We start from the raw sequence: 1,153,433 nt of genomic DNA on the forward strand, positions 1-1,153,433 counted from the left end.
CCAGAAGAGGTTTGTATTGGATATGTCAAGCACTGGAACAGGCTGCTCAGGTCAGTGGTTGAGCCACCATCTTTGGAGGCAATTAAGATATGTGTAGCTGAGACAATTAAAGACAGGATCTAGTGGTGAACCTCACAGTGTTAGGCTAATGTTTGGACTCAGTGATCTTAAAGGTCTTTTCCAAGCTAAATGATGCTATGGTTCTGTGTTTCTATGTGGCTCATTCTTGCAACATTAAGCCTCTAAGTATGAAATTACGGCACCTAAGTGATATAGCCCAAAAATAATGTTGAAGTACTTATATATTTGGAGGCTCTTGATTCAGGATCCCTTAAGTATATTACCAGAATTCCAAGTGAAATCTTTAAGAAACAAAGCTTTTAATTGGCTGCTAAATTGTATGCATTGCTATGCATGGATTTTAAATGTTGTTACTCTGTAGGAGGGTGGATTGTAGGAGAATAGAGATAGTGCTGAAGGCAATCTCACCCCTGAGGAGCTGCAGCTGTACTAATTACCAAAGAGTAGGAACAGCCCTGCCCTTAATAGGCACAGCTGTGTCCGATAAGGATGGGTGCTATAAAAGAGTGGGTTAACTGATTGAGAGGAGAGCTGGGGTTGTGGGCTGTGCTGTGAGGAGGGAGGGCTAGTGGTCGTGTGAGGACTGGGTGGTCATGCAAGGGACAGGAAGGAGTCAGCTGGCCATGTAGAAGAAAGAGAAAAGGAGTCAGTGGTGAGAAGCTGCCTTTGGGAAGTGATAGAGAGAAGATATGAAAGTTTTACAGTAAGATAACAAGCTGGCAATGATAGTCAGTTTCCATCTGCTGTTGATTGGTGCCAGGCACCAATGCCATCAATTGGTGACCTGCATACGTGGTGAGTCCTGACATTAATCAGTATAGAATCTAAATTTTGTGTTATCTGTACATCACGAACAGAATAAAAGAAGAATAATATGGTTGGAGCAGGAAGCCCAGAGAATTTGTGGCTTCTCCCTTCCTGGAGATATTTAAAAGCTGTCTGGACACTGTCCTGGAGATCCTGCTTTAGATGATACTGTTTGTTGAGGGGGCTGGAAGAGATTACCTTCAGAGGTCTCTTCCTATCATTCTGTGATTTTGAGATTCTCTATGCAAAAATCTGGAGACAAGTATAGGAAACACTTATGACAGGATTTTTGAACACTACTGGCATGTGGGTGGTGTAAATATATATACTTGTGTGCCCTTTGTTTGGATATCCAATTTCAAGACTGTGTGATGTGTGAGTAGCTAGCTTCTGTCAGGTGTGGTAGGTATGCCATGGGGTAGAGTGCGCTAGGAGAACAAGGGAAGAAAGTCTCAATTTTGTGTCAGTCAGGATCTTGCCTGTCAGGCAAGGCACAGTCTAGTCACCTGTAACAGATAGGACCTAATTGTGCTTTATCTATCTGCTCTATACAGTTTAATATTAAGCTTTGTTCAATAAAATAAATAAGTGGAACAGTAGAGGAGAAGGCTATAGAAGGCCATTCTCCTGTGGATGTGAATGACATTAATTCTCTCCTGAGAGATTTAAGTATTAAAGATTACCTGGGAAAAACCTCTGGCCTTGATATGGAACCAGCAGCTCCTTGTGCTAGAGTGTGACCATGGAAATGAGGTGTCTCAGGATTGGGGAGCATTACTGTGGCATCAGAAATCTAAATTAAAGACTTTAGAAGTTATTCTGTGGTTGCAGTGTGACCATGGTGAGCAACTCTGTGCCACACTGCCACTTGCTCACTCACCCCTGGCGGGCTGGGGGAGCGAGCAAGTGGCAGTGTGGCACAGAAAGGTAAAAGTGAGAAAACTCAAGGATTGATATGAAGACAGTGTAATATGCAAAACAAAAGCAAGAAAAACCAAGGAATTCACTGACAAATAGCTTCAGAAAAGCAAAGCTCCAACTTGCATAATAGTGCCTTGGGGAGGCAAACTCTTTAATTCTGGACGTCTCCATTTCCTCTTTTTCCCCAGAACTGTGTCGCCTCCCAAATTCTAGTGCACTCCTAGCCTACTCACTGGTGGGGTGATTTGAGAAATAGGAAGGGCTATGATGCTCTGTAAGCACTGTTAGGCAAAATTAAAACATTGGTGTGTTATCAACATTGTTTCCATCACATCTCTAGAACATAACCCCATCCTACATATATAGAAAGAAATTTACCTCTATCACAGTGAAAACCAGTACGTTTACACAATGTATTCCTATTATTTCTATTGCTATTTTTAAAGTCACTGAAAGTTACTGATTTGAGTAAAGTCTTGTAAGATGCTGCAGGAAAGAGAAAATGCAATATTTGGTTCCAAGGGTTTGTTATTATTTTTAATTGTTTGATCTCAATTTATCTGACTACTGGACATATGTTTCTTTCTGTGTCTCTGTGTAAAACTCACTTCCAGTTCATATTGTAATTAAACATCTCTGCTAGAAGATTTAAAATAAATTTTATTTTTTTTATATTTGCCTCAAGTGAGTTATATAGTTAGTCATTGTTCAGAGCACTGACAGAGTCCTATCGTTTGTGATAACCATAAGAACAAGAGGATCACCAACACAGTGATGAGATTGCACAAGTTAGACAAGGATTCAGATAAGTGGGAATGTAACAGGATCACTTTTTATGCTTTTGTGCATCTGCAGCTCAAGGCAGACAGACTTGAAGCAGTAAATATCATAAACCCTTTAGAAACAATAACAACAACAAAAAAAACAAAAGAGAAAAAAAGCCTTCCTGTTTGAGGCTGTGACTTGAGGCCTTTGGTCTAATTAACACTTTTCATTTGTATTTGTTTTTGGTTTTCCCCACCAAAATATGATATACTTATTTTTAAAATAATCCTAGGTTAATTTTTGTTAAATTGTTTTGAAGGGATTTTCTTAGGGGCCACGTTACTCATTTTTTTAAGTCTAACTTACAAATTCTGTTAGGATGCAAACTTGGCATGTTTTGGAGTATTTATTTTGGCTGAAATAGTATTATCATTAAAATATTTACACTGTTTCTTTGTGGCTGCAAAACATTGTAGGGAAACACAGCAGAGAATGCACCAGGATAATGTCACTTTAGACCTTAATATTTGCTCTAACAATTGCTTCTACTTTGAAAGAGAGTTTTGGCATGATTTCTCCCCAGCAAATAAACCAGATTTTACTTTGGTTTAACATCACATTTATTTAGAACTTTTGTCTGTAAAGAGAAATAGAGATAGTAGAATGCAAGAGAGGAATTCTTGACTTTTCTATTTTTTTCTTCATAGGATATTGGTAGTGAGTGTAGTAGCTTAGGTGAAAATAATACAAATAATTAACAAATTATCTTCATAAATTCGAAAAAGACCTTAAAAAGCAAACAATGAAAAATAAACTGTGGGGGAGATTTTATTGTTTGTAACTTTTTGGAAAAAAAGAAAAGAAAATTGTGATATTTAGTATTTTTGACAGTTTAAGAGGTCCACAAGTTCTCCATAAACAGCTACATATATTTCTTCATATACAGTTTCAGTTTTTCATAAATGCATTACTTCTTTAGTATAAGAGATAATGTCACTCTCTAATGCACCTTTTTTACATATTGGGTTCACTAATTGCATATAACCTGCATACCTTTTCTTGCTTTTTTTTCTTCTTTTTCTAACCAGTGGACAAAGAGGAGTCCTCTATCTTATCAAACCTCTTTGCATTTGGCTGTGTGTGAAAGTTTCATGCATGTAGCAGTCTGCTGACTTATCTTAAAAACCAGACAAACTGTCATTTTCCTTCACCCAAAAGGTCAGAAATAAAAGCAAGCAAACTCTGAAGAATATCTATAGACCACTTTATTCCCTGTGACGGTGTTCACAGGGATTCATGGATGAGGTAAGAGATGAGGATCTGACTCCATGTTTCAGAAGGATTGATTTATTATTTTATGATATATATTACATTAAAACTATACTAAAAGAATAGAAGAAAAGGATCTCATCAGAAGGCTAGCTAAGAATAGAAAGGAATGAATGAATAACAAAAACTTCTGTCTTGGACAGAGAGTCCAAGCCAGCTGACTGTGATTGGCCATTAATTAGAAACAACCACATGAGACCAATCACAGGTGCACCTGTTGCATTCCACAGCAGCAGATATTGCTTATATTTTGTATATTGCTTATATTTTGTTCCTGAGGCCTCTCAGCTTCTCAGGAGCAAAAATCCTAAGGAAAGAATTTTTCATAAAAGTTGCCTGTGACAATTCCCTACTCCTTTTCAGTATTGAGATATATTTGGTTTCCAGTCACCAGGCAAGGGGAGATTTTCTAAGTACTGAGCAAGTAAAATACTGAAAATATTTTTTGGTGGTTGTGCATTGCTTAGTCGGTATCACTCCCCTGCCCTTCTGATAAGCCTCAGGGCAGAACATGTCTGTGTCCTGTTCCCCAGCTATCTCTACAAATTACTTGGCAGCTTGTGATCACCTAACTGTGAAGTAATATTGTACCAGTGTAGGTCTCTGTCAGGTACATGTTCAGCGTGTTGCTCCCAACTGGAAAAGCTTTTGGCAATCAGTTCATAATAGTACATCATGGATTAGAACATTTTCATTTAATACCAGTTTGAGTCATTGCTTCAGCCATTTCTTTAGGTTTATTTTGAAGACTGTTCTCAAGAATTTCTTATTGCAGCTATCCTTTCATGTTTTTTTATGGTAATTAAAATCAATATATGTCTTTTAGCAGACAAAATACATTGCATAAAGCTATTCAATACGTCTTCAGAAAAAAAAATTTGAAATTATTTTCATGCAAGTAATTCCTTATTTAAAGTTGATGGCTAGGTATTTTAAAGCAGATCAATTAAAAAAAAATAAAGTATTGTTGAAGAATACTGCAGAGGACCATTTTCCTTATGTTGTCATGTAGACAAAGAGTAGAGATGATCTACCAAATTCTCCCATAACAGTCCTGGAAATAGTAACTTATCTGAAAAAATAAACAGGGATTTTAATTTTTATTTTAATATAATTTCTTTGGTTTTTATACTGTCATACACTTTTTTTAAAAGTAAGTATTTGAAAAGGGTAGGGAAGAATGTGTACAGGGATGGAGATAAACACAAAAGCAGAAATTAAAATTGCCAGGAAAGATTCAGGTGCTCAGGAAATGGATTTACACAATGTCATGCTTTTCAGTACAATATGAATTAATTGTATCAGTCTTTATTCTCCTGTTTACATATGCCAAATTAAGTTGCCGATTTCCTGCAAGTTAATTGAAAAGAAGGATTTGTTTTATACATCTAACAAAAAGTAAGAAGAAAGAGTATTTCCTGTATTAAAACCTACATTGTGTATTTTATTATCAGAAGGAAAACTGGGAACCAGAACATTGAAATTATCTTCATATATAATATTTCTTTTCATTTTTATGTATGGAATATTTTTTAATTGTTTACTTACTTTTAAGACATTTCTGCCATTTCCAAGTTATGCATTCCATGCTTGACCTTTCTTCATTGAAATTTAGAAAAAAATCCACTTTTAAAGTATTTACCACACTTTCTTACAATTATATGTAGAGTTTTTAAATCTGATATATTAAAATTGATGTGATGCAGTTTTTCCAGTGATCCACCTAGTTGTGAAAATAACAATTTTCAGAAAAGACCTGTAAATGAGATGTTTCATTTGAGCTGTGTTGATTTATTGAGTCATGAACTGTATTATTATAATACTGTACAGAGCCATACACTTTTGAAATTTTTATTCTTGCAAAGAAAAATTCTGCATTCTTGAGTATCCTATTTCCTTTGCCTCATATGCTGAATTATAGATTTTTGAGTAAAATGGTCTTGGAATTTGAAAGAAAGGGAAGTTCTATCACAAGGTTGGCTGGAGCTTTTACCCAGTTATTTTAAGGTTCCTGAAAGTCTTCAAATCAGTAACCTTTACAGAAAACAGGCCTGTGTCTTGTAATAGATGTGTGTTTGCTATAGACACCTCTGACTTTTGTTCCTGCAGTTTTTGATTCAGTGATTTGCAAGAGCACCTTGTAAATGCTAAGATCATCCTCTTTCAGTCATTGGTCATATTAGATATAGTGCCTATACACATATTTAAATCCTAATCAGTTCTTTCTATTCAGCGGGTTTTAGGAACTTTAGATCACATTTGCCTGTCTCAAACATTGCCAGGGCCACAGAAACAACTTGTCATAAGATAAGCCACTGCAGCAGGTAATTAAGCACAGAAGGGAGGCATTTGTCAAAACATGTATTAACCTTCCTTGTTTTGGCTCAGAACTCTTTAGATTTATGGTTATTTGGCTAAATTTTTCAGAGATATTAATGAGTAAACTTAATAGTCTTAACAAAACAAAAAAAAATGTGGTTGAGTCACCTTTCTTAGACCAGAAAGGAGGACAGTCAAGGATCAAAATGGGACATGGACAGAATACAAGGAAGCCTTTTACTAGCTTCCATGCAACTCTACATGGAACCATTTATGAAACAAAACATGTATCAATCATTAGACATTATATCACAAACTGCAACTTCTTTTCCATGGTGGGATTCTCCTGCCAGGAATGGGGTTTTTCAAAGTAAATTGGAGACTTGTATTCCCATTTGAATTCCCATATCCAGTATATTTCCTAAGATGTGCTCTAAGGGCTTTTAACTTTACCTGTGTTAGCAATTTTGTTTATATTAAGGGCTGTGATTTTAGCTATTCAGATCCTGGTTTATACCATCAATTGTTAGAATATAATCATACCCTCTACTTATTCTTTTGATACTTACTCTCTTATTTTTTTTTCACAGAATCACAGAATGACTAGGTTGGAAGAGTCCTTAAAGATCATCGAGTCCAACCCAGCCCTAACACCTCAACTAATCCTCAGCACTGAGTGCCACATCCAGGCACGGTGACTGCACCACCTCTCTGGGCAGACCATTCCACTACTTTGTCACTGTTTCTGTAAAAAACTTTTTCCTAATATCCAACCTATATTTCCTTTGATGCAGCTTGAGACTGTGTCTTCTTGTTCTGTCAGTTGCTGCCTGGGGAAAGAGACCAACCCCCACCTGACTACAGCCACCTTTCAGGGAGTTGGAGAGAGTGATAAGGTCACCCCTGAGTCTCCTTTAATCCAGGCTAAACACGCCCAGCTCCCTCAGTCGTTCCTCACAGGGCTTGTATTCCAAGCCCCTCATCAGCCTCATTGCTCTTCTCTGGATGTGCTCAAGTCTCCATGTCCTTCCTAAACTGGGGGGCCAGAACTGGACACAGCACTCAAGGTGCAGCCTCACCAGTGCCGAGTATGGGGGAACAAAATAAGGAGGAATTTCATTTTTATTGATTATCATGGTTTAGGAATGGTATTCTCTTACTAAAACCATGTGCCACTCACCCTTCCCTCTCCAGCTAGAGACACAAAAGGCAAAGATCACAGGTTAAGAACAATTTACTAGAAACAGTAACAAGAGAAGAAAACTAACAGTAACAGCAACACTATTAACAACAAAAGTTATAAGAAACAATTCATGTGGAAAAATAAACTCAACAACAGAAAATACTGAATGGCTCTCTACACCATGTTTTCTCAACTGGACAGATTCCCTTGTCCCCAGAAGAGAATCCTTTTCCCCATCCCTTGACAATGATGTGAGATGGTGTAGAATAACTTCTGAGTCCTAGCTAGGACCCCTTCTGACTACTGCAAAACATTAACACTGTAGTGGCTGGAACCAGGACATAAAGTTTTAAGAATGTTCTTCCTGGAAAATCTAAATTACTAGATTATTATCAGGTAATTGCTATTAAAGTATCATCATTTTATTACAAAATAAGATTAGATGCTGGTTTTTAAAAGCTACATTAATATGAAAAGTTATCAACATGATCTCTGAAAAGAGTGTTTTCCCTTTAACATTTGTTTCTGTGGTACACATTTGTTTCATATTCTGAAACAAACAAAACTGTTATTCTGACATTTTTTAAAGTAAGAAGACTGAATATTGAAATCATCAGTCTTAGTGCTCCTGAATCCACTTATTTTCAAGTCAGAGCTACTCCTATTTGTCCTGCTAAATGGATTCATAAATCTATTTCTACTAACTGTAAAAATTATTTCACAGAGTAACATTCTGCAGCTGCTGTCTTGTTACCCATTTGTATATTGCTGTAGCCCATCAGCACCTTATATTACCATGCTACTATTATTTTTTTCTGTAATAATTCAAAATGACATAATGGAAAAAGTAATTATAGGCATGAGAGCTGTTTTATTCTACTTTTTCTAACACAGACACCTTCCCCTGTGTGCACAACTGTAATAATTAGTTCTGTTTTTTCTCTCTCATCTGGGAGTTAGCAGGAATTTGACCATAACTAATAAGTACATGATTATTTTAGAACCTTTTAAACCATACACTCCTTTCTACTGACAATCCTAATAATATTTCTAGAGTCTCCACTGGGATTCTGAGAGCTGTAATCATGTTAATATCATCACAAATTACATTCTAGTAATCCAGCGTTTATTAAAGAGGATTCCCATTAGAAGAACAAATGCAATGGTCTCATACTTGGCAGATTTCAAGAAAAAGTAAGTTACTTACTTGAAGTCTCCAACTCTTTCCAGTGACTCACAAGCATTTTCATACAAATCTGAGATTTATTTGATACAGGCAACACCAGGTATTCAAATGTAATTCCTGTTTCCATGATCATATATAACACATTGATAAAGATTTAGGGATTTGAGGAAATAGTTAAATAAAGGTCTGATTTGATGAGGTCATTCTCAGATCTCTTTCAAGTCAGAAGGAAAGCTTTCATGTATCATTGGTGCCATAAGTCTGCATTCAGACTATGTAGCTTAGACCAGGAACCTCCATGCCCTTAGATGTAGAAAAATACTATGAACAAATGCCCTTGCACTTAAAGGAATGTAGAATGAAATTATGCATGCTGGTCACTTTACAGACTGGACATGAAGAAAAAAAAAAGCTAAGTGACTTATACAATGTCAAGAAATAAGACTAGAGCAGGAATAGAAGACCACTTAGCCACAAAATCATTGAATGTGTTTATGTGTTTTCTAAGAGCAAAACCAATTTTAATATAAGGTATATTGTTAGATACTCCTATTGTGCAAATAAAAAAAAATGCCACTTAGATATTATTATTAGCTTGGGTACTAGTGACTTGTATTATATAGCTCATATCAAGTGGGCAATTGATGGTTTTGATTAACCAATAAGTAAATAAAATATTTTGAATAAATATAAAAAAAAAAACCAGCTGAGAGAACTGGGGTTGTTTATCCTGGAGAAAATTTTGCTCATGGGAGACCTTATTGCTCTTGACAACTACCTGAAAGGAGATTATGATGAGCAGAGAGTTGGTCTCTTATCCCAAGTAACAAGTGACAGGACTAGAGGGAATAGCCTCAAGTTGCACCAGGGGAGGTTTAGATTGATATTAGGGAAGATTTCTCCACCAAAATTGTTGTCAAGCATTGAAACAGGGAAGTGATTGAATTACGATTCCTGAAGGCATTGAAAAGACATGTAGATGGGGCACTTAGGGACATGGTTCAGTGGTGGACTTGATAGCTACACAGTTGGACTGAATGGTCTTAGAGGTCTTTTCCAACCTTTATGAAAATGATTCTAAATGAAATGAGGATGGTGCCAAGTAAAAGGGGGAATAACTTACAATAGTTTAACAATATTTTTACAGAAAATATTTTCAGTCTAAATGTAGGAAAGTTTTGAAATTATCTTGATTAGATATGAACAGTAATACTGATTTCCTTTTGTTCTACCATAGTGCATTGCTATTACACTATACACCACACTTAATGAGCTATTTGATCAGTCGTATTGAAGAGGCTAATCTCATCATAATTGGTCTTTCATGTTACTATGCCTTTTTTGGCACATGATCTAAGAAAGCTTGACTTCAATTGTAGAATATATTGCTTTTTTGTTCCAGGAATTCTTTCAACCCTTTCTTCTATTTTTTTTTCTAAATTCTTCCAGCACAGTGGAAGAGCAAATAATCAAGAGTATGAGCCCAGGAACATGATCTCAGGGGGACATGTTCCATGAGCTAAGCTTGGCAACCAGTGAAAAGGAGATGTGTCCTCCAGAGTTCAAGCAGAGCCAAGACATTCCTGAGTCCTGCCCTGGCAGATGATTTTACCATGGGAGAGTACTGTGCCTTTAGATAATAGGGTACTGGGAAATCATTCTGATTAAAATGAAATTACCTTTTCTTTCTCTCTCCTCATAATTGATCCAATTACTGGGTTTAGAGTGTTGAAAAGAGCTCTGAATATTTAAGGCAGACATAAACTAATTAGGAAAATGTGCTTATCTGGAAAGAACTAGTATTGCCTCATCAGTTCAGAATGTTGGTATCAGTTCTTCTTCAACTACTGCACCACAAAGGGAAAGAAAATCATATAATTAGTCCTCCTTAAACAGGCTCAAACAAATCACATAATTAGTCCTCCTTAAACAAAGTTTAAAAACTGCTGAAATTCATCCCCTTATTACCATATCTTCTGTGAGAATGGAGGAATAATGACATGGGAGATATGAAAGCAACTTTTTTTCCTGAGAAAGGATAAGCTGGGTCAGTACTACAAAACAGCAAATTATTTGGCCCAGCAATTTTTTTTCCCAGTAATGACTTTTTTCCCCGACAGTTACAGAACTACTCAAATACTCATACAAGAATTCCTTTAATCATTCCCAAGAAGAAACTTCCAGCAAAGCAGGGAGGGAAATCATGCTAATGCACAAAAAAATTAACAGGAGGACACAATTCCTGTTCTCCACTCCATCATGTTTATTTATACACAAAATATTCCTGCTGCCTCAAATTAGGGAAAGAAAAAAATCACTTCCTCATTTTTGTAACATTGATCATCAGGAGAGATGGACTTGGTGCTAAGCAGTGAGCTTAGCAGTGAGATTTCCCTGCTAGTTATTTTTCAGCTCCTTAGGAAGTTACTTAGAGGAGAGAATATTACGTACTCTTCCAGGACTGGGCTGTGCCTAACTGATATCATCAAGTCACATTTAACCAGTTAGACAATGATTTGCCTTTAGGCTTTGTCAGTTCTCTGAGAGTGGATTTTCTACCTGTTAAAACACTTGCAGTTTAGCTGTAGGTCTGGTTTCCACTCTTCAGTGATATTTCCAGATTTCACAGACCTATTTGATACATATGAACCGCAAGATTTCACTGAGTCATCTGTAAGGCTATTTCATACACATTTCCTCCAGAACTTCTCATAAACAGTGTGGTAAATTGCTCAGCATTAATATTGTCTGTCCATTACAGATAAAGATCTCAGGAAATTAGATACAAAATACAGATGAGCAGAACCAATGCTTCTGAATGGACACTAGTTTGGTTTCTTCAGAATAATTCTTGAAGAGCCTTGTTTGTTTCAAGTAATCACAGAAATGGTGCTGCAAAATTTCATTCATAAATATTAATTTCTTACTATTCCTCCAGAAGGTGTTTTTACCTCACTTCCTGTTTTCCAGTCTTCAGTAATGCCTTTAGAATTATTGAGGGTATAGGTACCCACTCTGCACCACAAATTTGAAATAGCATTGCTATTATTTACTTGCTTGAAATTAGAAATTTGTGGAAGGAGAAAATATCAATGAAAATATTTTTTTATGCAATATTGATTATTCTAAAATACTCCAAGCGTATAAGGAACTGTTCACTACTGTGACTTTATTTCACAGCATTGAACTTCCAAACTCTTTGAGTTGCCCAGTTTTTCCTCCCTATAGTTTTACAAATTTTTGGAAAGCAATGGACAATAAAACAGCTATATATATGTATTTGTTTTAAAAATAGGCTATTAACTGCTTTTAGTTAGAAAAATAAACCCTCATGTCTCCTGCATAAAATATTCTTGTCTGTTCATTGCAAATAAAAATGGAAAGCCTCCATTCTGAGAATCCTAAAAACACCTCAAAACTTGCCCATAAACAAAGAAACATACAGGAAAAAAAACTACAACCCATTGAAAAAATCCTTTTAGGAACAATTATTTCAGCTGAAATCAGAATTTAAAAGCTACACTTTGGTGCTATTTACAGTTTTATGTCTATCCATTAGATATAAGGGGATGGTACAAAAATCATCTAATTCTGAACATCTGATTTTGAAATAAACTTTTTTATTCTAGTTAGAATTAGAATAAACATAATAATTTGCTTCATATCCACACTAACTTCACTTGCTCATTTTGCCTCAATGAATGTCAGATTTTTCAGTCCAGATATATAGACAAGAAATATCTAGCAAATGCATTCTAAAGAGCTGCAGCAACCATGAGCTTTCTGATCCTTCTTTGTAAGGAAACACCTAAAAAAAATAAATTAGTCAAACCAAAAAACTAAAACCTTAAACACTAAAATGCTATGATCTTTCCTGGAGAATGATTTGTAGTCTGCATACATCATTTGTAGTTTCTGAGCTTTTCAGTGTACATAATGAAGCATTTGTTTCTCAAGCAGCTACACAGCAGAGACAGACAGAATGCACAAAGCCACTCTCCCTATAGTTGCTGGTTAGCTTCAACTTCATTTCCTTTGTTTACAGTGTTTCACAGAGCAGTGTGTTTTTCTAATGAATGGCAGTGCCAGCAAAACCAGAAAGATTATTTCCAGCATTTTGCCAAGGTATGTCAAAGATGTTCTGTAAGATCTCTCCCCTATATTTTAAATATGGGACACATTGGGGTGAACTGTGTATTTTGGTGTTATGGCAGTGACAAATTTGTGTCTGTTCTGGGAAGCTGAGATAATGCTGTGCACTAGACTAAAGTAAAAAAATTGCATTTCACACATCTCATCTGATTGATATTCAAGTCTGCTTGAAGCAATGAAGACAACATTAAATCTTGTATCTCTCAGTTTTAAAATGAGTATAATCATATATGGTTTTTAGAAAAACAATTTTTAGAGAAGACAATAATTCAGTCTTCATATTTGGCACTTGATTTTAAAAGAAAATATGCAAAAATACACTTCAATTTTTCTGTTCAATCTAATTAAATCTGATGAAAGACACATATGTAAACTGTCTGTGAGATCTTGTCAGATACCCAGGCACCTTTTTTTTTTCTTGTGGAGTAAAATTATAATCTCAAAATACAACTCTTTTTCTGGGTAATTGGACCCATCACTGTGCAATATCTGAAATTTTACATGTGTAAGTAGAATGCTGGGAAACTCGTGATTGTCTAAAAAGGAAGTCAAGCCCAAAAAATGGATTTATTTAAATGCTCAATAATATTCTCAGTACAAGTTGAGCATATGATTTAATTAAATAAGCCAAATTTTGCAGCACTGGGATCACCTGACAATGAGATAAAACAAGACTATCTATAAAATCTAATTCTTGCAATACTGTATGAATCATAAATGACAAAGTAAATACCTAATTCTCTCCTTTGACAACAAAAGTATATTGAACAAATACTCTCCATCCATTGCTAATCAAAAATCTAGCTTGTGCAGAGACTGGTTCATGTCATTGATTGAATACAGCAGACACAAACACAAAGACCCATTCCACTGACTTTAATTAAACTGAAACCTTAGAATTAATACCTCAGGAATCTGTTGCAGAGTTCTGATGGGAAAAAGTTTTACAGATGACAAGCCCACTTCACCTCTAAATATAAATGCTGACAATTAATTGCTATGGCAATGACTTCTTCAAGTACTGCTTTCTGTGATGATAAACACTAATGCTTGATGAATTATGTATCAAATACATCTTATAGACTACTCTGGACCTGTTATTATGGATGAAGTTACAACACTTACAGCTTGGTGATACCTAAAGGAGGAAGGAACCTCTACTTGAAGAACTGATAGGGAAGTCATATAAAGGAAATGCTTGAGTGAATATATTCAAGAGTTGGCATATGACTATTATTGAATTAGTATGTTCTCATACCTTCTATTGACACGTCTATCTGAGGAAATACCTCAGGTTTCTACTGCTTTCTCTGCTGCAGAAACTCCTTACAATTCCCTGTAATAAACACTGAAATTATGTTTCTGAGTGTGTTTTTTGTTATTTATGCTACTTTTTCAGCTCAACTATACACTGGGTTAGTGCTAGCTTGTAGAAAGCTTTTTGCTTGTTATGAATGGAAACATTTTATTATTAGTTTTAATACCTTTGAATTTTCTTCTCAAAATCTCTAAAAGGTTCTTTTCTGTTCTACTAATTTTTCTACTCATGTTTCTACTTTTGAAGGGTACCTTTTATCCACTAATAGTCTCTTGTCGGCTTCTCTCTAATCATATTGAGGAATTAATTCCTTCTTTATGTGTTTTTTTCTTTTAAAAGGCCATTCTGAATGGCAGTCTATATTTACCCTGAGCTTTTAATATTGTATCCTTCTGCAAGCTTGCAATGAATAGGAATTTTATTCTTTCAGGTGAAAACTTGAATTGCTTTCTAATACACCTCTTCATCTTCAAAGTACCAAAGTAGAAATTTTGGCCTTTCCAGCTACAAAACAGCTGGGTTTGTGTACTTCTCTTTTTTTCTAATATGAAGTGGCTTTTATAGTCTAACATCTTGAACTAGAACTTTTCAGGATTACCTTAGATATTTTTTCCTGTATGAGTTTTCCAAGTAACTAGTCCAAGAAACCATGGGTGTAGCTTTAAAATCCTTAATCTTCATCATGTCCTGATGTGTAGTTTTTCTGACATGTATATTACCAGTTTAGAGTTTTTACTTTGTTTTTAGTGTTGGCAGGTTTTCTGATCTCCTGTACTACTTCATGGTCCTTGTTCTAATCATAATCTGGAACTAGGTCAGACATATGCAGAGTGGAACAGTGCATTTACTGTCCTGTTCCAAACTGCTGTATTCAGATACAGAGCTTCTTTAAAAGGACCCTCAAAGAGTTCACATCACATGATTTTCTACTCATTATATTCCCTATTTCCTGTGTTTCTTTTCTCTGGTTCTTCCTCCTTTACCACTCTCATCCACTACCAAATAAATTCTTTCAATTACTTTTTTTTTTCCCCATTAGTTCCAGCTTTGTACCCAAATATGCACCTAAATATTATATTTCTGATACTTCTAAATGAGTGACCATGGCAATGCATACCAATACTGTTGTGAAAGCAAAACTCACAAGTACAGGGATACTGCTTCCCACAGAATTAAATTCTACAAATGATCAAGTAGACCCTAAAGTTTTCAGGAGGAATGGAAAAGGCTGTTTGTGTAAGACTCTTTAATCACAGGTGTCATCAGAGAGTTGTAAGAGGTTTTAGTGGCAGCATTCTGTCCCAAGGACTGATGAATTATTTTCTTTATTATTTTTACTCTTCCAGTTTTCTGTTAATCCGTCCTCATCTCTAATATATTGCCTCTCAGAGGATTTTAAAGGAGATTAGTTCTACTTCTTGGATGTATTTGATATGTGCATTTGATTTACTTTGGTCCTATAGCTCCTTGTATTCCCTTCATTTAAACAGTGATGTGCAAAAAGGTAAACACTTCACTTGTAAGTGAAGCCAAGAACTTATTACTTGTTTTTAAGAATGATTTACCAATGTAACCAAAATACCATAGTTGTTACTATTAACCCAGTTAAAGTGATGCAAACACTTGTTATCTAGATTATTAATTCAAAAAAATGTCATTATCAGTGCTGAAATTGCAAGTTCTCATACAAAAAAATATAATATCCAATATCTTAACTTTTTTTCTTACCATTGTGCTTTGAGCTTTTCATTGTTCTTCAGGATCTTAGCATCAAGAGTTCTGCAGGGAGGAGACAATCATAACAAGTTGTCAGTATCCCAAGCATGATGTATTCAGAGGTAAGTTCCTTCCCCTTTGGTAGTAGGAAGAAGACATTAATGTTCAAGTTTTTTCTCTTCCTCACCTTTGGGATTGCTTAGGATCATTTATATTGTTCAATTTGCATGTTTCACACCTTCTTTCTTAGAATCAAAATGATAGAATAATTTGACTTGGAAGGGACCTTTAATTATAGTCAAGTGCAAACTTCCTGCGAGGAGCAGGGACATCTTCAACCAGATCAGGTTGCTCAGAGCCCTGACCCAACCTTGAATGTTTCCCAGCATGGGATATCTATCACCTTTCTGGGTAATCTTTTCACCATCTTAATCTATTCATCATCTTTCTTCCTTATACCTAGTCTGAAGCTACTCTCTTAGTTTAAAACCAGCCTGTCACCATCTTTCTTACTAGCCCCTTTAAGTATTGAAAGACTGCAGTAAGGTCAGCAGAATTTTATAGGCTTTTCTTCTCCACACTGAAAACCTTCAGCTCTCTCAGCCTATCCTCATGGGAGAGATGTTTCAGTCCTCTGATTGTTTTTGCGGTCTTCTTCATTGAAACACCCAGTTATATCTCACTTTGTTGCCTTTGGAGTGTTTTACATGTATTACGTAGAGGTTGGGTTTCACTTTTACTGCACCTAAAACTACTTTTGTCCAGCTTCTATCTTTGCATTTCTGTCAATATGTGGCTACTGTTGACTTTGATAGAGTGGTTCTCCAGTGTCATCCCCTGCTAAGAGTTTCCATTGTCACTGTATGCCAGCATTCCTTTAGCTGTGTCTTTGTCCTAGGGCCCAGCACAAAGGACAGCTACTTGCTATTACTGTCTACATAAAAATTTGTAACAATGCTTGTTAAAATTTAAAAATATTATACAAAAAATTAAACACTGCCCCTCAAATATAAAAATATCATACTCCAAGTTAAGCAAAACTAAAGCAAGCTAAGTAACAGCAATATGGTTATTGCACAAATGACTTTATAGATAAATATGCTAAAAGAAAGCTATAACGAAGACAAGTTCAGAGAAAATTCTTATGATAGTCCCAGGCCTGATGAATGTGATGTTAGCTGAATACAAGGAATAGTCTGTTACTGTGAATATCAGTACTTTATTGTATAACTACAGGGCTAAAAGGGTTTTCATAAAAGAAAGCTCCTTCTGTCTTCTAAATATTTCTATGAGAATCCAGTTTTGTTCTTGCCTGAGCTACAGTGCTACCATAGAAAGACAGACACAGAAAAGATGGCTCTTGATAACAGAAGTCTTACTCCAAATGGGATGGCCTTTTGGAATATTGTTACAAAGCAATTACAGAAGATGAGGGGACATCTGACTCTGGGGATAAATTTATTGTAAATTATTCAGGGAAAATATGCTGACTTATCCTACTGTATTACATACGCTTCAGTACATGATATGAGAATATCATAAAAATTAAAGCATATAAATTAAGAGTTCAAGCTGAAGCCTCTAATATAACAATAACTAAACAATAGCAAAAAAAAAAAAAAAAAACCCGACCAAATAAATCACAAGCAAAAAAAAACCAACAAAAACAGTAAAGAAAATAGCTTGCTATAAAGATTGAACAATCTTAATGCCACATAGTCAATGTGTTCTTCAGTTAGTTTTGAACAGAATGAGCAGGGAAAGTTTGAGCAGGGGCTGTCACACTTCAAATATGAGTTCTTAAACTTCTGAATGGTAGTTATTGCTCCTAAAAATAAATTATTAAAAATACAAGCCTCAGAAAATATCATATGATGCAATCAAAATACATTAATATATCTATTAGAATTCATTTCAAGTTTAAATTTGTCCTTTTCATAATTGCCTAATTCCATTGATCTATAGTCCTTTTCTGATCAATTAATACATTCTTGTCCTCCTTATATTTAAGAATGTGACATTTTATTTGATAAATTCTTGCTAGTCCTTAAAATTGAGAGACTTGCACCTAATATATTGATTCTATTTCCTTTATCTCTTAAAATCAAGCCCATTTTTAAATACAGTATTTTTGTTGATTTTTTAAAGGTATTGATTTTTATTCTTTTGTGTCATATCAGGAATGGAAATATTACACTAAATCAGTCCCCAGAGATGGTATTTGAGGGATACCATCTTCCTAGTTGTTCCAAATTTTGTGGTCAGACATCAAGAGAGGAATTTAATGGATACCTGTCAACAGATTATGCAATCAGTTCTTTGACCTTCCTTTGTCAGGCTACATATCTTTAACAGCATATTAAATTCCTTTCTATTACTTCTGATTGTTTTTCTTTTCAGTGAACAACTGTTGTGTCACTGTTCTTATAGTATTTTGAAATGCTGGTTAACGATACTCTCAGTTTATAGGGTAGTTCTGCAAACAAAGATTATCATCAAGGGAGAAACTGCCTCTCATATCCAACTTCCACTAATGTCACAAAAAGCTAAAAAAATATATGAGCATCATGTGGTTTGTAAATCTGTCTTCAAGCTTGTTGTTCCAAAAAACCATGTTCCTGATATGTAAATACAGTCAGCAGATAAATATCTGTCATGTTTGCCATCTGTGCTAAACCCATCCATACCCCTCTTTAAGGAAACAAAAGCACTCCTCTCCAAAGCATTTTTACCAAGGGAGAAGCTTCATTTCCTGAAATATCTATGTGAAAAGAAATAGACAGCATTTCTATTGAGGACTTGCTTGGTTTTATTTTGTGTTGTTTTGTTGAGAGCTTTGTGAGTTTAGGGATTTAGGTTTTTGTTTGGTTTCTGCGTTTTTGGGGGTTTGGGGTTTTTTATGAATTATGAATTCAGCATTCAGTCTTGTTGGTAGGTAACCTACTTTTTTTGCTGTACAACTTACTTTCATCAAGTCTATCATTGGCTTTGTTAAATTATACACATCAAAACATTGTTTTCAGAGTTGTGGTATAAAAAATTAGTTTCTTTACAGACACCAAAATACTGCCGAACATCTTTCCTTCATTTTCTACATGGGAAGTCTTGTAATAGTTTCTTAGTCTAACATGCACACTGGGTAATAAAGGATGTGACATTGGAGAAATAGTTGGATGACTAATCTCACAGCAGTGAAAAAAATGGGCATTTAGAGTAGGAAGCCATGCCTATAATGGTATGATGGACATCTATTTCGTGAGGGAAGAAGCAAGTTTATGTGCTAACAAGCTAGATAGTAGGTAATGGAGAGGAAAGAACTCCTGACAAAATAATGGAGCTAAAATATCTAGATTATGCCAGGTAACAAATGGACTGGAAACAGAAAAAACTCTATCAGTGAAGTGCACAAAATGGCCCCTATAAAAAATGGACTGTGAAATAATGAACTCTGAACACTTTTTTAGCTTTATAGTGAAATCAAAATATAAGAATGTCTATAGCTATAAAATGCTACTGACATATTTATAAAATAATTCTATATTTTTTGTAACAGAGGGTTGCCTACAAATTTCATTTCTTGTAGTAAACTTTCTTTTATTCCTTGAGTGTTTGCTTTGGTGTGGGTTTTGTTTTTTGTTTTTTTTTTCTCTTTTGAGGTTGAAGGCAGTAATTGAGCAGCATGATATGAATACTGTCATAGAAGAGGGATTGAAGGGATGAGATAATTGTGCTTGGATAGTCTTCCAAAAAATATAATCCTCCTTTGGTATAAAAGCCATCTCTTCCCTAGTTATAACAGAAGTCCAACCTTTACCCAAGCAAAAGAACTGTCCTTTTAGTTGAGCCCATCCATCATCTTTCTTAAGAAAAGTAATTTAAAATATGCATCTTTTTCCCTGCCTAGCTGCACTCAAAGATCCACTACCACATATCTTTGAATACTGATCCATCAATCAGTGCTAACCATGATCTCTCTTTTCCATACTTCTTTCTTAAACATATTTCTTCATTGTTAGCTCTATTCCAGAAGATGTGACACTGAAGAACTGAATAAGTCGCTGCATAAAAATAAAATAGGGAAGGGAAACAGAGAAATAAACAAACAAAACCACAATAAACTTTCCAGAGTAGTTCAACCATTGCATCAAAATTAGAACCAAGTCTGTCAGACCAAAAACCACCTGACACTTACATAGGATAAAGGAAAATATCTGTCCTGGGTTGACTATATGATGCTTTTATCCCCAAATCGTCTCATTGGTTTATGCTGAATAATAATAAGTTTTGCACCTTTAAGACTTGTTGCAGAAAGTGAAAAGGGGGAGAGAAGAATCGCACAGTTCTTTTTTTTTCTTCGCTCAGACATTGCACGTACTCCCCCGCATTCCTCCTCCAAGACTGTGTTGTCTGCGGACAGACAGACGGCAGGACAGAGAGCTCTCCTTTTGCTTTTAGTTAGTTTTAGCTGGCTAAAGCAAAGAAGAGTCCCTAGACTGTAGTTTTTCTTTTCCTTTTCTTTAGACCTCTTAGAACCTGCTCTAGACTGAACACCCAGGGAAGCACCGGCAGCTCACACCTGTGGCCACCGGGCCAGGCCGGGCCTGGCCTGTGAGAATTCCAGCACCAGAAGGACTGATAAGAGACTGAGTGAGCTGGGCTACAACCGGGGGGTTTTCTCAATTAGTCATCTCTTTTAGAGCGGCAAAGAGTTTTATTGTTTTAATATTGTTAAGTTCTATTGTTTAATAAACAGCTTTTTTCCACTTTTCTTCAAAGAAGTATTTTCTCCCGGACTGGTTGTGGGGGGGAGGGGCCGATTGAATTTATCCTCCTACTAGAGCCCCTCTGGAGACTCTCTCTCTCTCTCTCTCCCAAAATTTTGCTCTAAACCAAGACAGATACACTTCTTGGCGCCCAACGTGGGGCCAGAAAAAGTAGAAAAAAGCTTATTGTGTGCGTTAGTTGTGCTCACTAGCTAGTGAGTTAAAGCAGTCAATAGCCATGCTGCTAGAATTCGTAACATCTCTCGCGGTAGAGACCTTCATGTAGTTCTAGTCTCTAGACCTTTCTGAAGTTTCGATACCATTCTAGTCACTCAGATTATTGTCCATAATACGTAATTCTTACAGTAGACGGGCACGGATTAGAGTAGCTCTTGTGCTAGCCTTAGTGATAATGATTTATAAAGCATTTATAAAGATGCTAGCGTCTGTTTACGATATGTTTCGTCCTACCCTGCTTCCCAGTTCCAGTAGTATGTTTTAAGAATTTATTAGTAATTGCACCGAGTTTGTTAGAAGAAGAGCTGAGAATAAGGCTTTCCAGCCTTTCTTTTCCTTCTTCTCCTTTGAAGCTGTTATGTCACTGTTTGAGAATGTTCAGTTTCCCCTGAATGTTAAAGAGACCATCTTTCTAGTATTTAATCTAGTAAGCTTCCTCTATATAGTCTAGAGCTTCTCTAAAATGAAAGCTGAGATATCCAGAAGAATTAGTGAGACCCCTGACCCAGAAGCAAATGCAAGTGTAGAAAATCCTGAGTAGTGTAGAGAATAAGAAAATATAAGCCAAACCCTGAAAAAATTTTCTGATCCTCTAGGCTGGGATTTTCCACGAGAACAAATTCAGAACCCAGCTGAGGTGGGGAAATACCTAAAAGAGAAGTGCCATGACGATTCAAACGAAAAAAAGCTAATTGCAATAAGCTGAGCCCTGGCCTATGCTTATCGCACTCTGTTAGATACTGTAAAGCAGCAGACAGAAGCAGGGGGGCAGGGAGATAAATCAGCTATCCCAGTCAGTCAGGCTGCAGCCAGCACGCCAGGCTCAAAGCCAGCTGCCAAACCAGATAGTGAGCCAAAGCCAGCAGCCAAACCAATAGCTGTTGCTACCAGTACTAGAAGTGAGAAATGCACAGACAAAACCAACCGACCAGCAAATGATGAAGATGATAATACAAGAAAAAGAACCTCAACACCTCCCGACATAAAATCAAAAGTCAAAGCAGCAAGTGCAAGATCTAATGCAAATATTGAGTCCTTTTCCCTGAAAGACCTTCGTAGACTACAGAAAGATTACACCCGACGACCTGATAAATCCATAATTAGTTAGTTAGTCCGTCTCTGAGATGCTGCAAGTGAAGCCACAATTCTAGACAGCACTGAAGCGAAGCATTTAAGATCCCTGTCACAAGACCCTGTCATCGACCAAAGAATGATGAAAAAAGCTAATCCACAGAGCCTCTGAGCACAAGTCTTAGAAAGTGTTGCACAAAGATACCTGTGTGCAGATGATCTTTATATGCAACAAACACAGTAGAAGACCATAGAGCAAGAGATCCAACACCTAAGAGAAATGGCAGTAGCAGAAATTATCTTCTCAAATGATGTAACAACTAAGAACCCAGACTTAGTACCATGCACGTCTGTGATGTAGCGAAAACTTGTGCGACTTAAGCCACATAAATATGCTTCTGCCTTAACCATAATAAAAAGAGATGAGAAAAATGAGACTGTACTAGATATGGCAAAGAAGCTCCGAGCATATGCAGACGCTGTGCATGGCCCAACACATGCCAAAATCTCAGCAGTAAAATCACGTCTGCAGAAATTAGAAGACAAGATAGAAGAGAACTACAAAAAGCTCAGAGAAGAGATTAAAAAAGACCTTCTCCAAATCTCAGCAGTACAGATCAGAAGTTCTAGTATCCAAAGCAGACGTTTCCCAGATAGCAAAAGAAAGTACACCCCACGAGCTGAGTTGTAGTTCTACCTGCGTGATTGTAGAGAAAACATGAAGAAGTGAGATAAACAACCTACTGCTGTTCTGGCACGACGAGTGCGTGAATTGAAAGAAGACAAAGCTGAAAGAAAGAATTCCACCAAAAGAAAAGCAACTCCAGTTGCCCGTAGCCAAACTGCCAAGTATGATGATGATGACATGTCCGATCCCCTTGAAAGAACCTCCAAGGCATATGCCCAGAGAAAGAAAGATAACCAAGCTTAGAGGGGCCCTGCCTCTAGCCAAGTAGAAGCTAAAGAAAATCGTGTTTTCTAGTCTGTGTAGATTCGTTAGCCTAGCACATCAGAACCACAAAAGTATAAAGCTTTAGTTGATACTAGTGCACAATGTACATTAATTCCATCAAGACATGTAGAGATAGAGTCTGTTTCTATTGTTAGCGTGACAGGGGGATCCCAAGATTTCACTTTAGTAGAAGCTGAAGTGAGCCTGACTAGAAATGAGTAGAAAAAACACCCTATTGTGACTGGCCCAGAGGCCCCATGCATTTTAAGCATAAACTTCCTCAGAAGTGAGTATTTCAAAGACCCAAAAAGACTCAAGTAAGCATTTAGAATAACTGCTGTAAAAAGAGAGAGTGTCAAGCAGTTGAACAGTTTGCCTAGACTGTCAAAAAACCCATCTGCAGTAAGACTCCTAAAAGTAGAAAAGCAACGAGTACCGATTGCCACCTCAACAGTGCACCGCCGACAGTACCGAACGAATCGAGATGCTGTGATCCCCATCCACAAAATGATCCGTGAGCTAGAGAGCCAAGGGGTAGTTAGCAAAACCCACTCACCCTTCAACAGCCCCATTTAGCCTGTGCGTAAATCTGAAAGAAAATAGAGATTGACTGTAGACTACCGTGCATTAAATGAAGTGACTCCACCACTAAGCGCTGCTGTGCCAGACATGCTAAAACTCCAGTACGAGCTAGAGTCCAAGGCAGAGAAGTAGTATGCCACTATTAACATTGCCAATGCATTTTTCTCCATTCCTCTAGCAACAGAATGCAAGCCCCAGTTTGCTTTTACCTGGAGGGGCGTGCAGTACACCTAAAACCGACTGCCCCAAGACAATATCTCACTCATCAATTCAGAAATTTACTAATACTTTCATTAGATTGCTAATAGTCTATTGAAAATTTATTGCTATTCAAATTACAGTGAGGGTAGTATTTTTACCTGGAAGTACTTTTAAATAGTCTCTCTCTGAGAAAGGATGTCTTGGTCATCATTCACTCATCAAAACTCCCTTTGACAGATTATATAAAAAATTTCAATAGTATATTTGTCACTGTCACTTGTTACAAGAGAATGTAGTTGCAATAAAGCAATTATGTTTAAATTACATGAGACTTGGAAGTCAATAAAAACAGTAACATTGAATGAAGCATTGTGGGAACAAACAGGGCTTCCTACGCATACCAAGAAATTATGATATACCTTCTTCTCAGCTTATAGTTAATGCTTCATCCTGGAAATGTCAAGTTAGTTTCAAATCTTACAGTGTTCTCATATGGCAGCACTGTGCCAGAACTCCTGCTCTGTGTCCAGTTTACAATTTCACCATCTGTTAAAACATGAAATCTGCTTCAAACATTATGACAGCCACCAAAAGTAGAAACACTTGTTAAACCAAATAGATCTGAATAGATTTGTTCATCAAGCCTATTATTAGCTTCCAGCATCATGCTAACTCAGAGCCTTATCCTGATTTAAAGTCCAAATTTCCCTCTGTGTTTTTATGGCAAAACTCCAAATGGTGCTCTTTCCTACCACTAATGGAAAGGAACAAATTCAAAAATAATTATTTCTTTCAGGATTTTGTACAGCTGCAGGACCAGTAGCCAAAAGAAGCCTAAAGGAAGATAGCTGTTAAAAACTGACCATAATCAATTCTACTGATAGAATATTATCACCTATTTATCTTCAAAAAACCTCTCTTTGAGCAGGATCTAAGCTGGTAAAAATTTAAATTGGGAGTCTCTTCCAGCTGCACAAAAATTAAGAGGAGAGGGAAAAAAAAAGGAGTGAGCAGTGTGTTCTATAACTCAATATACATATCTTCAAAATACTGAAATTCTGATTTTCAGAAAGTGTTTAAAGAAGCCTTGTGAAAAGTAAACCTTTTACAGAAGTCTGAGGGTAATCAGATTTCTGAGGGTAATCACTTCTGTGTGACTGAAACTCTCTCTACGTGAGAGTCAAGATGCCTGAACTGACTAGGTAAGTCCCTGTTTCTCCAAGCCCTCGTAGTCTTTGGAACTTATGTTTTATTTAGAGTTTTCTGTTGTTTTCGTCTCTTAACCTTAAATTCTGATCAAGAAGACACAGTCTGGTTTTGCTCCATCAGAAAATATAAAAAATTGCCTATCTATATCTATGGCTCCTGAAAAGCATGGGATGTGGTACCCTGCATTTAGACTTTCAACATTTACAGTCTTTTGTCTGACACTTTACATCTTCAGGCAAGTGCACAGCTTGTTTTATGGACTCTGTCAACTTCAGTTTATTTCATAGCACATTTGTCTGTCACAGATTGCTTGCAAACAGACTGCCTTGGGAATGTATATTTGTGTCACATACGTTTAAACATCATAAGTGGTCTTTCTCATGTATTAAATTTTGCTGAGGGGAAATCATAAGTGACCAACAAATTTATCTCTTTTCTTTCTCATTGTCAAATATCCTTTATTTGTAAATAAGAAAGATAAAATGTCTGCATCCAACTTTTCATAACAAAATACCTGACTATATGTTATGATGGCATCCTGACAATCCTAATAAATATTTATGTGCTATATTTATTGCAGAAAATTTTTTTCCACTCACCAAATATACTTAGAATAATTAAACTTCTCTTTCAGATCTTTTTATAAGAAGAACAAAGTTGTCACAGCTGTTTATTTGTTATGTATTCCTTCTATTCATCATAAAGCTTCCTCTTTCATATTTTGCAGAAGTTTTTCTAAAAATAAAAATGGTGTTCAATGGCTGGGTTGTGACACTGTACTTAAAATTTTCAGTAAAATCTAGCACATTTGTAAACAGTTCCTGCTAGTCATAGTAGCATAACACTTGTAGATAAACTCTAAAAAAATAAATTATACAAGTGGGTTTAGGTTTGTAGTCAAATTTCCCTTAATTTTCACAGCCTGTATATTTTAACTGTATGCTTTCAGATCAATGAGTGAAATAATAAAACTAATATTTACCTTTTCAGTGTCTTTCTTTATTCAATTCACTTTATATGACTCTTGTGATTACTGGTTTTGGTTTGTGTTAGAATTTGATTTGGGTTTTGTTGGTTTGGTATTTTTATTTTTGAGGGTTTTATAATTTTACTTTCCGCAAATTTGTAATTTTTATCAGATTTAATGAGCTACTAAAGCAAATTTGATAGGTGACAATAACCAGAATAATCGCGTCAAGAAAAATCTTTCTGTCAGAAATATAGCTGTATGAGGCATACCTAGAAACATCTGGTTTGCAGTAGCTATTTATTGTTACATCATGCAAACTGAAAAATAAATTCCTATATTTCTCCATGTTTACTTGGTCACCATGTTTTTGACTTTTCCTGGAGCTAGAAATTATCTAGTGTATAGCCTAGTGTACATTATAACTGTGAAGATGAGCTGTTTAATTCCATGTGTATTATCTGTATAGAGATGAGAATAAACCAGGTTCCTCTCCAGCAGCTTGAAGAGCGTATTTATCAATGAAGTCACACAGTGCCATTCCTATTGCAAGAATGGTTATTAACTATATTACATATAGTTTAAGTATGTATCAGAAAATTTCTATTTGAAGTTTATCATAAAATCAGTTCATTATAAATATTGTACAGTAAACACACACAGAGAAAAATTATTAAGTTATTTAACTTAGACTTTTTTTTAGATTGTTAATGACAATATCACTCCATTTTTCTGTGATGTCTATCTTGATTTATACAATATTGGCTATGTGCAGCTTACAAGGGTTTCTAAGGAATACAAGACTTTCCAATAAATAAAACTGGTATTTATCCACCAATCTCTCGTGGCTTCAATGCTAGGAATATAGAGAGGAGTGAAATATAATCCACTTAGGCAAACATAATAGGAAAAAAATCAAAAGCGGACATGGTAATGTGACCTGCATCTTAATATTTAGCACAACTTCTGTAACCTGCTGAAGGAACCAAAGTAATCACAGAATATTCTAAAATACAAAAGTCTGTGACCTTTCCATTTTTCATCCCACATTTTGCCTGAAGCCCATGTGGATGTGAGGTATAAAGAGAAGATGCATCACAAGTAATAAACCACCTTTTAACTAAAAGTAAACAAATATATTTTAGTATCAGCTACCAGAAAATAGAAACTCCACATAAACATTAGTCCTTTTATGCTTACACATTTCTCCAATATTTTCCTCAAGCCAAAGTAAATGAAAAATAAAATGAAAATGAAAGCATTATTAAATTGGAGGATTTTTAGTTTTGGGGGGTTTTAAAATACTTGTTAGAAACATGTATTTATCATCTGGGTAGCTACTATAATAGACTAAAATAGGGTATATGTTAACCAAATCTATAAAGCCATATGGCAAATATAGCTTCTTAAAATTATGTAATCATAGTGAAGGTTGCCATGCTGAACTCATTCTTGCCTGGCACTGGTGGTGTCAGCTGGAAATATGGGTCAAATTCTGTTACTGACACACAAAGGACAACAATTTTTTGATGTTCAGAGGAGACTTTATTCTTTTCAGTTTGTGCTCATTGCTGCTGGTCCTATCACTACCCAGCACTGAGATAATCTGGGTCCATTCCCTCTACACCTTCCTTCTAAGTAATGATATATATGAATAAGATCCCCCTGCAAGCCTTCTCTTCTATCGGCTGAACAATTCCAAATGTTTCGTCCAGTTATGAAGTTTTGTCTTTTATCTGGCTTCACATTTTTTTCTTTGTTAGTATGATTAATTGGGACAAAAGGAGGAAGGCAGAGAAGAGCAACATGAGTGGTGATGGGGCTGCAAGGCATGTCCTGTGACAGCCAGCTGAGGACTGTCTCTGGTTTGGAGGAAAGGAGGCTGAAGATAGATCTTACAGCTTCAGGATAGATCTCTACAGCTTCCTGAAGAGGGGTCAGAGAGACAGAGGTGCTGAACTTTTCTTCTTGGGATGGATTACGGTTCAAAGCTACACCAGATGAGATTTAGACTGGATATTTGGAATCATTTATTTACTGAAAGGATCATCAAACAGTGGAACAGACTTCCTGAAAGAGGTGTTTGATGCCCCAAATCTGTCAGTGTTCAAAAGGCATTTGGAAAACATGCTTTAACTTTTGTGTAGCCCTGAATTACTCAAGTAGTTGGATAGGATGATTACTGCACACCCCTCACAACTGAAAACATCTTTTATCTTCTTCTTTTTTTTCTTCTTTTTCCCTTTCCTTCCCTTTTCCTATTTTTATTTCTTTCTTTTTTTATCTTTATTTCCTTTTTTTTCCTTTACATTAGTTATAAACTTGGTCTCAGTTCTTCACTTGGTCTCAGTTCTTCAATACCTGTGTGTGTACTAACAACTATATCAAGTACCTTCAGTATCTGTTTTACTTCTTAGGAATTTCAGTTGAGTCAATTGAGTAGTTGAGTTCTAATTTTAATTCTGTATATTTCCAAATTAAATTGTGCTTGTCTCAGTAGATGTAAAATTAGCCAGTGTCTGGCCTGCTCTCCTTATGGAAAATGCCATTAATTAACGTGACCTTTGTTCAATATAACTTCACAATTATAAACTGTTTCTACACTTGTGTACCAGTGCTCATCTAATTGTTGTCTTAATTTTTGTGAAATCTTAAGTAGTTATAAGGGATTTTGTTTTAGTCCAGAATTAGGTGGTGCTGTCAGCCCTGGCTGAACTGTAAATTCAGGATCCTTGAGGCAGATAAAGTTAATTTTTGCTCCTTCTCTTGGGAAAAGGAACGGGAACACAACATTATTGAATTATTGGATGTTTTAATTTGATTGTCTCAAATTGATTTTTATTTCCACAGAAGAAAGTATCCGTTCTCAGGCTACATAACTAACATATTCTTAAAAGTGTTTATAAGATCAGCATGATATCTGAATATTCTGGGGGGTCTTAATGCCTGTCACACCATTCGTCTTAAGATTTCATTGGAATTTTAACTGCAAACTAGAAGGTCTGACATATACATGATGTAACGAGCCTTCTCAAAAGTTTTGCGTCCAGCCCAAAAATATAATTGTGTATTTTCAATTCAGAATAACTAAATTAATCCCCTTTAAAAATGTCTGAGAGTTTCTGAAATGAAAAATATTCTACATGAATTAAAGATTGCCATCATATATTTTGGGAAAAAGGTTCCCAGAAATACATGAAAAACATAAAAACCTATGTGACAGAAATATGATATACTGCTTCTTTAGATTAAGAAAAACTTTTATTGATGTTATTGTGCTCATGAGGAATCCTGCACATGAATGAATTACTCTGTTTCCTGTTCTTTAAAACCTTAAAAAAAAAGTGCTACAAGAGATCATTCCAGACCAATCATCAACCAGCATTACCTCTGTAACTTAAATGACTAAAACAGATCAAGCAGTGATAGATTCAAAAACCTCTTAAACACCTCCAGAGATGGTGACTCTGCCACCCTCCTGGGCAACCCACTCCAGGGCCTGACAACCCAGCATGTAAATTATCATCATGCCTGTAAACACTTCTTATGGAAAAAAATTAACAAAACAAACCTCCACCACAAAATAAAGAGCAAATCTAAGCCACAACAATATCTCGCACCACAAGTCAAAATAACAAGTCATACACCGTGCGCTTGGTGAGTCTTGTTCTTCATTAACACTCAGCATTTCCCAGATGATTGTACAGAGATTTGGTAGGTATTCTTCTTTTATCACCAGATATCACCAGATATGTACAGACCCTCTACTCTCAGCCTTTTCAATTCTTTTTGCAGAAAAGATAAATTATTTTTAAAAAAATATTTCATGGTTTTATCTGTCTCAATTGTAATCTTTCCAATGGAGGTAGAATAAAGTAGGTCTAAGTGCAAGAGCTAAGTTTCAGTAAAGTTTTAAATGCAAACCATTAAAATTCATTGAGTGAGGACAGTATAAAGTAGGAAATTATTTATTACCATGTGGATAGAAGAATTAAACTATTCCTCCTACCTCTTCTCTACACTGCTTTTTGAGAATACATGTATTTGACTTAAAATATTCCACTTTATGATGTACAAAAGGAAATCTGTCAAGTAAATGGCAAAAAATGGGTCTGAGAAATGCACTGTGCAATGCACATCAGCAAATAGAAAGTAAAATAAACCACCTCAATAATGTAGATTAAATGATCAACTGAAAAAAGGAAGGCAATCATTCACTTAGTTTCATTTGTCTGTCATATTTGTGATATTCAGCTATACTCTAGAAATGTGTCTAAGTCTTCCTTCTCAAAGCTAAATAAAAAATTATTAGATTTTGCAAATGTACTTAAGTAACCTGATTAAAAGTTAGCTGGCATAAGACTATGCATGAAAAAAAACTAGTAAATTAAAAGAATGTTTTTGTTGTGATTTCCAGCATTTGTCAGCTGCTAAAAAGCCTGGAAGAAACAACAGAGAAACTACTTCCTCAATTTTGCTGTGTGCCTTTTTGAAAAACTGAATGAATCTCAAACATTGTTATTGACTTAGGCACATTGCTTGCTATTTTAATCTGAAAAGAGTGGTTTGCATAATAGCATAAATGGGTTGTTATTGCTGCTTGTCAGGCCTCTGGCACTTTGTTGTTTTATGCAACTGACTACCATATGTGTGCTTTGAAGCTGACCTTGTAATAACAATGAAAAGTAGTTTAAATCTTTCCCACTGATGCTGGGTCATTACAAAAACAGGTGGTGAATTTCACAGAGACCAAAGGTGACTAGAAAATAGCACTACTTACCAAAGAAGGGGTTTAATGTAAAATAATAAGGAACAAATTGCAACGCTGAAAATTTTTGCTAGATATAAGGAAAAAGTAAATAGTACAAATAGCAGTGCAACAGGATGGCCTGTGTATATGGTATCTCTACCCTGGTAAATATATACAGTTCAGCTAGATAAGACCCTAAGCAGCCTTAAATAACTTCAAAGACAGCCTTAGTCTAAGAAAACAGACTAGAGGATTTCCAGTTGTCCCTTTCACCCCATATTATAGCATAAGTCTTACTAGACTTTCCAAAAAAAGAGGTTTTTAATCCTGGATTATCTTTTCTGGAGGTGTTCTGTATGGCTTGGTAAGAATTAGATGCATGCTCAGCCATAGCTTTGTCCATGAGTGCCTATCAAACCTTTAGACCCCTAAGCAAAAGAAGTCACACTTTAACTAATTTGCAGTTTATTTCATCTAAGGGTCCTTTTAAACCCTGGACTGGACTGGTCTTTAAGGTCTATAATAACTAAAAAACCCCCAAAACCAAAGCCAACTAACCAATCAAAAGCCCCAAAACAACAAAACCAAAACAAACATATAGACCCCTGCGCCGGCTAGCTATATATAGACACGAACAGGACGGGACAACTGATGGATGCATCGGGAACCGTTTATTTTCCAGAATCTGTATAATACATAGTTTTGTCTATGCAAAGATCCTGACAGTTTGCATCCAGGAGCAAGCCAAAGAAACTCACTTGTCACAAGTCACCAAATACTCATCTTAGCCAATTACACAGAGAGAAAGCATATTGAGAGTGATTCTATCCAATCAACATAAGCACACGTAGCTTGGGTTAAAACAATGCTTGCTTGTTCATTCATAAGAAGACAAAGCATAAAACTTTATTCATAAAATTCAACTTTGCATCTAGAAACTTTTTGCAACTAAGAAAGCTATTTCAAAACACTAGACATAAGTCTATTGTTCTATTCTTCTCATCTTCTTGCAGCTTAACAAGATGCATCAGCAATATTAACAATTCTGTCATAACTGAAGCCTGTCTGTTTTCCCACAGACCTGAAACCCTCTAACTTTATAGATTCCTACAGACCCCAAACAAACAAAATAATCCAGCCAAAAAATTGGTGGTGTTTGCAATAGCCATACAGCTGTATAGAAATACACCATAGCCAAGCAACCACAAGAAGAAGAAACATGCACACCATCCTTCCTTAGACACATACCACTGATTTAGAATGGGGTAGCTATTTCAGCTATTTTTTGTAAAAGTAATTTTAAAAAGAGAAATCACTATCATTTCTAAAACACAGGAAAGTAAAACGTTAAAATAATTTCTAGGGTGTGGAAGATTTGAAATAATTGTTCTCTGCTTAAAGGATTGAAATAATTTTTTATTTCTTAGACTATTTCTTTGACCTTTTAGCACTGGATTTGTGATTCATTATGATAGAGAGAAAAGCAATACGAATGTGTAGCCTTAAGGAAACTCTTTTGGAGTACTTACATATCTGATTCCTCAGATGTTGTAGATACCTGGCAGATACTCTAATATAAGTATATATAAATACATACATATGGGAATAACTCGTGCAGACTCCATTTTCTTCATGGTGGAAAAAGCCCATTCTTTATTCATGTAACTTGTTTTATACAGTTTTACAGACCTCCTGTGTAACTCCAATTGGTCAGGAGCTTTTTTGCCATTTACTTTATTGGTTAGAAACAAGTTGTTATCCTGTATCTATTGGTCACTCAAACCCCCTATGTGTACATGCAGGAAAGCTGTTTGTGAGAGAGTTTTCATTTTTCTATCTAATGGTATAAAACCAGTTTATACAGGCACTAGTCGTTTTTCACCCAGGAATAGATTGTTATGTCAACAAACTGCTCACACCAGGATTGCTTTCACATGGGAACTTGACAAGGCCAGCCCTAATTTTAGACAGCAGCTTTGATTTTATAAGGCTTTTCTTTATAATTTTTCTACCTCATTGCAATACACACACACACACACACACACACACACACACACACACATATATATATATATATATGTATATGTATTTATCTTCAAAAAATACAAAGATCAGGAAGATTGTTGTAGAAAAGCAAATTTTATTGGTGCAACTCAGTATCATTTTTCCTGGGCTTGAAAAATTTGTGTATCACTTGTTTGCTCATGCATGATACTCTAACTATATAAAAGAAAGGATAATCCTATGTCAGGAAAGCAGTTGTAGCAATGTTTTTAGTCAATTATTAGAAAGGAATAGAAAGTATGTTAAGGATTATGTTAAAAAATTATTGTTTTTGAAAAGCAGCATTATGGCATGAATGCTTCTCTTGCATACAAAACATTTCTTGAATCCTCTGGCAATACAGAAGATTATCAGATTATGTCTGTTGGGAATAAACATTTTTAAATCAGCAGTTCTGGATGTCTTGAATCTGTGTATCTTAAAAGGCACATGCATCTTAGGATCCTGATTTCTCACATATATCTTAATGTGGAGAAACACACACCAAAACACCACAAAATCAATAGATATATCATTTGCAGGATATTTTTGTTATCTAGCTCATTTTCAAATACGTCCAGGGACTACAGGTCACTTCGCAAGGTGATTTTTCCTTCACTTTCAGAGTTCCATGTATCACACTGCTGTTACTCAGGACTCTACTAAAGAAATCCAAGAGATTAAAAATCCAACAGCTATTTATTAATTTATATCTGTCAAATGCATCTTCTGATCTGATTCATATCCAGTACGAAGATCCTGAGGGAACCCACCAGCTAAGATTTGTGTCACTTCCTTTTATTTCTGATACTAACACTCATGCAGTTTTAACTCTGAAGGAAGGTTTACAACCTATTTTAAAAGGTTCGTCCTGGAAAATGAGCTTTCATGTCATCTAATATTAGTTAATACCTCTCAGATTTTTCAAAGTCTACTAATAATCTGTAAAAATTACTTTAACCACTATTCAAGGCCTTAACAAGCATCAGTTTTCAGATAAACCTGCTAGTCTCAGCCTTTCATCTAGTTATGTACACTTAGTATTTTCTTTCATGAATAGATAATATCCACTACAAATAGGTTTTCTAGCTTGAGATAAACATTTTATAGATCTGAACAATATATACTAACTGATCTAAGCCATGTATACTATACTTATTCATGCATCCGAAAAATGCACACTAGTGACATATTAAAACCAAAACCAAATATCTCCAAATCCAAAGGTTTTAGAGGATGTTGATTATGCTACTTCTGCAGGCTGGTCGTGTCCCAAAGTTAAGCTCATTATTCATCCACAGTTCTCTGTCAGGCAAGTCAGGACAATGTGGGATGGAGATGCTCATGTCTTAAAAAATGACTGGTTCTGTGGTGAATTAATAGATGTTAGGAAATCAGCTTGTATCTCCACACCTCTTTTGCCTACACAGTTTGCACATAGGTAGCAGAAGATCCGTGTCTACTTGTCATTGCCAATAAAAATCGTTGCTAAATGAAATATTGTTCCATCTTGGGAAGAGTGGAAGGACAATTCTCTGTAGTGGCACCTCTGACCATAATTCCATGTGTCTTCTTTTGTGAGATGGGCGTGTCAAATGAACAAAAGATTGTTTCAATTATTATTTTGTTATGATTACCCAGCCTTAGATGCATGTTATTGTCTCCTTGACGTCTTGCAAATATCCATCTGCAACACTAATGCTGCACACTTTAAATTCTTTTTACAAAATTATGCACTCAGGAAAAACGTAGTATAAAAAATTGAGCTACTTAGTACAAAATACCAGTGGATTTGGAAATGTCAACTTTCTTATCCAGAGTGGCAAAAGCTCATTTAGTTCTACCTGATGAAGGACTTTGTACAAATAAGATCATCTGACACTTTGATTGCAAAAACAATATACTATCCTATACTGAGTTAATACATTTTCACAGCAACACGTGTGCCTACAGTAATTTTTTAATCGTCACTCAAATAGCCTGGGGCTATTTGAACACTTTTTCTGAAGATATGCTATACAGTATCGGTTTAACAAGCTCTTTACTTATCACATTTTTATTCTTGAAATTTGAAATTCAAGGAGTCAATTTTTCGTCATACTGAATTACTATCTCCTCCTATATTCTGTGCTGCTGACTTAGAATTTAATAGCATGCAGAAATTACCTTCTACTTAAAACTATGAAATGCTAACACACTAGGTAAAATACGTATAAAGTGAAGTAAATTTTCATTTGGAAAAGGAAGCCCTCTTGAAACATTTCAACTGATAATAAATTTGTTTTAATCACTTTCCTTTTCACGGATCTTTGCTTGTTATTTGCTGTTTTACACTGTAGTTCAACATTTTTAAAAATTCTTTTCCTGACATACAGAAATCTTTTCTGACATGCAAAACAATCCTTTGAAATAATGGCTCCATTTATGTCTCTGTCAGACTCAGACTATTGCATCTGCAAATGCTGGAGTTGAAACAAATCAACTTTTTTAAAATACATTTTTCTTTGGTTGCTTCAACTGCAACAGAAATTATAATAGTGGGAAAGAGGTGAGATGGAGAAGAGTAGGGGACATTGCTTCCTACTGCTGCCCTTGTGTGCTAGTTTTATATTTATTTATATTTTTTAATTTCTATTTTATCTTTACTTATCTTTTAGTTTTATTCTCCCTAAAGAAAATGGGTTCTCTCTCAGGCCGAAAGTTCATGAGAGATCAATAAGAAATGCAAGATGGGACTTTGCATAATCACAGACTTATGGCAAAATGAGGGAAATTTCTTTACCTTTTTAAGCAGCTGTTGGAAGCCAGAGATTGTGGCTTATAATCAGATGGAAAATTAATAATAACAGTTATCATTATAATAATAGCAATAACAATAGCATTAATAACAATAAACAACCAAAAAAAAGGAAGTGAAAGGAGCAGGGTTTTTAATTAATTTCAAATGCTTCTAGATTGAGCTCTTATTTTGGCACTAATCAATTCAATATATGTATCTGACACTGGGAAAATTATACATTTTGCCTTAGCTGACAGGTAAGATTTTTATTAAGTGTGCTTGGTAACATTTTTAATAAATTTAAACTTGATAAAATCTGACTTTCATTGGAATAGCTACAGCCATTTCAAAATGAAACATACTTTTGACAGCACAGAACCTATTGATTAACAAAATCATCAGAAATTATGAAAACTCATCTTTCAGACTGTTACCAAAGAGAGAAGTGCTCAAAATCTTTAACTATAGTGAATTTTTCTGTGATTTAGGTTGAGTTATTTTTTTCTTTGGAAATACCTTCAAGCTCAAGTCAAGAGCACAAGAACATACTGGTATGAGCTGAGGAGAAGGCAGCCCAGGGCTGGTCAAAATTAATGGTTTCTGGGGTAGGAAACTGTCTAAAATCCTCAGTGAGGAACTGCTCAGTTATTTGAATTCTCATTTCTAGCAACTTGTTTTCCTAACTGTTGCTGGGCATTTATTTGTTTCTGGTTTTGTTTGGTTTTTTTTTTGGTTGGTTGGTTTTTGGTTTTTTGTTGTTGTTGCTGTTGTTGTTGTTGAATTACTCGGCCTATAATAAACTATCCTTTTTTTTCTGCTGCTGAATAATTTACCTGATACCATATACAAAATTGTTCTACATGGAAGCAGTTTGGAAAAAAGAGTCAGGCATGTATCACTAGGTAGTCGGATCATTAATTTGAACTTCATGATGTTCTAACTATATCCTTAAACAATATCGTTATGCTACCCTTAAATCTCTATAGAAATTATATTACCCTTGGCTCCTGGAAAAGAGACCAGATGATCATGGGAATTTAAGCATAGAAATCCAAAAAGACCAGATAGCAGGACTATTCCTTGCTCTAACAGATAACTGTGGAGCAACTGCAGCAAACATCCTTACAAATTAAATATGTAGTCCAAGGTTCTCTCATTTATGTAACTTCAAGCAATACTGCTTTATATTTTTATGAGAAAGTGTTTTAATTTACATTCATGTTACTGATGCTCTTTTATTGTGCATTTTACTGCCATTTTGTCAACGCTGGGCTTTATAAAATGACAGAATGTTAAACTAAATGCTCATAAATAGATTATATAGAATATGCTGTTAAGATACATGTTTTAAGAGGTAGTATTAGAGTGTCAAGTTCTCTGCAAAAGTTATTGTTAAAATGCAATAGGAAAAGATTCATAGAAAACTTGCTTTTTTCCCCATATCATATTTATGGCAGAAACAATGAACATTTTAAATTCTGTGAATGGGGAATACATCTAGTTATTTCACACCTGCATAAAGTGAATGTTCATTTCTGAAATTATAGTTTCCTTTTACTAGTGTCAATATTAAAATGCAATTTTAGAACTGCACAAATGCTGGAAAGTTGCAGCCAAAGGTTATGGATGAAATATGAATTCAAATTTTTCATCAGGCATTTAAATAAGGTATTTTATATAATGAATTAATAGTAGTGGCATTTTTAGTTAATCATAAATTTTATGATAATGAGGATAAATCCCATGAGAAATTTTAAAAGGTGCTTTTGTTATGCTTCTTAATAATTGTGGCATTAGTATTTTATTTACAGCTATTTGAAGTTCACTCCTGTCATTGATAGCAATTATTAAAGATTTTCACCTATATAATTGAATGGAAACATTAACTCATCAGTTACTATAAAAATAGTCTCAGCATGAAAACAGCTTGTGTGGCATTTCATGATTTACTTAATAATACTGTAATACCAGCATAGCATCATAAATTATGTTCTCAATGTTCTTGACTTATTACCATTTGAAATGTCTTCTATTGCTCATTGCTGAGTTTTTTTGATACTTTTCTTTTTTTATTATGACAACATAAAGTTATTGCAATTTTTCATTCTATATATTACTTAGCTATTGCAATTTTTCATTCCATATAAACTTTTCTTTAAATATTTGTTTAGTTTTAATTCTTCACTGCATTTCTACGTCAGAGTAAGTTACATTTACTTCTAAAAATTTAGAACTAATCTATGAGCATAGATAATTTTTTAGGAGACTTATAGGGATGTTGGGGTTTGGTGGTTTTGTGTTGGGCTGTTAGGTTTTTTTTTATTTCTTCTTTGTGGTTTTTTAATAAATTGCAACAATACTGAATTTCAAAGTTGCAATTTGACATTTGAAAGAAGTTTTTTTTACCTGATATCTCTCCCTATAAAAATCTTAACTGAAATGGGAAAAGTTGCACTTTACCTGTTTTAAGGTAGTTCTTGACAGAACAGATAAATTGGCCATGATGCCATGCAGATTAAGCAGCCTCTGCCCTGGAAATGAGCAGTATTTTTTATTTTTAAATTCAGAGAATGAAAGTTTTGCACAAGAAGAGGCGGAAGGAGTTTTGTCTTCACTACACTGTTAATATGTTAGAATGGGAATCAGATTTCTGAGATGGGCTGAGCTGGGTACAGGCTGTGGATGAAGGTAGAAGACTGTCAGAAGTCCTGAGTTAAGGCAGACTGGAGAAGCACACGTTGAACTACCCAAGGTTGGAACAAAAATGATGATCTGAAGGGATTGCTGTTACTGACAGAGACCCATCTGAAAATCCACAGTACTCTCTTAACTGAATGAAAATAAATCGTGAACAAGTTTTTTCACTCTTTCCTCAGTGAATTCTTTTTATATGTTAATCTCTCTGCCTCTGTTCACCATCTGTGGAATTAGGATAATAAGTTATAATGATGTATAATTATACTTATTACATTTATGAATTAGAATAATTTGTCATAATTTCTTTAACAATGAACACTGTAGACTTCAAATATACACCTTGGTACTGCAGGATTTACCAGAATTGTTGGGGAACAGTTGAACTCATGTGCTCTTCTATGCTCACAGTTTTTCAGCATGCCCAGTAATTCAGAAGTAGTGGATATGGAAGGTCCCATTATTTTAAGATCATTCTATTGAAGCCAATACTGTAGAAGCTGTCACTTCGATCCCTTAGTGCTTTTTGGTCAGGGAGATCTCTGCAGCAACACCAACTGCCTACCAGATAAGCTCTAGAATAACATGTAAAATAAGATCTAGTATAATATATCAGATGATGGAAATCTGTTGAACAGCACACTGAACATTACATGGAAGAGCAGAGGCTCTGAAAGGGATTTAGGTGACATGCTGGACGATAAAGAAACCTTAAGGGCTCTGTTTAATGCTATAGTAGACTGGTAATTCATATCTTGGTTTGTTGAATCAATACAAGAATAGTGAGCAGGTTGATAAATGTGAAGACCAATATTAAGCTTTTAGTTTTAATATCTCCAGCAAAAACACTGAAGATTTGAGGACAATAAAAGTAATGGTACAATAACAAATATGGTTCTACTGCTATATATAAATATGGTATAACTAATAAATAACAGTTCAAGACAGGAACTGTAAAAATGTCCTTAATATAACCTTACTATGTTTAATTTATTAAAGAGATTATGTTACAGTATAAAACAGTTTATATCCCAGGCATGATGGTCTCTGGTATGGAATATCACTTTGATCAGTTTGAATCAGTTGTCCTTGCTATGCTTGGTCCCAATTTCTTGTGCAGTTCCTCACTGGAAGAGTGTACAACACTGAGAAGTCTTCAGGGTAAGCACTGCTTAATAACAATCAAAACTTTGGTGTGCTTATCAATATTATTCTCATTCTAAACAAAAACATAGCACAGTAGCAGCTACCGAGAAGAAAATGAGCTCTATCTCAGCTGAAAATAAGCAGTACACAATACTGAGATACTGGAAAAAATGATATTGGAAGTGTTGCACTGAGGTCTCAGTTTCTTAATAATGTCAGTATATGATGAAACTGATTTTCTGAAGCTTAAGCTTTACTGTGTCACAGTTTGTAATAGTAATACGGGATTCATAAAGTAAATTATTGTAAATTGTGTTATTCAGAAGGTCAAACTGCATTACATAAAGGTCTTTATACTGTGGAAACTAATTTATGAATAAAGTGAAGTAAATTTCAACTGACTAGATATTTTGTATTATATCTTTCCTAGAATAGTAGTTCATAATCACACTGGCTTTTAAGACATGGGACTTACTTTATTTCTTCTTCTTATTGGAAAGTACTTGAAGATTTTTCTGGTCTGATTAGCAATATTTCATCTTATACTTGAAAATATTTCTGTGGTTTCAGAAGGATCACAGTATTTGCATACAAAATAAATTTCTATAAAAAGTAGAAAGTTTCTTGATTTTACAAGTTATCCTAAGTCAATGCACAGAGTATAAGTCAAGCATCTAAGTCTGTTTATGCCATTTCCTGTGTATCTTCTTGCTTTATATTTTGCTCAGTAGTATGGGTATGGAACACATGATCATATATTTGTGTGAGACTACAATCAGGAAATTATCTCATTACCAAAACATGGGTATTTCACCCTTCCTTGTGTCTTTTCTTTAGAGAAGTTCAACATTCTTTAAAAACAAAAAGCAAACAAAGCAAAAGAAAAACAAACAAAACAAAAAATCAACTTTAGACTTCATTTGTTTTTCAGTTTTTCAGTTAAGCCAGAGACAGTATGTTTTTTTCAACATGATTTTTCTGTTGAGTTCTACAGAAATCTGTCTTATTTATCACAAGATGTTTGAACCTGTGCTATTTCTTTTGAGAAATTTTTGTTTATGTCTTAAAATCTTTTATTTCTGTTATTAAAATGTGCTCACTAAACTCTAGTCACAAATCTCCTCTTAACTGTTTTTTCCTTATTATTCTATTTATTCTTTTAAAAATCAGCCTCCTTTTCTGCAGTTCTGCCCAGGATATCGTGTGACCCCTATAGCATAGGGGTATAGTCACAGCTTTTCATGATACTGTTTCCTAATCTAGTTATAATTTCCCTATGTTACTAGAACATTTTATTTTTTGTTCTTCAAATGAGGTGAGTTCATGTTTCCATACAAATTTTTTATATGATTACTCTGTCCTCATGATTGATTATCATTCTGTCAATCTTTGCACCATCTGGAAATGTAATCAACATTGAACTGACACTTACTTCAAGAGGATATAATAAGGTCTGTACAGGTTTGGTTTTAATATCAATCAGTTTGGACTTTCCCTAGAAAAAAATTTATTCAAACATGACTTTCCTCTGAAAATTCTGCTTTTAAATATGTCAGTCCAATAAGGCTTATTTCAAGTAATATCTTTTAGTATTTACAGAATCCCAGTATGGATGATATTTGAAAACACTTTCAGAGACTGTGTAGTCCAAACTCTCCTGCTTAAAAGTGAAAGGAGACTTCATAACTTGCACAACCTGTTGTCAACCTCTCCAAGGTTTCATTCTCACAACTTCCCTTGTCCAATGCCTTGATCATCTTCACAACGCTACTTTTCTTAAAACATGATAGGTCTTTAAAATCAAAATGTCAAAACTATGACACTGAATTGTGATCTGACCAATATTCCAACCAATTCTGTCTTTTTCAGAAAAAAGAGACAAATTTTAAAGGAAAAAAATATCTAGAAAGCCATTCTAATTATTATTAATTCTTTTCCTTTAATAACTTATTTGATTCTATATCAGGATTTCTATTAATATACCCAAAATAAAGTATTAAGCTAATTAGTTTTAGAATTACTTAAATAATCTTATCTATCCTTTCTGAATATTTGCATAATTTTAGTTTCTTTTTAATTTTCCACTTAGTCCCAGATTACCAATCTTTGCATCCACCCTCTGAATGCCTCCTTTTTGTCTTTAAATAGATAATACTTTTTCAGCCACACAGATCTGGCCTTTTTTGATTGATTTCTTCCTTGCTGTGATGGACTGCTCTTGAACTTGGAGCAGGTTATTCCTGAATATTAACCAGCTTTCTCAAGCGCCTCTTCCCTCCAGGACCTTATTCCCTGTGACTATGCTCAAAAGAGCCTTGAAGTGATCAGTCTGCCTTCCCAAAGTCAGACACTGCGATCCTGCTTTCTGCTGTGCTTTCTCCTCTCAGGAACCTTAATTCCATCATCTCATGGCTGCTGCAGCCAAGTCTACCTTCCACCTTTATGAGCCAATAAGCGTCTTCTTGTTTGTGAGTACAAGGTCCAGCAAAATACTTCTCTTTTGGCTCCTTTCTCACTTGAGTCAAGAAGTTGTCAATAAAGCCTTCCAGGAACCTCCTGGAGATTTTCTTATGCCCTGCTTGCTTTCCCTCCAGCAGGTATCAGGTTGGCTGGAGTCCCCAGTGAGGGCAGGGTCCTGTGGGTGTGAGGCTGCTGCCGACTCTGCAGAGTGCCCGGTCTGTTATAGGTCACCTTCCTGCGCAGATGACCCACAGGAGACACCTGCTACAATCTCACCCAAACCAACCTTGTCTGTCCTCACCCATAACACATGGAAAGAGGATGGAGTTTGGAGTTCTTAAGGTATCATTACATTCTGGATTGAGAAATGGTTGCATCTTTCATTAAAATCAAACTAGGAATGAAGAGCAATTAGAGATCTCTGGGGAAAAGAGTTTTTATATTTTTGCATATAAAAACTGTTCCTTCATTTAGAAAATTAATAATTTCCTTGAATAGAATGATTTTATAATGCTAATTCTGTCCTAATCAGCAAATGACTGATATAGTGTTTTGTTAGTCTTCAGTAGGCTTTTCCCCTGTGTGCTGGGTTGTTTTTTTGGGGCTTTTTCCCCCCCCCCCCCCCCCCTGGTTTGGGTTTTGTTAAATAATGTTTGGCCCTTTTTCCTTTGGGGGTGGGGGGGGGTTTTTTTGGAGAGAAGAATCGCACAGTTCTTTTTTTCCTCGCTCAGACATTGCACGTACTCCCCGCATTCCTGCTCCAGGACTGTGTTGTCTGGCGGACAGACAGACGGCAGGACAGAGAGCTCTCCTTTTGCTTTTGGTTAGTTTTAGCTGGCTGAGGCAAAGAAGAGTCCCTGGACTGTGGTTTTTCTTTTCCTTTTCTTTGGACCTCTTGGAACCTGCTCTGGACTGAACACCCAGGGAAGCACCGGCAGCTCACACCTGTGGCCACCGGGCCGGGGCCGGGCCTGGCCTGTGAGAATTCCAGCACCAGAAGGACTGATAAGAGACTGAGTGAGCTGGGCTGCAACCGGGGGGTTTTCTCAATTGGTCATCTCTTTTAGAGCGGCAAGGGGTTTTATTGTTTTAATATTGTTAGGTTCTATTGTTTAATAAACAGCTTTTTTCCACTTTTCTTCAAGGAGGTATTTTCTCCCGGGCTGGTTGTGGGGGGAGGGGCCGATTGAATTTATCTTCCTACTAGAGCCCCTCTGGGGACTCTCTCTCTCTCTCTCCCAAAATTTTGCTCTAAACCAAGACAGATACACTTCTTGGCGCCCAACTCGTGGCCAGAGAAAGTGGAAAAAAGCTTATTGTGTGCGTTGGTTGTGCTCACTAGCTAGTGAGTTAAAGCAGTCAATAGCCATGCTGCTGGAATTCGTAATATCTCTTGCGGTGGAGACCTTCATGTGGTTCTGGTCTCTAGACCTTTCTGAGGTTTCGATACCATTCTGGTCACTCGGATTATTGTCCATAATACGTAATTCTTACGGTAGACGGGCACGGATTGGAGTAGCTCTTGTGCTGGCCTTGGTGATAATGATTTATAGGGCATTTATAAAGATGCTGGCGTCTGTTTTACGATATGTTTCGTCCTACCCTGCCTCCCAGTTCCAGTAGTATGTTTTGGGAATTTATTAGTAATTGCACCGAGTTTGTTAGAGGAGGAGCTGAGAATAAGGCTTTCCAGCCTTTCTTTTCCTTCTTCTCCTTTGAAGCTGTTATGTCACTGTTTGAGAATGTTCAGTTTCCCCTGAATGTTAAAGAGACCATCTTTCTGGTATTTAATCTGGTAGGCTTCCTCTATATAGTCTGGAGCTTCTCTAAAATGAAAGCTGAGATATCCAGAAGAGTTGGTGAGACCCCTGACCCAGAAGCAGATGCAGGCGTGGAAAATCCTGAGTGGTGTGGAGAATGGGAAAATATAGGCCAAACCCTGAAGGAATTTTCTGATCCTCTAGGCTGGGATTTTCCACGGGAACAAATTCAGAACCCAGCTGAGGTGGGGAAATACCTAAAGGAGAAGTGCCATGACGATTCGAACGAGAAAAGGCTAATTGCAATAAGCTGGGCCCTGGCCTATGCTTATCGCACTCTGTTAGATACTGTAGGGCAGCAGACAGAAGCAGGGGGGCAGGGAGATAAATCAGCTATCCCAGTCAGTCAGGCTGCAGCCAGCACGCCAGGCTCGAAGCCAGCTGCCAAACCAGATAGTGAGCCAAAGCCAGCAGCCAAACCAATGGCTGTTGCTACCAGTACTAGAAGTGGGAAATGCACGGACAAAACCAACCGACCAGCAGATGATGAGGATGATGATACAGGAGAAGGAACCTCAACACCTCCCGACATAAAATCAGGAGTCAAAGCAGCAGGTGCAAGATCTGATGCAAATATTGAGTCCTTTTCCCTGAAGGACCTTCGTGGACTACGGAAGGATTACACCCGACGACCTGATGAATCCATAATTAGTTGGTTAGTCCGTCTCTGGGATGCTGCAGGTGAGGCCACAATTCTAGACGGCACTGAAGCGAGGCATTTGGGATCCCTGTCACAGGACCCTGTCATCGACCAAGGAATGATGAGGGGGGCTAATCCACAGAGCCTCTGGGCACGGGTCTTGGAAAGTGTTGCACAAAGATACCTGTGTGCAGATGATCTTTATATGCAACAAACACAGTGGAAGACCATAGAGCAAGGGATCCAACGCCTAAGAGAAATGGCAGTGGCAGAGATTATCTTCTCAGATGATGTAACAACTAGGAACCCAGACTTGGTACCATGCACGTCTGTGATGTGGCGAAAACTTGTGCGACTTGGGCCACATGAATATGCTTCTGCCTTAGCCATAATGAAGAGGGATGAGAGGGATGAGACTGTGCTGGATATGGCAAGGAAGCTCCGAGCATATGCAGACGCTGTGCATGGCCCAACACATGCCAGAATCTCAGCAGTAGAATCACGTCTGCAGAAATTAGAGGACAAGATAGAGGAGAACCACAAGAAGCTCAGAGAGGAGATTAAAGAAGACCTTCTCCAGATCTCGGCGGTACAGATCAGAGGTTCTGGTATCCAAGGCAGACGTTTCCCAGATGGCGAGAGAAGGTACACCCCACGAGCTGAGTTGTGGTTCTACCTGCGTGATTGTGGAGAAAACATGAGGAAGTGGGATGGACAACCTACTGCTGTTCTGGCACGACGGGTGCGTGAATTGAAGGAAGACAGGGCTGAGAGAGGGAATTCCACCAAAAGAAAAGCAGCTCCAGTTGCCCGTGGCCGAACTGCCAGGTATGATGATGATGACATGTCCGATCCCCTTGAAGGAACATCCAAGTCATATGCCCAGGGAAAGAAGGATAACCAGGCTTAGAGGGGCCCTGCCTCTAGCCAGGTAGAGGCTAGGGAAAATCGTGTTTTCTGGTCTGTGTGGATTCGTTGGCCTGGCACATCGGAACCACAAGAGTATAAAGCTTTGGTTGATACTGGTGCACAATGTACATTAATTCCATCAAGACATGTGGGGACAGAGTCTGTTTCTATTGTTGGCGTGACAGGGGGATCCCAGGATTTCACTTTGGTGGAAGCTGAGGTGAGCCTGACTGGAAATGAGTGGAAGAAACACCCTATTGTGACTGGCCCAGAGGCCCCATGCATTTTAGGCATAGACTTCCTCAGAAGTGGGTATTTCAAAGACCCAAAGGGACTCAGGTGGGCATTTGGAATAGCTGCTGTAGAGAGAGAGGGTGTCAAGCAGTTGAACAGTTTGCCTGGACTGTCAGAAAACCCATCTGCAGTAGGACTCCTGAAGGTGGAAGAGCAACGAGTACCGATTGCCACCTCAACAGTGCACCGCCGACAGTACCGAACGAATCGAGATGCTGTGATCCCCATCCACAAAATGATCCGTGAGCTGGAGAGCCAAGGGGTGGTTAGCAAGACCCACTCGCCCTTCAACAGCCCCATTTGGCCTGTGCGTAAATCTGAAGGAGAATGGAGATTGACTGTGGACTACCGTGCATTGAATGAAGTGACTCCACCGCTGAGCGCTGCTGTGCCGGACATGCTGGAACTCCAGTACGAGCTGGAGTCCAAGGCAGCAAGGTGGTACGCCACTATTGACATTGCCAATGCATTTTTCTCCATTCCTCTGGCAGCAGAATGCAGGCCCCAGTTTGCTTTCACCTGGAGGGGCGTGCAGTACACCTGGAACCGACTGCCCCAGGGGTGGAAGCACAGTCCCACCATCTGCCATGGACTGATCCAGACTGCACTGGAAAAGGGTGAGGCTCCAGAACATCTGCAATATATTGATGACATCATTGTGTGGGGAAGACAGCAGCAGAAGTGTTTGAGAAAGGGGAGAAAATCATCCAGATTCTCCTAAAAGCCGGCTTCGCCATCAAGAAGAGCAAAGTCAAGGGACCTGCTCAAGAGATCCAGTTTCTGGGAGTGAAGTGGCAAGACGGACGGCGTCAGATTCCCACTGATGTCATCAACAAGATCACAGCAATGTCTCCACCATCCAGCAAGAAAGAAACGCAAGCTTTCCTAGGTGCCATAGGTTTTTGGAGGATGCATATTCCCGAGTACAGTCAGATCGTGAGCCCTCTCTACCTGGTCACCCGCAAGAAGAACCCTTTCCACTGGGGCCCAGAGCAGCAACAAGCCTTTGCACAAATCAAGCAGGAGATTGCCCATGCAGTAGCCCTTGGCCCAGTCAGGACGGGACCAGAGGTGAAGAACGTGCTCTACTCTGCAGCCGGGAACCATGGCTTGTCCTGGAGCCTTTGGCAGAAGGTGCCTGGTGAGACTCGAGGCCGACCGCTAGGATTCTGGAGTCGAAGCTACAGAGGGTCTGAAGCCAACTATACTCCAACAGAGAAAGAAATCTTGGCTGCCTATGAAGGAGTCCAGGCTGCCTCAGAGGTAATAGGCACAGAAGCACAACTCCTCCTGGCACCCCGACTACCAGTGCTGGGGTGGATGTTCAAAGCAAAGGTCCCTCTACGCACCATGCCACCAGCACCACATGGAGCAAATGGATTGCTGTTATCACACAGCGCGCCCGTATTGGAAACCTGAATCGCCCTGGGATTCTGGAAATAATTACAAACTGGCCGGAAGGTGAAAATTTTGGTCTCACTGATGAAGAGGAACAAGAAGTGACACGGGCTGAAGAAGCTCCACCATATAACCAGCTGCCAGCAGAAGATACACGATACGCTCTTTTTACTGATGGTTCTTGCCGCATTGTGGGAATGAACCGGAAGTGGAAAGCAGCTGTATGGAGCCCCACACGACAAGTTGCACAAGCTACCGAAGGAGAAGGTGGATCAAGCCAGCTTGCTGAACTCAAAGCTGTTCAGCTGGCCCTGGACATTGCTGAGAGAGAGAAGTGGCCAAAGCTCTACCTTTACACTGATTCATGGATGGTAGCCAACGCACTGTGGGGATGGCTGGAAAGGTGGAAAAAGGCCAACTGGCAGCGTAGGGGAAAACCGATCTGGGCTGCTGATGAATGGAAAGACATTGCCGCTCGGTTAGAGAAGCTACCTGTGAAAGTCCGTCATGTTGATGCCCATGTCCCCAAGAGTCGGGCTAATGAGGAACACCAAAATAATGAGCAGGTAGACCAGGCTGCAAAGATAGAGGTGTCAAAGATAGACTTAGATTGGCAACATAAGGGGGAGTTATTCCTAGCTCGATGGGCCCATGATGCCTCAGGCCATCAGGGTAGAGATGCCACCTATAAGTGGGCACGAGACCGAGGGGTGGATTTAACCATGGACAGTATTTCTCAGGTTATCCATGACTGTGAGACATGTGCTGCCATCAAACAGGCCCAGCGATTGAAGCCCCTGTGGTATGGTGGGCGGTGGTCTAAGTACAAGTATGGGGAGGCCTGGCAGATTGACTACATCACACTGCCCCAGACACGCCAGGGCAAGCGCTACGTGCTGACCATGGTGGAAGCCACCACTGGATGGTTGGAAACCTACCCTGTGCCTCATGCCACTGCCCGTAACACTATCCTGGGCCTGGAAAAGCAAATTCTGTGGAGACATGGTACCCCTGAGAGGATTGAGTCAGACAACGGGACTCATTTTAGGAACAGCCTTATCAGCACTTGGGCTAGGGAACATGGTATTGAGTGGGTGTACCACATCCCCTACCACGCACCAGCTGCAGGCAAAGTGGAGAGGTACAACGGACTGTTAAAAACCACATTGAAAGCATTAGGTGGGGGATCTTTCAAAAACTGGGAGCAGCATCTGGCAAAGGCCACCTGGTTAGTTAATACCCGAGGCTCTACTAACCGAGTGGGCCCTGCCCAATCTGAGTCTTTGCATAGAGTAGATGGAGACAAAGTCCCAGTGGTACATGTCAGAGGTTTGTTAGGGGAAGACAGTTTGGATTAATTCTGCCTCGAATACAGACAAACCCATTCGTGGGGTTGTTTTTGCTCAGGGACCAGGTTACACATGGTGGATAATGCAAAGAGATGGGAGAACACGATGTGTACCTCAGGGAGATCTGATTGTTGGGTGAGACCTATGTGTAAATATCACTGTTTGCTGAATGCTGTTACCATTGTCTGTGTATAGCTGTATAATGGATGTATAATGTATGTGTTTGTAGAGTTAAATTTATATTAGTTTTAGTAGTAAGCAGACGATATGGGGATAAGGGGTGGAATGTCCTGGGTTGACTATATGATGCTTTTATCCCCAAATCGTCTCATTGGTTTATGCTGAATAATAATAAGTTTTGCACCTTTAAGACTTGTTGCAGAGAGTGAAAGGGGGAGAGAAGAATCGCACAGTTTTTTTTTTTTTTTCTTCGCTCAGACATTGCACGTACTCCCCCGCATTCCTGCTCCAGGACTGTGTTGTCTGCGGACAGACAGACGGCAGGACAGAGAGCTCTCCTTTTGCTTTTGGTTAGTTTTTAGCTGGCTGAGGCAAAGAAGAGTCCCTGGACTGTGGTTTTTCTTTTCCTTTTCTTTGGACCTCTTGGAACCTGCTCTGGACTGAACACCCAGGGAAGCACCGGCAGCTCACACCTGTGGCCACCGGGCCGGGCCGGGCCTGGCCTGTGAGAATTCCAGCACCAGAAGGACTGATAAGAGACTGAGTGAGCTGGGCTGCAACCGGGGGGGTTTTCTCAATTGGTCATCTCTTTTAGAGCGGCAAGGGGTTTTATTGTTTTAATATTGTTAGGTTCTATTGTTTAATAAACAGCTTTTTTCCACTTTTCTTCAAGGAGGTATTTTCTCCCCGGACTGGTTGTGGGGGGAGGGGCCGATTGAATTTATCCTCCTACTAGAGCCCCTCTGGGGATCTCTCTCTCTCTCCCAAAATTTTGCTCTAAAACAAGACAATCTTTTTTTAAAAAAAATAAAAAGAGTTGATTAAAAAAAAAAAAAAATATTTTTTTAAAATTAAATATTTAAATAATTAATAACTTTACTAATTAATTAAATTTAAATAAATTAAAATAATTAATGTAAAAAAAAAAAAAAAACAAAATAATAAAACCATTTTTTCTTTTTATTTATTTTATTTTTTACACATGATATTTTATAATAAAATTTAAATAAAAATAATTTAGATCAAAACAAATAAAATAAATTTAATTAAATTAAATCATTACTATTTAATCAATTATTATATTTAAATACTAAATAAATAAAATATATAAAAAAAAAAAAAATAATTTATTTTTATTTATTTAATTTTTAAATTATATTAAAAATAAAATATTATAATTTTTTAATTTAAAAATTTAAATTAAAAAAAAAAAAAATTAATAAAAAATAAAATATAAAAAAATAATAATTTAAAATATAAAATTTTTTTTTTTTCTTTTTTATTTTTATAAAAATAATAAAAAATAATAATAATTAATTATTTATATAATAAAAAAATAATAAAAATTTATAAATATTTTTATAATTATATTTTCTAATTTTTTTAACATTTATAATAACTAATTATAAATATTTATTATATATTTATTTTATTTAATTAATTTATATTTTTTAAAAAATTATAAATTAATACATTACAAATATATAAAACACAAACAAAAAACAACATCAAATTAAAAATTATTTTTTTTTTTTTTTATTAATAATAAAAAAAAAATTATAAAAATTAAAAAAATTTAAATTATTTTTTTAATAATATTTAATTTTTTTTTTAATTTTATTTTTTTTATTAAATTTTCATTCACAAAAATCTTTAAAATATATTTTTATTAAAAATATTAAAAATTTATTTTTAATTTTTATACTAAATTATAATTAAAATTATGATTTATTATTAAATTTAAAGAAGAAGAGAGAATCAAGCTGTTATGAATAAAAACTAGCTTTTTTGCACAGTTTCTAGGAACCCTGCAATCAAGATCTTTATGATCATGAACACAGTTGGAGTAAATTAATTACTTCCAAAGGCAGACTGAATACATCCTCAATTTTTCATCAGCTATGATTTATATAGAAAATAATTTTATATTTTATGATCTGAAATTTCTTCCCAGTGTTATTGGTTGCTAAATCAACCATCAAACTGTTGATCTATAGATTACTATGAACTGTCTTGGACTGCATAGTTAAATAGTTTAGGACACAGCTTCAAAGTATCCTCCTCTCTTCTCTTCTCTTCTCTTCTCTTCTCTTCTCTTCTCTTCTCTTCTCTTCTCTTCTCTTCTCTTCTCTTCTCTTCTCTTCTCTTCTCTTCTCTTCTCTTCTCTTCTCTTCTCTTCTCTTCTCTTCTCTTCTCTTCTCTTCTCTTCTCTTCTCTTCTCTTCTCTTCTCTTCTCTTCTCTTCTCTTCTCTTCTCTTCTCTTCTCTTTTTTTTTTTTTTCCTTTCTTTTCTTGTTTTCCTTTTCTTCTTGCCTTCTTCTTCCCCTTTTTATTGCCCTTCCCCTTTCACTTTATTCTTTTCCATAGGTTTGGTTTTTTTTTTTTTTTGCTTAAAGACTAAAAAGCTAGAATGCTTTATGAACAATATTGTGCACAAGACACTGCAAGATGGCAGTGGTGACAGTAAGTGCCAGTACTTTGTGTTTTGGTTTTGTTTGGTTGGTTTCTTGGTGGGAGGTTAAGGTTCTTTTGTAGTTGTTCTAGCAAAAAAGCTAGGGGAAAAAAACAAAAAACCCTGAGTGTTTCTTGTGAAAATGTATACTTGAATTAAAAGAACACTTTAATAGTACACACTGTTTGAGTTAGGAAGGTGGTTCTGGAATATATTGTCAGAATAAGCATGGTTTGACTGACCATGTCAGAATAGAGAACATCTGAAGAAAACAGGTAGTTGTGGCAGCAAGATAAATTGGCTGGCATATAAAAATTATTCAGATTTCTCTTTTAATGGGATTTAGTAAATCATGAAATGCTGGTACATAGAGACTAATGTATTAGGCTGTCAACATAACCAGGACAATTACCCTTTGGAAGGAATTTTCTTGCTCTCTAATATAAGTTAAATATTAATGTTTGAATATTCAAATACAATCTCAACTACTGCACTGTACTTAGAAAAGCACAAAATCATAGAATCACAGAATATGCTGAGATGGAAGGGATCCACAGGAATCACTGAGTCCAATTCCTGGTCCTTCACAGGACCATCCTCAAGAGTTACAGGACATGCCTGAGAGAATTTTCCAAACACTTCTTGAGCTCTGTCAGGCTGGTGCTGTGACCACTTGCCTGGGAAGCCTGTTCCAGTGCCCAACCACCTTCTGGGTAAAGAACCTTTTTCTGATATCCAACCTAACACAACACAACTTCAGGCCATTCCCTTGGCTCCTGTCACTGGTCACCACAAAGAGAGATCAGCGTCTGCCTCTCGTCTTCCCCTCAAGAGGAAGTTGTAGACTGCAAAGACATCTTTCCTCAGTCTCCTCCAGGATCAACAGACTGTTTGACCTGAGCCACTACTCATACAGCTTCCCCTCAAGGCCCTTCACCATCTTCATTGCCCTCCTTCGGACCATCTCCAATAGTTAAATGTCTTTCTTAAATTGTGGCGCCCAAAATTGCACACAATATTCAAGGTGAGGCTGCCCCAGTGCAGAGCAGAGCAGGACAATCCCCTCCCTTGCTCAGCTGGTGATGCTGTGCCTGATTCCCCCTGGGACAATGTTGGCCCTCCTGGCTGCCAAGGCACTGCTGGCTCATGTTGAACTTGCCATCAACCAAGATCCCCAGGTCCCTTTGCACGGCGCTGCTTTGCAGCGTCTCATTCCCCAGTCTGGACTTACATCCAAGGTTGACCCATCCCAGGTGTAGAATCCAGCACTTTCTCTCTTGAACTCTATATTTTTTTGGGATTACCCAGTCCTCTGATTTGTTGAGGTTTCTCTGCAGGGACTCCCAGTTTTGTATCATCTGTGATCATATAGTTTGGAGTAACAGATTTTATACAGGTATCAGCATCTCCCAGTTTTGTATCATCTGTGAACTTGCTCAGTATCCCTTTCAGCACTGTGTTCAAGTAATTGATGGGAATGTTGAAGAGCACAGGACCCAATACAGAGCCCTGTGGAACCCCACTAGTGACAGGTCACCAGTTGGATGTTAACTGCTTAAACAAAGATTTAAAAGTTGATACTATAAACCAAATGTTCATCACCTTGGAAGAAAACCTGTTTCCATGATATTACAATGGGCAATGTAACATTTCCTTCTAGTTACAAGCTTATATTAGCTTGAAATAAAATAAAATAAAAAATAAAATAAAATAAAATAAAATAAAATAAAATAAAATAAAATAAATAAAATAAAATAAAATAAAATAAAATAAAATAAAATAAAATATGTTAGCAATGATACATTCTAGCACCTACATTTTTTTCATCTCAGTCTGGTGCTGTGGTTCTCACCAGTGGTCTCATTCCCTCTTCAGATGACATGGAGTCATCTGAACCTTTCTTTGAGATCCCATGGCTGTGCCTGAACTAGCACAGATTCATTTCTGTACAGAAAACCTCTGAAACATAATTTATTTCACTTCCGAGTACATTTCACTATTTACTCGTCTGCTGGATATTTTGACTGAAATGCTCACACAAGAAGAATCCTCATATCCTGTGAAGAAAGAGAAACCAGATTGTTTCTTTCATGATGAAAAACCCTCAAGGAACAGGGAGTCAGAAATATGTATGGCAATAAGAAATGGCACAAGCAAAATAAGAATCAGCTTGGACAGGTAATGTGTTGCTTCTGTTCTGGTAATTTAGAACTTGGACCTGTCAAGTGTTAGCTTTGTGGCTGCTGTAATAGAGAATTGACTAGTGTCTCTACTATCAGAAAGGTGTTTTTGCTTATGCAAATAGATGGAAAGAAGAACTTCGTAAGTAATAGAAAATTAAGAATTTAATCTAGCCTGCCCAAAATTAAGGTTTCTCTGATAAAGGAGTTTAAAATATAAAAGGTATACTTTTTCAGAAATATTAAAGTAGTTTTAAAAATATTTTAGCATATTTTAAACATTATTGAGAAAATAAGCTATTTATGTTATTTGAGTAATTAATGCTGAAAGAATTGTAGATGTTGTTGTTTTGTTCTAAACTAAATGAAAGAGATTAGAAATCTGATAGTTGAGCTGAAGTCTGTTGGGAAATTGGAGGAATGGGGGTAATTATGTGGGTTTTCTTCCATTTGTTTTATAAGGTGTGCAGATAGAAAATAATTCAAAGTACTACTAATATTTGGGATTAGGAGTGCACCTATCTTACCCATTAAGAAATAACTTTAAGAAATTCTATTAACTAGTCTATGAGGGAGAGGAATTTCAGTTTATGTTTACCAATATATAAAAAGTAAAGAAGTTCCTTGTCCTAACATCCTGGATTGTACAGGATATTTTAGAAATACTGCAACAACTTGTATTGAAAGTCATTCAACTGAGATGTCAAGTTAATTCTAGCAGTTCAGAATCTGATTTTACAGTACTATTTCACCTAGGTGAGCCTTTCTAGATGACTATTGGACAATATAAGCATGAAAAAATTCTGAAGGGAGACTGAAATTTAAATAGCTCAAGTATAAATAAGAAAAAGTATAGACAGATAATGGCCTAGGATGAAACCAGTAATATATGTATATATGTATAACATAATATAGATGTTATACATATATATGTGTGTGTATGTGTATATATGCACACACACACATATATATAACATACATACATATATATATATATGTATGCATATGTATACATGTGTATATATATATATATACACATACACATATAACCAGTAATATATGAATATATATATTTTATATATATATATAAAATATATGGCCATTTGTACATTGACAAATAAAATGCATTACTTTCTTTAGCAAAAAAGTATTAATATTTTAGTTTAGTACAAAAAGGAATTATTAAGTGCATAAGAAAATAACATTAAATATTTGATAGAAATAGGGAGAAATATGCATTTTTTATTTAAAATATTAAATGAAGAAAACTGCTTCCATATTTTTCAGACAACACCTTGACAGCTGTTGAAGAGCATGTGTACCTTCAACTTCTGAGCCAGAGGCATCACCTCAAGATGACCTCAAGGTGAGTCACTTTTCTGGTATAGACAGGAGGAAAAAAAAAAAAAACCCAAAACAAACAGAACCTTTAAAGAGCTAGTGACCTATAATAATACAGTCTTTTACGTGTGCTATTTTTTGCCAGCATTATATATGTTTCCATCTGATTTTGAATGGAGAGGGAGAATGTATGTTCCTCTAAAGAAGTAATTAAAATTTTGCTTCATCCATCTGCCCTGGATTTACTTTCCTTATAATATGTTTCAAAAATGCTTATACAGTACAGAAACCAATTACTGAGGTTATCTCAAGTGATCTTTTTGCAATTCTTTAAACTACAGAGGGTTAGATCTAGTGTAGATTGTTTGACATTTGAAATTGCCTTTTAGTAATAGATTAAGAGGTGTCAATACAGACAATATTTTTTTACTTGTATGGAATTTAAAGAAAATGTCATTACTAGAATACCAAGTTCAATTCTAACTTCTGTCAGGGAAAATTCATAACTAGAGATTATCTTTGTTATAAAAAGTATTTTATTTCAGTCCAACTTGTGATTGAATATGTGGTCTTTCTTGGACAGATGGATTTAAACTAACATAAAATACAGAATGTAGGATCCTTCCTTTATTTGTAATCCAAATCTGGTGAAACAGATGTCAGAAAAAAAAATTGTGTGAGGACTTTATAACCTATTCATACCAAAAGAAATCTTTGGAAATACAGGCTACCATTTTGGAACTAATCATTGGAAAGTACTTGCCAGACTGGAAAATGTAACAAATGTAGACATCAGGATCAAAATGAAAATTTATTTTCTCCTTTTGCTTTTCTGATTTTGTGGGAATATGGTTCAGTGCATATGTTTTGCTGTAGTGCAGTATATTGTTACTAATTTGATGAGTTTGAAGTATTTCATTGCATCAGAACCCTGTATTCATTACCCACAGAGATGCTATCCACTGTTAATCATTCATGTAATAGCAAACAGGAAGAGCTAAGTCTACCACTCATCTATCTAGGCTTAATTTATTGGAGGTTGGAGTAGATGACCTTTAGAGATCCCATCCAATGAAACCATGCTATGACTAGTTTCATCACCTTTATTTTATGGAAACTATCTTTTCAAGTAAGGATAGAAATTTTTAATTAATGCAGAGATGCTATACACAGTACATTTTTAAAAAATAATCTACCTTCTCTGGGTGTCAAGATGATTTTTTCAAAAGGCATTATTTGCTTCTGAAGAGCAGAAAACCTAGTAAATTCACAGAGGAACTTCTAACATACAGCAGCTACTGGGGGGAAGAATACTCCAAAATGTGTGTTATGTACAAAAGTTCAGAGTCTAACTTATCCCCAGAGTAAGGCAATACTTACATAATGAAAAATTACCATTGGGGTAAGCCATCACAACTGTTACATAAAATAGAGAAATATAGCCTATTATTTCCTTCTTCCTTCTTAAACATGATCTGGTTTGCATTAATGAACATGAGATTTAAAAAAGTTTCACACGGTACTTCATTGCATTTATACATTTGGAGTGAGAAATCCAACTTAAAAGCTTTCTCCCTTTTAATTTTTGCTGCGTAAATATCGGGAAAATGGTCGCTTGCAATTATTGCAATAAAGGTTTCAAGCGTACAATGCAATAACATTTGAAAGATAAACTTGGAATAAAGAAATACGCTTTATAGTAAATGGTGTTCATAATAGATGAATATTTGCAGGAAACAGCATGTTTTTCTTCAGGTAGGTTTCATTCTGATAACGACTACATGAAGAGTTAGAATCAAATATGTGCAGGTCACCAACATGGCCAAAATCCACGGATGAAGTGCTTAAAGAATAGATTTATTCCCTCATCACACTGGCAAATGGGGACACATACACTGCTAAGTCCATTCCCTCTTAGAAGGGCAAAAAGTGCATGTTTATCCCCTACTTTAACATATCATAGGGGCTCCCACACATGTATTCCTTCACAAGACTGTGCTTCTACAATCTCCAAGCTTTGTATCTCTCTTCCCCCTCCCCACTGGGAGGCCTAGGCCTGTGAAAAATGTTTTTCAGATCGTTTTACAACATCCTGTTATCTTCTGCAGAAATTCCACTCCCTGAGGTAGACAGAAAAACACAAGGTAACCACAACGTGTAAAATTCCCACACAGAATATTCTTAGTGTCTTCCAGCTGTAAGGTCATCTTTGAGTGAAAACAACTCTTATTCCTCTGCTTCTCAGTCAATTTTCTATTTTCAATCCCTTTCTCCCTGCATTACCCTATGTGATAATATATCTTGCACCACGCTTTAGAAGACAGATTGCAGAGATAATTAATTTATTTTGTAAGAAAATTTTGAGAAAGGGAAATTTTGAATCAGGTTATACAGTAAAAAAGTAGTCAGGGACAAATAAATGAAGGTCAAGATACTCAGAAGTGATGAATAAAGGAAGTATGGCACAATCCTTCTCAGAATATTAGCCCCTTGTTAAATTGTCTCTTGAATGATGCATATAGATTGAGACACTAAAGAATCCTAGTTACTTTGAAATGTTTTTAATTATTCTAACCTGTTACCCTAGGATGCTCCTCTAAGAGGCACAGCAGACACATGGGAAAAACTTAATGTGCATGATATGGTCTCAAAGCTAATGTATTATGGCAATTTAATGTGATAGGCTTAAGGGCTTTTTTTTAGAAGGATATGTTACATTTTTAGTAAAAAACCCACATAATATAAATTCCTTAAAATTTTCAATATCTACCTACAGAATAAAGACACAAGCAAGGAACTTAACCAAAGTGAATTTTGCACGTCTTTATTTTTTGTTTGCAATATGAACGCAGACTGTCTCATTCAGGCTAGTTATCACATTTTTAACTAAAGGCAATTTTTCAAATAGACAACATTACCATGAAAAATAGATCTCTTCAGGTTTCACTACAATATAAATTAAACTAAGCATGAAAATATTTATGCTTAGCAGGAAGTAAAAAACCTAAAAACACATAAATTACTACATTTATGTTTAAATGACTGTTGTTTTTACTAATGAATCAGTTTTATTTTACTGTCCATCTACAGCATTCCTAGTGCACATGTATAACATTGCCAAATGCTAAGGTTATAATTTGTCAAACTCTCTGAATAAGCAATTTATTCGCTTTTTAAGACACATTTAATTATTATAATAGACAATAAAATAATCATAATAGGTATTTGTGTATTTGATTCCGGTAGAAGAATTTTTGAAATAGCACAATTGCCTCAACATTTACACTCTCAAGGATACTACAAAAATTTCAATGTTATATATTTTAAAGAATTCACAGTTTCAGACAAAGAAACAACATAAGCAACCACCTCTAGGTAGCATCTGGAATAGTACTTACAAGCTTCACTTCTTGAAACAGGGGTGCCTTACCTAGTGAGATTAAAAATTCCTCTAATTCAGCTAATATTGTTGAATATTGTTGTATATTGGTGTCTCTATTGGCCAGAGGACACAATCAACTCTATTTCTGTCAACTCTTCAGAACAGTTGCTATTTTCAAGGTGCACACATATGCAAGCCTTATTACAAGAGAAAAATGTGATACCAGACCAGTTCACAAAGGCAAAAAGAATAATAACCTGTTATTTATGAAACTTTGAACCATCGTTGACATACTGTCATGGTTTAACCCCTGCCAGCATCCAAGCACCACACAGCTGCTAGCTCACTCCTCCACCAGCAGTACTGGGGACAAAATTAGAAGGATAAAAGCCAGAAAATCATGAGTTGAGCTAAAGACAACTATTACAAAAAGCAAAATCTGTGGACACAAGCAAGACAAAACAATAAATTAATTCACCTCTTTCCATGGGCAGGCGGGTGCTCAACTATCTGCAGGAGAGCAGGGCTCCATCATGCATTATGGTGATTTAGGAAGACAAACAGCATCACTCCAAATATCCCGCTCTTCTTCCTTCTTGCCCCCACTTTATATACTGAGCATGATCTTGTTGCTGTGCATTCTATTTTCTGTTTTAATTAGTTGGTATGTTCCATTCCCCCTATGAGTTTGTTGTTATGGTTCTGCCTAGGGTTCTTTTCCCGCCACAGTCTCTGTCAATCCTCAGTCCCCTCCCCGGGTGTCTAGGCAACTCCCGCCTCCCATGTATCAGTGTTTATGTCAGTCTGTTAACCCCTCCTTTGTTACCATAGTTTCTCCCAAACCCTTCCTTTGTTTCCCTAGCAACTGCCTTGTCCGTCACTCTCTACCCCTGCCCTTTCCCTAGAACCTTCCACTTTGGGCAGGGAGTGATTGGGCCAAAAGTTGGGTCTCCTCCCCAACCGACTCCCCATTTGCTATTCTGTTATGTCAATCTTTGTTCTCTGTATGATGATTTGCCCAGGGGTGGGTGACTCCGCCCTTCTGGGGCCCTTTAAAACCTCATTTCTCCCCGCCCCCTCGGTGCAGTTGTCTGCAGCCTCCCTACTCCTCAGTAAATTCTTTCCCTGCTGCGGACAACTGCCGACTTTCTGTGTTTTTCTTTGGTGCCTCACTGGAGCTACTCCTTGCCTCTGGCCAAGGGCAAAGCCTCCTCACCTTCGACGTGGGGAGGTCGCTCTAGGCAGCAGCACGCCGGAGCCAGTCTCCCTCCTGGAGCTGCTGCTTTGCTGACAACGCTGCTGTCACGCGAGGCTGCTAGTGTGTGCTGAGCTAGCCGGAGCTTGAAGATACGCACGCCAGCATGATCTCATATGGTCTGGAATATCCCTTTGTTCACTTTGGGTCACCTGTTATGGTTGTGCCTCCTCTCAATTTCTCATGAATCCCCTAGTCTTCCGACAAGTGTGATGGTTCAAAAAGTAAAGTCCTTGGCTCTTAGAGGCACTGCTCAGCAATAACAAAAACATCTCTATATTATCAACCCTGTGTTCAGCACAAATCCATAGCACAGCCCCATACCAGCCACTGTGAAGAAAATTAACTCTTCCCAAGCCAAAATCAGCACGTTATCAAATAGTGAACATTATTAATTATTTTATAACTGAAACAATTTCTGAAAGTAACAGAAATAATGATTGTTTCTTTCATTGTGCATAACCTCACATTACAGGAACCTGGTTCTCAGCAGCACTATGTTGGTATGACAGCAAATAATAAGAATGTGATCATATTTCTTGAAGTGACAGACATGGTCCACCCATTTCTGCTCCACTGACAGATTCCAGATAAAACTGAACCACATAAAGATGTGAACTCTCAAGATGTTTTATTCTACAAAGATAGTTATTATACTTTGGAATTTACCACTTCATATTTCTGAAATATAGTCCATTCTGAATACTGTAAATTACAGTGAATAAAGACGCGATAAAATAAAATTGATGAATGTAAACAAGATAAAATATGAATGCATTTAACACTGTATGTCTATCTGTCTTGAGTTTTGTTACTATCTGTTATTTCCTTTCTTCAAAACATCTCTGTTTAAAGATGTTAAAGCTCATTAAAAACTATTGAAAATGTGCCTCATTCCTGAAGAGTCTCAGAATTTATTAGAATTTACTTATGCTCTTTTTGGCAAGAACATGACATTTTTTTTCTTTTCCTTTTCTTTTTTTTTTTTCTAACTGCAAACAAGCTGTAAGTGTTTGTTGTGTAGCATGAAATATAAAATTTTATTCATAGCAATAGTACTACCCTTTTCTAGAATCTCTTACATTCAGTCAGGCAATAAGGATTAAAATATCAAATTGTGGACTCATTAAAGCAACAAATTTCCTGGGTAATATATTAAGCAATGTCCTCAGTAGTGCTTAATTAACACAATCTTAAAAAAAACCCCAGATGTATAAACAGCATGTGAAGATGATTTAGAATGAATGAAAGATGTCAAATCTTGTGTATAATTTTGGGCCTCTCAATACCAGTGAGACACTGACTGGAACATGACCAAAGAAGGGCAACAATAATGATTAAAGGTCTGGAGCACAAGATTTATGGGGAACAGCTGAAGGATCTTGGGTTGTTTAGCTCGGAAAAAGGAGGCTCAGGGGAGCCCACATCATGACCTGTAAGTACCTGAAAGGAGCTTGTAACCAGGTGGAGGTCAGCCTCTTCTCCCATGTTACGAGTGACAGGACAAGAAGAAATGGCCTCAAGCTACCCTAGAGATGGCTTAGACTACACACTAGGAAAAATTCTTTCACCAAAAAGCTTTTGAGGTATTGGAATAAGACACCCAGGGAAGTGGTTAAGTCACCATTCCTGGAGGTATTGAAAAGATATGTAAATGTGGCACTTAGGGACATGTTTTAGTAGTGACTTCACAGTGTTAGATTTATGTTAGACTCACTGATTTTCAGATCTTTTCCCATCTAAATCATTCTATAATTGTGAAAAAAAAAAGTATTCCAAACAGTATTTTGTAGACTAATGAGTGCAGGGTCAAATCACTTTTTCAACAAAATATCTTCAGATCTTAAGGATACTGATAAATATTTATTTTAAAAGTTGTTGTCTTGTCAATTCTTGACAAGAAATTCCACATTTCCAATAATATTTCACTTGAATGAATTTCATAGATTTGAAAAATCTTGAACATCTCTCAACTGGTTCAAATCACTATTTCAAAAATGCATGTAATAGTTGTAAACATTTTTTCTCATAGAAATGGAAAAACAACACAACTTACTAGTTATTACTGAACCAAAGCTATTCCTAAGACATCTAATAAAATAAAATTTAAAAAAAAAAGAAAAAGACAAAATATTTTATTAAAATGAATCAATGGTAGATTTTATGGCAAAATGTTAAAATTTTTATCAGGAAAGTTCAGAAGATCCTTATAACAATTGTGATATGTCACAATATGTTATTGTGATTATCATGGCATTATTAAATGCATTTAAACAATATAGTCATTCCACAAGCATTTAGTTTAACTAGACTGATGTGAACAAAATCTGTCAAAAGTAGATATGACAGAGGTATAATACCTAGCATGGCTGTGATGCAATAGAAGGTTAGGTAAAGCTCTACTGTCCCAAGATTTGTAGCTCAGATTTGGGAAAAGAAAAAACTGTAAGTGAGCTTCTGATAACAGAGCTACGTTCAGTTGGGTCAGGTATTTCTTTAGCCACATTCACTACAAATGCTTCCTGTGCTGTAGCACCGACTCAGAGGCAAGTACTCAGTTATATGCTGGGGTTCCTGCCCTAAATCCCGGCTAGAAAAATGGGCAGCACACTTCCAGCAGTCCAAGGGGTGACCAGCGACAGCGGCAGGCAATAGCTCCGGTATGGAGTCGAGCCTGGCAGGCAAGCCACCTGAGGATGTGCCCCCTGCATCAGGGCGGTAGGCTTCACACCTCGACCCTCGGACGAGGGATAGAGAAGGCCGCCAACGAAGCCAGTGAGCGAGTAGAAAGGAGGCAGCAAACCACCTCAGCAGAACAGGGTAGGTTTATTAACCAAGGAACAGGGAGGCAAACGGGGGAGCGGCTGAGGAAGTTTGCCAGTGGAGATACAGTGCACAGAGTTTAAATACAGAGTAGGATGACCCAAGCTAGGCGAAGATGATTGGGCACACCGGGAGAGTGGCAGAGCATGAGGCAAATAAAACAGGCCGAGAGGAGGTACAAGGGTGTGGCCAGGGATCATGGACCAACCACGACTCAGTCAGGGAAGAAGCTTCTGGACCCTGGGCCGGGTTGGGAGATGACAGGCACACATGGGGAGGGGCGGGCCCTCGAGACAGGCAGGTGAACTAAAAGCACAGATTGGACAATACGGGGGAGAGAGAGCATGAGTGACAGGAGGTAGCTTGCTCAACCATGAGGGGGCTGGCGGGGCTGAACCAACTTTGAAACAGTATTAACAACAGGGGGGAAGAGAGAGGGGGGAAGGGGAGTGGCAAAGACCATTGAATAATACATAAAACTGAACCCGTACAACAATCAAAACTAAGAAAAACGCACGCACCGCAACATCTCCCCCTTCTTTACATAAAAAGGAAGGGGAAGGGGGGATGTGGGTGCATATGAAAAACAATCAAAAAAGAGTCTCTTGAAAGTCTCTTAAATCTCACTCTAGTTCGGCTTGCAGTTGATTTTCTGGGGTAGCAAAGAATGGTGGTGGTGGAAGCCCCTGAAATGGTAAATCCACAGGGAACAGCAAGTCCGCATTCGGCGGTGGAAGCAGTTCCATCTCAACATATTCGGCGGCTTCCGTGCTTGGGTCTGCGGCAGTGGGGACTACGTCTACTGGATTCGCAGACGGGGCTGAAGCTGAAGCTAGAGACTTAGAAATCATATTTTTAACTAAAGACCATAAGGCACAAAGAGCAGCAAATATAAGTACGAACACAAAAACATCTTTGAGAAGGGAACTCGCCCACCCTGAAAGGCCCAGATACTTCATGGCCCCCCCGAACCAATCTTCTGTGTCGACCTTCACACCATGCACCATATCAGACAACTTACGTATGGAGATTCTCGCGTCTTCGGCTCTAGATGTCAGATTAAAGCAGCATAGCCCTTCAAATTCCTCACATGTGTGATGGTGCAATAAGAGGAGGAAATCAATCGCTGCTCTATTTTGCAGCGTGGCGCGCCTTGTTGTTTCCTCGTCTGCGAGGAGGTCCGCTAGGGTAGCTGATGTAAAATTGGCTTGTTTCAGCACCCAGCACTCGAGCTGGCCCAATTCCCCGGGCGCTTTGGCTATGCCTGCCCAAGGGAGCAGGATCGTAGTAGCCAGAGAGTGGGAAGATCCCCAATGGGTGATGTCCGAATTGCAATCTGGGCCCAGCTCCTCTAGGCCTCTCCTTTGGCGAGCCAATCCAGTGCTATCATTCTTTTTGATCCAATCTAAAATTTGGGGTTTGGTGGGTGAGAACAGGCTCAGCTGCCCAAAATTACAGGGCCCTCCTACGAAACGAGGGGGGATGCCTACCCACGCTCGGTCCCCACAAATGAAAAAGATACCACGAGGGAGCTGGAAAGCGGTCTGGTCAAGGGAGGTAGGGGAGGTAATAAGGATTGTGGCAAGGCACCACTGCCTAGCCATGAATTGTGTCTTATGCTGTCGAAAGACGTTAAAAGAGCCATTGGCTGGGTCAACCTGCCACGGAGGGGAAAACTGAAAACAAAGTGAAGCTGGATGGGAACCGAGCAGGCCAAGCTCTTGAGGGTCGTCTTTTAGTTGTGGAAGACTGGCGACCCCCGATGTCCAAGCACTCCTGGGATACTGGCCGTGACTTACCCTGCCGTGAGGCGGAAGGAGGGGTACGAAAGCAGATCCCAGGGGCTCGGGCAGCTTTTCTGGCAACAAAGGGATCCCCACAAGGCACGCCGAAAGGGGGCTATCTGCTGAATTGCCATCGAGGCAAATGTGATCTTGGCCCATTGAAGACGCGAGAATCTGCCACACATTCGCCCCCGGCTGGGAAATGACCCACTGCTGGCTTTGTGGGACGAGGACTCCTATGCTGATGGCAAGAGTCCAAATCCAGAGGGCTGGTGCTGGAGGTCCGGGTTTCAGGGTGGTCATAACTGAAAAACGTAAATTCAAAATAAGACAGAAAACTTCAACGGTTCTGTTCCTTAGGACAGGTCTAAATCGAGGTCAAGGGAAAAGGGTCCCTTTTTCCGCCGCCGCCAGCTTGCTACTGCTACTTGGGGGGAGCGCTTGATGTTTTGCGCCTCTCGGGAGGAAGGGGCGCACAAACTTTGCTGGAACCCACTTGAGACCTGAAGGAGTGGACACGCAAGCGTATCCCCTCCCCCAGGTCACAAGTTCGTATGGGCCCTCAATCCTCCATGTTTCGGGATCCCGGATCAGGACGGGGGGTTTCTTTTCTCAACTTTAAGTCTTCGTGATAACCAAAGTGCCGAATAATGGGGGGATCTAAATACTCAAAGGAACAGTTTAGAAAATTTAACGTAAAAAGTGCTCGCGCCAACCTGGACTGCGGAGACTCCACCTTCATTGCCGATTTCTGGTGTTCGAGGATTCTTTTCAGGCTCTGGTGGGTCCGCTCCACGATTGCCTGCCCCGTGGGGGAGTGGGGGATGCCGGTGGTGTGTTCCACTCCCCATTGCTGCAGGAACTCCCTGAGCTCCTTGGAGCGGTACGCCGGCCCATTGTCGGTTTTGATTGCCTTGGGGATGCCCAACACCGAGAAGGCCTGGATGAGGTGTTTTTTGACATCTGAGGCCCTCTCGCCTATGTGGGCTGAGGCATAGGCAGCACTGGAGAAAGTGTCGACGGACACATGCACATACTTGAGACGACCAAATTGCATGACATGTGTCACGTCGACTTGCCACAACTCACAGCTGGCGAGTCCCCTTGGGTTGACTCCTGCAGGTAGGGAGGGCAATTGGTCCCGTTGACATTGGGGACATGTCGCCACAATCGCCCTGGCTTGCTCCCTAGTGATGGAAAACTGGCGAACAAGACCTGGGGCGTTCTGATGGTGAAGTTGATGGCTGATCTTAGCCTGGCGGAACACATCTGGGAGCGGCACTACCTGTACTGGGGCCGCAAGGGCATCTGCCCGGCGATTCCCCTCGGCAATAAAACCGGGCAGGTCGGTGTGGGACCTCACGTGCATTACGTAGAATGGTTGCTCCCGGTGGGAGATCAGCTGGACTAATTTTGAGAGCAACCTGAACAAGGCCAAATTACGAACTTCTTGGAGAACTGCATGTTCGGCTCTCGACACTATTCCCGCTACATATGCCGAATCTGTGATCAAATTAAAAGGTGCATCACTGAACCTCTCAAAGGCTCTAACGACTGCATCTAACTCTGCAATTTGAGGCGAACCTTCAACTTCACTAACGTCTGACTCCCACTGCAGAGTCTGAGGATCTTTCCAAGTCACTACGGACTTGTGAGATCCCCCAGATGCGTCAGTAAAAACTGTTAGAGCCTTTAGAGGGGTCATGCTTTGGATTCTTTTTAGTGATAATTTAAACTGGACGGTCTTGTTGAACAGAGGATGGGGTGGATGTCCCACCTCTACCTGTCCAGTGTAGCTGTCGAGAGCGAACTGAAGACTCTCGTTGGTTCTCAGAAGTTCGTTGAATACTTTAATTTGGAATTTCCCGTCGACAGTGTCGACAGGAATGTGAATGCACGTAAAGTCCACACCCGCTAGCTCCCTGATCCGGGATCGAGCTTTCCGGATCAGTTCCGCTATCAACTCTTGTGGCGAAGTGATTCTTTTGGACCTGTGATGGCTGAGGAACACCCACTCTATTATTAAGAGGGGGTCACTCGAGCCTCGGTCCTTTTTCCCTCTACTTCCTGGTACCTTAGGGGCTGTCGACCTGTCCCATTGGAAGATCAGGCCGTGGAGATGTGGCAACTTGCCCAAGATAATAAATCGAAAGGGCAGGTCAGGGCGGCAACGGTGGGCCTGCCGTGATGTCAACAAGCCCTGAATTTTCTCCAGTGCGGTCTCGGCCTCGGGGGTGAGCACCTTAGGAGAACTAAGCTCCTCTCCCCCTTCCAATAATTTGAAAAGGGGGGCTAGGTCTTCGGTGGAAATACCCAGCCAAGGCCTCACCCAATTCAAAGCCCCACACAGTTGGTGGACATCGGCCAAGGTCTTAATTTGAGGTTTAATAGCCAATTTTTGCGGAACAATGGTCCGCTTATCGATCTCAAGGCCGAGGTACTTCCAAGGCGGCATCCGTTGAATTTTGTCGCCCTGGAGTTCAAATCCTGCTGCAATTAAACAATCTGTTACACGTGCAAGCACGTGGTTCAGGAGGTCATCACTGGGGGCACACACCAGCACGTCATCCATATAGTGATAAATGTACACACTTGGATAACTGTCTCGCACGGGAGACAGCAAGGAAGAGACATACCATTGGCAAATTGTTGGACTATTTTTCATTCCTTGAGGAAGAACTGTCCAATGGTATCTCTTCCTTGGGGCTTCACGGTTTAAGGTGGGCATCGTCGGGGTGCAGAGGAATTTGAAAGAAACAGTCTTTGATGTCCAAGACAGCCAAATTCCAATTTTGGGGGAGCATTGTTGGGGACGGCATCCCTGGTTGAAGAGACCCCATGTCTTCTATAATTTCATTAATTTTTCGGAGGTCGTGAAGGAGCCTCCACTTGTCTTTGTTGGGCTTTTTGATGACAAAAACTGGAGAATTCCAACAAGAAGTGGACTCCACAAGGTGGCCCTTGCGGAGTTGCTCCTCCACGAGCTCGTTGAGTGCCTTCAATTTTTGTTTATTGAGCGGCCACTGCTCCACCCATACTGGTTTATTTGAACGCCAATTCAGTTTCTGGGTGGGGCGCTCTTCAGTGGCCGCTATTGAAAAACCTGAGGGGCCGGGAAGTCAATTTTGGCCCCCCACTGTTCTAGGGTGTCTCTTCCCCACAGGGGCTCCGTGTAGTCTAAAACGAATGGGCGTACTTGCGCTAATTGCCCATTCGGCCCCATAATTTGTACAACGCTCCTTGATTGCTGTGCCAATTGAACGCCCCCTACACCTCGTACGTGTCCAGGCGCGCTTTGCAACTCCCAATGTGACGGCCATTCCCGAGTGGGAATGATCGTCACATCTGCTCCCGTGTCCAGAAGGCCCCTGACTCGCACTCGATCGCTACCTTTTTTCATTAAGCATGTTAACTTTGGTTTGGTCTTTCCTATATTCTCAACCCAGTTAATAGAGCGTAGATCGTTTTCGCCACTCAAGCTGGCCCTCCTGCGGAAGGAAGGGAGCCCTGAACGCTCTTCAGGATCGTCCGGGTCCCATTCCCCCATTTTGATGTAATCTATGAGATCAACTGGGATAGCTTGAGCAACAATTGTCCCCTCTGGGAGGACCATGGGTGGGTTGATACAGCGGATCTCCATGTAAAAGTGCTGTGGGTCAGAGGCTGAAAGTGCTGGCCAGACGTGTATATCGAGTGGTGTGTACTTGGTGTCCCCAATGATGAGGTACCTGTTGTCCAGGAGGTCCCAGGTGTTCGGAGCCTCAGGCGAGAGCGATAAACAAACAGGCTCTGCATCTCGCAGGTGCAACTCTAGCAATAGCTGGAGCCTAAAAGGTGAACATAGAGAAAATGTCAGCAAAATCGGTAAATGAGGTCTAGCAATGATAAATGTCCTGTCCGGGAAAGTGTCGTAATCGGTAGCAGTAGCAATGGAAACAATTTCAGCTACAGATGGGGCTGGCTGTACTGGCGGCGGGTCCCCTATTTCCCCCTCCCTGCTCTTTGGTGTCGTATTTTTGTCCCCGCCACATTTCTGTCGTCGCGCAGGAAGGGGCCTGCGCTGGCGATCTAGTTTTTTTGTGGCTCGGGCTTAGCCCGACTCTCTCCCTGCCTCTTGCCCCTTTTAAATTCCTGGAATTCCGCCCGCCAGGGACAATCGGGCATCCAGTGTCCAGTCTTCCCGCAAAGGTGGCATGGCGGGATGTCTCTCCTTCCTGGCCCGGGTGTTGCTGGGTAGACGGCGGCCTCGCTTAGTTCTTCTTCATCGTGAGACTGCTGCTCTAAGGCTGCAACTTTTTGACAGTGGGTCTCACTGCAGGTCCTGCTCCAGCAGCGATAAGAGGCGCCTTGACTTCACACGCGTCTAGCATGTCTTGGAGGGATGGTGGTGGATGAACAGGCAAGCTAAGAAGCACAGACTTACAAATGGTGTTAGCTTTGGTCAAGGCTATTTCTAAAGGGGCCCTAGCTGGTTCTTCGAGAACCTGCTGCTCCACCGCTCTGCGCACACGCTCTACAAACAACGAGAAAGGCTCGTTGTCATGTTGGAACATCTGCGTGTACGAGGCTAGCGGAACAGCAGGCCTCAGGCCCAAAAACGCTGCTTCTGCCGCCCGCGCGGATCTCTTAAGGTTTTCAAAAGAGATCTCGGTGGCGGCAACGTGCCCATCTGCCCACCGGCCCCTTCCCATGAGGTGGTCTTTGGAGATGGTTTCCCCCTCGCTATCAGTAGCGAGCATGGGGTCAGACCAAATAGATGGCAGCAAGTCCGTTACTCTTTTCTCCCACCCCCTCTCCCACACAGAAAAATCGGTGGGGTTGAGGAGGCAGGAAAAAAGGGAACGAAGGTCCGTAGGAGTTACAACGGACTCAACTACCGTAGCTCGCAGCAACCCCCGAAAATATTCATTTTCCCGTCCAAACTCTTTTTGTGCTTTGCACAGTTCGCGGACTACATTGTGCGGGATGGGATTCCACTGGGTAGTTGTGCCGCCATCTAAACTGGGATAATAGGAAACAGGCGCAGCCGTGATGGTGATGGCCCGCTTGCGTTCCTGTTCCCCTTCGCTCCCACTCCGGGCTCCCTTGCTGTTCAGGGGGAGCCGCTTCACCACTGATTCCCGATGAGGGACCGTGGGAAAACATGGCGGCTCCGTGGGAACCGGATGTGGGAGCGTGGGAAACAGGAACTTCAGGGGCGGGGCTTCTGGTGGCCTGGGCAACGGGGGCAGGACTTTCTGAAAAACACTGTTCCGCCTCTTTAGGCGGATCAGGGGGCGGGCACGGGCAGGAAGGCGGGTTCGGAGGAGGGGTTGAGTAGGAGGGAGGAGCTGTAGGTGGTGCCAGAGGGGAGGGGACAGAAGCAATGGGAGGGGCCGGACAACTAGGGGCTGGGTCAGGGGACCGAAAAGGATTAGTGACAGGGAGGAAGGGGTTCTGGGACGAAGAAACTGGGGGAGGCCGAGGAATTTGGCGCCACTCCGCCACGCGGTCCCCACCATCTTGGCTCTGAGAGCCATTTTGCGATGTAAAGCGGGCGCCATTTTGAATGGTGGGGGACTGAACTTGCCAACTGGGACTTACAACTGGGAAAGAGGGTGACAGGGGAAAGGGGCTCAGGGAAGAGCTCGCAGCAGTCCGGGCCCATGGACTGTTGCGGGTAGGGGGTCCCATACTCTGAGAGGAGCCGGGGGACGGATGGACTCCCCGCCCGGTGCTGACGGGGGCTGCTGCTCTCAGAGGCTGGGAGACTGAAGGGACAGCGGGAAAGGGTTTGAGCTTGGGATCTCGGGGGACGGGATAACCGGGAAAGCACTGTCTAGCGGGCGGACCTTTTAGTTTCTCTTTCTCTTCTTTTTTCTCTAACGCGAGTCTAATTTGAGTAGCCCAAAACAACATTTTTGCGCTCGAGGCTTCTCCTGCCTTTACTGCACTCTCCAATTTTGCTATCACTCCCTGCCAAAACTTAAGGCTTTGGAAGCTTTCTGGAGAAACCTCGGAGAAATGCGAAAAGATCCACCGCACTAGCAGCTTTAATTCCTTCTTGGTGAAGGACAAGTCGGCACCAACTAAATAACTGATAACTTTATAAACAGCCTCCTTTTGGGCCGTGGAGAGACGTGCACCCATCTTGATAACGCAACACAGCCCACTCCACAAAAACCGACTGCAACCGTAAAGAAAAACTCAAAAGCACAACGCCAAAGCTCAGAAAAACCTCGTCAAAGAGGAGTGCCGCGGACACCCGAAGGAGAAGCCACTCCGGGGCTGGAACACCGCACACCGGAGAGCTGGGAGATCTCACAGAGGAGCTAAAAACCGACGGGGGGGGTAAAGGAACCACCGCCACCGACCGCAACTGCCCAACCCACCGGGAGGAGGGGGGGAGCACGGGAGGAAGGGGGAAGCGGGTACTTCACCAATTCCGGAGCTCTGGAACACAAAGACGGCTGGAGATCGGTTTCACTGGCAGAAATCCACTCCTGGGTGCGAGGAGCTGGAAATCCAAGTCCCCGGAGCGAAATCTCGACAATCCGAGATCCGCTACCACGGGGTGGGCGAGCGGCCAGTGGGCTCCTTCGAGCCCGTCCGGGGTCCGAAACAGTCCAAAGCACCAAGTCTTCGGGCTCTTCAGGCCTCACGTTGGGCGCCACGCCCTGCTGGGGTTCCTGCCCTAAATCCCGGCTAGAAAAATGGGCAGCACACTTCCAGCAGTCCAAGGGGTGACCAGCGACAGCGGCAGGCAATAGCTCCGGGACGGAGTCGAGCCTGGCAGGCAAGCCACCTGAGGATGTGACCCCCGCGTCAGGGCGGTAGGCTTCACACCTCGACCCTCGGACGAGGGATAGAGAAGGCCGCCAACGAAGCCAGTGAGCGAGTAGAAAGGAGGCAGCAAACCACCTCAGCAGAACAGGGTAGGTTTATTAACCAAGGAACAGGGAGGCGAACGGGGGAGCAGCTGAGGAAGTTTGCCAGTGGAGATACAGTGCACAGAGTTTAAATACAGAGTAGGATGACCCAAGCTAGGCGAAGATGATTGGGCACACCGGGAGAGTGGCAGAGCATGAGGCAAATAAAACAGGCCGAGAGGAGGTACAAGGGTGTGGCCAGGGATCATGGACCAACCACGACTCAGTCAGGGAAGAAGCTTCTGGACCCTGGGCCGGGTTGGGAGATGACAGGCACACATGGGGAGGGGCGGGCCCTCGAGACGGGCAGGTGAACTAAAGCACAGATTGGACGATACGGGGGAGAGAGAGCATGAGTGACAGGAGGTAGCTTGCTCAACCATGAGGGGGCTGGCGGGGCTGAACCAACTTTGAAACAGTATTAACAACAGGGGGGAAGAGAGAGGGGGGGAAGGGGAGTGGCACAGACCATTGAATAATACATAAAACTGAACCCGTACAACAATCAAAACTAAGAAAAACGCACGCACCGCAACAGTTATATTTTCATTTTATATTTGGTTTGCTTTCCCTGCCCCAATTTGTTTATTCTCCTTCTCACAGTTCCTTATTACTGTTATTAAAGTTATTAAAATTGAATAAACCTGACAAGTGCTGCTGATGTTTTTATGTGCCGCGTCCGTGATCACAGATTAACTATGACTCCAAACTGCAAATCCCAAGTTTAGTACATATACAGATGAAATTTATGAAATTTCAAATTATAAACTTTGGATGGCAAATTACAATATGTTTCAGTCATCCTAAGGATATTTTTTGTACCTCTTGGATCATTAATTTGTATGGTTTAAAGAAAAAATTAACTGGATCCTATTAAAAGGTTACATTTCACAAACTCACATCTCTCCATGAATTCTTGTGATTCTGATATTGCAGAGCAAAGAATTGAGATCACAATCACAATAGATTTTGGATAATGCAATTTTTATGCTAGCCCTTATATATAAAATCCATAAAAAAGGAATATGTTTCAATCAAATTATAAGGTTGCTGGTATTTCCATATCAGGAAAATTATATATTTTTCTTTTGATAAGAGCTGTCTCTGTTATGCTTTTTTTTATTGTTGCACTTACCTCAACCATGATCTGTAGGTCTGAATGGATACTGCCATGTGGATACTGCACTTGAGGACATGGTTTAATGGTGAACAGTGGTGGTGCTAACTTGATGGTTTGACTTGGTGATCTTAGAAGTGTTTTCCAACATTAATGATTCTATGCTTCTATGCTTCTATAGATAGATAGATATTCTGTACTTCTATGATTCCTTTGCAGTTTTTTAAATTTGAGTTCTTAACTTGATCACTGTCATATTATGAATGAAAAATTTCTCATCTTCCTTCCTTCCTTCCTTCCTTCCTTCCTTCCTTCCTTCCTTCCTTCCTTCCTTCCTTCCTTCCTTCCTTCCTTCCTTCCTTCCTTCCTTCCTTCCTTCCTTTCTTCTAAGTGCATGAGTGGGAAAATGAGAAAGGGTGAATATCCTGCTTTAAGATGAGGAGTAAAAACCCAACTAAAACCAGTTGCTACCACCTTATTAATTTATCTTGTGTTAATAGTGAGAACTGGTTAATAAGGATGGGCTTCTGTATCTGTTCTGAATTTTACATTAAGGTAAATATCAACATTCTCTACAAAAACTGTTCTCGTTTTGCTTCTTGTATTTCACAGTTTTAAAAACATGGACAAAATTTCCTTGTTTATATTCTTATAACAATTAGAAAGTGAATTTTAAATTTTTCCTTCCAGAAGCATAGTGTATGATAAAGTTTTCTAGATTCTTCTAAAATATTGGTATCACACTTACTCAAATTTGATTTTGTTATCTATTAAATGTTTTACTTCCCTATTACCACAGTTGCTTCTATTTTCATATTAGTCTCTGGTATAGTAACAGCAGTACTAAATTTAGCAGTTTATATCTTCTTATCACAGAGAGAAAGAAAAAAAAAACTTTGAATGTTAAACATGTAATTATTTCCATTTTAGCCATAGTAAACCTGACTTTATTATGGTTGGGTTTTTTAGTGGGTAAACAGCCAAGGGAATTGTGTTAAAACAGAGAGGGCAGCTACGGAAATTTATTTTATGACTGAGACATTTTAGTAATTATGCAATTTATTTTTAATGGAATAAGCACACATGAATTAAACTTCATAATGCTTTTTGTCTGGACCTATGCCATTAAATGAGACATATACAAAAAAAAGCAAAATATTTATGTGCTGCTTGAAAGCAATCGAAATATTCAAATTTATGATACTTAAAATAGATAAAACACTTAATAGAAATAATGCCCCCACTGAAATGCCTGAAGGCATCTGCTAACTTAATTGTAAAATTTCATTATATAAGACAAAAGAACTGTACCTAGCCATGATACATTTGAAACGTTGGTTTATTTCTTTCCTTAGGTCCCAAGATAATGATTTTCCAGTTATGGAGAATGCTTCTGTGTAAATAGACTCTTCCTTCAGGAAAATAAGAAATGGCTAATAAACAAGCTTGGCATTTTCAAAGGCAATTAGTACAGCTTGAAATTAGTTATGCAAATTAGCAATGCTCCAATAAATTGGTGGTTGGTACACAGATTTCTCTCTTTATATCTACAAAAATGCACAATCCAAACCACAAAAGGAATGAATTTATGCTTCATTTTACTTTAAACCAGTGTAGAGATTTTAGCATTCTACTCATGGTAAGTAGCAGAGTTGATTATGGTAATTTGAGGGGTTTTTCTTGTTTATGAGGCAATAACCATAGTCCTGAACATAAATTTTTAGGCCAAATGTGTTTATTAGTCTCTATACAACTTTTAATGTACTAAGTATTACTCTCAAATTACAGTCACACTATAATGCTGGTTAGTATATATGTTATTTTTTCTGTTGCTGTTATCATTGTTAATGGTTTTAGTGTTATTAAGATGTATAGCACTTTTTTAGACATGCTAGTAACTTAATTAAGAATCAGAACATTTCCAAATAGGAAGGAAAGTTGAGGGACTCTTTTCTGTTACATTATTCTGGAAAAGAATTGGGCTGATCAGGCCTCCAACCAGATTCAGGCTTTTGTTCGCTGGTCAGAGAACAAGAATTTTAAGTAAGAATATTACTGAAAATTAGGCTTGACAAAATGTCTTGGAATTGTGCATTTTTCTCCTCCCCTATAACTTAAAATACTATTATAAAAGTTAGGTTATGAACTGAGTTATTAAAGACTTCACTGGAAAACTCTGACCCACACAATTTTAGTCTAAAAGTTGTATCTAAATTCTACACTGACTGATTCATTTTAGAAAGGAACTATTAAAGTTCCTTATTAAAGATTTATAGATGATCCTGAAACTTCAAATATCTTACCTATGTTTGCTGAAAAAAACTTGGAAATAAAAAGATCATACAGAGATGTAGTGATACAAATATAGCAAATATTGCATGGTTACCAGCTCTCACAAAACCAGAGGGAATTTTCTGATAAACCCTCTTACTCATAGATAAAAGATAGTGTTGAAAATTTTTGAAAACTGCATTTTTTTTCAGCCATAGAATCATATTTTCTGGCAGTGATACTACTGAATGTCTCTCAACAGGATACCAACTAGGTGTCCTATTTGGTAACTTTAGTTCCCCACCCATTACAGAAGCATGTACATCTCTTCATCCCTTTCAGCTTATTCCATAGTTTTCTTTCTTTCCTTGTTATTTTTTTTTCTTTAAGATTCTTCTACCTCCTACACTTTCTTTGCTTTGCTTCTTTTGATGTCATTTAAGTTTGATAGTGTTCAAGTTCTGGTTCTCATATTCATGCAAATTTTGAAAAATTGCAAGTAGACTTTAACTAACAACTCTGTAGAATGCATAAAATTATGATTTGTCTTCTTGTCCAGAAACTCTGTTGATATTCTTACAGATTTTTTCTTTATAAAGTCCATTTTTACTAGATCTCATCAAGCTCACTGGAGAGTTTTATCATTCTCTAAACACAAGGAAGCTTCAATCAGTGTTATGTCTTGTAAAACCCTTGAGTATAGTTCTCAGTTGATATTTCTCTCCCATATCTATGAATTGGTATTTGTCACTTATGTGGATGTTTCAATTATGAAAAATACTTTGTGCTTAATTAATCACAAAGATCTTGTCATTTATTGTGCACTGTGCACAATAACTGTCCAGCTTAAAAATATCAAAGGTAAATGACATGGATATCATTATTAGATTATATCATTATTATGACCAAGGGGGAATCAAATCTCAGAACTGAAGATCATTTTAAAAACAAGTAATGATTCCTGAGTGAAATTCTGCCACTTCTAGCATTAGAGAAAAAATCATTCAGATTGACTTGAAAAAGTTTGTTTGTGACCATTTCTATAAAATTCAGGTAGAAGATGGGTGTCACTATACAGAGTAGCTGTACATACATTAGAAAACATTAGATTGTCTAAATGCCCTGTAGTCTTCAACCGAAACAAGAATTTACAAACTCAGTAGTTGATACACTAAAGAAAACTAAACTGCTTTCCTATTTTTCCAGAAAGTTTTCCCCTCTTCAGGTGACTAATATAAAAATTTCACTCTAGTGTAAGCATGTGCTCTAGCATAAGATATATAAGTACTTAGTGATTTTGTAAGTTAGAAAATTATTTTTTTAGACTGCAGCAAATGTTTATCTTTGTGCAGTAAATTCAAAGTCTCTTTCTGGGAAACAAATAAGATAAATCTCTTAACAGATTGTTAGCCTATGAGATTTTTCTGTATGATTTTCACTGTCTGCGGTCCTTTCTTTCTTGTACAATTACCAACAAGGACAAGATGCCCAAAACCTCCTGGTGAAACTTATATTTTAATTATTTTGTGATGCTTTTAAATTGGATCTCTTGCAATCAGATGTTGAGGAGGTTTACTTTTTTTAAAACAAGTCATGACTTTAGCCAAACCTCAGACATACAGAAAATTATCCTCTCTAGTAGCCATTTAGATTCCAAGTTTCTGTTTCTACCTTTTTTATTCAGCAGATAAAACCTTGTCACTGCATCCTGAGTGTTTTATGTAGCATTGCTCTCTAAAGTCATCCTGAAACTTATTTCATTATGATGAGGACTTTCAAGACAAAATATGTACCCATCAATATATCTGTAAGGGTAGGGTTTATAAGGATATCTTATTCACAGTAAAGGTAAACTCAATAAACTTAAAAAGCCCTGATATATAAACCATGATGTAAAGTGCATTTTAAAGAAAGTAGCAAACCCTAGAGCTTAGGTCACCAACAGTTGAGACTTTAAAGAAATGGTGCAGCGCTGACATGAAAAGTTCAACAAGCTCTGTTCTGTGTGAGTGTATGTATTTGCATATGTGGATTCTGTTTGTGTATTGGATTCTCTTTTTTCCTGAACTGCACAGCAAGTCAATGCTATCCAGAATCTGAAAGAGCTAGTGTCAGAAGTGAAGGCTGGACAAACAGAGCCCAAGACATGGGCTGGGACTCTGGGAAGATATGATTGGCAAAGGCTTTTCAGGCTTTGAGAGACATCAGCAGATGTGCATGTAGCGGTTGCTCAAGGGAGAGCTGGGAATGGGGGAAGTGATAAAGGAGGAACTCTTGTATTGATAAAGTGAAGAAAAGAAAGAGCTGCCTGAGTTGTTCACACCTGGGAGTGCTGATGGGGTTTAAGTGAGTGCTAGGAGGATCATTGCTCTATGTCCATCCATACAGATGTACCTCTGCACTGTGTGCATGTGAATCTGTATTTTTGGACCTGTTTAGTCTTGTTGCAATGAGGTCACCTAAAGAGGAACAACAGCAAACAGACTGGGGATAAGAGCTCCCCTAAGTCCCAGATTTGGCCTGAGGTTAGCAACATTAATAAGCACATTATTTATAAAAAAAATAATTCTTTAACTGAAATGTAGTCTGCAATTTAAAAAATGGCAAAAAAATAAGTAAAATATTAATGGAATGAGACTTTCCATTCCTGAAAACATAAAGAAATTTAATCCCATTTTTAGGAGTTATTGAAAATTTTAAGTCAGTGCTATACCACTAATTAGACAGTAATGTCTAGTGAAAAAATTTACTCGTAACCACTGACTGCCCTTGGTTTTGATTTTGGTCTGGCTAGCTTTAGAAAAGCTTTATTTCATCCCATGTCTTTTAAACAATGAACAATGAAACTTTAAAGCTTCAAATGTAGAAGATTTGCACCTGAATAACTAATTTTGATGTGTCAAAGCAGATAAGACTTTTAACCATGTTTATTTTCTCATAATGCTGGTCTTAGACCATCAGTTACAGCAAATCATAAATAATATCCTCAAGCTTGGATTCAGATAATTTTACCTCTTTGTATTTTACAAACAAGATTGTAAAAATGGCTTATGAGACAGAAAATATATAGATACAATATATTTTAGCAACATTACTATCACATATGGCATTATAGTCAGCTATGCAGAATAGAAAAGTAAGTGTAGAATATGTAAGCTATGATCACAGGCAGACAATGTTTGAAATAGAGGATTTTGTAAATCACTCCCTAAGAATTCTAATATGGATTTTAAGCTATAAAATTTGTTCCTACCTTAACTGGGTAATGACTGATTATATATAATATATATTCTGTGCCTTTTTAGACTATTTTTGGCAGTGTAATCTCATAATGAATGGGTTTTTCTTTTTCCAAGTCATCCTGCCTGTCTTTCTCCTCACTTGTTCCAGTTCAGCTCATCTTCATTACAACAAAGAACCAGAGCCTTATACAGAATTTCAAATGAATTCTCAGAGGTGCCATTTACAAGAAAGGTAGCACTTGTCAGTTCCTGATGTATCTGTCTTGGAGTATTCTGGCTGGGTAACTCCCTTTCATCACAAAGCTTACCCACAATTCAGTTATTTCCAAATAATGAACACAATAGCTTATAGCATTTTTAATAGAACCTAGGACTATAAATTTTCATTTCTAATACAATTTTTTCCTGTTCCTATCCTCTCATTTTCCAGTTTTTCCTCTTCTGTGATATCCTGTTTCTCTGTATTGATAATGTCTCAACTTAGTGCTGTCAGCAGACTTCATTACTCACTACGAGCTTTTGTGCCATGGTGACTAATTGGACAACAATAAAAACAACCTTAGCAACACCTTTATCTAAAATACAAATGGCTATTTATATTACAATAACAAAATTCAGAATAAAACAGCAACATGTGGAAGGGTGTTAAATGTTGATTATTCCTATAGAACTGATAGTAACTATATCTTAGATGGTTTTCTTGAATTAATATTAATTAAACAAGTATAAATTTCAAGTAAATACACCTGGATTTTAAACTAAATAGATTACTTAAAATTAAAATATAAACATGAGATTGACCTTATTTCTTGCCTTTATGCTTAAAAAAGCCTACAACAAACCTTAAAATTAATAAAGCTTCAGGATAATTCCGTGAGAAGACTGAGACTACAGATAGCTCCTTTAGATGGTAGTGGAAGCTAACCAGATCCTATCTGATGCATCTTTCACAGAAGATGGCAGGTTTTTTTTTGTTAGTTAAAAATTTATGCTGAAGATTATCCTAAACCAGAAAATACTAAAAGCATATTTCAATTTTCAAAATAAAGCTGCTTAAAATTTAGTTAAGCAAGCTGGAATTATGTAAAAAAAATAACAAAGTCTTGAAAAAATATTCAACAGAGAACAGACCTGCTAACAGAAATGGAAATAAAAAATCAAATTCATCAAGACTGTAATTTTTGTATTGTACATCAGTTACATGACTGATCAGAACTGAATGTTTATTTCATTTTCATAATCTTCATTATTGTTTCAAAAAATGTAACTGTACTTTTTACAACTAATTGCAATGCACACAACTCTTGGGAGAAATGCATTTTAGGAAGGAAACAGTAATAGGAATAAGCTGTATAAATAGAGTTCTAATTCTAAACTACGTCATTGCTGAAGTGTTATCTTGCCAGTGTCCAGATTATTAATGGTTGTAAATTGTCTTAACATCCAGTGCTGACAAACAATGTGCATGTATTGAAACAGTATTTTATAAAATACAAATAGTATTTGTACCTTCTTCCCTCCTCACACAGTTAGATGCTAAGGGCGTGCTCTATCTACACAAAGGTTTTATAAATGGGCAGAGAAAAATCTAGAAATAGGCTCTTTTCAAACTTGCATGCTTGTTTCTTCTTCCCCACAGCTCCACCAAGGAGCAGCAGAGCAATGTGGCTCTGCAAACCCAGGAGACTGAGGAGTGGGATTCACTGCAGGACAGAGGGAAGGCTCGAGGCCAGCCAGGCACTGTCCTGGGCAGGTGAACCAGTTGAGCAGGGCAGCCCTGGAGGCAGCAGCTGGGGCAGACAAGACTCCAGTTTCACCTACACAGCCTCTGTTCATGGCAGGGTCAGCCTCAAGACAGAAAGGAATGTCTGGTGGGCAGATTAGAGATATCAAACCACTCTCAAGGCAAGGCTGCCAAGTTGGTTAGAGATCCTGAATTTTAAAGTAAGTCCCAAGCAGAAGAGGTGCTGAACTCTGCTGAGCATCACAAAGATGCTTCTTGCAGTCCCGATGTGGCCATCAGCCCAGACCACCAAAGTCTCTCCTGAGGAGAAACACAGACCAAAAAATTATTAGTTTTCCAAAGGAAAAGTCTTCAAAACTTGTGAACCATATTTTAACAACTTAAATCCTTTTGTAAAGTTAATCCTTTATTCTAATATCATAAGAAATCTCGATACATTTAAATGCATTTCTAAGTAAAATACATTAATTTTAAATAAATTAAGACCTCCTAATATACATCACTACAAAAACACAATATACCAAAAATTAGGAAAGAATATATCTATATCTTTCTAGAGATTTATTCTGAGTTCCTTTGTGGCTTCAACATTTATATAGGTATTGAGAGAAATGACTAGTTTTTATTTTTGGTGGCATTATCAAAAGAAAAAACATGAAAGTTTACACAGAAGCTGTTACACAGGCTTTAAAAGGGCTCTGAATCTCCTCTATTTCTTTGAGAAAACCTAAACACTACATTGCTGTAGGAAAGTGATTAAATAAGTAACAAGAAATTTGGTGTTTCTTCTGTTACAAAGGAAAAGGCCATTCCTGTTCCACATCATTCTGCATCAATGCTTAGTATGCTTCTGTAAGATAATTAGCATCCATACACAAATCAGTAGCATGAAGCAGAAAATAAAGATTTTTTTAAAATGTTACTTTCCCCATAAACAACTTCATCACTGATATGTCATACTGTAATGGCTTCTGGACTATTTCTTGTTATCTTATTTTCTGGATGCAAAAAAAGAAACCTGGAAAACTCAAGGATGGAAAAAGTCTCATTAGTAAAAATAAAAAGGAAAACTTTTATAAGATTTCAAAATAGATGTAAGAAAGGTGTGACAAAACATGAATAAGAATCTACAGTATAATCTAAACTAGAAAAAGACTCTCTGCTTACAAAGTGTGTACAGTACTCACAAAGAAAGCAACATGAAAAAAGAAGCCTTTAGTTTACAGAACTTTTGTTATTGTATTTAATATATCAGTCTAGTCTTCTTTAAGAAGCCAATTCAACTTCATTGAAACTTCAAAATTAAAGACAATGAAGGATGTTAAGTGAATGCTATCATGCTCAATATACTGACTCCTAGAAAATAATTACTTGTCTTACAGAGAAGACAGATGCAGGCAATGCAGCACTTCAGTGTTTAAAGAGACTGTCTTTCACAGACTACATAAAAATGTAAATGCCAGTTTCTTGCTCTATAGTTGACAATACCCAGTTCTACATCATAGCTTCTTGCTTCAAATTATAAACTAGTGTCAGTGAAAATAGCATGTACAACATCATACTGCATAGATACTATTCATTGTCCCATGCATTCAGTGGTACTGGAAAGAAAAATGATATAATGTGCAGGCAAACTGACAGCCAGATTCCTATCTAACCTCGCTGCAAAGCACTTATTGTGTTTGTATGAATGTAAAGCATATCACAGAGTATTATAATAAAGGAATGTTATATCTGACTTTCTAGCAATATAGATTTTTATTCAATTACTGTTGAATAGACTGTGATTGTGGTTTCTAGATATATTAGCAAAATGTATTTCAAAATTTGTTGAACTATCTAAATCCAAAGTTATTTGAGTACCTACTTGAAGTCACAAAAAAATGTATCAACAAATTAAAAAATACAGGAAAATAATATGTGATAGTACTCATTTTTTATTATTTATTTTCTTGTTGTTTTTGTTCTAAGTATTAATTACCAAAAGAAACAGAATAAATAATAATAATTTATACAAAGATTTTGCAAAGTCAATAATTCCAGGGAATGATATGCAATGTACATATTCAACTGTATCACACTCAGGGAGGAGGCTGGGGGTACACAATGAATTGGGAGGAGGCACAGCCAGGACAGCTGACCCCAACTGACCTAAGGGGCAATCCAGACTATATGATGCTGTGCTTAGCATATAAAGCTGGAAGAAGAAGGAGAGGGGAGACAGAGTGATGGTGTTTGTCTTCTCAAGTCATCATTCGGCATGATGGAACCTTGCTTTCCTGGGGGTGGATGAGCACCTGCTTACCCATGGGAAGTGGTGAATTAATTATTGGTTTCCTTGGCTTGTATGCTCGTATTTTCCTTTACCTATTAGCTGTCTTTATCTTAACCACCCATCCAGTGACTAAACCACTGCAGCCACTTGCCCACTTCCCCCCCTACATCCCTGGTGAGACAGAGAGGAGAATTAGATAGAGGTAAAAAACTATGAACATTAAGAAAAGTTTAGGAAGAAGAGGAAGAACAAGCAGGATAAAAATAATACCTTATTTGTAATGGAAAAAAAAAAAAGAAAGAAAAAGAGAGTGAGAGAAACAAAACACAAAACGCAGGAAAAACATGTGATACACATACATAATACAATTGCTCACCACCTGCTGGCCAATCCCAGCCTTTCCCCAAACACTGATAAGGTCCTCCTGGCCAGGGCCTACTAATTTATAGATTGAGCATGGTGTTATGGTATGGAATGTCATTTTGCCCAGTTTGGGTCAGCAGTTCTGGCCATACTCTACCCCAGCTTCTGGTGCAACTCCCCACTGGTGAAGAACGGGAGACTGAAAATTCTTGGACTCAGTGCAAGCGCTGCCCAGCAACAACTAAAACATTGGTGTATTATCAGCATCATTCTTTTACTAAACCCAAAATACAGCGCTGTAGCTGCTACTAGAAAAAAACACAGTTATTGCAGAGAAAACCAGAACATCAACCCGCAAGTTTTTTCACATTTATTCTTCCAATTTTTTCCCCTATCCTGTCCAGAGAAAAGTGAATGAGTAGCTGTTTTGTGCTTAGATACTAACGGGAGTTAATCCGCAGCACTGCCCTCCAATAGTGGTATATGACTAAGGTTATTAGACTAAATTTATCACTGGATTTATTCAGAATTTTTATGAGGCATTACATCGTGTTCCTTAAGTTAAAAGACATCAGAAATAAATACAATTATTTTTCAAAATATTTATCTCTACATTCTTGTCTAAAATGTCATTTGCAGTAAGGAGAAAAAAATCCATTTGCTATGATCCAATTAGTGAGAGGTGCTTCTGACTGAATTAAGCTAAAATTTAAGTGTTCCTTAGTGAAGTTGCCTGTGAATAATATTGTTATATGTTCAGTCACTTTTGCAGGCTTTTTTTACACTTAAAATACTAAAAGGCAATCAGCATTTTCCTCAAACTACATGATTTGAATGCTTCCAAGATGACCTGCAAAAGGATACTCGAGTGGCACAACTTAGATTGCTAAGGATTATGAAAGACCTTTTATCATAAGATGAAGTCAATAGTGTGGATTCTATTTAAAAGTAAATGTGAGGCAGAAAGATAAAAGAAATGGAAAAGAGAGGGGTCAAGAATATGTGAGAGAGAATGAGAGATAGAGAGAGAGACAAGCAGATGATAATCAGCACCCAGGGATCCAATGGCATCCCTCTGGTCTTCCTTCACGTTGGGCTTCTAGGTGGTGAGGGTCCCAGAGTTCTTCTTCTGAGGGTACCACTTTTATACAGTCCAAGTTCCAGGCATCCATAGAGGCTGTTCCCAGGCTATTCCAGTTACCAATAGAGGCTGTGCCCATAACTTGGGATGATCTCTGTGTGACTGGTGATATATGTATAAGCAGTCACCTGCTTTCTCACAGTTTGCCAAGTGGGAATTTTTGCCTGGATTCTTTAACTATGATGTTCTAACCAGATATGCCTTACCAGGCTTGAAATTAGTACCTTCCTGTTGTAAATTTCTCCTGTCTGTGTTTATCTCAAGTTCCTGCTGTGGTGGTTTATCTCATGCAATTTCCTTCTGTGGCCTTGACAGTGTTCTGAGAGAGGCAACAATATTCTTTAAGTACTTACAGCTGTAAAAATTTCCAAATATCATGTTGTCATGTCAAGAGTTACCATTGAGAAAGGAGGGAGAGAATGATTGTGAGTCACAGGAAATGGATTAACATCTTGGACAATTAGATAATTTATTAAAATACAGTCAGAGCTATGAAATTGGTGGAGGTCCCAAAGTTCTGAGTTATAGTCTCCTAGGCAGAATATCAGTAATCAATCAACTTCTCTATGGTCATTTTATTTAAAATTTAAAATCTATTTAAGATTTTTCAGACATTTGCTCATTTGAGTGAGTATATTTACATGTGGGTAACACCCTGAAGACTTTTAAACAAAAATCTAGTTTAGAATGTAAATTTCACTTTTCAATAGGCTAAAAATATATAATTCAAGTGGTTTTTTTTAATTTGAATTCCTTCATATTCAGTTCAGTCTTGCTTGTTTGGAAGAGATAAAATTATGTTAAAACTAATACACATTTTTCCAGCAATTAATTTTATGCTCTTAGTTTATGATGAGTCCAGACTACTGACTCCAGGCAAGGAGAAATAAATGTGTATAGTGTGAGAGTGGCTATGAAATAAGTATTTATTCAGATCCTTGACCATATTGCAGGACTATAAAATACTGCAGTTACTAAATGTGACAGTGGTCACTAGGGTTGTCAGGTGAGGGAAGAGACAAGAATGTTGACTCCATGTTTCAGAAGGCTTGATTTATTATTTTATGATATATATATATATTACAATTTCCTCAGAAGGCTAAGCTAAGAATAGAATAGGAAAGAATGATAACAACAGCAGCTGGCTCGGACAGAGACCGAGAGCCTGCTCTGCTGTGACTGGTCACTGAATCAAAACGTCCACACGAGACCAATCACAGATCCACCTGTTGCATTCCACAGCAGCAGATAACCATTGTTTACATTCTGTTTCTGAGGCCTCAGCTTCTCAGAAGGGAAAATCCTAAAGAAAAGGATTTTCACAAAAAGATGTCTGCGACAATCCTTAACAATCAAAGTTATGTCACTTGAGTGTCCTTTGCAGATCATTCTGAATAGCATTCAAATCATGTAATTTCAGGAAAATAATGCTGAATGTCTTTTCGCACCTTGAAGGCACATGCTCACATCTTCACCTAGTGAAATTACCTGTAAAATTTCAGTTTTCCTAAAGAAGTTGTCTGTGAAAGTGATTGTTTTATGATCAGTCACTTTTTCATTTTTTTAAAATGCCAAAAGACATTCAGCATTATTTTCCTGAAAAATATCAAAAGCAGTGTGGAGGAGCCTACATGCAATATGCGATACAAAAGGACTATTAGTCCTCAACAATTTTATGATGTACATTGTTAAAAAAAAAATTTAATATTGTGCTATGAGAAAATTTGGATGATAGTATCTATTATATAAACATCAGTTCACCTATAGACAAAAAAAAAATTATTATAAACTAATTTTTAGCAGACATACTACACAAAAAAAAAAAAAAATTATGTACATTTTAACTACCTTATTGTGCTATGAAATGTGATAATCTTTAAACAACCTAAAAAAAGAGAAAAAGAATTAAAAAAAAAAAAAAAAAAAAAACCTGGGAATCTATTGCCTTTCAATGGCTCAGTTTCTTTTTGTTGAGCAACTTCAGCTTAATAACAAGCAAGTTATCAACAGAAAAACAAGATAGGGAGAAATGTCTGCAATGAGCTCAAGAGGCCAAGGTCCTGGAAAGCAACAGCATAAAAATACAAGTAAATAAATTACTTCATAAGCTTCAAGGGAGATACTACTTGTTAACTAGATATTCACTGAGACAAAGTTAGACTAAAGCTATGTCTTTTGGGGAATTCTGGCTGAATCATTGTTAGCTGGAAACTGGTAAGGCCATTCTAATATGGCCTTTAGGCAAATGCTTTATCTGTCGAGATATTTATGATCAAAGAAGTCTACAGTCTAGATTTCAGAGTATGATTGCAGGGCACAGACAATACCTGTGTAGTTTAACAGATATAAATTTTCCATACTAGATGATGACTGGGAAGGTTGTTATGTGTTTATATTTTCCATATTGTGTAGAAAGAAACAGATACTGAAGTGAATAATAGGAACACTAAAATTACTGTCAGAAAAAAAATGGACTAATGATTTTACAGAGGGCTTAGTCTTTGGGTTATAATATAGCTAGAGAATAAAAGAGCAACAAAATCCAGAGACCCACTGGCATCCACTAATTCATCTTGTAAAAGGGCACTGGGGTTAAACCATCTAGAAGCTGTCTCTTCAATTACTTTAAAAGGCTAAAAGAATGATGATCTTTTTCTAAGTCCTTGTTACACTGGATAGTCCCTGCAGGTAAAAAAAGATAATCAGACAGACAAAATTCAGTGAATGGACAGTTAGTGCTTTCTACTGCACAAGCCAACAGCCTGGAGACAGGAGAGGAATGTCAAGTCCCAGTTTATTATTGCTTCACTGGGCCTGTTAACTGTTGCTTTTTCCAGTTGCATGACATAGATATTTTGGATGTCACTTGAATATTTTCCTGCATGATCAGCTCCTCTTGAATGTTTGTTTCAAGCAATGGAGCAAATTGTAATCACAGTTACCACAGTGTAACTCAAGAGTAACTCCAGTCCAGGCACTGGTGCGTCATATTATGAGGCTAAACTCAGTTCAGAAAGAAACTCACTGAATAAATGCTGTGAACCCATTAAAGAGTCTTTTTCTGGCACAGAGATGTGTGTCAAATTATCCCTTATATAGCTATCCAAGATCTCTGCAACATGTGTGTTTGTTTTTTCCTCTGTAAACAACAAAGCTAATCTTTCCTGTCTTCCTGACTCATTCAGTCATTCTCCCACCTCTGGAGTTTCTGCTATGTCTGTGTGTCTTTTAAGGAATAGGCATGACAAAAAAGTTCTCTAAAAATATCCCCAAGAATTTTAACACCAGGATGAGAAATGCACAGGTTATTAAAATTGTTTCACGGTCAAAGAAAAAGATCACTTTTTGTTCATTTAACAAATATTTTTGTTATAACTTAAATCTAGTAATTGTTGGCCAGATAATTCTTGCAGAATGAGAAAAACGTTAATCCACGTAAAGCTGTTAAATACATATTTCTCAGCTATTAGTACTTCTGCTGGTGTTATGTTTGCCCTCCCCCTGCTCCTATGTCCTAAATTTCTTTCTAGTGTTGGTGTGTGTGATGGAGTGTTATTGGGAATTTTTAATATCTGAGCTACATTGCCCAGACAGAAAGATATGATATTCATGCTGATAGCTTCTTCTACACAGTTTATCTCTACATTTCTCAAGGAGTCATTTTCATGTTTAGTGACATGATCTTTCTCCAGTGATTTTGCACCTCCAAATTGACTATATGTGATGGTATGCTAGTAAATGTTGCCTGTTTTCTTTTTTGCACTCAGAATCAGTTTCTGTTACTGCTCATGGACAAGTTGGTTTTAGCCAAGGGGTGTCTAGTGAAAAGCCTATGTCCTATGCCTATACTCCTCTATGCTGCATCCCATTTCCACACTTTTCAAGGACTCTGCTTTCCTATCAGACCTGCATTACTCCACCCTACTTCACTTCTACAATGGAATGAACAGAATCAGAAGACAAGGGAAGAGCAACTGGTGTCTTCTGTCTTGATAATGCTGGTCCACAACATTCTTACACCTACAGTGGAGAGATATATATTCGAAAAACAAATTATTTGATGAAGGAGTTGGCTGTATGGATGCATTCAAAGTTGCAGTCAATGGCTCAATGCCTAAATAGAAAACTACTGGTGTTCCGTAAGTGTCCACATTGGGTTTAATACTAGTTAATATCTTAGTTCATTACACACATGATGGGATGGAGTGTGTACGAACAAGTTTGCAGACAACAGCAAGCTGAGTGGTTCTGTCAGCATTCTTGAGCAAATGGATAGTATCCAGATGGACCTGAACAAGCTTGAGGAGTGGGAAATGTGGACTTCATGAAGTTCAACAAGGTCAAGTACAAGATCATACACCTGGGTCAGGGAAACCAATCCCCACTATCAATATAGACTGGGCAGTAAATATGTAGAGAGTAGCCCTGTGAAGCCCTTTGTAGATACTGGTGGCTTCGCTTAGAGCAAGCCTGGCCAACCACAGTCTTTATTCTTGTAATCTTGGTATACAGTTCATAGACTGCTTCTAGCAATACTGTACTGTATGATTAGGCTATAGACTAACACAGAACTTGCAGTTATTCCAGTGGCTTATATTTTGTTTTATTGGAATGACATCAGCAGCTGATATATTATGTAATTTGATGTGTTTGTATCACCTTACAAAAGAAGCTACTCATCTTTTTATTCTATTGTTTGCTTTTTGTTAAAGCTTACCTTTTTAATATTTATTTTTAAGTTGGAAGAGTATAGTTTCACTGCTTCTCAGACAGAGAAATAGAGAATCCATATGTTATTGTCTACATTCACCCTCATGTAAAGAACACAAAAACATTACACAGAAGAAAGATTATTTGCCTTAGCCCAAAACACAGGAGAGGAACTGTAAATAACAAATTGAAAGAAATACAGCTTCTAAAATATCTGTAGGTAATGAAAATTCTTTATAAAGGGCTAAGATATGATATCTGTTTTTCTGCTGTATCGGTTCTTCTAATTGATGCTATTTCTCCTACTGTGATCTTTGCTGACTGCCTACTACATTAAGAGGAATTATCAGGTGACAAAAGGTAGGAATGGAAATCAACTAACTCTTTGGCTTCTTAGATTTGTCATAGTATAAATTTCAAGTTCACTCTTTTAGTCCTGAAAAAAGCTTCATCAATTCATGCTATGAAATATGAATATTCATAAAAATTATCAATCAGCATTATTAATACTCTTTATCATATAATTACATACGTGTGCTGGTATATTAAACAACTTTTCAAGTATGATATTAAGTAATTGCAACTAAATCTTTCTGCCTCATGGAGAAAGAAATGAATTATTTACCTGATATTTTCAATAGTTTGATAGTGGATAAGTTCTCTTGTATCTTTTGGATATGCAATGCAATCATGATGATTTTAATTTTTTACAACAGCTTCTATAAACAAAGTCTTATGAAGATGATTTTTAAAAGTAAAAGAAAACTAAGTTGAACTTGTAAAAATGTGATTTTGCTAGAAACCAATGTCCTCATTTGACTTAAAAACTATGAAGTAGCTACCTAAGCAATGTAGAAGGAAGAGTTAAATACATCAGCATCCTAGCCATATACTCCCATGTTCATATTTCAGTCCTTCTAATTGCATACACCTGCACCAAATTTTTGAAATAATTACTCTCTTTTTCTTCAAGGGACTGCAAAATGCATTTTACAGAGCAGTTCCCCTGCAGGAACTCTAAACCAGTTTTAATATATCCTCATAGATTCTTTACTCATTGTAATGTTATAAAGAACTCTTCTATCATCTCGTTAACATGGAAGCAGTTGCATTTCCATGTCATAATTAAAGACAGAGAGGCAGAGAATATCTGGTGTTCCATTAGGTTGTCCAGAGAGCCACAGGAGTAGGAGGCAGAGACTTCATCTTGCTTCAGGTAGTTTAGTCTTACACCACTTTACAACTACTTTTTAGTGTTAGAATATATGAGATGACTTTCATGCATAGAAATAGAATTTAAACAGGGGAAAGGGTCTGTGATGTGCTTCAAGCAGTGCTACAGAAGATGGAATTTTTCTTGCCTAGATTTGAAACTAAAGAAATTGCATCCTCTGTAAGTACGCTGCAAAATTTCAGAGCAGCCACATTCACTTTTTTTTTCAGCATCCAGTGCCACCACTGTTCTCTGGTGGGTTGGGCAGAGGACCATCTCAGTTGCTGATGCCAATGCACCCTACTTAATATCAAAGCATGATGTTGCTTAGAATTAACAATAAAGAGAATTTTATGTTCCAACTAAGTTTAGATAAATAACATTTTACATTATATTGCATTCTACATGCTTCGTTGGTTTATGGCTCTGATCAACAACTCAATGTCCAGGTAGAAACCAGTGATGGTTGATGTTTCTCAGGGGTTGGCACTGGGACTGGATCTGCTTCCCACCTTTGTCAGCAAGATGGACAGTGGACTTGAGTGCACCCCTAGCAAATCTCATGATGGCATGGAGACACTGTGGTGCTGTCAACATGCTGAAGTGAAGGGATTCCTTCCAGAGAGACCTGGACAGGCTGAGAGGTAGACCTGTGTGAAGCTTATGAATCATAGAATTATAGAATTTTAAGTGTTGGAAGGGCCATTAAAATACCATCTAATCCCAACCCCTCTGCCATGGGTGGGGATGCCACCCACTAGATCAGGTTGCTCAGAGCCTTGTTTAGCCTGGCCTTGAACACGGCTAGGGTTGGGACATCCACAACTTTCCTGGGCAACTTGTTCTGGTGTCTCACCACTTTCACAGTAAAGAATTTCTTCCTAATATCTGATTTAAACCTATCCTCTTGCAGTTCACAACCGCTAACCCTTGTCCTGTCACTACATGCCCTCATAAAAAGTCGTTCTCCAGTTCTCTTGTAGGGCTTTATGCAATGATAAGTTCTCCCTCAAACCTTCTCTTCTCCAGGCTGAATAATCCAAGTTTTCTCAATTCATCTTCATAGAAGAGGTGCTACAACCCTCTGATCATCTTTGTTGTTTTTGTCAGGACCTGCTCGAACAGGTCCATGCCCTTCTTATGTAGGTGGTCTCAGAACAGACTGCATTCCTCCAGGTGAGGTTTCAGAAGAGCAGCGCAGAGGGGAGAAATCACCTCCTTCAACTTGCTGGTCACAGTTCTGATGTAACAAATATTGGCCAATGAGGAATGAATAAATGTTCCAACCCTTCAGGTAGAAATGGCCATGAACAGGCTTTTCCCATATCCTGAGATGTCTGTGACTTCTGGTCCAAAATTAGCATTAGTAAATTTTGCAGGGGTTATTTTTTCAGTTTAATATATGAAAAAAAATTAAATTTATTAAATTAAAAATAAAAAGCTCTGCTGTCAAAATACCTTATTTCCTCAATTCATATTTTTAAATATTTTCAGATGCCTAAGATGGAAACTTGTGAAATTTTACCTACTGTTCACTACTTTTTTAGGAGTTTCACCATTGTGTTCCATCCAAGTCCTGCTGAAGTACTTATACAGAAGTTAGGAATACTTTGCATTCTACTAAAAAGCCCATGTTCAAGTCAATGTCCTGAGAGATCTAAAGCAGCATTTAAAAATGAGACACTGTCTCAGTGGTTTCAACAATGAGGCTAATTCTGGTAGGCCTGCTCAGGCACAAAGGTAATTAGAAAGGAAAGAAAATAGAAATGAATAGTCAAACCAATATTTATTAGCTCTGTCAGTAACTATTTTGATGGATTTAAAACAGAGATCTGAAACAATATCCTATGATAAATGATTATTTACATTTTTGAAGCTGTTGGGTATATAGAATTGACCTTCTGATGCTGGACAAACATGAACCACCTAAAATAAGAACCACCTAAAGCATGAACCACCATAATATGAATAGAGAAGCAGGTCCAAGTTTAAAGGCAGATATGAAAAACTTTATCATGGACTGAAATTGCCACATTATAAATAAATAAAGCTGTAGGATGTACTCTCATTACCTGAGATTGTGGATCAAATTCTAACAAAATAAAAGTAAATATCTCTAGTAGAGAAAAGTAGTAAATATTCCTCAGTCAACATTAATGGATAGGCATAGAAAAACAGCAGTATGCAGTATAGAAGGACTGAAACAGTAGAATTAAATCTCAGGAATAGGAGGAAATTTCATGAGAACTTGAGACTAAGCTGCATAAAAATTAGATATTCAATGAGATTTATGTAATCACAATGTCAAAGTAATTGAAGAACATAAATTCTCATTGATTTAAACAGGATCTAAGAGTATAAATGCCTTTAGAAATTGGATAATAGGCATATATATTTATTTTTTGATTCCCAAAGAGATTTAAAGATCATCAGAAAATATTTATAGAAAGACAAATTAATGAGGTTTTCACAAATTTAATTTTTTAAGTATATAATTTTTTAAGAGTCAGTTTGTGGCATTTCAGCTTTATGAATCAGCTGAGTTCACCACTCACTGTCTCTTAAAATGTTTACAATGTGACCCAAGAAAAGAGATTCTTTTTTTCTTTTTCTTTTTCTTTGTCTTTCTCTTTTTCTTTTTTTTTTTTTCTTTTTTCTCTTTCTCTTTCTCTTTCTCTTTCTCTTTCTCTTTTTCTTTTTCTCTTTCTCTTGAATTCTATACAGACAGTTTTGCAAATCAGGCAAAATATGATAGATGAAATTTGAGTCACTGGATCATATGTCTAAGCACTTGCCTTCTAGTCTCACACACTCTGCTATATGATTTTTTCTATCTTCATTGAAAGTTACTGTAAATATCACCTCAAACTCCAGCAATTGTCTAAGTTTCTCATGCAATATACATGGCTCTATGTTTAAAATAAGAAAAAGAAAATTCATAGAATTCTGATTTTGATACTTCAAAATATTTTAAATTAAGAAGAACACCAAAACAGGAGTTAAAATTTTTGTTTATGAGAAAACAAACAAACAAACTAACTAACAAACAAACTAAACCCAGTCTGATCATATTAAATATAAAATGTATCTGGAGAGAGGAAGAATTAAGTACTGAGATTTAGGAATGTAAAAGTAGCTATTGTAAGACACCTGGTGTTCCTGAAAAGAAAGGACAAGAAATATTTTATGTGCATGAGGAAGGCCTTTACAGGACCTGAAACATGAATCATTAGAAATTTCTACTAATGTGCCACTGACTAATCTGGAGCTTCTCCTCTCTATTTGCCCTCTGCAAAATACTCCACCTATACTGCATTGCCTAGAGAGTATTTGACAACTCTGACAGTGCTGGTGTCCTAAGATCAGCATGCAGACTTCTCTTCCCCTTGCCTATCTTTTTGCATCATCTACTGTCTCTTTATTCATATCAGAATTGTAAGGCCATTATAAGATATGTTCCGATTTCATGTATATACAGCACAGTAATTACCATGTGCTTGTGGGGATGTCTCCAGGGTACCAAAAATGCAGACATGAAATGATAATTTACTGATTTAATGTAGTCTGAAGCAAGTTCTCTAAGCAGTTTAGATGGAAAAATTATAGTGCAACACTATACATAAACTTGCATTCTTTTTTTCTTTTCTTTAATGAACAGATTTAGTTTTAATTTTGGATTGCCAGTTCAGAAAAATGTTATGTACAAAAGTCATTGTTAATTTTAAAATTATTTTGTGTTAGTTATTTAAAAAAATATTTCATGTTATTTATTAAAAATTATTTTGTGCTTCATTGATTTAAATATCCTAAAAACAAATTTAAAACTGCTATACTACTGTTCTCCCCATCAGGGGATTGGATTTTACTTATTTTTATTCAGTTATTTACTTCCAGGTGTATGTGCAATATTCATTATGGCTATATTTATTAGTGTATTTTTGATATCAAATTATTTATAGAATCCCACATATTGACTGTGGTGTTAACAGCATTACATAATGCCGAGGGAAATTGAAATTTTCCATTGAAAGATCTCATTTTCAATTGGTTGCTACTTTTCCAGAAGTTAAATTTTCAAACTGAGATGCTATATTATGTGTGACAATCAAACCATTGGGATTGGGATTTTTTAGTTTAGGAGACAGACTTTCAAAATTTTCTAGGGTATCCCATTCAAAAGCTAGAAGAAGAGAGATGAGTAGACTAAGTTTAAGCCTCTACTGAGACAGGGACTACCTTTCAGATAATTCTAAGTGTTCTCAAAACTTTAAGGAAATCTAGGTAATCTTGGGGTTCAGTTCTGTAGATTTTAAAACAGTTCATTTATTGCACAAATATTTAGTTGTTTCGCTTATTGTTCAAATAAAACAGATGCAGGAGCTATGGATGGCTTCTGTCTCATATCTAGCAACTTAGAAGATGGAGATTCATCCATGACAAAATGGTTTTAAAATATCTGCTAGATGAGGTAAAATTAATCAAGCAGTTCCCAGGAGACATACTTTAAATATTTGCCTGTTTTTGTTAGGCACCACCTGATTTTTCTTCCATACCTTTAAAATGCTATGCTATTCCCTGCTATTGCCCAGGAAAAACAAAAAAAAAATAAAACAATGCAAAGCAAAACAAAAAAGCCCAAACAAAAAGAATAATCCAAACCAGAAAATGTTCATGGGCTGAAATATTAACAAGCAAAAACATGACTCTTTAATGTAAGAGGAGTCAGAGTATTCAAATGTTCAGAGAAGACAAATATTAACAGCTTCCAATGCCCTGGTTGCTCTTGATTTTGAATTAAAAGGCTTTAAAGTTAGAAATACAACAAGCATGGAACCATAGAATCGTAGGATATGCTAGGTTGGAAGGGACCTATCAGGATCATCAAGTCAAACTCCTAGTCTGGTGCAGGAAAATCCAAAAATCACATCATGTGCCCAAGAGCATTGTCCAAATGCTTCTTGAACTCAGACAGGCTTGGTGCTATGACTACTTCCTTGAGGAGCCCAATCCAGTACTCAACAACTCTTTGGGTGAAAAACATCTTCCTGATATCTAATATAAATCTCCCCTGATTCAGCTTCACAGCATTTACTCAAATCCAATCGACTGGTCTCAAGAGTGAAGAGGTCAGTACCCTCTGCTTCTCCTCATGAGCATGTTGAAGATCTCAATGAATTCTTCCCTCAGCTTCCTCCAGGCTGAACATACCAAGTGACCTGAGCTGGTCCTCACACACCTTCCTCTCCAGACCCTTCACCATCTCCCTTGTTCTCCTTTGGGTACCCTCTAATAGCTTCATTTCTTACATTGTGGCACCCAAAACTGCCCCCAGCACCTGAGGTGAGGCTGCCCCAGTGCAGAGCATACCAGGGCAACCCCCTCCCTTGTCCAGCTGGTGATGCTGTGCCTGATTCCCCCAGCTGGCCCTCCTGGCTGCTAACTCATGTTAAATGTGCCATTGACAAGGACCCCTGGGTGCCCTTCTGTAGCACTGCTCTTCAGCTTCCCCAGTCTATACACAGAACTAGGGTTGTCCTATCCCAGGTGCAGAATTCAGCACTTGCCCTTGTAAAAGTGCTTTAAAATGCTTTAAGAAGATGGACATGTCTGAAACCAGGAAAACCACTGAATTTTCTGTTCTCCTAATTCTTGAACAGAAGGTCTAAACATTGGGTCACTGGGACATCATAAAAAGTATCTCTTTTTCCTCCTCTACAATGAGCTGCATTTACAAGCAAATACAGTATGGTATTCATCTCTGAAATGTTTTGAATCTTCTGGCATGCTGTATATTTCTTTTAATCACATCTTAAAAAATTGGGCACCTGAGAGTATGCCATTTTCCTCTGCTTAGCTGTTTAATATTTTTTTGAAACTCAGACTGAATGCTGATAGCCTGCATCTGTTGAAATATATATTCTCTGAAGAAGACCAGATTGCTAGAAGTGGAGAACAATAGCATGTTGAGGTAATTTCAGGGCATGGACCTGCTGAGCAGAGGGGATGCTCAGCTTTTATTTTATTTGAGGTCTGAACAAGTCCTTTTCTGTATCTGTGCACTTAGGGATTAACACTAAAATTATCTTTTATTTTATTTTTTTAATAAAAATATTTTATTTTATTTTATTTTATTTTATTTTATTTTATTTTATTTTATTTTATTTTATTTTATTTTATTTTATTTTATTTTATTTGTCTGAAGGCTTGAAGACCCAGAGTTAAGGAAAAGTATTTTGCCTTAGAAGCAGCATATACCTATATTCATATTTGTAAATTCAATGTACCTGGCATTAGTTTCTGAGTATGAGACTGGCTATTCTGGAATGGTTTTCTTTTCCATTGTACTGTCATATTCTTAACTTTTCTATGAGCCTCTCATCTTTTTACTCTTGGGCATAAGGGAGATAAAAACAGCAGGACAATATTGATACTGATAATGAGCATTCTGTCAAGCAGCTGGACCAGACCATGAAAACTGAATCTTTTTTAGGAGGTCTTTCAGTAGAGGATTTTATTTTATTCTTATTATACCCAGAAGAAAGAAAAAAGTAATTCCAGTCTAGATTAAAAAAAAAAAAAGTATTCTGTGACTATGACGATTCATTTTCTTTCATGGCCAAAAATATCTTTCAACTGGAAGTGTTCTTTGGACTGCTTCTTATATAACAAGAAATGGTAAATATAAAGGCCTTAAATGCTGTATCTACACAGAAAATTGTATTCACCTTCCACTATTCTCTTTCACTGCGAACATCCATTGTCTAAATTACCTCATCTTATTTCTCTGAATAGCATTTTATCATGTCAAAACTGCCTTTTGGAAATTATCTCTAAGCAGTAGTAACCTATGAGCCTCGCTTGGGATTTATCTAGGAAAAGTTTTGCTAATCCATATCAAAGAGAAAGTGCAAGTTTCTAGTCTGTATTATAAGTGGGAAAATTCTCCCAGTTTAGACACCAAACTTGTGTGTCTGGAAATATTTCTTATGTTCATTATTTTATTACCTTTGGAAGAACAGGCAACTCAGGAGGACTATCTTGAGTCAGAACTCAGAAGGGTGTCATGAGATTATGCAGGGAAAAAATTAGAAGGGCAAAACCTTAAAACGGCTAAAGCTGTGAAAAAGAAAATGTTTTTATATATATATCAGCAAAAAAAAAGAGTGCTAAGGAGAATCTCCATGCTTTGCAGGTTGGGGGGTGGAATCATAATAACACAGGATGAGGAAAAGTCTGAGATACTTAGCACCTTCTTTGCCTCAGTCTTTAATAGCACAACAAGTTGTGTTCAGGTTGCCCAGCCCCGTGAGCTGAAATACCAGGAAGAGAATGAAACCTCCATAGAGCAAGGAAGAAACAATCCGAGATCTGCTACACCTCTTAGATACACAAAAGCCTATGGGGCCATCTGAGATGCACCCAAGCGTACTGAAAGATCTGATGGAAGTCCTCACTGGGCCACTTTCAATCATTTACCAGCAGTCCTGGCTTACTGAGGAGGTCCCAGCTGACTGTATATTAGTAAATATGATATCCATCTGCAAGACAGTCAGGCAGAAGGATCTGGGGAACTACAGGCCTGTCAGCCTGACCTCAGTACCAGGGAAAATCATGGAGCAGATCATCCTGAGTGCCATCACATAAGATGTACAAGACAACCAGGGATCAGGACCAGAGAGTATAGGTTTATGAATGACAGGTCTGGCTCAACCCGCCTCATCTACTTCTATGAAAAAGTGATCCACTAGGTTGATGACAGAAAGGCTGTGGGTGTTGGCTGCCTAGATTTTATTAAAGTCTTTGACACTGTCTCCCACAGCATTCTTCTGGAGAGCATGGCTGCTCATGGCTAGGACAGGCACAACATGCGTTGTGTAAAAAGCTATCTGGATGATGGAGCCCAGAAAGTGGTGGTGAATGGAGTTAAATCCAGTTAGTGGCCGGTCATAAGCTCCCCAGGACTCGGTACTGGGGCAAGTCCTGTTTAATATCTCTATTCCTGGATGAGAGGATTAAATGTATCTCCAGTAAGTTTGGGAATTACACCAAGTTGAGTGGGAGTCTTGACCTGCTGGAGAGTACAAAGGTTCTAACCTGGAGAAGCTGGATTTATAGGCCAAGGCCTAATGTCTAAAGGCAGTTTTCTAAAGTTCAACAAAGCAAAGTGCTGGATCCTGGACTGGGACAGGCTGAGGGAAGAATGTCTGGAAAGCTGCCATCAGAGAAGGACCTTGGTGTGCTGGTCAACAGTGGCTCAGCCTGAGCCAATGTGGGCCCAAGTGGCCAAGAAGGCCAATGCTATCCCGGCTTTCAGTGTGGCCAGCAGTAAGAAGGCAGAGATCAACTCCCTGTACCTCAAATGCAGTGTTTGGTTTTGAGCTCCTCAATATAAACAAGATATTGAGGGGCTGGAGAGTGTCCAGAGAATGTCAGTGAAGCTGGTGAAGGGACTGGAGCACAGATCTCATAAAGAGCACCTGAGAGAGCTGGATTTGTCTAGCCTGGAGTAAAGCAGGGTTGGGACAACCTTCACTGTCTCTACAAGTACCTGAAAGGTAGTTAAATCTTGGTGGGTTTCAGTCTCTTCTCCGAAGTAACAAGCAACAGGATGAGAAGAAATCACCCCAAGTTCTTCCAGGGGAAATTCAGATTAGATATTAGGGAAAATTTCTTCACCAAAACGGTGGTCAGTCATTGGAGAAAGCTGCTGAGGTATATGGTAAAATCACCATCACTGGAAGTGTTCAAAATATATCTAGGTGTGGCACTTGGGGATGTGGTTTATTGGTGAAGGTGGCAGTGGTATTTTACTGGTAGGACTCGATGGTCTGTGATCTTGGGGATCTTTTCCAGCTATAACAATTTTATGTTTCTATGTTTAATTTAGCATATTTCCAGAAATGTTGGTGGTTCTCTAGACTTCAGAGAAAGCTGTGAATATAGCATTTCAACATCTTAGCTGTCTTCTCCTATAGGGTTTCATAAACTTATTCACAAAATTCCAAACACAAAGTCTTTTATGGCTGTATGTCCAGTATTATGTGCTAAATGTGTCTCAAACTCAAGTTTAATATAGAGTTTCAAAATAATATTCTGCTAACTATAAAAGTTAGTTTATAGTACCATAATTTCCTAGCTCTAACCACTCAATTTAAGATTCAGTAACAAAAGGATGCTGTATTCTTCCAAAGAATAAGTACTATCAAGATTCGCAAACTGAACAATTCTATTTTTGCAGGCAAAAAGACAGAGATCTTGTAGAAAACATGACATTTATAGTCTCATTAAAATGGCATTGCAAAGAATATATGTAAGTAAATTAAAGAAATAAATGACAAAATGAAAACAATAACAACACTTTTTTCACTTTCTAAGTTTTGAGGGCTTAATGTGTAAAGTTAGGAAAGAAAAGAATGGAATTTTGATGTTTAAGTCATCATAGTTATATGTGCATTGGCTGATGTTATATTTTCAGATTTAAGTGAAAAATATATTTTGATTAAAGGAAATTATGTATATACTTAGATAAAAAAGTCACATCATTAAATCAAAATACCAAGGTATACAGTAAACAAGTTCTAGTTTAATACATTATCTGCTGCAAAAAATTCTCAGTTTAAATGCCAGGAACTGACAAATGAGGTCAGCAAACGATAATTGAGTTGATTAATGTACTGTGACAAGTTGGAGAAAATGAAGCATTTTCGAGCTATATCAATGAAAGTGCTACCTCTTGTAAAGCTAAAACATAGACATTTGTAGAACATGCCAATATAAAGCTTTTATCATGTACCTCATCCATGTTTTGGAGCCAGTGCACAAGACCTGCTTTGCATTCTGTTTAACGTTGTCTTTTTCTATTGCAGTTTGTTAAGACATCTGTGATGAGGGATTAGGACACACACTTAACTGAGAGAGTAATTTTTTTCTCTAGGAAAAAAAAAGTTATAAAACCAATTAGCAGAAAAAATAATAAAAATAATGAAAGCCATAAAAACTGAGATAGTTCCCATTTTTCAAATATAGTAACCTATATTTGTTTAAAAATATTGCTATGGGAGAATAGTTATTCATAAAAGGCAGACCTTTGTCTTGGGTTTTTTTGTGAGTAATTTGTGAAAATGCATTCAAAATGTTGAATTTAAATTAGAGAATGAGATCTTCAGAGAACACCTAGTAAGCTTTTGTCAAAAGATCCTTGAGAGCACAGCTTAAATCATGATTTAAGATAGCTTTAACACCTTCAGTTTTAGCTTGGAAATAAAAGAATTATGCTTAAAGTAAGAAAAATTCTCGTGTCTGACTTTTCCATTTAAATTAACACCTCTGAAAGCTTCTAACAAGAACGTATATTAATGTCATAAGCGGGATCAAACAAAACTTCAACTTTTACCGTGAAGTGAATCATTGCCTCAGTATTGAGGCTTATTTCTCAATAATTGTGCATTAGTTTCCTGAAACCACCCTTCGTTTTATTTCAAAGGTGCATGAAAATATTGGATTAATAAATTAGCCTTTCATTTGTAGCATTTGACAGTAAATAGGTTTATGGGAAAAGTAATGTGAATTTCTAATTCATTCTTAGTCTTTTCACTGTCAAAAAGAGGCATAGTGTAGCTTGTTCATGAAATCCAAATTTTAAGTAAAAGAAAGAATGAATAAGACATTAAATTTTTGAAAAAACAAGAAAAAAAAAGCCAAGGAACGCCAAAAAGCATGTGTGTATGTATGCATGTTTGAATTATATATATATATATATATATTGTGTGTGTGTATATTTGCACACATATAAAAATATTAAATAATATTATATATATGAAATGATAAAATACTTTAAGCTTTATGTGTTCATGCATATATGTTAAACAAAAAGTAAGAAATGCAGCCAGGTACTAATGCATTCAGTCATTACATTTTTAAACCTTTTGGCTTTACAAAATCTAAGAAAGCTAGAAGAAGAAAGCTGAGATGAAATGGACTTTAGAATGAGGAAATACAATACAGAAGAAATGAAATTATGGTGGAGATGACAAATATAATCACTCATATGAGAGGAGAAGGAGGCAGAAAATCAGCATTCCTATGAAAGAATGATGGAAGCACAGAGTAGAATTATACTTTTTCTTATATGTAAGAGGGAAAATAATGTTAGCAAAAGCCTAAGGAAATGCAACAAAAAAAAAAAAAAAAAAAAATTCACCAAAATAGTGGAGATGAAGAGTTCCGTTACTGCGCCATGCATGGACCTTGATGACTTCATAAACAACCATTGTTGCCTTGTGTGTTGAGGGCAAATACAAGTGATCCATAATGTAAAATATAGAACAATAGATATTTGAGAAGAAAATAAATTACTGTCTAGCAACATTTCACTGGCAATTCTAGAAGTGTGGGGAGGCGCAGCTTCATTTGATAAACTGTCACAATCTTGTGAAGGGTTGGTATTATAGGTGTTGGGATACTTTTTAGTAGGGTATGGTACTGTGAGACGTAGGACAGCATGATATGTAGGGTAGGATTTTGCCTTACCAATTCTGAGTGCGTGAGTGGTTATTGCTTATCAGCTGAACTGGCTCTGGGGGAAAAAACCCCAGATTTAATCACAAAATTCACAACATTAAAATTGTCTTTTTCATCTCTTTACAGACCATGAATATAAGCTAGATGACTGGTGAAACTGAAGCAGCTATTGACAAAGAGGAAATGCTTTGTAAACTGAATCCCAGCAAAATTCTTTGAATATATAGTTATACATAACACCTGCAGGGCAGGTTGTCCTACATATCATTCAAAAACTTGGAATATTGAGTATATGTTCATAATTCTTGTGTTAAGAAGTAAAATAAAATAAAAAAATGTAGGGTATGAAAGACTTAAATATTTTTGTTTCCATTGCATTATTTTATAAGAACTATGGAAATATAAATATTTTGTACTTTAATGTTACATCATTCTTCAAGCTGAACTCAAACCCTGAAAGACTGTAAAACATCCTAAGAAATAGGTCAGAAAGTACTAAGGAAGTTTTACAATACTGCTTTTTTTAAAAGATTGGATTGAAAATACACATATAAACAGTCCTACTGGAAGACAGCTTGAGCATATTTTTTTTTAAATTAGGTTGGCTGCATATGGATATTTCTTCATGAACCTCAAACACAGAAGAGATTATGTAGAAAAACTGAAGTCTAGGACAAGGTACTAAGCATAAACTGACCTGAGCAAAATCAGGAAAGCCTTCACAAATTAAATATACTAAGGTACAAAGTTACACAAGCATTTATTCTGCAAGTAGGTTAACAGCAACATGGAAACTTTGAAATTCATACTAATGCCACAAAAATGAAGTAAATCACATTATACTAACTTGATGAACACAGAACAGATGGCAATTACAATGAAAAAGATAAAATCTTAGTCAGGAATAAGCAAGAAAACTTTCAAAGTGCTTTAAAAATTCACACATTTTCCTTTTATAGGTTAATTTCATATAAAAACACTTGGACTTTGGATAATGAAGTCTCAGAGATTAAGTAACTTATCTATGTAGAATTCAGGGATACTTGAGATTTTGAAAGCCCTATGGTCCCTATTTTTATAATATCAGAAAAGAAGTATTACTAGATATAGATACACCTATAGTTTTCAATGTTCCTTGAAAACTATTAGGAACACGTAATCAAACCAACTATATTTTCCAGTTTTCCTTCTTTCAGTGTTTGCATATGAAACATCAATAATAATTGTAGCTAAGAAATTAAACAGATGAGACATCTGGTGGTATGGATAGAACAGATCTGAACTACATTGTTGAGGCTTTGGAGTCTCCACCACCACTATTTAAAACAGAACAAAAAGAATATCTGTCAAAAATGACTCATACTTAACCAATAGACACAGAAATATTCCTAGTAGCATTAAAGAACTGTTCAGAACCAAGCTTCTTTATGATCATAACAGTAGTGTCTATTTAAAAAATGAATTAAACAAATTTATTTATTTATTTTATGTAACTTTTTAAATTGAGTAGTAGCTGACAAAAATAACATGAAATCTTCTCATTCAAAAATATTAAATTCAAATGGGATAGAAAAGTCTTCCTTTAATTGCTTACAGTATTTTAAGCTACTCATGTTACTCTCTAACTTAAAACTGAATGAAATTCTATAAATAATCACAATTTAAACTTTAGACTTTATAATGGGTACCACATTATTTCAACCTACTTGAAAATCTCTTTATCTTGATTTCTTGGCTTTAAAAACCATTATGTCTCTTACAGGATCTCAAATATAGCATCCTTTTGTCCAAAATTTCAGATTGCCCTCACATTTTTTTTCACTAAAAAGACAACAACTTTTGTATCTTGGTAAACTTCAAGATAGCAAACAGGGACGGCAGGGGGCACACAAGTATCTAAGCATGATAGAAATTGCATTTTTGCACAGACTTAATACAATCAATGGGAAAAAACTTAAAACCACTTTTATGCCTTTTCAGTTGTTCAGTAGTATATTAATAATGCTTAAGCAGAAAGAAGAAATAGTAAAATAATAAGTCATAGATGCATTGAATTAAATACCAGAAGGAAACATTGGGTTTTGTGGCCTGAACTACTTTTTTTTTTTTTTTTCTTGTTTACCTGTATAAAGCCCAATTAGTTGTAAAGTGTCAGAGTTTTTGCCACTTTTTTTTTTTCCAATAAGAAGTCATATAAGGAAACTTCAAAGATGCTAGCTTGATCTGATGAAGGTCAATTTAGCTTCCTTGCTTGAAAGAAAATCGAACTCTCAAAAGGCACTCTGAGGGAATACAGAGACATTAGATTTCCTACATTAAAAAGGCATTTACCAAAGCAATGAACAGTTTTCATTGAAGAAGGGAGAGGGACAAGGAGGACAATGACACCTTCCAAGTTTCCTTCCTCAATGACAACCAGATATATATAAAACCCAGTTGTATGCTCATGCATGTGAACTATCTCTCTGAAACCTGCAAAAGGTTGGGCATTAGAATTGCAATGCAGTGGTGAGAGAACATTTATATTCTCGGCCTCACAAAGAAGTCATAGAAATTGGAAACTATCCAGAAATTACTAGAGGAGAATGCAAAACTGCCACTGATGTACAGAACAAGCTAGGAATAGTTCAAGGATGCCATATTTTAAAAAGTAAATAAAACTGTGAGGTAATTTAGAAAAAAAGATCTCCTTGTTTGCTGAGAAATAAGGAACTTTTCACTTTTCATGCAAAGGAACAACTCAAGAGGGAGAACACTGATGTAGAATAAACAAAGTACTCAAGCAACATAAAAGCTAAAGGCCCATTAGGAAGAAAGGTTTTTTTTAATCAACTTAGTTTTGAAATGCCTTAAAAAACTGATGATATTGCCTATCTATAGCTTTGTCTCGTAGCAACTGTTTGCTATATCTTCCTCTAGCATTGCTTGGTCTTCTTGTTTTATTCTTCTAAGGCTTTGGTTTTTTTCCTTGTATTTTCATTTCTTCGTTCTGTGCCACATTGTATCACATACCAAAAGGTGTATTCTGCCTGATGTCTTTAGCTTTGAGTTCCTTCAATTTCCTTATGATCACAATCTTTTTAATTTATTTGATGTGAATTTACTTTATTGTATTGTCTGTAATTAATTTATTATTCGTGTTCCTATGTATGTCTTAAAATACTGTGTAGTATAGATTTTCTGAAGTGTGTGTTAATCCACATTTGTTTTCTCTTGTGTTTGTATATTGCCTGTCACAATGACTGACTCCTGAGTCATAGCATAACATAAAAATTATATATTAATAATACATTGTTAGTAAATAATACAGTTAAAACATAGAGAATATATTATTATTTAATTAACAATATATTTTAATAAAATGCTTATGTATACCCGAACATATGGAAAGAGACAGAGAAATGTGTGGTTGCATCTTCATTTTTCACCTAAAAAAAAAGAGCAGACCTGGAAGGGCCTTTAAATCTGCCTTTTTCCTTGTATCAGAAGGAATATGCAAGAAATAAGTTGTGAAATCTATTACTTGTACTCATACACCAGATATAAGCAGGTCTAACTGACACCATTATTTTGCACCTTTTATAGTGTTATCATTTAACCAAATATGAGAGTTTAGAGAGTAAATTAGTTTCAGTTCCACCAATCTTTTCATTAAAAAAAAATCTTTTCATCTTTCAAAATCACATGAATAGGAAATTGCTGACATAACTGTCTCATAGATCAGATCTTATTTGTGGAACTTTTCTGACATTACACTGACAAGGATCCCCTTCACTAAAATTTACTTATTTTCACAGGTTTTTAAGTAGCTTATGCCACATCCCAAAACTTTTAATTCTTACTAAATCTTTACTTCCACAATCTTTATTTCTGTGACATGAGTGTTTAAGCTGGGTTTATCTGACTATTGCTGAAGGATGTGTGCAGACACACACACAATCCGTGCTGAAGATGTGTTCATTTCCTAGCAAAATTATTGTTTGAGAAATGGAGAAGCTCTCTCTCCACTCATTCTACTGCGAACTTTTGTCTCTTCCAGATGCATTGGAAAAGGCAGCTAGCTTCCATGAGGAGCAGAACACTTCCCAGTCTTCCATTTTGGCATCCTGAAACAGATCTGTGCGGAATCAAGTCCACTGGGGGAAATTAGAGCATAAACTACGTTTGCCTCAGACTTTTAACAAATTCCCCAAAGTCTGAAAAAAGAGAATTATTTGTCATCACACCTGTATTATATATGTAAACATATATGGATATATGAAAAATATACCTAGTATATATTTAGTGTGCATGGGATTATACATATGTAATTTGCAATAAATCAATCTTAAAATTCATAAATCGTGTGTTCACTGTGAATTTTTCTAGGCTATTACAAGTGCAGCCATATTGAAGACTAAGGAGAAGGTTCATCTATACTTTTCCTTTTGTCAGCTTTTAATAGATCTAATTGCCTAATTATCTGCTTCAATGCAGTGGTGGAGTGCTGTAACATTTCTCCTCTCCCCCGGGGAATGTGCACATTCTCCTGGAATTTGCCATCTGCTTCCATTTAGAATACTGGTAAAACACTCATTTAAGCACTGAGGGTTGCCAACTTCATCTGTCAGTAAGCTTCATTCAGATAGGATAGACTGTTTTATTATTCTGATTCTTGTTCAAGTTGTAAACATCCTGGTAGGAAGAACAGTTTATCATCAGAAGTGAAAAGTTGTATTTGTTACTAAAAGTGACCATAATACCAAACAAATGAAACAAAAAAAAACCAGCTCAAATCAGCTATTTCAGAATTATAATTTTCACTTTCTTGGTCCTGGTTTGATCAGCTGATGAAACACATGTTCTAAAATGTGCCCATGACCATGTACAGCGGACGTTAAAACCACGCTAAAACGCTACCCCCTGGAAAGGAAGCATTTCTTGTTTATTTACAGTGTGCAGTTAAGCTCCATTCAGCAGTTCACCTCAATTTCTGCTTGTAAAATGTAAAGGAACTCAAGTGCCCTAAAAAACCATACGATCTGATGGTTATTATCTGGTACAACAGAAACCAGTGCTGGTGTAACCTTCTTGTACTTTTTCCAAGCAGTTTCACTCCATCTTCTTTGCCTGGGTAAGTTACAAACACAAAACATATAAAATATTTTATAAGATTGTCAGTAGAAATTATGAGAATTTTTTTTTTTTCTGAAGACCCCTCTGGGTCTTCTATGCAATCAGTTAAACAGAAAAATCACATGTAATGGTTGGAATTTTTCCAGTGTTCTGCACAGTGCGGTTAGAAACTGGTCCTATATCAAGTTGTACACCATCTAGAATTTCTGCAGCAAAAACCCCCCCAAAACAAACAACTACTAATATTTAGAGAAAAATCAAGTAATTTTTGTCTGGGTAGGTAGATGTAGTAAAGAAAAATTTGTCAGAATTTATATAATATTTATAAGCTAAAGATCTGTAAGGTTAATTTCTGACTTTCTAGACAATATTGTGGGTGGTTTAATCATCTTTTCCAAGACAAATTCCTACTGACATTTTACAGTCCCATTTTTAATACTTTGAAGCAGTTCTAATCCTAACCTTTCTAGTTTACTGTGACACTTCCCCTTCCAACGTCTGGTCAGAACTCCAAACTTTTTCTTTCTTAAGACATGCCTTCTTTAGTACACATTCTACACAGCAAAACCATCTACCCATGACTAGTATGTAAGAACTGAAGTAAATTTGAGAAGTGCCACTTTGTTTAGCTAAGGATGTGTTTTTAAAGTAAGCTGTAAAATATTGACAAAAATATTTCCTTATTTTTGTATATGCTTAGACAGCAAGGTAATGGGCATGAGAGATCCTACATTTATGAAAAGTTGACCACCGTGGTATATCATATGTTCTTTCAAATAGCTTCACTGCAAGTGAAATTAAAAACTGCTAAAAAGAAAACAAATTTAATGCCTGAGGGCATGGTCATATACTAACTTATCATATGAATTCCACTTCAGCAGATTTTTTTTCCCCAATACTTACATGAAAGTGATTAATTGTATAATCAAGTTACTGCAGCACCAAATTCTTCTAATAGGATGTAATTTTAAGTTGTTAAATTTTCTCCACAAGTTAAAATAATATAATTGTTGAAACCACAGAGTCTGTATCTTTATCACACCACTGCGTGTCTCTCTTGGTTAACAGTAAAAGTGTGAAATAATGGCTAATTTTAATCATTTTGGTATCGGTATCCCACTGCTATTATGCAGTGTTCACATAATGAAAGTCAAATAGGGAGTTAAGGAATCTCTTTTCAACATTATATTCTGAAAGCAGTAGAGAATCCTCATCAAAGGTAGAGAAGCTTCCATCATGAAGCAGGAGTTGATGTTGATTGCACTGTGATTGTCTGTTATCATTCTGTAAACCCTGATCACAACTTTCTGTATAATTAAAGACCATTGAGATAAAAAGATAGAAGGGGAAATAAAGCAAAACAAAACAAACAAAAACAATTAATTGAAGGTGGTGATAAATTAGGAAGAAAAAAATTGTTCCTAAATGCTTTGAAATCAAACTACATTGTGAAACAATTATATCCTTATTTCATCTTCTACACCCGAAACAGCTGAACCAAAACTATCAAAATATAAAGCAAGTCTAATTTAATGTTTATACATTTTTATAGCATCTTTTTTCAGACACTTGTGTTCCATAATTGCTAATGAACATACTCAAAGAGAAAAGAATATAGTAAACCTTTGTACTACCCTAAAATGAAACTGTGATTATATTTATATTAATTTCTAGACATCCCAATCCTTGTCTTCTTTTTTTCACATCTTGATTTCTTTGCGGAACAATTATTTATACCCTTCATTTTCTGGCTTGTAATTTACATGCAATGGTTTACCAGAGCAACCACTAGGCTGTGTGGATCCACCCATTATAGCTGCACCTACTTCATACACATATATACATGCACATATGTAACATACTTTATGAGATTAACTGCATTAATTGAACCTTCTCAATTTTGACAATATCACGCATAGTATTTATCATTAAAGTATTGTTCAGTTATTGTTGTTTCCCTGTAAGAGATTTCTGTTCAGAATGTGCATTTTAAATTTTATTCTAGAGAATATATACGTTTGTGCATTTGGTCGTTATTTCTACTTTATGTTGCATCCAACTCAATCTCTTCACATTATGTATTTTTCATAGAAGAATCATGATTTCAAAAACTGTACTAGTACATCAATAAAGCAAAAACTAAAAGGACAGCTGACACCTATTCATAATATTCCAAAGCCTAAAAGACATCTTCCAGTTTGACTTAGAAATCCTCAATGGTTTTTTCTCTGCATTTTCAATCACTTTCACATCCTCAGGAGCTTGATCTCTGACTTCTATCTAATTCACTTAGGCTTCAGAAGATTAACACAATAGTGCTTAAGAACCCTCAGAACCCAAATTCAGTAGTGTATCACTAAATTATCTACCATAATTATCTACAGGATCAGCTCTTTCCACCTTGAGTCTGGCCATCTACATTTTGAATTTACAAACATTGTGATGACCCTTTTGCTGTAAGAGTTAATGGATCAGATTCAGAAATATCTTTCAGGTCAGAGTCAAGCCATTCACCTTCCCAAACAAATTTCTTTACAAAGTCAATAAAGTCATTGTCTGTCACATCTTGAATCCATGAATAGGTATTTCTTTCCTAACAATGTCAGAAGGTAAACAAGAGGGTTTTAGAGTTTCCAGCCCAGTCTGTGCTATGACCTGAGGGTTAAAGTACCTCTCATGGGAGAGAAGAAACATGGCTTGCATCCAAGTGTCCTATTTGCAGGGGAAGCGTGCTATCTGCTGAGAGTTCGGAGTTCCTCAAAGGGATTAATGTCATCTTATAGCAGTGTGGCTAAGGTGATAACTGCTGCAGCAGGGTGGGAGTTGAGTCGATTTTAATGACTTCATAGCTGAATGCACAAGTCTAAGTGTAATTATTTTTAGCTGCACACTTGGCAACACCACTAATTTCATGAATTACTCTGGTGTTGCTGCTATTTTTTGATGCTTCTTTCACTTTATATCTTTCTTTTGCAAATACATGCTGTGTTTTTATCTGTGTTCAAAATTCTATTACCACCAATCGGTTTTTAAGAATTGGTCAGTTCATTAAAATGAAATAATTATTCTTGAAGGGCTTTCTTTTGGATCATCATTTTTCTATTTTAATCTTTCTGATATATTTCTGAGAATTGCATATAGTCAGTACTCATGAAAATTATTTTCTGGTCAGTGTTTCATACCATCATATTTTTTGGCGGACTATATACATGTGAGTGTTTGTATTTCTTTAGATTCTGAATGCCCAAGATATGTTCCTTAGCATCAAGTCTTTTGTTACAAATTTGGCTGTTTTTCATTTTATGGTGAGATTTGAGGCCATGCAGGGTCTGTGTCACAACAGGATTAGAGCTACCATTTTAGCTCACTAAGTTCAAAGAAGATAACCAGCAAAAAGAGTCAGATAAATCATTAAACAGTTCATCTCTTCCAGAGTGTTGTACTTGTCTGGTAACCACAGTTCACAGTCATGACATGTAAAATAGCTATGGAATTTAATGTATCTCTAATGGTTGCATTTGGAGGACATAGCAATGTAAAAAGTATCTATTTAACTTGTTTCAATTATTTTGACTTGGGTAGCTGTTACATAATAGGCACAAATTTATTATAAAGAAAAAATTTCTCTTTAGGATACCAGAAAAAAATTAGGACTGGTATTGTTATGAGTTTTGATGATCACATTATTGACATTGTATTTTCTAAAAGCTTTTTAGTAATTTAAAAAGTCACCCAACATGGCAAAAAAAACCTAAAATCAATATTTAGTAGTAAGATTGCATATTTTAGTTCAAATGTCTATTGAGTTTTAATATTCCATAATTCTTTTGCCTCAGTCTGCACCAGCAAGTGCTCCAGCCAGACTGCCCAATTCACAAATTTAAAAGGCAGGGACTGGGAGTATAAAGTACCAGAAACAGCACAAGTCCATGGGATCTGGTAAGATGTATCCAGGGGTCACGAGGAAACAGTCAAATGCTAAGCCTCTGTCTGTCATGTTCGGACAGTTATGACAGACTAGTGAAGTTTCCACTGGCTGGAAAAAGGGATGACACCAAGTTTTGTGCTGTGTTTATACTCTAGAGGGAAGGGATGCCTTCCTGAGTGACTTTGACAGGCTTGAGAGGTGGGCGTGTGTAAACCTCAGATAGTTTCTGAAGGCAAGAAGGCCAAGTCCTGCACTTGACTCTTGACAATCCCAAATGTGGATTCACACTGGGCAAAAATTAGATTGAGAGTAACCTTGAGCAGAACTTCTTGAGGATATTGGTGAATGAAAAACTGAATGAGCCTGCAATCTGCACTCCCAGCCCAGAAAGCCAACCACATCCTGGGTTGCATCAAAAGCAGCTTGGCCAACAGGCTGGAGGGATTTAATGCTCCCTCTCTGCTCCTCTCATGAGATCTGCACCTGGAGTTCTTTACCCAGCTCTAGAACCCCCAACACAAGAAGTATGTGGACCTGTTGAAGTATGTCCATAGGAGGGCCATGATATGATCAGAGGCTGGAGCAAGCAGATCTTCTCTGAAAAGGGGCTGAGAGAGATGGAGCTCTTCAGCATGGAGAAGAGTGCAGAGACCTTAGAGCAGCTTTCCAATACCTGAAAAGGATTAGAGTAAATGGACCCTTTTTCATGGAGTACAATGATAGGACAAGAGGGAATGGCTTTAAACTGAAAGGGACTAGGTTTAGATTAGATATTAGGGAGAAAACCCTTTAGGGGTGGTGTGACACAGAAACACGGCCGGAAGTGCATCCCTCGAAGTATTCAAGGTCAGGCTGGATGAGGCTCTGACCAATCTGGTCCTGTGGAAGCTGTACCTTCCAACTGTTCTATTATTCTAAAGTGATACATTTTCCTGGGAAGTGACTTATACAGCCATTACCGGAAACAGGATGCAAGGCTAGATATAAAAGTTGTATGGAAAAACTCAAGATGTTTTTATACGTTTTAGTTTTTATTCTTCTCTAAATGAGAACTGTCTGTAAACTTACCAATGCACTGTACATAAATGCTATATTTAGAGACTATGACAGAACAAGACCCTTAGTAATCAAAAAACTCTTTACACAGCATGCCCAAGAAATATTTCCCCTTTTATTTTCAATTTTATATGTTTTTTATTCTTTTCATTTTAAGTAATTTTTTTCCCAATTTTGTTGTGTTTTACGTTGTTTTAATTTCAGAGATAGCACACACAGAGAGGGGATAATATGACATGAATCCCCCAGAAGGTGCCCCTGCCATTTGCTAAAATATTACTATGACTAACAGGAATGGCTTTATCAGAGCAATTGCAACAGAAAGTATCCTGAAATCAATTCCAGAGTTGTAAGATTCAAGTCATTATGCATGCTACATGATTTTTTTTTATTCTCATTGACACAGAATTTATCTGTGTCAATGATTTGATGGAATTTGAAACATGCAAATTATTTAGTCCTTCTCACATACCCTTGGTCACAGCACAGTATTCCCTTTTATTTGAACCACGACTATCTTTTACAGATCAATATACCATGCTGATAAAATGGTGTCACACAGTCTGCAGAGAGGTCTGGTTTGTTTCACACCTCTGATAGACCTATAGAGTTACCAATCTGTTCTCCCTCTATGGGGTACACAAACAGATCCCCAGGACATTCTCAGTTCTCTCATTCCAGACTGTAATCTAGATTACTCCATGTCTAGAAATAACTAGACTTAGTTATTCTGTTTGATGTTAGCATTCTGTTTGATGCAGAAACAACACTGCATCAAACCTGAATATTGCAGATAGATAGCAATTATTGTGTGATTAGAAGCCCTAATACTCCTGAGAGCTTTTGGACTTAAAAAAATCTGCCTTAACAGAAACTAAGCAACATCTCCTTGGCATCTAAAGATTTAAAGCAAAGATTTGCAGATAGTAGACTTGCTCATGGGAAATTATAGGTTGAGTCACAGAAAAAAAGTTAAGCTAAAGTGAAAAAAAGTTAAGCTAAAGTAAAAAAAAGTTAAGTAGACTAATTATGATGTGATCAAGAAGACAAGTCAGATTTCTGCATTTCAGGAAAGGTTATTTTCTGTCTTTGTTATTAAAATATAACTCTAAAATTATGTCACCTGTTCTACATGTTTAGATTTTAGTACAATTATATTTGCATAAAGTTTTCATCTAAATTTTCCTTTTCACCCATAATGCTGGACAAAATTTACCTATTAATTTTAATTTTTGTTCCAGAAATACGTGAAAAAGTACTTTAAAGGTATGTTTTTTCTAAACATATAATTACAAAATAATAAAACTCTCAATATAGAATCCAATCAACTGATAGATTTACTAGACAGAGGGCATACATTTACACCAGATTCTGAGCTGTTTTTAATGAGTTCCACTAAAGCAACTTAGGGTGACGTGCCCTAGGTATCCTAGGGTGACGTTAGGATGCTTGTATCCGCATTCGTGTGTGCTGTTTATGCTGGATATTATGTTCTGTGCCTTCAAGACTGGATCTGAAGAGCGAATGTTTTGTTTTGGTTTCTTATCAAACACTCCCCTATGGCTGGCGGGACATACAGACGGGACAGTACATAGTGCTGCTTTTTGCTTTTTGCCTGGCTTTTTGCTTTCCTCCCACTCTTGCTTCTGCTTTGCTTCTGCTTGCTCTTGCTTCTACTCATTAGTTAGTTTAGCTAAACAGTCCAAATTCCTTCCTGGACTGTTTCTCCTTTCCTTTTTGGACCTACTTGAACCTGCTCCGGACTGGGACCTGGGAACACGGAGAGTTTGTACCTCATGGCTGCAGCAGCTGCCCCAGCACCGGAGGGACTGATAACAGAGTGACCACCCCTAAGAGAGACTTTCTGAATTTGTCATCTTTTTCAGAGCGGTGAAAAAGGGGTGTCATCCGGTATTGTTCATTTTGTGTGCTGGGGGGTGCTGTGCCTGTTAAATGAACAGGTTCTTCCCACTTCTCTCTGAGGAATTCTTCTCGAAGCAGTGGCGGGGGGGGAAGGGGCCGTGTGGGTTTGCTTTCTGGAGGGTCCCTCCTTTGGAGATTCTCTCCCAAATTTGCCCTAAACCAGGACAATATACAACTTCCATTCTTTAAAGACTGCTATGAAAATCTTGATGTTTAGCCTAAAATTGATGGTTTTCCATCCTATTCTTTCACAGAAAACTTTGCAACTTTTTCTGCAGCACTGAACAATCTGTCTTCACTCGTGTCTCTATAGAAATCTTTTCAATAGTTATCTTCTCCACTTAATCTAAATTTATCCCTGTTTACCACTGTCCTTCTTCTAATGTAATGCCAGCCTTGCATGCCCACAGAATTTATTTAACCATGGCAACATAGAAACCATTGTCTGGTTTGATCCTGAACATAATTCCTCAAGACATCCACTTGTATGCATCAATAAATAGCAGTTTCTCCTCCCTCAGGTATCTTTCGGCCTCTTTGGAATTTTAAAAGTTAAAAAAAAAATAGAAATAGGATCAGAGTCATTAAGTCCTGGACACAAAATTCTACCAGAAGATTCCAGGTCCTAAAGCCAGCAGGGTTTGGAAAACAGAGCAAAAAAAACAGTAATCATCTTTGCGTTTCCAAGAAACCATAGCAAACTGTAAGGAATTATTCCCTTGAGGTCAATGTAAGTTGAAGACATCCCTTTGCAGGACTTGGTTTATAATATGCAAAGCAAATGCAATTGCAAAATTAACTGTCACTCAGATCAAAAACTGTGACATGAAAGAAATGTAAGTTACAATGCCACATACACAGTGGGTGTTTTATGAAGTTTTCATGGTCTATTTTGAATCTTATTGGATTGAGCATGGATATTTTCTTGACTTTCATTAGAATAATAAACAAAATATAGTGAGAATTGTTCCAATATAATGTCTTCCCAATGCTTCTGAGGCTGAACTGAGATGTTCACTGGTGCAATACTGTTCAAACTCTATTGCTAAGTGTCAATTTGTATACAACTGAAAGAACTTTTATACACTAAGAATGCAAATAATCTGCAATATTACAGCAGTTATTATTGTGACTGCTAGTTCTCCATAGTTGACAAATGTCTATGGTGTTCTCGTATGGCAGATTTTACAGATCACAAGAATTAGAATGAGACCTAAGGATCCTCTTAAGGCATTATAGGAGTATCTCCCATCTTTGTTTATTTTCAGAATGAGTTAATTACCAGCAGCTGCCCTCCTGATAGTAATAAGCTATCAGACATTAATAGCAATTTTTAAAAAGAGATAACAGTATCTTATTTCTGTGTTTGTGTGAGAGTATGCATACTTAATCCTCTGAATTTTGTGCTATATTTAAAGGGAATGCAAGAAATTAAGATTTTTAAAGACTAATATGAAGAAATGTCGCTGTGTTAAGAAATAATGTCTGAAGAAAATAGTCTCTTAGAAGCACAGTTTATAGTACAGTGTGGTTTTTTTTTTTTGTCTTCTGGAAACCAGTTTACCGATACTGGTATGGTAATAACCAATTAAATTTTTTCTAAGAAGCAGAATATCCAGGTATAGTGAAAATAAGGAAGATTTTGATTTTAAAACTGAGCTTTGAAAATTAACTTTTTTTTCCATGTAAAAGTAGTTATTTATTTTGCTTTAAATTCTATAGTACTCCTACTGTTAAAGCATTTATTTTTCATTTATCACAATGCAGACTATTTTAATCTGATTCATAGAAGAGTTTTCAAAATAGGAACTATTTTGAAAGAACCCAAAACCACAAGAGATAGGCAGAAGCATACACATTCAGATGTGCAGCTCTTAGTGATAGATAAATAGAGAGAGAAAAAACCCCATCAACTATTTAGCGATTTATTGTGTTCTTCAAAGTCTTGGATTTCACCAAACCTTATAATAAATAGAAGACCAGATCCAGCACAAGACTTAGACAACTAAATGTATTTCAGAGAAAAATGAAAAATAAAAACAAAACAAAAAACTAACCAAAAACCAACTTAAAAAATCCCCAACACAACACAAACCACACCAAACAAACAACATCCCCCAAGACCCCCTCAAAGAAAACAAAAACCAAGCCAAAACAGCCAAAACCCAACCAACCAACCAACCAACCAACCAACCAAAATAATTAGTGATTCTTCTTATTCCTCAATTTGGTTTTAATTTATTTATTTTAAATATAGAAACCTTGAAGACAGAGACTATCAAAGTAAATGTGGGTTTTTTAAATCTTCAGGTAAACATTCCAGAAAATTTTCAAAACCTTAAACCAAATTGAGCAATAATTGAAGGAACTATTTATATTGTTTTGGTTAAAGTCCCAGCATCTACCTTTTGCAAAAACTTAAGGTGGGCAGGTATATGAACTAAAATAGGCAAGTTCAGCTTGTAAAAGTCTTGAATCTCAACAGCAAAAAATGGAAATCTAAGGCTGCTTTATAAATTTTGTAAACTCTTGAGTCTAGTACTTCATACTACTAAAGAAAGACACTTTGACACCACCTGTGAAAACTAGCCTGCAGTCCCATTCCTTAAGATAGATGCTCACAACTCATCCTTCCACGTAGGAAATGAAGTGTGACGATAAACCTAATGCTTGTAGGACTGCAAGATAATGATATGATGGGCTCCTGATGATCAATTTAAGGAATTCCCTAAAGGTATATGAGCCAACAGTGTGTGCTGTGCACAGCTTATCAAGAATGGTGCAGCCAGCAGGACGAGTAAGGGATCATTTCCCTGTACTCAGCAGTGGTGAGGCCACACCTGGAGTCCTGCATTCAGTTCTGGGCCTCTCACTTTGAAAAGGACATTGAGGTGCTGGAGTATGTCCAGAAAAGAACAAGGGCACATCATGAAGGGTCTAGCAAATGCATTGTATGAGGAATGACTGAGGGAGTTGGGTTTCTTTGGTCTCGAGAAGAGGAGGCTAAGGGGGGATTCACTGCTCTCTCCAAGTACCTGAAAGGAGATTGTAGCAAGGATTGTAGCTGGTTTCCTCTGCTGTGCCTGCCGTGAGAGGACCAGGAAAAATTACCTTAAGGTGAGAAAAGGAAAGTTCAGTTTAGATATTGGGAAAAAGTTTTTTCACTATAAGGCTGGTCAGGCATTGGAATAGGCTGCTCTGGGAGGTTGTCATGTCTCTGGAGTCATCCTGCCTGGAGATGTTTAAGAGATGTTTGGATCTGGTGCTGGGTGTTGTGGTTTAGTGGTTTAGGGATTACTGTGGTAGTGCTGAGTAGATGGTTGTAATTGGTGATCCTAAATGTCTCTTCCAGCCCTGAAGATTTGATGATCCTATAATATTAGTACATGCTAAGTAGTCCAGGCTAAAGGAGAAAGGTGACATGTAGGATTTAATGGCAGAAAGAGATAAAATCTTACCCAGATCTTGATACCCACAATCTATGCAGACTTTGAGATGTCCTATTAATATTTCCATTTCAACTGGACTTTAAAAATAATGCAGCATAAATACCCAAGACTGGTATTCCCTGATCATTTGTTCCAGTCAGAGAATCAAGACATCAATTGTTCATAATTCCACACTTTTACCAGTGAGAATTTATGGTGACAGATATTGTTACTGGGCTTAGAAAACATTCAGACTTTTGTGGAATAATGCCATGCTTTTAATTTACTAATGTTTGTCATATTTTGCAATGCTAAGTGTTAGCACTGGAGAAAAGGATGAAAAAAAATCCAGACAAGCTCTTCCAAATAGATCAAGACTGATTAGAAATAGAGATTTAGATATTTATTGCACCCTGGCCAAAGCAGGCAAAGCCTTTAAAGTCTTCACTTCATAAAAGTAATGTTATGAAGTGTTCATGTTTCTGACACTGGGCATATGTGCCATGGGGAATGTTTCAGAAACATAATTTATATTTGCAGTCTTTCCTACAATAGAGATTTCATGTATTATCATTTCTTTGGCTTTCAGTTTGAGCAGAAAGTTCCTTGTAAAAAAAAGAATTAGTAATCATGATAAAATCATGATTAGTAATCAGTGCAAAATTATGGTATAGATAAATATTATTTTTAGGTTCTTACCTCCAAATCCTAATAAAATCATAGGTAGATTAATATAAGTATAAAATCTAAAGGAAACAATGCAGTCAGATCCATAACTACAGTTGTTGCAGGGAGATGAGAAGAGAGAATTATAAAAACCTAGCTCTTTCAAATTCTCATACATTTTTAAGGGTGTTTTAAACTGGATTTATTTCCATTTTATTTCATCACATGTGACAGAACCTGCTAAAAAGATGGCATGCTAAGACTAAGAAGCCAGTTTCTGGTTGGGATACATTATGTGATCAGACTGAACTGCAGGGCACTGATGGATGGCTAATCTGAACCCCCTGCTGTAAAAGAAAATCAGTCAACAAAGGCCACAGAGGCCAAATTTATCTGGTAATTAGTTGTGTACCCAGAAACTACAGCGGACATTTAAGATCTTACAAAGGATACTCTTCGGCCTGTGAACTTCTCTCTTTTCAGACCTTTTATCTGTATGAAGCTTATTTTGCAGCTTTTTGACTGTATGAATATTGTGGAAAATGGTTTAGTGTCATGAAGGGTTGCTATAGCTTATTCCTAGTGCTCTGCTTAGATAATAATGAATTTCCATTCTAATCTGTGAGCATCTGGAAGCCATCATGATCTCTTCCATACAAGAACAAATTCCTGTCTTGTTCTATAAAATGCAACAAAATAGGCTGTTATTTTATATCTCAGCCCCTGCTCTCAAAGCATCAATTCATGCAGAGGTCCAGAGAAGCTGACTTTATTCATGGGGTCATTTATGGTGGTGTATTCCCTCTGCCAGGCCTCTTTACTAAGCCCCTCTTGAACTTAACTGAACCATTTTCTGTGTGTGATCCAGAAGAGCTGCTTTTTAATGAACAGCCTTGAAAACTTAAATTTCTTGCCTGAATAAAAACCCAAGTGGAATAACACTTTTGTTATTGAAACTTCAAAGAAAGTTACTGAGTCAAATGGAGGCCAGGATGGAAAATTATTAAAGACTAAAGTCCACTCCTGGGATGTTATAAACAGTGGTCCAAAGTGAGACCCTTTGAGCTCTCAATTCCCAGAAGATTATGGGCTAAAATGTATATCTCGAGCACTGATAACTGGATGGCTGTGGAGTCAACCAAGGACAGTTGGTATTAAGATGTCCTAAGAAAGAACAAGATTTGGCTGGAAAGGGGGATCTAAGTGGACAGAGAGGCCAAGCAGCACTTCTCTGGGAAAAACATCCTTCCTGGCAGTATACAGCACAAGCACAAGAATTAGGCCAAGAAGTGGGCATGGACTGTAGGGGTGGATAGAGAATACCAAGGACCCTTCTACCCCATTTCAAAAGTGGCCTGAGAAACAGACTGCACATGACAGCTGATTTGCATAAAACCCAAGAAACCTATCTTCCAACTGGAGAAATCTGTCCATAAAAAGACGCCCTGCCCAAGTCCAAGTGGGGCCTCCAAGACCTGGAAGCAGCTAGATCTTCCCTTCCCTTCCCTTCCCTTCCCTTCCCTTCCCTTCCCTTCCCTTCCCTTCCCTTCCTTCCTTCCCTTCCCTTCCCTTCCCTTCCCTTCCCTTCCCTTCCCTTCCCTTCCCCTTCCCTTCCCTTCCTTCCCTTCCCTTCCCTTCCCTTCCCTTCCCTTCCCTTTCCCTTCCCTTCCCTTCCCTTCCCTTCCCTTCCCTTCCCTTCCCTTCCCTTCCCTTCCCTTCCCTTCCCTTTTCCTCTTTTCTTCTCTCTTCCTTTTTACTCTTTTCTTTCTCTTCTTTTTTTCTTTCTCTTTCTCTTTCTCTTTCTCTTTCTCTTTCTCTTTCTCTTTCTCTTTCTCTTTCTCTTTCTCTTTCTCTTTCTCTTTCTCTTTCTCTTTCTCTTTCTCTTTCTCTTTCTCTTTCTCTTTCTCTTTCTCTTTCTCTTTTTTTTTTTCTTTTTTTTTTTTTTTCCTTCTCTGTCACTGTTTGTGGGTGTGTGTGTGTCTACCTCCCCTCTTCCTTCCCCCACTTTGAATTAATTTCTTCCTTTCTCTCTTCCCTTTCACCCTAGTGCTTTATCCAAAAATCTTCTGCCATGTACTTATATAATACATCAGGGACTAACACACCAATCGCACCAATTTACATGCCAAGTGTATAATTTACTAAGAAAATTTTCTGATTGTTTTGTGGGCCTTCTGAATTTTGTCATTCATTTCAACCATGAGCATTTACAAGTCTTGAGCGTTACCATCCCTGTAAGGGTGGGACATCACACATGATTCCTCCAAACCAGTGGTTTTAGTTTGGTATCTCACATAGATTTATAAAAGCAAGTCCAACCATGCTGATGCATTACCAAACTGTACAAAATGTCCCTCACCCCTGAGTCTCACACAACGTTGTTTGGGAAAATACTGAATTTTTTCAAAAAATACCAAGCTGAGAGATCATGTGTCTGAACACTTCTGAAGCATTTTATTTGCCAAAGAATATTGGTGTGCAGCCAGTAGGGTCCTTAATAAGCAAAAATAATTTTTGAGTAGACTAAGCTTTTCTTAATTTCAGCCATAGATAGTCAAAAGCAGAATATCAATGAAATTCTTTAGAGGGACTTTTATGTGTTTGTTTCACTGTCTAATTACCTTCCCTGTCAACACTGCTCAACAAATTCCAGTCTGTATCTGACCTTTATTACCCAGAGAATGTTTTGTATACATTAAAGTCTTGCTCCTTGCTGTTATCCCTGAGAACAGGTATGTCCCAGGGTTGTATTCTTTTAGTGATCACAATTGACCATAGGTATTTTTGGACTCTCTGTTATTGTCTCATAGTACTTTCAAAAAAGTTGCTATCATATCGTGCTTTTACTTTTAGGTGTTTTTATTTTACAATCTAGCACTCTGCAACATGTCAGAAAAACTGTCAATAGATCTTGAAGTGAATCACACATTTTAGTTACTATTGTGAGTGACTTGAGACAGAAAGAGTAAAAAACCAAACCCTCAGGGTTCTTACAAATTCATCAAATAAGGCAAAACCTCTCCCAGACTTAGTGAAAAAGCTGGGGGCAGTGGAAAGTAGATGCAGTATGTGACACAACCAAATTATATTCTAGTGTTATTCGATCTAAATCAGCCAATGATATTCCTTGAATTTCAGATTTTTTGAAATTTACTGAAATTTTTGAAACTTAAAAATTAAGTCTTTATTATACCTTTATGAACGCATACCTACTTTAAAAGAAAGAAGTGTGAATTTGGTGTAAGAGAACTAGCAGTAAAAGAGAAATTTTGGCTCTCTTCTGTCATTTACTGAATTGTTCAAGCATCTTTTTCTATATAACATGTAACACTTTGGCCTGAAGAAATTCACAGACACAGAAAACCTGGTGCTATATTTTGAAAGAGATAGGGTAACAACCATGTTAAAAGAAAAAAGCTTTATCAATTAGGCCCAGCCTAGCTTTGGACAAAATTTTTTGGATATTTGGATATTATAATATTGAAATATTTCAAAACACAGTTCTTCCTAGAATCAAGAGCAGCTGCCTCTTTGCTTCAGAGCTAGATGAGTCCACAGATACTGCAGTTCTCAGTGGATTATTGATAAATAAAAACCAAAAACTAAATCAAAGCTGTTGGAATTTGTTTCGCTTTGTCACCCCCCCTACCAAACTGAATGCACACAGAAGAGATATTCAGGCACAGTTTATGTGTTTTCTTGAAGGAAAATGGCGCAGTCATGGAGTAAAGGCAAACAAGCGTATGCTCAGGGATATGAGCGTGCTAGTTGCTGTACGTGTGGCACCTGCTGCAGTGATGAAAGGAATCTCTTCTCCCAGCCAAATGCCTACTGCTTCCCAAGGCCATTGGGCTCCATTCACATGGTCCTGTGCAATCTAACATGCAGATCACATTTCCTAATAAATAAGAGCTGGCGTGGATAGGGGATAATTAAGCACCCTTTTATTTAATTAATTGTAAAAATATATCTGATTTTTTTTACATACCAGGTAATCTGCTACAGAAGCAATTGGTAATAAAGGGACTCTTCAAGCATATATTAAATCAATTAAAAAAAATCCATGAACCATATTTAGTCTTAGATATTTTATTGAATATTGTTTGACAAAATTTTCTTATATGTGAAAGAGACAAAAGACTAAGCTGAAAGGGAACAAGCAGAAGCAAAGACATTAAAGACACAAAATAAATAAGAGAAATGTAACTAAAACAATATGGGATAATTTTGGAACTTTGTTTCCAAAATGGAAGAGGAGCAGTGTACATAGACATAAGCACTATCTCCTCCTGAAATTCCAGAAAACAGATATTCTCAATTCCTCTTTAAATGAATGAGTATGGACTTTACAATAACAAAACTGATTGCATTATAAATTTATCTCTTATCTCAAATGTCTAATATGGCAGATCAGCACCAAGTGGAAGGTCAAAAGGTAGCCCTTGAAACTTGGTTTGCATCTTAAGTGCAATAAGCAAGGGTGTGACATTCCCAGACTCATATCTAAATTATTTTCAAATTTCTATCTCCGTTTTCAGCCAAAGCACTATTATAAACGCTCTATAAAACTAAAAAGAAATATTCCTGTTCAAATATTAAATTTAATAATAATTTTACTTACCTTTGTCAAATATAAGACTATATTGCTATAAAAATGAGGTAATAAATGCAAAGAATTATTTCATGGAAGTATTTCTTAGATTAAGGATAAGAATTGTTCAAGCTGTTCTGCTTATTAAATGTGTGGAGACCTTATTTAACATTTCCTTTTAGTGAAAGTACAAGCTAATTAACATATCAATATCCTACTGCAGACTGGGATTTTCTTTGGTATTTACCACAAATCTCATACTTGAACTTTTCTAATTATTTTAATTATCTTTACCTTTTGTCCCACGTCTTCTTACAGAGAGTGGAGGATGTTAAAAAGAGTCTAACACCTGGACTTCATAGTATGAATGTAAATCACAGAGAATATGCTGATATACTATTATTACCAGTAGCAATAACAATTGTGAGACTGAAACAACATGGTGGATTTAAAACTGCAGCAGTACCTAAAGATTTTTTTTGTAATTTGTGCTCAACATTAGTAGGAGCAAGCAATGGATTGCAAGATGCAAGTTCTACAGGATGCCAGACATAATTTTGGAAAGTAAAAGGAGCTCTCATACTATTCTACCATATCATGACCATTAAAATATTGGACCTGTAGGCCAATATCCCAAGGAATGGAAATGTTCCAGAAAGCAGTCAACAAAGAAGTAGATGAAATGAACAGTCTGTTGAAATGGGGATGGAAAGGCAATGAATAATGTCCATTATGAAAATTAGGAAAATATAAAAAAACAAGTATTCTTATAAGTATTCTGTTTGCACAGCTGCTGCATCAGTGTGTTAGTTAAGACAACTAATTGAGGTTATATGAAACTACCATCATGAAGTCTAAGCTGTCCTTTCTGCAGTGAGGGAATTTTTGGTCTTTCTTCAAAAGTCTCCTGATTTAGCTGGAGATACTACTGCTCATTGCAGATGTTTGAGCTAGATGATGTTCAAAGATACCTTCCAACCAAACTATTCTTTAGTTTTGAGAAGGAAAACAAAAAGAAAATAATATTAAAGAAGTACAAGAAAATGGTGACAGTATATTTTAGAATGCAACTGTTGGTCATCCTGTCTTCTGACATAATCACAGATAAAATAAAAGCAAGAAGGAGGAAGGAACTAAATTTTGGCTAGTTCATTTAAAATCTTATAAATGTTTTTAACTGTTATAACAGCAGTTATAACAGTTTTTAACTATAACAGCAGTTGTTTAACAGTATTTTGCATTTAGTGCCACTTTTTTAGACCCTCACACACTGAGGGATGGCAGATATAGCCATCACCCACTCTATGTAGAGAGAAAAGGTTATGACAACCCTGTTATCATAATAAATGGTTATTTTTTATTCTCTAGACTTGAACTATAGTCTTCTTATGCCTTTCTTGATACTATTTGTTTTACCCTAGTTTATACATTTTTGCTTATTTATAATTTTCCATAGACATTAGGAAATCCACACAGTGTAAAATAAACAACAAAAGAAAGGAGTGAGTGCATTCCGTGTCAACTCACAGTACTTAATGCAAGTGTCAAAGGAATTAAAGTATTTGCTAATGGTAAATGAAATTTAAAATATTAAACTTTTTCACATGAAAAGTTTATATTTGAGAATATGACTTCAAGAAAATATATAAAAAAAAGACATTATTAAAAGTACTTGGTAACAAACACATATATTTGTAAAGGAATATAGGACTAAACAACCTAAACCCTGAAGCATGCAATAACAGCACTACCTGCCCTTCTTTATAAAGAAAAAATCATCTCTGAAGATGTCTGTTCTGTTAGTCTTAGAATTAAATTGATTCATCTATTTCTAATAAACAAAGCATTTCTAAGATGGGACTTTAACCTAATTATTCCTAAATTGATGAATTTTATATAAATTTTATATATCTTTATGTCAAATGGCTTACTGACAGCTCTACAAATAAACTTCATCCAAAGTTCAGCTAAGTTCAGAGAAATATTGGCCTACATTTAGGAGGCCTGCAGATGATCTACAATGACTTTTGAAATGTCAACATTTTGTTCTCTTGGTTTTGTTTCCTTGTTTAGTCATTTTCCGAATTATGGAAAATTAAATTTTATATGGTTGCAGGTAAATTGTTCAAATAAGAGGGAATTAAGTTTTGTTTGTGTGTTTGCATTTTTTTGGTTGGTCTCTTGTGCTTTTTTTTTTTGTTTTTGTATTTGTACATATGCTGTGAACCCTCACTCCATGATCAGTAGCGAGAAAGGAACCAACATTTTATTCTTTATCAATACTTGACTACTCAAGCCTGGGGAAAAGTCAGTAATTTGATCCTATGAAAGACAGCTACAAACTATTTTACTTGCAATTACACTGGACAAAAGACTGAAGCATTTTTCTTTTCTTGGACTACAACTTGGTGACCCTGTGCTTAGGTGAAAATTTAGCCTATAGCTTCACATTTTAACTGATTTTACTTTTAAACAACCCTCAAACACTGAAAATTTCAGATATAATACACTCTGTCTCAGACAGTCATTTTTTAAAAATTACTACAAATCTGTAATCAGTCAGTAACCTTTATCTTTCTATCTCTTTTAGAAAACACAAATACTACTGGTACATCTGTTCATGTAGGAAAAGGTTTGCAATAAACAGGTTTGTTAGAAAACACAAAATGGATTCTGTCATTTGCTTAAAATGTACAGTGACAACAGAAACCATAATTTCTTGCCTTAAATCATATATTTAGGATGTCCCTAACACAAACTTTAGGACAACAGGAGTTATGTCTCTATTAAAAATTTCTAAGGAGACAAAAGGAGCTGATCCTATCCACCTGGTGCTAATGAATGTCTTCCAAGTCCCAGAAGAGGATCTTATTAGTCAAGATTTTATTTTAAAATTTTGTCAAGGTGATGTCATCTTTTATTGCCCATGCTGACTCTGTCTTGCAGACCAGACACAAGCACCTGTTCTGAAGAATGCTAACTTTATAGAATATCTCATAGCTGATGTCATTAGGACATACATTTTCAAAAGGGAAGGTGGAACTTTTACTTCAGATTTGGATTCTGAACAAGAATATTGTCATGCATACATAGTTAAAACTAAAATTTAAAATTTATTTTGTCTAGTAATTTTAAAATCTGTTTCAAACTGCTCATTTTTCCTGCTCAAGATTTCCAAGCAAATTATATGGAGGATTCTAGCAATAGGTAGAACAATATATCAAAAAATATAAACATTTTAATAGTTTAACATTTCTGTTCTCTCTACAAGAGGCATAAGTACAATGTCGATAGCAGAAAGGAAAAAGGGAAAAAAGCATCTCCTGAAATGGAATTACTTTTTTTCACAAGACTTATTAATACATGAGGGGCAAAAAAGGATGCTGTCTCTTCCAGATCTCCCTGTAACACTATGCCTTAAATGGAGAGATGCCAAAAGTCCTCAGAGTTTTTTTCACTGAAGATGCTGTTGCTCAAGATCTTTGGTATTATATCTATACTGTGACTGCAGGTGATTAAGGTGTCTTGTGTCCAGCAGGTTGCTCTGAGGTGTGGGTGTAGGAGAACACACACCAAGGTTAAACTACTCGCTCTGTCGCTGATGCTGCTGTGGTTACCTGTTTTCATGCCTTGTATGAAGATGAACATCATGGCAAGGTTATAATTGGATACAGCTATCTTTTCCAAAATACAAATATATACAAGCAACACTGTAACCACTGTATTTTAGATCAGTTCTTTCATGCTGAACAAACAATGTTTAAAAGCACCTGAAAGCTCACTGCTGCTTTTCCTCACTGTAACAACACACAGCACAATAGACTCTAAATTATGCAGGGTTCTGAGTCATTGTACAGCTAGCACAAACTGCATTTAATTCTGTAACAGATGAATCACACCTGAAGGAAGCATGAATAAACTATGGAGAGCAGTCTTCTCCTTGTGCCAGAAAAATCTTATTAAAAAAAAGAAGCCACTCACCTTCACAAATTTGAATTTTTGAAAAGAGTTTTCTAAGTGTTTCAGATGAATAAAATGTTGTCCAGAAGGAATAAAAGAAAAAAACACAAGTGCAGCATGCATGCTTATACTAACTGATACTAAATGATGTCCAACAATTCTAGTAAATATGAAGTTAGACAAGAATAGCAGGTGGCATGTGGGGATGATCAAACTCAATCAGGTAAAGAGAGTCGTATAGGGGTAGGAAGCAAGTAGGGTGTGATAACATGGGAGGAATCCAGAAACATTGTTAGAACACCCAGAGATGAAATTAGGAAATCTAAATGCCAAATGGAATTGCATCTGGCCAGAGATGTCAAAGTAAACAAGAATTTGTGTGAGCACATAGGTGACTAACGATAGACTAGGGCAAGTGTGAGCCCATTCCAACAAGATGGGGACCCGGAAAAGGCTCTGATATAAAAGGTTTTCTTTGCCTCAGCCTTTGCTTGCAAGACTGTCCTTCAAGAAACCAAGATCCCAGAGACAAAGGGAAAAGGCTGGAGCAAAGATATACACTGGATGAAGAGCACCAGATCAGGCAACACTTATGTGAAATGGATGTACATTTAGTCCACAGTCCCTGATGGGATGCACACAGTAAAAGGATCCCTGCCCACAGCAGGAGGGTAAGAACTACATGACCTTTAAGGTCCCTTAACCCTTCTGCGGTTCTGTGGACTAATCTGTTTAAAAAAAATACTGCAACACTTAAACCCCACTGAATTCTCTGTGTATGTTGGAATAAGTAAATACATGTTAAATATATTTATATGATTTGGAACAGTTTGGGAGGCAATCTTATCTCATATATAATATTTAAGAGTTGCACTGACAGTTTGCTCATATATTCAAACAAATTATTATACATAAGTGGGGGAAAAAATAAAAATACACACAATTTGTCAAATTACTTTTCTTTTTTGTAAGAATAATATATAATGGAAGAATAGAATGGAACTTGTACTCAGAGAAAATTTTGTATTAGCTACCTCTATTGGTCTATTAGGCTTCACTAACAACATAACTGCATGAATTATGACTACCCTGTGAAAAAAATTAACTTTACCAAAAGCACAAAGTGGGGCTCAGTCATAACAATCCTTCTAAACTGCTTTCTCCTTTTTTGCTTTTGTGCACTGGAAGTTTTTTATCTGTTGTGAAGGAGTAGGCAAAAGAAAGCATAGTTTTTCCATATTGTTTTGGGCTTCCCAGAAACTCTTTTTTTTCCCTGGAGTAATTAATATTTAATTTTTGAAGCCATGATGTTGTCTCTTTACTTTATGCAGGTGTTCTAAATACTTTGAAATAATTTTGCCCAGCACTACAAGGAACATTTCATAACTTCTGTCAAGATTTTGACCTACTGATTCAGTAATTTTGACTTTTCTTTTAGGACTGCAGGATTAATTTCACAATTAATTAATTACAGGTCAATTTTCTCTTGCCTCATAATCTAAAATTTGGGTATGTGTAATTTCACTTCAGAGCAATGATTTATGTCCTGGCTGTGCATATTTTTTCCTTCCTGCTTTTCTGTACGTATGCTTCCTTTTCTATCTTTAGGAAAATTTCAGTAAAATCTTTTGCAGAATCATTGTATATTTGCTTGATGTCAACACCTGTTCGCTGAAATAGCTGCCCTTAGTTCCATCCCAAGATTCTTATTGCTTGTCACACACCAGAAGGTGAGCTGAGACATCTCGTTTTGACCTTTAATGGATTGTGGCTGAGGGTCAGTCACTGCAGCATCTGAACAAACAGTAAGAAGAGAAAAGGTGAGGATATGCAGGATCTGTCTGGGTAGGAAGTAGTATCCCAAATATCCAAAATTCCAAGAACTCCAAAGATGACCTTAGGATTAAACCCCATTAATTTTTGGACTTCAGCGCAGGTGTAAGATGATATGTTGTTTTTGATCAGATGTTTTTAAATAACTAGGCCTCTGATGAGAGTTCTACCTCTGTGTGAAAATGATAGATATGTTAGTATGACAGACTGACTGAATTCAAAGTTTAAGTGTAGAAGTGGAGACTATAGCACTGAAACCTCAGATGAATGGTTAGAAAAAAAGAATGGGTTGCTTAGAGGTAGAAGGTTCATCAATTTCTATTCTTGTTATCACATATGGCTGCAACTGTTTTTAGCTGTAGCACTTATGGTCTCAATTTTCTGGCACTAGTGGTGATGACTTTATTAGCCTCTGTCTGACTTTCTCTTTTCTTGTTATTATATCTTTCAAAGCTAGTCCCATCTTTTTAAGTTCTTTAAATGATACCAGATCTGTGACAGCAGACAAGTTGGATCTTTTAATTTTTATTTATTTAATTAATTAATTTCTATTTGAGTCTTCTCCATTTCTTTTTTGGCCAATTAACATTGCTTATTTTATCACATCTCTGCTTTATACTTTGCCAGGATTCATCAATCTGCAGCACTTGAAAAAGAACTGTTTTTCAACAATCTGTTTTGATGCAAGTCCAGCATTAAAGCATGAAAGGTTTTATAAGAATTTATGTTCCTGCTCATAATTTTTGTCTTCCATAAAAACACAGGAGGGAGGGATTCGTTTATGATTTGGAGGAGGAGGGATGTTCTTTTTTTTTTTCATACTACAGGTCAGATTTTAAAGAGTAAACACAAGGCACAAGTTATTTTACACGCATGACATTTTTTCAGACTTTTTGACAATTTAAACAGTCTTTTTGATGCTATTTTATTAATAACAGTAGCTATCCTCTTGCAGTCAGTTGTAGTCTCATAGCCCTCAAGTGCCATCTAAAGTCTATTTACAATTCTTGTGAATTTTCCCTGGTGACATGTCTTATGCATTTCCTGACTCCCCTACGTATTCTTTCCTCTTTGTTTTGCTTTTGACTGTTCTTCATCTGTTTAGTCTCTCCTAGCAGATAAATCTAGCATCGTCCTTTTTTAAAATCTGAAATCTAGTTCAGGTTCATTACTAGAATGTATAGTCTTGTGATATGTGTTTATTTAATTTTAGCCTTATGTTTACCATGTTGAACACAAGGAGCTTTTATTTTCCTTTCCATTTTTTGTTAATTTGATTCCAAGGCAGCCAAGCATTTTGAGTGTGATACTGATTGCACATTCAGTGCTTTTCAAAATTTTCAGTTGTCTCATATACTGAGCATAGTTACAGTTTGGTTCTCTATTTTTCTTTGAAGTTCATAAATTGAGTTCTTTCAAATTAAAGATATAATTGAACTTATATTTCCAAATTAATTTAAAAGAAAAAAGTTTTAAGCATGAAAAAACCCTACAAATATGATAGTATTTGATAATATTTTGCAAAAATAAAGTCAAACTAATATTTCCAGCTGCAGAATTTCTGTTCAACAGTGAACAATGCTAGTATACTAGTCCATATTTTTAATAGCAATCATATATATATATTTACAATTGAAACATTACCCCTTTAAAGTAATTTATAAGAAATATTTAAAATTTTCTAAAACTTGTACTTAAAAGCTTCTAAGAAAGTAATATATTATTTCTGTCTTTAGAATTGTTGCTTTTAAATTTTAGAAATAGATTCACTGGAAGCCCTCATTCTCCAGAATCAGATTGGGAGTTCATTTCCTGAATGAAAGTGCCCTTATTCCATGAGTTGTCCATCATCTTGACATTGCCTTTGACTCCTCTGATGTTCATGGTCTTAGCTTTGAATAGTTCCACTATTTTTACAGTTGGATGGATATTGAAACTTTCCTAAGCCTCAAAGGAAAACAAATACCTTCCTACACTCACATGTGGCCCACCAAATATTCAGTAATCAAGTTTCTCTCCATTTGCTCACATTCTTATGGAGTTTATTAAGATTTTCACTTCCTAAATTTTTTGGGGGGAAAAATCATTCTTTTATAATGAAAAATCAATAAAGAGTATAATGGAAATTAATTTGCTTTCACAAATACTTCTCTGCAAGGTTCATTATATAGCACCAGATGTCCTTAATTTACCTTGTAATTTCCTCCAGTCAGAATTTCAATGAGCACCACCAGACACATCATTATTTATCAGTTTCCCACACCTGTATAACTTTTAATTACAGTGGAATTTAATTTATACAAGTGGATCCTCTATACATGCAATTGTAGTCCGTGTAACTGTAACCATAGCTGCACAAACAATACCTAAGGTATTTCTGGTACCTGTTGAATTTATCAAAATTTCCTTCAAAATTTCCTAAAAGCTAGGACATGGTATATTCCATATTGTTATATGTATGTGATTCACTGGCATTACAGCTATAGTATGTTAAAAATGAAGCAATATGAAAGGTGTGTCAGGTTTTGGATTTATGTCTTGCTTATATTGGAAATGTACTGATTTTCAAAGGTACTATGGCACTTAAGGCGCTTGATATTGACTTAAAACAAAGAAAAGAAATATCAGGTCAGAGGCTGGATCTACATATATGTGCTGTGTCTAATGCATAAACACAGGCCTGTTAGGGTGACATAATAAAAAGGAATGGATTGAAATTCCCTTGTTATACTAAAAGAAGAAAAAAGGCAAAGTTAAATCTTTGTGGTGAAAGTAAGAGACCTAAAAAGCTTTAGCTTTGCTATAACTGCTAAAAGCCCTCAAGTAAGCCGTTACAGTCTGTTGGTACAAGGAAGAATACTCAACCTCACTAATCATTTCAAAAAAGAAAATATATAAACTTACCTTTATTAATGATTTAGTTAGTAGTCCTCTGTCATAAACTGAAACAAAGCTTTTTTTCTTCAAACACCAGGCAAAATTACATTTGTTAAGAAATATTTGGAAGCAACTTACTTCAGCTAGCTAAGTCATAAAAGTGCTCTTAACTACATGTTGCTTCTGCCATCTTTGAAGTTTTGACTTTTTCTGTGATAAATGAAAAGGGCATCAGTCTTTTGGAAAATCTGATTTTGAGCTCGAATGCAGCATTTGTTTCACATGGGACCTGCTAGAGGATTGGGAATTGAACTTCTAGCAGTATCTTGGGAGTTTCTATCACAAAGGACTGAAAAGAAAAAAACTTTTCCTAAACACATCTAAATGGCTTATAGTTTGCCACAATATTGATTCTGAAATGCATTAAATTTTTATTTATCTACTTTAGGGAGTGAAATTCCACAGGGTTTAAGATTTGTGCTGATTCAGATGGCTTTTCTCCAGATTAGAGGCTTTTTGGAAGTACAGTAATACAGAAATGAAAGATTTTCTGGCTAGATTGACACCCACATGAGATACTGAAGTCAGTGAAAAATGCTTACACATTGATTTCTCCAGTGAAAAGCTGTAGGTCTTACACTCTTATATTAAACTTCCTTTGCAGTTCAGTTACGTGAAAATTAAAGGCCTTTTTTTTCCCTTTTTGTCCAGTTAATTTTTATATAAATGTGAGCACCCAAGTGATTAAATGTATAAAAAAATATGTGTATATCCTATCTGTTTAGAGGTACAACTGACAAACAAGTTGAAAAGATAATTTTGTCTTCATGTTTACTCATACTGCTACAACCACAGTTTCCCCTTCAACATGAAGCGAATTTTCTAAAAAAGAAAGTGCAGGTAAGAATCATCAACTGCCTGGGGGAAATAAAGAATCTCAATTAATGTTTTTGAAGTATATTGAAGTACATTTTATTAGTGTGGGAAAGAAAGTTAACACAGTGCCAATAGCTGACTATTTGTTCTACGTTCTTTTTTATAGGTATTCATCTTTTAAAAGGAAAGGTGTTGTTTGAATATATATAACTTCTTCAGACATCTAAAAGATTCCTCTAGGATAATATTAATGTTTGTAATTATTTTGTGTAATAGGAAGAGTCAGTGCAGACCTTTTGGAATTGGTAGAGTAGAAGTAATCAAGATTATTAACTTGAAAGACTACAAAGGAACATGGAAGCAGCAAAACCTATTTGACAGTGAGATTAAATGAGCTTCTGCACTTTTCCATGTGCTGCTAATGACAGTGAGGTCTTGTCTGTAAGATTAAATTTGTGCATAGCTTCATCTCATACCGACACCTAAAATATGCCACATAAGGGAAGACTTGTCATAATTGTCATTTCCTCTTGGGATGTCTGTTTCAAGTTTACTGATGAAGGTTTCATATTACATTCTAGTTACTTCTTCTGATCAGACCCTGACAAAAGAAATATCCCAATATACCTTTTATTTAAATTTTATAGATGATGTGACATTATTTTTTTCCTGTACTTCCTTATAATAAATGTCTTCATGTTCCTGAACTAATCTAATTTCCTGACAGAATGCTTAATATAGACAGTAAATTTTAAGCCAAAGTTGCGAATATCTCTGCAGGTGAAAAGAATAATCCTTGTACATCTGTACATTATGATTTGAACAAGGTAGTAAATAAGTCATCAAAGCATATTTAGTAGAAAACTGGTAAGCAGCTTAAACTGCAAATGCCAGATGAATGTTAGCATTATTAGTAGGAAATTGACTATTTTTTCAATTATTGGAATTGTTGAAACAGAGTGAAAGAGTATTTCCATTGTGATGTAAATTACTGTCATTTTCACTATTTTAAGTAGGGTGACAGACCATATTTTGCATTTCCAAGTGCTGGTGCAGACTAACAACTCAAAGGGTCTAAATACCTTGAAGATGAGATACTTAATTTTGTGATTTACTGTGAGACATGCTGCATTTCATAGTAAGGAATGATTTTTTTTTTGTTTTATTGGTGAAAAAAGCAACAAGTAAAACTATAAAAATTTCTGCCTGCCTTTCTCTCCAAATGATCAGAAGAAAAGTAAAAAGAAAAAAAAATTTCTTAAGGAACAAATTCAAATTGTGTCAAAACCAAATACAACTTCAATAATTGTAATCTTAAAGAAAAATGAATAATCTTCTAAAAGTTTCTGGGTTCCTCTTTTTCTCAAGAAATGCCAAAATATATTTGAAGCCATTAAGCACGATAGTAATTTACTTTGAAAGAAAATTACGTTAATTTTGCTGAGAGCAGGATTCAGAAACTTAACAAGAATCAAAAAACACACATTAGGAAGAAGCTTATAAAACATTAACTTTTTTTTGTGTATGTAGAACATCAAAATCTTGGCTTTTCTTCTTTTCTGTATCTTAAGATGGCAGTGTTTCAGAACACTTCCTATTTCTCCATTCTACATAATCTTAACATTTGTTTGAATAGTGTCCTAAGCTTAATGACTACATCTCAAGGTTCAAACCAGGTATGGGCAATGTGTCAGATACTGGAGAGATCAACAGTTTCTATTAGCTCTACAAAATCTGTTATAGGAAGGTTATGTAAATTATGGATCTTGCTTTCAAAGGCCACTGGTACATCCTTTCTTACATTGCTTCAATATGTTTCTAAATGGAAACAATTTTTACCTTCAGCAATGGAATCATGACTGAGTTTGTTAAGGCAAGCTCCCTGCTTGTGCCCAGGAAATCCACTGACACAGAAACTGTGTCTGAAATAGGTTCAGATCTGAAACTGTGTTAAAAAGCAAGGTTGTTCCATACATGCTCAAGGATGAGTTGCATGGGAGATATTAGTAACAAAAAAGAAATGGGTTTAATTGGCAGTAAATCTCAAATGCTTCTGAATCAATTGGGCAGTCTCCTCAGCTAGTTCAGTATTCACAATAGTTTTGATGGACATAGCATGGGAATGCACTATCAAGCAGTTTTCTGTTCAGCCATGATAAGACAGTTTCCTTGTGTGGACAGCTCCCTGTGCCTAGACAGAGTTAGGAACAGCTGTCAGCTCATAAGGAGCTGCTAGCTTCTGTTAATCCTGGTATGGATGAGATTTTCAAAGTAGTAATTCTCTGGAAATCCTTCTTTGTTCTCAGGAAAAGAAACTGTTTGCCACTCCCTTTACTAAGGCCAGGATTGACACTGATTTTTAATTTTCTGTTAATTTTCTGTGTCTACATTAAGGGCATATTTTACTTAATGTGTAAATATAAGTATGGGATTTTCATTTTCATAAAAGTATGGGATTGACACTTGAAGAATGAGGGGGGAGAGAGATAAGTCAAGGAGGAGAAAGAGAAAGAGAGAGAGGGGAATTTTTCCCACTCAACACTAAAGGACAGATACAATTCTCATCACATCAGAAAGTGAAGTGCTCTTTCCGTCTCTTTTCCTTATAATTTCAGACTTATAGTCAATCATCTTTGCTACAAATTTCTTTAAATTGTAATTGGATTATCTTCCACATTCTAGGAGGCCCACTTGTCAGTGAAATTTTGGGATTATTTCTGCTCTGATGAAATTAATAGTTGCCAGGTTTACAAAGGACTAACAAAATATATGGTTTTTTTTTTGTTTTTGTGGGGCTTTTTTTTGTTTTGTTTTGTTGTTGTTGTTGTTATTTCTGAAACACCAGCTTATTAGCAGTATTTCAAGAAACTCTATAACAAAATATATATTCCTGTATATCCATGTTCCTGAATTTGGTCTTTGTCAAACATGTCTCTGAGTTCATGAATATGTTATCTGCATATGTGTGTTTTATTGAGTAGTTGCACCTTAAATTTCTTGTTTACTACCCTTGAACATAGAGATCTTAAATGCAGGCACATTTTAAACTAATTGTCCTAAATAAGCTTCATTTTTGGACTCTGTGTGTACATTTACCTCTCAGTCACCTGCAAAATTCTACACTTAGAAAGCTGTTTGCTTAGGTTATCATTGCTTCGCAAAAAGAACTTTGTTCATCTGACCAAGCTGGGATATGATAGGACTTTGAGAAGAAGCACAAGAGTGAAGAATCTAATTTTCCATCCTCGTTGATAGTGCTTTTGACATTCATATTCATGTCACAAATGTCCCTGTAGTCCATTTTTCCTTGTCCTTATTTTCTTGTGTGATTTTTAATCATACTCTTCTATTCCACTCTTCTATTCCACTCTTCAACATTTCATCCTCAGGTTTTCCTATTAAGGTTATTCGTTTTCACCAGCAGCTCATTCTCTTTATATATTCCTGCCAGTTTCCTTCTTATTAATACTCTAACCATGACTTTTTAACTATTCTGTCCATCATATTATACATTAATTATTGTACCACCCATTATTTTATCAGCTTTTTTTTTTAGTTTTCCAGTTCTTTTTCCATCATCAGAGTTACATTATCCTGCACATTTTCTCCACTTGCTCTGGTGTGGGGCTGCTCCACAGGGCGCAGGTGGATCTCCGTGGTCCTCCATGGGCTGCAAGGGCACAGTTGCCTCACCATGGTCTGTACCACAGGCTGCAGGGAAATCTCAGCTCCAGCACATGGAGCACCTCCTGCCCCTCCTTCTGCACTGACCTTGGTGTCTGCTGACCTGTTCTTCTCATATCATCTTACTCTGATCTATGGCTGAAATTAAAACTGTGCCACCACTTTTTGTTTTGATTTCTTTTAAAATCTGTTATCACAGAGGTATTGTTATCATTTCAAATTGGCCCAGCCTTGGCCAGCAGCACATCCATCTCCAGTGTCACCAGGGATTGTCTCCCCTGTACACTAAGAAGGTTTCTAGCAGATTCTAACAAGAGCAACCCCTGTAGCCCCCCATGCCACCAAAAAACAGGCAACCCAAACCCAATTCACATATCTTCTTTGTCATTAACAGATTTTACAATAAATGTCCTTACCACAAAATAGCTGAAAACATTAACTAGTAAAGAAAATTAATAGCTTAATTTCATTAAAAGTTTCAGGGATAACTGCTTAAGTGCTGGAATATTTTAAGAACATACAGAAGTAGCAGTTTCTCTGCAACTCAGCCTGGCACAAAGCTGATTATCACCTTAAGTGATCAGAAAAGAGTGAGGAAAGCATGTCTTTTTTTTTTTTTTTTTTTTTTAGGAAAGATTGGATATGTAGACAGTAAAATAGTTTAGCACTATTCAATTACTGTGAGAGAGGACTTAAAAAAATGGAAATATTTATTTTTTGAAGCAGAATGAAAATTATGAATGACATTGATCTAATTAAACTCTGTAGGTGGAAGAACTATGTTATTATGAAAGTAATATTAGAAGATCCTTCCTTCATAGAGAAAATTTGGAATAAAAGTTGCTGATTCTAAGCTATGATGGGCAGGTTTGGTGTCAATACAGAGAAAATAAATATACACAGAATAGAAAGAAATAAAGGAATGATGCCTGTAGGATTATTTTTCACAAGACATCTTGCCTGATTTCTTTCTCCAGACTTCCTGTATGGTGTATTTCAAGACAGTTTCTTGTACTGATTTATATCTGTCTTCTACTTTCCCATTTCTAGTAAAATGATATAATTTTTTTCTCTTTGAATCTAAACCATGTTCAGATATTTTTGAGTGCTTATCTCTGTTGGATTCAAAATAGGCAAGCCCTCAAAAATATCTGAACATATTAAAAGTTTCTTAGGTCAGTTTTAAAAAAGACTTGCTGTTAACTTGCATTGCAGACAAAAAGTTTTGACTTAACTGGACACACATGATGTGCAAAATAGTGAAATAATTGCACTGTGGGGTGTTTTCTTTTGTGGGTTTTTTAGTATTTTAATTTCTTGTTATTTACACAAGGTCAGCCAAAAACAATCAGAGAGAGTCAAATTGTCCTGTAATGTATTCTGCTGCAAATCTTTGAGGTCAAACAGGGTATTAATGAGCCTTCATTTCTTTCCGATGGCTGTACTGACGAGTTAATTTTGCAATGCAGTTGGTGAAAAATGCCTTAGTATTGTGATTGATGGGAAAAGAAAAAAATTGAAGATAATTACAAAAGGTCAAGAATTTCAACAGGGGCTCAAGTCTTCATTTTTTGATGACAGCAGTGGGTTTTATACCTTTCTGTAATTGTTTATTTTATGTCTTTTTTAAAATCTGTGATATACATAACAATTGGCTACACTATGTAAGTTGAAAGAACTGTCTAAGATCCTAGAGTAACAGAATTATAGGGTCATAGAATCATTAACATATGAAAAGACTCAACATCAGAGTACAGCTATTAACCTAACACTGCCAAGTCAACCACTAAACCCCATCCCATGGGCCACATCTGCATTTGCTTTAAATATGTCCAAGGATGGAGACTCGTCCCTTTCCTGAGCAGCTCATTCTAATGAGCTTGACAACTCTTTCTGTAAAGAATTTTTTTTCTAATATCCAACCTAAACCTCCCCTGGTGAAACTTTAGGCCATTTCCTCCTGTCCTATCACCTGTTGATTTGGGGAAGAGACAAACACTCACCTCACTGCAACCTTCTTTCAGGCAGTTATAGATAGAGGAAATCTCTCCTGAGCCTCCTTTTCTCCAGGCTAAACAAACCCAGTTCCCTCTGCTGCTTAAGACTTGTGTTTCAGACCATTCTCTCAGCTTCTTTGCTATTCTCTGGACCTGCTCCAGCACCTCCATATGTTTTTTGAAGAGAAGGTCCCAAAATCAAACACAGTATTTGAGATGCTGCCTCGCCAGCGGTGAGTACAGGGGAAAAATCACTACCCTGGTCCTGCTGGCCACACTTTTTGTGACACAGGCCAGGATGTCATTGGCCTTCTTGGCCACTGGGCACAGGCTGGCTCATGTTCAGCCAGCTGTCCAATACTCACAGGTCTTTTCCTGTTGGGCCACTTTCCATCTCCTCTGACCCCAGCCTGTAGCACCGCATGGGTTTGCTGTGATGGGAGTGCAGGATCTTGCTCAACTTGGTCTCGTTGAGAGTTTTACAGCTGGCCTCTGGCCATCAGTGCTGCCTCTTCATATTCTTCTGTAGAGCCCTCCTACCCTCCAGCACATGAGCACTCCTACACAACTTCCTTTGATCTTTGAATATGCTGAGGGTGTGCTCAATTCCCTCATGCAGATCATTGATAAAGTATTGAAGAGGACTGGCCACAGTAAAAAGACCTCAAGAACTCATCCTTGTTCACCAGCCAATGGAATTTAAGCCCATTCTCTGCCGCTGTCTGTGTTTGGCCATTCAGCCAGTTGTTTGCCCAGCAAACAATAAACCTATGTAAACCATGAGCAGCCAGTTTTTCCAGGATAATGTTGTGGGAAGCAGTGTCAAAGACTTAACTGAAGTTCAGGCGAACAACATCCACAGCCTTTCTGCTATCCTCTACACAGGTTATGATGTGTGTGAAGGAATGCAAGACTGGCTTGGCAACAGAGACTTTAAAGCTATGGACCAGATGATACCAGGGATGAAAAAAAGCTCTGGAATTATCAAGAGCTCATGCATGGTAAGTTACTGGTAACAATGTAAATGCAGAAGGTGAGAAAACTTCATTTTTAGGGGCAATAAAAAGATAAGTATCTAACACATATTAAAAGCCACGTATACAGTAAAGCTGAAAATAACAGAGAGCTGCAAACTACTGGAGAAAAAACAATATTTATGAAGAGAGGTTAAAAATTGACTTAAGCAGGAAAAGAAAAAATTATAATCATTGACATCATGGCCATCTAAAGAAAGCAGAAATTCTCACCATGACAATGTATTCTGGGAAAGACATCAGGAGGCTCACAATTTATTATAGCCATGCTCTACAATCTTTTGTCAGCACACAGGAGCAGTCCAACAGTGAATGCAGCAGAAAGGAAACATAAGAGATACTAGGACAGTAAACCTTTCACGGCAACTGTTTAAGAGAGGCATTTCATAGTAATTAAGTAATTTAGACTGTGAGTGTTAGCACCATCATAACTCCTTAGAGTTTTGATTAAACAAACCTTGTGTTTTGTTTTATGCACACAGAATTTCATATTCAGTTTCTGATCTCAGAATTTTTTTTTTCTTGACCTTCTGTAGTCTTTGCAGTTAGCACTACTTAACCATGAAGAAATTACAGTAAAGATTGATTAATTATAGCATGTCTCAAATATAGCCAAAGAAAAGAGAGGGAACAAGTAGTTAATTTTTTTAAAAGCTAAATTTTAAAATCAATGTCTCTGGAAGTTGGTATTACAGATAATTATTGTCAGAATAAAAGATAGTACTATTCAGAAGATGATCAGGATATTATTTTCATTATAATGTCAATAACAACTCTGTAGTTGTTCTTGTGAATATGAAAGGACTTAACATGAATGATTCTTTTCAAAAATCTCTAATGATTGAGAGAGATGACAGGTCATATCTTAAATGTTTAACAGGCGAGATTATCAACATAAAAATTAGTGTAGAATCATGAGAAATAAGTACACACTGTATATTCAAGTCTCCATACAAGCTCTTTCAGTTTACATAAGGTATGAACAATAGTAAAAACAGCTTTAGAAAAAACAAGAAATTATTCACCTGAGAAAATATTGGTCTGTTTCAGAGCATCTGTATGACTACAGGAATTTTCTGGAATTTAATATGTTAGGAACTATGAAAACTTCTGATGGGGAGAAAATCAGAAGGACAGAATTGAGTAAACATGAACTGAGATGAAGACAGTTAAATAAGTAATGTAAGAGATGTCCACATAAGCAAAACAAAGCAAGGAGTTAATTCACTGCTTCCCTGCTGTGGGGAAGGCAGGTATTCAGCCATTTCCAGAAAAGCTCTCATCACACAGAGCAGTTACTTGGGAAGACAAATGCCACCACTCCAAAGGTCCCTCCTTTTCTGCCTTCTTCCCCCAGATATATGAACTGAGCATGATGCCAAATGCTACGGGATATCCCTTTGGCCAGCTGGGGTCAGCTCTCCTGGCTGTGTCCCCTCACAACTTCTTGTACATCCCCAGTCCCCTCACTGGTGGGCTGGGGAGAGAAGCAGAAAAGGCCTTGATGATGTGCAAATATCACTCGGTAATAATTAGCAATACTGTCTTCAGCCCAAATCCAAACCATAGCCCATAGCCCCATACTGTGAAGAACATGAGACACCAACATGTCTATTTTTTACTATCTCAGATTAGTAGAAAATATTTCTTTTGAAACCCAGTTAAAAAACATAGACATAAATACATCAAACTGCTACAAATACTTATAATTAAATTAGAATATGTGGAATAGTAACTTTAAGCAATATTTTACTTAACAATCTTAATGAAGTATCTGATTTTAAAATAGCTGGCCTGTTTGCTGTTGTATGTGCAGCCTGATAACACTTGTGTGCCCCTGGTGTTGATAGTTCCATTAAGCATTAAAATAGAACACATCAAAGATTTCCTCCTGCTCTAATAAACTATTTAAGAATTTCTCAGAATAAGCCCTAGAAATATGCTTCTCAAGAAATGCAGGGAAGAACAATCCTCTATTTGCTTTAAGTTAAATTTAAGTTAAATTTACTTTTCTATTTTAACTGAAATAACTTTTTGTTCTTAGAGGACTTAGTGTCACATGTCTGTGCTTTAAAGACTGAATAAGTTTGCTACATTCATAGGACAAGAGAAGGATCTTGCTCATATTTCACAGCAATTTCAGGTAATATCCATGCCCAGGTGCTGGGCTTCCTTACCCAGTACACAGGTCTTCTACTATCTGGAGAGTCCAGCTTGATGCTGCACAGTCATCTCAGAAGCACTTCTGTAATCATATATTTATACAGACTCTTGGTCTGCCTAATATCCATTCTCAGAGACTGAGCTCAGGTACTGCTCTTCTCCCACTCTTCAGTTAGTCCTTCTTCATGTTTGGGAGTGGATTAAACACACTGACATACTTACAGGATTTAATACACCAAGGAAACACACATCGGTCCAGACAATCCTAGCTCTTGGCATTTAGACCTCTCATACTTGCACACACACCCTGGCCTCTTCAGTGTTGGCATACAAGCCTGTGAGGTCTGGGGTTCATAGTGTCTCCAGCTGCCTGCACTCATACCTTTTAACACATTTTTTATTGCATATATATTGACATCCCAATCCCTCCATTTGTTAACACCAAGGCTGTTTTACACTGGGGAAGTGCTGATTCTTTTTGGATATCAATAAAAAAGGCATAGTATCTTGCAAACCAAATAACCATTTAGAGATAAGTATCTACAGATACTATTTACAGATAAATACTGATATTTATCAGTAGCCCAGAAAGGATGACAGGTAGGTATAAAATCTTACATCACTTCTGCTGCTGGGAGCATAAATGATAAAGCTGTGACTGTAGATTCTGATGCTTGGAACCCCAAGATGATAAAATCTTGACCTCTGGTCAGGGCACAACATGCTGCACAGATTCTATCTGTGACATGGTTTGTTCATTAAACTCACTCGTATTCTGATGGGTCCTTGCTCACAAAACAGATCCATCCATCACAGACATCAGACAAATCTGCAATGTGGGCACAATTTTGAACATTCCTTTGGACAATACACTTGGACTTTCTTATACAGTATTAGCTCATTAACAAATCCTTTCAATATTTCAAGAGGAAAATACAATACTCTATGCATACAGTTATGTTAACTGCACATTGTATATACATTGATTAATTATGTAGTGATGATGCATACAAAAGTTACTTATACTATTGATTGAATACACATTGATTAAGTAGTGGTCAGGTGCTATCCATCACCCAGATGATCCTGGATCAGCCATTGTATGGATCACTAACTCCTGCCTTCTAAACTCAATACTAGACAGGTAACAAGACACCTAACTTGAGGCCTCTCTTCCAGTTCCTACCATTAACACACTTTGCAGCTCTTACATGTAGAGTAGAATCGGATTACAAAGAAAAAAAATAAAATTAGTTCATAAGATAGGACAGACTGCTGCCCTCAGGTGTAGAGCTCTGTCAGACAGTTTGATTGACTGACTGCAGGCTTACAAAACATTAACCCTTTTAGGGCCATTGTCCCCCTTTTACTATACTTGTTCTTCTCCTGAATATTCCACAATTTCCCTCAAATATCCAAGAGTAAGTTTTATGCAGTTCCAGAAGTAACAGCAAATATACTAAAATACTCATGTAACTCTTGTTTCCCCCTTTGTATGAGTGATGAATTTAGGTTAACCCTCTTCAAGACAGTGCCTGACCTTCTCCCGTCAGTGGCTGATAGGTCCTGATCTTCTCTGATGTCCCTGTTGTCACACAATATTAATGCTTTTGTGACTCTGAGTCTGTGGGCCTGTGGCCTAATTAAGCAGTTTCCTTTTTATTTGCTTTTGTATTGTACCTTAAGCAGACAACAGAAAAAAACAGATTATTTTGACATTTCTTAGATCCTTACGCTCTGGTCAACAGCAAGTGCGCAAGCAGTTGTTGACCTGCAGAACTCTGTGGCGTCTCAAGATATTTTCCTAGGGCAACAGGATTGAGAAGAAAAACACCTGATCCCTCTACACTCTGCTGTCACCTCTAGAGACATGCAAGCAAGCTTGATACTCTCCAGGTTTTGCCGTGGCAGTGTCAGCACCTAGATGGAAGATGAGCAGAGCATGATGGTTTGAGGTCTGGATAAAGACTGGCAGAGTAGACTGCCCTTAATCTGAGCCCTGGCAAACAGGAAACCTTTCTAGATCAGGTCAGACAGTGCGGCCTTATACCTGATATGGGGAGGAATTTCATTTGGTTTTCATTCCTGCCACACTCATTAAGGGTTGTGTAAACAAAAATCACACTTAGCATGTTCAGTCTGTTAGGTTTATGTACAAGGGATTCAGATTTAATCTTTTCCTGTCAGGCAGTATGTTTTGGTATTTTCTAAAAAAAAAATGCATTTTAATAAAAAGTTGTCTGTCCTTGCAGTCAAAATCCTTGCTCCTCAGTCTATGGGATATTTATGGACAGATATTTTCTTAATTGCACATTAAGAACCATAGCAGCATTGTAAAACCCCCAAAGCAGACTGTACTCTTGATCCTGCTGGTAGAAAAATGGAGTTAGTATAGATCTGTAGCAATGTTACTGTCTCTGGAACGTTGAGCTTATTTTTATCATCATGTTGAGCTTATTTCTATCATCTCAACAAATTGTGTAGGAGAGTTGAGGTTTTACTGAGGATGCACAACACTACATTTTAATATTTAAATTGCTCTGTTTGAAGTGTTTTGAAGCAGCAAATGATTAACTGCATGAATAAGGGACAGTGTTAATGAGATGAAGCCAAAATACTGAACTATTAAACAAGAATGGTAAAAGAAATACCCTCAAGTAGTTGTGATGAATAGTCACAAGAGGCAGATCCAGTCCTGCTCTCATTTATAAGAATGAAATAATATCTTCTCAGGATTGGTTAATTGATGTCATATTTCATGTACAATAATTGCAAAAGTATCTTTCCTGTACCATAATAACTAATAATCTGCAGTATTTTCCTCTCAATATATAGCAAATATATTGAAAATTTTTTCACTCATTTAATACATTCAATTATAGTTTATGTCTCCTTATATTTTAGTGATTCCATTGCTTATGGTATCATTTGAAGAGTTTGGGATTTTTTTGGAGAAAGTCCTAACCAATCTCTGCATGTAGCTATAACCTCAGGCAAAATTAACACTGCAGAAATATGTGAACCTTTTGGTCCTTTTAGTATGTTACACAACAAGATTTGAAGCTCATGGGGCAGTCTTGGGTAGATTTGTGCCTGTTATATATTTTTCTCCTAAATTTCTGCTGTTTCTTGGTAGTACCTAGAAATTTTGGTTGTTTAAATCTTTCATTTCAATCTTTTAAGATGCTGATATATTTTCTTTAGGTGATTTCTTTAGTCACCTTTTCTATCTTCTGTGAGTTTCCTTTACTTATGTGTTTGTTTGCTACAAGGCATGTTGGGATTTTAGAAATGTTGAAAAGCTCCCACTGAAGCCTGCAGATGATATTAGCTGGTCTCCAAACAGCCTCATTTAATTGTTTCTATAGAAAAGGCTGCTTCAAGAGTCTTGCAGGCTAACTGCAGAAGCTGTTTGACCAGTTGTACTTACTGTCAGCAGCAGATGGGTGGAAGGAAAGAGAAGCCAGTCTTATTTTCCATGTTTCCCAGCTGGGGCAGGAGGAATCACAGTAAAATATATAGTGCTACACAAAATAGACTAAATTGTCTATATTCATTTTGGTGAATTTGCCCATAGCCTGTTAAGTATCACGGTTAATTTCATGTTAGTTTCTTTGTTTATCATAAAAGAAGACACTGTATCATCTAGTCCAGTCCCTGATTCCTCAGCACTGTTGGAAATTTCATATTTCAATCTCTTTGACATTTCTTTCAATGTTTTTAATTTTTTTTCTGTCTTACACATTTAAATCAACCCTTCATAGGCAGTATTAGACTGCTAAACAAATAAATACCAGAAATGCAGATTTCAGCAGCATTATTCCGGAGTACTTAAAAAAATAGAACAAATTGAAGAAATATTATTTATGCTAGGACATTAGAATTTTAAGAATGTGTATTAACAAGAATAAAGTCTGAAAAAGTCCTTCGGTCTCCAACGATAGTTTTCTTTTCCACTAATACCTGTAATTCCCTGAATGGCATCCAGAATCTAAAATTTTATGTCATGACTGAATAAAGTAAAATTAAAGCAAAATAGTGCATTCTCATTGCAAAATGCCCATCTTGAATACCCCAGCTGTCGTGTCTCACATTATAGGTGTCTTGAGTCCAAAATTTTGTCTCTTATAACAAGGGGTGTTTTCACAGTCATCTCCATAAGGATTAGGCACGGCAAAAGAAATAATATCCTGCAGGTAAAGTTACTTATTTTACAGTCCCAATTAAATGATGTGAAATTTAAGTTCTCATGTTAGAACCATCAAAAATACTAATTCAGAATTCAATTTGCTAAAACTCTTATAGGTTGAAGAGTTACTGAAAAACTTGTAAAGGTGATTAAACAGAAAAATACCAAAGCCTTTGCTTATGCTTAATCAATATGAAAGGTCTGGATCCTATGGATAAATTATTAATTCTGTGTTTTCCATTAAGTGTTAGCAGAAATTTTGTAACTTGGTTTTTGGCTAATAAAACATTAGACAATATTCCAGGAAAATTCTGAGGAGAAGTAGAATTTTTGATACATATTGTAATCTAGTACAAATAGAAGTTACTACCAAGGTGATGATATCCTTCAAGAATATTTAAGAGGCAGAAGTGGTGTCTAGAATATGATGAATCAAAGGAAAATTATTGATTGTTGTGCATATTTAATTCTAAATATTCTATCAATTTTATATTGCAGATATCTATCACTGGGAAAATGCTATTATCTATTTAATTACTTCAAGACCAGAGAAGTGGCAGTACATCAAAATCTAGAATTGAGTGAAAGTAGCAAGGGCAACTTTGATGAAAAGCTCAAATCATAAACACTGCCTGACAGAACCAAAGATGAATTCCTAATCACTAGCACAGCAGAAGGAATATAACCAAATGAGTACTGAAGGAACAATGTGCAGGCAAATATATCTGGTCTTGGTAATGAAAAAGAAAACACAGTGGTCCAAATCCAGCTTGCTTTCTTACATGGTTAATTCTAGTGCAGTTCATTTTCCTTTCAGGTATTTTTTTCCTCAATATCCCCATCAAATTACTAGGTTAGAATATTTCTTACAAATGCCTGAAAAATCTTAGGTCCATTTGAATATTGAGAAAATTATATTTTCTGTAAGTAAGTAGAATAACATTAAGGGATCTCATTAAGAGCCTATGACTATGGGTGTGACAATTAGCTCTTAATATCAAAAATACCTTTATTAAGATCCTAGTTTTCATTCATCTGAAGTCAGTATAAAGAGTTTTCCTTTACTTCAATCATTTAAAGAAAGAAAGACTTATGTGTCCTAAAATTCCAGATAAAGGATACAATCTGATTACATTGTTCAAGAAGCAATCATAAATTCAAATCAAAAAACATAAAGACAATTATTAATGCTTCATATTACTGGTGTTCTTGCTAGCATACTTCTGTACATGGTTTTATCTTTCTTTGTATAGTCTGAATTATAATTTTTATATACATTTATGATGTGTATAACTGTTGTGAATTATTATAACATAAATAACCATGATGAAAGCAACTATACAAAGTATGTGTAACGGAGGGACATTTTTTGGTATGAAGACTCTGACATTAATATCTCATTAAGGTCATGAGCTATATTAATGAATGACACATACATGTATTTGTACATACACACCAAAACCTGGGGAAAAATAATTACTATTTTTTGGGAGGTTAGGGTTTCTCTCTTTTTTCCCTATGCAAAAACAGTATTGGCAAAGCAGGACAGGGTCAATCTGTGTTGCAGAGGTGAGAAATAATAACACAGGAAGTAGAAACATAGGAATTTCCTAAATTAATGCTTCTATAAAAGAAAAAAACTGCCCGGAAAGATCCAGTGTAGTTTTTTGTGCTTTCATCTAGCTGCAGATTGCGATATTTGGTATTCTGTTGAGGGGTATTTGTTACTCAGTTTATGTGTTTTCATCCAAGATTCATATAAAAAGGCAGCCTACACAGCTCAGTAAATCTCCAAGTAATCTCCTGCCACCAATTCCACAGTAAGATTTTCATTAGTTGAAATTTCCAGCCAAATGACAAGGAGTTTTGAAGATTCTCTGCAACTTTTATAAGAAATTATTGACCCAGAACAACAAAGATTAGGATTCCAATTAGTTCAGGTTTATACTTAAGTCTTTCATCCTGTCAATCCCATTCTTAATAGAATACCTTACACATTACTGCCAAATTTGGACATACTACAGGATGCAACTCACAATGCAACTCATGCATAAAAAAAGTTTTCTGGTAAATTAGACAGTAGACAGTGAATCTTTAGGTTATTAAAAAGTATAAAATAAGCATATAGGTATCTTGGCCATCAAAAGTGAAAGTATGAATCTCTAGATAAACAGATGAAGACTGTGAAGACTTACCTGTGGCCAAAGACTAAAAACCCTTGGAGAGAAGACAGACATTGGCAGTTGCTGTAGAATTATTTATGTGTTTTCCCTCTGTATTAGCAGGGTTGACATTTTGCATGACTAGCTCATAGGATTAAATCAAAAGCAAAGACGAGATGATCTGAACAGGTATTGATAAAGGATGTTGAACAGCAGTCATGAGGAGGACAATGAGATAAATTCTTATGTTGGTGATGAAAAGAATGATCAACCTACAATACCCAAAAACTAAAATTTTAAGTGACACCCAAAAACCTTGTGCCTCGGTGTTATTCCATTTTCAGAGAGCAGTTGTGAAACAGATAGACAAAATAACATTTTTATATATTTCAGCTTAAAGAGGAAAATTGGATCTCATTTACTGCATTAAATGAAGTGGCAGATGTCTAGTGTACCAAAATATTTCAAAATTTCTCCTGAGAAGGTCATTGAGATATGAATATAACATAGCCAGTAGGACTCTCTACTTTTCTAATTCACTCAAAAACTCATCAGATGTAGCCTAGTGTTTTTTGCTAGTTCAGGGCCAGTTCAGATTTTATACTGACAATACAGGGCATAAGATTCTTGTGAATTCAAGCCAATCTGGTTTTGTTTTATCTGTGTTAAAAACTGTGTTGCAAATAGGAAATTTCTGCCTTAATTGTTTTTAGTTTGGTGGAGTTTATAGGAAGAGTAGTTATTCTCTGTAGAATGAACTAGCTATCCCCCTATAACAAAAAAGCAGAGAAAGGAGATGATACCACAGGTCTTAGATGGTTCCACATACTATGCTCAGTTTCTGGTCACTGCAGCAGTGCAATTTTGTGAAACAGATAAAAACAGTTTCGTTGATAGCCAACAGAGCAGAAAAAATTCAATATTTAGGAAACAAAGAAAAGAGAGATGACTCAGACTGCATTCAGCAAGGATAAAAATGGACCCAAGTGGCCCAAGTCTGATGAGGAAGAAAGACACAAAATAAATGTCATGCTCTCCATGGTTGAGGACACACGACTTTGAATACTTTACTGTTGTGTTTCTAAAAAAAGCATTGTCTCCAAGACTTCTCCTAGCTTAGTGAAATATGCAGTGAAATATGTAGGAAGAAGGCAATTACAAGCAAACGAGAAGGAGTAGTCATGTACTTAAGCTAGCTAAAGAGGACAAGGAAGTTTAAATCATTATAAAGGGGTGTTTAGCCCAATTTGGAATATGAAAACTAATTCAAAAGCCTTCAGTAGATAACCAACAAGGCTTCAGGTTCTGTGTATCTTTGACTACCTTTCTGGAGAACTGAAAGAAATGTGTGAAATCCCTTCCTTGGTATTTCTAGTTGAATGCTACATAATGCTCTATAACTAATATTTTAAAATTATACTACAGTCAAGCATAAAAGAAACCACATACATACATAAGAAAGCCCTTTTGCTTCAAGTATTTGAGAGTGTTTCAGATAGCAGTATCTAGATTACAAAGCAGTACTGCTGGATAATTAACAACATATATGATATAGAAATTTCATCAAGATGGACTAAAAAGTTAGATTATTTTCATATCTAATATCTATGTGTTTCATGGGTTTTAAATGTTTGAGACTTTAAAAAAATCCATAATATACTATTTTCTTAAAATATTCATCAATATATAATCTGTTAGAATATAGTAAGATTAAATAAATAGTCCCATGTCTTCTTTTTTTGCTGGGGAATTTAATTTTGGTCAATCATCTGTATTTATTTAATCTACAGGAAAAGATTTTCTCATTTCAAGTTTAAATCACACACTTCATGTGTAGGGTTCAGTTGTTTGTTTGTATACATTGCTATTTACTAACATTTTAGGTAAATTAAACATACTAATGGCATAGCCTAATTAAGAAATCCTTATTCTGTTCAACTCCATGCTAAAAATGGAATTAACTTTTATTTTTTTTCAAAGCAGCAAAAATACCAGAGTGTATATTATTAAAATATTCTGGTATATCTTGTGTCACTGCTAGTAGAATCAGGCTGCTGTCTGATTCAAAATGAGCCATCAATCACACATGGAGACAATAACAAGCACTTTGCTGACAGTTTTCTGACCCAGATAACCTCAAAATGAAATATTAGAATACAGAGTGGAAAAAATTAGTAAGATCTGATAATTTTATACATTACCATGACAATTAATTTACTGGCTAATGTATAATAATAACACTAAGCAATTTTTTATTCTTTGTATAACTAATGAAATGCTGGAGGTTTGAGTTTTGTCTGTTTGTTTTCCCTAAAAGGTTCATTTCATTTTACTCATTTCTTATGGGTTTAGACTAATTTTTTAAAATATAGTCAGATATGAGCTAATTAATGGAGATTAGGAGTTGTACTTAAATTGCATGTTTAACACTGTATTTTGGTTGATCCTATATGAGAATGACTAGAAAAGCTGTTTATGATCTGTAAAAATTGTGGAACATTATTTTTAATGCCTTGAATTGAGGAAACTAATCTGTTTGTAATAGAATTTAACATATCCCATCTAAAATGCCAAACTACCAGACAGAGGACACAACACTTCTGTGTTCTACAGCTCAATTAATTCTTTTTCATATTCACATCCATAGAAGGCATACAGGGGTCTTCCAATATGTATGTGACAAACAAGAATCAAGGAAGCAGACATAGCAGAGTCCGCTAGAGCCTGATATAGCATTTCACTGTGAGGTTTAAATCTGGATGAGTTTCTTTACTTACAAAAATTATTGACTTCACATTTTAACGAACAATGTAGAAACTGAGACTCATTTAAGAGATTTTATGAAGTCTTTTAACATATGTATTACAAAGTTTAATTAAAGCAAGAGGAATATGATTTATCATACCTTAAATGCAATGAGATAATATGTCATTTTTTCACAGAGACAGCACTGAGATTTCAGATAATCTAGGTATTGCCTAAAAACTACATAAATTCTTCATTCAGGAATCAGAAAAGAAGATCATTTTGATCACTGAGCAAAAGTAGAAAAGCTAATGGAAATGGAAGCATACTTATGGAATTGTGCTATGTTGGACTGTGTTCTAGAGAGAGAGTAGCATAACCTCTCTCCCATAACAGTAAAATAAATGTATTACAGAGCTAATGAGACTTTTAGAAGGAGATCACAATAAATCTATTTATTTAGTCATGGTGTTATAACCCTGGGGAATTACCAATGTGGTGAACTCCTAAAGAATCTGTCTTGACACTACTCATATTAATATAAAATTTTTTGTTAGCATTATTAATGGAAGAAGAATGATAATGTACTTAATTTATAGCATAAAATTAAAAGGAATGAAGAAGATCTGAGAGAATTACAATAATATTCATGAAGGGATGGATAATCTTTAGGGATGGAAAAAGAAGAATGAAATTCAGTGGAACAATGCCTGGTTCTTTATTGATGTTAACAAGAACAGGGAACTTTTTGGGTTGAAGCAGAGGAGAAATAGGACCAGGATTTATGAACTGATAATAAGGTGGTTGAAAATTACCAAAATGATGAAGCTATGACAGTAAACAAATGTAATGTCTGGATATAGTAAACACAATTTAGATATGAGGTAATATTACTGTCAATGTACAAAGCATTAATTGCAACTCATCTATGTAGTATGGTCTGCTGTTTAATCAATATTTAAGAAACATATATTTGAGCTAGAAAAATGCAGGAAAAGCTTGTTAAAAGTGAAGAGTAAAGAAAAGTTTTTTTAGAAAAAGAAAAATAAGTCTTAAAACTGCTCCTTATGTAAAGTTGAAGTGAAATGTAGGTTTCTTTCTATAATTAAACTAGGGATGCAAACAGAAAGAGCTGAAGGAAAATGAAGACAACAAAATAATACAAACTGACAGTGGATAAACTCAAGGTTATTTCTAAAAGAATAAAAATAAGAAATGAAGCGCAGAATTAGGAAAAACAGCATCAAATATAACTAGTGTAGCAAGACAGGGGAATTTGTCACACCGCTTGCCAGAATTTACATCTGTTGCACAAGACCAGAAATTCCACAGGAGACTAGACATGCATAGATGCTCTCTGTCTCAAATTGGACACATTTGTGTTGTAAGTGGGGTTGGACTTCTTAAAACTGACAGCATTTTCCTTTTAACTAAACCCCTAAAATTATGACTGATAGCTATCTCCTGACCCACACAAAATGAGTTGATTCATCATAGCCAAGTTCCTGGAGTAGAGTTGTTTAACAGATTTGAAAATAAAACCATGAACTTAATCCCACTTTTCCCCCTTTACTGCCAACATACACAAACATTAAAGGACTCAGTATCATGCAGTTAGGAAAACTCTTTTATCCTAGCAGTAGCAGATCGCTGCAGTCTGGGTTTGAAATGTATTTGCAATAATAATCTTCCACGTATTCTCGCTTTGCTATTTTGGTTCATGTATTAAAATAAATAAATAAAATAATCAGGCTTTAAGTCAGCTACTCAGACACTTTCACTCAGGAACTGAAAATAAGTCATGACTTGTGAGAGACAGACAAGCACTGAAAATGTCACAGAAAATCCCAGAAGGCTCCTGTATCACCAAAGGAAATTCTAATACAATAACTTGCTTTTTATTTATTCATTTTCTGTTTCACGGACAAAAAAGAAAGGACAAACAAGACCCCACCCGTTAGTCATATTATGAAACTAAACTTAAAGGGATTTACTGTAACAAATGGATAAAATACTGTTATATAAAGCATACTGTAAAAAGTTCAACATCCTGCATATCATCTTTATATATGGATATGTAAGATGCCATAAGTAAATTGTTCATCTCTTTTTCTTTTTCTTTTTAAGTTGAACATTTAAATAACTTAGAAATACCTAAACTGATGAAATATGTCTGGAAGCATTTTGAATTTCTGGCTACTTTAAATTCTTAAAAAGTTTTGATAACATAAACAACTATCACATTTGTGTCTTAGCTAGAATCACTGAACAGTAATCACAAGAAGAGTTTTTCCTGTTCATTTTTCACATACTCCATAACACAATGTTGTGTATTCTTGCCAAATGAGATATCATAATTAATGGCAAAAAAATGGGGAAAACTCATTGGTAAAAAGAACATTTTTCACATTTCCTTGCAATTTTTACAAGGAAACCAAGGCAAGAAGAACTTTTTCTTTAAAAGTTTTCAGACCTTTAAGCTGTCTATGCTTTTCAGTTACCTGAGAACTTATTGCACCATCTCTTTTTCATCCATCGTTATCATCAATCATGCATGAGAAATCCAATGACCCATGCAACCACAAATGTAGCATTGATTATTTAGCTTTTTCTGTTATAATGTTCAGCATGGGTATTAGCAAAATCTATCTCCAATTCCACTTCCAAAAAAATTATTTATTTTTGAGATTGTAGATGCTTTTCTTTCAATCATAAAAGTGAAGTAAAAGTAAGACTAGCACTTTTTTCCCCACTAATTTCTCAGTGAAATATCTTACAGAAGAAATAAAGATAGACCTTTTCTCAATGTGAAATAAACTTCAATGAATGAAATTTATCTTTATTTGAGATGTAGAAGTGCCCTGCACTGTTGTGCTTAAATGTCAATGACCTACAAAAGATTTTTTAAATATGGAGTGTATGGGGCTATCGCTAAAGACAAACAACTGAAATGCCATTGGCAGATATGTCAAAGAACATTTCCATCCATACTTTGATATGAAGTTTTCTACAGTAGGAATTGTATCACTGTCTCTGCACTCCATAAAATTTTCATATTTGGTATTTTACCACCATGAAAATGTTCAAATCAATTCTAATATATTATTATCTGTCTTTGACATGAAAAAAATCTGTATTTCTTTTTTCAATGAAAGTCTCTCACATTCTTTGAAAATGAACAATGTCTTAAAAGAAAACAAAACAAAATGAAAATCTGTTGAGAGGATAGTGAATTTTCAGGCAAAAAGAGGATTCAAGACACAAACACATCCTGCTCTATATTCAAAGATGGAACAAGATCTTCAGAATACAGCTTCAGAAATCACCTTAATGAACTCTTTCCTGAAATACAATTATTAAAACAGTTGAGAAAGTGTTTGAAAATTCTTTATATGTCAAGCAATTTGCTGCATGATCCCAGAAAAAGAAGTCAAAAAACGTAGCTTAAAATGATGTTTCTCCTCACTTTTCTGAATCACTCAGAAAGACAATAAAAATTATAGGATTCTATATAATAGTATTTCTATTTTTTCTGCAATAATATCATTAATAACCCTTTTAGAATCTCCAAATAGTTTGTTATTTGCTAAACATGTTTTATTCCATATAAATAATTCAGTCTTGACAATTAGTCTTGACAAAGAAGAGTCTCTAGGATACAGATAATTTACTTTAATTCTTAATTTAGGGTGCTGTATATATGCCATGTTTGATAAATGAAGGAGGAACTGTAGACTGTACAGGGACTAATGAAGGTTAGTAAATTTAAATGAAATGATACATGATGGAACCCACAAGAACTTGTCTGATTTACCAAGATTCTATTGTTTATGAGTAAGCTGATAAAGACAGCAGGATTTACTTTGTCTGTGGTCCTGGGTATTTAATTCATTTTGTCTGTTGATGCACTTTAATGTGAAATCTGTACATAAAAGCTTGAAACTAATTTGAAAAGGATTAATTTTGACAATTTACTTTAAGGTGGACTAATTAGGTGCAAATAAATTTTCCTCTCTCCCTTCAAAAGACATTGTTTGTGTGTAAATTAAATTCAGGTTCAACTGGGAACTGCTAAATTTTATCTGGATTTATTTTTTCCATGTCATTTAGCATATTTCACCTTTAGGGAAAAAAGGTAATTATGTTTTCTCAGTTATAGGCTTGGGTTTTTTTTAAAGTAAATTATTATTATATAAATAAAGGTTATGTGTGTTTAAGGTAGTGAATTTTCACATGACAGGAAAAGGAAATAATTTTCTGTAGTATTTAAAATGGAGTTCTGCTAGAAGATTCTATGAAGTTTGAAATTTTAGAAAACTTCCACATAGTTCCACAAAGTGAGGGACAATGCAAAAAAAATAAAAACCAACAAAAAAACACAACAAGTACCAACCCACTGAAAAGCCCCAAACCAACAACAAAACACAACAAAAAACCCCCAGACAATCTCCAAGCCAACCCTGAAAAGAAATTTTGGTTATTCCTACCATTCTCTATGTAATCCATCCCTTCTTGGAAATTCCCACCTGCTATAACCCCTGGTGTCTGATATGCCCTGATGTGTCAAGGCTTTCAGCTGTCTTAAGCCTTGATAAGCCACCAAGCAATGGCCAAGGGCTGGGCACAGGAAGGCACGTGCAAACTCCACTGCTCCACTGAGACCCTCCAGGCTTCCTGCAGTGCTGCTGCAGTCCTTGGGCTGTCCCTACACATCTTCTGTGCGTAGGTGCCTTACCAGCAGGGTGTATGACACTGGACAGCAGAGGGGAGTGTTTGATGGTCATGGTCCCAGCATTGTTTCAATGGCTTTATCAGCTAATTGCACACAATAAGTATTTGGAGACAAATTGAAAGAAGTCTAACTGTCTTCAGGTATGCTTTGAATATGATTTGTGGATTAGCCACATTTCAGAAATAAGAAAAAAGTAATTAGACATACCTAGAACTGAGTTCAGGTCATAATACAGCATACCAAGTGCAATGTATCTATTTTTCTGCAGACATTCAGATTCTTAGAAAACCCTCAGATTAAATAAGAAAGACATGAGTGGGCATTCTGCTTCTGAGGCAAGTAAAAACTTAACTTACTGTCCTTTCTAGTTCAACTTCTAAGAGAACACATTAGAGCTAAATCTCAAACATTTTGATAAGCAAATAACTACTTTAAAACCTAACATGTTACATCAATTAGTTTCTTTGTGCCACAGTTTGGATCTGTCCTAAAGGAAAACCCAGAATCTTTTTTCAGATTCTGAAGTGTGCTAAAATGATGATCCCGAAGTAGGTCTGTAATAAAAACTATATCTAATAGAGTTTCAGAAACTTTGGATATATAGACATGAAAAGGACTGTCTGTAGTCAGAATGTTCTATTATCTCATCAAAAACAGTTTTTCATATTTAAAGGGTATATTCCTCTGGTATTTTGGGCAATATATTTTCTTCATATTTCAAAATGTTGCAACAAATTTCTTAAACTTCTACACCACTGACTGCTTGTAAGCCTGGATATCTGTAACTTAAGCTGTTTCCTTTGATGTTTGGCATCTGAAAGCCCTGAAAATTCATGTTCTGTTTGGAGCTTAGCTCATCTCTAAATCTCTGAGGAAAACCCTGCTAGATCTACCACTGCCAAATATACTAAGCCTCTCATTTCAGATCAAACTCTGTGGCTTCCTTTAAATGTACAGAATTAGCCATCCATATTAGAACTTTCTAAAAAGCTAAATAACATCAGCATTCTTTTTGGATCCCCAAATACTTCTAGCAGCAAATACATTGACAATAAAGTCAGTTTTACTAAGCATCTTCAGGAAATGTCTTGCCCACAGAAATGTTTTGTAATGAATTTTATCTAATTTTGATCAAAAGCATATTGTGAAAAATGAAATTTTACATAAAATTAACATCTTATGTTTCTCTACAATCCTAAATGATGAAGGCTTCATGACATGACCTTTAGATCTTGACATGAAAATTTCCCCCCTCTCACCACTAACATATCAAACACACACACATCTAATGAAAAAAGAAGCTTAATAAAGTTTCCAGTCATCTGTTTAGCACCATGCTTAATATAATGCAAAAAAATTAAAAATTGAAATGGAGCACAGCAGCTTATTAAACAGAGACCTCTAAACACACTGAAACAAATGGCTAAGATGAATTTAATACAACTATTTTTCTTCTTAGTCAAAAAATGCTTTTTCTTTCATTCTTTCTTCATCAGCTTTCAGTACCTTTTCAAATCACATCCTGGGGAAATGTCTTTGTTCTTCCAAAACTGAACTGTGAGTATGCCATTTACCACATGATCTTTCTCTGCTCACACTGATATGTTGTTCCTGCAAATTGTGCAACTATCCTTGATTAACTACACTTTGACAATAAGCTGTTTTGTGACAGAGATTGTCGTTAGTTGAATTTTTCATTTGCTTATCTTTAACTCCTCAAGCTGGATAAGGAAATCACAGATAGAAGAAGTTTCTAATTTTTTATAATTTTATAATATTATTTTATAATCTGCACTGGAAGGAGTTATTAATCTCAAGGAACTCCGTAGCTGTTTATATCACATTAAGGTAAAATCTCCTACATGACAGCTTTACATCGCAGCATATAACCTGACTCAGAAACAAGCGTGTCTTGACAGAGCCAGAAGTACTGCGTGTAACACTGGTGACATTTTTTTATTTTTATTTAAAAATAAATACAGTGTATTCAGAAGATTTATTGGACATAGCATATTGTCCTTCATAAAAGTAAAATCCTCGGGGTGGACAGTGAAGATCTGGCAAGATTGTCCTACCCTTAGAAAACCTACAGTACACTTGTAGTTCATCTTTGGTTTATTCACAGTTTTGTCCATCTTTCCAGAGGCACAGGGCCTGTAACAGATTTTTTTTTTAATTTCAGTTCAAGATATCTGCCAAGACAATGTGTATGTAGATGGTTAGTATGAAAATTATTTGAAAACCTTCCCCCTTTCCTGAGGAAGCTCCCTCCTTTGAGACTTCATTTCTTCATTATTTCAGGTGCATCATTTCTGGACAATAGTTGATTTGCATAGGCCAAAAAAATTTTCCTGAATAGATAAAATGCAAAAAAATAGATTCTACATATGCATGCAGCTGTCATTGAGGCATATATTCTACTGGGCACATGGAAAACCCATTAAGAAGTCGTGATGTCAAAACTCATTCAGATCAAGACTGTGGTCATCTTAGGTTTGCAACTGGCAAACAGTGATATCAATACCAGTTGCTACATCAAGGACAAGAATATACATATGCACACACAGACATTTACCTGGAAAATGTGATATCAATTCAAACTCATAAAAATATATTATACTTTCCAGAAGCACTTTTACACTTTTGTGAAAGATGTAGATCTTGACACTCAAGTTATGAAGATAACATGTACGAATGAATGATTTGGAGCTTGCGTAAAGATGCACATTTGGCCAGTCCTGACTAAAATTGTATAGAAGAGTAAAATGAAGCCAAGACTAAATTTATATTTATATTTTAACCGAATTGTGAAATAACTACTGGTATGCCACATTCCTACTCAAAGACTAATATGTTGCATATAGGTCATACCTGACAAAAGAAAAGCCTTATAAAATACAGAGGTAAGTCTGTTACTTTAGCTGAATGCAGCTACCAATTAACTTGTAACTTTCCATGTGAAAAAATCATAAGAATGAAAGCCAGTTAGCACAAGAATCTATTCTGGTAAGAGAACCATTCACACCTACAAAAACCAAGAAACCTGTCCCATGAGAATCAGTGAAGAAAATATGTAAACTAAGTAAAAATCGAGAGGTTTAATGGATATGCAAAATGCCATTTACTGACCAATGAATTGAGTGTCAGTGTATTGTTAGCCAATTAAATCTAACACAGTGCCTTTCTGATAATCCTATAAAAATACGAACTATGCAATAAAGATTGGGCTCTTCTGCATGAAGAAACTGAGTCCCGTCTGCTTATCATTGTGACACTACTACACTTCCTTGATCCCTCTTTGAATCTCATCTGAAATCTCACTTTATCAGTTTAGTTCATTATGTTGAGAAGAAATGTAGCCACTAAATGTGATTTTTTGTCCCACCCCTAAGAAAAGGCTGCAGACGTACTAACCCGCCCATACTGGGTTGCAGGAACTCTCTGGATTTGTCTTGTTCTGAGATATTTTAACCTGGTTTTAACTGCTCATGTTTGGTTTTTTTTTTGAAAACATGTTGACATGGGCATTCAGGAGGACACTGGATAAGAGAAAGTAATACAAAGAAAAAGGGGATTAAACTAAATAGATTTTTCCCTTTATTTGTGTTTGTTTTTTAGTGTTTTTCTATTTTTTTGAAAGCTTTAATTCTGTTATTGAAAAGGTGTTCCCTAAGTTCATTCAAACTGAGTGTTGTAGCTGGAAATTAACTGTATTTTTCTTACTATTAGCTTTTTTTCTTTTGATTAAACTCTCTAGACTTTAAGTAGACCAATAATATATATTATTATCTCCACAGCTAAGTTGTCACTCCTTTCACCTAGAAATAAATTGACACTTTGAATATTCTTTATGATAATTTGGCCAAAATAACACATACAAGGTTTCCCATTTTTGTTATGGACTCTTGACAGGCGCGATAACCTGGATTTTAATAGCAAAAGGACTGTAATGCCATACAGTATTAATGTATAGGAAAGTGCTCCAAAATTATATTAGAAATAGACCCCATAGCATGTTGAAAACTCAGTATAACTGCAAAGCAAAATATTGAATCAACTGAGTCTATTTATAGACTCTTTGTATCTTCTTCTCAAAACTGAGCCAACTGCCACAACTGGTAGAGGCCAGTAAATTAATTGCTAGATTTATCTTCTTGCACAAAATCCTCCCCTGACTGAGGAACTATGTTTATTAGTACCACATGGAATTATTAATACACACCTAAATTTCAAACATACATTCATTTTAAATCAGGCTGATACTGTGCTCAATCCTAATGTATCATTAGAGTTATGTTTTGGTTAGTTATCTCCCACTGGAAACAATACAGTCACATAGCTCAATGCAGAATCATTTTCATATCCCATTTTGGTAATTCAGGATTGCTTTGGACAGGCCACATCCTATTCTAAGTTGTTTTTTTTTTTTTTCCTAATTATATAATAGCTGCGCAACTCTGCCAGTTTATCCATGACAAATTAACCACAGATGTCATTAGATCAGATATTAGTTTCATTTTCATCTGTGTATTACCTGCAGGTATATTAAAAATTACTTGAATCTATGCCAGATTCAAATAATAACTCTAAGGAACCAAGGTGATATGAAAATATTCAGAACCATGGGTTTAATTGTAAAGATATATTTTTAATAATAAAGCCTGTCCTCTAGCCACTGAATTGGTCATTCAGGAAAACCTCTGTTAAGTGCTAACTTCAGTTTCAAGAATTAGTAGGAAAATTTAATTTCCCATTCCATTATGCAAGTAGAAATTTACAGCAGTCACTTTCTAAAGCAAAAAGGTGCAAGGTGGAAAGATTATTTTGAATCACATTTCATCTTCCATTGAAAGCTGCATAGTCTGCATAACCAAAGTCTAGAAACTCACTTTTTTGCTGACTGTGTGCTCAGTTATTCAGCAGACTCAGAGCTTAAGTTTTCCATAATTTCTAGGGAATTCTACCCTAGGAAGGGTGAAAGGAAAGAAAAAAAAATGCACAATTGCATCACCTTAAAATATAATTTGCAAGGAAAAAAGTTGTGTGGGTTTTTTTTTAAATGAGAAAAAATGTGGAAGTAGTGTAAGTATTTTGCAATGGGAGGGACACAATGAGTTTACAACTTCTAGAATAGTAAAAAGTAATTAGTGAATTTTGACCTGGCTGAACTACCAGAATTTTAAAGATCCTCATTCATTTTTATGAATCCGCATTTCGTATAAAACGGCACATCTGGTTTCGAAGGCAAATTTAGTTTGTAGCAAATACACTATATAATACACTATATGCACAAACCTTATTTCTCCTAATATTCCCAATGCAGACCTCAGAAAAACAAGTGAAACAAGAACTCAGGCTGATTTACAGCCTGTATGAAAGAAGAAAACTTTTTGGTTTTAATAACATGGATATGCAACCCCCCCAAAAAATTATATCAAAATTACATGTCATCAACAGTTGAGAAAAACGTTGTTGATTCTTTTAATTTAATTAAGAGTATATTTTCTCCATTTATTTAATAATAATTTAATGCTATTAAATTCCTCATTGACATCTAGACTCTTCTATTAAAATCTAGCATCAAATCAGATGAAGAATGTTGAACAGGATAAAAGCATGAAGGCAATTTTTCTTAAAAAGAATACTGTATATTTAAATTTTGTAAAGTGGGGATCCTGAACTTTAAGGAAACCTACTAAAGTCGTGTCTCAAATGTCATCTTTGATTGAAAAGGCAAAGAACATATTGCAAAATTATATCCCAAGACATGTTTACTTTTCTTGTTATTGTTGTCATTATTATTAACAGTAAAGTAGTGCCAATATGTTTTTGTTCACAGAATAGCTCCATTACAAAACATATGGAAGCTTATATATTTTTGTTGCTTGACTCAGGAAAAGCTGCCAAGAAAATTTTGCCTAATCTACTCCAAAAACTTATTTATTGTGTTTCAAAATTAAATAATAACTTGTGGTATCATTCTACTCTGGAAAATAAATATTTTACAAAACTGTATTTTAGAGCTTGCTAGTTTCTGTTCTACATTAAAGTAGCCATATCTTGAAAATAATATTTGGCTTCTACCTTGTAGATTTATATTTTAATTTATAAAAATATACAAATTTAACCTTATTACATGCATACTCTAATAGCTGAACTGGTCTAGATGGCTTCATCAGCAACTGAGGGCAGGTAGCTGTTGACAAGACTGCTGGAATGCTGACAGTAATGTTTTCCAGAGTGGTTCTGCACAGGATGTGAAGACAAGTCAGTTGCTATGAAGTTATTTTTAAGATCTGAATATGCAAGCAATGTTTCCGGGAGGAGAAAAAACAGATTAAGAAATCAGCCCTATGGGAAAAAAATACATAAAAACATGTCTTATATGTTTTCAAATGCAAACTTTATTTTGAAGTCATGCATTATGATATATATTACATGAAGCCTGGGTAGTGTATAAGAAGAACATTAGCAAGCTATTGAATAATTTTTGTTTTAAAAATAATTCTCCATAATACAAAACATCTTTAGAAGTACCAAAACCATTTTCTATGTAGGTTATTTCTGTTTTTCTTTTCTTCTTGACAGGAAAAACTTATAGTTTGAAAGGCAGCAGGGAACTACTGTTGCATGCTTATAATTGCCCTGAGGTTTGATTCCTTTTTAACACATTCTGAAAAATCAGAATGTTGATCTGCGCTTCAATAAACCAATCCCATCCAAGTGTATGTCATGTCAAGGGAGCACAGCGGCTTCTTTTTCTTTTTTCAGCCTTCAAATCAACATAGAGTCTTCAAACTTTAGGTTTCTTCATTGATAAAGGCTGACAGATCAGAAACCTTAAGCAGACTAACACCTATTTGAAAAGTCCAACAAATAATATTCCAAAGAACAGCTAGAATTATGATTATTGACAAATGCCATTTCCCTCACCAGTTTAAATGTACAAACAAGGAAATCTTGTTCAATCTTGTTCAGATTTTTGTACACTGAAAACTATAGTCAGAATAGATGTTTTTTACCAGTTTCAACAAAAACTGCTCATGACTGTCTCATGCCATATTTCCAAAGAGCACTGCTTTTGTAGAGGAATAGCCCACACCATCCCTGTGCATGGTTGAAGGTAGCTGGGTGCTGCTTGCGTGCATTGAGCAGTGCTAAGCAGAAGAACAATGTCTTGCAAGAGAGCAGCAGATGGCAAATGCACTCCTTGAAAGGGCTCATGCAGAATCCCCCCATGCTGCTATAGCTAACTTGATAAGAAGATAATTATGTGTCCTGATTTTGGCATCTGTTTTGCTGATCTTTTTCTGTTAGGTCACTCTAATCCAGGTCACAGCATGACTGGACTTGGGCAATGCCTCAGGCATTAGAAGGAACATTTAGTACTTGTTTAGCAAAGCTTTAGAAAGTGGAAGGCACTTGTCACCAGCCTGGTGCAGTAGGTGGAGGGCTTTGCCTTCCACAGCTTATGTCATGCCAGGGCCCTGGGCAGGATTCCAGGTGCATGGAACTGAAATGCAGCTCCTGCCATGCTGCAGTCTGACCCCACCCAGCCATGGTGGACAGCCCAGACAGTCTGATCCTGATCCTCACCCACACGCTGCCATCCTGGCCTCGTTTCAGCCCATCCCTTCAGCTGCCCAGTTGTCCCAGGTTTTGTCTGACTCCAATTCCACTCTCACTGGGCCTGATCTGTACCCCAGCATTACCTCAACCTGCCTTGTCTCCAGGCAGGTGCCTTATGCCTTGTATGGGGCTGCCTTAGGAAGCCTGCCCTGCTCCCTGCAATTGTTCTGACCCCATTAGTCCTGTTTCCAAAAAATCAATTTATGTGTATCTGTTGTGTCAGAAATTGAGAACATGTTTCTCAGAATAAGGATGTAAAAATTCACCTGATCTACTTTTGAAAATCTAATTTATTATACCATCTTCATGAATAACTATGTTGGGAAGGATTATGTGAAATTATATAAACATGAAGTACAAGAAAATTCCAGATAAAAATTTCTGAATATTCTGATTTTATTACTTATGCCTGAGAAAACCTAAAAATAAAATAAAAATTCAGTCTTTATTGTTGTCCTCTTTTTTTAAGGGCAAACAAGAGAAAAAACATATCACTGTTTGAAGACAGATATTCAGAGTTAAACAAAGTAATAGAAACAGAAAGATGTTTATTAATGCAGAGCAAAAGACAGCAGGCTCTCTATGAGGACCTGGCTAATAGGTGCTAGGTTACAGCTGTGTAAAAAGCCAGTTTTCCAAAACCAGAGATTCTACAATGCTTTCTTTCTGCCAATTTTTTTTTATTGTTCTGCATGTTTCAAAAAAATAACAGCCTGGAGCAATATGTTTTACATTTTGCTGATTACCTAGAAAAAGTTGGGTTTGTTTTACTGGGGTTTTCTTCGCTGTTGTATAGGTTGTCCTGAAATAGAAATAATTTTAAATTTAAAAATCCAGCATCGTATTCCCAAGAGGCAGTGAGAAACATGTAACTGAAACTCAGAGCAAACTGATTATTTCTTCTGCCAGAGACAGTGTTGTGTTACAACTGTGTGTTATCTCTGGCTTTTATGAGAAGCATGAGATAGAAAAAAATAACACATCATACAGTGCTGAAACATAGGACATACACGAATGTATGGAAGTACAGAAGTATCATACACATGAAAATATTTTTATATAATTCTTTATTTCACAGAAATGCTTTTCCAAAGTTTTTCTTTTCCTCAAACAAGATTCATTTATTTTCTGATTCTTTAACATATAAACCACACACCCCACAAACCAAGAAACCAACCCAAAGCAGAACATGCAATTCTAAATAATGCAATGTGACAATAAAGTTAAGACCTATGAATCCTATATTATATCTGAGCACCTCCTGGGTGATAATGCATCTTTGCTCATCGTATAATTTAAATAACATGTGACATCTTTGCACTTTGCCAAAGATGCCCATCCTTTCATTTCTCATGGAAGAACATGCACATCCTTGGAGGTGCCTTACAGGCCTGATTATTTCCCGTGTAGAAAGAAATCATGACTTCTTTTGGATATGTTTGTATGCCTCATTTAATTCTGTGATAAATATCTGTAGATTCTTAGTCACAGTGAAAATAATGTACCAAACCTGAGAGAGGAAAGGATTCTACCTTGTACTTTACAGCAGAGAAATGTTAACTGACATTTTTGAGGTGCATGACTACATCTCTTGTTTTGGTGGCCAAATAGAGTTTCTACCAAATATTAGACTCCTTTAAAAAGGAGTAAATGAGAATTAAAATAATTTGGCATAAATATGGTAAAATAACACTTGAGAAAATAATTTTAATTACTATTTAATATAATTTTAATTACTATATAAACAGAAATGTTTACATAGTAATTAAAATCACTATTCGTGATTTTTAGGTTAAATGTATGATACACAAGAGTATGTCAGGGTAGATAATGCATTAATAGTAAAAAAGTAACAGTAAAAGTGCTGGCAGGAACACTTTTGATTTGAAAATGCAGCCTATAACCTACAGGCTATAGGCAGCCTATAGGCTTGCTGCTGTTGTCATTATGACATATAATTGCCAGGCCTCAGAGAAATTCATTAGAAGTATCATCAGGAGAAAGGTTGCTTGCACGTTTGAAGTAGGGTGTCTCAACCCTATTAAAGATTATTTACTGAGCTTTTTGAAGATCCATAAACTAGTCTGTGCTCAAATCTGTTCTGGCTCCTGAAATTTTATTGTTTCAACCATGCTATGGTTAAATAGCCTCATGCTGATTATTGATTATGACATAAAGGGCATTCCAAATTTGGGATTGAATTTTTAAGGCACTGTATGATTGTTTATGGTTTAATGGCCAATGATGACATTGCACTGTTTAAATGAAAAAACAGTACTCACACTGAATTTATGTTAAATATATCTATGAGATTATGTTTTTCATTCAATAACTCAGTACAGTTGGTGTTTGAACTATATTTTGACTACAGCTTTTGATACTTTAAATCTCCTTTGCATGCTAAAGCTTCATTTTCAATATTCTGTATTGGTCATACATACATTCAAAACCTGGAATTTTCTTGGAAGCTTTACAGACCCACTTGATCTTTTAACAACTTAATATTTTTCAGGACAGAGCTTAGCATCACTTTTGCTTGAGGTCTTCTGACCTTTTCAAATATATTTCTTTCTCTCTGCCTGCCTTCCTATTATTTCATGTGAACCAAATACAACCAGATATGAGCAAATACTTGAAACTAGTCTGGGTGAATATTTCCATTGAAAATGTATACATGAGACTTCTTTCAGAGTTGTGCCTAGACTTTTAAAACTATGGGGAGTTTTTTAAACAAGTGCAAAATTAATCCAGGCAAAAATCCTTCAGACTAAGTGAAGGAGCCATGCCACAATTAGCTTTTTTTTTTCTGTGCTCCTGCTATACTCCCTGAGTCACACTGAAGTGACTGGATTATGAACTTTACTGTTTCTAAATTGTCTCCATTTTCTCAATTGGCTTTGTCTCTAGCAGCAATAAATGTCTTCTTTCTTTTTTGGTCAAAAGGAAGGTAGGGAAGTATTTTATTTGTGGACTTCATCCATACTGTCAATGCAGGGGGTTTGCTTTCATTCTTTTTTTTTCTTTTCTTTTCTTTTTTTTTCTTTTTCTTTTTCTTTTTCTTTTTTTTTTCTTTTTCTTTTTCTTTTTCTTTTTCTCTTGCTTCCTCTTCCTCTTACCCGTACCTCCTGCATATACAAAACATGTTGAGAATGCATTGCTAATTCTTCTCCTGCTTTTTAATGTCTGCTTTTCTGCTAACTGAGTAGTTTTTATTGTCTTCCGAGGACTATAGCAAGAACCAAACAATAACCATTCTAGAAATGCAGAAAAATCCTCAAAAATGTCTAAAGAATGCATTTTAACACTGAATTGTCCAAGAATATAAACTCAAAAGTATTTCTAGATTAGTTTGTAGTTCATCTGTAGTCCATAAAAACTGGTTAAGGCCAAAAGGTTATATATGTTAAGATAATCAGACTTTTTCCAATTATTAAGAAAACTTTCAGAAAATATTAATCTGTGTCCTTCTTCTTCTTCTTCTTCTTCTTATTATTATTATTATTATCATTATATTTCAGTTTTAAATACCTTGAAAAATCTTTTACTTGAACTTCAAACCTTGCTTTCATTTGATGCTTATCAAAGTTATGACATTAGTAAGACATGTGCTGACTTCTGGGATCTCACATCATAAGATTTTAATGGCAGCTTGGCATATAAATCCTACTGCCAAACATTGTAAATCATAGTTATGTCCAAGTCAGCCATGGTGAAGGACAGTTCTTGTCCATAGTTAATTCAGATTTCTTCTTCCAATATTTTCAAACTGAGACTCATTATGTAGTAATTGAGTGTTATGCGTATAGTGTTTGAGGAAAAACACTTTGGTAAAGTATCTCAATTAGCCAATGAATTCTATCAGTGAGACAAAAAATAAATAGAAGAAATGGAAAGGAAGGCAAGTAGAGCCCACCATGGAATATGCAGTATGTCACCTTTCCAATATATTAGAGGAAGTAAAGCACTCAGGGATCAGTCTTTCCCATATGATGATAAGGAATGTTCTGTTCTTGATGACATAGGGCATTTATCAGATCATTTTTACAGAAAGCAAAAGTACATGTCTGAGAGAAAGACAAATTTCTCTCAAAGTAATCTAATTTTCAGTCTTACCCCATTGTTCAATACAGAACCATTGTACAGCTTCAGGCTAATGTCTGTGCTACTGCTACAAAGTCACTTGGACCTGTTTTAGCCAAACAACAATTTAACAATTTTATTTTATTTGGTATTGCCAGCTCACCCTGTGACACTCATTTCCACTACTTACTCTCTAGGTATTGTATCTTCCCAACCCGAAGAGTCAAAGCATACCTCGTGATATGATTTCAAAAGAACTTACCAGGCATGAAAGTGCCCCACTATGGCTACAAGTTTTGGATCCCTCCATGGTCCCCTCTATTTTCTATTTCCTCTCAAGTCTTGAAATTTTAGAAAAACTTACTCTTCCTGAGAGACTTGAGTTCATTGGAATACTTACTGATGGATTGAAAAAGTAGAACTGGTGAGATCAAATGGAACTGTCAGAAAGGTTAAGGTCAGGAGGACATACATTTTGAAACATAGTTTGTTTCATCTCTCTAAGCTGAGACAGAAATTTCAATATTCTGTTTTATATCATGGAAAACCAAATCCAGTGAAATTATGAGAGGTATTGCAAGTGTTTCTGTATACCCTTATACAAACACACACAAATGGACATATTGCTTTTTTTCCTATCCAATTTTTAACATTCTTGATGTTCTCTCTATTGGCTATTTTTTTTCTTCTGAGAGAATCTGTGATTTTCAATTACAGGCTGTCTACTCCCTCCTTCCAGATCGTTATTCTGTGAAGCACAATAGTGGTGCAATATGGCCATCATTAACCATAAAATTCTTATTGTTATTTCTCTTCCTTAGTGTCTGTTTCCTCATCAGATCAAATAAACAATCATTTGCAGTATTCAGAGGGGTTTTTTTCTCCCATATCTTCCAGTGTTATAACAAATATTATTAAAATTTAAACATATTAGCTATAACTGATTTTTTGAAACTTAGAGAAAAAAAATGGATTTAAAAAAATTCTGTAAATTTAAGCATCATGTTTAAGCTTTTTTTTAAAAAAATTCAGGCTTTCTTTCCCCTTTCAATATTTTGTTTTACTAGAGCCAGAACACACAGAATGATGTGCAGGTCATTGAGTTTTCATGAGTTCCTGACACCTCAAATTTGGTTTTCTATTTTAGTAAAATTAAGTACCATAATTTCTAATCATATGCCAATTGTTTTCTCAAGAGTTCAGGACTTTCTTATGAATATGACCTATTGATTATTTTGTAGCTACACATGTTATTCATGTAAACTACTTGTGACCTCCAGTTTCACAACTTTTATTCTAGCTCTTTATAGCACTTACAGATAAATTTTTAGTCATATGTATGTTTGTTTTAAAATTTTATTAAATTAAAATAAATTATTTTACAAGCGGTTTCTTAGCAAAACCAAATAAGTATACATATAATAGTATAGTTATATAAAAGTATCATATGAACAGAGGACATCTCAAATATGCTTAAGGATCATTGAGTCCAAGTTCCTGCTCCTAGCAGGATAATGATAATTTTCAGAATAAATAGTATATATTGATGTAATATTGGAATTAAGTTGTGTTAGTTTGGTTAGCAAGAAATGTGAATGCCATGAAGGTGATCTGGGTGTAGAAGCCAACAGTTAACACTTGTGAAGAACTGAAGTATCTAATTTTTAAATGGTCATTGTGGTGGGTTCGACCTTGCCTGGACACCAGGTACCCACAAGCGCTCCATCACTTCTTCTCAGCTGGACAGGGGAAGAAAAATACAATGAAATGCTTATGGATCAAGACAGGACAGAGACATCTCCCTCACCAATTACCATCACAGACAGAACAGACTTAAGGAAACTAATTTAATCTACTGAAAATCAAACCAAAGTAAGGCAATGAGAAATAAAATAAATCATCCCATCCTTCCCTTCTTTTCTAGATCCACTTCACACTCAATTTTCTATATCTCCTCCCCCATAGTGGCAGATGGGAACAGAAAATGTGGGTTGTGGTCTCATTTTGTTTCTGCTGGTCCACCCTTCTGAGGGGGAAGTCTCCTCCCACTCTTACCTTGTTCCATTTTGGGGTTTGTCCATAACAGAGCTCTCCATCAACTTCTCCAGTGTGAATCCTTCATGTGTGCTGCAGTTTGTCACAGAGTGCAGATGTGCAGCTCTTCAGCAACAGAGTGCTCCAATGTAGGGCTCTTCCATGGGTCTGCAAGTCCTGCCAGCACTCTGCTCCAGCACAGGCTTCCCATGTTTTCACAGGCCTCTTTTGGTGCATCCACCTGTTCCAGTGGGGGTTTCTCCAGGAGTTACAGGTGGATCTCTGAACACCCCTGAACCTTCATGGGCTGAAGGGGCACAGCTGCTTCACCATGGTCTTCACCACAGGCTGCAAAGGAAGCTCTTCTCTGGTACCTACAGCATCTTCGGTCCCTTCTTTCTCATTAACCTTGGAATCTGCAGAGCTGTGTCTATCATATAATCAAACTCTTCTCTTCAGCTGTGTTTGCTATTGCACAGGTTCTTTTCTGCTTCCTAAAAAAAATCATGCCAGAGGTTTATCCATCCTCTCTGATGGGCACATCCTTGGCCTGCAGTGCATCCATCTCAGAGTCAGCTGGCATTGGATCTGTTAGACATAAGGGAAGCTTCCAGCAGCTTCTCCCCTGCCAATCTGACCAATTACCAAAAATTGACCATGAAAACTCACCACAGCCATGTACACAGAATAGTTGATACTTTTCATCACACTGAAGGTATGAAAGTGAGATTTCTCTCTACTCTTACTGAGCTGATATGACTGCTTTGCATTGTTTTATTCTGCTTACCTGAAGAATGCAAAGCAGAAGGATGAGTATCTCACGCAAAAAATTAGGCAAATATAAAGTATGTTGAAATAGAGCACGAGAGTCTAATGATTGTTTCAGAGAGGTAAAACAAGGAACAATGACAGAAATACAAAGAAAAAAATAAAGCCATGCCTGGAATATACATCTTAACTATGTGTCAATATTGGGTACCAATCACTCAGCCAATTTAAAATTGGACTGCTCAAAATGCTTGACAGTACAAAACATCCAGCAATTCTTCCTTGGTGAGTGAGGGAGTAAATAACCTACCAGAATTTTATGTTTTCCTCATCACTGGTTTACACTGAAGAGTAATCTCTTATTGAAGTTGTCACCAGTGTCATTAACAGATTGAGTTTTTAACCAAACATGCATGCTAGATAAAGCAAATTCTTTTCATTCACAATAAATAATTCAGATAACTCCACATATAAATAAATCAATCCTAGATTTTGTGTAATAATATTTTCTGGATGAGAAAAATTTTAATTAAAAAAAGAGCAGAATTTGAACATAACACTACGTTTCAATGTATTTCACTGTCAAAATATTATTACATTACTCACATTAAGTGAAAATCAAAAACATAGAAGAGTTACAAAGCATAATAAATCTGTTCTATATTTTAGAGGAAGACAAATCATTCAACCTAAACTCCATATCTGTTTTGTTTTGTTTTCTGTGTGTATGGAAAGAAAGACGTCATTTTTTTCTTCTGGATTCAGAGAGATAAATACAGAATAAGATAAGATGTACACAGACTGCAGTACACCTGATGAATTTTCTAGCTGTGGGGAAGGGAAGAAAGGAAAAACAAAGTTGTCTAGTTGGGTGAATCCAGCAAGGAAATAAGAAAGTTTAGCATATCTGAGAAGGAAGCATTAAATATTCTTTTAATTTCTTCCCACTTGAGGATATTCCCAGACTAAATCTTGATTGCAAAACATTAAAGCCTGGGAAAAGGCTTATTTTTATCGGAGGCATTTTTGGATAGATCATGTAAGTTATGCTACAGTATTTTATTTCATTTCATTTATTGAAATCCTTTGAATTCAGACTTGTCTTTGAATCCAGCTGAGAAAAGTCCTGTTACTATTTCTCTGTTAGTTGCCCAAAACACATGAAAATAATGCTTAGAAAGAAATCTCAGAGGATCAGAAAACAAAGGGCACTTTCCAAAATCCTTTGCTCTTATTTCTGCTGACTTTCCAGCTACCATTCTACACATAACTGGGAAAGAAACGATAAATTGCCATGGAACTGGAGCAAAAGTTATAAACTCAACGTTTTTGTGGGAAGAGATATCATTGTATACTTGACTGTAAAACTACATCTTTCTGTATGAAGGCGAGACTTTTAAAAGGTCAAAAAATAGGATAGTATTCAGTGATGAAGAAGGGTAATATCTGCTTGGTATTGACAAGTACTTGAAAAGTGGGCAGTTAGGTATTTAAAAATACAGTGAAAAACCAGGGTCACTGAGGCAAGGGTTTTGTAATTCAATTTGCTGTGTAACTGAAATTTAGAGAAGACAGAATATCACAGTTAAACTACATTCACACAGTATGAAATATAAAATACTCTCCAGTCCTTTATCACAATGCTTAGAAATTTTCTACTTGTGACATTATAAAGTACTGGAGAGAGGGAGCAGCAGAGATGAAAAGCAACATTACAACAGGGATAAGAAAATGCTTAATAAGTATCTGAAAACTGTCTCTAGAGTATTTTGTGGTCTGATTAGTGTGTCTCTTAAAAAGAAATGTAAGGAAATCACTATATAATTTGTTGCAATTAAGACAGAAGCAACTTCATCCCAATCCTATGACATCTATTGAATAATTGAGTTACTCCATTTAGTAGACAAAAGCAAAACAAAATCCAATTACTAGGAATTAGAAAATCATGACTTGATATAAGCTTCAGCTTCTTAACACTGTGTTAATCACGAATAGCTAAATCAAAAATTACATTCCCACCTCCCAAACAAGCCAAAACCCTTAGTGTAATCCACATTTCATTTTATTGTTGAAATTACCAAAACAACTATACAACAGAGTTCATATAACAGCTCAGTAAGACCAGTATGATTCTTTTGACCTTTAAATGCCTGAGGTTACAACAACCCCACTGCACAGTGACCTAATCACTTCTAATCACTAGTGCATAATCTGTTCTCTCTGAATTTACCACTAAACTTCCAATCCCTTTCATATGCTGATTTGCAAATGTAAATCAATCTGTAATTCTATCTTTACCAGGTCTACCAGATGATGTGATAATTCAACGAATTAAATTAGGCAAAATTTTTGGTTTTGCACTACATGCCTTTCTTGGGTATATATGTAAACAACATTTTCTTAACAAAAAATAAGCTATGAAATAATGAGAACTTAAAGAACAGAGAACATGCAACATCTTTGGAGATGAAAAAACTGTGATAATAACTATTTTTAGAGAAAATAAAAAGAAAACATTCACATCCATTTCACACATGTTAGGAAAATATCCATGTAAACTTCATTTCTCCCTTCCTCTTATCTGAATACAATGTTCATATTCAAGGCCTAGGGAGGATGCAGTGCACATAACCCAAGTTCTTTTCATATCAAAGCCAAGAATAGGGATGGGTAATTCTAGGATGAAGACATACAGATAAGGCATTACCATTGTCTGCATGTTTCCAAAGACAGTGGTATTTATTAACTTTCTAAATTACTGTGTATTAAGGTAGCCATTTTAGAATGTTTTGATAGCTTAAGAGTAACTACTGATATAAAATGCAATTTCAATCAAAACATATAATTAACTACCCCATGAACTGCCTGGCTGATAAGGCTGATTCATCTAAGTCACTCAAAGTCATAACTATTTGTTCATGCACCTCAGCTGAGCTTAGCCTGACTGAGCTCTAAACTGACAAAATAGAACTAGCTCTGATCCAAATGCCCAATAGCCTTCTGAGCATGGTGTTGCATCTAGGTTAACATTCCCTTCTGAGAATTCCATTTTAGGAGTCTGTAAACTGTGATAAAAAATTGACCTAACAACTGAGATATGCTCTTAAACACACATCTGTCATGTCTCTGGTACTTTCTAATTATTTTCTTGATATCTCTGTATTCATCTTCTTCTTGTTCTTTTCTCAAACCCCTATCCTTACAGATGTCCAAAATAAAAATATTACTTTTTTATCCATGTGAAGTTTACAGTGACCATATGATGATACCACCTTCTCTTAACCAAAGCATTCCTCAAAGCAGCTCCTTAATTGCTGAGGTTTCAGGACAGACTATTATGTGTAACTGTCATTCAAGTGAAAAAAATGCTTGGAATTTCATTCTTGTGGAACTGTGTTTCGAAAGATACTGTGTGAACAACTTCAACTCATAAATAGAAAAGCAGCTACCTAAACAAAATATTAACCAGAGCCCATTCAAAACGAGGGAGATATTTCTGTGGTATTTTTAAAATATTAAACCTTATGTCATGTAACTCAGATTAGTCTTTATGAAGACATACACACTGTCTTACAAAACTGTTGTCCTGATGACTGTTTGTCAGTAGGAAAATCGTCAAAGAACTTTAGACTTTACTTAAGAAGTAAAAAAAAAAAAAAAAACCAACAAAAACCAAACCGAACCAAACAAAAAAACATAAAAAAAAAAACACAACAAAAAAAAAAAAAAAAAAAAAAAAAAAACCAACCAAACAAAAAACCACCTGAAAAAAACCCCCAACCAACAAACTAACAAACCAAAAACAAAACCAAAAGCAGAGACCTGCTGGAAGATGCTAGTGGTTTTATAAATATCCATTTTATGGTCCACTATAAAAATATCTGGACATATACTTCAATGTCAGACTAGCAGAGATATTTTAGCCTCATGGTGCAATCCCAGCTCACTACTGGACAATGGGTGGAACTTTATTCCACGCCAGGTCAAAGGTGAACATGAGAGCTCAGTGAAGCAGTTAAAGATGAAAAGAAGAGATGACAAGGATAAAAGGGGAAAGAAACGAAATAATTTGGAGCAGAGGAATAAAACGGGATAGCGATTAAAACCAGAATGGAGACACACTGAGTCTTTGCTGTGAATAGTGAGGGAGGAGAGTTGTTATCAGAGGGCAGAATAGACAGTACTGGATGGCAAAATATCTTCTACAGTATATTCAGGAGAAAAGCACTGTTAGAAGAGTAGAAGAGAAACACAGTGGATTCCCACTGAGTGCGGACAGAGTCACCTAATAGCCCAGATGAAGCATGGCTAAAAACCAGTAGAGATGGGGATAGCCATCCACCCTCAAAAGATGATATTCAAGGACAAAATGTCTTAAAGTCTCAGAACAGTAGAGAGCTGTGGAAGACTGCAAAACTTGATCTCTTGAAGTTAAAACAAGAGTTTACGAAGAAAGACCATGATCTTTGGCTTTGTCAAATTTGAGATACAGGTGGCCTACTAAAATGTTTCAACAGACTGTGGTTTGATACTTAAGAGTTCAATGTAACTTTTGTGTGCACACAAAGTAATTTCCTAATTAAATGCTTTCCAAAAGAAGAGATCACAGCTTTATCAGAAATTTTAATTTTTTTCTTCTTTTTTTGATTCATCCTCTACCTCACAAGAACTGAATCTTACCTTGTAGTTGGAAATTCTCAATGAGGAAATATACATTAAATGAGGTTTGAAGTGATTATACAATATGTTATTGATGTGCATTACTTCTTTTTAATTGTTTCTCTTCTACATGGGTTCTAAATACTATGCAAAAAGTTACTCCTCAGCCATATATTTTTGTATTAAAAAAAAGGGTATCATTCTTGACCACTGCGGTCACCCTACAAATGTTTATTAATGTTCTTTACAGAAATAACTAATTTGCAACTATTTAAATATTATTGGTCGGTCACCTACAAATGTTTATTAATGTCTTTAGCAGAAATAACTAATTTGCAACTATTTAAATATTGGTATGACTAAAATAAAGGAATATACACTAGTGTATATTTCTTAACATGTTGTACCCAATTGTGGGTTAATTTCTTCCATACAAGTAGAAAAGTGACAGTAGAGTCTTGCTTGATCTTCTGAATAAGTGCCATGGCACTTTGTGTTTGCAGTAACAAGGTCCATGGACTCATAGCATTGTGAATTTCTTGCTTCTCTTTCCAGGAAGATGCTTCTTTTAACTTCAGAGTGAGGCATGCTGTAGTAGAAGAGTCTAATTAACCACAGTTAGCCACAGAACCCTTTTCCTTGGTGTTTCCTCTTGACTAGGAATGTTCAATTAAGCAGTGCTCCATTTAATGTCTGGCTTTTATGGGTCCATCCTCAGTTTATGCTGTATAAAGGGTCTATTTCTAAATTAATAGACAGGCATACGTGTTTTAAACACCACTTCAAAATGCTTCCAGAAATGTTTTTGGCCTTTATCAACAAGTGCTCTTCCAGATGATGTTTGGGGACTTTGTACTGCAGGCCTTGTTCTTCTGAGGCAGGATGAGTGACAGATCCCTGGCTGAAACAGAGTGAGAGTTTAGCTAAATGACTACAAGGCTCCTACCCTCAGTTCAGTGAATGATTCAAAGCCCACTTTATTTCATAGCAAACACCATCATATCTATCTAGGGATTTTGGATTTCAACATGTTACATTCCTGAGCACCATGTTCTTTGCCTTTTTTTCAGTGCTATACCTCAGTGACTTTCAAGAGGTTGTGAATATTTTCCAGGCCAAATATATGCCCTTTGAAGAATTCTGGGCTAGACTCCAGGAACAGTAGAGAAAAAAACAAAACAAAACCAAAGCTTACTCCGATATCCCCTGAATTTATATAAACACTTGAAATTTTATAGCCATCAAATTCACCTGATAATACAGTCCTCTAAGACATGTCTATAATCAGAGATGGATAGACCAAACAGAGCAAATTGAAGTAAAGAGGTGAATGTTGAAATAAGCAAAATTTCAGGCAGAGAAACAGATGTTCCTCTTTATCAGACAATTCAGAAAAACAGTAATAATATGGGTATATTTCAGTTTCCTCAGAATGTGTTGACTTATGCATACATTAAAATTAGATTTATAAAGATGCATCTATAGATTGATTCGGACTGTGTGAGTTCAAGCATTATCATTACAGGTGACATTAACCAGATGCATTGGATCTATGAAATACCCAAAAGACAACAAACACTGTGTGTATTTATTAAAAGTGTTGCATATTTTTTTCCAGAAAAATAAACCAATAATATATATCCTTGTGAGACAAAGCAAAAGAGTAGCCTAGCTTTTTAGTGTAGCTGATAACTAAACTGGATTTTCAACAACAGTATATATTTGTATGCATATATATATTTAGTATTTCTGAAATTAGCTCACTAACTAATTCTTCATGATAATAATGCGTTTTTTTTAATGAAGTACAATGTAAATTCTTTTCCTCCTCTATATTTTCTTGATTTCACTCTTTTCAATAGCTTGTTTTTTCTCTTTCAACATTCATTACAAATATTTCAAAAATATTTGCTAAATACATAATTTGTATAGTTTTGAAAATATAACCTTGTTTGTTTACCTGGAGATCAGAACTCAGGACATCTCTCTGGCTGTCCTGGATGGATCAAGCCCCTGCCAGGGGGCTCAGAGACCTTGGCACAGAGCGCAAGACATCTGTGACTTTGATTTTGACCCATGGAGCAAATTACCACCTTTATATGAAGAATTACAAGTAAAGAGAGTTTAAGTAGAATAATAGTTATTTTGTCACAGGATGAAAAGTAAATTTTTGGGGTTTCAGAATGGGGGCTCAGGGTCCCAAGATGGAGGAATTTGGACATACCCTGTCTTTCTTCCTTCTTCTTCCTAGCCTCCATCTTCTGGGTGATGTTGGCACTTTAGGATTGGTTTAAGGTAGAAACTCACTGTCTATGAGTGATAAGCTATAGGTATTGGGAAGTTATTGTAAATAATGCACACTTAGTTTTTGTACAAAAAACAACACCCCCCCAAGGATGGGTGGTGTGCCTCAACCCGACCTGCCAGACAGACCTCAGCGGGTCAGAGAAAGAATGTTATAGATAAGAAATAATAAACAATCTTGAGAATGAGAACAGAAGAATCCTGACTCCTTCTTTGACTGCTGGGCTGGGAAAAGAGACTTATACGTATCGGGCTCACCCAGACCAGCAGAAATCCCGAGACCCAGATAGCTCAGAAATCAAAAGATAAAACACAAACACTAACAAAAAAAGCAATTAACTGAAACTCCACACTTTAAAAATAATGAAAAATTATGTTATATTTTGTTATCTTCAAAACTCAAGAGTTAAACAGGCAGAACTGATTAATTAATTTTAACCCTTTAGAATAAAAATTTCAATGTTTATCTTAAAATTACTGTTATCACTTTAAAATTAGTTTGAAACATCAAAAATAAGACAAGAAATTTTGAAAAATTTTTGATATGATTGAGGAAAAAAACCCCACTAAATACAAATGGAAATTGCACATTCTCTGCATTTTAACTGCATAATCTAGTAGTTGGTTCTACTCTTTCAATAATACTTGAAGAAGCAGGATTAGAAATTCCCATTAGAAATTTCCCATTCCAGAATGTTGCTAACATATATGATCATAAGCCTTTCCTTAAGGCCGTATAATGATGCTGTTTCTGTTGTAATGTGTTCAATGACTCATGAATTATTCTGGTGACTCCAGGAGGGGAGTTTGGTCCTAAAGTGTTATTAAAATGCTAAAACTTTCATTCATTTCATACAAAAACCTAAACACCTAAATTTGGAGTATTTGTGTGTGCATTGTGGCATGCTATGTTAATCTTGCTTGTACTCACTTTAATAGTAGGTTTGCCTAGATGCTGCATTCAATCAGAGTGAAGATTAACAACAGATGGTTTTTTCTGTTTGTACCAAGCTGGGGGAAAGGAAAAAAGCAAAACAAAACAAATACCACCCCAAAAAAAAAAAGAAAAAAAAGTGTTGGTAAATGTTAATATATGTGTGTTTTCCCATTTCAGAAGTAGAAGAGCATATCATGACAATGAAATTATACACCACTGGTGTGTAAGAATAGAGCTATGACTACTTAAAGATTGTGATAGACATCTGGAATCTTTAGATAATCATAGGGCATGTACCACAGCTTCACTCATGCACTGCTATAATCTCCACTTCCAAATACTTCACTTACATATTAATCTTCTCTCATCAGGTTGAGACTGAAGATGAAAAATCATTGAGGATATATCTGATCACTAGCAAATACAGATCTTCATTTCTGAAACCTTGTTATCCTTAAAAATTGCAATTATTAACATTTTATAGATACAAACATGGTAGAAAATGCTTTCAAAATCTAAAAATACTCTGCATTAAAATAGAGAGAAATTGAACAATATTTTTGGAAAACTTTTGTGAAGTAGTTAGGATAAATAGTGCCCAAGAGTTAAATCCAAAATTGCATACCATAATATGTCAAAACCTTGGGGCAAGTAAAATCAGCCCATGTTGCTAATATGAAACTTTTCTCTGACATTATCTGTTTAAAGGATTATTACAGAGTTTACTACTTTATTTTGCTTTGAGGTAGATGAAATATAGTTAGTAAAGATAGGACACCATACTATTTCATTTCTATGTGATTCTCATAGAGAGAAACAAATATGCCCTCTGCACTTATTTCATTATTCCCTTTTTAATTAAAAAAAAAGTGTAATAATGTAGTAATTCATATCAACCTAATTATATTATTTTTAAATTGACATTTTACAGATGTATTTCCAAAGCAGTTGAATAGGACCCATTAACTACCTTCAGAAATCGTGCATAACTCACGTAATTGTTCTCCAGGACACCCCATCTCATAAAAAAAAAAAAAAGGTCTTTTGAAGAGGTGAGTAGGAAGCTGCTTGAAGATAGAAAAGCTGAACTTAAGCTCTCAAAGTATATAAAAACTAAGTATAAGAAGAAGAAAGCTGAGATTATCTATTAAGAAATCCATACTATTTTCCAAAAATGTCTCATTTTACCCTTCAGATGACATGACATCAGAGATGTTGAGTTTCACACGTAAAAGGAATAGCATCTGCTTTTATTTTTCTTCATCTGATGAAAACCCTATAGGCAATTTCTCCTACTATCTGTGTAATGTATTTTCATCTTCAGTATCTTCATTTACCCCACATATTCCACCTGAATTCACTAAACCTGGATATAGTTGAATGTCAGGAGCACAGAGTTACATCAGAGGAAAATCTTTGAAAAGGGCAGCCCCTGTCATTCAATGTATTAGGGCTATTTCTACACTACCAAATGAAAGAGTACTAGAAAACACCCCACTGTACTGCTTAATTTACATATACAGTTGTTTCCTAAATTTTATGAATCTTGGTTTCCCCCCAAGAAAATCACCCTTTCCCCTTAAGGGTGGGACACCACATCATTCAGTACACTGTTTTATTTAAAACAGCTTAATGATAGTTAACCTTTAATACTTTTTTTCAGTGTTTCAATCAATTTAATTTCAAATTGATGACTACATCTTTAGAACTCTGGAATAAATTAAGAAATTAGGTGGAATTTTTTCAGAAATTGTTGTACCCATCTTTACTTCATGATACCAGTAGATTATTTATTCTCATACACTTTAAACAAAATAATAAACAAATAAAAAAATATAAAATAAGTATACTATAAAAATAAACAAAATAGGTTAAATATTTAAGAATTATAATCTAAATTAACATGCATAGTAGAGGCCGAGGATGAAACATTATGTGTCACTCCAGTGGTGTGGCTTTTAGCCATATCATTCATATATTTTTAATGAAAATGGTGTGAAAAAGGTTAGAAGTCATGGTTTATTACTGCATCCTTTTGCTTTTTGCGTGGCCATTCATTGCAGTGGACTGCTGGAAGCCAGAGATTTCTTGCTGGACAGAAGAGAGTTTCTGGGTCATGGAAAAGATTCAATTGACTTCATGCCAGTTAATACACATTAAAAGGAAAAGTGCTGAGTACAAAATTAACAGGTAGAAGCTGATATTGGAATAAGCAGAAAAAACCTGTCTGGTGTTTCAGAATATTGCTTTTAACTTATACAGCAATTAAAGATAGCATAGGTAGAATAATTTAGGCTGGAAGAGAAATCAGGAGGTCTCCAGTTCATCAAGGTCAGGTGTAAAATCACTTAAACTCAGAGGTTTATCCAGCTGGCCTAATCAGATCTGAAAAAACCTCCAGAGGTGGGGACTACACAGACTGTCTCAGCAGCCTCTTCCTGTAGTGGGGAAAAAATTCAGCTTATGATCATTGCTCATCCACCCACCAAGCACTGTTCTTATCAAGGCCCATCTTCAACCAGCCCTCCACCCACTCAAAACTGGTCCTCCTGCAGGCTGATCAAGTCCACTCGATTCTGCTCTCAGGACAAGTGCTCCAGTCTCAGCCAGCCTGGTGGCCTCACAAAGAGTTCACTATAGTTTACACTCTATACTCTCTTCTATACTGGAAGACCAAATCTGGACATAGTGTTCCAGATGTGGTCTAATGAGTGCTGAATAATGGAGGAAAATCACTTCTGTCAGTCTATGGGCTGCGCTTCAATCTGTAATTCTGTGAAACCTCGCTACGTACTGATATCAGGCTCCTTGATTTCAGGATTTTAATAGGTAATGTCAAAGAGAGATATAAAATGCAATATTGAAAAAACAAAAAGGAAGCTTGAATTTTCATGCTGGAAATATATAGAGTTCATAGTTATTATTTAATTTATTCCTATAACAATGCATGAGGTTTTCCATTAAACTACTGATTTACTTTAATACTTTAAATTGCTTGGTACCTTCAGCTATTTTCTTTCTTTCTACTTTTTTTTTCCCCGGGAATTTCCTGTTCCTATTTTTTACATCACATCTTTACTTCTTTTAATATCCTGATGATATAATAAATATCATCAGCATGATATTTTTAGCATATTATTATTTGCATATTATAGTATTTCACCCCTGAATATTTGGAAGAAAAACCCCTAAGATAAACACTGAAATGAACATTTAATGTATTTTTGATCAGCATTAATTTCTTTTTTTTTTTTGTGGGAGTGCACAGATATACAGAAATACATATTGATTAAAATAACAAGTAAGCAAAAAAAAAAAAATTTAGCTAGGGTGAAAAAAAATAGAAATTTTGTTTAGCTTAGAGTGAATGCTTGCAGACTTTCAGAGGCTAACCTCTGTTATATGAGTTTTATATCCAGGGCTGCCAGGGGGAGCTCTTCTACAGCAGCTGTACAGGTGGAGCCTCTTCTAAATCTGACTTTCCCACCACCAGGGAGCAGATGGATCTCTGAGGAAAAGGTCGCTTCAAATATGTTACATTTTTTTTAATCCTGACCCATCTTAATCGCTTGCCTAGAGGGTGCTTGTTTGAAATGTTGTCAGCTCTCAACATGCAATTGTCTTTTTTTCAGATATTTTGAATTTTCTGTTTGTTTTTGTCTTTTTTTTTTCTCTTCAGAGGCCAGCTTCTGAAAATAAGTGTTTACAGAAGAGAGAAAGATCTTTTGCCTATATTTGCAATATTTTTTATTTGCCATAAATCATTTGAAGAAAGAGTCACTCTTTCCTGCAAGAAAAAAAGCATGTAAAAATATGTATGTAAAAGAAAAGGATCATGACTAATAGTCAGGTTCTAACACAAATTTTAGTTCGTAGATTTTGGAATTTCCACAGATCTTTTTAAATTTTTTTTGCGTGGAAAATGTTTATTTTAAACAAAGAAGGTAAAATTAATTTGCAAAATTATTAAACCTTTGAATAAGATTGAAATATAAAAAAATCCTGCAAGCATGAGAGAACACAGGAAAGAGGAGAAAAATGTAGATGCTTTTTTGTTGGTGTAACTGCTCTATTTCCATTCAATAAAAGGATGTAAGTAAGTACCTGACACAGGCATTTTATATCATCCTTATATCCTCATTCAGCTGGACATAACTCTCAACATTAGTGTTATTAGGCTTAAAATGTCGTATCCCCACAGTATCAGGTGCTCAAATACTGATAATAAAATTAAAACAGATTTCCTCAGCTAGGGAGCCAAAAGCAAGCTAACAGATAATGTGATACTAATACATAGTAAAAGCTGTGTTAAGAAACGTGGATGGTCCTCCTAAAATGCCTGTTAGTAACTTGGAATATGAATAGCAGAAATGAAACAGAGTTGCACCATCTCATTGCACAGGTGGATAATGCTAAAATGGATGCATACTTGTTTGTTAGTATCAAATTGTATTCCTATGAAGCCAGATTGAAAATATGAGAAAAAAAAATGTTATCCTCTTAAGAGGAACAAGGAGAAAAATTAATCCAGCATAGGTAAAAGCCACTATAATTAGTAAGTTTGAACATAATATAGAAATGCAGACCAACAAAAAAAGGAGTGTAAATGTAAAACTGTGTTAGAAAATATACAAAAAAGTATTATTTCAAGTTGATCCTACAGTGAGGAAGAAGAAACCATCAACTTGCACATTATATTCCACTTAGTGGTGAAGGTGTCCAGGAGCTGACCACCCACTGTAATACCCAACACCACTATGATCAGAATGAAACCACCAATCTTAGAATCCAGAGAAGGGCAAGGGTGAACAGAGTAAAAGAAAAGGGGTAGAAAGGTCTATGTAATAATTTGAACCATGTTATTATTCTTTCTTTTTCTGTAATAATTTGGTATGAACTAGTAGGGTAAAACTCTTAAGATTTCAACTGTAAAGATTATAACAATTATTTAATGGCTTTTTTAAGCTACTGAGTATCTACAAATTGTCTGGTCATGTGTTTGAGGAATCCCTTATAGACAAATGCCTCTGAGGTATCCACCATAAATTAAAACAGTCAAGGCTTACCAACAGAGAAAAGTCTAATTTTTTTTTTAATTTTTGTTTTTTTAATGCTCAGGTACCTTAACTTCACCTTTTCTCGTCTCCATCATCCATCCAAAGTGCATATCCTGAGAAGTCTCTACTTCTCTCTGAGAAGAAAAACTCGTCTCCCTCAAGGTCAGGACATAGGGACCTTATTTTTTTAGGACTATACCTATGTAGGACTGAGGTGCAAATTTTTTAGTATCTAGTGAAAGAGATGAGAAAAACATCCACAATTAGGTCATGTTTCTCATTTTTTGCTCTTGTGAGGTTACAGGAACTCCTACAGTTGCTTTTAGCTGAGTTTCCAGCTTCCCTGTCTGATCCCTGTCCCTATGTCTTATCACATTCTTGGTGGACGGACACTTTTGAAGGAGCTGTGTGATGCTGGAACAAGGAATGGTATTTATAGAACTTTGGGGAGCAGAACAATTCTAAGAATGCTTAAAAACAGCAGCAAAAGCCTGAGACATTCTTGTGAGGAAAAAATTACATTTCTAAACTGCTGGTGAGTTCCATAAGACGATAGCAGGTTCCAAGAAGACCTCAAAAAGTGTACTTCTGATAAAGGCATTTCAAATTTCTACCCCAACTCTGCAGCTATGCTGCTGCAATTCAAACATAAAAAAGGTAATATTTTCTACAACTACAAGCAACAGAATTGCTTGACATAAAAGCTTCATAATTTTTCAGGCACAGATCCTGGATAAAAAAATTTTAGTTTGAATGTTTAGACATGGATGTAAAATCTTCAAAACAAGAAGTCAGGTATATGAAAAATATATCAAATTATTGAAGGACACAAAAAGTATTTTAGGAGTAGAAAATTGAAAATTACAAAACCATTTCAGATGCATTTACAATATCTGCAGTCAGAAGTAGGGGGTTTGTGTTTCTCACTGAAATGACAAAAATCACCATAGAAAACATGTGCAGCAGTCAACTATAAAATGATCTTTTGAATTTCAAGTGCAATTTAAATTGTAACCCATCTTCCTATCTTTCTATAAAGGCACAACTATTTTTAATAAATGTCTAGAAGCAGCTGAATCTTAGTCAAGGCTGTCTGTATTTAATGGATAAGATTCATTTTTATGAAGAATTCCAGATGAGATTCTGTTGCCCTAATTATTATCTCTATTCTGTAAAAGGAATAGAGAAATTTACTTGGCCTGACTATTGCACTACTTTTTGGAAAATTTGATCACAAATTTAGTAGATACCCACCCCACTTGATTAAAAAAGGCACATAAATCTCCAACGACTTAATCAATCTTCAATTTAACATTGCAGGGTTTCTCAAATGTCTGGCACATTCATTGTTTCATGCATTCCAGAAAACTGACACTACTTAACATTTTATGGTTAATTTAAAAAATGTAATACATCTGTAATACATGTTCCTGATGAATTCTGAAATGTTCAGATTTTTTCTCTTATCTACTACAGAATCACAGAATGATTTGCATACCACATTCATAATATTTGTAAATCCATTTGTAAAAATTATTTTTGCATTTATTTTGCAATATATGAGATTACACCATCATTTTTGATAAAACAGTGTTAGGAATCTGGAACAACCTTATACTGAGGTTTTCAGAAACTCAGTTTATTTAAAAAAAATAAGGGATCCAAGATATCAGATTGATGTTTCCTGTAAATTTGTACTACATTTTAAAATTATCTGTTTGCTTACTTTGTCTTATTCAAATACTGATTCATTTGAATTTCAGATTAGTGGACATACTAAAGCTAGTTATTCAGCTGGAAGATTGGCATATGAAAATCCACTTTGCATATGAATAAATGTAATTACCAATTTTCATCCAAATCTAAATTTATTATCTCAATTCTCACCAGCTTTTATACATATGCATTACTTTTCAGTTTTTGATATCATTATAATTTAATTTCTTCTCTTTTCTAACCAAAAATAGTCTATAGTCATTCTAAGAGTTGGAAGTAAGTATTTTGGAGTTGCAATGCATACGCACCAGTACAGGCTGTGGGCTGACCTGCTGGGAAGCAGCTCTGTGGAGAGGAACTTGGGAGTCCTTGTAGAAAACAGACCACGAGCCCAGCATTGTGCCTTTGCGGCCAAGAAGGCCAGTGGTGTTCTGAGTGCATTAGGAAAAGCATTGCCACCAGATCAGCAGAGGTGATCCTGCCCCTTTACTCAGCCCTAGGGAGGCACATCTGGAGTGCTGTGTCCAGTTCTGGGCTCCTCAGCACAGAAGAAACCTGGAGATTCTAGAGAGGGTCCAGACGAGGGTGACAAAGATGGTTAAAGGACTGGAGCACCTCCCTTACAAGGACAGGCTGAGGGAGCTGGGCCTTTTCAGCCTAGAGGAGATGATTGAGAGGGGAACTCCTCAATGTCTATAAGTATCTGAAGGAAAGGTGTCAAGAGAACGGAGTCAGGCTCCTCTTGGTGGTGCCAAGCAATAGGACAAGAGGCAATGAGCAGAAACTGATACACAGGAAATTCCACCTGAACATAAGGAAAAAAATCTTTAATGTGCAGTGACCATGCACTGGAAAAGATTAGCCAGAGAAGGTGTGGAGTCTCCCTCACTGGAAATATTCGAGAACCATCTACGTGCAATTCTGTGCCATGTGCTCTGGGAAGGGAGGTTGGACCAGATGATCCACTGTGGATATTTCGCACTTTACCTATTCTGTAATTCTGTGCTTCTGTGGTATGACCTCATAACAACAGTCCCACAAAATAAAAGCCATGTATTATCATTTGGAGACTGATAGCTTAGAGCTTGCTATCTCTGGGACATTCAACAACTCAAAGCAGACAGAGTGCTGTTGAACATAATAGTGAGATTTTTTTTCTTACGAGGGAGATATAACCAGGTGGCTTCTGCTTTCAGGCCTTCAATTTGATACAATATGTTCAATTGATACAATATGCCCATGATGCAAACTGATCAAGCTTTTAGAAAGTCAGACAAGTTTATTGTCAGCTGTAGGTCATAGGGGTAAATGTATCAATACTTTGTCCTCGTCCTTCATAGCCCTAAGCCAAGAACAATTTGGCTGCACTGGTGAAAATGACCAATTGCAATTGTGATAAAAAGAAATGATTATTTTTAAATAAAATATATACACATTTAATTTAGGGTTTAGTGATTTATTTCAAGATGTTAATATAAGCCCTCCCAGCAACTGGCAATCTGGGTTGCTTTTATCTGTTTTAATTAAAAAGTAGTTCTACAATAACTTTACTGAGAAACTAGGGAAGGAATAGTAATCCATTTTAATTTGATTTCAAGACCCTAAATAATACAAGTGTTAAATGGGACAATATGCATTCATTGTGGGCAGCAGGCTGACATATAGAATACATTATTATACCTTGGAGAGATGGTTTCTGTGTGCTAATGATATTTCAATTTCTTTGATGCAAGATAGACTAAGTTGCACTCCAGAACCTGTACCTCTCTTGAGACCCATTTTAAATTACAAACTTTGCCATCAATATGTGAAAAATGAGGACAAGATTCAAGGTTTTTATGGTACATTATGTTTGGACTTCTCCTGCTCTAGAGCTATTCTTGTCACAAATACCTATATGTAACTTCCAAAAATATTTAATGTTCATTGTTTTTGAAGATCTCATATTTTTACTTGAAGATGTAGCAAAATTACATCTTTTCTGGGTCACAGTTATAAGGTAATTTTTTTATTGTTAATAAATATTTTACTATTGAGGCATTCTTTGGAAAGCAACGGGAAAGCCCTAATGCACTCAAGTCATTGCTATGAAAAAAATTACATTATTTCTAACCCAGCTGAGTCCTATGCTAAACTGATTCCTTATATCTGCTTGTATTAGCATCAGTCCTGTGAATGCTGATGTGGGGCACCTAGTCCAGCCTTTAGCCCAAGCTCCAAGTTGCTGCTCCAGGTTGCTCTGCTGCCCAAACGTAGCTCCTGTGTGCTCACATTGCAGGATGGCTACAGGACCGGTAAATGCTGTCTGTTCCTTGTCTCTTCAACAGAGTCCATCCCTCTGGCTATGAAATTCCTGCTTCCAGCCAATTCAAACCCTTCTGTAGGTGGGCCTTCTCACCCTGCATTCCAGATTACTTTAGTGTCACATATTACCACTGCTGAGAACTTACAATTTGAATTTTCCCATCAAGCAGTGAACAACCAGTCTAGCTTAAGTAAATCATAAATCAGTCGATCTGTTGTCACAGGGTATCATATTGCCAATTTTGTCTATACCTAGAGACAAAACTGTCAATCTATTTAAAGAAAAAACCTTGCCAAATTTAAAACATTAAAGCGCTGTTTCCAGCATCTAAATTCCAAGAAGATAGCTCTATTACATCACCACACTCTTTTATGTGATGACAGGAGGTCAGCAAATTAGTAGAACCTATGCAGTGCATATGCCATATGCCCTTTACATCTATAAAGGGTCGAGGAGAGGTTTTCTGATTCCACAATTTAGGCATTGACCAGAAAGGGAGAAATAACAAACTGCCTAATGCTAGGACACCATTGCAAAAGAAGAAAGAAATTCTGAGAGTCTGGGCATTCCTGTTGGTATGTTCCAATCCTGTTAAGATAATGTCCAGATTTCACTTCTGTGGTTAATTAATAACATTATGACATAAATTAAGCAAATAAATTACGGATAGATTCTAGTACATCAGCAAAATAGTTTGAATTTTTTCCTTAAAAGCAGTGCAAGCTACCCTGAGGTTAAATCCTAACCAAGAGGTATCTTTTGACTTGACTTTGATTTTATATCCCCTTGACTTTTTACACTTATTCTCTATTTTTCTGCCTATTCTCTATTCAGGCTGATGCACACTATGTCATTTTTGACTCTGCTATCCTCCTCCCTGCAATCATTGAGATCCCCTGTGATACTGTTCCTGCCCTCTAGCCCTGCATCTCATTCCCTGACAGCTCATTGAAACTGCAGGTCTTCACAATTAAAAGGGATTTTTCGTTAAAGTAGTGAAGGAACTGCTACATTAAGCACAACATCATCATCCTACTGTCAGTACCTAATAATACAATACATAAATGGTATGCACATAGAATCCAAATAATATTTTAATATATATTTCTAGTAAAAGAAAGCTACTTCTGAAAAATTAGTAATTTTTGTTCTGGTGTCAAGCATATCTTTCTGAATTTTCAGGAACTTTCTCTTCTGTTTTTTTGAGAACAAGTCTAAAATACAAAACAACCAACCAAAAAAATAAAACACACCAAAAATACACTACAGGAACATTTTGTCAGCTTATTTTAATGAATTGAATTCTAATAGTCAGTGCAAAGTATAAAGTGCAAACTCCCAGACTTGAGTTTTTTTTCTTTTCCTATCCTGGTGTGGTTGAGTATCTAAATAACCTGTCAAGAATTCCAAATAGATTGGAAGTTACAATTTAAAGGGGCTGAATTAATCAAAACTTTTTTTGGAAATTATGTAAAATAGTCAATGAAATATATATACAATTCTGGTGACTGTGAAAAGACTCCATGAGTTAGCTCTCCACTCCAGATCTCAGGGAAGCTTTTTATATATCAGAGGTAATTGCTGTATAACACATAGAACTTACTGCCAAGAGAGACCAGGTGTTGTAGCTGTTGGGGGAAAAACAAACCCAAACCAGTGTCTCTGATGAAGGCTTAGTGGATCATAAGCTAATGATAGTAAATAAAGACCTAACTGACATTTTATACTCCTCCAAATGTCTGGATTCTCATATGTTCTGTATAAGTTTATCACTATTCACAGATTAAAAAATCCAAAAGATGATAGCACCATTCAGTTCATGTCTGAAGTGCTACAGAAGCACACATGAAAAAAATTTCTCTCTTTCTCGCTTAAGGAGGAGCTGATTCTTGAAGGGTCTGCTGTGTGGCATGTCAAACAAGAATTGTATAAAATATATTTTAAAAAAACTGTAATTATGCTTGTATACAAATGTCAGCACATTTCCTACATGTAGCTATTTAACCATGGTTTGCAGATTTAATGACTGACAAATTAGGATATTTGAACAGTTCTCCTGATACATTTCATAATCTGATTTTAATAGGAAAGAACCCAGGGTACTTACTCTTCTCCTCTTATCTTCATATTTTATTTTAGTATCTGGTGTGAAAGATGGAAGGTAGACTTGTAAACTGTAGGAAGTAGCGATACTTTCCTAGCTGCCTTCTGTTTTAACCTTCCAATATAACTGGACTTGAAAAATTTCTTCTTTAGGTATTGATTTATTGAAACTTCTTCAATGTGTCTTAATTCCTCATTCCTCCATGCCTCAGTATTGTTTTGAAATATGAATATAGTTAAAATGTATTAGTATTCATAGCTATCATATTTTTCATGAGAACTTGATCTTTAGATTGTTAAATGCTATTGGAATTTCACTACTGCTACCAAAAGGCTTGCAGTATCTTGAAAGATTACATCCTAAATGTACACTCATATGACAAACTCCTTTGTAATAACTATCATTCTCATAAGACTGCATTTTCTGTCATGTAGAAAAGCCAAGGCTAGACAGAAGCATATGAACAGTTGTGCTTTCCTTTGGCTGAGTTTTAAGAAGTATCCAGCACCTTTTCCCGCATGCTAGAAAGTGCAAAGGATGTTTCTTGCTTACTTTCTCTATCTTTGGTGAAGGTAATCCAATCTAGTAAGCCATTTAGGTAAATGCACATAAGGGATTCGCAAGGACGTATCTCTCTTCTGAAGGAACACTGTGTGTGATCATGTGATTTTTGTAGAAAGACACCCTGTGGCCAACATATCAACACAAAGAGAGCAGGCCAGGTAATAACAGGGCCTGTCGGAACGCAAAATTCCATGAATAATATAATCTCAGCAGTAGCTCAGCAGGTGTAGCATATAATCCCAAACTCCAATTACTGAAGCAGAATAAAAAAACCCTGCAAATGCAGGCATCTGCAGGGCACAGGAAATAGGAGCTGAGCAGAACTCATGCACAGAAATGAAGATTGTTCAAGTTCACAAAGGATTGCAACCCAGAGTGTACCAGAAATCAAACTAAAACTTAATGGTTTTTACCTGTGGAATGTTTATAATTCAAGCTTCCCTAAAGCTTAAAATTGCACTCTTATGGTCTCAAAATACATGCAACTATTCACTATGTTGTCATATTTAAATCTGTTCATAGAGATAGCAGTTTTGATACTGGAAATGTTTTATTTCAGGGTCTGGATGATCAATAATGATAGATAATAGATAATAAGATAATTAGATAATTTAAAACGATGCATACATGTAGCGTGCATCAATAGCTTTCTACGGAAATGTAGAAACATGAAAAACAAACAAAAACCACCTTCATAGAAAGTCTGAGAATATGCAGAGCTCACTGTGAGCTTGGCTCCTGTCCCTGCCACTGCTGTGACTGGCGTTATTGCCTTGCATTGTATGAGACCCCTCTGCCTTCCATAATATGCAGCTTTTGGACTGAGTTCATGATCTTGCTATGTGATTATCACACCATTTCCACCGTGTGCAACCTGCAAGTATTACAGAACATAGAGCCAGACTAGGAGTGCATGTCACAGCTTCAGATTCTCCTGGCACCTCCTGCCTGCCAGTCTCACCTCCATAGTGCACCAACTCTGCCCACGTATTGAGAACATAACACAACGGATGACTAAGCTTGCACTAGGCTGAAGAAGTGAAACAAAGCCTGGGATGGCAAAATTTTTCATCCCGAGCTTCAAAGGAAGCTAACACACAGGAAAGTCACATAGGCTCTGTTCTTAAAAGAATTTACTGAAGTAATGCAAGAAATGCCTATCTCATCAGCAAGTTGTAATTCCATGATGAATGAGCTTTCCAGGCCAACCATATGAGAAGGACTACTGACAAATGTGTGTGTGTAAGGGCAAGTGCAAGACTAGAAATGATCAAGCTGTTAAAATTTTAATGATAGTAATAATAAATTCCTGTGTTTATGTATAAGGTGCTTCTTTTTTTTACATAAAATTTTTTAGCAAAAGAAAACTGCTTTTTGATAATGGATCCTCGCCAAAATATGTCTGGAAAATTGAAAACTGCTTGGAAAGGCCAAGGATGATGATGGTCCTCTACTCCTAAGCTGTTATTACACAGCTTTTAGGTTTCTATCTGTCATATCTTTGAAAGAACATTCAACACCTTATCCCTGAATACTCATTATCTTGAGATAGCATCCTCCCAAAGGGATATGAAGGGCCATTTTAACAAAAAATACAAACAATTCCTTTATTATCAAAATTCCTTTAGTCCTTTGAATACAGAGCAGAACATATCTGCCAGAGACATATGCCAAGATATCTCAGAACAGATATCTGACAGCCTAATAATCATCCTGGAAATCTCTGTTAGGCTTCAGCTCACAGAGAAATGTAGATTTTTAATATCTCCTCAAGCGGCCAAACATGTGCTATATAGTTGTAGATGGAAGGATCTTTTCTGAGGTTAATGCCTGGGGACCACTTAAGATTTTCTCTCCAGAGAGGTCTCAGAAGAAATTTCTATCATTTTGTTACCTTAAATAATTTGGTTCACATCCACCAAACAGGTGAGTACCTATTGAGTTAGTGATAACTAACATATAACTTGAAAGATGTCACAGATGCCAAAGTAGTAGATTTAGGCACCTAATGAAGCAGAAAGAGTAATTATTTTGCATAATCTGGGATGAAGGGACAAGTTTAATGCTGCTGTCTTTCAACGTCTGTCAAATATCAGCCATTTGACTACAGTACTGTGCTGAATAACAAAAATCACTTAGCACTAAGTCACTTTGCATTTGCAAGCCTGGGGTGACAAGATTAAGTAAATATGATATATTTTCATTGACTTTTTCTCACATAAATGATTACAATATTGTAATTTTTATTCATGCTCTGGGGTTATTCTACTTGCTTGCCAAAACTATAAACATAGCCCCTTTTTTTTTTTCCTGTGTTGTAGCAAACAGCCCCGGCACAGACAGCTGCTCAGTCAGACTGTATTGATGCTATTGGCCCACTATTGATCCCAGTTAAATGTATTTTCCCCACAAAGAATTTCTTGCTTAAGTAATTTTCCCTATTTTTGTAAACAGCAGATAGGAGGAACTAGGATTCAAAGCATCATATCAAGGATTTTTCGGTTATAATTTAAATGTTTTCCTTGTGATTTATATCTAAACACATGCTTTAAATAAATGAAATTCAATCTATATCTAAACAATGTTACTCGTTATCTTTATCTTTTCTTTGAAAATCCTTGATTTTCTACCAAATCAAACCACTTATGCTTGAGTAAAAAAAAAGTTATTAATAAATTTCATTCTAATAAATATAATCCTTTGAGAAATAAGCTACAAAAGGCTTTCTGATGGCACTTTTACCTTCCAGTTTTGTCCTACATACCACTGGGGGGAACAAGCAAGTGTGTGCATGATGCTGAGTTACCTGCTTAGCTTAAACCATGCCAGTTTTTGGTTTGGTTTGGTTTTTAATTTTTCACAACTCTAAGATTTCACTGGTTTATGCATTATTGCAATGAACTTCTATTCAGAACAAATATAATTTGCAAGGCAATAACTTTTGAAAAGAGATCCATAGTTTTAATTCTGTTTCTTGCAGAAAATCATGTTTTACTTAAAGGCATGTGAACAGTTTCTTTAAAATCACCCATGGGTATACATACATTATGGAAAATGTCCTGGCACAGCTGTTGCAAAATGCTACTAGATAATCTGAGCTGATTTTTTTCTGCAAGAACCTAGTCATGTAGATTTTTCTTTCCACTGGCTCAGTTTGAAAATTTATCTGGATTATTTCCTTACAGGAAATTAAAGAATCAAAGAACAAGAAATACCTGAAAACAGACCTCAAAGTGATCTTTCAGTTCTCCATCCCATAAACATAGTCAGTATTTGCAAATGTGCTTTAAGCATTCTTGTGTCTTTGGGAACATGAAGCGCAGATGATGAGGCAGACAAATCGCAACCTGGTGTAGCCAATAGCACAGAAAGTCACAGAAGGCAATTTCTACCAATGGCTCAAGTCATTAGACTGATAAAGGTTTGCTTTTGTTGTTGCATTGCATTCTTGGCCAGAGAGCAGCCAGCAGTCCTGCTTCTGCTCACTGTCATTCCTGACACATCATTTCCCCTTGCTTATGACAGAAGGTGGCCACACACCTCCATCCACACCACTGCTTCATCCAGATTTCACTTATTTTTACAGTGCCCAGGGCAGTAGAGCATCACTCTCAATCACATGTAAATAAATAAATAAAGTCATATTCTCTCATATTCATCACTGTGTCAAGTACTCCTAGCAACCGAATAGAATTTTAAAATCATTATTTCCTGTTTGTGTTATGGCAGCAGCAAAAAGTATCCCTCATGCAACATGAGGTGTCGAGCATTCTGAAAATATCATGCATTGCTGGAACTTATAAAGTTTTTGGAGAATTCAGAATAAGTGGAAGAAAAATACGTAAAGCTAAAGGATAACGAAGTTGTGCAGTGAGAAAATATTGTTATTGGTGACAGATTTTGATGTACTAGACATAGCAGCCATTACTGGAAGGAGTGTTCATGGACATTTTAAATTCTTGTGCCCTGTATTTGCGGAAAGCAATTTCGACTGTTGTATTTTGATTATGATAATCAAATTTCCCACTGAGTTCATTAGTTACAAAGTCAGCTCTTCAGAACACAGAAGAAACAGGCAGGCATTTCAGAGTCTGCATTACAACTACTTTGTGAAATAATGGTTTTTCAGAAATAAGCACCCCAAATTTTTGAGATTTTACCACCGTCTTTTAAAGGAAAACTGGAGAAAAGGGAGATATTTAATCAATATTTTTCTCATTTTCATTTGTTTTCTCAAGAGTTTAATAAATAAAATTGAAAAGATAAGGGTGAATTGGATTTTACATATCAGATATTCTGTCAGGTTCATTTGTATATTCATTTTTCCTTAAAAAAACACCCATTAATTTAATGCTTGTTTTAAATTTTTAATGATTCCCTATGGACCTGAAAGAGATGGTTATGGCTGCTGCAGAAGAGCCTCCACACAAATTGATAGTTCACTACTCATTCAAAAACTTTTTTACCTGCATCTGTTTTACATACCCACCATCTCCCAATTTTTTAAACAAATTAATTTGTTTGGCTTTATTTTTCTCTGATTATGCATTTTCATTTTATGCAAACAAGGAAATTTATCATTAGTCATTTCAATTTTTGGGATTTATATTTCATTTAGAATAATGTAAACATTTAATTGATTTTAGGTCTCTAGAGATAATTTTAAAAGCAGATTTTAGAGGCAAATTAGTGGATTCCTGATGCAAACCAGTTGGAAGACTGTATTATACTTCATGACTGAAGTATAATTATTTATATTATTTAATTTATATTGCATGAACAATTAGTTATTATTCTTAAATTATTTACAAGATAAACTATTTATGGGCTTCCATTATTCTGAGCAGTCTCATCTGGAAATTTCTGGTGTGTTTTTTGATAACACACTAGACCAATCAAATGTTCTAATGGAACTGATCTATATAGAGTATTTTTTTTTTAAAGTAGAATCCTTGTCAGTTGGAAAGTTCACAATGAACCCATATTTTATCAGGCCCTGAACACAGCTGAGAAATTCCTTTTCAAGTTACTAACTTCACAAAGCAGTGTTCTAAGTGGAGCTCTGCCCTCATCAAACTTGAAAAACACAAGTTCACTGAAATTGTTTTATCTTTATTAAATTATTCCAGGTGGTTAAACTGAGATTACCCTCTTTTATCCTTGAAATCTCCTGGTACCTGTGGAAACAGTTATGCTACACAGTCATTTAATTTACCAGAAAATGTTGTAACACAAGCATTGCCAACACTTGTAACTGTTGTAAAAAAATATAATTTTTGATTTTCATATTACAGTATAAGTGGGAAGAAGTTTTCTAATATGCAGACAAAATTCTTGCTTATGAAAAGCTGATGCTTTGCAAGAATGGATTAACACAGTAAAACAATGAAAGAATTCATCTTTTTTATATAGCAAATGAAATAATGGGTGAAATACATAGCCTTGGAAAAGTTTTATCCCTGATGAATATAAAAATTCACTCTCTAAATCAGAATTATTGATTTTATCTTTTTATTTCCCATCTATTGTAAGTTAGATAATTTGCAAAAATAATGCAAAAATAAGTTAGCTGTATGAGGGACAAGACACACGGCAAAACACATAAAAGGTAAATGACAATATTATTTTTCTTGAAACAGTAATTGGCTCCTGTATTTTGGTTTTCCTTAAATTTTAACATAAAATCCTATGTTTGCAAATGACTTTGAGATCCCCATAAGAAAATATTCTATCAGGACATTATTTACAGCCCATTATTTAGAGCCATACAAGTGCTATTCCATGGATGGTTTCTTCTCAACCGATTGAAACCAACAGACCAAATAATTTCAGAATATATCACAGCATCAGCTTTTAAGTAGAAATCCTCACTGGAGTAAATTTCTGATATAAAAATGATTATACTATATGGATTTTGTCAGTAAGCCAAAAGAATTTTTTCTAAGACTTTAAAGAATAGATCTGGATCCTGATGTAATTATAAAATGGAGACTAGCGTGAGTATAAAGGTTAACAGGGCTGCTGGAAACCTTCAAATGGTGCAGTTCCAATTACTTCAACAAACTTATGCTAATCTGTTACAGCTGACTGTTATTTGGATAGGACAAGTGGCAATGACTGCAAGTTGTACTGCACAGTTTCATAGTGATAAAAGAATGATTTTTTACAGTGAGAACAATTAGTCACTGGAAGAACTTCCCCAGGGATGGCGTGAAGTCACCACGAGTAGAAGTCACCACTGCCCATGCGGTGGCTGAACAGGGTGTTGGGTACTCTCATCTAGACTCCTTCCTCTTGACATGTTGGACCAGTTGAACATTCAAGGACTATTCTATTATTCTATGACCTAGTACAAAAGTAATTGTGCTTCATACCTACTGCATGTAATTCTGGAAGGTAATTTTTTTATTACACTTACTATTAGCATGGTAAAACATAGATCTACTTTGATGAATCTGTCAGATGGTAAAATTAGTGTCTATAAGTTTTGAAATGGGAAGAAAATATTTTATGACAGTTACCTTAAGGAATTTAGATTTGGCCTTCTATGTTTGTTGGTTTGGTTCTATCCTGTAGTCATTTTTCAAGATCAGAAAATCCCTAAAACCACTACAAGATTGTCTAAATAATGGGCAGTCCCAGTTCAGTTCAGTCTGACATGTCTCCCACTTTTTTCTCTGTTTCTATATCTAACATAAATGGTCTTGCTCTGACCAATGCCATTTGGTCAAGTTATTGGCACTGTCAAATTCCAGACCCTCTGTTGCTAAACAGAATACTCTAGTTTTCTCAGGACTCCACAGAAACTCAGTATTAGGGAAATACAAATGTATGTTCACTTAAAATACAGCTAAAACATACAAAAATACTCACATAGAGGTGATGCAACTTGGCTAAGGATGTGAGATGTTGCAAACAAACAAGCCCATGGTCAATTCTGCACTATGCGGTGAATTTCATAAAACTTCTCAGCTGTATAAAAGCATTAGTATTTTCTAAAATTAAGTCTATGCTGAACATTCACTTGTCACACTTAATCCAGCTGGAAAAAGAGCTATTTCACTTTGTCCATTTCATTTTTCTTTTGGCTTGTATTTATCATAGAATCTCTTTACAGTGAAGGAGCACTGAGTGACACCTTAAATTTGCCTGTGATATTAAAACATATAATTCTTATAGAAATTTTCTTTATCATTAAGACACACTTTTGGCCTTTTTATGTTCATAATTCCTTGCCAAGCTGCGAAGACTCTGCTATAGCCCAAAGAATTCCAGATCTGTCATAATTTCAGAAGTAGAGTGCTACTTGGTCATTGATAATTCCGTTTTGAAAGCTTTTTAGTGGGAGAAAGGTTGAAAGATGAAGTCTGATTTTTCTTTCATACAGAGTAAGAAGGGAGTTAGGATTCTCTGTATTTTTATATAAATCCATGTATCTGTATTTGTATTTGTCTAGATCTAGATAGATACATACAGAGAAAAAAAAAAAAACAACAACCCAAACACTTGTGAAGTTTCTGCTTCTGAATTTTTCAACTAGGAAAAATGGCCCTGAATCTCAATGTCATTGACACCACTTTAACTTCATCTTTGTCCTGTCTTAAGAGTAAGAATATTAATTATTACTCTCATAGAGTCTGAAAAAATATTCATTGAAATGCAAAGAGTAGAGTCCAGTTTTTCCTAAGAATAAAATAGAAAATGCATTTCTCTATGCTATCATTTACCATTTATCATTTGATTAATTCAATCAAATACTTTTCCCATGATTACTTACATGAGGTACTCCTGCCACTAGTGAAATATGAAATGTAAAATCCACATACAGAATGGATTTCCAAAGACACTTAATAAAGATGACTGTATGGTGATGGAATAGATGCTATTTGCCCTATCACATTACAAACATAAGTCATTTTCACTTTCAGATGACAAACACTAGCCCAATGCCATCTGAGAAATATATTTTCTCCACAGCAGCATCTGGCTCATTGGCAGACTCTTCAGGCAGTGGCACTGAAGTCGTCTGCACTGCCTGTACATCTCTCAAATCATTATGTTTATAATTTGTCTGGGTTACTGTGCCCTTCTGTTAAAACCTTCATTTGTTCAAGATATTAATTTGTTAATTAGCTAATTGTTTTACACAGGATGACATCTTTATAATCACTCATGGTAAAAAATCAGTGATTACACATTTCTGCAAGGTGTAAAGTTTAAATCTTGTGTGAATCATCATAAGAATGGAAGTCTCCATAAACTCTTTAAGAGGGATGAATTTTAAGAGAAGTTAAAACACCACTTTTTCTGGTATGTGTACTTTTTTAATGATAGTCTTAATAATTCCATTACTAACAGAGACCCATGCTTTTTCATCTTTAATATAGAACTCAAATGTAAGTACAAATTATAGGAAAATGATCTCCTTAAATGGATTATAGTTGAAGGATAAGATTACAACAAAATATAGTTATCACTATGGGTGTTTGTGATTATAGCACTGAATGCCTCTAGTACTGACAGCAACCAATAAATGAAAACAAACAAAAACAAAAAACAAAAAACAAACAAAAACACACAAGAAAAAACAAACAAACACCCCCCCTCAAAAAAAAAATACTAGAAGGAATCAGAAATAAGTAACACTATCATAAAGAAAACTTACGGATTTAAATCAAATACCCACCATACTTTGTATCCTGTCTCTAAAAGTAGCAAAAAAGTATAAATATATGCCTGGAGTATAAGTATAGGCCTGGAGTATATGAACAATGCAAGCACTCTGAGTATCTCCCCTAGGCACCCTAGGCACATCCTAAGTCACTCAATTAATTTGAAATTTAATGGTATTTCTAAGTCGTCAACAATTCTCAACAAATTTTTCCTTCAGAGATAATTTGAACTCTTTTGTACTTGAACATCAATGATTTGCTAATATGATCTGATTCATAACATTTATAGTAGCTACAGCAAAGACTCTGTAACATATTTTCTGATGTGATTCTATAATTAAGGTACACAAAAAGGGAAAAAAAGGGCAATAAGATAATAGCTTCTCAAATGTGTGGGCATTTGAGAAGTATGAGATGCGATGAAAATAACATGTAATCTAACTGTAGTAATCTGTTGATACAGTAATCCACTACAAATTCATAATCATAATCATAATCTTAGTCCAAAAGCCACTGATACTACAAATATTTGCACACTTGAAGTTTATTCCTATCTGTATAAGAAAAAGTTGAGTAAAAGCATACTTTGGAATTCATGATTAATCATAGAACTATAGAATCATGGATTATTCTTGAGCTGGAAGGTACCATGAGAATCACCAAAATCCATCTTCTGGCCCTGCACAGTACCACCCCCAAGAATCACACCATGTACCCAAGAGCATTGTTCAAACCCTTCCTGAGCTCTGTCAGGCTGGTGCTGTGACCACTTCCCTGGGAATCCTGTTCCAGTGCCCAACCACCCTCTGGGGGAAGAACCTTTTTCTAAAATCCAACCTAAAGTTCCCCTGACACAGCTTCTTGCAATTCCCTTGTGTCCTACCCGAGGTCACCAGGCAGAAGGGGTCAGTGCCTGCCCCTCCACTCCCCCTTACAAGGAAGCTGCAGACCCCAATGAGGTCTTCCCTCTGTCTCCTTTTCTTCCAGAGGAAAAAAACAAGTGATTCTTTGCAAATCTGAAAAAACTCAGTCATTCTTTATGCAGCTTCCCCTCAAGGCCCTTCACCATCTTCACAGGCCCCACCTTGTGGTGCTCTTTAATAGCTTTATATCCATCTTACACTGTGGTGCCCAAAACTGCTCTCAGGACTGAAGGTGAGGCTGCACCAATGCAGAGTGGAGGAGGAAATATGAAATATGGAAATATTTCAGTTTAAGAAATAATGAAAAGCAGCCTAAACTGGAAGCTACCTATCTTCCTTAGGTTTTTTGGTTGTTTTTTTTTTTTTTTTTTTTTTAAACATCTCAGTGTGTTTGATGTGACACTCTTGCCTAATCAACTCTTGAAGAGAAACAGGTTCCACTTTATTTTTTATTTAATAAATAATAAAATAACATTTAAAAATACTTTTGATTATTACTTTGTGCCTGCTCTGTATATTTCTTTTAAAATGCATAATTCTGCTTTGAGAGACACATCTCTTTTGCCTATAAATACACATATTTTGGAGGCAGACATCAAGGATTTATGACATGATATGACGTAATAAGTAGTATTATATAATAGTATAATAAATGAATTTTCAACAGTAGATATTGGTCCATATGTGCAAAAAATGGATCATTAAACATTTCTGAAATATGCTGATTATATTACTTTGAATTTAAGTAATTGGACAAGATAAATAAGTGAATTTAGTAAAGTTTGTTTACAGTAAAATAATTTCTTTTCTTCTTCTCTACTGTTGCCACTGTTCAATTGTTTTTTTTTTTCCCACAAGCTTGTCTTATCCACCAACTGTTCCTTTGTAACTTCTACTGTCTTTCTCATAATTTTAATTATTAATATTTCTTAAAAATTTATTCCAACCCCCAACTAAACCTGAAGTAAATGTTTTAATCTGTAAGTTATTATGTCTATATTTTATAAACAGCAAACGTTATTCACTGATAATTCCCTTAAATATGTTTTTTCTACTATTTCTGAGTGTACTCATCTTCATTTACATAAATCTAGAAAGCCATACATGAACTTGTAATTCCTAGAGATGCAAAATTCCCATAAAAATAATTAATGTTATGAACAACTAACATTTTTAAGTTAGTTTAAAATGTTTATATAAGAACAATTTAATGTAATTTACTATCACTTTTCCTCATTATTTTTGCAAATTGTTTGCCACTGATTACCTATTAGAGATAACATATCAAACTCTTCTTTATTCGCTCTCTGTTCCCTGTCCTGTGGCTAATATGGAGAACATTACACTTAGGCTGATATTTGAATGGTAGTAGCACTTCTGAATTGATGTATTTAAGAAGCAATTACAGGAATGTTAGTAACAGTAGCTTGTTCAGAAAATGGTACAATAGACACACAGATAGTCAGCAGCTGAATTTTTGAAAGAAAACAGCAATTTTATAAAAGGGGACTAATCATACCTAATGTTAAAATAAAATGGAAAATTTCCATTTAAAAGGAAACTTTTTTATCCTCTCTTTACTTTTCTGCTGAACTACTTTATACCAGCTGCAAAGAATCAAACCCAAAACTCTTCACTTGTTAAAACTTTATTTTTGTGATGTATTCTTTTTTCCAACACCTATCATTGCTACTATCTGTCCTTACACTAGAATCATAGAACAGTTTGGGTTGGAAGGGACATTAAAGATCATATAGTTCCAAGGCCTGCACCGTGGACAGTGATTCCACTACTAGATGAGTTTACTCAGGGCGCCATCCAACCTGGGCTTTACCAATTCCTGTGATGGAGCGGCCACAAGCTTTCTGGGCAGCTTGTGTCAGTGTCAACAACAGCAACAACAGCAGCAGTTACAACAACAATAAATAAGTAGTTGTTGAAAATCGTTTTAATAAAACAACATCCGAAACCAAATTAATTAGGAAGCTAGTTGGTCTCTCAAGTCTAGTGTTCTTTCAGCTGGGAAAAATGCAAACCTTTAATGATCTACCTACTGTGAACCCTGTCTTACAAAGTGATGTCCTGAAATTTGTTTGTGCTAATGTTATAGAAGGAGAATAGAACTTAAACTCTCCTTACTAGCAATTGCAGGAGGTCATTTGTTGGACTCCATAATCTCAAGGATCTTTTCCAATCTGTAATTCTGTGATTCTTAATTAAGAAATTACAACAACAGAGAGATTAAGCAAAAACATGAAGGGAAAGGATATTGAAAGGAGGAAATAAAATTATCTTGCGCTTTTTTGCACAACCCTTTAAATCATACACTTTTACTACAAATGGCTGGGGAGCTGTTAATAATGGCGTAAATAGACAATTTAATAAAGCAGGTTTTCTTTTCCCTTGTAGAAAAGCTATATAGAGGAAAAAATATTTAAGAACTTGATGATAACATGTTTATAGCTTTGGTGCCTTGCTCTTGAGGTTATAAAAATCTTACATGCAAGAATATTCTATTTTTCTATATCTTTTTTCAAGGATTTATATTACATTGCACATTTATCCATCTTGGAAAGAACATTGAAATCATAAGCTTTTCATATAAGCATTTTTTCTTCAAAAGTGTTAAAAAACTGGTAATTTCTTTCCTCTTGAGACATCACATTAATAGAGCATCAAATATACCTCCAATAACACTGAATTCAATTTATTACTGCTATCTATGGACATTTCAATAACTCGATCAATATTTTTTTCCTAAGGAAAGAAATAATGGAAAGACACAGTATTGCATGCCATTAATTTCACTCTACTATTACTAAAAATAAATGCTGGTGGCACACAGTTATCCTAAGGTGTATGGCACTATAATTGTAGCAGAAGAATTAACTTACAGTGGTTACTGAAAAATTTCCATTTACACTCACCACAGAATTATTATAAAGCTGTGAATGAGGTTGATTTTCACTAAATTAGAATATATTTCTAGCCTAACACGTAGATTACTTGAAAAAAAAAAAAGGGAGAGAAAATATGCTTCTTACAATCACAAAAAACCTGAACAAGATTGTGGTAGAAATGTAAAGAATTATCCACTGATTTTTAATTTGCATTGACAAAATGGAGTGTTACATATACTTTATTATCATATGAGTGAAAGCTATTTAATTTCAATGGTTTAATGAATTATCGTGCATCAGCTAAGCACTAATAGCTGCTTGCCTCAATTACACCACTTTGGTTCTGAAGTAATCTTCTTTATCAAAAAACACCATTACGTTGAGTCAGTGAGCAACAGTACTAGAATGTGCAAAGAAATCACGTTTTGCCACATGACCAAAGAGTTAATAAGTTGTAAATGGCACAAGAAATAATTCTTGAGTCTTAATAGTCATAAGACAGATATAAGAAAATTTATGCAACTAAATATCTAGTAAATCTATAGAAAAAGATTCATAGTTTACTATATTTACAAAATAACAGGACAGAAATTTGCTGAGAGAAAATTTTGAGTGCATCCACTCATGTACTTCCCATTTGAGCGAACATGCTTTTAAAATTACCAGAACTGGTAAAGTGAAAAGCGATCACTGAAGTGATCATTAAATCAAGATATGCATTATATATTTTTTTTATCAGAAGAAATAACAACTGAAAATTTTTACAGTGGAGTAACTTTGTCTAATCATCATGAAATAGGTCCATTACTTTCAACATTCTTTTAAATGCATATTCTTTAAAAGGGGGTATGGTTTACAGCCCTTCTGTCCCCCTCTTCCCTCTGAAAGAAAAGCTGCAATTATATGATGTGTACCCACCATCCGCTTCTTCATGCATGGAGAAAATCTTTTGCTGAGCAATGATTTATTAAGTGTAGGCTTTCCAAAACCACAATGACATTTTACTTCAAGTATGATTTATGAGCACCAACACTTTTGGAAACCTTCCTAAGTTATATTAGTTTGTACATTTTTACAACATCTGCGTAATGCCCCCAATTTTTAAAGTTAATATGCCAGTAGGGCATTACAGAAAACTTAGAGTAAACCTGTTTCACTTTAAAATTATTAAAAGTATTTTTTTTAAGTTTTGTTGAGAGTTTGATACTTTGCCAAAAACCCAAAATGTCAAAGGAAGCATTTTCTAGACTGTATTGGAGGAATAGATTAAAACTGGGGACAGATGAGACTGAGGTACTGAATGTGTTCTTTGGCTCAGCAAGAGTGGCCAAAGGAAAAACTTCCTTCTACAAGGTGTCCTTGGCCCTTATGTTAAAAAGGAGGATTCAAAGAGATCTGTTAGCAGTGAATGAGGTATGAGTCAAAGATCTCTTCAGAGAACTTGAGCCATGTAAGTCTATGAGATGGACACCTTATATCCAAGGGCGAACCTCATATCCAAGGGCGATGAGAGCTGGCCTGTGTCATTGCAAGGCAACTAGCATTTTGAAAAGTTATTTTTAATCAGGGAATTTCCAATTAGTGGGAGAATGCAAATGTTTCACCCATTTCATCCAAAAGCCTTGGAGACAACTTAGCAATTTAGAAATCTACAGGCTGGTCAGCCTCACCACAGTCCCCGAGAAAATCAAGGAATGGATCCTTTTGAAATTTCTGGAGACTTGGAAAAGAAAAATCTGGTTAGGAATAGCCATCATGAACTTATCAAGAAAAAATCACTCCTGACCAACCCAATTGCTTTATTTTAGTCTTTAGGATGTCTATTGTCACCCTGTCCTAACAGTACTCTTTGTGTCCAGGTAAGGATTTTGTTTGGATGCGTGGACAATCAGTTAGGAAAAGGAAAAAGGGAAAAAAGAAAAAAAAAGTATTTGAACTATTGGGCTCAGAGTAATGGGTGATACTCTACCTAGATGCTGGTAACAAGACAGTGTCAAGAGGTCTGTCCTGGGACTGATCCCATTTAATGTCTTTATAAAAGACTGAGAGGAGTGTCAGCGTGCCCTTATTAAGCTTGCAGATGGCACCAAACTGGTAGGAGGACTCATGACTGCACTTCAGGACAGGACAGCCACCAAGGAGATCTAGGCATGCTGGATGAGGGGACAGAAGCCATGGGTTGTCCACAGTGGGACATCTCGTGCCTGGCAAGAAAGAATCCCTGACAGCATTACAGGGTAGGGTCTGATGTCATGGAAAGAAGCTCCTTTCAAAAGGCCCTGGGCAAGCCGCCAGACAGCAAGCTGATCATCACCCAGCAGTGTGCACTGGCAGCAAAGAGAGCCAAAAGCCTCCTGCACTGTGCTAACAGACGTGCAGCCAGTACATCAAGGGAAATTACTGTTTTTCGTTAGTCGGCTCTCATTAGACTGCATCTAGAATCCCACGTCAAATTTTTCATTGCAAACAGAAAGAAATCAATAATCTAGGGAGTGCATAGTGGAAAGCCACTATGCTGGCCAAGGCACTTTCCTTGTGAGGAGAGGCTGACTCAGTGTGGAAAAGGGATGACTATGGAGAAACGTCATAGCAGCCATTAAACGTCTATAGTGAGGTCAATAAGACAAGAAAGTTTCTCTTCAGGGGTTCCTAATGGTACCGGGACAATAGGCATAAGTTAAAAGTGCAAAGGTTCAGACTATATAAAAACTTCTAAGTACTGATCACAGGCCAGTAATGAGCACAGTCATGAATTAGTACAGCTAGTCTAGAGAGTCTGTGCAGTCTCCAACCCAGAGCATCCTTGTTTGACTTTATGGCTGATCCTGCTTTGAGCTAGAGGTGGAATTAACAGCCTCCCATGGTCCATGTCACTCCAAATTATTGCAAGATTCTCTATATTTCCATAGATATAGAAATGCATATATTTCTATGGTAGCCTTATGTAGTCTTATTACTACATAAAAGTACTCTCAAAGCAGTGAAGTATGAAACCTTAACTGCCCTGAAATAGCTTCACACAGAACTCCCTTGTGTAAACCCAGACCAGGGCCTTCAATCCCAGCCCAAGTTATTTTGTAGGTAAAATGTACAGTTTCCTTGTTTATTGCCTTTTAACATGATTTCCATGGGCTAAAGAACAGCAGTAGCAAAGTATAATTCCAAATACTTTACCAGTGATTTCTACCTTCAATGGATATGACTTCAAATTCAGAGAAGCTTCAGAAGTAGTGCAGAACAGAGATAAGGTTTAGCTAATTCAAATAGCCTATGTTATATGAATAGCTACCTTCACTTCTTTTCTCATAATCAGATATACAAGGAAAAAGGCAGAATTAATGAAATTGCTCTTTTGCACATTTAAAAATCTTCCATCAAATATGCACTATAATTTTCTAATGACCGAGCAAGAAATCCAGTGTTTAAGCTCTACTATCTTTCTTTAGTTATCCTATCCAGCTGATAATGCTTTGATTAAAAGATTCTTGATGAATTTGAAGCATATTTTGCTTTGAATATAGAATGGCTTATATTTCAGTCAGAAGACAACCAAAAGACAAGAATTGAAATAAATAACTCAAAATTCTATGGCAGTAAGGAAACCAGTATACAGTACTCACATGGGGGTCCAAACGGTGGATAGAATGTAAGAAAAAAACACATTAAGCATGGCTTGCTTGTGCTATGCCTGTGACATCATGGTTCTGCTCTACACCTGCTACACATGTGTCAAAGACAGTAATTTGAGATTGGCTTTGAGCACATGATATTAAAGAATTAAGCTCTCAGTCAAATATATTTGAAGTTTTTAAATAGGGTTCAATAGTATAAATAAGGATAGCAAATTTAGAATTTATTCACCCATTTATATAGATTTTTTTAATAAAATGAAGGGGTTTTTTTTTTAGCTCTCCATGAGGTTTGGAATGACACTAAAGAGGACCAAACCTTTTCAGGAAAATGGGTGTTTCATTTCCTAGTGTAAGAAAGGAGTCACTGAACTCTCTGACATTTAGCCTGGTATATATGCAAAGAGAAACAAAGGATGACATTTGAATTTATTATCTTAATCTCTCTTCACTAAAATTTGCTCTCTTCAAGGAAAAATGCTTAAAGCAAAGGAGAAAAATCCAGCAACTTTTATGCTTATAGTCCAGGATCCATAATGTTAAAGAATTCAAAATTCTTTTAAATCTGACCAATAATATCCTCAGCATCCAGAGGTTGTCTCTTCACATGGAAAAGAAAAATCATCAAGTTTTTTCAGAACTTTGGAGAAATGTTACTTTCTTTTGACAAGTGATGTTACTACCAGAAATGCCTCAAATAGGAGCATCCTCAAAGTCTAAATAAAGATGTAGGGATAGTCTGTTGACCTTTTTGGAGGCAGAGTAAAGAGGACTTTGACTGGAGAAAAAAAATTTTCTGAAAATTTATATAAAGTCACACAGGACTCTCCTTCAGTACTTCTATTACAAGTATGATAGTAGACAAAGACAGAAAAATGTTACTCTCTGTTAATGTCACATCAATTGGCAGGAGGAAATTATAAAGTTGCATGGAAAATACTTTACAATTGTATTATGTGCATTTAAATCCAGCTGTTTGAAGTTATTGGTATGGTAGTTGTCATCTGATACAAAGACCACCAAATGCAATGTAAGTGAAGTACAAAACATTGAGTTATATCTGAAAAGGCTAGGTACATTTCCCACTGTGCTTAAAGCCAGCAAGGCACCCTTTTTTAGCTGGCTTTGTAGTGTTTCTGCTCAGGGAGGATTGGCATCCTGATCAAGTGCGAGCAACATCTTCAGTCCTTGATCACAAATGCAGGGATTATTTCAGTCTGGTCAACACATGACGTTTTAACAATCTGAATCCTGTTGTACCTGTTTCCAAGTTAGCATCACAGATGCTTTTTGTTAAAATCAGTGATTAGTTTTTGGATTTTCCCCCTTTCCTTTATCTTCTTTGCATGCAAATCTTCTTTACATGTACATCACACAGTATCTTAAAGAAAAAGGAATGATCCTGACACTTCTATACACTGTTTACTGGGTTTTTTTTGTCTGCTTAAACCTTTTTTTCTCAATAATACTTAAAGTTGCTATCAAAAAAATCTTATGTCATCTGTTTTCATTTTTGAAGTTTGCTCGGTTTAAATATCCAAAATCTACTAGTTACTATCCCTTACTCTGTGAGACTAACTAGTCAAGGCTTGAGAGTAAACTACTCAGCGGAGAAAGAAGAGACATTCATGTCTCACAGATGTTGCAATGATAACCTCCCTCTGCTCTTTCAAAGTGATGAAGCTTTAAAGGATATTTTTAGACAAGATGACTATTTTGTTTGAAGTAGATTAAGTTCTTGTACTTTTCATATGGCAGAATCAAGAACTGGGGAGCTTCCAGTACAGAGCAGTAGCCAAGCAGATAAAGAAGTTTTATTTTTGATCTCTCCAAGTGGAACCATAAGAGCCAAGGACTAAAATATGTCACATAGGAAATAAATGGTTGTTAACTTGAGGTGGAAATGCTATGTAATATCTGGGCTGCACAGCAACTTTCCAAGATGGACAAGACCTTAGTCAGTGTCTTAAAAAAGACCATTTACCTGAATTCCCAGAGTAGGAATACTATTACAAAAAAAAGATTTATTGCTAATAAATGCATTCAGATTTTCTGTAAGAAGTTAATTTAATTATTTAAATTAATTTAAGATAATTTAATTTAACTTAATTATTTTGAAATATGTAATTATATTGTGATTTGATAGACCATGACATACCACCTAGTAAAAATATAAAAAGGCACAGAATTATTTTAAATGGAAAGTTAAAACCATTATTGGTTTAATGCAGGAGATGTTCTGACAGAGCTGTATATTTGAAGTGGTGGCCAACTTCTAGCTTATAATTCCCCCTTGTTTGGATATCAAATACATATATATACAGTGACAGGTCAGCCCACCTTTGCTGGCACCAGGCTGTTCTTTTTTATATTTGCACATTCAGCTGTACAGATAAAAGAGCAAAATTTTGTAAACCAGAGTGATATAATCAAAGTAGTATCATTTTGTTCCTCTCAATTTCATTAAAAAATCTATAAAATCCTCAATCCTTTTTTTTTCACATAGGGAAAAAAAAGTAACAAAGTCTATAGTAATGAAAACAGAAAGTAAGTTATTGTGACTCCAGTTACTTAAGTAGATAGGTACTTCTTTATGTTTCTTTCACTGTCTTGGCTTCATGCCATAATCTCCTCAGACATTTAATGTTCTCCATTTCTTTCTTCCCAGTCTGAAGGTCATTCTGCTGCTGAAACACATCCTGCCTCTTTGCTTATACAGCCTCATCCCACAGCCACCTGTTTTGAGGAATTCTAAACCAAACACAAAATAAGACAATTGTGAGCCCTATGTGATGTTTTCTTCATTGGGAAGTAGACAAGGTGGAAGGGACAAGAGTGTTTGTGTTCCTGATTCTATAATGGAGAATATAATCCTCTGTTTTGTCAGAATGCAGTTTATTATTATTTGAAGACTGCCTAAGTATTTAAAGTAATCTCAAGAAAATGCCAAATGTACAGCCAATTCTATAAAGTTTTTAAGCAAAAATAAATTGGTACCTCAAGCCAATCTACAAAAATACATCTATGTGTCTTGTCTTAGAAAATATAGCTTTTTCCTCATCAAGGCAAAGGTTTGCCTTTAGCATCAGAGTAGGGCAGGATCCCACACTTTTTTTGCCAAGAGGTGTGCAGTGGAGCTATAATACCACTTTTTCATAGAATTAAAGAATGGTTGAGTTTGGAAGACACTTCAAGAAGGCATCCTGTTCAGTCTCTCTGCTCAAGCAGACACATCTAGAGGAGGTCGCCCATTAAAATGGCTTTGGAGTATCTTCAAGGAGATACCACAGGCTGTCTGAGCAATCCGCTCAGTCACTCTCAAAATCTTTCAATTTTCATGATCAGAGGGAACCTCTTCTGTTTCAATTTGTGACTCTTGCCTCTTACTGGACGGCATAGAGAAAAGCCTTGCTCTGTTGTCGTCACAGAATCCCTGAAGGGGTTTATATACATTGATAAGACCTCCAGAGACTTCTCCAGGCTGAACAGTCCCAGTTCTCTCAGCCTTTCAACATATGAGACATCCTCTAGTCCCTTCATCATCTTAGGATGATGAAGTGCTTAGGATTTTTGCTTCCTTCTCTTTTTAACCCATGAGAAGGATATACACACAAAGACATCCAAATGAATAGAAATCTTAGTTTGCCTCTGACTCTCAGAAAAGTCTATGAAACCCCAGCTTGTTATATTAGATACAACTTAAAATTTTCAAGGGTAATTAAAACTGCTGATAAAGATTTGACTGTGCAGTCAAGAAAGAATGCATATGATTATGATTAGTATGTACAAGTGAGGCAGCAGACTGTAATTTTTCAGTGTTTCTAGGCGCTTCTATCTCTGTGTTTGCAAATTATTTACAGCACTTCCATTATAAAAACTGTGTAGGCTATAATTTTGTTCACTAGAAAAGTTGCCACAGGTGTGAAGTTTTATTTGTGAGCTTCTAGAGAGAGTGCTATCTTATTGAAATTCACACCCATAACATGTAAATAAACAAGCTCCAAAATACCATTAATAATTGATTTACTCTTAAATAAATGCATCATTGATCTATTATCCCTCTTATTGGAGAAGTCCTGGCAGTTTGGTGAAGTTTCAGCTCTCTGGAGGAGAAATATAACACTTGTTTTTAAAAAGGGGAAAAGGATGATACAGGGAGCTACAGGTCAGCCAGCCTTGCTTCTATGCCCAGCAAGATCATAAAGCAGATCCTCCATGTAAAGATACATAGAAAACTAGGAGGTGATTAGTGACCACCATCTTGGCTTCAATGAGAAAATCATGCCTGACAAATTTAGCAACCTCCTATGATTGTAGCAGTGTGAATTGCTGCTAGCATAGTCCAGGGTAAGGAAGGAGAAAGGACCTTTGCGTTATATGCACAGAGGTTTTATTCAGCCGCCTGCTGAGATGTTAGGTCCCAGCACCCACACACAGAAGCAAACACTCTCTACAGGGGCCTGGGGGCTTGCCCTGGTTTTGGGGCAGTACAAAGGTGAGGGCCAATCAGGGAATAGGGAATAGGTGTGACTCAGGAACATAGGAACAGACATAGGAACAGGGGAAGGAGCCAATGGGTCTAACAGAGCTTTTTGAGGGAAACTTCTTGTGTCTCTCTAGACCAGGGAACGCAGGGTTTCCACATATGATGGGTAGATCCTTACAGTGATGGTAGATAAGCGAAGAGCAACAGATGTACTCTACCCAGTCTTGTGAAGGGCATTTGAGGCTTTTGCACATGACATTCTTGTCTCTAAGCTGGAGACACATGGATTTGACAAACAGATCACTTGGTGGTAAAAGGAATTATCTGGATGGTGTCACTCAGTGGCTTAATGTCTGTCCAAGTGGAGACCAGTGGCATTCCTTAGGACCTGGTGCTGTTTAAAATCTTTGTTGGTGATATGGACAGTGGAATTGACTGCACCCCCAGCAAAAACAGTGTGGCCAGCAGGTAAGCAGAGGTGACTGCTCTTGTGAGGCTCTCTCTGGAATTCTGTGTCCAGCTCTGGAACCCCCTAACATATGAAGAAATTGGACATGTTGGAGCAAGTCCTGAGGAGAAATGTGAAGATGATCAAAGAGCTGGAATACCTCTCCTATAAAAATATGCTGAAAAAGTTGGGATTGTTTAATCTGAAGTAAAGGAAGACTTTATAACATCTTTCCAGTACATAAAAGGGGCCCACATGAGAGCTGGAGAGGGTCTTTTACAAGGACAATGATAGAACAAGGGGTAGTGGCTTCAAACAGAGGGTAGGTTTAGGTTAAATGTTAGAAAAAAATCTTTACTGTGAGGCTGGGGCACTGGAACAGGTTGCCCAGAGAAGTTGTAGATGCCGCACCCCTGAACGTGTCATGGCCAGTTTGGATGGGCGTCTGAACAATCTGGTCTAGTGGAAGGCCAAGGGCACAGGGAGTGGAATGAATGTCCCTTCCAAACCCAAACATTCTATGATGCTACCTAGGATTATCTATCCTCTTTTTCTTTATAGCGTTTGGTTTAATAAATGGTGTTTAAATGAAAACAGAGTCTGAATGCTTTTCTTACTGAGGTCATGATGAACACTGACACTGGTACATTGCAATAATTTTAAGCCTGATCTCCAGATTTGGTCAGCTGCATTCTTGATTGGTCTGCAGCAATGTACGTCCATTGTAATGTGGTAGTAAGATGCAACAGAACAGAAAAAGTTAATGCATAATGTACAGTTTGATGGCTCCACATCAAATATGTATTTCTGTCTGTTTTCATATTTTTTCTGTTGCATGTCAAAAGAAAGTACTTCATACTAAATTCTTCATATTTTTTCGTCATTGTTCTGCAGTAAAATGACAATTTGACCAACTATATTATGGTTATTTATAGATGTGAATGGCTATTAAGGACTCATTTATAAGCTGTGAATAACAGCCCTGTGAGAATTAGCCTACAATATTGCCTATGAATATGTATGCAAAATTGTAATATTCATCCTTCACTAGGCTTGAGAGGGGGAATGGTACAAATAAAGAACACAGCTTTGCTAAATTATGCTAAGTTCATAAAAAGGTTTTTTTGCAATGTCTGTGTAAATAAACTGCTCTCTGTGGAGAAAATGTGTGGAACAAGGATGGACAAGCAAATGCACCTGTACATGACTACTATGCTGGGGTCAAAGGCTTTTAAAAGTAATTACCTTCAGAGTTTCAGGGCAGCAGTCTGCTCTTGGCTATGTTAATGGAAATATTCCCACAAAGTGGAAATTTGGGTAGTGGGATCTGCTCAAAATTGAGTAGATTGGATTTTACATTGGCAAGTCTGCATTTCAATAAATTTCACAGATTCAATTTGGATTTTTATTTCTTGTCACTTTTTTTTTGAAGAATAGGGTGGATGATGCATAAACAAGTTCAAATTCATGTATTAGTAGAAGGCCCTGAATGTGTTTGTGTATGTGTGAATAAGGGGAGTGTAACTCTACAAGAGAAAAGTTGTCCCTGAAGGACAACTGATTTTTTGTATTAGCCATCTCTAGTTTATATGATCGCTAGAGACTCTTATCTTAAATTTAAATTATTGAAAGTGGCCCATGTAAATTAAAGTATTGCATTTAGGAACTAAATATTGCTTATATTCTTCCCTGTCTGTCATTCAACACTAAAGCTTTAAGGATCCTGATATTTATCAGAAATGCTATTGCTTTCAATTTCTACATGCTGAATCTCTTGGAATTACAGGTTCTCCCATTTTGACTCTGACATTGTAGTTTGAATTAGCTCTCCTCATTTTCGAAAGTAGAATGCAACTCTATGTTATTTGTGTTTAAATAATCCATTGGTAGTCTGTTTGTTCTTTTTAAATCCTGTTGGTCCTTGGAAGTCTCAATTCTTCCATAGGGCAGCCCTATCTAACTTTTCTCTTCACAAAAGCCAGTTCCTGGTCTATATGACTTCAGTCAATCCTTCCTGGATTTCTTCCACTTAGCTGTGTTCTGAAAATATCTGGCTTTAAAGGGATGCACTAAGCTGTGCCATTGCTGTGGAATAATCTATTTAAGACTATTTTATAAATGTGGCTGTATCCCAGTACCATATAAGACTATTATGATAGACAAAACTGAGATTAGGAATAAACTACCAAATTACAGCATGTCTAAATCTACCCAAATGTTAAAGGGTTGTTCAGATGTATTGCTGAAAGATGGAGCTATCTGCTAACTACTTCTATTCTGTATTAAGATGGAAGCAGGTCTATGTCTACATGCCTTTGAGAGACTTTTCTAGTTTCAGAAAGTAAAGAGTATGTTTCATGAATACAGGAGAAATATTTACAGTCTGCAGGGTTGGAAGAGCTGTATTCAGTATTTTAAGAACTTTCTGGCAATATCTTTTATTCACAGGAAATTATCTTTAAGAATGTATCAAAGTACCAGATTACTGAAAAATTAAGATTATATTCAAAAAGAGTTGAGGGAATGAACCTGGTAACTGTATGGTGAGTATGTCATCAGTGATCATAGACTAGTAGACGAGAAAGCCATAAATTTGTCAAAAGAAGTCACATAAATATATAAGAACCAGAGATTTAAGATGCCTAAAACATTACCCATAAAGTCTGACTAACACCTTTTTATTGTAAAGGACATGAGAGTTAGAGTATTTGATTTGAACTAGAAAAGAGGAGGAAGAATATTAATCAAAGTGATTGCTTTCACTGCATCACTATGATATGTTTATGATAGTGGGTCCAGAGTAGAATTGATGTCAGAAATATCTATGTAAAAATTCTTAGCAAAATCTGAAAGGATAGTCAAGAGCTTTGAAGAATTTACTAAAACTTCTGGTATGGTGTTACAAATAGGCATGGGGGTTAAATGAGTTCTTGCCTTTTGCCCAGGCCTCTGGCAGCAGGCAGTAGCTTTATTGAGGTGGCCAGCACCCCAAAATCCACTCTTGTTCACAAGTTCTTTAATAATGGCTGATTCAGTCTGTTATAGAATGTATTATTTATTTAATAGAAATAAAACTAAAAGACCTAGACTTAAACTAATACTGCACAGGAATAAAGACAAAAATAAAACTACTAGTAGGTATTTACACCATGAAGTTAAAGGCACCTATTAATTTTACAGCTAGAGAAGAAATAATATAACTTAGGATTCAATGTATCTTACCATCCAATAGTTGGTGGGGCACATATCAAGATCCTTTCCCTCAGTCCCCAGGAAGGTAACCATGGAATCTGCACCCAAACTCCAGGGAAAAGTCTTGAACGTTTCAGGGTGTAAGAGGCTTCTGCTTCTGAGATAATTCTTGTGTCTTTTATAGTTTGTAAAACAGTATCTCAGTCAAGAATAATACTTTTATCTCTTCTCACATCTTCTCTCCAGACTAAGGTGTTGATTCCTAGCTGAGGCCTGAGCTCTTTTGGCACCAGTGATGACCCCTTGCTGGGCCTTTCAGCCCAGGTTATCTCTTATGCAGCAACTATCTGTGGTAGAGAGGAGTGGGGCAAGGGGGGGTAGACATCCTGCCACATACAGACAGTGATAGATAAAATTCCCAGCTAAAAATGGCAAGGCCAGTCATATTTTTTCCTAGGAAAAAAAACTTGCAAAATACAAAGCTGTGTCTGGAAAAAAAAATCTGTTTATTGTAAGCTCATATTTTTTTTATTTTATTTTAATATAGGGATTATTGAGAAGTTATTCCAGTAAAAAATTCCATTGCCCATCAATAGAATGGAGATGAAATTAAGACCACATTGAGAGAATGTCACTGTTTTTCCTCTACCTTAATCTGAAAATCAATGGTGCTGTATACTGTCATGTATAAGAGGCCTAACCTGACAAGCCATTGGTTTAAATCAAAGTAAGCCTCCATTCTCATATTCATATAATAATCTTTTCTCTACCTTTTACCAATGTTTTGGCTACCTACTTCTCCTTTATTACCTCCTGCTGCTTTCTTCACTGTCAGTCCAGTAAATTGGAAAAGGGAAAACAATTGATAAATACACAAAAAAAGTAAGAATACATAATACTTTTTCTTTTTACTAGTAACCTTGCCATTCCAAATTATCACAGTTGACATATTAATTCAAGGGAACAAAACCAAATACAAGGCACTTCCCTTTACCAGTTTTACAGGATACTTATGGAATGCATCTGTGAGACCATATGGATTTTCTTTCTTCACTAGTAACATGCCATGAACTCAAAAACCTGTAAATATGTCTGAAAAAATTTTGGATAATATACACAGATAAAATAGCAGGTGTCACCCAAGACGCAGCTAATAGCTGTAAAACTACAAGTGTATTAAAATGGCGCTCAGTATAGATAAATATGAATTATATTGAAAATAAAGCCATAAAATATCAGAGCAAAAAGCAGAAGAAGATACTTTGTTAATTTAAGGTCACTTAATAGTTCGGGTTTCTTCCTAGGAAGAAACAGATTGCACTAATACAGTGAACAAAAGTACTATTACTAACCTTGTCATCACCATTTATCATTTTCAACCATCTGCAAACCACTTAGCCATCTGCCTCTTTGGGTCCATGAATTTAAAAAATGGAAACATAATAATACAAACATTTACAAAGTTAAATATCTTGAGGAAAAAAATATTCACTACATATAGGATGTCTGGTTTAATTTTTCTTAATTTTTTTTTAATCTTTAAATATTATTTCTAGAAGACATATAGTACAACTACTGAAAAAATTCTGTTACACCTAGCCCAACAGAAGCAGTGCCTTGGGCTCTACTGGAACATGGGGCTAGGGTCTGGGTTCAGGGAAAAACAGAGCTACTTTGGCAAAACAGAGCTGGCATAGCACAATGAATGTGAGCAGCAGGCTTCCAAAGTGCCCTGGCTGTGTGAGGTTCTTCCCTGGAACCATCGCTGGGGCTTTGGCTAAAGCGCCAGGGACCGATCAGGGTTCAAGTTAGGGCTTAGAGAAAGAGAAATCTTCTCTTTATCCTGTGATATTGTGACTTTGTTTTTCATTTGGATAGCATTTTCAGCACTGCAAAACTTTTGCTTTGGAGTGCCTGGACTGTTAGTCTCATATGCTTTTCCTCATTCTCATGCACCAACCCATTTAAATGTTGTCGTTTAATGTGATGCATGGGAAGTACATAACTGCTGTCTTTGAGTCACCTTGTCCCTGTTTCCTTTACATGTCTTGTTTGTGTTCTTTGGCTTATTTAAAAGAAACTAAAACACAATTCTCAACTAAGAAAATAATAGTAATTTCAATACTCGATAAATGTTATCTAATAATATTGTGAACAGAAGCTTAAGAACTAATCACTGTTAATTCTGATTAGCATAATTCAATCAATGTTAACAAAATCATTGTCGCAACCAACAGTACATTTATGCTGTTCTATATGGAAAGTCTGTTGAACCTGAGGTAAAGCACAACATCTACAAAAGATCATAATCTTCATAATCTTTTTCATTGTCACTTGCTGCACTGGTGAGAGCTTGTAGTGGGGAATGCTCACGTGGGACTATGTTTCTCCTATCCCTAAGAAGGGTGCCTGGGAAGAGTTATCCCTTTTCTGTTTCCTCTGTCTCCCTGTCTCTCCCCCCTTCTCTCTGTTAATTTTGTGGGCCTTGGAGTTTTTTTTGGCGTTGGAGTTGATGTATGCTGTTGCTATAGTGTCCATTAACAGACTTCTGCACATGGGACTCCTGCAGTCACCTTTGTGTAGCAGAAGAGAAATTTTCTTCAACTGCATTTTCCTCTGGGCAATAGTTAGGTGTTTTCTAAAGGTTAGCAGAAAAGTTAGTGTTAGGTTTGACAAAAAGAATAGAGTGGTTGGGGGTGGAGGTGAAATTGTGTTATTAAAGGAAAGCTTTGAAAGCTTTCCTAAACATTTTAGTATTATTTCTCATTTATATAGAGCTTCATTCATTTTTGCCAACTTTCAGCCAACTAAAGGGTTTAATGTTTTTTTCAAGTTTTGTGTAATTTTTCATGCTCTTTAGGTGACTGCATTTTAAACTCAGTGTCTGTTGTCTGGGAAATAAAGTCTTACATTTACTGCAGTGTCTCCTAAAATCTTCATCTTTCTGAACTACAGTGGCCTAATCAAATATCTATTAAAAGTTATTTGAAATAACTAAGCGTTGGTTTTATAAGTGCACATATAATTTTCTATGCAAACTATTAATACAGAATCACAGAATCATAGAATGAGATCTTTAGGATCATCCTTCCAATGGATAGGGACACCTGTCACTATCCAAGGGTGCCCACAGCTCCATCCAGCCTGATCCACTTCCAGGGATGGGGCATTCACAGCTTCTCTGGAAAACCAGTTCCAGTGCTTCAATACTCTCAACAGTAAAGAATTTTTTCCTAATATCTATTGTAAACTTACCCTCTTTTAGTTTTAAGCCATTGCCTTTTGTCGTACATGTCCTTATAAATAGTCTCCATCTTTGTTGCAGGCTCCCTTAAGGAACTGAAAGGCTCCAATTAGATCAACCCTGAAGTATTTTCTTTTCCAGAGACTGAACAAACCCAATTCTCTCAGCCTTTCCTTGTATGAGAGTTTCTCCAGCCTTCTAATCATCCTGGTGGCCCCCTCTGGACTTTTTCCAACAGAACCATGTCTTTCTTGTGCTGAGGACCCCAGAGCTAGACATGGCACTTGAGGTGGAGACCACACCAGAATGGACTAGAGGGGCAGATTCACCTTCCACCACCTCCTGCCCACGCTGCTTTTGATGCAGCCCAGGACATGTTTGGCTTTCTAGGCGGCAAGTGCACATTGCTATCTCGTGTCCAGGCTCTCATCCAGCAGCACTCCCAAATCCTTCTCGTCAGGGCTGTTGTTGATCTGTTCATTCCTCAGTCTGCATGGGTACTCAGGATTTCCCCAGCTCACACAGAGCACCTTGTACTTGGTTTTCTTAAACTTCATGAGATTCATGGACCCACTTCTTGAGCTTGTCCAGGTCCCTCTGGATGGATTCCATTCTCCAGGCGTGTTAATGGCACCACTCAGCTTTGTGTCTTCTGCAAATTTGCTGAGGGTGCACTTGATCCCTTTGTCCATGTAAGTAATGAATATATTAAATAACACTGGTCCCAGTACAGATCCCTGAGGGACACCAGCTGTCGCTGATGTCCATTGGGACTCAGAGCTATTGACCACTACCCTCTGGCTGCAACTGTCCAATCAATTTCTTATCCATCTAACAGTCCCCTCATTGAATCCATCTTTCCCAGTTTAGAGAGAGGAACGTTGTGGGGGTTCATGGTAAAGGCTTGACAGAAGTCCAGAAAACTGACATCTGCAGGGCTTCCCTTGTCCACTGATGCAGCCATTCCATCATAGAAAGCCATTAGGTTGGTCAGTCAGGACTTGCCCTTGTTGAACACCTGCTGGCTGTCTCAAATCACCTCCCTGTCTAGCATTGCCTTAGCATAGCTTGTAGCTAAACAACAGGAAATTGTTATTAAAATGCCACCTCTCAGGATTTTTTATCCATATTTACAGAAACGCTGATTTTCAATAGTGATGACAAGTTCTATTTTCTCATTTCTTTCTCTGTTATAAGGTTGAAATTAGAGAACACTTTCTTAAATACCTTGATAAATGCTAGCATGATATATTTCTGAAGTTTCTCGATAATGTATTCACACCTAAAAAGGTTTTATTACATTTATATGCAGACCTTTGAAAAAAGGACAATGTTGGAGAATATCAGCATAGAGTATGAACCTAAGTGTAAGGCTCTTATTGCTTATCTTCATGGACAGCAAGTTTTACCTTTTCCTTCTGGAATTAGAATCTTACAGGAATGCTCTAAAATGAAACAGCTGTAAATCAAAGGTTGTAATAATGGAAACTTGTAACATCCTGCTCTTTTCTGTGTATATCAACAATGACTCAAGCTGTTGAATTATATTTAGGGACAAGGTCACCTCTTTCACACAGCAGTGTAGATCCCCATTGAAAAAACTTAACTGAAGTCAAGACAATTACACCTTTTTAAATCAAAAGGTATTTATAATCAAAATCAAGTTCTCCTGCATACAAAATAAAGATTAACAAATGTAACGACTGTAAGGCAGCATGCAGAATAGTGCCATGATGAGAAATTTATCAGACCTTTATCAGAAATTTATCATGGCTTTTGAGATTTGAATAACAAAATCTAGTACAGGGTGAGAAATCTTGATTCTACAAATACTCTATGGAAAAGTTTCATCAAAGGTAATTTGGGTTATGGAAATGAGTATGAGAAGTCTGAATAAAGAATTCTCAGTATTTTGAGTGCCAGTTTTGAATTTAGATCCATTACAGGAGAATGAATATACAACTGGTCTTGTGGTACAGCATAAAATAATCTATACAGTCTTTACATTAATCCTCTTCATTAATCATCTTCAAAAGTTGATGAGAATCTACTCTTCAGAAAGAGCTGTATCATCTTACTTATCTAACAGTATCCAGGATAACTGTATTCCTAGAAATACAGTTTCCAGGAACTGGAAACTTAGAAAAATGAGGCATTTCACATGTAGTGTAATAACTGTATACAGTTTTCCTAAAAATTTTTTGAAATTGACATCCACGTGGGATTTTTAAATTGCCTTTTTTTTTGTCTTTTTTTTTTTTCATTTCACTTTTTTGTACCAACATTTTATAATAAATTTAATTAGCTATTTTGTTAAATGCTAAATTGTTTTAGAAGTAGTTTGCTTTATTTAGTTGTTAATAAATTTTTTGTCTCACATATCTCTGTTTTTATTGAAGTAGGTAGTAATTAGAAGAGCTATTACTAGTTGATTTATTCATTATGTGAGTAGAGAAGAGTAAGATTCCAAGGCCATTGTACATTACTACACAAAGCAAGACAAGACCAATTACTGGTGAGGTTGCTGCAAGGTAAATTATTGTTCCTTTTAATTTATTTACTAAAATACTCAGGATATGCTTTCCCATAAAATATGCAGTACAAAGTGTACTTAAAGAATGATATTTATCTGCTTTCAAAAAGTGCAGAATCATTTTGTTATGGTAGAGAAATTTATTTTGGTTAGTTTAGTGACATGACAATTTGAAACAAGTTTCTGATGTACTGGTTTGACAACTGCAGTCATACAGATCCATTCACTTACTGACCAAGTTGTACTGAGATTATTTATAAAGAACAATGCTATTTAATAGATTTTTATGCCTTAGTCATACATGAAGCTTTTGTGAGCTTTGAGGCTTTTACACTCATGAAGTCATTTGTTCAAACAAGACTTGAGTAGTTGTAGTACATCAAAAAATCACTTTTACTTGTTCAGTCTAAGTCACTAGAAAGCTGCATATTACTGTTTCATCTCATTCCAACTCACCACTGTGCACAATAAGGTTTTCCACTCTCCAGAGATAACCTTTATTTTAATAATAAGTAAATAATAAGTTTTTATAACCATGCTAGCAACCTGTCACATTTATTACCAAAGCAATTTTTGTGACATGTGGGGCCTTTGTTGGATATTTAACATATTGATGTCTAACATATTTAATTAGCAAATTAAATATTACACAGTGCTTGATCAAAATCAATTTTTGTTTGGATTATTAATTCTCTACTTCTGCAGATTATTTCAGCAAAGCACAGGATCCTATGGATAAATCTCAAGAATTGCAGAGGGAACATTAATTCTTTATAATATTAAGAGATTGTTTATGATGAAAGACAAATGTATTCCTATGAAATTGTCATCTCTATTGTGTAACACAAAATTGTTACTTCAGATTATGTACAGCTAGGGTCTCTCTCCTTCTGAATTCACCAGTAAAGAGTAAAATTAACAGAAATTAACTCACTGAACTTTTTTTTTGGTATGATCAGTGATTTCGTAACTTGCTTATGAAGGCCAGAAAAAAACCCAGAAATTATATTAGAAGAAATAACCCTAAAATTATAATAGAAATTTAAAAAGGTTGTGTTTTTAAGATATGTTCTTTTAAAAAACTTAAAATGTCTCATTAGACACTGGATAATTTGGCCTTATGATGTCTTAATAGCTATTCCATATGAAATTGTGTGCTTTGCTTTACACACTTACCCATTCTAAGCTTCCATTTACATAAAACTGATTGGTGACCTCCCCACCTGTTAAGAAAATGCAGAGATAATAATAGTAATAACAGAAACAATAATAATGAGATAACATTGCAGGGATTTATCATTAAAACTGAGAATTCTAAAATTCTTCAGACAAAATTATCCCAAATATTCTACTAACTATTTTTTTAATTAGCACTCTAACCATTCCTGACTACAGTCAGTCAGTTTGGTGTGAAAAATAAAGGAGGAAAAAAAGGAATGTTACTCTTTTCCTGACCTGCTGCTCAAATTTTGGGGGAATGGAAGAAGGAGGAAGGGAAATTTCCAAAGATTTATTTCTGACAAGAAATTTTTCTTTTAATGTGGCACCATAGGCATTCTAATACCTACGGAACAGCAAAAAATAAAAATTTCACATTTCCTTGAAGAAACAAGTATTTGGGTCCTTTGTTGCAGAAAGAATGCTTAGAACCATACTACTTTCTAATCAACATAAGTGATAATTAATGAAGAAATATTGCCTAGATATCTTTGCAAATCTTTACTGTATTTAAAGGACTTGCTTAATACTTTCCTGGATTTCACCAATGTTCAAAAATTTTGCAGTAAACCTTCTAATCACTTTCTTTTCTTTCAATATTCTCATTCAAAAGGATGAAGTTAATCTGAAATGATGCACTCCTTTTTCACGGTCACAGAAAGCAAAGATTTTCCTGATATCTTAAATTATGAAACTGTGTAGATACCTCTCTGCAAGGGATTTGATCAGAAAAGTCACCAGCTGCTTGTAAGTAATTAATTTTTCTCTGATTATCTTTTTCTCTGATATTTTTTTTCCTCCAGATCAATGCTAAACTTTGTTTTAAATGTGCATATTTATTGAAATAAAATATATTTCTTGATATATTCAGTACAAATGAATTCTCTATGTGCAATTTAATTCACCATTTTGTATAGCAACTGTTTTGCTATGAAGACATGAATTAAATTATAAAGTTTCATATTCCGTAGTTTAAAAAAAATAATATCTATATCTCTGTCAAGACAGATATTTTTCTATCGTACTTTTTACTATAATAAGTAAATTAATCTTGCTCTTGGACAGAATTTAGTGGACATCTTTTGTTATCCCATAATGCCCAACTTTTTGCCTGAAGTACCTTCCCTGTTGAATGAATTCCCTTCATTGCTTTTCCCTCTGTCGTCTGTAGTGGGCTAGTTTTCCAGATGTGATACAAAAATGAATGCAGAATGTGCTAAATCAATGAGGAAGCACAGTTCTGTTAACTAGGGTGGGACATTTGTTCATGCAACTAGAGATTTTTTTAATTCTTGATTTTCCTTAGCAGACATTTCTTTTGTTTATTTTCTTTCTTAGCACAGGCCAAAAAAAAAGCATCTGCCTATGGTCTCTGTACTTTTAATTTTTCCTCTAATCTTATAAAACAATGTGGGTGGTGAGCATCATTCTTTAGTTGTCACTACGGAAGTCAAGAGGAATGGAGATACTGTCATGAAAGTTCAGAACTTGCAGAGTCATACCTACATTAAGCAAAACAAAAGATCTGTCTTCTCAGAAAAGGTTACTCAGTGAAAGAAGATTAAAAAAAAACAACAAAGCAAAACAAAACTCACAAAAACTCCACAGCCTGCTGTCTCATAAGCTAAAGCTGTGATGCTAAAGCTGTAAATGGTTTACATGAATCTTTTGATCTTTTCTAAGCAAAAAAAAACCTATACTTTCACTACAGTTTTGCTTTTCGGGAAGCAGAGTTTGTTGCTTTTAAAATGTTGGAATCCTCCTGGTGTTAAATAAAAATCTTAAAGTAGAATATTGGACAAAAGTCAATATATTCCTGCCCTGTGTGTCCTTTGGTCAGTTCACTACTTAGAGACCATTAGCAAACAGCAGTGCAGACACTTCCATAATTTTGTGCACCGCATCAGCCTTTGCTGTACATTTATGGAATCTTTCCAGGAAAGGCTTTGTCATCGTGCCATCTGCTGAGTGGGCCATGGGATTTAACTGCCAGGGCTGATAGATGTATTCCATACACACTGTGAGCATGGCACGCGTGGGATTTCCCCACGGGGGAATGCCAGTGACTCATGGTTTCTACCTTATGACTCTTCAGCTGTTCTTCAGTGATGACATCTGCCAGGAGGTGCATTTGGCTTGGGGAAAATCAAACACTGACACTGCCATGCAAACCAGCCTGTGTGTTTTCTACAGTGGTGTATATGCAGGCTGCTAGTTTAAGAGCAATTGGTATAATGTCTTTTTTTTTTATTTTTATTTATTTCAGGGAGACAAGGAACTCAGTTGCAAGATAATCCAAATAGAAAACAGGAAAAAGGAACATCTCCACTCAATAATATGTGGGGGATTTTGACTCTTAGACCTTTAAATGCTTCATGAGATAGTTTAACTCTGTTTATTTTGTTTCTAATTTGATGAGATGTAATTACTTCTGGTAAAAATCTTACCATTTGAATATATTTTATCAACACTCTTTGCTAATTTATATGGTGTAAAATGTAGTAAAGTAATTGTGGATGGTTTATCTTCTTGATGACAGCAGCAAGAAAATTTATTTTCCTGGCACTCACATCAAACATACAATTCTGTGTGTCTCTAAATGTAATCCCCCAGTTAAATAACATGTTATAATAAGACATGGCTTACATATAGTGCCGAGGTTAAATAAGACAACATCTTCTTCAGTCTTCTTTTACTGTGTCAGCTGAACCCTAATACTTCCTGTATTAAGAGAATTATAGAGACAAAGACTTATAGAATAGTTATGATTAGAAAAAACTTTGAATATCATCTAGTTCCATCTTCTCTGTCTAGCTTATGTACTTGATTTTTTATAATGTTATCCAGTTTTCACATGCTACCAACTCAAGAGCAAAATAAGAACATGAGTGATGGAAATAGACAGAGGTACACTAGCCACAACAGTAAAATTATGGGGAAAAAATGCCAGTCTGCCATGGTTTGGTTTTGTCTCCTTTTTTTGTTGTTTTTTTTTTCTTTTTTCCTTGTGGTTTTTGTTTGTTTGTTTGTTTGTTTGTTTTTGTTTGATTGGTTTGGTTCAGTTTGGTTTGGTTTATTTTTTTTTGTTCAGATTTTTTCTCTTACTTACTTCTGCAGATTTTCCTAAAGCCTAATATTGCATGCCTCAAATAAACAAGCAAGTATGCTGCCTAGATTATGTAGCACTAAAGGCTATTATTTTGCCTGGCTGAAAAAACAAAAATGAATATTTTTATAATTTCCAAGTATATTTACTAGTGACAGTATGAAATACAAGGTGGGAAGGTAGAAGGAATCAAATGTTTAAGCTTTATGATTTAGTTTTTTTTTCTCACTATTCAACTCTTAATAATTCTTAATACACTAAATTAATTTTCTCTGAGTCAAGTCTGTTTTCTTTGTTTGTTGTTCTTGGTATTTGGGCGATGATCTCCCCCTGTCCTTATCTCAACCCACAAGCTTTTACTTATATTTTCTCTCCCCTGCACATGTGAGGAGTGGAACAACACAGCGGCTTTGGTGGGAGCCTGACATCATCCAAGCTCTACCCAGCACATGAGATTTCCTTGTATGTGCCACGTGATGGTGCACCCTGGTCTCAGCAGCAACAAAGATAGTACACTGTGGTGATGACCTCTGCAGTGCTTTTTAAAGTAACCCTAGCTTTTTCTAACTTTTCTCTACTTTTTCTTTCTCTTTCCCTCTTTTACTATTAAATAAAAATATATCAATTTTTGGCATCAATATTTAATCTCATTTGGTTTTTATCTTGATATTTGGCAATATTTTGTACCTTCAAAGTTTTACATTTTGTTCACAGAGACTTCGTTTTCTTTGTTCTTCTGTTTAAACTGGTTTGTAACAGATGGCTGCCACATTTGCTAACCTTCAGTCAACTGGAACCTCCCCAGCTAGATAGGACTGCTGGCAAATTATTGATAGTGGCTCACTGAGCACTTCAGCTCAGTACCAGCTCTCTGGGTACTCTCTCAGTACCAGCACCTCTGGGTGAATTTCATTCAGCCCCACAGTCTTGTGTGTGTCTAAGTGGTGTAGCAGAGTAGTGACCATTTCCCCTTGGATTATGGGGGCTTCATTCTGCTCTCCATCTCTACCTTCCAGGTCAGGAAGCCAGGTACTCCAAGAATAGCTAGTCTTACTGTAAGAGACTGAGTCAAAGATGACATCAAATACCTCAGCATTTTCCTCAGCTTTTGTTACTGGGTTTCCCTGTACATCTCATAAAGCATAGAAATTCTCCTTAGCTCTCTTTTTCTTGTTAATTTATTTACAGAAATATTTTTTTAATTTTTGAAATAGTAGTCAGATTAAAATCTAATTCTTTGGCCTTTCTAATTTTCTCCCTGCATAGTCTTATGACATCTTTCCATTCCTGCTCAGTTGCCTTTCCTTGGGTTCTTCACAGGAAATGGTCAAACAAAGTAGATAGCAATTTAAATGCATTAGGCCTTAATTTACTCTTTTCCTTACCACATTGCTCCACTTTTCAAGGTAGAAAGAGAGGGGCACATTTACAGATGAAAAAGTAGCTTAAAAAGGCATGGCAAGGAGACAACTATTAACTTGTCATATTAATAATGAAATGTGAATGAGAAAGTATGATCAGAGCTCATCTAATCCAGTACAAAAGATTTGTTTCCTCATTTCTAGTAAACAAACTATGTGACTGCACTCAGCAACATTTTCTCTGACTTCTTCTCTACCTGAATGCCCTATCATTCCCCTGTGACTTCTACTGAAACATCAAAACAAATAGTTGATAGGAACATTTGGAAGTCACCTAGACTAACACATATAAACTAGGGCCAGTTAAACCAAGCTGCTTATGGATGTGCCTATTTGATTTCTGAATTATCTCCAGAGATGGAAAGAGATTCTACAACCTCTGTGGGCAGCCTTTAAGTGTATTTGACCACTGCTGTAGTAAATATATTGCCCTAATAAATGGATTGTCTTTTTTAAATAAAAATTGATTATATTTGTAGTGGATGAGGGAAGAGTACTAATGTCATTTATCTTAACTTTAATAAATCTTTAGAGTGATCCAAAATATTCCTGTATCTGAGTTAAGATTATGATTTGAATGGGTGGATAACTATCTGAATAAAAAAATTCTTTAAGAGGTCAGGATCAAAGGAGAGTGTTTGCCCTAATCATGGAGTCTGGTGCTGTTCCTTGTAGGTCTACTCAGGAATCTGTCCTGTTTAAGATCCATATCAGTGATCCAGAGGAGCTAACAGGCTGAATTCTCAGCAAATATGCAAATGACAATGTATGAGTAAAAGAACAGCCAATACTGCTGAGGGCAGTGCTGCTGTCCAAAAGGACCTGATACACAGTTACAGGAACTTTATGAAATTCGACAAGAGCAAAGAGGATACCTTGCACCTGGAAAAGGCATTCCTCTGGCTACAGTACAAGCTGGAGCTAGCAGCAGGGGAAGAAAGTTCTCCTGAAAAACCTCAGGCAGTTGCAGCAAGCAGCAAGCTGATTCTGAGCCATCAGTGTGCCCCACAACAGAAGGCCAAAGGAATCCTGGCCTGAGTTAATGGTAGGACAGGCAGTGGAATGAGGGATTTCCTTTTTACTCAACATCTATTAGACATCATCTAGATTGCTGCAGCTAGTTTAGAGACTTCCAATGCAAGAAAGATGTTGATAAATTGGCTTGGCCACCAAGGAATTTGGGGGCTGCATATTTGTTTTGTGGGGCTTTAGAAACCTGAGTTCATTTAGCCTAGAAAAAAGAAAACTTTGCAGGGAGGACCTAATGCTAGTCATCCAAAAATCTGCAAAAATGGCCTCAAGAAGACAGAGTCAAAATTTTTGCAGCAATACATGTCAGGAAGACAAGAAAAACAAGCAAAATTCATGAGCGATGCCACCTTTACCAACAAATAAACTTTCCTCCAATGAGGACAGTTAGGAGGTAAAAAAGGTTAAAAGAAAAGTCGTGCAGTCTCCAATTATTGAGGTTTATAAGACCCAACTCGATGGTTACCTGAGAAACTTTATCTAAAGCTTCTGAGGTTCCTTCCACCTCCAATTACTCTATGATAATATGATCCTGTGATTCTGTGATGGAGAACGAACTATTTCAACAGTCTGAAATTTTTTCCTACCCAATTGTAATATTTCTGGCTATTATAACTGCAGCTTTCCATTATTGCAACAATAGTTAGGAAAATACTTAACTTGAAGTTTTAAAAATTGACTAGAAAGAAATACTGAGCTTTATATGTATGTTTTAGTTCTGAGAACTTAGAATTTTGTTTCTATAGCTAACATGAGTTATATAAGCTCATCTTCTCAAGAGAGGTCATTTTCACAAAACCATTTTCTTCCTCTCCAGCGTTTGTTGCTCTGTCCAAACACAAATATTTTACAAAAGAAGTTTTCTAATATGAAGCTACTAATTATTTCTGGTATACAGATTTCTGTAGATGTCTATTAATGTTATGGCAGTTGTTACAGTACTTTTTTCTGTTATTTTAACATGAAACATTCATTACTTCAGACATTGGATACTCTTATTACTGGTATGGATCAATATTATGCAAATATACTATAATTTGAAGCAATAAATGTTTTATGAGGATCCTCCAGTTGCAAAATTAACTTAGCCACATAACTAAAAAATATGAGTATGTATTAAAATGTACATTTTGTGTATATATTAGGCTATATGCAATATATATATATATAACCTATATATTACATATGCTTCCTATGCTGTGTAGAGTAGTATACTAGTTATGAATGATATATTTATGTAGTGCATAATCTATATTGTATATATTTTGTCTTTCCATTAAAAAGAATAAAGATAATCTCACCACAGCCAGCTTGATTACAAATTAGATGTGTGCATAGACATATCTAGTTTATTATTTATTGTATAATATCTATACTCGGTGGACACATAAATATACATCCAGCATATATAAATATATACTCGTCAGTGTCTTCTGGATCCTTATATGAGACATTCACCCTAACTGGCTCAACTATCAGCTCTTTATTTTCTTTAATTGCTTTTGTCACTTTACATGATTCTCTGGATCCCATGGCTGTGGTGAGGACAGTTGCCTGTTCTCATGAATTTTACTTGTGCTATTCAATCTCTTTCTCAGAGAGAAACTGACAATTTATCTTAGCTCATTCACATGTGGTGCCAATTTTTTTACTGAAGAAAGCTCTGGAAAGCTCTGTACACTAGGCCAATTATACTAATTTTTCTTTTTACTAATGACAAAATCCACCATCATTTAATGTTAAATTACGGGCATGACTGATGGGGCACAACTAGCCTTTTTTAGATACGGTTAGAGATAATCTGTACAGAGAAGATATATAATTCTATACTTAGAAATGTGAACATGCAACTAAAGCATAAAATTCTGGGCACTAGTTAATGTGTTTTTTTCCTTAAAATGCACGTTTAGCTCCTTTGTTGGAAGTTACCTTCTCTTCAGCCTGTTTTGCCACTAGGGCATTTTCTACAAGTGTGTTCTCAATATAGTTTAGACAAAATGTGTTTTGATCTGATCAGCTTAAGCTGGCTGCTTTAGCATTAATTGATATGCAGCAAAGTATGGAGCACTGAAAAATAATCACTGGAAAATTACTGTGATATATGTCTTCAACAACAGTTTTTCATAAAATGATGGAACTTACATTTCAGAATGATTACTACACTTAGTCCTAGTTCAGTAAATAAGGATATTATGTTGTCTTTGTTTCAGAAACAAGAAGATAATTAATGGGAACACAGCTACTTCACTGAAATAATTTTTGTGTAATCAAAAGCTAATTTAATATAGGTTCTGCATAATATATGAATTAAAATTATTCAAAATTATTTTAGTGACCTATTAATTATTTCACTTATTTACTACATAATGAAATTAAAGATTAATCATTTTTCATTGTCCTAACATTGTCCTTTTTTTCATTTTCCTAACTCACTTAAGACATCAGTACATAGGTGATGAACAAAATGGTCAGGCAATGGGAGAAAGTGTGAAACTAAATGCAGAAATGACAGGCCTTCATTTGTTTAACATCTGGGATCACAAAAAGATTACGGAAAATAAATATACAGAACAGGAATCTTAAATCCTAATTTCATTCCTAAAATTGTGTCATGCTTGCCTCATGTGAACAATCTGCTCTGTAAGAATAGATTGTTTCATAAGGCAAGATAGAAAAAGAGGTGAATATGTTTATTTGCTAACCAGTAATACAGTTTACCAGGAAACCAACCTAGTGCATCTTTATTCGTCATGTTGAACTAAACTTTTGACAACCAAATCAAAATTAAATCACAGAAACACATAGAAATGAAAGGAAAGTTAGGGATTTCGAGGGATGCCATGTAGATTTTCTGATGTACCATGAAAGGCTATTAAGACTACAAGCAACATGTGTAACAGGAGCTCTGGAACTTGGTGGCTGAATTTAACATTGCTTAAGTAGCCATCCAGAGTCTTCATGTGCCTATATCAACCCCCACTGAAAATCTGAAATTATAAAATATTTTCATAAATTAACCTAAGACTGTGGAGCTTTAATATATTACAGCAAATGATATAAGGCATATTTTTCTCCAACTCTGATCATCCTATAAATAAAGATGCTGCAACACATATGGACTTAATATCTTAATGGCTTGGCCACAGGCTCACTTTATTTTCCATTAGCTCTCCATAGGAAGCTATAAGATTCGTGGCCATTAAACCATTTCCTTGACAACAGCTTGTTCTACTTTTGTCAAAGAATTCCTTCACATTAAGACGTATCAATGGCAATTCAATTTTACAAACCAAAGTAAAATATGGAAATTTAAGCTCAATTTTATGATGCTTCTGAAAAATTCTACTAGAACTGCTATTTTGGTGAGTATAGTTGAAATTGTGTGGTTTCTAGATTCCTGTAACAATCCAGATCATGATGAGATTTAATGGCACGTACTGGACAGATGGGCCTTGACATGCAGATGATGTAGAAATTAAAGGGCTCAATATTATAGAATCTTAAAGAAAACTTTAAACCTCAGTCCATAATATTGCACAAGATGTCTTAATCTTGAAAAGACTCACAGAGTTGCATGACAATTTCTATTCATGCACATTTTCTCTGTGTACTCACTTTGCTTGAATAAGGCCGTCAAAGTGGTATCTTCTATTCACCTACCTTCCCAAGAAAACGAAAGACAGTGAGTAGACTGTGCTAACAACCTCCAATGAAGCATCCAAAACTTGGAATTCCATCTGTCAGAGTGAAAACTGACCACTCCACTACTAGAAAACCAAACACTTCAGACATAATTTATAAGTCAAACATGTCAGGAACTACAGGAACAAAAACCCATCCCAAAAAACAATCTCCCTCCCCACCAACACCACCCCCCCCCCCCAAAAAAAAAAACAAAAGGAAAGATCGACAAACAAACAACAAACAAATCCAAAACAAAAGCAAACAAACCAACCAAGCCCCAAATTCACTCTATTATGCATAGGGCATTTTCTATAACAATGAAGTCAGTATAACTCTTGAAAAGTACAAACTGGGTTTATTAGCTAAGCTAATTAACATAATTGTGGAACTAATTTGGTATAAGTTTATTTACTTTTATATGTTGAAACACATAATGCATAAACAAAAATCGAAGACCTTAACTTCATATTCTCATTTGGTTACTGTGAAACAGGATTTTTTTTGTTTTGCAGAGTGAACCAATTTGCTCTAGAACACCACCTCCTTCCCCTCAAAAACATAATCCTCATGCTTTTTACACGGAATCCATAATTTTCTAATGTACTTAACAACACAATTTTCAGCAATTTCAATATGGACCTGAACCAGCATTTTTAATTTATATAGAGCATCAAATTCACAAAAGAATTTTAGACTATTTCCCCATGCCCCCATTCTACAACTAGCATTTCAGATCAGGATTCACCATCCACTTTCTGTGCTTGTAAGTAAAAAGGGTCATTAAAAGACAGTTCCAAAATTATATTAATATAATTAACATCCCTCCTTCCAGTCCAAAGTCACTAAAAGAATTACTGGGGGATTTTAATGCCAGAAAGTATGGTATGCACTGGTACTGTCCTGCACACTTCTGAGAAAAGGCAGCAAAATAATATGCAAAGGCTGTCTACAATCTTGAGAAATGCTAAAGTTTTCTATATTGCTTTTTTCTTTTAACTTTTTTCCTGCGCTTTCCACTGGGTTGACAATGGTAGGCCTATTTTTCTGTAAAACTGCTTCTTCAAGTAAAACCGAGAACATTTTTAGAAAATAAAGAGCTTCAAACATTGTGCTCATCAATTATTTTTTAAAGCACTCTGAATCTTACAACTTTACTTAAAATTTGCAGAAATATTCAGAAAAATTAACAGGATTTTAAGACCCACAAGAATACCAAATTTGAATTCTTAATTTGGTTATTTTCTCATCTTCCCAACTTAAATAAGTTTAAAGCTCATCTTCCAAAGAAGAGACGTGATTAAAAAAAGCAATTGTCCGGTTTTATTTTGTTTACATTGCACTGAAAATTTACATCATACTTTTACAAATCCTTTTTCATAAAAATATACTTCTTTACAAAAGTGTATGCATTAATATAAGAGGAGTAGCCAGTTGCAGAAGAAACATTTTAAACGATCTCAAATGTATTAACCTTAACATTAATGAATGAATAATAGTTATTGCAGTCATTTGAATAAACAAGAATAAATAACAACCAATGGTATAAAATATAAAACAGCATCCTTTTAGTAGAATACAGTTTGACAGAGTTGTATGAATATTCAAAACAAAGTGTTGTAAAATGATTTATAAGAAATTCATCAAACATTATAGAAATCCAAGCAGCAATCCTGGGTACAATGATTTTTGGTAGGCACTCTCTATTACGGTAATAAAAAGGTTATTTTCACAGAATTATTAATGTCTGAAAGGGACAATAACAGATAATTCACACTGGCTAACACACAGCATTTGAGAGTCATGCTATGAATGGAAGACAATGACCTACACCAAATAAATTACTGAGTTCCTGTTGAATAATTCTGATATGAAATAACTGCAAAACTAAAAACTGCATTTCCTTAAAAGTGATTCTGGAATGTTTAAAACTCGTATTTGAGGGCTGTGGAATCTGAATTGTCCCTAAAATGAATGGATTGTCCCTAATAAAATCATGGCTTTATATATATATATATATATATATATCCATTTTTTTTTCATTGCACTATGGTAATAGATTTAATTTTAAATGAGCTGTAAGGACTTGCTTCCATAGAGTATGGAATATATAGATAAAATAGATGTGAAAACACAGTATTTCCAAATTATAACTTCCTGTTGCCTTGTAGATAGGATTCAAAGTTCATTGAAGTCTCTTAGAATCCATCAGTTTCAAAGGGATCGCATCATGCTTTGTGCATATATTTTGTCAAAATGCTGAAGGAACAAACAGGTGGGATATAGCCTAGTTTTACGTAACATGGAGTGAAAAATGGACTCCTTTTTTGATATAGGGATTTCATTATTATTATTACTGTAAACTGCATTTTTTAACAGGAAATATTAAATTATGTTTTAACTTATGAAAGAAATGTAAGATGGTCACTCCTGAACATTCTTCAACATTAAAGGAACATAGTCACATACAAAACTCAATTCATATTAGATTATTCATTGTAAAATTGGTCTAGATATGTGATTGACAAAAGAAATAGAAAAACATTACAATTTGTGGATATTGTTAATAGAAACAGAGAAAATAAGTTTGACTTGGAACATGAAAATGAAGCAAGATGTAAAGCAGGGAAGAAAATTCATTTTATAAGGACATGAAATTTTAATTTTTTTCTGTGATATGGAAAGAGTAAGTTATACTTGCTGATTTCTAAATACTACATCCTGGACTCAGAAATTCAACTGTTCTGAAAAAAAAATAAAATACTTAAAGGGCTGAAAAAGGAAAATAGATACAAACTCACGAGAAAGATGTAGCATATGACTGTTAAAGAGAAATCAGTGACCTATTGTCTCCTGTAAGTATAGCTCTTATTTGCTACCTATATCTTTTTTTTTTAACCCAGTCCTTCTATTATAGTTTTTATAAAGCACAGAATACTGATAGTGGATGCTCCTCCAATATATGCAAATATGTTTTATGTTTTAGAATAACCTCCTTTTTAAAAAAGCAAATAAACTGTGAGTAGCACTCATGGAGTGCAGCAAAATTTTTTAAAACTCTCCGTGGCATACACAAAGAAGAATTCTGATCCAGTTTATGAAAAACAAAATCAAAACAAAATAACTACAACCCAGACTTGCCTATCATCCTCAGGAAAAGGTGACCCACTAGATCCTGAAAAGTGTGCTTTAATTTTTTTTTTTCATTTCTTTTTTTTCTTTTCTTTTTAAGCAGTGAACTGTGTGTGCACTGTGTTGTGTGTCAATTCCCAGACTTTGAAGACAAATCATTACCACATTATACCATTGTGCAAACAGTGTTCAAGTTGGGGTCAAATCGTACTGCTTTCCCTTCCACTGACTTTGCATTTGTGTCATACATGGGGTTTTCAAAAGCAGCTTGTCCATTATTATTTTCATGTACAGAGCATCCTGTGTACTGTGTTTTAGGTGCAGTCCTGTAGAAGAAAGACAGAACATTTGAAACCACAGTTTTCCTTAATATGGTTTAAGAATCAGAACAGAGTTCAACTCCCAATTACAATTACAGGAGCTAAATATGACATCTTGACTTTTTTACAATATTTACATTAAGAATTAGTACTGTCTTTATTGAAATTTAAGGGATTTATGATTCCTTGGAAATAGCGTTCAGTTAGAACTTAGTTAACAACCTTAGAAGAGGCTATCCATTGTTATTGTATCCATTATCCAAGCTGTTATCCATTCCACTTGGATAATCAGATTATAAAGAGTACAACAAAATCTTGTAAAGACACAATAATTCCCCAGTCAGATGAGCTTTCCTTTTTCCTTTTGGAGACTCAGCAATTTTACCAAGAATAAGTTTATAGCTGAAATGCTCTCTTTTGCACTAAATAGCTCAAAGTACCAGAGTTCAAACCCTTAAAAGTGTTCTATACTGCTATACAAAATGCATACTATATTGTAAGTCATCAATATAAAAAGCCAAGACAAGTGCTTACAGCATACAGCTAATAGCAAATACATAAAAAATTACATGGGCAATATATCATATGCTGGAGCAGTTGAAAACAAGTAGTGCTAATTAAAAATGGTTTAAATTAATGTTATCTGTAACATATATTACTAGTAGTATTGTCAGACTATTAGATGTAAATCACCATTTTAGCAGTTATTATGCAATGAATTGTCTGGGCATTAGAGGAATTAAGATTTCTTTAGCCATCAAATGCTTTAAAGCTACAGGAAAAGTTTACTGCATCCAAAAAATTAGTACTGGTCTAGGTAACATGAAAAAAACTGATGAATTTAGACTGAAAATGAAAAGGCTGGTGGCTATTTAACGTAATTGCATATGAACTAATGATTTCAGATGCAGAAAGATTCACAATGAAATCTCTTAATGACATAATGTTTGCATATACAGTTGTATGCAATCTTGTATGCAGGCATTAAGATAAATTACTCAGGATATGTCTCAATTCTGTCACATGAAGAAAATAATAAAGGCAATTTATTCCTTTCTTCATGTGACAGAATCTTAGTCAAAAAATCTACCAATTATATTATTCAGCATATGCTAATAGCTTACAGCATCCATTTTATCATGAAGAGATAAATTTATAAGATTTTAAATAAGTAGAAATGAAAGTACAGCACCGTATAATAAACTCATCTCTTAGTTATTATACCAGATATTAATAGACATAGGAAGACCTGTCTACATGCATATTTTGCAAAGCCTTTGTTGTTTACAGAAAACTTTATTTACACTAGCAAAAACTGAAGACAAAAAAACCACCAACACTTAGAGAATAGAGCAATTCTGTATATATAATTTGTACTTACCTTTGTTTATAAAGATAAAAGCCAAAACCAGCAAATATAAGGGCAAAGAAAGGCACAAGGATAGCAATGGCCACTGAACTACTATTTGTACCATGTGGTTGATTAGAAGAATTTGAACCCTCAGACATGTTAAGACCTAAACAAAAAGAAGAAAAACAAGTAATATTGTATACATGTCTGTTATCTGCAGCACATACTACTCCATAATCCTTGGAATTCAATAACACCTTGTTACTAGGTCATCATCATGTGTTCTGCTCCATACATACAGCTGTATGCTGAGGCCACCTGGAATTTGAGTATATACCATATTGTGATTGATATGTGGATGCCACATGTTGGCAGAACAGTACATCTACTCTGGTACAGTAAATATCTTACAGCATAATTCTGCATGGGATTCAACCTCTGCATGTAATGAAAACACATTACTGTGACATGAAAAGTCAAATTTATAATAATGCATATGTTAGATTGACTATATTACTGGTTTCATTTGTATATTTCATTAATTAATAAATACTGCATATACAAAACCCAAACACACTATCAAGGAAAAGGTCAATCACCTGAAAAGACAAATTGAAAACTCATTACTTCCTTAGGTGCTGCTGTTGATACACAGAGGGAAAGAGATAGGGACAATTTTCAATAGTTAAAGCCAGATATTGATTAAAAAATAGAAACATGACCTCCTGCATGGCTGAAGAATACATTATCCACATAGACAAGTAATACCTCTTTTAAATGTGAAGAAAGGTTATAACAATAACACAGTCATTATAAAAAAAAATTCTTTACAGAAAAAGTGGGCATTGGAATGCGCTGGCCAAGAAGTGGGGGAGTCATCGACCCTGGAGGTATTCAAAGACAGATGGGATGTGCACTCAGTGTCATGGCTTAGTCAATAAGGTGATCTTAGGTCATAGGTTGGACTTGATGGTCTCCAAGGTCTTTTCCAAAGTAGTTGATTCTGTGACCCTCTAATGCATCTTCAAAGTTAATTTTCAAGATTTTAACTGGATCATTTATGAATTGCTTAGGTCATAATGTTCTCTGAATTTCTTGACCATATAAGACAATATACAGAAATTAAAAAAAAAAAAACAACAAAGCACAAAAAAGCCCCAAACAACCATCCAGGGCTGAGACCTCAAACAACCAACAACAATGTGAGAAAACTGTGTGAGAATAACAGTAAAAAAATTTTATTTCAGAGAAGCTAATTTTGAGTTTGTGTGCATGAAATAATTAAATGGTAAGCATGTTAAACAAAATCTGTTCAAAGACTGTGAATCTCTTTATAATGATATAATTGATTATATTAGCTACAATTAAATATTGTATAGAATTTGACTCTTAATCATCCTTTTCCTTGAAGTTATACACCAATAAAAATTACCTTCAATATATTGCAGAAAAGAATCTCAAACATATCATCCAAAATCAAATTAATAAATATAATTTTTCTAATAATCTATCAAAACAATTTACCAAGGAAGTCTTGTATTTAATATTTCTTAGATGACTTTAAAATATTTTAAAGTTAATAAAAGGAAATAACTTATTAATTCATCTAAAGAAAACATTTCTTGATAAAGATATTTCTAAAAATACTGGCAAAGCAATTTGCATAAGAAATTACAGTGAAAAACAAGATCAGTATATTTTACTGTGAGAACTGTGAAAGATAAATTTGACTTTAGATTTCTTCTTTCCAGCACATTCAAGAATTAAAGAATTTCCTGATTTTACTGAAAAAAAAATAAGAAGGAACAATATTTTGTGGCTGAAAGAACATAATTTTTCATCCACATATAGGAATTTTACCTGAAGGTAAGAACTCTATCTCAACAGACATTATTTAAATAAAAAGCAAGCCCTCTTCTAAGGTATTCCCAACAGTATTTATCATTTAAAATTCAGAATAAACTAAATTCAAATTCTCATGTAAGGAGAAATATCACAGTTCTTAAGACAACATTAGAAAAGAAAATTAAATTATTTTCTTAAATAGCACAACAGAATGTTGACACCTGTGCTTTGTTACTAAAGCTCTCTTAGTATAGAAACAAGAAGTTAATTTTTATGAAATAAACACTTATCAAGTAAGAATTTTTTCTTTGTAAAAGTAATATAAGTATTTATCTGCAAATACTTAACTGTTTCCCTCTTCTAGCAAATGTTTAGGTGAAATGGTGTTTCAGCACCATAAGCAAGAAACCAGTTTATCAAAGCATTCTACAACATGGGTTTTCTAGATAGTTGTTAAGATATGAAACTAAATGCATTTTACACATAATTGGTTATAATAATTGCTTAAAATATTACAAATTAATTTGAATACTAAGCCATAGATTGCAAGTCATCTTACAATTCACTTGTAAGTTGTATCACTTTAATGAGAGTTTAAAGATATTAATATCTCAATGTTCTATGAAACGTCAATTCTGTTAACATCCTGCAGATACCCTCAAACTACTGGATATAAGAAAACTGAATATGGAACAATGAACGAGCAAAGAATTAGAATTTTTTAATACCTATTCTTTGAAGACCAAATTGTCCATAATCTTTACCCTGGATGAATCCTTGAAAAACATATGTTGCTCCATCAGGTTCAGCAGAAACCTGTAAATAAAATTACTTTGAATTAAATGGGGAAAACTTTGTTGCATGTATCTATTTGATAGGGAGCTATTCTATTCTATATACTAATATGCTTGACTGGTAGCTGTTATTTCCCATTATAAACACTCTATTTTTATAGGAAATTTATATCAAGAGTTCAAAAGAAAAGACAGGACTGTTATAGGCACGACTTAGGCATGGTGGTTTATGGTCACATATGACACCTTATACTACATTTAACTGTACTTTTTAAAAACGAGTAAGACCTAAAGTTTCTGGTAGTTCAAATGTCAGTATTATACTTTATAGTTTTCTGGATTGTTTGGGAAGTTAATAGAAGAAGTTATATTGCATATAATCCTAAGGATGAGAGTATTGAGGTTTTAATAGCTAGTTTTAAACTTAATAAAAAAACCTCAAATTAATTGAAAGTTATTTTGATTTTTCTCAGTACCTGTCCCAAAGAGCACTTAATTATATGGCCATGGACCAGAAGAATATTGAATAAGGCTTTGGTACAAGGGTAAAATATGCTAGTATAAACTAAAAGTCTTGTGGGAGAGAGGGGATGGTTGTGATCCCATGATTATCTCTCTTATTACAGTAAGTACAGTCTAAAGTAGTGTACTGCATACAACTCGACATATACTTGCTTCTAAGAATAATTATGTTTAAAGTCAATGTTTTCTAGGTAGGTTCCTTTACCCTTTTCCCTTAAGTTTCCATTTCTCAAGACACAGTATGTCTTTAGCAGTGACCTGAAGCTGTGTTTTCACTGAAGACCGGGTGCTTTTTAGGTGACTTTTTTACTTTGGGCTAAAGCAGCCTCTTTGTGCTACTCCAAGACTCAATGAAAAAAAAAGGTCAAATAGGAGCAGTATGTAAATAGCATATGGAATATAGGGAGTATACTGTCTAATTTTGTATATTTAGAAGTCTGAAAGTAAATTCATTGCTTTTGCTACCTCAGGAGCATGTTCGTGAAGCCTTAAGTTTGTACAAGACAAGAGAGTTAAGCCTTTTTACTAGTTCATTTCTTGCTTAATGAGTTTAGTTTAAGGTTTTCATTCTGAAGCTTTGAAAAAAAAATTGTTCAACCAGTGCCACTTGTTATATAAATAAAAATTTGTGTGTACAATTCAATGTACACATGGCATGTACAAACATAGTGGTGTCCCTCTAGTGCTTAACCAACAGTTGAAACATAAGAAAACAGACAAGCACCTTAAAAAATCACATGGTGTAGTAAGGATATAGGAGTGTTTATCCTCATCCAAATAATTTTAGGCTCGTTGTTTTCTAAAAATTCTACTTTTGTCTCTTTATTCTTGGAAGGCATTTCCTTTTCATGGTTTAATCACATCCCAGAAACCTGGGCTATTTAACCCTCTCCTTTACCTCTCCTCAGTTATGTGTTCTCTTTCCCCCTGTTTTAAAGAATAAACTTGTATCCAGAACCCCAAGGGGCCTAATGCTAAATTGGAGTAGTCTAGTTTGTTTTCCATACACATGTGACAGTTCATCTTTTTCAAGGTATTTTTTAAAAATCACCAAAAAGTAAAATGTATCCTAATATAAGGATCATAATTGTTATTGTATTAATAGAATATATTATCATAAATGGGTTTATGTTTAATTATTATAAAATTTCTAAATATATTGGAATAAAGAGACATACAAGAAAGGTTTCTGTTCTAACACACATTATAATTTTGCCTACACTCTATGGCTCTTCCCATATTTTCCCTTGGACTGGTCTCCTGCATTTTACAAGAAAATTTTCATGTAATTTAATGAATCAGCCTTAATGAAAAGATTCTGTTTGATATGTCTGAGGATTTTTTGGATGTGAAAACCAGCATGACATCAATCATACAAAAAAAAATCCCTCTCTTTTGTAGCAGAAATATACTCACAAAACCATCCATAGCCCATTTTTCCTCTTTCAACTTGCTTGCAGATGTATGGGAGGGTGCTTTAATGAGATATATGTGGAGCATTAGCCGAGCTTCCTGGCTTTTATACACTCCTGTAGAATATAGTTTTAAAAATTCATATTTGTGTTGACTAGAAAAACAATGTCATCTTTGAGAATAAACACATCATCTCTTATCCTTAAGAGGAAAAGCAGGAAGAACAGGTACCAATTTTCAATATTGTTTGTTTAAAAAGATGCACTCTATTTTGAAATTATTTCAATAATCGTAAGATTTCAATAGAAACAGATTTAGCTTAGCCTGTAGAGAGGAGAGAAGGGAAACTCCATACACACAGCTGTTACTTCAAGCCTTAGGCAGAACATTGACAGCAATCTGATTTGAAATTGAAAATATTTTTCTGAATCAGGAAGAGTGTATTTAAACCTCACATCCCTACTTTCAGTATATATAATTTAGTCATTACATAGAAAACATGATAATAGGAACACCCACACACAAATTCGATTGCAAAAGCTGCTGCTAAATTAAAAAAAAAATTCAAAATATTTTTTTACAATTGGATTGTTCTTCATGAGTTAGTACTGTCAGTTACAAACTAGTTTCTTCCATATAATGAGAAGACTTGTATGCCAGTTTATTTACTATGTAGACATAATTATTGACACATTCTTGTTCTTGCAGAGTAATTATTTAGAACCCAAATATCATTACTTGTTAATTTGGAAATTAAAATAAAATACCACAATATGTTTAGTGACTTTGTCTTCCATTCCTAATTCATGTCTCTTGTGTACATGCCTAAATTGAAAAAACAAAAGTCTTCTCCACATTAAGGATTGGTGACTGCCCTATAGGAGGTATCATTATATACAAATAATCTCTCAGCTAATGAGAAGGTTTACTGTCATGTAAACACTGCACTGAGCTCAGATGAATGAGCCTTGGCAAGATGCATTTATTCTATGTACAATTACAGGAAGCACAGGTGTCAAAATAAAAAGAAATAAAGATGGATGCATCAAATGATGGAATGCAAAACAGTGAATTATGCAGGAAGAGTGAACTACTTTTCATTTGAGAAAAATACAAACTGAATATTGGTGAATTCAGCTTCCTAGCATGTAAATGTATTTTTTGATCCATCCCTACTTCCTGGTCCTAAGATACCCTTTCAGTATGCAAGATCTCAGTGTTCTATTTTTAGAGCAGGGAAATAAAAAAGTATTAATTACCTGATGACACCTGATGTGTAATGCCTGTACATGGAGTGGAAAAGGGCATTTGGAATCACATTTGTGTCTAGTTGAAGGAAACTTTTATTTGGCGGACGAGTGTTTTGAGTGAGAAAACACAGTGGTTTACTTTCCTAATTCTAAAAATACAAAATACTACATCTGTTGTTCCTAATATCATCACAGAAACGACATGAATGAAATTAATATAACAGAAAAAATTTACACACAGCCAAGACAAACATGGTTATCAGTCAGAAAACATTACGTCCACTCTCAAGCATGATTCTTCAAAGGAAACCTACAAAATAATTTAAAAGACAAACCTAGTAATAAAAATTCACTATTCTACTCAGCTCAGAAGAAACATAGATTCTGTGGCTTATTAGATCCTTCCTGTAGACCATCCCTCTCAGCAACCAGGAGATCAGGCCCAGCCAAATAGGCATATGAAAGGCAGATCTTACTTGACTGCTCTGGGCTCCTTCTATGATAAGGTGACTCAGTGGATGAAAGAAAGGCTGAGGATGTCATCTCTTTGAACTTTAGTAAAGCCTTTGACACCATTTCCAACAGAATCCTCCTGGAGAAATTTACTGTTCATGGGTTGGACGGGTGAACTCTTCACTGAGTAACAAGCTGACAGGGGAATGAGCTCAGAGATTTGTGTTGATTAGTGCTACATTCAGTTGGTGGCCAGTCACAACTGCTGCTCCCCTGAGCTCAATGCTGTGGCCAGTCCTGTCTAATATCTTTAACAACAATCTGGATAAGGTGTCCTCAGTCAGTTTGCAAATTACACCAAGCTGGGCAGGAATGTTGGTGTGCTGGAGGGTAGGAAGGCTCTGCAGAAGGCTCTGGACAGTTTGGATCAATGGGCCTGCACCAGAGTCACAAAAACCTCAGGCAACTCTACAGGCTTCAGAGGCCCTGGGGGCGCTAGTCATGGCTGAACATGATCCTTCAGTATGCTCAGGTGGCCAAGAAGGCCAATGGCATCCTGGCTTGTATAATAAATAGGGTGATCAGCAGCACCAGGACAGTGATCATCCCCCCGTATTTGGCACTGGTGAGGCCACACCTTAAATGCTGCATTCAGTTTTGGGCCCCTCATTACAAGAGAGACATGGAAGTGCTGGAGCATGTCCAGAGAAGAGCAATGGAGCTGGAAAAGGGTCTGGAGCACAATTCTTATGAAGAGACTCTGAGGAAATTTGGGTTATTTAGTCTGGAAAAAAAGGAGTTTGAAGGGAGACTACATCCTCTCTTCAACTACCTGACAAGTTGAGGCAAGGTGCGTTCCGGCGCTTTTCTCAAGCAGCAAGTGGTTGGATGAAAGGAAATGGATTCAAGTTGTGCCAGCAGAAGTTTAGATTGGATCTTATGAAAAAATTCATCACTGAAAAGGTTGTCTGCATTGAAACAGGCTGTCCTGGGAAGTGGTGGAATCACCGTCCCTGGAGGTACTTAAAGATGTGCACATGGCATTTCCAGAGACATGATTCAGTGGTGGATTTGGCAGTATTAGATTAACTTGGTTGTCTTACAAGTCTTTTTATACCTAAACAATTCTAGGATTCTAACTTTTTTTTTTCTTTCTTAGAAAATCTAACAAGAGTCAACTCTAGTTTCTTTCCATGTTCATTAGGTATCTCTGACTTTCTAGGTCAACATATATCAATCTCATCATATTTATTATTAGCCAGTAGGCTACTGTGGGGAAATTTTATAATTAAGAAATAAGAAAATCGCACAAACAGTACTTGAATCTTATTTAAAATGTTTAAAAGAGAAACATGGTAATTAATGTGATTCTTTCACTCCTTATTGACTATTAACTCCAGATAAAGTAAAATCTCGAAAAGTAAAAAAAAAACCAAAACAAACAAACAAGGGGAAGGAGAGAAATGGAAAAATCCCTGCCTTTGGAAAGGAACTGAAATGAAATGAAAATTTCTTTGATAAGATAATAAAATTAAAGTTATGCAGAAAGGAAAACAATGTGTGTAAGAGAGAAAAATAAAATAAAAAAAAAAGGAAATTAGTTTTCCTTAGCTCATACCTGATAGCAGCAATTCCATATTGCTGTTTGTAAGTGTTGCATTTACTCTTCCTGAAGTTGCATTGAAACTGGTAACTGTCAAAGTCATGGGTTGCTTCTTGCTTTTGTAATTGTAAGATCCTTTCCATATATAATTTTGGGCAAATACATCATCAGGAACTATACAGATGAAAGCATGTGTCAACACATTTTGTGATATTTAGTACTTAGAAAGTCAAATAACCAACAAAATATATGATAAATATTAGCATTTTCTTTCCTTTACTCTTTATAAATCTACTAGGTATAATTTTCAGATATAAAACATAGAAACCCGGCATAAACTTTTATGAAAGAAATGTATTTGCACTGAAGAACACAACCAGAACTACATCTTCATTTGCCTTTTCCCTAAAATATGGACTTGTCCCAGAGTTAACTAGTTTCACAAATTCTAAAAGCTTTAGCCAGAAGAGCATATTCCACTCACTGTAGAATTTTTTCTATGCCAGCACAGACAGCTAAGGACATATGGCCAGCATGAAATTTTGCAGAAATTAGTGTCTATTTAGATATCAAAAATTTTCATAAGCAATTTTTTAAAATGACATTAAATATTATAATTTTCTTTATTAACTAGTCAACTTTTCTAATAAAAAATATATAAGTTTTGTCTTGTCTTTAAATGCTTAAAAACATTAGGAGTTCCACCAGGAGAAAAAAATTAATTCTCTAATTTAAATTTAAAACAGACATAGTCTGCTGGGGAAATAATACGGTAGATTTATACCCTCACATTTACTACTTATCATCAGTGAACTGAAAAATTATTATTTTAAGTAATGCTATTTCAGCAAGAAAATAACCCCATGAAAAGAACAAAAATCTACCTGTGATGTAAAAACTGATACATGCAAATCTTTAAAATCTTAACATGAGATACCTTTCAAACAATTAAATTAAAAGTTATTTAGGATGGGCTTACTACAATTTCCAAAGTAATGTAACAGAGTTATCCCTTTAAGAATCACTATTGAAAATCAGCACTTTCACATTATTTGAAGTACTTCACATCAAACTTAAAGCTCTGTGTTCACATATGCACTGGTATCTCATGTCAGATAAGCAGAGAAGAATATTTGCCCTTTTCTCTCTCAGGCTGCCCCTAAATCCAAGACTGGGGCACACTGGGATACCCACAGTTTTCCTTCATCATTTATTTTGTGTAATACAAGGACAGGTCTTCTGTCTTGAAGGGCAAAGGAGCTTTCCTAGTTTTTTTGTCTCTGTACATGTATGTATATTTGCTTGAAAAAAACATGTAGATACTGAACCTGTAAGCAAGGAAATTGCATGGTGGAAATGCTTTGATGTTATTGATTTGCAGTCTGCCTGAAATATATTTTCCTACTTTTAGGAAAACTGACCTTTATGTGCTATATTGGCAGTGAACTGGGATTGCACAAAATTAATGAAAATTTTCTGAATTAAAAACTTGATGCCTACCATTCAGCAGAACATCATTGAAAAACACTGTTTTGAATTAGTACACAAAATATTAAAAAAAAAAAATCCCCCAAATCCCAATATGCTAAAGTACTACTTTTGAATCTTATTCATTATCGGCAGAAATTCAATTGGTTTATTATAGCCAAAGGTAAATTTTACTTAAGGAGACTGCTCTTTTCAAAAAAACTCTTCAGTGGACAGAGAGCTTCTCTTGTCAGGATATCAAAATATGGTCTTCAGCAAATCTGTTAAAACTGGAGACTTGAGCCAGAATTGGAGAGATTACCCTGTCTCAGCTAAAATTAGCTTTTTTTTCTAAAGGTTAGGTTCAAAGCTAATATGAGGTATTTAGGTAAAGCAATTTGAATTAGAAGTATGTTAAAAAGTGCAGGATGGAAGAAAACTGCAAAACATCTTTAAATTATTTCAAGGTGAGTAGTACAGCTTCTAAATAGGTAAATTACATAGGATCTTACACAGAACACAGTGATTTCAGTGAAACCAATAAAACTCTTCGTTATTACATAACAGAAATTGTATACAGATATAAATTACACCATATGATAGATGAACTTCAAAATTAGGGAATAATTTAATTATCTTTTCCCCCTTGTTATTCCAGTGCCCCATCTAATAATCCTTTACACATTCTAAACCACTCAGTGCAATCTAACTAAACCCATCCTCATTGTTTTTTCTACAGAAATGGTTTATAACTATAGAAGCCTTGGAGTACTTACCACTTAATTTGGGACTTGGTGTTCCCAATGCTGGTCTGGGATCCTTCACTAATATTTTAGAACCAGCTGTTAGAAAGAATAAAAGATATAAAGAGAAATCACTAGTAAGATGTTACTCAGAAACGATAAAAAAAATTCCATCATGGAATTTATTTGTTTAAAAGCATATAGGATGATGTTTAAAACTCAAATATGAGTGATATTTCAGTTGGTATCAAACCTTAGTATCACAGGAGCACTGGCACATACATTTCTTCTGTTCCCTCATATCCTCCTAAATCAGGCACCTGTATGCTATTAAATACTTTTCAGCTGTCAAAACAGTGCAGGGTTTCACTTCAGAATCCATGTTTCAGAATTTACAGTCCTGGATCATGCACCTAATATGTGAGATGCCTTCTAATATAGCATCTAATCCTGGCTATGTCACTTGGATTAGGAACAGTGAACAGTGCATTGACTGCAATGTAGGACCAAACAGGGAAGACACACATAACGAAGGGAGCTTGAAATAATTTCTCTCCAGGACTTAACTATCTTCAACAGTACTGAGTGAGACATCTTGCGTTCAAGACTGAAAACCCATAGGTATTGCTTTAATCTCTTAATATTGAAGGATAAAGTTCCTGATTCTTTAAAGGATAAAAACAGAAAGAAACAAACAAAAGAGGCTGCCCAGAGGATCTCCTACTGCTCAGGTGATAGGAGAACTGGAAGTTGGAGAATATAATTTCTTCTCTGCTTAGAGCAAAAAACTCTCCCACCACTGAAGATGATTAACTAAATGCATTAGGACTTTATAATTTCCTGGAGATTAAACTATATTTTTTTTATACTCATTTGGATTCATTGGAAAATAAAGAAGACAAATAATTCTGTCTCCTAATGTAAAATATTCTCAGGTAGCAGTAGACTCAATTCCTTGTTCCAGCTATGATTTCAATGTTTTGTATTTTGGGTCTTGGCCTTGAACCCAGGCCTTTTCTCTCCAATCCATGTTCTAAAAAAATACACAAGAAAAGAAACTACCTTGCTCCTAAGCTGAGTATTTTTCTGCATAAAAAGGAAAATTTTGCAAGAAGTACTGAGAATATTTTTATTGAGAATAAATTTTAGCTTTTTTAAAAGGTGTTTTCTTGTCATGTATGTTAAAACTGTGAAGAAGCAAGGGCGGGGTTGAAATGCAACCTAAGTTTCTCATGGACTATTACTACTGATTGATTAACTTTTATTTCCTCACTGTTTTGAAAGAAACTTACTGAGCTTCACTGTACATTGTCGACCTGGAGGGCATGGTTCAACAGCGTATGCTTTCTGACTACATTAAATTCACATTAGAAATATCTGGATCACACTTCCCAGCTGAGTTTTAGCATAAAAAGATGATGAGTCAATTTGCCTTGTCAAGTTGAAAATTTTCTAGTCTAGTCAAGTCCACAACTGAAATTTGATACACAAAATAAAACCGAAATAGAAATGTTAGATACAAATTCAAAACTAAAACTAGTTAACTATGACGTTTAAGTTTCTAAGTCCATATCCTTGCAATCTCAAGATTTCAATTTTGTATTTAAAGCATCAAATTCTAGTTTAATTCCCCTACATATCCCTTTAGAGTTCTTAGCTCATTTTATTCCTTTTCAACTAATTCCAAGTAATTTTTGTGAAATTCACAATAAGAGCTGAACAACTTCTTCCAGCAGCAGCAGCAGAAAATTCTTGAAACAAAATACAATCTATGAATCACATTTGGCCTGCCATAATACTTTCCAACTACTGAACAAATCCTAAGCTTCCTGGCTGCTAGCTTTCTAGCACTTTCCCAAAGCTCTGCTTTATTTTCCCCCAGCACTCGCCTGGCATGCAATTCCAGGACACCTGTGTTTTAGTAATACAAACTATTCATTTCCTATTTCCCGTCCAAGTAGCAGTGTTTGGCTAAAAAGTCTTTGAATGCCTCTGCAAGAGCCCTGGGGATAACCACATCTGAAACATTAGGTAACAGTAATCTGAAAAGGCCTTTAATTATTCAGGAAATAAAATTCAAAACAGTTCTTACACTTGAGTATATTCCTTATTTCACATGAAAACCACCTTGCTCACCATGACATGGCTATGATGTTTTCCATGTCCTACCTTGAAAAGGTGGGTAGTAAAAACTAGAAACAAAGGTGGGATCAGCAAGGACAAAGTAGATACATTTTATTTTCTAGTAGTATACAGTTCCTTACATAAAAATATAAAATAATAAGTAACTCTTTGTATTAATTTCACACAGTGATTCAGACATCTTGGACTTTAAGCATCTTTCTCAAAAATTGCTACAAAATCATTCAATCATTTGGTTGGAAAAGACCTCTACAATCTTAGAGTCTAATAGCTAACCTAACACTACCAAGTCCTCCACTTCATTATGGCTCTAAATGCCGCATCTACACATCTACCTCCACCATTTTCCTCAGCAGCCTGTTCCAATGCTTGTCAACTCTTCCTAATTTTCCCTAAAAATTTCTCATAATGTCCAACCTAAGCCTCATCTGGCAGAGCTTTAGGCCATTTCCTCTCATCACTTGTTAATTTGAAGAAGAGACCAACATTCTCCTTGCTACAACCTGTTTTCAGGTACTTGTAGAGAGCAACTTGTTTTCAGGTACTCCCCTCAGCATCCTTTTCTCCAGGATAAAGACCCTCAGATTCCCCAGCCTCTCCTCATAAGCCTTCTGCTGCAAACCTTTCAGCAGCTTCATTCCTCTTCTTTGGGAACAGTCCAATACCTCAATATCTTTGTCAGAGTGAGGGGTCCAAAACTGCACGCACTATTCAAGGTGTGGTCTCACCAGTGCCAGGTACTGAGTGACCACTAAGCAGGTCAGTTTGTTACAGAAAAAGATTTGGTTCATCAAGCTGGATCTGCCTTTCATTGAAACGTGCTGACTGGGCCCAGTCAAATTGCTGGTATGCATGTGCCAACTGCAAGTAAAGAAAAGCTCTGAAACATGACAGATGGCAGATGCAGTGGGAAACAGAGGAGCTTACCTTCACAAACTGGAACCTTCCCAGTCCATGTGCCATCAGACCTACAGGCTCTGTGCTCTGATCCTCCTGCCAAGAAGAAGCCTGGCTGACAAGTGTAAATCAATGTATAACCAAGTGAGGGAAGATCCATTCCTGCAACATTAGCATGACTTGGTGTTTCTGGTTGTTTACAGCTGTGAGCTACAAAGAAAATATAAAATATCCTCCTGTCAAAATGGTGAAAATATTTCTGAAAAGATAATATATGCCCATTCTGACAGTTAATTAGCAAAGTAAAAAATCAATAGAAATTACATATTAATATATTTTAATTCATATTCCAAATTACTATATAGTCTATAAAATATCACCACAAGTCAGTAAATACACCCTTAAACATGGAGCTTTTAATTCCAAGGGACCACGAACAGACTGAAATGCACTTGCATGAACAAAATTAATTGTCTGCATACGAGAACAAAAACAGCACACACCACACCAGACTTAAAAGCAATCATAGCTTGTGACTTACACCACTTATGATATCTATGTAGCACTGTATAACAGTTAAGTAAATGGTCAGTTGGAAAACACTATAAAAGGTCAAGGAGAAATTTAAGGTGAGTTGTAAATATCAGAAAAATTAACTTACCATTTCTAATGTCATATGAAGAGTCTTATATATTTAACAATCACCAGAATATGGGATTTATGTGTTATCTCAAAGACAGCATACCTCTAAGAGAGGAGTTAACCCTCCACACTGAGCTACTGATTTGCTGTTTGCTTAAGATTAATGCTAGCACCAGCTGAAATAATAGTAATGCTGTTTCCTTCTGTGGATATGTTCTCCATTCACTGAGTCATTCTATAGGATCAGACCTTACAAAGTAAGACTATCTCCAGAAAATACAGCTGACTAGCTGAACTAGAAGGATTAACCATGATCTTATATCTTCAGTAAATTATCATTATTTACCAAAGCGTAAAATATCTATGAATTGAAGTGCTGCTGTCTATATTCAAAGAAGATTGTCTCTATTTCAGATTCAAAAATTTCCAATTGCAAACACTTTTTTCCCCATCTTAAAATACTGTGACTCCTTGGCTGGGAAACAGTTCAAACTCTTTAATATAATTGATTTTAATTATATGCTTTCCTGTGTATTTTAGAATAGGGCCATCTGATATGTCCTATTCTCCCCACCTCCTCTCTGAGTTGGAAGGGTTGCACTGTCTTAGATAGAAATTGCCTTTGGATGAAGATGATAAAGATCTGCCTATTTTATATCTTTTTTTTTTTTAGTTATATTTTATTACACAAAAAATCACTCAATCATATTTCTAGCTGCTGTAAGCTAGTAATGCAGATTTCTGTTAACTTTCAGTTAATAAATACATATAGATTAACTTTATGACAATGTTTCTGCAGCTAAATAATCTAGATTAAAAAACTGAGGAAAGAAGAAAATTAATAATTTCTTACGTATACATTCTGGCTGGATGCCACTCCATGTAAGATCAGGAAGGCAAGTTCGTGTTGTTGAACCATGGAGCAGGTGTCCTTTTTTACACTGAAATTGAACAACATTTCCCACCTGTTGAAAAGTAGAAAACACAATAATATTGTTATGAGTAACTATGAAGCTGTGACTTTTTCCTAAATTTGATAACTCCTTCACATAATACAGACTTGATAAGTTGTGATTCCCTTTCTCTGGAAAGTAAATTAATTTCGCAGAACAATTCAATATGAAATAAAAAACTGCTTCATTCTCAGTAGAATTACTCTCCCCCCAAAATTAGATCCACCATGGAAGAAAATCGAATCCTCATCATCTGTGGTCTCTCTAGTGTGTTGCTTTGGGCCTGGAACAGTTGATGAACTGTGAGTTTGGAAACAAAGATTATGGTGCCTTCCCCACTTTGGGCCAAAGGAGAGCCAGTTGGGCAAAATTGCCACAAACAAGAGAAGTCACAGAACTGAAATGGGTATTAGATTCTGCTGGACTTTTTCTGAACTAGATCCCCCTTTGGGGAATGCTGGATATATTCACAGATTATAATGAGAAATATATAGGGGCTGGTCAACAACACTGTCTCATGCTTCAGAATATTCCTATGATATTTTAATTTTGTTTTTTGATGACAGGAGCTCTTCATACCACTTTGATAATAGAAACTGGAACACAAGTACATTACAATTTACAATAGCAATTCATCTGAGATTAGCTTTTAATTATTATCCTTATTATGGGTATGTGTTGCATAAAAAGGAAAATAGAATTCTTACAGTTTCTGCACAAACATAAAATGGAATAACTTGTTCAGCATGTCCAGTCATGGTGAAATTGATGAAAATGCAAATAACTCTTAGTTTCCATCAAAAGCAAGGAAATTAGATTAGAAGTACATAATTCAGAGAATATTGTATTACATAGTGTGAGCACTTAAATATTAAGGTGCATAGACCATATCTACTGTTCTGCAGTGACCTGTATTAATATATTTATCAACTCATGTTTAAACAAGAAGTTGAAAATGTTAAACTATCTGTGACAGCACATTTATAGTTCTGGTTTGGCTATGATTTTTTAATTATTTTGCTTAAATGCATAACACTTGATTCAGGCTGATGCTCAAAGGTAAAATGTGGATTATTTCCTGATAGTTTAGTACTGGGAAACAGCATTTCACTGCTACAAGTATTCATTTGAAACTTTATAGTACTATTCCATTTCAGCTCAAGTTTCTCATCAGAATGAAATTTAATAATAACCCATGAACTAGAGATAGTAGCTTATCAACACAGGATGTTATTTAAAATTCATCTCCCTTTATTTTGCTCTTTTCTGTGTTCACTGGACTATGTAATTACTTGTAAAAGATTTTGAAGGAAATACACTAAATCACTTGCATGATTAAGCACAAAGTAGTAAAGTACTACAAGTTTTAGAAATTGCATCAAGTAGCTATAGAACCCTTTTTTTTTTTTATTTTATTTCATGGTAAAGATCTTAGTTAAAACAATCACCACCAATATATTACTTTTAAAAAGTATTAGCCTTAAGAAAGATGTGTTCATATGCCCACATCAGTGGACAAGGGAAGCACTGCAGATATCATTTTTCTGGACTTCTGTAAAGTCTTTCTCAAGAATCCCCCAAAACATCCTTCTCTCTAAATTGGACAAAGATTGATTAGATCAGTGGACTGTTAGATGGATAAGAAAGTGATGGGACAGTCACATCCAGAGGGTAGTGGTCAATGTCTCAGAATCCCAGTGGACATCAATGACACATGGCATCACTCAGGGCTCAGTATTGGAACCAGTGTTATTTAATATCTCCCTTAACAAAACAGGTGAAGGGATTGAGTGCACCCTCAGAAAATTCACAAATGACACTAAGCTGAGTGGTGTGTGTGACACATCTGAAGGATGAGATCCATCCAGAGGGACTTGGAAAAGCTTGAGAAGTGGCCCATGAGACCATCCTGAGGTTTAGTAAGACCAAGTTCAAGGTGCTGCACTACACCTTATAGTGGGGGTGTGCTGGGATATGAAGAGATCGAGAGCAGCCCTGCTGAGAAGGACTTGGAGGAGCTGGTGGATGAGAGGCTGGACATGAGAGAGCCATCTGCCCTTGCAGCCCAGAAAGCCAGTTCCATCCAGGGAGGCACCAAAAGCAGCATGGGGCAGCAGGTTGAGGGAAGTGATTTTGTCCTCTACTCTGTTCTGATGAGACCTCAGCCAGAGCCCTGTGTCCCACTTTGAGTGTCTCAGCACAAAACCACGGACTTGTTGGAGGAAATCCACAGGAGGGCCACCAGAATGTTCTGAGGGATTCTCCTCTGAGAAAAGGCTGAGAGAGCTGTGTTTGTTTAGCCTGGAAAAAAGAAGGCTTCATTCTGACCTAATTGTGGCCTTCCAGTAACTGAAGTGAGCCTACAAGAAACCTGGAGAGGGACTGTTTACGGACACTTGTAGTGATAGGACAAGAGGGAACAGATTCAGAAGAGAGTAGGTTTAGACTAGATACTAGGAGGAAGTTCTTTGTTGTGAGGGTGGTGAGAGACTAGGACAAGTTGCCTGGAGAAACTGCTGATGCCTCATACCTGGCTGTGTTCAAGGCCAGGCTGGATGGGGCTCTAAGCAACCTGGTCTACTGGAAGGTGTCCCTATCAATGGCAGCGGGGGTGAAACTAGATTATCTTGAAGGTCCCTTTCAACCCAAACCAGGCCATGATTTTATGGTTTCACAAGAAACACAACCTTTATATACGTAAGCACCAAAGCAGCATCAAAAATGCAGCAGGTGCCCAAGGGATGAAGATGTTTAAGTGCCGCCATGCTGTTCAAAATTACAAATAAATGAAAATAATATTAAAATTAACGTGTAATAAATATCCTATAAAATATATAGGATATGTATAGTAATTATTAAACAAATAAAAGTAATTTTTAAAAGTGTTATGGTTTGCTTTGCAATATTCTTGCGTCAGAGGCACCAGATGGCGCTACAATACAGTATTCTATGCTGAAAAAATTCCCAGTCCGGAGATGTTCAGGTTTGTTTTAAGTTTGATTCTGTAGCTCAAGTAGAAGCATTAGTACCCTGGACAACGGTGCTTGCATCAAAAAAAAAAATATAGTGCTTGATGTCTGTTCTACAGCTGCCTTTTCTATAGTGTCAGTTATAGCTTGGATAGTCCCAAAATTAACATAATAATTTACTTTTTTTTTTTTTTTTTTTGTTAAACCCCAAAGAGTGAATATTTGTTATTCTCTAACAGGAGAATCTGAGAAGAAAATTCATAAATCTGAGAAGAAAATGAACAAACATCAACCTCATTCCATTTATAAAGTACTCTGGATAATTTTTTTTCACCAAATAAAATGAAAATAATGTATAACAATTATCAAAAGAATAAGTTATTATCCTTCATATTTCTTATATTTTTGTAAGATTGGAAGATACTCCTAACTCTCATGAGCTACTCTACAGTCAAGTTTTTTCTTAGATTTCAGTCCACCAAAGAACATGAAGATACTCCAATAAATTTCTTTATGCCTGTAATTTGTGCTGAAGAATTGAGAAGCTAAGGGAATGCCAGTTATTTATCTTCAGTAACTTTTAGCATCACATTTTAAGTGAATGAAAACATGCCTCATTAATTCTTCACTAAATCTGTAGTTTGGTAACCCACTAATATATTATTGCCCTTATAACGGGGTTTGAGTTTGCAAGATTGCTGGGCAGAAGCTTGACAGGCTTCCTTTGTCTGAAAGAGTTTTGAGCTGCCTGGAGTTTTGTGTTTGTTTGAGTTTTGTTTTGTTTCTAAACTTGTTTTAGTGTTAAAATTTAAATTTCCTATGATCTGGTAGCTATGATCAGGTTTTATGCCTTTCTCTATCTTTGTATGGCCCAACCACAGATTATATCCATAGTAGAAAAAAAAAGAATCTAGTATGTGCAGAATGAGCTATTTCCCACTAATGTGGTGCAATACAGAGAAATATAGGCCTGGTACTGGAACAACAGCAAAGCCCTTGAGAAATGCAGACAGCAGGATACTCTGAGGATGACTACAGTGTGACTAGGATAAAAGATGCAACACAGTCTTAGCACTGGTGATCCTGTTGCTGTGAAAAACTCACCCTTAAAAACATACAGGCCTAGACAGTATCAGATTTCAGAGGTAAAAAAGAACTACTATATTACATAGCTGAAATGTATCTTATAGTATAGATTGAAATATATGTGTATAATAATGAGCTGTAGTGTGAGTGGTGTAAAAGTGTGTTAGAAACATTACAAATAACCTCAGGTGAAACATGAATGACAGAGACTAAAAAAATAAAAGAAAAAGAAAAATCATATTCGTGCCAGTGAAGCGCTCCAGGTTGTGACACTAACACTCTGACAGCAGAGACCTCAGGACTATGAGAAGCAGGAAAATACATGGTGCCTGATATGGCTTAAATTACATTTTCATTGATGCAGTGGTGGTGCCAACTGTGCTAATGGAGAGAGCTATATTGTGGTAGTAGAGCGCTTCTCTTGGAACTTCATCTTACAATTTAATCAACACTGAAGTTTTTATAAGCATTACATTCACAGAATGAGAATATTTGTAAGGCTGCTCAACATCTGCAGATCAAGTTTCATATAGAATTTCATAAAATAGAACCCAAGAGCTAGCAGAGGGCTATCATTGTGTCCATTTTCCTTTTTAAATTAAGACTGCTCTTTGGCTCAGTTTAGGCCTCAATATAAGGGAAGATAGCTGAGTTTCTACAAAACATGTTGGAAAAGTATGAGAAGTAGTAAATCTTATATATATGACTGACTGATCTAAGCAGTTCTAAACTGTTTCTTCAATTGAGTAGTAGCTTGTGTTACAATAGCTTATGGTGAAAGTGCTATAAGCACTTTTCTGTTTCTAGCAATATAGCTGAAGAAGTATTTCAAACCCACAGTTTCTTTCCAAGGAGTGATTTATTTTCCATGTTACAGATGAAGTCAGTATTTACTAAGTTCTAAAGTTATTTTGTCTCCATTGTAACACACTGCTAAGGTAGGTCTGTCGAATAAAAATGTCTCCGATGAAAGGTAAAAATCCTAGACATATGTATTCATAACAATTAAAGCAGATGATGCTACTCATTTCCATGCTATGCCAGATATCCAAGTAGAACTAAACTGGTATTTTGATGTTATTTGAACACATAAGAAACTGCTTATGCCTGAAGAATTCAGTACTGAACAATAAAGTCCCTGCAAAATTCTCTTGCCTCATTTTCTACAAAGATCTTTTTTAATAATTGAAACATCATTCAAATGTGACGTGGTGATACTGGTGCTTTTGTTTGTGTAGGTTGTAGGTACCAGGAGGTCAGGTTTAGACACGCCTTTTAGTCAAGCCTAGAATTATCTTGTGTTTGCCTGAACTTTCAGTCCAATCAATGAGATAGGAAAACAGATAATCAAGAGTAGGGGAAAAAACAGGAACAAAGCAATGGTGCTGTGGAAGCTCACAACTTGACATCAGCGTTGTGAAAAGCAAGTGTCAGTGAGTGATTTTTGTCAGATAAAAGAAGAAGTAGTGCCATTTGATGAAAAGTGCTTAAAACAGTATTCCACATATGAGAACTTGAATTCTAAGTGTAAGGCTACAGCTTGTTTTTTTAATGAGACAGAAAAATAAATTTAAACTTCGACAATTAACTCAATAAAGTTACCCTGCTAATATTAATTTAAATAGAAAGTATTTAAGAGAGGTAAAACAAAACAAACAAAACCCAAATAAAACAAAACAAAAAATCTACATCTGTATTTTGGAACAATTTATAATTATTCTTTACTTTCCTGGTATGGATAGAAGGAAAAATCCCTATTATCCCATTCACACAGGAAGTTAATTATAGCATAATATACATTAATTAACAATACTTTGTGGTTTTAAAGGAGTCATAACATTATACAATATATGATAATGCAAAATTTATTTCTGGGATCTACAGACAATAACCTGTCTAGAACCAACCATTTTCACAATTGTTTCTACCCAATCAAGAGCTAAGCTCAGCTTCATCTATATGACTAAGACTTCTACCCAGTTACGTGTTAACTAAGCAATCATACTTAGAGTAATCAGAAGTTGCACATTTAGTTACAACATAAAATCAAATTCACTGTGTGAAAATGAGACTAAATCGTGGATTGGGTAAGGAGACTATAGCACATACACCTTAAATACTGGGCACTAATCTTAAATTGTTTACAATTTTTAATTTTTTTTTTTTAGAATTTACAGGGTTGTAAACTCTGCCAGCATTTACACTTATTTTATGAATGATTTCTTAATTGACATTTTGCTTGATATTTTTACAGTTCCATGCTAGCTATGAGTGACATTTTACTCACAACTACAGCACAAATGAGAGACTGCCTTACCTTCTTCAATGAAAGCTCATTAATATGTGAAACTGTGATCATAAAATCATACAAAATGCTTAATAAATTATTTCTTTGATACATAGTTTAATAAAGAGTTGTCCCCTAGGATAATATTGTATTATAACCAAACTAAGTTAGTCTAAGGTCTGCCCCTACTTATCCTATCTTGGCACAAAGCAGCACTTTCAGTTCCTAGAGAAAACTTAGACAATTTTATTATCACTTGCATATGATTGTGATCTAGCACAATCTGAAAACCCAAATATTGCTAAAAACCAAGCCAGAGTAGTACTGCATAAAGGCCACCAAAAGGATAAACCAAAGAAATTTTTGGCCATGAAACTTTCAAAAGCCTTTAGCTACAATTTGCTTTTAAAAACTAATTTAATTTTGTAAATTTGTTCAAATTTCATCCAGCCCTTTCTTGCATTTGCAGCAGACTGCAGTTTTTTATTCTCCTTCGACTAGACAGAGACCTCATACAGCTGTGGAGCTGCTAGGTACTCTTCTGTTCATCTCTCTTCATGTGCCTGGAGCTTTTAGCCCTGACATCAAACACAGATGTCACAGGATAGATTGGGCTCTCTCTTTGTTCACAAGATTCCTAGCAAATCATAAGGTACATTTTTGCATCTCTAAACCATTCACTCATGTAAACATCTCACTGACATAAGTGTTTTGTGTGAATCAGAAAATCAGCAGTTCAAAATAATTTTCAGTTTCTCAATTCTTTTTCCAACAGAAACATATGCAAGCACCATTTGCCACAACACAGCCTTGTATAAAATGCGGCAGTCTCCAGAAAGGCATCAGGCAGAGCAGTGAAAACAGGTCAAGGAAGGTGTTTCTTCCCCTCTAGCCCCAGTGAGTCATGAGTGCTGGGTCCAGTGCTGGGCTCACCAGTGCAAGAGAGACAAGGACAATACTATACTGGGTCCAGTCATGGGCCACAAAATTGATTAAGGGACTACAGCATCTGAAATACAAGGCGTGGCTGAAAGACCTGGGGTTATCCAGCCTGCAAAAAAAAACCCCAAAAAAAACCCAAAAAAAACCCAAACCAAAAAAAAAAAAAAAAAACAAACAAACAAAAAAAAACCCCAACCAAACAAAAAACAAATCCTGGGGGCAGGACAAGCAACAGAAGCAGATTTTCTTCAGTGATGCCCAGAGACACAACAAGAAGAAATAGGTATCAATTGAAACATATGAAATTCTCTTTAAAACTAAGAAAAAAGTGTTCATTTTCACTGTAGAGTTGATGAATTTGGAACAGGATGCTCAGAGGCACTGTTGAGTCTCCATCCCTGCAAATATTCAAAACCACCTGGAGACAGCCCTCATAAACTTGTTCTAGCTGACCCTGTTTTGAGAAGGGGGCGTGGATTAGAAGTTCTCCTAACAAGTCTGGGACTCTGTAATACATTTGTGGTTCCAAACAGATTTTCTCTCAGGAAAAAAGGCCTGTTTTTTAGAGTATGTCTATACTAGCAGTTTGACACACAGTATACACACTTTTGAGGAGAAAAAAGCCTATTTAATAAATTGTAGGAAGCGCTTATATATTGGTGGGAAATACTGAAAGTCTTCAAAGTGAAATCAAGCAGAACTTGATCACAAGTTTTTCATGTAGTGCATTGCTGATATGGACACAGGGTTACTGTAATCCAACAGCTAGAAATAAGGAAACAGAGCAACACAGCAGCAAACAGCTCCTATAGAAGCACTCTCTGAACCTCTAATCAGATGTTTCTAGACTTTGCGGTAGTATAAAATATTGAAATATTTATGCAAGTAAATAAAAATAAGGTATACTCTACCTGATAGCCAAATGTGTTATTCTGTGACCCGTGTCTTGGGACTCCTGGATTTTCACATGCTGTGCGAGTAGGTTCTAAAAAAAGTTGCAATATATTAAAGACAAAACAAATTACAGTATTTTAATTAAATTCATGATTCTATGACAAAATTAAGCTTGTTCAGCAACATGCAATCATAAAGCCAATCATAAAGACAAAAATAAAGTGATTTGATTCTTAGAGTATAGAATAACACCAAGATAATGCAAAATAATGGAAAAATCCTAGATTGACTTAGCAAGAAGAGGAATAATAAGTTTGAAAAGAAATTTAAATTCATGGACATAATCATACCTATGCATCGAGGAGAAGAACCACTCCATGTTCCATCTGCTTGGCAAATCCTGGTGTTAGAGCCAACCAAAATAAAAGGAGGGTTGCAGCTGAAAGAGACTTCTGACTGATAGATGAAGCTTTTGCCTTCTCTTTTCCCTTGAGCAGGTACTCCTGGGTCACCACAAAACTTTGCTGTGAAAAAAGACATGATAGAAATGGAATGTGGCATTTATTAAAAAAACAAAATAACACTTAGCTGAACTAAGTGAAGAAATTATTCAAAATTTTGTATTTATTTTATTAAACACAGGTCAAATATGGAAACATTTAACAGGAATTCAGAGAGACTAGATATATAATATTTAGTCTGCTAGATTGTATTACTTCTGATAGTTGTTCAAAATTACTATATAATCTGCTTGATCAGTACCTCACACTTAACATATCAATTTGACAACTTATTTCATTAAAGTCCAAATAGTCACAATTCCTCCATGCCCCAAACCACTTATGTCTGAAAATCTTTAGAGAGCAATCAAAGAGTGTATCAAACTTCCATGTCAATCTTCCCTCTTCTCCTGCTTTCTTGACACCTACCCAGTGCTCAACATTTTTACATGATTAAAGGATTTAGCAGATAGATTTTAGGAGACATAAAGTCCTACTTCCTCATCCTTCACTGAAAGGCAAGGTTTGGTATGTATGGAAGTACAATACTTGAAAGTTAGAACAGTTAATAATAATGAAACACCAAAAATACTTCATAATAAAGAAACTTCTGTAGCAATTTAAAAGTCAGATACTAATAAACTGTAATTAGACAGGATAAATTTCACTCATAAAAACCTCTTCTTAAATGGATATTTTTACCTTATTCCTATCACCTAAGGATTCCTTATGTCTATAGCATGTCATAATTGAGTAAATGCTCTGTTAGCAAATTTACTGTCCTTCTTCTGGTCCGGGAACTAAATGGACTGACAACTTAAGATGCATATTAAGGTCCTTCTGGAATTGGAGGGCTAAATAACCTACCCCCTGCATCATGACCACCTCTGTCAAATAAAAAAAAAATGGTTTTCATAGGTGAACCCCTCTGAGGGAATCAGAGGACCCAATATGCCAACCAGACCTTACTCAGAGTGGCCTGCTGCCTCTCTGGAGCCTGGGACATTACTTGTAAACTCTGTAGTCTGATTATTATCTGCTGTTCTTTATGGCCACAGCAATGAGGAAGCAGAGTCCAAGGGTAACCAAAAGAGATTTCAGGCTTTAGCACAATTGTTTGAAGGATCAGGAGGACATCTAGTGTTTTCTTCAATCCTTTCAGTATCAGGGAAGAATACTGAAAGGAACAGGCAGACCCAACTGATTAACAGATGGCTCTGAGGATGGTGTCATCAGAGGAACTTTAGGGGTTTTCATCATATTATGGTCTATACAACATCAGATCAACTGCTATTCAATGGCAGTCAGAAGACTCTCTTCTCAGAGGAGAAAAATGGTTTTTGTGCAGGAGTTAGAAGGGCTGACCAGAACAATTTCAAACTACACTGGAAGAGGGAAAGGGACAAAATCAGGTTCATCTGTGAAAAGCAATGGGAAGGCATGCCAGAGTTTTAGTATTAGTGAGATCCTTCAGTCTTCTCCATGAGGACCTAGAGACCTTGACTCAGCCCATGAAATATGACATATCTGGCACAGGTAAAAGCTCGTGGGATCAGGCCTGTGACTGTGTGCCAGTGTGGAGGGTTACACACTCCTCAGGAGAGATAGGCAGGGTAAGTGAGGTGGGGGATGAGGCAGGGGAGAGGGGTGTCAGAGCTTGCTGTTTGTTATGTGTCCTGGTTTAGGAATGGTACTTCCAAATTCAGGGCCCCCCACTGTGATTCCCTAAAAGCATCCTGCTGCTCTCTTTCACTCCTCTTGGTATGTGTCAGACTGGGGTGGAGAATTACAGGGACAAAAGGCAGAGATTATGGGTTGAGATAAGAACAATTTACTGCACTGGGGCAGCCTTGCCTTGAGTGTTGTGTGAAGTTTTGGGTGACACAATATACGGATGTAAAGCTATTAGAGAGTATGCAAATGAGGGCAGCAAAGGCAGTGAAGGGCCTTGAGAGGAAGTCATATGAGAAGTGTCTGAGATCACTTGATTTGCTCAGCCTAGAGGAGGAGACTGTGGCAAGACCTAATTGAGATCTTCAGCTTCTTCATGAGACAAAGCAAAATGACAGGCACTGATCTCTTCTGTGTGGTAACCAGTGACAAGATCCAAGGGAATGATATGAAGGTCAGGGAGGTTTAGGTTGTATATCAAGAAAAGGTTTTTCCCCCAGAGCATGGTTGGACACTGGAATAGGCTCAGGGAAGTGGTCATAGCACCAAGCCTGATAGGTCTTGAGAAATCTTTGGACAGTGCTCTCACGTACATGGGTACAACTTTTTGGGTTGTTCTGTGCTGGGCCAGCAGCTGGACTTCAATGATCTTTATGGGTCTCTTCCAATTCATTATATTCTGTGATAATTCTATGATTTGAAGTTATATCAGCAGTTAGGAATTTTTTGGCATACGTCTACATTTTTCCCATCCATTGCCAAACTTATAAAACCAGCAATACTGAAATTACTGCATGAGTAATTAAGCAAACAAATTTAGCGGGTCATAGATAACAAACACTCAACCAAGGACACGGTCATATTCCATTCTGCATAATTATTCTATGTCATAACTATACCTTGCACATCTTCAGCTACAGGCTGTATGGAACTAAGCTAGGAAATAAATTTCTGATGTCAGGAGCTGCTTATTGAGAATGACTTTCACCAGCTCCCCTTCATTTCTGCCAGATGGCAACTAGCTTAAGCTCTTCGACAAGCACTGGCTGCCAATTGTTTTCTCTTGCAGGCCAATGGATAACCATTGCACATCAACAACATTCAGTTAATGTAATCTGCATGAAATAGCCTTTAATTCTCAGGCAGCTGCATTCTGTGCTAAATATGCCTTTAAAACGTCTAAAGGTAGAGCCCAATTTTTAGAGTATACTGCAATATTGAGTATTCCAACTTTAAAAATAAAAAATAGCTTGTGGTATTCAAAAATGAATGAAGGACACAATTTTTCAATCAAGAACAAATCATGAAAATAATTTTTATAGTCTCTGATATTCACAGTAGAGTGGACTCTAGAAGAGCTCTACATAGAGAATTTAAGCAACAAATTGTGGTCTTGCTCTTTTCTTCCAGAAAAAAAAGCCTTTCATCATACTCCACCTCTGGCACATAGAGTTTCAGCAGTAGTCAGAAACTGATGATATGAAAATATAATTGAAAAAAAAAAGGAAAAGAAAAGATGGTCTATATATGCTTTCATGGTACTGGGATATAGCCAAAGTAGAGAAATTTTTTTACAGGGAGAGATGAAAAAAAAAAAAAAAGTAAAGAAAAGAGAAGTGCATTTTGCAACATTTAGCAAGCTACCTGGCAAGCATAGCTACTTGGCAAGTTCAAATTAAATTTCAGAGACTGTAAAGCCATGAATAAGATATGATCCTCTTCCAGTTGGACTCCTTTTTGAAGACCATTACAGAGTGGTATAATTATTCTGCAAATAACTACAAAACCTTCTTCTTCAGTGTAATCAATTAAATATCTCAGAAAAATCACAATCACTTTTAATGAATAGGATTGGATACTGTAATGAAATTTTTAGCAATACAAGAATCCATCAATGTTATTTATAACTTTCAGATTAATAAAATTTACTGCATAAAATATATTGGTTTATTTATTGCAGGGTGAAAAATAGATAATTGTCACAGAATCACCCAGGGCCTAGTCAACATTACAGCCAGAAAAATTTCTCTGTGACATCACAGGAAGTTTAGGATGAGTATGAGGAAATAAAAGGGATTATAATGAAAGTTACCTTATCACATATGTAGCTGGATCTGAAAACAAGACAGAACCTTTTAATTTTGAATTACTTTGGATTATGTTGTATACATTGCTGTAATATTTTTTTTTGGTGTCTGTGTCTAAAGACTCATATATGGTCACAGAGGGTTTACAGATATTCCCATGACTTTCTCAATCTACTAGTAACACTAAAATTTTGGAAAATTTTAGAAATCTTTGGAAGGATTGTAATTATCCCAGGTTTGAAATTAATTGAGCCACTGGGGGAAGGAGGGTGGGGGGGGGAGGGAGGGAAAAAAAAGTGAGAACTCTAAAGAGGAAAAAACCATAATACAGCAAAATACAGACTATGATGTGAATACATACGTAAGCACTGAGGTACTTCGCCACTCCATGTTCCATTCCCAGCACAAGTCAAAACAGCAGGAAAAGAGAGTTCATATCCTGGAGAGCAGACATAGCTAATGCTAAATCCCCAGTCCAAGTTTGTTCCTTCCAACCTTCCATTAGAGATCTGCGGAGGAGTTGGGCAGGTAACAGCTGCAATAATATTCAAAATAATTAGGGCCAGCTGCTGTAAATATCCCTGGTGTACACAATTACTAGAAGAACCATATGGGCTAATTTCACCTTTTTTTAGAGGACAATACAGTCAGGGCATGCTATCTTTCTCACTGTATTCTTTCCACATTTCCTAAAGTTAGTATGTCTGGTTTCCTTCATTTAGGAGGCAGTGGATGATTGATGAAGTGTCTTAAATAAACCAGGATATTGCATCAAACCAAATAGGAAGACTACCAAAAAATCAGTATGGAAACTATGACGTGTACAACATTTAAGATATGTCTGGTAATCTACTACATTTTTTTTTTCTGTGTTAAGACAACATAAAGTACAACCATATTTTATTAGTGTGGCAATAATAAAATATTTTCTTCCTGTTGACCAGCTTAGGCATTTGCTAGATTTAACGTGTAGGGATGAAATTCCAGGATAACTGTTCCAAAATATTACTTGAAAGCCTAAGTAGCACAGTTTGGTTACTATTTGCTTTGTGAGTAGTTCATCACCAAAAAGCATCTAGTTGCTAGTAATAGGAAGAAAATGTAAGGATTTACAATTCCTTGAAACTGTTAGTATTGCTACTTCTAACAAGACCAACAAGAAGTATTTCAGTATATTTTGTAATTGCCAGGCCTCCTAGGAAAAAATAGAAACATCTTGTACCCGGTTGTAGGCCAGAGGACTGAAAAACAGTACAGGAAGGCAGTAGAAATAAAGAGATACAAGTGTTGTGATGAAGATAAAAATGTTATTCACTGTATAGTGGTATAGTAACAGACAATTGCTAATTGAAAGCTTAAGGGAAAAAAGTATTAAGAAAATTAAATGAAAGAAAACCTGAACCAGAAAGGGAAAGGATGAAATTTAGACCAAGTTGATAGAATGAATGAGGTAGACGAAAGGGCAAACTGTGCTAGCAAAAGAGAAAGAAAGCAAAAAAATCTAATACCATTTAATCTGGTAAAGCCAGTTGGGACAAATGAGAAGATGTGGTGATTAAAAATCGAGCAGAGAACACACAGGTCACAACAACAGAGGAAGTTAAATGCTGCACCCATAATCTTTAAACTAATGTTTAGAACAGCTGTCATCTTGCAGGCATAAAAGAATTCAGAGTTACTAGGTGATGAGTAATATGTATTTGAATGTAACCTGCAGAGGGTTCACTAGGTACCATTTCTACATTTTTATTATTCTCTTCAGTGAGAGAATCTCAGTTATGTAGACCATAAAAATACTTTACAGCAACATTCATGGCTGTTTGAGAATACTAGTAACAAATAACACTTTACCAGCCAGTAAAACAAATCTAGATTTTGGGACCTTAGTTTTGTCCCAGAAAAGGACATGATAGCTTTTGCCACACTTCTATGATGTTTTTAGAAAAGGAATTCAGAAAAAGTGCTCTAAGCAGCAGAATTATGTCTTCATTCTCCAAGAGCTTCACGAATAATCCTTTTAAAAGGGTCTGTATATTTTAAATTCTGAGCTGACTAACAAGGGAGGAAATATTGGTGAATTCTTGGGAAAGGAGAGAAGAAGTAGAAGAAAATAGATGTAACATCAGAATTTTAGGGTGAGAAAAAGAAAACAAAACAATACCTAGCAACAAGCCAGAATGCTTCTCTATTTTGGTCAGAGACTTAGACATAAATATGTACCACGACATTCTCAGTTTAAAAATTACTAGTGTATTACAAATGCAAGTCTGCGAAAAAGACAATGTTAGAATATTTGAATATTTAGCTGCAGATGAACATGCATCCTTTTCCAACTTGGCATAGCAGAGCAGTATTTATATGTTCCCTTTCAATGGCACAGTGACAATTATGCATGTATTTTCTGCCCAGTTCATTTTCCAATTATTTTAACTAAATAGTACCAAAGGACCCTGGCATTTCATTCTGACAGTAAGAACTAACTGTTATACATTTAACACTACTGCATATTATATATTATTTTAATTACACTTTTAACTTGCCTAGTGTACTTACACAAACTAATGTAAAGTAGAATGAAATTCTGCAAACACTAGAGATTCTTCATAGGATTATTAATTAGCATTTATACAAGCCTTAAATATGTAGGATCCAAAACCAGAAAGACTAAAAAACTCAAAGTTAAAATCAATAGTAAAATTATTTCTTTGTATCATTCTGCTTGAGTCAAATCAGAGTTAGATCTCCTGGTCCCAGTTAGGCATCCTGTAGACCATAAGAATTTGAGGCTGAGAGACTTTATAAAAAATATTTGCTCTGTCATATGATCTTCTAGCTGTTGACTGACAGCCACTCTTGGAGACAGACAGACTCTTGGTCAATATGACCACTATGTCCAATCTTCAGTTCTTAAAACAATTTTTTAATTGAAACTGAGGCTATCTATGAGCACAATGCCAACAGGAAAAAAAGAGTGAAATGTCAAGAGGATTTGTGTTTGACATCTTTAAGAATGTGTCAGGAAAGTAACTTAAAAAAGAAACAGAAGGAAGATGGATAAGAAAAAGTAAGTACAAAGGTAGCTAACTAAGTTTTGAAAGAATAGAGATCAGATGTAGTTACTGTGAACCCAGAAAGAATATGCCAAATGGTAATGCTGCTTTTCTACAAATGTAGAGAAAAATTACTCTAGAGAGAACTTGTTTTAGCATTGAGAAAGTAAGTTTCTCAGAGAAAATATTTTTGATGACACAGATAAGTTTGTCTTTCAGTTATGTTTAGATTTTTTTTTGCTGTTAAAATTTTAACAGGGTTAAGTTTTAACATTAAAAACCCCAAACCCAACTACAATTAAAAAAACCCAACAAACAAACAAACCAACCAAAAAAACCCATAAAAATCAAGTATGCAATTTGAAGAAGATGAAGGAATATCTTGAGGTTAACCCTTTCAACTTCCACAGTAGAGAAAAAAAAACATGAAACAGAAAAATCTTTATTGGGAAATTTTTCAGAATGATTTATCTTTTTGCAGCGAGGTGATGCTTAAAGGTACCCATCTAATAAAGGAAGGACCAGGGGAAATTCAGATGAGCAATTCAGATGAACTTGCCTTTGACAAAGTTCAGTTTGTATATATTTAGATCATTCCCAGAGGTGTCTTTTACATGTTTGAGTGTTCTATTTGTAAAAGCAGAGACATATATATGGTCACTTTCTTATGACAGTCTAACTGCAATTAACAAATCTAAACTATCCAGCAAAGTACTAAAGTATTCTGCAGAACTACAAAAAACTGTTCAATTTATTGTGCTTATAGGAATATAAAAGGGATAAAAAGTAAAAGATGAAGTCATTGTTTCTGCAGCTAAATAAATAAATTCAATATATTCATACTAAAAGTAAGTTTTGATTTCTGTGGAAATACACAATAAATTAACAATTTGCAATAAACAGTGTAGGTAAATGTCATAGAAGAAGTAGCTGACAAGCAAAACAAATGTTGTACCTTTGCATGTTGGGATTGCTCCACTCCACGTGCCATTGCTAGTACAAGTGCGAATTAAGGAACTATTTGCTTCCATTGTATAACCAGGTTGGCACATATAAGTAACATTTTGTCCAACAACATAATCATCACCATATCTCATGCCATTGGCTGGAACTCCTGGATCTCCACAACTGATAACTGCAAGTAAATAGTTGAGGAACATATTTTAAAATCTAAGAAATCTAAGTGAGATTTATCTATATGTGAGGAAAAAAAAACCACTACAAAACTAGGCATTGACTGGGAAAAAAAAAGGAGAAAAAGTAACATAAATCTTATCTCCACCAAGAGAAGATAAACATATGTCATTCTAATTACCTGTCAACCATATGTGGAGCTATATAACAGTTATATCTGGAGAGCATAAATACTTTAGTTTAACAGCAGTAGTAAAGGACTGTAAAATTTGTATTGACCAAATTTCACGGTTACAAAAGGAAAAAAAAGAAAAAATATAAGAAATAATACATATGCCACTACCACCCTTGGATATGCTAAAATTTTCCTATCAATTCAGTTTCATTATTAAAAAGTAAATGCCCATTACTTACTTTACTTTTCTATGATATCCTGAAAGGAAACAAAATCTGGAAAATTTAAAATATATGCCTGCAAAAGCCTCCCACTTTATAAGTGCTCACATAGTTGCTATGTACATAAACAGGTGAGAATACTGAGGTGACCCCCAACCATGGTCTCTATGAATTACATAAAAACTAGGTCTATAACACTTTAATGTGTGGGAGTGGTTGTAAAACCTTTTATGACTTCTTGTGTCAGGAGATAATTAAGTTTCCTAATGAAATAAAATACTCATAAGGAATTAATAAAAAGTTTTATATCATTGTAATCTGAAAATAGTGTTAAAACAGGTAAGCTTCCCTCAGATTTGGTCAACTGGATGTATCAATTTCTGGAACAGTCTTTAGAGAGAGAAGACCAGTGTTCACACGAAATATAGCATTCCATGTGTTTTATCGTTTATTTTATAGTAAACATGAAAATCACCCTACAGCATTGCTATTTCTTCTGGGAAAGTGTGAGAAGCACTTTTCTGAGCAGAGTACACGTCCTGGCCACTTCTAACTCAATGCCAAAGCATGGCTCATGTGAATATCACTCTTTCTGGATCTGGATCTCCAAAATCACAAAAAATCCATGACCACATATTTGTGGTGTAGCTCCCTTGACCTAATAACTCAGGGCCTGAGAATCCAAGACATATATAATATACCTTCTCTACAGTTTACCATGATCTGAGTGAGCAGATACTAATTACACAGCATATAAGAAATCTTAAAATGTCCCATGCAATCACTGTATGGATACAGAAGAGACTAGAAAACATACCACAGGGTTATCTGAATTACTGCAAAGGTAGCTAATGTACTGATAAAGAAAATAGGTAGATAATATACTGATAAAGAAAACTGGAGATCAATCTATTTTAGCTTACCTAGTAACACAGTAATTTCATTTTTTTTAAAAACTAAAAAGCCATAGATTTTTCTTGGTCATTTTTCAAATAACATAGAACTGGGAAAGACAGAACTGTTTCTCTTATTTACACATGTACTTTTAAATACTCTGAAATTTTCTTTATTTGAAATATCCTATTTACTGTTCTTAATGCGTAAATTTTACTACAATAATCCACAAAATTTTTACAGATATACTATTGTTTTGATTGAATTAAAATATAAAGCTAATGGCTTTATCCTTTTTCCTCTAATCTTTGTTTCATTTCAGTTGGACCACCTTCACTCAAATCACTGTTTTAGAGAAAAACATCTTAAAATGTTGCAGTGATGCTGACCAGAAGAGCATTTCCTGTTGAGAGACAGTGAATCCCAATGGGGTGGAGGTGGGGAGCCCCAGGCCTGTGCTGCCCAGCCAGGGTGGCCTTCAGAGCTGTGCTGTGCCACACAGCTCTCCTGCCCGGGCACAGCCTCAGCCAGCTCCCAGCAGCAGACCCGCTGCAGGCACTGAGTTATTGCGCCTTGCTGACTGCATGGCCTTGCTTTTTATTGAGCAGTGCAACAAGAAGCTCTCATGAGAATGTTGTTTCTGTTTGGCTGCAGAAATGGTAGTGTTGTTTCTTTCTAAGAAAATCCTACAATAGCTTGCTATGGTCTAGGTCTGCATGGCATTGCACTCGGGTCAGTCCTGTTTGATGGTACACTGCCCAGGCCTCCCAGCCTGTAAAGGAGCATAAAATTATCTATGCTGTTCTCTTCTCACAGTGTCATCTCTAAACCCCCTAAATTTTGATAACACCTTGACTAAACAAAAATGGTATATCCTGAATCTCACTCTCTTTGTTTTACTGTGATACTTCATCTGTCAACATATTTCAAGTTAAAATCTCATGTTTCTGCCTGAGTAATGTGTCCTGAGAAGATTGTTTGGCATGTATTTCAGTAAAATGCTATTCTAAAATACAACAAAAAAATTATAGATGCAGTTGACATCACAAGTCACCTTTATCTTTGGTACAATTAATCTGGTTCTCATTCTAATTTGTAAAATAATAAATAAACAAAACCACTGAGCTCTCTCTCAGGTTTTATGACTGCAAAAATTCATTGAAGATGGATTTAACAAGAAGTTTTATGATCTAGCTTTTGGCTTCTATTTGGGTTGCTCTAAGTGTGTTCAAAATTTAAAAAACAGTTTGCTATACCTCTGATGAAGATATGTTTCTTGAAAATGATAGGCAGTCTCATGCATCACATAAATGTAAAATTTTCATAATTGCTACTAAAAGATGAACTAGGACATGTAATAAAGAAGGAACAGATGGGCTTGAAAATAAAGTGTTGCAAAGTGCTCATTATAAATGTTAGAGATGCTGTAATAGCTTCTGTTAGTTGGGTAGCCAAAGGAGTTTTAAGGTTAATGAAGAGGCCAAACAGAAGATGGTATGTCAAAATGGGACAACAGTTTAAACCTCGGAGTCGCTGTGAAAAGAATCCTCAAGTGCTCATTACAAGGTTTTTATTTTCTACTCCTGGAAGAACAGAATATTATACTGCTAATTTTTCAAGATGAAGTAAAGCAATTAAAAAATATGTCTGGATATGTCATATCACAAAACATAAACAAGATTAAACATATATACTGGTAAACAATTAAAGTAGGTAGATCATGTAACCATACAACTCCCTTAAACTGAAACAGCAGTCTACACATTTTACATACTCTGCCTTTAAAAAAACATATTCTTCACGTTTGCATAGCATTATATTTTAAACAAATATTTAGCATACAAAATTATGTAGGAAGTAGTGCAAGAAAAGGCTGAAAATTTATTGGCATGAGACTTCTATATTTTACTTTATTTATTACTTTCAGAGGAGAGGAAAAACAAAATTAGTCATTGGAAATGTGTCTTACTTGTGCAGTTTGGTAAGGATCCAGACCATGTTCCATTGGCAGTGCATTGTCTTACAGATGATCCAGAAAGTATGTATCCTTCCATACATGAATAAATTACTGAATTGGAGAATGTAGTCCCATCAATACGAAGTACTTTTCCATTAGCAGTTGTTCCTGGATTACCACACTGCACAGCTATAAAGGGAAATGTGTAATATTTTCAAAATGTAGTAAAGATGATTTCTGAAATGGGAAAAATTGGAGGAGGAACAGTCCTCCTTCCAGCAGAGTTACTTGGTAGAAATCCATTATGTTGTCATTAAAAATGTAAGTTTCACCACCTACTGATAAGGCACATTGTACAGTAAAAAACTGTGCATGAATTACTATTTTTCCCCTTTGGTTTGTAGAAAAAAAACCCTACAAATTTAGCTTTATAATCTGCATTATTAAAAAGATCAGCTGCAAACATGCCCTCCTCCCTCCAATTATAAAAAAAAATCTGATTGACAATTATATTTGTAGATTTAATTTGAATCGTGTTTCTAGCATCAATGATATATAATCTTTCTAATTCAAAGCATTGAATGGAGTCAACATCACAGGGAGGTGGAATCCTGCTGTATCCCAGTTCATTAATGTTCAACTTGGGAATTTGAATGTGTCCTTCTTATGTGATTACATATATGTATATCTAATCTATATGACCTAAACTAGAACAATATACCTGTGCATGCACTACCAACACCTACATTTATCTGTGAACTATATTTATCATTTCAAGAAAGAAATATCATCAAAATTATCTTAAAATGTATAAGAGCTGATTTATTTCTGTAATAGATAAGGTCAAAGGAAAATAGCAGATGGTACAGTATAAATATATATATACACACATACACACAAATATATAGATTATATTTTTAATGTAATGTAAATTTAATAATCATTCAGCAGAAAGGATATTACAAGAGCAGTTTATGAAACAAGTTTTTAAAACTAAATTACTTGTTCATACAGTTAACACAGCCAAGAGCAATAAAGTAGAAATTAAGAGTACACGTTCTCAAATTATTTTCTTCTTTTCAAGACACTTTTTTTGCAAAATAATCTGTTGGGAATTATTTTCCTATTCTGAAGCAAGGTAAATTAGGCAATAAATGAGTCTTCAGAAATATCCTCTTATAGCTTTCTTTTATGGAATTTGTCTACCTTGAAATTTTCAGAATGCTATTTTACAAATAAACTTGTTTCAGCATTTTGTTTTCTATTGAAAAAAGGCAATGTCAACAGTATTAATAAATGAAATTTTAAGTCAACCATTTATACATAGATGAATAAAGCTAAAGAAATCCTGACACTGATATTTTCCTAAAACTGGGGTTTTTGTCTGAAATTCAGGTGTTATATGGTTGTTATTAAAGGTCAGGTTATGCTGAGATTTTTAAGTGAAAAAATATTCATCAAAAAATTGAGTTCTAAAGGCTTATTTGTTTCTTCCCTCAAAACCTGTAAACATGCAGTTCAGTAGTTGCCAGGAACTGTTGTGTTGTGTCTGTATAAGTTGGACTGTTCTGTTTCCCCCTATCATGTAATGGTTCTGCCCTGGTTCTCCCCTCTCTCCCTTGTGCCACCAGTAATCCCAACTCCTCCCCAGTTGTCTTGGAGACTAATGTATTAATGTATTCTTTCTCAAATCCCTCCCCAGTGCCCTGTCCATCACTCAGCGCTCCCACCCTTCTCTCTAGAACTCTCTAGAAACTTCCAGCTAGAGTGTCAAGTGATTGGTTCAGGGGCCAGGGCCCCACCCTCAAGTTATCCCCATTGGGGTTTTCCCTAAGTCAATCTTTTGTATCCCACTCCCCTCTGAAACTCCATTTGTCCAAAGACTGACTCCTCCCCTGATTCCCTCTCTCCTTATAAGCTGTTGCACCCTCTGCCTTGTTCTGTTTGGTTGTCGGTTCCCCTGGAACTGAATAAATCTGGATTCACCACAGCTGGAGAGTGCTCTCTTCTTTCTGCTGACTGTAGCCATAAGCCAAGCCGCGTCCTACCACAAAGCAGCGCTGCTGTCATAGCACAGAGCGTTTGCCTTAGGTGCTGTCCCGACCCACGGAGATCGGGATAGTGCCCCCTACTGCTAGTGGTGCTGGATAGCTAGCCGGGACGTCTGAGAAGGACAATCTTTCTCCAGCTCGACCGCTTCAAGGAACTGGTTTCAAATTTTTTCACCTGATGTCAAGCCACTGCTATAGTGCAAAACTTATTTGAAAAAACTTTTCAGTCCAAAATAACTGCACCCTGTTCACAACAGAAAGCTGGCAATGCAAAATTGGTTTTCTGATCAACAGTATTAAAAACACAGCTTAAAACTTAAGTGGATCTTTGACTTACCTTTGCACTCAGGTTGTCTACCTGTCCAGCTTCCATTTGCCAAACATGTTCTTTCTTCTGAGCCATGCAGGATATATCCAATATCACAGCTGAAATGTATCGTGCTTTTAATTTTAAAATTGTTTTCTTCCCTAGACCCATGGCCTGGGATACCTGGATCACCACAAGAACCAGCTGTATCACCTAGATTTTAGAGTACAAAGATTAGAATACTTATGAAATATTATTATGATTCTGCATTTATAAAGCATGTCTCTATGTATTTATAAATAAGTTCATAAAGATATATGATTTTTTAAAATCCCCATATATATATCAGTGGGTGTGAATCCCTATAAATGCAAAATTACTTGATCCGCTACTATTTTTTCTACTTATTTTATACTATTGCAGAAGAAGAATTACAATTTTCTCAAATTCCCCATATACCATGCTGAAATTTTGATAACAGAATTATCAAATAAAATAGAGGGGAGGGAAAGACAAGCACAAAACCTTGGGAATTTTTCATTTTAAAAAAAGGAATTCTGAGGAAAACCAAGGTCCTGATTACAAAGACAATTTTCTTGTGTATAACTAGTATTCATAAAATATTTCTTAGTTTTATGGTATCACTAGAGTTGGAACAGATATGAAGTATTTTCCTGCATCCTAGAAATGTTGGAACATCACGTCAAAACTGCCTGATAGCTAAAATCTCCCTCAGATATAAATGTTTCAGAAAATTCTAAGATAGAGGGTTAATGGTAAACATGTTTGTATTTATATACAAATAAATTAATAATGTTAAATGCAATCTGCTGTGTATAAATTTTAGTATAATCAACACAGTAATAATGATAACAATAAAAAGTAATCATAATATCTAAGATTATAATCTAAGTCCTTATAATAACTTTTAGGAAGTTCTAGGTAACACGATATGAACATCAGCTCATTTGTTTGAATCTTTTAATATTTACTTAGAATCATCTACTTTATTATTTTAGAGAACTTTAAGATAGTTTTCTGCGTAAAAAGAGATTAAGGTGTATTATATTCCTGAGTTTCAATACTGAAGATTTGAATTCTGGAATTCTTGGAGCTCCACTGTTCTGGTTTCTTCCTCATAACCCATCTGTTTTTCTAACAACTTCCAAATAAAATGAAGGTCTTCTAGACAAAAATTATGTCAAACATGTCAATATTTTTGAGAGAAAATCTTCATTACTTTGTAGTTGTTATACTATTTTAAATGAAAATGAAATATTTCAAGAATCAGGTAGAAAGAATTAATCCTACTATATATATAAAATCTGTCATGCAGATTTTCTGGGGTTTGTCTAAGCTTAAATAGAAATAATAAGAGCAAATTTATAAAGAAATAGTAAACAAATTTGCAAACTCTAAATATGCAAAAGACCAAAAGTGCCAAACTCACTGGAGGGGTGTTCTGTGGGAAGTTAGCACCCTAGAGTCTTACATGCAGAGAAAAACAAGTGTTCTGCTGCCTTAGTTGGCACTGTATATGTCTAAAAAATGCTGTTGGACACAACTCTCTACTGACAAAAGTATGTTCAGAACTCAATAGTGAAGGCAGAAGAGTAGATTGAAAACTATGGTGCATGAGCAAATACTTGGTTTAGTCCATTATGTCTAAGAAGTACATGGTACTATGTATTTAAATTATTTCATAAATAACAAATACACTCAAGTAAGTAAAAGGGTTAGCTGTCTGCTTCCAAATCACAGGCTGAGAAGTTAGGCTGTTCTCTGCTTATCCATTTCATTATGTGACACAGATCAGTAAAGCAGATTGCCAGCCCTGTTTAAAAAGAAATTGCAAATAGTCCCAAATTATAGCAAAAACACTTTATAAGCTTTAAAATAATTTATGTCCAAGGTACTTAGGTGACTTAACAACCCTCTAGGTACAAAAAAAGTCTACTTCATATTTTTTGAAATCATTAAAAAAAATTAATTCCTAGATCAAGGGTGGTTTTTTTGGTGGTTTGTTTGTTTGTTTGTTTGTTTGTTTGTTTTGTTTTGGGAATCTGTAGCTTACATTTTCTAGTAGTATTTAGTTAGACTATGACAAAATTGGAACAGGGCCTACTCATCATTCTACACTTGTAAAGTCTCCATAATAACAGTTCAGTTGTTGGCAAGTTATTTAACATTATGCCTAAAAGAATTTTATGATGAAAAAATGAAAATAGGTTATTTGCTATGCCAAACAGAAATCACATATTCTTCTTCTAAGTGAAATCATGTGTTCTTTTCTAATACCTAATTATTACTACGGATTATTAGATTTCTTATTTTAGGAAGGTTAACCACCAGCTCCTTTGATTGAAGGTTACAGAAATAATTTTTCTAAATGACTAATCACATCAGATGTGATGGAATCAAAGAGTCACAGAATAAGCTGAGTTGGAAGTGACCCACAAGGGTCACTGAGTCCAGCTCCCGGCCCTGCACAGCACCATCCCCAAGAGTCACACCAGGTGCCTCAGAGCATTGTCCAAACCCTTCTTGAACTCTGTCAGGCTGGTGCTGTGACCATGTCCCTGGGGAGCCTGTTCCAGTGCCCAGCCACCCTCTGGGTGAAGAACCTTTTTCTAATATCCAACCTAAGCCTCTCCTGACACAGCTTCAGGCCATTCCCTTGGGCTCTGTTACTGCTCACCACAGAGATCAGTGTCTGCCCCTTCTCTTCCCCTCATGAGGTAGTTGTAGGCTGTGATGAAGTTTAAGAGAACATATTTTTATTACCTCATGCAGACTCAACTAAATTGTTTTTACAGTTAGTTATGAGCCATCCTTCTCTCACATGTGTAACAAATTCTCAGTTGACGTTAAGTCTTGATGAAATGGAGGATATTTAGACTATTTACAACCCTTGCTGCACTTATGAGGAATTCTACATTGCAAAAAATTTCTGACTCCATCTGATATGCATATGATGATTGAAAAGTGTTTATAAATGCCAGTGTATATCAATGGGACATGAAAATTCCTTCTAGCTCAATGTCACATGACAAGAAACTGTCATGATGTTACAAAATTTAGAAACCTTATGTTCACTGATCTAGCATTTTCTTTTAAAATTCTTTTTCATATACTAAAAGGACAAGTATGCTGCATCTTTTCTCAGTTAAATATTCTATATTATATAGTATGAAAAATGAAAACAAACATGCAAATTTTAATGTTTTTATATGCATTAAAATGAAGAAACCGATTTAAAGGCTAATAGTAAGCTGATGATTATGAAAACGGATGATTTAACAGATTTTAGATGCAAAATATAGAAATTCTCTGTCATGAACTGCAAATTATTGTATAATGAGAAACTATTTCAGACATAAACTTTGAAAAGAAAATCTCAAAATTTTACTGAGAATTATAGTTGGGTAAAGTCATGTTAAAGAAAACAAGAGTTTTATTCTCTACAACTCAATTCATTATGATTAACATTCAAATGTTCCTATGTCAAGGAATTTTTTTTAAAGTATTAATAAAAATTAATTAGATCTGATTAGAGTTTTCTATGTGTAGGAAGAAAAACAATTTAAAAAAATCATGGACCTCACTCATAATATCCTGAGATATTCCAACGCTTATTTATTTTAATTGGAGAAATACTATAGAATAGTCCTATTTCCAGTAGGGATGCTTTCATATTTTCATGTGCATTTTTAGGCTAAATTCCTTGATATTTTTGTCTATTTCTTAAATCATTTTTGCAATTCACAATTTAGATTTTTAATTTCTTTTTCTTATTAATACTATGAAAAACTACAATAAGTAGCCTTAGATTTTATCTAAAGAGGATATTTCCCCCCAAATAAATATGGATTAATTCTGTCTGTAAAACCACTTTTTATTAAAATAGTTCAAATTTGCAAATACCTAAATATATCATTATTTCATAAATAAGATTATTTTACATTAACGTTTGATTTATAGTGCATACCTTTAAAATTACAGATAATAAGAACTTGATCTTTGCTTCATTGTGCCAAATTTCCTTCTGCTTTATTAACAGAAAGTTTAAGGATTAAATTAGGTGTACATTTTTCTAGGTTTTGTCCCATTCTAGGTTCTTGAGAGTTTGCAGGAGAAGGTTCAGATACTGCAAAATTCTTCCAACACTTTAATGGAATATTTTAACCAAGAAGCTCTATTTTAATATTTCATATTATTTTCAACTAAGTCTGTGCCTTAGGATGTAAAATTTTGTATCCTGAAACTGCAGCTGATAATCAGTTTATAACTGATTACACTGAAGAGATAAGGGCAGGAGAGGAAAAAAACAAACTAAAAAGGTTTAGAATATGTGAGACCTCCACCTGGGCTACTGTATCCATTTCTGAGGTTTCCAATATAACAGACACAAAGAACTCTTAGAGGAGGTCCAGAGGAATTCAATAAATATGATCTGAGGGCTGGGACACCTCTGCTCTGCAACAAGGCTGAGAGAATTTGGGCTGTTCAACCTGAAGAAAGGAAGGCTTTCAGAAGACCCCATTGTGGCCTTTCAATACATAAAATATAGAAGAAAGATGTACTGTGGCTTTTTATCAAGGTCTGTGGTGACAGGAGAAGAGAGTACAATTTTAAACTGAAAGACACTAAGTTTAGTTTGGGCATAAAGCAGACATTTCTTACGATGTGAGTCACTGGAACTGGCTGCCCAGAGAACTTGTGGATGCAACACCCCTGGGAGTGTTCAAGGTCAGGTTGAACAGGACTTTGAGTAACCTGATTTAGTTGAACACATCTCTTCTCATTGCAGTAAGGGAGGATTAGAAGATCTTTGGAGGTCCCTTCTGTCACAAACCATTCTACGATGGCTAGGAAAGACGTCCTTACCTATAACCAGAGCTTGGACTAGATGATTTGTAAAGGTCCTTCTGACTTCCAGTATTCTATGATGATATTATTTACTAATACTGTAAATAATCTTGGATTTCGAATGTGAAACTAGTAGAGCACATCTATTATTTTTCACTTCTATTTTTGGCATGGATCTAATCTTAAAAAAAAAGTCAATTATTTACTTATTATTTTCTGCCATTAAACACGTCTAAGTTCTCTGAATTACATTGGTTCAAATAAGATTCAAAACTCCTCTGATTTCTTCAATTAAATTATGAAACATATGCAGGACAAGAACGAACTTCCACCAGTATTTACTGAGAATTAAAACTGATAACATGGTTAACCTTCATCACAGTATTTGTTTACGTAGTCTGCAATAACAAAAGGGATTTAATCAAATCCCAAATTAGCGTGTGACTTGGATTTCTGTTTTTCACTTAATCACTGCTCTTAAAGTGAATCAAAATGAAGTTTTGAAATACAATATTCCTAAGCAAAAAGTTCTTCAGAAAACATATCTTGACTTCAGTGAGGGCTAAACTATTACAAGGATTAGATAGTGTTCCCTCAAAAACTGAGCACCCTGCCTTGAAATTATGTGGAGCCTACCTGGCCTTATTATACAGATGGATGTATTACACAATCAAGTTATATCTGAGGTGTCATCAAGCCAGTAGACATTTGCAAGTTGAAAGAAAAAAATATAAGAAAATTAACCCATCATCTTGAAGAGACAATGCTGCAAGATTTCACTGCAGAAATTAATGCTCTTGCCAGAAATCACATAATATTTTGAAAAAGATATTTTCAAAGCAAACTGGTTTCGTTAACAGTCAATTGAATGTGAAATTTCTTGTTCATATTAAGTGCCACCAAGAAAGTCTACTTCTTGTGGATTATTTCCTAGCTAATACTTTATGCTTACTTTGTTTTTACTTTTTCTTTTTTACTTCTACTGAGTTGGTAATTCAGCTTTATGCGTGATTTTTCAGATTTTTAAACGGCCTTCTGAAAAAATCAAAATATATTTAAAATCACTTCAGGATACAGTCATTAATGCACAAATATTACCTGAGCAGTGAGGAAGAGATCCACTCCAGTGTCCGTTTAACTGACATGTGCGAGACGCCTGCCCCAACAGCGACCGTCTCCCCGTGCAGGTGTAATGAACAGTAGAGCCAAAGGTGTATTTATCTCCAGACAGGACCGCGTTCGGAGGAACTCCAGGATGTCCACAGTCAATCACTACAATGCATAATTATTGGAGATAAAAGAAGGTTATTATCACTGATCCTACAATTTTTACTTTTCATTTTTACAACTGCACGCATAAACTTTGTGAAGGGGTTAACATTTCTAGGGTTTGTGGGAAGGGGGAAGATCATGGGATTAGAATGCAAAATATGCTTCAGACCAAAAGCTATGAAAGAAATGTTTGGAGGTGTCAAAAAAAGATATTTTAGATACATATATAGATGTTCAAAACCACTCATTCACTAAGTTGATCTTTATGTCATGAACACATGCACACACCTTATACTCTTCAGAGAAAAATTACAGGAACACAGTATTTGCCAGAGTCACTGCTGTGGCAGAGAATATGCAGAACTTAGTCCCTCTTTTAATAATTCAGGGCAAGGAGTTAATTTAAAAGCAAGCTAAATAAATCAAGTTTGGGAAATGCACAAAAATTATAAACCAAAATTTCATAAATCAATTCACTATGTACACAAAATGAATCTAGGCCTGATGTTTGATTTCTTATCTTACATCTGTCCATGGTATGTAGATTATCTTTGCCAGAGATATTTGTATTTATGTACCATGAAGCCCACAAATTAGAGCTGCAAATATCAGTGAAGTAGAATCAGCTGCTAAATCATACAACTGTAATTTTTATGAAAATTTCATCGCATTAAATACTATTTTCAGCAGGACTTTTTATTAAAGAAAAATCCAGATCAGAAGATTGATCAGGGTCAAGGATGTGTTCAATTCCATGGCATTTCAGATGCATGCAACAGTACCATGATTGTACAATACAGAATAAGATCAAATTCATATATGGCAATTTTTCTTTCTTAAATTATTATTATGGTATTAGAGCTTTAATTTATGTATATACTGATTTGCATTTAATGACATGTTCTCCCAAATGTCCAACCTTTCTGGTCCACCAAGGTGCAGAATCTTCCTGACAGGATCACAAAGGATTTAGGAATATGCTAAACTATTGACCAACTTTGATTCCCACCTAGTGTTGCTGACCCCTGTGACTGTTCTGCTTTGAAGACTTTGAGTAAAACAGCCAGAATAGTCAACTTCACATAACAAACCCTTGTTGTCAGCGTGTTATTTTTTAATCAATTGCTTCTAACTAAAATTTACTATCAGTTATGGATAATTTCTGAGAATGAAAACTTAGAACGTCATCAAGAAAAAGGCATGTTGGTCATGCAGGCTTCAACAAAATTAGACCTTTATCCTCTGAAGAACATTCAGTTTTTCAGAATATTTTGTTATCTGTAGTATTCTTGATTGATTCTTTTGCCCTATTCAGATGTCATAAAGGACATAGTTAATTTCATACTGGTACCTTACAGTTTCCAACTTTGGGCTTTCCTGTACATACTTTTCTATTTACATTTATATCTAGAAGTCATGGATCCCTAATAATTGACTTTAAAATTATAGCACCCTTAATATTACCCTTGATATGATTATGCATTCTACAAAATTTAATTTGATATTAATGTTTTCAGGCTGGGATTTCATATGAGAAGTTGATTGAGTTTCTTTTTTTTTCAAATACTAACTAATTTTCTTCTTTTCTATTTACCACTCTCATTAAAACAAAACCAAAAACAAAAAAAACAACTCTATATCTAATCTAAACAAACTCTTTTTATTTTAAACCATTACTCCTTGTGCTATCAACACACACAATTGTAAAGAGTATCATTCCAGCAATAATTTGCAAAACACTCCAGAAGCTCTTAAAAACTTTTGGTATGCTTATGATTACAAAATACCATGAATACCACTTAGGTAGAATTCATTGACCCCTCTATGAAAATGACACAAATAAAGCAGAAAATGCCCTTTCAAAAGTATATATATCCCTTTTATTCCCAAAGCTCTTTTAAAAGAAAAATAAAGGCTGCCTTATTAAATTACTTGTGACAATTCAGATAAAAAATGACTAAGAGATTAAAATACAAATGTAGAAGGAAGAAATCTTTGCAACTTTACCTTTAAATTAATTTCTCTTTCGAGATACTATTAAGGAATATTTCTCTTTTTGAAATGGTAATGTTGCCTTTAAATTTAATTTGTGACCAGCAGACACTTTGTTTTAGGTTTAACTGTGACTTGCAATCAAGCTACTTATCCCATCAAAGAAAGAGACAAGTTCCATAACTGAAATTTTTATCGCTAATAAGAAAAAAAGTTATTTTCTTATTTTTTGAGAGGTGATAGTAGAACTAGTGAAGCCTCCTGAGAACAAATAGCTACAGTATTGCAAATATCAGTCCATGATTCCTGAATACGTAACCTTTGGACTGTTTTCCTTTAATCTCTAGAAAAGAAGCTTTTCTCAGTGAAAGATGTTGATCCTAAACGAAACCCTTTTCACAGACTAGTAGAGAACCAGGTAAATCAATGTCTCATCCAATTAAAAGTCTAAGAAACATCTCTGGCTGTATCTGCATCACAGTTAGAAAGTTGTTCATGGCAAACCAGAATAAAAATAACCTACTTGTGTTGATGCACTTGCCTTAGTGAATAGGTTATGTATGAGTATGATGTTCAGGTACAAATATTAGTGTGGTAAACTGAGGACACTGTCCAGAGGACGTCTTAGGTGTTCTACAGTGCTGTTACTGGTGAAGTCAATGGACAGGTTTTGACCTTGCATCTCTGCTATCAGGGATTATTATGCTGGAGCATCCAGAGATGTTTGTATGGCTATTGCATTTCATAAGTATTCTATGTTATTTGCTACATACAAGAACAACATAACTGCTATTTCAGCAGCTACTGAGACCCTCCATCAGAACCACACACACACAAATGTATATAAATATGATTATTATAATTGTTGTCATGAGACTGATGAAAATGTTGTGTAAAATAATACCTCATCTAGTTCACATTCTTTGTAAAAGCAAACTCATTATCTACTTACTAATGCATTCAGGTAGAGGTTTGTCCCAGTGGCCATTTGGTTGGCATATTAAAACTGAAGAGCCAAACAAAAAATACCCAGGATTGCAGTCATAAAATACCACTGTGCCATACGTGAAATTTCCATGTTCAATTTTACTTTCTCTTATAGAATTTGCAGGAATTCCAGGATCCGAACAATTGACCACTAAAAAGAAAAAGAGCACAGACTTGAGAGCCATAATAATACAGTCTCCTAAAATGGTCTCCTATTCTTTGTATAAGAAGTGTATAAGCTGGTTTTATATACCCTAACTTTTTATATAATGGTAGTGAATTAGGAAGAAGAACAGAAACGACAAGACGCTAAAGCCAGAAGAAGTTAAACCCAGAGCAAATATAAAGAAATGCTTCTTTATAGTGTGATAATACTGTAAAATTATTTGCCACTAAAAGTTACTGAACATACCAATAAAATGAATTTACATTCCTGTCTTGACACACACTGTTGTCCACAAATATAAACATATTTTGGGGCTAGATGTGATTTTGGTCTAACATACACAGAAATGCAAACATACTTATGTTCCTATACCATTTTGATACTGGATCACCTTTAAGACAGATGCTTTGAGCTAAAGGGCACAAGGTCAGTTAGGTAAGACTGTGGTGAATCTGACAGAATAAGAACATATACCAACAAGTGGATAGGATATTTTAAAAATAGAGGTCAGCTTTCATGGTTAAGAATACTGATGAATTTTTTGAGTTCTTAGCACTTCAAAAGATATATTTTTGAAAATTTCTGAATATAGATTTTTCCCTCTCTTTTTTGTGTCTTACAGCTACCTGTGAGTTCAGTATAGTACTTATTTTGGGGGTCATGAAGATTAATTTAACAGTTTTTATATGGTTTCCTCTGGTCAAGGAAACACATTATCACTTATTCAAAGTGAATAATTTTTTTTCTAGAAAACCAAAGTTCCCATAAAAATTGCTATCCCTATATCCTTACAATCAATTGCATGTTTATATATGTGCAAATCTATATATCTGCATGTGTATTCAGGTGGAATTTCCTATGCATCAGTTCCTATCCATTGCGTCTCATCTTTTTACTTGGCACCACCAAGAGGAGCAGGGCTGCATCCTCTTGACACCCTCCCTTCAGTTACTGACAGTGATGAAGACCCCTCTCAGTCACCTTTTCTCAAGATTGAACAGGCCCAGCTCCCTCAGCTTGTCCTTGTAAGAGAGATGCTCCAGTCCCTAATAATCTTTGTAGCGCTCAGCAGGACACACTCCAGGTTCTCCAGATATTCCTCACTAGGGCTCAGTAGCGGGGTGGGATCACCTCCCTCAGCTGCTGGTAATGCTCTTCCTAGTGCACATCAGGACAACACTAGCCTTCATGGCCACAAGGGCACTGCTGGGCTTGTAGACAGTTTGTTGTCCACCAGGACCCCCAAGTCCTTCTCTGCAGAGCTGCTTTCCACCCCCAGCCTGCATTGGTGCATGGGGTTACTGGGGTTACTCTTCCTTCCCCAGGTACAGGACCCTGCATTCACGTTTGTTGGATTTCAGAGATAAATATGCATGGATGTCTGTATATGAAAGTATTAAAATATGCTGAAAAGCTCTGTAATCTGCAAGGAAAAATGGTATTGCTAGATGCAATTCAAGATCCTTTTTCCTACCTAAATCACTTAATGTAGTAATTTTATGGCTCATGTCCTCTCTAGCTCCTATTCTAAATTATTTTGCCTGCTTGTGCGCTTCTTCTAGCAGATCTCAAATATTGATACTAAAAGCCTAGAAAACATACCTTTTCCAAGGACAGAAGTAGATTTCTGTTTGTATTTTACTTCTTTAATAGTAAAGGACAGAACAATTTGTTAGCTACATTGATGGTCGATATTGAATATTTTTCTTTTCCTGGAGGAAAGCCTGAGCTACATTTCTGTCCTTTTCTTTTTACCTCCCTGCAAGGATCATTGAAGTCCAGCTCCTGACCCTGCACAAGACAGCCCTAAGAATCACACCATGGGCCTGAGAATGTTGTCTATGTTCATGTTACTAAGCATGTATTTAAAGTAAAGAAAAGAATTTATTCATTATTCAGGAGTAGTGAGCACTTGAAACAAAATACAAGGAACTTCGACCATTTCAATAGTTTTACACAATTATTATGGTTGGCTAAGAAGCTAGACATTTAATAAAGTTGTTAATAGTATAACAGCAAGTGCACTGAATTTACATGACAAATTTATGGGACAAAAGGAAAGACTTCACAACAGTGTGCAGCCTTTCTATAATATTGCACTTTTGGTAGTTTACAAATATGCAAGGAAACACTATATTATTATTTAACTTCTTAGCAAATAAAATAAAATCATATTAGAATGGATTTCACTGCACATTGTTGACATGATTAATGATGTCCAACACAAGATGAGTACTTATTGTTTTTAAAATCTCTCCTAAAACCAATATACAATTTCAGAACTGTGTAAAGTTTCAAAGAGCAACCTGATCAACTTATTGCACACCAATAAGCTGTCAGCACTTTGGCACATTACTCTGCAATATGAGAATACCAAGGTGACTGATAGCAACTGGATTGAAAATGAGATTAAGTAGGTACCCTAAGCACACAGTACATATTTAGTACTGTAAATTTAGAAAATAATGTCTTCTCATCAATAAAGAGTTCCTTGGAAATTTAAGTTCTGTAAACTATTTGGCAGTATCTCTTAGGGGAAAGTAATCAAATAAAAGTGGAGAACACCTATTGAAAAGAAAATACGGTCAATAAAACTTCTATAAAAATACATTATTTAGTTTATGCACATATAAAAATACAGAGAAGCTGCAGAGAAGTTGCTGAAGAACAATCATTAGAATTTCTGCATATGTACATGCAAGTTACAGGAAAAAGTACATTTTTCTAAAAAACCCAATTATTTAAAAACACATAGAAATTTTAAAAATATAGGGATGACAAAACCTTCTTAAAACTGTTTATGAAAAATTAAATAGGACTAATATAATACTGTTATTTTTCTAAGTGAAAGAATTATTTTTCTAAGTGAAAGAATATCTAGAAGCGTTAAGAACACAAATGGACAAGGTTAATAAATTAGAATAGCAATTGTCAAAGTCAAGATGCTCTGTGAAGTACCAATGGAAATGTAAAAGGAAGAAAAGTAGCTTTTCTTATGTGTCTCCTAGAACTATATTGGCTAAAAATGGAGATAAAAATATTTCAGGATTTAAGCTCTTAATTATCTCTCCATAATTTTGCTTCAGTAATTTGTAGAGACAACTTTTTAAAAAGCAATACAGTCTACAGACACATAAGAAAGTTTCTCTGCAACTGTTATCCTGGCAACCCAACTGTAAAAAATCATAGCATCACAAAAAGTCTTTACTAATAAGATTATTATGTTAGTTAATCAGTCTCTCTGTTGGTGAGAAAGGAATCACTTTATCTTGTGTTCCTTTACCCTCTGTTTATTTTCCAGCCCTAATTTTACAACATCTAGTTGTAAACCTGTAAATGCTGCTTTCTTACCTTTGCATATTGGAGGTGAGTGGCTCCACTGCCTGTTAGCTTGGCACTGAGCTTTGGTTGGTCCTTGCATAACATACCCAGTATTACATGAAAATGTCACAACATCATTGAAGTTGAAACCATTTCCACTTGTTCTTCCATAAATAGGACTACCAGGGTGACCACAGCTGACAGCTAGCATAGCACCAGTCAAAAAAAAAAAAAAACAAACAAAAACAGAACAAGTTGTTATCACTTTTCATTATTTATTATACAATAGATAATAATTATATAATAGTATTTTTAAGTTTGGATATTATAAGATACTTTGCATTTTCCATGATGAATTCATTTTCAGGAACTTAATTAAATTTTTAAATAAACTGAACAGAATTTGACAAGCAGTAATGAAAGCAAATGAAGAAAACTCTTTGAAGAAGCAGGAGAAAAGCAAGCACTAGATTTTCATTATGCATAGTCGGGAATTGAAAGAAAATATTTCACTACCTTAGTTCCTCAAGTATTATTTCTTACAAATTTGTCTTATTATCAACTCAATATTTTATCTTTGTGGCCTAAATACTTAGTGAGGCTATAAATTTATGACTATTTTTTGAAAAAAAACCCCGGAACTATTGGCACAGTGAATTTTTTTTAATGTTTATAAAAAAATCTATCTAAAAAAGGTAAAGTTTATTTTCTATGCCTACAAAAACCAGATGAAAGTAAAGTAAGGAAAATTGGACACAAATTAATATTCACAAAATTATCAAAATCACTTCGGAAATATTTTCTTCTATTTTGTAACAAACTGTTGGTAAAAAAATGGTTAATTGGTAATTAAAAATAAATATTAAAACGTCACAGAATAAATGAATTAACATTGCGTGCTATGACTTGGCATTAAGAGAATTTCTGCTTCAAAGATAGAGCCACAGGATATTTAGAGGCAGATTAATACAGTTTCAATACACTAATATTACCTGTAAAATACTGGTAATCTACTTTAAAGTGCTTAGAGAAATCTAAAATTTTCCTAAATTAAAAAAATCATTTTATGTTATTACTTAAAGGTCTTTCATGTGATGGCTTGGCACACTTATCATGCAAAAGAAACCTCATTAACAAAGCACAATATTCACTCAAAGGAACACCAAAACAACAAATCAAAGTAACACCACCTCTGTGAGGAAGAAGAAGAAGAAAAAAAATTTTGGTAAAGAAAACATTTTAATCTGCAGTGTTGACAGTTTACTTCAACAGTATTTACTTATCTAACTGAAGCAGTGAAAGTAAATACACATTAAATATTTCCAAAAGCCACTGCAGGTCATAAAGCCATTTTCAAATTTGAGTAGTGACATTCATAAATCCTATCACTTTCTGAAGAATTTTCATATCTGAAACAGCAGGTATTCAGTCACCAAAAAGATGCAGTGGACATTTTAGGTGACAACACTTAACTTCGCCTGATAGATGAATCACAGATTTTATGTGTCCCCATACTTTTGAGGACCATTCAATCCTCATCTTGTTTGACACAGATATTCCTGTAACATCAATCAGTATGTGCTGCCATGCTTACTTACGCACACAGGATGGAAGTTGGCCAGACCAGTTGTGATCCTGTTGGCAGATTCTTACAGAAGAGCCAATCAACCGAAAACCAGGACTGCACTGGTAAACAACTGTGTCTCTATAGCCATAATTTTCTCCTATCACTTGTCCATTGACTATAAGGTCTGGGATACCACAGTGACCAGCTAGATTTATTTATAGTAAAGAGAAAAAAAAAAAAAGGAAAAAAAATCAGTAAATATGTCATAGAAACTTTAAATAAACCTCCTTAACTAAAACAAAGAAATGCTGCATATCTTTTAAGGTTTTTTATTGACCTAATTCAAAGCTTTATTTTTATTAGCTTGGTGAAGCTGCAGTCATGCATATGTATGGGTATGATTATACACATATAAAACTTACAAAAAGATTATGTAGAAAAGAGATTAAATGTCATATATATAATCGAATTTCCTTTAAAAATATGAATAATTCCTTTTTATTGTAACATGTAAAAATATGTATTATTTACCTTAGTTTTATTTTGATTATGATTAAATGAATAAGGTAGCATTAAAACATCATGCATTTAACTAAATAGAAAAATTCCACATAAAAAAATACAGATATTATAGATATAACTCCATGTGGACATTATATGTAAATATATCCTTTGTACAATAAAAAAAGAAAGAATTAACTTGAACAATTTATTGCTGAAATTTGACTCTCTGTAATGTTTTCCATTCTTTCTCTCCTTCCCAGTGGAATCCCAAAGAGATTAACACCCTTTGGTTGAAGGCAGTCAGCACAACAGCCGCCAAATCTTACAGCAGCCAAATGGCAACCAAAAATCTGTCTATGCCTAGGCCTAATCTTTTACTCTGTATTATCAAAATATGAGAAATATTGTATTTTCACTATGAAAGTCATAAAGAGACATTTAGCCTACAGAGAGACTGGGAAAAAAAAAACAACTGTGTATTGCTATTTTTCATAATGAATTCTGGAAAATAGGCACTGTGATTCAGCAAAAAATCTGGTAAGGGGAAAGTCTTTTAAGAGTGGACCAAACCACCAGCCACCCAAACTCCTCTGCTCTCCTTTTGTCTTCTAATTTTCCTCAAATAGCCCCCACAAACTAATCTCCAAAGCATGGAATTGCTAATAAGAAAAGACATATAGAACCAATATGGTTTGGACTGTTTTTTCCTTTGAAATTTTAAATGCTTCTAATACCCTGATGTATTTTCTGCATTTTGCCTCATTCGAGGCTAGAAATTAAAAAAAAAATCTTGCATTTTCTTACAGCTTGAGTTTTGTATTTTATTTCACTGTATGAAACATGATAAAACAATCAGAATTTACCAATTCAGTATTAGTAGTATATGAACCTCCATATATATTAGATTGATGACTCCAATTTGACTTCTGTGAACTTATCAGGAGTCCAAGCCTGGTACTGTTCGAAGCTATATTAACCCTTTTTTGTTCCCTCCCTGTTTCCCTCATTCTTATGAAAATCAAGTATATATGAAATTTATGTTTTCTAGGATAAGACGGCATAACATGTTTAAAAAAAATTTGTCAGAGTATTTCTTGATTTTCCAAGAAATTCATAATCCATTCAGCATGTAGTAGACTTTTTTGAACATGCTCCAAAGGAACTAATTTCCCTATCCTCTCATATTTCTGACTATAAACAGGACTAACCAGATGAGGAATAAAAACTGAGTTGTAAAAGATTAGTTTCTATCAAAATCCAACCAGACAGTCTGCAGTGATTCAGATCATGCTCAAGTAAATATTTTTCTAGTTGCATTTAATTAAAATATATGGCTTGGTTCCTAATTAAGAATTTAGTGTTGCTTTATGGCAGAGTGGAAGCAGAATACTACACCAGAAAGGTTAATCTCTATTTCCTGTGCAGAGAGAATAAAACTGAATAATTCAACATGTAAGGCAACTGAGATCACAGTGCAGTTTCTGCAATTTTACAAAACTTTACAAAACCCATACAACTTCAACAGGTGAAAATTCATTACAAATCATCTATATGTCTTGCAGTAATATCCCAGTCTCACTCCAGAAAATTTAAAGTAATTTAAAAATCCCATCCTCTTAGTCTAATTCCTTTAATTGCCATAAACCTCTCAGACCCTAGTTTTGACTTCTTTGACTTTTGAGTTTCTTTTTTTCTCTACTTAGTTCTTTTCCTTTGACTTTCTTTAATATCTGCTATATACAAGGAGAGAGGTGGTGGATGTTGCTTACCTGAAATTCAGCAAAGTATTCAACACAATTTCCCACATTCTTTTCCTGCACAAAAGGGCAAGATACAGATTGGGTGGGTGGTCTTCAGGATGGGTAGGGAATGGGTTAACAGGCTGCACTAAAAGGGTGATGATCAATGGTTTGCACTCAGGCTGGAAATCTATCACAACAGGATTCCCTAACGATCAGTAATGGGCCCCATGACATTGAATATCTTCATAAATTATCTGGATGATGGGATTGAAAGCAGCCTCACCAAGTTTGCTGATGACACCAGACTGAGATGAGGTGAGGCAGACATGTGAGAAGGAAGATCTTACAGAAAGATCTGGGCAGGCTGGCGGAGCAAGCGAGAAAGAACTGTCTGAGGTTTGCAAAAACACCTGCAAGATTCTGCCCCTGGGATGACAGAACCAAAGAGCCCAGAACAGGCCATGATCTGTGTGCTGGCTGGGGAGCAGTGTCACTGAAAGACACCTGAGGGTCTTGGTGGACAAGAAGCTGACTGTGAGTCAGCAGTGTGTGGCTGCAAGCGTGAAAGCAAAATGGATCCCGGGCTGCATCTGCAGAACATTACTAGCAGTGGTAGAGATGTGATCATCCCACTCTATCCAGTGCTTGCCAGGCTGCATATGAAAGATGCAGAAAGATTCAGACAGACTGCAAAGGCAGGTCATGAAAATAATCGAAGGCTGAAAAACCTCTCCTATGAGGAAAGGATGAAGGCATTAACTCCTGGAGAAGGCTCAGGCAGAGCGGGGCTCATCACAGCATTCCAGTACTTAGAGAGTGGCTACGAAAATATCGGAGGCTCTCTCTTCACATGGAGTCACGTGGAGAGGAGGAAGAGCAATGGGTGCAAGCTGCACTGGGAAAGGTTTCATCATGACATAAAAAGAATTCTTTTGGCTGTAAGAACAAGCATTCCCCAGAACAACCTATTCAGAGATGTGATGGGAGTCTACATCACCGGATGTTTTCAAAATGAGACTAAACAGGATGCTAGGTAATCCCATCCCAGCTCCCTTTGCCATGAAATATTGGATCAGATGATTTTTCAAATTCCCTTCCAACTTGGGCTGTTCTATGAGTCTGTTACTTCAAATCCCTCTGTCTTGATTATTTCCTCCCACTCTGTGTCACAGTTATATCTTTGGAGTGCTAACTATATTGCATGACCAATTGTGAACTTCCCACTACTAGTAATGAAACATGATTTTAAAACAGTAGAGACTACTTCCCTCCCTATTTAAGATTTCTTAACTGAGAAATAAAACTGAATTAATTAAGAATGTTATAACGCTGTATTACAAAACTGTAGTTCTGTCATAACAGAATTCTAAATCAATCAGTGAAAATGTTAAGTAAGTAAATATCATTCAAAAACAGGATATACCAGACTTGTGACACATTTTTTATCTCAAATCTAAAAAAGGTATTAAAACAAACAAACAAAAAAACAAAAATGTGGGGATTTGCAGGATTTTTTGCAGTTTTTACTCTGTTTTCCAGAAGCTTAGTGTGACTGAGGGATATACAAAAAAAAAAAAAATTAAAACCAAACCAAACAAACAAAAAGAGGGAAAAAAATCCCAAAAGCAAAACAATCCAACACCCCAAAGTTATGGGTTCAGCATTATTTGTTTTATTAAAAAAAAAATACCTTACAACTGTCATGTACATGCATGTGGTAAGCAGTTCACTATGTTTGCTATGAAAATTCTAAATAACGGTCTGCATAGTTCCTGTCAAGAGAATATTGGAGAACTTTACTAGAATTTCCTCTGATTCATGCAGATAAGTAAATTCCATAAGATCCAAGAAAGTTAGAGAATAATTAATATTTTCCTGAACTTTTATTCTTTGCTTTATTTTCCCACTCTATTTTACACAGCCATAGAAATGTTCTCTGCCAGAGAAAATTAAGACCTCAACTTATAGTAGTTGCTATCATTACTTCTCCAATATTGAGAAAAAAACCCCCAAAAAAATATAGAAGAAGAAAAAACAAAACACCTCTCAAACCATCAAAAAACCTCTATCACTATGAACACCTGTATTTGGAAGAGCAATTATTACTTAACTTCAATTCTATTCTGGGGTTTTTTGCATTTCTTCTAAAAGTAAGGTGTTTATTTATTTTTCTCATGAATTTTAGTAGAATTCTTACCTTTAACAGTTTTTATTAAGCTAATCTATGAAAATAATTCCAAGATGTTCATTATAGATTAAAGATATGCTCATATTTATTGCTATATATTCTGATATTTTTTAATACCAATTTTGATGGTAATTGTTTCTCAGGACTTTCATTTAAACTCCTATTATAAGGGCTTTGTGACAAATAAGTAAATTCTAATGCCCTGGTAGTAAATAGCTGGCTTCCCACTAAGTTAGGATTCTAGACTACATTAGGCTAAGCTATTCTAGACTGTTTTCTTGGCATCTTTGTCCATTGTCAATATCTCTATTTTTCTGCTGTACCATAAGACTAGTTGTAGTTCCATTTTTTGTATGACATAGATGTAAAAGATTTTTGTAGCATTTCTATGAATCCAGATGAGACCCGTGGGTCTTAATATAACCTGTAACTTGTAATACTGAATCAAAATATACCACTTTTGCAAAGACAAGTGAAAATTACAAAAAAAGTATTAAAAGAGACTAAATGTGAAGGTTTTACTGAGTAGCAGATTTGAGAGAAGAAATAAGAAATATACTGTTCTTAATTTCCAGTCTAGCAAAACTTGATAAGAATAATTGCATGAAATATTATTAAAAAACAAAATTAGTCAAAGATTAGGAATGAAGGATATTAATAACCTGTGACCACCAAATAAATTACCTAATTTGACATGAAGTCCTGCTCTAGCAATGAAGAATGAGCATAATAACTCAGTGTCAGAACCTTTGAAACCATAGCTGTAAATGAGATTTCTTTTCTGCAGGTTGTTCTATGAGAACAGGAATAAATGAATACAGAATCTTTACATTAAATGGCAAAAAATATGCCTGTACTTACTTTAGTTGTCAGTAGTGTCAAAAATGAGCACAGTAGTGAAACAAATCTACATACCAATGTATTATTGAAAACAGATATTTATGTTATTTATTATTCAACAGAGTTAATTAACCTGTCAAGATAACCTCAGCTGAAAAGGGAAGAATTATTTCCTGCTTTTTTCTTCTTCTTCTTCTTTACAGGGCTTCCATTTAATAAAAAGATATAAGAAGGCACAGCTCTGAACAAAACAGGGCTTGGGGCATTTGTCTTGCTATTATTCAGAAGAGTCTCATTTTGACAGCTGTTCAAGCTGTACTAAAACTGTTCAGGATGAATGGTAAAGTTATTTTAAATCTTTTTTTAATCCATGGCCCACAGAGGGAAGTTCTCTGCTGAATTCCCTGAAACCGCTGAATAATTCTTTAAAGATGAAACATCATATACCTAATCTGAAAGTCTAGTTATTATTATACAGTGGAACTGAAGAACAAAGAAAAGCATATGGCTAACTCCAGATATATTAATTCAGTAACACTGGAGATGCAGAATCCCCCTTAACTGAAATACTGAGAGTTTAAAAAAGAGATTTAAAAACAGTGAAGACGAAGAAGGTAGTGGCTTATATAGTTTTCTAGAAGTTTCAAGTATGAAAATAGTGGCAGAGAGGTTACACTTCAGAGGTTACATAGGCATGGAAACCTTTCAGTGGTTGAAAGCTGATTGAGAAAATATATAAAATACTACTGATAAATTAATGCACTGAAGATTCTTTGCTGTTAGCTTACATGGTTGCTTTGCCCCAGATGGTATGTCTGCTATTTTTTGACTCCATGGACAGCATTGTTCTTAGAGTTGATGGATAACTGTTTTTTCCTTTACGAGTAACAGGCTGACAACAATGGCTCATTAGCATTTTAAAGCAGCATTTTTGTATGAAAAAAGAGTAGAGTAAAACTGGGATAAATATTCCCCAGCTAACACATCAAAGGTTGTGTTCACATTAGAATTTTGGTTCAAATCTTCCTTCTCTTAAATGTGCTGAGTGATTTTACCATGAACAAATTAGCTTCCTTTCAGAGGAAGCACACTGAGAAGCTCAACTAGGTGCACAAAACATGTTTCATCACCTTTTGGACAAAAAGTAGTCAAAATTAATGACAGATCTTTTTGACAACTTAAAACCATATAAGAAATGATGGCATTTCGCCCAGAGGACTAGAGCAGATATAGTCCAAGGAAAATTCTCTGAATCATATGTAATGCAAATGCAGATAATTCTAAATAAATTACTTGTTTCATGATTTTCTCAGTTTGATGGATTATTTTTTAATTCAGACAAAGACACAGTATGTGAAGTGTAGCCTTTCTCTTAAGAGATGAATGGTATTCTTAATATTATTGTTTGGGAAGTGCAGATGTTGACATTTAATGTACACACTAACCTAAAAAGCTATTTTCTTCTATCCATCTGCCTTTACTGAAAGCTCCTCTAATATTAGCCATGTTTGGGAACCACACTACCTTATGTCTTATTAATCAAATAAACTTCATTCTTCATTTTTGCATTTAATTCACAGGGGTACTTTATAAAGGTGCTCTCCAAATGAACTGAATTAACATCATTTGGTCATATCACAATTAATAGCAAAATATGAAGTCTTACAGACCTTTAAAAATTTAATAATATTTTATCATTTATCTTTATTTGAGATTTAATACTAATATGCAGAACTGAACAAAACTACTGTTCCAGAAGTTGCTGAGTCTATCCCGTATGAAATAATGGCACTGACTTTTGGTAAATAAAGGAGAGAATATCAATATATCTGTTTTATCAGGATGTTTAGATGTCATGAGGTATTGAAAAAGAAGAAGGAATTAAGAAATAAATGTTAGGTGTTGTACAGCTGAGATTAAGAGGATAGGGTCACGACTTCAAGAAATGTGAAAACCTGGAGGTAGCTCACCAATCAACAAAAAGAGAAATGTACATAAGATATCTTTCCTCTGAGTTTAAGTATTGGTTGAAAATCATATTTTTGCTGCCTTTTCATGTAGTTTTCATTGATGAGATGTCTAAACAACTTTTTAAATTACTATCAGTCATGTAACTAGCACAAGTGAGAGAAGCTCAGTTAAATAACCCCCAAAGAGAAGTATGGAATTTTGTACATTACATTTACAATGAGTAAGGTCCTAGCAAAAAATCAGAATTCTTTCTAAGAATTTAAGAAAACTGCTCCATTAGAAGGGCAGTAAGAAGAACTGTATCTAACCGAAAGACTTTTCAAAGCATGCTATACTTTACTTTGTTAGTTTTACTTTAAGTGTTTTTGACTTAGCTGTCTAAAATGTTAACCAAAATAAGACATAAAACATTTAAAAAGGCAAAAAATATGTAAAAAAGAAAAAAGAAAAAATAGTCCTGATCATGATGTGTAAAAGTTATGTTCTGAAAAAAGGGGAGAAAAATAGTGCTAGAGAAGTCTTGGGAAATGTTTTTCACCATTCATATTCTAGTTAACTTCAAAGTTTATCTGAAAGTACTATAGAGTTATTAAAGTATGTCCACTTTACGTCCACTCTAGGAAATGCCCAGTTTACTAAATATCTGATTACATATTAAAATAAATACACTAAAAAAATTAAAGTATGATAATATATGTTTTTATGATCAATGTTATTCCTGGCATTAAATTAAAGCAAACAAAATTAATGCAATGGATAAAGGAAATAATGCAAAATATAAAATTGTAAATATGTCATCAGTAAATACTGTAAATATACAAAGTTTTCATATAAACAGACAAAAGAATAATCAATTTCTTGTTTAATATTTAAGTATTTTTCCAAGAGGAAAGTGTTCAACAAAATCACAGATTTGTCAGTCTCTCTTTATAACTAAGATATTGAGTAAAAATCTATTCCATGTTTCTGAATGTTTCTCAGGATTTATTACATAGACAGTTTCAGTGTTACCAGTACAGAAAAAGATCAAGCATAATAAATAGTAAGTGACTGTTTGTAACCTAGGAGACACAGCTGTCATTATTTTAGTCTTTGCTTGTTTTTTATTCTAAAAGACTAATGTGATTTTTTTCACAATAAAATGTCATGAAACATTTAATTTTTTAACTTTGACAACAGAAGTACTTCAGAAGCTCTATTCTGTTTTGTTTCATTTGTTTTTTTTCAATTTGAACATTGTTTCTTTTCATCAGCTGTGGAAAATAAGGACCAAGAAGCCAATTTCCTACTATTATAATAAAGTGATTACTCATGAAGTACTACTTTGTCACTTAGGTATTATTTAAAGAAAAAAAGTGGGATTGAGAAAGGAAGGCAGTTGTGTTAAGTGTTCTGGCTTTTGCCATAGATTCATTATCCATAAATTATCCATCTTTTAGTAAAAGAAGTCAGAATGAGAAAAGAAAGACAAAAAAGCTGTGAAACTTATCCTTATATTCTCACACTATTATGGCTGTCATCAAAACCATGCAGTAATGTTCACAATGTCATGGAATAACATAACTGGGATTTTAGTCAATATTTTTGGTGATTTAAAGCTTACCTCAGTTCTAATTCTCATCTATATCTGATTAGGTTCACCACAAACTAAAGTTCTACTGCAGATACTTAGATTCTTGTTTGTTCTACCTTTCATATACTTTTAAAATTACACATCCCTGGAATTAAAATCAGGCTATCTAATACAACAATTAAGTGTAATTGTTTCAGTAGCACTTTTGAAAAAAAGAAGCGCATTTTTAAACAAAATACTTGAAAAGGGTATTATTTTTTCCAGTAGGATTTCATGTATGTCATTTAAGTGTATTCCTAAGGGCATGTTCAAAACTTAAAACAGAAATACATTGGTAATCATTTCAGTCCAAGAACAACTACATTTTTCAGAAAGTAAAAGTGGAAAAAATGTTTACAACTGAAAGCATGAAAACATCAGAAGTAGATAGTGAACATTACTGATAAGTTCCACAAAAATTAATTTCTTAAAATACCCACTTTGTAGGTCTTCCTGCTGTATTTGAACTCTTTTCTCCCACATTCTAATAGTTCTTTAATTTCCTCCACTTCCTATACTTTCTGACAACAACCTTTAAAATATTTCTTATTTCTGGTCTGTCATTAGCTGATCTCATCCGTCTTAAGTCTCAAATTTCTTATGGAAGAAACAAGAATTGAACTGAGCTATTCTGAGTCTGCAGGGCACTCATTCCTGTACAGTGATGTAACACAGTAGGCAGCGTTGTTGCAAGAGAAATTACGCAGCCATGACTCTCTCCCTTTTGTAAATTTGCTCTGTCACTAACTTTTATGGGGGTTTTTTTGTTTGTTTGTTGGGGTTTTTTTAAGCAAGGTATACATTTTTTTTTGTGCTGTATATGATGTATATTCTATTTTTTTTGAGTAATACTTGTGTTCATGCTGTCTTCAACAATTTGCCATAATAAATCTTTAAAGATATGCACTATAAGATGTACTGTAGTGCTATTAGCCTGATACAATAGGTTTGGTTTAGATTACTGGTTTTGTCCTCTAGTTATATAATTGTTTTCTTAACTTTTTATTGTTACTGGACATTATAGTGTAGGAACTGAATAATAATGAATCTCTTCCAAGAAGTAGGGGTCCTCTTTTAAGTTACAAGTAAAGATTATGTAATCTGTAACTATTATTAAATTATATTACAATTTTATTTCTACAGGCAAATGCAGGAGAAATTCAGTACATTCTGTGCTGATCTTCATTTGGAATGAAGTTATTTTGGCAAAATTCTTAAATGCAAGTATTTTTCCAAGGTGCTATTCACAAATAGCATCTAATTTATCTGGTTTTATGTTATTATTTTTCTGAAGAAATTTTTTTACATTTCTCCTAACTTTAACAGCTGTAACTTCTGCAGAAAAATCAGTAAAATAAAAACAAACAAACAGGCAAACAAGAAAAAAAGCAGAACATTTTGATTAAACACATAGTATGGTGCTTCAAAAATTTAGATTTAGAATATCTTGCAATTGCTGACAATTTAGAAGATGAAGAATATCAAGAGTTTCCATTGTTAAAGTGAAACATAAACAAAGCCTCTTTCCCTCTCTGTTGTATATCAGGGAACATTCCAGCTGCAGACTTGTAGCTTGATAAGCAACCCTTCTGCTCATTCATTGGTCATTCACTTATGTGAACATTAGAAAATAATGCTGTTTTACAGAAGAAAAATTATTTGACATTAAAAGTAGTTTAAAAAGGGGAATAGAAACCTGTACAAAGATATATTGCAACAAACCTCTATATTTAATGTATATTCTAGTTCAGTTTTCTGAGAGTATCAGTTTATGGATAGTCTGTTATATATTCATGCCTCTACAAATGAGATACAACATGATTATTTGCATATTTCATTCTAATTCAGAATGCTAACATACTTTTGATTTCAGCTGAAATTAAAATTTTGGTTAAATATAGAGTTAAGACCTATGATTTAAACATTTAAAACATAATACGATAACCCATCTCAAGGTACACATGACAATGAATCAGAAAGAAGCCCTGAAATTGTTTCATGTGTTCATTTTATTCATAAATAATTCAGACAAATATGTCTGAGTATATGAAATAAAAGATGCCTAACCTTGTACAAGTAAAGGGTCTCAATTCTGTAAAAAGCATCAGGATAGTGGCTTTCTCTCAGAAATAAGGCTGCACTGGTCCTGCCAAACTTTCCACAATTTTTTTCTTCTTTCTGTGTCTTTTCAAGAATACAGTTTAATTCTATGACACAATCACTTAGTTCAGATCTACTATGCAGATATTTTAGTGAGGATATGTATTAGAGTTGAAATATATGGAATCTATCTGTCTTGCTGCTTATGTATAGTTCTACTTTAAATACATATACAAAAATACAGTAACACAGATTTTGAAAGATAATGAAATTTTTGAAAACATAAACATAGTTCTAATGTGATAAGGAAAACAATGCTGCCCAGCCACACACATGCAGAGCTCTCTTCAATGTGTCTGCTAATAGAAAAGGACAAGCAGGTCACTTTGCTTACTTTTGTCTCCTAGAGAGAAAGAAAATGGACAAGTCATGACAGGAGTATCCATACCTAAACATCTGGTCTCAATTCCTCTCCAGAGTCCAGATGACAGACATTCCCTCACTGCAGAGCCAACTAGCATGTATCCTGAGTCACAAGTAAATATAGCTGTAGATCCATATGTGATTTGAGTTCCAATCTTATTCCCATTTGGAGGTGTAGGAAGTTCTCCACAGGAAATAACTTCATGGCAAAACAAAAACAAAACCAAAGTGTACTGCTGAGAATCACAAACACCCAAACAATAATTCCTATTAACCAACAATACTTATCAACCAGTCAATCAAATAAATAAATTTCACACCTTGAAGCATTTTGGAGAAAACTGTGGAAATCATGGATTAAAAACTTGAAAACAAAAACTATTCCTTCCCCAGAAATTATGATTAAAAGAGGGGGAACAACGATTGAAATAATGTCTGTAAAGTTAAGAAAGGCACTCAGAACACTATTGAATGCTGTTTGATTACCTTGGCTTAATCAAGTACATTTTCCATACTGGAACATCACAATTGCTATCAGATTTAGCTATGCTTCTTTGGGAAGGGGCCATTTTGGTCTTCTAGATCATAATGAAATGTCTTCCCTAGCATTCACACATTACAGTTTTATAGAGTGAATGATATTGATGGAATTTATTGCTATTTTTTTACAATTGAAACATCTTTTCAATCAAAATAATATTTTTCTCTGTCAATTTTCTTTTATTAATTAACAAATCTAATATATTAGTAGTAAATAGGAGGTTGAAATTAGGTAGCACACTTTATGCCTAGAAGAAAGTAAGTCATAATATTTCAAACAAAGCTTCTCAAAACATAGCTAAAAGTTGTTTGCCTTTCAAAGTAAAAAGAAATACAAATACAAATTTAGTATGTAGAGTACATATACAGAGATAGAGATACAGACAAATACACGTATTTTTAACACTAGTAGAGACGAAATATTGCAATTAACTTTTTAAAATTCTCTAAATTCTATATTCAATTTCCAGTTCTAAAGAACTCAAAATCAAGGTTAATTTCCAGTATAATTAATCTGTGTTTGAAAATGCATTTTTAAACCTTTTTTTCATATATATTGTCAATAAATTACAAATATATTTTGAGCCACAGTTATCTGGCTTATTTACAGGCTTTTTTAGATATCTCTGTATTTATATAAAAACATGCAGATACACACATTTTTGATGCAGGAACCAAAAGCACAGTTGTATCCCACTCTGTCAGAGGATATGTCACACCATGTTCCATAAAGAGAAAGAGTTTTGCAGCTTCAAAGCGTAACCAAAACCCCACAGTTTTCAAAAAGAGATGTCTAAATGTAAATCTATAAAGAAATTTGCTTTTCACAGCAGTAGGGGAGGGAAACACAATGATAGCTACATCTTTGGTTGGTTTAAATATCTGAATATTAATTACTTATTTTTTAAAAATTATCTATTGCAGTTTACCAGCAAACCAGCTAATGGTAGGAATGATGTGGATATGTGCAAATGCACACTATGTGGTAACTACCATAAAGGAGAGATTATTTTATTTATCAAGTGTGCAGACAGGATACAAAGGTTTTGCATTTTTTAAGACTTTACAGCATTCCTGACTTAAAATAAACATATAGGAAAATATGTTCTTTGTACCTTTATAAATTTAGGGACCTTTAAACTCCAGAAGTGTGCCTACAGATATGTTATTGTCACCAAATCTAATGTATTATACTTGTAAATAACAACCTTTAGGATACCCTAGAATTCCAGCCAAGAAACACTTTTTCTGATTTACAGTTTTTAATACTAAATTAGTTCATTTCTAGTTCATCCAATAAAATATTTTTTCCTGAAATCTGAAGATAAAAGAGGTACTCACTTTGGCAGTAAGGCCTCTCATTTCTCCAACTCCAGGTGCCATTAGCAAGGCACTCAATAGACGCCGGTCCCAAACCATAATACCCAGGATCACAGCTGAAAACTACTTTTGTTTTATACTCATAGTGTGAACCATTCACTATTCTCCATCTTCCATGTTCCAGGGTAAAAGAATTGATGCTCGGACATGTAACAACTTCCAAAATAACAAAAAGACATAGTTTGGTGGCTTAGCACAGGCAGATTGGGAAAATCTGTACCATTATTAATAAAAAAATATATTTTAAACACAGTGACATAATCTTTGAAAACTAAAGCTGTACTTGAAATCGGCTGTGGTTAGAGGGCATGAGTTGCCTCATTTAATTAATAATTACGCAGAAAGAGAAGGGATTGTGTATGCAGAGTGATGCAGTTGATGTAGATAGGAGCTATACCATGGTTGAATTCACTGTAGATGGACCTTCCATGACATTTTACATAAGGCACCAGAATCTTTATTAAAATTTTAATTACATTTAAATGGAGAAATTATTTTTCTACCCAGGTAAACTTCATGAGATATGAAAGACTTCTTTGAGAGGCTGTACATTGGTACATTGGTGACAGAAAAAAATAATATCCAAATATAGATTGATTTTTTAACAGCTATATATTTTTGTCTCATTTCTTAATTCTAATTCTTCCTTCAGAAATGGAACAATAACATTCTACAACACTAATAGAATAAAAAGTAGTGTAAGAAGCATAACAATTTTTCCCACTTTGTTTTTCTCTATTTTCAGTGGTTCTTTAGAAAGAGAAAAATTCATAACAGAATGAAATTTTGAAGAACAAGGAGAAAAAAAAGGAGAAAGGGGAAATCCTTAAAAAATACTCCAGTCTTAATTTGCTTTCATTTCCAAAATTCATTTGGTGAGATAATCCAAAAACCTAATGTGCATGAGACCCTGACATCCCTGTATCACTCTTGCAATCACCTGGGTTTTCATATCCCATTTCCCATTTGTAATTGCTGATATCCACATGATTTTGGGAGTTAAATGCATTTTCCCTGCAGTGATGTTGGCCCAAATTTAGATGGTGTAGGACTATAATGATGGGATGAATATAAATAATAAGCAGCAGTCTCAAACAATTATCACAGGTTTTGCAATTCTGGATAGTAAAAAGGGTGTGCTAACGGTACATGAATTATGCAGCTATAACTGAAGAGATGACTTTTGTAGAAAACCTCTGAAACCATTAACTTTGATTTAACTGTAAATTAATTATTAGCTTGATTGTGTTCTATAAGCTCTAGCATGTTTATTCTGCTTATGCTGTGAAGTTTCAGCATGTCTTAGTTACATATCCTTCATATGTGTATTTCATAATAATTGAACACCAGCAAATAATTCATAGATTAAAACAACCTGAAGATGAGCGTTTAAGTCATATGAAGATTTGTGCCATGGATAAATAAAAAAATGTACAGACAGGTTTTTACTCACCAGAGATTTCTTACACGTTACTCACCTACACAGCGAGGTGTTTTATTGTGATTGCTCCAGGTACCATCGGGCTGGCAGACTGCAGTAGTAAGCTCTTTGGCTGATAGCCTGTATCCATCATTGCAAAAATAAGTAACACGGGTGCCAACCAAGTAATCTGTCGTTAATATCCCACCATTTAGTGGAGCTTTAGGAATTCCACAAGATATTGCTGAGTAGAGACAAAGTATTTTATGTCCTCAATATAAGTTTCCATTGACCTCGGAGAGCTTATGCATTGTAAAATCACTAATCTTAAATTAATGAAAATTAATTTTTACCTCATTAATGTGAGTTTTAAGCATGGAAATAAATTTTCTTAAAATTTTAGGGAATTGAATCCAATGAAGCTTTTGAATTTTGATGGAGAAAGTAAAAAAATTAGAATAATGGTTCATAACTCTGCAGCTAAGAATTCAAAATGCAGATGATAATAAAGAAAAGGGAATAGAAAATATCTGGAAAAAAATATGACCAGCATGGTTGCATCAGTAAGGCACCAGTCTGGGAAACACACTTGCTGTGTTTCTATGTCATATGATTTATGTTCAGATTTCTTCCATCGGTTGTACTTTGTGACCTCTGGCAAATCACTAAAATTACCTTTCAACATTCTATTTTTTCCACCTGGAAAGCAGAAAGAAAATACCCTTTTGAAAATATTCAATCATAGAATCATAAAATGGCCTAGGGTGAAAGGGGCCTTAAAGATCTAGTTCCAATCCCTCTGCAACAGGCAGGAACATCATTTACTACATCAGATGGCTCAAAGTCCAGTCCAGTCTGGACTTGAACTCTTCCAGGCATGAGGCATCTACAGGTCCTCTGGGCAAACAGTAAGGAATTCTCTCCTGATGTGTAATTTGAATTGATCCCCTTTTATTTTAAAGCCATTCCCCTTATCCTATCACTGCCTACCCTTGAAAAAAGCCCTCTCCATGTTTCCTGTAGGCTTCTTTTAGCCCTCGTCTTTGTAATCTGTGACTTGTGAAGCAAGACTGAAGCACTTGTCAGTGAAGACTTTCAAAACCTCTGCTGAGTACCTCACCTGTCTCCTTGTCCCAGGTAACCAAGTGTCCTGTATCCTTCTGGACAGGGCTCACGATTTGCCTAGTCTTCATTTTATCACCAATATATCTTTAGAAGCTCTTTTTGTTGACAACTGTGGACAGATTTATTTTATCAAGGCTCTAGCTTTCCTAACCTGATCCACAGCTGCTTAGACAACTTTCTGTATTCCTCCCAGGATGGCTGCCTTCATTTCCACCCTCTCCAGGCTTCGTTTTTATATTTTGTTTTGTCCAGGAGCTCTTTGCTCATCCAGGCAGGTGTACTGAAGTTTCTACCTGGTTTTCTCTTTGACAACATCTTTGAGGATGCAACATTTCTGAGCTTGGAAGAAGTGATCCTTTGACTATTAACCAGTTATCTTTGTCTATAAAGCCTTAAATCTAAGGCTTTATTCCATGGTACTCTACAAAGGAAATCCCCGAAGTGGTCAAATTCTGCTCTTCTGAAATCAAGGCTAGCTAGCATTCACCCTGCTCTCTGCTCTAAAGGTTTTGTACCCTAGAATTTCACAGTCATTGCACCCTTCAGCTTTATATTCCTCATCAGCCCCTGCTTGTTGCTGAGAAAAAGATCCAGCATAGCACTTCTCCTTGCTGGCTCCTCTATTTCTTAGAGAAGAAAGTTGAAAACTGCAAATAAAAGTATAAGCTACTATTTTATTTCTTTTCTTTAACAAAAATAATGTACCAAGAGAAGACCTGGTTCTAAATAATTCTCTGTCTGTTTTGGGACTAAAAATAAAAGCTAACCCCTTTCCACATTCTGAAACCATATATCTAATGTAGGTCAGATAAAAAAAAAAGTGGAAAAAAAAGGGCTTAGACATTTAAGTCTGAAGTACATTACTTTGAAGTCACATCTTGAGCCTTAAGAAAGTACCTATCATGCCCACAGAGGAAGCTTAATCCTCTCAGACTATGTATAAATACTTGGGGGAAAAAAAAGAGTGCAATCTATTTTTGCCCCTACTGGGAGCTGATCTGACATAAAACTGATTTGCTTCATAAGCAATATAACAGCTGTGTGGCTCAGTACCAAAGCTAATAATCACAGCTAAGACACAGGTAAAGCACCAATCCTATAACAACTTGCAGAACAGAGGCATAAGAATCAATGTTAAAATATTCTTGCATTGCCATTAAAAAAAAAACCCTTGCATATTACATGGAAATTCAAGAAAAAGAAAAATCAAAAACCACAGTACAGACACACTCTGCTGAAATGATCACAGAAAAATATTTCTAATTTGCTATCACCCTGTCTTGGCAACCATAAGAATATATACCTAATACTGTCACAGTATCTATTGGCAAGGAGAGACAAACACACATTTAGAAAAAAAATAAGAAAACTCTGATTAAGAAATTGAAGATCCCAAGAAACCATAATTGAATTCAAAGCTCTAGAGGGTATGAGGCCATGACCCCAGAGAGATAAAAAGTGACAAGTTAATTAAACGAGAATATTCCCCTTCCATCTATTATTGAATATCTGATAAAACTACTATTTCACTTGCCATCACCAAAGAAACAACTTCTATGGCACTAAAATGAAAATATGTGACCATGTTTATTCTTAAATTCCTCAATAGCTTGGATTGCAGATTAGGCAAATCTATCCATTCCAAGATAATAGCTATATGCTTGTATAACCAAGTAACACTCTTTACTGCATAACTGGCCTAGCTTAACCTCTTCCTTCAGTAGCACACTAATGATAATAAAAGCTTTGAGACAATTACAAGAGTTGTCTGAACAATGTTCATTGTGTCACGTCAGGGCTAGCATTCAGCAGTGCCAAAAATTAATACACACTTGCAAAATAATTGTAACATTTGAACAGCATTGATTACAATCCTAAGCACCAACAAATTCTACAATATTGCTTATTCACGTAATGGACATAATTCACATCCTGTGTCTTTTACCAGTCAGCAAAATATATATCAGATACATTCTAGTTGCAACCTGAGATGTTCTATATCTACCATTGAGATTAATTACTCCTTCAGTATTCAAAAATCTCCATTAGGACTGGATAAATTTTGAGTCATATTATCCACATTAACAATAATTCTTGTCGCACAAAAAAAATATATCTGTCCCTTAACCATAATTTTTAATTTTTTAAGAAACAAGATGCAAGCGAGCAAGGCATGATAACAGACTTTTATGTAAATAACAGATCTCCCAAAGGTCACCCAATGACATTTTAGTTTACAACAGTTTTGAGCTGAATTTCACATTTGTGGAAACTTGCACAGAAAAGTTGTCCAGAGAACTTGTGGATGCCCTATCTCTGGAAGTGCTCGAGGCCAGGTCGGACTGGCTTTAAGCAACCTGGTTGAGTGAACAGTGTTCCTGCTCATCCCAGAGGGATTGGAACTACAACTCTAAGGCCCCTTCCAAGTAAACCCTTGTATGATTTTATGAGAATTACCTTTTAGTTAGGGGAAAATGTAAAAAAAATTCAGGAAAATTTATTGCCACATCAGATACTTTGACAGGAAAAAATGACAAATAGGAAATATCCAAAATTCCCTAAAAATAGAACTATCACAGAAATGTTTGGTCACTATATGTCAGCTTAGGCAACATTGTTAATCAAACTGAAACATTAAAATCTATTCCTTTTTCACAAACTTTGGAACATAGTTCCAGTTCCAAAAATATACATTAAAAATATACCCACTCCTTGGAAAACTATAGTCATATTAGTTCTCAAAGAAGACCAGCATTTTGAAGACTTATGTGAAATTTCAGAAATAGTTATTGGACCAAAATGAAGTTCTTAAATATTCTTCACTGAATATTAAAGCAGTATTTTTTGTATGTCAGTCTTATTAGCTGCTCTTGAAATACTGTTTCTTAAAAGTACATTTGTTTTTACGAGGTTGAAAAATTTTGGCACAGAAGTAGGAGCCCAAAGCATTTCCCTTCTATTCATTTTAAGTCAGAAAAGAAAAAGAAAGTTTCTTAGAGTGTATCTTTTTTTAACAAAAGAATTTACCTTGACAAGCTGGGACTGGAACATCCCAGGAGTAATACCCATAAGGAGACTTCCTGCACACGGCAGTACTTTTCCCAATGAGCCGAAAGCCGCGGTCGCAAGCCCAACGGACCATGCTGTTGAGCTGTCCGCCTGTCTGACTGACAATGAAACCGTGCGGGGGCGACTCTGGGGTGCTGCAGTAGAGAGCTTGAAACATAAATATTAAAGGAATAAAATATGTGTTCAGAATTCATGTAGCAATTCTTGAGAAATTCTTGTTGAACTCAGTGGACATTTGATCGGACACTGAGAAACCATTGCTAAAAGATGTATTTTATGTATAATAATGCATACATTGACCAATTTCACAAAAGATAAAGGTAATAAAAATAGATCTTTATAAGCTTGCAGTTTCAGTAGACTCCCAAAAAATGAAGTGATAGTTCACTTTTATAATTGGCTATAGCTTTGAGGTTTGGGGTTTTTTTACCATCTTCTTTTGAAATCAAACTACTGAACTTTAGTTTATGATGAAATTTATTGCAATTGTATATATTTCAGTAGTATATAAATTTTTGAAAGAGGGAAATAACTAGTACATCCTGAACATAACTCTTTTTAAATAGCCCTTTTTTCTGGTCCTATATAAGTTCTTTCATTTAAGTTCTGTAATACACTGAACTGAAATAAAACATAAAAAATATATTTTAATGATATTAATGACTATCACGATAAATCCATGGCAAAAATACTGCTTTTAGTTTTGTTGATTTATTTAGAACACTTTAAGTTTTACAGGAGTCTTATCTAGAGACTATGAAAAAAAATCATAACTCAATATGAGAGCAAAAAATATCTATGAGTTACAGTTCTTGTAATCTGAAATTATTTATGTACTTAACAACTCTGACATTAAATACTGGTTACTTAGTATGTTTCCTTTATCTCACTTGTTTATTGAGTACCAAGTAATTTAGGTTTGGCTATCTTGTCATAGGAGTGGACCAGAAGTCTCTTATAACCTGGTAACCACTTTAAGATGAATTTTGTGTATGCAAAAGTTTAACTTGGTCTCTGATTAATTTGATTAATAGCTGCATGCCATGAAGAGCCATTTCCTTTTTGTTGGAAAGAAAACTGTGCTGTCAATGTTTTTCTCATGTGAAAGCTTCCTCTGGCCAGAATGTAGTCATATGGCTACTTGTTTACAAAAAATATTTATTAAACATATTAAAGCAAAGAGCAGAATCAGAACTACTGCTGTATCTTTCAGACCACATACTATGAAAGTATTTTCTTCCTTACAGTAAATGTCTCCTGACTTACACTTTTTGAAAGAACCAAATATACAGAGACATACCACTATTTTTCTGTGTGAAACAGACCACTAGAAAATATTTCCTGTTTGCCTCTCAACAGTTCTCTCACTGTCTAAAAGACTTTGAAGAATTTTCTCTTCTTTCTCTTTTAACAGATCCAAAATGGACTACAGGAAATGAAATTCAATAGCATATATTATTTTATGCCTAGTAAACAGTGAATTTTACCTAAGGAACAACAAATATTTTAAGTCTGAGAAAACTGTTCTCTCCTAAAGGGAAAGATGGAACTGATGTATTTGCAGTATATATGATCATAATTATTTTTCTCCAATCGTGAAGGAAAACCAAAAATAAACAGCAGAAAGACTTTTATACTTATTCTTTATTTTTTTATCCACCTTGTGAAATGAAACCACTTTCATGCCAATAACTTCTCTAGAATCTACAGATACTATCCCCAGTACTCTTCCTTGTGTGTATTTCATATTTTTGGTCATCATAAAAAAAATTCAAATATAGATTTTGTGCAATTACTGTAAATCGCAACAAATCTACTTTAGCTTAACTGATTAAAAGATTTTCCAGTAAAATAAATATTATATAATAATTCTGTAAAAGCAATTTCACTAAAATCTAACTTTGTAAGGTACCATTTCCATACACTATTCATAAATATGTTAATTTGAGTTAATAACACATAAAATACTGGCTTTGACATACAAATTTATCTCTTTTAATGTTGACTGCTGCCTCTGTCGAACCTTAAATTAAAAAGTTCAACTCTTCAGGGTATTATATTTTTCCACTTTATAGCTGTTCGCTCCTGCCTTGTTGCAATGCTTTCCCCTGTCCCACCAAAATTCTTAAAGATGAATTGCATAAAGATCTTATTAGAAAAACATCCTAGTATGAAGAGATACTCAAGTGCAAATAAGTGGGAGGGAGAAGGGGAAGCTGCTTCTTTTATCTTTAGTACTGCCTCATGCCATTTTGAAGCCCTGTCTTTTATTAATTCTCTACAGAGCACATGTGTGGGTTTTTTTTTTCCTCACAAGATGAGGGTCATTAGATTCATATATATAGAACAGATTGGATTTTCTCTGAGTTTGGTTAATTAAGGATACAAACATAGCTTATATTACTCTTTTCACATAAACAAATGTTCCACATTGAAATTTTATGCACATTATAAAAAGTCACATTTGCATACCTATATATCTTATCCTGAAACCTTTTTTATTGGTGCCATGATCTGCTGACCACCGGAGAAATACTTCATGGCCATTGCTGGTTATATTTAGAGAAGATGAATAGTCCCCACTGAGAGATATGAGCAATGGGCTATGACTATTTGGTCCTTGGTACAAAGGAAGGAAAAAAGAAGAAGGACAAAAGGAGTTACAAAGTTTAAAATAACATACAATAAAATGTATACACACAATTAACATACATGCAAAACTTCCTTCAAGCAAATGGCAAATTAATTTGAACTAAAAAATTGAAATACGTTATAACTGGAAGTTATATATTTGCTCAAAACAAAAATTATTTCTAAGTATAGCATACAGTACAATTTTAAAATAAAGTAATCCAACAGTTCTTTTTATCATAACAAATCAAAATAATTGCCTAAGATTTTTTTATACTGAAAAATGCATAAATTTATGCATAAATGATAATTATTAGACAGAAGCAATATAAAAAACCCAGTGATATAGACAAGGTATCATCCAAAGTTATGTATTCTATAGTTACCATCAAAAACCTCAAGTATATCAAATTCCTTTTCTGTCTGGAAGAATTCAAAGAACATGCTGATATTATAACCCTTTTCCACAGTAATGGTCCATGCACACATCTGGAGGTTTGGGTAGCTGTCAGGATATCCAGGGCTCAGTATTACGCCTGTTGAATCCAGACGCATTTCATTGGCTGGACAGAGCACTGTGAAACAGAAAAATTGGCAAAAAAATCTAAAGCCCATTATTTGTATTTCATGTGATTGATGAGATTTTCATGAGTTTTAAAGAACAGCATTAGTCATTCTATTTCCTTAAATTGAGAAACATGATGATTTGAAATACGATGAAATTATTTAATTTTGAATTTATCTGGATTCACTAGGTCTACAAGAATATGCATCTCATTAAATAGAAATAGTTGATATTGCCATGTTATTGGAAGTTTTTTCAAAAAATATATTTGCCTCATGATATATGAACAAATGCCTTCATTATATTCAGAACCTAACACTGCTAAACAGAAGCTTTGAAATCTTTTTATACTGACAACTAACTCCTACATGAAAATGAGTTAGTCCTGAGTTACACGAGAAAAATAATAGGATCTAAGTTTTCTCAAGACCATTGGAAATAAAATTGTCTCATTAATTACGAAAATCAGGTTTTATGTTGTAAAAGTTATTGAATTATAAAGAGAGATAAAGAACACAGGAAAGCAGAGAATGGGAGAGAAAAGGAGTATCTTCATAAAAAACAAAACTTTGCAAGAACCATAGAATATTTGGGTTAGAAGTAACCTTTGATGATCATCTAGTCCAACCCTCTTCAAATGCATCCAAACTGAACTTGAAAAACTGTATCTGCCCATATATTTTAAAAACATTTGTATCTTGGTTGCAAATTAGCCTCTAGTTGCTAAACTTCAAGAGTTGTTTCTCATGACCTGTTCGTTTCAATTATTCAAGAAGAGATTGAATACAGCACCTCCAACCCACTTAACAAAACTCTCATGGCTGGAATCTGGCTGTCAAATTACAGTGCTGTGCCACTTGTGACACATATCTCAAAAAAATGAACAAAGTAATCCTCTCAGCTTTATACGTACATATAGTCATATATTTATATAAAAATGTGTGGCAGGGAGAGCATAACAGTAATCTGGCTACACTCATTTATTTGCAGATGATTTTGCCTTACAAACTGCCCTTAATTTCAGGATATTCTTAAATTCAGGATAATTTTCAGCTAAACATCCCCCAGGAATTTTATAGAGAATTTAAAGACTTGTTTCTGTTAAACAGATTCTCTTGGAAATCAGGTAGCTAAGTTTCACATGAATCAGAGAAAATATTATCTGAGATATAGTTAAGAGATACCATTACAGAATTTTCTCAGGTTCCCCTTATTATGATACAAAATACAGTTTGAATCTTCTTACTCTGAAATTTTCATTTTATCCTGAAAGTAGAAGCTAATTTAAAAGAAAATTAAGGGCAAAGTTACATGCTTTGTTTGGACAATATTCTATTTTAACTAAATAAGTTGATAAAAATTGGCTAAACTTGTGGAATTTAGTGACTATTTTCACACCTTAAGGAAATCTTCAAGAATTTTAAGAAATGTTCATCCAACTGACACACATAAGAGATAAAACAGAGAAAAAAAATTGACATAGTTTTAACTAGTACTAAAAGTGATGTAAACTAACCTGAAATAATTTAAATTACCACATAAATATTAAATATAGTTTGCATCAATATTTTTTTAGGAATTCCTCATTTGTCTAGTATATCTTTACTGCAATATATTAGATTCAAGACTAATGTTAGTCTTATGTTACTTAAATTTTGCTCAGCAGCATTCTACAGATTTACTTATGGATTAATTTTGAAAGTAGGTATTGGTTTATTTCAAGCCAAAAATTAAAGAAAAATTCAATCAAATGCCAGTACACTGGCTAAAGCATATAATATATGCACAAGGTTAAAGCATCAGGAATTAACAGTATTAAGTTAAAAAAACCCCATATGCTCTACCCAGTGAAAAGAATTAGTACACTAATACTAATATGAACCAACAGAAGAACTGAGACTTTTCCTTGAAAGTGACTTTTACATAGTGTGTTATACTCTGCACAGTGAAGTGTGCTATCTTATCCATAGACCAATGTGATGTACTAAAATCATGAAAGACAGAAATTTTTTGGCATGTATTTTTGCTGCCTTTAGGTTCCACAAAGCTCTCTCTTCATCTTTTGTTACAGAAATTGAACTTGTATACTGTGATCTTCAAACTTAGACATCAGATAAATAAAGATAAAAGAAAAATACTGCTTTCTTTTCTAGGTTGCCAGTAGGACTGGTCATTTTTAGCACAATTTGACAAATTCTTTTGCAATTTTCTTTTTAATTTTCCAAATCTAATTCTGAAGACCATGTTAATTTCATTCTGCTTTAAACAGAAATTATAAGAGTATAGATTTAAAGTTTAACTTTGGAACCAATGTTTAGCATTCATATCTGACAGATAAAAGATTAGCTACGGTAAATGAAGTAATCATTCCTGAATTTTTGTCTTGGGTCTTGCATTGAATACAAATATGCCTTCAGCAACACACACTGAGAGAATGCTTCAGGATCAACACATATGTCCTATTTACCCTATCAAATATTGCATAGTTTTAACATTTAAAGCAATGCCTGGAGGTTTTTCACCTATTAAATGCTATACGTCTGCCAAGTTAGGATTTAAATTTAAATTGGGGTGTTGGAAGCTATTTCAAGACATATTTGTATCTAACTAAATGTCTAGATTTTCAGAAATTATCAGTGTAAAAGTTCTTATGAAGTTCATATTTCAATTTCACTTTGCGTTTTTAAGAACTACACAGTGCTGTGAATGACTGACTTCTGCATAGTTTTGTACATAAAATCAAAGTAAAACAACTTATTCAGTTATAAGAGTAACTTCCAGCTTTCTAGGAATCGAGGAAAAGAGTATAGAGTAATTTATACACAATTTTTTTTAATTTACAGCTGAAAGCTTAAGTGAATAATATAGTAATAATAAAGTCCTAAAAATTAATATGCTGATGTTTAATTTCTTAACATCTATATTGTGCACCATTTCATAATTTTAGAAAATGCTTAGAAACAGTAAAATAACAAAGTTTTACTTGTAAATTTACTAGATTTATTCATAATTAATTTACTATTGCCCAATGAATTTTTCATAATGAGTGTTTTATGGATTTGTTAATGAATTAAAATTACTGTAGAAGGACACAGCAAAACATCAGATTGGTAGAAAAAAACAGATGGCAGTATTTTTCATATAATACAACTGTAAATCAAATACAGTTATTGTGACTGATTTGAAAAAGTATTTTAATCCTGATGTAGATGTTAGAATATTAAGCTCAAGAACAGATGGATCACAAAAGTATATCACAGAAACTAGCAGAATTCAAAATGGCTTTTGTTTATATAACTTATACTTTTATGAGGCTGTGGTGTTTTGGTTTGGTATTTTTTTCTTGAAAAAGCCTTATCATACATGTTTATAACTCTAGGTCCTTATTTATCTTTCCAGATATAAATGGAAGAATTAGTAGCAAAACATGAACTCATGCCCATTGCTGGAACTGCAAAGAGATTCCATTTTTAATGAAGCATGTGCAAGGCTGATCTTCATTTGTTCCCTAACCAGTTTGGGATGAAAGAAATAGCTCTTTTTTTTTTTTTTTTTTATTACAGAAAATCTATATTCTACCATAATACATCAAATTTCACCTTAATAAATACTAGTTTAAAGTGTGATGTTAGTGCCTGGCAGGACTGTAATCGTTTTGACCTTAACAATGAGATGGCATTATCTCTGTGTTTTCAGTTCTCAATAAGAGAAAAAGTGAACAAACACATGCATGCAGACACACACACACACACATGCAGAAAACCTTTTTTTTGGAATACACTGAATAAAAATGCAAGTAGTTAAAACTGCACTGAAAAATAATTTTGTGTGCTCGTTCATCCAAATCCATGCTATGTTAATTTAGCATCTTTTAGAATTCCCATATAAATTTTCATACTATTATGTTGTAGAGAAATGAGTCTTATTATTTACCAGACTTCCTAAAAAAAATAAAAAGGAATAGTAAAATTATTTTCACAAAGTAGAGTATCAGCCCTTTCAACTTGTGAAGTTCATTGAAAGATTACTAATTATTTTGTATTAATATCTGACATACATGAAACAAACCAAAGATACATTAGGATAAATCATCAAAAGTCTGAAATAGTTTCAGTATGCTGTCTTATATAAAGAGATGCAGAAGTTATTTAAGGAATCACCACTGAACTGGTATGGCAGCAGGAAAATAAAAAGGAAAAAAACCTTGACAGGTAGGTGGTGCTCCATCCATCTGAAGCCTTTCCCCTAGTCGGCATGTCAGAATCTCATTACCAACCAGCGTAAAGCCTGGCTGACACTGGTACCTTATTATGTCTCCTGTTCAGAAAAACAACACAGGGCAAAACACACAAACAAAATAAGCATTAAACAGCAACTAACTGGGACTTTTAGCTTTGAAAACATTATTGATTAATGAAGTTTCTTACCACCATATTATACAATGGGCTAAATGACCTCTGGCATAAACAACTTTCATTAGTCTAAGAAATGTGGTAAATGAGCTTTGTGTTGCACACTGTGCTGCATCTATCATTCCTTTCCACCACATTATTTATTAGATAGTTTGCTAAGTTGTCTGGGTTTGACTGATGCTATGTGAACCAAATGTCCACAGAGCTTTAAGCAATATAATTTATAGGATAAACATTATGGAACTAAATAAAGGTCTAAGATCAAGTCAGTAATTCATACAATCCTGAGGGAAAAAATTAAGTAGTAAATGGATTTGTTGATGTTATCTAGGTCTGGCACTCTGAGAAGAAGAAATTTTCATTTCTTAATTAAGAAACCAAAAATTCATGTAGTTTTATGCACCAATAAAAGTAAAAATCTGCATATTCCAGAAGTTCTCTTTGGCCTATATTACAGGGAGAAAAGGAAAAAAAAAGTGCTTTCTCTTTGTCACCTATATAACTAATCATATATTGGTGCATATACTAAAAAAAATTATTTTCTTTGCCATAACGTAGCAAAACTATCTCACCAGACATCTCAAATCAGATCATAAATCATATTTCTCTGAAATATAAGTGGCTAAGTAATATTATTGACATGTCTCAGAAAGTCAGAATATCACCCCCTTCTCTGATCCTCATAACTTTTACAAATTTGATTTTACCTTTTAAGTCACAGAACCTTAATTCTGGCATTGAATATACCATTGTCTACATGTTTTCTTATGCTTATGGGTTGTTTGTTTGTTTCAATGTAATATAATGTTTTATATTAAATACTATGAAAAATGTATTTTAAAATTAAGTCAATTACAAAGTGTTATTGTATTACTTATATGCTATCTCTGAAACATGAATGATTCAGGATGCATAAGAAAGAGGAATGATTTCTTAAAAAATGTATTTTCAAATAATCTAAAATATTACAAGTATGATTTCCATTCTGAAAAGCATCCTGTGCATAGCAAGTTTATTTCATAGATGAATTTTGTGCTTTTATTTTATTTTATTTTAATATTACCTATTTCAAATTCGTCATCCTCAGCTAGAATTTCAGCATTTGGTACATTTGCTGGAGGCTGGCAGACACGGAGCTGATAGGCTATAAACAGGAACAAAGCACAGTTGACATTGTCAAACATAGTTATCATAGCCATGCAATAACAGATTTAATATCCACATTAGCAGGATAAACATAAAAACTCAATTTATATTGAAACTTTCAAAAGAATCAAAATAAAGGAAATGAAAACATTGGAAGTTGTGTCCGTATTCTCAATTAGTTATTTAGTTTTAGTGGTGAAATCCTCTTCATAAATAACATAAGAAGTTTAGAAGTGGCTGCCAATTTTCTCATTCAAGCAATTCTAGTCAAAAAGCAAATATTTTTGTACTTTTCAATCATTGTTTTGCTTGTTGGTTTTTTGTTTGTTTTTTTTTTCATGATACAATTTTACTTTTGATCTCTTCCACTTTTGAAACCTTGCAATAAATGCAAGTTTTGGAATCCCAAAGAATCTACATGGAGGCAGCATAACTAGACAGAAGCATTTTGAATGTGAAATTTCCTAATAAATAAACAGTTGCGGAGTACACATATGCTGCAGATAGTGTCAGAGAATAATCCTGCTTTCAAAATTCTCATTTGAAGTTTCACACAAAATAATGTTCTCAGATTTAGCACATTATGCAACAGCCAGGCAAGACAACCACATCAAATAAATAAAAAATAAGTAGGAAGTGTGTGCAGAAGTGGTGCAGACTGATTTTTCCCCCAGAGATCCAATGAAAATGGGCCCATGTTTGGAGACAGACAAAATACAATCTGATTTTAATTCAATTAGGACAGAAATCTGGTAAAAGAAATCACTTTGATATATTTTTACCTAAAGTGGAGTCTTTTCTGTGTTAAAGTGTATGTTCAGGATGAAGTATGCTTGGTTTTCATTAATATTACATTTTCATACAGCATTGGTTTATAGCATTTCTCTTCAGCAAAAAATACCATCTATTTATAGCAGATGACAGTTCAGCTTCAGTAATACACATTCTTGGTTGCTTTGTGTGATTAGATCCTTTAGTACTATAATTGGTCAACTTTTGAAGATCATAAAATTTATGCCATAAGCAAGACCTTTTGTTACTAATGAGTCACCCTTATTTGATATCTTCCTATTACAACTTTTCCTCACTCAGGTAATGAAGATCTACTTAAATCAGTGAGTCAGAAAGCCAAACCAATAAAACACACCAATTAAACATGAAACAGCTGTGCTGTTTGCCTCTTAAGAAAAATAATTATAAAAATCATGAACATAATTAAAAATTTATTCAATAAAGAAGTCATACAAATTATCTCAAATGTCTCTCATTTTAGGGTAACATGAGTATCATTAATTTTAATCCTAAAATCATTTATTTTAAATAAATTTGACTCCTTGCATTTCTTTGACTCCTTCACTGCCTTTCCTTCATTACTATAATTTTTGTTCAGCTGATATGAAGGATCACAGACTCCAAGATAGAGAGAGATTTATTTGTCTTGACAACATTAGCACAAAATTAGTTTTAAGTTTCTTTATAAGTAATCTTTGTGCTGCTTGGTTTGCATCTTTATTGCACATTAGAGCCCACACCTGTGGTATGAAAATTTTCACAACAAAAGAAACAAGCAAAAGGAGATCTTTAGAGACAATTTAATACTAGCAAATTAGTGGACCAGAAGAAATAGTCTGAAGTTACTCCACATGAGATTGGATATTAGTAAAAATGTGTTAACCAAAAGGGCTGCCAAGCACTGGAACAGGCTGCCCAGGGAAGAGGAGTCACCATCACTGAAGGTATTTACAAGACATGTAATGTCCTATTTATCAGCATGGTTTAGTGGCAAAATTGGCAGTGTTGGGTTTGTAGTTGGACTTGATGATCTAAAAGGTCTTTTCCAATATGAATAATTCTATGATTCCATGAGCATTTTAGTATATGTTTGGTCATATATTGATATATTAGTAGATATCCATACATATGGACTCATTAATGAATACAAAATGTCATTTTGTCGTTTGCAATTTGATACATGTAATATGGATGCCAAGATTTGGAATGGAAATTCTGATCCCTCTCTGTGTAGCCCTGCTGGAGTCTCTATTCCATAATCAATTGCTGGTGGTTTTTTTCATTGTAGGCTTTATGTATTTTTCTGTTTTGCTTTGCGTAGCTTAAAGTTCCTCTAAGCCCGTCAATTCTGTCTATCTGTACTCACCACTGTCTTTAATAAGTCAAAAAGAAAATCTTCTAGTCACAAAATTTGACCACCATCCAGAAAATAGGATGTAGTGTGTTCAAATTTCCTAGGATGTCCAATCCAATGGGCATTCACAAAGCGCCTCAACCCACCCTTACTTCTTAATCTTTTTCCTTGTAATTATAGCAATGTACAAGACACTTGGTCACAGAGGGTCTGGATGACTACAAAAAGAGGTAGAATTCAGTGAATTAATTCATACACATTTTCATTCCGTCAGCATTCAATTCAAGGGCAGATTAATGTTAACTACACTATGTTGTTCACTATCATTGGACTATACAGTGTAGTAAACAATATATCATAGGTATAGTTCACTATCATTGGTATCGCTACAAAAACAACAGTTCAAAATATCCAAATTTCAAAAAGAAATTTAATGTCCTCCAAAAACATTTAGGTTTCAAAGGAATTTTAGAAGCATTGTAAAAAGTAAAAGAATGTGCACCTTGAACTTTAGGGTCTTGATGCTGCCTTCTTTGTTCATGTCTCATCATAGTGCAGTCTTTTTATTTTGTTTGACTAATAGTAAATTTAATATCTGGTCAAGAAAATAAATGATTTTTCATCATTGACATTAGTCTTTCATATGTTTGCATTACCCTAGCAGTGGTCAGTCATATTAATAATAGCAACTCTTCTTAGAAAAAGCAACTGATTTTTTTATCGCTTGTCCTCCTCCAGTGACCAGTAAAAACAGTGAAAAAGTTTAATTTATCACACTTACCATGATAACTAAGTACAAAGAAGCCACTGGTAGTAAAGTCACTGTGAAACTTTATCAGAATCTGATTGGAAGTGCTATATACTGATTCTAGTGCAGTGTTGCCACTAAATTGTCCAATTTGAGGGGAAGTTTGGTCTGGTCCATCCCTATGAAAAACAAACAGAATAATTTTTTTTCTTTCTTTGGTCCAAAAATTTAATATGATTTCTCCAAATTTCAAGTGAATGCAGTAAATTTTCCCTAGATTACACTAAAAGGCATGAGACAACTAAAATAAGATAAACCAGACAACAAGGGCTGAAGACCTTCTCATATCCTGTATATGGACTGAATACTAATTCAACCACCTTTTGAAAGTCAAATTCTTATTTTTTAATAAAAATTTCAGCCAATTCAAAATTACTGAATTTGTGATTGCACTTCATCTTCTTGCCATAACCTCTTATCACATTTTTGTATCTCTACGTTGAAATGTGGCTATCAGAAAATAAATGAAATTAATAACTGTTCATGTCCACCACTATTTTGAATCTGATAATTTATAGGAAAATTGAGCTAAATAGTGTTGTTATAATTAATTAAAAGAATAAATTAAAAATACAAGAATGAATATCGTCTTTGGCAAAAATAAACCCAAAATGCTTACAGACTGCTGAATACAAGATTCCCCTTGAAAAGAACATGTTGACATTAATAAATGCACATTTTATTTGCAATGTTTATTCTAAGTTACTTTTAGATATGCTATATTGTCGGCAAATTTTAACCTAGCTTTCCCCCCCTAATTAATAGTTTTAATGTTATTATTTATAGTTTATAGTATATATGGATAGATAAGAATTGATTTAACATTTATTTTTATGAGTGATTCAGAGTTTTCTCAATCAATGTGTTGCTCTGTTATGAATTTTATATAAATGGTCATGTTTTTTTGATTCAGGTACTGTCATGGTTTACCACTACAGGTAGGTATTAATATAATTTTTGGTAGCTTAAACCAAAACTCAGTATGATACACAGCTGAATGATTTCTTGAATCCTTCTTCATATGAATGTACTGATATCATTTTGTACTATTTATTATGATTTTGACAATACATGTACTGCTCAAAAGATCATTGCTACCTTATGGAGAAATGAAACACTCATTTCAATAGAAAAATTAAATCAAAGGTAGTACTAAACAACAGTGGAATTGTACAGAGGACAGCATCATGATACAGGAGTATTAAATGCTCATCCTTATTTCCTTCCAGATTAGAATGGTAAAATAGCAAGCAATAGATGTTTAAATTTAAAGTTGCTTTTTTTCAATAATTACTAGCATAATATATTTTTAAAAGCCCAAATAAAACTATGGATATATTTTATTTTGAAAATTTTGTAGTAATATGTTTGTCCAAATTATAGCACATTGGCCCTTTCCCTTCTGTTTTAGCAAGGATGTTGTATGCTTTGAAGCATTTGAATTGTGAATAAAAGGGGTTTTTTTTGTATTGGAAACTGCTATAAAATTTTTAATAAAAAGTATCCCAGAAATTATGGCTACATAATTAAATAGCCATCATGTATACCATACAATTTTTACACATGTACACATGTACAAATGAGGACTAAAACCATTAAATGTCTTCAAATACATGGCGGAGGCATTAATGTGATAGGCTGCTGCTGAGGGTCATCATGCAGGGCCATGACAGACATGGATTCAAGTACACAGAGAATAGAATTCTGTTTACAGTTATTGTAAGCTCAATTCTCTTTGTCACAGCCAAATCAAAAAGAGCCTCTCATTTTATGTACTCATAGGAATAAAAGAAGCCAACTTGGAAGAAATTGATGAAGTGTTGCCCTACTTTAGTTTCAAGTAGCCTTTTCTAAAACACTAATACATACATCTGAAATTCCTTATCACTCCTTTCTTAAGTAGTATTTCTCTTGATTGTTGATGAACTATTATAGCATACCTCTGTATGCTTTTCTTTGTTGGAAAACTGAGAAACACTATTATTGTTTTTGATTTCTTGTCCAGTGCTATCTAGAGAGAATGGTCCATTGGAAACATGGATTGGTGCAACTCAGTCATTTCTCCTAGAGAGAACACCAGTTTCAAGGGGAAAATCACAAACATATTCTTTTAAATTCATTTTTGGTTATATGGTGTCATGTGAAGATTAAATAAATGCCAAAAGTGTTTTCTTACCAGACAGTTATGAAATCATATATTGGCTCTGTTTGGAGAACTGTGAAATTGATGTAGATTCCATTCCCAGGTGGTACTCTTACAAGCCAGAAGCAGTCTTGAAAGTTTGGATACTCATCAGGGTATCCTGGAGAGTATATGGTGCCATTCATTGCAGTTATGTTTCCTCCACACAGAGCTATAAAAAAGACATTTTTTTAAAATAGCCAGTAAATGCTTTTTTGCATTTTACTTAGACTATATAAAAGCTCTGGTTTTGAACAGATTTGGTACACTTAACTTCTTTGCATATGACCATTCCTGTGCAAAGAAAACAGATTTTATTCAGCTTTGTGCAGAGTCATAAGTCTATTTTGACAGTATTTGTCAAATATAAAAGTAAAAAAAAATCATTCTGATACAACAAATACTATCAGAAATGGAACTGAATAAATATATATACATATAGGTGGAAATTCCCTACACAACTGAAAATGACGTTGTTAGGGCTTTGTGTAAATTTCAGCTAGAAATCAGCAACAAATCACACTAATTAATTTTGGTTGCCTATCTTCTAGTGACCATAATTTCATGTATGGTCACGAGAATATAGCCAACTAAAATTAACACATGAAAGAAGGCACATACAAGGTTGAGGCGTGGGTGAAGATTAGAGGAACTTCAAAATTCAAACATTGTGTCCAACTGTATGAATAGTAATTTTGCATTTATGGATATAAATTCTGGTAGATAAAGTAAGAGTCCTCTCTGTAACACATGTGAAAAAGTAATTTTAGACATCATACAGTGCAAGAGTGACCATACAGATTCTGGACTTTTATAACTCTCTATTTCTGGAAAACTATTAGTCCAAACTAGATTATTTTCTCCCTTCAGATTTCAGATGTATGTTGAATATGACACCACCTGGTTATTACAGAAGAGAAATGTTATACAAGCCTAGCTCTAGAAAAGTAAGCAAAGCTTAAAATTGTATAATTTGCTTTATTTTGCATACATTTATTTTGCTTACTCCACCCCACAAGGTGCATTGTATGGCAACACAGATTTTCTAAAATATGTTTACAAATCTTCAATCAGAGCAGTTTTGACATATAGGTTTGACATATAGGAATTATGCATCATTTGTATTTAGCAAAAACATATGTTATGGTTTATGTTTATAAACTTTGGTGCTGAACTGTAGGGTAAGAAGCGATGCACAGTGACATTTCAACCATTCAGACTCAACAGCTTGGGCACTGCTTTTCTTCAGCTTTAACCTTAAACGCTCAAGGAGGTTTGAGCAATACAGACAGAAATGGTTTTGCAGCCAGATCTTAGGGGAGTGAAACATGGTCTGATGACTGTCAGGGAACAAGACTTGGAAAAGGAGAGGAAACAGAATCCGAATAGGTTAAAGCAAGGAAGATGAGTTTAGAAGGGTCAGAGAGTGTTAGATGATGTGGAGCACAGGTTAAAGGAATATTAGGTGCATGGGGATGCAAGAAGAGAATAAAACTGTTCAAACAGAAGTAAGTTTAGTCCTGTTTAATTCAGATTGTCCGCTTCAAGAAATCTGAGGAATTAAAAAAGCCTTGGTATATCTTGTCTTACAATAAAGACATGAAAGCAAATACAAATTCAAGACATGCTGTGTATTTCTCATACTAGGTGTACACGAAAAAGCCAACTTAATTTTAATGCTTTTGAACACAAAGCCTTTATCTTAAATCAAACCAAGTGAAACTAGAAGATAACTCATTATCCTTTTCCTGCAACAATAAAACAAAACAAAACAAAAACCCCAAAAAACAACTCAAAAATATCTGTAGCATATAAAAATGTCACAAACCCTTTACTAAAAATACCACAGTAAGTATTAGCACAAACCCCCATGTAATTTAAGAAATTTGTCTAGTGGTTGAGTAGTGTTGACAGTCTGTAATCATGCAGAAAACATGCATCTTAGATCTCTTTTATCAAGCTGATGGATTTTTTAATCTTTATTTTTCATATCAAATTAAGTAGAAACAAAGAACATTCAGCTACTGTTCAGGAACTTCATCAAAATTGATACTCAGAGAAACAACATGCTTTGGACATCTTACAATTTTCTAATTAAATTATTAGTTCCAGTAAGGTATTTCAAAGAAACAGAATCTCTGCATTCAATAAATTGTTTTGATTGTGAGGCACAGAAAATACAACAAGAACTAACTAACAGGAAAAGCTAAGTGTTTAGCAGTTAAGACATGAACTATGAAGGCATTACCATTCCACAAGGTCCAGAAAATGGGTGGTGAAATTTAATTATAATGAATTAACTTCTTCCCCTTTCAAAAAAATAGACAGTGTAGGTGTCATATGTCTTTTATATTATAAGGCTTCCCCTTCTGAATTCAGTACCAGTTAGGTCCTAAATTTACCTACCAAATCCCCCCCAAAATTCCTAAGGTTCACTTGAGTCCAGCAGGAATTTTGAATAATGAAGCTTTTCATTCAAGTACCTAAATTTGGGTATATGGTGCAAAATATAATGAAAAAATCTAGAAAACAGGGGAGCTTTTTATTTTCCATTTGGGTGGTTGTATTTGGCTTTGGAGATTTTTTGGTGGTGGGGTGCTGTTGTGCTGTTGTTGGGGGTTTTTATTTGGGTATTTCTCTCCTACGTGATACTGAGGACCCCACTCTCAATGCTGTTTCACCATTCCATATAGAGGGAAGCTAGACCTCTAAGTGGAGGACTGACCTTCTTTGGCCTGCTGCTTAGAAACAGTCTCCTTTCAGCATAGCTAGGGAAGAGATAAACACTTCTACAGAACCATCACAGTCATTCTGTCTCCTTAAAATTATAGCTGTGTGCAATTCACAGTTCCTGGAACCTTCTTTTTGTTTCAAGCACAAGTGAATAAAACAAATGTAAAAGGTTAAAAAAATGTAATTAAAAAAAAAAAGAATTCAGAAAAAAACATATGTACAAACGATTTCACAGAGCACTGGCTGGAGGACAATTTCACTCTAGACCACATTTATCATTTCTTACTAACTGATAAGAAAGAACAAAAGTGGCCAGAATTGGTAAACTCAGTTTTTGAAGACTTTTTTCTTAATTTAGTCCACAGTTTTTACTTCATTGTCTCACCTAGATTAAAAGCAGCATGGGTCTCCAAATTCCAGACTTTAAGCTTAACCTTCCAAAACCAAACATAGTATCTCAGATAAGTTTTAAGAGACTGCATATTACAAAACATTTCAGCTTCTCTGCTCAAATTTAATGTGCAAAATTGAATACATCCTTTACAAAGACTACACTGTAAATATACAGGCTTCTGTAAATCAAAAGCTGAAATTACTTCAGTTAATAGTCCTAGGAAGACTTTCAAATGATGAAGGGTCTATAGGTCACCTGGAACATACCTTCACATCTGGGGAGAGGATGATTCCAGTTGCGGCTGATGCCATGAAGACAAGTTAGAGCTGAATTTCCAATCAGCGTGTAGCCAGGAAAACACTCAAATGAAATAGTTTGTCCCACAGTAAAGTCATTTCCAATAACAAAACCATTACGAAATGGTCGAGGATCAGGACAGCTTTGTAGCTGATATGCTGAAATAAATAATAATAAGGGTGGAAAATCAGTAAAATAAAAATTCTGATTATCTCAAAAATAAGATCTTTTAATTAGAATAAAAATAGAAGCCTATGTGACGGGAGCCAAAGTTTCATGATGCTCATAATCAAATCATTGATTTTACACCTGGAGAAGTACAGTGAAACCAGCTACACTTCTGTGCTGTTAAGTAACATTTATTTTTGCTGTTTGAAGATACTATTCTGAGATAGATGTAGTGCTTTTCTGATCCAATAGAAGTTGTCAGGTTTTACATTCTTCTGTTTAAGGAAAAAGAGAAATAAACATGTCTATACTTTTATTTGTTTTTCCCAGAAGAATTAAAAGGCTCTCTAACGAACTGGAATATCAAAGACTATAGTGAACAAGTCCAATTTGAAAACAAGATTTTCTTGGTGATTATTTCCAAGAAGATTTGAAGCATTGTCTTCTTATTACCAATGTGAGAACAAATAAGCCGTGTACAGTCTGAAGTATAAGAATATCACGTCGTATCTATTTGAAAGAATCAATTTTGTCTTACACAAAAAAGAACTTACCAGTTTTTTGACAAATAACAACATCTCCAAAATTATTACTGTTACTATTAATAGTATATGGTCTTAGGTTTTTACTGTCCTTAGCACTTTAGGCCACAAATTGACTTTTTCTTTAAAAGCTAATTCTTTTTACAGTGGCTCACTTCCAGAAAGTTACACCAAGTTCAAATCAATTTGGACTTGTTACTATTAGAAGAGTAATAGGAGACTGCTCTAAAGTAAAATCTCTTTAAATCACTCTAAGGTGTTATTCGTATAATGAAAACAGGTCTACTTTAAAATACACATTTGACCTTTTTTCATGAACAGTGGTGATCTAATCCCTTTTAAATGGAAATGCAATTCTATAAATAGAACTATGATCTCGTGATCTTCACCAGCTCAGCATGACCTACTTGGGTACAAAAGAACAAGAACCTTCAGGAAATGATGAACTAAGAAATGAAATGGATTTGTTGATTTTTGGGTTGGCATTAATTTGCAAAAACCTACATTCATCCAGTAATACAAAACAGTATTTAGATGTATACCTTCTAGAACCCATTACACAAAATTAAAATTCCAGTATGCTTCCAAACATTGAATAGAGATATTTCTTCTGTAAAGGCATGCAATGTAAATTAATATGCCAATCAGCTTCAGATATTGGCAATTATGTGTTTGCCGACATTTGACCTGATTTTAATGAAAAAATATGCAATTAATTGTTTTTTTTCATCTTAACTTTATTCATTCTTCTGTTTTATCTCAATGTTTAAAGCTTGGCACTGAAACACATAGAATCTTTCATATTTATTTTTAGGAATCCCCAAAATTCCATAAAATCTATAATAGCCACCTTGCTCTTTCTCATTAGAATTTCCAAATCTCACCTTGATATACAATATGAAATCCTTGTTTGTTCTGTGAGTAATCACTGTGAAAGTATAGGCTGGTTTCATGAGTTGTACTGAAGAGAGAGGCTGGTAGCTGAGGGCCACTTAGTCTTCCAATAACAGTGCTAGTTTCTGTAGATCCACTCCTAACCTCTAAGTAATCGTGTATGGTCTCCGTAGAGAAATTCAAAAATTGCAAATGGACACCTGAAAAACATTGTCAGTAAATAAACACCATCACTACCAGAACCAGGAGGGAAAATAAAGTGTGTTCATTTTATACTGATAATTGCAGAAAATAACCGGGTGGAAATCTATGTACTACCTGGCAAGCATCTGTGTATTTCACAGTTCTGATGTGTGTGGGGTGCACATCTGCCAGCAATCTTTAAATTGGACTAGATGGTGAGCAGAAAGGCCTCAGGTCCAGCTCAGAGTATCAGGCAGGCCGAGCCTCTGCTGGTACCCCAAGGATTTGTGAAAGCAGAGTGCATGGGAAATACATGTGAGTGTTACACACACACACACACACACACACACTGTGGTATATGATGGTTTTGGTAAAAAAAAATTCTGATTATTTGGTTAAATAAGGAATAGGAGGGCAGATTACTATCTATTAGCAAGTTATCTCTCCTAATCTGGTGATGTTTTACAAAAAATTATGCAGCCTGAGAAGAAAATTCTATGCACTGAATAATTACAGGGCTCTTAAACATTTTCCTGTTTATAACATTTTTCTATATAAGTTACAACCAAGAAAATTTGCAGTTTGTCTGGATCTATTGCAACTATGGCATGATAATGCAGTAGTTTCACTAGAAAGATGATTGAGTCCTACTGGTATTTCTGGCAATGACAATCAACACAATTTCATATAAAACTAAAAGTAAAAGATATAGTGTCAGATAAATTATTGAAAATCATGAATAGTTTTGTAACTCCTGAACTGTAATACCTAAATAGTGTTTCTCACTGTCTTTTAGAACTTTCCCCTCAGATATTATGTAAAGTTTATAAAAGATTTTCTGAAGCATGAAACATTTTATATGCAAGTTATGTGCATAATTCAATTACTGTTACCCTGATAATTTCTGTCTTGCTTTATCTGAAGACAGTCTATAAGTGATAAGAACACATTTTTAAGTGTCATTTTTTTACTTTGTCAGCCTTCCAAATATTTCCTACACAGAGAATCAAGCCATATTCAATCTTTGCTCTTTCTCTATCATGATACTTTGGTCTTTTATTTGATCCTGTGAGCCATACACTTATCCAAAGTTTAGGCTGTCATTAACAGCTGCCAGCTCCTGTGACCTTGCTGTCAGATTTTTCCTCTTTCATGAACTTTCTTTGACACAAAAGTATAAATATATTTTCGCAAATCATCCTGCTCTCTGTATTACACTGTCTTTCTCTTCAAGTTTCTGAACCATATCAATCTTCAAAAGTATTCATCCCTTGCTCTGCCAGTAGCACCTGCCTCTATTTGTCTGAAACATCAGTTTGTTAGACTGATTTTTTTTTTTTTCCCATGTCTTTTTGTAGTTTGGACATCCTGCTTGAAAGAGTAGTTAATATATTTATATATGCAAATAAACACAGTGTCCTTGGTAAAAACATTACACCATTAGCTAATATGCAGTGGAGAAGCTTATGATCTGTAACTTATAATTGGGAGAAAGCCTTTCTAAAAAGAGTTAAACAAGTGAAAGTCTATAGAAGGCTCCCATGATGGTGTTTTTGAGTTTTTCTATTTACTATACAGAAGAGTTGGACGTACCTCCACTAGATCAGAGTCGCAGCATCACTAAACCAGTTTTAGCCATCATTCCTTCAAAAGTAATATTTTTCTTTTTTACACTGAAATTTTATTTTAATATTCAATTTCGTTTCAAACATATCTCACTTAAAAAAGGTAAAAAAACACCAAGCGTGTTTCAATCTGTGCAGCTTTAGTTTTCTTCTAGTAAATGAATCATTTCATTTCCCTATACAGGAACTGGAAAATAGTTCATAAATCCAGTGAATAAACTTCAGTTGGTACAAAGCAGTTCAGAACTATTGATTTCGGTTGTTAAACTTACTTATGCAAGAAACTGTTTCCAAAACTTCAGTAGCTGAATCTCCTGCCTAATGGAAGTCAAACTAAATAGTATGTTAATAATGTAGAGTGTAAATAGCAGTCTGAAGAGTTAAGTTAGAATTACTGGATGCATAAGCCTGGCAGACTGCAAGCAAAGAAAATGGAGTAAGGAGTCAGTAGAAGAGAGACAGGATAGTAGTAAAGTGAGGGAAGAGGCAGATGGCAATTTATTTGGGATAAAAAGACAGCAGGTTCTGGCAGCTGAACATACTGATTTGTTAAATTTGAAATTTAAGCAATATTTCAGATTTTTATTATCTCTTCTTTATTAGCAAATGTCTTTGGAATCATCTGTAAAAATATCGTGTTCCCTTATAGCTCTGAATATTCTTTTCTCCTGTGGATTTGATCCAGAAATAATGTACCTACTACTGCTATAATTTTTTTTGATAACTTAACAAGCAGAAATTGATTTGTGATTCTAGACGGCACTATGACTCATAATGAAGCACTACAAGTTGTCCCATCAGGCTATCTAAAAATTCAGGTAGTGGCAGAGTTAAAGTGTCAATGTTATTTCTATAAAGTGCTAAGACAAAAAAAATCAATTATTGACTGTAATCTTGTGTGTTTGAACAAAATGCAAACAAACAAATTGGGTTCTATATAGAAATCCCCATTTCAATATAAGGTATTTCCCCCAGATAGATTTGGTTAAGTCAGTGTTACAGAACGTTTAATATTTTTCAATATAAACAACCCATGCAGAACAATTTGCTTTCATATAAAAAAGTGAACTAGGCTCGTGGGATTTCTAATAAAAAAACCCACAGAAATTATTTTAAAAAGAGGAGGGAAAGAATCTGAACCTATGCAAAGGAGAATGCTATTTGGGATGTCACGCCCATTCTCTAAGATCCAGAAATTCTGAATCGTCAAGTAAAGAATGTGGCAGAAGATGACAAGTATACATTAGAAAACAATAAGGCCTGTCAAAGAAAACCAGCACACCATTCAACTAGCATACAAAGAAAAAAATCCAAGTGCACATGCTCCTCAAAAAATGCCACATGTTTTAAAAAATTAGATGGGACAACTCTACTGGCTGGCTTCAAATAACCATTTCACAATAAAGTATGCATAGGATCCGCCCAAAGTAGCTCAAGGTGTTAGCCAATGTGATTAAAATGCTCATAGTATCTATACAAAACCATAGTGAAATAAGAGAAGTTCTAGTGACTTGAAAAAGTCTGAATTTAGATGCATCTTTAAGACAACAAAAAGGACCTGGGAAATGGCAACCACAGGTTTGTTGCAGTCCTTGGAAAAATTATGGAACTAGTTTTTTTGGAGGCAATTTCCAAACATATAAGGGACAAAAAGACACTTAGAAGCATTCATCATGGATTTTCTAATATAAAATAACAGTTAATCAACCATCATATCCTTCTATTATTAAATTGACAAAGGGAGAAAAGTGTATATAATATACTTTCACCCTGCTATGGCTTTTGACTCGGTCTATAACATTCTCATCTCAAAGCTGAACATACATGAGCTTGATGAATGGAAAGGAAGTCAGTTAAAAATTAACATAACTTTGAGGCTCTAAGGGTGATAATCAGCCATTCAATGGTTGGCAGCCAGTAACAAGCACAATATTCTGTGGGTTGCTATGGAAGCTTACACTGGTTTATGTCATAAAAAGAGACTTGGAAAATGAGAAGGCATCCTCAACAAATGTGTGGAGGATACTAAACTAGGGGATATGGATGATATATTAAATGACACATTTTTGTCTGAAGAACATTAAAAAACTTAAGGACTGAATAATCAGGCTTCTACATTTCTATGCTGGTCTGAGTTTCATCTAGGATATGCAAAGAAGCTTAATGATAAAATAATTAATTAAAATGTAGCTTTAACTTCTAAGTTGATTTGGTGTGAAATATTCATGATAGCTATTTTTTTGTTGGGTTTGTGATTTCACAAAAAGATAAATCAGTTCTGTAAAGTTAGAAGATTGTGCTGAATTCTTATTAAACAATTTTGTCTTTATCAGAAAATGTTGGCATATATTAAATGAAAAACCAAGAACCTTGTAACTTTTCTATTTTAAATATTTCTTTTAAGATTTTGTTAACTTTTTCAAATGAATTATAATTACCTGTGGGGTTTTGCTGGCATAAAGATTAACAATATTTTAAAATCTATGTTCAGTGTTTTGCACCCATAAAAAAGCAATTTTAAATCCATAAAACAACACATACCAAACCCAATAGGCAGTTTTATTGTCCATGTGCAATCCAAACTGCTAGGATAGTTGCCAGGAAACCCTGGACTGAGAATCACTCCACTGAAGTCTGACATGCCACCACCACATTGCGCTAAAAAAAAATATATATATATTTTTCAGAGGAGTGAAATGAACAAAAAATAATCCATAACATTGGAGATCCTTAGAGCATTAATAATATAATAATACCTAAGGTTATATTTAGACAAATACACAAACATGTCTTTACCACTAAATATCAGTTAGAAATTAATTTACAGGTAGGTACCTTGCAACTTTGTATCAGCTCTGAGTTGCGTAGATTTTAACTTGGGGGATACATGCACCCAAAATAGAACAGATTACAGAACTGCAGAATCATTTAGGTTGGAAAAGACCTCCGATATTATCAAGTCCAACCTTTGACTGATCATCACCTTGCCCATTAGACTATGGCACTAAATTGCACATCCAGCCACTTCCTGAACACCCACAGGGATGCTGACTCCACCATATCCCCGGGCAGCCCATTCAGGAAAGAAATGATCTGAAATTCCTGACCACCTTTCCCATAAAGAAATTCTTCCTGATGTTGAACCTGACCCTTCCCAGGTGCATCTTGAGGCTCTGTCCCCTCATCCTGTCAGTGGCTGCCTGGGAGATCAGCCCCACCTGGCTCCAGCCTCCTTTCAGGGAGCTGTAGAGAGTGATAACATCTCCCTGAACCTGCTTTTTATCCAGGCTAAAGAGCCCCAGCTCACTCAGCCACTCCATAAGAATTGTGCTTCCACCAGGATCATTTCCCTAATGCTTACTCTGCAATTTGTCTACCAGAACTGTCCTTGTGATAGGCAAACAGCACACACCAGCTTATAGCAGGGCTGAGACAATTGTGCTTATTTGTAAAGGAGCATCTGAATAATAAAAGATAATGTATTGTAAAAAGACTTTGTACTATAAGCTATTCAAGAGGCCTTTTAAAAACTGCATTTTTATCCTTTTGTTCTAAAAATGAGATAAACAAACTTAGAAAAGTAAACATACAAATACTTCCAGAAATTAAGCTAAATTAATATCTTAATTTTATTTTTGTTTTCAGGCATGACAACAGTAAATAAAATTACTTAGACATCCATATTACATTTAAAGGTGGTAATTATGATAAACAGAATTTTGTTTAGAAGTTTTGTCCAAGTAAAATTTGCTGCAGTATTTAAAACACAAGTAAAAATCATTACTTGCAAAAAAAAGGAAAAATATATGAAAAAAAGGTCACCAAAATTTTAGCACAGCATCTTTATCTTCAGAATTTACCAAGTGCAGTGCAATTATAACATCAGACTTCCTAACCATATGCTAATGCACAATGACAAAAACTGAAAACTAACTCCTGAAAAAATTCTTACAAATATCTCAACCTTGTTGAATATTTATAAATTCTAAGCTGAGGGAGTTCAGTACCTCACAGGAGGTTTTTAACACCCCAAAGGATTAAGAACAGGATTATGTGAAGCAGCTCAAGAGGGTATACATTAACTGTCTCGAAGAAAAGCAAAGCAAAAAAATCTTTAATGAGATCTACAGCATACTGCTTTCCATACATTCAAGATTACAAATTCAGATAACTTTTATTGTTCGAGAACCCAAACAAAAAGGCATTTATATGCAGTGAAAAAGATTACCACTAGAAGAATTTTTACATTCCTCACATTTATTTATCATATAAAAAGAGAATATTTAAATGCACTTCACAGGTTTCATTTTGGTTTCTGACAGGTTTTCAGCGCTTTTCCCAATAATATTATGGACATATGTATAATTTAACTTGAAAATCATGTATCTTCTGAAATTCAGTAGACATGCTTATGTTGAATTCATTAGAGATGAAAATGTAATGTTATTCCTTTCTTCTGCAATTGCCATTACTCTTATGGGGAAATGAGTCCTAAATAAATTAGCTATGTTGCAAAGGTCTCTGCAGGTGCCATTCCTGAAAATGGATTGATGATATATCTGACTAGAACACACAGAATCATATTATAGAATAGTTTGGGTTGAAAGGGACGATGTGTTGTCCTTTTATTGCTTGGACATTTCAGGAAAGATTTGCCAACATTAATGTTCAGCAGCCTTTGAAAATCTCTAATTTAATTTGACCATTTTCACATTTAATTAAGTTCCTCCAGTTCTCCCGATTCTTTCCACTACATGTGTCTATTATTTTTGAGTTTTCTGGTTTCCTTATTCTGGTTATTTAAGAAAAATTATGTAAGCTGAACATACCTAAACATATTGGAATGGGATAATTCCATCTTCTTACTGGTCCAGGCATACAAGTGATATGTGAATGTCCCTAGAATAACAATATTTGCTAATTCATATTAAAAATATACAATATACAGCACATTAGTATTTCAACAAAAAGAATGTATAATTTAAAACATCATCAAAATGCACAAAACCAAAAAGGTATAATATTTACATTGTACTCTGTGAATTGAATCATACCCTCAACAGAGCAGAGAAGACTTTGACTGTAGCTCACTACATGATGGTGTCTATTAATATTATTTCTTATAGTATTACAGAATCCAGCTGAATCCTATGCTTGTTTCAGTGTAAACCAAGGGTCTGGAAACTACAGGTCTAACTGAAGCAATGTTTGCATAGTATAGATGCCCATCAGGTGTTGAACATGATGAAACTTTACATACTATATAAATTATGTGAGTGCTGACTTTACATTCTAAACTCATCATAGACACACCCTCTGTGTTGTTCATCAGCCTCATGTAATTATAACTGTCTTCCAGAGAAAGCAAACAAAAATGGAAAATCTTAAGAGAAAACTGTACTTGGGATATCTTCCAAAACCATCTAGTCAGACTGCGTAAGTCAGAAAAACTGTATGGTGGGAAGAAGCTTTACATGGGTGTTTGCACAGTCTGTGCTCTTAAATTCTTTATTTTCTATCTTTTTTCTTTTCTTTTTTCAGCCTTTACTGTGGCTTATCTGTTCACACTCACTTGTATTTAAGGTGGGAAGCAAAGCAAAGAAGCAAAAAATATTTCTCAGGCTGTTTCCAAGAGTGGCCAATTAAAACCAGGCAACACAAGAAAAAAACTTCAATAGTCATTCTCAGAGCTGCAAGCACAGAACATGTATTTTATCTGTTCTTGAAATGCTAGAAATCTGCAGGCATGAGTAGGAATTCTATCTTGAAGGACAAATTGGAATACAGGTCCCAAATAGAAACAGCAATTGAAATCTGGAAGCAGACAGGACTACTTTATTTCGACCACTATACATAAACTAGGCTTTTTTATATGTCAAAGAATATAATTCAGTTTCTATTTTTGATGCAGCACATATAAACCCTGTATCTGTGTTTTCACAGAATTATGTAAAATAAATATTTGAAATTATTAGCATTTTTAAGACTTCATTTAGTTAGTCTGACATCAAAACTTTATAGGTGAGACTGATATTAATGGCATTTTGGTCATTCTGTCATATTTTGCTATTTTGCTCCAAAAATTTCCATAACTCCATTAGCAGTTCATAATATGCTCTTATATAGAAATTATTTTCTCCCTATAAGACTTTTCTTTTTTTCAGTGCTTGAGTAATGTAATTATTTTCTGTCCTTTTGGCTCTCAAAGACCTAGATAAAGGAAGACTGTAGAATTTACAAACTCTTTTTGGGGAGTCTCAAGAAGTAAAAAAAAATACTTGGTTTTGGATCTGATTATATGGCATAACTGTACAAGTTTTTGAATTTCTTTCCTATAGGCAGACAGGTTCCTACCGGTGATTTGTAATCACTACATTTCCCTTGGATATACCTTTTGTTAGTGCAAGGACATTGGAAATGTACTTGGCAAAAATACACCCCTATTTGATAAACATTTCGTAGAAAATAAAAAACAAGAAATTGCTGCAAGAAAACAACTGACAGTATCTGATTTACTAAGAAAAGCAATTATTTCTTTCCCTTTTTTAATTCTTAGTTCCCCTCTTTACTTACTTTCTCTTTCCTCCTATGCATAGAGAAATACTGTTAACTGTTCATCAAGTTATTTTAACTTAATTTTGCCATAGTAGTTCAGCTATAATTATCAAAGAAGATATCAATAATAGATAACAACCTATAATGACTAATGCAGAAGAAGCATAAAGCCATACACTTGTGATGGAATATTTGGATAGTTTCTAATCCACTATCTGGTAGAAAAGCAACAGTCCTGTAATCTTATCATGTGTACACAATTCCTGAAGAGCTCAGTCCATTTTGCATTGACAGGCCCAAACATAACCATGTTGAAGAGCTGAAAGGCACCATTTGAAATCGGAAACTTGGCTTACCTGCAGAGAATAACCCTGGTCACACTGGAAAGACACCACATCTCCAACCATGTATCTGTCTCCAATTTTGATCCCATTACTTGGGGTCTGCGGTTCAGGACAAGAGTCCAAACCTATAGCTGAGAAAAATAGAGAAGTTTAGCCATTCTAATGAACATAAAATTGTTTTTTAGATTTGCATAGGACTGTGTACAGTGTACATAAGCACATTGTGTTGATAATCTTTTGGGTACTCTTGGGAATCAGCAGTTATCTGTGGACAAGTAGCATATTATTTCAGAACTACTTTATATACGGAGAAAAAATATTCTTTCCTGAATAAAGGAAAAGGATTGGTGTGGCAACAAACACTTCCCAACCTGCACTCTCAGTTCTAAAATTCCACTATCTCCTGGCACAGACTTATTCATTTCTACCTCCAGCCTCACTTGTAATTACAGCCTTTATCATTCAGACTGGGAACACCTCCACTATGCTTTACCAGCATGTGTTCTAGGGGAGGCTGGCCAACACTACATCAACTGCAAAACACTGGAAGAACAGTGTAAAGTAAAAGTGCTCTCCAGCATTTCATCCTCCACAACTCCTTCATTCGTTTACACACACACAGACACACAGGCACACACACACACACACACACACACACACACACACACACACACACAGAGAATAAATATTTGCATCAGATTTCATCTAATCTGCTGTGTTTAAAGAAGTACCTATAGAGCTAAAACACTGATATTTTGAATTTCTGATTGCAATGGAAGCTTGTCTGCCAAGATGCCACATGGTTTTTTTCATGTTCATCAAAAAGATAATTTTTTTTCCTTGCATCTACCCAGGAAGGTCCAGGAATGTAAGAAAGTATAATCAACTGAGCTGTTTTCTTTGCCTCATGTGGGAATTAAAGCCTAGTTGTGAAGTAAGGACTATTACACAAGTGGTCATCAGTACACAGGATAATAGAGAAATATTATGGATCAATTATGGCCACCTACTACCTCAGAACATTTCAAAATCTGCCTGTTTTAAAACTTACTAAAGTAACTGATTACTTCACATAAGATTCTCACTAAGTGAAATCTACCACCTTAAAAGAGTGCATTTTTATACTATATGAAATATGAAAGCTAACAAAATTTTTAGTTTTCAAATTCTATTTTCTGTTCTCAAACTAGAGAAGAGCAAAGAACCTGTTTTGAAAGTGAATGATGGACCTAGATCCACCTTTTACATTTCAGACATCTAAAATGTGATCCAGTAAATGTACAAAGTACAAATGCAAAATAACAAGTGTGCTTGGCTTACACTGATGATTGCTCATTATCTGTTTTGAACAGTTAAACTAAAAATTAGCAGGTTTTAGTTTCCAATAACTGAACCTTCAGTTGAAGTGCGTAACCTAACTATGCAAATAGTCAGGCCTTGCAAAGGCAAATGACTTCATCTAAATGCCTTTGTCATGCTACCTCAGCAGCCCAAACCACATTCACAGGTATTCATCCTATTGTCTCTCACTTCAATTAACAAAATAATATTTTGTTACTTCAATTAACTTCAATACTTTTCAATTCAATACTTCAAATTAACTTCAATACTTTTGTTACTTCAATTAACAAAATAATATTTTGTTAACAAAATATAGTCTAAATGCCTACAAGACCTTTCAAGATACTCAAACAAATTTTGACATCTTCCCAGCTGAGGACTAGTCTAGAGCTTGTGTCTTTGGAGTGTTGTGATATTTATTCAGGTCATAAAAATGTACTCATAAATATATTAAACTGCAGTCTGTTCATTATTGATTTATTTGTGGTGCATGAATACTTTCTTGAACTACCTTATACTACTCTCACAGTAAAATGTCTTAAATTATTGAACTTTCATAGCCAATGGTAATAAAAAGAGATTTTAACATAAGCATTGGTTGAAAACATATTTTCAGTGTCTTCTACTTTTCAGATAAGAAGAATTGTGTATAAAGAAAAAGAAGCTATTTGATGCTGCCTTGCCCTTCTCCAGCAGCTCCTGTGATGCTCAATACAAAAACCTACCAACGAAATTTTCGATAATACAAAACTTTAGTTGGAGAAAATGAGCAATAAATCAAAATTTTAAAGTGGTGTAAAAATATGTAAATATTATAGAAATGTTTAACAAACCATTCTGTGGCATTCTTTGTTGGAAAAGTTCAGGTGATATAATGTATTTTCAATGCAATATATTTTTGTATTTAAGATGTCCAATGGAATACAGAAAATTAATTTTATGGATAAAATAACAATTTAAGAATTCAAAAGAGAAGTAAAAATATTATAGAAAAAACATTATAGATAAGAACACTATTCAGTTTCAGAACATGAGTACTTAATTCTTTATGTCAAAGTATCATTTACTTGTGTTAAAATCTTTCTTCAACAAATGAAGTTCTTTTTGTTTTCTTTTACTTTTATATTCACATTTGGATTTTTTAGAAGCTCAAAAGATAATCCCTAGCAAACAGGACAACAAACTATTCATGAGGGATGAAAAGAGATATTGGAAATGAAACAGAATGAAACCTTCTTAGAGAAATCTGTTGCTGAAATGAAAAAGTAATCATTTTGGTAAATGGGGCATACTTCCTCTCAGACTTGTGCTCCTAGAATAGGTGAAATAGACTTGGAAGACACACTAAAAATTGGACCAAATCAATCTTTATGGCAAGCTCACTTGAAAAACACTTAATATAAGTCTTCGACTCTGATGTGATTCTGCATGAGAACCATGCCTTAATATTTCAAAGACCGAGACTTTAATTCAGCTGACTCCTCATGATGTCCTTGGCCAGCATGTGCTCCAATGAAATGAAATAAATTTATGAAACACTGGCATTAAAATTTGGCCATTACTTTCCATTTACTATCTTTATAAACACAATCACAGCTTTTAGAGCAGAAATTGCTGTCTGAGAGTAAGACCAGGACAATTGAAGAGAGCAACTCTGTATCTCCTTCTTTCTGGTGAAATTTCTTCATAAATACAGCAGTTTTGTGAGTTCTGGAATTGCAAGCAAATATCCTATTTGTTGTAGAAAAATGCAAGAGACAAAAATCCAAAAGATATACAAGGCATAGTTTCTGTTGTCTTTCTTCCTAGCAATGGTGACAAGTGTTGTCCCTTAGCTTAATCTCCCATACCAAATTCGTGATTCAGCTCAATGCAGAATTTTCAATAATCTCTTATTGAAAAACAATTTAACAACAGATGGAAAAGAAAATCATAAAACTTTCATAGGTAATAGAGACTATGTCTTTCTTAGAGAATAGTGGAGGAGTAAGAGTCATGGATTCAAGCAGTGAAACAGCTGGTGCCTAGGACTTGAAATCCACACTAAGCAACTAACTATAAGGTTTCAGGACAGCTGACCCCAACTGAACAAATTCCATACCATATGACCCCATGCTCAGCATATAAACTAAGGGGAAAACTGGCTGGGGACTGCTGCTTGTGAACTGTCTGGGTATCAGTCAGTGGGTGGTGAACTACTTCATTGTGCATCATCTCTTTTTGTATATTTTACTTCATTATTATTATTTGTTTTATTTGAATATTATTATTATCCCCCTTCCTTTTCAGTTCTATTAAACTGTTTTTATCTCAACTCACAAATTTGACTTTTTTTTTCCAAATCTGTTCCCCATCCTACTTGGGGAGGGAAGCGAGCAAGCAGCTTTATGGTGCTTAGTTGCTGTCTGGATTAAACCACAAGAGACTGAATGATGTTTTAATCACATACCTCTATCACTTACACAGGAAAAGTAAATTAATCATTTATCTTGCAAAGCAGTATATTTCACTGAGCTACTGGTTAATTGGCTATCTACTGAGAGACATCAGTATTATTCCCTGAATCACAGATTTTCAACAAATATTTTGGGTTAATACACTCACCCAGAAAACATTCCTTTTGTTCAGATTCACACATACATCCCTGTATAAATCCATACACACATATTTGGTTATTGTTCTTGACATGGACCAATACTTTAAATAGTGTACTGTTAATCTTTCCTTTTTTTAAAGGTGGAAGTAGTACATGGGCAGTATATTACACATATTATTTGGACATATGGGAATACAAAGATGTATTTTCACTTTCACTGGATTCAGTCTAATTTTATTTCATTTTCATAACCTCCTGATGTTTTTTCTCATCTGAGGTTGTAAGCAGCTGAGAAATGATCTGCATTTCAAGGAAATGGCAGGATAATTCTACCTATAATTAATGTTTAGTTATTGACAAGCGATCAGGCTGTAATTTTGCAAGGCTGTGTTCTCCAACTGCCTAATCAGACAACCAGAGCATGGGATTTGCATATGGTAAAACTGACAAGAAATGACTGTGGCGCAATTATGCAGATCAGACACCAGAACCAATATAAGCAGAGGGAACCACACAGCTGGTGATTGCCAGAATTCCTGTCAGTCATCTGAGACAAAGTCATTCACACAGAAAGCATGTTTATAACTACAGCCTTTTCCACTGGAGATGTACTCAGCAGTAATAAAAACCATTTAAAATAATTCAGTGTTCTCACCAACCCGCAGGCATTTCTCACTTAAGATGCACAACTGCTATTTTCAGGTTATTCCTTCTCTCCTCTTTGCCAAGGGTGACTAGTTGTATCCTACATATACATACTGTATAGTACATATGTTATTGCATTGAGCATACTTTGTAGATTTTGGCAGGGAGTGCTGGGGTGTGGAGCTGCAGGGGTCGCATCTGTGGGAAGAGACCAGGGCTGCACTGGACACAATGGATTAGGATTGCCACATGAGCATATCTGCATTTATTTCTGTCTGTTGTAGGTTCAGAAAGTTTTTCAGAGGGCAAAAGCAATTTAAGGATGAAAGCAATCTAAGGATGAAAGCAAGACACACTAAATTTCACAGTCCTTATAGTACAGTTTTCAGGCCCAAATTTGCTCACTGGGATTTAAATGAGAATTTTACAAATGACTTTGAAGTTACAGTATGTAGCTTATTATGTGTAATAGGACTAAATATTCCTTTATTGTATAGTTTAGGTAGAACTGATGTCTGGAATCAGAAAATACTCTTTATTAATTGAACATTTCTGAATTACCTGTATACTCAAGGTGAAATCCGGCAGCTGAAACACTGATATCAGACTGAAAATTGAGGTACAAATTATTTGATGTGCTGTTTAGAAGTGGAGGTATGGTTGTTCCTGAAAAGAGAATTCAAAATATTATTGAAAAGCACAGAAAGTGACATAAATGTAGACATAAAATTGTGATGTCTGTGTGTGTATATAAACAGAATTAAGGAGAGAAAAAGAGAAAGAGAGAGGGGGGAGAGGATGGGAGCAGGAGATAGGTCATATAACCAATTCCATAATATTCTGTCATCATGGATGCTATCAAATACCTGTCCCTATAAAAGTTTTATTACATTCTCAGAGCACCACAATATCAGAGACATGAACAATAGACAAAGAGACGCTAATATAAATTTATATTACTTGCTTTTATCTACAAAAGGAGAAATATTCATTAGGGTGTTTTTAAAAGCAAGACCAAATCCTGTCCTCAGGATGATTCTAAACATAACAGTTGTGTTATGTTTATTTATTATGTCAAAATAATATATCAAGCAGCTCTGAAAATATGTTGCTGGACTGTTCTTAGAAATGTGATGGACTATTTATTTGTGTTTCAGCACTAGTCAAGATAATATGAATACCTCTGATCTCTTTGATTACACACGTAGTTATTATAATGAAAGAAAACAAAAGAAAACAAGGAAAAGTAAAGCAAAAAGAACTGTCTTTGTCTAAAATAAGGATAAAGAATGCATCATTTTTTCATATACAATATCAAGAGATACTTATTTTTGAGGTCTGTATTTTTGGACCCAGCTACAAGTCTGAGAAAAGAATTGGATTAAGAGAGGTCTAGTTTGGAAGCCTCTGAGTGTTATTTCATTTCTAACACTTTAAAATATACAGGTATATTAAAGTCTGCTAAGTGATGACTGATTAAAACAGAACTAGTATTACCTGTTGCTAATTATAGGAGAAACAAGCACACATACCATGCTCAAGCATGCTTACACACACAGAAAGAGCTGTGCGTTTACAGTAAAGAGTTGAATCTGTGAACCATTTATTGTAAAATCTTCTCAGTCACCTGAATAACTTCCAAGCCTTGGAGCATTGTTGTCAGCACCATCATAAAAGTCTAAGGAATCCCAGTTGTGTTCTGTGGCAAAACTCACCACTTGCACCTATGAAGAAAAATGTGAGGCAAAGAACATAATCTTCTTCCCCTCTTTATTCAAGCTCAAAGATGACTCTAAATTGTAGCCTCTGTTTCTCTCAGTCACGAAAAGTTGTCTTGCTCCTCTTGTCAAAGAGAATGGAAAATCATCATTAAGTGAATAAAATGGCAACTATTTTTTATTTGATTGCCAATTCAAACTATAAATCCTGTAACCTTTAGTGACAACCACATATTACCTCTGTCAAGAGTCACACAGCCATGGAAATCAGATGGGTAAAGAATATGATTCTCTTGTTTGGAGGACACTGAGAGAAGATGAAACATGGTATTTTCAATACATGCAGGTTTTTTCTCTCTATTTTCTCCAGGACTAAACTAGTCCCACAGGGATGCATGATGCTTCATCTATTTTGCCATTTTAAATTCTGCCTCCAGGTAAGAGAAAACCACTGTGTTTGATTGCCTTCATCACCAACTCATCTCCTGAGGAGGGGCAGTCACTAGCATGCTACAAACAAAAGGCAGAATAGTCACTTCCTTTCTTCCAGAGGGGAAAATATTCTTCCACTCATATGGAGATGCAAAGTAGTAAGGAGATAAACTGCAAGCAGGAGGCCATACCTGTTCTCATATAGCGAAATCACACCTTACAAAGTAGAGAAATATCAGATTCTTGTTCCTGATTAGTAGGGGAGAGTTTCTGGTGTTAGCTTTCTCTTTGTTTTAACTGTTTACTGAAAAGTTTTAAAAGAGACAGAGGCATGATGAAATCCCAACCATCCTCAAAAAGGGGTGCCTTAGACATTAAGTTAGAGAATAATGCTGCTTTTGCCTCATTTTTTTCCCCCCAGAATGGAATAATTGCAACAGAAGAAATAAACACTAGTTCCAATAAAACAAAGTCATCATGCCATTTTTCTATGTGAAATAGATGACTTGGACCTTGTTCTACATGAAATAAATGTTCAGTTTGGCTATTTCTTGGATGGGGGCCTCAAATACTGCACCTATTTTTGTAGGAATTGGTCAGATACAATAGCGAACAGATTTCTTTTTCTTAAGTGAAGCAGTGAAGAGGCTCTCACTGTTAGCATGCTTCAGATACTTGGAGACAGTAAACATATCTTTTTGTTTATTACAGCTCTGGGGCAAAAGAATATCATGAAGAGTAAACACCTAAATTGAAATCAAAGCTATTAATTTAATCACCTCATTAATGATTCTGAAAAATGCAGCCTGTGATAAGAGATAAGCACTTTCAAAAAGCAACAGTGATGGCCTAAGTCAGGAGGACAGTTACTGCCCAATTTGAATCCTCTGAACTATCTTCCTAATATAAGAAATGCACAGAACAAAGTACCCTAACTGTCAGCTGTCCTAGTCAACCCTTTAAATCAAGTAGTGTTCCTCAAAATCAATCTCAAAGCTGATTTAGGCTATTAAATATTATTGAAAACTTTGTAATGAAATTTATAAAAACTTTAAAGTCCTGTCAAGATTTTTTCAGGTTTTCTTTATTAAGTCTTTACCTACATAAATTGAGCTCTTTATTAATTTTCTACAGCAGTTATATTTTGAACTAGGATAGACATAGAAAACTTTTTATCATGATTTCTTGATGTGTGTTTTGCTAGGAATTTGTTCAGATGATGCTTAGAAGTTCTAATTTATTAAATTCAACTGCCCGCGCAATAACCAGATTTCTGTCAGTTTCTTTAGTAAACTCTAGAGATATGGCTAAGTTTAATGGATACTTTCCTACTGTGTGTTCTATGAGGTTCTTAATCTGTGTAAGTTAGCAACAACTCTGAAGCTATTTAAAAAAATAAATTCCCATCTTACATTGAAACATAATGAAGCATCTTTACATCACAGTGAACTTCTATAAACATAGAGCAAATAGCAGAGTTTCTAGGAGAACATATATAATTTGTCCTTGAAAGCAACTCACTTAATTTCACTGTGTTAAAGGAGATACATGAATCTGAAGAGTGCAAAAAAGAATTCCTAGGAAGGCTCTCTATTTCCCTTGGCTTATAAGGAGTCACTGATCTATCAAAATACATTTGGAAGTTATGGTGATATTCTTCTAGAGTAAAAGGCTACAAGTACACATTTTAAAATTTCTAAAAATCCTACAACTTTCAATCACTGCATAATTAAAAAGATGTGCAGTAAAGTCAATTTTCATAATCATTAATGAGATAGAAATACTGTACAGATAGATGATATTTTCATCTTTTGCATAAGGAAAAACAGTCCTAAATATGATGGCAGCAAGCAAATAGCAAGTAAACTTACTTGAATCCCAGCTCCCTCTGGTACTGTGATCTTCCACACACAATTCAGATTGTTGTCATAAGGCTCGGGATAACCAGGAGATAAAATGGTCCCTTTGCGCTTTGTTAAAATACCACCACAGGGCACTGAAAGGAAATGCATAAGGGAAGAAAAGAAGTATGAAGCTTCAGAATGAGAAAACTTATTATAAAAGCTTATACTATGGCTGGAAACATTTTAAATTGATGCTACATTAAAAAATACATATATGTCTCAGGAAAATAAAATTTTATATCTCAAAACTCTTCTTTTATCTGACCAAAAAAGGAGTAGAAGAAAATTAGAATTATGTCAGTTTCCTACCTGACAGAATCATGCTAATATTCCCCTTGTTTATTTGACCTTTACAGAGTGAAATCCATTCTATTGTCTCCTGGTAATCTTACAAAAATAAAGCATTTTTTAAGGCTTAGGTTGAAGTATGAAAAGCCCATACTTTGTATTGTATTGTATAACTATAAAGTATTGTATTGTATCTATTGTATAGTATAACTATAAGTATTGTATAACTATAAAAGATAAAAACTGTCACAAAAAAGGTAACATGGTTTCTTTATTCTTTCTAATATTTTTTCATTCATTCTTTCTAATATTGCTCCTCTAAATAATTAATAACACCAGTCTCAACTCCTTGAGTGTTCTGTGCTTGTGTGAGTTATTTCATCACAGTCTATGCATCTACTGCATCAGTAAAGAATTTACAAGATCCTTGCAAGACTACATTCATCACATCTGTTCACGGATTAATAAAAGTGTTATGCATGAAACAGGACAGACACATTAAGTACCATCAAGTTTCTCTTTTGAATGTTCAACTTGAATACATCTTGTCTATATCATTAGAGTCTCTAACAGAGACAAATAATATTACACTTTAATCTGCATATGGATATTCTGTTGGTATTTTTGAAGTTGAAGGAAAAGATTGATGAGGTGGTTTATCAAGTCCATTAAAAGCTAATGCATCACTTCTATGCAACATCACTAAGTTCTGAAGGGACTTCAGGAGCTGCAAATATGAGGATTTAGAAAGTAGATAGAATGCAACTTATCTTAATAATAAATATTGTAGCTACATATTGCATGGCATAAAATTAATAGAATCTGTTTGGAACTACACGGATAAATTAAAAGCTAGTGCCACTTAAAGTGTTTACACAATTACTCATAAAAGAATGACCAAATGGAATGGTTGATGCCAGGCTGCACCTTGAGTGTTGTGTTAATTTTTGGGCCCCATACTACAAGGAAGATCTTGAAGTGCTGCAGTAAGTCCACAGAGGGGCAACAAAGCTGGCAGAGGCTCTAGAGAGTACAACATCAGAGTGGCTGAGGGAGCTGGGGCTGCTCAGCCTGGGGTAAAGAAGGCTCAGGGAGATCTTATCACTCTACAATCTGAAAGGAGGTTGTAGCCAGGTGGGAGTTGGGCTCTCTTCCTATGCAAGTAGGGCAGGAGGACATTGCCTCAGGCTGTGCCAGGGGAGGTTCAAATTGGACATCAGGTGAAATTCTTCACAGGACGGGTGGTTAAGCATTAAAATGTGCTTCCCAGGGAAGTGGTGGAGTCATCACCCCTGTAAGTGTCCAAGAAAAGAGTGGATGTGGCACTTTGTGCTGTGCTGTAGATGACATGGTGAGGTTTGATCAAAGGTTGAACTCGATGATCTTGGATGTCTTTTCTGACCTCAATGATTCTATGATTCAATGATTATATGTCTATTATCTGAATAAGTAATATTAAAATATTCACTAGAATTAAGGCAATTTAATATGGTCACATCTACTACTTCAATTATTAAACTGGTTTAGTTTAATGCAATTTTCATCTCATAGGTGTTTTATCACCTTTATTGACAAAGGAATTTTCACACAGAAGGTGGGCTGTAACCCTTCCTCAATTGAGCTTGTCTAGACACAGAAAGCTTTCTCTTCATAGACTAAATCATGTATTAAAATAGCAATAATACATGGTAATCAATGTCCAAAAGAATGATTTCAACACTTTGTCAAGTTGTTATAACTGAAAAAAAACAAAGGGAATATAATTCAAGGGGAAAAGTAGCACAATTCTACTGATTAAACTGTAATCTATGAGACTAAAGGAGATACAGCTATATACTTCACCTTCTTATTGATATAGAAATTGCAGTTCTATTGCTATGCCTGAAACAGTCTAAAGCAACATTACTTGTTTAAAACTTGATTAATCATATTTTATCAATAGTAACCCAGTGATATCTAGCCTTGATCTCTATCAGGATTTTGATATTTTGGAGATAATCTTATAATTTACTAAAAACCATTCATACTCTATTGGGCACCATCAGCTGGTTAGCATGGCGGATGAAACATCAGCCCAATGCAAACATGTTCTTTGTTTTCTTTTCATTGACTCACCAAAACCTCTGTTTATGTTTTCTGCTGGAGTCAGTAGCATAATGCCATTTTTGCAACAGGTTTGATATTTTTTAAAAAAACTTCTGTTCCCTATCAGTAAAAGTAAAGTGGGGAATTCCATTACAATTACTAGATTTCCAGTTGGTCCAAGTCAGTTTATAAATATCAATGGATGCACATTAATTTATGAATTTAATTTTGAGAATTTAATCTCAAAGTGACTAGAACCAGAAAAAGTATGTTTTCTGATCTGAAAAGCTACTGGTCTTTTCCTGACAAGTAACAAAATATTAATGTAAGTATTTCTAAATCTTTAATATAGTAGTGTTCTTCGTAATAGCTTGCAATATCTTGTTAGACATCTGCAGAGTAAAAGCATCTTAGTCTTGCAAGAAGTCAGGGCACAAAAAAATATTTCTGATTCTTGATTAAAGAGGGATATTCAGGAACTTCCAGGGATGTTAATGTAAGAGAAGCTATCACATTATTTATGGCAGCAGAGCATGTTCATGAAACTTGTGAAAGTTCACAGCAGGGTTAAAATAGAAATAGAATAGAAAGGTTAGAATAGAAAGAAGAATAAAACTTAACCTTGAATAAAAAATTAAATTAAAGTAAGCAAGAATAAAATACTATACCAATGACAAACAATAAACATATTCAACAGGAGAATAGTCCGCACTTTAATCAGTAATTATTTCTATTAAAAAGCCTTAGGAACTCACCAATACATGTAGGGAGTGAATCATTCCATTGTGCCAATGCATTTGGTACTGTATCACATCTAATTGCTGTTGACCCATGGAGGATATAGCCTGGATTGCACTCAAAAAGAACCAGTGAACCAACTGCAAATTCATTTCCAATCCTTTTTCCAAATCTTGGTTCAGGCACAGAGCTACACTGTGTGGCACTTGTTCTTGGAACAGCTGTGAACATACAAACAATTGTGGATTCTTAATTTTCAGTTTGGTGAGAGAATACACATATTGAATCACAAATATTTAAAATGTCTAGAAGAAACTTTCAGCTATTTCCCAGCTGAGAACATTTCCATAATCCCCAAATGAATCTTCACAATAGAGATTGCTCACTTTTGATGTCTGAGTTACTATTTAGGAGAGCATAGCACTGATATCCTTGCCAAGATTGGAAGTAATGCATAAAATCCACATGGAAACCTATCTAAAATGACACTTATAAGAAATACTACCATGAGATACTTAACTAATACAGGGTTTCAAAATAACACTTTGTGTCAGATATTTACATTTATTCATGTGGATTTCTAAATGTGTGTTCTGACTGTCAGATGAGGATTTATATGTAGTGAAAGAGTGAATTGCAGTTGCAAGTGTTGGTATATAAAATTTCCCACTTGACCCATAAAAAGGCAAATAATGTAAACCAAGAAAAATATCTTAATAACAGTAAGATCATTTTTAATCCACAGGTAATAACATTTACAGCTATTCATATTTAAATTTGGAGATAAACCAGTTAGAGCATCCAGATGGATCTAACATTTGTCAATTAGATTAGCAAACAAAACCAGCAGTTTTGTGTAACTGTCTTCTTAAATTTGGAACTCCTCTTATGTTTCTTAAGTATTTGATCTCAGCTTTAAAATACAGATAAAAGAATAGTTTCAAGCATTTTTCAAAACATGTAGAAATAGTGACCATTTTCTATTGTTAAAAGGCTATTAGTTTCCTCTTCATTCTCAGTCTGTTCCTCTCTGATGATTTACAAACTATGATAAACAGAATAAATGTACACATCTCCCTAGGTTGTCTCACCTTGGTAAACAAAATGAAATCCTTTAGCTGTTACTGGTCCAACTGAGGTAAATCTGACTGTGATCTGGTTCCCCGAGCTCAATGGAAGGGATTCGCCTACTCAAACAATGAAATTACAAAGTTATCAGCCACTTTTTATCAAAGAAAACACCTGTCAACATCTTTGCAGATAGAAATAATACTCTCCAAACCCTGTTCTGCTTCAGTAAACTTTACAAGATATATGCAGTTTTAATATTTTATGTTGACAGTATTATGTCATTCTAGGAAAGGGGAGTTAAAACTCAGTTACTAAGAATCTTTGTTGCTTTTTTCCTTTACCAAAACCAAACAAAGAACCCCCCTCAAAAAAAAAATCCAAACCAATGAACCAATGAGAACAAAAACAACAATAAGTACCCACACCACAACAGACCCCCAAAAAATAACACAGAAAACCTAAACCAAAATGGAAACAAACAAACAAGCAAACAAACAAAAAAAAAGAAAAAAACCCCCAAGCCTCCAACCCCTTTAAATAGACTCAACATGTAACTAATCTATTTAATTTTACTTTGGTACGAATATGCCTTGCTTTCCCTTTAAAATATGTACTACCTATTTCAGAGAAAGCCATAAAGGTACAGAGTAAGGAGTCCTAAATACCCAAAATATTAGATAAATATCAAAATTTTTAAAAAGGCAAAAAAGATCAATTTTACTTCATTTCATTCATCAATGCAAAGATTTTGAAGTGTTTAGTTCAAAATGTGGATTTCATATATTTGCTTGAGATGAATTTAAGCAAATTCGACAATCCTTTTTCTCTTTTTTTTTTTTTTGGACTACATTTTCTTTCTAGATTCATTTTAAAAAAGTAAATAACAATATACTGAGAGTTCTATTAAATGATACCTGAATGAGATCCTGAGAGAGAGGATAACAAAGATGACTGAAGAGCTGGGCCATCATATACTTCAACAACATCATGGAGTGATGTCTGGAAAAACACAAACTGGCCAAAAACAACTGGCCAAATAGAAAGCAAAAGAAGGAAGAGGCACCAGTAGCCAAGACAAAAAAAAACAAAAAAAAAAAACCCCAAAAAAAAACCCAAAAAAAAAACCACACACACACAAAAAAAAACCCAAACACACAAAAAAAACCACCAAAACCAAAAAAAAAAACAAAAAAAAAAAAAAAAAAAAAAAAAACAGAGCCAAACACACAGAATAGAATAAGAAAGGGGGAAAAAAAGAGAGAGAACAAAATATATATTAATGTATGGTTTTAAAAACAACTACATCACCTGTCCTGGTGCCGAATGTAGGTTATTTTTCACACCATTAAAAGTACAGTAAAAGGATGAAAGTGCATCTAAAAGAGATAATGAAGGTACAGAAGCCATACATATACATATAATCATTAAAAGATTCTAATAACTATGGAACAAAACAATTTTACTGCTATTGAATTATTTCCTACTTTCAAATTTTGTGCCCTGCACCACACATCTGAGTTCTCAGTGCAATTTTCCCCTTTATAATTCCAAGCATATTATTATAGACTGTACTTTATTAATTCATTTTGTTGATAAACCTTTTATCAACATTACTTGTTGATAAAAGTAACTTTTACTTACCTTGGAATGTTTCCCTTTTTTTAAGAATAGTAACATTCCATATATCTTTACTTTTGTGAAAAATATGAGCAACTGATTGAAGGCAACAAACAATTTTTAGAATACATCTACTGAATAACAAAAATCTTTATTTTCAAAGTCATTCTAGTAGAGCAACTCAACACAAGGTTGCATAGCCCATTTCAATTAAAGGTGTTTTCCCTTTCAATACAAGTAATCAGTGAAAAAAAAAAGAAAAAGAAATTTTTGGGTTAGTTCTGACGCTAGTATTTAGAAAATATTTATATCCAATACTATAAGCAGTGGAGGGGAAAATGGCTTAGGAACTATACATGTATAAAGGCGGAAGCAGCCAGATATTTTTATGTACTGGAACATCTAAAAATAAATTGAAGCATTTCTTGTTCATTATCCAGTTTAGACATTTTGGAATAAATATTCCAATGTGTTCCTACTAGGTTCTATTTGTCTGTCAAAAGTTCTGCAGTACCTTCATTTGGTAGTTTTAGTTATAGAAGATGAAGCTCTCAACTCCATTTCTTTCAATTAATTATACACCCTTAAAGCTTTAAAAATTGTATATTAAAACTGAATTTCTTCAAACTGTTGACTTTTTTTTGACTGATTTTTTTAAGGGAGTTCCATGTTCCTTACACATGATCTTATCATATATTTGTTTCAGTTTTTAAAAGCCTCTTTTTGAAGGGAAAGACTGAATGGTATATTTATAAAAATTTGAAACAGAAGTTTTTCTGAGACACTTCCAAAGATTCTTGTCCATGTTTTAAGAGGAACTATAAGAGAGATGCTGAATTATCTTCATAATTTCTCCTTCAATTTCAAGAAAATTAATCATTGATGTTTTTAATAGTTCTGCTTATTTTCAAAATAATATTTGTCTGGATTCAATTCTTCTCTTGGTGTTGCTAAAGACAACAAACAAGCTTTTAATCCAGTTAATTTTTTTCTGTCACATTTTGACTTTTATCAAATCTTTTTTCATACTCAGTGAATTTCATTTTGCCATTGAGACAAGAAAAGTTCCTTGTGACTTCCACTGTTATTTCCCATTTTGAATTAAGTTTCAAACTATGTATAGAAAGTTCAGGCAAGAGCTAAGGCTCCTGAAACAAGTACACATAGCTGTTATCGAGCTGTATCCTGGGAAAACTATAAAAATTGACTTGTTAAGCTATATTTTTATTTTAATGGGTTACAAAATAAATAAATAAACTATTTATGCACAATTTCACCATATATGAGTAAAATTCCAGGTCTTTTTATATGTTTTGTAAGTATTTCAATATTCGTTTTGCCTCTAGTTTTATCCTGGGAACCCTTCGATCTAAAAGTATAACACTAAAGAAAGTGAACTAATACATGACCTAAAATCAGCCACTTTGGAATGAGAAAGGTCCATATATAATTGTTTGCAACTTTTTTTTTCATTATTATTTGTGCATTTCCTAATAAAATACAAACCAAAATATAGGAATATAACCAAAATTTTTCATTGACTTGAGATAAAATATATTTTAAAGATATTTGACATGGCTGAGACATCAAAAGAAGTGGCAAAGAGGAATTACTGCCAGAAAGGGGTTAACATGGAACAGCAGAAAGCTCAAGTAAGGGGTTTTGAGCCCTTTATGAGCGATTTACATGAGTCAAGCTGCTTTCTCAAATTAAGCAGGAATATGCTGCAGCCACTAGGGAAGAAATAATCTAGATCCTTCTCCTTCCTTTTTGTGTGCCAGAATACTTTTTATTTATTAAACTGTGAAACGTTGAAAGGTATAGTGACCGATACCTGACTACTTGACATAATGTCGTTAGAAAGGAAATTCAGATTATTAGAAAAAAAACCAGTTCATTATTCCTGTGTTTTCTGGTGCTCATTATTGTCTACTTCATTTGGTAGTGGTTTCATTTGGTGTTCATTCTTTTATTTTCTAGTGTTTAAAAAGAATTTTCTTAAAGTTAAATAACAACCAACATATTTGTAGCCAGTGCAAACCACCTTTTAAATTAGCAAATGTTGATAAAATATTATTTAAGTATTCAGTATAGACTGCCTTTGGGAAACAAATAATTGAAAACTATTATCCAGTTCAAATAAAGAACAAATCACTTCAATTGAAGAATTTGGGTATGATTTTTTTTCCCCTAATGATGGATGGATAAGCATTCTCTGAATAATGACTTAATCATCTGCTATCCCCTGTCAACTGAAAATCATCTGTGCAAAGACGTCCTTTTAGACTTTTGACATCTAAAGTTGAGCAAATTATTTCTGAATTTGTCCTCATCTTGGCATTCAATATTTTGTAGCATAACTATTTAAAAATAAAATACAATTTTCCCTGTGTTTTGTGGTTTAATATTTTACTTACACATTTAGTTGTCTTTTATTTTACAAGGTAAACAATGCAAGATTGTCAAAAAAACACTTTCTCTTGACATTTTGATAGTTAATGATTTATGCATTTCTTAAAAAAATAAATAAAATACATTTTAAGGGGTTTTTATACATTTCCATTTGTGTGATTTTTTTAAATTTGAAAATTCCAGGTAAACTGTAATGTTAATACAGCTAATAATTTAGGACAGTGAGGGAACCCATTAATTCAAATTATGTCAGCACAAGAAAACTCCCTTTTAAACAGGCAATAGCTGGATAAGCAGACTTTTCATGCCTCTAAATATCTAGATGTTTTTATGGCCTTCATCACTGTAACATCTGGACACTTTCAAAGAGTTTGGAAGGCATCTAAAAACAGATGGAATTGGCCAAAAATAGTTTGCTAGTTAAAAAATTCATCAAAGAAATTTTAGTTTCATCTTTAGAGTTAGAAATAAATATGTATAGAATTTACATCTGCCTGTTAAAAAAAATACTGGTATAATTTAGATAGTATTAGATTATGAACAGTATCCTCAGTATAATTCCTATCACAAAATTAGAAAACAACTGAGACTAGAAGCCTTTGCCAATGATCTAGTAGAGTCCTTTTGCAGACAGGATGGCCAGATCGCTCTGGTCCATGTATAATCAGGTTTTGAACTTCTATGGGGATGGAGAACCCACAACCTCTTTGAGCAACTTGACCCAGCATCCTGCCTCCCTTACAGTTTTTATCCCTTGCCTTGCCTTGTCTTGCCTTTCTTTCCCTTGGTTGATCAGTGCCAACTCTCTACTTTTAATCATCTTGATCATCTCCAATATTTGCAGAAGGTGACCAGGAATATTTGCTCTATCACCTTTGCAGGTAGAGAGGTGAGACCGACTGGCTTAATCCTTCTCCTTGCTTTTCCTGAAGATAGGAATGTTGTTGTCTTTTCCCAGCCCTTGGGAACCTCCCTCAGCTGTCACAACATGCCAAGGGCAACTGACCTCCCATGCACTCCATCCATGACAATGGAGAAAATCTATGCTTTAAATAAACAGGATTCAGGCATAACTCCAGGAAGCAGGAAACTACTGTGTGGTGTTTTCTCTCAATGAAAGAGACTCAGCAAGTCCTTACAGTTGATCATGTTGGTGTCATCAATCAAATGATCAACTGAGAGGAAAAACCTTGTGCCATTCTCAGAAGAAAGAGAGGAGTTCCTCACAAAATAGACACCTGCATTAAGATTTGACTACCCTAGTACGATGACAATCACTTTCAACCAGTTTTCTTTGTAGAAGTTACAGATTTTTTAAAATTTTTTGGGGGGAAGAGGAGGGGAGGAAAGAGTGAGGTTTTTCTCTTTTTTGGGGGCTTTTTTTGGGTTTTTTTGGTAAGAAATGGGACATTATTTGAATTTTTCACTTCTAGAATTTCCTTTGGATGCCACTTTCAAGACATCTCAAACCAGCCATGGAGTAGCCTTGAAAAAAATAAATGCATAAATTAATATCACAATATCTGCATCTAGAAATATTTTAAAGTTAAGGTGCATACATTGTTCATATGAAGTAGCTCTGCAAGCCAAGAGTTTTGCATAACATAGCTTAATCATGGAAATTATATATAATAAATTCAGAGATGATCTGGTACAAAGGCTTATTATGACCCTTTGCTGTTTTAATCTATGACAAAAGCAGAAAAATTACTTTCACTATAATACTAAAAAAGTCAGTCTACCTTCTGTTGCAATTTATATCTACCTCTCCTACAGGAACATAGCCTTTCTCTTTAAATAGCTCCTTTCATTTAAGTATTTAGCTTTGTAACAAAGAGGAGATAAGAAAAAATGTATAAATTTTTACTTTGTATTTAGGATGAATCAGCAATACACTGTGATGCACTGAACTAGAAATACAAATGACAGACTGACTTGATATTTTAAAAGTAACTTATATTCATGTAGACACCAAATAAACAGACATTTAACCCCTTCTGCTGAGAAAAATATCCAGTAAAGCTGCAAGATAATTTGAGTGCTAGTTGGGCTTTTGGAAGAGAAGCAGTTCAATAATCTCTGAGAAGGTTTTTGGAGGAAAAGAGTGACACCCTAAAGAGATGATCTTAGAGAATTCATGGATAGGAGTACTGCTCTCAGTAAGGAAACCTAAACTGATTCTGACCAGCTCACATAAAAGAATTAGAAGATTTGGTCTTTTGCTGTTCAGTGTAATACTTCAGTTTGACATAACATCGACTACGTCTGAGTTAGCACTGCTACTGTAATTTCTAAATAAAAATAGTAGCAGAGGTTTCATTTTTAAAAAAAGTTTATCCTCTTACATTTCCAAACATTTGGTTGTCTGCCAGATACTGCTAATACATTCAGTCTAGTCTGAGTCTGTAACAGTGATCTTTAGTGACATCCATTGCATTTCTCTGTTATGGTTGGCACTTCTTATCATATGCTGTAACAGGAAAATTATTAATCGTTTGTGAATACAAAGTAGAGTCTCTGCTAATAGAATCTTGTTGTGCAAATCCTGATTCATTTCAAAACAACAGAATAAAACAGTTGTCTGGTGCTCCTTACCTTGGAAGAAGTAAAAATTAATTCCACCTGTATGAGCCTCTTGGGTGCACTACAGACTAGATGTCAAAATGAGGCTAGAGAGGGGTTTATGTGTAAACCATTGAAGGGGATATTCTTACTGGCATGAGTTATGGACAGAGAGGTGCTGAGTAACTGAGCAATGAAACTAAATGGACTTGATATATAATGTTACTAAACATAATCAGATATAAAAATAAAGAGAATAATTATATAACTGAAAAGTTGCTAAAGCTGCCAGCAGGTAAAAGGAAACCCCCCCCCCCCATATATATATATATATATATATATATATATATACACATTTTCTCTAGCAACTGATCTGTAGATAAGCTACAGAAACGTTACACAAGTTTCCCAGTGTAAAGAAGCATGACCATAGAAGACAAACCTACAAAAGTCCTCAAGTCCTCAAATATAACAAAATTCTATTTCAACATCATATGTGTAGCACATATTTACTGTTATTAGCAAATTATTATGAGTGATTAACATAAAAGTCATGGAGGTTTTCCAAACCACACAAAGATGTGCCAGTTAACTGTACTTGAATAGGGTGAATTAATTGGAATATATACTAGTTCTTCCCAATATTTGTGACTTACACTACTGTCTATTCCTTAATCTCTGTAGAGACTCTCCTTAAAGTCTGTGGAAAAAGCGTTTACTGAATTATCTGCTTTTCATTGGGAGTTATTGGTGTTCCTTTGGTAGTCTCAGCTGGAGATGGCAAATGGAATCCTGCATTTCCTGGCATGATATCCAGATTATTAGGAAGGAAAAGGCAGAATAAATAAGTCTCTCTGCAAACAAGGAAGAGGTAAGGAAGAACAAGAAAGAGTTCTGGTTCTTAAAGCTCACATGTGCCATTTTCCTCCCAAGGACTAAGGTGAAGAAAATAGCTGTTCCATTCTGTGATCTCAAAAAACCAGAGCCCACAGATCTAGACTGAGCTGCAAGCCATCCTCTGCTGTTCTTCCTTTGTTTCAATTCTACAAAGGAAGTGTTGAACAGAAGCATGATGATTTGTCCTCTCTCCTCTTACTGTATTCCTGCATTCTCGGACTCGGAGAAGAAGGAGATGGGATCTGCTGATTTCTCATGTTTGAGAAAAGGAAATATTTATCTGAATGTATAAAAAGACAATAAGAATAAATTTGGAGACAGAAAATGGGGTAGTTATTAACACTAGAAGCTCAGCATGATGAATGATAAACTTCACAGAAAAAAGCTTACATGCATATTTCCTCACAAATGAGCACAATTCCACATAAAATGTGAGATTTAGGACTTTTCCTGGAGCAGGAAGAGGACAGAACTCTCCTAATTAACACATTTCCTGCTTTCTTCTAAAATCAGCAGAGCTTATTACACTAAATAAACTATCATTCTCCTCTGGCTTCACACCTCTGCCTCCCTCTCTTCTCCCTTTGTGCAACTCTCATCCCTCTCTCCTGGCCTGAATCATCATGCATATATGTAAAGCACTTTCAGGATCGGCAACAACACAACAATAGAGGGAAAACAGTTTAAACAGTATTTTTAAAATTTATTGCTAGTTATATCGTGTTATTTACATTATTAATTACAGAGTATAGTATTTCCAATAATTTAAAAAATTACTATTGTGTACATCTGCTATCACAGAAACCTGAAGGAAGCATCAAACCACACAACTTTCTTTTCTCTATATTGATTTGTTTTGATTTTACTCAACAGAAATTCAAGCACCTGTTATTATAATTTAGTTAAAAAGGTGACATAGATTTATTTATCCTTGAGGACAAAAAAAAATGTACCTTATAATTTTATCTCCTTTAATACTGTTTGGATTTATTATTTTATATCTAAGATGTCGAATTTATCTCATTTTGCCTTACCTACCTAAAAAATAGATGTTTTTTTGCGCCTTATTATTCAGTATTTTTGCTGAGTGGAAGGAAATGTAACACCACATTTAAAAAGAAAAAGGCCTGTGTTCCTGTGTGTTCTGGTTTCAGCCAGGACAGGGTTACATTTTGCAGTAGCCAGGAGGGGCATAGCCAGGACAGGAGGTTTTTCTTTACTCCCTCATGTGATTGTCAGGGGTTGGGGGAAGGAAGGCTCTTTGAGGAGAAGGGGTTCCTTCAGATCCTGCAAGCCTGACAGAGAGAGCCATCTGGCACTGTCTATTATCATCTGGCTTCTTTTCCATCTGAATTGTTTCTTCTCTTATGCCCTCTGTCATTAATACTGTTTCTGTTACTGATCTTATTCTTCTCTCATTGCTGTTTACAGTAAATTGTTCTTATTTCAAACCATGATCTTTTCAGCCTCCAGTTCTTATCTCCAGCCACCCACAAGAGGAAGGGGGGATGGGGTAGCAAGTGGCAGTATGGTTTTAGTGGGAGCACTAAATTGGAGTAAATTTTCCAAATCACAGACACTGCAAAACTTGCTTGACCTACTATTTTCTTTTTTTTTTGAAAGAATGTCATTCTCAATGTCTTGCATGAAAAATATACCTCTCATATGTTGCCAATGTCATTTCTACACTAGGGAAAGAGGGTTGAAGTGATAATGCAGTTGAAGTAAAACAGTTTGACAAAAAAAAAAATACAGCTGGCCCTAGGCAGTAATTATATTTTATTTAATAGACTGAGAGTGAGTTAACAGACCTGGAGCACTGACTAGAGTGAGAATTAGAAATTTAATTTGAATAAAAGCTGCATAGAGAAAGCCTACTAATAAATAAGGTAGTATATTCTTTGATATAAAAGTACACTAGATTCAAAGTATCCTACTGAAACACTTCAGTGAAGGTGTGTAGACATTTTCCTACATTATGTCAGTCCTATATATAGTCTTTCTTAAAAACTAAAGTAGGTCTTTGGTCACTAGTAATGTTTTTTAATTAGGTATTTTTGTGGTATATAACACAACACACTTTAAATCTATGATAATGCTAATAGATCCATCTGTGATTAATGCTATAAACCTAAATAAAAGCAGAAGAACAAGAGATGTTTCACATCAACTCTACACAGGCTGTGTTTTCTGAGATTATTTTACCAAGGCAGTAGTCAAAGCTGCAGACCTAGCTGCTAATTTGAAACTAACTGTTTTGTACAATTTAAACTTCTGGCTTCAAATCTACTCTGAGTGGAAGAGCAAGGGAGACAAAATTATGTGTTCACTTCTCTGAAAGAATATTCTGTGAGAAATACAGTAGTGAGAAAAAAAAAGTATAATTAATGATATTATTTTTCTTCTTCTAAATAAAACACTGTTATGATGTGCAAGTACTCAGGATTCTCTGAAAGGAACAAGACAATTAGATGGAATGCTTTTCACTTAGGCCCAGTAATTGTAACCCAAAGAGTTTTTCTTGAGTCTCTTACAAAATAGTGCGTGAACAGGAAAAGCATCCAAGACTGTACAGCTAACAATTCTGAGACCAGTTGTGCACGTTGCATGATCCATCACTTCATTGGCCAATTTTATTGAGAAAAATGAGTGGAAGAGTTTAGACTGCAGACAGTAAGTAGGAGGCCATCGCTCTGCTACTACAAAAGTGTTCTGAACCACAGAAATGTGAAGATCTTGGTAATCTTGAACATGGGCAGCATTTTCCAATCCTGCTTCATTGTGTTCTTACACAATTGCCTACATGCTTTGAGAAAACAAACCACAATCACACTTTCATAGCATCTGACCGTCTAAGTAAGATTTTCTGAAAAGAAAAAAACTGGTAGAAGTAAAACATCTGAATTTTGTCTATTGCTAATTTTTCTATTACAGTCTCTGAACTGAAGGAGAAAGGAAACACCTGCAATTTTTTGTTACTTTTCTGTAGATCTTAATAGTAGCCTGTATATACCAGAAGGGATACCCAAAGAGACTACAGATCTAGAAAAATTGGTTTTGCTGATGACTCTTGTGATGGCAAAAACAAATTCATTCATAAAACTATTATCTATATAAACAGAAATTACATGAAGTTCAAATTTATTGTATCTTTCAAAACCCCTCATTATAGTTCTGGGCAGGAGTGACTTTTTAATATAAGAAAATGATAAAAAAATGTAGTAAGGGACCATGAAATGCGCTAATGAGGTATTTAAGTAAGGTGGCCAAATTTGTAGGCTGGTCTTCCTTCGATAAATTTGTTTTTAAGTCTCTCTCTAATACTTAGGGAGACTAACCTCTTAAGTAATATACATAGTAGAAGTAATAAACAATTTAAACTGGAGTAACAATAGTAATAATAAGAAGAATACAAAAATAGAACACTATTATGCCAAAATAAAAAAGAACTTTATTAAGATAGGAGGTTTAATTCAAACAGTACTATTAATTATGCAATAAGGGTTCTAAATTTAATGGCAAAGTCACTTTGAAAAAGCTCTGTTTCTTCAGTCACCTCTCAGCTAATTTAGAGCTACTAATTAAGAGTACAACAGCTTTCTACATAAAATAATTATCTTTTATCATCCTACTGGTAAATGTTAATTTTTAGATCAGATGATTAATCTCTTCATTCATCTGAAACAAATTATCACTTCAGTTTACTGAATCATATGGATGAAATTAATATTTGAGTAATTATTTTTCTTTTCATTTGTAGGCAAACCCCAAAGAAGTCCCAGTGGAACACAAGGAAAAAAAAAAAAACAACCAAAGAGAGAAAACATGGAAATAATCCTTCATAGTCAAAATCATCAAAAATTATATAAAGGAAACCTGTGAAAGGAAAAAGCGAAAATGTTCCATCCATTTGATGGCAGTAAATATGAGAAACAGGACTTCATCAGTATGATCCTTAGAGTAAATAGAACCACTTATCAGTCGCCAGTCTGGCAACAGATGTGTTGCCAGTCTGCCTGCGTCTAACTGAAATGTGAAGTCAGAACCTAGGAAAGGTTTCAAGATCTAAATGAGAAACTTTTTTGTTTTACGAGAAAGCAAATCTTGCATAACAATCAGCTTGTCATTTCAGGATCTACAGTCCTTTATAAAAAATGGGAATGGGAGAAAGGAGGATGAGAAAAGGAGGAACAGATGGCTTGGAGACACAGAAGTTTGACTTGGTGATTCAATAATGAGAAACCTTACAAAACACAGGATTTTTAGAAGCCTGTTTCTTACTGTCTATTACTTCTAAATAGTGCAAGTGGGTGTTTACCATTACACGTATTTTAAGATGGTAGGTCTCTCCAGGCCTCAAGTATTGAAGCAAAAAGCAAAGTATTCCATCCAAAGTTACATTTAATACACACACTGTTAGGATGGAACTTGAAGTGTGATAGTCACAACAAGAGAACCACATTGCTCTGACATCATCCCAAACATTTACAAGACCTGGACAGATGTGGTACAGGTGCTTTATCAGACCAGTGCTCTTGCATGCTCTCACCCCATGTAACTAACAAAGTTGATGTTTGCCTTTTTCTTCTCATGCAACTCTTATATAATCAGTTCAAGCTGAGCAGGTCTCATTAGCCAAGTGTTAGTTTCAGAGAGGCTTTATCCATTCACAAAATATAGGTATATGTACGCGTATATGTATCAATACATACATATATACATATATATACACATATATATGTACACACTACTTTTCCTACTCTTCCCATTCCTTCTTTTGCTATTCATCCCTTGTAATCATCAAATTATCTGTTCCTCCTCCAGTTTCCTGCCTTATTGACATGCCCTAGGTTCTACCTCTCAGAAACAATAGGGCAGTCATTCTTCAGCTGTTTCCATGATGGCCTCCAAAACCAGAAATTCAACATTTTCATTAAGTAACAACTCAAAGTAATTTTGTCTCACCAAATAGCCATATTTTGACAGTGTTTCAATGACTTCCCAAAATGCAATTCAAGTTATAAACTCTTACAAAGAGATGGGATCACATTTGCCTCAAAATATGTGTAACTACCAACTTCCAAATTTGTTTATTTCCCTCTTTGAGAATTTATTCACATTTTGCTGAAATTTACTCATGGTATCAGAGCAGATGCAATTTATCTCTATCTAAAATTCAACTAGAAAATTTCTTATAAAATTGATATAAATAAACAACTGGATACAAACAGCAAGTGGCTAACACCCCCCTCCCCTTTTTTCAGTAAAACAGATTGTTCAGGGATTCTCTTTCTAAGCAAGTGGAATAATCAGCCAGTTCTGCAGTCAGGAATATCTATTGAAGAAACACAAAGGAAAATATAGTGGGGACTGCAAAGACCTTTTTTTTTTAAACAAAGGAAATTAAATAGAAATCACTGAGAGAAATCCAGTATCATTGAAATTTTGTATCTGTGTACCCAGTGGTGAACACAAATGTTTGAGTCAATACAAGTAATCTTGCTTGAGAAAGAATTGGCTTATATCCAAAGGAATATAATGAAGAGGAAGAGTAAGAAATATGGATTACAAGTATGTAAACAGGGCCTAACAGTGAACCACTTTATAAGCAGAAGATGTTTTGTAAAAGAAATTTTTGCAGTTCCTTGATCCTAGTCTGATCCTAATGAGCTCCTTCCCTGAAATATATCAGAATATTGGCCAGGGTCACACTAACTTGTCATGTATCTCTTTCCAGGTGTCTCTGGCTCTTACAGCCAACAAGTGAAAAATGTATCAGGGAGGAGGCATTTCTGCAGTTGTTCTGTTAGTATGATTTTCCTACTGATTTTTGGAGCTACAAAATAGGAAATGCAGTGGAGGGAGAGAAACATAGCAAAAACCCCAAACTGCTAAAACCAAAGAACTACAAAACCCAAGAGAAAGAAAGGCCTGGTCCCTACAACTGGCCAGGGTTGAAGACTGAGAAAACAGCTTTTTTACTCATGAAGAGAATAACAGTAAAAATTATGCCTTCATTATTAGTATAACTTTATGATAAGATGTCCTAACAAATGGAGATTCAAGATTTTGCTTATTGTCCTTCCAAAGTACTGAAATCTTGTCCTAAGAAGTAAACCAAATAGAAAACAGAATTGTTTCAGAATATATGTCACCATTCAGTCTCCTCCTTGGGACAGTAACACATGTTGAAAAGCTTTAAGCAATGATCGTAATGTAGTCTTTCATCCAATATTTGGAAAAACCAGAAACCCAGACTAATTTCAGCTATTTTAAAAACAGCCTTTTCTGTGAACAAGATTTGATGATTAAATATTTGGAGCAGCTGGAGTCATAATGCTTATAAAATAAATTTTAAAAAACTAATAAAAAAAACCAAAACAGAAAAAAAACAAGAAAAAGTCTTAGAAATCTTGCATCAATTCAATCACATTACAGTGAAATTATTTTACTTATTGGGGAACTGTACATTTCTTTGAAGACCACAGATGTAGTCTTATTCGACTTTGGGTTTAGGGCATTAAAAAGGAAGCTCTAGTGGTGCCATATGTTTATAGTCAAACTCAATAGCTTAAGCTATTTTGTCGTCTGTATTTAATTGGTCATTATTATATTCAAACACATCATTAATACTTGTGCCAAAACTAATAATTTTTATTAAAAAAATCTAAAAACAGCACTGAAAAAAGTGACTTCAGATCATATGAAGCAACTAAATTCTTTAAACTTCATTTCAAAAATACATTGAATAGTTTGAGGTCCTTTAAATGTCACCCTATGGTGACTTTTTTATTGGCATCTGCTCACTTGGCAAGCATGTTAAGCACTGAACCAATGAATGAAGTACTCCCCAGCTGTGAGTTTGAGTACATAAAACCATCTAGTTCTTCCTCTCAGAACCTAGGAGATTCATAGTTCAGTGGAAAGTGATGAAAAATTACCTTCTGGTACCTCTGTAATTTATATTGTTAGCATCTCAATGACACAACTTTGTCCTTGAATTAGAAAATCAAACCAGAAGTTAATAGTTATACAACTAATGCTCACCTCTCTTCCTCAAAAAAATCTTAGTCTGCAAGCTCCAGCTGTTCTATGGAAAGCCTGTAGCACATTAATCCATGTATACTTGAAATTATAATAAAAAAAACATATTCACTATCTATCAAGTATGTTTGATAGACAAAATTTTACCACTGGACTATTCCTATATAAAAAAAAAAGTAGTCAGTATTATTGTTCTGTGTTTGAAATACAATGAAAGATAAAAATATTTGGCACAACCTAGTTAAAAATAGCAAAATATTCTTTAAAGGAATAAATTCTTACATTAAAGGATAAATAATTTGAAAGTTCTTATATTTAACTTAAATTCTTGTGCTATAACTATTTTTTTACCAAATTATGAAAACATTCATATTTTAAATAGCAGTTTTAGGTACATATATTGTATATTCTGGAGAAGAGAATACCTAATACTCACTAAAGTTCCTCCCAAAACCTCAAATAAAATTATTTCCAGCATATAATTAATCCTGCCTTTCATTTTCCCTTTTCATAAATCCACTCAGTATTCATTCTGAAGATAGGCTAGAGGGCATGGCTTCCTGGACCTGTAGAAAAACTAACATAATGCAGCGCATCACCTCAAATGCTTCTTGTGTCCAACAACACTCTAAGAAGGAGAGATATTATTGTCAAATATACACTTAATAATAGGACATTATTAGACATTTTGTTCACCTCCACCATTAGGTTTAAAACATTTGAGGGCGAGGAATCACTAAGAATAACTTGAATTTGAATCAACTAATCCCTAGGCACTAAATGATTGCCCACGGAAATGCATCAGAAATTGCCAGCTTTACAACATATGCATAAGATAAAATCATGAAGTTCTGTGTGTGCAATGTGACTGCAGGATGGATGGAGATCACATATGCAATGTTCTCTAATTCATTTAACTCTTCATAGCTGCCAGAACAACATATGATAAAATAAGGCTGTGCTGTTTCTTTTAAATTACAAATAAATGATGTTCTTTCAAAAATTGCAGATAGATGTTTTAGATGGGTTGAATCACACCATGGAAATATGTATCTCTATTTGTTGATTAGAGCAAGGATCTGAATGGCTTAGACAAGACATCTATTTAATTAGGTGTATAACTAAAACTAGAGGAAATGTATTCCAGCATAGGATTCAATTACATGTATACACACCTATTTGCTTTGCCTGCAAGCCTAAATCTGCAGTGTTTAAGGGTAGCACTTGTAGACATTCACAGATTTAGATCATCCCCACTTGGATTATACAGATTAAAACACAAATCCTGTTGCTGTATCCAACTCCAAAAGTCCAGAATTTATATTTATGGATGAAGACTTCTTTTTTATTAAGATTTTCTTGTCCATTTAGCATGTAGAAGATAGACTTCTAAGCTTTTTATTTCTGGCTCAACACCAATACATTCTTTTCTTGCTAAATTGTGCAGAATACAATGAGTCAGATTCTACCAATTTTATTGTATTCATTATATAGCTATACAGTCTTCTTACTTTAAGGAAGAAATGAACCATGACTCCATATGGTTAATTTAATGCATTGTAAATTTCAGAAAAATTGTCCGTTTATCATATTTAATCAAAATAATAGTGGAAAATAAATTCACACTCAGTCATTCAATGCACATTGAATGAACATTGAGAATGTTTAATTTCTATTGTGGTAGGAGGGTGCATTAATTTATTTCAAGCACAAAGAACACAATCTACACATTTTTCTGGCCCTAATCAACCTGACTCCATGCTTAACCCTCTTCAATTCTCTTCATTAACTCTCAAAATTAAATTTGAAAAAAAAAGAGTCAAATTAAAAGACATAGACTATCATGTTAAGTCCACTCAGAGAATTTTCAAATTCAAACAATATTCTGGCAATGAGGTAAATTAACATAGAGCAGAATTTACACCAATGTGAACGCTTCCATACCAAAACACTAATTTTCATTCATTCATTAAAAATAATTACTTCAGCAGTTGTAATTAAATATTACATATAAATATTACCTTTATTAAGCTTATTATCTCTGGGATGAAAAGTACTTCTGTGTCTGCCTGATATCCTTTGCACAATGATCTCTCAGTTCTGGCCAGGGTTTCTAAAGTCTATCATAGATGAAACTCCTGCTCATGTACTTTTGAATGAAGCTTAATTAGCTGACTGAAGAAAACTGAAGAAAAGGACTGCCATAAAATTTTTAAAGCTGAGCTCTTGAAGTTTGGCTTCAAGAATTTACTAAGAACCATTCTAGTCTAACTAGTACAAGATCCTTTAAAAATATTGCAGTATCAGAATGGTGGTAAGAGGAATAACAACATGGCAAGAGAGTTAATAGAATACCAAGTTAAAAGGATGAGGTGTGAATTTTCTATCAACTATTGGTATTACTTATACAGAAGGTACTTCTTCCTATTCCTCACAATAAATATTTGTATGTACACCCTCAGTATTCCATGATGATCACTCTATACTTTAGAAAGCTGACAAAACAAACCCAAAAACTGAATTACTCAACTAAATTTGATTTCATTAAATTTCTGGATTAAGTGATACATGTTTTTAAAATATTTTAGTTTTTATATGAAGTGCCCTGTGATAGTCAGTTTTTATGTTTTAATGCAAAAATTTTGTGAACAAATAGAAAAATATAGATGATTTTTTCTTTAAAAAATAATTTTATGGTTACATAAAAAAAGCATAAATAAATAAATGGTCCCCTTTCTTGGAAGTCATTTTGATTTGAAGTAATTTTGTTTTTGGGAAGGAAAGGTGAGCTGACTTGCTTTTTATAAAATATAGGGTACAAGCTGGATCACTGTCTCTTTCTTCTGAAATTAGGGTCTTGAACCTTTACACAGTTGGACTCTCAAGCTTTTGGAGCAGTCTTTGTGGCTTCGTTCCATCTTGTTGACAAGTAATCATTGTTTGAACAGTGCAGTCTCACAACTTTGAAGTGTTTACTTGTATAAAAAGAGTGTAGGAGCAGAATCAGATTCCTGCCTATGGTGGCATTTTGATATTTTAGAAAATATTCATTCATTTCTATCTCCCTTTCAGCAAAGTATTGCTTAATTCAATAATTGTTTAGTTTATGTTTAAAAATATTGATGCAAGCTATTTAGCCAGACATTTCCATCCATTTTTACCAAAGACGGAGATTTAAACCCTCCACATTTTAAAAATGTCAGTCCATATGCATCTGCCACATTTCTTAAATTATATTAAGATGTACACAGCAGTGATGATGGATTCAAGTTACTAAAATGTTTTTACTGTAGATCTACACCTGTAGATGTACAGATGTTTGACTCTAATTCAGATAAGTATTATCATAAATACAATTTTGGTTCTCATTCCTGCTTGATGTGAGGTTGTCATTTGGCACATTCTGCTCCTTATGATCTGTCCTTGCCTATCTTTTTCTTTCCAAATGTAATCTGAGTTTGTAATCAAATCAAACTACTGAAATAACTTCACTGTGGCATGACTGTTAAGGGGTCTAACAGTTGTAGATGCAGTGAGCTGTCTAACAGAAAACCTATGTCGACACCATTGTTTGATCAGCATGTATTTTCACTGGCAGAATAAAATCTGTAGGTTTACCTTGCAGTAATTGGTAAAAAATTTTTCTTTCAAGGACATTATTAACAATAACAATAATCCCAAAGTTCAGCTGTTTGGTTCTACTTCTTTCTTTCCTTTGTTACTAATATGGAATAACTCATGTCTATCTCTTAGAAATTCAAGACAAGACATAAGCAAACGCTGAAAATGACATAAATGCGTATGCGAATATAAGGCAGTTATTCAGGAATTGAAGAGAATAGTGGAATTAAATTCCCATGTTTACCGTAAGCAAACTTGATCTACCTTCATTGCCAAAATTCTAAGTCTTGTCCCAAAATATCATTCTTATCAATAAAATTCTTGTTATTTTTTATTATATTTTCCTGTAGATGTAAAGCAAATGTTTCCATGGAAACTAGACATTTTCCCTATTAATGTTTTAGCTTCTAGGTGGGAAAAGATAGTTCTGCTTTAAATTTCATAATTTTTGATGGAAACTGAGAAAACGTATTTATTTTGTGGTAGCGTAGCTCAAAGCCACATTTACATACCTTACTGTGTATGTTCAATCTATCTTTTTGCTCTAACAAAAAGGAAAGCCATTTGCTGAGGCCAGCTGATATAAAATCTATTTTACTGTTAAAAATATTAACTTAAAAAGAAGTATAGATGACACCATTATACAGAGCAGAGCATACAGTTTAGATCATGTCCATCAGGGAAAACAACTAAAATCTCAAACATCTGCATTTTAATTGTGACCAAAGCTGTATTTCAAGACTGAACAATTAACAGTCATTACACCACTTTACATATCAGTGGGAGAGTGTCAGATAAGAAGCTGAGTCTTCCATGTTCACAGAAGATTTTGCCTGTGGTGCACTGTGTGCTTTTGTGAATCATTTATCTTGTAGCTTAAACCTGTCATGGTATGAAATATTGCAGCTGTGATTCTGCATGACAGAATAATGAAACACTGGGAAAAAGTCCACATTGAAATTACTTTTCCACAGATTTTTTTACTTGAGAACCCAAGAAGCTGCAGATGAAATAAGTTTTCTTTTCAGTCCATCAAAAACTAATCCAGGCCAATGAGTTCCCTTCTACACACTGAATATATTATTACATTGTTTGTGGGTTTTGTCTCTATTGATCAGGTTTTCACCTTTTTTTTTTCTCTAACTGTTCTTTGTTTTAAGTTCCCATATACTGTATTGGATGCCAAAACCAGTTCTTGAAGAGTTTCCATTCAGCTGTATTTCACATTGAAAGTTGGAGCCACAGAGAAGATGACAGATTTGTTGCTGTTTTCTTTAGGAAAATTAAATTATCATATGTCAGCAGCTTTGCTGGAGCACCCCTTTGTAGCAATGCATCTGAACAACTTAGACTACATTGTGTGCCAGCCATACCACTTGTAGTTCTTCTTAGCAGAGCCCTCTGGAATGCATCAAGATTACAAAGACATTAACTGTTCTAAAATAAGAAAGAAGAGGCTGAGAAACAGAATATCAAGACCACAAGAACTTGATAACAGAGAGCTATGAGGCACCTGGGCTGTAACCAATCACATACTCTGAAGAGTGCGTGCAGAACGCATGGACAGGATAGCGGCAGCAATCAAGAAAGGCGTGATCAGTGTGTACAGTAGTTGTAGAATCTATAAATAAGTGCACAATATAAACAATAAATGGCTTCTGCTCAATCATATTGATAAGTCACACAGGAGTCCTGGTTTCCCACACTCTTTCATTCTCAAAAAGATTATTTTGACTGTTTTTTGTTGCGAGGAATCTCTGTCAAATCTACATGATGTGATGCATATTACCAAGTGAATTAAATATGAAATCTTATGTCTTTTTCCACAAAGGCCAGATTTTTTTTTGTGACCATTTGTCAGTGAATGATCCCTACATGCCAACAATTGCAAGTGAAGCTCTTAACGCAATATCTTCTATCAGGACCCAAAACAACAGAGTTACAGGAAAAAAGATTCTACTTTCTAAAATTGATCTGAAAGACCTCAGCATTGCAATTTTATTGGCTATTCTTCTCTGAACTTAAATATATTTTGGCAAGTGAGAGGTAAAAGCTATTAGATAAAACACATTCATTACTCATACTACAAAATTTCCGACTGAGACAAATAATTACATTGAATGTAAAAAACTTCAGTTAAATCAATTGTCAAAATTACTTTGCTTTTCTTAATGGTTTTTAATGGAATAATCTTAGTAAAGACAGATTGCAGAAAGAGCCCAGGTAAGGAAAAAATCTGTACTAATAACTTACAAAAAAAATTGCACATTACTGTACGATTCAAAGAAAGATTCAGACTTTAAAATGTAAGCTTCTGGTTGTGAGGAATTCTGTTGCCTATTCTGTATGAGTATCATTGGAAAAAAACAGCTAAAACAGAAATATCTGTTTTGGCACTTGTTTCAATGTGTCATGTCATCCTCATTTTGAGTGGTTACTACCAGATACCATTTTACCTTTCTCTTTCAACACACTTTCATGTTCTGCATTCACAAAAGTGGTTTAAATATCATCCATGATATATTCTACAGGTACCTGAACTAATTGTCAAAATACACTATTTAAATACAAGAAAAGAGTAAATGTCTATCTCAAAGCAGGACAGACAAAACATTTAGGTATTCTATAATATTTGTATGCCACAATATGTCAGTGAATCCTTATATGCTAAGGTTAAGCATATTTAATAATTTTTATTTGCATCAGCATTGTTTTGTCTAATCACTGTGAAACAGTTAAACAGAATTCCTTAATACTGTTACTATCATGCTTAGTGTGTAAGAAAACCAGTATTTCTCAAATTATTCCAAATAACTACGCAGAGCAGTGGGATTTTCCCCATTTCCATGTGCTGTTTTGGGAAATCTGGTTTATTTCTGGAAAGCACAAAACTACACATTTTGAATCCATTATTGTAGTAATTTTAAGGCTTTACATGTTGACATCTGTTTCAAAAACTGAGCACCACTATAATGATATTGAATGAGTAACTTCAGATTTGATGAAAATGGGAGGATATAAACTTTGCAGTTTATCTAAAAATGACTAGATGTGTCAAAAATCCATGCTTATAATAGCTAGAAATAAACCAAGAATTGTGCACATCTGTTTAATTTTTTCTTAATATTTTTGGAATAAGGAGAAATCGGCATGACTTAGGAGACAATAGTTTTAAAAACCTATTTATTTTGTAGTAGTCCATGCACCTCTGCACTATACCCAAGAATAAGCTAATTGGATATTAGGGGAGTTCAGATATTATGAGTATGGTAGATGGACACACAGCAGCTGGAGCATTGTCTTTAATTTGGCTAAGATGTTTGCAGAATCAACATGAAGGAAGGTTAAGAAATACCCATCCCTATCCCCAGGCACCTGTTATTTGATAAACTGAAATGTGAGCTGGGAGTCATAATGAAGTCCTGATTTTCTGAGCATAAAACCACAGCATGGATATTTAAAGCTTAAATGATACTCAATATGTGGCATACTGCTTACCAAGAAGTGAAAGTGAACAAAAAACCCATCAGCAGGTATCACAGACATTTAATAATAAAGTGAGATAGAATAATTCATAAATCCAGGGAGGCAAACTGTCTTTGTATGGGACAGAAGACACCATTAAAATATTTGTCTAATCAACAGAAAAAATGTTAGTATGGAAGTGGAGTTTTGATGGAGGATCACAGAATCTACAAAACCTGAGCAGAAACCTGCCACTCTAATTTCCTTTGTCAGTAAAGACTATGCCATTGCCTCATGATGCAGAGAAGCCAAGGGTTAGAAGAGCAATGCTACCAAATATTTAAGATAAGCATTGCTTCCCCTGCCTTAATGGACTTAGTGGAGCTATGCTTCACTTTCTAGAGCATAGGCACAGGACCCTGGGTGAAAAGAAACCTGAAGTGGTACCACAAATATATTTGGTTAGCACCACAGTAGTATTCTAAGTTACATGCTAGTTATCGCAGTGAGACAAAAATACTGAACACTAACTTCAAGAGATAATGGCCAACATAATTGCTTTGAGAAAATAATGCACTATAAGATGATAAAAGTGTTGATAGAAGTATCAGTTTAAACCAGCTTATTCACATTAATAATTTTATGTAAAAACCACCATACAAATCGTCCAGAATTGTTGAAAGTATCCAAGCAACAAAAAGATATTAATGAGACAAGACCTACTTACCAAATTCCTTAGGAACAGTGATAGAGTAAATACAGTTGTGACCAACACTATAATTCTTGGGGTAGTTTGGTGATAATACAGTCCCTTCAGAACCTGTTGATCGGCTTCCACAGGGTGCTAGAAAGCAAAGATAATTGGTTTCAAAAAATGTAATATCATTAAAAAATCAGTTTAAATTGTGTTACACAGCAGAGTGATGCAGAGTCCCCAGGCAGGTGCATTTGTTGTATGTTGGTACATGATATTACAGTAAATTTTATTACACTTCTACACTGGATTAAATTTGTACATCCTGTGACATACTGAGTATGTGCAATTTTCTTATACATCAAATGAGAAGTGATAGCACTCTAAAGATTTCCAGATCAATTGTTTTTTCTTTAAAATTTATAAACCTTCTTTATAAAAGTAATGATGTCATTTATATGCAGTATGCTATTATTTTCAGCATACAAAACTATTATTCTTTCCTGTGATGCTTTATACTATGTTAAGAGCATAGATTATACAGCCCTTCTTCACACTAGTAAATTCTTACTCACGCCAATATACTCATCATGCAAAATAATGTACAACTACAACTACTGATACAAGAAAGTCAGGTTTTCTTGACTGAACATGAAGTACCACTTACTTATATCTCAATTATTTATAACTTTATATATAAAAACTTATGAGCACATACTTTATCACAGAAACATGTTTATGCTGCCACAGCCATAATACTTGATCAAATGGAAGATACAAATGCTTTTTATCACAACAATGTATTTTTCTATGGTTTATAACAAAACTTGGTATTTGGCATTATTCAAAAATGTCAAGTAAGAAACAGCATTATTTTTTTTTTCATAAGATATACAGGTGCATATATATGAAACATTATTCAATATTAGTAGCTTCCTATGTCTATTACCTGCTTGTCACAGAGGCTTCGTAATTTAGGACTTTAATTTAGATTTAACCCTAATCTATTTGCAAGAGTATGGCATCTCTTTAGAATATTTTTTCTCTTTCTTTAAACTCTTTTTAATGAGTTTAATGTTAACTTATCTATTTTAAAAAAAATATTTCCTGTTAAGACATGAATTCATAAATGAAGTAGTACTCAATGTTTCATTTGCTAAATATATCTGTTTGTTTTTTGGTTTTTTTTGTGGTGTTCTCTCAAAATATTAATACTTAATGAATTACATTAAATAAGAAAAAGATGGTTTTCTTACTACTATTACAGAAGACTTTATTTCAGTACTTGTCATACTAAAATCAAGACATTTATTAGTGTCGTTACAAATAACATATTTTAACACTACTTTTAGTTAATTCACACAAAATGTTTGGTGGAGTATACCATGAAAAGAACACATCTTTAAAATGTAGCAAGTTAAGGCCCCAACACTTCGAGAACAGGTTTATGCAATTTGCATTAGCATGGATTCCTTTCATATGGTGTAACTCCAGAGTTTGGTGGGCTGTGTACCTGAAACAGGAGCAGATGGCACCTATGGCTCCAGTTTGCATACAGTTTTGGAAATTATTTAATGGATTGCTGTGAAAGTCATGGTATTTGAAATATGTCAACAGAAGGGTGACTTTTGCTTGAGCATATGTGTATGCATGTGGCAGATGGGGCACATGCACACACATGCTCCAGATATACTGGAGCTAAGCAAATCCATCAGGAGCCAGACCAGGACGAGCTCTTGGCGAGGCTCAGGACAGCGATGGGCACACGCCCTGACACAAGGAGTAAGCGCTGACTTCCACATGTACATGGAATATTGCCCTCTGTGGCTAAGAGAGTAATCTCAGTGCCTTCCATCAATCCACCACCGGGTGAAATATTAGAATTCATGATCTCTTGTGAAAACACATTTAGATAATAGAACTACTGAGACTTTTTCCAAGAAGCAGTAAGTGTTTTGGCTGAGGCTCATTTGCAGACACTTATTTACCATGAGTTACTGGAAAAACACAATGTAAGAAAGATTCACTATTTAAATGTGGCAAATATTTGTGACAAAACCAGATCTGCTTACCTGCTTGTAAGTACTCAAGATTTTCTATTCCAAATTTTGGATTAAACAGAAGTGAATATGGAAGAATATAAGCAACAAAAGCATTAAAATAAGAAAAATAAGATTAAAAAAAAAATTATCCCTAACTCGATTTCCCTCGTTACTGTTTGTGAGTTGAACGATTAAGCTACAATCACCAGTACCACTGTCCCATTCTGGCATTCACATCATTACTACACCTTCCTAATCAGCAGAAATAATGTGCAAATTTAGGGTAAAACTACAATTCCACTAAATTCAATGGTATTGACACAAAAAGGAACATAATTTCACCCTTAATGAAACTTGAAATCCTTGTACATAAAGGCAGTACTTAAAAAAAATAAATTAAGGGCTAAATACAGTCCTCAGCATATTTTGGACCTTTACGTATAAAGAAAAATAAAAATTTTCATATATTCCGTTTCTTTTCTATTCTCATAGGCTATGCAATTAGTAAAGGCATTATCTTAATTGTAAAAAAGGGTTCCTACACTAGTATGCTTAAATCAGAGCAAAATGTATTTACCTATATACAGATCTATACAAAATAAGTCATGATAAGTATCAAGATAGTATTATGACAGCTGATACAAAATATTTGCAAATTTTATTGGAAAAGTCAATATATTTATTGAAAAGTTTTTATAGATATCTAGAAGTCATTAAACCCAACAATTTTTGCAAATTAAGAAAATATATTCCTAGCATCTTCAAAAATCTGAGTTCTCATTAGTGTACTGAACTATGGTCAAAATAACTTCCAAGTCTCTAAAAGGGAAGATAATACCATTTTCTTTTACAGATGATAATTAAAATGTTTATATGACACTTTGTATGAAACATCTAAAAATTTTTCCCACATGCTGAATTCCATGAAAGCAACATACATCTGCCCTGGATTTAAATGGGCATATATATGCTCACACAAGAGAAGCTGGCATATATCTGTTCACACAAGGGGAGAAGAGACACACTACTAGTCTGAAGCAGGATTTCCAGTGAGAATCTTTTAGGTACAAGGTCTTTCAACAAGAGTTGTCTTCAGTCTTTTCTACAATGGACTCAGTACAAACTGGAGCTAGACATGAACTATTTGTTACTCTGCCATATGCAATATACAGTCAGCAGTAAGAACTTGTGTTAAGTATTTCTTTCCCCGAAATTCTTTCCTCAGTCTTCTCATTCTGGATTTTTTTCACTCAGCCCTTTCTGAGTTTACTTTTCCCCTTATTCTATCTCTTATTTTCCAACTGCTTCTGTAATGACTCTTATCTTCACAAGAATTCACATTCCTGGGTCTCAAAAACAACTAGTATAAAGGGAAGTTGGTTCAAGATGTAAGCATCCAGCTGACCTTTACAAGCTGAGAAAATGTTAAATTTTGTAAATCATTAGGTAGTGAACAATTTAACTCTTATAGCAGCTGGACAGTCCTTCAAGACATTTCTGAATGTGTCAGGGAGGAGGAAGAGATTTTCTTGGTATTTTAGTAAGATTAGAGAGCTCACTGACTGTATTTCCTTCCTTGCATTTTGGGAAATGCTTAATTTAAAATGCCAAAAAGTTCCAAGAAGAAGAGATTTTACCCTGACCTACACTAAATATTAATGTTCAGAAATCAAAGATGGGCATGAAACTATAGCTACAGCATAATTGAAAACATTAAGTTGAATTGAAAACATTAAGTTGCTGCAAACATATATTTTTGCCTCCAGAAAACAACTAGCATCAAGTTGTTTGGATAGATGTAAAAGTTCCACTGCTACCATGCTATCCATTCACTTTCACTAATGCCTAATTCAGCTAAGTAGGTCTTACTGTCTTTGTTTCAGTTTTATACTGCAAGGATTTGTTTAGTTTCCTCATGAATAGAAAGTCAAAGACTTATAAATTATGAAAATCAACTTATCTAATTATTATGCTCTGCATTGAAAAATCAATCTATAAAATAATCTAGCAAACCCATCACACCCAAAAATATAAATTGTTAAAATAAACAAAAACCGCAACAAATACTGAGAACCATTCCCCTGAATGTAAAACATCCTACAGAATAAAATAACCCAACCAATCAACCAACCAGCAAAAAAAAAAAACCCTTCAGGAGGCAACTGATATTTTCTAATGTAATTTTCCAATAGTATTTCTTTTTTTTTTAATAATGTTTGCTTAGACTCTGAAATAATGTATTCCTTTATGTATTTATTTATGATCTAGCTTATTCTAGTTTATTCACCAAAATTTTATGCAGTATGCTGTCCTTGTCCTGCTTTCCAGGGTCAGCAATGGAGCACTAGTGGGAGAGCAAGGGATTTGACTCTGTTGAGAATGTGATAAAGATCAGTGTGTTGATGCATTTCTCACTATTTCCTTAAAACATTTTTAGCATTAATGGTAAAAAGTTGCTGTGTGTGCTGAACCTAATGGTATCTTGCCTTGTAAAATAGCATCTCCTGTAGCCCTTGACAAGTCCTATCACAAAAACAATAGACTATCACCCATTCTGTATGTAAATTGGCAAGCATTTTATCTGGAACATTACCCACCTTGATCATTAGTATTCATTTACCTTTGTCAAAGAACTACATTCTACCTCATTATGGCAGTGTATTAGTAAATAGAGAATGCAATATAAAATGCATTACCATCAGAACGACATCTTTTCTCAAATTTCAGTAGTTGTAAAAGAAATGTAGTTGAAAACCACAGAGGGAAAATCACCCAGCTGAACAATAGGTTCTCGTAATCTATGCTTAACTACTGCTATAAAGTCAAATTTTCTGTGCCTCCAGCTACACAGTACAGTGCTAAAAGCCCCAGTCGTGCCTCTTGCTCATGTTTTCATCAGGCCTTTGCAGTTAAACCAAAAGAAAGAATACACAAGGTGAAAGTTGAGTAAGAAAAAAGTGAAGAATGGGCTACCTAGGCATGAGGATCAATTTCAAATCTTGTAATTTTCTTTTAAAATGAATGTTTTGCTATCAAGGTTTTTTTTTAATGCAGCTTGAAGTTTTAAATTCCTACTCTTGCTTTCAGATCACCTACTTTCTAGCTCCTACAGCTAAGATCTAGTATAATTTAATTGCATTTGCGGATTTAAGTGCCGTGTTGCACTATCCATTTTTAAGCAGCAGTTCTCAATGGAATCAATGGGGAACACTGCTTAAAAATGAATGGCACAATATGGCTTTATATCATGCAGATAAATTTGATTACATAGCTACAAATACAATCAAAAAATAAGAGCAACTGTGCATGCAGTCTAGAAAAGGAAGGAAAAATGCCTTGAAGAACTGGTGATGGGATACTGACTTTTAATCTAATGGGTCACTGTATCAAAATCCAGTCGAAGACACCTAGTATCCAGTTCATCTAAATGAGTAGGTTCAGAAAAAATTACTTAGTGACATGATTTATGTTTATAAAATTTAATATATTATTGTGGTTTAACCCCAGCTGGAAAATAAATACCACACAGTCCTGCTTGCTCATCTCTGCTTGGGGGGAGTGAGAGAATTGAAAGGGTAAAACTGGAAATTGTAAAGAAAAGGAAAATAAAATAGGAATGTAACCCACAAAAACCAAGTAACAGAGATGAAAACACTTGTTCACCATCAAGCAACCAATACCTTTCTAGTTACTCATCAGTGACCCCAGGCCAACCTTCCCCCTGTATTATTGCTGAATATATTATTGCTGATCCCATAAGGTACAGAATGTCCCTTTGGTCATTTGGGATCAGCTGTCCCACCTGTGCTGCCTCCCAGCTTCTTGTGCCCCTCCAGGCTGTTCACTGGTGGGATGGTATGAGGAGCACCAAAGGCTTTGACTCTATGTAAACACTGCTCAGCAGTAAGGAAAACCCCCTGGTATTATCAAACCAGCAAAAATCCAGGTCCTACTAGCTACTGTGAAGAAAATGAACTATATACTAGCTCAGACTTCCACATATATTAAATCACTGGATGCTCTTTTTCCTAGTCTTATGTAATAAAATGTCATTCTATTTACCCTTTGTAGTCCAATTACGAGATTTTCAGTTGCAATGATTTCTTGTAGTGGTTATAAGTAAAAAGAAAACAAATACAGTGACTGATATATCACCTTATAGATACAAAATAATTTTAATGCAAAAGACATTGTAACATATAAAAATGGTAGACATTTATTCTAAAGTTCTAAATTACAGATATATTTATTGTGGATATCAGTCTGTAAATGTGAAGCTGATGAAGAACTTAAATCTGCTTTTAAAATATAATGAATATGTAAATGACAATCTGATAAAAAATGTATGTTTTAGTTGTGACTTGGAAAAGCAGAAATACACTAGAAATAAAAAGACACTAAAAAACACAGAGAGAGAGACAGTGCAACATCATAATGCTGAAAAGCAGTATGAAAGAAGAGAACATCATGAAGAATATAGATTTCCGTTCTGTAGTCTCTTCAGTCTTCACAACAGAATTTAACTATGCAATCAAAATTGATGTAAAAAATGAGAAAGAAACTGAGGTTACTATATGTAAAAGTATTTGATTATAATTAGTTAAAACAGGTCAGCAGAAGCTGTCAATTTAGAAATTTACTAAAGCAGGCCCTGAATCATTAACAGAAAATGGGGAAATCACGGCATTATTTAAAAGCAAACAAACAAAACCCCCACAACAAAACAATAACAAAAAAGAAAAACCAAACCCAAACTAAAGACCCCCCAAACAGAGAAATTCTAAATAGCAACTTAAAAAAAGCATCAGCAATTGTAGAAACACAAGATCAAAAGCATCTAGCAACTGTTGCAGAAAAACCTAAAAGATCAAAGACACGTTTTCAGTTTCAATAAAACATTGCTGTAAATAAAGATATGTGTAAGGTAGGCTTCAATACAGACATAGAAGGTAACATTTCTGTTCCATTTAAGAGAACTGAGGTTTCAGTAAGAACATCACATCAATTTTTTGCCATTTAAAACAAAAAAAACCCCTATATTTTCATATTAGCACAAAGTTTTGAAATACTAGGGGGTGTTTAGTCTTTAAAATGAGAATGAGAACATGGGCAGTGTGGTCACTTTTTGAATATGTGGTAAATTGAGATAGAGATTAGAGAAATAATTGCCAGCAATTCTAGTATAATGAAATAATTTTTAGATATTCTCATAAATATTTTTGGGAAGTTATTAAATTTTGGTGTGATTCCTGGAAGAGAGAGAGATATAAATATCTGTCACAATGGGTTAAGGATATAAAAATAGACAAGAGATAGTATTTATTATAATTTCTTATGGATCTGTGCATAATAATTGATTCTAAGATGACAAGGAAGTTTGTCTGATATTTTTGGTGCTGGCAGTGCTAAACCCACAAATCAACTGCTATAGCATGATGGGTTATTCAATATTTTCAAGAAGAGAAACTCATTAAGAAAAAAGATTATCAATAAAAAAGTACAAAATGGGAGAACACCTAATGACAATTCCTAAAAAAAAAAATCCCCGAGAACATACAGCTATTTTTGAAGTTTTCTAAAAGATGTATAATCAGTAAAATGTGTCTTGTAAGGAGAAAATCAAAGAGATTAGAATCTATGTAGCAGATAATTAGCAGAGAAACACAATTAGATACAGTTTAAGAAGTACATTTCAAGAGGAAAGTGCCTCTTTCTTTTAAATAAAGAGAAGCAGCAGAAAATTTAGCAGTGCCTTTGATGTTAATACATAAAGTTTATATAAATACATAAAATGCAACTAAACACACTATCAAATTATTTCTATGAAAATTTATTTAACAGTTCATCAACTTTTACCGCCAAAGCCAAATAAGCCAAATAACTTTGCATATGCAGTTTCTGTTTCTTGAAAGCTTTCAAACAAAACTAGATGTTTTTCTGAAGATACAAAAAGCAGATTTTATACAGCTGATTATAAGATGCACTTCTATATTCAGGGGAAATCTAACTTTAGAAACAATGTTTGCTCTCAATTTAATGATTAAATAAAAATATCAGTTCTATTCAGTTTTTCCTTAAGGAACTGTGGTTCACAGAATTTTAAAAAATTCCATATAGTTTTCTCAAGTGCTGAAATCATGTGTTACTTAAAATTCATTTACTAAATTTACTCATTTTAGCCAAGTGTAAGAAAAGTGTGAAATTATTTTTTTTAAAATAGAAACTGAGATGTAGCAGAAGGTCAAAATCCTACATTGTTTTTTTGTTATAGAATGGGTTCACATCTGATAGCTCTTTCATAATATTGGTTGTTATTCATAAATCTAAATTATTATCAGTTTGCAAAACTATTTTTTCTTTATGTATTTTTTCTACATTTTTCTGAACAAATGCAATTAGCTGGAAATTAGATATATTTCTACTTCTGCCCTATCTGACTAAATTCAAGTTCATTTTCGATGAGCAGTAAAGTGAACAAGCATAAATGAAAAATTGTGTGCTCCTATTTCAATCGTCAAAACCCTAGAGAGAACATTAAAGGAGATTTGAAGAGACAGATTTCCAATTTTATAACCCAAAATGTAATTCTATAAAATTATTCCATTTTTAAATGTCAGGGTATAGCTATACATTATGAATTATTTATTGTCAAGGCCTGTCACATATAAATGTCAAAATATTCCATAGCATAATCAGATACCAAATAGGTAACCAAATAAGTATGGTTAATATACTAATGGTTAATAAATAAAACCAAAAATTACCAGATTAAAACTAATCTTAAATTATAGGAAATTTTAAATCCCTGTTTAACAGATGCATTAGTAAATTTTGAATTTAAAATAGCTAAATTGCAGAAAATTATTATTCTTAATTCTTCATTTTTCTGCTAATACTGCAAGAAATAGCTTCCTGAAAGAAAACTTTCTTCAACAGGGAGCAGTGGATGAAATTAATTTCCAGTGCAGTGTAGTCTTCTAGAATTTCAAGTGATGTTTAATGCATTAATATTTTTGTTCTGAAGGAATTTTGTGCAGATGATGAAAATTTCTTATGTTGCTTGCCTGTAGAACAAGGGGTGGGATCTGACTTCTTCCTGTCTTGCTGTTTACATGGGAGCTGAAGTTCCCCTTGTTCATGTTTCTCACTGCTCCAGTTGATAAAACCAGTAGAATGCCGTGTGATATTTTTCCAGGAGACTCTCACTGCATAAGCACTCACTTAATAATGTTGTGTTCTTTCATTTAATGTTTTGTTTTCTTTTGCCAATAAAATGGAATTAAAGTAGCAGGCTCTGAGAATGAAGCCATCAAATAGGAGAAAACACTTTCTAACAACTTTTGTGCTAAAATAAAGATCTTTGCAGTGAAACACTCTCTGCTTATAATAAACAGAGATGGAATAGGTCTCTGCAGTCAGCCTATGCTGCAGCACAGCTTCATTCCTTTGAAAGAGCTCACCAGTGTTATAGTTTCCACAGCTGAAAAAAAGTAACTAAATAAGAGTTTGAACAAGCTTTTCAAGTCAACTGCCTGCAGGAAACTTGACAGGATATTTAAGGAACTGCTGAGGGAAAACGAACAATGATTTTAAAACAATTTAACTGCCAAAATACTAAATGAATAAAAAAAGAAGAGAAAGGAAAATTGGCAGTCTTCTGGGGAAGACCATTTCAGTCTTTCAAGTATATTAAGATAGCAAGAGGAGAAGAGCATTATATGACAGATGTGTAGAAGTAAAAATAAATCAGAGATGAACAAAGCTTAACATATTTTAGCTACAATAGCAGAATTAAGAGATTGATGCATCAGAAAATATGAATCAAAAATGTGTAAGGATTTATAGTCTCTTCACAAGAAATAATCATCCCTTCCAATGAGAAACTTCCTTTTTTTTCTTTTTGAAGGTCATATAGCCTACTTATTATTTATTTGTTCATCTGTGCACTCTTCATATCTAAATAAGATTTCATTACTTATTTAGTTTAAGAATAATTTCTATTATATGATGAAGAGCATGATGATGGCTTCTAAGCAGAAAAATCATAAAAAATGTGAGGATGAATGTTAAATTATGAGCTTTCTCAGAACTCAGTAACTTTATGAGTTCATTTCAAACTTCACAGAACAAAGAATCTACTCATTACTATAGAGCTCATAAGTGATATCAGCCCCTGAGACTTGTTTTGCTAATAGAACTTTCACCATTTTAGGGCTGGGGAGGCTGTAAATTCAAAGGAATTTAGGAATAAAACGAGGATGTATCATCTTTGGAAGGAGGGTCAGGTTTCTCAGGAAGAATTTAAGGGGGTGCTAGGGTATGTAGGAAAAATATTAGGGAGGCCAGAACTCAGTTTGAACTTAATTTGGCAACTTCTGTAAAGGATAATAAAAAATATTTTTACAAATATTTTAATGGCAGCTCACTGGGATGGGAGCACTCTGCGCTGGGTTAGGAACTGGCTGGATGGCCAGGCCCAGAGAGTGGTGGTGAACAGTGCTGCATCCAGCTGGCGGCCAGTCAGCACTGGTGTTCCCCAGGGGTCTGTGCTGGGGCCAGTTCTGTTCAGTATTTTTATTGACCACATGGATGAGGGGATTGAGTCTTTCATTAGTAATTTGCAGATGAGACTAAACCGGAAGCGTGTGTCATTCTGTTGGAAGGTAGGAGGGCTCTGCAGAGAGACCCGGAATGGTTGGATGAATGGGCAGAGTCCAATAGGATGAAGTTTAATAAATCCAAGTGCCGAGTCCTGCATTTAGGCCACAATAACCCCCTGTAGTGTTATAGGCTGGGGACGCTGTGGCTGGACAGTGCTCAGGCAGAAAGGGACTTGGGGGTGCTGGTCAGCAGTCGACTGAACATGAGCCAGCAGTGTGCTCTGGTGGCCAAGAAGGCCAAGGGCATCCTGGCCTGTGTCAGGAAGAGTGAGGCCAGCAGGAGCAGGGAGGTCATCCTTCCCCTGTACTTGGCACTGGTGAGGCTGCACCTTGAGTGCTGTGTTCAAATTTCGGCCCCTCAGTTTGTGAAGGACGTTGAGACACTTGAGTGTGTCCAGAGGAGGCAACGAGGCTGGTGAGGAGCTTGGAACACAAACCCTGTGAGGAATGACTGAGGGAGCTGAGGTTGTCTAGTCTGGAGAAAAGGACACTCAGAGGTGACCTTATCACTTTCTCCAACTTCTTGAAAGGTGACTGTAGTCAGGTGGGAGTTGGTCTCTTTCTCCAGGCAACAACTGACAGAATCAGAGGACACAGTCTCAAGCTGTGCCAAGGGAAGTTTAGACTGCATATTAGGAAAAAGTTTTTTTTACAGAAAGGGTGAAAAGGTATTGGAATGCATTGCCCAGGGAGGTGATGGAGTCACCATGCCTGGATGTGTTTAAAAAAGACTGGATGGGGCATTTGGTGCCATGGTTTAGTTGAGGTGTTAGGGCTGGGTTGGATGTGATGATCTTGAAGGTCTCTTCCAACCTAGTGATTCTGTGATTCTGTAATGAGTATATTGCCCATCCAAACCCCCTTTATGTTGTTGTATACTGCCTAGTTACACGTCTCTAGAATGTTCTTTTATCCAAAAGAGTTTTTAAGCACTAGCAGTGAATCACAGCTGGAACAAAGAATCAGCTTTTCCTTGAATCATCTGCAAATAATATTACAATACTAGAATGACACTTTAGGTTTCCAAATGATGATCACTTTGTTTCCAAGTGATTTTAAATATTTTGAGTGTGTGTGCATCAGCAGTTTAAAAGGAAACTGCAGGAACAGTTAATGATTGTAATTTTAAATTTGAGATCTGGCAGTTAATGATAAATTCACTGAGGTCATTGTAATCCTCTCAATCTCAGCTTTCTTTTCCATCACTGCTGTTTAGGTTTGTCACACAGACTTTTAAATTAATTTTAAAGAGACAGAAATTCCCAATTTTCAAACTCACTAAAGCAAAATTAAGTAAAGAAAATTAAAAAGAAGGAAGAAAAAAAGACTGAAACAATACACCATCCATAATTAAAGACACATTCAAATTAGAAGTCAATAAAACTAATCAAGAAAGTTAGGAACAGGGACTCCTGAAACACAGGAAGGAAAAGTAGAGTCAGAAAGAACTATAAAATGGAACAATAGTCAAAATAAGTGGTCAATGAACACCTATGAGCAGAAATACCAATTGAAAATATAAAATTAAATAATACAGAATTGACATTTAAAACATGCAGAAGACAAAGAAAGAAAAATACCCATGAAACTTTTGTGTTTGGGAAATTTTCACACATGTCACTGGAATCTCTAAGGATCAGCAACTCAGAGAATCTTATTTACTACATTTCAAATCACCAAGTAGAAGAGTACAGATCTATTTCTCAGTATTGTAATGATTTTTACTTACACTTCTCAAAAATTTAAGATTTTTTTATTTTGTGGTAATGAGGACTAAATATAAAAACTCCAATTCTATTTTTCCTTGAACTATGAGTGCTGAGAAATAGACTCTCCGATATCTGCAGGCAAGAAGTAAATATGACTTTCATGTTATATTTGTTTCTTGTTAACACTGCCTCATCAGAATATATATAATAGGCTAGGATGCTCTGTGAGGAAAGAAAATCCTTAAATAGAATTCTGATAGAATTTTTATAATCTGCAAAAGACTAGTATAAATGACTTCAAGGTAATTTATTTTGGACTGTAGCATCTCTCTTACAAGGACAGGCTGAGGGAACTGGGCTTATTTGGCCTTGAGAAGAGATGACTGAGAGGGGACCATATCAGTGTCTATCAGTACCTGAAGGGAGGGTGATAGAGCATAGATTCAGGCTCTTCTTGGTGGTGCCAAGGAATAAGACAAAAGATGATGAACAGAAACTGATGCACAGGAAGTTCCACCTGGACATGAGGAAGAACTTCTGACTTTTAGGTCACTGCCTAGAGAGCTTGCAGAGTCTTGTTCATTGGAGATGTTCAAGAAATGTCTAGACAATTCTGTGTCACGTGCTCTGAGATGAACCTGCTTGAGCAGGGAGGTTGGACTAGGTGACCCACTGTGGTCCCCTCCAACCTTACCCACTCTGTGATATTGTGATACTTCACAACCAAAATCTAATTATCATCACATGCCTATACTTAGGGTTATTTCTTATACAAGCATTTTATCTGCGCTTCACAGAAGTGAAATTGTTGTACCTTTTACTCTGTGCATTTGACTTTAGATATGATTACACCATATAATTTTGTGATAATGTGAACTTTGTCATCTCAATTTTATGTGAATTTTTATTGGAACAATACAACTATTGCACAATTCATAGGAAAAATATGCATGGGATTGTGGGATTCACATTCTCTGAACCTGAGAGAAGCAGTGAGAGAAGCAAAGAATGATCAAAACAATTCTTATCTCATTTGTTGCTCCTTTGTTGTGCTAAAGTAGAATGCAATATGGAGATTGTTTACCCAAAGTGATGGTGTTTTGTTTCCTTGGCCTATCAGGGCCAAGCACATGGTCAGTCAGTAGACAGTCACGAGATTCTGTGCAGCTGAGTGCAGTTGTGTGCAGAGTTGAGTGCTTGGCAGATTCAGTTTACATGTAATGCAATATAGTATAGAATAATATAGTATAATAATTAATCAGCCTTCTGATATCCATGGAATCCTCCTCATCATTCCCCCCAGACATTGGGCAAAAATATCACCGACATGAGATCTTTGTGATAGCTTTCCTTTATTGATTTTTTCTAGATAACTCAAAACTGGACATCACATCAACAACTTTCAATTCTTACCTTGTAATCAAATATTATCCTAATGCATTCTATTACTTTCCCTTAAAAGGTAATATATTTTTTCATGGAATGCTGCCAAACATCTTTATAAATTCAATTACATGGTAGCAACCATTTTTTAATTTCACCTATATGCTTGGTGAGCTCTAAGACATCCTAAAAAGATCCACATTCCTCTTCAAAAGTTATATTGATTTTTCTTCAGCTTGTTGAACAATGTGTCTCCTAGTTCTACTTTTTTTTTTTAACTAATCTCTACCAATTTTCTAACTGTGGAAATTGGCCAGCTGCTCATCAAGGAAGATTTCTGACAGGTTCATCACCTCCCACTGCTTCGACAGAAAGGCTAACTTAACCTCAAGGTCAACATTTGTACTTCAAACACTTCATATCTGTCTCTTTCACAACTACACAGAAAAGACTGTCTTATCCTAGCAACTTGATATGCTTCTGTTTATTGATTTTCCTTATTTTGACTCAGATCCTTCAAGCCAAAGGAATGGTTCCAATGCACTACTTATCCTGTTACCTCAGTAGGGTAATATAAGAAATACAACATAATAGATAAGGAATTATTTTTTCCTTCCCCTCAATAACATTGTCTTTGAATTCATTTTTGGCCTTGATCTGTTGTTGACTCTTTAGTAAGCTTTTACTTTTTTAATCTTTGCAAAACTGTATTACTGCTGAAATTAGGTTTTTGGGTTTTTTTTATCAAAACCCTGTTGGCCACACTTTCTACTACCTTCTTTTAAACACTTTCTACTACCTTCTTCTTAAAACATTTTGGTTTCCTGAAATGCATATCCTAATATCTACTAGATCCCTTGAATGTGTTATTTCATCACCTCTTTTGGTGATCCATACAAATTTTGATTCTGATTGGCAATATGCTAACATGGTGTTTTTACATGATTTCAGATCAACAATAAATACTTACCTTTTTGCTGTTGTCTTCAAACATATTTCAACAACCTTCCCTAGTTTGATATTATTCCCCATACAAAGTAAAAAAAAATAAATTCCTCTTTCTTTCCTCCTAGGGTGTCCAATTTGAATGCATTATAGACACTTCAGATACATTTAGAGCATACTATTGTCACATTTACTCCCATTGAGAAAATCTGCTCTGCTTTAGACCAGCTGTAGCTCTATCCATTCCATACTTTTATCTTATACTGAAATAGAAGACGTTAACTGAATCACCAGCATTTGAACTGAAAATAATTAAAATATCACTGAAAATAATGTTCTCCGGTCTTCTATTACCTGTATTTACTCTCAATTGTAAATATAAATATAGATTAATGTCTAAAAATATTGTTTTTAAACATATTTAAAAAACCTCAAACTAAAGCAGAGTATTTCCTAGCATGACACCTAACTAAATGTTTAAACTACCATCCAAGTCAGTTATTGAATAACAAAATAATAGAAACATACAAAATGTGCAGTACAACAGGGAAGAAATTGTAATATTTTAAATTTATAGCAACAAAATTATTTCTGCAGTAGATGGAATACACAACTGCATATTGCATGGTGCTGTGATGTTTATATTAACTTCTTAAAACTCAACTACTCTTTATGGCGTAAAACAGAAATATATCATGAAAAGATTCAGGCAAAAAATCTCAAAAGTAAGAGTAAAGTTTTGTTGTAAAAGACACTTTTCCTTCATAAGAGTGTAACATCAGCAAAAGAAAAGCTGTAACACAAGCAGCTCCTGAGTTAAATGTCAAGAGACATGAGATCTGTAAGAGGGAGCTATGCTCTTTATTTTTATGCTGGACAATGTCATTGCCTACATTCCTATAGTATGTTAGCAAAATGCTTTATGTAGCCCAGTCAAGAAGGAAAATAAAATAGAATTAAATTTTAAAACAATGCAGTCTCTTAATTACAGGTTTCTTCTGTTGCCCAGAACCATCCATCCCCCAGTCTCCACTGTGACAGACAAAGTGAAGATGACAAAACTTGTGCAAACAATGAAATATGAGTCTTATGGATGTAACCACCAGCGTATTCCACATAATAAATCTTCTTCCAGTGCACTACTGAGGTCTTACTAAACAAGAGTGAGGGTGTTCTGACTGCTGCCTGAGGTTAGGTTAGAAATATGTATGTCAGCTATAGCCAGTGCAGATGACTGGACCAGTTTCTTTAATTCCAGTTATTAATTAATTAATTTACCATGATTATTAACTGATATCACATAATCCTGTCCTAATTCAGTGTCTTGCAGACTTTGTAAAATAAATATTTGCTTCTCTGTGTGACTAAATGCTAGAGATATACTTTTCCTTCTAAGAACAGAATACTTTGAAGTCACTTTGTCTGTTTGAAAAAATCTTCAAAGAAAAATATGCACCTATGGTTCTAATACTAAATACAGGAAAAGGCATATATTTATGTAGACTACTGCTAAAACCAGTTTTTCTCTGCACCTCAAAATACATTATGAAAGATTTTTTTTAAGGTAATGTTTTTTCAATCTTCTACTAGAAAATTTACATATTCAAAGCACAAAGAAGTGTCAGTTTTTAATATTCTAAAGCTGAAAAAAATCACACAATTTATTATGTATTTTCATTGGTACTTTCTGTATACTTTTATTGCCAAACAAATTAGAAACTCTGTCAATTAATTTACATATTTTATAATTAGCACACTACTTTCAAAAGTATTAAAGTTGCTGCTACATTTTCCCTGCTAATTCATGATGTTGTTTCAAACTAACAGTTGCATACAAAATCATTTAAAATTATGGCTTGAATAGATATGCTTTATTTCAAATCATTTCTTTTATAGCAAAGAAAGTAAAAAATGAAAGCTGAAAAAACCCCAATTTTATATAGCTTAAAATATTTCTCCTTCTTATAACGTTTCCTTCATTAAACTCTGCTCCCAGAATTTGCAGATTTAGTTCAACCGAAGAGGAAGTGACTGGTTTTATGATGCACTCCACTTAACTAATCCTTTAAATTCATTAGGAATTAGGATTCTCTGGCAGTTGATTTTAATAAGATCATTGTAATTAACAACTTTCTTCAGTTTTAATACTTTACTTACCATTATATGATATTATTACTTCTTAAATGAAAGCCTGGAATAATTACACACAACATTTATTATTCAATGGACTTTGTAAAGCCATAATATGAATTCCAAATGTGTATGCAAAAGGTCAAACAAAGTAGTTCTTGCTGTGAATATAAGCATGCGTCTGTATTTATTTTTGTTTTCTGATCTTTCCACAATTGTTAATACTTATAGTTAATTCCAGTAAAATTTTCAAACTTTTTCTGATATGAAGAGAACATCTGTAAGAAAAGCTGAGTTTTTAACTTAAACACACTTTTAAAAAACTTGTGGAGTTTTCAGCAATATACCAGCTGTCTGCATAGCCATAAAAAAAGATATTAGTTTCATTTTCTATTTACAAAACTATTTGTGTATTTTACAGTAAAGAATCAGTCACACATCCTCAGAAGAATGAGACCACTGTCTCCGAGAAGCATATACTGACAACTAAATCCCTAGTCAGTTACTGCAAATCCCACTACGTGCAAGCTAGATTTTCTCATTTTGCCTTTTTGACTTGATAGTTCTTAGTGTACAATGGTATCCTTTGCCTGGATGAGGAATAATGAGTTTGCTTACACAGAAAAGGGTCTGTAGTGTGAGGTTTATAGGTTAAATGTACACTCAGACTTAGATGCCTACTTTCTTTACTTAGAAATCTAGCTGCTAGATTTTAACACATATATCCCTCCAAAATAGAGTTTGTTGTGTGCTTTTAACGCAAACAGTACTGCTTCCACACAGTATATTCAGATATTTCACTAGATCTAGAATTTCCTGTGTTGCTGTTCTAAGCCATATTCTGCTGCGCATGCAAGCAGATTAAATCCTGTTAATGCAGTCCAAATGCAAATGGAAAAATATACCTTCTTAACCAGCTCTTTGAATGCCCCTCAATGACCTTTTAAGAAGCCTGTCTCTCTCCACTGACTATATGGAAGGAAAGCTTGGAATGATAAAGCAATGTACATAAATTTGTAAAAATTTGGAAGTGGAAGCTTGGGAACAAAAATTCAGAAGACAGTTCAATAACAATAAAATGAAATCCTTCATGTTTTTCTCAAAATACCTTCAATTGATTTTTCAAAATTAGAATTAACCTTTCAGAGTATTCAGAATTTAAATAGCATTTTTGTATTCAAAGCAAAATCCTAACTGATTTCCATTCTACTTCTAAGTACTCAGGTCATTGTTTATGTGATTATACAAAACAAACATGATGTTCTGGGCAAAAAGAAAGTGAGAAATGCTTCGTAAAAAGTCAACATATGAAAATTTTAAGTAAAATATGCTGCTTAAGTGGTGAAACTGACCATTACTTTGGAACTATACAACACAGAGACACAGAGCTTGTCATTAACAGTAACATTCAGCTTCATTAACTGCAGGAATATTCTGGCTTGTGCAGTTGCCCAACTCATTCCTCATTCAAAATTTGAAATCAATTTAAATAACAGCTCTTCATATGGTCAGTTTGTAAAAAGTGCATAAAAATATGATCTATAAAGCCTCTGATTCAGTAAACAATGTTGAGTGATTAATGAAAAAGTTGTCAGCATTTCCTATATTACAAAACAATAAGCAGTAACATTATGCTATTTTGTGCTTATCTCTTTTCTACCCTAAAAGTTTTCAGATATAAACCTGATTTGAGCTGCCTCAAATAGCCATCAGATCAAAAGAAACTGATATAATACCCTGAATTGGTTTTGCTACCAAATAAAAAAATGAATAAATCATAAGCATAGGCATATTCTCATAGCCAGTTAAGAAAATATTAGATATTGTTAGATATATCTTACAGATGGAGTTTTTTTTGAAACCTGGATTCAAATATTTCCAAGGATTCAACTGTAATGAAATGTAGTAAAATGTTTTAGTGATCAATAAATTATTTCTTCTGCTAGGAACAAGGTTTTCACATTCAGTTATGAATATGATTTTCCATTAGTTGTCTTTTTGCTATTCTGTAAACAATTATTGTTTGCTACCAAAAATTTAAAATGACCTATAGTTGCTGAAGCTGAAAGAAAACATTAATCATTGTCTCTGTCATACTAATAATGCATCCGCATATGTTCATTACATCCTGTTCTTAACATCCATAGTGAAATACCAAATACCTTAGCACATTAGCCTAGATAATCTTAGCATCTGTTCAATTTTTTTCTTGTAACTAATTAACCAACTAAATAAACCCCCAATATACACTCAGGTGGTATTTTATATCATATTTCATTGTAACTCTATCAGTTTCAAAGCAGCTGCAAAAATACAAACGGAAGAATGGAGGAATCTGATTTCTACTATGCAAATTTTATTGCGTAGTGAGACTGGTTTTCAGGAGCTAAATTCAGCTCTCAAATTGTTTCTTGCCGACTCTGTACCTGAAAGCTAATTAACTGATATGATCTTTCTTATATCTATATAAAAGTTCTGTTTTTCTTAAGATAAATCACAAAGTGGAAAGCATTGATAACGTGGTCAAAATATAACATATCACAGCAACATAACTAAAAAACTCCATTGACTCTTAACTGGAGGAAAAAGCAATTAAAAAAAAGTGAAAACATCTATTCTGTGTCCTCATATCCTAAAGAAGTATGGGGTTTTTCATGTTTGAAATAAGGCCTTTATTTTTCTCCATTTATTACAGTGGCAGTACTTCCAAGCAAAATACTCTCCCTTCACTGGAAGTTACAACAGACAGCACTGGAAGATTCCTAAGTAGATTATAAGTGACACTAATAGACACAACTATTGCATGAATAAAATATTTTTTAACTTCCATTACATATCAAAAAGACCTCCTTTAGAAAAAGGAGAATCTTTCCTCTATTATACGCAACGACCTTCCTCATCATCTCCTCTCTAAAAAACAACATTCATCCCTCATTTTAAAATGAGGAAAAATATTTGACTTCTAATGCAGAGATTTTAGAAGTTTCAACACACTTCCAAACTTTTTCAAGGGCCGATGTCCCAGTTTGATGCCACTGGGTTTTGGAATTCAGCGCTATGATGGTTTTGGTAGGTAATGGAAATACAAAACTTCTTCAAATTATTATAATATTGCATATTATTTAGATTTGAAAATTTTTGTTGGTTTTGCTGGTACTCTATCATCCACTTTGCAATAGAGATTTGAGCACACAACAAAGAAAATCCATATTCTATTTAAAATCTATGTTTGTTCAAATTGGAAATGGATTTAACAGGTATTTTGTCTTCAAAATGTGAAAAGGAATGGTAAATAACATAATAATTGGATTTTATTTTAACTTAAGAAGCAAATGCTAGTTTTCTCATATAATATCTGCATTCATGGGAGAGCTTTTGTGCTGAATCTTACAGAATATGTGATTTTTCACAAAGTTAAAATAGCAAGTGGCTATCACTTCCTGTTAAGACATCAGTAAAATAAAACTTTAACCTTTTCTTAGAGTTTAAGTCTGAAAATGCTGATGCTTGAGATTGTCAATGGTCATACAACTGAAGTCAGAAGAATCTTGAAATGAGCAGGCTTCATATCTGTAAAAGTTTGAGTAACTGGATATTTCCTGCATTTCAAGGCTTTTCCACATGCCCAAGAATTTAAATCTTGTAATGTAGTATATATAAAATATTTCATCTGCATGTTTTTAAAGCCAGTAATAGCAAAAACAAACATATATTATGGCAGCCAATGTATACTTACTGCTGTATTTAAATACATATATATAGTATATATATATAGCATATATCTTTATACTCTGCTGTAAGTTAATTCAAGAACACATGTTGATGTGGAGAATGACATTACTACTAAGACAAAATTCAAAATAATAACACTATTTATTCAATGTTAATAAAAACTGGAATCAATAGTTTCCTGAGTTGTCACATATGTATTTTATTACATATATCATTGGAAAGGTTTTTTTTCTGAAAGAGAATATTATTAAAATCACCTCAAAATTTTCACTTGTTTCTTCCCTATTGCAAAGCAAGAGTAATGAACACAGCAACTAAAATAAATGAAAAACTGCTCTTACCATGACAGCTGGGCAGGGCTCTGTTCCACCCAGGTCTTCCATCATCTCCCATGATACATGTTAGTGTAGAGTATCCCTGAAGAACATATCCTGCGTCACAGTAATATGTAACAGTGGAACCCAGTTTATAATCCATTCCAAGTCTGGTTCCATTCATTATATTTCCAGGATCAAAACAAGACTCACGAAGTTTTGCTGTAGAGGAAACAAGTGTGAATATAATTCTAAATATGATACAAAATGAATAAATAATAAATATAAATTAAAACAAATAAAAACAATTATAATCTAAATATTTACTGGAGTTCTCTTGAGGCCTTCTTTGAGTACCCTGTAGAACCTGTTTTTTTTTTCAAGAAGGCTTTCCATCAAATGTCTTCTCTACTTCATTCTAACTGTACAAATTACTATATCATGTCAGAAACTGTCTTCTGTCCTTTTTTTAAGATAATTGCTATAGTGCTGCATTTTTTCTTTCAGAATTCATTCTGATCAATGATAAAGTTTTGTAGTTAGATTAAGCTGGATATACAGAAATTTTTACAGCAGATAAGACACATGCTAGTTTTAAAATCTATGGTGTGAAACGAAAACTGGTAAATGGAGGAAATCAACATGAACAATTTGTTGTACAATAAGAAGCATGTGAACCAGAATGTCTTCGAAATTAATAAACCTCAGGTGAGTTTTTATATGTATATGATATGATGGTATATATTTTCATATACATATTTATCCCTCAGTGGATGAAAAATATTCAAATATTCCCTAAATGTATCTAATTTTTTTATCATTTATAGCTATTTGTTTTAAATTATTGAAATAAATTCAAACATATGCATAGGCTTTTATCTTTGCTTCCCTTTTACTTCTATAATGTGAATACCAATGTCCAGTAACACCTAAGAAAAATAAATACTCAACACTTCTAATTAACAGCATTATTATGCAGAAGGTGAGAAAAGTAAAACATTTACGAAAAAATGCAATTTACTTTAAGGAAACAAAAGTATTATATAGAAGCTGGAGTAAAACAGATTCTTTTATGCTGTGCAGGATGGAGTATGCAGTAATATATTTTATCAAGCAGAAGATGGAAATTTCAGACTTTCTTTAACATTTAAGGGTGTTTTGGAGAAAATCAATAGGGAACACTTCATTTTCTACAAGAGTGTCAGCTTTCAAATACATCAAAAAAATGTTTATTTACCAGGCATATTTGCACTGTGGAACTTTCTGCTACAGGTGGGTATGGTTGCCAAAAGATTATATGAGCTTTGAACTTCCTGGAAGGCTTTTTAAGAGTTTTATATAAAAAGACACTTTATCTGATCCTGTTAGTACCTAAAATGAAGTTTCTGAGAAATTACAGATAAGCAGGAACAATTATTATTTATTTGACTTTTATATAGTTTGGCCACACATAAACTACTGGTCACTACTAGAGCCAAGTTAATGAACTAAGTACATCCCTTAAGGCCACTTTTATGTTGTAGTATTTCTGAGAGGAGATAAATAAATACATTGTGGTAACATTTGAAGAAGGAAACACAGTGTTTTTTGAATTGAAAATTCTTTTGAATTTTCAATTTCACATCTTTCAAAAACTGTCAAGATCTCCTAATGTGTTTAAAAATTTATTATGATTTGCATATACATTCTACAGAGCATGATTCTGATATGAAAAACAACAGTAACAAATAATAATTACAATACATCTTTAGTCATTAAGAACAGGATTAGGTATTCACATTGATTCATATAGGTAGTAGTACTGGGTAGTCTAAAACTTATTTGACACATTCAAAAATTTGGATGGACAATGAAAAGTCAAAAGATGCAATTTACTAGAAAGTCTATAAGATATCACACAGATATTAATAATTATTGAGTAAGCCATCCATTTACTCAATAATTCATTTGAGAAGTCTGGCAGGTCATAGGGCAAATTTCAAACTCTTTCAAGTCTAAATTATCAAACTTACAGGGGAAAAAAGGAAAAAAAAAAGGATAAATTCATTTAGGATTATAACTAATACTTTAGAAAACCAATACAATAACATTTTTTCCTGTTATTGAACCAATATTTATATAACTGTATTGATTCATAATTCCTATTGTGAGATCATCATTCTTGAGTTTATGACAAAAATAATTCCAAATGTTTCAAAGGTACTCTAGAAGGTACACAGATAAAGTGGATATTAGTCCTAGATGAAAAAAATAAAGAGAAAAAAATAAAGTAATCTATTATGTCTGGCGCATAAATCAAAAATTGAGAAAAGAATGATCTGTCACAGCACAAATTACCTCTAGGGCAAAAAATACAGCCCTGTAATTTTCTTTTCCCCAAAATTATAGTTGTGACAGGCTCCTGAAATTGCTGACTAAACAGTAACAATGTCACTATAGAAATACGGTTTCTTAGTACCAATTCTGAAAAATAAAGCCTGAAATACTAAGTAACTTAAAACTACTTCTGCAAATCTGAAGGAACTGCTAAGTGAACTGGTAGAAAAAGGCAGTAAATATGCTACAGTGTATGAAGAAAAAATCAAATGAGGCAAAAGAATTCTTCAGATCCGGCTGAGAACCGGTGAAAAAAGACCAAGCAGGAAGACTTTCAGCAAATTTATAAGCGTTCCCAGGAGACAGGAGGGAAAGTTCTTCACCACTAACATCATATTGCTCCAGCTGAGGAACACAATTCATTGATTACCCCTGTAGCCCTTTCCCTTTTTTCCTAACAATACAAGTATCATTAAGTTAAAAACATGTAAGGTCAGTGACAGATATAGCAGAACATCAGAAAAAATGCTGTATTATTACAAAGATTTTTTTTTCAGTAGGGGCATTTTAAAAATTATTTTCTGTAATAAGTAGCCACAAAATAATTTTTTTTCATTGGGCAGTTCAGATTTGGGTTACAGTAATATTAAATTCTTGGCTGCTCATACCAGGTGCCAATTCCTTCTGTACATAATAAAATTTTGCAAGTTGCTTCAAAGAAACCAGCATTTACTTCTCTGATGACATTGTCACACCATTGGATCAAGTAAGGCTCTGAAATACAGGCTGAAAACAATGACAAATGCTGGTTCAATCTCAAGTGCAACAAGGAAGTCTCTGTTGAATAACATAGTGGAATGATGCCAAAATCCTCCTGAAAACTAGTATCTCAGTGTGTGGAAAATGGTATTGAAAGGCAAAAGAAGCAAGTGCTTTGTCCAGAATGTGATGACTTACCACTACATCCCTCAGTTTCAAGGAGAATAAAGCCATAATAAACTTCTTGGAGATAATATTACAGACATACCAAAGTATAGCAAGCAATCAGTAATTATTCTCCAGAGTACCTAATAGAACTAATGAGCTTTTCCTCCATTATAATATAGAAATGAAGTGAAGGAGAGAGAATGGGAATAAAACTCAACCACGTGGTTACAGATCAGAACTGGGACATGGGTCACTCTGAGATTTGGATCTGAAAAATAGGGTCCACCAATGAAGTATAATTTGAGTACACTGTCACTTAAAATAGGATTAATGTACATATAAGGCACAACTGCATCAGTTACAATTTGTATGAAAAATTTATGTTCATCAAATAAGAAAAAATTAGGTTGAAAGAGATGTAGTACAACTCCCATGCAAATCAGGGCCAATTTGATTAGGTTACTTAGGCCTTTGCACAGTCCAGTTATGATTTTGAAGGATTCCAATGCCATAATCTAAGGGCAAGCAGTTCCAATGTTTGACTATCAGAGTGATTAATTTTTTTATTAATATGCAATTGAAATTTCTGTTATGTCAATTTGTCAGTCCATTACCTCTCAGCTTATCACTCTGAGCACCTGAGAAGACTTTGGCTCTGCCTTTTCAACATGTCCTAGCAACACTCCCTCCTTAGGCAGTTGGAGCAAACCTAGTTTGGACAGCTGATGCCAAATGACCAAAGCTGGATCCTACCATATGATATGGCAACCATATCATATGATGCCATGCCCTGGATATAAATTTTGGGGAAGAAGAAGGAAGGGAGGGACATTTGAAGTTATGCATTTGTCTTCCCTAGTCATCATTATGTGTGATGGAGATTTGCTTTACTGGAGATGGCTGAACATCTCTCTGTCCATGGGAATGAACTCCTTATTTTGCTCTGCATGTATGCATGGCTCTTGTTTTCTATATTAAACTGCCTTTATTTCAACCCATGAGTTTTCTCACTTTTACTCATTATTTTCCCCCATCCTGCTCGAAACTGGAGTGGCCATTTTCCTGGAAAAACCCCCTTTTGTGATGTTTTCCTTGCAACTCACGTTCCCATGTCTCTAGGACTGAGGTTGATATTCTGTCTCACTTTCTTGTGTTCTCTCCATGTCCAGTGTATCCACTGATTGTCCCTCCCTGTCTTCCCAAGTCTTTACTGCCAATGAGGCGACATTTGATGTGCTCTGTAAAAACTTACAGCATGTGGATCATTTACACAGGACTTCTGGATCTTTGGATAACTATTCAGTATCAAGGTCATCATAAATCACCTGGAGCATAGCTAATTCCTTCCAGTACTGGATCCATCTCCTCATGGGGGCTCATTTGCCTGAATGGATTATAACGTCATCGTAGAAGGGATAGCTTTTCCTCATGCCTGGAAGGAATCATCTTCAGAGGCCAACGGCTTGTACCCCATTTTCAATCATTTTGACAATGTCCCCTTCCCTAGAAAGGGATCCCAGGTGCTGGACTTTTCCTTCTAATTACAGATTACTGACCCTGTTAACCCAGCATTGGCACAGCCAAGGTGTCTCCTCATTGTATGGTCAGTGACTTGTTTATGAGCTCTTTCTCTTCCTCCTCCTCTTGTGATGGCCCTTTGGAGCATCCCTCTTCATCCAGTTCCTCCTCCTTTTCCTTCTTAGGAGGAGTTTCTTTCCTTACCAAACAAGCTGATGTCTGCAATATTTCTGTTTGTGTGTAGGGGTGACTGACACCAGCACACGTTGTTCCTCTGGTTCAGTTGCAAGGCCTATCATGGCAGCTGGAGCAGCCAGAGCTCCTGTTGTTTTGTTGTCAGATCCAGAGGCCTCTTCTGCTTGAGGACAGTCAATTATGTTGAATAGGACTTGGTAGGCCTGGGCCAGGTCCCAGCACATTGCAATGATTTATGTTTCTCTGGAATTGCTAGTGTGACAAGATACTTTCCTCAAATATTTTAATAGTTTTTGAGCATTCTACACTTGTTTGGGGCTGAACTACCAAAACATTGGAGGTGGACACTGTCCTTGGTACTTGCCCACCCTTTCCCATGCACTCTGTAACTTGTAACGATCCAGCTCCAGGGCAGATCTCTGGGCAGTATCCCTAAATAATTGTTTGACCTCAAGCAAAACCTGAAACACATGCAGGAGACATAGCAATATGAATACACTGGTTTGAACATCTCAAGGATATTCAAAATTCTCAAGAGTTATTGAAATTAGCCTGGAGGAGAATGAAAAGGTGAAAGTGAAAGAAAAGGTGGAGGAATGGGGCAAGTGTTCCTCCTCATCTGCCCCATAGATTGGGTCTCTGATGAGAAAAGATAAAAGGTCTGCTTGTTAATAGTTTTTCAAGAGGTGGTTCCCTAAAAGTACATATATGACAATCATACTGAGCAAAAATACAAGTTCAGTCTCACAAACAGGAATTATTTTATCATATCTTGAGCCAGTGTTACACAGTTCATCAAAATTATATCCTTAATCCAGGCCCCAGAGGTAACAAAAGAAGAACACAGAGAGAAAGTAACGCCTAACCCAATTCTCAGAACAAGCACAACAACTCTAACTCCAAATAAATCAACATTGTGACCAGTGACTATTGAATAATGTTAATGGATGATTAAAACAAATTTGCTTAAGCACACTTTGGTCAGACCTGCAGTCAACCCGACAAAAAGGACTGCTGAGTTTTAGCTCATTCAGCAACTAAGAACCATACAAGTGCTCATTCAGTGGGATCCACAGTGGTATGGGGAGAGAATTGGAAAGATTAAATTGAGATGATTTGTAGATTGAAATAAGAATGGTTTAATAGTTTAAATAAAATGTAACAATAACAATCATAGAAACCATAATAAATTGTTATGGAAGGAAAATTGAAACAAAGAGACAGACATAAAACCCCAGAAAAACAAGTTCTGTAAATGCAAAACAATTGCTTATGACCAACTGACTGATGCCCAGCCAGCACCTAAGTAGGCTCTCTCAGGCCAGAATATCATGTTGGAAAGGTGGGGTCATGTGCTATGGCTGTGTTCCCTCCCAGCTTCTTCTGCTTCCCCAGACTCCTCACCAGCAAATAAGCCTGAGAAGAGACTGTCTCCATAATAAATATCCTTCCCACTTGGATTGGTGGAAAGGAGAAATACCTTGATTCCATGACACAAGACTTCATTCAACAGTACAGAAGAAAAATATTGGACTCTTTAAAAATAATTTATTTTCTCATTCTTCAGAAGTTCTGTGATCTCCCTATAGCACTCCCATCTGCATTTATTATTTTTCAATTTAGTAGAAGAAATATATGTAAGTGAACTGAAACATCGTACATCTGGGCTTACCATCAATATGGTTGAGACCTACTTTTAACTTTTCAGGACTAGCTCATACCATGGAGACAACTTTCTTGACATCTCTAGGATCCAATGACTGTAGAAAAGTATAAGGAGGCTTCATGGGCTTTATGAAGCACTAAATACATTATTCTTTCCCTTCTATACCTTTGAAATTACTAACTGCTCTCAGAATAAATGGAGAAGAAAATAAGACCAAGGAAGTCTATATCACCCCTATTTTCTTTCTGATTGTCTTTACAGAATATTTTCATATTCACTTAATAGCAAATATTTCTGTTTCTCAAGTCATGCAGAGGCAGTTATGAAAGTTCATATTGATTATATATTTTGCAAGTCTACATTTTCTTGTTTACTGTGCTATGACCTCAGGCAGATCTTGAGACAGGTGGACACCTCTACTATGGTCTATCATATAAAGGTTTAGCCAAAATAGTGTTTCATTTTCAATATTGGACTCCTAGATTCTAGCATGTCATTACATCTGACAGGACCTTAAATGACCCTAAATCAACATCACCTCCTATGTAAAATAAAAAAGATAAATTAAATTCTAAATTTTATATAAATATATATATATATATATATATGCTGTTAAATTATGCCACTGCAACATTATTTTTGAAACCTGTACACTGCTGTCTCCTATTTATTCATAGAATCACTGACTCATAGAATGATTTATGTTGCAAGAGTCCTTAAAGATCGTCTAGGTCCAAATGCTTCCTGCCATGAGCAAGGAAGACCAGGTTGCTCAGAGCTTCCACTAAACCAGGTTGCTCAGAACCGCATCCATCCTAGTTTTTAAAACCTCCAGGGACTGGGAGCCCACAATCTCTCTGGGCACCTTGTTCCAGTGCGTCACAACCCTCACAATAAAGAATTTCTTCTTAATATCTAATCTATATCTACCCTCTTTCAGCTTAAGGTTATTCCCCCTTGTCTTATCACTACATGCCCTCATGAAAAGCGCCTGCCCAGCCTTCTTGTAAGTCTGCTACAAACACTGAAAAGAATTATGCATTCAACATTACAGGTAAATGAAGTCATACTAGAAACTTTATTTTAAGTTAGCAGTCTTATAACATCATACTTGTATGAATTGAGTATTCACATTATCATATTCTCAGGCAAAACAAAAACATTACCAGGCAGAAAATTATGAGAATTTAAACCAAAATTTGCACTCATGCATTGAATGGTGTAAATATAAAGAAAAATAATTTTATTTACCTTTGTATTCCAGATGGAATCCAGTAAAACTAACAGATCCATCACTCCGAAAAGCCAGATGCATGGTATTTGAACTGCTCTCTATCCTCTCTGGCAGTTTGCTATCTTGAAAGCTCCCAATCAGTGGGCTATTACTGTCTGGCCCATCATAGATATAAAGAAAATCATAATTTGGTTCTATACTGAAGCTAGAAAACAAAAAAGAGAAATATCAGATTGAATATGCTTTGCCTAACATTTTCACTCTTATTAGCTTAAATTTGAAATTTACTATCATTGTTTTAATAAAAGGAAAAAAAAATCCCTCCACCGTGAGAAAAAAAAATGGTTTGTAGAAGTGTTTTATTAGCAACCACAGAAATATTCAATCTTTTGGTTCACACCTTAGAAACAATAATTTACTGCTAGCCAGAAAAAAGGAAAGCTTTTTAAATAGATAAAAAATAATAACATATTCCTAAAGGTTTAGAAAAATAAACCTAGATCTATTGGAACCCTTGGCAAAAATGCTTTATGATATGATGCACTCAGCTTTCAGCCAGGTTAAACACTTTCAGACAGCCAGAGGATGATCTTCCCATATCTCTCAGAGCAAGAAGCATTTTGCATATGATCAGTTTAAATAAAAAAGATCAAGTTTTGAAACCTCCCATTTTCTTCCGAACCACATTATTAACTACATTTGATAACTAACTTAATTAGTTAAATTCAAACTTAATTTTAGTTAAGGGCAGAGAGTTAACCAATTTTACTTGTAAGATTGTCCCCGTACAAAAAGAGTTTTCTAAAAAGGTAGTTAGTAAGACAATGAAAATCCAAACTATTATGCCTCTACTTGACTGTGGCCACTCATTGAAAGAAATGTAGGCATTGAAGACCTGATAGAGCTCCCTTTGTAACTTTTGGATTATTTAAAATATATTTCCTTATAAAAGAAATGTGAAAGTAAAAAGTCACCAGCTTTGATTATTAAAGTGTTGTAGTTCATCTTGATTTTAAAAGTATTAGTTGGAGTAAGTTCCATTCAAAAGACTATTTAACAGTACTTAGTGGTGTGTTCAGTATTTCTCACTCTAGGTTAGTCTGTGTGTCACAAACGAGGCAATTCTCAGTAAAGAGGCAATCTTTGACCAAGATTAAGCTTCTGAGTTTCTATCAAAGATTCATAGCAGCAGACCATATATTGAGATTTTTTTTTAACTTGGTATTTGGGATCTATAAACTGTGCACAGTATCTGGATTCACACTGCAAAACATTTTTTTATTCTAAGATGGAGGATCTAATATCTAAATGTAGAATATAAAAAGCAGAATACTCTTAAATATATTGAGCTCATGATATTAAGCCAAACCAATAAAGTGCTACTACACAGTAGAAAGTTTCCTACCAACTTACAACTTTCTGAAATCACCAACAAAATAATTATACTGTTAATTATGTAAATATAATTATATGATTAATTTCCTTAGGATGGATTCACAAAAACACATACTATGTTATTGACCACCAAGAACAGACAACTATATCTACCTCTCTAAAAATGTCATCACATTAAAACTGTTCAGAAAAATATAGACACTATTATAGAACACCCAGCATAAGAAGAACTTAAATTTGATGTGACATCATAAGTACCATTTTTACCTTTTCTGTGACATATTTCCTAGTTAGGATGCATAATTTTCACACATAATAGATATATGAATTTACATCATGTGTTACAAACAGTGCAGACAGCAGAAGTTCCTTTGTGAATTCTATTAAGCTCAATTTAGTCTTCTATTGTGATAAAAGTCTAGAACAATTCTATCTAATAGCCAGAACATCAGGAAGTATCTTGAGTGTCCTGAAATTATATGGACTAATAAAACTAAATTTAAAGACTACTTTTGAAATTTTGCCTAAATAGCAACTGTGACATACAAATAGATGAATCAATAGTTTTCATCATTAATGACCATCCTGGTTTGCAGACATTTCAGTGAGTTACTCCATGCCACCTTCTCAGAAACTGAATCTTAGTTAAATTAAGCACCATCCACCTCAACATTAGCCAGTGTAAACAGAATGCTTTTAAGGAAACATCAATGAGTTTCTAAGCTCCACTTGTATGTGTATTGATGACTCTGACATATATATTGTAACTTTTAACCAAGTTAATAATTACTAATCCCTTTGATAGCTATATTAAGTACACATATTTTACCCTACGGAGATCTGAACAATAATAAAGTTATAATAATGAAGCCAATAATAAAGTTATAAACATTACTTTAAAAATTTTAAGTAGCAGCTTACCTGATAAATGCTAACGATATAACATAATCACTATTAACATTGATAGTCCAGTCACAATCTCTGCTGTGGGGATAAGGATGAGGGAAGTTTGGTGAAAGTATAAAACCTGATGAGCCAGTCAGGTTCCCTCCACAGGGAGCTGTGAATAAAAATAGACTGAACTTGAGGAAGGAAGGTAAGAGACAAAGAAGCAAGTAGCTGCAATCTGTTCACTGACATTTAGTGTCCTCCAAAATTTAAACAAGTATTTACAAAGGTATTTACAAAGCTTTAATAGAAACAAACAAAAAACATATTCACATCTTGCCTTAGACAAATACTAATACTACTATGTGAAACTCTTGCTTTTGAAATCTGTCCTTTTGCTTGCATAGCATTGTTTCAAGGTTTTTCTGAATATACTGGGAACTTGAAAAATGCTCTGGCTACACACCAAAAAAACGGTATAAGTTTTCCTCTTTCTACTTCTTGTTAAAGACATTCTAAAAGAACCTCCTTAGGCTATGAAACATGATACTTACATTGATAATGCAATTATCTGCTTTTTCACCAGATAACAATGATTAGTTCAGATTAAGATGGATATAATATAAATTAAATTATTCAAAATATTCAAGTAATTGCACTTTTCAAACTCAGAGATAAATAAAATAGCATTAGCACAATCAGAGTAAAAAAATCACATTTTTCTGTGTGTTTTTGAGGTTCACAAATGTTGTGGGGTTTAAGTCCAGCAAAATAAATAGTAAGAAAAGAAGGAACGTTTAATGAAATTTTGTTCTTCGGTATTCCTTATCTGAGACTTCAAGTAGCAACAAGAGAATAATCAGGTTTTCTAAAGATCTTCTTTGAAAGAACTTCTTATAATGTTATTCAAAAGATCCTAGATAAGATTTATAAAGATTTATATTTTTGAGTTTTAATTCTGCTAAGTGATCATCTGGGCCTAGGAAGGTAATTGATTACTCAGGTCTTCTGTAACAGGTCTTCTGTGAGCTCTAAGGCTATTTAAATCTCTTATAGAATCATTGAGTGCAACCACAAACCTAACACTGCCAAGTCCATCTCCAAACCATGTCCCTAAATGCCACATCTACATGTGTTTTAAACACCTTCAGAGTCGGGGACTAAGCCATTTCCCTGGTCAGCCTGTACCAATGCTTGGTAATCCTACTGGTGATGAAGAAATCTGTCCTTATAGCCAATCTAAACCTCCCATTGTGCAAATTGAGGCCATTTCCTCTCATTCTGTCATTCGTTACTTGGGTGAAGAAATGAACAACACCCTCAATATGACTTCATTTCAGGCGCTTGTAGAAAGCAAGAATGTCTTTCCCGAGCCTCCTTTCCTCCAGGCTATGCAATGTCAGCTTCCTCAGGTGATCATAATGCTGTTATCTGGACCCTTCACCAGCTTTGTTGCCCTTCTCTGGACTCACTCTATTACCTCAATATCACCAGCGCCGAGTACAGGAAGATGATCATGCTGGTCATACCTTGCTGATACAAGCCAGGATACCATTGGATTTCTTGTGTGCCTCTGGGCACACAATGGCTCGTGTTTGGCCACCTGTCAACCAATGCTCCCAGGTTCTTTTCCAATGGGCAGCTTCCCAGCCATTCATCCCCCAAGCCTGGAGTGCTACTTGGTGTAGCGCAGGACTCATCACTTCACCTCATTGAACCTTGTAGCAGTGGCCTTGGCCCACTGATCCAGCCTCTCCAGATTCTGCTGCAGATCCTTCCTACCCTCCACAGATCAACACTCCAGCACAACTTAGTGACACCAGAAAACTGAGAGTGTGCTCAGTCACCTCATCCAGATCATCAATAAAGAGATTAAACAGGACTCGCCCCAGTATTGACCGCTGGGGAATACCACAGGTGACTGGCCACCAGCTGGATGTCACTCCATCCACCCTGACTCTCTGGGCCCAGCCATCCAGTCAGTAGCTACCCAGTGAAGAGTTCACCAGTCCAATGAGCAGTCAGTTTCTCCATGAGAATGATGTGGGAAATAGTGTCAAACACTTTACCAAATGCTGGATAGTTAACACTCCCTGAGCAGGTGTCCTTGTCATACAAGGAGATCAAGATGCTCATTCAGAAACTACCTTTCATAAACCAATGTTGTCTGGGCCTGATCCTCTGGTTGTTCTGTATATGCTGTGTGATTGCACTCAATAGGATTTCTACAGATAAAGATGGTATGTACAGGTAACATTCAACCTACTGGGAAATATACAGAGTATTTCCTAATATCATGAGAAATACTGCTTCCAGCTCTGGGGCATCCAACACAAGAAAGACATCAACCCTTTGGAGAGAGTCCAGAGGAGGGGTGATCAGGGAGATGGAACTCCTCTGCTACGAAAACAATCTGAGAGAGTTGGGATTCCTCTGCCTGGAGAAGACAAGGCTCCAGGAGAATTTACGGTGCCTTTCAGTGCCTAAAGAGGGCCTGCAAGAGAGCTGGAGGGCGATTTTTCACAAGGCCATTCAGTAGCAGGACAAGGGACAAGTGTTTTAAACTTAAAGGTAGGTTTAGATCAGGTTTTAGGAGGAAATTCTTTACTGGAAGGGTGGTGAGACTTGGAGCAGGTTGTCCATGGAATTTCTGGATGCCTATACCTACAACTGTTCAAGATAAGGTTGGATGGGGCTTTGAGTAATTTGCTCTAATGGAAAGTGCCCCTGACACAGCAGGAGGATGGGAATTAGGCAGTCTAACCCAAACCACTCTGTGAATCTATGATTCTATTAATTAAATCACTTGAATTCATGAATTAAGGTCATTTATGAATTCAAGTAAAGCAAGTAGAATACTTAAGTAGATTAACATATCCACAGTCACAGTATATATGAGTATAGTCTTTCTACATATTACCTATCTGTTTACATTAAAAGGGAGTAAGGAATAGCAAAGTTAACTCAAAACAAAACAAAACACCAAAAATTTAGAATCTTCATTTACATTTTGGTATTAAAATTGGTGATGAATCATGAAAGCATAATTTTGTGTAAAAACAGAAGTGGAAACAACAGGCACTAGGATAGCTTTAGGAACACAATAATATCACAAATTAATAGTACTAGCAAATGCGTAAAATATATATTCCAGACCTAGCACCATTTGTTTTAATTTTTTTGATAACGGCCAAATACAACTTTTATCACAATAACATTTTCCCAGATGTTTCAGTTGATAGGTAAAGTTGCATTATCTACAAGGGAACAGATGGGAGAAATTTCATTTAGTGTGAAACATTTACTTATTTTTACAATAAAGATAATAATTGCAAATTTTCTATCCTCAAAAAATTAAAATGTGTATTGTTTCTAATTAAAAGCATATGCCATTGAATGTTCCTTTGTCACAATTTCAAAATGAGCAATATTAAATTATTATAAAACAATACACGTCCATTAGTTGTAAAATAGTTCAGTGTAATTTTATGTAACCTTGTTGAAGTAAAAGTTCCTATAAAAAAGGAAGTGTGAGTTTGTATGGAATGTAAAGGCTGCTCATCAGTTGGAACTAATGTTCTTCAGTATAATCCTGTACATTCCTCTTTTTCATGTACTTTAATGGTTTAGGTTGCACTCTCTGCATATCCTAGGAATGAAATTGTGAAGAATACCAAAGAGGATATTTAGGTTATTCACTGTAACCAGGCTTCACTGAAATGACCACTAAATGGTATGAGTCTGATGATATTTTTGAAGTACTCTGAATTGGCATATAATGATACAAGGAAGTTAAATGGTATGTCCTTGTTCCAGACTAAATTCTGCCAATGTCTGCATTCATGCTACTTTCCTGAGCTCTCGATTTAGTTTAGTCCCCTGTTAGTTCATTGATAGAATATTTTCATATGAGTAACTTCTTTCTTATATACCTATTCTTTCTTTACACACATCAGCAGATATCTTTGCTGTTTACAGTGTTTCCATTTAATTCTTCCCAAGGCCTGTTGATAATCAAAAAGAGAATAAATGGAAAGTACACTAAGCTAGACAGACAGACAGAATATATTTTATTTCAAGTCATGCCATTGCCAGCAGTAAAGGATGATTATAAAAAACATAATCTTCAACTTTGCAAAATACTCCCAGACAAAATTTTCTTCCAATAGAATGCTTTCAGATTATTTTAATTGTCAGTTCACAAGATAGTGAGTTGAGAATGTTAACATAATCTAGTGAAAAATGTTATTAGATTAGGTTTCCTTTTCCAGTTTACTATCTTCTCTAAACTTAGCCACAGACTTCTCTCTCTGTGCATTTTAATTAAATTCTTATGTGTTTCAGAATCCATAATTTTCTGAATTTAATGTGTAGAAAATTATTGCCATAACCTTAATTTTAACTGAGGACAGACAAGCTCTGAAAACAAAGTTTAAAGAAAACTTTTTACAGTATTGGACATAAGAGGTGAGACTGAACAAGTATAACAACTCATCTAGAAAGAAAGGCAAATGTCAAAACACTATGAAAAAAATATATTTTTATGTGTTATGCAGTAAAAACTAGATGTAGGTTATGTGAGCCTGTCTTTATAAACCTCTGTGTAGACATAGTGGTAAGCAAGCATTGAGCCTTACTGTCTCTGTGATGATCTCAGCATTCATTATTTCTATATAAGGAAATATAGGTTGAGGTGGTTTTTATTTACAATCTATTTATTTTCGCTAAGAGGCAACAAAATCTTATTCCACAGTTTTCTGGCTTTTATTTATTTATTTAATTAATTACTTCTTAAGAAATGAAACAGAATGTATGGCTTCATTTACTTTTTCTTTCCTTTTTTAAAAAAAACCCAACATACTAAATAAAGAATCATTGCATTATATGTTTTTGAATGGAAAGTACCACTGGAATTAAGTGTTTTTAATAAAATCTTTTTATAAATACGAAAAACGAGACCTTGCCTGAAACAAAACAGCAGCAACAAATGAAATTGAGCCACAAGGAAAAAAAATATTTATCTATGAATTTCTGAAGAAAGTCTGAAACCTTGGGAGACAGTTTATAGTTCCCCTAAATGTATAGTTAACCTGAATCCTAAAATCTGTTTTTGCATATCAGAATTTTTAATGTAATCCCTGAGAAAAATAAGCAAATACAGTCACTTAAGATTCTGGTATCTATGCAGGATTGGATACAGAAAATCTTTGGAATGGAAAACATGGAGATATTTTTTGCAGCACAGACACAAACCAAAGGACTGTCTTTTGGCAGAAACATGCTCTTAAATTTATAGTTTCTCAGAATAACTTTAGTATAGAAGAATTTTTAATTACTATCTTTCATTCAAATACATGAATCATTATTTAATTCTCTGTTATTGTCCCATCGCTAGTACCTTTGAAAGGAAGATGTTAAAATTTTGCGAGGCAAGACTAAGGGAATTAAAAAAAAACAAGGCACTCCCACAGGTAAGAACAATTAAAAAGTACATTTCCCTCATTTTGAGCATTAATAATTAAGAGGTTTGAAAAGACACTTTGGTGTATAAAGAACGAATACAATAGATCTAGAGCATGGTACAACTATACACCTTCAGAATTATTCCTGCCTCTTATTCTTTCATCAAAATTATGTTTGTTTTTTTATAAAGCTTTGATAAACAATGATGATGTTGAAGTTACATGTGGGGTAAGCATTGCACAGTTTGGATTTACAGGAATGAAAGCAACATTAATGAATATATTACAAGTTATGAGAAAAAAATCAATGAACTTCAGGGTGTACTGAGCTACAACACAGTTTTGAAATCACTTAGCTCCAAGACAAGGTTTGCACACTCTAGTCTATTAGCAGTTCATATTCTCCAAGAATGTATCATTATAGGAAATCAATGGAGAATAACTTCATGCTTGACATTTGGACAAATAAATCATCATAATAAGCATTCTTGCTACTCTGTGTACAGTAGGCTTTTTGCATGAAGTGTGGAACTTACCAGTATTAATTAAATGGATGCTTGCAGCTAAAATCAAGTATATGCATATTTAATATATGCTACAGACAGAATGTCAGTTGAGCACCTACACCTACATTTAGTCTATTTTGTAATATAACCAACTCACTATTGATAGTGATTAAAACTGCTAGTACTGCTTTATAATAGGGTAATTATTTTTCAGTTGAGATATGTATTTTAAAAACAGCAATATCAAATAAGGCCAGCATAATAGAAAAATATTTTAACTTTAGGGCCCAGAGCCCTAGGATTCCTTTTACTTGTTCACTTAGATATCTACAGATGTTCAGTCACCATTACTATAAAATGCATATTTTCACATCTAAGAATTATAAGAGATGAGCAATAAAATGTTTCTTTACTGCAGTCTTCCAGAAAATAGTCGAGACAGTTCTTGTCTTCAAGCCCATAAACTCACATGACACAGGAAGGCATAGTAAGGAGAGTAAGAGCAGAGAAAATAACACTTTTAACACATTAAGTAGAATAGCCAAGACACTAAGTCAGTATGGTAGTGTTTGCAAACACCTGTCTGCAGATATGCATGAACAAGGTAGGCAGCATGCATACAGAGGATATGCAAATAGAATGCAGATTTTATTTGTAACAGCTAAGGTCAAGATAAGTTTATTAAATGAAAGAGAGTATTTGAAAGCTTTACAGAGCTCCTTGCAGTTGTAATCTCTGGCGAATTCCTCCCCGCAATCTTTGTCACAGAATACACTACCAAGGATAATAGTCACTGACACTGACTGGTTTTCTCTGTCCCAGATCATCAAGTTATAAATGAGATGGCCCTGAGAGGGAGAGCATGAGAACTATTATACTAACAACTACAGAGGAAAGGTTTTGGTTATGACTATCAGAGGTTGACATTAAATCATTTTTAAGATGTGCAGTACATGTATTTTCTTCAAACAAGTTCCTAGAACAGTGTAATTCATTACATAAAGGTTTCAATTTTTAGGAAAGCATCATTTATTTTTTTCTGCATACCTATACAGACTGGTGGGTTTGGCTGCCAGAAGTACCGGTTTTCTACCTGAATGCAGGTTATTCTCTCATCTCCTTGAAGTTCATAGCCAGGGTCACACTGAAAAATGACAGTGTCTCCAGGTTCTCTTCCATCACCATTTCTAGTTCCATTCATGGGGACGCCAGGATCACGACAGGCAGTTGCTACAGAACCTAGCAACACAGTGAAAAAAAATATAAATACATTTTGGAAAAAAAAAATCCATTTTGTTGCATTTTTCTAATCAGGAAGCTCTGCAAATTCAAAATTTTTTTAATCACTTAAAAATGTTGAGAAATCATCCCACAATCTGCTGGTTTTATACTATTATTCTTTTCTATCTCTTTTAGTTATTAAAAGTGCCTAATTTTTCTTTTAGTTATTTTTTAATTCTTTGAAGCACTGCAGTATGCAAAAAGGAAAGGAGGAGATTTCCTATTACCCTGGACATTTAGTACTTTTAACTTAGAGCAATTTTTAATATGAATAAAATTGAAATCAGATTAAGGTCTTCAGGTTTTCTAATTAAGGTATGCTTGCATACATCTTCAATTCTCCACAATTCTATAGTTCATAAATGTATCTATGGTGCAACATTTAGCTGTGACCTTGGAAGAGAATTTTATTGATCAATCCTATCTATACCCTTGCACATGACCTATCTACAACACTAGGCTTTTGTAGTAATAATAAAGAAATCATTACAAAAAATACACATGGATTTAGTTTCAGACAATGTACAGCTATATATAATACATCAGTATGGATTGTTATTAAGATAAAATACAATCACAATAATTACAAAAGTATAAAAAAATTAAAGATATTTTCCTCTTGATCAACATAATAAAATATGCACTGAAACATGTAAGCTTAAGGAAAAAGTACATCAATATTTATTAAGGTAAATATTATTTCCTACTAACATTATGGAAGAGAAACATGTTATATGTATTACAAATAAATACCAAATGTCAGACTTGCCTGTGGAACTAGTCCCACTGAGCTCAGCAACCTGTGTAACATAAACACAAAGTGGCAGTACTGAGATTTAATTCAGATGCCCTCTTTCTGAGAAGGTAATACCAGCAGGCAGAAATCTATTCATCCAAAATGTGTCTGGGTTTTGTATTTACAATGTTTTTGAAGAGCAAATTTTGGTCTAAACTGTATTTCTCTCAGCAAAAACCAAACACTCCAAGGACGTTCTTTTCTGAGATGCACTTACTAAAAATATAATTGGTGCTATACAGTTATAGCTGTATAAAAATTGGGATTTTTATGGGGTTGTTTTTAAACATAGGAAGTACTGACTAAAGGAAAAAAATATTAAAAAATATAGGCCCACAAATAAATTCTCACATAAAAATAAAGCATGAACAGAAGGGGAAAATTTTCCTTCTTAGTCCTCAAATATTAAATATATATTTCTTTTAAATGTTTCAGAATAAATTAAAGATAGCTATCTTTTTATGTTTTCATGTAATTTTTTAAAACTTCTGTTTTAGACACTACCATGACTTCTGTTTGTATCTTTAAATATGTTGCTGGGTTTAAACTTAGAAAAATATTACTAAAATATTAAATTACTAAATTCACTGTGTTCTGCCCACTTTAATATTATCTGCCTTGAATTTTGCCATAAACAAGAAAAAAAATTCTCTGCTTTATCTAAAACATGCTATTTCAGAATACTGGTGGCTGATTCTTACTCAGAATTTGCAATCAATCTTGAAGGGCCAAAAAGAGAATATTGGCATGAAACTTGTTATTGTCTGTTCATCATATTGCTCTTACATGATTTCATCATTATGTAAAAAAAAATGGATAGGGCTGAAAAAGACATGAAGGGGCCACACAGGAATTTCTGATACAGTTTCTTTGGGTATTTTAATCACTTAATAATATTTATGCAAATTAATTTTTTAAGATGAGATCTGTGTGCCAAACTTATCACCTTACTCTTATTTGCCTTGTATAGCAGTCATCTTGCATGCTTGCACGCTTGCTCAACCCACCTCCTGGTCTTTTGGCTTTGTAGCCAAATTGATGAGGCATGGATTGGATAAGTGGAGTATGAAATGGGTGGAAAACAGGTTGGTGTGCCATGTTCAAAGAGTGTCCATGATCCAAAACCTAGGCAGGAGCTGTTTGGCAGCAGTGTCCCTCAGGGGTGGTTGTTGACTTTAATATTCATTAAAGATGGGGACAATGAGACAAAGTTAGCTTTTGGCAAGTTTACAGACACTGGCTGATCAGTAGATATGCTCTAGTGCAGGGAAGCTATTTAGGGAGGTCTCAGTAGGCTGGAGAATAAGGCTGAGACAAAATTCAGGAGGTTCTAAAAAGGAAATTCATCCAGGACAAATGAATCCCAAGAAACAATTTACCAGAAAGCAGCTTTACGAAAAAGGAATAGAGAAGACAAAAGCCCTTCTAGGAAGCATGTGTGCAGCAAAAGCACAAACATAGCAATCAGAAGATGGAAGAAGCAAAACTCCAGATGTATAAAGGAAAACACTGTTTCACTTCAAGTGTGGTCAAACATTCTATTTTGTTTCTTTTATAGAGGGGTTGTTATCTGTTTGACTGTTTTGTGACCAGGCAATTGGACTAGAGGTCTTCAGAGGTACTTTCCAACTTTAACTATTCCATGAATATTTTTAAACTTTGCAAATTCACATTAAATACACACAGATCTAATTTAAAGATAAAACCACTGCTCTAAGACTGTTTTTTGCATTAGAACTAGAATGCAAAAGAGAGCTTCTCCGCTCCTACTATGTCATCATCTGGGTTTTAGAATTTTAAGTAGATGATTTCTAGAAGTCTAATTCTCATTTTTTTCTGAGTTTGTTCAGCATTTTGAAAGGCTCTATTAAAAGTATGAAATCTAACTGAAGGGTTTATGAGCTGGTTTGGCAGACCAGGTGAGCTTCTCAACGGGCTGATAAAAAATTTATTCTGAATGACCAGGATGTAAGAAAGGAAAAGAATGCAGCATGCCATTAAAAGTACTGAATATACTTTGATTTATCATAAGTAAATAATCATTTATTAGCTTAGATTTGCCTAAAATCTGTGGGAAATTTTGCTTCTCTCTGCTCTTTAAAGTCCTACCTAAAGGAAGAGAGAAAAAAACCTTCATAATACAGCTACTTCATAATACAGCATATCACATGATATGTGATTTATATATTCATGTAGTTGTACGACATTATCCTAAATATCATCATCAGGATAATAAAACAGTGATGAGTTCTTAGTGAAAGCACACTATAGAGCTATAAATGTGCTAACTTGGAGCACTTAGTACAATTTTTCACACAGACTTTGGAGATGTGGTAGGGTAAAAATAGGAAATAGCCTTAGGTATTCATACTGGACAATTATAGAAGTAATGCATTTATGGAGAGTTAACATATATTCCCCATATATTCAAACTGAATTTCTTAATCACAGCTTTCTGTCATGTCTTCTGTAGCTGTAAGGGTTTTTTCATGTGCCTGACTCTAGCCCATCATTACCACTGTTAAAAGCTGTGTATGTTTACTGGTTTTTTATTTCAGAGAGGCTATCTGTGTGTTCTGTCCTCTGTTCTCAACTCTTTTTGCCTCTTTAATCTATTTATTTTTTTAATATTTCTTTTCATTACCTATCTTCAGCCTATTTTTTTTCTCTTTTTAATGTGTCAATACTGTTTATGAACTGTATATTCCAGTACAAGACGTGGGATTTTTTTTCCTGTTATATATTCAGGCACCTCAATCACTGAAGTGATCACATCATTCCCCATGAACATTTGTGGAGTAAGCAAAAATTCTGGGAATAATGCCTTTATATATGCCTGATTACCTGCAATGCAATCTTGAGAGCTTTCTGTAAAATAAAGATTGGGCTATCACAGTTCCCCATAAGTTCATGTATAAGCACTAAAGTTCTTTGTGATGTATTAGAGTTGATAAACAAAGAAAAGAATACCTCATTTTTTATTCTATTACAATAATTGGAAACTCAGAGTAGGAAATATTGTCTTGAATAACAAGCAAGCTGTGATTTGTGAATGTAATCCATTAATTTCCTATAAAAACATTTTTTATGGGAAATGGACAAAACTCAGATGTGTCTATTACCTAATATATGCAGCATAACAGGTGCAAGAGTGACTCTGTGTGTAGCACAAACCTGTGAGTGTTCATCTGAGAGCTTTTTTTCTCTAATGAAGAGAGAAAAATGCAGAAACCTATTTTATTTTTTCTCTTGGCACTGCTAGTTCAGAGTAATCACATGCAATCAGTCAAACAATTTGGGCTAGATAAAGAATTAAGAGACAATTCTTGATCACAAATTCCAGGATGGAGATGAATGCAGCTCATGCTTAAACTGTTCAGTGGGTGAGAGATTAGTGAACATATTAGATAGACAGAGCTTGTGTGTCTCTCTACATGGTCAGAGCGACAGAAAGTGTTTCAACGCAATTATTACACACTTCTGAGCTGAGTATGTTTGTAAAATAAAAGTCCAGATTGGGTTTTGGTTTGCAGTGGGGCATGGTTTTGGAGCAGATGAGTTGTTTTCATTTGGATGAAGCTAAATTTGAAGATACACTACTGAACTACGCTAGAACGACTCTGAACTAAGAATATCTCTAAACAGTGTTGCCAGCAGTGGTTCATTACCAGCTGTTTCAATCCATGTATCAGCTCCTCTCAGTTCTTCTGTGTGATGTGCTAACACAGAAATAACTGAAGGACCCACAAGTGAGACTTAATATCTCAGATTATGGCCATATAACCATATTTTCTAATTTAGACTTTGAATATGAGATCACCAATCCTCCAGAAAACAAATGCCATTGCACAGGCAGAAGTATTTACTCTGGAAAGTTGTTTATCTTACACAGTTCCTGCTAGGTGACTTGAATAAAGTGGGGCAGAATATTGTTTAGAATCTTGGCAACCAAGCCATGCAAAAAATTAATTTCTTTTCCACTCAAAACTTGTTTGAATTTTTCCTAAGAGCATTCATATAAACAGATTCATATGTTTTGAGCAGTAGAGATGAGGGAGATGATCCTAAATCATCTCTTTATGAGCTGTACAATACAGTGCAAAGGTTCCTACAGAGCCACAGAAACCATTAAACCAGAATTCACTCATACCCAGAAAAGATGTAAACACAGATCTTTCTACAAATGTCGTTTATGTGGGGTATAAAAAAGTTTTGATACATCTTTTCAATAATAAGGAAAAAATATATTTCATCCATAAATCAGATAATTAAATATTCTAAATTGATTATTCCTGCTTCAAAAGCCATAAGTTACTACCAGGTTCAAAAAGTTTCTGATAGTTCATAAGCCCAAGAAATTTAACAGGTGACTGAAATGTTCTAAAAGGACAGATCTAATTTCATGGAGGTAAGATACCTTGAAACATAGCAATAAAAGTTGGGCAAGGTTATAAGAGACTCCACTGATGCTGGAAACAATATCATAAATGTCTTGAGATTTCTTGGTGTTAACAGTGATTTCTAAATTTGATGTTGTAATGCATGCCAAGTCAAATATAATTAGAGTCCGAATCTCAAAGCTGAAGAAATAAGGAAAAAATAAATATTTTTTTCTTTTTTTTTTCTTTTTTTCCTCCTTTATTTTTTTTCTTTCCCCAGAGCCCACAGTCATGTCAGCAGCTTCAAGCCTTCCAAATTTCAGGGCCTCATAACACAAATCATGTTTAAAATATTATTATAAGCTTATTTAAACCAACATATTCTTCCAAACTCCTATCACTTTAAATAAAGGCTTTCTAGTATTGCTGGTCTTTCAAACATGCATCAGCCTGAACCAAACCTGACTGCACCTTCAAAATTCAAGCTGTCTCAGGACCCACATAATACCTTTACCTATATGGACACTGCAGTCTCCCTGAATCTCTAATGCTGTTTGAGAACCAGGTAAGCCTGGTATTTGCTATTTTAAATCCAACCTTCTATATAACTTTTCCTGAAAAAGAAAGAATAAATTACTTACAGCATTTTCATGGTCTTCTACCAACAGAAGAACTGCTGATAGCATTTCTTTAATCTATTTTTAACTCTCCTTTCTGCTGTAGATCTAACAGATATTTAGAAGCATGGTCATTGTAATTCTTAAGTAAATTCTAACCACAGACTCCATTTGTTGATTTTGCATGACTTCATGGATCCTATCTAAGTTTGTCAGTTATTGTTTGAAGATTAAAATGGGAAAATATTAGGAATAAATCAAAGAATCAGAATTTCATTTTGGACAACACATCCCTTCAATGAAGAAGTTTAACATCTTGCATAACCAGGTTTTCTAGGTTGCATAAGCAGGTCTCTGTGCTAAGGAAACTTCCCCATCCAGCCATCCTGGACTAACTCTGGCAGTCACACTTGCACAACCAAAGCTTGGGCTAAGGCTCCTTCATAGCCACACGCCCCACACTCATGGTCAGAACAAGTTTACTAACCAGTTTGACCCCATCTCAGACATCAACTGAACTTATTTTAAAACACTTGTTTACACTGTAACCTGGTATAGTCTCTTTTTTGGGGGGGTGAGTGGGGATGGTAAATGGGGGAAGAGGGCAACAGTGGACATGAAGATTTTTCTTAAGGGTGTTTATCTGATTTTACTATCAGATAGGATTAGAGATAGGTTATCAGAAAGGATAGGTTATGGATCGCACTACTAGATACATTGTAGTTCTTAGGGAGATAAATGACATTGGTTTAATGAAATAATTTTACTTTTGCTAATTGTTTTTGTTTTGTCAATTTATACTAGTTGCTAAAACCATCCAAAGCACTACACTTCTCTTAGAATGCAAACCTTAAGAGTTATTTTATCTCCAGTTCATAAGTAATGATCTTTTTTTTTCAATAATATGAACTCTCCAGTTTGGAACAGGTATTATTTCTTAAGTATTTGCTCAGAGCTTTGGCAATGAGTATGAAACTCAGGCCCAAATAAACAAATTGACATATGGCTTCAGATAATTTCTGAAACTCAATAGAAAATGGATACTGTCACAATATCTAATCATGCTGGCAATGCATTCCAGCTGGAAAGAAGGGTTTTGAAAATCCTAATTTCATTTAGATTGCATGTTTATCACTTGGGGTTTTTTGGAATGTTTTGGTTCTTTTAAGATTTTTATACTATATCAGATCTCATATTCCTTTATGCATACATGTGAACAGTGAGATAGAAATAGCTTCTCAAAACGAAGAAATTATGAGAACCTTGGACTACACACAAGGGCTGCTCATGCAGTGAAAAATCTTACTAAGGGTAATTCAGTTCTTAATAACATTTCTATTAAAAAGATTATTCAGATGATTTGAGGTAAAATGTGTGAGTTTCATTTGGAGGTCTGCAGAATAGTGTGCAACCTGCTTTGTTGCAGCTGTTAATGATATGGTTGTACAACAGAGAACTGCACTTCTGGTTTGCCTTGGCCTTTAACTGAAATCTTCTGAAGAGAGGGGGAGATTGTTCCCATGTTAAAACTTAAATTTTTTATTTTGCCTTTTAGTTTCATAAATTTTATATTTGTATAATAGATTTATAGTTTCAAAACACTGAGAATATTTTGATAGCTCCTAAAGATATGGCCAAACCTTTAATCTGTCTGAATTTTTTACTTGTGTACAATTTTTCCAATAATTCTTTTTATTTGTTTGCTTGGGTTGTGTTGGGGGGGTGGGGAGGGTATACTATAATTGATAAGTTTGACATTGATGCAGAATTTGCCTCATCATTTGGTAATATTCTGTCCATACACTTGAATGTAATTACCCTGTTCTTTGCAAAGGCAATAATTTTTTTCTGTTGAAGGAAGTATTATACTATAGTCACTTGAAAAATTTAAAGAACACTGTGAAGGAATAGCTTCTGTTTACTTTAGTACTATACATATTACATTTTATCAAAACAACAATGGAATATTAATAAGAATAAAGATTCTATATTTATATATTTAGCAAGATTTTAAAATTCATCTCTGCAAATGAGTTGTATCTCAGATTGCATGTCTGATTATGTCCAGCTTGTAATTGAAGATACCGGCCCACAAATAATTTTTTCTACATTCATACACATAGGACCAAAAGACAAGCAATCATCAGTCAAGAGTCTTTTCTCTATCCATCAATTATGAGATCAGACAGATTACTGGAATGCTGTTAAGAAAAAATATAATTTCCCTGACAAAAAAATAGCAGCAAAAAACTCTCTTTTATATTACCATGTTACAAAATGGGTATCCCTGGGCAGAAATGGGGTAAGAGGGAAGTAGGAACAGACAATAAGCTGACAAACTTGAAGTCAACTCCATTGTAGTGGAGTGTTTGTGCTACACTGATGGTTGGGCTTGGTGATCTTAGAAGTCTTTTCCAACATTAATGATTTATTTATATATTTATATATACACACATTTCTGTGATGTTCAGTTAATTACAAGCTTGCAATAAAACCTCTAAATCACTTTCCTTTCCTTTGATATGGATTGTATACCATAGAATATGCACTTGTCTTACACTCATGGACTTAAAAAGGAGAGATGTTCAAATGAGAAGAGACTAAGACCTTGGAGAAACAAAAGATAAGTCTCAAAATAGTCATCCCTCTTGTCCCTCCTGTACATTTGTGAACTCTACTGCAATCTGAATGCAGGAAAAAGTAACAGTCCTGAAGATGTACCTGTACTTGCAGGAAAGATCCCATAACATATGTGCACGTATCTATAAAGGGTGGCACATGAATGATAAACAAAGGAAATTAATGATACTGAAAATGATGAACAGAATATCTGTCTCCAAAGTAGCACTAACTAGAATGAATGAAAACCAGAATTTCTCAGTGACAACAGAGAACAGAATAACTATGGCATTCTGATTTATCTCCCATTGGAAAATGGCTTCTCCAGTCATGTGGTTGAATTTCAATTCCACAGTTTTCTTCTGTCTTTTATATCAAATGCTTAGCAAGACACCATTTTGGAGAATTCTGTAAAACAAGCTCAATATACTGTTCTCCTAGGTACAGAATTTATTGTAAGAAAATGAACTCCGCGTACATTTAAAGAAGGGCAACCTGTCACCTGTGTGCGGTTTTGTAAAAATAAATCACATAAGCCTCAAACGATGGACTTGTCAGTCCCACAGTATTTTGCTCGATGTTCTATGTAATACTGCAAACATGGACTGATGAGTAATCAATCTAGCATATGAATGCAGAGACTAATTTTCATAGTGAATTCTTCACAAGACAAGGGGTTTGGGTTATGTTTCTTTGTACGCAGGAGACAAAGATAAGTCTTGGTCCCATGCAGTTTTGTCCACTTATTGGTAGCAAAAGAAATACAAAGGAAGGAAAGCTTAGTTGAGATTATACTCCTTATCCAGCCAATGGGGTTACATAATTTTGGCTTCAATCGAGCATAAAGAGGCAAACTATATTATTAAGCACAAGTTATTTGATCACCAGTCTTCCTCATATCCTATGATATCATATTCTATAATTTGATACTTTGAATAAAATCATACACTTATGTATGTGGATGCAAACCAAAATGTAATGCTTTTCTGTTGATGTCACACCTAAATATTAGGAAATTACCTGGCACACAAAATAGCATAACCTGTATACTTTTGACAAATTTTTAGTGACTAATACAAAACATAAAATAAAATACATGGTATTAATTAAATCTTCAAAGTGTCTTAGTTGAAATAATTTCAAGGATTTGTATTATTACATAAATATTTTGCTGTCTGGTGCTCTATTTTGATCAATAGCTGACTTAGATTTCAATGAAAGAGATTGGATTAACCAAAGGAAAAAAATATATGGAAGTTAGAGAACCTTTTCTGAAACAGAAAAGTAATTTCATTCATAATATTAAGAACCACACAAGTATAGGTTTGCGCTTCCAAATTTACTTTGCTATATACACAATTATAAATATTTGCAATGGACTTCTCCTGCAATTAAAATAACCCATAGGAACTGAAAATTTATCCAAGAAACTTAAAGCGGAGTGTTCAATTTTATTATTCTTTAACAGAAAACATAGCATCAGATTTTTCAGATTCAAAGAATAGCTTTCCCACATATAAAATTGAAATATGAAATTAAAATACTAATCTGAGACACACAACATTTGAAATTTGGAACCCTATCAGCTTGATCTCTCTGAAATGCCATGTCACAAGTCAGACAAAGTCAACTTTACATATGTAAATTTAGGACAGGTAAGTAGACTTTCTATTCATACAAGTCAAAAGAGTTTGGCCAAACTATACTGCATGGAGTTTAAAAATCAGGAATTTAAATCTCAAATATAATTAAAAGAAGTTACTTTTATGGTGACATGGTGGAGAGGAGGATTTCTTTATTTATAATGTTAAAAATACTTGTAATTATAAGTCACCAATTCTTTTTGATATTTCCTTTCAGCTTTCACTTATTAATACTATGACTCCAAGTCTCTCTAGCTACAAGTCATTACCAAGGCATTTCACATGGAAGCATTAACTCATAGTATTTGCCTGCATAAAGTGCACATACCATCTATGCTACTGAAGTGAGAGATGACAGCTACTAAGTTATTGCCATTTACAGACTTGTGACAGGAATGAAATTTTTGTTATTGAAAGACATAAATGGTTGCTCCTTTTACTAATATCTGCTTCTTAAAAGAAAGGTAACAGCCAATAGAAGGAAACAAATCTATTAAATGGTTTCTTTCTCTTTAAGCCTCTTGATGCTAAAAACAAAGCAAACTCACCCCCAAAATAAAACAAAAAAAAATCCCCAAACTAAACAAGAAAACACACACCAATACCACCTCCTACAAACCTAAAACAAAACCACTGAGCTAAATTTAGAAGTGTGGACATCCATAGATATTTCCGATAGGAAAGCAGTGCTCCTGAAATCGATAAATCCAAAGGATTCTGCTCAAAGTTGAAAGATATCAGCAAACCAGAGTGTGAAAATATTTTAGATTAAAATTTCTTTCTGCTATGGAATAGACACAAGGAAAAATAAACCCTATGTTAGTGACTTCAGAAAAATGAAAAAGTTATGTCAGGAAGGGATCCCTATACCAGCTGTGGTAGGAAACAGCACTCTAAGAAACCTGTAAAATTCCCCATATGCATTTGCAAATCACCTTCATGGTAAATATATCAGAAGCAGACATCTTTGTTACTGGAAAAGTGAAGAAAAGAAAAAAAAATAGAAATGCAGGAAGGTGTTCATCATCAAAATGATCTTCCTAAATATAATGTGGCTAATAGGTCTGTCTTTGAACAAAAGAAATCCCATCAAAAACCAACAACAAGACAACAATAAAAACAACAAAAAACAATAAAAGAAAAAAGAAATAAAAGAAAAAAAATTGAACACAAAACATTTAGAAGACATTGTGGCTATAAATCATAAATATAGAAAGTTGACTTGCAAGCATTTAATCATCACAGTAATCAATGTAAGCAATATGATGCATTATAATTCTAGACTGGAAATTAGTATTGTCAGACTTAGCCATGCAAGCAGGTATCTGCCTCAAGGGTTCTAGGCTTTTTCTATAGTATATAGAGGCAAGTAACTCCAAAGGGCTATTCATCCAGTCTTAAAATAAGGAGGAACAACTAGCTGCAGTTTGACAGCATATCCTGTCAAACATTGCATTTTAAGGCATATCCTGTTATATAAGAGATGCTGCTAGAGCATCTATTTACAAAACCTTCCCAATACTAAAAAAATATTTACAGTTTAGTTCAGCCTTATAATGATCAAAAAATGTTCTATCCTGGGTGATTCTTAATCAGTCAGAAATGTGACTGCACTCTGAGATCTGAGCAGAATGTATTCTGTGATGCTGAGTGTTTCAGTAGTGCAGCTATTAGTGGTGAAATAATGGCCTACTAAAGATGAATACAGATCCTTCCTTTCTGCATGAAAGCTAAATGGCACCTGAAATGTTAAAGTTAGCAGAGAGAAAACTTTCCTGTAATACCAGAATCAAAGGCCATTGAAATCTGTGGAAATGATCTGATTAACTTCATTGGGATCTGATCTAATATTACACACTTCAGACATATTAAAGTGATTAAAAATATTACTTTAAACATGCACACAATTTTTATCAGCAAATGTTTTACATTTTAGTGTTCTTACTCAACTACTTTCAGTTCTCTGTCTTTTTTTCACAGCTACTAGTTTCATCTTGGTGACATGAAGTGATATCAGCTGGTGAAAATGTTTCACTGTGCCTAATATTTTGCTCTGACCCTGAGAAATACAGCTCATGTCTCTGGCAAATACATGATTGCTCCCTTCACTTTCTCCTTCACTTTTCTCGAAGGTTTAATTTTCTATTCTGCGCAGAATTTACCGTTAAAAAAAAAATATTGCTGATTTAATTGGTGTTTTCCCAGTATGTACTGGGCTCCTCATGCTCTGTATCTGTCAGCTGAGAGAAAATATAATGTAACAGGTATTTCCTGTTTGCATATTGCTTCTGGCCTGCTGTCAACTTTTCACACTTTAAGGCTAGACCTCTGGCATCTGTTCTATAGCTACATAGTCATCCACATGCCATTTAGACATGTTCCAAAATCCTCATATTTTTGTCTTACTGTTGAATCACCAGAGGTTCTTATTTTCCTTTTACACATATATACAAAGTTTTTGAAATATTCTGCTTTATTATACATCTTTTGCTACTTTGATTTTCAGGATTTATGGGTTCTGTTTTCTATCATGTTGCTTCATTGAAGTTTCAAAGAAGACTGCAGAAACTGAAAAGTTGTCATGTTGAAATTAAGAGATACTGTTGTGGTAATTTGCAGAGGTCTAATACAAAAATGAAAGACATAAAGACACATAAAAGAAATATTAGACCAAAATTCTGCTATGCCTAGTGATGACGTGAAGTCATTAATTTTTTTGTTTACATCAGATGTATAAAAGAAGCTGTATACTTTCACTAGACCTGGATAATTGGTGGAAAGTAGAGAAGAACAATCAGGCTCGGAGCAATGCACAATTTTGTTAAATTTAAAAATTTATCCTTGTCAACCATAAAAAAAATCTCCAGTATTCCTTAGTTCAGCATAAAATAAATAATTTCTTGCCGCTCTACTTGGACCTTATGAAACCCCAGCTGGAGTATTGCATCCAGCTTCATGGTCCCCAGCACAGAAAGGGAATGAGCCTATTGGAATGAGTCCAGAGGAGGCCACCAAGATGATTAGAAAGTTAAGACACCTCCCCTGTGAGGAAAGGCTGAGAGTATTGGGATTGCTCTGTCTGGAAAAGTGAAGGTTACAGGGAGTCCTAGTTGTGGACTTCCAGTACATGAAGGAAGCCTACATGAAACACAGAGAGAGACTTTTGACCAGGGTGTGGAGCAGCAGGACAAGGGTCAAACTGAACCAGAGTAGGTTTACATTACATATTAGGAAGAAATTCTTTACTTTGAGCATGGTGAGGCACTGGAACAGGCTGCCCAGAGAAGTTGGGGGTGACCCATAAATGGCAGTGTTCAAGGCCAGGCTGGATGGAGCTCAGAGAAACCTGTGCTGGGGAAAGGTGTCCCTGCCCAAGGCAAGAGGGTTGGAGCTGGATGGTCTTTAAGGTCCCTTCCAACCCACTATTTCAGATACAAATGACCTTTTGGAGTTTATTTCCTCCACAAAAAAGCAAGCTAACAAAAATAAACAAAATAGATCAATTGACATAATGGGCAAGAAAAATCTCATTGTGGAACTTTTTCCCTTTGGATCCTCTAAATTTTACAAAATTAATAACAAATTCCAGGATTTTAAAGGATTGCTTTGGGCAGCCCTAGAAAGAAACAATTCTAATATTACCTCCTGTAATACATAATACTAATTAAATATAACTTTCTTTCTACTTTTTATATAACAATTCATCTTTAGGTTTTTCCATCCACCTTTTAATTTGGTGAAGGATGCTATCTCCCCTGCCTTTTGTATCTCTAGACAAAAATTATTTTTCTGATTATATTGGATGGCTTATAGAGGAGTCAAATATAAATTATACCACATTATCAGTGGTGAAAATTTTTGCTCATTAAATGACAGATGCAAAACTGTGTAAGAACAATTGATAAAATGAAATAAAAAACTGTGAGAACTAATAGGAAGGTTTAACCCATTTTTGGAAACACATTTTTTAAAGGGTAAGAACATAATAGAGAAGAAAATAAAGCATTCAAAGTCTTAAATGGGTTTGAACATAAAATATCTGTTGTCATTAAATAACATTCCTCTTGAGGTAAAAGGGCCAATAATCCAGTTAAATAGTCTTACTTCATGAAATAGCAAGAGGAAAGTAAAAGCAGATACCTCCCTTGTGTGAGCTTTCTGTTGGTTAATTACAGTGTAGCTAGAGTATAAAGACACCATCTGTTTTACTCAGACAATATTATGTACTCAAAGAAAGTATATGAATACTTGGAACAAAGTTGCAAAGAATTGTCCTTCTCTTTCCTCCACCTCCTCAAATATTTTTCTTTATTGGTTAGTGAAATAATATGTCCGTAGAGCAATAGTGTTATTCAGGTTGTGTAGCAATTGGCACATTACTTTAAAATCTTTACTTAGGGAAAAAAACAAAACAAAACAAAACACCTCTGTTATTCTACTGAGAATATACATCCAAACCGTGTCACATCAACAGTTCGAGAAGGATCACTCTGATTTTGAGAATCTGGACTAAAGACAAAGAGAAATGCTGAGGCTGTAAAACTTCACAGATTTAGTGTCATTAGAACTCAACAGACTGCAACAGCATGGAGAAACAAATAAAAAGCCTATCAGATAAATTTCTAAACCCTCTTTTCACATAAATCAATGCAATTGCATCAGTAGCTGTTTTATAACTTTACTCCCATGTACGATCCATTTTTCCTTGTAACTCCATTCTTATTCTGCATCAATCTATTTTTCCACTCAGCTTTAATGACTGCCTAAATAAGTCCAGTGCATAATGGTCTCCCTCTCTGGCTTCAACATTAAATATAAAAGTATGCCTGAGAATGGAAACACACATGTGAGAATCTCTCAAACAGGGTCTGGAAGAGGGGAAAGTTGTAAAATGGCAAAAATACCTTGGAGCCAAAGGATTAAAACCTCTATTCACAGCTTCAAAAGTAAGCTGATGGAGCAGAAGCACTCTGTCACTACAAATAAAATATCTTTCACTTTGTACTCTCATTTACATAATTCATTCTTCCTTTAAATTACCGTATGCACATACATGTATTTGTCATACACATGGAAAGAATAAGAGTAGGGGAAAACAAGGGCTAATACAACTACCAAGCACAGAAAGCACAATGAGGTAAACAGTGTTAAAACATTGAGTCTCTGTGTCAACCCATGTTAAAAATTTTGCTACCACTACACAAAATTATATTAGACTAGTCTTTGTTAATCTTGAAAAATATATATAAATTTCACTGACCCGAGGAAAAAGAAGGTCAAAATGGACCTGGCTCAATGATTCCTTCTGTTTCAGCAATAAAATGTCTAAAGGGATTTAATAACAGTTGGGCAACTGTTTAGATTTGTCATCCTGCTGCCTATAATAAGATGATATAGGACCAGAAGGCAAAAGGGAGAAGGACATTGCTGTTCCTGTGGAGCTCTTTCCTGTTTCATCCCATACAATCACAAAAGAAATGAAAACTCACCACAGATATCTCTGAAAGCAGAAACTCTTACTGATTAGAAAAGGATGGAGATTTTAACATATCTACTTCAACTCCTTTGTGAAAAACACTAATTATAGTTATAAGAATTCTTGCACTGCCCCAGCTGCCTTGAAAACCAACACTAACAAAGAACATGATATTTTATTTGTTTTGTTTGTTTCTTTAAGATAAAAATATAACTTCACAACAAATCTTTAAGTCTGTGCCAATTTTTTCACTTAAAACATCAGAAGTGTAGTCACTGATTTCAAGTGTTTCCAGCATGATAATTATCTGTGAGTGAATTCATCTTATAATAAATTAAAAATTAAATTAATCAACTTACTTGAAAACTGTATGGCAAATCCAGATTTACTGATATAAAAATCTGTGTCAAACTGGATAGTTACTATGTTGAGTGTACTGTGAATGCCTTCAGGAATAAGGGAGCCACTAATTTCTTTGAGCAACATCTCATTCTCAGGTGGACCATCCCAAACTCGAAGGATGTCATGGGATGCCTCCGTATCAAAAGCAAGAAACTGGAGGCTGTAAGAACATAATGATTTTATTGTCAGCTTTAACATTACTCAAAAATATAACTTTAACAACAAAACTAAACAAGCAACAGAAAAAAAGTAAATAAAATTTAACTCCAAAGGGAATTTTTTTATAACATTTCACACATTTATCTTTGAATGCATTACAGCCCAATACAAAAATGAATTTGAAAGAAAAAAATACTTAGAATATTTGAATTTGTCCACCATAAAGTAATATATTACTTTAGTCATTCAAATAATCTATAAGTATCTACACAATTTTTTCAGAAGAGAGTTTCAGTTTCAGTTTTTCTAAAACAATATTATACATCACATTCCCATCAAAACTAATTAACTAAAAAGAGCTGTGAAAATGCAAGTTGTGTTGTTTTGTTGTTTTGTGTTTTTTTTAAATGTAGTCTTTCACTAAAGAGTTCTCCTGCTTCCAGTATTTCACAAAATTATAACCAATTTTAAAGCTCAGTCTTTTTTGAGGCAATGCTTATTAAAAATCAACAGTTTCAACCCAAACCTAAAATGACAAAACCTGTGATCTGCATCTTAAGTTTTTCACCCATAATCCCTTTTTTTCCTTCACTCTAGAGAGTGATTTGGTTATTATGACTCTAAGATTTGGTTATTATAGTAAAAAAATATATTCAAAATTTTAGGATTCATTTTCAGTACCTGACAATATTTCCTGGGTCTACTTCAATCACCCACATGCAGCGCAGATTGTTGTCATAGGGAAAAGGATAGCCAGGAGACAAGATTCTTCCTGATGACTCTCCTTTAAACCGTCCTCCACATTCAGCTAATAAAAAACATTATGGAATGATCTTAAAGCTAATCATCTGAGCAATCAATTTATACATTTACTCTCTTGTTGAACAGGTTACACAATTACACTGACCATACGCCATAATATTAAAAAAACAACATATAAGCATTTCACCCCTTGCTTCACCTACTTACCAATCCCAATTTCCTCTAAATGAAGATGAAAAAGAAAGCTACAATAATATTTAATTCTTGTCTTCTTATCACTCTCCTATGGGAATAATTGAGCCTGTAGATAGCTGCAAAACTTATGAAGTTATGGTAATATTGTAAAGAAATAGGAATGACAAAAATACAAAATAACTTTATATCTCTTAATATCTTAATTGTTTTATTTAATCTATTTCTTATAAATATAATACATTTTTCTAGTTTATTGATACTTATACATAAGTAAAAAACCACTAGTTTTACAATGTCTTTCTAATTAAACTTTTTATGTTGATTATTTTCTGACATTAACTAGATTTGCATGTATTAGGAGTTTCCATATGCACAAATGTTTAAGAATTGTTATCTATTTTTAACCTAGAAAGACTTAGATGAGATACATGTAGAAAGAACTATAAGTGCCTGTGTAAATAGATCTTTACACATATCAGATCAGATCATACACATCAGATTTTACATAGATATAACAATCCTTACAATATTTTTTCTTTCTTGCATTCAAAAAAAAAAAGTAAAGAAAAAAAAAAAAAAAAAAAAAAAGAGTGTAATACCAATGCATGATGGTAGAGGATAGTCCCATGCCCTTCTTTCCCCAGTCATACACTTTAGAAGGCTACTTCCATGGAGTGTGTAACCTGGATTGCATCCATAAATTATAGTGCTCCCAGCAAAATGACCTTGGTCACTAATTTTATATCCAAACTGTGGCACACCAGGGTCCTCACAATGTGACAGCTCAAAACCTGTGTGGGGAATAAAATGTTGTATTTACAGAATCAAACAGATAAATACATTAAAGAAATTCAGATTTCCTGATTTTCAGTGGAAATCAATAATTTTCAAACTACACATAAAAACATCTTTACGATTTCTTCTCTGTTATTAAGCATTCTAAGTAGGATAACTGCCTATACACCTTTCCCAGAGCATGACCAAGCTGTGTCATAAATTCAATTTTCCTGAGTTCAATTAAAGACAGAAAAAATCCATTATCAAGATCAACCAGTTTTTAAATTTTATGATGAATTATAAACTAGAAGTTAAAGGGACTGTCCACTTACTTGTCAATAGATATTTAAAGGTTCATAAACAAAACAACAGCAGATTTCTCATTATTTTGCATTGTAACAACAGCAGCACAATAGCACCTGTGGCAGCAAAGAAAAACTGCTCTTTTTCATCAATCCCTATGCTATTTTTTTGTTCATCAGTTCATAAATTTAAGAACTACATGCAGGAATCAATGAAAATGATGATAGAGAGTGCTGGGTTTGGTTCTACCTGTAAAAATATGAAAAATTAAATTCCTCGACACTCATAATAAAACAGCACTGAACATCCTATCTTTAATCACTGGGTACAGTCCTATTCCATCACATGCTATTACAGAACATAGTTATGCAACTTTCATCTGAAAAATAATTACATACTTTTTTATTATCTTGAAGTATTTTCCTTTCATACTGCAAGAATTATGCTATCTTTTATTAGAATTACTTTTAAACACATTATGTTGAGCCTTTAAATGAACAATTTTTGAAAAATGAATGATTTGAGCACAAGGACAAAGAAAATATGTTGATAGCTGCATTGCATAATTACCTTATAACACTCTCCTGCTTGGAAAAAAATAGTTCTACATAATAATTCAGTGACAGTAAAAAAATTATACATTAAAAAAGTCATATACTCTACATGTCAATAGTCATGTGCAACAATTTTCAGAAACAGACACTTGGTAAAGTAGATGTATATGGCTTCTTCCGTGTACCCTCTAAGCTGGATATCAGAAATATTTTTTTCCTCTCATCTTCATAGCTGAAGTCCATATATGGGTTTTTGTTAGGAACTTTTCTTTATCATTTTGGTTCTAAACAATAATCCAATCTTAGAAACAAAAGCAAAGTAAATATCAGAGATTAGTCTTAAGAAGGAGAATTTCCTTACTTATGACTTATCTTCATGAAGCAATGCTTTTTGGTTGCATCTTTTAAACTACTCACATACTTCAATATTTTTATGTGCTAAAACAATTAACTTAAACTTACCCTGTTTTTTCTTATGCTCTCCAAAATTGGAATGAAATGAAAAATACCCCTCTAGAAAAACGACAGCAATTTATGTACCAGATAAAATGTCAAAGCCAGGTTTCAGTACGCTATGTGCTTTGGGTTTTTGTGAGGTACAGCAGTGAAAGTATATTATTTGTTGTTAATTTCTTCCATAATTGTAATTTAACTACATTTTCATCTTATGAGTGAAGAATTTACATTCCTTTAAAAGTATAAATCTATTCCTACTTAAATACTTACTCGTATACACAAGCTGAAAACCTTCATCAGTGCCCTCCATGTCTGAGTTAAATTCCAGCCATAAATGATTTGAAGTGCTACTTAGTGTCAGGCCTCTTAATGATGCCCCAGTATATGCTCCCAGCAGGTGAGCAGTGTTGTCTTTGCCATCATAGATCTGTAAAAAATATGAGTTTTACAGTTTTGAAGAAAGAAAAGAAGATATCTTTTACTCACAAAACAATTCTGTACATCTGCATTAAGAGGAAGAACAGCTTTGTCAAGGGAGATGATCTATTGCCAGTCAACCTGAAGTACTATTTAGATATACCATTTGCCTCTCTTGACTTAGGCTGACTTAGGTGTGGTGAATTTTCAAATGTAGTTTATAATATGTCAATTCATTTTTTACACAACAATAGAAGGGGACAGAGGTGCCATATCAGCTCAGGTTGTTTAGATCTCTTTCTCTTTAGATCTCTGTTTTCTCTTTCACTGTCAGTATTGTCATGCTGATCACAACCTATCAGCAAACACTTATAACGTGTATCTGCCTCTAGTCTGAGGTGGCAGAACAGAAAATCTCGCATATTCCCAATTTAGGCCTCTTAAATAAACGTGAGGTGGCTTTTTATCCTGTGAAGACAGGTTAAAATATAACTGTGAAGTAAAAGGAGACTAGGAAATAAATTTAACCACTGCTTCTGTAAGCTGACAGAGTATTGTAATCTATATGTAAATCACAGTACTGCATTTTTATTATTTATTTTTCTTCAAATGTTGTTATTTTCCATCTACCAGGATACTAAATATATAGAAAAATCTTCTAATAATTCTCAGGAAATTTCCCTACAAATCTGGCTGCTTTAAAACAGCACAGGCTGTTGTATTCCTGTAATTCCTAAAAAAACTTCCTATAATATAACTATAATTGCTCATCCAAATATTATTTCCTGTAGGATTTATTTAGTGACTTCTATAATAACTAAAACATTGATTGATGTGCTTTATGAAAAATTTCATTTGCAAATCAGTAAATTGACCAGTGAATAATTTTCCAATTACAATAAGGGGAAATTGTAAATCCTTATTAAAAGATACTGAATTGTCTGCAGTTCTAAATTCTACTTAATTCTATTAAGTTTGCATTTTTAGACAGGAGTCTTCATCAGAATGAAATCATAACAAATACACCAGCAATAGAAGTAAGACAAAAAGAAAATGTGAAGTATTATGATGCCTGTTCCCTATCTGTAAGAATGAGTTACACACCTAATTCCTATTTTCCAGAAATCCTCATGTCTCTAGTAATAAAAAAGACTTTATATTTAATGAAATGCTGAAATAAAACAAATAAGTGACTTCTAGATATGTGTAATGAGTGAATAATTGTACAGTAGTTTAAGATGCATGACATGACATGATTCCTTGGTTTTTAGTGACACAAGCAAATAAATTCCAAGCAAACTTAAATTTAAAAGCCAATTTCCTCATATGGACTAAAAGTAAGAAATCAGAAAAGAAGAAACAATTTTAATTAATGCATATCAACCAAGAAATAATTTCAATATATAAAGCAGTATTAAAATAGATGGTTTGTCTTTCAGAAAAAGAAAAAGCCCCAAAACTAATCCCAAAACAAGAGAACAAAACTAAAACCAACCCAAACCAAAACCAAACAAAAAAACCCCACCCAATCCAGGAAATTAAATCTGAAATGCATTTCGTTTTGTTTTAGCAACTGAAAGGAAAATACCCTTTTCAGGAGAATTACTGCTATCCAGCAGAGATATTAACATCATGACAGACTTAAACAAAACCCAACTTGAACCTTCTTATAATTAATAATAACACAGGATTCAGGATTTATTTTATTTTTAAGAGCTATGTAAGAGTAAACCATTTCCTACTATCTGTGTATCACTAATACTTAACCAAAGGAAGCTGGTAAGAAGTGATACCAACTATTTTCAATGTCTCACACAAACTTTGAATAAGCCATGTCATGAGACCAATTTTCTTCATGTTAGAATTTTCCCACACACACTTTATTGCCAATTTTGTTAGGTGTCCTACCACATTAAATCTTGCACATTAGTCCACTGACATCTCTCATTAATTAATATTCATTCTATTTCATGGGCTAACCAGCTGTCACACTGTATATTTTTAAACCTATATAATTTCTATGAAGGAACAGAATTTAAAGTATCTAACACTTCTGAAATTGATTCATTTGAGTAGGAGAAATGCATTTGGCTAAGGCAGGATTGTGATTCATCTGAACACTAAATTGAATTTTTTTTTCTTGTGTTTGCTGTCTTTCAGACATTAAAAGTGTCCCTCTTCCTAAGACACTGGGGTCTCCCTTAGGACAATAAATGAATGTATGTTTTGTAGTGTAACTCTCAACTTAGGTCACATTTTCATTTCCCTACTACATTTGATGTAATATGGAGAAAAAATGGAAACTTATAGAATAATTTAAATGATACCATTTAGCTTGCCCATAAAATGGTAGCAGACCCTTCTGAGAATTGCAGAACCAACGTTTTCTTCCTAACCTTGTTAAACTAGGTGGGAACTAATTATTTTGAAAGAGCTAGCAATTCAACTTCATCATTCTTTTGGAAGGCAATATTACATGTAAATTAAGGAAGTACAATTAGCTTTTTTTTAAAAATATGAATATACTTATAGGCCTTGCCAGTGCATCTAGATTTAAGTCACTTGGGTGCTAAAGATAAGTCCAAGAATAATCATAACAATATTATTCACTTGGATAAATTTTTCTTAAAGTCATCCTGTAACATTAATTCAAAGATAATTTATTTATGACTGGATAATGTTTGTTATGCCAGTAACAAACTATTCAGAAAACAGAGGTTCATCTTTATTAAGTATTTAATGATCTAATCTTTTAAATTATTAATTCATAAAGGAAAAAAAGGCACAGAAAATTGTCTTAATGTTCTTCATCACACAATAATATGTTCAAATGTTACAGGGAAGGATGCTAATAGTAAACACTCTACCTAAATATTTGAACTAATAGATGTTATATTCAATTTTTGAAGGAAGTGTTATTCACATTTGCAATTAGAGGGAAAATAAAACTTGCTAACCTCTTAAGTGGCTCCATTACCTCAAATTTTAAATGGAAATCAATGCCCTTTTTTCTGCTAATTTATTTAACTATATAAAATTTTAGTAAGGAAGTATCATAAGTGAACGTATAAAATTTGTGCATTTTAATCAAGTTATTTTTGACATTTTCCATTGAAACATAAAAGGCATATGGATATGAAGATCTGTTCCTTTATAGAGAAGAAATACCATAAAATCAGCAGCTCAGAACTGAGGCTGTCAGCGCCCTGTCAAATGTATATCATATGCGAATAGAAGCACTAATATAAAGACAGAAAAGGGTCCATATGTTTCGGGGGGTGAGGGGGTGGGGAGTTTGTCCCCAACATTTATTACCTTTTTCTCAGTCATATTCAGGATGATTTTGCTAAAAGTATAATTATTATAAACATGAAGATTCTTAAGAAACAAATCAACAAAAAGATCCAAATATCACATTCCTTCAAAGCGTTTGCCCAAACCCCTCAAAAACTGGATCATGTGCACACATTTAAAATCTGGCCCACAGAAGAGACAATAAACAAATGCAGTAAAACTGAATCCTCTGTATTTGGCAGGAGCACAGACAGTGCTGTGCCAAGCAGAGCCGAGGAGAGCCGAGTGCCAGTTCTGTTTGCTGACACGCTGTTACCTGCCTGTTGCTGCAGCGAGCGCTTCAGTAAAAGGAAAAAGAAAAAATGCTTTAGAATGTTATTAAAAATAATTCTTAAATCCATTTTTCCACATAGATGCAATATCACCTATCACATCATTTCTCATGCTACATAAAGCCAAGGACATAGTCTGCTCCAAAAGAGAAAAAAGATCATTTTCATAGTCAATGTTCCTGTCTCCTTTGTTTTAGGTTTACTCAATGAAATCTGTCTGCAGAATTTTTGGAGGTGGTTTGTTTTGTGGTATTGTTTTTTATTTAAACATTACCACAAAACTACCTATTAATTAGTACCATGCACAGGTACATTTTTATTTACGCTGAAATCTACTGAAAATATAGAAAACAATTATATTAGCCATGTTCAAGTTTCAATTTTAATAAAGGTACTTTTTTCCCTGTAAATTAAAAAGTATGTTAAAATACCCTTGATATAAAAGAAAATTTTCTACACTCAACAGATTTTCAACACAAATAACATGTTCACTACTATCAATGGACTATTCAGGGAAGCAGAACAATGATAACTCTGTTCTTTCTGTGTATATCTCAAGGACTTGCTTACAGCTAGCAGAGACTAGAGAGTTTACGAGCAAAATTGGGGGATGGAGATAAAAGCAGGGGAAGAAAACCCAGGTGGAAATATTTTCATACTTTGGAAAAAATACATTATTTATCCTTGCCTCCCACATAGGTAATTTACTCTAAAAATATTGAATTATGGAAATATAGTGCACAAACTCAATTATCTGTATAATTTCAAAGAAGGAAGCAAGTGTTACAGAGTTTCTGAGATTAATATTAAAGGGATTGGCATGCAGTGATTGTACAGATCCTAAATTCCTCATATGTCTTCATATAATTTTCATAAATATTAGAGCAATACATGGCACTTTCAAGAGCTGGTTATATCCCTACACACATGTACACACACAAAGAAGGCAGACATATTTATATATTTCTTACAGTTTCTAATCAAACCCAAACAAGAGCTACACCATTAATGTAAGTAGCCAGAGCAGTTACATTGAAAGGAGAACAGGAGAATTGAATACTAAATGAAGCAAATGAAAAACAAATTACATGCTCTGAAACCTCTGTTTTATACCAGTTCAGCACTGATAAATGGGAACTCCTCCTTCTCTGTCCCTGAAGCAATAGTAAGGGTGGTGATTTACTTGTGTTAAATATGCTGTTTCACTCTAAGGCTGCATTCCCAGTACAGATGTTTCATTGTTTCAATCACAGTGCTTGTCAGATATAAACATCATCCATGGTCAGTTAACCCACATGGCAAGCAGCAGATCTCATGGCTTCATTAAAGAACTTGTCAAAATTTTATTAGAATACTCAGTCTATTTAGACTTTGAATGGAATTTTAGCAGCATACCTCTAGTGATCTAAAAATCCTAGCTGCAATAAAAAGTAACACAAAGCACATTACTAACTTCCTTGGCAACATTTTCATCTCTAGCTTCTGATGAAAAGAGATGGATTATCCAAGCAAAGCTTGTCACTAAAAACCTGAGTTTTAACCATGAAATATTATGGAGTTGCTTCATTTGTGTTTAGGGGAAGGAAGACTGCTCTAGAAGCTGGTGTTTTAAGTATCTTGATTTTAAAATGGTGACTACTATAGCCTCCCTCTTTCACAGCTGACATGGATCTCTGTATTCACTATATTTCACTTGGCTGTTTTGAAGACAGGATTTTTTTTTAACTTAAGTTCCTTCCAGTTACAAAGTCATGATACCTATTAAAGGTTATATTTAAAGTAAAAGTAATGATATATATTTAAGGTTAAAAGCATTTGTTGGCTATTAATGATTCATTTAAAACTAAAATAGAACCCTAATGTTCTATTCCTGTAGCCAAAAGGTTATTCTCCACAATCAATCAGCAAAACAGTCAAATATTTCCTTTTTCAGAGTAGAATAGGATCATAGAAAGGGATCAACAGACAACTGCAGAACTGATTCTGGGAGAAAACGTTTGGAATGTGTGACTGGCAATGTGCTCCCTGAAGAATTTTTCTTCATCAAATGAACACATAAAAAAAGAGAGTGATAGAATTAAGACATTTTGTGAGAATTTCATCTAAGAAAGGAGGATGGAAAAGACAAGATGGGTTCTACAGATATTTCTTCCCACAATCGTAAAGGCTGAGTGCCTCTGCCTTGCTATGATGTCAGATAGACTGAAAAAAGTGATATTCATAATCAAGAATAACTCTTAGAGTTTGTTTTTGATTTTTTTAATAAGGAGGAACTTCAGCTCATTATAATTCAAGGCTACTGACTTGAAAAACAAACACTCTAATTACACAACACTAATTTCATTTAAAAAATACACCTGCAATATTTCTGCCACAATATTACACCTGCAAATATTTCTGCCACTGGCATTTACAGCTGAGTGCTGGCCTTCATCTATTTATAATTAATTTTGCATTGCTCTTAATTTCACATTAATTGAGTAGCATCATTAAAGAAGAATTTTCTTCTCTAAGTCTCTGAGTTAAGATTGTCTAGTTAAACTTAAACATCTGAAATACATATGGTTCAAATGGCTCTTGAAAAGTCATAAATTATTAGATCAGAAAAAGAAAAAACTTGAATTATTTTACTTTTAGATTAATTTCTATTTATCTAACTGTACACAACTGTATTTCCATTCCCTCAGTGGTATGTATTTTAAATTAAGATAATAGAGTTGAATGGTTTCAAGCTAAAAATCCTGAGAAAAACCCGTCCATATGCTTTTATTGGCTAACAGTTACTTGAACAACTGGTCTGATTGGTTCATTGGTCGGATTGAGGTATTTTTTTCCATCCTACTTACATTTTAATAAATACTAAACAGCTTTCAAATTAAATCTTTCAAAATTAATTAATGTAACACTTAAAGGGTATCCCACTTGGTTCTCAAATAAACAACAAATTTAATATCAAATAAACACACCTGTACATTCCAAGCATCTAGTACCTTTTGGTTAATTTTTCTTTGCTTCTGTTTTGCTTTGAGCATAGTATTTTTTTAAAACCATTTGATTTGCTTTTCTTTTTTGATGCACAATTTCATTTTACATTAGTGGTTTAGGTCTGCTTGTACTTTAGGTATAATTAGCCCATTTTGGAAATGCTTGTGTCTGACAACTGAAGACAGGAACCCCACCCTAATGCACAGATGGTTACAGTTAGATGAGATAAACCCCAGTATGAATCAGAGTTGTTTCTTAGGAATACACATTTTCATAATCCTTCTTACTTAATAAGTATAGGGTACTTACTACATACGTAATAAGAATATGGCAGAAAAACTTTTTATAATCAAACATGATTGGCATGGTACCTCTTGTTCCTTTGATTTCACAGAGGCAAATTTAATTAAATTGCATATTCTGAACAACTGGAAAGTTATTTAATCACAGATATCTTATTGCGTTGGTGTGCTATTGCAGACGGCATATGTGAAAAGAAACCCTGACCAACATCAGTTTTAAATTTGTAGATAGCTAAGTAATACATGTATCTGGAACTATATTTTTTGGAGTACAATAATAAAATCTATGAAAAAAAAATCACTGTATAAAACTCTGGTAGGTTGTAATATCCTTCTTTCCATGTTGTTGTTTCTTTTTTCCATGCACACCAGATTAAAGTAATTTAAAGTGTAAAATTTATGTACAAAACGCAGTTTTTAGACTGTTAAATTAAAGTTATGGGTGTTGTGTTATGTCTTATTATGTTTAGATCGCAGCTCAAATTATGAAGATACTGTGGAAGAAAACAAATCCAAAGATGTTATTGATGAATATTTAACACTAAAAATACAATACCCATAACCATTAAGGCAACATTTGTTTCATTTTTTCAACCTCTTTTAATTATCTCTGGTCAGAAAAACATGTATTAAGAAACAGACTATGGGGGCACCTGAGGGTGCCTAATTTTTAGCTTCTTAAAAATGGAACCAGTTTAGAAAGTTATTTTGTAAAAGATGCTTTATATTCACTTACCTGGTACTGTACTATTGCAGATAGTGACAGAACCTCAGTGACGGGAGGTACTAGAAGTTGAGAAATAACAAATAAGTTACAGGATTACATACCTTAAGAACATCTCCTTGGGCTAAGTGAAATGTTCTGGCAGATATATTGATTCCTTTCCCTGCTTGCACCTGAATGCTATAAATACATTCATGGTTGTTTTCATAGTTAAGAGGATAATTGGGGGACAGTAAGATTCCTTCATTATTTGTTGTGGAGGCTCCACATTCAGCTGCAAATAAAAAAAATTAAGGTGTGTTTTAATAGAAGACATAAATATTTTAGTAATGGTGATAATGGTAATGTTAATGTAACCTAGATCAACATTAATAATGTTTATTAATATCTAAAATCCAGTTTTAAGTTCATGATCATGATAGTGATTGGAGGCTACAAGAATATTTCTAAATTGCAATACTTTAGTAAAAGTATGTCAAAAAACACTAAGAGTTAAAATCATATAAATTACACATTTCATAATCATATTGTTTTATTGGATCGTCCTTGAATTTTGTTGTATTTGTTTCAATTTCTCCAACACTAAAATTCATAAAGATGTGCAAATTAAGTGAAAGTAGAAGGATTCTATAAATTTATATGTGTATTTATTTATATATACACACATATGAATAAATATATATATGTGTAGGTACATAAATTTTCACATAGATTAATGAAAAAAAGATTTTTTTTTGCTCTGGTATTTTTTTAACCAAGATAACCAACATAGTCAATGATGTAAATTACAGTAGTAAAATATTATGTTATAGCTACCAGATAAATGTAGGAAAAAAAAATCAATAACAAGTAAATAAGATAAACATAAGTCTCAGGGGAAAAAAATTAATTTAATTATTTTCAAGTAATAAAAGTTATTCAAGTTATTATTACAAGTTATTATTACTTGAATTACAAGTAATTCAAGTTATTATTTCAAGAAGTAAACCTTATAATCAAAGATTTTGGCAATTCATTTAATCACCCAAAAAAACCCTAGAAACATAAACACTTGTGGCAATGCTTCATTAGGCATTATAAACTAACTTTCATTTCCTATCATATATTGGACTATATAAATAATTTTAATTAAGTAATTTTTAGCATTTATTTACCACATATTTTAAATAGACACTGAAAAACTATTACAATTCTTTGCTTCCTTTTTTATTTAATATGGATATGTGGCCATTAGAGTGCAAGTACAGGAGTATTTCCTGTCTTTTTAACAGATTTAGATTAATTTTGAATTTAACTGTGACATTAAATTTTCTGGGTTTATGTTTGTTTTCAAGATTATTTCAGTTGTCACTTATTTTACCCTCATGAGAATGCATCTCATTTATTTTAACCTGGGAATTTAACTGATTTAAAATTTCACAGAATAAGTAATGTTCTGTTATAATATTAATTATATTATAACATTAATAATCTTATATTATAACACTATTTATAATCTTAATGTTTTAGAAGATGTTTAGGCAAACTATGGTGTGTATTTTAAAAGCTTTTATTTGTTATTAACATTTTTATAATTTCCACCCCAGACTTGTTTGAGTAACATTCAGGATATTAAATATATATTTTGTACATGAAATTAAAAGACAGCAATGACCAAAAAAACCCCAACTTGATAAACTACCCTTTGTTTATGCAGCTGAAGCAGACATTGCACAGAAATCCAAATCAGGCACAGATCAAAGAACAAATGCTTGATGACTACATCTCATTCAACAATATAGAACAAGTACCCAAATAATTCAGGTGACATTATTTTGTCCTGGAACAGCGGGATACACCCAATCTAGGCAGAAGTGGAAAACCTATTCCACATGATCACAGCTATCCTTTTATTGCACTCTCAAATAAATGGGTATTTCCTATTTCAAAGATGCATAGGTCACTTTGAATTACAACAGAAAGTAGTAAGATGATTGTAATTTCAAGATTGTGAGATCTCTTTTCATAATCTAGAGGGATATAAAAGACAAAAGGCACAAGGTAATTATGGTATTAAGTTGATCCAACAACTCTGGGCTATTTCAGAACTGTAATTCAAAGCAATTTTTTAAAATCTGAACACAGCAGTAAGCTAACCGTTAAGACAATTTCAACTGGTGTTTTACAATCATGCTAAGCTAACTGTTAAGACAATTTCAACTAGTATTTTACAATCATGGTAAGTTTTCTGTTAAGAAGAAGGATGCAATCACGTCATTGTGTTTCATGTCATCGTATTTATCAATACGATTTTCTGAATTTAGAGAGAGAATATTGTGTTCCAAGTTGTGGATGTCCCATCCCTGGAAGTGTCCAAATTCAGGTTGAATGGGGCTTGAGCAACATGACTGATTATAAAATGTTCCTGCCTATGGCAAATGGATGTACCGCATGATCTTCAAAGGTTCCTTCCAACCCAAACCATTCTGTGATTCTTTGTATCTTGTGTTAGCAGACAAGAAAGCTAGTTAATAAACACAGTGCCAAAACCACAGTATAATAGAATTTCTCCCATAGCATCATCACAGTTCCATGGAGGCACACAGTCCTCCAGTTGCTTCTTTTGTACACTTCTCAGCAGAATTCTGACAAAATCAACAGCTAGTTCCTGGCTTCTCTCTTTGCCTCCTGTCAGTGCAAATTATGGCTTAAAAACCACAACAGAACAACTGACCACAAAGCATCAAACACATGCTCAGACAAAAACAGGAGTTAGGACTATATTTTGGAACAAGTGCTAAATCAAACTGGGAAGGTCCACAATTAATATTGCAAGACATTCCAAACTGCATCAAAGAGAGTTCTATGTGAGAATCTCCAGTCCTATCTATAAACATATTATATTGCTTAAAATCACATGGAGTTTCATGGGACTTACAGTTTCTTTCTATTCTCTGATATTAATACTGAAGGAAAGATAAAAAAGACCATAATAATTATATTTGCATTTAAGTGCTGAGTAAAAAAGTCTCCAGAAAAAGTAATGTCAATGGAGTTCTTAAGTTTAAAAAAATCCAAACATTAAACACATGTAATTTTTTCAAAGTGTTTGGAAAATAATTTTAACAGGCATTACAGTGAATGAAAGTTAAAAAGAAACTTAAGAGGCAAACCAGGGTGAAATTAAAGGAATATGTGTAAACAGCGAAACATAGAAAAGAGGTGACAGTATTTCAAAAGTAAAGGAAAAATTACAGTGGATCAGAGAGTCTGTAACTATTCTTTAAATCATACGTAGAGCTGTTATCAGAATTTACAAATCTTTGGTTCCTGCATTTATGTTTCATTTTAGAATACTCCCTGTTCAACAGAGATAAAAATCAGGCTGCTTTATTAATAATGTTTTGTGTTTTTAAAAAAATTCTACTTGTTTCTGCTGAAACTTGGAACCTGCCTTCCACACTTTTCTTGTACGAAGAAAAATAGGAAAAATAGTCCGCATCCAGATATATTTTCACAAAGACTTTAATTCAGCCTAATATAAAGTAGAAGGATGTAACAGTAAGTAAATTACTGAAGTCAATTACTGTTTCCAGACTGTGACAGAAATAATAGATTCATTTAGTATTAGAAAGGAAAATAAACAAAAAAATCAAAAGAAAAGTAATGAAAAATAAAAACTTCTATAACAAGATAATTGCAGTAACAGATTGTGATGCTTTTGGTTATGAATGTGTGTTCATTGCACCTTTCCATAACAAGACAGATGAATTTTATTAGTGCGTTTAAATTTTGTAAGCAGGTGAAATGTCACTGTGATTGTAACCAAGGAATGAAATGCACCTATTTGAGTAACTCAACCATTTGAACTCAATTCTTCAATGAATTGAAGATTAAAATTCTTGCCATAAATAATTATGAATCAAAAACACACTATGTGCTCCTACAGATCAAAATTCAGAGAGAGGGAAATTGTTTTTTCAATACAATCCTTTAGAATCAAAAGATAAGAGCTACATCTAGGAGTCCTGTGTTTTGAAAAGATGGTATCTCTTGGTTAGGAGGCTGCGTATTGCAACAGCTTGACTGGGCAAGTAAGCAGAAGCATTCCAAAAAGGATTTTATCTTTATACAGCTTTGCACTAGATTGTAAATGAACAGTTACTTCAGAAACTGTATCTAAATTCAGTGCTCAACAAAGGGTTTCTTTTGAAGCCGTTTGTCTTCAGACGTTCTATCTCTTCAACTGAAGGCTGGCAGAAACAAGAAAATAATTTCTTGTCAAAACATAGCAGTAAAAGAGATGGTAGCACAAAAATTCTGAAAGGATTAAGTTGTTGCTAAAGTTTTCTTTTTCTGAATAGCATGACTCATAAGGTTATCACAAGTCTTCCAGGCAGTTTTTATATTCTGACAGGTTAAATACAGGTTAAATGCTGATGAAAAAAGTAAAAAGAACATCATCTTCTTCAATCAGTAAGAGTTATGGGGTTTCCTTTTATTTTACATTGTTCCAAAATACAGGACTTCCTTTCATATAGACAAAAATGATTAAGAGAAATTTCTTATTATGGATCTGCAATAGAGGTTATCTACTTCCTATTTGATCTGAACATCAAAAGATTCATGCAGCTGTTTGTGTATTAAACTTATTTTTAATATACTTTGGCTGGTTTATGACTACATTATTTATCTTATAATGAAAGATAGTATTTCCAGATCTGGGAAGATCCTGTATTTATGACCCAAAAATAATTTTACTAAAAGATATTTCTACATCAATGGCCAAATGGCCAATGGCCAAATACAAAACTTTCTTGGAAAGATTTACTTACATTATTAATGTTATTTTTCATAACTGATCCCTCTGGCTGACAAGAATGGGTAGGAGTCCCATATACATGAAATAATATGCTCCTGCATTGCAATCAATCAAAGGAGGATGAAGAAATAGCATGACAGATGAGCTTTTGAATTAATGTTAACAAGGCAAATTGTATTAAAAAACCCACATTATATATTAGAAGAATTTAAACTACCAATGCGCATGATTTTCCTTTAAACTAATTTAATATTCCAATAAAAAACCCCAACACTAACAAAAATATCCCAAAAACATAAACAACCAAACAAAATCCTCCACAAAATAACTCAGGAAGTGCTGGAACTGTTGTAACTTAGTAAAAATTTCCACATGGGGAAGAGGAACAGTTAAAACTTGATACAAAACCTAAAAATACATAAGAAATATTAAAAAATGTCTTGTCACATCATAATGCTATTATACTAACATATGGTGAGACCTCAAGGACTGTGTTTTGCTTTTTACAGGACTCCAATCCCTGAAGAAAATAATAGACATATAACATTTTCACACCCAACAGAAGAAATATTTAAGGGAATAAAATTACTTCTGATGAACAGAAGAAAGTTTAGGATTCATTTGTTCTGAGATGAATCAATGACATTTACAAGTGGATATCACTATCCTTAAACTCAGAATTCATGCTGCCCAAACATTCCATGTATTAAAAGAAATCTCAAAACTAGCAAAAGAACATATTTTTTGAAGCAAAATATATTAAAAGCAATCTTTATCTTGAATGTTTTGTATGCACAGAAATGGATAGAGCTATGCAGATGGCGTAAGATTAATAGAACATAGAATAAGATACACAGAGGGTAACTAATGATTCTCCTGCTAATAAGGGAAATTACTACAGATTTATCTGTGGTAGCACTTTCCCTTCCTTGGTTCCATATTTATGCATATCCAGTCAATGCTGAAGTCATTTTTTCTTTCATACAATACAACCTTCAAACATTTCTGAAATGTCTGTTCTCAGTGTTCTTTGAAAAGCACTTTAACTAAAGCTTGGCAAAGAAGCTGCATCACTGAACACCTTGGCAAAAAAATCTCTGATGGAAAAAAATTCATGTAGGATATTATCTGAAAACTATGCAACATGACAGAAATTACTGAGTTTGCTTGTAGATATTTTATGTCTTTTTGTCTGCTTTTTATAATTTCAAGGGGCATAGTTCCTTGGAAATCTGTAAGTCTAGAATTAGAGACTGTTTAGGACCTACTGAGAAGAATAAACAGAAAAAGTGAAAGTAGCACAGGAGAAAAAAGTTTTAGCATCAATATCTTCCAGTGAAGGTTTAGGAGTATGGAGAGAAACTGTATGGCCTGAAGAAAGCCAAAGTAAAAAACTTGACACAGCTGGGAAGCTATGAAGACACAGATTATTTTACATAGACATAGAAACAATTAGGGTCTATAAATTCAAACATGACAGTTATAATGAAAGGTAGTACAATTTGGGTTTTGACAGCCTTACAAGGAATGAAAAAACAACCTGGAAAAGGCCAGGTGAAAGGGAAAAAAAAGACATAAGAAATCCTGCTATAATAGAAACAACTTTCCATATTTTACTGAGAAGAAAAGCAATTCTAAGAAAGAAATATGTCTGCTGAATTTGAACACTGTATTTGGTTATCACTTGAGTACAGCATAAAAATAAATCATGAAACTAAGAAACAATAGTGTTCTAAAAGATCTTTAATAATCTTCATTCCACTATTGATGATAAGAAAAGTTTAATTTTATCTCTGTCATTATTTTTCCCTTTAAAGCAATAATAATTGCTCTTGTTTGTTCCTATCTTTAACATAGTTACGGGAAAATTCTTGTAAGCTACCTATGGCATTGAAAATTAAAAGAGAACTAGGCAAAAATGTCTGAGTTCCAAATGCATCAGAACATTTCAGAGGCACTACAACCCTATCAAAGCAGCTCCATATTCACAAACTTGAGATGATTTCTCTGCTCTGTATTACAAGCTGGAGACAAACCACTAGCATACTGGAGCAAAATGTTCATTCCTTAGGCCACCCAGAGCTTAGATTTTGCTTCTTACAAAGTCAAAAGTGAACATGCATTGACACTTGCTGTAGGATTTTTTTTTTTTTACAAATATATTACTTAGACTCAAAAGGAGATATCTTTTTCACTGTCCTTGGAAAAGTTCAAAAAAACCAATATAAAGATTATGGATATTTTATCATTAGATCATCCATTTATTAACAGCTTGTTCAGTTGGCTGTGTGGCAGTTGCTTTGTAGCAACTCATACAGAGTGTTTTAGTTTTGTTATCCAAGACAGAGTAGATAACACACCAAAGTTTCAGGTACCATTGAACTATGCTTGCCCCGACTACAGACAGCTACTCCAAGAAGTGCTGCATCATATGGTAAACAGAAAAATGGAGAACCTTTAATCTTCTTTTCAAAAATTCTTATAAAAATTGTTTCAGAGCAACATCAAGCCCTACTGAATTGAGATAATATCATCATTTGAGAAATTCAGCCTTAAAAATTCAGTAAAAATATATTTGTTTGCTATTTCAACATTAATAATAATTAATGTTTAAGTAATAATTCCAAACAATTTAAAAATAATTAAATAATTTAATAATTAATAATTAATTTAATAATTCCTACTTGCAGAATTTCATTTATCAGCAATTCCTAATTTAAAAACAATTAATAATTATTTAATTATTAATACTTTAGCAATAAGAATTCCTAATTTCAAAATTTAATGACTTATTAATAATGAAGAATTCGTAATGTAAGTATTCTTAATTTCAAAATTTCATTTCTTAAGTCTTAAGTCACAATTTTTTTTAAAAGGCTATTTTTACAGATTGAATAATAACATTCATTAATAAATTACAAGCACTTATCTTCTAAATAAGAAAAGGAAAGACAGCTGCTAATTTTATGGCAAATTATTTGAGAATTGATTATGACTGACTACTCTGTTTCAAAACCCGACACATTAGCTTTTGTTGTATCCAGAGAGGGATGCTTAGCCTTCCACCAAAATTCTACCTTATCTGTCTTCCTTGCATTTTATTCTTGAGTTGACAATCTCAAGTTGAACACAAATATTATGAGCAGTGGTTACTCCCAAATGATGTTGCATGCATGTGAAAGTGCACATTGCATCAGAAGCATTCTCTCATTAATCATTTTGACAAAAAATGCCAAACGTGAGCAACAGTACCAATACATAAATTTTGAGTCCAATATAAGTGGTTGACAGGAATTTCTGCTCTTGTCGTGTTTGAATTTCATTATTATGACACATAAATTAAGCACAAGACTGACAAAGACTGGATATTTAAGGAGAGAAAATGGCTAAATAAGCTGTTCTAGTTGAGACTATTTTTTATTTCCAAAAGTAAGGAGAAAACATGTTGACTAGAAAATAATTTATTCCTTCTATTACAGCTTTTCTCTTTTCCTCCAACACGTAGACATAAACATTATTTTTCTCTCATGAAAACTGTATAGAAATTTTTTAAATTTATGCTGCTGTGATTATTTTTGCTGATAATTTACTAATTCATTTTTATTAACCCTTCCTGAAATTTATTACTGAAATTTAACCTATCTTGTTGACTGTGCAAACATTCATTATTATTCTTATTGTAAAAAATTCATCAACCTTAACACAAAAAGAACTTTTTTTCATCCATTGCTCTGACTCAGCATTTAAACCATCTCTTCTATAGGTATATGTATAAATGTTGCTAATGCATAAACTAAATTCATAAATTAAAAAAAAATTATAAACTAAATTCATAATTTTCCTCATACTGAGGTAAAGGAAATGGTATGGGAGTGGTTTGAACCTAAAAATGTTGATACAGTAACTAAAAACAAATAAGAGGAAACACATAATCAATCCATAGTTACTATGCAATCAACATCGGAAAGACATTTATGTTTAACTAACATTTAGTATGAAAAATACTTTAAATGCACACTGATAAAGATGTTTGCATGTATAAACCTTTCCATATAGTACCTAAATTTCAGCAATATATATCCTTAAATAAAAATAATGCAGACACTTAAGCAACTCTCCTACTTTTTAGAGACCTTATTGTTTTAACAGTTCTCAACAGAACTGAAAACTAAATAATTTAGGAAGCATTCAGCTCAATCAACATTCTTTAGCCATTTATAACTAAATTTCTAGTCAAATCTACATATGTAGGCTACCTCTACAGTGAGTGGAGAATGTTAGGTAGGAATCATCAGAAAGTGTTTCTTAATTATCTTAGCTATCATTTAAAAACCAGAATAACTGTTCTAAGGATATTCAGAGGATATGGTTCTTACATAGAATGTCCAGGTTGACTGTACTCCTAAAAATTGACCTAGTTTTGTGAAACAAATCTGGTCTAAGTGATCTAGCTACAATTTTATAATACAGGTATCACTTGGAAGCTTGCATTGACAAAAAAAAATCAATTACCTGACATCTGAACTGGTAAATGCTGATTTAAATTTATACCCAGTTTTCCTAACCTATTAATCCAAATAAGAGGAGTAAGCATTGTGCCCTCAATTTGAATTGCTTTCAAGTATAGACTATGAAGTCTGCTTATAGTTATAATACTAAATATATAAAAAAAAGGTTAAAAAATTGACTAAGGAGATATGGAGAATATGAGAGTACATTAAAAAGAGGTGTATTACCATGCTTTTCCATGCTCTAAATCTGCAAGTCCATGGACAATGACTACACATACAAGCAAATGAAAGCAGCTGACCACGTACCCACACACCTTGGCAGAGGTGCACTCCATACTCGTCGTCCACCACCAAGACAAATAACCTCTGAAGCTCCTTCTAAACGATATCCAGATGAACAGGAGAATGTCAGAATATCTCCAACGCCAAAATTAAATCCTATTCTGCTACCAAATTGTGGGATCCCAGGATCTTCACAAGGTTCAAGATTATACTCTGCAAACAAGAGCAAGTCAGCTTTTATGAGAACATCTTTACAAGTCACATATGTAATCTTGCAGTCTAGTAATTTCTGTATATTTCCACCTGAATATCAATACAGGCATCAGGTTTTAAAACAAAATTATTGTGTGAATGTTAAATTGATAATTAGATTATGTTGAAAGCAAGGCAAATAATACATTCACAATGTTTTAAGGATGCATGACGCAACATGATTTATCATTCTTATAAGAGCCATAAATAACTCCAGTAAATAAAACAAATTTAAAAAATGGCATAACAAAAACTAAATAGTTGACACTTCAGCTCATCTGGAATTTCAGTAACTGAAATTAGACTAGTTCTCTTTCCTCCCCTCACTTGATAATATGTCTTACAGTTTACTGCCGTCTTATTCATCATATAGCACAGAGGTTCACTTGCTTTTAAGTTATTGTGCTTAGGAAAAAAATTATATAATATCATTTTTCAGTATATATATTCATCAAGATAATTTAAATTATTTTTTTCTTTATACAGCATGCAGAAAAAAACACCAAATAACAACTTTTTCAGGAGCCAGATATTACAGGTATTTTCTTACCAGAGAAAGAAATATTAAATCCTTCATATGATATTGAAAAATCTGAAATAAACCGCAACTGAGCTCTGAAATTTCCATAGAGACCAGCATTGATTGGTGAAGGAAGCTCTGAGCCGGTCAGACGTGCCAATGGCTGTGTGAAACTGCCATTCTCTGTTATTAGTAAGTAGTCATGATGATCCTCCAAATGAAATGTGTAGAAGGTGAATTGTACACCTATCAGAAAAAGTAGAATTAGATTTACATGTCACCCTATTAACATCCATGTAACTAAGCCAATGTTAAAATTCATGCATCACATTATGAATAATAATTTGGAAAATTAAGATAATAAAATTTTTCTAAAAATTACTATCTGTCTTGATTTTGGAATTAAAAAATCTTTGCAATAGGTTTTGTTTTGACACCATATTTACCTTTTGCCTCTAGCTGCAAAATATGGATATCTGATTTATAGAACTTAAAGTTAGATGCTTTCATTTTTGTGTAAAATCCAATGACACACTATGATATTCAAAACTACAATTAATTGCAGAATAAAAAAAGTAAACCTTATTTCTTACAATCACCAGTATCCTTGAGTAGCACCAGTGAAAGAAAACATTATAAAATATATGATATTAAATTCTAATGACACATCAGTAGCATCACCAATTCCTCCCAAAAAACGGGAGGTCTCTCAATAAGATGTGACATACGTCAACAGTACAATTTTTTTGCCAATCATCATATATAAATCACACATGTAGAAAGGAAAATATCTCCTGGAACACAGTAGCAATAAAAAGACTTAAAGTTCAAGACAGACAATTAAATCACTTGAGCATTTTTAACTAAGAGTTAGAGCATGATCTTTCGGTAGAATGCACAGAAAAACCAAGAAAAATAAACAGAAGAATCCATTAGCTAGCTTAAGTGATTCGGGATACCACTAATGTAATGTTATTTTCAGTTTTATCATGTAAGTTATAAACCAATGATTCAGGCTCTTCAAACATATCTGATGATGCAATACTTAGGATGATCCACACATATGATTGTAGATTAACATAGCAGATGAATAGTAATGACCTCTGGATACTCTCTGGGCCAACAGATTTTTAATAGTAAACATAATTTAATCAAAAAGCAAAGAAATAGTTCCCCTTCCTACAGACCCAACACTGCACCACTCGCCCTACCCCTGCCACCACCTGCCCCAAATTTCCCAAACAGGGTAATAAAATCCAAGCTAGATATACTCTGCTTGACTAAGCTGTCTAAATAAAGAAATATAATGCCCCTTCAGATATTGTAGGTTACCTTTTCTAGACCTCACAGGCAGCTTTAGAAGCTCCCAGTACAATTGTCTGTTAATGTTTTCTGTTTGGGGTTTTTTTGATACTATTTCTGAGGTTGCCTGAATAGCATTAAACATTTATGTTAATGCAACTCAATCACACCTAAGAAATACAGCTTGTATGGGTATCTAGAATGCAAGGACACTTGGTTTATAAACCCGATAAAGCACTTTTCAGTACAGGAAGCAAAGACAGGAAATGAGAGAAGTAATGAATGGTATACACACACACATAAGCTTTAATGAGCAGGATTAAGTGGAAGTACTAATAAAGACCAAATTTCTTATGTTTCTGTCTCATGGTAAATTAAGCCTATTATTGTAATCTTAAAGCAGTTACATCTTAGTAATTGATGATAATGGGGGAAATAATTTTATCTTGGGTGTCATGAAAAATAGAAATTTATCATGGACTACTTGAGGGAATTTGTGAGATTAAGTAAAACTGAAGACTTTTTTTAAAATGGTAGTTGGAGACCTTAAAACTTTTAGTGAGATGTTTTGGACCAAAGGAAGATAAGAGAAAGGATCATGCTAGGTAAGAGTGAAAAAAGTGCCAGAATAGGGAGATCCTTTTCTCCTAATCCCTGCACCTAACCAGTGCAATTTTTCCTCTATTATTTTAAAACTCTACTCCTTACTAGTGTGCAAATGTCTCTTCTGTCCAGAGAGTGAGCACATGGGTGACCACTAGTGAACATTAGTGTGGACTGTCTTGGGAGCAGGATGAGATCAGGGGACAAATGGAAAAAGAGCCACTGATCACAGACCAAGTGATCAATGAATCTAGTAGGAGTAGAATCTGAACTCCGGCTCCTGGGTCAGAACATGGAAGGCTGGGGGAGCACATGCATGTGCATGTGTGAGTGCCACTTCTAACAGATCCCTCTCTCCCCTGGATGGAGAAATAGGATTTGGTTGTCTGTGGTGTTCATGTCTGTTTCAGTGCTGCTGGTGTTTCTATGTGGGCCAATAAGACATTTGCCTTGATTCTTGTTAAGCTGTGTGACCGGCCATACATACTGGCATCTTTAGAATAATACATGCTTAGTCTTGCCATCTGCTGGACATACAGATAGGAGCAATCAGAAAAAAACCTTGGATCTTGGAGACCTTTGTCTTTTACTTCCCTTTAAAGAGACTGAAGAACCATTCAGGTTTTTCAAGTAGGTAATTCCTTCTGAAAACTCCATACACATCACATACTCCCTCTGAATCCAGAAAAACACATTCTTACTAAGTAGCACCAATATAGAAATTACTGCATGAGATTTTATTTTACGCTTATGGTAAAAATAAATAATCCAAAAGATTTATTCTGGCTTTTAAAAGTTCTTAATTTACTAATTACATGAGCAAAGCCATTCATCTATTTTGATCATTCTATTTATTCTCCCAGCTTGTGTGAAAATAAATTGGCAAAAATGACACGCAGAATTCTGGAATTGAGATGGGGTTGCATATCTTTTGAACTAATGTATATAAATATAGCTTTAGAAGTAATAAATTCTTAAATGTCTGCGGGTTTTTTTTAACTTTGTTCATATAGGATGTAGTGATGATTTCACATGCAAAGAGCTCTTAAAAAAACCCCATGTGATATAGATACAGAATAAGACTGAATTTCAGCTCATATTTTTTTGCATTTACTGCACTCCAAATTAATTTTGGTCCTTTTTATGCATGCATGTATACTGAAACAACAAAATCAGAAATGCCAAAGAAAATTTTATGGTAGTAACCCAAAATAATGAAATTCCTGTGAATCACAGTTGAGCTTCACTGAGTATTGTTCAAACATCACACAAGGTTTAACTCAAGGGAATGTTTCAATCAATTTTGCAGATTGCCATGACATTTCTTAGCAAAACCCCAAGGTGTATTACAGCAGTAGCTGTACAAGTTGGTTTTCTTCAGAAAATATTCTAATCACATTAATAAGTGCTGTGTGACAGACTGTGTCTTCTCCAGGGAAGAATTTTAAAAGATATGTTCAGGCAGATTCCTTCTCATTCTGCCTCACATGTGCCTTTCTTTATAAGGGGAATATTTAAAATCTGAAATGAAGATAGGAAGACGTAATGTGAAATGTCGCTTCTCTATGTTACAATCCAGACTGTTGGAAGATGGGTTAATTAACTGATCTCATAATAGATCTTTAAAAACATACCACTGATACTCCACACATTTCATTTCACCATATATTTAAATTGCATTCTAATCACAGACAAAACACAATAATTATTGTCAATAGGTGTTTCCTTTTCTCTTCATTATAGTCATTAATAGACATATTAACTATATTCAAGATAAATGTTCAATTCTCTAGTTAATACATTTTAAAAAAATGAAAAAAAATTTATCAAGTTTTAATAGACACTCAAGAATCATAATGCTGGTCCACAAGAACACAAATGAAAAATTAATTCTAAAACTTTAGATACACTTGAAGAGTAAAATTAAACCCACATATATTTATATTGCAATATTGTCATTTAAAACAGTATATACAAACACAGAAACTGTATTTCCTAGCAATTCAGCATATACAGACATAAACTATACATAATAACTAAAACTATGCATTTACTTACCTGTTTTTATGTAATAGCAGTATGAAGTTGTAACATAAAGATGTATAAGAAAGTACCTCACAGCATTCTGGAGTTACAAGTTATATACTTTTTTCTTGGCAGTCTGACATGAAACTACAAAACTTTGTAGAAAAAAACTCCAAAATAGTCTAAAGTAAAAATCATCTCACTTGTTAGTAGCTAGTAGAAGATACTCCTTGGGTTTCTGAAGTTGAAATTATACTAACCATGAAATAGAGTAGAAAATGAGATATCCAGAACAAAGTTTATTTCTCCCTCTCATTAAAATAACCCATTTATATGTATGGGATCGATTTTTCTAAAATGGTAACCATGTAAACCTTGGTCACTCAGTCTCCCCATAGACACATCTTCTGGGAAATATATCAACCCACTGGACATTACATGATGGATGGAGATGAACAGGTACCTTCAGAGGATAGTTCATTCCACCTGCTTTTTCAGGGTGCAATGACTCATATCCTAAAGATATATGCATTTTTCCATTAAAATACAGAAGTTTACTATTTGACTAGTTCACTGTGACATAGAACTTAACTGTTAGAAATTTAAATTAAGTAAGCCTCTGACTTCTTATCATAAAAGGACAGCTATCTTCCTCATGCAGTACAACAGGAAGAGCTTAAAGAATTAATAGCCTTTTGCCAACAAGTACAAAATATGAGGATTTCACACAGTCTTTCCTATTCAGAGCAAATACCCACTCTACAATTTTTTCCAGCAGCTCTTTGAGCAGCATGAATCAAAATGTCCAAGTCAAATTTTGACATTGCATACATGCTCAATGTTTTTCCTTAATAACATTTCCATACAACAACATAAAAATTACAGAATCATAGGTCATCTAGTTTGGATAAGACCTCTAAGATCATTGAGTCCAACCACTAATCCAGGACTGCCAAGTCCACCACTAAACCATGTCCTTAAGTGCCACATCAACATGTTTTTTAAATGGCTCCAGAGATGACACTTCCCTGGGCAGCCTGTTTCAATGACTGATAACTCCTTCCATGAAGAAATTTTCTCCTAATGTCCAATCTTTGGACATGCTCCTGCACCTCGATGCCTTTCGCGTACTGAAGGGCCCAGAGCTGGACACAGGACCACCAGTGCTGAGTACAGAGATACAATCACTGCCCTGGTCCTGCTGGCCACACCATTTCTGATCTAGGCCAGGATGCCATTGGTCTTCTTGGCCACCTGAGCTCACTGCTGGATCATGTTCAGCTGCTGTCAACCAGCACCCTCAGATCTTTCTCCACTGAGCAGCTTTTCAGCTACTCTGCCCCAAGACTGTAACATTACATGACATTGAATCAAACAAGACTACGAGTCTATGTGTGCATACGTTTCAGTGCATATGTGCTTATAAATATCCATATTTATACTATTATGTCCTCCCCTCTATATTTTATTTCTGCAAATTTGTTTTCACAGGAATCTCATTATATACGGTGGATTTTCTTAACAGGCTCATGTAAAATATTATAACATTGAGAATTTCAGCTTTTATTTGTCCCAACTATTAAGCATTTCTCTAGCTGAGGTTCTAACAAAAAATGATGGATCACAAAAAAGCTGCTTCATTTTCCAAACAGGAAAAGAAAATTAAAGAAACCCCCAAAACTTCCCAAGTTCTTTTCTTCATAATCCTGTTTTTATTTTAAGAGAAATGAAAGAGTTAATAAAAGGTCTTTCAAGAATCCTGAAAAATGTAGCTTAATCTGACCTCATTTTTACTGTAGGATTCGCATCCTTTTCTGTCATGTATTACTCCATGAAGCTAAACTCTTATCCATCTCTGCTACTTGCCTCCAATTCTCAGATTATAAAGCTTGTGCTGTTATCCAATGACTTCTCAGACAGTGCAAGACAAATGACTACAGGTCTAACAGTTTCTTTACACCTTCTTTTAGTCTTTTTTGCTTATCCAGAAGAACAAAAGATACACAGCCCCTTATATTCCCACAACTCTAAAAGCCATGTATCCTACCAAGAGGTAACAAAGGCAAATGTAGCATGTGATGTAGCATCGCTAAGTTCAGGAGGTTCTTTCACTGTGGATATTTAGAACCAAATTACACTGACACAAAGGCATCACTTGGTAATAAGGGAGACTACTCTTATTACTGGAAGAGCTGGAGCAATAATTTTGAGAGACACTCTTTACCACTTTAATGCTTTAAGGAGTTTTAAATGGGACAACCAGTCAGAATGATTTAACATCTAAGTGAGAAACTATCACACTACTTGTACAAAATAGAATAAGGGGATCACAGATCAGCACAGTTCTCTTTATCTGAAGTCTTATTTTTATGTTATCAATAACTCTTTCTTAGAGGAATACATCATCAGCATACTTCGTCACATTTTTCATGCCCTCACAGAGAACACTGATGAAATTCAGAATTGAACTTGCCTTGCTTCTTCTCCCTTTCATTTATTTTTCTGTATTCTTTCCAGTGTTACAATATAATTGTCCTTTTTTTGTGCTTACCAGCTTACTGTCTTTGTATTAAATTTCTCTTGTGGCATCTATCTCTGTCTCCTTCCCCTAACATTATATCTTATGCTGCTCTAGCTCTTTCCACCCATAGTACAAGTCATTCCCATATTTAATATAGAATACCAACAAAAACCTAAAAGTATGATCCATCTCATCCAGGACCAAAACCTTTCATTTGAAAGCAACTAGGACACATTATTTTTAGGGAACTTTGTTACCTGGAAATACCAGCTTCCATTTGTGTCCTAAGCATTATTTAACCTCTCAGAGAAGAGCTAAAATCACTATTACATTTTTTCCTGAAATCTGAGTTCAAGAAATAACCACCTCTTCCTTAAAAACCATCTGTCTTTCAGCTTCTGTGATCAGCCATTATATAATTCTTACTCACTGATTTTTCATTCTGTGGGAAGTGTAAGGGCCTAGTCCAGTTCTGGAATTCTAGGAATTACTACAAGAAAATTAAACAAACCCCAAAATCAGCAATGAAAATTCAAGTGCTTTGGTGCTAACCTAGGTCTCCTTCTAGAGCAGAGAATACTGGACTTACATACTGAAAAAAAAAAAAAAAGTGGAAAAAAAAAGAAAAAAAAAGTGGAAAAAGAGAAAAGGATTTATTTACCTTTTCCATGGGTAACATCCACAGTCCATGTGCAATTCAGTGAATTTGGATACAGATCAGGATAACCGGGGGATAAAATTGTTCCACTAGGTCCTCTAACATCTCCGCCACATAAAGCTAGAAAATAATAACAATAACAAAAATAATAATAATAATATAAATAACAGAAAACACACAGATAAGAAAAAAATTGAGAGAACAAACCTGAAAATTTCTGCTTTTAAAATTATTTTAAAGTAATTACTCAAATGATTTAGCAATTTAAGATATGACTAAAGACCATTTTTATACAGTAGAAAAATAAATGCAATTAATTATTAATTAATTTATGTTTAATATGCATAAGAAAATCAAAATCAAGTTTCATTAGCTGTTTTTTTCAGGTTTCTGGAGCCTCTGTGAAAATTGTTAAGTTCAGCAGAGCGATGAAGGCTGATGATAGAGAGCCAAACAATATCACTTAAACACAGGCCAAGGCTGGAGAGTCAAAATGGCGGATCTTGGCTATTGAAGAATTATTTACTTAAAATATTTGTGCAGGGAAGGTTGACGTCGTTTTGTGAATATAATTATAATTATTGGTTATGTGTTTATAGCTATGATGTTAGTGCTAATGACAAATTCCAATATAAGAATAAGCATTTTTGTAGTTTCATTAGCAACTTTATAAAAGCAATCGGTAATTGAGCAATACAAAAATTAAATTACAGCTTTAATTAATGCAAAATACAAAAAATTTAGTCATTACAACAATGGCAAAAATGTACAGCTCAATGATCTTCTGTTACAGGGTTTTTGAAATACAACATTAATCAGGTAATTTTTAGTAAAGAAGAATCTTGCATTTTAGAATTATCATATATCAATAACAGCTATTAAAATTCAGTACCAAGTCATTACATCAGAGTTCTCTGAATATAGATTATCTCAGAAGGGCATACATTATAAAACAAATTACTAGTTCCATTTTTTTTTCTCAAGGTTAAAAGCATCTATTCCTTTTATTTTCCTTAGCCTAATGATATGCATTACCAAAATTATTTTGCAGAAATATTTTAGAAAAAAAGCAATGAACTATTGTCACCAGTTTCAGGTCAAATAATTCAGACCATTCCAGCAGTTGATTGCAGCTCTCCCTAAGAGCAGTCCTTCGAAAGTAATTAACACAAATTCTTCTCTTATCTTTAGAAGATGTTAAAGGTCTTCAAAGGCACTTTTGGAGAGATGCAAATGGCAGCTATTTGTCTGTAACTCCAGTTGATACAAATATCAAACTCTCTTCTTGTTCTATAAGTGGTCACTCAAATATTTCTTGCTCATGTCTGTGCTTCCCACCCTGCTGTCACAGCAATGAGGGCGAGGGAAGGAGGAGCCTGTCATAGGTTGGAGGAGCAATGCCTCTTTCTAAGAGATGCTGCCCCACCTGCCCTAGCTGGTTTAAGCTGCTCCTGCCCCTCCTGAAACTTCTGTAGCACCTCTTAAGGCAGCACTCAACAGCATGATTCGTAAAGGGGGGAGAAGTTCGGCCTTTCAGTACGTGCTCAAACATTACATACTTGAGGAGTAAGGCGCTGTGAGAGTAATTTGTTGCATCATGCTGTTTCTTCTCCTATGTCTTGATAGTTATGCTGCTTATGGCAATTTCTTCTACATTTTGATGGAGTAAATGATTGAAGTTATACTCATTATGCTTTTGCTGTTAATGTTATATGTTTGAGAATGAATATACGGACATGTCACAATCTTCTGCTTGTAGATGTAAATTCATAACGGATTTGAGGACACAGCAGAAAGGGAATCAAGAAAATATTCAGAATGTAGCTTCAATCTCACCTTGTACCTAAGCAGACATTTGTGTCAATGAAATACATGCATTTTCCAGACATTTTAGTAGCACTGTGGAATGTTTTCATAAAGATCAATTATTTTTCATAATGAGGCTATGGCACTGCATATCATCATTGTGTTCAGGGCACTAAAAGAAGTATACATTTAATAAGCCTTATTTTATAAATCAGAAATGAAATTTCATCCGATATACTAGGTTGAAGGCTACCCTATCTTGCCTAGCTAAAATTTGTTTGGTCATTCTAACTATATTTCTGTTTTAAACATACTTACTTGTCTGGATAGCCTCATGATTGCTTTGCATGTGCTATTTCTCCTGCCAACTTTCTAGCCTTTGTTGGCCTAATTGTAAGATGGAAATTTGCAAATCCAGTACCACAGGCTGAAATAAGACATTCTAGGCCCACATTTGCCCAATCTCTTCAGTGTTGCCGCAGGCAAATAACCTCCTTCCATATTAATTTTCCTCCTCACTTCTCTAATGAAGAGACAGTGAAGACAAATACCGCCACCTTATAATCTGATCTTGCTATATTTAGACATTAGCAAAATACAGCCAAGGCTGTGACAGCATATTATTGGAGCTCCTGATGGTAACTATCTACTTCATCCATTAAATAATAAATACACCCAGTTTTTATAATCATGGGCTATAGACCAAATAATATATTTTACAGGAGGTGTTTGGAAAACATTTCAGGAATGCAAATAGTGACAAAACATCTATGGCATGCCATCAGGCCTTCAGTGTAACTCTGTGAAGGCTAGCAGATGGCAGAAAAAGGCATCAAGGGAGCAGCCTTTTAGAAAATAAAGCCAAGCTGACAAATCTGAAATCCTAGATGTGCAACTGGCCCTGATAAGATGGCTAACAGCCCAAGCATTTAATATCACTAACTAGTATCTGACTGTTTTTCAGAGTGCAAAGGAAAAGAGGAACACATAAAAATAAGAACAGCAAAGGATAAATACACATATTTCCAAATTCTACCTTTCACTTTATCTGATAATACCAAGATGGAAGCTAGGAAAGAGTAAAAGTAGAATGAACTCTTAAGGAAACAACTGAGATACTACTTTTGATTTATAATGTGGAAAATGGAACATTATGCTAACACACCAATTAATTTTTTTACGCAATCAGAGAAGTTGAATCAAGACATGCCAGCATTACTGTTTTCCAAACAGTAAGAATCAAAATAACAAGAAAATTAAAAAAAATGTAAAACAACAGCAACAACAAGAATAAAAGAACCAAAAAATAAAGAGAACAAAATACAAAAGTGGTTTCATGAAATACAGATCAGCATGTGGAAGTATACACTGTGGTGATCAGAAGTGATGTAACAATTTAAGAAGCAAGTTTTGGATAACTATGAATGAGGATTCCAATTTAATAGTGGAGTTCGGTTCAGATGTTCTGCTGAAATAAATTCTTACAATATTGGGTTGAATACTTACACCCTCTTTTGTTTCAACTGCATTCATTTTGCCCAGTAACATGATCAATCACAAAAAAAAAAGTGACAACAAGCAAGCCTAGCTTAGAAAATGGTTCCGTATATACTTTCAAAATAATTTTTGGCCCAAGTAATTTCAGAACCTTTAGTCAGGTTGCTCGTGTCTCAGTGGGAGACATGCAGGCCATGTTTCATCCCAAAAATACATTAATAATTGTAATAAAAGCACTTGACTTTTGTCATTCATAGCAAAGTTCCACTTCAGACCATATTTCATGCTACTATAAAACTGTTATAGGAAATCAATCTTGCAATACTAGAAATAGCCTTATAATTTTCAGCCTAAATTTATTCATAGTCTATTTTTACCCATTTGATCTTCTGCTAAACTGTCATTATATTGTATTCCCTCTTGGGGTCTCACTTGGGAAGGCTAGCAAACCATGTAAGAATCTATGACTTTGGATCAGTAATGAGACAGGATTTTTTTAATCTACTTCAATAAGATATGTTTTCCATCTCTACGACCCTGCATTAACAATTGCAAGTACTTAGCTGTCTTGTCACAGCATCTATGCTACAGAAAGATATTTCTAGGATACTTCACATTAGATTATGACATGTTTTCTCATATTTGTTTATTTATGTTTCCCATTTTATTCTCACATGCCCTCTGTTCTTATTTTAGTATGTTTATATTTTACTGTAGAAGTCAGTTTGTATATTCTCTTCCTGCACAGGGTCATCCTGTATAGCTAGCTTAACACTTATTCACAGAAAACTCTCTTAAATTTTGCTTTTCATAACCATCAGGAAAACTCAATAACCACTAATTATGTTTGCTGTCACCTGAGATCTACAAATACAACTTATAATCTATTTAAAACTAGTTTGTTTTCATGTGATACAAGTCAGTCTCAGAGTTATGAAGAGTATAGTGATATGAAATGTCTAGAAATCTGGATATGAGAGGAAGGGGGTCCCTGTCAGAGAATGCAATATTATGACTGAAATATTACAGTTTATGATTTAAACATTTTCATGGAGGACTTCTAAAACTGTATTACAAAAGCTTCAGAGAAGATCACCATACCCTGAATGGGGGTCTGAGAGGCCCTACACCATTCGCTGATGGAAACAAGTTGTAGTAACAACTCAGGCTGGCTGGGGACACCCACAAAGCGCAAGCCTGGTAACTTCAGGGCGGAGAGCGCAGCCCCAGGGCTGTCAGCTGCCTGGCTCTCACAGACCCGAACAGCAAAGGGTGGGGGAGAGAGGCTTTGGGCGTGTGTCGGAAAGGCCTCTGCTCAGGGGCAGTGACTCCACCCGCCGCTGTGCAAACGAGCCCGGCTGAGGGGCCCTTCCCTCCGGGAAAAGCTTCTCTCCAGCAGAGGGGGTTCACAGAATTCACAGAAGAGACCTTAAAGATCATCGAGTCCAACCCATGCCCTAACACCTCAACTAAACCATGGCATGGCCCATCAAAGGGCGCCCCAAAGGGGTCCGGAGACCCTGCACCAGACCACCAGAGATGGTGCAACAGACCCTCAGTGTTGGAAGAGACAGTGTCAAACTGGCCTCCTGCAAGGGAGGCACAGGGCGTTCCCACCTGCCCAAGGCTTGGATTAACCCATGGAATTCTTCACTCTTCAGTGTGGCACGGTGTGTGGCAGCCAGAAGGGACCCTGATCCCCAGGAAGACCAGATGGAGGGGAGCAATGAGACATAGTTGGGACCCTCGGGTGGGTGATCTGCTTTCACATAACCCTTGTCCTTCCTTCCTTCCTTCCTCCCTCCCTCCCTCCCTCCCTCCCTCCCTCCCTCCCTCCCTCCCTCCCTCCCTCCCTCCCTCCCTCCCTCCCTTCCTCCCTTCCTCTCTCCCTTCCTCCCTTCCTCTCTCTCTCTCTCTCCCCCCCCTTTTTTCTCTTTGCCTCTTTTACTATTAAACATATCAATTCTTTGCCTCTTTTACTATTAAACATATCAATTCTTTGGCACCAGCCTCTAACCTCATTTGGTTTTAATCTCGTTTTTGGGTATTCAAAGTTCTTTCCGGTTTATACACAGAAACTTCATTTTCTTTGATCCTGTGGGTTTAAATCAGATCATAACAGTCCCCATATCCAAAAAGAACAGAAAATAGATAGATAGATAGATAGATAGATAGATAGATAGATAGATAGATAGATAGATAGATAAAGATATATATAAATGCATTTTTGATGTATTTCAAGAGAGTGTTCACTAGTAATTCACTTTAAAAAAAACACAAACCAAAGTGTTTTACTTTTTTTAGCCTGATTGATGATGGTGATATCTGTGAAATTAGCCTTTTTCACATTTTCAAATGGTATCACCTATTATTTCCTTATGTTAAGATTTTTCAAGGGACTATGCATAGATCACCACCCGCAAGTCAGACACTAGCATAAAATGATGTATCTCAATTTTCTCTGGAAAGATAAAATACTCTTAAGAAGAAGAAAAGCTTTCAGAAAAACAAAGAAAAAAACCCACCAAAAAACCCCACACTTTTTTGCAGAAGTTCAATTTGTTATAAATACACATAATTGGAAACTGTTTGGTTTTCAGAAGTAATGAGAAGAGAAAACACACAATTATAATTGATTCGTAATAACAATTAGCTTTAGATTTGAAGCATCTTCAAAGAAGACTAATAACATATGCTGGTTTAGAAAGGACTGCAGAGAAAAAAAATAAAAAATCTATTTATATGGAAATATCTTTGTGTATATATAAGTCTAAATACAAATATATGTGTGCACAAACACACAGAGGCCTCATTACATTAATTTGTTTAATTGACTCTAACTTCCAACTACAAATGTAATTCTGAGATGATTTTCATTTATTGTGCAATTGGATAAGAAAAGTGGCATATAAAATAGACTTTAAAATTATTGAAACAGTGAATTAGAGTTTGAATCTAATATACTGTGCTTCACAGACCAAGTAACTTCAGCATTTGTTATCCCTAATTATAGAAAATGTAATGTATCTTAAAACAGGATGCAGTTCAGTAGGGGTAAATAAATAAGGATATGGACATCAAATTAACATACTCAGCTTCAAGAAATAAACCTTGGACTTGAGTTATATTATGCAAGAGATTAATTTAATATAAACCAGTGTAGCCTAGATTACTCACAATATAAACTTGCATTTTGACCTTCTCATTTCAATCTAAAATAGACCAGACATGCTCTCCATTTCCAATTCTGGCCTCTACTTTGCTGATATTTGAAGCAGGTTTTTTAACAGCTGTGTTTTAGTGGAATTATTATTTTTATTTTACAGATATCAAGAGAAAGGACATAACACCTCTGCATTATTCCCTGAATGCGTTCCTCATGTACTGCATATGTCATATTTGATAATTCATTTGGGCATCTAGGGGTTTCCAATATAAACATTAAAGGTTTTTTTTATCTTGCTTGAATTATTTTCATTCTATTCATTAATTTTCTTATGTAAATTAAGATCAGGGAAAATGACAATATTTTTAATTAAAATAATGAATAAGAATTATGTATTAGCATTCAATTTAATGTTATGATGAAGGGAATAAACAGCACTTTACACTCTTAAGTAGATATCTAACTTTTGGATTCATTTTCTTGTATTTTTTGAAATGATAATTCATATACTGGGTAGAATAGGGTTCCTCGCATATATTCAAAGCTTAAAAGTAAAATTCTATTATAGTATTCATATAGAAAGGACATTATAAGATATAATTTCATCTTTTTAGTTAAGTACTGGGTGGTGATTACAGTTAAGAAATTCAAGGCTTTCCAGATACATAGGTAAAAAGTGAATCATATCTAGCTGGTACATGGGAATAGTAGAGATGTGATACAAGCAGTGTTTTCTCAGCAAAGCTCGTAACCATCTGTTTTACCTCTTTGTTTATCTGGGCAACATCAAACACATAATTAAAAATTTACATTCCTTCAAATAATAGAATTTCAGTCAACACCATGTTCTTCTTTGAGGAGGAACTTGCTTTAAGAATTCTAAAATTTTTTGTCTTATAGTAATTTCTCCAAATCGCATCCACTCATGAGTTGCCATGACCTATCTTCACAATTACCATGGTCTGTCTCCACACCACTACACAATGTAATTATAAAAAAAGAGATGCAGTTATCAAAAGAACAATCAAAAAAGAACTTGTCTCTTCAGAAACCATGAGAGTAACATTCTGAATGCACAGTAATAGTGACTAATTTGTTTATTAGTGGTATGATTAATACAAACCCAAACTCCTAATTTATGCAAAGAACAGCCCATTTAGCAAATGCCCTTTTTTGCCTGGGGTGCAAGGACTCTGGATTGTTTTAAAGAACATTCCACCAGAGAAGAAATTCAGCAATGAAATGAAAATTACATCAACCATAAACTGATTACAATTAGTAGAATAAATTTACTCAATCCTACCTTTTTAACATATTTATTGAATGGAAAATCACCATTACAATGTACTCTGGAGAAAAAGAAACCTCATTTACCTAATGAATCGCATACTAGTTCAGCATCTTTAGGAAGAAATTGATCATAATATGTAAGTTTATTTCACAACAGAGAACAGTATTCATAGGGAGTGTGCTTATTTGTTTGTTTTACATGGTTAGCATCTAGTGCCTATCACCATTAGAAAACACATACTAGTTTTATGGTCTATTCAGCAAAATATAGTCTCCTTGACTGGAAATTGTGGGAACCCTGCAATTCTTCATTGCAAGAACCTGACTGAGATGTATAATCTTTCAGAAAATGGACTTGGAGAACTACAGAGGGCCGTTGTCAGCAAAGTGATTATTCATGTCCCTTGCTACTACCACAGATTTTAAGTATTATCATATACTGACACCTTCAACTTCCTGAACATAAAATCCCAAAGCATCTCCTAACTAAACAATCTGAAGGCCAAAGAAGTCCCTATCATTTTCTTAAGAAAGTAATGCAGTGGGAATGAGTAGTCTTCCATATGGCAAATCACACATGATTCAATGAGCTTCGGTGTCAGTCTTCATTCAAATCTTTCTTTCAAAATTATTGTCCTGAGACACTAAGAAGTGTATTAGAAAAAATACAGATCGTGTACATTCTGTAGGTCATAAAAGCTCAGGAAATTTCTCTGGTTAAATACTAACTTAGAATTAAATGGTTATATTACTCCTGAAAAAATTTTTAACAACAAAATCATGCACCATGCTGCAAGGAGGGAAACTGCTTTAAGAAGTAAATATCTCAAATAATGTAACTGAATGAACATTACAATCCAATTTCTTAACAGCACATATAAATGGTATGACCCCAACTGGGAAAGCATTAAAATGAACAATTCCAATTGCAAGAGATGACTGAAAATGTTAGATAATTTTTCAGATTTAATGATATAGTGGAGACCAAATTTGTCTGGTTTAACAATCATCAGATATAATGTGGTCCAAATAAATTTCCACAGTGATGGAAGGGTGTGAAGTTCTGTTAACAAGCTATAAACAGAGTGATCATCATGAAACAGGAGAAAATTAAGTTTTTGAGTCAGATGCAAAGTTTGCAATCAGTTAGCTCACAGTTACATAAATTCAGATAGGCATACCTTCAGTAATCTGCAGGATTAAATAACTATATATCATTCTCTGTTTCATATGTCTCAGAGTTATATGGCATTTATTTCCTCTAACTATTCTTTTTCTTTCCTAAAAATATAGGTTTTACAGTCTCTGGCATTTAACTAATTTTGACTAATAATAGTTTGGCAAAACTTATATATCTTAAAGTACTCTGTATTAAATCTGTTCATCCTTACCATCACAAGTTGGGAGTGGGTGACTCCACCAGTGATTTTTTTCACATAGCAAAGGCTCCTCATGACTGAGCCTATAACCTGGATCACAACTAAATGAGACAGTGGAACCTATAGAGAAGTCATGTCCATAACGACGTCCATGCACTGGTATGCCAGGATCCAAGCAAGAGTAAGTATTAACAGTTACACCTAGATTAAAAAAAAATATAAAAAAATAAAAAAAAGGAAAATAAAATAATTAAACAAAGGACCTATAGATTTTTTAAAATTAAGTAATTGGTTGTGATGGTTGTGCGGTGAAGGCTTATCTCCCCTTTACAGTGAATTATCTTTCCACTATTCTTCTCAGTGTTACCATTAAAAGATACTGTGGGGTGTGGATCACTTTTACAAAAAATAAGATTTTATAATGAAATTCAAGAATTTATTTATAAAGAAATTTCAGGTTTCCTTTCCAACTTTATTTAATTGAAACTGTTTATTCTTTGTAATAAGTGCAGATTTTCTTTTTTTGCTGTTCACATTCCCAAAGTATAATTTCTACCATTTAACATTATTCAGTCTTTCTAGGAATTTAGTATCTTCATTGCCAATCTTAATCTAGTGTTCCGGATCTGTTAGGATAGCCTTCTTTCAAACTTCCAAATGGATGAAAACCTAACAAAATCATCACTTTTTCATAATGCAGAAGATTATACAGATTGACATTTGTGGGTGAATGCTAAGTAATAATTTTGGTATAATATTAATTTTTTTTTTCAATAAAAAGCCTGAATTTTACATTCACTGTAGTTCAAATCAATCCAAATTTTATCTGGCAATATCTCCCCTATGCATGTTAGTTTTTGTACCCTTACAGTGGCCAGGAATAGTGAAAATTGCAAAAAATAATGTTAAAAATTAATAACATCTGGAAATTTTTGGTAATAGTTCCAACAAGTAGAAGTACAAGCAACATGCCAATAACCTTTACAAAGCAAATAAGATAGCAATTACAGTAAAATATTATTTCTCATATAAGTAGGAATTATTACAACAGAAGTTATATTTAGAAAGACAAAATGTAAACTGAATTATAGTATTTCAACATAGGAATTTTAATAATTAATGAAGTATGAAATATTACAGATACTTTCTGCAACATAGTTATATGACAATAATAAGGACAAAAGAGTATTTTTATGTCAGAAAAAAATCATATAGGCAAGTTTTTAGAATCCTAAAAATCCATAATCAACCAATTCCATTTCTTGATTTTCAGGTCATTATGAAAACTGCATTTCTATGTTCAGTTAGAGCTGCAGATACATCAACCAGAACAGTCAGGTTTTTTCTTAGTTTTTCATAATCTTCCTGATCTCATGCCATTTTACATGCACAAAAATGCACTGTATAAAATTTAAGAATATTAAGACATAAAAGCAACCTCCAGAAGAAAGGCATTTACTTCTCATTCTCTCTCATCTTTTGAGTCTTAATGCACAGAGCAGTGCATCAGTGACATTAAATATAAATAAAAGAAGTGGTCATCTCTTTTGCACTTTAACATTACTAAATCTTTCTCAGATTGGGAAATAACAGGAATTTAGCCAATATGATGTCTGTACATGACTAGGGTAAGCATTGAGGGGGAGGGGAGATCAAATAATACAACACAGAAGTACTTACTTTCATAGTGAATTTTGAATCCATTGTTAGAACGACTGTTATCAGTTGTAAAGAGAAGATACATGAAATTGCTACTGCTAAACAGAAACTGTGGGACCTGTGTACCATTGTAAGAACCCAGAAGTGGAGATAATAGGTTTGGTCCATCATGAACTTCCAAAACATCATAATTCAGTTCAGTCTGAAATCTGTAATTGTGGAAACACACAGAGGCACAAGTTCAAGAGACAGTTAAAACAAATTCAATAAACCCATATTTTTAAAACTATGCACCTTTCCTGAAAATATTTTTTCTCCACATATCTATTTTTCAATACCATTGCAATAATATTATTTATCCTATATCATTTATGCAATAATAAAATTTCGAGTTAGTTCTTTCAAAAGATGAGAAATAAATTTAAACTCCTTGAGCTGGTTTGTATGGCAGGAAACAAAAGCTAGAAACAGTTTGTTAACAAATATTAGTATTACTTGCATAAGCTATTTTATAATATTATAATTTTTCCTTTGTGAATAATTAATTAAATTATATGGAGGGCATGTTGATGCATTTGGCAAAAGTATCGAGGTACTTTGAGTCACCAATGGCTCATAGTCTTGAGTTCCTACCTTACAATCATCTATAAGCAGGGATAGAATTGTTTGACTCTGACTCCACTGGCTTTCTGCCAGCTGAGACTCAGTCCAAAGTAGTGACAGAAGTTATTTGAAGAAAAACCCACAACTAAAAATCCTTTTTAGAAAGCACTAAATACAGTATGTGTGCTCTCCCTATCAAGGAAAGCTGAGTGTGATAGTGCTGCTAGATATCCCCTTGCTTGTCTTGTTTTAGATGGTATCAGCAATTCTAAACACTTGCTTGGTGTTTCGACAGTGGCTTATCTCTTTCTTGCTATGACAGACTTTAAATCAATCATAATGCTTTTTAATGGACTCTGATGGATTACTGAAAAGCCTTTCCAGAATTAAAAAGCAACAATTAACAGCAGGATCTTACAACGACCCTTAGATAGTCTTAATTCTCTCTTTGATTTACTTAGACGCCAAATTCAGCTTGGTGAAATCCATTCAAAGAATTGTGTGAGTAAAGCCAGTGTACTGAGGAACTCGATATTTCAGTATTTATGTCCCATGAGTCTGAACCTAAAGATCTAAAGGAGTCTGGCAAAAGACAAGAAGACAAATTAAACCTACAAAACATGTATTTTCTTTTATCGATGTTCTGCTCCCACTAAATAACATATAAAAGAGCACAGAACTAAAGTGACAGGGAGTTACAGAAATGAAGTGGGATAATCCTAGAAGCAGGAAAACTGAAAATTTTGGGTTTTGTGAGCTCCCCCAGTAACTCACAATGACATTCTGCTGAAAAGCTACTAGGAAATTACTTGATCTTTCCAATATTTTCTTTTTTTTCCCTTTTTTTTCCACCAATCCGTGCAACACATGAGAAATCTTGGAAACAGTTCATTTAGTCTTGCTCAACTTTCTTAGCACCTATATCAACAGCATACTTGAGACAGAAGGTGTTAAAAGCCATGGATCTGATAAATGTAATGCAACTAAAGTCAAGTTGAAATTAAGTTGAATCTCCAAAGACATAAAGAAAATCCTCTCAAAACTACTTAGACTATAGCACCACAAATATCAGAAAAAAATATGAAGATGAAAAAAATCACCCATGAAAGAAAATATAAGAACTATTTTTAAGTGAGATGAACTGGAACAAATTTGAAGAGGGCATTATGTTCAATGCTTTTGCTTGGTCATTTAGCTCAAAAACTGGTCAATTTAAATTTCATTTATAAATCTCATGCTTATATCAGTTTTTCCTTCAATATCTTTTCCCTTAATGCTCAACATATCTGCTATATTTACATACATTTTTTCCCTCGATGTAAGAAAAGAGTAGGGGCTTTTAGGAAGCTGAATAAGAAATACTCTGTGCTCATGCAAGACCCTTCCAGTGTTCTTTCCTACTTAATTGATCATTATTGTTAAATTAACCTGAATGTCTTAATTGCTATGTCACATCTAATCTTATGAAGGACTCACAAGCAGACCGGAGTGAAAAAAGTTTTAACACAGGAGATCTCACATACACTTTTTTAAGGAGGCCTTATTTGAATAAATAAAGGTGCCTGAATATTTATAACACACATCTTTGTTTCTAAGAGACACCCTTATCACCTCATTGCAGTGTCAGGATTTCCGGCCGCACAGTAAACACTCAATAGACAAACGTGACTAGTACCCCAATCAGTAGTTTGCTATCAGCATCTCTCACATTTAAATACTCATAATTCGGCTTCATGATAAACACTTCATTATAATCAAGAATGGCATTGCCATTTCTCACTTCTGTCATTTCAATTGAGCCTAAAAACATTCTGATTTATAACAAAATATCAACAGATTATCTATCTTAGATAATTCATTGTAAAACAAGAATAAACATTTAAAAAAATACATGCACCATCATATAACAATATATGAAAAAAATTTATTTTCTGCATGCCAAAAGCACAAAAGTTAATAGAAATTTTTATTTGATTTGTCTGTAGATCTTCTTTTCTCATGTCTCTGTCTCCTTGGCACAGGAATGGTTTAGCACATAGTCATGGAATCCAGTACCTCGCTCCTATCCAATGTGGTAAGAGAGAAGATATTGGAAGGTAGGAAGATTAAAAGGAAACTACTCTGCTAGTGGGAAACTTAGAAAATCCAAAAATTATTTAAAGGTATAGATATGTACAATAAATATTTATCCCTGACCAAGAAATTAAAAATCTTTCAAACATCCACAGATATTGTGGAAATTTTGGTATTTGCACCAATAAAGGCTATAAAGAGTATGTGTGGTTCTCAGGACAAAGTTAAAAGGCAAAGAAATAGGAAAAATATGAGAGTTTTTTTAAATCATAGAGGAAAGTCATTTGGCTATAGTTTGAAAACAGTGTATTTCAACAAAATTATAATTTTCTCTTAAGAAAGTGCAGCTGAAAATTTGCAAGCAGAAGCAGCAGAAAAAGGGTAGCCAAGACTAGAAGGAGCCTTTAAAAAGCAAATGCATAAATTACTCAGAAGGCAAATTTAAACTATGTGGAAAATAATAATGTCTAAGTAAATAACGTAACAGTAGTTTACAAAATGTTTTCTTTCATTACACTATAAAGTTTTATTCCATAATTTAATTTTAGAAAAACTTCTTCTTAGCATCCAGACACATAACTATATATATCTAAGTGCATCTGTGTGAACACACAGAGATGTATTTTTAAGTGTACTTCTGCACAGAGATACATAAGAGTACACGTTTAGCTGCAAGTGGGACCTCTCTGGATTGCTGCATCTGAGCAATATGTGTACCAGACCAATTCTGACAAGTGACAAGAGTATCAAAAATGAGCAGCAATGAGAAAAAAAGTGTCATAAAGAGGATAGAAGCTTTCTCTGTGATCCAAAGAGACCACATCTTGTTCTTTTTTGATCTTTCTTACAAGAGTAATAGAGGTTGTGCAATTTTATGACAAGGCATTAATGTATTACAAACAAAAACTGTATGCAAGAGAGTGTCAGATTTAGTAAAACTCAGGTTCAAAGAAAGAAAATGCAGCTGGCATTGTATTTTGCAAATATAAAGGCAAATGCTTTTTACTTTGAAATGACATTCCACGTCAAATATGTAGTTTAAATTAATTACTGAATTAAAAACCAACTACTTGAAATTATGATTTTCTTTTCAAAAACTTAACAGAAGTTTCAGCAGGAGGGAGTTATTCAATTTTTTATTGTAGTCTAACTGGCAAAAATTTGGTAAATCATTATTTTAAGTGATACATTAGTGATTTTGGAAGACTAGCTTTCATGTTATAGTAAGGATAGAAAATAAGTAAAGTGTACATATTACATGTCCTTTGATTGTTTATATTGTTCCATGTATATTTTATTATAGAATAAGCTATAGTAATAAAAAAAGGTTTCAAAAATCTTATCACAATGATGGATTGTACGAAGAGAATATGAATTTCATGCCTTGCTAAAAAAAACCTTTTGAATTATATTAAAATGACGAAATACCTTCTTTTAAGTCAAGTGTGAGCAGGCCTAGTCAAAACATGCTGCATAAATATAAACTAAAAAGTACTTGTATGATATTTGTACACTATAATTTTGATAATCAATGGCACTTTTTTACTGGGTTTTCATCTAATTTTTTTAATATTTACGATCAAAATCATCTAAAATATAAGAAGAATAGCATTCTTTATTGAATTTTTTGTCTTGGTTTCTGATAAAAAGTTCAAATTAAATGCCAACATCTTACTACCATGAGAAATATAAGATGCTTCAGCACATTTCAATCCTTTGAATAAGGAAGGGACCTTAGTGACAGACATCAGTCTAGGAAAGGTGGAATGCTGCAGTAATTTGGGGACACTGGAACTCTATCCTTAGAGCACACAGTCCTTTCACAACAATAGTTCAGCTGATATGATAATTAAATATTCAGAGTGGGGAAAATTATGACTGCATTTAATTTAGTTTTCAGAGCTGATTCAGATTTTCAGAGTTGACGATTATGTGATTTTGTAAGAAAAAAAAAGAACTTAGCAATTATAATTCATCATAGCAATATAGTTAAAAGCAAATGAAACATGCTAATATTTAAAAACAGACAATATTTTTTACTGGGCTAGTCAGGTTTAAATATGGTAGAAATTTCAAAAGCTTTTCAGCACATCAAAGTAGAAATTACACTGAAGATAATATCTGTGCTCTGAAGGAGTTTCCAAAAGTCCTACGTGATAATAAAATAACTTGTTTTTAGAGATAATGGAAATTAATGTCATGATAAAGCTAATAACTCCTGTTTCCTGGTAAAAACTGGAAAACATGAAGAAAGAAAAACATTAGCCAAGACCTTTCGAATGTAATTTTGATAGAGTGTCCAGGTTCAGCTTCTATCACCCACTCACAATTCAAGGAATCTTTATAATACCCTGGCCAGCCTGGAGAGAGGATTACTCCACTTGGAGATGAAAAATGCCCACCACATGGAGCTAAAAATGAAACAAAGAGAAAGGTAAATAGTACAGAGTTATTACGTGCAATTCATATTTACCAATTTCAATATAGGACAATTAGAATGAACAAATATTGAAAATCCAGATGCAGAAAGATGCAGTTGCTTGAAAACTGACAGGCTCTGTGGTGTTCAGAATTAGATGGAGATAACTGAATTAAGACCTTAAAAAGATTAAATAAACTGCTCAATAATCCTGAAAAAGGTTTTTTCCCTCCTGTGTTCTTATGTGTATAATACATTTTCTATGTTAAAGAACATAAAGGAAACACAGTCTACGAAATATCATTATTTTTGCTTTTAATTGTGAACAGAGAGTCTTGAAAAACTTGCTGACGTTTCAGCTGAGTTTAAAGCTAGAAATCAGTGAACTGTTATTTTAAATTTGACATCATGGAATCCACTGTCATACCACATATATTTTGCTTGGCATGTTAGCAGTTCAAATTTGTCATTCATGAAAAAGGCATACTTACCATTCTTACACGATTTGTTGATATTTTTTGATTGGAAAATATACATAAATATTGCAATATATACTTCTACAAGCAGTACTCATGTAGAGGGGAAAGATCACCTGCTTCAGCCTGCTCAATAGTTTGCCTTATCCATCCCAGGATACCACTGACCTTCTTTGCATCAAGGACACATGTTTAACTTGGTGTCCATGAGGACACCCAGGGCCTTTTCCATTTAGACAGGGAGAAGAAGCATGTTACTTTGCAGGAAGAGAAGGCTGCACCATAGAGTTTCATAACACCATGGTTCCAGTGGCCTTTATGAATACAAGGCTACTCAAAACAAATCCCAAAAAACCCCAAAAATCTATGTCACAGTTAGTGTCACAGGTAATGATGCATATCACTGTATATCACAAAGAAGCTGGAAAGGTCTTACTGTACCGTTGACAAACTAGTGTCTCTACTAAAAATAGTGTAAAATATACAGCATTTTCTGACAAAAATAAGGCTATTTATTAAATTTCTGTTTGTGGTTATTTCACCTAGCAGAGCCTGCAAAACATTTTGGTTGCTCATTTTGACAAGGTAGAACAGTACATATCATTGTCTATATTATTCTGAACTTCTCCATTACAAAAAAAATAGATTAATTTTGCTCTCTTTGACACAATTTAAAGTTGAAGAGCATGAATTATTACACATTTGTCTGATCTTTTTTCTCAGGAGAATACCAAGGCCCTATATTAAAATGACAAATTGCTGTAAACAGGTTTGTTTTGGTTTCTTTTTTTTTTTTTTAAGGACAAAACGCTCCATCTTTACAGAGTTCAGAATTCAGTAGGTTGCAAACAATTCTAAATATGCAGATGCATGCCTCTTTCTTTATTCACTGATGGATTTAACATGGGCGTTTCTCACCTTTTATCTTAGAGTCGCTTTTTCATACTACCTTCAGTATAGAGTATCAGTGAAACAATAAGTTATTTAAACTCATATTTACCTCAACAACCAGAAGGTTAACTCTAGAACATTCATAATCTCTACATATTATTGTATAGGCGCTTTGAAATATTCGTAATACATGTAGAGCCTACAAACTACAAAATATATTGACAAGAATAGGAACCAGATGGCCTCATTCTGAGCCAGCACACTCCATCGTTACAATACAGTGTTACTAAACTTGTACAAAGTTCCATATTCTCACCAAATTTTCATGACACAAATTGCATTTAGAATACAAAAAGCTCCAAACCTCTGTTATAAAATATTCCTATGAATAGTGCATTAAAAGTAATGCACACTGTGAGATTGCCTAAATTTGGAATGATTTCTCGATTTTATTAAGGAGAGTTTTGCTGCCAGCTTTCCTTAAAGAAAATGTTTCTTATCTGTCCTCTGATTGTGGCTCTTGCAGATAAATATCAAATGGATTTTTTTTGTTTGACTTTCACCATTACATGCTGATTTCCTAAACCCAGGAGTACTTCCCTTCAGAACAGCTGAGCTACTGAGCTTATCTTAAAAAGCCTTGTATTTTAGAAAATAAAACTGTCCAGTCATCGTGCCAAAGGATTGTTTCCGTAACATTTTTTACACTGATTTTAATCCCCTCTTCATTCTTATATTCCTGTTTGATGGTTGTCTGACAGATTCATACCCAGTGTTCATGTGTTCAAAATGAAACTCTAGAAATAGAGCACAACTAGAAGTGGTCATCAAGCAGAATCTCTTTATCAAACACAGGTCTATGTCAAATAGTAAAGAACAATTTCAGTCTGATCTAAGAATTCTCAAAAGTCATTTGTATTTATTTCTTTGTATAGCAAGGTGCATGGGTCGAAACAGAAAATTTTCCTACGTGAGCAGGAAAAAGGCTTTAGGATAACAGGCTATTCACAGAAACACTAAACATCTTGTAGATTCATAGTTTTAGAAATGTTTGTTTGAAGAGCTTATCTCTAATGCTACAGAATGGCAGGATATTAAGCCCTACAAGAGTTATGCGGGAAGGCCAAGGTTAGAGCTTCCACATGGGTACAACAGCACAATATTAGAACAGATTACGGGAAAATCCTCCATATAACCCTCACACAGGAAAGATGAAAGGCATGAAACTCAAAATCAACAGGGAGCAGTAAAAGCAGGATCTCTTCACTAAAAAAACAAGCCAGGAACCAGGGATGCTCACTTGTGCACATGCACATGCACACAAACACACAGAGTTAGTGCCTTCACAGACGTATCCAGTTCCACTTGAGAAAGCTGACCAGGACTGATTTTGCTACAGGAAAGGGATTGGTGACAACAAAGTGACTGTCTGAGCTGAAACAGAATCCTGGGCTGTGGGCAGGGCTGGGAGGAAGTCCCAGCAGAGGCTAGCCAGGATTGCCCTTTAAAACTAGTATATTGACCCTGTTAATCTGCACCAGATTATTAAATAGCTCCCTCCTATATACTGTAATTTCTGACAATTCTGAACTGTAAGGAAAACTGCACAGCAGTCACATTCCTAGTCAGTATGTGGAGTTTATGCTTTTGACTTGATATATATGACAATGAAATTATCAGGTATATGTAGAGTTTATATCAAACAGCTTATATCAAAAATTTCTCTGTTTTACAGACAAATGTGTACGCAGTCAGTAAAACTTCTGAACACCCTAACAGACCAAATTAAATTGTCAATTTAAAACCCTTTAATCTGCCTTCCAACTTTATTATAAATTTTAAAAATATATCTAATTCTACAGCTGATAAAAACCATCTAATTCAAATATACCTGTGTCTCAAACTTTAAGATTCCAATATATTTTCCACTCAGAGTGTCAGACTACCTGTGAATCATATTATCATTGTGCATAGACAGACACTTAAAAATATTCTCAGTAATTTAAGATTTTAATGTAACATTAAAAATACAACCTTATTTTTTATTAGCAATGTTGATCAGATCCATGATCAACAGATCCATGAACCTTATAATAAAGAAAAGGTACTATGGCCTATCCTGTCTAGTGAAACTGACAGACCTTATATCTATGAAACAATAATCATTCATCACAGAAAGTAAATATGGCTGCAAAGCATATTATAAGCAGTTGCACTAATGCATTAAAATTGTTCCAATTTTGTCAGGAAGGCAGTTTCATAGTGAAAATAAGAACTAAACTATTGTTTAAAGTAAAAGCTAACAAACCGGAGATTACATTATCATTGATTTGGTTTTCTTTAATCATTACAAATAGCTGAATTAATTTTCCCCCTTTAGGTACAAAAATCCTAGAATATAGACAAGTAATGAAGCAAAGATCATATTTTAGTGTCAGTTAGTATAAACAAGTCAAGGGAAATATGTATAACAGTGTGATTTTAGGTTGCTATGTATGGAAGTACTTAATTTCTATAAAAAAGAAAAATCAATTGCTAAGAGAGTCTTCCCCAGCCTAGAGTCACTGTAAATAGAAGAAACACAACAGAGAGCTAAAACATCTTAAACAGTTTTAAATACCATACCCAAAAGAGATCAACATCTTCATTCCAATCTAATACTATATCAGCTATAACAGAAGCTTTGTGCTATTCATTTGCAAAAATCTCAACTTCATTTGGTGGCAATTGGAAATGCATTACATCAAGTTCTCCTGATTTAGAAAGAAATATTATACATACCTCCACACTTTGGAATAGGTCCACTCCACATTACTTTTCCATCTACTAGCATACAAGTAATTGTTTCAGTTCCTTGTGTTTTAATAAATCCTTCTTCACATATAACTGAAATTGAGCTCCCCAGCTGAAAGTTATCACCAAAACGCCGAGCATTGATTGGCACTCCAGGATCTGGGCACTCATTGTGTCCAAATGCTTTTTAAGAGGAAAAAAGAAATATGGTAGAGGACATAGAACTCTTGCAAGGAAGATGAGATTTTTAAGATTTTGTTCACTAGTAAGAACAAACAATGTATATTAGAAAACTGAAGGGAAAAATAAGAATCAAGAACTTGCTCAAAGCCGGAAAATGCAAAACAGTATAAATAATTGCTTAAAATATGAAGTTATAACAGCATGGATCTCAGCTTGGACAGCTTGTTGCTGGCAGATTTCAGTGATTGCTAAATTCTCCTTTTTCAACAACACTCATCCTATTTAATGTTAAAATGGGACAGAATGTTCCTTCAGAAGGGCAGGGCAAGCATTTATGTATGATACAAAAACTTTACTCATCTTTTGTAAATGTAATTCACCATCACACCATTTGAGCCATACTGACTTTCAAGGGCTTTATCCTACCATAATTAATTTTGTTTCTTGTATTTAGAGGTGGTGAACAGTGAAAAAAAAGGGTCATGTTGGCCAAAGAAAGAAAACTTGAAACTTTGAACATTTAAAGTTTAGATCTTGAAATTAAAAAAAATAATTTCCCTGTATACATGTAGATACTATGACAAAGACTGTTCATATCTTTTACTGCAGAATATACCTTACTTTTGGAGAAGAAAGACCATCTTCCTAACAGAAATTAGCAAAGTCATATTTATAGCATTATTAGATTATATGTAGTAGTTAGTTATTGTATTTTGTTGTTTTATTGATGAAGAATACTGCACATACATCTTACATTTTTTAAAATGTTGATTTTTTCGGTGAGAACAAATATCCACCTTCCTTATGTATGATGACTGCAAATTGTATCTTCCTAAACATATTTACATGTGGAGACATCAGAAACTACTAAGTCCTTAAAAAGATGATTTTCACTTTTTCCCCTGAGGTTTTACTAATGTGTCTGCTAGACAAAATATATACAAATCCCCTAATGATTTTTTTTAAGTAATATTTCAATAAGTTACTAGAAAGATTTCTCAGATGTTCCATTACAGAGGTATTTTAAATCATAATAACGGATAAGAGAAAGCATTTATTTATCGACACTTTGACTCAGACAATGCCATATATACTGGGAATGAAAAGAGTGTTTTCATTGAATAATTGCCCACCATTTAAAGATTGCATTAAAAGTAATGCAATCTCATACTTTTTCAGAGGAGTTACAAAAACTTTTCCAATTCTTTGTTCACAGTCATCACTTTTAGAGAAGCATTAATTGTCTGTTTTTCTTACTACTTTCAGACAACCCAGAGATAGATTTTCAATATTGTTATCTATAAATGTAGATAAATGTTTACTCCAGGTTTAGCTTGCTTGTGTGTGACACCAGCTTATTAAGGCTGAAAAATCAATTCATTGCTCTATATTTCAGCTCAGGAAATGCTGCCACTGCTGCTCCTATGTGATCAATTTTACTGCGTAGAATGACTTTGGGAAGCAAGATAGTCAATCTGTCCCACCAACAGCAGTCACTCGTAGCTTAGACTGCCTACAATTATATTATTCAGTGAGCCAGATTCCATCTGCTGATACTTCTAAAAAGCTTCATGGTGGATCTGTAATATTAAATACTAGCTCTAGGCTGAAAAGAAAAAGAACACATGGGTATATGATTAATTAATATTTTACTTATTATCAAAAAATCAAGAAACCACAGAAAAGTTCCTTATGAACTATTACACGTAAAGAGGAGATACAGTTTTTCTGGCATTTATCTTCATCAACTATCATGACTGTACAGGTATATAAGGCAATATCTGGAAAAATCACAGATCAGGAAATATAATCACAGGTCAGGGCAATGGTGATATTCTGCTTTTAACTAAGAAGTATATTAAAATATGCATTTAGCATTAAAAAACAAACAAAAAGCCAAACCAAAACAAACAAAAAAAAACCACAGAGGGAAGAAACTGCAGAGATCTCATGAGATAGGAAGGCAGGTATCTAGCTAATCACAGCTCATCTCATCTAAAGCCAGCTTTGAAAGGTCCTTTCAAATAGGACTGGAAATGAATGGTCCACTGGCACAGTTAATTATTTTGGGGGATTCCCCTACCAAGAGTTTTAGCTGGTAAGTATAGCAATGACTTTGAAGTAAAGAGAGTATTTTCAGAAGAAAATATCAGAGAAAAAACAAAACTTAAGGGAAGATAAAATAATAGCAATATATTTCAAACTAAAAACTATTGTGAAAGACTATTTAAAGCTATGTAAACAAGTGGCTGCTTATTCAGTACCATCACACATAAACTCCTACTTCTTTCTTGTACACTACCATCTGAAGAGTTCTAGCTTGAGAAGTAGTGAGACTGAAAAAGTCTTAACAGGAGCAACTGGCAGGAAAATTATGTTGTGATGAACACACTATAACACAGCAATAAACCACACTAAATCAGTTTTTGTATATAAAAACATCATCTGGCATTGTCCATGTTTTGGTCCACTGAGCTGAAATGACTGGAGTAATGAGGCTGATGTCAGAGGCCCATAGTTTGGCCTTTGTCAGGCTGCTATGTAATTCATAATGTTTTTTTGCTAGCACAATTAAACAGCTGTAATAAAAAAAAGTAACAAAAATATCTACATAATAAGAAGCAGCAGGTCATTCAAGCTTATTCAAAGATAATTGCCCAGCACTATACCCCAATCAATGAGGAACAGCTCAAAGAAGTTCACAGCAAGCATAAATCAAGCAATCTGAAAGATGCTTTCCACCTCAAAATACTCATCCACCTCAGCCCAAAGGAAGGTTAGCATGAGTCTGGTTTGTGGAATTTCTGCCCATGGAGGACCTAGAAACTTTTGAGTGTCCTCTGCATTAACTCCTTTGTCATGGAAGTAAATATGCATTGTCTGTCACATGGCTTCAGTTGTCACACTGCACTTTAAGTGTGCATTTCATCTGTTCTAAACTAAGCTAGAAAAACTACACTGAAGCAAAGAGGCTATATAAATTTATTTCTTGTAATTTATGTGACTATATTCAATACTTTGTCTAGCTGTGTTTTCCATAATTAAACAAAGATATATATATATATGTATAAAGTGGGAAGCATTCATAAAGGAGTCACAAATATGATAAAAGGCTCATACTTTCCTTGAACTGAGTAGTTCAATGCATATAGCTTACTACAGACAGGATTAGGGGATGACTGACTTTATAAATATCTTCACAGGCACCAGAAATATCATTAACAGCTCTTGGGTTTGGGATATAAAGGGGAAACAAGAAATCAGGTGTAAGTATGCATTTCCATAGCAACTTAAACCAATGCAGTTTTGGGTTGCTATGTCCCTGTGTTCTGCTGCACCTAGTGAAACATTCCTCTGCCTCCTTTTCCAAGCAGAAAATCACAGCCTTTCAGTTCCTATACCTTTGATTGTATTATCCATTTTCATGTCACATATTTCTATGATGTAGTCCCAACATTTAACTAAGTAGGAAATCTTTGTTAGACTTAGTATAATAGCTCAAAGATGACATACTTGAAATCTAATATTTTTCTTAATTCCAACAAAAGTTAGATTTATGTTCAATTTTACTGGAAGGAGAGTAATTATCTGAGATGACATGTTTCTGTAATAAAAATAAATATGGCATTGAAATATTTTCTGAGAAATACCATTAAATAATGAGATTATGTAATAGTAACTCAGTTTTATTCTTCTCCATTCTACACCTCAAAAACATCAATGAAGTTATTTACATTACTAGCCTACATTCTTATTAAAAAGATTGATCAAGACATACTCTTTCTGTGATATACTTTTTCTACTCTTGAAAGGGGCAAAAAGAGATGGATAGCTTTGGAATATATCAACTGGAGTGTTAGCAGAAAACAGATATTTTTAATTAAATTTGGGTTTACAAATGCTAAGACAGAGTGAAATTCTATTCACTCCTTTTTTTATTATCTCTTATGGCCTTTATTTAATATTGAAAGATTACTTCTGTAATTTATCAGATTGAAGCTGTCTTTACTGAAGAATAGACATTATTTGGAGATATTGCTGCTTTTTAAGTAGATTTTAGCCACAGAGTTTAACAAACACATGCACAAACTCACCCATGAAAAGAAATAAAAATATAAATTCATTAAGCTGTTCAAATGTGTAAAACATTTTAAATTATCTTCAGAGTTAAGTGGTTTCATTATACAATAGGTAAAAGTTGATATTGCATTGGTGCTTCTTTTTAAAGTTAAAATTGTATCATATGATACTATTGGTGCATAATTTAAATGACATTATAAAACTAATACATGCCCAAAGAAGTCTGCAAATTTTTAAAAGAAGCAGAATTTATCTGATAAGTATATTTCTATGTAGTTCAATATATGAACTAAATATAAGGAGCATTCCATACTAATCTTCTCCATCTTTCATTTTCACTATAATTCTACATTAACTGACCTACATTTAGTTCTAATTGTGCAAAATGGGATAACTTGAGAAAATCCACTTATACACAGCCCTAATTTTTATCCTAGACGACTACTTTACATCCTCCAATAGCTGATTTTGCTTTTTTCATTTAGATTTAGGCTTGACACCATTGAGCACACCACAATGAAACTTTAAAGTAAAGAGAACTGTTATAAGTGTTAAAAGGACATGAGACAAAAGAAAATAAGGAGCAAATGTTAAAACTTCTGTAAAGAAACATGGATTCAATATCTCATTTTCCTTATACCTGATTTCATATTTCGGTAGCTCTGACTAACCCCCGACTTTCCAATATTTAATTACAGTACTGAGATATGTAGCTACCAGTCCAAGGTTAGTTTGGAATGATGACTGGTACCTATAAAAACCAGTAAGAAGATATCACATATTCTTCATGCTTGCATTCTACATTTGTGACAAATGATCTGAGGATGAATCAGAGGGCTGAGAGCAAAAATATAAGACAATATAGGACAATATCAGAAAAATAATATTTACAGAATAATCTAGTGTTAGTTTATCTTTTTCCTATTCAGAGAGAAACGTTTAATGTCAATCTTAATAAATCATTCTCTGAAAGACTGACAACCTAAACAAAAACAAAAATAAAAAGGGAAAAAAATAAACATGGAAAGGTGAAAGATGATGTAAGAAAAGTAAGCAGCCGCATGGGAATTCAGTCTTTGAAATTTTATGAAAATAATATTAACTGTTAACATTCATTTTAGAAAAATGTGAAGTCTAGGTCTCTCACCAACTTCTCTTAATCTCTCATTTCCTTTTTGATTTAAGGGTTAGTTTAGGTTTTTTAAGAGTAAAGAAACCTAAACAACAAAGTTGGGGTTTTTTTTCATACAGTCCATCAGGTAACACAGAGAGGGAGAGATGTTCTCTCCTTCAAATCATGCTGTTGTATATTCTCTTAAATATCAAGAAAGCCTCTGGAATTAGATATACTCTCAGATGTTAGGGAGAAAGACAGGAATGGGACTAATTACACATTACATCACATTTTGAAAATATCAAAATACTTATTATATTTTCCTTATTTTTTTCTGCCTGTTGGCATTGAAAACTCTGCTACCCCTACCGTCAGAAAGAAAGAAAAAGAAAGAAATCCAAATTTCCAGATGTGGGGGGATTCATGAAGTGGGGAAGCTGTGATTGAAGGGTACTGCTGAACCCCCTACTAGATGTTCTCTTATTCCTATCACACTCTACCCATAGCAGCAAGTCTAATACTTCAGGTACTGCTGGAATGGCAAAATTTAATTTTGCATATGCTTCCAGGAAAGTTTCACAGTGTATCTTGCAATTATTCATGCTATGGCCTTGCATCACCATGTCTGCACTAGCTGGGAATATATCCTGTCTGGATTTTAGTGTGGAATAAATACCAAATTACTTGGTACCAATGCAAGGTAGGCAGCTCTTCATATGTGTTTCAGAAGAAATGTAACAGTTTTGGCAGCAAAAAGGTAATGGTATTTAATACTGGAGAGGATATTTGATATCACTTTCAATTATTATTATGTGGTTAGTAAGTAAGGAAGGTAAAACAGGAAAAAAAAAGACAAGTCTATTGTGGTTTGACTGATCAAAGAGCTCCTATGGCTGCTCGCTGAACTGCCATGACTAGGAGCTAGTAAAGATTGCAGCCATCAGCTCCAGGCCATAACATAAGCTCACAGCTGAGCATATGAGTTTTCAAGAACAGTTTTGTACAGGCAGTGGTGGTGATTAATATTATGTGGCATTGCATTGTCAGCAAATTTAGTAAGGTCCTACTATACAATTTGGAACTGTCCTGATTTGTCACCCTGCCAAACACTCCTATCACAATGATCTCTAAAGCCATAAATGAGAGCAATACGTTTATTTTCAGCCCTAGCACAGTATTTGAGGAATAATCCAAACACATATATTAGGAACTTTTAGGTATATAGAATTTACTTGAAGCTGCATTACCATAGCATCATTTTTAAATACTTAAGCCTATCTCCTAGACTGTATGTTGAAAACAAAACCACACATGCGAAAAAATAAGATTACTCACTGTTATAAGTGATGTTAAATCCACGTCCTGACATTGAATGGTCAGCTTGAAATTCCAGACGCAAAATATGACCATTACTGGTAAGATGGGAAGGAACTTCAGCACCAGTAAATGTTCCAATTATGGGGGAATCTACAGAATCGCCATCTTTAACTGCAAGGAAGTCAAACTGAGATTCCAAGTCAAAGTCATTAAAGGAGAGATGAATTCGACTCCCAGGGTCTGAAATAATTGTCCAGATACAGTTTAAATTATTCCCATATCCGTCTGGATAATCTGGTGAAAGAACTGTTCCCATCGGTGCAGTGAAATTGGAAAGACAAGGAACTGCCAAAAAAAGGAGAGATAAATTAAATAACAGACTAAAACCCTTCAATAAGGACTTTCTTAGTGCTAACTTTTTGTAACAAATCTTAAAACTCTCTGAGTACCTCAACTGAATAATCCATTATTTGTGGTGATATGTGAATTTGGAAAGAAGGTTGTTGTCTCAATATTCATGTTTCCTTCTTCTCAATAAAACTACCTCTCAAGCAGAGCCCACAAAAAAATACAGAACGTATTTGTTGCATTGGAAATCCATGGCAGTCCTTACAATTTACCCTTGATAAAAATCACTTGGCATCACTTATTTTCTCTTGTAGGGAACTGCTTAGATGAGCAGACCTCCCACTGAGCACATTAAAGGGGCAGAAAGTCAATAGTGCCCTTATCATTTGTTGTTCACACAGAGGCACAAGAAATTCAGAAGCCTCAAAGACATGAGATGTTTTGTTGTTATCAGGATAACATATTATATTCAATAAATTCAGCTGAGCCATATTAAATTGAGTTACAGAGATGAAAGCAACTGATTGCACTCTGAATATATTTGATCCATACCATTTAGTGGAAAAGTTAAGAAAGGTGCTGCCACAAATAAGTATCAAAACATTTTACATACCTGTGCTATATAATACAATTTATTCTATATAGTGCAAATGTTTTACTTATGCTATATAATGCAAATGTTTTACTTATGCTATAGAATGCTGCTGGAAGAGTGCTATAAATATTTATGATAATTTAAGTGCTAATAGGTATTTATATAAAATACATGGGGGAAATGTAAATAATTTAAACTCTTGATTTCATTCTGCGACTTCTAATCTGAGGAAATATATTAAACTTTAAGACTGGCTATCAAAATTGTATCATGCATAATTTACATCATAAAATCAACAGAATTCTACCAAAAAAAAGCCAATAATAAACCACTGTATCAAAGCACATAAAGAGAATTGCTTTAAGACTTGGTATAAGAGAAAAAAATGTTTTAGCAGTTTTAGAACCTGTCCCTTGGGGATGTACATTAGGCAAACCTGCTAAGAAAAAGTAAATTCATCCTGTCAGGAAAGTTAATAGCATTTTACATTTACTCTGAAATCAATCACACAAATAATTACCCATAATTATTACCCATAAGTAAAGCTTATCACAATGCCTTAAAAATAAGAAGAAGAAAATATGTGGTACATACAAATACAGATTGGTATGTTTGCAGACCACTGGTTGTTTTCTTGGCAAATGATAGATTTCTCTCCAATTAATTCAAATCCAAACTGACACTCAAACCTTAAAACATCACGGTTAGAAAATCCGTCCCCTTCTCTAATACCATACAATGGTGTTCCAGGATCCCCACAGCTTTCTTTTTCAATTTCTGTTGAAATAAATAAGGAATTTATTCATAGAAGAATAAAACAAACTTGTTGCATGTATATGCTGACATGTAGAAAATTCTTAGCAAATTAAAATGATCTACATAAGAACAGCTGTCAAAATGCACCACTGAGTCTGATTCTATACCCCAGCTTCTTAGGGAGGAAATTCAGCATAAGGGGGAATGAGTAAGTGGTTGTGTTGGGCTTAGCTGTTGGCTACATTTAAACCGCTACAAGGGATTAGAAAAATCAAAATTCTTTGTGTTTTTAAAATACTTGAAAATTAAAGGATATGAGGAAAAGTATTTCTGTCCTATTTTATTTCATAAAATTTAAAACCATAATATCATTAAGTAAAATACTGGTAGTAGAACATGAACACTTAAAAGTAGAAACAGAGACCAGTCCCCCAATGTGTAAACACTGTCCATGTTCCAATACAGTTCAAATTGAGGTACCAATGACATGGCATATAAGGGAGTGGTGGCACCAAAAGAATTGCCCACAGTAAAAAAAGGAGGCTAGACATAAATAAATATACAAATTTATATACAGATACATTATGTAAACATATGCAAAATATAATTCCTCTATAGTCAAGTAACATTTTTCCTCAGTAGTCTTAACAGCAAGGAATCTGAATGATTACTAATTCAACACATATTAGAGCTATGATATTCTCTCAAACTGCATCCAGTTTTGAACTTTCAGTGGTTACAGGCATGGAAAAATCTAAAAATTTACATGTAATGACAGCAAAAAACACCCCTGTACCGTAGTTTGAAGTTTTCTCTTGAAAGGTCTTGAAGCCTTTTCTCTTTTTCTCACATTTCCATATATGATAGTTTGAGTACAAGGTGAAAACAGAATAGCAAGTGTGTTGATTTTACTCAAACAATTTTTCTAGGGTAATATTTTGTCGTGGGTTTACAGGAAGCAGGTTTTCTGGGAATGGAGTGGCCAGAGGCCAATAGGTGTTCAGATTTTAAATTGACACCAGGCTTGGCCACTGAGGGTGGATGCGCCTCTGAGAACACAGGGGTTAGAAGCAGAGCACTCCCTTGGGCTCTCTCTTTGATTTCCGGCCAGCAAAGAGGCAAGGCCTCCCCTGCCCGGCTTCGAGCTGGGCGGGGAGGAGAAAACCCGCGCCCGGCAGAGGTAGGCCTGACCCCTCAGGATGGAAGGGTGGTGGGGGCACCAGGAGGTGTTGGGCAGCCCCCCAGGAGAGACAGAGGAGAGAGGCCCCGAGAAGATTTGGCAGCACCCCCCCCAGCTAGAAGACGAGAGAGAGAAAGCTGGTACGGGCCTGTGGCCTTGAAGTGATATCGGCCTGTGAAGAAGGAGGGGGAAGGGGGGAGTGCAGCAAGGAAGGAGCCTGGCCGAGTGCAGGAGTTTGTTAACCCCTTTCTGGACAATGAAGACCTCACAGAGCATTTGGACCTTTCCCGGAGGGGAGATGGAGTGGATGATAAAGAGGAAATGGGCAAGAGAATGACAGTCGGAGCAGTGAGTGAGGCTGGGAGAGTAAAGAAGAGGCCGGAAAGAGATGATGGAGTAGCTGGTTGCTGGACTCTTTTGGTACAGCCATGGACAGAACCATGCTTCCTCGCAACACAGAGGCTGCATGCAGGGGGAGGCGATGGCTCAGAACTGAGAGGGGCTCAGTTTTGGAGACCCCCGGCCCCAGGGGGTAGACAAGTATGGGGGGGACAAGAGGTCCCAAGAGTGAGAGGAAACTGTGCTTTTTTTGGAACTGGTCAAAGCACCCTTAAAAGGATAACCCTTGAAGCAGCTCTGTTCCTTGTCCAGTGGTGAGAGCACTGGGCATGCAAGGAAGAGGTCACCATGGCCCCAAGAAGGACTCCTCTCCTCTTGATGGACTGGAATTGAGTATTTACAGGGTGATGGATGGAGAGTTGAAATTTGGAAGATGTATTGGAAATGTGGTGGAGGGGAGGAGGAAATGCTTTTTGTGGAGTTTTCATTTTCCAGGTGTGTGTGTGTGTGTGTGTGTGTGTGTGGTTTGTTCTCCTTTTGTAGTTTAGTTAATAAACTTTTTTTTCCTAAGGTAGAGGCCTGCTTTGCTTATTTCCTGGTCACATCTCACAGCGAACACCAGGGAAGTATATTTTCATGGGGCACTGGCATTGTGCCAGTGTCAAACCATGACATATTTTCAGCAGCATACTCTTGATTTCTCAAAGCTTTCAGATATTAAAGTTCTAAATACAATTGAAATGTGACACGAAGCAAATAAAGACCATTCAATTTTAACAAGAAACTGAAAAAGATTTGAAGATTATCTAAAAATATACTCCACAGAGTTTTGAAAGGCTTTATTATTCTGTTTGGATAAATAAAACTCAAAAACAACAAAAGAAAACCATCTAATAAAAAGCACAAAAAAACATGAACACTTATTTTTGGTTTATTTGTATTTTTTTCCAAACAGTTATAGGAAACGATTGATATAATTTATTATTATCAAAGCAAAAAAACAACAAAAAAAAAAACCAGGGTCAATTTATCGTGAGATTACAAACCTAATTAAAAAAAAAAAAAGTTACAGTTTTCCTGAAGAAACAACATAAGCTACCCCAAAGAACACACAAACTCACTCTCCAGTCATCAATTTTCATGGGACTGTTAATGTCAGACCTACAGAACTGCTTAGTTTTTAACTGACCAAGAAATATAAAGTTTTGCTAGTCTGTCCTGGTAGATGAATACCATCCTAAGTGTCTAAGTCATTTCATATTTCATTTGGGAAAACAAATACATTCTATATACAAATGAATTCTGTAAACTAGTTCTCTAGCAAGTGACTACACCATGTACCTTCCTGTAGTTTTCTCAAACAATGTATAGTAAATGTAGGCAGTAAATGTATTTATACCTACTTCAATTTACTCTCTTTTGGGGCTTCTATTCTGATGTAGCTGGGCAAGAGATTCCATGCTTTCTTCTCAAATTTGAAAAGATACGTAGCTGACCAAAACTATCCCTTTTAGGACTTAAAGGAACTGTTCTGCATTCAAAAAATGATTAGGCAGAATAAAATCATTTACAGGAGCTAGCTGGGAAAAAATTCTATGTGATTGTTGTATTTGAGAGATTACATCCATAGCCTTATGCTGAATTTCCTTTCATAAACAAAATCAAGTTGAACAAAATGTTGTATGAATAATGGATTTAAATTAATTAAACCATTCCTAAATCCCATTTGTGTTAATTTAAATTTATAGCAAATATTTCCTTCATTACTTTTAAAACTTTCCTGGATGCATTACTTGCAACACTTTTATACACTTTCTAAATTTTTTATTAGCATCAGTTCATCTCTGAATTTGAAACAGACTATTTCTGTCATTACTTAATTTTCCACAGGAGCAGAAATAATTTGGTTTTATTTTCTGTTTTGTTTGGGGTTTTGCTGCTGTTTAGTTGTTTGTCTGTTTGTTTTTTAATTGAAGTGTAAATACTTAGATTTCTTTAGAGAATGCCAATAAACCTTATTTAAAACAGAGAGGAAAAATCCAAGCAGATTCCTGGGATTTCGTCAGATAATCACACTTTAAATAGCATGATTTTAGGAAAGTGTATTGATATTTATTTTAATTCACGAAGGAGTAAATTAAAATCACATCTTTTACTGCTAGGTCTACCACTTGGATTTCAGCTTCCCTGCACTACATATTTTGCTTCAAAACTTCCTAAGCAGTTAGATTCAGAGCCTGACAGACCCTGTCTTCTTGAAAAACACACTAGTTCCTCATCGTAAATAATTCATTCATGATAAATAGAAATAATTTACTGTTGTTTACGATTTGCAGAAAAACAGTAAATTTTCAGACAGCTTAATTATTAATGCCATAATTAAAACATAAAAAACCCCACAACTAAAAAATTGGAAATTTCAGTGTGAGGCACCAAATAGTGAAGAGAAGGAGAAGGTATATAGGCTACTCTTCAGGAATATAACTTGAATGCCTATCTATAAAACTGCATGTAAGAGTCCACTGCTTAGTGTAGTTGTTGGGCTAAAATATTAGTAATTATAATGGTCTCTTTCATGTAATACAGTTGTAAAAAAAGGTGCCATTCAGAGCAGAAATTGCTATAGAGTATATTTTAGTTTAGAAATACTATTTCTGTAGTATATTAGTCTAAGTAATTGGAATAAGTTTATTATGTATATCAGCTACCTTGAAAAGTCAAAAGTAAATTTGTTGGTTAATCACATTTTTGTATTTTATTTTACATTTGGTTACTTTGTAGTGTTACGTATTGGTTTTTGGTCTCTTTTATGGTTCATTCTGCTTTTTGAGATTTCCACTTCATGGTAGCTACAATGAGATGACTAGGATGGATATTTGCTTTCCTGTGATCGTTACTGCTGTGATAAAAAAGATAAGTATTGCTATTTGTGCCTAAGGAAAAAACATCACCTTATGATAATATTATTTCTGGTAAATAGTCCTTATTTCTTTTGTAGCCTTATAAAAAGGGCAAATAACCTCTACCTATAAGTAAAATTTGTTAAATGTGTTAACAATGAATCAGGCATATTTTGTGTTTTAAGTTTTTTGAGATAGAAAACAGATCCATTTTTGTTTTCAGAAATGATTTCAGAAAGAAGGACATTAACAGTAAAAGGAGGGATGACTTCTGGTGATGTTTGAAAGACATCTTTTTTAAAAAGATAAATTCCTGCTGAAACTATTTAGGACACTAAGTTTGAAAAAAAGCAATTATCCTAAAAGAAACTATACAGTTTGCAGTTTCTCAGCACTGAATTAATTTAATAAATGCCAAAGTGTTCTAACAAGAAATATCTAGAAAATATATCAGGTTAAGGGAAGAGTAAAAGAATAATATAAAGAAAATAAAGATAACCATCTCCTTTCATTTTAAATTATCTTTACACTACTTTTGTATATCTAACTGAAAGATTTTGCAGGTTTCTAACCAGTGATGTACCGAAGGGAGAGCCCCAGGCTACAATGGCCCCTAGTGTAGCAAGATAGGAATGTTTTTTTTTCTTTTACCCTTCTCTTTGTGTGAAGGACAAGCCTATTTTGGAGGTGACTAAAGGGGGCCTTGGGGAAAAAAAATGGTCACTTACTACACAAATGCATTTTGACAGAAATGCACTGGAGCTAGGGTTTGAAGAGGTAGCTTGTCTATCTTTCCGTTCCTGTAACTCAAGAGTGAATAAAAGATAAGAATGTGATTCCTATAATGAAAATAATTTTGAAAGAAAGGAGATCACTGGTGCACACTGGAAAAGTGCAATACTGAAGACTTGTCACTTCAGCAGAGATTCAAAATCTGTAGTCCTTCAGAGAAACACCAAGCAAGACCAAGCATTCTTTACTTTAACAACATCTCAGAATAATGCTCATTATTTGTTTTACTGACTGCATCAAAGTAAATATGACATGCAACTAAATTTGTTTAGTCATCAGTAAAACAGTATTTGAATTCATTACATGGTATTTTTTGAAACAAAGAATATTGGATGAACTAAACACTAATATGTGAAAAGAAAGTTCAAGTATATAATTCAAAAAGATAAAACTTGCTGTTTTATATTTGAATTCTTTATGCAAAAGCTACGGGCGTTCACCACCATATATTGACACACTGACATTTTTCAAGATAATGCATTAAAAATTTATGTAATCCCATTTTGAAATACCATGGTATATACAATTTCTATACACATTACTGAAGACATATATCTAACTTAGTTGTGAAATTGTTGTGCTTATGTTCCCAATATGGGATTTTCTTATTCAAAAATTTGGAAAAATATAACATCATATATTTCACAGAACCACAGAATAGGTAAGGCTGGAAGGGAGCACAGTGAGTCATCCAGTCCAATCTCTGTGCTCGAGCAGGGCCATCCCAGACACATTGCCCAGGATTGTGTCCAGACAGTTCTTGAATATCTCAAATACGGGAGGCAATTTGTATAATTTTGCTTGCAAAGGCCATGGAACCAGTGTTACGATAATCATCTTTAGGTTTGCATGCCAAGGTTTTGATAGTGGAAGGACTGTGCCCCTGAAAGGGACTCATGGTGGAGCTCATTGAAAGGAACTGCAGCCTGTGGGAAGAACCCACATTGGAGAAGTTTGTGGAATTCTGCCCCCCCCATGGGAGGGACCTCATGCTGGAGCAGAGGAAAGGTGTAAGGAGTCCTTCCCCATGAGGAGGAAGCAACAGCAGAGACAGTGTGCGATGAACTGAGCAGTCCCCATTCCCTGTCCTCCTGTGCCACTGAGAGGGAGAGAGGAGAGAATTCTGGAATAAAGTTAAGGCCAAAAAGAAGGGAGAAGTTGGGAGGGTGGGGGGAGCAGGGGGAAAGTGTTTAAAGATTTTGTTCTTTCTCATTATCCTACTCTGATTTTGATTGGCAGCAAATTAAATTAATTTCCCCAAGTCAAGGGTGTTTTGCATCCCATGATGAATGGTAATTCTGGCCTTGTCTTGACCCATAAACCTTTTGTTATGTTTCGTCTCCCCTGTCCTGATGAGGAGTGGAGTGATAGAGTCACTTTGGTGGGCACCTGGCATTCAGCTGGAATCAATCCAACACATAATCTGTCTTATCCTGAAAATTCAAACTTAAATATTAAAGAGAAAAGGCACAGAAAAAGCAGAAATCGGGAAAATAAAACCTAATAACTTACGAATGAAGAACATATACATTTCTCAGTATGAACCAGGATAATAAATAATGTAAATTACACCATGTGTCTTCATAGTATGTATACTCAAAAAACATAATCTTAAAGACACATAGCAGACAAACAGTTTTGGACCAATTTCAGGAGTCTTAGATGATTCTTACCAATTTACATGGTAATAGATTGGAGATTGGTTACATTTATTTGTAATAGGGTTTAGATATCGGTAAACAAACAGAAATTTGAATAATTTAACATTCCTTCTCCAAAATATTATATTTGTATTTATCTTCAAATAAAAGAGATAGCTTTGTGTATTACTATTGCTATTAAGTGTGAGTACTTTTATAAACAAAGGATGGAAGCTCATCTGTGAAAGAATAAAATGTCTATTTCCATGTGATGTTCACTTGTATTTTAAAGGTTATCAATACCCTTATTTCCTTCTAATGATCAGATTTTTATCTACAGATTCCAGTCCTGGGAAATCCAGATATATAAAAAATCTGTTTCACCTTAACCACTATTTTGACCCAGAACAACTAGTGTGATTTTCTCACCCTCAATTCTGACCAGAATAGGTTTTATATTTATTTTATATTTATTTTCTTTTTCCCTTCCTTGTTTGCCTAAAAGATAGGAAAGAAGAATCTTGTGCAATATGTAGTGGGGCTATTTTTTTATCAATTGGCAAGTGTAAAGATAGGGAATGAATCTTGCATTGTTTTTAAATACAAACAGAATGGAATGTTGCCTGTAGCCAAACCATGAGAAAACTCTATCTGTGCCTGACTGCTCCAGGTGAGACCCCATTACAATATTCCAGCACCTTCTCTGTGCCCTTGGGTCCCTCTACAGAAGAAACAGGTATGCAAAGGGCGGAAAGGAGATGATGAGGAGGATTTAAGCACACAGTCTTTTACCTATATGAATTAATGAGATGTTTAGTCTATAATGTGCTATACAGAACAGCCATTCAAGGGTATAGAGTCAGTTCTATTCTGCTCAAATTCTATGGGGAGAAAAGAAATCTATAAAAAAAGAGTTATTCTTTCCCTGCTATGTAGGTGGTCATAACTTTATATGTCCTTGCTGAATTGTGCCAGTTGTCAGGGTACTTCTCATTTCCTGATCATATAAATTGATGAGCCAGAATGTGAACATTTCACAAAGAAAAAAATGGGGATAATAAATTAAAGAAGGATAATTTTTCTAACGACACTCATTGGAAAGTCAGATGAAGATTCTCTGAGAATGAAGTAAGAAAACAATGGCAGACACCATTAAAAGTAACATTTTAAGTATATCACAAACACTCAACATTTCTAGTATAAAGAAAACAAGTTACAGTCATTCTTCATGACAATAGATTTTTCAGAGGGACAGCAGATATATCAACATGATTTTTATTCCATAATTTATCTGAAGTTTTCTACCACCAGCAAAATATATTTCATAACTATGTTCTGTTATATATTTTAGGTACTTATAGATTTTATGGACATACATATTCCTTCTCTTCCTATTTAGGACTGTGTTCCATATCTAAAGTTGACTTATTTAATAGTCAGCCAGAAATAAGCTGGCCAGGCTAATGAATGAGCCCTGTGGGGCTTTAAATAATAACCACACCTCCAATAAAATGTTACTTGCTTAATTTAGGTTTAGAAGACGAACTGTTATGTAGAACTCTATCCACACAAACAATTTAATCACACCATGAGACTTCTCATTCATATAAAAAATGAAAAAAAACAGGAGTATTTCCTAAATTTTTGTTGAAATACTTCTAAATCACAGTGTCTTGTTAATTCTAGATTTGCTTGCAAAAACAGCTGGTATTTTATCTCCTAAAGAATTTCAGTTAAAGTTGTGAGAATTAGCAACAATGTTTGTATTTCATCTATGCTGCCTCAAGAGATTTCTGTTGCCTTCATAACTATACTGTCCCAAACCCTATCAGTATGGTCTTTCTCCTTCAGTCATATTGAAGTAATACATGCTTTGTTTCAGTATAATTTTGATGTGAAGATGCATGTCAAGAGAGACATTGTGTTCTTCTGAAACTCCAGTGTGTATATGTATCTTTACATTCTTGTCTGCCTGTTTAATCCCCTTTCCTTCCCAAACACTAGAGCTTTTAATCAATCACACCTTTCTTCTTCAGCTAATCTCCCTCTACCAAGAATCAAGACAATGGGATGGAAGGAGGCATATTATATTTTCTTTAATTATGCAGCTAATTCAATCTAAAGCAACTACATTGGGGCATAGTTAACTAATTCAGGATGACTTTTCCTCAATGTACCTAACTTTAGCTGGACCAAAGATGGGTCACTGAATAATTTGAAGAACATTTCATGTAACTTTTTAAATTTAAAACTTAAAATGCAGTTTGACATTCTGGTGTGTGATATCACATAGTTAAACCTCAAAAAATAAAGTAGTTTTGTTAAAGAGAAAAAATATCTATGAATTTCAGCAGTTCTCCCTTAGTATAAGTTTTAGTGGCAGACAACTATATTATTAGCTTTCCTTTTGGAACCATAGACACTAGACAATCTCAATGAGGAATAAATGGAAAAATAATAGTAAGGAATTTTATCTAAGTCTGTAATCCTTCACATGAACAGTTTCAATGTGAATACACAGAATATCCCTTAGACCAGTGGTTACTGCTTGACCTGTCAAAACGAAAAAACAATATGAATGGGTAGTCACCATATACAGAAATTTCTGAATTAATTTTCAAGGTAGAATTAAGACTAAAATACATTTATTAGCAGTTAGACAAGTTCTATAATTTCTGTGTCTGAATCATCTTTATTTAAGTGGAGGGGCCTTTCTCATTTTAAAAGAAGACTGGTTTTCTTCCTTAGACTAAATAAAATGTAAGCATGTCATTAATCATCCTAAAGAGATTGAGCTGTAGAGAATGTGCTTCTTTGATGTTTACGAAGTATTCTAGGTTATGATAAGAACATGTAATACACTACTTTCATAATATGAGTAACAGGAATCTCATTTGTGTCATTGATGATTTGACTAAGGCCTGTCACTCCAGTTAAGAAAGTCTTTGGGAAAATAAAATGTTTCACTGGACTAAAAAGCTTCCTCTCCAACTGTCAGCATGCTTTCGAAGAACATATAAATGAAAATGAAAATGAACTAATTAAAGGAATATTTTTCTGGCAATATGGGAGTCAGATAATTTTGATCCCTTTGCTGTAAATAGTGCTCTTCTTTTTCATCTTTAATGGTAAATGTGTGCAGATACAAGTCCAAACCCAAGACTGTTGAAGCTAATATCAAGAATGTATCTATGATACATACAGAGTTGGTCTGTGAAAACAGTGAATCTATTTGCAGCTAGTATATTATCTGTTGACTCTTTCAAATCTATTGATCAAGGCAACCTGCACCAGCTCTGCAACTCTTCTTTAATGGCAATCAATACATTTGTCCTCTGATACCTTTCATAATGGTACCATGTTCTGAATATACATGTGACTATAGATCACTACCAAGGTTTTAATTTGGTAGCAACTTTATTGTCACCTAAACTTTTTCAGTGTTGATGAGCTAAACATCTAGTCAGGATGTAAGACTGTTAGTTCCACCTTGCTTTTGCCTTTTTCAGAAGGTCATGGAACAGAGTGAAAAGGAAAGTCTCTAGAGGAACAGTTACCAAGACTTATTTATGTGGCTTGCTTTCTTTCCCAAGCTTCTGGTCCCGTGATCCTTCAACCTACTGCTTTCTAGTTCAATCAGTTTTTCCCTACTGAGACCAGGCAACTATATCTTTCCAAAATGAGGCTACAAAAGACTAAAACCAAACACACAAAAAACCCCAATCCCAAAACACAGAACAAATACCGTTCTCCGGCAAACACACACAAACATACACACACAAACACACACACACACACAAAAAACAGTTCCCAGATCAGTGCTATGAACACAAAGCAGGGTTTGCCCCAAGAGTAATTTTAATACATTTATACTGAGCTTAGACGACAAGCTTTGGTAGTCAGGGGTCTGCAGGAGTGACCTCTGTGAGAAGAGGTTGCTTCCATGATGGACAGAGCCAGCTCCGAGAAGGACCTACTTCTGGTCAAAGTTGAACCCACCAGAAACAATAGCAATGTCCTTGTAATAACATATTTAAGAAGGGTAAATAAATGCTGCAAAGCAACTGTGACAGAAGATCAATAAAAATATGTGAGAAATAGCCTTGCAAACATGAAGGTCAGAGAAGGAAGCAGAAGAGGTGCTCCAGTTGTCAGAGCAGACATTCCCCTGCAGCCCATGGTGAAGGTCACAGGGAAGCAGTCTGTCTGTCTGCAGCACATGGAGATCTCTGCTGGAGCCTGTGGATGACCCCACATAGCAGCAAGTGGATAAGCCCTGAAAGGATGTGCAACTAGTGAAGCAGTCCATTATTCCTGAAGGATTCCACCCCATGGAAAAGATACATGCTAAAGAAGCTCTTAAAGAACTACAAATGACGCAAAGGACTGCGCACTGAATCGGGGAAGAGCATGAGAAGGGAGGAGTGGCAAAGACCAAGTGTTATGAGCTGGCCACAAATCCCATTCCCCATTCCCAATCCAGCCTTACTGCCCAGGTGAAGGAAAAGTTAGAAGAGGTTGGAATAAAGGAGTGGAGTCTGGGAAAAAGAAGAGGCAGAGGAAATTTTTTAGTTTTATTTTCACTTTGTACTATCCTACTTTGATTTTATTTGGCAATAAATCAAAATAACTTATTTTAGTTAAATCTGTTTGTCTATGACAATAACTGGTAAGTTATCTTCCATTCTTATTTCAACCCATGAGCTTTTTCATCTTATTTTCTTCCCCTGTTCTGCTGAGGAGGGGGAGTGGGAGCAGCTTTGTGGACATATTGCAGTCAGCCAAGGTTACCCAGCACAGAGATGCACATAAATTTCATCTAAACCTGGCTGTCGAATGTAGACTTTTTCCAAGTTACAAATGGAATGCTCTCACACCCCCTACTCCTCAAAAAATAAAGTAATAATAAGAGACAGAAATCTTGCTAGGAGCTCTGATAAGACTACAGCTCGGACTAAGCTCTTGGGGATTTCAGTTTCTGTAAGCTAAATCCTCTTAAACAAGTGAGTAAGCCTATGCAAATCATACTTTTACAGACCGAATCTGGTTAGATATCCCATTGCCAAATTTCAGGTCACCGATTCAATGTGCAAGAAAGTTAGAACTTATCAAAAAGGTTATGGGGGTTTTTTGTTTGTTTATTTGTTTGTTTTTACTGGTCACAATGGAATGCATTTTCCTGAAATAATGGTATTTAAAGCTATTAAGTGTTTTGCTTGAATTTACTCATAAGAAATTTGAGTGAGATAGCCACTGAGCACAGATAACTTCAGCCTAAAAAACCAGTTAAAGTTCAGAGTTTCTAAACTGTAAAGAATAATTAAACTAGTTCTTATCTTACTTAGGAAATTATGATTCATCCTCAAAGCCATGAATTGGTTTTGCCAATAATATGTTTTATTGCTTCACTCTCTATTATGGTTAAAATATACAAATTAGAGAAAAGAGTTTATTTGCTTATGGATAGGATTGGAATAAATAAAATTTAGACAGGAACTTCCCCTCTACACTAGAAAGATTACTACTTTGACTCTGTGTCCAATCTTTAATATTAAAATATTAGAAAAAGGTCTATGTGATGATGAGAGTAAATTTTTAAGTCTATGTATTGAAATCAATTTATCTATAAGTTGCATGTGATCTGCTTTAAGTGTGTATTTGCACACAAAATAAAAGACTAAGAAATATCTAAAGAGCATGAGAAGAAAGTATAGCATTCCAAATTGCACGTACATCCAATTTGATATCAAAATTTTAAAGATAAAAATCAATAATGACTGAAACTAAAAGTGTGGCTTCTAAATTATAAAGATACTTAATGGATAGTGTAAGGCTTTTCTAAACTATAAGCTTTATATCAACTACAGGACACTGAATATAACCATGTAAAAAATACTGAAGCACCTCATTTCTTCCTCTTGTTTTTCCTTTCTCTTGTCCACCCACTTGCTATACTGAACCTGTACTGAACCTTACTGACAGCTTATACAACTTGGAATATAAATAGTGATGTTATTTATTGAAACAGAAATACAAGAGAAACTAGGATCACAGAAAACAAAAGGATTGAATCAGACTGATTCAAAACATATTCAATTATAATAGTTCAATTATAATAGTTCATTAATATTTAATTTTCCTTGATACACAATAAAATGTCTTTGTTTTAGGTCTAATGACCTCATTTTTCATAGTCTCTATTAATGGAATTTCCATTCAATCTGATAAGAAAGAGAAAATATAGTTCATGAAATTCAGGAAATATCAAGCTAAACCATTCTATGTTACTGAAAAAAAAAGTATTTAAAGGACTTATGTCAGAGAACTTGAAGATGCAATAATTTTTATTCAAATTGTGCATACATTACTTGATAGCTGAGCTGAAAGGATTCAAGCAAATGACAATGGGAATAGCCTGATGGCCATAAAGTTTATTTAGGCTGCCTATTACCATTTTCATTTACTTCAAAACTAAAATACAGATGATGAAGTGAAAAAAGTGAAGTTAAACAGCACTTAGAAATCTGTTATCTTTCTCAGAAGCTTCACTGATTTTGAAGCAGTGATAAATATTATGAGTCAAGAGAGCAACTATAGTTTCTTGTTTACTGTTTCTGACTCAAAGAGCATGATTTCCTGGCAAGGTAGTCTAACAATCTCAAACACCTTGGGCCACTTCTGCTGTAACACTATGAGTACAGCATGAGTTTTTCCCACAAAGTAGATGGAGATAATTATAGATTTATTATTCCAAGTGATATGCCAGCAAATAAAATACACCTGGGCCTCAGCAAATCACCAAACTCTTAGAACATAACAGCAATTATGCAGCAATTACTCTCATTGTCAGAACTCAATGTTCAATGTGAAGCTGATAAAAATTGTTGTTTACTTTCCAATCTCATGCAAGACCTGTAGCTTGCACTGCCTTTACAATCTGCTCCTTTACATTATCATAGTTCCACTCTTCCATGCATTATATTAAAAAGAGCCCATAGTTTCGATGATTCAAAGATCACCTCCTTAATACTGGACAGTTTCCTGAAAATAAGAGTTGTTCCTGCAAAAATGTCACTATGATACTCTTAAGCTAACACAGAGACTGAAAACATCACAAGACATTTGAAAGAAAGCTTACAAAACAAAAACTCAGATAAAACATCTTGAAAGACATTCACTACAAGTTGGTGTTCTAGAGTGCCCCAGGCTTCTTGCTAAATTACTCATAGCAATTTCTTCCTCCACTAGAAAAAAACAAGTCAATAAATATGCTTACATTAGAAATTGTTTAAAAATGTACCTAATAATTAATAAAGGTGAATAATATTAAATTCCAACCTTAAAACACATAAGTTACAATGGAGTTAGGCTGCTGAAAGTCAGCACAGTGACATTAGGTAAAGCAGTAAAATAATGCTAACTCTAAACTAAAATTAAAGGTGTGCATGTCATGATAAAATATTTATGGAGATGCCCACAACACAAAGTAAAATAAACATAGTCATACTTTATCCTAAAGTAATATAAAGGTTGTCCAGCAAGTTTTAGGCTAGGCTTCTGTAATATTCAATAAGTGATACAAAAGAGCATTTTAAGACTCTTTTTTTTACAGAAGAAAAAAGAATGTATTACATTATTTCACCTGCAGTGAAATAATCAGTAGCAGTATAGCTTGGTTTTTATTATGTAAAAGAAGAATCAGAAAATTATTTGCTTCCCCTATGAGCTCATGCTTTTCAGAACAATGAAATTTTTTCCTGTATATTTCTCTTCCAGGAAGGAATTAAATCCTCTCTTAGCTATCACTTTGGTGCACATACTCCAAAGAGAATTGTCTAAGAATGTAACTTGAGGACAAGCTGTTTTCTGGTGAAGCAGAATAAACTACTCTCAATTTCGACATGGAAAAATCTCAGGAGAAAAAAGTGCAAGACAGACTTTCTACAACAACAGTAAGCAGTGTGAAGTGTATTGGGTATGGCTGGAATGGAGTCACCAGCAGATCTCATAGGGCTGGGCTTTGTATTGGCAGCTAGAACATGTTGGCGACACTCAAGTGTTTTGGCTACTGCTAAGAGGTCTTGATACACCATCAAGGCTGTCTCTCCAACCAAACTGAAGTTGGGGAGTTCAATTTGCCAGATGGTAACTGCAAACCCTACACAGCTGATAGAAACAGGTCCAGAAGATTGCTAGAACACCTGGTTGATAATTTCTTGATACAGGTACTAAAGGAGATGACTAGGGAAAATGTTCTCTGATTTGTTTCTTGTTAATAGAGAGGGGTTCTGTCAAGATTTGAAGAGCACAATGAACTGTCTTAAGTACTGTCAAAGATAAGCCACCATACAGGAATTTAAGCACAGATGGTAAACAGGAGGGCATTAATACCAGACCTAACAGAGGTGAAGGTTTGGAATTAGCACACAGAACAAAATTCTACTGTTTAAACTGTGGGAAAAGCACAGATTGCAACAACAAGAAGATGCCAGGCCTGGTGAGACAGATCTGGGTAACCTGTCCAGACAAAAATTCCCACCAAGGCAAACTGTGAGAAAGTAAGCAAGTCCTTATACACATCAGCCCAAGCTGTGGGAACAGCATTTACATTCTGTGGATACCTGGGACTCAGACTGTATAAAAGTGCCTCTCCCTCGCTCCTCCCCTCCCCACTGAGAAGACCAGAAGAAGAAAGGCTGATGAGATGCTGCAGGAACCCAGGTGGTGGTATCTTTTGTTTATACACTCTCTACCTCTCTTTTCCCCTTCTCTCCTCTCTCTCTCCCTCCCCCCCACTCTGTCCTTCACTCCCCTTCTCTTCCCCCTACTCTTTCCTTTCCCCTCTCCCCCCTTTCTTTCTTCTCTTCTATCTATCTTGCTACCTCACATTTACTGTTAAGTAAAATCCATACTATTGACTTTGGCATGTGGTCTTGTTTGCACCTTAATTCCGGCAGAGGCATCTCTTAATAATCTTACCCTAACATTATTTTGCTGTCAGAAGTGGGATCCTAATAGGCTCATGGGTCAAGCTGTGATTGATGACCATATTTGCTATAGGAAAAATAAAGCAGTTAGGTTTATAATCTCCAGTGACCAGAGATGAACTGTCAGGAAAAACTTCACCTCTGGATGTAAGAAGAGCAGACACTTTTGAAACTGCTGAGATTCATCAGTGCTGGTCACTTTTTAAATGCCACCTGCTTAGTGTACAGGAGCAGAGAATTCCAAAATATCAAGCAGGCAAGGCAGAGGGCTCACTTGGTTGAACAGGGGTCTTCTGGGGTTCAAGTGAAAAAAATAATGTGTATTGCCTGTGAAAGCAAGGTCAGTGACATAGGAGGAATACAGAAAGGCTATGTTCCACTGCAGGGAGAAAATTCATGTTGCCAGGGATCAGTTAGAGCTGAATATGGCCAGAACTATGTGGGACAGTTAAAAGAGCTTTTTTAAAATTCATTGATAGCAAAAGGTAGTGAAAAATAACATCATCCTGTTGTAGCAAGAGGATCACCTGAAAAACAGGGACACAAGACAGGGATGGTCAGTTTTACCTTTGCTTCAGTCTTAAACACTGATTATGGGCTATGGGTGTCCCATTGCCCTGACCTGGAGGAATTGACTGCGAATATGATAAACTCCCAGCAAACTCCAAACTTGTGTGGGATCTGCTGCTCCATCTAGATCCCAGTCAGATTCATCCAAGAATACTCAAAGAACTGACCGATGTCATGGGGAAACCTCTCTAAGTGATTTTTTAGTCTTAGGAATCTGGAGAGGTACCAGTTGACTGGGAGCTGGCTAATGCATCTCAGTTTTCAAGAAAGGCAAGAAGGAAGACCCTGGAAACTACTGTCAGTCTCACTTCGGTGCCTGGTAAAACTACGGAGAAGGCTGTTCTGAGAGTTATTGAAAAACACCTGAAGGGCAACTAATTTGGGAGGAGCTATCAGAAGCTATTAGGACAATGTGTTACCCCTTGATATTGTAACTGTAAGCTTGGTCTGAGAAATAAGCATTCAGGCAAACTAACAGATACTACAATACAAAGAAAGCAGAATTCCTTTGGCCAAAGGTTACTGCCTGGCAAGAAGATCAGTATACTGATAGTTAGGTATTAAATCTGTATAACAAAAAAAAAGACATAAAGGATTATTGTAGGGAAAATGTGGATGGAATAAATTTATTTATAGCAGTTTCTTAAATACTAGTTTTATGGATGAACCCAGTTTTATTTATGTAAGTTACTCTTGTTCAAAAAGTTAGACTATAGCTTGTGATGAAAATTTTTGAGATATTTTCTACAGGGAAGAGAAACTAACTAGTAAAATGTCCTTCTAGACACCTGGACCCAAGAACACACTGTTGCAGTTAAAAATGTGATGAGGAGAATCTAAGAGGTTGGAGGCTGTGATGTGATATAAATTTTAACACCATTAAATGGATAATAGCAATTAATGTATAAGCCTGGAAAGAATGAAAAACCACAACTTTAACATGTGGTCATCTCTCATGTGTATTTAATTTTTGGAGTGTCTAGGTTGAGTGGTCTGGTGCCTGAGCAATAAAAAATAACAGAAAAGTACATGAGAGATAAAAGGCATCACCTAATATTGCAGTTTGGTTAGGAGCAATAAAGCTGAGTTGCACATAATGCAATAAGAAAGTACAGTAGTTTTGCCACTAATTCTGATTTATTCTTATCCCATTTTCTCCACATATAACACTAAGATATTTTTTTCTCTTGAAGTGGAGAAGAAAGTATTACAATTTTTACAATAACAATTATTATATTTGTTGTTATAATTTAAAAATAAGATCATATATATGTTAAAACTGATAGAGAATAATTGTGTACTTATTTCAGCCTTCAAAAGACTGTGCAGTAAATAAAGCAAAGGCCAACACCTGAATGATGAGCTTAAAAATATTAAACAGCTGCCACATACTCAAGACACCATTCATCCAATGCAATGAAGGAGGCAGGGAGCCTAAGGGAAATACTGTGTGACTGTGTAATTAAAGACTCTGCTAATGAATTTGTGCACAGAGACTGAATTAAGCTTTCATGAGTAACTTACATACTGATACTTCTTAATTTTTGAAAAATCAACTTTGCAAAAAGACTGCCCCCTATAAAACCCATCCACTGCTTTTTGAATTCAATCCACTCCATAGGTAGGTTAAGTAAAGACAGAAATGTCACACATTGTTTAAATAAACTTTTCAGCTCTATCACACTATCTTTCACTCGTAGTTTTTGAAAGCAAACTACTGCAGCACAGACTGAGTCAGAGGTCTAAGGATAAACAGGTTATGAAAAAATCCCAATTCCAGCACAGTGGAAAAGGATCACCGTGACATGTGCTGGTGCATCACTCAAACATCACCCATTCAGGTGCCAAAATAACATAGAAGTCTCAAGAGAATAAACAGGTTTTGGATTCATGCTTTTCTTACCACAGAATCAGTCTGATTTATAAAATAGTACTGGATATATGAAGTATCTCTTTACTAAAATGAAGACATCACTTTAAATACCTCAAAGCTGTAATTATGAACTCTGTCAGAATTTAAAATATTAATTACATTTGAGCCTAATTTTCTAAACAGAAATAGGATTTTTTTAAATCATGAAAGAAATAATTATATATCAGAAACAAATCTAAAATGTCTGAATTTTAAGAAAAGGAGCACACAGCCAATCTTACTTAGGTTTAAAAATAGAAATTTTTTGTGACAGTTATCTAATGAAGAAATGGTCTTGCTTTCAAAATACTGTTATTCAATTAGGTTTGTGTACGCTTATGTTAGGTATTAGTCACTCATCTAGTTAAGGCCTACAAAAAAACGACATTTAGATAAAATCTTTTTCTGGCGTTCCCCTATGCTTTTTATGGTCAAACCTATTCAAATATTTCTATCAAAAATAAGCCTTAAGGATTATAAAGACCAGAAAAGAGTGAGCAGTTATCAGATAAGGCCTGCTTAGATTTTGTAGTCATGTTTTCTGTTACGTGGCAGGGTATCACCAATTAAGATATTGCACTTTTTAATAGTTCTAAGGACTTAAAGAGCGCAGATGCCTCTCTTAAAACACTGTGGAGGCCACAGAAGGAACTTGCCATAAAATGAGCCACCACAGTAGGAACTTCAATGAGCCCATAAGGGAGAAATTTGCAACATGAAGATGCTGATTCCAGGCCAGACAGGGGTACAGTCTGGTTAGTACATCCTGGTTAAGGCATCCAGGCAAAAGTCCCCACTGTGGCAAATGGTGAAATAATAGCTCATACAGAGAATCACAGAATATCCTGAGACAAATGAGGCCTCGAGGATCATTGACTCCAACTCTTCAGTGAATGGCAAGTACCGGGATTGAATCCACAACCTTGGCATTATTAGCACCAAGTATACCTGGAACTTGGACTGTACAAAGGTGTTACCCCCAGAAGAACAACTCTGGGAACCCCACCACTGAGAAGTCCAGGGTGAAGAAAGGATGCTGCTGGATTCATGGGTGGTAACTACTTTTTGTAATTTTGACTTTGGCATTTGGTCTCATTTGCAACTCAATTTGGGCAGAGGCATCTCTCACTTATTGGATCATAACAATAGTTTATGAGGAGAAAGTAGATACTAAAAGTACTGCCAGAATATCTATTTTAACTTTAACTTGTGCTGTCAGGATTTTTTAAGTGAACATGATATTTTTGATGTGCATAATGTAGTCTCTTCAGTCATGTATAAAAAGTTCACTACAATAGGACAAAATCTCCCTCATGGTCCACCATTTGAACACAGACTGACTAAAAATAAAGAAAAGTAACTGTTGCTTTTCAATGATAGGCAGAATCCAGTTGTAAATTTTTTTTCAGAGAATCCCAATTTTGCAAAAAAGGTTGGCAGGCAAGACTGTTACCATGACTAAGTCCTGTCAGAGAGCCACCACAGTTTTTAACTTTTCCATGTTTCCATGGAAGTTAAGTAGATTAAGTAGATCGCTTTATAAGAGGGACATGTGAGGTACTTCGGAAATTATGCAGCCTGCAAACCTCCTTCATATGCTAGAACTGCAACATCATGGATCATGCATTTTTCAAAACACAAACTAAATGAAAATTGTGTGCCTAATTTTTGAGCTACCACAGAACATAAAATCTTTTGGACCTACAGTAAGAATCATTAGGAAAAAAAGTGTGGCATAATTATCTCTACATCATTCCTGCAATTTCAAGATCATTAACATTTGTGACAGTCATGGAGTCATGACAAGGAAATTAAAAGCAGACAATGACCTCAAAGGCAAAGTAGTGAAAAGCACATAAAAATTAATTCCAACAAGTAGCATGTGCTCATCTTCAACTTACAAACAAAACTACTCCCCTCATGACCACCAAGAAAGATATTTAAATTCAGATAATTTAGACTTCCTTGCATCCCTTGGAATTCTTTTAAGTGCCTTTACTGTTTCTAGTGATTTGAAACTCATGCACACAAAATAACAGATTTAAAACCAGCCAGAAAACATCAAGTGCTGAGTATTGCATTAAAGTTACACTTTATGACATTCTATTAAAATGAGTTTTATTAGTGACAGCTCCCTATAATTTCTAGATATAGAAATTAATGGGGATTCCTAAGTCTCGTTGAATTACATTCACTGGCCCAGGAGGCAGAGTGTAAATTGGGTTTGCCACGGGTTTAGGGACTGAGAATATACCATGTATATGTCCACTGTCATCCAATGGAGGCCTGAAAATGAATTACAGAAATAGAAAATGAAAGAATGAGAGAAGGAAATACATAACATTATCATAAGTTGGCCTCAATGTCACTTACAAATTCTGCAAGACATCATTCCATTCCCTTTGTGAAGATGAGTGTTTTAATGAAGCTGGCAAAAGAAGTAAGAAATGTCCTTTGTTGAAGGGAACCTCTATGGAGAGAAAGGAATCAAATTTGTGGCTCTTTGTGTTCTACAGCTGGAAACTGTTTTGCCTATTTGAAGGCCGACGAGTATTAGAAAAAAATCACAAGTCAGATACATTCTACCAGATGCCAGTTTCTCAAAAGCAGATTCAGCAAGTCTAACTGAAAAAAACACATTCCTACATTTTTATTTGATTTCATAAATGCAAACTCATGATGGCAGTATTGAACAGGCCAAACTTTCACTTGAAAGGTCTGAATAATGTATGACAATGGAATCTCCAACAAGATTAGGAACCCCTTAGCCAGAATAAAAATGTTCACTTCATCAATAATCAGCTCACTTCTACTACTGAAAGTAGTGGTGTAAGTGGTGCTTAAACATAGGAAAGTAGTAAAAATAAAATTACATTAGAAATCATGAAAAATTAGAAGTCTAAAGAGTGACATTTATTCTTGGATCTTTTCAGAAGAGATCTAATGGGATGTAACCCACACTTAATTATTTCACTAAAACATCCAGTAAATTTCAGTTCTGCAAAATAGCTGGATATGGAACACTTCTCTGCACAAAATGCTTTTGATCTGCCTTTTACTGAGAATTTACCTTGTTCACCTTGTCACCAAATAGCCTTGTGGCTATTCTATAGCCACATTATGATTTTGAGAGGTTATGTTTTACTCTGTGGTGACACCTCTGCTTCTCAATAGGCAGTTCTATGAAACTGCTCAAGATCTAAATTTGTCCACACCAACTCCATTACTTTAGGAGGAGTTAACTTTCCTTCACACTGACCCTCACTTTCTACCAATAGTTTTAATGAAATTACAGGAATTTGAAATTAGATCTTAAGTCAAATGCTCATTATTTCTCTAAAACTTAAAGTCTGCCACTAAATATTTCCTTTCACAGAAAAATTCTGAAGACAAGTTGCCATGAAAAGCTGAAAAGCAGCTAAGAAAAACTCAACAAAACAGCTACTTCATTTATCCTTTTTATCCTTTAGTCAAGTGACTGAAGCACTTATCTCAAATGGAAACTGTAAGTATACATGCATTTCACTGAACAAAAGAAACTTGGATACAAAGTAAATTCATACTTGAAATACACTAAAGTGATCTGCTCATTAAAAGAGGTTTCTTTAGCAACAAAACCTAACATTATTGAATCACATTAATTTCTTAAGTACTTCAAGTATATTACTGGTAGTTCAGTAATGGTGGAAGAGGGACAGCAGTAATGTGAAATTGCAGCTTCACTGGGCCCAGATCACGCTATATTGCTGTGATTCATCTTCACTATCAGCTTGGGTCACAACACAGTACCAAAATCTTGATCTTCTTTACCTGGCCTCAATAAATCAGTCTAGGATTCAACCATACTATAGCATTTTGACAATTTTATAAAAGGATCATTTAAGTCTGGAAAGAATGCTACTTGAAATGCTCCAGAAAAATAAAATAATATAACTAATGTGTCAGCAAACAACAAGAAATCTTCCCTATTTACAATAAATGTGGCTTTTCAAAAATATCATAACTAGTAGAAAAAGGGGGGAAATTAAAGTTTTTGTAAACGGATGCACATCACAGATGACAATAAGTACCTCCTTTAGTGTCACTATCGGACACGCAAGAATGCAAGCACACCATGGTTCTCTAGGTGAAGCAAGAAAGAGGAAGTTTATTCTTTGACTCTAACATTTATAGTTTTCCAAAAGTGACAGTGGATTGGAGGGTGATAGGGACACCTCTCCAATGACACTGGTCAAACCAGTAGTCTATCAACTTTCTCCTCCTCCATAAAAGAAGACAAAACAATCAGTTATTTACAGAAAGTGTCTGGAAAAGTTCACCATAAGAATGTCCATATCAGAAGGCCTAGAAAATCTTAAAAAACTAGGGTGACACTTTAGCACAAAAATAGTAGATTTAAATACATTAATTTTGACCGTGTTAACAATTGAAAACTAGAGATAGCAGGGCTGACTTTATGATCATGGGCATAAAGCCAACCAGAATTCAATGGAAACAAAATTATCTTAAGTAACTATCTTATCTTATTGTTGTGTCTCTCCAAATGTCTTAGGAATAGCCAATTTGGGCAAAAGCTAAATCTTTAGGTTTCTCTTTCTTTTTGAATTATTATCTAAGTCTGGGCTTCCCCCCCACACCCCCCCACTTGATAAATGAAAGGTATAGCTAAATCTCATATTTTAAAATAAAGATGAGGTGTTAAGTTTTTTCAGTAGCATTGGTCTCACTGGAAACAGGAGGCTTACAGTCACTGAGGAAGACTGGAATGATGATCCTTTTGGTCAGGTTAGTTCTGGCTTGCTAAACAAAGAAACAAAAGGAATAAGCTAGTTTTGTCTGGCTGTCCATATGTTACCTGCAGAACTGTACTCAGCATTGGGGAGGCCTCACTGCAAGTACTGCATTCAGTTCTGGGCCACTCACTTTAAAAGGGACAATGATGTGCTGGAGTGTGCCCAGAAAAAGGCAACAGGGCTCTTGTAAGGCCTAGGAAATATGTGTTAGCAGGAATGGCTGAGGGAGCTGTTTTTGTTTAATCTCTGAGGAGGCTCAGGGGGGACCTCATCACTCTCTATAAGTACCTGAAGGGAAGGTGTAGTGAGGTGGGGGCCAATCTCTTCTGCTATGTCTGCAGTGACAGGGCCAGAGGAAATGGTCTTAAGCTGAGATAGGGGAGATTCAGAGTAGCTATTGGAATAAAAAATTTCGTTGTTAGTGTTGTCAGGTATTGGAATAGGTTGCCCAGGGAGGTGTTGGAGTCACCATCCCTGGGGATGTTAAAGAGGTGTCTGGATCTGACACTGGATGATCTGGTTTGGTAGTTTAGTGTTTGCAATGGTAGTGCTGAGTGAACAGCTGGATTAGGTGATCTTGAATGTCTCTTCCAACCTTGATGATTCTATTGTAAGAAAATGTTGTCCTGGCATGGAAGGTAAGAACTAGTTACTACTTAGAGAACAGAGAGAACAAAACTCTTAACAATTGAGAACATGCCTCAAATGTAATGATTTTAATTATGGTTCACATAATAAGCCAGATATCCTAAATACAGCCATTGTAAATTTATTGCAAAAGACACTTTAAAATAAACTATAGAAATCACGGAGAAAAGATTTCCAGGACCAGTCAGCTAGGTAATAAGCCATGTTAAAGCAAATTAATTTTATATTCCTTAACAAATAGTTGAAGAGATCAAAACCAGAAAACTTCCAATCACTAGTCTATATCTTTATATGATTATTTCTAACCTACAGATGCATTTTGGATAGACAAACAGAAAAAAAAAAACATGATACTTGTAGAAAAAAACACAAAATAAAACCACTTTTTATAATATTCCTTAAAACAAGGGTGGAAGTGGGGAAGAAAAAGCAAACAGTTTGAAAAAGGCATTGACAATCTTTTTTCAACTCCCTGCTGGGTAACATGAGCATATCACCAATAGGTATGGGACCTAAAATTGTTGAAAGTGAGTAAAATTTGACCCACCATCTGTTTTTCTTAAAAACAGACAATTAATGATTTAATTGACTTGGCACACCATATATTACAGTACATATGTCACACTAGATGAAGTGATTTGGTTTCTACAAAGTTGTAGAAAAGGTGCCTTGAAGCTTTTAGATTATGCTTTTTTCTTGGTTGTAATATTTTAGAGACCCTTTTTTATTTTGAGAAAAAACTATGCCCAGGGCTTAAATTCTGTCATGTGCAACTTTTAGTCTATTTAAATGCAACGCTAAAGTAGGAAATAATGCACCATACCGCTATGCCAAATGTTATTTATTACACTGTGTCTGCGCTTTCATTTTATGGAGCCTGGGGCTGAACTGTCAGATTACAGGTGTCCTTTAGGTTAAAATAAAAAGTTAACAGTAGTAATTGCCATGTTAACTGAATACATAGTGTATTCACTACTGCCCAAGTATAAGGCATTTTCCCAGATTATAAGCATACTAACACAATGTACATTTTCAGGATTATTTTTGATTTAATTTATCTATTTCTTACTATACATTTAAGTGGTTAAGCTTAGGAAGAAAAATAACTAATTTGAGGAGAAAATAATATTAGCACAGTACACTCAAATAAAAAAATTGCAACACAGTATCTTTAGGTAGCCATAGTGTTCAATGGTTTCTATCGTTAGATATGAAGTTATTTTTTAACCTAAATATGATCTACAAATGTCATGTAGAAAGCAATCATAACAGTTCTGGTCTAAGGAGTTTCTTACAGTTAGACTTATGATAAGATTTATTATTGCAGCTACGTCCATAACCTACACATATTACATTCATATCTGTTTTAAGTACTTGCAAGACAGAATTCTAAAAAAATCATGGTGCTATGTAATAAATAAATTGGTAACAGCCTCTAGGTCTTGCCAACAAGTGACTCTATTCAACAGCGCACTTCATTTTTATCATTCACAATTAAGGTAATTTTGTTTTCCCCTCAATTTGGCCAAAATTTTGAACTGAAAGGTCTTTTTTTCTTCCTTCATTGCTACTGACAATGCTACTACCAAAAAGTTTTAAATTTTCATATAATTCACTACTTTTCAGAAAGTCAAGCACAATTTCTTCCCCTTTTTGAAATTCCTAGTTGTTAAGGCAACCATTTTCTCTATGCACCTATATGTATTTAATGTTAATCTGGTCATTAAAAGCAGTCATTTCTGTAATTATAGTGAACTTTACCAGTTGTCTGGCTTTTCTCTTATCCCTAACTCATCATATGTGAGATGTTGATTACTTGTTTTATCCTGTCAGATTGAAGAAAGAATGCATTTAACATCATTTTTCTCCATAGAACTAATTCAGACACCTATATGTTTCACAATTTTTAATATATAGTGATTATATATATAAATTATATGTGGTCTACTTGTTAGCAATGCATAGACAATAGACTGAAGAGAATTCTGGATTCTGGAGGCCAAGTCTTAAAAGCATTTAAAGTTTCTTTTTAGGAAGGTTATATAGTGTTGCTATCCCATTAATGGGTTGCTATCCCATTAATATTAAATGGCTATAAGTGTTGCAATGACCTGCCATGGCAGGGTTCAGTGTTTGGCTGGGCTTGCCTTGGCCAGAGCTGCAATTAAACTGGTTTGAGCCAAAACAGAAGTTGTTTGGTAATGGTGTGACCTATTATCCTGTCTGAGCTTTTGTGCCAGTCATGTGCAGGGAAGCTCTGACTAATGGGGTTAGACATTGCATAATACTTCATAGCCCTTGGTGGTTGTGGAAATAGGGGTGCAAGGTGGGGGAGTGGATTCTGCAAATTCAAAAGACTAACTGGGAATCAAAAAAGAAATAAAAAAAGAAGCCAACAACACAAAAAACCCAATCACAAACAAGCTGGCTGTTTCAAGTAGTATGTAAGGATAGCTGCCTAAGGAGACCCAAAGGAGAAGGAAATATGACTAAGATCATCCTACTCGTCCAAGCACTGAAATCAGGGTGCTGATAGATTGTAGTACATTACTCCCCACTGTCTTCTGCAAGTGGAAGGCAAATGTTAATGTTAGGGCACAAAAAATGTTGTCAAGGTGAACTTCTGGGAAAAGGAACAGATACTAGCAAAGCTATGTGCCATCTTACCTGTACTGTTAATAAAATTCCTCTGTGTTAATTAGATAATCTGAATGCTAGACTTAAAACGTGAATTAGACAAAGGAGAAATTCTTAGTTCTTTTTATATTGTGCTCCCTTTTGCTTATGCTTAGACTGAATGTATCACTCCACTAAAGTGCAAGTTGCTCTTTATCCCTTCCTTTGTCTGGTTGACACAACTCTCATCATCTTAGATGAAATGATCTTCAGATCACCTCCTTGAAATGCCTCCTCAGAGAGGAAGAATTGTAAGCCCCACGATTTTAGGGACAAGGTCTTCAAAATTTCACCAAGTAAAAATTTTTTTAATTCCTTCTTTAAAGTTGCAATAATATCAGTTTATTTCCCTATTTCCAAGAATTCAGTTGAGTTTTAAATAACATCATTAACAGACCTTCTAATTTTCATTATTATTAAATGCCTACTAAAAGTATCTTCCAAGGCTGACTTGTGAACTCATTTGTTTCATGTCATGTAATTAATTTCATCAGGTTAACTTCTGTATTTGTTCAATATTTTACATTAATACTCAGAGAAAGTTGTCATAATATCTCTCTAATTACCATTTAATTAAAATATTGGTCATGACACCTAATTAGTAAAGTTCATTTTCTACACAAATGGGTCTCTGTAACAATCCAAATAGTTCAGCTTAACAGTCTTAAGTGACTAACAAAAGCAGCAATCAAGATTTGTTAGTTTAGAGGCACATCCTCATATCTCTATATTTTCCCAATGAGTTTAAAATGCAGATTTAATTGATGTTATACTCTACGGTTTTATATGTTTTTTTCCATATTAGTTAAAAATTAACAAAAATAACCCAAATCTGCTACCATCTCCAGTTCCATTTAAAAAGAAAAAAACACTGTTATCTGCAGAAATTGAAACAAAGACCTTAAATGCCTTTCTGTATCACCAAAGTTTCTTGAAACTATTTCAAATTGCCAAGACATTGTATTTTCAAGTGCTGCTCTCCTAAGCCCCAGTTACAAGTAGTTCAAAACAACATCCCAAAACTCTGTTTAGCTGAGAAGTCAGCTGTGGTCTTCTTTCATTAGCTGTCTCCATCACCTGTTAATCAGCATTATTAAAGTTTTCGCCATAGAATTATAACTTTGTTCAATTTTATTTTCACAATGCAGTTGTACTTTCACTTAGGTAAAATAACTGAAATTGCACATACATGTTAGATCATTCAACTGCAAAAACTCTGTGTGCATTTTCATTTTTTTTATATTGAAATCTCTTCCCACTTGAGGGGGTCTAATTTTTTCTTTTTTCCCATGGTAAAGAACAAATATAGAACTCTGATTGTTACAAACCACAAAGGAACAGGTATTTTTCTGGTAGTTCTCAACATGACAAAACTAAACCACAGAAAACTGTCTCCAAGGGATACTGGATTGATATAAAATGTCTTTATTGTCAGTATTATGATAAGTAATTTAGAACAAGAAAAAGCTGAAAATAATTTTTAGGGGAATGGCATAAAAAAAGTGCAAGTTTATAGTTCAAAATCCTCATTTTTTCCTGCTTAAAAAAAAATCAAAACATATTTGTTTCTCAGATTATTTCCAGAATTACATACTATTTAAATGTTGACAGATCTATTGAACCTGAGGTTTGTGATTCCTAAAGTTAAAAATAGAGTAATAGAAGGAAGCTATAATGGAGAGCATAGGAGAAAGGTTTTTTATCCTCCCATTGCTTTTTCTTTCACTTCAACTCAGAGATTCTAGAAAATAAAGTTAATTCTGAATATTCAATGTATTTTTAGAGTGAATGGGACCAAAGACTGCATCAGAAGCACTAAACTCCACAGCATGTTGTCTGAAAAACCGTAACATTCGCCCAGGCATATCTCCTTGGATCTTCCTAGGATTTCTCTGCCACTCACTTTCTCAGGTATTCAATCAGACTTCATGGATATTCATGAAGTTACAAGGAATGTCAGATAAGCTACTCTCATCTTGTGATACTTCAGCTTAGCAGATCACTTTTTACATGATTTGCAAGACTTTCAATAGGCAAAATATTTCAGCCTAGAGGAAGGGGAGAGGAAAAAAGGAAAAGAAAAGGGGAGAAGAATGAGATGGAAAGTGAGAGTGAGGAAGAGTGGGAGAGAAGGAGAGATTAAAGGAGAGAACAGAGTGGCCCTGGCTAATAAACCTTTTTGTGTAAATGGAAGGACTTTTCTTCAATATCTGGAGAATCCATTAATTGAAATGATAAAAGATATGGACAGATACTAAAACACAGAAATATAATAATGGCAACATTATTATTGTAACAATAATGACAACAAAAAAAAAAGTATGTTGAGCTGTTGATAGAGAAGGTAAGGACTCAGTGTTTAGACACCTTAGCACCACCTTGGAGCACTGGCCAGTCAGTGCAGTATTTTGTTTCCTGATAAAATTGAATCTTTCAGCATCTTTCAACATACTGCTAAAGAAACCCAAAAACTAAAGCTAAAGGCAAAGAGAGATGCCACCCTCTTCCTTTTATTAAAGAAAAAAAATCAAAAACCTAGATTTAGAATTCAAGGATAAAGATGATTGTCTATTTTTTTATGTGACAACACAGAAAAAAAAATCCTCTTGAGATTAGAGATTGGATTTTTGCCTTAGTTTTAAGGAATGCAAATTCACACTATACATCTCACTTCAATAACAGATTTGCACCATGGGGATCAACAATGTGTTATTCCAGAACTTTTCATATGTCATGAGATATTTTACATGTAGAAATACACCACACAGGACTAAAAAAAAGGGGAAAGAAAAAAAGCATTATTTGGGATTTTTATTTCATTTCCATTTTTACATTAAATATAATGATGAAAGGGGATGTTCAGCACATATTTTAGATAGCCAACATGAATTATCAGCATAAATAAGTCTTCTTTTAAGTTAAAACTGTCTTTGTAAAGTCTTTCATATAATTCTCAATTAAAAAAACTAAAATTAAAAAAAAACAACTATAAAAGCAAAAAAAAAAAAAAAGGAACATCAAGCAGAAATTCTGGTAATGGCCCCCGTGGCAAAGAAACTATATTTTAGTAAACTGTTGCTTCAGCACCAAAATATATGACAAAAACTTAGTAAAAGTTTGGCAATAACACCAATTACTGTGAAAGTATAGGCTCATCAGTTGAGAAAAATAATAAATTAATTTAATGCAAGGTAATTTAATGATTAGTGCACTATCTGTGCACCATCTTTGGAAGTAAGCATCATCATGTAGTAAGCTGGTGTAATAGTTTTGCCTGGGGTAAGGGGCAGTTTTCTTCCCAGAGGCTCATGGTGCTGTTTCAGATTTGCAATGAAAACAGTATTGATGAGACACTGATCTTTAACCTACTGCTGATCAGTGCTTGCACAGAATCTAGGCCTTGAGTGCTCCTCACCACCCTAATAGTGAGGAGGCTGTGGCAGCACAAGCAGGAGGGGTCACAGCCAGGACAGCTGATCCCAGCTGACCCAAGGGATGGCCCATGGCATTTGATGTCACGCTCAGCAATAAGAGCTGGGAGAAGGAGGGAGACAGGGACCTTCAGAGATACAGAGCTTGCATTCCCACGTACACATTATGAATAACATTGCTAAACATCTGCCTGACAGCTGGAAAAGGAAAATGAGCGCCTAGCTTAGTTTTGCTTGCATGTGCAGATTTTGATTTACTTATTAAACTCTGTCTCAGTCCATGGGTTTTCTCAGTTTTTCCTTTTGGACTGTGTCCCTCATCCTGCTGCAAGGGGTGTGAGCATGTGGGATTTAGGTGCCTGCTGGGGTTAACTGCAATAGTCAAATATAAACAGGCAAATCATTATAGCATTGAAGCATTATAGCCTTCAGGCATTTTCTCTGGAAATATGTTACAGAAAATGCCAACCAACAGCAAACTGAAATAAATGCCAGCAATAAATGCAAGATACACTCTACTCTAATACAATATAAGTAATTAATAGAAATTTCTCAGACTATCAAAATATATGATGAAAAGGCCTGCTGATGTAGTTGTTTTCTAGCATAATAGCACTCACAGAAATTAATTATTGACTTGGAGGAAAAAGAAGGGAAAAAATAATATTCTCAGGGCATATGCTTGGTGATATGGAAAACCCAGAAGACCAAGTTACTAAAGTGTAACATCTCAATCAGTTATGCTTATTGTTTTGAATGTTTCATCTGGAAAAAAATTGAAAAAAAATCTATACATACATACACTTTAAGTCCTGACTGGATTCTAAATATGACCTGCTTGCATGTACCTGACATACTGAAATATACAAAACAAAACAACTACTTCACCCAAGCAAGATGCATTTTCAGCCCTCTGTTCCATGCAATGTCAACAGATGAAGAAATTAAGCAACTACTATGCCATGATGTTAATTCAGTAGATGAACAGATGGAAATCTTACTTCTGTACCCTTTCACAGGCTGATGTAGCAGGAAATGCATCTTTAGTGTTTCGAAAGCTGACATCTCCAGAGACTGCCGCACACAGACCTTCACCACTGCAAGGAAATTGATGCAGTACAGCCAGGAGGGGAGCCTCCATCAACTCAATGCCAGTGTAGTAAAAGGCATGGACTAATCAGGCATGGCAAATTCCCAGTGTTGTAAAATGTGTGGAGCAAAGAGATTTCAAGTCAGGAATCATGACCAGTTGGTAGAGAACACAAAAAAACCCCATATACTGCAAATAAGGAGGTAGATTCACTCAGAGACAAGAAAGGTATTAAGTGCGGACAAAGAGCTCTATATACCTGACACATTTTAGAGCTCTTCAAGTCAAGATATCCTAACTGCTATTCTATCATGTTGGGCTTTTAAATTCTACCTTTCACCCAGAAGAATCTTTGAAAAGCATGAATTGCTTTATTATTTGTGTATTCGTTTTTGCATTCTGTTATAAAGCTGATAAATGCTTGTAACAAAACTCTAATTTAAGCTGTTTTGAACATATTTTTTACTCCCAAATCAAAGAGTAACAGTTACTCCCTTATAACATATATGTTTAATACAGAAGACAACAAAATTGTTTGCAGTTAAATTCACACTGAAATACTGCAGAGAACCAATAAGAGTAACAGCCACTTAGCCCAGTGTCCTGGTATAAGCAGTAGCTAATACTTAGGGACATAGCAAAAGATGACCTTTCTACATGTTAATGTATTCATATTGCCCAACAGACTAAGGTCAGAGCAGTGAAAATCCTTCCAATTCTTTATGGATAACACTATTACAAAAGGTTGGATTGCTAAATGCTTTTAATTAAATATTGTAAAGCAGAAAGAATGACCTACAATTTTACTGAACAAAATTAAAAAGTTGTGGGAGTCACCTTCAAATAAAAACTTGTCTGACCAGCTCTCCACTGACAAGAGGGGAATTGTAGAAAACGATTATAAGCCATATGCCACATATGCCACCTTTCTTTTAACCAAACAAAACAATTAAGTACAATTATGAATATTAAATTGACTTGTTGAAGCCAAATAACCCCATTTTAAAATCAAATTGGAGAATATAATATTAAACAGCACTAACATGGAGAATCAGAATAGTTAGGGTGGGAAGAAACCTGTGAAGATGGTCTAGACCAAGCAGAGATGATCTAGCCCAATAGCCAAATCAGATTTAAAACTCAACATTCAAAAAGAAGCTTATATGGAAAAAGCACCATTAAATAAATATTTCAGGACATAGAAAGGTGAGATGGAGAAAAAGCATACAATTTCATTTTCTAAGAACTTGCTTTTAGACTGAAGACCTATTTTCACCAACCTGGAAAAGTTAACATAAAAATGAAAGTTTCTCAATACCAAAAAGATACACTTTCCAGAAATTATTTTAAAAGACATCCAAAAAACCCTACGTGAAAATACATTCTAATGCAACGACTTTTAGAGCCACAGCTTATTGTTAGTTTTAAATGACCTGAGACCAATATATTTGCTTTGAAAGATTACAGAGTTACAAGAAATACTGGTAAAAATCTATTGAGAAGCTAAATTCCAGTGGCTGCATGAAATGTTGTGATTTTTTAACCCTCTACTACATTACATTTTTAAGACCTTCTTTATAATGTAACCTGCATAGCCTATTAAGATCTCTGAAATACCATTTAAGATTTTATGAAAGATCACATCTGATGCAACATTGATTTATATTTGTCCCTATAAATTTTATGAAGAATATAATTTTGAATATTTAAAAAGTATCAATTACATAGTAACATTTGACTATTTGTTGGATTGAAAATACATTTGTGTGTTTTGAAATGCACATGTATACAAAAAATTGTGCACAATCTCTTGATTAAAAATGGCTAGTAGAGCAGCAGTAGTCTTTTTATTCAAACCCAAATGCAAAACATATATCCTGATAAAGATAAGAAATTCCTTGTTTCAGCCATTCAACAAACATGAACTTTTCTAATAAGGAAGATGAACTACTGAAGATTGAAATATTAAAAAACTGGTTGGAAGAAATTAGTAATGAAAAGCTAATATCCCAATAACAACAACAAAACAAACAAAAATAACAATTAAAAACAAACAAAACCACAAAACCCAAACAAACATAAAACCTCAAACAAAACAAAACAACAAAAAACACATCACAAAACTTCAAGGTATGCATCAAACTTTTGGAAGAACTTATTTTCTAGGGAACAACACATGATCATTTGTAAACAGCCCTCTCATAACCCCCAAAAACTACCAACTAGTAACCAAAAACCATAGGTACTCCATCAGCAAGAAGATCAAAAGCTTCCAATTTGCCTAGCTGCTATAAAGCAATAGTATAAAACCTAAATAATTTTTCTGTACCCATGATTCTATGAGAAGAACTTGGGTTGTATTTCAAAGTGCAGGTTGAAAAGCTTAAGAAATGTCCAATTTCTTAAGATGATTTTAGTAGTGTAGGACAGGGATGCAAATACAATTTCTATTTTCAGAAGTAGTTCCAAAAGACACCTGAAAAGTACAGATGTAAACCTGAGATGTAACAAGACTGTAGAAATTATAATTAAGCTTAAATTCAGCTGACACATGGATAAAAATTACATCCGCAAACCACCACGGTTTTTTTAAAGCAAAGTCCTGCTTTATAAATCCACTAATGCTTTCCAGAAAGATTAGCTGGCATAGAGATGAGAGAAATTCAGTTTAGGTATACTATTTGCAGTTCTAAAAGGGCATTTGAGGAAGCCCAAATGGAAGGTTCTTACAGAGATTAGGAACTCTTTCATAAAATGACAGGCTTTTTTTCTGCATGTTAGCTTAAAATATAGTTAGTTGATGGTAAAAGTAAATGGTCAGTTCTGCCAGAGGAGAGAAGTCACTAATGGACTCCTTCTGTATCTAAACTGTTTCGCGGAATCACAGAATAGGTAAGGCTGAAAGGGAGCACAGTGAGTCATCTGGTCCAACCTCCCTGCTCAAGCAGGGTCATCCCAGAGCACAATGCCCAGGAGAATGTCCAGATATTGAATATTTCCAGCTCTTGAATATCTTCAGCGAGGGAGATTCCAGTGCATGGTCACTGCACATTAAAGAAGTTCTTCCTTGTGTTTAGGTGGAACTTCCCATACACCAGTTCTTGCTCATTGCCTCTTGTCCTATTGCTTGGCACCATCAAGTAGAGACTGGATTCACCCTCTGATACCCTCCCTTCAAATACTTCTAGATATTGATGAGATCCCCTCTCCAAGATCTTTTCTCAAGGTTGAACAAGCCCAGCTCCCTCAGTCTTTCCTCATAACAGAAATGCTCCAGGCCCTTAATTATCTACTTTGCCCTTCACTGGACTCGCTCCAGGAACTCCATCCTTTTTTTTTTTTTGCTGAGGATTCCAGAACTGGACAAAGTACTCCAGATGTGCCTTACTAGGGTTGAGTAAAGGGGCAGGATCACCTCTGCTGACCTGGTGGCAATGCTCTTCTTAATGCACTCCAGAACACCACTGGCCTTCTTGGCCACACAGGCACACTGCTGGGCTCGTGGTCAGTTTGTTTTCTAGCAGGACCCCCAGGTCCTTCTCCACAGAGCTGCTTCCCAGCAGGTCAGCCCCCAGCCCATACTGGTCCATGGGGTTATTTTCCCCCATGTGCAGGACCATGCACTTGCCTTTGTTGAATTTCAAACTCTTCTCTGCCCACCTCTCCAACCTCTTAAGGTCCTTCTGAAGGCCCGGACAGCCCTCTGGGGTGTTGGCCCTTCCTCCCAGCTTTGTGTCATCAATGAACTTGCCAAGGAGGCATCTGCCACTTCATCCAAGTCATTGATGAATAAGTTAAATTATACTGGGCCCAGTATGGAAACTTGGAGAACACCATTATTGGAAAAACTTCAACTAGGTTGTCACTGATTATGACCCTCTGGGATCTGCCATTCAACCAGTTCTCAATCCATCTCACTGCTCACTCATCCAGTCAACGGTTCCTGATTTTGTCTACCAGGATTTTGTGAGAGACAGCATCAAAACCCTTGCTGAATCCAAGGTAGACAATATCCACTGCTCTCCCCTCATTGATTCAGGTAGTTGTTTCACTGTAGAAGGCAATGTTTGGTCAAGCCTGATTTACCTTTAGTGAATCTATGCTGAATACTAGTGAATACATGCTGAATAATCTAACACTTCTTGTGATCCATACGGATACAGATGGCCCTCAGAATGAAGTGCTCCATCACCTTTCCAGGGATTGAAGTGAGGTTGACTGGCCAATAGTTCCCTGTGTCCTTCTTCTTGCCCTTTTTGAAGACCAGGGTGAGATTTGCTTTTTTCCAGTCCCCAGGCACCTCTCCTGATTGCCAAGACCTTGCAAAGATGACTGTGAGTGACCTTGCTATGGTGTCCAGAAGCTCTCTTGTGGACACATCCTGCCAGAGCCCATGGGCTTGTGGATGTCAAGTTTTCTCAGGTGTTATCTAACCTAATCCTCCTTCACCAAGGAAAAGTCTTCTTTCCAAGACCCCTTTACCCTGGTCTGTGTCAGAGAACGCTGAAGGCTGATCATATTATTGAAGATTGATGCGAAGAAGGCATTTGATAACTCTGCCTTCTCTGCATCCCCTATTACCAGGGCTCCCCTCAACTTATTAATGGGCCCACATTATTCTTTTGTTTTTCTTTTGTTATTGATGTATTTTAAGAAGCTCTTCTTGTTGTCCTGGATGTTATTGGTCAGATTTAATTCCAGATGGGCCTTGGCCTTCCTGGTCTCTCATTTCTATTTATTCTGACAATCTCTCCATATTCATTCCAAGAGGCCACTTCCATCCCTGCTTTCATCTCCTGTGTATTTCCTGTTTATGTTTGAGTAGTGACAGGAATTCTTTATTTATTCACACACATCATTTGTCCCTTCTGTGTGATTTTTCACTTGTTAGGATGCATCATTCTTGTGCAGGGTTGGATGTGATGCTTGGATATCAACCAACTCTCTTGGACCTCATTTCCCTGTGGTGCCTTTTTCTATGAGATTCTTCAAGGAACATCTCCAAACAGACTGAAGTCATCTCTCCTAAAATCAATGGCTGTAATTTTACTTGCTTCCCTGCTTCCTCCTCACCCAATATTGAACTTCACAATCTCATGTCCACTGCAGCCAAGGCTGCTCCCAACCTCCATATCACCAAAAAGGCCTTCCCAGTTCATTAGAATGAGGTCGAGGAGTACACCATTCCTTGTGGGGTCCTCCAGTATCTGTGTCAGAAAGCTACCACCAATGCTTCCCAGGATCCTCCTGGATTGTTTCTGCTCTGCTTTGTTGCTTGTCCAGCAGATGTCAGGGTAGTTAAAGTTATTGTCTGACAATATATTAGAAGATTGAAAACAAGGCAAGCAGTGAAATGACAAAGCTTGCTGATGATAGCTTACACAAACAGTAATGAGGACAATCACCTGTGAAGAAATAAAGGTCCTGCAAAACCAAGTAGTAAAATGGAAGTAAAATGGAAGATTAAATAGATTGTATTTGCTAGGAAAAAAATGAAAAGGCATCAGATAAAGCTAGTAGAACTACAGTGAACAGAAGGAAATACTTCTTCACTGAAATGTCCTTGCCATAAAATATTTAGAATATTAAAATAATATGTGAGCTTGAGAGGAAAAACAGATGAAATTATGGATGAAAAAGTCCATCAAGTTTTACTTATTCTAAATACACTGGATTTAGGAAGTGTTAGGGAGTAAGAAAACATTTTGTAGAATGTCCTAAACTGTTAGGGAGTAAGAAAACATTTTGTAGAAGTATCTATATAATTTCTTGCTCTTTTTTCCTTATGTTGTATCCAGTTACATGAATCTTTCTTATGCCTCTCTAAAACTGTTCTCATACTCTTTTAATCTAGAGATTACAAATAGGAAATTTTATGTTGAATGCATGGTTTAAAATTAGATAAAAATACTGTTAACATATTTGGATAATGCTGACTGAGTGGGGTCAGAAAAAGTCCGCGGTGAATTGTAGCCAACAAAGCAGGAAGAACACAAGAGTAAAATACACAACCAACTCTATCTTGGCATTAAGTTAACAAGGGGAACTGCCACAAGTTTCTGAAATGGTTGCACTTTTGCTCAATACGTTCAACAAATAGGAATTATCTTGAATTATAAAACTTGCCACAACTTTCAGCAGATGTGGAATCAGTACAGAGAAATGTTTCCTGTATTAGTAAATTGTTGGTATATAGTGTTGCCCAAAAAATAAGTGTTTAAATTTTTGAAAAATACAAAGCAGTATTTGCATTTAAGAATTTGAACTAATCATGAAACTTACATGGATTAAAATAATTTGCATGGATTTTCAACATTACTGCAAATCTCTGCATGTCATTCTGCAAAACAAAGTTTGGATGCACAAGGAATAGAACTGGGGCTAGAACCCAATTAAATAAGCAATTTATATGATCCTGTCTAGTTAATGCACCACAAAACACACAAAAAGAAGAAGCACATGATGAGAAACACAGAGAAGAGTGGACAGAAAGGCAACAGAAATCATCAGAATAGTGAAAATACCATAAGAGAATATACACTGAAATTTATAAAATTGAACAGTTCAGAAAGTAGAAATGTGTCATAGATTTAATTCTTCATTTTGATATGTAGAAAGCAGAAAAGCTTTACTTCCCCCATCCTCACAAAAGGGGGATTACGTAGTATTTAACTAAAGAAACACATCAACTGTCTTGTGAAACCCAAAACTAAACAATGAAACTGTCCACAGTCTCACTGGCGTTTAGTTGTTGTTTTTGTTTTTGTTTTTTTAATTAGCCAGTAATAGGAACAGTAAAGTTAAAGCTATATTTTTCTCTCGGTAGAATGAACATGAAGACATGTTTCATAGATAGGCTAATTTCACAGTTTGTCAAAGGGAGACCTTCCTGAAGTCTGTGTTATGGTAAATTGTTCTTATTTCACACATTTGAAATCCATGTTTCTAGACATGGGGGACTAACAATGCATTCAGATAATTCAGTATTCTGACACCAATAGAAAAGCAATCACTCTTGGGCAGTTAGTCATGGAAAAATATCTCTGTGCCATCTGCAACAAAAACCCTCAGATGTGTCTAAAACTCAGTGCTTAGTGCTAGGAAAATAGGATAAAATGTGGATCACAAACTCCAGACAGCTGCCCCAGGCTGCCCTAGTATCCCAAAAACTCAGAACAAGACATAGTGCTTGAAGATGAACGTCATGTTTTAAGCAAAAAGAAATCTGAAATACTGGATGTCAGAGTGTAAATCTCATATCCTAAAGTTCAATCATCATTGTGGAAAATGGTTAGTTTTGTCTGGTCTGTTTCAGAAGATTCAAATCTGACCTAAACAGAAGTTCAGCTTTCCCACATGATGCTGATAAAGCCAATTTTTACTATATTTACATTACTATGTTCATTCCCTACTGCATCTTTTCCTACTATTTTACACCATGACTATTTACATTATTTGTTAATCCAAAAATTTTTGTTATACAGTTTATGTTGAAACACTGTATAGGGAATATTTTATATTTAATCTTTCACACACGTCCAAAGTTACAAAAGGAGACAAGTGGGTATGAAAGCTATTAGACTTTATATTCTCACATATAATTTTTCAGGAACTATAATATTCTATTGCTAGATTATAAAGATTTTGTGAAATCAAAATCTGCAAAATCTTATCTCAGAAAAATGGGTTTCTTTGAAGGCTCTGCCATAAGTTTGTTTGTCTCATATTTTGTGCAGCTGTTTTATACTCAATTATAGATGAAGACCATTCAGTTGCAGTGTTTGAGTATGTTGGACATTGCTTCTCTACTACTACTGTTTAGCTACATACTTCTTTTGTCTTCACCATGGCTTTGAGAATAGAAGCGCTACTGTGACAATATGGTACCATTTCCTGAAATATTGAATGATCCTAAGCATTCATGAAACACTCCAGCATTTAAAACTATCAATTTGTGGTTTCTTTTCATAATAATGATACAGGAAGTCTTAAAATCCATTATTTATTTGTTTTACTTGTTAACTACACAACCACCAAAGTCTGATCTCATTTCTAAAGAAAGGTTTTCAAATAATCCCTAAAATTATGATGTGAAAATAATCCAGTTAAATTTCTAAATATTCCATGTTTTACTTAATAAAGCTACACATACATTTGAAGCATGAAACAGACCCAAAACAGTTTATACTACAGTGGCTAAGAGATAAAATATTATCTATAGTGAGGCAGTGCTTGTATTTCTGTCCTGTCTAATCCCTATATTAAATATTCTACCTTTTTAAGTAGTGTTATTTTATATGATACGGAAAAGAGATTTCAAAACAACAATGAATATTTATTTATTTTAAAATAGTCTCACAAATATTTAATTTTTAATATTTATAATGTTATCCAGCTATTAAAAACCATAAAATAGCTCCATGTGCAACACCTCAATGTGTAAGTAAACAAAATGTCAAAAAATCTTCCTAGATTTTATCAAATGGCAGATACATAAAAGAGGATCATCTGTTAGTTTTTGTAATAACATAACTTAAAAGTATTACTCAGCTAAAAACTGATAAATACAGATGTATTTAAAAATTAATTTGTCTATTTCTATCGCTAAAAATGATGTGGCATATTCAGTGCTATTCCAGTCAGAAAGGAGGTGTCCTTCTATCTTGCCCTATAAGCAAGTATACCATTTTGGGGAACAGTGGGAAAAGGGCACTGGGTGATGACACTGGTGGTGATGACATCCCATAACTTTTTATTCCTCATATTCCATGTAGGAATTGGAACAATCTTCAAAATGCCCAGAATCAGATGCAAATGTCACTAAGATTTAAGAATGTCTTCATGAATTTTGATGGGATGAGGCATGGATGTCTCCACTACATCTAGTTAGTTGAGTCTGAGGTGGTGGTGGGGAATCCACAAAATAAACCCAAACAGAAAAAAAGGAGAAAAAAAAAGGCAATCCCCCACACAACCACCACCACAGAGCACATATTCATTGTTCGATTCATTCAAATGCTATTTAGTGAACTAACAAAAATTACCATTGTAGGGCAAGAGAGAAATAGATTCAATATCTAGGCATACAATCACTAAGTTGATTATATGGAGATGCTGTTGTGAATGTTCACCCTTTCTGTATCCTTTTACCTATTCATATTCAACTAATTTTATTCTTGCAGAACTATGGCTTCTAAGAATAAATGTAACTCATGAATAAAAGAAGACATAGCATATAAGAATAGACAATAATCCTCTGCCTTCTGCAAACTAAAACTGCTGCAAGTAATACTAATTTTATCAGGAAAGAGTCATGTAAATAAAAGAATTGACAACTTGAGCTCTGCAAGTTAGAGTTCAGATCTAAACCCCATCCTTTTCCACTCAAATAGGGTTCCAGTTTTGCTGTATTAGGAAATTATTAAACTTGTTTATACTAATCCTTCACTTGCCCCTTTCAATAGCCTGAATTTGGAAATCCTAGGTCTTAATTATTGCCATGCAGCAAAGTACTAAGATCTTCTTACCCTAGACCACCAGATATGAATATCCAGAGTGCACAAGTGCACTTGTACCACACCACTGTGGAGCTTTACTTTACACTACAGGAAAGTTATGGACAAAAAAAAAAACCACCCCAGCAAGTCACACTGTGCAGGTTTATTCACAATATGCTCATTTACTCCATCTGCCGATTCTCAGCAACATCAGCTCCATTTCTAATATGCACAGTCACTGGTTTAACTTTTGTCTCCTCTGTCTCATTTTCTGATGAATAATCATACTTTCTATTATCTGGTTTTGGTGCTAGACAGCAACCATGCAATTAATAAAGTTCTTGTAAGAGAGACATACATCTATTTCAAAGGTAATATAAAAAACCACCCAACTAATTCTTTAATAATACAGAAATGCATGTATATGTATATAAATGTTATACTTTAGCTTTTTTTTTATTTTGCTGTTCATGCTCTATAAAAACTCTATGCCCTTCCAGAGGTATCAAATAGCAACAGATTGTTTATATAGTGCATTATGTACTTCAAGACCATAAAGAATAACATTATTAGGTTTTTCTTGGTCCTGGCTCAAAACTTAGTAGTAATTCAAGTTGTTCACTCTGTGTTTTTCTTATGTTATGATAGACATTAATTTTCAAAAGAATGTAGGAAGTATTAATTTTGTTTTACTCATTCATCTTTAAATAAGCACAGAATTAATTCATTTTAATAGTTGCCAATATTAAATAAGAGAAAATAAGAGTAAAGGTATATGTCAAAACTCAATTGCTGTAACAATACATCAAACAAATGCTCGCAGTTTCATGTAACACAGCACCTTTAAGAAAACTTTTTTTTTTTTTTTTACAATTCAGCTTATATTTTTCTTCTTTTTAAAACTGACAGAACTGGAAATAGAATGCATCCACTCACTAACATGAAATAAAAACATTCCATAATATTGGCTTAGTTTTTGGTACACCATTACATTTGCTTCCAATGATGTCATTACCTTTGTAGTTGACCTTGAAACCAATTGAGCCCACACTTTCATCCGTTTGAAGGTGCAACCACATCTGATTGCTCATGCTCACAATTAAGTCTGGTACAAAGCTCCCGGTTAACCTATAGATAGAAGAAAATTTCTGTAAAGCCATTAAGCCTTAAGGAAGGAGAATTTTTTTTTCTTTTTGTAAGAAATCTAAATAACTTCCAAGCATTTTTTTTAATATTCACTTTCAAATTCATTGCATTCAGCTCACACTAAATTAGTTATTTACTAGATGGCCCGCCAAGACAGCTCTCACATTTCCAATGACTGGAAATTTGATAGTAGTCTATAAACACATGCAACTACTACTTATGTTGTATTGAAATATTTCATCTCACTTTCAGTTGCTGCTTCAGAAAGAAATACAACTTCCTTAATCCTTAACCTCATCTGACAATCCAGTGTCCATTACTCAGGTACATGAAGGCATATCAATGGCATTAGAAGCCCATAATGAGGCATTAGAGTGATTCCTTGATTTTTCTAGTATGCAACTACCCACTTTGAAATACATGTCTTCCATATTAAAAAGAAAGCTGTCATTTTAAAGTAGCAACATTATGATGAAGGCTCCTGTGTTCCCTGCACTCTCTCACCTCCTCTCATCATCTCTTCTACAACAAAGGAAGAACAGCCTAAAAATGCTCAGCTGTTGTCTATTCCTTAAGAAAACTAACAAATGTCACAACTATAAAACCTTCTACTATTACAGGGTGCTGATTAATAGAAAGAAGTAAACTTGATTTTTATTCTTTTCTTTTTTAAAAAATTTAATATTGTTTGCAAAAACTTGCAAATCAGCGGAATCCTAAATGTTGATTCTATTTGCTGAATGAACAGTGTGATAGCAATAAGGCAATGTTGTGAAAGCTGCAGTTTTATGTTATATTGCATTTTTTTTCCCAAAATTTTGTCTCATATTTTGTTATAGTTTATTATCTGAAATGAAATGCTGAACAGTTTCCAGATATTTTTATTCTTGTAAAGTGGATCACAAGAACAATACTGTATAGCAGTGAAAACTGTTCATTTTTTGAAGTTCTAACCATTCTTTAAAGCTAGCTGAAACTTAAAATGGACTATTTTAAATACATTTTACAGTTAATTTTAGGCCTTCCCTCTGGTCTTTTTTAGCTTCCTTCTCTATTAAATAGTCTGCTGTGGGAAAAAAACCCCATGTCTGTTTCCCACATCTGTGTTCACAGATGGAGCTACTAGAAAGACTCTTGCCAGAACTGAACAAGTAAATGCCTGGCCAAAATAACATATTAACTGCTCATTCCTGCACTAAGGGAAAGTGTCTTCAGTGAGTTCAGTCTTTGCCAAATTAGTAGATTAACAGTATGTTTTTGAGAAACCACACTGATGTAAAAGCTAACAGAGTTTTGTAATTGTCACTGGTGACTGACAGTATGTATTTTGAATATTAAGGGCATTGAGAATATTAATCTCTCTGTTGTGTCAGACAGAATAATTTCCATAAAAAAATCTCCATCAAAATGTTCAGCGTTCCCATTTTCTGAAATTAATTATACATACTTTTTTTTCATCCATATTTTTACAAGAAATACTTTCCAATTAAATAATACAGGAAGAAAAAATATTGAAAATACATTTATGAAAAAAAAGAATCAAGAGAACAGAAAAATCACTTGTTGATCTATCTTTTAAGTCCTTTTTTAAGTCCCTGTAAAACATTTAGGAATGGGCCACAGAGCTATAAGATCCAGAAAACCATTATTATATGAAGGAAGCTATTTGAAAAAAATAATGAAAGTCTGCAGTGGAGAATTATTCTTTCTGTCCTTCTGGGGATTTATGTAGGTTCCTCTACCCTGGATTCAGTACCTAGATTCCTCTCCTGGAAGTACATGTTCCCTTTTAAGAGCTGAATAGTGAACACTGAGAGCAGTAGAAATGGAAGTATGTGATTATGATGTCTCCCTTTTTATTAAACAGCTTAACAGTTACAACACTCAGCAGGGTGTTTTCCAGTTCTTCCTCTACAACTCCAGAACTACTCCTCCCACATCCTAGTGACATATATTCTCCCCTGAGAGAGTACACTGAAGACTGGGTTTGAGGACATTCAGAAGATTGTGACACTCTCCATTTGCTGAAGACAACCTGTAATATGAGATTAGACACATACACACCCAACACAGCAAGCATACTAAAAGATTGAATTTCACGATTTGTATGCTGGATTTTCAAAGGCATATTACAGGAACCAGTGCCTAGATGGATATTGCATTAAAAGTCACCTGCAGTATTTGTCAGACCAAGCTGCTGAGAGCAAACTTCCAAACATCCTGAAAAAGTGCTGTGACTGATGTATGAGTCACCATTTATTTTCCTTCTTCCCCTCTATCCCTTGGCAGCAACACTTAACATTGCTCCACCTTGCATTTTAGTTTCATAAGAAAGCATTAAGAATGGCTTCATATCAGTCATCTTTTCAAACTGACTAAAAATATTATAGCAATCAGGTTTAAGTTCACTTGGGTGCCAGGCTCACCAGGCTGGAGCAGACTGTCACGTTGCTGGGTGCATGGATATACAGGCTCAGAATCACAGGCACCAGGGAAACTTAATGGCAAGTACTGAAAAGGCTTTGGAGTTTAGCTCCTTCTCTGCTTTACATCAGCAGAATAGGAATAATCAGGACTGCAATTATCAATTTAGGAACCTAATTCTATTGAAATGCCACTTAACTTCCGTTTTTGCTTCTCAACCTTCCTATCAAGCAGTGCCCAGTAAAACTAGCAGATTTAACACTTGGATAATTTTTTTATTAACCCTGATAAATTGGTAGAGAAATGTTTTCACATTATTAACACATAAAGGAGACAAATTTAAACCAATGTTCTTTAGCAATTTTCCAGGGGAAAGATAATTATTTTAAAATTTAAAACACAAAAATTAAATGATACAACAGCTGATTTATTTGCTATGCATCATATCTCAGACAAGGTCTGCATGGCTCACAGGAGAAAAGATTTACATGGTTTTTATAGTACTTATATATCTTCCATCTTCTGTGTAATTTTTAATGCATTTTAACCTTAATAATTTCACCATTGATACTTCTGATCACAGAATAATGATTCTATGAGTAAACAAAAATATACTTGTGGCTTATTGTATAATGTTACTTAATATTAAACCCCAATAAATTAATGGAGTATTTTTTTGCTTTTCCAGGATCTTCATAGTAATAATTCTTTAAAATTTACCTAGTTACAGTTATTGTATGTTAAGACTACACAGTTCTAATTAACTTTTTTAATTTAAAAAAATACTCAGGATTCTTTATGTTTGTGGCAAGTTTAATAGTTTTTAATAATTCCATCATTCCTCCCCAACCTAAGGTACATCATCAGAAATACTTTTATGAAATGCTAACATCTTCAATGAAATACAATCTGGGCAGACTGTTCTAACATGTAACTCAAAATTTAAAATATTGCACTTTGCCTTAAAGCATTACTGTAATTTAGTAACAATACTTTAGTTAAACTTTAATAAGAACTTATAAATTGGCACTTAATGAAGGTCCTTTCCACAAGAGAGACTATTCCATACAGTTTAGGAATTTAAGAATAGACGAAACTAAATTCTAGCATTGTCAGCAATATTTTTTTAATGATTAGTACTGCTTAAAAAGTATAGATTACAGTACTTCCACACGTCTCAATTTATTAGTGGTAGAAATTAATTCACCTGCAATCCATTAAGAGACTGCATTATCCTAAAGAAATTGCACCATAAATACCTGGCCAAATGCTGGTCTTTTCATGAATAATAATCCTGGAATCAGATATTAAGTTGGAAAAGACCTGTAAGATCACCAATGCAATGGTTAAACCAACATTGCCGAGTCCACCACTAAACCATGTCCTTAAACATCACATCTACACATGTGAACACCGCCAGGGATGCTGAGTCCAATACCTCCTTGGGCAGTCTCATCCAGTACTTGACATTGGAACAATGTCCAATTCTTCTGATATTAGTCAGGAAAAAAAAAGCTGAAGACAGTGTTTCCCCCAATACGCGAGAGAGGAGAACTCGTGACAACAGATCTGGAGAAGGCTGAGAACTTCAGAAAGTTCTTTGCCCCAGTCTTTGTTGGCTGTCAGGCTTCCCATTTCTCTCAAGTCCTTGATCCTCTACATGGGATTTGGGGGAGAGAGGTCACTCACACTGTAAGCACAGAGCAAGTTCAAGACCACTTGATGAAACTGAAAAGTCACAAGTCTATGGGGCCTGATGACGTGCATCCCAGGATCATAAGGAACCTAGCTGATGTTGTTGCCAGGTCACTCTCCATCTCTGGAAAAGTGAGGGCAGTCACATGGTTACATGGTAGGAAGGAGAAAAACATCTCTCCTGAGAGAAAGTAAGATCCGGGGAACTACAGACCCATGAGCTTCAGCTCTGTGTTTACCCTCCAGCAGATAGACACTCCTGTCCATCTTGGTGTCATCTGCAAACTGACTGTGGGTGCACTCAAACCCCTTGTCCAGACCATTAATAAAGATATTAAACAAAATAGAACAAAACAGAAAGGATAGAATGATTACAAAACCAATTAAAAATAGAAGGCCAGATAATTTATCCTCTGGATGATAAATCTAAAGGGGAATTCATTAGAAAAATATGTAAATCTTAGAAAAATTGCATTTCTGTTCAAATTTTTTCAATTACTAATATGAATGAGGTAAAATTAGGACAGAAAAAGAGGCAAAGCTTGGGTTTAGTGTACTCAAATGAAACTAATTCTTGATATCATTCTTTTGGTGAATAATGGAAAACTAAAATATGTAAAATTTTTAATACATTTCCAATAAATATACTGCAGGGAATATAATTCTAAAGAATCCTAATTTTATTATTCTTTTGTTTTATGATTAAATATATTTTGTACTAAACTTGTGTTACATTCTTATCTATATTTCAGTTATTAACTCATTTGAACTAATTACAACATCAGGTATTTGCTGAAAGGTCAGTTTATTTAAAATTAACAGCTAAATATTATTTGGCCTTTAAAAAATATTTTCTAAATAGCAGATAATGCCTTACAGGCAATTTACGTTTTTTAAGCATTAAATAACTTTTTTTTCTTTTAATAAAATTTACTCAGACTTGAAAAAGTAAATGCAATGTACTTTAAAAGACATTAATTTCTCCTACATGACTGATTTATTCAGACTAGAACTAGAGTTATATAAAATGATTCATTGTGAGGCCTAATTACAGTGTTCTGCATATTTTCAAGTCACTGTGGAACAAACAGAATTGCTGACTTATAACACTGTCTTGAAAATTTTACAATCTAATACAATTCTGGATTTGTCTTGGGAGAATTGTTATTATTATTGCCACAAGCTAAGTATTTGAGAAGTATGGATTTTAAGTTAATCAATGATTGTTAACAATATTATATACCTATATATCTCGGCTCACACGTTCTAGAAAATATCTCTGTGAATGATAAAAATCTATTCAATACTCAATGCTGTTTTGAAAACTGTGGTTTAGGTAACACTCTATTCAGCCTTTCTCTGTAGTAATTTTCTTCACTATGTTAACTTGTTCTTCTGAGTTATCTATAATAATCACTAAGCAAATTAAGGTCAAGACACTATAGTACATCTTTCGTCATGCTAACCTTGCTAGAGGACTGTAAAATTTGTGCACGAATTGCCCATATATCTATTTTCAATTATGTTCTTATACACTTTTAATTTGAGAACACACAAAAGGGCGAACAATACTTCCTAAAATTTACATATCTAAATGTAAGTGTCCACACCATGCCTTTCAAACTTCTGATTTGAGTTCATCTTTTTCTTTTGTGATGTCTAGGTCATCTCTTTCTGACTTCAGAACAGTAAACATATAGCAATATATTTAAACTGTCACCTTTAATAATTTTAGAAGCTCACTTAGTTTTTGTTCAGATTTATCTGATTCAATTAATTATTTAGTCTCATCAAAACACATTAATGACATTCTTCAATGTACACAAACTGTAAATGTAAAAGACTTACACTTGAAGTACAGTTTTAGGATCTCCCACTTCTCCTCCATCACCAATTGTCAGTGTGTCATAGCCAATCTCCAGATCAAATTCTTCAAAATTTATCTGAATAACCTACAAAATAAAATAAGTAAGTATATTTTAGAAATAAAGGTACTTGAGAGATGAGTCTTCAAATTAAATTTTTCAGCAGTGTAAATAAAAGTGATCTTCCAATTAATAATTCCATGTAAGTTTAGCATATTTCACAATAAATTAGTGTAATTAACCCCTAGTTTTTGATTCATGAAATGTGAATTATAATAAACCTTTAGATATCATCACTCTGCTGACCTCCTCAAAACACCATGATTTCACTTATTTATGTAGTTGTTACATGTTTATTACAGTTGTGGATAATCACATTACGTTTTGATTACTATATACTCAAAGGGCAAAAAAACTAATTGCCTTATGTGCAGTACTACTGTCTTCAAATATCAACTAAATAATTGTACATCATTAAGTAAATGCAGTGAAGGTGAAGAATATAATTTACTCCTGACCTGTATAATCTGGCTCAAGTAGGATAAAGAGGTATGAAAGGTAAAAGCAATTCTATTAATTCATGAAGTTGAGCAAAATACAACTATCAGAATCATGGCCATTTTTAATATCCTGTAAATTAAATCACTCTATGCATATTTCTGCTGTAGGATAAAAATTTCTGCACAATGAAAAGAAAAGAAAAGAAAAGAAAAGAAAAGAAAAGAAAAGAAAAGAAAAGAAAAGAAAAGAAAAGAAAAGAAAAGAAAAGAAAAGAACATTGTTTCCACCCATGTATTAATCATGGTAACTCTGTCTTTAGTTCCTCAAAATTTCATATGGATAAAAATGACAGAATACTTATATGTAGGAATTTTAATACTGTAATAAATCATCTTTTATTACAGTTATAATTGAGAACTGAGAGCATTTGCGCTTAAAGATGTGGATGCCATTCTGATGGATTATTATCATGTCCTTGAAAGCTCCTGTTCCTTTGTTACACTGGGGTTCTGGTAATTGAAGGAGGACGTGTTTCCATGAGCAAAAGCCAGTACAGGCAAGCTGGAAAACTGACGTATGTTCCAAGGACTGCAATTTGTTTCAAAGGGAGGAGAAACACTTTCCTTTACAGGTCTAAGTGGTGACATAAGCACACTGAAGAACAGCCAGTTTGGCACATGCACATATATAAATGCCTGTGTGTGCATGTACATGTGTACATATATGTGTGCCATACCCCAGGGACTGCAGTCAAGTACAGAAAGTTAAGAGGGTGCAGATGAAAAGGATGTGGAAAATTGCACAGGCAAGCAGCTGATTTGCTCTAATTGAGTAAAGAGGAGAAAACCACACATAAATCTTCTTAATCTTCTTAGTTGAAAAAAATATTCTGGATATTTTGTGCTGCTCTAGCCACAAAATTTGTAATACTAGACATATGAATTTAAACTGAAATCCATAACTGCATTTAAGGCTGACACATATTTCACTCAGTACTTAAAAAACAACCAACCAAAAACAAAACCCCCAAAACCAACTAAAAAAAAAGTCATTCTTTTTGGTCCACTTTTAAATTCTGTGCAACTAGATGTGCAGCTACATCAGAACAGAAGACTCCACAATAAAACATGTGCAAATAATGTTAGTATTGAATACATCTTGAAAGCATATTTCACTTACAAACAGTAAAATACATTTTGAAATATTATTGCAGCAAATCCATCAATACTATTTGCATAATAAGAAGAAAAGGAAGATAGTATAAAAATTGTATAACTAATTAATGATCAGAAATCTTAATCGTGTTTTCCATTAAACACATGAACAAATCTAATTTCACTATCAGATTTTTTTGTAAATGCAATGGTAATATTTTTTTTAGATTAAAATCATTCTAGATATTTTATATTAGTTGAGTACCACCAAATTGATAAAAGGCATCTGTTCCTTTGTAATAGAAGTACTTGTCTTCATAAGCTGTATCAGAAAGCTAAAACAGATTTTCTTTATCACAATCAACATTATCCCTTGTGATATGTATTTCATCAGAGGAGAAGATAGAGGTTAAGGAAAATATAACTTTCAAGTTATAGGATTTTTAAACTAGGAATGACAAAAGATGTTTTCTTTATTTCACTGTAGAAAAGTAAGATCTTTGTCATTCTTTTTTAACAATGCCTATAAATAAAAAAGTAAGAAAACTCTGAAAAATATCTGTCTCATTGAAGAATATTGTGGAACATGAAAAAATAATCAAAACTGATATTTTTGTTCAAAGCATAGGCTTCAGCTTCAACCTTTGCACTAGGCTTCAGCTTCAATCTTTCCACTTGTCTGTAGTGAATATCCAAATTATTGACAACTTGGTTCTAATCTGGCTGCTCTGATATAATTTCTCACTTTTCTACAATCTGAAATTATTTTCTATGATAATAATTTTGAAAATAATATATATTTTGAAGAAAATAATTTTGTTTTTCTATGAAAAGATAGTTTTATTTTAATCAAAAGAGGTGTACATTTAAAACGTAAATAATTTTTTCTCCATCAATATTTTTCAGAGAAGGATGTTTAATTACAAGATTTTGTCTCACTCTCTTTGTAACTCACCTAAAACTATGATAATGGGATAGGTAGGACATAGAAAACTGTAGTTCTATAAAGCCACATGAGCATAGCTTAGTCTACATTTGTCTTGTATCATATTCTGTGAAACAGTCACATTTTTAAGACTATAAGAAGCAATGATGTCATTAATGACTTCAAAAATCTTAGAAGATATAAAAAATATGTTGTAGGAACTGACTATAAGTAATTTGAAACATTAACATTTGATAATCTTATTCTTGTGAGTCTATTACTCAGATTTCTTCTTAAAAGTTTCTGTTTCAACTGAAAATTAGAAAATGCTTCATCTTTGTGCAAAATTGACACTAGTAAATTAAAACCAGAAACAGCAGTCACCAAACAGAAGCATATTTTATGTACAGTAGAAAGTAAAATATTATTCCTTGAGACAGTAAATCATTTTGTTCACCATGCATACCCCTGTTGGAAGAGGGTTAAAACAAGTTGCTAAGGCCTACTCCAAATATGCTATAGCATTAATGAAGTATTTCATAACTCCAGGTCATTAAAAGGTAAATGAGCTGTATTTAAAAATTAGCATAACCCCATATGATTTACAGTAGAAACTTTGGAATTGGTAAAATAAACTTGCCATTTATTTAACAAATGTGCTTGTCAGCTGATATTGAAGATATTTAGTTTTAAGGGAATTTGCACAAATTGAGCAAAAGTAACGTACAGAAACAGCAGAGCTGTCAATATCCATCAGGAAACTAATTTATTACACATGTACTGTACAGGCCTTTACATGTTCCTACTGTAAAAATCAACCCTGGATACTTCTTGGAAATTCACCCTTTGACATGCAAAGTACACACAAAATGTACAATACAAAAGGTATCTTAAATCCTTCCAAATATGCCAATGAGCAAGAAAATAAGTAGTCTTAAGGCTTTGTTTTCAGAGTCCTTGTTTTACAATGTCAGCTTTAGTTAGATCACACTCAAAGTCAGTTGGACTTGCAGTGCTCATAATGTTGACTATTCCCTTTAGAATAGTCAACTGACTACAATAGTCAACTGAACAGGTTTTTTGATGATATCAGCATTTAAAGTTGATTCTGATGAAACCTTTCAAAATAAAAACTGAAATTTGGGTAAGATGAGTAAATAACTTAAAACTTTTTAATAAACTTTCCAAAAATTCTGCTTTTACCAGTTATCTAATAGCGTCTTTGTTAATTTTTCTGAAAAATCTATAAATGGCAAACCAAAGTTGGGTAGGATCCTTGAATCACTTTATTATTAGAGTAAAAACTTAGCATTATTTTACTTTTTAGTCTGTTGTTCATAAGAATAAACACTTCAGGGAAGACTGTGATGATTTATTGCTTTATTCTACATATTTTTAAATCAGACTAGCATTAAGAAAGTGGGCTATTGATCTGGTTAGTAGATGCATAGCAATCAGAAGCACAGGGATAAGTATTTTTCTTGATCTATACATTCCAGTAAAGTCTATTTTTCCAGTTTCCCAGAGCAAGATTAAAGCATTAATATAAATGAAATAAAATCCATCGGTTTTTATTGATGTATACAAACATTGATCATGCTATAATATATTTATGCATTTATTGCATTTATCCACTGCCCCACAGTCTCTTTCAAAGCTGAAAAGAAAAAAAAGAGGGACCACAAAATATTTTCAAATAACAAAGTATAATATCAGGGAACAATATTTTGAACAAAAATATTCATTAACAATATGTCTGAACTATAAGATTCTCAATAGTAGGATTATACTACCAAAAGTTGGTTCTGGAAAGCAGAAGAAGAAAATTTCAAAGATTCCATCTCAGACAGTTTGTCACCAGTCTTGAGGTATCATTTCACACATAATGAGTCAACTAATGATATCAGATATGGATATGTATCTGTATGGCTTCAGAAATGAGAGGAATATCTTAAAATTAAGCAATATATTAATTACTACCTTTTCTTTTTTTAGAAAGAGGTACTCAGTAGTCCCTAAAAGTTTTGTGCCTTTATAATAGCATTTGTGATAAATTCAGCAGGTATCAGACTGCTACAATTGCTCTGATATAAGCTAATATCTTGAATTTTGTTCCAGAGGATATTATTAAGTACATCCCTATATACTACTATGAGGAAAAAGGAATTTTGCATTTCCTCTTCCTCCATATACACACTTTATAAAAAACCCGTACCTGTTTTTGTTTTGTTTTTTTAGTCAAAATAAAATATACTGACCTGTGCACTAGTACCTAAAAAAAAAAAAAATTAATTAAAAAGTAGCTAAACAGAAGGCAAAAGTCTCTCTACATCCTGGGCTGGTCTTGCTGTTTATAAAGCCAAAAGCAATGAACAAGTTAGAACGCCTGATTTAAATTGAAGTTATAAACCTCAACAGAAGTAGCAATAAGAGGCAGTAAAACTAATAAGTATCATCCAGTCTTTACAGGGAAAAAGTAAAGTCCTATTTGAAAAATAATTTTCTGAAAATTGTAATTATGTTCTTTTGTCTCCAATTATTTTGTAAGAAATTTTTAAAGGAATCATTGGGAGCAGAGATCTAATTTCTAACATCCTTTAGAACCCACTCCTTGGGCAAAACACCAGTTCAGAAATAAAATGGGAAAAGGTTTTACTGAATAGTTAATGACTACTTTGAGAACTTCTTACACTTTTTCAGAGAGAGCATGCTCAGAAGGATGTGTTCCAGACAACAGATTTTCCAGAGAGTTGCTCAATATGTGTACCTAGTTCCTGATGAAATTACCTCCCTGAAGATTTTTCAAGGAAGGTAGTGTTCCAGGTGAAGTACTCAACTTTTAAAAATTTCAGACCATCCAAAGCAGAATGGTGTGTAACAGAGGCAAGTGTATGTTCCTCAGAACTGCTTCTGAAGAGGAAGAGTAAAGACACAAAGTTGCACGTACTTGTGCATCTCTTATCCCAAGTCTTCCAATGCAAATGTAACTCTAAAAATATTTTCAGACCTATAGTAACATTTTCCCTCCATAAAATGGGACATTCTACCAGTAAAATAATGATGACATTTCTGTAGATGTAATGAATGTTTTCTCCTTACAAGTGTAGTTAAGTATTAAGCTAAGACACAGCTTAAATGAGCAACATATTGGATAATATTAAGGAATAAATACTAATTAAAGCATCCTTCCAAGAATGTAACATATCCAAGACTGTTGTGTAACATAACAAGAGTTTAATTAGTTCTTTTGCAGTTACATATTAGGAGAACAAAACAAGAAATCCACCTCACTGAAAAATATTCACAAGATACCTATTTTCTCCATTTTTCATTATTACTCTAGCAAGAAAAAAAACTACCTTAAGACTCTTAATGATGTCTGGTTGCCTTTGTCACTTGTAAAAGCAAATTAAGCAAGGAGAAGAAAACACATCCTGTTTGTATCTGAGTGTCCTCAAATGCCCTCAGGATGGTTAATTGCTTTTGTGCTGAGGATGTCTGAATACTTCCCAGTAAGTAAATAATGGGCATTTACATCTGATGGTACAAGCTAAGGAAATATCACAGTCTGACTGATCAGCTTTATCACCATAATTTTCCATAGAATCACAGGTCCCTCCATCAAAATAATTGTGTTACCACACATTTGATCATAGAAAAATAGTTTCAGAAGGAAAATATATTGAATCAACCATTTATTATAAGACTTGGCTATAATTGTATCTAAGTTGTTTATACTAGGTATAATTTTATTTAATATTACTGCTACTATGGAGTAGCTAATCCTGGAAAATTAAGGACAAGAAAATCATCAGGAGTAGTCAGCATGGCTTTACCAAGGGGAAGTCATGCTTGACAAACTTTGATAGACTTCTATAATAAATTACTTGCCTGGTGGCCAAAAGAAAAGCAGTGGATATTTTCCACATGGGCTGCAGGTAGGCCTTTGGCATTGTCAAGATATTAACAGACAAGCCTTTGATGTGTGGGCTAGCAAGGTAAATTGAAAACTGGATGAAAGTCTGGGCCACGAGGATGGTTATCAGTGGCACAAAGTCTTGTTAGGGGCCAATAAGTCATGCTGTATCTCAGGGGTCTGTGTATTAAACACGTTTACAACAATACTTATACATTACAGTAATACATTATAACAGTATACACAATACAACAATACTTCTATATTACAGCAATACATTAAAACTTATACATTATAACAGTTACATTACTGCAGCATCTATCTCTTCTTGTCAAGGCAGTCATAACACAAAGCAGAGACCTCAAATGTCCCATTATTACTAGTTGGTGGCTCACCTACTTCCAGGTGTCTTGATTGGAGAAAATCAGGTCCAGACCTCCTTGTGGCTTCCACCTGCCACTCTCACCTTCACCAACACCGCCTCCCCCGCTCCGTCCCAGTGGGTCACAGTTACCCTATACACTTTACAGCAATACTTCAACCCTACAGTAAACATTATAACCATACTTATATGTTACAGTGTCCATCCCCTCCAGGGGCTTTTTCTGAAGCACACAGCCAGAAGCATCTGCAGCTAATCCAGCAGCGATCCAATGAAGGATATTGCTGCTAAATTGCTACAGAGCCCTGGCATGTCCACAGGCTTCAGAATCCATCCTTTCAGGGTTCTCCAACCCTCTCCTGGGGTCTGTCCTCTTCTGGGAGCTTCAGAATCCATCCTCTCCAGGGAATCGCCAACCCTCTCCTGGGATTATTCATCCCCTCCAGGGGAACTCACCATCTTCTCCTAGGACTCTCCTGGCTCTTACAGTCTTCTGACTCTTACTCTGACTCCACCCGTTTATGCCACTTGTTCTGAATTGGTTACAGGTGTGTATGCCACTTGTTTTAATTGGCCCCAGCTGCAACTCATTGGGGGATAAGATTACATACTATGCCCCCTTACAATTCTCCCTACAGGGGTCAATATTGGGACAAGCCTTTAAGATAGGTTATCTAGATGATGGGGCAGACTACCACAGCAAGTGAGAAGGGATGAGCAGTTAATAGGCCAGAGGGTCATGCTGCCATGAAGAGAGACATCAAAAGGCTGGAAAAGCGGACCATTAAGGTGAAGTTCAACCAAGGGAAGTGCAAAGTCAAGTCTCTGGGCAGGAACTATCCCACATACCAATACAAAGTGGGGTCCATCCAGCTGGAAAGCTGCTTTGCAGAATTTTTTTTTTTCTTTTTACTTTCACAGGTATGGAGATAAAGGGAGATAAAGATGCTCTAGATAGCCTGAAAGAATGTATGACTAGCCTGGACCATTATAAGGAGATTATAATAGGTATAAGCAGGAAAATCAACTAATTTATAAAACCACAATGAAAAAATCACACTCATCTTTCTCTCAAAAAACTAAACTCAGTGTCAGAGTTTACAAAAAGAAAAAAAATTATTATTCTCAAATAGCAAAAAAATTGCCATCATAGAAAGGGCCTGAGGACTTCAAATTTACTTGTCCCTGCTTTGGTTCTTCCTCTCTGTAGTTACTCAGATGGATATCCTTCCACCCAGCATAGAAATCTGCACTTTTTAATCCCACAGAGAGTAAGCCATCTGTTCCAAAAGAAAGCAGAGAGGTCACTAACTGATGTCAGCCTAACCTGATGGGCAGCCACACATCCTGAAAGGGATGGAAAAATGGGAATCATACTGTGACTTAAGTCTCAGAACAAGTCTTCAGGTTCCACTCCAAATGTGTATTGTATTTACAAGGAAAGATTTTGGGAGCAGAGGTACTGCAGGGTGAGATGAAGATGCTGATTAAGATTTCTTCTTATTTTAACCATTTTATTCTGATTTAATTGTCAGTTAATTTTATTAATTTCTCCAAGCTGAGTCTGCTTTGCATATGAGAGTAACTAGTGAGTGATCTTCCTGTCCTTATCTTTATCTGTGAGCTTTTTCTTCATATTTTCTGTGCCTGTCCTGTTGAGGAGGGAGCATTACAGATCAGTCTGGTGAACATCTGACAGCCAAGATTATCACACCGTAGAAGGGTAACCACGAGCCTTTGAAGGAGTCCCATCATAGAAAACAGAAAAACAATCAAACAAACTACTATCAGCTCTATTTCCCAGTCTAATATCACAGAAAAGGTATATATTGAGCAGAACAATTTCCTGTAAAGATCACTCACAAGAGCAACCAAGTGAACTCAACCATGAAGAAAAGCTACAAGTTCTGTGCCAAAAATTCATCAAATAAAAAAGACCAAAATATCTCAAATGCTTACAGTGCAAGCAATGGAAATTTGCTATCAAAGTCTCTTAGTCGTATACATATATCTTTTTCAAAGTTCTAGCTTGGGTGTGGATATTCATGATCAGTAAAAGTAAGAAAAATGTTTGCATTTAGAATTGGTGAGAGACATAACTGAGACCAAATTTAGGAACTTAGAGAAAGTCAAAGAGAACTAAAATTCAAATTTGACATTTAATTTTACATAAAGTTTTATCAAAGGGTGGGGTTAATAGCTCCAGGTATAGTAAATACAGGCAACAGCTAAAACTAATATTGCTAATGGCTCAAAGAGAAATAATTACATTTGTTGTAGCTATTGCAATAAGCACAATCTCACCCATTCCCTATGCTCATATTTTCAGTGTGAAACATTACTCCTATAGTCACAGACATAGCAGGAAAAAAAGTTTACATTAATTAAGATAATGAACCTGTCCTCCTTTCATAATGAAGACCTATAGGAAAATTTCAGGATGAAACAAGAAGTCATTTATCCCTCTACAACTGCAGAGACTTCCTGACTCCAAATTCTCTTTTTTAACAACTTAGCATGTTCCCTCATAGCTAAACCTGTTAGCTTCCTGGCGTAGGAATAGCTGGATTCCCTACTGTGCTCTTACTCTGCTGAGACAATCTCCCCTCTGTCCACATATATTTCCAAGATTTTTTAACTGTAGTATATATGTGACTCAGATATTTTAACTGCATCAAAATGTACACGAACACTATGGAAGAACAGTGTAGCCAACACCACAAAGAAATTTATTGTGTTCTGAACAGAACCAAAATATATTTACACTTTCTAGTTTCATATAAGATAAAAATGCATTATCTAATATAGAAAAATACAAGAGCAGCCTTTTTAATCTGAATGGATGAAGAACACAATTATGTGTAAAATATAAATTTAGAACGAGTTGAGTATGTTCATACGTTTTTAGTCATTTCGCTGACTGTAACATCCACAGTACAGCTTCACACTAGGCTTAGGAAAAGCCAAGTTTGAGGCATTTGCTTGTAAAAAAGAGGTGCAGTGCGCTTTTTTCCAACAGACCTGACCAAAAGAAATTTCATGAAATGGATCTTTGAATTCATGCTCAAGCACCCTGCCTGCTTGAGATTTATGCTGTTAACCTGATTAAATATGGATGGCAACTGGGTTTAGGCTTAACAGCAAGCTTAGGAAATGTTTCACTGACAGTTTTGACATGGTTAACAAAATAACACAGCTGTGGAAAATTAAATGTAAATACTCAGCGCTTTGCTGAATATTTTTTTGTTTATTTTTGGCATGGTCTAAAAGCAAAAAAGCTCAGAAATTGAAAGATTTATTTTTCTTGCAGGAAGAAAACAGCAACTTAAGGACAGGAGGAAGGGAAGAATTGAATGTAAAAACATATTTTAAAAAAAGACTATTTTAATACAAAGTGATTAAATGACAACCATATTTAATATTATTTCAGTAATAGTTGCAATATATTCCCTCAGTATAATTTTCCAGACTTGCAGAAAATGTCATGTGAGGCACTTCCCAGATACTTTGAATTATTCAGTTTCTTAGAAAGTAAAGGACTACAGCAATTGGAAGCACATGTTATAAATTTTCAGTAAGCTCTGCCATTTCAACAAAACTCACATTATAGATTTCCTAACAGACAACTGACATCCACATAAAAACCCAACAAACCAAATGAAAAAAACAAACAAACTTCCAAAAATTAAAAAACCTTAGCAAATATAATAATTAAAAACCCTAAAGCCAAAAGCAAAAGTCAGCTATCTCCCAGCTCTCAAGTATGTCATTCTTAATTTCAAAATTCGATAGATAAAAGGATAACAATGTGAACACTGTCAAACTTTCAAAAACCTATATTCTAAAGAATACATTTTAAAGAATGTATTTATGCAATCAGTAAGAAGATTTTTATGATTGAAATACATTCAAGATAGAATATGGTGATGACAAAAGATAACATACAGGTAAATTTTTTTTTTTAAATTCTTGTCGTATAAAACTAACAGAACCAGGACCTAGTTTTCTGCTCCGTCTAAATTTAGCAGTTAGCTCACCATATTTAATTTCTTCTTACAATTCTAAAAAAAAAAGCTTGATTTTTTTTAAAGGAACCCTTTTGCTTATTTTTCTCCTTCTTGATGATGAATGATGTGTGGTGTGAATGTGGTTGAGATCTGTCAGAAAGTATGCCATTCTAGCACTGACATTTTCCACAGTGTTTCTGCCACTCTGGATTAGAAAAAAATCAGCAAGTATAATCCATAAGAGTTGAACTCTGGTTAACTTTAGCCCTAATTCAGATTTCACTGGTATTTTAGCCTAGCCTTAAATATAAAATTCATCATTTTGTAGCATGGTCCAGAACCTAACTGATGAGTTCATACAGTATCCCAAAAGATATTCAGGTATCATTTCCCTTACTAGATGTGAGCGATATAATGAAATGGAGTCCAAACTGAGAAATTCTTGTTCTCATTTCTGTTCAGATATTCACAAGAATTTTTCAAGGGACCCAAGGATTAATAATAAGTGCAGCACAGCTGAAGACAAGTAAATTTTAAATTTTGTTGCTTCTTCAGAGTTCCACAGAAAGATATGATTTTCCTTAATGTTCATTCAGGTAGATCCCTGTAATTAAAGCTTTGCTATTTTTCTTCAACAAAGCTTTTGTTGATTCCAGAGTAGCCATGCATAAAAGTGGCAACAATCACTTCATTGATGTATATAAAACACTATATGGAAAACATATTAGGACAACCCAGAAATGGGAAAACTTTCCATAATTTCCTTTATCATACACTGCTGGGAAAGACTTACATGTGCAGATACTGATCTTCACAGAGAATTTCAACCTTCCCTCCTAAGAGGAAAACAAAGCAACGTACAAGGCATCGAGAAGGTTTGAAGAATATGTTGGTGTGATACCATACAGGCAGCCATAGATATTTCACTGTTGCAAAGTTATGTATCAATTGCCCATATTTCTATCTCCACTGAATGATTATTAAGATCTTTGTACATCATAGATTATAAATATTCTAATCACAATATTAATTACTGAAAAATTAGTTGTTTTCCCTTAAACAGATCAGCTTCAGAGAACAGGATCCTAATATAAGAATAAGAATGCAGAAAACATGCACAAGAACAATGAAAATATGGGGATCTCACTGATAACATCAGATGTGTCAGTGCACCTTCATCAATGAGTTTTAATTTTGACTCCATCCACATGACTTTCACAAATAATTTTTATTCTACTTTTCAATAGTGAACTCACTATCATCTCTGGCCATGTTTGAGGGTTTTAGTTATGACCCTACTCCACTGTCAACAAGGTTTGGGCATGAACAGTATATCTAATTAACTGTATGAGGCAAGAGACCAACTGTAATGCAGGACAAAGCTGAGGAGGCAGATAATTGACTGGGGGAACATTTCATTCAACTATATGGCGCTGTTATCAAACATATTTCTGAAATCAGTTTGGGAGAAAATTATCTAGATTCAGTCTTGCATAAAGCCATTTACACTAAAGAGCTTTTCAGGGTCTTTAATCCATTGCATTCTCCCTTAAAAGATTCTCTGTTTCTGAGCTATTTTTCTGCAAATTATGCAACAAGTAGCAGCCCTGAAGTACCAGAATGATGAAGTCATCCTGGTACTCACAGCTGTGATGTAGAATATTGTAAATATTTTCATTTTATAATGAATACCATCACATTATTTGTTGTAGTCATTATAAAAAACTCTTAATGACAAATCTTCATTTATACATCAATGAGGTTTTTGACTTCAAGGCACAAAACATCATTAAAATCCACATTCAATATGAAATCTTCACTCAGAACAACCAAAAAACCCCAACTAAATTAAACAGAAGAAAAAAGTTTCCTACATCAAATCCAAAAATGCATTTTTACAACAGAGAACAAAAGGAAAAATTACGAAAAATTATGAAAAATTACAAAAAAATCCACCCCTGAATTCTTCACTACAATTATGATACAAATTCTCCACTATAATTCTACTTCATAACCCGGTTAATACTTGTTTTACCCACTATTTCTCCTAATTTGTGTGCCTTCTAGCAGTCATACGAGGCCAGCAATATTGTATTCAGAACAGTAAGGCAACTTTAGCATGAATCAAAACTAAACACGTTAAACCATTGATTATATAAGCAAAGACTTTATACATGCAAGTTCCTCAATATATCATAAAAAGAAATTGATCTAACTTGTGAAAAGATCTCTTTTTCTTTTAATCTCAACAAGTTAATGTTCTTCTAATCAGTGCTAGACACCGTTTCTGAAAACTATAAACATATCTGAATATTGTTCCAGATAACATTGTAAACCTTTTATCTTTCCTTAGTTAAAAAACTCCATAATTCCCGTGTATCTGCATTTCATTTCAATATCAAAGAGCTATTAGTCCAACCAATACCATGCAAAGAACAGTATTTTCTGAGTAATATTGAAGCTATTATAATATAGCTCCTAGCACTACAATGTGCCAATGATGAATCTGAGTGTGCAGTAATTTCAGTAGTATATTACAGAAGTTCAGAAACAGTGTCCAACTTATACTCTGAAATAAAATTACTTGCCTAACCTAACATTACTTTTTTGTATTCTTATTACTGGTATAATACTAATGTATACCCCCAACAAACAGGTATTCCTTGTTATGGCTTTATCTAAATGTTCATATCTCATTTTAAATAAGTGACCTGTTCTTAATTATTGCTTTCACACTATATCTTCAGAGTATTTAAATATTTGAGAGGTCAGATAAATATGCAAGTTGTACTAATTTAACTTTGGCTGGCTGTCAGATGCTCACCAAGTGACTCCATCACTACCCCTCAGCAGCACAGAATGAGAAAACTGGATGAAAAATCCCATGGGTCAAGATAAGGACAGGGAGATTGCTCAGTAATTAGAGTCATGGGCAAAACAAACTCAATCTAGGGAAAACTTGTTTTATTTACTGACAATTAAAATTAGAGTAGGAAAGTGACAAATAACAACAAATATATACCCACCATCATCCCAACCCTTTTCTTCATGGGCTGTTGTGGTGTGTGTGCGGTTTTTAGTTTTGATTCAGTTGGTTTGTAACTTGAATGTCTGTTAAGTTAAAATGGCATTCTCGGGTTGGGTTTTCAGGGCTCCTTCCCCCTTCACCCCCAAGGCAGTTAACTGCCTGTCACCGAGTTCCATGACAACTCCCGCCTTTTTGTTGCAGTTTTAGTGCCTGTCAAGTTATCCCCTCCCTCATTATATGTTAATTGTGTTCTCCCCTCCTTTGTTGCCCAGGCGACCCCCCTGCTCATCACTCTCTGCCCACTCCCCATCCCTAGAAAGTTCTCCCTGGGACAGAGGGTGATTGGGCCAGGGTGGGAAGCCACACCTTGCACACACACCACAACAATGGGCTCAAATTCAGTTTTTTGTTCCTGACTCTTCTGCCCCCTCCTCTCTCCCAAAGTGGCAAAGGGGAATGTGAAATAGGGGCTGCAGTCAGTTTGTAACACTTCATCTGTGCTGCTCCTTCCTCCTCATGCTCTTTCCCCGCTCCAGAGTTAGAGGCCTCCCACAGGAAATAGTTTTTTCACACCCTTCTCCAACACGGGTCTCTCCCACAAGGCTGCGGTTCTTCAAAATCTGTTTCAGTGTGCTCCTCCCACGGGGTCACAGGTCCTGCCAGAAACCTACTGCACCTTGGGCTCTCCATGGGGTCACAGCTTCCTTCAGGCACACCCACCTCTTCAGGAACATGTCCTGCACACACCACAGGTGGATCTCTGCTCCACCATGGACCTCTGTGAGCTGTGGGGGACAACCTGGATCAATGGCACCCTAATAGAGGCTCCAGGGGAATCCCTGATCCAGCCCATGGAGTGCCTTCTTCCACTCCTGCTCTGCCTGTAGTTTCTGTGGGGTTATTTCTCTTGAGTATTCTCATTCACCTCCTTCAGCTGCTGTTGTACAGCCTTTTTTTGCCCTTACTCAAATAAATTATCACAGAGATGCCACCAGCTTGCCTGATGGTGTCCTGTAGTGGGTCTGTCTTGGGAGTCAGCTGGAACTGTCTCAGTCTGATATGGGGGCCACTTCTGATCTCTTTCTAGAGAAGTCACTTCTACAGTAGCCATCCATGCTACTGAAACTCTGCTTTGTAAATAAAATCAAACTGAAGCATACATATACTGAAGAATTTTACTGAGGCAGCAGAGGTTAAATATAGGAGTTCTGATTCATCTCCAAATATTAAAACTGTGTGTATTCTTATATGGTGTTCCACATAAGAATATGGAACTGTTCAGGTACTAGGACAGTTTTCATATGATCATATGCTATTTTGCAGTATTTACAATTTCATGAAAAAAAAAATCAGTGTAGAATAAAGCTTAAACACATTTTATTTGAAGTATAGCAGGAATGATCTCTGACTAAAGAGAGGGCCAATTTTATTTGCATTAGAATTGGAATTTTTATATGTGGAATAACTTGGGTTTTTTTCAAGTGTTTTTAGAGAAAGGAAAACAATTGCACCTGCCCAGTACAAGCAAAATAGAAAGCTACTAGAGTGAGTGCAGTGAAGGGGCACTAAAAAGATAAAGGGATTGGAACTTCTTTCATATAAGGTTGAGATAGCCCAGCCTGTTTACACTAAAGAAGAAGAGGATCACTGAATCTCAATGTCTATAAACTCCTGATGGGAGGATGTAAAGAAGATGAAACTAAACTCTTTCCAGTGGTGACCAGTGACAGGACTGGAGGCAATGGGCACAGACTAAAACACAGGAGGTTCTTTCTGAACATCAGGAAGTAGTTTTCCCGCTGTGGGGTGAGCAAGCACTAGCTCTGGTTGCCCAGAGAGGTTATGGGGATATCTTCTGAGATACTCAAGTCTGGGCAGCTGCTTCTAGGTGGCTCTGCAGGATTTCCAGATGTTTGTTTCAACCTCAATCATTCTGTAACTCTGTCAACCACACTGACAACCAGAGACAAAGAATTTATTCAGTTAATTTTCTGTAGTTTTATAAATGCCAAAAGTGGACATTTCAAAGGAAAGACTGAGTTTTTAAATAATCCTATAAAAATAATTTCGGTAAAAACAAAGTTCTGAGGTTTTGAGCTAACACTGTGTCACCATCTTGTGAATTGGCAGGGAGGGAGAAGGCAGCATTAAGACATGAATATCACCAGCAGAGTGTAATCCTTAACAATCTCCAAGTCATTAATACCTTAAAACTGCAGTCACCTGTCACTTGCCAGTAAATATGTACCAGTTTGTGAGCTCAAGGGTTTGCTTCTACCAGTGGTGGAATGTCTAAAATCTTATTTGGCTTTTCTTTTTTTTATGTAGACATGCCCTTGGTGCATTTAAGAAAGGAAACCATTTTATGCAAAGTATGGACTAATGAGTCTTAAGTTCATTCAACTGCTCATTGAAGATTTTCAGGCCATTTAGAGAACTTGTACAAAGTGTGGTAGCTGTGTTTCATTTCCTCAAATGGTATGATACTAAATTCAGCTGGCACATTTGACAAAACTTTCAGAAATTCTAGACATGTATACATATTTCATCTTGCTCACAAATAGTTTTTAAATAAAGAAATAAAAATAGGAAAATTCTTTGGGATGAGAAATCTTAAATATTACTTTTGAACTTTTTGCCCATCTGTGGAACAGAGACTGATTAATTTTTCAAGAACTATTCACACTTTTTTATTACCTATAAATTGGATAAATTTGATTAGTAGTCCCTGGAAAAAGGATCAAACAAACAAATTACCTCCTCACAAAACACATTTATAGTTTTGATTATCAAATTCTAATCAGTTGTATAAATATCCTTTTTTCTTTTACCGAAGTGGAACATAAAGATGGCTTCCACACAGGACTTTGTAAAATTAGAGTGAAAATACACCAGTGTAGCTAAATGGTTTTTGAAATTTTGAAAATAGTCAGGTTTTCACTGAGTCCTCTGATGAATTCAGGTGCAAAGGAGTGGGCCTTATAGGCCTGTCTGAGCAGTTAATGGAGTGTGATGCAGATGGCAATATAAAACAAAATTTAGAGGTAAAATATATCCTTGTACCAGAAAACACAGATAATGATAGTCTTTTATAAAACATTCCTGAGCTGCACAGCTAATTTATGTTTTATTACATCTAAACAAGTCCATTACACTCAGTTCACACAAAATGATACATCTGCAAATAGAATATAGCCATTGCTTCCAGGTGTTTAGTTCTTGAGATTAAAGGCAACTGATGTCATAATTTAGCTTAATTGCTCTACTTTGACTCATTTGACATTATCAGAACCCTCAGTACTTTTGCTTTAAAGTGTAGGTATAAAGTACGTGGGATTTTAATACAATGGTTCAGACAATAGAATAAACATCTTCAAAACAGTTCCTCACGAAGGGAAAGTGAATTCAAGAACTTCATTGATTTCTCACACGTTCGAAGGCCAAACATGATATAAACATACACAAAGTAGCTCTTCTGCTTATAACACAATATTAGCGGGCCTATGAAATTGCCTCATACCATTGGATAGTTGCTTCTGGGAATTAAGTTAGAGAATGACATAAAAAGCATGAGAGTATCTACTTGGCATACAAAAACTAAAACTATCTTAGAGGAAACAAGAGGTTTTAGCATCTGTCCATACTCATCTGGTGTCAGACATTTCTTAAAAATATCTGAAATGCACCTAGTTCAAAACCTGGACTGTAGAGAAATATCGTATTAGTGAAAAGTGTTATGGTCTATGTGTGCTTTTATTTGGTTGGTTTAGGGTTGGGAGGGTGGAGGTGGAGGGAGGGATTTGTTTGTTTTGGGGTTTTTTTTTCAAGAAAAGCCAGAATATTAAACTTACCTTATTGGTGTTGATAGCTGTGATGACCCACACACATTGAGCATTGCTGTCATATTGAAATGGAAAATTGGGTGATGTGAAAGTGCCTCCAGGCCCCTGAAGATTGGATCCACAAGTTTTGACTGCAAAAAGAATGTTCACCTTTTAATTCACACAGAAAACACATGTAGCAGGTTCATAAACTGATCTCTAACTTACTCTAATCAAGATATGAGGAATTAAAATACCACTGAACAAAACCAGAACCACCTCTTACAAGAGAATAGAACATTCATGTTTAATTATTCTGACAAAATAAAATAGATCTCTTGTGTCTAAACTTATAATCTTAAAAAATGTTGAAAGTATTTTGAGGAAAAACAGTAAATACAGTAACAGAATCTGCCCTATTTATTTTTAAAATTCTTCAAAGAATAAATTATTCCACCTTCACTAATGTCTTGAAAGACAAATTTAAATAGTAGAAACCTTTATCACTGTGCATAGGTGGTTTTTTTGTGCATATGTGTTGGTGTATGGCATGTCAGCATTTTTTTCTTCTATAACCCCTGTACAACCCATTGAATCAATGGCCAAAGCACTGAAAAGTTTAAGTGAATCTTGTAAAAGTTTCACTAACACAAAACAGTTTATCTATTTCTAAAGATTACAAAGGGTATTTATTTTCAATTCAAAGTCTGTATGGTTATTTACAATAGCATGTCAGTAAAAAATATATTCTTATTTACATAGCTCGCATCTCTGTCATGAATAATACAAAGGATATAAACTGTGTCCTTTGTGCTTTAAAGTGACACTTTCAAGGCACTAAATTCCTAGTCTGTTGAAGTTAATAACACAAACAATGGATTGTTCTTTCCTTGATATTCAGATCTTTGCTGAATGCCCTACTGGTTAACTTTTCCTGTATGAAGATGTAAAACTGACAAGCAACCTCAACTAAACATGAGCCCATCCTATTTCTCCAGTGATTATTATGACACCACATAAACTGCAAAAGCTAAAGAACTATTTCTTCCACTGTATTCTGACAGACTGTCTTGCATAATTGAATAAAACAAATTGACACTTAGATATGTGAAATAATCCGAGAGTTGCATTGCACTTTCACAAAGCATATGTATTTGATCAATACTGAACACAAGATTCAGCTGCTGCTGGATGAAGGCTTGTTCCTTCACTCACATTACTCTCTAGAAAGAATGTCACTTTTGCACCACCCTCAGAGAAGCAGTACTCTGGTGATGAGTGTGTTCAAAGTCACACCAGATGCTTGGAAAGAAGTAGAGGGTAGAGAGGTGAGAGGAAGGCTCCTCATTTAGGATCAGTAGCTGAAGACATTAGGGTCATAAGTAACACTAATGCCAAGCATTTTTGTCTATATATTTAATAAGAAATTGTATGACTTCTTGCAGCTTATATGTGGGAAGTAAGTCAGGAGAGGAAAAACAGTGAGTGTTCTAGAAAATTTGCTGCTCCATCTGAACATGTGAGTCCATCCTTTGGGATAGAGTTGGGATGTAAAGCACAGCTCCTTTGCCTTTGTGCTGCAGAAGAGTTATGAGCTCTGTTTGCTGCCTTTTCTTGGTGTAGCCTCGTAGTGAAGGTCTCAAAGGAACCATGTTGTTCTACAGTGGAATGAAATCTGTGTCTTTGACACAAAATGTCTCTTATTTACACTGATTTTAAATATTCCTAACAGACACTTGTTTCCAGTACTTTGTTTGAAATCCAGAAAAAAAACCCTGTTGTGATTAGGACAATTTCTGCGAATTTGTGCACATTAATATTTTCATTATATATTAATATCTGATATGTACCTACACACAAATACTTTCATTTCGTGATTCAGGTATTCATCATACCACTTGCTGCTGTATTAGGTCATCAAGGTCATCAAATATTTTCAGCAAAATTCTTTTGTACTTTTCTTCTTTCACTAAATTTTTTGCCCTTTATCCATTTGCTTGGGGTCAAAACCAGGTGTAGACTTGCTACTCCACTACTTACCTATTATAAACTCAAGAATTTCTTATCTGCTTATAAAATGTGTAATGAGGAAGCTTCATGAATTACTGGTTTTATATTAAATCACTGCAATTTTGATGTCCATCTTGATAAGTTCTAATAATTAGGGTGTGATAGGTTTGTGTCAGCTCCTTATGAAGCAAAATTTGTAATCTAAGTTGCCTACTGAAGCAAGTATGCTGAAATACAAAGTTCATGTTAAACAAAACAGCATAGGAGAATCTTTTTTTATTAAGAAAGTGGGGACACTAGGATTAAAATTTCATGTACTTACAAAAAATTTAATAGGATTGGCTATCAAACAATGGAGAGATGCCAAATGGAATAACCACTGTGAGGGTAAGAATTTCTGTTTACCTTTACACACAGGCCTATGATCACTCCATGCAGCAAAAACTTCAGCTATTCTCTGACAGGTGATACTTTTGGAACCTTGTAGCACATAATCTTCATCACAGGAGAACTGTACTGTTGCTCCCAAGCTAAAATCAAACAATGACATAAAAAGAAGCATCTTTTAAACAAATAGATAGCAGTCCATTGTTCCCATTCCTTTAGATATGATGGTCTTGACAAACAATACTAATATGTAATCCAGAAATTTCTGCTGTCAATAGTAAAATGCTGAAGGCTATGTACTAGCCTGATCGTGCACACTGTTCAGCCCTCCCTGGGCCTACTTTGGCTGGAGCTGGTTTACCTCTTCTAACAGTCATTTGGAGGTCAGGTGACTATTTTCTGACCTAACTTCAGACCTCCATATAGTAAAAATTTGACAAATCTAGACATTGTGTAACTAAAAGTAGTTATTTATGTTAATTGAATCTAGGAAAGAATGGGAAAGCGATATAAGGGAATCACCTAGAAGAAAAGGCAAAAGGTCAACTGCAAGACTGAAAGAGAAATTCCTATTATAAACATTTTCTTTCTCCCAGTGAAGATATAAATAATATGCTGTGAATATCTTCTACCCCTGATTGTTCTTGAGGAAATCTAGTGCTTTTGAGCTGGAGGGCATTGGAAGGGGAAGCATAATACCAGAGAAAAAGGGCTAGATATTAATAATGTTTCTTGTATTTAAAAAGTGGTATATTATTAATAAAAGTATACTATATTAATTTATATTATTGTAAGAATACTAGTTATAGCATTGTTTTATATTTTGTTTAGTAGGTTAAGATTTTAATTAAGCTAGTAGTGAAGTCTTAACTTCATAGAAGTGGTCTCTGTACTCTTGCCAGTAACAAGATTTTGAATGTAACATCTACTAGATAAGTTACAAGAAATGAAAGTTACTAGAATGTGAGGATTTGCTCATTTAACTGGCATATGTTTCTCAAATTAATGGAAGAAAATAAAAGAGTTCTAAAAACATATTTGGAGGTGTTTAGCTGTGATAATTTATGAAGATACAATGCTGGCTTGAAAAGGTTTTATACTTTCTCATATGAAGCTGACATCTGGGGCTGGAAACAGCTCAGGACAAAACAAGAAGTAAGTCCAGAAAAATGTTTTTGATTGTTTGTTTTGTTTTGTTGTTTGTTTGTTGGGTTGGGTTTCTGTTTGTTTTTTGTTGGTTGATTTTGCTTGGTTTTTTATTGTTGTTTGTTAATTTTTTCTGAGAGGAGGATTGGGGCTAGGTGGGAAGAGGGAAAAAGGCAGTTCAGTCTGGAAAACTTGAATAAATAAATATATAAATGTATATTCTTGAGATAAGTGTCTTCCTTTAATTACCATGGTTTCAAATCCTGATTATAGCTGAAAATAGCCAATACATCAGGCCTCTCTGATATCAGTACCTCACACTTCATCATTTCAGCCTGCTGTTTTTAAAAGCTTGTCTGTCACAGCTGCAAAGTGTAAAATGCTTTATACACACATATGACTTACAAGATCTTGGCTACACTCTGAATGCAGTTCTCTGGGTATTTTAAGATTAAGTGTCCAGGAATTCCCCAGGAGTTTGTTATAGCAGCCTTCCTGTATAACACTGTAAGCCATGTAGTTATCTGACGATGGATGGATGGATGGATGGATGGATGGATGGATGGATGGATGGATGGATGGATGGATGGATGGATGGATGGCCATTTAGTGTTACAATTCTTCATTTCACAAAGGCAGAGAGAAAAATAAAAAGGCTGAGCACACAGTCCAGAGAATAACTTTTTTCAGGTAATCTATTCAAATGCACCTATGATGAAAAAAGCTACTAAAGAAGATTGATACTTGTCAGAACAAGAATTAACTTAAGGGAGTTAGAAATGTTAGATATTTGAAAAAGAACGGTGTTAGCATAAAATAGTTGATGAAATCTGGGAAGTACCTGGGCCTTACAGAGGCATAGACACTAAGAAAATGAGGACATGAACGATGATACAGTCACCTGAACAGATATCTCAGAAAAGGAGGATTTGACAGTGGGTAACAGCTCTATAAACTGTTCCAAAACAGTTCCTGTTTGACTGAGAATGTTTGTGAAAGAATGGGATAAAGAATAGCTGCAGAATCTACCAAAAAAGGAGATATAAAAGTGAAAAACTGAAAAAAAAGTAAACATAATGTAAAGGCCCTTGCAATGTAAGGATAAAAGGCTTTTATAGGTGACTGAGGAAACAGACCCAGCAGGCAGATCATAGAGTTGGAGGATAGTTCAAAACTATGAAACACAAAGATTGTCTATAACTAATTAAAAAAATTATGCACAGCTGCTACAGGGACTATATGGTTATAAAAGTTCAAAAAGTAGCAATTGGGAAAACAAAAATATCTTTCTCAAGATTAGATTTTCATAATCATCTGCTTCAGAAAGTCATGTTGAGAAAATCTGAGCGTCTTTATTATTAGGAAAAGAAAAAGGAACACGTGAAGAAAAATAACATGGTAATATATTTCCTTTAACTAGCCATGGACTGATTTAAAGAGGAAATGCCAAGCAGGAAATACACCATTTACAAATAAAATTATACTCTTGGTTAAACAAAACAACTGTAACAGGCAAAAATCCCAGAGGTCTGAATAATTATGAAGACTGTATGAGCATGATAATTATTTCTATCATCTACAAAAGTATAAATAACATTCACATTATGAAGTCCACTTTACTTGTCCAAGTCAATTTTGATATTAAACTGGTATTTAATAGTATATGACTATAAGCATATGACTGGACTCAGAGTGGGACTAGATAATTTACAAAATCTGTGACATATATGCTGAGTGAGACCTACTAAGGGCTATTAAATAAGCAGATGATAAAGTACCAGTCTAAGAAAGAAAATGGAAGAGAAGGAGATTAGTTCCTATGGAAGATCAACAAAAAAAAGACAATAATAGAGAGCTTGTCAAGAAAATGTTAAGAAAATGTGTCTCTCAGGAACTTAAAAGCATATTCAAGATTACAATTTTTTTTTAATATTTTGCTGCCATTATCTATCTATACACTCTTAAAAATGGAAATTCTTTCAACTCTTTCCAAATTTTCTAGTATCAGAGAATCACAGAGTCATAAAATATTCTGAGTTGGAAGGTACCCACAAGGATCATGGGGTCCAACTCTTGAGTGATCCAAGGAGAGATTCTTCTTGTTTCTGATGTCAATATCATTTTTCCAATACCTTTAATATGTGAGCTAGACTTATTCATTTAGAAATTAATCTTTCTCTAAAAACAGTTTGAGTATCGTGAGTACAAAAGGGTAAAGTGTCACTTCTCTCCATTGGCAGGTGCATGAGGCCCATGAGGCGAATATGATGAAGATTCAAAAAGGACATGCAAATTACCAAGAAAAAATTATTAGCTCTAAGATAAAATGAAATAAAAAATAGGCTGAGTTTGATGAGGGTTTGTGTGATGTGGTGACATAGCAACTATTTCAGTAGCGTTTTAAGTTTTTATTTTCTGTTTTCTTTTTTTTTGACAAGATCTCAGATGATGGAAGGATTGTGTTATAGGGTAAAGACAGAACCTTGATAGGATAAAATTGATGACATCTATTACATATCCAGAGGTACTGTAGGAGGACATGTGAGAGATCTGATCTCAGCCCCCTGGTACATTAGAGAACTAAATATTTTGGAGTGAGAAAATCAGATTGTGGAAGGTGGTTTTAGGGGAACCTCTGAACTGTGGGCAGGTATTATTTTAGATAAAACTGGCCGAGTGGTCCGAAAACAGATTGTGGGAACAAATGGCCAAAAATCATATTAAAAAATAAGAACAGTTTGATGTCCTGATTTACATTTGGTCCAAACTGCTTACTAGATAAAGACCCGTAAAAGTAGACTATTTCTGTTTTGAAAATCTCAAGAGAACTGAAGCATGAATTATGAAGCTGTTCATTGTGGTATACAATATAGATATAGATCACCAAAAAAAGAAAAAAAATATTAAGGATAGAATGAAAATCTCATAAAATTTCAGAATCAGAATATATTCATTAAAAATTGTTTGTGGATGCAGTCAATGACCATTAAATTCAGTATGCTAACATTGAAAGTGATGAAAAGTTAATGCTCAGAGAAAATCTTTAGAATACAGGAATCATTTATAGCACATCTTCTGGTCATTTATGATTAATGAACTTTCTGAACTGGATCTACTAATTTAGTAGTCCCTGGGTGACTAAATTAGACTTTTGAATGAGACCCTAGCTAGAGCTAAGACTAGTAAGACACACTGGTAAGCAAAAATGCTTCTTTGGGTATATTAGTCACAAAAGCAAGTTTATATACAATGTGGGTTGATTTGTAAATGGATGAAGCAATCATGTGGTGCTGAAACCCAACACGGAAAAGGTAGAACCACTAAAGGCCTTTTCTGCATCAATTTCTACCACAGATGTGCTCCTAAGTATCTGTATGTACCAACATAATTTGTGAAGAAGAGGGACAGCCAATACTTGGAAACAACAGGAAAAAGGAAGCAGCTCTATTCAAGGCCAGGTGGCCAGATAGCTTTCACCAAAGGTTGCTGAAAAATCTCCCTGAGTCTGTGCAAGGTGGGTATCATCTGTGAAAAACTATAATGAGATGTTCTTACTGATCATAGAAAGGCTAACATTACATGAACTTTTAAAAATGGCAAGGAGATGCTTGGAATCTTACATTGATCTCTGGAAAGAACATGTGCTCTAGTAAAGCATGAACTGGAAATCAAGAGCACATACACAAATTTACCAAAATTGAGTAATATTTGATCAACTTGATTGTCTTCTATGACAGAATGACTACCTAGCCCAGTGGTAGATGTAGCAGTGCTCAGTATGATAGTGCTCAACATCAACAACGTTTCGGAGAGCACATTTTACAGCAGTGTGTTTTGAGAGCTGACAAAATACACACTGAATTGATATATAATAAAAATCTGCCTGGCAGCTGTGCTTAAAGAGTAGGAATTCAATCTCTTCATATTCAGCTAGTGGACAGTAATAATCTGAGCATTAGGAAATCAACATAAGGTCTGATGCTGTCTGATATTTTCACCTTCAGTCTTAATGGGGAGACAGAATTTATGGATCCATAGGAAAAGTAGCTGACACACTGAAGATCAGACCTTCAATCCAGAAGCCTGGCAAAGTCCAGCACTGGGCAAACAGAAACCTCGTGCAACTCAACAAGTAGAGTTGCAATGTTCTGCACTATTGAACATGTTCTCATCCTGAATAAAACAAACTATATACTTATCAATACTAGAAGTAGCGGCAGCAGATCAAGTGAAATTGTTACTCAGCTGGTGAAGCTGTATCTGCAATATTAAGCCAGATTTTTGTCTCCCAAATCAAAAGATATATTGGTAAAAACTCAAGAATTTGGAGATTAATCAGAGGCTTAAAGCATATGACCTACAATAAAAAGTTAAGGCAGCTAGGCTTAATTAGTCTGACAAAGAAAAAACTAAGGTACTATCTAATAGCAGACCGTATTTCAAAGATAATGAAGCCAAAGTTTTCTAAATGTGCCAGATAGTATACAAGGGATGATTTGGAAGATTCAGATTTTACTTTACAAGAAATTTCCTTCAATAAAGGAGGGCACAGCTGGAACAGCATACATAAACTCTTGTGAAATCTTTAATCCTGGGAGTTTTCACTATTGTCTAAACAAAGCCAGAGCTGATCTGACTAGACCTGCATTGGGCAGGAGGATGGACTGTATGCCTTCTGAAGGACCCTTCCAATCAATATTTCTATGACTCACATAAACTGCTTAATTTGTCCTGAATTAATGCAAAACTTTTGCATATATAAATAATGTACTAAAGCAGTTCATAACTCAAAAAATGAATGGTTGACCTGAGTGTCTCTCAGTAACTTTATCTGCAAATTCCTGTTTCTAATAAGACAAAAGATGATTGCCATTAGGTTTGCATTTTCATAAAAGAAGCAAACTTTGGATATATTTTTATTAGGAAAAAATGTATAAACAAATATCAAATAAGGAATTTAGTATACAAATCTGAAATATTTTAAGTTCATATCTGTTTTTAAAATTTTTATAATTTGCCTCAAATTTGTGATTCCTCTTTAAACAACAGAAAGTAAAAGAAGTAAGGAGTCCAAAATGAACTATAGAACCTCTAAGGGATGAGAAAGAGAAAGTTTAAAATTTTGAACTTCATGTGAAATTTGTACTGAATAGTATTATTGTAATAGTTGGCATTTGTGTGGCAAGATATGTCATTTTAGGTTCTTCTCCTCCATTGTTTGATATGTTTTTAAAATTATTATTGAAAAATAATCAATTATGCAAGGAATCAAAACCATCTTTATGAATTATTAACCTGTTCAGTTCATGCCTGCAACTGAACAAATTTGAGAGACGACACCATTTTTAGCCATAGAAGAAAATGTACAGCCAGAAATAATTAATCAGTTCTTAAAGTCCATCTCTCTCCAATTGTAAATTTAGCAATATCATATATTTTAATCCTAGCACAAAGAAACAATCAACACATATATTTTTTCTTCTGCCTACAGCAAAAGAAAGTAAAGACATGTAAGTTTTCAAGATTATGAACAGTGATTTTTTTTAACCTGGCAACTTTCTATACACTGCTGATCCATATTTTTTTTATGTACAATTTACGGATAGGTTCTACTGTTGTCTTTGAGTCACAGTATGAGAACTGAGCTGTCACAGCATCTCTCTCAAGAACATCCATGGGAAGATTTTCACAGATCAGTTTGTACATGGGAATATTCCTGCAAAATGCTAGGATTCCATGATACAATATTCCATGATTCCATGATATTTTTGATCAAGAAAAATCCTTACTGTGTGCTGAAAAAGACTAAACTGATGACTAAATTTCAGTTTCAGAGGATTTCCTGACACTATGGAGGTCATTGGTAAGTCATCTTTAAAAAAAAGTGTAATCTTTTCTTGCAAAGCTTGTACTGTCAGACACTTGTTCTTGACGAAGGATCCACTTAACTGTTAAAAAGTGATAGGTGCACAGATACCCCATAAACTAGCCTCATATCTCATGCTGCAAACCAAGTTTGGTTTATTTTTCAGGATGTTTGTCTTCAAGTTTCCAAGTTTAGAAGCTCACCTTGCACATCTGCAGAGAAGGATAGGTGATTCAGAGAAGATTTAAGGAAAATCAAGTGTGAAACTTCTAGTCACTCTAGCCAATTAATACTGAATTTCATTCTTCCAAAGAAAAGAACAACAAATTATTTTATTATATAAAATGAAAGAAGATATCATAGTTATATTGTAAGTCAACCTTTTGTTGACTTACATGGACTTGTTATGTCCTTATCATAAACTTCATATTCTTCCTTCTGTTAGTATTTTGTCAGTATGTATTATTGTCAGTATATATTTTTAAGACTATATCAGCATTTTTGTCCAACAGTATTTACTGCTTTGTTGTGATACAGGTTTGATCAGAATTCTTTAAATCTTTAAATCCTAGTGGGACCACACTACAGAGGTAGAGGGATAGAGTTGGGCTTGTTAATTCATGCCATGAAGATAGAACTTTGAGATGGTGGTGAAAGAACATGTATGCCTCATAAAAAACATCTGCTCAAGGCTAATTCAGGATATGAATATGGATATGGTTATTCCAGCAGAAATAAAGAAAAATAGAAACAAAACCATGTGAAAACTTTTATCTATTTGATCTTACATCTTATATTTTTACATAGTGGTATTCATTCTAAAACTGGACGCGTGAGAAAGATTTATTATTAGATTTAAAGATTTATTTCAGTGGTTGACAAGTAAAGTAAAATTCTAAATTCCAGCTGAGCAATCACTAGTGTGTCTGAAATTTTAAGAAACTCCTAGGGATGGATGGGAAGTTTTCTATCTGAACTAGAATGTTTTTTTCAGGACAAGAAAAGCTGGCAGCTATAAGTAAGTCTTCTTGACTTTATTTCAACATGCAAAAACCTTTTATGCTCAAATATGCATCTAGCATCAGAAACAATGCCTTTAATACTCCAAAATACAACTATGGGGAATTTTAATGTTAGAAAAAATATCCAGAAGGGTAAACACGGAATTACAGGCCCCAAATAATGTCCTGGAATGCTCCAGTTTGTCTAAGAGCTTGAATTAGAGATTCTGTAAATCTGTGTAAGAACCATGTAAGAGGAAATTAATGTGCTGAGAGCAGGTAGTGTTTGTAATCAGAACAGAGTAAAACTGCAATACAATGCTTCCAAACCTACACCTTCACATTTGAAGAAAGCTAAGGAGATGTGACAAAAGCATGCTCTTCTCTAAAATATATTAAATTGTACAGAATCAAATTTTGATTGATCTTAGTAGAGATAGATCTAAATCCTTCTTCAAAATACTGTGTTTTCAAATGAAGGCATTATAATTGGAATTGTACTTTCTTTTCAGAAAGAAAAAAAGGGTCAAGCTTAAATTAAAGCTATTTTCTTCATTACAGAGAGAGTAACTTCAGGAAGGAAAAGGTGAAAGTGTGCTGTTTTTCTATCTGCCAGGTATAGGCCAGAATGGAAAATATTTTCCATGGTACTAGATGTTTTTAAGTAAATGTAACACAATAATAATTTGTAACATTCTTACTTTGGAAGCCTATGAAGCAACTGAACAACCATTATCATAATATCAGGAATTGAAACCAAGTTAATTTAGGCAGGCATTTTATTAAATCTGCTGAAAATTTTTAGTCTGCTTTTGTTCCCTGTAAGACCTTTATCAATGTATGAAGTTTTCAATGTGAGCTAAATGCACATGTTTTACTAATATGCACCAGTGCTGTTTTTTACAAGTATAAATTCATGAAGATTATTGGGGGATTTCTTTTCTAAGATAAAAAAATATCACCAAGAAATGAGAAATTAGGGAAAAGAAACACTGGAAAAGATATTGATGCTGGTACTTGCAGATCTTTTATACTATTGTTCAGTAATTTGAATGCCTTTTCCTTTTATTTTCTCATCAATGCATTTGAAATAGGAAAGCCTGATACATCATCCCAATGTACAGTTAAAAATAATGCTAACTGAAATCATAACATTTTGCTCTAAAAAGAAAGATGAGGGCATGATCATCATCACATCTTTTTCGAGGTAGTGCCCTCACATAAGTTAACCAGAATAATCTTTGTAAGTAGGTCTTTTCATGATCACTTGCAGAGATAACACTAGAAAAGAACTGGCAGGTTGTCTGTCAAATGCTGTTGCTCTCAAGCCATTTTTTTGAAGTCAAAATACAAAATACCATGCAAAGTAATGATTCTAGAAAATATGATGGCTAAATACAGCTCTTTTTTTTTTCTATGAAAATATAAACTCTTTTATTTTGAAAGCCAACATTAGAAATTGCATTTTTATAAAATTAGTTATAAAGCTTTCTCGGATGCACATTGAACTTTTGCTTTTCTCCAAATTATAGAAATAGGGAGACTTTTGAAAAGTTGAGAAATTGTAATAACTGTTTGCTAGCTAGCATGTTTGCTTAGGATGCAATTTTCAATCCTGTCTTCTGCTTGATTACAAGGAGATAAGACAAAACACACACACACAAAAAGGTACAAGAAGTTATGTAAAATAATAAAATATCATAATTTTGTAAAATCTGTACATCCAGATTAAGAGTTCTCTTCAAATGCTTAGAAGTGTGCTCTGTGAGATGTACAATACAAAATATATACAAAACAAACTTGAATGTAGCAAAACCAATTAATTTTAAAATTATCAACCTTCTTTCTTTTTTCTTTCATCATGAAGGTGTTTCATGTTTTGTAAACATAATGTGAAATTAGCATATGATGCGAAACAAGAATATACATTTAATTTTTTATACAGTCTGAAGTGTCTTTGTATGTCAAATATAAAATAATATGCATGTTAACCCTTTTAAATAAATGTCCAACAATCGAAAAGGAAAAAAAAAACAGAAATTCAGAGAAGAGATTAAAATTAATACAAAACATTCTTAAAAATTCATTATGTGCGTCTCTACTCATCAACCACTGGTGATACTGGAATAAGAAGTCAAGTTAACTGATAAAACAACATTGAATATTTTGAAAGACTACTGAAAGTCTTTTTTATCTTACAAGATAAGGAATTTAAAAGATAGCAGTGAATAGAAGAAAAATAATATCAAAGTGGTCTGAATTAAGAGTTCTAAGCCAATGTGAGGACTACTAGGGAAATACATCTGCATGTATAGAATTTCTGGGTTCCTGAAAAACACAATGTAAAGACTGTGATTTCTCTATTAGACTGAATGAACATTTCTGTAAGATCTGAAATTTCTTCTTTGAAGTTTTATTGTTTTGCTTGTGTTATGTTCAGTTTTACTTTGTCCTTTGAAAAACCCTCTAGTACAACATGTATGCTCAATATTTATAAACCTCACACTGTATTTACATGAAAAAATAACCTAAACTTACCTTCAATTCTATTTTTTTAGATTTTCAGAGATATATGATCTCTCCTAGGCAGATATTTTATCTATTCGCTTACTAGGTATATGCTATATTGCATTACATAATTTTATACAGAATTATAGTGCACTTTTTACTAAGAAGGTCAGTTTTGAAAAAGTACTCAGCAACACAAATATATTTTCAACATATTCATTTTGCAAGTTCAGTATTAGAGAAATGATACAATGGTAGAACTTATATTTTACCTAAAATCTGAGCCTATCCGTTTTCCATTTTCCGGTTCTCCAGGATCTGGACACAAATTGGACGCCTGTTTAATACCTCCCTCATTTACTGGAAAAAAAACAAAAACAAAAACAAACAACAACAAAAAAATAAACAAAAAATAGATAAAGTAACAAAGTTTTAAGAAAATACAGAGGTAAACAATTAACAAATATGAGAGTATATTCTTTTCCTTGTAGGTCTTTTAAAACAGATTATCTACAGAATATGATCACCCATATAAACTCTATACATAAGTTTGTCCTCCCTATAATTAGCAAAGCATGTATTTTCTGGGTTATTTTCCAAAAAAAACCCCACAAGTTTTTTATCAGATGTATTAGCCAGGTTTTTTTTTTTGTTTGCAATACTCTTGAATCCATATGGAAATGTTATTATTATTTTTTCAGAAACATTAACATTTAAAGGAATGTTCATCAGGTTTAGGGCTGTAAGATTTTATTCTGAACATACGCTAATGTCATCTCCACTAAGAGCTGACCTTTTCTCCTTGAATTGTAATAAAACTTGAATGTGTAAACTCCTGCTGAGAGAATTGTTCTTTATCAGTATTTAAAATGGATATATACCCAAAATATGGTGATCTGAAGGTAAACTCAAAATGCCAGTTTGATTTGCATACATTTATCTTACTATAAACTAAAATGGATCTTCAGATAGAAACTTCCTGTGAACCATTCTCTGTATTTTTCCAGAAATTTGTATGTAGCAATCCAATCATATCTCAGCATTTTCAACCACCTATTCACAAAAGTGAAAAATTAGCAAAGGGTGCTGGTCTGATCTTACTTGATAAATCCATTGCTTGACAGAAAAATATTAAAAAAAAAAAAGTTGACATGAGGCCAAGTAATTTGTACTAAGCAGGGAAATATTGTAACCTTTATTAATCTTTATTACCAGTGAACCAGCCCAATGGATTAAAATTAGAATTTTACTTCCCTTTAAAGAACAGGTTTGCATATAATTAGGGTAGCCACACTGTTGGATTAAAAAAAAAAATAAAGTAGATTCTAACTATACTTCTAAAGGCTGTTCATTAACTTTCAGCTTTTAATGAAGAGAAATATAATGCAGAATCCTTGGGTGTTTCTCTTCCTTAAAATTTGTCTTCTTACACACACAGAATGGGAAGAATTGGTTTGGTACCCCTGAGGAAGACAAAGGCCAAAGGCAAGCGTTGTACAAGCTTAAGCATAAAACATCTCAACACAGCACACTGCTCAAAAAACCTGTCAAGCTCAGTGCTTGTCAGCTGGAACCAGAGTATTTACTCTCCTCTGTCCCAAGACACCTGTAACATGTCAAAGGTTGCTTTAAAAACACTGCAAGGCAATCTCTGCATTTCTGTGTTCAGGCGACTTTTGGGTCAGAAGGAGTCTTCCATTCTGGTTTCAGATTTCAGTGTTTTCCTCCTCCAATAGATGCACATGTGATGAAAGCATACTAGATACAGAAACCCAAATTCATGCTAGTGTTGAAATATATGTACATATATATATATATATATATCTGACAGCTACCATTCCATAGACTGCATGGAAAGCAGTCAAAGCCATCTTGTTGGATAAGCATCTAGAATTTAATGCTCTCTTTGAAATATTGGAGGCTTCGTTATGAGATGTGAGAAACTCAGAATCATCAAAAGTAGCCCGCATATAAATAGAAGACATTCAAACTTTTCTGACATTAAATATATATTAAAACTATAATTTAAAAATTATTCACGATGTCTGATAATATTATAGAAATTATAATGGTGCCATTTGGCCATGCATTGTAAATCAAAGCTTACAGAAGAAATTTTTACTGTAACAAAATAGTGTTTGACAAATATTATCTCTATTTATTATAGTTAATGTTTTAATATTTCAAATAATTCTTTTATTTTTGTACATCATTTTTCCCCATACTACAGGTAATAGAGCAAATATTCATATAAAAAGAATATTCTGCTGGATTGCAAGACACAAGTATTATATACTTTGATTTCTACCAGAAATGGAAGCTTGAAAATGCTATTGGTTTTCAACATTTTCTGTATAAAGTTTTATTCCTAGAAACATTCTACAGGATATAATATTAAATGATAATATATGGAATTATCAGTACTCATAAACAAAAATATAAAGGCTTATGTCAAAGAAAATCTATGAAATAATTAAATTTAAAAAAAAGACACATACTTCACTAATAATACAGAGAAAAATTTTATAGGTAGATATTAATTTCTAATTTGATCTCAATTCTAAAATACATTTACAGAATCTTAAAGCCATTCTGGTTTCTGTAAAGCGCCGAATGAAAGTGCCTAATTTCACAGTTTAGGATTTTTGTATTGATAGGCATAATGCCTGACTTTTCAGTCTACAGCCCTATGTAATTCCACAGATATCTGTCTATATATTTTTGTTTTACACCTCAGATGCTTGTGCACAATAAACAATTAAAGGGTTTCCTGTAGTAAATTAAATGCATCTAGGAAAACATTCATTCATGATCTGGTCATGAAACTGGTATCAAGAAATCCACAGTTCAAATCCATATTGAATTAGATCCGCCAATTAATTCATTTGTTAGTCTCAACACTTGTAAACTGAAGCAGATGCCTACTTGTTTCAAAGTGTATGATCATCAAATATCTTTTGGCTTTACTCTGTGAAAATCACCTGTGCATTACTATTGAATGTTATACGACTGATACGCTAAATAAAACCCAAAAAAATATGTAAAATGATGAAAGGACATACAGATGAGAATGCTAGACAAAAAAAAAATCTGAAGACATTACTAATAAGAGGTATAATGTAAAATAGATATTCACTTATCCTTATTTTCACTAACAGTTGAATGTTGTTTTTCTCAAAGGACCCTATCTGTCATTGTAATACAATCACACTAGACCCAGCTGAGGGCACACTGAGAAAATTATCTTGTCAACAGCCAAATACATAAACTTCTTATGAAATACTACTTCTTCCACATTCTCAGCTACCAAAGTGACTGGAGAATCAAATGCTAAACTATAATATAAAACCTTTGTTATCTATTTATGAAAAGATTATGGTCACTAAAGGTACAAATCACCCACGTTTTCACCTTCACTTATTATTGACTCATATATGTAATCTATTCTGCATAATCAATAACAATAAGTATAAAGAAGTTTCCAGCTTCATATAGAATATGATAACAAATTGTCTAAAGACCTTCAAAAATACGTTGAAAAATTTAATCACTAGCAATCAACTTTGGATATCATGAGTATCTGGTACTTCATTATAAATATGGAATTCCTATTAAAGTTTATATAGTAGAAAATGTAATGATTAATGCAAAATAATATCTTTTATCATCTATTGTATTATTATTGTAATATTATTTATAACTTCAGAATTACAGATGGGCCATTAGGCAGAGACCTCATTGATGTACTTTATAAACATTACTGTAATTATCTTACTGTTACTTCTTCTGCATAATCAGTCTGTTTTCCATTCACCCAAAAGGTATGAAATGAATATTTGTTTTTAAATATCTTGATACAAAGTTTTCAAGTAAACCAGAAATGTCTTACAGAACTATTTAGGTGATGCAGTTTAGAGAGAAGTTGAATATGGCAATACATGACATTACAAAAATTGAACAGAAGTGCGTTTTGCTTTATTTTTCTGACTTGGTGAATGCTAAAGGGTCATGGTACTTGGACATATCTTTGTCTAAAACAATAATACCTTGACAGTTTAAAATCTAACACTGAAAATAAAAACATATGCTAACGCTGCTAAGTTCTGTAAACTGAATTCATCAGAGATACTTTAAACAAATAATTAATTCAAATATGTCCAACCTAGGGAGCTTCAAAAGCAAATCCTTTCAGCCCTGTGAAGAGTAATGAAATGTAGTATAATCCAACATATGCTAAAAATTTAGTCCATTTTATTTACTTTTAAATATTTAAAATGTGGTTCTATTCCAAAAAGGCCTCTATAAAAATGGCACATTCTTTTTCAAAAGTATCCTTTCAATACATTTTGAGACACACCTGTTTAATTTGTGCTAGAAAGTTGCCTGACTTCTCGTGATTTAATCAGGACTTGGTCCACTGAGATGTCAAGCACTTTGAGTTTCTAATGTCTGTAACTAAAATTGAAGGCACCAAGCATCTCCAGAATTTTTAAAGCTACACCTACTTAATCAGTTAAGATGTCAAACTTAATGACCTTATATGTGCAAACTTAGTGACCTGATATGTGGTTGTGCACTTGTAAATGAGGATATGCTATAGTTTGCACAGCATTTGATGCTACTTCCAATGTTCAATTAAAAAACCTGATCTCTTACTTAGAGCTAAATTTACAGCTGACACCTAGAAGGCTGAATATTTGTTTCCTTTCAAATACTGTAAATTTACTGCAAAATTATTGACAAAATAACGTGTTTTATACAACACCAGATTTATAGAAAGGCTGTCTTTGGTGTAGAACCAAAATTAAAAATCCATCATGCAGACTGGAGAAACCAGTTCTATTATAAGAATACATAAATAATTATACACAAACAGCACACCACAAACTTCACTCTTGCACTAGAAAAAAGTAACAAAAAGGAGTACACTCACAGATAGAAAACTTGTTGCTGTTGTCTTTCCCTGGAAACAATTTAAATCCTCTAGATTTAAAATCTATGGCCTTTTTCACTAGTTAAAAACAAAAACAAAAACATGTATCAGGCAATACAATCTAAAATATTTCATTTGACAAATTTTATCATGGAAGTATATACAAATTAGAGTACTGGCTACCTCCCAAGTTCAGATTTTGCACCTACCAAAAAAAATATTGAGACCAGTTTGTATACTTGACAAAGGAAAGAATTGGTATTTGCAACATATTTTTCCTCCTGCATAAATAATAAAAAAAATATGGCTAGAAGTGTTTATTTCCATGCACCACATAATTGTGTAAAACATTGTCACACATTTATGGAACTTGGAAAATGAAAAGAATTGAAAATATGTTTGCTCTAAAAATAGCTGTTTCTTCTGTGGTGAGAAAATAAAGAAAAAGGAAGAAAAAAGGTATTTGAATGTAGAAAATAAAATACAATATAGTATTCTGCTATTGGTTCTGCAGCTGTTCTTCTTTCTAACTTGAAAATTGTTATTTGCAAAATGTGATATGGAGGGTATCTGTCTCCCACCTCTCCATTAAGCCCAGAGCTCATCTGTTTCTGTCAAAGTCCTTCTTGTGGGCTGGCTTTATGATATAAGCAATTAATCCAGGCAAACCTTGTGGCCTCAACATATCTTTGAAAGAAAACAACTAATAAAAAGAGAATAAATCCAAAACTTAATATATATAAAAAAATTAAGCAAGAATAAGCAAATACTCTACAAGAAACTTTCCTTTTCAGTCATTAAGCTAAGTGCCTCATCTCTAATAGTCTTGGCCTGTAAGCAGTGAATTATAAATTAAAATGGACTGGCTTAAAAATTTTAAATTTTAAGTTGACTTTATGTACAATATACTTAAGTGGCTTTATAGCCACTATATATTTTTTTAAAACTATATAGAAGATGTTTTATGTTGGCTACAAGCAATTTCTGCTGATGAAGACAGCATAAATTAAAGGAGCTGCATCTAGGAGAACTTAGGCTAAGTAGATACACTGTACCTCATCAGATAATTTTTTATACCCATTACTTCTTAGAGTAAATCAATGGATAGTCAAAGAACCTTTACATTAGGTATAAACACCACAGTAGCAAAATATTATTGATATCTTTTTATGAATAAAAATACCATTACTAAGCACAAGAGAAGAACAAGATTCAGAAGAAAGAGCATTCTACTAGGAAAGACAATTTATAGGATAGATACAGGATGTGTTAATAAATATTTTTAGACCTTTGATTGAAGAGACCAAATTTTCTTATAAATACAGAAATAACAATATCTCAAAAGACAAAATGTAAATTTACTTCTGTGTTATTATAATGTAACATATAAACATTGATAATGGTTCTGGGAAATACATTATTTGCAGAAGTAAAATACATATGTTAACACAAAGTACTTGATTTTGGGATTTTTTACTTTTAATAGGAGAAGGCCCTCCCCCTCTCCAAATTGCTTGAAGTCCATAAATAATTCTATCCTCAGGGGAAATCATAGACTGAAGAACTCTACTTTCATACTACAGAGCAATACTGAAATAACAGCAATGCTCTCTCATCGTCTGAGCTTTTTAAAATGTTATTTCTATGTAAATAGGAATGTTGGACTATAGCTCTAACTCTCTTTTGGCTTTCTGAAAGAATCAGTCTAAAATAACTCCTCATGAATCAGAAGATAGGCTTAGTTATTCTTCCAGCACCTAAGTAAGATGGGAGTGGTCTTGGATATTTGATATCAGATGCTAGAATGAGTTTAAATGTTCTCATTAGAGATATGTTTGTCCTTTACTTTCAGAAGTCATCAAAACAACACACTAACAAAGGAAGACTGTCCTGCATTTCTTTTTTTCATTTGTTTCTACTCATTCTGAAATATGTAGATAGCATATCCCTAGTTTATGTACAAAAAAGAGTTCCCAAGATCTAAGGTGGAACTGCAAATAGTTAAAAGAGTGTCTTGGTGACCACAGTGAAATCAATCAAAGATTTTTATAATCATTTGCATCACTTTGCCAAGACTATTAAATACCACCAGGAAAGCAAGCAACTCCAGTTCTCTACAGCACGTTTACAAGGGAAGAATTTTACTCTTAAACTGGGGTTTGTATGTTGATTTACTGAACAATAATGTCTGAATACATTGTGAAGGAGTAGTTATAGAAATTTATATGGCAAACATGCTGATTCTAAACTATGTGTTTGGCTGCAAATGCATGAACATTCATAAAAATAACCCCACTATCATAAAAAATCTCCTACCCAATAAATAGATTATTTTATACTTGGCAAAATAAGGATTTTTTGCATGTCAAACACATGACAGTAAGTATTGAAAGTGGATTTCACTTTTCAAAAGTCTCAGAGTATGAATTCAGGACAACACACTGTGTAGTTGTACACATCTAAGCTGATCCACAAAGGAAAACAGACACTTTAAGAGATCAGTTAATCTGGTCTTTAAATACCTATTTTTGCATAAAATGAGTTTATATGCCCATTTATCTCAAGAAAAAGTGTTCAGAAGTAACAACAGTACAAATATTTAAATACAGTCAGATTAGTATGTTTTCATATATTTGAACAGCCAAGAGTCAAGAAAATAAATTACAGCAACAAAGTAGGATAATCCTGTGGAGACATGCAAATATAATAGGAAGGTAGTGATAAGACAAAAGTATATTCTAAAAATAATCTAAATTTATAAAAACCTATATGACATAACCATCTTTCCAGTGTTATAATACAAGAAGAGGCTTAATTTTCTTGTTTTTAATGATACTTTAAATACATATGGCTTCTAGGTTGATTGGTTTGTTTTAAATTTATAAAGACAGCGGGTTTGTTTATTTCTATTGTTTATTTTTGGAGAAGAAGGAACACTGGTGCACATCTCCTATGTGAATAAATCTCTGACAATCCTAAATCTATTTTTGATCACTTGACTGCATGAAGCATAAAGAGTAGCATCAGAACTCTGAAACCAAATCAGAGATTATGTCAAAACCCTGAAAATAATTTAGGCATCCACCTTGGGATTTCTGCTCAAGCTCATACTTTTTTCCTAGTTCAAGTCGCTTTAATAAAAATACATAATTATTATTATAGAATTATAGAATGGTTTGGGTTGGAAGGGACCTAAGGATCATCTAGTACCAAGTATTTGTTCTAGTACCTCACCACCCTCAAGGTAAAGAACTTAATATCTAATCTAAACCTACCCTCCTTAATCTTAAAGCCAACCCCCCTTGTCCTATCACTACCTGCCTGTGTAAAAACTCCCTCTAGAGCTCTCTTGTAGGTCCTCTTTATGAAAATTGAAGGTGCTCCAAAGTCCCCACAAAGCCCTTACTTCTTCAGACTGAACAGCTCCACCTTTCTCTCCCTCTCACTCTTTCTCTGTAACTTTTTCTAAGATGAGAAGGTGCAATATTTTCTGTAAAGAAGGAAAATGGATCTGAATGCTTTATTAAGGAGAGAAGTCCCAGTAATAAAGGTAAGATTTTTTTCATTACAGATGTGTGAGCTAATATTCAGTCAATAGACACATCAGAGACATGCACACTTTTCAAGCAGCCAATACAAACTGAAACGTGTTCAGAAATATTTTCTAGAAGTTTTTGACCAAAATGGTCTCCCATATAAGATAATGAAGATTCTAATACTTACAGGCAAAATTTTAGGCACACATGAAGATTAAAATATTGTCTTTTTTCCTTTTTTAATAAAAAGGCTGTGTAATTGTGTATATTTATCCAAAGTCTTATGTGCATGTATGCAATATATGCAGCCATGCTACATACAAACACTTGTAAGTTCTGTAAGAGAGGACTAAGTGACAATTCCAGCATTTTATACTTCAGGATAGGCACTGCATTAAAAAAGGGTCTCAAGTAAAGAAGTTTTAAGCATAGATAACATAAAAAAACCCCACTTAGATGTAAAATTTTAATAACAACTTAAAGTACAGCAAGCTCTCAAACACTAGAAACAAAATTCATTTTGAATTAAGATTGTTCAGTTGACACAGTTCCAGCTTAATTGAAAAAGTGCATCCTGAGGGCCAAATGAGAAAAAAATTCGAAAAGGAAAATTCACTTGTACAATATGGAAGCATCAGGGTAATACAGCCATGTGAAGGACATTTATGTAAAACACTGTCAACTGACAAATTCACATCTTTGTTTTGGTTGTGCAATAGCATTTATGTAACAGAAGTATCCAGCTTGTCCTTTCCATATTTTGTAAATTTTCAAATCAAATATAAAAAATATTTCGAATGCTGAGTACTAAAACACCATTGTTCTATGCAAAGCAGGCACTCAGGTTGCATTATTTCAACTATACAGAACAATGGAAACAACCCTTCCCCTGTCCAGAACTACTCTTACTTTATATTCACTATCACTCAGCTAACGGACATGGAGAACAATATGATAACATCAAAGCCATTATTTCAAGATTGTATATACAGCCATACTTAAATTACATATGCAAAAGCATAATACTACAGAAAAACCTAAGGTTAGGTTATCTAAGAAATAAAGAGGAATTAAATTTTCAACTGCTTTCTGAAGAGGCAGAAAAAAAAATTGTTTGTATTACAGTGTAGAACTGATTTTGACTTGTGCAGAACCAGTAATTCATTAATCACTCAAAATCTTCAATATGTGGTGATGGCAGATGTTATTCGCAACCGCAATTTCTAGTGACAGAAACAAGAGTATTGTATACTATGGACTTCAAGCATTGGCTGTGCATGTGCAGATATACCAAATACATCATGATACTTCTAGTTCACCTTTGGCACATGTCTAATTCATTGTGTTTCCTCTAGAAGTATATTTGCTGCCTAAATGCATTGAACTTACTACTCACTACTCATAAAAAGGTCAGTTACTTTTTTTTTTTTGCATTTGCATAATATTTTCTACTCATACTATGATAACTATCCGTAATTTCCAAATTCTAGCAATGCAAGAGTGAAATATCCAGGTATCTTAGAGATCGCCACTAAAAAAATCTCTAAACCTATTGATTACCCAAATAAACTTCACTGTAACCCAACACACCAACTAATGTAGCACTATCTTCTAGAACCTTTCTGCACCTTGAGAGCCAGCATGAGAGAACGGGAATTTTCATCAGTTTTTGTAGTACAGCATGAACTGCATAGGCTAACAATTTCTTAATTTGAAGAGCCACACCGAAGATGAAAAGAAAATCAAGTGGTGAAACACCCACTTTTCATACTAATAAATTTTTGACTTTTTGCATGAGCTGATATTTGTTTTTATTTACTACCCATCCCCTCCACCCATTTTCCTACATCCCTCTCCCCTTTAAACTCTAAAGTACCCTGGTAAAATCAAATTGTATAGAAGATTTATATTTCAAATTACTGCAACTATTGCATTATTACACTGAATTATTGCACTGCATTACTAATTTAAAATGATCAAAATTGCAGTTTTTCTTCCATATTCTATAAGTACATAAAATTTCTCTAATTTGAAAAAAATATTTAAAAGGAAGGAAATACATTTAATATGTGTTTTTTAATATTAAATTCTAATTTCACTACTTTTTTAAATATTCTAACTAAAATAAGTCTGACTTATACCAACAGTTTGTGGTCAAAAGAAGAAAACCTGAAATACCAAGGGAAAGTAATGACACAACACATCAGAAAAGTATCAATTATAGAAGCAAACTCTGATAGTGTAATGAAAAAACAATTAAGAACTGCAGGACGCGCAAAAAACATGAATAGGAAAAACTGGTTCTGAGAAGAAAATTGACAAGACGTATAAAAGACAATAATTCAATTAAAACATTACCACGACTCATTTATTAAAATCTGTATGACTGATTTTCTTTTTTTCCCTTTCTTCCTTCTAAGCACTCCAGACTTGACTGTTGGATGAAAAAAATTTATCTCCTTTCCTCTTTCCAAGTGGGAACATATCAAGAAGTTTAGGGTATTATCACTTTTTGTCTGATAAAAACCTTGATCTTAGCAAACCATGCATTATAGAGCTCATCCACAGAACAGAACATATCTGTGAATTTGTTGCACATATCAAATAGGTATTTACAAAAGTATAATGAAATATTAAACAAATTTAATTCACTGATTAAATGTTTGAGTGCTAGATTACATATGTGTTATGATCATTTCTTGAAACTTTTAAAATATTCTAAGAAAACTTCTTATACACAAATCATTTTATATACAAATAATCTTAGAAATCTTACTGCCAAATACATTTACGTTCTTCAGACTCCCATCTTTGTAGTTCTGGGTTTCACTAACGAAAACAAAGAAACCAAAAATCTCTGAGGACATATGCAGAATGATTATCTACTAGACTTAAAAATATTAACAAGCTCTTCAAAAAACCTCTCCATCTTTACTCCTCCTTTCTTCTTCCTGCTTTTAAGTAGACCTCAAAAAAAAATAAGATATGTGAATACATATTTTCTAGCAAATCCTTAGAAGTTTTATATGGAGTAATCCCAAAGTAATGATCTATCATACACTTTTATCAGAATCTTAAAAAAAATATAAATAATTCTCTCATAACATCCTTTTTTTTTTTTCTCAAAAGTTTCATTAACATATGATTTAATTTCCTGTAACAAATCTTAAAATCTTCCTGCCTTCTACCATCATAAATTCTCCTGTAAGGCAGGAGGAAAAAGAAATGCTGGTTTAATAGGGAACACCCGATAGCAAGATTTTTTCTCCCTGTTTCATTTTTTCCTGGCCATTTCTAAGATACTAAATAAAGCCAGACATCAAAAAGCATAAGGCAAGTACTCTTATAGAAAAATAGGGAAAGGACAGAAAAATTATAAAGGCTCACAAGAAAGTAATAAAAAACATAGAGAAAGTTAGAGAATGGAGATATCCATGGAATTATAAAATTTTGTAAAAAAAATGTTAAGCAGAATCATTAAAACATATACATTTCCTCAAGCTGAGAATATATGGTTAAAAATTTACAAATGCATAGAGACATTTCTTCTCTTTAAAAAGAGAAATTTGGAGTCATAAATTCTTTTGGAATCCAGAGTTCTCTAGAAATTGTTTTTATAAGGAAAGCACAGAGACACTTGTGAACTGCTAGATAATGACTGCAGTCATTCATTAAAACTTCCTGGCACTATTTGAACCTGAGTCTGCTAAGCAATTTTTTCCTCCGACTACTGTGTCTCTTTTTCCGACTGTTTATTTTTTCTAAATTTAATTTATGACTTACAAACAGTAGTAGAGGTGTTTTTCATTGTTTGCTCATGGCACTCATTTGTTTCTCAGGGGCATTTAATTATGATGTATGTGTATTTCTGTAATAAAATGAATGCTGAGAATAGAATAGAATAGAATAGAATAGAATAGAATAGAATAGAATAGAATAGAATAGAATAGAATAGAATAGAAATTATAGGATAGTTGGAAGGGACCAACAACAATCGATACTCAACTGCTTGACCTCTTCAGGGCTGACCAAAATTTAAGTCATATTATTAAGCACACTGTACAAATGCCTTTTAACATTTGGCCATATGCCTCTTAACCTATCTTTAGACAGTAAAAGTACAAGCTCTCACAAGAAAATGTTCTAAAATATCTCTCATAATGTATGCATATACACAAATAAAAATTCTAAAACCTTAATAAGTATGTAGTTGATACAAACTATAGAAAAATAGGACTAAAAGCATTACTAAACTCTGAATTCACCGTATGAAACAAAAATCATAGAAAACAAAAATATGTCAGATTGTCCTCTATTACTTTAGTCTTGATGAAGTCAACAATTCTTAAATACTTAAAGAGGGAAAAAAATCCAAAAAACAAAACCAAAATGAAGCAAAACAAAATGCCAAACAAACAAAAACAAAAAAAAATTGATTGGAAATATCATGTTTCTATCATGTTTCATTGTCTTCTTGTTTTCACATCTGAGAAATACAGATCATACTAGAAACTGTGATTGTAGCATCAAAAAGAATTTATACTAAATCTCAGCATTTGAAGTTCCTAGGTTTAACTGAATGAAAGGGGTTAGAGATCTCCTTTTTCTACCCCATTCTTCTGAATTCAAGACACAAACTTTCCTGAGTTTAACCACTTGGTTTCATTAGAACTAAGGACCCAAAAGGTGCTGTTTTTCACTGCCAGCAAGTCTATCTAAATATATTTTTCATTAGCCAGTCAAGGTGCATTTTCAAAGTAAGCTTCTCATCCTTCATCTACTCTTTCCTTCTACAAGGTTTCAGTGTTCCAATAAAAAGAACTCTTCTTAGTCATCTCCTTAATAAAAATATTTATATATTACATGCTAACTTGTCCTTACTTAAGTTCTCTATATACTGACATTCACTTCAAAATTTATGCTTTCATCCTATCTTACATTTTATTTTGTAAGGTGGGATGATCAGGAAAATGTAACACGGTTATATAACCTTTCTTTATCTGATTCAGTGTGAATTCTTGTTGATGAAGAAACTATAATAATGTACAATATTCTGCAAGGCATCTCACTACTGCCGTATAAAATAATACTTGTACTTCCCTAACTTTAAGGAAAGTATTTCACCAAATGCACCTAAAGTTCCTTTTTCCAGCTAATAAGCTTAGAGAAGATAATAATCAGTCAGCTTTTGACACAATTTAAATGATTATTGAGATCCAGGTAATATATATAGTACAGCAATTTACAGCTAGCAGTTGAAATTTTGGAATATATTAACCTCTAGCTCTCTCTATACATCTTGTTCATGCATAAACTTCCAAAAAATTTTTACAAAAAAAGAGAGTATTGTTATTGTCTATTCATTCTGAAACACTTTATTCACAGAACCATCCTGTGGAAGGGCAACAGTACTACTCTTTCTGCAGTTATGATTTTGCATCTATAATAATGTATCATAAACCTGCACTATTTGGGTCTTACTAGTAATATTCTCAACAAAACCTGCAGTTAAGTCTATACATACAATAAATTTTTACAATTTTAAATATTCACACTTACATATAGTAAGCTTTAGTAACTATATTTAGTATATTAAATTTTGTCCTCTCAATTATGAATTAATTTGCATAACTTGGGAGTGTAATTCTTAAATTAAAAACAGGAAAAAATATCTGAAGTAAGTAAAAACTAATTTTTAATAGCTATTAAATAGAGAAATAATTTTAAAAGTATTTAATATAAAATTTTAAAGTAGGAATTCTTAATTCCATAATTATTTAATATGCAGAGTTTTTAAACTTCTGTACATAATGCATTGTCAAAGAGAGGTTAAAATACTTCAGTAATAACCTATAGGAAATTCTATAGAAATACCTCTGGAACATCCTTCTGTGATAAAAATCCTTCAAGTCAATTAGCAGCTATCTTACATTCACAAAAATTCCTTCAGAATATGTCTGTGTCTTTTTAGTAGGGAATATTTCGTGAAAGAAATAGGTTATTTATTCAAGGTCATTTGATATGTTTTAATGGCTGTTATCAAATATGGGTGTTAACTGAGTAAAAATGGTAAATTTTTACTCAGTATAGGAATATCCTTTAATAGCATGCACACATATACTGTTCCATGAGTAAGAGACACAGTAAAAAGTTTCAAAGTTTTGTATAATGAGTGCTAGCAAAACCAAGACTTTCAGTGTTGCATGAGGGAATAAAATGCACATGGAACTACTAGGTGCGGCCCTTCTTCTCCACTAAGGTCTACACAAGTCTGATTTCAGTTGTATGTGGATTTTCATGCCTTTTGTTATCTGTAGTACTATTTTAATATGTGAAAAATTAGCACCATAGCATTATCTTAGCAGTATCTTGATGTCTAAATTATTCTCCTTTTTTATAATCTAATGTTCAGCATTTTATCTTAATAAAATAATTTAGAAGTACATGCTGTACCTGTATCTTGTACTAAGGAATAAATCACAGAAGAAAGGATGCTGGAAAACACTGCACTGTAATGATCCCAAAGTGGAAATTGGAAAAAACTATATATGTATCACAATTACTGCCATATTTAACTGCCAGAGTAGTACATTCTTACATCTTTAAAGTAGAAGACATTACAGATCCTCTTATACTCCCTCATAACTGAAAATAAGCCTGTTTTTTTTAAACTTGTCCAGAGATGTGAAGTGAGTCCACAGCCACACAACGAGTACAAACCAAACTGTTGATTAATTTATATCAGTTGATGACCAGAAAATACTTCAGATCGGCACTGAAATTAATACAAATGAAACATAAATGCCTATTTAATGATTTCTATTTTATATGCAAACCAAAGACAGTGTTTGTTTTTCACTTATTCTATTTAATGAAATATTTTAAAATTCTGAGGAACTTCAGCTCTCCTGTTTCAAAAGGTGTTAGTAAAAGTTAGATGTTACACCAGATGACTATCCAGTAAGACAACAGATTCCAAATGAAACTGTCCTTACAAAATATCAGTCATATAATAAGACTTCTACAAATTGTTTGGGCTACAAAAGGTGCTTCTTATCAATATATCTGTTTCTACAAATTTTTCATGTACAATTGATTAACATGAAGCACATAGTAAAAATTCAAAATGTAAAATAAATTGAAATCAACAACATTAGCCTGCAAAATTAAGCTGATCCTTTCCTGAAATTGTGCATGTTTAAAAACACACCACGTGCAAATTTTTTTCTGAATATCTGCTGGGTAAATTAAAACATTCCAGTGTTTCTTTTTATGAGCTTCATGTTTCAGATATAGACATTTACTGTAACACAGCAAACAATGCTAATTTTATACTCCAAATGTTGTTCATTATGAATACTTTAACATGCAGATTAGATGATGTCAATATAAAAATATATGAGATCTTTAGTTTTAACACTTTGACATTTGCTGAATATCCTGGTGTTCTAAATGTTGCTTTGATCATTGATTTCATGTTTGATAGAATGAATATGTACAGATGTTTTAAAAACCAAAATTTTGCTGAAGATTTAAACAGATGGGAGATGAATACAACTGCATCACCTATTAGTTTACAACAGCAGCTATTTATAAAGTACATTCTTAATGCCATGATTAATTATATCTAATCACATATGCAGAACAGATTAATAGTCTAATCTCAATTCTCTAAACTTTCATCAGATATCTCTTACACTAGGCTTCATTGTGAAATATAATGATGCAAGCTATGAAATCACATCACAAGAAAATTCCTTATACGTACATTTTGTCTTTTTATAAATCAAATCAATTTAAATAACCAAGACAATACTATTACTAATCTCATTTTTCCATCTGACTGCCCTGCTAGAACTCAAAGTTAGACAGATTTAATCCCTTTCCCATTTGGTTCAATTACATTTCCTAAATGGATACCTGAACTTTCATTTTTAATTAATACAAAATATTCTTTCATAACTACATGGGCACAAGTAAAATAATATCCAATACCTCTATGAGTAACAACTGCAAGTTCTTTAGTTCTTTCTATCTGTTCAGCATTTCTTGGTCGTCGTCTCGTGCTTTGTAAATTTGCTTGATGAAGAGAGAGTGTTTCCTTGTAAGTGGCCGACTCCAGAACTGATTTTCTTACATTCATAGCTTGTACTCGTTGTTCTTCAGCAGATTGTCTACAGGTGGTCACTGCACTGGATACAGCAACATCAGCAGATGTGCTGGCAACAGTAATGGCACCAGTAGTGGCTGCAATATGCTCCTCTAACTCACCAGTGGAGGCAGCTTTGATGAAAGTAGAACCTGTGGGACACACAGTAGTACTGGATGCTAACTTTTTCTTTTGAATTGTGTTTTCTTGATAAATCTAAAAGATTAAATTTCCCTCTGTTTAACATAGTAAAGACAACTGACATGAAAAGAGGAAAGTCAATAGGCTTTATTTAAAAATTTGAAGCAGAGCATTGTTTAATGCTAGTGGACATTTTGTAATAATAGTGATAATACATGTTAAGTTTTAAATGTTCTCAAAACCTAAACTTTTTTACCAGTCATAATGACAACACATAATTTCCACCCCTGCATGTTCAGTCCTGAACCAGCATGGCTAGATCAAAATATACAGCTAAACAGGGGGCCCACACTTTGAAAAGTGGTAACCATCCCATTGAGGAGTGAAATGCAGCATTATGTAGTAACTTAAGCAGCAGAAAAAGCTGCCATAAGCTACTAATCCAGCTACTAATAAGGCTGCCAGATATGCTGATTCTCTTCATCAAAGCTTGACAGGGCTCTAAAAGCCAATTTAGACTTGACACAAAGCCAAGTGTAGAGGAATAATAAGAGGTACCCATTTAAAAAAAACTTGTCAGCATTATTATTTATACTTAAGATTGTAAAGAGGTTTCATATGTAATTTTCTTTTTGCTCTCTGATTTCTGTAATAAACCAAATTATTTTACTAAAAATCCTCACACACAAAATGTTTGATAAGCTAAGAAAAATGCCCTACCTGGGAAAACATTGTTAGCACTTTTAAGTTCTCTAGTATTTAAAATATATAGCAATTTTTTCAATATTTTATTAACATTTTCATCCTTCCCCATCCCCCACATTTGGTTGCAAATGTTTGGAAGCCAAGTCTCTCACCTGTGAGCATTTAGAACATCTTAACACAGTAGAAACTCCAACTTGACTGGAAAAAATAAATGACTGAGCAATGAATAACAAAATTCACCATAAAAAAATTGCATAAACAAAGCCTATGTAGCATGAACTGTACTATGTTTTATTAATATCTTTAAAACATGGCTTTTTTATTCCATCATAATGATTAGGGGTGCTTGAACAGTCATTCAAACAATAATATTCCACACTTCTCTTTTTGGTTCTGTGATCTCCTCTCATACTTTGAGACTCGTCTTTTAAATGTAGTGGGTGAAGTCAAGATGGAAAGCAACAAGAGTTTTCACACTTTTAGAAAAATTTGTCCACTAGAAAATGGAAATAAGACTCACAGAGAAATTAAGCATTATATGGTATATTTAAGGCACAGGGTATATCAGATCTCTTGACAGAATTCTCAAATTTTCTGTCTAAAAGAATGGAAGAGATACTCATATCAGAAACAGTCTTGCTAATAAAGTCTCTTTCATTTACTGCAGAAATTTTAGGCTAAAATGGTTTATTTTATCATACTATTAAAATACTAAGATAAGAGGATATGTTAGCTTTATCAAGACAACAAATAAAGCTGATGTGGGTGCATATTATTTTTGCTATCTGATATTTAATGTCTTAACAACTATTCTGTAGTATAGCACTTCTAAATCATAGTGGTGATTTCCCCTGCAAAACTAAAAAATCTTAGAAGCACCATGTAAGACTCCAGGTTGTCAGAGACCAAACCAAAAACCATTTGCTATCCTATAATTACAGTGGCATAAGTAACTAAAATAAATCTAGACATGTTTTATTCTTTATTTCATAATAAAAGAAGAAAATTGTCACAATATGCGCAATATCAAAAGTCTGGACTACTTACGATTCAGTGCACAATAAATTTTGACAGATTGGTACCAAGTTTAAAACACAGAAAATACAAATTCATGGTCAAGAGATATTGTGGAACAGAAAAGTGTTGTTTAAAACAAAGAAAACTTAAAGTATGTTACATAACCACTGCTATTAAAACAAAATCTATGTGAATATATCTTTATCATGCATGCAAATGTACAAGAACAGGCATTCACCTGCTTCCAATATCAAGGTCAAAGCAAAACTATATTCAAAATCTCCATCAAATGGCATGATCTATCCTATTTATTTAAATAGGCACAGCACTTTAAATGAGAACAACTTAAAAGAAAGTTTATCTCAAAAGAAAAAAGCAAGGAAAATTAAACTTACTTAGAGCTACAAAGCTTACACACTGGAAAGTATTGCTTTGATACAGAGGCAATTTTCAAACAGAAAGTTTTTAGGCTTCCACTTCCATTTACACTGAAGAACTCATGCAGATGATCAGTAAAGTTAAACAATATGGCTTGATCTACATGGAAGATTTTGAGAGAAAATTAATGTTATGTATAAACAATCTTGTAAGTATCAGCTACCGCACAAGGTAGATCAATCAATGTTTTCCATAAACAGTAATCTGCAAAAGTATGAATTTTGGTTTATTTATTTTATAAAAACAGTCTTAGACCAACTGAAACACATTTGTTGCAAGGGCATTTTAATATACTCTCCACTTCCATCTTCCGCAATCACATCTGACATTTCAGTTTGTCAAGGAGATTATTTTAAAAATTGCATTTTTCTATGGGATAAAGAAATACTCCTTTATTATTTCACTTTAATATTCTAGTTAAAATAAATTAAAAAGAAAAAAGGGAAGAAAAACTTTTAATGATAACTGGCACAAAAAGGAAGAAAAGAAGACTGAGCTCTGCTTTTTGGGAAAGGCTTCAACCATGCAGTCAACTGAAGTCAACTCAGAGGCAGAGCATCACTTTGAACTCACAATCAGCCACAGAGAAGATATGAAGTTTGAGGAACTGCCAGGATGAATCATATGAGGAAGCAGTAAGGACATGGGGTCAAGAAAGTATAATGGCTTTTTAGGGCATGGGTTCACAAAGAAAGAGAACCTAACCAGCCCACACCAAAACACTCTGAGACCTACTAGACTGGACCAGCATTTCTCTAAGCAAGTCTCTGTGGAAGGAGAACAGATGAAAACCAGTAAAACAGAGGACCTTTAGTGTGTCAAATTAGCCTGCTTACACAAGGAAAAATTCAAAGCAGTGTTTACACTGAAAAACTTGTAGCTCTGCAAAAGTGAAAAAAGATCAAGTTGATGATCTACAGAGAAATTCAGTTCAGAAAACTAGTCTTAACAAGACACCACTCAAAAGTGTTGCAACTGTTAAAACTTAGGATAATGCAAACATATGGGAGACCCATAAGCCTTTCTATTTATATAGGAGTGGAAGTTGTTCTTGATTCCAGGATCATTTTTAGTAAAGAAAAGAGGCAAGAGCCTTTGACATTTGCCTGAAACAAAGCTCCAAAAATAGATTATGAATCTGTGCTAGATGCACGCACTTTGCATATGCAATATGCTACAAGTATACACAGGGTTCCTGTTGTAAACATGATACCAAAGGAAATTTACCCCAAATAAACTTATAGTGGAAGTTCAATTACCAATTAATCTAGTGGACTAACTTTTTATGAGTAATGCCTGAGGGAATAATCCAGGGAGGTAACAAATACCCTGCCCACTCTGAGAATCATTCAGCAGAAACAAAAATAAGGCAGAAAATGGTATCTAACAGAGTGAAAACGCTTGTTGAAAATTACATTTTTATTTTTCCTTTTAGAGCACTCTGACTTTGGAAAGCTTTCCTCTTCTTCAGGTTGAAAAAGCTCAGATTGCTCAGTCTTCCCTCAGAGGGTAAGTGCTTCAGCCCCCAGTCATCTTGGTGACCCTCCACTGAACTTGCTTCAGTGAAAAATTCTTCCCTGTCATGAAGCCCAAATCTTGAGGCACTATTCCAGCTATGGTCACAGAAGAGTTAAGACAAAACCAAAAATCTTTCCCTTTGAATCTACTGACCACATTCTTATTAACATAACTCAGGATGCTGTTGGCATTCTTTCTTCCCAGGGCACACTGCTGTCATGCTCAGTTTGCTGTCTGCCACAACGTACAGGGTCTATTCAGCAGACTGCTTCGCTATCAAACATTCCTACTGCCAGGGGCTCTTCCTACCCAGCTACAGGACTTTACACTGGCCATTGTTGTTTCACAGGATTCCTGTTAGCTCATTCCTCCAGCTTGTCTGTGTCCCTGTGGCAACTCAGTCCTCAGCTATATTGGTTGCTGGTCCTTGACTATAATGACTGACATTGTGGTGTCATCTGCAAAGCCAATGAGACTGCTCTCTGTCATTGATTGAAGCTCATTGATAAACATGTTGTGGAGAACTTGTATCAGAACAGACACTTGTAGTGTTCCACTTGTTACTGGACTCCAGGTAGAAAGTCTGGCCCATTTACGACTATTTTCTAAATTTAATTTTTTTATCTTCAGTGGTTGAAGGACAGATAAAAACATGCAAATTGTTCATAAGACCAAAGAAGACCTAAGGCTATCATCCAACAGCTATCCTAATTCATTAGAATACAATTTTATTATTAATTCCTAAAACCATGTTGAGTTCACAATATGTTAAAACAAATCAGAATATTCACTATCTTATTTATTCAGGATGAATAAAGGTACAGGACTTTATTAGTTCTCGTGACACATATGATCCAACCACAGACTTCCCAAATAAGGCTAAAGATCCTTAATGCAGATGACCCTAAATGGGACTCAGACTACAGGAAGGTGCTAATGAGGTAACTGACATGAGGTCAGCCTAGGACTTTTCCTGTATATGTTATTAGCAAGAGGCCAGTCTATTATTTTGCAATGGGTAGTTGAGAAAAAAGTGTAGACAGTCTTAAACAAAAAAATAAATTCATACCTCATTAAAGGAAAAAAGAGAGTTACAATTATAAACAGAATTTTTTAAAGGAGTAATAACTATATTCTATCTTCATTCTTTCAGATGTTCAAGGACTTTTAGTCAAGGCTTATTTAGCTTCCTCACTTAAAACCTTCCTATACTTAACTAATTTTGGAGTGACCCCAGCATCCTATTAAGAAGATGAGGGGTTTTTTTCCTATCTTAATTAACAGTTCTCTTTGATGTTCTCTGTCATTAAATATCTGATGCTTACAAAAAATTTCCAGTAGAGTTAGAAACCCAATTAGAAGAATATATTCTGGATCTGTTAAAGGAATTTTCAAGTTTACGTAGATATAGAAGCTTATTTGACTCTTTGAGCATATGTCATTCCAGACATACTATTTTTAAAAATCACTTATTTTATTCTTCATAAATTTCTAGTATCTTTGCCTGTTCTCAGGAACAAATTGTAATAGAAAATAAAGGAAACAGATACATAAACATGGATTTTAGAACATACAGTCAGTATTAATGGCTGCCATAAAATTTTCTTCTGACAAAATATTTTTTTACCTCACAGCTCTTTAGAAAAGAAATGAAACTGTGGTTTTACAGAAGTACAATAAAACTGTGGCTGCAAAGAAATACATGACTGAAAAAGGGTTCAAAACAAATTTCTAGACTTTAGTTCAAACAGGCAATGACTTATACAAATAGAAAAAACTCCAAAAGCTATCTAACCAGAAGTTTAAAGAAATCCTTTTGGTTCCTTTTGTTTTGATGTTGTCCACATTTGTGGGATAGAGTCAAAATTTCATTTTTATTTCCTTTTTGTACCAATACCTTTTTGCATTTCTACATTCTCTTACGATTTTTTTTTAAGCTTGCCTTTTTTTCTGCTTTCTTTTCTCAACCTCCTTATTGTTATATCTTTTTTCTATTTTTCTCTATTGTTTAGGTAAATTTAATCAATTGCTACAGTAAGACATATACCAAAACACTCTGAAAGTGACAATTAAGTATCACCCAGAAATTTTCAGAGACACAGAAGGTATGTCATACTTCAGTATACATAAATGCATGTCTCAGTGGTCTTCCACATGCCTCAGTGAATTTAAGATCACTTTACATTTTTTAAGCAGATATTGAAAATATGGTAAATTTTGCATCTTAATTTTATCAAAATGATTACATTTGGAAATCTGAAAATTCAGGCAAAATGCCAGACATCTCTAACATTATTTATTTCCTTGCTACGAAAATCAGGACATAGACAGAGTTACTATATTTTTTAACATATATATTTGTCCAAATAATAGAATTTATTACAGCAATATATGTTTGTTGAATAGAAAAAAATATGAAAATGACCAACATAAACCTACATACGGATAATGTTATTTCAGTTGGTTCACTTAAAGTGAGAAAGTACTTTTTAAAAGGCCTGCCACTTTTAAGAAAAAGAAAAAACAAAAAAAAACAAAACCAAAACTTAACACAAATTAATGCTAGTAAATGAGAAAGCAGTTATTCAAAATAAAAAATAATTATTTTCATATATTCATACAGAGTTTTCTTTTCAAAAGATATTTATATATATATCAATGTAACATAGATCTGTAAAATCAAACATAATCATACAATAAACTCCCCAAACAATACAATTTAAAAATTCTTCAAGACTCTCAATAATATTGTAGGAATCTATGAAATGAGCAATATAATACTGGGAACAGAAAGCACTCACATCTATTGGCCTTAAAAAGAGTAGCTTTATTGTACTTGTCAAGTAAAAAGCCTTATGAATATTGTCTTACATATTTATTTTCTTTCTAATTTGATTCTGTGAATCATAGTGCAAGAATGTTATTTCCCTTTTTCAAGGATAGGATAAGATCAAATAAGCAAATCCGAAAGAATAATTACTATACAGACTATGTTCATTAAAATGTATATGGCAATCACTTAACAAAAAGATAAATTTAAAATTTAAAGGTTCTGACTTTGAATTCTGTTTCTTGTGTCATCATGGATATGCCATGATATTGTGGTGCTCTCATTTCTTTTCAACAAAATTAAATTCTCACATTCCTTTTAATATTAATGTTAGTTGCCTGATACGTTGTCTTAATTTGCAAATGGGGGTGTGTATTCTATTGCCATCTGTTAGAGTGGGCAGTTATCTTCTGTTAATTAGGCCATTTTCTTTATCTCTTCCACAACCAATTCTCCCTCTGACAAATGTCTTTGGGGCCACTGAGTCTCACTGCATGACTGATAAAATTATCATTCCATTATGAGATGTTCTGCCCATGGGGAGGAGCTAAGCATTCCTACCTGGATAGAATCTGACATTAGGAACACCACAGGCAGCCTTTCCTCCTCTGGATTCCCAGAGAAGCAGCTTTGTTTTCCACTGGATTCCCAGAGAAGCAGTTTTCTTTTCCACTGGATTCCCAGAGGAAGACCAGGCCCATCTACACCACCACTGGACCTTCAGAGGAAAACTACACCCTTCTACAGGATCACTGCTCCAACAGAACCACATCTGTCACTCCAGGAGGACTGCAGCCACCATTTAATGGGACTGCTATCAACACCCTGACCAACAGGGTGTCAGGTCATATTTGACTCTGTCAATTTTGTATTACTGCATTGTTATTTTATTTTTATTTTTTTCCCTAATGAAGAACTGTTATTCCTCTTATAAAATTATAATAATGCAGAGGGAGGGGGTTTACATGCTCCATTTCAAGGGAGGCTTCTGCCTTCCTTAGCAGACACCTGTCTTTTCTTACCAAGATATAGGTGTTCATTCCATTTCTTGCCAAGACATAGGTGTTCATTCATAAGCAAGCAGAGTGGTATTTATAAATCAAATATACAGTTTCAGATAGAGCAATACTTGCTAAAGCTCAAATTATATATTCATATGATTGACACTCAGTCATAGTTTTAATATTTTCGATGGAGTTCAGATACATGGGAAAATAATGAATCTTAAACCCAGTAATAATCTCTTTGAGTTATTCTCAATAGCAAAAATCTTTGTACCATTGCTCTTGAGTGTCTAATATTTGCCCTAAGCAGACTAATGCCAAGATTTTCTATTCTAAATCCCATATGAGGCATCAAGAATCTAGTTGACTTAAACTTATTGCTAGAGATTGCTAAACTAATTTAAAATAATAAATTATCCAATATAGTAACTTTCATTACAGAGAAGATTATTTTAATAGCTAATCTATTTAATATATTTTTAATTATTGTATGTTTCTAAACTGATTAGTGCTTGTTAGAAATTATATAAAATTCTTAGAAAGTTTGTTCATTTACTTGGCAAACGCTAAAGACAAGGTTGCAGAAAAGGTATCTTGAATACAAATCTTAATACTTCAGCATATTTTTTTCCATTGTTTACCTTACCTTTGTCACACAAAATTAATAGAGACTACAGCCTAGTAAGTACAATTTTGCTATTAGTAATACATGGCCACAGAATTTATGTTGACATCATGCAGGCTTGTCTTGGCCTGAGCTTGTTTTCACTATTTTTGATAATTCATAGGTATCAAGTGAATATTTCTTGAGCTGGTGGCATTTTAGAAGTGTTGTACTTTGATACTACTGCATACAGTAATGATCTGATAAATTACATAGGTCTTGCATAGCAAGCAACATACTTAGGCTGAGGGAGGCTAATGCGCAACTTTCAGATTTTCGTAAAGAACAATGAGAAACAAGCAGACTATGTTAAGAAAATATACAAAAATTGAATCATTCAACTCCAAGACTGAAGAGGAAGTTCACTTCTTCATGTCCAGAGGTGTCAAACCTCCTAACAGGTCCTTGGATGCTCTCAATTTGTCAAATTCTCCAGCCAGGAGCACAGGGAAAAGGGTAAAAATAAGACAAAAGAAATAGAGGGGGAGGTAGAAAGGCAGTTCTTAACTTTTATAAGTGTATTATTATCCTTGATGCTTTTCTATATTTGATAATTCAGACTATCAGATCATAATAACATTAATTAGAATAACAATAAATTGTATTCCCTTTGGCTACAACAAGATTCTCTGGCTAACATAATGTTACACAAGTGCATTACAACCCAACTAATTTCTGATCTGAAGTTCTGTATACCGAACAATTTTCTATGTACCCTACCCCACTGAAGTACTCTCCAATGATTGTCGGGACTCTGAGGGCTCTGATCAGCCCAAACAGGATTGGTAGCCCCGCCAGGGCCTCTCCCCACCCATGCCTATGGGTGTAGGGCCCCACGGCTGAAGCCATGAGTCTCTGCCACAGTGATGCCACAGAAGTGCTTGTCCCCCTTTTCCCTTATCCCTGCTCTACCTAGCCATGGGGCTAATCTCCCTGCCTGGCCTTGGCCTGTCCCCTTTTCCATGGCGATGTCCAATGCCCAGGGTTTGTTCTGCCTCCAGATGCGCCCAAAGCCTGCTCTACTCCCGGGCTGCGGGCCAGCACTGGCTGAAAATCCCTGCACTGCCGGCCTCAACCCTGATCCCTGAGCTCGCCAGCCTTCAGGGTGCTGTTGGCCTGTGCTTGTCTCTTATTCACTGTGAAAAATACAATGCCTAAGAACAAAGCAATACATTAAATTCAACAAGAAGTGTTATTTTCCCCTTATTTCTCACTCTGAATAAATAAAGGTAATCTCTAAGAAGAATAAATGTTAATTATAAAGCAAAGCAAAGTTGAATGATTTATAAACAAAACTGTACTGTCTTTTATGTTTTGGTTTTATCTAAAAGGTCAGGATAGACTAAAAAATAATACTTTTAAAGAAAGGTCAGGTCCTAAGTGAGATGAAGACGATTCTCTGGCAAGGAAAAAGGTTTTTGAGTATAAAAACTGTTTCAAAATCCACTTAGATTTTACAGAGATAAAGCTATTCCTGCAGAACATTGTGCTGTCAGCATCAAGTGCGCAGTAAGTGAACTTTTAATTCAAGAAGTGGCATCCAGTGCAAAACAAGAGCCTTGCCTGAGGAAAATCTTCCCTGTGAGAGGACCCCAGCGATCCATTAGACAATAATTTCAAGATGTCCTAAGGTAAATGCTTACACACTAAAATTTCAAAATAACTTTAAGAAGAATTACATATGCATTGCCTTAGTGAGCATTTCAGGCAATTTTGCACAGCAATACAATGATAAAAATTATAGTGTTCTTGTTCAATAGCCAAAATTGGTCCTAATATCCATAAAAGCTTGGATACTGCAAGTATCTATCCTCACTTTTATGTTGCACAGAGAAATGCTCACAAAGATAACTTCTACAGGAAAAAATATATTGGCAAATCTAAAAGCACGGTAATTTGACACTATCTTACATAACATCCTAGAAGGTAAACTCAGGAAATGTGTGTTAGATGAATGGGCAGTCAGATGGATCAAGAACAGGCTGAATGGCAGAGCTCAGAGAGTCATGATCAGCAGAGCAGAATCTACTTGGAAGCCTGTACTCAGTGATGAATCCCAGAGATCAATATTGGGTCCAATCTTCAACTTGTTTTTCAATGGCCTGGATGAAGGGATTGAATGTACCCTCAGCAAGTTTGCTGATGATATGAAATTGGGGGAAGTGACTGATACACCTGCAGGCTGTGCTGCCATTCAACAGGAAGAATGTGATCAGCAGATTGAGAGAGGTAATCCTCCCCCTCTACCTGGTCCTAGTGCAGCTACATGTGGAGTGTTGTGTCCACATCTGGGCTCTTCAGCGCAAGAAAGACAAGAACCAACTGGAGCGGGTGCAGTGGAGAGCAAAATAGATGATGAGAGGCCTGGAGCATTCCTCTTATAAGGAGAGACTGGAGAAGGAGGAAGGTGAGAGGGAATCTCATCAATACATGTAAATATCTCAAAGGCAGGTGTCAAGAAGATGTTGCCATATTCTTTTTGGTGGTGGCCGATGTTGTCACAAGGGCCAATGGCTATAAACTTAACCACAAGAAGTTTCACATCAACATGAGGAAGAATTTTAGCTTGAGGGTGGAAGAGCACTTGGACAGGCTGCCCAAGGAGGTTGTGGAGTCTCCCTTTCTGGCGACACTCAAAAGCCACCTGGATGTGCGCCTGTGTAACCTACTGTAAGTGACCCAGCTTTGGCAGAAGGGTTGGACTGGATAATCTCCAGAGATCCCTTCCACCCTAACAATGCTGTGATTCTGTGATTTTTTTCAGAAGTTGCAGCAGTTTTTGGATACTTCTTACACTTCTTAACTGATAGAACATAAAAATGTCAAATTTTGAGATGGCTGATTGCTCACCGTATCTGAACATTTCAGACTTCATCAGAATGGCTGAAGTTGAAAGGCATCTTAGAATTTGGCCACTTTCAGAACTGTCAGCAGTTTTACAGCAGCTTGATATTTATTTTACCTAAATTAAATGGTATGACCATCTCTACAGAGGCAAGAGTTTCTGAGAGGTTCCATACAGTTCCAAAGCAATTTCTTCACATGTAAGAAAAAGTTGCTGGATAGAACTTAATGAGAGTTTTCAGCAGTATCTTTGTTTCCCCAGGAAATAATAACTAACCCAGACAACAAAGAAACAACAACAACAAAAAAACCCCAAAACTAACAAACAAAAAAACCCAAAAAATCTTATCACATTAATTCTAGAAAAAGTGAGTACATTAATTCTAGAAAAGGTGAGTACAAAGCTGAGTACAAAGACATTTTGCTTCTGTACAAAGACCATGGGATACCTAAATATTAATTACACACTCAAAAATGACTGTGATATTCTCCGCAAGCAGTATACGGATAAATATATTATATTTAAGAACAATTTGATCACAATCCTCTGCAGTGTGCTCTAGGAGTATCCTGTCTGCGCAGGGAGTTGGGCCAGATGACTCCACTGTGGTCCCTTCCAACATTACAAGGCCAAACTAGATGGGACTGAGCAACCTGGTCAAGTGAAAGGTGTCCCTGCCCATGTCACGGGTTTGGAAAAAAAAGTCCCTTCAAACTCAAACCATTCTATGATTCCATTATTCTATCATATTCATTCTATGATTCTGTCAATTTCTTTAAGATTGGTTAATATTCATAATTTCCCACTAGTGTCATTGGGAATTTGAATGATTCTTGGCTTAAGTATTACTGGCTGGTTTGCTCTGAGTGTCAAAAGAGTGTGCTCAAATGTCTTCAACAAACAGAAGGTCTGATTATTATAATTGAAATTTCTTTCAAAACTCTAATATTTTTATCACTAATTTGTTTAAATTATGGGTTTGAGAACTTTCTAGGGAAAATATTATTTAAACGTGTAAACCTTATGTATCTTTCATGAATAGCCAAACTACCCAACACGATGCTGTATACAAATGAAGAATCCTTTCTTCTTATATCACCAATTAAACAGCTGTGTATGCTATCTGCCTGTTACATTAATGCACTAGACATATTTGTTAGAAATTAAAAGGTGTGACTTTTAATCCCAGGTTTAATATTAACTGAGAAGAAAAGGAAAAGTATTCAGGTGAAGAAAAATAGAAGAAGCAGCCGTTTGTTTTATTTTCATAAAGTCAATAGACTTCTTCCCTTTTGAATTTGAGTCAGCCAGATTTAATTTGAATATATGCCCTTCAAGTTAAGAATTCTCTTCACAAACATTTTCATATATCATAGTGCACCAAGGTAGTACTATAAACTAAACCAGCATTATCCAAGCAATTCTGCCAGCTTTGTGAAAAATGGAACGATAAGTGTTTCCTAGCTGCTAGCTACCCTGGATTAGGGCTCAAAAGACCTGGTGCCCTATTCCATCGGTAACTTAATTATTTTGTGTAAGTCACTACAAAGCATGTGCCTCAATTCTGACATCCAAAAGAGATCTAATAAATATTTCCAATATCCCTGTGATTCATAACTTTATGGTCTATTTATCTCCCCTCCTTCCATAGATATATTCCTTTTCCAAGCTGCAGAATCCTACATAGATTAATCATTTTTCAATCAAAAACTCACCCACGTGTTTGATATCTTTGCTTTCGCTGAACTTTCTTCAACTTTGCTATATTATTCGGAAATGCAGAGAGGCCAGAGCAACAACTGGAGTCAAGGTCAAGTTTGATTTATACAGCAGCATGTTTTCTGTTCTGTCCTCTACTCTTTTCCTAGTATTTAGGTCAAAATGCACTAAGGTGTGCTTTTTTAAGCATTCTAAGTATGGACCTGAGGACCATGGAGTGCTCTCAGTATAACTTTTTTTGCCTCAATCTTCATTGGTAAATCCTCTTCCCACACCTCTTGAGTGGATAGGCTTTAAGACAGGGGCTGGAAGACCAAAGTCCTTTACACTGCCAGAGAAATTCAGGTTCATGACCACCTGAACAGACCTAAATCCATGGGACCTGATGAGCTGCACCTGAGGGAATTTGCCAATATAGTTGCCAAGCCACTGTCCATGATACTTGAAAAGTCATGGCAGCCAGGCAAAGTCCCAGATGACTAAACATTTTACCTATGTTTAAAAAGGGTAGAACGGAGGATCCTTGGAATTACCAACTTGTCAGCATCACCTCTGTGACTATGAAAACCGTGGAACAGAATCCTCCTAGAAGCTGTGCTGAGGCTGTGCTGAGGCACATGGAGGTGATTCAGAACAGTAGCACAGCTTCACCAAAGGCAAGTCCTCTCTAATCAACCTAGTGACCTTCTATGATGGACCAACTACATCATCCAGCAAAGGGCCATATACGTCATCCATTTGGACTTCTGCAAAGCCTTGGACATGGTCCCCCACAACATCCTTCTGTCTAAAGTGAAGAGAAATTGATTCTGTGGGTTAAATGCTCAATGGATAACAAATTGCTGGGACAGTTGTGTCCAGAGGGTAGTGTTCTGGACAGTTTAGTGTTCTGACAGACATGATAGAAAAGTGGTTTCCCTTGGGGGCCCATATGGGAATCAGTACTATTTAGTGTCTTCATCAGTGATATATACTGAGGCATTGAGTGCACCCTCAGCCAGTTTGAAGACTACAAGAAGCCAAGTGCTGTGGTTGACATGTCACAGGGATGGGATGCCATTCATAGAGATCTGGACAAGTCTGAGAAATGGCCTATGAGAACCTCATTAAATTGAACAATGCCAAGCACAAGGTGCTGTACCTGGCTCAGGGCAACTCCAGGGATCAATGCAGCCTGGAAGATGAATGGATTGAGAGCAGCCCTGTTAAGGAACGAGCTGCGCTAGTGGATGAGAGGCTGGACATGACCCAGCAATGTGCGCTCACAGCCCTGAAGGCCAATGGTATCCAGGGCTGCATCAAAAGCAGCATGGGCAGCAGGTCTAGGGAAGGCATTCTGTCGCTCTACTCTGCCCTCGTGAGATCCCATCTGGAGTGCTGCATCCAGATCTGGGCCCTTGGAACAGGAAGAACATAGAACTTTTACAGAAGGTCCAGAGGAGAGCCATCAACATAATTTGATTGATGAAGAACCTCTCCTATGAATAAAAGCTGAGAGAATTCAGCCTGTTCACCTAGGAAAAGAGATTTGTCCTGGCTGACTATTCAATCCAGCTAGCACAGACTAGATTTCAACCAGGGTATGTATCATATAAGAAGTGATAATTATTATTCATAATCACTTCAGGTTCAATCTCCTTATTACTACCCATCTTGTCACCAAAATCTTTCTTTCACAATCCCTCACTCTCCACTCTAACCACTTCACTTGGCTCCCTGTCTTTCTTCTACATACTCAGAAAATTTCATTTTCTGAAAAGGTATTAACAATTGACCCGGGATCCAGACCAAAAATAATATACATTTTGTCATCTATAAAACTAAACAAGTACATTAGAAAGAAACACACAATACAACAAACATCAGTGCTAGAAACACTTTAGTATTCACACTGCTATTCTATGTTTGCTCTGACATTTTTCAGACAGACTTAGAAGGTTTGACAGCCATGGTTCTCAGGGACTTTTACTTTTCTTTTAAAATGAATGGTACTGAAATTTCACATAATAAAAATCTAAGAAATTATATAACTGAGAATCTCTTTGGTACTAGTTAGTGATTTTGTACATTAACAAATTCCATAGAATAATATTCACTAGTATGCAAGTTTTATTGCCTCAGCTGCATTTAAGTGAAAACACTTTGTTGAACAGAGATGTATGTTTAAAAATTTCCTGGTGCTTGTGAATTGGGAAAAAAAAATTAATTCCTTCAGCTTTCTCATACTGCTACTGATGCAGTACACAAATAAAGCTGCCAATGTTTTAGCGTATAAAGAGATCCATTGACTGGAACTAAAGTGGAGAAAGTGTAGCTGGGAATTAGAAAGGTAGTTCAGAAAATTTCATTTCTTATTAGAAATAACATTCATTAAAAGATTAACTTTTCATTAAATAGACTTGACTCCTTATTTACTGGGAGGTACTTTGCAAAAGGTACTTTTACATCTCAAACTAGATAATCTTAGACTTAATTCTGAAGTGTAATACCATATGTCCTCACTTTATCTATGCTAGGAATGCGTAAAACCCATAGCATCTCATTTAACACTAAGAAATGACTTCTGGCATAATATCTTGCACAGGTCACTTCCATATTCGTATTTTTACAAATAATAGACCAGGGAGAAACATTTAAAGAACACAACAGCTATATTTCACATCTATAAACCTAGTCAATTTATTAATTTAAAATTAAAATTAAAACTACATACTTACTCCACCTTTATAACCTCAAGGACATGAGGATATGATTTCTCTCACAAATACAGGTGCTCTCAGTAACTAAATAACATACAATACCTAGCTTAGGTTAAGAGAAGAAAGAGAGACAGAAAGAAAAGATATTTCTGAGTAATAATTTATGTCATTAAATTAGAAGGTAAATGGGAAATTTTGAGTGTGAGGGTAGAAATAAAAAACTCATATTCAGTTACTTCATTATCTAGTTCTCCTCATCTTCCTGTTGTTTTCTTATCAAAATTATTTCTTTCCTTGTGTTTGTGTCCCCTAATGGTAGAAAATCATCCCTCCAAAATGTAAAATTACCTTCTGGAACTAAAAAAAAAAGTTTAAAAGGCTGTGAAGGAAGAGGAAGAGAAGGAAATGGGAGTAAATCTTCCAGCAGAAATAAATCCAATGCATCTGATATCAGTGACCCTATTAATTTTAGCTTTTAAAAGCTATTTTCTAAAGTTAGACCACGTCAGCTTTATTTTCTTCAACGTACAGTAAACTTATAATGGTGAAAACTATTAATAAACTAATTTGAATGACTTCTTGCATTCAATAATTAATCATAATTAATAATAAATAATTTTCACAGATAAAATATATAAATAATTTAATAAAAAGCTCAAGTATATTATGGGAACATTTGCATGTCAAATTTTTTCCAAGAGGAAACAAAATTTTTCAACATTAATCTCACTGCTAAATATGTAAACAAGTGTTTTATTCCAGGTTTTTCTTTCAGTTGTTTTATCATCCTGACATGAACAGATTGTCAGTGCAATACATTACACTGTTTGGTGGCTATGAAGCATGGGTAAGTTAATGTATTAATGTCTTGACCTAATCAATATGAAGAATTTTGAAGGTCCTATAAACTCTAAAGTTTATCTGCAATTAATAGAAATTTTCAGGTGCCATAGAAAATTTATTTTCCCAGTTAATTTTCCATGAATTTTAGTGGACTTCCTTATGAATACACATATGAAATATTTTAGTAGCTGTATTATACATATATACACAATAATGTATACAGAAACACATTAATATAGGTAAAAATGTAAATATATTATATACACTTTTATACATTTAAAATACTTTCTAATATATTTATATAGGGGTATATATATATGTGTGTGTGTGTATATATGTATATATTTGTCTATCTATATAAATAGGATCACTAAAACACACTGAGGTTTAAATGATTTTTTCCCTTCCAGAAACCAGAATTTTTCACATTACCTATGGATTTTATAGTTTCAATATAATATTTTCCTATTTTTTTCTATTTGTTTGAAATCTTGTATTTCATTTCAATTTCTAAATTCCTGAGCTTTCCACCAAAGCGACCCAAATAAAGAAAATGCTTTCTAAGCATTACCTAAATTGAAATAAAGAGTAATTCAGTACTTTTTTCTTGTCTTTTGCAGAGGAGTTGGAATTACAGTCAGTAGTACATAAAGTATTATCATTTACTCTTTTTTGAACAATAAAGAGGAGTGTGCATGCAGAGCAGCAAATGAAACAGAAAGATATTAAAATTTTTGAATGCCCCTAAAATATCAGAGTTTTTTTCTTTATGGTAAATATGAAATTAAGAAGATGCATCCATTAAATCACTAAAAATGGAAAAGACAACTCTTTACTGCATTATTTAATGATCACTCCAGAAGTAAATTACTACCATGTCTTAATATTTAATGTTAGTTCCATTGACTTTTTTAAAGGAAATATGATGTTACTTGAATTTAAAAAAAAATTGAAATAAATTTTTAAAATTCTATCTCTCTGAGCCCATACAGAGTATCAGAACTAACTGCCAATAGTGGTGTTATTAAAATCTGACATTGAGGGAATTCTGCAAGTAAGTTCTTTAAATTTTGAAATGGTCAACAAAATGTAACATTTTTTCTCTTCTACAACTTGATTAGAACAAAGTCAATGTCATTCTGTGCACTGTAATTGTGTGGGTATATAATTGCGAATAAAAGACATCTCAAAGATGCAAAGGTGAAAAATAATCTGTTTAGAAAATATATCTCAGTATGAGATGAAGTGGAGCTAAAAGATGTGGGAGTATGAAAATCTACTAAAAACATTTACTTATATGACGATGTGTACAATTTAATCTCTTGTTATGCCTGGAGGAAAAAAAAAAAAGGACTTCTGAGAGACTCTGGCAATTTCAGTCTATGAAGAGACTCCTGCATCCTTTGCAAAATCAGGTAGCCATCTGTGCTGTACTGACAAAAGAATTTCAAGGTCTTAAAAATCACAGATTCACAATTCTGATAACTAAGTATCTGTCTTAAAAAGTAAATATCTGTCATCTGTCAAATATATTATCAATGAAAGCAGCAACATATTTGCTGGCCTATGCAGAAGATACAGCCCTTGCCAAAGTAGTAGATTTCTACAAATGCGACCCAAGCAATGTAGTACCTTCTTCCTCCTAGGGGATCTCAGGCCCTTGAATGTTCTATTATTAAAAAAAACATTTCAGTTAGTGATTAGTAAATGCAAACTGAGATTAAAAACTCACATAAGTGTGTCTGTAGTTGCACTAGGTATGCAAACTATTAGAATAAATGCATATCTAGTCATCACATTCAGTAGAATGTAGTGTTTTAATTAATTCTAAAGCACACATCTAGGAGGATATAACAGATGCCTATATGCTGTTTCTTCCTTCCCATCTTCCAGTTTCTATACCAGAACGGCATGGGGTCCTGGTTCTTGCTACAATAGAGTGAATTTTCTTCCTAGTTGCTGTTGTAGTGCCATATTTTGGTTTTAGAATGAGAACAGCACACTGATGTTTTAGTTCTTACTGAGCAGTGGTCACCGTGAGTCAAGGACTTTTCAGCTTCTCATGCTGCTCTGCCAGCAAGGAGGATGAGGGTGCACAAGAAGCTGAAAAGGAACACAGCTGGGAGAGCTGACCCCAACTGGCCAAAGGAATATTCCATACCACATGACATTATGCTGAACAGAGGATGAGGCAACTTGTCTGGGAGGTGGCAACCACTGCTCAGGGTCTTGAATTAAATTGGTTGGCAGGTGGTGAGTTGCTTTGTATCACTAGTTTTGTATATTGTTTTATCATTATTTCCTAATGAAGCTACTACTTTCCCATCATTTTCTGTCATGTTAAATTGGCTTTATCTCAATACATGACTCTCTCCACTGTCTCACAGGGAGGAAATATCTGCTTAGTGTTTTGGTGTCTGATATACTGAACACTCCATCTCCTATAAGTTCTAACTTGCCAGCACCATGCACATGACTCTCCTACTCTAGAAGACCTCTACCCAACATCTACCATGTGGTCAGCTGAGTCATTCTGCAACCCACACTGGCAGGATTAGGAAGGTATGGGGAAGGCTCAGTTACCCATACATAATTTGAATTGGAGATTTTTTTTAATTTCAAAATATATGTCTTGGTAACACCTTGGCTTGTCTGCCCAAAGAACTTGTGCGCTTCTGCCACTTCCAAAGAAACACATTGGGTATCTTGGGTGATTTCTGTGGTGCATCAGTGCACACATATACAGGCACAGTGCTTCACAGCTCTCCAGCTTTAATGGGTATGCAGACACCTATAGGTGTCTAAATAAAAATCTTACCTATATCTCTGTTACAGCTGCTAGTCTTTCAGCAGTAGTACAGTGTAGTGGTTGTTGCAATAGCTTTTAAGATAAGAAATGAATGACAAAATCCTGATTAAATTGCCTAATGTTGTGAAAAAAGTGATAAAGACAGTTTTCCCCTTCTGGCAACTCTAGCCATGATGCTGTAAGGCAGCTTAGTACTATTGTTCTTTACCTGATTGGCAATTGCTTTACATTCTTTCTGAAAGCAAAACCAAGAACAAAAAGATTAAGAAGAGCTAACTCCATAAATAATTTATGGAGGAAGATACATTTCTATTCATAAACAAAATGACAAGAAAAAGAAAGTAACAATAGAAAATCAAGCACAGCAAGAAGAAACTTTTCAACATCTTTTTCTTCATATTTCATCCCTCATGTAAGATGCTCACATTTACCCAACCTCAGCTCCACATAGTTGTCTGTAAAGTCTGAAGGAGAGTAACCATTTGCATACTTTTAAATATGAGCAAGACAACTAAATTTTATTCTGTTCTGAAATGCTCATGGATATATTTCATGGCTTCATCTGTATTTTCTTATAAGCAAATATTCTTAATGGATAGCAAATGTGCTTTAGCACTCAATTTATATATTTGATACTATTTTGCTCAAAGTGGAAGCATGAGTTTGCACATGGCTTAAACAGAGGTAAAAAAACAAGGGAAGGAAACAAAATCAGTTAAGAAATGGATTTCACAAGTGAAATGATTAACAATTGTAGGGTACTGTTGAGACTTTCCAGAGCTTAAGGAAGAATGAAGGTAGAGAGTGAGAGGACAAGGATACTGGATCTAAAAAGATAGCAAAGTTAAAGATGCTTAAAGTAACGTCTAACTATCAGAAAATGAAGATTTTTTTTTTTTTTTCTGAAAGCCCTTTCTGAATTTGGGTATGTTTGATATAGAGAAGATTGAAGTTTGTGTATGCCAGTCAGTAAGACCAGATGCTGTGAAGCTAGCTTAATCCCTTCTGCCCACTTAGATAATATTATGAATTCATACATAAATGATGGAGTGCAAAAAGTAACCAAAAGAAAGCAGCAAACAAAAGGAACTGGAAATGGAAGGAGTAAAAGAGCACAACTAATTTTAGAAAAAGCAAAAGAGGATTACTGGTGCCAAGAAACAGTGAAGCCGCTGCTTCTAGAAGATCCAAAGAAGCTTTTGTTCTACTTCAGCCAGCAGTTTCGGACTCAAAGGCAGTTTTAACAAGGCAACAAGAAGAGAAAGCATCAAGGCAAGGAACTCTCAGTGAATAGAAAGAAGTGCTGAAACACAGATGACCAGACAACACAACCTAGGTAGGGAAATATTTTCATTCTCCTGTAACTGAAATTTCTTACTGAAATTTCTCTTCTAATCACATTGGTTATTGTTTAACAATGTATTTTAAATATTGTATCAATTAATACCTTTCATAAATAAAATTGCCTATTAAAAGAAAGTAATACATATAACTCACATAACTGTTTGCTTCAACAAAGCTGAAAGCTTCCGACAGTTCCATGTACCTCATTAGATTTAATTTCTTCTGTATAAGTCAATTAAAAAAAAACTTTAAGGGACTTAAAGGCCCATGCCTATTTGCAAGGTCTTAAACAGAAAATTAGTAAAATATATTTAATTACATTAGAAGCGTGTTTAGAAAAAAATTATGTAATACCCTAGTTTTTTTTTTTTTTTTGTTGCTGTGTTGTTTTTTTTTTCCATAGGCAACTATATTTTGACTTTGCAGTGCATCACTTTTAGTCTTCTTTTCAAATGTCTAGGCCACAATTGCTTTAGGTATTAGACTGAAGCTCAGTTAAGTGAGGCTGCCCTATGAAAAAGAATCTTAAAAAAACAGTTTTCATAAACTTAAGAGAACCGAAGAGAATAAGACTGTAACTAATATAAATGCCAGGGGTTTGGTAGCAGAGGAGTATAGGGCTGAACATATCACCTCTCCCTTCAGCAGGCACTAACTTGTCCCATGCTGGTCACAACTGGCCACATCTGGCTCCACAATGGACCCACCACAGGACAAAACTGAGTCCATCAGTAGAATTTGTGACATTTCTATGAAGATGTGTTTAAGATAAGGCAATAAACACCGAGGGAAAGGAACAAGATCAGAGCATGCATGCTCCATTCCAGAGCTAGTAATACCCTCAAAGGGCTTACAGTCCATGGATAAGCCACACAGAAGCGGGTTCTTCCCCTAAGAGACAATGATTAATGGTCAATGAACATCAAGGCAGAAGAAATGAGTAAGAGGGAAGAAATGGCAGAAGAAAAGAGTGAGAAATGAGGACCAGCAGAAATGAACTCCTACAGTTTGACCTGAACCTCCTGCGCTGGCTATCACATCACCAAAGAGACAAAGAGTAATCTGTGGTCGAATAGAGGAAGGGGAAGTGTTTGGAATGAAGTTAAGCTTCCAGAAGAGGAGAGTAAGGGTGTTTTTCGTAATTTCTTTACTATTTGTCTTTGTTTTCCAACACCCAAAACAGTTATTAAAGGTTTTATAATAAGGCCATTTTTTTCCAGGACAGTTGTGGATGAGTGATTTGCCACATCTTCATTCCAATCATGAAACTTCTTACTCTTGTTCTTCCTATTTTGCCCCATTGTACTCTGAGGATGGCATGAGTGCGTGAATGAGGGTGAGAGGGCCTCATTGCTACTTAGGGTTAAACCATGACCCAAATACACCAACAAAATGTGCAGTACTGCAAACAAAATCAGTAAACCAAGGGAGTGATTAGTTGAAAAGGGTACTGCAGTGCCATGCAGTGACAGAGTAAAATTATGCAGTGTTCTGAAGTTCAGAATTTGAATTCCAGGTCCTTAAAAACATGTCACAATATGCTAAAAAAAATTAAATTAGAGGAAGTACTAAGAAATTAGTAAGTCTGTTTATAGTGGTAATATGTAGCAAACACTATGTTTCAGGAACTCAGAAAAAAGTTACAGTAAATCTACATCAATTAAGCAGGGGAAGGACCTAGGTTTCAATGCAGTTACTACTGTGTAACGCTCTGATAAAAAAAGCTATTGAAAGAATTAACATATTCCCTCTCAAAAGTAATGCAGAAATAAACTCTTGAGAATGAATCAAGCCCTTGTACTACATGACATTTTGCAGTACTTTTAACATTTTTATCAATTATCTGATTTTCAGAAAACTCATGTCACAAAATAAGTGAAATTAAAGTTTGAAAATTGTCCTTACAAAAAGGCTTAAAGTTATCTCTAACTGAAAAATTTACGGTTATAGTTCTTAAAACACCTGAAATATTTTGTGCTATATATTTAATGTTTATTTTCTAAATATAGGAAGGTTTTTTAATATATCCCATCCCTAGAAGTGTTCATGGCAGTTTGAGCAACCTGGTCTAGTGGAAGTTCCCCTGCTCATGGCACAGGGGTTGGAACTAGATGGTCTTAAAGGTCCCTTCCAACCTAAACCATTCTATGATTCTATGATGCATATTTAATTTCCTTACACTCTCTCCTTTAGTCTACCATTAACCTACCAGAAAATACACTTCTCTATAATCTGAACATGAGTTTTTCTATTTTCTACTATCAAGGTTATTTTTTACTGATCATATACGCTTGAGTATGCGCATTTAATTCCTTTACATGCTGATTTTTTTTACTGCCTACATTTATTTTAGAGTAGCAAAAGACATTTTCTTCATTTGAAGTATGGTGGGCTGTTGCAGCATTTGACAACTTGATATTTAGTCCGCTTTAACACACATTCAGCAATACACAATTAAATATTAAATGAGCAAACCAAAATAGCAAAACCACTGTTATTTAATCACTACATTCTTAGGCAGTAAGGAGAAATAGAAGACACACAGCATATTCAAATTTCCCACACTTAGCAATTCACATGTTTTATGGGTCTTGGAAAAAACACATTTTTAAAAATAAACATAAGCCTGTTCTCTTTCATTAGCTATTACCTCACATTTTTGGCAGGAATTCATGTATGTTTAGCATGAAACATTGTTTGTTCTTCTTTTCTCACTAGCTCAAAAGAAACAGCTCAACAATCTAAAACACTCCAAAAATAGTTATCACATGGTTTCTCAATTGTGGGGTAGATTTATTAGAGATAATTCCTACTTCCTATCTTTTTACAGTCCCATAAGCTAGCAACTTCTTAGTAGAGAGTGGTTTATCATACCTGGTATGAAATATATCATGCAAAAAATGAGTTAATGTTTTCATAAATCATTATAGCAGCCCTGAAGATACATTAAGAGAGCTTCTTTCATATAAATTAATTCAGAATACACATTCCAGAACATCTATGAACTCAGGAAGTCCAAATAAAGATATACAATACCTGCTGAAAATAGTATTTTTTTTTTCTGTTCTTGTTTAGAATGTGCTATCTGAGACAATCACACAGAGTTGTATACTTGCTATTGTCAAAGATCACATTAAAAACATTAGTCATAGGCTTTAGATAATTGCATTTTTTTGCATTTATTGACTAATTTTATCAGATTCTGAAAAACTTATATAACTAATTTCTTTCTATGCTAGATTTTCCATAAGAAACTGTTAAAAACATTCCTGAAATAGATGTTGGTAGGAATGCCATGATGTTTTTCATCAGATAAATGAAAAAAGCACAAAAACACAAAAAGGGGTTACTGTTCCCTGAAGATCCATTGATACACTGTGGTTATTGAAAAATATTACTTACAGTATTACCTTGCACTACTGACATTTAGTTTTCATTAGCACTTCATAAATGACCTTGTTTCAAACAGTGACATTCCCAAAATTATGCTTCAGATGCTTTCACTCTTGCTCAAAATAAATGCTTGTTCATAAAAACTGTGAGTAGGAATCTTTCTGGTTAATTAAACCTTTAATAATGTAAGGTATTCCAAAACACAGTAAAAAGTAATAGTGATTAAATGCTACTTTAGTAAACAGAAACTTACTGCTTTACAAATATGACTTACATAACTCTAGTCATTCCCATAATTTAATGATAAAGACATTCTCTCTGTTACTGTTCCACAGTATTTTTCAGAATATTAGGACAATTTTAAAAGCTAAGTACTTGCACAGGTTAAAGTAAAGCAGGGATCTCCCATAATATTTTTTTGGTAACTGAATTTAGATACACTAGATAACACACCACCCATATTCTAACAGACTGTAATTTGATACAGCAGGTTGAAAAACAAACTGTACTTTTATGATGTGCTTTTTTTTTTTGATGTAACCCTTCCCATTTCCTAAAACTTCAGGCACTACTTTTTCTAACAAATACAGCCACAATTAATATTTATTTCTTTAAATGTACCTTGGTAGTGGGCACTAAATCCACGGTACCGGTGATTGCTGTCTGTTACAAAATGAAGTCTGAGCCAGTTTTTGTTGCTTATAACTGGAGGAGGTATATTCATTCCAGAGAGCCTGAAATAAAACAAATAAATAAAAATATTTAATAAAGTATTTCAATATTATCTGGAAAATTTTTATATTCAAACTAGCATTCATTGACATAGCCTCTGTGGGACTTTTTATTTATTAGTTAGTGGCATTTTAACAAGCATGAACAGACAAAATTGCACATTATGCCCGACCAAGTGATGGGATACAAATCAGTGCTAAGCCAGAAACTACACAACCATGTCATTGGTCAGGCACAGCACTGTAAAGATGGAAGTACATGGCACTCAGGCTAGAAAGAATTTGTGTCAACACCGGTGAGATAATGGGCTAGACAGAACACTGCTCTGGGCACCAGGGAAAGGTTTGTACCTTTTGACTGTCACCTTCAAGATATGGAAGAAGAGAGCTTAGGTTATGCAAACCACTATCTAAAATGATAAAATAGACATCTACTTTTCAAGAGTAATTAATTTTTATATTCAGGGTATAAAGATAAAATAAATATCCCATCACTTGTGTGGATTTGAAAATTAATTATTAGATGCATAAGAAGAGTAGAGAATTCTAGTGGATTCACCCCAACTAGCAGTCAAGCACCACACAGCTGCTCACTCCTTCCCTTCCCTGCCCCAAACAATTGTAAGCGGAGAGAACAGGAAGAGCAAAAGGAAGAGACACTTCAAAAGACAGTTTAGTAAGTGAAGAGTCAAGAAAAAAAGGAAGTGATACAAAAGCAATAATTGGCCATATTCCACAAATAGATCAATCAAAATGGTCTCCAATGATTAGCAGCTGTCTCTCAGCATCTCTAATTTTTTATTGCTGACCATGAAATTATATGATATGAAATATCCTTTTGGTCAATTTGGCTCTGTTTAATTTTTTTCCCTTCCCAGTATCCTATCTATAGTCTACTCACTATGGGGAAGAAGGAGGGGGCAGAGGAAGCCTTGATGCTGTGCAAACACAGCTCAGAAGCAGCAACTACATTGTTGTGCTATCAACTCTGGTTTAGCCACAAATCCAAACTATAGCACCTTATGGGCTTCTATGAAAAAAATGAATTATGAGCCATTAGACCCAGTATACAAAATTACCTGGATGTTTTTTTTTTTTGTTTTTGTATTGTTCTGTTTGTTTTTTAGCATAAGGATATTGCTCCAATTATAGTAGCGTTTATCTTGACTGGCTCATTAAGAAGATCTGAATTTAAGTTCTTTTTTGTTTAGTGTTTTATTTTTTTCTTGTTGTTGTTACTTTATTTTTAAATGATATATCATGTTTTAAAAAGGAGAATAAAGTTTAGATAGAAAATTCTTCCATCAAAGCAGTAATTCAATATACATTTCTCATCAAAACCAGAAAGATAAGTCACATCTTCAGAATGTCAACATACTTGCCTATGCTCTTCCATTTAGTTATAAACAGAACTCTTCCTGTAGTTGAAATAAAATACTAGCCAACAAGTATGCCATTTTATGTTCAGAAATAATGGATTCCTATTTTATTTTGAGAAAAACTCTATTCATAATAAATCAATTCTGAAGTTATTTTTTGAGTGAAATAAAACCCCAAAACTCTCTTAAATAAATAACTAATAAGTTTGTATAGGTACTATTCTGTGGGGAAGGCTTTTGAAATAATAGCAGTTTAGAGGTAGCGTTCTTTTCATCTTTTTCTACTCACTTTACCTCAAAAAAAACCATGTTTACGACAACTTCCCAAATTTCCGAAACTGTAGTAGTATCTTGTTCCCTCAGGCACTGATATAAATGACATCTATTGACTGACACCATAGGCTATTAAAACTCCTTCACATGCTTGCAAAAGGATGTTTTTGTACTGCAGAAACATATTAGCTCACATAATTCATTTCAGTTGAACGACACATAGAATCTAAGTTCTTTAAACTTATGAAATTGACTTTCAATTTTAGATCCAAGAAACCCAGATGATGAAGTTAAAAAAAAAACAAACCCAACCAACCAAATGAAAAAAATAGTGCTATTAGATTGCAACAGGATGTGGTATTAGATTGCAACAGAATGCACATTGCTCTGTACTAAAGTCATATGCGCTAGCACATATATAAAGCGTAAGAGACAGAAGCCTACACCTTTCAATTAGAAAACAAAATAATTCTGCATTTTCCTTGTGAATTTTAGAATGAAGCACACTTTTTAACAGATATAAAGCGGCTTTAGTTGCTACACATTTCTTGTTACAGCTAGAAGTGTATTTTAATTTGTGGCTTCTTTTTTGGAAGGTAGGGGTTAGGGTATCCTTTATGGTACAGCTATTTCTCTCTATAATAATATTACCTAATGATGCAAGAGGAAATAGGTCTTTTATTTAAATTCTCACTCTATAAGTGTTAGGCAATATAGACAGAAGAAACAACCTTTCACTGCTTGCATATTTTAGAATAAACCTATTACTGGAAGAGGTCTTTCTGAACAATTGAAGTAAAATAAGTCTGTAAAACACATTTCCTAACAAGTATTTTGACTCATATATTCTGCCTATAAAAAGGTTTCTTTTCAATAATCACAAAACTATGTGAAAAATAAATTGCAAGTTTATTGTGCAAGACATGACAAAATATTACCCTAGACATTTAAATATGTTCACAGTAAAATATTAATTTTGTTTCTAAAATAGCTAAAAATGTAGCTTTCCTATCAAATCAGGTATTTACTAATATATGCATCCTTACATCTATGCTGACCTCTAATTAAATTCACAGTTCCTACAATCCAATTTTTACAGTTCATGGGTTCTATGGGATTCTTCCCAGAAAGTAGATTTGCAAACTGACAGAATTGATTCTGTTGATATAACTGTCCCTTTTCTCATGTCAATTTATCTTCTCAGCAAATTATAAAGCTGTTCACCATAACAATAATACATTGGCAGCTCAACCTACTTCTGTGTCAGTTACATTCCAAGCGTAGTTATGCTGCATCATCTACAATATTTTCCTAAAGTTCAAAGTAAAACACCATATCTTCCATAAAGGAAACACAGCTGTCTCATGTTCTTTTATAATTCAAAAGATGTAGCTCCCTCTCAAGCTGCACAGAATCCTGCATAGTAAATTTCAGTCAACAGAGTAGGCTGCCCTTCTGCAGATGTCTTTCATAAACCCTTAGAAATGTTCATGGAGAATCTTGGCTGTGAACCAGAGATTTAAAGTATCTTACCACAATGTGCAGTCAACAGCATTGACTGTTATCTACTGCAAAATGTATTTGAAAAAGGAAGTGCTTTCTGGAACAATGCACCTTTGTTGATAAACAATGGACTAATAGAAGTGTAAAACTGCATGCAGATATGTCAGTGAAGTTCCCATCTATGCACTTAATTTGTGTGTAAACCATAGTTTATAGAAGAAATAAGGGACTAACATTTTTGAGAATCAAAATTTCATTCTTCTTGCACTTCATTACAAAAATATGCTTCTACGCCCTTCCTTTGTACACTATTTAGGTAGTAATTAAAAGAAAGAAATCACCCAGTTTTTGCTAATTCTGATCCAGTGAAGTCAATTAGTATTTTATTTGCCCTCAGAATTTTAACACATAATTCCCACCTTAAGTTGAAAAATGGAATTCAGGGTTGGTGTGTTTTCTTTTTTTAATGGCATAGTGCACATCCTCTATTTCTTCCAGAAAGAGAACAGTATACATTTACTTTCACATTTGAAATATATACTGGCAGATAGCTATAATCTTGACAAGTAATTTAAACATTCCCTTCTTGCTCATGTACCAGACTTTAGTTTTAATTTCTAAAAGTCATCTAAAATGACAGCTCTTACAAACATATTGTCACAATTGTCACAATTGTCAATATACTGATTATTATGATGTAATGCAGGCCTTAATTTAGTCATTCAATATGTCCAAAAAGATTCCAAAGAGAAAAAAGTTTTACTTTTCTTTAAAAAAATATACAGCAAACTTTTCCCAAAACTTCTTAATTAAGCATATAGTTTCTACATTTCCTCATATCCCAGATTCACAGAAATTGAATTAATTAAAAAAAAATGAGGTTGATACCACTCATAAACAGTGCTGAAACCCTTTCTAATTCTACCAAAGCCTTAGGCTAACAAAGACTTACATCTAAGCATGGCTAAGTGCATACATAGATCTCATGGCTCATTTTATATGCAATACAAAATCCTAAGTTCTTGTTTTAATGCAAACTGCAGCTGTGTGCATTCTTTCTTATTGGTATTTTTGCATGTTTAAATAAAACCACTGTATATAAAGCTTTGATTAAAAAAGGGCAAATTATTACACATTTTGATAAGTCCTATGCATGTTCATCTATGTGCTACTGGGGCTTAATGCTTACACAGCATAATACACTAAAAGAGAGAGTAGCCACCTGTCCCTTGAAAGGAGAGAAAAGACTCAATAGAACAGTACCTGATCAATGACCTCTCTAGTTTTGTTAAATTATGCTTAAATTAGGCAGTGCTTGTATTAAATATAAATTTGAAGTAGCAACATTTTACAGCTTATTGTGTCTCCTGTATTTGTATACAACATATACTCATTACCAAAGATTTCTGGGACCTTTTGTTCTTCATGACTGCCTTGACCCTATAAAGCAACATCTCACATAGCAAGATTCATAATAAGCATCTTTGGCAAAGGATCCACCACACAATGCAGATTTAAGGGCACAAGACTAAAACTCAAGTCTCTCATTTAATAAATCTATATCTGTTTAAAACAAGAAGATGCACACTAGAGAAGCAAAGCTGATTTCAACTCAATATTTAATATATTACTCAATCTCAAAGATCCTGAATGATTTAATGATTAAGTTAACATATCCCTCCTGTAGCACCAACTCAGTTTATATGATGTTATACTGAATTTCAGACTCTAACCTAACTTATCTCTTTGGTCAAGCACTAAAAGAGTAGGCATTTTGTAGGACTAGGCATATCAATTTTTTTTTATGTTTTCAATTTCACTGATGAGTTTAATGGGTCTTAATGGCATCATTATAGATGTGAGTGTCCGTTGCATGACAACTTTGGTTACTGGCCCTTTTGTTTTCCTGGAAATGTTCTATCCAAATTATATTAAATCATTTCAGAGCAAGGACACTGCTCTGACCTATATTGTCAAAAAGCAAAGGAAGCTCCACCAACTTCTTATGTTTCTTACAAAATCTATTGCTGTCTAAACTGATAACTCAGGATTTAAATCTTATTGAAGATATCACATAAATATTAAATGCTAATAGGCATTTTCACTTGTCTTTGGATAACAACAAAGGTCAACAAAATGGATAATTGCCTGTAAATTTTGCTTCTGTGAAGAATTTACAACATAAAGTAAGTATTTTAAGAGTTGTGGTTTCCCTAGAATTTTAATTGTAGCTTACATTTATGCAGTACGAACATCTGTAATGTTAGTACATCTGTATTTCAGAAAAAGACTAAATGAGACATCTCTGTGACAGAAGCTATAGAAATTTAATGTAAGTTGAGATTTTAATTTAATCCTATACGTGAAACTCAAACTTCTGGTGGATTTCATCAGGGCTGCTCTGGTGTGTGCAGTCAGTACACTCAAGTCATTAATTCCCTGCATGATTAATGAATTGTCCATCCTGTGAGATAGACTGGCTTCAGAAAATAGACTATTTTGAAAGGTAATTACAATATTAAAATAAGCAGTTTCCCAGATGAGACTTCAAATTATGAAAACAAAAATAACACAGGAAGAGAAGGATGAACCTGGAAATAAAGCAAGCATATAAATAAAGAAAACAAAAGAAGAGGATTAAGTTATTCTTCTGCATTGCCATAGTCTAATATCCAGTCATAATAAATGACAGACCAGATCATTCCAACAAGAAATTAAACGGTCATAATTCAGTATTTAAAGAGGGAAGAAAAAAAGTCTCTTCCTCAAACAAGCTCCTCAATGGTAAATATTCATTAGAAAAGTAAAGGTAAAATGCCCAAAAGAAGAGAGCCTAAAATCTACCACTCTAATAGAATTTTGAGGGCAATAAATAACCCAAGTTTTAAGTGGTTATGAAGTTATTAAAATACCTAATTCTTATGGTCAGTCCCTGTAATATTTATAGCAGGACTGAGCATTTTATGTATCTGGGAATGAGGACACTCACAAGTTCAATATTATATTAATTGTTGTTTTTATATCTCAGAACTGCAGCCAAATGAATGACAAAAAGCAGGTTTTCATTTTTAGAAGAGCAAATTGCCACTCTTCAAATTTAGTCTCATGAGTTATTTAGAACTAAACTAAGGGTTTAGGTTGAAACTTCACTGCAATCACATATTTTTGATTTATAAAACAAAAAAATGGAAACTTAGATAAGTGAGTGTTTGAGAGGAAGAGGAAAAAAGGTTCTACATTATTTAACCTTGAAAAAAATACTTTTTCTGTAAAGTACTTTAATAATCTATTGATTAATTTTAGAGTTATTCATCTAGATGAATAAAAATAATTCACCCTTTGACTCTTTTTGTCAAGTACATTATGATGTCTGAAAGACGGAAAAAAAGGTCTTTGTTTTAAAAATGTCAATGTTGAAATATATGAAAGCTTTGTCTTGCCTTTGCAATGCTGGAAAAAGTTCAGTTTTAGAGTAGAGTCACTGCCATATAAAGCAGCTCCATGAGAAGCCTGTGTATGATCATCAAGGACTGAATAAAGGTCCAAGTGATGATTAATGAAAGTTTATAGTACTGTGGATATGAAATGTTGAAAAGTGTCAAGATTAAGAAATACTTTTTAAATTCAGAAGTTGATTGCACCCCATAAAGCCAGATGTTCCTATGTCTAAGTTTTCCAACTAATCTCTTGACTTGACAGAATAATAAAGTATGAGGAAAGGAGCCTTCTAAACACAGAATTGTTAGTTCATGATACATATAATCTTGTCTTTGTGACATAAGAAAATAACACTGATGGACAGTGGTGTGTCCTGATTGCCTGCAGGTCTAGTGCAAGCTGCTGATTTTCATATAGATGTCAGGGTCTTAGAAGGCATCATTTTTCATAAATGTGATGCAAATACCTTATGTACAAAGTGACCTTGCACTCACGACTCAATTTCCTTGAACATATCATAGAAACAATATAAATACATATTAACTTTTCCTGGGCTGCACATGGTGGTTAATACATGGGCCTTTCTACCACACAATCTGTGACAAGTTGCACAAGCAGCTCATTGGTGTAGCTGGTGAGGCCAAGCGCAGGACAGTCAATAAAGAGCAGAGGCAGACAAGTCTGGGTGCACCGCTGAGACGGTACAGGCCCACCTGGTTCAGGGCGTGCAGTATAGGCCTCCCACCAAGGCACTGATCCTGCTGGCCCAGAAGCTACAATAAGGTGGACACCAAGAACTGCCCCAGGGTGTTTTTTTCCTGCACATGCTAAATCAAACTGTCTGTTTCAAGAATCTCAAATCTGAGGGCTTTGGCTGGAGAGCGGAGGACCCTGGACAGGCATAAAGATGAATGTGATTATCTGAGCATTTTCTGTGGAATCATGCACATTTCTTCCCCTTACTTTCACAGCTAATCTAAATAAAATTAAATTGAATACAACTTGTGTGTGACCAATTCTTCTTCGGGTAACAGTCAAACTGAATAATTGGGACTATTACCTGTGAGAGGCTTATATCATTTACGTCTCTTAAAATGTTGCCACACTCAATTTCTGAACCGACTGTTCTCTTTTCAAATCCATATAAAAAATTGTTATACTTACAAGTATTGCCTGAGTAGGAGAAGGAAGCTTGTTCTTGAGTCTTTCTGGTAAGTGTAAATAAATGAATGAAACTAAAAACTAAAAAATATTACACTTGTCCTACAATTTGATGTTCTGCAATAGTATTTGTTATGCACAAAATCTTGTTGGGATAGAAAAGAAAAGCCTCATGTCAAAATTATTATTAGTCCAATTAATGCTTTAACAGACTAACAGTCTAAATATTGAAAAGTCTCATTAATACTATCAGTAACTTATTTATTTAAAGAAATTTTTCTAATACCAATTTTCTTTATATGTCCAAATTTTAAGTGTCCTTCTGTACCCTGAGATCAGCACTTCATTCTTCCTAAATAGACAGAGAAAAAATTTATTGTGAGTCATTCTGCCCCTCTAGTGCTCTCTGGTGAGGCCCCACCTGGAATACTGCATCCAGCTCTGGAGTTCCCACCACAAGAAGGACATAAATCTTCAGTACAGAGGAGGTCCATGAAAATGATTAGAGGTATGAGGAATGGCTGAGACAATTGGTATTTCTCAGCCCAGAGAAGGAATGGCTCCTGGGTGACTTAACTGCGGCCTTTCAGTTCGTGAGGGGAGCCTATTAAAAAGCTTCAAAGGAATTTTGACAACATCAAAAGGTGGTGATAGGACAAGGAAAGTCGTATTAAACTAAAAGAGAGTGGGTTTAGATAAGATATTAGGAAGACATTTTTTACTGTAAGGATGGTGAGGTGCCAGACTGTGTTACTGGAATCTGCGGATAGCAATCCCTGGGAGTGCTCATGGCCAGGCTGGATGGGGCTGCAAGTGACCTGGTCTAGCAGACAGTGTTCCTGCCCACAGCAGAGAGATTGGAACTAAGTCATCTTTAGAGTCCTTCCAACCCATACCACTCTATAATTCTATGACCAGTATCCTGAGAACAACATGATACCACTCTCCTTCCTCAGTCTTGAGTCATCCTTGGGCTATTGGATGCTTTCTAAAGAGAATCTTTGTTTTTTCTCATTGGTTCCCAGCCTTCTCAAGACCTGATTATCATAGAGGCCCAGCATGTGTTGCACAGGAACTGCTTGGGGTTGTCAAACCTTTGGTATACATGATAGTCATATAGTGACTTGAACAGTAAACAAAGAAAAGATAAAAACAGCTCAGGTCAAGATGCTTCAGAAGAGTCCTAAGAGAATCCAGCTGTCAGAACAATACACAGCCATACAAGGCCTATGACCACTTCCCAATAATAAGGCAAAAGTCATATTTGCTGACTTTTTAGTTGCAATCAGTACGGCCAGATGGACACTAAAGAAACATGGAGGCACTAGAAATAGGAAGCGAAGAGTACTTATCTATGAAGCTAGTTCTCATTTAACTTCTTCCCATAATCCTTAGTATTTCATGTAACTTAGTATTTCATGAAAATAAAGTAGGTAAAATGAACACCTCATATAGGCATGCGGTGGTCAAAGTGGCAAAATACTCTAATTTTATTTTCTGTAGTGCATGAAGGGAGATTGGCATGCAGCTGTGGATGGTGAAAAAGTTTAAAATATAAGTCAAATTACTCCCACTCTGCAGCCAAATTGAGAACCCCATGGGTCTTATAAGAAAAAGTATTTCTAGACTGAGTTTTCCTGAGTATCTGCCACTCTAATTGCTCATGTTTAGATATGCAAAATGCAAATATCTTAAAAGAGTTGTTCCTTAACATTAGAATAAAAATTTGAAATGCTGTCATTTAAAGTCTGAGTCAGTTATGTTATTTCATCTTTTAAGGGTGATAATAAGACAGTCCTGAAACGCCTTTAAAGAACAACTCATCAATACAAAGTAAGGGGATAAACAATAAACATTTCAATTCAAATTACAGGTGATCTTTTTCTGAGACTTCACTTTCTCCTTTCTTCCTCCTGTTTCTTCCCTTTGAAAATGTATGAAGGTAGATATCAAAATCTGCCAGTAAAGGCTCATTTTGCTGCATAGTTTAAATATAATTGTAGTCAAAGAATCTATGCAGATTACTCACAGAACCATTTACCTTAGCTTTCACCTTCTATGGAAGGTGGATTAATATTTTGTTCAGCTATATATTGTACAAGAACTTCCTTCTATACATCCAATTTTGTGTCTCCTTTTAATTCTACTGGATTTATCACATTAGGCATTTAATTTTTTAAATTGATTTCATTTATCTGTTGTGACTTTTCCCCCTTCTTCAGTATATCTCTAAGAAATTTCTTAATAATTTTATACAACTTTCATTTCAAAGTGTTTGACAAATACCAAGAAACTACCATTCTTTATGTAATGAGGATGATGATGATGATAGTAATAACAATAACAATAATTTTTAAGTTTCCAACACATAGATAATATTTTTTCTCCACCACAAAAATCTCTAACCTGACTAAGACATGAAAAAAAAAATACCAGCAGCTGAAGTCAATGATAAACACATAGAAAGTGTATTGTTCCCCTATTTTTGTGACAATGGTAACTATCAGAGCAGATAAAAAAAAAAAAAAAATAAAGAAGAGTTAAGTATTTTAATTGTTTAGAACTTTTTGGTTTTGCCTTTTTTTTAATTAGCATAGAAAAGCAAATGAAATGCACAAGACTCTCATTTACAGGAGGGGGCACTAGATTATCTACTAATTCTTTCTGGCACTAAACCCTGTATCTGTGAAACACATATTGAATCTTAAAAATTAGAAGAGTTGCTTCTCTCATTCAAAAACAATGCCTTTCTTACTGATGCCTGACACTAGGAACTGAAATTCTCTCTTTAGTTCTTTACTAGGAACACATGACCTCTTCTATTCTGTGTATGTTCTGGAGATTACTGGCATATCTAGACAATGAGGAGCAACACCTCTGAGATAGTCAAGTCAGTACCAAACACCTCATTAAATCTGAGTTCTGAACATCACACATCTGCTTTACAGTTTGAACCACTGGAGAGCACACAGTGTGGATATGAGATAAAAAATGAATGACCACCAGAGCCCTTCCCCTTTGTGCCACATAACTACCATGCTGGAGTTAAAACACTCCTGTGTTTCAAACTGAAAAACATCCAGAGATATTTATGCACTCAAAAGCATGAATATTTGCAGTGAGCAAGGATTCCTATTGTTAGGGATGTACTGTTTCCAATTCTAGACCTAGGCTGGTATGACACTGAACTGAGCCCTGTAGATAAACGTGAACTGATGTGTGTGTAAAGGAACACTGGACCAAACTCTACCAATTTATAAGAGATCATACTCTTGATCATTGAGTTTCCATATGCTAAGAAATCCCCAAAAAAACAAGGACATAGTTTTTCAGTGCGTTTAGTATCTTTTGGAAAATAAATATTATACAAAGAACTTTAAAAAGCAATATTTGTGTCAAACCTTATGGAAAATGAGACCAGGAATTTTGTTTTCTTAAGTTAAAGCATAAGCAAGTGTAAGTGTAAAAGTTATTCATGTCAATTTTTAATAGACAGGTGTATGTAAAATTACAATTTATATATATATATATTTTTATTTTTTTTAACTGAATACTGCTCTCAGAGATGAGAATATACTTTGGGATACTGCATGGGCCTGACTGTTAGCCACCTGCTGTTTCCAGTAAATCAGCCAGTGAACAAGCCAGGACACAGCATTTTCATCTCTCCATGATTTGACACCATGTATCCGAAATGAACATTTGTTATTTAACTTTTCAAAAAACGACATCACACTTTCCATAAACAGAGGCTGTACTGAAGATCTGAGAGCAGTAAATGTCTAAAAATATGATACAGCAAGAAACTATGAAATAAGAAGAATGTATAAGATTCTCCACAATACTATAAAAGCCCATAATCTACTTTTTAACTAGGGGCAATTATTATTATTAAAAAAACAAAAGGTGATTGATAATTGAAAGTACTTCAAATTGATTTTGCTATATAAATCTGTGTTACTCAAAAAAACTCCTTGGATTCAAAAGTCTTCAATTTACAGCTGAAAGAGACATAAAAAAAAAGAAATTAAACAAATGTTTGTTCCTTAGAAAGTAAAACTAAAGTTTTCATTGTCCTATAAGCAAATATAACTTGTTCTTAACCCTCACATCTTTGCCTCTCCCTCTGCCACAAAAAATGATCCAAATAGACCTTCTTAATAATGTTGGCTTTTACAAGGAACACAAAATATTTATTATAATATTTCTTTTTAATAAAATTAATGGAATTGCTCAGTATATTGACTAATAAATATGAAAACTTTGCTAGAGAAAAAATACACATTTAATAAAATTTATCAATATTCTGTGGTTTTAGAATGAAATATCTTACTAATCTAGGAAATTCTGGTATCCTGGTTGAACAGACAGCTCATTATGCAGATTTTGCAGACTGGAGTAGATTTTAAGTGTCCCTTACAAGAATGATTTTTATTTACTTTACCACAATACATAAAGTATAACAGCAAAAATTGAAGTTGCCAAAAGAAACCTTTGTTCATGAAATTTGACTGGAAAGTGAAATATTCAAAATTACGCAGTAAAAAAAAATCAGTTTTAAAATATCTTGTATCAGAGTCTATTATCTGTTAAATATGATGCCTTTACTGATATTAATGGTAATGAGATAATGTTATCTGAACACCTTGAGCAACTCTTCTGAAAAATATGAGTTGAAAACTTTGCAAATACTCAGATCTAATAGCTGATAAAAGACAGTTGGTCACTAATTTACATGCTATACATTAAGACTGACCTTTAAAGTATTGACTCATAAGAATGTAATTATTAGAAAGTTAACTAGAGATGGGCAGCTGAAAGCAAGCTTAGACTACACAACTGTGCCAGTATTCTTTATCCCAACCCTTAATACCCATTCTAGCATGACTCACCAAACAAATGTTGGGCTTACTGAGCTACAACACCACCTGATGATGTAATTTTGTTTCAAATGTTTAAAAAAAAAAATATTTTATCAAGGTATACTAGGAAATACCCCATTAGAAAACATGAAAAGATTTGTGTTAACTGCTAATGCAGTTTTAAAGGCTGTATAAATATCAAGTGTCATTTACATTTGTAAGTGAATATCAATGCAAAATTTTTTTTCAGCTAAATAAGAATTCAACCCTTTTCAGAATCTTTATTAACCATACCTGCAACTTATGAAAGTTGTGTGCTTGTATAGATGCAGGGCATATACTATAAAAACAATTTACTTTTGCACACATAAAAGCATGTGCACACAAGGAAACACTGTTCAATGTTTTTTCTTATGAATATTTATTTGTTTTGTATTTTCTTGATCTATTTAATCACTATTAGTACTCCAACTGGGTATTTAGTTCTTATTTGATATATACTCCTATACCTTCTTTATTTAGCCTATAGCATTTTGTACTCTCTGAAATAAATTTCACATGTTCAAGTTCACTTTGATTTATCAACATTATTTTGAAGTATATTGCTGTCCTTTAAAAAGCCTATAACCCTCCAAATTGACAATATTGATATTTATGTATAATCCTTCTTCCACTGAGATATTGCAAAAATATTTAACATTACTGGGCCTAGATCCATTTAAGATGCAACACAACATGACTAACAGAGACTAAACAGTACATATTCTTTGTGTGCCTTTTCCCAATTAAGTGCACCACATATTTACAGATAACACTGACTCTTTTTTCTACTAGTTTGTAATAAAAAATTGCTTAGTAAAAAAATTTAATTTTTTTCATTCAGTAGTTTTTCATCACTTACTCCATTATTTTTACATGGTTCAGAACTAACTGTCTCTATTACAACTCTCCAGGTGTCCCTTTCTTTTGCCCTCTGTTGCTTTTGTTTCACTGAGGAACCATTTTTTCTTGTTTTCTCTTTCCTTGTAATGTAGTTACAAGCTCTCTCCATCATTGTCTTTTATATCCTTTGGTAATTGTAATTCAGCAACTGTGATAGCCTTTCTTACTGTATTCTCAAAGCTTCTTAGTATTTTATGCTTTTATTCATTAGTCATGTGGTTCTTTTCTCACCTTTTGCAAAATTTCTTTCTGCTCTGTATATCTTTATGACTGCACCAGGAGCTTTAAAGGTCTCTTACTGTGATATATATCTTTCTTTTGAAATAGGGTAGCCTGCTATTATGTACTTGATATATTCACTTCCACTTACTGCCAGATCTCCTGTGGATTATATTAACCCCTTCTTTTTTGAAGTGGTTTTGGTAGGTTTTTTAATGCCTGATGTCCTTCTCCCCAGTCTTGATGTCAATTTACCCATAAACAGGAATAAAATTCCATTCAAACTGCCTTAATCCTTCATATTTTTAGACAAATACTTTTTTTTGCATAAAAAATAAATATCTTCATATGCCTATATAATGCCATTCTGCTCTTTCAACCAATTTCTTGATAAATTAAATCCTTCTTTTCATCAAATAGTCTTTTACATGTAGCTATTTTTTTCAGGTTTTCTGAATACAAAGAATGCCTTGCTCTTCTACTTCAACATTCAGTGTTTGCAGCACTAGTCTTTTCCTTTCTTTTTTTTTCTTTTAAATTCAGATATATATTAAAATATAATACAAAGGGAAATATTTTTATTTTGCTTAGATCAATGCAGACAAATAGGTATTCAGGACAAATAGGTATACAGTACCTTCTTTTTTGTCTATCTTATTTAGCACCAAAAAAATACCAATTATTTATCTGGCTGAGTACTGTTGTTCCCAGTGGCATCTTACTCCAAACTCTGATTTTTCTCAGGTTTAGTTGCAAACTTCTGTTCCCAGCATTTGTCCCTAGATTTTTTTCATGGGAAAACGTGTATATATTCTCTTGAATGAACCAGTTACTTGTATCGAATGGTTTTCAATCTGAGCACCACAACAGATACTCCTACCATGAATTCTGAGCCACTAAAGTTGAAATCTATGCCCCATGTTTCCAGGTGAACCCAAACGAAAATCAGAGACCAGGAATACAAGATATTTTGCAAAGTAATGTGGACTTCATTGTGTAAACTGAACTAGGCTATTGAAACCACCAGGTTCATGTTTACCCTTTTTGTGTATGGGTAGCAACATTTGCACAAACTAAGAAGAAAAGTCATATTAAATAGATCGGACTTTTATTTAAACCAAGTTGCATCACTTTTAAACAGCAACACATACTTGAAATTACAAGTTTAACAATTTAAGATTTCTGTGGAATCTTTATAGAGCAGAATAATAAAATGTACTGCTCTGCTTCACAGTTTTGGAGAACCTCTGTGCAAAATCACCAAAACCAGATGGAATGGCAACATTTCTGTAACACTCCAATTTATGTCTTTATATGCCTGATGCTCAAGAGTAGAGCAATAAAAATAATTTCCAGCCTATCTAGCAAAGCTGTGGCTTCGTAGTTAGTGAAATTTTCAGTATAAATGTAACTTTCAGCTACCTAGTTTAAATCCATTAAAAGCTGGTGGAAGGTCTTGCTATTAGATTCATTGTAATTCAAAGCTAAATGAAAAAATAATACTCTAATGACTATTAGCCTTTGCCTCTGTCATAATCATCTCTCATTTCTCTCCCATAGGAGCTGAACTCTGCTTTAAATTGCATTCAACACTGTAGCAATTCCTTAATTCCACCTTATTATAGAATTCCCCTTTTATAATTAATTCTCTGGAAAACACGTACCTCAAAAATAACCAAAATACAAACAAGCAAACATGCATGCATTTTGAGCTTGAATCTCATATTCTGTAAGTTACTTAGGATTGGAAAGTTAGGTAAAAAGTTGGAAGCTTCAGTTCAGAATTGTTTTGATTCTTTTTCTTGAAAGGCATAGTGTCAGTTACTAAACAGAAAATAAGCCTTATACAAACAGTCCTTCACCTTACCTTTAACTTCCCTTAGGACATTCAGGACAGCACATTCTTGCTCAGAAAATAGAGATGGTTTAAGTTTGTCCTCTGACATAAAAAATGATGGGGAAAAGAATTTCTGCAGCAGTGCAATATATCCACATGAAAGATGTCAAAACCTGTGTTATATGCTTCAGCAAGAAAGAGTATGCACTATGCAGTAGGTAATTTTTCTGCAGGTTCAAAGACGCTAGTCTGGATACCAAAAAGGCTGATGGAGAGATGTGAAGCTGCCAGCAACCTACCTATCAATATAGGTATCAAATATCAAAATATCCTTACTTACAGAAATATCCAAAATTCTACATAGCAAAGAAAGAAGAACGGAATTCACTTAATCAGGATAGATCTTCATTAATAAGCTTTTAAGTAGAGGATAGAAAAGTAGCTGAAGATGAAAAAGCCTCACAAAACAACCAAATAAATCTGCCATTGAAAGTATAGTTTGCATCTTATCATTTGTTATGATTAAACATTAGATAATGTCAGGTGAAATCACTTATTCAGAGAATTGTCAAAGTTGGGAGACCTTTGAGATCATCAAGTCCAACCATCAACCTGGCACTACTACTCTAGTCCCTAAACCACTAAATTACATCACCTAGTGCCAGATCAAACATCTCTTAAACACCAGCTAGGTGTTTCAGATCTTCCCTGGACAACCTACTCCAATGCATGACCACCCTAAGAGTCAAATTATGCATGACCTATTGTATGCAGAAGAAATAAACATACAGTAAATGTACATGACTGGTTTATTTTTATTTTTTACTGACTGTTAGGTCATGGCCAGAAAGTTGTGGGTTGTCAATAGTCACCTGCATCACTGGCAAGTAATTATAAAAAAATTGTTCTGACACTAGTTTGACCTTGTGTGGATCCTTAATATAATGGAATTGCATTAGCAGGTTCAAAAGATGCTTAATTGTTTGTTTTAGTCACTGATAAAAATTCATTTTACAAGTGAATTTGCACCCTACATATCCTAATGTGTCACAGGCAAAACAGATGGACAATCACAAAAAGAAGCATTAGTTTGTGAAGTTATGATTAGCCTGTAGGGCCCATATAAATATGGTTTTATCTTGTCAAAATTTATTAATTTAAAGGATTTCATTCATGTATTCAAAATATTATACTTTTAGCTATTCTAGCCTGAGACATAAAAGTTGAAATTATGAATGCATGTAGTTTACTCAGCATACAAAACATACTAAAATTTTTAATTCAGAATCTAGGAATGACAGTGATGTGGGACTATCTCTTTAGGGATCACTGCTCTCCCCCAACATGCCACTTACATTGCCAAATAAAGTAAACGTGGCAAAGACTCAAAACATATGAGAAGAAAATGTGAAGTTTTAATAACTCGGAATGAAACAATCATACATTTTGCAGTTTAGTTGCTCTTTGGGGTTGGGTTGGTTGTGATGGTTTTTCCCTGCCTTGTTTTGAACTTTATGCTATCCTAATACACCTTCCCCCACCATACAGCTCACGCAGCATAAAACTTACTTACGAGTTCAGTCACTGATGTTTCAGTCAAGACAAGAGCAATGTCTCCCCTACTACTCCAACAATTGCCATCCTGAGACTGTAGTGAATGACCACATCAATACGAGTGCAGTATTCCGCTGCAGTAAGCACACTGAAAGTGCTCCCTGTTAAATCATCAAGCCATCTCCCTACCCCTATTTTATTCTCCAAATCTGCTGTAAGAGACTTCCAATTTTCTATTCCTACTTTTCTTTCTTTTTGTTACACGTTTTAAGTATTCATTAGTAAAATCCCCCAGGTCTAGACTATTATTTACCTGGTTTCTACAAAGCAGAGTTACAAATAAGCCACACTGGAAGCACTCTATCTGTTTCATCAAAGGAGGATTAAAGTGACCCATGGAAGCACAAAAGCAGTAGTCTGTCTAAGAGGGATGTGGGAAAAGCAGAGTACTGCTCTTGCATATAAAGATTCAAGAGAACTGTTTTTCAATTTGCTTCTGAATGTTGATAAGACTTTGTGAAATAATATAATCCTATCTCTGTTGAGAAGAATATACATTAAAAGCCCATCCAATGTATAACTGCTCATTTGATAACTGCTGAATATCTGACTCCAGATGAGAATAACTTCATGCATATTAAAAAGTACTATCAGAATAATGAAAATACGTGGCTTCAGAGAAGGTTTACAAATGTTTCCTTTTGCAGTGCTCCTGAACATAGGAAGTGTAAGAAATTAGGAGCAGCTTCAGAAAAGTTTCCTCAAAAGAAATGCTTTTAACCACCTTTTACAACAGCAACAACCAAATACTGTCTTCCTGACATTGTGTATTAATCAAAATAAAATATTTCATACCATCACAAGAATGCATTAAATTAAGGATACAGTATAAAAAATATAAAGGAAATAAAATAACTCTGTGAAGTTTCTGCACCTACTGCAGAAGGGGAAAAAAAATGTAGATCTTTGCATAGGTACCATTATTCAACATACAAGTACCTGAGAAGACAACTGATCAGGCTTTATTTTGACAATAAAGTTGTTCTATTCCTTCAAGAAACAATATTTCCCTCCCTATGTGCCTTGTTGTTGTCTTCAACTCTTGTGTTTCCTGCTCACTAACACAGGGGAAAAAAAAGCTTGGTTTTAACTTGTATCATTTCCTGGTGCAGTTCCTTTGTGACTGGGCAAATGCCTGAGCCAACACCAGGTAGGGAATAAGTCAGAAATAGAAGTGGGGACATGTTTTTTTTTCAAAAGCAGCATCACAGTGGCCATGTAAATTGTTCATTTGTATCACAGTGAGCCAAGGGGATTCTGTGCCTGCACCTGTCTTGTCTGTTGCAAACACATGCTGGAATTTAACAGATAGTTTTCTCACTGAGGCTTGACTCCACTATGTAGTTATAAATCACATGTGCCAGATAAGCTTTAGCATTTAGTATTCTAGAGGAAGACAGGACAATCATATCTCTGCTCCTGTACAATCCCTGTGAGATGAATGGGACAACTTGAGCCTGATGAAGGAAGATCTTCAACCCATGAGCTAGGATTGGCCATATCAGCCAACCTGCTCAGGAGAAAGGTCATACCACTGCCTACCCATAAGGAAGAAAGAGAACTCAGGAGATGTTTGGGCCTTAAACAGATAATTGGTAATAATAAATTCCTGTGTGTTGTTTCTGACTGAAAACAATGATTTCTAAATTAGGAAAAAATGGAAAAGATTTTCCTCCCATGAGGACAGTCAGGAAATTAAGAAGGTTGTCCACATAGATTGCTTAGACTCCATGTTTGGATAAAGGCCTGAGTGACCCTGCCTCACCTAAAAGCTGAGTCTGCTTTCAGCAGTAGATTGGACAAATCTGCTCCTGAGTTCCCTTCCATGCAGAACTATCCTGCTTATAAGGTTTTGTCATTTTGTCTTTTGTTTCCTTACAAGCCGGTTATGTGGACACATACATAACTTATTGAATTCTGGAGTTAAACTCTGGATTTACAGCTTGGATTATTTCTATTTCCATGGATATGACAATTTCTAGGAATCACATTCTCCTTTTACTAAGCACTAAATTGAAATGCCACAAAATAACTTTTATAAGAAACATAGACTGCAAAATGTCTACCCTTGAGTTACAGATTTTCATCAGATTTTCATCATGTAACTCATGTTTAATGTGTCTATTCTGACTGCAAATTTGAGGCATGTTTGTCGTTTGTTGCTGCACCTTGAACTGAAACCTGAGAAATTAATGCAGAAAACCCCAGCGAAACAGGGTACTCACTATGGAAGGGCCTTCTATTTCTTCAGAAACACACAAGAACAAGTAGTAGAAAATAACACAAGAAAAACCTCCGCCTCTACTGGTAAGCATATGATTTGACATCTTATTCCTCTCTTACATTCAAATCTTTCTCATGGTTCAGTAAGAATTTGAGAGTACCAGATGTAAAGCCAGTTTCAACGTCCTTTTCAGATGATGATTGCCAGGTAGAATCACACAATAGAACAATGAAGAACATGTCATTAACCTCCACAGTCACTTAACAAATTCCCTGCTTAAACACTCATTGTGCCTGAACTGTACACATTACAGAATGCTTCTAGGAGGGTTCCAAATGACCTCATGGAAATGCCACAGGTGTAATGCTGAATCACCAAGAAAAAAATTAAATTACAGAAGTAAACAGCAAAGGACAGAAATACCTCGCTTCTATGGAAAGCTTTTTTTTTCCCAAGAAAGCCAAGAACTTCATTTTTGTTCTCAGTCCTTCAGAAAAAGATAATAATGATAACAAACAATGGATGGATTATCAAAGGCTCAAACCAGACAATATTTTTAGCATTAGTATTCCTCCTATTCCAGAGTTTCTGCTCTCCCTGTTCCACAGTTAAGCATTATCTCTGTTACCTTCTGTTCCCTGTTTTAGAAGAAAAGGATTTAAGAACTCCAAAACTTGGCTGATTTTTGCAGTGACTTTTTTATTGGTTTTTTGGGTTTTCTTTTGTTTGTTTTTTTTAAGGTGTGTTTTTTGTTTGTTTTATTTTGTTTTTGCAATTAAATCCAATAAAAATTAATTCTATCCACTATCAGTAAACAAACACTCTGATAATTATAGGAGGTTTTTATGACTGCACTTTGCTTTTCTATTAACTGAATAAAATTTTCTACCTATTTGGCTACAACTACAACATTCTTCTGAAATAATTTTTCCTATGATAAGCAGTATCAATTTTGCTACTATTATTTAAATTTAAATTCAAGTGTTATCAGATTACAAACTTTTTCATCTGGGGCTTTTAGCATACTTATTAAAATCATATTACTCATAAAGCTTACCTTCCTGAGTCCTTCTTCTTAGCATTAAACACAGATTTAAAAACTTTGCACTAGTGAGAAAACAGTAATATCTAAAGCAGTGTCAACAGTCTTCATTACTAAAACAGAGATTATTATATTTGTCACTTTCTAATTTGAAGTGATTTTTCAAGAAAATAAATGCTGGGCCTTAGGTGGGATTTTTTTTCTTCTTATTTTAATCTCTTCTTATGAGAACCTCTGCTTCTTGTCTTGTCTGTTTTGGTTCTTTTCCTTCAACATATTGTTACTTTCGTTGGTACTTGTACTATTGAGGTGTGATTATCATCCCTGTGCTGCCACATATATGTCAGGCAGAGGTTTTCCTCTGTAGTCTTCGATATGAGCATTATTTAATCAAGTACATTAACTGAAAATAACTCTAACCTGTTTGGGCACTGGATAAATAAAATAACCACTTTGGTAAAAAGTTCTGATTGAGAATGTGTTTTATTAATGCATGTGTCTGTTGAAGATTAATTGTCATGACAGTAAACTTAATTTTTAAATGCCTCCTAAAGGCTAATTTTTATTGCAACTAAACTGGCAATGAAAGTGACCATATATCTGTCTATCCAACATGGATAACTGCATTTTCCACACCAAAAAACCCAACCCCAGAAAATACCCTTTTCCATAATAGGTATTATCTGCCTGCTCACCCTTACTTTAATTACCACTAGTTAGTATATTCTTCTTTAATATTTCTTACAGGTTCTGGTTATCATTTTGTTCTTTCACAGCACTAGTAAAATGGAATTAAGAGTCAGGAAATGCTAATTAGCAACTAAGCCCTCTAAATATGGAGGAAGGACAGCTGTCAACTTGTGTATTGGTTTGGCACAGCCTAGTTTTTGGTAGACAAAAAGGAACATTTCACTAGATCTTATTAACTTTCAGTTTTTTGTTTTATTGAAAAAATGGGGAAAATAATTTCTTCAAACAAATAATTTTCCTTCAGTTTCACTTCCAAAATTTAAGAAATGCTATAATTGAACTGAAGCTGGCAAGTGTTAGAATAAGCTACATGACAACAAGATGAAGGGCATCTACATAACTTTTTACTACTATTTAAATGAAAATGGCCTATCAAGATTTTCTTGGGAGAAAAGACTGTCAAAACTGAAATATTATAACAACTGACGACAAAACTATAGAAAGTTAGCGCTTCATAAAGAATTCCAAGTCTTGTCTTATGGATAATACCAGCCTATCCACTTGATGCACAATCTGGCTCTTTGTTTCACTTAGAAATAAAAAGTAGAAATATTTTTTTACACAGCAGATGTTCAGAAAAAAAGTTTGAGGCGTTCTTTTAAATCAATAGGTGTAATAGTCATATAAAGCTCCAAATTTTCTAAGAAAATTTTATAATGCTTATTATCAGATCAACGAGTAAGTTTTTAGTAATTTTGAAAATTAGGTAAATGTTTTTCTCCAGAATGAAAGATAAAGAACCTGGGTTTAGTTTGGATTAACTATAGTCTAAGGGCATATATAGTATTAACACTCTAAATCTAATTAACAAATTGCCATTAATTAAGCTTTCCAAAGCTGTTTTTCCCAACATATGGGGGGATACTTTTCCGTAATTGAACACATCAGTCCTATTTAGGGAATATAAATGACAAGCTAAAAAAAGAATATGCTCTCAGTCTGTTTCTCTACATGAGCAATTATTAAATTAGCATTGTAAATTTTCATGTTTTGCAAACACATAATGGGAATTTCCATATATAAAGTAATCTTATTATATAATTTGAATTCAGCCTTGTATTCATAGAACAAAAAAATGAAATAATTGTTTTAGCTCATAAATTAATAAATAAAACACTTTTAAGAAAAATCTAATGCACATTTAGCTATTCAAGTGATTCATAATGTCTGTATGTCATTGGTGTTACCTCACTAATAATTATAAATTATTATTTAAAATTTATTTTAGCTGACAGTTAGTTCAAAAGATTTCAGTTTAAGAGCTTGAAAAACTCAATGGCAATTATACTTATACAGGTAATTAACTATGTAGGTGGCAGTATAAATTAACTCAAATTAGAAAACACTATTTGCTAAATCTTAGACTTTTATTACACTTTGAAAAATATATTACTTATATGCAACACTTTCAGAAACCTAGTTGGATGCTTTTAAAACAATATAATTATCTAATTTTAGATCTTTCCTTATTATAAAATCAAAACCATTTTGTTTGGTCTCTGTTACATTTGGAGGGGCTTTACACTGATATGAAGAAAACAAGACTCTACTGACCTTAGTGTATCTAGCCAACCACTTGTATCACCTGTTGTTCACATGCTTCTGTCATACAGAACCTCCAGAAAGCTTCATGAGCCAGTTAAGAGATCAAAATTTTACTGGAGACCATAACTGTGATTTATGGGTTTGTATGCAACTCCTTTTCTGTGAATCGACAGCAGATTTAAACCAATAAAATAAACAAAAGGATTTGTCATATTGATATGTTTCTTGAATAGCATGATACTGTTATCATAAAACTACCAGACCAGAAAGCCGCAGAATTTATATTTAATGTATAAAATTTATTTATCCTATTTAATGGAATCTGATCTTGAAAGAGGTTATTTACTATTTTATTTCTTGTGCTTGTGTTACAACACCTACATAACACATCTACACTGAGATTAAGAATTGGAGAAGGCAGACTAGCAAAAATATTGTTCCTACTGCTAAGTCAACAAACAAAAAAACAGTCATAAACTCTCATTAAAGGTTCTATATTTGGAGTAAAACCAGCGCCAAAAAGTACTGCAAGTACTCAGCTAAGGATGTTTGATCTCCCAGATCAGGATGGATATTTCTAGGTAAGTGTATCACCAACCATACTCACATTATTTAGAGTCCATGCATACAGTTCTCAGTACGGAAACTCCTCGAGAGACAGCCCATGACCAACAGGTGTGCTCAATGCTAATTCCCCCTAGCTCTGTGCTGAAAGCCTCCATGCCTTTCACTTTCTGACATTATGAAACTCTGTGAAGACTTCACCAATCCTTACCAGTACAACAGTCAATTCCAGTCTGTTTCATAATATATACATTTTCCCTATAATAATGGTTAAATGGTTAGACAAAATGAGGCAAATGAGTCTACAGTGCCCTTCATCTGGATGCTACATCTTCGCAATATATTTAAAAACCATTTTACAGCTGCAATTGGAATATCAACATTTATGCCCTGGTCACAATTATTACTGTGAAGGGTTTTTTTTTAGCAAGACTACATATTCACAAAAAGAAAAATAACAAAAAGTTGTATTTTCACATTTCATCATCTTTTCTATCGCATTAAAATTGCAATATTTGACTTACCCTATTGTAGGTGGTTCAGAACCCTCTATTTCCAAATAATCATATTTTTCTTCCATTTGGAAATCTGTAAATATGAGTGAGATAGTATCACCAGGCTCTGCCACAATTGTCCATGTGCAGTCTGCATTATTATGATATTCATTAGGAAAGTTGGGGCTCGAGATGATTCCACTTGATCCTCTCATAGTTCCTCCACAAGCATCCTCAGCTGTGAAAAAAAGAAAAATAAATTAATATCACCCCTTAAAAATGTATACTTTCTTGCTGGGAATAGAAATTCATTACTGTTTAGGTGAACAATTGCTTAAAAAATTTTAACATGCTTGACTTGGAATTCTGCTCTGAAATTAAGGTGCTAAAAAAGTAATTGCTTCAAGTTACCAATTACTTACGGATAATTATACTTGTGCCAGCACATATTTTTATAATCTACTATTTATTAATAAGTATAAATCATTGTTTCAGTCAATTTACAATAGCATGCAAAATGTCACTATTTGTTCTTTTGCTTTAACCAAAAATGTTTTCATTAATCAATTCAAGTTTAATCCCTGTCATAAACAGTCTGACACATGAAGTGCAGCAGTCACATTATACTGAGAAAAGAAGCACGAAAATCTTACACATTATATACCAATTTTATTCTCATATTTTATTTTAGTGAATATCTAGTCATAAGGTTTATTCTTGAGAAATCATTTTCTCATTTTCAAACAGCTGATCAGTTTTCAAACCAAAGCCATTAATGAGTGATTTCATAATGTCAGATGTAAGATTCTTTCACAATTAAGATGTTTACATCAGTGTAAAAAGTTTTAATAGATCAAATATTTACAATTTTACCATAGGAATACATTTTTCATGTAATATGAAACTGTGAACTGTAAAGTTATTTGACCAATTATCACAATGATTTTTTTTTAACAGTGATCTGAAACCAAAATTCTCTGTTTTTTAGCACGTGATCTTAGACTGGATATACCAGGCAAACATTGGATATTCACAAAATCATTTCTAAAAGAACTTATTCTATGATGAAACAATTCTCAAATGATTGCTGTTCTGTATCTTCTTTATTAATAGTATATATATGCCTAATAACTCAAAAATTATTTTTGAGGATCTTATGTTAAAATTATTTCTGTGAGGTAATAGAATTAATTGTAAATTTAGTGCCTTTTCTTTCAAAAATGGAAATATCTTTCAAATAAATTGAATGGAAATATCATATTGCATTACTTATTCAGTTTATTAGCTAAATATTTGAAGCATATTTGAAGATTGTTTCTGCTCAATTAGAGTGGTAGTATGAATTAAATTTGCCTCAGAGTCTGAAAATCCAGTCAATACTGATGAAAAATGAATGATAAGGATAGGAAAAAAAAACAAAACCAACTTTAAGGAGTATAGGATCACAGAACAAAAAGTTTAAAGAATTCTGACGCACATAATGGCTCACTTCTAACAGAAAGAAAAAAATTAATGACTCTTACAGCAGTTTACAAGTTTAAAATGCCAGGTGTTGTCTTTTAAAAATTCTACTAAATTATGTCATGGCCAGATTATAAAAAAAAACAAACAAAAACCAAAACAACCAAATGCAAAGTAAAAACATATCTTAAATTCATTCCTACTAATTAGGCAAAGCACTTTGAATCTACTAAATATAATAAAACTGGGAAACCTCATCACATCTCAGGTTCTAGCCCCATACTGTGAAAGGAATAAAAAAATATATAGAAATAAATAAGAATATAATGTTTTCCTGCATTACAGACATTCAGAAAAATAATTTTAAATTGCTAATCTACAGTAGCAAACTTTCCTGCTGTATTGCAGAATTCATGTCCTGCTTTTCACAAATGAATTATAGAGAAATCTATCTTAGTTCCAAGAAATACAACAAACTGTTTACTAACAATGCTGCTATAGTATACCAAAATTTAAAAAATTAGTGTGGCATTGTTTAAAAATATAAACAATGTCAATGAGCGTGCAGTTTATTCTGAGCCACAGCTGTTTATTTTCCAAAGTGTGACTTTGCTACCCTCAGCAAAATGGCCCAAACAAATCATCATGGTTTCTATTCTGATTCATGTAGCAAATTTGCTGCAAATACAATTAATATCATCTACATTTAAGTGTTGCATATATAACCAAAAGCACACTCATCTTGGTATATTGCAAGCATTAAAACAATAAATAACAGAATTACTGTACTGTAATTTTATTTTCCTCTGCCTGCAATATAATTTGCTTGGTTCAAGTCTTGCAATCAGATCCCCATAGGTAAAAGCTCCCATCTGTGAGAAGACTGAAAAGCATTATGCCCATGCAAATGTTTGGTGCCTTAAGTTGTGAAGACAGTGTAAAAAAAGATTTGATTTTCAAGTAAATTGACAAACCCTGTTGACAAGAGTTCTACCACTAACTTCATAGTGTACAAGACCCTGACAAATAAAAGAAAACGTAGTAATTGTATCTTGTGCAACCTGCTTTTAGCACCCCTATTTCTATCACAATTGAAGCAGCATATTTCTTAGATGTCAGCTATGAAATGTTGCAAATAAAAGAATAACTGGTGTGGGAACATTTATAAAGAGTAACAGTGGCTGATCTTCATCAATGTGCAACAAACCCAGTAAGGAGATGTGAGCAAGCAAGAGAGGAAAGATAATCTTTGCTGTGATTTTGGTACAGATTCACAACAATCTCTTTCCCTGCCTTTCTGTAACTTTCTGAATTACCTCTAACAAACTACCAAGGTAGGAGTCCTCAGAGATACTTAAGTGCCTAACCTTCTTTTTCCATGGGAAAAGACAAGCCCTTTCATGGGATTGTCTTTGCTCAAGGACCACAGTATCCTTGGTGGCTAAAGCCAGCAGGATGGGGGAACCCAGTGTGTGCCTCAAAGCCATTTAATCTTGGGGAAAAAATAATCTGTGGTGCAAGTTTTATGTTGCAGGGGTAAAACAGCAGGAATAACATGAACCAACGAAGAACGAATTTTGTGAGGAGCAAGGACAGTGTGGCAGTGACCCAGATCTGGCTGGTGTTGATGCCCAATCATCAAGTGTGCTGCTTCTCCTGTCATAGACACCCATCCTGATGAATGGATCCCAAATCATGGCCTACTTTTGAACATCTGGAGGGGAGGATGAAGTCCATGAGATGGGAAAATAATATCTGTCTGTGAAAGGATAGAAGATAGTAGTTAATGAGAATGTATTTATCTGTTTGTTGGTTATGAAGAGAATTTAAGGACGTAGTTATGTTGTATGTGTACGTGCTGCATGCTTCCACACCCAATACACACTATGATCACTACAGTCAAAATGTAGTAGCTAAACAGCAGTAAAGCACCTAAATACCTTGAAAGCATTGTGTGCATCCCTATCCTTTTAATTTCCAGTTAGCAAATATGAAGTAAAACATTCACAGAAATTGTAAGACAACACTTCAGTTAAGACTTGATAGAGTCTGACATTGTTCAATTACAATTACATAGCTAATACTGATTTATTTCAAAGTCTACTTTTAAAATTCATACTCCATACTTTCAAATTAAACTGAATTGGTCATGGACTGGGAAATTTTATCTAATAACAATCTTACAAATGTGATATGAAGGCATAAATGCAAAACATACACTTACTGCCAAAATGTCATTTTTCCTAACATATTTCTCTGATCTTAACCATATGCTGAAAGGGGAAGTTTTTTCAAAGTGATATGCAAGAGGGGACTTGGCATTAAAAAGCTTTTCAAAGTATTATGAATTAAAATTAAGATCTCTGTTTGAATATGCATAAGGGCTCTTGTGCAGAGGGAGTATCACTGATATCATGATGAGTGATGATTATGAAAGTAATGTTTTGGGGGTTTGGTTTTTGTTTTTCTTTTTGTGGACATAGATTGTTTCTATTTATGTTCATAGATACCTGCAGTTTCTTCTCTCTTCCATTTTTTTACTTTTACAATCTTACGATTAAATGCCCATTAAAAAGAAGAAAAAAAAATGTGAAATGTCTACAACTTCAAATAATCTCCAGTGAAATCTGATTTCATAAAATTTTATCTTTTTTTTAAGTCCAGTTCTGCTGTTCACCGTTCACTTTTCATAATAAATTTTGAAAATATATTTCTCTAGTTTTGTCTTATTTAATTTCCTGCTTATTCTTTTAGCTTTGAGTGATACTTACAATAATGTTCCATAAATATTGAACAGTGAAATGGATGATCAAAGACAGGCAATGTCATCGGTGATTTATACAACATGCAAATTTGTGGATTTCATTGAGAATTCAATGAGATTGTATGGTAGATCAAGCTTTAATCTGGTACACAATGTATCACATCATTTTATCTATCTCGATATTTATAGCAAATTAAACAGTTACATTTTCCACACATCCTATACTCCCTTCACAAAAAAACCCCAGCTTCAATTTAGTTTCTTATTCTGTTTCTTCATCGTCTGTGCTACAATTAGCAGAATAGAAACTATACATGCTAAAGTAAAAAGCACCTTAAAAAGTTAAACTCAGTTTTAAAGTCTGTAGTATTATAGTCTGATTATGAAACTTGCTAATGAGCATAGTAATAGATTTCATAGACACAAAAATATCTTTATGAAGCTCTATAGGCAATGCCAGTTCCCCCTGCTTCCTCCTTTGCACAAACAGCACTTACTGCTTTTGTTTCCTGCCCACTTTTCTTGTAGAGTCCTTATATGTCTATTGCAGAACTCCAGCAGTACCAACTGTTTTGCTGTGGCTCTGTGATTTTAATTATGTCATTCATCTCTGATCACATGCAAATTTGCAATTCTTGGGCTTCTTGTGCCATATTTGCTTTGTACAGACACTTGAGAGCTGTTTCTGGTCACCCCACTTCATCAAAAAGAGTGCAAGAAAATCCCTCATCAGTCTGTTCTGTGTGTACTCTGATCCTCTGCTCCTCAGTAAACCTTCAGGCTTTGGTAAACAACCACAAAAACCCAGTGGACCTGGGTCAAAGACCTTCTCATTAGGTTAGCAAGATCTTGCTCTGCTAAATAAAAACTAGCTCTTCAATTTAGTCTCAATAATGTAATGTTTAGAGTCGGAGATTAAAAGAATGGATCCGTACAGTATAGAGATTAGTGTTTAAAGTATAATGTATATTATATTTATTTTATATAATATTTTGATACATTGTAGAAACTCCAAAATATAATGCAAGATAGAGATATAAATATATAATATCTGAGAAACATTTATATGTTGACTTTTTCTACAATCTATAGCAATGAAAATATTTCAGCCTTTCCCCATAATTTATGCACAAAGAATAACTTTACAAATTCCAGAAATTGAAATATAAAGATTTAAAAACATCCATCAACTGAAAATCTTTCAGGATAACTTTGCAGAAGATTTTTCATCTTTGACTAACGTAAAGTTCATCCAGCTTTTGAATAGAGGGACATAAAACAGTTCTTGAGAACAAATGGAAGTCTTATTTTCTGTATTGATTTGTAAAACTCACGGATTTTAAATTCCAAATAAACCCAGTGATAACTATGAATTGACAAGATTCACATCCTCAAATCCCTCACTTTGCACTTTTGTGCTGTATACCAGTAAAATTTATACAGATTTGACAGCCAGCAAAAAATAAAAAAATCAAATAATGCATCTGTAGCTAAAGAGGTGAGGGGTTTAAATGGTGCTTGAACATAGGTTAAACAGAATAAATTGCCTTCCCACATACCTCCACTGAGATAGAACCACAACAACCACCCATGCCAGAGGAAAACACTGCAATACCCACACAGCCTGTGCCTGCCTGGAGGCCAGGGTTGGGCAACGTGAGGTGACCTGTGAGGAAGACGGCCACGCACGGCCCAGGCCCAGCACAGCCCCACCAGCACCGCGGCCTGGCCGCGCTGAGGGCAGCGGGCACCAAGGACACTGAGGGAGGCAGGGGAGGCTCAGTGGTGCTCCAAGGGCACCGAGGGTGGCAGGAGAGGCTCAGTGGGGCACCAAGGGCACTGAGGACACCAGGGGAGGCACAGAAGGGCACCAAGGGCACCAAGGGCAGAATGGGAGTCTCAGTGGGGCACCAATGGCACCAAGGGTGGCAGGGGAGGCACAGCCAGGCACAAAGGGCACCAAGGGTGGCAGGGGAGGCAGACTGGGGTACCAGGGCCACGAAGGACACCAAGGGGAGGCACAGGTGGGACACAAGTGGCACGAAGGGCAGCAGGGAAGGTACAGCTGGGCACCAAGGGCAGAATGGGGAGGCTCAGCAGGTCACCAAGGGCACCTAGGGCGGCAGGGGAGGCTCAGTCAGGCACCGAGGGCACCGAGGGCAGCAGGTGAGGCTCAGTGGGGCACCAAGGGCGGCAGGGGAGGCAGAGCAGGACACCAAGGGCCACAAGGGTGGCAGGGGAGGCACAGGGGGGACACAAGGGGCACGAAGGGCAGCAGGGGAAGTACAGCTTGGCATGAAGGGCACCAAGGGCAAAAGAGGAGCCTCAGTGGGCAGCAAGGGGACCAAGGGCAGCAGGGGAGGCACAGCTGGGCATGAAGGGCACCAAGGGCAGAATGGGAGTCTCAGTGGTCACCAAGGGCACCAAGGACAGCAGAGAAGGCACAGGGGGGCGTGGCGGGCACGAAGGACAGCAAGGGAGGCACCTCCAGGCACCAAGGGCAGTAGGGGAGGCAGAGTGGGGCATCAAGGGCACCAAAGGCAGCAGGGGAAGACACGATTCTATGAGGACACAGCAAAGGATGAGGAAAAAAGGGGAGCCGTGGGCGCTGTCCCCTTGCTGCCAGTCGAAGGCTGAAGGAAGGTGCGGGAGGAGCAGGAGCGAGGGGAAGGGACAGATGGACCCGAGGTGAAAGCACAGGAAATCACTGTTCTCTAACTGCCTAAGTGCTCCAACAACTTGTCTTTTTTTTTTTTTTTTGCAAATCCTGAATCAGTAACTAAACGCTTTTGTTATGTGGCAATAAGTAAAAGGTCAGTGATATCATCAGAGTTATCCCTTTTTTCTCCAAGGGAACGTCATGCTATGGATGTTATTTAGGCAAGTCAGAAAGTCAGACTCTTCGGTACTGCTAAGAAAAGTAACTATTTTCTAGTAAATGGTGCACAGAGGTCTCATTTATTGTTGTTTATTCTATAAAGAAGGAAGGAAACATTTAAACACAAGCAAAGTCTCAGCACATAAAGCCAATACTTTGTCTTTTTTAGAAAAACAAAACACAAAGAAAGAAAAAAACAAAACAAACAAACAAACAAACAAAAAAGCCCCAAAGGATGCAGCCTCTTGAACTCTTACCTATGTATTTGGTTAAAAATGTATATAGAATTATTTTTTAAAATTTTCTGTTTTAGTAGACCAAGACTTGAAATTGGTGGATTAATTCACAAGACTTTTTAAACAAAAATAACCAGTCTGTATATCAGTCAACCGTGCCTCAATCACTATCTTCCAACAAAAAAAATAATTACACTTTTTTCTCACATAAAATGAGCTTTGGGAAAAGATTAGTGTTTTTATTTCTTACAAACCAAGATAATTTAAATTAAAATATTTGGGCAAGACTTGTATGAATATAAGCTCAACAGAAAAATATATAAAGATTTCTTGATGATCAAACTGTTTCCTATTGCTCTGTGAAACAATAAAGCTTAGAAGCTCTACAGCGTTAAGATACTCATTTAGATTTCATGGTTCTCAACCCTGATATTTACTGTTTCAGCAGCTGAGGGGCAGAAGGCATAAGAGTAAATTCATTAAAAATGGAATAAAGAGGAAAGTAGAAATTACTTTAGGTGATTGCTTCAACAAAGAAAAGGGAAAAAAAAAAGCCTAGAAGTAAATACATCAATTCATCAACTTGAAATTCAGCTATTTTTTATTTCTCGTTATTTTTAATATCTACAGGGAAAAACATTTTTTACTATGATTTATAAATGCAATTTTGTCTTTAAAACTTGTCTTGTCTTTAAACCAAGCATGAAAAATGTGAAAGATGATAAATAACATAATACTTGAGATTTTAGAAATTACTAAGGATCTCGTGAATTTTGTTTTTTTTTTTTTATTATTTCCTGCGAGAAACTACATCAAAATATGAACTTGGCAGTGGCTGATTTTTACACCTGGCTTTGCAGTTTTGCCTCTGAACCACAAAAAAATGTGATTAAATTATTGTAATTTAAAAACAAATATTTATGGAAATATATGAAATAATGGCAATGTTGTGTTTTAACCCAGCTGGCAACAAAGCATCACATATCCACTCACTCCAAACGAGTAACTAAGTATTTGAAGTGGCACTATTTATTAATCTGTTGATATTTTACTGTATAAAAGAAGTTTGTTTCTATTCTGTGAAAATCACATGGTGGTAGAGTCAGGAAGAGGGCTGAATCCTAACCAGAGCACCCAGTGTCATCTGACAGACAGTGCCTGCAGAGAGGAAGAGTTAACAATTCCTTTGGGATCAGTTTATACCTCTTAGTTTGAAGGAACTTCTCAGGAGAAGAGTGTAGCAGGCAGGATGTGAAAGCCAGCGAGAAAAAATGGCACAAATGAAGATCATAGTGGGTTAGTGTGGCAAGATTTGGTATCAGGAGGCTGCAGAAGTGATGCCAGGGTCTGTCTCCATGGAGCCAGTTCCAGGATGCTGCAAGATGGAGCTCCACCACTGAGTAAAGCTGAGGCAATTAGCAATATTGGTGGCGCCTCTGTGGTAACATATTTAAGAAGAGGGGGAAATGTTGTACAGCAGCAGAAAGAGGGAGACAGAGAGAGAGGGAGGTGTAAGAAAAATGAGAGATTCAAACTTGAAGACACCAAGTCTAGTGAAGAAGAAAAAGGTATTATAGGCTACAAGCGCAAAAGTTCCCCTGTAGCTGATGAAGAAGACCATGGTGATGCAGGCTATATCCTGGGAGCTTATGTTTGCCTGGGGAGGGTGTGCAACTTACAGCCTTGGAAATAACTGCCTTTAAAGTCAGACTTGAGAAGTCTGTTAGACTTGATAACCTCTTGTGGTCCCGAAATAAGTTCTTCTATCATTCAATATAGTTCTCCTATGATAGCTTCAAGATGGAAATATAACATCCAAGCAAATTGAAAAACTAAAACAGTGAAGAACGTGTATTGTTTGAATTCACTTAATATTTTTTAAATTTTCCTGCACATAATCTAGTAGAACACCTAGAGCAAGAACAGGAGAAAAAGAATGTTTCCTTTGTTTTATTTGCATGTCTCTTGACCTGATTAAAAGTTGTATTATTTTTTCCTCGGCACAGGTGCACTATTTTAAGTTTTGCACCATTCAATGGAGAATGGATTTCAATGCATACATCTTCAGTTATTTTTATCTTAGCTTTAAAAAATGTTGGAATGAGACCACTTCAATGTCTAAATCATCAAGCAAGATTTCATACTAATTTTTCTGTATTACATTCAGTATAGAGCTTTAGAGGCATAAGAGGCTATCATAACTTTCATTGTCTAGTCCTTTGAACCTTCTGGCCTAATGACAACTGGATTACAAGGAGCATGGAGCTTAAAATAATTTACTTTTATGAACTGAAGGAAAATGCAAATGTTCATCAAAATTTCTTCCTAAAATGTGCAATTCCATATGTTCATTTTTGTAAAACCTCTAAACAACAGGCTGTATTCTTACCCAGCACCGTGCAAAATAAGAAGCGCGTTTTCTGTGGCATATTTGTGATCTCTTTACTTCTGTAAAGTTATATTTCTACAAGAATTTGTGTTTCATTGTATCATAAAATACCTAAATGATGGTAAAATGTTTTCAAGGTTTCAGATTCAAGATTTCTGTAGTTGCTTAATTATGCAGAGACTTTAGAATTCAGCACTCCTGAATGTGAACTGTGACTACTGCTTCACCAGAAGAGAGAAGCAGGACTTAACCTCTTCTGAAGACATTTTCTCAGCCAATTTATGACTGCTTTGGCAGCTCTGTTACCTTATTTGCCAAAATTTATCAAACTTAAATTAAGTCTGCCTGCATTTGAAAAGTTCACAGAGACATTCAAATTTGGAAAACTAAAATCAGAACTGGAAGGAAAAGATTTTTACAGCACAGAAGCATTTAGAAATAGGAGTTTCAGCGTTCTGCTTGAGTGATGAACAAAGTTTTTCGAGTAGAAGTTGAATATATCTTCTTCACTTTAGCCAGTAACACTCTCATAGACAAACTGATAAAGTATGGGGTAGTGACGAGTCTGTGATGTGTGTTGAAAAGTGACTGAAGTGCTGGGAGGTGAAATGTATGAAGGGTGATGAAATGCAAAAAGCAGCATAATGTCCAGACAGAGACCAGTTCCCTTGCACCTGGAGTACTGGATCCAGTGATGGCTCCCCAGTATGAGACATGGACAGAGAGAGTCCCACAAAGAGTCATAAATTATTCAGGGACTGGAGTTCCAGACATACCAGGGAATCTGAGAGTGCATGTTCAGCCTGGGGTAGAGAAGGTTCAAGGGGAATCAGCAGCGCTTATAAATACTTGACAGGGAAGTTAAGAAGATGGAGACAGACTCTTCTCAATGGTACAAAGAGAAATAACAAGAAAATTTGGCATAAATTTAAATAGAAATAATACAGTTCAAACTTATTTTTTTCCCACTGTAAGGTTGATTGAATACTCAAACAGGTTGTTCAGGGAGGCTGTGGGATCTCTATCCCAAGACAGTCAAAATTCAACTGGACATGGCTCTGATCACCCCACTCCAGGTGGCCTTGCTCTCAGTGGGGGGACTTGAACTAGATTATATTCAGAGGCGCCTTCAAGCCTCAGATAATGTCTTTGTGATTGTGGGAATGCTGTGCTCTCTCCTAGGTCAAGAACTGAGTACAGCGCAGACTGCAGAAAGCCATGGAAACCACGATATTGTAAACACAAATTGATTGTCACAAGTCTTGACATTAGCCACGGATCAACAACTTTCAGACCAATACCAGAAAATAGAGGAAAGCTGCACAGTGTGGGTGGCTGTGGACAGATCTGATTTCCTACAAAGACCCTTGCCTATAGAGATGTGCTGGAAATATTTTAATTCACCCATACGAAATTGCATAGAAGCAAAGTGCCCACAGTGAAACAGCTGTGTGTTGAAGCCCAACCACTGCATGAACACCAGCACTGAGTGGCTGGAAGGAGCATTGACTTCTGTGGATGTAGCCAACATCCACTCGGGAGTGGTGATCATAATGTACATCAGTGTGAGTTAGGTAAAAGCTTTACCATGACATATCTATTTCCTCTGATCTTCTACCTAAAGGATTGAGCTCTGGCAAGTACATTTTTCAGTATTCCTTTCCCCCCATGAGAATTTTCACAGTGAATATATGCACATACACATACACATTTTTTAGTATCTGTGCTTTTTGTCCCTTCAACATTAATCAAAAATGTTATACATAACAGTTCTTTTAAAAAGCCTTGAATTTAGAGCCATTAAGGCCTACAATATATATCCTTCTTACTTCATACATCAGTGAGTCAACAGGTAGTCATGGCATCTTTGGAGCCATTCTGGTTTATGATAGAAATCCAAAACATTAAAGATGTGTGCTAGAAGTCATTATAGATCTTTTTCCTGGAAAATCATAATGCATGTCTAATAGTCAACTTAAAATCTCAGGCTGCTGTCCATTTTACTGCTTCAGATTTGAAACGTGATTCAAATCATGGTCCAAATGTTCATCTTTTATTTTCATTAGCTTGGTCTCAGCTTTTGAAAACTTTAAAGATTCAATTGCCAGGACTTAAAACATATGCAAAATCTTGTAATAATGACCTTGTGAAAAAAAGCAATGATAGCAGAACTGGGCTAATTATAAATTTTAAAAATCCCATGCATTTTTCCAGTACTGTTTTCAAATAAGGATGTTGCAATACATTTGTTGATATTAAGAGTCACAGCACTCTGAATGACTACAGCTCTTACAGACACTTCCCAAAATGAAAGAGAGCTGAGTTGAAGAGCAGGTATTTAGAGATGCAGCAATCTCACAATTAAAACTCTGAGGTCCCTGATGACAGACCTAGTAGTAGACCACCTTGCTGAAATCAGAATTCTGAACTCTGAAAAAGGTTCTCTTTATTGCCATATTCATCTTTTCTTCCCCTATTAACTCTCTAGCAGGATATAGACTCAAGTAATTGCTTTATTTGAAAGGGGCCTTAATCATCATCTTGTTGCAACCCCTCTACCACTGGCAGGGACACCTCCAAAATACAAGACATGAAAGTATTTTGTTTTCTAAATTCTATCTAAGTAAGTTTAAAATTTTGCCAGAGTTTGAAAAAAAAAGCTGAATATATATGGTTGCTGTCAAGCTGCTCTTCTGATAAAGACAATTAAAATCGGTATCCTGATATAATTTGTGATAAATATTTATTGGTAGTATGTTGAAAGTGAAATATCATATTACAATGGAATCGTGCTAATGAAGTGCCTAGACAAAATAAATATCAAAAGGGAATCAGTATGAACATCTTATCTCAATATAAGCAACTTCATACTCTGACTCTTGTAGCTTGAGCTGAGGTCTATTAAGAGCATAAATTAAAGTGCACTAATCAAGATATAATTATTTGCTTACCTTGACCCCCAACTAAAAGCACTAGAACTGTGTAGCCAATCTAGTAGCATAACCAGTAGTATCTAAGCATTTTCGTGATGTTGTATCACCACAGAGAAACACAATACCCAAGAGGCTTTGAGAAGTATGTGAGTGGTTCACCAAAGGGACAAGGTTGTTTGTAGCTGCTCATAGGAGACATCTTTATAAAAACCCTGCAATGGACTGTCCTGTCCAGTCCATTGTATGAGAATGGCTGTCAAGGACATGTTTTCAAGACCCTACACCCTGATAAATGCATGTGGACATATTTATATACATTCACTTGTAAAACATCTCACCCAATACTAGGTAGATAGCAGTGTTTACGAAGATGGTGTGATTATGTGTACTGCTGGATTGATTTGCTATTCCATCTGGACCAATAGCATTACGCAGGATTTCCTAAAGCAATGTTTTTATTCAGTAAAGGAAGGTATTTAGAGAGGAATATGAGGAAAAAATCTGAGTTCAGCAGACCAAATTTCTATCAAAAGAATTTTAAAACATTAATTCTAAAATAAGTTGGCTTTTAATGTCATGCTGACACAAGACAAATACTGTTTATGTGTCTGGGCACCTTCAGTGAAGTAACAGCAAAGGAAATCAACAAGAAAATACAAATTGGCTGAGGAACCTTGTGCAATTAATTGGCTGCAAAAGTATTTGCATCAAGTGACAATTCTCAAAGCACATAATGTAATAATACAGTAATAAAATGCATAAGGTGCTATTTTCATTGTGATGACAGTGTAACAGTTAGAATCAAAGAAAAACACATTCCTTACATTATAGCATAGTCTACCTGAAAGTTAAATAGTTCAACAACAGCATAAATTATTGTCATATAAATTAAACATTATGCTTAGGAGAACACATAGTGCATATGATTACTTGTATAGCAAAATGCAAAAGAAGCCCTGAAGTGCACTGTTGAAACTTGATGCTGAATTGACTATACAATCACAAAGACTTTCAGTTTGTCTTCTTCCTTCTCCAGTACCTCTTGAATCTATAGCTGGGCTTTTAGCAAATTTAGCAGTAGTGACACATTCTGAAAAACTCTGCTAAAATTTTCATGAAAATAGGCAGCTAGATAGATGTAAATGACTAGTCCCTTTGCAGAATTCACACAATGGAGAGCAAATACAATCATATTATTAGACAATGAAAATTCACAGAAGGGAAAGGACTAGAAAGCCAATATTTTTTTTTACAGCTGACGACCACAGAAAATAAAGATTTTCACCTTGTTTTTTTATCTTTTCTTGTTTTTAAAGGGTTAGATAGGAGTCTGAAGATAGTTAAGTAATTTTCTTACTTTAGATTTTAAATGTTAATAAACACTTTGATATTTGTGATTCTATTAATTACTTTTTTCATATATTCTAAACTGATGTGGTTTCTACAAGTAATTATATTTCTCTGTATCTACAATAACCTCTGCTAAATGAGGATCAGCCCTAGGAACATAGAGCAGTTGGGTTTGAAGAGATCTTAAAGATAATCTAGTTCCAGCCCCCCTGCCATGAGCAGGGGCACCTTCCAACCTGGGCTTATACATCTCCAGGGATGGGACATCCAGAAATTCTTTGGGCAACCTGTTGCAGAGCCTCACCACCCTCATGGTAAAGAATTTCTTCCTAATATCTCATCTAAGTCTACCCTCCTTCAGCTTAATGCCATCCCTTATTGTCCTATCACTACATTCCCTTGTGGAAAGCCTCTCTCTAGCTTTCTTTTAGTAGTCTCCTTCTAGGTATTGAGGGCCTACCAAAATTACTAGTATTTTTGAAGCCATGTTCTATTTACTTCCTACTCTACTCTCTAATGCAGAAATCCCCTATACTTCTGCAGAAATTATTAAAAATTAAGATCAGAAAGTTACCCTTTTGAAATATTAAAACTTGTAGAAAATAAAAAGTACAGTTTTCAGCCTGTGGCATACAGTTTCAAAAATTATAAAATAATAAATATTATTATAAAATAATAAAATATTATTAAAGTACCTAAAAATAGTCACAAGACCATAAATACATATAGCAGGTCACTATAGTGTTTATATAAATATATATTTATGTATTTTATTGGTAAATGTGTTTTTATATGTATAAATAATGTACTGAGGAAAATAACTTTATTATTTGAAATACACATGTGAAAACTTTATAAGACTATAGTTAGATTTTTTTAGCAAATATATAACCTTCATTGAAAATGCAATACTATAATGAATTAATTTTTTCCATTGCCTGTTTGATGCAATTAGATTACTTGCCATTCAGTCTGTTAATTTGTGGTCAAGATAATGTTCATGTTTGTCCTCCTGACACAGTAAAAATCTTTATCTCAGTTCAACACAGGGAAATGTACCATTTTTGGCAGAACACAGTACAGTGGTTATTGATAAATTAAGAGCAGCAGCCTCTAAATATGATCATATGTTGTTTAACAAGGAAAGAAAAAAGAGAAAATAAATACAGACTAGGTCATATTAAAAAATTGCATTGTTTATTTCTCAAAACAGAGTCATATGCATTCAAGGAAACATACAACTTGTTTTTGACATGGAGAAATTTGTTTCCAGTTGTATATATTTATATCCCTTTGTGCACCCTCTCCACTCCCCTTTGGAGATTTGGCCTTCTCATTTGGTCCTTTAACAATACCCTATAATCACTGTATTGTTCTTACTTACTGTTTTATCCTCTGTCCCATATTTGAATTGCGGTCACTTTTTTTTCCATTAACAGTTTCAAAATTGCCTGTTCCATTTCTCAGAATCTCGTTGCCTGCTGTATCATGTGTTCTCTCCTACTTCTTATTCATAGTCTGGTACTTCAGGATAGGTTTTTCCCGCAATTTCTTTCACTTTGCATTTGCAGGATCCACTTAATATATGGAACTGGAAATCTCATCTAATTTTTATATACGTATACACTAGACTTCTGTATTTGAGCTAGTCACGTTACGCTCTTTCATAATAATTTATGAGAAATAGGCACTTTTACAGTGCATCATATTAAAAGACCACTATGAGTGTAAAGAGTCTGAATGAAAAGGTTTTAGAACAAGGTAGGCTACAAGGATGGCTTCTGTGAGAAGCTCCTGGAATCTTCCCCTGTATTAGCTCTGACAGAGCTAATGCCTGCTGGCTTCCATGGCTCTTCAAGGATGAGCCCGTTAGTGACAGTGATAGCACCTTTGGGATAATGTATTCAAGAAAGGCATAAGAAACTGCAATTTTAGCTGGAGAGAGGTATGAGATCATGAGGGAAATGGCCCTGCACACACCAAGGTCAGTTAAAAAGAAGGGCGAGAAAATGCTTCAGACACCACAGCAGAGCTCCCTTGCAATCTGTGGTGAAGACCATGATCAGGCAGGCTGGACTTCATGGAGGTCCCCAGTGGACCAGATACTCACCTGCAGCCTCTGGAGAACCTCATGCTGCAGAAGGTAGATGCACCTGAAGGAGACTTGGCCCCATGGGAACTGTATTGAAGTAAGATCCTGGCAGAACCTGTGGAGCAGCCCACACTGGAGCAGATTTGCTGTTAGGACTTGTGACCCCATGGGATGTCCCACACTAGAACAGTCTGTTGCTGAAGAACTGCACTCCATGGAAGAGATCTGTGGTGGAGCAGTTCATGAAGAACTTCAGCCTGTGTGAATGACTCAGTCTGGAGAAGGTTTTTGAGGGCTCTCTCCCATGGGAGGGATTTCACCCTGGAGCAGAGGAAGAGTCTGTGGAGTCCTGCCCATGAGGAGGAAGGAATAGCAGAGACAATGTGCGATGAACTGGCATCAACCCCCATTCTGTGTCATCCCTGCACTGTTTTGGTGGAGGAGGTAGAAAAAATCTTGAGTAAAGTTAGGCCCAGGAAAAAGGGATGAGTGGGGGGGAAGTGTTTGAACATTTGATTTTATTTCTCATTATCCTACTCAGATTTCAGTGGTAATAAGCTAATTTCCCCAAGCTGTGGCTGTTTTGCCTGTGACAGTAATCCTGAGTGATCTCTCCCTGTTCTTATCTGAATCTATAAGCTTTTTGTTTCATTTCCTCTCACCTGCGCAGCTGAGAAGGGAGAGAGATAGACCCAAGGTCAGGCCAACAAAACAGGAAAGAAAGAGGTATACTGGACTGAGTCAAGTTGAAGGTTGCCACAGTGATTTGGGAGCTGGAGCATATGACTAGAGGAGAAGCTGAAAAAAATAGATATGTTCAAGTAGGAGGAAAGAAAATACATGGGCCACTACTGTCATCTTCAACTTCCTAATGGGAAGGTACTGAGAACATGGAGCCAGTTTCTTCTGAAAGGTAAATAGCAGAAAGGACAAGACAGAATGAACATAAACTGAAACGTGAAATTCAGATTCAATGTAAGGTAAAATAAATTTTCCATGATTGAGGTCAGACACTGGAACTTGGGCCCAGAAGACAGTCTCTAGAGACATTATCTCCATCTTTGAAGATACTGAGAGTAGACACAGGCCCAAGCAAATTACTGCTGTTGACCTTGCCGTGGACAGAAGGCCTCCTGAGGCCCCTTCCAACATACATGATATCACAAATGTATGATTTCTTTTAGCAGAGAACATAAGATGGACCATAAGTGGTTTATTCTCTCTTGTGGCCTTAAAAATATAGAAATGTAGTGAACATGTAGACTTCTATATTGAAGATGCTTGGAGAAATCCCTCTCATTCTGGCTATTCCAAATCTAGCTAAACACCATTCTGCTTTGTAACTTCACTTAAGTTGATAGTACAGGAGACTGATTAACTCTTTGGTCATCTAACAATTTTCCTAAATACTAAAAATGTTGAGAACTGCCATAAAATGAATTTAAAATGTTACATGGTTTTTAATGTGAAATAGTCATACAATATGAAAACGAATCATCGTGAGAAGAAAGGGACATTTGAGAAATGGAAAAAAAAACCCAAACCAGTCTTACTTAAGTTCTGTGTTTCAAAAATCCCAGAAGAGAACATGATACTTCTATTAGGAAGATAACACAGTTTCATTTCCATTACAAAGATAGATTTAACAACGTATTTACTGCTGTCCTGTTAAATGAATATTTCATTAAAATGTTTTCTGATCTAAATATTCTATTTTTGCAAGTATGATTTCTCTGCAGTTGTCAACGAACATCTCAATTGCATACACAGTTCAGAGCCCAGAGGAAATGTTTAAATGCAAACATTCAGTCCAAGAAAGAAAACCCACCCTCTAAGTGCTGGTAATCTTTAAGAGTTATGGAAATTCATATATGGAGGAAGCAAGTTACTAGGCTGATGTAAGTCACATGCCCATACCATACTCCTCTTGCTTTTCTTTTTTCTTTTTTTTAAAGCTACTAGAAAAAAATGAGCATGACAGAAAAATAGCAGTCTAGGTCACATTTCTCATTCACTCTCAGTAAATGAATAGTCATATCCTCTTAATGTAAAACTGCCTAAAATTAGAACAGCAGCTTAAGAGTCACAGAATTTCAGAGCTTATTATAGAAAGGACTATATTCCATTTAATGAGGGGATTAAATGCTTTCATTTATTGCACAATTTGAAATGAAATGCTTATGCACAACACAAACTACCTAAAAAAAAGAAAAGAGGACAAATCAGAGAAAGACAGGACTTTTTTGAGTCTTTAATAATGTTCTTGTTTCCATGGAAACCCTGCCAGTGTGCTGGATAGACTCCTCTAGGGAACTGGTGATCACATAATGCTCCCTAATTGTTTAGCAACAACTTGTTTTATTTTTCAAGTATAGATCTTCACTTAATACCACACATATATTGCCAAAGGATACAGGATAAATTTTATTAAAAGAAGAACAATACAACACGAAAGTACACTGCACAGAAGGACAAGGTAATGTTTTCGGTTGACTTACACAAACTCTACTCTCACATATTAAATACATTAAAATTTATGTAAGAATATTTAAAAATAAGAAATTAAGAAATATAGATAGAAAGCAATCCAATTTTAAGAAGCAATAGAATATAAAAAGGTTCCAAGTGACCCTGTAAAAACCTCCTAAATCTATTCGAGCTGAATTGCACCCAGCCATCTGACACATTTGGTATCCAGACAATATATGCAAAAACTGCAGCTTTTTTTTTTTTAATAGAACCTTAGTGAGAATACTCTTTTTCATCTGAATATTTAGTAGAAGAAATAATCCACATATATGCATATGCATGTACAAAATTTTAGATTTGTTTCCTGTATGGAATACACTACATCATACATACTGAACCTAAAATCACTGTCAGTGGATCTGAGTCTGAAACACAGCCCATACCACCTCTTCCGGGCACTTGCAAATAGATGTCTGAGGCCTGTGCCTTGAAACAGGGCCATCCCGAGTTCCTTTCTTTCTTTCTTTGGGGTAACCTGTGCATCAGTCTTATTCTTAGATGAACTTTCATACTTGTCCTCATCAGCCAGCTCTGCAAAAGTCTTTAGAGTCTCCTAATATTCAGATTCTCCGTAAGGCTTCCGTTTGCATAGGCCTATTTTGCTTGTCAAATATTTGCTCACATTAAATACTGTAATTTTTTTCAGGAGCTTCTAATCTGTAGCTACAAAATAAGTTTCACTGAGGTTTGCAGCCTCTGGGTAGGGGCTGTTATGAGACCTTGAAAATTGTGTGTTGACTGTTTACATACCTACTAGAAGTGACTGTGACTTAATCCATTCATTTTTCTTCATTTGCTATTTAGGTTTGCTTTAGATTTTGATGCAATACCTCCAAAGATTTCAGTTTAACAACATGAAATCTTTGGAGGTAGCTATGACAAATGTTATAATTAAACATGAACAGTTTATCTTCAGAACTCCCTAAATAGATGACAGGGAGAGAAACAAATGCATTTTTGTCCCAGAATTCCGTATTCTTTCCAAAATGTACAAGTTATATGACAGGCATCATTAACTTCATGAATTTTGTTCATTTGTAGGATTTTAATGCTCATATTTTTATATTTGCTTTTTACATATTTTTTATAAACGTGTCTAATATTTATCCACAAACTGAAAGCTTTTACCAAACAGAGATATCTGATCAGTGTCCAGAAATAAATGTGTTCTTTTAGCATGTTAGAGTTGCTCATAAATTTCAAGCTATTCTTCCAGCGTATCTAAATATTGATAGCAAAGCTCCTTGCTAGCAGCTTCTTTATTTGGACCATAGGTCTTTCAGACTGCTATGCAAATGATTGTACAAAAATTAAGAAAGAAGTTGGATCTTTAGAAAGATTGGAAGAGTGAAATACTGGGGATGATGGAAAAGGGACATGTTAGTGTAATTATTTGTACGCATTTAGAAAATCTCTTAATTGGACCTTCTATGTACTAGCCTAGCCAGAAAATGGCTGAAATGCAGTAGAATCTACTAAGCCTGCCAACTCCTGTGCTGACATTGCGCAGATTATACATTAATTTATTCTTGGACTAGAGGGCTACAAAATCACTATTGTCTGTAAACCATTTCCAGAGTGCTGGCACAAAGCGGATAATATGCAGCAGTGGAATTTATGTCTGAGAGGAAATTATTTGGCTAATAGCAAGATCATTATAACATCCTTGTTCAAAATGGCAGGTAGTCTTACAAATAGCAGGGTAGACATGAAACACAAGCAAATATAATCCAAAGATACTTGAAATTAGAATGGTGGGAAGGCTGTATGCAACAGCACAAAACAAACAGAATTAACATGCGGTGTCAGACTTAGAAATTCGTGATATAGGGAACATATTTCTGCCTCTTCTGTGCCCAAATGAACCTTTGGTCAAGCAATTTATCTGAGGTTCTGGGTGGTGAGCAGTAGTATTCATAATGGAGAAACAGGGCATGTAAACAGCAATGTGCTATCGCACACTGAAGATACTGAAAAACCAGATTACCCGGTAGCTTTTCCAGTAAACAGAACCTGGAAAAACTGTAAAATCATTTCCCTCACTGACCAAACTTAGAAATTATATCTGTAATCATAAGAATTAATTTACTGCTATTGAAGAAATGTTGTTTGTAAAGCAACATTAGTTTATGATAATTAAACCAATTTCTTGAATTTCTTGTGGATACCTCCAGAGTTGAGAGGCAGAAATTTGATAGAATGAATGCTTGAAAACTACACTTCTGAAAGATAGATTTGTGTGCAGATGGATATCATCCTGGATTTACATACTCTTTTCCAGAATCATCTTAGGAGTTCTGTAAAAGATAGGATGGAAAAAGGGACCATGGATCCAACATACAAAATTAATATAGATTAGTACTAAAAGGAAAGTCAAGTAGTGGATTTCCTAGGTAAAGTCTTTGTTTACCAAAATATATATTACCCTTCCCAGTAGCACAGTATCTCTGTTGTAGCATAATCCTTTGAATCCCTTCATCTTTCCCACTTCCTCTGTTATTGTTTTTTGGCTCTTACCATCACCATTCAGTTCACTGGAACCTGGGGAAGTGGCTGTAAAGGTTCATGGTGGGAAAGAACCTGGGGGCATTGGTTGGACAGTGGCTGAACATGATCTAGCAGTGAGTCCAGGTGGCCAAGAAGGTCAGTGACAGTCTGACCTGAGTCAGTGATTGTGTGCTCAGCGGGACCAGGGCAGTGATTGTACCTCTGCACTCAGCTCTTGTGGGGCCGCTCCTTGAATCCTGTGTTAAGTTCTGAGCCTCCCACTATAATAAAGACATTGAGAGGTTGGAGTGTGTCTGGAGAAGGGCTGGTGAAGGGGCTGGAGCACAAGTCTGATGAGGAACAGCTGAGAGAGCTGGGGCTGTTTAGCCTGGACAAAAGGAGGCGCAAGGCAGACATCACTCTCTACAGTTGCCTGAAAGGAAGTTGTAGAGTGGTGGCTGTTGGTCTCTTCTCCCAAGAGAAGAGATAAGACAAGAGGAAATTGTCTCGAGTTACAGCAGAAGAGGTTTAGATTGGCTATTAGGAAAAATTTCTTCATGTGAGCAGTTGTCAAGCTTTGAAGTAAGCTTCCCAGGGAGATGATAGAGGGGCGTAGACAGCAAGGCTTTATGATACCTATATACTGATAGAAATTTCTTTCAGAATAGGTCAGAAGGATAAATCTCTGTTCCAAATACTGTGTAAATGCATTGAGGCAAGGAAAAGTGATATTTTGAATAATCTCTCCTTACCCTCTAAACACATCTATGTTACATGGAAATTTTACCTTATGAAGTTTTTATCTGATATGTAACTGCAGGTCTTCACAGAATGTCCTGGTAGCTTATGTACTATTTAAAATATGCTTTGTAAATAATTAGGCAGAAAGAATTAATAGTCAAAACTAAAGGCAATCAGCAGGAAGCTTGGCATGGCAAGAACATGGATATTCCCTTACATAGGTATATGATTGCTTTAATGAGAGTCACTATTCAGAGGAAAAGTCAAATATCATGCTTGGAACATGCTAATGCTGTTTTTAACAGTAGCAGACTCTGAAAGACTAGCTAAACATAACTTAATAAGCAGCATATTCAGGGGATAGCCTGACTAATATAGAAATCTCCAAATCCCGTGAAAACATTCCTGTGCTTCAGAAAATGCTCCAAAATGAGGCAGTTATAATCTAGAACTCCATTAATATATTTTTATAATGTAAATTCATTCAACATCAGTAAACTAATTACATTTTTTCTTGTTTTAGAAATGAGAGAAAAACATTTCATTGAGTATTCAAGATTTTTAATATCACCTTCCTTTAAAAAAAACCAAAACATAAAAATGTAGAAAATATTTGGTTAAACAATACATTCCTGCTACGGTTCTTAGACCCTAAGATATATGAAATCTTTTTCCTTAGTTTCTTTTTAACTTTTAAATGCTATTAGAATAGATAATAAACTCAGTATCTGTCCAATGAGACTACTTGCATAGTTAAACTTTGTGGAAATCTAAATTCATACACTTACCCACTACAAACTTTAAATACAATATGGTAGTTGAATTTCCAAGTACAAAAAGCTAGCAGAGTAGTGAAAATTTCTTACTGATGAATAGAAATAACTTGCTTAGAAATGTCTTTGCACCTGTACTTTTAGGAAACTATGAATGGATAGGTTCACCATAGAAATGTCATTGAATACTACAATAAACTTTTCAGAGTGTAGAAGATCTGAGTCTTATATGCAGTTTCTTTACTCTTACACAAAATTAACAGTTAAATTGTCTTCCTGAAATGTTTGAAATTCAGTCCAAGGAGTATGGTATACTATGGCCAAGAACATGGTATAAAGTGTACTCTGGTCTCTTTGATAACTACAGCTCTTAAAATAACAGTCAGAAATTAGTACCTATGTGAAAATAAACACCTGGTTTACTAAGGCTTTTTGGACAAAAAGAAAAATGTGTCACTATTGGGAATGAAGTGGAGAAAAATAATGTAAAAATCATTAAGATGGTTAGTTGTTTTTCTCTGTTTTGCTAGTGAACTGAGTATAACGTGTACAAACAGCTGCATCAGTAAAGGAATTTGGGAGGGATGTCTTGGTTTAAATTTAAGACAGTTTTCCTTAGCACAGAGAAATGCCTTTTAATTGGTACCTACAGAAGTAAAAACAGCAATATTATAGTAATCAGGTTGTGTCTCACATATTTAATGAAAATATCTAATTTATTATATCTTTCGTCTGATAATTATAAGACCATTAGAAAGTGTAATGAAACATGCCTTACTGTGTCAACTATACATGACTGGAATATCCAGCCACTCTTCCAGACAGCTCCAGATGAAACAAGATCAAAAGGGGAGGACCTTGTTCTACTGATATAGGATTGTCAGAAGGAAAAATAAGTGAAAGGAAAAATGAACATATTTACCATATGTTTAATCTATATTTTATTTTCTGATTATATTTAAGTGCATCTCTATTAAAAAAAAACCCCCAAAAAAAAAAAAAAAAAAAAAGCAAACAAAAAACAAAATAAACTGCTCAAGACTGTGATCAAATGTTAAACCTGTAATAACATGAAAAACAGTTCCCAGAAGTGCCATCAAACTGTGTGAGACATATGAGGCTGTGTTTAATTTAAGGCCAGAGTATACAGACTCAGAAAGCAAGTCATAAATTTGCAAAATGGGAGTTGAAACACTCTTTTAAGAGATCTCTTTAAATAGTAGGAATTTTTCCATGGACATACTTATAGCTGTTATATAGACTTCTTTTTCTTGCACAATTCAAGTTTACTTGAGCAGATACAGTAACCTGCAAAAGAGGATAATGGAGTCACCATGCACCTAGACATAAAGAATAACTGGTTCTACTGGGGCTGCCTGAAACATTTAGAAAGGGCAAATGGTTGGCAAATACTTTGCTGACTTAGCTGTATTTAAAATGCAGCTATTACTCTTCCTCTGCAGTTATTAATCTTATACTATGACTAATGCATCACTGCATGTTATCTGGAAAGAACTGACTTCTCTATCAGGGAATTAGGAAAGGGAAAAACCTATCATTATTGTACTGGAGAATCCAGAGAGCCAGCTATTGTGCTCTCCATTCCTCTGCTTTCTCCCTTCAGTGAAGGAGTGCTCTTAATCAATTTGATTTATAGGTGATAAACCCTAACTCAGTGAGTATCAGTCACTGTATTTTGATTTACTCAGGTAATGGAAGCCTAGTGTTTGTTAATGATTCTAAAATTTTACTTCAGTCTTTGGTGTTCCTTGTGGAAACTGAACACTTTTTAAATCCTTGGTGTATGGATAATATACACAAGACTTGGATAAATGACAGAAACTCTTTAAGCTTTCATCTCCAATTAAAATAAAATTCCAGAATGTTTGCTCATGAAGTTACACTCATTATTGTTATTAATAAATCTCTGCTTTTTAAGTCATGTTCAGATAAAGAAATGTAGAAAAAAATGTTTATCATTTTTTCAGTTTGACATGAAGCAACTCCTGCCTCAGAATTTTCACTTGGTGTTCAAAGATGCAGGAGGACTGAATCTCCAAATATTGCTTTTTCAATATTTGTATTAAATGAAATAAGAGTAAATGAAGAGTTAAACCACAGCATTTTTCCTACAGATGCATGCACTTTGCTTTTTACTTCAGATAGTTAGAAAATTGGAATTTGACACCACATTTTTGGCCAGCCTAGAGATTTATAGATTGCAGTAAATAAACACCATATTATTCTGGGACTTTAGCCAAATTTGTCTACTGAAGCCCTTTAATTTTTGTCTTACCAAAAGTGCTTTGTTCCATGGACAAAACAGAAGGATAAAAGCCTTGCCTATCTACTTGGAATTCAAAAATGTTCTGAAAAAAACCCCAGAAACCAAACAAATCCAAAAAACCAACCAACCAATCAACAATAAAAGTAAAACCCAAATATTTTTAATTAAAAATGTTATTTAAAACCAGGATATTATTTAAAAAGTGCAACAAGAATTAAAATTGTCCTCACAGTTTAACTGGACACATCCAGAGACAAAAAAGAGCATGCTGTAAGTATGAGCTGTGATGCATGAAGCCCAAAACTTCTTAGCTAGTCTTTGCTAATCAGGGCCCAATACTTCAAAAGAAAGCATAGAAAAATTTTAAAAAATCAAGAGGAAATTAGCAAACATTACTAGTGGTCTCATGAGTTTTGAAGTAAGATAGCATTAGTATTATAGTAGTTAAAGAAGACCTAAACTAAATATGTAAAAGGAAATTGCAAAGAGGAAGAAAATAATTGGTTTCTAATGTGCACAGGTGCAAAAGTATACACGGTGGGGAGGGAAGGGGGAGGTGGAAGATAGTATGTTTAAATTTTAATGAGAAAAATACATGTGGAGTAAATTATAAAAGTTCTTTCTAACAATGTTAAATAAAAAATATAGAAAACCACTGCCTTTGGAAAATGGTAAGGTTTTCAAAAATTATCAGGACATTTTATAGTGGGAATAAATCTTGCAGTGGAATGCAGGATTCTTTATCTTTACAGTTTTCATCCTGCCCTATTGCCTTTTCAACAAGAAACAGGAAGGTTAAAATGTATGAGAACTAAAGTGTGTGAATTAGAGACTTCCTTGAGCTCTTTAAAGAACACTTCACACCTTGCCTTGTCCTTATCCTGACAATTTGAGTTCCTTGATTGCTCTAGCAATCGATCCTGATCCACAAACCCTCGACCAGCCCATTCTGCATCTTTGTCTTCTCAAAAGTTTGCATACATCCTTTGTTACATTCCAGCCACTAGAGCTGCCCTACTATCCCTGTTATTCCAACAATGTCCCAGGCTGACCTGAGGCAGGTATGCTTTCACCTTGCCTTACCATTTCTGATGTCACCCACATGCCCATCATTCTGCATCCTTTGTTTATGACCCCTATCCACGGCTACCTGACTTAGATGTGGGTCAAAATATCTGTTTCCCATGGATCTTAGTTTAAAATTATTTTCTTTTCAACTTGATTATGTAAGTATTGATACTGAAAAATATCTGCTTTCCTCATGGTTCTCTAAACAAGACAAAACTAGGAACTAACAGGTGTCAGAAACACAGACTATTTTTTTTTTGCTATTAGTTACACAGTTTTTACAGGTTCCAAGATGTATACAAAAATTTTAAATATACATACTTACAATTACATCAGAAGAAAAGTGTGAAATATGGGGGTCTGTGTCTTCTGTCATGTCTCAAGAGGAAATAGCCTCAAGTTGTGCCAGAAGAGGCTCAGATGAGATATTAGGAAAAAAAAACGTCACTGGAAGAGTGGTTAGGCATTCAAACATATTTCCTGGGGAGGTGATGGAGGCACCATCTCTGGAAGTGTCCAAGGAGCATCTGGATGTGGCACCTGGGGATATTGATTATGGTGGTTCTTGGTTGATGGTTGGACTAGATAGCCTTAAAGGTCTCTTCCAACTTTGATGATGCTGTGGTTATGTGAATCATATAATATTGTGATATTAAATCCTCAAAATGAAACATGAGGGAACTCTGACATGGAGAGAACTGATGCATAACTGCACACCAGGAAGTTTCTTTCTCTGAACTGCAAAATACCAGCCAATGTCAAGAGTATTTGGTCTAGGAAGGTTAAACCGATGAGGCAGATAGTGATCCTAAATTCTCACAATTAAAATTTTTCACCTGCTCTCAGTTTGCCTTAAAAGAACTCAGAATTAACTTGATGGTGTAGTGCAAAGAGAACTTTTACCCACGAACTGTTTTGTGCAGCTGAGCTAAGGTTAGCTCCGCCAGTTAACAGAAATGCAAAATAAATTTAATATGCTACACTTGTACAGATCTTCCACCAAAAGTTTAATCCTAAACAAAACTCAAAAGGCCGACATACAAGATGAAGGAATTAACAAAACAGACTCTTTGCCTATATGTTCATTACAGTAGTTCTGTGAGAAATTAAATCTTTTCTGGTGGAATCTTTCATACCCATATAGCAAAAATGCTACAACTTCATTAAATTTAAATACACTTCTGGAGTCAAGATAATTTAAGGCAAATTGGTTTTAGCCTCTGAATTTGAAGAGCTGAATGAAAACATGAATAAATTTTGTGGAATTCCAAATTTATTTTAGTAACACAACGGCATCATCTTCAGACTCCTTCATCAGTGTACAATTGTAAATATTGGAATTTAAAAACAAGCTACAGTTTTGGAAACCATCCCACAAGACACTAAAAGTGATGTCTTAATATTTAAATAAATCAGCAACACTTCTGCTAATTATGAGAACAAGATTAATTAATGCTTAAGATGAAGATTCATGTTCCATAGGTGAATCAATCTTTAGGCTAAGAACGATGAAGCCTTAGACAGATGTAGTCTTGAAGAATGCTAAAATGCCATGCTAGAATTTTAGCAATGAAATATTTCACCTGCAAAAAACACTACTGGCCATTAGTTATTCTCTTGAAGAAATATTTGAAAGACTATAAGTTCTCCCCAGGAAACTAATTTGCTATAACTTCTGCCTTCCAGATGTAATTACAACTGAGTTATAAATCAGGATTTGCAAAGTGATACCAAAATTCTGAACAATATTCTCACAATTTCATTTTATATCCAGGTAAATTCTCATTTTAGGCAGAAACTGAGAGATATTGAAAGGTTTATCAAGCCATAATTTCAATAATGTTAGGGAAAATATACTAGTCTGTTTAGAAGCCTATGGCAGACAAAGGTTTTAGATTAAGCAGTTTAGTGAATTGAGTTAATGAACCAGTAATTACTTTCAAAGTATCTCAAATTATTTTACAAATATTATTTCTGTTAATGGATAACTACAAAGATTTTATCCAAGAATGCCATATAGAAAATGAACCGTAGAAGAACAGGAGGGTTTTAAAGGGAAACAATTGCCTTGCAAAAGCAGAATTTACTAGCCCAAACTGGGATCAAGCTAGTTATACATTTAACACCCATCCTCTTGGAATAGTCTTTAGGTGTTTTGTACAAATAAAGGTATTAATTTTAAACCAGATGTGAAAGACTGAGTCTTTGTTGTAACTGACAATTCTAGTATGGTGCTTTGATGCTAAACATCATGCTAAACATCATGCTAAACCAATATTTTACTTTTCCAGGTTCCTTCTTCCCATTCATTCATCTTGATTACTCAGAGTAATCCTTATCCCTTTCAATTTCAGGTATAACTCTCACTGTTGTCCTCAGTGAAAATTTCACAACTTAATTTCAATAGCATTGTTAACATTAACAACTTCTATGTCCTTTGTCCTTCATTAAGAAAAATTTTAAGAAAACAGGAGATGAAAGCAGTGTTTCAAGCTTTTCATAAACCACCCAACTAATTTCTACCCACTTGTGTAAGAAGTCCTAATTCCCACCTTTAAAATGGTGGAAATGAAGATTCTGGTATTCAAGAAGTTTTACTGTGTTCAGTATTGGGGTAGATTTCTTGATTTTAAAAGCTGATTTTTCTTTTTTCCTCTTCATTGCCTATATCAATTGTTACAACAATCTTTTATAGTTTAATTTGATCTTATTCGTGTTTTTCTGGGAAAGGTAGCAAGAAAAGGCATTGTTATATCTGTCTTTTCTTTGCTTTGGTGTTAACTGCAACTTTTCCCAAACATTCTCTTCCTGGAATAATTACATATATTTTCTTTCTTCTTTAAGCAGAATTTAATATAGTTAGAAAGAGTTAATTTCTGCTTCTTTCTCCTGTCCTCTGCATACTGTTTGGAGATGTAATGTAAGAGGCTTATTTTCCAAATTAACATGGTTACTGCACTGATGAATTTTAATTATTTTGATGCATATACCTTTGCATATATATATACCTCTGGACTATACCTCTGGACTATACCTCTGGACTATATCACACCTCCTGAGGGTTAGTCCACTGCTCATACAACTTTCTAATGGATCTTAGGAGAACTTCCTTCACTACTGATAGGAATTACCAAAATTGCATAAAGATGTGCAAAGTCAAATTATGTTAACCAAATGGAGTTAATCAGAAACATTGGAATATTAATCAGAAAATCAGAATCTGATGTTCTGATTAATATTCTGATGTGGAGATATACATTTTTAAAGAAAGGACAAGTAAGAAAAACATTTTAAGATATTCAAAGCTTTGAAAATGTAAATCCTGATTAAAAAATGAAGCTAATAAAAATTAATTATTTTCTGTTAGAAAAGTTTCCATAGTTAGATTGCTTTCTGAAAATTTGTAATATTTTTCAAGTGTATTGCTATTACAGTAGCACATCATGGCATGCCATAAATTTTCACATGGGAGCAGTTCTCCATCCATCCTAAGGACTTCGTTATTTGACCACCAATATCATAAATGAAGAGGCACAGAGTCTAGACATTAATTGATTGTATTAAGCCAAATTGGAATTCTCATGAATAGTGTTGCCTACTTAAGGAGAATGTACAGTGTTAGATCATTATTAGTGCTGGTATATTTTCAGTGAGCTAGGAATACATTTAACAGACACTACATATATCAGTGACACTAATATTGTTTTTATTATTAATACAGTAAAACTAGAATATTTTACCATTAGTGTTAAGAATATGTGGTAATTCTAATGTGGTAAGCATTTCTATTTCTGTACCAATCTCCTCATTTACAGCACATCAATAATGACTTAAAATAGCTTTACATAACTCAGCAAAGTTTTACCTCTATTTGCAATGATAAGAAATCCATGGTTCTGGTCACATAATAGAATTCACATGCGGATTTGCTATTCTTCAGGCCCAGGTTTTTGTTTTTTCACACAAGCAGACTGTGCATTATTTCCCCGATAGTGAGTATCAGTAAGAATAGTGAGTATCCTGAGAATAACACTAATATACTGAGAAAATATAAGTGTGGTAGGGTACAGTGGTGAGCAATTTCAAGGCTTTTCATAAATGGAAAAGTTTGATTCTATTGGTACAAAAAATTACACATTTTAAAGATGTCTAAAATAAAGAACTCACAAAGCTCTTTTATTGCAAAAATTCAAAGCAACAAAAGGTATAGTATACTTTGTTATTCAAAATGTCATTCTGGGTATTATTTTGAAGATCTTCTCTGCCCTGCTTGAAAGTACACAGCATGGTACTTGAAAACACCCAACCATTATTCTACTATTTCAATAAAATAGTAGATATTTTTCATCTTTGCCACCCCCCAAAGAATCTTAGTTAATATCTCTAATTCTAGGTAGAAGCATTGGCATTTATATTTTTGAAATACCACCCATAAGAGTGTTAGCCATTCTAAGCCACTGATTACTTATGTCCCTAAAAGGATCTGCAGAAAAACTCTGGAAATCTGCTCATATATAATTGCTTATGTATATATACATAACTCTAGAAAATATTTTTTTGTTTTCTTTTCAATTTTCTCAAATAATCCAACATGTTTCTTATCCAGACTCACACAGCTATACTTGGGCTTTTCCCAAGAATAAGCAAGAGTAACTATTTGTGTATAAGAACTTGCTTCAGGCAGAAAACTGCTCGCTCCCTGTGAGATGTAATTTATTCCTGCTTTCAAGTTAGTGCACTCTATTTTCTTCTGTGCAGATTGTCAGTTTCAATAGTTAATGCATTACATGGCATCAAGTGCAGTACTTTGACTTTATATCCTGCTTTGTTCTTTACAAAGCCTACACAGACCAGCTTATAACAAAGATGCCAAGGCAGTAGTCTTATTTTACTGTTTATATTACGAGGTTCTATTTGACATGATTTCATAAAATCACAAATCCATCTGCAACCAAATATATCTGTCTGTGAAATGCTTACACTGATATATGATTATTTCTTGGTAATTATGTGAAGTTTAATTTTAGTTGTTTTCTTTTCAAAATTCCATACTATTCTATGCCATACATAAAAAACCACAACCATTAAATATAAGTTTATTGGAAGGTCCACAAAACACTTTAATTTAATTTGAAGCTACTCTCTGTTGTATCTGACGTAAGACTTACCTCATGGAGTTAAAATATGTATAGTCATGTATCTGTGTATTTACACAATTATACCAGCGACTTGCAATTAAAAAATTTTTTCAGTCTGGTGGGTTCTGCATAGAGGAAATGGCAAAATATTTAAATAGTGCGCTGAATTTTGACATGTGTTAGATCACTTTTAAAAATAAGAGCTTATAAGTATCTCAGTTAAGTTCATTTGGAATAAATCCACTGAAGAAGATAGGTATAAAGAAACATATCTTGTAATTACATACATATATTTATTGCAGGGGAGTTACAGAATTCACAGACTTGGAATTTAGTATGAACCTCTTCAGCCTTTTACCTGTCATGACAATATATGCAAGAAATAACTCAATGTCCTCCCAGATAAATAGTAAAAAAAGGAGAAACACATTTTTTCAATGGAAAAAATGAAGCTAGTTCGTGGGTTGTGCACTTCTCTGATCAAAATACATGTTCATTTAGACAAGTAGAAAACCAAAGTCTCTCAATGAAAATACAAACAGAGTTTTTATATTGGCAGATATTTTGTAGCTATATGTACAGGCAGTTGGAAGGTCCACAAGACACTTTAATTTAAAGATTATTAGAACATCTAGGAATACAAATATAACTATGTTCTGCACATGAAATTTCTGAATTCTAAAAAAAAATAAATTTTAGAATGGAGAATCTTACAACACCCATTTTAGCATGGAAAAAGAAATTTTTAGAAGACATAAATGTCAAAATACTTCCTTGATTATGAAAGCATCTAATTCTTATAGCCTTTATAGAATGAAAATATTATATACAAGTGTAGCATTATTTATTACTATCAGTAAATTGTTTCTAGTTTGCTGCATTATGGAGAAACTGCAAGCTGCAACATTAGCTCAGGAATAGGTGATATAATTAAGCTTCTGTCACATTTCATGATTAAAAACAACCTTATCAAAATTAGTTTTTCAGGGGAGAAGGTTTATTTAGAAACTTGTCATGGACTGTGCATAGGGTAAATCAAAGAATCACAGAATCGCTACGTTTGGAAGGCAACACAGTGGGTGGTCTGGTCCAAACTTGCTAAAGTTTGGAAGGCAATGCGGTGGGTGGTCTGGTCCAAACTTGCTACTCAGGCAGGGCCAGCTAGAGCACATGGCACAGAATTGCATCCACCAGGACCCCCAAGTCTTTCTGCACAGAGCTGCTTTCCAGATCAGCCCCCAGAGTATGCTCGTCCGTGGGGTTATTCTTCCCCAGGTGCAGGATTGCACTGTCCTTTGTTGAATTTCCAGCAGTCCTTCTCCGTCCATCTTTCCAGCCTGTCAAGGTCTTTCTGAAGGTCTCACAGAACTCAGGTATTGGCCACTCCTCCCAGCTTGGAGTCATCAGTGAACCTGCTGAGGAGACATCTGCCATTTTGTTCAAGTCGTTGATGAATAAATTAAACGATACTGGGCCCGGTATGGAACCTTGGAGGACACTGCTCATGACAAACCTCAAACTAGACCCATGCCACTAATTACAGCCCTGCTATTCAGCCAGATTTTAATCGACCTCTGTCCACTCATCCAGTCAACGGTTCCTGATTTTGTCTACCAGGATTTTGTGAGAGACAGCATCAAAAGCCTTGCTGAAGCCAAGGGAGACAATATCCACTGCTCTTTCCTCATTGATCCAGGTAGTTCTTTCATTGTAGAAGGCAATGTTTGGTCAAGCTTGATTTACCTTTAGTGAATCCATGTTAAATAGCTCTGGTTGCCTTCTTGTCATCCATATGGATACAGATGGCCTTCAGAATGAGGTGCTCCATCACCTTCCCAGGGATTGAAGTGGGGCTGACTTTGAAGACCTTTTTGAAGACCAGGGTGAGATTTGCTTTTTTCCAGTCTCCAGGCACCTCTCCTGATTGCCAAGACCTTGCAAAGATGACTGTGAGTGACCTTGCTATGGTGTCCAGAAGCTCTCTTGTGGACACATCCTGCCAGAGCCCATGGGCTTGTGGATGTCAAGTTTTCTCAGGTGTTATCTAACTCAAGCTTCCTTCACCAAGGAAAAGTCTTCTTTCCAAGACACCTTTACCCTGGTCTGTGTCAGAGAACCCTGAGGGCTGATCACGTTAGTGAAGATTGATGCAAAGAAGGCATTTGAAAACTCTGCCTTCTCTGTGTCCCCTGTTACTAGGGTTTCTCTCCATTTACTAATGGGCCCACCTTATACTTTTGTTTTTCTTCTGTTATTGATGTGTTTTAAGAAACCCTTCTTGTCCTTGACATCCTGGTCAGATTTAATTGCAGACGGGCTTTGGCCTTCCTGATCCCATTTCTACTTTGACAGTCTCTATATTCATTCCATGTGGCTTGATGCTTCTTCTAACTCCTGTGCATTTCCTGCTTATGCTTGAGTAATGACAGGAGTTCTTTGTTCATCTATGCAGGTCTCTCTCCCCCTTTGCCTGATTTCTTGCTCATTGACATTAAGTGTTATTGGTTTTGCAGGAAGTCAGCTTTGGATATCAACAACTCTCTTGGATCCCATTTCCCTGCGGTGCCTTTTTCCATGGGATTTTTCCAAGAAAACCCCTGAAGCGGCTAACATCAGCTCTCCTGAAGTCCATGGTTGAAGTCTTACTTGCTCCTCCTTTCCTGATATGCAGCTCCAAATTTTCATGGTCACACCCAAGGCTGCCTCCAACCTTCACATCTCCTGAAAGGAGATGCTGTTAATTTGAGATTGAGCAGCTCACCATTCCCTGTGGGATCCTCTAATACTGGTGACAGGAAATTCATCAATGTTTTCAAAGGAACCCTGTAGACTATTTTTGCTTTGCTGTGTTGCTTCTCCAGCAGATGGCATGGTAGATAGAGTCCCTCACAAGAGCTGGTGCCTTTGACTTGGAGGCTGCTCCAAGCTGCCTGGAGAAAGCCTCATCTTCCTCCTTCACCTGAGCAGGCAGCCAGTAGTAAGCACCCACAGCAGTGTCACCTTTATTAATGCACTCTTTGATCTGAGCCCATAAAATCTCAACTCACTCATCATCCACACCAAGGCCGATGTTGCTACATTTCAAGTGTTGTCTCATATAGAGAGTAACTCCACCAGGTAATTGACCAGAAAAAATAAATACAATTTAGCTTTTTTATAATTAGGGTATTTTCTTCACTTCTAATAAATCTAATAAAGTAACAATATTTTAATGACAACCAAAACATGCAGGTGAAAATCTTTCTGCATTCAAACAATGTTCAGTTAGAAAGAGGCTATGAAATAAAGCAATCATTAAATATGTCTGCTGATTTTTCAATAAAATCCTATGGACACAAGTAAAGGAATAAGAACCTATTTGAGGAATAACTCTTTCTTTCATGAATAAAATTTGGCCCAAAAATGTATTAATTTTAAAAATGCAAATATTGGTATAGTTTAACAAACCAAAAATTAAAACATTTAGTAGAGTGTCCTGCTTGTGACATTACAAAACACTGTTGTTTTCAATGAAATTCTCCATTTTGAAACATCAATCCATAATCATCACAATGCTAAAGCACAAGCATGACATCTTCCTTATCTCTTCATTTAAAGTGAAGGCAATGTAAGAGGAAAGATCAAAAATTAAAAAAAATCCTCAAATTTATTTGTTCTGGAGTACAAGAGGCAGATGAGAATGATATTTACACACAGCTGATTTACATACATCTGTGATCTTATGTCTGCTGACTTCTAAGCGTGCCTCAAATTCAGTTTTTTCTGAAATGTAAAAACAAGCAAACAAACAACTCTCAAATTAATATTGAACAAAATATACTTTTGTTCTGTTCTTAGTTTTTTTCTTGCTTGTGTCAGAATCCTCTGTGTTAGATGTAATGACCATTGGTAGGGAACAATAAGACATTTATCACAAGAAATCTTTAAGGAGGAGTGTTTAATCAGAGTCTCCATGGCAAACAGTGAGAAAGAGATAAGAAGCTCATTAGTCTGTAATCATCTTTAGCAACCTTTTGCAGAATTCTGCGTTGGATAATTGTATTAGGCTAAATTAGGAGAGATTCATTTGAATGGAATCACAAGGGTGCATTTTATATGTAAAGTTAGATGTTTCTGATATAAAACATTGAGTCACAGAAGGAACTCTTGAAAATAATTTGTTGTTTTTCTTTTATTGGACATGGAAAGAAAATACCTTAACAGAAATTTGTGCATTAAGACTTTAAGCCATAATGTTAAGACTTAAATCAAGAATCTGCCACATTCTTAGGTTATGTTTCAGTAAGTTGTAGCTGCCACTATTAAAATATGTACCTTGGATTATTTTTTATTTTTATTTTTATTCATTAAACTTTTATCCTTTAAATTCCTCACTGCTATTGATTAAAGAATTGTCTTCTTGAAAAAAAAAGTTTTCCTTCGGCATATGTTTCTGCAGTGAATCAAGCCGTTGTCTTAATCTTCTTTCATGTACATGGAAAAGTTTGAGTCCTTCAGTCTCTAGACAAAATGACAGTTTTGAAACCTAACAGAACTTGTTTCCTCTTTTTCTGAACCCTTTCCAATTTGTTAACTTTATTTTGCCTTAAGAAATGACACTGTGCAGATAATGACCTCTCTAATTATGAGTTTTAAAAAATGGTTTTCATATTCTCATGTAGTAGTTATCCTCTTAGAAACTAGTGATGTCTAACCACAGGGCTACTTTGGGAGTTCATCTTATGAGTACAAAATTACACAGTATATTTTCATCTCCCCTTGGAGCAAAACCAAAATATATCCAAAGATCTCCTCAAAAATGCAGTATCAGAAAGAATAATGTGTAACTCATTCAAGAATACAGTTTTTTATGCCATTCATTTAAAAATTGGCAGATTGAGAATTTGAGCAATGGAGTCCATTAGACTTTGATGTTGTTACAAATATGTCTTTTGCAAGTCAACATATTCTCATCATATCTTTTGCATTCTCATCTCCAGAAACTAAATTTGGATATATGCCTTGATTTTCTATCTCCTTCATTATTACCTAGCAATTTTCAGGGAAGTAGGAGTGGAAGATTCAGAATTTATAAATATTTTTACTGGAAAATAGTACTATTAAAAATAATTTTATAATTTTTTCAAGACCATCGATAAGCATATTAAATAGCTGTAATCCAGGAACAGGAAATGGTATTTCCAATGACACACTTTCTCATACATATTTAATTTTTACAATGCTGTTTAACCATGTTTTAACTAATCTGTATTTATTGGGATGGTAATTTCAGCTGGAATTTTTTCTGCAATACTTCATCAACATTTTAGACAAATATAAAGGTTGCATTTTGTAAAATTAAACTCTGAATCTAGAAACTGATCCCAAGGTTACCTGACACATTGTCTTTGGTTTTGTATAGTAGTGATAGTGCCTTCATTTTATCAGCATAACCTCCTTTTGCTGCTCTGCAAACATTATTCATCTTTAACAATATTTCTCTCAGAAAATAAGATTTGCCTGTAATACAGGCTTCCTTACTACTGCTATATTTCTAATAAGAGCAAGGAAAAAGGATTTGACCTACACTACCTGTTAGAATACAAGGGATTTTCTACATATAAATCTTAAGAAACTCAAACCTGACTGACAATGAGGTAACACCTTGTAACTCAATTGTTTTGGCAGTTTCATATTTCTGTTTGCTCAATAGCCAAGTTACTACTAGACAAAAAGTCAGTTCTTAGAAAGCACTAAGAGATCCTAAATCTGTATTCCCATAGTTGCAAGTACATTGTATGCAGACATTTATATTCTACTTATTACTAGATTTCTAGTTCTTATTACATAATATATATTTCAAAAATAAATGATAACTATAATTTTAGTAGAATATTGACCTAAAAATTGGTAGGTATATATGCTGAGATACATCATATATGTGAGCAAGAGATCAAAATATTCAAAAGAGGAGTTCTTTAATCATAGTTTAAAACTTAATTATTAATAGAGAGATTAAAATTTGTTAATACTAACGTATATATTCAAGAGCATTACTGTAGGATTTCTCTTACCTCTACAGATAGGAACAGGAAAGTCCCATGATGCTGTATTGACAGAGCTGGCTATGCAAGTAAGCTGTGGGTGTCCATCCAAAATATATCCAGTTACACAGCTGTATCGGATTTTGTCACCAACATCAAATCTTTGACCATACAAAATACCTTTTGGTGGAACTCCTGGGTTGCCACACGAACTACTCTGTAATTCTGGAAAAGATACGTATTTATGAATTAAAATGCTTTTATACTTAAAATGTTGTGATAAATAAATGTTTCATTTTGCTTAAGAGTATAGAACACAAGGCATCTTAGGACATATAGTGTTTTCTTGGATATTATACAACTCTCAACAGTGAAAATCCATTGCTGACTTAGTGTATTTAACATTTGCTTAAGTACCCAAATATCCAAAGGCAGATGAAAATAAGCATGAGGTTTTACTTAAGTTCCAGCTATCAATATATTCATGTAATTTTTAATTAAATTGAAACAAAAGAATGATTTATTTTGTGTCAATTACATATGAAAATCATGCGAATACCTATCATTACATACAAACAGGAAACAAAGCAGCTTGATATATTTCTGACTTTCAAGTTACACAAATGCAAAACAATAAACAAAATTGTAATACAAACATGAAAGAACATCAGATTCAAATTGAACAAAATCTGAAAGAAAAATAAAATTAATCATGACAAAAAAAAATTTTAACAAGCCTAAGCCTGAGCATGGTCAGGAATCTGTTTAATGATTTAATAGATTTTAGATAATGAGGAAAATGCATGAGATACTATGGGTAACTAATTTCTGAGCAAAGAATTAGTTAATTTAATCATGTGAAATACCTCAGGTCTGGTAACTTTTATAATACAGAGCTTTAAACCACTGAGATTCCAAAATTACTCATGGCCACTCTTAGTCTGATCTCTGAGGCCATTAATTAGAGTTCAGTTTCAGTAGCTGGTACTCTTTTGACTGTGTACCCTTTTGACTGGTTTTTCAGCATCACAAATAGCTTGATTACAACATTTTCAGTCATTTACTACCAATGTCCTTTAGTTAATGAACATTAAAACATAGATTTTTTGCAAGTGTGAACAAAACATGTTTTATAATCCCATCTTAACCTCTTCAAGGCTTGTGCCAAATATATTTACCAGCCTAATGCTAATGGGGAAGAGGCAAATCAGATAAACCCATATTTGGATTCATACCAAATTCCCCTAATCTACAAAGGAAAATGATGAAAGAAGAGAGGGCTCTGTATGTATTGTTTTAATTTCTTTTCCTGAATTCCATGTGACTAAAGCATTCTTCGGTAGCCCTGAATTGCTCATGAGTGTGTGCACAGCATATTTAAATATCTAAGGTGTTAGAGGTTTCAATTAAAAAAAAAAGATATATAAACGTTTATTAAAACAATCAATATGACTCCCAGCATTCATTACTTTCTCAAACTTTAATGCCCAGAACTACCAAGAACTAGGAAATTCTACTAGATTTGTGATACCAGCCATGAAACAAAACTACGTAACAGTTATTTAAAGGCAGAATTCACTATAATCATAAATACATTCTCTACATGTCCATACATATATAAGCACTATATATATTAAATATATGCTAACAATGAGTTAATTTGCAAGATTTTATTTACCAATCATGTTCTGATGTGAATAAGTTAAATATGCATATTAGCTGCTGATGTCATTGCTGCTATTCCCTGCTTCCTCTTACATAATAAACGGTGGGTTTGGATTTGACTTTCATTACCTTGCACAATGACACAACACAGAAGTAAGAAAGTAGCCTATCTCACCTTGGGCACTTCAAAGCTCACCTAAAGAACTGATATTCTTATCACTCTTTTACTGAAGTGTTCTGTGCTGAAGCAACACTCCCCTGCCCTCAAATCTGCTTGCAAGCTTTACAGAGAAGGCAATACTATGGTGTCTCCTGCATATTTGCGCAAAATAATTTCTTTTAAATCCTCTAACAGTTTTCAAGGCTATTCAATTTCTTATTTATCATCACAGCATGTCAAAATGAAGGTAAGAATATCATCCTGTGGATTTTAGTTATCATATGGATCATATTATATTAACTTGAAAACTCAGCCTGTACACTGTTTTCATTTTCAACTTCTCCCAGAAGATGAAGTCTTTCAGAAGCCTGTATCTCTTAGGGCTTTGTAAAAAGGTCACAGAAAGATTCCCTGTCCTTTGAAATAAAAAATATGAAGATTAGCAATGTCACTACCTAAAATTACTTCCTTTACTTTTACTGCTGTCTCACCAAGAATTACCCACAGAAGGCAATTTATTCTTGTGAAATTACATTATAGTTTAAAGCACTAATTAAAAATCACCCTCCTTCTAAAATAAAACTAATTTTCCAGTTGCAATACTATATGACTCATCTAAAAGGAATTCTTGGCATTTTTCATTAACTTTTTAACTTTATGATAAAGGGGCCTGGGAGTATGTTACTACTTCTAACCCCTCAAGCCATTTTGTTCCTGATTCTAGATAAGAAAGTAGAAAAAATAAATTGTACACTTTTAAGTATATTAATTTATTCCGTGTGTATTTTCATTTTGAACATCTACAAGTGCCTTATTTGGGGATGAGAGGGAGATAATTTACCAAAGTAGCTGCATTTGTCTTCTTTGATAGGTAGTACCTATTTTCAAACTGAATGTGACACTGTACTACCAACTCCCTGGCACTTAAAGCTACAGATTGTTACCCTAAGATTGGCATCTGTCAGGGAACACAGGAATTGCCAAATTAAATTGTAATTTTTATTCAGCTCTGCACAGATTCTTGACTTCAGTGACATTTTGATAATAACTGATGATATGAAGGGTGGAAAAGTATTTCCTTTTAAATTTGCCATCTTGCAGTTTGGTTGAACTTCTCCTTGTTCATGTAGTCTGAAAATAAGCATAATTGAATTTTTTACACCTTCCCACTTTTTTCATTTTTGTATATTATTTCTCATCCCCTTTTCAAAGCAAGCTGCCCCAGTTGTTTCAATCTCTCTCAAAGCAGGAATTTTCTTTGTCCTAGATTTAATTTTGTAAACACGGTATGTATGAACATATTTGTCCTCTTTTTATTTAATGTTAAAATATGAAGCTCAAAATATCCTTCAGTGCTGTTCAGTAAGTTTCTATTGAATTAATTCTTATTAATGACACTGTAAATTCTGTTAAAAAGTTGTGGGTAAAATGTATCTGGGAGACTTCTGCTTAGCACTCCCTTAAAGACTTTAATTAGCAGAAATTGAGCCCCTTTTAGATACTAATTAATAAGATATCCAAATTAAATAACATTAAATATAATTTATTTCTGAACATTTTTTTTTAAAAACAAGGCTAGCAGAAATTTAGACTCTCTTTGTCAGCCTTCACTCAGGAGGAAACAAAATCAGAACCAGATATGGAAATTCCAAATTTACTTGATTTTTATTCAGATTTTCAGTCGGAATGTTTAGGGTATTTTCTGTTTTGATATTTATGAAATCAAGAGCAGCATTATCCTCCCTAAAATGTTTAACATTAAATTTATAAACAATGTCTAAATATACAAAACAAATATTTTCACATATTCCAGTAATAAAGATATTTGTTATAGCACTGTATTCTATTAAGCTTAGTTATGAATACTAATGTCCTTCACACACTATTTTATTATAAAATTTGGAATATAAATAATTTTACTTTTTTAAAGGGTTGATCCATATATTTTCATAATTTTTGTTGCAGTTATTGCAATTTATTATGATCTCATTTTTCACAAAGTAAAGGGAGAAATACTGCCAACACATGAGTAGTCACTCATTGAAAGGTGTATGTAATATCCCAATACAGGCTAATATTTGTTTCATTTAGTACTTTTGCAATTAAACACTCCTGGTATCCCTACACTCCCAGTTTGAGATCTCCCTGTATGGGAGTGGTACCAGTCCTAAACTGTTCATTTGTGTCTATTACCCCAAACAGTAATTCCTCTGCCATGCAAACATGAATATGAACATGTTATTCTCGGGACTGCTCCAGCTGTTATTTGGGACAGGATGCGGTGATGTACTGGAAACACTAGAATATGTCTGAACATGGATATCCCTTGGAAATGTGTTCTTTGGCTTACTGACAGGCAAGAATGCTTTGGTATTGAAGACTCAAAGCTGATTTCAGAAGTGCTGCATGTAGTAAGTGTGTGGATATAGGGAGAGCTATGCATTCTAAAGATCCCAAATAATACAACAGGCGCTGCCTTCATAAAAATAAGAAGTAGCCTGAAATTACCTTGTACAAAATTTCATCTATATTAGATCCTATAATAGTTTATTTTAGTTGTCCATTATTTTCCACAGGTTTTGCAAACTAAAAAAGTAACTTAGATACATAGCTTTTAACTCATGATATTTTGCCTAGTTTGCTAACTTTCTCTTCTGTCCTCATTCACATTGCTCTGAATATATGAGTAAGTATGGTCTAGATTCAAATATAATATGGACTAGAAGAATTAACTGATGAGTATAGGAATACTGTTGTCTTTCTACACATATATTGAAATGTACATATACATGCATGTTTCACTTGTGATTACAGAGTGAAGGAAACCACAAGAAAAATTGGGGGTAGACAATATAAGAGCAGTGAAGGAAAAAAATGAAAAACTTAATATTGAAAGGTCAATTTAAATGCACAAAAATGTAACATTCAGAGTGTAAAGACACATTATAAATGAATGCTTTGAAAACAGCACAGACATATTAAAACAGTTATTGAATTTTAAAAATTCCCTCCCCCAAAATCCAAGTTTTTCCTTTGTAGAAGTTCAACAACAAAAATTGTTATCCCTTGATTCCAACAAATCTGTCACCTTAAGATGCAAGTGCAGAATGAAGAGTCACTATTTTGAAATTCACTTTTGTTTACAACAGTGACAGGAACTGTTTGTCTAACAATCTAAACTTCTCTGAAGTTCTTATTTTAATTTCTGCATTTTTTGTGGATCAGTCAAAAAAAACTGTCATATTCTGGCATCTAACTATAAATAGCCAAGCAAGAGAAACTCTGAGAAGTTTTGGGTTTTTTTTTTTCCCAAAGGAAAATAGCATTTTTTTTCCTGTTCTAATTGTTCTTTCTTGATTAATATATCAGCAATAGTAACCTCACTGAGGGTCTCTACTGTTCACTAAATACAGTGAATTACATTGCAGTTTCCTACCTATTTTTCAATGAATGACATTATTTTGCTTTTTTCTTCCCTTTGAGATTATTTTCATGTCAAAAAATGACAGAGGACCCTGTTGTGAGGGAACTTTCAACGTAGATTTTTCATACTGAATTTGACTTTGTTTCTAAGTCCATTGAAACAAGCACTGGTTTTGTCTTCCTTGCCAGCAAGACAAGAATGTTTCTATTTATAGCATAAAGTCATATGCTATTTTAATAGGCACAAACTTGTTTCAGCATTAAGTTAGAACTGCATTAACATAATTCTTCTGCAAGCAAGGGAACAGAGAGAAGAAGTACAGAAAAAACCCTCCAGGATATGTGAGGGAAACAAAGGATAATTACAATACTGTAGTCACATTAATACAATGAGCATGAAAAATGTCCAGGGCTTGCAATATATTCCCTTCACATGCAATACAACTTTCAGGATATCTGCTTCAATCAGCTGCAGATGCAGCACTAGAGGTGAAGGATTATGCAAAAAAAAAAAATAAGGGCAGTTACTAATTTAACTGCAGGGCATCATAACCAGGGACCAAGTGAAACCAACAGAAAGATGACTATATGCTTCAGTAGACATGGTTAAATCTGATGCTTCTCCAGCAGACACACTTCTGAAGTGCTGCCTGCAGGGAATGACAGGCAGGCAAATACCAGATTGTTAGCAAAGCTATGCAGGTAACAGCACCAGCCACGCTTCCTTGCCTATACCAAATTCCACTTGAACAGAGCTCTAGCTGCAGTAAATTCCTGCACAGCTGCTGAGGGCACCAATTTAATCCTGGGTATGGCTGGAAGATAGATGCACATAGTGCAGGGATTGAGGGGGACCATCGGAAACAACAGGAAGTTTTGGCCTGGATGTAAAGTATCAATGCAAGTAGCACAGAGATTGCTGCATCCACCCTGTTATGAATCTATTCAACCAAATCAGTATAACTTGAGTCCTGAGATGCTGTATCTGCCACACGTGACGGTTGTTCAGCTTCTCAGGTGGATGAAGTCCAGACAGATGCACCCTGCCTGCCACGCAAAGGCTGTGTAGATATGCCTATGCATGTGTCAAAATGGGATTGATCTATTTAGACTGCAGCGTTTCCTGAGTACTTTTTTTAATATGGCTGTATTCTGGAGGCAGCTGGGAAGAGGCTGCTGAAATTTCAGAGCCCAGGACAATCTAAAGTAAAAACACCTAAAATTTATACTTTACTGATAATCCTTTTGCAATATATATTTCTTACTAGGACTTTTACAGTTATATAAAACAATTTAATTTTCAATTTCTGAAATATTATGGCAACAACTATGTTATTGTATTACGTTTCTTCATTCCATCTTAGCCTCAATGCCTCATCTGATTTTACCTTGTGTTAGGTAATATAAATGTTGTATTGTTACCCACTGGCTGTTCTTACCTGCAGAATTTACAGATTTACAGCAACCAGATATGTAAAAAGATAACTAATTTAGAAAAAATCAGGTTAGTCACTGAAGGAGGATGTCACAGCACAAACAAGTTTTGTGGTATTATATAGGCAGCATCTCCACACAAATTTTACAAACAATAATAGATACATATGTCAAATGAAAGTTATGAATTTCATATATTTGATGTACTAGCATATCTAATTTCCTACTGAAATTAGGGTTCCATTTTTTGTTCCAAGGTGCAACAAAAATACTAGGAAGATGCATAGTTTTTAGATTCAAGATGATAGAATTTCTGAAATTAGAGAATAGGATAAAATAGCACATTTGATGTAAAAGTACTAGGACTTCTAAAGAAAAAGAAAGAGAAGATTCAGCGAGCACTGATAGACATTTCTATTTAATGCACTGGCTCTTCAGCTGTTAAAAAGGATAATCTGAAAGTTTTATGTTTTAAATTATTGTAAATTAGAGACTGGTTAACCTTACAAAGAATGCAGCTTCTCTTTGACTTTCCTGTTAGCTAAGCTTGTCTGAACTGACCAGTGTGTAGTCTGAGGATACAACCACATGGCTAATCAAGTGTGCTTCATGTCTGACTTACTAGCCAAGGTTTCCCTGCTACAGGCCTTCTTCACAAATTGTGTCTTAACATGAAGGCAGAATTCATGGTATGTTGAACTTTTCAACTTGTTTTAAAAAAAGAAAGAAAAAGGAAAAAAAAAGTAGTTCTTTCTACTACTGTGAATCACTCAGAGTTTAAAAGTGGAATTTAAAGCACAAGATGTGGATACAGGATGTCATAGACATGTTGTTGTACAGTGGCATAAAAGGGCACAAAGAAAACCAGTTTTCTCCTGAAGGGAACTTTGACACATGAGAATTGGGCACTAGGTGGCATCTGAAACATTCAGAGCTATTGTATGATCTGGCAGAGTAACAAGCATTTCCTTTTGTATATATCTCAGAGGTAAGAATATTTCAATTTCTCATATTGATTCCATATGCTTTGTATGTATCTGTTGTTGTTTATGTGTAGAATTAGAATTACTATTAGGAGACACTGTAGTGCCCCATTAGAAATCCTGATGTTTGGGGCAATTGGATCACTTCATTGACCACCTGCTTCTTTTACTGAAAGGCCATGATGTCTCTTACAGTGAAATTTCAATCTGGCTTCCACCATTACTTTTGGTATGAAAACCTGTGACAACACTGGTTACAGGAGACATGTTAACAAATTTAGACTTACATTTCTGTATTTATGTTATAAATGCTTCTGGTTTAGAAGAAGAAGAAAAAGAATAAAATTTCAGAAAAGAAAGATGGCCTTAGTTCTGTAATTTAATTTTCATTTAGAAAGTCTTATGGTTTAGAATTTTCGTTTAGAAGATTAAATCATTGTTCTCTCCAAAATCTGTATCAGAGTTTTTGCAGTACCCCAATTCTTGATAGAATTAATGCCCTTATTGTATTTGATGGTAAAGGGTCAAAATCAGGGGATTTCTTGAGGACATTACCCAACTCTTCAGAGGTCTTTTTTAAATTCCATGGTGCAACTCAGCTGGTGGGTTGAGAATTTTGCTCAGTAGGTAGGATGCATGGTGTTTGGGCAGTGCCTTTGTTGAACCAATGCTTGATAAATTTCTTGAATTGTTGTTCTTTTTTTACAAGTCTTTTTTTTAGAAGACACAACTTTTATGTCTCAAGGTCTCAGAACATCAACTGAAATTTAAAGCCCTCTCTCCAAGCTTCCATTTAAAGTATTTTTGTGAATGCTTCATGGTGCACCAGAATATCTTTCAGGCTTTGTGTGGCTGTCATACATCTTATTCAGTTGAACATGTTTTATTGCATGAGATATCTGTCATTATTATTTATTCATACTCTGAAGAATGCAAATTGTGATGAAGTAGAAAAATAGTGAGCTAACTTTTTTCATTCTAAAATACATCCTCTTACTATTTATCAAATTATTTTTTTATCAAAATACTGAAATAAAATCTCCACTCTAGATTAGGATGGAAGTGTAATCTCATTTGTTTACATCAGTCTGTATCAAAGATCGTGCATTCAGAATATAGCTGAAAACACTGCTGATACATTAAGCAAGAGAAAATTTATGGCTAAAAGTGTACAACTAGTAGTAGTATAGCTCCTTTATTTTGATCATTTTTTTTAAAGTGTTTATGATACAACTCAGAAATACATCCAAAACCTTGCATAATAAAGTGCTATTCTCAGAGTCATTTTTCTAACACAATCATACATTCAAAGTCTAAAGCAGAAGGCTACCTAATTCAGTCCTGTTTACTAGACTGATCTTTCTGGTTAATGCTCATCTTGGGTGTAATATGAATTTTTCATTAAAATTGTCCAGATGAGAGAACATTAAAAAATACTAGACCAAGGTTATTTGCATTATTATGCTTTTAATGGTACTTGCCCTGATAATTTTACAGAACTAAAATGCATTATGGCTTATTGACTCCATTTCATAAGGTGAAATAATAGAACATTACTGATCTTGTCCAAATTACTTACATGATGATTACTTAACCAAGAAAGATGGTGTGATCAAATTAATGGACAGCAATGTACATAAACATCTGCCATAGGCCACTCATCAAGACCAACTACAAAACCTTTGAATAACTTATATTCCATGAAAATTTTGTTTTATGAATCAGTGCTGATATGTGCACCCACAATATTGTACCTTTCAAAAGTCATCTTTCCCCATGGGAGAAAAGGTACATTATACTGCAAACATGAAAAATTTAAATCTGCTTTTTTCCTACCTATTCCAAATTTCCTTTTCACTTTTAGTAAGAATATCCAGATGTCCTTCACTCGAGAAGCAATCAACTCTAATTGTTATTTTATTTCAACATTATGCTATCATTTTTCTGTTGCAAGAGTTAATATTAGTACCACAGAATCGGAGACTGATTTGGCTGGACCTTAAAGATCATTGAGGTCCAACGCTCCTAACATGGGCAGGGACACCTTCCAGTTGACCAGGTTGCTCAAAACCCCATCCAACCTGGCCCTGACTCTGCCAAGACTGGGTCATCCATAATTTCTCTGGGTAACCTGTTCCAGTGTCTCACCACCCTCACAGTAAAGAATTTCTTCCTCATGTTGCTGTTCAGCATCCTATTATCACCTTCGTTGCATGGGCTTACAGAACAGTTCTTAGAGAACATTTCTCGAGTCTCAAAATTTGTGTGCTCTGCCTTATGCTGGAGGCAAGTTCCCAAGTTCCCTGGAACATTTGGAAAATCATTTTCAGAATTCTGAAGCATGGGAGAGTGAAAGTAATGTATTGTTTGATAAAACATGATTTGTTATGCAGGAGTGGTTTCAAATTCTGAAGAAAGAAAGAACTTTCAAACTGATTGATGTACCAACATTCTTCCGTAAGCAAGTATCACCTGGCATAGTGGGCACTGATTTATATAAGCTATCCTTTGTGGATCTCAAGGAAAAGTGGTTAATCAAGACTTTTTTCTCTTTTTAACAGTGAAAAAGTAAATAACATATCAACGTGAACTATTCACAACAGTATTGATGCTGGGCTATAGACTATTGTGGGTATCATTTTTTTTCCCCAGACATTTTAATATCAAAAGTGCTATCTGCAGTTTCTAATCTGAGTCTTGCAGGATCAGAGATCAAACAACTTGCTTTGCTTTACCTTCTTTAAAATAACTGGTTTGAGACGCGGGTAATAAAAGGCATTTAATCTTATTTTATAGATGTAATCATGGAGAGCAACAGCCAAGTAATTAATGTGATGTAAACATGTAAACTTTCTTGCTTCAAAATCTCCTTTTGTAAATAATATAAGCTAGAATTAACATAGAAAGCCTTCATATTGGCAGCCACAATAAGAACTGCTTTTATTCCTATCCCTTCATGTTACCCTCTGTAGGTCATTCCTCTTTTGACGAATTTGTTATTGGATTGAGTAGAAGTGGTCATAACTTGAGAGGAAAGAAAGGATTATCACTAAAATAACTCAAGATTTGCATTAACTTCACATTTAACATCTGTGTAGGCCACCATTTCTCTGGCTATCTCTACATGACAGGTTAATACTGAAACAGCTGTGACAGTCACATCTCTGAACTTACTGATATTTCTGTATTGAAAAATGGCTGGAACAATGCCCTGTCAGCTTCTACTTTTAAATACTTTCAATACTCTCTGATTTTATTGAGAAAAAGAAAAATGTTCTAGGAAAAGCCTGCTGCAGTGCCACACAAATCACTTTTTGACAGAGCTTATGAAGTGTTCGTTGTGGTGCTAACTCACTGAAAGATCATATATCTTACAGAGATCTTTGCAAAACTTCTTTAAAGAGTGACAGATTGGTGTGTTAGAAGAGCTAAACAGCGTCAAAGAAATATATGTTATACAAGTAGGCTGTTAACACAGTGTGAAATGGTGGGGAATACACAGAAATCTGTCCTCTGGCCTATATCTGACACACTCAATCACGTGATACAGAGTTCTACATTAATGTGTAAGGAGCAAGACATTGCCAGTCAATTGACAGACAAATATCCCCTATTTTCAAGATAAGTTTCCATTTTTGTTGGATGCACGCTACCAAACTGATGAACATTTCAGGTTTTTCCTCCTTTTTCCCCTGCAAAATAAAGGTGAACGAGAAAAATGAGGAGAAAAATCCATTTTTAAATTTTTTCCCAACAAGTTTAGAAAGATGTGTTTTCATTCAGGGAAAAAAAAATCTTTCATCACACACATTTGTAACAGTTGAATCACTTTTGCAATTAATATTGGCTTGGTTATCAGATATTATCTGAATTGATGCATTGGCCAACTGTAAACAGAAAGCTATAAGGAAAATTTAAAATAATAATAATTTAAAAAAAAATTGAGTCAGGTACAATGAAGTTTACAGATGTCCAGACTTCTTTTTTGTGTCTCAGCATCCTAAATGCTCAGTCCAACATTCTGCTGTAATAAGTTTTGCTGTAATAAGTTTGCTATTTGGGGATAGCATCTGGAAATCCTGAAAAACAATTATTATTTATCAATTAATCAAATATTTACTAAAAGACATATGACACTACATAGAGAGGACTACAGTGTTCATGTGAATTCTGGAGTATCTACCTTATTTCAAGGAAAATCAAACATGGCTTCATTATATTTTCTTCCCTCTACACATAGTATATATTAAGAAAATTGAGTTAATAACTCTTATTATAATAGATCTGTATGTATATATAAGCTCAGACTTTCGATTATACTTTTGTGTCTCTCTTTTTTCTTATTTCCCAGTAGTTTATTCCATTTTAAATCTCTTACTTCTTTAATGTAATGTTCTGCCTTCTCTTACATTAGCAACTTTTGCAAAAAGATACTGGGAATATGCTGAGACATAAGCAAAACCATGTTGTCTCAACTGCAATGAGTCTGCGTACTTCTGCTCTTCTATGTTATATTTACAAGAGGATTTAAGTATAAAGTCTACAGTTATGGTAGAGTTGACTACTGTTGTAGTCAACAGTGCTGTTTTAGAAAGGTAGCAATACCTAAATTAATCAAATCTACAAATTGGAGATAAATTTTAGATTAGTATTTCAAATTTATATTGTGATCTCCCATCATTCACAGTTTTAATGAGCATTTTTAAATAAATTTGAGAAAGCTTCACTGGTTACTCTGGTGCATTAGTTCTGTAACATTAAAGATTAGATTGAGAGTAAAGAATAAAAATTCTTATTTGTTTAAAATTTTTCATTTGCTTTTGTGAATGAAATAAAAGATATTTGGAAACAAAGTGATTTAATAAAATCAGGAATTAGAAACTTTCCTTAGCAGCTGTTTCATTGCATTGCTACATTGCTGATATAAGTAATTTTTCAACAAAATTATAATTGATGGGACTATTTAGCTATTAGAACGGTTAAGTTATTTAGTTGTGTTTGGATAAGAGCTTAAATACGTGATTAGATACCAAGCTCCAGATGAATAAGGACTTGCTGTACTTGGTGATGAAAATTATTGTGACTGAATAAAGAAATAAAACTTTTTTTGTCGTCTATATTTCTATGTATATGTATACTGGGTTCATGTGAACAGAGATAATAGAAAATGTCTCAGACATAGTTTTTTCCAGAAAATAGATGGGTCAAGTGTACTTTTGGTTACGCAAAGCCAAACTAGTATAATATCTTTCCTTGGAAAAGTACATTAATCTCTCTGCACTGCTTTCTACTTCAATCTTTACTGAGATCAGTCTGCTCCTGGTGGTATAAAAGGAAAACAATCCCCAGAACACCTCAAGAGTTTGACTGCAACATCAAATTTTCTTGCTTGCTCTTCCAAAATCAGTGCTGTTTTCAGCATTGTAGTCCTTTGGCTCATAGCCAAAACTCAAGTTCCAAGCATCAGCAGTGTCCAGAAATGCTATTGTTTATAACCACAACTATTTTCAATTTGTACATGTCAGAGCATCACACAACACTGAAGTGTCCTTTTTCACCACAGCATTGGAATAAAGGGAATTATTTACAAGGGTTTAGAAACAGATGTCAAGGCAACCTCAAATGCAAATCAATCCACATATTGAATTCAAGAAATCAAAATGCATCACCTCAGTTCCTGGTGAAATGCTTTCCTAAATGCCGTTCATTTCTGATTAATAATGGATCCATTCTATACATTTTAGTTCTAACTAATACCAGATCCATTTCAATGACCTATTGATAGTTACAGAATCTTCACTAGACAATGCAATTCTTCAATGTTTTTCAAATTTATATACAGTGAAATCTTTTAATTCTGGGGATCCTGATTGCTTCCAGTTTAAGAAATAATGTTTTCATTTAAATATCTCCCTACTCTTAACAAGTAATAATTCCAACTAATATGTGGAATATATAAAACATGTTTCACAACACAAGCCTTCCTTTTGAACATGAACCATCTAGAATTTTCTTCTGAAAATATAAACTCTGTAAGAAGAATAGTAAAAACCCCACTAATTTCTGAATAAATTCATATATCTATATGCTCATATAAGCCCTTTCTGATATTATTCTTTTTTGTTATCTGTTTTCTGTGTCAAAACCACACTGGCTTCAGGTCATTTTAGAGGATTTTAAATCATCTGAGTCAACAGTTTTCAAGATATACAGGAGAAAATGGTGGCAAAACTACCAGAATGTCTAGAAGGCTCACATAGTCGATTTTTTCCTAAAAGACCTTTCATATTTTAGTTGCTCAAAAATGATGCTGCTTAAAATCCAGTGATTTTATAGCTGAAAACCAAAATTACCAGAAGAAAACTGAAATTTTTATTCAGTTATAAATGTTAGACATTAGGCATGAATTTCATCATTTTCAAAGAAAATATATATAAAAGGAGAGATTATTTTTAAGATATGCGGAGCACAAAGAGGCTGTGATTGCCTGGAAAAAAAAAAGTACTTTAAAAAAATCTGTCAAAAGAAGCTTATAATTTCATTCCCTCTCATTATGCTGATCATCTTCCAGTTTTTGTGAGAGAGAGTTTCTTGAACTGCATCCTCCTTCAATCCAAAAGTACCTCCTAACACTTAGAACAGGCATAGGCCTTGCAGTGTCTCATGTGTCCTTGGTGTCAGCAGCAGAATCCTTGGGATCAGAGGAGAGGAAGGCCCCTCATCTCACCCTCAGTGTTTGGTCTAACAGAGCTTGAGGAAGCAGTGAGAAGCCTTTATCATTAAAGTGCAGAAATTTCATTGCAAAGGTTTGAAAAGACAAAGTCCTTTCTGGTAACTTTCCATAACCACAGTCTCAGAGTTGACCAGACAGTCCCACTGAACTTGGCCTCTACAGTTCTGTGTGATAGCCATAATTAGACAAGGTAATTAGAAACACAAAGTTTACCTTGTTAAAGTTCCAAGATCTTCTTGAATGTAGAAAACTTACAAAGCATTTCAAGTTTTTCAGACAGGAAGAAAAAACTTCCTCCCAGAAATTAACACTTGGAAAATGGGAAAAATTCACTTTAAACATAATGTTTAAAAATATAAACAACAGAAAATATGACACCCCTTTATTAAATGCATTTACATAATGATAAGTAATACACTGTGCAATATTTCAAAGGAAAGCTGTTTCTCACGCTAAATGTTACATATAGAATCTATAAATGACCTGGAGAGAATTTAAAGAAGATTCACTTTTAAAGTCAGTTCTGAAAGAGCATTCCATGAAGTTGTGTTGTAAATATGGCACACCATGGCAAGTAGATTCACTTAATCATTTAAATATATCATATGCGTGAAACATATTCAGATAAGAGCTGTATTGTTAAAGAACTTTATCATTCTATGTTTCAGGTGTTGATATATTATTACCTCAAACTTTTTCAATGCATTAAGTACTTCTTATCTGTCCTTGACCATTTCTTAAAGACGTTACTACTTTGATTGAATTCACACTATTTTGAGATTATTCTAATTTGAGTAATATTTACCTGGTGAAATTAATTAACTTTTAGTTTGCTAAAAGTGCTTTGGTATTTGTATTAATAGTACATTTTCCTAGAATTCAGAGTTACTTTTTCCTCAGTTCAGAGTTTGCTTAGGGTTTAGTCTATTTGTGTTTTCACTTCCAACATTCTTGCTTTCAGTAATCTTTCCTGGTAAAAACATACTGCCTTGTCATTCTAGAAATGTAATTCAATTTCTCTTTTGAAAACACATTATAGTATATGGTTATGCTGTTGGTACTGTTTTGGACTAAGAAATTACCTAAATGATTTTTTATGAAGCTGATAAATCCCATTTTTTCCTCACTTGTTTGTTTCCAAAAAATGTATTTACTCAGGATAATATCTTGAGATCCCAGATAAAACATAGTATTTAAAATGAAGAACATAATCGGGGCATTGTGTCTTGGATTAGAAAATAGCTTTCATTTCAAAATAGTTCAGCAGAGTTAGTTATTCATACTGCAATTGGCTGGGATAAAGGATTTAATATTGGTATTGGTATTGGCATGAAGGTATCATGACATTTTTTCTGATTATAACACTAATTTAGCAATACCATAATTTAGTGCTATCTCTAAGGAAAAATTACAGCTGAGGAGAATAATTGCAAATGTGTCTTTGAGCAGCAATCCAGAGAATATAGAGATTTTGCATATAGATTGAGACATACAAAGGGTTGTTGTAGCTCTCTCGTTATCATCAGGCCATGCTGTTCATTGCAACTTGCTACCCATCCTGCTGCCACAGACATGAAGCTTCTACAGGCGACCACAAGAGATTTTGAGGGCAAAATGTTTTGGGTTTTTTTTAAATTTAGGGACTATTTCAATTTAAAAATGCACATACTTCCATGTTCCAAGCATGGTAAATAGGATGTAAAATAGAATCAGAACAGAAGAGGGTCTGCTACAGGAGCAGCAGAACTGAAAATTTCTTCATTGTGGAAACCCAGGGCACTGGGAATATTTCTCTGTCTGCTCTAGAGTGTCCTGACCCTCAGGGGAGCATTGACTTTGACCCTCATCCATGGAGAAAGTTTCCTAGACTTCAAGATAGACTAGAATCCACAAAAGTGTGAAATAGATTATAGAGAATAGTGTAGGTGTATCACTTAGGTGAGAAATTTAGGTTTTGGAATATTTAGTATGTTGTGGATGGGAGCAAGATGGAGAGAACAGGGTGTTGTCCTGGGTTTCTTCTTTGTGCTTCTTCTTCCTTCTTCTTCATGGGTTTGGGTGGCATTTTGTAATTGGGTAGAAAAGTCCACATTGCGGGCTCTTTGGGATCAGTTATTGTGTTAAAAGAGGAAATAATCTAGGTGTCAGTTCTTAATTGGATAGCTTAGTCTTAGGAGACCTTGAAACAAGAGATTGTTGGCCATTTTTGCCGTACTTTATCCAGTGTGTTAAGTCTGGTGTGGACAGTGTGCAAAACTTTAGATAAGATAATGAAGAACAAGAACCTGAAGACAAAAAAATTCAGTGCACCTCTCTTTCCTGATGCAAAACCTCTCCAGGAGGTTTTCCCCGACAGGGGAGACCCCTGTGAGGGCCCAGCCTGAGGCCCAGAGATTGAGAAATCAACACTTTATCGCTATAACCTTTATGTCTGTCTTCTTGTATTTTTTCCATTATTTTAATTAGCATTGGGCCTTGTTTTAAATCATCAGTTAATTCTACTACACAGAAAGTTGGTAAAGTACTCTGATGGGCAGGAAAGTGGCACTCAGGGTCTCGTTTCTGTGAATGTAGGAGTGAAGGGAGTGACAGTATACTCTTTACCACAAGAAGCAGAGGAAGTTGCTTACATTTGCTTATTTTTATTAGAAGTTGCTTATATTTGTTGGTATTTTGTGATGCTTTCATGATGAAATATATCTTTGGTCATGGAGCCATGGTGTCCTAACGTGCAAAATTCCTTTTTCTTTTTTTTTCAGTTTCTGCAATGCCAGAGATTTGGCAAATTAGCGATCATGCAGATCTTTATATATTTCAGGATGTTGATTGCTATATGCTTCATAATATTCATATTATTCATAATGTTGAACAGCAAAGAAAAGATCTCATCAATGCTGCTATAAATTCGAAGTTATGCAGATGTATTGATTTCAAAGTGGGGCAATTGCCCCAAGGCATAAGTTAAATTAATATCAACAGCATCACTAACTTGTCAAGTATTTTGCATTTATATAAATTTCAAATTAAATCAGATTTAGCCTGATATATTTTATAGACTAAAAGAAACTAGTAGCCTAATATAATATTCAGTTATTTCTCTGCAGTTAGCATATAATTTGCCCTCATCCCATTCATTTACCTCTTTATGTTTTTTAGTTCATTTCTTTTTATATGTCTGCCAGAACACTCATCTCCTGAATGACTTGAGAAATCTGAGACTAAGGTTAGAAGTGACATGTCACGAACATCTTAAAACTTGGGATTTCTAAACCTCAGATCAACAGATTTAGATATATTTTAAGATGCCATCTGGTAGCTTTATACATAACAACACAAATTTTGAAAAATTAAAGCCTTTATTTATTAAACAATTATGTTATCTTAACATAATTCATTTACTAGTAGTGGTGATTTGCGTGAAATAAAAATTGTTAAGCAGCATTCAATTGATTTGTGACACTATACCAGCAATTGTTTGTTCTCTCATGTTTGACGTATAACATGTGAAACTTTACAGACAAAGCAAAGTTTCCTAATGACTTAGAAGCATATTAAATAACTTAAACTATCAATCAGGAAGGCAAACTACCATACACCTAAAAAATATCTTTTTCTTTTTTTTCTTTTTAATATGACTGTTTCTTAGCTGGACATGTACCCGCTCCCACTTTCCAGCATAAGCATGTAGCTTTTCTAGTTGTTTAAGGACTGTTCCTAAATTATGAAAGTAATTCATAAAAGCCCTTCATCAAGATAAATGATAATTTATTTCATCTCCAAGAATATGTGCCTTGGAATGATTGTTTTTTCCAATGCTACCAAACCATGATAAAAGTGACCATCCCTTTTTCTTGCCATTATTTTGAAATCCTTAACTAATTATTTTTTAAATGATTTTGAGGAGAATAAATCCAGTGATGATCTAATTGTAAAAAAGTTGCCATATTCTCTGTTTCTTTATCTAGATTTTAAAGACACATCTTCCAAGGCAAAAATCTAAAAAGTTGAATTCCATGTCTTATTTCCACGTCTTACGTGCTGAAAAAGTGAATACCAAGGAAAGATAGTTCCCAGGTATGGGTATTTACCTTGGGAATATAGAAAATTTGGTAGCTGCTAAAACCATGCAAAGCAAGTGATTTTTATATATTTGTCAAGTGGGAGATTGAAGCTACATAAATGTTAGTAAAGGAATTGGTCAGCAACCATTCACTACCCCTGAGAACAACTGGAAAGCCGTGGCGAAAATCCTTATGTTCTGGTATTTTCCCAAACTATGACAGCCTCATCCACACATGAAATCCCCTACATCATGCCTTTGAATTGTATCGGGGTGCTAATTTATAGAAATGGAAAAAATGCTAGGGAATAAATATTGTTACCATTAAATAGCAGAGATGATCACCTACTAGGGTTGATCTAGACCAATCCTATAGAAATTTGGTTTACCACTGCGCATACAACTGAAGTGACTCAGTCAGTGCTGGATAAATGTCTTTCCATCTGCTCTAATCAGGTTCCTTGTTAATTAAAACCATGGAACTATTCTTACAAAGCTCAAGCTGGCATCATTGTTTTATCTTTAACTTTGATGCAGTTGCAAGTGGCAGATGTGATGTGGATGAAGGAAATGCATTCCCTGAGCAAGAGCTCTATGTAGGAGGCTCTGGGAATCACAGTTAACAGCAGTGTTGAGTAGATAAAGGCCCCTATAGCAAAAATTTGAAATTAAATTTCCAGAATAATGGAAATTTTGGGGGGCAAGCACTCCATATGGAGGGAAGACATACTTGTATTTATTTGTATTGACACCATTTGGATAGGAAATAAAATCTGTGTGGCAGCAAGACTGCTGCTAGGGCTGATGAAAGATGCTGGGAGGGGGACATGGCCTTCCTAATGCAGATGAGTACAGATGCTGGATAAATTGGATTCTTGAAGCACACCTCTTTTTCCTCCAAATTAAAAAGAAGCACAGTGTCTAGGTCATATGTACACCATACATGCCTTAAATTAGGTGACATGGTATTAATCTGTTTCATTAGAATCTAATCCAACCATTTAGGATTCTACACAACTTTATAGACAACTGAAATAGAAAAAAGTTTGGAGTTGGGAATTTTCTTCATCAGATTAAGTAAATATAGCATTTTCTGACTTCATACTTGTTTTGTGTTTTTCTTTGGTTGGTTGGTTTTTGTTTTGTGTTTTGTTTAGGTGCTTGTTTGTTTGAGTGCTTGTTTTTATTTAAATTAAAACATAACTCTTTCCAAATATTTATTCAACATATAACATCCAGATGCTTTGCTGAATTTTAATTTTCTAAATTACATCAACATTTATATCCAGATCCTCTATTAAAAAAATACAAAAAGATATTATCAAGAAAGATATGTACCGATCAAAACCATAAAACTAAAATTTCTTTTAATCTTATACCCACTGACATATAAATTCAGAACTTTAAAAGCCTAAGATTATCCAGAATGCTTCCAGAACCAGTTTTATCAGACCAAGAAATAAAAAAAACCCATGGCTGTTACACAATAAGATTTCCCATGACCAAAAACCAACTTGTTTAAAATAAACAAATTAAGGTTTTTTTCCTCCAAGTACCACACTACACATCCTTTCAAGTATCACAAAGTATCAGAGAGAGAGGTAAAACACTAAAGAATGCACCAGGTTTGGAAAAAACCCAGAGTGCAGTGAACACTAACACATGCATGTTATTTGCAAGAAGCTTAAACCATTTATAATTATTATCTATGATTATGGTAACCCAAATAGATCTTCCCTAGTTTAAATGTTAAAGAACTTTTAGGTAAAATCCTTGCTCAGAATTTTTATTTCTATCACTGTGAATTTTTTTTTTTTTCAGTTACACTTCTGGACCTTGACTGTGCCAGCATGACCTGAGTTACAGAGATGACAAACAAGTCACTTGAGGAACATGGCTAACCCTGAGGAACCCTTTAGAAAGGCTGGTAAATACAATTCATTCAACATAGCCAAAGGTGACCATGCAACAAGAATTTTCTTTAATTCAAGTTTGTTTCCAAGTCATGATTAATAAAGCTGATAGTAGTCCTGCTCAACAGACAGTCACAGCACAACAGGTGAAAAAGCTTCTCCTACTCCATAGGAGAAGCTCAGTCATAGTTGTTTTGTGATAGGAAGTGCTTAAATGTTGCTTTTATGTCAAAGCAAAATAAACTAAAGCTAAAAAAATACAGCAACAGGATGCAAAAAATAGACTTTCCAGGACAACAGATGATTATAATAAATGCAGATATATATAGTGTAGTTATTTATGAACTGTTCATCTGCATTCCATTTATAATTAGTTGTAAGCAGCATCTTTAAAGAACAGTTAATTAGTTTAATGAATGGCATTAGTGTTATACCAAGTTGTATGGCTCATGCTTTATTTCCTGTCATTTATAGAAAAAGAACAGTGATTAGCTCACCTCCAGACATCAATATTGTTAACAACTGTGAATAACGAAGACTAACCCAGCCTGTAAGCAATTCTGAAATAACAGTCCTTAACATAATTTACTTAAATTAGAATATAAAAACGGATTTATAAACACCACAAGACACATGCAGGATCATGACATGAATAGGGACTTCAGAGGCCAAAATAAATACAGGTCTTTGACATAACTGCCTTTTAATAAAGCTGGAAGAACCCTTTTGATTTCAGTGCACAAGCAATGAATTTTTAACATATACAAAAAAATATTGATTCACTATGAATAAAACCCCAATAAAATTATGAATAAAATAATAAAACTAATAATGACAACTTCTGAGGAAACATGAAACGTACAATATTTGCCTTACATATTCTCTGTTTTTATTATATTTAAAGAACAAAAAGTTGAAGCTGAATTCAGGAAGATGCAAGAAATGTGATCTAGCTTGTTTTTCCTCCCCTCTTCTGTAAAGAGCTGAATTACATGCAAAATACCTGTTTCTACTTATTATTTTTAGCATACATTTAAATAACTCTATTGGTGTGGTTTCTGTGCAGCAAAAGTTATACACTGTGCAAATGTCAGGACAATTAGGCTACAGCCAAGCCTTTAATACACCCATACAACTCACATTAATGTAATAGGGAGCTGTACAAATAAACCAAGGGCAAGAAGTCCTGTGGCTCTTTGGAGCACTGTAAAACTGCAAGTTTTTATTAGGGAGTATTTTCTTGTTTTGACATTCTGTGAAAGCACTGAAGTTCTGAATTATAGAAGCAAAGTTTTTTTTCCATGATACTGACTGCTGAATGTTCTGACATAATTTTCTCTCCAAAAAATAATTTTATGATCTTAACTGTGGTCATTTATTCCAAATGAAATGCTAGAATTTATCTTTGCCTTCAGGTAGACTTTGTGAGAAACTATGCTGGAACCCACAGTCCAAATTTTAATGGTGTCTACAGTCTAGACATAAAAAAAAAAATCCTGCAGTCCAGAAGCAGGTCAAACAGAATATAAGCAGCATGTCATGTTTCAGCTTTATCTGACATATTTTTCTACTGAACTATCAATTACCACTTCCCCATCTTGCCTAAGGTTGTACTAATACTGTCCTATCAAAGTGTCCATCTTTGTCATTGACTATCACAAGAATTCCTAGTCACTTCAAAAAGAGACTCTCCCAGCTATGCATATCCAAAATAAATCCCTTATCCAGAAAAGGAGATTGCTTTGTACACAGACTATATTTACATTTCTACCTTGCCACGGTATTAGGAAGCTTTAGTTGATGCATCTCATTTACTACTCCAAGTCCTCCACATGAAGTAAAGCAGACTCTGCCAGCGTTAATGATAGGAAGGGCAGATACAGCTCAAAGCCTGCTTTTCACAGAAATAGAAGTTAGGCAAGAACAAACTGCTAAGAGATGTGAGTGTTGTCATTAACTTTACATGTTAGTATTTGTTCTTCCATTTTTGTACGTATGTCAAGTGCAAGCTGGAGAAAAGATAGTAGTTAAAAAAGAAGTTGGTAAAATGAAGATTTTAAAGGCTACCCCTAGCTCACTCTCCTGTCTCTTTTACAAGACCACTTCTTTTGATGTTTGTTATCTTGAGCAAATGCTCCCAGAAATCACAGATCATCTGCTATCCACACATGTAGATTATAGAATTAAAAATACAGATTTCTTCCCTGGAGCTGAAGGCCTGTAACTCTTGACGCTTGAAACTTGAAAGGGCTTGAATGGTTTCTCCTTCACAATTTAAAAAGTATTTCATACATTTTTCTGCTCTTATTATGTTGCAGGCAGTAGAAATGCTGACGAATAGCATTTTTAATTCAAAGCTTTTGTTCAACAGCTCACAGCAGAGAAGTGACCTAGAATCCTCTAGATTTTCTATGACAGACATGCTGCAGTTATGGACCCTGTAGAGATTATTTTTAAAATATCATTGTTTCTAAAATGAAATCCTACGGTGTCCTGGATCTCTCCTGATCTTTTAAAGGCTTGGGCTAGGGTTGAAGGTGACTGTATAGATATGGAGTCCTTTTTTTTCCATAATCTTACCAAATTTTAGCCTCAATAGTGATTTTTCCACACGTGCTTTAGTGATTATTTAATTTTCTCATTTTTAACATTTAATTTCCCAGTACAGCCAAATGCTATTTGTTCACTTTTGCTTTTCCTATTGATTCACTGAATTGCAGGAGAGGAGAATTCAATTAAAATAGATAAATACATTAGAGAGAACATATGAAGGGTTAATTGAATTTTGCAAGAATTGAATGTAGTAGAACATAGAATGCAATAAGCATTTCATTTAAAAAAAGTGCTTTATTAAAGTTTACTTTCATTAGCTGACTAAAAACTGCTTCAACATTGAAAGCTTAATTGAATACCTACAAAGACAATGAAAGAGCAATTTCTATTGCCACAGTGAAATTCTGTGAACAAGTGATTATTTTATCTAAACTAAAACATATAGAAATATGGGTCTATTAATTACTTGAATAGAATACTATGTTCTTGATTAAAAATATCTAAATACTGCATTTATAGCAGAATTAAAATGCAATATTGCTTATGCTCTTGAAATAACTTCATATGATATATTACAATTTAGCAGATTTTTCCTCTGTTTGCAGGCTAAAGACATCACAACTACATTATGTTCATAACAAAAGTAAGGGAGAAAGTTACAGTGCACTGGGTAGAAGCACTGGCAGTTGTTACTTTGCGTGTTGCACTTCGTACTCTCAGGATAAAGTTAAGTCCTGAACAGTGATGAGCACTGATTCAATCCACATCACACTGCTATTGAACCACAGTCTCCACTAACAGTCTATGAGCCCCTGGACTGGTCTGCAGGAAGAGGAACTAAGGTTGGTTTAGTTTAATGTTACTTCCAAATTGCAGATAATATCTTATGATGGCTAATGACTGTGCCTTATCTTTTTTTTTTCTTTTACTTTCCAATAAAATTATATAGAGCTCCTTTATGCAAAGAATAAAAAAATATCAGGAGATATTTGTACTGACAAATAGTTCTTTAGTAAGGTGCTGGTAGAGTTCTGGGGATGAGAAAAGTCTTTAATTCATTACTGTTTTTCTGCTCCTTTATAGGCCTTTATAGGAACTTTACTGGAAATCACCACCAGGCCCCTCCCTATTCTCAAATCATACCAATGAAGCTGTATGGGAAATAAGAACAAGTCTACTAATCCAGATCTTTTTTTTTCATTATAAGGTCTGGTACTACACAGAACTTCTGGATCTTGCCTTGCCCTTGCTATGAGAAACCAGGGTATTTAAAGTGGTACGTGGCTTTTTAAATGAAGGAAAAATACATTAATATAAATATATAATAGTATAAAACTTGTATTTCAGTAATGTGCACCATACCATACCAATACCTATTGATAATGGTTCTTTCATACAGGAAAGAACCATAGTCAGTAAATTATGGTTCTTTATCAAATCAGTCAATCATAATACTATGCAACAGAATTAATTTATAAATGAAAATATTTCCTTTTATTACTTCATCTTCATCTCTCTCTTGCTATGATCTTACTATGATTTATCATGCTCATTTTCCTTTATTAATATAATCCCCAATAGGACCGTATTTTTAAATGTTTCTGTTTTAAGGAATCATATTTATGTTGGGCAAGATTTTTTTTACAATGTAATTGTACTTTTTACTGCACTACAAAAAAGATTTTCGTGTAACAGAGTATTTTCTTACTAAGATTATCTAAATGTTTGAAATATATGAAGAGTTTAATTCTTCTGTTTTAATACTACTCAGGTCATATAAATTAATGCTTTTTTGCCAGACATTTAACTACATATTTTTAAAATTATTAAAGTTCTTCACAACAAATTCAGAAGAGCAGACACAAAAAAATTGTGCCAAAAAATAATATTATTAATACCAAATTTTTGAATGAGAAAAAAACTTTCCTCATTTTAAATAAAGCTGAAAAGGAAGATATGAAAATGAGTATCTAACTGAGTTATATGAGTTTGCTGAGAAAGAAAGTGAGGTTCTTCAAAGAATCACTTGGAATAAAAGAGACTCAAATCCCTGATGAAAGAAATACCTAATTGTCCATACAAGTGGAGCAGCTGCAACCATCTAGACTGAGACAACCACTACAGATTATCTGTTAATTAACAGGTTCACAGAGTCTAGACATTGAATAAGTGCCCATTTCAAATTTAGCTGAATTTACAAGCAGGGTGGCAATTTAAATTTAGATCTTTTCTTTAAGAAGGGGTTTTCTAATCAATACAAGGAATTCCCAACCTGTTGACAGTTATCTTTTTCAGATTGCAAAGCTATTAATCTACTGGATCTGGTTCTTCTGTATGAGAAATTATTTTGACTTTTTCACTTGTTACTGTAAGATTGAGCCCTATTAGGAAAATGAGTTACTCATCTAAGTTTTAAATTCCTCTTTTCTGTTTTAAAATTTAATCAACTCAAGATTGTTTTTTCCTACAATCTGCAGACTTCTTCTGTTCCTCTTATCTTTTCAACACATTTTGAGGTTCATGATAATCCAATTATCTTTCTTGAACTGCTGAGTTTTTCCATGAAGTCTCAGATCAATAACAATTCATTGTCTCCCCAGCTGAGGCTCTTTGATAAGGCCAGCTATTGATTGTTTGCTTTTGCCATATTTCAGTCTTTCTGACAACCTCTTTACTTTTCTGGTTCAGGTAGCAAAGCCATGCTCTTGCAAATTAGGTCTGTCTAATATTACAGTGAAATTTCTAATGATAGTACTATGAGTTACAGAGATTTTTTCACTTGAAAAAAGTCAATGATGACAAAACTCCTAGTAAATTATAGAATGGTTGACCGTTACTAAAGGAAACAAACAAACAAACAAACAAGAAAGAAGAGAAAAGAAAAAAAGTTAATATTAAAAAATCTTTAATTTTAAGACTTTTGTTAATACATACTACTATTGCTGGTTTTTTAGATAATTTTTAATTTTTAAATTACTGCAGTTTACAAAACAAGTCGCAAACAAATAAGTTCTGCTAATAAGCTCTCAATGGTTTGTTGAAGTAGATGAATACTTCTAGAAAAGTTAAAAGAATGTGCCATCTATTTAAAATGCTAATGTGCCACAGGGTAGCAATAATAGTGTTTAAACAGAAAAAGGCACAAGTCCTTATTGATAGTGATAACTATTTAACCACATTTAATTTTCTTCAGAGCTGATTGTTGGCCAGAAAAATTAGCCAAAAAGTGCAAATAATTTGCTGCATTGAGTTTATGCAGCTTTAATTAATGGAATTTAATTAAGTTACTTTCTAATACTGGTTCAGGAGTAATGAACATTCCAAAGGTATTCTGTATTGGCAATGCAATTTAGACATTTAATCTAAGTTTATAAACTTATAGTAGAAATATTCTCTCTCAGCCTTTTCTCTTGTCCATTGTATGGTCTGTGACACACTCAATTTGCAAACCTTTAAAGGTTAGGAAATGTGTTTTACATGGCTTTCAAATATAATATATAAATTGATGAAACTTTTAAAATACCCAAAATATAATCCACTTAAGTCCATTTCACCAGATAACAAAGTGGCACAATTACATTTTGAAAAGAAAGGAAGTTCACTATCAATATCAATGATTAGTTTTGTTTGTGCTCAGTATGAGACATTCACTGCCCTAGTCCTGCTGTCCACACTACTCCTCACACAAGCCAGGATGTCACTGCGCTTTTGGGCCACCTGGGCACCTGGGCTCATGTTCAGCTGGCTGTTGACCAACACCCCCAAGTCCTTTTCTACTCAGTAACTTTTTGGACATTCTGCCCCAAACCTCTGTTGGGGCAAGGGATTGTTTTAATCCAAGGGCAGTACCCCAGTGTAGAGCCTCCTATAACAGGTGTCAGCCCATCAATCCAGCCTGCCCAGATTCCTCTGTGGAGCCCTTCTACTGTCAAGATCCTCATGGTGTTAGGTTCCTATTTCAGTTGTCAAAATTAAGAGACAATGCTTTCCAGAAAATTGATGGAAAAAAAAATTTTCTTTTCAGAGGATGACTTAAATAAAAAAAAATTCTCTGAGATAAACTAAATGTAGTGTTATAAATACTTTCATCATGCCTTCTGAGCTATTTTGAAGGTAGAAGTCACCTGGTTACAAATGTTAAAATTATTTTCCTGTAGAATTTGACATGATGGTATTTCTGACTTGTCAATTCAGAAATATAAAGAATGAATAATGTAGTAAAGATTAACAGAGCATGTCTGCTTATTTATAGATTTCAAGATATGTAGTAAAACTGCAGGATCTGCACACTTACAGCTATCACAGTTCAAAAAAGAAGGAAAATATACATACACAAAATAAAAATATCTTCAATAACCTGAGGCAGATTAAATGCCAAAGCAGTGAAGGCAGCAATAGAACTTGATCAGCATCTACTGAGGTGTACATTTCTATGGACTCAGGAGTCCCACTTCATCCCAGTCTGGATCCATCAGTGCCCTCCAGGCAGCTTCCAGATGTCTTCTGCGCAGATGCCTTGGCCCTATGATGTAGTGGGCTGAGCTCTGTAAGGACTTTCAGCTCCATGTTGGCACTTTATCTCCAGCCTGGCCCTCACCCTTTTACCAGCCCCTGGCTCTGCTACCCATGTCCCAGCTGTGGGACTGTGTCCCATTGAAGAGAGTGCAGTCTTTGTGAAACTGACCCAGTGACCCTCAGTTTCAGGTTCTTTGTCCAGTCTTTGCTTTTTTCTGACAATAAAATTACATTTAATTGGATCTATGTCAAGCTAACTTCAAAATCTGTCTGTATTTGCAGGGAAATAAATCCTTCAAGAACGCACATTTGAGGATCATATTAAACAATGAAGTTAAAATTATCACTCTTGGTTACTTCCTAAGGGTTGCTTAGTATAGACTCATAAAATAATTCAGGTCAGAGAAACTGACTAGTCCAACCTCCTGCTAAAAGCAGGGTCAACTAGAAAAGTAGACCTGAAAGGGGAGATTCCACAATCCCTCTAGAATGTTTTGGTAAGTATGTTTGTTTTTCCATTCACCTCGATGAAGATCCTTCTCTCTAAGCTCCACACAAGTATTTGAAGAATCCTATGACACCTCTCTGCCCCCAGAAACTCTTCTCCAGGCTGAAGAAGCACATCTCCCTTCACCTCTCCTTGAAGGGTGAGTGCTCCATGGCGACCCTTCCCTGAACTTGCTGCAATGTATCAGCATCTTTCTTGCACCGAGGATCCAACAATGAATGCTATACTCCAGGTTTAAAAGCTGCAGAAAAATTTGCTTTCCCTGGTTTACTGACTGCACTTGCATTGATATTGCCCAGGATGCTATTGACTTCCATGCTTTCCTGGGTGCACTGTTGAATCAAGTAACAAATATTTGAAGCTTATGTTTATCCTGTTACAAGAAAAGAATTTTCTATTAGCATTTTCCCAAAACAACCCAGTAACAGAAAAGATGATTTTAGGCCCAAATGAATGACATGAACAGGTGTTCCTGATATATTAATTTTCTTTTAAAAAAGAGTATAGCATATCTATGAGGGTCTAAAGAAAGAAAAATATTGAAAGGAGTCTGACTGGAATCACAGAAAAGCTATATTTTTTTTTTTTAATCCTGAAGCTGACCTTTTCTGTAATATGAAAATCAGCACTAGATTTATGTTAAAATATTTACTGGAAAGACAAGGGTGTGCAGCACAAGCCTTGAAATAAAGCTTTTCATTGTTTCCAAACCATAATGGTATTGCCTTTTAACAAATCTGCTGCTTTAACATGTAGATATATAAGGGTAGATATGTTTGTTTTGTATACCAGACAGAGAGAATCATTGCAGCAGAATAAAAAACAGGTGATTTTCAATTGATGTCCTGTCTCTTACAACTAATTAGTTCCTTCATCTTGATCCTAAAGTAAAATCAGTTGATAAGTATCTTCAGAATTCTGTGCAATTTCTGTGATAAATGAAATGAAATTAATTTAGTTATTCTCAAAGAAAAAAAAGAGTCAACAGATCAGATGAACTGTGATGAAGTTGTAATTTTGATCAGGAATGGAGAGGCACACATCTAGGCCAGATCTGTAGACCATAACATTAAATATAGAGCAAATCCAAGTAAATTCTGTGAATAAGTTTCCTAGCTTCAGTCTTTCAAAGAAGCAGACAGCAAGAAGACAGCAGACTGAAAGCTACTCTTGGCTTTGTTGCACACAAGCAAAAATCATAGGAAAAATCTACCAGCAAATAACAGGTGAAATGATCAGACAGGTTGGTTGAGGGTAGCAGTATGGAGGAGTTTTTTAATGCTCTGATGAGGACAGGATGAATTTAGCTGAAATACTGCTGCGGCCTTTCAGCACTCCCACGAGTTCAAAGTCCCAGCTGCCCTAGGAGTCACTGCAATGCTCATTTGTGCCCCAAAGGCAGGAGCAGCAATAATGCCACAAGTACTGATGGTTTTCACCATGTCACATGCTCCTATGTGAAAATAGTGTAAAACTGATTAAGATTTCTGGGGAATGGGGTGAAAAACATTTATATTCATATGTGTGTGATCATGGCAATGAAGAGAAAAAAACTGTTTGTTGCAGTGTGGCCCGGTATGACTTAGCTATACACCTACAACTCCTACTCATTTATACTTACTTTATAGCCAGTAGTAAGGAAAAAAAAATAGCATAGTATTCTGGAATTGTTTACCTCTACCCTCTAAGGTACAGGATGTCTGCAATGACGGTACAGGATATTGACATAAGCACTGTAATGTATGTTGGAAGATTTGTGTAGTGAATCATGACCACCTAATCCCTCACACATGATAGGAGTTATAAACTGATGTAGCAATCTTTAAAAATGCCACCTACAATATAGTGTGCTAGGATTAAAGGAGAGAGCTATAGAAACAATGCCATTAAAATGAAAGTTTAAAAAAAATTCCTAAGAAAGGAAACCAATGTCAAAAAAGAGGGCAGTATCCTTTTATCCTTCTTTTACATTTTTGTTATAAGTAGTACTGGCAGTGAAGACTGATGCATGTCATGATTTTCATGGACAGTTCAGAACATTCTATCTATCAAATAAATAAACTTACATTCTAAAATATAGAGACAGGAGAAGACAAAAGAACTCCATCCTGTAGATGTAAATCGTGAAAGTATATTCTGAAATATCACACATGGAAAAGCCAAACTTAAAACCAAAGGGGCTCCAGATGAGAGTTTGGAAAAAAGAGATCTCAGTCTCAAGGGAAATTGAAACAGTCCAGAAGGAAAATAAGTGTTAATATTTAAAATTCTTAAGTTTTTCTTTTGTAACTATTTTCAATCTATAATACAAATTTAATCTTTGGGACTTTATTTTTTTCATTTTTAATCTATAATTTCAAGTCTGCATAGTGATTAAACGGAATTCAACTGAATATAACAGACATGCTGTGTAACTCTGTCATGAAAGACACAAAACCAAACATGACAAACTTGCTTCTTGGAGCCTTTTCAACTCAAAACAATCTTGAGAATCCAAAATACTGTGATGCATTTTCTCCTAAGCACCAAGCATCAGTTTTGTGTGAGTAAATCTGTCAGCAGGTTTTAAGCATTGAAATGCAGATAATTAGTGAGTCAATTTACAGCTCTAAGACTGTTACAACCTCCTATTGTCACTCTGCATTAGACATGATGCATCAAGATGCAATTTGATAAATGCTTTAAATTAAAGTAAATGTGCTGTTTCCAATGGAGATGTGTTTTCTCACAGCATCAGTTGTGTGTATGCCATTTATGACTTTGGTTGCTTGGGTTCCTGCTGGTGGTTTTGAGCCATACAGCAGGCTGGACTAGAGAAAAGGATGAAGAAATAATACAGATGCAGCAAAATTTGTTTTCATCCATATTATTTCCCTGAGATTCCTCCCTATATAGCCTGGTGAGTGCTGAGCAGAGAGGGAGAAAGGAACATGACAATAGGAATCAGATGAAGTCTGTGGGACCTCAAAAGCAATAGTGACATTAAATAATAAAATTAAAATAATTTTCACTACTTTTTCAATTCCTTTTCCTTCTCTCTAGTTCTGACTTGATCTCACCAAGTAACTCCCTGGAAATTTCTCTAGTACTGTGCTTATTTGTCTTGGTCTGCTGGTCAAAACTGAAATGTGTTGCCCATCAACAATAATGTGAGGAGTGCATGTTATAAGAGTCTTCCTTTCACTTTGCAGTGATAACTCAATCTGCTTTGTCAATGCTTAGGTTCTGTCTCCTTTTTCATTTTAATCTTTGAAGAATTTCTTCTTTTGATTTCTTTTCCAATTAACTCCTTGGTTTTAATCAATTTTCCCTGGTTTTATTAAATGTTATTTTATGCTGCACTTAAGGGGTATCCTATGAATAGTAAATAAATAAATATCTTTAAATGATAAAGAAAAAGTGACACAAACTGTGGGTTTAGATTAGATTTTATGAAAAAGAGCATGGTGCTAATAATGCCAAGGTCACAGGCTTGATCCTGATATGGGCCATTCACTTAAGAGTTGGACTCAATAGTCCTTGTGAGTCCTTTCCAACCCAGAGTAGTCTGTGATTCGGTGAAAAATTCTTTGCTGTGAGTCACTGGAACAGGCTGACCATAGAAGCTGTGAATGCCACATCCCCAGAAGTGTTTAAGGTCAGGCTGGATGGAGCTCTGACAAATGAAGTCTAGTGGAAGGTGTCCCTGCCCATGCCTGGGGATTGGAACCAGGTAAGGAATTTCATGGTTTCTCAACAATATGTGAAGCTGGAATGTATTTTAGGTGTGACAGTAGCAGAATTGTGGGTGGAAGAAGAAAGTTTTCCAAATTAAGATGCCTCATGCCCAGAATAACACATTCTTATTTCTTGCAGTATGAGCTCCTGTGACAAGTACAGAACTGAGCAATGCTATGCTGTAATTAAAGATGACACAGCACGTTTTTATTTAACGACAATATTTGCCTATAAACATCTTATTCTTGTCATCTTTCTACTTACTATTAACTAGTAATCTGGAGTGACAGGGTGCTGAGAAGAATGAGCATTTAGCACAGACTTTTATTTCTACATCATCAGTTCAAACCTGGACTTCATGTTGAGAAGCCTTCATTTAGGAGCATTTTCTTACCCTGTGATTTCAAATCATTTCCCATAGGATGCATATTTCATCGCAAAATCAGCTCTACAACAGGCACTAAGTGCATCAGTGTTGATTATATCTTTAAGAGAGACTGGGAATTGAATGCTGCCAGTGGCAACGGGATCTGGTCCTAAAAGAGCTAAGAACACATTGCTTAGAAGCACACTGACAGAAGAGAAAGGGTAGAACAACATTAATGCTAAATTCAATTTTAAAAAAATCTTTTGTGGTCCTAATATTTTTATTTCTTTTTTAATCGTGCAATGAATATATAAGGATGTCTCCAAGTCTTCTAATTTTTTTCATATGAAAACAGTAGGATTATTTTCTGATGTCAGGTTTCCTCATTTTCTCAATACACACTTCACATGCTATTTTATAGCAGGTAAAATGTAGAATGTAAAATTAAAAACAAAAGAAAAGAAGGCATAAGAATTCTGCACCAAAACTTCAGCTGATACTTTGAGAGGTTTTCTTTTAATTATTCCATTGGTACTATTTTCAGAAAATTCTTTTTATATGTTACATTCCACATGTAATGAACTAATGTTTTTTTAGTATGTAATCTTCTAGAATTTTAAATAAATATCTATCAAGAATTAGCCATGAATTCATGAATTTATCCAAAATCAAGAATTTATTATTACTTTTTCTTAGATAAATATCTGTTTAGAAAAATAGGCTATCTTTTAAATTTTAAAAAGAAGTTTTAAAATTTTGTGAATGCTTTGTGATCTTTCCAAATACATCTATAGTATTTAATTTAGCTAAATAATTTTTAGCTGTAACATACTTCTGGTGGTCCATGAAACATAGTGGCCTATTGTCACCTGGCAAAGGAATGACATTTTCTTTATGGTGTTCAGGGGTTCAAAGGAAAAAGAATTCCAGAAAGAAGATTACTATTTGCTTGTATTTAATTATTTCATATATATATAAATACATTTTAATTATACATTACTTTCAATAATTTAAACTTTTTTTTCCAAATTGTAAGGCAGTTGACTGACCATCTAGTTCACAGTATTATTATTCCATCTCAAAGCTCTCCACATTTGCACTGTTTTCCTTAGATGGCCTCATAACTTATTGCGAAATTCTCTGCTAAGAGCTGCTCAAAAAAGTAAATATTTTTCAAAATACACTTCTAACAAATATAATTTCATTTTAAGAGGCAGAGAATTCCAGGGCTGAGTAAGCAATTGCTTTTCTCTTCATGTTAAAATAAAATTGTTGTCATAATCACCACGAAATGATTTTACTGGTATTGTCCAGGATGATGTTAGTGACTGACAAAACTGGATACTTAAATTTCACCTATTTCCAAGTATTTTACATGTCACATAATTTGTGCTCAAGAGTATGACTATCTTTTATAGTTTTAAGTGTCCAAATATGAAATATAAATTTAACTCATGTGAAAAACTTGCAAATTTGAAAATCTGCTAAGATGACAAAATGAGTCTTTTAGGTTACAGTTCTGTATTATTCTGTATTATGTTCTCTCCATAAATAAATTTCTCCATCTGCAGAGCTCCTATGTTTTGAAGAGTTTTTAAGATTGCATGCTGGCATACTGAACCTGTTCTTGCAGATCTCTGTATTTTGATATTATTGCTACAGAAGTTCTGCCAAAGCTATCACAAATCAAAGCCAAAATGCTATCAAAAACCAAATGCAGATTGAATGATTAAGCCATGTAATTCTAGATTTCTAAGTGGTATTTAGCAGCATTTTCATTTTTTATGAATTGTATGAATATTTCAAAGTCTGCTATTGTGAATTACTATTTAAAGATTTCATTGAGCTGTAACTTAAAACTTGAAGGAAGCACCTGCTTATAAACCTGCATTTAATTAGGTACTTTAATGAGCACTATATACTGTTTCCTGCAGAATAAGGTTTCAGCTACATTGGATTATAGTTATCGCTGCTTGTCTAGACATGGGATCAAAATGTGAATCGTAAATTAGATTGCCTTAAGATCTGCTTTTGTCAGGGTACTGTACTTAACAGTCCAGTAGCTGAAGAATATAAGTTCACCAAGTAAACCTTAGAATCTCTTGGGAAATGTCTTTCAAGACTTCCAGTATATATTCAATTATTCTTTTAATGAAAAATGACATTGAAAATATAAGAAAAAACCTGCTAAAGTAAGGCTGACATATAATTAAGATTGCAAATTAATCACTGTCTTAGTTAAGCTTCAATATGAGGCATGTATCAAAATGATAAATTGCAGTACCATAAGTTGACAAATATGGCTTATTTAACAACATTATTCTGAAAGAAATAAATTAAACAGAACATTGAAATAGTAAGTGGATTTTTACCAGACTAAGGGAGAGACATCTTTTTTTTTTTCCAATAATTAAGTTTTTCTCAAGGCAGAAGAAATTATATGTTATTCATTGGTTTTTAACTCTCAAAGAATGATGTTTTTTGCAAAAGACAAAACAAATAAATATATTTCCATTCATTTTGTCTGGAACAATATTATGCATGTTCTGTGGCTCTCTAATGAATCAACTTTTTTTTTTTAAGATTTATCAAAGAAAATTTAGTACTCAACCACCACTAGAGGCTAACTGCTAATTATGGTAGAATAAAACATTAGATCTATAATCAAGCACGTGCGCATGAGTTTTTTCCTAAAAATGATATGCTATTTTTCAAACAAAAGTACAGGGAAGAGAGTGACAAGTCTATTTAGATGAATTTATGACATATTCTCCCAAAAATAGGATGACAAATATTTGGCAGCAGAAACAATCTTTAACTGTACTTTTTGAGTACTGATAATAAAGTGACACAGCCATCTATAATGAGCTTTTGAGAGATTCTAGTGGTCAGATACTCCCTCCTGCATGGTACAGTCCCCTGCCTGCAAGACAGACCTCTAGTCTTGGACTGTGTACTCCCTGCCTGGAGTTCAGGAATATTTTTTTTTACAATTTTATTGAGCAATTGCTCCTTTTTTCAGCCTCACAACTGCGGCTTCATGCTATTCTCTCATCTGAGTGATAATACGATGGCCGAGGGAAACCTTACGCTGATCTAAGATTGATATGGGGTTCTGAGGGGAAGAATGGATGTGTGTGATCCCTTAAGGTGTTGGTATCCCTTTCAATCCTTCTGATTAGGAGAAAAGCTCTGGCTGCAAGTGCATCCAGCAGAACAATGCCTAGTTGCACAGTTGTGTCCGCAGGTTTGGGCTTCATAATCATAGTACCTGATCTGAGGACAAAGTAGGACTGCTGGGAAGAAATAAAACTGCCTGATCAGCACAAATAAGAATATAATTGTATGTAGGCATTTTTAACTCAGAAGGAGGGCCTTTACAAACACTATTTTCAGGGGACAGGGACCTAACTACAGAGTAAAACTGAACCCAGGTTTAGAAGGAAGGCTGAGAAGTAAGTACTAAAATTGGGACACTAGACTTTAAGATATCATATTTGGATTTATTTGGGGAATTGTTAGGCAGAATCTCCTGGGAAGCAATTATGGGGAGGAAGTGCAGTCAGAGAGATGGATGATTTTTTTCTAAATGACAACCCAACTATTTTAAGGGGAAGTGAACTTTGGCAAATGACTCATGAGGCTAACAAGGGAGCTTCTTAATGAACTAAAATGCAAAGAAGTACAGACAAAAAAAAAAAAAAGGAAAATATGGTGGACAGAAAGAGAGGTGTATAGGAATGGCACTTAGGAACAAAATCAAGAAGATCAAAGTCCAAGGGAGCACTAGCACTAGGGAGGAGTTTCATGGATTATACGACGGGCCTCGACAAGTATGCTAGTGGCAAAAAAACAATGGGAAAATTGCAGATTCACCAGGTAGAAAAGACAATAATATTCAAAATGGAAAAGGCCAAGGAACTCCATGCCTTGTGTGTATCGCTCTTCATAAGAAGTAACTTGTTCATGTATTAGTCCAGTTGGGAAGGAGAGTGGCAATTTGTTCTGGGTTTACATTGAAAAGTTGGATATATTCAATTCACAGATTCACCCAGGGGTACCAGAAGAGCTCTCCCACCCTGCTGTACCTGAAAAGCTGCTGTCTATAATTCATAGAAAATTATAGCAATCAGCAGTAGTCCTTCATGATTAGACAGATTAGTGATACACTTGTCTTAAAGAAAACAAGAGGGATCACTACAAGCACTATTAACAAATAATCCTTCCCTCAATTCCTGGAAGTAGCCTTAAGAATGCATTTTTGTAATCCATTTTCCTTCACCTAAAGAATGACTCTAACTGGGAGTAGTTAGCACAGTCTTACCAAGGGCAAACTATGCTTGGTGAACACAAATGATATTTAAGCATCTGAAGGGATCTAGTAAGTGGCCACTGCTTTCAGCAGCAACTGGCCACTGTTTCCAGCAGTTCTGAAATCTGGTCATTTCCTTACCTGGCCACAGGAGCCCAGACCTAGGGCAGCTTGTGGCCTCGTGATGTAAGTCAAGCCAATGGACTTTTTTGCTGCTTTCCTATTTTGTGTATTTAACCAGCTTCACTGCTGAGTAAGTACCCCAGAGAAACACACAGACACACAAGATACTGACAGATTGGGCTACAGACTGCCACAGGCAAGACTATGCTTTGCCAGCACCCCCTGAGCATGAGCACCAGTGGCCAAACCCTCTCTTTGGCAGACACAGGGGGCCATCCATGCAGGCACACACACACACAATTACCTGACTGCATGGGCACATGTACCTTCACAGGTCCCACAAGTACCAGCATGATCCCTCTGCCTGCCTGGAAACCCCACCCAGATTCCAGGCCCTCTTACTGGTCCCAGGAGTCCCGTCATCACTGGCTGGTCCAGCTTGATGCTCACCAGCAAACGTGCAGTACTGGCATACTTGTCCAGCATGGACTCCCCATGCTGATACTCACCCTAGATCCAGAACCTCCTTCCTGCTGGTTAGCCCAGATGGAAAATTGTGCAGGTGAGTGACCCGTGCACACCCGGTGTGGAGAAGCTGAGGACAGTTGTCATCACACTGCCTCAGCACCTGTCACATGCCCTCCTCCAAGAGCTGGCACAGAGCCCCTCCCTTGCTTCACTCAGGCAGGTTCCTCCTGATAGCTGTAGCTGCTTTTTGGGACACACTCCATTCCCACCCCAGTGAGGGGCAGCTGAGATCCCTACCCTCTCCAGTAGCTGGCACAGAGACCCCAGGCTCTCCAGCAGCTGGTACCAGGCCAGGGTTACCTACAAACCCAGCCTGGCTCCAGCAGCTGGCACTCAGCCCTTTTAACCCTCACACATGCATCACAGAGAGATTGCTCTGACAGTTAAAAAAAGATTCAATAAGAAGATAGGAGTGGTTATGGTGATCAGGTGCAGGCCTCAGCCAGACAGGTATACTGATCAGAGCCCTTTTTCACAGAGCTGTAACAAAATGATGAAAATACAAAAGAATGACAGAAAATAATTCATTATTTGGAAAATTAATGTTAATTCTTCAAAAGCCCATATTAAAGAGAAAGAATACTCTGAAGCCTGTGATTTAATTGCAGTACTTAAGAACTTCCATAAGAACTCAGAGATTCTAATAATAAGGGCTCTATAATTTAGCAGATAAAAGCAGAACAAAAGCCAGTAGCTGGAAGTTCAAAAATCAGAATTAAAAAGTCTTACTTCTAAGTGAGGCAGAGTGATCAGCGGGATCAAAGAAAGCTTTCTTAAAGCTTGATGTCTTTGAGAGCTAACTTTGTTTCCAGAAGTTATTCTTTAGCCAAATCAGTGGTTGTGGTATTAAGAAAATAGTGTGAAATGCTATAAAAATTAACCAGATTAAGTCCACAGAGCTATTTTTTCTCTCTACTTCCTCTGGACTTATACAAGAATGATGGTACCAGTACAGCATATAGGTAAAATTGGTAGAAACACCATGGCAACCTGGTAATGTTTTCATATGGAATCTCCTCTCCTCAATTCAATTTAATTTAATTTTCATTAAGGGGTTGTTGAAGCAATGTAATGACAGAGCAGCCACACCCAGAGCAGTTATAGCAAAATGTGATCAGAACAACAAAGAGCCTGTAGTATCCATCAGGTACCAGCTTGGTGACAAACTTTCAGCTTAAATTTGGTGTCTTTTACCATTCCAACCTGGCAAACAATTTTTCAGTGGATTTCTTATAGAGAGCACTCCAAAATCAAACAATAATTCATCAGTAATCTTTTAAATGTTATATTAAGCTACCAGTGATATTATTAGCTTTATACATCTAGGACTTCATGAGCCTTACCTGAATCCCAGATTTAGATTATGCGTAGCCACATTTCTGAATTCTGATATGCAGGAGAGCTAAAAATTTTTTATTCTCCAGCTTTATACCAACTGCCAAAATTATTTTTAGCGCCCACATCCTGACATATTTAAGTCCTACTAGTATTTCTTATCTACATGCTTCAATAATGCTGTACATCAGCTACCGGTTTTTCTTAATATTTCTGAAAGAAATGCATGATAAGTCCACAGAAGTCACTAGATGGAAGTCCTCCTCTGTTAATAAACACCATCTGCTCCTTTCTTTGCTTCCCCACTTCCCATTATTGATAAAGCTGTGATCATGCTTAGAATTTTTAGCATTGCACTCAGATCCCTCTTAAAAATATTTCAGCAGAATTTCTGAACTCCATAGCAGCACTCCAGTACAAATATTAAGAACATTGCATTACTTATACAGTGTCTAATAATTCAGTTTTGTTATATGGATTTAAAATTATGTGCAGCAGTACAAACCAGATAAAGTTATATTTCATAACACTACTATAAATATTTGCAATTCACCTCCTGGGCATTCAGAGTTTCCACTGTAAGGGTGATCTATATATTAAATTTTTATATTCTTTGTCATGGCCAATAGGATAACACAAAAATGTCTACCATATTTAACTTGAATAAAGATTGCCATAAATTCTAGCAGTCCATTTCTTAATGAAGTCAATGATTTTAGCAATATCAGCTACCTGTTTAAAAGCTGTAAAATACCACAGTGAGAACAGAAGGAAGCACTGTTCAAAGCAGGACTAGGTCCACTGAATCCCCTTTGCTGTGCGGCCAAGTTGCTCCGCTGCTTTCTTTCTCAGCAGCTGTATTTCCCCTCCCTTACTCTCCATGAATAAAGCGGCTTATGTATATTAGGACAACAGGAAATGGAAAAGTCCTTCGACCTCTTCTGTTCCAAAACCAAATTATCCCACAAGAAATAAAATAAAAGGGTACATCTACACTGTACTTAGCTTAAATTATCAAATAGGAAATTAAGCATAGCATTCCTTCTCCATATATTAATAAATGTTGTAGAGAGCCTGTAAGCTACTAAAAACCTCCCCATAAACCTCTCCAGAAAAAAAAAAAAAAAAAAAAAAAAAAACCAAACAAAAAAAAAAATAAACAGGCACAGAATCAGCAGGCTTAGAACTTCTCCATTTCTCACTCCAACCAGCAATGCTGTGTTACTAGACAGTGATAAAATTAGCTCCAGGGTATTTTTAAAATCTCTCCTTAATTTTAGTGCACCTCACCATTTCTGTTGTCACTGTAAGCGAAGTCTATTACTTTTGAGTAATCTGTTCCAGTTGTCTCTCATTAAGTCTTTTCTTCAGGGATATTGTGCTATTTAGAGAGGTATGTTTATCAGATGTGTTCTTTTCTGAATAATAAAGAAGTTGAACTTGAAGAAGTTTGTGTATAATGGTACTAAAGACAACTTAAATATGCCACTTCATATAGAGGAAAGAAAAAGGGGGTGTGAAGAAGAGAAAGAAGGAGAGAAGAATGAGGGGATGAAGGTTGCAGACTGAGGCTTATGATATTGATGTTTAGCAGGCCAGGGTTGATATTTTGCGGTCCACAGTGCACTTGGTTTGACTGAATGCAATTGCAGTGGCTTACATATGGTGGATCAGAATATCTTTCTATTATTGATAGAATTTTTTATCTTTTCATAAGCATTTTTATTCTCAGGAGATCAGAAAATGAATATGTTCCTATATGCTATGACCAAGAAATTCCACCCTAGATTCATATTTCCCACAGATCCTGTCAGGTACTCTGGAGTTTATTGTCAACTTTCAACTGCAAATTTGTCGAGAGGATGAGAAGTCACTAAAATAGATATTTGGAGGCTTTGTTTATTTTATTTTATTTTTTCTAAATAGTGAACAGTAATGGGATTTCATGTAACCATCTACCTATGTAATCTATTTCAAACCATCTTGAAAGAAAATGTTTTAAATTATCTCTGATTATGAAAGGTATGTTCCTTCTTTTTCAAATTACGACTGGATCCAATCCCTTCAGATATATGTATCTACTTCTCACCCAATCCTCTCAAGCCACCTCTATCATTTTGCTTTATTGCAATGACAGGTTGTTAATCATGTCTATCTTGAATTTCAAATTACATATCCATAATGAAGCTTTAAATTATGAGGCCTGATATTTAAGGGTACTAAGTATGTAGATGTTTCATCAAAAAGCTAAAAAGGAGCTACTGGGCAATCAACATTTTTGAAAAGTGGATACTAGGCAGAATCAGACCTTAAAATGTTGATTGCAGGGTTATACATGTTCACAAAGAGTACAAGAACAGAAATGGAAATTTCCCTGGTGTGATTATCATTTAAATACATCTATTCTCTCACATCAAGGAAAGAGGCATTAAATGAATGTAATGTAATGTAATGAGTTTTCACTTCTTTGCTATCTGGGTATAAAGAGGATAGCTTCACATGAAGTCAGAAAAAAACATAGTCAAAGAAAAATTCTCTAACTGAATGAAGTTAGCATGATTCAGGTCTTAAAACTGTAGATCTGGCTGTGGTAAGGGAGATTCCGTTGAACTAAAACTCTGGTATTTAGCCTAACTTTTTTGAAAATTTCTAATTTCACAAAAGAAAACATCCGTTTCAAAAAGAAATTAGTATCAAGTTCAAGATAACAAGTTTATGCTTTGTTCTAAAATGGTGATTTCTGTGGTTAAAGGTAAGATTTCCCCAGATTTTATATTAACCTAGGAGCTTGAGTTAATCAGCATGTTATTTTCACCTAGAAAGGAGATATGTGAGGGGTCAGTCATATGTGCAAGCTGAAGTCTATGACTGATCTTCCATTTTAATCTTAATTATTTTCTATCATAACTGAGATGCACAGTATGCTATGTGTTAGCATTAGCAGTGCAAAATCTTTCAGTAAATTGTTTATAAGGACTGATGATATCATATATAATGAATTCAATTCATGCATGAGAAGCATATATTTTGCATAATTAAAAATCCATAGGAATTTTATAGTGCATTTTAATAAAACAGTTTTAATTATCTGCTGCTGAACAGTTACCAAATGCTTGAAAAATTAACAGACTGCAGAGTAGTTGTAATCTAGACAGAACCACTTACATATAGCCTGAATTTCTCTTTTATGTGCAACCTCCCCGCCCAAAAAAAAGATAGTGTGTAATAATTTAAGCTATTTTCTCTAATAAATTAAGGAACAAGAAAGGTCTAAAATTATTTTATGTTTTTCATTTCATATCTTGGTATATAGGAGAGAATTTCTACATGAAGTAGAATTCTAATGCATCATACCTAAAGGTAAATGTTTTCAATGGCTGAAGACATTTTCCCACTGGGTATTTCTGGGCTGTATTTCTACAGCAGGTCTTCACTGCATTACCAATTTTTGGATAGTTTCCTGGCTATCAAAGTGTTACTCAGCTAGTTATTTTCTCAGGGATTAGTGTCTTGCAGATGGGACCAAGTAGGGTACAGCAATGGCCTCAGAACTTCTCCAGGCAGTTTACTACAGCTCCAGATTTGCTGACAGAGACACTTCATGGAAATAGAAAAATCAAGTGTCTTAACACCAAGCGCTCTTAAAAAAAAGGGTGGGGAATCTGAAAATGAAAAAAAAACCAAAACACCAGACACTATAGCAAAGAAAAAAACAACAGTTTCTGCTTATATCCTATAAAAACTTGTTAGAGTTTATAGTCCCTGGTACCAAGAAAAGTGTTTAAAAAATGAATGCATGATATAAACCAACTCTTCAAATACTACCATACTGAACTTGATCATAAACAACATCCTTCCTGGGACATATATATGAAATACTATGAACTTCTAAACTTCAGGAATACGTGTTCCAGCTCATTAACTTCAGTGTCTGTGTGAAAACTACAGACAGTTGTGTAAACAGCAATAGAGAAATATATTTATGTCAATTCAGAGAACTGAGTCAGCAGTTCTCCTGTGCAAACATATGAGAGAGCTTCCATCCATAAAATTTGCAGATGCCACTGTCCAGCGAAATTCAAGACTAACTAGTAATGTCTTGACATTAATTTGAATATGCATGTGTTAGAAGGATCAGAAAAATAACAATTACGTTTTTGAGAATTAAAAGAACTTCCCACTATTAGAGATCATAAAATATTTGCATCTGGATGATACTATAGATTATAGAGTTTAAAATATTTTGGTTTGAGATATGACTATGCATCTGTGAATGATTACATGAAAAGCAAATATAGTAACTTAGATAAGGTTATATACGTGTATTTTTGTATATTTCTGTGGGATGTTTAGGGTTTTTTTAATGTATAAAAATCAGAGGAAAAAAAACCAGATTATTTTGTTAAGAATGTCTTACCTTCGTAGTAAACTTTAAACCCATGAGCGCTAACTGCAAAGTCACTTGTCAAGCGCAGTGAAAATACAGATTTTGTACTTGTCACAGGTGGAGGAAGATGAAATCCTGTTAACCTAAGAAACAAAAAAGCACAATTCATGGTTAATTGTTTGGAAAATAAAACTGTGTGTGACAGATGGCTGTTCCCAATAATATTTCATCACGGAAAGGACAACTGTCTTAAAAGGATGTAGTTTACATTAGTTGCAAAAATTATTTTATATAGTAAATGAGGAATTATTAGAAAATTTGACTATATTTGATGGACACTATACTTGGAATAGATGATAGCAAGATGCAGAAACTGGACTTAAAACCAGTTCAGATTATCAGTAGCTGAAAAAATAAAACAACCAAAGAAATCACAATACACCAGACAATTTAGGGTTTATGTTCAAAAATGTATTGCACTAAATATCTTACACAGGTTTCTGCTAAAATTTGTAGTAGCTGAATTTTTCCACAGTAATGTGATGAAAGAAAGGGAACATGATTCACTTTAATGAGGGAATTTAGTATTTAAACTGCACTTTGGCCTCAGAGAAGAAATTTCTAATTTCAACTCAAAGAGCAGCATCATTGTGAAGTAATAAATCCATACAAAAAGCTCTCTTTAAAGGGATTACAGAGTCATTAAGGTTTGTGTTTTTGTCATTTGTGTGTTTGGTTTTGTTTTGTTCTATTAAAACCACTGTGTTTGAGACACAAATGAAAGAAAAATTTTTTGTGTACCCAGCACTGCTGATAAGCTCTGCTCATACTCACTTCTACATATTTATTTGATGTACATATGACAACTCTTATCTTCCTCAGTTTTAGGAGAATAACCTCATCAGGGTTCTTATCAGACCAACAAAGCCCATAACATTTAACTGTCAAAAATGTGTAAAGAACAAGTTGAAAATTTAGCTGTGTACAACTAGACCAGTGAAATCTAGACATACCTTTGGAACCCACTTAGCCATGTGTGGTCAATTGTGTAGCAGATGGGATTATATATTTTATAAATGATTGAGATTTAAATTATTTTCATGTGTTTTAGATAAGCCCTTATTTTGCATTTTACTTTGAATTTAGAACAAGAGAAAAATGTAGGTCAAAAGGGACCTGTAGAGGCTACATAGTCCAACCTACTGTTCAATGTGGGTTAAAAGGCAGAGTTAGTCTGGGTTGCTCAAGATTTATATTTTCCCTTTTCATTGTTAGAACAAATTCATGGTGATTTTTTGTTTGCTAGGGTTTTTTGTGTTTGGAGAGTTTTTTGGGTTTTTTTTTGTTTTTTGGGTTTTTTTTAATACAGCTGTATATGTGCAGCTACATAGGCTGGTCTTTAGTACACCTTAAGAAACATGTAAATTCTGATAATTTTGCTGGAAGAGATGACATATTTTTGATTTTGCTTGATGTAGGAACAAACACCAATGGCATTTACTGATGTTTTAATACATTTTCTGCTTCTTATTCTGAAATTCAGTCTCAGTCTTCTGAAATCACAAAGTAACTGATAAGTTATGTCCTGCCATTATCAGCATTTCTAGTCTCATCGAGGGAAGGATGTAGAGTGATGAGAAGCCCAGAATTCAAAAGGTCAGGAAATAATTTGCTAAAAAATAGTGTAATTGCAATATTAGCATTTACTTAATGTTTTACTTATTTTTAGCTTTAAGATACCTTTAGATGAGTTCTATACAGTGTACCAGTAATTCACCATGAAGGTTATTTGCTGTGAGGATGATAAAAAGCTTTAATTTTTCTTTGATCTCTATGCACTTGGTGTCCTTAACAGATACTGGATATTGATAGGTAGTATACTGATGTTTTTTTCTTAAGCAATCTTTGTAATGCAAAACAAAATTTAAAAAAACAAACCTCCTCAATACAATAGCCAATTTTTGCCATGTTACAGTCATGACAGATATGAAAGCCAAATGATAATAGTACTCACATCATATACCCATAAAAATGAAAAACATGAACAAAAGTAGAAAAGGCCTCTAAAGAGGTATATATTCACATATTTATATGTAGCAGGTCCTTAGAAAGCTGTTCTTTAGCTTTAGAAAGCTGTTCTTTGTTTTGTCACTGGTATATTCATGAATAATATCATTAAAATAAGATTAAAGAACTTATGTAATTATGAAAAGATAATTATGTACAGAATATTTATGACTGAGAAAATGCATTTTTTATTTCATTAGGAAAGTATATTTTTATTCTATTAATAAAAAAAAGGAAATAAAATGCTTACATCTCCCAAACAGGCATATGCATAATTTTTTAATAAATCAATATCAGTTCATTTTTAATGATAGATTGGTCATCAACCAATAAATAACTTAATTAATTGGTTAGCATCAATACTTTAAAATAAGCTGGCCTAATTTAAAACCAAACCAATAATTAGAATAAAACTCACAGTAGGTTTAGCTGGTTTCCATTTATGTAATCAATGATTTAAAAAGAATTCTGGGTATAAACATATACCCAGCAGAAAAGAAATACAGTTATCCCAAAGTATTGAATTTTATGAGTGGTACAGCTTAGATGGGTAGTAGATTTTTAAAATGAACACATATGTTACTAGCATAGTAAACATTACAGCTCCTGATGCAAAACAGATCATTATAGGAGCTGTTGGATACCATTTAGCTTTCAGCAGTGGGCCTTTTATAACCATCATTATGTTGCATTTAGTAAAAAAGGATAAGCTTGTTTCTTTAATTTGGTTGCTACACTTGAATTGATATGAAGAAATTCAAAGGTGATATTTTTGGTTTAGTGGATGCAAAATTAATCAAAAATTTCAGTAAGTAAAAATTCAACATGCAAATATCACTTAGAAAAATACTACAGATTTTTTTTAAATGTAATTCATATTGAAATAACCTAATACTTGAGTATTATTCATTAGGTACAAAAGGATATTGACCTCAGAGCTTAAGTCTTACTTACATGTTAAACTCTACAAACTGTCATAAGTGTTAGCCTGAATAGTTTTCATTGCCTTTTAAAATGAAACATAGCAAGCACATCATAACTGCAGGAGAGAGATGGCAGGTAAGCAGCAAAATACCTGTAAGATAGTGCATGTGCATAGATCTGATTGTCACTTATTCAGATCAGTCTCAATGTCCAACTAAATGTTAGACAACTAAATGTGTAACTCAGTACTCTGGTAAAAGTGAAACTTTAGGTGGAAAAATTATGTAAAATAAGCAGTCATCTCATTAAGCAGATGTCATATGCATATTAAACACATTTAAAATTTAAATTTCCTCTATCAGCTGAAGTTTTTTTTATCTACAACAATTTTCCATCTTACATTGCATTTGCATATCTCGTTCCATTTGTACCAACTTTTTTCAAATTCAAAATACCTAATGGAATTATTCAGGTGATTCTCTATTGCTGTGTTAGATACTGTGAGATATTTGAAACATCAGCACAGAGTTGGTAGGTATGACATTGTACCACCATGAGATCCATGTGCTTTTGGAGAGATGGAGGCCAGGCAGGACATGCCTACATCTTTTGACAGGCTCTTAAATTATTCCTTTATAGTCTACCACTTTGGCAGGAAAAAAAAAATATATGGCAGATGTGTTTTCTTTTTTTTTTTTTTTTTTTTTTTTTCTTTTTGGTGGGATTATCTGTTCCTTTTCTTCTTTCCCTTTTTGATTTTGGAAGTGTTCTCTGACCTCATTAAGAGATCCCATCAGTACCTGATACCAGGTAGCCATGGGAAACCATGGGAAACCATGGGAAACCATGGGAACTAAAAGGCAATGTCTGCAAAGTTTTAAGAAAATCTATTTTCTTCTGTTTCAACTCTTAAAAACCCAAATTTTATACTGTGGCATTCTACTTGAGTATTTGGTTTTGATGATGCAGTTTAGCTACAGAATGTTATCAAACACAGAACAGTGATAAAAATTTGTAAATGAATACAGTGCATGAATGAATATATTTGGCTTTTTCTTCCTGACGTGTCTAACAAGCTTGCCAGGCACCTAACGCCCACAGGAAATGGACACATTATGTATGTAGTGCAAGGCTACAGATGTTTCTGGGAGTGCAGGAAAAAGTTAAGAGGTATTTCTATTTATTCAACTTTTTTATGTCAGAAAGACCAGATGCTCATCCTGAAATATCTATTGTATATAGAAATTCTAAAACTCCAGTAGTAAATATGGTGAAATCAAAGACATCATTTGGAGACGCAATATGTATTCAGAATTTATATATTACTTGCATGCAAAACTACAATGCTATATAGGTTCAGTAACATGAATCTAGCAATGTATTTGCAATCATCTCAGAGTATAAGAATGAAGAACAGAAACACCCATTGCCTTGGAACCAGAGAAGAGGACATATGAGATTAAATTACTCCATGTGGACCCAAGACTGAGGAGAAAAAATCATCACCATCATACTCTGTGACAAAGAATAAATCTTGCTGGTTTTTGCCATAACTACCCCATGGTGCCATCTTTATCCTCCCAAGGAAAACCAAAGTGGCCTAGGATCTAAATGGACATAAAAAGCACCGCCGACCTCCACCAGAAAAAAAGAAGGTAGATTCTACTAGAATTCTGTACAATTTTAACCACATATTTTTGAATAATTAGTTGCTTTGAGTATGAGTGGTAGTAATATTGTAGGCCAATTAGTAACAATATCTGTTATATGCGCTGCAATATTTTTATTTCTTAAGACTTCTTGGTGAAATAAGACAGATTTTATTTGGGTCCTCAGATGTCTCTAAATATTCAGAGTGCAAATGTATACAATTTCTTGATGTACAAATAAAGTGGCTAAAGGATGTCTTTTTACAGGTGAGAGACTAGTTTTGAAGAATTCTGTTTCTTACGTGTCTTCTGACACCATCCTCATTTATTTTTTCAGTAATGGAAAAAGTCAAATGGAGTTTCAAGCAAAACATTGTCTTATGTACACAGGAATTTCTAAATATTCTTTCAATACCAGTTAAAATACAATAAATAAATTCTGGGCAGTAGTGACAATGTTTGAATCTTTATGCAAATATGCAAATATACAAATATGCAAATTTGTAGTAATAATTATTGGCATTGTAAATGATTAAAAATGACCTCATTATTTTCTTTCAAACATGTCATTCACAGAGTGTGTTCCCGTGTCTCTTCCTCCTGTACTATATTCTGTCACACGCTATAGATTTAAAAAAAGAAGGAACGTATATTAAACAGTTGAATCTGTTTTCATTTTCTAAGCATATTTTAAAACACTACTACTCCAAGAGTAATTATAATCTATCTATTCTTATGTCTCCCACCATCTTTTCTCAATCACATATGACATAATTTTAAAATGACAAATCATCTCAGATTTGGGGTTTCCAAGACTTTAGAGTTCTGACTGGAAATTTCTGCAGTTTGATCAATCATTTGTTTTCTGCTTTTACTGTAGTCCTTGTGATAAATCTTAAATCATATATCACTTTAAGCTGCATGCTGAACTTTAAACTTAACATCAGCCCTCAAGGAAGACCAGCTCCCAGCTTCAGAATCTAAATAGAGCAATCATTTCATAATTGCAAAGTTGAAATTATGGAAGGAAATCTTGATTAGTCATAGAAAAGTGCTCCTAGATAAATTGTTTACTTGAGACTCTGATGTGACGAAGAAGATGACTCTATTTCCTCTTTGCTTGTGTGTCTTAGATATTTGTTGTTTGACATTGATTATGCTTTTAAATAGGTAATATTTTTGCATGTATTTTAACAACTCTTTGTATTGTTTTGTTTTCTTTCCAGGTTCACAAGATTATAGCTTTTCCACAGTTTATTAGTTATTTCCAAAAAAAAATACAGTTCCTCAGGAATATTTCCTCTTACATAGGATAGTATCCAAAGAAATTCACCAAAAAAGTTTTAAGTGAATAGCAATCTCACTTAATCTCAATAAATTTTTGATTAGGTCACAGAAATTTTACAGCAGGAAGAGTTTTAGTCTAATCTGAAAGGTGAAAGAATTGTTTGTCCCCAATTTATGTAAAACGATGCAGAAACATAAAATGTGTTAACATACCAAGTTATTGTAACTTTGACTGTAAAATTAAAAAGAATGTCAAAGCCTATAAATTCTCACTGTTAGTTTGATCTCCAAATAACTGTTTATTCTTGTAAAAAGGAGATGATAGATTCTGAAAAAGAATATGCATAATAAGCAAAGTCTTAAGTATAAAAGAAAGGTAGGTAAAACAAACTGCTGTATAATTTCATTGAGAATCTTCCCCACAAGTAAAGGAAAACTTTCTGAAGACAACAGAAATTTTATTCCATATTTAGCAGTTTACAGGACACTGAAATATCTAATATTTTCAAATAACAGATAAAATATTTCTTTTTTTTTCCTTGTACATGAATGTAACTTTTCCTTCCACTAACAAATTTTTGGTCTTAATGATACATATTTAAGTTGATAATCTTCAGAAAATATTATTCTAAAATCCATAACACATATACAAATGAAGCTTCATCACTAGTGGATTTTTCCCATTAAGCTAGCTATGATCCTTCTACCAGCCATTTTGTTTACTGATATGTCCAGTAACCTGCTGTCTGTTATTTATGCAGACAGTACCAGTCAATACTTAGAAAATAAATACATCTGGAATTTAGTTAGGTACTGTTGGGGCTTGGTTTTGTTGGACCACATACTGATGAATCCATTATTAACTGCTGGAGTCCTGTCTGTGTGATTTTGTATTCATATAAACTTCTATTAATTTTCTAAGTAGCAGATGATTAGATTTAATGTCTGACTAGCCTGATGCTACACTGATTCAATTTCAAATTTAGTGAGATCTTTTGCCTGCCAGATACTTGTTTAACATTTTCCCACTAGCTCTAATTATTATTAAAAAAAAAAAAAGAAAAAGAAAAAAGAAAGCCCTCAACAGAAGGGTTTGCTTATTTGCATTCTCTAAGATAAAAGCATGATTTTCTCACCCAATTTGCTGCTGCATTTGCTGTGGCCAGCATCTACTCAACTAAAATAACAACATTCCTCAGTATTTTTTTCTAGCTGCAATTTTTTTTATCTAATACTCATCAAAAATTTGATTCTGAGGACCATATCCCCTTTATTTCTGCATGTCATGGCATTTTCTTATTTTTAATACCAAGATATTAAAGAAAATACATGAATACTTAATAAAGCAAGGATTTTCTATGTTCAAGGTATCAAATTTGACATCCCATATTTTGGTTGTTAATTTTTTTGGTTGCCCTCTTTCATGAGAATGCAAAATCTAGTATCTCTTTCTCCTTCAGTCTGTTGTGTTATCTTTTTTTTTCTGTGTCACTTCCATAATAATTCATCAGACATGTAAGCATCTGTGCTGATTTTGACTGGGGCAGAGTTAATTCTCTTCACACTGATCAATATGGGCTATGTTTTGTATTTGTGCTGAAAACAGTGAGATAATGCAGGGATGGTTCTGTTCCTGCTGGGCAGTGCCTTTGCTGCTGCCCGCAGTGCCACGCTGGTGAGCGGGCTGGGGGTGAATGGGAGGCAGGGAGGAAACGCAGCCAGGATAGCTGACTCCAAAGGACCCAAGGGATATCCCGTACCACATGGCGTCTTGCTCATCATATGAAGCTGGGGAAGAAGAAGGAAGGAGAGATGTTTGGAATGATGGTATTTGTCTTCCCAAGTCACCATTACTCCTCATGGGACCTTCACCTGGAGGTGGCTGAATGCCTGCCTGTCTGCCTGTCTGAGGGTGAATTAATTCCTTGTTTTGCTTTCCTTGTGTGTGCGGCTTTGGATTTCCCTAACAACCGGTCTTTGTCTCCATCTATGAGTTTTATCACTTTTACTCTTCCATTTCTCTTTCTCTTCCCTCTGGTGGGGGAGCAAGGGAGTGGCTGTGTGGTGCTTAGCTGCCCGCTGGGGTTAAACCACAGCAGCATCTCTGATCTCTAAACAGCAAACTGAGCATCTATCAGTAGAAAGTTTCAAAAGCTCTGAAAACTATTTGAGGAGCAATAGCAGTCATCCGTAAATGGTAGTCAAGAGAAAAGCTAAGAAAAGCAAGGCAATATGCTTTTAAAAACTAAGTGATGTATTTCACTACCAAAAATGATAAAACATATTCTATATCATTAAATACATTATTTAAGTATCAACAATGCTTTTAAGTATATGAAAGAGTAACAATAAATTATTTTTAAAAGTAAAGTCACCTACAATTGTTAACTGCAAATATCTTTGCTTTAACAAAACCTTTAAAGTGGTCCAGAACATATTTACCTATGCTTCTCCTCCTTCTCAGAAATCCATATTCCATACACAAATGCATACAGATTATTCAGTTTGAAGTACATCTCATGCTATTGGATTTCTATATAAAATTCCACAGCCTAGTGCTTGAGATGCAGCTCTAAGGATTTTACCATTTTCTTACTGTCTCTATATCCACTGTAAAGTATCATGAATGCCACAAAAGAAAGGAGATTTTTTTTCACTCCTGTTATGTTTTTCCCTCGCACGTCACCAAAATTACATTAATCATCCCAAATAAATAAATAGAAAAGTTTAAATATGGAAAATATGAAAAATATATGTGAAAATTTCTGTAAAAAGATTGCTTGGATATAAAAAATATTCATTTCACAGCACTAGATAAGAGGATATCAAACAAAGCAGGGGCAGGTCTGAGGTCAAAACAGTTTGTTCGGGCTTTACAGAGTTAGGTTCTGAAAATCTGCAAGAAAAGAGGTGTCTCAGCCTTCTGGCAGTCAGATCCAGTCCTTAACTGTCCAAGAGACACACTAAATCAGATTCAAATTATTCTGTGTGATAATAGCCTCTGTCACCTGATCTAAGTAAGAGACCAGTGATCACAAATACCACAGGAAAGAGAACTTTGAAATTCTAACATGCTTAGTCCGACGGCACATACCAAAGTCAGAAAGTGTTGTTCTTCCAGCGATTGAACAGGTACAAAGAATTGGATACCAGGATTCGGGCTTGTTTTAAAAGCCCTAATCTCTGTAGAGAGTCCTTTTTCACAGTCCTTATGATAAATAAAGTCATAGGAGCATAGAAACCTTCGGGTTGTAAAGCACTTTCAAGAGTCATCTAGTCCAAGTCCTTTGTGATAAGCAGGGACATATTCAACTAGAGGATGCTGCTCAGAGCCCCATCCAACCTTACCCTGAATATTTCCAGGGATGGGACATCTACCACTTCTCTGGGCAATCTGGTCCACTGTTTCACCACCCTCACTGTAAAAAATTTCTTCATTATATGTAGTCCGAATCTAGCCTCTTTTAGTTTGAAACCACTTACCTTTATCCAATTGCCACAGGCCCTACTGAGTGTGTTCCTGTCTTCCTTAAAAGCCTCCCTTAAGTACTGAAAGATCCCAATAAGATGTCCCTGGAACCTCTAACTGAGGGGAGGGGAAAAAAACCCGAATCTTTGTTAGTACTACCACTATTTCTTTATGATATAAATTTTACAAGAGTATTTCTACATCAAGTGGATGTACAAAGTTCATCACGTACTGCATTAATTGCCACTTGAGGGAGTAGATTGTCCCACATTATTCTGCACTGGTGTGGCTTCAGCTTGAGTACCATGTGCAGTTTTGGGGACCACAATAGAAGAAGGATATAAATCTATTAGAGGGAGCATCTAAATGAGGGAAGAAAAGATGTTGAAGATCTTGAAGAGAAGTCATGTGGGGAGAGACTGAGGTCACTTGGTCTGTTCAGCCTTGAGAAGAAGAGACTGAGAGACCTCATCACAGTCTACAACTTCCTCATGAGAGAAAGAGGAGGGGCACCACCTCTCTGTGGTGACCAGTGACAGGACCCAAAGAAACACAGTGATTCTATGATTCTACTTGCACACAAAAGCATCCTACTTTCCTTAGTTTATAGCAAATATTTGGGGTGGGTTTTCTGAGTTACTTTTAATATTTTTTTCCTTTTCCAGATAGAAAAGAATTAAAAGAAGTTTTACATTTTTTAAAAAGACAATATATTAATATCAGTACACCACAATATTTATTAAAGCAAAATAACACTGTTTACATCTTACATATGAATTTAAGTTTCTGAAGATTTGAGAATTGTGTATTTAATCTGATGGATAGCATCAACAATATTTCCATGATTATATCTTTCCAATGACTCTTTCAACCGCCAGAGTAAAACTAATCTCCCATTAACATTCCCATGCATTGGCCTTTTCTCACATCCACGTTTTATGGACCCACCTATGCAACCATGCCTTTTTGAGCTTTGAGCAGAAAAGACCATATCCTAATAGCAAGTTCAAAGAATCATAAGGGTCAAAAAGTCTGCAAATATTAGTAGCTAATCCAAGTGAGGATCAAATAAACTCCAAAAGAATTCTGATTATTTGGATCACACAATCATCTATGATAGTGATCAATCACTCGCTTGTTATATACACACTTAAAAAGTGTTATATACACTTTAGTTTGAAAAGTGTCAAACTAAAACTGGCAAGATGAAATTCAATTACCTTGTTGAACTAGTTGTTCAATTAACCCAAAGGTTTAAAAGAATTCAGAAAGGGATTGCACAGGTAACTAATAAGTGAATACAGAGTTCAGCAGTATATCTGTGATAGAATTGCTAAAGCAATTCATGGGATATGAAAATCCCATAATTCAAGAAATCAATCAATTTTTAGGCAGTGACTGAGGGTCTGTAGTGTGTAAATTTCACGTGAACATTGGGTTCTGGTGTAAAGGTAAGATCTCCTCATCTTTGCCTTGACCCAGGAATTTTTTCATCTTATTTTCTCTTGCTGTCCTGCTGTTGAGGGGGAGTGATGGAGTGGTTGATGGGCATCTGGCAGCCAGCCAAAGTCAACCCAGCACAACCTCTCATGTTCTTTGTTGCACACCAATTCAGAACAAACATCTTTTAAATTTCAGGAGTGTGTTAGAAAAGGATAACACTTATCTCCTGAGTAATAGACAATTAAGTTCAATTCCCCTTAGTGTTTATGTTTTCAGATGTGCTTGTGTGCATTCATGTGTACACGTTGAGAAGTTAATAAAGGTGTTGAATTACAGTTGAGAGTATTGCAAGTCTGGACTGTAACATCCTGGTAAAATTCAGCTTGTCTTTGGTCTTTCAAATTTGTTTCTAAAGAAACAGTTACTTAGCCATTGAATCAGGAAGAAAGTAAGAAATTTAAAGGCTTCCTTAAGAGTACTCCAATTAAAATATTAATAGGAGTAACTCCTACAATTTTTAGATGTCTTTTCAATTGTTTTAAAATAAATAAACAGAATTTAATAGTCTATAAAACAGAGCAAACTTGATTGAGCAGAAGTGGTCGACTAGATTCAAGTTTTACTCTCATTGAAAATAGTAATAAAAATATGCTTTGTTCAACCAGTCATTAACAAATTGACATATGATTTATGAACTAATTTACTTTTTGTCAAATGATAATTTTTTTCCCTGTCAAAATGCAAAACTGCTCATGCAATCTATTATTTTATAATAATGATCATAGGTCAAGGATGAAAATTGTTAATTGAACAGCTGCTTTGAACTAAACAATAAAGTACTCATCAGGTTCTGGTATGATCATTATATTCTGTACGAAACATGTTTCTAAAACCTGCCATCATCCATTATCAGTGTAAAACTTTTATTATACAACTCTCCACTTTTTTTCTCTCATAAGAAATGAAACAGATTTTATAAATCATTATCTTTTCTAAAGTACTCAATTTGTTTTAAGATATAAAACTATCAAGAATAACTTCAAATGATAAATAAGAAGAACCAGATATTGCAGTACCATACAAACAGTCTTTAAAATCTGTGGATGTGGATTTGCTGTCTTCTTGGAGACAAAAATTGTTAAGAATAAAACATATCAAGACAATAACCTTTAGAGAATTTGAAAGCATCCTAGGTCCTAAAAGTAACTAAAATTAAAAAAAAAAATTAAACAAGCAGTACATATTTTTAACCTTGAACATCTGGAACATTGTGGCAATATAGTTTACTGTCCTCATCTTCAAGCTGGGTGAAGATCTATGATACGTTTTAGCAGATCTTGGAGCTTTCAAAGCACCAAAGGAGAGGAACTTGCTCCTTCCAATTTTCCCAGTTTTAACACTGACTTCACACTGGTTCTAGTCATTTGCACCCTTCTCTCTGAATTTATTCAACCACCCTGACGAAGAATTATTGCTTTAAAAATAAACCTGAGTCAATTCAGTTAGCAAAGGGAAGCATATCCTCAAAGTGGTATGCCTGATGAGTGGCAGAGCCAATGGAAAAAAGAGAAGGATCACACAGCCAAAGTCAGAAGAACCCAGGAGATGGGTTTGCTTCTGTGAGTGACAACAAGCTCTTAGATGAGTTGGACTATCTTTTGTAACTTTGCCTTAATGTGTGAAAATAGCACAATATGGAAAGGAGAGATGCCATATTTTGCTTCTCACCATTATAGGTGCCAGGAACTTCCAGAACAGCTCCAAGTTAAACTAAATATTCTGCATCACTTTGGAATTTATCCATGAGCAAAAGGCTTGTGACATTATCACCACATTCTTTATTTCTATTCTGATATAGAGATAAATTTGTAGTAGCAGGCCACATAAAAGAGGACCAACTATATGCATATATTTCAGAATACATATGCTTTTTAATACGAAAAATTCAGCCTTTTAAAACAGAGTAATGACAACAAATACAATAAAACCAACTGATTCATCAGCTAAATTAGCTGTGATACCTAAAAAAACAAGAAAGCAAAAAACTCCATGGATTTTATGTCATTCATTTTCTTCCAGAAAACTTTCACTGAGTCAGAAACAACTTACTTTTCTCACAGGCCCCTGTTCACTTTAAAAGAGAACATATAAGGAGAGTATGCCGGAAAGAGCAAGAGAGGAAAGAGAGGTGCTAGAGTAAAGGTGTCTCTCCACCAGCACTGGGTATATCTATCTTTATACTCAGAGGTCTGGAGCATATGGTATTTCAAGGCAGAGCCTGAATCCACTGCAGTGAGGAAATAAGTATGAATAAAGTCTTTCTTTTTGACCACTGCGGTGAGAAATTAAATTCTGAATTTCTCTGAAATGCCCTTGGGGTTTGGGTAGGTAAAAAAGCAACAAAACAGACAATCAAATTAAATACAAATTAGAAGAAAAGAAAAACAGGTTATAATGGAAAATATTTTACATTTACACATCTAAAATTCTGGAAAAGACAGATCTAAGAGAAATGGTTGTGGCATTTGAGGTGCTTTTCATCCCATCAAACCAGAAATGTGACTGTATAATGATCTTTACAAATGCAGCAAAATAAAGGGTTTAAAATAATGTACCTATTACATAAGTACAATTTATATTCTATATAAACATAAATTAAAAAAACATGCAATTTCCAGTCTCATAGAAGGTAAATTATCAATTCTATATTGGTTACTACATATGAAATACCCTAGAAAAACTTCTAGCAGGAAAATGAAAAGCATTTTTTAAGAAAAGGATACTTGAGTTTAAAATAGAAGATAAGTTCCCTTTTCCAAGGGAGAAAAATCTAAATTAAAATTTGGACTTGGAGAACATAGGAAATATAACAGAAGTGTGTCAGGTACCTTATTCTAACTTCCACTCTTCATAATCTTAGAATAACTGATTGAACATAGAAGAAATACTTCCAAAATTAACAAAGAAATACCACAATAATTTCAGAAAAGAGATTTTAAAAGATTTTGTTATTTTTGCTGAAATCAGATAAGAAAATGCAACTAGTGTTTGTCTTTGCATTTAGGATTGGATAATAGCTATGGCACATAAAATGCACATCTGTAAATAGTTATTGGACTGACAGGTCTAAAACTAGCATTTGCCTTTTAATAAATGGGTTTAAATAAAAAGAAAGTCATAATAGAAATATGAGTCTACTTAGCTGATCCATTTTGCAATCATCAAAGTATAGGTTATCTGTGTTATCTTCGTTCCATATCAGAGCCATAACTCTGACATTAACCGAATCATCATTGACTGACATTAACAGAATCAGATAGCGCAGTAAACAAGACTTTAAAAAGGAAACAATTGTTACTGGAAACAGGATATATCACAAAGAAGAAAATGAGCTGGCTACCCACATTTAATTCAAAATTAAAGAGTTAGAGTTGTTACTTTTTAGTACTGTGACTGATAAAGACAATGAAAAGCCTACAGAGAAAGTTTAAAACTTTTCCATTTTCCTTGCATTTTATGGATATATGCTTTATAAAAATGTTAAATATAACTTCTTCAAACCACTGCTTCACATAATACAAAGTGAGAAATCAGTTTAAAATTATTCTTTAAACAACACATTTAACAATGCATAAAGTGAATAGGGCTTTTTAGAGCATTCAAAGTTGGTCTTGCTTTGAACATTTCTTCAAATTTTACCTTTTAATTCAATATCAAGAATAACTGGGCACTACTCTAAATACCAATCTAAAAAGATACTTTGTTTAAGAAAACACATTTTTTACTAAAAAAACCCCAACCAAACATAAAGTGCAATAAATAAATTTGTTTGTGTGATGAAGTTTATAATTATTTCTTTTAAAAAGTAACTCATGTTTTTGATTTGACCTCTTCATAATTTACTATCAACTAAAAAATTTCTTACAGCTGCATCTCATAAAACAGTGTTAAGAGCCACTTCCATATATGTCTGGAACACATTAGTATAATAATGAAACCTGGTGTTACAGCATATTCATCAATAACTTAGTGCAGTTCTACATAACCAAATGTTTAGACAAAATCCTATGTCCAATATTAGACTGGGAAAAAATCCAAACAAACAAGACTTAATTTCCCTAGACTATCATCAAGAAAACCTGAGATACAGAAAGATTAAATCTACTTCACCCAAAACACAGGGGAAGAGAAAAGGTTTAAAAACTCTACATAAAATTGTTGAATCATGTTAAATTCAATTCCAACTTTCAATATACCCAAAGCTGAAAGCTTACCAGCATATTGCTTATTACAGGTGCAAGCATTAGAGAGACAAAGTTCTCCAGGTAAAGCCGCATGTCTGATGTTCTTTCTAGTTAGTGTATATGTAAATACATACAAACAAACATATCTTTGCACAAAATCTCAAAGGATTCTTTTGGCTTTCTTCAGACATACCAGTTAAAACAGAAGGATCATGCCTTTCTTCAAAGATAGTAGAAATAGTGTATTCATACAGGAACCAATTGTTCAGGGTTTAGTTTAGTAACAATATATGGTTGTTCCAGATATATTCTGGTTCAATTATCAAGTTTATAAGGTATTTTTATTGATACTGCTAACTGCAACAATACAAGGTGAATTTAACAGCTGGTTTAAGTTACCTTTCTGTCATGTAAACAGGTCTAACAGTTAAACCGTCCTGTAATAGAATGATACTTTCCCAAAGACTATAGCTTTCTGGGACAAGACTATTATTCTTTTCCTTTCTATAGCTGAAACGTAGATGAAAAACTAATGGCTACAGAGAGCGCTGGCAGGTTGTGTTACAGTGTATAAATGGCCTCCACAACAAAAATCAGCTTTTCTTTCTAGGTTGTTTCAAATGCCATGAAGCAATTTAGCAACACAAAGAAAAGTGAATAAGTAAAATTTTTGTTTCTCAGAAATGACCATACTCATCTCACTATAAAACTGGCAACTTCACTCTATATATATAGGTGGTTACTAGTTTAACTTAGTTACCAGTTCATCCAAAGAAGACAGAGAATAAATCTCAGAGGCTGTAAAAGAGGTTTTTCTTGCATTCTATGAGAAGTAAACAAGCTAGTCCAATATCCATCAGCCAATTCAAAGCAGCCACACTGGCCATCCAGTTCAGAGAAAGATATCCAATGGAAAGCTGAAAATGGGAAAGTCTCTTCTAATATCAGTTATAGAAAGTTACCTCCACCTTCAAATATAGCCAAAATTTTAGTTGGTTGTTTAGGTTTCATTTAGTTTGGCTTAGTTTGGTTTTGGGTTTGGTTTTTAAATCCTTACTACTTAACTTTAGATTTCCTTTCTAGCTAATTATTTTTTTCAAACCTGCAAAAACCTCAGCTTCTTTGTAGTAATGTAAGTATAAATTCAAGTGACAAGTGGCACCTTGTTCAGACAAGCAAATTCTTTTATCAGTTTTAATTATCTACCTTTCTCTCTCTATCAGTGTCTAGACTTTTAACATCATATAAAAATATTCCTAAGAGTATAGAACAATTGCTATGCTCTTTCAGCTTTGCATTTATAAGCATAGTGCCAAAAATTTTTACTTCAATGTATTTTTTCATAAAGCAAACTTTTCAGATTTAAAAAAACCTCCTCTTTTTAAATGATTTGTCTACTCAGAATCCATCTCAGAGCTAAATATCTGTTTACCTATATATTTAATTCTGTTACATTTCTTTCAATTATCTGTTTCTCTTATCTACAATTTTTTCTGTATTTATTGTTGTGTCCCTGTCAATTTTCAGTTGACATACTGTTCACACAGTATTTATTTATTTTGCAGGATTTATTTTGGTTGTTCTGTGAAAATTTTCCTAGTAAGAATTATTTACTTTACTATCTCATAGTTTTCCGCTTTGGTTGCTGGTTCCTTCTTTATTGGCCTTTGTTGTCTCCTTCAACTCCTTTGGTATTTGTTCTTGTTGCTTTCTGTATCCTTATCTACTCCTTGGTCTTTGTCTAGGATTTATACCTTTTTTATTTTCTCTTTCTTTGTGAGAGTATAATCTGGTTGGTTTTGTTCACTAGTCCCTAAATTCTCAAAGGAAATTCCTTTCTTTCTTCTCTTTCCAGGCAAATAATGGAGAAATCTAAAGAACCATGGAGCAGCTGAAATAAAAATCACTGTGATAAGAGACTTGAAGCTGTTTCCAAAGTGGAGAATCCCTAATTTGATCCTAATCAGCTGACAGTATCTGCTCTGGTTGAAAGTTTGGACAGGAAGTGAACCGTGATGAAAGAAGAAAAACGTGTATTCTTAGGGCATAATAAACAGCTTGAGCTGAAAAAAATCAGAGCTATGGTTGATAATGGAAACTTTTTGAGGTACAGTACTTTTTGAGGTACAATGATTCACTGTCTCCCTATCAACAAGTCCTGGTCTTCATCAATATCCAAAAAGACATAAACAGGAGAGTGAAAAAGAAAGCTCTGTGCTTCAATTGTCAATGTTAGTGGTGAGTGAAGACTGCAAATATGCCACCCTGACATGTCTTAAAGCCCTAACAAAAAACAGTCAGAGAGAGCTTGTCTCTGACAGACTTAATCTAGAACCTCACAGAGCTGAGAGTTTTTTCTCTATTTTATTAGTAGTCTGCTAACTTGAGCAGCTGTTAAATTAGTAGATGTAATGTACAGAATTAACTTGGAGTTAGATACTCCATCTGCTATTTAAAATAGCAATAATCTAAGTGAACTGATAAAATATTCTGAAAGGGTCTTTGAATGGTTTAAGAAGGAATTGTTCATATGAGAAACAACTTAATAAGACAAAAAAGGATACACATACAAGAAGTAAAATGGATCTACATACAACAAAATCTGGATTCAGGAAGAAGAATCAACACACCCTCATGGTATTTTGCCCAGACAAGACATTGGCTCTAGCTCTGGGCACCCTGCACTACATCTTGTAGTACTGTAGATCACCTAAAGGGAGAGGAAGTGGGAAAAGACAGACCAAATAAAACAAATCTTTAAGTCAGGAAATTCTAGAAGTGGAAACCCTGACATAGCAGAAATGGAGGAAGAAGGAGGCAAACGCAAGGCAAAAAATGTGGACCTTTTTTTTTTTGAGAATCAGTATGAGAAAGAGTGGAACACTTGCTCTAATAATGACATATAGTGAATATATAAAAATACATAATAACCTAATCATTTCCAAAAAAAATAAGGTAAGGAGTTTGGCTGGGAGATAGTAAAGGATCCAAGACACATATGAATGATCATAAAGAAATATGGATGAATTTCTAATGACCAAGAAAAGGAAAGGGTCAGGGTCAGAAAAAAACATTTACTGGAGCTACCAGGGTGGTATTAGTTGACAGAACAATGTTAACAGAATAATCTAAGAGCTGCCTGTTTGACACAGACTGATATCTACTGAAAGGAGAAACACATACGTGTCAGAATAAGAAATGCAAAAGCTAGCAGAATTATTAAATGAGGACACTGGAAGCCTCTGCTAGTGACAACACTTATTCTTTTGTCAGCCTTTCTTCATCAAAGTTTTGTAAGATAAATTTGACAATTTAGCACATGAAAGATGTAAATTGTAATTCTTCCACTTTAAAAATAGAAAATTTTAAAGGCAAAATCTAGTCTTCCAAAATATATTTTTTGCCTTTTAAAATTGGACATTGTTAGCATTTAAGTTAGGGTTGTTTATTTTTTAAGTGAGAACATGAAATTAGGAAAGTATTCTTGATTTTGCTTTGGATTTTGTTGGTGATTTTGTTTTGACTTGGTTTTATTTATCCAATGTCCTGAATGGTTTCCAATTAAAATTTAGATGTATAGAAAAGGATGGATAATTCTATGATTTCAAAGCTCTAAAATAAAAATAATAATAATAAAAAAGTAAATTATTCACAAAAAATGTACCATAGATTGTGATTGGTTTTGAGCTAAAACACAGTGTTTACTCGTGTTGTCAGTAATACCTGGCACATTTATCATGGAGAAACAGATATCTGAGAAGGTTTTCAGGCCAGGAGCAGGCACTGATGAGGTGCTCAGATCACCCATATGGGTGTTCCCTCATCAGGTGGGGAAGACACTCCTTCTGCTCTTTGTGTGGTCCCGTAGACCACTGAGACAGGTCAAACTCCTGCATGGTCAGACAAGCCAGTTTGGCTTCTTGTTCTGGCAGCTTCGATGGTTTTCCATTCCCTTCTTAGTTATCATAGCCTTGCCTCAGAGTCAAGTAAACAGACAGTTCACCTACCTACAACTGTAACAGTATTTAATATGAATGAATATTAAGGATTAATTGTAATTTTACATATTTTACACTCTTTTTTGTCTTTGTTTTTACCAAAGTTGGACCAAAGAAATTAATTTTAATTTTACAGTCAGTATGAGTCTGCTGATTAAGTACCAAATTCAAACCTTTGGGAGTACTTGAGTGAGGAGCCAATACCAAATTATATTTAACACTAGGAGCATGCTGAAATTTTAAAGAGCTACTTATTAATCTACTGAAAATGCTGTTTTATCTGAAAGGGGAGTAAATGTTAAAAATGTAGGCATAATCAGGGAGTCAAATGTTTTAGGAGAGTTATTCACCAACAGAGGAAAGGTAGCAGATGTCTCCAGTAATTTCAGTTAATTTCTCCTATTCAGCTCAGCAGGACTGATCAGGTAACCTGTACATTTAATTCTTGGTGGCCTCAGCAGGGAATGTAGATGAAAGGATGATTTATCTTGCTTAAATACAAGAGATTAAAAACTATGAGTATTAACTCCCCTTTTAAACACTATGTTTAAAGCTTCCTTCCATTAAAGTTCCTAAGAGAAAATTAACCATGAGTCGCAAGAGAAAAGATTTTAATATAATTAAATCTTTGGACACAGTGATGTTATCAACATTTAAAAATATCTCTGCAGATACATGCTGATCTTGCAGACTCTCAATACAAGGAAAATATGTACATATATTTATTCAGGGATCAAAAATTTCATTTTGTGGTAAATTCTCACAACTCCACTTATATATTTTTTTAATAAATATATTTATCGTTTTTTTCGCTTATGCAACCAAATCACAAATTATTATACCATTTTTCTAACAGCAGAGCTTTCTAAACTTCTGTACCATGTCTGTCCTTATGAAGACACACGTGATGGAATTTTATGATGCCTTTTACCGCAACATTATGGTAGGCTATTAATTTTCTAAATAATTTTCTTTTTTTACTTTGTAAAATATATCATTTCAGCTACTAAAAAATAGATCAGCATAAACATATGAAAGATTATTTTAGTCAACATACAGAGACAGAATTATACTGGCCTAAATGCTTCAATTTAGCCAACTACAATTGCAGAAGGGATGCATTTTATTTCTCTGTCTAAAATAGATCTGAATTAATTTCATTGATTTCAATGCAATGTTAATTTTGTCATGACTATTTAACAGGTAAAAAAATTTCCTGGTTAAATTAATTAACTGGTTAAGTACTAGTAAGTTTGGAAATATATTTCCTTGGAACTGCAAACAGAGTTTGGGTATACAGTCACATTATTATTCAAATATTTAAAGCTATTTTGAATACTACACTGCAAACTAATTATAGAAAAAAAAGACAACTGCTGAGTACAACACCTCTTTTCAAATTAGTATTTAATTCTAAGCACCTAACTCCTTAATTTAAAAAAAAAGAAAAATACCAATATGCTTTTTGATATTTACTGACAATATATTATGTCTTACGCACAGCAATTTCTTTTAAAGAAAGAAGGAAACAAGATATTATCCAAGATGTAAAGTAAAATAATTGCAAGGAATAGTCAGGGTTCATATTGCCGTTCAGACATCCACCTATATATGCACCACATCACTGCCACAGAGGGTGTGCTTTAAAACTAATAATGGTTTCCATGTGACTTTTCAAGGACTGACAAGAGAAGTACACAATGAAGAATTCATATAGTTAGGTCCATACCTTCTGCTTTATAGGCAAATATTAAATAATTTTCTCACAGATTCTTTTCTGCAGAGTCAGACTCCGAGAAAACCAATAACCCTTCCTGGCCCTAACAAGCCTCAGCTGGTGGCACTGCCACCCCCCACTGTCCATGGTCCCTGGGCCTCTGTTTCAACCCACCCTGAGGCATCCTGCTGCAGCTCTGTCCCCATCCCTCCTGCCTGAGCCTCTCAAGCCTGCTCTGTGGGGAGCCCTGTGTCCTTCTGCTCCCAGCTGCGCCGCCTGGAGGGACCCTGGGCCTGGCTCCGGCTGTGCAGGGGCTGTGCTGGACCCTCTCAGAGTCCCAGCTCTGCTCCCCCTGCTCAGCCCCTGCCGGGCTGTGCCTGAGCTGGATCTCCTTGGCTCCTGCCTTGTGCCTACGTGCAGATCTTTTCTCACCACTCCTTAGGATAACCCTAGTACAATGAATTATTTACAAGCTGCACTAAAGGCTATTTTCATAACATGCAAAGATATTATCAGATGACTCCTACTGGCTATGCAAAGCAGTTGATTTATGTGATGTTTTATTGGTTCAAGCACACCTTCTGCTAACTTCATTAAAGCATGGGATTTCTTATCACTAGTGCTAACAAAACCCTTTTTTCTCAAGCTGGGCACTCAGAAAATTGAAAATATATTATAAGCTTAGCTGAAATGATTCTTGTGCCACACCAAAAAAAATGATAAAGACAGAAATTTGGAAAAAATGGAACAGGAGTTTTAATCTGGAAATGCAACACTTTTATCTAGAACAGGAGTTAGAAATATTAGCTACTTACCAAAACAAGGACAAAACAATGTTTTTAAAAGTAAGCAGAACATCAAGCCCTATTTTTTTTTTAATTTTTATTTTGAGGGGAACTAATTGTATAAACGTGAAAGAAAGTGTACTCAAAAATCAGAAATATGCATTTGGGGGGCACAAGAAAGCTCTAAATATGGACAGTAACATGACCCAGAAATACTCCCAGCTATGAAATTTTGCCAAAAGCTTGGTTCAAATACAGGAAGCAACACTTTCTTTCTGCAAACAAACTTTTTTTTAGGTGATTACAAATAAGATTTATGAAAAAGAATTACATAAAGTTCAGAGTTTTAAGATATTCTGTATTTACAGTTTGAAACAAAGGTTATAATGTGAAATAAACTAAATCAAGGATACAGTAACACAAAGATGCAAGTGAAATACTGACTACATTTTCCATAGCGGTCATATCTGATATGCTTCTTTTCCATTTATTATTGTTTAACTGCCATTTAAGTGCCAAGTAAATCAGTTAAAAGCTGTTGAGCATTTGCTGAAGACATGCGATGTAATTTCAATAAGATTTAATTCTGAGGAGACCAATTAGACGAAGTACAAAACTGGATAAGGAGGCAGTCAAAGGTGATTAGATTCACAAATAGTTGAACTGCAAAATAATTTCATTCATATAAACAGTTATTCCACAATATTAAACTAAAAAACAGTAGTGGCCTTGTCTATCCAAGACAATTTTTTAGCTGTCTAGTTATGTATTTTTTCAAATACACGTGTAGTCCCCCGAAAATATTTTTGCCTGTTACAAAATTAAAGGGAGGGAGAAAAGTGTAATCTGATTACACTTTCATTCATGTCACTAAGTAAAATGTCAAAATACATTGTCATGCTAGAAGGATAGTTTCCACAACAAACGGCTCATCAGTAAAACTTCGCTTATTTGTAAAAAAGAAAACTTAAGGAAACATCATCTTGCTGTAGCAATCTGAGAAAATAAATGTCACTATGAAAGATTTAGTAAAACTTGTGTAATTTCACTGTCATGCTTTCCAAATTTTAAAGCCAATTCTCCACTCACACAAATGTGTACTATTCTTCCACACCCACACTCTGAAAAGATCTTGTAAGTCTTGCAAAAGTAGTCTATTTCAAGCCCTATATTGAGGCTTAATCATCTTTTCCTTTTTAAGCGCTGACTGACTCTTTTCCATATAACTTCTTACACTGTTCTTCACCAAAATCTAATGGCATCCTAAATATACAGTACTGAAACATTTAAGCATGACAGGCTTCCTTGACTTTCTTCTAAGATATTAAAAACCCATATTCTAAATCTCCAGCATTGAAGAATTAGTTTAATTTCAAAAGAATCTTGCACACATATCTCTATAAATGCATATATAGCTATCTAAATATCTATGTATTGATGCATATATATGAATGTATGTGTTCACACAAATATATGTAAACTATTTCAGCAGCTTGAACAGGACATAAAGAAAAATAGTTCTGCCTTTACAAGATATTATTTTCATCTTCTTTTTAACCTGCTAACCATCTTCATCTGCTTTCCCTGATGGTTATTTAAACTGTAACTCAGTAAGGACAATTGGTTCCTAACTGGTATCATAGTTTTATTCTTTGCATTTGACCAGAACATTGTTCACATACTCCTTGAGGCTGCAGTTTAGAGTAGATTCACCAACCAAATTTTCAACTGACAGTGAGGGCCTTCTCAGGCTCCAACATTTGAGAAAATCTGTTTTATCTTTTGAGGAGTGAATAGAAAGGAGAAAAACTTGTGGAAGACAGCTCTCAAATCTTTTATCTGTGGGTTTCCTCTTTCCTGCAGCTGATATCAGAATTGCAGGCAAGCACTCATGAAACAGAAATGAAAACACAGAAGTACAAAGGAAAACAATTTCACTAGAGATGCATCTTTCTGCATCTGCTGACTGTTAAACATTTAAGAGAATTTATATCCTGCAGAAATTTGAGATGTAGAATTTTACTCTTCTAATTTCTTTGTAGTACCAAGTTACATATTCCTTTTAGTGATCAGATGCCAGATTGTTATGCAATAGTTTAAAAAAAACATTACCAGTGTATCAACACTTACCATAAAATATTATGAAAACACATCTCTTTATTTGAGCAACGTTATGTAAAGTAAAATGAAACATCAGGGAACTGATGTTCCCTGATTAGGAAGAGGTATTACATTCTTTATCACAGGATAAAATCATGGAATGGTTTGATTTGGAAGATCACCTAGTTCCAACCTCACTGTCATGGGAAGGGACATCTTTCAGGTTACACAAAGCCAAGACTTTTCTGGGCAACTTGTTCCAGTATCTTACTGCATTCTATATACAGATTTTCTTCCTCATATCCAACCTTATGATAGATCCAAAGAATTTTAAGAGGTTAGAATGGACCTATAAAATCATTTAGTCCCAACTCCCCCAGGGACACCTCCCAGTAGACCAGGTTGCTCAAGGCCTTATCCAACTCTCTCTGAACACTGCCAGGGCTGGAGCGTCCACAACCCATTCCAGTGTCTAACCATTCTCACAGTATAAAATTTCTTCCTAATATCTAACCTGAATTTCCCCTCTTTCAGTTTGCATCCATTCTCCCTTGACCTATCACTGCCGTTCCCAATGAAGAGTCCCTCTCCAACTTCCCTGTAGGCCCATTCAGATACTGGGAGGTTGTAAGTCTCCACAATAGCTTTCCTTCTCCAGGGTGAACAGCCCCAGCTTTCTCAGCCTGTCTTTGTAGAGGAGTTGCTCCAGTCCTCGTCTGTGTTACAGGCTGACATCCAATTTTTCATCTACAAATGTCCCCAAATCTTTCTCTGCAGGACTGTTCTAAATTCACTGATCCAGTAGGCAGTATGGATACTGAGAACTGACCAGGATGCTGCACTTGGCCTCATCCCATTGGCCCACTCGTCCAGCTTGCTGATGTCCCTCTGGATAGCATCCCTCCCCTCAAGCAAGTCAACTGCACCACTCACATCAGTGACATCTGCAAACTTGCTGAGGCTGCACTCATTTCCACTGTCCACATCATTAACAGAGATATTGAATAGTATTTGTCTGAATACAGACCCTCTGAGGGACACCACTTGTTGCTGATTTCTAATTGGACTTTAAGCTGTTGAATGAAATGTTTTGGGTATGGCTATGTAGCCACTGTGTTGTTATTCATCAAACAGTCCACCCAAAGAAATACAAATTTCTCCCCTTTAATAACAAGAATGTTGTGTGGCGATGCCAAAGGCCTTACAGAACTCTAGGCAGATGACAAATTGACTTACAGATAGTAAAGATAACTAGCAAATGTATGAGTAATGTACCTGTTGGTATTGTAGAATTATTGTGTTCCTTAAGCTGCAGCCTTCCAGAACTGAACATTTGGGCTAAGACCCAGAAGTAGGCTCTGATAGAAAATGGTCTGTGGCACATCACACTCTTGATATCTCAAACAGATTTTTTCACTTTTGTAAACCCTTTTTTTAGATATTCATATACAAATACACACACACATTACCTAGTCTACCTTAATTAAATGTTTCCTGATCTCTATAAAAAGCCCCCTTTTCAAAGACTACAAAAGTTCCACTGTTACTAGATCATGTAAACTGAGACCTCCACAACTCATATTCACTTCACATTAAATGTATCCATGCTCATATGCTTCTTAATTAATTATGTTTTGTTGAGACCAATTTTATGAGGGCTAGATTAATTTCAGCCTTTACTTTAACTAGAATTAAAGCACGATATACATTTTGACACCTGATTAATTAGAGGAAGCACACCTTAAAGACTAAGAAAGAATCCATAATTTAAAAATATTAGCTTTAATTATTTTATCAGATTTTTTTTATTTATTACTGCAAGTAAGATTTTAATAATATTTATTCTTTACCTTGTCCTAAAGTTTGCAGGGTGAGGATGCCCATCATATAATGACAAATAATCATATTCTTCTTCTAGAGCAAAAGACTGAAAGACGATCTGTATTCTGTTTCTTTCTTCTGCTATTATAACCCAGGTACAGTTTGCACCATTTGGATATCCATATGGGAAGCCAGGGCTTTCTATAGTGCCATTGAGTCCTTTTAAAGTTCCACCACAGGTATAAATAAATCCTAAGAAAAAAATCAAGGAAAAAAAAAAAGTTAGTTATCCATTTTTATATCAACCTTCAATAGAATACATCACTAGAAAAAGTATCAGAATATTTTTTAGCAACTACTGCATTTAGAAAGGTAAAGCCCATGGTTTTATACAAATGCTGGCCACTTAATGCAAAACAATCCCACCTACCTAACAAATGTGTTTTCCATACTGTTTATCTAAAGACATATGTTAGCATCTTTGAAAATAAATATAACAACATCTATGACTAAATTTGTTTGCTTATGAAGCAAAGTATTCACATCAATTCCCTTTTTTTGTCAAATGGAAGAGTAAATAAGTCTCTTTGGATACAGGTCTGATACAGCTGAAACCTATTAACCTTGTGCTTTTCCTCCATGTATTTGGCTCTGGAAAAGAGTGAAAGCCTATTTATTATGAACAAGCTTTTCCCAATCAATAATTCTGAGTTATGAGAACTCTGTACTTAAGGGCTCAATCTCAACTAGCCATCTGTTGCATCACTACATCATCTCATATAAATATTACCAGTTTACATGTTTTGTCTGACCCTATGTGGATGTTATTTAACTGCAGTGATCAGGTAGGGCCCCAGAGCTGCTCCCTCACACAGTACATCCACACTCCCTCTCCATTCCCCCATAGTGGGATGGAGGAAAGAAGAATAACAGTGAAAAAACTTGTGGGTTGAGACAAAGACAGTTTAATAGGTACAGCAAAAGCTGTACATGCAAGTAAAGCAGATGAAGGAATTAATTGGCTGCTTTGGTATGTGGGTGTTCAGCCATCTCTGAGAAAGCAAGGCCCACATCAGGCCTAATGGTTACATAGGAAGACAAACACCATAACCCTGAACGTGGTCCCTTGCTCCTTCTTTCCATCAGCTTTTACCACTGAGCATGCTGCCATACGTTCTAGAATATCCCTTTTATTGGTTGGGGTTATCTGTGTCCCATCTGTGACCCCTCCCTCCTTCTTGCCCATTCCCAGAAGTATGAGAAGTAGTGGAAACCTGGATGGTGTGTAGGCACTGATCAAATGTTCAGTATTGTTTTGGTCACAAATCTAAAACATAATACCATAGGATCTACCATGAAAAAAAATTAAGACTATCCCAGCCAAATTCAGTACAGTCAGTCAAAACTGAAAAGTTGTTCTGCTGATAGATCCTTTTTAAAATGAACCTTCTTAAATGTCAGAAATTACCCCACATTCAAACCCTAACTTTTCTTGGACTATAACAAATATCCTTTTTATATACAAGATCCATTTCCTTAGAAAAATAAGAGAACAAGAATAATTATAAAAAGGCCTTTCCCAAGTCACTGTGCACTGATAGGGCAGGTCCTTTTCTACACTTTTGTTTCAAGTTCTAATGCTCAGTTATGGCAGTTCTTAACACTTTTGGGACTTTAGAATATCTTTTTATTTTCCACCAACTTTGTACTCTAAATGTAGGTCTACATCCCCTCTCCAGGCTTTCTGCTCTCTTATCCCTTAAATATTAGATCAGTTTTCCTGCTTCGCCTTTTGCACCCCTGAAACTTCTCTTCCCCAAGAATGCTCAGAACAAGCCTCCTCTTCTAGTGGGGGGATTTCATCTGAGAGAAAGCACAAAGCACTGAGTTGCTCTTTCACAGCAACATGATGTACATTTCATAACAAACTACAAACAAACAAACCACACGCCAACTCTTAAATTATACACACATGTATATATTTGAGCTCATTAAATCATCTTCATGGCACATTCACAAGCTTGTCTTCACGTTGAGCATTTAAATGTACAGAGGCCTCTTTCCCTGAAGTACTAAGCAGAAATCTCTTGAGATTTTACACTTTGTATTGCTATTTGTGTTTTGTTGACAGAAAGAAGAGTGTGGCATGTACAAATTTTAATCTCGGCTTTTTCGTATATATTTACAATGGTGAGAAAAGTTGCCTCTTATGAAGTATGACTGCTTGACTGCTTTTTTAGTACAATTATCAGTGTATCATAGATATATAGGACAAAAAGGGAAGGGAACATATTCTTAGAAAGTAATTAGGGTTTTGTTTACCTCATCTGACATGTATAGCAAATTTTACCTTCGACTGCAAGTTGCCTTAGAGGATTCATTCTCATATCAGTGCCTGCACAAACTTCATTGTTAGAAGTCTGTTTTATTTATCTCTTTCTGCATCTCCCTCATATACTTGAACTATTTTTAAATCCTCTTTATGTGTTATTATTTATTATTTAAGCTCAGCTGTTTTATTTAGCACTTTTGGAATACAGTTTTGCACAAGACCCTTTGGAAAATCAAACTATTTATTCATAAGATCTACATCCTGGAACTTTAATACTTAACAAAGACAATCACAGTAATGAGTCTTTTTAAATAGCTGTCTGCACATATTTATTATTCTAGCTTTTCCTAGAAATCTCTTGCTGAGGCTTACTTCAATAGAATTAGAAAAACACTTAGAGACTTGAAAATTAAATAGCATACACGGTTAATTTTTCATCCATCTCTCCAGACCAAGTGTGGAAAGTACAGTATAAACTTTGACTCAAGATCATAATACTGCTCTATAATTCAGAACCTTTGTTGCTGTACCTATTTCATGAAAGCTTTCAATTACATATGGACTATTCTGTTAATTCAATACAAAAAACTCATCTATAATAAGTCTACTGTTACCAAAATAAAATTATATTTAAAAAAAAACACAAAACAAAACAAAAACACAGCAAAATTAAAAATATCCCACGAGAAAACACAACCAAAAAACCCCAGAGCCACAACTATCAGGGAACCGTCTTGCGAGATAACATGCTACTTATTAAGAATTATAATGCTTCATACTCAATCCAACAATTAGTCCTATTCATACACAGATATGAAATGTAAACATCCATGATATATACAAGTTCCAATTACTGCTTTTATTCCATATTCAAACTGTAACAAAAGAGAATTATTCATATGCTGCAAGATGATACAACTTGGATGTTTCTCAGAGATGACTAGCAGAATGTAGCACAGCTATGCACGTGTCAGAAGATACACTTTTAATTCCAAGAATGGAAAAAAAACCCAAACGAACCAACAGTGAAGTTTGATTTTGATAGGTCTAATCTTTAAGTCTGTAAAATAAAAAAAAATCATGCCTACAAAATCCATGCGCACAATGTGCACTTTAATCTCTGCTTTCATATGTTAATTCATTCTGTGATGCTCTTCACCTTGGCAGTCCAACCTGGGTATGATCAAAATAGACAGTGTGCATTAACTGACTGGTCTGATCAAATGTGGAAAACATGACATTTATTTTCAAGAGGTAAAATTTATGCTGAAGTAACTAGTAGCATATACTGTGATCTTTTTCATTTAGATTTCAGAACCAGCATTTCATGCAGAATTTACTTGCAAACTGCTTTTCATTACAGGGATGGTTTTATTCAAAGCATACGACAAAGAATTTTGAAAAGCTTGAAGTTAGACTAGAAAAGAAAAATTCTTGTTGGAATAAGTATGAAGATGAACAACACCACTCATGAGATTCTCTTAATAGCTAGTATGATTCAAAGTTTCTGTTGCATTGTTTTCTACCAGATTTTAAAATTCAGATGTTTAATTCTCATCAATTTTACATGGATAAATACTTCTTGAAATCAGAAAACACAGCTCCTCTTCCTGGTTTCAGTCATCCTTTGATTCATTGTTGGATTATTGTGAACATCAGGAACAGCAGTTCTTAATCCATTTATTCAACATTCATTGCCTTCTAACAAAGCAAGTAGCTCTTACATCATGTCCATACCCCTTGCCCTGGAATGTCCCATAATTACACTCATTCAGTACTCAACAATATTGTCTTTGGCTTTTTCTCTTCCTCCTGACCATTCAATTATACTGTTTAATAACATATTTCTACACCTTTCACCTTCCAATACTTCACACCTTCCATTTAATCTCCTTGTTTAGTGTGTTCTATAATAATAGTCATTAACATAAGATAATTATACTGAGTCTGCCTTGATTAACACTCTTGTACATTTCTAAGTTGCTTGTCAATTTCCTTTTAATTAAGTTTTTAATACTCTCTTTTACTTTAAGAGAAAACCAAGGAAATGGAAGATTATTTGTTCATACGCTGCATTTTTCTTCAATATCTTTTCTGATAATGTGATGTGACCTCCTTTCATTTCTTTCACTTGCACCTATCTTAAAACATAGTCAATCCTACCTTAAAGTATTCCTTAGACATGTCACCATGTTCATGTGCCTTTATTGTGTGCAATATACCCATTTGCAAAATTATTCTTGTCCCCCTAAATGGTAGTTCTATTCAGAATACTTTATTCATTTATCTCTCCTCATGCTCAACACATGTTTCTGCAACACCTGTTTGTGGTCTTTGATCACTTGACTGGATTTGGCAGCAAAGAGTAGCTATTTTTCATGCTGACCATAAATCAGTACAAACTGTCCTGCTAATTCTGTTCTGTTTTTCTGGATTCTCTTTCTGCTCACTTGTATTATCATCACCTTGGTTTTTTATGGTTCCTGTAGGTTCATCCTTTTAGTTAGCACTTCAAAGAACAAGAGATAGATTTCATAGTGATGTGAACTCATCCCTCTGCTGTGAATCCTTTTCTTCTGCTATCAATCTTATCCAGTTTTGTAAAGCTCAATATTTATTTCTAATATTCTATTATTTATTTGTATCTCAACTTTAATTGTCCTGACATGCCTTACTCTCAGATCTTTAAGTCCATTTATAAAGCTGAGAATAGGATGCTCACATCAGATGTGATGACTGTATTTTACTTTTAAGTGTGTTTGAAATGAACCTTTTTATTACTTTTCATCATGCCTTAATTCTCTTTAATTTATTCTTTTCCATTCCCATTATGCTTCTTTTTTGCATAAAATGAGCCTCCTTTCACTAACTTTAATTTCCAATAAGACAAAGTTTTATTGACTTTGTCACATGAATACAAATATGAAAGGTAATCACCTCCTTTAATGTACTGGACTTAGTTCCCTCCTGCCCTCCACCTTTTTGTCTTCCTACACCATGTGTCCAGCAGCTTGCAAGCTTCTTCCTTATTCTAGTGTGTTTTCATATGAAAAGACTGTTGGCTGTTTGTTCTGGTTTGAGACACCCTAGGACTCTGTTAAGGACACTGCCTGGTGTCCCTTCCTACCAGAACATAACAGCCCCTTCTTCCTTCACAGCTCTCCTGTTTCCCCTGTGCTGGCAGGGAGGTGCACATGCAAGCAGCAGCCCTGCAGCACAGCACACCAGGACAGAAGCACACTGCACCTGGGTAGCAGCTCACAGTGGAGTGGGAATCCACATGTGCTGGCGTGACTTTATGATGCTCGTATCCCCATTCGTCTGTTTAGCTCAGAAATAAGTTTTGCACCATTCAGATTGGTTCTGAGAGCAAAGGGGGAGAGACAAAAAGCGTGGAGTTGGTTTTCAGAAATTGCGCTCATTTGTCCACATTCCTGCTCCTGGATGGTGTTGTCTGTGGATGGACAGGCAATGGGGCAGAACTCTCCTTTGCTTTTAGTTAGTTTTAGCTAGCTGAGGCAGAGAAGTTCCCTGGACTCTGTTTCTTCTTTTTCTTTGAACTTGTTTAAATCTGCTCTGGACTGAACACCCAGAAGAGCACCAGGAGCTCACACCTGTGTCCCACGGGCCAGGCCTGGGCTGCAGCATTTCCAGTGCCAGAAGGACTGATAACAGGCTGGGGAGCTGAGCTACAGCCTACCAAGGGGACTTTCTGAGTTTGTCATCTCTTGGAGTGGCAGGAGGTTTTATTGTTTAATATTGTTCTTTTTTTTTTTTCTTTTTGTGCTGGTGAATGCTTTGCCTGTTAAATAAACATTTTTTTCCACTTTTCTCCAAATAAATATTTTCCTGAACCTGGGGGAGGGGCCGCTTGAATCTGCTTTCTAGGGAAACCCCTTTGGAGGTTCTTTCCCAAATTTTCTCTAAACCAGGACACCATGCCAGCCCCAAGGCCTTAGAGCTCCTGCTATTTCAGAAAAGACTATCTTGTATTCCTATAGATCTCTTTGTTTGTTTAACTTGATGTTCTGTACTTCAAATAATTCTCACTTCTTTCTCCCCTCCAAAAACAGCTTTTATAATGAGTTCTCTACCAGCTGAGAAAAGTCTACATTTAATATTTTGCCTGATCACCTATAATTCTTACTGTCCTATGTTTTAATTTCCCAAAGTAATAAAAAGCTTGGAATCATAAAATAGTCTGGGTTGGTAGGGACCTTAAAGATCATATATTACCAAACCCTTCCTGTGGGCAGGGACACCTTCCTTTAGACCAGATTGCCCAACCTGGCCTTGAACACTACAATCATGGAAAATCTACAATTTGGAGGACCCTGTTCCAGTATCTCACCACCCTCACACTGAAAAAATTTCTTCCTAATATCTAATTCTCTATCAGTTTAAAGCTATTTCTCTTTGTCCTATTACTACACATCCTTCTAAAATATTCTGCTCAAGCTTTCTTGTACACTTCCTTTAGGTCCTGAAAGGTTTCCTAAAGGCATCCCAGGAACCTAAACCACTCCAGCTCTCACGGTTGCAACTTTTTCTGTCTTGGTAATGTCTATCTTTTTGAGTTGTCTTTAATTTTTTGTTTTTGTAAATAATTCTTGGTGGTTTTGAAATATAATGCAAATTTCCTTGATTTAAGACTTTTCTTTAGCGCAAGGGAATCTCAGATCTGCTTAATAAAGCCTTATTACAAAAACAAACAAAAAACCCACAAAAATATTGTGTTTGTGAAGTGCACAAAGTACACTGAAGAACCTCTTTGAGAATCAGCTCTTAGGAGTTCCAAGTAATTGTGTATTTCTTAACTAAATTGCCATTTTACTTCAATTTGTTCTTAAAAGCATTGTTGTTTGCTTTCCCAAACAACATATTCTGATGCTTATTCTCTGCACAACTTATTGGAAATTGAGACATTATGAAGTTTAGACACCATGAAGTTTTCAAAAGAAGTTTATCTGTGATTTTTATCATTTTAAGGCTATGAGAAGAGATGGTTATATTTTTTGATAAATAACTGAGTAAGATAGATTGCCTTGCCCTTGCATAAGCTATAATAAGGTACCAAAATGACTTTTCCAATCTTTTGGTAGGGTTGACTGGAAACTCTATAACTTTATCAGTGGAACTGGTACAGAATACCAGTTGAAAAGAAACAATCACTCTATATTATCACCACACTTGAAACACTTTCTGGAGGTATTGCTTTTCCTCCAGAGGGTGATTTCTTATCTCTGTTACAGACACATTTTCTGAAAGAGGTTTAGAATATTTTTTAGTCTTGTCTCCCACTTGTCTTAGTTGTGAAAACTACCAGAAACACAAAAGTTTCTGTTCTCTCCCATCAACCTTGAGTGTGTTCCTTCTTTGGAGAAACATAAGGTCTAAGAAACATTAGGGCTACTCCTGTTCGCATGGAACACATTCTGAGCAGCAGGAGGCTTAAATTGGAAAGGCAGCAAAACAAGAAACTGGATCTTATGTGACAGAAGTACCCATATAATTTTTATTACATGTATTGAAATAAAGATTTATTGCCATTCTTTTTAATTCTTTTTCTACAACAGAAAACTGTAATTTCCTATAATTGAAAACAAAGAGGGTTTAGCTCCAATAGTGTTGTCAGTCTTTGAGGAATTAAAAAAAAAAAAGATGAAACATATATCTAGAAATCACTGAGTAATTCAATAGAAGATTATCACCTTTACAGGAAAATAGAGGGGGTTTCAACTCGCCTTTAGGCATTTGATTATACATAACTCTCTGACATGGAATAGTCTTCTGCTTCTATTTTAAAAGCATTGGTAGCATCACCCCAGATGAAAGTCTAGTTTCAACAAAGTCATCTGAAATACACCCAGGATTTTATCCCCAGTATGTAATTAACTTTCCTTCTAAGGATATTTCAATACTTCTCTCCTATTCCTCACATTATACCTCAATGCCTGGTAGACAAGGGATCATCTGTTCCAAAACAACTGCCTCCTTGCTCATGCAGCCAGATAAGGGTAATCTCTCAGATGTGACAAGCATCTGGGCAATAGAACTAGACATAAAAACAAGAGAGGACATTTGGAATCTCATCACAGAACAAATTAAAAATACTGTCTGGGATTGAAATCCTGCCATATTTAATACCCTTCATAAATGTGAGCACTACAGAATTGCAGGGCAAAATCATATCTTTTATGCTTGGGGAGAGTGTAGATAGATATTAAAGTGTTTTAAGGGTTTTTTTAAAAGATAATTTTGATTTCAAATAATAGAATTTCTCATCTCAGTGGCATTTGGCCATCCTCCTTCTCACTCCTGTGAATAAATATTTTGAGCTATGACTTCCTTATTTTAGGATAATTGTGAAGTTTCTTCATTAGTATTCTGCGCTTACACTCTTTCTGCATGTACCTGCTCTTCCTCCAATTCTTCCACTTGAAAAGTGGAAAGTAACCATCATACATGAGAAATTGTGTCAGGAATCTTCCCAGCAGCCCTAAAGAAAACAGCATATCAAAGGCATAGCTGAAAATGAATTCATGCAAATTTTGTGTTTACATAAATACATAACATAGGAAATTTACTCTCTGGAAGAGACAGGAACAGAGATTCCATTACAAAGATAAGTTGTTGAAAGAATTATATTTATTCTACATTTCCTTTTCACTGCTTCTTTCTCTGTAAATCTAACCACATGTCCAAAGATTTTAATGCTCTTTATTTGCTGGGTTTTTTTTTAATCATATGTGTGATCTGTGAAACTGTTAATTTCATAATTAAATTGTGATATTTGTAAAGTTAACCTTAGAACCATGTCCCAGCAAGTCAAACTGATAGGGAAGACCATTCACAGAATACTATGTATTGGCAATATAATTTGAAGTGTTATGTTCATTTAGAAATAAAATTTTAATTTGCAGAGACTTCCTAACTGATTTGTAAATAAAATACCTTAGAGTAAAATTTTCATTTTATTAAAACATGCTGATAAGTAGCCAGTTCTTTTCATGTGAACCTCATGAAGACAATTGTAAGATACAACTACTGCAGTATCAGGTCAAACTTCTTCTAAAGCAGTTTATAATTTACTTTGCTTTAGAGTACAGGTCTTTGGGTCTCTAGGATATAAATAGATAACAGGGCTTGGAGAAATTTTCAAAAATATAAAGAGTAAATTGAGTTTTCCTTATCAGAATAATTAATTAACAATATGTACAATTTAACAAATGTAAAATTGGTAAATACGACAATTCTTAATTAAGGGAAACAGTCAATAAGGTGTTTGAAGAGTTTTTGCTCTTGGCAATAGTGGAATATAAGAAAATACCCTCTACAAATTATGTTTGAAACAAAAGTAACTTCTGAAGAAATAAAGATAGATTTAGTACTACACTTTTACAGTTCAAATGTCCCATAGCATTAATTAGTTTTCAAATTAATTCTAATGTGACAGGAAAACAGACTATATAATGCTGAGTTGAATTCCCTAAATTTAAAGGCATACACAGTAAACCTCTGTCATTATATACCTGGTTCATTAAAATCTCAGATCTGGGATATGGACCACTGCAAAGGGATTTACACAGAGACATGATCTAGTGAAGAGAAGAAATGAAAGGAGGAGAGGGAAGGGAAGGGAAGGGAAGGGAAGGGAAGGGAAGGGAAGGGAAGGGAAGGGAAGGGAAGGGAAGGGAAGGGAAGGGAAGGGAAGGGAAGGGAAGGGAAGGGAAGGGGAGCCACAGTATGTTTCCTCTGGTGCTGGAAATTTTGCAGCAGTTTCAGATAAGTGACAGAAAAGATTATTGTAAATATAAGTAATCTGCTGAAATTCATATATAGCTTTAGAGAAAGAAATAAACAGTTCACATAAATCTTCAAAAACACCATAGATTTAGTCAACTCAAAGAGGGAATTGGGAGAAGGGGTAAAAAAGTCAGAATAAGGATAAAATTTTTAGTAAGACTTCAGATAGGAAATAAGCACTATGAAATAAATACAATGCTGGTTTGAAGCGACTTCAGCAAGACTAGAAAAGATTTTAAATACTCAATGCTTGGAAAATCAGGACAAAATTAAGGCTATGTTCAAAGTTTCTGCTAATAGACATTGAACAGTGTTTACTGAACACTACCACAGACAGTCTTCCTATATTCTGTTTCCTTCTTCCAAAAAGTGAAAGACTGACTTCTGTGGCAGCTCAGATTACTTTACACATAAACAACCTAGTTCTTCTCATTCACTCATGGGGATGACCTTTAAAAATTACAATTTTTACAAAATAAAATAAAAGTATTCCTACTTTAGATCATATGGAAATTCAGATGTTTGAGACTCTGCTATAAATTTAAGAAGTAATTGCCTAACTAGTATTTCATGCTTCTGAAACATTACCTTCTTCAGTGAAATGTCAGCTTTCACAGCGAGGCATGTATAAAACTTTATGTCAGTAGCTATTCTGCCATTACTGTAGGATTTGGAATGTTGTACCAAATGCACTCCATGTACTCTACAATCACCTAAACTATCTGAGGGTAGCAAAATTAAAGTTGTATTGAGAATTAAAGGAAGCAGCAGCAGGAAAATCCAACTAGTGTCTTTGATATACTCCAGGGGTTTTCTGCTTTTCATTTTCTAGATCACATAATAGTGCAGAAAATCCCAAAACTACTTCAAAGAGACACAGACTATATAAGGGTCAACTCAATGCAGGGAGATCAGGAGAGGTTCTCATGAAGAATTTGACATTATGGGACAGTTTCTGTCAGTTCTTAAAAATGAAGGGAGCACAATTTAAACATCTTGGAAAAATTTAAACACCTTTTATAAACAGAAATTAATACTGTCTTTTACACTTAAAGTTTCTAGAAAGCTAATTTTTGATTTAAGGAGACTTTAAATATATTAAAAAATTCATTCTTCTCATCTAAAAATCTACAGACTGCTATGATTTTTTTCAGTAATTTCAGGTGTATGACTCCAAAAGCAATTTTTCAGATATTGTCAGTTCTGCTCAATTTTTAACTTTCAATTTATTCACATTATACATTTCTGAATTTGCAGGAGGTCAAAGGATAAACTTCTTTACCATGTACTTTTATATATAAATATAAATATAAAGATATATATTTTATCATAAGCCAGAATTTAAATTTCAGTAGTCTGTTGAGACAGTTTAGGCTAAGATAAGATCAAAAGATAAAGGATAAAGACTGCTGTTAGTTACTGTAATATCTGAGCTTGCAAGACTTTTTAATGGTACTTAATTTATTGATGTCATGAAAATAATAACTTTAGTATTATCAGTATTGTTTATATAATTATATTATCTAATGTCTATATTATCTAATATATATATTGAGGATTTGACTTTTAAATATGTAGTATTTAACAAATAAAATAATTTTCTAAAAAATAAATCAGAGATTTATTTCTCCATACCATGGAAAGCACTTCAAAGTCACGACAAAATTTCTAGACAAGGTATTAAAACTATTCCACAACAAAAGGTGTACAAATGTGTCCAACTCTCTGGCGCTGATAGCTTCTTGATTTTTTTTTACACTATTTAGTAGAGATAAGAATGCTAAAATGTTATAGAGCTGAGCAATGCAATTGAGTGTTGTTTCAGATTTTATTTTGGTCCCAATAATTACAGGACTATTGAAGCTGTTGCTAATAATCTATATATTTATTCTGATCCTTGCCAGAGAAAACCTGTTTCACTGTAGAGGCAGACAGGTGAACTTCATACCCTGAGTTGCTGAGTAGGAAATCAGCATATTATGGCAAAATGTTAGGAGTTGATGTTAGGAGCAGCCAAGTTTTAAGCATCAGCTGCTGAGAATTACCCCTGACCAGCTGCCCTTACTATGACTTTGACGTACAGAGAGACAACATGAACTGATTCATCCACCCCAGCTGGAGTTTCCATGTGAGATAAACATCCCCATGTGGAGTCATCACCCTCAAAAAAAGAATAATTATCCCTCTACCCACTTTGATAGAACTTGAAGCTACACTGTGACAATTTACAAAAATGGGAAAGAGGAGTAAATATTTAACAGCACCATTGATTGACGTTCTCTCTTCTCATGCTCCATTGGAAATAGCAAACAGAGAAACAAAAAAAAACCCAACCACACCAGCTCAGCATCAAAGAAAAACCCATTTGTTCTTCAGAACTGACCAGTTACCCTTTTCCATATTCCTGCCAACAACATCTGGCCAAAAATGTTGGATCACCTGAACTGGGAATGCAAAACAAAAGTAGACAAAAAGCTTATGTGAAAAGTAATGAGAAAGGAGTTTATACAAAATATTTAAGAATGGAAAAAAATATCCCGAAGAAATAAAGTCAAACATTGAAGCACAGAAGTAACAGAAACAGGAAGAAAAAATGTTTAAGTAAGTAATTCTGACTTGGATAGATTATTTGGAATGTAAAGTTGTTTTAGAGGACAGCTACACCATTTTTTAAAAAAAAAATATTATTGCAAATACTGAGATATTATTAGCAAAATGTCTTCCTTTTCATTTGTATAGGACAAAGGAGTCTGGCATATTACTTAATTTCTGCCATATCTTCTGATTGGAATTTGGACAATACTTTACTAATGTGATAGGTATTATGTATTCACTAATGCCTCTTACATACTAGTACATCATAACTATTCTTATGCCAAAAATTTATGCATGACAAAAATGCAGATGTCTAGACTGAGTCTTTCTTCTTGGGTTTCAGCTTGTATCAGCACAAAAAAAAAAAAAAAGAGAAAGTGCTAATTATTTCTTGACACTTAATGAAAATTTGTCGTACAATAGCCCAAGTCTCAGACATTCAGTTTCTCCCTCCTTATAATTAATACTCAGCAGGGTCCAGTGTTTTTTTTTTCTGATAAGGTAAGCAAAACACATCATTTTCTATTAAGTTGTGTGACTTTACATCTGTAATTGATGTGTTCCCAAGTTTTAGCTTATTTCACCTTTTGGCAACTGTTACTCCAAGTGTCTCATCCATCCTGCAGTACTGATGTCTGCTTTCAGTAGCTAATATTCCTGAAATTAATCAGTACCCTACATTTTTTAAAAATTGCTGGTAATATTGCCAGTGGCTTATCATGAATAATCACCCCCTCTGACATGACAAACTAGCTCTAACAGGAAAGCTATTACTTTGAAACAAATTGTACTGCACTGAAATATCCCCAGTAGTAAAGCATCTCAACAGAGTACTAAAGCTTGTTCAATTGAAACCAGTGATGAGAGAAACCTTTGTGTCTTTCTCAGGTCATATTCTTTTTATTAAATATCAGATAATAGCAGTGTCTTACCTAACAAAATTTTCAGGAGAGAGGCACTATTTTTTTCTATTTTGATTTATATTTTGGCATTAAAAAGTAAGCATTGGGTCCTCTTAGTATAAATATTAGGGATCTCACCTCTTTTTTATGCCGCTTTTTTTTCCCTAAACCAAAGATATATTGTTATTTGTTAATGATTCTCTACTTCTTCTCAGCAAAGGCAAATGTCTGCTTATAAGGCAGTAAATATGAATACAGAGACAGCCTTTTTCAGAGGAAATATTTTTAAAATACTTGATTTCTGTATGTGAATATAGAAAGAAAGAAAGAAAGAAAGAAAGAAAGAAAGAAAGAAAGAAAGAAAGAAAGAAAGAAAGAAAGAAAGAAAGAAAGAAAGAAAGAAAGAAAGAAAGAAAGAAAGAAGGAAAGAAAGAAGGAAAGAAAGAAAGAGAGAAAGAGAGAAAGAAAGAGAGAAAGAAAGAGAGAAAGAGAGAGAGAGAGAAAGAGAGAGAGAGAGAAAGAAAGAAAGAAAGAAAGAAAGAAAGAAAGAAAGAAAGAAAGAAAGAAAGAAAGAAAGAAAGAAAGAAAGAAAGAAAGAAAGAAAGAAAGAAAGAAAGAAAGAAAACACACATACCTATAATACTTTAAATATTCTTTTTAACAGCCCAAAATGATCCTTGTGATGAGGAAATGCTCAGTCTCACCCTATGTATGGTGTAGGGGTGTAATTTGGATTGATGTTTGATAAAAAAGTACCAGAGATGTGGGGCATGGTAAAAGACTGCACCACAGTGAAAAAGCTTTGATTGCATCAAAGTACCTGTCTCAGAGGAGATTTGATCACCTTGTGTAGCACTCTCTTCAGAGATGGTGCAGTTGGAAACAGAGTTTATTGGAATGTTTGGGTATAACTATTTATCTCTTTTTTTCCTTCCATATAATAAAATTGTGTTCAATCAAAACCTCTTTAAATGTATATCCAAATACATTTTTATTAGGGTTTCTTAGTGCCAACATGAACTTCTGGTCTAACTAAGAGTGACATCCCATGTAATAGCTAGCTCTTCACAGTAATTACTGGGGTATACTAAACTCAATTTCAAGTCCTCAATCTCTGTGTTCTCCCAATTTATGTGTCCCACAGAGTATTTGACACAGGTTAAGTGCAAGTCAACTTCATGCTTGTATCTTCTAGAGTGTCTTAGTTTTCATTAAATTTGTTGCTTAGGATTGAATCCAAATTTGAAAATTGTGTTTCTGTAAAAGCAGATTTATTTTTCAGCCTTAACTGCATGTCAGTAACTTTTCTGCCAGGGTATCCAGAGTCCTCTAGCTACTGAATGCAGTCCAGGGGCTTAAGTCATCTTTATGTTCCAGTACTGACATTTATTCTTCTCTCATCTGCTTACAAATGAGATATAAAGAGCACAATTTGATTAAATGTGGGTGTTTACAATGTCCTAACAGGAAGGCTCCTGTTATTATCAGTCAAGTCCTGGACAATAGATTCAGTGATGATTAGTCCTGTATATCAGACTGCAATCACATAAACTGACTCCATTCTGTTGGCCATAATAGAAATTTAAATATCTAGGTCAATTTAGACACTTGTTCCACAGGTGCCTAAGATCAAGAGAGAGAATCTTGCCAAAGATACGTCGATACTTTAGTCCTTTTCAATTATTTTATTATTGCCTTTTTTCTTCTCTAGCAAGGCAAGGACAGGAGTAAATTAATAGAAAAGTGGACAGTTGCTTATAAACCTCAGTATTTACTTGTCATTTTTACTGTAAGTTTCACAGTGTTTTCTTTTTCTCTGCCTTTTCTGAAAGAGATGAGGGACAGGTACCTGAGCAGTGCATGCTCAATGTCTGGTCTCCATTTCCTACTTGCACATGACAACATAGATTTGCCATGGTTGGTGCCATCACTGTGGAATGTGCAGAAGAATGCAACATGGCCAGCACAGCAAGGCAAAATCTGTCAGCATGTTCCAACAGTACATCACTTGCCATCCTGCCATTAGGCAGGACCATCAAGCTGGTTTGTTTCAACTCTATGTAACAGTTTTTCCCCCAGATCCAAGACGTGCACAAGGTAATTAGGCTGCTCAACTGCTCTCTGCCTCTGTCTCAAATCCTAAATCAGATCTTTCTGTGTGCAAGATGGAGTTTCTTCATAGCAGTGAAGAAAATAGTGCATAATAGCAATACAGCTTAACCAGTTCTTCTAGAGAAACTGAAAATTGTATTAGCTCTGCAGGTGTTGGAAATGAATTCTCCACACTGGAGAGTGCCCCAGCCCACATGGCACCAATGACCAACAGCAACAGCTTTATGGGAACAATCTGAAGCATTTGAACAAGTGCTAAAGAGAAAGAATAATACTCACTGAAAAATATCCTAACAGAAACCCTCTGACTCCTTCCTTCCCACACAGGCTTTTGTTACAAAACTTCTATATTGGTGCAAAATGTGATGCAATAATGAATTTTAATTAGTCCTTAGTGTGCCAGTGGAAATTTCTTTAGGAGTAAGGGCTGGTATAATCTTTTCTCTCTTATTTACTATCTCTATAATTAGGACTATGTGATTATGCTATCAGTGCAATAAAGCAAAAATGAAATCCACATCCAGTATGAATAATTTACCCAGTCTGCATGGAAATTACAGAATTTTCAAACAAAACATAATTATATTTTTATGCTTCTCTTAATTACTTTGTTGTAATTTGAGGGATGTGACTAAGGTATTAACACACTGCAATATGCTGAAGTCAATGCACAGTGAACCCAGCTACTTCTAAAAAAACCACTTACTTCTTGGGTGTAAAGGATGTACTGACTTTGTTGAATTATGGTGGCAAACTGGGTATGATTGACGCTGCAGGAATGGGAATACAACTGCTGCTCAGTGCATTCAAAAATCCTGATTGCTAGGCTATAAAAAAATTGTGTCCTACTAAGACACTGCCATCATTAATATACTGGAAAGGCTTTTTGAATATGTAATATGAGCTGCTATATCAAGGTTAAACACTGATTTGAGTTGATTAATAGACTAACTCAGAACTCACCAGAAAGCTGAAAGGGTCTCCATTTAAAGAACAAATATCTCCTATGCATAGATTCTGCAACTTTTTTCAAAGCTTAGAAGTTCATTAAAGCTCTCTGAAAGTTCATCAAATGTGCAATAAGAAACTTCAGAGAGGACTTCTCAGTACTTCAGAAACAAAACAAACTGCCACTCCAAGTTGTTAGCTTTTAAAAGAATAATGCTAGATTGCATTGCATCTATCTTGTTTGATAAATGTTATAAGAACAAAAGGAGGGAACAGAATCAATTTTAATTGTGATTTAATTTTTTTAAGTGCCACTGGTCTTAACATATTAGGTACCAAATGAAACTAACCCATTAGCTTTAATTTAAAATAGAAGATTAGATACCAGGAATGTGTATACCAAATATTCAGAAATGCTGAGAATAAGGCTGTTCCTGATAGAAATAAGACTATTTATTTACATGAAAATGTCAATATATTTTAGATTTCATTTAGAAAGTGTGGCACATGTTGTCTAGATCCTTTTGATACTTTGTGATTCTGTTCACAGAACAACCTCACAAAAATTCTTCATTTGCACTCAAAAGTCCCTATAGTCCAGTGGATATTTTAATCCAATTAATCCATTTTATAATACATTTTATCCATATACTAAAATATAGAGTGATATATTTCAAAATTATATTTAGCATGGAGAAAATCTGAAGATTTAACTTACTTTCTTTTTACTTTATCAACACCACAGAAAAATCTGTGCTTATTCTTATTAACAATGCTTTGTCAAAAACAATTTATCAGTAATTATGGATAGCACCTTCCTAGATGGTCCTGTTCAGCAAAATAATTATCCAAATTCTCAACATGAGACATTCTGATCTCCTTTGCCTCTAGATTTGTTTAATATTTTCCTTGTGTAAATCTGTAATCCTAAATGTTTGTAGGGTTAATGACACCACAAAGACTAATAAACAGCAAGAATAATTGAAATAATCTATTTAAAATTTTTCATGCCTCTATGAAATTCTAGATTGATTTTTTTTCATGTGAGCAGGAATAAATCAAAACAACTTGTTTCTAACAATTCACAATCAATTAAAGATTCTGGTTTTATAGAGAGACATGATATAGATTTTATTTTAATTTGAAATCCATAAATATTGATGGCTCAAATATTATACAAAACCCATGCTTTGGAAAAAATACTATTTTTTTTTGTATTTTTGGCTGGTAATGCCAGCCTGTTTAACTGATTTCCTTCTAAGTGTTAAGCACTGTATTAAATTCATCTCAGTTTTTGAAATAACAGAGCAGCCAGTTTGTGCCAGTCATGAAATGCATTTCTTTAATGACCATTTAAGTACAAATATTCTCTTCCAGTTACCTTATTATACTATGAACGATAACAAGAAAAAAAAATGTATTACTTATTGACAGTTTATATATATCCTTATATTTTATAATTAATTTAATTTAGGATGCCAAATACTAAAATTCCCATATAAGGAAAAAATGTAAAGATTGTTATATTTTTATTAGTGTATGATAGACAATATTTTAATATCTTGGTAACACTGTGTTTTTATATTTACTACTTTATTTTGTTTCATCATATATTTGTTTCAATCAACTGTTCAGGGTTTTTTCCAGTATTTTCTTCTAGCTTCTGCATGAATTTTTTTTCTCAAAAAAGTCTTCATTGTAATAAATTGCTGTATTTTTGGACAATTTGTTTAAATACTACTTTTATAATTTTCATATTACTGTGGAAATGAAGAAAAAAAGTAGAGACAAATAGTTTTAGGGATGAGCTATAAAACATTAATGATTGTCAATGGCAATTTTTTTAAAAACATACGAGTGGAAACATCTCTTAATCTGCCTTTTAAATTCCATTTGATGGGAATTTATTGCCTACTTAAGCTAGTAACCTTTCTGTGGTTTGCATTACCTGCTACAGGGGAAGATGACATTGAGATAATGTTGAGAAACATACTGGAATATTCCATCTGGCTGAATTACATGATTTTCAAAATGCCTAAGGAATAATGCAGAAGCATTAGCTACAGTTACCCTTCTCATCAGTCCTTGGATGTCAAAAAAAATTGTCTTAACAACAGGTAAATATAATCATATCCCTGAGAGTTTTACACTTCAATGGCTGACCCAGAATCAGGAAGATTATTACAGCTAATGAGCTCAAGAGAGATGAAAGAACTCTTAAAGATTTACACTGAGCTGTTACTGGGTTCACAAATTATGACATTCTTGGTCACTTTTCTCTTTAATTTTCCTCTAACTTAATGTTCCTTGGGATTCTATATGGCAAAACATTTATATAAAAAGTTAAGGCAAAGGAGTTCATAGATCATTATCATTAATTCATAAGGATCAGACCTAACTGATAACAGTATGACATAGCAACATTGACTTTGAACTAAGATAATCATTGCTGCCTTGCCTTAGGAAAAAAAAAAAAACAGAGAAGAAAAGATACTACAGCTATGCACAATGATATCTATGAAGTTCACTGCCCTTCAAACAGCTCTAAGTTACTCATTAGACAAGAAAATTCTCCAAGAGAAAGGAAAGGAAAGAATTCCTACCTGCAAAATTACAGAGCCCTTCTAAATGAGATGTGCTTTTACTTTCTGCCATTGTTATTTTTCCTCTTTTATTACACTACAAAATTCATTATAATTGTTTTATTATTAAAGCTAAAATACATTTAGAACAAGACAGCAGAACTGCAGGTGTTGAAGTCTTACACAGTCTGGCTATAGAGACTTGATTAGCAAGTAGAACATTTACATTAGATTTGGAAGATATCTGCTCATAAAATGCACAATAGGTAACTTTCATGCCCCTCACTCCCCTCCTCTGCCTTCAGAAGAAGAAAAGAAAAAACATATGTTATTCAGTTTATTTCTTTTGCAGTAAGATGCGTATAAAATTCTCTGCTAATTATTTTTTTTCAAATGACATTCAACAGACATTTAAGATACAATGAATTAGATAGTACTATAATTTCCACAAGGCTGCTAAGGAAAACTGGTAATTAAAGGGCCATTGATACACTAGACTTTGGAAAACTGATAAAAATGATCATGAAAGTTATGACAGCCAGAAGAGTATAATCCGGACAGTAAAAAAAAAATAAAATTGTGTTTGAAGACGGCAGTCTTCAAAGTAGTGTCACACAGGAGAAAGAGCAGGTATGACTTATCTGAATGCCCAAAAAGCTTAGGATAAAATCCTTTACAAAAGCCTTGCAAGACCACAAATTAATTGCCACGTGGCAGTGAAAGACAATACATTGATACGGATGCTAGTAAGGAGGTGAATAGAATACATGTTCGATCACGTTTATTATGGTGACATCTAGAATCCAAGAATAATTTAGGCTGGAAAAGACCTGTCAGATCACTGAGTTCAAGCCAGCACTGCTAAGTCCACCACTAAACCGTGTCCTTAAACATCACATCTACCACCACATCTCACATTTTTTATACATCTCCCAGAATGTCGACTGCACAAATTCTCTGAGTAGCCTGTTCCAATGCTTGACAACCTTTTTTGGGAAAAAAAATTTCATTTATATTCCATCTAAACCTTCCCTGACACAAGTTGAGGCCATTTTGTATTGTCCTATCAATTGTTACTTCGAAGAAGAAACTGACTCCCACCTCACTACACCCTCCTTTCAGGTAGTTGTAAAGAGTCATGAGGTCACCCCTGAACCTCATTTTCTCCAGATTAAACACTGTCAGCTCCTTCAGCAGCTCCATTCCCCTTCCTTGGACACACTCCAGTGCCTCAATATTATTCTTGTAGTGAGGGGACAAAAAGTGGACACAGGATTGGAGGTGCAGCCTCACCAGCGCCGAGCACAGGAGCATCATCCCTGTCTTAGTACCTATGGCCACACTACTGCTGATACAAGCCAGGATGCTCTTGGCCTTCTTGGCCACCTGGGTACATGGTGGATCATTTTCAGTCCCAGATTCTTTACTGCTGGGCAGCTTTGAAGACGTTCTGTCCCAAACCTGTAGCACTGCACAGGTTTGTTGTGACCCAAGTGCAGGATATGACACTTGGCCATGATGCATGTGATACAATTGAGGTTGACCTTGATCCGGCTTGTACAGATCCCTTGTAGAGCCTTCAGACCCTCCATAACATCAACACTCCCACCCAACCTGGTGTCATCTTCAAACTGACTGAAAGATTACTCAATCCACTTGACCAAATCATTAAGATACTAAACAGAAGTGGCCCCAATACTGAGCCCTGGGGAATGTCAGCTAGATTTACCTCCATTCACCACCACCCTCTGGGCCCAGACAAAGAAACAGTTGTTTAGAGTGCACCCATCCAAGCCATGAACAAACAGTTTCTCCAGAAGAATTATGTGGGAAACTATTGTCAAATGCTTTTTACTTAAGTCCAGGCAGACGTGGGCAACCTTTCTCTCATTCACAAAGCAGATGATCCTGTCACAGAAGGAGACCAGGTTTGCCAAGCAGGAGCTGCCTTTCACAAACCTCCACTGACTGGGCCTCATCGCCTGACATGCTGTGTCATGATACTGAACACAATCTGCTCCAGGGCCTTCCCTGTCTCAGAGGTCAGGATGACAGGCCTACACTTTTCTGAATCCTCCTTTTGACCCTTCTTGTGTATAGATTTCATATTTTGCTGTGGTGTAGCATGTCACTGATCATTTCCTCTTGGATTTCAGGGGCTTCGTTCTTCTCCCCATCCCTGTCTTCCAGCTCCAGTGTCTGAGAACCAGAGAAGAGCTGGTCCTACTGTTAAAGACCGAGGCAAAGAAATCATTAACTACCTCTGTCTTTTCCTCATCTTTTGTCACTAGGCTTTTCTCCAGATCCAAAAAAAGATTATTCTCCTTAGCCCTTCTTTGTTTGTTATTGTGATTTTTTTAGAAACATATTTATTGTCTTTTACTGCAGTAGCTGGGTCAAGTTTTAGTTGGGCTTTGGCCATTCTAATTTTCTCCCTGCATAAACTCACAATACCCTTGTGGTCCTCCTGAGTTGTCTGCCCCTTCTTCCAAAGGTCATAAACTCTCCTGTGATTCCTGAGTTCTAAACAAAGCTCTTTGTTCATCTAGAATGGTCTTGCCCTCCAGCCTGTCTTTCAGTGAATGGGGACAGCCTGCTCCCGTAATTAGGATTTCCTTATTGAAGAATGTCAAGTGCTCCTGGACTCCTTCGCCCTTCAGGACTACACCCCAAAGGACTCTGTCAGCTGGTCTCCCGAACAGGCCAGAGTCTGCCTGTCTGAGGTCTAAGGGAGCAGGTCTATCAGGCCTGCTCCTTACTTCTCTGGAAACCATAAACTATCATTTCATCATCACTTTGTCCAAGTTGGTCTGCAACCATCACACCTCCCACAAATCGTCTTCATTCTCAAACAGGTTCCTTCCCTAGCTGTCTCCCTTACCAGCTGTGTCAAGAAGCTTTCTTCCACAGATACAAGAAGTCTCCTAGGCTGCTTTCTTTCTGCTGTATTTTATTTCAAGCAGACTTCTGGAAAGTGGAAGCCCCCCACAAGAGCTACTAATCATGATAGTTCTCCCATCTGCTTGTAGAATATTTCATCCATTCCTTCATCCTGATGTGTGGTCTGTAAAAGCCTCCCACCATGTTATCTGCTTTCTTGGTCTTCTCCTGATTCTTACCTAGGAGCCCTGAACCCTATTATCAGCAGCATCAAACTCTAGAAAACTGAAACTCTTCTAAATATACAGGGCTACACCACTGCCTTTCTTTTATTGCCTATCCCTTTGTAGGAGTTTATACCATCTATGAACAAAGCAAAAATCAAATTTCATTGTTCTAAACTTGTATGAATACAGATACCTTCAAAAGTTGGTGTGTCTGATACCTACTTGTATCAGGCTGTAAGTCATGTGGAGTGTAATAGAGGAGAGAAAGAATACTGTACTGCAGCTCTTTTTTCTTTAAACAGATACTGATTTTTGAAAAGGGCAAAGGAAGAGATCAGAATTTTACAGAGATGAAATCATTTGAGAGATGGAGGATGGAAAAAGTCAGGAGGATGTTTGTAGGAAACAAACAAAAATGTATTTGAGAAAATGAAAGAGGATGAAAAGGAACATAGCTTGATATGATTTAACACACTTCTGAGTGAAAATTAACTGATTAAGTGGACATAATTTTGATTATCTGAATAAAATCTTAATTACACTGAAACAGTGATCTAAAATAATTTTTAAATTAAAAATTTGTGTGTGAACACACAAAATTAACTTAATGTTTATATTTTGAATTAATGCCCCTGAAAATTCTTCCTCTGAAGTGCTAAACCGCATCCTCTTCTGAAACATATTGGAATAAATCCAGTGAAGCCCAAACATTTATACTGATATAAAACAGCTGATAACTGATCAACTACATTCATTTCTCTTTAGATATAATACAGAAATTATAAGAAAAATAATATGTGCAGAGATACTGTGAGAATGAATGAAAGGAGGCAATTTAAAAGAGATAAATAAGAATGGGGTATATAAAATGATGGAATGCTTAAATGACAGGTCAGGCAGTTCAGATAAGATGCTCTGAAATTATTATTTTGCCTAATTCTTGAATATTTAAAGAAGATAATTATACATTGTAAAGTTCTGTTTAACCAGTGTTCTGTAGAGGTTGTTCATGCAAGAAAAGACTTAGCACATGAATTTAGTAAAAATGCAAGATAAGCTATCTCAATGGAAAGAAAATAGTTCCCACAATTACATTACAAAGGCATACAAGCAGTCATGGTCCAGATGCTATTGCCTATCACTACATTATGTGATTGCAAAATTACGGCCACTGAATTTTCTAGTATATTTTCTCCAGTTTTGTAAGATTTCTCTAGTTTTTCTTGGATTAAAAAAGATACTGAAGCCCTTTCTTCAGAAATCCCTTCCTTTCCTAAACCTAGAGCATCCTACAAGCCTAACTGAAGTGGCAGTCAGACTGGCAGATGTAGCTCCATCACAAAGAACTCTAGAATAAACCTTTCTATGAATTATTCTTTCCTTTTGCAACTACACAATGATAATGAGTATGAAATTATACAGTCCAAATAATAAATGAAACACAACTATTGTGACTATGTAAAGTCTCTGAATCGCTGTGTATTGTTAATCAATTCAATGAATGATAAGGGAATAAAATACCAATTTATATATGTTAATCCTATATTTCTTCTCTATATGTGTGTGATACCACACCATTGTACCAGATTACAGACTCATTTTGATGGCTACCATTGTCATTTTAAGGTCTGCATGCCTACTTCTTTCAGATTTCCTTTTCTTAGCAAATATTCTGCTATATTTTTTTAGATTACTTTATTCTATACACAAAGAGCTGCCTTCTCTTTTCCTTACTATTGCATACAATCCTCCCAACCAAACGGTAGAGGTTCTCACTGATGGCCTCTAAGACATCAAAGGAAATAAAGAAGTGGGGAAAAACTTCTTGTGTTGGTTGAAATAACAGGAAAAGTTGTATCTCTGACTTCATCCAGATTCTCAAAAACATATGGGAGAGAAGAAAATGGTTTAACAACTTTATCCCTTTCAATAAAATCTTGAAGAGTTCTAATACACTTTTTATCAAAAATACTTCTCTTGAAATGTGGGTAAGTTTTGACCTTTTCTGTATTAATAACTTTGAACTGATTTGAGAATCTGTTGTCAGCATTGCCTTTTACAACTCCTTTTCTGGTTTAAAAGAGAGAGCAAAACAATTGTACGGTAACTCCTGCAGAATAGCAACATTTGTTTTGTTCCTATGTTTTGTTCCAAGTAATAATTCCACCAATGAACCATGTATCTTCCTACAAAAAAACCAATAGATATCATCATTTTTATTCACCATACATATATTTTTCTTATGCTATTACTCTTTTGATTAATTTTTACTCATGAGAAGATACAGCATTTTAATTCAAAACTGATTGTGCAAATCTTTTCAGAGAGCTGAATGATGTTAAGCTTTACATTTTGTTAACATTGTTTTGTTATCACTGTTAATTTTAAAAATATTTTTGAGATAAAACATCTGAGTTTTGGTTTTATGAATTCAAATCATGAGAACGGGGAATGCAGTAAGTTAGACAAAAAACCGCCAGTAGAAAATTATTTATTAGAGCCCAAAAAACTGACATGATAAAAATCATATTACAAAAATATTTCTCTTCAGCCCTGCATACAAGATTTATTCACAGATGCATTCCTCCAGATAAAATTAATTTTAGTCAGATAAGGAAAGTTCTATATTAACATGATTCCTTCTATTAAGAATGAAAGGTACCTTTGTCTTTTTAAACTGACTACTCTAAAAAGATCCAGATTTTATTTGTTTGGAAGGGGTTTGTTTTCTTTGTGGAGTGTTATGGGGTTAATGCCATTGAGCACTTGTATGTTTTCTGATAAGTCCATAAATTTAACCAGGCGCAGAAGCTCTTAATCCAAATGGCAAGGGGGCGGCAGGGGGGAAGTCTATGTTTCTAATTTTTAAAAACTCACATTTTCCTCCCAAATTAAATAAAACACCACCCCTCAAACAAAGCCAAAATACCCCACATCTGTATGAAAACTTTTTAAGTAATTTAAAAGTAGAAGGTATTTGCATTTCTGAAGGATTTTTTTTTATATACAATGATTACAACTGGTGTTTCTTCATAAGAATTCAAACACATATCAAGATAGAGTAGCATCACAATTTTGTTTTTATATGAGCTTATGACCAACAAGTTAGAGGTCCCAGTCAGCTCCTCTGCATTCAGAGATTGCTTTGCTGTGGGGAGGGGAGGTAAGGATGGCAAGGGGTTGCTGGATCCTTGATGTTTGGGTTTCTTAGACCGGCTACTGGGGGATTCACAGTGCGACTCATATTTTAATGCAAAAATTAATTTTAAAATTATATGTGGCACCAATAGAGAAATGAAGATTAAATTTTACTCATCATACTGTTTTACCCTAGCTCTATATTAAAGGTAAAGCCTATTTTAATCTCTAGAAATTAAATAAACCATAATTTCTGCTAAATGGCACATGGAAGATCTATCCTAAAATAATCAAGAGTACAAAAGGGTATGACTAGAGCACAATGAATATGATGTAAACTGAATTGGGGGGGGAGGAAGGTCCTTTCCAGAAAAGATGCAAGGGACTAGATTGTTTGCATAACTTACATAAACCAGCTTAAATTTTGGGAATATACAAGAAGTATACTTGATGCATTCACATTTAGTAATAGTGTTATAGAAATAATATTTGGAAATGTAAGAAGTTTCGTATCACAGTAGCTTCTCATCTGAATGTTTTGAAGCATTTTCTGTTTAAAAGGCGAGGTGTGACTGCTGTGCTGGAGGCTCCGGGGCCAGGTGAGCTGGCGGAGCGCGAGGGGCTGCGCTCCCTGCTAAGTGACACGGTCCCCCGGTAAGTGACACGGTCCCCCGATAAGTGACACGGTCCCCGGTAAGTGACACAGTCCCTCGGTAAGTGACACGGTCCCCCGGTAAGTGACACGGTCCCCCGATAAGTGACACGGTCCCCCGGTAAGTGACACGGTCCCCCGATAAGTGACACGGTCCCCGGTAAGTGACACAGTCCCTCGGTAAGTGACACGGTCCCCCGGTAAGTGACACGGTCCCCCGATAAGTGACACGGTCCCCGGTAAGTGACACAGTCCCTCGGTAAGTGACACGGTCCCCCGGTAAGTGACACGGTCCCTCGGTAAGTGACACTGACCCCCGGTAAGTGACACGGTCCCCAGTAAGTGACACGGTCCCCAGTAAGTGACACGCTCCATCTGGCGGCTCTCGGGGGCGCGGCACAGACGCGGAGCCGCGCTGGCTCCCAGCAAAGGATGCTCGCCCTTTCCTCTGCACACCGACACTCCGCCGCAGCATCAGCAGTTTGTCACAAGCACACCAGAGGACATCTGTACCTTCTAGCATCCATAGGATCATGTATTAGCCAAATGATGCACATTTTGCCACTCATAAAGAGCAAATCCTTAAGTGTTCCCCAGAAGTTAGAATACTATGGATTTCTGTTGCAGAACTATGGAAATTTCAAAAAATCTGAATCAATCATGCAAAAAAGTTAACAGGGTCTAAAATACCAGAATTATTTTTAGCTCCCCTTCTGTCCAATTGCTATCACAGTAACTTTCCTGATCAGAATTTAATTTACTAAATGATCATGGCTGTAAAACTTCAGTGACCCACACTGTGTAATGCAAATTGTTTTGGAGCAGATGTGTTCCTTGCAGCCTCTTACCAATAAGAGCCCTCATCTCTTTCCTTCTCTTTTATATCTACTGAGAAAAATAATGTTATTGAAGGACCTCAAACCCAGCTCTGGGAATAAATAGATTTGGTACCAATAAAGAGTTGCATTGTCAGACAAGCAAAAATCTGCATTATTACATCAAAGGTCAAAAAATCTCCAGCGAGAAGTTTCCATATGTAGATTCCTCTTTTGAATTCTAGGCAAGTGCAGATGACAAACTTTCATGGCATGTAGCAAGGGACAAGAGGAAAAGAGCACTTCAGAGGTGGGAAGTAGCTAAATACTAAAGGATATTGTTACTGCACACTTGCAAGCAAGAATCACTATCTATCTGCACTGGATTCTTGCCTTAATTTTGCAAAATTATTCTGAGAAAAATGCCTCGGTGATTTCAACTGCAAGCCTATAATAAGTTTTAATTTTAGTACTTCATAATAGTGAACACATAAGTGTTTTCTTCTGATTTTTCTTTGAAGGCAGAGTACCATGAAATTCATTCAAATAATTATTGAAAACCCATTTATGGAAATTGTGTGCAGATATCCTGTGCTACATATTACTTTCTCTAGTATATTTTTCACCTGAAAACCAAACTTTATCTGGAAATGCACATAGAAGTTTTAAAACTGCTCTGATACTATAGGTTCTTTAATTTTCAGGCTTAGATATGTTGAAATAATATAAACTAAGCTGTTATACTTATTTACTTATATACAGCAAATGCTAGAAAATAATAAACAGGGATTGAATAAAAAGAGTGTTCAATATGGATCCGTAATTCTCCTTTTCCTATTCGTATTGAGTACTTCCACTGAAATCATTGGAGGTTTGACTTTACATGGGCAGAATGCAAATACTTCAAGTATTTTTAAGAACAAGTCATATTTCTTACATATATGCGAAAGATAAATTTAAGAGAAAAATCAAAAGGAAAATAAAAGCTGCATTTTAGTCATTTCTACTTGAAATATTAGAGACAGATGTTACCAAAATATATATTATTTTCACAATGATTCTAGTCATTAAATGCTAGAAAATGTAAGTAGTTGGTTTTACAATTCATACCACATGTACACTTAACTACATGCACACTTAACTACCTGCTAACTACATACTTCTCCTTGTGTGAATGTGCTTTTATGAAATTCTCAGCAATTGCAGAAGTGGAGAGAAAGCATAAGTATGAAAACAAGTTAAGAAAGGCAAGAATAAGGTAAGTGCTATGAGTAGAAAAAAGGATTAGAAAAGGAGATCACTGAGTATAGGAGAAAATTTATATGACTGAAAAAACTTAGTAACAAGTAAATTGCTGCGATTTCTTTAAGGTTTACTCTCAGTTCTTATTCCACCACTTTTTATACAATGTTGTGGTCTTAAATAAATTTTTGTGACTTTGCATCCCATTTACAGAAATAGATTATTAAAAATAAATCTGTCCCTCAGGCTTAGATATTGAAATTGTTAGTTCCACAAAGCAAAAGCTAAGTATTTTTTCATGTGTTTCATTTCCTCCAGTACTGTTTGGGAAAAAAGTACTACTGCCAAATACTAAAGGTCACTGCTACTAATTGATCTGATACTAGGAAAGATATTATTGTAAACCTCAAAAAATCCACGTCCATAAGCATGTAAGTAACTTAATTTTTTATGGATAAACTTTTGTGAGAACAACTTTAATACTAAAAATTCAATAATCTTCAAGACTCACATTAAAATATAAAGAAATCTTAACTTCTTTTTAATGTGAACCAAGGTGGGTGGGTTTTGGTGGGTTTTTTTGTTTTGTTTTTTTTGGGGGGGTTTTGTTTTGGGCTTTTTTTTTGTTTTGTTTTGTTTTGTTTGGGGTTTCTTTTGTTTCTTTTCTTGGGTTTTTTTTCTTTTGTTTGTTTGTGGGGTTTTTTTTGTTGTTGTTGTTTTGTGTTTTTTTTATATGGTAAGTCATACCGGCAATAAACAACAATGATCAAATGGTCAGCTTTACCAAAAAATTTTATATTTAAAATAGTATAGCTATTTTTATATTCAATGTCATAGGTCAATATGAACTGTACTTTACATTTTTTAAACAAGAGAAATTATTTAGTACGGTTAGTTTACTTTATTCAGTAAATTTTCTGAAAAAAATGAAGGTTCCAATGTTGTGTTCCTTTCCAAAATGGATGCAGGATCTGAAATCACAATATTTACTTCAAAATCATTTGTGAATAACACTTCTCTTAATTAGCTTTTTATGTATTTTATCTAATATAGTTCTTTAAAAATATATAATATCATTTTGTGTGCAAGATTGTTACTACTGTGTTGTACTCCATCAATTTAGCAGTTAATGTAATGCACCCCAGGCTCTGTTTATCTGTGCAAGGATGCCTTGGAGTCCTTGCACCTTGGGGAACTTGCAATACTTGGCACTACTTTTGCTTACAGGCATGGAAATTAATTTTCTCATCTTGGGATATGAGGCCCCTAATTGTGTCTGCTCAGTTCAAAACCTGTCATTTTCAGCCATGGAGATACCATTCCCACTTGGGCCAACCTTTGGTTGACAGGGATTATAACAAATTGGCCACATCTTGAAATGCATGCCTTCTTCTTAAGCTAAAATCAGGCATGAACATCCAGTTTTTGGGTTTTTTTTAATCTGATACTAAAACAATATGAAAAGATTAGAAAAAGCCTGCATGTGAAATGGCAGAGACAATTTCACTACTGAAATACAGTGCCTGTTCCTGTGCCTCAGACAGAGCAACCCTTCTCTAAGTATCAGCTACCAAAACTGTAAACATAGCTTCACCAAAAAATATCCATGCTAGATTAGCTAATACTGTTTATAGAAGAGGAACTGAATCACATAGCCTTCAAATCCAAAAATAATTACAAGGTTTGTATTTAAAGTCATCTCATTTTTCACACTACTTAGCAGCCCGTAACATTTCATGAGTTCATACAAGTCCAAAAGCGCTGTAGTGCCAGCTTCCATTGGAACTGCAAGTCTTAGTGCTCCTGAAAACTCAGCCTCTGGGACCTTGGATCAGTTACTGACAAAAACAAATGAATCCCTTTAAAGTTTTTGTTTTAAGTAACTTATCACGAAGGACTCTGGATCACAAGAAATGTATGGGCATTTTAGGCACCTAAGTCCAGACTTCTGATCCTGAAAATCCTCACTCAGCTTAACACAGGAGGTGCCTACATTTCATTGACAAATTAATTTACCACTTCAAATTATTCAGAGGCTTAAAAAGGCAATCTTATCCTATGATGATTTCCAGTCCAAATAGTGTGCCAGTTTGTCCTAATTATTTCTCTGTGGAGCCATACTTGTTTTCTGTTCATGTCTGGGAGAAATTTGTCACAAAGCTTTGTTGCTTCATGTTGTTAAGGGTCTTTATAATCTTCTAAAGGAACTGTTATAGATGTGTGAAGTGTTACTTGGATTCACATTTTCTTTCTAAAGAAATGAAAGTAGCTTGCAAAGTCCCACTTCTACTTTGTAAAACATGAAAATCCTGAAACTAAAATATTAGAAATATGAAGAATTCTAAGTGCTGCCTACCTAGTGACCAGTATTATTTGTCCCAAGTGCAACCTTTTAATTGTCATGTTTAAGTGTCAATCCTTTCCAACTCTTTCATTATTCTATGCATATCATGCATCTCTTACTGCTCTCACTACACAAAAAAGATCCATTGATGCAGAAAAATACAAAAAAATTATTGGTTTTCTACCATTGACAAAAAATGAATTGTAGCGCCATCTTGCCAATGAACAGTAAAGTATGTGATTTCTCTTTAACATTTGTGTCCCATCTGTAGCTTTATTCTCTGAAAGTACAATGAAAAATAAAAAGCTTTTTTGAAAAGTTGTATTAATATTCCTGTTTAACTTTCCTTGTCTTGGTAGAACCTAAAAATCTATGTATGCCCATCCAGTACTGTTTAAAAATAGTTCTTTCTTTTAAACACAAAAGGTTAAAGAGCCTAAAAGATCTGAGGTTGCAATCTCTGAAATACTTTCTCTGCTGTCCTGGGAGTCTGACAGTCAGCAGAGATGAGCTGCCTCTCGCATCCGTTGCTACGCAACCTCTGTGGCATCCCACCAGCTCAAATGTCTCTGTCCTGTACTTCATGCACAAAATGGGGAGAGGAGCTGTCAGCTTTGGCGGTTTTATCAGTATTTTCAGCTTACTATTCAGCCAAGAGAATTTGTGTAAAAAGGTCTAGAAAACTGAAAGACAGAAAGAAACTTTAACCATGGGCAACATGGTCTTAAAAACAATCTCTATCAGTAATTTATATGAATAGCCAAACAGCACTTTGTTCACTTGAATCCTTACTGGGTTTTTAATGACTTGTAACAAAACCTGGACAGGATTTTTTTTTTCTGAACATCCTGTAAAATCTACATTTCCAAAAATATTCCTATTTGGAGAAAAAGAAGCTGAGCTGAAAATAAGAACACAAGAACAAGAATAAGATAGGAAAAGAAGGAAAAGGAAAATAGGAGCTTTCATTTGTTTCTCCGGCACCTTAATCTCTATTTCATTGACTGTTAAATTTCTAATTAAAATAGAAATGAAGCATGCTTTTTCTACTAAAAAAAAAAGGAAAAAAAGTGCTAAATTATGAGCTGAAAGTTCTTTTTCTTTCTATTATGCCTGGGGAAGTCTACTTGCAGGTCGTTATTGCTTCTTCTCTTGGTGTTTTTACAGACAATTTTACAAGCAGCTTAACTTTGTAGTAATGCATGCAGTCTCTAAGCTACTTCAGTTCACATGTATTTGTAATGATAATACAACCTACTTGGAAAAAAAATACTTTATCGGAAATTATATGGTACCATCTAATTTTATCAAGAACTGGCACCAAAGTTACTAACTCCATGTGAAGTTAAACCTGAGTGTTTTATGGCAATGAAACCCAAATCATAGTGGAGAAATATAGTTTTATGCCCATATTATGCATAAAACTTAGCAAAAATTCCAAAATTAACTTAAGATGCATAACATTGGCATTCAAGAAAAAAAAAGCTATTTAACTTTGTGTTAACTTAGTTATAAGAACATAATAGATTAAGTCTCCAATCTAGCAGTCCCTATAATCACTAATTGTGTCATATCTGCTGTGATACGACACCTTGCTTTAGTCTTCTCCTCCATTAAAAAAAATCTTTCATACTGAAATGTTCTGCTGAAAGACTATGCACTGAGTGAGACCAGTTAGGAGCAGGTTTGGTTCATAAAAGTTTGTAAGGTTTTTAAAACAATGTTTGCATTAACAGTAGCTATGCTGTTAAAGCAGACATTAATTTCACACGGTAAATACCAAGAGAATTATTTAAAAAGAAAAAAAAAGTAGAGAAAAAGGAGCCATTTTTAGAAGTTTATCTGAAAATTCAGTGTGAAATTCTGAGTGTTCCCAAAATGGAAATTTAAATCATATATTCAGATCATTACCTACGTATTTGGAACACTTTTATTTAGGTCCTATTTAAATTTCCAAAACTTGATCATTTGAGATTGAGTTCTAGAAAAAGATATCTCCTACATTCCTATTAAATGAACTAACACAGAGGATGACCTATGACTTGTAGCTGTACTATGCTTGTCTTTCTGTAGATTCCATATCTTTCTGAATTTGCTGTATTTTATAATATATTAATGAAGTAACCTCGCATCCAGATTAATTCACTTTATTCTTTCTAATAGATCCTAAGTTATTTAGTTTTTGGTGTGAATTACAGCAGTTTAAAGGAGGTTTTACTAAGTATTGATTTTTACATTTTTTTTCCTCCCAATTTGCTGTCACCTAGAAACTCCACAGCTTTCTTCTGATCATAGATAAAGGTGGGAAATAAAACAGGTCCAAGACCTTGCCCTTGTTATCAGCCTCTGAACTGTCCAACTCACTAACCACTGTTCTTAGAGTCCAGCCGTCCAAACACTTTTAGCCATCTCACTTTCCACCAATCCAGACCATAATGTTTTATGTGGCTGAGAGTATTACAGGTTTTGCTATAATCAGTGTAAATGACATCCACTGCTCTCTCCTCATCTGCATACCCAGTCATTTTATCATAGAAGAAAATCAGTCAGGTGTGATTTACCCCTGATAATTATGGCCCAGATTCTCTGCTGAGCTGCACACCATGTTTTTCCTCTTTGAAATTACTTAGGACTGACTTCTAGAAGTCCTGATCACCTCCTTTTTCCTTCTTCCCTTCAAAAGTCTCTCAGACAATTTAAACCCAGAATTTACATTAATGTAACAAAAAATAGTGATTATTTGATGTTGCATCCCTTGCTATCCAAACTACATCTGCACTGAAGGCTATGGCTATACACTCACATAAACATAAATACATGTTTATATAGAGAGAATTTTCCACATCAAGAAAAGACTTCTTATTGTAGGCTTTGATATAATCATAATTTAAAGAAATAAATTAGGAGCCAACAAATTGCAATTCCCCTAATAGAGTGTAAATACTGTATAACAATGCTTAATGCGCTTAATTAGAAGGCAGATTTGAAATTAGTTTTTTTTTCTCAAAAATCATCAGAGAAGCAAAAGGAACACATTTAATTAGTGTTATTTTTTAGAAAGTAATACAGAAATAGGGTTTTAAAGACAAAGTCAGCATTTGGGAGGAACTTTGTCCTACACAGATAAGATTTAGAATATCTGCCGTCTTGATCTTGAAGTGTACAAGCTTTAATCGTTGTCCACACATATATATTTAGACATTCTATTCACAACATACTTGTGTTCTATTTTTATCATTTCACTGTTTTTCTTCCACTTCTTTGATATTTTGATAGTGCTTCTTTCATGGGAAAATCAGAAAATGTTTAAGTGAAATTCTGTTATCTCTCAGATCATCAGGTTGCAGAGGATGCTGCCTTCCTTTCCCCTTATGTGACTATTTTCAGCAACAACCAGGTACCTGTAAGTAAGGAAGATAAGTAGTGGACTAGATCCCTTTTCTTGGCTTGTTGAAGACTTGTGGATAAGAAACAAGGTTAAAGAAGGAAAAAATAAGTTTTAGAAAATGTATTCTGATAGCTATTACAAGTCTAGCTTCTGTACTCTCAGGAGCAGAAAGACGATGTGCTTAGAATCTATATGTCAGATTTACAAACTGATGCATTCAAAAACAAATAACAGAATCCATAATGTATCTGACTGTACAGGTAAACTGTTCATAAAGAAAATTATTTCAATTTTAACTTATTTAAAAGGAATTCCAGCAGTTCTGGTCTAAACCTGTGTGCAAGACATGGCAAGCCAGGGACAAGGCATCTGACCAGCTTACTTCCCCACCCTGATTATACCAAAACAGAGCCTTGCTATGAAGTAATTCATAACCACATGTAAGTGTTTTGGTTCCTCCAGAAAGACTATGACACAGGTTGCTTAACCAAAACATTTCCATATCCTAAAATCTCCAAGCCAATGACCTGCTAGGCTGTAAATTATTTGTTTGCCATTTTCATTAAGGTCACTGCCTTAATAAAAGGCTCACTTCTGTTATTAATTCACTGGATGAAATGGAGGAAGTTCAGTTCTGATGTCTTTGTTACAAATGGACACAGCTAAAGACATACTTTTCATAACTCCAATTCTCATATCCCTACCTTTCTTTTTAGTCAAGTTCTTGACATCTAATTCTAGACATTTTTGAGAATAAAGACTGGAGTTCCAGAATAGCTAATTTTAAAAATATTTAATTGTGTATGCAGTTCAAATGCTTATAACCAGCAATCACAAAAGGCTAGTAAAAGTGCTTAAAGCAAATAAAAGATGTGAATTCTCACCCTTATGCTTAATGGAACATTCAAGAGGACAATACCATACTCACAACCTAATTTTTCAGGAAAACTCTTTCCAAATTTCCTTTTAAATGTTCATTCTTCACACCTTCACTTTCTCCAAAACCATTTTGTAGAAGTTTTCATAGAGCAACATTCATGTTTCAAAAGCTTAGAATGTCAGCATTTCAGAGAACATTGTTCAAAGGAATAAATTAAATTATATATGTCAATACTGTCAAATACTATTTATAACCCTATGTTTATGCATATGTGATGTTACTGTAGGCAATTAAAAGGCCAGAAAACTTTCTAAAGAATCAATATAATGGTAAATAAATAATTATTAAAAATTGTGGAATCAAAGAAATACAAATTTTAGGAAGGTATAAGAAAAAAAAAAAGGAAGTCTTTACACAGATCACAATAATGTCTATATCAAAGCATATATTGAAATGTATGTGTCTCCATAAAAAAAGTGCATATTCCCACTTTTACATACTATTGTAATCTGATTCCCAAACCACATTTTTCTTCTCTGCTGTCAAATTCGATTCTAGAGTGTTACATATTTAAACATACTCTTCTTCTTTATTGAGATTATACTTGCTGAATGTAAAACCTGCAGATTAAGGTAGATCAAATTCAGCTTCCATACACTTATGGTTCCTTATACTTTTCAATATGTAAAATGGGATATGTACACACGTGTGCACATGCACACACATTCCTTACTCCAACTTTGAGGCTTAGTCACCCCTGAATTGCTACTATAGCTCTCATTCAGAACACTCAGAATACAGAGTTATTTGCATGAGAATACTTTTTCTTGTTGTTGGTTCTCATGATATTATCTATCTTCAGAGATGGAAGAAAAAATCTAAATTCAGTAATACCCACAAAATTTCTGAAATGTGAGCTACAAAGGACAGGAGCTTCACTTTGAGTCCTGGAACCATTGGACGTGACAGCAGTACTCTGCTTCTGCTTCAAATGCCTGTTCCTTCAGAATCCATTAAAAATCTCATAAAAATGTAGCATGCAAAAATCCATTTTTCCTTCTTTCATCTGGAAACTGAGCTTCAGCAATTTACTCAGAGAAATAATCCTGAAGAATCGTCTCCTGAGAAAGTGCCCGCTGTTTGCTGCCTGCACATTGCCCAGCCACACAGCTTGGTCTCTCCTCTTCTGGTTTAGACAGGCTTTTAAGGAAGCTCTCACAGTCACTTTTGTAAAGAAGTATTCAGAAGATCTAGACTGTAACTTAGATTTTCAGACAGATTCACACAGGTTGCACGCACAGTTTTTCACACATATTGCATCTAATCACTTTGCAAACACTAACAACCTCATATGGAAGTCCAACAGTGCGTTCACCATTATCTTGAAGATTGTAGAAATAAAAAATTTTGAATAATTTGGAACTCCTGAATATCAAATAAGTTTTCTGAATAATTCAAAACAAGTACACGATCACTGCGAGGACATAAACGCTCAATGCAATTATTAATAATTATCTAGGTAAGTAGAACACTACTAATGTAGAGTCCTCAGACAGGAATATTAGCAAAAATTTCTGAAACAACAACCTGAACATGGAACCACATGGATGCACAAAAGTCATCTAATATGTGTCTTCTGATATCACCTACTGATATGAGGTAACAATAGTTCAGCTCCTCTCCAACTGCTCTTCCTTTAATCACTTAAATGAATGTTATTCAGTTTCTGAAACTGAATTATGATTAAGAATCTACACAAGAAAATAAATAAAAACAGTAAAAATGAACAAAAAGTAAACTATCTTGACTGGACTGAACTGAACTGAAGTAAATAAATTTTCTAAGGTGATCCTCAATAAGTTACTGCAGCACTCAAGCCTTTTGTTGTCTCAGTGCAGGAATGAATGTCTATCTGGAAGATGTGTTTCAGACAAGCACCACATTGCCCTTATGTGCAAAAATAATGAAATTATTTTATTCTAATCCTGTTATGCAAGAATAAAAACTATATAATTTAATTGCAACTTTAGTCTTCAAAGCAGCCTAATTCTGACAGTGTTAAATTCTAATTCCTAAATCAAATTGTAGTACAGACACTGAAAATAGTAAGAAAACATTTTTTTCTTTTATATCATTTTTAAAAGTAAATTTTTCACATAGAGACTTCAAAGAAATAATTTGAGTCAGATTTGTAGCTATCAAAAATTTTAACACTGCTCCAAATTTGAGAACATCTTATTAGGACTTCAAAAAAAAAAAAAAAAAAAGAAGAAGAAGAAAAAAAGCAGAGAAAACTCATGTCCTCAATGCCAAATTCTGAAACATGATGTGATATTTAAAGCTTCTGGTTCTTTAGAGAAAAAGAGAGAAGAGTTCAGTAAACATATTTTACCATCTGCTTGGGATTCCATAAATTAAAGATGTCTGGGTATTTTTGACTGCATTCATACAGACTTGAGTATCTTCTCTCTGTTTTGCATCTGTCATGTTTAGCTTCTTGGTATAAAACTAGCAGAGGGAGTCCAAAAAATACAGAACATGCTCCTACTTCTGGATTGTGATACAGTGCAAAAAGATACTCACACACAACTTGGTTTAAGATGCTAATATTTACTACAAGGTTTTTACTATCTTTCTATTAAACCTTAAAATTCCTTTATCATCTATTATCTACTCATTGACAAATTCCAGAAACATTAGAAAGAAATATAAATGTTCAAAGAAAAACAAGCAATGTCAAAGACCTTTCCCTCAAAAAACATGATGCCAATCACAGACTGTTATGGTTCTTTAAAAAAATACATTATTATTTAGATAATAGATTTGTATTTTAGTTTTTGTTAAGTAATGTATAAATATAGATTCTAAAAAAATGAATCTAATTTAGAGGGGTTTCTTTATTATTTTGATACATTGAATAATATTTTTTTATGCTTTCCTGAAAGATTGTGGAATTTGGATAATTTGATTACAGTTAGCAGCAATTTTCAAAAATAAACTAGTAAAAAAACCTGTGTATCTGGAAATTACTGGAATGTAGAAAGTTCCCATTATAGTTCTTAAGCAGACCTCCAGTAGAGATAAAAGGTTTTTAATGTTTTTCTGTTTTTTCCCTGATGGGTGATAACAGTCATTACTCTTTATTTTCTACTTCATGCATTATGAAAAGAATTAAGATATAGTGACTGCATTTTCTGCAGGGAAATCTTTCCATCTTAAGATTCTCCTGAAATCCTTCTTTTCCCCAGAGGGATCTCTCCCAGTCCTCACAGAGCTGTGGATGAAGGATAAGGTAAGATGAGCAGAGAGTGAGGAGAATGGGATGGCTGGACCCAGGGGGTGGTGATCAGCAGCATGAACTGTACTTAGAGTACAGTAACTGGTGATGCACCCCAGGGGTCAATTCTGAGCCCAATTCTCTTTAACATCTTCATTAATTATCTGGATGATTGTATAGATTATATCCTCAGCAAATTTGATGAAATCAGAAAAAATGCTAGCAGAGTGGTACTTGTTATCTTTCTTCCTATATAGCATACCAAAATTGTGAAGAGGACAGTGTAGGAAGATGTTGGAACACTGTGAATAGAATAAAGAACATAACACTATGTATGTAGTATTTCCATAGGCATCAAAATGCAAAACTAGACCAGGAAGAGGTAGACAATCTCCAACACATGCAGAGCTGTTGAATGAAATCATGCATCCATTAGCTCTAGCAGGTACCAGAGAACACAAGAGAAAAATCAGCACATCAGTTCATGTACATTGACAGCTTCTCACAAACAAACATAAGAAAACACAGAGTTTTATTTTATGAGGGTGCTTGTACATCACAATCTTTCCCGAAAAACTGAAAGAAACAACCTAAGAAAGACTGAAAGCAGTAGTATTAGACTCTCACCAGCTTCAGCACAGAAGAAAAAATGGCTACTAACTACCCTTCCTAAGTTTATGAATCCTCTGCTACTAGTGATTTAATAACAACACATGGTTCAAAAGCAAATATTTTGCATAAAAAGTTCCCATAAATGTATTCATCTTCTCAGGTGTAGATCGGGCAACAAAATCAATTCTTTTAATGGGCCTTGTATGGATTCTTTTAAAACAATTTATGTTTTTACAGTAGATAATTTTCTAAGGAAGTGGTAATTCATGTTCTTATCTCAGCTTTTTTTATCATGGGAAAATAATACAAGCTTTCTTACCACCATGAATACAGCCTGGGGCATGAGTAATAATACACATATTTTTTTACATTTGAAAGTCATGCATTTGTTAAAAACTGGTATTTTCCTCACATTGCTATTACATCCCTAAAAAAAGAAGCACAGTAAAACTTAGACTGGCTTATATGCATGATATATTAGTCAGTAAATTAAATTCTTGGAGAAGAGTATGAAACAAGGAAGCATGCAATAAAACTTCCTTGGTATTTTCTGCAGTCAAATTCCTTGGAAATTTATTAACTTAAGACATGTTCCTTTATGCTTAATATTTCTCAAGGATTTTATTTCCCAATAGTTTTAGAGGGAAGGACACCCAATTTAAGCATAAGACAGGCATTCAGTAAAGATGTGATGTATATGAACTCACTGATTTTGATACTATGACAAGCAAGTTTTAAAAATATCTCGACAGAAAGCACCTGTGTAGGTTGGGAGAATAAAAGCAAACCAGTAAAAACACAGTTCTTAAGGAAAGTAGAGGAACAAAACATGTTATGTATCATTATAATAACTTACTGTATAAGCAAAGAAATACTTTCCATTCTTTTCATGGATCACCATAATCCCTTTCCCTAATAAGTGTATTGGGTTTGCATGGCAGGGTTTTAGGGGAGGCTGGGGGCCTGCAGGGCTGACTTCAGTGGGAAGCTGCTGGAAGCTCCCCCTGCATCTGACAGCCAAGGCCAGCCGGCTCCAAGAACAGCCCGGCACTGGCCAAGGCTGAGCCCATCACAGATGGCAATTATGCCTCTGTGGCAGCGTATTTAAGAAGCGGAAAAAAAGAAGTTATTGCACAGAAATAATTGCAGATAAAGAGTGATGTATATGAGAGAAACAGGGTCAGTGAGGAAGGAGGGGGAGGAGGTGATTTAGGCGCCAGAGCTGAGATTCCCCTGCAGCCTGTGGTGAGACTGCTGTGTCCCTGCAGCCCTTGGAGGGCACAGGGCAGCAGAGATCTGCCTGCAGGCCCTAGAGGAACCTACACTGGAGCAGGTGGATGCCCCCAAAAAAGGCTGTGACCCCGTGGGTAGCCCATGCTGGAGCAGACTCCTGGCAGGGATCTGGAGAATCGTGAAGAGAAAAGCCCACACTGGAGCAGGACTGCTGGCAGGAATGATGACCCTGCGGGGGACTGATGTTGAAGCAGCCTGTGCCTGAAAGATTGCACCCCAGCAGTTCATGAAGAACTGCATCCCACGGGAAGGACTCATTTTTGACAAGTTCATGAACTGTCCCTCCCCCCATGGGAGGGACTTCGGGCTGGAGCAGGGCAAGGACTCTCGCTGAGGAGGAACCACCTGTGATGGACTGACTGCAATCCCCATCCCTGCCTGTCTGTGCTGCTGAGGGGGAGGAGGTGGAGCTGGGAAATAGAGAGGGTTGGCAGGAAGGTGTTTTTAAGATTTGCTTTACTTCTCATTATCTGGCTCTGATTTTGTTTGGTAATAAATTCAACTAATTTCCCTAATTCAAGTCTGTTTTGTCTGTGATGGTAATCAGTGAGTGACCTTTCCTGCCCTCATCTCAACACACCAGTCTCATTGAATTTTTTCACCCCTGCCCAGTTGCAAGAGGAGTGATAGAGTGATTTTGGTGGGTACCTGGCACCCAGCCAGATTCAAACCACCACAATAAACAATTCTGTTGCTTGCTACTGCTGAATTGATAAGATTTCTTTTAAATTATACCCATGATAAACTGAAACTATTTAAAAGTACTAATTTGCTGCTATTTTGCTCTCTTTTTTCTGCTTTATTTTCTCTAATAGTACAAATTATTTTGGATGAGAGCATTGCTTTGCATTGAAAACATCTGTTTCATTGAAACTAATCAAGAAGAAATACAAAAAAGATGTAAAGGAGACCAGGTCAAGGAAGAAATGCTAAAAACATCAAGAGGGCTCATGGATACATGAACTACATAGATATTTTCCCCTCTACTTCCTTAATAAATGATGATATGAAATTGTATTTCTATTTCTTAATTTTACTTTTTATAGACTCAATTGATTTCAAATCAAAGTTGGTGGCAGTAAGTATATAGCAATTTTTTAACTCTTTCTCTAATTAAGATTAATTGTCCTTGCCTATAGCCGACATATGCTGTTAGGGCACTGTAGTTTAAGCAGCAGAACATCTGTATCCCACAGGCCCTGACTACATACATTAGAGATAACACTATTTTCCATAATTTATAAACCAGTTCATTCTTCCATGTGTTTATAGTAAGTGCTTGATGAGGGTGGGCATTGCAATCAGTGAGGGAAATACCTAAGAAGTGGATTGTTGTTCTGAGTGGTTATCACACTGCTGTAAATGAAAAACAAATTCTATGGTTATGAAAGAGAAGCAAAAGTATCTTGCAGTGTAGCTTTTTGGATCATGTATTCCTTCTGCATTCACATCCATCTATTTTAACTCTCTAGTAATTAAATGCATACGTTGTAGATTGCTTCAAGACTTTGTGTGCAATGGACCTTTCCCTCATATATATAGTAGATACTCATGAGGAAATTCTGTGCAACATTATCTTCAGGCTGAGCAGTAGTGTGAAGGCTACTTATCCCTAATCATTGGCCTTGTGGATGAATAATGAAAAATGCTCCTTAGCTTATAACCTTGCTGTGAAACTCTGAAAACTTTCCACTATAGCCATCCACTCCCCCAGTAGTGTTTCTCAATTTTCCTCTCAGGGTTTTGTTACTTTCCAAGTTTGGTAGCAGGCCAAAAATCTACTCAGTTCTAATATGCTCATTTTCATTTCCCATCAAAATTGAGCTAGTTTTGAGGAGTGAAAATATCTGGAATTAATTTTCTTGATAATTTGCATTGGGAGGGATTGATGGCATTAGATTTCTGATATTGCATTACTTCACAGAGAACGAAAACAATGAATTATAAAACAGTGTCATATTTCAGCCTCAATTTTAGCTAGTAAAATTTACAAAGTAAATTATTATGAGGTTAGTAATAGATGTGATACAGATTAGCTGTTATCTACATACCACCTATAAACTAGAAGGGCAATTAAGTACCTCTGTTATCTTCATCCAGTCCCGAAAACAGCATCCTACTAGCAGAATTATTCACATGAGAAAGCAATCTAACATCCTCTGAAATCCTGTACCAATTTTTTGTTCTGATTTTTCAACCCCTTGTTTTTCAAGAAGCCTTGTGAAATGCTAGGAATTCTGTTCAACTTGCTCACCACAGGAAGAGATGGTAAAATCTGAGTCAGGCAGAGGGGATTATTTTAAACTTCTAAGGTACTGAGAAGATATAAATGTACAAATTCAATTAATATTAATTTGATATGGTTTTATAAGGTCAAATTCACAACATCAGGATATAGAGAATATATTTCTTCAAGATTAAACACCTGGCTCTTTAAGAGGAAGCACTTCTGTAGCCATGTAAAAGGGATTGCAATGTTAATACCAGTGCAAATGCTTATCAGTACCAGATAAAAATCAGAGAAAGAGCTCAGTGATTTTTGATATCATGATGTCTGAATAAAAAAACAGGTCATTCAGCCTTAAACTAAAAAATGTGAATTTTCTACCACTAGCTTGTTATGTCTACATTAAATTTATTGGCCTTTGAATTGAGGTTTAGCCATCTGCTGATGCAGAGTGACCTGTAAATTAGTTATTTAAGCACAATCGATATTATAACTAGATGCACGTCTGTATTTTCTGTCACCTCTCTATCTTTAAAATCTTACAGTTACAGTTTTTTACTTTAAAGAGGATTATTATAGAAAAAAATACACTAGTTTTTATGAAAAAATAAATTAGTTGATGTTTATTCCTATGTGCATGAGGGAGAGTCTAAAAAACCCCAAAACCTGACCCAGCTTGAGCAGCACAAGTTTGTATCTGCCAGTGAGAAGGATGTGTGTGAATGTAAGCGTAGATTTAAAGTCAGAGAAATAGTTTTCTATGCTGAGATTTTCCTGATGATTATGACAGCTGCAGTACTCAGTTTTGCAAAATGTATTTAGTGTACAAAAATATTTTTATTCTGAAACACAGTTTCAGCACAGTGTCTGGTTTTAAAGATTAAAGATGCTCATCCTTAGGAAACCCTGGAGGAACAAGTCTCTGCAGAGGAAAGGAACCGATTTTCTTTAAAGTTTTCTTTTATCTATTTCTATACAATTTAATTGTGATGACCCAGATAGGTACTTCGTGCTATCATCTTTTGTTACATTCTGGACAGGGAATACGGTTTAAATACAGCTACAGAAAATGGGAATATAAAACCAGATATATGTCATGTTAGCAAACATCACTATATCCATATTAAGAGGAATTTTTATTTGTGGAACACAGAATAAAACACATTTTGAAAACAAAACATATGAAAATAATTTCTATGGAGAATACTGTAGACTTTAAAATAAACTTTCAGTTTTAGTCAGCTGAAACAGTCAAAGTTGAGGCACAAGGAATATACAATATCATAATTTATGAATCACTGTTATCTGCACAGTTCTTTGCAGGGATAAGCAGGAGTGTGGATTCTTTTCTTGGAAAAACCTTATTATTATATAATACTAGTAATTATAGAGCCTTATTAGATATAAAAACCTGATAAACACTTATTTTTACTCTCCAAAACATGGTGAAAGGCAACATTAGTTGTGTTTCCTACATATCATATATAAACCTGAAGTTGCCTTTTAACATATTTTCTTAATCTCAGTTTTTTAATATATTTTTTAAGGCTTAGGTTAATCACTGCTCACTATTAATTCTAAAACTCCATGTTAAGAATAATTGCTTTCTGGTTTAGATGAATTTTCAATCTCTCCTAAGAGACTGAAGGGTTACCTCTTCTGTTCTCATGGAGCTAAGTAGCAGAAAGTGGATGTAAAAGTGCATAATTGAGAATAGTTCTTCATGAAGACAAAATTAAGAGTAATCCAGACTGTACTGCAAATACAGCTACATCTGGTAAGAAATTATGAAATTAAAAGCAAATTATATTTTTGTGGGCAGAAGGAAAGATAATATTGTGATTTCACTAAATTTTAATGGCTGTTCAGCTACTTTTTCTAACTTTTACCTATTTGGGATATCATTGTTATCCACTTACAATACAGTTCTGGAATTCTCTAACTGCTTCATTCAAGTAAATAGGGATTGTGAGAGTTTGTGTCAAGGTTAAATTTAGATGTATAGGGTAAATTATGTTCTGTTTCATTTCACTGTAAATACTGAGTAATTGAAATCAATGGACCTACTCCTGATTTATACCAGTGTTAGTAAAGGCAGAATTTGATGTCTCTCAGGTCAATACCAAGGGTCTTGCACACAAACAATTAAATTAACCTATATCAGCTCTGCAGCTGCGTCAAGGATATCACTATGTGTAAAGTTGCAGCATTTTTTCCGGGCTGAAGATTAACTGAATCCAGAACAATGTTCTCTTAATGGCATTAATAAATTTCCATAATAGAGGTGAAATAAGTTGTGGCAACAGTAACAACCTTCTGAAATATACAACATAGTCACTTTAGTGCTGATACAGTATACATTGGCAGTCAGAAACATAAAGGCTACCTGCATGAAGTCATTCCAACATTGAAAGGACCCTTTGTTTCCTCTTATGACTTAAAAACACTAGAAACTTTCATGGAAATAAATCACAGTGAATAGGTGACCAAAGAGACAGCTAAAACTAGGCACGAGTAGATTTTTTTTGCTTATATTTGAAACCTTATTGTCAAGTAAATGTCATTAAAGATTATTATAAATGAAAGTAAATTTTATAGAGGTAATGATTTACCATCCATTTTAATAAATTGATTTTAGTGTTTAACATGTTACTTAGTTAAACCATTGAAAATTAAAATTAGACATAGGGAATTTTTTAAATGGGACAGCTAAAATAAAGTGCTTAATCAATGCCACTTAAATTGTAACAGATTTTTAATTGTAAATTTGATAGGTCCTGGAAACAATGCTGCAATTCCATACTGCAAATTAGTATATTTCAGTAGTAGAAATCAACCTGCACTAAATTAAGCTGGTCACTGATGGATTCCTAAAGTAAGAATACATTAGCAATGTCATTGACCTTAGCAAGTGATATGTGTACTGCTTGCAGCACCATTACATACATAACAAACTAATAGGACAAATATCTGGGTCATAAAGCAGAGCTGGTGGATTGGTGAAATGTGAAGAACGTTTATATTTCCAAGACAGAAAGATTAATAACCATTTCCACTGCGGGAAAGCATTAATTTAATGTAGGGCCCACTATTCTTGGTTTGCCTTTTCCCTTTTCTTATGTCAGCTTTCCTTGATACCATACCATAACGGACCTGGATTTTGCACATGGAGGTTTTTTTTTTGTTTGTTTGGTTGGTTTTTTTGTTTTTTTTTTTTTTTAATTTCTATCTAATAAAACATTACCTATTATTTTTAAAAGTCCTAGTTTTTCACTCTTTATATCTAGATTTCCAAGTTGATGCTGATAATCAGAATGATTTATATATTATTCTACCCAAATGACAGTTGTGAGTGTATTCTCTTCTTATTTATTCAATTTCCAAATAAGAATAAATATAGAAATATTTTAAAAAAAATAAAACAGAAGAAAAATATTAGGTAAGGATTTCTTATCTAGAGCAAATCTGAAAGCACCATTTTAATTCTTCTCCTGTTCCTGCAGCTTTCCATTTCTTCCCTTGACAGTTGCCCTGGCACACACACAAACAAGGAATTCCGCTTGCAGTTGCTCCACAGCAGTCATTGGAAGAGTCACTTCAACAGCTTTAAGCCAAAGCCAAGTATCTTCACCTCTGGAAATGTGTATAAACACTCTCAAATAAATCAGTCTGCTGTGTATGGAAAATGTCTAAGAAAGGTAAGAAGAACTCTAACTACCTCTTGGGAAAACAGGATCGGGAGAAGCACAAACAGAAAACGGCACAGAAGCAGAGAATTAAATAAAACCAGGAATAATTTAAAAGTGAGTTTTACAGCTTAAAAAAGACGGAGGGTTTTTCCTGGAAGGTACATGCTTCTGTTTCTCTACAGAAAAGCAGCAATTTTAACCTTCTCAATCCTACCCACATTAGTATGACCTGAGGTGGCCACCTCCCAGGCCCATCCTTCCTTGTGACAGTGGTCGCAAGGGTTTTCAGGATGAGGGAAGAGACATAGATCTGATTCCATATTTAGAAGGCTTGATGTATTATTTTAAGATATATACATATACTATAACTATACTACAAAGAAAAAGAAAGGAAGGTTTCTAGAAGCTGCTAAGCTAAGAATAGGAAAGAAAGAAGAATGATAACAAAGGCAGCTGGCCTGGCAGAGAGTGAGAGCCAGCTCTGCCGTGACTGGTCACTGAACTAAAACATCCACACGAGACCAATCACGGATCCACCTGTTGCATTCCACAGCAGCAGATAACCATTGTTTACATCTTGTTCTGAGGCTACAACTTCTCAGAAGGAAAAATCTTAAAGAGAAGATTTTTCACAAAGAGATGTCTGCGACATTCCTTATATGAGTCCTGCCAGCAATAGCAATATTGGCTGTGTGAATCAATTTAGTACAATAGATACTCTCAATGTTTTATTAGATTATCCAAAGTATGACACAAATGGGGAAAAAAAGCTGAAAGAAAGTAGGTCTTCACTACCAAAAAGCACGAGAAGAGCACTAAGATGGAAATAATTCTAAAAGGGTTTTTTCATTAAGAATCCTGCTTACAATTTTCAGGAAAATTGCAAATGTAGAATGTACAGGCAGCTCACCATCTTTACCCTCTCCCTGCACTGGTTGTCATTCTCAGTATTCCCTGAACACTTGAACTCTCAAGACTTTCAGGAGTCTCTGGTGTTTATGATTTTGAACTATTTCAAAATGTTGAAAATGCTAAAGATATTTGATCTAGAACTCCTCCATGCCCAACTATTTTGTAATAACCTAAATGTTCTTTTTTATGAAAGACCAAGTAATGTGTCATTCATGTTGTTCAAGTACTTTCACTGAGAGAAGGAAGAGAAGTAAATCTGACTGACAGACCAATGGACAGTGGAATGACATTTAAATTAGAGAGATAAACCCAGACAACTTCTAATAGGTACAGCAGTTATATTTTTACACAGTTGAAGAGTGTTCCAATTCAAATTGCATAATATACTTTTTAATGAGCTCATTCCAAATGCAGATCAGAGGATACAGCATAAGAATTCACAAAGGAAATATGGTGGCCTATGTCTGATTTAGAGATTTAAAAGTTCTATACCTTTACTTGAAAATTACTTACTCGTTTAAATTACACTATAAAGTATTTAATTTTTTTAATTGTAAAATTTTATTTAAAATTAAATTGCATTATATTAAACTAAAAAATTGTATCTGCATTAAGTTACTGATAATTAAAACTATGATTAGAGTAAGCCTATATATTGTGACAATCAAGCATCAAGGATCTTTCCCGTCAGTCTCTCAAAACCATATCAACTTATTTATCCTCATTCAGTATAGGCAATTTTAACTGAAATGGATAGGTGGCACTTTCAGTACTGAAGTGTTTGCCTGAAGATGAAGTTTCTTGTCACTCACTGCTGGCATTATTGAAATGTCTAACTTATAAGTCATGAAACTTTCCATTGAGTTTTTTACATGAGATTTTGTATTCCTAAAACAACACAAAGTGCACAAGTACAGCTAAAAATAATGGATAGGATTTGCAGTAGCACTCAGGTCTGACAAAATCCCTTCTTTTACAGTCACCAGAAGTATCTTAAAGGGGAACAAGATTAGGTCAATACTAACGGCTTTCAAAATCTTACTCCCTATATTATGAAAAGCTAAAACATATACACCTTAAAAAGACAGCACAATATCTACATATTGATATTGTGATTACAAAGAAAATAATTCTTCGTTTTTTTAGAAAAAGCCCCTAACTCTATAGGGTACAATCTCGCTTGTTTACATAAGCAAGTAGCTTGCCTTTGTCAGACACCCTTTTTGGCTGTTTTCAGTGACATGAATTGTTAGATTTTGCTCTAATTAGTCAGTTGACTATGGAATTTGAAACAATGGAAGTTGCCAGGGGAAAGGGAACCTCAGTCCATCCCACTTCTACCACTGAGATACCAGTGCCAGCAAGAGATGCCCAGAGCCTGGAGAGGAAATGCAGGTCAGCAGGAGAACACTTGAAGAGCAGCACAAAGGAATTCCAGCCATGCCAGACCATAGGGCAGCTTCACTGGGGCTCCAACTCAACCTCTGTGCAAGCACAAGCAGAATGGGGAGTAAACAAAGAGAGTCAGAGATGTGCACATGCCTACAGGGATGTGATCTTACTTGCGTGACATACAGACCTGGTGAGATGGATGTCTCCTATGAATGGAGTGTTGAAATGAAAGGATACAAGATCTTCAGGAAGGACAGGTAGAGGAATCAAGGGTAGGGTGTTGCATTCTTTGTCAAAGACCAGCTGGAATTCATGGAGATCTGCTTGAGAATGATTGAGGAGCAGACCAAGAGCCTAACGACCATCAGACTTAAAGTGTGGGAGGATGGATTGTAGGAGAATAGAGATAGTTCTGAAGGCAATCTCACCCCTGAGGAGCTGCAGCTGTACTAATTACCAAAGAGTAGGAAACAGCCCCGCACTTAACAGGGCACAGCTGTGTCCAGTAAGGATGGGTGCTATAAAAGAGTGGGTTGGCTGAGTGAGAGGGGAGTTGGAGTTTGTTGGGTGTACTGTGAGGAGTAGTAAGGGTAAATATGTGCTGTGAGGGACAGTAAGGGTTAAGCAGCTGTGCAAGGGACAGGAAGGAGTCAGCTGGCCATGCAGAAGGAAGAGAAAAGGAGTCAGCATTGTGAGAAGCTGCCTGTTGGAACTCACAGAGAGAAGGCATGAAAGTTTTATAGTAACGTGATAAACTGATGGTGACAGTCAGATTGGTACCAACAATTTGTGGCCCAGATGGGGATGAGTCCTGACATTAAAGGAAGGGCAAGGCAGGTGACATAGTCACAGAGGTCTGCTACAGGCCATGCAACCAGGAAGATTGAGCGTATGAGGCCGTCTAGAGATAAATGGGAGCAGCCTTACATTCACAAGTCCTGGTTGTCATGGAGGACTTCAACCACAGACACCTGTTGAAGGGACAACACAGCAGGACATAAGCAGCCCAGGAAGTTCCTGGAATGCATTGATAGTAACTGCTTTCTCCAAGGGACAGAAATCAGCAATGAGAGGTGCTGTGCTCGACCTTGTTCTCACCAAAAAGGAGGGCCTGATCGGTGATGTGAAGCTCCAGGTTGTGAAGGAATATGAAGCCTTGGCTGTACAGAACATTAATTGGCAGAGTTTCAGATCCTTAGGGCAGCGAGGAGGACATGCAGGAAGATCACCCCTGGACTTCAGGAAGAAAGCCTTGGCTTCTGCTTGGTAGAGTACTATGGGATAAAGCCCTGGAGGCAAGATGGCCCAAGAAGATTGGTTAATATTCAAGGATCACCTCCTCTAAGCTCAGAGTGATGCATTCCAACAAAGATGAAGTCAGAGGCTTGCAAGGATGAGCAAAGAGCTCTTGGACAAACTGAAATACAAAGAGATATGGAATGGAAGCAAGGATAGGTAGCCTGGAAGGAATACAGTGAAATTGTTTGAGCAGTAAATGATCAGGTTAGGAAAGCTACAGCCTTGACAGAAATCTGGACAAGGAATGTCAAGGACTACGAGAAAAGCTTCTACAGGTATATTATCAGTAAAAGAAAGATTGGGGAAAATGTGGGCTCTCTATGAAAGGACACAGCAGACCTGGTTGCCCAGAGTACAGAGAAGGTTGAAGTACTCAATACTCAACAACTTTTCTGTGTCTGTCTTCAGTGGCAAGTGCTCCAGACACACCACCCAAGTCACAAAAGGCAAAGGAAGTGACCGGAACAATAAATAAATGTCCACTGTATGAGAACATCAAGTACAAAACCACCCAAGGAACCTGAAAGTGCAGAAGTCCTTGGGACATGATGAGATGCATCTGACAGTTCTGTGGGAATGGGCAGATTAAATTGCTAAGCCACTATCCAGCATAATGGAAAAGTGAGGTTCCCACTAACTGGAAAACTGGAAACAAAACTCCCATTTCCAAAAAAGGCAATAAGGAAGACCCAGGAAACTACAGGCTGGTCAATCTCACCCGTATGCTTGACAAGATCACAGAGCAGAACCTGCTGGAAGATATGCTAAGGTAAATAAGTAGATGATTGGTGAGCACCAACATCCAACATGGCTCCAATAAGGGCAAATTGTGCCAAAAAATTTAATGGCCTTCTATGACGGGTCTATAGTGTTGATGGATAACGGAAGAACAAGTGCCATCATCTACCTGGAATTGAGCAAAGTATTTGACACTATCCTACACAATTTCTTTGTCTCTGAATTGGAGAGGCAGAGATTTGGTGGGTGGGCCACTCAGCGGATAAGGAATTAGGAAGATGGTCACACTCCAAGAGCTTTTGTCAATGGTTCACTGTCCAGGTGCAGACCTGTCATGAGCGTTACTCCTCAGGGGTCAGTATTGGGACTGGTGCTCTTCAGCATCTTTGTCAGTGACATGGGCATGAGATCTGGTACACTCTCAGCAAGTTTGCTGACGACACCAAGCTGTGTAGTGTGGTCCACTCTGGAGGAAAGGGATGCCATCCAGCAGAAGCTGGCCAAGTTTGAGAGGTGGGTCCTTCTGAACCTCATGAAGTTCAGCAAGACCATAGGCAAGGTCTTGCCCCTGGATCAAGACAATCCAAGCACAAATACAGTCTGGGCAGAGAATATATTAAGAACAGCCCTAAGGAGAAGCCACGTGTGGGGGTGTTGGTGGATAAGAAGCTCAACATGAGCTGGCTATGTGCACCTGCAACCCAGAAAGCCAACTGTGTCATCAAAAGGATCATGGCCAGCAGATCCACAGATGTAATTCTCCTCCTCTTCTCTGCTCTTTTGAGACTTCACCTGGAGTCCTGCATCCAGCTCTGGGGTTCCCAGCATAAAAAGAGAGAGTCCAGAGGATGGCCACTGAGATGATCAGAGGGCTGGAATGCCTCTCCTATGAAGAGGGGCTGAGAGAGTTGGGATTCCATAGACTGTAGCTCACTTTAAAACAGTCTTCCAGTACTGTCAGGGGACCCAGAAGCCTGAACAGGGACTACTTGTAAGGACATGTGGTGATAGGATAACAGGGTATGGCTTCAAACAGAAAGAGCATAGGTTTGAATTAGATATTTCTTCATTGTAAGAGTGATGAGACACTGGAATACACTTCCTGGAGAAGTTATGGATACCCCATATCTGGTGGTGTTCAAGGCCAGGGGCTCTGAGCAACCTGGTCTAGTGGAAAGTGTCCTTGTCCATAGCAGAGAGGGTTTGGAACCACATGATGTTTAAGGTCCCTTCTAACCCAACCTATTCTATGACTTAGATTCTGTGAGACAGGCTGTTCCCTGCAGTACATGGAGGGCTATTGTGGAGAAAATAATCACCTGCAGCCCATGGAAGACCCAGTGTTGGAGTAGATGGATGTGCCTGAAGGATGCTGTGACTCTGTGGGAAGATGGTACTCCAGCAGGCTCCAGGCAGGACCTGTGGTCTCATGGAGAGAGGAGCCCACCCTGGAAAAGGATTCCTGGCCAGACTTGTGACTCTGGAGGGGACCCACACTGAATCAGTTTGTGAAGAACTGCATCTCATGGGAAAGACATACATCAGAGGAGTTTGTGAGATCTGTCTCCCATGGAAGGGACTCCACACTGAAGCTGGGCAAGAGTGTGAGGAGTCCTCCTCTTGAGGATGAAGGATTGGCAGAGACGTGATGAACTGACCACAGAGCCCATTCCTCATCCTCCCTAAGTTGAATCTGTTTTGCCTATGATGGTAACTAGTGAGTGATCTCTCCCTGCCTCGATCTCAACCCATGAGACTTTTTTTGTATTTTCTTCCCCCTGCCCAGCTGGAGAGAGGAGTGATAGAGCAGATTTAATGGGCACCTGGTCCCCAACAAGGGTTGAACCCACCACAGGCTTTTTTTAATGCCGCATGAGAAGAAAAGCTGTTTGTTGCACAGAGATGCTTCATCTGATTATAACCAAGAAACTTCTGGAAAAAGTAGAAAAAATGCCTGTAATTCATGGAAGTACATAAATTCAGTTGCCTAATTTTAAGTATGTGCTGAACTGTTCTGTATTTTAATGAAATGTCAGCTTTATATATAAGGCCATTGAAGGCATTTTCTGCTGCCAAATGTGGGAGCAAGGTATCGCTGTAAAGGGTTAATAGTTGTTTACTCTGATTTTCCTTGCTTTCCTTTGCTTTTCTCCTCCCTTTTCATTTGTTTGTACTTTCAAGTGGCTTTTTATATCTCCACTTTACCTAACAAGCTTTGAAAATCATCTTCTAAAAAATAAGAAAAGGAATTGGATTTTTTTTTTCAGATAGAATTGCTTTTGCTCTAAAATACTCTGGGAAATAGTCTCTGGGAAAAATGCTCTTGCATGCAACACTGAAATGTTCTATGGTACAATAATTAAAACATCACTTCAGATTTATAACTGTATAATTGATGGGTATGTGAGAAATATTCTTACTCAATGCTTTTTTTTTCTGTCAGCACTTTTGTTTATATGTTGGTTAATTTCTGAAGAGAAAATCAATCCTGTATATATGCACATATTGCATGTGCATTTTACTGCTTTTTAAGTGCTTGGTAAAAGTAGATGCATAGACTGATAGGTGATCTCTGTGAAATCTATAAAATCTGGATGAAAGGACCATTGAATTGTTGGGGGGAAAAAAAAGGGCTTGAGGCAATCTAAGCTTTTACCTCAGTTAAACACAAGTCACACACAGACAGGAGTAGAACAGCTCTCTTCTAGCTTACAACATCGTTTTTTTAGATGGCCTCTGGAAGGGAAGGAGGGAAGGCAACAGTATTGAGGGAGCAAGAAGGGAGCAAGTAAATGCTGTTTGTTCTCTGATACCCGTGTAATTGAATCTAGCCACACAATTAACTTTTCATATTAAGAAATTTGTCTGGTTCTTCAAGTCCTGTGGGAATTTTGCCATTTAGATCAACAGGAAGAGAACAGGAAAGAGTTAGTAGGATTATTTCACTGTAAATTAAATTAAACTTTTGTGTGCAGGATCAGACATAGAAGTAAGAAGATACAGCAAGGTATTATGCTGCATAATGGATATTTCATCTTTTCCCTAACATTTTGGCTCATAATCATAGAATCCTTCACAAATATTATTTGGTGCCTATGATATACTTTTAGGGAATGAAAAGGAGTTTTCTCTGCTTATAAATTTTTTGAAAAAAATGAAGATGCGTGAATGAATTATGAAAATTTACATGAAGTTTTGAGTATTTATTTTATTATAAACTATGCATTAGAATCTTTACACAAGAAAATCTATGTGTCACTAGTAAAAGATTGTTTATATATGATGAAATTGATGCAATTCAGAATTTACATGCTGAATTCATCTCATACATTTTAGACCCACAAACAAGGATTTTTAGAGAAGTCAGCTTTATGAGGCTGAGTTATCAAATGCAGGATAAATAATATCAGAAGCCTGCCAAGAGCAGCAGAGTAATAAGATGAGAGACTGACTTGCCATTATCAAAATGCACTGACAACAGAGGAGTAGCCATATCTACTATTTCTTGAATACTGAAACATTTTAGTATTGTTGCTGTGAACATTTGCTCTTAACAGCAATCAAACAAACCAACAAAAAACCCCAAACAGCAAACTCGCACCAAAACCAAGGTCCAGCTGGTTTAGTTTCAGCAGCCGTGTGCAGTAAATGAATGCAGTTCCCTTTCCCAGCAATATAGATGACAAACAAGGTCCATGTGCATGCCAAGTTTTTCTGCAGACATTGTAGCACAAAATAGAGAAGGTTTAATCCATAATAGCACAAAGAGCGGCATTGGCTTGAACTCAGCTATGAGAAACAGAGCAGTTACTGTGTTTTTGCACGTAACTGTTTCATGCATGGCCAGTGAATTACTTCTGATGCATTCATATTTTGAGAATTTACAAAACCAGAGGGAAGGAAAGAAATAAACATCCACAGAAACACAAGATACACATGCTTCTTTAAATACCCATACAGGAAACAGACAAAACCCATAAGTAAATGCAGTTCCCTCAACAAACCATGTATTATTTGGTAGTAGTTATTTAATCCTTGTTATTAAAAAAAAAAAAAAGAAAATCCAGTGTAAGACATTTAAGCCAAGGTATTTAAATTCAACTACTTTTCATAATTATTAAGATTTATCACTACTACATGCTATTTTGACTTAGTAAAAAACCGTAATAAAACATTTTCCCTTTTTTTCCACCTACAGATCTCCCAAACAGATATTGATGAATCCATAAATAATGATATGTAGCAAATCATGTTCATGATTTGTTCTGTCTACTGGATAAGTGTTGATGTTATCCAAGTATGCATTTTGGCTACAGGATTTTTAGAAAGTATTAGGCATAGAGAAGTTCTGTGTTAAATTGGGGATTAAATAAGTTGCTTCAAAGCAACTGACACAATTGGAACGGGAGTTGGAGTACCTCTGAAGATTTGAGGATTTTGAATGTGAAACATTCACAATCTACTTGGCTGCCATTAAAAAAACCCAAAACAACAAGGACAGCATAAACTTAAAAGCTTGGGGTTTAGTATCATGGAGTTGAGATACTGAGAAATTCTCTGATACTTAGTCTGGACTAAGGCCATCCTTTTTCTCCTGTCTTCAGAACATCTGGTAGGCATTCTAAAAATGCATCTAATAGACTTGGTCTCCGGTCTGTACTGATCTTTTGTTTCCACGAAGGGTAACAAAGATGGTGAAGGGTCTAGAAAATATCTCAGCAGGAGTGGCTGAGGGAACTGGAATAGTTTTGTCTGGAGAATAGGAGGCTTGGGGACACCTCATTGCTTGGTTCAAGAAGCTGAAAGGAGGTTGTACTGAAGTAGGGATTTGTTCTCTTCTGGCATGTCTCAAGTGAAACAGGGAGAGGAAAAGGCCTTAAGTTGTGCCAGAGGAGGTTCAATTAGTTATTATAAAAAATAAAATTACTGAATTAGTAGTTAGGCACTGGAAGAAGTTGACCAAGGAGGTGGTGTGGAGTCACTGTCTCTGGAAGTGTTCAAGAGGGGTCTGGATATGTCACTTGTGAATATGGCTGTGGGGTTATTATGGTGGTTCTGGATAGATGGACTAGATGATCTTGAAGGTCTTTTACACTCTTGATGATTCTGTGATTTTTAGAAAATGTTAAGAGAGACACAACTTTACTCAAAATACTTTTAATGTAACACTCTGTTCCTCTTTCTAGTTGTGGCAGTTTCAGTTTGAAACCTCCTAGTCTCAAAAACCTCCCAAAGAGAAAAAAAAAAGTAGAAACACTACAATGAAGCTTATAACTAGAGTATTCTCCCTGATTCAGAAATTGTTGATTCTTCATGAAGCCATTCACTTGTCTTCTATATTTTCCTAAACACCAGACTATGATTTTTGGACATTCTCCAGTCCTTCATTTGTAGTCACTCTATTGCGATTTGGCAGAAATGTATGGAAAAAAAAAAAAAAAGAAGTATACATTTGGACACAAAAGAAAGATCGAGAATACAAGCCAGAAAATGTCCTTGGTTCAAGCACTAACAATCACTTAAATAAATTTTCTTTCTGTGTCCCATGAGTTACACACCAAACCAAAAGATGGCTATTAAATCATACGTAGAATCCCCTGCCTTGAGTATTAATAATAGCTGTTGGCCAATACAACTATAGCAAACATGGACAAAACCCTCCAAACTTCAGGGAAAAAAAAAGATAATTTAAAGTTTATATTATTTGAACTTGTAATGGATATAGAAAATACATATCAAGATAGAATATTTACATACACCTGAGACACCACTAAATAAAAGTGCAAGATAAATACCAGAACCTATGTCTTCATTACTCTGCATCTGGTCTGGTTTTCTACAACCTTGCAACCCCTTTTCTTACTGTAAATTTTTTATAAGAACAATGTAAGGATGGAGCTAAAAAAATAATTAGCATCTTACAGACATAACTAAACAATAGCAATGTAGTGGAGAAGCATATTAACAATAAATACTTCAGTATGTACTTTATTACAAGAGTGAATTCCATACTGGCTGGCCTCTTTGGTTGGCCTCTTTGCATACAAATTTGAGTGGGTACTAAGGGGGTGGAGAAAGTTTGGCCTTTTTTTTTTCCTGAGATTTCTGCACATTTCAGCATATTGTGTGGATAGTTGCATTTATCTGCTATCCAGGGATGGAGGTTCAGTGTGTATATGTCAAAATTATCGTTAATGTTTGGCAAAAATGTGTTCGACTGTTATTAAATGAAATTTGGACAAGAATGCAGACCTTCACAATGCATATTTGAGAAATCAGAATATTTGCAGACTGGTAGGCATATTTTTACTGCATATCTAGCTTATAATGTGACGATTCATTTTTCTAAATTCATGCTTAAAAACCTTCAAGAAACCACCAAATTTTTCTTCATTGAAAATTGACAATTGATTTAATATGAAAAAGTTCCAGTTAAAGTATGAAGTTGTTTGTGACATTCAAGAGAAATATTTTCTACTTTACACTTTAATATAACTAATAAATCCTAACAAAAACCAAACTAACTTTGAAGATAATATGTTATTGTTACATGTATTTTGATTAATCATTAATCAGTCGACTGAAATATGCTTAAGAGATTAAAAACTTTTGAAGTCCAGTTTATTTATAGGCCAAGAATCCCACAGAGATTTGGTTTGATCTTTCATCTCCATGAACATCCTTTTGCCATTAACGTCTTTGAAAGTGGACATAAATTGTTGTGTATTGAAAGTGCAAAATTATGATTTGGTTGTATTTCATACCAACTCTGCCTTTCAAAAAGCAGCAAGCAGTCAATAATTAGACCCACTGAATCATCTACATGCATAGTTTCAGCCATTATTTTGTAGCAATATTTGTTACGAAAACAAAACCAAAATATTGACATATACAAGGTGCATGGTATGCTACACACTGCACTGAGACAGGAAAGACACCAACTTCAGTTTGGGAAGACTGCAGGCCAGACAGAATGCAGGATAGTGCAAGTGCATGCAGACTAGACAGCAAAAGAACGTGCAGACTAGGGAGCACAAGGAAACAGTGAGATGGTGCTAATCACCATAAAATGCAGTGTTTTCAGTTCACCAGCTGCCAGACGTGTACCAGGTTTAGAGAAATTGTAGCAAAAAAAGTCTCAAAAGAGAAATCATTCCTAGTGCATGTCAAAAACCTCTACATTAATTCTTTTTTTTTACCAGTCTCATTTACCAAATCCAGCACATATGTTTTGGAAGTACAGTTATTTGTATATTTTAGTCAACACTAATAATTCTCATATGCATTCATTGTATTTGTGTTCCTTTCCAATGGCTTTGACTCTATATCAGTTTATATGTCCACTCAAATTTTAATATTTGTGACAGAAAGTAATGCCTAGTAATTAAAGGCTTGTGTCCCTTCTATTTTATGAATTATTGCACTAGGCTGATTATTTAATATGTAAGGCAGATCAGTACTGAAAAGTGGCATAGAACCTAACATCTTATTAGAAAAAAATAGAAATTCGCAATAATGTAAAAACCCCCTTGGACATTGTTCCTTTATACCTAGTAGCAACATGGTTAGCATTTTATGTTTACTCATAGAAAAGGAGAGGATTTTTCATGGATCACTGTTAACAGAGGTGTCCTGGAATCAGGAGACATGGCTTCAGCTTTCTGCTTGTTGAAAGACTTCTGTAACTTTGGGAAGTCACTTGGGACATTTTTAAAATTCTTTAAGATTTTTAAAAGGTATTTTCCAGAGAGGGCATAGCATGACTTTGAAAAATGTAGTACCTAACACCTATTGAAATAATGGGTCTTACACATTTAGGCTTCTGTCAGTTCCGCTAGGAACTTGGCTGGATCATTAGGTACCTAAATACCCTGAACAAATCCAGCCCATAACTGACTTGCCGAAAGATTTTCTATCTGCAAGCAAGGCAACAGGTAATAGTATTCCCTTATGACATTGGTAGAAGGAAGCATGCATTAAAGATTATAGCACTGCTATATATTAAAGCATGGGTTAGTATATCAATATGTAAGACAGATCATTAAAAAATGTCATTACATACTATTAATGATGCAGTAGTATCTAGAAAACTGCAGACAGTAGTGCCCAGCCTGTACCAGAGATGACACTGCAGAATTGAAGGTTCTTTAAAGACTGCGACAAAAAGGATTAAGTGCATTGAAAAAAAGGTGTGAATAGAAGTTGAGAAGAGTTGAAAGAAACTCAGAGACTGGAAAACAAAAAGGAAACCAAACTTTCAATCAAGATCTTAAAGGATCTGGTATACTCTCTTTTCTAATCACCTGTACTTTGTACCAATTTGCTTGCATTCACACGTTAGACTAACACTTCAGCTCTAGGTATTTTCCATTTCTCCTTTCGTTTTGATGCACCATTTGTCTATCAGATATTCTGTAGTAACAAAGGTATTTTACATTAAAAGCCAATATATGTATGCGTTCAATTTCAAAGCTTATCTTTGTCTCTGCTGTTTTGTTTGTTTGTTTGTCCTGAGTTGGCATCCTCTTTTCTCTATAACTACTAATCGGATCAAAAGAACACTTCAAATGTCCATTGAAATAGGTGTGAATTTAATGCATGGCACTGCTAATGACTGAAGTTTTTGCATGAAATTATTGTACTGATGAAATAACAACTGTCAATAAATTGTATGATAGAAGATAATAAGAAATGTAATGCATGAGAGAGTTAAAAAAGTCACAAATACTCTTGCAACATGACAGACTATGTCTAACCAATCTGTTCTGGATCAGCTACCTTTAGAAAGTTTTCTAGAAATATTTTTCATATTCCTTTTTTCTTCTTCCCAGTGCTGCTTCACATATACTGCATTTCTATTTTACTAACACTTCATATTATCTTAGAGGTCTTTTGGACCACGATTTCTCATAACAGCATCTTTGTGTCACTGTTGTTTTTTCAGTATTTTAAAGTAAGGCTGTTATCCTGGAATGGAGAAATCTGCTGTTGGCATGTGAGTAAAACAATTCCATTAGAAATGAGTAAGATAAGGTAATTTTCTGGATTTGCTCTCTTTCCTCTTACTAGGAAAGAGAGCAAATCTAAAAAATAATCTCAGTTTTAATGAATCACTTTGAAATACAAAATACAATGAGGAAAGATCACTAAGAAAATTGGACCTGAGTCTTAATTACTACCAAATATGTTACATCCCACTAATAGTATGCATTTATGTGACAGATAATGTATTGACAGAGACTGGAAAAACAAGAGCAATCAAAACCCTCATAACCAGCTTGAAAATTTTAAAACATACTTCAACATTCACTTATTAGAAATTACTATCACATTTTTATATATCTAAGCAGCATTATTAAAATCCTTGAGGAAAAAGTTAACTGCCAGAGATTATTAGAAAACCAGTATTCTGTGAAAGATAATGTTTCTTTACTCACATCTCAAAACAGTGACAATATTTAGCTGACCACCACATGAACTGCAGCTTTTAAACATGCTGTTCCTAATCAGTAGCAGAGAGAACTTGTATTTTGGAATAAAAATAACCAAATCACTGGGCAAATAATCTGCCCGGGTGCCACTTTCTCCCCTACACATCTCCCCCTTTCCATGACTTCAAACATAGAATGTATGTGGTTTATTTTGAATGTCAAACCGTGATTATATGATCATAGATTGCAATTTATTTTTAGCAATGAAAAGGAAATATCTTTGTCTTTTTATAGTTCTAAGCAATTAGTGATGGATTTACATATGTTTCACTGTTCATACCGGTGATGTCTGTTTTGCTATGGACCTGAAAGCTTGTGAAGTCAGCCACAGGCCCTATGAATTTGCAATGCTAAGTGTAGTGATGTTTGGTTCAGTACTTGACAGTGAAAGGAGCTACATGAAATCCAGCAACAGTGTGGTGTGTATGGCAATCTTTGTGAGACACTTTTTTTTAAAGACTTGCCATGGACTCTTTTATTTAATTATAATTTTTATCACTTTAAAGTTCTTACCGTATGTAGAATATGAGGCTAATAACAGTTTCATTAAATAAGTATTTCATTTTATTCTGTACATACTTTAGGTCCTTGTTAATCTGTCATGTAGACATAGGAAACAATGGACAGAATTCTGCTTCAAAGAACATTTTACTTTTTCTTAGTCCCAACACAGTAAGGTTCTGACACTTCCCTTTAGCAATACTAATAACACCTGAGATATTTTTCAGGTAGTGAACTCCAGAATATAAATGTTAAAGAATGTCATAATTACATATTTCCCTATGTTTAAAAAGTTGCAATGAAAATGTCTTTTAGGAATTACATTAACATTTTCTCAATGAGAGGTACAATGTTAATATTATGTACTGCAAAAAAAACCAGATCATTGCATAAAGGAGTTTGGTCAAGACAAAGAAGAAATAAGGTAGAGTTGAAATCTATTAATTCTCCTGTAATCTTCCTTAGAAAGTCTTTTCCCAGCTGAAGAAAAAAAATTCAAATAGATCTGCTTCTGCTTTAACTTCGCTGGGTTGAATGATTTTGCATTGAGATCCACAGATGGCTCCCTGAAGCTGATTCCCCATTACATCTCAGCATGTCTGCAGTTCAGACATTGTCAGCAGTGAAAGCACTGATAACTGTACATAGATTAACTTTTTTCCAGCATGTTCCTCTTTGAAAAATCACCTCCCATTCCCTTATCCCTCAAAGTATATGTCCCTCAAAGTACAAGTTTTTCATACAACACAAAAACAATACAATTACTGGAATGAGCCAAAGACACCCATGAAGACTGTAGGATAAGCAAGCCTTTTCTTCTTTTCTGTGGGAGGGGAAAGCATAGGGATTGCTGCCTAAGGCATTATGAGCCTGAGAAATTTTCTGTAAGTTTTTAGGCAAAGTGACAATGATAGGAATATTCAAGCCATGCACTCATTTATGCAGTGAGAAAGTGAAGAGTTGATTTTTTTTTTTAATTTTGTATAATTTTTGTCTTAACTTTTCTGACTAGCTTCGTATAAATTGGTAAAACTTAATTGTGAAGTATTGCTGATATTCTTACCATTGTGTAATTTAGCACTTATATCCAAGGAGAGAATAAAGATGGAAATGAAAATCTATTATGTTATGCAACAAAACACTAATAGAAGAATGCATATAGAATGAGCAAACTTCATACAGGCAGAAGAAAACATCCTAAGAAAATGAGAACCTTAAAGAAGATAATTTGAAAATAATATGGTGTTTGTATGCAAATAAGATACTGATGATCTCCCTTTTCTTACAGTATATTCAAATAATTTGCCATGAGGCAATGTAGGAAGTGATAACAGTGAGCTAGCAGAGTAGGGAACCTTTGAATGTTCAAAGGAGACATTCAATCGTTTAAGACTCACAGTATAATGTGGTGTGAAATTATTATAATACGTTGGGAAACGGCCTAGTTAGCACAGAGGATGTTCCACTCTGCGTGGCTTCTTTGTGCTCTGTGGAGGAGCATCCAGTGCTCCCTGCAGGTCTGCTTGCTCTGCACAGGTGAGCAGCCAGGCTGCCTCACTGGCAGATAAAGCCCCCAATTGGGCAGAGAAAACAATAGGAAGATACCTAAAATAATTGTACAACTTCCTATTGAAGTAATGCTTACATGGAAGTAACAACTTTTAACCCAAAGGAACACAAAGCATACAACAAACTGAAATTTGAATTGTCCTTAGTACCTGTCTCCATAGATGAGCATCTGTGGAGTCAGGGCAGAGCGTGTGGCCCTAAACGCTCTCACAAGGTTTGTTTGGCTCTTTTTTTCATCAGTGCTCACTCCTAAAAGAGAAAGTTTGTGAAATCTTGTAATAATGAGACAAAAAAGAATCCCCTACCACTTCTCAAATAAGAGCAGAACAACCAACCAACCAAAAACCTACCACAATGTTTATAATGCAAACAGGAACAAAAAACTAATTTTGGTGAGGTTGCCTAAGCAGTTTTGATAAACAGGTGTTGAAATGTCTTGGGACGGAAAAAAATATATCAAAGGCAAAACCATAATTTGTAATTTATTTGCAGTTAACTAGCAATGTACAGCGCATTCTTATTAAAGTGCAGAAACAAGCAACAATTACTTTTGCTTATTATTTTTGCAAATATATAACTTCTTTTCTCAAATTTCTGTTTTAGTCTTTGAGATGTAGAATGAGAGGCACTTGAGGAATCCTCCCTTTTTTCTTCCATTTTCTGAAATTCAAACTCTTTTTTTAGGAGTTGCCAGAAATATATTAAAAATAAAAAAAGAAAGGTGTGCTATTACAGAGGACTGAGTTCACAACCACAAGTGAGTGCAAGAGGAAATAGACATTCTCATCTATTTTGTAGTTGTGTAACAGCAATTCAAAAACCTGCTGCCTCTTAGTTGAAATGTGCTGATGGACTGTAGGAAGTAAATTATTTCAGCACTTGTAACTGTGTAAGTTATTTTATACTGTGGTATACCTTGAATTGTAAGAATGGACAGAGCGAAATTTTCCACAAGTTGATACAAATAACCAGCAAGCTCAGAAGGGTGGGAAATTGAGCAGATGCATGGGTCTAAATAGCCATGGTGATACAGTTGTTTGACCGTGGTTTTAATTTTTTATATGTTTCAGCATTTTATATAAGAATATTTACTCCACTAGTCAGCAGGAAAATGTTTGATTTTAGGTGCAAAAACATGGTATGTTAGTGAGTACAAAATCAGAAATAATACATATATAAATGCAAATTGAAATGTATTACAATTATGAAAGTGGGGTAATCATCAGGAAAAAAATCTTTCATGTATGAATGAACTCTTACTCTGTGAATTTTGAAAATGTTCCACAGTTTCCTTTGGTAGAAATCAAGCATTATCTGAAACTTTATCTGAAAAGAGGTATGTTTTCTTCTCCTAGTGAAAAATCTAATTCTCAGAAACTAATACCCAGTTGCCCTCTTAGCAGCATGCATTAGTGAAACACAATGATAAAAATGAAGAAATAATTGGAAGCTTGGAAATAAATCCTTCAATCAAGTCTGATCTCAATCATTAGAATTTTTTTTGTGCTGTCTGCACTGGATTTGGACCCATGCAACTTCTCAGAGCACTTATAAAACAAACCATTTATTGCTGTTTCTTAATGCAGATATGAGGTGATATTACTTGCTCTTTTTCACTTTGCTATTTATGTAACTGAAAAAAATCTTGCAATAATACCCCCTGAAAAAGCATATAAAAAGGCTTTTATGAATAATTATTCATGGTTTCCATCTGTTTAAAGTAATTAAAGCAGATGATATTTGACCCACTAACTTCAAGATTTTATTTTTGGTTTTTCTCTAGCAAAGGATAGTAGCAATTCCCTTGAAGCCAATTTCTTACACAACTATAAAGAACAGAAGACTTCAAAGTGCATTTCGAACTGCAATATATATACTGAATCTTTTTGGCAATGTTGTGTTAAATTGCACACCAAAGTACCTGAAGTTTCACTAACCAACAGATAATGAAGCTGTTTAACAGAGAAATAAGCTCATTCCATTTTTCTCTTGATCATTATCTTAAGAATGCTGCTACTTGGTTTGGAACTGTGCATATTGTGTTACACTCATATCTACTAATTTTTTATTCAAACAAGAAATGAAATGAAAATTCTGTACTGAGGAGGCTCCAAAATAGCAGTCAATGCAGTTTTTGGCAACAGCAAGTCATAGTGACAATCAGGCCAAGAAGTTCCCTGTGTTTCTGTAACATCAGAGAAATTAAGATATCCTTAATCTTCAAGATCGCAATCAACTCAACCACCTGCACTGTAATAACAGAGTTTTCTTAGAACCAGACTTAAATGCTTTCTCAAAGGGCTATAAACAACCTCTGCTTCCATTTCTTCCAGACATGCATCAACCCAGTGAATGCCTAATTTGAACATAACATTACCTAAAATGATCTTGTTATTGTGCTTTTTAAACAGATTGGACTGAGCTTAGACATAGTTTAAGAGCACAAGTGGGTATGATGATTTTTTTCTTGAACTAAAATAATGCCAAACAGTAATAGGAGTCATAGAATTACTATGTGGTTGTATTGTTCTCTATAAAGCTCCCCGCAAAAAAGTTTTACTGTGAACCTGTACAGAGTTCTCAAAAGGCAGGGTGGAACAATCATGAGCAAAAATGTTGACACTGTTGTCTTTTCTTCATAGAGAGCAAAAATCTTTGGGCTTGATAGAGGGCATTCTGTGGAAGGTAAATAAGTTTGGAGAAAGGGTACAGGACAGGGTTTCTTCTAGTTTAACACAACTGTGTCAACTGTTTCATCCAAGGAAAGATGGAGATTATGAATATGAGAACACCTTTTGAGTCAAGACATTTCTGTGGCATCTCTTTGCTTCCTGTCTCTTTCTTACTTTGCTGAATGCTGCTACTTACCATCAGGCCAAGAGGGAGAAGCAAACACCACTTTTGATGGACCAATGAGCTGATGCTTAACAAATTATCCTCAAACTAGTCCAATAATTACACATGTTCAAAGACACGTCAAGCAATTGTGATTAATATTGAATTCCCTTCCCTTCTCTTCTCACATTGAAACAAAGAACTGAACTAGTATGTAATCAGCAAAATGTTGTACTCAACTACATCTGCAATATTTCCTTTTCATCAATTTATTTCAAATCTGGGACTTGACTTCATGACTGGTCCAACTGACCCATTTTATCCCTTTGATTTTTTTCATATCTGACGAAGTTCAAAGCTTTGCACAGCTTTGCACTTTTCTATATTCTCCTGCGTACTAAAGTTTTGTGTATTAATCCTTCATCTTGAAAAGGAAATCTTTATTTCAACCTTCAATAACTTGTAAATTTTCCAAAAATTTCTATATGGATTTCTCCAGGCTAGTGCCTCTCATCTTGGAAAAGCATATTGTATTGTTTATCTAAAATGATTCCATGAACTCTTAATTAAATTACAGCAATCTTGTTAAGGAGGTATTTCCTTATTTTCTTGTACAGTGCTAAGGAGCATTTCCTACACCAATGCTGCTGTGTAATTTATCACTGAGCACTGAGTAGTCATCACACCTTCTAAAAGAGGTCCTTTCCCCTTGCATTTAGAAGCAGCTGCCTTTTAGATTAAATAGATCTATTATTTAATAATTCTCAGAAATGCCCCTCAGAAGATTAGAAAAGGAAGTGTAGAAGGTTATTTAACACACTCTGCTTAGAGAATTTAGATAGCAGACTGTAATTATCCAAATTGGAATTCAGCCAGCAGATGAAGGCTAATAACAATCTTCTGTGAAAAATACCATGCAATCTTTCAGAACCAGACATGCCAGCAACATCTCATCTGAAACATGAAAACTGAGGGAGCTCAGTATCTCTAAATTTTGCTTGGAATAGTAATTTGTTAAAATTCTAGAAAATGCTTCCAACAGAAACAGCACCATTTCCTACAACTCCAGTAATATATTTTTAAGTCAGCTATTAAAGTACTAAACAGTCTCATTGTACCTCAGAAGTACTATGAAAAGTGCCCTGATTTAGAAAATATTTATGGTTCTTCTGGGTAACAGAGAAGGCTATGTATACAGGCAGCTCTTCTCCTGTGGCTTTTGGTCCTTGGTTAAAGCTATCACACCAGGGAAAGGAATTCTGGGTATAGGTCCATTAATCAGAAAAGCTAATTTTTTAGGTTTAGTCACTGTGAACATGCAAAAATCTCTTGACAAGGCTGACCACCAAAAGCTATTGAAAATAGTTTACTACAGGATGTATGGAAAGATCCTTTAATGAATTTAAAGGTGTTAAAATATAAGACACAGAATAAGTGATGATCACTTGCTGAGATGATGAAACAAAGTGGGTTGCCGCTTTCAGATTAGTGACGGCATCAGTTTTCCTCACATCTCTATCCTCAACAGAGTAAGAAGTATGTAGGGAAATTTGCTAGACTGGAGATGTTAAGATCTTTGGGGTAATCAAATGATGCACCAATGTCAAGTTACTCCAGAATGTCCTCACAAAATCAAAAGGTGTGCAGATGCAGAAGTAGGCACGTTTCAGAGATTAATATGCATATAGGAAAATATAAGTAAATAATACCTGCATGAAGATGAACTTGGAACTCAGAGTTTTGACCTCAGACACATCACTGAAATTTCTTTGAAATTACTGGCTTCATGTTCCATGGCACTTCCACAAACAGGAAGACTAAGACAAAGACAGTGAAATCTATCCCCTACAAAAAACACCAATGCACCCCCATCTTGAGTACTGCCCAGAGTTCTAATCTCCTTATGTCAAGAAAGGTAGACTGATATTAAAGATACAGGGATGGGCAAATAGCTGATCTTGGAACTGAAGTAATTTCTTCATAAGGAAAAATTAAAATTCCAGGTGTCTTTTTGGAGATGGTGGCAGTCTGGAAAGAAGGTATCAGAGTGGTATGGTTCTCATTTTCATTTAGGATATTTTCTTTGAGCTTTGCCAGTCATTCCTGTGGGAACCTTGGAGAAATAGATTTCACTTGCCCAGCAAACCACAAAGGCAAAAATGCTAGAGGATATTCTGTTTCCTTGAAGGACCACTCTGCTGTGTGAAGGCTGCTCTATAGGCACAGTTGTGTGCCCTGGCTGGCGCAGGGATTGTGTGGATCTGGAGCAAGGATGGTATGTCTGAGTCATCCACCCTAAGCAATTTCTGCAGAACAAGCACTGTCTAGTTTTCTGGTGGTTATAGCCTGGATGAACAGGGGAAGATTTTCATGGCGGAAACAAAAAAAAAAAATTGAAAAAAATCTCTTCCAGGGAATCTTAAAGACTCTGTTCTAAAGTTGTCAGATAGTGGATTTTCTACATTACAGAATTTGTAAATTAGAGTCCAGACAATGGCCCTTCTTTCATATTGTTCTCTGCTTCCTCCTCCACTCATTGAAGAAGAGCTAAGCATAAGTACACGGTATTAGGGCAGGAATGATAATTTGGATATTTTTTGTTGGTTGTGATTTTTTTGCCATGTCAAGTCAATAAGAAATTTCTTCTATGATAATATGTCATTATCATATTAAAAATGGTTGATTGCATCTGTTTAATCATACTTTGCCAGAAGGGTAACTCAAAAAGATTGAAAAATGGTGTTTAAGTTAAACTTTTAAGCATCACCAGTTGCCTTTACATCTGCACAGATAATGCTATATCTTCTTTAAAATATTTTTTTGTCACTGCTGCCTCCATAAGTGGATGTCTGGAAGAAAATATAGCATTGCTACAGTTTAGTATTTCCAACACAAAATTCCTTTTTTTGCTCCTTTCAAGAATTTATATATTTAACTGCATTGTGAAAGATTAGACAGATAAAGAAGCTTTCAGCAGAATCACAATACAGGTAATTAAGGGTCTGTCAGCATTTCCATTATGAACTCCATTTAGTATTAAGGGCTTAGCATTTTTCCATCATTTCAGAAAATGTCAAGCTGAAAGCTGGCATGCAGATTAGCAGCCTGGATGCAAATTTGTTTACACAAAATATTTAAATCTGCTCAGCTGTTTTAGATTTAGAGATCAGCCAGAAACTTTAAACTCTCAGGGCTCCTCATGTGTTTCTGCCAAATTCTAGACCAAATTAGTTAAAAAAAAAAACAGTGATTGGTTAATAAACTTTTGACTCATTGTCTTCTAATATTTTGATACTATTTACTTTAAACTTTTAAAAGGATTTTAGATTTTTGGTCATCTTGCAACTGTAGCCTTACTTCTGCAATCTTTATAAATGAATGATGAATTAAAATAGGATTTGAAAACTATAATAAAACCTGATCATTAATCTTGTAGTCTGAAGCATTGTTTTTGTCGACTCACTTAACTACTCTCATAAGACAGTGAACTGAAAGGGACCAAAGCCTGCAAGGTTTTTGAGCATGTCAATGACTTACCCACCTAGCTCTAATACCATTTTAGGTACAAATAGAATCTGGTGGAGTTCATCTGTTACAGCTTTTCAGTTTCATCAGTTCAGTCCCAATGCAGTTAAATGCAAGATATAAACAGTTTTGTATAGCTGTCACATCCTAAATAAACTCCTTTGTATTGAAATGAGTATTTTGCTTTTTAGTATCAATCTGCGCTGTTCTGCTAAAAGTCAGTGAGAAATTGTCTCTTCAGTTCAATGGGGACAAGCTCTAAAATAATCTACTGGAAAAAATTTCAATAAGGTTATAATTGAATGGATGATCACTCTTTTCAAAAGTACACTTCTCACTTGAGAAGTAAGAACCTTTGAATGGGAAGACTTAGAGCCACCAAGCAGTGTGAAATCGAAACACTGTTAGGAAAACCAACGGAGCCATCAATAGAAAAGAAATAAAAAAATAGTATTGTCATGTAAGGAAAAAAAAGACAATAAGATTGTAAAATATGGACATTCAAGTAGATAATGGGTATATTTTTAATACTGATAAGAGATGGGAAAGAGGAAAAATCAAAGATACACCTTCTAAAAAGTGCACAATCATCCAAGTGTGCCAGACAAAAAAACAGGAACCTTGCCCAGAGCAATCTGAATTAAAGGCACAAAAAAGGTATGATAAAAAAGAGATAGTAGGAATAAATTTTGTACACATGAAGCATGGAGGAAGTAGATGAGGAGAAACGGCTGATCAAATAAATATATTCCTATCAGTTTGGCCAGAGGATCTTTACCTACAGGACACTGTGTACTAGCTTAATAATGCAAAATATTAAAACTTGCAAGAATGAAGAAAACACTCTTCAGAAAACACCTCAACATTGTAATGCAGTTATGTTTTCAGAAGTGATGATTCAATGCTCATTGTATTGCATACAATATTCTAAAATAAACTATCCATTTTCCATATAGTTACCTCAGAATTATTGTAAATTCCAGGAGGTAATTCTTGTTTCCTTAATAGTTATAGTGGTTCTGATGAGCAGATTCAGACCTCCTTAGCTGGTATCTGTGGCACACTCTGATTCAGATTTGTGTTAACTCAGCTGTCAATGGATTTCAAAGAGGGGACAAATACAGGAGGCCCCAAAGGGAGCAATTTGGAACAGTACCTTTCACAAGTCAGATACACAGCAAACCCTCCTGACTTCATTGGAATACACAAAGTCAATGGGAGCAAGTGTGTAACAGCATCCTGACAAATCTACCCCTGTTTTACCATATGCGATTTTTTTCCTTTTATATTTAATTATTTTCTTATTCTACAATATTATGTAAAATCCAGAGTCCCAACAAGTCAGTGGTCATCCCAGAACAATGATATTAGTAAAGGATTAACAGGAGTAATATTAGATCTGTAAAATTTCTTTTATCATGTCGCTTGGACAGTTTAACTCTATACATTAGAGCTTGAAAAACCAAGGTAGATCTTGGATTTCCAAAATATATCAAGTGTTCCAATTTTAAATATCTGATTCTATACTGTTCATTTATACACAAGTGAGTGTAAGAATATCTCACTATCAAATTTTGGACTTTTTAAAAGTGTGTTTTGAAGTTTTCTTCTTTGGGGTGAATCGGTACTATTTTGGTTACCAAAAAATAATCAGGTAAACTAGCACAAGATACTGAAGAATGAAAAGAAATATAACTGAAAAACCACTCTTCCAATCTTGCATTCTTGGAGATGATATAAAATCCAAAGAACTTCCTGAAAAAGTTAGTAAGTCTAATCTATGACTCTAAGGCTGGGAGGATATTTCATTTCCTAGCATATTTCCCTTACATGATTATTACTTTGGGCCAAAAAAGGACTTTACAAATTACATGGAAATTGAAGAGAACTTTCTATATTTTTCTGCAGGCTTTATGTTATTGGGACTTCTCCAGCAGTACTTGTGGAGTGGGAAGAGAATTTGGGAAGGGAGCCCAGAAGTGCAGAGGAGGCTGAATAAATTCAGAAAAATTACAGGAGCTAGTTGATGAGCTAGATTTGAGTGTAGTAAAAATATATGGCTAGAGCTTAGGAGAATGGTGGGGTTTTTTACGGGTAGTCTAATTTAAAAGTAGCTGAAAATAGTGTAGAAATTCATACATGTTTCAATGGACTGCAATTGTAGTACTAGAAAGATTTAGGAATTTTGAAGCATATCCTCAGAAAAGTTATGGAGGTAGGCATGCAGGAGTCAGCAATGCTGTTGAGCTTGTTCTATATTAAACATGATTCTGTTGCTCATTTCTATATCAGATAAATAGCTTTGCAAATCAAACATTTGTCAGTACATTTTCAAAAAGACTGTCTTATATGGTTGATTAGTGCAACTTTCCACTGCTGACAGTGCAAATGCCAATACACTTCAGTATATTATACCAATAAAAACTCTCTAATCAGCTGAGAACTTCTGTGAGTACTATATTGATGCAAAGATTGTCCTTTTATTATGCGTTATTAAGTATACATATTTCTTCTCTTGTGGCCATTAAAATTGCACGGCACTCGGCACTCAGCACTGCTGGGTTAACAGTTGGACTTGATGGTCTTTGAGGTCCTTGCCAACCACCCAGTTCTGCCATTCTATGCAACAAGCAGTGCTCAAGTCAGCAGGAGTCATATAACTGAAGTGTCACCACAGATGCATTCAAGGGAAATCACAGAAGATGAGAGCATAGTCATGAATTAGGCAGAATTCTTCCTTATAGAGGGCACAGTTACTGATGCCTGCTACCAGGAGTGCTGGGGTGTCTGTTTTCCTGCATGCCCCTGGAGAAGCAAGAAAAAAGCATCTATTATCACAAAGCCGATGGTCATGATTATGTCAGGTGGCCAAAGACCTATTCTTTTCTTCCCCATATTTTTGCTTAGCCATGTAGGCTTCCCAAAAGTCAGGATTTGAACTTTTGGTTTCCACTATATTTCAGTTCTCTTGATTTTGAGTCAGCATATTAGATGTCTTTAAAATAAGGCAGTGGCAAATACAAAGAATGTGTTAGGAAAAAAATGCATTAAAACTAACATGGAAACTTTCTGATTTTTGTGCTTTGGTTTTACTAGCTAATTCAGCATTTTCAAATGTAACTCCATACTGGAATATATGATAACCTGATACAAGTAAAACCAAATTGCATTTATAATTAAATTTGAAGCATTTTAAATTGCAATCTATTTTCTTAAGTGCTCCTAGTTCTTCTGCAGCCATTAGCAGCATTGTGCAAATTCCAAAATGCTTTACTGAAAAACAAAAACAAAAAAAATAATATGAAAACTTGAAACTAAGTTAAAAATTTGCTGTACTTCACCATATGTCCTGACAAAAACAGGGCTATTCTGGGGTTCTAAGGACTACACCTGACATTGTATTAGCATCCTATCATTACACTGAATCCAGTAGACTCATCTTGAGAACTGCTGATGTGACCATCAATGAAATGTGGAAAGAGCATTTTCCTTCTATATCCAAATATATAATTTATTTCCCCTTAATCCTAAACAATTTACTTGTGTAATCCTTAGCTTTACAATGCTATAAGAGTTTTCCAAAGACCACTTCAAATTAAAATATCAAGCATATATTGTGAAATACATTACTTCTGTTATAATTAATATTTATGAGTAAAACAAAATATATGTACAGAAAATTGTAATTCAAAACTCAGTACAAAAAGTAACAGGAAAATCTACTCTCAGAGATCTCATTCTGGACTCTCCTTTTGCCTTCAATGGGCTCAAACAACAGACAGCTTAGAGGTTCTTTTTATATCCTGTTTTACAAATTCTAGTTACTTTGGGGTCAAAGCTCATACAAAGAAGCAAAAATACAACTTTTAGTATAGGCCTTTAGAATACTTTTAATTAGATTAAGCTTCCTTCCCCAAAATAATTGCACAGCAATCAAGAAAGCTAACTATAGTAGACTGCGAAGCTTTCGTTCTGGGTCAGATTAAATAGTGGAGGAAAGGTTTTGTAATTCAAGTAGTTCCATCTCAACACTATGTTCAATGAGAATATGTGTACTTTGCATTTCTGTGGTTCATTTTCACTAAGGACTCCAAACTACACTTGCAGGTATCTGCTTGCTGGGTTTGAAAACGGCTCTATAAGGAGATAATGATGGCAGAGGGTTCATTTTAACTGCACTGAAATACAGCCACCTCTGAGCTATGTCAGCCTCTTCAAGTGATAATACCAGTATTAAAATAAACCAGAAAATAGCACAAAAATGCTCATTTTTTGTATACTTGAAAAGTGATTAATGGTTTTCAATCTACTAAAAACAGCTTATAGAAACTATATTTGGTAAAAAACCCTAAATCACTAGGCATAAATATGACAGTCAATTCTTAATTTAAATTTTTAATTACTGGTTTTAGTAACTAGTGTTTTTTCTTTTCATCAAGCTTTCCTCCTAACAAGAACACCTATCTATCACTCTTCTTTTGTTAGTGAAATCAATTATGTATTATAGTGGAATTTCCTTCTGAGATTGGGAATACAGAATAAATTGAGAGGTAATAGATAATTTAGGAAGCACATAAATTTCAAGTTGTTACCTGTGCCTTTGACAGGTAACAATGCAGTCTGTTGATTATGTTATGAAGAAGTTCAACAAACTGCATTGTTACTTGTCAAAGGCACAGGTAACAATTCGAAACTTATGTGCTTCCTAAATTATCTATTACCTCTTAATGTATTCTGTATTCCCAATCTCAGAAGGAAGTTCCACTATAATATGCATGTGTAAACATATACGTATACAAGTCTCCATGAGAATTAAATCAAACAAGTTACATGCATAAGGCTAAGAAGATACATAAATATGGGGAAACAGACAGAATAGAACTCAAGGTCAGAAATAGTGATTCAATAGCAGTATAATCCAAGTAATCAACTCAGTCATTTCTGCCTCAAGCCTCCAAATTCTTTCAGTTCTATTGCAAAGACAGTCTGTGCTATTTACAGGCCTTGCGAGATGAGAATTCATCACCCCAGGAATGCTTCTGTGGTTAAGTTATTTACAGTTATTTTCCTTATTTTTATGATACAATGCAAATATGACACATGACGCTATGAAGCATTTTGTAGAATCCAAGGCAAAATGGGCAGTCCATCTCTCTGTGTCTGTGCTGGCTGCATCCCATCTTGTTTTTCAGCAAGAGTTCTAGAAGAGGAGTAGCCCTGCTGGGATCCTTTGTTTGCCATTCATCAATACACCGGGGCTCACCCTTTATGAGTAACACTGTTCCTAAATCTATAAACTTACCCAACTAAGATTTCAGACCCTGGGAAGGACATGATGAATTCCCACTATTTCCATCTTTGACATTTACAACAGTACTCAGCATCTGTAATGCTGAAATTATGAAGCCATACTAAATCTTACACGTTCTCTGAGAACAAAGCAATGCAACAATGATTGTAAATCTGTCCAGGAAAGGTAAACAACTGAATGTAAACAAGTACAAATGTAAATGGTGTGTCTGTGTGCATATGTGTATTTTAAATAATCCTCCTTATAGGCCAATATCCTCTACTTCCCAGAAAATAAGCTGGATATTGGGAAGGAGACATTCAATATTTTCTACTACTAGTTTGTTTTTTTTTTAAAGGAGTTTTAAAACTGCTGCATTTCATGTGACACCCTGTTCTATTTAGGCCTAAGACAATTGCCAAATATTGTCCCTTGAATTTTAGATAAAGACAAATGTTATCCTTTTTTTGTAAAGAAATTGTACCATTTCATTGACAAGGAAACATTCTTCTGTAAATTTGATTAAAAGGCATGTGTCTAAATCTTGTAAAAGTTCTGGATTTTTGCAATAAACTCTAGCATGGAAATTACACAAAATTTTGAGGTAAGGTTTATAACCTTGCAATAATTGATTTTATCAGATGTAGCTCTGATTTATGACTTAAAAATTGCTTCTTCAGAAACCTCACATAGTAAAAGCTGTCTTAAAAATATAGGGGTTTAAGGAAAAAAACCAACAGCTTAGACCAAATTGTCTGTTCTCTTCTGACTGCTCTTTCCTGGAAATTGCTTTGTAGTAACTGGTAAGCTAATTTCCTTCAAAGGCTTTGTTCTATCCTTCCAACCTCAACCATTATGGTCAGAAACACAACCTGAATTATGTGCATCAGCAAGTAGTTGAAACAGATATCACAACCCCATGGAATTAGAATTGAAGTTTCCTATAAGTGGGAAAAAACCCAAAACAACAACAAATTTTACAGCAGATCATAAAGCCTTTCTTATTCCTACCATTACAATTTATCAGATTCTGTAGAATTAAAATTTTATATATAATTTTAATTTATTTTACAGATGCTTTTTTTTTTTACTTATACTGTTTCTCTGTGTCTCAGTATCATTATGCTGGACTCACTTGGCCTTGCTTCAGAGGTGCTAACATGTCCCCCAGACTTTTACTAGAGCCACCTGAAATTGTAAATGCTCAATACCTCTGAAAATCAGACACTGTCTAAAACGGTATTTTTTTTAAAGCTACAACACAAGGCTGTCTTATTCTTCAGAACATTTTCCCTGAAAAGTTGCTACAATCAGCCAAATTGAACCATCCCCACAGGATATTTTAAAACTTTTTCAAATTTCTCTGAACGAGTATGTGATTTTCTTGTTACTAGATGCATGTGCATTCAATGGTTTCAAACCTCAGATTTTGTGGGTAGATCTTCACATCATGTCAACAACAACCAATTTTATCACAAATGTTCATACACACCAGTGCTTTCAGCCAGATGAAGAGCAGAAAAAATGCAGGATTTATATGAATGTCATGGTATGGAACAGGGAAGGAAGGCAAGGCAAGGCAAGGCAGGGCAAAGCAAGGGAAAAAGGCCGCAGAATGAAAGACAATAGACAAATGAGAGGAACACAGGCCAGGCCATGCCTTTCCAAATGTGATGTTTCAAAAGTAGCCTGTATCTTAGGAGATCCAAAGCTGCTGGCTGCTGAAATCCAGAACGCGCTAGTCACTCCACTTGCTGTGTTTCTCCAGTCTTTCACTAGCCTGCTGCTAATTGAGATGGTTGGAAATAAAGGGCACTAAGCTAGACGGGCAATTATCCTGCTAGACTTGTTGCTCAAAAACATCCTCCCCCGGCCCAAATACAAGCAAACAAGGAAAAAAACACCGGTAGACTACAAGTTTCTGCTGTGTTTCTGCACAGGAATTTTGGAAAAGGGGGAATTTTGAAACACATCCACAGAATTCTTTAGGTCTCATGCACTGTTGCTTGCAAACTGAGATGCTGATAATGGAGCTGAAGATACAGCGTGTCCCTCTCCATCCTGGATGGCTGCTGAAGTGCTCAGCCTCTCGCAGAGGAACGGGCTGGTTGTGTTTGGGGACTGGGAGGCTATTTCTGTGTGTCAGCCGAACAAACCAGTCAGCTGACACCCCTAGAGCTGCCTTAGACTTGTCGGCCGAAGACGTGCAGGAGTGACCGAGATAAAGTAAGCAAAGCCAAAGGGCGGAATTCTGTCAGGAGGAGTGTCCGGAGGTGCGGACACCTCAGGGGCTGCGGGGCCGGTGCCGATGCCGGGCGCGGGTGGAGCTGCCCGCGGGCCGGCTCCGCCTGGCGACTGCTGCCTCTCACAATGAAAGAGAGGAAAGCGAGGGTGAGGCTCTCCTGTGCCCTTTGCGAGTCCCGAGTGGCACCGGCAGGGAAAGGAGAAACAGTCCCTGCTGGCGCTGCTGGGAGAGGTCGTGTGCTTCTTCACTGCTGCCCTGCAGGAGAGCAGGAGGAGGAGGCGAGCGCTAAGCGGGGGCACAGCCATGCTGTGTTTTAGTCCTGAGAAAGGCGGGGGTGACAGAGGGTAACTTTGCCTGCAACCCTGAAGAGCTGCGTGGCTGGAAACAAGGCGAGTCGCGGTGCGCAGCCCGCCGAGCACAGCCAGCCCCGTGTCACCCGCGGGGGCTACGGCAAAGAGGCTCCTCGGAGGAGGTGAGCGGGTGTAGAGGAGTTGGAAAGGAAGGACGACGCTGTCCCTGCTCCAGTCAATGTGTTCCTATCCTCCTGCATGTGTACATACACACAAACACACGAACTCAACACGCACACACATGCACACAAAGATGCAGCGCCGGCATCGACCATCTGGGTATGAGGAAACCTGAACCTGCTGTTACTCTCCAGACCATTCCCGCCTCGGGGACAGAACCAGCATCTCGCTGCGCCCACCCGTGCCCCACTGGGGAAAGCCATCCGCCAGTAATCCCATACTCATCGTCAGTAACTCCATAAATCAAGTGACTGGGAAGGAAGCGGTGGGGAGGGGCTGGCAGAGCATGAAGGGAGCGGGATTGAGGTTGGAATGAGGGAAAAGGGAGATGGAAGAGGTGGTTAAAAGAAGCAGGGCACGCTTTGTCCCTGCTAAATACTCCCACATGCCAGGTACCCATCACTGGAAATGGAAATGCTTTTCATTTTCTCATCACTTCTCTTGTCAATGAGCCGTTCAAAATCTCAGTGCTTCATCTCCCTTTCATTTTAAAAGCTGCCCTTGTTCCACTTGTCACAACTGCAAGAGAGGAACAGAAGAACAACAGCAGCGGCAAAGCTTCATTTTAGCCGGGCAGACAAAAGTCGACCTTGGTGCTCTCTCTCTTGGAGAGACAGCCAAATAGAAGAGATGGAGGAACCTTGTGGAATCTGGTAGTTTTGCTTGATTTCCTCTCAGATTTGCCTCCACTAACGATTGCAAGCATTTTTTTTTCTTTTCTTTTTTTTTTCTTGGTGGAAGGAGGTGCCAAGCCAAAGGCATGTAAGTCTTCTCCTAAATCCCAGGAGGCAAACCTCACTGATGCTGCCTAATTTTTTCCCACTCTTTCATGCCCTCTTCCCCACTTTCTGGGAGTTGTAAGGGAGTTGGACAGTGGAGTTTTCCATCCCCTCATCCTCTAAACGTGGTTTGTATCTCCCTTGCCTCAGTAGTGCTTCTCACTTCTCCCATGGTGTGAGGGGAGGGAGCTTTCCTGGGTGCCTCCTTCATCTGAAGGGAAGGGCACAGGATTCATCACTCCCTGTAACTGATCAGGAATCACTCTGCTTGGCCTTTTCTAAAGGCTGGATCATGGATGTAGTTGATTGTTTTAATGCCTTTCACACCACTCAGTTTTCAGTGGTGTCATTTCTTTGCTTTTTTACTCCATTGCTATTGAAGGAAGATTTTGTTGGAGACGGTTCCATGGCATAAATGAGATATTGTATAAGCAAGACTTTAATTGAAAAAGGAACAATTCCTCTTTACTTAGCTCTTCCTATCACTCCTTCCTCAGCAGTTCTGACGGTTTCCTTTCTTCCACCTTCTCCTGCTTTCTTCTCCCTTTTCTAACCCCTTTCAATATTGTTGAAGGTTCCAAAGAGTCATGAATTTATAGATAAACGTGAAGGATTTGTTTTGTCCATATTAATATACCCAAGGAAGGCCTAATTATACAGATGTTAGTATGGTTCCTTAAGCATCCTGAGATAGTTTGGCACATGTAATGATGGGAGAGCTGTGGATCAAGACTGGGGAAACGATGACAGGACAATGACAAAAACTGGAAAAGCCTGAGAGGCAAATATCAAGTGAAGCTGTGGAAATGGTCTGGATGACAGGAATGACAGCAGCAGTTTGGGTGTTATGATGCGGTGCTGGACTGTTCAGTAGAAATGTTTAAACAAGGAAAGGTTATGGGCGGGAGCTTGCAGAGATGGGGTGTGGTAAAAAGGCCTTGCAAAGCAATGGTAGAGCAGATGTAGGATCTGTGGAGTCATCTTGCTCCCAACATCTGGAATGTTTTACGTGGGCAGGTATTCATTCATCCTTTGCTTCTGCTTTCTGGGGGCAGGAGCTGTGTTGACACAATGAGAATGTAAATCAAAGTAAAATGCTTTCATTCATAGGAGTGGAAGGAGAATTAATATAAACGTCCAGAATAGATGCAGTGCTGCAGTGAGTGTAAGCCAGCTCTGTAAGGCTTGGCTGCCTAAAGGAACCCACATCCAGAATGTAAAACATCCCCTCCTGGGTCGGCAGCTTCTGGCTGAACCGCCCCAGTCCAAAGGAAGTCTATGGCAACTGCCAGGGTCGGGCATCGGGGAAGCTTAGGCCCTAACCATGGGAAGAAGTAGAAACGGCCAGTTTTGCAAAAGCCTTTTCTCCCCTGTTTCTTGGGCTGTTTCTGGTGCTCCATCGCATTGCCCTCTGTGCTCAGCGTTTTTTCCTTACCCCACCCCAAGGGCAAGCGGCGGCTCTCAACAGGTGCTGGGGAAGCCGCTCCGCTGCGCAGCGCCCAGCGCGTCCCGCGGTCGGGTGCTGCCGCCCCGCGACTCGCGCTCACCTCGCAGCAGCCGCGCCGGAGCCCCCGCACCGCGCCCGCACCGCGCCCGCGCTGCGCCCGCGGGCCCCGCGCAGCCTGGCCGGCAGCCAGCCCGGGGCTGCGAGCCCTGGCACCCGGCGCCCAGAACGCGCTGATGGCAGAAGGCTGAACCGGGGAAAAGAAATGCCCCCAAAGGCCCGGGCCGGTGCTGACAGCAAATCGTCTCCAGCCGGGGCAGAGCTCCGGGAGCGGCTCCCTTCAATAGATGCAAACACAGAAAGGCTGCCTTTGATTACAGTGTGCAAAAACGTCGCAGGCAAGCCCCTTGGATACCCCGCGTCAGGATAACGCGGGATGAGGTAAAAGCTCTCCAGACCCTCCCCGTGAAACACGAATTGTCTTTTTCAACGCGATGCAAATGGGGGGGAAAGCAGCTGCAAAGCTCTACAATAAACTGTTTCATCCAAGCCAGCGCCAGCTCAGGAACGCACGCCTTTGAATGCCACCCCCACAAAACACCTCCTTCCCACCCGTGCAGGCAACCTCTGTAGGCGATAACCAAGTCTAAAAACTCGGAGGGGATCGATAATGTCTACTAAATATTCTGGGAGTGTATGAGTGTGGCGGGGAGGAGGGATGAGGATGAGGAGGGGGATAAAAGGGTGATTAATCGGATATTAATCACTGGCCACAAACAAGGGGAGATTATTTCGGGTAGGCAGCCGACTGTGGGGAGTAGCAGAATAGATCCTTTTACTGAAGGCACGCGTGATGGGATCGGCACTTCACTGTTTAGCGATGCCTGTGTAATTCTGCAGGTGCACATTATTCAAGCCATATATTTCTTCTTTTCTCTGTGTGTAACATTTCCCTTAACTGCCTGCAAGCACAGACTTAGTGAAGATATTTATGCCGCTAACTAGACATTTCCTTTTTGCCCTCCTTTCATGAACACAGAAGCAAGAAGAAAGCAAAATAGCCCCTGCCTCCGGAAAAAAAACCATAGAGACAAAAACCACCACCCAAACTGCCTCACACACATCAGAGAAAAGGGACCAAGGGACGGAATAGAAAAGGTGTCGATCTTTGCACCCAGCGACAGACCAAGGCTGAATTACTAACGCACCTTTCCGACAGCCTGGGAGCCCTGCATGCGTACAGACAGCTGAGCGTGAAGCGCATTTCGGGCTGTGAGACGGCTACGAGTACGCTGGGCTGCTCCGTAACTTTCCCCACGCAACGGGTTAAACTAATAAGTGCATCGATACAGGCATTCCCGCAAAGATCCCGCTGCTCGACCGAAATCCAGAATTGTAGGTAATCCCCCCACACACCCGGCACTACCATCATCGTCACCTTAAAAAAAGTGAACCAGTGGGATTTGTTTGAATATACACTAGTTAGAGGCTATATGAACCAACTCACGTCTCCGTTTGAGCATACTGCAAGAATATTTATTGAGCCCCAGCTCAGTCACTGCATTGAACGCCAGCTCTGGCAAGCAAATACATTTCCTATCTCCGAAGAGAGCTCTGAATCAACTCCTTCTTTCCTCCCCGCCTTAGCGATCGTTTATATATTTCCATTGCAAAGTACCAAGGGCAAAAATATAAAATAAGAGATAAATATATTTTGAAATACACCTTGTTACAGGGCGAGAGCTTGCAACGCCCTGACAGAAAGCAAATGGACCCCTAAAATATACCACTCAAATACTACCCTACCTTTCACACACGAAACCATCAATAAAAAGACGAGGTTCCAAAATGCAAATCCACTTTTAATCTCCATTTTCTTCACCAGGATGAAGTCCAGCCGGCCACATTTAGTACATCCCCTTTCCCAAAAGTCTGCTAATTTCGATTCCTTTGCACGGATTTCCCCTCTGCAGATCCCTTTCATATTATTCTTGAGAGCTCCTAATTCCTATTCCTCGGCCAGGCGCAGCGGAGTTGTTGCTGTTGATGGTGCGCGGTCACAGCTCGGAGTGAATGGTGTTTCTGGGATACCACAGCAACCTTGACGAGGACTCAACCATCTCTCCAACGGGGGCACAAAGTCTCAGCTACTCTCGATCGTGTCTTTTCCTCCCCCACCCCCCCGCTACCCCAACTCCCTGCACAGCCGAAACCCACCACAATCCTGCCTCCTCGCAGCATCCACTGGGAGCCACGGGAGAGCACCTCAACGCTCACACGCTCTCTCCAATAAACTACGAACAGTATTTGCAATTGAGACTCTCCCCCCACCCCCTTGTTCTCTCAAGAGGATCAGTTCTGCCTGGGAGAGCGGATCGGGAGATAACGGAGTGCCGGGATCCCCCCGCCGCCCGGCGGAGCCTGGGGCGGCCGGCGCGGCGGGGCTCGCCCATCCCGCTCGGGGCAGCAATCACAGCCCCGTTATTAACCACGCACGTGCGGTGCTCGGGGCTGCCATCGCCACACCGGCTCGCACACAGCGGCTCGCCCGCGCCTTCGGGCACACATCCCCAGCGTGGCCCCGGGGATGCGCAGCCTGATTGCTCTGCGCGGGGACAGTAATTACAGGCCGGGCGAGGGGGAGCGGCGGGCACGGCCCTGCTCCCCTTGCGCACAGCTGAGGGGGCCCCTGGCGCGGCGGGCGGGGGCCGGGGCCCGGCGGGCGGTGGCTCCCAGCGGGCCGGGCCGGGCCAGGAGCTGAGCGGGGGCGGCGCGGCCGCGGCTCCGCCAGAAGAGCGCGGGCGCCACCTGCCGGCTGCTGGGGCCGCGCCGCTGCGCGGGGGCGGGGGCGCTGCGCGGGGAGGGCGCGGGAAGCGGGGGAGCTGCGAGAGCGGCACTGCCCGGCCTGGGGAACCCAAGCCGCGCTTGGGGCTGCCCTGCTCTGCCCGCCAACCACCGCGCAAGCTGCGCAGTTCCGCCTCTGCGGGGAGCTTGTGAAGGGGGTTGGCTGGCGCCGGCTGCGGTGCGGAGGCGCGCACGTGGGTGGGCGCGGGGGTGTTGTCCCAGGTGTGCGGGGGCGGTGGGAATGGTGGGGATGCATTTCTGCGCTTAAGGGCTGCGCGCGTGTGCCAGGCCCCGCAGTGCGTGCGTGGGAGGTTTCTCTTGGGGGCGGAGTGTGTGTTTGGGTGCGCGTGTGGCTGTCAGTGTTCGCGCTGCACGAGTGAGTGTCTGTGCGTGCTCTTGTGCTGCCGTAATGAATGTGAGCGCGTTTGTGCACGCGTGTGGTGCGTGTTTGTGCACGCGTGTGGTGCGTGTTTGTGCGTGTGCATGTGTGTGCAAGTGCTTGTGTGGTTCGGTGCGGGTGTGTGCGCACACGTGTTCTGTGCATATGTGCACACTTCAGTGTTTGTGTGAGTGTGCACGGGTTCTTTCCGGTGCCTCTGTGTACGTGCGTATCTTGTGCACGTGTATTTGCGTGAATGTGTTCTAACACATCAGCATGTGTGCCTCTGACGTGCTTTTGTCTTGCATGTGTGTGCACACGGGTTTGTTCACACACCTGTTAATTCATGCAGGTTTGTGTGTATAAGTTGTTGCATGGATGCACATGTGTGCATCCATATGCATGTGTGCATGTGTTTAATGTGTAAACTGTGTGAATGCATAATATGAAGTGCCGATGGAGATGGACATGGGTGTATGAGCTGGGAAATTTTGACAGCCAGTAACAATGTATCTTTGAAGGTGTGTCCACAGAGGGGTTTGCATTTCCCTCTGTTGAACTGTGTGGGGGTGTGTTTTACATGAATGGAGTGCATTTTTGGGAAGATCTATCCTCGTTAGGAACTTTGAATGTGAACTGAGACTTTCTAAATAGGTGTAGGTGCATGTATGAATTTGTATGACCACATATTTTTATATGTACAGAATGTATGTAATAGTGTCACAACACCATAGATAATAGTATTGAAGAAATCTGTAAACGTAATAATTCACCCTTTACTGTCGAAGCACAGTGTAAAAGAGGAGGTTTGCATGGCTGTAATTCTGCTCCCATGTGGGTGTCAGGGTGAGCAGTATGTGCCTTTCTTCCACCTGTACTTAAACCATCTTTCAGTGAGGCCAGCAGTGATTCAGAATGTGGCTCTGCACATGGCTGGCTGTACCTGCCTCTATAGCTCTCATGTGTGAGGAAAGAATCACTTCAGCTACAAGTGCTGACACTAACCAGTCCCATTGGATTCATACATGTTTGTTGACTGGGGAGAAGCCAAGGGATATATGGAGCCTTCTCTTGCTGACACATAAGTCCTGAAGTGTGATTGCTGTAATTGAAACTTGGTAGGTTTGTTTGCTTCCTCTGCAGTGACACAAGAATGTGATTGCACAAGTGATGTGAGCCTTGTGTTGGTGTTAAGGGCAGTGCCATGGTAGGATCAGTGTTATGACAAAATTTCCTTTAAAATGTTCAACATTTTTAAAACAAGTGGTTCTTATTTTAGCTAAAGTGGGATAGGTGAAAATCACTCTGTTCTAAACCTGTCAACTGCATTTATTAATTATGGAATCTCTCTCTTTACTAGATAATGTATTTACATTTATGCATGTAACTGTAATCCATTTTTTCAAGAGAAATTCAAAACTGAAGACCTGTGCTTTCAGAACAGCATAGATGGCCACACCTTGAGTACTCATATTTTGAGGTGTGTGTCCTCAGAATAAAATTCTGCCTTTATTCCCCCAAGAACACTTTCTGGTTCTGAAATTCAAAATTCCTTGGGATAAATACTTTATCAGTTGCAGAGGATAAGAAATAGATACTGAAGATACAGACTTGTTATTTCTAATTCATGCGTTGCATTGCTCAGTACTTCAATACCTAACTTATTTAGAGGTCTTACTTTAATGCAATTAGAAGTCACATCTGTTTGGCATCCAAAAAGATTTATGCTGCAAGTTATCTGTATTACTTCTGAAAATGAACTTTTGGTTCATCAGTTAGATGTTCAACATGAGCAAAGAATTGCTTACAGTTAAAAAAGGAACCAAAGATTTTTTTTTTGTGGTGAAATTCCTACTAATTTTCAATGACCCTTAGGTTTTCAAGTAATTTGGATGCATTTTAAAAATAGCACTTCAGCTACTAAGGCAAATGCTAGGCACATTTGGTAGTATTAGTACTAGAGATGGGCTGGAATTTCCTCATAGTTCACCCCCCACCCCAACCGTCCAACATGGTGATGTCGCATATTTCTCGTGACCGATTTGCTGTTCAATACCAGTGTCCCATAACCTTCTGTGTGATTCTGGGTTCAAGTTGTAGATTATTCTGTATGTTTCATATTCATAATGTATCCTTCACCTCCTCCATCTTAGTTTTCCTTCCTTTCTTTCCCCTCTCTCTCACCTCCTTCTCTCCTTTCTCCCCTCAATTTCTTCTTTCTTTCTTTCCTTCCCTTCTTCCCTTCTTTCTCTTTTTCCTTCTCGCGCTTCTTTACTCTGTTTTCTTCCTCCCTTTGTATTGTATGTTTTCTTTCTCATTCTTTTTCTTTCTCATCCTCTTTTTTTTCTCCTTCTCTCAGTTCTCACTTTTGGCATGGTCAAGCTTATTGATCATTTGGGTATCAGTCAAGGATGAAAGTGACTTGGCAAGGACCATTAAGTCAATCACTATGATTAAATACTCCCAAGAATTTTAAAATGTGCTGAAATCAGAAATGGGCAGATACTTAACTGTCTGACCTGTCAGGCACGTGAATATCAGTGTTGCTAGTGGAAAACTTGTATCCCAGACCTGACAGGCTGTGATGCCTTAGTTACACTATCGGTAAGCAGGCACTTGCCTCTGAATCTCCAAGAAGTAAATGCACCAAAACAGTTCTACAGAATAAGGTGTTACTATTGGTATTCACATTTTCCCCGTTCACAGTTCCCTGCTCACTTTGCCAAGGCAGATCAAATTTAAGTTTGATAATTACATTACGAATTCCTCCTACGTTTTCAGTTGCATTTGTTATTCTTCATTCACTGTCATATACTTTTGTGTGAGGTAGCTGTATTTTGTTAAATAGCTCCTACATTTTGCTTCCAGGTAACGTCACTCTAATTGTGGATGGACTGATTGCTCTGCTTTAAAAAATACAGTGGGGTCTTCTGTGACAAATAATGTTGTGAATAATACGGTGCACAATGCTTGCAAATACAGACAGCATATGTAGGCATGTGCAAAGCATATAAGCAGTGATATTTAAAAACGAGTATTTGACTTGGGATACAAAATTCATTCACTCATATCATATAATTCTTTTGCGAATCCTGACTACAGAATATTCTGTATTCCTATAACTTAGTCCATGTGGTTATAAACGCTGGTACGATTGTTGGTCCGAACTCTGACCCAGAGCACAGACTGCATGAGTATCAGTGAGACCTAACATTCTTGAAAACATTAGAAGAGTATTACAAATATGCTGTAAACTTGCATTTCCTCACTTAGGCTTTTGAACATGTTGGAGTCCTTCAGGGGAGGTCACAAAGAGGAGGACACCATTGTGCCACTCCCACTTCAGTCAGACTAGAATAATTTTACTGCATGAAACAGATAATGAATTTTCAATAGAAAAGTGCATGGATATCATTCCACAAATATTGGGATACTATGATGTGCTGCTGTTACTGCTTCATATTCACAGTACAGGATACAGTCATAGTGTGAAGATAATACAACCCAAATAATTAAAAGATGCATTAAAGCAATTATAGTAATGGAGAAAGCTGGAGGGGAAAGTGCAGTAATACTGACCTCTTCTTGATTACTTAAGCTTTCACAAGTAAGGTTCTAAGCTGCCTGCAACACAAAATATTTCGAGAAAACATAGTTCCTTTTTGTTCAAGGAAACTAAATAGCAGCAATATTCAAGCGTACCCACTACAGTTCTGACTTAAAAAATAAAGAGTATTTCCTTCAGATGCGCTGTGCATAGGGAGATGGGGTTCATGTGTTTCAGTATCAGAATTAGCTGTGATTTTGTTAACTCCCTGTTAAATGTTCCTTGTATTCTACTAGAGGCCACATGTGAAATCTGTTTGCAGACAAGAGAGAGAATGCAATTCTCTTTTATGCAATGTTTCGTGATTTAGATGTTGTACCATAAAACACTTAGTTCTCAAGTGGAATCCAAGGAATTAGTTTTGTTCTACTGCTACAAGATTTTTCTATCTTAGTGACTAAATTTATTGTATTTTATTAGTCATGATCAGTCAAGATGATGTTGGTGTGTAGTTGTGTTTGTTTGAGATTTAGACAACAGGTATTCTCAGCAAAAGCTGTCACTACTGTAATGTTTTGCCATCTCTTGTCTGCAGAGTTGGATGATTTGGGAATTCTATAGGGTATGTAAAAACCAGAAGTGTCTTAGTTCTTTACACAGGCAGAATGACTTTTTATATAGCATGTGCAATGCCATTAGCTTTGGCAGAATTTATATCTTGATCCCCCTGTCTTTGCTAATGGACTGATTTCTGTTCAGATACCCATTTGAGCGCTAGTATTACTCCTTAGCTCCAGTTATTTAGGACTTTCAGTCTGTGACCAAAAATGCCAATGTTTATTCTGCCCAATGCGCTGCTTTTGTGGAAAAACAAAGTAAAAGAGAGTATAACAATGTGATAGCTCCCACATAAATGAGATACAGTACAGCATTGTGCAGTGGAAGCTTTCCAAGGGACACTTGACTGGTGAAAGTTTAGCAAATGCATTTTATATGATCATTGCACCAAATAAAATTATTTAATATATACTTCAAGACAGAATATCACCTTGGGTTCTATATACCATTGTTTTCCATAATAGGAAATTACTGCACACAGTGTCAGTAGAACAAAAGAGAAGAAAAGGTAAATATTGCAGGGAAAAATGTGTGCTAGGAAATTGCTATGCTTTGTCACAAATGTAATAAGCAAAAGGGAATTATCCAGAATTGCATCACATATTATCCTTCTGTTGTAATAGTACTACTGCAGTAGGTAGAGGAAAAGAAGTCAGGAAAGGGTAGTGAGGTGCTGTAACAGGAAGAAAAATAATTTGTTTATTTAGTGGATTGTGTAGGTAATAAACTTCGTGAGCTGGTGGGAGGATGTTAAACTGTCCTTCAGAATTCCACTCTTCTGTTTGCATTGGATTTGGAGATATAGTTAAGGTATATTAAACATGTCAGTTATTTACTGCAATTGAGTAATAATGAAATGCAGTGTATGTACAATCATTCTTCATTGATCAAATCTGAAGTGCATTCCACTGGTGAGTGTAGATTTTCTCTGTAAACTTCTATTTGTTCACTGGTGGGGTGAAAAGGATTGTTTATACAAAAGAATTTTCTCACATCCCAGGTTTTCCTTTAATTATTTCTGTGACTTTTTTTTCCTGTATTATCTTTTGTAATGTTTTCAATGGCCTTGTATGGTTCTTGAAGTTTCAGGGAAGATAAGCACTATATTTATAAAATTATTAATTATTCTTGATAATACTTGCAGAAGTTATGGATATAAATATTCTGACATATGCCAGAGAAGAGAAACAAATCCAGAACAAATCTAGTACGCCTCTGTTTCTCTGTTATTCTTTATGAAGGATTCCCTTGGCTTGAACGAGAATTTTGTGCATGGAGCTGTACATAACCTAAGCCCATAAAATACTGGTAACCCTGACTCTAATTTCAGACTAAAAATTACATAAAGAACATGTATAAGTAATTTGTAGCTAGAAAGAAGATGGGAATTCTACCTGCCATATATTCTTTAATAAACACTTAAGAATATAATGTCTGTTGACATTACAGGCAATTGATAATCTGGTTTAGAGGTGTATTTCTGGACACACAACTAACATATACTGATGGCTTTTAGATGCCATATGTTGGGATTTTAAAGTTACAGATAGCTTAGGAAATTCTGGTAGCAAGTGTTTTTAATTACTAATCTTGAAGGAAAGACAGGAAAAACAGGAATGTAAGGATATCTGATAAACAGCTAAGATTTAGTTTTGATTCACAACTGATTTGCAACTGCATTATTAATTTGTCGCAGTGTTCCAGGCAGCCTAGTAAAATATTTCAGGCTTTTCTTCATATTATTTAATGTTAGACATTGATCAGAAGCTGAGGGAGGGTCAAAGAAAGTGTGTGGGAAAGAATATTGGACTAGTCTCAAGCTATTTTGTTTCAGCTAGATACTTGGTATGCATGAACATAGCTAGACCCTTTTGCTATCTATTTCTCTCTGTACTCCATTCTAAAATGATTTATAATGTTTCAATCCCTTCCCCTTTTTAGCTGAGTGCAGTATTACAGTGAAGAGTATATCGGTGCTGATTTTAAATAGCATTTCACAACCAGCTCTGTCTCTTGCTTTATTCTCTATATGGGCATCACGTCACTTGGAGGATGATGAGCTAAAAGTAATGAGTGTTGATGTGGTGATGCTGTAATTTTTTGTGCAGCTTGAAATGCAGACCTGAGCTGACCTGTGTTAAGGGATGTGATGAAAGGCTTACCTTCCCCCTCACAGAGGACCTTGCCCTGAGCTCCTCAGGGCTGTCCTGGCAGAGCATCAGCCCCAGGTGAGATAAAGCACCACAAGTCCCTGGGGATCACCGCCTGGGACAGCACACAGGCTGAGGGGTCCCTGCCCTGGGGGACAGGGCTCATTATGGGATACAGGGAAAGTGCATGCTGGGGTGGTGGAAGACTTACTGTGAAACATTTAGGGGGGGACCAAAGGTGGGCAGATGAAGAGATCAAGCCAGTTTGGGCAGGAACAAATGTGCAAAAATGGAGACAGAAGAAGATAAAGGGAATCTGCTGACAGTTTGCTGGTTGGTACCCTAGTCTGTGTTTCAGGTGGTGGGCTATGCTTTTCAGTCCTATACATCTTAGGTTTATGTAGTTTGATGCACTTGAATATGCTGTTTCTTACCTATTTATTGGTTCATTAGTAGCAAAATTTGTTGACATGATATGTGCACTAGTTTTGATTCTGTAACTATTCTGTAATTACCTTTTTAAACATAAAAATGTAGAATGTATTATATTACCCATTCTCATGAATGAGCTATTGTTTTAAGTCGTCCAAATTCAGTTATTAAAAATTAAAGTTATTAAAAATAAAGTGCTTCAATAAAGTATAGTATTAATATATAGAGGCACTTTTAAAAAAAATTTTCATAATGATGTATTTTTACTGCTTTAGGATTTCCAGTTTCCCACTAAAGTGTTAGCTACGGTTCTGAAAGAGTAATCAGTTACATTTTTAATTTCAGGGTTATTGACTATCTATATATGTGTTTGCCATTATTATAGAAACAAAATAAAATAAGACTGTAGTGTGTTGTCTTGCTGAATGTATGACTATATACATCTCAGTCTGTTCATATTTTTAAGAAAATTGTTTCATTTATAAGCAAGTAGTTTTTTGTCTGAAATCCCAATATCCTCTGGCAGAAGTATTTTAGAGAAACAATTAATAGTATGCAAATATTTTATACTAAATGAGAAAAAAGATTTGCACTAGAAACATTGAAGGGCTACAAGTAAAGAAAATAATGAGATCCTTAGATATTGAATATATTGAAAAATTGACAATTAGCTCAGGTGACTGTAAAATAATCTTCAGTAGCTCTACAATCATTAAATGGAGAAAGTTAAATTTAACTGTAAAAATTTCAGGGTTATTTCAAGAAAATATGTTGGAAAAAAATGTTGAATATTTGAAAGACTTTTTGACAATTAATTTGGTTTCATCACATTAAAATGGTGGAGTATGCCTAGAATCAGACGGAAAATAAAAAGCACACTATAAAATATACTATAGGAACTTTATAATTTTTCAGAATCATTAATAGATAGTATCATAAAGCAAGTAGGTGATATAGAAGGCCAACTTACCTGAACAGAGAACTCCTCTTGGAGATCAAGAGGAAAAAGAAACTGTATGATCCCTGTAAACAAGGTTAGACTTCACAGGGAGATTACAGAGATGTAGCTCACAAAGCAGGGAGAAAAAAGGGCAAAGCTCAGATACAGTTGAAACTTGCCAGTGTTATGTCTGGAAACAAAAGAGGCATTTTGAAATATACTAATAGCAAGAGAGGTCTAAGGAAAATGTTTGATTGATAGTTGATTGTCACCTGACAAATAAGGGTGAAGAAAAGGTGGAGGCATTCTGTTGCAGCCTGAATTGCTGCTGGTAAAGTCCAGGGTAAGGAAGCAAAAAGGGCCTTTGCATGGTATCCACAGATGTTTTATTCAGCTGCACGGTGAGATGATCAGGTCCCAGCACCACACATGGAGGGTGCCCAGCTTGTCAGTTTCTGAGGGGCCTGGGGCTGACCCTGGTCTTGGGGCAGTACAAAGATAAGGGCCAGTCAGGGAATAGGGAGGGAGTGGCTCAGGGACGTAGGAGCTGACATAGGAACAGGGGAATGAGCCAATGGGTCTAATAGCTTTTTGAGGTAAGTTTCTTGTGTCTCCCTAAACCAGGGAATGCCCCCCAAGGTCTCCACAGCATTCAGTGTTGGGGGCTTTTTGCCTCAGTCTTTAATAATGCTGGTAAGCCCTTGGGCTATGTGGTCCTCTGAGCTGGAGGACCACAGCTGCAGAAACAGTGATTTTCCAGGGGAGGCCACTGAAGTTTTAAGGGAGCAGTTGTATCAGTTGGATGTTTGGAAGTGCAGGAGCCTGATGGGATTCGACCCAGAGTACTGAAGGAGTGGATGCTATGGAAGGACCCCTCTTGATCATCTACCAAATGTCTTGGAAGTTCAGTGAGATCCCTGCTGACAGAAAGCTGTCCAGAGTTACTCCAGTCTACAAAAAGGGTGTGAGGGAAGACCCAGGGAACTGCAGACATGTAAGTCTAGCCTCAGGTCCTGGAAATATTATGGAGAAGATTATACTGGGTGGTATTGAAAGTCATTTAAAGAACAATGCAATCATCAGGCACAGTAGACTTGGGTTTACAAAGGGAAAGTGTTACCTTATTGAGTATCTTTCTGATTAAGGTCACCCACATAGCGGATTGAGGGAAAGCAGTGGAAGTAGTTTTTCTGGATTTCAGTGAGGCTTTTTGATACTCTTACAACATCTTTCTCAACTACTTGTCCACCTGTAGGATGAGCAAGTTCAATGGTGACCTGAATGAAGAACTGGCTGAACAGGTTGCAGTGAGTAGGGCTAAATCTGGCTGTACCAAATGTCCCTCAGACTTCAAATCTAGGGCCAGTTCTGTTCAATATTTTTATCAGTGATCCAGGTGCAGGGGTTGAATACACCCTTAGAAAGCTTGCTGATGATACCAACTGGGAGATGCCACGGACTCATGTGAGGCCCACAACATTAGATATAGAATTTAGGGGAAATAGAGTGAATTTGAATGGAAAAAATATAAGAGATGAGAAAATATTTCTGATTAAAGTGAAAAGTTGGAACTTACTAAATTTTACTTTCTGTAATGACTATTTAGTAAGATTTTTATGTCATACTTACTAAGTCTAGACACATGTTTCTATTCTCTTAAGTGAATTAATCATCTAATACTTATTCACGAGCCTTTCTCAAGGGGATAAAGCATGTTTTTCTCCTTTGATCAGTGTCCATGCTTTCTAGGCAGTCTGTCTCCTATGCTGAGCATCCAGTCTGACTCCCAAATCCTGGCAAGCTGCCTACTCCTGAGATTTTGCTAAGCAGAATTCCTTTCAGGCATCCTCTGGAATAAATGACTCATCTGTGTTTCTTAAAGAAATTGTTTAGGAACCAAGGTCCGTGAGAGAATTCTAGGCTGATAATCCTCATAATAAAATAATTTCCCTTTGGATGAGAATCAGGTGTGTAAACTCTTGATGCATTTTTTCATTATTCTATAATTGCTCATTCTGGAAACTCTCTAGTCAGAGGACTGGCTGTTGTGCATCTGATTATTGCATGCCCAGGTCTCTTTGTGTGTTTTGCCTGAAGCAAAGCCTTTGAGCTTAGGGTTTAAATAATTTATCTTGGTGCCAGATACCTTGTAGCCAAAGCAGAGGGCTATGTCAATGAGAAACTGTAAATGCTGTAATCTGTATTAATTTTCCTTGAACTCAATTTTAAGGGAGCTAAAATAAGTTAAAATAAGGCATTAATATGATGTATTGGTTAGTGCTGTGATGTCAGAACTGTGCATAACCACTTCACAAAGTGTGTGAGGACTGTGATCATCAAAGGGACAAAGATGTATTGCATACAGGATGATTTGGGGAATACCCGAGAAGCATGACTTACAAAATGAGAAAAAATTTAAACAGTTTTAGAAGCAGTTGAGAGCCTGCTTCCGCTTGGGAGAACCAAATAGCCTAGAAACATTAGACATAATGAAAATATAAAGAAGAAATAAAATTAATGCCCTTCAGTTATAAATTCTCTCATCAAAGTCTCTTGGTCTTAATCATCTTAATCTCAGCAACTGAGAACCAATAACGACCATAGCCAACAGTGTCATCCTGAAATCCTTGGGGTTGCATACTCATAATAAATGATATACATATTAATGAGTAGCATATTAATGTTACTGACTGACAGTTTTGTATACATTGCGGTGATTGTTAATATGGAAGGACTAATTATAAGCACAAAATGTGTTGTTAATAAATAAATTTAGTAGCATTTGCGTTTAAGCTTAAAACTGACCTGATTTGTCAGTCTTCTAAACCCTATCTGGCATTCTCTTAATTAGCTAAAAAATATATACACATACATATATTGTATATGTGCACATACATGCATAGACACATATTTGTTCAATCGCAATGACCTAAAATTTGAACACTGAAGCCCTGGCCATTGGAGAAGAAGCACTTTGTTTTTTTGTCTTTCAGCCAACTCCTCTTCTGCAGATACTGTTTCCACCGCAGGACACCCCAGGTCTCAGTTTGTGCCCTCTCTTGCTTTCTCACCCAGACTCTTCACTGCTGCAGTCACCTCTTCTCCACGCTGTCACTAAGGACTCGGAAATTCTTTTTTTGCTGGTAGCGTTCATTGAAACAGCAGCTGTTCAGCTTGTGGATGATACTTGCTTACTCAGAAGGACACTCTACTTGTCCCATGCTTAGTGCTGAATTTTCTATTCTTACCAGTCTTCAGAGAATCCTAGATCCATAATTTAATAATTTCTAAAATGAGGGGTTTGTTAGCAGAACCATTGAACATGACAGCTTTCATAGCATCTCACTGCACAAAGTGTTTGAAAATTAGATTAAATGGACCTCTGATCTTCTACATCAGATGCTGTGTTCCTGTGAAAAAGATATTAGTCAAACAGATGAAAATAATGTTTTGTATTTTTAATGGATCTGTGTAAAAGCTGTTCAAAGCAAATCAAATCAAAACTAGCATGTCTAATTCAAAGGTAGTAAAAGTGAAAATGTTTTGCAAGTTATGAGTTGTTAAAATCTGTGGATTCCAGGGCTAGGGTTTCTTCTTTGCAGTTGCTGAAGCCATCTCAGATGCAGCCTAGGAACCCAGGGGTCTCTCCATCCTGCTTCCATGGCTGCTGCTGTTCCTGTTCCTGTCTGCAGGTCTGGCAGCTAGTGAGGTTGAGCCTGTGTACCGGAGTCCACATGTCAGCACACGGACTCTCACACTCACTCTCACACACACACAGAGGACTCAAACATTCGCTAAGAAATCACAAACACACATGTTCAGGATTAAATTCCCTGGGCAAAGATAAACACAGTCAGGTCTCTAGTGGCTGGGACATTTATCTGTGGACATTGTGACCTACATCCCCTTCTCCATTTGTTGCCACTCCTGTGGAATGCAGCATTGATGCATAGGATAGAGAATGAGAGAACACCAACAAACAAGGTAAGAAAATAATTTCATAAATTCATGTGAGGAAAAGAAGGGATCTGAATAGCAGAAAAAGTTGTTACAGTCCTCACCAAGGAGTACATAGTCTTCTGCTAATATATGTTTTTTCTATAAAGGACTGAAGGTGAGATTTAATTCTGGTGGAGGGTTTTAGTTTGTTAATTATTTCCTCTTTCTTGATTTGAACCCCTTCTCACCTTTGAGCAAGGAATTAATTAACTTTCCTATCATTATGGAGACAGCATTGAAGAGGTTATATTAGGGATGCCGTGTAGGGTATATCTATTCTCTGTCTCAACTTTAGGTCAACAGATAGTAATCATGGAATGGCTCTGTATCACTCTGTAGATTGAAGAATGATAATTTCATGTTGTTGTATCTTTCCACAATGATTTATTGCCTTCCAGTTTGGGGCTGGAACAGCTTTTAGCCCTCTAATGAATCCATGCAAAACCTTTTGCGTCTGATTGTGATGGTCAGTGAAAAGTAGGAAGACCACAGCAAGAAAAATGCAGAATTTGCTGTTCCGGGTTAGCAGGGGAAAGAAAAACCAAAGATACTTTTTCAATTAGTTTTGGACTGATTGCAAACATTTTCAGCAATATGTTTCTGAAGGTCCTACTGGTGTGAATCTAGCAATTCTGATGGCTGATTTAGCAAGCAATTGAAAGGTGATGTCAAATTGAAAGGGATCATAAACCCCTCAGTGGATTTGAAGTAGATGTTGTTAGATGCATAAATGCTAGGACCTGTGGAGTCTAATTATCAACAGATCTTTTTATTTCCATACTTGGGAAAAAAAAAAGTAAGAAGAAAGGGAATCTTTAAATGAGCATCATTTAAATCATTAAATGCTGACATATGAAATGAGTTCATTGGGTAAATTAATTGCCTTAAATTTTACTTTATTTTTAGTGTCTTTGTATACTTGCTCTAAGCAGAGAATAGACCCACTTTCCATTACTATCACAATGCATCTTTTCATCAACACTAAATTATCTTCAAATGGTTTAAAGAAAAAGAGGAAAAAAAAAGAAAAGGGCTTTCACAAGGGACTTAAAAAAAGTATTGTGCTTTAAAAGCCTGAAGCCAACATTGTAAACCTTAGAGTTACACATCTTTTTTCCTCAGGTGTGAGACTGATGCTCATTAGGGAAAGTTTCCTAAAACAGCAAAATAATAAAAACATATAAATGTAATAAAAAAATCAAATTATCCAGTATTTCCAATCCCTTAGTGTAGATTTTAATAGGAGGTGCCTACTATGGAAAAATTTACCTAAGTATACGTCTAAGAAATAAAAGCCACAGAAACAATTATTTCCATGACACAAGTACTCAAATTTCAGCCAACTTTTCTGAAGTTATGGTATTCAAGGACCTTAAAACAGAATTTCAATTTTCACACAGTTCTGTATACCATAGCTCAATTTAGCATAGCTAAAAATGAAAGGAATTTTTTTTTCCATAAGAAATTGTCAGGAAAAAATCAACAGGGCAAAATATATACAGAAAATTAAAAATAAACTAGTAAGTTGTGCTCAAATCATCTTTGATATCACAATATTTCTATAGTATGTGTTGCATAGCTAGTATCTTTTATATAAAGGATTTTATTACTATTCTATACAAAGTTGTTCTTCAATAATAAATAGAAAGTGCTAGTACTCTGGGGTTTTTAATATTCTCTCATAATTGACAGAGTTTTCAATATGAGTTGATGCTTGTAAGCTTTCTTTTGACATAGGAACATGTGTTTGTCCTGTAGCATTCACATATTGAGATTATAAAACCTAGATCCTCCATATTCAACTCATAGTTGCTACTTAGTGCAAGGTTTCAAAGCATACAAAGAAATGTGCATTCTTAATTTAAGATGGTATCTTTCTAATTTAGTTAAGATATAGATAACTAGCATCAATCAGTATGCTCCCAGCAGAGTCAAAGAAGATAGATCCTAACTAGCTGGTCTTTTTCATAATACATTTAATCATATTTTTAAGCAAAAATAATTGAAAAATGTATTTTGTACTAAGCATTTTAAAGGACAGTCAAAATCATACTCTGTCATAAGTAAGTTTGCCAATGATACAAAATTAGGAGAAGCTGTTGACTCCCTCAAAGGCAAAGAGACCTGAACAAATGAGAGGACTGGGCAATCACCAACCATGTGAAGTCAAAGGGTAAGTGCTGCATTCTGAACCTGTGATGGGGCATCCCTGGATGTACAGACAGACTGGGGGACGAGAGGCAGGGGAGCAGTGCGATGGAAGGGGACCTGGGGGTCCTGGTCAGTGGCGAAAGAGCCAGCAGTGCCCTGGCAGCCGGGAGGGCGAACCCTGTCCTGGGGGCATCAGGCGCAGCATCACCAGCTGGGCAAGGGAGGGGATTGTCCTGCTCTGCTCTGCACTGGGGCAGCCTCACCTCAAATATTGTCTGCAGTTTTTGGTATTTAAGAAAGATATTAAGCTGTTAGAGGGCATCCAAAGGAGAGCAGCAAAGATGGTGAAGAGCCTTGAGGAGAACCCTTATGAGGAGTGGCTGAGGTCATTTGGTCTGATAGCCTGGAGAAGACCAAGACCTCAGAGGATTCTGTTGCTTCCCCACCAGCAGAAGAAAAGGAGCAAGCATCAATCTCTTCTCTCTGGTGAGCAGTGATAGTATCTAAGGAAATGGCATGATGATGTGTCTGGGGAGATTAGGTTGGATATTAGTAAAAATTTCATCACCCAGAGGGTAGTTGGGCACTAGAACAGGCTCCCCAGATCATGGCACTTTATTTCATGATGTGTTGACTTCTGAACCTGTGTGTATCCCAACTTCTTAAACTCTGGAATACCGGATGCCAAAAAGTTCATGTCATACTGTAATTTCTTATTGTCCTAGACATTTTTGAATTATAAAAGTTTTGTTTCACTGTGGTGTGGAGTGTATTTTTTTTTTTTTAATCTCCTGTCTAACACATCTATCCTGTACAAAAACAGTATGTGCCAAAAAAAAGAGCAAGAGTTGCTGAATCTTTTTCTATATATTGAGCTCCACAGGGGACAGTGAATGTGCATTTTTCTTTCCACAACTATACCAAGACAGAACTAGAACTCAAATAAAATGGTCAAAAACGTGTTTCACCTGCTGCCTTTGGCTTGATGATAGGTATGATTCTCACTGGATTTGTCCTCAAAAACTGTCACAGAAAACAGAATTTCAGCATGATGTATTATGGCTTGACGAAACACTGAAAAATTGATAAAGGAAAAATTCAAGTACAAATACAATTTGTGATCATATAATGTTCTTACTTTAAATATTGTTAATGCTAGCAGAAATGCAATTAATTAGAAGAAGCATTCTGAACACTTTCAATACAATGTGAAAGTAACATTTAGTTGTATTTTCAAAGGGATATTACAAACCAGCAATAGTATTCTAATTTGCTGGTTTTGTCTGGGATGGAGTTAATTTTCTTCATGGTAGCTTGTGTGGGGCTGTGTTTTGGATTTGTGCTAAAACCAGTGTTGACAGTATGGGAATGTTTCAGTCCCTGCTGGAAGTATGCTGTTTGTGTGCCTTTCTCTGATCTTATCTCCTGGGTGAGATCTGCACTGCAAATACCTTTGCTCCTGGGTGGACCCCTCATATCCAGGTCTAGACTGTCATGTATTACCATAGGCATTATGTAGCACAACCTCTTCCATTCTGTTCTATGTTATTCTGTCCCATTCTATTCCCTGAGCTCACTGTGAGTCAAATGATGAAGAGACTATTATTGTCTGAAATGCCAGGATTTTTCAGCTCCAAAAACATTTTCAAGGACACATATCACAAAGATTACAAGTGGAAACTTTATTTTATTTTGTTTCTTTTATCTTATTTTTCTAAATTTGTTTCAGAGCTGATGCTTATTAGCATTAACAAAAGGTGATGTAGCCAAGAGCAGGCTGATTCATTCTTCAGTTTTTCTTGGGAAAAAATATCTCTTGCAGTCTGACAAAGGCAAGTCACAGAGCAGCAAAACACAGTGGCAAGACAAGACCCATTGGTCCTGTTTCCCAAAAAGTGGAAACTTGAAGAATGATGACCAGGACTGACCACGGTAAGACTGAGGAGATGTGTGGTTCTCTGGGGTATTTTTGAAAGTATGACACACTGGTGGCAAGCCTACTTTTGCCTTCAAAAACTTGCTCTGCTCTGCATCTCAGCAGTGATGCATGAGAAGCGCTGCCATTCCTGCCCCATGCTTGCCCTGCCTGCAGAGAGAGCTGGAAAGTGGCAGCTCCTGATTGTGCAGCAGCCTGGAGCCCATCCAAGCACAAGCTCTTTTGCATGAGTAAGAACACCTGGGAAAAGGAAGTGCAGAGCTTGCTCCCACTACAGGAGGTGGAGATACAGCTTTCTTTTTTTGTCTCATGGATGCCATGAAATCCAGGTTATGCAGTAGACGAGGAAACATATTTCTTGAACTATAGTTTTCTTCAATCTAAATTCAGAAGACCTGAGAAAGAATTTCACTGTTACCTACATTTGATATCTTATAAGAATAGTAGCTGTGGGTAATGTTGCTAATTGAGCACAAACAAATGTGTTTCAGAAGAGCATAACTGTGGTAGAAAGCAAAGTGAGTTCAGTAGAGTTTTCTTTAAGTCTGTATTTAATGATACCTCTTTGCTCTTTTCTTGAACAGAAATTGGTTGATATGTTCCTTTAGAAGAGGTAATGACTGAGAATTCAGAGAAATCTATGAGTTTTCAGAAGGCAGAGTAGTTTGTAGTTCCAGTGACTTTTAATTAAAAATAAACATAGCATTATAACAGGTAACAAATGCCAGCTGAGTGTGAGTTTTTGCAGAGTTTAAAGAACAACATCTAAAATACTAAAGAGGCTCCTACTCACTTGTCATTGGACACGTATAATTGTTTTTATAAGGTTAAACTAAGGAATGATGTAATCAAATGCAGACTTATTTGTTCTGAGACCTAACTGTTGCAAAATAAAGAAATAATTCAGGGGTTAAAGGTAAAATATTACTGAGCTAAAGGTAAAATGTCTGCCTTCACAGTAGCTGAGCTTTTTCAATTGGTTGCAGTTACAGCAATGATCTAATGAAATGTGTGAATTTCTTTAAGGAGATGGAACAATGTTGAAAAACTCTCCCAGAGAATCTCAGAGAGCCACACAATCAAATTAATACTTTTTGTTCTTTTTTTTTTTTTCTATGTGGGATGGATTCTACCTGCTGATGCTAAAGTTATTATAATAACTATGCATTTTAGAGCTCTTTCATCATCAACACCCTGAGGGAAGAATCATCCTCACTCCTTTCCTACAAACATCACTTACTAAACAGACCAGTGCTATTGCTAAAATGAAACCAGAAGTCCATTCTAAGGACTTTAGAATAACAATGTGGGCTTTTTAATGAGATTTAACAGCTAATTACACAAATTCATTGAAATATGCCTACTAAACTTTATGGTCTGTAATGGCAAAAGGGCTGCTTCCACAAGCAGATGTGCAGGTCAACCTATTAAGGTTTCTGGGCATACATACATAAGTACATAGCTGTAGGGACATATATATCCTTGAGAGAAGATGTTTATGCAAGATCCATTTGATCATTCATCATAAATTACTACTTAGGCCCAAGGATTTTATTTATTTTATTTGTTTGTACTTGCTTCATTTTAGCAACAAGAATGGAAGACATATCCCTTTTTCAAAAAAATACACAGTACCCCATACCATAGCATGCCATCTGAAATGCAGAGTGATAGCTCCTTTCTCATCACCTATTGTTATGACTTGAGTAATTTACTTTGTCATCATCTTTCTCATGTAGGTAAATAACTTATCTTTGTCTTGCAGAATACAGAGTGAATTTTGTTTGACATAGTGTATGAATTTCATAAACTGAAAGCAGAGAAAAATACACAAATATTATTTAAGGTCATATGCTTAATATCTTTCTACTATTGTGAATTATGTTGTTCATCTTACAATTGTACCTAAAGGCCTCATCAAAATCATACAAATGTTCTTTGTCTTAGAGCAGGAAAACTCCCCGGTTTTATTTTTTTTTAAACTGACTGCAATTTGAGAAGATAAATCAAAGAAATGGTTGCTAAACTTTAGGAAACTAAACACAACCAATTTGTAGGCTGATAAAGACTTTGTTTAACTTTCTAGAGTTCAACAAAGAGGTAAGGATGTCATAGAGCTGTTCAGAGATAGTTAACAGGATCAAGAGAAAAGACAAAGGAAAATTATATTGGAGAATGAAAACAGAAAAGACCACAACAAAAAGCAGAAAACGGAAACATAAAACTATTCCAGAGTACAGAAAAATCTTGACATTCCATTTCCTTTTAGAATGGATTTTCCCATGTTATACACATGAAATAAATTAATTGAAGGTCCAAATCTGCTAAGCATGCTTCCAGTTCTGAGCTAAGAAGAACATTATTATGTCCAATTATGCTTCAGTTTTTAGGATTTTATTTAATCCCTAAAATAATGTATTTCTTTTGTAAAACATAATCTGTATCTTCAGTAGCACCCAGTGACTTTACAAATGCAGGCGATGTAGAATATTTTTGTTGGGCGGACAACATACTTGTTTTGATTTGATACATTTCTTATGTGATTTTTTTTTCTTACATAACTAGGTGCTGCAAAGCCTATGCTTTCATCTTTAGAAAGTGTTTAAGAAGAAGTAACATCTAAGTACCCAAGGCCTTTAAGTGCAAAGTATTCCTTCGATGAGAAATTTCATCTAGGAGCTCAAAGGCTTCCTGTTGCAAAAATGATGGATTTTTGTTACTCAAAAATATGAATCACTCATCAAAAATCTGGAATCTAAAATGATCCTTTAAAATAGTTTGAAGATGCTTTTTGAATTTTTTTGACATCTGCTTGATTTATTTTTCTGACTCAAACTGCCAACTGACTTCTTTTTTTTCTCTGGAGAGTACAAACACAGAGATAAAGTTAGAGGAAAGAAAATATTAATTAGCATATTGAGTATGGGCAGCCCAGCCAACTGCATATTTTCTAGGAGTACATCTTCGATGGATCAATACATTGTATTTGGGAATAATTCTAGATGGATAGCTAATGAAGTTATCCTCTGGGCTGACAGCGCTGTTAGCTGAAGCACGACAGAATGTTTGTAAGGAGTACATAGGTTACATTCTTAAACATTATCAGACAGAAACCATAGAACCACTAATATGACTTTTCATCAAATGGCTGTTTCTTTTTATTAAGTTTTGTTTAATTAAAGAAGATTACTGCGTAATGTCTTGTGGTTTTTTCAAAAGTTACTGGATACAATACAAATTTCACTGAAATATTTTGAGCCTTTAGATGAAACTGAGATATATGTGATTTCCTTGCACACATTCAACATGTGAAACTGATCAACGGATTGCTTATTTTTCTTCTTGCATCTGTAATTTGTGTAGGTCAAGTGTTGTTTGATATCAGATACACTAAATTGTACACAAGTATATGCATACATGCATTCTAGTAAAAGAAAACATCTACTTCATAAAAAATCAAGAGGAACATTAACTTTTCTCTCTGGAGACTCATGAAACTCCCTGAATAGGGATGTCTTCAACCATTCTATTATCTACTTATTTTTTGCTGGAACATGCTTAATTCAACAGTACTCTTAAAGACCCTGTGGAAGTATACCTTCTTTCTCTTTTCTTGAAGCATTATTTAGCCAGATCTTAGAGAGTAGTTTATGCAATCAGTAGACCCACCTGCATAAAAAAGAGTATCATAAATTATTATTTGTTTAAATGACTTTAAAACTAGCCAGTAACTTTTAAATTGAGAGAAGATTTTCTAGTCCATGAGGATATGATCTATACAGCTAATGTCTGATGCAACAGAGTATAATTGTAGGGACAACCTTTAAATAAGTAACTTCTTTTTCAGAAATCCAGGGAGCAGTACTGTAATTAGAGGTCCAGAAGCTGTAAGGATATTAAAAATTTAAGCATGGAACCAGCTACCTTTGCAGTGTTTGTTTGCTAGCAGGCTGTTCTTTGAATTGAATCAATATACAGTCTCTGTATAAAAACATTTAAGTATGCCTATAATTTTATTTTTACCGAGGTTAATAGTTATATTATTTAAAAGTTTGCTAAGTAAAAGAGAATAAATTGTTATGCACAGAAAAAAAAATCAAAAACCCTCTCCCGTAATCTGTGTTTGAGGATGATATGCTTAAATAGTCTGATTTCACTGAATGTCTTTTCTTTCATCTTTCTGCTGAACAGTTCAGATAAGCAAATTCATACTCTACGTGCTATTGATTAATTATTATTAATTAGTATTAATTATTAGTTATTGCTTCATCTTTGGGTAGGTTGGCTAATCAATTTTATATGTGTATAAAGGACTATATTCAGTGAATAACTGAAACTTTTAAGAAAGGTTAATAATTCTTAGAAATAATATAGCATATAAAAATGCAAAAGCACTAAATACCATATTTCTATGGACATTAATATTAGGATTTTTTTTCTTTACTTCAGCCTCTAAACTGAAAAATTTTTGAAATACTAAAAAATTACAGAACCTCTAAATACACAGAAAATGATAAAATATTTGAGATGGGTTTTTTTGTTGTTTAGAAAATATTATCTTTTGTGTTTAATTTTAATTTATTACTGAATAATTTCTTCCAAGCATAAAACTTTATATTTGTGCAAGATATATTGTACATAAAGATTCTATTTACACCTAATGATGCTTCTTTTTTTTTTCTTTTTTTCTGAGGCATCTGTATTTTGGAGAAACCCAAAGTAAAATCTCTTACACAACTTAGGCAACTTTCATAACCTGTTCTTCAGAGGAGCTGTAAATTGTTTTCATTTAACTGGACTACTAATGCTCCAATATTATAGTTGTTCTCTGTTTTACAAAATGGTGAATTCTGTCATCTGCTAAGTAGCATTTGTATTGTCCTGAGTAATCTTGTTCAACTCAATAGGACACGTAAGTATGTGCTCAGCTTTCTGCTGAAACTAGTGTATTTCATGAATGCCAATGAAAACAATTTATTTGAATGGCATTAGGGATAGACTGTTCACTACTTTCCAATTATTCAGAAATAATTTCAACCCACAGTTCCCAATTTCTGAAAAAATACATTTCTTTAACATCACATACTTAGTGCCTTACTTGTAGGTCATCAATCTCTCTATAGAATCTTTAGAGGTCTGTTATCTTAGTATTTAATGCAAAGATATGTGATGATAATATTTAGATGTGTGGGTGTTTTATATAATCACACAATTATGTATTTTGTCACAGTTCTTGAAAATATTACAGGATTTTATAAAGGGAAGAGCTAACATTTTTTGGTTGCTTTATTCAGTGGGATGACTGAAAAACTTAAAAGTTTTAAAACCCCAGTGGTTTACAAGAGTCTTTCTCCAGTGACACTTATCTTTACATAAGTCTCCTGACACTGGAAGGCAAGGCAGTTTTCCAAAGCATCAATTTGTTTTGAAAACTCTAGACTTTCTTTTAAATAATTTACTTTATTATAAAACAAATCATGGCTACATTCAGTATCTAAATTATAAAATAACCTAAATTATAAATATTCAATAGAGCTCTGAAAGCTCTCAAGTTGATAAAGTGGCATTCTGATGCTACAGATTTTTTTTATGGTCATTGTCCAGAGCAATGGAAAAACATAACTTATATTTAGTTAACTCTTTATCTTGAAGACATTGATGTTTGATTTCATTGCATCTCATCACAGCAAGAAAAACTTGTTATTTACATGTTGTACACTTGTTCTTTTGCTCTAGGAACATAGGTTTCATGTCTCACATCATGCTTTCTTCGATATGTGCCAGAGTACACTTTAATTAAGTAGATGAACATTTACTGAGCTGCATGTAATTATTCACTGTACAATGGAAAAGAGTAGCATGTCATTAATGCATTCTCAGCCCATTGCTGTCAACCTGAGAGGAGACACAGTCATAATAAGGACAGCATATTAAGTGAGGATTAAAAAGACCTTTAACTGCCTGGAAAAGCTGGCTGTAGGAGAGAACAACAGCTTTTCTTTGATTACACTCTTCAGACAAATAGTTCTCTGAACTCATACATGGCTTGATTATCATTAGAACCATATTTTTATGTGCTACATGCACCCTTACCATCAATTTACTGTAGAAACTCCTATTTTAGTCTGTGGAATCTCACAAAAAATTAAGATATTCTTATTCAAGCTGAAGGAATTTCATGGTACTTTATTCAAGAACAATGTAATATTGCTTACAAGTCCATATTCTAACTCCTTTGTTTGTATAGGGAATTTAAGAATAAAAATCTGATTATTCTAATGATTGTAAAATCCTGGACTAAAAATAAAAGTAGACTAGAAAATTTTAATAAAAATATGGCAAAATGAAAAGTTAATTGGTGTGCCTAGATTGATAAATATCTGTGTTATTTTTATTTTTGTGGAATCTGAAAGTTTATATTGAATTTACCAGATGCAACTGATAAAAGTAATGGAAGATATATTTCCATATAGTTTCACCAGTAACTGTATTCATAATCTCATTTGAAGCAGAATATAACAAGATCCTGTTAATTCCAAAAGCAGAAAACCAGGAAAAATTGAAGACAGGAAAAAAGTAAATTTTGTGATCATGTTCCTGTATTTGTTGAAAATTTCTCATTTTACAAATATATTGGAAAAACTATTCATAGGTGTCTGTCTTTGCTATTTAACTGGGAAGCTGTGTATAGACTGATGTTTATCATCAGTAGTAAGTAACAACTCAAAAATATGTATTAATTATTGTACTGGTTTTAAAAATTCACTGGAGAGAAGACTGCTCAAGCCCCACTTGTGTGGGGGGAAACCAAAGAAAACAAGAGTGAGAGGTTAAAAATGTTAGAGGCACAGTTTTACTGAAGCCAAACTCACAAACAGTTCAGAGAAAAACGTTTTACCGACAAAACCAGCAGAGGCAAAACAACACCTGGTCCCCCACCTCTCAGGCAAAACCAAAATTTCCAGTGGCTGAGAGGCCAAAGAAGGCCATTCCATCTGAAGGGATTTACTCTTCCCGGGCACTGGTCTAAGGTCCTGTGCAGCAGCGGCCAGCACAGCGGTGCAGGTATAACTGCAGCAGCAGCCAGTGAAGCAGTGCAGGTATCGCTGCAGCAGTAGCCAGTGAAGCAGTGCAGGTATTGCTGCAGCAGCAGCCAGTGAAGCAGTGCAGGTATAACTGCAGCAATAGCCATTGAAGCAGTGCAGGTATTGCTGCAGCAGCAGCCAGTGAAGCAGTGCAGGTATCGCTGCAGCAGCAGTCAGTGAAGCAGGTGCAGGTATCGCTGCAGCAGCAGCCAGTGAAGCAGTGCAGGTATCGCTGCAGAGAAGCGGTGCAGGTATAGCTGCAGCAGCAGCCAGTGAAGCAGTGCAGGTATAGCTGCAGCAGCGTGGTGACAGTGTGGGCAGGGCTCTCCCAACACTACGGTGTGGTTCCAGCAGCAGCCACCTCTCCTCAACCTGGCCAGAGAAGAATTCTGCTTGTGCCTGCTGCCCTGAAGAGACAGCCCATTAAGGTAACGTAGGTGGGTGTAGAATACTCAGTTTGGTCACCCCCACACAGTGCTAAACTTTGCCTCCTGACTCCCTCTGGACAAGGATGAACTGGAGATATGTATCATAAATGCAGGTTTGAAGAATTAATTTGAAAATATTCCTGGAAGTGCTTTCCTTCACTGAAGCTGATGCTATTGTGGAAATTACATGTATCACAAGGCAATCTTCAAAGAAACTGCACATAAAGTATAAATATCTCAAGGTACAGAAAATTCTGTTGAGTTTTTGGTTTTGTGTGGTTCTGGTTTTTTTTGTTTTGTTTTTTTTTTAACTGGCTAGAGACAGGTATAAAAGGAATCATGGCTTGAAATTATAAAATCTAGTAAATTAGAAATAAAGGGTATATTTTTTGATGGTAGGAAAATGCAATTAAATCAAGTAGAAAATTGTGTGGAGCTGCAGTCTCACTCAGCAAGTTTATTTAAAAGGGTCATGAGGTCTCTGAGGTGGGTGCATGGGAGAAATGCAACAACATTCTCAGGAGGTTAAACCAAACTTTACTGGCCAACTTCAGAAGATCTGAAATTTGGCAAAATTAAAAAAAATTCAACCAAAATTAAGTATTTCACTGAGAATAGGCTTAGGAAACTCTACTCATCCAACCCTAAATAACCCATATTTCAAGAAGAGGGAATTAGGAATAGGAAGGAAGAGAAAGAGAGAAAAAGGAAGAGGGAAAGACAAGATACAGCTAGTCTGTGTGTGCCAGCAACTGACAACCATTCTGGGCTGGGCTAGAGGCTCCAGGGAGATAGGGTGAGGAGCAGGGCATGTCCTACTTCCACAGAACTTGCACTGCTACCCCCTTGACCCACATTTCAGTTCTTTAGAGCCAGTAATAATTTTATCCAGTCTCTCACAAATATTAAAACTTCCTCTTTCTGACTCTTTGAATAAAGACTGGATTTCTTTTTAAAGAGATGATTTATCGTTATGCAATCACTGAGATCAATAAAAATTACCTTTTACAGAAGTCAAGCTGATAGTCTAAGAGCTTTGTCTGGATCAATCCAGACTGAGTTACAGCCTTCCAACCAGTCAGCAGATAGATGGTATATCACTGCAATGGGCTATGTGTCATCTTAACCTTGCCAAAAGATAAGACAAAATTTATACCCCCATGAAATTACTTTAAATTAATGCATTTTTCCTCAGAAGATAGGGTGAGCTAAGTGTGCACATGTGGGCTATTGTAACTCACCTCATGAACAGTGACTTGTAAAGCTGCTGTAAATCATTAGCTTTTGATTCTGTGCCCCTATGCTTCCATGAACAGGAAATACTCCATACTTAAAAGCTTTCATAAATTGGCCCGCCATGGGCAGTAGCATTTTTAAGAGATGTGATGGATCTGTAATTCTGATGGGAATAAGTACTTTATAAAATAGGAACACAAATCAATTTTGAGCCCCTCACTACATGAAAGACATTGAGGGTCTGAAGTGTGTCCAAAGGAAGGCAACAAAGCTGGTGAAAGGTCTGGAGCAGTCTGATGAGGAGCTGCTGATGGAGCTGGGATTGTTTAGTCTGGAGAAAAGAAGACACAAGGGAGATCTTCTCTACAACTCCCTGAAAGAAGGTTGTAGCCAGGTCAGGATCAGTCTCTTCTCCAAAATAATAAGCAACAAGACAAGAAGAAACGGCCTCAAATTGCACCAGGGGAGGTTTGATTCAGAAATTAGTAAAAGTTTCTCAACTGGAAAGATTGTCAAAACATTGGAAGAGGCAGCCCAGAGAAGTAATTGAGCCACCACCACTGGAGGCATTTAAAGATGTGTAGATGTGGTGTTTAAGGACAAGAGGTGGACTTCGAGTACTTGTATACATAAATGACTGGACTCAATGATTTTAGAGGTCTTTTTCAACCTAAGCAATTCTACAATTTTATAATTCTAAGTGAAAATTAATGTAGATCTATATTAAATTAGTTACAGGATCATTTTTTGTAAAAATCATAGGACCCATAGATGGTAATAATGCTATGCATTTGATACAATTTGATACTTTAAGACCTTTGATAAAATAATTTATATTTTAAATCCACTGTCTATTCCTTCTGAACTTCAAGCAAACAATCTTTCTCTTACCAAGTGACCTCAAGAGTAAACAAACTTAATGAAAAGGTTTGATCAGAAAGGCCTTAAAATTCAAGAATACTACAAGGCACTACAATAAAAATATTTTCCAACAGTGCAAAATAATCAAGAGTTCAAAAATATAAACTAAATGAACGATTTATATTGCCACAGACAGATGATTACAAATTCAGGCTGAACAGATGACCTGTTAGAAAATAAAGATCCTATTTACACTTACACTGCTTAATAATGTTGCATGAAGTAACAAGTTTTTTAAAAAGGAAATTGAAGAATGTTTACATTGTTCATTAACAATGCATTGTCTAAAGAGTGCTAAAAAGTGTGTCTGTACATTTGTTCCTGCAAATTAGAATTTGAAAGTAAAAGTAAATTATGTTATCTCTACTTTTCTCAGGCTATACAGTGATTCATCAAATGTTTTTCAGAAGAAGCTGTTATTCTCACACAATAACTGGCTTCTCTGTCACCCTTTCTTGTTGAACAAAGTAAGTCAACAACCTTCATAGACTCTTTTGGATGCACTTCTTCCAAAACAAGGCTGAAACACCTACCATTATGTCTGTGTGAGAGGCTAAAAGTAGTGACACCTGCTCTGCAGATAAACATCGTCTTCAGAGCTCTCACTGCAGTGTCTGCTGATGCTGTGCAGTTTTATGTAACCTATTTTCTTATTTTCCATATGTCAAACAACCTTGAATGAAAACAGGATCTTATCTGCTTATTGTCTCTACTTGAATTAATAATCTTCTGTTTGTGATATCTCAAATGATTGCTATGAAAATGATTATCATTTCACAGAAGGCCATGGTAAAAAAAAAAGATGTAAATGCTTCTAATCAAAGATACTCTTCATGCAAATGAAAATCTAATTAGAAGAGGAAACAATCTGTTTTAGCAGACCACCATGAGAAGAGCTGCTCAGCATTAAATATAGCTTGATAAAGACATTAGTTCGCACAAAGATGCTGGAGTAAGTAAAAGTCATTGAGTATTTAATCTGGCTTTTCGGATATAATCCTAGAATATTCAATCCATGGACTGAATTTAAGAATTGGATTTAGGGTTGAATATAGCTGGAATCAGAATAATTTTGCTGTGAGGGCCTTTACAAAAAAAAATCTTTCATTTTCTTACACACGTTGAAAGCTTCTTCATTGAAATGGGGAATTTGTGTTAGATTATCAGAGTTTAGTCTATTTGCACACAGAATTCTATCATACGGTCTAATAAGATTGTCTTGAAGTGCTGAAGACTATTACACAAGGGTCCCAAGAGTAACTGTCACACTGCATATAAAACAATAATTTAGATTAAAAATTAGTTTGCATTTTTTTATTTTCCTTTCTGTTGTCTGAAAGGGTTGCAGTAGGGATTCTTTGTTTATGTTTCTAACTCTAAAGATGGGGTTTTTTTCAGCTCTGTTCCTTCAGGGCCCTTCAAACCCATCATTCTGAGAAGCTTGCAGGCATGCATTCATCATTAGAGTTGGTAGACACAAGTATTATAAGCAGACATTGGTATAATAACAAAATGTACTCTATTAGACAATGTAAGTTTGTCAAGACAAGAGCTCTCCAGAGAAGCGGGCTGATTTTATGCGAAGTGTAACCAAGACAAATATTTCACTTCAGAAAAAAAAAATTCAAGATCATGAAACAGTGAAGCTGAATAAACTTGGAATAACTTCATATGTTTTCATAACTGAAAACATTCAGATCAAGTCTTCTCATTATTTTGTATTCCCACATTAAAGGAATCTTATTCACAAAATACCTCTTGTTTGCTTTGATCCTTTGGATTTTGCTTTGACTGGTTTGTCTTGCTTTTCTCAGTCTTTTTTCCTGATCAATGGAATGTGATCACTAGATTATGGAGAGAAACCCATAGCTCACATGTGGCTGGGTTGTGGAGTTTAGGTATATCCTGTTCAACTGAATGGGGCAAAGCAAGTATTTGAAATTATGCCAGCTATTTCCTACTTTGGTTTGAGAGTTTCTTTATTCAAACCAGGCAAACCAGGGTTGTGAATGAAGTCATAGTTACAAACTGACTATTTGTAGCTTTATAGGATAGTGCTGATTCAGAAGTATAGACAGTTCTAATAGGAATAGAACTAAATTATCTTGATGTAACTAAGAAACCACCTCAAAAATGCAAAATCAGACTCAAGCCTCCACCAAAACTGTGCTATAAGTTCGGGATGTTCAATTAATTTTCATATCTGAGATAGAAGATAATTAAATTCATGGCTTTAAGTGAAAAAGAAGTTCAAAGAATAAAAAATAATATAATGCATTGTGCATATTCCAGTTATGTGAAAAAACATATATGATGAATAGATATTGTATATAATTTGTAGAGTGCATGGTATAGTATGGAAAAGTTTGTTTAAAATCTCATATTGTGAGAAGAATCTTGGAATTTAAACATATTACCCATTGTAATACACCTGCATGCTACAGCTCCTTTAACTGATAATTATAATGAAGAAATGTTATCTAACTTTTAACATAATTTTGTTGTCTATACAAAATATACATTTTATAAATGTACTTACATATGCGAAAATAGAATCTTAAATATATAGGGGATGCTGCAAAAAAATCCAAATAAACAACCAAAACCACAAAAAACCCCAAAAGCTAAAATCCACATAAAAGACATAATATCTACATCATTTCTTATTTATAATCAGATACATTATTATTACAGTCAAGAAAAAAGAGGGCCTAACCAATATGATCAATATTTTTAAAAATGTGCTAAGCAGCGAAATTTGCGAATTTGAGACAAATCCAATGAACAGTGTCACCTGGGAGAAAATCCTGTAATGAGAAACTCTTAATTTGCCCTTGATAAAGCCATTCTATCTGATTTTATACTTCCCAGCATGAATTTGTTACTGTGTCACTCAGCAAGGTGGGTGTGGAGGTGGGAGGGAATGAGAGCCTGAACTCAAAGATTGTTTATGAACTTCACGTTTAAAGTTAACTGGAGAAAATGCATGATTACCCTTGAGAATGTTGGTCAGAAAAAAGAAAAATCTTAAATCTCAGGAGAGACCTTGTCGTATGGAAGCCATCAGGCTTCTTTTTGCTTATTCTCTGTATGACTTTCCTGGTAGCTAAAAGTATTCCCTTTCCATCAGGAAGGGCAACTGCTCAGCCCCAGGCTCTGCAGCTTGTAAATTCAGACACTTTCTCAGAAAGCAGAGCTATGGGTTTAAGGCTGCTCCGGGCAGGAAAGACTTAATATCTCAATTCTGTTACTTTCAGTACTTAAGGTGCTATTACTACAGGACTGCTCTGTGAGAGAAATGTTATGTTTGTTGCAGTGGTCTTGTTTGATCAAAAAAGTAGTTGGCAAAATATTCCTAAAAGAGTATTTTGATGTGACTCATGTTTTCTGTTGCTTGGTTCTGTTAGTTGATACAGCCTTTGGAAATGCAGGTAGAGAAATATGTTGGTGGAGAAAAGTAACTTCAGAAGATCTTTTTGGGGAAGCTGTGGGCGGAGTCTGGCTGCCTCATTAAGAGGTCCAGCTGGAGCCAGGAAACCACTTTCCTGTGATAGGTAGGGTGCATCTGACCCTGGGTTGCTTTTAAGTTCATGGTCAGAACCTGAGCTGATAAAAAGCTGATGTAAGTCTGGATGATGTCAGGCCAGAGCCTCTAATGTTCATTGGTAACACCTTGAATCCTTTTAGTGGTATCTTGTCTTCATTAACTTTCTTTTCTGGTGACACATCAATTCCAGTATTTGGAACTACAGCTGGCTTTTTGTATTGATTTTTAAAATTAATTTAGAAAAGGTTGTGAAGTTCTTCCGAGTAAATATGAAATGATTTATCACTACCAAGAGCTATGTGTCTCTTCAGTGGAATTGAGAAGAATTTCAGTAGAGCTCAGCTCCCACTGTTAACTAAGAGTTCTTCTGTATGTTGAGCGACACTTAAAAAGTGCAGGAATTGCTAGAATTTATTTAGGTATATTTTATTCTTTGAATATATGTATTAGAATAAATCTACATATTTTCTAGAGCCTTTGGAGAATCAGCATGCTTCATATAACTAAGGAATAACTGGCCACCTTGCCATTTAGTTATTTCAGTTCATTTATTGTGATTCCAGTTCTTCTGGAGAAAGGCAAGGAATACACTTTAACCCAAACATTGGTCTAAGGAACCTTACACACTTGGGGATAAAAGAATTAAAGTCCCATGTGACGGTGGTCACAAGGGTTCTTCGGTGAAGGAAGAGACGAGATCCTTGACTCCATTATCAGAAGTCTTGATTTATTGTTTTATGATATATACATCTATTAAAACTATACTAAAAAGAAAAAGCAGGAGAGCTTTTCAGAAGCTTGCTAAGCTAAGAATAGCAAAGTAAAGAATGAAAATGAAGGAGCTCTCTCTGACTCTGAGAGAATTCAGTCCTGGATTGGCCACTAACTAAAACCATCCAAGATGGGCCAATCCAGATGGACCTGTTGCATTCCACAGCAGCAGATAACCTATTGTTTATGTCTGTCTCTGAGGCCACAGCTTCTCAGAAGGAAAAAATCCTAAAGAAAGGATTTTAGTGAAAAGGATGTCTGCGACAGTGCCAATCTAATTTTAGTTGTGACTAGCTCTCCTTTGAACAAGTAGATCTCTTATCTAAAACAATGGTAAGTAGACAAATTATTGGTAAGTTTTCCTAAAGTGGCAAAGGTGAAAATTATGAATGTAACACTTGGTGACACCCCATGGGATGACAGCAAATTCAGAATGAAGAATGATGCCTTTTCCTTCCCTGACATTTGCAGTGGTATTTGACACAGTGCTAGGGTGCAGTGCGCTAATACTGCTCCTTTCAGTATCAGAACCACTGACAAGGCTCTTCACTGCTTCTCCATCTCACCCCCATGGCACATCTATCCCATCTATTTACTCCTTTTCTCCTATTTTTCCCTATCAATTACTTTTTTAATCCCGACCCCCTATGTTTTTTTTCACTTTATCCAATCATCTTCTTAAACCAGGTTATTTCCATTGCAGGTAGAGGGGCCACATGTTTTGGGAACTCAGGATGATTGTACTTGTCTTCTTTTAGGTATATTAGCAGTTGTTTAATTATCAGGTAACTGAATTTTTTTGCTTTAACCTATAGTAAGAAGACGTAGTTATTCTGTGAAGAGTAAATTGTCTCTGAATAAAATATGGTATGGATGAGCAGGCACAGAATGATACCAGAGACTACTTCCTAGTACTGAAATATTATTATGGGTAAACAATATATGTAGCCAAAAATTTGCTTTTCATACAGTTGAAATCTTAACAGTCTATTCAAGATTTTTATTTCATTTAATTTCATTTCATTGCATTTCATTTCTTTTGTTATCAGATTCAGTTATTGCTGAGTAAGAAAATAAGGAGTAATGTAATTATCAAAAGAAAAAAAAATTTTTTAGAATACTGTTGAAGTTATTATGCATACATCCAGGTGCCTAACCCATTTTTTCTGAGTTTTGACTATCTTTTCACTGTTTCTCTGTATCCTGAGGTAAATGGCTTCAATATAATTGGAGTATTGCAAGTCATCAGCATCCTAAGTCCTTTCAAATGGAGGAGTATGGTGTTAATTAAGATGGCTTCTTCCTCCTCTCTCCTGAATTTACTTAGGGCTATTTTTATACCTTTGTTAAACCCACTTTGCAGTTTGATCTCTCTCCTGTGGTCTGTAACCATTTCATACATATGGTGCATTTTATATATAGATATGTATATATAATTTAGGTTTCCTTTGTTCTCTTTATGAACAAACCCCAAAACCAACTCTTATGTCTGCATTTATTTGAGTTATTTATAGCCCTGAGGTCTGGAGCCTGTGTTCTGTCTCTTTGCCACCCCCAGGCTTGCACTTCTCTCTACATAAAAACTGCAGCTATACTATACAAATATAAGTGAAAAGAAACCAAATTTGGTATAGCTCCAGTCATTGGAAGAGTTGCTGTTACAGAGAAATCAAATAAAAACAAATTTCCAGGTAGGATGAAGCAAATTCAGACAAAGTAAACTTTGTAACATCAGTCTCGAGGTCCCAACTAAGTCATTATGCAGCCCGTTACTAACAATGTCAGCTGTATGTTTACTGAGCTACAGAGCTAAAAATGGTAGTTCACAAACAGAAATCACAAATCACACCAGGTATTGTTCAAGATAAAATCTGTTTCAAAGTTAACAAGGGGCACGGAAAGCCTGAACAATAAGGAATCACTGAAGAAAAGGATACACAGACAACCAAGAGTACCCCAACTGGCAGGACCAAGGTGCTGGAAGAACCTTTGCACTCTGAACGCTTGCTATGATGCTCTATTTTATTTGTATATCTTCCATATTTTGATTAGACCGTTAAAATTATTTCAATTGTCTAAGTTCTTGGATTCTCAAATAAAATGTGTACTTTTCATACCCAGAACAAGATTTTTAATGCAACACTCATTTTTTTCAAACTAGGAAAAGAAAGTATTGATGAGTTATTAGAACTTTTAAGTGATTATTCTGGGTTTTATCAGTGCTCAATATCTCAAGAAGATTTATCAGTGTGTTTCTAAAATCTACAAAAAGGAGAAAACTTTGGTCCTAATTTACTAATTTCCAATGAAGAAATTAGTATTCAATAGCTTTTGGGATCCAGTTTTATATACTTTGAATTCAAACATCTAGAGAACTGAAATAATCTCCACATTCCACTTTATGGTTTTGCTCTGCCTTATTCTAAAGCAGGTCTGTTGCTGCATTATTGTGAATGATTGTAAATACATGTAACCAGGGAGCTTTACTAGGAGCAGGATAAATTACGGCATGTCTGCCCAGAATTTTATTTTCTAATTTATTTTTTTTGGGGGGGGAGAGGGAGTTGTTTCTTATTGTGTGTTTTTTTAGTGATTTTTTTCTCTGTGCAGATTTCATACTGAGTTACAGACAGACAGCTCTCAAATACCATGTTTGCTTATCTCCAAAGAGGCTACAAAATGTACAACAGTCTGAATGCTGATTAAGGTGTTCTGTCTGCATGTCTGAGTTTAGCTATGACTTATCTATAACAGTCAAGCATTGGATTTTCAATAATTATTATTTTTACAAGGAAAGAAAAAGGAGAAAAAGGAACTGGACTGAGTCTTGTTGATAAAACTATCTACAGCTATTCTTGATGTATTTTATAATCCATGTTGTCGTCTAAAACATACAAACTTTCCCTCTTTCCTTTTGGAAGTACTCTATTTCTTTGAATCTTGCTCTGGGAATGGTGTACTGGCTTTCTATGTTCTGCAGTGTTTATTCTGTAATCAGAATCTCCAGACTATCTTATCTCTCATTCCTATCTCTTGACACCTTTGTTTCTTTTCTTTTTATCTGCAGGGATTTTATAGTTTTTTATTATGACACTAAGGTTACTTGATGTTTAGCATATTACTTGGTTTTCAGATCACATTTTCAAATCTGCTTTTCAATGGTGACTCAATGCTAAAGGAAAGCAAATAAAACTCATTTTGTATCTTATATTTATTTTCAGAATAGCAAAATTCCACCAAGAGAAATTCTTTTAAAATGTCTACATTCTCACATCTACTTTTGTTTGTGTTTTCTTCTTTTTGATAAGTATTTTGTAATTTAAACAGTTTATCTTTTTGTCATTTTGCTTTGCTCTGTACAGCAGCATTTTTTTCCTTTTCTTTTTTCCTTAATCCAGGTTGAATTCCTATTTTCCAGATTTGAGTGAACAGGTTTTTTACATATTTCACAGGGCATGAAATATTGGGGGATATGTACAGGGGAATTCCTCAAGCAGCCAGTAAAAAGTATACAATCAGTAACAGAACAAAATACTATGATGATGTTGATGATGATGATGATGATTATTGAAGAATGAAAAGAAGACATAGTTCTTCCTTTGAAATTGAAATACCAGTCTTTATGCATAGGTTGATAAGCAAATTAAGCTCTGGTATAATTTCTTTTTTTTCTGGAACAATACTGAATTGAAAAAACATTTTCATTTTAGACAACCAGGTGAAAGTTAGGCTTTCAATTTATAAGTCATCCTGAATAGAAATGTAGCATTTGGAACAGCAAATTTCAGAGTCTTAATTATCATAGCTGTCTTTTCTGACATGCAATTAAACATTTATCTTTTTATCTCTCTTCTGGGATAGAGTTAATTTTCTTCACAGTACCTGGTATGGGGCAGTGTATTGGATTTGTGTTGAAAACAGTGTTGATAACACAGGGATTTTTTCCATTGTTGCTGAGCTGTGCTTACAAAGAACTAAGGCCTTTTCTGCTTCTCAGCCACCCCACCAGCAAGGGTGCTGGGGATACACAAGGAGCTGGGAGGGGACACAGCCAGGATCACTGGTCTCTACTGACCCAAGGGAATTTCCAGACCATATGGCATTGTGCTCAGCACATGGAGCTGGGGAATAAGGAGTGAGAAGGGGCTTTTGGAGTGATGGTGTTTGTCTTTCAGGTCACCATTATGCATGCTGGTGTCCTACTTTCCTGAGCACCTCCTTGTCCATTGGAAGTGGTGAATGAATTCCCTGTTTTGCTTTGCTTACACGTGCACCTTCTCTATTAAAATGTCTCTATCTCGAATGACACATTTTCTCACTTTTACTCTTCTGATACTCTCCCCCATCCCATCAGAGGACCTGAGCTGCCACCTGAGGTAAAACCACAACAATCTCTTTTCTGCAAACAGAATATCATGATGCTGTCCACTACACAGTACTGCTGTGATGATACACGGAATATTGTGGAAAATTAAATAACCTGTTGCTTAGCTGTATCTAAAGGAATACTTGGCATGGTGGTGTTCAGCCAAAGATCGGACTTGATGATCTTACTGGTCTTTTCCAGCCTTAATGAGTCCTTGATTCTATTACATAAAGTATGTAGAGTGGTCTGTTTGGGAATAGGAAAATATAGAAATTAATATCATTGAAATTTTTGATATAAGGAATTTTCTCTTTATTTACCAGATTATGGTTCTTGGATGAATGTATTTTTGCTTTTAAGACTTCAGTAACTTTCTAAAACACAACACTAGCATGTTCCTCAATAACTGAATAGCTTTAGGATGCAAAACCCACTGCAGGGCTGTGTAACTGATTACTTCTGATATACACAAGTAGCAAAATAAAAACTTGAGGCCCTATGTTGCTGTATAGGGTTTTTCTGCATATGATCAAGGAGATTAATATTGAATCAATAACCATCTTATTCATTTACTCAGTTGTTCCAATTAGAAATCTAAGGAAGTATCTTCTCTAATTTTAAATCTCTGAAACTCTTCACAAAGAAATGAACTTCATTCTTCAAAAAAGAAATTAATGTAGAGATGTAAGCATAAATTCAGTATAGAAAAATTCACACTGGTGATAAAATTTTGCTCAGAAATAGAGTGCTTATGTTTCAAGATTTAAGCAATAGGTTTGTATATTGACAGCAATTACTGCCAGCAGTTTTGATCAACAAAAAATACTAAGTAAATAACAAAGTAAATAATCTTAGCATGGCAGGTAAATTGTGTTCACTTTAGAAAAGTACAATCAATCATTTTTTTTTGTATTGTATTGTAGCTCACCAGAAGCTTCCTATCTTCCATTCCCAGCACAGCATGATTTGCTGGTGTTAAACACCAAGAAAATCTATACTGAAAATGACACTGCTTCTTAACAAATTCACACAGTCTTTGATATTAAATCTATATACTTCAATAAGAATAAATATATCAATCAATTTTAATAGATCATCCATCTTAAAAAGCAAAGGGAAAAGTCTTTAAAAACAAAGAAAAAATGTGATGAGTCATTTGGATAAAGTAGCTAATTTTATCAATTCCATAATTTTACTGCAGTATATTTAACAGAGAACTCTTTAAAGATCAGAAAAGGTATCTGTCTCAGCATCACTTTTTCAGTGATGTGGTAATCATAATTTTCTATTTCATCCTTTGCTACCCATAAACCAACTAAAATATCTCTTAAAGACACTTGGATTCTCTGTTTTAAATTCTTTCTAAGGAAGTTTATTTATGGTTGCTAAAACTATATTGTTTCCTTTTCTGAAGTCTTGTCTTGATTTCCCCAGTGACAACAGATAAAAAGATATTTCCCTTCAGCTGTCAGTTTTTCTTATGGTGCTTTACAGAGAGAAAGGTCTCCTGTATTGATCTTTGTTTTTTGAATTTTTGTGTCTTTTAATTTCTTCTATGAAGTAATTTCTGAAGAGCTAAAAATGGACTGAATCATAACTTTCTTTTGAATACAGTGGGGTTTGCTTTTGCAAACATTTTACTGCTTTTACTAGTGCTCATCCAGGATGAGGCCTAAATGTGTAAGTAGAAAGGATCTGCACTGGATTTGGAGTGATTAGCCTCTGGCACTGTAGCAAACTCCCTGAGAAATGAGGAGTCTGTGGGTGATAAAAGGGAAATAAGTGAATTATAGATGACTATGCCTTGCGTCCCCTAATGAAGAACTGATAGAGATATCATATGAGTGAAGAATTAAGTGCTCAGAGGATTTCATGAGACACTATGGGCAATACCTACTACGAGACCAGAGAACATAAAACTCCCCTCCCCCTCTGCCTGTCCTGGGGGATTCCTTTGCTGAAGATTCAGCTTGTTCTAACTTACATGCTATAACATGCAAGCTTTCAGAGGAATCCTAGAACTTCTTTAATTAACTAATGCCTTTGTAAACTAGAAAGATTTGGTTTTTCTGCCTCCTTCAAATCTGTTTTTCATGTCTGTGGTTTAGCTCAGCTCTTGCTGTATTCTGTAACAGTGCATTTCTCAAGAGGACCTGGAAGTTAGTTAGTTCTAATTCAAGTTAGAAGATCAGCCTCATTGTTGTGTTCCAGGACAAAGAGAAACTGTGAGTGATTCCTTATAAACTCAACTGTCCCTTGCATCTGTTGCTTAGAAAAACAAAGCAAATAAATTGTACTAATAAATTGAATGTAGCACTTCAATTTGTTCTGTTGATCCTACTTCTATGAGAAAGATGTAACTTACATCATAGGGAGACTCTTCTTACTACCCTCAAATAATAAAAAAATTAAAAATCATTTTAATTTTCAAAGTAAAGCAGATATAAATTGAAATGAAACAAAAGGGTTATAAGGAAATGTGCAACAGGGTTTGCTAACTCATATTTATGTCTTATATCCTTGTCCCCAAACTCATTAACTCAGGCTTTAAATGGCAAGTACATTTGATCCAGGCCCACAAATATGGGCTTTGCAAGTGATATAGAAATCCATGCTATTTAATAATGGCACAAGAGTATTATGCATCCTGTGATGGTAGAAAAACAAAATTATAAATCTTATGCCAAATGTGCCAGAAAAACTAACATTTTCAACACCTTATTGAAAAGCTTATAAAATTCAGTGTAATTTATCCTTCTCATATTTTGGAACTTTGTTAATTTCCACGTACCCCTACTTCAGCCTATTCAAAGGCATAAATTCTCTTAATTTACAACTTGAACTGTAATTAATTTAGCTTTTTTTCCCTATCATTTTAGGAAAAGAAAGTACAATGCTCTCTGTCATCTAACCTATTAATTTTTATGTTTGTACTGGTACAATGAGATTGCTTGCCTAATACTACACATGAACAGTTTCAAAGCTGGTCATAAGACCTTTGGTTTTTTTTCATGTCCTCTCTCTTCAGTATTCATCAGATCAGAGCCTTTAACTATGAAAATCCTTCTACTTCTTGAGTCATCTGCTGTGACAGATAACCCAGTCATATGAGTTATTTCACCAACAAATTGAAGTTTATTATTAAATTGAAATTTATCATTAAAGTAATTTTTGCATCCCTTTCATCCTTCCTTGCTTCCTTCTGATTTATATCCTTTCACTACATCATTGTCACTGAGATAATTCTGGAATATTTTCACTAATTTTTAATTTCTAGGATAAATAATAATCTTAATAATAAATTAATAAAAACAATTTATTTGATAGCAGATTTCTAATAAAATTTTTTTGCTACCAGCATTTTCCATTTATTGCTAGTGTTTATTTCCCAGATGATTACAGTCCTTCATCTTCCTTCTTCTTTACCCTTTTTTGCTTGCCAAATTGCTTTTTTTGTCCTTCTCACCCTCCTCTCCTTGTGGCTCTGATGCATATAAATTCATTTTTCAAGATTACATGAATCTGATTAATAACTGATCATGGCTTTCGGAAACACAATTCAGATTAAACCAACAGGAATCTGCCTCTAGCGATGGTTCATTCACCATAAATTGTCAATAATATCCAGCAGAGGTAAATCTGAATGGCCCAGCCCCCAGAGGTGGGGCAAGGAATAATGGCGGGTTTTTTTAGCTTCTGAGAGGAGCAAAGAATCATTGAAAAAAGGACAAAATTATTATAATAGGTAATTCTATGAGGCAGCAGAGTAATGCTAAGCTAATTGTGATGGAAAGTGTTTTGCAATCTTCCACCAAGCTCTTATTAAATCACCAGTAACTGCAAGAGGTAAGCATTCAGTACTTCCTCTCAGTGTCAGGCCAATAAAAGTTACCTGTTTGAAGTATGTCCTCTGTCCATGGAGGCATACTAATCAAAAGCATTCGGAAAATTTGAAACGTTTCATTTTTTAATGATAAAAACTTTTGAATTTGTTAAGATTCCACCATCCATATCTTAATAAGTCTCATTCTTCAAAACTCTTTTTCAGAATAAACCCTACATTGTCTCCCTTTTCCTGTGATTCTGGAGGAGTCCTTTTCAAGCATTCCCCTTCTATTGGTGGACCATGATAAGGTAATGTATTATTTGAAATAAGTAGATAGATGACTTATCCTACTTGAGGACTATTAGTGCTATTCTCTTTTAATACTAATGTTTACTGTCTCAAGTGCTGCTGAGTCAGTAAAGTGAATGACTCACTGACTTTTTCACATTAACTTTTAACTTTGTTTGCCTTGGATATATCTACTTGAATGTATTTAATAAATGAAAACCAAACAATCTCCTGAGATTCAGAGTAATTTACATGTCAGAAATGTCAGCTGACTGAACAGTTTCTAAACAAATGGAAGACAGGACAGGGCCATAATCCTTAATACACCCATGTGGCATTTACTGGCACCAACCTGAATGGCATTTCAGTATGAAAGGTTGAATTAGGAGCTATTGCTTAGCCCATGTAATGTTTATAGTATAGAGTCCTCTGTTGGAAGTTTGAAATATCAAGGGGAAAAAGCAATCAACTGGCTGCCACAAAGGGCTGAACCTTTTACAGTGAGGAAAGGTTTGATGTGGATTCTTTATCTAGTTCCATTGCTGCCATTTCAGTCACCCTACCCCCGTTGTTTCCACTGATACAATTATCCCTGGGTAACGATTAGGGGAAAAATACTTTTTGTTTAACTTTTTTCTTTCTCTCTAAATTATTTTTATGCAGATCAGTTCCTTCACCTGGCATTTCTGAAACTCCCCAAAATTCCAACCAGCACAGCTGATACTACAAAGGGAAGGCCATGTGCAGGATTTGGAGGCTCCTTGCCACTTGAAATACAGCCAGGTGAAATCCATGTCAAGTCACAGCCTTTTCTATAACCAAGGTAGCAAAAGTAGCTATAAATAATAAATGAAATAAAAATTTAAAATAATATTCTGAGTTACCTAAATTAGCCCACTAGCTTTGAAAAATGAAACACTTTGCACAACAGATGTACAGGGGAAAAATCAATTTTTACTCATTTTGTGCATTGATCCTTTACCTTGTTCACCAAGTTAAAAAATAATCTTAAGATTTGTAAAAATTAATTTTTTTTACACCTGTTGAAGTGACAAAGGTTTCTGAAAATAAAACTCTTAGAAGGTTCCTGTGATTTAATTGGTCAAAAACATAATCTTAGGAACTTGACTTTAATAATCTTTTTTTGAAAATTATGACTTCTGCATTAAAAATTTGCATTTTCATTTTTTGATTTATTCTTTTATCTACATCATTACAACCTCAAGGATGAGATCAGTCTTTTCATTTTGGAGTGAATTTTCATATTATACACTAGTTGTGATCTAGCCTGCAAAAATTTTTGATGCTAGGTATCAAACCCCTTTTTCTTTTGCCAATTTTGCTGAATGGCATGAATTAATGTTATGAATAGCCCGAATTTTGCTGCATAATGAAATTATGCTGTTCCAAGTAAAACAGAGGGTAGCCTTGATGTCTCCCTATGCAACTCTTTCAGCTCCTATATCTTTAACCTTTTAGCCACAGATCTACAGTTCACCAGTATTTTAATTGCAATATATTAAAGAAAAAAAAATAAAAGTGAGAGTAGGATGTTGTCAAAGCTGAGAAATTTTTCTTTTATAGTTTTTGAGTTCCTTATAACCACATCTTTGTGTTTTTACAAGCTAAAGAAGTGGATCCATGTGAACCATGAGGGTCAACGAGGCCAAGTCCAAGGTGCTGCACCTGGGTCAGGGCAGCTCCAGGTGCCAATACAGATGGAGAGCAGCCCTGCCTAGCAGGACCTGGGGCTGCTGCTGGATGGGAGGCTGGGCATGAGCTGGCAATGGGCACTCACAGGCCAGATGTGCCTGGGCTGCATCAAAAGCTGAGTGGGCAGCAGGTGTAGGGAGGGGGTTCTGCCCCTTCCACTCTGCTGTGCTGAAACCCCACCTGGAATGCTGCATCCAGCTCTGGACTTGTCAGTGCAGGAAAGAAAGGACCTGTTGGAGTGGGTCCAGAGCAGGCCCATGAAGAAGATTCTGATCAGCTCTCCTGCAAGGAAAGGTGAGCCAGCTGGGGCTGTTCAGCCTTGAGAAAAGGAAGGGAAGGGAAGGGAACCATATTTTTTTCTTTTCAGTACTTCAGAAAGGTGAGGACAGAGTTTTTAGTAGGGCCTGTTACCATATGACAGGGGATAATGGTTTTCAACTGAAAGAGGGTAGATTGGATAAGAAGGTGGCCTGCTGTGAGGTTGGCTGTTAGGTGTACACCCAGTGCTTATGGGCGAATAAGTAGGCTTGTTGTCTTGATTAGGATTAGGTCTGGGATTAGTGGGGTGGGGGTGCCTTCTGGCAGGAGGTGGCCTAGTAAGATTAGATAGAAGTCAGATTAGATAGAAGCAAGAAATTTTTTATCATGAGTACAGTAAAACACCAGAAGAGTTTTCCCAGGGAGGTGGCAGATAGCCATACTTGGCAACATTCAGTATCAGGGTAGGTGGGGCTCTGAGCAATCTGGTCTAGTGGGAGATGTCCCTTGTTATTGCAGGGGCATTGGATTAAATGGCCATCAGAGGTCTTTTCCAGCTCAAATGCTCTATGATTCAAACTACCCAAGATCTACAGCCTTGAAGTGCTTTTCAGGATCTCTAGAGTACTCTACCACAGAGCAAACCTAAGAAATTGAGAATATGAGATTTGAGCTAATTTAATGGGTGTAGTGAGGTACCTTCATTCAGGATGAAAGTCTTTTAGCTGTTTCTTGAAGGAAATTATTCAGGATGGTATTACATTGTTAACCAGGATTTGATAATTTTTTAGATTTTACATTCTTGAAGGCTCAGGTAGTGTTCCTATTTTCAAAGCCCCTGCTAACATCTTACACTTGTCATTTTCTGCATTTAATTTTTATTCTAGAGTTATTAAAAAACCACTGACTTGCTGAGAAGATCTATTTGTTACAGAATTTTTTAAAAAAATTATTATAACAAGAGGTGTAATAATAGCAGAAAATTCAGCTGGAGCTAGACTGAGTTAGGTAGTATTCAACCTGGTTGTTGCAATGAAACAAGCAAGTTTTATCTCTAGGCAGGCCAAGATCAGTTGGGTAATTTTTACTCCTGAGGCCCTGAAGAGTTAGGCAGTGTGGACAGCAATACTATATTTTCAGGGCTACATTAGCTCTGAATAGTTTACAACTCATCTACCTGAGCAAATAATAGGTGTTTTATGCAGAAGAATCTAAGACAGTCTGGAAGAAATAAAGATTTCCTGATTTTTAGTCAGGGTTACTCTAGGTGTTTTCAGCCCAACCAAATTACAGTGACTCCAATAGTCCTTTGTGGATGCATATACAATGTTGTCAGGTGCAGTGCAGGGAAGGAAGGTCAAACACTTGATTTAACATGGTCTGCTACGGTTCCAGGACCATCAGGTAGTTATGGGCAACACATTTTGCATAAGATCCTGGTCCTAGCACAAGCCATGCACACATGGAAAGAGCAGCTGGAGAACCTTGCATCCATGGGCCAAGTGAGGATCTTTAAGTGACTCTCTGCCCTGTGACTTCAGGGCTGGTTCTGCTGGCAGTGAAACTGTTCTGAGCATATCAGTGCTGCCCTTGGGCGCATGCTGCAAGCCTGTGAGCATGGATACTAGCAAATTGCCACCAAACACCCCTCTCTAACACACCAGATGTATCATGTAGATGTCCCCGTTCATGCCTCTGGATTTTGTGTTTGGCCATTATTCCATCAGAATAAAATGGTTTCTGCTTTCTTTGATCCTCATGCTGTGAAAAACCCAGCATTTTCAGAAAAGCTTTTTCCCCAAAAAAGGATCAATAGTAGGTCAAATGCTATTCAAAATCCTTGTAAAATACCTGCATTACAGGGCTCTATGCCTCCTAAAAAAGACTGCAGGCATCATCAGATTGCGAGGGAAGGCAGATACACTGCAAAGACAAGCCACTGCATGGAGACACTGCAGTGGGCTGGAAGATTGGAATAGAAATAATTTTATGAGGTTTAACAATGGTATATGGAAAGTACTGCTCAGGAGAATAGTCCCCAAAGGAAATACAAGTTGAGTTATAGATCTGCTGAAGTGCCTCTGCGGACAGGAAAATGAACATTGATTAGCAGTGTGGAAGGGCAGCAAGGAAGGCAAACCTGTGCTGCATATGTAAGATATCCAGCAGATAAGGGTGTGCGGTTAGTCCACTCAACTTGCAAAATCATAGGCAACACCTGGAAAAATGTGTCTAGCTGTGGCTTCCCCCAGCTCAAGAGGAAAAACTGTAATACTGGAAAGGGCCCAGTGGGGCCCCACGACTCTGATGATTAAAGGACTGAAGAACTTGATGCATGAAAATGTTGAAGAAAGTGGCTTCATTCCTTATGAGAGGAGGTTGCTGATGGACATGTGTGAGTCTAATCATTGCTTTCCAACACCTAGAACATCATTACTGTAAAGATGGGGATACTTCCTTTACAAGAATATATGGTGGCAAGACTACATGCATGAATTTTTTCAGGGGGAAATCCCAATTGGATATAAGAAACATAATCACGTCTGTGAGAATAACAAAATACTGCAATAAGTTGCCCAGAGGAGTGGTTCAATTTCTTTGCTGGAAATATTCAAGACAGTTTTTACAGAGCCATGAATAGTCTAATTTAATGCCTTCTTTCAACAGAAAGGTGAACATCTGATCCCAGAGCTCCCTTCTAACCTAGACTTTTCTATGATTATGTCATTTTCCTATGAAATTTCTTGTGTATATATTCCAGTTGAAGGTGATTTGAAATACAGGGTCTAAAGGAACATTGGTGTTAGAGCTGTATGACTGCAAGAAGCTTTAAAGATTCAAAGAAAGAAGTCAGACAGAAGGGATAAAAAAAAGATAGCCCCTTCAAAGAAGCCATCTAAAATCACTACATCCAAAGTCTACAGAGGTTAATAAGAGTCTTTTTCTGTGACTACAATGCACTTTGGTTGTCTCTTTAAGTATTCTGTCTTATATTCTTTTTTTTCCCCTCCACACTTTTTTTTTTTCCTTGTGGATGTCTAAGAATGCTTAAGAATGCCTAACATTGTCCATATTCTGTCTGCACATTGGACTGGAATTTTTTTTTTTCATTTCATACATCATTGGCACTTGCTATTCTGATTCTTTTTTCTGAAAAAAAGGGTGTTAATCTTTAGCACTCTGGAAACAAAAAAATAAAAGAAAAAAAGAAAAAGTCGTATTGTTATAGAATTTAGCAGCATTGGCTGTGTGCTTTAATAACAGAATATATGTTGTATAAAAGATGACTTCGATCCTAATTTTAATGAATAAATGTAGATATTTTAACATAATTTTTAAACTATATCTGAAAAAAACAGAGAACATGTTAATATAACTATGCATGATGATATACTACCAAGTGTGATTGGTTATAATTTAATGGGCACTAATAAAAATTTCTGCAAACCAAAGGATTTGAGTTTGCAAGGAGCTCTGTGTTAAAAGAAATGGAAAGAGGGAAGGGAAATTCTTTTAAAACGCTGCTTTAGAGATGAACAAAAGGCTCTTCCTGTTCAGTGAAGCTGTCTGTGAATGTAAGGATTGCTTGAGTCTCTGTCTAGCATGTTAATCAAAAGACCATCCTTAGGAATAATAAGATACTTTTTTTAGCATGTACAGCAGATCATCCATTCAATAGTTCAGTGCTCTCTACCATCAATGTACAATTTACTAAGGAGGTATGAAATCTGGGCTGTATGTTTAGGGAATCCGGATATGCAATTTCTAAATATGCAGAGGACCCTAAAATCAACAGGTTGGGATCCATTTAATAACTTTTTACTTGCCACAAATCTAGTGACAGATACCTATCTAGGCTTCATTGGTATTTATAGCAAGAGACAAGCACATCTAATCTTTCTGCAATATTTATCCTGCACAGGTGTCTTAACTGACCACAGAGGCATCCTAAGTTCCTAACACTTTAAAAAGCTAGTATTAGTTGCAATCAATTATGTTCTAAAGGTAAACTGGATGTGTTAAATGTACAAAAAAGTGAAACAGTAGAAACAAAGGGTTTTGGGCCTTATACAAAGTGGCTAAAGAAAATAAGAATACTTTCGTTGACTTCAAATTAATTAAATATATCTATTAAATATATCCATTTACAGAGAGGTGATAATACAGTGCTAGAGATGGAATATTTTATTTTAGAATATAGTTTCAATAGTAGAAGAGAGTAGGGTGTTCATTTCCTCTTGCTCATTCTGTTGATTTTTGTAGGAAAAAGAAATCAAACTTTTGGTATAAAAGATATTGCATTTTTTATTTCTTTAAAATACAAAATGAAAAATCATAATGTGGAGATTTGATAATTTTCCATAGGTCTGATTTCATTAGTAAAAGGTCTGTACTTCTTGTAGTTAATATAGAAACAGCCTTTAGTGCAGAAAATATACAAGTATTTGAAAAAAGACACAAAAATGCCTCAATGCACACCCATAGAAGATCAACTGTTTGAGAATAACAATCATTTTTAATGAGGTAACATTGAGGAATTTATTTCTATTTTAGAGGGTACTAAAATGTACAAGAACAATGTTATCCTTCTATTATTTTTTTTTTGCGACAGGCAGAGAAAAGATTGAGAATAGCAACAGTAAAATCGGATTAACTGAATAAGTCTGGCCTGTTTCCTATTAAACTTGTCTGATGCCTATTATGTGACCACAAGACTTCTGTGAAGTACAAAGGAGCAGATTTCAAAAATTGCAATTGTTTTTTGGTTTTTATTTTATACCCAGGATACACCAGGGTAAAAATGAAGGAAAAATGTTGTTTAATATTCCACTGGCAGCTGGGTCCCTCCATAGTTCCCCAGCCTGTAACACTGTTGCACCAGCCTGTTGTGTGAATTCCAGAAGACTCCATTTCATGACTTGGTTGTTCTGCTTATACTGTAGTAATGCATGGAAACTCAGTGGGCCAGCTCCCAGGCATAGTAACTTCATCTCTCAATAGATTGAAATATGCAAATTAAAAAATGTGCAGAATTTAAAATATTTTTCAATAAAATATTTGCTGTATATTTTACTGCATCTATTTTATGTTGGAAATGACATTTGCCTGTTTTACTTCAAATGGATGGGATAATTTTTCTTCTGAATAGATTTATTTATACACACATGATTTGGCCAGCGTCTTAAAATTTCTTTACTCTATTGTTTTTCTCACTGAATTTCAAAAGCCTTGACATCTGTGCATTAGAAACTTCCTGCTAAGATCACAGAATCACAGAGTGAGTCAGGTTGGAAGGGAGCACAGTGGTCCAACTTACTTCCCTGCACAAGCAGGCTCTTTCCAGATCTCACTGCACAGGATTGTGTCCGAATGGTTCTTGATTATCTCCAGTGAGGGAGACTCCACAAACTTTCCGGGCAAATACAATTTCTTATTGTAAAGATTTGAGTACCTTAGAGTCAGTTTTTAAATCTTGAAATATTCATAACAAACCACCGATGCATAATATGTATTTTAATTTCTCTAACAATCACTGTTTTCCAGCTCTTGTCTTTGGCAAAGAAAATTCTTTCAAATGCCAAGGAAGATTGACAGTAGTTTCTACCTGAGCTATAGCTCAGCTTCTTGCAGCATTGTTCCTTTTCTCATTTTTCTTTGCAATGATGGAACATTTCTGGAGAGGTATTTGACCTCTAAACTTATCAGAGTACCAGCTGTAAGATGCTGTTAGTGTTCACTGGGTCTGAAAACTGTCAGGACACCTATGCACCAATTAATGTTGCAAAAATATATATAATGACATATCTATAAGCATCTTTATGAATTTATAGGTAAGGCAGTTGTGCAGTCTCCTCAAGGTGGACTTGCAAGGTACACAGACTTAAAAAAAGGGTAAGTGAAAATATAAAGTGGGTAGCAATGCCTTCTAACCAAATAAACTCATCATTAAACCTTTAGAGATCCAAGATGCATATGATTTCAATTTCTGCTTTTCTGAATATAGAAAAAATTTGTAGTCATGCCTTAAAGATCAGCACCAGTAGCCTTCATGATTAGCATAGCTTGCATTGCAGATCACATCCTAGAGGGAATAGTTTAGTTAATTTTTCTGGCATGAAGAAGGGGTAATTAAGTAACATGCAAAAGAGAATCCTTATGGTTTTTTTCCATCCAATCTCTCAGATATTATTCTGAAGGGATTTTTTAATACAAAATATTCCTTCAAGGAATAACTGACTCAGATGGATCATGTGTTTCTGTGTTCTGAGTTCTCATAATGATTTCTGCTGTTTTTTAAAGCAATAATATACCTAAACCACAAAGTCTGGTCCTGAATTTAGAGTCTGTTCAGATTTATGTATGTAATTTAGTTGTGAAAACTGAATCAGGATCCTGCTTTAACTTCAAGCTGAGTAAATTAAGATCAAGTGAACAGATTTAGATGCAGTAAAAATTCTACACCCCCAAATTAATCTGAATATTATTCTTTTAAACATAGATATGAACACTCTTCATGAAGATTACAGCCTAAAAATATCTGTATGAGACCCTGCCAAAAGTCAATGCCTTCACCCTGGCCAGAATTTGGAAATATATTTAAATGTTTTGATAATTTAATCCTTCTCCTTTGTTCAATACTAGTGAGCACATTGTGATTTTTTTTCTGAAGCCTATCTATAAACAAAAAGTAGATTTTCTTTTCACAGAATAATAGCAAACAGGATTTTATAAATATGCAATGTTTCAGATTTGGGTTCTGTGGATGGATATGACCAGTTATAGACACAATAGAGCAATTTCTTAATTTGAGTATATAAGGTACAGATATTTGAGTGTACAAGATTGTGAATTAACCATATCTCTGTTCTTAAGTTTTAAAGAATAACTATTCCCATTGGTGGGTCCACTGAGAAAATGACCATGAGGGTTTTGTTTGCCGAATTAATTTAGCAGAAACATAGATGTACAGTGTCACTGTCATATTTTCTGAAAAATCCCTTCGCCAGGATTTCTTCTCCTGGGAAGCTGAGAAGCCTCAGAGAAAAAGGAAAACCAGTATTATCTCATTTGCTTCTCCTGTGTTTTTCTGCTTTGGGATGTGGTTGGAGATTGTTTATCCAACATGTGAATTGTTTTTACTTAATGACCAATCACAGTCCAGCTGTGTAGGGACTCTGGAGAGTCCCAAGTTTTTCATTAGTATCTTGTTAAGCCTTCTGTATGTATCCTTTTTCTATGCTTTAGTATAGTTCTAGTATAGTATTCTTTAATATAATATAATAGCATAAAATAATAAATTAGCCTTCTAAGAACATGGAGTCAGATTCATCATTCCTTCCTGCCACAGGGGACCCCGAAAATACCACAGTACAGAGCTTCAGAGAGAAAGAAAGCCCTGTCTTCTCTTTATGGGAGAGGAGCATAAAATAGGGCTATCAAGAGGATATAATTTGTGCAGGTTTTTAAGCAAGAATTCCTCTCATTTTTAAAAGCACTAATACCTTTTGCAAGCTTGAATTTTTTCATGCAGGTAGCCTGACATGGAAAAAAAAGTGGATTGGAAAGAGCTGCTAGAGATAACCTTGATAGCAATAATACGGCTAATGTATCACAGAAATTTGAGATCTGAGTGCTTAGATAGGTCAGTGAAATTAAGCAAACTCTCATTTTATCTTTTTGTTCAAGCATTACCTGAAATTGAAATTATAACATGTTGAAGACAGAGAATGATGATGGCACTCTCAAGAGACCTGAGAGAAGTTGACTGAATATATTCCTCATTTGGGAGCTAAACATCAAACTGTGATATGAGAACAATTTTCTGGATGGGAGAGAGGTAAATGGTCTGATACTGGATAGTTTCTCTACTAGATAAAGCGGCTGGGGAACCAAGGTAGCAGTTTCCTGATCACCTCCCCCTCCAAGACTACAGCTGTTTTATTATGGATCCACATGCAATAATAATGTGCTTTATTTTCTAATAATAAATTTTTCTGTGTTTCATATACAAAATCAGAATTTACTTCATCTGATTTCAACAATAAAATTAAGAATCTATGGAGATATCCCCTAAGGCTAACTGTAGCCCAGTGATTTTAATCTTCCTCTAATTCCTCTGTCATTAATAAAGACAACTAGGCATTTTTCCCGAGGGACAGTACACTACTGAGGATACCAGGAAGATGTAGTTAATGATTCGAAAAATTCTGTCTGGAGATCAAGTTAACAATGTTAGTTCTAAGAAGAAAATCTACTGATTTGAACTTAATTTTTTTATTTCACTGACCATTTGATCAAAGCTGTGAAGTAATATTGTAGGATAATAATTTAGAAGGAATAAAAATAAATAATTTTATAATTGCTAAAAGTTTTAATTTTATTTTCCCAGTTGTCCAGAATCATCAATTGTCACTGGAAACAGATCCTCCAAAAAAATGGAGAAGTTTATCAAGGGTGTGTTGATTGTATTACACTCTCATTTTGTCATGGTTTCTATAATATTTTTTTAAGGTTTGCCTTCTTTTGTTTCTTGCTTCCTTTCTTCCTACATTCTAAGGGAAATGGAATAAAGGAAAACATGGCTTTGAAGCACATTTTTGGGAGTCAATTTGACAGACTTATCATGCACACTTAGTCAACATTCTTAGTTTCATTGCCTCCGAGCACCTTTTCACCTTTCACTTTAAAATTTTCTTCCAGAACTATTCACTTGGAATTTACTTACTTAAAAAACCCCCAAAAAATACCAAACAAAAACTAACAACAAAAAACCCCCACGAAAATATCAATCTTGCCAGTGGAAACACCGAGGAATACTTTCTTGGCATAGGAATGACAAATAAAAATGACCTCTGTATTTATTCTAATATCAATGTTACTCGTTGCAGTAAGAGACATAATGGGTGAGATTTTATCACACTATAAAAGAGGTGATGTTGAATTACTAACTTATTAAATCTGCTCTGGCATTCTGATTCCATAAGCAGCTGCCTGTACTTGATGCTTCAAATAACAGCAAAAGCCAGCATAAAGCACTTGTCCATTGTTTAATGTCATAATGAGAGAAGAAAAATTCTTTCCTGACTCCCACAGATTATCAGTTTATGCCCTGAAGCATACAATTTTATTGTAATTATGTTAGCTTGCATAGTTGTAACTATTATTAATGATCATAAAGTTGTAGCTTCACCATGTAAATGTATTGAAGAAAGAAATAGGACAATGTAAAGGGTAACTAACCTTGACATCAGTAGAAGCTGCGGGAGCCCAGCAAACAGGTCACTTACTGAAGTGTTGAAAATACAGTTTTGGTTCTAAGTACATATCTAATGCAAGGAGGAGAAGAGAGTCCACATTCTTTAGAGTCATTATGGTTTTATGGATTGTGAGTAGGTCATCTAAAGGTTTGCGCAGAAAATGTGCAATGGCTGACATAGTTTCAAATTGCCAGAAGGTCTAGGTAATAGCAATCTGAAAGGAATGGGATGAACTGACTGAATATTCTGTTTGGGAAAAAACCCTCTTCAAGTTGTGTGGGGTTTTCTCTGTTTTTGGTTTGGTTGTGATTTTTTTGCTCATTCACATTCTTCTTTCTGACATTATGTTTACTTTAGTTCTAGTTTTGGATCAATAGGAGAGAAACGGTACTCTATGGCTTGTAAAGATCATTTTGAATGAAAGCTGAATATCAATATGCAGAAAATATTAGAAATTAAAAGCTGGAAATTATATTGGAAACTGTGCAGAAAGGAACCTTGAAAAAGCTGAGAAAGGGCTAAATGGAAATATATCTCCAAAAATGACAAAAATTATAATCATGAGATGAATTGAGGTTTTGCACTCTAATGGAAAATTTTTGGAGTCTAATCTGGACATGTCTAATGCCTACTGAAACCTACATAATTAAATATATTGTAACCAGCAAAACATTTTATACAGAAGATACATCCTGAAAGGATTAAAAGAATAAAGTTTAAACATTTTTTTTTCCTTATTCTTTATATTCAGGTTTCCCAACATGGTTCATTATTCTTATTTTCTATCCATTTCAATATGCAAATGTTGCAAAGACTAAGCATATTATACAAATTAGGAATTAAAGATTTTGCATTTGACATTGTGGAAAAAGCCAACAACTGTTTGTTAATAGGTGGAAATGTATGATGCTCTAAGTCTTTCCATTCCAAGTTATGTTAGCACAGTTACACTTTTCCTGCAGTGTAATTGTGACTAAGTGAATAAAATGTCTGTTGGGATAATGAAATAAGAGCAGCAAGATGGTGCCGAAAATTAACTGCCAAACTAGCAGCTACATTAGCATGCTAATGTTTGTTTCAGTCTTTGACTTGAACAGGTTTGAAAAATAGCAAAGAAAAACATTTCTGTGCTCTTTGCTCCTGGCTAGACCCCTCAGGAGGAGTCTAGCAGTGCTTGTTTGGAGCAGACATTTAGGATTGAGGCAGCAAATTTCTGAATATATGTTATTCCAAGAATGTTTGACACTTTGCCTGTGAAGCTGTTCTCTAGTCCTGAAAGAAGAACAGGCATGTTTTTGTACTGAGGAAACAGAACCATCTTGTTTCATCTCTGGGGATGCACAAGACCAAGAGTAAGCAAGTAATGAAAAATCCTTTTTCACAGTGTCCAGTAATTGCATGTATGACACTGTAACTCCATATGACATATTTTGGTTTTTTTAATCAGTGTGTGTTACTACTGCTAAATCTTAGTGGGACAAGAATTTATTTTGGCAAGATATATATGAACGGTGTTTCATCCAGAAAGCAACTAAGTTGTCACTCATATCAGTACACGGTCATAAACTAAATAAATATCAATATCACAAGATTCCTATACACATTATTGTACTATTATATTATAGTGTTATATTATATATGTTTTTATATAAATTATACTGGTCTCTATTGTTGTCAGAGAAAATTATTAACACATTTGGAATAAGAATGCATGTGACCAAATTATATTAAAACTGTAAAAGTCACATCTGACCTTGTTTGGACTTCTCCCACCCCAAAACCAGGGTTTTTCAAAGTTCAGGAGGCTCCTAGTCTATTTTTGAAAATTCCTTTTTACTGGTATAAAAGTGCATCATACCCTAATATGGAACCTATACATGACATTGTAGGCAGAGCTGTCTGTAAGCTCTCTAGAAGACTACAAAAAACTCCAGCAGAAAATAGATAGATGATTCACAGTATACTTGAGAAACTCATCTGCAGACTGATTACTCCTGCCTCTTATTGCACTGCCGCCTATGTAACCATTGCCATTAAAAGGAACTTAGTATTTGCTCCCCAGTTTTGTTGATTGTGTTTGTCTGGTAAGGTGTTGTGGTTTGGGAATGATACTCCCCAGGTTAGTACTCCCACAGATGCTTCCTGAACTATGCACTACTCATTTGGTCCCCCCACTGCCTTCCCTCCTGAGGTGGGCTGGAGAGGAGAATTGGAGGCACAAAAAGAAAAGATCATAAATTGAGATAAGAACATTTTCCTGGAAACAACAATAAGAGAAAACTGAATAGCAACAGCAACAATATTAATGGCTCAGAATATGGGGAAAAAAAATGTTACTGCCCACTGTAAAAGGCCCTGACAATAGGCAATACCCCAACACTCACTCCAGCTCGAAAGCAGCATTACCTAACTGTTCTCTCCAGCCTGAAACCAGGGCCACAAACCCACCTCTCCCTCTGCCAGAAGGAAGCCTTTTCCTCATAAGAGACTCCCTTCCCCCTGCCCTTGGCAATGACATGAGGTGGTGCAGAATAACCTCTGGGTCCTGGACTTGCCCCCCCCGGCTACTGAAAAATTAACCCTGTCCTGGCTGGAACTACACACTAAACAACCTCCCTTTACAGACTGGCTGTTTAATATGACTGCAAAGGCTTCCCCAACTTTATAACTTTCCTTTGCAGAAGATGGCAAAGATAAAGCAAATAAGGGAGACAAGGAAGAAGCATTTATATTGTTTTCCATTGCTATCACTCTGTCCATATTAATTCTACTCAGCATCTTGATTTTCTTTTTACTTTTTTTTCTTTCAAGAGAAATGTTATCTTTTATTTTGGTTCAGTTTTTCCCCTGGAAATGTATTACTGCCACCTATACCACATTTTCCAAGGGAAAATCAAAAAATGTGAGAGTATTTTCAGGTAATCTCTGCCCATCATTCTTTCTTTCATTCTCAGTTACAAAGGTGCATAAAAAATTTTTAGTATTATAAAATTTGAATGTCAATGTGAATTGCAACATAATTTAAATATTTTTTATATTCTTTGGTCTCTGTATGTATATATACCTACTGTACACATCAGAGGAGTAAATTTATCAAAAAAGAATTTAATAAGCATTGACATTTGCAATGCATCAATACCCTTAGCTAGTGAGTCACATGACACCTTTCTACTGAGATGTTGAAATAATACAAAAGTGTTATAAAATACAGTGAAAAATCTCAGGTCTCATCAGAAAAAATTATTCTGCTGCCAAAGTTGAAACATTTTTGTATAAAGTCCTTGTGTAAAGGTTCTTGCATAAGTTTGTCATATAAGCATAATAAATATGTGCTAATGACCATTTCAGTTTGAAATTTAAGAAAATTTTCAGTAGTGGTCTCATGAGCCCTGTTAGGTTTACATTAGTAGCAGACTTCCCAAAATGTGTTAAAAGATTTTTAGAAACAAGTCAAGAGCATTTATCTCGCTATAGAAATCCAACACAGTCAACCAAATACAATACAAATACACAAAGAGAGAAAGGCATAGGTTCATGTATCTGACAGCAACTGAAGTAATGTATGCAATCAAGATTTTCATTGGGAGTTGTAAGCAACAGGTCATTTCAAAAGGAAAAGTTGTGCCAGCAAATGTTCTTTGAAGTTACGCTATAAAGAGGGTTCAGGATCAAACAAACAAACAAACAAAAGGGTTTTCTATTGTTTCATAGAATTTTGAACTCTACATTCGATTACTTTTCAGATATGTCACCTCAGGTATTTCATGTAACTTTATTCTATATTTAATTCTAACACACTCGTGAAGGGAAGAAAATCTGTGGAAATTTGGGTTGACTGGAAAAGGACAAGATCTATAGTTACTATTCATTTGTGCCAGTGTAAACATTATCTATACTACTTAGATTTCATAGGGTTTAGGTATGGAACATATAAAATTATCTGTGTAATTTGAATAAAGGGAAATGTGGTAGTTAATGTACCACAGATAATGAATTCATTGTAACCAAAACTTCAGTCATGCATCCTTTGCCGCTTGAACGCATATGAAAGCAACTATATGGGCTACTGAGAGGCATTTAAAACTCTTACTTTCTCAGTACCTCAGGGTAATTTTTACCAAGACCTTTCTTTAGGACTCTATTTGTTTGTGGGGTTTTTTTCCAGTGGAAAAAAGAAATTAATATTTTGTATCCATTATTCAAATAAGGTATTATAGAAGTTTTTCACCAAAGTCATAAGTAGCAGAAATATGGTCTAATAAATTTTAAAAAATCAGTTTTTCTAAGCAGCTTCAGGAAGAAGATTAGTAAGATTTTGTGCAGATGCTGAAAAATCATTAAAAATATTGATTTTCTAAGAGGCAACAAAATAAAGCTTGGGTTTTTTCACCCATGTTTAGTTTTTTGCAGAGGCTGGAGAGAAACCTGCATAAATATATTTCTCATTCCTATGGCAACTAAACACAGACAATTATTTTATGACACTAAATATTCAGTAACTATTCATTAATCATGAATGAAAATATCAGAGGGCAAATGCTAGGGTAAATAAAATGTGGAAGGGATACTTTTATAGAAAACATTTATCAGTGAAGAATTAAAAGTACAAAACCTGCAAAGATGATGTAGAGCATTTGCTAACTATTCTTATCAACACAGAGTTGAGTTAAAGTTGTTACTGATTTAATTTATTTTTATAATTTTATATTCTTATATAAGTCCTTTCTTCAGGCCCTGGGTTCATGGGCCTTGGCAGGATGCACCCATGAGTGTTGTGAAAGCTGGCAGACACTGTAGCTATGCCACTCATGATCATTTTGGAAGGGTCATGGTGATCAGCAGACTGGAAGCAAGACTTCCTGGAAAGCAGTTTTGTGAAGGGCCTGGGGATTCTGGTGGACAACAGGCTGCCCATGAGCCAGCAGTGTGCCCTTGTGCCCAAGAAAGGGATATGGTTTGCTAGAAAAGAAAGGCAACAGAAGAGGGACTAACTCAGCATTCTAACATAAAGAAAAAATTCTTACACTGAAACTTTAAATCAAGCTCTTGGAAATATTCTGGGTAATGATTCAGGACAAAAGGAACATAAACATTATAGGAGTCTCCACAGATCAGTAAATCTGAGAGATGACATGAATTAGGCTTGTTGTGAGTAATTTCACATAACTACAGATATACACAGTAAAGACTTTTGCATGGGAGCTGGTAATTCTAAGCACTCTTCCTGGCAGCAGAAGAAAGCTGCTACTCACTGTCTGCTGCAGTTTAGTATATACTGAATTGCATTCTAAGAGTATCTGATTCATTACACTACCTATACAGCAAAGGGAAGTCATAATAGACATTTACCTGTCATCAGATAATTATTCCCTCCCAAAAATATAGTAACAGATCACTGGGTTTGCTGTTAACTGACTGCAATAACAAGAAGGCGTGAAGACAATGAAAAAGTTGGACACTGGGTCCACTATTAAGAGAGTAGGAAACTGTTGGCAGATGATGATAAGAAGTTCAACATGCTAAGTTAATTGTTTTAGAATTCTTGACTAAAATATCAGCAGTAGCCTAGAAATAAATGTAGTTAAAGTGAGCAAAGATCATAAATAAATCAAGTATAGACTAGAGACTACTTATACAAGTTGTGTTTTCATATTGTAAGAATGATGGTTTTTAGTCTATGTTGTTAAAGGTCTGACTTTGTAGTCAAATCAGACCACAAATTCTAGCTATTTTGAGAATTTACAGATCAAAAAGGTAACTGCTGTGCCACATTTAAAGAAAATACAGAGAAGGAGGAGCTGTGGAACTGTGCATCTTTTAATATTAATTTCTAAATAGAAACTGGAAAAAATAATGTAACAAACCTGAAGTACCTGCAAATAAGAAAGAGCAGAGCAATAGCCAAAAAAGAAGTTTATCATTAACAAACCACCTCAAAACACTCTAATTTACTTCTGACACAGGATAATAGCCCTCATAGATAGAAAAGAAGTAGTAGAGTCATATAACTTAGCTTTTAAAGTCTTGTAATGTTGTGCCTCATGATAGTACTAAGAAAGCCGAGGAAAAAAAATAAAATGTTTGAATGAAAGAGCTTGAGGGTGGAATTCCACCAAGTCTGGCAAAGAAATTGTGTCTGTTGTAGTCTTGAGTTCACTGCCAAAAAGATAGGGGTTTGCAGGAATCAGTAAGTAAAACAAAGCACTAAAAATCCTGCTTAGGAATGAGTTGGATTCTTCTCAGTGGATCTTCAACAGTGGAGTAAAAATCATCTCACAAATTTGAATCTATATAGCCTATACATAATAGAACAGAATGTTCTGCCAGAGGCAGCTTGAAAGATTGGACAGTCTCTTTACATGCCTGCCTGTCTTCTTTCCTTAGCACATATAAATTGATATGAGAATAGGTGGCAATATTTTAGCCTACAGGTTTTATTTGTCTATTTGCTTATGCTGATAAGAGTTTTAGCATCAATGGGATTATTTACAGTTAAATGCATTAATTTCTGGAGTTTTTGTAAATACATCTAATTGTTGGTTAAAGACAATGTGTGATTTAGTACTTGCAGGCAATTCCTAGGTCAAAGGCAGAAGCAGATATTTAGTTATATGTATAGTTAATTACTCAGACATAAATTAAGAAGCATCAGTGTTATGCTTTCATGAACAATGCTATTTATAGACATCAGAAAGAGATAGACTGTTTTTCAGGGAATTTGAAGATTTAATGGTGGATTTCTGTGCTTTTAGGATTACATCTATGCTGTATAGTATTTACTAAATTAAAAAGTTAGGTTTTAATGTTAACACTACAAAGAGTTTGAAGTCTAATTCTAGGGAAGGTTCAAATGTGCCTCTAACTACACCATATGGTCTAAATGCTGAGTATTTTATAAACATGCTTGAGACAGCTCTAAATTAGGTCATGGCTAAAACAGAAAAATCAAAGTCAAATTTGGGTCAAAAGGACCTGCTTGTCCTTTCTGTATAACACAGAAATAATTCAATGCATAAATCATGTACATCTGCATAGATGTCTAATTTGTGAATCATGTTTTTGTCATTAAAATTTCACATGTTGTGTAAAGCTACAGAGCTCTATGAGTATCAAGTTATGCTTTACAGAGAGAAAAAAATGTCCTACTTAGAAAGAAAAATATGTAGGCATAAGTATTAAATCCATAGTTAATAGGTCCTTAAGGTTTTTTGAGATCTTTCAGCTGAAGCTGGATTTAAATTCCCATGTTCTGCAGTTCATGACTAAATTCATTCTCTGCATCTGTTGTTATTACTTTTTGCTGGGTAGTCTAGTTTTCTGCAATACTGTATATTAATCCAGAATACTCATATATTACATTATACATATGCAATAGCTGTTAACACTGTAAAATGTGGTAATGTCTTTCCTCAGAGGGTCTTAATCTTTTGATGAATATCACCAGCATGATACCATATCGATCCAGAAACTCGGGACAGTCAACTGCAGAGGACAGCTGACATCTCAAAAATGTATCTGCATAAGGCTCAGTTTCTTAATAAAGCTTGTCTCAAGTTTTTTGGAGTGACTTAGCATAAAGATGGTATTCAGCTCACCTAAAAGATTATCTGAAAAATTCATATTGGATGAAACCTTTGGGCTTTGACTATTGGAAGGAGAGCTGCCACAGGGGGCATAACCTTTTCCGGCAGTGGGTGGAAAGCTGAGTCAATACTGATCCAGTGAGCCTGGCTGCCTTGGTACCCTTGACTCCCCTCAGAGTATGTGGTGGCTCCTTTACTGTCCACATACCCGGACACATATCTTCACATTTCTAGGGGGAGGACAACCTAGACTGACCCTGGTATTTCTAGGGAGAGAGACATTCTAAGGAAACACTATTCAATAAAACTGAGGCATACTTGAGGGGGCTGTACAAAGCTGGTCTCTGTATGTTCCCATCTCTTTCTTGTGCCTAGACTTAAATTGGACAGCTCATCATATAAAAATACTTTTGGTTATTGAATGCTTTCTTCTTTTTTTCCCCACATCTTAAATATATGTCCCAATCTTTTAATTTCCTAACAATCCACTGGGCTAAAGCATTGAGGAAAATAGGTTTATCAAGATATCAAGCACTCAGTTCTGTTTCAGTTTTAATTTCACTAAAAGTCCTTTATAGATCTGGGAAACATTTTATTTGTCATTTGTTTTATTGGTAACAAATGAAGCTTTGGATGGCTTGGAAAGATTATCTGGAAGATTCTCATGTTTTTTGCAGTAGCCTAATATTAAGTAGCTTTTGTTATTTCTCAGAAAGTAGTTTTATAAAGCAATGACTCATTAATCCTGTGAAGTCAGAGATTTCAGCAGAAGTCGATACAGTATTTACTTCACGTGTCAACATATATGGTACCATTCAAACAGCTTAGAAGAGTCATGTCTATATTCTAATTTGTAAGCAACACTTTTCATCAGAAGTCTACAATAGTTTTAATACATAACATTTTTCCTGCTATAAATAAATTAAAATCAGAATAATTTATACATATATTTAAATGTAATCTAGCATGATGTGATATATACTAATGAATAAACATGATCAAATTTCAAATATTATGAAAAATAATGTAAAACAAATACATGATACAAATTACTTTTATTTCAAGGTATCTTTCACACAAAAAAATGTTAACAATGCAAATGTTTTCTGTTTCTCACACTTGAAAGTATTGCTTTTCAGGATATTCATGGTGAAATTCTTGACATAATTATATGACATTTCCTCAGCCTAGATGAGATTATCTAGCATCCTGTTAATCATGTCTTGTGAAACTTCAGTAATGGGGACTCTACTATGTCTCTGCAGAGGTTGTTCTAGTCATTGCCTGTTCTCACTGCAAAAATTTTTTCTTTGTATCAAGATTGAATTGGTCCTGGCCTGCGACTTGAACTCACTGGGCATGGATTTCTCCATGTGGCTTCTGCCATGAACAGAGACATCCCTCAGTGTAACTGTCCTTTAAGTACAGGGATGGTGTTATGAGGTTCTCACAAGCCTTCTCTTTCCAGGGACAAAAGACCTAGGTTCTCCAGTTGGTTTCTCCTAGGTCTGGTTCTCCAGCTCCTTTGATCTTCATGGCGACAATCCATTGAACTCTCCTCTGTCCATATCTTCTTTTAAATTTCAGGTGCCAAAAATGGGCAGAGTACTTCAAGTGTGGCCTTAAAAATTCTGGGTAAAGTGGGATGATCACATCTCTACCACTGATGATAATGTTTCTGCAGATGCAGCCTGGGATCCATTTTGCTTTCACTGTTGCAGCCGCACACTGCTGATTCACAGTCAGCTTCTTGTCCACCAAGACCCTCAGGAGCCTTTCAGTGACACTGCTCCCCAGCCAGCACACAGATCATGGCCTGTTCTGGGCTCTTTGGTTCTGTCATCCCAGGGGCAGAATCTTGCAGGTGTTTTTGTTAACCTCACAGTTCTTTCTCACCTGTTCCTTCAGCCTGTTTGCTTCTCTCTGTAACATGTCTCTTCCTTCTTACATGTCTGCCTCACCACCAGTCTGGTGTCATCAGCAAACTAGGTGAGGCTGCTTTCGATCCCATCATCCAGATAATTTATGAAGATACTTAACATTATGGGGCCCAGCATTGATCCCTGGGGGTCCTCACTGGAGATAGGCTGCCAACCTGAGAGAAAACCTTTGATCACCAACCACCCACTGAGTGCAGCCTGTCAGCCAATTCCATACCCAAATCACAGACCACCTATCCAAGCTGTTCTTTGGCAGTTTGTCCAGGAAAAGACTGTGGGAAACGGTGTTGAATGATTTGCTCAAGTCCAAGTAAGCAAGTGCTCCGCTCATGTTGACAGAATATGCTATTTTGCTGTAGAAGGTGATCAGGTGAGTCAGGCATTAGTAAAGGCATGTTGCCTTTTCCCAGTCAGCGACTTCTTTGGGTTTCTATCATCCTACCAACAGACTTTTCTAACCCTGCTCCTGTGGAGGAAAAGGATCAAGCCATCTGTGCTGTCCATGTTTGTGTGAATGCTGTACGTTTGCATAGGTGCTGGTAAGGCACAGTGTTCCCTCTGTATTGTCTGTGCAGCCAGCTGTGTGCATGCTGGACATGTGTACAGTGACAGGCTGTTCATGGAGCAGGCTGTGAGTGCAGTGTGAGTGTGTGTGTTCCTACTGGGAATTGTATGATGAACCTTTTTGCCAGCTGGACTCTGGAAACAGGGAGGACAATAGCCTCATCTCCATCAGGCTACCCAATCCAGCAACCTCTAACATGGGAATATGCCTCTTCAAATCAATCTCATGTGTAATACTGGTAAGAAAGAGGGTATTTTTCTACTGCATGTAAACCTGATATACCCCTCAGGGGTATATTGTGTCCTTGACACATTTGTGTCCTTGAGGAACAAAGTAGTGGTCTGGCTGAGCTTTCTGATTTTTCTTCATTTGCTTTTTTACATAATTGTTATTTTAATTCACTCAGAGGTAAAACAGTTTATTTATATCTGATTGGACTGGCTTATCTTACAACGGTGATAAAACTATTTAAAATAATGCAGGGATGAAAACTTGTTTACTTTATACAGACACCACTTCAGTAGAATAAACATTTCAGCGTAAGAAGTTTCAGTTTTCATTCCAGTCTCTTAATAGCAGTATAGATTTTTGGCAATCAATATTTTCCCTAAAATATTCAGAATAATTAAACAGTAAAGATAACTACTGGAAAAAGTACAACACACCTTACATTCATCACAGAGAACAATTCTTGGTGGTCAGACTTTGACAAAAAATTTGTCTGATGTGACTACATATTATATATGTATAACAATTACCAAAACAAAACAAACAAAAAAGAAAGCATTGCTTTCAGGAGAACTAAATAGATTGTGAATGTTGTTGTCTTCATTGTTGTTTTATTAGGAAAAGAGATTATTTGGGGTTGGCCTAATCTCTTTTCTCCAGAGGTAGACTCCCTTAAAGAGTCAGGGGTTTAGTAAAAACCCAAAGCAAACAGATAGAGAAAAAATATTTAGTAAAATGTTTCTAAGAATTTGTACCAATCACATACTCTAGGGAAGAAAAGAATATTTAGATGAAACATGGAGGATATAAACTCAAATACTTTATTCATCTGAGGAAACATGAGCTCATATTACACATAAAAGTTCTCTAATGCCTTTATTATATGGTATTTTGGGATTTCTCGGGCTTTATAGCATGGAACTAACTATAAATTGCGCAAACCAGAAAGCTGGAGAAATTCTGTGGAGACTAATTGTGTTTTGCTGTGTTGTTTTTCAAGTCAACTTCTTGTTCCAGTAATTTTGTGAAGCTTGTTCACACACATATGTGGGTGTAGCACAAAGGTACCATGGAGGAAATATGAAGATAAGAAATGGCTAATGGTGATGAAATGGGTGTGCTTATGAAGTTCTGAGGAATGAGATGTTTAATTATATTCTTATATATCTAAATATTGAAGCTGTAGGTACTGATGCTCTAAGCTAGTGTTCTGGTTTTTGTTAGTCTTATTATTGTTTTTTTTTTGCTAGTATCAGTCATAAAATAACAAGAACAGTGGGAATTAGAATAAGTTTTAAGGTGACCAAAAATTAGTAGCTGTCATGGTGATTGCCATACCCAGTGAATTCAACCCTTCAAGGATTTTAGTTGGATCCCACAAAAGATCACAATATTATTTAGTCCAAACACAAAGATATCTAAATTGCTTTCAGAATTAGTTCACTTGTTGCCTATAAGACTAGCCAATCAGTGAACAATATTGTACAAATAAACATATCAGACAGTCTCACACCTAACTGTACAGAAGAGACTGTGTTCAGAAATGAATGAACAGTGCTTACGAGAAAGTAGATAGAGAATTCTTACATAGGATTTAATATTTATCTAAACACAGAAAGGTTGGTACAGGATTGGGACTTGCCTATTTTTTAAATTATCATTGTATTTGAGAATATTTAAATAACATTAAATTTGCCATTTATGCAAATAATGACATACACATTATACTATCCATATAAACAGATTAGATAGAATTGCATAGAAGAACCTGCACTTTTTTTTTTAAACAATGTTTTACTGCATTTAAATCCCCAATAAAATTTATATTTTTATAAATATAAATTTTATATCTTTTATATAAATATATAAATATAAACTTTTATATCTTTTTGGCTAGTTACTGGTTTCATTGAACTGTGACTAATTTATTAGTTTCTCTGTTTCCTGCCTTTAAATTTGCAAAGATAAAACATTGACCTCTATATAATTCCTACTGTAATCTTCATGTAGGACTTATGATAAGAAGCACTATTATTTCATTCAAAATAGGATTTCATTTACCATGAACATTTCCCTGACAGCTTAAGGAAGGAAACTTCTGTTATTATTTTTTAAAATATCTTTCAGGAAAGGAAAAGAGAAATACTTTGTGAAGGATATTGAGTTGCTGAGTGAGATTTTGTTTGAGGACTCATGAAAATTAGTTAAAAGTAATTATTTGAGAAGATCCTTTCTATCAACAGAGAACTAAAGAAAAACTACATAAATTAATTTTAAAAATAATTAATATTGGGCTGCACAATTCCAAAAGAGAAGCTCATTTTTATTAGTTTATTTAGGTAGTCTTTATTAGTCTATTTATGTAGTTCCATTTTATGTGTTACATTATTGTCTAGCCTCTTAAAATAAGTTACATTTTTGTAAAAGTTTTGTTCCATTTTCACATACCTTTTTTGGGTGTGTGCGGGTGTGTGATTCAATAAAGGAATAATTACATAAGTATGAAGGAATCTATTTTACCATTGCCTTGATTTAAGACAATTTAAAGAGGTGGACATTCTAAACTGAGTTACCTTCCTTTAGTTTGAACCAATCCCTTTCCACCAATAAGCAACAGCTACAAGAAAATGTAAGTGAAAAATTAACAGTTTAGTAATGAGTGAAACAGCAACAGGCATAAAATAACAGTGAGTAATCACTAGGTACAAAACTGCTAAATCTTATTAACTCCTTGGGAAGGATCACACAAAATGGTGGGGCACCACCCCTGTCCAAGATGGCCCCACTGCTGACTGTGTGTACGGACACAAAAGGAAAATGACATCAGACTGTTCCCAAGATGCCATGGTGTTGCGGGTTAGGGAAAGTGCCTGTGCATAAAAAATTCAAGACGCAGTCAGAGTAGCAAAGCAATAAATACATACCGACCCCTGGATGTCGGAGAAGCCACCAAGCAGGAGGAGGAGATAGAGCATGGGTCCTGAGTGGGAGGGCACCTTCAGAGCATCCCCTGGATGAAAACTATTCATGTCATCCTCAGCCCTCCACCCTGGCACCACACCTTATATCTCCACCTCAGGAGTGGCCAGTTCCAACATCATCTCACATAGGGCCAATGCATGAGATGAGGTCACAATGGCCCATGATCACAACAGCTTTATTGTATATTGTTTCCCTTTCACAGGATAAATGCCACCAGGTGACCAATACATAGTTTCATTTCTAAAGGTTAGTCCTACCTACCAGCTAACAATATGTTCTTCTTCTACATTAACTGCTTGATGTGCACAACTGCGGACCAAATATATCAGGCCTTAGACCCATCTCCGGTCCCTGACACACATGGGTGACTGCATGCTCTGGGAAACAAAGGGACAAGGTGGTGGCAAACCCTTCCTCAAATGTAAGAATTTATGGAGAAGTTCTAGTAGCAGATGGAGGCTTGCCAGAGTGCATGGGGTCAGTACCGCTGCCTGCTGCTTCCTCCTGCTGTCCGTCAGACTCTGTGGTGTTGGTGCTGCTGTCCTCTGCTCTGTGGGTGTGTTGGGGGGAGGAACCGCTTTGTTGGTGCTCACACAGGGTCGAAATGTCTGCCTGGGCCTGGCTCACACTTCACTGCTGATAGAGTTTGTAAAGTTCACTCTGAGAACAGTTTCTAATTGCGAAATTCAGATTTTCCAAGTTGCTCCAGTTGCAAGCCCAGAAACCCATGGGAAGCAACACCCTCCAAAGCAGTGCCTCTGCCTTCAGCACAGGCTGCCAGGCAAAAGAGGGAGTCAGCTCAGGTGCCCCAGCCTTTCAAGGGCACTGGCACCTCCTGACAGCCACATAGTTCTGGTTCTGGTCATGCCTTTGGCCTTTTAAGAGACATTAACAATTTTTGGGCACAAATAGTTATGGAATGCAAAAACATTTTGGGTTACCCAGGACAATCATAAATTTCAATTGCTGTGGAGTAAACAAATGTATGGTGTTTATTTATCTTACTGTATTACAAAATATATAAAGCTATGTGTTGAAGGATATCCAGCTCTCTTTCTGAGGAGAAAAGGCCACAAGTATGAATATTAATCCTTCCCAGTAGATCGTTCAGTAGATGAGTCCCAAAGTACTGAGATGTTTGGAATACTGAATACACTCAGCAAGCTGGCTTACCAACCAGCAAAACTACCATATCATGAGCCAATACTACAAAAGGCCCCCCCTCAATGATAATCTTAGCCCAGGCCCCAAGGACAATAAAGATTGCTACAGGGAACACATACTGCAAGTAAGATACTACTGCTATAACAGCACAAAGCCCTGGGCTAAAACACAACTGTGAGAGCAAATGAATCACCATTATAACCAGTAACTAGTGAACCAATACAATGAATGTTTATAACAACTTTTATTCTACACAGTATGGTCAGATCTGTCATCTCAACCCACTGCCTCACATTGGGCACCAAAAAGGATTGTTGTAGTTGAAAGCCAGCTGGCAACTAAGCACCATGCAGCTACTTGTCACACCCTCTCTCCATCTCCAGTGGAATGAAAAGAGGAATCAAAAGCAAAACTTGTAGGTTGAGATAAGAACATTTTAATGATTGAAACTAAGTAAAAGATAATAATAACATTAAATAATAATAATAATGAAAAAACTGAAACAAACCAAGGAAAAACAAGTGATACCCAATAAAATTGCTCATCACCCACTGACCAATGCCAGACCCTGTCCCAAACCCTGATCAGTCCCCCTTCCAGATAACTTGCCCAATTTATATACTGGACATGATGTTCTATGGTACAGAATATCCTTTGGGTCAGTTTTGGGCACCTATCCTAGCCATGCTCCCTCACAGCTTTTTTGTATACCTCCTCACTGGCAGAGCATGAGTCATTAAAAAGTCCTTGATTTAGGATGAGCACAACCTAGCAGTAACCAAAAGATTAATGTGTTAGCAACATTATTCTCATACTGAGTCCAAAGCACAGCACATTACTAGCTTCTGAGAAGAAACTAACTCTGTCTCAGCCAAAGACACAAATCTATTAATATATGCAATCACTTGTTAACAGAATTTCACCATATAGCTTTAAATATTTATATCTATACATAAGTATTCATCCATTTCCATGTATTTATTGAAGTAATTTTTACTGGTGGTCCTAGAAGAGGGTTTGCGATAGCATATTTAATAATTGAAGACAAAAGTTCACAGCTCAGTTAGAAAGTATCACTAACCAAGCAATTACTAGCCATTGGCAAGGCAAAAAGTAATGAAGCTAGATGCTAGAAGGACAGCCTTTGAAAATGAAACACATTCTCAGTGTTTGATACTAGAAGTGCTGTATAAATTAATAAAATGTAATGTAATATAATTATAATTAAGGCAAAGTTGAGGTCAAGTATCCTTTAAACTGAGATTAAGCATGTTATTCATGTCAGTGCAGGCGTCATTAGACATGTGTAATGTCTATAAAGAGGAAGCTATGTGAGAGGACATTACTAACTAAGTTTGACATTACCGGCCAATTCAGACTTCTTTTGTAATATGTAAGAAATATCAATCTTCAGGAATATTATTTTATGACGGAGCTGGAAACATTAACCTGTGCAACAACAAGTCTGAGATGCAAATCTCTATACTCACACAGTAATTCATTTGTTATTATTTGGCAATTGATAAATGACACACAGAACATGAACAGAAAAGTGGGAGGTAAATTTAGAAGGTAAAGAAATAAATGCAAGAAAGAAAAGGATGGGAGGAAAGAAAATAAAGATGAATGTCACTCCCCAGTACCATAAAATTCATGTCAACAATTTCAGGATGAAATATGAGAGAAGGAAGCATAATGAGAATAAAGGTGAAAAAATTTATGAAATTCAGTATTTAACTGATGTAAATTATGCAGTCTGGTTCTGTTAAAGTGTTATCACCAGATGCAATGAAAGTTTAATATCTTATGTAAAATGGTAAATATGCTTTTGAGAATAAATGACATCTAACAGTTTTGTCCAAGAGAGACCGGACTCAACATTTTTTTTATTACAATAGTGTCACTTTGTTCATAGGGACATTTTGTCATGAAAGTCTTGTTAATTTGTGACAGGGTGTTTAAAAGGAGCATATGCATGTTGATTCATACATTTAAAAAAAAAGTAATAGAAGGTGTCGGAACGACAAGTGTTCGTTAGATTTAAAAGGGCAGAAACACCACCAAAGTTTCTTTGATTTTCTGCATGCATGTCATTACTTTTTCCTCTCTCTTCTTTATCTGTTTTCTTAATTAATATCTAAGTGATTTTTTCCTTTGCCTCACATCCCCATATTACTATTCCTTTGTTCAACAGTTAACAACTACAATATATCTATATCAATATTTATATCTATATCAATATTTATATCTATATCTATGCTTATATATGTATATACCTATATCTATGCCTATATATGTATATACCTATATACATATATGATGTAGTACTCCACTTCCTTGTCAGATTACAGACAAACATTTGACACCATTTACGGACTATGAAGTCATGGACATGTATTTTACAAAATACTTTTAGTGAAGCCTTTTTTTCCATGGTCATGGAGATTGTTTCTAGTATGTAAACTATTTGTTCTCATTTAAATATATCTATTATATGTAAGTCTGTCTTACTCTTTGCTGAATTGGATATTAATCAAACACATTTCTGAGAGATGAAAGAGATAGCACAATGTCTTGTCCGATACAAAAAAAAGAATCACTACAGATCAAAAAAACCCAAACAAGCATAAAGAACAATGAACACAAAATCCAATGAGTAAAAAGGACATTTAAATATATTAACTTAACCTAGATGGTAAGTATAAAGGTAATGAACCATAAATGAGAACATTTTATGGGTAAATAAAAGAAATAAAAATACCACCTGCCTTTTTGCGGGACTTGCACAACTCAGATTAGATTGTATTTTTTACCAAATATCAATTCATGTTCTTCTAGATCCAAATTACTTTGTTCTTATTTCTGTACAGTCATACAGGTATTACATAGTAGCACAGAATCCTTAAGAAAATCCATGTTAAATTCGAAGCATGTGGTGCTATGGACATGAGCTCAGTCAGTAAATATACAAATACACAACATACTTAATCATGCAAATATAATAAATATACATCAGAGTTCTGCATTATTATTTGTAAGCTCTCAGTAGCAGCTTCAATTCAGGAGTAAACTGGCCTCTATTATGTATTAGCTAAACAGACAGACATTTATATGGAGCAGAGGACATCTCTAGGTTCCCTCATATAACTTGTTTATAGGTCTGTATCATTATTTGGATGCATGTGATAAACAGGAGAGGCATTAATCATTGCACTGAGAGGAATGAAGTAACAGCGGGATTTAGCTAGTGCAAGAAGATGGATTAGCTCTCTGCTGTAGACCCTAGTTTTGATATCCAACTGCTGAGCACAATGCTTACCCTGCATCTCTAAAATGCTTATCACTACTATGTAACACTTGTCAGCCTACTCAATCTCTGCAAAAATTTTATGTACACTAATATTTAGCTAGGAAATTTAAAATTGTAATGAATCATGGAGGGATACAGACAACACAGATATTAATAATGCTATATTCTGAGAAATAACAGAGATACTATTTCCAATTAATTTATTTGCTCTTTTACAAGTGCAATCCTTCCTGAATTTTCACTGTAGACTATTTCTTTTGGTTTTGCTATTTTGGTTGTTCATTTTTCTTCAAGATAAATTAAAATGCAAGTAATTTTAGGGGCAAGGTATACCTTTTCTAAGCTTCTTATATATTTATAAGTGCTGTGTATAAGGTCTAAACAGTTAAATTTGAGTACTTCTTATATAGTTTTCAATGTTCAGAATAAACAAGGCCAATGGACTTCTTGAAACTCAACTTACTTATAGACCACTTCAATAAACACTGTCCTTGGGAATCAAGCTTATTATCTGTAAATTCTATCAGCTTAAAACAAAGTGTGAGCATGAAAACATTCTGTGCTAAGCTTAAGGATATTTTTCTGTTATGTTCTGGTTCTTTTTGTCCTTTCTCACTCATCTTTTCTCCTGGAAAAAAAAATTAAAAATCTGTCTTTTGTTTAATTGAGTTTTTCAGCTACCCACCTTCTGTTCACTGTGGAGAACTCTAAACCTATCATTCTTAATTTGAAACTTAAAGATCAACTTTCCTATATGATTCTGACATTTTTTTTCTCATGGAAATTATTTACCTATTAATTTCTGATACGTAAATCTTTTGTACTATACGTGGAAGTGGAGGATAATGGAAGACAGTAAGAGTCAAACCCATGTCTGGAACCAGATCTCTGTAAAACTGTGATGTGGAAACATTATCAACTGGACTGAGGATTAGACTAAACAGCAAAATATTATTTGTATTTATGTTTATGTTTCCTCTGTCTGAATAATACTTAGGACTTTAATATATAAAGGAAGAGTAAAAACAAGATAGAGAGAGACTGCATACTAAAACCTCTATAACAAGATAAAGGACAATAGGTTTAAATAGAAAGGATAGATTTAAACTGGATACAAAGAGGCATTGCTTATGGTGAGGCTGGTGAGACACTGGACCAGGTTGCCCAGGGAAACTGAATTCCCCATCCTTGGAAACATCTGAGGTCAAGATGGATAGGGCTCTAACAGGGGGCTGAAGTCATCAGTCATTTTCTCTGCTGCTCCTTCCTCCTCAAGGGGAGGACTCCTCATGGTCTTCCCCTGCTCCAGTGCAGTGTCACTCTCATGGGATGCAGTTCTTCACAAAATGGTCCAGCACAATGCCCTTCCACAGAGTGCAGTTCTTCAGGAACAGGCTGCTCCAGCAGGGGTCCCTCGTGGAGTCACAATTCCTGCCCGCAAACCTGTTCCAGTGTGGGCTCCTCTCTCCATGATTCTGCAGATCCCTGCCAGGAGCCTGCCCAGGGTGGGCTTCCCACAGGGTCACAGCATCCTTTGGGCACATCTACCTGTTCCACTGTGGGATCCTTGAGGGGCTGCAGGGGAAAGAATCTCTGCTCTGGCATCTGGAGCACCTCCTTCCCCTCCTTTGTCACTGACCTCAGTGTGTGTAGAGTTGTTTACATAGAGTTGTCTTACATATTCTCACTCCTGTTCTACAGCTTTTTCTTTCCCTTCTTAAATACATTATTCCTGAGGTGCTAACACTGTCACTGATAGGCTCAGCCTTGGCCAACAGAGCTGGCATCGACCCTGTCAAGCCAGGGGGAAGCTTCCAGAACCTTTCACAGAAGCCAGCCCTGTAACCCCACTACCAAAACTTTGCCATGCAAACCCAATGCAATGGTGTTTGCATCAGTGGCCATATTCAACTAGTGCTGTTTTACTGTCAAAATCCATGTAAAGGTGGACTGGTAAAAAAGGCAGTAAATGATTGGCATGTGCTCTTAGTTTCAGTTATAGTTTATTTCTGTCATAATTCAGTGAAGTTGTGCTGAGTGTCACTGGACGTCAGAAATGTCAAGACTATTAAAACCAAAGGCAAATCCCAAGATGCAAACTGTGACATCAAGGTTCATAGCACTGGCCGACAAGGGGTCTGTTTGATCTTCTGGAACATAAACCTTGGCTTCAATTTTCATTTAAGTAGGTGTTGTTTGTATCATTTTTAAACTCATAAAAAATAAAAAAGGGAAAGTAATTCTTCTTTACAGACTACAAGCCTGTAATCGAAAGCAGAACAGCAGAACAAGCAGATAAAGGATTTATTTCTTATGTTGAACTACATATTGTGCATCTGTACCACTATCTCACCTAACATAAATGTTCTCCATGGTTAAACATTTTTATGTGAGAAACCCCAGCTTCAAAAAAACCTGTATGTTATGATGCAACTTCATAAAATGGCATTAATTGATAATTTATTGTTTCTCTTAAATAAAGCAATTAATTTCTTCTGCTGAAGCCTATTCACTACTTAGGCCACTAAAAAAGGACAGTCCTTCTATTTAAATAACTTTGCATTTTGTATTGAAATCAAATTGTTTGTATGTGTTTAATGGAAAACTCCACACTGTTAGTGTGACAATCCTTTGAAAATTTTTGGCTAAATAAAATTTTGTATTTATTTATTTTCTCATTTGAAATGCCTGAAATTTGCATAATTTTTAAAAATTTGTATTTGTTTAATAATTCTGAATCTTTATATAAATGTCCCTATTTATTTACACTGGTAATTTTGGTTCTTTTTTATAATTACAGGCAAACAATGTCAATAATAAAATAGAAAGAAGTAAAGCTATGTTAGTAGATCTAATTAGTTCTTGCTTATCATTACATTATTTACAAGAAATGTATAACACTCACAATATCTACAGTATATCAAGATTGCTTGAATTATTTCTTAAGAAATAATACAAGGAACTTATTGGAGAATGGATCTCTGACATGCATTTTTAATACAGGCTCATCGCTATCTTTCCATTACTTAAAATATTTTCTTTCTCCATGGAAATAATTAACTAAATGAAATCATATTGGAAATCAAAAAAATTAAGACTTTATTTCTTTAAATTTTATAATTTTAAAAGGACACCTTGTGAATGCAGGCAAAAATACACGATGATTTAATCAGCAGGACAGTACTAATGGTCACCAGCCATTGTTGGTGGTGTTTTTTCATTTGATCTGCAGAAGATAGTCGTAACCAAGTGTTCCAAGTGTTCTAATTTTAGATGCTGCTTTTGTAAAAGCCATTAATTTCTATGGATAAAAGTGAGAGTTTGTAGAAGGTAATAACTTCTATATAAATAAAATATCTTGCAGAGGAGAAGAGAGAAGAAATGTAAGGGTTGAACAAGCAAATCTTTCCACTTCTCTAAAGTCAAGAAGAGGAAACTTCAAGTCAAAAATATTGTAAATTTAACGTAATTACATTAATAGATTAGATAATGTAAGGATAAAGATGACTGGCAATTGCAACATAAAGGGGAGTGTTAGGAACGGAACAAAAGGATAAATTTGCTCTATTTTTATCAGGCTATAGACAATTTTTCAGAGCAAAAAATAGGAACTATAAGTAAACTAACATCAATTGTCAGTTGAAATACAACTTATGTTGTGAAAATATACCAAGGAGGGCTCTCGTGAAAACTTCTAAGCAATGAAGCCAGATGATTTAGCACAAATAATGTCAAATAATAAGTGTTTCTATTGACTTTATAGAGGTATGAATCTGAACAGGGTCTCTGGTTAAAATTAACAGAACATTTCCTCTTCCTACCATGAGTGATTTCAAATAGAAAAGAGTTCTTTCCTTACTGGACATATTTAAGCAAATTTTTAGAAATTATCTTGTAAAATGATTTCCCCAAATTATTTTCGATTATGTTAATAATGCAATATAAAACACCAGAAAGGCTGATGACCATTTTTTAGCATGCTATTACAATAACTTTTTGCTATCATTTCACTGATCCATTTCTCTTGCCTTTTTCCATTATGACCTTCATGATGTTGATAATTATACATAGCAGAAAGCTTGGTTACAGATAAAGACAGTGAAGCTTGCTGATGTTTTCTCCTTTCAATTTATTTAATTTAATGTGAAACTACTATTTCTCCACACTTTTTTTTCTTTTTTAATTCTGTCACCATTTCTTTGCTGTTTGATCTGCCAACATGTCTCCAGCATAGCTTTTCCTAACACATTCTTCCTCCCCTCTTAAATTTGTCACCTAAGAGGATTTGTAGTAGGATGAATTGGTCCATCTCAGTGTTCACCCCTACTGTAAAAACTTGAGTGCTGTTTTTTGCCAGGTTTGGCATCATCCCTGCTGGGCACTCCCAAGGCTCTCCATGCTTTGGTCTGCACTGTCTCCCCACAGTCCCACATTTGGGACTCCACAGTCCCTACAGGGGAATAGAACCTGTTCTACAGAAAAAATATATAATTTGATTAAATAGAGGACCCACATATGGACTCAGGGCCTCACTTTCATGAGGAACATGCTTGTATTGTTGCACTGCAGAGAAAATACTTGTGAATGCACAGCACAACTTTTATACCTGCATGGCTCAATTATGAGAGGTTCCTTATCTCTGTACTGAACATATATTACTTATTTTGAGTTGTAACAAAGGGCTCAGTATCAGAGAGAGAGTTGTAAGATAATCTTAAGTAATGTTATTAATTAAGATAAGAAATTCACTTGATAAAGATGTCATTAAATATTCCAGGATTTCAGAAACCTAGCAAAAAGATGGAAATGGATATTTCCAATGTAAGAAGGTAAATGGTTTCCAAAGGGCTTTTTAATGCTGTTCATGTCTGCACAAAGCTGAGACTTTCACAGTCATTGATTTAATGTTGCTATGTGTCCTGCAAATATGTGATTCTAGCAAGTCTGTGCCCTCTAGCACCATACTTTAGTTTCTAGCTTAGTACAGACTCCGAAGTGTAGCATTTGTGTGTCATTAACTCCCTTTGTCTACAGCAGTAGCAGAACCAACAGTGGTTTTCATCCCTGGAGTGTCATTGGAAAAATAATATTTTTCAGAAGTTTTTGTAGGAAAGTCCTCAAACAATCCTGCTCACTCATCTATAGCCAAAAGCAAAACTAAATTCTTAGTAACATTCCTAACATTTTGTTTCAGGTTGTACCACAAAATCTGTAGCCTGGCACACCTTTTCAATAAAAACAGACACATAAGGGGAACAAAACCAACCAATTTTTATTTATCTACCTCTGCATTATCACTTAAGGGAAGTTGTAAAAACAAACATTGGATCTGTAGTTGCCTGTAACGGGAGAGAAGATGCTTGTTGTGCTTAGCTGGCTACAGCACAACGAAAACTGTTACCAAAAATCTAAAACTAGAGAAATTCAGACTGTATGAAGGTAAAGATTTTTTAAGAGTGGATTGCCATGGAGCAGTGAAGGACAGCTACACTTGAAGGGACGGGAATCTGGCAGTCAAGGCTGGCTCTGGCAGGACATTTCCCTGCTGATGATGGGGGAAAATCCTGCGAGGCCTGCACCCAGGAGCAGAGCTGAGTGCAGGGGACAGGGTCCATCATGGGACAAGCGATGAATCAGGTTCAGTCCTTCCAAGTCCTGCTCCTGGGAGCAGAAGGAGAAGAAATCAAGGCAAGCCAGATCTGGGGTTTTAGTGCTGGGGTTTTATCCAGGGGACCAGGACTGGGCTGCAGACTGGTGCTTCTGCAGTATTGTTTGGGGAGCTGTGATAGCCCCAAAGCTGAGATGAAATTATGTCCTAGATCTGTGTGCAAAGGTGGCTGAGGGCCCCAGCTGAAGCTCTTAATGCCTTTGGGGCTGTGAGGAGATGCTGTGAATTCTCCACTGCTTCAAGATCTTTTAAGTGATATTGGTATTGTAACTCAGCCAGATGTGTCACATATTGTTTTTTAAAACACACGATGCCCTTGCTGACACAGCTTTCTAGGTGCCTACAGTTCTGCTTCACTGGAATTAATATACATAATTAGAGCAGCATTTATAAAATTAAATATGCTCTTAAATTGATATATCTGGAACACTTTAAGATGAGATCGAGACTAATCTTTAATGCTATAATACACAATTGATTCAGTTTAGAAATGGTAGTGTCTTTTAATTCTTGTTTTATTGATCATGCACTAGATAAATTCAAAAACTTTTACAGAGATGCAAAGATGAAACTTTTGCACTGGAAAAACAATTTTCTCAGCCAAGTGAAGTTCCTCAAAGATGACAAAATAGAGGCTTTTCATGTTATCTATGACTTTGAGGAAAATAAAAATAAAACCAATACAGAAAACCATCTGATAATATCAAAAGTTGAAGGGCTATTGCAGTTGTCCCAGTTACAGAGGGAAAGAGGGGTGGCATTTCTAGCTCTGTCTAATTCCATCCCACGCACTCTCAGTGGGGCTGTGGTTTCAGCAGGAGGAGCTGGGGGGCGGCTGGAAGGGCCTCCATCTATTTGTGGGGCTCTTTTTGTGGGGGGTCTGTGGTGGGCCAGGACTGGGACTCCCTGGATGCTCAGCGCTGGGATGGAGCAGCCCACCCCAGGCTGGAGCAGCCCAGGTCCTGCCTGGGAGCCGAGCCCTGCTGGGGCGAGCAGCTTGGCAGCAACACTCCTTATCCCCACCAGCTGTCCAGCTTCTGTTCTGCCCTGGATTCCCGTGTTTGCAGGCTGGAGAGAGGAAAGGGAAGAGCCTGTCCAGCATGCTGCCATTGTTCTCCTGGGTGGCATGTGATGGGCAGGGTGGGGACAGGCACTTTGCCTTTGTCTAGAAAACAATGCCAGGCTCTTCCTCTCTCCTCTCCCTCTCTCTCAGAAGTGGTTTTGTTTGCTGGGTGGCGAATACCCTCTTGTGGGTAGAGTACTCTCTCTTTTGTGCCCTCTTTTAATAATATTTCTGTGTTTATTGTCAGGTTTTCAGGAAAACTGTGATTCCAACTTGAGATCTGTCCTAGTATTTCCTGTGTTACTGGAAAAGGGCAGGGGAAGAGGTGCAGCTTGAGGGATGTGAAAAACACCAATCATTTGTTTTTAAAATTTTAAAAGTTTGATAGTAATAAAATGGTAATAAACATAACAATATAATTAGAGTAATAAAAATTTGGACAATTAGGATTTAGAACAATACAAGACAATAAAAACAAAGAGTTATGGACAGTCCGGGTACCTTTTTCTGGGCAAAATAAGCCCGAAAAAGGCCCACGTTAACATAGGTTTAACTCTTACAAGCAATAGTCCATTGCATATTCATACATCTCATACATGATGCATAAATTCCATTCAAATAAAGGATTCTATCTGGTCAGTGTCAACTTCTTCCTCTGAATCCTGACGACGTCTCAGGGCTGAGCAAGGCAGGAAGAAGTTGGTTTCTTCTGATAATGGAGCAATAAATTCTTTTTCTCTGAAAGATTTAGGTGTCCTGTGGCTGCTATCTCAGTGAGAGTACCTCATTAAAAATATCCCACATACACAGTTTCTATTTTAACTACAAGAACTACATTTACCACACTATTAAAATGTTAATACAGCACTACTAATCAATACAATATAACACATACGGTAAATATCTGCATAGAGTCATATAATATGCACTTTTCACAAGTGACGTCAGTTTTACTGCTGTGTTTTAAGAGAGATTAGCAATCATATTTAGTTTTGCCTTAGGGTTTCTTTTTTTCTAAACCTTATTATGATATATTTACCTTTTCATACATTTTTAAAAATACTTCTTGCATAAGACATGCTATTAATGTCTAAAATTCATAGTGTTCCTTTATGTTCAACTTTTTTCTTTGTTTTCTTTTTTAAGTGACCTTAAGATAATTAGAAGGAATGAGTATGGGGGAGATATTCTTAGCCAATGTTTTTACTGGCACCTTCTAATGTAAGCTCCTAATAGCTGCGTTTCATTTTAAGCATAATTTAATAAAATCCAGGTCATACTTTGTTTACATTTTATATGAAATTGAATTTCCTTTATTCTCTATTATTGATTTTTCAAATATTCCTTGGGAAGGAGGGAGGAGGTGTTGAGTTTGGGTTTTTTTTTTGGGAATCCAAATATATGTTTTAGCTAGTCAGTACTAATTTATGACCAACACATCTGGTTGATGCCTAAATATACAGTTAAGCTATATTTAGAAATCTTTATTTGAAAACTAGACCTGGAAATTCCTTCGCACTTCATATACAACATTCATTCTATTTCATGTTACACTAAGACTTCACAAGGATTAATGAGCACATTAGTGCGTGTGTGTGTGTAGGTTTACATTTCTCCACCTAGTTTCTAGTGTATTTCCTTCACATTATATCTCTTAATTATTTCTTTGTAACCTCTTCTAACTCTTGTTTTTTTCTTGTTGGAGTTGCTGTATCGGGAACTTCTTCCAAATGTTAACTGATCAGAATTCTTAGCATCTAAACACAGGTCTTTTAAAGATGCCTGCTACTGCTTTATGTGATGAGTTCAGTTTAGTCTTCAAATATCAGTTCTGATTTTAATACTATCTTGATCTTTGGTACTGTCTGCATTTTCTTGAAATGTTATGCTCAGCTATATCCATACAGTCTTTTTTACATATTTGATTGTGACCAAAATAAATCTATTACTGTCAATACAATCACTACATGAGGAATACTAATATGGGCATTCCTAAAATGCCTATTTGTCTATGACTGAGTGATTCACAGTGTTTGCTGTTTAGATAATTAAAGCAGCTGAAGGATGGACAGAGGTGCAGAGAAAGGTGATTCAGTGTTCCAGCAATCTGATTGGTGACACTGCACCAGTTACTCATCAGAAATGCTACCAATGAGTATAATATCCTATTCACCTGAAATGCTTGCCCCTCCAAAAATGCTTTTCCCAAGAGGTGTTGGCAAAGAAAAGAATAAGAAAGACAAAAAAACCTCTGCTGGATTTTGCTTGGGACAGTTAATACCTAAAGATGTGATAGTCAGAGGTTATAAGTATAATAGAATAGCAAGGAAGTACCAACCCAGGAATATATAATAATATTTATGACACTTTTCTAGAAATGTATATTTACATTCTGGTCCTGAATTCAGAACTAAACATCCATTTTAGTCAGTGAAGTGTCAGAAACTAAACCAATTATACATTAAACCACTCCAAAAGGAATTGAGCAGTAGCCATTGAGCTAAGGAGCTAGTCTTTCTTTTGTTTATTTCTTCAATATTCCTTGCCTAGAAGGAAGGAAGGAAGGCTTATATGTTTAGAAGGCTTATATGTTTAGAAGATTCATGTAAGAAGTGAAAACTATGTGCTTGCTATATATTAAGGAAGGGAGGCCTTTAACAAACGAATGACACTTGAAGTCCAGTCTCCAAAATTTTTGTAGTGTTTTAAAGGCTGTATATAGGCAGTAGAACTTCTCTAGCCTGTAATGTTAATGCAAGAAACAATACCTAATTTGCCTTTTTGGTTGAATTCCATATATTTTAAGTAGGTCCAGACAATATCAAAGCCCTCTTGGGAATTTCAAATTCTCTGTAGACTCTGTCAGAAGGTAACAGCAGAACTGAAACACATAAATGTTTCATGACTATTGATTAAATAAAAAGCCCCATGTAAAAATAAAAGTAGCCAGGGTGCTTGCAACTCCTGCCAGTCTGGAATGCTGAATGAACTGCAAATGCCCCTGGATAACACAATGATGTAAATTTGGAATTATCTTTCCAGAGATCTACACTCTATGGAATTGTTTCAGAGGCCTTAATCAGATGCTCAGAACCTTAGCTATCAGGCAAGAGACACAATGTGATGTCATATTTAATATCAAATAAGTGTAATTATTTTGAATCTCTCTTTATTGCCTGGTTTGTGTGGCAGGCTGCAAGAATTTTTAGTTTGTCATAATTTGTACTGTGTAAGATGCTGGACTGCATGACATTTTCTATTAATTTCCAACACAATACCTCCTGCTTGTATGTATTCCCTTATTATACAAATACAAAGGTTGTTTGTCAATTATTTAAAGGACATCTGTTTAAATTAAGAATATACTTAAAAGAAACAGTTCTGTCTTCCAATTTAACAGATCTCCTGTCTAAAGAGTTTATCTTGCCTATGTCACAGGTTGTCTTCAGTTGCCTCCCTGATCTCCTGGATTCCTGCAGGGTCAGAAATGAGTCGTTTCTCTGTAATTCATTGTCAGAGAAAAAAGAGAGAGAAAGCAACACTGTTACACATGATGTATTTTAAACCTTGCATGGAACTTCATAATAACTCTATGCCATTGTGATTAGATGCTGTGTAGTAATCTAATAAAGAATGAGAAAAATCAGTACCTCTACTATCTTATTTGCCTTGTAACCATTTCTAAGTGTTTTCATCAATTACATCAACTTCATGGATCTCACTTAAAATTTACATAACCAGGAACACTAGCAGGATATAATACCTCGAGAGTTTAGGTCACTTACACAAAAGTGAACTGATAATGAGGATAAGTGGTTGGACAAGAGGCTGATTTGACTAGGCCTCCTCTACTTCTGGTGGGGATATGTTTGTAATTTACACTTGTTCTCCATGTGATCAGTAGAACTGGCTGAGGTTTAATTCTGTGCACAAACCACAGCAAAAATGTGCATGTAGAAATGCCAATGAGTGTGGGAAAACGGGACTACTGGGCAACTAACCAATATGATTAAGCAGAAGCCATTTATTGTTTGCATTATGCCCTTATTTATGCATTCTAACTCTACTGCACACCTCACCACGCGCTTCTTATTGGTGCCTTTGCTTGTCCATGTGTTTTGCATGCACTTCTCAGCGTATCTGATTGGTTACAGTCCAGGTGCTTCACTGCCCCCTGTTATCGAGTTCTTGTGGTCTTGGAATTCGGTTTCTCAGCTTCTTCTTTCTTATTTTAACACAGTTTATGTCATAGTAACCTTGATGAATTCCAGGGGGCCCTGAGAAAATCCTGGTAAGAACAGTTACAAGTTGGATGGCTGGTGCACCCTGTAGTCTAAGTTGTTCAGATACATTGCTACAAATGAGCATTTCTGGAAAGCAATGGATTTACTGTGATGCCAGGCACTGACTGCTTAGTCTTAAGATTAACAACTTTTTGTGTTCTCTGCTTTTATGTCAATGCCTTATGAGAACTTTTGTTGTCACCATATGATATATGCGTAAAATATATTCAACTGGATTTCAAAGTTTTACTGCAGTCATCACCAGAATTTTTGATATGTGAAGCTTTACTGGGCATGGCTGTACCCTTCTGGTCATCCAGCTAAGAAAGCCTCATTGCAAGGCAGCTCTATATATAGCAGAGTGATGAATGTAGCAAGGGACATTCAAAAAACTTAAATTTAGGAAAAGCATTTATCTAGTTGGGCAAGAACTTATTGCATTTTTTAGTTTGCTCTTCTGGGATGTCATTCTTTTCTCTGCATTCTTCAGGTTGAGATCTATACTGTTCTTCCCACTGGAAAATGGGCAGTCAAAAATGTTTTGGGTGCCAAATTATTTAACATTTATGTCAGGATAAATATTGGTAGTGACAGGTTAGACTAAAATGTGAGTGTAATCATTGGACTCTCACATCAGGACAAAACCAAGAAAGATGAATGAATTAATATTGTAATGTAGGACTAAGCATGACATCTCCACAGTCACAGCAATGACAATAATTTGTTTGGGATCTCTTTGGAACAAAGGGTGCAGCATTCTGCTTATACGTTTAATTCATATACATTGATTGCTATGAATGAAGACTGATTTGATTTATTTCAGGAGTACTGCAGCATAAAACAACCTTATAGTAAATATGAGACTATTTTGAGGAAAACTGAATTCACATACACAAAAAAAGAAAAAAAACCCTTGCTTGCTATTTCTCTTTTTAATTTTTTTTTGTGTATTTTAAACTTCTGTAAACCTAGAAATGAAATTCTGATTTAATAGATATTGCAAAAGAATAGATAAATAACACAGTCATCCTCAGAAGTATTTATTTAAAAGTTGAGTTAAAAGGGGGAAAGGGAAAAACCCAGGGTCACCAGTGATGAGTGATGGGATGGTGTACCAGAACTTGAGGAAATGAGCACTAATGGGATCTCTCAGCCTACCACACCTGAAATGTTTCTACACTATTGCACGTAGCATGAGGAACAAGCAGGAGGAACTTCAGGCTTTGTCCCAGTCCCAGAGATTTGACATTACTGCTATAAGCCAAAGCTGGTGGGATGAGTCCTGTGTCTGGAGTGCCCTGTTGGATGGTTACAGACTCTTCAGGAGGGACAGGCAGAGCAGAAGAGGCTGGGGGTTGTCATTGTATGTAATGGAAATGTTTGAATGGAGCTCACAGTTGGCATTGGCACAGTTGAGAGTCTCTCTGGAAGAATCAAGGGGCAAACAAATAATGTAGATGTCATTGTAGGTGTCTACTCTAGACCTCTCAGCCAGGACAATGATGCTGATGAATTTATTCTTCGAGGAATTAAGGGATACTTCCAAGTCAACTGCTCTTATCCTTATGGAGACTTTAACTTGCCAGAAATTAACTGGGAGCATCACAGAGCTTGTATAACCTGCACCAGAAGATGCCTGAAAAATCTGGATGACAACTTTATGGAATAGGTCCTAAAGGAGCCCTCTTGGAAATATACCCTCCTTAATCAGAGTGGATCTCATGAATGAGTGGAGATGGGCAGCTGTCTCAGCCACAATGACCATGAAGCCTGACAGAGCTCAAGAAACTTTTGGACAGTGCTCTCAAGTACATAGTATAACTCCTGGGGAGGGTCCTGTGCAGGGTTAAGGGCTGAACTCGATAATCCTTGTGAGTTTCTTCCAACCTGCTTATTCCATGATTCTGTGATCCTGTAATTAGCCAATTATTATTTGAAACTTAAAAAAATGTTTCGATACATTAAATGTGCAGTATTAACAGTTTTGGAAAAGACAAAGTGTTAAAGCTATAACTGGTTGGCATTGTGCAACATCAACCTTGCACCTAACTTAATGTCAGATTTCAGGTGACTTATATGAAGACTTGTAGGTTATGTCTCTTCCAGTAAGTAAAAGGCCCTGTGATTATATTCTCTTCCAGGGTAAAAACCAGGTGTCTTCATTCATGCTGTCTATGCTTTGGCCCATTATTCTCCTGAGCATTATTCTCAGACACTGTCTGGGAGTTTGAGGTTTGGTGCGGGATAAGTCATGCAAGGGGGAGCCCTAACAATTAAACCATAGGAGCAGTTGTTCAGCAGTCTCTGAGCTAGTACAGCACCTCACTCAGTTGAATTCATTAAAATAGGGGAATATTCTGAGATGGAAGTGACCCACTAGAATTTTGAGTCCAACTCTTAAAGAGATCCCAAGGCTTATACAGGGATTGAGGGATTGAATCCACAACCTTGGCTTTATTAGCATCATGCTCTAATCAACTGAATTAATTACTATGAATGTCAGCTCTAAAGCCCCTTTGAAGAAAGGAAGAAATTAGTGATTAAATATCTTTGGCAGAGTTCTTGTTATATACATAAAATGTTACAAAATTCAGTTCTTCTGAATATTAACATAAGGGAAACCAAAAAATCTTCCTGGGTTGCAACCCAAACGTATTTCCCCCCAGAACACTGTGCATTTTTTCATCTTATTTTTCTTCTCTTACTGCTGTTAGCATTGCTCCCACATTCAAACATATCCATATCCATTATTTTCATTACATTCTACTGAAACCAGTTTTTATTCCATATGTTTAGTTTTTGATGACCTTCACACTCTTCACCTTTTATGTGATGGCAGCCATTGTTTCAGCTATCCGTTTATACAAAGAAGCCTAATCACTTCTAAAATATATCTTCAGCATAGGACAGATTGCATATTCTCCAGTTTCAAAAAGCACTGTGATTTCTTATAGCTCAGAGATACTCCTGCTGTTAGAAACCAAATTCTTTGTCATAATACATAGCTGAATGTGGACATCTCCTATGGTTGATGTCTTTGAAAATTGCATTTCCTGCTGAGACAAGTCACTCTTTTTACTACAAATGTCTTTTATGTGATGAAGTTTTCTTAAAAGCATCCAAGCATTTCCCAGAAGCAAGTATTTAAAACCAGAATGCAATAAAAAAATGAGAATTTGAGCTGGCAAATTTCACTACCGTAAAAAAATGTCTGAGTTCTGGGACCACACATTCTGGAATATTAAAAATACTTAATCAAGGCAAACGAGCTGTAAATCAAGGTTGTAACTCTGCAGAAACATAGAGAGGCAGAAAAACAAATGAAAGCACTATACAAATCATAAACAAAACACTACTCTTTGTTTAAAATCAGTTCAGAGCAGGTGAATAAAATAAGATTATACAGGACCATTCACTAAAGAATATTTCTAAATCTGCAGGTTTTGTCTTCAATAAAAAGAAGAAAATCAAAGTGTCATAATTGCTTCTAGGACAGTGTAAAATTTTATCAACCAGCTAATCAACTTTAGATAATTCCTATTGCAACAGCTGTATCAAGAACAAAGGATTATTACTATGAAGAATTTCTTAACATCTCACAAAATGCAGACGGTCCTTTTGAGAGGAGGCATTAATGCAGTGACTGTGATGAAGCCTAGTGACCAAATGTCAAGGAGGGAAGGCCATTGAATCTAATGAACCTTGATCCATACTATTCCAGAGAGCAACATGGGAAAAGTGTTTGCAGGATATTTGACTGATAACAGACTGTACAATTTGACTGCATAAAGAAAATTTAGATTGTCTGGGAAGATTATATGGTAGCTTGTAGCTGCCGCAAGAACACATTTCTCTCCTTGTAGACCCTACCATATGTCAGAAGATGCATAACTTATAAACTGAGTCTATTCTAACACTTGTGTCAGAACCTTGTGACCCAGCCCAAATTCTCCATCTAAAATTTAGGAAAATAATGTGTCCACTAGTCTAACAGGGAAGTTTAGCCAAGGCTAAAACTTAAAACATTTTACTCAAGCCTCTAAGTTTATGAAAAATCTTAGTGAATACCTGAATGAAAGAATTGATAACAGATATTTTGCATGATTCCAGGTTTGAACCTTTGAGTTTATATGTGAGTATTCATTTAAGACTCTTTCTGAATTTAAGAAAACTGTACATTTATCTAAAAAATAGAATAGAATAATTTCAGTTGGAAGTGACCACAATGATTTTCTAGTCCTTCTATTTCAGTACTAACCATTTCAGTACTGACCAAAAGTTAAGGCATGTTATTATGGAGGTTGTACAAATGCCTTTTGAGAACCAACAGGGACTGATCACCTCTCTGTGATGCCCTTCCCAGTATTTGATGATCATCTCAGTAAAGAAAGGTTTTCTCATATCAAGTCTGAACCAAATCAAAGCTTCTCTGATGCATCTTTGAACCATTCCCACACACCTGTCTGGATATCAGGGAAAAGAGGTCAGCCTCTCCCTCTCCATTTTACCTCCTCAGGAAGCTGTAGCAAATGGTGAGCTCATCCTTCAGCTTCCTTTTCTTTAAACGAGACAAGCCCAAAGTCCTCAGCTGCTCCTGACAGGATATGCCTACCAACCCTTTCTCCAGCTTGGTTACCTTTATCTGGACGTGTTCAAGGACCTTTACATCCTTTTTAAATACCGTTCAAACAACGGAAGGACAGTTATTAAAAGGTGACACTTTTGTCTAAAGACTTATAGACCCAAATGAAACTCCCCTGCACAGTAAATCTAGTACAAAAAAATACGAGTATTCAGTTTTATTAATATTCACTGTATAATTTGCAGAGGTTGGTAGATGCATTTGGAATTTAAATATTTTTAGACAAATATATGGAAACTGTTTCTTTCATAGGACATATCTCTTTATTAACTGATTTGTCTAGACTACCAATATACTTATAATTCTACCAACAGCTGTGGAATATGAAGCCTTAAGACTCAACAGTCAAGAGATCTGAAATAAGAAATTAGTAGATTTCCACTATGTTGTTTCCCTGTATAAGTTTATTTCATTCCTCTGGAGGCTTTCAATTAAAAATGTGTTGGTAGTGTTGTTTAAGTTTTTCCTATGTGCAGTGTCAGATAATAAACTCAAAGGTTGGGTATTTATCCATAGAATAATAATTGCAGTTTGGATTAAAGGGTTGACTGCAATTTATCACCCACAATATCTCATCTATACTCTGACAGGAAATTACTCTTAGGAGACTATGTAGCTGGTCTTGTATGACAACACTTTCCCAACTGTGTTGTAAGAAAATGTAGGTTATCATTGATGTAGGGTATTGGTATACATGGATGACAGATTAATTTCTTTTATTATTTGAATTTCAAAGAGTAGAAATTATAAAATTAAGGCATACTAGTCAGCAACAAAGAATTGCTAAAAAACGTTGTTTCTCTATTCCTTCAGCCTTTTCCAGATATGGCTGGCAACCCTTCTTCCCTAGAACAAGAGCATTCCCAAGAAGAAGAAGCAGCTGGTGGAACTTGGAGAGGTTTGTTATAATTTGGCATTTTCCTTCCAGAGGCATCCAGTTGCCTTTTTTCCAAGTTCTTGCCTTCCCATTCTTCACTTGGATAGACATTATGGAATAAGTATTAAAAGGATATAAGTTCAGGAATAAAATAAAAATTGTGGCTTGTATCTTTACAGTTTAAAAATGCGCTTCATAACATGCAAAACCTAAAAACCTAATCCATTTGTTTTAAAAGAGTAGTGATGCTTATTCAAATTTACTTTATGTAGATATTGTTATTTACCATTATAATACCTCAAAATAAACCCCAAGTTTTAAAAGCTACCTTTCTTCATTTGAGCAAAATTGTTTAAATTTATGACATTTTCGCTCACTAAGGTTAACAAATGTATACCTATCAGAAAGTAAGATTAGAAATATAGAGATGTATTAACAATGCACTTTTGATGGAAAGTCATTGCTTGTTGTACCAATAATAAAATGTAATTTAAATTAATGTTTAAAATTATTCAACACTTAGGGATACAAAGAAAGGTGTATAAAACCTACATTTTAATGTAAATGAAATAGCAATGTAACAGCTATTCTTATGCTCACACAAATTTATTAAGCTTGATATCTCAGCTCTTTTTTTTTATCATAATTGTCATAAGGAGATTTTGTAAATATTAGAAAAACCTTAAATATTTTAATGCAACCTTTCTTATATTGTCTTTTAACACGCATGAACTTTGGAAATTTAATTCATCTTCTTAACTCCTTCCAATGATCCTCTACTGAATTTCATTGCATAAAGTGAATCTTTAAATTGAAGTTTTACTTTTTAAACACACATATATACCTGCTGGTTTCTCCTGATATTTTCAGTAATATTGATTCCACTTCAGAAACAAATATACTCTTGTTCGAAATACATCCCTGTTTTTTTTTTTAACAATATACTGATATAATAGTCTTAATAGTGTATATATTGTTATTTCAAAGTGATTTTTTCTTATGTGATTTCATCACTCTCACTTGTTTTTAATATGGAACATGTGAACAATAAAATTTTACAGTTTTAAAGCATGTTCCTCCTTATCTTTTTCTCATTGATTATCTTATTGCTTAACCTCTTCAAAAATTAGTTCTAAGTCCTTGACACAAACCACTTTTCTTAACATTATGATTTTTCTGTTACATTATTTCCATGAGCTGTGCATTCTTGCATTTTTGTACTTGACTCCTGTCAGTAACTCTTTTAAATAGAGCAGAAATTCCTCATTTTTGCTACATTCAAATCCAGGAAATATGTATGAAGTTATGCAAATAATGGGTTTCAATTCTGAGTGGATTAATTTTAAAAATAGTATATCCCATTTTTGGGATTCTTTATATTTTTTCCAAAGTATTTATATCAAGTAATGCTTTAGAAAATCCCTTTTTCAATTTGTTTTCTTCTCTTGGATTTACTATAAATGTACATATGCTTTGAAGAAGAAATCAGTTCCTCTAAGTATTGCTTCTGAATCCTATATTCCTTCATAAAGAAAACGTGGAACCCAAGAGATGTCTATGTGTAAATCACGTTAATCTTTTCAAAGCAACTACAGAATATAGGTTCTAATCTAATGCTTGAGCTTGATATTTTTCTTTTCACAATAGATTCACCTTCCTTATGTCTTACGGGACATAAAGCAAGACATAAAATATATGATGGCATGGTCGATTTATAAAGACTGCTTGGATACTGGAAATGGTAATTTCTCCTAAAATCTCTTTATGATTGTTCCCCATGAGATATCTCTCAGCTCTGAGGGCCATAGCACAGAGAACACACAGAGGATCTAGGTTACAAGGAAAATCCTTACATCTAGTTCTGAGCAGAAAAAAGTCCCAAGTCTCTTAGAAACATACAGTCATTTCTGACACACTGTTGGAGTGATCTGTCATACTGTCTGAAGAGTTGGTCTGAACCAAATCTATTGATTTAGATATGGTCAGGATAATAGGGTACTCCTAATTGAAATGTCTTTTTAGCAATGCTGAGATCTGAGTCTTCAGTAATGGTCAGCCTTGACCTTAAATACCTAACAATAATGTATCTGTTGTAGTACATTTATAAATTTAATTTCTCCTCTTGATAAGGTGAAGTTCATCACAGAAGTCATGCTTATCTTTTCACTCACTCTTATGGCACGAGTGGGTTGGTAAAGAGAGATTTCCCAGTACCAAACCCCACAGTGCTTGACAGACACTCTATGGTGTGATTGTCAACATTTCTGGAAAAATAAATAATTTAAAAGGGGAAAAGATGTTTGAAACTATGTGAGATTGCAGAATACACTGAAAAGAAAACTAACCCCCCCACCCATGATTGATACATGTCATACAAGACAGCAATCAAAACTGTAAGGACAAGATAATCACATCCTAAAACTGCAGAACAAAACACTTAAGCATGTTCTGAGGGCATTCCTCAAGGGCTGGTATTGGGCCAGAGCTCTTTAATATCTTTTTTGGTGACATGGACCTAGGATCCGGTGGACCCTCAGCAAGTTTGGCAACGTCAAGCTGTGGGGTGTGGTCAACACTGGAGGGAAAGGATGCCATCCAGAGGGGCCTGGACAGGCTTGAGAGATGGGCCTGCGCAAATCTTATGATGCTTAACAAGGTCAAGTGCAAGATCCTGCAGCTGAGCGGGAACAATCCAAAAAAAAAAAATACAGGCTGGACAGAGATTGGTTTGAGAACAGCCCTGAGGAGAAGGATATGGATGTCCTTACAGAGAAGTAAAAATGTCCTCACCATTTTGAAGTATGTACCTATCTTCTATAACTTATACATGTATTTCACATAATGCATTAAGTAACTAAGGCACTGTTATTGATAGTTTATAACTGAAGGAGAAAAGAGCGATTGAGGAAAATGTAGAAGGATATTAAATACCATAAAACTTACTAGTTTCTAGAACAAAAGAAGAAAAAGAATGAAAACTATGATGAAGTTGGAATAGCACCTCAGTGGTAATGCTATATAATTGCTTTTTATTCCTTCCATCAGCAGTGAAGCTCCAAAACATTGATCACAGCTGATGACTAACACATAATGCTCAGGCTGCAGCACATCGTTATAAGTTCTCACCCTTGTAATAATTGTGGTATGAGCCAGCATAAAGATGAATACTTTTTCTTACTAGTTTTTTCAGTTCAGGCAGATAGGATTAAAATGTCTGGCAGGAATGAGCTGTATTAGAACATCAGTGTCAATAGATACATCATGGGCAGTTGCCTGAAATGGAGAAAAATGCTCTGGACATTTTACATTACTACGCAATGTAAAAGCATAACTCAGTGTCAGACTCCTGCTCCACAAAGAACTCCTGTAAACTCTCACCTGACAAATTGCAAACTGAAGCTATTTAAATTAAACACATTAGCTGATGACGTAGTATGCTTATGACTTTGCCTGCTGTGATTTAATATGATTTGACATCAGTAAATTTGTATGGTGCTATTGAGATCAAGTAGGTTAAGAATTTAAAAAATTTTGTAAAGATGAGGATCTATTGGAACCAAAACTGACACAGGAATGTGTGTTACAATTAATAAGAGAAATATGATTAACAGGTAGAGATGATGGGTTTTTATACTGGTTGATATATTTGCATTTGTAAATATGATTTTTAAACTAAATCATTAACCCTCTAAAAATAGAATTTAAAGTAAAAACCGAGCTAAAATTTTTGGACAATGAAAATTAATTCTTTAATGGGTAATACATTTTAAATTTTCAAACTATTTATTCACATAATTGATGAATAAACAACTGGTTATGGCTGGTTTTGGCTACTTAAACTTCAAAATTATTTCTAATTCATTTATCGGTCAGACTAGTTTCATTTAAGCATGCCAATTTTTTCTTTCAGATTTATTACAAACAGCTAATTATAATACAATATGGTATTAAGAGATTCTCATGACAGTTTGGGGAATGGTATTAATTTATTTTTAAACATAATATGGATTTGTAACTTGCAGGAATTTCAAACTCTGAGTCAGGAAATCATAGAGTACTTCAGAGAAACTATTTTCTAAACCACGTAGAATACAACATCCAGTATAATAACTGATTTTTTTTTGTAAGGAGGTACACTTTGAAGGGAAAATTTTAAATAACACCTCAAGATTATATTTTAGCATAAACATGGTATTTGCTTTCCAGAATTCAGAAAAAAAAAAAAGGGAGGGCTTTAAGAAAGTGAATTTAAAGTTGTTTAACTAGAATGTAACAATTTTAATGAAGAAAATAAGGTTCACACTGAACCCTAGAGAAATAGCTAGTCAGAAAAAACTCCCTCTGTCTTATATATTTCCAAATACTCTAGACATATCTTACTAGTTCTATTTGCATGCACAAATATTCATCATGAACAAAAATGTCCTGGATGCTCCTTTTACAAGTAGTTCACAGGAATTTAATTACTTGAGTTTAAATATATTTAATTTCTTTGCAGTGTGACTTTTCCAGAATATTTTTTTGTAAAGTGTACAGAGAGAATTCTAGTACTACCTTTTCTAAATAAAAGAATGATCATTATACTCTCACTTTCATTAATTAATAGTTTTCCTGAAAGGTGGAATTTAACTACTTTTCATATAATAGGAATGCTCAATGTAGTCTTTTTTTCTCAGTGCTAAAGGAATAAAATGATGATATATGTTTGCTTCTGAAGCACTGGGTCAAAGACAAAACTCATTTTTGCACAGAGCTCTGCAAATTCATTGAGTCTTTTACTCTCAGTTAAAATCTGCATCAAGTCAGATAACAAAAAAAAACACTATGAAATGAGTTAGTTAATTTCCAGTAGGTAGATATTTCTGCTTTAAAAAGCAAATTCACATAATGTGTAGTGAAACAAAAAATTAGGGACTACAAGTCTGATATTTTTCATTATTTAATTTATTTCCTTTTGCTTTTTTCCCCCTCTTTACTTCGCTTATTCTCTTTTTATTTCTCTCTTTCTATACTTTTTGCAGGGTCATGGGATGATTAAGCATCTACTTGATGCTTTTTCTACTCCAAAATTTGTGTTTGGTCAGTTCCTGAGGAGTTCACGTTTCTGAACAGGATTTTGGTGTAGTAATGTGTCATTCTTCTGTGACCCAGTTGCACCACACCTGAAAATGCAGACACTGAACATGTCTTGTCCAAGTCTAACTCTTCCAGATATAAAACAGCCCAGTGATGTTGAATGCACATGGCTGCTTTGTTCTCTAACCACATTCACCGTGCCTAAACTTGAAGACCTAAGAAAGCTCTCAAGAGCCTGGTCTCAGGCTCAGGTTGTGACATTTATATTCTCTTTTTCCTCCACTTTTAGTCATGCAATAGCATAGAATGCAGCCAAGAACATAAGATACATAAATCTGAGGTTTACTTCTAGGTGATTTTTGTTAGGAACAAACACTTTTTTATGCGACAGCAGTGATAAAACCCAAAAGTTTAACTGAAAATAATATGTGATGTAGGGCAAATCCACCCATACACAGGATATATGTAGCAAGAGAAAAAGAGATTCAATGTGCCAAAAAGTATTTTGTTATAGTCATGACATACTTTTTTTTTTTTTATTTCTTTCGTTTGCCTATGCTCCTATACAAATAAAGCTAACATTTTACTTGGGCCTTCAGGCTGAGTCACACTGACAAAAAGCAGAAGGCTGCTGCCCTTTCATTGCCATCCACAAATGTTTGTCTCAAAATATTACTGCCATTCACAGTAGTTAGTAGGGGCATTTTTCAAGTGCAGTTGTAGCTGAAAATGCAACAAAGAGAGAGAGCTTATTGTTGCTGCTTGTAAAGGGAACTGACTTGAATTGCTATAATTGTATCAACAGAAGTCTTTTGCTTTAATTGATAGATCATATAGTTAAGAAAATTGTTTGAGTTTACAAGAGATGTAACTTACCTGACCAAAGGAAAATGAAAAAGTATATTAATTTGTTTTAAAGTTAATTATAGACATGGTACTTGCTCCCTGCAGAGGAATTTGTTGTTTTGAAGTGATTAATAGAATCAGAAATCTGCATCCTCTGTCACTATACTGAGCTGGACACAAACTACCTCCAAGATTTTCTTAACTCTAGTCATTCTTCCTAGTAGAAGTGAAATTCACCTACCAAAATAGAAATAAATCCCCATAAAATTCAAAAATTTACAGTCAATGTCATAAATGTATTGAGTAAGACTTGACATATATATGTGAATTGCCTATCTTTCTGCAGAATAAACAGACTGGATTCAATATGCTGATTACAAAGTGATTTAATGGTAAGCTAGTTTCTCAAAATACATATATAAATAGACAGTAACAATACTTTTAGTTGCAAATTGGTGGAATGGTTTGCTGTTTGAAAACCATGGTCATAGAACCACAGAACTTGCTCAGGCAGGGCCTCCTGGAGCGCATGACTCAGGATTTTGTCCAGGGGACTTTTTATGTCTCCAGGAAAGGAGACTCCACAACGTGTCTGGGAAATATCTTCCATGCCTTGCTACTCTCACAGCAAAGAATTTCTTCCTAACATTGAATCAAAACTCACTCTTTTTCCATTTGAAGCCATCCCCTGTTGACCAATCTCTATATGCCATTGTCAAAAGTCCATCTTTCTTGTAGACTTTCTTTAGGTACTGGAAGCCTGGTACATCATCTATTGCCTTTCAAATTAAAGTCAATCAAACAAAGAACATTTTTTAAAGTATCAGCTTTTCAAAACTCAAGCATATCGACAACATGATTAGGAAGAGTAATCTAGCTGACGTTTATGATTACAGAGAAAAACAATTCAGTAGAACAAGCTCAGTCAGTGAGGCAGACAGGACCAGCAGCAAGGAGTTCTGTGGCGGAGTGTTGGAGTGCGTCAGGAGGAGTGTGGGCACAAGGCTGAGGGAGGTTACACTCCCCCTCTATTCTGCCCTGGTGAGACTGCATCAAAAGTTCTGTTTCCAGTTTTGGGTTGTCCAGTTCAAGATAGAAAAGGAGCAAAAAGTACAGGGGTTCTTTTAGTACATCTGTAACTGGGTTCCTGGTCAGCCAGTGTAGCCAAAACTTCTGCCACCTCCTCCTTAACACTGGCTTATAAAAAAAAAAAAAAGAAGTCTAAATTTTTAAAGCCTAAGTTTTAGAAACTCAGTAGGAATAAATTATTTTGTAAATGTCTCTTCTTTTCTTTCTTCACAAACTATATGCCTTAGGTCTCACTGTCAGACCAACATCTTCTGGTGAATTCCTAGACTGGAACATCATTCCCGAGCACAAGGATATCTGTCTATGACTGTCTCTGGGGGGAAAAGGAATTACTAGAATCAATGTCTTGTCAAACACATGTGTGTCAGTCAGCAGAACTAAGAGCACAGCTAGTCTCAATGCTCCTCTGAAATACCAATTTAAGGCATCTTTGATGGAAAAAAATCTTACTTTTTGAAGGCAAAAAATTCTTACAGGGATTGCCTGTTGAGATGGTACAGTTATTGCTTTGGTTTCACTTTTCTTTTTCAATCAACTATATAAATTTACATTTTTCTAAGGTGAATTTCTTTTATCTTTCCATGTTTTTAATGTGACACACTGTTTGTGTGTGTATAATGTGACACAATGTTGACTCTATGACTCAATAATATTTGTATTGGTATTTACACTACTGCATAGTATATTCTAAATTACACTACTAAAGTAAAACTTTTTCATCTTATCCAGACAAGATTTTTTGACCTTACCAAACAAAAGTGTTTTGTCAAGACAAAATGTCATATACAATAGTCCTTTTTTTTCAAAAAATATTGAATTTTCACATTTTTATTCCAATTTCTGATACAGAGAAGGAGAAATTTCATCCAGCTCCAAAAGGATTTTAGCATAATATTTATATTTATCAATATGCCTTCTTAAGTAATATTTTAATAAGCTCCTTGACGTATTTAATCTGTGCTAATGAGCTGTTTAACACAAAACTCATCTATCATTTGTTCAACTAACATTCTCTTTTACCTACCTTTTTAATTTCAGTGTCTATGAAGAGAAGTTGCTATTTATGCTTTACACTAACTCTTCTCTGTAGCTGTTTCTTTAAGAAAAAAAATTACCCACTGTCATCACTATCACTGCAAGATAGCTATTGCTGTCTGAGCAATAGCTCAGTTTTTTCTTACAGCTGCAATTCACAGCAAAAAGTTGATCATATCCCACATAAGTAACCTCCACTAAATAAAAAACTTTTGTTCTTCTCCCTGGAGGTTCAGTTTACTTCTCAGCTTTTCTTTATTGTCCTACTATGCTAATATTATTTCAGGACTAATTTCTAGCAATTTGAGTGTCAAAACTCACTCATAACTCATGAGAGATGATTTTTCAGTTTATGGCTGATTTTGCAGGGTTCTGTGGTCTCTCAGGAGTAATTCAGAGAAATTAGCCTCTGTCCTATCTGGTTAATTGCTTCATCAACCTTGCAAATTTATGTAAAGAAAATAAACAAAAAAAAGCTGGAAAAAAGACATAACATAAAACAAATAGCAAAGAAAGAAACTAAACAAGTAGTTTTTCACCTTCCAACCAGGATGTCTGTGAACGACAGATGATGTTTTTGTCACTGTTGAAGGGGAACACTATTCAGAAAAAGTAAGGTAGCATTGTTATTTATAGTTATTTATTGAACAATGGAATTTTGATGAGTTTTAGTTAGTAACTGCTATAAATACAAATTAACAGAATTTTTATTTTAACTTGCACAACATAAAGCTTTCAGTGCTTTTTCTTCACTGCCTTATACTCTGACTTGCTGTTTCACAGCAGTGGGACCCAGTTTCAATGTGATAGCAGGCATTTCCTCTTCAATAGGTCAACTAGCCAAAATAAAAATCACTGAGTAAGGAGCTAGACATGGAGGACTCTTGGAATGTACTAGAACTATGGAAAATGCCATCTGATTGTGCCTGCCAGCATCACACAAAGCACACTTAGAAGTTCACTGTTCTTTATATTCAAATCCAGCACACAATTGCATAAATGCATCATGTGATGGATGGGCAGCTGGCTCACAGGTAGGGCACAATGGATTACAGTGAATGGGGTGACATTAGACTGGTGACCTGTCACAAGTAGAATTCCACAGACCTCCATCTTAGGGTTTCAAGATGAGAATTTTCTGGATCCTGCAGAAAACATAAGGGGAAAAGTAGCTGCCCCATCTGACCAGGGCCTAAGCTACTAAGGCAGGAAAGGCAGAAACTAGGGAAGTTCTGGTAGTATCAGGAGCTGAATATAAACCAAAGAAGCCAAAAAATAGTGGAACAGATGCTGCTGGCTCACCAAGGGTTTGATGTTTAAGGCCAAAATTAAACCAAGCATGTAAAATTAGTAGAGCTGGAATAAATGGCAAAAAAAAATTAATGGAGGTAAATTGTTTATCCATGAGGAAGAAAGAGGGCAAAAAAAAAAAACCAACTACAAGGTGAAATAAAACCTTATGAGGTGAGTGGGCCTGTTTGGAGGTCCCTGGTGAGCAACCCTGATCTGACCAGCAAAGCCTGGAGCAGAACAACAAACCTGTTCTGATGAGAACACAGATGTCTGACTTGATTTTGCAGTCAGGACTCACAGATTTTTCTACACAATATTGGAGAGGGAGCATCACACTTCACACTCATTTAATGAACTCAAGGGGAAATATTTACACCAGCTGAAACACTCACCTTGATAGCTATTTACTAAAACAACCTCCCTCTTTGTTTTGCAATAAAGTTATCTTCTCTGAGTTATTCTCTAAGCTTCATGGACATATGACCCTTGTTGATCTCCACTGAGCCTTCATCCATTATAGAGGTCATATTAAATTCCTGAGGGTTTAGTCCTTCACAGCCTGTGTCATCAAACACAGGGCTGCCCGTCAGGTATCTCTGTACAGCACTGATGACACGATTTACATAAATTGTTATCATTTTTTCTGGTTCTCGACCCTTTTTTTACCACCCATACACCCTCATATAAAGAACCTGCCCTTCTTTATTTTTTTCTCTTTCAATCCCAGCACCACTATATCCATATTCAATTTGGTATTTTTGCTGTTACCATATGGGTGACAGTGGTGTGCGGCATTACTGTCAGTTATCCTGGCAGTGCTGGCCTTGGGCAAACATAATCCCAGCAGGACTCAGTACTCCCTGAAAGGATCTGTGAGGCTCAGGCCCTTCCTGTTTCTGTCTTTAAACACTCTTGAGCTGCATCTCTGCTTTGTGGCACTGTCTTTAACACCAGGCTGCTTCTCAGACTGCTATTTGTCATGTCTGGTGATTTTTCCGATACTTTATCACATCCTGCTTAGTTAACTTCAGCCCAAGGTCAGGTCAGCAGTCCAGTCTCATGCTTGCAACCCTGACAAACACTTCAAGAGTTATAGTAGGCTGACTCTGAACAGCAGCTAAGCACCCACACAGCCACTCACTCATTTTCCCCCACTTCTGATTGAGGAGTGAACAGGAAGACTAAAACCAAGAAAACTCAAGGGTTGAGGTAAAGACAGCTTGGTAAACAAAAGAAAGAGAGCAAATCACCCCCAGTCCCCCCCCCCCCAAAAAAAAACCAAGAACAAACAACCAAACCCACCAAAACAACAAAGCCAAAACACACAAAAGTGATCCAAAGGAAGCAGCATCTGGCATTAGCAGATTGATGTACAATCAGTCTCTGAAATGCAGATATACTGAATGATCTCTGTGGGTTTCTTTTTTTGGCTTTTTGTTGTTGTTGTTGTTGTTGTTGTTGTTGTTGTTGTTGTTGTTGTTGTTTTTAATTGCTGAGCAGGATTGTGGTCTGGAATATGCCTTTGGCTGTTTAGGATGGGATATCTCCTTCTTGTCCACTCCTGGCCTTTTCACTTGTTACAGAGGCAGAGTGAGAAACAGAGAAAACCTTGACATTATAATGCTCACTAATAGTGACAAAACAGATGCATTACAACACTGTTCTCATTACAAATCCAAAACACTGCACCCTACAGGCTGCCATAAAGAAAGTTATCTCTATCCCAGACACCATATTATTGCTTAAAGAGTGTTGTTTAAACATAACAAAAGCAACAGAAGCCATCGAGAGCACAGAATAAATTTTAAAAACTAAGTTTTGTTTCATTTTTTAGGCCTTTCTAAAATTGCTTCTAGAAAAACTAGACTTAGGAGAAAATTAAGCCTTTAGGAACTGAAAGTGTTGAGACCTATGTACAATGAAGTTCAGCAATGTTTTGAGGGTTTTATAGAACTAACCTGTTCAAAGGCTGTTGTCTGGCTGTTGGCATAAATTATGATTTAGGCATTTTGCCCTACAACTATAGAAGTGGGAATGAAACACTGATTCATATCAGAGAATTCTAGAAAATATTATTAATGTTTCTAATCCCTTATTTTAAAATAATTCTGTTTTAAACCTGATAGGTTTGCCTATATCAATGATAGTATAGGAACAGCAAATGGAACAAAAAAAAAACCCTTCTAAATGTTCTTTAATTACTGGTATTATGCTATTTTGTAGCACCTGAAAAGTTTTTAAACTGACAACATTACAGTTGCAAACAAAAAGGAAACTGAATTCCTTGGAAGTCTGCTGGCCCAGGTGCTGGTCTGTGGAACTTCTCTGCAATATACCCTGGTGCACAGACCTGTGTTCAGTATGGCTCAAAGGAACATCTTTCAGAAAAAGCATTTAGTTCTGTATGCACAAAAGACTTCTCAGAGCTCCTTTCCTCTGTAATTCATAGCCATTCTTCAGTCACAGCTTAAACCTTTTAATATATTACAGTAATGATGGTTCTCTGAATGCACACAACTGAATTGAGCCTCTTAAAGCTCACACTTCACTGCATTAATCATAAAAATTAATGTATTTCCGGGCAGTGCTGTTTGAGAAGAAGGCTATTTTGTCATGGTTTAATCAATTGTTACTAAAACCTGGACTGAAAATTGACAGTGTTATTCCACTAGAATATTTCTAAGTCCTAGAGCACAGCCCTGGTCTTATATGCTCTTAGAACAGTCCAATGATTTCACACACTTTTTGTAAAGAGAGAAGATTGTATGTAAAAGTCACACTTTTTAAAACTTACAGTGGTAAGTATTTGGATTTGTTTCTAAACAAGAAGAAAGTGGATTAACTATGCTGATTGGAAAAACATAAAAGGCAAAGTTTCCTCTATGGTCTGAATCTCTTGTGAGTTCAGGTTCATATCTACTAGCTTAGCGATCAACATCAACATCCTTCTTGCTTGGTCAGTATCGTGGTGTCAATATATGTGTAGGTAAGTGAATTGTATTCTATTCTGGTCATATAAACAACAGGACTCCACTAAATATTTACTGGTGTATTTATTGTTGGTAGAATCGTTGGAACAAAATTAATCTTGACTTTCAGACTCCAGTTTACACTCATCATTCAGATCTTTGAAAGGTATTAGCTAGATCTATTGCTTTGCACAGGCCAAGTCTATTGCTGCTTGCACAGCCTTTCCATGTGGTTTGTGCTTCACTCCATTATAGAATTAAAGAATATCCTGAGTTGGAAGGGACCTACAAGGATCATTGAAGTTCATCTTCTGGCCCTCCACAGCATCACCTCAAGAATCACACCATATGCCAGAGAGAATTGTCCAAATTCTTCTTGAATTCTGTCAGGCTTGGTGCTGTGACCTCTTCCCTGGGGAGTCTGTTCTAGTGCCCAACCACCTTCTGGGTGAAAACCTTTTTCAGAAATCTAATCTAAATCTCCCCTCAGTCTGCTTCAGGGTTCTCCCTCAGGTCCGGTTACTGGTCACCACATAAAAGAGATCAGTGCCTGCCCCTCTTCTTCCCCTCACGAGGAAGTTGTAACTGCAAAGAGTTTTCCACTCAATCTCTTCTCCAGGCTGAACAATCCAAGTGACCTCAGCCAATCCTTGTATGGCAAACCAGGGCTAAGAAGAGATGCAGGATCAACCTTCTGGAATGCTCTTCCTAATGCAGCTCAGGATACCATTGCCTTCTTGGCTACAATGGCACTGCTGGCTCATGGACAGTGTGCTGTCCACCAGGACCCTGAGGTCCTTTTTCCCAGAGATGGTCACCAGTGGGTCAGTCCTAGCCTGTACTGGCGCATGGAGCTGTTGGCACCTGTGCAGGACCCTCCCATAGCCTTTGTTGAGCTCCAAAATGTTCCTCTCAGCCCATCTCTCCAGGCTGTCGAGATCCTCCTGCATGGCAGCAAAGCACTCTGGGAAATTGGGCACTCCTCCCGTTTTTATTATTTAGCCAAGACTATAAATATGAACCCATTAACACTTTTTTTTTCCCCCCAAAGGAATTCAATATGCTATTCATAAGAAATTTTCTGTTCTTACAATTACTTTAGTTTAAATGTTTGGCGTCTCTTTCAGGTCTATCATTATAAAAAGAAATAATTGTAAAATTTAACCATAAAGTTTAAAATATTGTTATATACCATAGCTAATATTTATTTGAAATGTTACCTCCAAAAGTGACCACATCTACCATAGGAAAAAACAAACAAACAAGCAAACCCCCAAACAAAAACCAAAACAAAACCCAACAAAACAAACAAACAAACAAACACCCCCAAAAAAAAAAAACCAACAAAAAACTACCCAACTCCAACCTAAAATGAAAGAAAAAGAGAGAGGGGAGGGGATGAATCACTCATATTCCCCAAACAAGTGACTACAAATATTTTTTTTAATTAGAGAAATTTCAATAAATATAGAACTAACATGAATTAAGGTAGAAGGATTCTATGCTATAGGCTTTATCCCACATGTATCGAGAATTATTAATTCAGCATCTACAATCATAATAATTCTGAATTTCAGACTATTATCCTTATTTATGCTGAGAAATAAAATTTCAAACTGTCTTCCCAGTCTCTTTGCCACAACAACTAATCTGAGCAAAGCAAGGGCAGAGTTAGCACTTGCTTAATCTCTGTATCTGTAAGGAAACTGGACAAAAGGAAAAGTGGAACCATGATTTTTCCTCTCTCCTTTCTTCCAAATCCCATGTGGTGCTCAGTGTTGCTGAGACAGCATTTGGCATTGTTTAGAGCTAGTAACAAATTGCTAACCTCTGGGAGTAATGAGAGAACAGGGAGAAAATCACGCCTTTGTGAGAGAATAATATCTTTTCTTGATGCTTCCTGAGGCAAGGCAGCTATATGCTTCTTTTTAAATGGAACTGCAAAGAAAGAGACAAGCTACCTCCAAAGAAATAAAATACTAGTTTTGTTCAGGCTTTTGCATTCTTTTTTTCTTGGAAGAAAATAAATTTTTTCAAGTCTTCCTTAATATTGGAATAGAATTGTGTGATGAGTGTGCTGTAAATTTCTGAATCAATTAGACTGGCATAGATGGTAACAACATTGTCACTGACATTACCATGATACTGATGACAACCTGCAAGGATAATGTTGATTATTAAGTAGGCTAATCAGACTTTGCTTATGGTTTACACATGACCTGCATGAAATTTGGGTATGCCAGTTCATAGTTGTGCTCTTTTGGCATCACAAGGGATATCTTTGCTTATGGTTACCCTGAGCATCTTTTGACATCATATGATCTCATTTGAATTCACCTGGATGGACTCAGCATACTAGGAAGACTCAGACTAAAAAGACTCTAGTTTTCTTCTGTTTTCCCTAGGTAGAACACAAAGAAATCTGTGGCCAAGCATATTTCAATGCTACCATGTGTGGTTCAAAAAGTGCAAGTCATCGCAAAATGTTAGAATCTGCTTTAATTCAACCTGAGCAGTTCACTCAACTCTAACAGACATGCTTTAAAGTACTGATTAATACAAAAGCCTAGAAAATATATAATTTTAAGAAGAAAAGTGTGTTCATGTAGGCAAAGGATTTTCCCCCTTCTTTTAGTGTGCTTGTGACTTCAATTAATTCTAAGAACTCAAACCAAGTACCTTGCATTTGGACTTTTCCTATATTACAACGGCTCTGTTGAACTTCTTTTTCTAATGTATGACAGAGAAGTCCTTTTAGTATGCAGTTACAGTAAAATGAGACATGCATTCAGCATTTTAAGCCTGTAGCAAGTCATTCTTTCTACACAGCAGCTCACCAATTGAATATTAATATAATGCTTGGCAATTCAGAAACACATGGTGAATTTCCTTTGTCTGTAAAAGTCTGTTTAACAACTATTTAATATTCAGGCAGAGCTTGAATTCTATACCTGTACTTACCCTTAGAGTATGAATGACTTATTAGCAAGGCGCAGTGTCATTTGGTACCTTTACATCCATTTTTAAAGAATGTTGCAAGTTACTGCTATGAGATTTTCTGCTATGTATAATCAGACTTATATTTCAAAATGGTAAAACAGCTTGTAGCTCATACATTTATATGATACTCCTATTGAAACCTTAAACATATCACAGAAAAATAAAATATTTTCAGTTCTTGCTTTGCACTGGAATTACTGATGGCTTTTCAGTATTTCTGCATGAAGTTTTTGCATTTACCTTTCCTTGAATCAAAACTTGTATCTTGTAAATATACCAAATTCAGAGATAGATTCTACTAACAACTGAACAGGTCTTGAAAGCTGAGCCAGACTCACAAGTCTGTGTTTTTATATTCTTCTCTTTTGCCCATTCTTACACCTTCTTCTTTCTTGCTCAATCTTGTCCTTTCTTTATTCTCTTCCTTAAAATTCAAAATGAAATTAGGGAATGATATTATCACTGGTCCAAATTAGAGCAGTCAGAGTGTTATTTGGAACTATATTTTTTTATAAAAATTTCTTCTCCTTTATTACTTTCAATAATTTGTATTTTAACCAAAGACAATGACTTTACAACTTTATGAATGTAGTGAATATAGTCCATGATCACCATCCCTTACAAAGTATCTTCAAATCAGAAGACAGCCTTCTGAAATTGCACATCTTCTTTCTTCTTCCTGTTCTCCTTGGCTTTTATTGCATCATTTTTCTTTCTTACCTCATGTGTCTAACATGTAGCTGAATCACACTCATCTTTATTAAAAGAAATCATAAGAAAGAGAAACATCATAGCAGTTCCTTTGCTTTTGATTATTTCTGTTGTATAAATCACCCTCTACTTTACATTTCTAGTCCATAAAGGTGAAAACTGGAAGTAATTAAATATTTTTCACACTGTGTTTGTGTACTCTGTTGCACAGTTACTTTCCATTATCAGATGCCCACAGGCAATTTGGGGATGAGGTTTAGGAGGGAGGTACCACATCAAATTTTCTGTGCTAGATCTGCATTAGAGCGAGCTTACCACAAACCATCATTAAACATAAAACAAAAATCATTAAAAGTCAATCAGACAATGATACCTTTAAGTATAGATGTGGAAGAATAGAAAAAAATCTATAGGTTTATGTTATATTTTAATACTGAACATAACTTGTTTGTGCCGCTTCCAGTTAACTTTAAAATACATGTGTGTTGTTGGCAGAATTATTGAAATGTAGTAAGAGATTTTATTCCATTAATTATTTGTCATACTCACTGCTATTTCATTTCTCATATAAACTCTATGCTATTGTATGCTTTTCTGGCAATATTTGAGTTTGCTCTTTGGTACAAAATATTGCAGTGAAGTGAGAAAGATTTTTATTAAGGGAAAAATGTTACCATATTATGTATCATGTTTTATATTTATTGCAAATATTCAAAATTTGATTATATTTTTAAAAGAAAAGGGTTATTGTGCAGACATTTCCTTTTACAAGGACTTTTGTTTCATGTGTTTGAAAGATACTAGAAACCTACCTTTCATTTTAAAGCTCTCTGATGAATGCTCTTCTTGAGAGATGTAGTCCATCTCCTTTCTGAAATGGGTAGTACATTTTGATAAAGTTTTTAATAAGCTTCTTCTGAAGCTTCCATTTAGATGAATGACATTTAGAGTATAGAATAAGAGAAAAAGAAATAAGATAGAACTGAATGTAGGTGTACAACTTTAGTTACATATTACGACAAAAGAAATGCTTTGAATATGATTTTAGAATTCTAAAAAACTCCCTCTTGACAAAAATTGAACTGAAACATACTTTCTCTTTAACCTATTTCAGTTCAAAGTGAAATTCCAGAGGGTAAGTTGTTCTTTCTCTCAGGTTACTGTGCAAAGACAAGCCTATTTTTCTTTCAGAAATAACCATGACATAAGCAACATTAAAATAATTCAAAAAAATACCAGACAGAAGCTACCTGGTACCCTGTAAGTGAAGTGGATCATTTATCCTTTCTAATACTGACATCCAGCTCATGAAAAATACAGTCCAAGGAACTTCTCCACATTTTCTTCTTTAAGTAGCTAAAAAGCATTTAGTGAAACAATGCTTGTGTGAGAATATACTGCAAGAGTCTTGTTCTAATGCCCATATTTGGCAAGAATTGTAATAATGTTATACGTGCAGAAAACTGCAACATCAAGTATGTGGCTGCGGAAGCGTAATTTCTAACACAAATATAAGAAATCAATCAATTTATTTTATTGAACAGAAACTTATTCAGTAGCAGGTAATACATATGTAGCAAGGAAATAACTAACTGTAAATTGTCAGTTTAATCAAGTGAAAGAACCCAATGTTAAAATTAGAAAAATGAAAAATAGATATACAGACATATTTTTAACCCTGGTAATAGTTAACATCTGGAATGCTAAAGGTAGTGGAGAAAAGTGAATGAGTCTGTGTGGAAGGGCCAACCTGTTTGGATACACAGTGCCTCCATGTCCCCCTTTAGCATATTGATCAGTTGGCTGAAGTCAACAGTATGGGGCTCCACAAGGCAAAGTCCTGGGTCCTGCACTTGGGTCGCAGCAACACCGTGAAGAGCTACAGGCTGGTGGAAGAGTAGCTGGAGAGCTTCTCAGCAGAAAAGGACCTGGGCTGCTGGTTGACAGTGACTGAACATGAGCCAGCATTGGGCCCAGGTGGCCAAGAAAGCTGATGGTGTCCTGGCCTGTATCCCAGCAGAACCAGGGCAGGGATTGTACCCCCCATACTTGCCACTGGTGAGGCCATGCCTTGACTACTGTGTCTGCTTTTGGGACTCTCATTTCAAAAAAGACATTGAAGTGCTGGAGGATATCCAGAGAAGGGCAATGAAGGTGGTGACCAGCCTAGAAGGTAAGTGGGAAGGACCAGACCTAAGCATGTTTTGTTTCAAACATTCTATCTGTTACAGCAGCAAAAATGTGATCAGAGGAGAGGATCCCATGGAATTGGAGCAGTGCTGTTTTGAACCAGCTTCCTGTTCTACCTTGAGACTTGTGCTCAGTCATGTCCCTCTACCCCAACTCACTTGCTGGAGGAGGGCTGATTGTGCATATCTGAGCAAAAAGCAGAAAAATCTAGTTTACATAATAGGTATGCACCAGTTTAGCTATAAAAGGAGAGGATTAGGACCCCTCACTCTCTTTTCCCTCGCTTTCACCCCAGCTCTGGACCATGCTCATAGCAGGATGAATCTAGAATCTAAGGACTAATGATATTCTTTGTTCTCTCTCTTATTTTTCTGTCTTTATTTCTCTCTTCTGTTGCTTTGACTGTCTGAAACACAGCTGTTGTATTCTACCTCATACTCTGTACTGAATTTTATTCTGGAAGTGGAAAACTTGTAAAAGTGTGTTGTGGCTTGTTAGCCAACACCTTTGAGTATTGGTGTGTTGTGGTTTCTTAGCCAGCACCTTTGGTGGTTTGTTGCAGCTTGTCATCCAACACCTTTGAGAGGTGGTGTTGTGGGAGTTGAGAACTTCTAGAAATGTACTATACAAAATCTAAGGGCTTGTTAGCCTCCACTTTTTACAAAGGATATTGAGAATTCAAGTGCCTGTTTGCCAACACCTTTGAGGCTACATAGCGGGCTAGTTGCCAGAGGTAAAGTGATTGTACAATAAAAGTGCAAGAGTTCTCTGACATGTGGTCTGGTGTCTTTGTTCAACCTTATGAGAATTTACAATGAACATCATGCCCACAGATCATAACAGTAAGTCCTATGAGGAGCAGCTGAGTGAGATGAGTTTGTTTAGTCTGGAGAAATTGAGGCTCAAGAGGTCATTTTATTGGTTTCTGTAGTTCTCTGACTGGAGGCTGTAGCGAGGTGGGGGTTGGTCTCTTTGACACAACAAATGATTAGACAAGAAGAAATGGCCTCAAGTTGTGCCAGGGAAGGTTTAAATTGGATATTAGGAAGAATTTCTTCATGGAAAATTTTTTTAGGCATTGGAACACGCTTCCCAGGGAGGTGGAGGAGTCATCACCACCAGAAGCCTTAAATGACTGGATGTGGCACTTAGTGCCATGGTCTAGTTGACAAGGTGGTGATTAGTCAAAGGTTTGACTCAATGGTCTTTTCCAACTTAATTCTGTGACTCTATTATGTGAAATGAGATTTGACAGAGCTAACTTTTAAGCTAATGTGTTAATTCCTTTATTTTCAATCATGTCTCATGCATTTAGATTCCTGTCTCTCAATAAATTGGCAATATTATTGGTATGCTGGAAGGCAAAATTGAAGGCATGAGGTATATAATGTCCTCTGCACGTGAGCTTCTTTAGGGAGCCTGTAGGGAGGTATCAGTAAACCTTCAGCTACTCTTGGGCAGTGGTAGTTTCAGATCAGATTGCTTTTTATTTATTTTTCCCATCTTTCTTATTGTGTTTCAGATATGAACCTTGATACATCTCACCATGCTTTTTTTCACCTGAAATTGCATTTCTGCAATCTCTGTGAGACCACTGAGAAGCCAAACCTAATCAGAATTTAGCTTCCCTTATTAAAATATCTCAGACAGAATATAAAAGTGGCACCACATAACCTTTGAGATCCTACATGTTGGTGGGTAGTAGGCAGAGTGCTTCCATTTCCTAGCATGGTTTATAAGTTTAGAAGGATGTTATTTGGGAGTCTGTCTCCACAGAAGTTAAAATACAAGGGCACTGTCAAAATACTGGTTCTTTAAAAAGTAAAGGGCTACCAAATATATTACTGAATATTGTATATAATATTAGTGTCTCATCCTTCATTCTTGAGGTTGTAATTGAGATAATGTTTCCTTTCTGCTATTAAGCTTATGCACATTTTCAAGGTATGCTATCAAATCCTCTAGTCTCTAATTTTTATCTGAAACTATCTGAAGAATATAAGCTCTGTGCATCATATGATAAATCAACAAAATATCACCATATAATAAATCAACAAAAGTGTTAATGAATAAACAGTATTAGCCTCTCTAATGGAAAATATTTAGGTATTTAATATGTCCACTTCAGTTTTTACTGGAACTGTGAAAACCTGAAACTTCAAAAATTCACTATAAGCTACAAAGATATTTAAAGAAAGAGACATCTAGTTGTTATGCCAATACAGTTAGAACTAATCTGGTTGTCAGCAATTCCACTGTAAGTCATTGTCTTTCCAGAGACCTAGAACATAATGGTAAAATGATGTTTGAGAATTTGTTACAAGTTTTTTTAAAGGAAAACACTAATGTGCTCACAGTATGTAAAAACACCTTTTTTTTATACCTGCCTACTCTTCAGGAGTTAATACCATTTTAGCTTGAAATATTATCGTATTAGAGAAGGACAAAACTCCTCTCACAAACATGTACTGTTTGTACAGTCTTCGTCTTAAAACCTGTGTTATATTTTGATTATTGCAGTAAAAATTAGATGGCCAAAGGGACATGCCCTAAAATATCCCTTTATAGCCTTTATAGGACTTAATATTTTCTGGAGACCACCAGGAGTCATGATTTATACTGTAGGTCTTCAGTGCTGCATATGAGAACTGTGCTGGATTCAAGTCATGTGGATAGCAGAAAATATCATAAGGAACATAAAAACCAAGACATACAGTCAAAGATGTAATAATGTCTCTTCAGACACAGAAGAAAACGTGTGTGAAATATATATCATCTTAACCCATCAAACTGAGAGCAAAACCTTCCATGCAGCTCAGCATTGCAGGACTTGGGAAGGGCTGTGACTGCATTTTGCTGGGCAGAACAGCAAGCAGATGTTGAATGAAGGTTGTTTCCTGCAGCATCAGCAACAGAAGGAGCTGCTCTGCTCCCCCTTGCAGCTGTGGGCAGGCTGGCAGCAATGTGGTAACAGGGATGTGGTCGTTAACATGAGGAACATCCATGGAACACACATGGATGATTAACTTCAGGTCTCTCCCCCCAGGTAGAAGACTGCAGAAAATATTCCACTGCAACACATTCCCATAACAAAAAGAGATTGGAAACACTAACTTCAATGTCCACAGCAGCCCTAAGTTTGAAAAAGACTACTAGTCTAGTCTGGGGCTTAAGGCAAATCTGAACTTCACAGCTGAGGTGTGGATAAAAGAATCCATGAGTTGGGTGACATTCTGGACAATAATCAGGAATAATCTAGTAAATATTTTATTAAGATATGATGAGGACTTTTTTGAGATACAAATGGAAAAGTTAATAGTGGCAGAGATTCAAGAAGATCATGATTTCTTTTACTGGAAAATGATCTGATCTGAGAAAGATCTGAAAGAAAAAACAGAGTTGTCTGTCAAAAGAGAAAATCTATAAGAAATGCCATGAGTGGGAAATATGCAGTGAAAAATTGACAGGTTGGATGCCCACCCCGTCTTTAACATCTCTGCTTTCAGTACACCTTGGTGGTGCTTTTGCTTTACTTTGCACCATTGCTGTAATCATTAAACCTGCTCCTCATGCACGGAGTACTCCCTATAAAGCATAGACTACCCTCAGTACATGAATATAAGCAAGTCCATAGATTTTTCCAAAGAATTAGAACTTTGATCTTTATCCTGAAGTATGAACAGAGCTTGATGCTTATATGACATACAAAAGAAATCAGACAATCTGAATAAAGGAAAGGGACTGTCTACATTAAGAAAAGTGTTTGGAAAATTGGAATAGTAACTGGAAATTATCCAATTGCTTCAGTCCATGTCATATTTTTATATGTTGCTCAATATGGTGTATCTATAAAACTACACATTTACAGGAAGTTGTTGTCACATCTAATAGGTTACTGGATCCGTTTATTTCAAGAAATGTTTCTTGTGTATTCTTACCTTTTAAAATGATTCTGTTAATGAAACAAATATAATTCTGTCAGTCCTGAAATAGTTCCCACAGCACACTATTATGATTAGTTTCACTTTCACACCAGTGCTGCCAATTTTTTAAAACAGTTTTTCATTAATAACACTGCCTAGTATGAGCTGCCAAAAGCTATTTAATGTGTGATATGAAAAGTCTGGCATTATGTAAGTGCCTAGCGAGAGCCAGTAGTGCCAGATTTTCATATTCCCTCCAATGGATTTGTCTGAAATGGACTCCATGTATTCTCACAGTGAGTTTTCTGCTAAAATAAAATTGCTGCATTTCATTATTTAATTTGCACATTTATGAAGTCAGAATAATACAATCAATATTCCCTTAATCCAATTTTTTGCATGATATTCACATACAAAGAATCATTTGCTTGATTTCAGTGCCAACACATGAAAATATATATATTTTTTTATTCCTATTGATCCTTAGGCAGTATACCTTTTCAGCTTAAGGAAATTCACACTGTCATTTTCCTAGCCTACATGTGCTGCTCCACACCAGCTTACTTTTTTTTTGCAGCTGGAAACCTTTCCTGATGACTCTCTTCAGCAGTGTGACTTATTTGCTTGTTCTGTCTCTCTCTCCTCTAAAATTAGATGGTGAGCTTTTCATTTCATGGACCATGTCTTTTTATCTGTCCCATAAAGCTTACATGACATTTATGGGATCAATGTAAATTAATAATAATAATAAACATTTTATACTCTACTGATATGCATTTAGGTGTTAGAACTGTGAAATACTGCCTTTAGTCAAGGCAGATGTCAAGGTACAGGTGTGTCAGGGCACAGGGCTCGGGTGTCCTCAGCACCTGGGGAAGGAGGGAAGGAGGGAAGGAGGAAGGAGGGAAGGAGGGAAGGGGGGAAGGAGGGAGGGGCTCCCCTGTGGCAGCAGGGCTGGCTCTGGCAGCCAGGACTGTCCTGCCATCCCAAGCAGAGAGAGTTGGGCTAGAGGGCAGCCAGAGCATCACCCCCCCCAACTTCCAGAGCTAATTCACATCTCATATTTAAAACCCAAATTGTTTTTGGATGCAAGACTAATTCTAAGTAGCAGGCAGAACAAGATGCCAAAATAATGGAAGATTGGTTTTAAATTTGAAGTTTTTAATTTGCATGTACATGTCCTATGCAGTGAGATAAATAGCCTTTTTTTTAATTTGCCTTAATATAAACCAGATTTTTATGCCATCATCATATATATACCTGTGTGTTTGTGCCTTAGAGAATTTTGCCTTTCATTTAAGGCTCAATTTCATCTGCAACACAAAATATTTAATAAAATAATTTTCTTAGGTAATATATGGACATAAGAAGTCTCGTGTCAGAGTCTGGGATAGTTTGTCCTAAGAAGAATTCCAGAGCTCTCGCTCATAGGCAGAAAATAGACAGGAAAAAAGAATATTTTAATTGAGTATGAGTGTATCAGTATCAATATCAGTAATGTCATGATTTTATCTGTAATGATATGTCAGTAGCTGGCTGAGTTTTCAGACTTGAAAGATAGTTTAGACTTCTTTTATGAATGCATTCAAACCACTTTTGGCAAAAAGACAAAATGTAACAGCTTCTACCACCTAAAGTAAGCACATCAGTACTTGCTGGTATGAGAATACCCATTAAGTTAAACTATTTTATCTTGAGTCTTACTCATTGAATTTTGCCATTTAGTGCTAACAATACTTGAGAAAGCATTAAAATATTTATAAGATCTCACAAATAATTTCTTTTTATTACAATATTAGCATCTCCAGATTATCTTATCTTAATTGCAAATATGTAATATATATAACTCCTGTAAAATGTATGAGAAATGAATCCCACTTGTTCTATATTAAATCATAGCAGATGAAAAGATAGCAAAGGATGATGTTTTATTATCTGCAAAGAGACATACAGATGTTTTAACTCTAAGTATATAATGTACACTGCCTGACTCAAGCAGCCTGACACCAAGACCCTCAAGGGTAGTAGGTTATTGTGATGCCTCCCAAGCTCACAAAGAAGATTTAAATGTCTCAAATGTCACCTGTTACCTCCATTTAGGAAAATCAATCCCACTCTAAATTTTAAATTTGTCATATGATTTTAGATATTTGCAATGTAGATAGCAAGAGATGAGAAAGTCACTAGGTTACATTTCTAGTCAAAGGAGAAATCCTTACATAAGGTTTTATATGGTCATTTTAGGATAAGACTTAGTTTTCAGTGAGTGCCTATTCTTCCCCCTTGACTATAAAATGGTGCTATGATAATTGCCAAGTTGAGAAGGTGATCTGTAGATTTCCACAGTGGATCAGAAGAATTCCTTCAAAGTGCTATTGCACTGTGTCTCTGCATGTCTCAGCCACATAATAATTCATCCTCAATACCTTTTTTCCCCATTTTTAGGAGCTGAACACTGCCTTTCATTGCATTGGTAAATCAACAGCTTTATACTCTCTAAATCTGTCATTCAGTTGAACCTGTTATATGGAGAACTGAGTTTTGCAACATAGTTAATGCTATGACTCAAAACCAATTAAAATATGATGGATTGCACACAGACGTATTTATGTTGAAGAAACATACCTTTGGTGCCAAATAAGAACAAGCTATTTTTAACCTTTAAGGAAAATATATACGAAGATATCTTATATAAGATATATGACTAAACTCAGTCTCTATTAATAGATCCTAACTAGAACTGAAATTAAAAGCTTTTTGCTCTGAGCTCAAATGTTTGTGTCAGATGAAAATCCTATCTCATTTAGATAGAGGTAACAGGGTTTAGTGTGAGAGAAAAAAAAATCCCAAACCATTCTTTGTTATTTTGCAATATTTTTGTAGTCTTCATTGTGACAACAGTATAAACTCATCCTAATTCTGCCTAGCTGGTATGGATCTGGTATGAGACCAGTATATCTGCCAACATCAGTTATTGATGACTGGAGTCTATAGGGTGATGCTTTTACAAAACTGTAGTTACTTAATTTGAACTCACATTTCTACTGAAAAGATAAGGCTGTGATATATTTTGTTCACAATAAAGACATTGATTAAATGTTTAAGCAAGTGTAAAATTTTTTTAATTGACCAACTCTTTGAATATTTACCAAATAGATAAAATTCACCAGCTTACTAGATTAGCTGAAAAATAAAATAATCTGTATGCCGTAAATTTTTGTCCTTAACTGTGGGTAATTATTCCTTAAATAACAACTTATAAGAGTTTAAATATTAAAAGTGTACCTCTAGTTCTAATTTTTTTTTAAATCTTCTAAAGTGACACTTTTTATATCAAGGGACTGGCCCTGTGGTGTATTCAGAATCATAGTTACTGAATGTAGTCATGAAAATAAGTTTTTGTGTTATTACTTACTGTTAGCACAGCTTTGCCAGTAAAGTAGAAAAGAAAGTTAACTGGAATCTGCTGCATTTTGTTCATCATGTGCATAACTACCCCTACTTACTGAGAGCAATAACATCTCAGAGGTGTTCTCTAAAAGCACAGTCTACACAAAAGGGGTAACACTGTTATGGATATTAATGCAGGACATGAATTGAAATGTCATTGAAAACAAATAAGTAGAAGAGAAGCCAGCCTGAATCTTCGGGAGGCCAAATTTGCATGTTTTGCTCTGAAAAGTAGCACATTGTTTTTGTGAACCATACTTTTTCTGTAAATCACTGGAAAAATGGAAGCTTTAAGTCTCCAACATTGTTCAAGGAAACACATTTCATTAGACTAGAATTACATACTGTGTTCTCCCTTCAGGCAGGGATGGTGTTTTATTTTGCCACCTCCCAATATCATTAGGTGTGAAATTTACTGTTATTGTTACCCCAAAGTGGTGTGTATTTACCTCCCTCCACACCCCAAGCTGAGCCAGAGATGGCACTCACATTGGAAGAGGAATTCTCAGAAAGGCATGGAGTTACCTCTAAAGAACTCCATGTATAATACCTAGGCAGGAACAGCATTTGTGATACAAACAAAATCCCCAAATTCCAGTTTTCCAAAGGGTAGGTTTCCAGATGCGTAGTGTACCTGTCAGGCAGCTAAACACCACACAGCCATGCCCTCCCTCCCTCCTGCAGTAGGATGGGAGAAAGAATTGGGAAAAAAATCTCATATTCCAGATTCCTGGATCAAGATAAAGACCTTTGAATTGGATAGAAAAGGAAGGGGAATTTAAAATAATAATAATAATAATAATAATAATAATAATAATAATAATAATAATAATAATAATATGCAAAACAAGTGCTGTCCAAATGCAACTGCTCACTGATTGATGCATAACCACTTTCTGTGCAGTGTTTCCTGCCCAAATTTTTCCAGAGTTTATAAGCTGAACATGATAACATATGGCAGAGAATATCCCTTTGTCCAGCTGTGGTCAGCTGTCCTGGCTATGTGCTCTCCAAGATGCTTGTGCCCTCCCAGCTTCCTTACCAGCTGGACATACCTTAACAGTGTAAGCACTGCTTAGCACCAACTGAAATATCAGTGTGTTATCAACATTATTTTCACCCTAAATCCAAAGATCAGGACTCTATCAGCTACCAGGAAGAAACTTAACTGTGTCTCAGATGAAACCAGGACATGAGACTAAATTACCTGTTCTGGTTCCCTCAGCAGCAGCCCTTACAGAGAGACAGAATTCTATAAACACATTCATCCCATAAAACTTCCACTAACTGCAGAATGACTTGGTCTTTAGAGATGTCCCTGATAACTACTGAGTTATATTATCATCATATTTGACTTAAATGATATGAAATTACTCCAAATATTGCAGACTATCCAATAAATTATATCTAGTTCCTATACAGACAATAAGGTATTTCTGACTAACTTAATGAAGTGCTTCTATGTATCTCTGTTTCTTTGTAAGAAGATTATTGTTCCAGTGCAGGGATTATTCCATTAAAACAGTTGTTGCATAACAAAGCGAAGATGATCAACAGCAATAAATGAGGACTCAAAATTAATTATTTCCAGGTGTTTGCCTTTTAAAATATTTTACTTGCATCTTGTACTCTGTTTATGTAGGCTGTGTGCTAAAATCTCATCTATAAAATCACAGAGGAGCAGGGAAACCCAACTAACACTCTGGTAGACTATTACCAGGCCCAAAACAAGAACCGTAAGCCCATAAGATAATAAGGCTTATCATCTTAAATTCACAGTACCACAAGGCCTCTATGGCAGACAGGTCTCTGAGTCTCAGAGGACTCTGAGGACAGAGAAAGGGACACCCTGTGTGAATGCCTCCCAGGACAGTCCCAGGACTGCCTCAGCCCCAGCGACTGGGTGTGAAAGCCATCCTGATGAGTCAATGGCAGACATGTTACCTGAGAGCAATGCAGGGGAAGAGCACTTTTGAAGTGTTATGGGAATGTTTAGGGAGGGGCCAAAGGTAGGTGAAGGAATATATTTGGATGATTTGGGGAGGGATAATATGGGAAAAGAGAGGATAAGGGGGTAAAAGAAGCCAGGCATATATTGTTTGGTGGTAAATACACTTCTCTGACCATGAGCTATACCTGATCTGCACAGTCTGTCCCATCTTCCAATTGAATTATTTTCTAACTCCTTCCTGCCTGAAGGACTTTCTATTCTGTGTGCATGTGTGTGTATGGGGGCATGAGGGTGATAACTGGAATTAGGCCATGGGCCAGAGGGTCTCTGTGCTTACAGTGCCAGCCAGCAGAGAGACTGAAGTAAGGGATTGCAAGCAGCAGGAATTGTAGAGGTGCTGTGTGTCATAGGGGTGCGTGTGGCTAGGGTGTCAGGAACCGCAAGGGAGGCCTGGGTGTCAGCAGCTGGGCTAGGAGGAGTCCAAGCTGTGCATGATAACTCTGTGTATTCTCTCTAGGGGACCTCCACCTCCTCAGCCAGAGAGGGAAGAAGCATGAGGGTGTTTGTGCAATGCTCTGTGTGTCTGCTGGTTACCAGTGTGGCCATGTGTGTCGGTATGTACGTGGTACCTGCATGCGCTCTGTGTGCACAGGCCTGCTGGAAACACACCTTCAACCTCACTTCTTACCCCTCCAGGGGTGGTGGAGATGAGGCAACCAACACCTCTCTTGGGCTGCTGTATTTAAGGACTATTGTTTTTTTCGCTAAGAACGTTTGAAATCTTATTGAAGGGTAAGAATTAATGTCCAGTTAATGTGATACTATATAATTTAGTTTAGACAGCAGGAGATGGCTTAGGATGAACTTAGGAAAGCCAGTGCTTATCTATGAACCACTAAATTCATGGATCTGCTCAGAACAGGGTTTAGTTTAGTAAATACTTCATGACATAAACTGGTGAATGCTTTGATTGAGGAACTTCTTTAGGAGCAGCATAACAAACATAGGTAACATTAAGACTCATAAGACTCCTTATTTGGAAGAGATAAAATAGACTAAAGCATTAATATACTTTTGTAGAAAACTAGTTTGATTCAAATAACTCAGGATGATCTTCATTGCTGAATTATTTGTTTCATGTCATTAACCAATGAACATTTTAAAATAGTGTTAATTAAAAGAACAAAAGGTGGGGACTACATTTTTCCATTTGCTACTATTTTTCACGGAATTCTAGATAATTACACAGCATAGAATCAGTGAATCAGAGAATCAGAGAATGGTTTGAGTTGGAAAGGATCTTAAAGACCATCTAGTTCCACCCCCTCTGATGTGGACAGGGACACTTTTCACTAGACCAGGTTCCTCAGGTCTCCATCTAATCTGGCCTTAAATACTTCCAGGGATGGAGCATCCACAACTTCTCTTGGCAACCTGTCCAGTGCCTCATCACACTCACAGTAATGAATATCTAACTAGTATCTAATCTAACCCTACTCTTTTTCAGTTTGAAAACATTTCCCCCTTGTCCTATCCCTACATACTCTTGTAAAAAGCTCTTCACCCTTTTTGTATGCTCCCTTCAGATATTGGAAGGCCACAACCAGTGATCCTTAAACCTTTTCCAGGCTGAACAAACCCAAGAATGATTTATGTTGGAAAGGACATTAAAGATCACGCCATGGGATTATAAATTCAATCTTCCTGCCATGGTCAAAGACACCTTTCATTAGACCAACATTCTCAAAGATCCCTTCAGCTTGGCCTTTGAAGACTTACAAGGATGGGGCTACCACATCTTTCCTGGGGAACTGTATCAGTTCTTCACCACCCTCATAGCATGATCACCTTTGGTAGCTCTGGTCATATTCTGACCTTTGGTACTCAAGAAAATTGGTGAGTGAAGCACTGGCTGTGCAAGCAACTGTTAGTCCTCTACTTCTGACTGTGACACTAGATAGACATGATGGACAATATATTACTTTGGAAAGAGATTTCATTATTCTGAACAGTGTGGTAGGAACATAACTGTGTTTCAAAATTACCTTAAATGCCCAAGCTGAATTCCAGCTACTGCAAAAGATTCAAGTAGCTAGTGATTTATAATTCAGGTGGACTTGCATGAAGTGTCTTGTTTCTCAAGACACTCAATTTATGCAGTCAACTTCTACACTTTAATTGTTTAATTGTTTATATAACCTTCTAAGTTCATTGTCATTTGGCTCATTGTCATTCAAGATAATGAAGAAGAAAAATAGTATCTTTCATAAATTTTAAGTGGCCACCACCAACTATCATGTCTTTTTCAAAACTGTATTTTCTGATAAATACCTTCTCCACAATATTGATCTGTCACCTATTTCATTGGTCCCTAAATTTATAACTAATATCCTTTACATTCATTTGGAAGAGGAAAACAAGGATCAACAAAAATCAGACACTACAATAATATAACTCTTATTAAAACAGGGTTTTGCCTCAAAATTCCTTTGGATTTTGACTGTTTTAATTAATTTCTGAATCCTATTGAACTTTGACACTTCAAAATGTTACATTGGTTAAAAATTCATTATCCATCTACTTCAGAATGAATGATAGATGTGCATCAGGAATTTTCTATCAACATTTTGGTGCTTGAGTAATACCAGGAGTCTTTGCAATTTTACAATAGAACGTGACAAAGCAAATATCTTATTTTGTTCCAATTAGTATGGCAAAACATTGTTTCTACAATCTAGAGGGAAAAAAACCCAATATTTCCACGGTGAATAAGACTGAAAATCTTTTAATATATTTAAAGAATATTTGAAAATGACAGACATAAACATTGCTAATCTCTCCATTGGTGTGTGATTTTGGACAGCTTAAGCTGTTCTAACTATCCAAAGAAGAACACATTCGCCAGGTGAGCTTGCTAAGCCTTCACAATTGCAAACCAGTCTACCATGCTTCTGAGAGATTAAATGCTCACTTGATGTTAATGAACTCATTGGTTTTACATTACATTTGGGAGTGAATAACTGAAAAAGTTCACTTTCTAGAAAAGTTTCAGAGAATGAATGTAAAAATAATGAAATAGAAGACACTTCATAGTTTTGTGGTTGCATTTTCTTTTATTTACTTTTACTGATTCAGAAATTATAGAACATAAACATTAGCTAGAGGAGATCTGAATCAAGGGCTGACCATATGCTGCAATTGCTCACTCAGCTCATAGTGATGATGTGTAATTATCACAATTATGAAGTTAGAAAACTCAAGGAATATAAAATTCTGCATCACTTACTGCTGTTTGAATTTCACACACACAAAAACAAAATCATACACATTTTTTTAATTGTTGCAAGTTTAAAACATGGCCAAATCACAAAATCCAATCAGTTCTCTGAGATCCAGTTGAATCATTTATATTACATTTTTTTCAGGATTATGGAGCAGGAGGAGGAAACAAGGAAAGAGATATTTTAGGAACAACTTAGAGGTATTGACTATATCAGTTTTGTGCCTTTCCAAACTTTTACCTGAAGGGTAAAAAAAAACGATCATGCCAGAAATATAAAATAGAAAACTTTGGTTATTAAACTCTGTATTTTACCCAGCTGATGAGGATAAGAAAGTTTTAGACATTTACACTTTAAAAATTTAGTTGTCATAACTGTGACATCTGTTTTCTACATGTTCATTGTATTACAGTCTGAATTCATTCCGCTGCTTATTCAAGTCCATCTTTAAAAATATAATAGCTTTTCTTCTGTACATAATTTCCTACATGGTCTTTTAATTCTGGACTTCTTATTCTTTTTCCACAATTTAATAACTCTTTCAAAAATGAGGTTAGTTAGTCATTTTCTTGCTAAGACTGCATACAGTTTTGTGAAAACATTTGTACTGCACTTTCTGCCAATGGTATTGATACCAAGTTCCACTAATGAAACTGTGGCTTGCTGCACCTGTCCAGTAAGTCACAAATGCCAAGTATCATCAGCCTTTGAAGAGTTACTCTGGATTTAATTTATAACATCAAGAACAAAATTCTCAGAAATTCTTCTAAGCATACAATACACTTTATCTATCAGAAAAAAAAGCACAGTACATAAATAGTGCTGTAAGCTTTCTACTGAAACTACAGGAAAGTTGTCCATCTTACTCCTCTAAATATTTAAAAAAAAAAAGTTTTCTTTTGTCATAAATAACCTAGGTGGCATAAAATATGGATCTACTCTCTGCTTTCCTCCCTCACCCAATAATTAGTTACTAGACAGTAAATATTTTATTTTTGTTCATTTCCATTAGTCACAGAATTACAGAATCACACAATGGTTGGGTTTGGCAGATCTCTGGAGCGCATCTAGTCCAATTCTGCTATTAAAGTGATGCCTTGTCAAGGCTGACCTAGAATAGAGGCTTGATGGAGCTATAGAATAAAGTAGGTATTTATTCAAAGGCCTCAATTGATATACTTTGGGCAATATAAGAGCCCAGACAGGGCTACAGCCCAGATGAGCCCAAAATGGTCACAAAAAATGGATGACTGGTCATGAGGTCTCTCACTTTTATTAGTTCTGGTCCATTAGAATATTGGAGGTAATTGTCCAGTTACAGCTTTAGCTTATGAAGACACATCCTTGTTTTTCCCTCTTCAGTCCACATTGTTTGTGATTTTGGGCCTGAAATTTGGATCAGTTGTCCTTGGTCCCAAGCTAGAAAAGGAATTGTTTTGTCTAGCTACTCTGGGAAGAGAGCTTACTGTCCCTTAATATGATGCTCAGAACTACACACGAAAGCAGTACAGAATCTGAAATATATGAAGGCTAAACCCTAAGGCGTCAAAAGCATGGTATACAAGAGCAGGTTGTACAGGATGACGTCCAGGTTTGAGTACCTCCAGAGAAGGAGACTTTATAACCTCTCTGGACAGTCTGTTCTGGTGTTCACTCACCTCAAAACAAACAAGTTTTCCATCACATTCAGACAGAACTTCCTGCATCCAGTTTGGGCTTGATGAGTTCTCCTGTTGCTGTGCATCACTGAAAAGAGGCCCCATCCTCCTGACATCCACCCTTAAAATATTTGTAGGCATTGATAAGATCCCTTCAAAATAATTTCTTCTCCAGGGTAAACAGGTTCAGCTCTCTCAGCCCTTCCTCATAAAAGAGATGGACCCTTATCCATATTTCTCATTGCATCCCTGCAAGCTCTGACAGTGTTTCTATATTCCTTCCAAGTTGCCTGTCTCTTTTTCCACATTCCATACATTTTCATCTTTTATTTGAGTTTTATGAGAAGCTCTTTGCTTATCCATGCAGATCTTTTTCACTTTTTGCTTCATTTGTTACTGATAGGGAGGCACTGATCTTGAGCTTGGAGGAAGTGATGCTTGAGCATTAAATGGCTTTTGTGGACTCCCCTGCCTTCTAGAGACCTATCCTATGGGATTCCTCCAAATAGGTCCCAGAAGAGGACAAAGTTGTCTGTCTTGAAGTCCAGGGTTGTAGTCCTACCAAACTGCCCTGCTTTCTCCATATAGGATCCTAAGCTCTACGCTCTCATGCTCGCTGCAGCCGAGGCTGCCCTCCAACCTTCACATCCCCAACCAGTCCTTCTTTATTAGTACAACGTCCAACAGCATATTTCTTCCTGTTGGCTCCTATGCCACATGTGTCAAGCTGTCATCAGTGCTCTACAGGGACCTTCTGGACTGTGTGTGTTCAGTTATGATGTCTTTCCAGCAGATACCAGGGTGGCTGAAATGCTCCATGAGAACTAGGGCCTGTGATCATGAGGCTGCATCCGAATGTCTGTAAAAGGTCTCACTGAATTCTTCCTACTCACTTGACCTCTAGTAAAAACTTACAATGTCACCCATGTTAACCTGTCCTTTAATTCATTCAGTCAGACAATAAATAAAAAAATCTCCCAGTAAATCATCTTCAATTTGTATCAGATTTAATTTTAATTAAATATAAATTATACAGCAAATCATATTCACAATACCTCCTCAAGTTTAACAAATCTATAGTTTTATATAGGCACCATTTACCTGTCAATCAATGCCCAGAGTCTACTTGAACTTTGTAGCTAACAAACAAGCTCTCTCTTATTTCAAAGGATGTTTGACATTTATTTTCACTCTCATGATTAAAAATTGACAAAAAGATCATTAATGATTCTGGCCAATTTGGGGGTCAAGCCGCTGAATCACAGAATCAATCAAGTTGGAAAAAAACTCAAGATCATCAAGTCCAACTTGTGACCAAATATCTCCATGTCAACTAAATGCACTAAATGCACAAAATGCATTTATGCCACAACTCATGGTGCTAAATTTCCTTAAGCAACTCCAGGGATGGTAACTCCACCAGTTACTCATTGAGTAAAGAGCATCTCCAGTGTCACACTTTCCTGTAGCTATCTGGTTATATTATAGAGGATGGATCATCTTAACCAGTCTGAGGTGATCTACACCACGGAAGTTAGATCAGGCTTCTGTTGAATAGCGGATGTGACTTTCATTTCATCAGGGTGTTGCTGGCACCTGAAACCAGGTCTTGAGTGAGTGTTCAGATACTGAATAAAGGGCACAGCAAAGGAAATAGTGCCAGTTTTGCCATCTGTCTATTGTAAAATAAGGTCTTCTGCACCTGGTTCCAAAAAGGTGTAAACAAAATGAGAAAATATAGATTTCTGTAGCACAAACTCTCAAGAGCAGCAAAATTTAACATCCTCTGGTCCTCAGCAATTTTTCTGGCTACTTCAGGTATCATCCATTCAATATGACCTTTCTGGCAATTCAATTTTCTTTATTCTTTTACATGCTTCTGGGCTTTAAATGTGGAGTTAACATGTAAAATAGAGGTAGCAGTTTACATTTAGGAGGCAATTATCTAAAATTGTGGTGCAGCAAAATGCAGAGTATTTTTATCTCTTTCCAGAATCCAAAATACCTTGTCATGGTTAGCTTTAAATTTTAACCCTATCCTGGAAATGATAGAGAAGCTGAAATATGAGACATCAGTTCCTCACTGGTTTACTGTGCTTGCAATTGGAAATTCTGGTGCGGAGGGTTGATGCTGGCTGAATGCCAGGCATCCACCAAAGCCACTCTATCACTCCTCTCCTCAACTAGATGGGAGAGAAGATATAATGGAAGGCTTGGGAGTCCAGATAAGGGCAAGGAGAGATCACTCAGCAATTACTGTCACAGACAAAACCGACTTTGCTTTGGGAAATTAATTTCATTTACCAAACACCTTCCTCTGACCTCTCTCTTCTTCTTGGGCTTTACTTTCAAATTTCCTACATCCTTCTTGCTCAGCAGCACACGAGGACAAGGACAGGGGTTGCAGTCAGTTCATCACATCTTGTGTCTGCCACTCCTTCCTCCTCAACGGGAGGACTCCTCACACTATTCCCCTGCTCCAGCCCAGGGTCCCTCCCATGGGAGACAGTCTTCTACAGACTTCTGCAGCATGAGTCCTTGCCACAGGCTGCAGCTCTTCACAAACTGCTTCAGCATGGGTTCCTTCTACAGAGTGTAGTTCTTCAGGAACAGGCTGCTCCAATGTAGTTCCCCCATGGGGCCACAAGTCCTGCCAGGAACTTGCTGCACTGTGAGCTCCTCTCTCCATGGGTCTACAGATCTTGCCAGGAGCCTCTGAGGCTCACAGCCTCCTTTGGACATATCCATCTGGTCTGTTGTGGCCTCCTCTATGGGTGTCTGCTCCTCTATGGGTATACGCTCCATTGTTAATCTCCAAGACCATAGTCTTGATGATGGGCTGCAGGGGAATGTCTGCTCTGAGACCTGGAGCACCTTCTCCCCTTCCTTCTTCACTGGTGTTGGTGTTTGCAGAATTGTTTCCTTCACATATTCTCACTCCTCTAGGGGGTTGCAAGTGCTTTTGTTTAAGTTTGTTTTTGTTGTGGTGTTTATTTGTTTGTTCCCCTTTCTCTGCCCTGCTTAAATACACCCCAGAGGTTCTACTACCACTGTGGCTGATGGACTGAGCCTAGGCCAGCTGCCAAGGTTTCTTGGAGCTCGCTGATATTGGCTCTGTAGGATACAGGGCAGGCTTCTAGTAGCTTCTCACTGAAGTCACCTCTTAAGTCCCCCTGCCACCTAAACCTTGCCATGAGCACCCAATATATATAGTAATCTTTTCTAAGTTAGTTAGCTGTTATAATTATTTGATCAGCTTTTGATATCATCCTTCAATGAAATAGTGAAATGGTTCAGATTTTTCTTTTTCTCTTTTTTTTTTTTTGCTTTTTCACCAAGAGGGATGAACTGATAAAGAATAGACTTAAACTGGGCTTGATTTAGTTTAACTGAGGGCATGTTTAATAAGGTTGCAAAGGTCACATGAAACTGCAGACTTTGGCTTGGGATGAGAATATTTCTACTAGAAGAACCATTTTAATCAAGAAAGAAGTAAAAATTTATCAGAAGAACAGAAAATGGAAACTCAGGATAAAGTGATAACAGAACATTTTAATCTACTGAAAAAAAACTTTCTGAATTTCTGTACAATAGACTGTTAATCTAATGGATCTGTAAAAAAACACCCTTTCACCCTTTGCATATAGTCATTTAGTTTTCAGCCTCACCATTTTATAGAATTAATATTTCTATACTAATCTGACAACGGTATAAATCTAGCAAATGATGGGCAATCACTTAGATTCAGGAATTTTTTAGTTTTCCAGCACATAGGTATAAGAAATGATCACAGCTATCTATAATAGAACACATAAATCTAACTCAGGTGAAAAAGGCCAGAAAAGAAATCAGAATGGATTTATATTTTCTTCCAGTGGTGTAGATACTATGGCAGAATCAACCATCATTTATACACAATTGTAGAGGATTTGCAAGCATTCCGTGTAGAATGCAAGAAAGCAAGAGATGAAGGTTTATGAGCTAGTCAGTTGCAGTGAATGGGAATCTACAAAAAAGAATCTGTTTTCTGATTGTTTCTTTGTTTTGTCTTCATGTATAAATTTTTTTTCCTATACCCAGAAATTAAGTATTATAGAAGATAATTCAGGTGATTTAGGCTTGTATTATTTAATAATTTTTAATAGGATGTAGGAAGGGAGTTCAGTATGCATTAGTTTAGGAACCTATTCCAAGAATATAAACCACCACAGAAAAATTATAAAAAGAAAAAAATTATTTACACACTGAGTCAGTCTGTTTTTCACTAATCAAGCTCCTCTGTACGAATATTTACCTCCCCATTATTGCAAGTAAATTCATGTTTTCATACATATATATTTATCAATACGCCAGTTAGGAAATTAGAGGCAATTTGGATGGGAATGTTTAGAAGACTGACAAATCAGACCAGTTTATATCTAAACTTAATTGAATTAATTCCTAAGCAACGCAATTTCATATTTTCATAGTTCATGCTCCTATTGAACATCATCACTACCAGTAGGAAAAAAAAAGTAATACTCTTTAGGAATCATATACTACTTTAGATGCATTAACAAAACATCCCACAGCTGATGCCATTTTTGAGCATTTTTGACTGCAGTCCTTGGTGGCTCTTAGTCTGCAGTCAAGGTAGTCATGTGTGTCAGGCTCTGATGAGAAAAATCAGAATTGAAGCAGCATTGTATTCTCCATCTTTCTTCTTAATGGTTGGTGGGTTTATACAATTTCCCCCTTTCCTAATTACTGTCTTGATATCCTTTTTTTGTTTGTTTTGCTGGGGATTTTTTGGCTGGTCAGTCATTAATTTTATACATTAGACAGGACAGTTATCCTACTATATAAATCTATGATAAATACATTTTAAAATAAATCATCCTGTAATGAAAATTTATTAAATGTCATTTTAGTAAGATAGAAAATAAAAATGCACATATATGTATAGACATAGATGTATCTATATTCTTTTAGTGATGCTAATTATCTTGATCTACACATGCATTCCAGCTGCCATGACTTGACCCTTGGCGATAAGGTTCTACTGGAGACTTTGTCTTTTACTCCAATATAATTCAGAAGTACTTCTTTTATCTGCATCGGCAGGAAATGGAATAGATACTGTCTTTGACTTTAGTTTTTCTTTCTACTTTGAAGCTGAGAAAGACTGAATCCCTCTAAGTTGATAAAGGCAAATAGGACCAAAAACTAGAAATGGACATCTAAGAACCTCTTTATATTTTTGATCAATACAGTTGTTACCAGAGACAATACTTCTCCCAGCTGTTTCAAAAGAACAGTGAAAAAAGTTTACTCTGTGGTTTTTATTCTAGAGAAACCTCTGCCCTGTATGTAGCCTTCAGACAATTGTAAAAAATTGTCCAAATATGTAAAATATGTATTCTGCAACTTCATGATTTTTTAAATTTAAAAAATAAACAATAGTAGTAGGCAAATGTGTGAATAAACTGAAATTTTTTCACAAGCAAATGAAAAGCATTAACATTATATTACCAGCACACAAAATCCCACTCTTCTCAGACTAATGGTGATCAGAGAGTTTCTGGACCAAATTTATGGAATTGGTGGTGATGTTTATAAGCACTGCATCTCAAGCTCAGACCATCAATCCCTCTCATATATTACTAGCAAGAGTTTTAAAAATAAGCTTTTTGCATAAGAATTCACAGCAGAAAGCCTCATTTGAAATACTTTTCTACCTTACTTCTATTTTCCACTTCTAAAAGTAGTCCATGAGATATTTTGATTTGCAAATGTAAGTGTTCCATAGATAAATTGTTGACCTCTGTTCACTGTGCTCTTATGTCACACATTGTTACCCATCACACACCACAATCTGCCCTTTATCTGAAACAAAGTCATGTATTATAACGAGCTGAATGCTTAGAGCTACCTATGGAGAAGTACAGGAACAAAAGATATATTGATTTCAGCACTCTTTCTTTAAAGAGAAAGACGATTTTTGTGTTTGCAATGAATTACTTTTACTTTATCTATTTGCATGTATTTCTAAGACTTTACTGTGATAGTAGATAAAACTTAAGAAAATAAATTTGTCATTCACTGTAACATTTGGTCAGTCCATGTATTAGAAGATACACAAATTTGAAATACTAAGTACACCATGTAAAAACATTCCATCCTTTAGGCTGGAGAGATAGGAGAGGTTTCTTTTATCTGTTACCATTGAACTTACTGTAACAGTAATAAATTTAAAATGTTATTTGGAGGTCTAACACTGTAACTCACCTAGCAAACACAAAATATGACAAACACTTTCATAAGTGTCTAGACTTATTTGACTTTTGCATATTTTTGAAATATCTCATGAAATTTTTTTTGGGTGAGAGTATGGGGGGAATGACAAATCATTAATAGATACATACCAGCTCAGAGAAAGAAACTATTCAAATGTTCAAATGTGTCCTTTTCTGAAATTTTCAGTTGATATTATTGCAAGAATTATTACAATTATTTTTGGAAGGTTCGTTTTCTCTTCAATGACCTTTTGAAACACTTATCTACAACCTTCCTGTTCATTTGACTTTTTTTAAACTTTTTTACATCTTTTTTTTTCCCCCCAGACAGCCATCCTTTTCACTCATTTTTTTTCCCATTGATAGTTAATTAAGCACCAGTTTGGTAAGGATCAAAGAATTTGACCACAAGACTAAAATCTACTCTGTTGATACATTTCTGTAACTTTATTTGGTGGAAAGCAGATCTTCTCTAAAAGGGTGTCATCTGTGTTTAGACCTTAGAAAAACACAAACACATCTACATGTATCCATGTGTCCATGTATGTGTATGTAAATAAATGCGTGTCCTAGGAAGGGGGTAACATAGAAGAAGTTATTTGGCTTCCAGCTATCATAAACATTACAAGCTATGTAGAACTTTATTCATGTTTCAAGACATTTCTTTTCTCTGTAACATGGATTGAAAAGTCCACCCAAGCATTTTAACATAAAATATGATTCTACTGTCACTTTACTTAATTTCTATCTCAAAGAATCAAGACCTAATTGTTTCCAAGATTCTTTATGAAAATTCAGCCTTTCTGTAGAATGTCTCCATAGCCTGTGTCTGACTGACATCTTTAAATATGAAGATTCAAAGATTTAATGGGATATGGTCACGTCAGAGACAGCTGCCCCTATGTGGCATATAAGATACTTATTTCTTTCAATTATGTCCTTAAAGTAGAAGGAAAGGATGTTTTACCTCATTTCATTGCTATTTAGCACATGTGTCTGTTTATATCATATAATTACATCAGCGCACATGGTAAACTTTTATTATAATTGAAGTTTTCTGTAGGTCAGTTAGAATAACATATGGTTAAACACTTCTGTAGAAAAGAATTCAGTTTGATTTCTTTTAGGCACAGAAAATGCTGATCCAACTATGTTCAAACTAATTGTCTGCCCTGAGTTTGGACCTGCTAGACTGGAGAAGTGAGAGGAGGGTTAAGATGAAAGCAGCTGCCCCATTTTCAGAAACAGATTTGTGAATCTTTCTCCTTACACTGGCAGTCTGACGTGCTTTTTAAATTATTATTTTCAGGTAACAAACTATTGATTTCTGCAAGTGATGAGTAAATGGTTCCGTGCATGCAGATCAGCACATAAGCAATGAGTCCAAACAGCAATTGATTTTCATATCAACAGCGAATCTAATGCATCCTACATGACTTAGACTTGAACAACTACTTTCAGGGAAAAGCCTGACATATGGATCTCTTACTCAGGCAACTGCTTTCAAGAGCTGCTGAGGTAGACACCAAGATGCAGACAGAATCAGAATTTAAGATTTATCTCTGTCTGCAGAGCTTCCTTATATAGATGCTAGGGTATGAATATATTTATACAGTCATAAAAATCCAGGAAGATTTAGAAAAAGAGTTCATAGGTCAATTAAATTACTGGAAATGTAGTGTAGAAAGTGCTGTAAATTATATATACATTGTTTTACTGTGGAAGTAAGCAATACTTTCATCTCATGGGAAGAACTACTTGAAAATAGATAAAGGTGAGTAGGATTTTGGCAAAAGAGTGGTTGGCTCTTTGAGGAGAATACACACAAAGTTATCAGGAAATTGTTTTATGTGGTGTCATCCTGTGAAGGATAGAAGGAACAGAAAGTGAGGCTCTTGTGAGGCTCCTGTAAGTTGAGGGTTTGTAGATGTACTTTTGACACTTCAACCAAAGTTGTCAATCCTTGTTATAAAAATGATCTTTACTATATGAATAGTTTTAGCATTGACACATCATAAATAAATATAGTACAAAAAGTATTTATGACAATTTTAAATTTTAAAGCCAAAGCAAGAGTGGATACTATCTGTAAATGCATCTAGAATATTTTTCTGGAATCAGCACTGAATGAACATTACACAAAAAAATCACATTCATAAATCTCTTTTTTACTCTTTGATTCTGAAAGACTTGCTTTGGCATTTAAAAATATAGCTTATATTTATACAGCACCCTTTGAAGATGAAGACTTCTATTGCAGCCGTATAGTCGTAAGTGAACATTATGATGCAGTGAAAACTGCAAAATATTTTCATTATAATGAGCTATTTCTCTTGTTCTTTGTTTATCTCTGCTGAAATTTGGAACTCTAAGCTGTTTTTAATGCTAATTTCTTTATAAAGTTGTGTTCTTTATCTCCTGATTTATCACACATCAGTTCTTTTTTTGCCTTCCCAGTCCTGGGGAAATAGAGGGAAATTATATAGAACTAGAAACTCTGTGAACTCATGAAGCACTAGGACATTAATGTCATTTAGCTATTTACTTCACTGTCAAGTCTGTGACCTCAAATAAATGTATTTAATAAACATAAAATTCCTTTTTCAGAGAGTAGTCCTTTGCACATGAAGGAAAGCTTCCATTAGGAATTAACATCTAATTTGAAAAATGTGCCCTTTGAACTCGAGAAAGAAAAAGAACAGACAGTGACTATAGTACTAGTATTTAGTTATACTGATAAGTTATGTGCAAAATGTTTTAAAAATAATTTATAAATAAAATAATAAGCCAAACTCAGCTGGTTTATTATTAAAAGTTTATAGCTTTTGTGTCAGTGTTTGCAGTGGAAGGAGCACAGATTCTTGGCATAGGCAAACCTAGTTCTGCCAAATCGTTCCATGTATCTTGGTTGTGAGATGCTGATATAGTTAATGGCTTAAACATTGGTAAAATCATGGACTTTTGCTCACTGTAGCAAACTGCAAAGAAGCAGCTGTTCATCTGCGACCACTCAAGTCCACCCCTCCCCTAACAGGCCAGTTAACTGGAGTTTGGACTGTGATAAAGCAGGTACTATTGTCCAATCATCCCAGGTCTGGAGAGAAGAATGTATCCACAGGTGATACTGGAAGAGAGATTGCAATGATGACGGCCTAAGCATTCAGGGAACAAGCTGCTGATGTGTAAAGAAACCTCCCAGGTGCAGAGGGTAAGCACAGCCCCACCTCAGGCTGCAGCTGGTGTTGACTGAGATAAGGAAAGAGGCAAATCCTGTGAGGCTGGTACTGTCCTTTTGTCCTTACATAAGTGAACTCAGCTGTGATAACTCTCCTCCTGGGACATACTGGGACATTCACAGGCGGCTTGACAGTATTCATATCTGCTGACAGACCATAATGGGCCGTAACAGACTCAACTGCACTGACCTACCAGGCCTACTGACCTACTAGGAACTTAGACCATCAAAGACTCCTAACAGTATCCTGAGACTCACAGCATTGCATCATCCATGGTAAAACTTCCCACCTCAGGCCAGGAAGTACTGGGTTTTCAACCTGAACCTGAGTGTATATAATTCATGAAATTGTTGAATTTTTCTACTGCTGATGGATCAAGAGTAACTTTGGCCAATGAAAATTGAAATTGCTACAACCAAGACTTGCCACTGGATCCTAGGGTTGATGACTGCATATATCTTTCAATGTTTGTCTTTTCTCTGTCTTTTTCTTATGTGTTTTCCTAAGTGTTTTTCTTATATTACTCTATTTCTATATTACTATAGAAAATAACCCCCAAAATGGCTATGTATCTGTTTTCCTTTGCAACCAATTCTAAAATAAGCCCTATATATATTTACAAACATTGATCATTAGGTGTTGCTTCACTTTAATCCACCTGAAGGGATCTATTAAGAAGAACTTAAGTTATCCTCACCTTCTGGTTCTAACAAGGGTCTGCTTGGGGGAAAAAAAATGCAAACCATCAGAAATGGGTGATAACAAAGAGCATTAACTGAAATACAATTTCTGGCTAAAGCTTGCACTTATAAATTACTGACTTTCCTGCTGTAAGTTAACAAAGGGTTAACACACAATGTCTCCTACCTACCTATGTCATTCCAGGTGGTTATACCATAACCAAATAATTTCTGCTTTAATAATCATTCTGAGTAGCAGCACGTTCTGTTAAGGCCCCACATAATGCAAGAAGATCTTTCAGATTTATTTCAGAGGTTGGCTTCAGGACCATGCAAGGATGCTCCTTCACCAAACCACATCATCCAGAGCTTCCTCAGTCCTTGATAGCTCTCCAAGGCAAGGACATGTCTTCCCCCACTTTTCATGTACCTCTTCAAAAATCATGAACACATATAAATAGAGCCTTATCATGGTGATAAACCAGAGAACAAAAACATTCCTGCAACACTACAGATTGAATTTAATTTATAATATACTTGTGGTGTTACTTCTGCAGGACTTAATCCTGAGTGTGCAGGTTTATGAAGAGAAAATCTGGCTACTCAGACATATTAAGGTCACAGATTTATAGATTTTACTTCTATCATATACACTTCCCATTATCTCCCTCAGCGTTCATTGGTATGCCTTTCCATTTTGGTTGCTTCGACCAAATAGTGAACTTAAAATAAATCCATCATGAAAAAACCATGAAATTTGCACAGTGAAAGTTCTGGTTATAAAAAAAGTAGTGACAATAGTAACACAAGAATGTAAATATTACAAGGCTGTTCTAAATCAGAAAAAAATTACTTTAATATTGTGATCATTTCTCATTTGCTTGACTTCTTATGTATACAATGATTACGTTTTTTTCTCCTTACTTTTAAAAGTGATGTTAAATATTGGCAATGGACTATATCCAAAGGCAGGAAAGAGCAGCATCTGATAAATGCAACCTTCAGGTGAGATCCACAGAGACTAATTCAACATTCTCATTGAGTAATGCTCCAAGAAAGGCAGGGTTAGACCTCTGTGCTCCCCACACAATCATTTAGAAGCATCTGTCGCTTCCGAAGTGCAATCCAAAAAGATGAATATACTGTGAAAGGGCTGACCTAGCATTAATCAATAGGAAAGGCCAAGTGCAGGGCTATCTATATCAATACTGTTGAATCCAATTTTGGAACTTAAAGGCTGGCTTCTTTGAAAGTTTATGCCGCTTTCAGGATGAATATGCTCATCCCCTTGGAACATACTGCTGAAGTAATTCTTTGTAAGTGCATATATTGAGCAGGATTTTAAGGTTTCCAGGAGGTATTGCTTCTGTAGTACTCAAATGTCATTTAATGAAGACTAGTTATAGGCCTGTCTCCTTTTAAAAGGAACCAAACCATTTTTCTAGAGGTTTCCCTAAATAATAGGTTATCAAGTAACCATTGAGAGTTCATTTATCATGGAAACAGAAGAGAAATATCCAGGCAGAGGCTGAAATCTGTTTAAAGAAAAAACAAGAAAGGACAAACCTAAGTTCTGTTCCCAAGTTTCTTTCCTGATTTGTAGTTTTTTATTTGGTCAGGGTTTTTTGGAAAAAAAATGAGATTGTCTGAAGAAGGAGAAATGCTGGTATAAATCACTTTGGGTTGAAAAGGTCAAGAGACAAGACCTCCCCATTTTCTGGGTGACGACTGTAATTCCCAGACTAATACCAAAGTTAGCTCTTTGTCAGGCTTGTTCTTGCCCCCCACAATGTTTTTGAACACACCTGAAGGTCTGCTTCACGGTAGGCTCAGTACTGTTGGTTTAAATTAGGGAGAGCTCAGAGTTTCTGCATACAGATAGGGACACTGAATACGGTGAAAACAATACAATTTTGGCCGCTGTAACATGGATTATTGCCTTGGATTCAGTGTCTGGAAAACTTGACTATCTTCCAAGTTAGGCAAATAGTAATGTCTCAGAGATGTCTCCCTTAAATTCCAGAGATCTAAAAAGTGCGATGAGATGTTTGACTGGTGATACCAGAGAGTTGTGCTGCCATTCACAGAGGCCTAGACAGACTTGAAATGGACCAACAGGAATTTAATGGAATTCAACATAGGGAATGGAAAGTCTTGCACCTGTGAAACAATATCCCTATGCACCAATAGACTCATTACATTGCCTGTAAATCAGATTTGTAAAGATGACACTTGGGGTCCTGGTGGTCAAAAGGTGACCTTGAGCGAGAAATGCCCCACGAGGAAAAGAAGGCTGACAACCTCCCAGGCTGCTGCCAGCAATCAAGGATAGTCATCCTTCTTTTCTGCTCAGCCCTGATGAAACACATCTAGAGTGCTGAGCTACTTCTGGACCTCCCAGCACAAGAAAGATATGGAGTTTTGTGGAGATCATGCAGTGGAGTACCAGAGAAATGATTAAGGCACTGGAATGAGCAGGCTGAGAGAGGTGGGCTCTGAATGGTTAGCATCCATGTGTATAACCCCCTGATGGGAGAACTGAAGATGGGATAGGCAGGCTCCTCTCAGCAGTAGACAGTTATAGGAGAAACGATGGCCAAAAATTAAAAAAAAATAGATTCAATCTGAATCCTAGAAAACTCTTTTTTTTTTTTTTTTTTGCTGTGAGATTGGTAGAATACTGGCACAGGTTGACCAGAATGTTTGTGGAAACTCCATTATGGATATATTCAAAGCCTGTGAATAAAGTCCATTGCCATGGACTGAGGCAATGTATTATAGCGGACCCTCCCTGAGCAGGCTGGTTGTTTAGGTGCTTTCACTTTCAACAGAAATGACATTGTAATTTCAAAGTTATTTTGTAATTCTATTGCCTTTTCCATTAACTGAATATTTCTCTACTCAGTAATTTAGTAAATCAGCACTTCTTTCTGCAGATGTAAAAGCTGAGGCATTTTAAATAGCTTTCTGAAGAATGTGCACCCATGTACACCACAGCACAGATTAAATTCAAATGCTGATTCACAGTACAGTTGCATTACCTAGTCTTAGCTACAGAATGTCCATTCAGTAAGCACAGGTTTATAAAATCTTGATGCATTGTCTTAATAAAAGTCAGAATAAAAATTTTGTATCTACTTTCTGAATATTACAGTTACCTTTATTTGTCTAGATAAACATTTTTTGATACTTCTTCTGAAACCCCAAAGTAGCAATTACTTTTGATTTAAACAGACATTCATTAAATAGGAAGCAGTTTACATTAGGGGAATGTTTTATAAAGTTTACATAGGGAAAATTATTAATGGAATTATTCAAAAATTAACTTTATTACTGTTTTGGAATTCCAAGAATTGGTGTTAAAAAAATCCAATGTGTTGTTCTTTAACAAATTCAATGAAAAAAATTATGATCTGTGCACAACTTCTTTTGTGCTCTCTGATTAATTTCTTATAAGGCTTACTCCTAATTAAAATTTTGAAAAATTTTGTTTGGTGGTGTAAGAGACTGAAATGTTATGATTAATCACTTAAATATTGTCATGAAGGAAAGTTTGCCCATTATGGCAAAACTGTATAAAGAAGCTGTGATCACCAAAGCCCACTCCTCCCTGAATATCCCACCTCACTGGAACTTTGGACTGTGAGTTAAGCTGCCCAAGGGAACTTGAGGTAAAGTAATTTAAAAAGTGACACTACTGTCCAATTATCTCAGGTCTAGGGAGAAGTAAACAAGGCTGAGGGAGAAAAATGTATCCACAAGGAAGCCAAATCCAGCAGCTGTCCTGAAAATCATCCCCAGCTGGCTTCAGTGTGGGGTAGGACGCAGCCCACAGACTCATCTGCTGAGGCCAGGTTTGCACACATTTTCCCACAGCCAAAGGGGAAGGAGAAGAGTTCTGGGGTGTGTGGCATAACTTCTGGGCAGAGACTGAACTCCCATTCTCCCTTACACAGGCTGGCTCAGCTGTAAACCCGCCCCCAACTCTGGGAAGACAGACACACCAGACATTCCCATGAGAAGCAGCTGAGGAGGTATCATAAACCATCAAAGACCCCCTCAAAGTTCTCTCCAGACTGATTCCTCAGGCATTGCACTACAGAACTGAAAACGATTCAGAGATTCATAAGATCCAGTCCATTGCAAGAGACAGTGCCAAACTTCCCTCCTGACAGGTGAGGTACCTGGGCATTCGCCCTGGCCCGGACCTGTTAATCCATCAAACTCCATATTTTGCGGGACCCTTGCCTCCAAGATCACCAGAAAAAGAAGATCAACAGGATGTTGTTGGGACCCACAGAGTGGTGATATTTTCTACTTAATCTGTCTTTGCCACTGTCTTTCATCTACCCCCTCACCTCTTTTTCTATTTTTTTTCCTATTGTTCTCTACCTTCCATTTACTGTTAAATAAAATCCATACTATTGACTTCAGCATATGGTCTTGTCTGCACCTTAATTTGGCCAGACATATCACTCTAATAATTTTAATAACTGGATCATAACAGGTGGATAATACTGTGGACAATATTTCTTGTTAATTTAAACCAGTGATTCTTTTAAATTAGTAATTTCTGATCCCTGCTTTTGTTTCCCAGTGTTTTGTCATACATGACTAAGAAACATGTTCTTTGACAAGTACTATTTAGAATTCCTTGAGTTGTTTTTCCATATATGTTGAAAACTTAAATAGTTGCTGTGGCAATGTACCAAAACTTAAATAATTGCTATGCAGTGTTTCCAATGTACCTGATAATGAAAGAAGCTGGACATGCTGGCATCGTTTCAGGATAGCAACTAAACACCTTGGTAAATTTAAATGTGTGAATATTCCCAGCAGAAAGTGATTATATTGTCTGTTTTAAAAGGTCAGCATGTTTTCTTTAAAACAAAATGTAAGTTACTTCTTGGCAACTGCAGGCTATGGTATAGCATCTGTGATATGAACAAGTATTTGCTGTGTGCTGCTTCATTCCACTTTATGTCAGATTAACCTGAGAGGTGCCCTGCTGCTTGATGTTTTCGGACTGTTGCACATGCACTGCTTTACCTGTATACATGGCTGCCCGCAGAACTGAGAAAACAGCTTTGCAATTTGTATGTTAAATGGCTTGAATTTTGACTGGAAATAATATTTATTCTTCTATTTCCTCATAAAACAGAAAGCAAAATCATGTTCCTCAATACCCTTCCATTTGTAAAAAAATTATATAAAATTGTATTCCTAATTTTTTCTTACACAAGAAAGTGTGCAGAACATAGAAAGACAGAGGACTAGAAACTCAGGGGGAAGAGAGTTCTAAATCTGCATTCTTCCAAATACTTTAGAGAGTAGATTATAGATGTTGCTAGTTTATGTTTGGGGATGAGTCTTTTTTCTTACTTTTTCCAACTTTATTGAAAACATGCTGAAAATGTATTTATTCATTTGAAGATTTTTAGAAATTGGATGGTCTTCTAATCAGAGATCACAATGACCCAAAGATATATCTAGGGTGACTGATGTAATGAATGGTGCCTTTCAATCTCCAAACAGCACCAAAGTACTAGAATAGAAGTTGTTCCAGGCTGAGAAATAGAGCAGTGACTGCTGGTGGTTTTCTTTAAACAACATCTCTAGGCTGCCTTAATCTTATAATATCTTAGGGGGTGTTTTTGCACAGTAGGAGATATACACTGCAGCAAAAAATCTCCACTGTTACAGCTGTGTTTGGAATTCCAGTCCATACCAGTTCCATTAATAAACCTGCTGTCAAGTAAAATAATTTCTGAATTAATTTACTGGATGCTTTCACCAGTTGAAATTTAGAAACACTCTGACATGAATTATTGCTCTTACGGAAATTGTTCTTTTGTATTTTCAATAGGAAAAGGCTCAGGTAAGCTATGCTGGAAAATGTATAGGATGAGGCAATTCCCCAAAATATATTTTACTCTGTGTTTGTATTCTCAAACATAGAGAGGATTTAGCAAATAAATTCTGCTGAAAACTGGATTTCCAATAGCCAGGATATTCAAACAGATCCACATTTGAAACTGAACAATTTTCAGAACAACTGTGGAAATTTAATTATTAGAATTGAAAATTCACCAGATTGCCCAACTGACTGATAAGCAAGCTCAATTGACTTTGAATATTTATTTTGTGGGATGCAGTTGCAGAGAAAATAACTGTGAAGAATAATGATTTGTTTTGCTTTTTCAAGAATATACATTTACATAATTTTTAGATCTTTCTGGAAATGTGTGAAGGGTTATTGACCCAGGAACCTATTACTTTAGGTGTCAAAAAAAAAAAGGTCTGCAGAGCATGAATTTAGCATATTTCAAATGTTCAGGATTTCCTACTTTTCAGGATTTCTGGGACAATTGTGACTGGGTAGAAATGGAAATGGACATGTGTTGGAGACACAGTGTTTGCTGGCCAAGCAGCTCATTTGAGTGTAAAAGAACCCCTTGACATGGGAGAAACACTGAAATGGAAGAGTTATCCTAGAGCTCCACTTCTGATCTAAGCTATATTAAAACAGGGTGCAGCTGAATGTTTACAAGTGCCTTTGAAGAATTCACACAATGAAAACAATAGCTTCTAGGAGGACACGGACTTTGGCTGAATTTTTTGCGTATCTATATGACAGAAACAAAAGAAATGTATAATACATAGAACAAATTTTATTTCTGTATTATTGCTGAATAAAAGGTAGTTTGTTCTTTTAGAAGATATCCCTTCTCTGGCTTTACTCACAACAGCAAGAAAAAAGGTTTCATTAATAACATTTGATTAAAAATATAACTTGGACAAAATAGGCCTAGAAATGAGAATGTTACTATGAATACCACCCAATAAAAGACCACGGCTAATCTTCTTTACATTATTTTCATTTCACTGCTGAATTATTAAACAACAATTTTTCTACTGCTTTGAACTCTGAAATGGCATTTTCTGCAATACTTATGCTCTCTGGTACACTGCATCAATCAAATCTGGCTGACATAGATTTCAAATAGCTTGTTGGAAAAATGTGGTGATTTAAGAGGTTGCCTGTACTGAATGCCTTGACAAAACTGCAAAGTAGTGAGAACACTTTCAATAAAAATAATTGTCCACTATTAGCTACCTAATGGAGTTTTGGTTACTTAACAGTTATTTACATGTGAAATACTAAGGCAGTTTAAACAGTCCCTAACCATCTCCCATTCTCCATTTACTATAAAGCCAAATGAAAACCTGCAAATGAAACTGTTGCTGAATCAAGGATTTTAATGCTTCCTCTGATCAATAATAAAAGCTACTTGTAGCAGTGATCAGTACCCCAGCACCAGATCACATACAGAATGCTTGTAGATACCATCAGTCAAAGTCAGGTTTGTCAAGAGGGATTCCCCGTTCTTCAGCCAGGATAATCCATGTCCCTCTGCATCACATGACACAGCTGCAGGAAGGTGGTTGCTGCCTGCATGTCTCTAATCAATCTCCTCTTTCACAGGAAAAGAAAACTTGCAGTTCCAGGTAGCAGTAATTGTTTTTTTTTTCCACTGGGGATAACCTTCTCTTCTTAATTCTCTATCATCATGAAGAAATTATGGAAAACAATGTACATGTTATTCCCTTTGAAAAAATTCTGCTGCTGTTAAATATGAAATAGCTTGGATTAGATATTATCTGAAAATCCCAATTACAATAAGAACAGAGAAATCATGGTTCGACATCTAGAAATCAGAAGTCAGGTAAATGCAAAAGCTCTGTGTTTGGAAGCATTACAATCCAAATGGAAAATAAGAGACTGACAAATTACTGATGACAACCCACTAGGAATTGAAGCTGTTGTATGGCTGATTTCAAAGAATAAGACTTGTCACTGATGTGAACCTGACAACAGGGCTGAGCAACTTGTGCATGCAGTGCTATTTCAGCAGGCACATTCTTTGGGTCAGGTGAACTGGAAGCTGTGGGGAAAACACAGGGCTGGCCAGACAAAAAAGGGGTTGACAGGGCTGCTGCGAGGCTGGCTAGCTGGTATATAACCTGCTGCCTGGGAACAGGGCTGCATCAGTGGGGTCAGAAGCTTTAAACCACTCTGCGCCTGCGTGGGGGTGCAGGAGGGGATTGGGGGATGGAGGGAAAGGAGGTCAGATGGCTGCAGGCTGAGCAGGTGCCACCGAGGCCCCTGGCAACCAATGGCTGCAATGGCTGTTCTGTCAGCAGGACATGATACCTCGGCTGGGCAGAAGGATGCATGGCAGAGCTGCCAGATGAATGAGGCTTGGCAAGCCTGAAGGTGGAGATGGAAATCTGGACCCTCCAGGCAAAAGTAGGGAATTTGTCAAGTCCAGTCTGGATACAGAATGCTGCAAACAGAATTGCAGTTCACCCAATTTTCCTAAATAATCTTGTCTTTACAGCTATTTCATATGTATGCATTTTTGTTTTCTTTTATGTTCTTTATTATTTTTAGTTAGATAAAACACAATAATTTTTACATAGCTGTAAAGATTAAGTTCATGTTAGAAATGTGTAGAAAAAACACAACTGTTAATTTTCAAAATATTCTTATTTTCACAAGAAGCAAACTTTCAATTTCTTTATAAGGAAAGCATACATTTTTCCTTTATTAACACCCACATAAAAAAAACTGAAAAGAGAGACTCAAATTTTGAAAACAGTAGACATAAAATTAAGTTTCTAATTGCTTACTGTGAATGGAGTTAAACAGAAGCTGAAAACATATATCTAAGTAAAACCTTAGGGAGCCAGCTTTAGAAATCTTGGCTTTAAGAAGAGCATAACATAAGCATTCATCCACCATTAGTGATTCTGGCTTACTGAATTGGCTGGACACAGTGATGGATTCCTGCCTTGTCAGCACTTGTATCTGGAGGACACATTGCCAGGGATGTGGTTATCCATAGTCAGGAAACAAAAGACACTTAAACAGAACTTCATACCCTGTTTGTACTGTTTTATTCAAAGCAGATTTTCATACTTTTAGTTGATTAATATTAATCGGTCTGATAGACTATTTTATTTGATTACTTTGTGCTGAAAACCATATAAATCAAGTATTGCAGAACATTAGAGAATTTTGGATTAGATTCTGAAAGTTTGAATTTCATGTCCAGTGATTCATCAGTATTTTGTGAATGCGTGAGCTATTATATTCACAATATAGGAAGTTAGCTACATCATACATATTATGAACTCTCTTCAGCTCATAAATTTATATAGATAGACTTGCAAAAATATATATTAAAAATATCATTATTGTAGTGTAAATTAATAGATACATCAGTTAATAGACTATATTCTATCCAGATTTTGTACATAATTCAGCCCAGCAACCTGATTAGTAGCTCTGGATGGGGTTGTAAGAAAAAGTTCTGAAAAGAAATCATGAATCTATACAAGTTTCAGGAGCTGCTTCTCTTATTACAGATCCATTTCTGTAGCCAAATGCACAGTCCATCTGTCTGCGAGCAGCATAAACAATAGCATATGTTCACAGAGTGGCAGAAAAAGTTGGAACTATATTTAAATAGAGGTCAGAAACCCAGAAATTCTGCACTGCAGCTAGTCTAACAGGTTTGCTTTTAAAATTTCATTGTGTCATCTTCCTTTACATTTCAGTGAAAAGTTTTACAAGAAGTTTGCATATTGATGTGATCTAATCATTATTTTACTGGGTTTTAAACTTAATTTTGCAAAAATTACGTTTGCCTAGCTGGCATTAGGAAAAGTACAGAGAGAAAAGTAATTTATGAAAGGGGTTAAAAAGAAGAGAGAATGGCAGGTATTCCATTAGTTCTTTCTTGTTCCCACCAATTGCACATTTGGGAGAAGATGGGTATATCATTTTCTCTCAAATGGGAAACTACTCAACTTTATTTTACTAATATAATATATTCTTTTGAATACTCTGAAAACTCACTCTTTCCTTCTCTTATTGAAAAGTTTAATATGCCCCCTAATCCCTTTTTTATATGAGAAAGATTGAAAGAATCACAAGTTTTGTTTAAACTCTGCTTGTAGGTGAGTGATAAGTACAGACAGGAAGTTATTAATTGTTCATCAATACTTATTAGTGTCCATCAGGACTAAGGTAGTGATCATTCCCCTGTACTCAGCACAGCTGAGGCCGCAACTTGAATTTTGTGCTCAGTTTTGGGCCCCTCACTACAGGGGGCTGGAGGGGCTGGGCTAGAGGAAAGCAACAGAGCTGGTGAAGGGTCTGGAGCACAAGCCTGATGAGGAGCAGCTTAAGGGGCTGGGGCTGTTTAGCCTGGAGAAAAGGCAGGGTCCCAGGGAAGACCTTATCACTCTCTACAGCTCCCTGAAAGTAGCCAGGTGGGAGTCAGCCTCTTCTCCCCTGTAACTAGTGACAAGATGAAAGGAAATTATCTCGGGTTGTGCTCGGGGAGGCTTAAATTGGATATTAGGGGAAAAAAAATCCTCCTTGAAAGGGTTGTCAGGCATTGTAACTGGCTGTCCAGGGAAGTCTTGGAGTCAGCATCCCCGGAGGTATTTACAAGTTGTGTAGATGTGTCACTTATGGACATGGTTTAATGGTGGACTTGGCAGTGCTGGGTCAACAGTTGGACTCAATAATCTTAAAGGTCTTTTCCAACCTAAGTGATTCATTGAGTCTATGACTTTTCCTCCACAAACAGAAGAAAAAACTTTGAAGATTCCTGCAGTACTTGTGCACATAGGGTCTTTGTTGGGATCCAACCTCATGACATTAGCTCTGCCCATGGGAGGAGGGGCTGGTATTAGGTGATCTTTAAGGGCCTTACAAACCATGATCCTATGGTGCTATAGTGCAATCTTTTCAAGCAGTCTTCACATTTGCTGTGAGCAGCAATCCTTATGGAGTTTACCTTGACGGCATTTCCTCAAAAAGCACGCCTGGTTTTTTTTCTGCCTTCATCACTGATGAAGCTCCTGATCAGGAACCACATCAGGAAACAAAAATGTGAAAAAGAAAGAGAAAGAATATTCTCTTTATTGTTAGTTATTAAGCAGATTTTTTCCTTCATTTATGGCAACTCTTTGAATACAAGCTTCTCTTTCTTTCGACTAACTTCTAAAACAAAAGTAAAATAAAAGTAAAAAAAATGCCTATGTAAGAGAAATATGATTACCATTCATATCCACTTGCTTAAAATAAGAAAGTTTCTTTGCTAGTGACTATAAAGAGAGAGTGAGAAACCCTGCTATATGACTCTACTGATCAAAAAGACAATCTTTCCTCCAGAAACCACAATACTGAAATGTTCAAATCTCCTTTCTCTGATGTCTATTGGGTTAAATCTCCTCTTGCTTTGACGCCCAGGCCTAAGATCTCTCAGATTCTGTCTCCAGATTCTGACTCTGCTGCTGTCTTCTTTTCTTCCTTTTAGAAAATGCTTATTGCTTTAAAGTTTCCACAGGTTAAAAGTCAGTCCTGTGTAGGTAAAGCTTAAGCCATGCCTTTGAGCATGGCTAACTGGTTAGTAAAAGTAACAACCTGAGCATAAATTAGACTTAAAGAAACTTGCTAAGTGTTATATCACACATCTCAAATCCACACATTAGACAAATTCCTGTATCATGTTGGTACCTATTTCCTTTCTCTCTTCTGTAATTTTATGTAAAAGCCCCACATCTTTATTTTTCATCCCTCTCCATATCTCCTTTTTGGTTTTTTTTTCCCTTCCCTTCCCTTCCCTTCCCTTCCCTTCCCTTCCCTTCCCTTCCCTTCCCTTCCCTTCCCTTCCCTTCCCTTCCCTTCCCTTCCCTTCCCTTCCCTTCCCTTCCCTTCCCTTCCCTTCCCTTCCCTTCCCTTCCCTTCCCTTCCCTTCCCGTTCAGGAATATGTGAAGTCAGCTTTAATCTGGAGAATTGAGGAATATAGCAGGAACAGCAGTAGGTCTAGTCACAGCTGGTTTTTTTCAGTTCTCTACACAAGCTTTGCTGGCCCATAGCTCAGTTACATTGCTCTTGGTAATCAAATTCCTACTTTAAGGACAGGATAGATAGGTATGTTGACAAAAGCCAACACATTCAGGTAACATCTTTCTGCCATAGTCCTTGAAATGGAGTGACTGAACTTTTCTCCACAGATGGCAGCATAGAATATGTGCAAGTGTCATCAGTCTTGACTTTCTGAGCTCTTCTGTTTTGTACTGGTAGTATCTTTGAAAGTTTCTATGTGAGATCATATGGTTATGTGGTAAGTTTCTCCTCTAGCAGTAGAAACATGGCTATTATTAATATTTTATAATTTTTTTTCAGTTATCTAAAACTTAGAGCTAAAAGCTGTTATTTTTAAATTGTTGTTGTTAAATATGATTTATAATAAACAAAATCACTTTTCTTCACTTCTTCTGACCCCCCCATTTTTAATGGAGGAATATCCTAGGACTCACACGTACAACAGTATCTTCCCTATTCTAAAAGTTATATCTGTATTCACTGCATTTATCTCCATTCTCACTATCTCTTCTAGTGGGAGCACTGCATTGTCCACTGGATGGAAATAAAAGATAAGAAAATAACAAAAACTCTTGCTCTGGAAATAAAAGCAGTTATTTAGGGGTCAATATTTCAAGGGGATTGCTTGTGGCTCCACAGGAGCTTGTGTTTGACAAGTTTGAATTTTGCATTACAAAACATTTTCTGAGGAAAGAATGTTTATCTGCCCTGTACAAGAGGATAGAGAAGTGCAAATGACCTTTCAAAATCTGTTATACCTCATTCTCGCACTCATATGGACACACCACAAGTTTAATCTCACTTATACTCCCTGGTGCTCCAACTGCAGGAATCCAGATTTTTTCAAATGTCTTTTGTGAGCCAGTCTATGAATTTGGCTGACTGAATCTCATATCTGTGTAGTTGCAATGAGAGTTACATAAGAGATTCTAAGAAAATTTCAGAGGCGCCAATTAATTTAAACCCAGAATGTTAAGAATTAAGAACATACATACAATTGCTGTATAAAAGGCTCTGATGGATCTTTCTGGAGTAGGCTCTGGGCATAGTTTTCCTCCACTCTCCCCACATGGATGCACTGACTCAATGTCTCCTACATGTTGCTTGCCCCACTGAGAATGCAGCAATACATCTAAGGCAAATTATGATAACAGATGTGTTGTTAGTGAGCAAAGATAAATGGGAGCTTTGGCACAGTATGTACCAAGAGGTATGTGGGCAAAGAGATGAATTGCCCAAAGGTGTTGTGACCTAACTCCAGCCAGCAGACAAGGCCCCACACAGCCTCTCACTCATCCCCCCCAGCATGATCAGGGACAGATACTGTCCTTGTATAGCCTCTGTGTGGTTACTCTTACTGCATCTGGCCTTGCCTTGATTGTGTGTGTGACAAGACTCATGAATCAAACCACAGTCTCTCTTTCAGTTGGTTTATGTCTATAATTACGTTCCATGTGTTTATTTTAATTTACATGGTTGTCAGCTGGGAAGAAGAACACTTTATAGAATTATTCTAGTTGTGTATTATCAGTTGTGGCAAATGATCTAATCTCTACTGCCTGTCACTCTCTGTGAAACTAATTATCTACATTTCTTATTTTCCTTTTTTTTTTACAATTCAATCTAACTAAAGAGTGCATCTTTATATTCTTATAAATTAAATGAAAATTTCATGATAACTCAAAACAAGAAGTGGGGTCCTGCCTGCTTAGCCATTGAAAAATAAACCTTACATTACTCTGTGAATCAATCACACGATACAAATGACTCTTAAAAATGTATCACTGTGTTGAAACTGGTTTATATGCTAGTCACAACATCATTTTGCAATGAAAACATAGTAAGATATAGTAAATTCAAAGATGAAAGATGAAATTTTCATAACTAGCTTTTTGCATCAGCATTTGCAGTTTTAAAAATTTGGTTGCTTAGTTTCACATTCACTGCTTTGATTCATATTTCTACAGCCAACCTTGCTAAGCTTCTCCAAAGAAAATTATGAGGTTGCATATGTGCAAATTAACTTCTATCCTGTGTTATGTTTATGACACATCCAAAGGGGTGAGGAGTTGTAAGATCTCTTATAAATGCCTTCTCTTAGAGTCTAAAATAAAATACAACCTTACATAATCAGAGTTAAAAATGCATAGTGAATAACTGTGCCATGAACTTCAACTTCAGTCAATTGAAATAAGACACAGTACGTAGCAAATTTTTGTGGCAAATTTTTGATCCACAGTTTACGAGATTAAACAATTTACTTTTGGTCATTCTCTGTTCTGGAGATGCCTTTTTGCAGCTTAATGGGATTTAGGATTTTACCAAAATGTCTGTGAATCTGTAAGGCACAGTTTCCAAATTATAATGTCATCTCTGTAAGAAACTTCCCTTTGAAGATTAAAATCTTTCCTTCAGTTTCTAGTAATTATGATTGAAAAACACTATGCAATATACAAAATAACCAGAAAACATGATGCAATATACAAAATAACCAGAAAACAGAAAAATCTCAACTCAGGAAATATATGATGACATGTAAACATTCAATGGGTTCTAGAGACTTGATTTATAATTTTTGAAGTCTTGTATTTGGTGCTACAGTCTACTGATGCCAGAATTAAATGGCAAATCAATATCATCCTGAAGCAAGTTTTTAGACTTTGAAATATACTGATTTTTTTCCACATTAGAACAATAAGAAAACCTTCCTGAAAACAGTGTTCTCAGAAAAATGGAATTTTGTGAAAAATATTGACTGAACTGCAAGCTGTTGGATTTGAAAATTGCGAGTGGCCTAGTGTTTAGCTTCAGGCCTGGGGACACTCTTCCTGGTCCAGAATTGTAAACTGTATACTCCTATTTCAGTATCTTTCCTGACTTATCTAGGGCAGACCTTCTCATTCCAGATCAGCCTGAATTGGGCAAATAAAAGTCTTTGACACAGTGCTTTGCCATAGTGGCATTCTTATGTGCTCTCTAAAAACCCTTCCTAAGAAAACATTTTTATACCTTTTGTATTTTATAGAAGGGTTTAAACTTATAAAAAGGAAAAAAAAAAGGAAACTTTCACAGCTGTATCTACATGGAAGTGCAGATTATGAGGTTTCCACAGGGTCTGCTGTCAAATGAAATTGGTGCTCTTCTCACCAATGTTCATGTGAATACATCTCTGTGTCTTGGGGTGAATTGTGGCCCAACAACAATGTTAGAAGTACTTACAGCATCAGCTGAAAGTGAGTTTCAGACCGTAAATAACAAACCCAGCAACAAACATCTTGGTAAAATAATGGTATAACTTGCAACTATACAAGAATTATGAATATTCTGCAATTACTACAGAAATGGGAAGGAATTACATTTTATTGCCAGCTTTGTTTCCTGTAACTTATGTCCACTGCTTTTTCCAGCTACATATAAGAAATACCTTCTTGGACTGTTACAGCCAATGAAACAATTAAATGTTAGGACAAAGGAAAATGAAAATCATTGTTCTGAGGATAAAATTCTTCACTGGGGAATAGAAAAAAAATTCTTTCAGTGTTTGAAGGCCATAAGATGGTATTTTTATTTCTTGTGGCTATTAATACAAAGTTATCAAATAATATTTTTTTAAGAGAGAAGAACCATATCTGTAAACACAACTCTACTCAGTGCTTATTCTTTCTGTTCTTCGTTAGTCCATAGTGAAGAGTATGCCAATATGAGAGAGGCCCAAATAGAAGGTTACTTGCAGAATATGCCTAACCTCTTAGAATAATTCAATCATATGATAAAAGAGTCCTTCTTCAGGTGCCTATTTATTTCTCAGAGAAGTAGAAAAATTACTACAAAATTACTAAGAAAAATATGGGAAATAAGTAAATTAATAACTAAATTAACTTTCAAAAAAGTCCAACTCCCCAAACTAGTGTAGAAGGATCACTACAACCTGAAAAAGAAGGAGAATGTGGGAAAAATATGAGATGGCAATGAAATCTATCAATACAATTACCGACATCCCAGTGTGGCAAAGGAGATTTTTCTTATAGTAGAACTCGGTGCTTTATGTTTGAAACTCTCTTGTTTAGCTTAATTTGTATGTCCCACTTCAATACAGAATGCTTATGGGTTTCCATCAGCTGCAGAGCAAAAAGCATTCAACTGCAGGACCCAATTCTTAATGTTATTCTTTATAAGTTTACCAAAAGTATTCTGGAATAAGGAGGCAGAAGAGGCAAAATTGCAATGTAGTAAAGAAAAAAATTATTAAAAAAGGGATAATGTTTATTTGTCTGGGAAACAAAATTTGAGCATCTCTAAACTACACTTGAGACCTTACATTAGTCTGTAAATATAGAATCATAGAATCATCAAGGTTTGAAGAGACCTTTAAAATCATCCACTCCAGCTGCCAACCCAGCACTACCTCTTTAAATCCTAAACTATTAAACCAGATCATCAAGCACCAGATCCAGATACCTCATTAACACCTCTAGGGGTAGTGACTCCAGCCACTCTCTGGACAACCTATTCCAGTGCCTGACCACCACAACAGTAATTTTTTTTTTCCTAATATCTAATCTGAATCTTCCCTGTGTCAGCTTAAGACAATTTCCTCTGGTCCTGTCACTGCAGATATAGCAGAAGAGACTGGCCCCCACCTCACTACAAGCTCCTTCCAGGTACTTGTGGACAGCGATGATGTCCCTCCTGAGCCTCCTCTTCTTAAGACTAATCAAACCCACCTCCCTCAGCCTTTCCTCATATGCCATGTTTTCTAATCCATTTGTAAGTCAACCTTCTCTGGACATGCTCCAGCACCTTAATGTCCCTTTTAAATTGAGGGCCCCAGAACTGAGCACAGCACTCCAGGTGTGTCCTCACCAGTCCCGAGTACAGAGGGTGATCACTTGCCCTGGTCCTGCTGGCTGCACTGTTCCTGATAGAGGCCAAGATGCCATTGGGCTTCTTGGCCAGCCAGGCATGCTGTTGGCTCTTACTGAGTCAGCTGTGACACAGCCCCCCCAAGTCCCTTTTTGCAAACAGCTCTCAAGCCACTCTCCCCAGCCCATAGTGCTTCATGGGCTTGTTGTAACCCAAGTGCAGGACTCAGCACAGGGCCTCCTGCAGCTGTCCTCAGCCAACTGATCAAGTCTTTCCAGGTGTCTCTGTAGATCCTTCCTCACCTGGAGCAGATCAACATTCCTGTCCAACTTGGTGTCATCTGCAAATTTACTGAGGGTGGTCCCAATCCCCACATCCAGATCATCAATAAAGATGTTATACTGGCCCCAAAACTAGCCTTGGGAACACCTCAAGTGACCTGCCACCAATTGGATTTAGCTCCATTAACCACAACTCTCTCTGCCTGGCCAGACAGCCAGGTTTTTACCCAGCAAAGAGTCTACCCATCCAGGTTGTGACCAAGCAGTTTTTCTAGGAAGATGCTGTGGGAGATGGTGTCAAATGCTTTACTGAAGTCTATATGGGCCACATCCACAGGTCATTCCCTCATCTACCTAGCAGGTCACTGTCATAGAAGACCAGGTTGGTCAAGCAGGACCTGCTTTTTAAAAATCCATGTTGGCTGGGCTTGATTCCCTGGTTGTTCTGCATGTGCTGTTTAATCACACTAAGCATGATCTTTTCCATGACCTTGTCCAGAGCTGAGGTTGGGCTGACAGGCCTGTATTTCCCTGCATCATCCTTCCAATCCTTCTTGTAGAAGGGTGTTACATTTGCTAATTTCCAGTCACCTAGAACTTCTCCAGTTAACCAGGGCTGCTGGTAGTTGATTGAGAGTGGTTTTTGGCATTTCCCTCATTACTCTGGGGTGGCTTCCATGAGGACCCATAACTTATGGGTGTCTGATTGGCATAGCAGGTCATTAAATATCTCCAGGACTACGGGGGCTTCACTAAGATCCCTGTCCCTAAATTCCAGCTCTGAGGGCTAGTATCCTGGGAACAATTAGTCTTGAGAGCGGAGACTGAAGCAAAGGAAATGCCTCAGTCTATGGAATATCACATAGGCTTATTCATTCTAGTTTAAAGAAATGCTTTTACAGGAAGATGTTTTACAAGTAGACAAAGTTTTTAAATTATGTGAGCTCTAGTTGCAGTACAAGTTGATCATTTTTAGTAGTATAAATGTTAGTCTGGAATTGAGAAAATGTGAATTATTATCCTTGTTTGCCTTTGTGTTGCTGCAAAATGCTGTGACGTTTCTTTCCTTCTTCTGTGCCTAAATTGCTAACAGAAAGTATTTCTGCAGAAAAATTTTTCTTAAAAACAATAGAGGAAAGCATTTTATTGTATTAAATGCTACTCTTTTCCTATTCAAAAGAATCTGTACAAGCATTTTCTGACTAGTGCTTAGAAATAACAAAATATTTAAGATGGCTCTATTTACCTCAGTTACCGAAATGACATCTTTGAAACATTCTACTGGACTTGTGACTGGAAAGTCACATGAGTTTCTTTTACTGACTCATGTTCATCAGTAAATATTTGCTGAATTCAATTATTCAGCTAAACCAATTTATGCCACTTTCTGTTCTTAATATTTTAGCCATGAGATTTCACTTGCCCTGCAGCAGTTTTGATGACTAATGGGCTGAACAAATTGTTTTTATGGCATATGTTTCTGGTTCATACTTTTATATTCTACACTATTAAAACTCCTACTTTGAGTGGTAAATGCTGATACAGTGAAGCATATGTGCGTATACTTTCACATACATGAATATTTCTTATTGAGTACTCAGTCATGCATTTAATGTTTTTAATATTCTTTCTGTTGTTAAGAAAGACAATTTAAATTTGTCTTTTGCAGTCTTTTCCCTCTGAAGCCTCAAATAAAATATTTCTATTTACATCTCTAGTATACCTTGTGCGTAAAATTTCTAAACATTACATTAGAGAGGTAAGATGGTTTTGGATGGTTTTAAGCACTTTTATTCAATGTTATACAATAAATATTCGTGGAGTAGAATTTTTTGCTTAAAATGCATGTAACAGAACATGTGTTTTGATTTGATATTAATATTCTCTGCAATTTGATAACATTTTTGTAACACAAAGGACAAAAAAGTGCAGAATTTCGTTTGGATCTTGTTTCTGTTTTAACTCCTATTATTCCACAGCACTCAGAAGCATCTGAGTACATGTCTTGAGCACAAAAGGAACAGATTCAGCCTAAATTAACTCTGTGCTAAGGTAATATCATCTTTAGGATGATTTATGCCAATATGAGAGATGCCCAAAGTAGAAAGTTACTTGCAGAATGTGCCCAACCTGTTGTATTAAGCCAGTTAGGTGACAAAATGTAATCTTTCTTCAAGTACTTATTTATTTGGCAAAGAAGTAGGAAAGTTACCAAGACATTGCTAAAAAAAATGTTGGACAATAAGTAAATTAATGACGAAATTAAAGCAATAATCATTGACTCCCCTAAAATCATGTTCCTTTAAATAAATAAATATTTGGGTTGGGTTTTTTTCCGGAGCTTTTTGTGAACATTGTGGTTTTGGTGTTTCTTTTCACGTATTTGCTCATGCTCTTAAGGTATTTATATTTCTAAGGAACCTTCAGTCTTGTCTTGATTTGGGTGTGATTTCTACTGACATGTAAAAATAGTAAATCATAATTCCGCACTTTGTTTCATCAGTTTTAATATGAGGCATCAATACCCCAAAGTCATAAATACACATGAGAGTACTCACTTTCTTTATGAACTTATTCATGCAAAACTGTCTTTAATCAAATTTAAATAAAGAGAAGAAGAGAAACAATATATGCCAATGCAGATCTGTTTGAAAGGCCAAGTACACAATGTGATTTATCATTTGGAAGGTAATGAGAACTTTAAAATTCAAATGAATAATGTGTGAAGAGAATCATGGTAGCAAATATATAACGCTGGAAAAAGTTTATTTGGTTTAGGACACAAACATCTTTGGTAGTTCAGAACAGATATTTGTATAAGTCTAAAGAGATATTCGAACCCTGTTAGCTGTATATTGAAAGTAAATAATTTGAAACTGAAGATTAAACTATAAAAAATTCCTTGGCATACTTGCACTTGAATGGGAGCTTATAATTTACACAAAGCATAACTACATTTTTAATATGCAAAAGGCATTAATCATTAATCATTCAAGTGCTAGAGAATTCTTAGAGTCACATAGCTATGTGTCAAAGTAAGAACTATTTATAGGAACACTGATTGTTTTAATTTGAGAGTAAACACATTTTTTTTCCAATTTAACCAAGTATTTAATAATTTAGACAATCTCATCCACATGAAAAGTAATGATTTTATTTTCCTAACAAATAGGCTGACCTTTAAAATTAGAAGTAATCTCTCTCTTTTATTGCTACTGGATGAGGAGATTTTATCATTTGATTGTGTCTCAAGCATTTAAATTTACTTCTTTTTTGTGTGTTCTTGAAGAATCCTGCTGTGTTCCTACTACCCTACCTTTGACACAGAAAATAAATTATAATTGAACTCATGCATTTCTTAAAATTATGTAGACAACAATCCTACAGTAATATGTTTAAAGTAGCATATTAGCTTGTAACTGTTATCATGTGCCTGAACGGGGCAGAGAATGGGACACTTTCACTAAAGAAAGCTGTGTACATTCTCTTCTACCAACACGAGTTACCAAAATGTGTGCATGTAGAATCCCACTTCTGATATTACTTCAGAAGCTTTGTTTTGATTTGTTGACTGAACGGTGCACATAACTAATACTTTTTGTTTCCAGTGGAGTTTAAGAGTCAGGAAATCTCAAAAACAGAAACACAGTAGTCATTAGCAAAAAAAATTCCTCAAAATTTGGTTTCTGAATGCAATAGATATAGTAAAGAGGTTTTGATTTCTGGTCTACAAAAAGTGCGCATGTGTGCCACACAGTCACACTAACTGTGCAGAGCAAACTCACATCAGTTGAGGTTTCTGGTCCAGCAGTGATCAGTACTGTGAATTCAGGGCAATAAGACACTCCCTGTAAGGCAAGGTACCTAAGAGTGCATAGAGTCAAATAATGGCTTGGATTGGATCACCTTAAAGATGTTCTAGCTCCATCCTCCCTGCCACGGGCAGGGACATCTTCCACTAGACCAGATTGCTCAGGGTCCCATCCAACGTTGCCTTGAATGGGAATGCTCATTTAGCATTTTCCAGGGATGGGGCATCCACAACTTCTCTGAGCAACCTGTGCCAGTGCCTCACCACCCTCACAGTGAAAAATTTATTCCTGACATAAACCTACCCTCTTTCAGAATAAAACCACAACCCATTGTCTTACCACTGCACGCCCTTGCAAACACTCCCTCTCCAGCTCTCTTCTAGCCCTCCTTTAGGTACTGGGAGGTGCTACAAGATCTGCCTGGCTTTGTGTATAGTGCTTCTACACTGGACTCAGTTTTTGCATGGCTTTGAGTGTGTCCCCTTAAGGTGGAGGGGAACAAAACAGGCTATTTTTCTCACTCTTTCATTTTAGTTTGGGAAGTTATAAAACTTGCTGCTCATTACCCTCAGGCCAAGTAATTGTTACCTAGATTATAGTTAGTTTCTGGCTTCCTGCTATAAGTGTGTTATAAGCATGTAAAGTTTTTTAGAATGCTTCTTTGGTTCCTTCTCATGAAAGCTAGAGCACTGCAAGAAATCAGATATACAGTTCAGAGCTTTTGAGAAGACTTTCCCATAACTATTTTCTATGCTTTGTTTTCCAGCAAATACCTGAACATATGAATGATTTGGGGTAGATAGAGCCAAAATCTCACCAATCCGAGCACTGGTTTTGGGTGTTATCTACTCAGTGATAAGTGTTTTAAGCTTGGAACTATCCGAAGCATGACATTGGCCAAGAGGAACTGACTAAAAAATATTCACGTATTTTTTAAAGTTGTCTATTGTAGCAAAACCTCAAAAATATTTTGCATTTCAAAGCTAAAAATCAACATGCAAAGGTATAATGTCATCAAGCTCACAAAATCACAGAATACTTAGGGTTGGAAGGGAAATGCTTCCTTCCCCTCAAACATGGACCATAAGAGAGACCTCTGGAAACCATCTAGTCCAACCCCTGCCAAGGCAGAGTCCCCTGGAGCAGGTTACCCAGAAACATGGGCAGGTCTATATTCCTTAAGCAGACGTATCTCTGAACCAGCATGCCATGTTTGATATCTCTGCAAAAGGCAGTGAAATTGGTCTCAGCCATGACTTCAATGCAATGAATCCTTGTCCTTCATATTTCACTTCTGTGTATAAAATCTGATGACAGCTTCTTTTGGTCTAAGACTGAAAAAAATATTGGTCTAAGACTGAAAAATAGTAAAGAGAGAATAAACTAAAGTCTTCTTCCTTTCATTTCCCACCAGAATATTTTCCTTTTTTTTGTTGTTCTGGGTATAATTCCTAGTGGGAGTATGTGAGACTTATAATTCTTTGAGGATAAGTTTTCTAGCTCTAATAATTTTAACTTAAATTTGAGTTTAGGTACATGTGAGACTTCTATATAGACAATATGGTCATGTGGCAGTCTAGAATTTAGTTTTGTTCTATGAAGTGTCGTTTAAACATACTATTTTAATCATGTTTTAAACATCTTGATTATGATTAAGATAATTCATTTTAATTGTAAGTTTCCTTTATTTTCTTCCCAAAAATAGTTTTGGTCTCATTAATTTTCATAAACATTAAACCAAATGCAACTTTGCAGTAAATCTAGAATTTCAGTTTCAGTAACTTAAAAAACAGAACAAAGTAATTTTCTGAAAGGGGAATAAAAAAAGAAATATGTGGAAGGCACATACATTGGGACAGATCCTTGTTATATATTTTAGAAATAACTTTATTGTAATGGTATCCAGCCTACCCCTTTTGAAAGTCATCTGGTTTCTCTCTTGAAACTGGGAAGACACAAGGTGTTAACTGTTTACAGTTTAGATATTAGCAGGAAGTAATTTGTAGAAAGAAGATGCAATTTTGCAGTAGGATCCAGAATAGATATGTTATGCTGTATGTTATGGTGTACCCTTCCTTTCTGCCACAGAGACATAAAGGCAGAACCTCCCAGAGTCCCAGCCAGTGGTGTGCAGGGGAAAGGGTTTAGGTGCTCTTACTGAATCATACTCCAGGGAAAGGACCTAAAACCATTTAAATTAGAGTACTGAATTTTTGAGAGCTTCTCTGAAAACTCCCAGCACACATTTAATATATAGAAGTAATTTACTGGGTAGTAGAGTACGTACCAATTACATCTTTAGTCATTGTTTATGTCAAGCCTCATTACCATGAAAATTGAAATTCATTTAAGATGTGCGAAAGCTGTGGGTTTAAATTGCTTTTATTAGTTGAATAAAACTGGAAGTTCAGTTGTTGCAGCTTCCATTTTTTTATTTAGAAATGTATGCTTCAGAGCATCACTGCCACAAATGCTGTGTGATTGGTGAGTAGATTGCAAACATAAGAGTATTTCAGCTAGATGTAAATTGAAACAGTAGTATTTAAAAAGAATTAAGTATGGATGGTAAAAATAGGTAAGAATTTAGCATTTAAATAAAAATTAATTTTCTATTAAATGCAAATATTTTATAAAATTGAATTTTCCTTTTTTTCATTTAAAAAGTTCAAACCCAGAAGAAATACTGCTGAATTAAATGTCTAATTTTTTTTTTACTATCTGTGTTCTAGGAATAGTAGTGTAGGTCTTACATTAAAATGAAACTTCTGTTTATAAAGCAAGGAGCAACACATCTGATTATTTTTTCTGTTATGAATTTGAGAGGCTTCATAATACTTGGTTTAATCTCAGATTGTGATGAAGTAATTTTTTTTTAGTATTGATTTTTAGACATTCCAAAAAAAAAAAACCAACAAAGGACAAAAAATCTTTTAAAGAAAAGAAAAATAATTTTCTGAACATACCTCATTACCTCTCTATGGTTTCCTGGAATTATTTGTCTGGTAATGCCCATATTTGGTTCATGACTGACTGCTGTTATTCATTTGCAGGGGTAATCACAACATTTCTTTATTTCTCTGTGCAGCAAAGTTCAAACAGATGTATCCAGCCCACACCTCCAGATAGGCCATATATTCTTCTTAGTCACCTCCTCCCTTATTAATATTATGTACATAACTCTTCTAAATAACAACCTCAGAATTGTAGAGACATCGGTTTGAAGGATGGATTTTGACTATTCGGTGGATAGGGAACTGGCTAGATGGACACAGCCAGATATCTGTTGTCACAGGCATATTTTATGAAAAATCCTTTGCAGGGATCTTTTTCTCCTGAGAAGCTGAGAGGCCTCAGAAACTAAATGTAAACAATAATTATAGGCTGCTGTGGAATGCAACAGGTGCATCTTTGATTGGTCTCATGTGGTTGTTTTTAATTAATGGCCAATCACAGTCCAGCTGTCTCAGACTCTCTGGTCAGTCACAGGATTTTATTATCATTCCTTTATTTTCTTTGCTAGCTTTCTGATGAAATCCTTTCTTCTATTCTTTTAGTGTAGTTTTAAGATATCATTTTCTTTTAATATAATATATATAATAAAATAATAAATTAGCCTTCTGAAACATGGAGTCAAGATTCTCATCTCTTCCCTTGTCCTGGGACCCCTGTGAACACAACCACAATCTGTGGTCAATGGTTCCATGTCCAGATGGAAGCTGGTGACGAGTGATGTCCCTCAGGGCTCTGTCTTGGGATGGGTACTGTTCAGTATCTCAGTGACACAGAGAGTGAGGTGGAGTGCACCCTCTGCACTCGAAGCTGAGCAGTTCAGGTGACACAGCAGAAGAAAGGGATGATAGGAAGAGGGACCAGGACAAACATGAAAATGGGCCCATAAGAACTTCATGAAGATTAACAAGTCCAAGTGAAAGGTGCTACCCCTGGGTCAGGGCAATCCCAGAAACAAGTACAGACTGGAAGAAGAAGTCATTGAGAGCAGTTCAGTGAAGTACCTGGAGGTTCCTGTGGATAAAGTTCTGAACAGGAGTCAACAGTGTGAGCCTGCAGCTCAGAAAGCCAACCACATTCTGGCCTGAATCAAGAGAGGAATGGCCAGCAGATCAAGAGGTGAGTCTGTCCGTCTTCTCTGCCCTCATGAGACCCCATCTGCAGTTCTGCATCCTGGGGTCCTCAGCTCAAGAAAGATGTCAAGACAACGAGAAAGATAAGTCCAGCAGGGGGACACAAAGATGATCAGACATCTCCTATGATGACATTTTCTCAGTATGTGTTAGAGAAGTTAGCTTTTTCATAGAAGGGCAATTTTCAGGTGGTTTCTAAGCAATAAATACTTTTCCATTAATAGACGTTCAAGCTTAGTCATAAGATTAGCCTTAAGATGAAGGATTATTACCAGCTTTTATATTTTTTAAAAAATTAAAAATACAAAAATAATTCCACAGTTCAGACCCACCATTTTAGTTTATGAATTGAGGGGAATCCACTGATATGTTACATAGTATCTTTCTTTGGTGGTTATGTGATACAATTTGATATGCTTATGAAGAGACAAGGGGGGAAATGTTTTGTTATGATAACTGTATCATATTTTAACAGAAGTACAAGAAAGGATGAATGAGAGAATAATTTCATCTTCTTATATTCTAACTTTGTGGTTGTTAGGATAAGAAAATATTATTCTTTGTACCCCACGTAGGTAGACTAGTTCTTAATTAAAAATGTGCTCTCTTGGCTGCTGTAACCAACCAGATGTTCTCCACCTGGTATGTCAGATGATTCCATGAATATAGTCATGAGTACATACATATAATTCAAACAAAACATAAAATTTTTGTTTGAAATAAACTGAATATTAATGTATTTTTGAGTCAGTACAACAACAATAGGATAAGTGAGTAGAAATGGAAAAGAAACTAATTCCTTTGAGAAACACAGTGTATACTTTAACAAAGAGTATAATTAACCTTTGGGAAATGTATCTAGAGAGCTAGAGGACTTTGCATTAAGTGAAATTTAAAAAATTAAATTGGTTGAAGATTAGTTGTGTTCTTAAGTACCATACTATAACTGTATCAGAAATTAGAGTCACAGTGCAAGAATTAATGAATATTATTATTTTGTCTGTTTTATGCTGTACATCAGAATATAAAACATACTTCTACCTGATTCTGACTAAACATTAAAGTACCTGATTTTTTTTTTTGCAAGGATCTGCAATTCCATTTTTCTGAATTCTCTTTGAAGATTTTTCACTTGTATTTGAAATATTCAAGTTCTATAGAAAGTTGTACCTACTCTGTAGCATCAAATATGTCATGGTTTGAGTTTGGCTTTTTTATATAACATTCTTTTAATGAAGTATACCTAAATTTTGATGTAAACTCAGTCTAAGAAAGCTATCAGTCTTTCAATGCGTAACATATTTCTCAAGGATTTTTACTTTGTTGGTAAAAGGGTCCTTGATTCAAAGCTGAAATTTTCTTTTGTGGCTTTTTAAGCCCTTAGAGCTCTTCAGGGCTTTGACTACTACATTGATAGCACTGCATACACAAAAATAACAGGTAGGAGACCATCAGCTTCTGCTCAGTAGTTTGAGAACCAAACCTTGGAGTAGCTAGCGTTTCACCATTGCCTAAGACCCTTTTCCAAAATATCATCTTTTATTCATTAGTTTTCTCAAAAATAAAAGTGAAATTTCAAATGCCAAATTTAATTGTACTTTTCAAAATGCTGCTCAAACCACAAACTGCAAAAATGTATTTTCCTATGTCAAGGGAATACTTGGTTTAATAGCTGGTTATATAAAACTAAATACTGTCAAATAGGAAGGAAGGAATTTCAGACAGAACTACTGGAGAATGCTAATTGCAAGCATGATATATTACAAGGACCAATAGCAGAAAAGTACAAGAGGAATTATAATGGAAAATATCAGTATAGAAATATTAGATCCTTTTTCAAGTCCCTGAGGAGAAACGATTCTACTTGATGTTAGACAAGTACTTTTGTCAGTCTTATTGTTTTTTATGGAGAAGGAAAGGGTAAGGGATGAAAACTAGTGTGCCTTAAACACCATCTTCATTGAAAAACTGCACCCAGCTTTTGTTAGTGTAATAATTTATTTGCATGTTAATTATTGTAAATAAGTTGTCCTAGTGCACATAAAAAAGTGTCAAACTTCAAATACCTTATTAAGCAAATGATACTCGGAAGAAAACAGATAATTTGTAACAAGATTATATGTGTGATATTATTAGCTGAAAAGGACAAGCAAATACTTTAATTTTATTATTTATATATGTATAGAGTAGCAAATTATAATTAGCACTGGATTCTTAAGACTAGTATAGTGACTTGTATCTTGATGTTGTTTATATGCTGGCCAGGAGTGTTACAGGTCAGTAATTGCAGTGTTATCAGGTAAACCATCTTGTTCTCAATTAGTTGGAGCTCTCCAAAAAACTTTTAATTGGATTCTTAGGCCTAGTCTTAAAAGAGCAGCATCTGTTGACAAAGACAAAAAGGAAAAGCTATTATACAACAAAAAATAAATTCTTCCTAAGTATTTTTAGAAAATGGAAGGAAATACATTAAAAGTGCTCTGACAACATACAATGGCAATTGTGTTAATTGCAAAAGGGAAGTAATATTGCTAATGTGTTCTTTACAAGATCAGTGGTGCCAACTTTTCAGCTACTCTCTTTAATTATGTCTCAGGTTAATAAACCAAAAGAAATAATTAAAATAGACAATATTATTTACTCATAATTCCTAAGCTTTTAACTAAAGTGTTTAATTTTTTTTTCCACTGGGGAAAGAAAAAAAAGATTTTCTTCACTTTTGGTTTAGAATGTAGTTTCATACTCAATTTGCTTTTATGTTCAAATCCTACTTTTGTTTCATGGGTTGAAATATGGCAGAATTTATATTATATATTTCGTATTTATTTTCCTCAGGACCAGACTAAAGGTAGAGAGAAGAAAAAATGAACAAAATGCTTGTACTGTCAATGAATCCCCTAGATTCTTTGTCATGTGGTGCAGAAGGACTTAGAAGAAACTTTGTTTTACTGCCATTCTAGATAGAACTTTAAAAATCTTGACTTTCCAGTGTATTCTAAAAAAACCCCAAATATTTTACAATTGCTATGATGTTTGAAGTGTATAGTGTTTTTTTATATGACCCATAGACTGATCACTTTTCAAGATCTATAAAAAAATAGAAAACACACAAAGTTCTAGCTGCTGGTTAATGCTTTTCCACAATCAACTGAAAGGCCAGAATCCTACTTGTGACAACCTCCTAATTTCTAAATCATAAGACATAATTTGGTTTTGTTTTGGTTTTTGTGTGTGTGTGTGTGTGTTTTAATATTCTTGGGGTTTTCTTCAAATTTCTTCTAAGTACCCCCTGGGAGCTCTATATATTCAAAGAAGAAAATTGATATTCTACACTGTTTACAAAGGCAGCTGCTAATTGTGTCTATTACGTGTCTATTGATTTCAAATATTTTCACTTACTACTGAAATTTCACATTACTGTAAAATGTGACTCAATAGCTGACTAAACCTTAATGTTTTTCCAAATCAGAGCTTTGTTTTTTCAAGAAACTGTGTCATAATGCAATAATAGCACATATATCAAGCTCTTATCAAAAACACTTAGATATTTTTGTTCCCATTCCATTATTTTTAATAGTCTGTTTTAAAACCTGGTCCATTCATACATCTGCTTGTAGCTTTGCCAATCTCTAAGCATTTGGCTGATGTTTTACATGGAGTATGCTTCCCTTAGGCTAACTATTTCTAGAGTTGTTTCAGACAAAATAGTTCAGCTGTTTCCAGGAAGGGCTAGTTAAAATTATTTTGCTTTGCCATATATAATCATGTCCTGGTTTAGGGCAAATTTGGTAGAGAATTTCCAATGGAGGGCCCTTCTCCCCAACCGGTTTGGGAAGAATTCCTTGGAGAGAAGTGGAAAGAACCTGTACATTTAACAGGCACAGCACCCCCCAGCACACAAAATGAACAATACCGGATGACACCACTTTCACTGCTCTGAAAAAGATGACAAATTCAGAAAGTCTCTCTTGGGGGTGGTCGCTCTGTTGTCAGTCCCTCCAGTGCTGGGGCAGCTGCTGCAACCACGAGGTGCAAACGCTCGGTGTTCCCAGGTCCCAGTCCGGAGCAGGTTCGAGATGGTTGAAAAAAAAGGAAAGGAAAAACAGTCCAGGAAGAAATTTGGACTGTTTAGCTAAACTAGCTAATGAGCAGAAGCAAGAGGAAGCAGAAGCAAAGCAGAAGCAAGAGCGAGAGAGCAAAGCGAAAAGCAAAAGCCAAAAAGCAAAAGCAGCACTATGTACTGCCCTGACTCTGTGTTCCGCCAGGCTGATAAGAAAACCCAAACAAAACTTTCACTCTTCAGAGTCAGTCTTAAAGACACAAAACATAATATCCAGCATAAACAGAACACATGAATGGGGATACAAGCATCATAACATCACCCTAGGACAAATCATAAGAGACAATTCTGGTTACTTCTCTCCCATTTCTAGATAGGAAGCATAAACAATTCAGATCATTCTATCCACAGTTAAGAAACACTATTTTACTTAGAAATTTTAAAAATGAAATATCAGTGAAACAGCTTGATAATGCTAAATGACTAGCACTCCATAAAAACCAATAAACCCAAATAACCTTGCCTTCTCTTGCCTTTTTAAATAATTTGGAAGCAATAGAATTATTGAACAGCTTTCTCAGCTTTTGTTCCAGGACAAAACACATACCTGGATATCCATATCTGTGGGTAGAATCTATTTTCCACGTACCTTTACCTATAATTAAATACACAGAGCACAACAAATATTTGAGGAACAATTTTTATGATTATATATTTGTCCTATATGGCACATCTATGAAACGTGTTTATATTTACTGTAGTCTCCTGTTGCCACAGGGGCTTACTGCCTACTCATGCTCAATACCAGGACCCTGGGGCTTGTTTTATGTAAAAGCCCTTCCTAACCAGTTGTTTCCCAGCAGGTATTGTCACATGGGATTGTTTTGTCCCAGATCTTAGCATTTGTCTTTGCAGGAATTCATTAATAGTTTGTCAGAGACTTTTCCAACCTGTTAAGATCACAGCCTTACCCTCCAGCATATCAAATGTTTCCCAGTTTGGTATCAGCTATGAGCTTTTAAAAGGTGCCTTCTTGCCACATCACTCTGGTCACTATTTGTCCTGGGCTGACTATATGATGCTTTTATCCCCAAATAGTCTCATTTGTTTATGCTGAATAATAATAAGTTTTGCACCTTTAAGACTTGTTGCAGAGAGTGGAGTGGGGGAGGGAAGAAGTGCGCAGTTTTTTTCAGACACTGCTCTCTCTTCCACATTCCTGCTCCTGGACTGTGTTGTCTGTGGATGAACAGACGGCGGGACAGAGCTCTCCTTTGCTTTTAGTTAGTTTTAGCTAGCTGAGGCAAAGAAGTTCCCTGGACTGAGTTTTTCTTTCCCTTTTCTTTGGACCTCTTGGAACCTGCCCTGGACTGAACACCCAGGGGAGCACCAGCAGCTCACACCTGTGGCCACTGGGCCGGGCCTGGCCTGCGACAATTCCAGCACCGGAGGGACTGATCAGAGACTGAGTGAGCCGGGCTGCAGCCCGGTGATGAGGGCTTTCTCAGTTTGTCATCTCTTTTAGAGCGGCAAGGGGTTTTATTGTTTAATATTGTTTAGGTTCTATTGTTTAATAAACAGTCTTTTTCCACTTTTCTCCAAGGAGGTATTTTCTCCCGGACCAGTTGGGAGGAGGGGCCAATTGAATTTACTTTTCTACCAGAGCTCCTCTGGGGACTCTCTCCCAAATTTGCTCTAAACCAGGACACTATTGAAGGTGTTTAACAGCGCCAGCACCCTGAGCAGTGCCAGTAGTAAGTGGACATCAGCTCTCATTGCTGCTGGTCACAGTCTTACTGGTTAAGATGTACAGTTTTGTTTTACTGTCAAAATCACAGCTCTACAATTTGACTGCAAGGATACACTAAGATACGAAACGGAAAGCCTTTCTGACATCAGGATAAGTAATATCTACAGTACTTTCGTCTTCCATTCAGGCAGTTGTCTCATCAGAGAATCAAAAACATTTGATCAGTTCTGGGGATATAATTTGCTAAAAGGGCAGCAAAATTGATGTACATTACATATATCAAATCTAATTACACTGTCATTAGTTATGGTAGTTTCCACTGAGTAACCAGAAAAAACTCTCCTAATATTCTTTTATAATGGCTATTATACTCAGTAATCTCATACAGGGAAGTTTACTTCCCTAGAAAATATGAGTTCAAGAGAGTATAAGGAACGTGATAAAAAAAAAGTAAAAAACAAAATGTAAAAAAAAAAGTTGGAAAATACTTAACCAAAACCATTTTATCGACCTCCTCAGATTAATTAAAAAAGCATAGCTATTACATGCAAGGAACATAGAACTAGCATCTTGTATATTCCATTGAAATAAAAGATTCTTAATCCTCACGTGTCTGTAATTTTTGCAATGATAGCAAGATATAATTTTTCTTATTTCATATTTCTAAATTAAGTATCACCTAAAATGGTGAATAATTCTAGTCATATCACACTAGAGACTGGACTGTAAATTTAGACACCATTGGTCCAAAATAAAATGCATTCTCTAGATCCCAATGTTTATGTGGATTATTATTACATTTCAGTATTAGTTAATATAAATATTATGCTGCTATGAATTATAAATGTTATTGCTTCTGACTTTTAACTTTATTAATATTAGAATACAAGTGTTTCTGTTTATTAATATCAATACTACTATAAACTGGTGTTGTTACTGAGAGATATTTACAGTTATTTTAAGAAGCCTCTAAACTTTGTGAGATATTATAGGTCTTGTAAGTCTTTTATTCAAAGTTTGGAAAAACAGAGAAATATCAAAAGAAGAAACAAAGCAAATTTTCATCAGAAAGAGTCTGCAGCAGCAATAAATTCCTTGTACTGATAAATTCTTCACGCAGAAGGTTAAACAATTCATCGGATATATGTACAATGCCCACTAGATAGTCAAATGCTTTGCTGAGAGGACAGCAGGGAGTTCAGGTAATTACCTTGCCCCAGTTGAGACCCTTGTCCCAAATCAGTTTGGTGTCTCATATATTCAGAGACAAGATGAGGGAAAACCACTAAACCATTCATTTAGGGAATGAAATGCACAGTGTGAACACAGTCTGATATCCACGATGCCATAATTCTCAAAGACACCATAGTTACAGGAAAAACTTGGCTACTGATAGGATAGCTCAGAAAAACCCCAGGTTTTTCAGGAGATTACAGTCAAAGACATTGTCAGGGAACTGCTCACCTTCAAATCTTATTATGTATTTACCGTGCAAATGGACCTTCAGTCCTTGTATGATGGAATTTTATATGTTGCTGATTTCTTCTTTATCCAAGAATTGTTGTTACTACGAGTTAGATGTTTTGAGCTTTCAACCTGCACTTGGTCAAAAATCTCAATTTTTAGCTATTTTTTGAAAATATTGGACAAAAGACTCAGGAATCTTTTGACAGACAAGTGCTATATAAATGTGAGCTCATTCATATGCTTTTATAAGCATATTAGAAATAATAAGAAATAGCAATTTCTTCTCTGTGTTTCGTTATTATTTTACTTAGGTGAATTTTGAAAAATTCATTTCTGACCGTAATGTGAAACTATTAAAACCAAGGTTGCTAATACTTTGCTTTGTTATATGATTTCCTTCTGATCTTCCCTTTTTCTTGTTGAATTTTGTGAAAATTTACAATTATTTTTTTAATTTTAAAATATTGTTGCACAAAAATAATGATTTCCTACTAAAATTCCAGATGAAGTTTCTCATACTTCAAATAATAGGCTATGTTACTTTTATGCCTTATTTACTCAGGGATCAATCTTAAGTGTTTTTGATAACAGCTTGAATTAACTGAATTGGAACTGTTACTCATGACGGTTGACCTCAACACTTCTCAGAGGATTTATTTGTTTTGTTTCTGACTGTGTTGTTAAGTTGGGTAGAAAATGGAGAAATTTCTGTACCACAAACTGCATAAATCTAAACGGCTTCTGAAAACCAGTGACAGGAACAAAAGGATTTACACACTACAATTATCAAAAAGTACTGTGATCAAAAGTTTTCAACTGCTGTCTTTTCAAGATCAAGCCAAGACAGGCATTTGGAGTTGAAATTGGTTGTAATATATCTGGCCTTTTACCTGGTGTAGCAAATTCAAATATATATACAGTTTCCCTGTGTTCATCAATTATTTCATGAACATAGAATTTTTATATCTATAGTCATTGCCTGGCAGCTAAGCATTCATTCAATAGTGGTTTTATACATTCTGAGAACAGATTTGCAACTGCTGGTGATTCTGCTGAGAGTCTAGGTATTTAGAATGGAAGATGTTTAACCTGCTTAACATGTCTCACATAGTAGTAAACTCAATCTGGATAAATGAGATAAGATTTTTATATCAAGATTTTTAAAAGTGGCTAATTATCTTGGCTGAACCATGGTAAATACACACATGTCCTGGTTTTATTTTTTTTTAATTATTTTTGCTATCTTATTTTTTAGGAACTGCTGAGCAGTCTTTTTCTGAAGGTCAATAGAGAGCTTCAGAGCTTCAGATTAGAGTCTGTAAATTTGCTAATAAATTCTCAGGATGCTAGTTAAAAAGAGTTACAATTAATTTGAGTGTGAAAAGAACAAGTGAGAAAAAAGAAGTTTAAAGATTATATGGGCAAATCAACAACTTAACACATAGAATAAAAAGTAAAAGGAGGTCAGTATAAAAAGTACACTAAAAGGAGAAAAAATATAATGCAAACGAGTTGGTAAATTAATGTTCAAAACACATATTTAGTCACACTGGGTGGAGAGTTTTACTACTGTCATTTCTATTCAGCAATATTTTAAAGTATTGCAAACTATTCACATAATGCAGACTGGATTCTTAGGGTCCAAGCTTAAGACACATGACATGGAGAGAATAAAGATCTGAAAGAAGAGATTAGTTTACAGAAGTACCAGTTTTGCCTCCTAGGATCTTTATGAAGTTGTAGATGAAAAGGGAAAAGAAATGATTTTACTACTTTTGATCTAAAATCTCGTAAAGATTCAGCAGGAAAAAAAAAATACATGCAAAATTATTTCAGCAGTTGCAAAATTTAGTAATTTTCTTTTAGAGCTGGGATCATGGTGTTCCCAGAAACTGTTTTCAGCCTAAGAGAGTTGAGCTGCTAGACAATACAGATAGAAATAATCTGTTATTTTAAAGAGTGATTCAAAATGCAAAAATGATGTGGAGGCTTTGAGGTTTTCTCTGAGGGAATCTCTCTCTAAGGAGTATAGAAAGCCTTGGAGAACTTATCTCCTTAAAACAAATTTAATTTGTGAATTCTTTATGCTGGGAATGTTCTTAATATCAACAAAAGTATGAATTATTGATTAAACTTCCATCATTATCAGTATATTCCACTACCCTCTTCCAACCTTTGACACTCTGAGAAATAATTTACTGAGAACATTCTCTTATGAAGCACCAGAGGTTTACTTTAGTGCAGCAAATTCCATAAATATAAACCTTATTTTGCATCTTTCAGTCAGCATTACCTGTATGTAAGGATTAGCACAATATTGAATTTTGCATCACACACTTTCTTGGATTAAAGGGAAAAGCATTTGGAACCTCTTAGAAAAGAGTCTCATAAAATGATAACAGAGGAATATGCATATTTAAATGTTTACTTGAGAAATATATCTTTGCTGCAGCGAGGAACTCGGTTTTGGACTGAATTTTCATACTATTCAATAAAGCTTTGAATTTTTTTGTAAATTTACAATTTATAAATGTAAGAAACAAGTACAAATTCACATGTTATAGCAGTATTATCCAGCTACATAGAAGAAAACCCAGATATACAACACAAATGTTTGAAATAATGTGCATGTTTGTGATCATCACTTTTAATCCAGCTTCATAAAGACAACTCTGGATATTATATATTTTGGCTGGATAATAATTTTTTAACTTGGTGGAAGACTTCTTTTATGGGCATGATTTTATTATCAAATTGTTCACATTATCCTTTGTAAATATCTTAAGGCAGAAAGCAGTGACAGTAGCTTCGGATCTACAGTAGCAATTTAATCACACATGGACTGAGAAAAAATTATTAAAAACTTGATGGTAGATGAGATTTTACTGAATAGAATTTTATCATTCATTTTCCACAAAAGGCACGTTCAGTGCAGCTACAAGTGATACCTCATTGTCCTGGTTTTGGGAAGTGGGGGGTGGCTGAGGGCCTGTGGCCAGGACTATTTCTGATATGACAGGGGCAGGGCAAATGGGCTTTCCCTTCCAGTGGAGAAGGTGGAAAGTCCAGTATGTTTAGGTTCAGAGGTTTTTCTGTGTAAATAATTTCTTTGTCTTACACCTTTTGTTATTACTATTTTTGCCATTACTGTTCATTTTCTTATCTCAGTGCTGTTTCTGTAAATTGTTTTTATCCCAGCCAGTCATCTTCAGCTTTTGTGGGTCCCACTGGAGGAGGGAGGGAAATGTCATGTGGTCATTTTAGTTGGAGTACTAAATTAAAGAATACCATTCCTAAACCGTGACACTCAAAAAATCCAATTCAACAGGTATCACGTAGAGAAATTCAAGGATCTTCCAGCTTTCCTGAGATTCTATTGAAAATAGACAGAAAAAGATTATTTGTTCAAAAACTAATGTGTGTAGAGGTTTGCTTTTTGGGTGTGTTTTGTTTTCATTTCTTTGTTTGTTTTTGTTTTTCTTTTTATAACAGTGTTTCAGATAGAAAAGGAAAGTGAAGGTAAAATTTGAACCTTGGGTAGTGGAAGGAAAAGTACTTGTAGAAGGCATTAGAAAGCAGTACCAAAAAGATAAAACACACAACTAAAACACACACACAGACAAATCCCAACCATACAACTCATCTAATAAAGTACAGTGTTTCTGAATAGTTCTGACTTCAATTTAATCAGTAGTGAAAACAATTTTCAGAAGTATTTTTCTTCCACGTAATTACTTTGGCAGTGGGTAAGCTATTTAGTTAGAGCTTTGAGAGAAGTTTAACATAGAACTGCCTGAATTGTTCTATGTTTTGATGTGATGAGAATTTTTAATCAGTATTTTATTAAAATTGGAGTCACTGCCCTGATATGCTTCTAGAGATTAATATTAGATTTAATGTGTGTCACTTTATCTTCATTCCTGCAATTAGGACATGTGATCTTTGGGGAAAGTAGGTTTTTGGGGGTTTTTTCTATTTCAAGTTTGATACCATCCTTAGTGTGTTGAGTGAAATAAATAAGATTTTTTCCCCATTGGCTTCAATTACAGAAGGCTGAACCTTGGCAGTTAATCTTTTCTGAAACTTCATCCAGAAGCTTTTCTTGTACAGAAAAGATTTCATTCCATACACAAAGTAATTTTTTTTGCATATTATGCATGTCTGAACAACCATTAATGCTAACAAGTGGAGGAAGGTATATCTAAAAATAAAGTAGAAAAGCCTATATATGTTGTTACATAATGGAAAACCACATTGAGGTAAACCCATTTACCACACTAAAGAAACTTTTGACATGTGGAGAAGTTAATGTGAGGAATACTTCAATACCTCTGGAGATTTTGAACTCTTTCCTGCCCTTCATATACATGAAGCTCAGTCTTATCATTCTGGGGAGCCAGGAAAAGAAAATACGAAAGTAGGAAATAAATTGAGTACCACTAAGAACAAAAAGAAATACTAAGTCACCCAGATGACTGAATATTCCCCAAATGACCCAGTGTCATACCTAAGTCTTTTCTAATCTTTATTTTTTTTTCCCTTTCTCAGAAGAGAAGCAGTCCTTCCAAAATGACCAGCTCTTTTGCTGATATGAAGAGTTCTTTTAGGTCTGCTGAACATGCATAAGCAACTGGATTTTCCCGGGAGCTGGGAGTTATATCCAATCCCTGAACACCAGGTCACCTAAGAAAGTTCCCTTACCTTTCTATCTTTACATATTTAGGAAGTGCAGCAGGACATCCATATTATAGCATTTATTACATATTGTATAACACGTGACCACAACTTCCAGTAGCTCTGTGAAAGCTAAATGCAACATACTCAAATAAATTAAAGAAAGAACTTTCTCACCCACAAATTACAAGTTCGGTATTACACTACAGTTTTATGTTAGTCCTTTTTCTTCCCTATAAAGATCTATCAAGCTAGCAACAAAGTAAGTACATGCAGTATAGCAAAGAACATCATCTTTTGAAGCTATCAGAATATTACATTAATGTGCAGTTCTTTTCCATTTTCAGCACCATTTATAGGTGTACTTAAACTAAAAGATTAGGACAACTTCTTGAGTTTCAGTGTCACTCAAGACATCAAAAAAGTCTTCGCCTCCAACACAGAAAAGGATCAAATATATCTCTGCTGTTTCTAACTAATGTTTGTTTAATGATTTCTTAAAGATCTCCCATAATGAGCTCTCTACAACTTCTCAGGCAATTCCTTTTTAAGCCTCAGCAACATTAGCAATAGAAAGCTTTTTTCCCCTAATGTTTAATTTATAGGTATCTTTTCTGCAATTTAAATCCATTTTTTTTTTGTCTTTTCCACTATAAATATGAAAAAAAATTAACCATTCACAGAAGTCTTTTACACGCTTCAGAGCAGAGCAGAGTTATCATATCCTTCCTTGTTCTTCTTTAGGAGAACAGTTTTCAAACAGTCTGTTTTGATCATTTTTATCAATCTCTTGTGCAATTTTCTTAGTAAGTCCCCATCTTTCTATATTACTTTATTTGTGTCTTAGCCAGCAGAAAGATTACTTTATGTTCCTGCATACGGTACTGTTGTTTACAAAGCCCAGCACAGCTTTTCAACACATTATTTCATTTGTCATCTTGTTTACAGATTTGATCTGCTCTAAGCTTTGGATTGTACTAAGCTAATTTTTCACCATTTTGTGTTTGTTCAGTCTTCCTTCCTACATGTGGTCTCTTGCATTTTTCTTTCAAACATAATATGCATCATTGTGCTTGATCTTGGTTTTATTTATTTCTTCCCTTCTGCATGCCTTCTCCCATCTAACATTGTTACTCTCTCATGTAGAAGAATTAGGATTTGTCCAGCTTTGTTCTTAATAATTCTCTATTTTCTTTTCCTTAGTTCCTTGTCACATTTGAAATATTTAAAGGTGGAGTGAAATTTTTTTGTTGTTGTTTAATTGTTTGTTTGTTTCTAATTTAAAATGCTACTTAGTGTTTCTTTCAAAATTTAAATTAATATCAGGAGTCTGTTAAATATCCCATATGCTCTTTTTTTTAAACATAATTTATGGCTTTTTTCCATGTCCTCTGGAAATTCACCTGTCCTTCAAAAGTTTGTAAAGAAAATCACTGGATAGCCGAGATCACAAGACCATAGAATCAAAGAATTGTAGCATCATAGAATAGGCCAGGTTGGAAGAAACCTCAAAATATTATCTGGTCAAACATTTCATGGCAGTGGAAGCCCCAGTGAGATTATCCAACACCCTGTTCAATCACATCTGGGAAACCTCCAGAGAGAGGGACCCTGTGCCCTTTCACCAAATAATTTTTTTTATTATAGAAAATAAGGTTTTTATGTAGGAATGAAACCGCTCCCATGGCAAATTTCACCTGTTGTCCTCAGTCATCTCCATGTGCCTCCTGGGGAAGAGGGAGCCTCTGCTTTGGAGCTGCTCTTTAAGAACTGGAATGCTGTAAGTAGGTCTGTCCTGGGGCTTCCCTTCTCCAGGAAGGAATGACACTTTTAGTCATTCCTCACTGAGCATGTTCTCCAGATGTTCAAGCATCTTTGTGGTCCTCCTTTGGACCTTCTTTAGTCTGGCCATGCCTTTGTCTAAATTTCATCAGCCAGATGCCTACATGTCCTACAATGCAATGGCTTGAATTCAATGAATTTATCTAACTAATCCCTATAATCTGCTCTGTTATTATATTTTTTTTTGTTTTCTCCTTCTGCGACTGAAAATAATTGTCATAGCTGAGTCCAGTTAGCTTTTAAATTAAAAAATGGGGAAAATTAATTCATATTTTTGGTATTAACTATCAATAGCTTTCCTTCTCCACTGAGTGGCACATGAGCCCACTTCTAGCTTTCCCTCCTGCAACTAATTGGCTTCTGGTTACTGTTGCATCTTTGTGCCTCATTTGATTTTTTTCTCTCAAGATTGTAGTAAACATTTGCAATCATGTTTTTAATCTTTGTGAGTTGTATGCTGAACTCATCTTTTGTTTGGGTGCTCTTTCATTATGCTTTCAAAATTTATTCCAGATTTGTTTTCTTAGATGGATCCATTATAAAAATTTTCAAATAAAGGCATTAAGTTTATTGAAGCATATAACTGGACTTTTAAAAATTATTATTTTGATACAATTCCATCTGTATTAAATTCCATGAAAGTGCTAATTTTACTGTCACCACCATCCAAGTAACCCTTCACTCTGAAATTCTCAAGTGTGTCCCCCCACTTGGTACATCTACTTTGTAGAAAACAACATATAGTTGTCCTAATCATGGTGAAGATTGAAAGTCTTTACAAAGTGCATTTCCAGAGCTTGCTGGACAATCCATTCTCTTCTCAGTACATACTTAGGTAAACTTCTTTCTCTCTTCATCACCCTCTGCCTCCAATGACTTCTGCCTTCAAGTTTAGAACTCACAAACTGGACATTGTACAGCAGTTTGGCTGACTGCCTGTTTAGGGAGATTTGATATATGACATACTAGATGTTTGGAATAAGATGTACATTATATTTCCATCAAAGCTGTCAGAACTCCTCTCTGAGATGTATGGATCTGTAATATACAGGGCATTCCAGCTAAAGATTGAAATGCCTAGACAGTCACACAGGAAAACTGAAAAGTTTTGTATTTTGGGGTAACTTATCTTACTCCAGTATAACCAATTTCATAAATGGTAATGACCCTGACAATTTTGCCAGTGTTATAAAAATTAAAAGTCTTTTCTGCTTTAAATTTTATATGTTTTACCTATGACAGAAGGACTAACAAAGGATAATAATTTTTATACATATTGCCTGTTAATTTTGATTGTTTTAAATTATTATTATTATTATTGAGAATATTATCATTATTAGTCATTAATCATTAATTAGGTGATATGAATGGGTGAAAAACATGTACCCATTTCATGTCAACACCATTTTGGTTAGCTCACACTTCTGCAGTGCACATTTTTCTGGATCAGCAATGAATACCATCATAGTACCAGCAAATCCTTAGAAGTGGAAAGGGGAAGGAATGTGAGAGGATAATCACTTAACTGTAAGCAGTATCCTAAAAGATTGTAAGACTTTGGGCTGTTATTCACCACAGCTGCTAAGACTCCACAGATACTATCTGTCATAGCATGTTAACCAACAAGAACAATAATGTGTTCCATATAATATGTTCCTTAAGATCTGAATAAAATTGTGAACAGCAGGTTCATGCCAAGAGAATAGAACAAAACTGCCAGCAAAGCTGGGACAAATAAATTTCCTATGGAGAGAAAAGCTAGTTTCTCAGTGCTGGCTAATCTATGTGCCAGACAAACAGTTCACAAAAATAGGTTTAGTTTTTTCATGCTTCTGAACTGCCTGGCTTAGAGATGGGTACTGGGTTCCTGGTGTACTATCCTGTGTCTAAGTGTTCCCAAACCAAATGGCTATTCTGGCAGTGGGGTGTGACCTCATTTGACAGTGTGTTTGCCACATTTTTATCTGTTTTCATGCATCCTGTGTCTTGGCAGAAGGAACTGTTAAAGCAGCTAAAACTAAAGCAGACTCTATTTCTTTTTATATAGCTGAAGAAGACAAGTCAATTATATTAGGAAACTGAACCTTGCAGAGATTGCAGCTTAAATTCTCTTCTGCAGGGAGAGACAGAGGTAGCTTATGGCAATGCTTCCACTCCTCAATATTCCTTCTCACAAAATGCCAACAAAAAGCACTTCTCTGAGAGGTGAGAGATTCAAATTCCAATTTCTATCACATTTTAATTCATACATCAAAATGTAGCTGCAGAAACAGGACTTCTTGCTATATCAGTTTGGGGTCTGCTCTGCTGTTGTGTGCTCTTTGGTCCTTACTTTTTTTCTATTTTTCCCTGATGAAAAAAGATAAATGTCTCTGCTTTATTCAATTGCAAAAACACATACTTTGGAAATGTTTATGAAATAGGATTCTTATCCTCAGATCAACTGGATAGGTTTCTCAAGTTGATTGTTGTGTTTGATCTTGCCTCTCTCATCATATTTTGGAAAAGTTAATTTTCTTCATTATTTTCTTAAGATGAAAATAATAGGAAATTTAAACAAAGAAAATAAAGAAAAGGGCATGGATTTCTCTCTGGCAAATTGTTCTGGCACTAAATTTTTTCAAGAAGTCTTGACAAGAGGCATTCTTTACTACAGTAACCAGTGCCAAGTCCTATCTATTCTCAGGTCTGTGGCTGCAATAAGATGCTGATGCTGATCACAGAATATTCTGAGTTGGAAGGAACCCACAAGGATCATTGAGTCCAACTCTTAAGTGACTGGCCTGTACAGGGATCAAACCCACAACCTTGGCATTATTAGCACCATGCTCTAACCAAGAGGTAAGCCTTGGCAAACTGACAAATAAAAATTAAAGTAGTAGCAGAGCAAATTCCCTTCTTAAACACTTGTCACTTCCAGCTGGCAAGGAGTTGTAGTCCTAATGAGAAAACAGGATTTAAATGTAATGAAGGTCCCTGGTTTCAGTTGTTTACTTTAAAAAGATCTCATTCTGCGGAGTGCTTGTTTTCAGTTCCAAGTTTTAACAAGAATTGCATGTGTCACTGTAAGGCCAGTATTATTATTTAAAAAGATAGACTGTATAGAGGAAGATTATCTCAGTTCCTAAATTATTTCTCTTCATAAATCTTTATAATAAGATACATAGCAGTAAGAAGGGAAGTAAGCATGCTTCAAAACCACTATTTTTGATCTATCTTCATAGGAAAATAAGTATTTACTTCTGTGGAAATGCTAACATTTTGGCACTAATAGAAGCTATCATATAATTAACACACTAATATAAATAAATTTATTTAAAAACTCAAAATTATTTGTTTTGTTTTGAGTAGCTAAATGTTAAGACATTTTTTTGTCCCTTAATATGTAAATGAGCTAAAATTTCAAAATTAAAAAAAACTCACTTTTTTTTTCCTTATTTGCTCCTGTCTTTAACCCACCAATCTTTTGTAAACTTTAGGGTTTCAGTGACAGTATACAGAAAAACAAACATGAACAGGGCTGTAATCAGCAGCATAAAGTCTATCTAGAAGCTGGACACTGGTGGGGTGTACCAAAGATGAATACTTGCAATACTGCTTAACATCACTATTAATGACACTGATGATATGACCAAGCAGATCCTCAGAAAGTTTACAGATAAGACAAAACTGAGAGGAGTAACTTGTGCATGTAGGGTTTAGGCTTGTGCTGCCATTCAGAGGGACTTAGAGGGACTGGAGCAATGAGCCAACAAGAACTTCATGAAATTGTGAAGAGTAAGCCCATGCTGTCATACACATTATGTCTAATCATCTGGAAAGCAACTTAGTAGAGAATAGTTTGTGGTACTGGGGGACATTCACCATTAATCAGCCAGTAGATCCTCCCCTCCCCTTCCCTCCCCTCCCTTTTTTCTCTTTACTTTCTTTTCACGATAGCTATATTTCTCTTTGTTAATCAAAGCCTCATAATTTACTTATATACTTTAAGCAAAGAATAACATGTACACCAAATATTTCAGTCACCAACTATTCATAAAAAAAGCAGACTCCTTTCATTGTTTCTGCCATGAGCAAATAAATAATAAGAAAGATGTTTCTCCAAAAAAAAAAAAAGGTTATTTCCAGCTTATCTAACATCATAAGTACATATAAAGCATATGTGGCTGGAACTGGCCATTTCTGATAGTCCTGTAGAGCCATATCTTCTGGCTGCTCAGACATCAGCAGATGGGCTCTAAGAGGCTGCAGAGAGCTGTGCAGAAACTCTTGCTGTGACTATGTGTTTGAAACAGGGACTGCAAATGGGTGGAGATTTCTTGATTCGTCGTTGAGGGAAAAAATTACTATGGCTGTGTTTAGATACTGCTTGATATTTATTTTTTTGAAGAGCGTGTGAATATATGTGAATAATTATCACATTCTTTTTATTTGTTTTTTCCCATTTTCCAAAATATTTCTAAGTCTTTTTTTCCTTAATCTTCTCAAGTGCAAGTAAGACCAAAGCAAATTAAATGCAACTTGAGCTATATTTTATTTTTTATGAATAAAATAAAAGTCTTGATTGTCAGACTTCTATCTTATGCTCCAGAGTGCAACTCCTACTGCTGTCATTAGCAGGTAGTTGCATGTGTATCAAATAGGTAGAAGAAAACTTGTTATTTTCTCTGTGTGTATTACATAGTGGAAAAGAGAGAAGAAGAAAAGATTAACAATGAAATTACTTTTATTTCCCAAATGTTGTGTCTGTGATAGACTTTTATATCAGTCTTGTCCCTTTGAGATACATACATACGCAAGTGAAAGGCAAAATGTTTTTTTTCTTTTTTTTTTTTTAATTGAAGTGTTACAGAGACTAATTAAAATGGTAATTGTCTGTCACTAAAATAAGTTAGTTACAGAAACTTGTTTGTGTGGAGTGATGAGCAAGCTAAAAAAAGTCACTTTAGAGAAACCAGCTACTGCCAACATTCTCTTGGTAGGTTGAAAGTGACGGAGGATGGAAAGTTCACCAAAAAGCTGGTCTGTAAATTTCTTTGGTCAGAATCCAAAACACATCATATTTCATTCCTAAGCCAAGAACTAAAAAAAACAAAACATTTTCTAATACTACCTTTTAAAATATGCTTACAGATTTAACTTAAGTTTTTTAATTGTGCATAATAATAGATTACCACCTCCTGACATCTTTAAAAATACAGTACCTCCTACTAAAATCATTAGAATTAGGTATTATGCTAATAGGAAATATATAGGATTGTAACAAGGAAAGAAACTCATGTATGTGTCAGTCTTGCTATCTAAATATCCTGCTATTTAAATATCTTGCCAATACATCAGAAGGGGGTTTGTTTCCTTACATTTTCAATAATTGTTTTCTCAAATTAACATATATATCCTTCAGTTCTGAATCAAGATTCAATTGCTTAGAAGCTCGTCTAGGCATCACAAAACAAATAAATATTTTGTTGATTCGGTTGATTTTATTTATTTATTGGATGAAATTATTAAAATTAAAGCAAATAAATACTGATTATCTTCAGTATCTGAGCTCCTGGAGTGAATCCAGTGGAGAGAGCTAAAGACAATCAAGAGACTGGAGCACCTCTCTTACAAGGACAGGCTGAGGGAGCTGGGCCTGTTCAGTCTTGAGAAGAGCTGAGTGAGACAGGATCTCATCCATGTCTATCAGTATCTGAAGGGAGGTTGTCAGAGGATGGAGCCAGGCTCTTCTGGGTGGCACCAAGCAACAGAACAGGAGGCCAGAGCTGATGCCCAGGAAGTTCCACTTGAATGAGAAGAAGAAATTCTTTACCATTCAGATGGCTGAGCACTGGAACAGATTCCTAGAGAGGGTGTGGAGTCTCCCTCACTGGAGATAGTCAAGGACTGTCTGGATGCAATCCCATGCAGGGAATTTGGATGAGATGACCCACTGTGGTCCCTTCCAGCCTTAGGTATTTGGTGATTTTGTGAACTCAGTGCAATTGTATATTGCTAGAATTAACCACACTTGAAATCAAGTTTAATATTCATACTCAGTTTATTCAATATACTCAGCCACATAGGTAGTGGATTTCAATAGCCAGATTACTGAATATCCTTTGTTGAACAAATATCTATTTATTTTAACTGAATGATGAATCATCTTTTTGCTCATGTCAGAAATGCTGTGAAATACACAATAAGTTAACAGATTTAACAAGCCAATATTTTCCTGCTGCTTTTCCTGGAAAATCAAACTTGTCTTTAACAATAGCTAATTAGAATAAATAAAGAAAATCATAGATACTATTATATCTATAAAGTTTATGAATGAGATTTCAGAATTCTATGTCAACACAAAAGTTCTGTTTCTGAGTCAATTTTTCCCTATTTGAGCCAATTATGTGCAGTACCCAGGAGAATGTTTTCATTGGAAAAAGGAAAAAAACCTTGGGGATTTCATTTAATCTGTCTTGGGAACATGAGAGATTTTTCTGAAGTATTTTGATTCCTAATTAATTCCTAATAGAAAACTGAGTTGAAAATACATTTAATTATTTTTCAAGGCTATATACATTTTATGTTCCATAGTTGCAGGCAAGAGATGAAGTAGACAAACCTGTCATGCACCATAAACACTATTGGGAAATAATTCTTATGACTAATTGTATGTTGCTCACATGATCTAATTTGGAATAAGAATATAAAATTTTTGTATGTTTTCCTGGGCTCCTAGTAGATGCTATTTTTTTTTTTTTTTTGGTCAATTTGTTATCTTCTTCCATAGTATATTCTTCCAGGATTTTTGTCTTCATACCTAAGGTATGCTCTCCTACCGCAAGGACACTGGAGCTGTAAATGTGTATTCTAGACTGTCCCTCTAGTGTTTTGTGTTTCTTGGGATTTTTGGTTTAGGATTAAAGTCTGTGGAAGTTTCTGGGAATCAGTATCAAAGAGTGACTATGGAGATTAAAAATAATGGGACACTTCTGGATATAATATGTACTGAACAACAAAATTTATGCAAAATTTGACAGCCTGAGTGACCTCTTCTTTCATTCTACAGATAAAAAAAGAGGAAAAAATATTTTAAAAATCATCAAAGTTTGAAATGTTTAGTCCTATAGGAAGCAAAGTTAATTCAGTTTTTAACTTTCTGTTTTTTTAATTGAAATGTGGAACTCTTTTTCAGGAAAAGGAAAGTGCTTTACAGCATTCATTAATTTATTCTATGTGTTCTATTGCATGGATGCATGTGTACATGTATTCAGATGAAAGTGTTTTACATGCATTTAGAGCATTTGTATTGAAATTTATTTTGAATCTTTAATACCTGTGTGTGCAAAAGATAAGAAGATTAAGATGGAGTTATGTCAGTGAGACCACCATAGTATACAGAAGATTTCAATTACCTGGTAGATAAGTGAACACGTTTTACTATCATTCTGGTACATACTAAATGAGAAGAGTTCTTTGTACAATACTACAACAAGACTGACCAAGGTGGCAAACAAATGAGTAATCTCTCGCATTGAGTTTGTGTTTGTCATCCTACATAAAAATTGTAGGATGATGTATGTATCCATTTTCATCTGCACATAAAATTATGGTTGCTCTTTTTTCAGGGCTGAGTCACACTTCCTGCAGAAGGAACATGCTCCACTTGAGCATGCAGAGACCTGCCCTGCATGTGGTGTGTTTGTAAATTTGTAGTGGCATAACACAATCCACTATAATTTCATATATAGTTTAGTTCACTGAAAAGTAAATATTTAAACACCTATGCTCTTGGCCTCTCCTTTGAAATATATAGCAGGTCTCTAGGCATCATGGGAGATAAAATTGTAAAAAATTGCAGCAGCTGTATCTTTTTAATCATCATATTTATACCTGAACGAAGATCAGAGTGACAGAGAATGATAGCAATAGTGACTTATGTATAATAGTGTCCCAAACTGAGCTGTTAGAAATATTTGGGGAAGGGAAGGGTAAAGGATCATGGTGACACCTTGCTCCTTCATGCCTCAGAATTTTTGGAATCCCTTTTACTCCAGGTCTGCAAACAACTCGATCCAACTTTATAATATCCCTCACACTCTTTCAGGCCTTCAATGTCCTTAAGACTCTTGGACCTTTAATATCTCAGTCCTTCCACCACTGCAGGTCTTGTTGTCTTCTCTGCTCCTTTCACACCATCAGCTGTTAGCATCCCACTATCTGCTTTCAACCTTTGCTGTATCTGTTTCCATACCTCAATCTTACATGTGTTCCTTGCTAACCACATAATTGTCTTATATAATAAGGATAAAATAAAAAAAATATAATAATAAAATAAAACTAAATCTTAACACAGATCACAATCATTGAGATAAAAATTTCTAACTGGGTAAGCCTCTGGGGTAGAAGAATGTGACTGAGTTTCTAAAGAGACATATGAATTAGTGACCTCCTTAATTTGCTACATAATCTAAGAGCCATCTCTTAGAGCACACTGAGAGTAACAGGAGAGCTCCTGTAAGGCAAGAGTTTTCAGGAAATCACTTATATCCATTCAGATGTCCTTTTGGAGTGATCAAGTAAATTAGTTGGCCATATTATTAGTGAAAATTCGTTCTTTAATAGTTTTACAGAACATTTTAAGTTATCTGTTCAAATTGCCTCTTTTCAACTCCCAATACATCTTTTCGCAGATATACTTTCAGAGTAAAAGTGCAATATAAGGTAGTGCTTAGAAAAGTTACCAAGCAATTTTAGCTATAAATGAAAAAATCACATCATAAAGATTACAATAATCTAGATGTGACATCACACAGTCATTATGAAAACTTTTCCCAAAATATATCACCAACGAGGTTTTCAGAAGCACTTCACAAATTTAATCAGGTAACCTGAAGAAATAAGGAACTACAGAATGAAACTAGAAAGGAAAGTTGGGTGGAGAGAGGTCCAGGAATTCAAACATGAGCTTATCCATCAAAGAAAGTATACAAGAACTGTATCCCAAAGCTGCAAAACCATGCTTTGTACCAAGGGATTAACCTTAAAATCAGTTACCACAACAGAGTTGTGGGTGTGGTAACGAACAGGGAGAATGAGGTTACATCTTAAGCCAATACTTACTGCTTTTCAAAGTGATGACATAAATTCCCCTAAACACTGTGGGGAAAAAATGCCATGCACAGTAAAGAGAGGTTTCAAAAGAAATTGTAAGCTGTACAAATCCTTTCATGAAATTCAGTTCTGCTAAAAAGAAAGAGACTGATGCTGACATGTGAGTCTTTCAAAACACTTAGATGCAGACTTCTATTGCAATTGCTGTTTCTTGTATTGGCTGGAAGATACAGATCATTGCAAAAATATTATATATAGACAAACTGGTGACCATTCCACTGAAACCTGAAAGTCTTTGACTGACAGCTTATTTCAGGAGTGGGTAGAGGAAACTGGAATGTGAAAAGGGGCATTGCAGAGGATTTGTGTGTGAGTCATTGACACAGTCATGTGGACAGAACATGAAACCATGGCTGAAATACAAAAAGTAAATTTATTTCCTTGCCTTGCTAGCTGGAGGATCCTGAAGCAGCACCTGGGCAGAGACACACAAGTGGGAACTCTGGCAGCATTAGGCTCAGTCAGAGCAAGGCAGGGCTGCTGTTTGCACCAATTTACCAAAGGCCCAAGCATGCAGTGTTTCCTACCATAAAGTGATCTCCTCTGTGCTTTTTGTGATCTCTGAACTTTGAACTCTCTCCCAAGACAGGGAGTTCAAGCATGTCCATGAGAGTGCCTCCAAATCTCTGTAATCACCTATGTTATCTCTACACAGAGATTTTGCATCTCAAAACAGAGAGAGGATAAATAGCCGTAGGCATAATATAATGAGGCTTCCCACACTATTATTTTCCAGACCTCAGTAATCCTACCTGCAAGGACACTCAAGTGAATCTACCATTCTCCTGGCTGTTCTTCCACTTTTAACACTTTCCTCCCAGCAACTTGGTGTTGTTCTTACTTAGGAATGCATGCTCATAAATTCATGTATTATTTAATCTTCTAAGATAGATGCATTTTTCCTTGTATTTTCAATTTATGAATCAAACTGTATTATTTCACTACTGTTGTATACTATCAGTTTATTTTAGTTTCCAAGGGAGACAGACCTGTTAATAAATTGGGTGCAGGAGAGACAGATTTTCTTCTCTGCTGATTAAAAATCTGATCCAAAATCTATTTTGCATGGGATATTGGATCACTGAATACAGTGTCCTCTAGATCTGACCTTTTTTTTCGTTGTTTTTCTACTCATCATCTACTAATTTTGCATTTGCCTTCTTTCAGAAAATATCTGCCTTATTCAGTTTGACATCAAACTGTTATAGGTCTTGTTAGTAAGGCATATAGTCTTGTTCTGTGTCTGTATAATATATAAAACAAATTGAAAACTCTAACAAATGTTGCAAGAGGCAATTTTAAAAAGTTACTTTGTCTGGCTGAAGAATTCAGGTGATAGTGACATAAATAAGTCAGAAGTTCAGAAGTTTGGTTCAGTGACATAAATCAGCAGCTCTTATCACAGGATATGATTCTGTTGTGCTATATCTACCTCATGGCCTGAGTCTGTGTAAGTCTTGTAAAATATCTGAGACTGTGACACTACTGTTATTTGCTAATTTTCACTACAGAATTATGTATATGTTCCAACCACAGAAGCTCTATTATACTAGGAACAAAACAAACAAGCAAGAATGCAGTGCTACTGCTCAGAGCAGTGTATAGCTGTCTAAGAAAAGATGAACAAAAGGTGAAATTCAAGCGCATAGAGAAAAACCTAAGCAATACAATTCACATATCAGGATAATGTGAAAGCCAGGGATAAAGCCCTATCCACCAGAATATGTTCCATCTAATTTGCTATTTTTGTTTACTTGTCAAGTACTATTGATATTAAGCATGTTATTATAAAATTCTATTATCCTCAAACCAGTGATGCTAACAATGGAATTTCTTTTTGTAAAGTTTCAGCAAAAGAGTAATAATTCTTAAATTACTCTGATATGAAAAACTTTTCTTTTACTTTAGATATGAAAAGATTTTCTTTTACTTTAGAAAATTGCATTATTGCAGCAAGAAACTTGGACTTGGCTAATTTTGTGAATATCCTAAAGAAAATAGTACTCAGATTGAGAAGATTAATGTAGATATTTTCAAGTCATCATGAGAAACATTTGATGTGGCAATTTTCCCACATGTGCAGTCAGATCTTTAATAATTGTTTCTAGTTTGAGGAGCAATTAAAGATTTCAGAGTTTAGCACTGAAAATTTTGAACTCTACCAACTTTCTTCTCACTTTTGGGTGGCCATTAAATGAGGAAATACTGTTGTAGAAGATACTGAGTACTTCTTTTGAAAAACCCTTTTCTCAGTTCTCTATTCTAGAAAAAGACAGGTTTATTGGGATCTCTGAGAATCATCTTATCCACACCTCTGCCTACATCAGGGACAAAGCAGAGGAGGTTGCACATGGCCTTGGGCAGTCAGTTTTGAGTATCTTCAGAGAAGGGGATTCCACAGTCTCACTGGACAACCTGCTACAGGCTTTGACAAACTTAGCAGTGAAAATTTTTCCCTAACTGAATATCTGTTTTGGTAGCTTTTGTTTTGGGTTTTGTCCTTTCATTAGTATACATCCACAAAGGGACTGATTACAGTGGGCTCAGAGGAAAGCCATGAAAATTATCAGAGGAACACCTATTCTATGAGAGAAGGCTCAGAAAGTTGAGATTTTTTTCAGACTGGAGAGGAGGAGGCACCAGGGATACTTCAGTGTGGCCTTTCAGTAGTTGAAAGGGACTTGGAGAAATATGGAGCAAGACATCTACCAGGGCCTATAGTGACAGGACAAGGAGCAATGCGTTTAAACTAAAAGAGGTTTTTAGTTGTATATAAGGAAAAAATCTTTTATTATAAGACTGATGAGACACTGGAACAGGTTGCCCAGAGAAGTTGTAGATGCCCCTTAATCATTGGAAGTGTTCAAAGTAAGTCTGGATGTGGCATTGAGCAGCATAATCTAAGGAAGTGGCAGCTGCCCACAGCAGGGGCAGTTGGACTAGGTGATATCTAAAGGTCCACTGTACCCAAAGCATTCCATGACTCGATGATGTGTCCAGTACAGCCAGCATTAGACAGCTGTCTGCAGTAATAGCTCACCTTAGCTGCCTTCTTAAGGTTAAGAACAAAGCCTGCTTTCTCCAGTGTTTTTGAATATTTTGAGTTACTAGTGTATTTCACACTGTTCTTTCATGTGGCTTCCTTATTTCTGTGACATACATTTGAGAAGAAATTATCAGAACTTTTTAGGGAATGCTCTGAGGCATTTCATCATCATTTGAAGCAACATTTGAACAGTATAGTAGTTTTTATAATTTTCATCATGTATTATCTGTATTATTTTTATTTAATATTTGAAAGATTTTAAGTGTTTCCACCTTATATCATTTTGTTCTGGTGAGTATTTTAAAACACCTGATTATTAAATGGTGCCTTTTCAATTTGTCAGTCCCTATAGTCTATTTTATTTTCTGGATATTGAATCTAAAGAATCATTTTTTCTATTTCCTTACTCAGTTACTGTTTCACTGTATTTTCTAATATTGTCTGTTCCCACTTTGAGGCATATTTACTTCCTTCTTTCAGTCATTTTTTTCTTAACAGTCTCCTCCTTTCTGCCATTCTGGTGAGGAAATAAAGGTCTGCCTTACCAAAAATGCAATGATTCCAGATTTGCATAGCATGAGAGAGCAGAATCTGTCATCTTTTATCGTAATAATCACAGCTGTATAGTAATTATCATCTGATCTTAAAGCTTGTTTTCAGGCTGATTCATCTTTACTTCTTCCTAATTAGCAATGTCTGATCCAAAAGTACTTCCCATTGCAAATTCAACTAATGTAATCATTCACCTTTGAAAATGCCAGTAATAGCTGAAAATGCTGCACATCACATGACACATTTGAAAATTTGCAACCTTCCTGGGATTTTATTTATGTCATTTTACAGTCCTTGAATTTTAGCTTTAATGTATTACATTTACTTATAGACTTGTAGGTTGAGCCCAATGGAAAATTTTAACCTTTTACATTTTGCATAATGCATTATCTTTATATGCAAATTTTAAAGACACTAACTAGTATTTCAAGGATTATTTAGAGACTGATAATTTTAATACTGCAAGGTGATTGCTCCTAAAATATTTATTTGGATAATGTGACAATTGTTAATATTGTATATTTTATAAATCAACCCAATAGCTATCCATGATAGCATCACATTTCATTTGGACTTTTATTGACTTGGTGTCTGAGACAGATTTAAGCTGCTTATGTTTCTCTGACTGAAATTCTAGAAATTAAACTACTTTTTCTATAGGTGATTAGTAGTTTTGGGGTTTTTTTTTCAGGACTAACAACAGAAAAGTCAAATTTTCTACTATAGGAATGAAGTCTGAGATAGGAAATTCTTTTGTTCATTGAGGCATATCATAAACATGAATACACTTTAAAAGAATTTTCAAAGAAAATCCTCCCATTTTTGTAATTACATTTTCTTGGCTGCATTTCTGTCTCTGCTCATTTTATTTGCATTCATTGTTTGTACAGTGAATTTGCTCTTCTCTTTATGATATTAGACTTTCATTACACTGTCAGTTTAAAATATCTCTTAACAAAGACGTCACATGTCAATCTTAGCAAGTCTAGCCCTGTTCTACTATCAAGTATAAAATGACTTCACAAGAAAACACAGAATCTTCCTGTACAATAAACATGCTCCTACCACCCAGACTGAACCTGAAAAAAACCCTAGGAGACCTTTTCAATCAATTCAAACAATAAAAACCCAATTAACCTCTAATATTTGTCTGTCCTGTAGCTAGCTTTTGTTAATCAGAAATATTTCTGTTGAGACATTCCTTCTTATTATTTTTGCAGAGACTTAATAGAAAGAAATAAGTACAGTTTAAACTGGACAAATACTTGCAAGTAATGTGGATCACAGTCAGTAATGAGTGATTCATGTATTTTCAACAACAACTAGAAATTTTGGTAGGACAAATGACATATGACATATGCTTGATGGTACACAAGTAGAAATTAATAGTGCAAAGCAGTTATTTAAATATATATATATATATATATATATATAAGTGAATTTAAATTTGGAAGAAGAGCTATCTTTAAGTCTACTGCAAACACAGAGTGGTAAATTAAAATCTTCCCATCCTTCTCACACTCTTGTGTCCATCAAATTGATAAGCATTTGCCTGAGTGGATATTAACCACTTGGAGAGATAAGAAAGAAGGGAAACAGGACGGCCACTTGTTGCAGGTCTGAGGGTAATAACCTGTTAATATAAGCAGGCACCAACTGCTCACTCTGCATTTTTAGTGAAAAGTTGTGTTCAAGTTGGCCTAGACACATGTTTAAGATTTTAGAAGTGTGAAGTCACGGTCAAAACAAAGGATAATTAGTTGCAAAGGTGACATGGTTAATGAATCTCAAACAAGGTGTGGGACCTCACCTTGGCAGCTTTCGGCAGTGACAAAAGAAGGCAGCAACAGAATTCTCTCATTTGTCTTTGTGGGTTGAGACAGTATTGTCTAGTTGATACACATAAATCTAACTGGAACTGAATTTTTCTCAAGTGCACTTTGCAAACTGAATCATCATGAACGTTGACAACATCACAGGAAAGAAAATGCAGACAAAGAAATTTAAACTTGGTGAATCACCTTTTCCAGACTTTCTTGCAGTGAAACCTCATGTTGCAGCAATTGACTAGAAATCCTCTTCTCACACAGACTGCTTGCCGTTGTTAAGGAAACCAAGAGAATTTGAACATATATGCATTTGCTCCTAGTGTACAAAGACTGATGGACTGCAAGTCATATTACACCAAAAGAGAAGGTGTCAGAGAGAAAAAGATACAGAGAGAAATCATTGCCAGGAGGTTAAAAAATAAAAGGTTCTAAAATTCTGTAATATTTTAAACAAAATTTTAAAAAAGAAATAATTTTCACAGGACCATCTGTAAAGGTTCGTTTACTCTTGTGCCATCCAGATTCTAGTTTTATTATATAACACAGGTTGATTTCTTCAGAAAACCCCCTGCTAATTCACACAGCCTTTTCCAGGTGCCATATGAAGTGCAAGGCAGATTCAAAAATATAATATACATGTTCCAAAAAGACTGTTTCCTCTAAACTTTACCCCTGATGGGACCATGAGATCAGCAGTGAGCCATTCCATAAGTTCCACCTGAACTTGCAATTGTGTGGGGCTTTTTTCCTGGGAGGTAAGAAGTGTCAGGGGGCTTTCAAGGCTACAAAAATAAAAGAATTGAACTTCAGCATAAGGGAAGTGGAACATGTGCATAATTTTAGCTGATTCTTGCTCAAATTTCTCACCACAAATACATCAGGAAATTTTTCTTGTTAAACAGTGACCATTTCTACTTTGGACTAATTACATAATAAGCCTTTGCCTGGAATACTGATTATCTCCCATTCCTTACACACTGTAATTGCCATTTTATCTGTAAAAGAACTTGTTGGGTTTTGGGTTTTTTTTTCCCCAAATTCAGTCACTCTTACCAAATATACCAACATAAAATGATGTTACTATATCTTTTTAAGGATTATAAAACAATACAGGAATATCATATAGGAATGTGCAAATATAATGACAGCTAGAAAGTACTTGTTCTGAAAAATAGAGTTGAGACAAAAAAAGTAAGATATATTTCATAATCTTAGTTGTAATTGAATTTTCACTTTTTCTTTGCTTTGTCATTAATACTATTGTCATTTCCACAGAAACAGAAACAGAAAAACATGCACTCAGAGTAGAAAAACCCATAACATAAGCTGTATTATATGTTGCTTTCTGTTCTTCATTCATTGGAGAAATTGTTGTAAGGATTGTATACTCCTGTCAAGTTGTAAAAACAAAGCCTTGGGTATTGACAGTGATATGTATTTCCTTCAGCTTACTTCTGGCTTGTTGAAAGAAAAACTGTTTTGGGAATATTTTTCATTCAATATTCAGAAACCACCTTCTCAAAACACCAATATTGTACCTACCTGTGAAAAGCAAAGTGAAAATTGTAATCTGTGATGACTGTAATTGCTTATAGCAAATGCATCCTCAAAAGTGGCAGGGCAACTTGAAACCTCCAGTGTAAGTGCTGCCTTACTCAGTTATTGACTTACTTTAGAGTTGAAGACAGAAAGACCTCCTTTGCTAAAGTAATATATTGCAGGAATTCTCCAGTCCCTGCAATGAAGCATAAGCAGGGTTGACGAATGCTACATACATGAAATAAATAATCATTCTATAAAGGAAAACATCCAAAGGAAATTTCATGTGGTATCCACCACCCAGCTTTAACTTGGAAGTTACAGTATTGTATTATGTTTGTGTTAGTTATTAGCACTTGGCTAAACACCGAATTTAAATATTAATTTAAGGCAGGAGGGAGGGGGGGATTCAGATAACTGTAAAAATCTGGATATTTTGTACAAACGCACCAGAAAAGTGGCAATTCTTCTGAATATAGTAATATAGTATTGTGGGTCACCTTTTATTTCATCTTGTAGTTTATGTCTTTGCAATGTCAGGAAAAATGTCTGTTTGTAGAGGTGCCACTATTAAAGAATAATTTTCTTCTATTTTGTAACAGCCCATAACAGAGTACAGTCAAATTCTATTCATTAACTGCCGGGAATATGTTGACTTCTTTGATTTTTAAGAATATATTGAACAAAACCGTAAAAACTGTAGAACAAGGAGGACTTTGGATAATCCAGTACTTCTTTATGCAGATTGGTAAATCTGTATATTAAAAGTAGTCAGGCTTTTCTTCAGCCCTTTTATTTTGAAAAGTTATTTCAAAATGCCACTGGTTGGAAATCTCTTTTCCTTATTTTCTGCCTAAAGATACTCTTGCTGTTTGGCATGCATTTTTGTCTGTGCAACATGGTCCTTATTACCTGCTTAGATATCACAAGCCTGTGACGAAATTCACTTGTTTATGAAAAGACTTATTACATAGCAAGGAGACTGGTCAGTTGACCCAACTGACCTTATTAGCATAGCACTAATAATTCAGTGATTTCTGTAGAAATAGCGGAATATTTTAAAATATGAGGTATAAATCCCATTTTCTCACCAATCTTCTTGACTTATGGTGTCACTCAACAGAGTTTAGCAGATCTGTCTCTTACTAAATGAATGTTTTCAAAGTAATTTTCTTTAGAGACTGCTTCATTCAACTTTTTTTTTTTTCCCAGAGGATGAGACTACAATTTTGCTTTTCTGCTTTTTGATTTGGAGTTACTTTGAACAAATATTTACTAGTCTAGACACTGCTGAAGATAATAGATCCAGTAGTTCTATCAAGGCTAGCATTTCAAAGCCCTGTGCAATTATCCTAATCAAAGTTCAATCAAATTTCATTAGACTCTGGCAGTCTTGCTCCTGCATCAAGGACAGAGCAACAGATATACTTGAAAAAAGTCTGATCAAGAAGTCTAACTTTAAATATATCAGTATGCCCCATGTGATTTCATGAAATTTGACATTCTAAAAAGAATCTTTCTTAAAAAATGGAATAGTCATGGTCTCTTATCAGTAAGTGAATATTTGATTTCGTTTACAAATGTACATCCTCATTTTCTTAACTCTGTACCTCTGTCAAACATTCACAAGAATGAAGTCAGAGAAACAAAATATGATACATGTAAATTAAAACTGTTAAAATTTTTTCCTACATAAATTAAGGAGATTGTTTTTTTGAAAAGCACTAAGTGAACTATTCCCAGCAAAATCTGTCCATCAAACTTTCTATTTCCTTGGGAATTTGTTTCAGCTCCTGAAGTTAGCTTGTAGGTCTAATCAGTTTTACCTCTATTCTCTTAAAAATATTTTCTGTATGTGCACAAAACAGATATAGGAAATTATCTATCAGCGCTCTGGAGTTTTCCTTCATGCATGGAAACCTTCCATCTTTATGGAAGCTGAGTGAGGGAGACAATCCTCAGTGATTCTGACCTACATGATCTGAGCTAACTCCTCCAAACCAGGATAATGAGTGAAAGCTACATCAAGAATATTGGAAGAATTCAAGCTCTAGATCTGAATTTGAATTCCTTCTCACAAAAATCTGTGGATAGAAGTGAGAGCATAGTCACACAAATTTTTATAAATTATAATTAATGGATAATATTGTACAAGATTGTTCACACAGTTATTTGGAGATACAGATTTTGCACCTTAAATGTAAAATCACAGAGGTGAAGGAAGGAATTGAAGAGATTAGGAATGAATTCAGATATATGTTCTCTGACTCCATAATTCCCAGTTCTGATAACCAATAGATAATATTACAAATAAAGCATTAGAAAATGGCATAAAGCTAAAGAAAGCACTGAATTTCAGGTTTGATTCTGGTTTTGCTTAGGCTTTCTATTACATATTTCTTATTTCCATTAAGTTTGTTCCTACTAATTGCTACTTAATCACAACTAGGTTATGCTGAATTAAGTGGGATCTGTGTCTGCATAGGAAAACGAGATTTGCTTTGGTATTCAGTCAAAAATCTTTCCCCAGCTGTTCTAATTGCATTTTATAATTTCTGTCCAGATGTTCACTAGTCACAATTTTTTCTGTATGACATTACAATAATTTCTGGCAAATATTTTCACGTCAAAATCATAAGGCAATTTAAAAAAATGTTTAAAATATATTGAAAATGAAGAATATTTGTGGCTTTATAAGAATACCCACAATAGTCATATGATTTTTTTATCCCCTGATGAGACAGTACAAAGAAATTTCAGGAGAAAATTCAACAGAGATGGGACAAGAAGTATTAATCTCCAGTTCATATTTTGTCTAAAAGTTAATCTCTGGCATGGATAATTCTTGCAGTTTTATTTTTTTAAACTCTTTATTTTTTAAAACCCTAATATTTGAGTTAAAAGATTTTTTTATCAATTGAACTATAATGAAATACATATTTACAGTTTTTTTATAACATCGCAGTTATTAAGCCTCTTTTACTGTCTGTAAAATATTTAAAGAAAAAAAAAACTGATCTCCATTTCTACTCTTTCTCTGATTTACAGCCTTATGGAGTTAGACAGTTTGATGGCATGTTGTGGGGAAAAGGATGATCCAATAATTAGCATACCAAATAAGAAAATTTGCATCTAGGTTTTTTCTTTGGCACAAACTTCCACTGTAAGCTAGCAAAAAGTTTCTCAAATGTCTGAACAGAAAAGGATTCAAATCCTTGTTCACCTGACCTTCGTCTTCAATAATGTTCAAATACAAATCAGTATCTTGCCAAAAATTCAATGACTGAAGCAAAAATAGACTTCGTGCTTGATGACTTCTCATTTTTCATATTTATCAGCACTTCATATGCCTCCTATTTTCCTGTTTATTAAACGTTTCCATTAAAGTCAACACTGATAGAACTGATGTACATAGTATTATTATGGACTACTCTTATTGCTTAAAGTGTGTGGTTATTGAGAGTTCTAGATTTTTAAAATGACTAGCTGTGCAAGGAACAACATTAATGTCCCTGCTTTAATACAAGAAGGCAATCTATAATACTTCCAGCTTCAAAGGATACCAGCTGGTTTATAATAGATGTTTCATGGGTTTTATGTCATCCTGCCCTATGTGCTTCTCATCACTCCATCATCATAATTAGCTTTTCAATTAGCAGGTTTGTGTTTGTACAAGATTAGCAGCAGCTGAATCAAATTCACTTTGCTCATGACAGCAACCTTTGCAGTGACTACTGCCATTAAATAACAAAATATAAACAACAGAGAAATAAGCCTTCGAAAATGAAATTTCTGCTTTCTCAACTCCCACTCAAGTTCAAGGTAATTTTGTTCACACTAAATCTATGTATGTTGAACAAAAATGACCTTGGAAAAATTCTCATGCATTCCTACCAAATTAATTTTTATGCTAATTAAAATCAGCATACAATTAGAAATTTAAAATTAAATTTTAAAAATACAATATAAAATAGCCTGGCTAAAAGTAAATAAATTTTTAATATAGAGATTTCTAGTTTTATTAATAATATAGGCATGAAAATCTTTGCTGAATATTACTCTTGAAATAATTAATAATATAAACGAAAAACTTATTGATAAAAGTAATTTTAATTAAACTTTACTTTATTTAGTTATCTACCAGATAGAAGACATCTTATATCAATCTTAGATGTTGCTACCTAACAAATATAAATGAGATAATACAGACTTCTGGTAATGAAGGTTTTACTGTACATACAAGTTTTTCCTTGATGAATGTATCAGGAGTTCCGAAATTATCTGAAATAGCTGACTCATGACCTCTGGTTGGTTAAATCTAAAAATAAGAGCTTAGGAAATAGTCCATGCAGAACCACAGAATCAGAGAATATGCTGAGTTGAAAGGGAACCTTCAGGATCATCAAGTCCAACCCCTGGCCCTGCGCAGGATGCCCCAAGAATCACATCATGTACCAGAGACTATTGTCCAACACGTCTTGAACTTGGACAGTCTTGTTGCTGTGACCACTTCCCCGGGGAGCTTGTTCCAGTGCCCATCCACCCTCTGGGTTAAAAACATTTTCCTGATATCCAACCTATACCTTCCCAGATTCAGCATCATGCCACTTCCTCGAGTCCTGTCACTGATCACAAGAGTGAAAAGATGTGTACCTGCCTTCCTTGTGAGGCTGGTGAATACTGCAATGAGGTCTTCCCTCAGTCTCCTCTTCACCAGGCTGAACAGAAAAAGTGACATAAGCTGTTCCTCATAGGGCTTCCCTCCTTCACCCTCCTTGTTGCCTTCCTTTGGACACACTCTGCTTAATGTCTTCTATATTGTGCCATGCAAAACTGCCCCAGCACTTGAGGTGAGGCTGCCCCAGTGCAGAGCAGAGCAGGACAATCCCCTCCCTTGCCCAGCTGGTGATGTTGTCCCTGATGCCCCCCAGGAAAAGGTTGACCCTCCTGGCTACCAGGGCACTGCTGACTCATGTTAAATGTGCCTTTGAACAGGACACCCAGGTCCCTTTCCATGGCACTGCCTTCCAGCCTTTTATTCCCCAGGCTATACACACAACCAGGGTTGCTTCATTCCAGGTGCAGAATCTGGTGCATCTCCATCCTCTGAATCTTTTATTTCCCAACTATTGTCTAATACACAAAAGTCAAAACAATTTTTTAATATCTTTTAATGTTTATTCAAGTTACTCTGAATACTGAATGAAAGTTGATTTATCACACCATGTGTGAAGAGGGAAGCTGTCATAACTTTGTATGTGAGTATTGTACTGTTCATGAAAACTATTAGGGAAAATGAAAGTATTCAAGTGAGTTTTAGCACCACTTATCTCTGTGTGACTACCTAGAAATGATTACTTATTATTTCACTGGAATTTTAACTTCCTTTAAAAATTGAAACTGAAGACATGTCTTGTCTACAATATGTGCGCAGATTGCAAATTTTGTATAACCAGTACTGAAAGTGTGCACTACCAGATACTACCAGATATACACCAATAGTTAGAACTTGTCTGTGAGTGATCTTGGACATCTTTGCAGGAAAAGAAGGTTCGTGCCTCTGGATCCAGGACCTCAGTGTTATACTCATTTGGAATCTGCAGTGTAATATAGAGATTCTAGGGTTAAAGAAAAATCAATCAGCCTAGAATTTTAAGAAAAAATTCCTACTTCGTTGTGCTACTTGTCTCAATTTACACTTATTGCACTGATACACCCAGAGTAATTCTTATACCAAGTTAATTTATTTACAGTTATTTCAGGTATATTTAACTTAACATGCATAATTTTTCTTATAATAATCCTGTTAAGTTAACCTCCTTTATGACTGTGTAGAGCTGGTGCTGGAGACTGAAACCTGGAGGGAAATTTAGGAGCTCACATGTGCCTGTAAAAATTTGGAGAAGGGGAAATATGAGATATGGATATCAAAGATCTTCATGAAAAATCCATCTGCAATCTCAGCAGAGTATCCTCTGTTCTCCTTTTTTCCTACTGATCTTTTGTATTCTCTATTCTGCCTGATTCACTCCTGAAAATGTTATTAGCTATATGTGTTTCTCTTGGCAAAAATCCAGCTTCCATTCTGATGTGGTAGAAGTGCAGATCACCGTGGTTACATTAAAGGAGTTATCTTTCTTTTTTGAATATAGTATTCTGCACTGCAAATAGCTGTAAGCTATTGTCTGTGACACATTTTACTTATATGTGTCTTGAGTAGAGAACTGTATTTCTTAAACTGAAACATTGAATAGAGAGTATAAATGTTTTCAGGCTAGAAATCCAACACTCAACTCATTTTTTCCACTTTCATTTAGACTATTTCCATTCCCTTCTACACTTTCCTGAGTTCCTGAGAAAAATTCCTCATTTGGTTATTTCACTATCTTTGCAAGGAGAAGACTTCCTAAGCATTGGATGGGATGGATTAATTAGAATGGTTTAACATTGTATTTTGGAAACATATTTCTCAATTAAACATCCAAGATCATTTTAATAACAAAAATAAATCTAGAAAATATCAGATTGCAATTTGGTCAACCTATATTCTGTTTTAATGACTTTTTTTTTGTTGGGGAAAAGATCATTTTCCAGTGTGAAGCTAATTCAAACTCTTGATATATTGCATTTGTTAAGGCTCAAATCTTAGGTGGTGCTTTGGTGACTTTAGTAATTTTGTACAACTCAAACTTTTAATTCCAAAAGGCATCATGTAATAACAGAGCAAGAGTACACTTAAATATGATCTATCTGTTTCTATCTTCTCATTTTGTTCATAAAGAAGTCACTACTTCATGCATATTCCTGCTCTATTAACATGTGGATAATGGTCCCTTTCTATTGTACAATAAAATGCTCATGGGAGTATATTCTCTATTAGTGGTGATATTCATCTTATTAGATCAAAAATATTTTTTAACATTGAAAAATATCACAATGCTTATTTTAAAATCTCTTTGTTAACCAGCTTTAAACAGCTTTCAATATTGTTTGGTTAAAATTTCTGAAGCTGCATACTCTCACGTTGTTAAGTTAAAAAATTTTTTAATAACACTTGAGAAGCACTGTTCATCTAAATCTCTGAGGTTGATAGTGAATCCTGTGCTTGAAAACTTGAAGATTCTCTTGGACCTTTCTATCACTCTTGCAAAATATTGCAAGGAGTTACAGTCCCACAGCACTGGCCTCCAACAGTCATGTCAGGAGCAATTCAGTAGAAGTTTCAAGTTTATGTTATGTTGACATATATTTTTTTCTGTTAATAAGATAAAATAAAATTATGTTTCTCCAACTACAAAATAAGCTCGGATGCCAATTCTCACCACAGTCACTTCCTTAGTTCTGAACTGTTATAGTATTTCAAGAAATTTGGAGTTGAGCACTCTTCAGATCATTTCAGACAACATCAGCAAGCTGACCGCATTTTGTGAATTTTAGACCTAGTCAGCAAAAGTTACTTATCAGGGTGGAAATGGCCACACTTAAAAAATGGAGCAAGTTTAGAGGACATGGACACATCCTTCACATTTCTCCATGCATCATAAGGAAACAAATAGTGATGATGCTCAAGGAACATTTCAGTCACTCTTTCACAACCTGGATCTTTGAAGCAATAAATGGTGTTATCACTTACAGCATTCTTAGTCATAGGATGAAAAATCAATTACTAAGCTAATTACTAATGGATTTACCTTGAATTAAAATATTTCCATTAGTCACTACTAATATCCTAAATACTCATGGACAATCACTGTTTACATACAGCCTACAAACACTGGACAAAACCCAGAGAAATGAAGTAATTCCAAGTGCCTAGGGGTGTGTCTATAATTTCTTTAGATTAAGAGTGAAAATAAATCTGCTTATTGTTTTTAGCCATTTGATTTCAGATTGCATCACAGCGCAGGCTTGGAACTCACAAATTAGATTCCTCTAGATGAAAGTAAACAAGAAAATGCATCCCAGAAGAGCACTTAATGCATTCTTGGCATTAATGAACATTCATGTTTTGGGGCCAGACAACAGCTCTGAAAAGCATATGTTGAATATTGGTTCTTCAATATCATCTGTTTTGTTGTATAGATCTCTTACTCAAGGGCCAAACTAAATTCTAATATAGACATATCCTAAGGTTTTTGTTTTCTTCTCCCTCTCTTCCTTTTGCCCAGTCCTTTGACATCTCTTTCCTGTTGTAAATTCATGGCAAGTCCCATGGCAGGGAAGAACGATGCATATGACTCCATCTTATCAGAAGGCTAATTTATTACTTTATTTTACTATATTATATTAAAAAGTACTATACTATACTATACTATACTATACTATACTATACTATACTATACTATACCATACTATACTATACTATACTATACTATACTATACTATACTAAAGAATACAAAAGGATACTTACTGAATGCTAAAAAGATAATAATGAAAACTCACGACTCTTTCCAGAGTCCTGACACAGCTTGGCTAATTGGCCAATTGGCCAATTGGCCAATGAGTCAAAACAACTCACACCAGAATCTAATCAAGCAATCACCTGGGTAAACAATCTCCAAACACATTCCACATGAGCACAACACAGGAGAAGCAAATGAGATAAGAATTGTTTTTCTTTTCTCTGAGTCCTCTCGTTGCCTTTCAGCTTCCCAGGAGAAAAACCCTGGGTGAAGGAATCACGTTCAGAGAATGTGAATGCCGCACTTTCCATCATTTCACATATTAGACAGAGGAACACTCTCTGTGTTACATAACATGGATACAGCTTATTAGTTATTTCTGGGCCCACCAATGTCTAAGATGTGTATGTGCTGTTCAGCTGTTTAGCAGCTTGGAGGCAGCTCAGACCTCTAAGCCAGTCCATCCACCCAGCTATTCCTGCTGGTCATTCAACCAGAGCTTACGTAAGTCTTTGACTCACCAAACATCATCAATATTTCTCCCAGCTGGTTGGATAATCAACATATTGAAACTGTTTTGAGAAGAAGTAGCAGCAATAGAAAGCAGCATCTGTATATTTTCCAATTATAAACTTATGTCAGTATTACCATCTCCACATCTTTTTCCCTGTTTGTGGCAATGTAGAGAAAAGAAAGGGACAATGTGCATTGCAGGCATTAGATGGGAAGCTGTCTCACACAGTAAGCAACACTAGTAGTAGTCCAGCTACTTGTTTGGCTACGTAGAGGATTTTTTGTTTGGTTGTTTTTAATTTATGGTGGGTTTTTTGCTGTTGTTTTCATACGGGCTTTTTTTTTTCTTCCTGATGAAAAATGAAAATTAATTTCAAAACTTAACATTTTTTATGAAATAAAGTTCTTGCTTTTGGGGAAGTCTAGTCATAGGTACTATAGAAATACTAAATAAAAATACTAATGGCTATGTAATTATAGTAATAATAGTAATTGCAATAATAATAATATAATGATGATTTTGCCACCTACCTAAGAAATAATTGTTAAACAGTAAATGTCCATCAAAACTTGACAATTGACTTGTAATTTAATTGAAGATTATGAGAAATAAAATGAAATATATTTACTTTAGCAATTCACTGTAAAAAAGGTACAGTGTTTTAATTCCAGTGTAGGTGTAAAGATTTGTGACAACCCCAGAGAATTTGTCAGTTTGCCATTCACTTCATATGATTAGACACAATGAAATATTGTCCCTTTTTTTGAAGATACCAGAGGGTATTATTTAGCAAATTGATTACTTCCTTTAACATTTCTATCAGCCTGGGAAAAAAAAACAAAAAAACAAAAAAAAAAAACCAAAACAAAAAAACCCAAACCAAAACAAAACAAACAAACAAAAAAAAAGCACTCAAAAAAAACCCCCAACAAAACAAAAAAAAAGGTAAAGATGTTTGAACTAAAGACAGAGGAAAAAACCCAGAATTTTAATTTTTTAAGTATCACTCAGGAGTTAGTAATGTATATACTACAAACTACATTGCTGTACATTGTAAACTGTAGACAAATTCCATTCTGAACACAAAGATGCCATCTGGTTCCTCCTGGCCATTTTAAACTCTGCTTAATCCAAGGTTAGCTAATATCTTTGCATTTTTATTTATACAAGGCAATAAAAGCTTCTCATTGGACTTTGTATGAATATGAGTGTTGAGCTTTGTGGGTTTTGCAGAAAAGCATTCCTAATAGGTTGCTGCTCTGCTCAGTGGGTTGCTGGAGATGATGCAGATGTCTAAGGGTACTAGAAGACTTTTTGTTACATCTTCCAGGCCTTCCTGCAAAGACTTGTTGGTCTACTGTGAGTGAAAGGACAAGGATAGGGGAAAGATATGAACATAAAGACACCACAGTATTATTTGGTTGACAGAGGGATCTGCAGCTGTATGAAATAGATAAAAGAGGTAAGCACCAGATAAAAGACTTTAGGAGAATTTCATAGTTAATTTCATAGAAGTTTTTGTCTGACACCTTAATTATTGGAATTAAATACCAATATTGCCGGATGGAATGACCCTGAGCTCGTCTGGCCCTTGCTGCTTGACCAGAGGCGGCAGCTGTGGTGGTTTCACCTCAGAGACACCTTTGGCTAGCTGGATGCTGCAGCTGGGCGCTTGGGACAAGCCCAGGCATGCAGGAGCTCAGGTTTACCTCTGGTGGAAAGGCTTCACGGCGAGGGGAAGGAAAAGGAGTTGGGTTCTGCTGGAGGGTTTCGATCCAGAGCTTTATTCCAGGCACACAGGCCTCTGAATGCAGACACAGCTCCAACAGAACAAAGAAACCGCATGGTTGCCGTGTCTTTTACCCTCAGGGAGAGGGGGAGGGAAGGGGTAGGGATCCCACCAACCAGGTAAGAGGGGGGAAGTCTCAGGGGACAAATGACACCTGGATGGCCCAATGTCGCCAGGGCTGAGAGGCATCTTTTGAACTTCGCCAATCACACGATGCCCTCTCTGGAACGCCAAGATTGACGGACAGCAGTCAGCAGGGGTAAGGGGAGGGGAAGGGAGAGGTTATTGGCATACCTGGGGAAAGAGCCGGGATGGACAGACTATTACATCACACTGCAACACTTAGTGATAACTACATAGCCAGAACATTCTGTGAAACTCAATGTCACTTTCTGTTGTATTTGCATGTAAATGTGTGGTGTAGCTGCCTTCCTACTGATCACTTTCTTCTAGAATCTTAAGCAGACGTTTGGCTCATAGTTCTAGCTTTCTATTATCATACAATAATTGGGGTTGGAAGAGACATTAAAAATTATCTCATTCCAACCTTCCTGCCATGGTCTCCATAATGCTGAGCAACATCCCTTCCTAGCTGTCCTTCCTAAAGCCTGTATTCTTCCATTCTGATATTCCATTCACAGGAATCATACCATGACACCTCCATGATTCTAATAAGATGACAGCCTGGAGGTGTGTGCATGTCACTAGCTCCTTCTGTTTATTCTTCATGCTGTGTGTATTTGCATTGAGACATTTAAGTTGGGCCCCCATAGAAGCTGCATTATTGTCTGGAGTAGCTGGAATTCCTTTGTGTTTGTGTGCTCTCCTGCAGACCTGTAACCCTACTCTAGGCTCTGGGCATCTCATTCTGATGCTGGTATAAAACTGACAGGAGTGAGATGGATTGAAGTTCCCTTTATACCCCAATTATTGCTTAAAGCCCTCTTAACCAGCTTGTCAAGTCTCTGACCAATGTTTTTCCCCTTCACTGACAGCTGGGCTCCATCTGCCCTCAGCAGAACAGGTTTCTCAAAGTAAGCCCCATGGTATAAGTACTTCACCCATGGCTGTACCATCTGTCCCATGACCATTGTTTATTCTCTAAATACTACTGTTCCATTCAATCTCCTTCCCTTAGACCAGCAGGACTGATGAAAAAACTACCTGTGCTTCTGAGTCCTGTATCACTGCTCACAGCACTCTGTAATCCTTGATCCTGCTCGTGCTGCTTCTGTCTGTGTCACTGGACTGACAGGAGACAGCCGTGGTCTGTATAGGTCCTGGAACAGCCCTGCCAGGAGCAGGCCCTGGCGAGGAGCTCACCTCTAGAGAAGGGTGCAGCAGGTCAGTGGCTGGATGCCTCCCTCCTTCTCAGAAGAGTCACCTGCTGCTGTCCCCTTGCTTTCCTTAGTTACCATGGTTGCTATACAAGGAGCAGGTGAGGCTGCCTTTGCTCCAGCTTCTCTCCTGATGTGGTGGGTCTTTCCTCTTTGTCTGCAGAGTGACAGACTGATTATCCCTTTAGGTGAACTGCAGTGGAAAATAACTACATATTTTCTATCTCAAACTAGTCATAGCATGATATTTTGCGTCCTAGCACACAGATAAAAAACTCTCTGCTCCATTTTCTCTATACCATTTTGTTTTCACATTTCTCTTGCTACAAAAAAGAGGGCTTGGAAACGAACCAACTAACCAAACAAGAAAAATCTGTTGTGCTGATGTTTTTTATTTTATCTTCCAAAAATACTGGTATTCCACAAGGTTGACATTTGCATCCAAATAGCATAGAGGGATTTACACTGGTAATAGTTCTATTAATTCATTAATGAATTGATGGAATCTTGAAGCATCAAGAAAATAACTGTATGTATTTGGAGACTAGAATTTTATTGTAAAGGGAACTCTGCAAATTCATATAGAAATTGAAATCAAATTATCTTTATGGATCCAGTTACTGAACTATCTACTGAATTGACTAAATTTGTTTAGCTTAATAGACTGGTTGAATAAAAAATTTAAAAGAAACCTGTAGCTGGAGAAATACTACCTCTAAGCAAACATTTCAGTGCTGAGAATAGTCAAGGGCAAAGAAAGAAGAGTTCCACAGAAAAGACATCAAAGGGACTATTGCAAGGGAAGAAGAAAGAATAAGTTTCTGAGAAGTTATATTTTACTAGATTATCACCAAAGTGTAGAAAATTATTCTGTGTGGTGAATGGAAAATCTCCAATTTTAAAAGCTTTCCTCTTGAAATATTTTTTCCTTTTTTTTTTGTTAGCTTAAATTCTGTAATACCTAAGTTTCTTAATACAGACTTGCAAAGTGAATAACAACACTATCAGAGCTCAGCTAGATCATCTGGGAATGACTGAAGGCTTAGATCTAGCCTATGGTGCCCTAGTGGTGTCAGAATTGTGAAAATTTCCCTGTAGAGGTACCAGAGTGGAACTTAATTTGTGAAGGCTGCACACAGAAAGAAAGGCAGCTTCACATCTGTGTCTACATATCAAGTGAGACCATCATCACTGGAGAATGGGACTTCTTGTGGAAATGAACTAGTGGATGGGCAGGAGAGGGAATTAATGTTCACAAAAACTGGGGATAGAAAGAAGATATAAAATAGAGGGATCAATTTTGAAAAATCAATCAATCTTCCTGTGCTACCAGATGGTGTTGATACATATCATATATGAGTGAGTGGATACTCATGCTAAATGCCTGCTATTAGTGGATACTAATACTTCTAAATTTTTCCTCATCCTATGTTGAGATAATGTCCCTCTCCCATCATCAATTATTCAAAACTTCCCAATGAACTTCTCAGCAGCCAGAAGTGTCCATGGCATAAATTATTTGAACACTTGACCCTAAAAATTTGGAGAGCTTCCAGAATATGATTTTCTAGTAACTTAGCTTCACATGGCTAAAGCACTAAAGACTACAGAGTTTTTTTTGCTCCCCAAAAGCATATTGAAGGACATTTCCAGCCCTTTAGCTACCATTTGCTCTTCTCCGCAATATGGAGCAGACTGAAGCCTATTAGCTAGTATTCATGATAAAAAGTCTAGTTTGAAATTCACAACACTTGCTTGAAATACGTGTGATGGTTTATTGGGATAGAAGTTCTTAAGATTAAATCTACTGCTTTTGAAATATGTTTGAATATTGGGTGAAAACAGGTTATTAAGAACAGCTTGAAAGAAAAATTGAACCTCTGAAGTGAAAGGTTTTCCAACTGTGGCAATCCAACTTTTCATAAGAAACAATCCTGGTAAAATTTAATTATTAAGGTCTTCACACATTTCTGCATCAGTGTGCTTTTGGAACTGCATGGGATTTCACTGGATTCATGGTTGCTTGAGTATGAATAATGGCAATTTTGGAGTTAAAGGACAATATTTAAAATATTTATTTAGTATATCATCACCTGAATATTCTATTGAGCTTGTTTCTACAAGGATGTAGGATGTCTGTACAGGTAGACACAGATGAAAAGGTAGACTAGTCTGGAAGTTCTAGGAGAATTTTTCTCTTAAATAATTGACTGCTTTGAGTTTCAGAGGTTTTGCTTGCTCCTTTTTCACATGAAGGCTTCTGTCAAGAAAAAAAAAGCATCTTGGAGCATTCTTCAAAAGCATGTTTTTTATTATACTCTAATACTTATACATACAAAGTAAGGGAAAGCCAAACTTGATATTAATAAAAAATTTCAGGCTTTCACTTTCAGATAACATATGTATGAGGTAGTAACACATATCTGAGAGGTAACTTACTTTTTCAATCACTGTGATAATACTGTGAAATGTTCATATTGTGAGATACTTGTCTTATATAGATATTGACATTCTTTCCATTGCCTTTAACATCTCCCAAAGAAAGCTGAAAAGAAGATTAAAAAAGCGTAAGTCACTATATCTTACAGGAAGCATTTACTACCTCTCATTTAAAAGCATAAAAAAAAAGCTAAAAATGATATTTTCAAATATAATATCTAAATAATTCTATACAAATATAATAATAGACTGTTGAAAATATAATGAATATGAATATATTTTCATTTGATGAAATTTTTTTCTATTTTCTCTTTTATTGTGCTTTCATTAAACACTTGAGTTGCAAAGCCTTACAAAGTAATTTTTCAACTTTACCCAGAGTGCCATCTAATGGTACTGTTGTCTCAGATGAAAAAAACTCAAGTGTGGGTCATATTGAAGATTTCAATTTAAGATACAAATGAATTACATCATCATGTTGGAATGCAGCCATCAATTTGTTCAGCAAGTAGAGCAGTGATCCAATCTTTATATTGTATTCTCATTGGATGAATTAATAATCAACTTAAATTCTGATATTTTAGTGAAAGAATAAGAAAATATTAAATATTCATATTGAATATGAAAATTAAATAAGAACAGTAGTAGGATACTCTCATTGTTTTTTCCTTCATCATACTTTTTTCTTCTCTTTTACATTGCATCTTTCTCTAAATTTCTGGATGTTACTTCACTACTCTAATACACAACATAAATTTCAGTGATCTATATAAATGAAGCCACAGAAGAATCATAAAAATTAGACTTTCCTAACTTAATTTGTTCTGTGAAATACCTTAGATATATGTGATACCTCTAAAACTTACTATTAGTGATGACACAAGGTTCCAGCTGGTGACTACAGTAGATATATAAAATTAATTACTTCAGTTTTGCACAGATTCTTTTCTTTTGGCACCTTATCTCCCATTAGAGTTTGCATTTACTATAAATTTAGATGTACTAATGCCTGTGATAACATATCAATCTCACTTGACAGTGAGACAAAATTTAGCTTGAAAAGGCTTGTACTGTATAGCACTTTGGCCCATTATATTCCATTTACTTTTATTGTAGCCAGGGAGACCTAAATTCATCTCACAACAGATTCTGATTTCAAAGAAAAAATACACTTCTAATAATGCACTTTATGTTGCTCCCCAGATAAAGGTTTAAAAATTGAATTGATTTTTTTTCATATCACATCCAATTTTATTCTTTTCAATATAAGAAATACATTGCTGAGATTGAAAGGGGGCAAACAAAATGATCCAGGTCTGCAAGTCTGAATTACAAAGGAAGATTTGCCTGTATACTTTAGAAAATAGAAGTCCAAGTAAAGATCCTGTAGACTAGGAAATAAGATTCTGAAAGAAAGGAACACACTGACACTAGTGTACATGAAATGTCGAATAGAAAAATGTAAGTAGAGAATAACTGAGCTAAACGACAGAATATGACAAAGAAATTATATCACCCACAAATTGTACCAAATGCTTACACCCAATAAGTAACAATCTAGTGATGAGATAGACATATAGAAAAAGCAAAATGTAAAAGATACCATGTTAATGGAGTAATAGAAAAATATACCCCAAGGTGCTGCATACCAAGATGTCATGTAGACATGACCTTGTGTATTTGTGGAACCATGAACTCCTTTGACTAGCACATTGGACCTTTGACAGATGCTTAGAAAGCAAAATAGACGATGAAAACTTCAGGTGAAAATTATTAACTTAATTCTGGATGTGACTGTAAGTTTATATTTGTCACCTCTCTGTATGTTCAAGCATACTTCATTCCTGAAGTGTTCACATTCATTTTATGATGACTATATTGAACTGGAACACGCTCACTCCCCACGCCTCATTTTAAAATCAGTAATTCAGTCTGAGTCTTAATAAATTCCATTCTTTCACTCTCTCTTCTTGATATAAAGACAAAATTTATAAAAACACAAGAGCTTTGGGTCCTCTTTGCACACATTTGCACTCACAAAATGGAAAGTGCTTTTCAAATTCAACACAGAAATTGTAGGAAAAATCTTGACAGCTGTAAGTTATGCTGCATCAGGAACAAAACATTCCAGGCATTTCACAAGAGTAAAATAGTCTAAGCTTTATTTTAGATTGGTCTTCAGATGAAAAATTTCCTACAAGAGAAATTTTATGGCTCTTGGACTGCATATCTAAAAATACAACTTATGATAGATAATTCCATGATATGAAATTATTTGATCCATTTTAATTCATTAGTTTTACTGGGATTACTGGATAAAGTCTATTGTACAATATTAAATTAAAAATATGGAGCTTCAGATACTACTTTTCATTCATTTTTTATATACCATTATGACTTTACAAAGGAAAAACAGGATAAGAAATAGATACAATGAATTTACAAGTGACTATGTGATGTAGTGATTTTATCATACAGTTTCTTATAGTCTGATAGATATTATTTCTGCATAATACTGTGGTATGATTTTTCAACTTTTCCTCGAAGTGTGACTAGACCTTGAATATCAATCATAACTTATTCCAGAAATGTATATATTATTTTCCTGAAATTCTGCTTGTTATTTTACTGATCTTGAGTTTGAAATAGCTCATAGAGAAGACTGACAATTACCTCATCTTCACACCTGCTGAATTTTTTATCTGCATTATCTTTCTAAAAAGAATCATCACAAAGACCTGTGATAACACTAGCTATTTGTATAAAGTTCACTGCAAAAAGTCTGCTAGTTCAGATGCACAGATGATCATTACTTTTTCCTCATAAAAGGAATAAAAGGAGAAGTGCCATTCTTTTTTTATAGTGATGATGTTAAACCTTCTACTTTAAGAACAGTGGATCCTTATTTCACAGGGTTTTTTTTAATCCGCTGCCCACTGTTTGCTATTTACTTTAACACTAGTTACTCCTTTGAGCAAAGGTAGGAAGCAAAGCAAAAAATGTGTTAGCATAAGAAAAGGGTGTACAAGAATTTCCATGTCTATGCTGTTTGTATGTGTATTGCATCAGTGTTCTTCTTTTTATACTTATCACAGACTTGAATTGAACGCTGTTGCGCTCATGGTCAGAATGCCTATTAAACAACAACAACAACAACAAAAAGAAAAAAAACAATCAGCAAACAAACAAAAGCTAATTTATTGGGATCTTTTGAATACTGTAATGGGAATTGAATTTTTGTGACAGGATGGTTGGTCACAGTCCAGAGGGTGATGGGAGTCTTTGTTGCATGAGTCCTTGCAATGACATCCAGCTGGATTGAATAGGGTTCCTCAAATCGCTGATCTGCTCTGTTCTTGTGTCCAGCTGGGCTGTGGGCCTACAGAGCCGCCTCAGCACATGCATGATTGGTTTCAATTATTTGTATAAAGCTTTGTGCAAAACATCTCTTAACTAGTTCATTTATTTGAGGAGGATTGTCTTATGTGAACATTTTGCATCTGCAAACACAGTTTCTACTGGCTGTTTACAAGAACCTTGTTTATGTACAATTTCCATCAGTTTCATATTAGGAATGGCCCACAGCTGTCTCTGGCCACATTCTCCATCCAGGAGGTCAATCAACCACAAAAATAATACCTGTCAGTCAGTGCAGATGCAGCAGAAGCTGCTGGGGGAATCTTCTTGTCTGCCTCAATCTCAGGTTGTTGCAGATGAGTCCTTTGTCTCAGGCCAGTTTGTTGGCTCTTCTATGCAAAGTGGGGAGCTCCTAGTTCATCCTACAGGAAACAGGTAACCAAGGGCAGTGGATGCATACACAGGAATCCCAAAAACCTGCTGCTATTCCATAGTTGTAGCCTCAAGTCTGTAGGTTTTGCCACAAGCCTCTCCTAAGAGAAGGCTGTCTTCTCCAGCAAAAGTGGTTTGAAACTTGAGTCAATGGCTGTCTTGGTTTCCACAAAAAAAAAAAAATCCCCTATCTGTATAACATAAAATAGAACTATTTATAATTTTATACTATAACAGAGAAGATTAATAATGATGAGATGCATCTATAGAAAATCTCTTCCATTACTAACATCCCCACATGAGTAAAAGGAAGGATTTATATGTGGATCCTCTCCTTGGAAGATATATAATTTAAGCAATCTGTCCTTTAGCAGCAAGCAACAGAGATGCTTGTCTAAAAATCCCATTAATAATAAGCTTCAAAAAGCTTCAAATAAGCCTCACACATACTAGCATGCACATGTATTTATTAATCCAAGGTTATAAAAATCAGTGTGCACAGAAGAAAATAAAAAAGGTGCTGAATTGAAAAAGGATTCAGACTCTAAGTTTCAATATCTTTTACACTCTCAGGCTGACTTACACTGATGCCATAAGCAGCTTTATTTCATATTTGTAGCTCCTCTAAATCATGTTATGTTTTAAATGCATACTAAAGGCACTCAGAAACAAAGTCTCAAAAGATCTCATCTTAAGTACATTGAAATAAAAGCTGGAAATGTATGAGGTTCCCAAGTTCCTTTTGACTTCAGAAAAACAGTCATATCAAGTGCTCACAGCTTTGAGCAGTGGAGGCAAAGTCCAAGATGAAAATTGTGGTCTCTGCGCAGCCATGAAATCTGTTGTGGTGATTGCCTCAGAATAAATGTATGAAGTTGTTTGTAAACATCACCATAGGTCTTATTTCTGAAAGTTGATAACATTTTTTGCCAATTATTTCCATTATATGAATTCTCTATACTTTTACAATGTAAATTTAAGAATGTGTTAAATAAGAAAAATTTAAATATGCTCTTCTGTCTGAATGAAGAACAGGAATTTACATCATAAATTACTTTGGTTATTGAATGCACTGGGTCTAATATTTCCATGGAATAATAATTTTGGTGTGATTCACTAATATTACACCAACCATATGCTTTGTCATATGTGCTTACCTATTAATCAGTTCAGTATTATTTCATTATACATCTTGTTGTAGAACTGTTCATAGATTAACAAAGTTATAGTGGACTAAAAACCAAAATATGAACATAATTCTCAGCTGTACAGTGCTAGAGCTGCAAGGGACAGGGAGATATTTTCACCAAAATAATGTGAACCTCATGAGTATCTAACATTCAACTATCACTTTTATGCCTTTCAGTATTTAATTTTGAAAGTATTAGACTTCTCTTCAAACATGGTTTGTTTTTCCTATTTTGTCGATGATTTCTTTGTTCTAAAAAAATAATAAATAAACTGAAAAAAGTTTATAATGTAACTTTTTATTTGCCATTTCTACAAATATCCACACTGATATAAAAGAAATTCACCTGTGTATTTTAACAAATTTATTTATTGCTGGTTACTACCTGAGTCTCTCTCCCACTATGATTAAAACATAAATGACAGCAGCTGAAGTACTAAATAAGACAAGATTTAAAAAGTTATTATGAGAGGGAAGATGACGATTCTGTGAACATAATGTATTGAATCAAACATACACTCATACTTCTGTTACGTAAGTTGCAGGTCTTTCTAATTTGGGCATTTAGAATTATTAAGTAGATAACAGTGAGCATTTTTTCTTTCAGATGTTCACACAGATAAATTGTTAACTTAATTTTGCTTCTTTCCTGCCCAAATATTATTATCCTGATTATAGGGTGCTACATCAGTTATGATCTTGCTACCTACTTTGCCTGATTTTTTGGCGCAAATATTTTCTTGTTGACAATCTTTTTCCATTTATTTCTCTTCATAGTGACTCTGTCATATTGATTGAATTCCCAAATTTTTCATTGTTTTTACGGTGTTCTTTGTACATTCTTATTTGTCCCCCTTACACAGCAATCTGCACGATTCTTTCCATATCTTTGAAAACAGAAAATCTTCACATGCAACTTCTATCAAAAGCATTTAGTTTACTCATCTGTCCAGTTCAGAGCAGCTCAGATTTCCTGTTCATGTTACCATATTGCTTCTACTTATCTCCTTGATAGTATCTATTAATCACTTACAGTTTGAAAGTCCAGGCCTAATAGTCTTATCCTTTGTAGGGGACTGATTTCTTTTTCCTTACCTCATATAGTTAGTTCCCTTTGCTTAGTATTCCCCGAACCTCACTCAAATAATGCTCTGTATCTGAGATAAATAAAAGTGTAAAATGTGAGTTGCATGATTATTTATCATCTCTCTGAAAATGTTTTATGCTACTGTGATCAAATGCCAATTTACCTGAACAGTTGTAGACATATTCTAATATCTTATTTATGTCATTGAAGAGCATCTTACCCCTCCAGATATCCAGCTCAATGCAAATAAAATATGCATAGAGAATATATCCAGTAACTGTGAATAAGGGATACAGAATATAAACTCAGTAGAACATGCTACCAATTATTAAAGAATTTTTTATAAATATTTGAGTAAGTAAAACCTGAAAATCATGAAAATTATTGTTAACATATTTTGCATTTTCAGATGGATCTAAAACCAAAACTTAAGATCTTTTTTCTTAAAATGTAGTTGGATGTCTGTGCTTAATACCAAGAACATTTATCTTGTTGCAATTATCTCTGTAAAACTGATTTTCATTTTATTATTGCTAATTAATGAATGGGTGAAATCTTTCACTGTTCACTCATATAATTATCCTATCAAAATTAGTGTTCTTGTACCTATTTTACATTAGCAGAGTCCCAAGTGATTTAATGTTAAATTAGGGAGTTATGTCTAAGGAGACTGCTATCACAGTAAAGAAGACAAATGTCATGCCATACCTCAATACTAACTAAAAACCTATGAAAAGGTGATGACTACTAGAGTGAGTGAGATAAGTATAATTTCTGAGAAAAACCTTCAAGTTTCTAGCTGAGATTAAAAAAATAATCCCATCATCTAAATTGGACATAAGCCTTCAAAACAACACGTATGATAGATTTTAGTTCTGCATAAAGTTTGTGTGGGCTTCCTTCAGAGAGGTGTATGCTATAATCTGTCCTCAAATGCAAAATTACCATTGAGTTCATTGGGAATTTGAGTTGATGAAGGGCTTTAGAATATTGTTTATTGAATATTGATTTTTATTATAGTAGTTTAAATTGCAAGATAATGACAAAACAAATTTTTATTTCTGTCATAGAAATTCTGAGGTTCTTTTGTAAAACTGTCATGAGGTGGTCAATGTCCTTTCCCCAAAAGCTTCTCCTTTTTGGTCCTCCTCTCAAACAAGGGAACAAAACCCCAAGCCCAAATCACTCAGCTCAGCCCTTCTCCCTCCCAGAAGAACCCAAACAAAAAGTTCATTATAGCTTCTGGATTTGACTGCTTATGTACTCTTTTGTAAATGTACTGCTGACAGTCTTAATTTTCAACTCATTATCAGTTTTACACAGCCCAGCATATTGAAAAATACTAAGTATGTCATAAAAAATCCTCTTTCTTCTTAAGGAGGATACATAATTATACATTCTTACAATGTAAAAGGTTCTGTAACCACTCCATTCCTGGTGTAGCATTGATAGAGTATGTTTAATAAATCAGGTTTATAGCTCATTCAGAAATGACAATACTTGGGCTGTGTTACATTTTCAGCTGTATCTGTATCATGCAGAGTTCTGTTCTGTACCTCAGTGATTGCCAGTTATAAGATATAAATAAAGGTTAGATAACAATGGCACTTAAAATGTGCACTTTAAAATGGTTTGACATCGCAGCATTTAAATCACCAGTCTCTGGCAAGATGCCTCACAGCAGTACGTTGTCTTCTGCTGTCTTAAGCAGGACTAATAATTCTGCAGTACACTGCTCACAGTTATGTATAGTGCTACAATGCAAGTTGAGATAAAGGGCAAATATGTTACTTAACCTGTGGTTACTCTAAAAACTACTTTGTAAACAAACATTTTGTGGTTGAGCACAATCCCAGAATTGCCCTGCTAGCATGCACAGCAGTGGGAAAAAAAATAAAAAATTGAGCCTTGATCTAGGGACCAGGCTGAAGTACAGATGTCCTTATGGTTGTGACCTGTCACTGGGGACTAAGCTAAAGACTAAGAGGGGCATGAAATCAGTGAACATTTGCAGGGCACACTATGAGAGAGACTGCCTACTGCCCTTCATTCACAGGGACCTTATGGCTGTTCTCTCTTCTAAATAGACTCATCATAAACTGAGAAATAAACTGTACCAAGTAAAACACACACACACACACACACACAAAATTTCTTGCTTGCAGTAACATATTTAGGAGTTTTACCTTGGAGAAATACATCACAATGTATTGTAGGCATTTATTAACTAGTATCTGAAATAAATAAAAGTAAAATTCAGATACCAAATTTTAGGCATCTAATTTTTAAACTTATTTATTTGCTTGAAAGCATACATATACACAGTTTTGAACAGCAGGCTGCACTTCCTTCTCATTCTGCACAAACCCCAAAATTGGTGGCATTAACCCATTGGCAAACACACAAGCTGCCACTGTTCATAAGGCCAGTCTGATAATGAGTGTGTTATCAAAACTGAAATGGTGTCTGATATAAAAGGGATATCAGCACTACTGTGCTTTTCACACTGCTGTGCCAGTATGTCTCAATTGTGACTTTGCTCAGTGATGGAGCACTGAAACTGCTCTCACTTGCAGTGTTTAAATCAATTCTTATTAGAGACAGTGGGAATTTATCAAGGTTTTACTTCATTACAAACTTTTACTGCTCATATTTCATCAACTACGCATGGGCTGCCAATCACTAGCAGCATTTAATATTGTTCTGCTATACTTTTAAATAAAACGTGTTTATTATCATAAGCATAAACCAGGGTTTAGAGAAGGTAGAATGCAAGTGCCAGATATTAAACAGTGGTTTGTCACCTCACAATAAAATGTCAGCAAGAGTATTTTTTCATGAGATTAAAAACCTTTAAAACAAGAAGAATCTTGGCGATGCTTAGTAAGGATTTTCAGACCATGCACATTATTTCGACACCTTTTTGGTACCTGCAATTATCTGGTTTGAGATGGTAGGTGGTTTTGTGTGTTCTCTTCCCTCCCTATTCCTTTTCAATTTCCCCAGAGAGTATGGGTTAGGCACAGCAGCTGGCTGTCACTGTGACTTGCTTTTTCTCAGCTGTGCAGCTGAGCTGAATAAGGAACAAGGAGAAAAAGTCAGGAAAGTTGTCCAAAGTCAGTCACTGCCATAGTTGAAACTAGAACATGGAATCATCTTGACTGCTAGCCTAAATGCTGCAGGACTTGCCTGCTTTTAATTAATTACTGTAAATTTTGGAAATTCTCTTGCTATTCTGTTACACTTAACTTATATTTCCATATAAGTAAAACAATAAAAGGGGGTGAAAAGTGATGGTAGTCATGGAGAAACAAAGAACCAGATGCCCCATTCTGTGAGATAGATATTTTGAGCTACTCTATACAGAAATTTCTATATTTTTTTACATGTTACTCAGCTTACTGTTTCAATTCAAGATTTTTGAATTCACTGGAAAACAGTAAAATGGTTCTAACATGGGAATGAAGGTATAGAATAGTAAACAGGATGGTGTATATTGTTCAATCTTTCTCTCACTTAATAGTGATATATTTTAATAGACCATAATTCATGTGATTTCAAGAATATGATTTTAAAAAATTCCAACCATACTTCTAATGAAAGACAAAAAGATTTACTTTTATTGGCCCCAAATGAAACACTGATATTTCTTTACAATTTGTGAAAGTGTATAGTTATTTTATTTCTTGATTTACTTTCCTAAAACTATCTATACTATCTACTGTGGTTTGGATGTTATTTGCATGGTTTACACACTCCTTAATTATATTCTATTTTTTTTTTGTTTTATATAAAAGATATTTAGTTTTAGATATTTGCTGCAAGTCGCATAACAACGACTCGGATACATTTAAATTTGTGGCATATGAGCTAGTCCCATAACTATGTATGCTACAGCTAAGTCAGTGCAGTGCTTTACATCAGCTGAGTAATCAATAATCTTGCTGAGAAACCAGCCTGGGGATAAGTGATAATCTGAAATAGTTCTTCCACAGCTGCTTTGTTACTTCATGTAGGCACTGCTGAATATTTGGAGCTAACTTATGTCTCGTAGAGGTATCATGGAATCTCTCAGGAATAATGAGAAGCAGTGAAGTAGTGATAGCACTGGGACTACCAGGATCCACAGAAAGGAAAAGAATAATTTTAGAAGGTAGTGGGAAGAAAAGGACATCTGCTAATGGAACATAGAGATACAGCTGTGAACTAAACCTGACGATCTGACTGTGGGCAATAACTGAAGTAGTATAAAGTCTCTAAAGATTACGTGAAAGGGTCACAGAAAGTCATTCATCTTGTAAACACAGCAGAATTGTATGTATTTTTCTTATTATAATATTAAAATATATTTATATAAAAAGAATTAAAATTATTTTAATTTGTTGGAAATTGTTACTTTAACTCAAACAATTTTACTACTGCAGCATTTTGTGCAGCTTTAGGCAAAAGAAAACCAGAGAAATGACACAACTTGAGCTTTCTTGTCCAGTGTAAAAGTACATAAAACAGTCTGAGGAAAATCAGTTCCAATACACCTTGCTCTGTGATTTTTCACAGGGAGCAAACTATGACTGATCTGTAATTCCCCAGGCTGTTCTTTTGGACTTTTTGTAAAATGGGTACAATATGGGCATTTCTCCTGTTTTTAGGAATACTCCCTCTATCTTCATGACCTGTTAAAGGTGAGAGCAGCCAGATCTCCCAGCATCACTGCATACAGCCTTTTATATATACTTGCAGAGGTTCAACCCTCTCAAGAAATGCCTGGCTCAGCTCTTATTCACAGCTGATAGACCTCAGCCTTGAACCTTTTCACTGACCACAGGGGCCTTGGAGCCCCCGGTGGTGAAGACTGAGGCAAAGAAAGAATTTAATGGCCTGAGTCTCATCTGTGTCCACTGTCACTTAGTCACCTGCAGTCCAGGTATTGGCTGAATACCTTCAGAACTCTGTTGGAGAAGAGATTATAGCCTATAAAGAGCATATCCTGAGATTCTTAGTGAACACATATTACAAAAACAACTCAAATGTGACATCTGTAGCTAGGCTATTGTATTGGTGGCTAATTCAGTTATACCTCAAATCCAGTCAATGCTGAAAACCAGCAGTATTAGTTTGAGCCAAATGGTGGATAAAGTGTTTGTGATATCTCATAATGACTCTAATAGTGAGGAAAAATCTTGCAAATGTAAAATGTCCATTAAGAAACACACACAAGGATATTGTACTCTGAAATATAGTTGCTGGGCAACAAAACAATGCTATATATAGATATGAACAGAAGATAATTTGAAGCTATCCTCAGAATGAGGAAAGAAGGAAAATATTAATTAGGGATTATAGATAAAAATATAGCAAAAGAGTATCAATACACAGTGGTAATATGCAAAATTAAGATTTTGTCATGTAAAAGGAATGAACTGAAAAATCTCTAAAAAACCAACCATATGAATATAACACCACCCAACCTCTTCAATATGCCAACTTCAATATCCCAACCCCAACAGGCACAAATAAAAACATAAATTCAGTACCATGGGAAAACGTTCAGATTAATTTTTACAAGACCTCCCAACAAAGCAAGGAAAAAGAATGACTAATCTTTGCCAGCTATTGAGGACACTCTAGATGATTTACCAGATTAAACTGCTGACTGTGTGTATTTTTGCATGCAAAGTATCAGTGTCATTGGAACAGCTTGGCAGTGTTTCACATGCCTCTTGACAAGTATTGTTGGGTACAAAGGGCTCTGGGTATGAACAGAGTCTGCAAGTCAATAGTGACATAAAGTAAACTAGGCTTTGAGGGATTATAACAGATAATTATAACAGATTATATTCTTACTAAAAAAAGTTAAAGAGGCAAGCCTTAACAGTGGTGTGAGAATATAACTGATATAACTGCATTGAGCAACTTTTCTAAAAGCATTTTAGGTCAAACCGAAACTGGAAAGGCCTACTGCTGCCTTCTTCAGCTATCATTTGATTCTGAAAAACTCCCTTAAGGTACTGAGGGCCATTAGAAATATATCCAGGTCATGGGAGAAAGGAGGAGGTCAGGAATTTGCTATACAAAAAAAAAAAAATACATCAAAAGCCTGAGAATATTCAGGTAGCAGAAAAAAAGTAAAATACAGAAATAACTGGAAATCAGGAACCAATATTTAATGAAGTAATGAAATGTATATGTGGGTCACTGATCCTGAAGTACTATTATTCAGTGCAGTATCCCAAAATGAAATGAGACTGGGCTAGTCTTTAAGAACTTTGAGGAGCAGGATTTAGAAAAATAATTATGGTAGCATTTTCTAGATAGGAACAAGTACAGATAACATTCAGGAAAGTAGCTCCTGGTTGCATTCTTCAAAATTGAATAATTCTACTTTCCTCAGCTTTGGACACAGGATATTTGTGCAGACAGATCCCAGGTCATTAAAAAGCATCCACAGCCAAGTGCATCCATGTGTGTACGTACAGCAGATGTTCCTGGGACTTGGTGTTAGGGTGTGAGAACAAGGTGCTACTGTGGGAAGCTATTCTGTATGTTATACATGCTTTCCTGCATGTAGCAGAAATGAAATGCTCTGTCATAAAGAGGATAAAATCTGTAAATATGTGAAAAAGAAGGAAAAAAAAAGGTAAGCTAGGAAATATTAGGAATGGAAATGAAAACAAACCAGAAAATGTAATTAAACCAATACATGAATCCATAGTGCTCCTAAACATTATTGATTGAACTTTCTCAAGAAGATAAAGCACCAGTAGAAATAGAAAATATTCTAGGGTAGGCTGCAAGAGATCAGCAACATAGATGACCAAATAAGATTTAAACTTGAAAAAATGTGCTCCATATAAAATCATGAATTGTATACAGATGCAAGTAGGGAATTATCCTTTTTTATTATAAAAAATTAAGGGAGTGAGTTGAATTACCTAATAATAGGTTTTTTAAAAAAAATAATTTTGGGGTTTTTTTTCTGTGGTGCAATGTAATTTTGTAGAATTTATTCCTGCATGTTTTGGATAGAAAATAGATCAAGACATTGAATAAGAAAAATAGCCTTTACTGAATGTGAATTCCAAGTTACTGCATTCTGGAGCTTTTAGGCCAGGATTGATTAACTTTCATACCATTTCCATCTCTGATATTTTTCCTTTCAGCTGTTGTTATTAATCACTTTCATCCACTTTGGATTCAATTGCCTCTCCTTGCCATACATGCATTGACTGCATGATTTGAGAATTTTAGAATAACCTGAATTTGGTAAAAAAAGTGTATTTATTTATCTCTTAGGGTTGACTAAAGTGAAAGAAACAAATGCCATAGGAACTTATTATAATGGGAAAAAAGTAAACTGTGTAAGAAAAATGAGTGGGGCTTAAACTGGTCAGAAACTTGATCTGAAAACCACCCCTAGGTAAGTGTATCAAAATACATCAATTTTCTAGTTTTAAGTACTTGTACCAAAATATAAATTATGTACCATAATATAACCTATGATGGCAGTATCAAAAAGAGAGAAAATTCCTATGCGCAGAATAAGACAAACTATTTTCTTAAAGTATGCTCTATCAGAAAACACAGTACTGTGTAATTCTTTTTTCCTCATTTATATCTTTACAGATACCAATTGACTCAAAAATTACACTGACTGTAGCTTTTGAATGTTTCTGAGCCAGGGATAGCTACATGAAGAAGAAGACGATGCAGAGACTCATTTTTCATGACCATTGTTGCTAGGGAGAGTGCTCCACTGGGATCCTTCTCTAAGCCTGTTTGTCTCAGTCTGCCTGGGATTTTCAAAGAGACAGTTCACTGACACAGAGGAAACTCAGGGTGGTTCGGGTTTCTCTGTTTGTTTTTCATCATCTTTAATTCTGTAACTATGGAATTTCTAAACAATAGGTCAAATCCTCAGAGGGTAGTAAATAGTTTTAGAGGATTTTTTTGAACCATGCAGAGTTACAGCAATTCTGCAGCCCAAGACTGGCAGTGTGTAAGTGCCTACAGAGAAGCAAAAATCCCAGTGAATTCAGAACCAGTCAATTACGGATTAAGGGCCGGACGTGATTCCTTTTATATTCATTCTCATGTTTATGATTGACTTAAGGAAAATGAAAATCAGTCCCAAAAAGTGCTAATCATTGCTCTTTCTGATTTTCTCACCCTTAATATTTATATCCTGCTTTTTGGCCCTTTTAAACCCTCTCCTTTTCTTTCTATTTCTTTTTTTTTAAGTATTCTTTTCTGAATCCCATCCAGTTATACAATTAAAAGTATTTTAATCTTATCAAAATGCATGGAAAACTGTATAAAACAAACCACATATTTTAAAACTGGATATGCTAGCCTCACAAATGTAAAATGCTAAAGTATTTGGCTACATACTAATATGACTTTTTCATTTCATTTGACAGGATCTCCAAGTCCAAGACAGTTTTTGTGGAAGATAACAATCACAGAGAACATCCATAATTTTCATGCTTAGTCTTGTTTGGTGCCTTAATTATTTTTTAATTAGACTGATTTCTCCATATAGTTGAGTTGTAACTTGTATTGCAAAATGCCTAAGAAATGTTGTGGACTAAAGCAAAGTATATAAAGATCAAATAAAGTTTCTTGAGAAATCAGAAGATGACTCAGATCTCCAAAAAGCTGACACCACTGAGCCCTGCTGAGCTGTTTGATTACAGGTAAAAGTCTGATTTCCTAAAATATTTTCTGTATTTGTCACAGTGTCTTAAGAGGCACTCCCTCATAGGTGCAAATTGTTTAAAATGTGCTCTGCTTGGCCTGGTTTTTAAATTTGTTTTCTCTCTCGGACTTTTTTCAGGTTTCTTCATTTAGATGTAGCTTGGTTGGTCAACCTTTATATTGACATTAAATTTCAATATTAATATTTTTCAATACTAATATTATTTCACTACCAATATTTTATGCTCTAACACACTTGATAAGATATAAAAGTCTAACTTTTATGGACTTTCTTATTCCTAAATAAACCCATGAGATTTATGAACTTACAATATTCAGAGGTGAGATGAGGTTCAGTTTTCCAAAATAATGTAACAGACCACTCTGTGAAGCTATTCCAGAAACATTTTTTTTCTTTTTCTTTTTCAAATCAACTGCTGATTGACATCTGATGATATATATTAGGAATTTAAAAATATTAAGGGATTTTCATCCTACAAAATGCTTTCCCATTTGACCCCCTTAGAAGAAGTTATAGCTGTACTACAAATACCTTCTTAAACCATTATAATTTTGATAATGGCTCTTTCTTTTAAAAATATATATTCACTATTTAATTATATCTGTAGAAAATTGAAGCAAATAAGTAATTTTATTTTTGACCACAGACTCAGTGTCATGAGTTCTTTCTTCTTTTCCCAAAAGGTTTTTTTTTGTGATACTTCCTTAGAGCCTGAATCATATTAGCATTTCAAACAAAGTTTTTTTAAGGATCCAAAAATGAATTCAGATGGATTAGGTGGGTAACGGGACCTCAGCTAATAGAAAGATCTTTGGGTCATTGAAAAGTGCAGATGTTCTAACATGAAGATGGACAATAACTCAATTCATACCACCACACCTCCATTGTAAAAGATGTTTTCAGATTCTTCTATTGTATCCTACAGCAGTATATTCTTTCAGGTTCTTTCCTCTAGAAACTGACATAAAATATGTTTTCTTGCTCTCAGAATTGAACCATAGATAACACATAAGAAATGTAGTGAACTTTTACATAAATGTAATTATACCAGATGTAGGTGAAATTTAACAAGTTTATTTAACTGATAATCTAATAAGAATATTCTGTGTAATTGGAATAGGAGACAAAAAGATAAAATAGTCAGATATATTTAATTAAATAACAACAAATGAATTAGAGGTGTTATCTAATGGCCTCGTATTACATGACACTTCCCATGCTTCAGTCTGAAAAACCTTGTCCTTTATTAAGGAAGTAAAATAGGAGATTTTCCTCCACTGATTTTCTGACCTGCAGAAACACACAGTGACAGAATGAGTAAGATTGGAAGGGGCCACTGGAGGTTGTCCAGTCCAACCTCACTGATTAAGACTCATCTTAAAGCACACTACTCAGGATTGTATCCAAATGGCTTTTAAATATATCCAGAGAAGGAGGCTCTTCACCCTCCCTGGGCAATCTGTTCCAGTGTGCAGTGACTGTGTGAGGGTCCACAGTGAAGAAGTTATTTCTCATGTTCAGATGGAACTTCCTGTGCATTAGTTTCTGCCTGTACCCTCTTGTACTATTGCTCGGCACGACCAAGAAGAGCCTGGATCCATCCACTTGGCAGTCTCCCTTCAGATACTTATAGACATTGATGAAGGCCCCTCTCCGTTGTCCTTACTCAGGGCTGAACAGGCCCAACTCCCTCAGCCTCTCCTTTTAAGAGAGACGTTCCCGTCCCTTAATCATCTTTGTCACCCTCCGCTGGACCTGCTCCAAGAGCTCCATGTTGTCTCTCTTTTCCTGAGGAGCCCAGAACTCGCCACAGAACTCCAGATGTTCCTTACTATGGCTCAGTAGAGGGGCAAAATCACCTCCCTTGTCCTACTGCCAATGTTCTTCCTAATGCACCCCAGGATAACCTTGACCTTCATGGCTGCAAGGCCACGCTGCTGGCTCATGGACAGTTTGTTTTCTGCGAGGATCCCCAGGTACTTCTCCACAGAGCTGCTTCCCAGCAGGTCAGCCCCCAGCCTTTACTGGTCTTTGGGGCTGTTCCTCACCAGGTGCAGGATCCTACATTTGACTTTGTTGAATTTCAGAAGAATTTCTTTTCTGCCCATCTCTCCAACCTGTCACAGTCCTTCTGAAGGGCTCTGGGGTAAGGACAAGGAGTCAGTACTGGCCTCAGGCCCCACAGGGTTTCCCTTGTACCTCAGTCAACACCAGCTGTAGCCTGAGGTGGGTATTTTGCACATCAACAGCTTGTCCCCTGAATGTTTGATCCATCAGTTCCAGTCTCTTCCAGTATCACTGTTGGATACATTCTTCTCCCCAGACCTAGGATGATTGGACAGTAGTATCCCCTTTATCTTATCTCAAGTTCCTGTCACAGTCCAAATTTCAGTTTGCTGGCCTGTTTGGGGAGGGATGGACTTCTGGGGTCACAGATGAACAGCTGCTTCTTTGCAGTTTGCTATAGTGGGCAAAAGTCCTCTGATTATTTTAGAAATGCTTAAGCCATTAAGCATTTATTGCTCATAGAATGTAGTAAAGGAAACACAGTTACAGAACTGTAGTCTTTCATCCAGATCCCATTATGCACAATTTAACAATATTTTATAAATAAAAGAGGTGGCGAGGAAGATTTCTTTTGTATGAGGACTATGACTTGTATGCTGCTGTTATGACTCAACAGGAGACTTTTTTCAGACTCTCTAGCAAATCTCAATGCCTCAGAAATATTTATGCTTTTTATTTAGTATATTGGAAAGAAAAAGAAGTGTTTTCTAGCTGACTGAGATGTTAAAAGGAATTTATGCAAATCAGATTATGTCAGTCTCATTAAAATGTTAATTTTGAAGTCAGATTAATTATAATATTTTAGATTTTTGAGCAAGTTTTGTGTAGAAACAGTCTCTTCCCTTACTAGACTATCACCAAGGCAAATTTTCTTTGAAGATGTTTGAAAGATTTTTTTCATCACTTACAGCAGACAGATTTGGGGGCTGGAGGAGAGAATAGGGAATATGTAACCATGACTGCAGCAGCAAGAAATTCTTATCAATGGACAAAACTTCTTAGAGAGAAGTACACAGTTTATTTGTATAACACATATTCAAAATAATTTTGAGGAATGATATAGTGTATTATTTCTTCTTCTTTTAATAACCTAAAATCTTTTGGTGTTCTGGTTTGTCAGGCTTTTTTTTGGCTGGGTTCAATTTTTTTTTTCCCTTGGGCAGGCAGTCAATAATTTGAGGTGTTTCAATTGTTAAGAAAAATTGCGAATGATACTTAGTTATTTCATGTTCAGTTCTGTTGATTTTCATGAGCAATTCAAATGGCCTTATCAAGCCAGAGAAATCAATTTGCACATTTTCTGTTTTCTAAACAGACTTTTCAGTTAATACAAGCACAAGCACAGTTGTTTTGGCTCCCATCAATCTTTCATTTCTTCTGACTCCCTGTTGCCTTCGGCATCTTTTCACATACAAGCACACATCATTACAGAGGTAAAATACAAGTGCTAGAGCCTCCACATATTTTATACAGCTCCAAGGAACTTATTCTGAATTTCTCAGGTGTTTAATTTGACTCTGGTTTGGGACAGTGACTTCAATTTTTTTTCAGCTGCTCTCCGCCTGTATCTTGCTCTAAATGCTTCCTCCATTTAAGCAGGCTGACAAGCAGATTCACTGATACCAGTGAGATAAGTCATTGCTCATTTAACAAAGGCAAGAGGACCTGCAGCTTTCAGCTTTCTCCACTATTACCAGTGTCGGTTTGCACTACTATAAAACGTTGACATGTAGGCACTGGGGCTACGCTCGTTAATACTGCTCAGGGAAGTACAGCATCTGTGCTTGTCAGACAGAAGGATAGAGCCTTGGGCTCCTCACTCATCATTGCCCTTTGGAGTAAGTGACTGTAGCTGTACACAGGAACTATCCCTCTTCTGTGAAACATGGTACAAACATAATTGAAATGGGAAAAGAAGTAGAAAGGGAATATTTGCTGTCCTCTAACATTTTTTCATAAGCAAAGCAAATCTGCCTTCCAGCTTTTTGAATCTAAGAAGTTTGGAAGGATCTCTGTCTTTACTGCAGCTACAAGTATTTGCATAAAAGATTAATGTGATTTTTCCACAGCTGAAAAGCACAATTAGTATTGATAAATAGCATTGAAATCACATATGCTGGAAGATGGAGGTATGTATCTTATTTGAAAAACAATATTTTAATTTGATAATGTATCATAGTATGTTCACAGTCTGAAGTTACCTTTTATCTGCAGTTAAAGGACGAACCGAAACTTATGCTTTAAACCACAGATGGGGATACAAATTCTGTACCCAGAGCTCAGGGTTGTTTCTTTCTGTAGTCTGAGGTAGTGTATATATCCTGTTTTGCATTGGGTACCCATGCTAATATTTTGGCAGTGGGTCACTCCAAGGGTGTCCTCTGTGAGGTGGGACCAATGCTGACCATGCTGGATACAGCTGGTTCCAGCCAATTCCAGGCATCTCTGCAGCAGACCCAGCGCAGAACAAAGCTGAACACATCACTGAATAAATATAGGGCAAAACAGTGTGCAGCAGTGTGAGAGGGAGAGGAAAAAGGATGAAGCCCTGCAGACGCCAACACGAGAGTGCAAGGAGAGGCTGTGGTGCTTCAGGTACCAGAGCAGAGATTCCCCTGCAACTTGTGGGGGAGACCACAGCAGAGCAGGTATCTCCCTGCAGGCAATGGAGATAACCATGCCAGAGTCAGTGGCTACTTCTGACAAAATCTGTATGTCATGAAGAGCCCCTGCTGGAGCAGGTTCTCAAAACAGGAACTGCTGCTGGTAGAAAGCACGCTCTGGATTGGGTTTATCCTAGAGGACTGCGGCCTGTGGAGAGGACTGAGGCCAGAGCAGTTCTTAAAAGTAGCCCATGGGAAAGAATCATGTTGGAGCTGGGGAAAAGTTTGAGGAGGGAGAGTCAGGATGTCTTAGTGGACTCACTGCAATCTCCTACTTCCCATCCCCAATGCATTGCTCAGGTTGAGGGGAGATGGGTGAGTCAGGAATGAAGGAATTGCATCGAGACTGGGAAAAGAAATGGAGTCAAAGGTATTTTGATTTTTGTCTTTATTTCTCAATATCCAAATTTGTTTTATTTGACAACGAATGACATTAATTTTCCCCAAATCAAATCTGGTTTTCTTATGATGGTAATTGATAAATGATCTCCTTATCTTTATCTAGATCCACAAACTCTTTCATTTTTCCCCCTGAGCAGTTGAGAAAAGAAGCTGGATGGGCATATGACATCAAGACAAGGTCAACTCACCTTGCTGAAAGTTTCTGAGCTCTTGCTCCTCTCAGTGGGCTTCACTCTGTAAACAGTGGATGGAAGTAGGCATCTTTAGAAGGAAATGCATCTGACCTGTCTAAGCGCGAGCCGAAGCAAATGTTACCTTGATGTTGCCTTGATTAGAAAGAGACCCAGGAGTGACTAGTTCAGTCTTAGATGCCAAGATTTTAGACATCTTATTTTCTATCTGTACTTCAGTCTTTTAAGTTCTGGATACCAGCTTTAATGCGCTGTCAGAGAATATAAAGTCATTTGATTTTAGACTTTACATGCTTTGTTTCTTGTAATAATCATTAGCAAGAGAATAGTCATTCTTCTTTCCTTTGCATTTAATTTTCACACAGCTTTTTTCTTTTTCCTCTTTCCTTTCTTTTTTTTTTTTTTTCTTTATTTTCCTTTTATCCCAGAACAAAAAGGATTAAAATGGTAGTCAGAGATCTATGGAAAAGTATTTATAAAATATTAAGGATTATAATGTGTTATATATCTCTTTTGTCCATATGGGCATTTCTCCACTCTTCTTGATCCCAGTAACACCATCCTTCTCATCAGTATCCAAAGGGAAAAAAAGCATTTTTGACCCCTTTCTTAGAATTTTTTTTTTCTTTTTGGCTGTTTATCAACATTATTATCATACAATAATTGACTGGTGACAAGAATCTCATTTCTCTCTGGTCTCTAATGTAATCTGTAAATTATATTACCGAACCTTACTCACTGCATCTGACATACTTTGCATTTTGACTGGTTGGTCATACAGCCTCTCTTTTGAGATTTAGATTGCCAAAAATGTAACAGAGAAATAGAATGGCTTCCTGCCAATCAAATTACACAACATTGAAGAGGTCAGAGTTACACAGTATATTACTGTCTTTCAGAGATTATACTGGGTATTAAAATTCTCTGATGTTTCATTTTACTGATAAAGACTGTAGTAAGAAGAGGAAAAAGCAGGCTTTGTGACCACAGTGTTTATGATGGTGATAAAGGAAAAACAAGCAAACAACACCCAAGAAAACCTGACCCCTTTTCATTATATTGTGTTTTCTAATGTGTGAGGTCCTTCTGGTTAGAAATGCCAAACAAAATTTATTAGATCAGAACTGTCTGGTCAGCCCTGAGTTAGAACACAGTAATTCTGTCTCAGAAGTAGAATATGAAATGAATTGTATGAGAAAATTATCAGATTGAAATGTTAAGTAAATTGCACCAGACAGTTTCCCCCTGTAATTTACTGTGGGCTCTGAAAAATTCAAAGTGTATGTTCTAGTTACCTCTCCACGGCAGGGTGAAATCAAATCTCAAAACCCCTTCCACACTGGATGAGTAGCAAAGTAGCATGTCAGAGAAGTCATCACTTCTGGCCTCAGGGACCCATATTGAAATCAATTTTTAAGTTCATTACTATTTCATTGTTTGAGACTTTTCCCAAACATCCTGTAGTTTGTGCTTCAGTCATCACACACAAATAGTACCACAGCTTGACATTTTAACTCGAGAGTGGTTTATTACCTTATTTCCCAACAGAAAATTATTACATAAAGGAATAGATAAGTTGCTTTTAGTTTGTTTTGGATCATATATTTATGGTTATGTTATGGAACAGTTTGTCTCCAGCTTCTCCTCCTCATCTAAGTGGAAGTAACAGAAAAAATAATAGAGGTTTAGGTTATCTTTTCATGCAGCCAACTTCCAGAATTTACTTAGCTGAAGTAGATTGCCTAGGCTTAAAATATAACAATAACAGTTAAAAAGAAAACAAAGGGAAAAAATAAAAGCTGGAAAGAAAGAAAGAAATAAAGAGTGACAACATAGGAAAAAATTAGATGCATACAAGTAATAGCAAGCAGGGAATATGAATCATGAAGGGTTAAATATCATCACTTTCTGTTCAAAAAGTACTTCTTCAGAGCAGGTGCTCTGTATCAGAAAATATGATTTTAAAAGGAACTAGTAGTTATATTGAAACTTTTTAAAAAAATTATTTGTTTATTTTCATTATTGTAATCTGTCTGCAGAAATACTGTTCCATAATATCATCCTTCATCCAGTGTCTCACTGCATTTTGAGTAAATTTTAGAAATATCTTCATGTAAGCAAAAATGTACTAACTGTACCGAATTGTCCCATGATCCACCAAAGCGCAGTGAATGCCATAATAAACATAGGTAAACGCACATAACATCTAAAGTTGGACAAAGATTAGGAGAACTAGGCCAACCATATACTTTATTTTCTTGAAATGTCATGTCTTTTTGAGAAAATCAGTTTCTAAGTGTAGAATGCAATGATTTTGGTAGTTTTTAGTGGTACTGTGGTGGTAAGTGAATTCATGTTTTTAATTCCACAGGTATTGCTGTGATGGTAGTCACAGATTTAGATATATTTGAAGCTTTTGATAACTGCCAAGAAAATCTGTTCTGCTTCCTGTAGTATGCATGCTAATTGCAGAGTCTTGGCTTTCTTTCCCTAATAACTTGATTGGAAATGCTACATCTTAAAATAAAATTTTTAATAAAAAATGGATTTGTCCTTTCTGACACTCCCCTCCCCCAAATTTTAAAATTTATTTTATTCCATTACAGATAAAATTTTCAATGTTTACTACAGAAAGATTAATGGGCAAAGCATTGGCAACACAGAGTACCTTTTACTGAAACTTAATATTTCTTAAATTTTCTGTCTTTTTAATTCCTTTTCCCTTTGTTTTAGAAAAAAAATTACTGAACATATCCAAATTACAGAAGCTCCCATGCATTTGGCTTTCAAGACATCTTGAGAAAGGTAAGTACTATGTTCATTAAATATAAAAACAGTTATATATATATATATATCACTTCTGGAAAAAATGGAAATGAAAAAAATAGAAAAAGAGACTATTACCCAGATAAACAAAAAAAATGTAGGGAAAGAATTGGTTTGTGTTGCCCAGATTCATTAATATAATTCCCTTCAGGCTAGAAGCTTGCACAACTGATTGCTCATTTAATGACATTAAGTCTTGTCTCACAATTGCATTAATGACTCTGATCTATGCTCAGAATTAAAATCCTATTGTCACAAATGCTGTGAGTGAGCAGCAGGTGTATTATTTAAAATAAACGTTTGTAGTTTGCATGGGCTGTTCTTTATAAGGCAATAAGTTTGCATTTTAAAGTTTAAAGTGTTAGTCTAATGGGTTTTTTAAATAAAACCAGCACTGTTTTGCAAACTAGGTTCTGATTGGGTATTAAAAACCAGTGCTGAGCTCTAAATTCTGCTGGGGTAAATCTGTGAGTCCTGTGATAAATCAAATATCATAGATTATAGTGCCAAAAGTGATATCAAATGTGACCTACAGTAAAAGCTAGGATTAGCATTCTCAAGTGATAATGTCAACTAGTGAAACAACCCATCTAATTTTTAATATTCTGTCTGATGCACAATTAGAACTCTCTATAAGCTAGTCTGGTAGCTAATTCTCTCATAATTTAAATTTTAAAGTCCTATTATTGAGCTGAATTTGCTTAGCTTCATTATTTTAGACTGTCAATTCTTAAACTTCTGTCAGCAGAGCATATTACTGAGTTTTATGTTTATAATGAGACACTTAGACTGGGATTCATCTAAAAAGAATTTAACAATGATACTCAGTTGGAGGTGAAGAACCTTAAATTTCTGTGTGAATGTGTCAGAGTTTGTAAGTGAGCCAGATTTCCAAAAACCCCTTGCTTCATTGCTTTAGGCAATGAAGTCAACAGCACTTGGAGTTTTTTTCACTAGATGGACAAGAGGTTGAGCAAAATTGTTTTCCTGACTCTTTTGACTGGACTCTCCAGGTCTCTACTCACAACAGCCAAGTTTTAGACCTTCACTGCACGGGTACTCACCAGTTTCAGGTATCTTAATTTGCAGCTAAATTACAATTTTGCTGCATATCTTTTTCCTACTGAATGCTGGTAACTCAAATAATTTTCTGAAATCTGAAAAAAATTGTATGTCTATCCTCTGTTCTTAAATATGTCCAATAAGAACATTTAGATATCCAAAAGATTTAAGTCTCTGTTTAAGCTTAAGCACTCCTCTGTTTCCTTTAAATTCTAAGAATGCTAAGAGTTAAGCAGATGGCTAAGTTCTGTGCTGGACTCAGGTCATTGTATGTACTTCAGAACATATGCAGACTCATGAGGAAATACTGACAATTAAATGACTGCAACTTAACTTCTGTGTATATCTGTGTATATCTGTGTTGTCTTCTGCTTTTGTTTAATCTGCCTTTGTACTATGTAGATCTCAAGGGTTGTCTGTAGCATCTGCTCTGCTGTCTGCATCTTATATAGAAACCCAAAATATGCCTGCTAATAAACTTCCATACATAAACTGATTAACACATAGAAGTTCATGAACCTTTTAAAAGAGACAGAGAATCACTGTGAAGTTCAAAACCAACACTGATGAATGACCTTAGACTGTAATTTTGTTACTTTCTCTCTGCTAAATAGTTATATGAGAATACTTTCTACTTCCCTGATTGAGGGAAAGAAGTGGGAGTTGGAGACACTACAAGGTCAGGAAGGAAAAGAGAAAGATTTGTTTGTTTGTTGATTTAATTAAGAAATGGATTTTTTTTTCTGAAGGCTATGGTGCAGTCAAGCTGCATTTATGAGAAGAAAGAACTGATGCCAAGGTTCTACAACCTATATTATAATCATGGGTGAAAGCCAATTTATGCTTACACAAGAAAGGGTGCAAGGATAGAGGTAGAACTGATTCTCTTCTCCCTATTTATTATTAAGATAAGCAAAACAAATTACAGATTTATTTCCATTTATTTCAATAATTATCATACATCATAAAGGAAACAAGAAAATCTTCATGTTGTTTTGACTAAACTATAGTTGGTCTAGATTTAAATGGATGTAGATGATCTTATATTTCAACATTGATGCAGCAAAGGGATTATGTCCAAATTAAATATGTATATTCGTATATAAAAAACCCTAAAACAATACAAAAATAATGTTATAGATTTGTTAAATTCTCAAAAATATTTATAAATAAGAAATTATCACTTACTGAATGTTATTCCTAGATGGATTCCAGAATTTCCTTTAATTCTAGCTGCTACTTTTACATAAATGTTAGAACCACTGGTAAAATATTCAGATTGTCCAGTGTCTGGGGATTGATAAGTAGTAAACATGACACCAACATGGTGCCAGGCATAGATTCGTAAATCAAAAAATAATACATATTTTACTGTGGGCACATATAATTCACTTATCTAAGTACAAATGCTATGACACCTTTCAGAATGTGAAGATTTTCAAAGGGTGTGGGAAAAATAGTGGATAATCAGCTGGATATCAGATAATCGATATCTTCCTAAGTGAATGAAAAGCAAAGTCCTACAGGACTGGGAACAGCAACAAATCCAAGAAGAGTAGGGTCCAGACAGTGATGGTCTTGTGTTTGGCCTTAAATTCCCCTTGCCCTTCCTGGGCCCTTCTCCCATGTGGCACTTCTGGTCATTTGGCCACTCAGGAGCTGGGTTAGGGGCATGTGGAGCACTGCCTCCACTGTGCCATGACTGACAGATCTGCTGGGTTGGAATACATGCTCTAGGGTGGGGTGTGTGGGGCAGGGCACTGCTTTGCAAGGGCAAGGCCAGACCTGCCCCTTCCTGCACACACATGCCTCCCAAACTGTCTCAAGGCATCAATCTGTCCAGTCTCTGGCACCGGTGAACAAGAAATTTTCAAGCTACAAAAGACACTACTGCTATTTGTTTTTTCTTTTCCCCAGGAGAGAGAGGATAGCTTTCTCTATGCTATTGCCACCAATGTTCTGTCAATGGCAATTTCCACTTTTATCTACTAATAATATAGAAGAGGGCGTTTAGTTAGAGAACAGAGGATTGGTCTTCTAACATTGAACACTGAGTATGGCAGGGAGCTCTGGAGATCTCATAGTACAGCCCATATTTGATCAAAGATGAGGTTTGAATGGGCTATACATGAAGATTTGAAGAAAGGTCAGTTGAGTCAGTTCCTCCTTGGAGCACTGGGCCAGTAGCTGAGAACTCTCCCCATGGCTCAGGTCACCTAAGGTATTGCCTAGGGTAATCCCTTGAGGATGAAAACCCTTGTCTTCTTGGGTGAGTGGATTCTGGAAAATCTAAAACCTGTAGAATCTGTAAATCAGTCAGGTACTATCAACTTTATCTGAGATCACAAGTCTGTATTCAAATTTTGATGGAGCTTTAATTGGTCTCCTTTATTTATCTCCTTGATTCAACTTATAGATAAATCTCATTTTAGTGTTATTTTTATTACTTTTATGAGGACCAGAGTCTGCAAATATTAGACTACTTCTAATCATCTGTAGCAGGGTACCAGAAAATAAAGTGATGGGGTTTTTCAAATGTCCTAAGTTTCAGGCACTTGTTGCGTACTTTTGACTTTCATATTCTGCCTTGAATTAATCTAAATATATTTACAATGAATTCTAGCTTAACGAAGACTTTCTGACCAGGATGGGGAAAAGATTAAAAAAAAATCACTTTTAAAATTATGTATGTCAACAAAGACAAATTTTTAATGTTTGTATTTAATAACATTGCACTGAGCCTGATTATTTCTGCCTGGGCTTATTCATCTCATTTACATCAATGAGTGAAGATCCATATTTGAATGAGTTTAATAAATTTCCTGTTGCATTACTGCACCACTTTTCTGTTACACTCCTGTGCTAAGAAATGTCAGTAAGTAATTGGAGCATGTACTGGGGAATATATACCAGGAATGTGTTTTAGGCCCATATCATGAAATGTGATTTCTCTTGCACACCAGAGGCTCTTGCAAAGCAGGAACAAGAACTGTATAATGCTGTGTCAGAGCTTCAGAACAAAGTACTGCTATTAGCATACCTCATTTTCCAGTATGATAATTCTTCCCAAGGTTTTACCAGTACTGCATTCTATCCATATATGCCTTCAGCCAAAATCTCTTCTTTTGCCTTATTTTTCTTGCAGTCACCTTTTATTAACCACTAAGATGATCCTACATCTTATTTAAGAATTATTGCCCTTGATACTGATGAAGGAAAAGTTCTTGTGGATAAGCATTTGTGTACTTCAACAGCTATTTCCTTTTTGTTTACTGTGAAATAATAGATAATGTAAATTTTATACTGATCTGGGATTCACAGACAACATTCTTATATGAAATTATCTTCTGATAATGAAATTATCATAATCAATAATTTTTGGAAATATATTTCAGGCAGAGAGATTTCAGGCAGACAGTTCTTTCAATAAATTACTGTCTTTAACTGCTGAAAGCTATATAATGTCTTTTAGTGGTTCAAAAACAGCAAAGAAAAGAGGAAACTGGTAACCAATTGTCTTCTGTCTTCCTATGTTAGAAGTCCTAGTCCATATTCAGAGACAGCTTTTCTTTCTTAATGTATCCAACATAGCTTTATTTCTTGAAAAAAAAGAGAAAAAAAGGAAAGAATTGGGTATTCTATTTCACTAAACTTTAAATCTGTTTCACTGGATCGCTGTTAACGTAGCTATAGAAATCATGTGTTACCATCATTGGTTTTAGAAAGTTTCAATTTGAGTTTTCCAATGGAGCAAGTGTTAAGTGCCAGCTATTAAAATGTTTAGAGATGCCTCTGCCTGAATTAAGGTGCAAATGATACCATATGCCAAAGTCAATAGTATGGACTAAATGTTATATACCTGGAAATGAGAGAGAGAGAGAGAGAGAGAGAGAGAGAGAGAGATTAAGTAGAAAATATCACCACATTGTGGATCCCAAGGGAGTCCCATTGATAATCTCCATCTGTTCTTCCTGGGCCAGGTGGGAATGCCCAGGTACCTCCCCTGGGGGTGTGGGGGAAGTTTGTCACTCTCTCTTGCAGACTGAGTCTAACAGGCTCTGGATCTGTTGCATCACTTTGCATCATGTGCAGTGCTCTGCTGCAAAACCTCAGGCATTAGTCCAGGGGAGTACCTTGGGGATCTTTGATGGTTTATGGCACTTCCTAAATGCTGTAAGTGCCATTCCTCTTGCGTGAATATCCCACGGATGTGGCCTTCCCGGGGTGAAGGTTTTTATAGCTGAGGCAGTTTGTATAGGGAGTATAGATATTCACTCCGTCTGACCAGAGGTTTTGCCACACAACCCAAAACTTTCCTCCTTCTCCTTGGATGGGGAGAAGTGTGTGCAAACCTGGCCTCAGCAGATGAATCTGTGGACTTTGGCCTCCCCCACTCCAAACCCAGCCATGGATGATTTTCAGAACTGGGTTTGGCTTCCCTGTGAAAGCATTTTTCTCCCTCAGCTTTGTTTATTCCTCCCTAGACCTGAGATAATTGGACAATAGTGTCACCTTTATCTTATCTCAGGTTCCCTTAGGTGTCTGAACTCCCAGTCCAAAGTTCCAATCAGGCATTTTCAGGTAAGGGTGGGCTTGCTTTGGTGGTCTCAGCTTCTCTATGCAGTTTTGCCATAATGGGTAAAACTCCATCCTAATGACATTTAAGCCATTGACCATAACATTTCAGTCTCTGACAGCAAGTAACTGCCCCAAACTAACTACAGTCTTTAGTTTATTTATTTTTGCTCACTACATGAATATTTAAATATTACAGACTAAATTAAACTCTTTATCTAAAAGGATTGAGAGAATCACTTCTCAAAAGAGTGATATGCAGATGCACAGCACTCTTCAAAGAAGTGGCACGAATTCCTCCTAATCCCTTCAGACACGAGAGAAAAGCAAATGTCTTCTGTAACCTAGATATGGATGGAACCGTTGAGAGGATGAATCAAGAGGAAACCATTCTGTTCTTACTCTGCTTTGCAATGAAACTACTTTTCTGCTACCACCATTTTCCTAGAAAGAACAAAAAATTGCTATCTGAACTTACACAAGGTAACTATTTATTTGAAATTGACAGATATCTTTTTGAAAAGCATTAATGCTTTAATTTTAAAACCATTAATATTTTCACATTGTGATTTCAATTTTAAAGAAAAATATTTATTTAGATTTGACTCAAGAAGGAGAGAAGATTGGAACAACAAAAAAAATCCTCTAGAGTTGAGAATTCTGTTTTTTGAATTTTTTTTCCTGGCAGCCAGAATTATGATCAGCTGAAGAGCAAAAAACTGAAACAACTTAATCTTTTGTTATCTACTGCTAAATTTTTGGAGATATGAGTTGACTTATGTACACAAGAATTACATGAATTTGGAAACAAACCAGAGCACTTCATTAATCCATACTGTAGGGTCATGGTTAAAGTGTAGCTTGGATAGCCACATTTGGCTAACACTCCCAACATGATCAAATAGATTTTTGTATTGTCACTTCCTCTGTTGTATTGCAGTTCATAATGATCATATTTTTGGACTTTTTTTTTTTGATTAATAGGGGAATACAAGAGTCTGAGAAAGTTACTTCTCTGCTGATTTTGTTTGGAGGTTTTTGGGTGGGGAGGAAATGCTAGCTATATTCACCCGTTTAAAAAAAAAAGTGTTCCTAGATTGAATCTAATAATTACAAGTTAACAAAATTTCTCATAAATTTCTGATCTACTGAGGGCTGATGAACATTAGGTATGGGATTAGGACCTGAGTATCTCATTAAGTCATGCATAAATGGAATTCATTTTTCAGTACTATTTTGGGATCTGGTTGTTGTTGGTGGAGTTCTTTACACCTTTACACTCAATTATACCTTTCAATAAAGCAAAAGTGAGATTATAACAACTGAAATAGAGAAATATCTAGCAAGCCTGATAATCAGGAAATGCATATAAATCACATCAGAACTGAAAGGGTAATAAAAATACAAAATATTCTTACAGAGTCTAAACCACATGTACTTCTGCTACATGCAATTTAACAGTCAGAATTTGAGTCTTTTATTCTGTTACAGATGAATCAGAATAATTTGGGTATTTTTACTCATTTCCTTGAAAAAAAAAATCTTTTTGTCAAAGAATTAAAAAAAAAGTTAAAAAACTCTTAACATAAGAAGAAAATTCTCAGGATTGCAATCAGTTAGAGAACAAAAATCCTGAAATCCTTTCCCAAAATTATATTATTAAGTGGGTTAAAATTCTTCTCTTTAGAAAGGTAGATGGAGAACAATATTAAATTCCCTTCCAAGTGTCTTGTGAAGACAGAACTTCTCTTTGAGTATTTCCAAATGAAATCCAGTCAACCTGCTTGTGGTGAAGATCAGCATATATGTTGTTGCTTTGATTTATATTTAAGTACTACCTTATACAGCTGCCAAATAAATCACTATGAATTCTTTGGCTGATTATGATTGGATTAGGATAATAATCTAAATAATTAAATTTTTAGAAGAATTTTTCCAAATCTAATCATGCATTGTTTTGGATATTATGGCAGAGGGCGTGGAAAAACCAAAACCATAACCAAAACCAAACAATTAAAAAATTTAAAATTGCAGCCTATATAATATCTTAAGCAGTAAAGTTATTGTCTGAATAATTGTTTAAAATGTCTTTTTTTTTTAAAATTGCATCTTCACATTTCTTCACTTTCTATCAACTCAAATCAGTTACAGAGTAATACAAACATTTCCCTTTGTGCTTTTAGTGCACAGGTAAAAATTCCATTGACTACAAAAAACCAATAAGACTTACAAGAGCAAGCCAGTAAGTTCAATAAATTTTACAATGGCCTTCTGAAATGCACCACCTACTTGCTTCTCCATACAGGCTGAGACTCCTTCTTTCAGCATGGTCTAACATGCTTTGTCTAGGTTAAGAAAAAGAAATCTTGGTTGTAGGGTTTATTCAATTTTCCTAGGGAAAGGCTAATTTTTATTATTAATACAGTTGTGTATGCAGAAAGACATTGAATGATTTTGTTGATATCAAATGGCAAATACATTGTAGGCTCATGATTTGTTAACAGCAACTGACAATTGCAAGGGACATATAGTTGCCTCAAAATCAAGTTATTATTCTGGCAAATCCATATAGGTGTAGTTTTCTATCTGCAAATGCTAAGGCTTGAAGAAAAGATATTTTCTCTTATTTTTGCTGTTGCTATCAAAATTGAGTTGCATGCTTTGCATGCTCAGAATAAGCTAAGCCCTCTCTCTGGATATGTTTTGCCAACACGAGGCCTTTGAAATAACTTTCCTTCATCTGTAGAGAGTCCTGTCAGTTATTATTTTTAAACTTCCAAACATAAGCCAAGTGTTTGTTACCTATAAAATATTTAGCATTCAGCATTAATCCCATTTATTTTTTGCTAAATAAAATTACATTTATAAACTGAGATTCTGAATTTTCTTTTTACCTATGTTGAAACATCAAAAACAGCTATCTGAAGATCACACTTATGATTTCTTTTGCAATTACTGAGAAGATTTTTTTTCCCAGTGGAGAGGAGGATCAAACTCTTTGTTATTTTCCATTTTCATGCAGTTTTTACCCTGGTGCTTCCTAAAAGAAGGTTGTAGTGAATTTCACCCTACAGCTGAGACAGTAGCTGTCACTGGCTCTTGGTTTCCATCACTGTAAATTAAATAGTGTTGGCAGTATTTGCTTATAAGCTCTTACTTGATTCATAAATTATTCTGTCACTAATACCTAATATGCCCTTTCTGTTATTGTAATTTGGGATGATGATGACTTCCCTTGTCAAATCAAAAAATTATAGGGGCAGTAACAAGCAAGATCTGAGTGAAAACCAATTATAAAAACGAGTATTATTCTATAATTTTTCAAGGTCAAATATTTACTTTCTTCTTCCCTACTAATACCGTTTTATGTTTTTCCACATGGCTGTGATTGCATAGCAGATACATTTCTCTTTGTGGAAATACTCCAGGTATCTCCTGATATGTGAATGTCTTATCCACACCTAGGGCAGTTTAATGCTTTGTAAAACCTATTAGCCATCATGTACTGCTATTAATTTAGTATACTGCTAGAACCAAGCCCACCAGCCTCATGGCATAAGAATTTACCTCTTGTGCTAATGGAAAAATCCATATGTAGGTTTTATCTTGAGCTACTGTTATGCTTCAGTATTCAAATTCGTAATCTGAATTATTTTTCTTCCTGACGGTAACATCACAAATTAAATATATGATAATAGATGACTCCACTGTGAATATGTCATAATCTGGTATAGTTACACTACAAAACTTAAGATGAATAAAAAGAGACTCTGAGAAATACTCATTCCACACCATGTTACACCTTATCTCTTAATAATGCAAAAAGCGGATAACGTTTTCTTTGTTTTTATCCCCAGACTTCTGTAGGTGCTCTTAAGGTAAAAAGACTCAATAGTTTTTCTATTTTTGAGGATCCATCAGGGTAGGGGTGGCTGGAGGAAAGAGACTGGGAGGTCTTTTTCACTGGGAGATATTTATTTTCTTATGAGAAGGCTTTAAAATGTGAAACTTTTGAGGAGTTGCCTCATCACTATAAATTTTATTCATTCTGTTACACACAAAATATGAAAACATAGATGTAGTCAGATGCTGAGTTAAATTTCTACACTATTTGTACTTTATTGCTATATTAGAAATACAAACCACTCACACTACAAAGGAGTTCTTCTTAGTTATCTTTATAATAAACAAATATAGAGTATAGTAATATGTTACCAGGCTACCGCATTACTTATTACAGGAGAGCTACATACAGCAATTACATTTGATGTAATCCAAACTCTCATCAGGACAGGGAGATTGCCTTCTTTCAATAGTTACTTGTCTGATAAGTTACCTCTGCATAATTTGCAGTTAGCATTATACTTAGAGCTATTTGAAAAGACTTTAAGAGAATAATCCTTTTTGTTTATTTTGTTCTTAAATAACTGCTCCATGGTCATATTAAAAGAATCACGTTATGAATTTTAAACTGAGTTGTGTACCTTATGTAATATTATCAGGAGGGATTTTGTTTTTGTTTTCTGTACATGAATTTAAGGTCATGATTAATCAATACAGTTTATTCAGTCTATGGAAAGCATATTGTTACACAGCACCAAGATGAGTTTAAACTGTTAAAAAAAACACACAATGAACAACAAAAATGCCTTCTATGCTGCTAGCAAAATCAATTTCAATAGCAATCACGTTATAACAGTATGCTTGTAATACAGTGAAAAGGTCAGAACAATTTCTTGCTTAGTTAACAATGTAACTTTCAAGCTTCTCTGGGCAGGACTTGTGATCTGGCAAAGTCTGGCAAAGTAATTTTTCTGCAGACCTTGTGTTTGTCACATTGTTCTCCAAAGCTGAACCATTTGTCTCTAACATTCTGAACTTCACAGCTTGCTTTCTTTTTTCTCTTGCTTTCTTTTAGCAAAATTGACAATAAGTGCATACTTCTTGTCATTAAGAATTGATATTGCAGGTCAGTAATAAAAAAATTACTGATTTCATATTACTATTTTTAAACATTCTACCCTTAAACCCTTTGCACTTTTGTCACTGCAAGCAGAGAATGCTATTGCTCTGTGGTTGCACCATCCCAAAAACCCAGAATGTGCTTTGAACAGTCAGAAAAAAGAAATCTGGAATGTAATTAGGCAACAATGAGCAATGCTCAGTGCTTATGAGCTGATATCTCTGTTATGATATAGAAGTGTAGGTGAAAGTGGAATGAGTTAACTCCCAAATAATCACTTCCTCTGCGAATGGAAAGGATCATCAGTATGATACAGAACACTTGCTAGTGCAAGCATATTCTTCTATTTTGCCCTGAGATAAATGAGTAAGAGCAGCTGTTACCTACAATACAAAAGATTTTGTTCTTTGTATTCATTTAGAGTAATGTGTGAGTTTTCTTCTGATTTAATTTTTATTACCTGTAACAGATGTTTACCCAGTTAAAGTTTTCAGTTAAGTACTGAAAGAGCATCTGAATTCTGAGAGGTTTTCTGTTACCCATTAAAATTTTCCAGTGATTTCAGAGAAAATAGAGCAGGACTCTAGTTCATTAATGCAACAGCTAGGATGAGTGTGGATGAAACTTAAAATTTACTTTGAAAATATTGCTTTTTATGATCAAATTTCACAATTTTATGGTAACGATTTACAAATTAGAATTGGATAGAATGTTGTACCATTCTGGCTGTTTAATTTACTACTCATTCTTATTTTAGAGTAGTAGTTTTTATTCAGTTAGCTTTTTTTTTTTTTTAATTATGTGCCACAGGTTACATATAAAATCTGTATTCTTTTCCAAAGGGTGTAGCCTCCACTCATTGCCTACTAGTGATAGTAGTCAATGCTTTCATAAGAAACTGACACACAGAATGTCCAAATCTGAACAAAATTTGAACATCAAAATTTTTTATCCTGAACAAATAACAGACATTTAAAAAGAACTCCCAAAATAAATATTCTTACTTCTTTTGCTAAATATATTCAAATAAATTCTATGAAAGAAAAACAATGAAAACCCTCAAAAGAAGACAGAAGGAAAAAAAAAGGAATTTAAAAGAGTGAAAGGAAAATAAGATGAGGAGAAATTAACAGTATGTAAGAAATGTCCCATATGCTTGAGTATTAAAACCACTTGTATTTCTAACATTTTTTATCAGTTTGGTAGCATGTATCACTGTAATTATCAGCAGAAACGATGGTCCTAAACAAATTATAAACTCCAAAAATATAACTCCATTAAATTTGTTGTCATGTTTTGCTTATTTAAAAGAATATTGTAAAATTATAAACCATTTATGAAAGAAAAACCAGTTTCATCTCTTGGTTTCTGGAAAATTGGTCCTTGATTTTGTCCTACTGCTCTGTGATTTGCAATTAAAAGTCAGGTTGCTGGATTCAGGATTTTTTATTACACCTCTGTTTCACTTCTTTTCCTTCCTTTCCTGCAATCTTTTACTATCTCCTGCTGTTTTGGAGAGAAAACTATCAGTTCTCCTGCCTATTTGCCTTTACATTACATCTATGTGATTGTTTTATATTCCCTTCAATTGCTTTTGCCACTTGGGTTCTTAAAAGAGGAAAACTGTCTCCAAGATGATATTTCAAAAACAATTTAGCCAGCCATCATGCATTGTTTTCTGAAGTAGGATGAATCAGTAGATGATATAATAATACCAGTGGGTTCTCAGATGTGATGTGTCCTATGCCAACAATATTTCTTAGTTAAAACCCTCCTGTGCCCCTTAAGCATATCACTCTATTAGAATTTTCTGATGCTTTGTGACCTGAAAATAGAAAAAAAAGTTTTCCAAAGTATATTAATTTTATCCAGTGACCAGTTCCTGCCCATACTTACATAGTGCTTGTAGAGTAAGCTCCCAGTCTGAGCAAGTACATCTACAGCCTTTACAATATTTGTCATGGAGAGTACAACATTGACTAGAGACAAAGTAAGAAGCTATCAGATTAATCAATTTTTAGGTAAAGTTTCCCTGGAAATTTTCTCTACAAATTCTGCTTTATTTTCCCATAAAAGTTAATTCTGTGTCTTTTATGTAGGTAAATGAGGTAAGTTTTTCTACTCCACAAAGAAAAACCAAAACAAAAATCATTAAACTTTCTGACCAGATCCTACATTTCTGAAAAAGGCCCAGGCTGGCAAGAGAACTGGATTTGCCAAAAGCTGCCTTGCTGTCTTTGAGAGGGATTCACAAAGGAAAAGCTCCTGGACACTTGTGGTGAGCAGGAGCAGAGCTCCCCACACCTGTGATGTAAGGGCCAGTTTTTTCAGCTCCACCTCTCTCTCTCGGTTTCTCTCAGTGGCATATCCATCTCCAACAGGGAGGGCCCAGAACTTTCATTGTGAAGGTTGTCTTATGCTCAAAGTCCCATATGTTCGTTTGGATTTTTTTGGAAGTTAAGAATGCACAAATTCAATATGCTAAGTCTAGGTAAAAGGTTCCTGAAATACAGGAATTTAGAAAGAGAAAAATAAGCAGTTTTTTTTAGACGTCAGTCAATTCTTCCATTCTTCCTCAAACCTTAGGCTGACACTGAGATCAGACACCCAGTGGCTTTTGCATTGCACTGTTTTTATGAGAAAGTAGAATTTAAAATTATAGCCTTAAAAAAGCAAGGCATAGCTCTTGCTGCATACACATGTAGTCTTAAAAATCAGATGGATTACACTGTGCAAGGAGGGACTGATTTGTAGGAGTATATTTTAACTACCAGAACTCCTAGCATTTGAAAATATTAGGTACCTTAAGGAGGCATGAAGTAGCTTTTTCTGTGTACTGTGTAAATTAAACCTCTCTGTCTTCAAGAATTCAAGGAATGTATTTTTCCTGCAATTCAATTTCCTTCCAGAACAGGCTTCGTCCTTCAGATGTGGGTGAAGAATGCAGCAGGACAAGGGGGACTAGAAGGTATATATGCCCTCTGCAAAGGTTTGGGTCTTTCCCTGTATTTTTCCAATGGTAAGGGTTCCATCTTTCCTCTCTATCTACCTTGTGAGTCCTGTACTTATGTGTGATAAGTGGATGCGTGTGCTCAAATATAGTGGGAATGCACAAACTTGTATGGATTATGTCACATTTTTCAGAACTGTGATTTCAGAGTGTCTTCATCTCTCTGGAATAGTTTTATTGAGCTGAAAATCTTGTTGAGTTCTCTACCATAGTAATAGAGAATTTTTTATTTGTATTTCATTGAAATTTGATGTATTTCATAAGTAAGATAAAACAAAGTATGCTACCAGATCATTTGACACAGGACTCTGGATACACAGTGCTTCTGAAGGTCAGCAGTGGCTGATGCTGTACATTCTGTCCATGTCACTGACTGGACCACAAATCCTTGTCACAACACAGTTATCTCAGTGTGTTCTGGTTATTGATTTTTCCATTGGCAAATTTTTTAACATGTCACTGAAGAAAATATTCAGAATGTATAAGTAAGCACCACCAGGTTTGTGAGAGAAAATTGGCTTCCTGGCTGCAGCTGAAATGCTTTTCCTTCATGTCACACATCTGGGTATCCTCATGGGTTCTAGGGACCCCCAGGACTTGGGCCTTTCCTTCTTTTCCCAAACTCTTAAAGCCACACAGGGGTTGTAGAAGGCTATCATTTGGAGCGGGCCTGAGAAACTCTCTGTCTCTGAAAAGGCAGCAACTAGGTCCAAAGTAATTTGAAATCTGAAAGGTCTAGATGTTCTAATACAAAGCTGAGACATGATTCATACAAGAAGCAGAGAAACCAGTTGTGGGTAGATGCGCAACACAGGGAATGAGATTTAGGCCTTGCTGGAAAGGTCCAGCTGCAGCAAAGGCAGGAAGTCCAGCCAGATTAAGCTCAGAAAAGGAAGTGTTGAGGTATACTGTAGTGTCTGAAAGCTGTGCTAATTTATGACGTACTCCTTTTTCTAACAAAATTATAGAGCAGAAAGGGTGTCATACAGCAAAGAGCACTCTTCATACACTAGTATGATTTTAAATATGTTGACTTTCTGGGTGGTCAAAGTAAATAAAATTAGAATAAACTGGAAATATCTACAAATATGGTTTGATTTTCAGGAAGAGGCAAATGGAAGAGAATAAGCAGATCTGTCTTAAGCCATATTCATAATTTATTGCAATTCTTTCCGTTGATTTGGGATACAGACTAGAGTGTCAGTGTGCTTGCTCCACATTAACAAATTGGTGTAATGTGGGTTATTTTATGTGAAATTGTCTGAGTATCTTGTGGTACACACTCAGGAGTGCTTGCAAGGTATTCAATGTCCTGTTCAAAAGTCACTCATTTATGCAGCCCTGGAGCACCCCCAGGCAAAGCAAACCCAAAGAGTTCCAGCAATTGGCTCCCTGCATAGGTTGTGCATGCCCAGAAGCACCACCTGGTACAAGACCCACTCCATCTAAACATGCAATTAAGAAATGAAGTCTTGGAGAGGTAAAGGATCACAGCCAATATAATTGTCATAATTTCCTCTTTGCACTCTATCAATAGGTAATAGAAATAGAAAGAGTGAATTCATATAATCACAGGATGGGGTTGAGATAGGACAGAACCTCTAAGGGTTATCTGCTCAAGAAGAGCTACATAGAGCCAACTAACCAGGACCAAGCCCAGAAAATTTTGGATATCTCCAAACAGGGAGACTCCACAACCTCCCTTGGCAGCCTGTGCTAGTGTTCAGTTGCCCTGACAGGGAAGTGTTTCTTCGTGTTCAGAGGTAACATCCTGTGTTGCAATTTGTGTCTATTGGCTCTTGTCCTACTACTGGGCACCACTGAAAAGCTCTGTTCTCTATGCATCATCCCTCAAGTATTTGCACACATTAATAAGATTTCCCCTCAGCCTTCTCTCCCCCATGCTCAACAACACTTTTTCAGCCTTTCCTCACCAGAGAAATGCTCCAGATCCTTAATCACAGGATCATAGGATCATAGAATCATATAATACCCTGAGCTGGAAGGGACTCACAAGGATAATAGAAATCCAACTTGTGGTGGCTCACAGGACCACACCAAGATTAACACCATGTACTGAGAGCATTGTCTAAATACTTCTTAAACCGTCAGGCTTGGTGCTGTGACCACTTCCCTGAGGAGTCTCAGGGTGCCCAACCACCGTCTGAGTGTAGAAACTTTTTATAATATCAAACCTAAATCTCCCTAGACACAGCTTCAGGCCATTCTCTCAGGTCCTGCACTGGTCACCACCAGATTAGTGGCTGCCTCTCCTCTTCCCCTCACAAGGAACCTGTACACCACAATGAGGTCTTCCCTCAGTCTCATCTTCTCCAGACTGAACAGACCCGGTGACCTCAATCACTTACCCTCAAGACCACCTTTGTTGTCCTCCTTTGGACACTCTGTAATAGCGTAATATCTCACTGTGGTAGCCAACACTGCATACAATCCTCAAGATGAGGCTGCCCCAGTGCAAAGCAGAGCAGAGCAGGACAATCCCCTCCCTTGCCCAGCTGGTGATGCTATGTCTGATGGCACAGTTGGCCCTCCTGGCTGCCAGGGCACTGATGACTCAAGTTCAACTTGCCATTGACCAGGACTCCCAGGATCCCTTTCCACAGCTCTGCTTTCTGGCCTCTCATTCCCCAGTTTGAACATACATCCAGAGTTGCCCCTTCCCAGATGCAGGATCCAGCACCTTGTTAAACTTCATACAGTCAGTGGTTGCCTGGACCATTCTTCTGGCCTTTTTCTGGGCTGTCTCCAATATGGACTTATGTCTCTTGTGCCAAAGATCTCATATCTGAATAAAGTACTTTTAGTGTGGCCTCACCAGTGCTGAGTACAAGGGGGGTGATCTTCCCTCAACCTGCTGGCAATACCGAGTCTGATGTGACCATTTGTCTTTGCAGCAGGAGTGCATTGCTGGTTCATTTCTACCATAAGCATAGCATAGCATTTTATACCCATGTGTTCAGGTTAGGGAAAAATATTGAGTCATTTTGCATGCAGAATCTAGTTATAGTTGTATCTCAACTTCAACCTGGCTGATAACATTAACTATGTAAACAGCAAGCATTTTCTACAAGAAAAATGTCTCAATTCAATAAAAGCCAAATCAAACAAAAATCCCTGAAGAAATTAACCGGAAGTGAAAAATACCAATGCTTCGTTAGTACAGAATTAAAGTTTCTAGATGATGTCTTGTAGTGTGTCACAAAAGTTCAGTTCATTAAAATGCAGGTTTCTGAAAACAAATAGAATGAAATCCAGAAAGTATTGGTGTCCAATTTTATCATTTCCAGTAAATGCCCCTGACACAATAAGCAGTGTAGACATAGCTTCTGTGCTGTGACACTTTGAAGTGTGCTGAAAAGGAAGGTGCTTACAGTTGCCCTGCAGTCAAATGCTGCAGGTGAATTTAGACCATCCAATGGAGCACAGTGTAGTTTCCAAGGCTTGCAAACATGAGAGCCAATATAGCTGCAGAACCACTGCAGTCTGGAGAGAAAAGATTTATTATTTTGGTGTGAGATTGTGTGGATGAAGCTGTATTTCTTCCAGACTGAACCTGGCTTGTATCCAGACATTTTCAAGCCCACTGCAGAATTTCAGAGGGTCACATTAGTGAGTATAAAGGCCCCACAGACATCTCCTTAGTTTAGTCTACACAGATATGAAAAATCTTTCCTGTCCAAATTACCTCTATACCTTAAATCTACTTATCCTCATAGTCTGCAACTTTTCTTGCAGTTGAAAGGCTTGAGATACCACCTACTGATCTTAACTGAACTAAAGATTGATTTTGGTCCTCAAAATTATAACAAATGCACCTTGCAAAAATGCCTCAATATTTATTATGTTATATATACCAATTTCTTGCAGAGCAGTAAAATAACATTGTCTTGATCAAATTCATTGTACAGTCATCAAAATATGAGGCTGAAATTTCCAAAATATTTAAATCTTACTTATGTAAAGACATCAGGAGAAGTCCAGGGTAGAGGTCTAATAATTAATTTGTGTATTCTGCAGCTATCACTGGGTATATTGTGTTCTCTGTGAAATTCTGAGGACAATAAGACTAAAAATAGCACTATGACTGATAATCTCTTGACTTTATTTCGTACCTTTTATATAAACATATAAAACTGTGAATCTGTGATATTGTGAGCAAAGTAGCAAGTCTGCAACAAAGCAGTCCTAAGTTTGCATATTTATAGAAACTGTTAGCATATTTTGCAAGCTATCAAGGATTCAATAATATGCATATTGGTGTTTCAGTTTAATTATATTTGCAACCATTGTAAATATTTAGGATAACTTCAGTAATCTATTATAAATAAGGATTTTCACTTAGGCTTACTGAAGACATTGCAGTATGCAAAATAATGGATACTTAATTTCTAACTACTGCTGAAACAGGATATATTAAAATTCTTTCAAAGTAAAACAAGCACTCATGGTTATATATATGTAACATTTATTTCTATAATTCATTTATCACAAATAAGAAGTATGAAAATATATTTTCAGGAAACACAGTAAAGGAATAAAAAAGTTACATTAAAATTCAAAATTTAAGTACAAAGCTAAGTCACATGATGAATAGATCAGGTACCAACACAGGGGAATGACTGCCCAACCCACAGGCACAGCTGGGAAGGTCTGGTTGAAGCAGAGACATCTGCATGCTGACTACATTGCTCTTACTTTATTTGGTAGTCAGGTTGCTTCTTGCTGCATGGGAAAAAAAATAATCTTGCATTACATTCTCTAAGGCCTGTGACAGCATTTTATTAAATCCAAGGGTTGCCTGAGACATTCTCCTTCAGACTGTACCTTTAGCAGGGAGTTCTCAAGGAGTATGCAGTTCTCAGCATTCTGCAGAGGGACTGACAGTAGATCCATTTTCCTTCCTTCCTCTGGCCACATCCGTGTAGAGCACAGTGCATACATTCAAGGGAGCAATAATGTCCTCATTTCCTCCACAGCCTGCAGCTGACTGACAGATTATTATCTATCTCTGCAAGTTCTGCATATCTCCACCTAACATATCTTTACTTTCATGAATAAATTAAAAGAGGCAGCTCAGCCCTGTCATACCCGTGCTTCACACTGAGAGAGCCTGGAGAGCACAGTCACTTCATTGGAAGAGACATTATTATAAATGAATCCCCAAATGTGGCAGCAGTTTTGGCTCTTAAAGGCTAAGAAGCAAAGTTCACCATAACTGGCCTTGCCTATTTCTTAGCCTTCTGTGATTCATAGAGTTTTGTCATCAAATAAGTTGAATTTTGACAAGAGAGTTGATATTTTTTTCTATCATGTATATTCTCAGCTCTAAGACAGATAGAATTATTCTTTGAGTCTTGAATATCTAAAATGTTCCCATATATTGTATGTATGAGCTGTATATTTCTCCACTGAACTTAATCACTTCAAAAAAGGAAAAAATATGGAAATTAATATAATCATTACTTTTTATAATTTTTCCCCAATTAGAATGGTTTGTGTTTATTTGTTTCCTGGTGATTTTAAGTAAATAGAGTTCTGTTGACTGCTTTCCTGAAAGTGAAGTCCTTTGGGTTCCATCATCCATCATCTATGAGGCATAAATATTTTTCAAATAACCACTTAGTTTCAGCCTAATCACATGGGCTTGAAAAAACTCTCACATAGCTTAGATCCACACTGCTATCTTTCAGAAAGCTACCTTAATTTTGATGTTTCCTGTAGCAAAACCAGTAGTATAGCTTGTATCGAAGACCACTTAGCCCATATAGTAATCAAGACTAAATACTAACAAATCCCAGTTGAAGTGGGATAATCAGGGTTAGAGTAACCTGTCTAAACTAACAATTTCTATAACAAGAGAGGTGGAGGACAGTTACCAAATAGTGAAAAAGCAAAATGTGTGTGAAAATGGTTGAGAAGGGGGGGAATAAACAAAATATGAAAGGCAAAAGAAGAGTAAGTTATGTTCAAGATACAGAAGATGGAATCAGATTTTGTTTTACAATGCTATCTTCCAGGTTTGAGAGATGGGCCTGTGCAAACCTCATGAAGTTCAACAGTGTAAGTCCTGTGCCTGGCTGGGGCAACCCAAAGCAAAAATACAGGCTGGGAGAAGAATGGATTGAGAGCAGATGTAGAGAGAGGGATTTGGGGATGTTGGTGGATAAGAAACTCGATGTGACCCAACACTGTGCATTTGCAGTCCAGAAAGCCAACTGTGTCCTGGGCTGCTAATCTAAAGAAGCGCAGCCAGCATGTCCAGAGAGGGTTCTGCCCCTCTGTTCTCCTCTCCTAAGACCCTCTCTGATGTTCTTCATCCAGCTCTGGGGACTCCAGTATAGGAAGGTGATGAGCTTGTAGAAGTGAGTCCAGAGGAGGGACATGAAGATGATCAGGGAGCTGGAGCACTTCTCCTATGAGGACAGGCTGAGTCTCTTCAGCCTGAAAAAGAGAAGGCTCCAGAGAGACCTTGTAGCAGCCTCCCAGTACCTAAAAGGGTCTACGGGAAAACTGGAAAGGGACTTTTTGCAAGAGATTTTCGTGATAGGACAGGAGGGCATGGCTTTAAACTGAGAGAGGATAGGTTTAGCTTAGATATCAGGAAGAAATTGCCTACTGTGAGGGTGGCGAGGCTCTGAAATGTTAGGGTTAGGGTTAGGGTTAGGGTTAGGGTTAGGGTTAGGGTTAGGGTTAGGGTTAGGGTTAGGGTTAGGGAGAAATCATGGAGTCCATGTCTGCGGAAGTCTTCAAGGATGTGGGTGTTGGGTGGAGTTTTGAGAAACCTTGTCTAGTCGAAGATGTCCCTGCCCACAGTAGGGGGCTTGGAACTAAATGATCTTTAGGGTCCACTCCAATACAAACCATTCTTTGAATTTATGATTGCATGTTTGTCTGATTTAGGACCTTCACACAAAAAGAAAGTTCATAACTGAAAGTTATCTTGAATCAAGGAAAGAGGAGATGAATAGAGGAAAATATTGTCATTCTGAAAGAAGTTTTTAATTTAATTTCATCTCAGAAAATTATTTTGTGCTTTGTCTTTTGCTTACACTAGCAGTACAGCAAAAAAACCTTTAGCTATTTCAGAAGAGATTATATATGTTAATGTTATTTTGAAATCTTAAATGCCTTTATTTTGTTACAGTGTAGTATAAATCATCAGAATTGTAAAATAAATTGCAGTAAAAAGGTCTAATAATACTGGAGTAAAATATTTTGATTTTGTTCATATAATTTATGAGCTATATATCATGCAATCCTTTTTCTGTAAATCATGTTGTCTAACTTTGACATTTTCTCTCAAACAAGGAAGTTTTTAGATAAAACAGCCCTTCTTGATGGACAGCTTCTTCATCAAAAAGAAAATTCAATATAATTTTGCTGTAGGAGTTGTACACCCAAATTAGCTCAGAACTAGGAATAAGGACATGTTATGCTTACTTGAATATTGATGGGACTGGAGCAAAAACCTGTTTCAAAATGAGAAGTAAATAATTATAAGCAAATATCAGACAGTTAATGTTGCTTCTGATTTAGCAGCAATGTTGCTTGTAAGTCAAACATAAATACTTTTGAATGTATTTTTTTAATTGAATCTGAATTTGGTGATTAGAGATTGTTGCTGTTGGTGTTTCCTATGATCAGTGGAACCAAGAATTTTATCATATGGATTCTCAGCAACTCTGATTTACTTCATGCCTCTTCCTTGGAGATTCTTTCTAAGGCTTTATCTGAATCCCTCATCCACAGTAATTGCCACTTAACTTTGATATTGTGAGCCATGCCCCAGGTGAGTTTTTTCTTGCCCTGTGTAGTCACCAAGGAAAAAAACACTTTTTACAGGCTTCCTTAAGTTGTGTCATAATACTTATAAAGAATAAAAGCCCAGTAACATGCAATTCATATTCATAAGGCAGAATATACTTTAGGGCACAGTTCTTGTGTTACATTCCATATCCAGCATGTCCTTGCTCAGCAAGGATAGTAAAGAGAAGCAGTTTATATTTTGATTTTCCTAACTGAAAAATTTATTGTTCCTGTAAAATACTTCCAAGTGGCTAGAATCACCCTAATGGAAGGATATAGACTTTACTAAGACTGAAATGTGCCACAAAATTTTGCTTAAATTCTGCTGAATTTAAAGGTTTATATTTATTATCCTTGATACATGATCAAATAATTTTAAAATAATTTTAGTTTTAAAATTTTATTTTTAAAAGAAAATATTATAATCTTGTTTTTAAATGTATGTGTTAAGAGGTCTGCAACATTTCTATCAGAGATTCTTATTGTGGGATATTGGGATATCCAGAACTTCTGAAAATTTTTAGTAGAAATATGTATTAACAATTTGGATAAAATACAGTCTACTCTGAATTTGCACCTACTGATGACTATAACTCTCATGTACTAGCTAAAAGAAACCATACAACAAAATGTAGACACAAATCAACTCTTCAGGGGAAAATCAATATCTCCTTGAAACTTGCAGCCGTTTAATTTGTTTTGTGCTACAGCCTGTTTTTCAGTACTGTAGCATATTAGTACCTCTCTACTTGACTCTCTAGACATGGCACATTATATCTTGGAAACCAGAGATTTCAAGACCTGAATCTAGAAGTAGAGAAGCACTGAGCAGTCTGTGCTTATTGTCAGAGAATTACTGTTCTTAAATACAAGTAATGAATTATCCTTCCCAGAGAAGTCCTGCAGGAGTGAATCATGTTCTTAAAGGTTTTTTACAACCTAAATGATTCTATGATTCTGTGATTTTGCAAGAAGGCCAAACACTGACAGTGGAAAAGAGAATAAGATGACTTCAAAGAGGAAGTACTGGTTTCTTGTGAAGTTTTAAGGAAGCTTTTCAAGAAAATTTGTATCTTAAGGGAAAAGGAAATAAAAATATAGAAAATAAGTATGAGTCTAATATTTTTTTCATTGACTGAGAACTAATTCTACATTTAGCTAAATCAAATAAATGGCATATTTATTCAATTTATTGGTCTGTGAATAAGAATGACTATAATAAATTTGTCTGATCTAATTTGCATTGTTTGAAAGGTTGGCATTTATGGTTCAGCAGGAATTCAGATAAAGACGGTTAAATGATATGTTGGACCAGGCCAACAGATTCTGCTTCATGTCATATCCCTAGGCTTTATATTTCCTGTTGAGTTATGATACAATCCATTCCTCTCTGACATTCCACATTAGTGTAACACAGCAACTGAACAATTTCCCTCCTTTTCCTTTTTTTAGCATTCTGTTTTAGGAAGCAAACTCAAAGGCAGCTGTGCTGGCTAGAGGCTCCCATGTTATCCAAACACAGCCATTTACTCAGGATGGTTGCTGGAGGCTGTATGTCAGGATCACACACTGCAGGCCAGTGCAGGGTACAGACCACATGCATCTACACTTTGTGGCTAAATAAAACTGTGATTGCAATTAAAGAAAAGATTTTGAGCAAATTTTCATTTCCCTCAAGCTCTGAAAAATTTAGATTGTAAGGAAGAATTTAACATCCTAACATTTTGGAATTTTCAATCTCCTCCTCCTTTCCTTTTTGTTCATCAGTTCTTGGGGCTTTTCCAGGTTTTGGGGGGAATCTTGGGTTTGTTTGGGCTTTTTATTCTTTTTTTTTTTTTACTGCTGTATTTCTTCTTGTCTGCTTGTATGCAATTTCAATTAAATATGGGAAAAGAAGCTTGTGGCTTTTCTGTCTCCAAAATATGCTGTTCTTGTCAATTCATATATATATTGTAGCGTTTAAAAAACTTATTTAGATACAAACATCATTGGCTAAAGAAAAAGAAACACCTACCCACACACTAGCTGAGCAGTTATTGTCCTAAATTTTAGATCATTCCTACACAGAAGACCAGCTTCAGCCCAGAAGAAGATTATTCCAGCATCACTAGAAGAAAAAAAGTTAGGTCATACAGTTATCTTTTACACAATAAAAAATTATATCTTATAAAATTATGAAAATATTTGGTTTGTGATATTTTTTGCATTACTTTTAGAATTTTGTTTAATCTATAAGTGAGCAGGTGGGAAGTGTTAACACTTCCCATTCACTTTTCAGCAATTACAGTAGTGCCATAATTCAAACATCATCATTTTGCTAGTCCAAGTATTCTACATGAATTCTCAGGTAAAGACATAAAAATAGGTTATTTCTAAAACTCTTGTGGAAGGAATCCTGGTAGGAAGGATATTGGTGTAGTCCCTTGTGCTTGTACAATCACAAGAGAATATTGTGGATGAATTTACTTTTACTGCCATGAGGAAGGAACAAATTCACTGAAATTGAAAATATCTCAATGGCATAATTGAAGAACAATAATTCAAGAGATGGAAGATCATGCCAAGCTCATTTCTCTGCTGTGACAGCCAACATTTGCCTGTCACCTCTTTTGCTGACCAGACTTGATCCTACAGTAATTCCATTAATTCTGTTCCTGGTAGAATTCTGTCCTAGACTGTCACCTTGGTGGTGAGATATCTTCCATGGTAATAATAATCTGATCGTTTTGTACATAGTTGTCTCTTCAGATTGTTCGGTCTTTGTGTTTCTCATCCTAGAGAACTCATGAGGAATTCAACTGTATTCACTCTTGATCTTCTTTTGCTAACCAAGATATATCTATTTCTTTTATTGTCCTTCCAAAAAATGTCATCTATTTAACTGACCATTCTAGTAACCATCCTTTTATTGTATTCCAGCCTGAATTAATCTTTAATTAGTACAAAAGAATGAGGACACTCTAGTCTCCCTTACCTTCTTCAGTTCCATTGACCAAAACCACTGGGAAGCTGAAGCACTGAAGAATAGCAAAAGTGATGATACTAAATTCAGAGGTAAATATCCACTCTGAACTCACAGGAGATGACAAAAAAGCTGACAAAAAGCACCTGCTTTTACTCTTAACTAAAAGGTAGAGTGTGGGTGCCAAGCGTATTCACAAGCCAGCCCTCAAAACTTCTACATTTTACCAGAAATTAGTAGAAGTCATTAACATTAGACACTGTTTAGAATGAATAACAAATCCTCCAAAAAATCCTTCATCAACATTCTATCTTACAATTTCTGAAAACAATATCACAATATCAAAAAGAATGCTTAAAAATTTATTTTCTTCAGACACATATATAAAGCTGTGAGTTTTAATTCTGAAATAAAATTTGCTAATAAGGTGCTAATGATAACTGGTGCTATGTTAAACTAAATTATTTTCAAATCCTCTGAACAATATCAGCTCTGCTCAGTAATATAATTTCAGTAATTGACAATAATACAATAAAGTAATACAATAATATAGTAATAAGATAATTAGCATGGGTGTTCTGAATTCCTAAGTTGATGCTCCTCTCAGTAATTGTTATTTTAAGATTAATTTCCATGTACTCAAGGAATTCAAAATATCATTCAGATCATAAAGAACTGAAATTTGGGCTAGTTTGATTGTAGCTAATTCAAACATTTATATACATATATATATATATATATATATATATATATATATATATATATATCCATAAGTGTACTTGGAAATGTAAATATGGCACGTTTGCATACATTTTAAATACTTTTGGCATAGCATTTCAATGTAGGTGGATACACATGCACATATAAAATAATATTTGAACACTCAATATCAGCACTCAGCAAGGTAGGCAGGGGCAACAGTGATAAATTCTGTGTCTGAGCACTAGTTTCAGGTGGATGGGATTCTCAAAGCCAGGAAAACCCAAACAAGGGCTGAGCATACATGGGTACCATCAAAAAGAAATGATGAGTTCTTGTATTGGGTGACTCTCCTTTAAGGGTCACTAAGTTGCTCATCTATCAGCCTGACAGGGAGCCATGAGAGAAGCTGTCCAAAATCAACGCATCTATTTAAAGTTAAGGGCCTAGGTGACTTTTACTAACAGACAAATGCATCTGAATGGAACTGACCCATTTACTATAAACTGAGAAAATTATATAGGAAAAAATTGCCTTCTGAAGATTTTTATTTATCTTTTTTAACTATCTAGACAACCTATTAACTTAAACTATTCTTACAGCTTTAAGTAAGTAGCTGAATTAATTCCTGAGCTTTAAGAAGTAGGGTGATGAATTTTCTCTGTAGAAAAGCTAGAATATGGTCAGGAAAAAAGAAAAGAAAGAATGAAAGAATCAAATAAAAGGATGAGGGGAGCTAAAGAAAGAGGAGGTGAGGTGAAGGGTAACAGTGGTCTAAGGAACCCTCCAGTGTTTACTGTCTGGAGTGAGAATGAAGAGAGAAAATCAGGCAGTGGTACACTCAAAATTGGAGTAAGTGGACCATGACTTAGTGGAAGGGTCCTCTTTTAAAAAGAAAAGAGAACTTGGAAAATGATTACAGTAAAAATTGACTGAAAGGAAAATTCATGTGAGTCAGATGAGTAGGAGACAAAGAGATTAATAGAAAATGCCCATACATAAATGGGTTTTCCAGAGATGGTGCATGAAAGAAATTTATATAATCCTGTTTAACTAGTAAGGGATTAATTTTTCTTTAGCCTTTAGCTTTTAGTAATTCTTAGTCTGACATAGAGTGCCACAGGATAAAATTAATCTCATCCAGTCTTACTTGCCTGAAATGTAGACATCTAGTTTAAGCAAGTACTATCTATATGATGGTGTAGCAAATGCCAAAGAGTAATCTGAGATGCTTTTGTTCAGCTAATCTTTGCTAAGATTGTTCCCATCCCCTACACAGACGTTTCAGACATACTTCATAATTCTGAGAATAAATTTGAAAAACAATATTATTTTCTATTCTAAGAAAAAATCTAGATTTATGATGTCATACCTGTAATGTTGAGGTGATTTAATTGATTTGCAAAGAACATAAAAACCTTCTGGGGGAAAAAATTCTGAAATTCTTTATTTGGGTACATATCCAATACCAAATCTTTCAAGGAAAATTATGCCAGGGCTATTCCCCATCTAGAAAACTCTTGCCAATTCTTTTTTCTGCGCTAGGCATTTCATATCTCTTTTTGTTCACATCCTTTCTAGTCCTCATTGTGACACAATATACCAGCTACACTTCAGATTAGATCCAAAGATGTCTGCATAATAAAAACTAATTTGTAGAAATTACAGTTCAATCAATTTATAATTAGGATAGATAGGAGAGAAAGAAAGGAGAATAAGAAGGTCTGTATGTTCCCACTCTTACAGTTTGGGAACAGCATGACTAATTCTGTGTACATCTTGCAGCGCAATCCTCTGTCAGCGATGGGTTATTCAAAAGGCAGGGGTAAATTAGCTGGTGAGAAATGGTGCTATTAAACTGAAATGAGTAGTACAGGAGAAACAAAGACAAGAAAGCAGTGAAGTTGTGTGTCTGTGTCTCTAAGTGTGCCACAGGAGCACGCATATGGGGAATGGCTGTAGTCATGGTGAATTCACTGCTGGATGCAATCCCACAAAGTATTTCTGTACAGAGATAAACTAACATGGCCTTACAGTGCAACACTCACTACAGCTAATTACCAACGTGACCCTAAGGGCTGCGTCAATTTTGCTTTTCAAGGCACTTCTGTTATGACTTGGTGCGGCTTAGGGCACAAGTACCTTGAGCAGCTCATTCAGGATTGTAAAGAAGCCTGTGACAGAGATTAAAGGTGATTCTGTTTCTGTTCCTCTGTGTGATCTCTCAGCCATGAGACTTTTGTGAACTCCCTGAGGTGCTGGCATATTTAAATGCCAGTCAACCACATGAATGCCTTTCTTTTTTTAATGACTACACAAAAAGTACAGTCTACCTTTGTTGCAGAACTGTGTGTAAGATCTTGCTTTCACTCAGGAAAAGCACTATTTTAAACTATTCATGCAAACAAAAATTCAGTAATGTACATCTAGATGAAATCTCCAAGTTAATGACCAAAATTTTTCAAAACAACTAAAAGGTTTATTGTTGATATCAACCACTTCAATTTTCCAGAACTCCTCATCAATGTCAACTAAGTTGACATTTTTTTAGTTTTTAATTGCTCTTAAATACTATAAAGCATAAATTATAATTTGTTCAGTTTTCTTCCTTCTTAGTATTTTAAAAAAATCTCCTTAATACTGGAAAGCCTCAAATACATATTCTGCATACCAGAGTTTGATTTTTTCACATAATTAAAGGCATAACTAATGTTAATTTACTTGTATAAACCGTTTTCTACAATGACACGCAGGTATGAGTATTAATATTAATTTTTAAAAAGACTTTCCAGTTTCTATGGTCTCCATTTTCTCTCTCATCTGTTCCTTCTTTCTCAAACAACATTCTCAAAAAAATAAAACTTGGATATGGAAATGTAAATCAGCTATATTGAATTTCTTAATCTTATTAAAGCCATGGTATGTTAAATAATTTTATGAAAGATAACATTGGCTAAGTCAAGCCTTTATTTGGCAGACTCTCAAATTACTCATCAGAGGACCATCTATCAACCATGGAACAGCTTAGGCAGAAAACAACTGAAACAGATCTTAAAACAGTCAGAAAAGATATTAAAGACTAAGTAAGACATTGCAAACATTGAACACTAATAGAAAAGTTTGTAAAAGTTTGTAAAGTTTTTCTGTTCACAAATACTGAGAAAATATTTTAACTTTTATGATCTGATTAGTAAATTGATTTTAAAATATTTTTCCTTTTCTTGTTTTGATTTTTCTGCTCTTAATTTGCAAACATTTTTCAACTACATGATGTGGAAAGCCTAAAAATAGTTCTGAGCATGGGTTCTGTAATGATATTATAAATATATACACATATGTATGTATGTATGTATGTATAGTTATGTATATAGAAATTTACACATTCATGCATGTGTAAACCAATAAGCTCATTTATAGAACCATTTTTTTAGGTAGAACATGTACAAATATAAGTATAATTTATTAAATGTTATATTCGTAAGTTATATTTAAGCAAGGTACAGAGCAACTTCAGTGGGAAGTTAGAGCAGCCTAGAAAAAGCAGAAGTTTGGGTAGGGGATGGCTTTTATTTCTCTAGCAACAAACCAAATCAATTGAGTCATACAGGGACATCTTCATACTCAGTAATATAATGAATGCAGCCTCCTGCAAGAAAACTTGAAGCATTGTTCTTCCTAGTAATATTACAAAAACTGTCAAAGATTGCTTTATAGAGTTGATCCAGTGGGGCTACTCAGTAAAACTGCACCTGGATGGGAGCAGGAGAATGAACTACAGTTTCCCTTCTTCAGCTGCCCCACTTGCCATTTTTCATAGACTCATACATGGTCAGTTCAATCTGTTTAGAAAAGACATATTTTGAGAGGAGTGCATTATGCCTGCCTCAGATGGAGCTACTTTTTCATAGCAGCCCATATGGGGCTGTGCATTTTAGATTTCTGACCTGCTTCTTGCTCTGCCCACACAATGAGTAGGCTGGCAATGTGCAAGATGCTGGGAGGGGACACAGAGAGGGCAGCTGACCCAAACTAACCAGAGAGATATTCCATAACATAATGATGAACAATAAAACTGTGTCAAGTTTGGGTTGATGGGATTTTTCCCAAAGTAGCTGTTTCTTGGGGACTGACTGGGCATCAAATTGTTCATGAAAGGTGGTGAATGATTGCCTGTGCATAACTTTTGGGTTTTTCATATTTTCTTTTCCTATACTTATTACACTATCCTTATCTCAACTTTATCTCAACACAGGGGAATAGTGAGCAAGAGACTGGATGAAGGCTTGGTTGCCAGCTGGAGTCGATACAGCACAGATGACAAGGAAAAATTAGTCTTTAACATTCTGATAAAAAATAAAAATAAAAATAGCTGGAAGGTGAAGTTAGGGTGGAAAAAATATAGAAGAAAGAAAAAATCGCCAAAAATATATTGCTCATGAGAATTCATAGCATGAGATTTAGGGTCTTCACGTCAGTGCTGTTAACTAATGAAACAATTTTGCTAGGGATATACTGGAATTTTCTTAATATGCATTTACTGAATCCAGATTTAAGGTCTGTGTATTTTTCTACCAGAGTCATAGAACTGTTGTTAGAATCACTTCATAAAATTATAGAGCCTGAACTTAGCAGGAAATTAAAATAAATTCCTTCTCATATTATTAATCACTGATCCTGGGTTTTCTCAAATGCATATCAGAACTGGGTGTGGAATGGTATTAGAGACAATTCAGGTCACACAGTTATTCTCTTAATCACTATCACATATATTGAATGTTTCTGCAGCTGCTCACAAAATATTACTTATCTCTTGGCAGAATTTCACAATGGTAGAGTGAAGTATGATAAATTACATTTCTTCTCCTTTGATTATACAGGGTACTGATAACCCTTTGTTAGTTTTAGCATAGAGTACTGATAACCCTTTGTTAGTTTTAGCATAGAGTCGTCATTTGGTGTGAACCACAGTATTTATGAATCATACAAATTTTATGTATCATGCAAATTCGTTTCCTCAGCAGATAAAGAAAATACTATTGCTAATGCTTCTGATGGTGCCTCTAAAAATGTTTAGCTGGGGAGGATCGCAGCATGATATGCAGTGAACTTGTAAGTGCACACAGGTGTGTTTGATGGAACACAGGTTTCAAAGAATAGTCGCTTCCATTAAAAGATCATTATCAGTTATTCAACATCAAGACAATACTAACAATTGTCTTCATTTAATATATTAAGAATTTATTTAGACTATTTAGTAGCTATGTATTGAAAACGAGAAGATAAAAAGGTAAAATAATTCCAAAACACCATGTAACTTGCTCATGTGAATCTTTTTATACTCCGTACAAGATGACACAGATTATACAGGTAAGTTTAAGGACAGCCTTTAAAATCTTCAGAGATACATGAATACATAGGAACTTTGAACATGTTTCCTGAGCCTGCTTTTCAACTCAAAAAGCCTACTTCACTAACATGATGGAATACAGAACACAACTACACCACTGCTTGTCATCATTCTCTGCACAAAAAAGAATCATGGGACAGGCAGGATGCCAGGGCCTTCAAATTTCCTCTAACTGCAACACTCATTCCTCAGATCTCCCCAGTGCCAGTCAGGGTGGGAGTCAGAATAAAAGAATGAAGTTAAGCCTGGGAAAAGAGAGGAGTGGGGGAAAAGTGCTTTAGTGTTTCTTCTTGTTTCTTACCATGCTATTCTACTTTGCAATAAATTACATTCATTTTCCCTAAATTAAATTGCTTTTGCCTGCAACAGTAATTGGTAAGAGATCTTGACCCACAAGCTTGTTCATCTTATTTTCACTTCCTGTCATGAGTCAGGGAGAAACTGAGGAATGAGAAACTGCTATGTCACACTTAAATGAAAGAAGCACAAAAAGAAATAACAGTAAATATTAAGTAGTGTCTTCTCCCTCAAAATCATCACCATTTCATTCATAGAACAATTTAATATCAATTGTAAACATAGTGCCAGAAGGTAGCATGAAATTCACCACAAGAAATAAAAATTACACTGTATTAAGTAATTTTTATGATTAAAAGAGGGATTCTGCTTTACTTTAAGAAATTTGACTTGTCTCATTTTCAGAGCAGTAATACAAAATGAATATAAGGACAGTGTAGGTCATTACTTAGAAAAAAAATAGCAATAGCTTTGGCTTCCCCCTCTTGTCATTCTCATTTTCTCACTGAATTACACCACAGGTTCCCAATGAATTAATGTTATCAAAACTTTATCCCATAACCTTTCTTAAATATCAAGTGATTCTACCTAATCTCTTAATATTACAGCTGATCTTTTTACAACTCTACCAGAAATGGAAGATTAAAAACTTTAATTCATTTTCACAGTTTCTCAATCAAAAAAAATTAGAGAGGAACTTATGCTATTTACTTATCCTAATGATATATAAGCCCATATCTGGCATAGGTCACTAAGTCTCCTTTATAATAATCACCTATGAGGCATCAAACAGATTTTGACTCAATACAAATGGCAGAACAATGCTTTCTTTGCTAATGTCATATTAGTTGTTTTAATTTGCTGGAAGTTAATCACTTAATGCTAATACCGTACTTGCCTCTCCTTATTATCTGTGATGTTGTGGTCTCTTTATTGTGTATCAGTCCTCCCACACATTCTTGCTAGGGTTCATTTTTCTCATAAAGTTTTTTTTCTACCCTGTAATTGTCAGGAAATTTAGAATTAAATGCTGGTGTATTCAGAATTCATTTACTGACCCAGAGAAATTGCCCAGTATGCCATCCAATGTGCAAAAAACAAGTACGTTGTGAAAGAGTACTTCAGTGGAGCTGAAGTTCCTTATTTAAAAATAAAATTAAATAAAATGCCCTTTGACCTGAAGAATGAAAGTGGTAAATATAAGGGATTTATATTAAATTTATGAGTAAGGCATGAATAAGGCATGTGACTATATACAAATAAGAGATTGATAAGATTTATATGAAATTAACAGCTACATTTAAGAAATCATAAGAATTTATCTGCACAGTGCCTTGTAGCCTTTTCACTACAGGAGTGGGAATATTTTGTACATGTGCAAGAAATTACTAAGGCCCTGTGTTTGTCTTGACTGTAGGCAGAAATGTACCTGTTTAACAGCTGCTTATCCTATGAATGAGTCAAGATACTTTCTTTGTATTTGGCCAGTGAGTTACACAGTCAAAATTTCCCCAGGAACTCAATTATTCTAAGGGCCCAAGTGTTTTGTCCTATTCAACCAGGATCTTCCAATGCTGGAAATTCTCTTCTCAAGTGAGGAGTTTTCTCATTTTTAAGCAAGTGATATTTTCACTTTCTAAAATTCTGCCCCTATTTTTATTCAACTTTCCTACCACCACACTGAATACATTTTCCAATATACTCAATGAAACATTGAATATTAATATATTATGCCAATATGTGTGTATAACATTCATCTATGAAAATAACATAGTCAGTGTCAACATGTGACAGAATGATTTGTTGCTGTTTTTCCTTTTTCCTTCCCTTTCTCTTCCTTTATTTTCCACTAAAAAGTTAGTGATTAACATAAAAACATTTATTTGGTTTGTATAGAAATAAAACAAAAGTGATGTGTAAGGTACAAGGCTTTTTAAAATTGTATTATTAGAAAATATATCCTCAAACAGTCATTAGTGTAAATCAGCAAATGATTCATCAGTTACTTCCTATCTTAAGGGAAGCAAGAAGCAAGAAGCTGCTAAAGCTTTCAGTAAAGGCCAAGTTCTCCAGAAGTTTTCCATATTGCATATGCAATAACTCCAGAATGTTTACAAAGAAACATGAATAACAGGCAGAATGAAACTGATCATTTTGTTGGTCCTGTCTCTAAGATGGAGAATCTCTAAATCACAATTAACACTAATATTCATCAAATTCTTAATGTGGCAGGCTGTTCTGTGACTATTTTCACTGTTGTCAGTCTGAAGCCTGGTTTATGTTCCTGACATGTTCTCAAAAGTGTCTTTATAAAAGTGTTAGTAGAGTATGCTGGAAAAACACAAACTACCACTATTCTCTACCAGGTTTGATAATCACAACAGCTTCTCACACATCTTTATATAGTGCAAGTGCTATATCAAGAAAGGTAATATTAAGTTTACAGTATGTTGTGTCATATGACAAGCTGTCTGCAAAGAAAGGTTTTTCAAAGCTATACTCATTTTATGGATAGCAAAATATCTGATGCTAAGTGTTGAAGCCTTATCAATTTATCTAAAAAGGTACAGTAATATAAAGCTACATTGTACATGTGAAACTCTTTTTCATTGGGAAGTTTGAGAGAGACTAATGATTATATTTCACCTTTATCCCAACATACTCTGTATTTGCTATACATAAAAAGATTTAGGCAAATAGAACAGAGGCAAGTAAAGAAGTGACCAAGCTATGAAGCAAAACCCTCTGTAATTAAGGAAGTTAAGTATTGTGTTTATAGTTCCACATTTTTGCACAAAAATGCAAAATGCAGTTTTCTATTACTGCATTACACTAAAGACTAAAAGATAATTATTTTAGAAGCACAGAATCTCTGGACTTCAGTTTACTTAGTTCACTAAAGTTTTCAAAAGAGTTGAGAGGTAAGAAAGATTAAAACGTTTGAATGAACCAGTGAAAAAGGATGCTTCAAGCAGAGGAGAGATTTTATTAGACTAACCAATTTGACTGGAAAAGAAAACTAAAGAAATCTTCCTGGTAGTATGAACAAAATGATTTTTTGACACACTTATCTGATGGGAGAATATTTTTGTTTTGGGTAATTTCTGTGTAAGCTAAAGATAATTTTTCAAGGTTTTATTTTAGATACTGGTTTGGATAGGATCACTTATCTATAAGCTGTGCTTTGATTTTGACTTCTGTATTTTCCTTCATACTTTTCTCATGTGTTTGCTATTTGTCTATACAAAATTTTAAAGATCCAATATTTTAGCTAAATTTTATGGTAGTTTGAGATTATCACTTTTTGTTTGAATCTCCATTTCCTTGGGGATTTTTTTTTTTTTTTTGGTTTGGTTTGGCTTTGGTGGGGTTTTTCGGTTCTTTTTTTTTTTTTTTTACACTGTTTGGGGGGTTTTTGTGGGGGCAGAGAGAGGGGGCTGGGTTTTTTTCGTTTTATAGAATTGGAAAAGAGAGTCTGGAGAACAGAACCATCAAAAGGGACCTGGGGGTCCTGGTGGATGGCAAGCTGAACATGAGCCAGCAGTGCCCTGGCAGCCAGGAGGGCCAACCCTGTCCTGGGGGCATCAAGGACAGCATCACCAGCTGGGCAAGGGAGGGGATTGTCCTGCTCTGCTCTGCACTGGGGCAGCCTCACCTTGAGTGCTGGGGGCAGTTTTGGTCACCACAATATTAAAAAAGACACGAGGCTGTTAGAGACTTTCCAAAGGAGGGCAGTGAAGATGATGAAGAGTGTAGAAGCGAAGCCATAAAAGTTGCATCTGTGGTCACTTGGTCTGTTCAGCCTAGGAAAGAGGAGACTGAGGGGAGACCTCATTGCAACCTACAGCTTCCTCATGAGGTTAAGCAGAGGGGCAGGTGCAGCTCTCTTCTCTCTAATGAGCAGTGACAGCATCTGAGGCCTGAAGCTGAGTCAGGGGAGGTTTAAGTTTGATATTACATGAAGTTTCTACACCAAGGGGTGGTTAGGCAGTGGAACAGTCTTCCCCGGAAAATGGTGAAATCACCAGCCTGATGGTTCAAGAAGCACTTGGAGAAGGTTCTCAGGCACATGGAGTGAATCTTTAGGTATCTTGCGCAGGGCCAGGAGTTGTCTTTAGTTGATCCTTGTAAGTCCCTCTAATTCAGGACATTTTATGATCCTATGATTTCCTGTGACAGGGATGGGACACATTTTACCTCTCCTGGCACATATATAAGGTAGACACTCTGAGGGGTCCTACAGAGCAAGTATATGGTTATTCTAATTTTTGGTGATTTGAGGGAAAGTGCTTAGTGCTTTATCTTCATACTTAGAGGTACCTCCAGAATATTTTAAGATCTCAGTGAACTTTATCAGCATTTACAGCAAATTGAGAAATTAATTCTGTTATCTACACAGAATTTTCACTTCGTTCATGAAAATCAATACTGCCTATGTTGATTAGATTTGGACTTCAATTAACCTTTTAACTTGAAAGTTGTCAAATATGGAATAAATCCTTATCCCACTATATATATATTTTAGAATTAATATTTTTATTGCTGTTTATTTGTAATGTAGGAATGACTAAAATTGTGGAACATTTCCCTTAGAATATTAGGCAGTGTCCTAAAAACAAACTGAAAAAATCCAAATGAATGAGACCTTCAATCCAACAAAAAGACCACACTCCTCTCTTAGATTTTCAAAATTTAATAAAGAAATGTATTTCCTCCAGCTCTTAGAGTAACATTGGCCCTAACAGTTAAACTAGGACACAAGTAGCTGTCACCATGCTGCTTTCTCTTCCTTGTTTTTTTTAAGATGTTTATTCCTTTTGTAAGCAGGCGTAAAGCAAAGAGGCAACTGTTGTACAGCTTTTGATCTTTCCATAAAGGATCATCCATATAACTGATGAAATATGTTATATGTAAATATATATATACATTTTCTTAATTATTTGTAAGAGTAAATGAAAATATTGAAGTATGGATGTAACCAGCATAATGAAAATTTTCATAAGAAAAAGCGCTTGGTTCATGTGTGTTTAAACCAAATCAAGATCAAAATTATTTATTGATTTAATAATTATTCATAATTAGCAATCAATCAGTGATTCATTTAGGATTGATATCAACAGTGCAATATAGAAATCTCCATGTTAGGAGCTTAAAAAACACACCTGATAGGCAAATCCAAAATGCTGTAACCTCACACCCATGCACATGCAACTATAGAAGTGCATGCACCTTCTCTCGTAGACCATGTAGTCTGCAGCCACAAAGGCCCCCTTTCCTGAGCATATGGGTGCATATCCCACTCACACACCCCTTCTGTGGGACATGTGGGTGTTCCAGCCTTACCTGTACCTGTGCTGCTCCCCAGTGAGCACATAGTCAGCCATGGATGACAGAATTCGAGTTGTCTCGGCATTCTATGGCTCTGGCTGGCCAAGTCCTGATGTCTTTAGGAGATTTCTAGCAGTACATAAAGGGATTTTGAAAACTGGTCTTTGCATTTCTAGGTCTCTCCCTCACAAATGTTACAACTTAAAATTTTGCACATTCTCATGTCACTTCTATATATCTTTTCCAGCTCAATCACTCTTAATTTCTAAAGTCTCAATATAGTACCTAGACTAGTCTAAACTGTCTGATAGTCTTCACCTTCACCTTTAAATAGATCAGTTTGGACAAAGGCGCCCTCAGGAAGTTTAGGCACTATTCACACACCTGTCTGAACAACTGCCAGGCCAAAGGCGGTCAGTGGAAGTTTCCCACAGCAGTGACTAGCATTACATCTAAGAAATTACTTCCATCTACCTCGCAGTATCAGAAAAGAAACTGAAACCTTAAAGATTCAGTTGTGTTCAAAGTCAGCTAGAGGTTTATTTTAAGGTATAGACAAAGAAACATGAAAAAATTACCACTATTATTCTCTTCTTATTATTGAAGATCAGATCCTGAAGATCTCTCTCAGTAAGATCTTACTTAAACACTGAACTGGCTTGGAAGGAAAGGAATGACAAAGGGATACACAGTTTCTTCCCATGACAACCTTTCAGACATAGGCCACAAACCTATCACCACTTCCAAATTTTCCAAGCATTTCTTTACTCTTGATGGTAGTATCCGACCTGTTGTAGTAACAGCCAACTTGAATAAATTTCATGTGCTTTATCCTAAATCTAAATTTTCTCAAAAGTTCAGATACTCAGTTTAATCATCCATGAACTGAGAAACAACATTTTAGGTTTATTTATCAAACAAAAAGATTGTCTTCAATAAACCCTAAGTCTGTTTATAATTCATATATGCATACTGCCTGAGAATGAATAAAGGAAAAAATTATCAACATTTTTTGCCTGTTCATTGATTTTATTGAAAGTAATAAAAGCCTTTCAACCCTGTAGAAAATTATTGGTATAGAGATGTTCAAGATAAATCATCAGACACACAGATAAGGCATTTGTTCTGTCTGACATGCAGCACTACCAACAAAAATTTAGGACAACTCAGATGTCATATTTGGAGAATCTATATGTGACTGAAAGAGAACTATTAATCACATAGGAGTATACTTCTTTACTTTTTCTCCTTATATCTGTTTTAAAGTACTCTTCACTCTTTCCAATAAGTTGTAAGCATATATCAATAAATTATATGACACAAACAATTACAGCATGACTACAATAATAGCAGCTATCTTTATAAAAGTGTATTGGGAGCAGAATGGGGATTAGTAGTTGGATACAGAACCTTTATTAAAGTTATGTACACTAGTAGCTCGATCTCTGTTACAAAGGAGTAACAGTAAGAACAGAAAGAAGTTTCATTCACAGAGCTTATAATCTAAGAGCTAGATACAAAATTAAATAAGTTAACAAATAGGCGTTGGTAGGCACAGAGAACAGAAAATACTAAAATAAGTATATAAAGAAATTTCAAGACCTACTTCAGGTCCTGGGTGTAGCAGAAACATCTGAAATAAATCAGAAAACAAATAGATAGGAACCAGATTTTTTATTCTGAATGCTAGTGAAAATATTTCTTAAAATATGATGATGATAGAATGAATTTAGTAGAAGAAAAGCACTTATTTAAATATTTCTATGTAAGTCAGATTCCTACATGTAGAATTTTAAAGTGGTCTCGTCTAAAGTATATCTGATACACCTTGTAGATAAAGAGCTGATTTTTTTGTCTTCCAGAATTCAGGTCTGTAAAAGTTAAGTTAGCAGTAAATTTAAGTTCTGTAAACTTTCTTAAATAAAGTTCTGTAAAAAGGGACCTTATGATGAGATTTCTGTGAAAAGTTCTATGATAGCAGCATTGTTAATTTACAGCTCTACAAACTTCATTAGTGTTTTCAGTTTTATGCAACGAAGGTTCTGTGATTAGAGACTAGATTGCAATGGTTATGGCAATATTGATACATAAGATTATTTCTTTTCTGTCTGAGTGCAATTTTTTAATTGTGGTGACTAAATAGGTAATGTTGCTATGCTGTGTTTCATAAAAAGAGCATTAAATGCTTCCTTACTTCCAAGAAGCTTAAGAAAGTTAAAGCACCTGATATGGCTATATAACATATATCCATATATTTGGCTGCAACTGCCAAATCCTGAAAAAAAATTCATTATACAAACCAGTAACTTCTAGTCACCTCCCTCAGGATATTGTCTGGCATCAAATTGGTCAGGAAATGTAAGATATTCTAAATGCTGTTGCCTATAACAATTTATCATCCTGGCTGCAGACAATAAAGGATGATCCAATATGTTGCAACTGATACAAGGAGTTTTTTGGTTGACAGCTGGTCCAAATGTCATTTGAAATGATGCACTTTTTAAAGTATCGCAAACTGCAAAGTAGTTTCAGTTTCACACATAGAATGTGTTTTAGATTTATGGCCTTTTAATGTTTGAAAAATATGCTTACAATGGTGTAGTGTGATGTGGTTTCAAATGCTACGTAACCTTAGTTAACCCTACATGTTCTTCTATTGTGTATGGCAATAAATCAAAGATAGCATTCTTGTAAGTTTCTTTTTTCCCAAATTACCTTACCCTTGCTATTTTATCCTACATGGCCTCTAATCCTACTCCACTCTTCTCTTCTCTTCTCTTCTCTTCTCTTCTCTTCTCTTCTCTTCTCTTCTCTTCTCTTCTCTTCTCTTCTCTTCTCTTCTCTTCTCTTCTCTTCTCTTCTCTTCTCTTCTCTTCTCTTCTCTTCTCTTCTCTTCTCTTCTCTTCTCTTCTCTTCCCTTCCCTTCCCCTTCCTTCCCTTCCTTCCTTCCCTTCCCTTCCCTTCCCTTCCTTCCTTCCTTCCCTTCCCTTCCCTTCCCTTCCCTTCCCTTCCTTCCCTTCCCTTCCCTTCCCTTCCTCCTTCCCTTCCTTCCCTTCCTTCCCTTCCTTCCTTCCTTCCTTCCCTTCCCTTCCTTCCTTCCTACCCTTCCCTACCCTTCCCTACCCTTCCCTACCCTTCCCTTCCCTACCCTACCCTTCCCTTCCCTACCCTACCCTTCCCTACCCTACCCTCCCCCCTACCCTTCCCTTCCCTTCCCTACCCTTCCCTACCCTTCCCCTACCCTTCCCCTACCCTTCCCTACCCTTCCCTTCCCCTCCCTTCCCTTCTTTTTTCTCTCTGACATTACATTCCGTTACTTTAACCTTTTTTGTCTGTAAATTAGTCCTGTTAAGCTTTATGTTTCACAAAAAATGCTTAACCTTTTATCCTACAAAATTTTACACAATTTAACATGTAAAATTGACTGTCATTAAAATGTACTTTGAGGACTGATTATCCGAACACTTTCTACAACTCATCAGGAAGTAATGCCTACATTTTAATTACTTTATTGTGACTGCATGTTTGTTTTGTCTTAGAATGTTTGTACTTAATAATCTGATATAATGTTTGTACTTAATAATCTGCTCACTCTGATGGAGTAATTACAATGGATAAGGATCAATGTGTGTGTAACACATAGGCAGAGTTGGAATAAGAGGGCTTTGCAGATCAGAATACAGATGCACATTTCACAAGAGTCCAGTGTTTTTCAACAGTCACAAGACTGTTGTATTGCTCTGCCAGTTACCTAGAATTATATGCATTTTGACAGTTTTACATACATGGTAATGGTGGCAGAGGTCATACCTTGAGTATGAACTTCTCTGCTTCTCGGTATTTGGCAACTATTATACAAAAGAGAAAATAGCAAAAGTACACTAACAGAAACATTATAGGAGAAACTCAGAGAGTGTTTGGTGGAGGTACCAGAAAGTCTCTCTAAGTACAAAAATCGAAATGTAGGCATTCAGTTTTATGAAATCAATACCTAGGAATTTCACTGCCTTTCCTGGTAAAAGGAGATAATTGTAAGAGGCAATAATGCAGTGCTGCATACAGCTTTCTGGCTCACAAGCTCTCATCTGCTTTGTAGCTGTCCTGTTACCCTGAAGAACTCCATTTCTGGAACCACTTTTCCTTCCTACCTCTTTCTTTCTTTTATTCCTTTCAAAGCAAATAACTGTGATGAATATTCTTGTGTTAGTAATTCCAGTTAGGGAAAATTCTTTTCTTCTCTGGCTTTAGCTTTAAACTGCTGCTTCCTTTTTTAAGATGAACTTTCTTCTTTCAAAATATGACAAGGGTACAAAGCCACCCATTGTTCCCTTAGCTTAGCCTGAGTGAGAACAGCTGCCCTACTCATCCCTTTTGAAATGTTACTGGTGTTTTTAAGTATCGCTTTCTCTCTGAAGAGTATCTTCCTTGTCTTCCGCAACAGACTGAGCACATCCTTGTATGAATTTTATTCAATGGAAAAACTTAAATGTACTTCCTTGAAGTCAGGATCTTTCTCTAAATAGGCAGAACACAGTACAGGGGTTGGGATGATAATGAATGCCACCCTACTTGTCATATTTTACTTTTGTAGATGTACAGAAGAATGAGCAGACACTTGAAATGTTGCAAGCATGTAGCAGGAATGTTTCTAAAACTGTTCAATATGTGCTCAATGATGGTAGCAAGACAACTTCTGAGCACAGGATGATGTAATGTGCACAGTTATAATCCTTATAGCAGCTTTTGTTCCATGAGGTGTCCGAGTTTTATTTAAGCAGACATCCTGTCTGTAGGTCAGCCTCAAACATTTCACTGCAATTTCACATGCAGTAATTTGACTCTATAATTTGAAGTCCTTAGAAATACATCTCCATCAGCCCTTATACAGCTCTGATTTAAGGTCAAAACACTTGCCCAGTTACTTTGTCATTTCCTCTAAGACAGATCTGCGTATCTCTTCTGCACGATCAGAGATTCTCTGTTTGCTCAACATGCTGACCTATGGAGGAAAAATTGCTTAACCAAGGAACAGGCATCCATAGAAGTGAAAAAAACCTCATCTACCGTTTAGGACTCGAACAAGGAGTGAGAGATCTGGTAGGATTAGATATGCCAAAGGGAAAATAAATTGTATAGACTCACAGACACTCATGAATGAGTTTTAGGCCTCAACCAGAACAGTGTTTAAATTAGGACTTGGGCACTTTCTTAAAGAATTGTTGGCAGGCTAGATTGGGTAGCCAGAATTGCTACTAGCCATGTGAAGCTTCATTGTTCCACTCCTACAGATTAACATCAAATTTTAATCACAGGCACTTTTAGTTAATCTATTTGCATTTTAATTAGAGGGAAACAGATATGCGCTTGCACACATAGGCCTAGTGGGAAGCATAAAAAATTTCATTTTAGACCAGGTCCTGTCTCCATTCTCTCTCCATCTCAGGATTTCTGCTGAGAATGCAGGAAGAACCTCGTAAAGCTTAGACATCCTGCCTTTCTTAACTGAAAGTGACAAATAACACGACTATTACTGCCTGGAATTCCCATGTGCTCAGCCTCACACAAATAAAGGTTTGGGAGCTATAGTATCAGACCTAATGTCTACCAGACCAATTATCTTGATTCCGCCATTTATCAGAAAAAATGCATAGTAGGTAAAACAGAGTGAGCTGCCACAAACACTGGAGTTCTGAATCCAGGCCAATTCTAAAAGCTTTTAAAGAAAAAAAATATCGTTGCCTGCACTGCCACCCGCCTGTTTGGCTTTTGCTGAGATACAGACTACTTACAAAACACTTTTCTGCTTTTGTTTGCATGCCTCAGGGAAATGATAAAAACATTTTAAAAGCCTGTGACTCTTGGACACAGAAGCATCAAAGAAAGAACAAGTACACTATCCAGGAAAGTCCAGGAAATAAAGTAAACTCTGTCAAGAAAGTCCAGCTCTCCCAGTGATTCACCAATAGTTAGTGGCTATTTGTACTCTGTGTGTTCCAGAAAAGCAAGCTTGATAACAGTATCCCTTTAAAAATTGTTGATTTGTTTGGGTTTTCCCCTAAGTTTCCTTTCATTTCCCCAAATAAAATTAGTATTTTAAACCTTTGCATACTTATAACACTACAGAATAACGCGTGCCCATAAAACAAATAAACAAATATAATTTCAGGCTTATATGAGTTCAGTCTGATCTTTTGCTTAAATTTCGCCATTTAAAAAAAATCTTACAGAGCTTTTCAGGCCATCTAATTACATCATCATTGATCAACATTTTAATAATTAATGAAAACTATCTGTGATCGCTCTGCATAAGGACGTGAAAGGATAGAACCACCAAGTCAGGCTAAAGATTTAACCTTCCTTCTTTCTCCAAGAGCACCAGCAGATATTAAAGGAAAAATATAGAGGGATATCTGCCCTATTGTATCCTACAACCACTTCCAAGAAGCAATCACCATGCTTAATAATCTGAACGCCTCTTCTCAATTAGTTCCCTGTTAATTTAATTCATATTTTTTAGACTTAAGGCACTATAAAGACATGAAATACATGAAATGTGAAAAAAAAACTTTTTATTTCTCCTCATATAAATTTCATCGTGTGTATACTGATTCTTGGATTTGACAAAATACTGATTGTTGCTTATTCAAATTCTTTATAATGTTCTTGATTTGGCAAACCAGTATCACATCTCCTTTTTACTCATCTGTTTTATTTTCAGGCTACCCTATTTAATCTTAACTTAATCTTTACTTATCCTATGCTTCCAGTTATCTACTTTACCCTCTTTGCCTTTTGCAGTTCCATTGTCTCTCTGTCCTTGGGTGATCTTGGGAGATGGAATAATCAGAATTACATTTTCTATTTAGCATGTTGTTACATTATGGGCTTATATAGGGAAGGAAGGATTATTTTTTCCTCAGTGTACATAAAGTGCTGCATAGTGGACCCAATTTCCAGAACATTATCTCTTTATGTCAGAATAAAAGAGAGGAAATTAAATACATGGTAACTATAAGAGTAAGTTCTTACCTAGTTTTTATTAGATCTTGGGATTTTAAAAACAGAATTTCTTATGAAATAGAGCTGAGGCCAGGAAGTTAATGGGAAATACAAAAAAACAGCCTGTTTTTTTTACTCACAAGCAGAATTTGCCTAATAAACAAAGTAACAGTCACTGAGCTGAATGCACATAGAAAAAAAATGCAGGAATTGACTTTCTCTATGAGGTCCGTGGTAAATGAGAAGAGCAACATACAGAAAAAGGTAAAGCCTTAACTAAGAGTATATGAATTAAAGAGACTGAAATGAGCCAGTTGAATAGAACTGACCTACAGCTGCTGCAAATCCAACCCATTCCAACCTCTGGTGGACTGTTATAGAGTCCATATCCTTCACAAGATATTTCTATTTTCTCTAGAAGTGAATATATGAATATATAATATTCATAAAAATCATAAACATAAATGTATGGCAAATTTATAGTGAATATTTCTATAAGGTGTATTACTATGGGACACATTCCATATATAATACATTGCATATATTACTTTATTCTGTTTTAACATATTTATAGTATTTACATAATAAACTCATGTATATACACACAACACATTTTCAGGCTTGTAGATTTTCATGCAATGTTTTGCTCATAACTTATATGAGATATAGCAGTAAAACTGCTCTAATGATCAATAAACTTGTTTAAACCTCCAGTACTGACTGTTCTGTGGCAGCTCCCCTGCTTTCCAGATGGTGGAAATCTCAGCTGGCAATATCCTTCCTGGTTCAGTGTGTACTTTCTCTTTGGGTGTGTGTTGCCAAGATTGGTGCTGGCATTTGAGTTTTCTCTGCTTAGTGCAGGACAGAAATGAGATTAAGAAAGATTTCACAGAGGGTTGTAATGTCATGCTAGGGATGGATTGTACTGTTCCCAAGGAAAAAGTAGCCCAGCAATCAGAAATGAATCAAAATAAAGCAGCTTGACTGGAAGGTTCCAAGTTTAGTTTTATAAGATATTAATTCCATGTTTTCTTTACTTTTGGTCATGTTTACTTGGGGTTTATGTAGAAATTTTTCTTGATTGATGTGATAAACTCAGGATATATTATTTTAGGATTTTCATCCAAAACTTTTAAAAGAAGGAAGAAAGAAATGCAGAAAAACAGAAAAATTGTGGAAAAGTAAGGGAAAGACAGAAAGAAGGAGAGTATATTTAATGGTGCTGCTGTTTGGAATAATATCTACAACATTAACTGTGAAGACAATTATTGGGTGTTACATGCTATAAAGCCATGTTAAACACTATGTTCTACTGTAAGTTTAATTTCTGAATTACTTAGTCTTATCTGACATTGGTCAGAAAGCTGGAAGTCTGGTTTCAAGTAATGTTCTGAAGTTTTCAGATTGATGATAGAGCACAAAGCACAAAAGATTTTGATTTCTTCTGAACCTGTTTGTTGTGTCTTTGCTTGTTTCCTTGAAAAAAAACAAACAGGCCCTCCCCTGAACATATTAGCATAGTAATTGTAAATTTTAAATATTTTTTTCATCTTTTTCTCCTCTTATAGTCACTCACATTCAGGAACTCCCCAATCTCTCCTAATCAGATCTCTGTGAAAACCTAGACTAAGAAAAATAAATTGCTTAGAAATGAATTGCATATACCAGAAAGCAATGGAACATGCATGACAAGTTTTACCTTTAATTTCTTTTATATTTGTATTATTTTTCTCTTTAGCCTTCTGTTTCCTCTCTGATAAGGAATTACACATTGCCTCCACTCTATCTGCAAGGTCAAGAGAGCAGTAGCAATGAACCAGTGACAGGCTGAAGGTTTCAGCAACTAAAATTTAGCTGTGATCTTCATGGAAAAGCTGAGCCCTCCTAAAGCACAGAGAGGATCAATTATGGGGTACAGGTTAGGGTAGTGAATTATTTTATGAAGCCCATGAAATTTAGCCTGAGGTTTCAGGGAACCAGGTTTGCCATGGGAGGAAATATGAACAGATAAGAGCAAATAACAATAAAAGCCACTGTTGAAAACTTCTCCCATGCAAACAACCTTTTGTAATACATGTTGTATCTGCGGACACAAGAGCAACATTTTGAAAGTTATTGGCAGATGTTCTGAAAAACACAGTTATTGTTTTGTTCCTAATAATAATAGCCGGTGCCTGCACAGATTATTAGGTGATATAGATAGAACATGACAGAAGGTCACAAAAAGGAGCAGTATTTACACTTGGGGATTTTGTTTCCTTACCCCAACAGCTCAGCAATCACAGGCTGGGGCAGTAAACACCAGGAGATTCTGGCTTACTTCAGTGCATTGATGTTCTGCCATCACAGTGTCTCAAACAACCTGGCTAAACTGCCCAGATGCCCTCAGTGTTCCTGCCCATTGTTCACTGTTCAAGATATTACTGAAGCCATTCTAGTGCAAGTGTAAAGTTATAGATTAAAGTCCTTTTAGCAAACATTTTTGCAGTGTGTATGGGATATTTATGTCCAGGTTTTGACTGTGTGGAGGATGCAGTGCTCTCTCTGAGAGGCCAGGAGCTGCCCTATGCCAGACGCAGGGACATGGCTAAGCCCAGAGCCATGCTGGTGGCTCCTCTAATGATAACATATTTAAGAAATATGAATATGTTATCCTCTAATGATAACATATTTAAGAAATGCCCAAAGCACCGGAGAGAAGATAGGAAATGAAGTGTTAGACAGAACAATGAAAACATCAAGGTCAGGGAAGAAGGGGAAGGAGGTGTCCAGGCACCAAAGCAGAGGTGGCCCTGTGGAAGCTGGCTGATACAACAGGAACTGCATCTGGTGAAGAGCCCACTCCAGAACAACTTTATCCTGAAGGACATGGGAAGGACTCGCATTGCAACAGGCAAAAGCATGAAGAAGAAGGAGCAGCAGAGAGGAACAGCTATGAACCAACTGTATCCCCATACCTTCTGTACTGCCTGAGCTACAGGAAGGACACAGATGGGTTGTGAGTGGAAAATGTGATGTGAAGGCTAATAAAAAAATGGAGGCAGGGGTAAGGTATTGTTTTAATTTGTTTCTATTTTTCACCATACATGTATATTTTAATTGACAATTAATTACCTAACTCCCCTAAATAATGTCTGTTTTGCCAAGGAAAATAATTTCTTATTAATCTGCCTGTCTAATTCTTGAAATCCATGATCTTTTAATTCTTATTTTCTCCCCTTATCCTCTTGAGAAAGATGAGTGAGAGAGCAGCTGGGTGGGCATTTGGTAGCTGGTGCACCATGTCAACAAGTCTTTAAAAAGTTCTGACAAATATGACTTATGTACATACCACTGAAATCTAAATAATCATCACAAAATTTTCAGGCTTCATATTAAATGTTCCAGCTTTGCAAAACTCCAGGGAGCAGTGGAAACACATTTTTACAAGAAACTACCTGTATTCTGTTGAAGTTCAGTTATTAATAATTTGTAGATGGCCAAGAAGAGGCAGTGGGATTCTTTATTTTGATGGGAATTAATTTTTTTTCCCAGCTCTATTATTCAGTGTCTTTAATTGTCACTTTGACTCTTTCTGGATTAGTGATTGTGTATCTAGAAGACTTTTGTTCTTAGTTTTGTGATAAACTTTTCTGTAGGCATGGAACACATCACAGTACTGAGGACCATGAAACATATGATATCTTTAAAAATGGATTTTCATTGCAAAACTCATATGCCTCTACACTTGTAAGAGTTAGCAATACAAGTATCTAAACCATGAGAAGTGAAAGCTCAGTAGAAATTGCTTTCACTGTCACTTGAGTTTATTCAGTGCTTCCCGTAATGCCTTTCTCTCTGTTTCTTACCAAAAAGTAGAGAAGTTCAGAGCTACAGTAATATCCCTGAGCTTCTACCAATATGCTATTAATAAGTAATGGCCTCTATTTCCAGTCCATAGCAGTTTTTCCTATGCCACGAATCTGAAAACAGACAATGGAAACCAGTTGTTCCTGTAGACTTTATTACAAGGTCTACAGGAGCAAATTACTTTATACATGAGAACAGCACTTGCTATGGAACAGTATTTTGGTTCTTCATGATATATATCCATCCTATATTCTCTAAATATTCTCTAAATTTGGGTTATTCCCTCTTGATTTTGTCATTTTTGTTAATAGGGTTTTCCCCTTTTCTTCAAATTTGGCTAAACATATAGTACAGTGGGCATTTACCAAATGCTCAAGTGAAAAAATAGTGTTCGGTTGCTAAATATATATATATAAAATATTATATCCTGTTATTAACAAGCTATTCCATTAAGAAAAATGTTGATACATGTGTGCCTTCATATGATACGTTTATACAAAGGTGTATAAAGAGAAATGTCCAGAACAGTCAGGGTTCTCTCTATTAAATCTTTCAATATGAACTGTTCTGTTCTTTGTGGAATACAGTGTTCCTATTAGTAATTTTGATAGATGAATTTCATTTGCAAGCTTTTTCAAGAATATTTTCCTTGTTGAAATATCTATCTAAATAGAAAGTATTTCATTTTTTCTTGCTATTACTATTACTCTATTTGCATCCTAAATTTTCTAGTATTGCAAAACACACAGGTGTCACAGACATCCTTTTCACAAAAATCCTTTCTTTAGGATTTTTTCCTCTGGGAAGCTGAGGCCCCAGAAACAAAAGGTAAACAATAGGTTATCTGCTTCTGTGGAATGCAACAGGTCAGTTCTGGATTGGCCCAGATTGAGTGTTTGGAAATAATGGCCAATCCAGAACTGAGCTCTCTCAGACACAGTCCGAGAGAGCAAGGTTTGTTGATTCTTCTTTACTTTCTATTCTTAGGTAGTTAGCAGCTTCTGGAAACTCTCCTTTTCTTTTTCTTTTAGTATAGTTATAATGTAATATATATATATATATCATAACATAATAAATCAAGCCTTCTGATCATGGAGCCCATCTCGTCTCTTCCTTCACCCCGAAAACCTTGTGACCAACCGACGATAATTGGTGACCCCTCGTGTTTCTGAGGACATTTATCACTTGGTGAGACTCCAGAGGAGCATTGCTGCATTTGGGTAAACCCTGAATATGTGGCATTGATGGTCATCTCACAGGTGACCACAGAAGTGGATTTAGCCAGGAGCTGAAGAACCGAAGATCCAGATTTGGACAGAGTTCACAGCAAGGCTGACCACAAAAAGGACCTTTTGAAGTCTCCAGGAAGATGCCCAGAGAGCCTTTCAGCCTCGAGCAGGAGCTGGCCAGAGCGTGCTGGACTCTCTCAGAAGGTACTATTAGGTTTTCCCTTCATAAAGATGCTGCCCTGCGATGGTGGTGGCTGGAATGGTGGACGAATTTTCCCACTAAAGCAGAGGTCCATCTCTCTCCATCGGAGGAGAGGCTTATTTCCCTCTGGCAAAAATGGGGTGAGGAGGATGGAATTCTCCTGTTGAAAAAGATTTATATGACTTTTTTCGATGGGCAAAGTTCTTTGGATTTTTTACTAATTTTCTATATGCATTGGATTCGTATGTATGGGAATGCATGCAATTTGTCTGCCAAGCTGTTTGGGGTCAGACTTCCCGTGTTCTTCGCCTTTATCCCGTCTTCATGTCTTTGTTCCCGGTTTTGAAACGAAAAGCAGCTGCCTTTCCCTGGATCGCGGAAGCGAGGGGGCAGGCGCCGCTTCCCCGACTCACGGGGACGCACCCTTCGGGAGGGGGACAAACGGCTGCTTCCCAGCCCCCCCGTCCCAGTGGGGGGGGCGAAGTTTCGCCCGGAGCTGCAGGTTTTTTTCCTCCGTCTTCGGAGCATGCTCAGATGGGGCCACCTTCTCCCTCCCCCCGCCGCTCTCAGAGGGGGCAGCCAGCGCTGCCGGCCCCGCTGCAGCCAGTCCCGTACACTCCGCCCCAGCCGGCGTCGCGGGGGCAGCCAGCGCTGCCGGCCCCGCTCCAGCCGGTGCCGTACACTCCGCCCCAGCCGGCGCTGCGGGGGCAGGTGCCACCCGTGCGGCCCTAGCGGCGGCGGCACTGGCAGCAGTGCTGGCCATGGCTCTGCCCGCGGCGGGCCCCGCCCCGCGGCCCCGACATTGCTTGGTGACGACGGAGACGCGGCGGCTGCTTCCGTCCCGGCGGGGCACGGGCTCCCGCCGCCCCCAGAGCCTCCAGCGGCCCCGCTTTTGCCCGCAGCGCCGAGGTTGGAGGTTCCACCTGAGAAGAGCGACTCACCGCCCCCGCCGCCCCCCCCGGCCCCTCCCGGGCCGGCCCCGCCGCCTCCTCCTCTGTCTCCTGGGCCGGCTTCGCCGTTTTTGCAGACCGCGGCTGCTTCCGTCCCGGTGGAGGACGGGCTCCCTCCGGCTCCAGAGCCTCTGGCGGTCCCGCCTTTGCCCACAGCGCCGATGCCGGAGATCGCAGTTCAGGAGACAGCCCCGCCGCCTCCCGCCGACCCGGTTCCAGTCCAGGATGATGCCGAGTGCGGCGATGGGCCCGCGGGACCGCCTTCAGAGCTGCCCGCCCCAGAGGTTCTGGCACCTTCGGAGGCCCCGTCCCTGCACCCAGCGTGGCTCCCACCCCGAGTTTTTCGGGCTGTCCCAGGGCTGTCCCTGCGGGAGGAGCTGGGACAAGGGAAGAGGGCTTCAGCCTCCCTTTCTGTGGAGCAGGTGTTGCTCGTCAGCTGAACGCTGGTGTAGCCAAGATCCCTGCCTTCAAAATTAGCGTTTTTGGGGGGTTTGGGGTCCTTCCTTGGAAATTGTCATCTCTGACACCCCTCGTGCGCCCCAGTGGCAAGGGGACAGTGGGTCCCAAGGCGTCTGCCTTTGGTCTGCAGCCCAAGGGGGGTGTTGTCAAGACAATGATGAGAAGAGCACCTTCTGCATCTGCATTGCAGACGCAGAAAGCCTTCATGGCTCGCTTGCTTTGGGGAACAAATGTTCCTAAACCCGAGGCGGAGACTCTCAGGGGTGCTTCTATTCCCTCACTGCTGGCATGTGTCGGTGGTGTTGGGGAGCAGAGGCGTTTGGTCACTGCCACTGTACTAGCAGCTGGGTGGTGGCCTGTGTTAATGCAGAGCTTGCCTGAGGGGTCTGGCCCCCCAGGGTCTCTCTCAGGCCCCTCTGCTGCTTGCTGTTGTTTCAAAAAAAAAAAAAAAAAAAAATTAATAAAAAAGGGTTGAAATACCTGCAGCAGCAGCTCAAAAAGCATTGAAGGGCCAAAACCTAGCTTCAGCCCATGTTGTTCAATAAAGGGCTGTGTCTAAGTAATTTCAGAAATTTTTAAAAAATTGTTTGGAACTGTTTGATAACTATTGATGGATTCTCTGCAGCAAGTCTGTTTCAGGACCAAAAGAGACTTTCAGAGATGGAAAAGAAGAACATTTCAGGTCCATGGACTTTTTCCTGAAACTCAGCTGTTGGGACTTGGACTTTGTTTTGCATTGTTTTTGCATTTTCTTATATTGTAAGATTGTTTTAGTGATATCATAGAATTTTATGTTTTATAGGTGAAGAAATTCCCTGTTCATCCCACAGAAGCACTTGATTGAGTTTGATTGGCAACAGATAACCTGTCAGGTGTTTGTTTTTTCCTCTGCATGGCTCAGCAGAGAAAATTACAAACATTTTTCTTTTAATTTTAATTAAATTTAAAGGGTGACATGTCACAGACATCCTTTTCACAAAAATCCTTTCTTTAGGATTTTTTCCTCTGGGAAGCTGAGGCCCCAGAAACAAAAGGTAAACAATAGGTTATCTGCTTCTGTGGAATGCAACAGGTCAGTTCTGGATTGGCCCAGATTGAGTGTTTGGAAATAATGGCCAATCCAGAACTGAGCTCTCTCAGACACAGTCCGAGAGAGCAAGGTTTGTTGATTCTTCTTTACTTTCTATTCTTAGGTAGTTAGCAGCTTCTGGAAACTCTCCCTTTCTTTTTCTTTTAGTATAGTTATAATGTAATATATATATATATATCATAACATAATAAACCAAGCCTGCTGATCATGGAGCCCATCTCGTCTCTTCCTTCACCCCGGAAACCTTGTGACCAACCGTCGACACACAGGAGCATATATTGATCAGGAATAGAGTTTCTGATTTACAGTATTTTGTATTTTGTTTACATTTGAATATATTCCCAAGTCACTCAAAGTATCTCTTTCATTATCCCTAATTGTCACACTAATATTAATTAATTAATGAGTATAATAACACACTGTGTTGCTACAAAAAATAAAAGTGCTATTAAATAGTAAGTTCTCTTTCATACAGTGGTCCTCTATAGCAAAATCTGTTTTAAATGGAAGAGAAATACTAGATTTAAAACAGAAAAAAAAAATAAAAAAGAGTTGTGTTATACCTGCAGAAAATAATTTTGTAAATGTCATGTATCACTTTCAGAAGTTATTGGATTAGCTTTAGTTTGGTCTTTTAGCTCTGGAACTGACATATACTTTAAATGAACTTCAGCTGGTAAAAGTTAACTTGTTTGAGTTTTGGTAATACAGGAATAAGCCAGTATTGCTGATTAAAAAGAAGCAGGAAGCAGTTCAGCTATATCTCTTCTAAGTAATTTTTAAAAGATAAGATACAGGAACCTGTACAATCTGTAAAATGCACATTTTATTAGTTAATTTGGTTTAAATAACTGAAAATTTTGATATTTCCCAAGGGCTTGTCCCTCTGCATAAGTTAAATATAGCAAATCTTTTATTTAAGGAAGATACTTCAGAGCCTAGTTTGGACAGTATTGGTACTAAAAAAAAGATGAGGACTAAAAGCCTATTCAGCATGCAGTCACATTTCTATACTGTACACGTCTGCAAAGTCTTATAAAATTCTATTACAAGGCTATCAAATTTAATCAGCTAGTCAGTTTTAGCCAGTCTTGCACTCCCTACATCTTAAAGCTGTCATACTAATACAAAACAGGCACTAGCTGTTTCCATTTTTTAAATCTTATTTTGATCACATAAAGAAATAAAGCAAAAGATTGCCTTAAACCAGGCTGGTTTTCTTGCTTGTCGTAAAAGCAACCATTTCCCTTCAATCTTCCTCTTCTTCATAGCTCTGTCACTGCAATACATTGAGATTATACATGAATGTGTGGAAAGGCACACATGGCTTAGTGTTTCAATGGAGGGATACAGGCTCTCTAGAAGGAAAGGTTTGGGAAGGTGAGAAGCAGGACTTGTCCTTTATGTGAAACCACTTGATTACATGAAGGTCTGTCTCTATGATTTGTCCAGGAATTGGTCAAGAACTTATGGGTTAAGACTAGTGGGCAGCCCAACACAGATTGATTTTTTAGTCAGGATCCAGTATAGACCTCCTGATCAGGAAGGAGATATGGCCTCACATTCACAGGCCCTTCTTCTTATGGTGGATTTCAAACACCCTAATCTACATACAGCAGGACCCAGGTAATTTGAAAGACTTTTATGATGTGCTGAAGACAACTTTCTGTTCCAGGTAACTGAAGAACCAGTAAAGGGGCTCTGCTGGATCTGACATTCGTGAACAAGAGAGAACTGTTCAAGGATGTGAAAGTCAGGGTAACCCTTGGCTTGAGTAGCCAGGAGATTGTGTTCTGAATCCTAAGAGGAAATAGTTTAAGCTTAGTCCTTGGGAATGTGATGGAGAAAATCTAACTGGAATATAATTCCAAAAACATGAAGGACAAGAAGGTGGTCAAGAGTAGTCAGTATGGTTATGTGAAAAAAAAAATCTTATTTCAACAGCCTCAGTGAGGTGATGGTTTGATAGGGAGCAGCAGTTCATGCTACTTAATCTCAATTTAGCAAAACTTTCATCATTACTTCTAATAAAATTCTCGTAGAGAGGCTAACAAAGATAAGGATACAGTGAGGTGAATTGAAAAGCAACCAAACAGCCAGGTCTGGAGGGTTATGCTGAGCAATGAAGGGCTCAGCTGGAGTCCTGTCACTGGTGTGTCACTATTGTCCCAGGGGTCAATACGGGGACCAGTACTGTTGCAACTTTTTGTTAAGAGCTGGAGGAGATGGGGTTCCCTCTCAGCAATTTCAAAAATACAGAACTGAGGGGACTGGCTGGTACTCCAGGTTGTTGTGCTGCCACATAGAGCAGCAACCTGCTCCTTAAGTTTCACAGAAAGAGAGAGATGAATCATATAAAGTTCAGCAAGGGGAAATGCAAAGTTCTGCACATGAGAAGAAATAACCACAGACACCTGTGCATACTGAATAGATTACACTAGTTGGAGAATTTTAGGACAGTCCCTTTTAGGATAAAATAATAAAACATCCTCCACTTATGTGTGTTAACTGCCTTGTTCCATTGTTTTCCTTGGCTCTAAGGTAGCAAATATCTTCCAGGCATGGTGTGCACTGGTGGAACACAAGTAAAAAAAATATATGGTAGAGATATAGAGATATTGCCACATTCAAAATTGTTCATGCCAAAATTAGTAGATGCACTACGTAAAGACAGAAGATCATCCCAGCAGCACTATGCAAACTGTGTAAAATTTGAAACTGACTTCATTCCATTTAGATCGGTCTTTTCCTCTCTGATATCTAATTGCCACATATCTTTTAAACACAACACCTGAAGAAAAATTGGACATTTTCACATATAGGTAAAATCTTACAAAATAAAGGCCTTGTAAAATCATGGTTCAGGCCTTGTTACTACAGCTAAGTATAGGTAACAGCTAGCCTGATAAGTTCCTGTGAGAAAAGAATTTTAACAGTGAGAATCAGCTTGCATATCAATCTATTCCTGTGGGAACTGATTGCACCTGTGAGGAGAAAGACTCTTACCTGTGAGAAATTGTTCTTTACCCAGGAGACAAATATGTAAACATTCATAAAGAGAAAAGTTTTGATGGACATGCACACTAGCCATTACCAACCAATGAAGTGAGTTACAGCAAGTTGCTGACCAATTGGAATTAAACATGGTGCCTTCTGATAACCATATGAATATGAGCTGTGTGTAATAAAGATTCAGCATGGTGCAAGAAGAAACAGGTGTCTTTGTCCATCTCTACTCTGACAGGATGTGATAACAGTTTTCCACATACTTAGTCAGAAAGAGAAGAGAAGGAACCAGCTGCAGAGTTCCTGGAGGTAAAAGAACTTACGGAATTCCTTTCTTCCTCCTCTCTGCGTCATATAAGGCTGTGTCTTATAAGGCTGCCACTTAAGACTTCTACCCCACATTCTCTATTACCAGAAACATGTAGGAAGTTAGTGACAGTGAGAGATGATACAACAAAGTGTATTAAGCTTGGAGGCAGGCTGCAGAACTGAGATCAGGAAAGTAGCATGTATTTTTTGAAGCAATACCATTCTAATAGCTGTTTTGATTGAACTTGATCAAATTACATCCAATGTGCCAGTGCATTTGTGTGAAGAATGCATTCCTTAGCTAATTATTCAAGGAAGTTCATACTAAAGCAGTCAGGCCGCCAGAGGAGAAAGCCTGGGCTGGACTGGAAAAGACAATCAGTTCAGCAGCTGTAAAAGACAAGCAGCCATTACTTTTTATTTTGAAAATTTTAAGTGATGAGCTGTTCAAGATGCAGACAGGGAACAAACAAGCTATGAAGAAAAGAAGGAAGAAGGAAGGAAGCAAAAAATCAGTATGTTAGAATAATGAAATTGGAAAGTATGTATTGTTGTCTGCTAGACACTCAAACCTAGGAAATCTAGCAAATAAACTTATACAACAGCTGTGCCCAATTCTTAGCATTTCTGCTGCTATCCAGATTAAATTTAAAACTATGTTGTCACACACTAAAGCATTTCGACCCATACTTTAAAAATATGTAAATCTGAACACGATGTCTCATATTATGCAATAATATGTTGTCTGGAGGCAGAGAAGATGAAATTGAAATGTTTTGTGTTTTCAAAATGAATTTTAAATGAAGCCTGAATACTATGTGAGTCAGCCACAAAGCGAATTTATTCTTATATCTGTCAGTTCATTTGAGCCCATTTTTCAGCCAAGTAAAAGTATTCCCAGAGTACCTATTCTAAAACAAGTATCCAATTTTTTACTTAAAAGGAATGCTTAATGACTGTTTTGGATATCTCTGCTCCTTTAAAATCATACAGCACTAGTTACCACAGCTCTAGGGAGCAAACACTTACTAGCTGATAACATCTGTTGGGCCAGTAATGGTTTGGGAAAAGCATTTCATACCCAAGCAAACTGTGGCAATCACATTTTAAGTTACTATTTTTTTATGTTCCTAGTCTAATTTCAGCTTGCATTAAATATTTCTTAGAGATATGTTCCAATTGTTGTCAAAATAATTTCTTTAACAAACTTAGAGATGATTCTTGATAATTTGATGTTAAATCTTATCTTCTGTGATATGCTCACTTGGTAACCAGATGCAGTAAGAACACATTTCTTCTCCTGTGAGAAGTGTAACTCTATCAAGGAAATAGTGTAAAACCTGCAGCATCATGCTGTCACTTTACGTTCACACGGGAAAAAAAACCTGAGATGATGTGAAAATTCTTTGGGAGATGTTAAGTGTTTCAAAACCAGACAATGCTAGTACCTAAAAGCAGACTCTGGCCTGGTCTAATCCAGTTCTTATTTTTTCATTCTTTTCTCTGATAGAGAAGGGGTTCAAAATATTTCTAAGCTCACCTTTACATCAGCTTTGGTCAGTTTAAATTCAACCAAAGTAGACAACAATAATTTAACTACAAATTGAAGGCATCTTCAGAAGTGGTAAAAGGTCATGATTTAAAACCGTTTTCTGTTGAACTTAAAACAAGGTTTCAGAATAGGATTTCTCCACGTTTCATGTTGGGCCCTAAGATCCCAGCTGCAGTTTGATTCTATTCATGTCTGTGGAGTGACCATTTATTGCATTCTAGGACTTATGTTGACCCACTCAGTAATATATTCTGCCAGAAAAATTATGTTTCCTCAACATTCCTCAGAGATTACTCAGTGTACCTTATAGGAAGATACTGGATAAATAATTTAAGAATTTAAAGGGTTTTTTTGGCCTATATAGTTCAAATTTGCCCTATCTAACAGCAAGTCTTAGAGATTTTTTCAACAAAAGACTGAGGCTGTCAGACCAGTATAGATGAGAACTTTGATGTCGTTTTATTTATTAGGTTTTCTTACAAAACTGCTTTCCAGTAAGGAATGGATAGGGAATGGGATTTAAATTTTGACCTTTCCTTCCATAGCTTGAGTGGTGAAATAACTAGTAAATCTTATAAAAATGTAGTATCCAGGTTGTAATGATTCAAATTTATGTTTGATAATCCTATCTTTCCATCTTTGGAAGAAAGCATTGACAGCTAAATTAGGAAATTTTCTTGTCTCCAGACAGAGGGACTGAAATATCACATGATGATGAGCTTGAAGTGTAATTGGCATGGAAAGCACTGGATGGTCATTCTCTGAAATGCTCCTGGGTAATAGCCAATTTCTTCACAGGGAACTGTGTGCCCATAACACCAGAGACTGACAAAAGTGAAAATGGTGCAAATGTCCATCTCTCCAGATATTCAGAACCTATGAAAATGTGAACTCTAGTTGTTTCCCTAGAGGAAATGAAGGATTCTTATTTGTCACCTCTGTATTCAAGATGTACACAATGGGTCTAATTCCCTCTAAGATATTGCTACACTCTGAAAACTTTCAGATAGATTTACTTATCTTTAATCCCTGTTAATTCCTCAGAAATATTTATAGGACAATTTCATTTGCTGTTGTCCCCTGTATGTGTGACACAATCACATGCCAAGATAATCAAATTTCTCTGCTAAACTAAAGAATAATATATGGCAATATTTGTCTAAGTTTGATTAACTTAGAAATTAATTGTAATTTCTACAGAAGTGGTACAACAATAATGTATCTGTAGGATGTCTTCTCTCTTATTCACATTGTTTTCTCTTGTTCTCTCACTTTAAATAAATGGCTTGTTATCTAAAGGACAATCTTCTGGACAAGGTTTTGCATAATAATTTCTTTTAAATAATAATTTCTTTTACACCTGTCATATTATTTTCCCTTTTTCTTTTAATTTTGAAATGGCTCTTTCCTTAAAAAAATTTAAAATTTGGTGAGGATTCTTAAATTTTCTAGATACATTTGCTTAAAGCAAACACAGTTAAAAATAGTTAATTTTCTCATGATCCAGCTCCATATCTTTGGACAGCAGATCAAATTACCAATAACTGGATTAAATGGAAGTCATTATATGTAAAATAGGAAAGCTTCTCCATAATACAATAAGAAATGGATAAAATTCAATATATGACAAAATAATTTCAGAGGCAATTGCTGAACTCTGAAAAAACACTTTGCTTAAATATACATGTAATTATGTTTATGGCATAGTTAAAGAAATATCCATAAAATAGTTTATTTCCTTGTAGCTAATTCTGGAAAACCCCCTGGTAGGATTTTCTTCCATATTTTCTCTAAGAGAATTTGTTATTTGCCTAACATTCAGAAAAAGAACCAGCTACTTAAATATCTTCAATACTGATGTGTTTTTGTAATGCACAAACATTTTGAAGGATTGCCTACTCTGAATATTATCTTTTGACTGCTACTTACAGCATCAGTGAGGAAAGAGAAAAAGTGATTTAGGATTTCCCAAGAATTCCACTTTATTTTCCAAAAGTGATTTTGTCTCTTGTGTGTATTATATAAATAAATAGATAATGTAGAAGGAGTAATTTCCAAAGAAAATGCCACCTTTCCACTTGTCTTTTTGATTGCAAGTAATTATACTTGCAAATAACTGGTGGTTTTTCGCAAGTACTTAGATGTCTAAGTACCAGATTGGGCCCACCAAAGAAGTAATTAGACACAAATGTGCAATAAAATGAGTCCTCAATTAATTGCAGATTTGAAAATGCAAACACAGAAGTGGAAATTTAGCTACAATATAATTGAATAGGAGAGAGAAAAGAAGAAATCTTTATATGGCAAATCATATATTCCATTATATCTGTCTAACCACTATATTTTTATTTAGGCATTCCACTTAATAGCAAACAACCACAAAGTCCTATACTAAGATTCTTCCAGGAAAATAATAATCCTGCATCTTACACTAATAAAGCTTAAAACATAAATAGCCTTGGCATTCCCCTAGGACTGTGCAAGTTACTAGGCAGAAGCAATTGCAATTTTCCCACAGAAGTTAGATTCAGAAACTGCATGTGATGGTTTTCTTGCCTTGTACTTGTGAAGGTACTGACATTTCTAAAGAGTGGTCGTGCAAAAGTTACCATTCAAAGTCAAGGATATTTTAATCTTGATTTATATAATTACTAGACAAAGGGTAAGAAAGAGAAGTGTGAAAACATCGTTTGTGTCTGCCATGCACTTTTCTAACTGTAGAGGGATATTAAATCAGCAACAGTTTTTGAGACTTCTAAGGGACTACCTTAATTAGAATCCTTATTCCTATAACAGGGTTTATTTCTATAGTTTTCTTCTTTGTTCGCCCAAGGTTTCTCCTGTATACCAACCACTTCATTCTCAGAATCATCTACTATATGAGCCAGCACATTTATGTGCCTGCCAATGTCTCAGAGGTTTCTTCTGTAATCGCTTTGCAAGAAAGTATTACAATTTCTGAGACAAGTGTCTCAGGCTGTCCTTTTACCTAATGATCACAGACTTCCCATGTGAGCAGACACTATTAACTTTTGTGAATATCATGCTTTAAGAAAACCATTATAAACTTTTTGTTGTTTTATAGCATCCTGGTTACCACATTTACTTCCTAGCAACAGAATAATATTTCCCAGTGAAGTGAAATCATCACCAATAGTGGAAATATTCATATGAGAGAAAGCTGATCAGAAGAAAGATTTAAGACAGCAGCATCAAGCAGAGTGAAAGATTTAGGAGCAGAAGTCACACTGACTTCCTATTGCTTATTTTTTAAAAACCTCCCTTACTTTCTCATGATTTTTCTTGGGCTCCCAGCTAATTTCTCTGATTTTCCTCTGAGCATTTGCTGAGTTTGCTGTCCCTCTACGCCCACCACTTCCTCTACCAGTTAAATACACTGATGTGAAAACAGAAAGGAATTTTTAAAAAAAAAGTTTTTCCATTAAGTAGCAATGATATATCAACTGTAACTTTAAGTGGCAATATATCTGTTTTGACGAAAATTTCACTAGAATAGTTCCCAGGTGTGAAGTCAGAAAGAGGAGACAAGACTCATTACTGGAGAAGCACGCTGATGATCGGTGCTAGCCTAATTGCATTCATGTGGATGTGGGTGTTAGACTGCTGCCCTGGCAGCTCAGAGCAGCCAAGCAATTCCCCATCCCACTGGCCATGAAGCAGGGAAGTACTCTGGCTGCAGCACTGCGTTCCCACCACTCTCCCATTGTCCAGATGAGGATGCAGGGCTAATTTACTCCTCACATCTCGGGACTTACTCCACAACATACAGCTGTGCACCCCTCCACACTGCAGATGTGGACAGCTCTGGTGGAAGCATTCCTTTTGAAAGAACTTTCAACTTGTTCTGTCCTACACCAAGAAAATGGCTTAACCATAGAACTGTTGACTGAGAAGAAGAGGAATGGAGAAAGCAGAGTCATTTGATTTCTTGTTTTTTTGTATGTCACTGAAACAAACAAATAAACAATTTTCTGTGACACCTGAAATTTGGGGTTGAGTTTACTTTATTATTTTTCTATGACGTAGCATCCCTGTTATCTAGCCAGCTGTAGTTAATATGAAAGACATACTGACATCCAGTGTTTCCCAAACTTTCAAATCCAAAAAATAACAACTCATGCAGTAAAATCCACTGAAAACATATCCCTGAATTTATAAAACACTTACAGACTGCTATATTCTCACACTGAACAAGGAATTGCTGTACCAGCTTTGGATGAGAGATACCATATGTAGAGACTGGCTAGAGCCATTCAAACTTTCTGTCCTGTCTTACCTGCTTGCTCTCTAAAGTAAAGTGTATCTTGTATATTCCATTGGCAATGGATGTCTGTTCACAAGGTGATGGCTATACTCAATTAGAAGATTGTCCTGGTGCCTGTAAGAGCAATTTGTGAGGTATATGGGCCTTGATTCCAATACAGAAGTCAGAAGTGCACTTTCCACTGAACTCTGAACTCTGAACAGGTTTAGATAGAGCATTGATTGCTGAAAAAGGATCTGGCACAGTGAATTGAAATGGAAATGGGAATGGTTACAAATGTATGAATAACCTGTGGAAAATGCAAAATTGCCCAACTAACTGTGCCAATAATCCAGATGCTGCAGTTGGAATAAATTTTATTATTACTTACCAAATGCAGAAAGGAAGAGAAAACAATGTATTCAACACAATTTTCTATTAAAGTTTTTTCCAATATATTTTTTTAAAAAATTGCAATTATTTATGTACTGTTAAAATTATTCCCCTCTCTGCACTTTTCACCAGACATACATTAAGGTTGTGTCAGTGTAAGACCAAAGCTTCTCACTTGGAAAACAGAGCTGAGATATGAAGGCTTTGTGCTTCAAGGGCACATTGATGCAGCAGTCTAGTGTAGAACTGATGCTGAGATACAGATATTTGCTGAGGTCATCCACCTTGGTACAATGGCTTCCTATAAATAGGGAAAGATGAATAATTTACTTATGTATGAAGTAGCTGATAACTCTTTACTATAAACGTAAGTTGAAATATGTGTCTGATGTTATCTGTTGCTGAACATTGACTGCAATTACCATAAGATGGCCTTACTAAAATCAATGTTTGATATATTTTTTTAACCTTAAGACGAAACACTTGGACAAAATGTCCTTTTTTTTCATAATTATTTAGTAGAAGCAACCTTTCTAAGACACTATTTATATGTATGCACGTCTGTTTTGTGTAGAACTTCCATATTAGACCATCACTGAAACTTTCATCTTTCTGTGAACCTTTGAAAAATTATTTTTGAGGGATATAATTCTAAAATCTCCATAACAGGTGTTATGAAAAAAAAAAGTATTGAATCTGGTCTTTACTTAGAACAGTAGACATAAAGCATTTTTCACAGTTCTTTGCATTTAGATACATATATAAACATATATACATGTACATACGTATATTTATTTATATATATGTATTTATGTATAAATTTACGCGCATGTTAATTATTTAATTACAGTTTAAACCTATTGTATAGTATAAAGCTGATCTGGTACAACCTAAGACAGTATAGAGTACAAGCTCTATCTATTCAGGTTGATGCCTTTGTAATTCACACAAATTTTAGTGCTCTGTGGTTTGGGGTCTTTTCACATTAGCTATAGGTCTCAGCAGCGCCCTGTATAAAGCAGTCTTTGGTACTTCTCCTCCAAGTCAGGGCTACAGAGTTGTTCAGTCTCCAACCACTTTGGCATGGTATCTCAGAGTCCTATTCTGTAGGACTGAAGAGAATATAGATTTTGGAGGGAAAGCTGGGTCTAGATGAGGGAAATAGAATTCAAAGCAGCAGAAGCAGCAAGAGCAAGAGCTATCCATCCCCAAGAATAACATCCTTTTTTCCCCTTCTCATCTTTGCTGTGGCAGGATTTCATTTGCCAGTCTTTCTGAGAGGTCTGTAGCTAAGTTTGTGTGAACTAATGAAACAAAAACTAATTGTTTCAAATATATTTTTGTCTTTATGCATAGAGATTTTTGATTAAAATTAGAACCTATTGTCACTGACATAATGGTTATAATTGGGAATGGAACAATAATAAAAGTCTGACTGTGCACCATCCTGTTGTACTAGAAAAATTGGGGCTTTTTTCTTGGTCAAAACATTACTTAAAACCATAAGAAAAATATCACTTGTAGAAAACAACTCATTCTCTACCCTTTAGACAACAAGGAATGAATAGCTAAGACAGATAACCAGTATCATGCAATTAGATCTTCAATATAAGTTTTATGGTCAGTTTTGCTGAATCCATGGCAATACACATTTCATTTGTGGCTGTATCACAAGTGTCTTGCAAAAATATTTAAAGGGGAAGAGCGTAACAGCTCTTTGGATGTTCTCTTACATGAACCAAAAATTCTAAGTAGACATGAAAATATTCACAGTGGTACTTCTCAGGAAATGGAAAATCAAGGACTATTTCTGTCAGATAGGGGAAAGAGATTATAGCTATATATATTATAAACAAGAATTTGCACTCATTTTATTCAAAGTCTTAAGACTAAAAGCTAGTGAAAAAGAAAAATTATATGCTTCGTAGCCCAAGATACAGAAAACTTTTCCTTGTTCTGTCCTGTTTTCTTGATTTGAACAATGACCTTTACCTAAATTAATCCAATTTTCTGTAAAATAGTGGAACATATGTATGAGTATAGATTTGTCCTGGGAAAGCTTGCTGCAATAGTAGCAGCTAAATTTTTAGGGACTGAAATGCCCAAAAGAATTCTTAAACATCGCTAAATCCGGTCATATGCCCTTTGACATGCCAACATCAAAAATGTATTTCTAATTCATAATAGTTCTGAATCCCGCTCCTGGGTTCAAGCCAATGTTTGAGGTGTTTTAGTTCAATGTGCTTGCTCATGCTGTTTGTAATTTTCTTCCACATCTTGTGTAACAAGTGAAAAATACATACACACCTTTGCCTAGTTAGAAGATAGTAAAATTCCAAAAAGAAATAAATTCAAGTTAGAAATTATTGTTGTCATGGGTTCTATAGGTATTTTTCACTTTTGTTGCTTAGTTATAAAGGCAAGCTTGCCAAGCAAACAGAGTTCAAAGGAAGAGGAGAGAAGTAGACGTCCTTGGAAAATTGAGGAATGTCTGTCTCCACAGCATGCTTTCTGCCATGAAAAATTTGCATGCAACAAGCAAGAATATATCATAATATGAATAGCTTTTGCTGCCAGCATGTTCTGCGATGATGAAAGTGTCATTCACCACAACTGTGATCCAAGAGGCTTCCATGGCTAGGAGATTGATAGAGGTATGAGGACAGAAACTGTTCTTAGTGCCCTGTTATGTCAAGGTGTCCTGTAGTCATTAACCCATTTTCTCTTTGCTGTGCTTCTGCCACCTCCCACATGCCCATTATAATGCTGAAGTTTTTCTCTTGCTTTTCAGCACAAAGTGTGAGATGCAGGAGATTGACAAGCTGATGAGCTACATGGGCATGAGAATTTTCAGAGCAGGAAAGATACTGCATTGTGCCAGAGACAGAAGTATTTGTTTCTATCCAGCTGAAGTCCAAAAAGGCATTTTCCCTGTATTTATGTGTCCAGGAGGAAAATGTGGCCACCAGCACATGAAACAATACAGCTTTGCAAAGACTCCTCTTCCTTATTCCCTCTGGGACACTTCCCAACTTAACTTCCTTTTAGAATGAATCATACTCCCAGCAAAACCACAGCACAACAGACTTTGTCTAGCACTGCTTAAATTTGGGTAGTATTGTGCAGCATTTTGGATTTCTGTTGTAGTCAGTGTTTAATCGTGTTTAATTTTTCTTAGAAACAGATGTGTTTTTTTCTTTATATGACCATTTTTCATTATACTTCACCCTGGATAGTTTTTCAAAAGTTCCATTAATTTTGGTTAGAGTAGGATAGAGTATTCAACCCAAGGCTTAAAATTAAATTTGTTTCCTGTTGTATTCAATGTCATTGCAAATTGTGTAGAATTTTAGCTGAATATAAAAGGTGACTTGTCAGGTTCTTAAGAGGGGAACCATGATTTCTCAATTATCCATAAAATGCCTAACACAATGCAGATCAGTGATCCTAACTGCTCCGAGGCAATACTGGGACACAACAACTAAATAATAATATATGTATGTTAAAAATACTTCTGTAGCTAATAGACCTACTCATATAACCACTCCAAGAATTCTTGTATAGACTCTTGTTTTTCATCAGAGATGAAGAACTTTTACACTGGGTTATATTCACTTAATATTATCTTTGCATGCTGCTTCCATCTGCTTCATTTTTTTTCTCCTTACTGCTCCTGTATTTGTCTGTAAATAATATTGTATATTAACAAATAATGCTAAAATGTTTACAAATACCTGTAACATTAAATCCAGTTTGCTATCTTTGGCATCTCTTTTCTCCATTGTTTGATTTGATGAAGTTATATCATTTTTAAAACAAAGTAAAATAATCAATAAATATGATAATCCTTCTACAACTGCCAAAATTTCCTTTGACTGTTTTGAATTGTAAATTGCGCTAATTTGTCCAACATTCCATCCAAATAACTTGCTGCAGAAGATGACCCTGTTAGAAATTGAGCTTGATTTGCTTTTAATGGGTGTAGTTTGTGTAAATCAGGCCATGAATAAAGGTTTAACTTTCTGACATAAAACAAACCTTAAAAAAATGTATACAGTCTAAAATGAAAACAGATGAAATCCCAGCTCTGAATCTAGTTTGATAAGAGGAGAGCTCACCATGGACCAAGTTTGTCAGTATTCCACCAAAGTACCATGTATTAAAACATTTGGTATTCAAAGACCTGATCACAGAAAATTGATGAAAGTTCTCATTTACACCAGTAGAAATCCAAAGTCTTTGAATGTTTTGTTGATCCTTATTTAAAGACTTGTGAAAATACAACATATGATGGGTTTTCATCTTATATGAAACCTAAATCTTTGAAGCACTTTTTTGTCTAGGTGTGAATGAACTACAAAGAGAAAATATGGCTGTCTAAAAGTCCTCTGCCCTTTTACAGTTCATTTATTGCTCATACACAGAATAAACCTCAACATTTGCTTGTTATTAAAATATAGAAAGTGCATGGCCTGATAATGTCCAGAAAACGAGAGGAAGGGTAGAGAGGGAGGAAGGAAGGAAGGAAGGAAGGAAGGAAGGAAGGAAGGAAGGAAGGAAGGAAGGAAGGAAGGAAGGAAGGAAGGAAGGAAGGAAGGAAGGAAGGAAGGAAGGAAGGAAGGAAGGAAGGAAGGAAGGAAGGAAGGAAGGAAGGAAGGAAGGAAGGAAGGAAGGAAGGAAGGAAGACGTAGTTGGTCGAATTAAAAAACACACAGAGATTAAAAATTGCTATGTTTTGTCAGAGAAAGGAATTAATTTAGGGTCACATGATTCGCAGGGGAGAACTGAGCAGAATTCAGCTCTGGTTCTCAAAAACTTTGCATAAACCTCTGATTATTTTACAGTCTCCCAGGCTGAGCTTAGAATATACTTTTTATAAACAAAATCCAAAAGACATCTTTAGGCCAGTTGCTGTCATAGACAAATTAGGACGTATTAAGATTTTATCCAAACCCAAATGTGACCTTGTTTTAAATGCCTTTCAGTCTTCTAGACCTAGCAAATAGCATCTCATTAATCCTCACTGCATTTCTTGCAAATGAAATGTTGTTTAACAGACTATGTAACTCACATAAATCTATAGAAAAAGTCTATATCAGACATAAAATAGGATATCAAGATTCCATTACCCCTGGTATTCAGTGGAAAATCTGGAGCATTTTCCCCTAATTCTAAATGTACCTATATCTTTACTTGTGCTGTAGTATCACCTTTGATTATAATTGTTCCATTTTAAATGAAACATACAAAAATATCACTTTTTATCTAAAATTTTCACAGAAATAACTCTGTCAATATCTGAATAAACTATAAAGAAGGAAATAAAAGTAACAAAGCTTATGAATTTTTTTGAAATAAATACTAACTTTGAAATTGATAGCAAAATTAGCAAAAAGCATTTTAATCATAGTGTTAGGCATCATCCACAATGAAATATATAAATATATTTTTGTTCTTCATTTTTTTATTTATGAAAAAGACTTTTTTTGGTTTATTTTTTGCTCCATTAAAAAAGTGACTAAATTAAAAGTCTCAAAGTTTGCCATGTAAAAGGAAAATAATTTCCTGTCAAACTTAATCACTATCCATTAGACTCAGAACAGTTTAAAACTTTTTATATTTCAACATGAAAAGACCTGCTGTTGTAGGTCTCTAGCTGAAATTCATGGACTGGTAATTTCTGAAATAAAAAGATATGATATGTAATTGATATAATCATTATAGAAATCTATAGAGTCAAAAAAAGTGTGTTGAGCCAATCATTGCTGTTAAATTAGTGTGTGGGGTGGAAAAATTAAATAAATCATTTAACTTTCTCAAATATGATTCACATAAAGTAAAATAAACCCTGTCAATAAATAAATATTTAGCAAGGGCATACTGATTTTAAAAACACCGTTATCTAACATGTTGGTAGACATTCTAGCAGTGATTGCAGAAAAGTGGGTGAGCTGCTCCTCAAAAGGCTTAAAACAGAAAAAAAACCCTTTAAAACAGAAACTTCCAGTGAGCATTGCAATGCTGTCTTAAACAGCAATTCTTTTTTGTTTTTCTCAAGCTTTCATCATCAGTCTACAATCTGCAACAGCAGGTTTTTAAGATTCTGTGAGGAAATTGGTGCTGATGTTAAAAATACATAGATAGACAGATATTTCTGTAAGTTGCCATCTTGCTTTTTTTCTGCATTTATCAATCACTGTTCATTGGCAAGTTTTTCACATAGTGTATGAAAAGACATCCAGCTCAAAAATTTTATGGGAGATTCTCTGCCCATGAATTTATTTGAAACTCTAAGCTTCTCTGTTAAAGGAGAAATTGATTTATATAGGTTTGCACATATTTAATGCTTATGATATAATTTAGTGTATTCTTTGTCTGACATTTACAAAGAGAAAATCCTCTTGCAACATCTCAGTTTAGTTATTTTTTGTATTAAATGATGTGCCTTATTTGGGAAATCTTGGGCTACTGGATAAAATTAGCAATCAAGTGTTCCTGTAAGTATATAAATTTAAAAACAACACTGCTTGTTCTTGAAAAATCTAATCACTTCTATGAAACCTTTTTTTTCCTTTACCCTAAAATGCACTGTAGGATCAAGCAATTTTCTTTTGGGACAAGCAGTTCAGCCAAGATAAGTTATCTTGTTAATGATCAGGACAAAACAGCAGTGGATATGAGTCAGTGAATTAAATCTTATTCATTCTAAGAGCTTTTCTTCCAATAACACTTACACTGCAATTCTTAATGCATAATCCAAAAGAAATAGAATAATTGAATTAGCTTAGAGCATCAGATAACTTGAAACTATCTAACCATCACTAGCGCTGTCAATTTTTTGAAATTCAAGTAGGTATCTGATTTCCCTTGGGATAAAAATTTTTAAAATATATTTGGCAGCTGATTTTTATTAATTGTTTTTGTGTTTGAGAACATTTTCCAATGCAGTGTTTATAACTTGGTTTCACAAATTGAAAATCACAATTGCTTACATGAATATATTTGTACATTAATAAAGAAAAAAAGGATCAAGTGTTTTAGTTTGATAGCAATACTTTTTACATATTCAAAGAAAATTATATGAAACAGATGTCTGCAATATGCAGACAATGCAACTCAGTACACTCACAGAGGTGTTTTTTTTTAACAAAAACCAAATTTTTTTTTCTGTGCAGTAAGTCATTTTTTTGAATGGTTATACTAAACCAATTTTCTTGTCTTCTGAACAGTTCAGGGAGAAATTTAAAAAAATTATATGAAAAAATGTTAATTTTTCTCTCCATGTGAAAGTCCAAAATGTTGGTCAGCAATTCCCACCTAAATACTTAGGTGCCTAACAGCCTGCAGACAACCAAATTTTACCAGAAAAAATGTTAATGCCCAAAGTTTGACAATATGCTTACTCAGAGGATCTGTCATCTTAGCTGAACCAAGCAGCTCAAAGCATCATTCAACCTCCGGCTGTTCAGGATTTACAGAACCAGTGTCACTGGCTTCAGGTCCCAAAGGAGCTAAACTGATAAAAGCAATCTTTGTACATTTAGTAGTCTCTGGAAGTCTAAGGAATCACAATTATTTTTATTAAAAACCCTGGCAGAAGAGTTGCTGCCTACCTCTTCAAGAGTAGCCTAGAGGATGCCACAGATGGGCACCATGAACTACAGAGCTAAAGCATTTACTTCAAAGAAGATCTGCTGTAACCATTGTGTTTTACAAAGGTGGAACAGAGACATTTCCCATGTTCCCTTCAAACCCGGTACAGCCTTCAGTTATGTAAAATTCAATGCATAGCTTTGAAGCCTAGAGGGTACTCTAATTCTTTGTAAACGTCTGTCAACACAAAGAGCAGTCACTGTGCCCAACTTTTGTGGACTCCGAGTTTCAGTTCCACATACCCAGATTCATCTAGGTAATTATTGCTGGGCAGCTCTCAGCTTTTAGGCATGGAGAAAGAAAATAAGTGATCAAAAATAGTAACTTATGGTAGGTAACTACAAGTAAGATAGGTCTTTTTAAAAAATGTATACCTTTAAGAGGGTAGTTCTTGGTCAAAAGTCAGAAAGAAACATATATAGTAGCGGAAGAGGTAAAACATCCCATGCACTGTTTTTTGATGCATTTCTTAGCTGTGAAAATCTGGTTTATATAGCATAAACATAAATGGAACACAATTTACACAGATTAATCCCATGAATAGTGCTGCAATAAAACCTGGATCTCTGCTTCAAATGTCCTTTTGCTTTTACTTTTTTATTATTATTGCATTCAAGACATGCAGCAGCAAACAAAATGGTCATGAAATGAGCTAGTGAAATAGTCACACATGGATATCTGTGGGAAATAGACTTGTGGTAGGTACATCATGTCAGATAATCTGTGGCCTGGTCTACCCTCTGCTAGGATATTTTTTATGATCAGTCTCTACATTGTAGATATCTAGAGCTGAGCCAGTCCTCAAGACTCTTTTCTTAGCCCATGAAGAGAAAAAGGCCTATTTACAGTCAGATACTTTTCATCTTGCTGCTGATGTCTAAATTGAGGCAGAAGTACTGCAATGCAAAACCACCCTGCTTCTTATGAGCAACTCTAATTTAAGTCATCTTGGAATGATAAGATCACTGCAGATAAGTATAAGCCCAATCATTTGACTTGTCTCACTGATGTGAACAAAAGTGTATTCATTTCTTCCATGTAAAAGTCTTTGTAATGACCTCATGCAATTTAATACTCTGACTACAAATAAGATACCTTCTACAGACAGCTTGTAACAAAAGAATGAGATGAAAATTGTACAGTATTTACACCCACGAATCCAAGGAGCTTTTTTCTTGTGTCATCTTTTATTTGTCCTAATCTAAAATTAACACTATATGAATACTCATTGTTTACTCTCATACTGAGATTTTAAGGTCGTTCAAGCTACCCTCTGCTGTTGACAGATAATATTGTTCAGTATGTTTTTCTCTCTCAGTGTTTAGCACTTGTCTGGTAACCTTGGGAGTGCTTTGTCTGAGAACTAAATATTCCATGTATTGTCATAAGCAGGCTGCAAGCCTGATTGTGAGAAAACATGCTCTTCCAGCAGCTGTTGTCAACACAGAACATAAACATCTTTCCAGATCTGGAAAGACCTAGATTTATTAACAAGGTTCCTCACAGTGCCTTTCTTCTAGATTTTGCCTTCAGCAAGTTCTTTGGCAACTAGGAAATAAAACATGTTTCTTGAGGCAGAAAATCCTAATCACCAGCATTTGTCCTGTTGGAATATTGCCACTGTAGCCAGCAGAAAAGGAAGCTCTGAGGTTATCATGGAGACTAGGGATGGGAAGAATGTCCATATCCAATATCTTGAGATGTGAAAAGAAATAATTACATTTATTTAAAAATTAAAAAGAAATACACAATATATCAGTGTGACAACATGAACAGCCCAAGTAGAATGAAGACTAAACCATAAAAAACCAGTAATTTGCCCAGGATTATGTTGTTTAACCTGTCCACAAATGCTCATGTCATAAATACTCTCCAGAGGTCACCTATTCTTGTCTCTGAAAATCAAACGCCAAGGCAAAAATGACTGCAAGCTTTGCTATCTTCATAGATATCAGTCATCACTGTCCTGCATCACACCATTTTCCCATTATATAATTGGATACAGGACAAATATATGCAATTTTCAAGGCTGAATCTAGTACTTAGTTCCTGCTATGGCAAGGTCAAACATTCAAACAACTGTGCATTGATTAATAGAAAATTATCTCTGTCTCATATGCTGACCACATCACAAAGCTGTTAAAAATCGGAAAAACATCTGAACAAATTAATATTGATTTTTTCATGTTCCTCTTAAAATCAAATATACTCTGCACTTGTTGAGGGTACACTTGAATAAAAAAAAAGAAAAAGAAAAAGTAAAATTCCTAAGTTGATTTTTTAGGACTTTATTTCAGCTAATTTGGAAGAAGCTGTTATAAAATAATGGGGAAAAGATCTAGTATTACATTATACACTCACAAAGAACTATAATTTCTTTCCTCATTCCATTGTCACTGAGGAATAACTTCATTAAATTATAAGTGTTATAATTTGATTGGGTTAATCTGGATAAATGTTGGTGACTGCAATGTTAAAATCACCTGAGGTCCCTCACTGTTGGCAAAGAATTGATCAGTGTGGAAACTAAGGTATAATTCACTTCTTTCTAAATTGAACTTCTACCTCTGGACAATGGACTTAAGACTAAACTCCAGTGAATATGCTGATTAGACCACTGTTATGTAAAATGAGAAACTAAGTAACTAATTCCAAATGAGCGACCTACATTAGGATAGGTAGGTTTGAGTCAAATGAACCCTACACACAAGTGAATCTAGATCTATATCTTTCCATGTCATTAGAAAATAATTAAATAATTGCATTACAGCAAACTCATATTACTTCCACATTTCATAATTTATATCTTTTGTGTTACTGTTTTCAAAAAATGGCTGAGGGAACGTAAGATTATAAAACAAATTCAGGCAGCATTCTTGATCTTCTGCAGGTCTAAATCTGCAAAGTGCATGCGTATCTGAACCTTTCCAGGGACATGCACTAGTTTGTTTTTTTTCCAGCTTTGAAGATCAATCCACTCCTGCATGAATAACTCTCTTTTAACTTGGGATTTATTTGCCCTTCTTAATTCTAAGCAGCCAAGTATAAAAATGCTGGAAATAGGTAATTATTTAGTCACCTAAATACCATTTTGAGCATTAATTTAGTCATTTGCTTACTGGCGTCTTATGCAGTCAGGCCTGAAAACTGGTCTTTTAATGCCAATGGAGCAGCAAACTGGAGCCAGCCTTTTATATTAATGAAAAAATAAGGCAAATGATAGAAGCTCTGTGTTTTCAGAGGAATAGCAGTCAAGCCACCGCACTAATTCTCTTTATCAATTCTTTTAACAAGTACGTGTTTTTAAGTACCTGAGATTTTTGTTACAGTACTTTTAAAGAGTTAATTGAAAACTGAAATACTCTCGTTCTGTTTGGCTTTTTTTTTTTCTGGTTTATTTTTAATTGAATACAAATCCATTAGATAGCAAAGGAATAGAGAACACAAAATATAGTCAATGTGCCCTGACTCTAAACATCTCCTAGGGATTGTTTTATAGTGTTCCAATGAAAAACTGTATTGATTTGAGGAAAAGAGACCTTCCACATAAACACCATTTTTCTCTAAGTTATACCTGAAAGGCTGATAAGACTGAGTCTGCAATGTAATGATGACAGATGCACACAGTCAAATTTTTCAGCATCCTGAGGTTGCTAGCAACCCTTCTTGGCCCCATCCAGACCCACCTGCAGCCTCCCCTCCCACTGCCCCATCAACACTATGAGTGGCTTTTCCTGTCTCCTGGATGGACATCTTGAACAAACACTCTAGGCTTCTCTTCCGTGCCCTTCTCCTTTTGCCCCCAGCTTGGCTCCTGGAGGGATCCCAGCTGCTGCCAGCCCAAGTCTCTGCTTCCCTGTGTTCATCCCCCGTAGCATCCCTGGTGAGAACACAGGCTGAGTGGGGTCACCCTCAGCTTGACCCCCTCGTGGGGCAGCTTGTCCCTCAGCTCTCCATCACTCATGACTGGGGCCTGTCTGAAAATACAGGGTCACACTCCTCAACATCAGGCATGAATACTTCTTTGGAGCTTTCAAACTATGCCATGCTTGATTAATTTTGGCACAAGAATCATGTTTTTAATTAAAGAAAATATTAGCTTTGTTTCTGACACTTTCTGAAAGGAAAAACAGGCAAAAGAGCAATGGTCCATTTATCTGTTTTTCTGTCATGATGAAATTTGCGCTCAGGATTCAGTTGTTGCTCGTCGTTCACAGCAACAGAATTCACAATTATAAACCTTGTTTGTCACAGAAATAGCATCTTTTCCAGCTAAAATAGCTCAATTTTATAAGCAATTTTAACACTTAGTTAATTCTTTTTTGTCTGTTTATAAATATGTCCATTTTAAAATAAAAAATCTGTCAAAATTTATTCTTAGGACACTCAATTTAATTACTGGGTTTCCTTGGTTAAAATTCCCCATATTCATACTTTCAGCACTAGAAAACATGAAAAGATTGTTTCTATATATGTGATAAGTACCTGCTGGTGTTTCTGATGGACCTGGAGAAGAGACACAAAAGAGGAAATCTTTAGATATTTGAAGACTCATTTGATTAAATACAAATCTATTATTTTATCCAATTTCCCAAACTTGCATGTAGATATGCAAGCTACCAAAATTCAGGCAATCCAGGTCAATAGAATAGCCACTACTATAAACAGTATAGTTTTCCTGGCTCAAAAGACTAAAAAACAAATATAATAGATTGCAGTAAGAATGACAAAAAAGAAATGTTAATTTGGTGCTAAGAAAGATGTTACTGGGCAAAGATATCTCCCAATCTCCTGATCAGTCAAAGCTAAGACCTTGTGTTATTGTAGCCAACTAATTTATAATTGATTTTTCCTATTCTCAGAAGCAAAACATGCTATCAGGAAAAGAACCTGAAGTTAACTGCCACTAATTCTCTCTTAGATGGCCAGGCTGTCAAAAGTTCTTCTGCAGAAATCATTAAATATTTTGAAGGTGGGGGCTTGGTTCCATTTAAAAGTAAGATCCAAAAAACAGCCTTACAGAACACTCAATAAAGCAGGCCAGAAGAGGAAGGACCATAAAGTAAAGGAAAAAGAACTCTTTCACTAAGATGAGGATTTTCTGCTTCTCCATCCAAAACCTGGAGTAAGAATCAAATGTATAAAACATGTAGGAAAACATGGGCAGATATGTGTAAAATCTGATTACAACACAGTTAGACTTTTCCTTGTTGAATGGATTTCAGACAGATTTCTGCAAATGTGAATGCACTTTTCTGTAAAGGAAAGTGTAAATTTCTGACATTTTGCTTGCTATTTCAGTATATTAATTCTTGTAAGGTTTAAGGAAGTGGAATGGAGAATTAATTGTTTTTAGGTTGTGCTCGGTGGGAGAAACTTCAAAGACTTGAAGCTATTTTTTCCTTAGTCCAATTGTAACTAAACTAATATATTTATTATATATGGCTTAAAATAAAACCATACCTATAGCTATTATTGTTCTTTATATTTTTACTTTATTTGGGAGCTTCTTTTGCCCAATTCTAGCTTTCCTACTGTATTTCTCATCCTCCAAACCTGAGTAGTTACACCATCTTATTCTGAGTAGAAGTCTCATAGCAATACAGGATACAGTCTTGTCTGCAAGGTAAATATTTGAATTTAGGAAAAAAAAATCAGACAGGAAATAATTAATGAAAAATTTATATAGACATATGCTTAGGAAGTAAGTGCAACTTGTAAAAAAGACTCTAAAGAAACATTTAGAAGGTGACAGAGAAAGAAGATTTTAAACCATCCCCCAGAACAAAACCACCACCTCCATGCTATAGGTATCATTTCTTTATCCTCCTCTCCCACTGATAAATTGTTGCATACAAATCTCATTAATTATTAACCACACACCAGCTCCAGTGGTAGACCTGCACTGGATGAGTCTTTAATGAAAAATTAAAACTGTTTGATGGTGCTCAAACAGAATTAAACTGTGTTCTTGGATCTTATGACCGTGTTAAAGCGTGTTAGAAGATTATTGGATCCGTCTCCAGTTTAACTAACAACCAATTCCAGTTAACGCAATAAATTGTGACAACACCTAAGAGCAGCTGGTCTTCAAATCATTAACCATGAGAGCAATTAATTGTTGAAGAGAATTTTGAAAATTAAAGGAACTCAGTATTTGCTGTGGCTGGTTTGGAGACTGGGGGCTGGGATTGTTCAGCCTGGAGAAAAGGAGACTCAGGGGTGACCTTATCACTCTGTCCCTGAAAGGTGGTTGTGGTCAGGTGGGGTTGGTCTCTTTCTCCAGGCAGCAACTGACAGAATGAGAGGACATGCTCTTAAGCTGTGCCAATGGAAGTTTAGACTGGATATTAGGAAAAAGGTTTTACGGAAATAGTGATAAAGTACTGGAATGGTCTGCCCGTGGAGGTGGTGGAGTCACCACCCTTAGACATGTTTAAAAAAAGACTGGATGTGGGACTTGGTGCCAGGGTTTAGTTGAAGTGTTAGGGCTGGGTTGGACTCGATGATCTTGAAGGTCTCTTCCAACCATGTGATTCTGTGATACATCCTGTGTACTGTACTTGTATTTTCTTCATCACAATAGAAACTGAGATTATCAAAGACACAAATGGGTTCTATTAGCACTGGTTTTATTTCAACAGACATTATAATAATGGTAGGGGTTTATTTTTCAATTTATTTGGGGGGGGGGAGGGTTGGTACTTGTTTTTTGTTTTCTTTTCTAAGAGATATTGGCAAAAAGGTTTTACAAACTTTTCAGAATTACATAGAAAACCCACCCAGGCTTGATGAAATAGAATTCTTCATGTTATGTGATTCATTGTCTAACAACAAATCTGTTCATCTTTTCAATTACTGTAGAATTATTAAAGAATAACATAAAAATTTAAAGAAAACAACACTTCAGTCTACTGATATTTCTAATTCTACTTTTTTTTTTTTGCTCCTACTGTATTTTGATTTTTTTTCTTCTGTTGGCAAAGAAACTGTAGATACCAAGAGGAACTCTCTTAAAAAAATAGACAAATCCTTATCCCAGTGTTCCTCCTGAAGCTGAAGGTATTTTAGTAAATACTTCTATAGAAATACTGCTAGGCAGGTGATTAATGCTTTTTAAATGTTCACTTACATCCTTTATTAAATGTACAGTGATCCTGGTGGAAAAAACAGTAAAGCTGATAAAAAAAAAAAAAAAATAAACACCAGCACCAACAACAAAATACCCAGAGGCACCAAAAGAGCATAATCTCAAGATCTTCATAGCATAAATTCAAATACCAGAATAAAACATTAATTTTACAGAACTTTTACACTATGTATAAGGGAATTGTCAATACTGGGAAAGACTCCCACATTCCAAATTAAATGGTCCTTGAAAGGTATCTTGCTTTAATGTTCAACAAGGAATGAAAAATTATAATTCCAAGGTGATCATTCAGCAAAATTATTTATCTTGCTATAGAATTCTTTCATGCCTGACAGTCTGCCACAAAACACAACCTTGATATTTTAATCTGTATTTACTCTATTCAATTCACAATTAAAATACTTTCTTTTTGCTTTCCTTTTTCACTATGGATTCTCAAATATGTCTTTCTGTTCTTATATCCCTATCACATAATTGCTCAGGAATTTGAAATGTCTAATAATTTCATATCTTCTCTGAAATATTCTGAAATCCTGATTTAAACTTCAGATACATAACTTAAAATTAATGGATTTATGAAGCAACTTTAAAAAAAGACAAGATCTTGATAAAACTGAATTACTTTTAAATTTCAATTCCTTTTTTGTTGTTTCTTATTGCTATCATTGTTTTCCTCAAGTAAAAACCCTAGGAATTTCATCTTTGTTAAAATATTGAATGACTATTGACTTCATTACATACGACTTCCAGGAATTAAATGCCTTTGAATTTGATCATATGTTATAAGTCAAGAGTAATACGGCAGAAGTCACCAGAATTTTAACAGACTCAGAAAAGAACAAAAGGACGTTAATCTTTTTGTTAAAGAATTGTTGTAAAAGAAAACAACCTAAAAGGATTTCTCCCATAGTTTTTATTTCATAAGACTAAAAACTGAAAATCTTTTCTAATTCTACCTAATTGTAGCAATCTGATTGAAATAAAATTGTTTTTAAGTCACTGAAACTGAACAATTTGTAAATTTTTATCCTTATAGTTCTTGATTTAATGTGCTGCTATCCTATAGTAGTTTCTGCTAATTTAAAAATAAATTTCGGAAAATGTTCAATTTTTTCTTGTCGAAAATAAACTTTTATTTGAAATCTATACATGTGCACATTTTACGGTGGTTAGTGGTGTATTAAAACGGTCTCTTCTATTTATTCATAAAAATTAAATATATTTATTACTCTTGGAATATTGTTTCAAAATACAACATATCAATGATGATATTCATAGCATGCTTCTGGTCACACACAAATAAACCTTCAGCACTCTTATCATCAGTAAATGTAGTTTGGAAGTCTTAATGATAATTTAGCAACTAGCTTGGGTTAAACAATTAGCTAACTGTCTACTTTGAGATATTTTTTATTTCTGTCACCGTTTTACCCCAGTCATCTTCTCCAGTGCAGAAAAGTTGGTCCAAATATATCAAATGGCTTCAAATACAATTTCCTAAGGAAAACTTGTCACACAGACTTAGGAGCAAGAAACTTCTTTCAGCTAACAATTTTTTCTTTCTCTTTTTAAATCTATATTTGCAATTTTATTATATGAAAATACAACTACCCTAGAAAATAACTAGAGGCACAAAGTTTTATTGTTGTCACTATCTCCAGTCTATTTTCTCCCTTCTGTTTGCCTTGAGACATTGATCTTCACCTGTACTATCATCTATTTCTTTGTTCAAGCTCTGGTGATTTTGTTAACTTTTTTATTATTCTCTTGATGCTGATTTTTCCTTTAGCTCTGTTTTTTCCTTTGCTAGACTTGCCATTTTCTTGTCCCATCAAAAAAATTTCAGACATCTCCTCAGGCCCCAGCATCCTAATTAAACTGTGTATTGATGTACTACTTAGTTTCATTTAGTAGTACATCAATAGAGAACAGGTAGGACGGCAAAGTCTCTCTGAGAATTCTGAGCTATTTTGTATTGATTTAAATTGCTTCCTACAGAGCAACTTTGTACTTCATCTGATGCAGGTCATATTATACTCTCTCTGGAGCCATTAGTATGATGTTGATTTCAGGTATTGTCAAAATTCTGGTCCCTTTTGCAATGGGAAGCTTCAGGGAAGAGAAGCATACAGGCAATCCTGGCTCTCATTTCCTTTTTTTGAAGCCAGTGTGAGACTGGAAGGATTGTTGGCTTGAAATATTTCAGGTGTGTGTTTGGGTGAAGAGACAGGTCAAGTCTTGTCCTGGCGAGGCAAGGCCCTGCTCCACACATCCTATCCTACCCCACCCACCCTAGAGCCCAGCCCCACAGTGGCCACCAAGCCCTGGCACGCTGCAGGCAATGCTCCACACCTCTCCCTGGAGCTCCTAACCCAGCTCCCCAGGGGCCACCAGGCTGGAAGCCCCACCTGGAGGAAGGGCCCAGGAAAGCCAAAGGGTCCTTAAGCCAAAGTATGAGGCAAGCACACGCTGTGTCCCCCATGTCCTTGGATTATATGGCAGCTGAGACCACACCAGCGTCAAAGAGGCAGTAGCTATACCTTGCTTTTCTCTCTTTGTTTTCTTTCTTTATCTTATTTTCTACTCCTAATTTCCTCTTCTGGAAATATGGGTAATTTAAGTTTGTATGGGTTGTTTGCTGAGTCAATGCTTGATGAACTGAAGGAGAGAATGGAACTTTGAGCAGTTTAACAGCCTGCAAAGAAGAGAAGAGGTACTTGACCCAAGGTTTAGAATTCATCTGAAACTCTGTTGCACAAGCCAGGTTTGGAGAAGCTTCCATTTCATAGTTTTTCCCCACTGAGATGAGGAGAACTCATTAGGTCTAGACAACAGTATCATCAGTTTAGGAATCCAGGCCCCTGCAACAGTGTCACATCTCTGTAGGGGCCAGTATATTTCTGAATATTCTCTTGTTTTTCACTTCTAGCCTCCACTGCAGCTGGTGCTTCACAAAGAGAGAGACTTCTGGTGGTTAGCAGTAGAAGCTGGAACCATCTGTGACCAGAGACATCACGAGACCTGGGATTAGAGAAGTTAAAGTATGGGAAGGACTATAATTATTTTGCTGCAGTGACTTTACCCTTCTTTACATTAAGAAAAGGGTTTATATATAGGAAAAAAAGGTGACAACCTAGAAGAGCCTAAAGGATTAATTATTTGTGCAAGATTATATGCAGTAGCCTCATTTACTTGTGATTTAGTTGTGTTATACTGAGGGGAAAGAGGGAGCTGAGAACTTGCTACATAAGATATTACTGAAAACATTTGCTTATCTTTTCATCTTTCTCATTTAGCAGCATCAAATCTAAATCTGATTAGTTATAAAGTAACACTCAGCAAGGGTTTTTTATTATGTTCTGAGGTCTAGGAACAACTTGATGACCCTTCTCCATGCCGGCAGTTATGCTTTCTCAGGATAGTGCTGATCCAAAACATGTTAGCAACTTAATTCCTTGTCAAGACCAGGACTTTCAAGCCAAGCACATATCACAAAGCTGCTCTGTAGATACTGTTCATACTAGAAATCTCACCAGACAAATGACAGAAGGAATTTGAAGAGTGAATTGTTTTCCTAATTTTTGTTGTCCTGTTAAAATGCAGATGAAGTAAAGGATGTTCATTTTTAGCTATTTGTTAACTAAACTGTCACTAGAACATGATCTTCCTGCTCACTTTAGATTCATTACTGAAACTGAGAAGAAGCCTTTATAATTACCACTTGATTCTACATAGCAAAGGTTACACTTCAAAGCATGGCTTCTACCAGTACTTTTTTTCCCACACTGAGAGTTCATTTATGGAAGTGCAGTTTAGCAGAATATATGAAATACAGATTTGACTAGGAGACTAATTGTATTAGGATCTCAGCTGGATGCTTTATATAGCATTTTTATGGTTATTTTGAAGCTACATACAGAGTGTCTAGTTGGGAACTGAGTGATTCCAAATTTATTCTGTAGTTTAAAGTTCCCAGTCATGAATGACTTACTGTCCTGTATAAGGTCAATTTACTCAATAGAGAGGATACTCATGGGAAAACTGTAATATAGTGGGGCTATTTATAATGTTGAAACAGTCATTTGTAAAAGTAATCTCTCCTTATATAGCAATAACAAAGATACTGAAAATTCTGCTGAATAAATGCTCTAAAAATGTAATAACAAGGCCTAAAATCAAAGGTCAGTGACAGACAGTGTCAGGTTGATCATCTAATTTTTCACAGAATTAAAAGAAGTACAAACAATCCAGTTTGTGGGTTTGCTGAATATTTCTGTCCATATAATTTAAAATAATTAATTAATGTGGTATCAAAAAAGAAGCCCAAATATTTTGAATATTATCCACCAGCTTTGGTTGAATTAAGCTTTTTCTCTCTAAAATGTTTCAGTGTTTGACTGTATTTCAAGTTGACCATGGTTAGCACCATTTAATTACAGTGACTTCATCAGGAAGAAGAACCTAAGATCATTAATCAACTTAACATGTTTCAAAATTAGTCTCTTCTCACTTTTTCAATGACTTCCATGTGACTCTCCTTTTTGAAAAACAGATACTATGATTTATCCACCAAGGTGATTATCCAAATTATGTTAAATTTTCTGTATGGTCTTGGGACTAAAATAGTCTTTAATGCCTATTGGAACAACAGCCTACTGGAAATTCTAAACAGAAACTCTCATTCAGATCTAAGCTTACCTGTATGATCTATGCTGCATTTATTTGTTATAACTATTTATTCCAAGACATTAGCAAAAGTTGACCAAAAGTTTGGATCCAAAATTTCTGTTTTGTGTGTTAGGTGTTAGAAGGAGCATCTAAAACCAAAGTGAGCAGCAGAAGGCTGGAAAAGCATTATGTCTGCTAGCAGGAAGCCTTGGAAGTCAGAACACAGCTTGAAAATAGGACTGTGGTTATGCTTTGAAAAAGTTATAAATAAGGGAGAGCTCCTATGGTTTCTGAGAGTCTAACAGATTATTAGAGGACCAGAATGCCACAGTTACCAGAGCCCTGTACTGATTGGTAGACAATGTTTAAGTGCAACAAAAAATATTAAAAATATATACAAATTTGCCTACAGATATATGGTATGTATGATTCATATTAACAAAATTTTTACCATCTTATTTTTGTGTTAAAAATTCAGCATAAAGTAACAGAAATAAACTGCCTCATGTACATTTATGGATACATATGTAAGGATGTATGTATATACATATACAATCATGCATCATGACTAAATATTCTTGCATTGTAGACAATATTGCAAAAAAGAGCATAAGCAAACTTTGTGGTCATCAAAAATCATAAACTAAGTTAAACTTTCTGTGGGAAAACCTGGGCTGTGGTGGGTTATTCAAAAGAGGTACTACCTGTTGCCAAGGAACCTGTTTTGTAGTTATTCCAGATGTATATCTCAGTAACCCCATTCTTCTTCCTTAGAGGACTTAGCCATAGTTTTTTCCCCCCTATTCCCATTCAAAGAAAATGCAAGGATGGCCACTTGTTTTCCTTGACAGAATTATGCCCAGAAAAAATGCTTCACATTAAAAGGATGAGCCAACAAAATCCCAATTTTACTGAACTGACATCAACAGCAGCTGTTATGCTACTATCAATGTATAGCGTGGATGTAATCGTGATACAGGCTGATGGTGTTATTTAGCTTAATAACACCTTCAGAACATATGCAGTCTAACTCTGTGGCCTCACCTGGAATATTGTGAGCAGTTTAGTTCATCACAATATAGGAAAGAAATTAAACTTTCAGAGAGTGTCCAAAGGAGGGCCATGAGAGTGGTGAAGGGGCTTGAGGGGAAGCCCTATGAGGCTGAAGTCACTGGTTCCATTCAGGCTGGAGGAGACTGAGGAGAGACCTCATTGCAGTTACAATTTCCTTGTGAGGGAAGGAGGAGGGGCAGACACTGATCTCTGTGGTCAGCAGTGACAGGACACAAGGGCTTGGACTGAAGTTTTGTCAGGAGAGGTTTAGGTTGGATATTAGAAAAAGGTTCTTCACCCACAGAGTGTCTTGGCACTGGGACAGGTTCCCCTGGGAAGTGGTCACAGCTCCAGCCTGACAGAGCTCGAGATGTTTTTGGACAATGCTCTGAGGCACATGGTGTGACTCTTGGTGATGGTGCTGTGCAGGGTCAGGAGCCAGACTCGAGGATCCTTGTGGGTCCCTTTCAACTCAGCTTATTCTGTGATTCTTTGATTCTATCTCTTCAAGGCTTCTTTGAAATCAATTTACAAAGCAAAATATTTTTGTTTAACATTAGTATTTGGTAGATGTTATTTGGTGTTTTTTTGACCTGTAATGTTTATGAAAACAAAGCAAAAAAAATATCCTTTTTACTTTTATGTATATTTCATATAGGTATTCCACTTAGTCTTGTTAAAAGTCAATTTTGAAGTTCTCAAGTTTGATCTAGAGAAGAAGGCATCATTGAGGAAATAAAGGAAATAGTTAGATTATTTCTCTCCTCTGTCCTCCATTGTCGTCGGTTGGACACAAGGTTTTCGGGGTGAAGGAAGAGACGAGATGGGCTCCATGATCAGAAGGCTTGATTTATTATGTTATGATATATATATATATATTATACTATACTAAAAAGAAAAGAAAAGGAGAGTTTCCAGAAGCTGCTAACTACCTAAGAATAGAAAGTAAAGAATGATAACACACAAGCTGGCCTTGACAGACTCTGCAAGCCAGCTCTGCTGTGACTGGTCACTGAACCAAAACTTCCCCAGGAGACCAATCACAGACCCACCTGTTGCATTCCACAGCAGCAGACAATCTATTGTTTACATCTTGTTTCTGGGGCCTCAGCTTCCCAGAAGGAAAAAATCCTAAAGAAAGGATTTTAGTGAAAAGGATGTCTACGACACTCCATGACTTAAAATCCATGATTTTATGTTAGCTCTCAGGGAAAAAAAAAATAAAAATCACAAGTTCCTGTTGTTTATTTCTTTTATCTCCCACAAATATTTGGGCTATCAATTTGCAGAAAATCAGAACTCAAAATGGAATTTGTTTCAGGCTTTCATGGGCAACTGTAGGGAAATATAAAAGTAGCTTTTTTCACAGTTATGCAGTTGAGAGAGATGAGAAACTTGGAGGCTACTAGAAACGAGATGACCAAGTCCCTATATTTTTAATTTGGTATTAGACATAGGTATTTCTTATATTTTGAAATAATAAGATCATGAGTAGTTGAAAATAGCCTAAAGTAAAACTTTCCTCCAGGATTTTATATGACAAAAAACTCAGTCATTTAAGACATTTCACTCCTTCACTCCTATAGGTCTCTCTCCTCTCACTTGAAATGGTAATATGTCAGTGCCAGAAACAGAGCTAAAGTTAACTAAAGTTTGATTTCACTCACCTATCACTCCCATGTGCTGTCTACAAAATGGATTAACTTAATTAATCTAACCAGAAGAAGAAGATACTGATTAATAACAAATTAGCATCAATGTACTCATAACTTACTTTGATGGAAGCCATTATGTTCATCAAAATACAAAATCATATCTTTAAACTATTTTCTCAATTGTACTTAAAATTATACTTTCTAATTGTTAGCTTCTACCCAGCAGTACTGCAATTGTCAAGCTGTGATTTGGGTTATATTCAGCTTGCTGTAAACAGTGTCTGTGTGTACACCAGGAATAAGAGAGAGAACATGCCTTTAGTTGTCTTTATCTAACATGAAAGTACACTGAGGCTTCATATCTGTAAGATGCAATTATTTTGGAAAGTCATAGTGCTGTAATTCTCATAAATACTATTGCGGTAATGTGTGCCATTACAAAGGCTGAAAAAAGAATTACTATAGGTAATTTATAATGTCTGCTATCACAAGTGTTCTGTTGCAATTGCATTTGAAATAGGACGTGCTTCAGCAATTCTAGAAATTAGACAGGTAATACACTGATATACACGAAGGAATTATCTTCTTTTTCTGAACAGATTTTTCAGTATAAGCTGCACTTAGTAACCTAATGTTATTATTTAATATAAATTATTGTTTTGTCGTTCTTTATATGTTTCTGATTTTCATAAGACACTTCTGCTATTCAGAAAATAAGCTTTTCTTGTCCTCGTGGGACATACAAATAGGCACACTCTGTCTGAGAGTTTTATGATTCTGATGCTTTGTACATATTTCCTGCGACAAACAAGCTATGGTAAAGTGACAGGAGGGTGCCTGCATGACCTTACAGTTTTATACAGGCTATCAGTGAGAGCTCCCACAAGACAGCCTTGGATATGACTTGGAAATTGTTGCAGTGAATTACTTCAAGCATTAGACTGTACATGCAGCATGGTACTAAATAAGTGAATGGTTCTTCATGTAAGCATTTGGCATTTTGTAACAAATTAATTATTAAGTTTTAGATAACTGGAAGGTAGGTTACTTTCTTGCATTTGCTTTCCTAGGACTTGAACTTCTCCAGTAACCCTAATGAGCTGCACTGAACAAAAGTGAGGCTGACCTTGACAGGATCACACGAGGTGTGTTTAAATAGAAAGTCTGTACCCTGATTTGTATAAGGAACACGTGACTGACTGCAAAAATATACTGAAGAAAAGAAAGAAATGAGGAGGAAAAAAAAAGGAGTCTGATTGCATTTTGTAGATATTTTTGGTTTCAAACTGAGACAATGTGTGTTGTTTCCCAGAGGGTGTTAATAGTAAATGTGTCATAAGGTTAGTCTATCCCCTGTAGACATACAAATGGACTCATGATCAAAGCAGAAAGTGTGCCTATTTCATATCACTTAGAGCAGAGGGAGATTTCAATAACTTTTCAAAAACTCGAATAGTTTTAGAGTCATGAAGTTATGTCAAGCGATATGTATGACAACAGAGGAAGAGTAACTCAGGTATGTTAAACTATTGAGCAGGCATTGTCACACATTGCAGAGGTTTCTGTAGCCCTCTGAATGGACACTGAGGTCCTTTTCTGCAAAGCTGCTTTCCAGTTGGGTGTCCCCAGCATAACCTGGTGCAGAAATTTTTACCTCCCCTTATTGAACTTTGTCTTGGTTTGGAAAGACAGGAGTCTGCTAAGGAAGGCAGGAGCCTCCCCTGAAATGGAGAATGTAATCCCTCCCCACCCCTCCAAATTGCTATAATTTTAAATTAAGGGGCTCTCAGGCAAAAATATGGGAGCAGGAAATAACAGTTCTTTAATAGGAAAGAAATAAAAAGAATAAAATAAACAATGCAGTCCACTAGAACAACACTGACAGAGTCAGAACCCAACCTGACACCCTGTTGGTCAGGGTGTTGCTGGTAGTCCTATTGAAAATGTGGCTGCAGTCCTCTGAAATATCAGGTGTGGTTCTGTTGGAGCAAGGAGGATCTGTAGAGAAGAATGTATTCTTTCCTCTGAAGATCCAGTAGAGGAAGAGGCAGCTGCTGTTCCTCTGGGGAATCCCGTGGAGAAAAAGCCGCTGGAGTTTCAGAATCTGAGAGTATATCGGGGTAGCAGTGCTTGGCTCCTCCCTCTGGGCGGAGCATCTCACAATGGGATGTTACAGTTCTTATCAGTCATGCAGTGATATTCAATAGTCTGTTATCAGCAGAGGTCCCCTCCCGAGGGAGGTGTCAATGTGGTCATTCAAAGAGAGAGATAAGGCAAACTGCTCACTTGACAAGGTAATCAGCCATACAGATGGTAATGGAAAACATCTTGCATGCAATCTTCAACAAACTTGATGAGGTTGCTGCCCACCCATTTCTCCATCCTGTTGAAGTGCCTCTGGATTGCAGCATGACTCATTGGTGTGTCAGTCCATCACAAGCAAATTTGTTGAGATTATACTCTTCCCCATTATCCAGATCAGTATAGATGATAATGAAGAGGACCACACCCAGTATTGACTGTCAGTTTACACTGGTGATACCTCCAATTAGATTTAGCCCTGTAGATCATCCCACCCTGGGCTCAGCCATTCAGCCAATTTTCAGTCCACCTCATTGACTGCCCATCCACCCCACACCTCATCACCTTCTCTGAGGATCTTACTATGGGAGACAGCGGTGAAAACTTTACCAAAGTCAAGGTAGAAGATATTGACTGCGGTCTCTCATCTAGCAAGTAATTTCATTGTAGAAGTATCAGGTTGTTCTCCACACCAAAGTGACTGAAATGAGAACTTATAAACAGTGAGGGGGAAACGGTTCATAATGCAAAGTACAATGTGCGGCTGCGCGCGAGGCTGAGCCTGGCTGGCTCCACAGAAGGGAAGAAACAGCGCAGCCCACAGCCTAGTTGGGCCGGCTGATGTGGCCACGGCAACCCTCGTCCCAAGCAGGGGACAACTGGGGCAATCAGCCGGCTGCCAGAGACCTCCCCACGGCAGTGGTGGGGAAGGCGAAGTAGAAGTTTCTGGAGATGGGGTGTGGGCAGGGAATGATGGGCAGGAGGGTTGCCAGGGAAACCAGGGAGGAGAAATTATGATAATGAGGTAAAACAGGGAGGGGTATACAGATTGACATGAAAATGGAAACAAAAGGGCGGGAGTTGCCATGACGATGGTGATGGACAGCTGGCTCACGGGGAAGAAGAAGGGGGAAGGGAAGCTCTGAGACCAATTCTTGGGGAAGCCATCTTAGGCAAATTAAAACAACTTATAAAACTGATTAAACATGGCATAAAACTGAACAAACCCAACACCAAACTATTAAAAACTGAAACTGCGCGCACCGCAACAACAATGCTATTACAAGAAGTACATTTTAACTAGACATTGGAAGAAGTTTTGTATTAACAGAGACTCTACTGAAGCTACCCATTACATATATATAGAAAAAAAAATCTGTTTTCTGTATTTTCCTTTTTTTTTCTTTTAATAATATAACTTGAAACAGGGAAACAGGGAGTGGAATTCCCAGCTCTATCTCAAAAAATAGTCAGTTACTGTATTTTTATGTTTATAATCTTCAGATTACATTTTGTTAGGCAGAAGAACATGGCTAGAGTTCATAGTGATTGGTACCAACTACCTGAATATCCAGTTAGTGTGATGGAAAATATGTAGCCTCCTCCACACTCCTCTCTGTTGCCTCGCTGTCCTTTAGTCCCCACAACCTTCTGTTCCTTCTATTTCAATAGCTCCTTTCACTATAATTCTGCTTCCATTTCTTATTTGGGTTATCTCTGGCTTTATTTTTAAATAAAATCCAGTGTAAGGACTAAAGGTGCAGTGAAGCATTAATCTGTTGCAGAACACATGACTCAAGGCCACTGAAAGATGCAACATTTTTCATTTTGTTTCACTTGTTCTCCTCTTTCAATGTGATGTGGTTTATCTAAGGACTATAAGCTTACAAGTAAAACATTTATATGTTTTTTTTTTTGTTTATGCACCATTATTAAAAATTATTTTAGAAATTTGTTCTTCCCTAACTTGCATTGTGTGCCATTTATTGAATTATACTCTAATAAAAAATAGCTTCTTCATTTTATAAGAATGCAAATTGGTGCAGTGGGTAGAGAAAAGCATCTTGGTTCTGCTTTTTTAAGTTATTGAGCAATGATGTTTTTCTTAATGCTAGCCCAGAACTGTCTACATAGCCCTTTATTACTGTGTTGAAAAGCTGAGGGTAATAGCAAAGTCTTCATGTCAGTGAATAGAACCATGATTTCACAAAAAAAAAATAATAAATTATATATGTTCAACATAGGAATTTAAAGAGTGAGAGAGATGAAAAAAACACAGTAAAGGAAAACAGCTTTACATTGCCAGTGGAGAATCATGAAGGTTGAGTGCTCTGGCATTGCCTGCCTCTGCCTCCATGTGGTTGTACACCAACATTTACAAAATGGTGTGAAATGAACTCTGAGTGAAAAATATTTTTTAAAAAATTATTGATATTATTATTGGAGTAAACAACATTCTACTTCAGGAGGAATTGTATTTTCTGCTAAAACTTGATGTATGACAAATAATAAGGTTGGTATTATTATTACATTTCTGTCTGGGGATCAACCTTGACATGCAAAGAATATCATTCAACAACTTTCTTGAAATAAATCTTATGCCTGCTGATGTTGTAGTACCTTTTGTGTCCAACTACCTTGTGTGATATGAGGGTTATGTCAGAGTGCAGTGAAGGGTACATCTATCAAGGATTGCATGATCCAAAAGGCACTGAAAGCAAAAAAATAGTTTATTTGCACTTTAGTCAGCCTTGGATCAGGTAAAGGATGGTTATTGCTGCAGCCTGTGGATGCCAGCAGGGCTTCAGTATTGTGGGATTTGCATGTGCTGCCAGGCCATGTTGTGCTGAACTGGGACATAGTGGAAAGGAGATATCTCTTTATGCCAATTGCATATGTTAGATGATTCTAAGAGACAATATATGCATAAATTCTTACTCTGCTGCACTGAGGAGCAGTGCAAGCTGGTAGGATTAGCATTTTCACATTTTCTGTACACTTAATAAGGAGATAAACTGTAGTGTCAAGCATGAAGCACATAAGTACTTCTGTCTAACAGCAGCCCATTTCTATTTGCAAAAGGAAGATTCTTTATGTAAGGGAGAATTTGCTGCTGTGTGAATCTGCCTTTTAAACTGTGTTCATAAATGCAAAATTACTGAAAATAATTCCCCACAAATGTATACTTAGGCTGAGTAATTATAATTTATATTTTAGTTCTGCAGTTTTGCTTCTCAGAGAAGTTTTTTTCCAACAGAGTCTAAAAACAATCTACTCAGTGGTTACATGTAATTTTACAATATTTTTTAACTTGAGCACTCAGTGCTTTATTGTCTCTCTTTAATTATGCCATAGTCAACAGTGCTGCACATGGTCTTCACTGTATAATTGTCTGATCATTCCCAGAAAATACTGGAGATGTTTGTGTTGCGACCGTAGGCCAATATTTCCAAAGCTGGATGTCTGCAGTTAAAGCTTTAAATCCTTATTAAGGCTTATAGATAAATATGACCTAATTTTCATTCCCCTAGCTATTTCCTTTGATTCATGGCCAATGAAATTCTTTAAAAAGCTAGAAAAATTTATGTAGAAGTAACAATAAGGATTTTAAAATTTAATTTCAGAGGCTTAGCTGTTGCCTAAAAAAATGTGTTGCCATTCCCAATATTAACATGACCAACATTATAACTGTCTTTTGAAGGCAGGTGTACTTCTGTTAAAATCAGTGGGACCTGTGCCAGTGCCCACTTGGGGAAGGATTTGGCATGTAAGAAGGGAAATGTTTAAATGCGAAAAATAAGGGCTCGAAAAATATGGTCCAATTGTGGTGTTCCAAGAACGCAGATAGATAATTTGGGGGGATTATGTGTTCATAATAAGGGAACAGATATTCATTAAACTTTTGTGTGATCCATTCTTTGGCAGGATGTCGATGTTTATGAATGATCTTCATTGTAATCCCATGTGTTAATATGCACTCTCCTGCAATTCAATCTGACAGCTACTCCAAATTCATAGATTGTCCTGCTAGAAGCTTCCAAGGTCATAGTCCTTCAAAGCACTGTTTGTCAAATTGCTCTGACACACCTCCTGCTGGCAAGCCTACTTTCAGGGTGTTAATATTCCATTACAGAGCCACAGGACCTTGAAAATTGATTGCAGGCCCCAAAAGAAATGTCAAAAAAGCTCAGGTAGATGAAGGTAACTGGTGATGATGACAGCAGGGAATCTGTTAGGAGAGGCAGAAAGTGTCTTCAGAAGAAGCAGACATTGCCCAGACATTTCCAAAGTCACCCACAGGATGTTTAAAGAGCAATTAAAGTTTGTGGCACAATATGCAAACCATACATTTTTTGTAATATATGAGTGAAAGCTCATGTTGAAACCATGAGATTTAGAAGTGCCTGATAGCACTAGCATTCCTACAGAATTGTACCTAGAGAGAAAATGTTTTCATTGAGATAAAAGAATGTTTCAAAAACAAAATCTTTGCTTATACAGTAACTAATGTTATCAGAAAAATAGTCCAGTATATCAGACTTAGTTTTATTTTCATAACTACCTGTAGATATAAACATTTAGGAATGTTTAAGTTAAAGAATTATGGATGTGCAAGACAGATCAGAATCAGATCCTATCTTTTTAGCATTCAGATACAAAGGAATTCTGAAATTTTAAGTGGAATTGAGAAAGCTCTTGCATATAGAAGCAAAGACATATTTTTAACTTAAAGTTTGGCAAGTACTTATTTAATATGGGAATTCAAATGAATTTGGAAATATTCAGTCTGCATCTGTTTTATGCATCTTAAAATTAATGCTGGTAAACTAAATGTGGTCACACAGTTTCTTGTTGCTCTAAGACCCTCAAAAGAGGTGGTTTTCAGAATTTGAAATGCATGCTTGTTTTCAACAAGATCTAAAATGAGGCAAGGGAGATCAAAGCAGTAAAGTGAATATTTATGCAGCAAAACACATGTTTAAAAAGTTAATAATCAGCTAAAACACATAGAATTGCTTGTGGGTATATTTCAGAGTAAAGACATAATCAATATGACAACCCAAGTTAGACCCTGTACTAACAATAACTTCAGAAGTGTCTTTGAACTTTGTTAGACTATAAAGCACATCATTTGACTTAGGCTGCTCTTCATTACATCAATACAAACAACACAAGAGCTTTAAATCTCATCAGCAGATTTATAATTTTAGTAAAACAAAGTTGCAAAAAAGTTTTTTCTGCCTTTTCTTTTTTGTTATTTTTTTAAATAAGCCCAAAGTATAACTGTGTTTCTTCAAAGATAAACTCCCTGACAATCCACATCTCATTTTATTAATTTATCTTCCATAAGTTTTTCTCTCTGTCATGTCTTTCACTCTCGCTTTTCTACAACTCGCCCCACAAACTTGGCATCAGAGTTTCTTAGACTTGAATGCACACCTGCTGAACTTCTAGGTAAGGAAAGTAACTTTGTACGAGAAAATGTCAGGAAAGTCAGAATCTGAAATTTCTTAACCAAGATATGGCAAATGTAAATGTCAGCTTGTGTAACTCTGGGTACTTGAGGTTACAATAGATTTTTCAGCTGTCTGGGCAATGAAAAGTGAACTTTTATTTCAATGACAATGAAATAGCACTATACCTGATATGAGAAAGTGTTGTAGCTAGAGGGCATATTTCAAGCAAATTGGTTTTTACTTACCTATGTCTCAAAGTTTTCGCATTAAAAGTAAAGTTAGTATATGCAAAACACAAAAATGCATATTTTCAATGATTATCCTTCATACGTCACTTATTTGAACAAAGATGAAGAGCTGTATGTTAGCATGTGATCATATTAAATATATTCTTAAATCTTTTCTGTAAACTCTTGAATACTGCTGACTGAAAACTTCAGAACAAGTCAGACTCAGGAGAACTTAATGGACATCAGTAGACTGGAAAGAAACAATCAAAGAGTAACTTATCTCTCCAACCAACAAAGAGAGAAACACAGGTATTAAAAGCGAACTCTCAATACTGCAGTTTAAAACCATCCTGCTGCTTTAGCACAAGAGAAAAAAAACAACCACAAAAAAATCCTCCACAAAAAACCAACCCAAAAGCAGTCTTAAAGCACAATGTAATGTCTATCAGTACTCTATTTGCTGATCTAAGTTCATTGTGTGGAGCACTATCTCCATTTAGAGAGAAAAAAGGTTCCTTCAGAGCTAAACATCTCATTTCTGTGGTAATTTCAGTGACTGTCATAACAGGTTTTGATTACAGAAACTTTAGTCTTTCCTCCCATGAAATGTAAAATCATGTTATGATAGAACAATATAAACTCAGCTGACTGTTCAGAGTTGAATTTCAAATCAATGGAATTACTGTAGGCAAATTTTAAAAAAGTCCAACCAAAAAACAATGGCAATAATAAATGTGGTAACTATTTTTCCCTCTCACCTCATATGTTACATTTGGTAAACAATAGAGCTGATAACTTCGTATCCTTGCCCACCTACTCCTTTGTCTCTCATGCATGAGTACGTGCACTCCATTTACTACTTTGCAAATGCACAGTAGAATTCTCATATAAAAGATTTTTTCTTTCACAGCTATATTTACTAATTGAAAGTAGAATGATATGAAAACATACTCAAAATATGATATCTCGCATATAAATTAAAAATATATCAGGTTGTGTGTGCTGCTTTCCTGGTCACTGTCCTTCAATCACTGCTTTGCATTTCATCATCACAGTAATGGCATTGATACAGCATTAGTTATTAGCCTTTTACTTGGCCATTTACTCACCTTTTATTGCTACTGCCATAATTCTATTTCAACAAAGAGGAATAGTGAAACTAGGAGTGTAAGACTCACTGAAAGATAAAATAGGTATTGCAAACATATTTTCTCTTGGCAGAGCAGTGCACTGCAGTTATAACAATACAAAGGAAACCAGCACATAGAGAGCTCCCGCCTCTTTGTGCTGAGATGTGTGCGCAGATGCACAGAAAAAACAGCTTTGAAATGAACATTATAGTAAATGTGGTGATATTTTTTAAAAGTTTGCTTCCTCTGTCAAGAGAGTAAGTATAGCTTTCAACCCAATTTTACTGCTCAATAAAGGAGCTTTTCTGTTGTGTAATAATTACATGTGTTCTCAATACTCGATCACAGAGAATAGCTCTAACTCCTCAGAACTGCTTTAAGGTAAACAGATAGATCTTAAGATAACTGAAGTTATATGTGCTTCAGAATGATCAGTAATGCATTCAGAAATAATTTATTTGTCACAAGACAAATCCTATATCAGATAATTTAAAATTCAGTTCTAAGAAAATTTGTATCTATGACCTACATATAGATGTCTCCAAAATAAGATGGATGATGGCAAGTACAAATTAAGTCAAAGAGTACATATAATAAACACTTCATTTTCAATAGACATTCACTAAAAAATTCTCACAATTAGTTGACTAATACCGTTTTGTGTCTTCGTAAGCCAAGGCAATTACTGTAAGAAATAAGAATCTATAATAAAATAAGTCCTAGAGTGCTCATAGTAAATATAGAAGTGTATAGTGATAAAATGCTGTAGAATTTTCTGGTTAATAGCAATGAAAATGCTACTTATGAATTTCAAATGGCCAAGCTTAACACTGTAAGTTGGTAGACTTTTTGATGATTATTATTTTTTTTTTTTAATAAAGACATAGTTTTACTTGACTGTGAAAACTCTGCCACATTTTTACTTCTCATTTGACTCCTCTATTATGTTCTGCAAGACGTGGGGGAAAAAAAAAAGAATGGAGGCGTGAAGCAATAAGTTCAAAGCCAGTTAATAGCTTGTAATTCATTCCACTTTACTTCCTAGACTGCCATCATAGCTGAGACTAAATGGTATCACTTTTCTACATCCACTTAGGTACATGGTTAAGAATTAGAATCAGAATGGAGTTACACTGAAGGCAAGTTAGCAATTGAGATGTCTAAAATGAGCATTGTAACTCAAATCCACTCTCATCAATGACTATGTTAGAAGTAATTGGCTGTGTCAGAAATACAGACAACTCTTTATTCCCCTTCTTGTAGATTTTCCCCTATACAATAAAGAATCCAATTATTTTTAGACAATTCATATTTTCTTCTCTAGACCAGACAATAGGTGATTTTTTCAGCTTAGTGTCTTCTGCACTTACGTAGAAGGAAAATATTATGGGCTCCTGCGCTTAGGAGTTTCTTCTGTGATGTATATCCATTTGATGAGATACACAAACAGGATTGTATCAGGGATCACAATCTCCAGAGTTAAATATCCCAGGATTTATACTTCTGATAATGTAAAGAGTTTGATCAATTTTGCATCATTTGTTTTCTTTGCTGCACAAATTTTTCAGGAATTTTAATTTTTTCAGAATATGCTTCATATATTTAAAATTTACTTGTTAAGTAGATCAGTCTTCCAGAAAATAAAAAAAAATTCTAGTGATTTTCATAGAATCTGTTAAACTGAGAAGGATGCTGATCTTCAATGCCTGATTTGAAAACATGCTTTAGACCTGTGACAATTATTTAGAAGGAGGATTACAACACCATCACCATATTGCTAAAACAGGCTGTCATTCCATGTGGAGTCTGTCACAGTACTGAAATGCTGAGGAGCAGCTCAGCCCCCACAGCGGTGTTAAACAAAAGTGCACCTCATTCCTTCACCTTTAGTAGGCTACGGTGCAGGCTGCCAAGCTTTTAAGATAGCAAGTTTAAATATAGGCAACTCAATTCTACCTACATTCTATTTTTGGTATTGAAGCCTTCTGTCAGATTGAGCTCTAGGTTTCTGGTGGAACTGAGATGACATTAACTGCAAACCTTTCAATCTTAATTGGGGTTCATACCTGAAGAGACTACCTGCCTATATTTCAATTAAAGCTCAAAAAATAGAAATAGCTTCTAACATGGGGAAAAGAAAAATAAGAAAAATAAGAAAAAAAGAGGAACAATCTGAAGCTTTTAGTCAGAGGAAAAACTGGAGGCTGATTGAAGATGCTAAAGAGACTGAGGGCAACAAGCCAAAAACAAACCTGTCAAATCAATTTGATGAGTGGTCTTTTCTGAGAGATTGTTGTCTTCAGATGCACTTTATTTTCGAGCATTCTGACAATAAAATTACACGAGGAAGTGCTTCCTTCCCAAAACTTATTTATAAAATTATTATTGTCAACACAGATATCTCACATCCATCAGATTATTTACTTATTAAGATTCTGCAAGAAATTAATAAACAGGAAGTTTGCAAAAAAATTGTATAAAATTATTTGAAGTATCTATTAACACCGCTTATATAATTAAGCTATTTTTAGGCATCATCTCTGGCACTGTTTTGTTTTATCTTAAATAGAAAACTCTAAAAAATAAGAATAATATTACTTTTGTTGAATTTTTGAAGAGAAATAATAAATAGTGATAGCAGATAAAATGTATTTTGAAATTATTTATTTTAATTTAAGTATAATCATATTCAAAATTTGAATGTAAAAATTAAAGATTAAAATATTATCACAAAATACTTAGGGTTTATGGAACTTGATTGCTGAACAAATTATCTTTTTCATTCCTATGATAAAGCTTTTTTTTCCCCACATTCAAAGTCAACAACAAAATGTTTAATTCTAGAATTAAATTTAAATTACATTTTTAAATTTTGATTTTATGTTCAAATTAGATAATTTCACTTAAATTGGGTCATTGTATTTTGTGATGCACTTTTAATATACAACATTACTGTCTTGCAATTTTTCCCATACACAAAATGTTAAATTAACTAGAACATAATAACTTCTAAGAGGAGAAAAAAAAAAAGTTCAGTTCAGAAAGATCAGATGTGTACTTACAGGAGGCAGGAGAAGAAGTAAGGTATGTTCCAAAAATTTTTTAAAATACTAAAATTGTGCTGCCATTTAGCACATAGATTATAAACTAAGCCAAACGTAGTCTTCTAATAACATGTGATTAGGCAGTGTTGCTGGTTACTAACTGAAAAAACTGTTTCTGCACTTTCTGTGTATAGAAATAAATGGAAAGGAGAAAATTAAATGTTCCAAATATCAGCAGTTTCAGTTAAACTAGTTAAACTTAACTAATTTGACAGCTGAAACTTCTGAACTATATTAAGTATAGATAGTCATTATATGTGAAGGAAATCTTGAGTGAAATCAGAAACCTGGACACAGAGGAAGGAAAGTGAGAAAACATATGCTCCTGAATAAGAAATGAGGTAACATAGTTGTCACTTAATACATTTTCAGGACTTTTTCTAAAGGAAAAATGGGAATTATAATTTCCTGCCTTGCTCTGTGTCTATACCCGCTGTGTATGCGAATGGACAAATGGCTGAAACACCACTGAAAAACTTTGACATGATGCAGAAGATCACTAACTAAAAATCTCAAGTTCATTCCAAAGAATATTCCAGAATAACCATAAAGAACCAGCAGGAAACTTTCCAGAAAGATCATAAGTATTCGAATTTGTGAAACTATTTTATACCCCAGCAGTTTTAACTCCAGCTCTGACATAAAGACAATGACCTTGGAAGCCAATTTCTGAAAGTAGTGCTTTTTGAGATTGGAAATAACAAAAAAAAATTTAAATTTAAAAACTTAATTATCTCAGTCTAATCACACCCAACACAATTCACATGTGATTTCCTTTAATCAACAGTCTATGTTATACACTGTATGAGAAGGCTTCTTTGCTCCATTTCCTGGCCTACATTCTAAAGGGAAGTAAAAATTTAGTTTTATAGATCTTAGGGGATCTAAAACAGGTTTAGAGGTGTTGCACACATAATTAATTTGCTCTGAGCAGATCTAGTTTGTTTGAGAGCTCAGCAGCTTTCCTGAAGAATCCTTCCTCAGTACAAAGTTTGTAAAGACTCCTATGGTATGTGTACCTAGCACAGCAATCACAGCAATCCAAAAATTACATGTGTGTAAGGTGGGCACTGGTTCAGGTGGGCAGGTGTGTACTGATTTGCTGGAGTGGCACTTTTTAGTGTTGTAGTGACTGGCTTTTCACTATTTGGCTGCCTGGGCTGCACAGAATTATACATTTTTTCTTGCATGTCATGTAATTACTTTTTTTCCCCCATTTTCCACTGCTCTATAAATATAGCAACAGCAAAAAAAATTATATTTAATTTGATAATTTAAAAAAAGCAAAATTAAGAAATTAATACATAAATCTGGAAACTTTCCAAATAATAATGTATGTCTGGGATACGTTGGAATGGAACTTTCTGAGCCCTCTAAGTTTTAAGTGAAAAAAGGCCATAACTAAATGGATTTTAATTTCTCCATTGTGGATTAAACCCAAGTCATAAAATGTCACCAAGGACTACAAATATGCTCACTCACAGCATTTGTTACTAGCAGTACTAAAGTAATTTTATCATGTTTCCCACTTAGGAAAACAGCTGACACTCATCTTGGCTGAGGGAATTGGTATTTTCTTGGATTTACTTCAAGTGATCTTTCCATTATATGACAGCTGATTCATCACAGATGAATCCCAGGCATATACCGGAAATACAACTCAAATTGAAATTATTGTTATATTTGCCATTTTTTTCCCAGACTTGAGATAAATTTGCAGTTTTTATTTGAAATGTGAGGGTATTAATGATATTACATTATTTGTAGCATTCTATAATTAATGAACTTTCAATTTATTTTTTTTCACCATTATTAGACACAGCTGAAACTGCCTCTTCCTACTTCCATTTGGTCTTTTCCTGGTTTTGGTACTGCATTGTTACCAACTCTTTGAAGAGTTGTTCCAGCTGTAGCTTTTGTTGAAATGTATGATCTGAAGATAATTGCCATTTTTTATATAGTTTTGTTGTTATAGTGTCTCCATCTTGCCAAAATTTGCACACATTGCCTGTTATACATAGAACCCTTTTATCCAACCTGGAAGACACATAACCTTGCCTATATGTTTTAATATTCTGAGCAAAGGGGATATCTTGAGATTCACTCTGATTTCCAAGATTCTTCATGTCAGTCCAGCTTCTTTTTAAATAACATAATGGAGAGTGGAGGTGGGGATGTTTCTACAGAAATGCCCCCACCAGGGACTTCTGCTTCCATTTTTTCTTACACTGGCTTTCCCGTTGTGCTGTTTCAGAAAGAACCAGCCAAATGCTGGAGATTGTGGTGCCAAGGGTTTATCTGTGGTGAACTCTCATAGAAGATTAAACCTTTTGATATCAATTATCCAAGATTTACCAGAGAACACAATACATCTTTATGAAAAGGAAAAATGGGCTTTTTTAATTCCTTTGGAAGCATGTAAACAAACGAGAAAATTCAAAGCAGAACTCTTCAGACTACTGAATCCCTGCTGATAGCAAGTAAAGTATATCAAAAGCTAATGCAATCCTCTTTCACTACTCCTCTGGGAAGAAAAGGAGTTTTCAAAAGCTTAGTTTGAGTCAAAAAGTCCAGTTCAATGGTTCATGACCTTTGTAACAAATCTGGACTGAGTTTTGGTTTTACATTGGTAGAGTTAAATACTTCATTTTTTGAGTGTGTAGTTTAATCCTCATGACCTCCATATTTTGATCATTTTGCAACCTTCTTTCTTTTTGGTTTCTACTCCTGTGGAGTATTTAGGGTCATCTCTGTATGAAATTTTCTGCATAGCCCTTTCTACCTTTTACATTTCTATTTATTGAACCTGTTACAACAGTTCAAAGCTGAGATAGTCCAGAAAATGTCTGTTCAACGTCCATGTAGACAACTACCCAGCAGCAAAGACAAAATACCCCAAAACTTAGTATTCAGGGCAGCTCAGACTTACTGCATTTTGCATTTGAATCCCAGCTCAGAATCCCATGCATCCAAGACCACAAATCTTAAATAAACCCTTTTAAATTTTTTTTATTTATTTATACTCTTTGGTATAAATCTGCAACAAGCTGAGGATAGCTATTTTTACCAGTGAAGTGTATTTTGTGCTGATGAGTAATCAACTCTATTTTGTCCATGCAGATTTTAACACCTGCTTATCTCACTCTCCAAAGGTGAGTCTTTTAGAAACTGCCAAGTTCTGCAACACAAGAGAGGCAAGGTTGTTGCAACTTGATAATCTTATGTTCAGCCAGCAGTGAGGCTGAGCCTGTATTTTAAATAAGTATACTCTCTCTCCCTCCATGTGTGAATTTGTGCATGGTTCAATATATATAGATCAATACAGCTACAAACCATACCATACTAACTCAAATACAACAAGCAAGATTAGCCTGATCTTGTTCCCCTCCTGGCTGATCAAGGAAAAACATCAGTGGAAATTATACATATATATAAACAGCAGTTGCTTCTGGATCCTAGGATAGTGCACGGCCAGCACATCAACACATGAATGCCTAAATGGTCACACAGACCCACTCCAGTTGTTGATACCCAGACATAAACACAAAGCCCTGGTCACATGGATGCAGAGATATATGACCCCTTAATTTCCTCCAGTAACAAACCTTAGACAGTCTATTTAGTAGCTGTCCCATGGGTCCCCACATTTCTCCATTTGCCTCATGCCCAAACATGCCCTCTTCATGAGTGGAACTCACAAGTAGGTGGTTTAGAACTCTGGCTTTGCTCACAGCCCTCCCTGAGATCCCCTAACCTCGGTAGCTAGATCAGACCAGCTGTCACTCCAGTAGTCAGTTTCAACATCCCTGAACTCTCCTATATGTCAGTAAACTTATGGCACTCCTGATACCTGATTCCCATCCTTTTCATTCCACTCGTTATCTAGTCCACCCTGAAGTTCTCTATGAAATTGCAGGCACCTACATGCACACATGCTACAGTGTGCAGATGTTCCCGTCTCTTCTGCTTCTGGCACCACAGACAGAAGGACCCTTTGACCACTCCAGCTGCTCCACTCAGACTTCCACATGTGCCCATGCATGCCCAACAGAGTCTTCATTCAGGAAAGCAGATTATTGAAAGAGCTTATTTGGAATAGAAAATTGACCTCATTGACCAGGAACAGGCCAGGTCTAGACAAGCATAATCCTCTTCTTACAAAAGACTAGGACATTTTATCTCCTTATCCTTCTATTTTCCTACTTTTCTAACCACCTTGATCCTTCCCTTGCCCCACCTTTTGCTCCTTTCCTAAGCATTTCATTATCTTGTGCAATCCCACAACACTCTCTCTTTGGCACAGTGAGTGCCATCTCCCTGTGGACTCACAGTGCTGGGACTCACCAACCCCACAGGGCTCATAATGCTTTCCTGGGATAGCCCCAGGGGACAAGGGGATGAGGGCTTATGTCTCTGACTCAGGATAAAGAGATTCCTCTGGGCAAAATTAGCCCATGTAAGCTAACAGGACCACCTGGGGGGAATTTGTTGTGAATCTCCCGGTTAGATGGAAAATAATATATATTAGTTAAATTGTATGATCACTTCATTTCCTCTTTGTAGAGAAACCCATGAGGAGACTGAAGATAAAGCTCCTATCATGATGGTGACTTCTATAGACTCATTACCTTTACTGGTAGTAAAACAAAGATTTTTTTAGAAGAATAGCTACGGCAGCATAGGTTAAGCATTGGCTGAGAAACTCAACCAAAATTACTTAGTTTCTATTAAGAATTTTTGAAAATTAACCTAAGTTATATAACAATATTTTTGAGCCCTTCATCAGTTGACAAATGACTATAGGTCTGCATTAAACAGATTGTACACAAAGAAAACCATATTTCTCTGATGTATTAAATGTTATACTTTTGTACAGATTCTTAGTCAATGAGGATAATTGAAATTAATTAAATAGAATTTACTTCTTTCTGTCCATGCCTTACTGGACAGAAACAATTGTGAAATATCTTAATTTTATTACACTTTTGATAGATAACATTCTGAAAGGTGGATTAAAATAAAACCTTCTAAGATATATTTTATCAAGTCAGCTCATAAAACTTACTTAAAAATGAGTAAAAGATTTCTCTCAAATTGCAAAACATAACAGGATATGGTCTCTCAGAATGATTCCTTCAGTGAAGATTTTGTGGAAAAAATTGGTAACAAATATGAAAAGCAGATTAAATTATTGTTCAATGATATTGATCAGAAAAATATCTTATACTATAGTGGGTAAAGGAATTAAATATGTTTTAAAATTGAAGTAATTACAGAAAAAAGTTTCCTGGGACATATTAAGACAAGTGTTGCATGTAAGAATCTGTGAATAAATGTTCAATGTCTTTGGTATCAATGGGTTTTGTGCCTTAGTTTAAGAAAAAGACAGATAATTGGGTTATGATGCCAAGTAGACTTACAAAAGTGGTAAAAAGTTCTGAAAATAAGATTTCTACAAAACCAAAATGATGAAGTTGTTTAGGATGGAGAAGAGAACATGAGGACATATGAAGCGTGTTAGCATTCCAAATGGAAACATTGTTTGTTTAAGAGCGTCTTCTGCTCAGTGTTTACTTAGAGGAGCCCAAGAATCAAGTAGCAGAAAGGGAAATTTAAATCATGTGTTAGAGATAAAAACTGATGACAATAAAAGAAAGAAACAAAAATCTGAATAAGTGAGTTGTAGAATTCCTGTTACTAGAGGTTTTCTGGAAACAGTGTAACAAATACTTTGTAAATAATCCAGGTGTCATCCTGTAAGGTAATAAACTAGAGTCTATGGAAAAGCTCTTCCAACTGCATACATATAGGATTTCTGACTGACAATATCTCTCTAGCCATTTTTTCTTCCTAATGCAGTGTGTTTGCAATTTGATTCAATAGATATGCACTCATTCAATAAATGCTAGAAACATCAAAAGCAAAAAGAAGTCATAACCTGATATTAAAATAATTTTTAATGATAAAGCAAGTTTTACACGTCTGCCTTCAACTTTTACTTCTACTACAGGTGATTTAATTGTGGGCTTTAAAACTTGCTCATAACTCTATTAAATTAAAAAATGAAAGGCTTGGAATTATATGATCTAGACATTTTAGGGGATGGGACCAAGTAGTGGCTTTGCTTCTTTAAGATCCGTTTTTCAACAATGAAGTGTTTACCTTTAATGTTTTCTCTGGTGTCTCTGGTGATTTATCTATTACTTTCCTTGGGCACCAGAGAAACCAAGAATAGGTGTGTGAAAGTTACACTAAGGTAAATATTACATGTAGCTTTTTAGTGGACCTGAGCAAACAAATCTCAACATGGTATATTCCTTGATTTTCTGAGAGCAGAAAATCCCACATTTCAGACATATTCTTTATTCATGGGCAGCATTTGAGTAATTCAAGATTTGATGTTAGAATTTGTATTAGTTATTTGAAAACAGGATATTTATATATATATATATATTTATATCTCTATATATGCTTAGAAGTTCACACAAGCTTCATTAGTTTAATAAGTCTAATTGTATAATTTCTAGCTTTCAAATGAATTACAACAGTAAAAATCAATTTGCTAAATATTTTCAGGCTTAACCTCAGTTCTAGTTATTGGGAAGTAATTGGGGTAATGATGGTAAGAAAAAGTTTAAAAACAAAATTGTATTGATCATGACAGACTATAAGGTATGCAAAACTGGTGTTAGAATATGCATACTTCTTTGCTAAGCATTTTTATTCCATTTTGTTTCATTGCTAATCAGTTAGTAAGCTATTCCATACCTTTGGTTTGAACTTGTTCCACATTATTTTGTCTTTTACCAGCAGAGCAGACACAACAGTTATAGTGAACAAAATAAAAAAAAACAGCCAAACAAACATTTTGAAGGCTAAAAATAATATTTTTGCTTATTTTTCTCTTTTTCAAGTTTGCCTTTCTTTTAATCTTAAGAAGCCAACTTGCTGAGTCAAAGAAAGCTCCTTGCCATGTTTTATAAATAATTCCTGTTCCTGAGAATAACCAGAGAAGTGAAAATTACTCCAGTCTCCAATATCCACTCACACAGCAGTGTCTATGACTCCTAAGGTTCTCAGTCTTGCTGAGGGATTTTTTATGCATGGCTCTCTCTAGCACAATTTTTTAGCAAAGAAAGACTTCTGATACTGTGGGATTTTAGCATCACTCCTGTAAAATGCAGAAGTGCTGCTATTCTGTACCATAGCACAGGGAACTGAAACACAAAGAAGCTGTTTCACCTCAGATCAGTGCCTCATCTGGTAGCTGGGGTTTAGGAGGAGATGCTAAGGGTGCAAAGGTTTGCAAAACTCAGGCTTGCAAAGGTATGTGGCTCAAGCTCCTTGTGTTCCTCATTTAACAGAAGAACTCAGCCACGATCCAGAATCCTTAGGCCTGCATTTTCTACCCTGGAATTAGCTCACAAAGTCGAAACTGGGGTAAAAATAAATTGCCTTGACGACAGATGGAGAATTTTTGCTGATTAACAGCCTGAGAAATACTGACAATATGGAGACAGTTTGTTGTGGAGACAGTTTGTTGAACAGACAGTGTTTAAACCTGAACAATCAGCCCGTTCCATAAGTACCAAATCCATTTTATAAAATAAAATATTTTCTGAAGAAAATCTTTTCAGCCTGAGAGAAGTCATTGATCCTAGTATGGTATTCAAGACAAGCAGTGACTTGTCTGAATTAAACTCTCCTTGAATTTGAATTTCACTCCTCAGTATGGGTGAAATTCTTGGCTATGCTTGTTCAACAGTAGTTTTATTCTTGAGGTAAATGGAGAATAAATCTTTTATGTGTCACTCTACCTTGTCTTATGTCCCCCAATAACGCTCCTTCATTTGATTGTCTATGATAAAAGCAAGGGATTGTATACACATCATGTTTAATAAAGAAAAGAGGTTGCATTATCCCATGCTTCTCAATGATTTCTATTCTTGAATCAACAAAGTCTTTTTCTGAAGAACGAAAGAACATTACTGGGCATATTTAATAATATCTTGGAAGAGAGTGAATAGAAAAATGCAACCGACATGAGGATGGTGACAATTTTAATGGTGTTAGGCAAACACTTCACGTTTTGGTTTTTTCCATATAATTGTAAACCTAACCTTTCCTATAAGCTGATAATACAACTACTGTGTATTAACAAACATTGACTAGAATGTATTTCACTCTTTTTTTAAGTCTTAAACTATAATAGGTACATCTGTTCAGCAAAAAAGCTTTGACATGAAATTCTGCAAAACTTGAAGGCATATGAATTTTATTTTTACGATATTTGGAGAATCTATAGTTATTAATGAACTATTAAACCTATTAATAGCTGGGGGGAAATTTCTAGGAAAATGTATGTCTACTTCATATTTTGAAAGGGAAAGTAATGGTTATTTTACAAGATTATTGACACTGCAGTGAGTACTATCCACAGATTAAAACCTCGCTGTGAAGGCTACTGTACAGCCTATTCCAGGGCCGTTCACTGAACTGTAGATTAAACTGAGTCAGGTTTCTTAAAATGTTTTTTATCTTTTTTCAAAGACACTTGCTACTCAAAAACCTCTTGTATAGAAATGTAAGTGGAACATGCAGCATTTATTCCTAGCTTGTTTTACATTTCTTGTGGGACTGATAATTATCAGCAGGACATCATAAAATTTATAAATTTTTACTCAAAGTCCTGGTTTTGATGTGGAGTATGAACTTATAAAAAATAATGTACGCTAACTTAAGTTTCAGTTAATTCCAAATAATCTTTTCAGAATGAGTTATAATATTGACCTGTGCTGCATCATATGACAGAAACTGAGCTGAGAGGAAGTACCTTAGTAGATAGAAGCAGGGCATTTTGTTTGGTCTGTTTGTTTGGTTGGTTTTTGAAGGGTTAAAGAGACATCCTGGGATTCAAGCCAAAAAATAAAAAGAACTAGTTAACAAAATCAAAATTCAAATAGTCCCATTAAATTAAAAATATCTTGATTATAGTATTCCATCTGTGTTGATTTCACTGTGAAGTCCATATGTATTTTTGTAAAGGCACTTGCCAGGGAGATAATCAAGTTAAGCTGCTCAATCATAAGAAAGCTACTTTATATTCCTACTCATACTTCCTTCAAACATGACACACACATTCTTCATTGGAGTCATGCTGCTGATTATAGCCTGAAACCACTTTTAAATTAAGGTTTACTGGATCAAGGTTGTGGGCTTTCTGTTGTTGCTGTTTCTGTTTTTGGTTTTTTGTTGTTTTTTTTTTTTTTATTCCAGAGGAAGTTCACAAGGCTTTGGAGGTGTGTCATTGCTTTGGAAAATGGGGTTGTTGAAAACATATCTCTTCTTGATAAGGATCTGGATTATTGTCATACAGGGGGCTTTTGCACATTTTTATGTTTTTTGTTACATTCTCAGCTGGGGACAAAATTTTCATTGATCTGAATACTGAAATATAATATGCATAAGACCTTAAGAACCTGATATTTAAATACATTGAGTTCCTCCAAAATATAATTTTTGAATGGCAAGGGTAAGCAATCTTCTCAAGTTTACACAGATTAAGAGTCTACTAAACTCTAGCAATTTAAACTGGTACTCTAAATCAGTAAGATTTTCTTGAAGTACAGATTAAAACAGAAACATACAACACACTCTTTACATTAGCTAAGCATTGCAGTTACTATGATGGTAGTGCCTTACAATCTAGTAATACTAAAAAAGAATTTATATTAAATATTAAATGCAAAGATTATGAGTCTAAAAACCATTACTTGTTGGGGGAAGAAAAGGAAAACAAAGCGTTGTCATATCATTTCAAATTTAGGATTGACTTGCTGTGAACAAAACAAACTGAGCACTTGATTTAAATAGAACAAGTCAGATGTCTCAAATATAAAATCAACTTTGTCATTTAACATGAAATACACTTTACAGAACCAACTGAGCTCCCTTATACTTACCTATGATTAAAATACCAAGAATGGGATATCAGAATGTAAAACTGGTGAGGATTTACAGGTATGGGAGGATAAATATTTTCCAAGTATCTCAGATAATCTCTGAAAATTCTCTAGAGCTGTCTTTAAGTATTTATATTTTAGTCAGAATCTCATTTATAGTTCTAAAAAGAATGTCTACATTTGATAGTTTATGACTTTTTTTTTGTCATAAACATGGGTTTAGAAGCAGTTCCTGCATAAACAGTCTACCACAGAAGTAAAAGTGTTAGTTAGACACAGGAAAGATGCCCTTTGAAATTAAGCAGCAGAGAGACTTGAAGTGGGAAAACATCTTCCTTTTTATATCTAATGGAAAAATGCACTTACATTTTGCATTAGTTTATTTTATATACATTATACCAATCATTTTAGCAACTGCTGTGAGTCTGAGAATAAACCTTTATAGATTTTTTTTGTTATTTTTTAAATAATTGAAAATCCAAAATATTCACAGAAATTTATTTAAAATTGCAATTTATACTGAACTGAGTTCTACACAATACCCCTCTGGGAAACTGATTGAAAGTCCAAAACTCACAGAATATCCTGAGTTGGAAGGGACCCATGAGGATCATCCAAGTTCAACTCCTGGTCCTGCACAGGACACCTCAAGAGTCACACCATGCACCTGGCAATGTTGTCCAAACGCTCCTTGAGTTCTGTCAGGCTTGGAGCTATGGCCACTTCCCTGGGGAGCTGTTCCAGGGCCCAACTACCCTCTGGGTGAGGAACTTTTTTCTAATATCTGACTTATCCTCTCCTGACACAACTTCAGGCCATCCTCTCAGGTCGTATCCCTGAACAGAGCAGTGTCTGCCCCTCTGCTTGCCCTCATGAGAAACCTCTAGACTGCAATGGGATCTCCCTCAGCCTCCTCTTCTATAGAGTGAACAGAACAAGTAACCTCAGTCATTTCCCCTCTAGACCTTTCACTGTCTTTGTTGCCCTCCTTTGGAATGTCCTGTAATACCTTTATAACCTTTTTATATTGCTGTGCCCAAAAATGCACACAGGACTCGAGCTGAGGTCCAGGATATGGCTGGCACCCTGGCATCTTGTGAATTTCCTGGTCCACTACAATCATCTCTGAATATTGATATCACATATCTTGCATTAAGTACCTATAAGAAGAAAAGGCCCTGCTAAGTATCAAAACAGTGAAGAAAACTTTATAAAATATTAAACACAAAATACAAAATGTTATTAAATATAAATATTGATGAATATAGAAGTAAATTATTTTAATTAAATCTATTAAATGAAATTAATTAATAATATTGTAAATATATTTATTATAAAAATATCCAAATAAAACCCAAAACATGAACATAGTGAGAGAAGAAAAAAAAAAGAAAATTTGTTCACTTCTATTGAAAACAATAACCTGTAATTGTAGACCATAAAATTAGTTTATTTTTGGATTACTATAAAGGATGGATGGGACATCAATCAGGCTGAGGTACTCACCAACTTTTCTTCCTTTGCCTTCACCACCCAATATTCCAGCCACACTTCCCCAGTCATAGAAGGCAGGGCAATGAAGGGGAGAAAAAAGGACTCTGGCTGTAGAGGACAATGACGTTCAAGGCCATCTAAGGAACCTGAAGGTGCACAAGTCCATGGGACCTAATGAGATGCATCCATGGGTCCTGAGGGAACTGGTGTAGAATTGCGCTGTACCACAAACAATCATTTTTTAGAAATCATGACAGTTCACTGAAGTTCCCACTGATTGGAAAAGGGGAAGCCTAACTCAGAAAGGACATCAATCTTTTGGAGTGAGTGCAGAGGAAGGACGTGAAGATGATCAGAGGGCTGGAGCACCTCCAGTTGGCTTGTTCAGCCTGGAGAAAGGGAGGCTCTGGGACACCTTATAGCACATTCCGGTGCCTAAAGCGGGGCCTGCAGGAGGGCTGGAGAGGGACTTTTGACAAGGACATGGAGTGATGGGATAGAGGGGAATGGCTCCAAAGTGAGAGAGGATAGGTTTAGATTAAATTTTAGGAAGAGCTTCTTTACTGAGGCACAGGAATAGGTTGCCCAAAAAGGTTGTCATTGCTCCATCCATCTAATGTTCACAGCCAGGTTGGGTGGGGCTCTGAGTAACTTGATTTAGTGGTGGTATCCTTGCCCATGGCAGGGGAGTTGGAACTAGATGATCTTTAAGGTCCTTTCCAACCCAAACCATTCTATGATTCAAGGATGCAAGGTATGGGTTTTTTTATCTTTAAAAAGTAAACTGACTTTTTTTGAGGTTAAAAATTGTGTATTTTTTTGAGGTTAAAAATTGTGTCAACAATTCTTTTCATAAATATTTTATGCAGGAAATATGAATTTGAGTTTTTTAATTATCTACAAAATTGCTTTGAAAATTACCAAATTTTCTAGGTCTGCAATGATGAAGGCCTATGGAGATCATCATCACAGAAGGAACTTGGAAACTGTGTCATGCTATGAAGGTTAAGAAATATTGGTTTTACTGTTTGGTCTTAGAGTTTATAGTAAATGGTCAAAAACATGAGAAAATTTGATAGTATTTTTATGAAACAAGCACTTGTTGAAAAAATGTGGGGTTTTTTGAGTAAAATCAGCAAGATAGCAAGAAAAATGGAACATGGTGATAAAGGAGTTTCGCTAATGTTTGTACATCTGTATCTGTGGAAAAATATATCAAAAGTTAGGAAGATAAAAGATAGTGGTTCTTTGAGTGATTTTCTGTGTCAGAAATGTTTTATTTTCCCTCTGTCACCATTGTTGACATTTGCTTTTGAATAAAAATGTTCTTTCTCTTTCCACTTTAATGTTATTCTTTATTCTTCAGCAAAATCAAAACACTGTTTATGACACAGTAGTATACTGCTTGAAAATAAGTGAACTGTCAAAATGTCAACATGATGAATTCATTGTAGGATCACAGAGAGAGATCATGTGGGTGTGTGAGGAAGAACAAAACCTTGATAATTAACAGAGAGGGTAGAGAAAATATTAAAACTTTTGAGAAGTTAATGGCCCTAATTTCAAGGAATGCAAATGTAAAGCAGTCCCCACAGCATGAAGGCAAGTCTGCTTTGAAAAACATTTCTGATGCTCCACACAAGGCACTTGGAGTTCATCCAGAAGCAGAATCACTGCTCTGGGCTGTTGTACTGCTGCTTTTACTTTTGCTCATTGGCACTTGACACTTGCCACTTGAGTCTTTAGTCTACGCTGCCAGAAGAAATGCTTTCCAACTGCTCTGTGATTGAACATGCTCTGTAGGACTGGAAGATGCTTATGGAGTTAAGTATACCCTGTATTTCCAATTTCCATGGGGCTGAAGCAAACTTTAGATTTGAGAAATCAAGATATCTTGATAGGCTTGGAGCAGAGTGGCTGGGAAGTTGCCCAGAAGAAAAGGACCAGGGGATGCTGGTCAGCCACTGGCTAAACATGAGCCAGTGTGTGCTCAGGTAGCCAAGAAGGTCAGTGCCTGGCTGGTGAGAAGTGGCTGAGGGAGCTGGGGTTGTGCAGCCTGGAGAAAAGGAAGCTGAGGTGAGACCTTTCCACTCTACAACTAACTGAATCAAGAATGCAGTCAGGCGGGAGTTGCTCTCTCCTCCCAAGTAACAAGTGATAGGACAAGAGGAAATGGCCTGTGGAGAGGATTAGATTGACTATAAGGAAAAATTTCTTCCTTGAAAGTATTGTCAGGCATCGTAACAGTCTTCCCAGGGAAGTAGTAGAGTCACACCCCCTGGAGATATTTAGAGGACATGATGTGGTTTAATTGTGGACTTGGCAGGACTACAATTGCAGCTGGACTTGATCATACAGGTATTTTTCAACCTAAATTATTTTATTATTTTAAGAATCTATAAGGTATATTGTATATATAAAAATATATAATGTGTAATATGTTACATATTAGAGAATATATTAAAAGATTCATTTCATTCCCCTTCAAGAGTCATCATCAAGCATAGGACTTTTCCCTAAACTGTTTGCACCCATCCTATACACATGACATTAACACAACCTGTAGGAACTAAAGAAGCACAAAGATGTACAGTGAGAGAGCACAGCTAATTTGCTTTACCAGTCTGAGCTGGAAAATTGGAACTGCTAAATATGAAAGGGGGAGTTTCTTCCTGCCCATAGAAGTAAAATATTTTCATCTCATCTGTTCACTTGATGAACTGAAAATTTTCCAAACCCTTTACTTTTCATTCTCTTTACATTTCATCTATGATTAACTCCCAGTCTAGCAAATATTCATGTATAAACCTGATTTCATACATAAAAAAAAAATAAATGTTCAGATATTTTTGCAGATCCAGGATTCACTTGTTGAACAACCCAATAAGAAAAGAAAATCAATACTGCATGAACAGAAGAAAAAAAAAAAGCACAACTAGAAGGATGCTGAAAACAGGTGACACGAAATAAGAAGGAGGGTCTAATATTTTTTTCTGTTTTCCTTGTACACAAATCTCATCTTCTTATGCTGTTTGTGTTAAGCACATTTCAGCAAAAATGAGGTGGGAAAAGTAGCTTACACAAGTAATTTCTGAGCTGAATACTTTACTCTGCTAATGCTTTGTAAAAGTATCCCCCAAATTTTTAACAGGAATTTAGGGAGACTTGGGCTATCTCTAAGAATGAGGAGAAATTAATATTATGCACTTCTTTGTGTTTTTTTTTGTTATTATTTCTTATTTTTCTTAGTTATTGTCAAGTACTGAGGCTGCCTAGGAGTGTCTTCTGTTTCTGTGAGTTAGACACAGCCTCCACAATTACCGACATCTTCTGTGATTGCACAGCTTGTGAAGATGAATGAACTCCTAGGAGATGTGTAGCTGCACAGGCAAGTTTGACCCAGAAAACACATCCTTTAAGAGTGTTTTATAAAGTATGAGAAATATTCTTTAACACTTGGGCACACTGAGATTAAGAATGCTGCATAAATACAGAGGATTATTATACTGGTTAGTTTTGTAAACTAGCAAAATGCCTTACTTTGAAAGGTCTAAGAGAGAGATTTTAAATTTTATCTAGAGGTGAAAATTAAAGATTGTTTGTATTCAGGGAGAATCACTTTAAAACAAAGAGATGTGTGACTATGCAGCCATTAGTTGTGATCTTTGCTTTTGTTAAACACTGACTAGAATGCAATGAGGAGGTTTTATCCAAAGGAACTGCACTGTGGTTACTAGTCACACAATTAGAGCAATTGTCTGAAATTTTTCTGCATTAGTAAAGCTCTAAAAATAATAAAACAGCAGGGATCAGAGAGACATACAGCTTAGTCTTCTCTTACTGCTGCTTCAAATAAAAAAAATATGTTCATTGTTAGGATAAGCTGACTTATGCTTTTAAGATTTTCATTTTTAATGATTCCATGGTTCATGGTCAAAATATGCATGAATTTTAAAGGAACTCAACTGGAAAACTCATGTACATTTTATGCAAAGGATAGTGATCCTGCTACTACTCCACTGCTTTGTTGTCTTTCATACTGTGATAAGGGACCTTGAAATGGGCACATATTATTGGCAGTAATAACTAGTGATTCTAATTCTGTGTAAATTATTCTATATAATTCACAATGATGAAAAAATATGTGGCAGCTGCTACCATTGCGTGCCCATGATGAAATATCTGCCCCATAACTACAAACAGCAATTGACAAGCAAAGCCGAGGTTCAGCAATGTAGTAGTTCTGACATTCATCAAAAAGTATAAATACTTCTTATGGATTATGTTAAGAAAATCACCTGTATGGTATAGTGAGGAGGAAACTGTTCTTGTCTAACAGAGAAAAGCTGTTTTTCAGTATGACAGTATCCCTTCCTCTCACATTCATTATATGGATAGCTTAGGAATTAGGCACACAAAGCTGTAAGGACAGCATTTATAAGGCCAGGATCAAATCTCTCTGAGGCACTCAGTGAGCAATGAATTTTAAGTGATTTGTGGTTTTCATAGTGGGCTTTGTACATGGAGGGATAATAACATCAGAGGATTTCCTGCTTTTCTTTCCTATTTGCTTGTATGCCAGATTTACTTCTATGTTTGTCCACAGAGCACAAGTGGAAAAATAGAAAGTTCCTTAACCTAAAGAGATGTCCTTTCTATGTGACTGGAAACCTGAAAAGTATCCTCTAAAAGAGGTATATAGAATTCCAACTTTATCTGAATACAGGCTTCTTCCTTTGCAGTACACTAAACTCCTTATTTAGAACTTGTGTTTTCAATGACCATGGTGGACAACAAAACCATACAAAACAGTTTATTTGTATGCAACTATGATCTGAAGCACTGGGAAGAATGAAAAACAATGAAAGTGTTCCATGTCTCTTAACAGATATGACCATGAATATGGGGATGAGAAACAAAAAGTTTAAACTTTACTTATTTTTCTGTGACATTCTCTTTAAAAATGAGATGACATGCAGTAAAGCAATCTATTCCTCTTGTGGCAGTCTTGCTTCTTTAAAATTTGTGGTTATAATACAGGGCTACATTCTATCAGTACAACACATACCTTGATCAGAGGCAGGCTATGATTTCTTCATTATAGCCTTCTCCATTTTTTGTGTCCTTCACCAAGCTAAATCTGCTTTCAAAATGTTTTTTTAAAGAGGACCTCAAGTTGGTTCCATGAATGTTTTCTGCTGTCCTTTCTCTTCTTTGTAACAATTATGCATATAGCATTATGAATCAACAGAATTTGGCATATGTCCTTTTTGTTTCAGGTTGATTAAAACCATTTTCAATATTACAATTAGTTGCACACGTGTATACATTCAAAACATATTAACATTCATATCTTCTTCTAGAATATGTGAATGTCAATATGTTTTGAATGTATACACGTGTTTATACATTTTTGCATGCCTTTTTGCATGCAAAAAACCTCTACATGCAGAGGAAAGTAGCTATAAGAGAATATCAGATTGACAGCGATGTTCAGGGGCTTATTTTAGATGTTGTTCCTGCTTCCAGATAAAATCGAAAAAAGATATTTCCTGATAGACAATAAAATAACCACCTGAAGTCTCAGGTAAGGTTAGAAATTCCCAAAAAATATTGCATAGAACAGGATACTACAGGTTACCTTACATAAATTTCGGAAGATAAAAACTGCTCCTTGGAACACTCAATGAATTTCTGTCATATGATATCAGGCAAAAGTGTAGAGGAAACTAGGAAATAGTTATAAATTTATTTTAAAGAATATTGGGAGTGCAATTTGTATATACGCAGGAATCTGAAGTCAACTTAGTACTAAGTTTCTGAAGTAAATACGATCCCAGCTGAGCACAGAACTCTTCCCAGATAAGGGAGACCTGAACCTGGAAAAATGGAGACTGCTCTATCATAGCCAGACTCTTCCACAGACTTTCTGATGAGTGCTGATTACAGCAGTAGGAAACCTCCTGGTAGGAATGTCAGCATGACCTTGCTATATCTTCCCCTTGGGTTTAAATAAAATTTTAGTTCCATAGCATCTTGAAAAATATAAATAAAACAATTTCTGTTCCACATCCTTCAGAACCACAAATAAATGGTGAGGATGTGGATCCAGCCTAGTCTGGTTTTGAGGAGTAGATTTTATTATAAATGTTCATATTCCTATTTATTGTTGTAAACTGTGTTTTGCCATGTCAATAAAATACAGGACTTTGATATGTTTTTTTGTGTTTTTCACCTTAGTCACAGTAAAAGCCAGAAGTTTATCTGAAACACAGAATGACAGATTGGGTCAGGTTGAAACAGACTTCTGGAAGTCATCTGACCCTGTGTGCCTGCTCCTGTAGGGCTGCCCAGGACTGTGTCCAGATGGCTTCTAAATATCACTAGCAAAGGATATCCCACAGTGTCCCAGGGCAACTTGTACTGGTTGTCAGCCACCCTTTACAGAAAAAAGTGTTTTCTGATGTTCAGATGGAATGTCCTGTGTTTCAGTTTGTTCATCTTGCTTGTTGTCCTGTTTCTGGACACCACTGGAAAAAACCTAACTCTCTTTTCATTTTCCCTTCAGATATTTTTATACTGTGATGAGTTACCCCTTTGAGCCTTCATTTCTCCGGGCTAAATATCCTCAGCCTTTTATTCTGTGACAGATGTTTATCATTTTTGTCAGTCTTTTTGGACCTTCATGGCTGGACTCTTTTCAGTACGTCCTCATCTCTCTTGTTCTGAGAAGCCCAGAACTGGGCATGGTACTCCAGATCTCACCAATGCTGAATGAAGGGAAAGGAGCACCCCCTTATTCTGCTGACAACACTCCTCCTAATGCATCCTCAGATAGTTTTAGTCTTCTTTGCTACAAGGACAAATTTCTGGTTCACAGCTAAGTTGGTGTCCAACCAAGACCTCAGGACATTTTCTGCAAAGCTGCTTATCCTGGCCCAACCCCGGCATACTCTGGTGAATGGAGTGTTCTGCCCCAGGAGCATGACTTTGCACTTCCCATTGGATAGCTTACACCCTGCTGTGCTGTCCCTCTGGAAGATGTAGATTCTCATACTGCTCAAACAGAAATCTACTTTTAAAGGATATTCTTAACCAATGACTGAGTTGGAAAAACATAAATTGATGTTTTAGCAGCAGCAACTGTTGGAGTTCTGAAGTTGTCTGAACAGTGCACTAGGAATTGAGAGCTGTTATGTATTTTGCTTTGTAGTGACATCTATTTCTTCAATGGCTTTGGTATGTCTCTGCTCGATTGTACTCAATGGTAAAAGAAAGTACTTATTGGCCTAAATTATGATTTCTATTTACAAAATGAGAGAGACTTTCAGGAAGAAAATTGTTTTGAAGAGTTGTGTAGAAATTACTCTGGTTAATGCACTAAACTGGGACATAATCAATCTGGCTTTAGTTCCATCCTCTGTCATGCATTTCCTCATATGTAATGGACAGTTGATTACTAATTACTCCTTACTTTCTCCAGTATAAAGACAATAAATTTTTTTATTTCTTATGGGTTTTTTTCTGCCTTGCTCAATAAATAAGACCCCAGAATGGGATACTTTACCTCTTTAAGGTACCCTGTGCTGATTTAGACTCTCCAGCTGTTCACACTTTCATCTGCTACTCATTAGACTGAAACTACTTTGCTGCACTTACCTTCTTGAACCAATCAGCATCATACAGGGATGCTTAAGCTGTATTCCTCCACCAAAGATGCCTTCTACATAGTTAGAGGCTGTAGTGTTTCCTTAAATCCTTTGAAAATTCCTCCCACAAAGGATAAGCTGTATAACTTCATGTCCTGATTCTGCCAGTAACTCACTGTACAACTGTCTGGATATGAAATTAAAAATTATTCACATATACATTCCGATAAAAATAGCTCAAATGGCAACTATAGTATTCAACATCATTAATTCCATTTTACAATTATTTGACAGACCACATCTTCCTATAGCATTATCCTACACAAAATTTATAGTATGGATTAGGAAAACTTAAATGTGTATTTATTAATTAAGGACAATAACTTGTGATGCTCAAAAAAGCCCAGTACATGCTTATTTAAATCAGAATATTAATGCTTTATTAAAGGAACATGGGTTTGTATTTTTTCTGCAAATGCATACAAAACTCAATCAGCGATCTAATTATTCTTCCCTGTATTAAGTATTTTTCTACTGCATTAACAAACTTCTTTGTACACAAGCAGTCTGAATATAATTAATATTTCTAAAGTGCATTGCAAGTGCTCTATAATCTCAAACAGTATAATGAAGTTTGGAATAAAAATAAATGAATGACAGCCCAAGTATTAAGATAGATATTATGAATTAACATAGCCCCTAAATAAGTGAGTTTGTTCCTTTTTATATTATGTCCTTTTCAAATCACCACTCAAAGCAAACACCTTGACCAGAGGTAAGTTTGGGCCTTTCATTCTTTTTAATCAGATAGAATTGAATTTATAGTTCCAGACAGGATGTCAGGAAATATGGCTTCTAGGTCAATGATTTAGGAGTTTTTTTATTCTTCACACAGCATAACTGCCATCTCTGTCAAAATCTCACTCTTTCTGATGTCCATCATGAATATAGCATCCTATTTTAGGGCCTCTGTGTAAATAAATGAAGTAAATTGGCTCCTAACTCATATTTTCTGACTTACTCTTTGGAAAGGTATGCCTCGGTCTATACACTGTTGATGGAAGTGTACAGGAAATAGCTGGTAGGAATTTACAACTTATTAAGGAAAAGTTGTATTAAAAGAGCTTCCTTTCAGTTTCCTTTCAGACACCATCAAAATAATGATATACATCATATTCTAATAAGTATTTCAGCACTGGTAGTCCATAATGCAGTAACTTTTACTCCAAAGAAGATTTTGAATCTGACAAGAAAGGTTGATTTAACCCACTGGTAATTTTTTTTCCTTGTCTTAATTAACTGGCCACCTATAATACAAACTGTAATCATCCCTTGCAAAAATATTTTCAAACCAGTATTTTCGTGTTCTGTGTCATGACTTGGACAGTTATCCATCAAAGTACTCAATTTTTCTCTTCCCGAGTCTTCTGTGAACTTTTCCTTTGCCACAGCCTATTCTATTAACCAATGTTGTCTCAGTTCTCTTTGCACTCCTTTTTATAATTTTATTGAATATTTTTCAATAAAACAAATTATGAAACGTTTGAAAAACTAAGACCTCAATCTACAGATTTCTTTGTGCTCTATACCCGCATAGTGCTTTGAGAAAAATAGTCTGTATGCGAATAGCACAGCTGGATGCTGTGAGAATAATAAAGCAAAACAATAAGCACTATAGAAAAATACTTTCCATACTTTTAAAAGACTCAGGAATGCTCTACAGCTTAAACAGTTTCAGTCATCAGAAGATGTCAACTAAAAGGGAACATTTTCTAATAACATAATTAACGGAGTGAAAATGCTGTTAAAAGTTGGAGTGACACAAATCATATGGTAGCTACTTTGGCTTATAAACCTTGGTCAGAATGAAATTGGGTTTTTTTTCTGACTTCTGGCAGAGCTGTGACAAGATTTGCTGTACATAAGTTACACACAGATGTACACAGTTACTGTACACACAATCACAGTTACTATGATTGAGATGTAGAAAAGTGGCAGCATACACAGTTTGTGTCTAGCTTAAGTTTAAAGATTTTTCCAGGAAATGTTAGAATTGTCACTCCCTGAAAAAGAGGTTTGAACACTTCTGGGATTTGTGGCCATTGAATGACCTGCAGCAGATTAATACCAGTCCAAAGAGGAGCCAAAAATTTTCAAATCCTAGTTAAGTTCCACAGAACCCTCAAAGGTTATACACATGACATTTTTGAAAATAAGGGAAATAAGGGAAACCTCAAAGTACCACAGTTCCAGTCTAGAAGAACAGCTCTACATTTGTAGGGACATATTTTCTCATTTCTGCAGAGGCTGTAGTGGAAAATGGTACTTCCTGGGTCTTGGGAACAGTTATTCAGTTTTTTTTTTTTTTCCTAAGGATAGTATTATATGTTACTTTAGGAACTAAAACTTGTCACAACAACATACCTTACTGTATTTAGTAAGCTCAGAGGTAGAATTTGGGTTAACATAGAAAAAGCAGGGGAAAAAATTCTCAAGATTTTTATGGAACCGAAAATCATGTAAATAATTTTTTCCCCAATTTTGGGATGAGAAAGAAAATGACTGAGTTTCTTGTTCTACCATTCTTCAATGTCCAGGTCACTACCAATGTATTTCCTATTCCTGCTAAGGTATTATTCCTGCATAAATAATTGTATGGTAATTGGAACAAGGTGTTTACTCAGCCTTCCACACAACAAATAAATGCCCTAATTACTGGGACTCTGCCCTAGTCCACCAAATATGTAATTTAGAAAAAAAAAAAAAGGTTTCAAGTTTTTGAGAATGTGAGAGCATCTTATGTTATGTAGCACTCCTATGATAACTCATTGCAGTACTGGAAACAGATTTAACATTAACTTCACGATTTTAAAAGGTCTTTCTAAAAGAATGACTTTTAAAGTAACTTTATTACTTCAGAAGAGGGTGCTACAATTATATGTAAAACTTTATAACATTTGGGAAAATGACCTGCAATTTCAGTTGTCATTTAAATAGTAGTTTGCAGGAGATATTATGCAATTGATCTAATATTTTAAAAATCAGTTAAATGACACCCAGTAGTTTAGCTGCATATTTTAATAGTAGACATTAGAACTGAATAGGGAATTTTTTCTTAGTTTTTACTGTCATTATGTGTAAGTTACATTATTTGAGCAGACCTATTTTTATTTCAGTTTTTCATCTGACAAATAACTATATTTCTTCAGTGGAAATTTATTGTCATCATATTTGGGATTATATTGCAATTTTACAATGGATAGTCTAGAAAACCTAGATATAAAATTAAAATTCATTTTTAAAACATTCCCTGGTAGATTATCCCTGAAAATGCTGAGCTATGCCAAGTATAAGTTTCCGAGGGTTCAGAACAAGGATGTGACTTTGATTTTGTTTTCCTGTTAATGGAAATGAGATGATTGCTGCTTCAGAGTGCTGTTTCTTTAAGGATGCTAATTTCTTCAACACTTCAGAGCAAATTTCATGCTCACTGGAAGAGGATTGATTCACCTCTCCTCTCTCCTTTGGACTTGATTTTGAAATTTCCACACAGCCTTAATGGTAAGCTGTTATCAAATTACATGAGATAGAAAAATATATAATAAAAAAATACAGATCTTTCCTTGACCTTCAAGTTTGCAAATAGGAATAAATTGTTAATTTAGGTCTATACTTCAGGTCATTTAAGACTTATACTTTAGGCAAACAGTCTAGGAATTGTTAAAGCTGTTACCAAGGAGATGGTGAGTCATCATGAGCTTTCTAGGATCATTTAAGGGTCTTGCTGTTAAAAATATTAAATATATACCTTATTCTGGAAGATCAAACCTGTTTGGCAGATGTCTATCAAATTTGCTGATTTCCTTCTCATTTTTAGCTGGCTTTTCTCAGGTCACTAACACTGAAGGCATGAAAAAGTAGTTTCTTTTTTTTTTCAATATAGAGGTAAATATCTATCTCCAAACACTTTTTCTTCCTCACCACATCTCTTCTTCAGTCCTCTTGCAACTTTTCTCTTCTCTTACTTTATTTTATAAATAAATAAATAAATAAATAAATAGGTACTTAGATATGTTATGTGCTAGTCACGCTACATAAAGACAGAGTGCAACCCATTTTTAATCAATGAGACTTCATTGGCTATATCTATTCCTTCAGCAATTTGTGCAATCAATTTTTACTTTTAATTTTTGCCTCTAAGTACAAAATGGGCCTTTTCCGATGTTGTTTATCAAGTTCTTTGCCCAGCTTAAATTGACTAAAATTAAAGCAATCTTGAATATATGATGCTGAAAACAAACAAGTAGGCCTCTTTGTGTTATAATCCTATCAAATGAGAGAAATGCACACTTCCCTCTGTTCTTTTTCTTGATTCTGCATTAATCACAGTAAATTTTCTGGAATCTCCCAGCAGTACATGATGCTGTTGCTAGGCTAAGGGAAGAAAAGAAACAGACTAGAAAATCTCCCTGACAGAAAATTAAACACAAGATTTTCTTTGTTGAAGCTCATTTCTGTTCTGCCTTTTTGCACATTGTACACTGACAGGTGAGTATCTCAAATGAGTAGGTTCAATACACAGTAAATAGAGGTTTCGTGCTTATCACAGTTCGTCAAGAAGCTGCTGTTTGGGTACGTGCTCTGATCATCAGAGCTTGAGGATTTCTGAACCATTTCACAAAAATCCTTTTCTCTTTTTTCCCTCCAGTAATTTCAAAGTTGTTTTTTCTTTTTCACAATGTGTACTGCATTCCTGCTTATACAAGACGGTAACTCCCTTGTAATTCCAATAGCTTCATACAACCACCACCTGTGGCATAATCTGGGCACGCCACATACATTTGCCCCGTTAAAAGCTTAAGTCTGAACATATTTTTCTTATAAACCCTGAGACATTTCTGAAGATCTACAGGGAAGCTCAGAAGTGTTACAGGAGTTCCAACTGTATTTTATGAAGGTGTGCCATGGACCTCCAAAGAGAGAAGTGTGTCATGTTAGATTATGCAGTCTGTTCTGAGTGAAACAGAGAATTAAGTCATTTGTGGTTTACAGACAACTGAAAATTATTGACTTAGGAGTAACTCTGGCTTCAACTTTAACTTTGCCAAGTTAGCAATAGATTTCTAAGAGTCAAATGCCTTTGGAGCTGCCTAGCTTGTTGGCTAGGGAATTCTTGATATAGTGAAAACCCAAAGTCCTGACCACTTCCACAAAGATTTACCGACGGCTTCAGCTTCAAAGCATGCAAGTTCTAAAGATTCAATATTTATTGCTTCTCCCTCCAAGCAAGACATTGTGTAGAATTACAAATTCCTAAGCCCATTTTTTATCAACATAGCTCTGAAAGGGTCAAAGCTTGTCCTTAGAAGTCCTCAGAAGTGAGAAAAATGAAAAAAAAAATTAGTATTGTATGAACTACATAAAAAGAAAAATAAATCACTTTTACACTAATTTTACCAGCAGTCATCCCAGTAAGATTGTGGAAAATTGTAATAAACTAAATTCTTATTATATCCCTGAATTTTTGTGATACGAGTCAAGTGACTATAAGGACAGATAAGCAAGTTTTCAGACTCACACTGCTCTTGTTCTAATTTGAACAAATAAAAGATTAATCAAGTTATTCACCTTGAAATGACAACGATATTTCAGGACCATCATAGAACTTCCCAGACAAAAATTGCAGGATGATTTTGGGCAGATATGTGGAAGGCGCAAGTCAATGACGAAACAAGATGTTTAAGAATTTAATGTTTGTTTTCATAAAGCCATATTTGTTCTTTGAGGGCAAATGGTTTGAAAAGATGAATGACAGAAATGCATAATTTAACTTGTGTAAAAGAACTGATCATTGTCAGACCCTTGAGTTAGAGTTCAGAGACTTCACTGTTGTTTATTAAGAGCAGCTTTGGGAACCAGTCAGTCTTCTTATTGATCTAGAGTCTACAAATGATATAAATACCTTCTGAAATACTCATGAAATCTTCAAAAAGACTGCTGAGAAGCACCATAGGAGCTGCTTATGTTATTCCTGTACTTGAAACAGACACATTCTTATAAAGATTTAAGAGGCTTTGCCATATAAATTGACATCTTTGAATTGAGGAAACAACCAGTAAAGTGTGAACCAAAATCTAGACAAAATGTACCCCTAAAGTTCAATTTCCTTTACAGTTTCTTACTTCAAATAAGTTCACAACTGCAAACTTAATTTGATTTTTATATCAAATGAAACTATGGTAATTCCTGTCTTTTTTTTGTTTTTGGAAGAAGATTATTTTTTTAAAAGCCCATATTTTTCATGGCAACTGATAATCATGTTAACAAATTTTAAAAATAAAAAAATACATTTTCTATGATTTTTTGTGTTTGATTTTTGTTTTTCCCTTAATTCAAATGATTTTCAAGATATCGCAATAATTTTCAAAAACTATATGGATAGATTTTTCAGAAGCTACTTAAACTGGTTTTTTTATGGAATTTTGGTGTTTATTTTCAAAAATATTGAAAAAGTAAACAGGTAAAAATAAGAGATAAATTGAGATAAGAATGTAATTTGTATCTATCCTTTGATTTTCCCAAGCTTCCACATTTCAGAAATTAATAAAATTTTGTTGCTTCTAAAACCTCTCAAAAAAAGCTGGGGTTTTTCTCCTATCCTACTTTCATCTCTTTCATTCTCCGCTCTCAAAAACATGTACACTCTCAATTTGATCCTTTTTTGTGGCAGCATTTACACACTGACACACTCTACATGGTATAATTATGTACTTATTTTATCCATCTTGCTCCTCTGGTACACTGTCACTTGTACTTAAGACATAAAACTGGAAGACTAACAAATCCCTTGGCTGATTCTGCTGAAGACATTCAGCAGTCTGTGGCCTCAAGTTGATCACTCTGTTCATAAAAAGGTTGGTACAAATAATGCAACATATGCCATATTTCTAGAAGTAGCTTAATTATTTAAATTCCTTTTTCTGGTGTTCTCAACTTTGTGACTTTATTATTCTCTAAACATTTTTCACATGGGTTTGTGGGAGAGGTAAGAAATACTCCTCTATTTGAATAATAAAGTTTCAAGTCACACAGTCAAACCTTCAATAATTTTGCTAAATAGATGCAACATATGTATACATTTTGTCTCTGATTCAGCTTTCACTTTGAATATGATACTGTATGAATGTCTGAATACTACAACATACATAACATATTCCTTGGAGCTGTCCTAATACTGATACAGAGCATAGAGCACCTCATCATTTTTCATTGAAAACTCACAGAATATATTTGCTATTTATCTTGTGTTGATTTTATGTTAACAAACTCATCATAAAATTTAATGAAAATTACTGCTCAAGAGTATTTCAAATGCTATATAACTTCTAATTGTTGAATGCAATGATCCAGTTAATCTTGCAATTATGTGTGATGTCTTTTTCATGTCTCTAGAAACAGTCTATGAATTTAAACATATATTCTTCCAACATGTAGACTGCAGAACCTTTTTTAACAGTGGTTTTCAATAAATAAAAACTAACCTCAGAAAGATCTAGATTACAATCAATAAAATGTTATTTTTCTAAAGAAATGGAAATAATCTTTGCCGTTAAAAGTTTAAATGAATTTACAAGGTAAGACAGATGGCTAACAGAAACTAAAATATAATTTCAGTTCCAGAGGCAAATAAGTTTGGTAGAAGTCTGTAAAAACCACAAGAAGCTCAAATTCTTCCCCTCTTCTACAATTAATTTATATTTTTTTCCCCATGCACAGTTATTTCCCTTCAACATTACTGTACATTTTGCCTTTTGCTTTCACATGTAATATAAACTGTTTCCTCTCTCCCTCTTTTTCTCTTTTTCCCACAGAAACACACGTACACACACAGGGAGGCCACCTGGGCTTGATGTTCTGGACAAGAAGTTCATGGGTTTTTGTCGGTGTGCTCAGAAATGCCCCGCTAGCTCCACAGGCACGCCAGCAGCTTCTTTGGGCACTCGCGTCGCTTGCCGCAAATGCAAAGCTTGCGGCTGCCTGGGCCGAGCTCTCCCTGGCGGAAGGGGCAAAATGCCTTGACCTGGTCCGAAGATGGCAGGACCTTAGCTCCAAGTAACAGGGTCGTGGAATGATGGTCAAGAGGCGAGACAGATTCCAGCAGTGGGGAGGTTTATTGAGAGGAGAGGTGAAGCGTACAGACACAGAAGGACGCTGCTGGGATCTGCCACTGAGGGCGGGGACTGTAACAGCTTATAAATAGGGGCTGGGGGGAGGAATAAACCCGCCCCCAGACCAATAACAGAACAACCCAACATGATCGACAGAACATAACAACTAATCAGGGTAGAACATGGGTGGGGATTTAAGGGATTGCCCAATCACCCTCGGTTTGGGATAGAAGATTCTGGGGCTAGGGGTGTGGGAAGAGGGTGACAGGCAGGGAGGTTGGCATGGCAACATGGGGGGGGTTGGGGGTAACTATAGAAACCAAGGCCGGGTTTAAGGAATGACGTGAAACTTGTAACAAAAAGGCGGGAGTTGCTAAGCAATGGGGAGACTGACAGTGGCAGGTTGGGGAAGAAATGGGGGAGGGAGCCCGGGGTAAGCGCCATCTTAAACACATTGAACTCAATACAAAATAAACTTGAACTACACAAAAGCATTCAACCTCTAACATAAAACCAAACTGTGAACATCTAACATAAAACTGAACAGTGAACTCGCAACACACGCGCCACAACAGCTTTTGCCTACCAACACAATGTATCTGGAGAAACCTTCAGCAGCAGTGTAGCCTGCAGGGCTAAGAACCTGTTTTAAGCCTCGGGGTACAGAAGTTATTCTTCAGAACTCCTGGTTTTCATCTGTCAGTCTTCACCTCCTGTTTTTAAGTATTGCTCATTTTCTACCACATCCTAAATACTAATATCCGTGTTTACTCTCTTACGTCTTTGGTTTCTCTTTAGGATTTTCAATTGATGTATACCTTTAAGATTGTATAAAGTTTGTTACTAAAGTTGTGTCTGCCATCTATTTAATACCTGAAAATTATAATTTTTGACTTGATTCCCTCTATTGCAACTACAAAAAGTGTGCTTCCCTTGATTATTCTTTTATTTCCATGGTGATTCTTCTACTACCTTTCTTTATATAAAAGAGGTGGCAAATGCTGAGGAAACACAAAGCTGATCTGCATTGAACGGAGCTAAAAACTCATCACAATAATTTTTCACACAGTGTAGTGTCATCTTCCCAAAGATGCCCAAAATTACATGTAAATGTAAATAGGCGTGTGAATCATTGTCAGAATCTTAATTTTAATGAAAGCATAATATCAATAAAAAGCATGTTTTCATTTTTGAATGAACTTGAATTTCATATTATTTAAATTCAAATTTCATTTTAATTAGAAAAACAGATGAAATAAATTATGATGAGTGAAATTTTAATGCTAAGAGGGCAAAAAGTAGTGAAAAGCCTACATGAAACTTTTCTTCTCTCTTAGATAAACAGCAAAAATTAAGTTACTTTTCCTCATTTAATACAATTTCTTAAATTATGAGAAATACGCCATCACATAAAACTCAATCCTTATTACAGCTTATCTGAATTAAGTTCAAGTCAAATTAAAAAAAGTTTCAAGTAAACCCTCTTTGCACAAATGTTGTTATTTTTTAAAGACTGGCATAGAGTAGGAAAAGAGCCAAGAAAATGCAGCCTCTTGGGTTCTAAGGAAAACTCCATTTACATAAAAGAGGATCAATCTGAAAATTAACACCTTTTTTCAGAATACAAAGAAAACAAATTCTGCTAGCATTAATCTCTGGGTGACATTTTGATGTCTAATTGCCTCTAAAAGTCTACATCTCCTTAGGTTTCCTCTGCATGGGAAAATATAGGCATTTCAGGCACCACAAATTCTAAAAAAGACAGAATAATTTCTGCTGTGTGACTTTAAGAGTTGTTATCTCAGGTAGCCTCAGGTCAGGACCCTCCTGCCCAGGTGTCTGAGGACCCAGAGTTGCTGCTCTCCCCTTTGCAGAGTTGACCATGAGCAAAGCTGAGCTGGTGGCCCAGAGACACTGGCCAGGGGATGCTGACATGGTGGGTCACACAGACTGCCACAGCAGTGCTTCCAACAGCACCTACACACTGCACTCACTTTTAGCACACACACAGGCAGCCAAGTCCCCTCCTCTTGGGCTGGCAGGGAGAGAAGCTCACCAGTGTTGGCACACTCACAATTTTACAGTTGCACTGCCAGTATCACAGACCTTCTTGCTCATCCCATGAGTTTCCGACTCCCTGACTGCTCCAGCATGGTACTTGCTAGCAGAAGGTCACAGGTACTCACATATATTGGATGGAGCGAGATTTTGCAGACATCTGAGAAAATAGTTACTGAGAATATAGAACAGATTGCATTGATTAGGTGCAGGGTTCGGTCAGGCAGGCATAAGGATAATCCACATTTTTCATGCTACCAACCCCTTTTATACCTGCTTTGTGTCTCCTTGATCCCCTTTCCCAGCACATTTCCTCATCAGCTGGCATAGTCCCACTGACAGCCCATCCCCTTGCCCCCAGCATCCTGAACCCTCCTTTTTCCATCCTTCTCAGAGAGAAATATTGTTACTTTATCTGACATGGATGTATGCCATGTGAGACGTGAAGGAGCTGCACATTTCAGATACCTAAAAAGAAGACTTGGTATGAATTCGGCTCAGCCTGGCTGAGTCTGAGGCATTTGTGGATGTGAAAGAAAGCAATTTCTAAAAACACAATTAAGAAATGCAGATAACTGCACAGTTTAGACATAAAGGGTCTAACAGAAAGTAATTAATGATTAAGGAAACTATATGTTGAGTTTTCAAATAATATTAAAAAGCTTTCTGTCTCTTGCGGAAGTACTTGACAATATTTTCCTTTGGAAAATGTATAAGTATGTGGGAATAATTCTGATCCATGGATTATGCGTTGTTTATGAAGTACGCACAAGATAAAGATATCAAGAAACCACTTTGTTATGTGACAATGTTAATGTGTACTGTGGCAGTCCTCTTCATGTTGGCTTCTGTTTGGGAATCCAGTGAATGGATCTCCTTCTATAATCAGTGAAAGCATAAATGTTTCCATTATTTATCCCTAGTCTGAACTTCAAAACAAACTAAGACTTGCTCTTTATATTACAGACTGTATATTCTGCCACCTGGTTGATGTTCTTTCCTATGTGAACCTTGATGCAAAGATATATGGCTTAATGCTCACAACAGATTGATTTTGAGGGACCCTTCAGCACTTTATAACATCAGAACTGAAAAGTACCTGAGTTGTACTGAAGGAGAGGTGATAGAGAAGAGAAATTACTGGAATTGAACAGAACACTCACTTCTGTGTCTGGAGCAAGCTAAACAAGAAATAGAGTTATTGGGCCTTTTCCTAAGAAAAGATTTCAATTTCTGTGTGTTAAACTGTGCTGTAATGCCAAACTTTCTCATATTCTAAAAGAATCACTACTTGGTGGTATATGACTTTGTAACATTGTTTAGTAAAAGCTCTAGCTGAGCAATTGAATTAAACCTCAACGTTCTTAACATCACCTTTTCTTTGAAAGCACCATTTCTGCAGTTCATTTTCTCAGATCTCCTGATTATAATTCAGTAGTGCTCTGGATAAGCAGGTAAGATCTGTCAGAGCAAGAAAAGAAAATTTCAGGAGTGACAGAATTTGACATAACATCAGTTTGCAAAGGTTAAAATTCTTTGAAAAGCAGGTTTTGGAAATGCTTCTTATGCACAGAGATCAGTACTGTTCAGCTCCAAATGAGTGGTAATAAAATATCATTTATTTCTTCATGTATAGTTGGTCTGATTCTTTCATACATTAGTAGAAAGACGCTATTAAGTAAAGATCCAAGTCTGAAATGGCAGATGTTTTCAACACTGGTTATTATTAAAAGTGCAATGACTAACTAATTAATGAACTTACTTTATGCTTCCAATACCTGCATTGGGCACTGACAATAACTGAGTAATATGATCAAGAAGAGATGATGTCATAGAAATCGCATTAAAGGTTTGCATGTTCACTCGTTTTATGCAATGGCTTTGAGTTCTTACAGTTTATATTAGTACATTGTCAGTGAAGCTCAACTGAAACCTGAACTTACTAAAGAAATTAATCATCCAATTTTTAAGAGAAGAAAAAGGTGCCACAGCATCACAGAGAACTCAAGAAACAAAATTATTTGTATCAAAATTAAAATTATTTGTATTAATACTAGTAATAGTCATACTCACTAGCCCTTAAATTAATTCATTTTTTTCAAGAAGTGTCTTCATTTGTTAGAGCATGACCAAAAATAGACATTGAATAAATAAATACCTGTAATTTCTCTGTTATTTTTTTCCCAATATTTGCATGGGCCTTAACAGTGACATAAGCAAGACATACCTCACAAGCTACATGGAATTTGCTGCAGCTGTACTGGGGGCTATGTCACATGGACAGTGAATAAGGTGGCTCAGTGTCTCCTCTGGGAGTGTCACTTGCATGGCTACTGCCCAAGGGAGTAAATGAGAAATGCAGAGACCAGTACTGCTGTGTTTCCCTGTTCACCCAGCCTATTCAACTCACAGAGTGGAGAAGGTGAGGGTTTGTTTTTATCTGGTTTGTATTTCCAATTTGTATTTACACATTTTAGTTGTGCCATATATGCTTGAAGCACCCTATAGCCCCTCATCATAGGTCGCATAGAAGACTACTTTATGTAAATATTAGAGTTCAGAATGCTGCCACTGGATTTGTGCCTGGCTGGGACCCTGGATCACACAAATCTAAAAGCAATCACAAGAGTGGTATGTTTAAAAATTGTTATGCCTTTTTTCAAGTCTCATAATAGCTATTTTACTTTGTTGACTTCTTTGTTAGGAAAAATGGTGACCTAAACTGTGTCATTTTTGTTATTATTCATGTATAATTTTTATATTTTACATAATTTAAAAGCCAAAAACTGGAGAACAAATGAAAGTATGGTGACACTGCACGTGAGAAATTTGAACATTTATAAAAGAATATAATTTATTCAGAAATTTTTTTCAGTGCATTTTAAAATAATTGCTTTCTTTTTGATTTAATGAATATGTGGGAAAATTTCTCATTCCAGATAAAGCAACATTTAAAAACAGGAAAAATGTTTTAATGAGCAAAGGAAATTTTAGTCCCCTTTTTAAAATGAGAAAGAAGTAAAAGGCTGAAGTAATTTGTGCAAAATTATTTCTACCTTGCTCTTAAAAACATGTGCTGCTGTAAAACACTGTAAATAGTAGTGCTTACTACACTTGTAAGAATTGGTCGTTGCAGCCAGTGCTGGTCAGAAAAATTATAGTTAATGTAACCACAATGTCAAAGTTTTGCAGAAACATGTCAGCAAAATTATTTTTGTTGTTTCTTAGAGGAAAACAGTAACAGATTTATAAGTTTTCACAAAGTAAAAAAGAATCTCTTGGAAATGCTGTTGGGTACAAGAGTACATGTCACCTCTTTTCTAATAGCATATTACTGAATAAGATTTTTCAATGCTTGCAGTTCAGGGAAAATAATGAAAGGAATTGCCACTGCTCATTGTTATTTCCAGAAAAAGAATGGTTTTAACATTTCCATGTAGGTAAGCTTGCAAGATACTTCTATATACACTTTTTTTGTTGTTGTTCATAATGGACATATTTTCCTTTGACAATCTCTGCATGTCATCATGACTTTATAAAATACCTTCCTTGAACCTAAAGTAGAGCTCTGAAGAGTTTCATGTTGTGCAGGTGCCATGACTTGAATACAGTTGCTATGGAGTT

The 1,153,433-nt window shown here is 35.4% G+C and overlaps 1 protein-coding gene across 1 annotated transcript; it reads right to left on the reverse strand.

Moving 5' to 3' along the window:
- Positions 1 to 228,851: 228,851 nt before the first annotated feature.
- On the reverse strand, positions 228,852 to 805,963 carry CSMD3 (CUB and Sushi multiple domains 3). Its single transcript, XM_030971761.1, has 71 exons — positions 805,618 to 805,963; positions 725,350 to 725,572; positions 699,847 to 699,959; positions 657,131 to 657,325; positions 619,982 to 620,189; positions 595,995 to 596,107; positions 571,251 to 571,556; positions 559,720 to 559,797; positions 555,059 to 555,146; positions 544,284 to 544,408; positions 541,899 to 542,020; positions 524,118 to 524,221; positions 518,020 to 518,132; positions 476,388 to 476,570; positions 474,869 to 475,195; positions 468,145 to 468,339; positions 463,850 to 463,988; positions 458,923 to 459,110; positions 457,255 to 457,443; positions 448,108 to 448,224; positions 441,026 to 441,241; positions 440,248 to 440,436; positions 430,734 to 430,903; positions 422,846 to 423,002; positions 421,085 to 421,276; positions 420,210 to 420,336; positions 419,327 to 419,529; positions 403,204 to 403,395; positions 396,222 to 396,360; positions 393,923 to 394,110; positions 386,077 to 386,271; positions 365,168 to 365,284; positions 343,737 to 343,850; positions 342,843 to 342,938; positions 341,769 to 341,972; positions 338,608 to 338,732; positions 336,214 to 336,310; positions 335,148 to 335,252; positions 330,017 to 330,135; positions 327,935 to 328,004; positions 325,647 to 325,763; positions 321,288 to 321,497; positions 319,663 to 319,851; positions 316,264 to 316,441; positions 314,061 to 314,206; positions 311,051 to 311,131; positions 309,779 to 309,892; positions 305,397 to 305,585; positions 304,852 to 304,998; positions 302,338 to 302,526; positions 298,244 to 298,429; positions 296,727 to 296,921; positions 294,871 to 295,044; positions 283,497 to 283,670; positions 281,929 to 282,102; positions 278,377 to 278,562; positions 275,259 to 275,432; positions 269,322 to 269,504; positions 266,946 to 267,122; positions 263,508 to 263,687; positions 259,864 to 260,037; positions 255,595 to 255,768; positions 255,262 to 255,335; positions 246,967 to 247,078; positions 245,502 to 245,681; positions 242,466 to 242,531; positions 240,238 to 240,396; positions 236,920 to 237,032; positions 234,916 to 235,003; positions 232,373 to 232,508; positions 228,852 to 230,997 (listed from the first exon to the last, which is right to left on the reverse strand). The coding sequence occupies exons 1-71, from the start codon at positions 805,793 to 805,795 to the stop codon at positions 230,838 to 230,840; spliced, it is 11,118 nt and encodes a 3,705-aa protein (XP_030827621.1). The 5' UTR covers positions 805,796 to 805,963; the 3' UTR covers positions 228,852 to 230,837.
- Positions 805,964 to 1,153,433: the final 347,470 nt, after the last annotated feature.

The sequence above is a fragment of the Camarhynchus parvulus genome, chromosome 2 (genome assembly GCF_901933205.1).
Source record: "Camarhynchus parvulus chromosome 2, STF_HiC, whole genome shotgun sequence".
Classification (NCBI taxonomy): domain Eukaryota; kingdom Metazoa; phylum Chordata; class Aves; order Passeriformes; family Thraupidae; genus Camarhynchus; species Camarhynchus parvulus.

Excerpts from the sequence above, each read along its gene's own strand:
- CSMD3 (XM_030971761.1), bottom strand. The coding sequence starts at position 805,795 with ATGAAAGGGATCTGCAGAGGGGAAATCCGTGCAAAGGAATCGAAATTA. Across the intron at positions 330,136-335,147 it reads ATTTCACCTTGAGTATACAG|CTATAGGTTTGGACTCTTGT; the intron begins GTAATTCAGAAA and ends TATTTTTCTCAG. Across the intron at positions 309,893-311,050 it reads GGATGACGAATTTGAAATAG|GAGACATAATAAGGTACCAG; the intron begins GTAATATTAAAA and ends TTTTCTGAACAG.